The sequence below is a fragment of the Meles meles genome, chromosome 14 (genome assembly GCF_922984935.1).
Source record: "Meles meles chromosome 14, mMelMel3.1 paternal haplotype, whole genome shotgun sequence".
NCBI classification, from domain to species: Eukaryota; Metazoa; Chordata; class Mammalia; order Carnivora; family Mustelidae; genus Meles; species Meles meles.
The window spans coordinates 38,679,999-39,754,369 of record NC_060079.1 but is presented as its reverse complement, the minus strand read 5'-3'; the positions used below and the strand labels follow the sequence as shown (position 1 = coordinate 39,754,369).

The 1,074,371-nt window shown below is 38.5% G+C and overlaps 1 protein-coding gene and 2 pseudogenes across 2 annotated transcripts; all 3 read left to right on the top strand.

Moving 5' to 3' along the window:
* Window positions 1–105,395: 105,395 nt before the first annotated feature.
* Window positions 105,396–105,821, top strand: LOC123956056 (annotated as a pseudogene).
* A 73,612-nt stretch (window positions 105,822–179,433) lies between these two features.
* Window positions 179,434–179,544, top strand: LOC123925403 (annotated as a pseudogene).
* A 36,764-nt stretch (window positions 179,545–216,308) lies between these two features.
* DIAPH3 (diaphanous related formin 3) lies at window positions 216,309–728,981 on the top strand. Of its 2 annotated transcripts, XM_046028128.1 has the most exons (28): window positions 216,309–216,641; window positions 244,596–244,628; window positions 264,595–264,762; window positions 295,816–295,920; window positions 341,382–341,512; window positions 366,772–366,846; window positions 366,937–367,006; window positions 371,286–371,422; window positions 373,281–373,386; window positions 387,922–388,032; window positions 388,319–388,437; window positions 389,289–389,405; window positions 394,714–394,832; window positions 396,834–396,898; window positions 403,336–403,440; window positions 406,874–407,182; window positions 407,945–408,059; window positions 444,790–444,885; window positions 450,693–450,787; window positions 454,878–454,979; window positions 492,280–492,519; window positions 508,579–508,708; window positions 527,266–527,390; window positions 535,787–535,951; window positions 556,990–557,125; window positions 599,021–599,116; window positions 599,605–599,664; window positions 726,147–728,981. In XM_046028128.1, the coding sequence occupies exons 1-28, from the start codon at window positions 216,465–216,467 to the stop codon at window positions 726,407–726,409; spliced, it is 3,570 nt and encodes a 1,189-aa protein (XP_045884084.1). In that variant the 5' UTR covers window positions 216,309–216,464; the 3' UTR covers window positions 726,410–728,981. The 2 variants fall into 2 exon arrangements, with proteins under 2 accessions (XP_045884084.1, XP_045884083.1); XM_046028127.1 differs by lacking the exon at window positions 244,596–244,628.
* The last annotated feature ends 345,390 nt before the right edge of the window (window positions 728,982–1,074,371 follow it).

The window sequence follows — 1,074,371 nt, the reverse complement described above, 5'->3', positions numbered from 1 at the left end:
ACATCAGGCTCCCTCCTCAGCAGGGAGTCTGCTTCCATTCTCCCCCTGCCTTACCCCTTATTTCCCCTTCCTCCCACCTCTCTCCCTCCCCATGCTCACTCACTCTCATTCCCTCTCTCAAATAGATTTTTTTTTTTAAAAAGAAAGAGAGCTTTGCTAGCTAAGGAGAATAAAAAGGGGGAAGTAAATTTATTTGGAGTCAATGGTGTAAGTTAACAGAAGAGAGAGAGACAGAATCCATTCATTTCTGTTTTATCATTTCAGTGAAGAACTTGGTTCAGAGTGAAAAATGATAGAATATGGAAAAACAGGAATAGGAACCATGATAAAAAGTGAGATTATAAGTATACCTAGTCTTTATAAAGCACATTAAATCTTTTGATCTTAAGCCATTAACATCCCAGAGAATACTAAAATAACCTGTGAATAACTCAGATGTTGAGTTCATCCAGGAAACATGGTAGTAGCCTGGAAACAAGCAAAAATATTTCCAGTTTTAAGAACAGGAAAAAAAGTCTTTAAAATAAATGGTGCTGGAACAACTGGATATCCACATACAAAAAAGTAAAGTTCCTTATATCATACACAGAAATTAACTGAAAGTAAATCATGTATTTAAATGTAAGAGCTAAAAATATAAAACTCTAGAAAATGAAAAAGTAGAACCAAATGTCCATGACCTTGGATTAGGCAATAGATATGACATTCAAAGTATGAACTAAAAAAAAATTAGATGACGTGCACTTCATCAAAATTTAAAACTATTGTGCTTCAAATGATACCACCAAGACAATGAAAAGATAATCTACAGAAAGGGAAAAATAGGGGTTTAAAACAAGAATATGTAAAGAACTCTACTGACTCAATAGTGAAAAGATAACTCAAAAATGAGCAAAGCATTTAAGCAGGAATTTTCCAAAGAAGATATACAAATGGGCAATAATATTATATAAGTTTCAGGTGTAAAACATAGGGATGAAAAGATGACCAACGTCATTAGTCATTAGAGAAATGCCGATCAAAATCACAATGAGAAGCTTCACACCCACTAAAATGGCTATAGTTAAAAAGATGGATGATAAAAAGGGTTAATGAGGATGTGAAGAAATTAGAATCTTCATATATTGTTGGTAGGAATGTAAAATTGTGCAACCATTTTGGAAAAGAGTTTGTCAGTTTCTCAAAAAGTTTTAAATATAGAGTTTCCATATGACTCAGCATTTCTAGTCCTAGGTGTATATATCCAAGAGAAATGGAAACTAATATTCACCCAAAAATTTGTATTTGATGTTCATAGCAGCATCATTCATTATTGTCAGTAAGTGGAAACAATGTAAATGTCCATCAGCTGATGAATAGATAAACAGAAGGAGTGGGGTTTCACAAACTAAAGACAAGGGAATTTGTTGTTCACCCATTAATCATGATTCTAGAACATATGATTTAGGAGATGAATTTTTAGGAGGAAGAGTAACTGAAATAGCTGACCTTCAAAGAATAACTTCTAGAATTCTACGATTCTAAATCATGCCAGATGAACCTCATTTTACTTTTTCTTTTTTTAAAGTTTCTGAACTAATGAATACAAGCAGTACAGTGTGGCCCTCAGGACAGAGCAGGTCATTCCATGAAAATAAGCAACCACAAAATACTAGTGGCTTTTAATACTTAAAAAAAAATCTTTATTGGGATGCCTGGGTGGCTCAGTTGGTTAAGTGGTTGCCTTCGGCTCAGGTCATGATCCCAGCATCCTGGGATAGAGTCCCACATCTGGCTCCTTGCTCAGCAGGGAGCTGCTTCTCCCTCTGCCTCTGCCTGCCACTCTGTCTGCCTGTGCTCACTCGCTCTCTCTCCCTCTCTTTCTCTGATTAAAAAAAAAAAAAAAGTTTATTTTTCTAAAAAGAAAGAAAAGAAAAGGCAAGAAAAAAAGCTCATTTTTCTTTCATGTTGTATGGCCAGTGTAGCTATTTGGAGGGTGGGGAGGAAGATCTCTCTGCTCATCATGGTCATCCTCATTTCAGAATCTTGACAGAGCATTAACTATCAGTAACATTGCTGATTGAAGCAGGAAAAGGTGAAAAGACTCTGGAGAATCTCACACAGGAAATTAATGCTTTGCCAGGACTGGACATATGACAACACAGAAAGTCAATCACCAGATGCTAGGAGGTCAAAAGCCATAAATATTCAATGAGCAAGATTAATGGCTGTGGTACCAATATTACTTGCAATAACAATGACATACCAGTATTATTTGTAATAACAAAACCCTGAAGGTAACCAAAATGTCCATCGATGAGGCAATATTTATTTATTTCTATTTTTTTTATGTTCAGTTAACCACTATACAGTACATAATTAGTTTTTGATGTAGTGTTCAGTGATTCATTAGATAAGTATAACACCCAATGAAGGAATATTTAAGTAAGATAAAATGGGTGCCATGTAGACATCACAAAAAAAATGAAGTAGATCACTATGTACTAAGATATATTAGTCAGATATATATGTGGAGTAAGAATAGAAGCAAGTTTTAACATGATGAATTACTCTAAGTCATTAAGAAAAAAGTGAAAATCCCATGAGAAAAATGGGCAAAGTATCTGAATAGGCAATATACTAAAATGAAATCTAAGTAATCAATAAATATGTGAAAATGTTTAACCATATCAATAGCCACAAAAATGAATTCTTAAAATTGTATTGAAAAGTAGTTGACATACAATATTATATAAGTTTCCGGTGTAAAACATAGTGATTAAAACAATGGGATATCAATAAAATTCCACTTTTGGAGTGCGGGGTGGCACCATCGTTTAAGTGGCTGACTCTTGATTTCAGCTCAGGTCACGATCTCAGTGTTGTGAGATTGAACCCCACATCAGATTGAGCACAGAACCTGCTTGGGAATTCTCTCTCTCCTCTCGCTTTATCCCCCCTTCTCTCTCTCTCAAATAAATTTAAAAATTTTTTAAATTAATTAATTAATTAATTAAAATAAAATAAAATTTCACTTTTATCTAACCCAGTGACAAAAACTAGTAAAGAACATCAAGTGTTGGCAAGGATATGGGGAAATAATTCTTTAATACATTGTTCGTAAGAGTGAAGTTCATGCAACCACTTTGGAGAGTATTTTGGCAATATCCAGCAAAACTGAAAATGTGTATACCTTATGGTTGACCATTTCCATTTTAGATACTTATGCCAGAGAAAGATGTTCATTGACACATTGCTTTAAAATAGAAGAATGAGAACAATTCCGATGTTCAATTGAGAGTAAATGGGTTAAAAAAAAAAAGTGGTATAGTCATAAAATGAAATGCTCTATGCCAGTTTAAAGGAATACACTAGAGCTCTCCTGGTGTAAATTTGGGTAGGTCTCAACAACATAATGCTGGGTTAAAAAAAAAAAACAGGCTCCCTGGTAAAGCTTATTTCTTTAATAAAAGAATAGATGATAATATATAGATGTTTTTGTATTATTATTTATACTTTCTATTACATTTTAAATACCTCAAAAACACGAGTTGTAACACTGTTGTATTCCATCATACTTTATAATAATAATAATAATAATATTAATATATTTTGTTTTCTGCAACATACTGTTCTATCATCAATATAATCAAAGCATAAGTAATATGAGAAAAAGGAAGAAGAAAGGGAAAGGAGGGCAAAAACCCCCAAAACTGTAACAGTGACCTTCAGAAATTTGAAAGACACATGTACAAGAAAATTTAGACTTGTTGTCAGTCCCAGAGTGTAGTTGTAAGGACTAAAGAGAAGATTTCATTTTAACATAATAATCTTAATCTAGAGCCAGTCCAACAAGCAAACAGGCAGCCTCAGAACAGAGTGAGTTCTCCAGTAATAGAGGTGCTTACGCCTCCACTAGTGCATATTACAGAAAGGAACCCAAGTGGTTAGACCGGTTCAGTGGTCTGTCAAAGGATTTTCTAAGGAGCCCAAGTGGCTCTACTTGGTGCCTCAAGAGCCATAGTAGTTGACAAGGAGAAGGGTTAGGAATGCGGAGTCTAGACCTCTAAGCCCACTCAAAGCTGACTAGAACTCCTTTAACTTGCTTTACACACTGCATTTTGATGAAAGATTTAATTTGAATGAAGGATTCGGTGAATAAAAAGAAGTTATAAGAACCATGAGGCTAGATAAATAAACCAGTTATTAATTCAACAGAGACTTATTAAACCCATACTATGAGTAAAACACTGAGCCAGGCCCTGCCAGTAATATCAGCAGTCATGAACCCTGCCTTTGGAATTTAGTCTATCTGAGGATAAAAACATTAAATTTTTTTTTTAAATATTTTATTTATTTATTTGACAGAGAGAGATCACAAGTAGATAGAGAGGCAGGCAGAGAGAGAGAGAGGGAAGCAGGCTCCCTGCTGAGCAGAGAGCCCGATGCGGGACTCGATCCCAGGACCTTGAGATCATGACCTGAGCCGAAGGCAGCGGCTTAACCCACTGAGCCACCCAGGTGCCCCCAAAACATTAAATTTTATATACAAAGTTAGTTAATCACAATTGTAGTAAGTGCTATGAAGATCGAACCAAACTGCATCCTATGTATGATGCTATGAATCCATATTATTATTATTAAAATGACTATTGGGGCTCCTGGGTTAAGCCTCTGCCTTTGGCCCAGGTCATGATCCCAGGATCCTGGGATTGAGCCCCGTACCTGGCTCTGCTCAGCAGGGAGCCTGTTCCCTCTCTCTCTCTCTCTGCCTGCCTCTCTGCCTACTTGTGATCTGTCAAATGAATAGATAAAATCTTAAAAAAATAAAATAAAATGACTATTAACTAAACTTGATTTCATGCTATGTATACGTGTGTCCTAGAATTAGATTATTCATTCCAATATCATTTTAACAAAATGTATTTATTTAGGGGCTAGACAGCAGTGAGTAAGTCCATGGAGTCTTTGTCCTCATAGAGATTTCATTCTGTTTAGGGGGAAGGAGTTAGGATGGCAGAGGAGTAGGTGACCCTTACCTGGCCTCATCCGTTGAACACAGCTAGATCATTACCAAATCATTACCAAATCATTACCAATCATTACCAAATCATTACCAAATCATTACCAAATCATTACCAAATCATTACCAAATCATTACCAAATCATTACCAATCATCCAAAAAACCATTCTAATTGTTTAGGGAAGATACCATGTGTTTTGTTTAATAAATTAAATATTAGAGGTGATCACTGTGGGTTTTGTCAATTACTATAAACTATAATAAAATATGAGCATAATTGGACGTAAAAACACAAAATGAGTTGTAAGTGATGAAAAAGATTTAGAGGACATATACAGGGGCACCTGAGTGGCTCAGTTGTTAAGCAACTGCCTTCAGCTTAGGTCGTGATCCTGGAGTCCCAGGATCGAGTCCCACATCAGGATCCCTGCTCAGCAGGGAGTCTGCTTCTCCCTCTGACCCTCCCCCTTCTCATGCTCTCTCTCTCTCTCAAATAAATAAATAAAATCTTTTAAAAAAAAAGGGCATGTACATAAATATTACTAATGTAGATATTTGGGTGATGATAGAAGTATGATTTTGTGTCCCTTAAAGGTATGTGTATTTTCCAAAATTAGCATGCACTACTCACATAAAAACATACATAGGTCCAATAAGAATAAGAGTGAATTTATGTGGCATCTTTTATTTTCCAAAATCTTAGTGTTCCATATCTATGTGCAGTATGGTTGGTGGTCGTATCAGTTTGAAGATTCTTCTGCCCTTGTCAAGGATTTTATTATCTAATATACTGCAACATGTCTCATGATATGTATTTTATATTTCTGTTTATATTATTTCTCTTTGTTATTTGTTATGGATGACATAAATTCTATTTATATATTGAAACACTATTTCTCATTTATACTTTACTTGCCCTAGGTATCCTACATATCCTTTTCACTTAATCATTCTTTATAAGTAACTGAGTACTTGAAATTTGTTTTAGATTTCACCAAACATTTCCAAATCTACGTTAAGTAGTTCTGATAGTCCACTGAAAGTGCAGTAGATACAGGAGATGTTGTTGTGGGCCTCTTCAGTTTCATTAACACCTAACTCAAGTAAAAGACATTTTTTTTTTTCAAATAGAATGTTATAAAGATATGGGGGTCCTACAGAACCCAGGAATACAAAAACAAGAACAGGAAATAAGAGCTGATGGCCACTAGACTTGGAGGCAAAATCCCTTCTCTACACTTCTGTGGCCCTCGACACATCTTCTTCCTTCTTTCTCTTTACTTTCTAATTTGTATGACAGTGTATGTGCTTAGCTCCTGCGTTTATATATTATAGTTCCATCCCCCAGAGAAAAGAGATAATCTCTCACTCTTGACCCCAAACAGAAATTTCCAGGAAGGCATCTAGCCTGGCTTTGTGTGGGTAAAGAGCCCAGCATGGGGTTCAGTCAGTATGGTCAGAGGATGGGATCACACTTTACACAGAGCCTGCCACAGGACCACCACTTGAGAGAAGCTGGCAATTGAGATAGTTACCTGAGCAGGCACCCCAAAATCTATCTACCACAGTTGTATTCCTCCTCAATGTTTATAAGTCAAAATTTTAAGAACCTACCATTTGAAAGAAGGTTAGTTTCACCTTATATAATTGGTCAGCACTATTTAAAGTATCTTCTGGATATATTCCAATTTTCAATAATCGGTTTTACTTAAATAAAAATCATGGACAGTCACTTTGCACCAACTTTACAACATATGCAAGTTTCCTATGTACGTACAAGAGGAATTGGCCCGTTTTTCTTTCTTCATGTCACAAAGTTAGGTTGCATATATTTTCATTATTTCATTCAATAAGCTTCAAGCACTACATTCTATTATATTCCTTAAATCCATTAAACTTACATTTTTAAGCTGTTTGGGACATTTGGGACAGAGGCCATATGTATTTCGTGTCCACACATGGGGTAAAACAGTGCACAGGGTAATTTGTTTTCAAAGAGAAGTGGAAATTGCCCCCCAAAATCTTTGTAGACTTAAGCTGTAATATTCATACTTAATGAAATTTGCCAAGATTACTTCCCATATTTTCTCACCTTTGACAAAAATTACCCTATAAATATTTTACAAATCATTTACTCTCTTCAAAGCTTGCCGCTAACACCAGACCTAACAGGCCGTTCCCTCTTCCGATCTTCCCCAGAGTTCAATCACTGTCATTTGTCCCTGCTCTTTGGTACTTAAGCCACTTTTCAGCATGCTGATAAGACTTATCTAAACTCATTTGAATCAATTTAAGAACTAACATTTCATGGGAAAGTACCGGAAAAGAACACATAAATATGTTTTATTCTTCCCCTTGTTTTCCACTCCTTGCTTTAGAGTGGTCAGTGAGGTAATAGAACTCAGCATAAAATGGATGTCAGCTACATTTCTTTATGGATATCTCTTCTACTCTCCATTTCTCTTGAAGTTTTGGGAAGTTTTAACCAAGTATATACACCCATGTATTTACTAAAATATATATATAATCCAAACATATGTATATATTTATTTATTTAGCAAGCTCTACTGACAAGTTAAATTTATAAATGGTACAGCTAAGATTCCAGGATATTCTGACTCCAAAGCACACACATTTAGCACCAGCACTCCTGAGAAACTGGAAAACGGTGGGAGCCTCGACAAGGAGAAGAAGATGAAACGGACATGCTGATTTTAGGTGTGTTACAGCTAACGGGACGAAACCTGCCAAATATACTGAAATTGGGGCTATAAACAGATGAGGGGCAAATTTGGTTTTTGGAGTCATCTTCTTACAAGAAATTGTTCGAGCCTTCTAAGTAAACAGGTTGTGAGGAATGATGGAAGCACTGAGAAGAGACTCAAACATGAAGCCTAACATGCGACCCCCAGTAATGAACGGGAGGAAGGGAAAAGAGCAAAGAAATAACAAAGCTGTAGTCAGATGGCCAGGAGAACTGTGTTGAAGGGTAAATGGTGGATGGATGATTAAACCAGATAAACTGAATTCAGTTAAAATCTATTTGCTTGACAAGATGCAGACGACACCTTAAGAAAACAATAGCAAAACACATAGAGTCTCGTCCTGTACTTTGATATTCACATACCATCATCATCATCATCATTCTCATCATCAACAACAAAATTTATTGGAAGTGCTGAGTATTTTTTAAATGCAAATGAGGAAATGGGATAATAGTGGTAAAATGGCCTTTCCAAGGTCACTGTGCCATTAAATGACAAAGCTAAGATTTAGATCCATGTCCATCCAACACTCAGACCACCTTCTTAACCAATATACACCATTCCCAAAATAAGGGGCAATGGTGTTAGAGATCATTGCTAGATTTCTATCATGGAATTTCTATTACTTGTATCATAAACATTTCTATCATGTTTATGGACATGATTTAAATAACACTGACCCAATGAATATTTATTGTATCAAAAAATATAGTGAGAAAGTTGCTCCCATTTCCAGTTCTCTTTCAATTTGTCTAATCTCCTCAAACAAGTAGAGTCAGTTTGGAGCAAGTATTTCTAACATCCCTCTAGCATTTGCCAACTTTCATTTTTTAGCAAAGAAGATAGTAGGCCTGCCTGAAGGTCAGGATCTTCTGTAGACAACATCTAGCCAGAATTTAATAATGTTGCTCTGAGCTATTCGTGGCAAATTATTCTGTGTTTCCATTTACAGTGGTGAATAAAGTTTCCAGTCTAAATACATGTAAGATTTTTAAAAGTGGCTCTGTTTAAAAACATATAGTAAGCAAATGATACTACAGGAAGTATGTGGATATGACAAAATTGGGAGGGTGGCTTGTGGAATGACTACAATTAGGAAAAACTACATTCTGTGAAACACCTCTTCCCTTTCTGTGAAATCCTTAATCATAACCTTGATATCAGGGATCAGTTAGTTATTTCCCTCCCTCCACTCATTTCCATCGTTCTTTGTGTAGCACTGGTCTAAGCAATGCTTTCCATGTGCTTGTCATTCGTATGGTAGGTCTTATCTTGTCTTGACTTTTTTTTTCTTTTTTCTTCTCGTCTCTTTTCCCTCCCTCTTTCTTTCTCCCTTCCTTTCTCTCTTTCTCCTTCCTTTCCTCCTTCCCTCCTTATTCCTGCTTACCAGCTGTTGGGGCACTAGCTGGCATACTGCACTTGGATGGAATGTTAGTAGGCCAAAAATTTGAGCTGAGCCGTGAGACTGCTCTCACAATCTAAATCCCTTCATTGGCTTTCCAAGGCTAAAAATAGTGAGAGCTCTGAATTACCAGCCAGGAGTCACCTCTGATAATTTTTGCTGTAAAGGATTAGAAGGAGAATTTTTTAAGCCCAGGGGAAATAAAACTGGTTTATATTCACTTTTATGCCTAAAATGTCTTAGTCATAAATAAAAGGTCGGTTATTGCTTTTCAGAGCTTTGTTGTTTTACCCTCCTGCTCATTCAAAACTATCCTGTTTTCTGTGTTCCACTTCTTGAGAAAGATCTTTAGGCACAGATGATCTCATTTAGAAGAGGATCATGTGAGCAGAGATTAAGGGAGTTGCTGGGCTGACTGGTTCTATCGAGTTAGTGCTTTAAGAAGATAAAACTAGGCTCCCAACTCTCATATGAGCTAGGTAATGGGAGTTCTTATAATGTGCTTTATACCTTTCTATATGTTAGCTCACTTAATAACAAAGCAATTAGAGATTGTGTGTGTGTGTAAAATCCCCATCTTGCAGGTAAGGAAACTTGAGGTGTGAATTTGTAGTTGGTCCGTGGCAAAGCTGGGGTTTGAGCCTAAACTTCTGATAACAAGTTGTGCATCGTCCACTACCTACTCAATCCCATTCCACTTGTGCAAGCCATTCCAACAGCATTTTTGTGATTTTTGTAAACTCCCAAAACTACCCTGGATTTTGGATGGCAGAAGACTTAGAAGTGAGGGAAGAAAGGTCAGGTTCTGGGAACACAAAGAACAAAACAATAAATAAATAGATAAAACCTAAAATGGAGGAGGCTCTGGATCTCTACATTTCAACAAAAAACTCTATAATGATGTTTTTAAAGAGTTAAATGCTTTAGTCAATGTTTTCAAAAAGGGTGATTAATGGAATAATTTTAAAATGCCTCTGCGTGACTCAGAATGAAAGGGAGAGAAATGACAGTTCTATATTTTAGACATAAGTCATCCAAAATCAGTCCTCCAGATAGATACTCATCAAAGTTTTGAGAAGTCAAATAAAGTCATTGCTAATTACATGTTAATTATAGATAGTTTATTAGTATGATCCAAATGTTCACAGACCCTATCTGCCTGTGGGTTCAAATGAGGCTATCTTAGCTTTTATACGCCAATTTTGCTGTCACTCTTCACAACACAACTACAAGACTTAAGCATTACTTGACTTTGACTGTCCCCTCCATGCTGCTGCAGTAATTGATCCTAGTTTTGCAAGGGTTCCTCAGATGCTGTGTAACACATGGGCAGCAACCATGTCTTCTATTCTGGCCTCTTATTCCTATCCACTGACTCACAATCCACTAGAGGAAAGTATTTGGCTGCTGTAATTGCCCCACAACCTCTCTGAAAATGCTGGCTCTCTATCTAGGAGATTGTTTATTATTGCCCCAAAGTTACAAAGCCTCAATATGTCAAATAGCAATGTGTTCATCCATTGTGTCATGTACATAAAATGGGGACTGCCCCTCTCCAAATCCTGGTTGCCCTTGTATCAGCTGGGACCCAAAATAGCTCTACTTACTCTGAGTCTTACAGATTCCTTTGAAAAAGGTTTTACTTCAGTTCTTGGACTTCTTCAAGCTCAAACAGGAAACTACATGGAACAGGGTTGAGGAACAGACACTACACCGTCTTCTCCATTCTTCTACTTTGCTGAAAACCACCTCATACATCTAGTTTATCCAAGCAGATGTTAGGGAGATCACAAGTCAGCAGATGTTAGGGAGATCACAAGTTTAGCAGACACACCTATACTTTTTAACCCCAGCGGGGAAACCTTCTGCCCCAAATTAGTTTCAATAATTCAGATTTCTCATATTAAGAATTGTATTTCTTAGGGTACCTGGGTGGCTCAGTGGGTTAAAGCCTCTGCCTTCGGTTCAGGTCATGATCCCAGGATGCTGGGATCGAGCCCCACATCGGGCTCTCTGCTCGGCAGGGAGCCTGCTTCCTCCTCTCTCTCTGCCTGCCTCTCTGCCTACTTGTGATCTCTGTGTGTCAAATAAATAAATAAAATCTTTAAAAAAAAAAGAATTGTATTTCTTTTATACATGTGGATGGTTTTAAATACATTAAGCCTTTTATTCTAACCAATGAACAAACTCAGACACATTTAATGGGATATTTACACAATAGCTTACTATAAAATCAAAATTCAGCAAAGCTGGGTTCGACTCCTGACCCTAGAATAACCCGTTGATGGCTTCACGCAGACCATTTACTTCTCCGAGACTCCAGAGAGTTTTTCCTCCAAAGCGTTGGATTTCTGAATAATTGGATTACAAAGTCTTTAAGACCCTCCAGATTTGTATGATTTTGAGTGCAATTTTATTATTTCCGATTATTGGTTGGTTGGCAAGTTGTATTTTCAGAGATGGCTGCACCAATATGTATCTCATCCCATACCCTCTGTGACAGTCACATGTCTCCACTGACAGACGGAGCTGATCATCTCCTCCTTTCTGGTCTCTACAACTTACTTGACCATTCCAATATAGGTGAAGGAAGGCTTCAGAGATTTCAGAGACTAGATCATAAAAGACAAAACAGCTTTGGTGTAGCCTCTCCTTCCCATTCCCAACCTCTTGCCCCATCTATCTTATGCTTGCCTTTGGACCCCAACCACCATATTGTGAGGAAGCTCAGGCCACACAGAGACACCATGTGCAGAGTTCTAATCAACAGCCTTAGTCAGCCCCTCAACAGATCATCACCAGCAGCTGCCAGACATGTGAGTAAATGAATCTTCAGATGATTCAGACTTCAGGTTTTGGTTCTTCCCACTGAGTCCTCAGACACCATGGATCAGAGGAGAGTTGAACCTGCAGTGTCCTGTCTGAGTTCTAGTTTCTGACCCACAGGAACCATGAGAAAGAATAAGTGACTATTATTATGTTAAGTCATTAAAATTAGAGTAGTCTATTAGGCAGCCACAGCAATCAGATCCCAAGATATGAGAAACTAACATGTATAAATTGCCGACTATGTGCCAGGCACTCTGCTAGTTCCCTGATTTGTATCCCACATCCTTTAGTCTATACTATGACTCAATATTTGCTTTTATGCTATGTTACTGGACATATCTAATTTATTTTATTCCCAGTTTTTGGTCAGTAATGCAACTAACAGATACAACCTTGTCCCTTGTGAAAAATAATTAATACTTTAAGATATTCCATTTTCTAGTACTGTTCCCAGAAATGCCCTGTGCTGCCTGATTTGTACAAAGGAAAAACTACTGTGAGGTAATGAAAAGCCATTGCAGGGCTGATGCTCAGAGAGAAATATTTTTATGCCGAGTTCTAAAAAATATATTTTTTAAATTATTAAAACTGAACTCTACAATGCCTTCCATCTCTAAGGCTTAATTCTGCAAAAGTATCAATATATTTATTTTTCAGATGTCTTTTAGAAAGAGGAATCTCTGTTGCTATTATAAAATATTTCTTCCACCTCTTCTCTCATAATAACTAATTCCCATTTTTCTTAAGCTTTGCTGAAGGTAAGAAGTATAAGAAAAAAGTGGCCAATGAGATAGAGATGTTCACTCTCATAATTTTAAAAAATATATATTTTTTAGATCAGACACCAATTGTTTACAGAAATGTAGCTGGAGTGTATAGCTAGTGTTTCAGGGGCATACCTATTTCCCCCAGTCTCTACTATGCAAAAATAAAAATAGTTAATATTGTAATATAGTAAAATTACATATATACACATAGATTTTTTATATAGATTAATTTTATAATTAATTTATAATTAATTATAAACATTATATAACATTATGATTGTTGTTAATTAGTATCAGACACAAATACTATTATTATCAATTATAAATATTTTAGATATTATTGCAAATATCATTATTATTATTAAAATACTTGGGGAAGAAATTCCACCCATATTGCGTTCAAAGCAGCAATCCAAACTGCTTTGTTTTATCGGTCATCAACAAATGGAACAGATGCAGTTTTTTGTTGACAGATAATATTCAGCGGTATATTGGATCTTGAGCTAGAAACACTGGTGAATATTAAAGTCATAAATAATTCAATCCTTTGTAGTGTCGCTGTATGACCTCAAAATAACCCTGTTCAATCTGAAACCACTGGTAATGGCCCAAAGTTCGGTAAGGCCAAATCATACCCTGCCATATATAGTAACACACTGTAATATAGAGTTTCAACCAAGAAAATACAGTTAGCATAATAATGAGGCATTAGCTGAAATGCACACAGAGTTGTTGACCTGAAACAAAAAATCTACAGAAAGAATGTGTTCTGAAGGATGCTGACAAAGTAATTAAAATAACTAGAAAAATAGACCTAACTTAAAACTTAGCAAGTCATAAGTCCTGTCTTAGTCACTTAACCTCTAACTTACGCTCCCTGACCCCTACAGACTGCTTTAATATTCAGTTATTCAATAGAGTAAATTCAGAGCATTGCTGTGCTTAATTCTAATACTCCTGCCACCAGCACCTCTACCCCAATTCCAAATTTTGCATGACTTCCATAACAGGATAATGTCTTTTCCTCTTTGGTGACTCTTTACTAACTGCACTCTTAGCCTCAAATACCCCTTCCTTCCTTTGTGCCTCAGACTTCACTTCTGGAATGCTCACCTGGCTGTCCCAGGCACAACTGTTGCCTCCTCTGCCTGGAGGCACACAAGTCATTTTGTAGATCCGTTTTCTACAGTCCTCACTTCACCACATTGAAGGCAATGACATATCTATTCATCCATGTCTCCCTTTCCACTGTAAGGTGCCTAAAGGCAAGGGTCATCATTTCACCCTTTTACTACCCAGCATGGTCATAAAGTGTGGGGGTTAATAGTAAGGACTTGGAAGTTAGACACCAAAGTTAGATCCAAGCTCCACCCTTTATTAGCAGTGTGATCCAGGGAGAAATACTTAGCTTCTGACCTCATAATCTCTGAATGGACCATTCTAGAAAGGATTGCTTGGAAGATTAATTGAGGGAAAATACAGGTACAGTACTTGTTACACAGCAAGTGCTCAACAAACATGTGTTACTGAGTGTAGTAAGTATTTGCTGTCCTCTGATTAACTTGATATGTTTATTCTAGGTTAGATCAGACTATTCAGCTGAAATTTGTCTAGTGATGCCATTTGTCCTTTCTGGATTAAGAGAATTTTTTTTTAATATTTTATTTATTTATTTGACAGAGAGAGATCACAAGTAGATAGAGAGGCAGGCAGAGAGAGAGAGAGAGAGGGAAGCAGGCTCCCTGCTGAGCAGAGAGCCCGATGCGGGACTCGATCCCAGGACCCTGAGATCATGACCTGAGCCGAAGGCAGCGGCTTAACCCACTGAGCCACCCAGGCACCCCTGGATTAAGAGAATTTAATGCACTTATGAATGTTATTCAACACATCTGCAATGCATGGAGATTACTGTAAAAAGAATCCATAGAGATGTCATTTGACTCAATACCTTCACCTGTCCCTGGACATCTTCAAAACTACAAAACAATCACTGTCATCATAACAGTTATCAAATTCACTCCCCATGATCTTTATTAATATGGTAATACACTTAAATGAACTTGTCAAAATTAAAACTTAAATTAATTTTATTAATAAATAAATTTCAGTTTTAAATTTTGAAACTGAAAATGAATTCAGTATTACTACCATAGAAAATATTATTTTATTATATATGAAATATCCAAAGTATATAACTATTTAGTATCTTTAGAAATGGTGACTAATGGTAAAGAATTAGGAACAATAGAGCAATAATTTTCTATCATGTTTTCTTATATAATAGCACTGGCATTATACCTAGCGCTATTAAATGATGTGAAAGTCCGTTTTCTAAAATGGGCAGCTACAGGTTCACATGAAGCATAATTATGCAGCAGAGCCACGATCAAGGATGTGATATTCTCCGTGTGTGGGAAAGCAAGTGAACTTGGTATGGAATCTGCTCATGCTTTTGCTATAGGGCCATAAAATCGAAACATGCGGCATTTTTTTCCGTATCAACCTCACTGAGGATGAATTTAATCTGGATAATTGCCTGGATATAAATTAACCTTAGTCATAGTCCTGAACAGTAATAATAATGAGCTGCCAGTTGCTTGAAGCTACAGTCCTGAACTCAGAGCAGTGGCTGAACAAAGTGGAAATGTCTGTGCAAAGAAGTCCTTCTCAGGCAAACTGGAGAGCTGAAATAGGAAAAAAAAAAAATCGACCCTTTCTGTCCCATCCATGCCCACTTCTTTCATCTAAAGACTGAAGATCATTTCCTCCTCTCTACATGAAAATGCAAAATAACACCAAGGACAGCTCCTGCTACTTAAAAACAGCGTGCATGAGGTAGGAGGTGAGAACTGAGCTAAATAATACCATTCAACATCTCCCTCCATTATCACTGCTCTTCATTTCTTCTTGTACTTAAGCTCTTTTCAGAAATGTCAAGCAAATAGCCAGAATGATATTACCCTGAAATGCACACTGTATCTACAGATAGTGGGGGGTTTTGATCCTTATTATATATAAACTGTAAGACTTTTAAAATTCAAGGCTCTTAGAAAAGCCTAAGTAAATCCATTCATTCTCAAATTTAGACCTTCCAGCAGATGATAACTTAAAAATTGATTATTCTGTCTTTAACAACGTAAAATGAGATTTCCCAGTAACTATTCATAAGTGGAATTAAATGTAATAGATAAAAATGTAAATAGAGTAGGAATGCCTTGAGTTTATATGATTTTTTCATTACAGCTGAAATTATTTATTAGGGGTAGTTTAGTTCTTGTTTCAGCATTATATAGATATTCTTTTAATCTTCATGTTAGTTATAAAAGAACTTTATATATACATATGTATGTATATATGAGAAATTAGGTAACTGTCTCTTGGTCATTTGGATGATAAATGAGTTAAAAGGAAAGCTCAGGAATCCTGAGCCATTCAAGTCAGTAGATATACGAGCTATCACAAATTCTCAACCAGTAACCCTGGCTAATAACCTCGTTACACTGTTAACTAACTGAAAAAAGTTGAAGGTTTTATTTTTGTTTTTGCTTTTTAATTCATTCTTGTAATAGATGTCATCAGGTGGTATTAAGGGAGGGCTTTCTAGAGTAGTTACTGGAATGTGAAGGATTCATAGAGAAATACTCTTTTATTAAAGGAAATGTATTTAGGGACATGCAATCAAAAACTTAATGGGGGATAGAAATAATTTTCAAAGCTCTTGGCAGCAGAACTCCATCAAAGACTGACTTTCTGCAATTCCTCTCCCATTCTCTCCTAAATCCATTCCATTTTGCCCCATGACACCATTGAAACTGCTCTCATCAAGATCATCACAGACCTTCACACTGCTGAACCCAATGCTCACTCTTTCTGATCTATCAGCATTGATTTTTAGTACATTAATCTATCAGCCTCGACACTGAGCACAACTGAGCATTTCTTCCTCCCTGATACATTTTCTTCACTTGGCTTGCAGGATGCTATCCTCTTGACTTTTTTTCCTGCAGTAAAGACAAAAAGTTCCTAGAAATTGATGCATTTGAAAGAGTAAAAAAAAAAAAAAAAAAAAATCCATGCTCAGGAAGGCACTATTCTTAAATGCCCTATCTATAATCCAAAAGACCTGAGAGACCAGTGATCTGAAGCTCTGCAATATCATAAAAACAAAATTTTCTGTATCAAGCCAGAGAAATGCAAACAAAACGGGAGGTGGGAAACCTAGCATGAGATGAGACTGGCACTTAAAAATGTCTGATGCTTAATCCACTGAGCCACCCAGGGGGCGCCTGGGTGGCTCAGTGGATTAAGCCGCTGCCTTCGGCTCGGGTCATGATCTCAGGGTCCTGGGATCGAGCCCCGCGTCGGGCTCTCTGCTCCGCGGGGAGCCTGCTTCCTCCTCTCTCTCTGCCTGCCTCTCTGCCTACTTGTGATCTCTCTCTCTGTCAATTAAATAAATAAAAAATCTTAAAAAAAAAAAAAAAAAAAAAAAAATGTCTGATGCTCAGATTCCTACCTGGCATCTCTTGTTATGAATTCTCATCTTGAAAAAGGGGATAATTATTCTAATTTCAAATATTCAGTGGGCTTGCACCTTGGGGGCTAAAAGCTGCTTGGTTGTTATCTCTTCACTTGCAGACCATATGTTCACTGTGCTGTGAGACAAAGGCCAAGAGAAAGGCCTTGACACTGAGTTCTGGGCAAATGAAGAAACCGAAGGTAGTTGCTAAGATGTACAAATTCCCTGCCCAGATTCTGAGTTGAAAGACTCTAATTTAACAAGATAAACAGATTTGGTGATTAACCCACGGAATTGAAAACTCAGAGTCAACTAAATTCTTAAATTGTAATTGCTAGAGAAATCTCAAATTTAGCAAACAAAAGTTAGTGATTGCTCAACCCTTAAGTCCTAAGTAAACCATGGACTTTCTCTCCGTGACATTCTGATAAATGGTAAAACTGGCTAGAGGGAGGGTGATGATGATTATTAATTTCTGTGGTATAAATACTTCCACAGCGGCCATTTCAAATTTCTGTGTGTGTCATTGAAGACAGAGTTGGGAAGAGATAATATACAACTGATTCTCACGCTCCTGCCTTCTTTACCACAGGATGAAGTGGATTGCTAAAGACATACATACACCACAAGAGGACTTTTTCCTAATGCTCATTATCTGTGGACAATATAGTCTAGGGAGATCCTTCCAGAGAAAGGACCCGTGGTAGTCAGACTGACTAAGGATTTTCCTTTACTTCCCAAGCACAAAATCCCATTTTGTTCTTTATTTACAGGATATGATATGGAATCAGTGACAACTCTCAGTTGTTTCATATTCTATCCTCCTCTACATAAGAGTTCTAAGTTGAAATTACCTGATTTCAGTCTGCAGTTGCCTTAGGAATACATCAGAAGTGTTTAGGTTTTGCATTTATGCATAGGTTCTCAGACCATGAGCATTATATCTAGACCTATTTGAAAACATACATCATCCAGTTATCTTAAATTTAGAGTGTGATGCAGTAACCAGACCAAATGCTGAGTTGTCTCCCTTGGGAAGGGCAGGAGTACACTTGGGAGTGTACGACATTTTGTGCCAAGCCAGAACATATTTAGAAGTTTCTATATGTAAAGAAAGATATGTATTGGTGTTGATTCACCAAAGGGTAAATTCCACTTAAATTTCTCTAACAGTCATTCTCCCTCTTTTGCTAACAGTATCATATTTGGAGTTTTGGAGGATTCCTATGTCTCTTCCACTCTCATCCATAGGGATCAAGGTACAATTTTATCTCTCTTTTTGAAGAAAATTAGGGGACTCAAGCCTGGCCAGCCAGACCACTGCTTTCTTCTAGAAACTAATATCCAGTAAGGGTGTAATAAAATCTAGGACTTTTGTGGGAGTTACTGGCAAGTGATGTTTTCTCTGTTCTTCTGGACTCGAACCTTGAAAGATTCAAGCCTGTATATCCAGAAGCCACCACCTGGAGCCTTAAAATGATGCCCCACAGTCAACAGCATGGTTGAAAGAGGCAAACTTTCTGGATCAAGCCAAACTTTCTGGATCAAGCCAAACCTGAAGAAAGTAGACTACATGAGTCAATAGGTTATTTAGCCAGTTTGGATTATACATATATATTTTTAACCTCTTCAGCCATTTCAAGTACTTAGCTTACTTAAAATTGAAGAGAAAAAAATTTTTTTTTAATATTTTATTTATCTGACAGAGAGAAATCACAACTAGGCAGGCAGAGAGAGAGGAGGAAGCAGGCTCCCCGCGGAGCAGAGAGCCCGATGTGGGGCTCGATCCCAGGACCCTGGGATCATGACCTGAGCCGAAGGCAGAGGCTTTAACCCACTGAACCACCCAGGCGCCCCAAAGAGAAAAATTTTACACTAAATTAATAGAAGTTTTGTCTTTTAGTATTTAGGCTTGGCAGATTCCCTTAGATTCCTTTAGCCACAATCTCCTTTTTTAATTACATGGAATACTACCGTTTCACAAAAAAAAATCAAATCACCTTTAAGCGAGAGAGAATTCTGATTACTTTATTCCCTATCTGCTACTTTTTACAAATGCCAGCAAACTGATGCATAAAACAAACACATGCATATTTTATGCTTACTAAATTAAGTTAAAAATTTGAGATTTCCACAGTAGCTGGTTTCTGTGACATTGCCCCAGCCCTGTCATCTATGATCAAAAATTCTGCTGCCATGAAGATCCTGTCTCCACTGTGTTCCATTCAATTTTATTGACCCTCAGACCTGTCTCTACAGAAATCAAGATGACAAATAGCTCATATAATTAATTTATATTATTATAAGAGGAGAAGTACATGCTCTAGTAAAATATCCCATTTGCCATCACATATAGAAATATTTTGGAACAAGTCGAACTTTTGGTGTCCTTCATATCCAGATTGTACTGGAAACTCTCACTTTGCCAAAGTATTGCAACAATCCCAGTGACTTCTTTTTAAGTCCTAAGTTAAATATGTCTTGAGGGAGCATGGGATTTTGATTACGACAAATCTTTATTCACATACAACAATTAAGTGCCAGCTGACACCAGGAAATCATAATTCAAATATAAATTAATGTGTCTGTTTCTTACATTCAATTATCTATAACCTAAAATAATACATTTGAAACTTCAATGGACAAAGATGTTACATTTTCTTTTTCTCTTTTTTTAACTGTATGTTTCTGTAACATTTCATTTTTCCATTCTCAGATTCATAAGGAATGCTTTATCCTCCCTACTACATGAGGGTCAGATAAATTCCCAGGTTGTGTCCTGAACTATCAGAACCCAGCTGGTAGTCTCAAACAGTCTATAGTTTGAACAGAGGAAGGCAAAGAATTTGTACAGGCCAGGAAGGAAAGAAATTAGGCATCAAATTTATATCTTAAGAAAAAAAATAGGTATTTAATGGGATAGAAATCCAGGAAATATTTGTTCTTAATCAGCTGTGCTAGGGATACATCCTACTCATGCAGGGCCCTGAGGACATTTCTCAGGGAACATATAAATTAATTAAATGTTCCATGCACTCCTCTGGCTTCAAGTTCCTTCTCCTTGACATAAAAGTGGATTTATTGTACTTGCTTTATAAAATCTGCAGAGGGAAAAAAAAAAAAAAAAAAAAAAAAAGGGATATCTTAATCACAATTGTAGTGTCTAAATGGGGTGTCTCTCCCAAGCAGATGAGGGCTCTCAAATGTGGGCCAACGGATCCATTGGAAGCCGGTGTCGCAGGTGGTGAAAGCGTTCACCTGAGGCAGAAAAAAGCAGATAGAACGTTATTGAATACACTGCAAAGGAGCCCCAGACAGGACAGCAGAGGACAGGCGGTGGGGGCGGGCTATATTTAAAGGGGGAAGATGAGGAGGTATGGCGAGGTGGTATGGATAGAATTCTCCCCTTTTTTGGCAACTGTGCCTGGTTATACGCAGCCCATTGGGTACTTAGGGCTCGTGAGTATTTTGAGGTGCGTGGCCCGAAGGGCCTGTCTATTCTCAGCCAGGGAGTCGCTATGGCCCCTTTCTATATTCCATTGCTCAAGCCTTTTGCCTAAAAGTGGCCTCTGCAACAATCCGTTAAAACCACTACCTCTTGGGGCGCCTGGGTGGCTAGGTGGGTTAAAGCCTCTGCCTTCGGCTCAGGTCATAATCCCAGGGTCCTGGGATCCAGCCCCGCATCGAGCGCCACATCCAGCTCTTTGCTCCACGGGGAGCCTGCTTCCTCCTCTGTCTCTGCCTGCCTCTCTGCCTACTTGTGATCTCTGTCTGTCAATATAATAAGTCTTAAATAAAATAAAATAAATAAAATCTTAAAAACAAAAACAAACAAAACACCACTGCCTCTTTGTACTCACTCTGCAGGCATTTCAGGGATTTGCCTAATGGGAACTGAGTTGGTGATACAGTTAGTTTGGGTTTGGTGGCATGTTTTGATGTAGCCTGTAGACACTTCCCTACGTAGCTGTAATGGCTAGCTGTGCCGAGTAGGAATGGCTTCCAGGAATCTTGCTATATATACCCCATGGTGCAGACCCACACAGCCTGTGGTACAAGGACGTTAGTGATAAATTGGTTAATGAGTGCTACCGGACCTGTCACTGCCTAGGAGATCTACAACGTCCTGAAATCCTATAGTTATAATTTATGAAACAAACATAATGGAGGTTTCCCCAAATTTAGCAGGAATATTAAAATTGTGCATAGACTTCATCAGCAAGCAGTTATGAAGCTGAGTATTTTCTAAACTTACAATGAAAATAAACAAGTTTAAATTAACTATGCTAAAGAAACACCTGAATTATCTTTCTGTTCTCTGAATAAAAAATTGTATTCTGAAATTATTGTCGTATAAAGGGACAAAAAGTATGCAGCTAAAAGGTGTAGGGAAAGAAGTATTAGAGACATGTATCAGGAAGTTCATCAATTAAAAGAATTTTATTAATTTTCCGCATTTTGTGATCTTTGTAATGTTTCAAGCTTTTGAGATTTGTAATTTGTCATGATTTCTACTTTCTAAATGAATAATTTCTTACCATATTTTGTATTTATAATATTATAATTTTTTTCTTTAAAAAAAACCTGTCTCTTCCAAACTGTATAAGCTTCAGGACACACAAAACCTGGATCCACACATGCCTTTAAAATAAATATGAACAAAATTTTATCTATCTGAATGCAAAGTAAAAAAAATTCTGGCTATTCTCCAGGAATTTCCAAATATCTAGATGATTTGCTGACTTTTAAAAAAAAAATCTCTCATCAAAATGACTGTCTCATCAGATAGTCATAATCAATGACTGATATTATAGGGAGAAAAAAAACACATCAAATCTGATTTACAGTCTCTGCCAATTCCCCAGACAATGAGACCTCATTTCTTTGAGGATTGAATCCCACTGAAAATTAAAGAAAATTTTAAATTACTCTGGTTATCATGGAAAATCGAATTCTGGCTCTTTGCCTCCTTATCATATGGTTCTTCTCATCTGAAGACAGCAAGTTCTTCCTTTACATTTTTATTCAGTATCTTTTGGTGAAGCATAAAACAGTCTCTATCAATTTCTCACCAGTTCCTGAACATTTCTAAATTGAAATTATTTTAGAGTAGTTATTCATGGGGCTTGCAAGTTGAAATGAAAAGCAGTGAAAATCAATTTCATTATAAGCTTTGAAGTAAAGGGATGTTGCATCAAAAACTTGACTGGTTGGTAGGTGGTATTTCCTTATTTTATTCTGGAATGCTACAGCACAGCAGCTTTTAAACCACTGAAAAACCCAGCTGGTGATACTCTGAAATACATTCCCTGTACATAATCAGGGAAGTCTCAGTTTGACTCTGTGTTTTTGCACAGAATTCACTGAAAAGAATACATCTGTATTATTTCATGGCGGTGACTTCATTTATAGCATTATGCACTTTCCTTCTCATAGAGGGTGCTTCAGTTAATGATCCTGTTCCATAGCAGGTTGGATATTTTCTCTGGTGGGTATCAAAATAGAGAGACTAGCAAACAGTTCTCAAAACCCTGAGGACAGTTCAAAATTTGAAGTTTGCAGTACTTAATGGGCCAAAAGCCTAAAGTTTTGAAGCTATGAATACACACAAGCAACATGAAGTGGAGAACACTTAATAATTGACACTTAAAAATTTTAATAGTTCAATGTGTTACTAACTTCTATGGGAAACCAGAGCGCTTCCCTAACTCCATTCACTCTGACTAGTGAAAAGAGGAAAGGGCAAAGTGGAGTCCCAAGTATACACAATATAGAACTTGATATCAAAAAAAGGACAGTTTAGTGGAAATTACAAAGATAGTCAATAGAATTTAAATGAGACCATCATCCTTCCTTCCTATGCCACTGGACTGGCTTTCTTCACTCTCCTCCTTCACTTTGACTAATGTCAAGGTAGAGCCTGGGGTTGTTTTCTGTTGGGGAACTTCACCCCAACCCAATTTAAACAGTGTAGCCCTTTGGCGTACTGGGATATCCAGTGCTAACTGAGGGCTGTTTACCAGCAGAATCCTTATTGAGGAGGCCTTAACTTTGGAAGGTCTACTGGATGGCTGGGTGGGGCCAGGAAAAGAAGACATGAGAACTCCCCTCCAGCCCACAAAGACAGGGCCCTCTTTCTGCCAAGCTTTCTAAGTGTTATTTCAGGGGCCTAAAGTCAATGCTTTAAGCCAAACAAAGAAAGACCCAGGCACAACCCCAATCCATCTCTGGTATAATCTGAAGGAATGGATCTCAGAGATCTCACAAATCTTATGTCCAACTACTGCCCCAAGCAGATGGACAGATAAGGGTTTTGTCCAAAGCCCAGACATCAAGCTTGCATATCATAGTACCTGTGGGTATGAGGAAGGTAACAAGACTGAGCCAGGCAGACCAAGCCTGAGGAAAATAACAGCATCAATGCCCCCACCTTCAAGGTCAGGGGAGAGGAGTAAGTGGTGGGATTGTGGCAAACTGGAATGCTTGTCCTGTCCAAAGTGAGCTACTGCCCCTCTGCTCCAGCTGATTGCTGTAAGGCAGCCTAGATTTCAAGCGAAATTGGAAATCTGGATTTTTTTAATGTGTTATCTACTGGTTTTTTAGCTTTTGTCAATTATTTAAAATTTATAAAACAACAACAACAACTTTGCTGGCGGATACCATGCAGATCAAGCAAACAACCACAAGCAGGATATGAATTATGGGCCAACAATTTGTAGTCTCTGCCAGGTGTGTATCACGTGAAATTGATGTCCCTGTGACTCTGTGTGACTAAATTGCTGTTTGAGGAATCAAGAAATCTGGGGTTCCTCTCTTTTTTTTTATCAGATGGTGAAAATAACAGTACTGACTTAAAATAATAAATTCTAAAAAACAAAATGGGGAGATTAGAATTTGTAGTAATATAATTATTATATTACATTGAATTAGAATTGAAGGTGATAATTTTGCTTTTATTTCCATTTCAAAAGCTTGGATAGAAAGAGAAAAACCAATGGGATATAAGCCAAACTACAAACTATAGAGAACTCAGAAAAATTTGAGTGCCATAACACACTAAATTTGACAACACCTAATGTGAATGAGATTTTGAGGATTAGTTTCTATGTAGTACTCAGATTTGTTGTAAAAGGTGATGCTAGTGCCCAGAAAAAGATAAATTATATTAGATTTGGAAGTAAGAGTAGGAAGGTCTATCTATAGAAAATCTCAAAGTGTACTCCTATTATATGAGCTATCACAATATGATTCAACTTAGAGCAACCCCCCAAAAACTATAGCACATTTACTTCATTTTACAAATGTAATAAAATAATTGCATTTATTTGGAGAAAATTCATGGATTAATTTAAAGGAAATAAGCCACATGCTTTCTGCAGATAATTTAAAAATAACTCACTGGAAGCTCAAGAAAATGTGTGGCATGCATTAAAAGACCAGATTTCTGGAAGAAAAAAAAATTCTTCATGATTGATTGCATGTCTAAAATAATGCAATGTCAAAGATGCTATCACAGAAAAGGATAGAGCTTTTCTTTTAAAATGTAAAGATTGCTCAAGAGGAAGATCAGGTAAAAATAAAATTATGTGAAGAAAAAAATATCCAGAGCTAACCTTGACTTAGTATCTCAATGATGTACAGAAGCATGCATGCACACACAAATATGCACACATGAAATGGGAAACTTGGTAAGTCAAGGGACTGGTCAATGTAAATATGTAAATATACTTTTGATATTGTACTATTGTTTTAGAAGGTGTTTCTATTGGAGAACTTGGCTGTATTTTTTACAAGTGTATGTGAATCTGCAACTATCTCAAAATAAAATTTTTCATTTTAAAACACTAATGTAAACTATCAAGGATAAGTTTTTAGAATATGAAAAGGTAGGAGTCTTGCTAGATAGGCACTTAATAACCACAGTGTACAACATGTACAGAGTGGAATAGAGAAAGAATAATGAGTTGTTTGCTTCAGTCAGAGAAGGACAAGGAGGGAACTTCTCATTTTTCCGTGTTGTCTTTTGAAAGAGCAAAGTAGCTGGTACTATATCAAACGTTGGCCACTATATGTACTAGCCTCAAGTTAGTAATAGTTAGGTTATGGTAGTTCAGAACCCATGACTTAGAACTGTTAGCCACTGTGAGCTTCAGGATAGTTACATTACATTATTATCTTTGTATACCTATTGCCCATGAGAGTACCTGGCACATACTAGGAACTCAATAAATGCTTATTTTTCTATTTAAAGAAAAAAAGAATGAGGGAGTGAAAGTCTGAGGATTAGTGAAACGCCACGGTAAGCAATGTTGTCAGGAGACAGTGTAACGCAAAAATTAAGTGAATGCCCACAGGACTTGGACTGAGTTCAAATTCTGACTCTGTCCTTAACTATCCAGGGAAGTGATCCAAGGTCTCTAATCCTTAGATAACCACCCCTGAAGTGAGGATGATGGCAATAACACCACTTATTTCACAGGTTTTTGAGAAGCTCAGAAAGATAATGCAACAAGAGCACAGAGTCTCGTACACAATAAAAGATCCTCAATGAACATTAGTCATCACTATCCTTAGTACCTTTGAGAATTATAGGCCAGTAATCTTTCTTTGTGTTGGGCAAATTAGCTAAGAGTAGAATAAGACTAATCACTAGCAACTAAGAAAAATAGAGCAAATGCAAGAAGACAATCCTTACACATTTACTGGAGTTCTTCACAAGCACAATTGTTTATTAAATACTTAGTAAATGGCAGGTGTTTTGTGAAGTATCTAAATTAATTTTAATAGTAACTCTAAGAGGTGGGACACCTGAGTGGCTCATTTAGTTAAGCATCTGCCTTAGGCTCAAGTCGTGATCCTAGGGTCCTGGGATAGAGTCCTGCATGGGGCTCCTTGCTCAGTGGGGAGGCTGCTTCTCCCTTCACCTGCCACTCCCTCTGCTTGTGCTCTCTTTCCCTCTCTGACAATTATATAAATAAAATTAAAAATAATAATAATAGTAACCCTAAGAGGTAAGTACTATTATTATACCCCATTCACACATGAGGAGAGCAGAACAAAAGAAGTCAACTAGTTATTCAATTAACAAAATCAAACAACTTAAAATTGGAAAAGCCAAACTTTAAGCTGAGGGGCTGCATTGAGAACCCATGTTTTGACATCCACATGACAGTTGTTCCTTTTGGGGAATAAAGAAAATTAAAATGTGATCAAGGATCTAAATACCAAAAGATGTACTGTAGATTATCAGGCAGTACATACTTTATTAAGTAGTAAACTCCAGAGATTATGAAAGCAGGAGTCTCAATTAGTAATAGAAATTACATGCAATGGCTATTTAACTGGTATAGAGACAGTTTTATAAATAGGCAGTATGCACGGTTTAACTTCCTAATGCCTCGGTGATTCCAGGAAGAAGCAACTAAAAAATTAAGTAATTCCTGGAAGACTAAGCAGAAAACTAGTGATTTGGTTGTCTCTGAAAGAATGTAGGTGATAGAAAGACAGAGAGGAGACTTATCCTTCACTATATACCCTTTGGGACTTTTCTAATTTTTTTTCCTACTCAAAAAGAAATGACTGAAAAAAAAAATACTGTGGTCAGGGCTTGAAGAGTATGTTTGAATATCCAGTTTGATACTACAGAAAGCTAAGGTCTCAAAAACATTGTCCCTCAGTAGTTACTGGATTAGACAGAGCTAGGCTTCAAACCAAGTTGGGTTTATGGTTTTTCTTAAACCTAAAATTTATTATTAGATTAACTCTAGATTGCATATAATCTCATTATTAGATCTTAATAATTTTTATTCGTATACCATTTCAGTCTTTTGGTATTAAAGTCTAATTAACATTTCAGAATCTGGTCTCAATTTTATGTACTTCTTTGCTTGTCTAATGTAACAATAATGAATTCTGTGGTAGCCTGAATGAACTCCTCCCCAAAGATGTCCATGTCCTAATCCCTGGACAGAGTCCCTAATCCTCACAGAGAAGAAGGGATTTTGTAGATGTTATTAAGTTAGGATATTGAGATGAAAGATTGTCCTGGATTCTTGTGTGGACCCAATGTAATTGCAAGGAACTAAAATGAGGAAGGTGGAATGGTTAAAGGAGATGTGAAGAAGACAAAAGCAGAAGCAAAAATTATGTGGCCATAAACCAAGGAATAAAGGCAGTTTCTAGAAGCTGGAAATGGCAAGGAGTAGATTCTCTCCTACAGTCTCCAAAAGGAAAATAATTTGCTGACACATAATGTTAGTCCCATGAGACTCATTTCAGACTTTCGACCAGCAGAACTGTAAGATAATAAATTTGTGTTGTTTTAAGTTGCTAATTTTGTGGTGACTTGTCACAGCACAATAGGAACTAATGCAAATGCTCAGTTTCCAGCATTTTGAATATTGTAAATCAGACAGCAGATATACAGATAATAGCAAAATCTAAAGATAATACAACACAGTAAATAAAGATTTTGCTATGAGCAAGAGGGTACCCACAAACTTCAAGACTACTATAACAGGAAGAAAAATCAACAAAATTAATTACATCAATAATAAATTTATAAACACTAAATAATTATCTTGGAAGTGAAAACTCATTATTAAAATTAAATTTCACGGAATAAATATTTACTGACCTAAACTGGGTGTCTAGCAAGGTTTGAGGCCCAGGTGAGTTGAACAGGTCTATATAACTGAGCAGAGAGCCACAGAAGAAGGGAAACTAATGGGTGGGCCCCATTGCCATGCAGTATGGAGTGTTTGCAGGGGCAGAGCAGAGAGGGTGGTTGAGATGCACTAAAGTGCACAGTGGAGGAAACTGTAGGTAAGAGAGAGGCCTGTACCACCACCTGTGCATAGGCTGAAGCTGTTAGGACTTTTCCAAACAACTAGAATGGCCATAGTGATTTGTCCAATTTGTGATTTTATCCTTTAGCTGCTACTCAGTCATCTACAGAAGGCAAGCAGACTTCCCATTCAGACCTAAGGTATAGGAATAATTAATCCCCGGTTTTGGCAAGATGATGAAGGAGTAGCAGACTGAGATGACATCAGGTTACAGGAGTTCAGCTAGATAGTTATTAAACCACTCTGAACACCTACAAACCCCACAGGAGATTGAAGAGAAGAAGAGCAGTGATTCTAGAAACAGAAAATTGACCACTTTCTGAGAGGTAGGACATGCAGAGAAGTGAACCCAAAGCGACAGGAAGATAGACCGCAGGGGGAGGGGCCAGCTCCCGGCAAGCAGTGGAGCAACAGAACACAAAATTTGAACTTTTAAAAGTCTGTTCCACTGAGGGACATCTCTCCAGAGGCTAAGCAGGGCTGGAGCCCTCGTGGGGACAGTGTGGTCTCAGGTCCCACGGGTCACAGAAAGATTGGGGGTTTCTGAGTGTAGCAGAAACACAGGTATCAGGTCACAGATATCAGAGCGGGGAAGCTGAATACAGAGACGGAGCCGAGGAGTGAGCTCTCAGCTTGGGGTTACCTTAAACTGTGATCTGTGGCACAGTCAGACCACTGTTCTATGAGCAGGGACCCCACAAGTGGCAGTTCCGGGAAGACCCCCTTCTTCCTCCACCAGGAGAAGTGGCACAGGAGCACACAGCAGGAATCAGCTGGATTTGGAGATTCCAAACGGGGCTATGTCCGGGAGATAGAATCCTCAGTCACAGGCCAGATAAGCACAGAATACAGCTGGAGACAAGGAAGACAAGACTGATTGACTACTTTTCTCTGAGGGCACACTGAGGAGTGGGGCCCTGAGCTCTCAGCTCCTCTGGGCTGGAGATTGGGAGGCTGCCATTTTCATTCCAGTCCTCCAGAGCTCTATGGAAAGCGACCAGGGAACAAAAGCTACCTAGAGTGAACCCAAGGAGATTACTTAGCCTGGCCCCTGGCAAAAGTGGTGCAATTCTGCCTCAGGCAAAGACATTTGATACTCACTGCAATGGCCCCTCCCCCAGAAGATCAGCAAGAACATCCAGCCAAGACCAAGCTCACCGATCAAGGAGAACAGTGGAACTCTAGAGCTAGGGGAAAGCAATGCATAGAATTCATGGCTTATCCCCCATGATCCTTTAGTCTTGCAAAGTTAATTCTTTTTTAATTTGTTTTCTTATTCTATTTTTTAACTTTTCCTCTTTCCTTTTTTAACATTTTTTAACCAGTTTATCTTAACAATACCTTTCTAAAAAAAATCCTTTTAACCTTCATTGTTATAGCCATATTTTTTCCCTTCATTGTATTTAACCTAATTTTTTGTATACATATAGGTTTTATTTCTTTAATACTTTGGGATACAATGTCTTCTAATAGAGCAAAATATACCTTAAATCTAGCACATGGCTTTGTTCTAGTCTCCAGCCTGATCACATTATTTTTTCCTTTTCCAACCAACTTATCTTTCAATTCCTTTTTTAGAAATTTTTTAAATTTTCATCTTTACAGTCATATTCCATCCCTTCATCATGTGTACTCTTTTTTTTGTATATATATATGTATATATATACACATATATATATATATATATGTAAGTTTCTCTTTCTTTAAAATTTTGGGAGGGAGTCTCTTCAAAGAGACCAAAATACACCCAAAATCAAGTGGGTGCCTCTGCTCTTTTCACCAGTCTAAAATATGTATGTATTTATTTACTTATATTTCTCCCCCCCCCCCCCCCCCACTTTCTTTTCCCTCCAGTTTTGGGTCTCTTATTTGGTGAGCATACATTTTTCTGGGGTCTTTGCCACCATTTCAGTATTTTATTCTCTTGTTCATACATTCTTATCTGGATAAAATGACAAGGCATAAAAACTCACCACACACACACACACACACACACACACACACACACACACACAAGATGCAGTACCAACAGCTAGGGACCTAATCAATACGGACATTGGTAATATGTCAGAAATAAAGTTCAGAATGATGATTCTCAAGGTGCTACCTGGGCTCAAAAAAGGCCAGGAAGATTTAAGAGAAACACTTTCTGGAGAAATAAAATCCCTTTCTGGAGAAATAAAAGAACAAAAATCTAACCAAGTTGAAATTTAAAAAGCTATTAAAGAAGTACAATAAAAAATTGAAGGCTCTTACTGCTAGGATAAATGAGACAGAAGAGATAATTAGTGATATAGAAGACCAAATAATGGAGAATAAAGAAGCTGAGCAAAAGAGAGACACACAACTACTGGACCACGAGGGGAGAATTCAAGATTTAAGTGATACCATAAGACGAAACAACATTAGAATAATCGGGATCCCAGTAGAAGCAGAAAGAGAGGAGGGCAGAAGGTACATTGGAGCAAATTATAGCAGAGAATTTCCCTAATACAGCAAAGGGAACAAGCATCAAAATCCAAGAGGCACAGAGAACCCACTCAAAAATCAATAAAAATGGGTCAGCCCATTATCTATTAGTAAAACTAATTGGCAAAACCCAAACCAGCCCTACAGGATATATTGAAAGGGGTCCTCTAAGCAAAGACAGAGCCTAAAAGTAGTAGACCAGAAAGGAACAGAAACAGTATACAGTAACAGTCACCTTACAGGCAATACAATGGCACTAAATTCATCTTTCAACAGTAACCCTGAATGTAACTGGGCTAAATGCCCCAATCAAAAGACACAGGGTATCAGAATGGATAAAAAAACAAGACCCATCGATATATTTTCTACAAGAAACTCATTTTAGACCCAAAGATGCCTCCAGATTTAAAGTGAGGGGCTGGAAAACAACTTGCCACCATGGCCAGGGTGGCAATCCTTTTATCAGATCAATTAGATTTTAAGCCAAAGACTATAATAAGAGATGAGGAAGGACATTATATCATACTTAAAGAGTCTGTCCAACAAGAAGTTCTAACAATTTTAAATAGCTATTGCCCTAACATGGGAGCAGCCAATTATATAAACCCATTAATAACAAAATCAAAGAAACACATCAATAATAACAAAATAAATAGTAGGGGATTTTAACACTCCCCTCACTGAAATGGACAGATCATCTAAGCAAAAGATCAACAAGGAAATAAAGGCTTTAAATGACACACTGGACCAGATGGACATCACGGATTTACTCAGAATGTTCCATCTGAAAGCAACAGAATACACATTCTTCTCTACTGCACATGGAACATTCTCCAGACTAGATCACATCCTGGGTCACAAATCAGGTCTCAACTGGTACCAAAATATTGGCATCATTGCTGCATATTTTCAGATCACAATGCTCTGAAGCTAGAACTCAATCACAAGAGGAAAGTTGGAAAGAACTCAAACACATGGAGGCTAAAGAGTATCCTACTAAAGAATGAATGGGTCAACCAGGAAATTAAAGAAGAATTGAAAAAATTCATGGAAACAAATGAAATGAAAACACAACTGTTCAAAATCTATGGGACACAGCAAAGGTGGTCCTGAGAGGAAAGTATATAGTGATACACTTTCTCAAGAAACAAGAAAGGTCTCATATTTGAAACCTAACCCTACACCTAAAGGAGCTGGAGAAAGAACAACGAAGAAAGCCTAAACCAAGCAGGAGAAGAGAAATAATGATCAGAGCAGAAATTAATGAAACAGAAACCAAAAGAACAGTAGAACAAATCAACGAATCTAGGAGCTGGTTCTTTGAAAGAATTGATAAGATTGATGAACCCCTGGCCAGACTTATCCAAAAAAAGAGAAAGGACCCAAATGAATAAAATCATGAATGAAGGAGGAGAGATCACAACCAACACCAAAGAAATACAAACAATTGTAAGAACATATTATGAGCAACTATATGCCAGCAAATTTGACAATCTGGAAGGGATGCATTCCTAGGGATGTATAAACTACCAAAACTGAATGAGGAAGAAATAGAAAACCTGAACAGACCATAACCCAGTAAGGAGATTAAAGCAATCATCAAAAATCTCACAAAAAAACAAGAGCCCAGGGCCAGAAGTCTTCCCAGGGAAGTTCTACCAAACATTTAAAGAACAATTAATACCTATTCTCCTGAAACTGTTCCAAAAAAACAAAAAAAAAAAAAAAAGGAAGGAAAACTTCCAAACTCATTTTATGAAGCCAGCATTACCTTGATCCCAAAACCAGACAAAGATCCCAACAAAAAGAAGAATTACAGACCAATAACCTTGATGAACACAGATGCGAAAATTCTCACCAAAATACTGTCCCACAGAGTCCAACAGTACATTAAAAGGATTATTCACCATGACCAACTGGGATTTATTCGAGGGCTACAAGGTTGGTTCAACATCTGCAAATCAACCAATGTGATACACTACATTAATAAAATAAAGAACAAGAACCATATGATACTCTCAATTGATGCTGAAAAGGATTTGACAAAGTACAACACCCTTTCTTGATCAAAATTCTTCAGTGTAGGGATAGAGGGTACATATGTCAATATCATCAAAGCCATCTATGAAAAACCCATAGCGAATATCATTCTCAATGGGGAAAACTAAGAGCTTTCCCCTAAGGTCAGGAACACAGCAGGGATGTCCACTATCACCACTGCTACTCAACATAGTACTAGAAGTTCTAGCCTCAGCAATCAGACAACAAAAAGAAATTAAAGGCATCCAAATCGGCAAAGAAGAAGTCAAATTCTCACTCTTGGCAGATGATAGGATACTTTATGTGGAAAACACAAATGACTCCACTCCAAAACTGCTAGAACTCATACAGGAATTCAGTAAAGTGTCGAGATATAAAATCAATGCACAGAAATCAGTTGTATTTCTATACACCAACAGCAAGACAAAAGAAAGAGAAATTAAAGAGTCGATCCCATTTTCAATTGCACCCAAAACCATAAGATACCTAGGAATAAACCTAACCGAAGAGGCAAGGAGTCTGTACTCAGAGAACTATAAAGTACTCATGAAAGAAATTGAGGATGACACAAAGAAATGGAAAAATGTTCCATGCTCATGGATTGGGAGAACAAATATTGTGAAAATGTCTATGCTACCTAAAGCAATCTACACATTTAATGCAACCCCTATCAAAATACCATCAATTTTTTTCAAAGAAATGGAACCAATAATCCTAAAATTTATAAGGAACCAGAAATAGCCAGAGGAATGTTGAATAAGAAAGCCAAAGTTGGTGACATCACAATTCCATTCTTTAAGCTTTATTACAAAGCTGTCATCATCAAGGCAGTTGGTACTGGCACAGAAATAGACACATAGATCAATGGAACAGAATAGAGGGCCCAGAAACCGACCCTCAAATATACGGTCAACTAATCTTTGACAAAGCAGAAAAGAATGTCCAATGGAAAAAAGACAGTCTCAACAGATGGAGCTGGGAAAATTGGGCCGCCACATGCAGAAAAATGAAACTGGACCATTTCCTAACACCACACATAAAAATAGACTCAAAATGGATGAAAGACCTCAATGTGAGAAAGGAATCCATGAAAATCCTTGAGGAGAACACAGGCAGCAACCTCTTAGACCTCAGCCACTTCTTCCTAGAAACATCGCCAAAGGGAAGGGAAACAAGGGCAAAAATGAACTATTGGGACTTCAAGATCAAAAGCTTTTGCACAGCAAAAGAAATGGTCAAAAAATGAAAGACAGCTTACAGAATGGAAGAAGATATTTGCAAAGGATATATCAGTTAAAGGGCTAGTATCCAAAATCTATAAAGAACTTATCAAACTCAATACCCAAAAAACAAATAATCCAATAAAGAAATGGGCATAGGACATGAACAGACATTTCTGCCAAGAAGACATCCAGATGGCCAACAGATTCATGAAAAAGTGCTCAGTATCACTGGGCATCAGGGAAACAACAAATCAAAATGAGACACCACCTCACACCAGTCAGAATGTCTAAAATTAACAAGTCAGGAAATGACAGATGTTGGCGGGGATGCAGAGAAAAGGGAATCCTCCTACACTTGGTGGGAATGCAAGCTGTTGCAGCCACTCTGGAAAACAGCATGGAGGTTCCTCAAAAAGTTGAAAATAGAACTACCCTATGACCCAGCAGTCACACTACTAGGTATTTACCCTAAAGATACAAATGCAGTGATCCAAAGGGGCATATGCGCCTGAATGTTTATACCAGCAATGTCCACAATAACCAAACTATGGAAAGAACCTAGATGTCCATCAACAGATGAATGGATAAAGAAGAGGTGGTGTATATATACACAATGGAATACTATAGAGCCATCAAAAGAAATGAAATCTTGTCATTGGCTGGAACTAGAGGGTATTATGTTGAGCAAAATAAGTCAATCAGAGGAAGACAATTATCATATGATCAACTGATATGAGGAATTTGAGAGGCAAAGTAGGTGGTTTGGGGGGTAGGAAAGGAAAAAATGTGACAAGATGGGATCTGGAGGGAGACAAACCATAAGAGACTCTTAATCTCACAAAAACAAACTGAGGGTTGCTGGGGGGTGGGAGACCAGGGAGAGGGTGGTTGGGTGATGGACATTGGGAAGGGGATGTGCTATGGTGAGTGCCATGAAATGTGTAAGCCTGATGACTCACACACTTTACCCCTGGGGCTAATAATACATTATATGTTAATAAAAATAGTCAATAAAAAATAGAACAGAAAAAGATAAATAAATAAAAATTTTCACTTTGTGAATAAAGAATAATAAAGAATAATTGATCCCCAACAATAGCCATATATTAGGACAATAATCAGTATGTGGGAAATCACAAATTTTGTTCCATCCCATGGTTCTATAAAAGAATAAAATAATCCCTATAGTTAATTTCTGTAGGACATTCTATGTCTCTTATTCCCTCTTTCCCCCATGCTCATTTGGTTCTTGAGCCCAAGGGATGGAATGCAGAACATGTGTAAGAACCTATTTGACATAAGTTAGTTATTACTTTCTTTACCATGAGTTTTTGTGAATATAAGTGATAAATGTTCCAAGCATCATGTTTAGTTTAGAGCAATTTACTAGGAATTACTTAAATTTATCTTTTCTTAGGTGTTAAAAATGGAAAGAAGAAAGTGTTGCTAAGTAGAATTATCATTCACTGGTTAAACAGAATTAACATTTGTAAGGTACAAACATGGAGAGTTATCTTTCATATAGACTGACTAATATAATCATTTCTATTTTACTGTCTTGACTTCTCAAACAGATTTGCTTAACTTTTGAAACAAAATTGAAAAAGTTTGGGGCACCTGGGTGGCTCAGTGGGTTAAAGCCTCTGCCTTCGGCTCAGGTCATGATCTCAGGGTCCTGGGATCGAGCCCCACATAGGGCTCTATGCTCAGCAGGGAGCCTGCTTCCTCCTCTCTCTCTGCCTGCCTCTCTGCCTACTTGTGATCTCTGTCTGTCAAATAAATAAATAAAATCTTTAAAAAAAAATTGAAAAAGTTTGAGTTCTTAACTCATTTAAAAGTAGACTAAATATGTTATAATTAAATGGGATAAGTCTAACTATAAGAGATAATTCAGAGAAATACTTGTATTCACTGTAGGACTGTTAAAACTTATACTTATTGTGTTCAAATTAACCACTCTATTATCTTCATTTTACAATTCTCTACACTTAGTTAAACACATGGTTCACAATATATTAAAGGATGATACCTGAAAATAAGAATTAGATAAGCTTATGATATGATCAGTGAATCAAATTAAGTTGAATCCAGATTAAATATAATGAGAAAAAACTATCCTTTTTTTATTGTTGAGATAAAATTGGTATATAACATTGTATAAGTTTTGAATGTATAACACTGTAATTTGACATCTTTATGCACTACAAAATGATCTCCACTAAAAGTCTAGTTACTATCCATCACCATAAAATTGACTCATTTCATCCACTTTGCACATCTTCCATGCCCCTTCTCCATTCTGGTAACTATAAATCTGTTTTCTGTATCTGTGAATTTATTTTTATTTTATTTTGTTTGTTCATTTGTTGTTGTAATTTGCTTTCCACATATGAGTGAAATCATACGGTATTTGTCTTTCTCCATCTGATGTATTTCACTCAGCATAATACCTTTAAGGTGCATCCATGTTGTCGCAAATGGCAAGATTTCATTCTTTTTTAACGTTCAGTAGTATTCCATTGTGTGTATATACCACATCCTCTTTATCTATTCATCCATTGATGGATACTTTATGTTGTTTCCAGTTCTTAGCTATGAGAAAAACTATTATTACAAGGAGATGATAAATCAAGAATGTTAAGTGCTGGGGCACCTGGGTGGCTCAGTGGGTTAAGCCTCTGCCTTCGGCTCAGGTCATGATCTCAGGGTCCCGGGATCGAGCCCCTCATCAGGCTCTCTGCTTGACTGGGAACCTGCTTCCCCCTCTCTCTCTGCCTGCCTCTCTGCCTACTTGTGATCTCTGTCAAATAAATAAATAAAATCTTAAAAAAAAAAAAAAGAATGTTAAGTGCTTAAACTTTCTGTTGTCATTTATAAAGTTTTGTATCCTAAAGCTGAGATTAACCCTTATCCTTGGCCATAGTTACATATTACCTAAATTTTTGCTCCTCTGACTCATACTTTATTGTATTTTACTTGTTTTAGATTGTGTGTTGGGATGCAGGGAGGTATCTTGCTATGGACTCTTGCTCCATGAACTGACTTCTCCAGATGCAGTGATGGATCCAGGCAGAAGCATTCAGCCCATGCCTGGCTGTTTATGCCACCTCACCTCCCTGCTACAGTGCAATGGATGAGTGACTCACGATAATCCCCTGGAAACCTTTCCCAGGAGCTTAGGTTTCCTTCCTTCAGAATGATGAAACTGAGAGGAAGTGAACTTTGGGTTGGGCTTCTGTCCCCCCACCCCCCACCTGACACTGCCTTTTGAGAGTCCCAATATCTTCCAATTGCCGAAGCGTTCACTTTTCTCTTCCTCGACTTCTCAACAGCATTCAAAGCAGTTAACCATTTTTGGCTACAGTTTGACACCTTTATCTTCTGTAGAACTTTTCTTTTGCCTTCTAGGACTCCACACTTGATTTTTCCCCTACATCACTGGCCATTTTATCTAAGGCTCCTTGGCTGACTTTTCCTCCTCAGCTTCTCTAAATGTTGAGTACTCTCGGGTTTTTTCCTTTGCTCCCCTCTCTTTTCTGTTTACACTCCTGCCCTGGAGGTTATCTAGACCCTGGGATTAAATACCATCTATATGAAAATGGAACCCAAATCTCATGGTCTCCACATCCATCTTCTGACTTTTAACTATTTGACATCTCACTTAGATGTATCTGGAATTTGGGACAACTGGGCGATTCAGTTGATTAAGCTTCTGTCTTTGGCTCAGGTCATGATCCCAGGGTCCTGGGATCGAGTCCAGCGTTAGGCTCCCTGCTCAGTGGGAGCCTGCTTCTCCCTTTGCCTCTGCCACTCCCTCTGCTGGTGCATGCTTTCTCTCTCTCTCTCTCTCTCTCTCTCTCTCAATCTCTCTCTGACAAATAAATACATAAAATCTTTAAAAAAAGAAAAAAAGATGGCTCCAGAATTTCAGACCTACCGTGGTTGGGGGATGGAAAGAATGTGAGAATCACAAATTAGCTCCACCACGGTAGGTCTGAAATTCTGGAGCCATCTTTTTCACCGTTTTCTTCTCAGTTTTTCCACCTGAGTAAATAATACACCACCAATCCAGACCTAGCTGGTAGAATCAAAAATATTGGCATTACCCCTAGTCCAAGATACCATTATCTCGTACTTAAACCACTACAGTAACCTTCCCAAATGGTCACTCCACTTTTGCTCTCTACGTACATCACTTCTTGCCATAGCATCACTTGGCAACTTGTCACTCGGATTCAGTTTAAATTTCACCTCCTCAGAGAAATTTTCCACGGCCAGTTACTGTTAGATAGTCACGCCACCAAGTTTTAATTTTTTGGCAGAGCTTTTTTCAACCTTTTCATCTCTCTGTCCCTGACTCCATCTCTCTCTCCTTAATTTACAGTTTCGCACAGTTGGAATCTCTGCTCCATGTCTTATTCACCGCTGTACCTTAGCTCCTAATACAGAGTACAGACTTGATAAACATCAATTTAATGACTAATGGAAGGAGTAACAGTACTCTCTGGATATTTTCTGAATAATTTGAAATCCTCTTAAATCCTCTGCCCACCCATAAACCTTCCATGTATTTAACAACAGCTCTCTACTTTTCTTTTTTTTTTTTTTAAGATTTTAATCATTCATTTGAGAGAGAGAGAGAGAACATGAGAGTGGGGAATGTCACAGGGAGAAGCAGACTCCCTGCTGAGCAGGGATTTCTATACCCCTACCCCTTGTAGGGCTCCATTCAGGGCTCCAGGATCATGACCTGAGCCAAAGGCAGACACTTAACTGACTGAGCTGCCCAGGTGCCCCAAGCTGTCTATATTTCTGTACCAAGTTATCAACCTTGCCCCCATCCTAAACTTACTAAGATGTTTCTAAGAAGCACTGAAGTTTACAAAACTGAGGTCTTTATCTTTTACTTATTGATTTGAAAGGCTCTTTATACCTTAAGATATTACCTTTTGTCTATCAGATTGCAAAACTTTTCTCCTATTTTGCTATTGATGCTTTAAATTTGTCATTGGGCTTTAATTTTGTTTATGTATTTATTAATGTATAGAAGTTTAAATTTTTATGTTACTGTCTTTAGTGCTAGGCCCAGAAATACTTTTTCTTCCCCAAAATTGTATGGATATTTATCTATTTGTACTTTGGTATATATTCTCTGAAACTTGTTTTGCTGTCAGGTGAGAGGTAAGGATTCAACTTTATTCTTTTTCAAATCATAAGTCAATTGTCTCATTACCAGTTACCAATAAGTCCATCCTTTTGCCAGCAATGTCAACTTGAGGCAGTCTGCATGGTGATCAAAAGAATGGCCTTGAGTTCAGACAGCATGGGTTAAAACCAGGCTGATCCTTTTATTTATATGATTTGTAGTGTTTCTAAAATTCACCCTCTTCATCTGCAAATATGAGATAATAGTAGTATCTACCTCAAAGTGTTGTGTAAGAATAAGATAATTGTGAAATACTCAACATGATTCCTGGCACATGGTATGCTTCATTACTATTATTAACTTTTTAATTTCTTAATTTAACCCTTCAACTTCAAACGGAATTTTGGTTGAAATTGTATTGAATATATAATTTTATAAAATTGTCATATTTATAAAGTAAAGTCCTCCCATTCAGGAGCATAGCATAGCTTTTTAATAGGCTTTGCTTTCTTTTCTCCCTTTCTTTTTAGGCTTCTTCCTAGGAGATATATAGCTATAGATATATCATATATGTTATATTATTATAAATATATATTATTGCTATTTTTTAAAAGATTTATTTATTTATTTGACAGGCAGAGATCACAAGCAGGCAGAGAGGCAGGCAGAGAGAGAGAGAGGGAAGCAGGCTCCCCGCTGAGCAGACAGCCCTATGCAGGGCTGGATGCCAGGACTCTGGGATCATGACCTGAGCTGAAGGCAGAGGCTTTAACCCACTGAGCCACCCAGGCACCCCTATTATTGCTATTTTTTTTATTATTGCTATTTTTAATAGGATCTCTTTTCTCATTCTGTTGTCTAATGGATTAGTACGTGGAATTCTATCACCATTTAAATATTTTTCTGTGCATTTATAGTCATATTTCTTCTTTACTAATGATATATATTTCTCTTTCTTTTTTCATTGATCAGACTTATTTGATGTTTGCCTACCTTCTCAGCCATAGAATGTCAATTCTATTTTTATTTTGTCTATAGTATTGTTCCTCTTTTTAATTTAATCTATTTTTCTTGATAGATTTATTAATTAATTTTCCCACTTTCTCTTTCTTTCAAGTTTTTATTTAAATTCCAGTTAGTTAACACACAGTGTAATAGTTTCAGGTGTAGAATTTAGTGATCAACCCTTAACATATAACACCCAGTGCTAATCAAACCAAGTGCCTTCCCTAAAACCCATCACCCATTTAACCCATCACCCTGCCCACCTCTCCTCCAGTAACTCTGTTTTTTTCTCCATAATCAAGAGTGGTTTTTTTGGTTTGTCTCTCTCCTCCCCTTTCCTCCACCATGTTTATCTGTTTTGTTTCTTAAATTGTACATATGAGTGAAATCATATGGTATTTGTCTTTCTCTGACTGACTTATTTTGCTTAACATAATGCTTTCTAGCTCCATCCATGTCATTGCAAATGGCAAGATTCCATTCCTTTCTGTGGCTGAGTAATATTCATATATATATATGAATGTACATATATATGTGTATATATACACCTATGTATATGTGTGTATATCTATATAATTATACATATATAATAATATATAATTATATATATTATAATAATAATAACATAATTTGGCTATTGTAATAATGCTGCTAAAAACATCAAGGTGCATGTATCCCCTCAAATTAGTATTTTTTTAACCTTTGGGAAAATCCCTAGTAGCACAATTGCTGGGTTGTAGGGTAGTTTAATTTTTGACTTTTTGAGGAACCTCCATACTATTTTCCAGAATGGCTGCTCCAGTTTGCATTCCCACCAGCAGTGTAAGAGGGTTCCCCTTTCACCACATCCTTACCAACATCTGTTGTTTCCTGTGTTGTTAATTTTAGTAATTCTGACTGGTGTGAGGTGATACTCATTGTAGTTTTTATTTCTATTTGCATGATGATGAATGATTTTGAGCATTTTTTCACGTGCCAGTTTTCTTGCTTTCTTTTTGTTTATGTTTTTGGGTCTCCCTCCCCATGTTTTAGTTGTGTCTATTATTTATTTAAAATACAGAGTTGGTTATAACCCACAGACGTTTTTTCCCCCCTTAGGATGATCTCATTGCTAATTTCTAAATTGTCAGAGATTTTCACTTCTGGTACCTCTAGGCTAGAAAATTCCACATTCCCTGGAAAACAATAACGTCCTTAACATGTTATTAATTTTTGATGTTCATATATATTTATGTCCTATTCTACTCTATAATTTCATTTTTTATATTTAGGAATTTAGGATTTTAGGTATATATTTGTTATCTCTTTCTGTATAACAAACCAACACAACTACCACAACTCAGTGACTATTTACAACATATATTTATTATCTCACAGTTTCAAAGAGTCAAGAAACTAAACATAGTTTTACTGGATCCTCTGCTCAGGGTCTCACAAGGCTGAAATTAGGTGTGAGCCAGGATGTGACCCCTTATAGAATTTGGGGTTCTCTTTCAAGTTGGTTGTTGACAGAGTTCATGTCCTTGTAATCATAGGGCTGAGAATCCTCTTTCTTAGTATAGCTGTAGGCCACTCTCAACTCTGAAAGGTCCCTGGAATTCTTTGCTAAGTGCTCCCTCCCAGAGGACCTCTCACAACAGGGAGGTTGCTTCTTTTTTTTTTTTTTTTCATTTTATTTATTTTTTCAGTGTAACAGTATTCATTCTTTTTGCACAACACCCAGTGCTCCATGCAAAACGTGCCCTCCCCATTACCCACCACCTGTTCCCCCAACCTCCCACCCCTGACCCTTCAAAACCCTCAGGTTGTTTTTCAGAGTCCATAGTCTCTTATGGTTCAGGGAGGTTTGCTTCTTCAAGGCCAACAGAAGATTCTCTGACATCTAAGCTTTCTGTTACAGGATTCACCTGATTAGGTCAGGCCCACCCAGGACAATCTTCATTTTGATTATTTTAAAGCCAACTGATTAAACACCTTAATCACATCTGCCAAAACTACTCACGTTTTCTGGTTTAATCTAATCTAACCACAGCAGTGACACCCACCATATTTACAGGTCATGGCCATAGTCAAATGAAGAGGATTATACAGGAAGTGTATAAGGGGCAGGAATCTTTACTATCTGGTAAGAGTAGTTCTACCTCACTATTTCTTTTTAAAGAATTTTTGTGTTTTATTTTTTGCTTTTTAGTTTTTCAGTGTAAGACTTGGGAACAACTTGTCTAGGAAAAATAAATCTGTTGTACTTTATTGGGATCATGTTAAACTAGAAATTAACTAATTAACTGAAAAGAAACTGATTTAATCCTAACCAGACATAAAATATGTATTTCCATTAGTTCAAGTGTTCTATATGTGTCCTTCCTTGTCTTAAATTTTATTCTATACAGACATTGCAAATTTATGAAAAAATTGACTTGGAATTTTAATTTTCTTGAAATAATTCAATAGCATTGGAGTTAAAAGGTTTTATGAAATTCATGTAAAATTGCCTGGACCTGGTAATGTTTTCAGAAGATCATGTTTCAACAACTGCTATATTTTTCTTGGAAATTTGTCTGCTTATATATGCTATCATTTTTATGGTAATTTATTCATTTCATCTAGGTTTTTCATTTTATTTACATAGAGTTGAGCAGAGTAATCTCAGAATTCTTTGTCCTCCTTTCTGGAGTTATTTTCCTATTGTCATTTCCTAATCTATGTAGTTAAACTTTCCCTATTTTTCCTTGATTAAGTTAATTTGTTTATTCTATTTTTTTCCTCAGGTTTATTTTTCCTCAATCAGTTTTATTTTTCTATTCTTAAAACTCATTGATTCTATTTTCAGATTTATTAATACATCCTTCTATTTTCTTTCAGTTTATTTTCTTTTTCTTTTTCAAACTTTTTGAATTGGTAGTTTAATTAATTTATTTTTATTTCCTTTTTTTAAAGGAATTAACATATTTAGGGCTATGACTTTTTTTTAGCACCGTGATATACTATTTCCATTATAATTATCATTATATTTTTTAAATTCTACAGTTTTAGTTTACAGTTCTTTGTTGACCCATGACCCAATTGTTTACAATTTTTTTTAAATTATCAGATGAAAGGACTTTTATTTTCTTATTTATTTCTAGTTTTTTCTATTGTAATAAAATTTATTGGTTGGAGGTTACTCTTTGGTCTAATTATAATCAATTTCCATGACTACTCCTTAGGTATTTGAAAACAAGGTGGATTTTATATTTTCAGGAACAGAGTTCAACATGCATAAAATAGATTTATTTAATAATATTGCTTAAGTCTTTTAGAACTTACTCTCCTTCATTCTTTTTTTTTTGTCTATTTCTCCTTGTAATTCCTATCATTTGTGCTTTATGAATGTCACTGCTATTTTGATATAGATTTAGTATAGATTTTTATAACTTTTATATTTTCACTATCAAATGTCCCCTTTGGCATTATAATGGAATTATATAATTCCTTTTATCTTGAATTCCATTTTATCTGATTTTGGCTTCTCAAGACCTTCTTCAATTTCAACTCTTTTGAAAGTTTTAGATGTCTTCTGTATACAGAACAAAGTTCTTCTTGGTCTCTAACCTCGAAATATTTTTTCCTTTAATAGGTGGATTAAGCATTTACATTTATCAATATAATAGATATATTTGCTCTTCTGTCATATTGTTCTGTTATAGTATCTGATCATAGTTGTTTTAAAAGTCTTTCCAATGTGATTTGCTTATTTTTGAGTGTATGTAGTTTTTTGATGCTTAAAAAGGTCTAAATTTTTATTTCTCTATTTACCTTTATTTCTTTAGACACTATTAGTTTCCTCTGAGGATCAATGATACTATTAAAATATCCCCCCTTGTTTCTTTTTGTCCCTTTGTGTTCCATTATGAGTCAATAAAATTATATTTCTTAGTGTTTGTTAATTTTTCTTTTATTTCCAGTATTTGACTGGCAACTTGAAGTAATATCCTTTGACATCCAGATACTATTGATGGGGCAATCTATCTCTTTCTACCCTGACTCTTCCTATTTGCTTAACTCTTAATTTATAAATTGTAAGGACGTATGTGACTTACTTCTGTCATTCTAGTCTTGTTTGTTTCAGTCTTGGTTCTATAGTTAAATATATTTAATTCACACTGCAAGTTCTTTTCTTTTGTTTCCCTAGTCTTCCTTGGTTGATAAAATTTATCCTCCATTAACTTCCTCAGTAGAGGCTTATGGGTATTCTTACTTCTTGAGTTCTTATGTGTTTAAGATATTTCTCAAGGTTTTGAAGGACAATCTGGGTGGCTATAAAATCATTAGCTTAGTAACTTCACTAGGATATGCCCTGGTATTGACCATTTTAGGTCAATTTTCCATGAACCAGGGTTCCATGAATTCTTTTAACAGACTGATTCAAAAATTCTTAAAACCTTAAGAATTTCTTATATTATTTGCCATTTCTAGTCACCTTTAGGCAGTCCAATAGTGCATACACTGGCTCTTCTTTGCATGACTTTTCTATTGTGTTTTTTCTAGTTCTTTTAAACACCTTAAAATTTTTTTAACTTTTCCCATTTCTATTTCTTGATCCTTTATATTCCCATGAATTTTGCACAGTGTCTATTATTCTATCTTTTGCAGTTCATCTTCATTTCTGTAATCGTTTTCCCTGTTCTACTTTTTTTGAGTTCTGTCACTTCATATTTTACTTTTCTGTTATTTCACAATACTCATATATAGTGCTTCCATGTGGTTTTTTTAAACATAAATAATTGTTTCTCTTTTTAAGATTTATTAATTTGAAAGAGAGTGTGTGTGCACATGTGGGGGGAGGGGCAGAGAGAGAGGAAGAGAGAGAATCCCCAGCAAACTCCCCACTGAGCAAGGAGCTGGACATGGGGGTTGATCATGACCTGAGATCATGACCTGAGTCAGATGCTCAACTGACTGAGACACCTAGGTGTCCCAAAAATAATTATTTCTTTTACCCTTTAAAAAATATTCATTATGAAGTACTTCGTACCAAACACCACTCTTCTATGGCATTATTTTTTGGAGAGTATTGAGTTCTTGGTTGATATTACTACTCACTTACATCTTTTTTCTGTAATATCTTTTTATCAATGCTGTGTCAGTTTCTTTTCCTTATCAATGTTTTTATTTTATTTTTTAAAAGATTTTATTTATTTATTTGACAGAGAGAGAAAGAGCGAGGACAAGCAGAAGGAGCAGAAGAAAGAGAAGCAGACTCCCCACTGAGCAGGGAGCTCGGTGCAGGACTTGATACCAGGCCCCTAGGATCATGACCCAAGCTGAAGGCAGATGCTTAATTGACTGAGCCACCCAGGTGCCCCCGATCAATGTTTTTTCATGTGTGACATTTTTCTGTTCTGACTATTTGCGGTTGTTTCCTATGGAAGGGTTCAGAGTGTTGTTATTAAAACCAGTGCAACTATATTGTCAAGGATACCTTACCTTTATTTAACACATGCAATTAACAAAGCAATTTGGACATATGCTCTTATTTTTATTTTCATCCTGTCAGGACTCTATGAACCAGATAGGGTAATTATTATACCCATTTCTTAGATGAAGAGATTTGGAATCAAACAGATTATAAAACTTTTCTTAATAGTGATTAAAACCTGGTTCCCAAGTCCAGGCCCCAACTATCAAATATACTGAAACCAGTAACTCTCTTTGCATAGGTATCTTTCCTTTAGGTGTTTGTAGCCTATCTTAAAATTGGCAGTGAGAAATAAGTTTTATTTTTTGTTATGAAATGACTGGGTAAAAGAGTAAATTTATTATTCATTTTCTTCTTATTTAAACTTTATGTAGAATTCAAGATGATTTTTTAAATTAATTTATTTATTTAAGAGAGAGAGAGCACAAGTGGAGGGAGGGGCAGAGGGAGAAAAAGAGAGACAAGGAGACTCCCCACTGAGCATAGAACCCAGTTCAATCCTAGGACCCTGAGATCATGACCTGAGCCAAAGGTAGGCGCTTAAACAACTGAGCCACCCAGGTGCCCCCACAGGATGATCTTAAGGAAATATTGTATCTATTTCCTGCTCAATGGGTAATTAGCTGGTTATTAACTTAATGGTTCTCAGTTTCTTCACCTTAAAGTACCTAGGCTTAAACTCAACTATCTAAAACTAGTATTCAAAGAGTTGAACTCTCAACATCTTTTGAACTGAGAGAAGACATCTTGAATCAAATATAAGATTGAATCGCAAGATGAGATGCTTACAGCTCTACTTGTCTACAGCAAGGGCAAGTACAGAGGTTTCTTACGGGAGGAGACAGCACGGGAAAGACAAGAGAACATTCTACAGACTCCTAATATGTTACTGTCAACCTTATTTTTCCTCCCTGCAAACAGTTCAGTTTTACACAGTATCTCAATCTCACACAAACTGAAACTAATGTCCTAGGTAATTCCAGGGGACAGAGCACTGGAAAGGCTCTTCTTCCTCTCTTTCTTCTACAGTTTGTTCCCATCTCTGGATCTCCCCTCACTGCCTTCCTCTGTGAAGTAATGTTGACTACTATTATACTTCTTTGACTCAATAAACACATAGTTTGTGCCTAACACATGCCAACACAGTGGTAAGCATTGGTGTTAGTGCTTGAGAAATAACTCATACCGAAAGTTATAAAATTTTGATCTATTCTGAGGAAAAAAGCTATGGAAATTCAATCAATAAAGGAGAGAGGCTGTCATACTACAGCTTATTGTTATCTCCAATCTGGAAATGTAACAACAAACATACTTTGTGGTTTGCACAGTTTTTATTTATTACATATTTTCTCCTTCAGCCAGATTTGTGGCTTATAAAAATAACCAAATATTTGCTTACAAATTGTTATAATGAAAATCTGTAGCCTGCTGCAGTAAGATTCATGGTCATGGTAACTTTGAAAGCATTTGTTTGCATTTGGAGTGTGGGGGAATAATTTAAATTTTAAATTTTTGCATAAATTATTTATACGTTGAGTCCAAGATGCAGTGCAATTACGACATTTTTTAGAAGTCAGGCAGAAGTTTGAAATTTATAAATACCTCCTTACATTTTGGCGGCCCTAGATATAGTTTTCTAGAAAGCTGTATTTTTTGTTGTTTGAATAGCAGTTAGCTGTTTTCATTCTCTCTAACAGATGGAACCAAAGCATTGTGAACATTTTTATTAAAACAGCAAATGAAGCTATGAAAGAAGTGTCACATTGCCAAGTATTCATCTTGCAAATTAAATTCTACAACTTAGCAGGTGGTTTAAGTTCCCTTTAGAAATTTAAAATCAGCTTATTTCATTTCTGTGTGGCATAACAGAGACACAGGTTCACTTCTGCATTCACTTACACAGAATCTGTTTGCACGTTTCTTAGAATTGACAGTTGGGAAAATATTTGCCAACTCTCACTCAAAAAAGCTCATGATTGCCACATTCAGTTGGTTGAGGCTTCAATTTCCTTCACTATTAAAGTCTACTCTTTGTCTTTGGAATCTGTTTGCAAGGCCCTGCTGGATCCAAAAATTTAAAGCCCAAATTCAGCATGGTTTTTTGCTAATTTTGATATACATTATCATTCAGTGTACTGACATGATGCTACAGAGGATAGAAAACTCCCCAAATTAGGTGGTAGTTGTTATGGACTGAGAGTTTGTGGACTCAAAATTCATAAGTTTAATTCTAATCTCCAATGTGATGGTATTTGGAGGGGGGAGCCTTTGGGTGGTGACTGGATCATGAAAACGGAAACCTCATGAATGGGATTAGTGCCCATATAAAAGAGACTCCAGGGAGCATTTTCTTCCCTTTCACGATGTGAAAACACATCAAGAAAGTGTTGTCTATAAACCAGGGAGCAGTTCCTCACCAGAAACTGACTCTTCCAACACCTTGATTTTGGACTTCCCAGCCTCTAGAATTGCAAGAAATAAGGTTCTGTTGTCTATAAACCATCCAGTCTATGATATTCTGTTATAGTAGCCTAGATGGGTTCAAGTTTAGAGAATGATAGTCAGTTGACATTTCCAAGTCTCTACAGGATTGTACTGATTAACTATGGTAAATCAGACACACTAAAGAACTAGCTATAGTGGGCATTTCAGAGGTGATGAAGTAGAAGTACTTTTCACTGCTTCTAATGTCACTACCATAAGGTTAATTTCACAAAAGCATCCATTTTCCTCCCCAAAAAATTTTTTTCAATGTTCTTCCACAACCTACAAAGTGAAACTTAAGACTCGTCATTCACACACTTGTTTCACCCACCAGCTGTTTTTATGACTACTTCTCAACAGATCTTGTTCCTGGTAAACTGGTCTATTTATTGTTTTCCAAGAAAGTTGGCACTACTTTGTATACTCCTGTATTCACCTTTACCCTGTACCTTCCTTCTTCCTTTTCATTGCCTACATCCTTCTTTTCCCTGCAGGCACAACTTAAATCACAATATGGTGAAACTCTCCTTAACCATACTAGATTGCCCCTACTTTCCTCTAAGCCTGTCTAGCATCACTTATCACATGGTGGCTTGCATTGTTTATTTTTCACGTATACATTCTTTCTCTTCAAGTCAAATGTAAGATCCTAACAGTAGAGAGGCCATTTTACACACTGAATTTCCAGCACCCCAGTACCCAGAACAGTAATCAGGAATCTCTGTCATTGTTGGTAAGGTAACCAAGATTTCTCCAGGCTACATCAAGAAATATATAACACAATTAGGGCTGGCTGATAGCCCAGGGGTTTATAATTATACCTAAGTTTTGCTAGCCAGGCATGTTTTCTCATTTCCCTTCTAGCCTTTCTGGAGACTCTGCCCTTACTGTGTGTAAAGTTGTCAATTTTAGTGCTGTATTTGTCAGAACAAGCTAGTAAAAAAGCTCATGTTATTAATACGTTTAAACAAAGTTTGAATTCTCACTCACACCATATCTGGTGTGCTTTGGTTTAGAGTTCTCCTCTACATTATCCTTCCTCTGGAACTTAGGCTAAGATCCCAGTCCCTATCTGGAACATTACTAATGAAGAAGCAGAGGAATAAAGTGTGGCAAATTTTGCACCAACTCTTAAAACTTTCATGTGGATATAATACACATGAACTGGTGGAAAGCTAAGCATACAGACCAATGAAATAGAATTGACAGTCCAGAATTAAATCTTTACATTCATAGTCAACTGATTTTTGACAAAGGCGCTGAGAAAATTCAATGGTGAAAGAATAGCTTTTGCAACAAAAGACATTGGGACAATTAGATATTACATACAAGAGATTGAAATTGAATCCCTACCTCACACTATATAGAAAAATTAATTGAAATGGGTTATAGATCTAAATGTAAAATCTAAATGTAAAATGAAAGTATAAAATATAAGTGTAAAATGTAAAGTTAAACTTAAAAACTAAAATTATAAAACTCTTGATATAAGACTAAATCTCAGGTTTCTTTTTTTTAAGATTTTTTTATTTATGTATTTGACAGACAGAGATCACAAGGAGGCAGAGAGGCAGACAGAGAGAGAGGCGGAAGCAGGACTCCCTGCTGAGCAGAGAGCCCAATGTGGGGCTTGATCCCAGGACCCCGAGATCATGACCTGAGCGGAAGGCAGAGGCTTTAATCCACTGAGCCACTCAGGTGCCCCCAGGTTTCTTATATATGATACAAACAACAAAAGAAAAGAGAGACAAATTGGACTTCATTAAAATGAAAATCTTTGAGTTTTATAGGATCCTACCAAGAAAGTGAAAAGACAACCAAGGAATAGGAAAATATATTTGCAAATCATATCTGACAAGGGATTGATATCCAGAATATATAAAGAATTCTTATAATTCAGCAATAAAAACACAACCCATTGAAAAATGGGCAAAAGATTTGAAAAGGCATTTCTCTGACCAGTAAGTACATGAAAAGATGTTCAACATCATTAGTCATAAGGGAAATGCAAGCCAAAATCATAATGAGGTACCCAAAAGGATAGTTAAATTTAAAAGACAGAAAATAAGAAGAGTTGGTGGAGAAACTGAAACCATTATACATTGCTAGTAGGAATGTAAAATGGTACAGCAACTTTGGAAAACATTTTATCAGTTCCTCAAAAAAATAATCATAGAGTTACCACATGATCCAGCTGTCTCACTCCCCGCCCCAAAAATGAGAACATATGTCCACAACAAAACCTGTAACAAATGTTCCTAGCAGAATTATTCATAATAGCCAAAAAGTAGACAACAAAAAGATGGACAACCAAAATGTCCATCAATGGATGAATGGATAAACAAAATGTAGTAAGTCTATGCAATGAATTATTATTCAGTCATAAAAAGGAATGAAGTACTGATTCATGCTATAAGTTGGGTGAACCTTGTAAACTTCACGCTAAGTGAAAGAAGCCAGTCATGAAAGGCCACATGTTTCTAGCAACATCCAGGATAAGCAAATTTTTGTAGAGACAGAAAATAGATTAGCAATTTGTAAGGAAGGGGGAAGAAGAAATGGAGAGTGACTGCTAATGGATATAGGGTTTCTTTTTGGAGTAACAAAAACATTTTGGAGTTAGATAATGATGATAGTTGTACAACCTATGACTACCCTAAAAACTACTGAACTGTACAATTGAAGAGGATGGATTTTATGGTATACAAATTATATCTGGATAAAGACTTTTTTTTTCTTAAGTCAGACCAAACCATTTCATTCACTTTCATTGGTCAAGAAAATCATATATCAAAAGTTTCTTCCAATAGGACAGGGAAGTACAATTCTATCGTATTCCTGGAAGGAAAGTGGAAATATTTGGTGAACAGGATTAAGGACTAAAAAAAGATTCCTTCCATCTTTAGCTATACAGGAAGGCATGAGCTGCAGGGTAGGCCAATTGTGATACTGCACCCTTCTGGATGCAATGATTGGTCCAGTTGTGAACCTATCTTACGGTTACTAGATAGGAGGATGGAGGTCTGGCACTATCCAAAGCTGAACTACAAAATATCATCCTTGTGAAGAGAGGCTACATCCAGGTGTGACTTTAGCTCCTAGATGTTCAAGATGCAGAAGATTTCTGACTAATGAGTCGTTAACAGTAGAGTGAAATTTAATCTTATAATTTTTCGTCCAGCAGAAGTCTCACATGATTTCCTGAGAATCCGGAGAGTATTTCTTCTCTATCTCTTCTAGAATCTGCCTTCTCCCCCCACTATTTCCAGTGTCTAAAGGGAAGGATTGCCCTCCAACCCAGTCTCTCATGCTCTCCCTTACCTACAACCTCAGGCTCCATATTCGATGGTGTCCCACAGTGAAGGATTTTTAATAGGGCTTATGCTTTTTGTGTTTTACTGCCTGTGCTCAACAGTTTCTAAAATAGCTCCCAGTGATCTCCAACTAGTCACACAAATGTGTAATGCCATCCTCTCCAGAGCGGGCTGGGCCTAGCTGCCTGCTACTAGCAAAGAGAATAAAGCCAAAGTGATGGAACATCACCTCTGAAATTAAGTTACAAAATGACTTATTTCTGATCTGCTTGCCCTGTCTCACTTTCTCACTTTCTCATTCTGCTAGAGGCTGTGTACAATGCTCTTAACTGGAGAGCCCCACATGGCAAGGAACTGAGGGAGGTCTCCAGCCCCAATTCTGTAAGAAACTAAACCCTGTCCATATCACTTGAGTGAACATGGAAATGGATATTCTCCCAGTTGAACCTTGAGTTTTCTGCAGTCCAGGTGATACCCTGATTTGAATCCTGCAAGAGACCTCGAGACAGAGGACCCAATGAAATCATGCCCACATTTCTGACATGCACAAACTTCAATACAATAAATATTATTTAACTCACTAAATTTGGGGGTAATTTCTTGTAAAGCAAGAGATAACCAACACAGTGCCCCTTCCTCAAAATCTTGACACAAGTTCTCGACAGGTCAGGGTTAGAATTTGTTGTGTATAACTTTGTTATAAACTGCCCTCAGAAATTATCCTTACTGACTCCTTTCTCAAGGCCCTGAACCAACCTGATTCATGTGCTTCTCTTCCTTTCCATGAGCTGCTTCCTTTCCCCCATATGCTGCCTGGGGAGGTAAAAATGGAGTTTATGCCTCTCCTTTGCTTGGTGGTTTTAACCAGAGTTTCAGCCCAATGTGCCCCATAGTTTATTCTCCCAAGGACACAATATTGCTCTCACACTGCTAGAGCCTCATTCCTCCTGAACACTCTCCAAAACTGTCCCATTTGCAGTGAGCATACAGTTAATCATCCACTATAAGAACCTCCTTATAATAAATTCTGGGATTGGATGAGAATCAAGATAGTAGTGAAGTACAGAATAGACGTAAGTGGGCTTTTTTACATAAGCAAGTGACAGTTCTACAATCAGGATCTGATCATATCACAGCTAGTTTCAATCCTCTGAAGGCCTGTCAGTCTCCACTCCTGATGCCCCAGCTACTTAGTGTTCCCCCTCTCACATCGTGCCCCACACTCCTTCCTCACCTCCTGGGGTCCAACCATGCTGTGCTCCTTGGCATTCCCTAGACTCGTGAGGATCTCTCAAGCCTAGTGTCTTTGGTGTAGACAAAGAAGTCTACTTAGTCTACTAAGAAGACTCATTTCTAGGTTTCCTCATGTTAAAAACCTAGGTCTTATAGCACTCTCAGGATCTCCAAAAAGGCCAGACCTCCTCTCCGGTTACAGGCATATTGTTAATGCTGGTCATTTGAAGGGCATTTCATTGATCACCATGAGAGCAAAAGGGTTAAAAGGCAAATACATGTAAGACGGTCCTTGTGGTTCTATGATTGCTGAAGAGGTGCAGTGAGCCCAGAGATAATTCTTGCTGCCTCAGCCTGAGGGAGCCTGTGGTAGGTGGGAACCATGGTGAAGGACAGGACAGAAGTAGACAAAGAAGGATTCTGGGGTAGCTTCAGCTCGAGGTGACCTGGCTTACATGATCCTTATAGTCTATCCTAACTCACTCATTTCAAATGATTTAGGGCTAAAGCTGATCATTGGTTTCTGTGTATGCATTTCTCTGCAGGACTCTGTAAGAAGGGACTACTGGTTTAAAAAGGATTTGGTAACCCAGGACCCCCTGTCCCAGCTATCTGTCTCCTTCTATATAATTGTATATTGGTATCTCATTTGATATGACTTTCTTCCTTTGGGAAGCTCTCTGTGGCTCCTAGGCTGAGCTGGGCATCCTCTTCTGGGCTCCCCATAAGACTTTGTACTCACATCAGATATAACACCTTGGGCTTTGATTATTCTTTAATGCATGTGTTTCTCTACCAGACAGGGATCTTCTTGAGAAAAATGACCATATCATTCAACTTTGTGTCCTCAGTAGCTATTATGATTCTTGTCTTATGGTATACTCTCAATATGTATTTAATATATATGTTAATGGTTTATAAGGCCTTAGTTCTTACCTAATATTTGTTACATTTTAGCAATCGATCACATATTATCTTATATTATATTATAACATATGATATTATATTATCATGTATTATCTTGACTTGTTCTTAACAAGTTAGCATTTATAAGTCTTATCCTCTCACTCAGAAATTGAAATCAGGGGTAGGGAGAGGGTGGTTGGGTTATGGACATTGGGGAAGGTATGTGCTATGATGAGTGCTGTGAAGTTTAAACCTGGCAATTCACAGACCTGTACCCCTAGGGCTAATAATACATTATATGTTAATAAAAAAATTTAAAAATTTTTAAAAATGAAAAAAAAAGAAATAAAAATCGGGATAATTGGTCAAGATGGTGGAGGAGTAGCAGACTGGGATGACATCAGGTTGCAGGAGTTCAGCTAGATAGTTACCACACCATTCTGAACACCTACAAACCCAACAGGGGATTGAAGAGAAGAAGAGCAGTGATTCTAGAAACAGAAAATCGACCACTTTCTGAAAGGTAGGACATTCAGAAAAGTGAACCCGAAGCAACAGGAAGATAGGCCTCTGGGGGAGGGGCCGGCTCCCGGCAAACAGTGGAGCAACAGAGCACAAAATTTGAACGTTTAAAAGTTTGCTCCACTGAGGGACATCTCTCCAGAAGCTAAGAGGGGCTGGAGCCCTCATGGGGACAGTGTGGTCTCAGGTCCCAGGGGTCACAGGAAGATCGGGGGTGTCTGAGTGTAGCAGATCTCACAGGTAACAGAGCAGGGAAGCCAACTACAGAGACGGAGCCAAGGAGTGAGCTCTCAGTTTGGGGTTACCTTAAACTGTGATCTGCGGCACAGTCAGACTACTGCTCTTTGAGCAGGGACCCCACAAGTGGCAGATCCAGGGACACCCACCTTCATCCACCAGAAGAGCAGAGCGGCAGGATCTGCTGGGTTTGGAGACTCAAACAGGGCTGTGTGCCAGAGACAGAAATGCTTGGTCACAGGCCTGGTGAGCTCTGAATGTGGCCGGAGACCACGGAGATGGGAGTGATTGAGCACTCTTCTCTAAGGACACACTGAGGAGTGGGGCCCTGAGCTCTCAGCTCCTCCAGGCTGGAGATTGGGAGACTGCCATTTTCATTCCCATCCTCCAGAGCTCTATGAAAAGCATTCAGGGAACAAAATCTCCCAAGCGAACCCTAGCAGATCACTTAGCCCAGCCTCTGGCAAGGGCAGCACAATTCCACCTCGGGCAAAGACATTTGAGAATCAGTATAACAGGCCCCTCCCCCAGAAGATCAGCAAGAACATCCAGCCAAGACCAAGCTCACTGATCAAGGAGAACAGCAGAATTCCAGAGGAGGGGAAAGCAAAGCATGGAATTCATGGCTTTCTCCCCAGGATTCTTTAGTCTTGCAAAGTTAATTAATTTTTTTAATATTATATTTTTCTTATTTCAGTTTTTAAAACTTTTCCTCTTTCTTCTTTTAACTTTTTTAACAAGTTTATCTTAACAATACCTTTCTTAAAAAAATCCTTTTAAACCTTCATAATATAGTCATATTTTATCCTTCATTGTACCTAACTTTATTTTTAGTACACTAATATAGGGTTTTTTCTTCTAAAAAATTTTGGGATACAATTTCTTCTAAAAGATCAAAATATACCCTAAATCTAGCATAGGGCTTTGTTCTGGGAGAAATGGATGCATTCCTAGAGATGTACAAACTACCAAAGCTGAACTAGAAAGTAATAGAAAACCTGAACCAGGAAGGAGATTGAAGCAGTCATCAAAAATCTTACAAAAAACAGGAGGCCAGGGCCAGATGGCTTCCAGAGGAAGTTCTACCAAACATTTAAAGAACAAGTAATACCTATTGTCCTGAAACTGTTCCAAAAAATAAAAATGGAAGGAAAACTTCCAAACTCATTTTATGAGGCCAGCATTACCTTGATTCCAAAACCATACAAAGACCCCATCAAAAAGGAGAATTACAGACCAATAACCTTGATGAACACAGATGCGAAAATTCTCACCAAAATACTGTCCCATAGAGTCCAACAGTACATTAAAAGGATTATTCACCATGACCAAGGCAGCAAGGTCAACATCCAAAAATCAATCAATGTGATACACTACATTAAGAAAGAACAGGAACCATATGATACTCTCAATTGATGCTGAAAAGGATTTGTCAAAGTACAGCACCCTTTCTTGAACAAAACTCTTCAAAGTGTAGGGATAGAGGGTACATACCTCAATATCATCAAAGCCATCTATGAAAAACCCATAGTGAATATCATTCTCAATGGAGAAAAACAGAGCTTTTCCCCTAAGGTCAGGAACATGGCAGGGACATCCACTATCACCACTGCTACTCAACATAGTACTAAAAGTTCCAGCCTCAGCAATCAGACAACAAAAAGAAATTAAAGGCATCCAAATCAGCAAAGAAGAAGTCAAATTCTCACTCTTGGCAGATGATAGGATACTTTATGTGGAAAACACAAAAGACTCCACTCCAAAACTGCTAGAACTCATACAGGAATTCAGTAAAGTGTCGAGATATAAAATCAATGCACAGAAATCAGTTGCATTTCTATACACCAACAACAAGACAAAAGAAAGAGAAATTAAAGAGTCGATCCCATTTTCAATTGCATCCAAAACCATAAGATACCTAGGAATAAACCTAACCAAAGAGGCAAGGAATCTGTACTCAGAGAACTATAAACTACTCATGAAAGAAATTGAGGATGACACAAAGAAATGGAAAAATGTTCCATGCCCATGGATTGGAAGAACAAATATTGTGAAAATGTCTATGCTACCTAAAGCAATCTACACGTTTAATGCAACCCCTATCAAAATACCATCAATTTTTTTCAAAGAAATGGAACCAATAATCCTAAAATTTATAAGGAACCAGAAATAGCCAGAGGAATGTTGAATAAGAAAGCCAAAGTTGGTGGCATCACAATTCCATTCTTTAAGCTTTATTACAAAGTTGTCATCATCAAGGAAGTTGGTACTGGCACAGAAATAGACTCATAGATCAATGGAACAGAATAGAGAGCCCAGAAATAGACCCTCAAATATATGGTCAACTAATCTTTGACAAAGCAGGAAAGAATGTCCAATGGAAAAAAGTCTCCTCAACAGATGGTGCTGGGAAAATTGGGCCGCCACATGCACAAAAATGAAACTGGACCATTTCCTTACACCACACATAAAAATAGACTCAAAATGGATGAAAGACTTCAATGTGAGAAAATCCTTGAGGAGAACACAAGCAGCAACCTCTTAGACCTCAGCCACTGCAACTTCTTCCTAGAAACATCGCCAAAGGGAAGGGAAGCAAGGGCAAAAATGAACTATTGGGATTTCATCAAGATCAAAAGCTTTTGCACAGCAAAGGAAACAGTTAACAAAACTGAAAGACAACCTGACAGAATGGGAGAAGATAATCACAAATCAGTTAAAAGGCTAGTATCTAAAATCCGTAAAGAACTTTTCAAACTCAACACTCGAAGAACAAATAATCCAATCAAGAAATGGGCAGAGGACATGAACAGACATTTCTGCCAAGAAGACATCCAGATGGCCAACAGACTCATGAAAAAGTGCTCAACATCACTGGGCATCAGGGAAATACAAATCAAAACCACAATGAGATACCACCTCACACCAGTCAGAATGGCTAAAATTAACAAGTCAGGAAATGACAGATGCTGTGAGGATGTGGAGAAAGAAGAACCCTCCCACACTGTTGGTGGGAATGCAAGCTGTTGCAGCCACTCTGGAAAACAGCATGGAGGTTTCTCAAAAAGTTGAAAATAGTGCTACCCCACGACCTAGTAGTCACACCACTGGGTATTCACCCTAAAGATACAAATGTAGTGATCCGAAGGGGCACGTGCACCCGAATGTTTATAGTAGTAATGTCTGCTATAGCCAAGCTATGGAAAGAACCTAGATGTCCATCAACAGATGAATGAAGAGGTGGCATATATAAACAATGGAATACTATGCAGCCATCAAAAGAAACCTCCCATTTGCAATGCTGTGGGTGGAACTAGAGAGTATTATTTTGTGCAAAATAATTCAATCAGAGAAAAACAATTATCATATCTCCCTGATAATGAGGAATTTGAAAGGCAAAGTAGGGGGTTTGGGGAGTAGGGAAGGAAAAAATGAAACAAGATGGGATCTGGAGGGAGACAAACCATAAAAGACTCTTCATCTCATAAAATAAACTGAGGGTTGCCAGGAGGAGGGGGAGTAGGGACGGCGTGGTTGGGTTATAGACATTGGGGAGGATATGTGCTATGGTGAGTTCTATGAAGTGTGTAAGCCAGACAATTCACAAACCTGTACCCCTAGGGCTAATAATACATTATATGTTAATTAAAAGAAGAAAATTTAAAAAAGAGATCAAAATCGGTCTATATTGATGTCAATCTCTGTCCTCTTTCCAGATGGTCTTGATGGCCCCCTGCATCTGTAGTCTGCTCTGCCCTGCCTCAAAGTTAATGGGAAGATATTGAATCTGCCTATCAACTTCCTCATCCAAGGAATCACTAGGGTGTGAAAATATTCAAGCCTAAGCAGAGTTGCTAAGTGAGCCCATGAATTCACCTAGGAGAACCCCATAAACAACTGGGGGGTAGGCTGCCTCTCTGATTTCTTCTGCTGTCCCTGTGTCCTGTGCCCTGTGATTCCTGTGTCCCAGCCAACATCTCCCACACACAGACACCTGATTACACACATGCAACCTTCCCTATATTGGTCAGTGCCCGGGTTTCCCATGGAAGTTCAGCAGTGTCTCCTGTAAGCAGTAGGGATCTGCCCATTATCTTGTTCCTGCCAACACTATTACCTGGGGGACTGGGTCCAAGCCTGCCCTTCCATGACTTGGTGACACTAATGACATAAAGGACCTAGCCAGTGCCTAAAATACAATAGACAATTACCATTTCCCTTCTTTTGTGTTACCCCAGGTTACCTGGGGCCCACTTTCCCCTCAGACCCAAGAGAAATTCCTGTCCACAGCTCATTGCCCTCAACAACTCTGGAAAACCTTTCATCTTTGCTTCATTATGTCCCAAACACCCATCTCAGCCTTTACACCAGTTCCTACAAGAAATCCAACCAAGTAAAATATTTTGCAATTTTATGTGGATTTTTTTTCAAGTTGGGAGGCTCAAGGAGCATGGAGGTCTCCAACCCAGCCTTTGATCTTCCTCTAGGTGTCCATTTCACTCCTTGGTGTCCCCCCTGGTGACCTAACCTGTTGAGCACCGCCCTGGGGACATGTGTCTGGCCCTCATACCCCAGTGCTCCTGCCAGCAGTTTTGGTTTAAAAAGTTTCTCCTTCCTCATTATATTTATTTTGCATGCAGTTTCTCGTATGATCTGACGCTGTATCTCATAATAGCTCCTTTTGTTTACATGCCCCCATTTCTCACCTATTTGCCCACTCTCTCCCCAGGAGCAAAGCATTGCTTTTGGTTCCCACACTTGTTCTAGAACTGGGCTGCCCCTGCCACGCCTTGCCTGTGCTGCCTTGTTCCCTGAGATTCAGTCTCCCTTCCCCCAGCTGATCCCGTGTTGTTTACCACTAAACCCCTGCTTTGGGAGAACCTTAACAGTTGACTGGGACAGCAAAGCTTTTTCCATTTCATAGATGTGTGTGCTGAGCCTGAGGCGGTGTTTCCTCCTAAATCTGCATGCAGAGAAGCAGATTAATCACACAGATCTGAAGCAGGCACTGTTTGTTTTGCATGAACAAACAGCAATTGCTCTTTGTTTAAATTTAATAGTTAAAAATGAACAGTTCTAGTGATAATTACCACATATTTATATTGGCATTTTACTTTTTAAGTTCTAGAAGAACAGCAGTTTAACTCAATTGAATCATATTTATCCAGCCAAAGGTTAAATACTACTGCCTTTTAAAATTAGAGAAGATTGTGAACTTGCTAAGAAAATCCCCCAAATTAATCGTCATGTGTAATAGACACATCTTTTGTTGAGGGGTGGGTAGCAAAGAAAGAAACAAAAGGAACTAACAGTAGATCAAAGTAAATATAACATTTGTTGACTAAAACAGGAGAATATATATATATATATATATATATATAGAAAGTCATCATTGCTGCTAATAGTCACACAAGCTGACTTTGGTCAGTGGACCAATGAAATATGTTTGTCATAGAAGACACTGTAGTACATACCAGACACTAAAACCTTTTCACATCACACAACTAATCCTGCTGATGCAGCCCTTACCACATTTATAACGGAGAATGTTGACAGTGGCATTTTTAATAAGAATATTGTTCATGATAATTTCATGATTTACAAAATACATTACTGGCTTATGAATCACGCTTAATTTTAACCCTGTTTCTAACCACTGCAAAGAGGAAATGGTCCATTTTCATTGCAACAATCTATTTGCACCTCTCTTGAAAATGTGTCTTTCTGGTGTATGGTACACGGACATTTAAATTAAAACTCACCTATGTGGCAGCTTCCTACCTGCTTCTAGAAAATAATTCCAAGTAAGAATGTTGGAAAAATGATCAATTATGAATTGAAAGCAATCACCAATTTGGAATTAGAGTACATTTCATATAACATGTTTATTTAAAAAGTATCTTTAGTTACTTTACTTTCAAAACTGAAGGTGTAATTTAAATTATGGAATTATATATCTGGAAGAGCTTTATATGAGAGATCAACCCCTCCTCACTTTCCTAGAAAGGCAATGAGAGGTTAATTACATACCTGAGACCAATAACCGATAGAAGGACTGGAACTAATACAAAAAGCTCCTGATTTCATATTCTTTCTAAAACCTCAGTCTTCCACTAGTAAATAAGATTAGTCTGAAGTAGTAAGCTTCATTGTGCTTTAATAGATCAATTTTCTAAATGAAATTAAGATATCAATATTTCAACTAGTCAAACCATTGACTTTGTGCGGATATATTTTCATGTTTATAGTATTTTGCATATTTAATATTCAGGATGGTCTTTCCATAGACCCAATTTTCAATCCCTACAATTACTCAAGGTTGAAGGAAGGATAAGACAGAGACTTTCAATATTTGCATCTTTTATGCCAAATGAGAGCTCAAAAAATTAGTTTCAGTGAGGTTTTAATATTAAAATGTGACTTGAATTGTGGAAGAATACATTAATAGGAAATATATATTCATTCTCAGATAAGTAAAATGCTTAATCCATTATTTCTAAGCTGATCTTTTTTGTTGTCTTATAAGATTAGGTTGTTGATTCCATTTTATTAGGAAAGTGCTTTACAATATTCGTTGAACAATACTTCATACAAATAATCCTTCTTGAGAATTTGTAATAAATCGGTGACTTTCTGACAATTAAAAATAGAAACAGCCTTCATATATCACTGTATCAGATAAACTGCTTCCAGCTACAAGTAACAGAAATCCTAAATTAAACTGACAAAACAACAGGGGAATGTATTAGCTCACAGAAACAGCAAGTTTCCTTGGGTGGATCAGCAGCTCAACTGCGTCACCAAGGACTTTTTCTTTTCATCTCTTTGCATGGGTGTCCAAAATGCCAGCTTCAACCTCTGTGAAGTAGGTTTTAGCGTTATTTCCATTTTACAAATGAGAAGATTTATGGCCTTAAAATGATACCCGCATGGCCCCTTCATGGTCATAAAATGCCTGCCAGTAGCAATCAGGTTATATCATTAACATCCAGTGGGAAAGGCAGACACTAGCTTCCTGTTGTTCTCTCTTAAGAGCAAGGAAGAATTTTCACAGACATCTCTAGAACACTTCTTGCATCTCATTGACCAGAGCTGAGCCTTACATTCATTTTTGTACCAAATGTTGGCAAGGGGGTGGGACAACTTTTGATTCCGTGTGACCGGACCCTTGAGCCGGGGGCCAGTTCACCAACAATTCATCCCTGCTACAGTGTGGGGAGGGGAATAATTCTGCATTGGGAAGAGGAGGCCCCAACTCCCACTGAAGCATCCTTCCCTCTTGACTTCTGTGACATTCCACTTTTAGCTTGCCTTCTGGCTCTCTAGTCTCAATGTCTTGGACTCCTATCCAGGCAACTCGTCTTCTTGCCTCCTAAATATTGGAGCTCTGCATTCCTAGGTCCCTCTTCTTTTTTCTTTCTCTAAATCTCTCCCTGGGTTATCTTACCCTTTCCTGTGGTTTTGGTTATCACCCTACATTGATAATCCTGCACTCAAAACTTTGTCCTGAGCTCCTGATTCATATCCAGCTCTATTCCAAGTGCCATGTTTAGGAACTCATGTTTCTTTCATTTTGTGTCTCCTCTTTCTCCTACAACCAGTGGTTCCCAAACTCGAGCATGTATCAGAATCATCTGGAGGGCTTGCTAAAATACAAGTTGCTTGGTCTGTCCTCCGAGTTTCTGAGTCAGTAGGTCTGGGTTAGTATTAGAGAGTCTGCATTTCTAAACAGTTACTGAGTAATGAGGCCGCTACCAATCTGGGACAACGCTTTGAGAACAAGTGTCCCAGAGGAATGTCCAAAGCTGAGTCATGGCCACAAAGAAGGGGTAGCCAGTGGGAAGGGAGGAAAAGCGAGGATAAGGAAGATGCATCCACTGCCTGAGGCATTGGTCCTAAAGTATTTTTCATCATTCCCACTGACATTCTGTTGGCTCCACCTAAGTAAAGGGAAACTGGGAAATGTGGTGCAGTTGGATGGTCATTTCCTGGCTACATTCTAGTGCCACGAAAGAGGAGAACAACGGGTTTGGGTGAACTGCTAGATGTCTTCACTTCTCTCCAGTCTGATAATACCAACTAATAAGCAGCCATGTTTGCTTTCTTTTATTTTCTCCAGTGTTCACCAAGGGTTTTCAGACTTGCTTCCATACTGTTCTGTGCCCAGGTCTTAATTTATGAAGGTAACTGAGTGACACCATGGAAAAGCCCATGCCATTGAAAGAAGATTTTTATTAGTTACACTTCTCAAGACAAAAAGGCACACATACCACACCACGCAGGGCCAAAGGGGAAGTGCTAGGTTTGGGTCAGGGCAGAAGACAAGAGAGGAAAGCCTAGATTGAAGTCTTTACTGAGGTTTCCACGGGAAGGGAGGCAGGGCATACAGTTGAGGACTGGTTAGTTTGAATCAGTGCAGCTATGGAGGTGGTCTCTAGTTGGCTGGTAATCTTGTCCTGGGATGATCTAGGGCAAGGGAAACATTGCCTTGGTGTGCAAGAACTAGATAAAGTACAGTATTATAGGAGTACAGATTCAGGCAGGTTGGTTTGCATATGAAAGGAGTGCTCCTGGCTGAGCCCTTTGCTACCTCTAAGAACTGGTGAGCCTTGGGAAGGGTAGTCTTTTCCTGTGCCTGTACAGCCCTCAAAATGTCAAAACATTTAAGATGCAGAAAATAAAAAACATGATTAATACACACACACTCCTCTCTGCTCTACATATGGCTGATTCATTCTCATTCTTTCGTCTCAATTTAAGCGTCACCTCCACTGAGGGGGATCCTTCCAGAAATACTTTGTTTCAGCAGTTATCAGCCTATTTCACAGATCCTGTTCATTTCCTATTTATCACTCAGCACAATGTATTATTTTATTTTATTTCAAATTTAGTATCTATCTCGCTTGCTAGGAATCAGCTTCATTAGGACGAGAACCATGATCTTTTTATTCATCTCTGTATTACTTACATAAGAAGACCATTTTTGTTGGTGACTCCAAACCATGTCCCTTCCCTTCTTTCTTACTAGCAGTATCCTAATTTATTTTGGTTAATGGGAGATTCTTGTTCTTAGGGAAGATGGAACTAGAGGTCTAGGGATAGGCATGTAATCCAATTCTAGCCATTGAAATACAAAGAGAAATCTGGGAAATCTTCTGTGAACTGTATGAGGATATAATGTCTGGAGTTGCAGCAGCCATATTGCAACCATGAGGGAATGACAAGAGAATTGCAGAGATACCAATCCTGAGATCTGAGATCATTAAGCTGCTACACCTGCCTTGCAACCACCTATCATTGCTAAGGGAAATAATAAAAAAACACTACATATTTCAGCCACTTTCTGTTGAGGTGGTTGGATGGAGCCAAATGTATTATGACTCAGCATACTGCTTGACAATATGAGCCACATGTTCTCAATTAATGCAGGTATTTGTTGTTGTTGAACGAATAAAAGACTACATAGCTAACATAAAATGAGAAAGGTTGAGGTAGATATCCAGATATTTCAGCTCATACAAAAGACACAATTTTGCTTTTGGGGATTTAAAATTAAAGGGGAGAGATGGTGATGCAGGGGACATATTACACAGACTGGCTATCTTTATTAGCAACTTAGACAAATAGTCTGTTCATTTAAATAAAAATTTAATGAGGACTTACTACTTTGAAAAGAACTACATTAAGGAGTCATATAGCATACTGTTTGAAAACACAGGCCATATAAATACTTAAATACAGCCACTTAAAACATGGTGACCTTAAGGCAAGTCACTAAATCTCACTTAACTTTAGTTTACTCCTCCTTAAAAAAGGAAATATTTACACTTTAAAAAGAAATATTTACACTTTTAAAATGTTAGCGTTCTGAGATAATAAAGTGCTCAATGTCCTACATGTCTAGAAAATAATAAACACTTAAAATACAGCTTTATAATTATTAAGCATATTTGAAAGCAACATAACATATAGGTGAAAAATAGCCCTTTTCCATAGCTAAACTATTAGAGAACATTTAGGTAATATAAAATAGCATGAGGAATGTGAATGAAGGAAAGGTCTTTCTGCCTTGGGTGGTCAGACAATGTTTCAGTAGAAAAGATATTTGACTGAGAACTTTTAGGAAAGGTTGCATTTTAACCTGCAGAGAAGAGCAGGGAAATGTGTGTCATGGGGACTGGAAGAGAGAGAACTGATCAACAGATCACAGGCAATAAAACATGGGGAAAGGAGAGTAGACAAGTACAAGGCAGTTTATATAGTGACTGATAGGATAGCATGGCACCAGTATAGACTTACAGAGGAGGCCCATGGAGATGAGCACATGCAAAGGCTACATTGTGGAGGAGGCTCAGAACCTGAGAAGTCTAGATCTTTTGGGGTAGGCAATAAGATGACACAAAAGGGTTTTGAAGCCAGGTAGGAAAGTGACATGATAAAAGTATGGCAGACGCTTAACTGTCTCACCACACCCATCCTACTTTTGGTTTGCCAAGCTTCAGTGGGTATTGATCACCAGCTTTGACAAAGTAACACAAGTCTGAGCAATGAGCTGTGATGGAAATCTACTGGGTGCTTTTGCAAAAATGAATTTTTTTAAAAGAGAAAGATAAAAAAGATATCTCCTTCTATATCTGGTTCCCCTTGCTGAACTCATGTTGTGAATTCTGTTGTGTAGGGATATGATGCTTAGAGCTTCAGCAGCAATCTTGGGTCCATGAGGAAAGATCTTTCTCAAACACTACAGATGGTTAAGTGGGAAGATTAAAGAAACCTGGGTCTTTGAGGACATTATTGGTCTGTTGAATCAATTCTGGGCCCACCTATTCCCCAATGACCAGTTAAGTAAGCTGTAGATATATATGGTTTCAGCCACTAGTGACCACTAGTGGTCAAGTTTCCCATTATTAGTGGTCAGAACATTCCAACTAAGGCTGAGAAGGATGTTTGAGGAAGACTTGTAAGGGATCAATGGGAATGGATTGAGGCAGTGATGAAACTGAAAGGAGGCAGTAGGAAAAAAATTACTGAGCTCGTCTTGTGTGTAATTTTTAAATTAAGAGACATGTATAGCATTTAAATGTACCAGGCCCTATGAAGCACTGTGCTCATTTAATTGTCATGAAACCTATATGAGGTAAACACATCATTATTACCATTCTCAAGTGAGGAAACTGAGTTGTAGAGAGGTGAGACAATTTGCTCAAGGACACAGAACTAGTTAGTAGCAAACATTTATCCAAGCAGTCTAGCTCCAGGATCTGTGCTCTTAAACACTAGTATTTAATTTACCCACAAGCACTGTCGTACTTCCATATAACAATTCCTTTTTTTTTTTAAGATTTATTTATTTATTTATTTGAGATTGAGAGAGAGAGAGAGAGAGAAAGCAAGAGAGTGAGTGTGAGTTGTTGGGGGTGGGGTCAGAGGGAGAGAATTTTCAAGCAGACTCCCTGCAGAACAAGGAGCCTGATGACATAGGGCTGGATCCCAGGACCCTAAGATCATGACCTGAGCCGAAACCAAGAGTCAGACAGCCAACCAACTGAGCCACCCAGGTACTCCCATATAATGATTCTATGAGGAAAATGCCACCAGTATTGCCATTTTACAAATGAAGAAACTGAAACAGGGAGGTTAAGAAATTTAAGGTCACACATGTAACAAGGGATGAAGCAGAAGGTCAAGTCCAGTTCCACCTGACTCCAGAGTTCTAACCTTGATGCCAAATTCCCAGTGAGAAGACAGTTCCAGACATTTGCATCAGAGGAGTGGCCTCAGAAATGTGAAGGGAGAACCTTACATAAGACAGATTGAGAAGACAGGTTAGTAAGAATTAGGAATAGATGATACGTAAGGGGAAAGGATGAAAAGTGATTGTTTTCACAAAGCTAAGTGAAAATACAGGGTTACAATTTTTTAAAAAGGAAGTCTAAAAAATAAATATCTTAAATTCATTGTCTGAGTGAACACTTCAGAATCATCATCAGCATCTCCAGTGAGTTAGGATCAACTCCAGAAGCAGAATGAAGACGAACTGTTACTTCTTTAAATATCAATTTCTACATGCATCTGAAAATGTGATCCAGGAGAATGGGTACTTCTTCTACTTGATCATTTTATAAATTAAAATCCTTGAGTCAGTCCTTTAAACAAAGCTCCCTGATAACCCACCTCCCCCAGAGGTAGGATGGGATTGTCTGTCCCCCAGCTTGGGCCTCTGCCACTGCCACATATACTCTCCCTTGGCATAGGACACATGATGCCATTTGTTTTCAGAACACAGCACATCACATTGCTTTGGAAGAAGTTCACGACAGGAACTATACTCACAGAGTCTCTGTGGGCTCTTCTCAGGGCTTCCTTCCCCAGGGCTAACGGCATAGTAGCTCCAACCCTTAATCACTTTGCTCTTTCCTCTTGTAGAATCCCACTTCTATCCCTTGGCCAACACAGATGATTTTCTTAGTTTCTGTAGTTCCTATAGAAGGTTAGCTCTAGGTCAAGGCTTGGTCTTGGGTTAAAAAATTACTTTTCTCATCTTCGCCTGAGCTCAATTTAGTGGCCTCCATAGATTCAACTTAATTCATTCAATAAATAAGTAAAATTACGGATTACTAAGTACCAAGCACCACACTAGAAGCTTAAAGCCTAGGAAAGTCTCATTCTGTAATGTGCAGAGGAAACACCTGGGCATCTTGTTAAAAATGCAGATGCGAATGCAGTAGGCCAGGAGTGGGGCTGGAGATGCTGTATTTTTTAAAAGGCTCTTAGGTGAGACCCATGCTGCTCCCAGATGAGATCCATTTTGATAACAATGAAGGTAGATGGGAACATAAATAATTAAGTTCAAGCAATAAAGATTTATAGATACAATGATACATAGGTGAGAAACTGAGAAAGAAGGGAGCTCCCCAAATTCCTCTACTCTGTGCTGCTTCCTCAGGAACCTCCCTTAGACCACTCCTGGCTCATTCAGTATTTTTTTTTTAAGATTTTATTTATTTGACAGAGATCACAAGTAGGCAGAGAGGCAGGCAGAGAGAGAGGAAGGGAAGCAGGCTCCCTGCTGAGCAGAGAGCCCGATGCGGGGATCGATCCCAGGACCCTGAGATCATGACCTGAGCCGAAAGCAGAGGCTTTAACCCACTGAGCCACCCAGGTGCCCCTCATTTCAGTATTTCTGATTCTACTCTAAACCTCTGCCATCAACTCCTACTCTAAATGCTTGCTGAACACCCACTCACAACAAATACTCTCTCCATGTCTACAAAAGCATCCCTGCATTTTCCAAATACTCTTCCATTTTTCCACTTGAACCCTTACCTAATTCCCTCATTTTGGCTTCTAACTCCTCATTCTTGGTCATCAGTCACTCCTTAGGAAAGTTCACTTTCCAGGCATACACTGCTATATTCTGTGATCTTACCTTATGAACATTAGTAGTGCATGCTATAAGCTTACATTTATATGTTAATTCTTTATATATTATAATAATAGTAGCTAAGACTTATGGAGAGCTTAAAGGATGCCAAGCACTGTGATACTCATAAAAGTCTATGAGGTGGGAACTAATATCACCTTATTTTGTCTGTTGAATATAATTGAGACAGAGAGGTTGAGATCACATTGCCATTAGCTGTTGGAGCTATGGCTTCAATGTTGCATCAGCAGGTAGGTCTTCAGAGAATAGTGCCATTTAAAATAAAACTAGTTACTGTACAATCTACTCACTGTTGTGATAAGGTTGGGAATGTGTGTTAACCAGTCCTGCTGCATGGGAAATCATCATATGGAAGCAACTGGACATATTCTCTGCCTGTGAGTGGATGGGTACTGAGGAGATTTGGTATCTAATCAATGTGCTTTCAAACCTGGTTAAGTGGCTATGCCATGGTAACTTACAGCCCTAGATGAGTCTCTTAAACTCTTAATTCGCTTTTGCTTTATGTAGTTGAGAGATTCACTTTTATTTGATGCTTCAGGTTCTGATCAAGACTTTCAGTCAAGTGTCTCAAAATGCAAATACATATTTTGGTTTTATAAAATCATCTGGGTTTAGCAGGAAATCTGATCTCACTAGAGAATTGTATCATGCTGGGTTCTTTTTAGGCTGTTGCTATAATTGAATTGCCTTTTGCCAAAAGGATTATTTTGAACTCATGGAAAACTCCTTAAAAAAAAAATGACAATGAAAGCCCAAAAGACATTCAATATGAAACCAAATTATTATAGCATTAAAGGATCTAAGTTAAATCCACGAAGGCAAGAAAATTCAAAGCAGGTTTTAGGAATAAAATTCCTTCCGTTTCATGCCTCACTGCACGTACGTGACCACTTCCTTAAACATATAGGAGGGAGTAGAGGCGGTGAAACTATTTAGCTGGCAACTCCCATGGACCTTTAGATCAGTTAAGGAACTCAAAATATTGGTAATAGGAGCAGGATCATAAGGAAATAATCCAATTTTTTTCTTCCCTCCACCCCCCAGAATGAGACCTTCTGTTGTTATTATTCTCTCTTTTCCTTGTCCTTGGTATTTTCTTCAGCATGCTTCCCAGATGCTATCTTTTGGCCATCTAAACGATACTACAAAATGTGATTCCATTTCAACTGCTATTACCATCCCTTCACCTAATCACTTAATCATCCCCCTCCCCAACCATTACTGCCTCCAAGATTCTATCTAGTTCCTCATGTTAATTTTCTTTCTCTCTTTTGACTTATCTTAACAAGAACAATCTTTGTTCTTTTCATTCAGGCCCCCTGTTAAACCTCCCATATAATCCATTTCCCATGTCAGTGCCTTCCCCAGATCTCTGTAGTGTCCTGATGACCAGGTACGACTGTTTCAACATGCACACATGTGGGGTGTTCTCATATAAACAGGCAAGGGGAGCGCTCCTGAATCAGTAGGCAGGTAGCAGCTTTTGTCTCTTGTACCAGGTCATTCAAAGAGCCTTGAACTTAGCTATAATTTGCTTCATACCGAGCCTACAAACAAATGTTTTCTGGCTCTTCCTATAACAAATTAAAATATATATTGTGGAGTCATTTTCATTCGTAGAAGAGATCTCATTTCTGTAAGTGACAACAACCTCTGTCAGCTCCTTGGATTCTTTTTCTATGACATGTAAAGGGTGTCCCTGCCTTGCATAGGCTCCAGTGAGTACACAGTGCAGTATTTATCCAGGGTTGAGAACAAGTCCTTCTCTTCTCAATTGTATGTAGCACATCTCTGATTCAATCACATATAAGCTTTGCAATTCAAAGAATCGGGCATAACTTATTCCTCTCATTCCTTCTCCCTTTGGAATCAAAGTTGTTTTGAAATTTGGCAATTCCTCTTGCGTGGTTTCTATTCAGAATGTTAACCTTTCCTTTCTGGCTATTATCCATGCTACAGCAAAATCTGGGAGGATGGAGAAACCACCTAGATTCTATTTTTTTAACATTTAGTCTAGCTGAGTTAACAGAAATATGCTAACTGATCTTTATTACGCACAACTCTTTAACTCAGTATCCCTTTCCCCACTTAACATCAATTCATTCAAATGAGTTAATACAATGCAATTCTGCATCTTTTTCACAAGATGGCACTATAACTTTCTGTATTTGTTACTGAGCAGGGAAATACAAAAGAATTCTAAAATTTATAGTTTAAATTACATAAATTGTAGTTGAATATTAAAAGGACAAATATATATAGCATAAAACTATATGGTGATCTAATTTTCTTTAAGATATTTTAAGTCCCTTAAAAAAAGTAATTGGTGAAAATCAGAATGAACTCAAAGAAATTTGTGTTTTTACTTCTCCCTTGTTTTTAATATCTATTAAACCAGGAAAGCCTTTTTCTTTTCTTTTCTTCAGAATAACATGATATGGTATTTCCAGTGGTGCGAAGATGCTAGGCCTCTATTTAGCTTCTGCTTTCTTGCTTTAATTTTTCTAGTGATGTAGCAAATACTTGCCTGGATATCAACCATTCCATTGATATTAATATATAAGAATATCAGGGTTTTTTTTTTTTGAAATTTCATTTGGAATTATGCGTTCAAATTGGGATCTTATTGCCATCTCTGAGTGTGACCCTATGAAGAGTAGATGTCTTTTCAAAATAAAATCTAGATAATGGAAGAAGTAGGGGAAACAAAAAAAAAGTAAAGTGAATACATAATTATTTAAATTCTCTTATGAAAAGACCCTGAAATATGCATTTCATGTAACTCTATGGAATCATAACAGTTAACATGTATTAAGCTCTTACCCTATGGTATACACTATGCTAGATTCTTTACATGCATGAACTCACTTAATTCTCAAAACCCTATGGTTTTGTTTTATATGGTTACTGTATTTTGTTACTGTATTTTGTATATGGTTACTGTAATTACCCATATTTTACTTGGGTGGAACTGACATTTAGGAAGATAATTCATTCCTTCATTCCTTCCTTCCACAAGTGATTATTGAGTACCTACTATGTGAGTTGAACATTTGAATGGGGAATTTAAACCCAGAATCTGCTGAGACCAAAATCCAAGACTCAGTCACTTAATTATAGAGCTATAAAGAATCAGTTTCTCAGGGGCACCTGGGTGGCTCAGTGGGTTAAAGCCTCTGCCTTCGGCTCAGGTCATGATCTCAGGGTCCTGGGATCGAGCCCCGCATCGGGCTCTCTGCTCAGCAGGGAGCCTGCTTCCCTTCCTCTCTCTCTGCCTGCCTCTCTCTCTGCCTGTCTCTCTCTCTGTCAAATAAATAAATAAAATCTTTAAAAAAAAAATCAGTTTCTCAGATATGCCTAAAAGGTAAATGAGTGGTGAAAAAGAAAAAAAAAATTCACTATGAGCAAGCAATTTGACACACCACCCACAACAGCATTAGTTTCTTGCTCTATGTGTTTTCCATAATGTTTATTTAAAGCTTCTTTATACAGGGTTCACCTTGCCCGGAATATAATATGTACTTTAATTATATAACAATTCAACAACCATTTCTTGAACACCTAATCTGTATTAAGATAAAAAACACTTTTGAGCTAAAGCTGGACCTGGCCTAATTTTGCCCTTCTGCTTAGCCTACCATCTAGCCTACCAGTTAAGATGGTAGGCTAAGTAGAAGGGCCAAATTCCTCTATCCTTCTAAGAACAACAAAAAATACACAGAAATCTTGATAAAACATTTTAAAATAGTATGTAGCCAAGCTCAACACTACAGGAAAAAAAAAAAAAAACCTCTCCAGGTTACAAAAATGAAGAAGGGATTCTAAGGCTCAGAGTAAGAAGCAGTTAAAGCTGCACAGCTCATGAGCCCCCCAGATACCATAACCGGGACTTTAACACGCCATGGAAGTAAGATGTAAGGTGCAGATCCTATAGACAGCAAGAACTCCATCTTCCACCCAAAGAGAAAAGTTGAGAAAGAACTGTATGGCTGTGTGACCAATGGTCCTTAGATATACCCCACAGACAGCCATCTGGCTGGGGATGAGGAGGAAATAATCCATATGGAAGAGTCTAATCTTTGCTCAGGTGAAAGGATCTAAATTCACACCATCCACATTAGTTAGTTTGGAACCTCAATAGAGGTGATGTGAAACAAGCCCTGAGGGGTCCTCCTGGGCCCATGAGAAACTGCTAGGAAAGATAAATCTTATGGAAGATGAACTCAAGTGCAGTAATTATGTGACAAAGCTTAGTGGCAAACAAGAGAACCACTGGTCCTAACAAAGGGGAGATCTCACAGCGATAATAGCAAAGCAATCTGAAGGGGACTTGAAAATAAACATGTTTTAAATGTTTAAAGAGACAGAATATATATAATTTTAAATGAACAGATCCCTAAAGCTGTAAGAAATTGGACCCTTGTGGGGTTGGGTGAGCCTGGTGGTGGGTGTGGTGCATAAACAAGGAATTTTGTAACACACACACAAAAATTAAATTAAACTTAATTTAAAAAAAAAGAAAGGACACAACAGAGTCACTTAAAAAAACTCAACAGACTTGATAAATAATTGTTTAGTTACAGTATAAAAAAATTAGCAAAATGAAAGATATTATCTCTGGAGATAACCCAGAACATAGAGAAATAAAAAGACAGAAACCATGAGAGAAGAGTTAAGAGAAGTAGAAGATAGAATGAAATTCTGGGTAGGAAGAGAAGGTGGCAAAGAGATTTCTAGAAATGAGTCATGACATGAGACCTCAGACTGAAGAAACATATTATTCTGAGCAAGATAAATAAAAACAAATTCATTCTTAGACATGTAATGCAATTGTAAGATAGAGTGATGAAGCTTAAGAATAATGAGAAAATCTTAGAATCAACCAGAGAAAAGACAGTTTAACTTCTAAAATGGACAGTCAAGTGGTGTCTGGGTGGCTCAGTCAAGTGTCTGCCTTCCGCTCAGGTCATGATCCCAGGGTCCTGAGATCAAGCCCCACATTGGGCTCCCCACTCAGCAGGAACCTGCTTCTCCCTTTCCCACCCCCCTGTGTGTGTTCCCTCTCTTGCTGTCTCTCTTTCTGTCAAATAAATAAATATAATCTTTAACAATAAAATAAAATAAAATGGACAATCAACATGGACGTTGACTTTCCATCAACAAGAGATTTGTTTGTTTGTTTTATGTAGGCTCCACACCCAAAATAGGGCTCAAACTCATGACCCTGAGAGTCACATGCCCTACTGACAGATCCAGCCAGATGCCACAAGAGAAGGTGTATATTAAAAAAAAAAAAAGTACCAAAGACAAAAGTTTTATCTTACTGTAAAGTGTGGGCTAATTAAAGACACTTCTAGTTTTATTTATAATGCCTGAAAGAAGTATGAGTTGGTCAACATGTTCCTCTGGTACAAGCATGGCTTCCTCATTAATGGAAAAGTTGCCAAAGTGGAGGTGGGAACTGACAAGTACCAAAAAGCCCACTTCTGGTTAAGGAAATGAATAACAGGTCAAATGGTGGGAAATATTTCCTCTTTCATTGTCTGTACTGCTAAAAAATATTCTTACTTGCCTCCCTAAGAAACCTTCCGTACGTGAGTGAACAAAGATTAAAAAACAAAATCAAACTTAGGTTTCACTGAAACAAAGAGGGTTAGAAAGCAATAGATTTTTAGACTTCAAAATGTCAACAATAAAGGTTTTTCTTTATGAGTTTTTTACTTTTTTGAGTGTATTGCTTTTTCTCCAGCTTCCATTTCTATCCTTGGGTCAGGGGTAGGTCAGGGAAGTACACCTTTAGGCATTTTAAATTCTGGGCAAGCTAACTCCTCCTTTTGTGGGTCTGTTTTGCACGTTGCAGGGCATTCAGCATCTCTGGCCTCTACCCACTCATGGTCAATAAATCTTCTACCCATGCCACTTACTTTGGCAATTAAAAATTCTCACATATGTTCTGAGGACCAGTTCCACTGCACTGCAACACTAATTGCTTTTCTTTTTCCAGTCATCATCAGAGCTACCATCAGCCAAGTACCTATGTAAAGACATGCTCTCCAAAATTGCTAGAACTCATACAGGAATTCAGTCAAGTGGCAGTATATAAAATCAATCCACAGAAGTCTGTTGCATTTCTATACACCAACAATGAGACAGAAGAGAGAGAAATTAGGGAGTTGATCCCATTTACAATTGCACCCAAAACCATAAGATACCTAGAAATAAACCTAACCAAAGAGGAAAAGGATCTATACTCTGAAAACTATAGAATACTCATGAAAGAAAATGAGGGAGACACAAAGAGATGGAAAAACTTTCCATGCTCATGGATTGGAAGAACAAATATTGTTAAAATGTCTATACTACGTAGAGCAATCTATACATTCAGTGCAATCCCTATCAAAATACCATCAACTTTTTTTCATAGAACTGGAACAAATAATCCTAAAATTTGTATGGAACCAGAAAAGATCCTGAATAGCCAAAGTAATGTTAAAAAAAAAACAAAAAAACAAAAAACAAAGCTGTTGGCATCACAATTACAGACTTCAAGATCTATTACAAAGCGGTAATCATTAAGACAGTATGGTACTGGCACAAAAAAACACATAGATCAATGGAACAGAATAGAGAGCCCAGAAATGGACCCTCAGCTCTATGGTCAATAATGCAGGAAAGAATGTCCAGTGGAAAAAAGACAGTCTCTTCAACAAATGGTGTTGGGAAAACTGGACAGCCACATGCAGAAGAATGAAACTGGACATTCCCTTACACCATACAGAAAAATAGGCTCCAAATGAATGAAAGACCTAAATGTAAGACAGGAATCCATCAAAATCCTAGAGGAAAACACAGGCAGTAATCTCTTCAACCTTGGCCACAGCAACTTCTTGCTAGACACAACTCTGAAGGCAAGGGAAACAAAGGTAAAAATGAACTATTGGGATTTCATCAACATTAAAACTTTTGCACAGTAAAGGAAATAGTCAACAAAACCAACAAAGCCAAAAGACAATTGACAGAATGGGAGAAGATATTTGCAAATGACATATCAGATAAAGGGTTAGTATCCAAAATCTATAAAGAACTTATTAAACTCAACACACAAAGAACAAATAATCCAATCAAGAAATGGGCAGAAGACATGAACAGACATTTCTACAAAGAAGACATCCAAATGGCCAATAGACACATAAAAAAGTGCTCATCACTTGGCATTCGGGAAATCCAAATCAAAACTACAATGAGATACCACCTCACACCCGTCAGAATGGCTAAAATTAACAAATCAGGAAATGACAGATGTTGGCAAGGATGTCGAGATAGGTAAACCCTTCTACACTGTTGGTGGGAATGCAAACTGGTACAAATGTAGTGATCCAAAGGAACACCTGTATCCCAATGTTTATAGCAGCAATGTCCATGATAGCCAAACTATAGAAAGAGCCCATACATCCATGGATAGATGAATGGATAAAGAGGATGTACGTATATACATATATATATATGAATATATATACATATACATACATATATATGAATATATATACATATATAAAATATGGAATATTATGCAGCCATCAAAAAAGAAATCTTGCCATTTGTAACAACGTGGATGAAACTAGAGGATATTACGCTAGGCGAAATAAGTCAGTCAGAGACAATTATCATATGATCTCTCTGATATGTGTAATTTAAGAAACAAAACAGAAGGTCATAGGGGAAGAAAGGAAAAATAAAACAAGATGAAACCAGAAAGGGAGACAACCATAGAGACTCTTAATCATAGGAAACAAACAGAAGGTGGCTGGAGGGGTGGGGGATGGAGGGATGGGGTAATTTGGTGATGGACATTGGGAAGGGTATATGTTGTAATGAAGACTGGGTGTTATATTAGACTGATGAATCACAGACCTGTAGCCCTGAAACAAGTAATACATTGTATATTAATTAATTGAATTTAAATTAAAAAAAAAATAAAGACATGCTCTTATCACCTTCAACCTCCATTGTCTTATCACCTAGCCATTTAAACAAAGATGGCTGCAATTAGCATAGCAATTTTGTTCCAACTAATGCTAATTCCTAATCTTAATCCAATAAAGTAGAATGTTCTCTAATTATTCAATCATATTAAAGTCAAGTTATGAAAACTCATGTTAAAGTAGAGACTTACCCCCTTGTCACTGGTGCCCTTTTTCTGTTCCCCTGTCCATGGAAAAATCCTTCAGCTTGTTCTTAATTCTGAGCCCTGAGTACAAAGTTTCTCAACCTCTTACCCACATACACTGCACCAAGAAATTCAAATGCAGGGTTCACAATGTGTGGTACATTTTGGGTCAGAAGTCTGGGAAAATTAATATTCAAGCCCATTTGAAAGTCAGTGAGAAAATTTGGCAGGAGTCATATTACTTCTTTCCTTGAGACAGAACATTTTCAAAACCATAACTAACAGGCAGAAAGGAGTAAAACGTTTCCTGCTGACCTCCTCATCCCAGACGTAACTAACTGAGCCAGGCAAGAAAAAAACCAGTGAGAATCTCAGAAACAATGAGTTTTCTTGGTTTCTATTCTGAATGTGGTAAAGATCTTCAAATAGGAAACCAGTCTACTTTTTTAAAAAAAGTATTTTCTCAAGGAGCTTCTATCCCATGGGAGAACAGAGTGAGAAAAATGTAATCAGTAAAATCAGTAACAAAGTGAGGAGGCAAGAGGCTGGCTTATTTCGGTGGTCAGGGCTTTTTTGAGGCTCATTGAGATTGCGTAGCCTTGGCATTGGAGGCAGACAGCATAGAGGGACCTTCTGTCAATGCAAGGAGAGGAAATGCAGCAAGGTGTCAGACTAAGCCTGAGGCTTAGGAAGAATCCTACAAGCGAGTGAGAGTGGACAAAGCAGCCACCTGGAAAACAGGCCCTTAGTCCTGGTTTACACAGGTAAGATAAACATCCAGAGAAATGCGCAGCACAGCAGAACTGCCAAAGAAAAAAGAAAGAGGAAAAAAAAAACCATGCCTACATCTGAGATATTTATACCTTAGGCCACTGAGGATTGAGTAAGGATAAGTGATTCATTCTTTCATCTGTCCATTTATGCATTCAAGTTTTTATGGCATTATTATATTACATGCTTGGTGCTGTGCAAGGTGCTACACAAAGATGACAAGATAAAATCCTTCAGGGTTTGGTGAGGAAGACTGGCAAGTAAGCCAGCAGAATCAAAACAATGTGACCAAGTGCTATAGCAGAGTATAGGAGGCTGAGGGAACTTTGAAGAGAGATCGAGGTGATCGAGAAGGCTGGAAAATACTTCACAGATTGTGTCTCTAAGGGGTGAACAGAAAAGCTAACACAGTGGTGGCTCAGAACGCTAAGTGTCTGACTTGATTTCTGTTCAGGTCATGATCTCAGGGTCATGAGATGGAGCCCCTTGTGGGGTTCTGGGCTGGGTGCAGAGCCTGCATGAGAGTCTCTCTCTCCCTTGCCCCCTACCACCCCCGCTTCCCCCAGTATGCACTGTCTCCCTCTCTTTCTCACAAAAAAAGAAAAAAGGAAGGAAGGAAAGAAGAAAAGCTAAGACATAGATATAGAGGACAGGATACTGTGGTGTAGGAACTACAATTAGCCCATAATGGTCAAAACCCAGGTTGTCTGTGGGATGGGATAGGGTTGGGGTGGGGAATGAGGCTAAAGAGGCAGGCAGAGGCCTGTTTATGAAAGACCTGTGCCACAATAAAGAGGCTTGACTTCCTTTTGTAAGAAAACCAGACAAAGTGGGGCGCCTGGGTGGCTCAGTGGGTTAAAGCCTCTGCCTTCAGCTCAGGTCATGATTCCAAGGTTCTGGGATCGAGCCCCACATGGGGCTCTCTGCTCAGTGGGAAACCTGCTTCCCTTTCTCTCTCTCTGCCTGCCTCTCTGCCTACTTGTGATCTCTCTCTGTCAAATAAATAAAATCTTAAAAAAAAAAAAAGAAAGAAAGAAAGAAAACCAGGGGCGCCTGGGTGGCTCAGTGGGTTAAGCCGCTGCCTTCGGCTCAGGTCATGATCTCGGGGTCCTGGGATCGAGTCCAGCATCGGGCTCTCTGCTCAGCAGCGAGCCTGCTTCCCTCTCTCTCTCTCTCTCTGCCTGCCTCTCTGTCTACTTGTGATCTCTCTCTGTCAAATAAATAAAATCTTTAAAAAAAAAAAAAAAAGAAAGAAAGAAAACCAGACAAAGTAATGGATTCCAAACATAGAAAATATGACCAACACTTATTAATGAACTAACCAATAGCCATTTTCAAATTCCTTCCTGCCCATTTCTCTTTCTAGAAGTTGGAAGAAACAATATATCCATCTTGCTGGTCTCCCTTGCAGCTTACTTAGCCATATGACCCAGTTATGGTCAATGTGACATGAGAGGAAGTCTTGGTAGGCTTCTAGGGAAGATTTTTTTCCTCACTGATAAAAGCAGGCAGGCAGGAGAGAGAAATTCTCTCACCATCCTGGCCATACCCTTGCTTCTTGTCTTTTAATTCTGAGGCCCCAAGGACATGCTGTCTGGTGCCTGTGGGAAGACCTAGGGAATCATAGAACCATCAAATGAAGTGGCCTAAAATTTGGAGCTGCTGATCTGATCCCCAAACCACAGGCATGCAAGCTTTCGTTACCTAAAGTATATTGTTATTAATGGCTTCAGCCAGTTTCAGCTGGAGTTTTTTGTAATATGCAGCCCAAAGCATTCCTAATTGTTACAGAGAGTGAGTTATTAAGTATTCCTAAAATGTGGAATTTATGAACTAAATTATGCTGATTCTAGAATTTACCAAGGACTGCAAATCAGTATTCTACTGGCTGTTCAATAGCTTTACGAAGTGTTGACTACTTATGTGTTGCAGATACTTGAAACTCCTCCTACTGTCTGAAAGTATCCTTTATCATCAGTATTTCAATGATGTTACATTGGATTGGTCACAGTTCTTACTCACCATGATTCTTACTCTTTAATTATGTAAGACAATTAGTTTTATCATTATCAGCTTAGTTTGTTTTGCATTCTTCAGTTACACGTATAGCATAGGCTTAATTTCATTTGATATTTAATTTTCCAAATACTTGATTTTAGTTCACATGTGCACGCACTGTGGTTCAAATATAACTTAACCATGCTGTTATTGATGAAACAGTAACTCTCACCAAAAACTTGTTCATTCAAGGTGATTTGTAATATGGATTTGTGATTTTTAATATGCAAATGCTATCAGGATGTCATAAAACTACATATGATTATAGAAGCTTAAATACAAAATCATATTTGTATTCTTTTCTTGAAACATAAACAATTCATATGTGTTATAAAATACAAGAGTTTCCTAGTTCCCTCTTTTCCCCATTCCTAGCATTCTCTACTCTATATGGTAGCTAGGTTTGGCCTTATATTTCTCTAGAATGCTTCTCGACAGTTGTTCCTATTGGGACCACCCAACAGTACTGCCAATCATGCCTTGGAACCCTGACCCACAGTCCACTTCCCTGAGGCCACCATTTTTCTTTGGTTTCTTCAGACAAGTACATCATTCTGTGCAGGTATCTGCAAATTTCTCTACTAGAGTGCTAGCAGGGAAAGTATAATTTTCTAGCTAACATAAAATTTTTTATTTTGGTATCAAAAGGAAGGGCACCAGAGACATCTACCTTTGCAAGGAGGTCAGTCTTCCCTCATAGCCTGCCTCTCCTGCTTACAGGATAAGCCATGCCCTCTTCTTCAGTTCTCTCCAACTGCAGCTCTGCTCTCTTCTCCTGCGAACACACCACATCTCTGCACAGTAAAAGACCCCATCTCCTGTTTCTTCCCCTTTCCCATTACATGATACCCCAAATATATACTAATGTCCTGATTAGGGTTTGATTCCATTTTTATATGTGAAAGTGAACATAGATTTTCTCTTCTGAGGACCTCTTCGATTTTCTTGGTGGTGTCTTCACTTGTAACGTGAGGATAATAACAGTAGCCACTCTCAGAGAGCGGCTAGCAGGCTTAGGTGATAGCTCACAGCTTATAACAGTGACTGACCCATAGAAATCACTGCAGAGGAGTTGGTATTGAAAAATAGTGTGGGAGTTCCTTTGACTAGTGTATCTAATTAAGGTGTGTATATCTCCTAATGACAAATACTAATTTCTTTCTGAAATAGAACAATACAGTCCTGTGCCAGGGCTATTAGTTTGTTTAAATGAATGAATAAATAAATAAGTATTAAGACTCAAATAGTATCACTACAGAAAATACAAATGCATGGGGAAAAACTGAGGCTGGGAAAGGCCATTGGATTATTTTAAAAATAAAAAGCAAAAAATAAAAAAATAAAAAAATAAAAAATAAAAAGCAAGTAATGAAATTCAAAGTGAGACACAGAATGAGAAACACAGTAAGAAAACATACTACAGAAGCACAAAGCGAAAAGAGGATGAAAATCAAGTTGTTTGTTCCATTAAACAAGCCTTGGTGTTAATGAATCTAGTTTCCTGTGGATTACGGCCAGGAGAAAATGAACAGTTTAGGTAACAGCCAATCCTCACTGGATGCAGAGGTCCAGAAAATTGCCAAGGCAATAGCAGCTATTTATGACATTCTGGGAAGAAGCAGATATTGGGAATTTCTTTTTATTAAGCAACCGAGACAATGGCAGGATACTATCAAATGACAGAGGGGAGGAACAGAGCATGTTCCAAACTCACCAGAAATGCAGTCAACAGCAATATACCTGTCGGGAGTGCTCCAAGTATTTCTTGAATTCAGCTGAGTTGAGCAATAAAAGAGATGTAAGAACAGTGCAAAGAAATATGGAAACTAAAAGAGAAACAGAAGGAGAAGCTCTGTGCTTTACAGCCTCTCTAAAGACAGGACATGGCTTTTAGTGCCAAAAGCAAGTTGGCTTCTAATCTGAACCGTGTGTCACTGGGCAAGTTAAATACTGAGAACCTCCATTTCCTCACCTGCGAAAACAACAGCAACAACAACAACAAAGAAGACAATATTAGACTACTGTTAAGAATCTGAGGGAAAATGTTATGTTGTCCCTGCCTGTTTTATAGCAAGTGCTCTATAAATTATAGACCTCTTCCCTTTTCTGTAATTAAACAAGTAACCTATTTTTTAGTGAAAAATTAGCATCCTAAAAAAATTAGAGGTCATGAAACAGAAAAAAAAAACATTTTTAATGGTATTGGTTTGTGTTTGGATACAATTAAAAATGTAAAATCGCTGAAAGGGCTCTAAGATTTATGTCAGTTCTTTAAGATCAAAAAATTAGGGGCACCTGGGTGGCACAGTTATTGAGCGGTGGACTCCTGTTTTCAGCTCAGGTCATCCTCTCAGGGTCATGATCTCAGGGTCGTGAGATGGAGCTGTACCAGCCTCCCCACTCAGCAGAGAATCTGCTTGAGATTCTCTCCCTCTTCCTCTGTCCCTCTCCCATATCCTTCCCTCCTCACACTCCCTCTCGCCCCTTCTCTCTAAAATAAATAAAATCTAAAAAAAAAAAAAGAAATCAATGAATTAAATCACCAAGCATAATCCTCCATGCAGTATATATGTGTAGTTTAAGCCAATCGTAGAATAACATTAGCTTTATACTTATATCACATCTATATCCCCCATTTCCTAAATTACTTGAATCTCAAATAGACATCTCAAACTTTTCATGTTCAATACCAATCTCCTGAGTGTCTCAACACAGAGATCTCTTAAGGGATTTCTCCAAACAATACAGGGCACCATATTCATTTAATTCAAACACCAAACCAAAGAGGTTCCCTTGATTCATCCTATCCTTTAGCTCCTACATCCTTTTCATCCTGCCTCCAAAATCTGCCCATTGTTCTTCATGTCTATTGCCATACTTTGCTCCAAGCCAGTACCATCTCTAGCCTGGAATCCTGCCATGGGCCTCTACCCAGCTTTGGACATCCAGTCTTCCTTGCTTACAGTCTGTTCCTTGCACAACCATAAGAATGATCTTTTGGGGGCACCTGGGTGGCTCAGTTGGTTAAGCGTCTGCCTTCAGCGCAGGTCATGTTCTCAGGGTCCTAGGATGGAGCTCAGCAGTGGGCTCCCTGCTTCTACAGCACCCTCTGCCCTGTTGTGTGCACAAACGTGCTCTATTTTGTTCTCTGTCTCTCAAATAAATCATCCAAAAAAAAATGATCTTTTGAGCACATAAATCAGATGATGCCATTTGGAACCTAAAAGCCTTTGATGGAGTCCCTTGACCTCGGAGTAAAATTGCACTCCTTTCCAGAGCCTACAAAGCCCAAAATGATGTGGCACATGACTGCTGCTCTACCACCTCTCACTGCACTCTCCCCCAGGCTCACAGACATTTGACCACTTCCAGAACATGCCTCACTTGTTCTTATTTCTGGGCTTTTGTATTTGCTATTTCCTTTGTCTGGAAAGCTTTCTCCCAGCTCCTGACATAGCTGACCCCACCCTTGCTTTGGATGTCAGACCAGCCTTTTCTGAACATCCAATACAAACAATTCCTCCTTTTCACTTTCAATCACTATCACAACTTGTAATTATTTATTGATTTATTGCTTTAGCTTTTACTTATGTGTCTCTCTCACTAGAATTTCAGCTTTATCAGGGTAGAGACTGTGTCTGTCTTATTCTGCAGTGTATCTCTTACATTCAGGACTTGCCTGGCACTTATTAGATGCTCAATAACTATTTGTGAAATAAATGAAATTTGCATGTGTTTCCTATATTTTTCTCTATAAATGTATATGTGTGGGTGTATACATTTACACATATATGCAGTGCTTTGAAAAAAAAAAAGTTAAGTCCCCATGAGATAGCAATCAAAAGTTTTTCTTCCTTTAAATTTCCCATCATTTTTAAAATATTTGCATTTTGTTGTTTCTGTGGTTATTCAAGCCAAACATGAAGATTACTTTCTCCCACAGTAATTAGCTCCTTCTGGGAAAACTTTTTAGAAAATTTCTTTGTGGTCTTGCCCAATTTGAGCACTGGTCTTATGTAAATCTTTTTTTTTTTTTTTGCCCTTTATATTTCATCTCAACTGGCAAAAATACTGATTGACAGCTTAAAATCCATGTCCCTGTCTTGGAGTGGGAATTGATATAGGGATTAGGAAACCCCAGTACAGGGTAAGAAATCCAACTGGCTGCTACAAATTTGAAGTCCAACAGAACACCCAGACCAGATGGTTTAAACGTGCCTTGTTACTAATAACTTAGTATAAAGGAGATAATAACTCCCTTGCTAGATAGCATGTTTCAAATGGTTTTAGAGATGGGAATTAAGGCAATAAAAGCCAGGTGAATAAACCAATTTTTCTTGTTGAAAATGCAGGTGGTACTTTCAAACACAGCTGCTATGTTTTAAGGGAATGTAATAGTAATATAGTTTCCTAATTTTATTATTTTGAAACTCAATTTTTCTTTGCAAAAATTTGAGACATTACACAAATGCAAGATATTATGATAGATAATATTATCAACTTTGGCATAATCGTTGGTATTAGTTATCAATTGCCGTGTGCAGATTGATCCCCAAACCTTGGTTGGTTAAAGCAACAATATTTATTATCTCTGTTTCTATAGGCATTAACTATTGGGTCCTTTGCTCAGAATCTCTCACAGTTCAGCTGCAGAAACCTCAAGGCTCATTGTAAGGAAGGATCCCTTTCCTGGCTCACTCACATGATTGTTGGTTGGCAGGATTCAATTCCACATTCCTGGGGTGTTCCTCAGTTCCTTGCACTGTGGGCCACTTCATAGGGCAGCTCACAACATGGCAGCTTGCTTCATCAGAGCAAGAGAGCAAGAAGGCAAGAGAGAGCACTATTAAGATTAAAGTCACAATCTTTTAAAACCTGTTCAAGTGGCTTCGTATCATTTTGCCAAATCTTATCTGTTAGAAGCAAGTCATAAGGTCTGTCCAACACACAAAGGAAGGGGATTCTATGAGGGATTGGACACCAGGAGGTGGGGGTTGTTACGACCTTTTGAGAAGCAAACCACTATATCATTATTGCTTTCAGTATGCTGAAGCAATGTCATCTTGTATTTAAGAAAACAAGTTTTGAGGTTGGAGAAAAGAGATCGAATCCGTGATCTATTCTTTATTAGCCATATGCTGGACCCGTTGCTTAACATCTGTCAGTGTCCATTTCCTAATCTCTAAAAAATCTTTCCATAGGATCAGAAGGAGGATTAAATGAAACATCAAAATAGAGCACTTAGCACAATCCTTGGCAACCAGTAGGTGCTCAGTTAGTATTATCAGTTATTCTCAGTATAATATGAGACCATTCAAGTGACAGGGCCATCAATATTTAGGATTCATAGGTGAAAAACCCAAAACCTGAAATGATGTTGATTATCTCAATATAAGGTATACATTTGACCCTGACCAATATGGGAGTTAAGGAGTTGACCCCTCGTGCAGTCAAAAATCCACAAATTGGGGCACTGAGTGGCTCAGTGGGTTAAAGCCTCTGCCTTCAGCTCAGGTCATGATCCCAGGATCCTGGGATTGGGTCCCACATTGGGCTCTCTGCTCAGCAGGGAACCTGCTTTCCTTCCTCTCTCTCTCTGCCTGCCTCTCTGCCTACTTGTGATCTCTGTCTGTCAAATAAATAATAAATAAAATCTTTTAAAAAAATCCACAAATTATTTTTGACTCCCCCCAAACTTAACTACTAGCCTATCATTGACTAGAAGACTTACTGATAACATATACCGTCAATTAACACATATTTTGTGTGTTATGCCTATTATATACTGTATTCTTACAATAAAGTAAGCAGCAGAAAAGACTGATACTAAGAAAATCATAAGGAAGAGAAAATACGTTTACAATACTGTACTGGATTTATAAAAAAAAAAAGTCTGCACATAACTAGACCTGCACAGTTCAAACCTACAGTGTTCAAAGGTCAACTGTATTAGATAAACAATCCATCAATAGGTTCTGCAGCTTCCACCTCCAAAATATACCTTCAATTTATAGGCCTCTTTCTTTCTTCTTGGACACATTCTCTTGCAATATCATCCTAATTGGTCTTCCCAGTCCCTCTCTTTAATGTCCTTCACTGAAGCTTCTATAGAGCAAGCAAGGTAATCTTTAAACTATTTTAAAAGACTAAATCACTCCCCAGCTTTAATACCTTTCCATAGCTTCTCATTTAACATGAAATTCAAGTATTTTTATATGAGCTACAAGGATCTACCTATTTTTTCAACCTCACCTTCTACTGCTCTACCTTGCCCTTTATACTCAGCCATACCCACTTTTCTTTTACTCCTTGAACTTGTGGAACACTTGCATGCCTCAGGACCTTTGCATATGCCTTTCCTTTGCCTGAAACACTTCCTCAAACACTTCATCTAGCTAACTCTGGTCATCCTTCAAGTCACAGTGCATATTACTTTCTCACGACAGACTCTGTCACCTTCCTCCTCCAACCCAGGTGGGGCTTTCCCATTATTATTTCTTAAAGTATCTTTCTCTCTCATTGTTTCTAATCTTATATAATCTAGGAGATTATATGTTCAATGTCTATCTCTTGTGAGAGAGCTAACACTGGTTTATTTACCATTTCATATTCAAGTCTAAGACAATATCTAAATCATAGTAGGTGTTTATTTTATTTTATTTTATTTATTTGACAGAGAGAAATCACAACTAGGCAGGCAGAGAGAGAGGAGGAAGCAGGCTCCCCGTGGAGCAGAGAGCCCGATGTGGGGCTCGATCCCAGGACCCTGGGATCATGACCCGAGCCGAAGGCAGAGGCTTTAACCCACTGAGCCACCCAGGCGTCCCTAGGTGTTTTTTTTTTTTTTAACATTAGTTCTACATATTTTGAGAAACACTTAGGTGCACAAAGGAATTGTGTAATGTTAGAATGATAATGTGAACAATATTCAAGGCTCAGCTGATGGAGAATCCAGTGTCCTTTTAGGAAACAGAAGACATTCAAAAATTGCTCCCCAGTTTCTATTAACAATTCTCTAAAAATAAACATCTCCATTGGATACTAACATACAAACTTAAAATAAATATGTAAATCAGAATTGCTTGCCATTTTCAGATTGCTTATGTGCCAGAAAATATGCAGTCAATAAAAAAAATACCAGGGAGGTGGGCACAAAGACTCTCTGGGTCTGTATGGCAGAAATGAAAATCACTTCCATAGGTAGCAATTCGTGAAGAAAGAGGCATCCTTGGAAAGCAGTAGCACTGAAAGATGGCAGGTCACAAATCTGGTGATGAGGGATCAGATGTACAGTAAAGCCCACTTTCCCCAGCATCTTATTCAAGGACAAAAGAACAAAATCTCAATGCTTGAATTGTACCATATTTCCTAATACTAAATCTCCTCACGTGTAACCTCACCCTATCTTCAAAGAGTATCCTCAGTGAGAAGAGGCACCTAGACTTCCTACATTTCAGGACACCTATATGCATCAGACAACAGCTTTCACCCTTTTTTATTCCACTTTAAGATATAGTATTTGATTTTTAAAAATTAAGTGTTTAAAGGTGGCTTTGTGGCTCAGTTGGTTAAGTGGCTGACTCTTGATTTCGACTCAGGTAGTGATCGCAGGATCCTGGCATTGAGCCCCAAGTTGGGTTCTGGGCTCAGTGGGCAGTCTGCCTAAGGATTCTCTCCCTCTCCCACTGCCTGGTCACACACACTCTCTCTCTTAAGTAAATCTTTTTAAAAAATAAAAAACAAGTGTTTAAAAACTTGGAATAGTCTCGTTATTTTTAAATTTTATTTTGTTTTTATCTGAAATAATAACATTGAGTTTTTAAAATAGAGTCAGTACTGGGGCTCCTCGGTGGCTCAGTGCTTTAAAGCCTCTGCCTTCAGCTCAGGTCAGATCCCTAGGGTCTGGGATTGAGCCTTGCATCGGGCTCTCTGCTCAGCAGGGAGTCTGCTTCCCTTCTTCTCTCTCTGTCTGCCTCTCTGCCTACTTGTGATCTCTGTCTGTCAAGTAAATAATAAATAAAATCTTTAAAAAAATAGAGTCAGTATCTTTTAGAGATATACACAATATGTACAGCTGAAATAACATTTGTCTGGGAATTGCTTCTAATGATTTAGGGCAATGATGGGAACTATAGGTTAAGATAAAATAAGATAGATAATTATTGAACCTGGATGATGATATACAGATGTTCATTATACTATTCAACTTATATTTATTTGTTTGAAGTTGTTGATTATCAAAAGTTAAAAAGAATCCTTACAAAATATCTTTTCAACAGCCTAGATTCAATTCTCCCAATCCTCCACCTAAGATTATAATGCTGACCATACTGCACTTAAAACCCTCATCATAGAGAGTCTGGTCTGCTCCGGACTACTACAGTTGGGATCTTGATTCCTCCACTTACTAACATGTGTTAATGGTACATGCTGGGAAAGGCAGCATAACCTTTCTGTGACTCAGTTTCCTTTTCTGTAAAATGGAGAGAAAAATGCCAATCTCATACTATTGCAAAGGGGCAATGCAATCATAAATGTTAAAGGTACATAAATGTTAAAATGGCCCATAAATGCTTATTCAGTTAATAATGGCCATCATTTATAAATTAATTCAATCAATTGTTTATTAAGGACTTACCCTATGTTGGGCTTTATTCCAAAGGTAGCTATTATTCTTCTCAGATTTAGCTATCAGTGAAAATACACAGAAACACTGAGCAAGAGGAGCGATTTGCAGAAACTGAAGAGTTGGGCTGAAAGAGGAAAAGCATCAAAGAATCAGAACTAGGGAATAGGAAAGAAGTCGTGGGTGTTGGTCTATGTTTTCTTCCTTTGTCCCTGTCGCTTTAAGCAAGGAGGGAGCGATAAGAGGACATTGTTGGTTTCCGAAGGACATAAGACTCCATGGTCAGAAGATGTCCTTTGAGGGTCCTCCTTACAATGGATAAGAACACAATTGCCTGGTTAATTAAAAGAAAAAAATCTATTCTCTGGGAACCCTTATCCATTCCGTAAGGATAAGCCCCGGAGAATTTTTATCTCAAATTCAAAACCTAAGGGAAAAGAGTCATGAGTATTTGAGGTGTATTTGTTTTTCAGGCTTCATCCAGAGGAAAAGCCCCTCATGTGGTCACGTGTCTGTGTTGTATACTTACCTGTAGTCATTGACACTGGAGAAAGACTCAGACTGGAGGGCAGGAGGGTAGTTTCTTCCAAGGATAAAGTTCCATTGATATGTTGAGTACCATGCTTCGCCTCTCTGATTGCAGTTGCCTGGAACTGTTCCTGTCCCTGAATTCCCAGGGACCAAAGACCCCATGGTGTCCCAGATCTGATAGGGATCCTCCTTATTTCCTGTTTTCTGCTGCCCGCTGGTCCCCTGGTCCACCCGCTCAGGCCCTGCAGCCCTCCTGGCCCGGTGCTGTCCACCTCTCCGCTCTCCAGGTCAGCAGTGCATGCACCTGCTGCCACCTCACGCCTCGGTGCTGTCAAGAGGAAGCCAGAGCAAGAACCGTGACCTTGGAGATGAAGACTTTTAGCAGCAACAGAATTACTGGGAGTTGTATTGCACACTGGAAGGGGAGACAAGTACAAAAGAAAAAAGCCTTTTTTTTTTTTTTTTTTTGGACAGCATATCAGTTCTTTTTAAAATGTGGAACTTTGTTTAGAAACTCTTTTAGAATTCTTTTAGAGTGTGCTTGAAAGACTTAGAAACATTAAAACTTTTACACAAGTCTCAATTACATAATCTAATTCAGGGTGAATGCAGGGCGATTCTGGTTTAGGTGGGGAGCCAGGCTCCTCTCATTGTCCACCGGATTCTTTGAAGTCATTTCCCCTTTGACGATGTGTGTCAGTGATGAGGGAACAGAAGGCTGGCTGAGGACAAAGCAAAAGCTGACACCCAGCAACCTTCTCCCACCCCCACTCCTGGGTGGGACATATGTGACATTCCTTCGGAATCTCCCAACTATCTTAGCTTGCTAAAAAGGGCAGAACGTCCTTTGCAATGGCTAGGCCTCCGGTAGCTGGTATCTTGTAGGTCCTCTTTAGCATATTGAAACCTCCCTTTTCCTTCCCCACCCCCATGGTACATAACCTGCCATCCCTCACAACCCTGGGGCACCAGCTCCTCCTGCCCACAGGTCCTGTCCCCTTGCCTTAAGAAACGATCATTTTGCACCAAAGATGTCTCAAGAATTCTTTCTTGATCATTGGCTCCGGACCTCCCCCCACCAAACCTCATGTATAGTCTAGAACTTCATTATCAAATCTGAATTCAAGTTGACTTATTTTTTAAGAATTCCTTCTTTTCGGGGCACCTGGGTAGCTCAGTGGGTTAAGCCGCTGCCTTCGGCTCAGGTCATGATCCCAGGGTCCTGGGATCGAGCCCCACATCGGGCTCTCTGCTCAGCAGGGAGCCTGCTTCCATCTCTCTCTCTCTGCCTGCCTCTCTGCCTGCTTGTGATCTCTGTCAAATAAATAAATAAAATCTTTAAAAAAAAAAAAAAAAGAATTCCTTCTTTTCTTTATTTCATTGCTTAAGCTAACAGCTAGGGAGAAAAGAAGAATCATCCCACCGTATCTACTAATGGCATGCGTAACAATTACAGGGGAGAACTGGAAACTCACTTCGGCTGATGTGATCTTTTAAAAATTGCTATGAGTTTTATAGAAAAACTGTTCCCCAGTGACTTTTTTTCTAATTTGGGTGTAAGGGAGTAGGGGGAGTTGGCAGAATCCCCACATTGCGAATCCTGGGGGGAAAACTGGTAGAATCCAGTTAGCTAAGTGCTCAGTGTTCCATGGTAACTCTACCCCTCCCACACTGATTTCCTACTGACGTCACCAGAGCAGCCTTTTTGGACCTTTGCCACTCTCCTGAACACCCCTCAACCCCCCACTTCTCTTTGAGACCATCAGGGCTACGGACAGGGAGCATCCTGAGCTTTCCTCCTTTCCACTGTGACACTCGGTATCTGTATTGTCTCAGGGAAAATTAAAATGTATGTGTGTTGGAATGGCAGGCAAGAATGTTGTAAAAATGCTAGCACTGGTATTCTCTGGTAGGGCAATTATAAGCCATTGCTACGTTCTTCTTCTTTTTTTTTTTTAAAGATTTTATTTATTTATTTGACAGACAGAGATTACAAGTAGGCAGAGAGCCAGGCAGAGAGAGAGAGAGAGAGAGAGAGAGGAGGAAGCAGGCTCCCTGCTGAGCAGAGAGCCCGATGCAGGGCTCCATCCCAGGACCCTGGATCATGACCTGAGCTGAAGGCAGAGGCTTTAACCCACTGAGCCACCCAGGCACCCCTATTGCTACGTTCTTCTTAACATTTCCATCCTCTGCAAATTGTCAGGAAAGAACAGTTAATATGCTGATCAGAAAAAAAACTGTTTTGTAAATGACTGAAAGAAATCTTTTTTTTTTCTTCCCTTTTCAATTTTTCTCCTCTTTTCCTTCTTCTGGCACCCCCTTCATTCCTTAAAAGGGAGCCAGTATCAATTTCAGAGAAACAGTAGGGGGAAACATTTATTTTTGAGGCCTCAGAAGAAGTGGTTTTTTCCCCCTCAGCCCAGTTTTTACAGTTTCCTCTTCATTTCTGTCTGTAGTCCCAAGACTCTCTCCATTTTTATCCCTCACCCTCTGGTCTTGTTCCCTGTCCTTTTTCCAGACTCTATCCTTTACACAGTGCCTAATCTTATGTAATCCTTCACCCTTTCCTGACTTCTGTTAGCCCTTCCCATACCTTCCAGATCCATGATCAGCAAAATTCCAGGTGTCTGCACCTTCTTGAATGTACCAGGCTCTTCCCTGAGGATACCACTCCCTGGCACCCCCTCACACCCTCCTCTCACCTCAGGGCTAGAAGTAAAGCATAAAATGCTTCTCGATTGCATACCCAAGCCCTTTCTCTTCCTTCACAGAACAGATCTTTTGATTCTCCTGCCTTCTTATTTGCCACATTTGCTTCCCTTTCTTGGCTATCATCTATTGACTGCCTTCCTAGAATTTTCTCTTAGGACATTTGTGTACACTGTCTTCTCCACCCGTACACTTGTCATTATTCTCAGTGACGTTTGACATCCACAAGAATGGCACATTCTGGACTCTCTGGTCTTGGCACACTCCCCCACCCCTCACCCCAGTTCCAGTATGCTTTTTCTTTACCTCAGCCGTCCACACCCATGGGGATGACCCTGGTCATCACCAGTAATGGCACCCTCAAGAAGTTGCACTTTCACTGCACTACTTCTTATATACCGCCTCCTGTCTTTCCAGCCCACTTGTTCCTCTACACATGGCACTAATTATTTGACCCTCCCCCCACCACCCAACATAGTGAAGTAACCACTTTCCACTATTCATCATTCCTTTTCTGTTTTCACATCCCTGTTTCTCAGATAAGATTTCATGGTCCATCACTCCATGGCAACCATGCTCTTCAAACATGCCCCTCTGATGAAGACATCACATTTGCCTGTCAAAATTCCAACTTGCTTGAACACATGCCTGCACCAAAGTTGTTGCTAGACGTTGCTAGGAAAATGACATGCAGGACTTCTGGGGTGACTGGTTGCATCCAGATCATGACGACAAACCCCAAACGGACACCTGATGGTACCCAGCTGATGACAGAACAGAAGGCAAGCTGAGGACAAAGCAGAAGCTGACACCCTGTAACCACCCCTCCCCCATGGGATATATGTGACTTTCCTCAGGTGTTCCTGGCTGCCCTAAAGGAAAAATGAATAGTTAACTTGTAAAGACCACAGTCCTGCAAGACCCGAGTCTCCCTCAGTTTACAAATGCCCTCGTGATTTACAAGGAAGGAGGTTTCTTATCAATAACCTAACTTCCAGAGACCCATAACTCAGTTCCTGAAGCCCTAAGATTGCCCTCCTCTCCGGAAAACTGAGGGAGGCTGAGGTGGAAGGAAATGTAAATAAAGCCGAATTTCTTCTAATCCCAAAGCTCATTGACAAGGACGCGTGATAGGAGGGGTATGACATTCCACCAGGAAACTCCCAAATGTCTTCATGTTCTTGCCTCATCAGAGGGAAAAACAGCCTGGGCTCGACAATAACCAGGCCTCCAGTATCCCAAGAGTCTTCTTTACCATATGACAGCCCTTCTGAATACCCCCTTTGTTCTCACCTCCCCAACTCCTGAGTATATATATCTGCCACTCCTCAGGAAAGCAGGGTAGCAGGTCCTTCTGCCCACGGGTCCTGTCCCCATGCTTTAATAAGTCACTATTTTGCACCAAAGATATCTCAAGAATTCTTTCTTGGTCACGGGCTCCAGATTCCACTGAGCCTCATCTATATTCCAAAACTACATCACAGAGAGTGTGCTTTCCCACTGTGTGAAACCGCTCTTACAACTGTTGACTCCCTCAGTCGTGCTTTCTTCGCTCTTTCCTGATAAAAAAAATTGAGAACTCTTTCTTCTTACTATTACCAAATGGAAAAACCTACCCACCACTCATGTTCTCTGCCTTCCTGTATTCCCTCTTCCTCTTCCTACTTTCCTTCTTGGCGTCTTGGCTACCATCTCCTCTGTCCTCCTCAGAGACTTCACTCCTTGGATTATTTTCTCTCACCCCAACATTATCAGTCCCTCTTCTCACAGGATCACTCCTGTCAGCAGACCACACAGCTCAGCTGCGTCCTATTTAAAACAACAACTGCTCTTTACGGTAACCACGTTTCCTTTTCACTTTCTCCTTATTTCTCATTTGCTTTTCTCTGCAAGATATTCCCAGGTGGGTTCTACAAGTACTGTTTCTACTTCATTATTCTCATTTTTTTTCCCCAATAATTTCAGTCTGGCTTCTGTCTCTACCATTCTACTTCAGTGTCTGCTGTGTATCTAAAATTTATTTGTCCAAAGCATCCTCCATCCCTCGAAATCATCTGTCTTCTAGTCTTCACTGTTCAGATAGTGGAACCACTCCTTCCAAACATCTAAGGGGTAATTTTCCCCCCAACTTGTTTCTTCCTCTGCCTCACTTCAACAAGGATCTAGAATCCGCCTATGTCTTTTTTCTGTTTACATTGCCATTTTCTTCCAGGACAATGTTCCCTTAAAAGGGTTTATGCTTCTGCCCCCCAACCAACTCCAGTCTATTTTGGACAAAACAGCCAGGAGGAGTAAACTGTTTAAATGTAAATTGCACATTTTAGCACACCCTTTAATGGTATCCCATTATACCTACAATACACTCTTAATCACAATACCTCAGACTCTTTCCTTAGGGCACAGCCCAGAAGTCACTCTCTTCAGATCCGCGTTCTTCACCCTCAAGTCTGAACCAGCTGCCCTTCCCATAGCCAAAGGACAGCCAGCTCTTCCCCCCGTACTCCATCCCACTCTTTTCTTGTTGTCTGTCTCTCGTAATGCTGCAAATTCTCTCAGAGCTGGGAAGATGCTTCCTATGTTCATAATGATATCCCAAGCCTCCAGCACAGTGTCTAGCATTTAGGATTTCCTTAATAAATACTAATAAATAGATGAATGACTCTCTTCTATTAGGTTCTCTTGTAACCATCATAGTTCACATTTAACATCTCTCTGGTAGACCATTCTCTCCACACATAATTCATAAAGAATCCTGTTACTGATTTAAGTGAATTTTTTAGTTAATACAGGCTTATTGACCCTTATCTGATGAACACAAGGCAAATAAGATAAGCAAGCAATTTCTGCAGTCCATAGAGGATCCAGAGACACGAAAAGTTTCTGTGAGGGAACTTTGTCCTGTAGGGCCAGTCACCATAATTACAGGTGGCATGGTGACAGATATGCAGGACCTTCAGCCTCAAGTTGATATTCACACAAAGATCTATCCCAAGGGTCTACATCCAGGAACGATAAACAGTGAAAAAATATAAAATTATAGGAACAAAAAGGAGTAAGAACTTTCAATATCACAGTTTTTCTCCTAGGTATATCTTAAAACTAGTTCAAAGCTCAGTATAAAGTGTATTTCATTTGAATTCTTTTTGAACTTCTTTGTTTTCAAAACACCTGCAATATACATTAAAGAAGATAAAGTTTATTTTAATTTAATTAATTAATTTTTGCATTCAATAAATATGCATTGAGACCTCCGAGGCATAAAGAGCACTGGGGGGCACCTGAGTGGCTCAGTTGGTTAAGCAACTGCCTTTGGCTCAGATCATGATCCCAGAGTCCCAGGATCAAGTCCCACATCAGGCTCCCAGCTCCAAGGGGAGTCTGCTTCTCCCTCTGACCTCCTCCCCTCTCATGTTCTCTCTCACTGTCTCTCTCTCAAATAAATAAATAAAATCTTTAAAAAAAAAAAAAAAAGAGCACTGGGCCAGGTACCAGAAATGCTAGACAAAGACCCAAAGGGTATCTGCCTTCATTGAGTTTACATTTGAATAGAAAGATGCACATTAAACAACTAATTGTGTAATCCATTTTGTAGTTGTAACCATGACAGGAGCCGTGAATAAGAAACCAAGAAATTCTGAAAGCACATAATGTAAATAATCTCCCTTGGCCCTTGCATGTGCATCTCTGCTTTTTCGGCTCTTCTCTGTGGCCTGTGAGGCTGACCTCTTTGGGTTGCCCCCAAGTTTCCTTGCTGTCTGGCTTCCCCTTGGGTTCAGCATAAGATAGGAGGGCAGAAGGGGATCAAGGTCCCAGGAAGTACCTCCCAGCTTCCTCCCAGCCCCACCACAATGAGGCAGGAGTTGCATTGCTTTCTTCCGGCCCTGGGAACCACTTCATTTTCTTGCCACTAAAGCCTAGGGACAGTCACACCTCCCATGTGCCAATCTGGCAGTCCTCACCATCCCTGTTGGTTCCCCTTAACCTTGCAGGCATCTTTGCAAATCATCTCCTTGTTGAACCCAACAGTTTCCCAGTTTGTGTGTGCCACCTATGTCCTTTGGGGATCCTGACTAACAGAGCAGAGGGCTGGGGAATCTGACCTAGTATAGACAGAAGGGGTAAGAACAAAGATTTCCTGACCAAGTCATATTTAAGCAGAGGGCTGACAGATGTTGTTTTCCTGGTTGGTCCTTCTTCTATCCCCTCTGTTCTCTCTGCATCAACCTAGAAACATCCGCACGTCCAGAGGAGAGTGGTGGGGTATCAGATCAATTGCTCTCTCCTTTATCCCTCTTTTTCCACGACCGTCCCTCAACCCTAGCAGTGAACACTTTCTCTTTCTGGCTTTTCTAGAATGGTCTTTCCCTGGATATCTTTATATCTTTCTGTCCTCCGAGATCTTTCATTCTTCCTTACTCTTCCTCCCCAATCTTTCATGTCCTGCCAAAACCCCTAACATATGTGCACCCTCCCCAACGTGACCCACGATGTGACCAGAATATGCCTTCTCTCTCACCGCTCTTGTGGATTCAGCCACGTGAGATACTCGCTGTTTCGTGCCTTTGTTCGCAGTTTTTCTTCTTCTGGATCATCCTAACCTCATCCGTCCCCTCTGTCGAAATCCTATTCAGTTTAAATGCCACCACTCCACAAAGCCTTCCTAAAGGTCTCAGCAGGAAGTATTCACTTCCATTATTTTTTTGTTCCCATAAATACTTTTTAACCTTTCTTGCACTTCCCACATGATTTATAGTTTTGATATTTGTGGAAATGTCTTATTTCTCTCCGATGATCATTAGCTCTGAGAAGGCAGGGACTAGTTTATCTAGGGAACATCCACTCCAGTCCATCTACTACCATGTCCAGCTCCTAGCAGGGCCACAGTGGCCTTTAGTGTCCCTTTACATATATTTTACCGTCTATGGTGTAGAAAATCATTCTAAGATTACTCTCGTATACAGCAAAATAAATGAAAGCATTAGCATGCTCTCTTTGTATGTGGTCCTTGGCATGGTTACTCTCATAATGTGTTTTTTTTTATTGCAATGTAATTAAACTGTACAGTTAAAACAAACATAGCTAAGGGAAACAGAGCTAAGAATATTTCCTCATTTCCTCCAGTGATAGCTTGAAAGGCCTGACTTTGTCCTTCCATTTCCAGTCATTCAACATTCGAGAATCAGTCATGCCAAAATATTTAGCATCTCAGGAAAAAGAAAATAAAAATCTTTAAAGGGCCTCCAGACACCATATAGCTGCATGGAGCTAGACAAGTTGGAATGGGGGCATAGACAGATTAATTGAGAGGGAAAGGAAAACACACATCCCCTAGCTTCATGTTCCACACTTCAGATTGAGATCGCTAAATGTTCTCCTCCAGGAGGTTTTTGTTATGTCTATTGTTTGGTTTGATAATGTTGGAAGATGAGGAATTGGGGAATTTTAACTCCGGAAAGACTTCAGTTCTATGCATTCTGTGTAATTAGATTTGGTTTTAAATGTTTGTTGCTTTATTCTAAAGATGTATTTAAAATAGGGGCATCTGGGTGGCACCATTGGTTAAGGATCTGACTCTTCGTTTCAGCTCAGGTCATGATCCCAGGGTCCTGGGATCAAGCCCCAGATCAGGCTCCGGGCAAGCGTGGAATCTGCTTGAGAGTCTCTCTCTCTCTCTCTGCCCCTTCCGCTTTTGTTGTCTCTCTCTCTCTAAAATAAATTAATACATCTTTAAAAAAAAGAAAAAGAAAATGTATTTAAAATAAAATGCTAATAATACCTGATACTACCATGTAATTGTCATTGGATAACTCTTTCAGCCTTATAACCAGCTCCAATGCAGATATTGTTCCCATTTCACAGATGAGGAAACAGAGGCTCAAGATACTATCTAATGGTCCTGTGCCAAGGCCCAGTTGTCAGATGACAGGTCTCCCTTGGTCCAGTGCTCAGGCTCTTAGACACTATGCAGCCCTCCTAGGACTCGGCGTTATCACTGGAGTGAACGCATATTTGTTCCGCGGTGCTCTGCCGCCGCTGCAAAGGTTCTAGAGCTCTCTGAAACCTATTGCTGCAAAAAGCCTCTTCCTTAGCGAGGAGAGCTGCACAGAGAGCTAGAGAAGAGATGGTCTGGCCAGAAACATGGCAGGGAAATGGATGCACCCAGAATGGACCAGTCCCATTCAGAGTCCTGACGGGGCTTCCTTCGACTGCTAAGCCAACCATGGCAGGGAAATGAGTGTGATAATTTTCTGGGAAGGAGAGTCTGTGGGAGGACAAGAGAAGGACTTTCTGCCCTGCACACACAAGGAAGCATGCTCTGAGAGTGTACATCATCTTCTATTTTAAAAATCACTCCTGTGAGAGTTGGGTTTTTAAATGGTTGGGTGGCAGATTTTTTGCATCGCTTTGTATGCATATGTAAATACGTTCCATCCCTGCCAGTTGTTATGGAAGTTGTTTAAACCTCAAAAGCCTCAAAGACATAGAGACCGGAGAAAAATATTTTTTATTGAATTGAGGTGATATATATTTTTTTTAATCGAGAAAGCAGTCATCTAAGTGGTTTTCCTATTTTCTATCTCACGTATAACAAAACACCTCAACAGTAACGTGAGAGACAGTATTCAGAAAGCAATTCCAAACACATTAAAAGAGATGCTTTGGAAAAAATGAGTCAAGTGAGTTTTTTCCCCTTTAAAGGCCACAAATAAAGAAACACCCTTCTAACGGGGTGCTGGGTTGAAAAGGGGATAAGAGGGGGAACACAATATCTCATCTAAAATCTTGCAGGCAAGAGCGTTTATTACTGCAGGAAGCAGAAGGTGAGCCTCGCTTATAAATGAGATCCTGCAGACGAGGGAGATGTATCTTGCTGAAGTATTACTGTACAGAACGAACCTTTAAAGCTTGGACTCTGAAGGCATAAGCCATTGTCAAATAAATCTAAACCGATGTATTCATTTTTAATAAAAGAAAATGTGACATAGCATGGCCACAATAATATGTAATTTCATCCTTGCATTTCAATTCTCAGGGGTTATTTAATTCTCCTTAAAACATTACAGAAAACTGCAAGGGGTGAGATGAAAATAAATATTCTCACCTAGAATGATCTTCATTTCATCAGCATTTTCCCTGTCACGGAGAAACAATAGTGGAATCCTCAAATATGAAGCCCCAGCTACAATTTAACTATATAATAATTTTAAATACCCAGTTTGACACATAAATAGTTAGGAGAAGGGATGATTTAAAAAAAAAACTATTTAAAGACCTTTTATTTGGATATTTAAATTTCCAACAAAGAAGATAACTCCCACAGGAAAGATATAAATATTAATTGTGAAAAATAAAGAGAATTGAACAGACATGGGAGTATTTTATTAAAAATGTTTCTCAAGATGAATAATCCACAGGGTTAATTGACAAAGCTGTTTTTAAAAAATGTTTTCCTTCATGTGACATTAGGTTTTGGACCTCAGGTTTTTTCTCTCTTTTTCTCTTCCCTGTTTTCCTTCTTGCATTCCTCCCCTGCTGTTTTCAACGTAGGATTTGTTAGTTATATTAAAAACACAGAAACAAGTTGGTAAATGAAATAGAAATAAACAATCCTTGAAACTAAGAACCTTACTATGATCCTCCATGAAACTGTAGACTCTTTCTTCACTGACAATGCAGCTGAGTGAGCTTTATGGCGACCCAGGCAATGTGAGGCCTTATTTTTCAATGACCAGAGTCATTAGTTATGTCTGCTCTACCAATGCCCAACATATCACAGAAAATTCTAGCTTCTGTTATATAACCGTAGTTGATGTAAGGATGCCTTTCTTGAAACTCATATCATTCAAAGGAACAGATACAATAATCAAATAATTAATGAGTTTGATTCAAAAAAATTCCAATGCAATTGGAGAAGCGCTAACTTTCAGGGATACAATGTCTAAATCTTTAGTTTCCATGCTGAGGAGAACCTCAAAAAGTTAAGGAGGAAAATAGTTAGGCAGGTCCCTCAAAAAGTTAAACACAGAATTACTACGTCACTTAGGAATTCGACTCCTACATTTATACTCCCCAAAACTGAAGCACGTACTCCAACAAATACTTATACATCTATACGTGCATGCTTATACCAGCACTCTTTCTTTTTTTTCTTTTTTCTTTTTTTTTAGATTTTTTTATTTGACAGACAGAGATCACAAGTAGGTAGAGAGGCAGGCAGAGAGGAGGAAGCAGGCCCCCCGCTGAGCAGAGGGCCTGATGCGGGGCTGGATCCCAGGACCCTGGGATCATGACCTGAGCCGAAGGCAGAGGCTTTAACCCACTGAGCCACCCAGGTGCCCCCAGCACTCTTTCTAATAGGCAAAAGGTGGAAACAGCCCAAATGTCCATCAGTGGATAAAAAGATACATGAATTGTGGTCTATAAACACAATAGACTATTATTCAGCTATAAAGAGGAATAAAGTACTGATTCATGCTACAACATGGATAAACCTTGAAAACATGCTAAGTCAAGGAAGCCAGAAACAAAAAGTCACATATTGTATGATTCCATTTCTAACGAATATCCAGAAGAGTTCGATCCAGAGAAACAGATGAACACTGGTGGTCACCAGGGGCTGGGAATGAGGAGCACCTACTTAATGAACACAAGATGATGAAAAGGTTTAGAACTAGGTTTCCCAATATTGTGAAAGTTCTAAATGTCACTGAAATGTTCACTTTATTGATTTTTTTTTAAGATTTTATTTATTTATTTGAGAGAGAGAACGAGCATAAACAGGGGACGGGAAAGGCAGAGGAAGAAGAAGACTCCTTGCTGAGGAGAGAGCTCAACACAGGGCTCAATCTCAGGTCCCCGAGATCATGACCTGAGCCAAAGGTAGATACTACCCAGCTGAGCCACCCACGTGCCCCTGAAATGTTCATTTTAAAGAGGTTAATGTAATGTGTGTATTTCACCTAAAAAAAAAAAAAAAAGGCAAACAATCAGCCTTCCCAAAAAAAAAAAAAAAAATGTTAAGGAATGAAAACTCAAAGCCACTGAAATTACAGCTCAGAAAAACATGAGCAGGAAGCATTGGACAGTCAGAATTGGATGTAAATGAACATGTGATAAGATGAGAAAAAAGAAAAAAAGTGAGCCCAGTGGCAAATATATTGTCAACAAAAACTTTCATAGAAAAACATTCTTAACAAAAGCAAGGCCTCTCTATTTAAACAAATATATATATTTATTTGCAAGAGAGAGAGTGAGCAAGTGAGAGAGAGCGAGAGTGCACAGAGGTAGAGTGAGAGGGAGAAGCAGACTCCCCACCAAGCAGAGAACTCAATGTAGGACTTGATCCAAGGACTCTGGGACCATGACCCGAGCCAAAGGCAGATGCTTAACCAACTGAGCCACCCAGGTGCCCCAAAAGCAAGTGTCCTCTAAAGCAAACATAGGAGAAGCTCTTTTTAAATGAATGACATGTAAATAGTAGATGTTTTTAAAATCTCTAGTTTTGAACCAATTACCTAGTAAAGGTCCTAATTCAATTGTTTTGGTTGATAATAGATAACTCACTTAGAGTTTATTAAATTATATACCTATTATTAAAGGTATGATGTATACCTCAAGGAGTTTAAATATGCTCCCTCAATCTTTTTTACAGTAGAGTTTTGGTCTGTATAGCCCATTTTCTGAAAGTAATGCAAAGGAAAATTTCAGTCTATCTTTGGTTTGTTGTTAAAAAAGAATCTGGGGACGTTAGGTTTAAATAATTTTAGCATACGAAACAAAGCACTCTATCAAAATAAGGGATGTGGAGCCACTCTTAGTACAAAAAGAAGACTAAAGACATCCACATGTTGGGCTGAGTTATAGAGATGGCACGATAGAGTTATTTCAAATAATTTTAATGATTAGGGTAAGTTAATCTGAAAAAAAGGAGAAAAGCAATTTAAAAAAATGGAGACCATGTTGAGTACAATACAGCAGGATAAGAGAGCAAATAGGAAAAAGAAATGGAAAGTGTTCAGGAAGCAATTACTCGCTATCCCAGGGTTCTGTGAGCCATCTAACAGTAGGTGCCCCGGGAGTGGAAAGGGGCCACGGTGAGTGAATAGGACCCGAGGGAAGTAATCAGAGATAAGAATAACGAGTATCAGAGGCACAAGCACAGAATAGAGAGAGACGATGACAAAGTTTACAGCCTGAACTTCAAAGACATGGCACAGTAAGGAAGAAAGCTAAAGCTGAGAACGGAATAAAGGGTCTGCTCGCAAATATTATGAAAATGTAAGATGATGGAATACAAGCTCGCCGAGGAAGGCCGTGAGGGCATGTGACAGAAAGCCCAGAGATGAGGTGCAGAAAGCAGTAACATTATCAAAAGCATAAATGAGTTTTTAGCCTTCACGTTCAAATGTGTGGATAGGAAAGGTGACTAGGTGCTGCGCTTCAGAACATAATTTTCAGAAGAAACAAGTTTAGAAAAGCACAGTCTCATCTTGACTGCAAAGTGGATAATTAGTCACTGGCAATCAGGGATATATATACACAGGGGCCAGAGTTTCTCTTCTAGAAGTTTCAAGGAGATGCCGTTAACAGAAACTAAAACAGAGAAACTTAGAGCCTTTCCCAGACACTGACCATGTCCCTGGAGAGAAACCAAACAAATAGTACAATGTAAATAACCATAAGAGAAGCAAATCACTAAGGAAAATGATGAAAAAAGTCATTTGTTATCCTTTAGAAACAAATGTGTTTAGAAGCAAATGTGAAAATCATGGAGCATATTTAACTATTTATTCGAATTATACCCAAAACAGATCTACCTCTTCAGAACCCGTACAAAAACATTTGTGTTTATGTATACATATCGGTATCAAGCCAAGTGTGCTGTCTTAATGACTGTTAGTTACAATTTCAAAGGTCAAATGATATGGTTTTGCATCCAATTTTGTCTCTTCCAGCTCTGCCACTTAAATACTTCTAAGTGTCAGTTTTCTGATCTGGGGAGGAGCTAAGGACACCTCCAGTATGAGCCACTTGGCATTGAAAGGACAGTATGAGATAATGTTGTGATGCTCTCTGCCACTGATGAAACACTATATTAATTTGGTTGTCACTATTATTATTAGTTATCATTAATGGTTATATCGCCAGGATGTCTTAGTCAACATGGAAAGGGGGGAAAAGGTTATGGTCAAAAACAATATAAAGCTTACTGGGGTCTAGATTTAACATGATGCTAGAGAAAATAACAATCTCACTTTTTTCCTCCAGAATTGTTTTAATTAAATGCTATATTTTATTAACAACCATAGTTTTGTCACAAAAGAGGGAAGACACACATTAAAAAATGCTTCAAACAGAAATTAGTCCAGTGTAATTAGTGTGAATTATCAAAATACCAGCACATAAGGGCACATGTGCCCTATTATAAAAACCAGGTGTTTAAACAAGATAAAACTGCCTCCTGAATCAATAGGGGATTTGAGCTGAGTTATGCTTTTCAAATATAGAAAAGATTGTTTCTAATTGCTTTTTCCATAGGTACCAAATTTGTGCATTATAAAAATGTTTCAAAAAGAAGTTATCCATGTGATGTGAACATTTGTATGCATTTCAGCCACTCTCAATGTATCTTTGGCCCTGACTAAGAAAGGGAATTTAAATATCAATCTAATATAGAATAATAGGAGGGAAGATGCTAACCAAAACGGAAGGGAAAATCATTTCTTCCAAAATCTTGAGTTTAGCATAGAAATTTCTGCATAGATTATAAACCCTGGGAAGGGCACGGAAAGATGGAAAAAGGTCCTGAAAGAGGCAGAGGGTAACGGGCTCAAGAGATAGGTGGTGGGTCTGGCCTTAAAAAGAAAGGACTACCTGAGCCTCTGAGACAAAGGAGAAGGAGGGACGCGCAGAGGTGAGTGCAGAGTTTATAAATAGGGGGCCAGGATTTAAGAAAGATCATACTAAATGGCCTCAATTTTCTTGATTAATTGGGAGACAAGATTATCTTCTGAGAGTGGGGCAGGCAGGGGCAGGTGGGGGGAGCTAAAATTAAAAGCAAAACCAAATGAACCATTAGTCATTGTCACAGATCCAGGACTGGGATTAACCCTAAAAAAAGTGAAACTTTTTTTTTCCTTTTTTACATCTTTTCCCAAAGATGTGAAAGATTGCAATCCAGAATCCTCAGTCTTTCACATGACTGTCAGATTATCCTTCAATCGTCTATACCACTTCCATATTCTTTCTCATACATATTCTTCAGTAAGCGGCTAAAGACACACATAGTGGGGCACCTGGGTGGCACAGTCAGTTAAGCGTCCAGCTGTTGGTTTTGGCTCAGGTTATGATCTCAGGGTCGTGGGATGGAGCTCTGTGCCAGGTTCTGTGCTCAGTCTGCTTGGGACTCTCTCTCTCTCTCCCTCTCTCCCTCTGCCCCAAGCCCCTACATGCTCTTTCTCTCGAATAAATAAATTATTTTTTAAAGAAAAGAGAGAGAGAGAGATACACACACATAGTTTGTGTTTTGCTCTGATTGAAATAACTGAGGCATTAATCTCCAATTCTCCCAGGTTACCCATGCTTGCAAAAATTGGTTCTCCTCAGATTGATTGATAAGAGAGGTGACTTCTAAGACCCGAAGCATGAGGCTGTCTCTTAGCAATAACATCATTATCAATCCTTGGTTCCCACTAAACATCTTCATCTCTGAAGATAATATCCTGGGGGGAAAGCCTGCAAGCTCTAATTACTACAGGGTTTCACAGGAAGGGGTCTGAGGGTAAAGTCACTTTGCCCTCCTCCTTACATTTGCCAAGAAACAACTTCAGGATCTTGTCCCTTCCATTTTTACCAAAAGAGGCAGCAGATAAAGAAAAGTCTGAGAGTATCTTACCAACAAGCCCACCTGTCTGTTTACTACTAATAAGCATCTTTTGACACCTCAAACAATTGCAAAGATTCTGCCCTTAGCCCAAACTCTAATCAGGCTCCTCCCCTCAACTTTCAACTAGGACAAAACTTTTGAACTACCGGTTCATTTCTGCATTGTCCAATTTCAGCAAGAATCCTGTTAAGTTAGTTTATCCCTCATCCTCTACATGTTGTCCCTCTGATCGCCAATTTCATTTTCTACCATCTCCCAGGTGATGTCCAATCGCCCTTGCTTGCCTTCAGCAAGGATCCTGGTAGGTCAGTTTTGCCGGAATCCTCTTACCTCTGATGTTTCCTCTTGGTAATTTGCCATCCACTGACTCCCACCCTGTTCCTTGACCCTAAATTCTCATTTCTTCAGGTTGCAATCAGAGTTGAGCCTATCCCTCTCTTCCACTGCAAGACCCCACTGCAGGGTCCCCACCTCTATGGTGATAATCCCCGTGAATAAAGTCTGTCTTAACCATTCTCTAAGCGTCATGATTTTTTCTCTTTAACAGCATCAGCATTTAGATGCAGATTTAGAAAGATGACCCAAACTTCAGTCCACATAACATAAATCTGCCAAACCACAATGAAGTGGGACCCATGATATCACAGCATCTGGTGAAATAATTGTCTTACTTTTGAGCAAGTTCTCTAAGTGGATCGAAAGTTGTTGCACTGGTTTCTGGCTACATTGAAGGCAAAGATGTTGATGGAACCTCCAGGAGGGAAGTCTGCTGCCAATTCTATTAGAGGGCCCCCTTGAATCTTTGGTTAACCTTTATCAAGTCCTGTAAGAGTTGTTCAAAACAGCTGGTCAGGAAGGATTTTGGGCTTCTGGGGCTGGAATATATGTGAAACTATTAAATGTTTTAGTACCATACATGCATAGAGAAGACAGGAGCATATATGTCCGCTAACCCATTCTGAAGGCACAGTTTCGTCACCAGCTCTTATCCATAGCGAATCCACATGAAAAATCGTATTTGTGGGTTGTCTACACCACAATAGCAAAGCCCTAGATGTATGGCCAGGAGAAAGGAAATGATGAAGCTGTACAATGTCTTGGAGATAGCCAGGACTGCTTCAAAGAGATAGAGGCTCTGTTACCCAGAGCACAGCCTGTCTTCTCACTAACAATCAGCCCATGAAAGCCTGTCATTGGGGCTCCTCCTACATGTGTTGGAGCTCTGAGAATCGGTGGTTTGATAGTGAGCATTGAGTTGAAAATTATGCGTCTCAGACATCAGCAGAGACCCAGGAACCAATCAAACCTGAATACCTGAGGACAGACAGAATGGGATGGCATGATCGGATTTAAGCACATTTACTAACTCACCTTCCAACCATCCGACTATTAATAATTGTAGTTCTTCAACAGAGAGGAAAATGCATTAAAGAGGCTGCTGTGAGTCACTTTGTTTCATCCTATAGGTGAAAACAAATGTGATCTAAGGAACTCTTCCTTTGTCATTGTAAAACAGCATCCTTCCGTCTGTTCATAGCAGTAGATCTGTGTTGATTTCATGATTTTAAGAACATATTATAGTTACTTAAGAGGCGGCTATTGGTGAAACCTGGGTAGGGGATCTACAGGAACTCTTTTGTGACTTCATATGAGTCTCACATAAGAGGTTTTTAAAAATCAATCAAAACAAAACAAAAAATCCTTCTGCATACAAATTTGTCTCGATGTATATCCAGTGACTGATGAGAAAAAGATTATCTACGTTATTAGTGAAGTGTTTCCCTTTCTATCTTTGTTCCAGATTGCTACGTTACCTACTGTTTCAAGGTAATAATAGAGGAGGTGTGAGGACAGTCCAGTCTATGGAAGCGCAATATCAGGGCAGAAACGTATGAAGACTCTTGGATACTTGTCACTGGCTGTCGCTTGCTCCCTTCCTTCTCAGTACCTGTTCCCGGGGTCCCCAAGGAGTAGTAGGCAGAGTGGAAGCAGGGTCCAAGTGTCACAGTGGCGCACTCACATTGTTGTCAGAGAATGGAGAATGGGGAGGAGGATTCTGCAAGGAGAGGCCCAGTAACAACCGCGTCCGAAGATGAACAAGCAGTAAAAAATCTCAACGTAGACAGGACCAACCAGGAAAATGAAAAAAGAAAAGGATAAAAAGGAGCAAGTTGCTAATATAGGAGAGCCCTTGGCCCTCCCTTTGGAAGCTGGTGACTACTCTGTGCCGAGAGTAAATCCTAGGCAGTTCAGTGTTAGGCAGCCCATCCAGCAGTGTGGGTGGGACATGATTCCCAGGCTTGGAGCCGCAAGGATGAGAGAAGGAATATGGAAACGACTGGGCAGGTGGTGAGACAGCGGATGGAACAGTTGAGGGAAAAGCAATTCAGTCACAGTCTGCGGGCAGTTAGCCCTGACCCTCCGCACCATGACCATCATGCGTTTTGCCTTGTGCTCTGAATCCTGATTTTTTTTTCCCCCTGAAGTTAACTGGAAGACACTCATGCTTCCTAACCTTACATGTGCTTGATGTACCTTTGTTGTAAACCTTTTGGTGTCGCATGTCTCCTGTGGGTCTCCTATGACCAGCTTCTAACTGAACATTGCATTTGACCCAATCTGTAAGATTCTGTCAGATGGAGAGTTTTACCCTATTGCATGGCAAGGTGTTCTTTATATATTATGAAGTTAATAAAGCAGTTTAAAAGGAAAGAAAGAAGGATGGAAGGAAGGAAAAAAGGAAGGAAGAAAGGAAGGAAGGAAGGGAAGGAGGGAAAAAAGAAAGAAAGACAAGACTTTGGGATATTTGTCATATGTGAAGAAACAAACTTCACAAAGCCCATGGTTTCTGAGGGTGTGGTGCAGCTGGGCCCATTTATGACCCATACCTGAAGTGGGCCCTTGGTTTGGCCCAAGGACTGGCATCCCTCTCAGGGGCTAAGAAGGGAATGAAAGTCAACTTGCTGACCATTCTACCTCTTCTATTTATATGCCCTCCTCATCCCTATGAGCTAGATAAAGCAAGCATGGGTCCAGGCCTCACTGGCTCACCAAAGGCTGACTAGAAATTGTCCTTCTCTGAACTGGGTCATGCAACCTGATGATGCTCCCATGCAATCCCCACCGCTCAGTAATCCAGGCCCATCCCCACCTATGGCCGGACCTTTCTCTAAATTCCCACCAGGCCAAGGCAAGGCCCTGTTGTTAGACAGCATCTAACTGCACCTTTAACTTCTTAAATTGGCCTATCTTGTTCACAATCATTCCACTTGAAGTGACCCTACCACAGTTGCTTGGATCACCTGTTCTACCTAAGCAGTTGATCAAAGAGAGGTAGAAGAAAGCATTAACATCATACTTGTCTCTCGGCTAATTTGGACACTGATCCCAAGTCTCCAGATATATGCAAGAGCCATGAATAGAAGAGGTAAGGGTCCTCATCTCCATATGCATTTGATTCCCACAGTATCTGATGCTTAGTTACCCTGTGTGGCTGATGTGGGAAAGGTCTCAGATGAGTTATGGATAAAGCATTGAAAGAGAGTGTCATGAATCTACTGGCCAAGCCAGTTCTTCACTGTGACAGTGGCATTGAGCAGTGATGGGTAAGCGTGAGGAAGACAAACCAGAGAAGATGCTAGCCATCAGAAGACAAAAAGAGGCAAGACACAAGAAATGGAAGGGAAATGTACACATAATATTAACCATAGCCATTTGTGCAGGTTAAAGCAAATTATCAGCAATTTCAGAGTATTTAGCCTAATAAAAGCAGGCCTGGTATGGCTTCACTTATGATATACTTCAAAAAATAAATCAGCTATGTCAAGTCACTGATTACTTTATCCAACCGTGTAGTCATTCATTTAACAATAATTTATTGAGCTTCTACTATGTGCCAGGTATAGTTCTAGACACCAGGATTTCGCAATGAGCAGGATATCCAAAAATCTCTGTCCTCAGAGTTGACATTCTGGTAAAGAAAGATAGACAATTCACAAATTGTGTGTATATGTATGCATGCATGCACACAAGCAGGGATTATATATTATATTAGTATTTATATGTACATATAGTATCACTATCTAACATAAATCTAACATTTTGTATGTATGTGTGTATGTGTTATGAAGAAAAACACGTGGGCAAGAAAAATAACAAGGGACAGCAGGTATGGTATACAACTGTAAATAAGGTGAGTGAGAAGGCTTCACTGACATTTACCCTTTGAGCAAAGATCTAAAGGAGAAAATGCAGTCATCCATGAAACTATCTGGACAAAGAACTTTCAGGCAGAGAGAACAACAGAAACATCAAGGTGACTCAAATGGACGGAGCAAAGAGGAGCCTAATAGGAGGGAGAAGTCAAACCAGTAATGGGCATAATATCATACAGGACATGGGAAAGGTCTGTCTTTTACTCAAAGTGGTGAGGAAGCCATTAGAGGATGTCGAGCAGAAGAGAACAATGCTCTGACTTATGTTTGTAAAGAATCACTCTGGCTGCTCTGTTGAGAAGAGACCCTGTAGGTGGAAGTGTGGAAGTGGGGGAGGAGTTAGACAACTGTTTCTTCACGGGAATTCAGAGGAGAGGGCGAGGGATAGTGACGGTCGCCGGGAGGTGGTGGTCGGATTGGAGGCCTAATCTGAGGGTAGAATGAATAGTCTTTGCCGGACGTGAGATGTGAGAGAATCAGAGAGGTAAGGAACACTGAAGTTTTTGGTCTGAACAACTGACTGAATGGGTGAAATGGGAAAAACTATGGTAGCAGCAGTTATGGGGACATAAATTGAGAAGAGTTCAGTTGAGATTGCGTTGAATTTGAGATATCTGTTAGCTAGCTAAGGGTCAAAATATGATCATGTTTGCTCCAGAGCCAAAGCCATAAACATTTTCACATATGTATATTTTTTCAGTCCCCTCAAAGGATCGTGTGGCTATATAAATACCTAGTTATTTGAAATTAACTTTATTTTTATGTTATCCCACATGTTAACATATTCTTTTTCCAAATGAACAGGAATTATAACAACTGACTGCAAAGAGTGTTATACAAGAATAAACAAAGTAGAATTTGAGCCAACTTATTTAGCATATTAATCACACACTTTGGAAATCTTTGCATTAAAAAGAAACAAACATGAACACATTCTTCTGTTCTGGCTAATGCTGATTTCATTTTCAAAGTCATCTGTGTTGTCAATACTATAAAAATTAAAATCTATTGATCCGAGTTCATCCATATGTACATGAGAAGTAAAATCTGGCTATTTCTTTTTTTTTTTTTTTTAATTCATGAGAATCTATCTGGTGTTCAGTCATGCAGGACTGTAATTTGCTCATATGTTCTCTTTATTTTTTTAAAGTTCAGCTTATTTGACTCTCTAGTGTCAGAACAAATGCATCCCGAGTCTTCCAAAAGCATGCACATCATCCCTTTTTCTTTGATAGAGTCCCACGGAAGTCAGGGTCTGAGCCCTGGGCACTCAGAACACAGGTTGTGCTGACCCCAGCCCATTGGCTTGTGGTAATGACCGCGACTGTGGATCAGAGACAAATGGATATGCGAAGCAGAAATACAGTTATATGCATGTCAGTGTTTCTGTGACTGAACTGGTTTAACTTGGGCATTTTATCACATCAATCATTTGTTTCAATAGCCTTTCAGTAAACAATAAAAAGACCCTGGATTTCAATTAGCAGGAGAAATTCTTGGATGGTCAAAAGAATGAAAAGAGAAATGAGGGAGAGATGAGGTGCAGGATAAGGATAGAATCTTTTTTAAAAAGAGCAGAAGGGGGGCACCTGGGTGGCTCGGTGGGTTAAAGCCTCTGCCTTCAGCTCAGGTCATGATCCTAGGGTCCTGGGATTGAGCCCCGCATCAGGCTCTCTGCTCAGCGGGGAGCCTGCTTCCCCCTCCTCTCTCTGCCTGCTTCTCTGCCTACTTGAGATCTCTCTCTCTGTGTCAAATAAATAAAATCTTAAAAAAAAAAAAAAAAAAGAACAGAAGGTAACAGGGCACCTGGGTGGCTCAGTTCCTTAAGCATCTGCCTTCAGCTCTGGTCAAGATCCCAGGGTCCTGGGATGGAGCCTAGCACCCAGCTCCCTGCTCAGCAGGAAGCCTGCCTCTCCCTCTTCCACTCTCCCTGCTTGTGTTCCAGCTCTCGATGTGTCTCTCTCTGTCAAATAAATAAGTAAGATCTTTAAAAAAAAAAAAGAAAGAAAGAAAAGAAGGTAGGAAGAAGGGAAGGAAGGTAGAAAGGGAGGGACGGAGGGGAGGAACCAGTGTTTCCCCAAATCTCGCTTTGTGTTTATTATGTTTTCCCCAGTTTTTATGTCCCTCCAGTGTCCTAGCTTTTGTGGTAGGTAGTTTTGAAGATTCTGATTAGGCTGACTTTGTGATTTCCCTCCATTTCCTTCCTCTCCTCATCACCCCTTTATTCTATTAATCCCCAGAGAAAGCTTTGACAGAGATAGGCATGCCTATTAGCCTAAACATAACATTTTGGTCTAAATAAAAATACAGTGTGAGTAGCTGATGATACAATTAACAGCATACTCCATTTTAGCCTCAAGATGACCCGGGATTCCTTCCCAACACCTCCTAAGGAAAGAACAGACTCATAGTCAGCAAGAAGGGCAATACATCTATAATTTTTGCTCAGCCTGCTATGGGAGGGAATAAAGTACTTGCATAGGAAAGGCTGCAGACTGGTATTTTTAAATTAAATCATCCAGATAGTTGCACAATTCTTGATATTATTACACTAATATACACATAGACGGAGCGAAAGACTGGTCTGCCACAGTAACGTTTTATGCAACCACTTAAAGGCTTAGGTGCAACCACTGAGCTCACCTTCCTGTATTCTTTTTCAGTTGCTAGATTTAAAAGAAAAGTAAGCACGTCCAAAAAAAAAAAAAAAAGCTAGAACGAAGAAGGAAAGATGAGTGATTTGATCATCACGAACCCCAGAGCCCTGTTAAAAAGTATTTGTACTTTAAAAAATCTTTTTTGCTGAAAGCTTTTTCGGGAGAAATAAATTATACTGACTCTATATAAATAAAAGCAGAAAGAGCAAAGACGAACATGAACATATATTACCAATGCCATTCATCAAATATAGTTGACACTTCAATCTAATCCGGCAAATGAAAACACAGAAGTTTATAGAGTTATAGGAAGTAAGCAATTTAAACCCACCAGGGCACAAGGTCATCCAACAGCACAACTAGGAAGATGTTCCCTTTTTTTTTCTCTTTTTCTTTCTTTCTTTCTTCGGTCTGAATCTCTCAAATCCCAATGGATATCCATCCTTCTCACAGGGCGAAGGGATCTTTAAATGAGATAATTAATAAGAGCAGAGTCCAGAGGTTCCTTACCAGGTCCACCTTTCTCCAGTACCATAAACTAAAAGGACATTTCATGCATTTTGTACTGTCACTATGGTACCAGGTTTTCCTTTCCACAATAAATTCATACATTTCTTAACTAATTAGCTCATTAACTTTCAATGTGATTCCCAGGAAAAACTCTTTGAGATAGTTAATCTTTCTAAAAGTGTGTGAGGTTGCCAAAAAAACCAGTTCTTGGAGCCCCGTCACCCCAATCACGAACGGTCTGCATGGGCGGGGCAGCGCAGAGCTGCAAAAACACATCGCATTTGTTTTTTTGGAAGCAAACCTCTGAGGCCGCTTTATAACCAGAAATCACCTCCGTGTCATGCAGATGCCGTGGTAAACTTTACGGTTCCAATTAGGAACGGACAGTTTTCAATGCACTGCTCAAACACTTCGCTAGTCTATATGTAAATACTTCACTAAAACCACTGAACGGTGATGGGGTTCAATATTAATATCGCAAATTAAAGATGACATCGGAATGCCTCCTATCCAGACGAGCAATCAGCGCTCGTGGCGAGGCAATAATCCGCGGCTTAAGCAACTTTCAAGCACCGTGGGGGAAAAACAAATGGGATGGAGCTCGGAAATGGCACTGATGCGTGAAGAACATACCATAGTGAAGAGCGACTGCTGGTGGACCCGGCGATGAGGTGGAGGATATGACCATATGCTTCCATAAAGGACATTTGGAAATGGCTCCCAGATGATCCCCCAAGAACTCATGACTATTACCTGGTGGATTCCCATTAACTGACAATGTAAACTTTATCTGTAACAGGGACATAAGCTGTCACAATAACGGTCTGCCCTCCTGGGAGGAAAAATTTACCTGAATAATTACCTGGCCCAGCGTATCTTCCCTGACAGAAATATCAAAGTGTTATGATGGCTGGATTTCCCTTAAGTGTTGTGGGCATTGCCTTGGAAAGAGGAATGGTCTCGACTTTCGAAAGGGGGAAATAGGTAGGTTAACGTGGGGACCGGGAACACAACACAAGAGGTGGAAGGAGATTATTCAAAGCAGCGTTTATAATCCCAAGCATGAGGCTGGGGATTATATGCCATATGCTAAGAATAGGATTCTGGGTCTGCTTCCTTTGGTAAATCATGGTATCCCTAGAGAGAGTCATAATAAAGACCATGTAACAAGGTGTACACTGATAGCACCAGGCATAAGGCCTAAAGCCAAGAATCTCCACAGAGGAAACTGAGCAGTTCTAAGACACGGCACCACCATTTCTTCCTTGATGCTGGGACAAAGCCAAGAAGGCAGGATAAGCACACATGTGAGTGGATGTTGTGTGTCCCTGACGGTGTCAGCAGGGGGTCTTAAGAATCAACTCTGGAGAAAGGCTGCTGGATTTCAAATCCTGGCTGGGCTGCGTCCCTGCTGTGTTACTTAATCTCTGGGCTTTAGCTTTCCTCTGTAAAATGTAGCTTCCTTACAGGTCAGAGCCTGGTGAACGTGCTTTAGCCACCACCTCGGATCACTGTTTCCTGCCTGAGAGCAGTCTAAGGATATTTTTAGGAGCAACGTAAGAGTCCCGTGGTTCTTCTGACCTCCGTTCCTCCTTTCTCTGCTTCCAAAGTGGGAAGAGAAATGTTGAGACTCTCCCACGACCCACTTCAGCTGTGTCTGCCTGGCTCCCCTGGGGAAGCTGTACCCTCGGCCACTGCTGCTGCTGAAGCCGCTGCTGATCCAGCCAGGGATCCCCCACGGGCACCCTCTCCTCCAGGGGCAGAGGCCTGGGTCATTGGCTGGAGCCACAGGCACCTTTTGCCCAGACTGCCTTTCCTTTAACTACATCTTCCCACAAGTTACTCTGCTTCCAAGCACGGGAAGGTAGACCTAGCACCATGCAGAACATGTAGCCACCCCACTGTGAACACCCGTTCGCCCACTTTCCCCATGACTATGGAAAGTTCCAGTCTCCTGAATTGGACAGCACCAACTGCACCGGTTTCCTGAGATGGCCTCCTAAGTCCACGATTGGTGTTAGAATCCTTGTTCCAGGGCCAACTTTAGTTGGTGCCTTTTCTGATGGAGTAACAGAGCCTAAAATGGGTTGGGGAACGGCAGTGGCTGCGCGGGTTTGGGTGTTACAGATGCTGTGTCAATGGCGACAACAAGGCAGGCAGCCGTCAGCAGGTGAGCGGAGTAAGACATGACCATCCACAGTGCTGTCTTACACAAATCGGGATGACTTCTCTTCACAGCCTTCCCTTTTCCTGAACATTCTCATTTTCCAAGAGGCTTTCAACTCTGGTTAGAAGAAAAGAAACCGGAAATGGAAACGGTACCAAACAGATGGTGGCTTTGTACTCTAATTGCCGTGAGTGGAGAGACAGGGTGTGAAGAACAGTGGCCTCATAGGGTTGAGATTTTTCTCCCCCGCGCCTTCTCCAGGAGGCTGACACAGATGGGAGGACGTGACATGAGAGCAATCTCCCTGGAACAATCACCCACCGCAACTACACAATCCATAATGGCTGGAATAGAGAAAGCCAACAGTAATAAAGGCACATTATTCCCTTGCCTCTGTGAGATCAAACAATACTCAGGTTGATGGAGGGTATACTTTCATGTCTCCTGAAAAGTCCATATTTCTGGATATCACTGAACTACCAAGAGTTTTCCTAAGGTAAGGTTAAAAAAATAATTGTGGTTTAGGCGTGTGTTTCAAAAGGAGAACCAACTGCTATTTAAGTTCCATGCAAGAACAACAGAGACCCTGAATATAGACAGAAGGTCTGACCCATTGTACAGCGAAAGAGAAATAAAGCTGCGGCCTCCCGTGAATGCCTGCCTTGAATTCAGGCGTCGTCCGAGTGGGTAGGACAGGCAGGAGGTGTGATGATTTTTTAATGGCCGCTTCGGCAGAGATGTTCACACCGACATTGTTCTTGGGGAAAAAGCGTCCATTCCGTGAGATACTTGTCACACTCCAATTAAAAACAGATTTATTGTCAAGGGGTTGTAGATTATCAGTTTCCTTCCACCTGTAGTTTGTCTATTGTTGAAAAATCTTACATAAAGAAAAAGTTAGAGGCCGAGAAGAGCTTTTTTATAAGTTCAGAGTGGGAAAATATTGCCACTTAAAAAATACTATTTCTGAGAGAAAGCAGAGGTGTCAGAGACAAAGAGAAAAAGAGGGAGATGTGTCAGTCAGTCAATAGTATTTATTGAACACTCACTGTGTGGGGAGAACACAAAGGGCATAATAGACTCAGCACTTGTTCTCCAGGAGCTTGGAAACTGATGGAAGGACAGGCATTAACAGGAAGAAACCCTTGTAAAGCACACGATTAATTGCAGCTCTGAAGAGGGGTGTGTGTGTGTGTGTGTGTGTGTACGGGTGTGTAGGCGCGTTCGTGTTTGTTTGTATTTAAAAGGAGCTTGAAAGTAAGAAACAGCCATGGTAATGAAATCAGAGAATAAACGCCGCTGAACACAGGAGAAATGATGTGAGAATACAAATTATTCTGTAGCACCTTTGTCTTTCAGTTGACTCTTCTCTCAGTGTAAATCAGACGTGGAAATATAACACAGGATACCTTTCTTGTCATTGGGACATCGAGTAACTGGCATCCTACCATGTCTGATAGCTAACGCTTCAAAGATATGCATCATATGTATTACTGTTCCACCTCACGGAAGTGATCTGACTTGAAAATGCGATGACAGGGAGCCATATTGGGGAACAGAAATTGTTTACGAAATTGCTTGGTCTGTTGGTGAATCCAGGCCCTCATTTAGAATTCATTATTTTATAAACTGCACAAAGGGATTTCCAAGTTGTCAAGCTTGGTTTGTAAAAAATAAAATAAAAAAGATATGATAAAATGTCTGGCGCAAGCTTTTCTGACTTTAATTTTTTTTCTCCGTACTATTCATCTTCCCAGTCATAGCGGGTACTCCATCAGCTGTGATAGCTGCTATTTTCTCTGGATTTAGATCAAACAACCTCAGAACATCCATCAGGGCCATTTTTACATCCTTTCTCCTTTGATGCCAAACCCCAAAGATTCCCCATCATGTACAGTCTGCAAGTTGTGGGGCTGACAAGCATTAGTAACCTTGGAATGTCACCCAGACACAAGCTTTCATCCTGGAGGAGGCTAATGAATTTTGTTGCAACCAACTTGGTCTTGAAATGATTTTTCTTCAGGTCACCTTTCATAGTTAAAATAGTTTTCTTTCTTATAGTTTACTTTTCTTCTGCTGAGTGAGAGCGGCAGAGAGGACGGAGCCAGGGGACAGGAGTGTCTGGAGCACAAACTTGTGATAACTGCTTTTAACACTGTGTATTTTTTTTTTTTTGCTTTTTTCCTAATTTTTTTATTTATTTATTTTTGATTCTTTATTTATTTTTTCAGCGTAACAGTATTCATTGTTTTTGCACAACACCCAGTGCTCCATGCAAAACGTGCCCTCCCTATTACCCACCACCTGTTCCCCCAACCTCCCACCCCTGACCCTTCAAAACCCTCAGGTTGTTTTTCAGAGTCCATAGTCTCTTATGGTTAGCCTCCCCTTCCAATTTTTTTTTTATAAACATATAATGTATTTTTATCCCCAGGGGTACAGGTCTGTGAATCGCCAGGTTTACACACTTCACAGCACTCACGATAGCATATACCCTCCCCAATGTCCATAACCCCCTCCCCCTCTCCCAACCCCACCTCCCCCCAGCAACCCCCAGTTTGTTTTGTGAGATTAAGAGTCATTTATGGTTTGTCTCCCTCCCAATCCCATCTTGTTTCATTTATTCTTCTCCTGTCCCCCTAACCCCCCATGTTGCATCTCCATGTCCTCATATCAGGGAGATCATATGATAGTTGTCTTTCTCTGATTGACTTATTTCACTAAGCATGATACCCTCTAGTTCCATCCACGTCGTCGCAAATGGCAAGATTTCATTTCTTTTGATGGCTGCATAGTATTCCATTGTGTATATATACCACATCTTCTTTATCCATTCATCTGTTGATGGACATCTAGGTTCTTTCCATAGTTTGGCTATTGTAGACATTGCTGCCATAAACATTCGGGTACACGTGCCCCTTCAGATCACTATGTTTGTATCTTTAGGGTGAAAAGACCTCGAATAGCCAAAGGAATATTGAAAAAGAAAGCCAAAGATGGTGGCATCACAATTCCGGACTTCAAGCTCTATTACAAAGCTGTCATCATCAAGACAGCATGGTACTGGCACAAAAACAGACACATAGATCCGTGGAACAGAATAGAGAGCCCAGAAATAGACCCTCAACTCTATGGTCAACTAATCTTCTACAAAGCAGGAAAGAATGTCCAATGGAAAAAAGACAGTCTCTTCAACAAATGGTGCTGGGAAAATTGGACAGCCACATGCAGAAAAATGAAATTGGACCACTTCCTTACACCACACACGAAAATAGACTCCAAATGGATGAAGGACCTCAATGTGAGAAAGGAATCCATCAAAATCCTTGAGGAGAATGCAGGCAGCAACCTCTTCGACCTCAGCCGCAGCAACATCTTCCTAGGAACAACGGCAAAGGCAAGGGAAGCAAGGGCAAAAATGAACTATTGGGATTTCATCAAGACCAAAAGCTTTTGCACAGCAAAGGAAACAGTTAACAAAACCAAAAGACAACTGACAGAATGGGAGAAGATATTTGCAAACGACATATCAGATAAAGGGCTAGTATCCAAAATCTATAAGGAACTTAGCAAACTCAACACCCAAAGAACAAACAATCCAATCAAGAAATGGGCAGAGAACGCTGTGTATTTTTAAAGCAGCTGGGCAAAACTCTAATTTCTTAGTGTCGTCATTTGCTAAATGTCATTATAAAGGTAGAGTCTGCAACGTAGGATTTTCAACTTTTTAAGCATAAGATTCCCTTAAAAAATAAATATATGACTATAGACACATAATCTGCTTTGAATATATGTGAGTCTAAGAAATTAAAGTTTGGTCCAGATAGTTAAAAAAAATACGCCACATTGACACAGGGACCAAAATTTTGTGCCCCAGATTCTTGTCCTCGGGTTTGATCTTTGCCATTTTTACTTAGCAGATGAAAAGTAAACTACAGGGGAGCCTAGGTATCTCAGTCTGTTAAGCATCTGCCTTCAGCTCAGGCCATGATCTCAGGCTCCTGGGATCCAGCTCCTGCTAGCTCTGTCTCTGTCTCTCTCAAAATAAATAAATAAAATCTTTTTAAAAAGTAAACTACAAGAAAGCCAATTATTTTAACTATGAGATATGACCTTAAAAATTTTTCTCTCTCTGTCTCTCTCACACACACATACACATTCTCATCTAGAATTATCTATATTTGGTACACCTTAAAGGAGAAAATGCAGAATGACATAAAGTGAACTTAATACTGGATCTTATTAAGAACAATAGCCACTCCACACTCTTGAACAAGCTGGTACACACACGTGTGAGATGGATCAGGGGTCAGTGCAGCTGGGGCATGCATAAAAATTTGCCTGTTCTTCAAAAATAACATCGTCTCAGACTTAAGAGCCACTGCTCTAGGCCTATTAAAAGGCAATAACCATTTCTGGTCTATAACGTGCTCACGGTAGAGCAGTGTTGATGTGGCCCAAGTCACGGGTTCGAAGTCGGGATTCAGGCGTTCAAGCAGTTAATATTCATCTAAGAGTAGTCAGAGGCGTTCTCCAGCGTTTACCCACCCATTGCTTAACGACACAATAGACCCTCAAAATTTCAAATCCGAATAAATTAATGTTTGCATCTTTGTAAACTAAGTTTCCTTCCCTCTTCCCAGCGCACGGCTGCTCCCACAGTCATCTGCAGGTTCAACATCTTCACGGACTCCCGCCCACCCCAACACTCTGCAGGCCTGGGGCCCTTGGAAAGCCGCACCCAGCGGGAGACTGTCTCGAAGCCCGCACTCCCCGACTGCAAGCGCTCCGCCCGGGCCAGTCTCACGCGCGCCGCGCCCGCAGATCCGCTGGAGGGCGCCAGCGCCCTCCCTGAGAAGGCGCGCGCGTGGGAGCTCAGAGCCTCAGGCCCGTGTTGGCAGGGACTGTCACAGTCCCTGAGGACTTCGCATCCGTCGGCCCCTGGAGAGGAGGGAGTGCCTCTCCCACTTTGTATCACCCTTTCTCAGCTAGGCATCCAAAGAGCAGGTGTCTCACCTAACCGGCTATGAAAACAGCTCCTTGGCTTCGCCCCTCCCCCATTCATCCGTATCTGAGGTGTGCCCCATGCTGTCCTCCCAGGCCTTGTGGCCTCCACGCCTGTCCGGCACCTGCACCCCCCCACTGCAGCGTCTTGGGGCAACTACCGTGGTGCCTCTTGAACTTTCCTGTACCCAAATTACCTGGGGACCTCGTTAAAATGCAAATTCTGATTTAGCCAGGCTGCCCTGGGCCTGCGTTCATCAGCAGGGACAAGGCTCAAAATTTAAGGGGCTACAAAAAACTCAGTAATCAAGATAAATAATATTCTAATGCAATATTCATAATACTTAATGCAATATTTGAAATGTAATATTTATTTATAATTAAGCTATTTTAATATATTAAAATTAATGTTTATTACCCATTAAATATTAACAGAATAAATATTTATAGACATATTTAATTAACACAATATTGATAATATTTAATGCAATATTTTGAAAAATGCAAATCAATACCCCCCCAAGTCTGTGATGAACAAAATATTCAAATTTTAAGTACGGGACTAAAGATCTCAAGGGATGTTGACCACATTTTCAGCAGCGAGTCGGCATAGCCAAAAACACTGTTACTTCCTCTGAGAGGTTACCCACCACCACCCCACTTTACCAATGAGGCATCAGTCTGCTAATTTGGGTGCAGGCTAAGACCATTGAGAGATCTAGGACATCTCATCTTACCTTGCAACAACCATGTGAAGTAATGACAATTAGCTGAGGAAACATATTCTGAGCAGTGGTTCTCAACTAGGCACTTAGCAGTGCCTTAAAACATTCTGGGTTGTCACAGATTTGAGTGGCCGTCTGGCATCTAGTGGGGCAGCGGGGAGGTGACGAGGTGGGACTAAGCATCATACAACACACAGGACAGCTCCTCACAACAAAGAATTATTTGTCCAAAATGTCAATAGTGCCAGCACTGAGAAACCATGCTATAAAAATAGGGTACTATATATAGATTACATCATGGATATTAGATATGGTAACTGAGTTCAAACTAAAGTTTCCTGACTTGTAAGTTTTTTTCTACTCATCATCTACCCCCAGCAGAAAGAAAGCATTTCTACTTTTAACCCTGGACATTGACTTAGCCACAATAAATATTTCTTCTGTGTGTGTAAAAGTACGATATAAGACAATTAATAATCTGGGAGTGTTTGGGGGAAAGCCTGTTGGGTGACAAATAGCAAAGGTTAGGAAGAGCTGCTAAGTATTACCAATTTAGAGCCAATTAAGGATACAAGCCCGCTGTGGTTCTCTAGAAATTTGGCTTCAACTGCGTTTAATGGAAGTAAACCTTGAACCACATTCTCTGGTGTGGAATTTGGAAAGCTTAACTTACCCTTAAATTTGATAACACCTTAGATTTGAAGCCAGTGGAACCTCATCTAGTTCTCTAAATTTTTTATATCTGTCAGTTGACTCATGATGTCAGATGGAAAAAAAAAAAAAAAAACCCCCGCTTAGAAACATTTCAATGTGTGAGTATATGAATTAATAAAACATCGATATAGTATTTTCATTTTTCAGGCTCCCTTGACGTCTACCTTCTGTTAAGTTCTCTAGTGGAAGCACAGACTGGAGGTTGGAACGTAGAAGGAAGGGAAGGTGATTCTGTCTTGTTCTCTAGTTTCTGGACACCCCCAAGCTCTGGGAGCCTCTGGATTCTTTTGGCACTCCCAGGACCAGACATATCATCTCCCCCCTCCTCCTACCACATTAGCTGTGGGTGACATAGGGACCTCCCGTGAAGTCTGAGGTTCTGACGACCTCTTCTCTTTTGCTCTCTCGGGCCTGGGGGTGGTAGCTGCTCCCGGCAGTGACTAAGATCGGGGCTACTCCAGCATTTCCTTCCTGCTCTTGCAGACTTCAAACTCTTGTATAAATAATTCCGTGTATGCAGGCCCCTCTACTTAAAATACCTATTCTGGCTTTTATTTCCCTGACTAGAACCCACAGACAGGATATTGTAACAGAAAAGATATAACAACAAAATGTACATAAGGGTGCTGGTTACACTGTAACTCTTTATATAAAGCTTATCACTGGTGCATTTCTCAATGACCCTATTAGAAATAACATATGTCAAACATGACCTAGATGCTTGGGACAGGACTGGTGCTCATAAAAAGGAGATTTTATATATATATATATATATATATATATATAATATATGTCATTCATGCTTTCCTTTTCCCCCACCCAGAAGTTGAAAATTAGGTGGATCAAAATGATTTAAAAAAAATTCCAGCTGTTCAACCAAAAGAAGCAAGGTCCAGAATGTATTTCAATAATGTATCTCAACCAGATGTTAACTAGAGTTTTCTCCTCTTTAAAGAGCAATGATGCCTGTCCAAGAGAAACACTTTAATCATCCCACTCTCCCTTTGGGACTATGGAAAATTGCCGTATGCAAATGCTGCAGACCTAATTGATCATGTGTGAGTGTGGATATGTATATAACTTTGGTTATTCCATTTCTGACTTGCCTGTTTCATTGTAACAATACTTCTGCATTTTCCAATAGGATCTGGATGTTCTTTTTCTAAAAAAAAAAAAATTATTTATTTATTTGACAGAGAGAGAGAGAAAGAGAGAAAGCAAGAAAGTGCAAGCAGGGGGAGTGGCAGAGGGAGAGGGAGAAGCAGGTTTCCTGCTGAACACAGAGCCCAATGCAGGGCTCAATCCCAGGACCCTGAGATCCTGACCTGAGCTGAAGACAGAGGCTTAACCAACTGAGCCAACCCAGGCGCCCCCATCCTGGGTGTTCTTAAGTCTTAACTTGAATATTTTGGCATCCTGGCTTCAGTCGTATAAATTATATGGTGACATAACTATAAACCTTTTCTCCAAAACACAAATCCTAGGAATGTTGAAATTTTCTGACTAGTCTGACAATCATTTTATTCTATATAAACACAGCAGTTCGTGATTTTATACCAATTTCAATGACATTTGGTATGTAGGTAGAAGATAAACAAATGATTGTATCTTTATAAAGCCAGTTAGACGTCTTTGAAAATACAATACCTTGTCGGTCATGACACTCACGTTAGAGGAAAATGTTTTCCTTGCCTTCATCCACTTGACAGCCCTGAGGTCTGCAGTTAATGGGACTATTTATATGGCCACTTTCTGCAGGTTACGGTGGTCCAACACTGTGAACTGTCCAGTGAACGCAGAACAATATTTTGGATGCTAACGGGAGTGCCAAGGGAACATATGATCTGGGTCTTGCTTTATTAATCAATACTCTCCAGCAGAAAATAATAGGATAATCATGGGTCTTTACATTAGTGTGGTAAGATTTGTCAATACATTCACTGTGGAGGGCTCTTTGTGTTGCAGTAGCCATACAGAATGATACATAATCCATGGTAGTAAAGCCATGTGGAAGTTACGGGAATAGTTACAGTGACCTAGCGATATTACTCCATTTTCTTAGCCTAAGTTCCTCCCAGGAGAATAAAGCCCAAGGCTTGAGCTTTTTGCAGGTAGTTTATTTTGGAAAGTGGTGCCAGGGACCAGGAGTGAAGGACTAGGGAGAGTCAAACCAGGAAAGTGGAGAAGAAAGCAAATCAAGTGTGCGTTATTGAGTTGGTCACAACTGTGGGCAGCTGGAGCTCTACCCTGCTGGTACCCCCCCGAGTTGTTGGATAGAACAGTCCACCCATAGGATCACAAGGAGAAACACTTATCCATTGGCTCTCGGATCTCGTTTGGATCTCCCTTGGTTGAGGGTTGCCCATGGAGAGTTAACTCACTCCCACTCCTGAGGACATAGAGTTCCCAACCCAGAGCCCAGGGAGCCCAGGGCAGGTGGGAGAACGGATGTTGTTGGCATAAAATGGTCACATGTTTTGCACATTCATTCCCAGTAGCCATGGCTACAATAGGAAGTAAGATCAAGAAGATAAAGTGCAGTGCCGGAGGGGAGTCTGACAGGGCCCAAAGTCTCCTAACGGGGTGTAAGCAGGGAGGTCTTCTGCAAAAGAGATTTGGCCCTATATGCTACGAGCAATGTTTTAATAAGGAAGCTTCTGTCAGGTGGTCCTGGTTTATATTTTCCTATTTTTGTAAGCCATCTCATTTCCCAAGACATTTCACTACTAAGAACTAATTTACTTCTTAGCTCTTGTGTCAGTGATAGGTCCTCAACTTTGAAGAAAGGGAAAATTTCTCGTCGTCTTTTAATCTGGCTAGGACTGTGATCCTTACTGTTTACCTTAACAACCTACAGGACCACCTGTACTTTGTGGGGGAGAGCAGATATTTCGTTTCAAAAAGGAACTGTCTATGTAACCAATTTGAGTTACCCCAAATCAGCTTGTTAGCACTATTCTAATGGCCCATGCATTCCTTTAAAAGAAATACTGAACCTTGGGCAAGAATGATTTGCTTACCAGGCTACCATCCAAGACTGGGCAGCTGACCTCAGGGACCCAGGATAAGCCCACTGATGTGCACCAAGGAGCTCCCAGAGCACTTGGATAACCTCCACGCCCGGGGGGACCAGGGGAGAGGATTGCAGAGCACCGCTAACAGAAGCAATGGAGCCTAGGGCCCACGCAGGATCCTCTGGGTCAGGGCACCTTGCTGGGATGGCGCCACCCTCTAGCTGGTCCCAGCCACCAGAGGAGGACTTAGAACATTTTGAGGAAGGTGCTCCAAAACACAAAGGAGAAGGAGGCCGGAGGACCTGAGATCCCCTTGGTCGAATGTCTAAGGGCAGTACTACCTTTTCTCCTCACCTGCTTTTTCAGAAGAATCTTTTCTAAAGACGAAATCACTGTTATTCTGGCAGACTAAATGCTGGGAGAAATGGGCTGTCCTTTGTGTGCTAATGCCAAGTGTTTATGAATTGGGCTTTTTGCAGTGCAGAAATATGTCTTTATTGGAAAGCAGTTTTTATCTGCAATGCAACTAAGGGGCAACTCATTAGCAGTATTAAAACACCATCTTCGTGCTTTATATATTAGTCTCCAGACATTCATATTCCCCTTAGAATGTACTCCTGGTTTGAGCAGGGATGGAACGTATCTCTTGTTCATCTGATCTGTAATGGAATCTATAGGCTATACTGTATATTCTTTATGTTTGAAGATGCCTCTTTATTATTTTACCCCTTGGTTACTGTTTCTTACAACTGCCATTTATACCACAGATTCTCCCGAAAACAACATTACCAAGGTCAGATGGTACAGATATCGTCACACATACCCTTTCTTAAGACAGCATTAAAATGCTGCTGTTACTGTTGAACTGTTCCTGTTTCCATGAGGTTAACATAAAAAAATGCATTATTCATGAAAGAAAATGCATTTCATATATTTTGCCAATTGTTATTATTGTTCTAGAGGGGCAAATAAATGAAAATGGTGGTAGTTGTGGAAATGCATCCTTATTCAGAACTTAATATACAATACCAATTTAGACTACTTACCTTCTTCAACTTTAAACCTTCCATTAAACTGCAAAGCTTGATGTCAGCTAAACTCTATAAATGTTAATTTAAGGTCAAGGTGCTCCTGGGAAGCATTTGAATGCTTAGAGCAGAGCCCAAAAAAACTTCTTTTCAAAGATTTATGGGATGATATGGCTCCTTTTTGAAAAATTGGAACTCTATTTCTACTTTTTCCAATCACTTTCTATTTCAAGCTTTAGGACACACTTTTCTTTATGGATCTTTCTGAGATATTTAATAGCATTCTGGAGATGTTAAAATGCAAATTTTTTCCATGTGTAATGTATAGTGTCTCTCCAATTTAAACTTCATTTAGTAATGCCAAATGCTTTGTATAGTGAGGGATGAATCATCCAGAACTCAGGAGTACTTTTGTCCATAAAGTAGCCAAAACACAAATGCATCCTTTTCAATACCCAAATTATCACGAGGTAGGATTTTTAGCCAATGATCACTTTTTCTGAATCAGAATCATGTACCAAAATGCATTCAAGATTTGGTCCAAAGAGACCTAGGGTCCATTTTTCTTTGTTGCCTAAGTTACCGTATGGAATAAAGTTGGGTACCAAGGAATCTAAACATGCCCCCCTCCCTTTTAGGCTACCAAAGTCTCTTTCAACGGGGAGGTGGAATCTTGTTGAGGTCGTGGTTGGGGTGAGCAACACAGTTTCCTCTTTTCTGGAAGCCACAAGACCATTCCACCCATGCAGGAATATGAAGTGCCCTAAGGAGAGGGCCAGCATCGTCACCGTATTCATACTTCTCTCTGGGATATGGACGTGATAGGCCAAACTTACTACTCTCCTAGGAAACCCCCATCCACAGCTGCTGGTCAAGGAAGGCAGATCTAGATGGCCCCTTACGCCTTCATATACTATTTATATAACACCCATTGTATATAGAGCAAGTGATGAAAAGCCAGCAAATATTTAGGCTCTCCAGAGGTCTCGTAGGTGGTCTGACACAGCAGCTTCATTCAGAAAGGGATAATGGTCACTAGGCAGGGCAATGAGATTTTTCTCTCAGAAATTTGAAAGTGAACAACAGCACAGCCGAGCAATTAGCAGAGGAGTTGAAGGTGAAAGGGTACACCGGGAAGGCTGTTAGCAGAGGCCACATAGCAGGGAAGGTTGCGAGCGAGCAGAAGCTCTAATAATGTAGTCATAAAGTAGAAACTGGGCATGAGAGAAACATTCCTCTGAAACATCAGGAGAGAGAGGAGTTAAGTCGTGGTTAATTACAAATCACCAGAATCAAACCAACTCGGTGAGGCTTGGTTATAAACCTTTCCCTAATTCCCTGAAACACTTGCTGTCTTTATTTTCTGTTTTTGCAAAATTTGTTTCTTTTTACTCGGGATAACCTGAGTCATCTCAGGTTGAGATTGAGAGAAAGAGACTCTCAAGTCTGCCCTGCCAAGCATGGAGCTCGACCCAGTGACTCTGAGATCAGGACCCAAGCTGAGACCAAGAGCCAGATGCTCAACCGACTGTGCCACCCAGGCCCCTGAAGACCGTAATTTTAAAAGCTGAGGGTTTCTGTTTTTACTCTGACACCTCCACAGGTTAGAGCCCTGCTCTCCCTGTCACAGACTCGGGGATGGAAAGGAATATTTTCCTAAGAGCTTTGCAGTTGTTGACTTCAATTACCATACGGTAACTTCCAAGGTTGGGGATAGAGCTGTAAATATTGAGCCATAGTCTTTGCGGCCTCTGTAATATTTTGACCTAATCAGATTTATAACATGCATATGAGAAATGATACAATTCTCTTTAGTAGACAGTGTAAACAACGGCCTATAGGGCAGGCTGGAAGGGCCAGCGAGTTAACTCTCTTCTTGAACCCTCTGGCAAAGACTGACCAGAGCTGGTATAGATACAACCGTTCCTCAGGTGGGATCATTTTAAGGCACGTAACATGTCCCAGGTCCCAGAGTTTCCCTGGTGGGATTTGGCTCCAGCTGCCCACAGTTATAATCTTCTCTAAACCTGGGTCCTCTGAACCAGCATCCATCCTCCATCTCCCACCTGTTCAATGTCATGGCTCACGAGGAGGAAAGCTCCTCATGGTCCAATATTCCCACCTGTCTTGGGCTTCTCTGACAGATTCATGCTCCTAAATAGAGAACATGGGCTTGTTGGTAATTGTCTTGGTTTGGGGTTTCCCTAGAAGCAAACCCTGCGACAGGACTTGGAGTTTATGGTAGGAAAACATGAAGGGGTGAATAAGGCAGGGAAACAGGAAAGGTGTGTCTTCAAGCCCCCTCACACTTCGGGCGGCCAGAGCCAAAACTCACTGGACACTCTGTGAGCTAGGGCAGAACACAGGCCCTAAAGTTACCCCACCTGAGGGGCAGTCCTATACCAGCTCCAGTCAGTCTTTGCCTCAGGGCTGAAGAGGAGAGTCAGTTGGTAGGCTACAACGTGGGCTCTGGAGGCAGGAGAAAGCATGAAGCAAAGGAATGTAGGCACTCGAAGTCAGAAGTTTTAGGAAGCAGTAAGGGTGAGGAGATAGGATTGGGGGAAGAGTGGGTTTGTTGTGAAGACGCTAAAATGTTCACACTTTTCTAAGTTGTGAAAAGGAAAACCAAAAGCCCGATTCTCCTACGCTCAGCTAAGGGGCCCCGTGTTTTGGCAGCTTGACAAAGCTCGCTAAACTCGGCTACTCTGGCTAGGGAGGGATATTTCGCTTTGGGACTGCACTTCCGCGTTTTACCTTGAAATGAGAATGTTGCCCGATTCAGAGAAAGAATCAAGGAGCGTGTTCTTTGCTGCCCACAGGTAAGAAATATTCTTTTATTTACTGAGACGTTACCTCTTTCTAGAACGGATCTAAAGCCAATCCATAGCATCATTGTTTTTTAGAAGCTTTCAGAATTTTTAAAATGGTCTTTCCACTGAGATGAGTGACATATATTTGTATGCTGACAGGGACAGGCATCTTACTTCCTCATCTTTTTTAAGATAGCATTGTTCAAAGATTTCTTTACTCATTTGTTAAAATATATATATAGGGGCACCTGGGTGGCTCAGTCAGTTGAGTGTCCAGCTCTTGGTTTCGGCTCAAGTCATGGTCTCAGGGGTTGTGAGATGGAACCCCGCATCTGGCTCTGGACTCAATGCGGAGTTGGCTTGAGACTCTCCCTCCCTCCTCCCTGCTTCTCCCCTCCTGGAGCGCGTGCTCCCTCTCAGATAAAACAGCTGAGCACAATACAGTGTGGTGAGCTTGTTGATGAGGTGCACACAGAAGGGGTACACAGGAGTGCACCCACAGGAGGACGGCACTGAGTCCTGGGGCGCTGTGGGCCAGAGGAAAGAATATGAGTGAATAGGCCGAAGGGCAGTGTGTACATGTAACGTGTGGGCACACACTTCTCTTTTTGCGTATTTAGGTGTGTGAAGTTTGAGGGCAGATCAGTCAGTTTCAGGCCCAGAGCGCACACGGGTGTGGAGGCTCGGGGCTTAGAAACAAATGGTGAGTTAAGAAAACAACAAGTTAGTGGCTGTAACTGGAGCATAAGGTGGGAAGCAAGCAGAGGAGGGATCGGAGGGGGAAGCAGACGCTAGCTATGCCTGATCAGCCAAATGGCGGGTTTGGGTTTCAGCCTGTGGTCACAGACAGAGAGCGAAGGCTTTTAAGGGAGGAAATGACAGGATCAGGTTTCCTTTGGGGACTCCCTGCTGCCAAGTGGGTGAAAGAGTGGGAGCGAGGCCTGAGGTGGGAGACCGAACCTGAGGCGGCTACTGAAGGCAGAGGAGAGCTAAGGGCTTCCTGGAGGAAGCGGTAGCCACCGAGATGGGGAAAAGTGGGGTGCTCCCAAGGCACCCCAGGCAGGGGCAGGCGGCCTGCCTCGGTTCTTTCTTTGAGAACCAGATGTACCTCTGTGGTCCCAGGTCTGGTAACCTATTACAATGTTGGCTTGTGTGTATATTTCTCCACGGGTGGTAACATTGCTGCAGGGAATGAATGCTTATTTTCATCTGTGTCCAGTCTGCCAGCTTTGTCTGGCACATGGTAGTTCCCTAGACGTTTGCTGAGGGAGAAATATGTATCCTTTATGCATACACCCACATTTCTAGTTGTACCACTCTGCAGCTATAGGGAACGTATTTAAGCCTGTTTTGTATTTAAAGTCTCTCCAGAGCTCTCCTATCTGCTTCCAGTTTCAGTAACCTAATCCTTTCCACGGTTGTGTATCCAACTTGGTTTTGAATCCTTCCCCAGCCTAGTTCATCTAATGACAGTAAACTCCTAGGACTGTGTATCATACTTCTAGAATCTTGAGAGAGAAAAGCCAAGTGCCAGAAGGTGAGGGCGACAGAAGTTAGCCAGCGCTCTACTGTTGGCCAATGTCCACTTCTGTCTGCATGATCCCTTTCTCCAAAGGCCAAGCTGGAGACTAAAGCAAAATGAAAGTCCTTCAAAGGAGTGAACAACTTCCTCATACATTCTGCGATGTCCTCTGCGTGAAGATTGGGGAGGGGGTGGAGAGACGGGAGGAAGGGTCACATGGGCAAGGGTGTCTTCTGCCTGAAAAGCAAAGAGGACAAGGAGAAACAACAGCTTAAATGAGAACCCAAGAGGGTCTGCATTGTAGTTTATCCCTTAGGCTGTCAAAGCACAGAATATCAACTTCAATCCCACTCACAACTTACCAGCCATCTCCTTTCCACAAAACTAAAGCATTTAACATTCCTTGTCATTTTCCCTTAGATATATATGTATAAGCACATACTTGCTAGCAGGAGAAGGAGAGAGACAGCAATATTGAAGAATAAAAGTTCCATTGTTCTGTTGCCTCTAAAGTAAGTGATGGAAATTATAAGCTAATTTACATATGGGAGATTAGCAGGGTATCCCTTTATTCCTATTAATATATTTTCCCTTCCTAATTATAAAGATTTGAATCTTTTTAAAACAACTTTATACAAAACATTTGTGTGGATATAAGAACTGCATGTTAAATGCTAATTCTGGATGAGTTATTTGCATAACCTCACAAAGGAGCTAAATTGCTTGTATTTAATAATAAATAGAGAGTTTAAAAAGGATTGCAGATATCTTGAGAGAATGTGAAACAGAGAAAAAATTTGCTTCTATTTTAAGATATGGAATTTTTTTTCCCACTTTGAATTTAAAACTACTTCTCCATCCTCTAGGGAAAACTTGTCCTAACTTTCCGATAAGCTTAATATTCCAGGGCTCCTACAATATGGCAATTCAAATACATTGAAGGTGAAGAGCTAATAAGTTTTTAAATGAACATGGATAGTTTTCAAAAGAGGATAAACTGCATTCAAAATAGTTTTTACATTTGGGAAGTGGAGACTTTTGAAGATTATAGTGTCTGCATATGCTAGCAAAATAGAAAGAATCATAGAAGTGATGCAGAGAATTCAGGGAGAATCAAAATTCAGAAAGGAAGAAAGATGAAAGGCTTTTCTTTAAAGGATGGGAATTTGATGGTGTCTCTGACTTAGATATCCGTAGTCATTTCTGCAGGTGAGCAGGAAAAACATGCACGTAGGGAGAACACGCGAAATAACTAAGGTGATAAACATCAAATCGAAATGAGATGTATTTCTGTTGTTTGGAAGACTGGAACAAGTCTCTCATCAGCATGTAGGATGGTAGCCACTCGATCCTTCCCTTTCCTCTCTGTCCCTCAGCTCCCTGCTTCATGGATGCTCTATTCTCAGTTAACTTGCCATCTCTTTGCCCATTCCTCTTCATTCTCCTTTGCAGGTCCCTCTTTCTCTCTTTGACCTTTAACCCTTGACCTCTAATTCAGTCCTGAGCTTTCTTTTTTTCTCCTGTCATCCGCTCCTGAATGACCTCTCCTGTCATCCGCTCCTGAATGACATGGCTTTACACTGTATCTCTGGGCCCTAAATACCAAACTGACACCCTAGCACCTGCCCTCTGAGCTGCGGTTTGCGGATGCTTGTCCGTCACCTCTTCTCAGGTGTCTGCCTGCATCCCGAGTGCAGCAAGCCTGTTCAGAACTACACTCCTGATGTGGTCTGCTACCCACACCTCCCCAGACTTCTCCACTTCAGCGGCTCATATCCCATCCACCTGTTCTAGCTGCCCAATACCAACACATCTCTGTCAATTCTTTTTTTTTTCTTAAAATTTTATTTATTTTATTATTATTTTTTAAATTTTATGTATTTTAGAGTGTGTGCAACAGTATTGGGGAGGAGCAGTGGTAGAGGGAAAGAGAGAATCTCGGACTCCCTGCTGAGCATGGAGCCCCACACAGACTTTGATCCCACAACCCATGAGATCATGACCTGAGCTGAAACCAAGAGTTGACCGCCTAACTGAGCCACCCAGATGCCCCTCTCTGTCACATCGACGTGGAAAAAGCCTGTCAGATTCTTCCACCATTCATTTCTACCACTGGCACTCCCGTGTAAGCCTCCATCTCACACAGACAATTTTGTTGGCTTCTCTGACAGCTACTGGCACTTCCATAACCAGTTTCAACAAGAACAGCATAATCTTTGTGTCCTAAATTGTTACCAGCTTCCTCTCCTTAGAATTCACAGGCAAATTCTATACCCTATTGCAAAATGGCTACTCTGGGTTACTGCAAGTTTGACCTGACCTATGAACATACCACTTTTCTATTAAAACCCTTTCAATGGCTTCGTTTTGCATAAGAATAAAATCAGAACCCTTTACTACGGTGTTACAGACTGAATGTTGGTGACCTGCCCCCCCCATTCATATGATGAAATCCTAACCCCCAAGGTGATGGTACTAGGAGATGGGTTCTTTGGGAGGTGATTAGGTCATGAGGGTAGAGCCCTTGTGAATGTGATTAGTACTTTTATAAGAGAAACCCCAAACAGCTTCCACACTCCCTTTTGCCATGTGAAGACATGACAAAAAGACAGCTATCAATGACCCTCACTAAACATTGAATCCCCTGGCACCTTGATACTGGACTTCCCTCCCTCTAGAACCAGTCTCTGGTATTCCACTATAGCGACCCAAATGCACTAAGACAAGTGGTCCATAAGGACCCCACGTGATCTGGCCCTTGCCTGACAAAATTCACCCATCTTCTGTGCTTCTGTGTTTCTGACTTCCCTCCAACCATACTGACCTTCTTTCAATCCCTTAAATGTCCCATGCTTTTTCCAGTGTCTAAGACTTTAAACATGCTTTTCCTCTGGAAGTACCCTTTTCCCTGCTTTTTATGTAAGCGACCTTTCGAATTCTCAGCTCTAATGCCACTCCCTCAGTGAGATCCTCCCTGACTACCGGTTCTGAGTAAGCTTGCCCCTAAGATTTATCACGTAGCACTCTACCTTATCTGTTTCCTTCAAAGCACTCATCATAATTTGCACTTAATATTTTTTATTTACTTGTCTATTGACCACCCTTCTACTAGACTGCTAATACCTTAAGAAGAGGGATAATATTTGTTTTATTATCTGAAGAGCTTAGTATAATACCTGTCACTTACTAGACTTTCAATATTTGTAAAACAAATGAAGAAATAAATAAGTGAACTGAGGGCCATTATAGAAGTAAGGTTTTCTACGAAATTCTTGGTAAGTGAATAAAACTAGTCAATGGCTTAGTATCTGGAAATTCAGTGGCCGTAGTTTGCTACTTCAGGACTCAATACAGTTTAGGGAAGAAATTATGACTATAGCAATATTTCCGTGTCTGGAGAATATTAAAGGTTTTGGAATGTAGCCTTTCAAAATGTCCAGTGCCTATTGTATTGAGGTTTTTAATGTTTTCAAATGATTTAAACTAAATTGCATTCTTATTATTTACTTACAAAACACTTGCATGGCCCCATGAATAGAATCAAGCCCTACAATGAAGATAGGGGAATCAGCAGATGGAGACTGAAGGGGGCTGCCTGTGCACATCTCCAGTTTTCCTAGCATGAGACAGAAAAAATCATGGCAAAGTGACTCTACAGTAGAACTATACACCAGGGTGGTCTGGGACCCAACAACTTTAGCTCTGACAATATATGATTCAATGATTGTCAACATTCAATGAGTTGATATAGTTCCTTGCATTTCTATGCCATTTTCTCTGTTCTAATATCATTTTTCCTCAAGTCCTGAATATTGCTTCTGGAGTTATCCAGAATAATTATCTATGCAAGGATGATATCAAACCCGAGGCATTTCCAAAAACAAAACAAAAATAAAACCCCAAAACCAAAAGCATTGTGACCTGCTATGGAATAGCCTCTGCCCTGCTGATTCCTTTGAGTGACATTTCAAAGCTGATTACTTAGCTCTATTCAGACAGATATCCCACTGCAATCAACATCCTTCTTGTGTTTGCCTCAATAGGGATTTTGCCTTAATAAGAAATATAGAATTGGGTTCTTAGTGATAATTATGATAATAATTTTCAAAGGACAAGTCTTTCCCTTAATAAATAATCCTTCTCTAAGAGCAAGCATCCTTGAATCTTATCTGTGCTGTCTTTCAAATGAACATTTAAAAAAATCAATTTTGATACTTGAGACTGATGCAAGGATAAGTGGAACTCTGAGATGACAGACTCTGCTTTTATGTGGATATTAACGTGTGCCTAATGCCAACAGTGGGGGGAGGGGGGAGACAAGCAAATTTATTAAAGCTTTCTCTAATCCTCTAATACCAAAGATAACCTGAGATTTATATTCCATAAAATATCCCATCTCCATCCTAAATAGCTAATTAAAACCAACGGAGGTTACCAGACAACATATTGCTACCATTGTAGTTTAATACAAGGCAGTTGGTGTTTGGATGGTTCGAGGTGATTTAGCGCCTATTTCCACTCGCCATCCGTCCGTCTACCTCTAATAATAGATAATTCAGTAAAAACAGAGTATTTGCTAGGCTATCGCTATAAGACCTCTGGCCTTCCTTGAATTCACATTGCTGTCTCTAAGCTGCTTGTATATGGGAATTCTGGACCCACTACTGATCCAACAAAATAAGCGTACTCTTAATCCTTTTTACCTATTTCACCCTTCCCCTCACCCACCTCCCCTCTGGTAACCTGCAGTTTGTTCTCTGTATTTAAGTTTTATTTTTTGGTCTCTCTCTTTTTTTTTTCTTTGTTCATTTATTTTGTTTCTTATATTCCACACATGAATGGAATCATATTTGTCTTTTTTTGAATGACTTATTTCACTTAACAATATATCCTTTAGGTTCATTTATATTGTTGCAAATGGCAAAGTTTCATCCATTTTTATAGTTGAGTAATATTCCAGTGTGTGTGTGTGTGTGTGTGTGTGTGTGTGTGTCTGTCTGTCTGGTCTGTGTCTGTGTGCATGTGTACCACATCTTCTTTATCCACTCATCTTTCAAAGAACACTTAGGTCACTTTCATATCTAGGCTATCATAAATAATACTGCAACAAACAGGTGTGCATACATCTTTTCAAATTGCATTTTCATTTTCTTTGGGTAAACACCCAGTGGTGGAATTATTGGATCATACAGTATTTCTATTTTTAATCTTTTGAGGAACCTCTACACTGTTTTCCATAATGGCCGTACCAACTTGCATCCCAACCAACAGTGCAGGAGGGATCCTTTTTCTCCACATCCCCACCAATACTTGTTATTTCTTGTCTTTTAGCCATCTGACAGATGTAAGGTGATATCTCATTGTGGTTTTGATTTGCATTTTCCTGATGTTGAGTGATGTTGTGTATCTTTTCATGTGTCTATTGGCCATGTGTATGTCTTCTTTAGAAAAATGTCCATTCAGGACCTCTGCCCATTTTTTGGTCAAACTGAGGGGTTTTTGTGTGGTGAGTTGTATGCAAGATCTTTATGTAGTTTGAGTGTTAACCCCTTATTAGATATATCATTTACAAATATCTTCATTCAGTGGGTTGATTTTTTGTTTTGTTGATTTTTTTTTTTTTCTGTGAGAAAGCTTTTTGTTTGGTGTAGACCCAATAGTTTGTTTTTGCTTTTATTTTTCTAGCCTGAGGAGATATATCCATAGATATGTTGCTAATGGTGATGTTCAAGAGATTATGGCCTTTATTTTCTATTAGCAGTCTTATGGTTTCAAGTCTCACATTTTGAGTTTATTTTTGTGAATGGTGTAAGAAAGTGGCCCAGTTTTATTTTTTGCATGTAGCTATCCAGTTTTCCCAGCACAATTTGTTGAAAAGGCTGTCTTTTCCCCATTGTATAGTCCTGCCTTCTTTTCATAGATGACTTGACCATGTGAGTATGGGTTTATTTCTGCCCTCTCTATCTTGTTTTATTGTTCTATACATCTATTTTTGTGCCAGTACCTTATAGTTTTGATTGCTACAGCTTTTTTGGGTATCCTGAAACCTGGGATTGTGATCCCTCCAGCTTTGTTCGTTCTCAAGATGGCTTTGGCTATTTGGGGTCTTTTGCGGTTCCATATAAATTTTAATATACTTTGTTCTGGTTCTGTGAAAAATATTGTTGGTGTTTTGATAGAGAGTGCATTAAATCTGTAGATTGTTTTGGGAAGTGTAGACATTTTAGCATTATTGGTTCTTCCAATCCATAAGCATGGAATATCTTTCCATTTGTTTATGTCATTCTTCAATTTCCTTCATCAGTGTTTTATAGTTTCTAGAGTACAGATCTTTCATGTCCTGGATAAGTTTATTCATAGGTATTTTATTTTGGTGCAATTTGTAAATGGGATTGTTTTCTCAATTTCAAAGATCTGGTTCTTTGAAAAGATTAATAACTTTGATAGATTTCCTGTATGGCAAAGAAAAGAGAGAGAAGACAGATTATCAATATCAGGAATCAAACAGAGGCTATCACTAAGTACACTACAGACATCAAATGATATTAATAATAATTATTATTATTACTAAGAATAGGTATACACACAAATTCGGCAACTTAGAAAAATAGACCAATTCCTCAAAAAACACAAATTACAACAATTCACCTAATATGAAATAGATCATTTGAATAGTTCTGTAACTATTTAAAAAATTAAATTGATAATTTTAAACACTACCCCAAAATAATTCTCTACTCCTAAGTGGTACTATGGAGAATTCTACCAAATGTTTAAAGAATTAACACCAATTCTACACATGATCTCTTCTGGAAAATAAAAGAACAAAGAGCACTTCCTAATTCATTTTATGAAGCTAATATTTTTCAGATATCAAAACCAGATGAAGACAGCACAAAATAAGAAAACTACACACCAATATCCTTCATGAATATACATGTAAAATCTTTAATAAAGTATTAGCAAATAGAATTCAGCAATATATAAAACAGAATTATTATACCAGGCACAAGTGAGATTCATTCCAGAGGTGTAAGACCAGTTCACTATTTGAAAATTATTCCATGTAATCAATTTGATATAATTTACTGTATTGAAGAAAAAAATAACATGAAATCAATACAGAGCATTCCTTGGACGAAATTCAATAACCATTCATGAAAAATAAGAGTAGAGGGAAATTTACACAACTTGATAAAGAACATCTACAAAAAAATCCCTACAACTAACATACTAAATGGCACATTACAAGGACATTATTCAGCGTAGTCCTGGAATTTGTAGCCAGTGCGATAAGACAAAAAAAAAAAAGAAAAGAAAAGAAAAGGCATATAGATCATAAAAGAAGAAATAGAACTATGTATTTTATTACAGAGGATATAATTGCCTATGTAGAAAATTTCAAAATTTGCTAAAAATCTCTTAGAACCAAGTGAATTCAGCAGTGTGGCAGGTTGCAAGATTTACACACAAAAATTAATTACATTAATTAATATACTAGCAAAAAACATATGGACACTAAAATTGAAAACACAACACCTGTACATAAGCTCTGTGTGTGTGTGTGTGTGTGTGTGTGTGTGTGTATAAATCTAACAAGACACGTACAGGATTGTGTACAAAAACTACACAATGTTGATATAAGATCTAAAATGGATTGAAATACAGTGTTCATGAGTTAGAAGAGTCAACATAATAAAGACATCAATTCTCTCAAAATTGATATACAAGTTTGACACAATTTCTATAAAAATTCCAATTTTTATTGATATATATAAGATTATTCTAAATTTTATATGAAAAGGCAAAGGAACTAGAATAGCTAAAATAATTTTGAAAAGAGAATAAAATGGGAGGAAATAGTCTACCTTGTTTATAGATGTATGACGTAGGTATATTAATTGAGACTATGGTGTTGATAGAGGGATAGACACACAGATCAATGGAACAGAATAAAGAACCTAGAAATACATCCATACAAATATGCCCAACAGATTTTTGACAAAGGTGCAAGTGTGGGAGAAAACTAGTCCATTCAACAAATAGTCTTATGGGAATTGGAAATCTTAGATTTAAAAAACAAAACAAAATACACTTGACCTAAGTCTCACACCTTATTAAAAAAAATTAGTTCAAAATAGATAACAGACATAAATGTTAAAAATTACAAAACTTTTAAGAAAATTTTCAATAATGGGAGCTAAGCAAAGACTTCTTTGACTTGATACTAAAAATTTCCATAAAAGGAAAAATTGATAAATTGGACTTTATAGTTTTTTAGGAGCACTGGGTGGCTCAGTGGGTTAACCTCTATCTTCAGCTCAGGTCATGATCTCAGGGTCCTGGCCTCGAGAGCCCCACATCAGGCTTTCTGCTCGGCAGGGAGCCTGCTTCCCCTTCTCTCTCTGCCTGCCTCTTGCCTACTTGTGATCTCTACCTGTCAAATAAATAAATAAAATCTTATAAAAAATTTTTTTTAGTGTTTGCTTCATGAAGGACCCTGTTAAGAAAATGAAAGGACTGGGGCCCCTGGGTGGCTCAGTGTGTTAAAGCCTCTGCCTTCGGCTCAGGTCATGATCTCAAGGTCCTGGGATAGAGCCCCACATCAGGCGCTCTGCTCGGCGGGGAGCCTGCTTGCCTCTCTTTCTCTGCCTGCCCCTCTGCCTACTTGTGATCTCTGTCTGTCATATAAGTAAATAAAATCTTAAAAAAAAAAAAGAAAGAAAATGAAAGGACTAATTACAGGCTGGCAGAAAATATTCGTAGATCACCTGACAAAGGGCTAGTATTTAGAAAGAAAAAGAAATCTCAAAACAGATGAAAACAAACAATCCTATTAGAAAATTGACAAAAGACACAAAGAGACAGTTCACCAAAGAGGATATAAAGTGGCAAATAAGCACATGAAAAAATGTCCAACAGTATTAGCCTTTAGAGAAATCCAAATTAAAACTGCAATTAGGTATCACTGTATGCCTATCAGAATGGCTGAGATACTGAAAAGTGACAACAGCAAACATTGGTGAGGATGTGGAGAAATTGAATCACTCATATGTTACTGGTGGGAATGTAAAATGGTACATTCACTCTGGAAAACAGCTTGGCAGTTTCTTAAAGGAATAAAATAAACATGCAGTTACCATATGACCCAACAATTACACTCCTGGGCATGTATCCCACAGCAATGAAAACTTACAGTTACACAAAAAACCTGTACCCAAGAATAGATCGTAGCTTTCTTCATGATAGGCAAAAGCTGGAGACAATCCAGACGTCCTTCAGTGAGTGAGGGAGTAGACAAACTGTGGGCCAGCCATAGCACAGAATACAAAGGAATACAAAGGAATGTTCAGGAATACAAAGGAACAAGCTATTGATCTACAGCCACTGGGTGACTCTCCAGAGAATTATGCTAAGTGGAAAAAAGCCAATCTCAAGAGGTTAGATTTTGTAGCTTTGTTGAAATGACAACATCATAGAAATGAAGAACAGATTCGTTGCCACTAGGAGTTAGGGAGTGTGGGAGTTAGGGAGGGAAGTGGTCTGACTTTTAAAGAACATGAAATATTCTTACTATGATGGAAGTGTTCATTAACTTGACTGTATCAATGTTAATATCCTGATCCTTACTTTGAATTTGAGTTTCAGTTTTGTAAGATGTTACCTTTGGGGGAAAATGGATAAAGGATACCCAGGACCTCTCTGCATTACAATTGTCTCCAAAAAAGAAAAAAAAAAAAAGGTGTGTTAGCCTGGGTAGTCTCTTATACCACTTTTCAATTCACTAACTCATTCAGTTATTATTTGTGTTGAATTATTATAAATATAAAAAAATGTAAACTTTAGACATAAAGGCTAATCTAAACTAATAAATTTTTAGCATTTATGACTACAAGAGAAATAGGTTACTGATTTGGAAATTAGTAGACCATATTCAAAATGACAAATTCTCCTTACATATCATCTCGGGTTGAGAAGAGCAACTTTAGGGTCAACTTGTGATATTCTATCTGGAATAAAACAAAAATCTCAGATTCATTTCAAATAATCCCATAAAAAGCCTGTGAGAAAAAATTCTTTCATGCACATGTGGCCTGGTAGGATGACGAGGAGGGAATGAATGACAATTTCCCATGCACTATAAACATGCTTTTCTAAAGAACACAAGGTTACATAAATACTATATTCTTTCTGGCAAAAACAATGAGAAAACAAACAGCACACATCAAAATAATACAAAATGAAACAAAACCCAACAACCTATTTGCACGGTATAGCTTTTTCTGGATGTAACTCATCCATTCATTCTGACTGAACTCTTAAACAAGCCAGAATTTAGCCAGATATAGGCTAAGAGAGGATGAGCTCACAATGTGCTATCTAGTGCTGAACTTGTGTCAAGAATCATCCCTCAGGGTCAATTCAAAAGAGGAAGTTAGGCAGGCAATCCAACTAATAGCATTCTGAGAAGTCCAAGATAGGAGGTGAAGTCCAGACTTAAAGCCACAGGTCAGAAACCAGGAGGAATAAAAATTCCACCCAGAGTAGATGAAGCCTGAGATAACTAGCCACACTACTGGGGCATCACCGAAGATACTTCTGAAGGGTATGTGTGTTTTCACTATAGGTAAGAGAGCTGCTAAAAATTCCAGGTCAGTTCAGACATAGTTATTTGACAGATATTTATTAAGGACCTCCTGTCTCATCTGGGCTTTATGCTAAGTATTGGGGGAGCAAAGTACATTAAGTTCTTACAGCTAAGTTGAAGAGAGGGATAAGGTAGCAATGGCCAAGGCCTATGAAAAGTGGGAGGCAAGCATGGGGGGACATATGTACCCCCAAAGATGCATTTGTGTTGTTCTGTGGGTTTGTGGCAGTAGAGAGACAGAGAGGGTGGCAGGCCAGAGAAAATATTCCCAAGAGCATGCCAGTTGAACTGGGTCTTAGAAGGACAAAACCTTTCAAGGAGAGAAGGATTGGGAGAGAAAGTTCAGGCAGGGGGAATAGAATCTGAAAGAGATGCTGAGGTTTGGAAAAAACCATGGTGCCTCTAGAAAAATTGCATTCCAGAAGAAACTGACCAGGTAAAGCTGGGCCCTTGGAGGACACTAGCTAGAGCCACTGATGAGGGGAGGCAGAAAACTGAAAGCAAGGGCATTAAATGGAAGCCTGCACAAAGCAAGGTATATCTTGGTTGTACTCTTGGTTCAGAATGCCGGCTTCCAGGTTTTACTACCCAAGGTAGTGGTTCTCAAACTTTAATGCATGTTTGATTCCCCTGGGATGTTGTTAAAATGCACACTCTGATGTGTTAGGTTTGGAAAGGACCCAAGATGCTACCTTTCTAATGGGGCCCCGGATGATGCTGACTCTGTTGGTCCATGGACGAGTACACTAGTCTTTAGAGTGGATGTGGAAGCGTTCCTTTGGAGTGAGGGAAGAAAATGTTATAATTTTCATTTATAGTCCTTATCAAAAAAAGTAGGAAATTAAGCTTTGCTCCAGCAATAAACAGATCAACTCTGGCCCCTTCACTCACTCTGTATGCTGGAGAGTTGACATGTCTAATATCTAAGGTGTCCCAAAGGAAAGGGAGGCATTCTATCACTTGGAGGCATTGACAGTAACACCCTTTATTCTACGTCAGATTTCAACCTATAGTCACATACTGTGGTTGTATTGTTCAGTGGATATCTGGATTACATAATCTAATGTCAACTAATCTTCATAAAATGAACAAGCGACTTCAAAGGACTCCTATGCCCAAACCACTGACTAGAAATAATATTGGGAATATAAATGCAAGGGAGCAATTCAGTGGTCGTGAGAATGCTTCTGTGCCCAGGGTGAGCTCTTGAGAACCACATTGTGATGTCAGAACGATTCCAAGATCTGACTCCAAGTTGGTTAGAAATAAGTAGAAATGATGAGTAAGACTATTTGCAGTATGGATTTGCATCTAGCAATAACAACTAATTCAACCATAAGTGTGTAGTGTTCCCTGGGATCTCAGCGAAACCATCAAAATTACCAAGACTTTTTAAAACTAATTTCATAAAGCAGACTGCTACCATTTTTCAGCTAGATTTAAGACACGTGGTAATCAATCTGGGACAACATTTCATTAAATCTGATGAAACTTTTTAAAAAAACAGTTTTGCGTTTTCTTACATAATAGTGGAGGCAAAAAGTCACCTGTTGGGGGATGGCTTGGTCTTTCTGGTGGAGTAAGAAAGAGCTGAAAGACCACATGAAAACAATATGGCAGCCAGCCACATCAAAATACCAGTGGCTCAAGAACCCTAGGTCCTGGAGTCATCTCCATTCAGTGAGAAGTTGAAAATGGTTACATGGGAGATTTTTGACAGGCCTGGAAGTGGCTTATATCACATTTGCTCATATTCTGTAGGCCTAGCTCAAAATTTGATGCAACTCACTTCAAGAGAGGCTGGGAAATACCATCTGCCAACATTTTCAAAAGAACTGAGTTTGAAGTCAACAACTTTATCAAGTAAGACTGGGGACTGAGAAGAAGTGGGTCAGGGAACTATTGTATGTCTTTATGGTTACACTGTGTGCATATGGACTTTTTGAAAATTATTTCAAAAAATAAGTTTTAAAAAGATAATAGTGATAATAATAAATGGGCATCCAGTCAGGCATTTAGAATTGGCAATCAATCTGTTCTGAGTGCATGATTTTCTTTTTTAAGACTCTTATTATTTTTTTGAGGGTATGCACATACTTAGACCTACTTGAAAGTGTAGATAAGGAAACAGGAAAATAATGCTTAAGGTCTGCTAATATTTTATTCAAAATAGATATAAATGACTTTCTACTAGATTCCTACAAAAGTAATGACAACATTAAAAATTTTAGGATGTGTTATGAAGACTAAGCATTAAAATATATGAATCTAGATGGGTTTACTTTCTTTCAAATTAGTCTATAAACTAATATGTAAAATACCCATTTCTGAATGCTTAATTGATATCTAATAATATTCTCTAGAATTTAGGGAATTAATCTAATTAATTTTGCTAGGCTGACAACAAAAAGCATAGAAAACAACTCAAGAAATGCAGACCATATAACAGATGACTATTCTTATTACCTCTGGAAATAATAATTCCCAGGGAAGATAAAACGTTCATCATACTGTTGTAAAATGAATGAAAGCTGCAATTTAAAATTCCAAATCCTGATAACATAACTGTACAAGAGGGGAAAGTGAAATTTACAAGGAACAATTAGAAAAATTATACTTAGCTTTTCTAAAATTATTTTATAATGTATTTGATCGCTGAGCTATTAAGATTTTTCTCTCATAAAATTATAATAAATCCTAGGCAGTCTAAAAAATCCTATCAGCAGGAAGCATGTGTCTTTTTTTATGCAATGTGGCTTTAAAATGAGCAATTCCCAATTATTAACCTTAAAACATCTCAGCAGACAGAAATAGAGATAAATGCTTTGTTTTTCTGGAGCTCCACACCAGGCACTTTCATCCTCTCCCCTTCCTTCATAGGAAGCAATTAAATCTTTGCATAGAAGATTAACAAGTCTTTGGGAAAGCAAAAATCATTAGAACAAAACCTGTGGCCATTTGAAAGAAGTACAGGTTTGCCCCACTATCCAAAAGTAGAGCCTTCCCAGAAAACGTTTTGTAATCTAAAACGGACTCAAGGAAGGAAGCAATTACCATTAATTTATACGGAAAATTTTTGAGCATCCTGAGACTCAAAAAATAAACTCTCTTAGGCTTTTCTGATACCTTGTGACACATCTTGCTAACGGATGCACAAAATAAATTGAGATGAAGCACAGATGCTCACAGACAGTTCAAACCTATGGTGGCTGGATGCTGAGTGCAGTTCCTGGGGAAGGAGTTCCGCGGTGCCCCTCTCGCTAGAAAGAGTGAATGCTGTCTGTATAAAGGCTCACTCCAAAACAAATGCTGAAAGCTATTTTCACATTTCACCTTTTTTTTTGTAAAGGCAAAAATCCTCTTCAGATTTCTTTCCGTTAACAAAAACACACGCATGTAGGTCTTCTATAAAAGCCAAAGTGACATAACCTTTCGAAAAGCAGGGGATATTTGTATCAGGTTAGGTAATAACAATTGAACTTTTGAGTTATTAAAGCAATAAATTTTTTAATCAATTTGGGAAGTATGATGAGTATCTGAAATCTTTACTTGGTATTAAATGATTTTTCTCTCCTAAGACAAGAATTCTCAGACTGACCTCTTCAGGTTTCTTCCAGACCTAACTCAATTATTGCATTTTTCTCTCAGACTTCCTAGAGCAATGAAGTATATTTAAAAATCAGTATGGCATTTGTCTTATTTTGTATATTTATGGTAGTTAGCTGTCAAGCCAATGTAGAATACTTACAAACACACTTCTTTTAAACCTGACATGAGGTCTAGGGTTGCCAGAAGGAATACCATTATCCCTGCTCGAAGCAGAGTTCAGGTGAACGTGTAATGATGTTTGGCATATGTCATAGTTGATGATCTCATGTTGGGACGGGCCCATCAAGAAAAGAAGGATGGAGGGCTCTGAACAGATCCAGTTTTAAAGGAAGCATATTTGAGGCTGCAAACAGGATCTGGGAAACCAAGATTGGAATTTGTTTCAGATCTTCTGGGAAACTTCTTCAGCTCAAGAGATTGCAAGCACCATAAAAAAAAAATCTTTCAGTTGTTGAACAGCTGAATGCTGATGAACATGCACCTGAAGTGCTCACACCAGCAGATTTGCTGAATCTGCTACTATTTTGGGGAGTCAGCACATGCTGTATACTTTTGACCTGCCAGAGTCCAAGGACAGGCCACAGTCCAAATACATGAGCAGCAGAAGACAGTTCAGAAACACAGCTGTGAGTCATGACCAACTCAAAAATGTCCCAAAATATTTTCAAAGGGATGAAACCATGTATTTGGCGGCTACTTTCAACAAAACAAAAATCTTCATGGTACTGCCTCTATCCTTGATTTGACCTGCTATGAGCCAAATGTCTGTGTTGTTCCAAAACTCATATGTTGAAATCTTAACCTCCAAAAGACGGTATTAGATGGTGCGGCCTTTAGGAGATGTTCAGGTCATAAGGGTGGAGCCTTTATGAATAGGATTCATGCCCTGATAAAAGAGTCGCCACAGAACTTCCTAGTTCCTTCTACCATATGAGGGCATGGAGAGAAGGTGCCAGCTATAAACCAGGAAGAGTCCCTTCACCAGAATGCAACCATGCTAGCGCCGTAAGGCTTCTTAGACTTCCCAGGCTCCAGAACTGTGAGAAAGACATTTCTATTGTTTATAAGCCACCCAGTCTGTGATAGCTTGTTATAGCTGCCAAAATGGACTAAGACATGACTATTATATCTTTTATTAGAATTACTGACTCAGTCCCCCATCTCCTTCAGTCTCTTCCATGACTTCTCATGTTTGAGTGTGAGTTCTTGCCAATGCAATCTTCCTAAAAAGATATTCTCATGTTTCCCCCACAAACTCCCACCCACAACTTCTGTACTTCAGTGAGGTTGGCCCATGTGGAAGATTTTTTGTAAAAATGGCTGCTCCCTGAAGTCTACACCATTGGCAATGTGGCTTTGCAGCTCCTTCCATTGAGAAATGGAGTCTAATTCCCTACCACTTTAACCAGGCTTTGTGATATGCACTGACCAAAATAATGTGGCAAAAATGACAGAGTGCCAGATTCACATCTAGAGGTCTTGGCATGCTTCTGCTCTTGCTCTCTTGTGTCCCTGCCCCTGCCAAGTGCGAAAAAAAACACATAGTAGTCAGCTAGAGCATGAAAGACTGTGGAGACAAGCTTGGGCACTTCAGCCAAGAGCCAGCTGACAAACCAACCAGCAAGCCTAACAAATAAGTGAGTTATTCTAGACCAGCCAGTCCCCAGCTGGCCTAGTTGACTGTAGTCCAACTGACAGTAAGCCCAATTAAGATACACTGAGCCAAACCCACACCAGCAGAACCACCCAGCCAACCTAGGAGTAACAGGCAATTGCAAATGGCCTTTGTCTTAAGTTGGGAGGTGATTCGTTACAGAGCAATAACTAAGGAAAGTAGCCCCCCTACAACTGATGTTTATTCCTAGCTCTGTGTTTATATGTTGTTCTTCACAGAATGCTTCTTTTCTCCACTTGTATCTGTTCACTTTTAAGACCCAAGTCAAGTGCTGTCTCACAAAGGTTTCTTTGACTGCAACCCATATAAATCTCTCTTTGAGTAACACATTTTTCATTTTTCTCTGTAATATTTCATGTATCCTGTATTCAATTATACAAACCCTGAGTTATATCAACCCCAAACACAGAGCTAGTTCATTTTGGGGACTTCATAAAAATTTACTAGCTGAAAACAAACAGATTTGCTGTTCTCCCCACCCATCCAACCCATGGCATGGTTTAGGCATCAATACCAATTGCCGCAACTGGTTAACAAGTGCAAGAGTTTCCCTGCTAAAGATCTTTATAAAGAGCATTGATGGATATATAAATATAGTTTACTTAAACCATCAATTTCCTTTAAATAGAAGAACTATATTGATAGATTTTTTCTCATATACATATGTGTGTATAAATGTATATACATATATATATATGAGAGGGAGATCTATGTATCTCCTTAAGAGAATTCTGCCTTTGTAAGGGCTATTAGTTTTTGTTTCTGCTTATTAAGGATGTACTTCATATTCATTTTATTTGACACTATAGGAAATTGTGCATGACTCAAGCTACATAATTCTGAGCTTATTTCTGAGATGCTTTGTCTATTATTTCAAATTGTCACAAGGTCGGTTGACTCTTTACATGCATCAGGTAAAGTAAGAAATATGTATTACATACCAATTTAAATACCATAATAAATTCCCAGATTCAGTATCATCCATGACCACCTCATGTTCTAACATCATCTTTTTTTTTTCTAGAATGTATGCTACTTACACATAATACTGCAAATGTTACAGCATTGGAGTTTTAGTGCAGTAAACAGTTACAGACTATTTATCACTTTGAATTCATCCATCACCTCACTACAATTCCAACAATTATACCGAGTAATTTATTTAAAAATTAATTTTTGTTTAAGTGTAGTTTTATAGGCTTTTCCTTAGAAATCAAGAAATGAGTTTTCATTTATAAAAAATAAACTGTCTCAGCTCAAAACTCTTATGCTAAGATTAGTGTTAAATAATGATATTACTTAATATTATATATAGGCCACTCAAGAGGCAAATTTAAGCCAATTTATAACTTGGCTCAGAAATAGTTATCTGGTAGAAGTGGTACTGGTTAGAAGGGATAAGAGTAGCTCTTGCTTATTTAAAGGCAACCATTACTGACTTTTGGCTGTGTATCAGGTACCTGTAAAGAACTTTAGCTTCATAATATGATTACATCCTACTATATTCCCACAAAATGAGGATTAGTATTAGTATGAGGCATTAGTGTTTGCAAACAAGGAAATGGAGATTCTGAGAAATATCTTGCCCATAATCACATAGATAATGAACTATGGCTCATTGTTTTCTCTTACATGCCTCCCAGATTGTTCTTGTTTTCAGAAGTTGAGATCCATCTCTAAAGTTCCTCTTGAGATCATTCTGATGGCAAAGTTTCTTCCTGATTCCTGTTTCCACGGCATATCACTTTATCTAGGTAAGCTGCTGACTTCTGCACATAACCAGTACTGGGGAGTAAGTGTGCAGCCTATACGGCTTCCTTGTGTATATAATTGTAATGCTTCTGTCATGATTTAAAAGCCTGCTCAACTTACTAGTGCTAAATAACTAGAAACTGGAGGATGAAGCCTTTGAAAATATTTTTAAAATATTTTTAAAAGAAGATAACAAAAAGCAATTGCTTACTCCAAAGGAAGCAGTTATTAGTGATAGAATTTTAGGCAGCTGTGAGGATATATAATTAGATCAGTGGCTTTCAGTTTGGGTAGAACTTTGGAATCACCTCTAGAGCTTTAAAAAAAAAAAATTCTTTACTCAGCAATCTCCAGATGTCTGACTCAATTGCTTTGTGTGGTGGATACTGAGTAGCAATGTGTTTTATAAAAGCTGTAAATGTAATGATAACAGTCAACCAGTAGAGAAAGCCAATAGTTTGGACAAGGAAGTCACAAAATACCTACCTATATAAAAAAATGGATCTGCCCTTCATTTTCCTCAGAGGGTGTGTCAGTCTGTGGCACTGAGTTTGCTCTTCAAATGAAACAAATTTCTCACCAACATGCCTGTAGGTACGCTTCAAGATTTTTCAAAAACTTTTTCTGTGATACTGCTGGAAGGACACATGGGGAGAAATTTTTGTAACTCAGAGGTGTGAAATGCATGTTAGACAAATTTCAGAAGCCAGAATGAAAACAATTGTTAGATAGGCTATAATAGGATCAATTATTTTGGCATAGCTCAAATCACCACAAAGTCCAAAGAAAACTCTCAAACTGAGAAGAGTTATTTGCCACCTTTTGACAAATCTGTCATTTTGTTAAAACAGAGATCTTAAAAGGGCTGAGAGGCTGGAAGCAGCAATACCCTAATATCAGTGAGCACACCTAGCAAGCAAATCTTAGTTTCTAAATACCATCCTCCATGAAAGGAATGAGGCTCCATTGAGAAATGGCTGAGTCCATTGCCAGAGTGGCAAAGGACAAAATAAGCGTGGGCCATTATGCCAGAAAGTAAGGAGATGCTAAAAGAAAGAGGATGACACATTAAAAGGAAGCAGGAAACAGGTTCAGGAGAATCCCACTGCCTAAATCTGGAACAATTTGAGTACCAAAATAAATACAATAACTTACTATAATCCATTTAATAAAATAAGAATACATGAACCCTTACTGATACCAATTTTAAAAATGAAAGTTAAATGAGGGACAGGATATTTACATAGTCTTGAAGCATGTCCCTGCAGAATACTTATTAATTAAAATAGGAAATATATAACTTTATAGACAAGGCAGGCAGACACCTGTTGACTCAGGTGATCAAAATTAACATCATCAGTAAGGAGATGAATCAAAGTCACATTCCATCTAATAGGATGCAATGAGAACAGCACCTCTTCTGTGATACTTCTGCCAAAGTTGCATAACATGAATCTAATCATGAGGAAACAAAATGAAGGGGACTCTATTTTTTAAAAAAATTATTCTGTAATCTTCATAACTGTTGAGATCCTGAAAATCAAGGAAAGTCTGAGGAACTATTCTAAACTGAAGGACCCTGAAGATACATCACAACTAAATGTAAACTTTTCTATAAAGGACATCATTGGGAAAGTTGGAAAACCCTGAATGGAGGCTGAGGACTAGATGGTAGGAAAATGCTGCTTTTGATCTCCTGATTCGGGTATGTGTTGTTATATAGGAATATGCCTTTGAACTAAATATTTGGGGATTAAAAAATATCAAGTCAGCAATTATTCTCCAATGGCTCAGAAAAAAAAAATCTCTGCACTGTATTTGCAGTTTTTCTGTAAGTTTGAAATTGTTTCAAAAAAATTTCAGTGCACTGGAATTTATTAGGAAAGCTCAGTGAGGTAGAGAGTTGCATTTACATGCTTTTCCCCAAGGAAAGCAGGAAAGTAACAACCCTCTAGATACTAGATATGCTAAACTCCATGAGAATTTGCTAGGTAAGTATAAAAAAATCTAACCTTCTTGAGTTTCCAATCACTGGTCTTACTTGGGTTCTAACATTTAGGACTCCTGGGAGTAGAGGGAGCCCTTATAAAGAGTATGACTATTTTATTTCCTTCTCAGAATTCAGTGGAAGAAGGAAAGCATCCTTCTGAAGGATTGAAGAGAAATATACGCCAATAAACAAAGCCCAAAGTTTCCACAGCAACTCTCTAACAAATTTCAACACTTAACTGAAGTTAAAAAAAAATCTTTTAAGTACAGACATTTATGAAGTTTTCAACAACTATTTCACATATTTTTTTCAGAAGTACACTTTTTTTTTTTTAATACTACTTCTTCCCAGAGATAATAAAAACATACTGTTCATTGTATCAGACCTTAAAGAGACCTCTGGAGCTCATCTAACCCAAATACCTCCTGCTGGATTAGAGCCCCATCCCTTTTGTTCTGCCCTGATGGGTATAGAGAACAGATGGAAGTCATCCTCTGATCCTGTGAGCTCCAGGGTCAGTGGATTGAGAGCCTGACCCCAGTGCAGGGGGCAGCCATGCCATGCCTGACTCCCTGCGGATCTCCTCCAGCCCACGTGGATGTTGATATTTCGTGGTTCACAAGCTCCACGGGCAACAAGTTCTTTGGGACAGCAATGCTTACCTCCCAGCTGGTGGTGTTAATCCTCCTGAATTGTGTCGTTTGTGGACTAAGCTAAATGCAAAGGGCGGAAACTGACTTTCATTATACTCTGAGGCTATGGAGGGGACACACAATGGTCATAGTTCAATGCTTCCCAGAGTACAATCATCTTTCAAACAGGATGGCTTCTGAAAGTCATGTTTCAGCGTCTCTTCCCAGACATCACCTACCCTGCAGAAAGAACATACATTCAGTCTCATGCTCCTCCTTCTTCATATCTCTATTAACCAGTCACCAAGTAGATTGACTGAATTATCCTTTCGATTTTTGCAGTCACCTGTTAGAAGAGCCCATGATGTGGAAAGCACCACAGGAGAGGGAAGCAAAAGACAGAAATATTGCTAAAAATAGAGAAATTAGCAGAGAACTCTATCCCTGGGAAACCTGAATTCAAATGTTTTATACCTGAAATAAACCCCAGGAAATCAACGAATCTTCATAAAGCCACAGAGCAGGAAAAGACTGTGTCATCCTTTGTTTCAACTGAGTCCTGCTCACCATGGATATTCACAGAAGTTCTTGATCTATAATCCATACTTTTCATTTACAAAAGCCTTTTTCTTTTTCCCTTAAATCCAGAGGAAGCAAATGTTTGTAGTATGACTGAGTCCCTATAATTTAAGTCCTTGCCCTCTAAGTGGATAAGGATGTATAAACTGTATTTTTGAAGCCACTTGACCTCCTTATGAGTTAGGAACTATTATTTCCCCCATTTCTCAGATGAGAAAGGGGATTCTTAGAGAGTTGAGTCCCTTACCCAGGGCCACACAGCTTATTAGTGGCAGAGCTTGGTGTTGTGGCCAGAACTATCTAATTCTGGCTAAATTATTTTAGTAAATTCATTTTTGAAAAATAATCACATCTTTTGATGTGTACAAAAGAATGTATGTAACATACAGTATTCTGGTTATCTACTGCAAAATAGACCACTTCAAACCATTTGACTTAAAACAGCAATTAGTTACTATCTCACAGTTCTAAGGATTGATTCAGTTCAGCGGGGCACATCCCACATGAGTTTCTCATGTTATTGCAGTCTGATGGTGTTTGGGGCTAGAATCATCTGTAAGCTCAACTGCGCTGGACCCGCATGATGTCTTCTTCATACTTCTCCCTGGTGCCTCCGCTGGGATAGCTGGTCGGACATCTCCCTGTCTCCATTCAGTCTCTTTAGGTGGCTAACTTGGGTTTCTTCACAATATAGTGGTCTTGGGGTAGTTGGACTTCCTACAAGGTGGCTTGCTTCCCTGGAGTGTGTGTTCTAGAAGGCTATGAAGGCAGACCCAAGTCTTCTTAAGACTTAAGCTTGTAAGTTGCACAGTCTCACTTCTGCTGCATCTTCTTGATTATGCCCTCAGGTTTAATTGCTGTTCTCCAGGGAGGGAACAACATGAGAGCATAAGTATTGGGAGGCATGGTGCACTGGAGAACCATCTTTGCAGACCGGTTACCAAATATAAGTTTTAATGTATAATCAAAAACAACAGCAGCTCTCAACCAAAGTTTTCACCTGACTCATCCCTTTATGCTCTAGAAGTGGTAAATGCTATCCCAAACTGCGTGTTTTTATATCCTCACATGGTTGAAAAACTGTGTGTATATACAGACTGTTTAGTTTTGCTCATTTTAAAACTCTGTTTGAATAGTATCATACAGTATGTAGTCTTCCATTACCTGCATTTTTACCCTCAAAATCATTTTTAAGATTAGCTTATTCTGTTGCAAACAGACTTGACTCACTCATTTTCATTGCTGTGGAATATTCTATTGTGGGAAGATACCAAAACATATCCATTCTTCTATTCTTCTATTAGTGGATATTTGGCAACACTACATCTGTGAAAATTCTTGTTTATCTCCTGAGGTCCATATATTAGACTTTCTTTCAGACATATCTCCAAGAGGGGATGCTGGGTTGTGGGTCACAGGGGAAACAGACTTTTTTTTTTAATATTTTATTTATTTGACAGAGAGAAATCACAACTAGACAGAGAGGCAGGCAGAGAGAGAGGAGGAGGCAGGTTCCCCGCGGAGCAGAGAGCCTGATGCGGGGCTCGATCCCAGGACCCTGAGACCATGACCTGAGCCGAAGGCAGAGGCTTTAACCCACTGAGCCAACCAGGCGCCCCGGGGAAACAGACTTTTAATTGGCCTTTCTGTCTCCAGGCTCCTGCCTCTCTAGTCCATTCTCTACACACTTGGTAGACTGAACTTTCTAGAATACAACTATGGTGTTATTCCCTTACCTTAGGGCCTTCAGTGGTTCCCCACTGACTATACCAGTTGTTTTCAAACTTTTGGGTAGATTAGAAGAACCTTAGGGGTTTGTCAAAGCCATTGGTGTCTTGGTCCTGCCACTGGAGATACTGATGCCATCATTAAGGAGACTTTTATGTTTTAAAAAGCTTCCCAAATAATTCTGTTGCATATCAGAATTTGAGAATCACTGGATATATGATTAAGTCTCAACTCCTAAGTATAATGGAAAACCCACTCCATGATTTTGTTTTCCTCCTATACCTCCAGCTTTAACTTTTGGCCCCCCTTGTCAAATACCCTGGAAGCAAGCAAGGCCAAAGGCTTGAAGTTTTTGAAATGCTTCCATCCCTCCCATTTCTTATTTTTGTACCTGTAGTTCTTTATTGTGATTTTTTTTTTAAACTGTCAGTCTCTTTTTACTAAGGGGAAAGAACTTGAAAGTCAAGGAGGCCTTTTCTATTGCCAATGTATGTCCAAACATCTTGCACAGTACCTAGATGCTTAAGGAATATTTATCAAATTCATTGATTTTCCCAAGGATGCAAAACCAGTAATGGTGCATCTGGGATGAGAACCTGAATTTCTTCATTTCTAGCCCAATGATCATGTACCATGTAGTGCGTCTAATGACGAAACCACATTATCATTGTTCTTAGTACCTGGACTGAAAGAAGGATGACCTTCGTTCCCCTTCTTAAGAAAGGAATACACATGCATTCCTGAAGGATTATATTGAAGAGAATGTAGAAATAAATGTAAATCCTCAGACATCAATTTCACTCACAAAGGACTAAATTATTTTTCTCCAAAGCATAGGAAATTTTGCTTCTATTTGCTTTGGTAAACACCTTAACTTGGATAATCTACTACTGTTTTTACGGTTGCCTTTGGAAAATCATATCAACTTACATAACCACTCATCTTGTTCCTATTTGTTATAGCCTTATTTACCTTCACTTACCTTATACATATTTACTATATTATTTACAGTAATTTCCATGGTTTTAACAAAAACCCAGACAAAAAATGTGGAATCTGCATAAAACTCCCCATATTTCATAATGCATTTTGAGAGATGTTTTTTGAAGATCCTCCATTGAGCAGAATGTGAATGGGTTGTTATTGTTGTGCTTTGATTTGGCTGCTAGCTTTAGAATTCTCTCCAAATGCTTTCTCAATCAGACTTTGCAGCTCTTCTACAATGTAGTGTTTCCATGCTTCTGAATTCCTGCTCTTTGTAGAAAAGCCGTCCTATATGCAACTTCAAAGAAAACGTAAACAACAAAAAGATTTATCTGGAAAATCAATTAAGGTGATTATCAGTTAAATGAGGTTAATTCCATGTTGAAAGAAGCCAAGATATTTCCCCCTTAGTGACAGATCCTCTTTTGCTAATATAAATTCTCGCCCTGACCACGAGCCACGGAAGACCCTTAGAGACAAGAAGAATTAATTAAAAGATACATTTCACGAAGCGGATGACACTGGCAGAGTAAGAAAATAAGCAAAGTAGAAAGGTAAAGCAGAATTTACCAACTAAAGATAAAGCACCAAAAAACATTCAGCCTTTTCTAGTGCTGACGGTATTTTCTTCTGAGGCCCAAAAATGCAGAGAGCAATTCAACCCTGTAGAGGTCTGTTTTTCATCAGCTTTGATCTGAAAATTGAGACAAGTGTTTGGAGTACTGTCGCTGATAAGGAGGAACGTGAAGGCTGGAAGCGTACTTGAACAGAATGTGGTTACTCACACCCCGAACGATTAAACACTCACTGCTTTTTTTTAAAAGGCAAATTCTGCAAGTCACACGGTCTCAGAAATCATTACAGAGAAAAAGAACAGCACACACAGTACTTTCATAAGAGCAAAAGCTGTCATGACCACAGAATACCAAAGTGTACACTGTGCACATATCCCAGTTTCATCTTTAGTTTTTCTTATTTGTTTCTAGACGCTGTTTTCTCTGCCACCGACAGTGTTTATAGGCTCTGGCTGCCACATAATGAAACAGAAGCGGAAAGCCTTTATTATGGTGTTAGTACTTTAGAAAGATACCAGCATAGCCGGGTATCAGACTTCCTTTTTTTTTTTTTTTTAATTCTGTTTTTATTCTCTCTTCTGGGGGGATGTTATTTCCTTGATCTGAGGCTCCTGGGGAATCCTCGGTCAGCAGGCTGTTGGTAATTGAAAGGTCAAATTCATAGACCAGTTGCATGGTTGAGATGCAGTCCAGTTTCTCCCTGGAAGGGGGAGAGACCTTCCATAAGCCAGCCCCTCACTAGACTCCTGAGGCCTTAGGGGTAGATTGATAAACGGTGAAATTTCCCCAGCTGGCCTGGTTCAGCTTGTGGAAAATCTGACCGTTTTTTTTCAGGACCCCTCTCAGGTTTTAGGGAGGCAAGTCTTCACACTCCACAATTGAAACACAGAAACTTCTCACTTACCCACTGGGGTTTAGTCTCCTCTTTTGCATTAGCAGAATGCGTGAAATCTCTTTAGAGTGGTACCTCTTTAGTATCTGTGCTAGCTGTGCATGTGAGACAAAGCAGTATCATTAATGAAATCATTAAAACTTTCCTCAGCACCCACCATGTGGCAGATACCACAGGGCACCAGAGACACGAAGAAGAGTCAGAAAGAATTGTGCCAGGCCTCGAGTGGCCAAGGTCTTGGCTAGGAAGACGGACCTGCAAACAGCCCATTACAATCTAATGACAGAATGTGGTAACTGCTAGAGCAGGGCCTACACAGGGAGTTGTGGGAGCAGAGAGGGGCGTGATCTCACTCTGCTGGGTTTTGAGGAAAAAGGAGCCTGGGACCATGTCACAGAGGAAGGGAGGTATTCATCAGCTGAGCTTGTGTTCTCCCAGTAGAGAGGGCTCAGGAAGGCCTTACAGAAGCAGAGAGCTGCAAAAGCCAGGGTGGGTTGAGCGGTTGAAAAGGTGTATGGGAAGCAGATAGTTTGGAAAGTTTCCTATCAAGTGACCTCTTCTCATAAGAAGAAACTTTGGAGAAAAAAAAATTAATCCCCACCTGTCACACCAGCAGATAGTTGAGAGCAGATACAATGAACATCAGAGCTGCTTTCTGAAAGAAGAGGTAGAGATGCCTCATCACGAGCAGCATCCCCGGGAGAGGAGTGGAGGGGAGGGTTAAGCATGCCTCGGGCCAGTGCCCTTTCTTTCCCCGCTGTTCTTACACCCATACACTTATCTGGTGGATTCTGGTTTTTTTCTTCACACATTACCTTAGAAATCTGGTGTTTGGAGCAGTAGTGATCCCTTGAGAGTCTGGATTCAAAGATGTTTCCAGGCTTAACAAAGTCCCAGGGAAAGTGTTGTCTAAGAGAGAAGTAGGCTAGAGGTCTTCCCAGAAGATCAAAACTAGAAGAGGGACAAACACTCCCTCCATAGAATTGGGGATCTCAAGGGGGTTGACTCTTTGGGAGAACTTAGCCTTTGACACCAGTAAAATTGAAAAGAAAAGCAGAAGCCTGTTACCTGAATAACCAGGGACACCCAGCCAGAATTATTACTGATGATGAAAATGGTGACTGAGGAGATCGAATTTCCAATCCAGCTGGGGGTCCTCAACAAGATTAGGGGCGGATTGAAATTTGAATGGAAGAAAAATTTCTCAGGGAAGCCTTCCCTTATCCAATAATGGATCAAGATCCTCTGTTATAGTCTCTCTAACAATTGCTCCTCTTACACCTTAGCACTTACCTCAGTTTAGATGATTCGGTTTCATTTTTAGGATTATCTCCTTAATGTATTTCTTTGGTGCCCTTGGACTATAAACTCCATGAAAGAAAACTCTTTTTGTTCATCACCCTGCCCTCAAGTGCCTGGTGCAGAGCCAGGCACATAGTAGATGCTCAATAAATAGTTGATGACTAAATGCCAAGTTGGCTGCCATCTTTTGGGAGATTGATCCATAATTATCCATGTGATCATAACTGTACAACACATGCTATGTGTTTGACCTATGAGAATGCTATACACGACTTGCAAGGAGGAGATGAAGAGGAGGGTAGAATTTGGTAAGTGTGAGCATCAAGGGGGGATCAGATCCCAAACCTCTGGTGATGTTGCTGAAGGCAAGTGTCCTTCACTCAACCTTTTCTCCACTTTATCCTCCACCACACTGAATGTCTTTCTATGTCTTGAAGGTGGCATGTTCTCACTGTCTTCAGGTCATCACATGTACCATTCCATCTGCCTCAACTGACACTGTATCACCAGTTTCTGAGACTATTTAATTGAAACACAGTCATTACCCCTGCATTTAGTATTGTCTATGGCTGATTTTTTGCTACAGTGGCAGACTGGAGTAGTTGTGACAGAGAACTTACAGCCCATCAAACCTCAGATATTTGCTATGCCTCCATTTTTCCAGAAAAAGCTGGCCAACTTCTGTTCCAGATCTTACAGTTTTCAGGAAATAGAGTGGATGTAAGATCGAGTTAAATGATGCAACAATGATGCAATCAGCCAAATCCAGAATGTGGCACATTCTACCCCAGTTTCTTCAATAAATCAATTGCATTGAAAAGAAGGGAAAGATACGATAATACACAGGAGACTGAAAAACACAAATGCATGTAAGGGGACAAGGAGGACAAGAGATGAGTAAAATTCTGTCACATATAAAACAAGAGGGAATGAGTAGTAGGACCTAAATGCATTCAAACTCAGATTTTACACACATATATATATATATATATATATATATATATTTATATTTATATTTATCATGGCTCCAACAAAACACATTAATGGACTGAATTTGACCAGGTCAACCTGACTTGTGAGCTCCTGTGTGGCAGAGGAATGTTCCTTAATGCAATTGATTGTTATTATTCATTTGTTTCTCAAGCTTCTTTGGATCAAATATCTATGATTTTGTTGCATTCGTTATTAAGAGGTCTATTTATCACCCCCCAAGCCCTGTGGAATTTTATCCTCTTGGATTTCTTTTGACTTGCAATACCAATGTTTTTCCCCTGCAATGAGTATCAGTAGGTGTTTTCCCAAGATGAATCACATGTCATGATCATCTACCCACACATTTGGAACCTTGTTAGTTCCATATGTGCTGTGTTTCTATTCTTCCCTCTGTTGAAAACACCTCACTTAGTACCATCTGCGAAGTTTAATAAATTCTTTATTTGTTCTTTCATAGAACTCACAAGGATATTAAATGAAACCTTTTAAATAGAAATCAGAAATTGCACAGCTCCGTCTTTGACTAGGTATGCAATCTTAGTGAAGCTGTTTAATCTGATTAAATCTCCATTTGAATACTTTTCTCCATTGTTTCACTCTTTCTACTTGTTTATTACCTTGAGTGCAAGGACTTAAGAGGCCCTCTCCTGCTTTTTAGAAGAATGAGTGTCAGAGTCATAGAACAGCCAAGTTGATATACTTTCTTTTTTAAAAAATGTTTGTTTGTTCTAAGTAAATATTTCATGAAGGGATTGCATAAAGGAGTTCTCGCATGAATTTGTTTCTTTGGTTCTGCTGGGTCACTTAGCCACATTGTGATAAAAATGTGTGCTTATACAATGCAAACAGCATTAACTGCAATAAAATATGTGAAGTGCCCTAAATTTCTTCTAGTGAAAAAAAAATGGGATATGTACACTAAATGAAACTATATAAGATAAATGACAATTTATCAGGTAAGCAGTAGAATGTATATAGAATTTCAAATGACTCATCTATAAAAATAGGTCTAAATAGCCTCTTTGCAAGTTGAGGGACAAAAAACAAAGAACTTCATAGAAAAATGGGAAAAGATACAAATAGCAATTCCCCCAAAATACATAAAAATGATCCATGATATATGAAAATACGTTCAATAATATGTTTCTCATAATTAGAGAAATTCAAGTTAAGACAACATTGAGACATAAATTGTAACCTATGGGATTGGTGGGGTTAAAAAGTATAAGAATATATTCTGTTGGCCATTCTGTGGGGCAACAGGCGTTCTCATATACCTTTGGGAGAATGTAAACTAGTACAACCAGTGGGAGGATAATTTGGCAATATCTAACAAAATTACATCCCACTTCTAGGAATTTACCCTGATGATATATCTTTAACAATATGAAGAAGTACTTGCACACAGTTATTCATTTCAGCATTATTTATAACTGCAATGTATTTGAAACAACCTAAGTGCCCATGAATCAAAGACTCTGTGGAGGGTATATCCACAGAGTAAAGTACCATGAGACTATTAAAAAAAAAAAAAGTGAGGAAGATCTTTATTAACTCCTGTGGATTAATTTCCAGGATATACTTTTAAGTGAAACATCCAAGTGCAAGAGAATATCATAATATATATAATACAGCATGGGAAAATATATGTGTATGTTTTCATACAAACAGAAACATAAGGATAAACCAGAACTAAGACGATTGGTCACCTAAAGGAAATAGGAAGGGACTGGGTGGACAGAATGCCAACAGGTGTAAGGGCTTAGGGAAGGGACACCTCTCTGAGTAGGTATGCATATACATATATATGTATATGGTTCTGACTCTGGGAATCATGGTAGTTCCATGAGTAATGTTAGCCATACTCAATAAATAGTTAAATCAGTAAGCAGAGGAAACTCAAAATACACACAACAACAAATTTGGAAAACAATCTTTGAACTCTATATTGTAAGGCTAAAGGAAAAAAAAACATTGGGTTGTTAGTTACTAAATTTGTTTTTCACTGGAGTGTGGGTTAGCAATTCAATAACTGTGTATTCTAGAATGAAGCAAATAAATAAATATACCCTAGATAATCAATGACTAGTTTTTCACTGTTGGAGAAAGGAATGAGGCAGAGTAGAATGAACCATGATGTGAAGGTTTGGAATCAGAGATCTCAGTATGAGCTCATGGTCTTTAATATATTTAGAGATAGAGAAAAAGAGATGAGTGTGTATGGAATGTATATAAAAATACACATGCACAAAGTTCTTCTCTCTTTTCTCTCTACAAGAGCCCAGGAACAGTGACACCTCAGTGAGCCCAACTGGCACATGATTCTTCAATAAAAGGAGCCAGGGCTCCCTGGCTGATTCCAGGGATGAGGCAAGAAAAATAAACAAAGCGTGTCTGAAGTATCTTGTGGTGCCAGAAAGTAAAGGAATGCTCAGAAAACTGATGGGACCATGGGAAAAGGACACAAGCATTCATTTGAAGGCACTCCCATGGTCAAAGCTGGGAAAAGCCACAAAATATATAATGAGATTAATAGATTATAGCCTATAGAATAAAATAAAATTCCATGAGTTCATGCTAATGGAAGCAAATAATTACTGTTTTTTTTTTTAAGATTTTATTTATTTGACAGAGAGAGATCACAAGTGGGCAGAGAGAGAGAGAGGGGGAAGCAGGCTCCCTGCTGAGCAGAGAGCCTGATGCAGGGCTTGACCCCAGGACCCTGAGATCATGACCTGAGCCGAAGGCAGCGGCTTAACCCACTAAGCCACCCAGGAGCCCCAAATAATTACTATTTTTACGTGAGCCTTTCTTTCCCACAATATCTTCATCTATACAGATAGAGCCAGTAGCATTTATCTTGCAATATTGTTGTAAGGATGCATTGAGACAGAGGATTCAAAACAACAGTTCAAAACACATGGAAAGTATCTGTAAATGTTGACTTCTTTTCCCATCCCATTTTTTTTTAAACACAGTCCTCTTCCAGAAAATCAGAGTTCACAATTTTGAGGTTAAATAGCTGGTAGAGTTTTGATTTAGTTTTAGAAACATCATCTTAGTCTTTTTAGCATCCTCCTTCAAAATGGTACCTTCTACCTATTGTCTTGCTGGTGATAGTGAACCTAGACTAGTCACTAGGAATCCATCATTTCCCTATGTATTCTGCCATCTGCTTCATCTTCCCTCCAGGTAAGTGGTGGAAATGCTGCTCAGACTTGAACTCTGTGATTCTGTGCACAGCCTGGAGAGCTGGCCATGAGAGAACACTGCAGGCTTGGAAGAGGTGCCTCATCTCCTCCTTGGAGTACAGCCCTCTAGGTAGAGCAGCTGTCATCTGCATAAAGATACTGACCTACCATGGAAGAAGTTCAGCCGGGCCCTTTAGCACTTTTCTTTTTTCTGCCTTAATATTTGGGTAGTCCCTTTTTAGGTTGGTTAAAGTGTTTGATGATCCTGTATTTTCCATGTGTATTGTCTTCTCCTTCAGAGTTAGTATGATCCTTAAAGGCAGAGAATGTTTTCTACTTTGCTTTGCTAATCCTTTAACATCTAATAATAACCTGCACACTAGGGTTGACACTATCAATCCAGCCTTGGCTGCAAACTAATATTAGGAAACAGATATAAATCCAATTTTCTGTAGGAAACAGATATAAATCCAATTCTTCGTCTGTTAGAGAGAGATAATACTACCTGTTTTTTACCTATTATATAGAGATGTATGGTCACGTGATTTTGTAAGTTAGAAAACCATACTATGATATGTGTATAAGTGCTTGGAATCTTTGGCATAAAGACAGATAATTCACTGAATGTACTACTACTTCATTTATTCCACAAATTTTTACCAAGCATTCATGACAGCCCTGGCACTGTTACATAGGATAAGAATAAGTCTCAGAGGCAAATAAATGATAGTACCTGCCCTCACTAGGTTTGCAGTCAAATAGAGCAGGAAAGATGTATCAGTGTGTGCGGTGAAGTGTCACGCTGTATGTACCATGATAACCATCTGTCCGAGATACACTAAGGCACAAGGAAGGTCAAGTAATTCCAACAAAATTATTGAAAAGGGCTTCACCAAGAACCTATCAATTTGAGCCAAGTCAGAAAGATCATTCAGTAGCGGCAGGAAGAACAAATAGAGACCTGACTACAAGCAGGGAAACCAGTTAAATGACAACTGCAAGAGCCCAGGCTGAAGATCATGACATCTGGAGAGCAAGAGAAGGGAGAGCACCCGGCACTATGCAGGGCACACAGAGGGGGCTGAGTAAATATTTATTGAATATGCATAAGAGAGAACTGAGAAAGACAATAAGTGATCAAGTAGATGTGACAGGAATTCATCATTCATTCACCTAACAAGTATTTATTGGCACCTACTAAATGCCAACTACTGTTCTAGGTGATGAAGACATAGAGTTAATACAACAGACTCTACCGTCAAGAAATTTATATTCTAACTGGGAAGGGAGAAGAAACAAATTGATAAATATGGATAAGTCAGGCGTGCGTAAGTGCGGTGAAGAGAAAGGGAGCAGCAGGACAGGAGCACTGGAGGATAGGAGGGCAGTGGTTGCTATCCTCATTTGAGGTGGCCGGGGAGGGCCTCTCTAGTAGAGTTTTCTCTATCAGCAGACTTTGAATGAGGGAAGGTGGGGAGCCATGTGAGTATCTGAGAGGAGAAAGGTCCCGTGAGAAACAGGAAGGCTAGTATTTGTGGCACAGAGAGAGTACAGGGGAGAGAGGCAGCAGAGGAGGACAGAGAGGAATATTATGATGGGAAGCTCTTGGACAGAAACCTTGGGGAGAAGTCTTTTCAAGAGAGCAGGTATCCTAAAGTTTCTGTGAGTAGATATTGAAGGGAGTTCTGGGGCCTCCACTGATAGCTCCATTTTATGGCAGAGGCATCCCTGGGAGCATACAGGGCTGAAGGGCCCCAGATCATTGAGGAGAGGGAAAACCAATAAGTGTCCACTGATCAGTAGGTAAAACTATCACACACACACACACACACATGCACACACACTGGAATGTTATTCAGCCAAAGAAAAGGGAAAATCCTGCCATTTGCAACAACATGGATGGACCCTAAAGACATTATGCTAGGTGAAGTCAGTCAGACAGAGAAAGACAAATACCTTATGATTTCACTCTTATGTAGAATCTAAAAAAAAAACAACTGCTCATAGATACTGAGAACGGACTGGGGGTTGCTGGAAGTGGTGGTAAGGGAGGGTGAAATGGGTAAAGATTTTCAAATGTACAGACTTTTGGTTATAAAAAAGTTTTTGAATATAATATACAGCATAGTGAGTATAGTTAATCTTGTGTGGTATATTTGAAAGTTACTAAGGGAATAGTTCTTTTTTTTTTAATATTTTTTTATTTATTTGACAGAGAGGTCACAAGTAGGCAGAGAGGCAGGCGGAGAGAGAGGGAGAAACAGGCTCCCCACTGAGCAGAGAGCCTGATGTGGGACTCGATCCCATGACCCTGAGATCATGACCTGAGCCGAAGGCAGAGGCTTAAACCACTGAGCCACCCAGGCGCCCCTAAGGGAATAGTTCTTAAAAGTTCTCATCATGGGAAAACACAGATTTATAACCATATATGGTGATGGATTTTTTTTAAGATTTTAATTATTTATTTGACAGACAGAGATCACAAGTAGGCAGAGAGACAGGCAGAGAGTGAGAGGGGAAAGCAGGCTCCCCGCTGAGCAGAGAGCCCGATGTGAGGCTCCATCCCAGGACCCTGGGATCATGACCTGAGCCAAAGGCAGAGGCTTTAACCCACTGAGCCACCCAGGTCCCCATGATGGATGTTTATTAAGCTTATTGTGGTGATCAATTTTAATATATATATCAAATCATTATGTTGCATACCTAAAAACTAATATAATAGGTCCATTATTTCTCAGATTTGTCAAAAAAAAAAAAAAGAGTGACTTCAGCCTTCCTTATTTGATTCCCCCATGCCATCCAACCAAATATTTACTACAGAGAATACAAACTGGGGAGGTGGCAAATGATTTCAATTTGGATATATTGAGTTTGAGGTGTCTAGGGGATGGCCAAGAGGAGATGTTTAGTGAACAGATTATATAAGAAACTGTAGCTCGGAGAGACTTTGGAGCTGGAAAAGAGAGTCGTGTACTTATTCATGACAAGAATATCATGGGGATGGATGTAGTCACAAGAAAGTTGGGGGTGAGGGGAAGACGACTGAGGTCAGCACCTGAGGATTACCAACATTGGAAGAAAGGAAAGAAATAAATGAACCTGCGAACAAGACTGAGAAGGAATGCTGAGAAACAGGAGGGGAAATGATAGAAGTGTGGTATCAAAGAAGTCAAAGAAGAAGAGATTCCTCAAGAAGACAGGAATAATCAGCATTGTCTCCTGAGGAAATGCCCAAGGGGAAGGGAGAACATAATGATATTGAGCATGAGTTTTTTTTTTTTCAAGAAGCTCTAGTGTAAAAGGAAAATGTGAGGGAGGTGTTATCTAGGAGGATATCAAGGCAATTTGAGCTTCTTTGGAGAAGCTCCTTCTTGCAGAGGAAGCTGAAAATCTAGGGGAGAGGAAACAGCTAACGGAGCAAACTCTCACAGGAGCCAAGAGAGAATGGGAACAAGAGCATTCCACTTGGAAGACTGGTTTACAAGTGAGAACACCCACCCTTTTTACGAAATTATGATCCTGTCATTATTTTAAAATTGATATTCCAAAAATTGTGGGTTCTTTGCATGAATTTTGATTGTTTAAACTCAAAAATTTTTAATTTAATTTAAAAATATTATTTATCTTGATCATAAAGGGTTTTGGTGTCCCTTAAACTTTGCACCAGAAGCAAGTGCCCCATTTGCTTCATCCTTATACAGTCGTACACCTTATCCACCAAGGAAAATGTTGTTAGAATTCATCCAGAAAAGAGGCTATTCTAGAACAAGGACTTGGGACTGGGCGTATAGGACTTAGGCAGGGATGCACACTGAGGCTTAGGGGTGTCAGGCCTGGAGTCCAAGAAGGGGGAAATGCTCAGTGACTTGTGGAAGGACACTATGTGGAAAGGCACCCACAAGCACAAGAGACCCGCCCCCCCGACAAATTGGCCTGGCTTTAAATGTGAGTGCTTGTAAGAGTCATTAAGCATTCCCTCAGTCATTCTTCTGTGATCTAACTCCCATATCTTCAGTAAAGTCTTCTTTCTACCAGTAACAATCTGTTTACTGCCCAGCAAAAATATCTCACTCTTGATAATGAGCTTACATTATTATGAAATTATGAACCCATGCAGTACATTTCCTTATTTTGGTACATTTCTTTCCTTCCACATAGCACAGTTTATGCCCTTCCTCTTGTGATGGCTTTTTCTCCATCTCTGTCTGATATATTCATGCAATAGATTTATGAGTTTCATATCTTTACTCCTTTTCTAACAGTATAAAGTGCTACCCACACAGTTGATTGGCATAGTTTTTATTTCTTGTTTAAACCTAACCTAATTCTTTATTGCTACTGACTTCCAATTTTCACTGGTGATAAAGAGAGAACGAGGGAATCCACTTGTGTGTATCAGAGTTCACAGCATTATAAAAATAGCTAGTTGATGGCAAAATGTCCCACTAGCCAGTCATGTAAACGGAAGTAATTGTTTTGTCAGGTATCGGCAAAGGAGTAGATATCTATTCATATGTTCCTTGCCAGTGGTGTGATCATAAACATTTAAAAGCCAGCTCTCCAGAAAATAAAGCCCCAATTTTTTTGTGTTTACCAAGTTCAATGTTATAAATCTATGACTGATTTCAAGCTGACAACCTGACCGGGCAGGATATGAAATATCCTGGCACACTATTGTATGACATTTCCACCATACAGATACAAGGGACCTATCAGGGTAGAGGTATTTGTAAAATAAAGAGGAAGGGGTGAGTTTTGAGCATATGTTACTCTTTTCTGCAACCAATTTTACTTAATTATAAGTTTACACAATTTAATTTTTAACAGTAGCTTGTAAAATTCCCGAAAACTTAATAATCAGCTCTGATGAGCCTGTGCTTTCCAGCCCCGGGACATCACTGCCCCTTCCTCACTTGAGTGAAAAGGAGTGGGTTATGAGGAGACAGACCCGAAGCGTAAAATTCCTTATGTAAAGGACTAGCAGCAGTTTGAGGGATGGTGGCTGCCTGTGTTGGAGAAACTGGAAGACTCAGGAAAAGAAACTTTCAACGCAAGGGGTACAAGAGTAAAATATATCATGTGACTGTCTCATTCTCTGAGAAACTCATGATGCTTGGACACATCTAGTTTTGTGCTATACCAGCAGGGCCATGCTCCTGGATCTGCCTCATTCCACGTCTCTCCTGGGCAGTTTTCTTTAGTAACTGGAAGGTTTTTCTTCTCTAAGTTTATAAAAACCAAAGATCTCATTCTGGAGTTGGAAAGTGAAGGCTTATCATAAAGATGGCAAGTCTTCTTAAGAATAATACAGGGAGTTATTATTTGTAGAGTAACGTTTGTAGGATCAAGGCTCTTCTCTTTTCTTTTTCCTTTCCTTTTCTTCTGCTTCCTCCTTCCCTCCTTCCCCTCTTCCCCTCTTCCCTCCCTCTCTTTCTTTCTTTCTTTCTTTCAACAAAATAAGACTGGGCACTTGGATAGGAAGAAAAGTTCCATCTTCTCCAGTCTTATGTCCAAGTCAGAGCAACTTGGGAGATGGTCTTTGTACTACCTCTGCTACTTCCGGATGGGCCATATTCCAAACATGGGCTGTGCAAATTCTATTTATTGGGAGAAGAGTCATTTGGGAGAGAGGCCAACTGATTCTGTGTTGCTTCAGAGCTCTAGCTCATCACACCTGGAGGAAAGTAGGAAATGCAGACGTGAAAATACAGTCTTAAATCCATCACCTCTTCTATTTCTAGTGAAGCATAGTGAAGCATCATACTGTAACGCAACTTTTTCATAAATGTAGTTACTACACATTATTAGGTTCTATTTATGTGCTACTTAATTCCCATTCTCTGAGCAAATCACATTTTGATGGCTCCTCTGTTCGGGCTGTGAACTCTGCCCATCAAACAAGGCACTTTTGCTATAGGGCAGTGGTTTTCCAAAGATCTTCCTGATAGGAGATACTTGCTGAGCAGTTCCACTCTGCTGTTGAGTTCTGAGTTAAGAGTCTATTTGATAAAAGAGTTTTCAATACTCAGAAGTCAAGTCTGAAAACCACTAGTAAGAGAGAAATGAGGCTCTACCTGTGCTGCATGACAAAAGTGAGAAAGAATTAATCCAGAAGCACTGGAAAATCACTGTTGGAATTTACACTATGATACAGGCCAGTTGGTTTAAAGCTAAAAGAGATGTGAATAAAGCCCTTAATATTAAATTGAAGATTATTGTCCTGATACCATTCGTACTCAAGGACTATTGACTTTTTTTTTTTTTTTAAATCAAGCTGTTTAAAAATGTTGTGCTGAAGATGAAACCACATTCAATGACAAATGGACTGCATGAACTGTCTTCACCGGGCCTTATCAAAGCTTTTCACATGGTGCTTGGACGGTTTGTTTTGATGGGCAGAATCTGAGTCAGGCACCCTTATCTGTCTTCATTATTATGAATATGAACATGGTCCCCAAGACTCTCACTAGTTCCACAAAAGGAGATTTTTTTTTTTAAGTACAGCCTGATAAATTCTCCATTCAACGAGAGCTGGAGAATGTTTTCTTCCACTGTACCGTAGCTTAAAGACTTCTGACCTGAGTTTCTGCAAAAGTTGCTTTTTATAGGGAGAATATTGAGGTTACAGTGTTTGAATATTTCTCTCCTCTCTTCTCTTTCTTCAAATGGGCTTTGAGAGATCCCCCCACCTTCCACATTTAGTAATCTAGGAGAACCTAGATATGAAAGACAGCCATCAGGAAAGATGAGAGTGCTGCCAAACATCTGGAAAAACATCTGGAACATCAAGCTCACTTCATCACTGTATTAACTCAGATCAGTCCAATTCACTCAGGAAAAAAACCAGAAAAGAGTCGCTTAGATCTGAAGCCCCACAGCACCACATTTTCTGCTACTGATGCTTCCCGTTTGTAGCGTTGTTCTCTTCTGTTCTTTCATAACTTGAAAGTTGGAAAGTGTAAGGACCTATTTAGCCAGAGTGGCCCCACCTCGGTTGAGCAGCCATTTTGTTGTTTATGCAGAAAAACTTAAACTGACCCTGCCCCGCCCCAGGGGAACTTACTTAAAAGCAAGTCTGGGAAACCAGTCCCAGGTAACAAAGCCCAAATACAAGGGTGGGTCAGGCCAGGTGGAGACATCCAATCAGTGGGGGCACATACTGTCTCCTAGCTACCAAGAAGTGTGGGCTCCACCCTTGGGGTGCATTTTGGGTGCCCATTCTGACTAAGGTGATAGGCTAGTTCAAATAGCTACTATGGGGTGAATTATAGCTCAATTGGCCACCCGTGTGTGACCTAGCATGACTGTGCAGCTTTCTCTGTGTGTTGCAATCTCATTGGCCACCTGTGTGTGGCCAGGCTCAACCACATGGCCTTTGCTCTATAAAAGTCTGTGAGGCAGGGAGGGGTCACCTTCTCTGTAATGCGTGGCCCCCACGGGTCTGTTTGAGGGTTGGTTTGATTCTTGATGCTTGGCGAGAAATAAAGCTTTGCTTGACATTTGCTTTGTATCAGTCTCGCTCCTTTGACAGGGACCCAATACTGGGGACCCAACAGAAAGCACTTAGCATGGAGGCCAGGAAAAAAGGAAGCCTGTCCTTGATATGAGCAACATCAGGTTTTCCTTTTACTGGCAGATATATTCACTCCAGGTGGGCGCTGTATGGAGATAATCTGATTTCTTTCAGTTAACAACACAGAGGAAGGACACCTTATTATCCCTACTTTGTAGACTGTGAAGTCGAGACTTACCCAAAGTCACTCAGCTGGTAAAGGGTGGAAAAAGGCTACAAATCCAGGCTGTGGGACCCAGGCTCTGGGCACTGAACTGCATACAGGAGTAGAGTCAAAGGAAGTGATAGGCAAGTATCCCAGCCACAGATACCCATGCAGGGATGGAGAGACCATGGAAAATGGAGAACAATTGCTCTTCTTCCAGTAGAGCCTATTTTGAGTCTCACTTCTGAGCATTCATCTATGCACTAGACTTCTTTTTGTTTCCGTACATAATGTGAAATTTTCTACATTTCTAAAACTGCATTAAGTGCCTCAGGTAATCGTTTATTTGTATAAGGTCAAGTTCGTGTAAGTCAAGTGCTGGGTCATCCAGTGGGCATCTGTTCATCACTATGCTTTAACTATGTTAAAAGGGAAGGAGAAAGATGGGGAGGATAGGCTTTTTTTTTTTTTTTTTTGGAGACTCGGAAGGAAATTACTGTATGGCATAAAGAAGTGGGAATGGGGGAATGGGAAGGAAAACAGAAATGATGCGAAGAACAGTGACTGGAAGGAGCAAGTTAACTCCTACATGTACTAATGCTTCAAAAGCCTCATGACTTTGGCTTCTTTCTGTGTAAATCACAGCTCATGCTAAAAGGAAGTCTCATTTATTCATTCTTTATTTCAAAGACTATACGGCATGAATTAGCCATCACCCTTATACATTCCCTTAATTCTCATTTCTTCCCTGTGTTGAATTCTTTCTAGAACATTTGACCAGTTCACAAGAGTCCCCTTAACAGTCCCTGTAAGTGTAGACTAAACAGTCATTTTGTACAACCTGATCCCCCCAAGGACATCCAAGCCCTTGCTCCTGGCCTCATCATAGGTTGTTATGTTTTGCTCCAACACAGACAGAATTCAGCTCTTTCACTGGTTTCCATGACAATTTCTGGTCATTGGGAGTATCTTATAATTTTTGTAGTTTCTACAGTAAGTTGGGTAAGAGGGAAGACGGGTCATTCAGACTCTTCCCTCCCTCTCCTTCTTCACTTTCTTTCCTGAGTCACACTTGTTCTTCTCCTTGTGTCTGCACAGTAGTTTAGAGTAATCATCTTTTGCAATTTGAGCGTGCCCTGAGGGCTGACCCCCTAAGCCAATCAACTTATCAAAGCATTACTTCCAAGCTAGATATTCTCCCTCAGGGGAGCTCTGGTCAATATAATGATCTTCTTCAGATAGGTTTGTCCTTGGAAGTTGTGACCACTTTTATAATAGCACTCATTGGTGAACAAAAAAAATCAATCTTTAGGAAAAAATCAAGAGAAGTAGACAGCAGAGTGAGAAAGAGAACACTTCTTGGGGAGGCAATGGCCCTCCAGCTCCTGGATTCCGTTCTCCCTAAGGTGGGGCTGCATTCCAGCCTTTGTGTTCTGTGAAATAGCCCATTACCTAATAATTCCCTTTTTAACTTAAATTAGCTAGGCTATTTACTTCTCATCCAATAACCTTAATTAAAGTCCTTCCCTATGAAAAAGCATCACTTTTTATTTTCATCGCCAGTTACTTTGTGTGTACTTTCCACTTCACTGAAAGCTTCTTATGGGCAAGGACAGTATTTGTCTTGCTCACTGTTTTATTCTCAGCACCTAGCATATTCCCTGGAAACTGAGTAAAAGTATTTGATTGACTGCCAACCAGGTACCAAGCACTACTTTGGGTACTTTGATTATCAAGATAAAAGACATGATTCTAGACCTTCCATGGTTTAGAGTCTAAATTATTCCCAAATCAGCCCAGTTCTACTGCTATTCTAGTCATTCCTTGTACTAGTCTGGAATCTTTGAGCTTCAGTCAAGGGGCAGTGTTGGCTCAAGTGATCAGATCTCACAAGGGAGAGGGAAAAAAACTGGGCCTTGGGGATGGCTGGAACCAGAGACAAATGTGGTCAGAACTCTTCCCCCTTTCTTGTCTTTATCTATGGATTGCCTTCACCATGTCAGACTTCTTTCCTCCTGGGTATGTAATAGTAACCACTAGTAGCTTTCATGCTTCTGTTATTCCAGCTTCATCATGATTTTCCATGGTTCTACTTTGGGGGAAAATCCTAGCGGAGATCCCCACCATCACCCCCAGTTGGTTCAGCTTGTGTTAAATGTGCTTTTCTGGACCAATTACAGTTGAGGGAAGGCACTGGGATTATTTCAGTTTGGATCATGACCAGTAGAATCTGTAGGACAGTGGGAGTTCCAATCTCAGGCCCATGGATGGGCCATGGCCAGAAAGGGGGCGGGTGATCTTCTGGGTAGACAAAATAGTAGATGTTTGCCCCCTCTATCCCCTCATCCTCACATCCACCAACTTCTTTCTTTGGCTTCATTTAACAGGTATCTATTAAATGCTCATTTAGTGCAAAGCATTGTGCTAAGTTCTTTGACTAAGCACTTATATTTTCATTCTCAAAATGGTTGTTTTCAAGGAAAGCAAACATCTTTTCTTAGTCCTTATGATCATAACCTAGTTTTTCCTGCATTTATTTTTCGGAGACAAAGCATTGCAAAACCTTCAAGCACTGGCTTATTTGGGCCATCCCAGTGCACATGAATCAGATGATTTTATCTTTTGTTCCTATCCTTGCCATCCCTAATCTGTCAGGCAGTCCTGAATCTATACCATCAGACTTGTTTGTTCTACTTTTCTATCCTTTTATCATGGTTCCATTAACTCACATCCAAGGATGTCAAGAGAATAAATAGCCCAATAAAACAAAAGAATATACTTCCAGATTTAAAAGGAAAGAAACATACAAGAAACACATAAATCATGCTATATGACAATAGCCTGGAAGACTGTATGGGAGGATCTTTGTGTTTTCTGTAAAAGAAAAGAAAAGCGGAATTTCCATGCCTTGCATCAGTACTTGACAGCAGGAGTTATAGTATATTGGGCACCAAAAAGGAGGGATGGTCTTCAGGAATAATTTGCCTGAGTAAGCATAATGGAGGATGACAACACACTTCCTCTGGTGATCATCTTATAATCAGGGATAACTGAAGCATGAATCTAACCTATGAGTTGTCTAAGAAATTACTAATCATGAACATTTCTTCCTCATAAAGCGTGGTTCCTTACAACATGGCTTTGGCATGCCAACGTCCTAGCACTTAATGTCACACCTATGTAATGGAGACCCGTGTCTCAATGCCCTCTTTCCAGATAAACAGAAGGTGCTTGTCCAAGAGTAATAAACACCTGGCACACAGGTTGCTAAGAGCTCAAATAAAGATAAATTTGTTAGCCTGACCTAAATGTTCTCAGGATCTCAAATTAATCTAATGTTATCTGACATTTGGTACTTTCTCTATCTAAACCAGAAAGACCACTCTTTGATCAAGGTTTCATCGCTGTTTTTCAAGAAGCAATTGTAACTTTGCCTCCTGGTGCTCACCTGCAACTCCGATCTGATGCTTTGTGATCTCCAACTGTAGCACCCAAACATAAGCAGAATATAATTCTAAGGCATTCTGAATCAAATGTTTGTTTCTTGGGGTCAATACTAATGTCAGGCTAAGCCTAACATCAAAGGGGAACTTTTTTTTTTTTAAGATTCTCTCATGACTTGAATTCAAAATATATTATATTAGCATTTAAAAATGCACTTTAAAGATCTCTTAATTTAAGCTCATAGTTTTACTGTTGAGGAAACTCAGTATATGTGCTGCCGAAGCGAGCACCAGTTGAGGAAACTCAGATTCCAAGAAGTAATTTCCCCAAGGTCACACAGATCTTCGTAACAGCGTTAACTTACGCTAGAACATAATTTTGTTTTACCTTCATTATGGAGAAAGTGAAACTATTTAACTGTTTAAAATATGTTCTATACATTTTAATATGTTTAGTTATGAAAAACAGAGAATTTTTTCCCTGTCAATAGAAAGCTGGATTGGCACGCAGCCAGCCAGCTTACCTGCCACTTTCTATACATTCACAAGTTAGTAATTACCTTACCTTTCTAGGAAATAGGATTCAGTACACCAGGCTCTGAGAAGGAAAAGGCAGTGCCAAGAGGGAGAGAAACTCTGAGAAGGTCACCAGCTGTGCACATAGTAAACACCTGCCCCAATCTCCTCATTCAATAAGAACAGACTTATAGTACTAATATTATTACTACCATGACTATTATTATTTAACATAATCTAATTTTGGGTGTCGTCCTGGAACAAGCTATGAATGCTCTCAATGTTTGCAACTCTTAGGAATGTCTTCTCCTTTCCTGACCAAAGCCTATCTGCTATTGTCTAGAAGCCTGAGGTTTACAAGCCTGAGGTCACTCCCACTAAAACCTAATCTGATCTTATGCCTGAAACAAGGAGGTGGCTTTATGATAGGGGAGAACAAGACCACTGGAATCAGACTGCATGTGTCTCACACCCAAAGGCATGTGTGATCACCCTATGTTTCCTGCAAACACTTCCGGGCTTGCAAATTTCCATTGTGTACCATTTTGGCGGACTCTGCCTACTCTCTGCACGGGATCACCACACACGGCTACAGATTTCCCCAAGTATTGGCCATTTTATTTATTCAGAAGTACCAGCTGACTCATCTGACCTCCTATCGGAACGAACTGCATTTAAGGGAATTTTTAAATTATTATTATTTCAACTTTCTCCTCTTTAGATAGTTTCTTTAATCATGCATTTGTTTAACATCAGAGGGAAATTTAAATAAAAGGAAATTCGCTAGCATTTCTATGTTCTGCAGGAGGCAGATTACAGAAATTTTAAGTCCAGTGACAATTCTACAAAGCAATGAAAAAAAAAAAGACAGAATCCTCGTTACATGCACATCATGGATGAATCTCCCAGATATAATGGTGAGCAAGAGAAGGGGGACATGAAAGAATACATGCTGAATAATTCCATGCTTATCAAGTACGAAAGCAACAAACCTAATCTATGGTGATACAGGTCAGATAGTGGTGGCTGTGGACAGGGCTCTCAGGAGAGCTGTCTTGATCTGGGTGGTGACAAAGTAATGTATACTTATATGAATACTAACCCACTTACAGATTTAGGATTTGTGTACTTCACTATATATGAATGTATAGATTGATATATGAACACACACTTAAAATATTTATATATAATGTATACTACACTCATTTGTATATACTATATAAGTATACACTTACTATGTATAAATGTATATATAGCATGCTTTAATTTTTTAAAATTATAAAAGTATACCTCTATTTTTTAGAAAAGTTTTTTAAAGAACTAGTGACATGCTTCAGTCTCCAATACGTATAAAGTGTATTCTTTAGGCTCATCATTCCTGTAATTACAAATTTCCTTTTCAGGATGCATAGTCTATAGTCCCAACTTTGTTCCTGGCTCACTCCCAGCATGACTGCTCCTCCGGGGAGACCTCAGCCAGGCTGCTATGCAGAGAAGGTGGGTTCCCCATCTTCCTTGCGGCCCTCAGTTTGGTTCTCCAGTGTTACTGATCACCTCGTGATTTCTCACCTCGTGTTTTCTCCTGGTCAGAATCATCTAGACATCCGGATCACTCATACGTCTTTCTGGATATGCAAGACATAGCCAAAAGAACAGTCAGAAATCCTCCTTAAGTCCTCCTTCAAATATTTAAAATGGATTTTACTTCATTTTATTTTTTTTTAGAGAGGGAGAGGGACAGAGAGAGAGGAGAGAATCTTAAGCATGCTCCATGCCCAGTGCTGAGCCTTATCTCACAACCCTAAGAACATGACCTGAGCCCAAATCAAGAGTCACTTAACCAACTGAGCCACCAGTTTTTAGGTGCCCCTAAAAATTGTTTTACATATAACAACAGCATAGCATCAAAGAACATTGTGGTGGATTCATATTCCTCACAACACTAATAGGAGAAACACAGGAATGGGATCCCAGTGATTACAGCATACTAACAAATCACTTTTTTTTTTTTTTTAACTGTATCCCTTTTCTTTGTCCTGGTTTTCCTACATGTATAAATAATTTAAAAGGTCTAATCAGGGGCGCCTGGGTGGTTCAGTGGGTTAAAGCCTCTGCCTTCCGCTCAGGTCATGATCTCAGGGTCCTGGGATTGAGCCCCACATCGAGCTCTCTGCTTGCGGGGAGCCTGCTTCCCACACCCCACCCCACCCCCCCGCTCTGCCTTTCTGCCTACTTGTGATCTCTGTCTGTCAAATAAATAAATAAAAAATCTTAAAAAAAAAAGAATTTCATCAGTTTCTCAGAAAGAAATGAATATTAAACATTTAAAAAATAAATAAAAGGTCTAATCATTCATATCTATAACATTTTTCCTTAACAAGTCATCATAGAATATTGGAAAAATATTTCATACTATTATTCAACTCCCTATTCTCATTTTGTAAAATGTTTGATGTGTTTTCACTTTTTTGGGAAAGAATATCTTTGAGCATGCAGCTTTTTTACTGTTTTGACACTGAGTATAGCCTAATTTTCTAGGTACAGGATTATTGTAGAAGACTTATACAGCTCTTGGAACATATAGACAAATTTGCTTTAGAAAAGGATTGTACTAATTCCTCAGGTGTTAGTAATGTATAATATCTATTATATATTGTTCATGTTGTATAAGACCAGTTTCGCCAGTCTTGCCAGCATTAAATCATTTCTTTTTTTTTAAATAACAGCTTTATGGAGATATTCATGTACATCCCATACCTGTTAGCAGTCATTCCCCATTTTTCCCTCCTCTCAGCCCTTGGCAACCACTGATCTACTTTATGCTTTTATGGATTTACCTATTCTGGACATTTCCTATAACTGGAACCCTACAGCATGTGGTCTTTTGTGTATGGTTTCTTTCACTGAACCTATTTTTTAGGTTCATCCATGTTGTAGCATGAATCAGTATTTCATTCCTTTTCATGGGTGCATAATATTCCATTATATGACATAATGCACATTTTAATTAATTCATCAGTTGATGGACAACTGAGTTGTTGCCACTCTGGGGCTATAATAAATATTGGTACTATGAGGATTTGTGTACAAACTTTTGTGTGGCTATATTTCAAATTCTCTTGGATACATAACTAGGAGTATAATTGCTATGTTGTGGTAATTCTATGTTTTACTTGATGAGGAACTGGCAAACTGTTTTGGAGAACATTTGTATCATTTTACATTCCCACAAGCAATGTCTCAGAATTCCAATTTCTCCACATCCTGGCTGATGCTCATTATTATCAATCTTTTTTTATTGTAGCCATCCTAGGACATAGAAGTGGTATCTTATTGTGGTTTAATTTGAATTTGCCGAATGACTAAAGATATTGAGTATTTTTTTCATATGTTTCTTAGCCACTTATACATTTTCTGTGGAGAAACACCTTTTCAAATCCTTGTCATTTTTGATTGGGTTATTTGTCTTTTGTTGTTGTTGTGTTGTAAGAGTTCACATAAGGTTTGTAACTGTTTTTGTCCATTCCTTGGGTTATTTTCACTTTCTTAATAGTGTCCTTTGAAGCACACATGTTTTTCATTTGGAGGAGACCAGTTTATTTATTTTATCTTTATGTCACTTGTGCTCTTGCTGTATTATCTAAGAAACCATTCCCTGATCCCAGGTCATAAAGATTTATGCCTATGTTTTCTTCTAAGAGTTTTATAGTCTTAGCTCTTATATTTAAATGTATGGACCATTTTGAGTCAATTTTTTTGGGAAGTAGTGTCCAACTTTATTCTTTTATGTGGATATTCAGTTGTTCTAGTATTCTTATTGAAAATCAGTTGGCCCTAAGTGCAAGAGTTTATTTTTGGATTCTTAATTGAACTCTATTGATCTATATTTCTATCCTATGTCAGGTACACACTGTTTTGATTACTGAATCTTTGTAATGAATTTTGAAATCGAGAAGAGTGTAACCTGAAACTTTATTCTTTACCAAGATTGTTTTAGTTATTCTAGATTTCCCAGATTTCCATATGAATTTTATAAGATTATAAATTTCTACCCCAAAAAGAGCAGCTGAGGTTTTGATAGGTATTATGTTGAGTCTGCAGATTAATTTGGGGTGTGTTCCCATGTTGACAACATTAAATCTTCCAGTACATGAACATGAAATATCTTTCCATTTTTTTCAACATTGTTTTCTGGGTTTCTGTGTATAAGTCTTAGTTATTAATTAATTATTATTAATTATAATTAATTAGTTATTAATCTTAAATTTGTTAAATTTATTCCTAAGTACTTTATTCCTTTTGATGCTACCATAAATGCGATTGCTTTGTTAATTTCATTTAAAGATTGTTCATTGATAGTCTGTAGAAATTATAGAAATGCAATTGATTTTTGGATATTGACCTTATATCCTACAACCTTGCTAAACTTACATAAGTTTTGATTGTTTTTTGTGAATTCCTTTAGATTTCCTATATATAAGATGATGTCTTGTGCAATACATATAATTTTACTTCTTCCTTTCTACCTCTTTTTTTTTTTTTCATTTTCTTGCTTACTTTTTCAAACCTCTAGTACAATATCAAATGGAGATGGTGAGAGCAAACATTCTTGTCTTGTTCCTGATCTTAGGGGAAAGCATCTAGTCTTCCACCATTGAGTATTATGGTACCTATAGGTTTTTATAGATGGTCTTTATCAAGTTGAGGGAGTTGCTTTCTATTTTTAGGTTATTGACCGTTTTTCTCATGAAAGCGTATTGGGTTTTGTCAAATGCTTTTTCTGTGTCTATTGAGAATATTATGTATGTTTTTCCCCCTTCATTCTATTAATGTGGTTTGTTACATTGATTGATTTTTATGTGTTGAACTATTCATCCATTCCTGGGATAAAACCTATTTGATCATGGCATATAATCTTTTTTACATGTTGCAGGATTTGGTTTGCTAGGATCTTGTTGAGGACTTTTGCATTTATATTCATAAATGATATTGGTCTGTAGTTTTATTGTGATGTTTTTATGTGGTTTTAGTATCAAGATAATGGAAGCACATAGAAGGAGTTAGGAAGCCTTCCTACCTCTTCTATCTTTTAGAAGAGTTTATGAAAGATTGATGTTTATTCTTTTTAAACATTTGGTAGAATTCACCAGAATATAATTTCCTTTACACATCTAAATGATATGGTAATAACACAGTGTTATTTTAGCTTGTATTTTTTTTGATAACTAACAAGGTTAAGCATTTTCCCATATGTGTGCTTGCTAATTATCTCTGTTGGCATGTATTATTTGTTCATGTCCTTTGCTCATTTTCATATTGGGGTCTCAGTGTTTTTCTTATCAACTTTAATGAGCTTTTTATAAAAGTGACTCTCTGACCATTATATTTTATTCTAGTAATTTTTCATTATCCAGAAATACTAATGTGTTTTAGTCATAAAGAGGATAAGTCAGATTTTAAAAACTTCTGTTTACAATAATTTTCTCACAGTTTATCCTGTTAACATACAAAATTATTTCATATTTAAGGGAGGAAAGAGGAGGTCACAAATCTAATTGACATTTTTATATTCCTTGATGTCCAGACTAATTTTTAAAAATTTATTTTCTTAAATATTTATTTGTTTTTACTACACCAAGCTAGGCATATATATCAGACATACCAGATCTATAAAGTTTTATCCTTCCTCTGAGTTCTTGCTGATAGTTCCATGTGTGGACTTGACTCATTGAGTACATGCTTACACACTCAGTTCAACATCGAATTCAATGTCCTCTGACTTTTTTACCCCAGGAAGATGTCAAAATGAGAGATAAACAATTTAATCAATATGTACATTAAAAAATTAATTTTGTTTACCATGCTAATGAGGAGGACTTGATGAGTCCTCTAAGGTGTCTGTCAAACATTTGATTAACAAGACCAGTCGGCATAAAGTCTAATTAGGGGATTTTAAGCTATTATAGCATTCCCCTTAGGCCTATCACATGTGCCTAGAACACCTCCCATTGGAAATGTATTATTAATGATTAGATCTGGAAAAGTCTTATTACACATATACTTCATATGTAGGGTGTGTGTGTGTGTGTGTATGAGAGGGAATGTGGGTGTGTGAATTTAAATGCAGAAAAAGTAAAACTCTCACAGGCAGAGGGTGCATTTTTGGTAGCACAGATTAGGAACCAAGTCACTCTTAGAGTCTGCTTTAAGAAAGTAATTTAAACTAGCTAGCGTAGATGTTTTTTGGTGTTTTGCTTTTTATCTCTGCATTGTCACCAAAAACAAATCACAAATAGCAGCGATAGGAGATTTTTTATAAAATGTTCTTCACTAATGTATTTGTTAATTTTTAAAAAGATTTTTAAAAATTTATTTATTTGAGAAAGAGAGAGAGCACACAAGTCAGGGGAGCAGCAGGCAGAGGAAGAGGGAGAAGCAAAAGCCTGATGAGGGCCTCAATCCCAGGACCTTGAGATCCTGACCTGAGCAGAAGGCAGACACTTAACCAACTGAGCCCCCAGACACACCGTGTTAGGAAATTTTCATCTCTGACTCTCTTGTCACATTGTATAGGTATGTACACAATTATATGTCATAATTCCACATCTACACAAAATAATATTCGTGCTGACTATATGAAAGTTGGGGATAAAATTTTGTTTTAATCATTCCCATGTTTTTCCTTCCTCTTTGGTCCATTTCTCCTGATCATAAATGTTACTATTGCTATAAATTGTATTTCTTTAAGAAGCATCTCCACAGAATACATCTCTATTTGTGCAATTTAATCAAGTATGGCTATTGCTAGTGAAGGGAAGGAGTAAAGAGAGAGAAAACAAATCCTGAAATAATGTGAGTGTGTAAAACCATGAGTAAGCCAAAGAAACACAGGAGTGCCTGAGTTCACCATGAACTGGCCAGATTGACTTTTCTTCATTAACCTGCAGTTGTAAGGTTCCTTCCATCTAGTTTGGTAAGTGCCTCAATCCTCAATATTCTCTGCAATCATAATTGGATATAGCTTGGGAGACTAGCTGAAAGATTTGGCGAGGAGGATTTTTAACCCCGTTTTTATACCTTTTCTCCTTATTATACTTCATGGGTAGCCTATCCATTATTATATCCTACGCATTGACATCAGCACTTAGGCATCTGCTTCCTTTTGAAGGAGAAAAATCTGTTGATTCACTGCCTGGAAAGTTTTCTCCAACCTTAAGTCACCATTTATTTTGACCTATCACTAATGGAAATATCCTCCCAAAGTCCAGGGCAAATGTCCCCTTTACTCACCTTACTCCCATAATCATCAAATTATGGAAGTCTCTACAGTCCTGACTAAGTGTATCAACACTACAAATAATTCCAACTAGGTCATCACAACTTCAAATGGTAATAAGTGGTACCATTAGCAGGAGTCCAGAGAGCAGAGGTCAGGAGTTAGGTTTTCATACAAACTAAAGGCTTCTGAAAGCTTTTACATAGGAAACTGTTTATCAACTCTTTACATCCAGTCACACGGATATGTTTTATTCATCCTGAGAAGTACATATCAGTGAGGCGAAAGAAAAACTTGCCTCCCTAAAGACAACTTTTTTATTGCCATTGGTAATGATTCTTCCTGATAAGAGTCAACACTGCGCCTTCACATTATCTCTTCCTACAACTGCGAGAACCATCCCGCCACATCAGCAAGAGCAGGAAAATGAAGAGCAAATGAAAACCTGAAAACAACTTGAAGAAAACGGAAGCACCTCCTGTCTCATTACAGAGTTTAATTGAACTGAAAAGTTCTCCCAAAGTTTGGTGCAAACTCATTTGGCAGCAAAACTTGAACTGATATAAGACTGTTTAAAGATTTTTATCCTACTTAGTATGAATATTCATGTCTTTATGGGCCTAAATAACAATGTGCTTGATTACAGGACACACACCATTCAGGACGTTCTATCTCCACACATGACATAAGGCATTTAATTACCTTCCTGAAACTCAAAAGCTTCTGAACCCTAAAACTCTTCTAGTTTCAAAGGTTTCACATAAAGAAGTATGGATTAGTACTAATTTTCCCACTTAGGTTATGTAGAATTACTCTAGACATTTTTTTTTCTTTATATGGCATTGTACTTGGCCCATGTTCCTGATCCTCATTTCTTCATCTGTTTCCATAAATTAAAACATATCTAAATGAGAGTACTAGGTAATTAATGATAATTAAGCACAGAAAATGATACTATGTGTGCAAACATATATATGTTCATGTGTATACAAATATACATCTTGAATTTAGCAAACACAAAGGTTATAACTCATACTTTGATTCAACAATCTGTTCTCAGAAGCAAAGCTTTAATCAAGAGCCCTGGCAGTAGGTAGGAAGGAATATGACTGAAATGTTTGGCTTTAGAGAAGCTATCTTCAGGCATTGAACTCACAAATTTCTCTTCAGATTGCTAAATATCTTAGGGGAGCCTGATATTCATGGAATCTAATCTATCTATATATGGTTTAAAGAGCTTATATGTGGCATCTATGTCTATGCCAAGCACTGCAAGCATTTTTTCTTGATTATATTGCAGGAGCAGCCAAGGTTTACATGATGGTTTTCAAAGAGCTACAATATATATTCTCTATATTTCATTTTGCATAATGGGAATAATAATAGCCACATTAAGAGTTGTTTTGCTGATTGGATAACACATTAAATGTCAAGCCCCACGCCTGCCACAGGATACCACTGGGAGGTGATACAGTGAGCATTATTATCCCCAGTTTACAAGTGAGGACCGGAAATGGTAGGTGGCTTGCCCAAGGTCACATGACTAGCAACTGGAAAACTAACAATCTCATTCTGCTGGTGGCAAATTCAGTGTTTTTTCCATACCTTCTCACTATCTAAAATAAATAATATCTTTTACCAGTTTTTGAAAATGGAAATGGTTTTGTTGCTTTTGTCATTATTCAAATAATAGACACTCATTATATAAACAATTGCATGGTTCTAAAATTGGACAGATATAAAGAAAAGAGTACAATAGAATAACTCATTATTGAATCACCCAGAGAGAACTATGTCTAATTGGGAGTATAACCTTTAAGACATATTTTTCATGCATAAACACATGTAAATGCAAATGTAACACTTAAAATAGGGATAATATATATCATGTCTGTAGTGTGCTTTTTTCATATAAAATATATTATAGACATGTTCCTAATAAATAAATGTTTTAGTTATGAATTCAAAGTATTTACTAAAGATGTCCAAAATTGTACCTTTTTAAACAAACAAAACAGGAACAAAATCATAAATACAGAGAACAAAGTGGTGGTTGCCGAACTGGAGGGCTTCTGGGGGGTGGATGACATAGGTGAAGGGGACTAAGAGGTACAAGCCTCCAGTTATAAAATAAGTCACGGGAGTGAAAAGTAAAGCATAGGGAATATAGTGAGTAATATTGTAATAGTATGGTGAAAAATACCTGTACCTTTCTGAAACACTACTTAATTTATTCTTAAGGTCTACAAGTCTCCTCTTTTGCAACCCAGAACTCATGGCTCAGTATGAGTTTTGATAAGATAAGAAGGAACAAGATCCAGGGCACCTGGGTGGCTCTGTGGGTTAAGCCTCTGCCTTTGGCTCAGGTCATGATCTCAGGGTCCTGGGATCGAGCCCTGCATAGGGCTCTCTGCTCAGCAGGGAGCCTGCTTTCCCCCTCTCTCTCTGCCTGCCTCTCTGCCTACTTGTAATTTCTCTGTCAAATAAATAAATTAAATTTTTAAAAAAAGGTCTACAAGTCAACCTGTCCAATTCATGGCAGAATCAGTCACTTCTGTGTTTTCTTGGTTTTACATAGTTACATCACTTTAGGACTTTTGTTCTCTCTCTCATTTCCTTCTCTTTACTTGGGGCAATTTTTCACATCATGGGCAAGAGCTATGAATCACTGAAGGCAGCAAAGACAAAGTTGGACACTTGATGATGCTCTTTTCTTCTATGTTGCCTTTTACCTGCCTTTTGGTGGGCAATTCTAATCTTGCCACACCTGCTAAGAGGGTTGCAATCATTTTTTGACAACTGGCTGTCAGATGGTACATTCACATCCACCCTATTCCAAACACAAGGTCTCTTCAAGTTTTCCACCATCCCATCTGACTTAGTTCAGTCTGCTATAACTAAAATGACATAAACTGGGTAGCTGAAAAAATAGATGTGTATTTCTCATAGTTCTAGAGGCTGGGACGTCTAAGGTCAGGCACTAGCAGATGCATCAGTGCCTGAGGAGATCCCATTTCCCGGTTCATAAACAACCATCTTCTCGCTTTGTCCTCACACAGTGAAAGGGGCAGGAGAGCTCTCGGGAGTCTCCTTCATAAGGGCACTAATCCCATTCATGAGGGCTTCCCCCCTTATGACCTAATCACCTCTCAAAGTACACCCCCTCCTGAAACCATCACATTTAGGAGTTAGGATTTCACATTTGAACTTCGGAAGACACAACCATTTCGTCCATAACCCCATCTGTGTCCTCTCAACTGCTTTCCACGTGCCCAAAGACGTTGCCTAGGGGGCCACCTGCTGACAGTCACTGCTGTTCTACTACTAGGGTACCATGTTGTGGTAGGCTGAAAATAACCTCCCAAATATTTACATTCTTCTCCCCAGAACTGTGAATCTGTTACCTTATATGGTAAAAAGCACTTTGATTAATTAAAGATCTTGGTAAGAAGAGATTATAGTGGGTTCTCTTGGTGGGCTCAGTAAATCACGAGGCCTTTCTAAGAGGAAATCGGAAGGGTCAGAAGCGGAAAAGGAGAAAAGATGGAAACAGAGAGAAAGAGAGAGAGACTAGAAGATGTTACGCTGCTGGCTTTAGAGATGGAGGAAGAAATCATGAGTCAAGGAATGTGGGCAACCTCTGGAAGTCAGAAGAGATGAGGACAGATTGCCTATAGCCTTCAGAAGGAAGGTAGTCAGCCTCTCAGCCGCCTTGATTTTAAGCCATTGAGACCTATTTTAAAATTTTGACCACTAGACTTAGGAGATAAGAAATATGTATTGTTTCAAGCCACTAAGTTTGTGGTAATTTCTTGCAGCAGCAAGAGGAAACTAATACATGTATGAAACATAGAGTTTCTTTAGAAGTCCCACAGTGTTCCTGGCTTTATCTAGGGAAATGAAACATAGGTGTCCTCTGCCTGGACCCCCAGCCTGCTGCCAATCTCAACTGGACTTCTATTGTCCCCATTCATCCCTCCTTCAGAACTTGGCCAAGAGAGATGGAGAGAACTACATTCTTCTCAGAGGGCACCACCAGCAGCCAAGTCTATTATTCTCTTCTCTGTGAAGAATAAACCTGTTTCCCTCCTTGACACAGGGAAAAACTGGCCAATCATTCTCCCAAATCTGTCATTTGTTTTAACACTTCAGGGCTTTGGCTTCTAATATACAAAGCCAAATTTTCAAACTAAACCTCTTTCTCTCACAAAGTCCACTCAGGCAAACCTAAAGCTTCTCGATTTGAGTTTAAAATTTCATTCACAAACATATGTGTTCTGTTATATTTGTCCTTCTCCCGAGCCAACGAAGGCACTGCTTCAGTGATGTGTGAAGAGAAAAGCTGGGCAAATATCATGGCAATTGAACCTTGTTCACATAGACCTCCATCAACATTTTTAATATTTGCAGAATATTTCATTATATGGTTACTCCAGAACTTATTTACTCAATTCCCCTTTGATGAGTATTTTGATTGTTGTCAAATTTTTACTAGCATGAAAAAAACGCAGACATGAATATTCTCGTATATACATTTCTGAAGAGAAAAATAAAAGAGTATAAAATCATCTCTTTAAGGAAAAGCCTTAGAAACAGATTTTCTAGGTCAAAATTTGTGCATATTTTACATTTAGGAGCTTACTGCCCACTTGCTTTTCTTTTACAGTGGAAGTAAAAGAGGAGTCATCTTTTGGTTGTACCAATTTTTTCCTTCGTCTGTACTCCAGTGTGTGAGGTTCCAGTCTGCCCATACTCTGGCTAATTACAGGTGCTATTCATTTTTCCTTTATCCTCAGTGGACCCAAAATAAGATCAAACTGGTATTTTACTTTGTCTACCTTTGATTATTAGTCAGGCTAATTTTTTTTGTTTATTGGCCATTTTTATTCCTTCTCTAGATTCACCAGTCATATTCTCAGCCCATTTTTCTACATCTTCTTCAGATTAGTCTCTGTACACCATCCCAATTTCCCCCATGCTTGCCACTTACCTTTCATTTTGTATTTATTTTCCCTTTTCCATTTTCCTTTTTTGTTGTTGTTTTTCTTACTGGAGCACAGTTGACACACAATGTTACATTAGCTGCAGGTGTACAACATAGTGATACCATATCTCTCTACGTTATGCTGTGTTCGCCACATGTGCAGCTCCCATCTGTCACCACACAAAGCGATTGCTATACCATTCCCTATGCTGTGCCTTTACTTCTGTGACTTACTCATTCCATAACTAGCAGCCCATGTCTCCCACTCCCCTTCACCTATTTTGCCCATCCCCCAACCTCCTTCCCTCTGGCAACCATCATGGGTCTGTTTCTGCTTTGTTTGTTTTGTTTTTTAGATTCTACATATTTTGTTTTAATTTAAAGATTCTACATATTTAAAACTTTACTTTTATGGCTACTCTGCCCCGTGAGATTGTCAAGTATGTCAATCATTCCTTTAAATGTTCTGACTTAGGTAGTACTCCAGCTTTTAATTTTCGTGCTGTTTGTGATTTGCAGAATGTGGTATCTGAATGCTTGGATCAAGGAGGCATGTTTAAAAAGAAAAACTTTTTGGTGACACATGTCAACAGGCTTTATTTCTTAATAAATAAATAAATGTGCTTTGATTTAATGGAAGACTCGGGGTCTTTAAAAGCTGCCAGTCATAACTGAATGACTTTCTGAAGTTATACAGTTATGTTTATAACAGCTTGTCCCCAAGAAAGCAGTCATTTAATGTTGTGGTTCAACTAACAAATTATGCTTCACATTTGGCATCTCTTCCTTCGACAAACTAATAGCCTTTCTAAAACCCATTCACCTGACACTTCTCTTCCTGCCATGCCTGTTCTTTGCAGAGTTGTTTAGATTTTCAAAAGAATTTGGAACACTTAGTCTCTAGATAGTTTCTCTCAATGTAGCCTCTTGTTATTCAGACTTAGGTAACAGCACTTGAATCACTATTGAGCCTACCAGAGCTACCTATGTGTTCACTGAGAGGCTAGACTGCTTTGTTAGGCAGGTGTGTATCTCACATTTTTGAGGGAAATGTATCCTGTACCCTTGAGGGAAAAGTAGCCAGGAGGAAGGAAACCCTGTGAGGGTGTTGACACCAGATTACCAGATCAAACATCTGGACTAAAATGAATGATTAGTTCAGTGAGAGGATTTACCTGGCATTTACTGAAGCAGTTGTTGGTGTGGATTAATGGAAACAATCTGTAATTTGGTATTTTGTGAAGAGAAATCCTATTTTGGATTTCGTAAAATTGAAATCACTGTCATGGCCTTCATATTTTATTTTGATACCCTGTTGTCTTGATACTCTGGAGTGTGTGTGTGTGTGTGTGTGTACACATGTGTGTGTGTGTATGTTGGGAAGGAGAGGCAGATGGTAAAGAAAGAAATCAATGCAATTGTTTTGTAGGTAAAAGTGTTTCAGCATGGGATTTTTTTCAAACATCAGTAATTCCTTCAAGGACATTCTTAATTAACTGATTTTAATAAACAATTATCTAAATAAATACTAATGTTATTATGTTCCAAACTGAAATATACCTACTTAAAATAAGCTGAAGATGCTATGGAATATTACACAGCCATTAAAAAGAATAAACATAAATTTAAAACTCATGTTTGTTGAGTTTTTTCTCTCCAATGTGAAACCTACCAAGTGAAACCTACTAAATCCAGCTGATAAACATTTAAGACTTGTTAAACTATGAATGGGAGTAAAACCAATGCATTATTTTTTTAAAAAAATAACTTCTGGCTCAAAAATACTATATTGAATATTTTTAAATGTCAGATAACTGTAATGCTAGAAATCTTTAATTTGATTTTGCTAAAACCGCTTGGTTAAAAATTGAGTCCCTGGATACTATGTTTTTCTCCTGATAAATTCAAGTAGCTTGTATGAAAAATATCTGATATGTTTTCATCTTATAATCTTTTCTATAGACATTCAGAAAGCTTTGGTTCCTCTTGACCACATTCTATCTAAATCAAATTCATTTTGTCCAACAAAAAGTTCAGGAAGACTGCACAGAAATATTATTAATGTTGAAATACCAGACATTTTCTAGATAATTCTATAGAAAAGATTATTCTGAATAGGATTTTTTTATCTTGATAATGTGCTGTTATTCATTTTTCTTGGAACTATTTCTTCCTGATATATACAGTTTTTGTCCCATGCTGGTAAAACCACTATTTTGTTAATAGTTAACAATGTATCTTCCCCATGGTCATTCCCTCTGCTTTGGTTCCTCGACCTTTTTCTTCAACAGTGCAAAATTTTTTTCAACAGATTCTTCCTAAAGTTATCCACTAACTTTTAACAATGAGATTTCCAAGGAATCCAATAAGCCTTCTGTCTAATTGCTTTTCATCTCTGACCAAATTGTCATTTTTGGCTGCTAATTTATGTGTGTCCAAAATACCTAAATTCCTTATGCTTGTTATGAATTGTTACTTTGGGAAGATCTTTTCTATTTCCAAATTACACAAATTCCTTTTCATTTCTATTGTTAAAGAAAGATTTTTTTTAAAACCAATTTCAGTATTGTAGACATTTAAGGGACATAATTAATTTCATGCTTGTCCTCATTTATCAGCAAGCTTGCTTCCCTTTTTTGTGTCTCCTTCCCCTGATGTATTTGTTAACACCTCACTGAATAGTGTTAATCCTTTATATTATTAGAATATTTTGCTTACTTGCAAACACATATCTTTTCAATGAAAGTTGTCTCCTTATCTGATGTGTTCACTTGGCTTCCTTCTCATCTTCTTATTTCCCAAACAGATTTTGTTTATCAAAGTCTTTTAGTGACTTTTAGTGACTTTAGCAAGACTTTTACCAAAATCATGCCACTTGTTATGTAGAGTTCTTTTTCCTGATGGAGTTAAAAGATAGGCTGGGTTTTCATTAAAATCCTTTAAGCTAAATAGGTCCTCCATACCTCTTGATTTAAATACTTTTATTTCCTGAACACTTAGATTATTTGGAATTTTATGTGTGAATTATTATATACTGAAGTTTCTACTGTTATACTGGAATATACTGCACCATATCTGCTTTATATCCATAATGTTCTATAAAACACCAATTTATATTTCATCAACAAAATATTTTTTTATTTTTTAAAAGTTTTTATTTGAATTCCAGTTTGCATACAGTGTAATATTAGTTTCAATTGTGCAATATAGTGATTCCACACCTCCATACAACATCCATTGCTCATCACAAGTCCACTCCTTAATTCCCAACACCTATTTAACTCATCTCCTCCCCCCACCTTCCTTCTGATAAACCATCTGTTTGCTCTCTACAGTTAAGAGTCTGTTTCTTGGTTTGTTTCTCCTCTCTCTCTTTTTTAGCTTTTGTTCATTTGTTTTGTTTCTTAAATTCCACGTATGAGTAAAATCATATGGTATTTGTCTTTCTCTGATTTATTTTGCTTCTCATTATATTCTCTAGCTCCATCCATGTTACTGCAAATGGCAAGATTTCATTCTTTTTTTTTTTTTTTGGCTGAATAATATTCCATTGTGTATATACACCATCTCTTCTTTATCCATTCATCAGTCAATGGACACATGGGCTAATTCCATAATTTGGCTATCATAGATAATGCTGCTATAAATATCAGGTGCATGTATTCCTCTGAATTAGTATTTTTGTATTCTTTGGGTAAATACCTAGTAACGCAATTGCTGGTTCATAGGCCAGTTCTATTCTTAACTTTTTGAAGAACCTCCATACTGTTTTCCAGAGTGGCTGTACCAGTTTGCATTTCCACCAACGGTGCATGAAGGCTCCCCTTTCTCTACATCCTCACCAACAATGTTATTTCTTGTCTTTTGATTTTAGCCATTCTGAGAGGCATGAGGTAGTATCTTACTGAGTTTTGATTTACATTTTCCTGATTGGTGATGCTGAGCATATTTTCAAGTGCCTGTTCGCCAATTGGTCTATGTTCTTTGGAAAATGTCTATTCAAATACTGTATCCATTTTTTAATTGGATTGTTTTTTATTGAATTTTATGAGTTCTTATATGTTGGATATTAACTTCTTATTGGATATACCACTTGCAAGTGTCCTCTCTCATTCAGTAGGTTGCTCATTTTCTTGATAGTTTCCTTTGCTGTGAAAAAGCTTTTTTAGTTTGACGTGTTCTCATTTGCTTATTTTTGCTTTTGTTGCCCTTGCCTGAGGAGAGAGATCAAAAACATATATCTATCTGATAAGATAAATATCAAAGAACAAACACATTGTCCATGTTGTCTCCTAGAAGTTCTATGGTTTCAAGTCTTATACTTATGTCTTCAACCTATTTTAAGTTTATTTTTATATATTTTTGTGTATGGCATAAGAAAGTGGTCTATCTTCATTCTTTTGCTTGTTGCTATCCAGTTTTTCCAACACCATTTATTGAAGAGGCTGTTTTTTCCCCCATTATATATTCTTGCCTCATTTGTCACAGATTAATTTACTGTATAATCAATCATGGCTTTATTTCTGGGCTCTGTATTCTGTGCCATTGATCTATGTGTCTGCTTTTGTGCCAGTACCATTCTGTTTTGATTACAACAGCTTTGTGGTACATGTTAAAATTTGGGATTGTGAGACCTCTTTCTTTGTTTCTCTTTCTCAAGATTCCTTTGGCTATTTGGGCTCTTTTGTGGATCCATACAGATTTTAGAATTATTTGTTCTAGTTCTGTGAAAAAGCCCATTGGTATTTTGATAGAGATTGTATTGAATTGGTAGATTACTTTGGGTAGTATGGACATTTTAGCAATATTAAGTCTTCCAATCCATGAGCACAAAATATCTTTCCTATTGTTTGTGTTGTCTTCAATTCCTTTCATCAATGTCTTGTGTTTTTCTCCATCTAATGAGATGATCATTATCCTTTGTTTTATTAATGTGGTCTATCATATTGATGACAAGAAGTAATTTTGAGAATAAAATAAGTGTGTATTATTAAAGGAATTATGTAAATTACAATATACTCTGCATAAATTAATTTTTATTAAAACTCCCTCTTTGTTTATGTAAGGGATCAGAAAATGTGATGTTAATTGATTTATTAGTGAAAGTTTGATCTAGGGAAAGTTTATACATAAAATAAGATTAGGCACAGGAATTGAGGTTGGAGAAATGAGCAAAAAGAGAGAGTTTCCTATTCTCCTTTTGGAAACTTTAACTCTCTTTTTGTTACTTCTGAGTGGTTAAAATTAATTAAAAGGGCTCCTGTAATCTCTTCCTCCATCTTTGTTTTCTGCCTTTCTACCTACTCCATCAGCTCAGAATATCTTTGACATTGAGCTAGACAATGCAGCCAGGTCATATCTACACTATAAGATAATGTATCATTATCACTACCCCAAGGAACCTTCATAGATATTTTATACCTAATCACCTCTCCCCAATAAATATTTAATACTCTACATTTAGTGTATATATGTTTCTATACTTTGGGCCTTTGGAAAACCACAAACCATTGCAACTAACTATAATTTTTTTGGCTCTAATTATCAATTTTAACCCTCTAGAGGATTATTATTGTCCCCGTGGAGAATGTGTGATGGAGAACAGGTGAGAGAACTAGTACTTCAGTTCAGCATCTTTCTCCTGTCCAATGTCATATATAAGTCTCCTTTTAGCTGAAAACAACTGAAAGCCAGGAGACAAAGGAGTTCACAGAGAGTCTGTGCAAGTCAACCTCCTATAACACAGAGTTGGATGGAGAAGGATCAAGAGTGGATCTGGATGGGTGAATAAAAGATGTTAACACAGACAGAAGCCAATAGCCATGAAATACATTTTCAGTGTGTGGTGGTTTTGAGAACAGATAAAGTCAAAAGTCAGAAGAGCTGATATATCTAGCAGAGACAGGGCAGATGGGAAATGAAGGCAATTAAGAGAGCTTAAGGGGCAGCTGGATGGCTCAGTTGGTTAAGTGTCTGCCTTCAGCAGTTTCATGATCCCAGGGTCCTGGGACTGAGGCCCACATCTGACTCCCTGCTCAGCGGGGAACCTGCTTCTCCCTCTCCCTCTGCTATTCCCCCGCTTGTGCTTGCTCTCTCTCTCTCTCTCTCTCTCTCTCTCTTTCTCTCTGTCAAATGAATAAATAAAATCTTAAAAAGAGAGAGAGAGAGAAAGAAAGAAAGAGAGCTTAACACAGAAAACAAACAAGTAACAATGGCTGGACTGATTCAAGATCTAGCTCTTCTTCTGAAATCTTAAATGCAGGAGTCCTCAAGTCTCATGCTGGAGTTGACACGCACCTGGTATCTCACTGGGCTCTTAGTTCATGAAGGTTCTATTAGGGATGTGGTACAAGAGGATTGATTGCAACATTTCGCTTGATAGAAAGATAAGAGAGGCTCAGGGGAAGTGAAGTGCTGGAATGAGAACTTGTGTCTAAATCTCTAATAGGCCCCAAGACTTTCCTGTACATTATACCACTATTATAGCTCTTGCTGGCCCAAATTTTCTAGCTCTTCCCTGAAGGCTTCTTCTTAATTCTTTTTCATTTCACTTGCCTTCTCTTTAGCTTTTACATGTAGTAAGAAAGTCATAAGGAAGAGAAAATACATTTACAGTACAGTACTATATCTATAGAACAAAAAAATCCATGTGTAAGTGGACCCACACAGTTCAAACCCGTGTTGTTCAAGGGTCAACTGTATTGATAAGTTATAAACATTGACATTGGGAAATCACATGTAATAAATTATTCTCAAGCATTCACAAATTTGACTTTTCTCCTTATGACTAATTATGAATGACCCCAAGTTTTCATGTCACAGAGTAATTTGTAATTTTGCTAGGGGTGCTAGCTTTAGTTCTTCATGTTATAAGGTGGCTGTCCTTTAGCTAGTGAGTAAGGTGAGCTTACTGTCCTGCATTCACATTCAAATCAGCTTTGTGTTTAGCGACTTTTATGGCCATACACAAAATGAAACATAAACACAAAACCTTTGTGTGTAGTGATTCATATTGTCATTTTATGACAACAATTATGCATTATGGTGGTATTTACAAACAGAGGGATTTGCAAAGATACGGTGAAGGTCCACTATAGTTGAAAATCTAAGGCTATAAAACATAAAAGAAAGATTTTCTCACAGGATTTTAGTTTCGTTACTGTTTTAGATAGCACATAAGAGAAGTCTTCAAAAGTGCACAGTTAGAAAGACAAAAAGAAGAGAGACTGAGTCATTATTTTTCTCCCTTATAAAGTCCTAGAACAAGCTGGGTTTTCTTAATTTATCTAAAACCCTTTATAAGAGGCACAAAAATGAAACAAATGGTAATTTTAAGAGAATAAATACTGACTCTGTTCCACTTAAAATTACATATTCTCTTGTAAAAGAAAAGATGTCAGAGTTAGCACAGAAGAATGAATTCATGTTATTAAGAATTCACAATTAAAATATTAAAATTCTGGCATTATAAAAATGCTCATAAACCCAAAACCATCACTTGATGTCAGGATGATATTACAGTCATTAAAAAATAATATTACCTAGACATTCCATTCTGAACAAAGACATTAGATATAAGAACTTTATTAAATAAAATTAGCATTTCCAAAGATGTTTGAAATCCACTCTGAGTAACTTCTGTGATTGTGAACTGTAAATATGAACATTAAGTACATATTTAAACTAGGTGAGTTACATTGACTTTTTATTTTAATCACATATTGAGTTCTGCAATTTGTAGGGAATAGTAGCAAATTTATATTCAGAACAGCTTTCAATGTTTATGTGCATATTTAAATGTTAGAGGTACATTTCTTAGCGATATGACACCTCAATAGACACTATATATAGCCAACTTAGCACTGTGGATAAATTGTATTGATGTATATGTTCACCAGTAAAATAGAGAACATGCTTATTTACTTATTTTTGTCTACATAGTACAACAATATTGGCAGGTAGTCAACGTTTCAATGGACGTCTGAAACTATCCCTTTGGTTCACTGTCTGACATTAGAAGCTAGTATCAACTAGTAATAAAGTTTACACAGTTGGAAATGTGTAATTTACCTGCAAACTTATTTACTAACGTGTTTAATCACACAAATTATAGCATAACAATAAATGGCATTTTAAAACTATATTTTCCTTCATGTCATGTAAAATAGAAAAAAATCCATCTACAGACCATTGCAAAAAATCAACTTTTCATTTGCCAAGTTTCTTTCCATTCTAGGCTATATGCATTAGCAATAAAATTCTCCAAAATGCATTAACAGAGATATCATTTGGTGGAAACACATCTTTTTTCTTCATGACAGAGAAAATGATATTTACTAGTTTACAGAGCATGACATTTGGCATTACCATACCGCAAATGTGGAAACAAGGATTTTATGAATGGTTTTCTTTTCAGATTTTAGGGTATAGTTAAATTTTGTGTAACAAAATTACCATTTGTGATATTCTCCAAGAAACTGTTATTCTCAGTGCATATGTTGACTCTCTAAGGAAACCTATTTTGAAATCTCAAGGTTCATTATAGTTCTACTACATATATCTTCAGTTTAACAAGAAATGTCTTTGCAGATCATACCATGTTTCTTTTTTCCACATCAGTTTTTGTCTCCATAGTATACATTTTTCTGAGTTCATATCTCCCTTAATTTGTAAATAAGGCAAATATGTAAATTCTGCCATAAGAATATTTTAGGTACTTCGAAGTAGAATGCTCTAAGACATAGGACATTCTGACTTCAGTTATTTATTCTACTATGATTAGGAATTAATATTCCATGCTTTCTTTTTCACTACTACCCACATAATATTCTTCTTCTCAGCCAAATATATTTCCTCACCTTCTTCATAGTCTTCCTGAAGTTTTATAATTCTTTTGTAAACTTTTTCCAAATAAATAGAATTATACAATCACTTTTCCTGATAAATGGCAATAGATATTGACCAATGTGGAAGGCAGAATAATGGCCTACTAAAGATGTCCATGTCCTAATCCCTGGACTATGTGAATAGGTTGCCTCACATGGCAAAATAAAACTAAGGGTGCAGGTGGAATTAAAGTTGTGAATCTGTTGACCTTAAAATAGGGAGATTATACTTAATTATTACTTAAAAGCAGAAAGGAAAGACTGAAGAGTCACTGAAATATGTGGTGTTACATGAAGAGATAGGAAGATTTGAAGCATGAGAGAGGTCTTGATCTGTTCTTGCTGGTTTTGAAAATGTAGGAACAGGGCTGTGAGCCTGGGCATGAGGTGGTTTGTAGAAGCTCAAAACAGCTTTCAGCAGACAGGAAGAAGAAATGGGACTCTGTATAACAACAAAGACATGGATTTTGCCAACAACTTGCTTGAGTGTAGACAGGAGTTCTCCCTTAGTGTCTCTAGGAAGGAACGTGGCTCTTCTGATTAATTTAATTTTAGCCTGGTGAAACCCATTTTGAAATTCTAATCTTCAGAACTATAAAGGAATAAATTTCAGTTGTTTTAAACCTAGTTTGTGGTAATTTATGTGACAGCAATAGAAAACTAATATGATCATATTCACCTCAAAGCATTAATTTTATTTTTTTTATTAACATATAACGTGTTGCTTTATTCAGAGGTACAAGTGTGTGTGATTGCTTTATTCAGGGGTACAGGTGTGTGATTCATCAGTCTTACACAACTCACAGTGCTCACCACAGCACATACCCTTCCTAATGTCCATCACACAGCCATCCCATCCCTCTCACTCCCCTCCATTCCAGGAACCCTCAGTTTGTTTCCTATGATTAAGAGTCTCTTATGGTTTCTCTCCCTCTCTGGTTTCATCTTGTTTCATTTTCCCTTCTTTTCCTATGATCCTCTGTCTTATTTCTCAAATTCCTCATATCAGTGAGATCATATGATAATTGTCTTTCTTTGGTTGACTTATTTTGCTTAGTGTAATACCCTGTAGTTCCATCCACATCATTGTAAATGGCAAGATTTCATTTTTGATGGCTGTATAATATTCCATTGTATGTATGTACCACATCTTCTGTATCCTTTCATCTGTTGATGGACATTAGGCTCTTTCCATAGTTTGGCTATTGTGGACATTGCTGCTATAAACACTGGGATGCAGCTGCCCCTTCAGATCACTACATTTGTGTCTTTGAGGTGAATATCCAGTAGTGCAATTGCTGGGTCATAGGGTAGCTCTATTGTCAATTTTTTGAGGAAACTCCATACCGTTTTCCAGAGTGGCTGCACCAGCTTATATTCCTACCAACAGTGTAGGAGGGTTCCCCTTTCTCCACATCCTTGCCAATATCTAACATCTGTCATTTCCTGACTTGTTAATTTTAGCCATTCTGACTGGTGTGAGGTGGTATCTCATTGAAGTTTGATTTGTATTTCCCTGATGCTGAGTGGTGTTGAGCATTTTTTCATGTGTCTGTTGGCCATTTGGATGTCTTCTTTGCAGAAATGCCTTTTCATGTCTTCTGCCCATTTCTTGATTGGATTATTTGTTCTTTGGGTGTTGAGTTTGATAACTTCTTTATAGATTTTGGATACTAGCCCTTTATCTGGTAGGTCATTTGCAAATATCTTCTCTCATTCTGTCGGTTGTCTTTTGGTTTTGTTGATTGTTTCCTTCACCGTGCAAAAGATTTTAATCTTGTTGAAGTCCCAATGTTCATTTTTGCCTTTGTTTCCCTTGCTTTTGGAGTTGTGTCTAGCAAGAAGTTGCTGCAGCCGAGGTCAAAGAGGTTGCTGCCTGTGTTCTTCTCAAGGATTTTGATGGATTCCTGTCTTACATTTAGGTCTTTCTCCATTTGGAGTCTATTTGTGTCTGTGGTATAAGAGAATGATGCAGTTTAATTCTTCTGCATGTGTTTGTCCAGTTTTCCCAGAACCATTTGTTGAAGAAACTGTCTTTTTCCTGTTGGATATTCTTCCCTGCTTTGTTGAAGATGAGTTGACCATAGAATTGAGGGTCCATTTCTGGGATCTCTATTCTGTTCCATTGATCTATGTGTCTGTTTTTGTGCCAGTACCATACTGTTCTGATAATCACAGCTTTGTAATAGAGCTTGAAGTCTGGAATTGTGATGCTGTCAGCTTTGGTTTTCTTTTTCAACATTCCTTTGGCTGATTGGGGATTTTTCTCATTCCATACAAATTTTAGGACTATTTGTTCCATTTCTTTGAAAAAACTTGATGGTATTTTGATAGGGACTGTTTTAAATGTGTAGGTTTCTCTAGGTAGCATAGACATTTTCACAATATTTGTTCTTCCGATCCATGAGCATAGAATGTTTTTCCATTTCTTTGTGTCTTCCTCAATTTCTTTTATGAGTATTCTGTAGTTTTCAGAGTGCAGATCCTTTGCCTCTTTGGTCAGATTTATTCCTAGGTATCTTATGGTTTTGGGTGCTATTGTAAATAGGATTGATTTCCTAAATTCTCTTTCTTCTGTCTCATTGTTGTATAGAAATGCAGCTGAGTTCTGTGCATTGATTTTATATCTTGCCTTTTTGCTGAATTCCTGTATGAGTTCTAGCAATTTAGGAGTGGTGTCTTTTGGGTTTTCCGCATAAAGTATCATGTCATCGGCAAAGAGTGAGAGTTTGACTTCTTCTTTGCTGATCCAGATGCCTTTTGTTTCTTTTTGTTGTCTGTTTGCTAAAGCTAGAACTTCTATTACTATGTTGAATAGCTGTGATGATGGTGTTGGACATCCCTGCCATGTTCCTGGCCTTAGAGAAAAGGTCTCAGTATTTCCCCATTGATAATTATATTTGCTGTGGGATTTTCATATATGGCTTTTATGATATTGAGGTATGTTTCCTCTATCCCTACACTGTGAGGAGTTATAATCAAGAATAATCAAGAAAGGATACTGTACTTTGTCAAATGTTTTTCCTGTATCTATTGAGAGGATCATATAGTTTTTGCTCTTTCTTTTATTAATATGATGTATCATGGTGGTAGATTTGCAGATGTTGAACCACCCTTGCAGTCCTGGAAAAAAATCCCATTTTGTCATGGTGAATAATCCTTTTAACATACAATTGGATCCTATGGCTAATACTTGGTAAGAATTTCTGTACCTGTGTTCATCAAGGATATTGGTCTATAATTCCCCTTATTGATGGGGTCTTTTTCTGGTTTGGGCATCAAGGTAATGCTAGCCTCATAGAATGAATTTGGAAGTTTTCCTTCCATTTTTATTTTTTGAAACAGCTTCAGAAAGATAAGTGTTAATTCTTCTTAAATGTTTGGTAGAGTTCCCCTGGGAAGCCATCCGGCCCTTGGGCTCTTGTTTATTGGGAGATTTTTATTACCACTTCAATTTCCTTGCTGGTTATGGGTCTATTCAGGTTTTCTATTTCCTCCTGATTCAGTTTTGGTAGTTTATACATTTCTAGGAATGCATCTATTTCTTCCAAATTGCCTAATTTGTTGGCATATAGTTTCTCATAATATGTTCTCTTTTAAAATTTTTTTTTTATTTTTTTCAGTGTTCCAAGATTCATTTTTTATGCACTACACACAGTGCTCCATGCAATATGTGCCCTCCTTAATACCCACCACCAGGCTCACCCACCCCCCACCTCCTTTCCCTCCAAAACCCTCAGTTTGTTTCTCAGTGTTCACAGTCTCTCATGGTTTGTCTCCCCCTCCGATTTCCCCCAACTCACTTCTCCTCTCCTTCTCCCAATGTCCACCATGTTATTCCTTATGCTCCACAATTAAGTGAAACTATATGATAATTGACTCTCTCTGCTTGACTTATTTCACTCAGCATAATCTCCTGCAGTCCCATCCATGTTGATACAAAAGTTGGGTATTCATCCTTTCTGATGGAGGCATAATACTCCATTGTATATATGGACCATATCTTCTTTATCCACTTGTCTGTTGAAGAGCATCTCAGCTCTTTCCACAGTTTGGCAACTGTGGCTATTGCTGCTATGAACATTAGGGTACAGATGGCCCTTCTTTTCACTACATCTGTGTCATTGGGGTAAATACCCAGTAGTGCAATTTCAGGGCCATAGGGTAGCTCTATTTTTATTTTAAAGGAATCTCCACACCATTTTCCAAAGTGGCTGCACCAACTTAAATTCCCACCAACAGCGTAAAAGGGTTCCCTTTCTCCACATCCTCTCCAACACTTGTTGTTTCCTGACTTACTGTTTTTGGCCATTCTATCTGATGTAAGGTGGAATCTCAATGTTGTTTTGATTTTAATTTCCCTGATGGCTAATGGTGATGAACATTTTTTCATGTTTCTGTTAGCCATTTGTATGTCTTCTTTGGAGAAGTGTCTGTTCATGTCTTCTGCCCATTTTTTGACATGATTATCTGTTTTGTGTGTGTTGAGTTGGAGGAGTTCTTTATAGATCTTGGATATCAGCCCTTTGTCTGTAGTGTCATTTGCGAATGTCTTCTCCCATTCCCTGGGTTACCTCTTCGTTTTGATAACTGTTTCCTTTGCTGTGCAGAAGCTTTTTATCTTGATGAAGTCCCAAAAGTTCATTTTTGCTTTTGTTTCCTTTGCCTTTGGAGACGTGTCTTCAAAGAAGCTGCTATGGCCCATGTCAAAGAAGTTACTGCCTATGTTCTCCTCTAGGCTTTTGATAGATTCCTGCCTCACGTTGACATCTTTCATCCATTTCAAGTTTATCTGTGTGTATGGTGTGAGAGAATGATCAAGTTCCATTCTTCTATACATAGCTGTACAGTTTTCCCAGCATCATTTATTGAAGAGACTGTCTTTTTTCCACTGGATATTTTTTCCTGTTTTGTTGAAGACTATCTGACCATAGATGAGGGTCCATATCTGGGATCTCTACTCTGGTCCATTTGTGTATGTGTCTGTTTTTGTGCCAGAACCATGCTGTCTTGGTGATCACAGCTTCATAGTAAATCTTGAAATCAGGCAACATGATGCCCCCACTTTCTTTTTTATTTCCCCCCACATTTCCTTAGCAATTCGGGATCTCTTCTGGTTCCATATAATTGTATTTCTTTGGTGTTGGTTGCGAATTCTCCTCTTTCATTCATGATTTTATTTTCTTATGTTCTTTCTCTTTTCTTTTTGATAAGTCTGGCCAGGGGCTTATCAATCATATTAATTATTTCAAAGAACCAGCTCCTAGTATTGTTGATCTGTTCTATGTGGTTTTTTGTTCTGAGCTAATCTTTATTTCTCTTCTTCTGCTGTGTTTAGGCTTTATTTGCTGTTCTTTTTCCAGCTTCTTTAGGTATAAAGTTAGATTATATATTTGACACTTTCCTTATTTCTTGAGAAAAGCTTGTATTGCTGTATACTTCCCTCTTAGGACTGCCTTCCCTGCATCCCAGAGGTTTTAAATAGTTGTGTTTTCATTTTCATTTGTTTCCGTGAATTTTTTAAAATTCTTATTTAGTTTCCTAGTTGACCCATTCATTCTTTTTTTTTTTTTTTTAAGATTTTATTTATTTATTTGACAGAGAGAGAGGTCACAAGTAGGCAGAGAGGCAGGCAGAGAGAGAGGAGGAAGCAGGCTCCCCGCGGAGCAGAGAGCCCGATGCGGGGCTCGATCCCAGGACCCTGAGATCATGACCTGAGCCGAAGGCAGCGGCTTAATCCACTGAGCCACCCAGGCGCCCCCATTCATTCTTTAGTAAGATGTTCTTTAGCCGCCATGTAGTTGCATTCTTTCCAAATTTCCTCTTGTGATTGAGTTCCAGTTTCAAAGCATTATGGTCTGAAATTATGCAGGCAATGATTCCAATCTTTTGGTACCATTTGAGACCCGATTTATGACCCAGTATGTGACCTGTTTTGGGGATATTCCATGTGCACTCAAGAAGAATATGTATTCTGCTGCTTTAGAATGCAATTTCTGAATGTATCTGCGATGTCCATCTGGTCAAGTGTGTCATTCGAATCTCTTATGTCTTTGTTAATCTTCAGCTTAGAAGATCTGTCCTTTGCAGTGAAGGGGGTATTAAAGTTCCTTACTATTATTGTATTGTTATCAATGTGTTTCTTTGATTATTATTAATTGGCTTATATAATTGGCTACTCCCATGTTAGGGACATAACATCTTTTTGTTGGATAGACCTTTTAGTTATGATATAGTATCCTTCTTCATTTTTTTTTAAGGATTTTATTTATTGGGGCGACTGGGTGGCTCTGTTGGTTGGGCATCTGCCTTTGACTCAGGTCATGATCCTGGAGTTCCAGGATCAAGTCCCACATCGGGCTACCAGCCCAGTGGGGAGCCTGCTTCTCCCTCTGCCCCCTCACCCCACTTGTGCTCTCTGTTGCTCTATCTCTCTCAAATTAAAAAAAAAATCTTAAAAAACCAAGATTTTATTTATTTATTTGACAGAGAGACAGAGAGGCAGGCAGAGAGATGGGGGGAAGCAGGCTCCCTGCTGAGCAGAGAGCCAGATGTGGGGGTTGATCCCAGGACCCTGAGATCATGACCTGAACTGAATGCAGAGGCTTAATCCACTGTGCCACCCAGGTGCCCCCTTCTTCATTTTTTATTATAGTCTTTGGTTTAAAATTTAATTTGGGGTGTGGAGAGAGTGGTTGGATTATGGACATTGGCGAGGGTATGTGATATGGTGAGTGCTGTGAAGTGTGTAAGCCTGACCATTCACAGACCTGTACCCCTGGGGCAAATAATACATTATATGTTAATAAAATAAAAAAAAATTTAATTTGGGTATGAGGACATAAGGATTGCCACACCAGGTTTTTTAAATGTCCATTAGCATAATAAATGGTTTTACATCCCTTACTTCAATCTGGATATTTTTCTGGGTCTAAAATGAGTCTCATGCAGACAACATATCAATGGATCTTCTTTTTATCCCATCTGTGGATATCCAACCCTGTGTCTTTTGATTGGGGCATTTATCCCATTTACATTCAGAGTAACTATGGAAAGATATGAATTTAGTATCATAGTATTACCTGTAAAGTGACAATTACTGTATATCATCTCTATTCCTTTCTAGTCTAGGTTACTTTCAAGCTCTCTCTTTGCTTGGAGGGTTCCTTTTAACATTTCTTATAGGGCTGGTTTGGTGATCTCAAATTCCTTAAGCTACTATTTGTTATGGAAGATTTTTGTCACTTCTTCTATTTTGAATGATATCTGAGCTGGATAAAGTATTTCTTGGCTGCATATTTTTCTCATTTAGCACCCTGAATATACCATGCCAGTCCTTTCTGGCCTTCCAGGTCTCTGTGGATAGGCGTGCCGCCAATCAAATGTTTCTACTCATGCAGTTTACAGACCTCTTGTCCTGAGCTGCTTTAGGGATTTTCTCTTTGTCTCTGAGATTTGTAAATTTCACTATTATATATCAGGGTGTTGACCTAGTTTCATTGATTTTGAGGTGGGTTCTCTATGTCTTGGATTTTGATGCCTGTTTCCTTCCCCAGATTAGGGAAGTTCTCTGTTATAATTTGTTCCAATATACCTTTTTCCCCTTTTGTCTCTCTTCTTCTGTGATCCCAATTATTCTCATATTGTTTTCTTTTTTTAATTTTTATTTTTTATTTATTTGACAGAGAGAGATCACAAGTAGGCAGAGAGGCAGGTAGAGAGAGAGGAGGAAGCAGGCTCCCTGCCGAGCAGAGAGCCTGATGTGGGACTCGATCCCAGGACCCTGAGATCATGACCTGAGCCGAAGGCAGAGACTTAAACCCCTGAGCCACCCAGGTGCCCCTCATATTGTTTTCTTTATGGTATCACTTATCTCTCAAATTCTTCCCTCATGATTCAGTAGTTGTTTATCTCTCTTTTTCTCAGCTTCTATATTCTCTATCATTTGGTCTTCTATAACACTAATTCTTTCTTCTGCTTCATTTATCCTGGCAGTTAGAGCCTCTATTTTTTATTGCATCTCATTAATAGCCTTTTTTTATTTTGACTTGATTAGATTTTAGCTCTTTTATTTCTCCAGAAAGGGATTCTCTTTTGTCTTCCATGCTTTTTTCAAACCCAGCTAGTATCTTTATAATCATTACTCTGAACTCTAGTTCCAACATCTTACTCATGTCCATATTGATTAAGTCCCTGGCAGTCAGTACTGCCTCTTGTGCTCTTTTTTCAGGTGAATTTTTTTTTCTTGTCATTCTGTTCAGAGAAGAATAGATAAACAAGAGAACAAAATTCTAAAATGGTAACAATAACATCAGAGAAATATACACTAAACAAATCAGATGAGATCCAAAATCAGAGGAAAAAGAGAGAGAGAGAGAGAGAATATAACCAGACAGGTGAGCAGAATAGAGCAATACTGGATTCTGTATGTATTTTGGTCTATTTTTTTAGAAAACTAGATCCCAAAATTATAAAGAAAGAAAAACTTATGTATGTACAAAAATAAAGTTAAATGCAATGAAAGGATAGACTGTAATTGTAAAGATGGAAATTTAAAGATAAGGAAAAAAAGAAGAGGGAAAAAATCCCAACAATTAAAAAAAAAAAAAAGGAAAGGATATAAACAGACAGGTGAACAGAACAGAGCAACACACTATCTCCTGAGTATATTTTGGTCATTTTGTTAGAAGAAACTAGATCTCAAAATTTCAAAGAAGTAAAAACATATATACACAAATAAAATAGAATACATTGAAAGGATAGAATGTAATTGTAAAGACAAAAATTTAAAAATACCTTAACAAAATAAACAAAAACAAAACAAAAAAGAGAGAAGAGAAACAAAAGAAAGGAACAACAAAAAAGAGAGTATGATCAAACAGGTGAATAGAACAGAGCCATACATGAGATTTTGGGTGTATTTTGGTCTGGTAGAAGAAACTCCATCCCAAAATTATAAAGAAAGAAAAACTGATATATATATATATATATATATATATACACACAAAAATAAGATTAATTACAATGACGGGATAGAGTATAATTGTAAAAATGAAAATTAAAAAGTATTTTAAAAAAGAGTTGATAAAATAAGAAATTGGTTCAAAAAGGAGAGGAAAACTTTTAAAAAATGAAGATAATAAAATAAACAGATATTAATGTTGAAAGACTAGAGAATCATGAGGAAAAAGCCATGAGTTCTATGTGCTATACTACCCTAGTGCCAGAGTTTTGCAGTTCTTTTTGATCAGTAAACTTGGTCTTGGTTGGATGTTCTTGCTGATTTTCTGGGGGAGGGTCAATTGCATTGATTCTCAAGTGTATTTGCCCCAGGTGATTTTCATTGCCCTTGCCAGGGGCCAGGCTAAGTACTCTTCTCCCATTTGCTCTATATGACTTTTGTTCCCTGAAGGTTTTCTGCTCAGCTTTAGAGGATGAGAATGAAAATGGTGGCCTCCCAATCTCTGGCCCCAGAGTGGAAATCTCACCACTCCTCTACGAGCCCTTGGAGAAAAGCAGTCAATCATTCCTCTCTCGCTGGGCTCTGTCCGCACTCTATGCTCGCCCAGCCTGTGACCAGGTATTTCTATCTCTGGTACATGACCTTGTTTGGATTCTACAAACCCTGCAGACTCCTGCAGCGTACTCCTAGGCTGCTACTTTTAGGGAAGGAAGGAGGGGGGCGTCTCTGCTGCTTGTTGGGCTCCTGCTCAGAGACCAGTGGCCCAACTGTGTTGCGGTTCATGGTTTATGGCAACCCCAAGCTGAGAGGCCACTCCTTGGCTCCCTAATTTCAGCCAGCTTCTCCATTCAGAATGCCTGGGAGCTCTGCCTCACTCAGTCACCCCAAGTCTTCCTCTGACCCTGAGAGTCCTGAGACCACACTGTCTCAGCTAAGGTTCTGTGCCCACTTAGCAGCCTGAGTGATGTCGCTCACCAGAGCAGATTTCTAAAAGTTCTGATCTTGTCCTCTGCTGCTCTATCACTTGCCAGTAGCCAGCTGAAGAAGGCTCCCTGCCCCTGCAATCTATCTTCTCATATATGGTCTTGGATTCACTTTTCTGAACTTCCTACTTTGCAGAAGGTTGTCGATTTTCCATTTGTAGAGTTGCAGCTATTCTTTTCTTAGATATCTGGTTAAGTTCATAGGTATTCAGATAGCTATCTAGCTGAATTCCTGGGAACAGATGAAATTAAGATCTCCTACTCCTCTGCCATCTTGGACTCTCCTATAACCATGTATTAAAAAAAAAAGTTTAATCGTGGTAAAAACACATAACACAAAATTTACCCATTTTAATCATTTTAAAGCACACAGTTCATTAGTGTTCAGTATATTCACATTATTATATAACAGATCTCCAACACTTTTAATCTTGCAGAGCTAAAACTCCATATCCATTAAGCAAAATGAATGTTTTTTATGTTTATACAATCATGACGAAATATCAAAGAATTCTTAATAGGCTGTAAACATTTGTTAATGGGGAAAGGCTATGTTTCTGAATTGAGGGAGGGAGAATTACGCAAAACAAAAATGAAAATAAAACCCAGGAAAAACCACATTTAGACAAAACAGGTACCATATTAGCACATTTATGTGTTTATAAATGAAAAAATATTTGTGTGAATATATGTAAATAAAATAAAGGTAACTAGTCAAGCAGAAATAAAAGATTAGCAAAAATTGAGCATAGGAGATAGCAGAGGGAGTAAAAGTAAGATAATTTTCTTTCATAACAGAGTTGGTTGATACTGTTGAGTACTAATAAATTTAGAAAACAAGGCATATAAGTATAATATTCAGTAATATAGAGGTAATGACCAGAAGAACTTGAAATTAAAATGGCTTAATGTGGTTATCTCTGCTGAATAGAAATAGGAGTAAAGAATGGGAGATTTTTGCTTGGTGTTTCATAATCTTCTGTAATCCTGGATTTTTTTTATTACCGTATTTAATTCACTTTTATAATTAAAAAATGATAAACTTAGTACTTATTCGCTGGGTGCTTACAATGAAGTTACATACCACATAAGAATTAAAGTTTCACATACAGCAGTATCATTCCACAATATAATTACGTGTTTCTAAATATGTATATAATATGATAATTTCTCCTTACAAAGTGAAGTTTAGTAGCAGCATTAATAAAGAAAAAGAAGGCACTACATTTAAAACTTCAATGATCATTATGCAGACAGTAATGTCTAACACCATAAAATACTAAGATGAATTAAGGTGAGTAACAGGACAGCAGTAAGAACATTAACCTAAAATTTGAAACCAATTTAAATATCCTATGGTCAGCTATACTATGTAATGGAAAACCATGTCAGTGTCCTCCTAACTGGATCCAGGTACTTTAACATCACTAGTATTAGTCAGACATAATAGAAAAATGGATCCTGATCTAAAAGGCTTTCTAGAATATGCTTGATGTTGAGTAATTTTAGTAGAAGTCATTCATTTCTTTCAAAATAGTCATATGTAAATTATGGCTTTAAATATAATTGTAGGCAAATTTCCAGATTTCCAGAGAATACGCATATGGGAGGGGGGTAGTGATCGAATTTGCCAGAATTTGTGAGTAAAAATCAAATCACCTTTTACAGATGTTAAGTCTAACATGATAGAGTGCTAGCAGCTGTATTTGTTTGGTTTCCTGCTGCTGTTCTTAAAAGAGTGCTCTTCGGCATTTTTGTACAGACCTAAAGAATGGTGTGGGTTTTTAATCTGTGCATGGTGTAAGGTGGTGTTTCTTTTCTGTAAGTTTTGGTATCGAAAGATGACATATTAATGTGAGAAATTAGATTTTGTTTACCAAGAGGAGCAGAAGATTCGATTACAATTTCTCAATACTAATTTTCAGAATGAATCATGTAAATGGACAGAATGAAATAAATTAGCAAACCACATGTAGGAGAACATCTGTTGTCCAATCTTATACATGGTAATTAAGGCAGATAGACTATTTATTTGATCCCAGCTTTCTCTGAATGCATGTGAAAATCCAGCTTGCAGCTACTGCTTTTCCAGGACCATTCATTAGAAAGGCTTTGAGTCCTTGGAGTTGAGAGACAGAGAGAGAGAGGGAGAAAGAAAGAGAAACATAGGTTGTATATTAAACACTTAGCATGCTTTCTCCATGAGAAAATAAGGATTAAAGAGATTGAAGGATAAAAGAGAAGGCTCCATGAATCAGGACGCATAAAACTTTACATTTTCAATTATATTTTATATTTTACAAATATGCACACACAAGAACCTGCTAATTATCTACCATGATTAAAATGTTTTCTACTCTGCAGTTTAGTTCTGAAGGTATAGTCCATATTAACAAAAGTAAAGTAGAATTGAGGATTAAGGTAGTTAAATAATTTTCAGAATGTTTAAGCATTTTAGAAATCTGGCTGTTTACACTGGTGATTGGGCAATTCTCCATGTTCCTCTGTGTAATGAAAACAAAACATTGATTTTACCTTTATGTTTTTCTTTTACCAGTTCTCTTGTCTGTAATTCCCTGTTCAGCTTTTCCTAGAAATTAAACATAATTCCTTTCTCTCTGAAGGTGTAGAGAGCTCTTTCTAATCTTCAACAAATTTTCAGTAATGCATGTGTTAAGGTATACTCACACATAAAAATAAAGGGAAATTCTGGAATATAACTCAAAAACTGAATGAGAAAGGCCCAGACATGAAATAATCTGGATACCTGAATAGATGATGGCAGCTGGGGAATGTCCATAAAAGGGCTTTGTAGGATTCTTAGCAAAGTTGCATTTGGTAAATTTATAGAATTCCCTCTTGTTATCTCCAAATCTTCATAAGAGTTTTGTTTGTCATTACAGACTGTTCATCTTTACTGGGGGGACTGTATGACTATGCTGGTTATATGCTTCAATTTTATTGGTCCCTATGAGGAACTCCACAATTCTTTATGGTTTGAATGTGCCTCCCAGGATCCCCTTGTGGCATTCGCCCTCACACTGCTGACTGCCCGCAGCAAAGTAAGGCATTTCAGTCTGGTGTGATCCATCAGAGCTCTCTTTCAACTTAATTTGCTTGAATTAGCAAAGAAGGATGATTGGCTAAGGCACTACAAGAAGGACAGAATGAGAAAATCATAAAAAAAAAGAAGAAGAAGAAGAAAAAGAAGAAAGAAAAGTAGATGTGAGAGATGTCAGGGAGAAAGCGAGAAGGAAGGTTCTGGTTGACTCGAATCTTTAGCAGAACTAGCTTTACGGGCACACAACCTGCACAGTCATACAGGATTCTGAACTCGGAAGGGCTAGCGCATAAGGTTTCATGCTTTGCTATCGTCATCTTGAAATTCTCAATGATTTTTAAACAAAGGCATCTTGTTTTTTCATTTTGTGAATTTTGTAGCCAGTTCTGAGATCAAGTTCCTTCTATAATGTGAATGTCCTTAGTATTTTTCTTTGTTTTGTAGGAAAATAAAAATCCTTCAATGTTTATGCTAGTTTGAGTTGAGAATTTGTAACTTGCAATGGAAACAGTTGCAACAAACATGTCTTCAAATCTGTGCTTTCTATCAGTCTTCAGGTTGTGATACCAACAAACCGTGATTATCTCTGAAGAATAAATTATTCACTTATGAATGATTTATGACACAGATTTAACACTAAATCTTGTTTTCCTGCCATCTGTCATGCCTTTAGCTGACTTCACAGCATCAATTAGATAGTCCATGGAATGAAAATTAATGTTAACTAGTCCTTAAAAATATTTATATGTATATATATTTCATTTATATGTAATATTTTATTATATAATATAAATACCTAAAATATATTTTTGAAAGTAGGAAAATGTATGATACCTATATAGCATGTAACAATACATGTCAGGGAAAATTATTACATTTTTAGAGTATTTTCCAGTTTATAAAATGCTTTTACACAATGTATTACTATAAGAAGTTCTCTATTTTGAATTAAACCACTGGGCCATTGATGGGTAAGCCATCTCCCTGGTAATGGGTCCATTTTCTCATTTTAATATTTTGAAAACAAATGAAAATGGTATCTTACTGCCATATAAAAGCAGGTTTTATCTACATCTGAAATTCAGTTTGTGGTACTGGTCATCATAAGTTAGTACACAGAAAACTCCATCTACGATCAACCAAAACAACAGAACAGATTAGGTGCTGCTTTATGGAGAAAGAACTCAAAGACATGAATGTTTTTGGAGGACATGGTCAGGATGCAAGAAATCACATGCATTCATTAGATGGAAAGCTCATGTGCTTCACATTCTGAAATATTATAAGGTCCTGTCCTCTGAAACCTCACTGTAGTAAGCTTGGTGGAACTAGAGGTACTACTTAATTTCAAAAAGCAGATGGACAGATTTATTACGTACAGAAATACGCAGTTATCAAAGTAAATAGACCAGGCCTGAACATTAAGGTTTAATGTAGTTCTGATGGAGGGCTGACACAGGTTTCCACAGCTCTGTAGTTTTGTCGTTCAAGAAATTTCTGGTCTAGACGGCTCTGAGGGTTCATCTAGCCAGAGGACTTCAGCAGGGCCCTGGGGTCCCAGAATTGCCTTCCCAGAGCCCTCCATAGCTCTCCTTGTTTCTTTCTTTGCGTCCTTGCCTGAGACCACTATCCAGGAGATGAGTGAGGAAGAGCTCTTCCTTGTCACAGTGTAAATGAAGAAAGGATGTTTTATTTTGTTTACAACAGTTCACTCCCTTCTGTTAGTAAGAAGTGGAAATTAGGTTGAGGGACTCATATAACTGAGAGAGGTGAGGAATAGAGTTATAGAAATGGCAAGACCTTAAAATGAATTCAGGATTTAGTAACCAGCTGAAGGACAACAGCAGATGGTAAGTTTAGAGGTGTACAAATATAATGGGAGGAGGTCAGATGAATTTCGATAGCAATTGCAGAAGACCTGCGTGATAGTTTTGAGGAATAAAGAAGAGAAGAGAAGCCATATGGTGAGATGATAATTAGGCTCCAGTGTTTGCCTTTAAGAAAAGGAAAACCTTGGAAACTTATTTATGAAGACACAACCTAAGGTAAAGGAAAAGATTTATTGGAAAAGGAAAGAAAGAGAGGTGGCAATCTCGGTCTAAGCTGCGAAGTTGGGGAGAGATTTTACAGTAAAATTAAAACAACGGACATGAAGACAGGAAATACATAGTAATTGAAACAGTACAGAACTAAGCTTCCTTATTATAGGAATAGAACAGTACTGAGAAGAGGAACAGAGTTTACCAAGAAATTTTTTGTACTAAGTAATCAGAAACATTTTGACACTGACAATAAATGGGTGAATTTGGTGCTGATTACAATGCGAATCTGTTCTTCCTGTCCAGAAAGAAAAGACAATATCACCTTAGAGTGCAGAGGGGCTAACCTTTGCAGAGTGTGGTGGCCAGGACCTGCAGAGTGCCTGGAGGGATCGGAGTGGAGTCTGAGAAAGCAGACTGAGGCTGTCTCAGCCGGGAGGGTGGGCAGGTGACAGAGCCTGATCGGAAGCAGGGACAATACTGTGGAGAGAATGGGTTTCAGGGGGGGATTGAGGAGGAAGAATCGACAGGATTTAGAGACTAGATGTGAAATGGAGTAGGTCTCTGCTTGGATAACTGGGTCGGCTGTGTTGTGATCCACTGTGGTGAGCTCACGGGGTGAGAGGCAGGTAGAGAAAGATGCCGAGTTCACTTTTGTTTGTGGTGCATTTTAGGTGTCTGTGGGATAGTGTCGTTTTTTTCTCCTTCCCATTTCTGACCACCAAACTCTTGATGAACACTTTTCTTTTTTTTTTTTTTAAGATTTTATTGATTTATTTATTTGTCAGAGGTTGAGACAGAGAGAGGACAGGCAGGCAGAGTGACAGGCAGAGGCAGAGGGAGAAGCAGGCTCCCTGCCAAGCAAGGAGCCTGATGTGGGGCTTGATCCTAGGACGCTGGGATTGTGACCTGAGCTGAAGGCAGCCGCTTAACTGACTGAGCCACCCAGGCATCCCGTTGATGAATACTTTTCTTTCTTTCTTCCTTTCTTTTTTTTTAAAGATTTTATTTTATTTTATTTTTTTAATTTATTTGACAGAGAGAGAGTTCACAAGTAGGCAGAGAGTCAGGCAGAGAGAGAGGAGGAAGCAGGCTCCCTGCGGAGCAGAGAGCCCGACGCGGGGCTCCATCCCAGGACCCTGAGATCATGACCTGAGCCGAAGGCAGCGGCTTAATCCACTGAGCCACCCAGGCGCCCCGATGAATACTTTTCTTTACATGATTAATATACTCTTGACATCGAAGTTGTCAGTCTTCTAACTCAGAGATGATGACAACAACAACAACTTCCCATTATCTGCTGATTTAATTAGTTCTATTCTTAGAGAGGCAACCTTACTTCATTTCTCCTTCCCAGATTTTGGGGTGTCGCTCACTGTTCACCCTATATCTCCTCGACTTGGGTGTAATTCATCAGTGAAAAGGAAAAGTCATAGAGAACTTTCAGGATTTCTGCTCGGAATCAGGAAGAAGGGTGGTGGTATTGGCAAACACTGGCAGTCGGAATGGAATTGCGAGAGGTTCAGTTGTGTTAGGTGTTTAAATGAGGAATATCCAAATGGGATTTCATAGAATGTCAGACTGAATAGGGATTTCAAGGGGAAGAAAATGAACACTTATTGATCATAAAATATGTGCCAGGCACTTTGCCAGGGCTCTTTCATATATGTTACCTCGATTAATTGATAACATGCTTGCAAATTATTTCTCCTGTTTCATAAGTAGAAATAAAGATTCTCAGAGAATAAGTAAGTAGCTCAAAGTCACTCAGTTATTCAGGTGGTTATTAGAGTATTTTGAACATAGGGGGAAGGTTGATGTCACCCTTTGTGCCCTATACCAAAGATATGAAAATTGTTTTTTTGGAGGGAGAAAAAATGGTCTCTTTTAATATATTAAACACTTCACAATATATAACACACTATGTAAAAAAATATATTGCATATTTAAAATATTAAAATTTTATGGGGGTGTATAAGGAAAAATATCTGTAATAACTCTTTAAGAGGGATGAGAATAAATAAAAGGCTGAAAAACACTGATATAGGCCCATTTCATTTAATAAAGTTTTTACTCTTTTTTCCTTTTTTGCAGAATTCTTTTAATTCTTTAATGTGAAATCTCACATTAAGCCATAATACATACAGCAGGTAAAAACAGTGTTGGTTTAAATGTCACTGGGAAGAGGGCCTATAAACTTGCCTTTTCCCTCACCTTCTATGGCAGCCCTTGAGGTCATGATACGAAGGTTAGAACTTTGAGTATCTTAGTTGGAGTATCTAGAGGACAAAATTCAACCTCAGATGAGTAAACTGAGGTGAGCTTGTAATGTGTAAGCATGAACTCCTATGGTAGTTTTATTGTTTGCACAAAGTAGAACTGAATCTGGCTTCCTATCCTGAGGCATACTATGGAGGTGAGACACACAAAGAGGAAGATAAGAAAAGTCTGAGCAGAAGCCAGGTAATGAATGCTTAGAGAGATGATGAGAAAAATAAGTGAGAAGAGATATTTAGGAAGGATACTCATCAAAAGAAAAAAATTGCGGGGAACGGTGTATGGTGACTAAGTGTGATGAACATTTCACAGTATATGCAAATATCTAATCATTATGTTGTATATCTGAAACTAATACAATGTTATATGTCAATATACCTCAAAAGATAAATTAATTTGAAAATTAATTTGAAAATACTGTACTTAGCAGCAGCAAATGAAGAGGTCGCAGTTTCAGGATGCTGTGTGGGCAGAGCTTGGTTTCTGGATATTTCAGACACCATCACCGAATAGGTAAGGATGTTAACTTTGCTAACTATAGCAACTAATTACCCTTCCAATCGAATAGAAACATCAATATGTTAATCACAGCAAATTGAGAAAACAAATTTTAGTCTATTGTATTAAGATAGATTCAGCTAAAGGATTAGAGCACAAAACAAACAGTGAGCAAAATGGATGCCTTCAGGACAGACCTCAATAAAGACAGTCCTTATGTCCTTATGCACATTTGACTATATAGAATGTCTGGAACACAGCTATAAACCTGAGGCTAAAAAGGGGAAAACAGAGATGATGATGAGATAGAGACATGGATAAAAGGAAAAGAAAATTTGAAAATCTCTCTTGAACACCATAGAATTCTTTCAACTTATTTTATATGAATTTTTAGCTTTGAGTGACATTGTTACTATTTGCTATTGTCAGACAAATTATTATCCAAGTGACTCAACAAATTATGTTTTTAGTATGTAATTGTGCTTTAGTATGAGGGAATTAAACTATAATCTTACAAGAATCTTAATAATTACTTAATTATTTTTTTGCTATTTATTTCCAATATTGGGAGTGTGATCTGGTAGTGACATCCAACATTTTCAACTGAACCTTAGTTAAGTGTCTCACACTAATAGGAATATTCCTGTTCCTCTTTACACAGCTCTATCATCTACAAACATGGGCAGATTAATTTTCTAATCAAAGCATTCTGGGAAACTATTAAGCATGACATTAAACTGTGTAATACTAATTATATTCCCTCTGAAGAATTTCTATCTAAACTTACAGCATAAGACCCTGGAGAAAACTTATCAGAGCACGAATTGCTTAAATGTGTTTTAAGAAGAATTACATACCCATATAATAATTTTGCTTTTTGTCCCTACCTTAAATCAACGCTGTCCTCCACAGCGATTCATTATGGCGGCAAGATCTTGTTGACCTTGTGAAACAGATTTTTTTTTTTTTTAAAGATTTTATTTACTTATTTGACAGATAGAGATCACAAGTAGGGAGCGAGGCAGGCAGAGAGAGAGAGAGGAGGAAGCAGGCTCCCTGCCAAGCAGAGAGCCCGACGCGGGGCTCGATCCCAGGATCCTGGGATCATGACCTGAGCGAAAGGCAGAGGCTTTAACCCACTGAGCCACCCAGGCGCCCCCAGATTTTTTTTTTTAATATTTTATTTATTTGACAGAGAGAAATGACAACTAGGCAGAGAGGCAGGTAGAGAGAGAGGAGGAAGCAGGCTCCCCGTGTAGCAGAGAGCCCGATGTGGGGCTCCATCCCAAGACCCTGGGATCATGACCTGAGCCGAAGGCAGAGGCTTTAACCCACTGAGCCACCCAGGCGCCCCGAAACAGATTTTTTTAAAAAGGTGTTAAGGCCTGTGTAAGTGTGTAACACAGCAAAGGGAAGTATTTAGTTCTATTGTGAACATGTGTCCAAAATTAATAGTTGCTTCTTATTAGAATACTACTCTCGTTGAAGAAATAGAAATAACAGAACAGAAGTAATTGTGATATACCAAGGGTGTGTGTGTGTGTGTGTGTGTGTGTGTGTGTGTGTGTGTGTGTGTAAATCATTTAGCGGGGTCAGAAAAAATTCTCCATAAAGGGCCAGATAATAAACAGTTTAAGTTTTGCAGGCCAGATGGTCTCTGTTGCAACTACTCTGGTCTATAGTGTACAGGAAAAGGAAGCTCTGGAAAATATGTAAAAGAATGGGCATAGCTATATTCCAATAGCATTTTAGTTACAAAACGAGATGCCGATCAAAATCACAATGATACCACTTCAAACCCACTAACATGGCTAGATTCAAAAAGTTGGTTAAAAAAAAAATCAGTAAAGATATGGCGAAACTGGACCCTCATGCTTTACTGGTGGGAATGGAAAATGGTGCAGCCACTTTGGTCAAGTCGGGCCGTTCTTGACAGAGACTTGCCATATGGTCCTGCAATTCCTTTCCTCTGCATATATCCGACAGAAATGAGTAGTTGTTACCCACAGAACACCAGTACATGAATATTTATAGTGGTATTATTTATAATAGCCAAAAGAAACAACCCAAATGTCCATCAGCTGATGAACTGCTAAACAAAAGGTGGTGTATCCATACAACGGACTATCACTCAGCCCCTTGGGCAATATCGGCAGTCTTGTGGAATTTTTGGTGACATCTAGTGGCTGGGGTTAGAAATACTGCTACACATCTTAGAAGGCACAGGACAGCCTTCTGTCTTTAGAAGGCACAGGACAGCCCTACCCACCCGTTACAAAGAATTATCTGGCTTCAAACATTAATAGGGCCAAGACTGAGAAACCCAGGTTTATGTGCACACATTTTATGACTCTATCAGTGAGAATTCTGTGCATATAATTTGCTCTCTCCCCATCTTACATTATGTTGTAGAACAGCAGCAATTTTTTTTTTTTTTTTTTTTTTTTTTTTATTTAACAGCAGCAATTTAAACCAAGACGGACAAGCAGGTGGAGAATGTGGAGGGAGCCAGCCCTCAAATCCTGCAGGGGAAGCAAGAGTAGTATACCCTGCTACTGAAGGTTTGAAACCAAGGTGCCAGGTCAGTGCTAATGGCCAGCTAATTATTCTAACATCCTGTAATTAAGTCTGAAGTGCTATAGAACTTTTGTACAATGAGGTACGCTTCCACTGCAATTGAGAGGTAAAGCAATGGAGAAAATGAAGTTACGTAAATTAGGCTTTGAATCAGGCTTGTAATTATGTTTCTTGTTCTAATCCGCTGACTCCTTGGAGATCATGCACAGCAAAGCACTGAATTTGTAATTTTTTGGTAGTGCTTTTGTAGAACTACAAAACTTTTGTAGAACTCAAATTTGTAGAAAAAATTCATAGAAAGAGGTTTTTTTGGTTCCTGGTTCTCTGTCTTTGTATTACTTTAAGGGAGAGAAAGAAAATGATGTGATAAGAGAGAATAAAAGAGAGAGGAAGACAAGTAGAGGGAAAGGAATAGATTTTATTATTCAAAATTAAAAAATATTAAGGTCATTCTAAAAGGAAATTATTTTACTTTTCCTTATGTGCTCATTGTGGTCTCAATGCCAATAAATGAAGATTTTTTTGGAGGAATGGAAAGAGTTAAGGTAGCTATTTCCAAAGTTCCTATATTTCTGTTAATTTGTATATTTTGTTCAAAACTGAATATGAAATATTTCTGATAAACAGAAAATTATAGAAAATAGTAAAATAGACACAAATACACCCACTGCTGAGATTAAATACTTGTTCATATGTTTATGATTTACTTTATCTCTCTCCCTTTTAATAAATAAAACATTACAGATACTATAGCTATAAAGTTGCAGCTTTGATTTCTTGCCTCTTCTTCCTTTACTCTATGGAAGTAGATGAAGATTTGGGGTACATTTTCCTCTTTTTTTTTTAAGATTTTACTTATTTAAAAAAAAAGATTTTATTTATTTATTTGTCAGAGAGAGCACACACAAGTAGGGGCAACAGCAGGCAGAGAGAGAAGCAGGGAGCCGGATGCAGGACTCAATCCCAGGACCTTGGGATCATAACCTGAGCTGAAGGCAGAGGTTTAACCCACTGAGCCACCCAGGTGTCCCTTCCTCATGTTTTTATACACACAAATGCACACACATACACACCATATATATATTATGTATGTGTGTGTGTGTATATGTATGTATATGTATGTATATATATATATATATATATATAAAATCAAGTGGAGACATCTATATCTCGACTTGATTTTTCTCTTTATTCTTGAGGTATATCCACAAGTAGACCTAGTTATTTATTTTAAATGTAATAATGGATTCTACCATATAAGAACCCTTTGCGTGTTTTATTCTTTCTGTGACTTTCTGTGACTACAGGCTGGTGAAATAGTTTACTCTTTTTTGCTATTACGAAGCAAGAAGTATATTCGTATGGTATCTTTGGGCGTCTCCAGGGAGACATGTAGACATAGAAGTGCTGGGTCACAGGTGCATGTACCTTCTTCTCTCCTTGGTCCTACAAAGTTTGCTGCCCAATGTGGCTGCACGCATTGTATATGCTCGTCATCTTTATAGGAATCCCTACATCTTGGCCAAAACTTGGTGATGTGAGACTGTAATATTTGCCAATCTGGTAAGGGTGAAATGGCATCTCACAGAATTATCATTACAAAAAACAGACTGGGAATGATCCATCCCTTCCCTCAACTTTTCACACCTTTCTCTCTTATATAGCCATTGAGAGTGAACCCTCACAAAAGTTGCTTTCGTAATTAGATGTTAAGACTGAACAGAAATGATAAAGGAAGAAAACGTATTTTTGGATTCCAAGCTTCTCCGGGCCTGCCTTTTGTCTCATTAAGTTTTGTCCTAGCCCTGTGCACCCAGCACATTTGGAGCATTCCCAAAACTGTTGACTCAGTGAAATACATCATCTTCCTGTGGGGGTGTCAGAATGAGAAACAGTGCATGCTGTTGTGAAGTTTAAATAATAAATTAAAAATGTACTTTTAAAAATGAAAAACTTAGGGGCGCCTAGGTGGCTCAGTGGGTTAAGCCTCTGCCTTCGGTTCAGGTCATGATCCCAGGTCCTGGGATCAAGCCCCGCATCGGGCTCTCTGCTCTGCAGGGAGCCTGTTTCCTTTCCTCTCTCTTTGCCTGCCTCTCTGCCTACTTGTGATCTCTCTCTCTCTGTCACATAAGTAAAAATCTTTAAAAAAATGTAAAACTTAGGCAAAAGTATTATTTTCACAGATGCATTACAGTTGCAAAGAATTTCTTTTTTTCTCTCTCTCTCTCTATCTCTTGTTTTAAAAAATATTTTATTTATTTAAGAGAAAGCATGAACAGGGAGGGGGCAGAGCTAGAGGGACAAGCAGACTCCCCACTGCACAGAGCTCTATGTGGGACTCAGTTCCAGGATCCTGAGATCATGACCTGAGCTAAAGTCAAACGCTTAACTGGCAGAGCAACCCTGGTGCCCTAAGGATTTCTATAAGAAAAATTTCAGAGTGATCTATGTGAAGCTTGAAAATTAATTATAATAACTTCTGTTCATAACTTGTTTATTTATACTTAGTACCTTCTACATGCCAGGGACATGAGAAAGAAAAGAGCAACTCTTCACATAAGGTAACTAGTTTGACACTTACAGCAAGGGCCCAATGTTTTTAAAAGCTAGCCTGACACTCACAGCTAAGCCATGTTGTTCTCCTCATGGACATAAACAATCTCTCAGAGCACCAATATCAGATAAGGTCACTCGGTGTTCACGTGAGACAGAGCAAGACCACTTCTAATTTTATCTATGTACAAACAACAGCAAGGTCAAGTGCAAATCAGAAAATACCAACCCTTCCCTCCTGATACTATGAATTACTGTTGTTTTGTTGTCAGTTACAACTCTAGCTTCATTCATTACCTGTCATTCTTCTAGATAAAATTTATCAAGATATCCAGTCATTAAACTGTCCCCAATTCCTGACAGTACTGAAATCTGGAGTAACCCTCCCCATTCAGTTTCTAAGGAGCCTTCCAAATCACCTAACCAAAGTCCAAATCCTTTCGGTCCTTTCTAAGACTTTCTTACTGAGAAACCCCACAGTTCCCCATAGAGGATGGTCTCATCCCCAGGGAGTAATAAACTCCACCTGTTCAACTGCAGGTCTTTCTCCTGGTGGTCTTTGATGGGAAGGGTTTTCATAGACATTCCTAAGAGCTTTACATATGCTATCTCATTTAAGCCTGACAATATCCCTGTTAGGTATTATTATTATTATTCCCTTTTGCAGATGGAGAGGCAGGTAAAGTTTTTTTTTTTTTTTAAAGATTTTATTTATACATTTGGCAGACAGAGATTACAAGTAGGCAGAGAGGCAGGCAGAGAGAGAGAGAAGAGGAGGAAGCAGGCTCCCTACCAAGCAGAGAGCCCGATGCGGGGCTCGATCCCAGGACCCTGGGATCATGACCTGAGCGAAAGGCAGAGGCTTTAACCCACTGAGCCACCCAGGCGCCCCGAGGCAGGTAAAGTTTAACATCATCTCCAAATCTCATAGCTAATAAATGACAGGAATACAATTTGCACTTGGGTCTAATGGTTAGAAAGACCTAATGAACTGCTTCAGTTCTATGGTTCCTGATGGTCCTAATTCTCTTGGACTTTCTGAAGATTACTTGTTCTTTAAAGATAGAGACTGGTGCAGAAAGTCTGGCACAGTATAAACAAAGAAACATTTAAAAACAAGAATAAAAACAAAACAACAATGTAGCCTGAAGATATACTTGGAACTAAAGCCTCTTTTCTGAACCTCTGTGTTTATCTCCCCAGAGTTGCTGGAGGTGTTTCTTGTACCCAAATCGGTACCAGGTACCAGACGTTTACCAGAATCTTGGCCCACACCACTCCCATGTAGTCAGAAGATGGATGACTTAAGGAAATAGTTCAAAAGAAAAGATGACACACCAGTGTGTGGGGAAACTGCTTTAGCCTTGAGGCTTGACCTTGGGTTTACACAAGGAACTCTTGCATGTTTGCAGCTCAAGGCCCTTCATTGTAAGCTCTTGAAGTTTTTTCAGCTTTTTGGTTTTGAGTACTCCTGGCCTTGCTTCTGACCTCTAATAACTTATACCTAATGTCCTGCCACTCTTTCCTACCTAGTGAAAATCCATGGGCTCTTCCTTTTGCCTTTCTAGATCTGCTCCTTCAGATTTAATATCCCTCCTCTTTGTTCTCAATGGATCTTTAAAATAAGTGCTATATGTGTATATTATTTTGTTATTCGTGTAAAGATTTGTGAAACATACTGTCCTTAAGGACGTGGCCGAGCCGCTTCTGATTTTTGGTGGACCTCTCTGCCACTCCACAGCGGGCTCTCAGCACTTAGGTACTCAGCAGGCGTTCAGTATGTCCAAAAAGCATCCTTTTGGAGCGTCATGGTTGCTGTTGTTCTCACCTTCCTAACACTTCCAAGTAAGTACAGATCCTAGAACCACTTTTCCCGGTGGCCATCGCACCAGGGCAAGTGCCCGAGTGGGGCAAGGCAGGGTTAGCAGATGATTTCATATTCCCGCTCTGCTCAAATAGTGGTTCAGAGGGTCTCGCCTGACTTCCAGGTTGGCAGGAACCGTTCTCCAAATCCCAAATAAACCCACACTAGCACTAGTGACTTCTGGTAGGTTCTCACGCTCTTCCGACCTGATCCTTGCGGTGCCCTTAAGACGAGCGTCCTGGACCGCCAAAGGGGTTGAAAGGCGAAACGAACGGGCCGCACAGCCAATCACGTTTCGCTCTGCCCGGAAAAGGCGGGTCCCGGGAGTGTCATTGACAAAGCCGCGCGGGATTGGCGGGTCCGGAGCGGTCGGGGGTGGCGGGAGTTTTCGGATGTGTTGGCGGTGGCCTCGGCAGCAGCGGTTGGGCTGAGTTGGACCGGAGGGGCGGGCGGCGGAGCCGGGAACGCCAGTCCGCCGCGGATTTCTGAGCTCCCGTCTCGCGGGTCTCACTGCGGCCGTCTTCTTTCCGTCCCCCAGAGCTGCGGGCAAGGATGGATCGGCATCGGCCGCGGCTGCACCACCCGAAGCAGGGCTCCGCCGCCGGGGCCCCCTACCCAGCCTCTGCTTCGCTCCGGAACTGCCGGGAAAGCAAGATGCAGCGCAGGAAGGGCCCCCAGCTCCCTCCGCCCGGCGCGGCCGAGGAGCCTGGAGAGAAACGCCCCAAATTCGTAAGTTTCGCCTGGCTTGTGGTGGGGCAGCTCCTGCCTTGCGGAAGGGCTGTGGCTCACGTCCTGGGATCCTTCAATTTCATTACTCTTTGACTGGGTTGACAGCCGGGAGTGGATCCACGGGGCCTGGGCTGGGGGGTGGGGTGGGTGGGGGTGGGTGGGTGAGTGGGGAGGTCAGTTTTTCCCTAGGTTTCTAGGGCTGCCAGTCTCCTAATAGATTTACGATGACAGGGTCCAATTCTGTTTGGATCCTCTGGCAAACCCACTTGACTACTGTGCTGCCCCACGTTTGTTCTGGCTGAGAAGCCGTTCAAAAGTGTCTGTATTGACGTCACCTAGGTAGACATTGCATTAAGTTGAACTTCTCCCCACCCCTCTAGGGTCTTGAGGGGATGAGACATAGCAAAGTGAACTTTTAGGTGATAAGAGGGTTTTTTTTTTTTTTTCCGGCTTACTATTTTAATCCACGAAGAACTTTATAAGGCAAATGTAATTTTCCAAGTAGGAAAAAACTCGTTTCAAAAACATGGCGGGCTATGTCGTCACTGCTAAGGAATGTTTTGCTTAGATTGGAAAGAAGTCGAAGTATTTGAAATTCGCTATTCTGGTTGCTTCTCTTATTCACTTTGGCACCCAAGGGAGATGTCGTGATAAGCGGCTTGCGAATCTTTTTGTTGGTGTCATCTAGTAATGCAATGATGATTGTTTTGCATATGTGTGTGCAAATAAATCACTGAAGGTTGATAGCTCTGGGGTGAATCTAACAATTGAAAATTTAATATTGGATCCTCCATTTTACTTAGGAGTACGGAAAACTTTTTAAGTTATTGGTGAAATTATACAGTACTGCATGTGCCTTCTGTGAACAAATACACACTCATTAGGAACTTAAGTCAGGGTACACATATTAAGGGAATAGAGATTTGTGGAGGAGAGTGAGTTGCTAAGTATACAGTTAAAAATGATGGTTGGATAAAACTGGGAGCAGAGCTATGATATGTATCAGAATGCTGAAAATGAGGGACAACATGGATGGATTTTGCTGAAGTAAGTATCAAGATGGCCATAGGCCAGGTGAAGTTTTGCAGGAGCATCAGCTATGTTGTTATTGTTATTTTAACAGAGTTGAAGAATAAATAGGATTGAGTTAAACTGGCAATGCATGATTCTAGCCAGTAGGAAAAGAATCCTGGGGCAATGCTTTTTCATCCTTTTAGAGTCTACTCTCTGTGTTAGTAATGTCATTCTATTTTGTTTCTCACTCCTATGCTCCAGAATGCATGTGAAAATGCATGCATTTTCTGTGACTCTCCCATCAAGAACATCATGGAAACAGGACCTAAGCTGTTATTTAGGTTTAGTTTCATTTTAGGATGTATCAGGTGATTTGGATTCTAGTCTGTTTTTCATTTCCCAAATATGTTAAAAGGGTTATTATAAAGATGAAATGAACTCTAAAAGCAATACTTTGAAGCTTTAAAGTTAATAAACAAATCTAAAACAGGGTTTGCCTTTATTTTTTATTTATTTTAAGATTTATTTATTTATTTATTTATTTGAGAGAGAGCATTCATGTGCGTAGGGAGAGGCAGAGGGAGGGGGTCACCGGCAGACTCTGTGCTGATTGCAGAGCTTACCACCAGGCTTCATCTCACCACCCTGAGATCACAACCTGAGTGGAAACCAAGGCTGGGTCCCTTAACTGACCATGCCACCCGGGAGCGCCCCCCTGCCCCAGGTTTGTTTTTGGATAGGAGTCTGATTTGAATCATGGCTTCATAATTAATTTAGAGGTAATTTGGACTATTGATAATCTCTGAAACTAATTTAGATTCTTGTTGACATGGTAGTTTCTTTAGCTATATTTTCCATTTCACTAATTCTCTTATCAGCAATGTTTAATCTGCTGTTTAACTTGTTTGGAATATTTAAGTTTAGCAATTACGGTTGACTCTTGAACAACATGGGTTTGAACTGCACAGGTCTAGTTATGCTTGGATTTCTTACAGTTCAGTACTGTAAAGTTATTTTTTCTTATGATTTTCTTTTCTTAGTTTTTTGTAAGAATACAGTGTATAATACATATAACATGCAAAATATATGTTAATTGGTTATGTTATTGATAAGGCTTCCAGTCAATAGTAAGTTATTGGTAGTTAAGTTTTTGGAGAGTCAAAAGTTATACATGAATTTTGACTGCATAGAAATCCATCTGTGCCCCGAAACCTTGTGATGTTCAATGGTCAGCTGCATTTTTTATTTCTGTAGGTTCCATTTGTTTCTTTTTCAGATCTGCGTGGTCATTCCTGATAGTTCTTTGTTTCTTATTATTTTTTTTAGTTATTTCCTATGTGACTCATTTTATTCTTTCTTTGATAGTTCTGGTGTGTATAATTTTTGGACTGTTTATGCTGACTTGTGCTCATGGTGGCTTATTCTCTCTCCTCCTGTGCTTGTAGATCTTTAGAAGCTCATTGCTTTATCTTAACCTATCTTTCAATAGGCCTTAGTGGGATGCTTTTCTCCGGAGTGTTTTTCTGGGAGTGCCACTGATTTGGGACCATCTGTTATAGGAGTAAGACTCATAGAGAGCCCAAGGTTCCATGCTTAACCTTAACTCTGTTCCTGGCCTAAGGCTTGATATGCCAATCTTAAGGCTGCCTTCTGAGCAGCTCTTCCCAGTCAGCCTAGTTCCGCACTGCTCTCAGTCTCACCCTAGTAATACTTGCTCTGAGGTTGGAGATGGTCGCTCCCTCATGAGATCTCAGCAATGCCTCTATATGTGATTGATCTGTAGTTCTGTTTGCTCTACTGCCAGATGTCAAGTCGGTTCTTGGCTTTCTTTTGATTTCATATGGAGCCACATTAGCCTGACTCTTTTCGGGCCACCTAGTCATTAGGTCACCTACTTGCCTGGGGCAGCTGCTTTTGACTGGAATAAGTAAGGTAGGTCAGTGATGTCACAGGAATAGGGATAATTTAGGTGTTTGGTGTTTTACATACTCCATAAAGCTGCAAACTGGCAGTTGAACTGAATGGGAAATTGGTTCCTTGCCCCAGTCTTAGATTAGGAAGGCATAAGTTCTGGTGCCTGCTGAAATCCTGGTTTACTCTGAGCCTTGATAAAGCAGATACATCCTTGTTTTCTAGTGTAGGTATAGTCCTGGGTCTAAGTTACTTTCGAATTGTGTATACAAGTTTGTGGTATAGAATTTCTCCCCAAAGATCTGTATAAAGAGCAGAAATTAGTCTGTTGTCAATGTATGCTAGTTTAGCTACACAGGAAATCACTGACTTTTGGGCTGTTTGGGAACTAACCAATTTGACTTCAGTAGAAAATATGGTAAGCAGTGAGGTGTTTTTGTTTTTTTTTGTTTGTTTGTTTTTTGTTTTTTTTTGGTTTTTTGTAAGCAGTGAGTTTTGAGATGCTGGGGATAGATACTGGGGGGCAGGATGCAACTATTGGAGGCCAGGGGTGGGGGAACAAGGCAGGTGTCTGGATGAAGGCTTTGGAATTCAGGAGGATCTTTAAACTTTGTCCTGCCCTAGGTCACACTCTCAGTACCTGAGCTGAAGTCCTATTTCCCTTCTAGAATAGAACAAAACAGTTGCCTATTCATCATGAAATGCCTCTCAGTGATGCTGGGCACTTTGTTCTTACCTTTCACTGCTCTTAGAAGCACACAGCACAGGCAGTGGTGGCCTCCACATCCAGACTGAGAGCAGGAGGTGTAGCTTCTGGAGAAGTTCCCATCTCTAGGCTGTGGGCCTGTTTTTTGAGAGGAAACCTGTGTATTTTGTGATCCTGTTGGGAGAGCAGCTCTTCTTTATAATTAGGAATATCCTTTAAAACTTCTCATAGACTTTAGTGTAAATCTTGGATCTAATCTTATGGTTTCCATTGAACGGATTGTTAATTATTGTTTAATTATGTCATTATAGTACTTTAAATTTTGGTTGTGATTTTTCACCCTGTCCAGTAATATCTGTCCAGTAATATCTGTCTACCATTTTGGACATCAATAATGATAATAATTAACCCTAATGACTGAACCAAGTTCTGTTCTAGGTGCTGTACACTCACTCACTCACACCCTCACTCACTCACTCTTTTACCCTCTACAACAACCCTATGAGGTGGGTGGTATTACTAGCCTTGTTTGCTGGGTGGGAGAAGTAAAGGACAGAGGCTGAATTGCCTTAGGTCACAACAGCTGCCTGTCGGTGGGATGGGGTGTGAACCAAGACAAGCTGTCTCCCACATTTTTAGCCACTGTCCTGTATTATCTCCCATGCAGTTGGGAGTTTTAATCTGTACTACAGTTCTCATTCAGGAGCCATTACAAATACTAGCACCTTTAATGAATATAGAATTAATGATTTCCTGATCACAGGCAGTTTGTAAGGTGGAAGAGGTAGGAAGTTGGAGAGCTGTTTGTTGTACTGGGAACTTGGGGGAAGTTAAATCAGAGTAGACTTGAAGAGATTAGTGCATGCTCACTTCGTTGTTCTGTTGTTTCCGGTGTATTTGGAGGCAGGTATGGCAGGCTGAATAATGAAATAATGAGCATAGTCTCCCCCATTACAAATACTAGCACCTTTAATGAATATAGAATTAATGATTTCCTGATCACAGGCAGTTTGTAAGGTGGAAGAGGTAGGAAGTTGGAGAGCTGTTTGTTGTACTGGGAACTTGGGGGAAGTTAAATCAGAGTAGACTTGAAGAGATTAGTGCATGCTCACTTCGTTGTTCTGTTGTTTCCGGTGTATTTGGAGGCAGGTATGGCAGGCTGAATAATGAAATAATGAGCATAGTCTCCCCCATTACAAATACTAGCACCTTTAATGAATATAGAATTAATGATTTCCTGATCACAGGCAGTTTGTAAGGTGGAAGAGGTAGGAAGTTGGAGAGCTGTTTGTTGTACTGGGAACTTGGGGGAAGTTAAATCAGAGTAGACTTGAAGAGATTAGTGCATGCTCACTTCGTTCTTCTGTTGTTTCCGGTGTATTTGGAGGCAGGTATGGCAGGCTGAATAATGAAATAATGAGCATAGTCTCCCCCCCGCCCCCCCCCCCCGAGATATTCATGTCTTAGTCCCTGAAACCTGTGAGTGTTACTTTCTATTGCTAAAAAGGAGGGGGAAATTATCTTGCATTACCAGGCCTGGCTCTACATGCACACTAGGTGTCCTTGTAAGAGGGAAGCAGAGGGAGATTTGACTGCAGAAAAGGAGAAGGTGATGGGACTCTAAGGCGGAGATTGATGGTGTAGCCCCAAGCCAAAGAATGTTGGCAGCCTTTGGAAACTGGAAGCGGGAAGGAACTGGTCTCCACTCGAGCCTCCAGAGGGAGAGTGCTGCTGCGAACACAGTCACTTGAGCCCAGTGCAACTCATTTCTGACTTTGGGCCTCCAGCACTGAGAGAATACATTTTTGTTCTAAGCCATCTGGTCTGGTAATTTGTCTTGGCAGCCCTAGGAAATGACCACAGCAGGTATGTTTCTGAGGGTGACCACATTGAAAGGTGTGGTTTAACAGTTTATATATGAAGTATTTTAGGAGAACCATCAGATTCATCTAAATCTCTTTGTTGTAGTATGGTTTTATTTTGGACTGCTTGTGATTGGGGTGGGGTGGATAGAAGATACAGTTCAGTCCTCTGGAATAGCAACTAGAACTTGAATTCATCTTGTTCTGCTGGATCATTTTCGTAGTTGCTAGAAAGCAGAGCAAAGGTGGAGGTAATTAAATTCTGGGCGCCTTTTTTTTTTTTTTTTTAAAGATTTTGTTTATTTATTTGACACAGAGAGAGAGATCACAAGTAGGCAGAGAGGCAGGCAGAGAGGGGCAGGGTGTGGAGAGAAGCAGGCTCCCTGTTGAGCAGAGAGCCCGATGTGGGGCTCGATCCCAGGACCCTGAGATCATGACCTGAGCCGAAGGCAGAGGCTTAACCCACTGAGCCACCCAGGCATCCCTGGGTGCTCTTTTTGAGTTTATTTTTTCATTGAGTCCTCAGCTAAAATGATGCTTTCAGTGGTCCTAGAGTTAAATTGGTAAGAATTGGAGACAATGTTGTTATTTGAAGGCTTTAGGCGCTTGAGTGGCATTCATGTCAAAATTCACCTAACCCATCTGACACGGAAACCTTCATAGGTAAGATCATTTATTTTATTCACGCCAGTCTTCTAAGTGAATTGCCTGAATTGCCCAGACTTTCTTCCCCCACCATTTACTCTTCCAAACAAGAGAAAAGAAGTTTTCTGTTGTTTGTTTGTTAATATATGACTTATCAAAAGAAACAAAATATATCAAGTGGCTTTTGGGAGTATGTTTAGTTGCTAAAAATAGATGATATATGGCTTTGACTTCTGGATTGCTCTGGATCTTTTGTGTGTGTGTGTGTGGTGGGGGGTAAAAAGGGGTGGGAGTAGGGATAATTGTCTCAGATTTAGAGTAAGGCTTAATTGCTTTTTTCAAAGACTCATGTCTTTAATTATGAAGCAAGCAAACTGACATACATTTATTACACGATGAAACCTTGCATCTCATCTAGTCTGTCTTGTAGCAATTGCTTCTGAACAGATGTTACCTGAAACACCTTTGTGCAGTTGGTAGAATGCTAAAATTTGTCATGCTTTTATTATTGTTGTCGTGAATTAACTCTACTTTATGGCATAACTTTATTGCTGTGTCCTAGAATCTTTATATATTTATTGCCTTATAAGTTGGATTTAAAATTGGCTTTTTATATAGAATGTAAATTAACATGTGTATAACTTGTTTATGCTTGCAGAATAATCCAAGAAAAAACTGCTACGTATTATACTAATGTAATTGTCTTTAACTCAGCACATAGTATCCTCCAAACAGGAATGAAATGAATGCTACAGAATATGCTTACCATCACACTCTGCTTGTTTCTCCCAGAAACTGATTTGACTTTTAGATCTATAAAATATAGATTAAGCATAACCTTTTACTTCATGGGATATTAAGGATCAAAGCACGAGCTTTCTTTGAACAGGATCTACAAAGGTAACTTTTCTCTCCAGAGCAGCAGGGTGGCATTGAAGTGCATTATCGCTGGGAGTAATTTTCTCAAATACCAAATCAAATAATCATTATTAACTTAGGGGAGGATTTAAGAGTTTCAATAAGTTAAGTTTTGGTGTTGGAATGTTTCAGTTATTAGCTAATTAATGAGAACTCTTTGGAAATGCTTGCCATAGATGATATTCTTTAAAAAGACCCGCTGCCATCCTTTCTTAACAGTTTTTTGTAGAATTGGAAGTAGCATTTATGAGTGCTGATGTGAGCCACTGTTATGGCTCAAATCCTATAGCTATGTTATGCATTTGTTGGGGCTAGTTCCTTCTCTCTGGGCCTCTGTTTCCTCTTGTGTAAGATGGGATTGTTGGGAAGATTAGAAGCTACCGTGTGATAGGCCTGGAATGGTACCTGGCTCATTGTAATCACGATGTCAGTCTTTGCCATTTATAGGATTGTTGTTGCTGTCATCATCAGTAGCAATAGTAGTAGTGCACTGTTTTCTAGGTTTTAGGGCCTTGGGGATATTATTACATTGAGTATTTGAATTACTTTCCTATACTGGAAACTTTTCACAGGGTCAGGCTTTTTCCTCATGTTGTGTGTGGCAAGAGCAGAGTCCTGCCATTCTCAGTTCTGTTCCTGGGGTACTGGGCAACATTCAGGTTGATGCAGGTTTCTGGTTGTGATAGCTGCATAGTCACAGCAAGGTTCTCGAGCTTTCTAGGCATTATGTTTTTATACGTAAAGTGGGGATCATGAAACTATGACACTTGCCTGCAGATAAAACTTAGAAAAGAAACCCACGAAGGCAACAACCTCAAACTTAGGGAAACAAATCCTTGTGATGCTCCACTGTGGACTTGAATGATAATAAAAATAATGTTACTTATATATTTATAGATATAAGCTAAAAATATGACTCCTTATGTTTATGGCTCTTTTACAACTATGAAACTCAAACAGATTTTCACATAAAACCTGAAACAAAACTATAAAACCAATAAAATTCAAATGAATAACAACATTAATTTAATGTGATTGATGATGTTTTGCTGAAATTAAGTCATCATTGTTGGACTTAATAGTGGGAGGATATGTGGATGGTTCGCTGTTTTCCCTTTTGTCAGCTTGACTTTTGGATGGAAGTGGAATCCCAGAGGCTGAGGAAGCAGGGGACAGTGATAAAGCTAAAGACACAGTTCCACACTATTGGTAGAGACTTGTCATCTACCATTATTTTCTTTTTCACAAGATCTTAACTTGAGGTTTTGGGTGAAGTAGTGAACTCTTAAAAACCTGGTTATGATAAAAAAAATGTACTCGGCTGTATGAAGTTGATGAAAAGGAGCAGAAAGAATTAGAACCGAGACCACCAGCATCTATATTCATTTTTCCTCTTGAAATTAACCTTGCCATAGCTCTGAGTACTTGGTTCCTTGAATAGGGTCATTTTGGAATTATGGACGACTTTTTGGAATGAAATTCTTCCTAAGTAGAGGAGATCGTGAAAACCTATGTAGTGTGATTGCTATTGTTTGACCTTCTTCTAGTGCTCTGTTGTGGTGTACACATGCACACACACAGATGCCCACATGCCACACGCACGCACGCAAGTGTGGCCACCAGAAGACACACTTCTGATGGAAGGACCATGATATAGAGTGGTCATTCAGATTGTCCAGATGATGCTTATTTTCTTTCATATGTTTAAGGTAATCTTGGATACAATATTTAAAAAATCGTCTGGACCTGGAGAGTCCGAGAAGGGATCAGCAGACTCAGTTTGAGGAATCCAAGAGGTGACTTAAGAAGTTAGTTGAGTACTGGAACCTGGCAAAGGTTTTGTACCTTTAGCTCTTCATCTAGCAATGAGCTCAAAGTGATTAGTAAGTATTTCTCAGTTGTGAAGGATGTATACAGTGTGCTTCACAACAGTTTACTTCTTCTTGTGGCTCCTGGGTGGCTCAGTGGGTTAAAGCCTCTGCCTTCAGCTCAGGTCATGATCTCAGGGTCCTGGAATCAAGCCCCACATCGGGCTCTCTGCTCAGCAGGAAGCCTGCTTCTCTTCCTCTCTCTCTGCCTGCTTCTCTGCCTACTTGTGATCTCTGTCTGTCAAATGAATAAATAAAATCCAAAAACCCCCACAAAAACAGTTTACTTCTTAATAGTTTATTGAGGGAAGACATTTCCCTTGCAATTAAATATATATATATATATATATGTATTTTCCTTTGGTTATACAAAAGAAATATAGAAAACCATGTACTCACAGTGAGTGTCAGAAATGAAATTTTATAAATGCTATTGAAATGTCTGTTTTCTCCTTTCCTATCAGTATTTCCTTGTAATCTTTGCTCTTCACTTCTCTGATGTAGGGGCTGTTTACAGGGTTTTTTATTTATTTCAAGAGGGACCTTCATGGGTCAAATAGGCTAACTACCTGTTCAGCTCTCCAAGGAAATTATTTTTAATTCTAGGTTATTCTGGAAGTTAAAAAAGAAAAGTACATGCTTCTTTCGGAGTTATGATGTAGAATTTCTTGAAACTCTTAGTGAGATATATGGATTAGTCTAATTATTAGATCTATAATAGTGCATTTATTTGGCTTATTTCATTATAAAGTATCTTCCCAGGATGTGGGGAGTTTATCCTGTAATTGCTGCATTTTCCTGAGGTGGGTTGTTTATTTGGGCATCAGAAAATGTAACTTTGTAACATTCACTTTTTAAGTAGGATTTACAAATTGGTGACATTAATTATGGACTGTACTATACTTTTAAACTGTTGTGTTGATCAAATCCTTGGGTAGAATGCAATTTGTAAGGACAATTACGATTCATTTCTAGTGTGAAATCTGACAATCTGAGAAATGAACATGAGAACCAGAATGCACATAATCTGCAATCAGAAATTCAAAGTGACAGTTTCATTTCCTTATAAAAGGTGATGGTCTCCAATTAAAACCATGCTCAACCCGGAGCGCCTGGGTGGCTCAGTGGGTTAAAGCCTCTGCCTTCAGCTCAGGTCATGATCCCAGAGTCCTGGGATCGAGCCCCGCATCGGGCTCTCTGCTCTGTGGAGAGCCTGCTTCCTCCTCTCTCTCTGCCTGCCTCTCTGCCTACTTGTGATCTCTGTCTGTCAAATAAATAAATAAAATCTTAAAAACAAAAAAAAAGATTCTCTCTCCCCGACTCCCTTTGCTCCTCTCCTGCTTTCTCTCTTTAAAAAAAAAACAAACAAAAAAAACCATGCTCAACCCTTATTCAGCCTCTCGTCTGAAGGTGTTATTTTGCTATTACTGATATGTTACCTTGAACCTGTTTTCACTTACATTATGGACATGTCTGTGAGCTTTTGGAAGTCACTTTGTTTCTCTGCAAAGCTTGGCATAGGCTTGAGCTTACTACAGTAGGTCTGTGAACACTTGGCTAATTGAAAATCTATGCAAAATTACTCCTGTAACATTACACCACCTGGTTTATTAATCTATTCGTGATTAATTTAAATTTAAACGTTATTGATATACCCTAAATGTCTATTTCTTTTTTAAAAGATTTCAGTGGTGGTGGGGAAGGACATGTAAAGGCTACCAGAAACATATCTGGGTCACTGGAGAACTGAGTCTGCCCATTCAGGCTCCTCCAGGGGCCAGCAATGTGGCTTTCAAGCCCTACTGTGGTAAAGAGGGCATAGGATGGATTCAAATATGGCTGTGTATCCTTGGGCAAATCAATGAACTTCTGTGCCTCCGTTTTCCTATCTGTAAAATAGAATAGATAACCACAGCATGGCCACTTGTAGCTTGTTGGGAGGATGAATTGAGGTAATGGATGCTTCAATAGCTTGGTTACAGTGCTTAGCAGTTAATATGTGACAGCTATTGTGAGTTTTACTCTTTTAATTCTTTCTCAGATACAAGAGTAGGGGGGAATCTCACCTGAAGTGTTGAATTCTCTAGGACTGATCATTTGGAAGGAGATGTGATGGGATCTTAGTTATTGGCAGCATTTTGACCATTCTTTTCAGCTTCACACCTCCCTCTCTCCCTTTGTTCCTGTTAGACCCCTGCATTGTGTCCCTGAACCCGACCTTAACTGGAGTGAGGAACACACCAAGAGGTCTGGCTCCTGGGCGTACACCCTCCTTTCTGTTTCATCTAGCCCTCCGGCCCCTTGACCTCTCTTTCTTTCCCTGTCGGTTTCTTGCCCCTTGACCTCTCTTTCTTTCCCTGTCGGTTTCCTGCCGACTTCTGCTCCACACAATACCCATACTCCACATAAGTAACCCTAGCACTTTTGAACTAGGATGGCTTCACATTCCTCAACTCCTTAAGCTTGCCGCAGGGTAGATGGTAATAAATAAGTTGTAGAATCTCTGGTTTCCTTGTCCGCTTGCGCTGATCGCCGAGCCTGCAGCAACCCGACAGGCTCCCTGGGTCTTGAAGTGGGCTGCTGCCTCTAGGTGGAAACCCTCCCAGCTCTGTGAACTGATTTCCTTATATTCTGTATCTGATTAGCTGGGTCCTCAAAGCTGGAGATAATCATCATCATCACAATAGCTACATTTATTCAGCTCTCCCAGTGGGCTGGGCCTAGCTTAATCACTTAATCCTAATTCACTGCTTTGAAGGAAGCACTCTCATCACCCTGGTTTTGGATGGGATGGGACTGAGGTGAGGAGAGGGGTTTGGGCCTTTTCTGAGCTGCCACAGCTGGGGATGGGGGTGATGGATACCAGCAGGCAGGTCTAACTCCAGAGCCCTGGCTTTGAACTACCTCTCTGGTTCCCTTTTCTATTTCTATTAACATTTATGCTAAACCATTATCATTACTCTCTTTACCTTTGCTATGGGCCTGATTCCTTTTTGTTGTGAGTAGTTTTTTAAATTGAAAAAGTAATGTATGCACCTCTTAAAAAGGCCAGCAGTGGAAGAGTACAGTCTCGTTCCGAGACTTCCTTACATCCCAGACCACCAAATCAGCTTGTTCCCGAACGGTGGCCGCGGTGACTTCTACTAATTTCTTTGTATCCTTTAATGATATTCCGTGTGTATGTGTAAAATACCCACTTATATCTACATGGAAACATTCCACTGCTTTCCTTTAAAAGATCTTAGAGATGGTTACCCCTGACTCTTAGCACTCCCCTTGACACCTTCTTCAGAGAGAAAATAAAGGCCGTTTTGCTTGAACTTGCTCAATTTCCTGCTGTCTGCACCTGTAATCTTCTCTATCTGCCGCTCTTCCTCCTTCCCCCCTCCGGTATCCACAGAAGAAATGTCTGTTTTCCTGTTCAAGGTTAATCCCTTCACCCCTGTTCTTGACCCAGTCCCATTCCATTAGGTGTGTTTCACTCTTTATAGGCTCCAATCTCTAAGAATGCTCCGGTGCTTCCCATTATAAAAGAAAAAGCAGAAGCAAAACCAAACAGCCTCCCTCTTCGACTTTCTCTTGACTCTTCTCCCCATCTGAATACTATGCTCTGCTTCCTTCCCTTTTAGTCAGTCAGTTTTTTTTATTTATTCAGTAAATACGTGAATGCTCTTTATACCAAGTAGAGCACAGGTAGATACAATTTGGTCCTTGTCTTCAAGAGGCTCCCATTCAGTCTGGTGTGAAGAGAGGTGTGAATCAGTAAGTGGAAAGTGTTACCAAGGAGTCCATTTGAAGTCATCTTGAAGGATTCAGGTTCTGAAATAACCTGGATTTAAATCCTGGTTCTGTATTTGACAACTGGGTGACCTTGGAAAATGACTGTGTTTCTTTGTTTCTTCATCTACAAGTAGGGAACCTACATGGTACATTGGATATGATGATTCAGCGTGTTAGACTGAGGGTTGACACATAAGTTTTCAATAGCTCTTAGCCTGTTGCTGCTATTAGGATGGCACTGGTGAAGGGTAGAGTGTTCTTGTTGAGCCAACTCCTATTGGTTCCTCAGCCTTCCTTTGCTTCTGTTCATTCCACTGAAATTGCTTTGGCAGATCCACAGTTACCAACCTGGTGGCTGATTTTCAAACTTCATCTTACTTGACTTACTTCACAGGCTTAGCACTGACCTCTAGCTTCTTGAAAGCTTTGCCAAGATGTGTACTTCTCTTCTGATCTTTGCTCATCTCTCTTTGCACCGTTTTAAATTAGTGTTCCCAAGTACTGTCTCCAATCATTTTCTTCCAGTTTATATCTCCTTTCAGCCTGAGCTTATCTGTTTCCTTAGCTTTTACTGCTACCTAGATCAGTGTTTTTCAGGAGGACTTTCTGTGATGAAATATTCTGTTCTGCCGCCCCTTAGTGTCTTCTCCTGTAAGTCAGCTTTCCTGATGGCGATGTGATGATTTTACTCCTGTTGGAGAACATGTACATCTTATTCTGGCCAAGATGGTGCACTTTCATAGCCCCTGATGCCACCATCAGGATAGGTTTATGAGCCAAACAGCATCAGCAATGACAGAACCAGGTGTGGGATCACACCCGTTAGAAGGGCTGTCATCAAGAAGGCAAGAGATAACAAATGATGGTGAGGATATAAAGGGAACCCTTTGTACTGTTGGTGGCACTGTAAATTGGTTCAGCCACTGTGGAAAACAGTGTGGAGGTTCCTCAAAAAATTGCAAATAAAACTACTGTATCATTCAGCAGTCCCATAGGATATATATCCAAAGGAAATTAAATCAGGATCTCGAAGAGACATGGCACTCCCATGTCTATTGCAGCATTATTCACAATAGCCTAGATATAGAAACAATCTAAATGTCTGTCAACAGACGAATGAACAAAGAAAAGGTGCACTATATATACAAACACAATAGAATATTTTTCAGTCATGAGAAGAGGAAATCTTGCCCTTTGCAACAACACGGATGGACCTGGAGGACATTATGCTTAGTGAGATAAGCCAGACAGAGAAAGATAGATATTGTATGATATCACTTATAATGTGGAATCTAAAAAAGCCAAACTTGTACAGACAAGAGAGAAGAATGGTGGTTACCAAGGCCCAGGGTGGTTGGAAGGATGGGGGAACCGGAGAGATGTTAAAGGCTACAAACTTCCAACTAACACATAAGTTCAAGATCTCCAGTGCATAGCATAGTGATTAAACAATACTGTATCATCTACTCCAAAATCGCTAAGAGAACAGAACTCAAATGTTCTCACTACAAAAAATAAGTGATAATTATGTGATATGATGAAGGTATCAGCTAACGCGATGGTGGTAATCATTGTAATATATAAATGTATGAAATCAACACTTTGGGCACCGTAAGCTTACACAATGTTAAGTGTCATTGATATTTCAAAAAGAAAAGAAATAGGGGAGGAATATCTTCACACCCTTGTAAGATCTGGAGTCTTGAATAATTTGCACTAGTTTATTAGGATCATTGGGTGCCTTCTCATGGCTGTGGCTGTCAGCTGAGCACTACCCCATAATCCTTGTTGACCTGTTTTATTGGTGTCCTTGAATAATGCAATTATCAACATGGAACCATGGACTTTTAGAAGTACTTTGCAAATATACTTGGGCTAATGTTGTTAGAAAGAGCTAGATTTTGGCATCACTGGAAGATTGCCAAGGGCAATTAGGCTGAAGTTGCTTGAGCTTACAGCTTGACTGTAGAAATTGGTGTGTTCAAAACCTAACGTTTTGAACATAGAATGCCATGCGTTGGAAATTCATTGTGCCATGATATGTCATGGTGCAGATTTGGTGCAGTATTGGGATCCCATTCAAGGATTTATCTTTCTGGATACCTCAGGATGACAAGTGCAAAGAAAAGCATTAAGATGAGGAAACTTTGTATTTCAATATGGGTAGCCCTCGCAGGACCGTTACTTTGTGATACTATTTTTTGAATCAACAGAAAGAGAAAATAAGTGACCCAGGCTCTTTATTTTTTTCTCTAGAGCCTTTTTGGTTGTCAACTCCTTCAGGGCAGGGGACATATATCGTAGGTCTTTTTGGGCCAAGCCTACTGTGCTGTTGGCTTAGCTTAGATGCTAACTGTATAACCAGCTTGGGTAATGTTTCTAGAAGAAATGTAAAATGAACTACATTTTATGCATAATACTAGGACTGGATGTAAGAGTTGAGATTGTGCTCTTTTTCTGTTTTTCAGATGTTAACCTTGTAATATGCACTCATCCTTTGGGCTCATTTGCAGTGACGAACCAATGTAGACACTAGTAACAAAAAGTAATAATCAAATTATGCAAGAAAAGTTTTGGTGATTTAGTTATTATAGAGTTCAAACTTCATCAAGAATTAAAAATACTTAATTTTCTTTGATTGATGTTGCCCTGTAATTTTTGATTTGGATGTGTGTGTGTGTGGGGGGGGGGCGGCGTGTGCGTGCGCATGTTCTTTTTCTTGAATGTGGATATTTTGTGACTTACATTTTAGTCTGAATTGGGAGGGCATGGTTTTCTAATGCTTGTGGTATATACTGCAGTTTAAATTCTACAAATTAGAAATAAAACTACTTACTCCGTCACTATTAAACACTTAAGAGAGCAACCTTAAGACATAAATGGGGAAAACTCCCTAGCAAAACATATTCTTGGGACACCTGAGTGGCTCAGTGGGTTAAGCATTTGCCTTCAGCTCAGGTCGTGACCCCGGGGGGGAGGACCTAGGATTGAGCCCCTACTTGGGCTCCCTGCTCAGGGGTGTCTGCTTCTCCTTCTTCCTCTTCCCCTTTCTGCACTCATGCTCTCTCTCTCCCAAATAAATAAAATCTTAAAAACAAACAAACAAACAAACATATTCTTATTAGTTTGTAGAAATCATAATCTGCCCCCTCCTCCCCCCAGCTTGTTATACTCACTCACCAGAATGTGGTCAGTGTTATAACACTTAATAATCACCCAGTTGGAATTCTGCTCGTTTTTCTTGTTAACATTTCATTTTCAAATTTCTTTGCCTCAGAAACTGCTTTATTTCCACTGTGAGTCCTCCCTAGATTTGGTAACAGCAGCTGTCCCATCACAGCAGGGGGACTGAGGGAAGGGGAATGAGTCTGGATTTTGGAGTCACAGGGACCTAGGGTCCATTTCCAGCCTGATCACTTTTCGCTCTGGCAAATCACTTCTCTGACACTTCATTTTCTGATGTCTAAGATGGGGATAATGGCTAATTAATAGGATTGTTGGGTGTGTTGGTAATTACGAAGAGTGCTCAGGAAGTGGTGGTGATTATGATGAGGTGGGCTACAGCATCTGGGTTACTGGGGGTCCTGGGTTTTGTCTCAGTCAGAGCCTTTTTTGACTTAAAGAAACACACCCCCCATACAATATCTAGTTTGAAATTGGAAAGGGCAGTTGTAAAGACACAGGGGGGTATATTCTTGGATCAAGCATAGTACATTTAGCTGATCCTCCCAACGGTTTGGAACCAAGGACTGAGAGCTGGCAGCTTCTGTCATTCTCTCTTTTCAGGGGTCAGACAGCCTTGTTTTGCTTCTCACTAGGCATTTGTTCCATTGTTGTGTCTCCACAGAGCACAGCTTCTGTGTCTGTGATCTTCACGCAGCCAAGCCCAGAGCCTCGCAGTTCCAGACCTACATGCTCTCGACCCATGCGAGAACAGATTCTCATTCTCATCTCTGAATCCCAAATCCAGATTTTTGGTAGAGTGAGGATCTGATTGGCTCTGGTGGGTGTGGGGGTTGAGCTCTGCTCACATCTGTGGTCAGGCCTGGCTCACAGAGAACAACGAAGCCTGCTGGGTCCACCCTGCTGACATAGGGAAGGGGTTCTGTGCATGAGGCAGAGAAGCCAACGAGTATCTACCATATTGACATGTGGGTCTTTGGAGATTCCTTGATGATAGTCTTGGCACTGGAAGACTGAGCTCAGAAGACTTTGTCCAAGCTAGTTTTTTTTTTTTTTTTTAAATTAACATATAATGCATTATTTGTTTCACAGGTATAGGTCTGCAATTCATCAGTCTTACACAGTTCATAGCACTCACCATAACACATACCCTCCCCAATGTCCATTCAGACACCCCATCCCTCCCACACCCTCCCCTTCAGCAACGCTGTTTGTTTCCTGAGATTAAGAGTCTGTTATGGTCTGTTTCCCTCTCTGGTTTCATCTTGTTTCATTTTCCCGTCCCTTCCCCTATGATCCTCTGTCTTGTTTCTTGAGTTCCTCATATCAGAGAGATCATATGATAATTGTCTTTCTCTGATTGACTTATTTCACTTAGCTTAATACCTTCTAGTTCCATTCATGTTGTTGCAAATGGCAAGATTTCATTTTCTTGATGGCTGCATAGTATTCCATTGTGTGTGTATCTATCTATCTATCTATCTATATTAAACATCTTTATCCATTTAACCTTGGTTGCCCATTAGAGTCACAAGTAGTTGTGACAGGCTTTATAGGTACCTGTGACAGGCTCTACCTTCAGATAGTCTGATTCAGTTGGTTTGGAATGTTAAGAAAAGAAAACAAAAACTCTTCAGCTGATTCTCATGTATGGTCAGGTTGAAAACTACTGACCTACAATGTTCCCTGTACTAGGTCTAGGCATTCAAAGATGAGGAAGAACCAAAGTCCCTGGCATATTAAAAACAAAACAAAAAGAAAACCAAAGACATAAACACAAACTGCAAACAATGATCAGTGACCCAAGGGAATTATAAACAAAGAGCTTTGGATGAAGAGCGGTGAGCTCATCATTTTTTGCTGGTAATGAAACGTGACACCCCCCCACCCCCACCACAGGTTTATACATGCAGTACCTACTCAGGTATGCTTACCTCCATCTCATTCACCCAGCTAGCTGTCCCTGTCCTGAGGCCCAGGCTCTAGGCATGGCCTTGGGAAACTGCCACTGCTTGAGTTCTCAGCCCCAAAGAAAAATGACAACATTGCGAGGCCTCAGCAGCTGTCAAGAGAATGGTCCAGTTTAACTGACACCCAGCAAATAGAGCTGCTGGCAAAATGACCATGACAAAAGTCCTGCTCTCAGGAGCCTATGCCCACTCTGGGGAGGGAATCTGCACACATTTACAGCAGTAACAAATGGATTTAACTGGATTAGAGGAGATTTCAGCACCCAATGAGAGGAGACTGTTGGATGTGGTTTTAAGGAGAATGATGGTGACCTGAATCAAGGTGATACTGATGAAGTTCTAGAATCTAGATGAGGTTCGGTGGGGCGAAGTCCAGAGCCGATGACCAAGAAAGAATTCTTGAGACATCTTTGGTGCAAAATGGTGGTTACGAAGACAGGACCTGTGGGCAGAAAGAGCTGCTGCCCAGGGCTGTGAGGGATGGCAGGTTATGTACCCTGCGGTTGGGGGAAGATGAGGGAAAGGGGGGTTTCAATGGAGCCCCTATGCTAAAGAGGGCCTACAAGGTGCTGGGATACTGGAGGTCTTGTGGCTTGATCAATGTTGTCTTTTCCCCTTTGGCAAGCCATTAACATCAAGATAGTTGGGAGATTCCTACAGAATGTCACATTTGTCCCACCCAGGAGTGGTGGGGGTGAGGGAGAGATTGCGAGGTATCAGCCTTTTGCTTTGTCTTCAGCCAGCCTTCTGCTCCCTCATCAGTGCTGGTGAGGATGTTAGTGTGGGAAGGAAGGGGACTTGTGACTTTTTCAACTAAGGCTTCAGACAAGCCTGTGAGGACAGACACTTCCTACTCAACTGGTACCAGGAGAAACTGATGCTCCGGGAGTTTCAGTGCCTGGGGTCACACAGCTGATCAGAATCCGAGCTGGATTCCAATCTAGGTGAGTTGGCTTCTAGGACCCAGGGCGTTAGCCTCCTGCTGGGGAGGTCAGGGCAGTATATAAGTGTCACGGAAGAGGTGTGCTTGTGGGTAAGTTAGAACCTTGAGGAAGCAGGCGGTGTTTGAAAGGTGAGTATGTGAAGGAACCGAGTAGCAAACTGAGTAGCAAACGGCAGGAGCACGGGTATGGAGAAGGACGGTACTAGGACAGCCTCTCAGTCAGAGCCCAGACAAGAAATAGAAACATTGGTGGATCAATTTAATAGGGGAATTGCTTACAGAAGTGTTGGAGGGGAAAGAGCAAAGAGTGGACGCCGCCTGAGAGGGACCCTGTGGGGGGACTCAGATATCTGTGGGCACTTGACTCTTCGTTGACCCCTTGTGGGAGGACCCTCTAGGGCTGGGGCTCAGACTCCTGTGGGGTCTGAAGGGTTATGTTGTAATTAAACTGCTGTAACTAAAAATGTTTTCTAACTTTCCTTTCTCCAAACATGCTTGGCTATTCCTTTGACTACCTCCGCAACCCCGCCCCCCCATCCTCTAGTCCTATATTTGAAAAGTTTTGTTAATGCAATGGAACTAGCTGAGTTGGTCCAAAAACTGCCTTTGTGGGCTTCCACAGTGTTTTGAGAGCATTTCTAATACTTCTTAGTAAATAACAAGCCCCTTAAGGAGCCCTGAAGGAAATGGTTGAGAACAGCCACTGTTCCTTCCATTCCCTCTGGGGCGTCTTGTATCTCTTGTATTCAACCGTTGTTTATTGGTTAAGTTGATTATTCATAGCATGTTTTTGTACTTTTTGTATTTGTGACTGTTCCGTAAGAGGAATAAAAAAGCCCCTGGCTTTAAAGTGCTCTGGTGTCCACCTGCTGCGGCTCCCTCCCCTTCTTCTGTCTTGTTTGCTGTAGCTGTGCTGGTCCCTGTTCCTTGAGCGCTCCACACTTGCTCCTTTCCGGGGGCTGCTTTTCCTCTGAGCTGCTTTCCTCCATGTCCAGACAGCAACCCCCTTAGTCCGCTTTCAGCTCTGCTCCAGTTCCATACTCCCTGTCAGACCTCTGCGGGCCCAGCTCCCCACATTTAAAATTGCAAACTGCAAAGGCTCCTGCCTGGCTTCTAGCCTCCCCTTGCCTTGCTTGGCTTTTCCTTTTAGCATAACAAGCGTCACCTTCTAACATCCTCTGTAACTTATTTATGGTGTTTAAGGTCTCTTCCCCAAGAGAAGGAAAGCTCCTTTAGGACGGGAGTCCTTGTTTTATTTACCAGTGTACTCCTTGTCAAGAACATAGTAATATTTAATAAACATTTGCTGAGTGCCTGCCTTCAGATTCTGTTATGCTGTCAGAAGAGGAAATTTTCTGTTACAGGTTTTTCCTGAATCATGGCTGAAGATGAATGTGACTTCAGTCTTCCATCATGGTTATAATGTTTGCCTGTTAATAGCATGTATTTAACCAGATGTAGTTAGCAAGAAGGGATTGCTTTTCTTTCTGGTCGCCATTGAACAGCTCTGATGTATGCTGCCCTCACTGGTTCTCACCGCGGTTATTGTCTTGCTGCTCTTTTGGCTTTAAGCTTCTCTGGGCAGGGACTGAGTCCTCTTCATTTTTGACGCACTGTCTTGCCCCATGTTAGCAGCCTAATCATGCAGTAGGAGGATTAGGAGTAGGAGATTAGGTTTTTGCTTAAAATCCTAAATCCTGTTTTATTTTGGTACCATGTCCTCCTTTGCATGAAAAAGTTACCAGGTGAGTGGTATTTACCTTAACATTCTCAACATAGCATGAGATCGTTTACATTTACAATAAAGAAAAATGATAGATTTCTTTTATCTCTGCCATTAATAAGTGTCATAAAATAGAAAAATAAAACTAAGTCAATATGTTATTGCCACAGAAATTGAATTTGTGTCAAAAGGATTTGTGCTTGTGATGTAGTGATTCGTATATTTTTCTTGGAATTAAGTCTCCAGCAGGTTGACAACATCAATAATTCACAAAACCAAGGAGCTTTTTGAAATTGGTTAATTTATATATGTGAATTACAAAACCAGTGAATAATGTGCTTAACATATTCTGACATATTTGCAAATATGCATTAAAAAAACCCTAGTCTGTGTTTACAATATTAGATTTTTTAGATTTTTTTTTAACTTCATACATTATTATTTGAAAAGGAACTTATCTATATTTTCTGCTTGGTATGGAAAGTATTATCCATAGTAATGTAAAAAAGCTTTTCTCATTATAAAAATAAGCTTATTCTAGACAACTGGGAATATAGAGGAAAATGTGGGGGGAAAATTGCTCCAAATCCCACAATCTGGATATATAAAATTAAAAATAGTTCCTGTCTTTTTTTCCCCATAGAAGTGTTTATTAGTGGAGTTGGAATTATATTGCATATGCAATTTTAAATGCAACTTTTTTTTTTTCATGTAACAATTGTATGCATTTTCCTATATAATTATAGTCCAAATGGCAGGACTATAGTTATATAATCATTCCCATATTCTGGGAAGTTTTAGGTTGATGACAATTCTAGGTATTTAAGATAAAATATAGTAACAAATATTTGTGTACACACTTCTGTTTTTATTTTCTAATTCTAGAAGTAGAATTACTAGGTTAAAGAATGTGAACATAGGATTTATTTCACCAAATCCTTCTCTAAAAAGGTTCAAAACTTAATTTCCTTATGGTGATGTTAGAATGTAAAAAACAAAATCCTTCTTGAACAGGTAAGAAATGATGCATGGTGCTGTGTTGGCTTTGGGAATATTCAGGCTGCATTGGTGTCTGGATAAGACCTCTAGGAGACTGATTCATGCTCAGAAACAACTTATCTAAACTTAGTTTAGATAAGCTTCAAGGTACTCTGGGACCGTTTCTGGCAGTGAATACTTTAAATACTTTTCAGTGTTCTCCAGATGACTATAAAGGTCTTGGATTCTGGTGACCTGGAACCAAATCTACTTGTAGAGCTGCTCAGAGATTTGAATTGCCTTTTCTTGGACCCATTGCATAGGAGTTTTTGATGTGGTAGTAGAGGTGAAAAGAACTGGAATGGCTGAGAAGAACATCTTAAAATAGGTATTAAAATAAGTTCAAGCTGTTACTAGAATTAGCCATTCTGTTTTTCCTTTCATTTTTCCTCACCATTGAAGTTTATTGAAGGATAAAGAACACTGGAGTTGAGTTAGAATTAAAAAAAAAGAGAGAGAGACTTGTTAGGTGCCCAGCTCCTGTGTTGTGTCATCTAGGAGAGAAGTTCAAGTAACAATTTGATAATTGGTTTTTCTAGAGAGGTGGTGGTTTTCTAGCAGTTCTGTTGCTGCCTTTTGATCCTTTTGAAAATGTTGAGTTTTCTTAGAAATTAATGTTTTCACTTCTATGAATGCTTGGCTGATGTCTCTTCCTGAAAGCTAATGTATCTCGAGGACTCTTCTTTCCCAAAGGAGGAATTATGGAGAAGGGAGGTTAGATTCTCTGGTGGGTGAGAGTAGAGAAGACTGGGGTAATGGCCAGGTGTTTATTTTTCTGAGGTAGGCACGGTTTGGTTTTGAATAAATGAACAGATCAAAAGAAGCTGGAGAGATTTTACTCGTTCTCACCTGTCCCTAACATGTCTCACTTTCTCTACCAGGGACTAAAAATATGACCGCCTGAAAAGCCAGTCAAAAGCTTTTCTTTATGTTATCAAAGAGCCAGCTCTACTCTTATCCTCGGTGCTATGAAAGCTTCAGTATTATTTTTGGACGTTTCTGAGCTGTTAAATATGGAGCCCTTGAATATTTTCACATCTAGGTATGTTGTATCGTTGCCTGGGAAATGAACCTTAGGCTCTGTAGGTGTGGTTAGTGTCATGATTAGTCCTCCTTTACATCCCTGCAGTCTTCACAATTGGCATTGACATTAAACAGGTGTGTGGGCCAGAAATGTTGTAGGATAAAGCACACGTTAGTATTTGGTGGAGAGGAATAATCTGGAATTGGAAACAAGTGTGAGCAGTGCATTACCATAGCATCACCCACATCTTAAAAGAAGTTTGATCCATTTTTCCTTTTGGATGTATTTGTTGCATAAGTAACCCATTACCCACTTACTTTGACAGGCAAATAGTGTTATGTCCTGGTTTGATCTAATGAGCAAGCCTTGATCCTTCAGTACTAAATATATGCTTACAGGGTAGAATTATTGTACCTTTAGGGATAGATCAAGCATTTGAATAAATGACGCAATAATTCACCCTACCCCCTAGAGAGTGTTGAATTCTCTTAAAACAGTACTAATTGGTGCCTCTCACTACATGGCAGTAAGACCTGTTCCAATTGTACCAGCTCAGTGTTTCTCACTTAGAAAAACGGCTTGTACTTTCTACCTGTACCCTTCATTTAGCTTATTTCGGGGACACTGGTTTTTAAGAGAGCTACCTGGCGAGAGTTTTGAATGTGTGCGGGCTCAAGGGATATTTCGTGGCTGGTGGCTGGTGGCGGTGGAGTGCAGAACGGTGTTTCTCACGGGGTTCTGGGCTGGTGGCTGCATTGCCACCTGGAGCCTGTGGATGCCTAAGCCCCACTTTAGACCTACTGAGTCAGAATGTTGAGAAGCCGAGACCTTGTCATCTTCTGTCACAGAGAAAATCTTGGTGTGTTCTAGTGCACACAAGCAAGGTGTAAACCAGGTGGCCGAGAGAGTCTCATTGATGAAATTGGGTTTGAGTCAGGCGCCTTCAGAGGCTTTTTACAAGTTTTCTTCATTAGTGATTCATCATAATGACTTAGTTAAAGGATGTAAATTGATGAAATTATATTGCAACAGCTAAAAATTATTTTTAAAATAGTACCATGTATTTGACTTTGACAGTGATCAGAGCTTATTACCTTGACATTTGGTAGTGGGTGCCATGTAACTAATGACATGAATGGACAGATCCTTTGCTTCCTGCTGGTTACAGTGCTATCCAATGAAAGAAAATAGAAAATTTGCTGAAAGTCTTGGGTTACAGCTTGGATTCTTCTTCTTTTTTTAAGTGCATGTGGACCTTGGGTTTTTATGTTGCTTTGTATTCTGTAGTTTAACTGGTCTTGTTTATTTCCTTGTAAACTAAGTTGGCTGGGGAAGGACCCCTTGATATTTACAGCATTTCAGACAGTGCTCTGCAAGCTCTAGATCTATTTTTTGACAGCATGTATGGTCTTCAGTAAAGGTTTTGATGCCTTGCTTAAATGTGAATGTAGAGACCTATGTTCTGTATTTCTGTATTTCTACCTTTTTTTTTTCTTCAAAAGAACATAGGGTCCAAAAACAAAAAACCAAAAAAACAAACCAAACTACAAAGACTTTTTCTCTTTCAGTTTCAGAGTGATCCTCTTGACCATTCATCCTAGGAATTGTCATTACAGAAAACATTCCTCCCTATCTATATGAGGTGTTCCTTACTTTTTCAGGAGAAAATAGAATTAGTAAACTGGGCAACGTAGGAACACAGGAAGAAAGGTGAGTTTTTTGGCTTGGGAAAGGAGCCCTGACGTGCATTAATACCACACCTGAACCATTTACCAATGGTTCTGCATACAGAACTGTTTTTGAAATTATTGCCCATTTGATTTATCCCATTGCCATAAAGCATAAATAACACCTATACAATCATAGACCAGGTAATGTAACTAAAGATCACAAAATCACATTTAGGTATGAATGTTTTAGTACTAAAACTGTATGCTTTTAATTTCTGTGTATGTGTGTGTAGGTACAAATACAAAAGTTGCTATTAGGTTATTTTTAAAGTGGTCACATCTGCTTCCATTGACTATTTCCATTCCCTTCTTGGTATGGGTATCAGCAAATGCTACTTGCGAGCTGGATTGATGGGTGCAGTTCCTACTTCCTCCAAGCAGAAGCCAGAGTAAAAAGCATTGCTGGTAGCTATCAAACAAACAACTACATTTTTTTAAGCGTCTTGGCTAACCAGACATAAACAGTACCTTCGAGTAGCAGTAAAAAGGCAGTAACTTTTTATAATAAAGTTCTTTCTTTTTTAAATTAAGGATGTCACCCTTGTAGTTTTAGATCTACAACAGAAAGGCTGAAACCCCATAGAATTACCTGAGGGTTTTATGTCTTTTCCTTTCTTCTGCCCGTTGGACTTTTTAGGTGTCTGTGATCTAAACATCGACATAATGTCCACTTCATAGAAAGCTTGAATTAACTTTGCAAATATCTTACAAAAGGGTACCACTTGATAAAACTATACATTTTAAAAATAAGCCATGTCTATTTTTCCTTTGGATCATGTTTGAAGTCGACTGGGATTGGACATTTCAGTTTTTAGGGAAAATTACTCATGCGTAGATCTATTTAAATTTTTGAATGCTGATGGGTTTTGTAGTAGTCTCTTTCAGATTGCATGCATATAAACAAATAGCTATGCAACTTCTCTTTTTTTGAAAGCTAAATCTTGAAATGACACTTATTCTGGTTTCCCCGTTTTGGAATAGGAACCAAAGTTTTTGGATTGGTTTTCCAGCTCTTTACTTTGTTAGTCACTATCTGCAGTCCTGTCGAGTGTTGAATTTGCCATCACTTCCTGCCCTACTGGCTTCTCTTGGTCTTGGTATGGATGGTGGGGAGAATTGATAGGCAGGTGCTTTCCAGAGAAGGAGTAAGGAACTTGACCTTGGCTTCTTGTTTTTTTTCTCAGACTGTTGTTAGACTTCCTGCACTTGGATCCCTTTGAGTTTTCTTACCCCTGCGTTATAATTCTGTCATAATTCATCACATGTTCTTTTTTGTAGAAGATTGTTTGTAATATAGCTAGTAACTGGGCATGCCTATGTGCTACATAGTTTTTAAAAAACTAAAGCATTGAACAAATGGAGTCCTTTTAAAAGCTAGATTCTTTTTTAAAAGTTTTTATTTGAGAGAGGGAGAGTGTGAGCACATGAGCAGAGAGCCCAATGGGGCTCGATCCCAGGACCCCAGGATCATGACCTCAGCTGAAGGCATTTGCTTAACCAACTGAGCCACCCAGGTGCCACTAAAGCTAGATTCTCAGTGAGATGGTTTTACCATCTAAAGAAGTTTTGACCAAAAAAATTGATCTTACACATCTTTCTTCTACATAAGGGTGACTGTTCGATTCTGAGTTGTGAGTTCAACTCTAACTGAAAGGGTTATGTATCTTTGGACCTTCGGAGTTTTACAAAAAATGTTGTTTCTAGGTATTTACATGTTTTGTGTTTTGCATCCTGTAACCTCTACTACCCACTTTTCCTGTTTGGTATTGTACTTCCTGTATCTTTTCTGCAGTCTTTAGTTCATGAATCTTCCTTGGGCTCTACTCTAGTTTTTAAAAATTGTTTCTTTCCAATCCCTTGACGTTGCTTTTATGGCATTTTCCTCAGGCAACTCAAACTGGTATTTGGGACTATTTCACTGAGGAAGGTATTTTCTTTTTATCATGGTGTACTTCTCTAAACAGGATTCCAGCCGGATCCTTTTTCTGTGGCCTGACTTTTTAAGCATTAGGTTACCTAGAATGCCATTGTCTTGGTAATTGGCTGTAGTCCTCTCCTCTTGTGAGAGGAATGCAGAACGACCCCTTTCAGGTGCCATGCGTATTGTGATTGGGGTGGTATCTCTGGCGGAAGAATAGAGATGTGTTAACCAAGGGCAGTGGGCTGGAAATCTCTGTTGGCCGGAAACTGGCATACAGCAGGCAGTTAGAGGGAGGGGCATTCCACACAGTCTTTCTACTGCTCCTTTTCCTGCGAACTTGAGAGCCATGTAGACTGGTGTCTAATTGTAGGAATGGCCTCTGGGAGGAGACTGTGACCCTAAGTACCTCAGAAATCTTAATAGTTCTTCCCAGGGGTATACCCACTCTTAAGAACTTCTGTGCTTGTTATTTTCAAGGGCTGAAGGTAATATTGAAGACAACTTCTAGCCCAGGATTAAATATCAGTTAATTCAGTACTCTCTTTTCTTCCCAATTGAACAGAGCATTTAGGCTAGAACCTAGTGGTGTGGCTATTAAGTGTGGTAGGTTAGTTACGCAGCTTTGGTTATACACAAAGCTTATTCTGGGCCCCTCCAGTTACTGTATTCCTTGCCGTAGAGGAAGGAATGTCTTGGTCAAGGAGCAAGAGAATCTGGGATAGTGATTTGTTCTATACAATTTTTTAATCTGTTTTGTCCCTCAGGTAGATTGAGCATAAAGATGTATTCTGGTACACAAATACGAATGACAAATTTCATCCCATCCGCATTGAATTCAGTGCCACTCAGGCTGTTAGATGATGAATGCTAACACATGTTCTTTTATACTTCTAAAGTCGGATCTATTTAGGAATGTACTTGACCCATTCTCTGCCCTTTTAAATGGTCTAATGCTACTGAATAAGACAGGGAAGCATTGGAAATTGATTCCGGCTCCTTGAATACAAAATCTTGCCTGACTCCGGAATTTATAAAACTTAGATTTCTGGTTGTCTTTTTTCCCCTAAATACTTTTTCTTTTGAACACCACTTTGTAAGAAACTAATTTATTCACTTTGTAAAGTGGCCTTATGTTTGTCTAGCAGGGAAATCAGCAAAAGGGTTCTCAAAGAAGCTAGCAATGAAATTGAAAAGTGTCTACTGTCACCACTGGTGATAAATCAAACTGATGTTAAAGATGCAAATAGTCATTCCAGTACTCTCTTCGTTACTAGAATTGTTTAAGTTAATTAAGCCAGCAAAGTACTTCATTATCTACTATGCTGCATGCTAATGGTAGATTTAAAGTTTCACTGTTTTGTAGTTCAGATTTTTTTTCATGTTTTAAATCTCCCTATCCATTGTGTTCTAAGTCCATATACTTAATGGTAACAAATATTGTTAATCAGGACTATATATTTGTTGTAGCACAGGTTTCTAGTTTTTCAGGTTTGCAAGTCCAAGAAATCTTGAGAAACGTTTGAAACTATACTATTCAGGGTACCTTTTGTCCATCTTCTTGAGAAGGTGATTAAAGCAATATATAATTCATTTTTATTAGACTGTCAGGAATTTAATTACATTCAACTTAGCATTGTAGAATTTTTAAATGTATTCTATTAACTAAAATAAAAAAGCTGTTATAAATTACTGATATGATTGGTTTCTTTCATTTGCAGCATTTAAATATTAAGACACTGACGGATGATATGGTAAGGTTATGCTCAACATTTCTTCCGTTGTGAATCTTAACTAACCATGTAATGTGGATGCCGTGCTATGCTAACACCTTTGAAACTGCTTAAAAACCTGCATGTTTTGGAAATATACTGTTTTTTATAGTGCCAAAGTAAGAGGCAGAATGGATTAAAAAAATGACATTTTTTGCTTTTAAATAGTAAAAGGAACTAGTTGATATGTTAATTTAAAAAATTTGTTTAATTACAAATTGTTAGTCAACTTTGAATCATTCAAATCAGCTCTCATTCTTTGGGGATGAATTGCGCACTTCAGAAAGAGGTAAAAAAAATAGCTAAAGATATTTAGCGTTTTGAAATATGTAGTTGCTAATTAAAGTAAACCAGACTCAAATCTCATGCATGTATTTAAAAAAATATATTGTTCAGAAGCGAGAGAACCTTCCTATTTGTTCTGCCTATTGTTGCTTATCAGTAATGAACACTTTATAGCACCGTTACAGATTTCTTTTTTATTCGAGTACATGTTTTTGAGAAATAGATTTTTGAATGTAACTCGTGGCTAATGATAAGGGATAATAAGAACAGCAACAAGGTCCACTCAAATAATAATATTAAAAAAAAAAAAAGTCAGCATGGTGGGACGAAGCACAGGGCCCTGTTGACCTGGTTTTGAACTTGAATTCACCTTTAATATGAAACAGGGTGCCTAGAACATAGTAAACCCTCAAAAAAATGTTTGGCACCCCTGTTATCCAAAGGACTATCTTGGGTACTTGGATAAAGTGGACATGTGGAGTTGAATGAGATCTAGATCTTGACATGCAAGATGGAAGAAATTCAATTAGAATATTCTGTTTTATTTCTCTGGGTAAGATGTAAGCAAAGAAGGTTGATGTAAACTTTTCTGGATAATGTTTTTCATATAACAGCATTTAGAAAGTTGTAGTGATATGGAATTCTTACATAGAGGACATGTAATTTCTTAACTCGCAAGGTAGATGTTGTCCTCATCTTGGCCCTTGGTTACATGGAGGGTCAGCTAGGTTAAGAAAGCAGTTTGCCCACGTAAGTGCAGCTGGCCAGGGGTGCAGCTATGGCTTGAATCTTGTTCCACAAAGCTCCGAAACCGTATGCTTACTGTGCTGACTTAGCCTTCAAATGGCTGTTTATGGCTAATAATAAAACCACCTGCAATTTTTGGTTTGAACATCCATGAGAATATACAGTGATAGAATTGTAAGAGCCTTCTTAAACTATAGTTCATCCAGCATATAGTTCACCCATGTAAAGTGTACAACTGAATGGTTTTTGGTGTATTCAGAGTAGTACAGGCATCGCCACAATCAAATTTTAGGACATTTCCACCACCCAAAAAGAAGCCTCCTACTTATAAGCAGTCACTCATCCCTAACTCCACCAGCCCAAGGCAGTGGCCAGGCTACATAATCTAGAGATTGCCACTTCTGGACATTTCCCATGAATGGAGTCATGATACATGAAAGCATTCAGTCACAAAAGACCACTTTGCATAATGTTTTCAAGGGTTATCCACGTTGTAGCTTGTATTGCTACTTTGTTCCTTTCTATAGCTGAATGCTATTCTAGGACATATGAGATTTGTTCATATTTTATGGGCACTAAGTATTTTTTCCTCTCTTCATTTAGCTGCTGCTCTTACCCTCATTAGGACTGACCTTGCACATTGCCAACGCACAGCCTCTACTCTAAGTTCTAGAAACAGTCCTGTTTCTTTTCTAGAGTGGCCTCAGCAGGTCATTCTGGAAGCTGCCTTGCTTTGATCTTACATTAATAAATGGGCCCCTCCTCAGTGAAGACTGTAGTTTTCTTTCTCCCTTTTGCCTCCATCCCTGCTCTCCCCTCATCCTTGTAATCGGGCTTGAGAAGATCAGAACTCTTGGGAAGTTACCATAGTGTCTTGTGTGGTATTTTTATCAAAGCAGTATATCACTCTATGAACTTCTCATCAGTTTAAACATCTTCAAGGAAGAAGCAGTATTTTAATTCCAGGTATGCTGTCTGGTACATGGTAAGCATTTTCATTAGTTTTTCATTGAAAGAATAAAAGAATGAATCCCTGTTTTTGATTACTTGCCTAGTATTGTGGTTTCCTTGGACATAGGGATAGCTTGGTCCTGGTTAGGCTTTCCAGACATGGACCCTTGCCTTTGTACAGGGTAAAGAAGCTTTAAAAACAAAACAAAAACAAAAAACAGCTTTGGTAAGAGCTTGCTGTCAGACTTTTGACTACCTGCCTGGATCCCTGATGGTTGCCTTTTCCCTGCTTTTATCTTCAGTGTGCCCACGAATGTTTCTTCTAGATTCCTCCTTAACCTTTTCCCCCTTGACCAGCTGACTGGTCTCCCCAGCTCCCAATGCTCACTTCTGCTTTTGTACTTTAGCCTGGCTCTTGAGTAAGCTGGGGCTCAAGTCCATGGAAGGATCAAGCAGGCGGCTGGATGCTTTGCCATGGAGCTTAGAGAAGAAGCCTGGCTCTGCTGAATAAGAAAGAAGTTCTGAAAAGCAAACCTTACTCATTGATTGATGCACTGTGGAAAGGGCATTGGATGAGGAATCCGGAAACTCTTGTGGAAAGACCGAACTTCACCTCTTAGCTCTTTGACCTTGGCAAATCAGTTAACTTGATTGTTCACTTATTTGTAAAGCAGGACTAATTATACCTTCTCTACTTTCCTCATAGAGTTCCGAGTTGTGCTTAAGCTGAAATGTGTTGAATGGCTGCATTCATTTCTGTCCCTTTTATACCCCTTTAAAAAATATTTTCCGGTATAGACAGTGGGGTGATGTGATGCATCTGTAATTGAGCCTTATACACTGTGTCACAGACCAGTGCACAACCTGGAGGAAAGGAGGTAAAGGTAACTGGTATCTTAGAGCCTCCGTAAAGTGTTTCTGGGAGTTAGAGCTCAGGGAAGCATTTGCCGTGGAAGCTTTAGTGTGTGCTGCCAATGTTTTCTAATTAAAGTGGCTCCCCCACATGCATGTTGCATGTGTATTCTTTTTTTTTTTTTTTTGCATGTGTATTCTTAATTTAGAACTTTTTAAGAAAGATTTTTATTTGACAGAGAGGGAGAGGGCACAAGCAGGGGGAGAGGCAGGCAGAGGGAGAAGGAGAAGCAGATTCCTCGTTGAGCGAGGAGCCTGATGCAGTACTGGATCCCAGGACCCTGAGATCATGATCTGAGCTGAAGGCAGACGCTTAACTGAGCCACCCAGGTGCCCCAATTTAGAACTCTTTAGTGTGAGAATAGCGTGTTTTGGACAGAACTTGAGAGAAGGTGCTTAAGATTGATGTCACCTATAGTCACATGTTTGATTGAGTATTTTAGAAACATTAAGTTGGAACATTCTGGGAAGCGTTAATGTTAAAAATCCACCTCTTTTTAATTTGTTGTGATGAAGGGCCACAAAAATATTTCACGTTTCAAGTTATCTCTTGAATTACAGTCAGGATTTCATAGAACACTGTCCGGTTGCTGGAAGAAAGTCCTGCTCTGATGGTGGAGATCCCTGGGCAGAGTTTATATACTTGAAACTGTGTTCTTTCTACAAATATTTGAGCATTCATGATGTATAAAGAGCAATGCAAGGTGAAAAAGTCGTTTAGTTTACAACCATCCATTGTCTATATCTGGTTTGAAAAGAGCTCTTTCCATGGAGAGACAAAAGGATTGAGACTAGGGCAGTGAAGGGAGCCCAGTTTGGAAAGGTAAACAGAAAGAAACTGAATGTGGACGACATGATGCTGAATTCTCCATCAGTGTGTCTGTGGAGTGTTTTTGTGGTCTAGAAGTTGTTTTAACTTGCTCACTGTCCGTCAGAAACTTTTGTTTAAAGTGTGGGTCTTCTGCATTGTCTTGTCTTTTATCCCTCCTGCAGCCCATATTACCATCATAATCTCTAGTGTGGCCTGCAGTAATGATTTACACACTTTCCTGGCTGAGACCTATAGTAAGAAGTACCCTTCATTTTGTAGCCCAGCACACATACCCATATAAATTCTTCCACAACTGAAATAATTTTATAAACAATTATTTAATGTTTCTGAGCATTGCAAACTCTGATCTTTTCCACTCTTTTCTATTGTATTTTTACTCCTCCCCATTCCATTTAAAAAAAAAAAAGTATGGTGCAGATCAGATCCACTGCATTGATTTCTTGTCGCACACATGGCTCACAACTGTAGCTTGAAAATGGACATTGGCTTAGCAACAAGAGGAGGTCCTCCGGTCTCTCCAAGTGTCTGCTCTTCACTTTATGACCTGTGGTTGAAAGTGGAAGTCTGGGTTCGGGTGCTAGTTCTGCCACTTACTAGCAGTGTGAATGCGCAGGACTCATTTAGCTGTGGAGCCTTGGTATCCCTAGTGATCGAGCTTTTTAAGGGAGAAACCCTGCCAACATGCTTGGTGACGTATGCATTCACTGTACTAGTGGTATAAGTAGGAATATGCCTTTTTTTTTTTTTTATAGAAAGAGGAAGGATTTACTTAGAACATTATGCACCAATTTTATGGGTATAACCTGATGGATTTTGACAAATATATGCAATAATGTATACAAGATGATTATGATAAAAAAGCTTTCCATCACCCTCAAAAGATTCCCTTTGTGCTTTATGGTCAATCCTTCTTGCCCTCCCCCAACCTCCCTGTCCATTTTGTTTCTTGGGAATCATGAATCAGCTTACTGCACTACACAATTCAGTTTCTAGGATTTCATATAAATGGAGTGTCTGGCTTCTTTTACTTAGCATAATGCTTTTGAGACCCCTCTTGTGCTTTGATGTATCAGAAATTTGTTCTTTTTATTACTGAATAGTATTCCATTGTTTGGTCATACTACAGTTTCTATATTCAGTAGTTTGGGTTTCTAGTTTTTGGGGACTGAGTAAAGCTGTGAACATTTGGGTATAGTTCTTGTGGACTGGTTTTCATTTTGGAAGGGGAATCAGGTGGTAACTATGACTAATTTTATAAGAAACTGACAAATTGTTTTCCCTAATGACTAATGATGTTGAGCATCTTTTACTGTGCTTATTTGTTGTTCCTATCTTGTAATGTCTATCACAAAATACAGGGCCATTCCAATCATTCTTGAGTGGGCTTTGGGCTTTCAAGGAATTTTTTCATATCTGTATTTTGAATTAGGTTTTTGTGATATTTCCTTATCCTTTTATATATAGGATCTTTATTGATTTTTTTCCCCCCTTTCTAATCCTGATTAGTAACTTGTCTTCTATTCCCCTCTTCCCCCCTACCCTGCTGCTTAGTCAGGGTAGAGATTTGTCAATTTTATTGATCTCAGAAAAACAGTTTTAGGTTTCATTAATTTCTGGATGATAACTTTGCTTTTATCTTTCCTTTTGCCTTAATCTTTTTATGGTTTCTTAAAGTAGAAATTTACATAATTGATTTGAGGCTTTTGCTTCCTAATATAAAAAAATTACACTATAAATTTTCCTCTGAGAGCTACTTTAGCTGACTCATTTTCTGAATATTCAAAATATCTTCTAATTTCCTGTTGATTTCTTTTTTAACCCATTGGTTATTTAGATCTGTGTTTAACTTTTAAATATTTGGCTTTTCCTGATCATTCTGTTACTGACTTAAAACTGAATTCTCTTGTGGCCAGGGACCATAGTTTGTGTGACTTCAGTCATTTTCAGTTTTGAGTCCTCTCTTTCCAGAATGTGGTCTGTCTTTGTGAATGTTACGTGTGCATTCTGCTTGTTTTAGAATTAGTCTATAAGTTCTATTGGTTGACAGTGTTGTTCATATATTCTGGATTTTTCTGTTCACTTGTTCTAATAATTGAGAGAGGAGAGGGAAGTTTCCAACTATAATTTTGGATTTTTATTTCTCTTTTCAGCTCTGTAAGTTTTGTTCCATATATTTTAAAGCTCTGCAAGTAAGTGCATATACACTTGGAATTGCAGTAAATCTTTCATCGTTATGAAAGGACTACTTTTATCCCCAGTAATATTCATTAAATTATAGTCTTTGTAAATTTACTAGATTTATTGGCTATACTTGATATAGTTATTCCCTTCCTCTTTGGACAAATATTTCTTGTTTTTAGAGACACAAACTTTATTGATTTTTGTATCCCTATGACCTTTTTCTGTTTTGTGTGGTTTTCCCCTGCCTGTCTTAAACTATTATTTATCAGGTTTCTTTCCTTCAGCCACTGCTCTCCTCTTTGTATAGTACTGGACTGGGGTGATCGCCTTAGTCCATGTCTTTGTCTGTGACCTTTAAGTTGAGACCTATTACTTCATTGGCCTACTGAATACCTTTGTATGGATGTCTCATCTGTACTTGAAACTCTACATGCTCCAAATGAAACCTTTGACTTTCTTTCCTCTTAAGCTTGTTTCTGTTGCTATATTCTCATAGAAGGTAGCTTCTTGATGATGATTTCTTGAATCTATTTCCTTTTCTCTATTCCTTCTATCATAGCACAAGACTCCCTATCTCTTGTCAGGATTTTCAAGAAACTTTGTTGCTCCCTAAAAAGTCAGTTTCCTGCATACCAGGCTGACCCATCTAAATTATATATCTGACCATATTTTACCTCATTTGAAACTGCTTAGGTACGCCCATTATCTATAAGTCAAGCCTGAGCTCTTTAATATGACCTATAAGGCCTTTATAGTAGGACCCTGCCTCTCTAACTTGATAGGCAACATAAAGACCCTGTAATTGTCAGCTTTATGCTAAGTAGTGTTCCAAATGTTAGCTTTATAAATACTTAATGCCCCCTTAGAAACTTGTGAAAATTACTATTCCCATTTTGAAAAATGGCAAAACTGAGCAAGAGAGATTTAATAACTTGTTCAATGTCATGGGGGCGGTGAGAAAAGACTATGACAGACTGATTCCAGAGAACATGGTCTTTACCAAAAGAGTTATATTGCTTTTTAAATACTATTCCTTTCACCACTGAGAGTGCCAGTATAAAATCTCAAAGTATATTTTCTTGTTTTCTGCTTTTCCCCTTGAAGCCATTTATATGAGACTTCTGACCTTTAAATTGATAAGGAAAAATTGTATCCTAGCCATTGATCTTAATTCTGAGAATTACAATTGTAAAAATATTCTAAGAAGTTTTCTATAATTAGAAATGAGTTATTGGGGCACCTGGGTGGCTCAGTGGTTTAAGCTGCTGCCTTCGGCTCAGGTCATGATCTCAGGGTCCTGGGATCGAGTACCACGTCAGGCTCTCTGCTCTGAAGGGAGCCTGCTTCCCTCTCACTCTCTCTGCCTGCCTCTCTGCCTACTTGTGATCTCTCTCTGTCAAATAAATAAATAAAATCTTTACAAAAAAAAAAAAAGAAATGAGTTATTTTTAGTATTTCCAGTAAACAAAACTGAGAGACCTTTATGTGTGTGAATGAGAGATGTCAACAAGTAAAGGATATGAATCTTTTTTTTTTTTTCTTCTTTTTTTTAATTGTAAAAGACATGGGAAAACTCTGTATGGGAAGCCACTTCACGGATCTAGTAATGGCCCCAGATATAAGTAGGAGCTTTTCTGGTTCCCCTCAAATTTCCCTTTTCTGTTTCTCCTCAAATTTCCCCACCAGGAATACGGTCTTGGAGCCATTGAAGGTAACACCTGGGTGGGGTTCTGATGAGTGCTTTGAGAGGCTTTCATTGTTCTCTGTGGGTCTTGTGACTAACTCAATATAACAGCTACCAGATGACTCCAGCATATTTCTAAGTGTGTTATGTGAGTGTGATCTGCTCAAAGAAGAGTTGCCCAGATGAATACGCTTAACAGGACTGTGTTTGGCCTACCTGCAGGCTATTCTTGATCTACCTAGATGTGACCTCCCTTGTGGGATAAATGCTAAATTGGACATTGTACTTTTGAAAGAATATAATCATTTTCTCTGATTATGTGCCTCACTTGCAACTCACTTAACAGAACATAAATCATCAACTTTAAAAAAAAGAGCTTAACTTAAAAGAATTACTTAAATTTTCTTTATTGGCCTAATGGGACATAAAACTTTCTGTACTATAATTTAAGTTCATTTTGCATTTTTATGAACTTCTATTTTCCTTGGTAGGTTTAAAAACCATGAATAATAATGCAGAGAGTATGGTATTTTCCAGTTTTTCTTTGAAAGGATATATTCAAAAGAAACTTTTCTGTGTAAAGTAGATAAACCAGCATGGTCTGGGACCATGAATTGAATGTATGTGGTAAAAATACATCAAATAAGTTCTATAAGCTTAAATTATTCACTAAGTCAGGTGAGCCTTTCTGAGCCCATTAATATGAGTTAATTAGAGCTTCCTGTACTTGGGTTTTCAGTAGTAATACTTAAGTACTGTCTTAGAATCTTTAAATATTTATGGGATAGTTTAGAGAGCTCCTACTCAAATCATTAGAAACTTGGGAATAAGATCAAGAGCTCTCAGAGTTGAATATACTAAGCTGTAGTGGGTGTGCAGACTCGTTTATTCATCCTTTTCTCCATTCATTAAACATTTGAGTGGTTAGTACTGTTATAGGAATACGAAGATAATATGACTGTCTCTGCCTCTGAGAACAGTGGGAAAGCAGATGTGTGTACAGTTTACAGTTGCATAGGTACACAATAATACTGTTCCAGGCCCATCGCACTGTATTTAGTGTTCACTGGAAGTCCAAGGTCAGCTTTGATATTGGGAGAAGACTTGCTAGAGAAGGTGACTTTTCAGCTACTTCTGAAGCACAAGTTGGAATCTAAGCTGGCAGGAGTTGTAGTAATTTTTTACTCTGATAATTTTACTTCCTGGATAGTAACTGAATGGATTCCTAATGGAAATGTTGGGTTGGCAAATAGAAAGCAATTGTTGATGTTTTGGGAAATTTTGTTTATTGGTATTACTCATCTATGTCTTCTAAAAAGTGTAATATTTTTCTACAGAGCTAATTTATATTTCCTTTTATGTATATATTATTTGCATATAAGAAATTAGAATTGTGCTTTAAGATGTGAGTAGGTATAACTTAGGGATTGTTTTGAATATTCTTTTTAAGTGACTGTTTTTTCCTTTGAGTGGATATTTTTCTTCTCACGTGGTGTTGCATTACAGAAGTCAAGGTTGTGTTCAGTCTAGGGGACTAATACTCAAAGGATCAGTGTTGGGAAGAGTCCAGGTTATTCTCAGTTTATAAAACCATAACACTAGGAGTTCTTCCTGATATTGTTGGGAAGGAATTGGCAAAGCAAGAAGCAATGGCTTGTATCCCAGACATGGAAGATAGAAAGCTATTTATTATTCACTTAACAAAAACGAATAGAACACCCACTATATGCTTGGACTATATGGAATTCTAGGAGTAGGTCCAGTAGTGAATAAAATAATAATTCTGTTCTTATACCCTGGTTGAGTAAACATATGATAGAGGTAGTTTCAGAATAGTGTTGTTACTACGTAATGGCAGGCACCAGACTTGTGGGCATCTTGCCCAGTCTTCAGTCGGGAAGGCTCCTATCTAAGATATAGTTAACTGAGAGCTGAAGATGGAGTTGAAATGAGCCAGATTAAGGGGATGGGATAGGAGTTGTGGTTGTGGATAGGTTTTAAGCCCAGGGAACAACATGCACTTTTAAGAGAGTCTGGCTTTTTCATTACTTCTGGATCCTACCACGTAAGAGGGCTGGAGTGGTGAAGAGATTGTCTGGAGTGAAAGTGCAGTTCAGATCAAGCTGGACCTTCTTGAGCCATGGTAAAATTGGAATGTCCTTCTCTGAATAATGGGGATGCAAAGGTTGAAAGGTTTTAAGCATAGGAGTGAGGGGCAGGACTGGATTTGCATTTCAGTAAGATCAAAATAATGTCAGTATAGAGAGTAGCTCAGAGTGTTTGGGTGTAGAGGGACAGAGCAGACTTAGAGGTAAGTGAGGAGGCTGTGGCTGTTGTCCAGGTGTCCAGAAGCAGGACAGTGGCAGTAGGGACGGAGAGAAGATGATTTAAGAAGAGTCGGTCTGTATCGTTTCATGATTTGTTTCCTTATTAGTTTTCATTATTACTACAATTCAGATGATTTTCTGTTGATCTAAGTGAAAATCAGAAGTCATAGCCCATCCATATCAGCACCTAGATGCCTTTCTGACCATCCAGGTCCATTTATTCTTTTTCTCTGATATCCTCTCCCAACTCCTCTGGTCTTCTCAAGCCCTCCTACTTTGCCCGTTGGCAGTCAAAGCCTGTCTTTGAATGTTTGTTTTTCCTTCTTGCTCTAATTGAAACCTAGATGTTCTTTGAAGACTTTTCATTCCTGTTAGCTTCTTCCTTCAAAAGCTTCTAGCTCTTTTTGAGCATTTCTGGTGCAGTTCTCCTGGTTGGTCTCAACTTGAGGTCTTGTAGTTTCTGCCACCAACGCATGAAAGGCATTAGAACTTGAGTTGTTTACTTTTCCACCTTGATTTCTGTTATTCTGTACCTACCAGGGGTTCTTAAACTGCAGGCCATGGACCACCAAGGGTCTGTAGTAAAATGCATGGTATCCTTGAACTTGAACAGAAAAAAAAATTAATTTCTTTATCTTCATTAATCTTTAAGTAAAACTTAGTTTTTTTTTTTTAAATTATGAATGTAGGTGAAAACAAATTCCAAACACACACATACAGTAGGATTTGATCTGTGAATTTATTATACCACAGAAAACAGATATGTTCAAAGCACAATAGTGATTGAAGATACTTCAAAAGGTGGTTTGTGTTCAACACTACGTTGAAATTAGATTTCCTATTACTCATTTTTTTTTTTTAAAGATTTTATTTATTTATTTGACAGAGAGATCACAAGTAGACAGGCAGGCAGAGAGAGAGGGGAAAGCAGGCTCCCTGCCGAGCAGAGAGCCCGATGCGGGACTCGATCCCAGGACCCTGAGATCACGACCTGGGCCGTAAGCAGCGGCTTAACCCACTGAGCCACCCAGGCGCCCCCCTATTACTCATTTTCTATGATGAGTTCATGAAGACCTATTACTATAAAATTTTAAAATATTTTCATAATACTGCTTTTGTTATTATACCTATTTTAGGCATTTAAAAGTATCCTATGAGGAGCTCTGTATTAGTCTTCTGTTTTTATATAATTATCCTAAAGCTGAGTAGGTTAAAACAAAAATAAAAATAACATTTCAGTTTCTTGGGTCTAAAATTTGGAAGCAGCTTAGCCGGGATAGTGGTGGTTTGAGGTCTTCTGTGAGATGATAAGCATGACATTGGCTCAGGCTGCCATCATGCTAAGTCTTGCTGGAGCTGGAGAATCCATTTATAGGGTGTTCACTTCTGACTGGGAAATTGGTGCTGGTAGTTGTTGGGGGCCTCCGTTTTTTCCTGTGTGGGAATCTTCACTTGCAGCTCTGCAACAGTTGGCTGTAGAAGGCATACTGCACATTGTAATTTATTTTATTTTGAAAGAGTTTATGGGGCGCCTGGGTGGCTCAGTGGATTAAGCCGCTGCCTTCGGCTCAGGTCATGATCTCAGGGTCCTGGGATCGAGCCCCGCATCAGGCTCTCTGCTCCGCAGGGACCCTGCTTCCTCCTCTCTCTCTCTGCCTGCCTCTCTGCCTACTTGTGATCTCTCTGTGTCAAATAAATAAATAAAATCTTTAAAAAAAAAAAAAAAGAGTTTATTTATTTATTTGACAGAGACACAGTGAGAGAGGGAACACAAACAAGGAGAGTGGGAGAGGGAGAAGCAGGCGTCCACTGAGCAGGGAGCCTGATGTGGGGCTTGATCCCAGGACTCTGGGATCATGACCAGAGCCAAAGGCAGACGCTTAATGACTGAGCCACCCAGGTGCCCCTACAATTCATTTTCAAGGAATGTTAATAACCTAGTGAGTATGCTTCTCATTGAATAAGATAACCTATGAAATTTAAGTGTGAATAAACTGCTGTAGGTAGGTACATTTGGGGGGGTGTTGATGATAAACTTTTTTATCTAAGCCTCTAGCTAAGGAACGTCTTAGAATTTCACTAAAACCTAAATTTAAGGGCAGGAAGGGCCATTTCTAACACTGAGGGCTATTAAAGTTAGAGTGTTATAGTGGGTGGCTTGGTGGGAATTGTTACTGAGTGCTAGGATGTGGCCTCAGACTAGGATGGTTAGTTCTTCACACCTGCAAGGATGAATGGCCAATTTCCCACTGACAGAGTTCTATCTTAGTCCTAGTGATGTCACCAGCATTTTAGTTAAGACGCTGGAACAGGCAAGCATGTCTTTGGACTGTCAGCGTGTACCATCTTCCATAATTCTCCCATCAGCCTCACAGGGTTCCTGATGTATCCTCTTTTCAAGCCTCTTTTTGAGGTTCCATCACCCTAGAATTAATCACTTATTCCTTTCCGTTGCTAGTTTATTTGGCTTATGATTTTTTTTTCTTGGGGGCGTCTATGTATTTTATCTTTATTTATAGTAGCTTCTCCTGTTTTTTCCTTCAGCTGGTAAGCCTCTTCAGGGACGGTACTGTATCTTAAATACTTTATCCAGTAATTGCTCATTCACTTACACCACGTGCTAATTGATTGCTAGCTATCTGCTAGGTTCTGTGCTGTAGGCCGAACATACAGCAGTGACTGTAACAGTTTCCTGTTGCTGTGTTAACAATTACCCCAAAACTTAGTGACTTAAAACAGCAATCGTTTAGTTTCTTTTTCTGGGGGCAGGAATTTGGTAGTTGCTTCGGTATATGGTTTTGGCTTGGAGTTCCATGAGACTGTAATGAAGATGTTGGCTCGAGCTATATAACTCTTACTCTCTGAGGATCTAGTCATCCTCTGTTGCTATATAATAAGTCATCTGAAGGCTCAGCTGGGCTTCCAAGATGGCACACTCGCATGGCTGTTGGCAAAGAGGCGTCTCGGCCTCTTTAGTTTCTTTAGCTCATTTCTTTGCCATGTGGACCTCCCCCAGGTCTTGAGTGTCTTTGTGGTGTGGTCTTTTATGATCTGGTCTTGGAAACCACACTCCATAATTTCCACAGTATCCTACTGTTTATACAAGTCAGAATTATTTGGGACCGTCTTAGAGACTGGCTACCACAGTGATTAAGACAGTTGATGGTTTGTCTAGCATGCCCCTTACATTTTAGTGGGAAAGAGACCATCAACTTTCTCAAAATAAATGAAGAAATTACATGTTTTCATAAGTCTTGTGAAAGGACACAAAAGGGAATAAACTGTGTGCGGTGATGATGGGGAGTATGGAATCCATTTGATAGAGTGGTCACCGAAGGCATTTCAGGCCTTAACCCGAAGCAGAAAGGTGAGAAGGAGCTTCATTTCCTATTAACAACTTGCGGGGATAGGTATTATCAAGAAAGATTTAAATAGCTTCCTTAGCGTGACACAACAAGCAATCGACTGAGCAGGATCCAGAATTCAGACTCAGGAACCCATTTTTTAATCAGCAAGTTGCTTGTTTAGCAATAAAGTTAATTAAAAAGCCAAGTGATTTTAGCTATTAGGTTTTTTTTTTCCCCTTCTCCTTCCTCAATTTTTTTTTTAAAGATTTATTTATTTTAGAGAGAGAGCACAAGCCAGGGGGAGGGACAGAGGGAAGGAGAGAGGAGGGGAAGAGAGAAAGAGAGAAGCAGACTCCAGACCTGGATGTGGAAGTCCATCTCACCAACTCCCTCCCCAGAGATCATGACTTGAGTCGGACACTCAATTGACTGAGTCACCCAGGTGTCCCATCTTCTTAAATATAGTACAAGGTTGCGTGAAAATTGGTAGATAATTTTGCGTAATTTTTTTCTAGATTTCAGGTATGCATTCACATAGAATTAACTTATAATTACAATGAACTTTTATTTGCTTAATTCTCTTGGATTGCATGAAAATAGGTACTCCCTTAGCGGTTCTAAGGAAGTAGATTCAGGATACTTTTTCAGGCTTTTCAAATTTAAAATGGCTAATAATTACAGTATCTTCCTTTTGTTTTAAATTAAAAAAATATCACTGCTGTTAGTATTTAAAACACTGTAAAAGAACTTTATCACTATTATAGTGTTATACTATAGCTTAAAATCCAGATAGTTTTTTAGAGCCTGTTTTTGGTTTAATTAATTTTATTTAAACTGTAATTACTGATTATCAGTGTGAGATAATACTCAGTAGGGTGCTCATTTAACTCCCCGTGAAGATAAGTGATATTAATTTATAAAACTGTACACCCCAGACACAGCTGAAGCCATATTAATTAAGAGTGGTGTACCACCTCCAAACAGTATTAAAATAGAATTCTCTCGATCTTCTGTGTGTTTAACCAGTTCTTCAGCAAAGGCACGTCATTGATATAATTCACCTCCTTGGGTTGTGTTTCTACCTCAACATTAAGAGAATTCATGTAAAATGAAAAGCAGCTATGCAAGTGCACAGATTGTGAAACCTCCCAGTGAAATTGCTGAATACAAAATAACCAACTTCTAGTCAACATAACAGGGATTCCTATTGTGTATTTATGGACAAAATCATTTAAAACTTTTGTTCTTGGGTTCCATTGTGCCTTCAAGCAAATTGAGTAATTCCGTGAAAGAAAAATTGTTTCTCACACCCACCCTCATTTCTGTGTGGAGTCATAGCATCCTTCCTTGAAACAAAAGCAAACCCTTCTCTCCCCCATCAATCCCCCAACTTTAGAACGTTTAAAATGATTTGATAAGTAGAGTTCATTTTGCACCTAGCTTTGTCAGTAGTGCCCAGATGATGGGAATATAACCATAGGGTTCCGTAAGAGCATCACATACCTGGGGATGCTTTTACTCTAAGCCTGAGGTACTCAACAAATTCGATTTACTGTACCAGCATAGGAGGATTGTATGTATTTTTCTCCTACTCCTATGGCTCTTTGTGCTAATTTTTCCTATCTTGCCTTTAGCTATCCTAGTGGTAATGTGTGAAATTGTTTTCCACTTGAATAAAATCCAACCTTCCCCCAGAGTTTAGGTGCTAAGCCTATGGGGGCGGTGTGCTCATTCTATTTTGTTGTTGTTGTGCAAATTATGATGCTGTTTATTGAAGCAAATGCAGCTCTACTTCTAAAAACATAATGGAAATTTTTTCATTTATGGGCTTGTATAAGTTAAATACTATGAAATTTTTATGTATAAAAGTGTTTTGGAGTTCATCCTTTATTATTTAGCCAGGCAGTTTCCTTATTTTAAAAATTAAAGGCAGGATGCCTGGGTGGCTGACTCGGTTGAGTGTCTGCCTTCAGCTCAGGTCGTAATCCCATGTACCCAGGATCGAGTCCGGTATCAGGCTCCTTGCCCAGTGAGGAGCTTGCTTCTCCCTCAGCCTGCCACTCCTCCTCCTTGTGTTCTCTCTCCAAAATCTTAAAAAAAAAAAAAAAAAAAAAAAAAAAGCAAATGCATTCAACCTGATGCTGCCTTTCAAGCTCTTAATACAAGTGTATAAAATGCACAGAGGCTCAGTGACTTTGAGAGAATCTTATAAAGTTTTGGTTCGTGGCGAAATTAGAATTTTTTTGGTAACTATCACTGATGGAACTGTTGGGTAATATATTTACAAATTGTGAATTGCTTATGCTTACTATTCCCATTCATTGACGTGTTTACATTTATAATATTGATGCTGCATTAATGCTGTTTTGCTTAATTTCACTTCATTATGAGTTTAACATATTCAGCTACTTTGTGTGTGGTGTGTGGAGTCGGCATGTGTTTAACACTCAGGAATTGATTTCTGTGGAGCAGTTACAGCAGTGAAGTAGTGATTCAGAGGACAGGGGGAGGAACCAATCCCAATTCTTAAATTTTTGGTCTAATTTTTTAAAACCAATATCAAGAATTGGGGTACTGAGGCACATTAGAGCCACTCACTTTGGGACCTCTAATCACGCGGAGACAATTGTGTATTTCTCGGTTATTTCCAAAGTAAAGGAGTATTTATGTGGACGAATTGGGTGCCCTTTTCTCTGCTGCTGTAACTCATTGTCCATACCTCTTACTAAGTTTTTTTTTATATCCATATAGAATTGCTTATTTATATGCTTGTCTCTGCCACTGGATTGTTACTCAGCTTGACTTGAATATAGCTTTTCGTTTTTGGGTTTTTTTTTTTAATTATAAACATCCGAATGGAGTAACATTTCTGTTCTTCGTTTTATATATCTGGGATTCTATCTGGTGTCATTTCTTTTTTCATCCTGAAAAACTTCTTTTGACCTGTTTTGGAGTATAGGTCTGATGAAGACCGATTCTCTCAAGTTTTAGCTGTCTCAAAGTGTTACATTCTGCTTCTATTTTCGAAAGGTATTTTTACTGGATATAGAATCCCACGATGACTGTCGTTTTCTTCCCAGGACTTTTAAAGATGCCCTTCCATTGTCTTTTGTTGTAGTTTCTGGTGAGAAATGAGTTATTTGTGTCATTTTTATCTTGTATATAATGTGTCTTCATATGTCTGGCTGTGCTTTTATGGTTTGCCCTTTACTTGGGATTTTTAGCAGCTTGACTGGGGGTAGCAAGGTGTGAGCTTGTTTGTCTGGGTATTCTTCCTCCGTGGCTGTGCTTCTGGTAGTAGTCATGAACTTATTTCTAGAAAATCAATTATTTCAGTCATTATCTCCTGAAATAGATCTCCAATATCCTTTTCTTTTTCTCGTCCTCAGTTACGCTTGTATTACAGTGCTTCACACTGTCCCACAGCCCTGGGGTTCTTGGTTCTTTCTTTTTTCTTTCCCTTCTTCCGTGGTGTTTGAGTTTGCATGCTTTTTGTTGGTCTGGGTTTAGGTTCACCAGTTCTTTTCTCAACAGTGTTCTGGTTATTCTGAAGTTCATCTAATGATTTCTTTGTTGATGCATCTTAAATTTCTAACACGTTCATAAGATTTTATTTATTTATTTATTTGTCAGAAAGAGAGAGAGAGTGCGCATGCACAAGCAGGCAGAGGCGGTGAGAGAAGCAGGCTCCCTGTCGAGCAAGGAGACCAATGTGGGACTCGATCCCAGGACCCTGGGATCATGACCTGAGCCGAAAGCATCGGCTTAACCAATTGAGCCACCCAGGAGTCCCTCTAACATGCTCTTAAAAATGATTTCCATGACTTTATAAATTGCCCATCTCCTACATTGTGTCCACTTTTTATTATGTCCTTCAGAATTTTTTAAAGATGTATTTATTTATTTGACAGAGCCAGAGAAAGAGAGTGAGAGGGAGACAGCAAGAGCAGTAACACAAGCAGGGGGAGTGGAAGAGGGAGAAGCAGTCTTCCCGCCGAGCAGGGAGCCCGATGCTGCCTTCGATCCCAGGACTCTGGGATCATGACCTGAGCCCAAGGCAGACACTTAATGACTGAGCCTCCCAGGTGCCCCCTTCAGCATTTTTATAAATATCTTTTGAGATGGTGTGACCCCTGAGTCCATCCAGGCCATCTCTAGGTCTGCTTCTCTTTGACTCTGGGTGACACTTTCTTGGTCCTTAGTGAATTCATCAGTAGTTGATTATATGGTAGACATTTTATTTGAATACTGTGAACATAATCCTTCTAAGAAAGGGAGTGCCTTTCTTCAGACTGCTCAAATGGGGGACTGAGTCCATGGGGTGTCTCACTGAGCCGGGCTTGGCAAAGCTGCCTTAATTTGAGTAGTGTCCTCTGGGCCTTCAAGGTTGTTCTGAATGAATGAGGCTCTGGCATTCTGCTTTTAGCTTGATGACTGAACTATTTGTTTTCAAGACTGGGATAGCTCTTTCTGCTTTAAAGTTCAGGTGCCCTTTCAGGGTTAATGTAAAGTTCTTTGTGTTTTCAGTTTCTTCAGGAGATATCTTGCTAACTTGGTGTCTGCCCCTGGTCTTCAGGTGGTAGCTGTCATTTACTTGCTGAACATCCAGAATATGTTTTGGGGGCTTCTCTCCCATCTTTCACTTAGTTCAGAGTGTTTGGGAGGACAGTCTATTTACCTAGGGAGAGGCCTCCTAGGACACTTCACGCCTGGGGATATCTTGCCCTCCCTCCAGCTTTTGGCAGACTAACTCCTGCAGTTGGTGAAGGCCTGAGGGAAAGCCTTGGTAGGTGCGTGTAGACTTGCTCCGTGACTGGGGCTCCATGGAATTCCAGTTTCTCATGCCAGAACCCATGCTGTCAATAGTTCATTAAAAATCTGGCTTTTTCTTGGCGATTCACAGACCTGTGCCCCTGGGGATAAAAATACATTATATGTTTATAAAAAAATAAGAAATAAAAAATAAAAAAATCTGGCTTTTTTTTTTTTTTTTTTAAATCCTTGTTTAACTTCTTAGTCTGTAACTGTTTGTCAGGGATCAAAGCAGCTTGTCACTTCCCAGTAGTCGTTCCAGGTTTCCTTATGTCCTCAGCTGCCTGATGGATTGAAAACAACACTAACTAACTTGGGAGATTTTCTGGCTTGTTTTTGTTATGAGGATGAGAACAGTGGTGGTATTTTGTGACTACTTTCTAAATCCTACTGGAAGCTGTCGCATTCTTAGGACTTTCATGATTAGGTCCTGTTAGACGGACCATGTGTGAATGTAGTACATGGCATTTTTTTCTAGGCTTTGTATTCACAGTGAATTTGAAGATCTGTTTTGAAAGTTAAATATCTTTGCATCTTACTTAAAGAAATCCTATTTCTTTTGTGAACTAATACTGCGACTTGTCCTTTTAAATTCAGTATTTTGTATCACATTTCTCTACTGGGCTATACTAGCGCTATCCAATAGAATTTTCTGTTGGAAATGCTCTATATGTGCTTTGACCAGTATGACAGCCACCAGCCACATGCGGCTTTTGAGGGCTTGACATGTGGCTGGTGCAACTAAGAAACTGAACTTATAATTTACATTTAAACAACCGTACATAGCTAGTGGCTACCATGAATAGCACAAGTCGATAGATTATATACATTATGGCAAAAACAGCGTAAGATACGGTTACACTGAACAATTCACAGAACCATTGTGGTTTCTGACCACACTTCTGTTAACTACTTTTAAGACCTTCTTTGCCCTTTTGATACCACTTGAAACTTTGAGTCTGGGTTTTATGTGATAAACAGAATTTGTGAAATCAAGCAATTTCCAAAGAATAAATAATTAGCTTTATAAAGTAATATCTATATACTTGCAAATATCAGTGAACTATTTGATTTAATAGAAGAAATCTCATCGCAGCAAAATCCCCAGCTTTATCTCCTGAGGCTTTAGCCATCCTACTCTATAGCTACTCGTGAAATTCAAACACAGACCAGCCTGAATGAAGAGAAATGTGTTATTTATCAGACCAACAAGCTCTAGAGATATAAGCAGAATTCAACTCTTAGTGCATACTATGAAATGTGATTGAGGAATTCTTTGAAAAGGGTCCTGGGCAAGGGGGCTGGGAGCTAGGACACTAAATATTGGTTTGATTGCCAACCCCCAAATTAGCCCAGTTACCTTTGTGAAACTGCTTAGTTTGCTAATCTGTAAAGCAAAGGTCACCTGCCATTAGAATCTTAATTCTGTAATTTAAGATTAGAAGGAATCTTTGGAGGTTGCCTAATCTCTTTTCTGTCCTTAGACAAGATGGTTATGGAACACTTTTATGTTTTTAAAAATCTTAAAGATTCTGGGGCGCCTGAGTAGCTCAGTGGGTTAAAGCCTCTGCCTTCAGCTCAGGTCATGGTCCCAGGGTCCTGGGATCGAGCCCCACATTGGGATCTCTGTTCAGCAGGGAGCCTGCTTCCTTCTCTCTCTGCCTGCCTCTCTGCCTACTTGTGATCTCTGTCTGTCAAATAAATAAATAAAATCTTTAAAAAAAAATCTTAAAGATTCTGGTGCTGAATGCCTTCTGATTAAATCATAGTATTAATGGGATCGACCCTGTTGGAGGGGGGGGTGTATTTTGGCAACTAGATATACGTTGTTGGAGGAAATATTAACGCATATGCTACTTTACCTTTGTAGCTGGACAAATTTGCCAGCATAAGAATTCCAGGGAGCAAGAAGGAGAGACCTCCGCTTTCCAACCTGAAGACTGCATTTGCAAGCAATGATTGCTCTTCTGAGGTGATGGAAAATATTCCAAAGCCACTGTCACAGAATGAAGTCTTAGAACTTTTTGAAAAGATGATGGTAAGAATTTTTTTTTCCATAAAATGGTTGATGTAAAAACCTTACCTTGTTAATGGAACAATGAACTTTTAAGATTTGTGTTCCATATATGATTTCTGATGTCCTTGAAGATAGCACTTTAGGTATACAGAGCTTTAGGATTACAAAGAAAAGAATGAGAAGAAAATTGGTACACTAAGTTGTGTGTGTGTGTGTGTGTAATATACAGAATACATAAAAACCCTCTCAAGTATCATAATGGTACATTTTGAATCTTAAAGATTGTCTAAGTGGTCTATTAGGGTTCGTTTGCATTGTAGAATGATCATCACAGTGCTGTGTATGTGTATGCTGATTTTGTTCATCTTTTTTTCTTGTTTGATTCTTTTCTTAGTTCTCAGGATAACCAGGTTCATAGAGTCCCAGAACATTTATATCTGAGGAGACTAGAACTCATTTTGGGGTGTATCTTTTCTGATGGAGACAGTGCTGTTAGAAGCCGCCTTCAGTTGGTTCCAATAAATTGTGATCCTGACTCTGCTCATGGGTAAACTAATTTGACCAACAACCCACTATGTTAAGTACGTTCAAAATCATTTATCACAAAATGAATGCTAATTGCATCTAAATAGTTTCACATATAGTTCTTACCCTCAAGTTGCTTATCTTGGAATCAAAATAAACATTTTGAAGAATTAAATGAGTAAGGAATGCCAGAGGGTTCTAATTAATGGTTAAATTCCTTGTAAGTTCAGAGTAGGAAGAAATTAATTTTTGAGATACCTCATTAGCTTCAGGGGAAGCCAAAATTGAAAGGTTATTATGGTAGCTTAGGGAAATTTCATAGAGCAGATGGACTTAGAGGCAGGTGTGGCCTTGTAGGGTTGGAATAAGCAGAGGGAAAGGGCATTCTCTTAAGATGGGGAAATGACAGTGAACCAAGACAGAACGAGGCACAGATAGCTCAGGGGGAACGTGTGAGAGGTTTTAAAAATTAGACTGGAGTGATAATTTAGGGCCGATTATGAGAGGATTTTTTAATACCGTTTTGAAGAGTTGTATAATATTCAACTTAGGATTTATTTTCTCTATTCCTCTATTGTTTTTGACAGCCTTATTAGTTTTTAGGGAAATTAAGTTATTTAGTGTATAAAATGTGTTTGAAATTTGAGAAAGTTAATAGCTGGTCTCCTCATTATTCAACTGGAATCAACAAAATATTTACCCTTATACTACCTTATTTTCTATTCATCAAATATTTGTGTTCAGTGTTATACATGGAGCTTTAGAAGGCCCCAGAAAGAGAGAATGCCTAGTTTGTGTCTCCATAGGTTTAATTAGTGTTAGCGATTCCTAACTTTTCATCACTGAGCATACGTTAGTATTGTTTTGCATGAACCTTAGACTTGGGACATTCTTACCTATTCTGTCAGCTCTTGGTGAAGGGCTAATTTTGTTTTTAATTAACCACACATGTATAACTCCTTATTAACTCTTTCATCTCCATGAGTTGGTATCATTTTAGCCTTGAATAAAAAACCTTTTCTTTCCCCCCCAATTTTAGTGTATGTTCTGCCAAAGTGAGGACTTTTGTTGTTTTTGTTTTATATTTTGCTGGCCTTTGCCTCTGTTAATGAGGCTTGTATAATGGTAGTTCTCTTCAATACCACGTTGGAGGACTCAAGATAATAAAGTGCCCTTAGCTCCCTTCTCATTCCATGTACCCTACCTAAATTACCTAGGAGATTCTAGAATGGTACTACTTTCATTTCCTGGTGACTACTTTGTTAAGAAGTTTTTCTTTTTGATCCTGATTGCTAGTGGCATCTGAGTATGAGTGAGTAGGCTATTAATGTAAGGTGTTTACGAGGCCACATCTTAGTACCACAAGCTATTAAAAGTATAGCTACCAGGAGTACTGAATACAGTTCACGGTATTCTGTACTGACTGTAATTACTTGAGGTATTTTTTAGTGACTGTGAAAAGGGTCAGTTACCCAGAGAAGGGTAAGACTTTCAGTGTTCGTAGTTATGAATAGGGCAGAAGGATATTGACATTTCTGAAGTGTTTATACAATACATATTTAATAACTGGGTCTGATCGCTTGTTAAATCTAAACAGGTATCCCCGTTGGCAGAAAATCGTTTGCAATCAAACTCATTTTACTCAGCAGCAGTAAAATGAAATTTTTGATGGGTCAAGGCTGCCCAGTTTGCTAAGTGAGTTTGTGAGAACTAAGGTCTTGTTTAAAAAAAAAAAAAAAAGAGAATTAGGTTCTTCTTCCCTTTCTGATTGCTTGACTGACAGTACATTATAGAGGAACATCCACTGATGGTTCTGGAGCTGAGGAAGGTCTTCCCTTCCCTAAATGTAGATGAGTGATATCTGTCAGGCTTTAGAGGGTACTGCATTTTTGACAAATTTAAAGCTGGTCTATGTCTGTAGAGAATGCTAGACGAAGCGTTGAGTTTGAATTTTCTTATTTTTACTCACATATCTAGTACTTCTTAAAATTTTTAACTTTTATTTTTTAGTGAGTGGAAGAGTGAGAGAGTGGGGGAGGGGCAGAAGATGGAGGGACAGAGAGAATCTTGAGCAGACTCCCTGCTGAGTGTGGAGCCCCACAATGTGTGACCCTGAGATCATGACCTCAGCGGAAATCAAGAGTTGTCACTTAATCAGCTGCGCCACCTAGGCACCCCTGTCCATTGTACCTCTGTCCTTTCGAAGAAGCTGGATCAAATCTGCAATCTTAACGTTTTGGCGTTTGCCACTACAGGGATTTTCTATGATTTAAAATTTACATCTAAATTCCTAGTTTTGACATTGTGCAATTTTTAAATACTTATTTAACTTTATCAAAGGTATTGTAATTTTTACATAAAGTAAAAATTGTTCTTACAGAACCTTTTTTTCTTTTTTTAATAGTCTTCAGTGTGTTGACTTGATAATGAGAGGTAAGGGTATAATGCTTGAATATTTGTAATCCTTTCATGTTTATTTTGGAGATGGATTTACTTGGTCTCTGGGAAATAGTTTCAGTGGGTTTTTCAGTCGAGGTTGGGTCGAGACTTTTTTTTTAAAATTTATTATTTTTTGTTTATTTACAGCATAACAGTGTTCATTGTTTTGGCATCTAAGCAGTGATGAATGTTGAGACTGCTTAAGGGCTCTTTCTCTCATTTGTCTTTTTGGTAAAAGTGGAATTGTTATCTGAAAGCCCCTGTTGGTTTCTGTGTGGATCTAGTTTTGTGAAGTAGCTATGTGAACATGTTGTATATACAACTTTGATTTCTGGAAGTCAAGTTTCAATGCTTACTATTGGACTCACTGTAGCTCTATGTTAACTGGTTTTTGAATGATTTGAGCATGGTAGGTACAAGCTGAAAGTGACTTGATCATTGTAGCTGTTGCTTCTTTGTATCAGCCCCCTTGGCTTATTCTTATGCTCCTAGGTGAAATCCCAGGTGGGTCTCAGACTTTCTCTTGGCTTTGAGATTAAGCAGAAAAAAAATAATAAAAATAATTTTGATCTTAAAAAAAAGCTCTCCTTTTCCCCCCCTTACAGACTGACTTTACTTCAGGTCTCTAGTCGGGACTGTGGTTAGGGAATGAGCTTGGCCTCTTCTGTTTCTCTACCTTACTTAGCTGTGCTCTACTCTCCAGACTGCCAACTGTTTCCTCCAGGACTAGATGGGAGGTGAGGAGAGGAGGAATAAGAGTTTGCTTCTGGTCTAGGGTGGTTATAATCTGTCCTTGGTGCTCTGGGGTGATGTTGGTTTTTATTGCTGCTGTAACAAATTACCATGGATTTTGATGGCTTAAACGCCAACATACTGTCTCCTAGTTCTGTAAGTCAAAGTCCAGGTTGACTCACCTGGTTTCTCAGGTTTCACAAGGCTAAAATCTATGTCCAAATGGCTGGGATCTTACCGGATGCTTTGGGAAGAACCTCTTCCAAGTACATGGTGGCAGAATCCAGTTCCTCGCTGTTGTAGTATTGAGTTCCGGGTTGTCCTCTGGGGGCCGCCTTAGCTCCCAAAGGCCTCTTTCCTATCCTTTGTGTGGACCCCTACCTCTCTGTTATATGAAATCCATCTCCTGTTTAAAATTTCTATGCCTTCTCCTCCTGTGGCATCTCTTGTCTCCCTCTACAGAAAGTTCTCTGCTTTGAAGGACTCCTGTATTAGATTAGGCTCACCCAGATGACCCAACACAGTATTGCAGAGTCCCCTTCTAACAGGTAATGTAACTCATTTATAGGACCAGAGATTAGGGCATGGACGTGGCGGACTGTTCTGCCTTTTACAGGTATAGGAAATTACAGATGCCGATTCTTTTCTCCTGTAGCATTTTTGTGCTCCCTGGTGCCCATTCTCACCCGCAGTTCCTTTGTCACTGTCCCTGTGATGTATCCTTTGGTCTTCTGCCCTGGTCTTCCATGAGCCTGTTCCTCTGCGGGAGTCGCCTTCTGGATGCAGGACCTCTCAGAGGCCTGGGATGTACATCCCGCCCACGGGAAGCAGATGTATCCTTGGCCCTTGCTCTTGTCCCTTATCTCATTCTCTTCAGAAGTTGCCCTGGAGGGAGTATAAACTACTTGATTCTTTCTGCTATTCCAGATATTTACCCTCCTAACTGTAAGTGGCTGTTCTAATCATTAGATCTTATATGTAATACATTCCACTCCCTCTTGTCTGCAGCTCTCTTTCCTTTAGTTACCATGACATTCCTTTCCTTCTGATTGTCCTGTTCTCTGGACAGTTTTTACCAGGTTCCATTCCAGGTTTCCTGATTCTGATTTTCATTTCCTCAGGGTGTTACCTCTGGTCCTCTTACCTTTTTTTTGTCCACTTTGGTTCCTTTCACATGTCTCATGGGGGATGGAAGCCCTTTCATGTTAGAATATCCCCAGTATTCTGATGCTCCACTGTCTTTGGAAGAGCAGCTATAATCAACCTCTGTAAAAGATGCTAAACCTCAACAAACCAGAAACTGATCTCATTCTTTTCTTTTGATATTTTTCCAACTTTACTGAGATACAGTTGACCTATATAACATTGTGTAAGCTTAAGGTATACAATATGACTTGATTGATGCATATATATATATACATATATATATGTATGCTTTATAATGCTTTATAATGCCCAGATATTTATTTTATTGAAGTATAGTTGACACACAATGTTAGTTTCAAGTGTACTACATGGTGATTGGAGCATATATATTTCTAAATGATTACCACAGTAAGGATAGTTAACATGTCTATCACCTCATTTAGTTACCATTCCTCACCCTCAGTCCCATAGTCAGAACTTTTAAGATTTAGGGGAGCCTTGGGGCGCCTGGGTGGCTCAGTGGTTTAAGCCTCTGCCTTCGGCTCAGGTCATGATCTCAGGGTCTTGGGATCGAGCCCCGCATCCGGCTCTCTGCTCAGTGGGGAGCCTGTTTCTCCCTCTCTCTCTGCTTGCCTCTCTGCCTACTTGTGACCTCTCTCTCTGTCAAATAAATAAATAAATAAATAAAAATTAAAAAAAAAAAAAGGTTTAGGGGAGCCTGAATGGCTCCGTTGGTTGAGTGTCCGACTCTTGATTTCGGCTCAGGTCATGATGTCAGGGTACTGGGATCCAGCCCCGTCTCTTCTTGGGCTTTGCGCTCAGCGGGGAATCAGCTTGAGGGTTTTTCGCCCTCTGCCCTTCCCCACCCCTTCAGATAAATAAATTAAAAAAAAAAAAAAACTTTCAAGATTGACTTTGAGCAATTTTCAAGTATACAATACAGCATTAGATTGGCCAAGTTCTACATTAGATCCTCAGAATTTGCTAGTCTGAGAACTGTAAATTGTACTCTTTGACCGCCTTCATCCACTTCCTTCCAGCTTCCTTCATCCACGTCATTCACCAGCTCCCGGCAACCACTAATCTGTTTCTGGGAGTTTGTTACTTCTAGATTGCACATGTAAGTAATACTATGTAGTATTTCTTTGACTTATTTCACCTAGTGTAATAACAGTATGGTTCATCCATACTGTTGCAAATGGCAGCATTTCCTTTCTTATGGCTGAGTAATATTCTATTATGTATATGTATATACTAGTTTCTTTATTCATTTATCTGAACGAATACTTAGTTTTTTTTTGCCATTTTAGTTTCATAAATAGTACCGTAAACATGGAGGTACAGGTATCTCTTCCAGAGAGTGATTTTCATTTCCTCAGGATGCATACCCAGAAGTGGGACTGCTGAGATCAGACAGAAGTTCTGGTTTTATTTTATTTTATTTTATTTTTTTGGAATATCTGTACTATTTTTCACAGTGCCTGTAACAATTTACATTCTCACTAACAGTGCACATGGGTTCCCACTTCTTCATTCTCGCTAACACTTGATATCCTTTTGATAACTGCCATTTTAACAGGTATGAAGTGAAACCTCTTGTGGTTTGTTTGTTTTTTAAAAATTTATTTATTTGACAGACAGAGATCACAGGTAGGCAGAGAGACAGGCATAGAGAGAGAGGAGGAAGCAGACTCCCCCCTGAGCAGAGAGCCCCCTGAGCAGAGAGCCCTGACTCGGGGCTGGATCCCAGGACCCTGGGATCATGACCTGAGCCGAAGGCAGAGGCTTTAACCCACTGAGCCGTCCAGGTGCCCCTCTTGTAGTTTTTTATTTGGATTTTCTTGCTGATTAGTGATGAAGAATTTGGCCACTTCTTTATCCTCTTTGGAATAGAGGTTTATTCTGTTCTCACTTTTTTAAAAGATTTATTTATTTATTTGACAGAGATAACAAGTAGGCAGAGAGGTAGGCAGAGAGAGAGAGAGGAGGAAGCAGAGCAAAGAGCCTCATGTGGGTCTTTCCCAGGACCCCGGGATCATGACCTGAGCCGAAGGCAGAGGCTTTAACCCACTGAGCCACCCAGGCACCCCTGTTCTCACTTTTCAACAAGATTTCTTTGAGTTGTAGGAGTTCGTTATATATTTTGTATATTAACCTTTTGTCAGATGTGTGGTTCATAAATATATTCTTCTATTCTATAGTTGCCTTTTCATTTTGTTGATGGCTTTTTTGCTGTGCAAATTTGATGAAAGCCTACTTGCTTATTTTTGTTTTTATTGCTTGTGCTTTTTTTTGTCCTATCCAAAAAGCATTGCCCAAAACAATGTCCATGAACTTCCCCCCTGTATTTTCTTCTTGGAGTTCTATAGTTTTAGGTCTTAAATTTATGTCTTTAATCCATTTTGAATTAATTTTTTGAGTGGTGTAATGTAGGAGTCTAGTTGTATGTTTCTTTTTTGCCTGTGGTTAACCAGTATTCCCAACTGTATTTATTGAAGAGACCATCTTTCCCATTAAGTATTCTTGGCTTTCTTATCAAATAATAGTTGACCATATATGTATGGTTTCTTTCTGGGCTCTTGATTCATTTGCATTGATCTATGTATCAGTTTTTATGCCAGTATAGTATTTCGGTTACTGTAGTTTTGTAATATAGTTTGAAGTCAGTAAGCATGATGACTCCAGCTTTATTTTTCAAGATTGCTTTGGTTAATCATGGTATTCTGTGGTTCCATAAAAAAACTGTGTAAGACTGTTTTTCTATTTATATAAAAATGTGGTTGGAATCTTGATAGGGATTGCATTTACTTTATAGATGGCTTTAGGTAGGATGGATATTTTAACAATACTAATTGTTACCTATGAGCATAAAATGTTTTCCCATTTATTTGTGTACTCATATTTCTCACCATTGCTTTACATGTACAGATCTTTTACCTCCTTAAATTTATTCTTGTTTTATTGACTTTCATCCTATTGTAAATGAAATTATTTAATTTTTTTTTCAGATAGTTCACTGTTATTGTATAGAAATGCATCTGATTTTTGTGTATTGATTTTATATCCTGCCACTTTACTGAATTCATCTGTTCTCAGTTTTTTGGTGGAGCCCTCGGGGTTTTCTATATATAATATCCTCTATAAATGGGTGACAGCATTACTGCTTCCTTTTCAATATGGTTATATTTTATTTCTTGCCTCTGCTCTGGCTATGACTTAGAGTACTAGGTTGCTTTAGGTGAGAGTAGGCATCCTTGTCTTTTTCATGATCTTGGAGGAAAAGCTTTCAATCTATAATCTGTTAAGTACAGGTGAACTACGGGCTTTTCATATGGCCTTTAATATGCTGAGGTCTGCTTCTATTCCCAGTTCAGAGTTTTTATCACGAATGGATGTTGCATTTTGTCAGATGAATCCCACTTTTTTGTGTTGTACAGTCCTTTTAATGTACTATTTAATTTAGCTTGCTAGTATTTTGTTGAGAGTTTTTGCTTCTAGAATGGATAAAGAAGATGTGGTATATATATATACAATGGAATAGTATGCAGCCATCAAAAGAAATGAAATCTTGCCATTTGTGATGACATGGATGCAACTAGAGGGTATTATGCTTAGCGAAATAAGTCAATCAGAAAGACAATTATATGATCTCCCTGATATGAGAAAGTTGAGAGGCAACGTGGGGGGTTTGCGGGGTAGGAAGGGAATAAATGAAACAAGATGGGATCGAGAGGGAGACAAACCATAAGAGACTCTTAATCTCACAAAACAAACTGAGGGTTGCTGGGGGTAGGGGGGAAGGGAGAGGGTGGTGGGGTTATGGACATTGGGGAAGGTATGTGCTGTGGTGAGTGCTGTGAAGTATGTAAACCTGGCGATTCACAGAGCTGTACCCCTGGGGATAATAATACATTATATGTTAATAAAAAAATTAAAGAGTTTCTGCATCCTAATTCTTTGGTGATAATGGCTTAGAGTATTCTTGTAGTCTCCTTGTCTGGCTTGGCATAGGGTAATGATGGCTTGGTAAAGAGTTAGGGAGTATTCCCTCTTTCCCTCTTCTTCAGTCTTTTGGAAGAGTTTGAGGAAAATGGGTATTAATTCTTCTTTAAATGTTTGGTTACCCAGTGAGACCATCCAGTTTTGACTTTGGGCAGTTTTGGTTATTGATTAAACTTCAGTGTTCTATTGGTGTGTTCAGATTTTTTGTTTCTTCATGATTTGATCTTGGTAAGTTGTGTGTTTATAGGAATTTATCCATTTCTTACAGGTTGTCCAATTCGTTGGTATGTATATATAGTTTAGTCTCTTATGACCCTCTGTGTATTGGTGATAGGATTTGTAATGTGTCCTCTCTGATTTCTGATTCTGAGTGTTCTCTATTTTTTATTATATGTACCACACCCAATGTTCCATGCAATACGTGCCCTCCTTAATATCTCCTTAATTTCTTAAGGAATCACCAGGCTCACCCAACGCCCCACCCACCTCCCCTCCAAAACCCTCAGTTTGTTTCTCTGTGTTCAGTCTCTCATGGTTTGTCTTCCCTTCTGATTTCCCCCAAGTCACTTCTCCTCTCCATCTCCCAATGTCCTCTGTATTATTCCTTATGCTCCACAAGTGAAACCATATGATAATTGACTCTCTCTGCTTGACTTATTTCACTCAGCATAATCTCCTCCATTCCTATCCATGTTGATACAAAAGTTGGGTATTCATCCTTTCTGATGGAGGCATAATACTCTATTGTATATATAGACCATTTTATCTACTTGTCTGTTGAAGGGCATCTTGTCTCTTTTCACAGTTTGGCGACTGTGGTCATTGCTGCCACCCAGCAATGAACATTGGGGCATAGATGGCCCTTCTTTTCACTACATCTGTATCATTGGGGTAAAAACCCAGTAGTGCAATTGCAGGGTCATAGGGTAGCTCTATTTTTAATTTCTTAAGGAATCTCCACACCGCTTTCCAAAGTGGTTGCACCAACTTGCATTCCCACCAACAGGTGTAAGAGGGTTCCCCTTTCTCCACATCCTTTCTAACACTTGTTGTTTCCTGTCTTGTTGATTTTGGCCATTCTACCTGGTATAAGGTGGTATCTCAATGTGGTTTTGGTTTGAATCTCCCTGATGGCTAATGATGATGAACATTTTTTCATGTGTCTGTTTGCCATTTGTATGTCCTCTTTGGAGAAATGTCTGTTCATGTCTTCTGCCCATTTTTTGACATGATTATCTGTTTTGTGTGTGTTGAGTTGGAGGAGTTCTTTATAGATCTTGGATATCAGCCCTTTGTCTGTAGTATCATTTGTGAATATCTTCTTCCATTCATTCCATGGGTTACCTCTTTGTTTTGTTGACTGTTTCCTTTGCTGTGCAGAAGCTTTTGATCTTGATGAAGTCCCAAAAGTTCATTTTCGCTTTTGTTTCCTTTGCCTTTGGAGACATGTCTTGAAAGAAGTTGCTGTGGCCATTTTTGAAGAGGTTACTGTCTATGTACTCCTTTAGGATTCTGATGGATGCCTGCCTCACGTTGAGGTCTTTTATCCATTTCGAGTTTATCTTTGTGTCTGCTGTAAGAGAATGGTTGAGTTTCATTCTTCTACATATAGCTGTTCGATTTTCCCAGCACCATTTATTAGAGACTGTCTTTTTTCCACTGCATATTTTTTCGTGCTTTGTCGAAAATTATTAGACGAGTTGCAGGTCCGTATCTGGGCTCTCTACTCTGTTACACTGGTCTATGTATTTATTTTTGTGCCAGTACCATGCTGTCCTGGTGATCACAGCTTTGTAGTAAAGCTTGAAATCCAGCAACGTGATGCCCTAGTTTTGTTTTTCAACATTTCCATAGCAATTTGAGATCTCTTCTGGTTCCATACCAATTTTAGGATTGTTTGTTCCAGCACTTCAAAAAATGTCAGTGGAATTTTGATCAGGATGGCATTGAAAGTATAGATTGCTCTGAGCAGTATAGACATTTTAACAATGCTTATTCTTCTGATCCATGAGCATGGAATGCTTTTTCATCTTTTTGTGTCTTATTCTATTTCTTTCATGAGTGTTCTGTAGTTCCTTGAGTACAGATCCTTTGCCTCTTTGATTAGGTTTATTCCAAGGTATCTTATCGCTCTTGGTGCTATAGTAAAGGGAATCGATTTTCTCATTTCCCTTTCTATATTTTCATTGTTACTGTATAAGAAAGCAATAGATTTCTATGCATTGATTTTGTATCCTGCCACATTACTGAATTGCTCTATGAGTTCTAGTAGTTTGGGGATGGAGTCTTTTGGGTTTTCCATAAAACGTATCATGTCATCCATGAAGAGAGAGAGTTTGATTTCTTCTTTGCCATTTTGAATACATTTTATTTCTTTTTGTTGTCTAATTGCTGTTGCTAGGACTTCTAGTACTATGTTGAACAGCAATGGCAAGAGTGGGCGTCCTTGTCATGTATGTGATCTCAAAGGGAAGGCTGTCCACTTTTCCCCACTGAGGATGATATTCACTGTGGCTTTTTCATAGATAGGTTTTATGAAGTTGAGGATTGTTCCCTATATCCCCACACTTTGAATCGTTTTAATCAGGGCCGGATGCTGTATTTTGTCAAATGCTTTTCCTGCATCAATTGAGAGGACCATGTGGTTCTTCTCTTTTCCCATATTGATTCATTCTATCACATTAATTGATTTGGGAATATTGAACCTCCCTTGCATCCCATGGATAAATCCCACCTGGTCATGGTGGATTATCTTTTTAATGTACTGTTGGATCCTATTAGGATCTTGTTGAGAATCTTAGCACCCATATTCCTCAGGGATATTTCTCATTTTTAAAGATTTTATTTATTTTATTTGACAGACAGGGATCACAAGTAGGCAGAGGCAGGCACAGAGAGAGGAAAGGAAGCAGACTCCCTGCTGAGCAGAGAGCCTGATGTGGGGCTTGATCCCAGGACGCTGGGATCATGACCTGAGCTGAAGGCAGAGGCTTTAACCCACTGAGCCACCCAGGTGCCCCTGAAATTCTCATGTTTGATGGGGTCTTTGCCTCATTTGGGGATCAGGGTAATGCTTGCTTCATTGAAAGAGTCTGGAAGTTTCCCTTCTTTTTCTGTTTTTTTGGAACAGCTTCAGGAGAATAGGTATTATTTCTTCTTTGAATTTTGGTAGAGTTCCCTAGGGAATCCGTCAAGTCTTGGGCTCTTGGGAGGGTTTGATCACTGCTTCAATATCGTTACTAGATATTGGCCTATTCAAGTTGTCAATTTCTTCCTGATTCAATTTTGGAAGTTTATAGGTTTCCAGGAATGCATCCATTTCTTCTAGGTTGCTTAACTTATTGGCATTTAATGGTCGATAGTAATTTCTGATGATTATTTCTGTTTCCTTGATGTTAGTTGTGATCTCTCCCTTTTCATTCATAATTTCATTAAGTTGGGTCCTCTCTCTCTTCTTTTTGGATTGGTTTGGATTAGATTAGATTTATCAATTTTATTGTTTCTTTCAAAGAACCAGCTTCTAGTTTCGTTGATGTGTTCTACTGTATCTCTAGTTTCTAACTCATTGATCTCTCCTCTAATCTTGATTATTTCCCCAGATTAGGGAAATTTTCATCCAGAGTATGTTCAGCTATATCTTCTAGTCTTCTCTCTGTCTCTGCCCAATAATTCTGGGATCCCAATAATTCTGATGCTGGAACATTTCATGACATCATTTATTTCCCTAATTCCGTTTTCGTGGCTTCTAAGCTGTTTGGTTCAGACCTCCTCCTGATCCTTCTTTTTTATTAGTTTGTCTTCTAGATCACTAATTCTATCTTCTGCCTCAGGTTACTCTAGCTGATAGAGTATTTAGATTAGATTGGATCTCATTGATAGCATTTTTAACTTCTGCCAGATCAGCTCTCACTTCCTCCCTTAGAGATTCTATGTTGTCACTAATGGTCTTCTCCAACCTAACCATTGCCTGGATAATTGTTACCCTGAATTTCCTTTCTGAATACTATTTATGTCTATATCCAATAGTTCTGTGACAGAGGGCACAGTCTCTGGATTTTTCCTCTGTTGAGTGTTTCTCCTCCTACTCATTTTGGTGAAACGTGGTTGAGGGGATATATAACTGAATATATCAACCATAATCCAGGCAAGGTGCACCCTTCCATCCACTAATAAGATATCCCTGTGATCACACTCTGGGTGTCACAGTAAGCTGGGCTATGTGCCTTGATCTGAGACCAGCAGATCTGACCATACTGACATCCTGATCTTAGACTTCCAGCTTCCAGAACTGAAGCTTGCTCTAGAAAGCAGTCCTCAGAAATGTTGCAGCTCTGAGTTTTAGCTGGCAAAAGAAGTTTATTTCTGAATACTCAGAACACTGAGTGTTTCTCTTTAACTAAGAGTTGATCATTTTTTTTTCTTTTCAAATCTACCTCTTTGTTTCATGATTTTTCCCTCATTTAAAAAATATTTTCTTTTAAAAATTTTTAAAAAGATTTTATTTATTTATTTGACAGAGAAACAGACACAGCGAAAGAGGGAACACAAGCAGGGGAGTGGAAGAGGGAGAAGCAGGCCTCCCGCTGAGCAGGGAGCCTGATATAGGGCTGGATCCCAGGACCTTGGGATCATGACCTGAGCTGAAGGCAGACACTTAATGACTGAGCCACTCAGGCACTCCTAAAATATTTTCTAATCCGTTCAAATCTTTATTATGTCTTTAACTTTGGGCTGAGTTTATTTCTTCCTTGAGATATAAAGCCAGCTTGTTAAGTTGGAATATTCCTTTAAGGATTTATTTATTTCAGAGGGAGAGAGAGTATAAACACACACACACACACTCACTCACTCACTCACTCACTCACTGAGGGGAAAGAGAGAATCCTTAAGCCAACTCCCCGATGAGCACTGACCTGGATGCTTTGAGATCATGACCTGACCTGAACCAAGAGTTGGCGGCTCAACGACTGAGCCACCTGGGTGGCCCTAATTTGAAATATTTCTTGTTTAATGTAGGTATTTATTGCTGTAAACTTGTGTCATACTGCTGTGGCTGTATCCTACTTGGATTGGTATGTTGTGATTTTGTTTACATTGGTCTTCAGATAGTTTTATTTTTCTCTTTTCATTTCTTCTTTGTCCCATTGATTGTGCAAGATGGTGTTGTAAAATTTCCACATATTTGAATTTACAGCTTTCCTCTTGTTACTGTTTTCTAGTGTCTCACCATCATGATCAGAAAAGATACTTGATAATATTTTATCTTGTTGAATTTTGAGGCTTGTTTTGTGGCCTAACATATGCCAAATCCTGAAAATGTTCCACGTGTGCTTGAGAAGAATTAGTATTTTGCTATTCCTGAATAGTAGACTTTGTATATATCCATTCTATAGTATTTTTCAAATTTGTTCTTTCCTGACTAATTCTGTCTGGATCAGAGTGTGGGGCTATTATATTGTTTAACTGTTGTATTGCAGTTAATTTCTCTTTAGTTCTGTAATACCTACTGAAAATAAATTATGTTCTCAGATGTTGGGAGCATAAATAGTTAGAATTGTTAGCTTCCTGAAAAATTGATCCCTTTGTCATTACATAGTCTTCATCTTTTGGGACCATTTTTAGCTGAATTCTGTTTTTTTTCTGAGAAAACTGATTTTTTAAAAAATTAAAGATCTTATTTATTTGAGGAAAGTGAGAGCAAGAGAGATCATACATAAGCATGAGTGTGGGGAGGGAGAGGGAGAAGCAAACTCCCTGCTGAGCAAGGAGCCAGATGCGATCTGGGAGTTGATCCCAGTACCCTGGGATATATGACCTGAGCCATGCAGGTGCCCCCAAAATGATTTCTTTTGGTTACCATTTGTTTGGAATACATTTTTTCATTCCTTTAGTCTCAGCCTATGTCTGCCCTTACAGCTAAAGGGATTCTCTTGTAGGCAGCATATTATTGGATCTTCTTAGAATCCATTCAGCCATTTTGTGTCTTTTGGGAGAATTTTATCCATTTGTGTTTATTGAGAAGGACTTTCTGTTGCCATGGTAATTGTTTCCTTTAGATTTTTCGTTCTTTCATTGTGGTGGTCTTTTGTGATTGACTTTTTGTGGCAGCATGTTATGAACACCTTTATAGCCTTGTGCTATATAAAAGATTTTCCTTTATGGTTACCATGAGGCTGATAGTAAATATGTTAGAGTTAAAATATCCTGCTTTATGCTGACAACTTTAATAGCACATGAAACTTTATACTACTTTCACCTTTTCGGTTGTTACTGTTACAATTGACATTTCTTTTAGTATTATATAACAATAACAAATTGTAGTTATAGTTCATAAGTTTAACTTTTTTTTTTTAATTTTATATATTTATTCGAGAGAGAGACAGAGTGAGAGAGCATGAGAGGAGAGGTCAGAGGGAGAAGCAGACTCCACATGGAGCTGGGAGCCTGATGTAGGACTCGATCCCAGGACTCCGGGATCATGACCTGAGCTAAAGGCAGTCGCTTAACCAACTGAGCCACCCAGGTGCCCCATAAGTTTAACTTTTTAAAACTAGCATAAATGACTTGCAAAATCAGAATTTGATTTTTCTTATTGATTTCTTATTTCTTATATATTTTTGTAAGGATCAGTGTCCTTTTATTTCAACTTGAGAATGTCTTTTAGCATTTTTTTTTACACATGTATAAATATGTATTTATTTTTTAATTTTTTTATAGACATATAATGTATTATTAGCTCTTTTAGCATTTCTTATAAGACAGGTTACTGGGGATGAATTCAGTCAGCTTTTGTTTTGGGAAAGCCCTATCTCTCCTTTATTCCTGAAGGACACCTTTGCTGGATATATTTTTCTTTGTTGACTTTTTTCTTTCAGCACTTTGAATGTTTCATTCATTTGGCTTATGAAGTGTCTAGTGGGTAATCTGCTAATAGTCATATTGGGTCCCCTTATTTGTCACTAGTCCCTTTTCCTCCTTATATTTTCAGAATTCTCTTTGTGTGTGACTTGTGGCCATTTAATTATAATGTGTCTCAGTGTAGCATTTTGGGTTCAGCTTATGTAGAAGTCGTTGGACCTTTTGAATCTGGACGTCCATTTCTCATCCCAAGTTAAGGAGGTTTTTAGCCTTTATCATTGTAGACTTTTTCTTAACCTCCCCCCCCAACCCCCCGCCCACCACTGCTGAGGTTTATACTTGTTATTTTATTTCTCTTTTTGGTGTCCCATAGACATTTAAAAAAAAAAATTATTTATTTATTTTGACAGAGAGAGATCACAAGTAGGCAGAGAGAGAAGGGGAAGCAGGCTCCCCGCTGAGCAGAGAGCCCAATGTGGGGCCTGATCCCAGGACCCTGAGATCATGACCTGAGCTGAAGGCAGAGGCTTTAACCCACTGAGCCACCCAGGCACCCCACATAGACATTTTTTATTTTCATTTTTCTTCTTTGACTAGATAATTTCAAATGATTGAATACCTTGACTTTTTCTTTTTCCCCTTTTGATCATTTCTTTGAACTTCATTTTGCACATACTAATTTCTAATTTCATTTAGTTGTCTGCATTGCTTTAGAACACTTCAAAGAAGATTATTTGGAATTTTTTTGTCAGCTAGTAGACTTCTCTTTTTTTAGGATTGTTACTGGAACTGTTTTTGTGTCCTGTTTACTTGATTTTAATACTGTCTTCACCATCTCTTCAGTCAGGGGCATGCTAAAGCTTTATTCCTTGTTTCTGGGATTTTCACAGTGCTATCTTGCCTATGGAGAGTTAATGGCCTTTGTGGAGGGTATTATTGACTTTGGCAATGACCTATGTTGCCATCTTGTTGACCTTATCTTTCTGTCATATTTTTTAAACAAAATTCCCCACAAAAGTATTTCTACCTTAATTCTCTCTCAGAAGCCCACAGTGAGACTCTGAGATTGGGGAATCCTTCTTGACCCCCCCTTGGATATTGGTCACATGCATTCATTTCTGTCCTTAATAGGTCCTGATTTTGTTTCTTCTCTAATGAACCTTTTATTACCTCTTCCCTGGGCAATTGCACTGGACTTCCATCTACCCTTCCATACCTCTGCTCAAGAATCCTTATTCGCACTTTAAATCCTGGCCAAAACATTACTTTTCTTTGATGCTTTCCTATGTGCTATCAGACCTAGTACTCATTAAACCTGCTTCTCACAGCTGCTTGTGTGTAATCCCTTGTAGAACTTATCCTTTGTTATTTCAATAGGTCTTCCCTACTAGATTAAATTCATGCAGTATCATGCAACTGGTTATCTTAATTGCCTGTTTAATGCATATTCCTAACTTCTAAGATTTCTAAGATCCCACCTTATTTTTACCTGCAATTCTATGTTTGGATGGAAATTAGCCTTAATTGCTAGTTTTCTCAGTTACACAAAAACATTAAAATAATGAATCAGAAGAGAGATTTCATGCATTCATCCCTTCCTGTTTCATTTTTCACTTCTTCTTTCTCTGAAAGAATGAAAGCTATGCAAGAAAGGTCAGCTATCTAGATGTGATCATTAACAGGGATTAAATGAGTGCCAATGATGACATAATTCTGACAAAGTTTTTAAATTCTGGACTTCCTGTCATCACTTGTAAGTATGGAAGAAAAATGGTCCCTAAAATTGCACAGAGTAAGTAAGTATGAATAGTGATGCCCTAATCTTTTCTTGGGAAGATGTTTGTCAGCCTTTATCTAAAAGCGAGAGAGCACATTTATAAAATGCCATCATTATCTCTTAAGCGTGTGCTTTAGGTGTCTACTAGTATTAAGAGCTTAGATGACCTGTTTAATACATATATCGGCTTTTAGTGTGGGGAAACATAGATAATAGTAAAGGCATTCACAATTTGACTTTTTGAAACTATTTTCATTGTATAATGTTGAATCTACTTGTTGAAAGATGCTTTTTTAAAATAAGATATTTCAAATATGCAAAAAATAAAACATAACCAACACCACCACAGATATCACTGAAGTGACTTGTAGATTCATAATTCTGTTCTTCCTTAATTTCCAAAGGTGAATAAAACCCAGGATCTGATGGTTTCATTCCTATGTTAAACTTTTTCTCTGTAGTAATGACCAACGTACAGAAAATTTTTTTTTTAACCATTTGTTGGTAGGTTGCTGATTCAGTGTTCCATAATCTCCTAATTCCATAATCCTCCTACATAACCACAATGCAACCACCCAAATCAGAAAGTTAATAGTGATCAATTTTTATCAACTAATCCTTAGACCCTGTTCACGTTTTCTCTGTAGTACCAAAATGGTCTTTGTAGGAAAAGAGTATAGTTTAAAATCATGTGTTTCATTCAGCTGTCAAGTTGTTGTTGTTTTTAAAATCTCCTTCGTTTTGGAATAGTCCTCAGTTCTGTCTTGTAGTTTATGAAGTTGACATTTTTGAAGATTCCACTTGGTTAATTTGTAGAATGTCCCCGAGTTTGCATTGATACTATAAAGCTTTTTAATTATAAGTCTGTTCGTTGTAAAGAGGTTACCTCCTACTTTAAATAATTCATTTTTTAATGATCATGAGAAGTTTGACCATCTGACACATTTACCTGCCCTTTGGTTTATTCCTTCATAAATTTCTTTTTCATATCTTTTTCTTGTTCATATCTTTTGCCTGTTACTGGGGTTTTTGTCTTTTTTTTTTTCTATTGGTTTGTAGAATTTGTCACTATTTGGACTAATGATCATGTGCGTTTATCAGCTGTAAAGACCCTAGTCTGGGTCTTGTCTTTTTACTTTCTTTAGGAGTAGATGGATTAAAATACAGAATTATAAAATTCCATGGGGTCTGACTTATCCATCTCCTTATGGAATTGGCTTTTTGTATATTTAAGTAATCCTTCTCAATACTGACATTATAAATCTGTTCTGTATTTCAGGATTCTGTATCTTTGTTTCTGTGGGATATGGATGCAGTTTTTTTCTACATGGATTAACTGTTTTTTTTTTTCTGTCAGCGCTGATTTAATAGTCCTTCTTATCCTTTCATTTATCATACTTCACTGGTAAACATCAAGTTCCCGCACGTATGTGGATTTGCTGTGGAGGTCTGATTTTGCCCATTAGTCTATTTGTCTAGTTCTCATTTACATTCATTGTCTTAATTACTATGGCTGTATAATAAGCCTTATTATCTAAGACCCCTCCCTCTATTCAAAATCATCTTGACTATTCTTGAGCCTTGTTTTTATATTAATTTTAGACTCAATTAAGTTCCATTATAAACCCTGTTGGGATCCTGGCTGGAATCGTAGTGAATTTATTGATTTAGGAAAAATGGATATTTAGTGATATTAAGTTTTCCCATCTGTGATTATTGTATATGTTATCTCTAGATTTTTTGATTCCTAACAGAGTAAATATTTCTTTTTCTCCCTATGGGTATCACACATCTATTAGGTTTATTTATTTCTAATATGTAACCATCCTTAAATTTTTTTCTAACTAAGAATATTGCTAATTTTTTATGAATTTTGGTATCTGGTAATGTTACAGAATTCTCATTTTTTTTTTTTAAAGATTTTATTTATTTATTTGACAGATAGAGATCTCAAGTAGGGAGAGAGGCAGGCAGAGAGAGAGAGAGGAGGAAGCAGGCTCCCTGCCAAGCAGAGAGCCCGATGTGGGGCTCGATCCCAGAACCCTGGGATCATGACCTGAGCGAAAGGCAGAGGCTTTAACCCACTGAGCCACCCAGGCGCCCCCAGAATTCTCATTTTTATTTGTAGATTTCTTTTTGTGCGTGTGTCCTCTCAGAGTATCTGTGAAAGCCTTATGTTTTTTACTTCCTTTCTTTTTCATTGTACTGAGTAGAATCATACAGTAAAAGTTAACTGTTTTCTTGAAAGTGGTGAATATTTTTCAAAACTGAGATTTCCCTCCGGACATAATAATCTCGGAATTAGGGGAACTGAGAAGCTGCTCTTATTTCTTTGTACTCCAGCTTCTTAAAGTCCTCTTCTGCCTCCAAATATGTGATCTACCTTCTTAAAGTCCTCTTCTACCTCCAAAATGAAGATGAAATGCAATCCATTCCATAAAGCTCTTTCTAAAAACCCTAGACAAGAGTCAATATGTTCTATTTTTCTCTCCCTAAAGTATTTAGTGAAGGTCTTTCCTCATTTTACATTCCAGTTACTTGAGTTATGGCTAGTTCCTGAGTTGACTGGCCTTCCATTAGAGTAGATTCTTGATCCTGCTAACTTTTTTTAAACTGCGTATATCCTCTATTACTGATTAAATGAGTGACTCTGATATTTGTTTTACTGTTGATTCATTAGAACTATAAGAACTTCTTTAATGAGAACTTTGATATAAGAATTTTTTGTAAGAGTATTGTAGTGGACTATGGATAGTCAACTTTACTCATCTTGTCTCCATAGTGCCTTCACATTGCTTATCGGATGTATTGTCAAGTGAGCTGATCTGTTCCCACCCCCCGCCCCTTGGTAAACACTATGTTTAAGCAATCAAATGATAAAAATTAGAACAAATACAGTTAAATACTGAGATGTCTTTTTATAACCAATTCAGATATATTTGAAGCATGAGGTCCAGAGGCAGAAAAAAGCTTAGGTGAACTTATAAAATCGAATATGACCATGTACATATGTTTTGATACTTACCATAGATGGTGGGAGGAGGGCTTATCTTGCTAGCTTTTCACATTTTTAAGACTATTTGAGTGAGGGAGTGCAGGCCCTGCGGGAGGTGGCAGTGAGAGAAAGAGAGCGCACATATGTGGGGGTGGCGGGGAGAGGCAGAGGGAGACAGAGAATCTCAGGCCAACTCTGTGGTGAGCAGGAATCCCACGTGGGGTTGGATTTCACGACCCTGAGATCATGACCTGAACTGACACCAAGAAGTCAGTCGGTTAACTGACTGAGTTACCCAGGCGCCTCATCGTCTCGCTAACTTTATTCCATGTTCCCACTGTTTGGGTACCTGTGAAGGACAGTTGTTCCTTTTTCTTCCTCTATCATATTTTCTCCTTAATCCTTGGTTGTAAGGATTTATGCATTGCTATTTCTTTAGTTGGCTAAATGCATGCCTGTTGTGTTGAATATCTTACCCAGGAGTGGGAATGAAAAGAGAAACCAGCAAAGACTTTTGTGTTAATTATGTTTATTGACTGCTATAGATTCCTACTAGCAGTTAGTTTATTTCAAGTATTAGCATTCTTTACAAATCTGCTTTTCTATATGATGAGTATTTTTTTATTTCTTAAAAACTTAAACAGTGTATTTAGGGTTAGCCAGATAAAATGAAAGTGGTTGTGTGGGAATGGTTTGTTTGATCTATTAGTTGCCACCTTTTCCCTTTCCTTTAGGTAGAAATTGAAAAATTTAGGGAAAGGTGGTTTAAAAGCAATCCGAATAATAATCCAAATAAGAGGAGGAGGAGGAAAAGCGTATAGAAGTGTAAGGCAATTGTCAAGTTGATTCATGGGTTGTGTTGTCAGGGGGGAATAATGTCAATGCCTAGTTGTTTCTCTTTAGATCCAGATAAATGAGAAAATAAATGATTTAGGAGCAATGGATTTTGCCTGATGGGAGTTCATTGAACTAATAAAATGGTTAGAGGAATTTTAAAAAGAATACGTGTTACGATAAAGTTTAGGCATGCTCTTTCACCAATTAGGAAGTGTGCAAGTCGGTTCTTTCCCAACAGTGAGGGCTTTTTCTCTGTCTTCTTTAATCTCTAGAAAAGTTGGCTTTTGTCTGTTCATTCTCTATTTCCTTATCCTTCAGATAATTGGTGAAGATACGGCTATTTGTTTAGAAAAGTTGAAAAGCAAATAAAAAGTTTTATCACTAGCTGTGTTCTTACCTAAAAGATCACATAACAATTGGTGATTATAGGTGCTTATGTATATGCTTGAACATTTCTAGTAAAATATTTCAAAATAAATTGTGTGGTTTCCTGTCTATTAATTTTATTTCTTGTCTATTCAGCTAAAACTTATATGGAAAAAGAGTGATGCTTGAGGTCCCCCCCGCCCCTTTCCTTTGCTGGCTTTAGGACAAAGTGAAATTTTGGTTTCAAACTGAGCTACTTTACACTTTCTATAAGCTCTAGTTAGAATATTTGGTCAAACATTTTATATGAGTTCTTTGTCAGTCTCTGGATAAATGCTGTTTTTTGGCTGCTGTCTGTTAATGAGCTAGCTTGTCTGGTTTCTGATTAATTTTAATGGGAATTGAGTAAAGATATTATGGAGAGAACAGTGAATATCCAACCTCATTATTGGCAGAACCAAATTTTATATGTATGTATGTATATATACACACACACATATATAAAACTTCTCTATAATCAAACTGATAAGTAAAAAAGTTGCTATAAAGTCATATATAAGAATATAATAAAAGATCAAGAGAAAGATCAGCTATTCTGTAGCATTAGCATATTTGTGGGCATGTTGAATATAAAGTAGTAATAAAGTTAATTCTGAGTTCTTTTTTCCAAGGTTTTTCTAATTTTTCTAATTCTAAAGGTTTTCCCATTTTCTGATTTTTTTCTAATTGTATGTAAACCTGATTTAAGAATAAAACAAATTGCAGAACTAGATAGATTCAGTTAATGGGCACTGTTTGAATGTATATAATGATCTGGAATGAGATCATGAAATCTTTCACTTTATTTGGCACTAAACTGTTCATGGTGGTAAATAGTACCTTAATGTAGGGATAAACATTAGCAAGACCTTTGTGGCACGTGTTATGGAAGATGAATTCCAGTGTGGTTGAGAACAGAAGAACACCTTTAGAGGAAATACAGGTAAAATTGTACTTATAGGCTGGTGAGCTCTGAAATCTCAGGAGTAGTAATTAGGGGATCTTGTGGACCTCTTAAAATGCTTAACCAATTTCTTGGTGTGGTGATAAAAATGTGAGCACAAGAGAGACTGTTTCCAACAACAATTCTCTTGGTTTTAACCCCTGAAACAGAAACCTTAATACTCTTTAAATGAGAGGATTACTTTTTTTTTTAATTTTTTTTTAATTTATTTATTTGACAGAGAGAGATCACAAGTAGACAGAGAGGCAGGCAGAGAGAGAGGGAAGCAGGCTCGCCGCTGAGCAGAGAGCCCGATGCGGGACTCGATCCCAGGACCCTGAGATCATGACCCGAGCCGAAGGCAGCGGCTTAACCCACTGAGCCACCCAGGCGCCCCGAGAGGATTACTTTTGATTTAAGACTTCATGTTTGGTTTTGATATTGTTGTGCTTCCAGTTTTTACCTTCTGATATTATGCTTTTTGATGCACGTGAATGTTTGGATCTAGGACTATACTGTCTTCCACATACATTTTCTAGCCAGTATGCCTCTGCGTGTCTGTAGTTTTTCCTCTCTGGGTGAATTTCCTCAAACCTGACCAGCTTGCTCCCTGTACATACTTGCTTAATTCTCCAAATAGTCAATCATTTTAAATTTAATCTGACTCTCCGTGGTGTTAACTATCCCACTCAACTTGATGTATGTAAATTTAATGAGCATGCTGTCTTGTAAAATCCACATCCGTGAGTGAAAATAGTGAGACTAATGTTTGTAACTCGGTTGAAAGTAGGTCCATTCTGTTTGCCATTCTTTGCTTGATTGCTCCTTAGTGCTCTAACTAGTTGTATGTATGTGCGGGAGCATTAAGATTGCATCTGTTTTTTCCAACCCTCAGTTTTGCCAAGAAAATGTGGAAAATATTTATTTTTACCAGTATTTTGTCAGTCTAAGATGGGGTCAGAGTGTAAAATACAGTAGCAAACTTGTGACTTTCTTGTTGGTGGAAACTAGTGACCCCATCCAGCACACAGACAGAAGAATCCTTTGCAGTAGCTTAAAAGCTGCTGACTTGACTATATTCCTTTGACGTGGTTTCTAGGTCAGGGCTGCTTTTGACACCTAGGGTGTCCATGTGCAATTTAGAAAAAGATGTATCCTCATTCCTCTGGCTGGACACAGTGCATCATAGAAACGGACACAGTTTGAGGGAAGTCTGGAGGATCTCTACTCTGTTCACTCCTCCCCCATTTGCCACCGTTGTCCCAGGTCACCAAGGTTGTGTGCAGTTCTGCTAGTGCTTCCTGAAAATGTCCTGGATTTCAGCTTGGCTATATTTACCTGTGTCTGAAGAATCTGTTTCTGGGGCCGGACCTTGTTTCTGTCAGTTTTCTCAGCTAGGGAGGTGAGTGTTATCTCTAGCTCCAGCTTCATTCTTCAGAAAATTATCTTCATCTCATGGTTTGTCCTGAAATAGGATTAGTAAATTCTGCTTGCAAACTTATGTTAAGTCTTATTTAACAAATACCTGAAAGGAAATCCACTGGGGTCTCTGCATTGTGAAAGTGGCAGCGAGTGTACAAAAAAAGTTCTTTAAAAGGTTACCCGTGAAGGAGAATGAAGGAAGCCATATATAAAGGAGAGCTAGGGTTGAGGGAAGGCTCTTTTTCTTTTTAATTTTGATCCATTAAGGATTAACGTGTTTATGTATTGAGACCCAACCAACTGAGAACAATTTAGTGAGACAGGATTGAAAAAGGATAATTGATATGCAGTGCCCTTTCAGGAGGTGAGAGGAAGGAGTATCCAGAGCATAAATGAATGGATTTATCTTTGGATGGATGCAAGAATTGATAAAGAAAGATTAGTGTGCAAATAAATTGGTAATAGAGGAAATGGGAAATTGAAAGCTCTCTTTTCACAGAGGAAATTGAAATTTGCTTACTGAAAATGATAGGTGGAAGTAATAGTTTCATAGTTCTCTGGGAAGGGCAAATTTGAAATAAGGACCTTAGGGAATGTGAGAAGGAAAAACTAGTTGGCTTTTCCATAAATGTAGGAAGTGATGGATCATGGAATTAACCTGCTTTGGGAGAAAATAGAGGGGATCAAGGAAAGAGGTTTTATTGAGGTCAAGACCATAGTGGTTTGGGAGTAGGACAAGTGAAAAGAGAGAAGATGGAGGTCAGAGAAGAGAGTTGTGGAGATTATGATGATTCTTGAGGTGCAACAGTTTTTACATAATGAAAAGGTCTAGGTGTGGTCATGAAGACTGTGGTTGAGAAAAGGGGAAGTAAAGACTGCTGGTGGCGGGAGACTGAAGACTGGACGGCAAGGTATGGGATGGAAGAGGAGTCAACACCAGGTGCTGGCCCACATAAGTGTTAAGTCTGATAGTATTAGCCCCAAAGGCAATTCGATTTTAGATGATGATGGAGACAAATACTATGGGAATAAGAATGGAGAGTTAAGATAGACCAGATTTCAAATTTCAGCCATAGGACTGTGGTTAACTGAAAGAATTTCCTAAGCTTCCATTCTCTCTCCAATGAAAAAGAGGCTATTACATACTTTTTTTTAATTTTTTATACACACTTTAAAGATTTTATTTACTTATTTGACAGAGAGAGAGATCACAAGTAGGCAGAGAGGCAGGCAGAGAGGGAGGGGGAAGCAGGCTCCCCGTTGAGCAGAGAGCCCGATGTGGGGCTCCATCCCAGGACCCTGAGATCATGACCTGAGCCGAAGGCAGCGGCTTAATCCACTGAGCCAGCCAGGCGCCCCGCTATTACATACTTCTAAATGTTGCGTGCCATGCCTTGCCCAAGAACTTATTTAAGATGACAGGAATACTAAATCCTTGTCAAAAGTTGTAGAAAGAATTTTGGGAAGAATGAGGATGGTTTACAGGGCAGGTTTGGAATGAAAATGGGAAGAACTGTGAGCGACTTGAATTTGGTTTGGGAAAATTCCAAAGGGTGCCTGGCCTTTAGATTTGGAATGGAATTCTGATACCTGTGTCTTAACTCTACCTTTTAGTAACCTCGGGTTTTGTTTTGATAGTGGTTTCTGTACTTCCTTCCCCTCTGTCAATAGATACAGACTCTGCCAAGTCTGTATTTATTATAGCCAAATACACTGCAAACGTACATTATTTAGTAGACTTAAAAAAAATTTCTAAGAGTGAAGGATGTTCCATTTCTTCATTCTGAACTTATTTTAATGGCAGATATTGTATAAATTTCAATTTCATCTTGCAATAAGATTTTGAAACAATCTTAGATTTATAGAAAGGTTGTGAAGAGAGCACTGACAATTCCTAGATACCCTTCACCCAACTTCCTCAAAAGTCAACATCTTCTATAACTTGAATGCATTTATTAAAACTGAGACATTAATGTTGGTACAGTACTAAATTACATTATTGAGGTTTTGCCCGCTTTTCTACTTGCATTTTTTTCTGTTCTAGGATCCAATCCAGGATCATGCCTTGAGTTCAGATTACCATGTATCCTTGGTCTCCTCCAATCAATGACATTTCCTTATCTTCCATGACCTTTATACTTGAGAAGAATCCTTATTTTGTAGAGTGCTCCTCCATTTGGGTTTCTTTTCTGCAGCATTTTTTCTGTTTCTAAAATCTATCCTTAGTTGTAGTCAGACTCGCATAGTAAAATAGCACAGTGGTTCAATTAAGGTATAGTTTTTAATTAGAAAGTAATTAACTAAAGGAAAATTAGTTTTTGATGTTGCAACTCCCAGTTTCCCCAGGCAAAACCGTGTCTCAACATGTATATGAAGGTAACACTATGAGTTACTTTATAATGTATGTTAAGATATTTATAGAACATTAACAACAATACTCTTCAGACAGTTTGTTTTTTTTTTAAAGATTTTATTCATTTATTTGGCAGAGAGAGATCACAAGTAGGCAGAGAGGCAGGCAGAAAGAGAGAGAGAGGGAGAGAGAGGGAAGCAGGCTCCCTGCTGAGCAGAGAGCCCGATGCGGGACTCGATCCCAGTACCCTGAGATCATGACCTGAGCCGAAGGCAGCAGCTTAACCCACTGAGCCACCCAGGTGCCCCTCTTCAGACAGTTTTGATTTGATAACTGCTAAGATATTTCTGAGGTCTAGTCACCTAAATAGCCAACTGATAACTAGAAGTGGGAAAATTTTATCTTCTATCCACTAAATATTAGCCTCATTCAAATTACTCATCTGGTCTTTTGCAATTACGTGTTCTCTGTATTTCCTGTTCAGTATTTGATTTATAATATTTAATGAATTACATACAAATGTCTCAGTACATTGATATATTGAAGTAAACCACACTTCAGGAATCTCTTAATTTAAATCTGTACCTGCACTATCTTTTTGTCCCAACGCAGTGTAGTAGATGTCCCAACCTATGTTTGAATGGAAGAATTGGTTCATACCGTGGTTTGTATTGCTTCTTGAGGCCATGTATGTGAGTTTCTGTATTATTTGGTTCTGTTTAAAAAATAAGCCTTATTATACAGTAAGTTGTTTTCAAAAGGTGTTGTGGATGCTGTTGTGCCCCTACAAGACACCCTTTACCACGCTGGTGCATGCAAACCCCAGTTGATTCATATTGGTTCCTAGTGGCTCACAGCTGCCCTCTCCAGAGATCTGGCCTTCGGGAACTATGACCCTGTAGCTAACTGACTGATGTGGAGGTGTACAACTGCCCTCTCGCTCTAGGCAGTACTAATAGCAGTGCAATTCGGGCTGAAACAAGACTAGCTGAGGCAACATTTTCACATGTGTCTTTCCCCAGCTCTGTCTTGCTTTTTTTTTTATTCACTATCATGAAGGCATCCCCTCCATTAGTCCTCTGCACCAGAATCCCTGTCTCATACTCTACCTCTAGGGAATCTGACCTAAGGTAGTAGAGATGCTATGTGATCATTTTGAACAGGTGTAAACTGAGTAACATAAAAATTGATGACTTGCTTTCAAGGGACCTATTAGAATTTCCTGGAAGATGCACTAGACTGGGAATCGGGGCTCCGGGTCTCGAGTTTCAAATAACCAGCTATCCCTGAAAAGTCGTCTGATTTCTGTGAGTCTGGATTTTCTATTCTGTAATTCATGGAGTGTAGACGATGTGATACTCAAATTCTCACACTGAAGATTTCCCCCTAAGACAGGGGGTTATTACATGAAGATGCTAGGCTCCTCCTGAACCCCACTTTCCCACTCCAGTTTCTGGGATAACCTTCAGAAATGCTCAGCTTAGCTCCTCTGGAATTAAACACAAAAACACTGAAGTGGTTCAGAGCAAGTTCCCCCAAAATGTGTCACTTTGACATGTGCACTATTTGAGCTGAAGGCATTTGAGACCCTATGGGCTCAAGAGAGATTTTTTCCCCTCTCTGAACCACCTAGAAGAATCTAAATTGGGAGTCTTTCCCAGAGAGGAGTTATGAGAGAGAAGTTTTATCTGAGTGACCTGTGTAGGAGGACAACTGTCTGATTACCAAACTTTTCTTACCGCCTGTGAATTGCCCTCCTTCCCTTGAAGCCCAGGGCTCCTATTCCATTCCTTACCTCAGTATGGCATATAAGCCTCATTTTACCTTTCTGTCTTGAAATCTTTCATGTATGTGATTTTCTCCCATTAATCTGGCTCATGACAACTTAATTCTTAAATTAACTAGAAAAACCTATAAAGAGTGGAAGGAAATTTTGTTTTTCCACTAAAACATAGATGTGCATTTGTTTTGGAAAAAGCCTCTACTACATTTCCCAAAGACTTTGTAGCCCCTGACCCCCAAAATCCAGTGTCCATGCCCAATAGGACTCTCTTCTTTCAGACTTTTTCATTGTAGGGCTAAATTTTGTACTTTTTATGCACAAAAACATATTTCCTTTTCAGTGCTCCTGTATTTCCTTTTGTAAATGGCAGAATTTCTTTTTCCAGTGCCATTTTTTTCTGATTCAAATAGAGAGTTACCTGCCGAATAAGAAGGGTCCGTGGTACTGTGTAGCTGATTGCAGACTTAGTGTCCTTTCTTGTTTCCTTTTTGCTTTTAAACTGGTACTGTCATGAAGCGAGTGCTGTATTTAGACAAGAGAGGTGGGGTATGGCAGAAGAAACGGGTTGGGAAAACTCTGGGTTTCTTCCTTAATTCCAAATATACCACTTTTGTATATGAGCTGCTTTCATCTTGAATATACCTTTCCAAAAAGAAAGCATTAGACTTTGTAGTTTTTCTCATATTCTGTATTTACTACATATTTTAATTTGCTGGTAAAGAGGCTGAGTCATGTTTGCCTGTTGGACAGAAAATAAAAAATACAGTGAATAATTAAATACAGAGGTTCTCAGTACTCTCACGTCCTTTGCCTTTATAGAGCAACTACTCCCATTACTTCCCTGTAACTTCCCCATTACTTTCTTCCAGTGAAAGTCTTTATAGGTAGTAGAAGCTATCTACAATCATAATTTTAAAAATCCATTTAATGTCTTACTGTACTGCATAATACAACCACATACATTTCAATGTAAGCAATTGGCCATGACTGGTCAGGAAGGTACAGTAAAGTCATTCTTGAATCTTTGCTTCACATGAGTATAATAGCTATTGTGCATGTCAACATAGCTTTGCTGTTCCGGTGATTCAAATACAACAACCAGTGTCTTCCTGGGATACCCAAATTATAAAAATTGAGCACAATTGATGGCAAAGCTTATTTAAAACAAAAACAGAAAGCCGGTAGAGTAGTTGGATTCTTAGAAAAATCAATGTCTATTAAAACCACATACTACAAAGTATTAATCAGTAACAATTTACACATTAATTCCATTTTATATTTAATTTTATTGAATTAGTCAAGGCTTAGGAAGTTTTTGTGTTTTGTTTTGTTTTTTCTTTTCTTTTTTTTTTTTCGGTTTGTGCATCTGTCTGTGGGACACAGAATAGTTTCTTATCATGCAGGATTAGCCCAGGTATTGAAGAATGTCTAGAACACCTTAATAAATGCTGATAGCATCATCTCAGTCATTGACAACCAAAATATTTCAAGATATTTTTAAAATCCAGTATTTTTAAAATACTTTACACCAGGGACTCTCAATTAAGACCTATTGAGAGTCCCTGGCATAAAGTAAAAAAGAAAAAAAAAGGGAGAACAAAACAAACCATTATTCACATAATAAGGTATTTCCAACCTGAATGGGCAGGAGTGACATTACTAATTACTCCCTTTTATTAGGATCAAATGGAACAACTTCTAAAATCTTAAATATTTATATCAAAGTGAAATGAAGGAAATTTTGACTTTTAAGTGCTTGAAGGGATTAGTAGCCAAAAACTGAGTCAGCTCAAGGCATAAATGACAGTGTCTGATGAGTTGTAGCACTTTAATAAAACATTTATAAAAGTTTAACCTGCTGGACTCCACGGGTGATCCAAAGTTCTGATTTTTATACACACCTGTTTCTGAGTAGATATAGGGTTGGTATACATTCAGGTGTGTTATATTGCATATCACAAATGACCGAGGGCTAGTACCTGGAGGAAATTCATTTGAGCTGCCCTTTTAATTCAGTCATTTTTGTCTCCCTGTAGGCTCCTTTTTCTTTGCCAGAGCAGCCTCTAAATAAGACAGCTTATAATAATTCCCACATTTAAGTGGGCATTCTTTTTTAAAAGTTAAAATGAGACCTGTAGCACGATCTAGGTTACTTAAATCTTTATTTTGATGGGTGCTGTTGAGAAATGTTAGATTTTTGGGTGGTACCTCATATTATGAGTACAACTCTTAGTTGATTTAGAACACAGAATAGACTAAGTAGTTAATGGATATTTTTGGTACGGGTAGACAAGAGACCACTATAGAAGGCTTTGCCTTTTGCCAGGATCTGTACCAGGTATTTGATCATATGAGCTTGTAGCTACACAATCTGGAAAGTGGTTAGCTTATTTACCTTTTAATTTTTGATACATGGAGCAGCTCTTTCAGAAATAGTGCAAGATAGCTTCAGGTACAGCTATTTAAAAAAAAACACAAAACTATAGTTGGGTGTGTTGTGTTTGTGTGTATGTGTGTGTGTGTGTGTATTTAAATTGTGACTCTGGATGACCTTATGAAAGGTAGAAATCTAATCTAAATGTCTAATTATCTGTAGTGATGAGAATGTAATTTTACTAGCTTGCTGTGAATTTTAAAAAGATTTTCTGGTAAGTGTTTTACCTGTTAAAATGATCTAGAACATGTTTTTGTCTGTATTTCCTCCTCTTTCTTTTCTCCAGGCAGAACTATGTGTAAATCATTCCCAAACAATTAATGCTGCTTTAGTCACAAATTATTGATTTTTCCGTTCCTAGGGTATGTAGAATTGCTACTCTACTTAGATTCTAAAATGAGGCTTTTTAATTGTGTTTTCCAGGAAGATATGAATTTAAATGAAGATAAGAAGGCACCATTGCGGGAAAAGGACTTCAGCATCAAAAAAGAAATGGTGATGCAGTACATTAATACTGCTTCCAAGACAGTAAGTAAAACTGTCAAGTTGAAAAATACTGCTGAACCGTATTATAGTGTGGAAAACAACACATTTGTCTAACGAAGTGCTTGAATCTTTGAGCAACTGGAATCACAGGCTTTTGAATGTATAAAGGCCACAAGTAGGATGTTTATTTAATTTAAAAATATTTCTCGTACCTTCTAAGACTGCTTTTGCTTTTTGCCCCTGACATTGATGAGGAACATGGACTGGGTTGGTTTCCTCCAAGACTTCTTTCCTTGCTAAGGAAAGTGGATTAAGATGGCTATTGATCTCTGATGTCACTTATAAATTGGGATAATATTTGTATTATAGAAAAGTAGGGCCGATTTTACTCTAACTACGTAAATCAGTTCACATAATAGTGGCTGAGAGGCATATCTTTAATGTGAGGTTCCCTATGAAAAAAATTATCTCGTAACAAATTATAAACATAGACGTTGAAAAGAGCATTAAGCCTCCACGTGGCTGCCAGTTTTCCAAGGAAACATGAAATATGTGGGTGGGAGTAATGAGTAAATGTCTAAGAAACCATGACTGGCATGCAGAATCAATTACATTTATTTCATGGGACAGCAAATGAGCTTGACCAGTCATATAGAAATTGAATTGATGGATGGGATGAAGTTTACAAAACGGGAGCTAATGAAGAAGCAATCAGAAAGACAGTAGTAAATGATTTTGGCTGAATTTAAAATAGAATTGGTTGGAGAAGAATAACTTAATACGCTGCAGTTTTCACTGGATACTTTAACTAAAGGCCAAGTTGCGAAAATATAAGTTACTTATACGTAAGCTCTATTTATCTACTAGACCAGTCAGTGACTTGGAGGATTTTCTTTTAGAAGGCAGACTCAAGTGATGTTTAATTTTTAAGCATGCCTCATGTTCTGCAGTTTGATGTTGAGTCGTAGAAATCAGAGTACTGTACTTTTTCTGGCTCCTTATGTAGATGGGTGTTGTTTCCTGCTATTGTGACAAAAATTGCTCTTGCCCCTTAATGGTCCCTGGATATCACAAATGAACGTTAGGGACTTAAGAGAGCACTTGTGTTGTGGATTGACTTATCATCCCTTTGATACTGGTCACCTTATTTTACCTGATTCTCAACATCCTCCTCCACAAAGATGGGACTTATAGCTGTATCATAGGCTTGTTGTTAGAATTTAGTTTATGGGGATCCTGACTCACTCAGTCTGTTAAGCATCTGCCTTTAGCTCAAGTCATGATCCTGGGTCCTGGGATCTAGTCCCACAGGCTCCCCGCTCAGTGGGAAGCCTGCTTCTCCCGCTCCCCACCCATCTCCCCCCACGCCCACCCTCTTCCTGGCTCATGCTCTCTTTTTGTCAAGTAAATAAAATACTAAAAAAAAAAAAGTTTATTTCATGAGTGGAATATAACAGGTTTTATACTTGTGGGTGCTTCTTGTGGTAGCCGTGGTGGTTGTTAGCAATTGTTTCTCATTTTTTCTGTGTGATTGGTTCTTGCTGATGAAATCATTACACCGTAATTATTGATGGACATTGACTTATATTTTTGAAAATACAAATTGACAATTAGTGAGTCTGCATCACATTTATTAAGTGTCTGTATATCAGGCAGTGTTCCAGGCATTGGAGTTGGAGTACCAAGATGGTCAATCATTGTGACTTATGGAGCAACACAAGACACGTAACAAAAACACACAAACATACGTGATAAATGAAATGCGATGTGGAAAAAAAACATATGGGATGGGGAGATGGTGTTATTTTCCTTTTTTATTGAAGTGTAGTTAACATGCAGTGTTGCATTAGTTTCAGATGTACAAGAGGTTTCACTAATTCTCAACATTACTCAGTGTTCTTCTCTGGTAAGGGTACTCTTAATCCCCTTTATCTATTTTTACCTGTCTCTCCACCCCTCCCTGTCACATGGAGTGATCAGGGATGACTCCCCTATTAGACAATTTTAAATCCAAAGAACATAAATTTACTTAATAAAATTTTAAGAGATACTATATTAGTTAGAACTGGTTTAGAAAACATTGGTATAATAATGCATTTTAATTCTTGAATTTTTAGAACAAACTGCTTTGAACTTCATTAGAGTGGATCTATTTCAGTTTGCATACATTGATTGTAAACTTTAATCCTCTAATCGTTTTGGACTGAGGTTGGAATTTATTTACTAGAATTAGATAATTAGATTATCAGGATTGAAATAGATTAGTTATCTAAAGTATGATTAAAGCATTCACTCATTTAATTAATGTGTGGAGGATCATGGCTTTTCCTAGGAGGATGCTGAATAATTTGGCGGTTGGTTAACATTGTAGAAAGTTCAAGCTGACCAGTCATCTATTTTTGCTCTGGAAGTAGAAACACATTAACTCTTAGATACAGACTTTGTCATACCAGTGTATTGAGGTTAATGAGGACAAAAAATCTTCTCTGAGGGAAAACCGTCAAAATTTATAGATGAGTTGTTCTAGAGAGCATGGGGGTGTTTATGTCAGATAAACTTGTTATAAATTTAGCCTTAGACTTTGCTTTGAGATTGTTTTGTGGAGAAGCATTAATATTTTTGAAAATAGCACTGATGCCTGCAGTTGATAATCTGAAAATTCTTTAGATATATTAATACTCAAACCAGCCCTAAAGTAGCTAAGCTGGATTTTTGGAATGGGGGAAAAATAACAAATCCTCAATCAAGCTAGGTTGTTTCTAAGACCTTAAGTTTGTTTCAGTAGCCCAAAGGTAATGCTGATTTTTTTCAGTTAGAAAAGATTATTAACTTTTTTTTTTTTTTTAAAGCAAACAGCCTATTTTTGCTGTTTGCAAAATGCCAAAGTCACATTTTTCCAATTTCCTACAGCATGTGTATGTGAGCCAGGTTTGGCCGGTACTGTCTGCTGGGGGCTTCTGAGAAAGGTTTCCCTCCCTCACAAAGAGATCCAGGGCAGAAAACCACTTTTTCCCCTGTTATTTGACATGGTTGTGAGAGGGTGTGGGATAGTTGGCACATGTCTTCTTAGAGTTGCTGTTGTGGCCTTATACAGTCCTGCCTCCAGATTTTTCTGTCACGTGAGGTGATGCCCGTTCTTATTTAAACTACTTTAGGTGGGTATTTTGCTATGCTGTTTTGCACGTCTGACTGGACCGTTCCTATAGCCTTTTGCCTATGCAGGATCTCCATCTCTAATTCATTCTGGAAATTACTCCCCTCATCAAGTAGACTCTGCATACATGAGAGCAGGTAGTACAGGGCCAAGTGGCCATTCCTTGGTCGATGACTTGCCTCAGATGTTCAGTAGCAAGTTTATTAAAGAAAATTTGTTTCAGAAAGAATGAATACAGTCTTGACTTTTGTTTGATTACTAGGGGGCTGGTAAGTATTCTGCAGTAAGGGGTAAGGACCTTGAAATGAGGCTCCAACATGATAGTCCAAATGGAAGAGACTCCATAATTTCCAAAAAAAAAAAAAAAAAAGTAAGAAGAAAATTCTGAAACCAACACTGAGGAGCTCTTAAGCCACAAATTGTGTAAAAATTTCCCCTATTTTCTTTCTTTTTTAAAGATTTTATTTATTTATTTGATACAGAGAGAGATCACAAGTAGGCAGAGAGGCAGACAGAGAGAGAGAGGAGGAAGCAGGCTCCCCGCAAAGCAGAGAGCCCGATGCGGGGCTCGATCCCAGGACCCCGGGACCATGACCTGAGCCGAAGGCAGAGGCTTTAACCCACTGAGCCACCCAGGCACCCCTCCCCTATTTTCTAAAGGGAACTGTAATTTAATAAACATCTACCTTGTAAATGTACTGAGTCATGCTTACCCTGGCTTTGAGTGTTGTTCTCGTGGGCTAGTTATTTTCCCCCTTCAAATTCTGAAAGCACCTCTGCAGATAACGTTAAATGATGGTTTTGTTGTCAGGAATCCTGTACCTTGAGGGGAGAAACCAGGCTTTGGAGATAAATCCTAACAGACGAGCTGCCCTCACCAAGTTTTTCTTTTCTTGGTGTTGGTATATCCTCCCTGTGTCTGTGATACCTGTGTTGATGTTGGTGTTTATATTCCTGCTGGTGCTTGAGTTGTATTCAGGGTGAACTGGCTCTGGATAGGTGATGTCTGAGTAATGTGAAAGTCACAGGAAGCCATGGGTTACTTTAAAAACCACTGGAAGAAGGTGTTAAAAAGGATACCTTACAAAGGGGAGAATTTAGAGCAATAAGATACTTCCCTTCCCCACCCCTCCATCACAAAGGAATCCTAAAAATAAAAAAAAAAATTCATTCTACTTCTTTCATCTGTTGAGAGGAAAGAATCTTTTTTGTGCCATTTCAGTTGGCTGCTTTTTCAGGGTAATCTGTGGCAATACAAACTGGAGAAGTCCTGAGAAGTCAACATCTATAGCTTTGGAAGTGAAAGCAAATCCCTGGTAGAAGAAAGCAGCTCAGAGGATGTGAGAGGGAGGGAGGGAGGGGGTGGAATGTAACACCTTTGCCTCCAGGAACTAAGTAGTGGGCTTGAGTGTTTGCTTATCAGTGCTTTTGGAGTTGACTCCCTCCCCCACCCCCCCATATATTTATTTAATTTATTTATTTGACAGAGAGTGAGCATGAAGGAGGGAGCTGCAGGCAGAGGGAGAGGGAGAAGCAGGCTCCCCAAAGAGCAGGAAGCCCCATGTGGGGCTTGATCCCAGGACCCTGGGATCATGACCTGAGTGGAAGGCAGATGCTTAACTGACTGAGCCACCCAGGTGCCCCTCCCCAATTTATTTTTAAACATAAGATGATGAGACAGCCCTGACAGTTTACCTCTATACAGATGACAACCAAACTGCTACCTGTCAGCATGTGGTCTTATCTTCTGGGTTGTACCATTAGGTGTGGATAAAAGGCTCAAATAATTTCTCTTCCAAATACATACTTCTACTTCCTTCTGAACGCATTAGCTTGGAATAAAAAATTCCTCTAAGCTCCCTGCTCCTGGACCTCCCTCCCTCCATCTGTACCATAGGAAGCTGTATTACACCTGCAAATAAAGAGCCGATTTTTAGGGGGGCTGATGACTGGTAGGGCCTAATTTCATATTTCTCAGCTTCTTCATTAGAACATCTGTCCTTCATTTCCCATTTATATTTAGTTTTTTCCTTTTTGGTCTATCAACCGTCTCTCCCCGCCTCTCCCCCAAAGAAGCGGAATTAATCTTTCTGTTCCTGGAAGTCTGCTAGCTTCTTTGGACTTTGTTTTCAGCTTTTCTCTTTCCTAGTCATTCGTGACCGCAGACAACTGACTGCAAGGCTCCTCTGAGGCGTGTATTGGAGAAGTTTGCTTCGTGTTGAGCTCTCCTCCTTCAGCCTTTAAGTATTTCTGTAGTTCTGGGTTAGACTTCTTTAGTAAGAAATAAACACCAAATATTAGAACATAACTTTAAAAGGCACATAGAAAGGGTAACAAGTTTTTTAAACAATGTGATAAAATGTGCCTACATGAAGTTCATAAATGTAGGATTGTAGGTTCTTGTATGTATGTGTACCTGTGTGTATATATAGTATATTTTGAAAGGTGTCACCAGGTACCTCTTGTCCTAGCCCAGTAGGGCATGATGTTCAAGTATGAATGATGTGGTTTTGTCCAATGTCGTCTATCTAGGCATGTCCTGATCAGGAAGGAATTGTTTTGGGAAAATACTAGTGATGTTCAAATTTGTTTGTTTCCCTAGGTAGAAAACCTAGAATTCATCTCTTTTAGACCTGCTTTGTTAATATTGTATTATATTGGTGGGGGCATTTTCATACTTTTCAGAGTCTTTTTTTTTGGAGGGAGTTCATTTTCATGTCAATTTTGGAAAACATTGTCAGACACAGATAAATCAAGTTTTGTTTTCTCTCATTTTTCATCATTGTTATTACTTAAAAGGGTTATATTTCAAGCACTGGGAACTTAGATGAACCAGACAGTTCTACACATTTTTGCTAGTTAAAGTTAATGTGGATTATTTTTTGGCTTCCATTTCAGGTTAGGAACTTGCTCCAAGTCCACTTGTAACAAAAGCTTGGTTAAAAATTTGTGGCTGGTACTTGGTATGAGACGCTTACCTATTTATCAGCAGTGTCCTTGCTTACGTTATTTTGTCTGTTTGTCTCCAGGTCTTTCTTGCTGACTAGGAGGAAATATCAGAGCCCCAGGGCAATGAACCAATTTCTTGTTAGGAGTATTTCTTAATAATCTAACTGGCACTTTAATTTCCATTTCTGCCTAATAGGACAGGTTTTATTTATGTACAATTAAAATGATCTCCCAACAGTTCAAATCCATCCAACTTCATTAGGAGTTGTTTCTGGGCTGCACCAGGGGCGAATAATGTGCTCCTGCTATTACTGCCCTGTGTTCTTGCTTAGGCAGGAGATGATAATGAAGAACCCAGTCATCTTTTCTTCATCTTTTTTTTTTCCTTACAAGAAATTATATTAGGTTCAAATTAGAATTGTGTATTTTTGGTCTTTTAAAAATCTTAAGGGTTATGCTATGGTGAGTGCTGTGAAGTGTGTAAACCTTGCGATTCACAGACGTACCCCTGGGGATAAAAATACATTATATGTTTATAAAAAAAATAAAAAATAAAAAATTAAAAACAAACAAACAAACAAAAAAAAATCTTAAGGGTGCCTGGGTGGTTTGGTTAATTCAGTGTCTGTCTTCGGCTCAGGTCATGATCTCAGGGTCCTGAGATCTAGCTCCTCATAGGGCTCCCTGATCAGCGGGGAGCCTGCTTTTCCCTCTGTTCTCTCCCCCACCCCTCCACCCTGCTGGCACACACACACTCTCACTCTCTCTCAAATATGACCTTTTCTTAAGGCAATTTTTAAAAAGACTCACCCGATATAGAAATAATGTTATTTACTGGTAAAACCTAGAATTTTAGAACCTGATGTGGTCCCCAATGCTTATACCAGTTGTGGCATTGGAGATCATCTGTGGTGGTTTTTATTTTTTTCACCGAATTGTTTCTTGGTTGGAGATAATTTGCTCTGTTCTTGCGTTTTAGATTTTGCAAATGTAATTAAACTTATGACTGATTACAGCAAAAGTAGTAAAAACTTGGAAAGTGCCAGAAAAAAGAGGCATGTGATTTGAGGGAGATGAAAGTGATGAGCAATAGCCCTATGGAATGAACCGTTTGAAAGAAGAAAGAGTTCTGAAGGAATATGTGAAAATGAAAAAAATGTTATGTATCTATGGTTGCCTTTCAGTGAGTGAAGGGGACAGGTAATTCATGAAATGAGAGGGGAATGAGAGTGGATAGGAACGTTGGTTCTTAACCTTGATATCCATTAGAATCTTCTGGAGAACTTAAAAAAAAAAAATCTCTGTGCCTGAGCCCTACCATTTAGCAAGTTAATTCCTGCAGGTAGGATCCAGGCACCTGGAGTTTTTGAAGCTCTCTTGGTGATTATACACTAGAATCACCAAGGATGAAAAACTCTCCTGGGCTGTACAAGATGAGCCTCATCGCTAGAGGTCTATGTAGTGTAACATTAATTCAATGAAAGATTAGGAGTTGATAGAATTTAAAGGCAAAGCATAGAGCATATTTACAAATAAAGCCACTTAAGGTTTAAGGCTAGTTTCCTGGACATCAGATCAGTATGGCATACTGTAGCTACAAAGAAATCCTAATGTTTGGCCTCTTAACCTTCCCCTCTTCTGAATCTGTCTACTATGATAGATGGAAGGACCTGGTCTGTTTTGGGAGATGTCCGATGGAGTATTAGTAAGGAGGAAGAGAGTATGCCTGGTGTAAAAGCTTCAATGGACTGATTGATATTCCTAGTTGGTGGCTGTAATCTTAAAACCCTTCTTAATTTAGTTTGGGCTTAAGAGACAGCCTTTCAGTTCTTAATTATTCCTAAATAGAATACATTCTATACATACTTAAATCCTTCATATGTTAATCATCTTGATGTACAAAAGCATTAATTCTTAATTTCATGTTTCCCTGACTTAATACCATTTCCTAAATGGTGCAGTATCATGGTTCCCCTCCACTTTGAAGAAAATAGGGTTGGTATATCTTCTTACCTTCAATGTAATACAGAACTATTTGAAATCCTTTCAATATCAGAAAGCCTTCCAGGGATAGACCAGGTAAACTGGGAACTCTATCCTTGGGATTCATCAAAATCTGAAAAAATAGTCCAAGAGTAAATTTAGATGTTATCATTGTTAAGCTAATTTTTTGGGTGGTGGTGGGGAGAGTAGGGTGGATTTTTCCCTCGTTGAGAAGGCTGTTCTGTCACTCTCTGTGACTTAAGTCATTTTCTGGCATGATTTTTGTAAAGAATGGCTTCATTATACTCATTTAGTAGACATTTTTATAGTTTATTTATTGTAGGTCTAGAATATATCTTAGCATACCTTTACATTTTGAGCATGAGTGAAGGCCTAGGAAAGGACATCCCCATGTTCTGCAGTTAGAACTAGAAACCAGACCTTTAAAAAACAAAAAAACAAATTTTTTATTCTAAATTAAAACAGTTCTAGAAAACACTAAAAACAAATATGTAGCTTGGTGAATTATCATAAGGGAAACACCAAGCAGGTTAATAAATGGAACCTTGCCATCTACCCTAGAAAGCCCTTCAGCTACCCTGTTCATTTCAAATCCCCCCATCCCTGCTTTTTTTGAACTATTCCTAATCACTACCTTGACTTTTATAGGAGTCACTTCCTTGAGTTTCTTTGTAGTTTTATTACCCAAAAGTACATCACCAGACACCATAATTTATTCATGATTTTTAAAAAATTTGGAATGTCTTTAAAGTGCTCCCCCCCCATATTCAGGAGTCCCATCTATTTATTTTTATCTAGGACAGTCTGGCTTTTGCTGATTGCATAATCCTGTTTCTTATGTTTCATTTCCTGCAAAATGGCAGCTAGATCAAGAAGCTTGATCAGACTCAGATTTGATCCCTTTGGCAAGACCATAGGAAGTATTATGTTTTATTGTCAGGAGGTTCTTCATGTCTGGTTTATAATTAAAATTCTATAATTTCATTTCCATTTATTAGTTGGAATACTTGTTCAGTCTTAGGTTTATTTTAATTCCAGTATAGTTAATATGTAGTGTTACATTAATTTCAGGTGTAAAATACAGTGATTCAGCACTTCTGTACACACCTGGTGCCCATTACAGGTGCCCTCCTTAATCTTTATCACCTATTTCACCCATCCCCCACCAATCTCTCCTCTGGTAACCATCAGTTTTGTGCTCTCTAGTTAAGAGTCTGTTTCTTGGTTTGTCCCTTTTTTTTCTTTACTCACTTGTTTTGTTTTTTAAATTCTACGTATGAACGAAATTATGTGGTATTTGTCTTTTTCTGACTTGTTTCACTTAGTATTATACTCTCTAACTCCATCCATGTTGTTGCAAATGGCAAGATGTAATTCTTTTCTATGGTTGATTAATGTTGCATCATATATATAATATATATAACACACATATATATTATATATATATTTACCAGCTCTTCTTTATCCATTCATCTATCAGTGGACACTTGGGCTGCTTCCATAATTTGGTTGTCGTAAATAATGCTGCTGTAAATGTAGGGGTGTGTGTATCCCTCTGAATTGGTGTTTGTATATTTTTGGGATAATTACTCAGTAGTGCAGTTACTGGATGGTAGGGTGGTTCATTCCATTTCTAACTTTTTGAGGAACATTCATACTGTTTCCACAGTGGCTGCACCAGTTTGCATTCCCACCAACAGTGAATGTAGGTTCCTGTTTCTCTACATCCTTGCCAACATTTGTTTCTTGTGTTGTTGATTTTAGTCATTCTGATGACAGGTGTGAGGTGATATCCCATTATAGTTTTGATCCGTATTTCCCTGATGATGAGTGATATTGAGCATCTTCTCATGTGTCTGTTGGCCATCTGTATATCTTCTTTGGAGAAATGTCTATTCATGTCTCCTGCCCATTTTTTATTGGGATTATTTGTTTTAGGTGTGTTGTATAAGTTCTCTTTTGGATACTAACCCTTTATAGGTTAGATAGGGTTTGCCTTTTAGTTTTGATGATTATTTCCTTTGCTGTGCAGAAGCTTTGTATTTTGATGTAGTCCCACTAGTTTATTTTTGCTTTTTGTTTGCTTTGTTCCAGGAGACGGATCTAGAAAAAAAGTTTCTGTGTCTGATGGCAGAGAAATTACTGTCTGTCCTCTGTTCTAGGATTTTTATAGTTCCAGGTTTCACATTTAGGTCCTCAATCCATTTTATTTTATTTTTAAAGATTTTATTTATTTATTTGACAGAGGCACAGCGAGAGAGAAAACCCAAGCAAGGGCAGTGGGAGAGGAGAAGCAGGCTTCCTGCTGAGCAGGGAGCCTGATGCAGGGCTCAATTCCAGGACCCTCGGATCATGACCTGAGTGGAAGACAGATGCTTAACGACTTAGTCACACAGGCACCCCCCCTTAATCCATTTTGAATTTATCTTTGGATATGGTATAAGCCAGTTTCCCAACACCGTTTGCTGAAGAGACTGTCTTCTTCTCACTGCATATTCTTACTTGGAATACACTTAAAAAGAGACATTTCCTCTCAAATACTGACTACTTCATGATATAGGAAATTTGGAATAAATACTTGATTCTTTTCCATTGCCAGTTTTCACTATAGTGGACTGGTTTCCCAACAACCTCTGAAGGTAACCAGTTATTTTTAATATTAAGATATGATCATTATGATAATTTATGCATTACAATTACTATTCTTAGTGATGCTCAAATTGCCCCGTCTTTGACTAGTTGGCTCCTAGTCATTTTGTTATGACCCTAGGAATTTCGGATTGTTCATTCTTGCCTGGTGAGTATGTTGATTCTTCCACACTATGTCTGGGATCCATCTTTTCCTTTAGTGGGAAATGGTATTTCTCTTTTTTTTTTTTTTAAAGAGTTTTATTTATTTATTTGACAGAGAGAGATCACAAGTAGATAGAGAGGCAGGCAGAGAGAGAGAGAGAGAGAGGGAAGCAGGCTCCCTGCTGAGCAGAGAGCCGGATGCGGGACTTGATCCCAGGACCCTGAGATCATGACCTGAGCCAAAGGTAGCGGCTTAACCCGCTGAGCCACCCAGGCGCCCCAGGGAAATGGTATTTCAAGAACAGTCTGGGCATAAGGATGCTTATTGCTGCTGATGGATTAATCACTGTTTCTGGGCCTCTTCAGCAGAGAGATAGCAAAGGAAAAACATGGCGTGGATATGTTCAAAGAAGTGTTCTTTGACATATGCAGTCTCCACCTGCTGCTTTTGTTGGACTCTGTCTACATTGAACATAGAGCTGTTACATTTTCTAGTTCTTTCTAGTCCTCCTGTAGCTTTCCCGTCTATGAGTAACTGAATTTAGCACCCCCCTCCCTTATTTCTGAGTAGCTATATTTCAAGTCTCCCCACCAGTCCTTAAGTCCTTATGTCCCTAGACGTTGTCTGAAGTTTGCTCTGCAGTGGATTCCTCTGCAGGGCTCCTGGGAAGCGCATTTCCTGATAATCGCATATGGATAACCGTATACGCCTTCTATCATTTAGTCAGTTTTATTGGATATAAAATCTTCGGCTCATGTGGTTTTGTTTTTGTTTTTGTTTTCGGATCTTAAATATATTCTTTTCTTCTGGCATAAAACATGACAAAAGTTCTGCTGGTAACTAATTATTATCCCTTATGGGTAACTGGCTCTTTTTATCTAGTTGTTTGAGTTGGGATTATCTGATAAACAGATAAGCTTTTATTATGTATTTCTTAAATCTTTAAAAAATTTTTTTCTTAATTTTCATTAAAGTGTTCTGCTTACCTGCAGTGGGCTCTTCTTCAGAGATCTTATTATCTCTATGTAAGATTTTTGTGTATCCCAATTTGCGCTTTGTCCCAAATCTTTATCTTCTGTATTTTGTTGTTGTTCTTCTTCTTTCTAGTTTAGTTTTTACTTCTGAAGTGATTTTCTTAGTTATTCCCCAACCCCCCGCTCCGAATTTTCTCCCTCATTTCTGAGGATTTTGAAATTTGTTTTCATTTTTTTCTACTATGTCTTGTATGCTGTCTCAACGTCTCTTTGCACAGTTTGAAATTGTAAGTTACTTTGCCATGTTTTATGGCTTTGTTTTTGTGGCAACTGTTCATCTTCTGCAGGGATATTCTGCTCAACTTCGATTTCTCTGTCAGCACTTTCTCTCATCGTGCTGTACTCTCCTGCAAGGGACCCCAGGCAGCTCAGTGCCGGGAGTTCACGGACACAACCCCCCTCAGTCTCCTTCGTTGTTTTTTGCCACTTGAGCTCATCCACAATTGGAAAAGGCCAAACTCCACCTAGTTTGAGCTGCTGTCCTCAAATTAGCCTACTGAGGCTTCTAATGAGGACCTCTGGGCTATTTTGGGCTTCTGGTGCTTTTATGTTCATCTGGCATCTTCTTGCCTCCTCTGTTTCTTCCCACACAGACGTTGATATTGTGTACATTTTGTGGTCATTAGTGGTTTGTCTCCTCCTGCTTGTATTTTGAGGATCACAGAGATAAGTTGTTGCTCGCATTGTTAGGTCTGTGGTTTTGCCCTTTAGTTGTTTTTTTCTGTAGGAATCCAGTGAGTTTCAAAAACTGTACTGCTGCTGCCATCTGCCCAAAGCCTCTAGTTTTCTTACTGTGAGTTTCATATTCTTGATGTGATGCCAATGTATGTCTTTGGTTAAGAAACAATTCTGGATTTTCAGGATTTCTTCTTCTTGCCTGCCCCACCCTCCTTGACTCAGGATGGACTATCATGATCTATTAAGGAATGACATTTCTCGATGTAACCTTAACTGATAGCTCTGGCTTTTGCTGTTTTTTTCCACCCGTAAACTTTCATCAAACCTCGTAATGGTCCATGGCCTACAAGTAGATTTAAATAAAACACTAGTTTTAGTTTTAATTTCTATATTATGTTTATGCAGTGCTATCATCTTCTCAGATGATTTTGATAAGTTGTGCAGAATGGTTCCTTTTTTATATCCCAGTGATAGTTGGAAAATTCAGACTGCCCTTCTGTGCTTTACCCCACCCCTGGAAAAATAGGTCTCATCTGCTTGTGTGTGTCTATAAATTAGTGAGTGTGTTAAATCTATCACAGCATGAAATCACTTCAAGCACTGTGAAAGACCATCTTAAAGAATTTAAATTGATTGCAGATGTTGGTGCAATTAAGCAGGCCTGATGAGCTCAGAATCCTGTTTCTCAGATTTGAATATGAATGCATTTTTAAAAATTACAGCGATGTACTCCATGTAAATGGAGTTCATAGGCACCGGAGAGTTTATTTCACCTTGGATTTTAAATATGGTTCGATGATGTGAAAAGCACTGTGTGACCCCTTTTGCAGATACCTGTGTTACTTCGAAAATGTATTACTAATGAAAATGTATCACTCCTCTTAACTATATAGTTCCATGCCATCCTTAACCAACCAGAAGTGACTTTGAATGATTATTTTCTTTGTTATTTCATTTGTCTACCAATTTGTTGATATACTCTCTGTGTCTGTAATTCATTTAAAAATTATTCTATAGACAGAGAAGTAGAATAAATCCTCCCCATTTTTAAGGGGGGGAGAAAAGGTATAACAAGCCAAGGGAATTGGCTTAGAGCATGAAAGCCTGGGATGTTTCTTCCCCTTGAGGTCAGACTTTGTGACTACTAGAACTCTACCTTTCTGTAGTTGCTCTGGCTTTAAACTCCTGAAACATAAAAGAAATCTTCTATCTTAAAATATAGCCTACTGGGTTGCAAATTAGAAAGTGAATTCTGAAACAAGACTAACAAGATTAAGTAGAGTGTACGGTGTGTTCATTTTCAATTTATTTCAAATTGATCCGTGCACATTAAGTAATTAAACTCATCAATTTTGGTAACACATTGTAAAATATTATGGACATTAGGACTTTATTATATATACAGTAGTAAAATAGATTACAAAAATGGTAACTGTATTTAGATACTGCTTTTAAATACTAAGAAAATTGCTGAAATATTATTTGAAGTATAGTAATATTAATGACTGGAAATAGGAACAAAGACTACGTTTTATCTTTTCTGGAAGGTATGAATTATTAAATTTGTGTTCTATAGTGTTTTATAAAAGCTTATTTTACTCATCATGGCAGACTATGTCTTTTTGAGTTCAGAATCCCGCTTTGTTACTTTTAGCTCTATGATCTGAGAATTCATTATCCCTAAGACATGACTTACTAAATAATAAAATTTTAGGGACATTTGTGTTGGAACATATGGGAAGTAGGGCAGTGATTACACACGTTCAAGTCATCAAAGTTTGAAGTGTCAAATGGCACTGGGCAGCTGTATGCTACCGCTGAAGCATTCTTACATTGGCTTCATAATGGAATAAAGTTGAATAAATTACTAAAACCAGGCATCATAAAAATTATTTTTGTTCCTACTTAAAAAATGAACGTATATATTCTAATGTCAATCTTTGTATATAGGACCACGTCCTTTTCTCTGAGTAGGAGTGGCTTCTACTTTGGTTTTTCCTGCATAAGGCATGCCCATGAAGCATTGTCTGTGACCCACTGTGTGTTTTAATTTGACCAAGAATGTATACTTACTATTTTTTTCCCTAAATTCAGTTAGCTAACATATAGTACATCATTAATAAAACAGTCTAAATTCAAACATAGATTTGTCTGATTTTTTATAGTATGATCTTGTCAGTTATCTTGTTCCTACTTAATTTGAAAACAAGTTTTTTTTTTTTTTTTTTTAAAGCACTCATCCTAATCTTATCTTTCCCAGGCATTAAAGTAATTTATCACAGAAACAATTTATCTTTCAGTCTCCTATGTGATTATATTAATTCGAACAGATATCACAGCTCATTAGCAATTTGGGGTACAAAAAAATCAACTCTGGGTAGTCACAGAATTCATAGGAGTAAGTTTCTGTAGTTACTATGTGGGGCTACAGCATGTGTTGGGCACCTGTCACTGTAAGTTACAGAATAATAGCTTGATACAGGACATCCATATCCAGTACCTTAAGGAAGTGGACTTTCTTCTTCCCTTTCTCTCTCCAGTGGAGTCATAAAAATATAATTTTCCATAATTTTATTTTTCTCTTAATTTTTCTACCCCCTGTTAGAAATAATGGTTTCCACTCAGTTGTACTCAAAAATAGGAACATATTGGCTCGCACATCTCAGAAGCTGTTGGCTTCAGATGGGCCTAGATCTAGGTTCTCAAATGACCTCAGGACTTAGTCTTTCTACTTCTGTTAGCTCTGTTTGCCTATGTCTTGGCTTCATTCATGCAGGTTTTTTCCCCCATGATACATCTAGACAGATAGCAGAAGTTGCTGGCTTAATTCCTATATTTTAGGTTAACAGTCTTTATAAAAATTCTTGATCACTTACCCCATCAACTTAAAAAAAAAAAGTTGATTATATATGCCAATAAATACTGGCTTACTAGAAGCATGTCTACTGTAATAGTACTTCATATTTGTTCTGTTCATTTTATGTATCAACTAATGTATTAATATGTTATCTCATGTGTGACATGAATTGAAAATATTAAGATGGAAATGATTTCATTTGAGAATATTGCCTCCTTCACAAATGTTTGGTTTTTCTTTTGTTAAGAACACATTTTAGCTATGCTAGATTGATGATATAAGCTGATAAATATGCCCTTAATCTTCTCAAATGTTTTTACACAATCTACAAAATTATTTAGTGACTTGCTGTTTTTAAGAACTATAAGATTTTCTGGGCTTGGTACCCGTTTTAAGATAAAAGAAAAGTTAAATTTTTAATCTGTTTTCTTCTAAATATTATACTCCCACCCACCCTAGATTTAAATGTGTTAATTTTTAATTACCCATCCTATTTTTTCTAACTGAATCAATCCTTTCCATTCAGTAATGTTCTGGGAGCATGCACCCACCTGCAGTACCCATTGCAGTTCTCTGAAGTTTATGTTGACTTCCTTCTTACCCACAGCAACCTTTTCTTATTGTTGCCTCTACCGGTTTCTTTGTGGTACCACGAACCAGGTCTCATCCTCTGTTTAGCCACATTGGAAGACTTGCTTGAACTGGCTCTCATGCTGTCCGCTTTGCCACCTTTTATGTGTGCTGGGTTAGTGCTTCAGGACTAAGCTATGACGTGCCCTGACTCTGCCTTTATATGTTATACTTGGAGAAAAATGTCATTAAGGTCCTGTGTCACCTGGACAAGACCGATCCCTTTAGGACAATCTTATCTTTGTGAATTTGTGATTGCCCATGTGTGATCGAACTTGAAGGCTCACAAACTTGGTCAATCAACATTGTAAGACTTAGCATACATTTTGCGAACAGGTATACATTCTAAGCTAATAGAGACTGTATAAGAATGCAAATGCCATTTTAATGACTTAGAAATAGCATTAGGGAGGAAATTGTTTTCTCATCTCTTTGTAGGCTAGTCTATATAAGAAGCCAAATGATAGTTATTTACTTGGTTTGTTGGATGATGTGCTGTGAAGATAATGGGGTGTGTACCCCTGGCACTATGTGCTTTTCCTACCTTAACTGTCCTCCTGCTTCATATACTCATCCACTGAATTAATCTGATAGACCAGAAGCTCCATGAAGACAGGGAATTAGCAATGCAGCGCAAAGAAGGTATCTGTGTTAGTGTGCCTGGTACTCCCTTTCCTGGAAAGTCTCAGTGGAACTCTGCTGAATTCTGGACATGTCACCAGGTAGCCAAGCAGACTCCTTCCTCCTACGTTAGAGTACCCTGAAATGGCTAAGGTCATATTTTTTATGGTTAAAAAAATGCATTTTATCTTGAGGTCATACTTGATCCTGGTGCACATGTATAACCTCTTGAGACATTTTAACAGGCTTGTATTTGATAAATTTGGTTTTTCTGAATTTCATTATCTGAATTTAATTGTAACTTAAGTTTTGTGGGTGTCTCAGAGTTGGCAAAATGCATCTCCCCTGAGGTTCATTTCTATTAGAATGTGAGCAGAACTTATGTTTTCATTTTATTTTTCTCAATACATATTTAAGTTTCGTAGCTCATGATTTTTATATATTTCCCCCTATAATTTTGAGAGTTTTCTTAAGACCTAGAGTGTTTCAATGACTAAAGTGATTAGAAATTCTAAGATCAACTTGTTTAGTAATCAAGTAACATTGCAAGTGTCATTCATTTATTCATATGTTCAAATTTAAAATTGTTAAAATCAAAGATACAACTTAAGATAAAATAGCACTTAATGTGATGGTCTATGACCAATGTGGAAGAATTTCTGTTTATGGCTTTGTTTTCTGGTGAAAAAAGATAGATGATTTCTAAGTACTTTTTACATTAAAAGTTCTGGAGAAGGAATACTTTTCTTGTAAGTTATGATCAGAATTCAAATGCCATCTTAAAGCATAATAAATAAAAAAATGAATAAATGAATTGAATGACTTTAAGTAATTACTTTTGTATAATGCTTATTTAAAATTAATAACAAAATCTAAGTTAAGAATGTGACTAATGGGAATGCACTAAGGAAACGTAATTTAAAACAGTAATTTTAAGTTTTTTCTTATTTCAAAAAGGATGCATTGCTATAGAAAACTTAGAAAATGCAAGACATAAAGAAGGAAAAAAAATCCTACCAATCCAAGGAACCAGCTGAAGTATTAAGGTGATTTTGATTTCAAAACAGCCTAAAAAGGTATTAAGAGAGTAAAACTAAAGTTTCTACAGCAGAAATGTTAACTGTGGCTTTTTCTGTTGTGTCAGTTTTGTGGAAGTCTAGAAACTAAAGATAGCAGGTGTCAGACTGTTGTGGTCATGGGAAGAGATTGTGAGAGTAATCCTGCTACTGTTAACTTGTCACTCAGTTCTAGGCTATATGAGACTAGGTTCACAAATGCTTTAAAAAAATGGAAGATCTATCAAGAGAGGCTTTCTTTGGAGAGAGTGGTGTCAGGGTGCTAAGGCATTATCTCTAACTCTTTGTGAGGGAATAAAGCCATGTGGGTGGCCCTTTGAGACAACTTCTCAGAGGTTGACTGTATCCCTTTCAGTATGGGGACACGATGATTGGAAAATGACTCTATTTGCAAATGGTGGACTCTAACGACAAGAGGCTGTGTGAGCTGCTCTGGTGGCAAAGCAAGAATAACAAAGTAGACCTGCTTTTGGAACAAGTTAGACTTGTACCAAAACATCAACTGGATATGGACCTCTCAAAAGGTAGTCGGGATTGAGAGATCTTAAGGGCTTCATCTAAGGGGACGACCTGCAATGACCCCAACAGAGTCTATGTAGAGTAGACTTAGAAAACCCAGCAAATGACTCCTGAGTAACCCACATATGCAAATGCTTCTTCCTGGGATGCTTATCAGCCACAACTGGAGGACAATGGCACCCGAGTATAACTGCGATACCTGAGGACAACAATTTCCTGTATCTTACCTCTTCCCTCCCCACTGTTCTCAGCTCTGAAGGTATTGGAGAAAACCTGATGAGTTGGGATAATGGATTTGAAGAATTAGTTGGGAAAACAATGAAGACCCACAGCTCCGTTCAACACTATTTCCTGGTCTGAGTGATGGTCACACTGAGGAAGGGGAGGAACTTTAAGATTGAATTTTGTGATACTGTACTTGTTTTTGAGATAAAAGGACTCCCTCTTCCTTACTATGTTGGATAAGTGATGTGAAATGTAGAGTATTCTGAAGCAAAATTATCTTGAGGTGAATATTGTTAAGTACGTTAATTTCCAGAAATTGTGAGGAAAAAGATTGGGTATGTTTGTTAATATAACAACTAAAAATTTCCATATGGGTGGTGATGGGGAGAGAAAGGGAGTTAATATAAAAATTTAGAAGAAATTAAAAAAAATGGGGTAAAATATTTGCTCTGTATCACTGCTGGGTAAAGAATACCTACAAATCATTAGGAAAAAGACGAATAACCTAATAGGAAAAATTTCACTTAATATGAATAGACAATTTACCTAAGAAGAAACATAAATGGTGAATGGCCATTTGAAAAGACATTCAATCTCAATACGTAAATTAAAATCGGTATGGAGATCATTTTTCATCTGTCAAAAAAGAAAAGCTAAACAGTATTGCTGACAGTAGTGTTTGGTGAAGGAGTAAAAATATATAGCAATGCAACCTTGATGGAGTATAATTTGGTAGTATTTAAATAAAAAGCTGCTATACCCTAATGATCTAACAAACCCCACTATTTTGAATCTATTTGTATAACAATAAATTGAAAGTATAAAGTTTGAACAAAGGGAGTCCATGCAGCACTGTGTAAAATGTCAAGAAACTTACCCAAAATTCCCATCACTGGAAAAGTGTTAAATTTATAGCATATTCATATAGCAATGGATAATACAGCCATTCAAATGAGTGCATTAGATATGACTTGGAAAGTTAGCTGATTAGAAAAAAAAAAAAAGCAGGGATGGTACAAGTTTGTGTTTAAAGAAAGTTGGTGTGTGAGTACATATGTGTATATGTGAGTGAGTAGGTGGTCTGTGTGTTCTCTACCCATTGAAAAGGAAATGCCTGATGGCTTCCCCCCAAACTTGCAAAAGCACTCACAGTGTCCTCTTAGGCTGTGGTTGGAGAAACTGAGGCAAGGACATCAATTTCCTTGTATACTTAAAAAGATCTAGTGGGATTGTGGGTGACTTGTAGTTTTTGATGTATTTGTGTATTTCTTAGGATAAACGGGTTTGGTTTTTTTTTTTTTTTTGGACCGAAAATGAAGAGGATGATATGGGGGGAAAGGGGAGGGCATCCATCAACCAGATTATATCCTACTTCTGGATGTAGTGAGACATGAACAATGAACTTCCATGCTTGCCCCTTGACTTTTTTTTTTTTTTTTTTTTTTTTTTTGGCTATAGCAATCCATTCTATGCATAAGAAATTTGGGGAAGCTAATGTGAATAAGACAAGGTCTTTAGCACTTTTCGCTTTAACAGTGAAAAGAATACAATGGGATATGTGGGCCGTATGAGTATAGTCAGGTGCTGGATTCTCGCCTACCACACGGGTGGAGAATGCATTCTACTCTGTCTTGGGGAGTTAGTGGGGGAGACTCTGGACTTGCATCAGTCCCCAGCTGGCATCTAAGCAACACCACAGACTGCCGCTGCTGTGGCTTCCTTCTGCCAAGTCTTCTGCCTTGGTCCCAGAAATTGTCTTTTTAGAGGAATATTTCTTAGGAGAAACAAAATATGATGTTGTTCCTGACAGAACACCATTTTGTCTTGTTTACTAAGTCATTTTGCCACGGTGCAGATGGCCTGATAACATGGACCACATTTCAATTACAAAAATAAAAACAAATCGGCAGAGCTAATAGTGTGCTGTTTGTGAAGCTTTTAAATGTAACTTGGAGTAGCGCACAGCTTCATTTTATACTCTTGGAGTAAATTGGCACTCATTTTATAATCACTTTTATTTGCAGACCTTAAGTTTTGGAAACATCTGGATAAATCGCTAAATAAATTAAATGTTCAGTTTGTGATCATTGCCAAATAGTGTTTATTAAGCCTTTACCTGTTTGTGACAATGCCGACTGCTGTAAATACCACACTAAATGAGATAGAACCTGGAGGCTCGATTCATGAGAGAGGTACATTATTACATTGAAGTATATGAAAATTCTTATTTATATTTGAAGTATTTCATGTGATTTTTCTGTGCCTTTAGGAGTTATTACTTAAACTGATTTTTTTTTTTCCAATCTTAAAAATTAGGGGAGTAGATCTGATAACCTCCAAGTTACTTTCCGTTTCTGAAAATTCTTTGGTTCTTGCTTTTACCAGGAAATGTCCCTCCAGTACAAACCCTACTTTTGAAGCCATTTAGTTGAAAACTTGATGTCTTTATTTTAGGGTTTTCACTCAGTAATGTTTTCATTAAGTAATTTATAATCCTTGCAGAAAAAAAACGTACAAACCAAAAAGAAGAAAATGAAAACCATAATTTCTTTGCCAGAGAGAAGGGTTGTTAGGATTTTTGGTTACTTTTCTTCGAATCCTGCGAAAGGAAGTTGAGAATATCAACCTCAAGATGCTTGTGAAGAGTAAATGGAATTCTGCATGTTCCTGGGTGTGTGGTGTGTGGCATATATGTTAGGCATTCAGCAGTACGTACTGATGATAGGTGTGTTTTCTAGTAATTTCTAAAGTGTTGGTCTTATTTCTGATATTTCTTATTCTAATACTATCCTGATAATGTTCCATCTGCTTTTATTCTGAGGTTTATGAGAGACCCTTAATAACTGTGACTTGTGGAAGGTAGTGTTAGGCACTCTTCGAGAAAAATGCATTTGTCATCCAGTGTTTTCTGGTCTTCTCCATTTCAAGGAAAATTTTAGTGTTGGTATATATAAAGGTGACGTGTGACAGAACACTTGGCTGTAGAGAACACCAGGGTGTATAGATTTTTCTCTGAAATTCATGAAATTGGTCATGGCATGCTGAAGATTAGTTCTCACATTATTGGTGTAAAGACATGGTTGAAAAGTTAGGTTAGTAAGGAGAGAAGAGTAGTAGAGACACGGTGAAAGCCTCTGTTAACTGGGGAGAAGAGGAGAAACAAAGGAGAGGATTTTGTGAAGCTGCTATAGCTAGATCTGTAGCTAGGATGTTGGGCAGTCAAGAAGGATTAGATGGGATAGGTTAGGGAGAGAAGGGTTCACGTGGGAAAATAGAACAGTGTTGTGCTTCAGGGAGATTGATGGCTGGGCCCTGAGGTGAGGCCCAGAGATGAGGTAATCCTTGATGGTCATTGGTAAGAGAAACTCTAGGTTAGAGGCTTGATCGGGCAGGCAACCAAATCTGGGTGGGCTTAGGAGAAGTGGATGTAGTGAAGAAGGGGGATAGTGAGATTATACCATGCTTGTCAGTTTTGTTGGTGGTGATACAGAAGAAAAATAGTAGCTGATAGGAAGCAGAACTGAGGGAGGTGAGCGTGGATATGGTTGAAGGGTTTGCGGATAAGAGGTGCTTGGACTAGACCGATGGTTTAGTGTTCTGTCTTCAAAATAAAGAAGCACACAGTTTTGTTGTGTGGGCGATTAAGTAAAGCTAGAAGAATACTGATTTTCTTGGTAGAGGAAAATGGACTCAATACTGCCTAGTGTTGCTGTTTTCACAGAGGGAGGGGCAAAGTCATGTGTCAAGAGTAGGGCAGAGACAGATAGTTTCAAAAAAGAGCCGATGGGTTTTGAACAGGTATTAAAGGATGGAACATGAGTAAAAATATCTGAAAGCTATCTTGAAGGCCATTTGAGGCCGGGAAATAGAAACAAATACTATTGAAGAATAATGACTTCTAAATTCTGTTTTGTGAAAGAACCCTTTTTATAAAAATGTAGTCTTCCATGACACTCCCATCAAATCACAGATAGAAGCATTAGTTTATCTTAGAGGCCATAGTTAATCCTCATATGGTCAAGCTTGAGGCTCAGCTTCTGAAGCCTAGAGCTCCAAGGGACCCTGTCCTGGGAGGAGACAAGTAGAATGCACAGAAAAGATGATCTAGATAAATTAGAACCTTGATAATCCCCTTCCTTTTGACTATGAATAGGCCAGAACAATCCCTATTGGGCAAGTAATGCCAATACAATGATCCTGAGGTCAAGGCTAGGCTGAGGAGCAGATGCCAGAAGATCAAGTCAGAATCTGGAACACAAGCCTAGCAAACCACCACGGGAAGAAACAACATGTAGATCTGAAGAGTTTGCGTTAAAGAAATGGTTCCACAAGTCTGGGGAGCAAAAGCTCTGGAGCATAGGTTAATATTGCTTGGTTGATTTTCAACTTGTTTTCGTACATCAATTGGGCCATTGCAGACAGATAACAGTGTGGAGTGATGAGTGTGTGTGTGTGTGTGTGTGTGTGTTCTCGGGGTACACGAGGTCTGGTGGCTAAAGCGAAAAGCTTCTTCTGGAATCGTGGGTGGTTTTTGTTGGGAGAGGGTACTGGAAAGCTTTCTCAAGATCCCATTTCACAGGTGCTGCTCGCAGCACCTGTGATTCAGTGACTCTCTTGTAGGCTTTGAGGTTGGCTTTTTTTTTTTTTTAAAGATTTTATTTATTTATTTGACAGAGAGAGAGAGATCACAAGTAGGTAGAGAGGCAGGCAGAGAGAGAGGAGGAAGCAGGCTCCCTGCGGAGCAGAGAGCCCGATGCGGGGCTCGATCCCAGGACCCTGAAATCATGACCTGAGCCGAAGGCAGTGGCTTAATCCACTGAGCCACCCAGGCGCCCCTGAGGTTGGCTTCTAAAGCTCAGGGAATGAGTTGCAAGTAGCTTCATTGGCTGTTGGGTAAATAGGTAAATCGAATGTGAGCATTATTGTAACTTCCTAGAGCTCTCAAGAGGGGTTCATGGATTGATTTTTGCCTCAGATTCACAGTCTTTCATGAATCCTTCTTTTGCTGACCTGTTCGGTGAGCCTGTATGTCTGATTGTTTCTTTCCTCCAAGTGTGAGATGATCTCATTACAGACTATTTGGGGCAGCAAAAGGTTGATAAAAATTTTCTCTTATGTAGTTGTTACTCAATGATTATTATGTAGTCCAATTTTTTTCCTCTTCTTTTAAATTTTAAGAAGGTAGAAGGCCATCTGGGTAGGCAGTTAGTTAAGCATCCACCTGTTGGTTTCAGCTCAGATCGTGATCTCAGGGTTGTGAGATCAAGCCCTGAGTGGGGGCTCCTTGCTTAGCAGGGAGTCTACTTGAGATTCTCTTCCTCGCCTTCTGTACCACCCCTCGCTTCCTCCTCATGCTTTCTCTCTTTATCTAAAATGAAGTAAATCTGAAAAAAAAAAAAAAAAAACCCCAAAACCAAAAAAACCCAAAAACCAAAACAGAATTATGTAGGAATGAAGCTATTAGGAATCTGGGTTTTAAAATGAGAACAGACATGTAAAATTATGAGTACTTTCTAAAATTAAGTATTAGCCATCATATCCATAGCTTGTGAACCCGAGTATCTGGAAGTAAAGCTTCTCTCACTTCTGGTATAAAAATATAGAACATTTTAAAGGATAAAAATTGTGTGAAATTGTGTGTTAAGAAAACGACACATTTGTCAAATTGAAACTCTAAGTGTATTATTACCATAGTTCTTAAGAGTAATTTAAATAATACTGTCAATTATACGTAAGTCTCAAAAGCTTTAGCTATTGTGCATTAAGAAATAATTAGATTTCATTTTTCTTAAACCATGTAGTGATATTTTCTTTGTATAAACATGTGGAGACTTAGGAACACTGACATGGGTGGTGAGAATGGGGAATAATTTATATAGTACTGATTTTTTTTTTCTGATACATGCATAAAACCTACAAGGTATCAAATGTAGCAATTCATTTGGGAGAGTACATCACAGTGTTAATCAGACCTGTGCTGGCTCAGTTATGGAAGCCCAGTTTGAACTCCCTTGAGCAAAAGAGGCAATTTGTTGACTTCTATCTGGAAGAGAAGGGATAAGTAGAACGAGGGTCCAATGCCAGGAATTTTTCCCTTCTTCCCTCAGCCTCTGGATGTTGGTGTCTTCACCCCGATTACAGCACGGCTTTCTCCAAGAAATGGGAACCTTGCAGCTATAAGAGAAAACAAAGGCAAAATTAATTGTTAAAGTTAAAACCACTTGTTTAACAAACATCATAGGCAAGAGAAAAATAATCCCGTAAAAAAATAGATTTCTAATGGTTTTGACAAGAAATTAATACCTATATCTTAGAGTGAGCTTTTATGAATTGCTAGAAAAAAAAATCAATAGAAAAATGGGCTAAGGGTCTGAAAAGACCATTCAAGAATAAGAAATCTAAATAAATAGAAATATCTGTAGTTGTGGATATTCAAACTAACACTTTAGTTTATACCCACTTTATGCCCATTGCATATTTAAAATTTTTTTGCTTACTTGAGAGAGAGAGAGAGAGAGAGAGAGAGGGTGCGTGCTAGATGTGGGCTCTATCCCAAGACTTTGGGATCATGACTTGAGCCAAAGGCAGATGCTTAAAAGACTGAACTACCCAGGTGCACCCCCTGCCCCACACGACCACTGCCATTGCAATTTTACTATTCTAGTGGCAATGTGGCAGAAAAGTACCTTCATACATGGCTGGTGGAACTGTATTATGATACAGCATTTTGAAAAGCTATCTGAAATGTCTATGAAAAAGAAGAAATGCACGTGCTTTTTGACCCAGGGTTTCTACTTCTGGGATTCTATGAAATAGAAATAAAAGCACCAATAGATGAGGACATTGCACAAAGTTGTGTTTTCTTCAGTAGTAGTTACTATGTTAAAAACCTGGAAATGGAAGGGAATAGGTAAGTAAATTACCTGTATCATTGAATATTCTGCCAATATTAAAAAGAATGAACTAGAATAATACTAGATAATTTGAGAAACTTCCATGTGGTATAAACCAGAAAAGATGCAGAGAATTATATAAGATGATGCCATCAAAAAATAAACTCTAGCTGTATAATTGTTTATGTGCGTGAATATATAGGATTATGTGTGCCTGGGTTAAAATGTGGAAAGGTACATACCAGACTTTTTACATGAATTGCCTTACAATGAGAAGGGGGATATAGTAGCTAGGTCAAAGAAAAACATCACTTTTGTGGGTTTATGAAACATTATTTTTTTATATAAATTATGTATCTCACATTTATTTAAATTATATATTAAATATATATGTATATATCCACACATACACGCAAATGAATAAAGAAGTTAAATGAGTTTCCAAAATTAAGAAAACCATATTAAAAGGGCAATACAATTTCGGTTACACTAAAAAAAAAAAAAAAAAACTATTAAGGGATTATAGAATGCCACATTTTAATTCTGCTCAAACTGAAGTATTGAGAAACATGGAAAAACCCTAACCTGTGGGCATAAATTGAAGATGGCAAATAGATTTACTGTGAAGGAAATAAACTTGATAAATTCCTTAATCAATCTGATATTTCCTTCTTCTAACAAGAGATCTGCTATTCATATATCTGGCATGTAATGAATGTTGGTTGAAGAGAGTTGTGTATAAGGCTTATTAAACAGTGTATGTGTATATAAAATCAGGCCATATATATAGATATTGCATTTAACAAATACTGGTTGGGTAAATGTATTGAAGGCTGTACACTGAAAGAGAAATGGACCTTCAGGAAGAAAAAAATTTAAAACGCAGTCTAGAATACCAGTTACATACATATAATCATATAACTCTTCAGGAAGGAGCTTAAATTATTGACATTTGATACATTTTGGTTAACTTGGTGCTTCATGTGGCGATGGGGGTAAGCTGGGATTGGTGGGTGAGCAACTGAAAATGAGTATAAGCCATTGCCAACTGAAGATGAGGTTTGTCTTAGCTTTTTAAGTGATTTCAGTCCATACGGCTTTGTGCCATTCCCATTTACACAAAAACCGTGACACACCCAAACACAGGGGTTGTGTCATTGCCCTCATTCCTCCATCCCAACCTGGAAGGTAGTGCAGGCACACGACGTTATCGAAGGATTGATTTCTGACTACAGCATGTGCCGTACACAGATCAGTCTAGCACGATGTACTGTGCTTTAGGTGTTCTAGAGCTGGTTTGCCTCACAGTCAGTGCTTGAAACTGGCCGCCAGGGAGTATTTACATAGATAGAGATTGGCAAACCTTACCAAAAAGTTCTTCTTCCTGAGAGGCAGCTGTGAAACACTTTCCAGCAATATCATTTAATTTAATTATGAATCAAGACCTGTATCATGGTGACTAAAAATTGGAAAACAAATTCTACAGTTCAGAGTTTGTGATTTTTATCAAGAATTAGTAAGTAGGACATACAAAATAGGGTCTTTGCTTTTTAAAAGTGTTCAATTTTATTTTGATATTTAATAATTAGTAGGGAATATGTAAATTTCTGCAGACGATCATCAGAGTTATCATTCTGAAATACATCATTTAAACGATGATTAAGCAGTGCATCCAGGATCATGTAATTCCTCCTTGGTTTTTGGAAAGATACTTAATTCCGCAGCGCGCCCCCCCCCATACCTGAATTTGTGCAGGTTTTTTTTTTTTTAGATCTTATTTATTTATTGACAGAGAAAGACACGGCAATAGAGGGAACACAAGCAGGGGGAGTGGAACAGGGAGAAGCAGGCCTCCTGCTGAGCAAAGAGCCCCATGTAGGGCTTGATCCTAGGACCCTGGGATCATGACCTGAGCCCAAGGCAGACGCTTAACAATGCAGCCACCCCGGTGCCCTTGTGCAGTTCTTTATAGAGAATCTCTTTGTTGCTTAAAGCTGTGATGAATGGGCATTTCCCTCCTCCTGAATTAGCAGTGATTTGGGTAGTTAATGACAGCCTATTTATAAACCACTCTGAGAATTTAAGATCAAATCCAGAGATGAAAAACATGTCGGCAGCTTGACAAAGGGCGTGTCTCTTGAGTCATGATCTTTACATTGAGTCCTTCTAGGATCAGATGAGTAGAAATAGTAGATAAGAGGAATTGTTTAATCTCATTCATATATTCATTCTCCCCCCTCCCCCACCGCCATAAACAAATATTTTGTGCCAGGCTTTGTTCAAGGCAGTAGGGGTAACTGTGATAAACAGCCGACAGTGAGCACCCCTGCTCTAATGTAGCCTACATTTTAGTGGAGGAAACAGATGTATAATAAAAATATAAGACCAGGTCTGGGAACACAAAGAATTTGTATTTTTTTTTTTTTTTTTTTTTTTTTTACTGTTAAGGTCTTTGTTCAAGTTCTTCCATAATACTGTAGAGCTTGACAGTTGACCCTTTGATCTTTTCTGCTAGGACAGGTGTCTTTATTTAACCATGTGATTCAGGAGGGGGCCGTGCTTATGGATATAGGAATGTGAAGTGTTTGAAGAGAAGTACACTGAATAACTAGTCTGGGCAGTGATGATACAGAAACTACCCTGGAAGGGAAAGTATTACCCCCCAAATTGGTAAAAATCCCATGAGCGCATTTCCAAAGCTTAATAGGGATTTTTGCTGGTTTTGTTCATGATTTGTAATGTGTGAATCACCGCTGGCATTGGAGAGTTGCTCAGCAGATACTGTTGAAGGAATGGATGTAACTACGTTGCTTTAACCAACTGCCCTAATGTGGTTTTGATCAAGGTGGGATTTAAAAAATATTTTTACAATGGTTTTTGAGCTCCTATTTTCTGCAGTGCATACAAAGATGAGCCCAACATTTGTCTTATTCCCAACGAGGTTTTAAATATGCTAGGAGCCATATAATACATATATAGTCTGCTAAAACAAGCTAGAAGTAACTAATGTGCAATAAGAGAAATAAACCTTAAAGTGGGAATTGGGAGGTTAAGATCATCTCCTGCTGAGGTGAGAGAAGAAGTTTCCATGGGCAGTGGCATCCAGCAGGACTGGACAGGTAGGGATGGAACCGTTTGGAGGTAGGGATGTGGAAGACTGCTGGAATCCCATCAGCAAAGATGTATTTTACGTGTGGGAAACCATGATGTGCATCTGTGCATTGTAAGTTGTTTATTTTATCCAGAGTGAGGTTCCTTTCAAAGAGAACAGTAGGATGTGAGGCTGAAAAAGCAGGTTTGGAAATATTTTTTTTTCCTCCCCTACTGGAGCACTGAATATTTTTGAGGAGAGTGGGATGGTCAGAGAGAGGCTCCTTTGTGTCTGTTAACAGGAGAAACCGTTCTCCCTCTTTTGTCTTTTAAGCGCCTTGGAGATAAAGCATGTTAGGTCTCCTTGTGTGAGATGAACACACTTTTGTGCCCAACTCTTTCCAGCTAGTAACACTTTCCAGCTGTTTGTTTCTTCTTTTTTTTTTTTATTTGTTATTTTTTTTTAAGGTTATAATAAAACTGAGAAGATGAAATCTTTCTTACAGAAAGTTTTTCTGTAATCTTTTTTTCTGAAATCTTTCTTACAGTTCAGTTCACCTGAACTGGCCTTGTGTCTCTAACCTCAGAGGCTCATGACTCTGTCTTCCTCACTGTTGCCCTAGTATCTTTCTGACACACAGCTTTTTGGTATTTATTTCCAATTGGGCAGTGGCTTCCTGTTAGCTGTAAGCTAAAGTTGACTTCCTTTGGGGTGAGGTAGGCACCGTCCACGTTCTGATGCTTGCATGTTTTGTGCCTTTGTTGTCTTCACTCCCTGCACTACCTGTAATGTAGCCATCTAGTTCTAAAGTGTCCCATCTCTTTCACCTTATTTTGCCCGTTGTATGTGTAATTCTTTCCGCTCCCCATCTCTTAACATCCAGTTCTTGAATTACTTTTATTGGAGCACCTTCCCTGATTTCCTGGGTGACACTTGGGACTTGCCCCCCTTTCTGCCCACCAAGGCTGGATTCCCATCCAGGTTCCCCTATCTTGTAACTGTTCAGGTGCTCTTTCTCACCTGATGATGACTGCCTCAGGGACAGAATTTTCTCTTACTAGTTTCTGAGTCCCATTATTGGCCACAATTGTTGGTCCACAATAGAGCCTTCTAACTGTGTTTATTTTATTTTTTTAATATTTTATTTATTTATTTGACAGACAGAGATCACAAGTAGACAGAGAGGCAGGCAGAGAGAGAGGAACGGAAGCAGGCTCCCTGCTGAGCAGAGAGCCTGATGCGGGGCTCGATCCCAGGATTCTGGGATCATGACCTGAACTAAAAGCAGAGGCTTTAACCCACTGAGCCACCCAGGTGCCCCTCTAACTATGTTTATTGACAGACTTGTTAGATGGGTAGGTAGGTTTTACCAGACACCTTTGAAACTATGAACTTGTAACATTGTTACCATGAGACTGTAAAAGTTTTTAAACTTAGCATTTTTGAATGCTCTTGGCCGGAGCATAGTAGTTGAGTAAATTTAGAGCCATTAACTTTTTTGTCCTCTCATTCTGGGAGATAGAAATATGAGACAGTTTTAGCTTTTGCATGTATGTACTTTGTTATAAGGTAGAGCACAGATGAACAATTAACTCCTTTTTGTTGGACTTCAGTCGCTTCTCCTCATTTTAATCAATTTGTTAATTCATGTTGCTTCCTCACTAAACAACTCTCCAGACTGTGGGTCCCTCCTTTGCTTTGCTCTATAAACTTGCACAGCTTTAAAAATAGTTAAGTAAAGAGGAATATATGATTTTCTGTGACAAAAATCACATAATACACATATATTCCAAGTGTATTTCAATTTCACAGCTTCCTCCACTCTGTAAGAACTGGGAACATTTGTCATTGAAGGAACCAGAAGCCAAAGTGCCACAGCTGATCATAGTGGGATGTGATTCTGACCCCAAGATCTTGTGTTTTCCTCTCTACTATTTTTTTTTGGTCTCATATTTAGTTGTTATATATATATTTTAAAGATTATTTCAGAGAGAGAGAAAGAGAAAGAGCAAAGGAGCCCACTGGTTTTGGGGGTGGGGAGGGTCAGAGGCAGAGGGAGAAGCAGGCTCCCGGCCGAGCAGGGAGCTTGATGTCCGGCTTGATCCTAGGACCCTGGGATCATGACCTGAGCCGAAGGCCAGTGCTTAACTGACTGAGCCACCCAGGTGCCCCTATATAATATATTTTAAATATTTTATTTATTTGATAGAAAGAGAGTATAAGCAGTGGGGAGAGGCAGAAGGAGAAGCAGGCTTCTTGCTGAGCAAAGAGCTTGATGCGGAATTCAATTCCAGCTCCCTGGGATTGTTAGGTCTTTTGTTAAACGAAATGAGACTGAGACAAAGTGAAAGTTATTTAAAGCTTTATTCTGTGCCAAGCATTAGAAGTCTGACTGATCAGCCAGGGCTGCCTCCAAAGACAGCGACCCCTCCCAGCCTCACAGACTAACTTCTATACAGAAAAAGCCTGGCCACACATAGGTGGCCAATGAGATTGTAATATTGCATAGTCATGTTAGGCCACACGCAGGTGGCCAATTGAATTAAAATTTACCCTTTATAGCTGTTGAACTAACCTATTACTCTGGTCAGAATTGGCGCTCAAGTTTGGCGCCCAAAAGGCGGGGTTTACATTCTTTGGTGGTTAGGAAGATAGTATGTGCGCTTTACTGATTGGATGTTTTCACCTGGCCTGGCTGATCCTTGTATATTCTGGGCTCTGTTATTAGGAACTGGCTGACCATATTTTACTGGTTTCCCAGACTTGCTTCTAAGTAAGTTTCTCTGGGGGAGAGGGGACAGGGTCAGTTTAAGTTTTACCGCACAAACAACAAAATGGCTTTTTAACCAAGATGGAGTCGCTCTGGCTAAATAGGTCCTAACAGGATCACAAACTGAGCCAAAGGCAGATGATTAACTGACTGAGCCCCCCAGGGATCCCTCATGTTAACTACATTAAGAGCAATCTGAAAAATGTTATATTTTGTGCTGTTGTATATTGATTTTTTTTTTTTTAGGTTAGATTTGTAGGTTGGTATGTGTATATGAAGAAGTTGGTTTTCTTCTATAAACCAAGAAAAAGGAAAAAAAGGCTTATACTGTAAATATAACAATGACACTTGAAAGTGCTTAGAATTGTGGAGGCAAATAATTGCAATTACCTGGAGGGACTGAAAAACAAATTGCCTGATTTTAAAGACTGGAACAGCTGGTGTTTTCTTACCTCCCTCCCCCCTTCTTTTTTGGTAAATGCCCAATGAAGTTTTGTTGTTTTTCTTCTTATATAAACATAATCAACACAATAAAGAAGATAATGAACCAATGACTAAGAGCATCAGCACACTTTTTTCCTCTGTTCAGATGTGCCAAATAGATCTTTATCCTTCATTGAACCATCAAATAGAGGCTGGCAAATTAGAACATCCATGTTTATTTAATCAGCTCCCCCCACCCAACTTTTTTCCTTTCTTTCTTTTTTTTTTTAGTTTTAAAGTGCAATTTGTTGTTTAGGTCGAACTAAACATTTTCTAGTTTTAAAAGGTATATTGAAGATGCTAAATATAAACAAGTGGCCTCATTTGACAATCTGTATCTTGTTTCATTTAATTTTATTTTCAGCAAGAAAATATCATATTCACTGTAAGACCTTTTAAATAGCATGTTTTGAAACCCAAAGATTTGAAAGGACTTCAGCTTGAATGTAACTGTGTAACCTTAGAAATGGAATAAAGCATAAAAGTTAGTCAATTTGAATAGGGTTTTTAAGTACATTTAAACGAAATTTATATAATAAAGTTGACAAATCTTTAGTATACTGCTGGTTAAAACAACAGAATAAACACATGCATATAACCAGTACCCAGCTGGGGCAATGGGACACTGTTGGCCCGCATGCAGCTCCTAGTCCTTCTGCTTCCTTCTCTTCAAGATAACCGCCGACTTCTAAGATGACGAGTTTTCTGTTTCATAAAACTTTTTTTTTGTGTGTGGAAAAATCTACATAATACAAAATTTACCATCTTACCCATTTTTAAGTGTACAATCCATTACATTTAGTTTCTTCACAAGGGTGTGCATCACCACGGTCTAGTTCTAGTACCTTTCAGTCAGCCCCAATGGAAAACCTCTGCACTTGAAGCAGTTAGTCCATATCCTACCCTCTTGCCTATAGAAACCAATGGGAATCCCTTCAAACTGGTTCCTCTTACCTTTGGCACATCATTACCGTTCTGTGAGCACTGCTTACCATCTTGTGAAAAATCTTCCAAGGTCCCTGTAGTGTCCTAACCCCAGCCCTGGAATCAGTTCTTTGTCCAAAGAATAGTTTATTTTAGTGGAGAATGCTATTTAGAAATCAGGTCTTCTAATGGGCATGCACACACACACACCATGCATGCATACACACACACACGTATGTAGATGTTCATATGTTTATATGCATAAGACACGTGTGTGTGCGTATTTGGAAATTGCATATATCTATGTATATTAAATATAAATCCATATATAGTAAACCTATAGTCTGTGTGTGCACACACCCATTTTATATCTTTTTTTTTTATTTTTTAGCTAGCTGTATCGAAATACCTCTCCCTTTCCCTCAAAGCACAAGTTTATACTGTTTCCTTTGATTTTTTATATTTTAGCTGATTTCTCTGCAATAAATATCTATTTGAAATACAATTAGGTTCACTTATTTGGATTCATCTTACTTTAGGATTTTCTTCCTATTCTCTTTGATTGTATTTTTTCCTTTCTGAGTATATGAAAAAGCAAAAGTCAGAACATACACAGAGGTAGACTCAAAGCATTATCACTTACCTTCTCTCTTAGGTGTTCTACTCTCTGTCTTACCTCTTATATTCCCATCTGCTCCCTGAAGGTATACAATCTCATGAATGTTCCCAATTATTTCTTCCTGCTTTTTATAAAATAAACATGTTTATTTTCTAATACCTTTTCATAAACACAGTTATTAAATTCTTTGCTAATTTTTTCACTTCCAACTTTATCATGAAAATCATTCCGTAAGGTTCAGAAATACCCTTTTTCTTTTTTATAACTGCATGTTATGGTTCATGCCATGTGTTCTGGTGTGTGGCTTCTGTTCTCTGGCTACGGGTAGAAGCAGTTGACTGTTAACTGTTAACAGTACATCCTTCTAAGGTTTAAAAGCTAAAAGAACAGGGACGCTTGGTGACTCAGTTGTTTAAGTGTCAGGCTCTTGATTTCGGCTCAGGTCATGGTCTCAGGGTCATGAGATTGAGCCCTGGGCTGGGCCGGGAGCTTTCTTAAGATTCTCTCTTCTTCTCTCTTCAATATCTCTTTCTTCTTCTTCTCTCTTCAATATCACTACCTTGTCCTGCCCGTGTACTCTCTGTCTAAAAAAAAAAAAAAAAAAAAAAAAACCTGAAATAAAAAAACAAAACAAAACTTTTTAGAACGCCTCAGTTCTGGTCATGGTAACCAGGCAGAAGTGCTATAATAGCAGGATATCGCATTCAGCAGTTGAAAGAAAACTTCTTAGATACACCAAATAGTCTAAAAATTCAAGTGTCCTATTGAAGGCAATGGGCTAATGTGAGCATGCTTTCCTGTGAATAGCAGGAATGTCGATGCTAGTTAGGTATTGATGGATAATAGGAATGTAACATGCTGAATTTCTTTTATTACTTCAGGTTAATTTCTGAGTTGCTAAAATTAGTGTTGGATCAATCTGGTTTCTTTTTTTAATCACGTTTCTTTATAAGATGTACTTGATAATTCTAAACGTTTAACGTATGCTATTTTTAATGTATACTAAAAGCAGCCTCCAAAATTATAGGCAGAGCTCTTGGTACATAATGGTGTTCATTAAGTGTTTATGGAAAAAATATAATAACTCCTAAAAGGAACTCTTTGCTAAACTTCTTTTTGTTGTTGTTGGTGAACGCCCCTTTCTGCAGTACTTTTCATTGCTAATAGTTGTCTACTAGGAGTTTGCATAATATCCTCTCTGAATAACAGATTTTATTGGTACTGGGAGCTCTGTTGGGGTTGTAAATATTCTGAAAACAAGTAATTCATAGAGCAATGACAGCTTAGTGTTTCTGTTGATCAGTGACATTAGAGATGCTAGAAATCATTGAAAAATGCAAGAAAATTGTTGTAATGCATTTTAATAGCAATATATATGAGAGTAATTTAGATTATAATTACCCCCTTGGCAACAACTGTGCTTACCCTTATTTTGCATAGTGCTGACTCTGCAGTTTTCTTAAAATACCGTCATTATCAGGGCAAACTATTTCTTTAAATAGTCTTCACATTTCATATTATCTTATTTATCTCTGCTAGTCTCATCACCTAAATTAGGTACCAAGAATACAGGAATTACAATGCTAAAGAGAAACTGAGACAGTTAACTTCTAGTTACTGACGTACAGAGAGAAAGAGGCACACACTCCCCTCCCCCCCAGGTAAGGCTGTGTGTGTGCGTGCCTGCGTGCATGTGCGCACGTGGTGCGCATATGCACGCACACACACTTACATCACTATGAGAACTTAGGCTTTTTGACTCCTTTAGCATCACATTGTTGGGAATTGTTTGTTCTTTACCTGCTAAAAATTACAAAGTGAATGTCATGGAGAGGGATTTGGAGTCTAATAACTGCATATAAAAATCAGTTAAGGTTTTAATGCTTTCTTACAGTCCCCCCAGATTTTAAGTTTTTAACCACTAGAGGTTATGTATTTTGGTTCATGTTAAATAAAACATGATGATTTTTCCTTATGGATTTAGGTGTAAGCGACTGCTACCTGTCATTGAGGAGGTAGTACAGGATATTTGGGTACAGGTTACATTCTGGGAGGAATAGGGTATGATTTAATGAGTTTAGTAATAGTTTATAATGATTGTAGTTTTGTGTAAGAATATAATTTCTAACTTCTGTGATGTCTCAGGTAACAGGCAAACTTGCTTAAAACAACTGTCATGTATTTGACATTCTACTAGGACTAAAAGTTGATTGTCCTCACCCATATATACCTTAGAGGGTGTCCTCTTCCTACAGAGCATGCAGACTTTCTAGGGACAGCTTTTTTGACCATTTTTGAAATTAGGTCATCATTAAAGGGTGGAATCTCCATGCTTGTATGGGAATCATGCAATTATTTGAAAAAGGGAAGTTCTTTAATACTTTCTACTGGTAGCTGGAAAGGGGATACATTTTTAATTTATCATAGAAAAGGTATTTCAAATTCTGCAAACAAGTCAATGAAATAGGATAATGGAGAAACTTAGTGAACAGGTCTGATACCTGAACGGAGATGAAATGCAGGCATGGGCATAGGTACAAAAATGACTACCATTACCTTGAATAGTACTTACAAAAGAAGGAATATTTGGTTTTAGAAATACAGAAATGGTGAAGGAAGTATGTGATGAAAGTATGTATTTTTTTTTATACCTTATTACTTTTTGTACCTTAGAATACATTTAATAAGAATATGACAAGGGAAATGTTATGTACTTTTCTATCTTGCATTTGGTATTTCAGAATAGAATTTACTAGGGGATTAAAAGATTTAAAAATTATGTTGGATAAATAGCCTTCTAATTTTTGTGATGTCAGGCAGACATCCTTATCTCACTAATGTGTTTTGATACCACAGGGGATAAAGCTTTCTAAGTATTTTCATCTTCATGGCTAATGGAATCAGAGATAGGCAGACATGAGTATCCTTCCTCTCTCTCCCTACTTCCTGTTTCCTTTGAAGTTCTGTAAAATGAAAGAAACGCAAGAAGAGCTGCACTTAAAAGGAATATTTCTGATTATTCATATATCCTATTTCTCCCCACAATTTCATTTCTTATGTACCTGTATGTTGATAGTACTCTAATAAAAGGGAGAAATCCTGCCAAAAGCTGATCAGCCAATTATCTGGTCTACTTCCTATGTCTTTAATTTGAGATCTTCCTTTCTAAGTGTTATTTCTTCCAGAAATTTTTCCTGGTGACTTATCTTCCTCTCCTTTTTTGTTTTAATCCTTAGTCTATGCATACCTTCGATTTTATTCCCACCTTTCATTCATTCATTCACTGAATGCCAGGCATATTCTGAGGGACTAACGGCACAGTCATGACTTAGGCGGCAGAAGATGCTGTCCTAGTAGATGCTTTTCAGTGGAGAAGTCAAAGAGGTGCCGGCATGTACTGACAGACTCCTTAGTCGTAGCTCCCTTCTTATTCACATGGCTCCCGAGCCTTTGCTTTTCCTCCTGCTACGACTGCTGCCATGCTGACATCGTCATTCACTTAGAGGATCCATCCAAAATTTCCATCCTCTCATTCCTCAGTCTTTGTTTTTCTACCCAATCTCAACCACTCAGTGCCTCGGATTAAGATACGACCTATACAAACCTTCTTGAGCGTTCTCGATTTTTCTGCTTACTTACTATTCCCACTGTAAGAATTCCATAACCTTTTAAGAACGGCTGATCCACTGACTCTACCATTTATTTGTATCCATTGCCTTCTAACAGCCATGCCCTTCTTGTTTTATTGACCTTAGTCACATGCTCTGTTGTTACCTTGAGTAATAATCTGTTCGTTCGCCTCTCAGTCCATATAAACCCTGCCCTTAGTTAAACTCAACTTCCTGCTTCCTCTGCCTTTGCATCTCTGCACAGCCTGCATCTGGGAAGAAGGATGCAGCAACACTGACTAGTGTTCTCTGAATGACCGCAGTCGACTGGTAAGCCCGTAACCCTACCACATGGCCCTTGCCAGTGCACTTCATGACTTTCTGAAAAAGATTTCAGACCCTTTCTTCTATCTCCAACTCTGTGTCCCCACTCTTAGCTGATTATATTGCTATTTCTATCCCCAAGAAGGTGGATGCAATCAGAAGAGAACTTTCACACCTCATTTCCTGATCACCAGGTCTAACAGTCTGCCTGAATCTTTCCCCTTCATCTCTGCTTTGGCTCTTCTTACAGTGCTAGACCTTACCGGTGACGGTGTAAAATCAACCCTTCCTCTTGTATCCTAGGTCACACCTGTGTCAACTGCTTTAGTTTTTGTTTCCTTGTTTCTTGTCCTGCATATGTACCTACCTTTGCTTTTTCTTTTCTTTTCTTTTTTTTTTTTTTAAAGGTTTTATTTATTTATTTCACAAACAGAGATCACAAGCAGGCAGAGAGGCAGGCAGAGAGAGCTGGGTGGGGGGCAGGGAAGCAGACTCCCGCTGAGCAGAGAGCCCGATGTGGGGCTCAATCCCAGGACCCTGAGATCATGACCTGAGCAGAAGGCAGAGTCTTAACCCACTGTGCCACCCAGGTGCCCCCATATGTACCTGGCTTATGCATTATCAGTTTCTTTTCCTCTGCTTGGTTATTCCCATCAGCATGCAAACATGGTATGGTTCCAACCTCCCCGCCCCCCAAAAATCCCACTGTAGGTTCACTTCCAGCTTCTGCCCCCATTCTTTGCTCTCCTTTATGGGAAATCTACTCAAAGGAGTTGTTCATTCTTCTTGCTTTTCCCTTGACTTTCTGACCAGGTTTATCCCCAATCAGTGACTCATGCCACTGTTGACACGGTCTCAATGAGCAAGTGGATGGCAGTACTGCTCACTTAGTTGTTAAGACCAAAAAACTTTGGCATCATCTTTGAATTTAACTTCTTTCACGCCTCGCCTCCAGACTCTCAGCTAGTCTTGTCTGATCTAACTTCATTTTGAGTTGATCTCATGCCTCTGTCACTGGCTCCTTATACCAGTCTGCTTCAACTCTTGACCAGACAGTATGCTAGCCTTCTAATTGGTCATCTTGTTTCACATTTTACTACTCACAGTCTGTTGCCACACAGTAGTTAGAATAATCTTTTAGAAGTGTTTGATTTTAATAGATCTTAAAATTTATCTGTTGGGTATCTTCCAGTAGCTTTCCATCCACCCAGAATAAAATCCAAAGCCCTCATCATGGTGTGTAAGACCCATTAGGGACCGGCAAATTTTTGTATGAAATGGCCCGACAGTAAACATTTCAGGCTTTGTAAGTCACCCAGGGTTTCAGTTACTTGTACTGGTGCCCGTGTTTCGTCTCCCTGCTCTTCCTTTTTATAAGCTTTTAAAAATGTTAGAAACGCTCTTAGCTCAGGAGTCCTATAAAAACATTTGACACTCAGGCCGCAGTTTGTCTGTCCTCTACCTCTGCGACCAGACACCAACCAGTTTATTATGTCTCTCCTTGTTCTCTACAACTCTTTGTCACATTCCCTGGCATTTTGAGGTGTCTTTTTGCTGTCCTTTGAATCTACCCAGCTCTTTCCTGCCCTTTCCTTTGGCTCAAAACTCCCTTCTTGCAGATTTCCCTTGTCTCCCCCTCCTCTTCGTTCTGGTCTCTGTTCAAATGCTATCTCCCACTCTACCTCCCTCCCTTCTTTCCTCTCTCTTCCTCTCTGCCTCCCTCCCTTCTTCCTTTCTGTCTCTCTCTCTTTCGCTCCCTCCCTCCTTTCCTTGATTTATTTAGTTGAGAGTGAGAGAAAGAGTGTGCATGAATGGGAAGAGGTGAACATAGAGAATTTCAAGCTGACTCTCCTCAGTGCAGAGCCTGATGTGGGGTCCAATCTCATGACCCTGAGATCATGACCTGAGCAGAAATCAAGTGTTGGACACTTAACTGACTGAGCCACCCATGTGCCCCTCAAATGTTATTTCCTTAGGAAAATGTCATCTGCTAAGACTTGGGACCCTCAAATAGCTACTTCCCTTACCACTTATTTTACTTCTTTCATCTTCCCCATTTAAGTAGATAGCATTTTATTTTGGCTTGGGCCAGAAACCTAGATAGGAATGGTCTTTAACTTGGATTTTATGTATACGGTGTATCCGCGTTGTATCTACTTCAGGTATCTACATCACGTAAATGTTGTCTGGAAAGAGTACGTGCTCAAAATACCCTTTACACAATCAATAGTAGTTAAAATTATTTTAATACAGAGTGGTGACCATTAAGAACAAGGAATCCATAGATGGGGACTCACGTTTTGTGGCTCACTAAAGGCCTGTTCCAGGAAGTTAGTCTCAGCCCAGATCTGCTGTCTAGGAGTAGACCTGTGCCAGGATGCAGTAGTGATGGTGAGGGTTTGGGTAAGGGGAGGGCGTTAAGAGGAAGGAATCTCAGGTAAAAAAGCAGATGTTCTTAGATAATAAATTGCTCAAACTGGATACACTTAACTATGGCTGAAATAAAGAATTATTTTTAGCCAGATTATTCTGTCTTTCCCAGTTTTGACTAGTAAAATCTACTTACTGTCCCATTTAAAGTATTGCCTGTCTTTACCCCTGTCTTTCACCCAGACACAGTAAAAACTGTTTACAGATTTGCTTCTATGCCTTGAATGAGAGATTGTTGCTGGACAAAAGGTTGACAGGTTGGTCTTGGTCTTTCATATACATACAACCTGCACTATGTAATTTTTCTTGCTTGGTTTAACTCAGTAGGTTTTGGTTTTTGCTTTTGCTTTTGATTCATCTATCTGGTTGCATTATCATTGAATTTTTTATTGTTTCATAGTATTCTTTTGTGTAGATATACCACAACTTGACAAATGCTTGGGTTGTTCTAGTCTTTTGATTCTTATGAATGAAGTGGCTCTGCACTTTGCATGAATGGTTTTTTTGTTGTTGTTTTATTTTTCCTCCTGTGCAGGGGCGCCTGGGTAGCTCAGTGGGTTAAGTGTCTGCCTTCGGCTCAGGTCATGATCTCAGGGTCCTGGGATTGAACCCTGCATTGGGTTCTCTTCTTAGCAGGGAACCTGCCCCCCCCCCCCCCCCCCCCCGTCTCTCTGCCTACTTTTGATCTCTCTCTCTCTGTCAAATAAATAAATAAATAAAGAAATAAAACTCTTAAAAAAACCCCACCTAGCTGTGTGATTAATGAGTCCACTATTCTGTATATATTTAAAGGAAACTCCAAACTTTCTGTCAAAATGGCGATACCATTTTACATTTCCATCAGTAGTGTAGGTGAGTTTTAGGTGCTTCACATCCTCCCCATTCTTGGGTGGTGTGCAGTGATATTCCATTTGCAGTGTTTTCGTTACGGTTTTGGTTTTTCTTAGTTTTTGTTGTTGTTGCTGTTGTTGTTTTTAATTTACCTTCTGGTTTTAAACTGAATTTCCCTGGTGACAAATGAATCTTGAACATTATTTAATGTCATTACTGGCCATTCATATATCTTCTTTGGGGAAGTCTTTTGATCATTTTTTAATTGGGCTGTTTTATTTGTACTGAGTTGTAGGACTACATTAAATATTCTGTGTACAAATTTTTATGCAATACATTTATTGTTGGGAGAGACAGTCTGCCATGGGCCCTGAGTATCCCTGTATTTTTATTCTGGTTACCCCAAGAAGGCAAGGCCCAACTGCTCCTTATCCAAACCATTTCTCAGTGTTGCTTTTGCAGTGAGCTGCCTTGAGAGGTGGTTAGGTCTGCCTGTAGATAGTGAGCAGGCTTGTTATTAGTCAGTAAAACATTGGGGAGTCCCCCAAGCTTAGTGTCCTATAATGCAATCCACTCCATATGTAGGCATCCATCAGGGAGCCCTGTGATGCCCCTGTGGGACTTGGTGGGTTGGAGAACCAGTAGACACGTAATAAAGTCCTTTTTCTCTGAAGACTTGTGTATTTTCTGCCAGCACTAACAAAACAGTAAGGGGCTCATGTATCTTGTTATGTTATGTAGAGTTAAGTCTCATTCTGCACACTTCTTAGCTTGTATTGCAGATATTTTCTCCTAGTCTGTGGTTTACTTCTCCTGGTCTTAATGAAACTATCTCAAGAGTTGTTTGCAAAGTGGAAGGTTTAAATTTTGATGAAGTCTAATTTATCAATTTTATAGTTAGTGCGATTTGTCCTAAGAAATCTTCGCTCTCCTGAAGGTAGTGAAGATTTTCATCTATGTTTTCTTGTCAACGTTAAATTTTAGCTTGTACTTATAGATGTAAGGTCTAGGTTCACTTTCTCTCATTTGGATGTCCGGTTCTTCCAATACTATTTGTTGAGGAGATTCTTGCGCCATTGAATTACACTGTTGTTGAAAATCATTGACCACATAGGTGCAAGTGTATTTCTGGAGTCTGTTCTATTGATACCATTCCAGCTTGATTACAGTAGCTTTATAGTAAGTCTTGAAATCAGGTGAAATCCCCCCAACTTTATTCTTTTAAATTATTCTATTTTAGGTTTTCTGCATTTCCATATATATTTTGTTTATTTATTTCCATATAAATTTTAGAAGCTGCTTCTCAATTTCTGCAAAACTTGCTGGTATTTCAGTGGGGAATGCATTGAATATATAGATTATACCTCCAGAAAATGTATTTCTTAACAATGTCTTAAAAATATCAAGTCTTCTGCTGACATGTCATGAACCTGGCATAACATCATTTATTTAGGTCAACTTTTTTTTTTTTTTTTTAAGATTTTATTTATTTATTTGACAGAGAGAGATCACAAGTAGATAGAGAGGCAGGCAGAGAGAGAGAGAGAGGGAAGCAGCCTCCCTGCTGAGCAGAGAGCCCGATGCGGGACTTGATCCCAGGACCCTGAGATCATGACCTGAGCCGAAGGCAGCGGCTTAACCCACTGAGCCACCCAGGCGCCCTATTTAGGTCAACTTTAATACCTCCTCACAATGTTTTGTACTTTTTAGAATATAAGTATTTCTCTTCTTTTGTTAGAAATTTTCCTGAGTATTTTGTGAGGGCTTTTTTGATGCTATTAAAAATGATAAATAGGGGGCGCCTGGGTGGCTCAGTGGGTTAAAGCCTCTGCCTTCAGCTCAGGTCATGATCCCAGGGTCCTGGGATCGAGCCCCGCATCGGGCTCTCTGCTTAGCGGGGAGCCTGCTTCCTCCTCTCTCTCTCTCTGCCTGCCTCTCTGCCTACTTGTAATCTCTATCTGTCAAATAAATAAATCTTAAAAAAAAAAAATGATAAATAGTAAAATTTTATTTCCCCAAAGTGAGTAGTATTTAGAAATAAAATTAGTTTGAGCTTTTATTCTGTGATCTTGCTAAATTCATGTAGACAGTTCCATTTGCAAATAGGCAGTTTTACTACTTTTCTAAACGGTCTATCATCATTGCCCTACCACACTAGCTAGTATCTCCAGTACAATACTGAATAGGAATGATAAGAGCCAAGATGCTTCTTGTGTTCTTGCTTTTAGGGGAAACCAACGTGTTGGTTTAACCAACATGAGAATTATAGCTGGAAGACTTTATGAATGGGGGTATATGATGTTGTATTTTGTATCATGAAACAAACTAAAGAATTATTAAGTTCAGTTATCCAACAATCTCTGAATCTCCTATAACTTCCATTTCATGGAATTGACCTCTTTTGACTCAATTGAGTTTACCTTTAACTGTAGTGAGATGGTGGAAGTGTACAAATTCCAATGTTTTAAGATGACTAAATCATTACCTTTCATAATAGAAGTCAAAGGTAATATTGAAAACTTACAAGTTTAAAGAGCAGAGTAAATATCTGATTTAGACATCTTAAGTAGCTATCAGAAAAAACAGTTAAGGGAATGAAATTGATTGCTTCTGAAAGATAGGGTTAAGTGGTGGGGCAGGAGACTGCTTTTTAATTTAATTTTATATTCAAATGCATTTACTGCTTTTTATTCTTCTATTTGAAAAGTATAGACTATATGGTCTTGCCCATTTATTTTTGAAGGGAACCAGTTGATCTATTCAGTTTTGGTTTGTTTGAACCCCTCTCCCCTTCATCATCATTATTTCAATGATAAATTCAGAGTACTGAATCAAGTACTACAAATATCAAGTACTCCAAAAAGATCATCTGGTTTAACTTCTGTTGGCATATATTTGGATAAAAATATTGGCCTGCTAATATATACAGGAAAATTGAAAAATTAAGATACCAAGAAATTGTGCTAGGCAACCTACATGTCCAATGATACGGGTCTAAATTAGGTAAGTAATTAAGTATGTTAATAGTCTGTAGGCAAGAAAAAAATTTCATTGAAGATGCTAGGATGTGTTTATGAAACATGACTAAAAATAAAAGTAGCCTACCGAACAGTGTGTGTGCTATAATATTTTTGAAAGTAAAGTATAGGTGTTTATGAACGTATATTGGATATTATGTACATATTCTTGTATGAGGAAAAAAACACCTCAATACCAAATAATTCATTTTGGGGCACTTTGTTTTCCCTATTGCTTTTTTGTTTTCCAGATTTTCTGTGTTGAACAGGCAATATGTAGAATAAGATACTGATAAACACTATGTCAGGACAAGTTAAATGTATTCTCTTTAATGATACGTAACGTAGTCACTGATTTTTTTAAAAAAGTACTTATTTTCATTGTTCTCACCGTTTCAGTTCTGTTTTCCACTTTATTTTCTTTATTCTGAGATTTTGCTAGTATAATTTTCTTTAGTAAATTACCACATTGCTATTGATGAAAACCATCAGTCTTTCCCAGGCCAATTTGTTTTGCATTATTGGGAAAGTTTCCTTGGACAATATTATGGCAAATTAATAATAAGAAAGAAAAATGAAAAAATGCATCTGATTTCCTGCCATCCCTACTAACCTGCTTTTGAACATGTATTAATTCCTTCCCCTTGGATGTATAATCTGTAATTGACATAGATACAATTCCGGACTGGACTGTTCGTTCGTCATGCTCATTATTTTCCATCTGGACTATCTTTGTGTATTCTTAACGGGTCTTCTGATGCTGCTGATCTGAGAATAAAAGTCCAAGTTCCTTTGGTGGCCTCTGAGGGTACAGTCCCTTCCATCGCAACTTTTCAGTTACCAGTATGCTTACTTCTCTCTCCTTCAGATCTTTACTTTAATATTCAAGTTTGAGGCCTTCAGATTCTTCTGTGAGTCTTTCTGTGAGCACAGCTTTTGAAATTGCCAACCACCTCCTGGGCTCCTTAATCCTCTTCTCTGCTTTTGTTTCTCTGGAGCACTTTCTACTAGCTACAAAGCAATTATTTTAACTGCTTATTTCCTTTATTGTCTGCCTGGGTTTCTTCTTCTCCATGGAGAAGAAAGCTCCACACATCTAGGGATTTTTGTCCCTTATTTACTATTCTCCGTGTAATGCTTAGAACAGTGTCTGGCACTTAGTAGGCATTGAATATTGCCTAATGTGCCATCTCCAACTCTTAACAGTCTGCCAGAGTTAGCCTTCCAATACTGCCCTGGAAAATCTAATTGGAGAGCAGTGCTCTGTCTCTCCATGATCTGGCCACTAGCCTCATTCTGTTGTAAGTGCTTCTGTTTTGATTTGTGGTCCTACATATGTGCCATGTGTTAGTCTGGAAGGAGTTCCTAATTCTTAGTCTTCTTAACTGACGTCCTTCTCCGTGCTACTCAAGCTTCCCTCCACCAAATGAGGGCTTTGCCTCATGGCTCTGAGTGCCTTGGTACCCCATTATAGGAATTAGACTGCACTGAAAAGTATTATTCACTTGCTTGCATTTCTCTTTCCAGACTTAGGTTTTGATAATCTCTGTGTTTACTGTGCTTAGAACTGGGCACCTGATGGTAGTTGAGTCCATTAATGACTTACCACCATTTTTGGTGGTGCTCAGAATACTAATTTTAATAGGGTGGTTCCTGTATTGATGTTTGCTTTTTATTTTGCATGGGCCTAAAACGGATGACTATATTTTCAGATATTTCTGTGGTAAGTACTATTAGTCTTTTCCATGACATTTGGGATTTGAAAAAATCCTTCAAATTTGCAAATCTTTTGGTGTTTTTATCTTCTGTGAGTATCTTGGATTGTGCCCTATATTTGTGGGCAGAAGGAAATCATTCCCTCAAAATAAGACTGCTCAGGGTAGCTGTGTGCAGTTGCTAATATGAAAGGTTGGATTAATGTAATCGATACTACTTTAATGGAGATCACTTATTTATTTATTTTAATTTACAGGGAAGTCTTAAGAGTCGGCGACAGATCTCACCTCAGGAATTCATCCATGAACTGAAAATGGGGTGTGCAGATGAGAGACTTGTCACGTGCCTGGAGTCCCTCCGCGTGTCTTTGACTAGTAATCCTGTGAGGTAATTCATCTGTCTGAATGTCATCAGGGCATGCTAGTAAATGAAACAGATGTCATTAATCTGTTATTTTTATTTAATACTTTCTTCATAGCACCTGTAAATGGGTGGTATATATATCAACGATGTCTCAAGGTAAAAAATGAATATGTAATGTTTATATGGATGATGAAATACAGTGTCAGTAGGACTTTTTGTATTTATTACCAAGTGATAAATAGCCTATGAACTTTAAAACAAAAACTTATTTATTTATTTTTTTAATTAAAAAAAAAAGGGGGTGCCTGCTTGGCTCAGTGGGTTAAGCATTTGACTCGTGATTTCTGTTCAGGTCAAGATCTCATGGGTTGTCAGCTCGAACCTCACATTGGGCTCTGTGCTCAGCAGTTAGTCTGCTTGAGATATTCTCTCTCCTTCTCCCTCTGTTGCTCCCCCTACTCACGTGCATGCTCTCTCTCTCTTCCCTAAAATAAGTCTTAATTTTTTTTATAATTTATAGTGCTTTTTAAATGAGAACAATTATGATTAGAAACTGAGTTTCACTCTGAATTTGGGTATTATATATACACTGGCTGAAATTTTGTTTGACATAGAAATACCATTAACTAACTTTTCCTTTATTGGAAATAATATCTTTATAGGAGTACATAGGTTAATATTGCCAGATTTAGCAAGTAAAAATAGAAGATGCCCAGTAAACTCTGAATTTCAAACATACACTAACTAAAAATTTTTGTTGTTTATCTGAAATCCAAGTTTAATTAGGTGTCCTGGATCTGGCAACACTAAGACAGGTGTCTCTGTAAATCAGGTTTTAGACTTTTAAGCTCAGAATATTTTTGAAAAACTTCAAACAGAAATTGTTTAAAAAACAATTGTGACTGTCTGAGCAGTCACAAAATCAGGATTTCAGAGCTACAAGGGTCTAAGGTAGATCAGTTTTGGCTGCTTTTGTGTAATAAATGAATGGTTGTTTCTGTATGAAAATATATCTGTTTTATATATATATATATATATATATATACACACACATATATATGTGTGTGTGTGTGTGTGTATATATATATATATATATATTCATTCTTAGGGCTAGAATGACTGACTGTAGAAGGTAATATATAATAGAATCTCTTTGATATCCTTTCTGATTAGTACTTTTCTGAACACTTCTGAAGTTTGGCTACAGTATGAAAAAAATCGTTGGAAGTATGACTATTTAAAAGAAAAAGACCCTACCTGCCGAGACATGAAAGTGAGTGAGGTTTAACTGAGGCATATGTAGAGTGAACAAAGTATAGTTCAGTATATTTCAACTGTATTTTTGCTTTTCCATATTTCCTCACGTGCAGACTCTTCTTTAGATGGAAACATGATGGGGAAGAGGCCAGGAACTTCGTATATCTTTTTTCTCTTTACTAGGCACTGTGAACAGCACATATAAGTCCTCAGGGAAGACCTGTTGAGTGAAACATGAAGTTTAATTTTAGTCTCCTTCAGTTTCACCTTGGCTGTTGTTAGAGACTAGGTTGAATTGAGATTTTGACAGGTATAATCATACATGAAGAGCTCTGGTTTCCAGTTTAATATGTACCTGTTTTAAGATATTCATTTAAAAAATAATTTTTGAGTACCTGATACATACCAAGCACTGTCTAAGATGAAGGGTTTGGATAAATAGCAAAGCAGATCTAGACCCTGTTCTTAAGGAGTTTAAATGTAGGAAGAGAGTGTTTGGGGGTTGATTGGAAGATGCACTATTGCTTTAGTTTATCTGGCAGCCACTGAGCAATGGATTTATTCATGGCTTTTCAATTTAATTAGAAGTAGACCTTTAGGGGGTGCCTGGGTGGCTCAGTGGATTAAGCCTCTGCCTTCAGCTCAGGTCATGATCTCAGGGTCCTGGGATCAAGCCCCACATCTGGCTCTCTGCTCAGTGGGGAGCCTTCTTCTCACTTTCTCTCTGCCTGCCTTTCTGCCTACTTATGATCTCTCTCTCTGTCAAATAAAATCTTAAAAAAAAAGTACACTCTTCCCTTTATCTTCATAATTTGATTAGATGAAAATGGTAGCAAAAGAAAAACTGTGAGAGGTTTTTATATATGAATTCATGTGTACTCCAGTGGATACAATTATATGTGATTTCACCTTAAACTACTGGAAAAAAATGCTATGTCTCTTTCACTTGAACCTTACTTAAAAAAAAATTGTAGACTTATTTTTCTATGAAAGACCAATTCTAGAATGCATTATCAGGAATCCGCAAATTGTGCATGTTTCCTATAAAAGTCTTTTTAATTGGAAATGATAGAAATCTTACCGTTAGAGATGTTTTCCTGAAATTGTGGCACATTATGTAGAGAGAAAAGGCTCAAGAGTATCTCTGTGTGTGGTTCTCCAGGTTGAGGAATGACTCACTTCGATGTGTAAAAGTTGAAGTTATGCCTATGTTCAAAGTTTTGGACTTGGCTATTAGTTTTGTGTCCGCTATTAAGTCAGTTTTTCATATTTTCTTATTTTTTTAATGTATACTGTGTGACTCAGTTTCAAGAGAAAAAGACTTTTTGTCACTTTTGAGATCATTGTTAGACCTGTAGTATTGAGTAAACCAGCGTTAAAATTCTTCTGTGTCTGTGACTACAATTAAGAGGGAAACACGTGAACTGATGAATGATGATTCTGCAACGCTGGTTTGGTATTGGGCTTTATTAAATAAAAAATCAAGTAACAAGAAGGAAACCTCCCTCTACCCCACCCCCACCCAGATATGCAATACTTTTAGAGACATTTATCTGCTTCTGAAACTCTGCTTACCAATTATGCGCCACATCAGCCTTTGACCATCCGGACAGTGAATTGTATGAAAACATTAGATACCGTGTTATTTGCCACCATTTATGAAGAGTTGATTTGAAGATCACAAAATTCTTCTGTTTTGCAGTTTTGTTGATTATTCAATATACTTGGTGACAGTTTTAAACTAAAAGACATAGTTGCTTTACTTTTGGAACACAAGAAAAGACCAACTTCAAATTGTCAATTATAACTTTCAGTGGATCTTGACATAAGCAACAGTTATGTTCGAGCTATCGAACACTTTGGGGTGGAAACGTAAAAGAGTAGACACTAACATTATTATGATTGATTTCTAGCATTGTAGTCCATAGTCATCTATGTATATAGCAAATTAGTTACAGAATACATCTTCATTTTCTCAATTTGATGCAGCTGTCAAGGGCACGATTTCTGTCTCTGAAAGTCCAGTCTATCAAGTCCTATGTTTTTTGGTCTTAGGCATTATTTTCCATTTTTGTTTTGTTTTGTTTTTTAAGTTTATGTGCTGCTGAAGCGAGCACTTATATTCCTTTACTTACGGTTCACCTGTGCGTTTTGAAGTTTACACGACCTATTTTCTTGCTAACATCTTTTAAATTTCTAAGGAGGTTTTGGAACTAGGTCTGATGAAGTGAGTAAGCTCAAAAAAATCACTTTAGAAAAATGTGTAGTAAAATGTTTACTGCCAAGCAAGTGAGCAGACTTTGTGTGTCATTATTCCACTTGACCAGTGTCATGTTTGGAATCTAATTTTCTCCATTTCTGGGCTTAAACACAAAACTGGTGGAAGAACTTAATTTTGGAATTGACATACTTTGTGCCATGGAGCACACGTGTGAAGAGACAAATTGTTAAGTTTGTGGCAAACAACGAGATCAACATACTCATTGGTATCAATGTGATCTGGAGAAAAAAGTCAAGACCAATATTTTGAAATTACCAATATTTATTAAAAATCTTATTTTTTAAAATATTAAACATATAGAAAAGGTTTCATCATTGGAGAAAACCAAGTACCCACTTGCCTACTAATGAGGGCAAGCTAGAAATACTGCTTGTAAGTTGAGGTTCCCGTGCATCTCTGCTAAACTTCATGTCCCCTTCTTCCACTGTGCTGTGGTTAGCACTGTTTTGAATTTCGGGCTTATCTTTTCTTTCTTTTCATTATCATTTCACCATATATGCCTAATTCATCCATGTATGATTTGATGTTTTATCTTTTAGAACTTCGTGTCAATAGTGGCATCTTCCATAAATTCTTCTGGGGCTTTTCCCCCATTTCTTAGATTTATATATGTTGATGTGTGCAACCGCTCTCATCACCACAATTCGTACTGTTCTTTACCTTTATTTATTTATTTTTAATGTTTTAGGCATAGCTATTGTAAATAGCATGCAAATGTTTTTTAAACAGTTCTGATAGTCTATCAGGCAAATGCTTTTTAAAATAATTCTGATGGTCTTTGTCTTTTTAACCACTATAAAAAAAGTATTGGAACCTATATGTGATATTTCATTCTGAATTTTCACTTAGTTTACACTTCTTTTACCATGTTCGTCTCCCTTTCCACACCCCCTGTTCTGCTCTTTGCTCCTTTTCTGTATTCTTTCTCTTCTTCCATGAATTCTTTTGGATAGGTTTTTAATCTCTCATGTCACTTTTTCCTTACTTACTAATTTGGAAGACCTATTGCCTTTCTTATCGTAGAAACGAAAGTTAACTTGTACATACTCAAAAAGGAAATTTAATATGCATGTACATAAAAGGGACAAAAATCAGCAGTATCCAGGGGCGCCTGGGTGGCTCAGTGGGTTAAGCCCCTGCCTTCGGCTCAGGTCATGGTCTCAGGATCCTGGGATCGAGCCCTGCATCAGCTTTCTGCTCAGTGGGGAGCCTGCTTCCCTCTCTCTCTCTGTCGGCCTCTCTGTCTTCTTGTGATCTCTCTGTCAAGTAAGTAAATAAAATCTTAAAAAAAAAAATCAGCAGTATCCCTTATTTTAAACCTAAGAATAGCACAACCACCCTCAGTTAATTTGCATGCTAGTTTTATGTGATATTTTAATTGTATATATACCTTTTAATATCACAGATTAGCTATTACTATTGAGTTAAACTACAGATATGTGTTTATATATATACATGTTTATACATGCATATAATATTCCTTTTTAGGTCTTGTACTTTTGTCTCTGATGATTTTACTCTTGCTTCAAGTATATGAGTAGGTTCCCTTGGGGAAAGTCTTTTGAGGGTAAAACTTTTGTCAGAAAGTGAATTTATTTGCCTCTACTTTTTAAAAAATTATTATGTTTTTAAATTTAAATTCAGTTAACATCTAGTATGTTATTAGTTTCAGAGGTAGAGTTCATTGATTCATCAGCTGTTTATAACACCCGGTGCTCATTACATCATGTGCCCTCCTTAATATCCATCACCCAGTTACCCCATCCCCCCCATTCCTGCACCCTCCAGCAACCCTTAGTTTGTTTCCTATAATTAAGAGTCTCTTAGGGTTTTTCTCCCTCTCTGGTTTCATTTTATTTTTTCCCTCTCCTCCACTGTGATCCTGATCTTAAGATTTTATGATAATTGTCTTTCTCTGATTGATTTATTTTGCTTACTATAATACCCCTCTAGTTCCATCCACGTCATTGCAAATGACAAAATTTCATTTTTGATGGTTGAGTAATATTTCATTATACACACACGCACACACACACACACACACACACACACACACACACACCACACATCTCCTTTATCTGCTCATCTGCCAGTGGACATCAGGCTTTTTTCATTGTTTGGCTATTATGGACGTTGCTGCTATAAACATTGGGGTGCAGGTACCCCTTCAGATCACTACATTTGTTAGATCTCTACTTTAAGGAGAAGAGGTATTAAATTTGTGTGCCCCAAATCCAAATTTCTCAGAAGGGTATAAAAAGAAAAGTAAAAGCCTTCCTCCTTTCTGTCATTTGATTTTTGGATCTGCTGATCAGTAGTGAAATCCTGTTAAGTTTCTTGTGTGTTTTTGCTCCAGATTTTTTAAGTGCATATGTTAATATATTAATATTCTCATTTTACTTTACCTGACTCTTACATACTTTATTTTTCTTTTTAAGATGAACTCTTAAAGTTGCAGTTTTATTGCTTTGCAGGATATCAGTTTTATAGTTAAATTGGCATTCTTCTATCAAGTCACCTCAAATTCTTTGATTTTTCTAATGCTTTTTGAATCAGGGTCATCATCTTGATGTTCCTTCATTAATGTGGTAAATGAATATTTGACATTGCTCACTTTATCTGGATGAAGTGATGTTTATCTTTTTGAAAATCATGGATTGACATTAGAGGTTTGTGGAATGTGGTAGTATTCCTCAAAATTACCCTAGAAATTCATGGAAGGAGTGAATGGGTAGAAAGACTGGGTTTCTTACATCCTCTGCCCATCCCTGGGTTGGGGGAAGGGACTATGCATATGAAAGGTAGGGTGTTCCTTGAGTGAAGAAGACCTAGTGTCCCTCCTTGATTGTCACTGCCAGTCCTCTAGGCCTTCATCCTTCTCCCCTGCCCACAGAGCAGTGGATCTAAATGTTGATGGGTGGGGTGAGGTGGGGGAGAGGGTTGTGGGTTCTTCAGAGCACTCAAACCAAAGCATGGACAAGTCAAACCTTTCTCTTACCAAGATGGACCTCTTCTTAAAGCTTAATTTTACTGCACTATGATCCTAGAGGAGTCTCTGTGGCTTTTGTCAACCTTACCAAAGATGTTTTCCTAGGAAGGAGATGGAGTGGAACCAGGAGGAGACTCTGCCCATGCGTGTATGTATCTGTGTACAGTGTATATGCTGTCAGAGTCCTAACAGGAAGACAGACACCAGAGAGCACGCTGCAAGGTGTTTTTTTGTTTTTTTTTTCTTTTAAAGTTAATACCAGAAATTGGTTAAATAACTGATGGAGAGACAGAGGAACCAACTAGAAAACAGTGAGGCCCTTGATTAGCAGCAGCAGGAAGCTGCTCCACTCTTGTGCTAGAGGGAGAGAAAGAGAACTCTGTTCTGGAAGATAATGGGCTGGTGTCCAATGGCAGAAACTGCATTCATGAGGAAGATGCAGCTGTTGCCAGAGAAACCTCCTGGGCAGAGAGAGAGGGAGAGCATTACCCTTGTTTCTCCCTTCTTTCCACTGCTCAAACCTAGCAGGGAACAGATGATCACAAACCCTGGGAGCTGAAGACTGCGGAGTCAGCCCCTTTGAAACTAGAACAGAGCTACAGAAGGGGATGAGGGGAAAGCGAGGACAGGGGTCAAGCATCTATACGTTATTTAGTGGGACACAGTAAATGCTGAATTCTTGTTTCTTCCAGTGTTTAGTTTTGTTGGATATTTAGGTTCTTTGTCTTACTACTAGGAGCTGTAAATAAGCGTTCTCATAATATGCTACAGGACTTGAGTCTGGTCATAAACTTTCTAAGAATACAAAGGACTATCTTGCTTTGAATTAGCTGAATTTCCCGAAACTGTCCTGATTTGAAGGTAGTCAGCTGGAGTCCCGTGCTCAGCTCCTACATTGCCTTCAGTACTTTTTCAGTATCTCACTTTTGTTTTGCCTCACAAAGATCTTCTTTTTCTATTTATGACTCATCCCTTGATTCCATTAAAAAAAACCAACCTTTTACTGTTTATTTCATTTTCTCTAACAGCTGTCCTGTTTCACACATACACATGCAAATGACTGGTTTTGTGGAGATACTGATAGACCTGGTTGTTGCCCTTGAGTTCCAAATATGTTAAAGCAGATAGAGAAGTAAGATTGGGAATAACCTCTGTGCGGATAAAAGGCTGAGTTGCAGAGCACAACTGGGACTTCTGAAGGTGAAGTGTAGTTAATCTCATCGAATCAAACTTGCCCACGTTGTCATGAGTAGAAAGAGCAGACAACTGTAGGTCATAGTCAGGATCCCTTCCCCACTTTCACCAGTTGGATAAATCAGTCCTTCTGGGTAGTGGTGGTGGTGGGAAAATCTTCCCATAATGAGCTGGAGGGAGTGACTGGAAGTAATCCCTGATGTTCTCTTCTGGGAAACATAGTAGAAGGCCTCTCCCTTTGTAGAAATGAGAGGAAGAGAATAGTAAATGTTCTCAGTAATAATACGCTCCAGCTTATTTTTATTCCCCTGCCATGTTTTAGAGTTTTAAGGTAAGACATGAGCTATACATTTTTTTTTTTTTAAAGCCTTAGAAAAAAGTTTGAGAATTAACAATGTACAGATGTATGGTATTAATAGTGATAATTTCTGAAGTGGACAAGAGTAAGGTTTTCCTTCATGATCTACATTCTTAAATTTCTTCCTTCCTTCCTTCCTTTTTTGTTTTTTTTCCTCTAACTAGTGATACAAGAGAGGCAAGTCATTCACATGGCTCTGTTTTTCTTCCTGTGCTGTTTTAGTAAGGTAACTGCTAGTTAGTTGTGGCATTTAAACTGATTAAGTGTGTGTGTGTGTGTGTGTGTGTGTGTGTGTAGATCCAAAACATTTCAAGTGCTCAAGAGGCGCATGTGGCTAGTGGTTAGCAAATTGAACAGCACCTATATAAACCATTTATATCACTGTAAAAAATATTCTATTAGACATTGCCGCTTAAACACCTTGGTTCCTCTGTGTAACTGCTTTCTTCTTTCACCTAAGTACTGCATGATGATTATACCCCCAAAGTTAAGTTCAGGACTATGGGAATATATAAAAGAATTGAAGTCTGGAAGATTAAAGGATTTTTAAAACCTCTAAGGATGAGTGAGCATTTATATCAAGGGTCCTAAAAGAAGAAATGAGTAATCTCAGAGAGACTCCCTTCAGTGGAGAGTGCTGTCTTGGAAGGATAGGGCAAAGGGAATGGGGCTTCATACCAGCTATTAAGGGATAGAAATGGGAAGGTGAGGTGTGTCTGACGGGCAGTCCAAAAGCTATGGTCCATGACAGACTTCAGCGTGGTTGGCTATAGCCCGGATGAGGGAATCAGCAATACGGTACTTCATAGAAATCATAGAAACATCGTCTTTGGTAGATTAGAAATATTAGTTGGATGCATATTTATTTTACAGAACTTTTCTGAGGGAGATACACTTTTATCTCTTCAAAGTAGTGTTTCTAGTTGTTTCCAATAAAAATTCATAAAGTTTAGGTAAGTTGTTAATATTTATTCTTTAGACCATACCATATATCTTAGGATATGCTTTGTATTATTTATGTCTAAATTAACATTCAGGATCCATAACTTTTATGACCCTTAATATTGCTTATTAGAGAAATATTTGTTGGAAATGCCCTCTAATTTTAGGTCATTTTGCAGTCCTTTCCAAAGTATTTTAGAAGAATGAAATATTAATGAAAAATGCCCTGAAAGAAAATATTAATGTTTATAAATGAGTACTAACCTGGTATTTTAAAGGGCATGCCAATACATTCCAGTGCTTTCACAGTTCTACCAGAACTGGTGTAATTTCTTTGAGAGACCTTCCAGAAGACTGTTCCACCTAAGTAGGAGACTTTGTCTTTTGCTTATTGTCATTCATACTACAGCTTTGTTTTGGCTTGTAGATATATTAAAATGTGTTATAATTATTTGGTTTCAAAGTTAACTCTATCTGTGTCTGAAAAGCTTTGACTTTGCATGCAAGGTTAACAGTAAAAGTACAGTACATTGAAAATATAGTAATTGCTTTTAACTGAGAAATACATATTTTCTGTACATGGTGACTAAGAGCTGTATAGCTCAATTTATACTTGACCTGAAAGGTCCTAGAATTGTAAAATCCTCCCAATCTATAATATAAATATCTCCTAGTCTATTTAAAATAAAATATAAATTGCCATTTGAATAGCTAAGATTAATTTTTAAAAAGAATTCTATTCAAATGTAAAGTCAGTCACAATTAACATAGGGTCTCAAGCCTCTTTTAAAATACAGTAGTTTGATATTCAGCATAAAAGAAGGAATATGTGACTGAAAACTAATTATTCAAAAAGACTAGATTACTGTTTAAAAGACAAAAAAAGAATAGAGTGTTATAACAATTTGGGAAAAGTGCTGCTCTTAAACTTATATAGTTGCTTCTGACCATTGAGGTGAAATTCAAGAAACTTTGCTTTTCTGTGATAACTGTCTGTGTCCTCAGAGAATGTAAGCCTTCTATGTTCAACCTGTAATAGTTATCAGTATGATGTCACTTACTGAATACTTTGGTTTCTTGCAAAGATAGATACATTCAGTGAAAAAATTACTGAACTGAAGACCCTAATACCTCCTGGTTATTTAGAATCCTACATTCAAAGAATCTATATAGTTTTTTATTTATATTCATTTTTCCGCCTTGTTATGATGTTTTAAAAGTATTGCTTGGTGTGGGGTACCCAGGTGGCCCATTTGGTTAAGCATTTGTACCCTTGATCTCAGCCCTGGTCTTGATCTCAGGGTCCTGAGTTCAAGCCCTGTGTTGGGCCACATGTTGGGCCTTCTTTTAAAAAAAAAAAAAAATTGCTTTGTGAGCTAAGTAAAGAACTAAAAATTCAGTTTTTGTCTTGGTAGTCACTGTTGTCTCTATACATAAAAAAGCACTTAACTGCAGTTGACCTTTGAGCAACACAGGGTTGAATTGTGTGTGTCCATTTATACACAGCTATTTTCTCTTAGAATTTCTCTACATTTTCTGTAGCTTTCTTTATTGTAAGAATACAGTATATAACACATATATAATATGTGTTAATCGACTGGTTATGTTATAGGTAAGACTTCTGGTCAACACTAGGTTATTAGTAGCTAAGTTTTTGGGGAGTCAAAAGTTTATACATGGATTTTCCATTGTGCTGGGGGAATTAGCACCCCTAACACAGCCACGTTGTTCAAGGATCAACTGTACATAGAAGACCTTAATACAGAGGTAGGTGAAATAATATTGGCACTAGAAGGAAATTTTAACTTTTGTGATTCAGAAAATCTTGTGGAATAAAATTCAACTTTATCATCCATATTGGCCATGGATTGCTAGGTCTTTTGTTATAGGGTTATCAGTATATATGAGCAAGAAATAGGTGTAGTTTTCATATGTTAAACATCTTTCATATGTTGAAATTCATAAAAGTTAAACACATTAGGGTTCAACCCACTGAGTTCACTTGGAGTGCCTTTGTGGAGCTAGAGAAAGTAGGATCATTTGAGCAGAAGTCCAATAGAACTTTGTCCAGGAAATGTTCTTTGTGCTTTCAGTACTTAAAACATGTGACCAGTCAGCACTTGAATGGTGCTTAATATGACTTAGGAATGGAATTTATACTTAAATCCACGTGTCACTAGGGACTTCCCTTTTGGACAATAGTTTTACAGATGAGAAACTCATGTGATATTCTTGGTGCGCTTGTTTTGAGCCTTTGCATTCTTGAGTCTCTGTAAGTATGGGGGCTCTCTATACCATGCTGTGGATTTTTGAGGTGGTGCATGTAATATTATGTTGTTGTGGAACTGTAATATGGAACTTTAGATCAGGATGTTTGTTAAATGGAGTTGAATAGTAAAGAGAACAGAGAAATTAAAGCAGTAGTATCATGAGATGATATACTGCTCATTTTTCAGGACAGGACATCAAGTATTTTGAGTGCCTTACACACTTCTCTGTTGGAAAACTAGTAGAGGTACAAAAGCTTCTCCCTGTCTTCAAATTACTGAGATTCCATTTGGAGAGAAATGTCCAACACATCATAGAGCAAGTGATATCACCAGCTCTTACCTAATTAAATCTTTGTGTGGTTTGGATAAAATGCAGCAGAGTAGCAGAGGATGTATTTGTTACTCTACTCATGCAACAAGAATTCTCAGGTGCTGTGCTAAGTATCACAGTAAAGAGGCATATGGGGGAGAGATCTAGAAAACATGTAATAAGTAGAAGATACAACGTTAGTTAAAATAAGGGACTGAGAGTAATGGATAGAGGGCTTTTAGATGCAAACTGGTCAGAGAATATCTTTGAAGTGGTAAATCTTAAGAGCTTAAGAAGAGAAGGAATTAGCTAAGAGCAGCTCAGGCTTTGGTGCATTGGGCAGCAGAGACCCTGAGGTGGGGAAACAGTGAAGCAGGACGGTGGAGAGAGGGAAGTGGAGTCCCAGAGGCCATGGAGCCATCAGAGAGTTGGGCAGTGTCCAGGTCATGAGAAGTCTTAAGGTGATTTGGGAGAGAGATAAGATTTTTAGTTTAAATAAGTGTGAGGCTGTTAATGAGTTTTACACAGGAAATGACCTATTTCTAAAGTCCTTGTTAAAAGGAACTGCTATGGGGAGAATGGATTAAAGGGAGGAAAGAGTGGACAGGGAGATCAGAAAGGAGACTATGGTATAATCACAGGAGTGATGAGCATGGCTTGCATGAGGATTGTAGTAGTGGTGGGGCAAGGAGTTGGGTGGATTTGCAGACAAATTGGAAGTAGAAACTGTAGGGCATATTGACAGATTAGATGTGGGGTGTGAATGAGAAGGAGGAATCAAGAATGACACTTAGATTGTATGATCTAAGCATAAATGGATAATGCCATTAACCTGGATAGGGGAAGATGGTTTTGTTACTAATTTCATGCATTTTGGAAAAAATCAAAATATCTGTTTTAACAATGTAAAGTTTGATATATTTCAGTTTCATAGTTTGAGATATCAAGCAGCTAGATAATGGGGCCTGGAGCTCAGTGGAGAATGTGCAAATACTTACCTATTATTTATATGTAGATTGCACATAAAGCCCTGAGAATTGTTGAGAATTCAGGTAGGACAGGGAGGGTATGTGTGTGTGTAAAGATATAGAAGAAGGCCCAGAACAAGTCCTGGGGATCTCTAGCAATTTATCCATGGTCTAGAAAGGCAAGAGGAACCAGGAAAACAGATGAAGGAGTGGTCATTTGGGAGGAGGAGAACCCAAAAAGACTGATTTCCTGAGCGTAAGAGAAGGAGAGTGTTTCAGTAGGGAAAGTGATAAACCACCCAGAATGTTCCTGAGACCTGGTGCAAGATATTACTGTCAGAATTGGCAAGAGGAGGATGGTTGGTGACCTTTGAGAAAAGCAATTTTGTGGAGTCTGGGTGGCAGAAGCCAGATTAAGTGAGATGGAATAAATGGACGGTGAAGAACTCCTGATGATTCTTGTGATGAAATTGAGACATTTTCCTCTAAAAGAAAGACAAATGTGCATTAACTAGAGGGATATCTGGGCCAGGTGAGTAAAACCCAGTAAGCGAATGGAGAAACTTAAATTAATGCGAGTTCAGGGAAGAAGGACACTTGAATTGGCTCTTGAAAGATGAAATAGTTTCATTTGCAGCTGAGTGAACGTAACAATGAACTTGATAGAATCAGGAGCAGATGATAGACTTAATAATGAAGTTTATGGGACAAGTGCTGGGCAGCAAGTACTTAGGGTGAAAAACAGATGATGGAAGACCTGCAATGTAATGATTTCTTCTTTCCCATACATTGTGGTCAAATTAGTCAATTTAAAATGAATAATTCATTAATGCTTTCTTGAAGTAATGATTTTTTGATTTGATACTAAGAAACCTCCTTACTCATATTTCATACATTCCCAATGATTGCTTTTTCTACAATGTTTCTTTTAGTAGTGGGCTGAAGTTTTGATCAGAGCACATGCTAGGCTATGTTATTTTACCCCTGTAGTTCTCTTACTTTTTTCATCTGAAGATCAAGAGCTCATGTTTCTTATATTGGTCATTTGTTTTTCATCACTGCAGTTCTTCTAGTTTTCTTTTCATTTTATTTTGAACACTTTCTTTAGACATTTTATACCTTCCAATATATTAGAGTTAAAAAGTAACCAGGAGAATAAACTTCTTTGTTATTCTACTGTTTCATCTAATATCAGAAGTGAGAATAAGTGACTGGTTTAAAATACATAATTCCTTTAAAAGTCAATTCCCAGAAAATATACATTTGAATGATTGTATTTTGAAGTTTGGTAGATTTTTAAATCAGAATATTATTTAGTTGCTGAATTTCTGAATTCCCTGTCTGGCTGTATAATTTAGTGTAATCTTTGTGGATGGGCCACTGGTTGCGATGTGGGTATATGTTTGTTTTGCCCTACAGGGCATGTTAATTGCTTTGTACCCCCCTCCCCACCCCGTTCATTTTAAATATTTAGTCACCTTGCTTAGAGTTAGGTGAAAATGAAAGGTAAAATAAGCTATAATTATATTCAGCATTGGTGATATATTACTCTGACAGAGGAATGTAAATTGGATTTGGATATTACATAATATTAAAGCTGACCTTCTAAGGTTAAGGTATAAAATTTGTTACTTTGTCACATGTGACCAGTGATATTTTTTTCCCGTTTCAGGATGTTTCTTATATTGATTTTTAACAAAATAACTTTGTGTTTCCCTAAGTGTTTATGTAAGATTATTCTTTGGGATAATTAAAAATTATTTTTTTCCTCTTTTTTAAAAGTTATTTTTCTTATGAAAAGAGTTCATTATAGGAAAGTAGATAATACATAAAAGCAAAAAAAAAAGTACAATACCACCTACTTAGAAAGGCAGTGTAACTTCTTGGGTGGAAGTGTGTATGTGTCTACTGAGGACGTCCTTTTGTTTAATGCTATTGGTTTTTGGAAAAATGAGCTAAAGCAGGGAATGATAAATGATTCACGTATATCCTAAACATCCTTTGAATTCAAAAGATTAAAAATCCATTTTTTTTTTCCTTCTAGACTTTTGATGTGGAGGTCAAAGTACTGTCTACTCTATTTCTTAGTAGAAATAGATGTGGAGGCCAGACTTTACCTATTCCACTTCTTAGGGTAGGCACAGGTTGATTATAGGTTGATAATATAAACCACATCCATGATGCATTATTTTCTTCATATTGGTACTTAAAGGTGGAAGAGAAATGTAGAGAGTCTTACAAAGTATAGAGTTTAGAATTCTTAAAAAGTCATTCTGCTGATGTCTCTTAGTATTACACACTTGTCTCTTGGTATTACACACTTGTGTCCACATCTACTTCTATGGCACTTTTTAAAATGTCACTGAAAAAACTTTTTCAAAGCTTTAGGCTTAGTTTTCACAGAAATAGCTATTTTTACAGTGATTTGTCTGTTTATGTAATTTTAATTAAATTATCTAATTAGGGTAATTAATACAACTGGCAAAAATAGATTTGGAAACAAACCTCACCTCCCACTGGTTCCAGTGGAGGTTACTTGAGCATAAAGAAGCAGTCTTACTTCTCCCTGCCAGGGAGGTACCATGGACGCCAGGTGGGGAGCTCAGAATCCCAGTCATGTCCAGCAATAACAAGAAATCTCTTCCAGGCACCTGGGTGGCTCAGTTAATTTTCTTTCTGTCTTCCACTCAGATCATGATCCCGGGTCCTTGGATCGAGCTCTGTATTAGGCTCTTCGCTCAGTGGGGCATCTGCTTCTCCCTCTCCCTCTGCTGCTCCCCCAGCTTGGGATTTCTTTCTCTCTAATAAATAAATAAAGTCTTAAAAAAAAAAAAAAGGGAAGAAAGAAACCTCTTTCTAAAATGTCAATGGAGGCCAATTAGAGATAATGGACCTTTGTTTTCACTTGGCAGCATTGAGGTGAAACCTATCCTTCATCCACTGGGGCAGTATCATAGGATGCAAGCTAAAAAAATAAGAGACTGAAGTAAAAAATGGAGTATCATAACATAATAATCTAAGTGTCCAGGTTTCAGTAGAAACACTTGGTTTACTGAAAAGGTGGAAGATCACAAGCTGAATGCCAACTCCATATCCATATCCATCCATTAATAATGGGTGCCATTATTATTAGAAGCCAATATGGAGTTGACAGAGATATTTGAATATTCTTTTAAAAGATTGTATTTATTTATTTAGAGAGAGTGAGTAGGAGGAGGAGCAGAAGAAGAGGGGCAAGCAGACTGTCAGCTGAGCAGGGAGTCCAGTGCAGGGCTTTATCTCCCAACCTGAAATCATGATCTGAACTGAAATCAAGAGTTGGATACTTAATTGACTGAGCCACCCAGGTATCTTGATTTATTTGAATATTCTGATAAGGATACTTAAAGGAACCATCATAAACGTGTTTTAATGAACAATTATGAATATGCTAGGAGAAAAGGAATAGTCTCAACAAATATGTAGAAGAAACTTTATTCTTTTTTAAAGCTCAAATATCAGTTTTAGAATTGAAAAATACAGTAACTGAAATGAAAAACTTACTGGAAGAACACAACAATAAAATGTAGGGATGAGAGGAAAGAATTGGTGAACTGCAGTATAGAATAATAGAAATTACTCAGTCTGAACAGAGAGAAAATTAAAAAAACAGAGCCTCAGTGACTTGTGGTGCTATAATCAAAGATTTAACAGTTTCTTATCCAAAGCCTAGGTTTTGAGAGAGAAGGCAGGATAAAAAAGTATATGAGGAAATAATGGCTAAATATGTTCTATATTTGGCAAAAGATATAAACCTACAGATTCAGGAAGTTGAATGAATCATTAATAGGACGAACCCAAAGAAATCCTGTTGAGATGCATCCTAGTCAAACTTCTGAAAACAGAAAGAAATCTTGAAAGTAGCAAGAGATGCTGCTTTAGTTACAGGGATAACCAATGGAATGATACCGGGTTTCTCATCAGAAACTGTGGAGGCCTAAAGCATGTGGTAAAGCAGTTTTTAAATCAAGGAACAGTCAGCTCAGAATCCTAAATGCTATAAAAGTATTCTCCAGGAATGAAGGGGAAATCTAGACATATTCAGATGAAGCAAAACAAAGGGAATTTGTGGCCAGAAAATTCACCCTAAAAGAATGGCTAAAGAACATTTTCTAAATGAAGGAAACAATAAAAGAGGGCATTCTTGAAATATTGGGAAGAAAAAGTGTGCAGTGTCAGTAAAAATAAGCATAAGTATATTTTTCTTGAATTTTATAAGTTAAGTTTGGTAGAAGCAAAAATTATATCTGATATGGTTCTAAATCTATGTAGAAGAAATATGTAAAACAACTATACTCTAAATGGGGAGGGTAAAGATGCATAAAGGGAGGTGTGTTAGCTTGGCCTGCCGTAATAAAAATGTTACAGACTGGGTGGCTTAAACAGAAACTTATTTTCTCACAGTTCTGGAGGCTGAAAGCCTTAAGGCCATGGTCAAGTGCCGCAGGTTTGGTTTCTTATTTGGCCTCTCTCTTTGGCTTGCCGATGGCTGCTGTCCTGTAGTGTCTCCACATGGCCTTTGCTCTGTGGGTGTGCAGTCCTGGGGTCTCTTCCTCTTACAAGGACAGTAGTCCTACTGGATTAGGGCCCTATCCTTACAATCTCATTTAACCTTAATTATCTCTGTAAAGGCCTTATCTCTAAATACAGTCACATTGTGGGTTTGGGTTTCAACATGTGAATTTTGAGGGACACTGTTTGATTTGTAACAGGAGAGAAAGTTTGTACAATTCACTCAAACTTGTAAAATGATGGTGCCAGTTAAAGTATTCTTATTTAAAGAATTTAAAGAATTCTGAATTCCTGAAGAATACTTTTACAGCATGGTGTCAGTAAACTTTGATATATTATGATGTACACAGATTGACCTCTAGAAAAGCTGTATGAGCTATAAATAAAAAAACGTGATAAATAAAAAAAGTTTTAAAAATGACATTCTAAAACATGTTTTAGTAAACCACAAGAAGACGGAAAAGAAAATGAACAAACAGAATGAACAGTATAAAAAAAATACTAGAGTGAAACCTTAACATGTCAATAATTACATTAAGTGTAAATGGTTTTGCCAATTAAGGGAGATTGGCAGAGTAGATGAAGAAACATCACCTGATTATATGCTTTCTATCAGAAATTAGCTTTAAATATAGTGATATAGACAGATGGAAGTGAAAAGATAGTAAAACATATTATGCAAACATTAAAAGATGCTCATGGCTATTTTAGTATCCTATAGTGTTGATCTCAGAGTAAAGAAAAAGTTGTATTTTTATGAGGCAGTCCATCAAAAGACCCATCCTAAGTGTACACTTCAAACCTCAGATGTGCACAGTATATGAAGCAAAAATACTAGAATTGAAAGGAATAGATATATCCACAAATAGATTTGGAGACTTCATAATTTGGTTCACAATCAGTAGAACATCTAGTTGGAAAATCACCAATAAGAACTTAACACTACTATCAAGTAAAAGAACATGTGTATTTATAAACCATTCCATCTAACAGCAGAGTACACATCCTGAAAACATAGACCAACATAGACCATATCTTGGGCCACAAAGCAAACCTCATCAAATTTAAAAAAATTAAAATCCTACGAAATGTGTTCTTCCCCCAAAAGGGTCAAACTAGAAATCAGTAACAGAAAGATAGCAGGAAGATATCCAAACATTTGTAAAGTAGATAACACATTTGTATATAATCCTTGAGTCAAAGAAAAAAATCTCAAAGGAAATAAAAAAAATACACTGAAGTTAATGAAAATACAACATTTCAGAACTTATAGCACATGTCTAAAGTAGTACTGGGAAGGAAATCTGTGGCATTGAATACCTGCGTTAGGTAGAGAAAAAGAAAAAGGGCTCAAGTCAATAAATTTTCATCCAAAATAAATAGGAAATAATAAAGAGTAGAAATCAATTAAATTGCAAACAGAGTAACAATAGAGGAAATCAATGAAACAAGGATGTAGTTCTTTGAGAAGATTAATAAAACTGTTTAATCTTTATCGGTGAAAAAAATGGACAAATTACTAGCGTCAGCAATAAAACCGAGTATCACTGCAGACCCTGTGTCACCAGAGTAGTAAGGCAAACAACAAACTTTAAACACAAATTGGAGAACTTGAAAGACCAGTTCTTCAAAAAGCAAAGTACTACAACACCCCATGGGGAAAAGAAAATTTGAATTGTTCTCTATTAGGAAATTAAATAATGATTTTAAGACTCCCTAAAAGATCTTCAAGTACAGATGACTTCCCTGGAGAATTCTACTAAAGATTTGAGGAAAGATTTATATTAATTCTACACAATCTCATCCGGAAAATACAAGAGCAGGGAACAATATATTTTATGAAGCTGGTGCTGTTAGTAAAACCAAATAAAGACAGTAATAAAACCCCAAACCCCAGATTTACAGACTCACGTCTATCATGAATATAGGCATGAAAATCTTCATCATAATGCACTTAATCAACAAGACTAAAGAAGAAAAATCATATATCAATAGATGCAGACAAAGTTTTGACAAAACTGAACACTTACTCCTGATAAAAACTGGGGAAAAATAGAAATGTTATAGATTGAATTGTGTCCTGCAGAAAAAAGGTTTTTAAGTACTGATGCCTTAGAATGTGACCTTATTTGAAAATTGGGTCATTACAGTTATAATAAGATGAGTTTATAAAGGAACAGAGTAGGCTCTTAATCCAATTTTTGTCCTTTTAAGGAGAGAGACAAAGTGTCATGTGGTGAGAGGTATGGAAATCCTGGATTAGCCATTATTCCCAGAAGCTAAGAAGAGGCAAGGAAAGTTCTACCCATAATCAGAGAGGAGGCCTGGCCCTATTAACTTTGGGCTTCTAGTCAGAACTATGAGAATAAACTTCTCTTTTAAGTTTTCTACTTTGTGGTACTTTGTCATAGCTTCTCCAGGAAACTAATACAGAGGAATACTTTCTCCACTTGACAACATGAATCTACAAAAATTTTAAAGCTAACATTAAATGTGAGAGGTTCAAAATTTTCCCCCTCAGGCTGGGAACAAGGCAAGGATGGTTTGCTCTTGCCACTCTTGTTCAACACAGTGCTGGAATTTCTAGCCAAAGCAGTGAAGCGCAAATGAAACGAACAAAAAGTATTACTTTATTTACTTCATACATTACTTTATTACTTCATATATAAGTATTTATAAGTACTATTTATTTACTTTACATATAAGTAAAAAAGGAAGGGATATTAATTGTCCTTATTTGTAGATGGCATGGTTGTTTACATAGAAAAGTTGAATCTCCCAAATCTAGAACTAATTAGTAAGTTCAGCAACAGTGCAGATTTAAGATAAAAATCAATTGTATTTTGCAAGTTGCAAAAGTTTCAGAGATTTCTTGTACAACAGCGTGGTAAATATATTTGTTTTACTAACAACGAACTTTTGCAAAACTCCATTTACTATTGCTTTCCTCTATCACCACCCCCCTCCTGGGAGAGAAAAAAAAAAAAACTATAGAAAGAACAAAACTGGTATATATCTAACAAATCATGTAGAGGACTTATGGTGAAAACCACAAAATCAAAATGAAGAGAACTGAAGTTCTGAATAAATGGAGAGAGATCTTGTGTTCTTGATGTTTGCTTGATTATTTGGGTTATTGGCAAAATTCAATTTCTTGTGGTTGTGAGACTGACATCCCTTTTTTCTCGGTGGTTGTCGTGTGAGGGTTGTCTCAGCTCTAGAGTGCCCCTTCTCCAATTTTTTGGCTCCTATTCCCCTTCCTCAGTCTCTAAACCTATAAAGGCAGAGTCCTTCTCATGCTTTTACATCTCTCTTCTTTCTGCCATTTTATCTTTGATCCCTCTGGGAAATGCTTTCAACTTCAGTGAACTAGGTAATTAGACTGGATTCACCTGGATAATTTAGGATAATCTCTCTATTTTAAAAATACTCTGATTAGTCACCTCAGTTTCCTTTTTTATTTCCTCTTTTGCTATATCAGATAACCACAGCTTCTGGTGTTAGGCCATGGGCATCTTTCTGGGGGTAGGGGTAAAATTACTCTGCCTACCACATAGACCTAATGGTTTCCTGTTGCCCGTGACATTGTATAGAGTTTTTCCCAGAAGTTCTTTCCTACCTTTTGGGTTTTATCTGATACAGCCACCTCTGGTAGTCAGCACAGGCACATCTTTGATATTTAATATGTTTGTATGTATTCTCCCTCTGCCTCAGAAACTGCTCTTTCTCTGACTTCAAGACTCAGGTCAGACCTCAACGAATTTGTTCTTTGGAGAGGGAGATCCTTCTTCTGTTTCCTTAGCATCATGATTATAACACTTATTACATTATGGAGATAATTTAGCTCAACATTTGTTTCAACCACTAGTCTGTGATCCTTACAAGGACGGAGAACATGTTTTATTCAGTTTTGTATTTGTCATACCTACTGCAGTCTTGGGCACACAATGAGCCCTTCCAAAATGCTGAGTGGCTTTGTTAACGAACATTTGTTTCAGTGGTAATGAACATCACCCTTTGAGCGGCAGTCAATCAAGTCCTAAAGTATGATAAGGACAAGGACTCTAGATTCATCATCCTTGGTTCAGTACGGATAAGTACCTGTTCCGAAATCAGAACTGATGTTTTCGGCATGAAGGTTGAGACAGGCTCAATGAGAACGCAGGGGAGGCGTCACCGCTTTGTACCTTTTTTTACATCTATAAAGTAAGGCTGTGAGCCGGGGCACTAGCAGACCTGGATGCTATTTCTAAGTGACCTTAACCTCTCTTTGTGTTCTTTACCTGAAATAGAGAAATCGAAGAAGATTCCATTTTAAAACTGTTTCTGAGTGCTTAGTCTGTTCCAGGTGCTGGGGAATTTAAAGACCAATTAGAAATGGCCTTTACCCTCCTGGTGTATGTAAGTGGTCAGGTTGCCCTTAGGATGTGGTGGATTTATTCCAGCTCTATCTCTGATGCCTTTGTCTTTCTCTTCTTCCTAGCACATTTGGGAGGAGAGAGGGTAACTCACTGTAGCCTGTGGGAAACCTACAGGGGTAGTGTTCCTTTGGCCAGGGAGTAAATCTGAGACCTGATGATTGCCTCTCCTGCTCAATGAGGTGACTGTATTTGCTGCATAAAGCCAACAATACATAGGAAACCACTTTGCATACCTTTGATTTCATCCTGAGGAAGGAATAACTGAATTTCAAAGGCTAAGCTGCTTTGAACATTTATTTAAAGATGGTTTGAACATTTAATCCTAGAGACCTGCTCTCCTTCTCCTTTTTTTCTCCCCTTCTGTTACCTCTTCACCTCTTCTTTGCTCCTTCGTTGAGCCCCCTGCTAGGAAAGTGCTAAATGGCAATATACTTAGAAGATTTTTTTTGAAGCAATTAAAAGAGAAGAGTTTGATATTTCCTGTTATAGAATTTTAAGAGGCAGATTTTGTGTTAAATTAGTACTTAGCACATTTCTTTTTGCTGTTTTAAAGCAATTTTTTCCCAATACAAATGACATACTAATCTCTATGTCATTTCTATTCATGAAGAAGAAACATTTGCACAGTGCTCGTTCATCCATGAATGCAGTTTGTAGCTAAACCACATAATGCCTGATGGTACTGTGCTGACAGGCACAGAAGAAACAGAACAGATTTTATTTTCTGAAGATTGATCATTTATAGATCAGTTGATAATTTTTTCTCCAGGTTGCTTCTTATATTGATGATGAGAAATTTTTTACTTTTGTAAGAAGCTATGGATTTCAATGAACCTCTGTCAGTACTGCAGACCTACCTACTCAATATCACCTTTTATCTTGAACATCTTTTTCAGAAAAGATAAGAAGTAATATTGGCCCCTCATTTTAAAAGTAATATTGCTGAAAATAGTAAGGATGGGGGGGGTCAGGTTTTGAGAAATTGAGTTTGTGAGTGACAACTTGTTCATACAACTCTATCCTGGCCTGGCAAATTTTTAAGAAAACAGGGAGCCTTATTATGCATATCTAATTTGTGTTTTAATATTACTTTTCAATAAGTACTTTCACCAGCTTTTTACATTTAAATATAGTGTTTCTTTGTTATCAAGCATCTTTGCTTCCTCCCTTGTGCCCTGTCTTCAATTGCTTGTTTTTGGTGTTCTATGAAATGTATAGTCTGACTTTCATTAGGTTGTTACCCTTCTCTCTTTTATTGAGATTCCTACCATGAGTTAAAGATTGTAGTACAAAGTAATTTGGTATAAGGCCTCTTTACATTCAATTTATTAAGTTTATTTTATAGAGAATTAGTTTATATGTAATATGCCTGAGTGGGTGTAATTTTTATTTTAATGACTCACAGTCTGTAGTGCGGAAGAGTTATTTGGTGGGTCCAGAAATAACTGATTTGAGAACTTCTGTGGGTCCCACTATTCTGGTTATAATTGTTATATTCAGTGTGATTTAAAAAAAAAAAAAAGGATATGTTCTATTAATTACTCAGACCACAAGACTTAACTTGATTTATTTGGTTTGATAGGCTTCCTAAATTTTATAGTGGGCTCCAACATAAGCATGTTAAGTGAAACGAAGTCTTTTGTTATATTAACATAATTTAAAATTTTTTTGGTATAAGGCAGTTTTAGGAATAGTGATTCTATTTTCCACAGTGATTGAAGGAGATGGTAGTATGAACAATCCTAAATCATATTAGCTTTAGAATATCTTCATGGCTATACTTGGTATATAGAGATTGTTAAGAATTCACTTCAAACAAAATACTGATGTCCTGCTGTGGGTTTAGTAACGCAGGAGGGCCTGATGAACAGAATCTGTCCTTGTGTCTCAGTGTCAGCCCAAGTAACACTATCAAATTACTTCTTTTTTTTTTTTTTTTTTTTTAAGATCTTGTTTGTCCATTTAGAGAGAGCAGAGGAAGGGGCAGAAGGAGAGGGAAAGAGTATTTCAAACAGGCTCCACGTAGAGCCCGAGATCAAACAGGGCTTGATCTCACAACCCTGAGATCACGATCTGAGCTGAAATCAAAAGCTGGATACTTAGCCAACTGAGCCACCCAGGCGACCCTCTCAAATTACTCTTTATGGGTTTGATTTCAAGCTTTCCTGCTTCATCTGAAATAAAAAATACAGAGTAGGATGCCAACAAGGTAAACAGTTAAGCAGATGCTGTAGGTGTTTCCATGAAACATGAAAGTGAGATTTGAAACGCCTTCAGGTAACCTGTGTGTTGTTGACAGTGGAGAGTAAACTCATCACTTTTGAAGCAGCACCCCAGTTTCAAAACACCGACTTGTACTTAAGTTGTTTTTCTCACCTTCACTGTAATAGTGATCTTTAGGCTTTTCCTCTATAGGAATCAGTATGTTTATTGCTTAAGTACATTCCTGATTTAGTTAGGTGGTGGGGAGAATCAGATTCTGAACACTGATAGTTAAGTAAGCTGTATTCACAAGTGTATAAATGAAGATGAATTTTTTTAAATAATATTTTTATTTTTTTCATTTAAAAATGTGTTTCATTTTTATTGTTGTCATGGGGAATGTTCTATTGTGTCAAGAAAATGATATATATGGGTATGCGACTTGAACATGTTCTTCATTTTTAAGAACTGCTTTTAATTATTGGATGAAATTTTTCCCTTAAAGTTCCATTTTTCAAGGGTTACACACAAAATCATACATGGAAACATATATACAAAGAAATAAACAGTTATATAACCTATCTTTTCCTTCCTCCCTCTTTTTTGGAGATAGAATATATTCTTTATTGTTCAGGGCTTTTAAAATCACTACTGGAAAAGTATACTAATATCCATTAAGGTAGTTTTTCTATAATCAAGGTGAGCTGTTGACTTTTGGTGTGATGTCCTCCTTATATTACAGTATTGTGATTATACCAGTTGGTTTATGAAAAGAGGTAGCTTGGTCAAGATGAATATATTCATTTAAAAATAACCATGAAGTTCTTTAAAAAAAAACAAACAATTGAACTTTGAAACTTGGGAAATTAACATTTGTAGAATGCATGTCAGTGGTTTGCAAAATTTTCCTAAGACTTCCCTTTTGATATCTTGAAATTTTTTTCAGCAATCTTTATGTAGCTCTGAGTCTTACCTCTTTCTCTTTTTTAATTAAAAATTTTTTTTAGAATATTATTTTTATTTGTCAGAGTGCATAAGCAGGATGAGTGGTAGGCAGAGGGAGAAGCAGATTCCCCACTGAACAAGGAACCCCATGTGGGCCTAGATCCCAGGACCCCAGGATCATGACCTGAACTGAAGGCAGATGCTTCACTGACTGAGCCACCCAGGCATCCCTGAAGCTTCCCTCTTTAAGAGTTGCCTGATTTCTGCTCTCTGGGTCGGGGGAGATACTCTCATTGGCAGCATGTGCTGATTTCTGTGGTATAAGACTTCTAACATGGCAGATTTTAGTTACTACATGATGTCACTGGACACAGAGAATGGAAGTGATGGGCATAGTCAGTTCTCACAAGCTGTTTGATTCCATCACTACTCCTTTCACATGATGATGAATCATGATTGATTTTGCACCTGGTGTTATTCTTGGACTGTGTTGTAACATAACATGGGTAAAATGTTTGTGACTATATAGCATTATTGTGATATTCCAAACTAGAATACTGACCATGTGTAACTGCCTTTTATTTCTGTTTATCAGTTGGGTGCAAAGCTTTGGACACGAGGGGCTCGGATTATTACTGGACATTTTGGAAAGACTGATTACTGGCAAAATGTAAGTATATTGTTCATTTTTATTTTCAATTAAGCTACATTTGTGTGTCCAATTATAATTCCAATACTGATATTTTTTATGCCAATGCAGACAAGAAAAAATTGTAAAGAAGAATCAGCATAAAGTTATACAGTGTCTAAAGGCTTTGATGAATACACAGGTATGTACATAGGTAGTTATATTGTATTCTTCATCAGTTCTTAGAGAATTTCTGTGAAATAGAGTGTATGTTATGGAATTTGTACTAAAGAGATGTACTGCTTTGATAAGCTTTTGCATACTTAGAGGACAAAATATTACATTGCATTGACTTCTAGTTTTGTATCAAATCAACCATCTCTCAACAGGAGAAACTTGAGAATTGAATAGATCCTCTCCTGATGCTTAAATCCTCATGTGCACATTAATCCTCCCTTTCTAGTCTCTTTTTTGTTCCCCTCTTTAGCCCTCCCTTCCTTTTCAAAGTATATAGCATGAGTAAGTTTTGAAATCATACATGATAATCAGACATGGTCTGCAGCAATACTTATTACCAAAGAATCATGTTGGAAAGACAGTTTTTATAGTTGAGGAACTTAAATCTGCAAAGAAATTAATGTGAACCGATAGGAAACAGGTCCCAGAAATGGATCAGTGATGTTTAATGTAAGTAATATTGAGACTAAAGGTAATAGGGCAGGTCTGCTGAGTTTGTAAATGTGTATCTGACAGTGTTTCCTTTTTTAATAGAATTTGTACTGTTAATTGTGGAAATTAGCTCTATCCCATGCCACGGCTTTAGCTTCAACATCTAAACATATCTACCTCATGATGGGTGCAGTAATGATAGGTATTTTAGTTGCCATTAGACAGCAGGAGAGGAATTTTACTTATGGTGTTAGGATGATTTGTGTTTTAGTGCAAAACTGCCTGTATATTTCTGATTAATTTTTAATATTTTCGCATTTATAAAAAATAAGCCTTTAGAAGACTACACCCTTAAGTACTGGTACTTAAATTATTAACATTCATATTTCTTTTTACTAAATATAGCAAAAACTTATATTTTCTAATTATTTCTGTCTTATTTATTTTTCAGCATTTTCTTGAGCTGAGTTTTGTTTTTAACCAATGAAATACTTTTTACCTTCCTGCCTTCTCTAATCAGAGAAGATTTTCAAGCACACTATCTGATGTAGTAAGCTGTTCTATGTTGTTATATATTCAAATATATTCTAGATTTGAACTCATTGTTCTGTAAGAATTAGATTCCAGGTATTGTGAATGATCTTGTGCATCATTCTTTGAATTTGAGAAAACCATAATTAAAGAGAGGTGAGGTGGTTTATATAGACCATAATATTCCTGCTCGATTTGAGACTGAATTGGAGAGCAGGTAAACTTTATGTATTTAGGTTCTAACTGATGTAGTGTGTTCTCTTATAAGAGACTGCTTTTGCTTATAGTTTGTATCTGTGGAGCTAGAATATATTGTTTTTGTGTTGATTGCTATCACCTGTACTAACACAAATAAAAAGCTACTAATACTTGGAATTAGTATTATAACATCTGAATTCTAAAATTAATAATATATGAAATAATTTTTCAATAAAGACTCTCCCAGGATATGTTGATGATTTTTCATTTATCTCCCTGTGCAGTATTTATAGGAGTTCTTTGAAGGATGGAAAAAAATACAGGTTTTAAGAGAACAGTGGTACCTTATTAGGTACTAGTATTTGGTTATTAATATAATGAACAAATCTGGTAACAGGTGAAAGTGGATTTCATGTAATAAACTAGACTAATATTTTCTAAGTGGAAAAACACTGAATATCAGGGGGAAACAAAGGGATGAGAAGTTAAATATATTTGAATTAAAAGATAATTAGGACAAGGGCTTCATTCTGGTCAGTTAACTGTTTGAGTGTTGCTTTAAGGTGTGCACCCGCAGTGAAGGTGTTTTGCTCCTGAAGCCAGCCCGCTTTACCTGTCCTGACCGTTCTCTTTGCTCCTGGGATTAACTCACCAGAGGGAATTATTCAGCATCAGTATTCATGTCTTGTTGATCATCCTCTACAGGGATCTAAGGTCTTCCCCTTCTCTCACTGAACACCCTTGCAGTGGCTTGAAATTCCATCTATTAGGTAATAATAGGTCTCAAGTAGAATGCAAAGGGAACCTGGCTTTAGTCTACAGTTTAGAACACATGAGTTTTCATATAAACCTGGGTGGGTCCTTGACATTCAGTAGAGAGACATCCTTAGACCTTCCAAAATTTGTCACTGCCTCTAACCTTATAATAGGCTTCATTTAATGCACTTTAGATGCTAGCACTGGTAAGTTGATGATTTGTCTCAGAGTCAACAGTTTTTGTTTGGTTTTGCTTTGTTTTTTTAAATAACTGAACAAGAGTAATTTTATTCAAGTAGGCAGCAATTCTGTCTGTAGTTCTCTGTGCTCAGTAGTGCTAACCTGGCCTCATTCCAGCCTTAAAATAAGCACTACGTGTGTTTATGTTAGCAAAGTCAGAATGATGGACCTTCCAGGGGTTAGGGGGTGCTGATCAAAACTATGAAATCTGAGAATGCTCATATTCTGCTCTCCCCACATTAATGGTTTAGGGCTGGAGGGCTTCGCAGAGAAGATAGGGAGTATCACCTGGAGGAAATCGGTGTGCCTTGCCTTGAGTGGTTGGAAGAGCCACAGGATCTGATTCCAGAGGTGTAGGCATTGGTTAAGAACCTCCAGGTGGGTGGGAAATAAAGGGGGAAATGCTTTACTCTGTCGTCCTCAGTTTTCTTAGGACAGAGCCAGCCCTTTGGTTCTTGGTAATCATTGACTGATTGACTCTTTGAATTGGATCTAAGTGGTACTTTCTATGCTTCTGACAATTCCCTAGAATGATTATTAAAGAATGTTGTGGTTCTTGGCCCCATGCCTGCTTTCTTTTTCTTTGTTTCCAGTTATGAGACAGCCCAGGGCGTCACAAAAGTGATCACTTCCTGGCTGGTTTCGCTGTCTGTCTGTAAACTTTTCCCTATCACCGATAAGAGGGGAAAGTTTCTCCAGAAAGCATATCTTGAGGCCCTTGGCCCCCATGCTGGTGCTGCTTCCTTCACACCTGTGTTCCTTAGAAAGCAGTTTAAAGCAAATGGGGTATTTTAGCACAGTTAACTAACGGCTTCTTTATATAAATGGCATCTGCGAGATAGGAAAATTATAAATAAGATTTCATTCTCACAGCATTTGGGTCTAAGCTTGTTATAGATTTAACTTTGATACTTATACCTAGTGTTAATTTTGAGTTAAGCCATAGTCCATAGGTCTGTTATTGGGATTAAGGTCCTTTTTTGTGCTCAGTAGTAATTCTAATCAACCAATTTCTCACTCTTTAGAAAGATCCTCGGAGAGGCATGGAAGATAAATCGTATCGTTTTATTGCTTCTATTTATCCTCTGTTATTTGATACTTATCTTCCATAGATTGTAAGTGGGCCCTAAGAGATGTATACATCCTTAAATCAAAACACGAAGTCATTAACATGACTCCTTATCTTCTAATTGGATGTGACATCCTAGCAGTAGCAAACAAACTTTATCCTTGTCTGGCATCATCCCGTTTATATAATGTGTTTACAACTGCATTGTCTTTCTGATGATAAAATATCATTCTGATTAGAATACTTTTGCTCCTCATGCCAGTTTCTACATGGTATCTGCCCAAATCATCTTTCAACTTGGGCCCATCTTAGGAGCTCAGTGTTACTCTTTAGGTCTGCCCTGTTGTTACGTGGTTACCACATGTGGCTGTTGAGCACCTGCAGAGTGACTTGTCTGAATGGAGATGTGGTGTAAATAGAAAAAAGACACTGGATTTTGAATATGTAGCAAAGAAAAGAAATAACGAATGTTTTATATCGACTGTGTTGAAATGATTATATTTTAGATATATTGGATTAATTTCATTAAAATTTTACTTTTGACTTGGAAACTTGACATTGCCCCTGTGGTTCTCATTCTGTTGCTGTGGGATAGAGTTGATGTGATAGTATATCCCTTATCCACCTTCCTTCCCAGGAAAGCTCCTTATACCTTCAGGGTCTGGTTCAGAAACAGACTGTTCGTTTTGTGTGCTTGTGTTGGGAAATCTCAGTTTTCCTCACTGCTTCTCCCTTTCTCCAGGTTGTTACTTATCTCACTTACTTAATCGTCCTACCATTATCAAATCACCTTTGAGAAGTTACTTATATTTGGCTGACTCTCCTACTTCTTGATATGAATACTTTTATGAATTTTTATTCTTTTTAAAATGTTTATGATATTTATTTTCTGGCTTTTACTAAATGTAAAAATATATTATCCTATCAACTTTTTTAATAATGATGTTTCCTCTAGGGTGTTATTATTTTTTTCAATGAACTGCTAACATATAGCCTCTTATTTCCAAAATGTTTGTAGTATGGCTTGGAAAGAATTATGAGTGAAGAGAGGAGTCTTTCTCTATTAGCCAAAGCCATCGATCCCGAGCACCCAAGTATCATGACGGATGTGGTGAAACTCCTCTCTGCGGTATGCATTGTAGGAGAGGAAAGCATGTAAGTCTTCTCAACTCATTTCTCTAATACTATGTAACAGTATAATTTGATTTACTTAATGTTTTCGTTATTCTAGACTGGAATTTATTGTTAATAAATGAATACTACTTAAGCAACTGATTTAGATTCATAATTGGCTGAACAGAAATGTTTGAGTAATAATGACTTCTCAGTATAGTAGTTCTAGGCTAACATGTTTCTATGAAAAACTGATTTTTTCATATTTATTTTAAAATGTTCTGATTTCAAACCCTAAACAAAAATCTCAGTAAGACTTAAAAAAAATATATGAATGGATCCTATTTCTTACGTATTTTTGTTTTTCAGATAGAGCTAATTCAAATTCATGTATATTCCCATATAAAAGCGAACATCATACTATTTGAAAATCTATTTATAACACAGATTTGAAAAGTGTTCTATGAAATAGTAGTACTTTATTGGTTGAGGGTGCATAGTCTGACCATAAAGTACATCCCGAAGTTTTAAACTTTGAAGATGTTATTCACACATGTTAAGGTTGTAACTAAAATATCATTACATATATATTAACATAATTATAAAGATAAAGCTTTTTTTTTTAAAGGTTGGGGTACTTATTATAAGATGCATTAAAAAATTATTACAAATTCCTTTTAAAAAGACTAAAAATAAAGTCACTTGTGATGAGCACTAGGTGTTACATGTAAGCAATGAATCAATAAATTCTACTCCTGAAACCACTATCATGCTATATGTTAACTATCTAGAATTTAAATAAAAACTTGCAACAGAAACCAAACAGAAAGGATTAAGACAGTAGAAAATGAAACTACTAACAGAACAGAGAAAAATAACCCTTTCATGAAGGCTGGGCAAAGGCCTGTAAGCTGAACTTTCTGCCCACATTTGAAACTTGTCCTTGTGGTGAACCTGCGGGGGAGCTGAGGAGTGTCGGGTTGTCTCTGTCCAGTGTGGCCTCACCAGAGAGTCTGCAGGCCCCACTCTGGCCTCGCCCTCCAGCCGTCTGCACACATAGCTACAGCGTGCCTCCGTGGATGAGGAGATCCCCAGCGGCAGCCCCAGCACACAAAGCCAGACACAGCTTCAGCACGTTCCCTTTCCCATTTTCAGAGTACCCTATTAATTGTGTCACAGAATCCTAATGGTTTACTTATCGCTGACACACAGGTTGCTCCTTCTGCTCTCTTTCCTCCTATTCCATCCTCCTCCTCCTCCCTCTTTCCCCTCTTGTTTCTCGGTTCTTCTCTTTTCCTTCTTCCTTCCTTCCTTAACCACTACAGTATGCTAGGTTGTGTTAACACACTAGTCTTTAAAGGAGTAACAAGTGTCTTTCTCGTGTTGACTATAAATCCTTACTATGATGTATTTTTGGCTACCAGACTTTTTTATACTCAAAAGGAAGAATGGTGTAGTGGTTAAGAATGCCGAGACCATGCTCACCACACAGACTGTCTGATTTTAGATCCTTGCTCCATTTAGGAGATGTGAGACCTCAGACAAATTGCTTAACTCCCCCCACCCCCGCCCATTTCCTAAGCTATAATAAGGGATAATAAAACCTACTTCATAGAACTATATACATTAAAAAGAGTTAATATTTGTAAACTGGTTTAAATAGTGCCTGATGCATAGAAAGCACTTAAGTGTTTGATAAATAACCCTCATCATAGGGTTATTAGGAATAAATGAATAAAAACATGTAACTAGTACTTGATACATACTATGTACTTAGCTTTTAAAATGTTGCTTCTTGCTTAGGAGTAGTGATTCTGGAGTTCGGTAGATTAAGCAGTTGTAGTTAGGCGTTTGGATTACTTGCTATTTGCAATTTAATTAATTTCAAAATTTCTGATAGCCTTGAAGAGGTTTTAGAAGCTTTAACATCAGCTGGAGAAGAAAGAAAAACTGACAGATTTTCACCTATTGTGGAAGGTCTCCGACATGATTCAGTTCAACTGCAAGTAGGTTTCATGTCTAATCATAAGTACTGTTTTGTAACTATTAGCTCACTGGCTTATATTCAAATATGAAAACCTGCATGTTGTCCAATATTTTAAAGTATTTCAAATAACGTATAGAATTCTAATAATGTATCTTACAGATGTAACTTGGTGTATACCTATTATTATTTCCTTAGGTTACTTTCCTAGAAGCTGACTTACTAGAGATCACTATAAAACATATAATCATAGTCCATAAATTGTTTATTCTTGGTTAGTCTCATTAGTTGACTATTACAGATTTTAAGTTTGGACAATTAAGTGAATTATGGCTTTTCATTGATCTATTAGTTTTTATGTTGGAAAGTTAAGACTTTCCATAAATAATAATGAGACCAAGTTACACTGAGATATTCAAAGATATTTAAATATTTAAGTTCTCACAGTCACTTTTAGACTTAACCATTATATTGTCCAAGCTGTATAACTAATACTCATTTAATTTCTCTTTTTTTTTAAAAGTTTTTTATTACTGTAATTACTGTTATAAGTATTGCTAATAACCTGAGGAGCTTTAAGGAAATAATAGATACCTGACTCCCACTTCCCAATATTTTTAGAATGTATTTATTTATTATTTTTATTTTTAAAAAAAATTTTATTTATTTATTTAACAGAGATGACAAGTAGACAGAGAGGCAGGCAGAGAGAGGAAGGGAAGCAGGCTCCCCGCTGAGCAGAGAGCCCGATGTGGGGCTCCATCTCAGGACCCTGGGATCATGACCTGAGCCGAAGGCAGAGGCTTTAACCCACTAAGCCACCCAGTTGCCCCTATTTTTAGAATTTAATTGGCGTGACCTGGCTTTTGGGATTTTTAAAGATTCTCAGATGATTCTAATGTGTAGCAATATTCAAAAACAAAGAGTACTAATAGCTATAAAGTAAACTTATTTCACACTTAAGTAGTAAAAAAGCTTTTTTTTTTTTTTAAAGATTTATTTTATTTACTTGAGAGATAGCAAGAGAGAGCACAGGTGAGAAGAGGGAGAAGTAGTCTTCCCGCTGAGCCAGGAGCCCAGTGTCTGGGCTTGATCCCTTGGGATCATGGCCTGAGCCAAAGACAGATGCTCAACTGATTGAGCTACCCCGGTGCCCCTAAAAAATTACAGTTTTAAATTTTATTTTAAAGCTCTGGGTAGTTTGACCTTCATATTGTTTCTCAATGTGGTAGGAATAGAAAAACCAAATCTCCATGTTAAATTTTAAAATAAAATGGTATTTGATTCACAGGCTGAAAATCTTAAGGATAGTCAAATGAATAAATTCACTGTGGCATTTCTAATGATGATATTTGTGATGGTGATCTTCCTGATGACAGTCTTTGTGAATGGCTAGCACAGAGCCCTGCTTTCTCTGGGCAGGAAGCAGACCTGGAGATTTGAGTGTGTGGTCCCTGTTGTGCAAGTCTCATTACTGGAGCTTCTGGGAAAAAGTCCCTCCTGACTTGTTGGGGCTTGTCAGAGAGCATAGGAATGGGAGTCTGGGATGTGTTGTCCACTCTGATGTGGACCCCGCTCCTTCAGTTTTTTTGATGTGTGCTCTAGAGTCTTTTTGCTTATGTACCATTGCTCTCATTTCCCTTCTCTCATCTGGCTCCAGAGCTCCCATTTGCCACAAGCCCAAGGAAAAGCAAACTAAGAAGAAACTTTGTAGAGAAAAGCTGAACACTCACCTTATCTGAATTTTCCTTCGGTAGCCAGGTTACTTTTAGTCATACAATATTTGTACAAAGAGTACCAGGTTATCAGATTCATTAATTTGCATAGCATATTGGAGTTCATGTCTAATTCTTAAAATTTCACTTAGGAAATGTAATAATCACATGGAAACATTATCGCCTAAATACCTTTTATACTAATGTATACTTTTTTTTTTTTCTTTTTAAAGATTTAATTTTTTTATTTGAGAGTGAGAGGAAGTGAGGATGGGTTAGGGATGCATGGTAGGGGTGGGTATGGAGCAGGGAGCTGGATGCGGGGCTCCATCCCAGAGCCCTGATCATGACCTGAGCCAAAAGCAGACCCTTAACTGACTGAGCCACCCAGGTGCCCTTACTAATGTGTACTTTTTGATCTAATAACACACATGTCCCTAGAGTGGGAGGGGTGGTGTCTTGTGATGGAAGGACTAGGGTTGTGAGTCACGCAGCTTGAATTTAAGCTCCAGCCCTTGGCATCCTGGCTATGTGACTCGGGATCATGTCCCAGACCACTTCTATGCTTCGGTTCTCTAACTTGTAAGAGGAGGATAATATTGATCACTACCTCGTTGTGGATGTGGGGATTGCATACATTAATGTATTTAGAATGCTTAGTTTATTTGCCATATATGTTGAGTAAATGCTAGCCTTACAAAGTAATTTGTTAAATTAAAAACAAAGTCAGTGGAAAATGGAGATTGAAGGGGATCTTCCTTTTTCAGAAGTATTAGCTGTGTTGATATTAAGATTGTTACAAAAACTACAACTGAGCTGTTACACTCATGAACATAACCTAGATGAATGAAATGTGGGTTCATACACATCCCCATATCCGTATTGTTGCAGCAGCTTTATTTGTCAGAGGCTCAAATTGGGAACAATCCAGATGTTCTTCAACAGGTGAATGGTTAAACTGTGGACACTCATACTACAGAATACTTAGTATCGAAAAAGAATGAACTACTGATACAACTACATGAATCTCCAGGGAATTACCTTTATTGAAAAATGCCAGTCCTGAAGGGTTACACACTGGATGGTTCCATTTATATGGTAGCCTTGAAAGAACCAAGTTTTAGAGATGGAGAACAGTTTAGTGGTCACCACAGGTTTGGGATAGGGTCTGTGAAAGTATTGGATGTGGCCATAAGTAAATGGCAGCAGAGAGTTGTGTGTGGTAAAACAGTTATGGGTTTTGATTGTAGTGATGGCAGCAAATTTGTACATACAGCGAACTTGAACTTAACCTTACTTGCACACACAGATGAGTGTAAGGCTGCTGAAATCTGAATAAGCTCTTGTGGGTTGTACCAATTTCAATCTCCTGGTTTTAGTGTTACATTATAATTATGCAAGAAGTTACCATGGGGCAGAATTTTGCGAAGAATACCTAGGACCTACCTGTAAGTTTTTTCTTTTTGCAACTTTCTGTGTATATACAATTTCAGAATAAAAAGTTTTAAAAAGACTTGGTAAAAGTGGGGTCCCAATTTGTTTGCCTTAGTTGTGAGTAATTACATTTTTTTATGTTTATTTTCCGAAACACTAAAATGTCTTGACATGGTTTTTAAAGTTTAATTTTCATTGAAAAGTGAAAGTTCATTTTAGCTTTTTTTTTCATTTTTTTTTATAATTTCAGATTAAATTTCCATGTTCTTGATTATGAATAAATGATGGGAAGAATTTAAAAAAATTTTTTATTTTCCTATTCAACCGTTTTATTCTGGGTCTTTACTCTTGAAGGAAGGTTTCTCATTACTAAGACTAAACTAGCAGGTGGAAATCTTAAGTTAGGAGTTAAAGATACTGTTTTCCAGATAGCTAGTTAACTTAGGGAGTTCAAGGGTGGTGGGGAAATAAGTCTTTCCTGGGACTACTGGTTGTTCTCTCTTTCCTTTAAAAAAAAAATTAAGCAACCCTTCTTTTTGAGTGCTTCTGAATTTTCTGTAAGTAAAGTATATTTTAGAGTTAATTGGTTATCAATTTTCCTATTAAGCTATTACTCTAAGTGCCCATTTTACCATTACCTTTTAATTTGTATTTATTGAAATGTACTAGTCTGGCTGATATTAGCAAATGACCAAATTAAAAATAAAACTTGTTTATTGTTGAATAAAAGAGAGCCCTATTGTTTGCTTTTAAATTGGAGGAAATGGAAGATAGTAAAATTTTAAAAATTCTCATTGTTCTTTTATATATAACAAAGTACTATATAGCAAAGCACTTTTTCAAGGAGGATTGTTAGATTTCTTTTGAGTCTGATAATAATAATAAGATAATGTGACTGCCCATGTTTCTGGTAGAATTGAACATCCTTTCATTCCTCCTACTCATATGGTATAGTAAGACTGTTAAAAAAAAAAAAAGTGACTGTCAGAAATAACCTAAAATTATTTTCAGGCCTTAGAGAGTCTTCCCTCTCAGAAAAGAAAGTACTAATATAAGTATCAGACTTAAATATATACTACTCTTCTCCAGTATATGAGAGAAGGGCTTTCAGAGTCAAACAGCATAATCCACTATGGGTAATTGAAGCAGGAAATGTACTGGACCTTAACAGAATTTTTGTCAGGCCTGGGGAACTCCATGTGGATGATACTAGCCAGAAGTAACGTAGGAGTGCCAGACCACATCCGGGAATGTTCTAAGGGAAACTCCACGCCCAGCATTCTATGCTGGTCAGCATATGGCACATTAGGACACATGGCTGTGTTTCTGCCATAGCAGCAAACCTTGCCTCATGTGGCCCAGTCTGAGCACGAGTGATTGTCTCCTCATGTTGGCTCAGTCTTCCTTACTAAAAGAGGGTCCGAAGAAGTGCGGGTGAGCCAGTCTCTAGTTTCAACCACATGTTGAATTTATCTTTTATTTTCATTTCTTTCCTTTTATTTTTCTTTTCTATGTGTGTCTTGTCTCTTCTCTTTTTAAAGCCATCCTTTGCTAGAGTATCAAATGTGAGGTAGATTCTAAAGAGTTTGTCTAAACCCTTGGTGTTGGTCTTGGAACTGTTTGAGTTGTGGTAAATTTTTGTCAGGAAAGGAATCAGAGTGGGAATCCTGAAGTTCTTTGGGTAGATATTTGCTTTTCTGTGCATTTGTTCTCAGGCCTGTGGTGATGGCATGCTATGTTTTCCTATGGTGTCTTCCTCTCAGTCCTTTTGGACCCAGGGGGGGAAGTATCAAGAACATGATTTTTACATCACTTGTTAGTCTGTTGTAGTTTTACGGGTGCTGTGAGAAGACATGGATCCCTGGGTCAACAACAAAGGATTCATTACCCATAGCAACAGTAGTGTTTTGTATTAGCCTCAGTTTCCAGTTGCAGCAGGTTGTGCTTCAGGAGAGAAACCCTGAGTATAGGAAATTCAAGTCTTACATCACAGGCAGTACTTACTCTGATGGATGTAGGCGATGATGAAATCAGTTCAGTTTCTCTCAGAGTATTTAATTAAGGCTGTTGGTCAGCCAGACTCCAAGCAGCAGGTTGAGGCTAACCTGCAGTATGGACCCCAGCCAGGCCTTCCAGGTCCCAGATGGAATCAGCTGAACAAATCCCACAGACCATCAGGGTCTAACTTAGAACAACAGAATCTTAATTTTTTCTATTGATCTTTCCAGTTTGGCTGAGGTAGTCAGGTACAGAATGATGTATTAGTGATTGCACAGACTTCCCCTGGTTCAGCAAGAAGGAAATCCAGGACAATTCTTTTATCCATAACAACCCTAGTGAGTTAGCTGAAGCCGGGTGTTTTCCAGGGCCAGTGCGGTATCAATGGTAATTTCAATTTCCTAAAATCAGGGACAGATATCTTACCTCCTTTTCTAATTGGGCGACTCCCATCATGGAGATAAATGCTTGCAGGGTACACATATAGAGTTAATTTTTTCTGCAGGACCAACGGTAGCCTCAGTTTGGAGGGCCTTCATGGCTGTCTGAGGACTGCATGATGTAGTGCTTGTGTTTGCTTAAACGCTTGAACATCTCTTAGAATCAACTCTGAGGTGAAGAGCAGCATTTTTAGAGAGACAAGCAAGTTAACACCTGTCTGCTTCATAGCATATATAGTCTTGAAAGTCTACATGGTACTTCTGGAAGGAAAGTATTGTTTGTAGTTATTGGGGTCCTCCAATGACCTTTATCGAACAGGCAGCTATTGGGTAATAGTGCTTTCACTGTGGCCTCCCTACTGGCTGATAAACTGTAGGATGCTCAGTTCGGGATAAAATTGAGTCCAATCCTTGCTTTTGGAGCATGTGAAGACTTGGTGGAGAGGCCAAGTCGTGCTATAAGAGAGAAACTCTTGAGTTTAGAAAACCTTAGTCTTTTATAGTGGGTTGTAATTGTATCTGCCTTTTGCTCCAAAGAGATATTATCTTTATTATTCTGGACATGAAGCATGCGTACTTATTTGCTATTCAAACATCCTTGAAAAGAACAATCAGAAGATGGCCCACCAGTGCCTCTACTTGCAATGCACCCAGAAATGTAGGAGACTCAGGGTGATTTGTCCAGTGGTGGGGAACAGACCACGAAACCTTCTCCTGTCAGCTTCTTGACTTTGCCTTCAGTCTGATCCTCTTGTTTTTTTCCCTATAGACTCATTGTACCTTGATATAGCCTGAATAGAATGAAACCTTCATTTATTTTGGTTCATGGGATACTACAGAGTATTTTCCCTACCTTAATTACTGACCAAAGCGACATTGGACAAGGGTGGTAGGTGATATCCTAGGACTCGGGGGACAGGGATGATTGGTATGTCTTTCTAGGATTCTCACAGTAGATACTGCTCTATCCCAGAAGGTATTTTTTAAAGAGACAAAAGGCAGAAATATAGTTTAAGTCTTTTGTATTTCTAGAACTGTTATTAGAGGAAAGTCAATTTTCAAACACATTCAGACACCTGGCATGCACGTGGTCTTAACAAGTATCTCATGGTTACATATTAAAGTGCATAAGGTGTTCACATTTAGAGAACAGGAAGAAAAAGTGAAAGTGTCCTGTTGAATATGAAGTTGCATTTATAATACTTAAGAATCATACAACTTGAAAACAATATTCTTGCTGAAACTCGCTTTGTAGAACAAGGCTGTGTTAATCTGGGTCTTCGGAGAAGCAAGAGATTTAGTATGCATGGCACTAGGGGGAAGGCCTTCTAGAGGGCCTGGAGAGGGCTGGGGGAGGTGGGGAGATGGCCAGCTCCCTGCAGACCTGATGCCAGGTGGAGGAGAGAAGAAAGGAGGGTTGAGGAAAGTGTCTAGGGCTGATGTGCACTTCGAGGAGAACTTGGCAGGTTTGTTTTGTCCTCAAGCCAAAGACCCCTTGGCTTCCCATTTTAGTATTCTTGCTGTGTGTTCAGACATTGGCTGGGAAAGGCCCATGGGGAGTGTGGCCTCAGCTCACCTGTTGTGATGGATTTCACAGGGTAGCAGCTGGGGCTGGGCTGTTGGTCATTTATACTCTCTGTAGCCAGAGATTGAGAATTGCATTCCTGTGACTGCCGCAAAGACAGTTTTTCTTAAAAACAAAACCTCTTCAATTTCCGTATTTCATTGAATTCAATAATAGAATAGATGTTTGTAAAATTGATTGGGTCACATTTTCTTACGTCTCAGTAAGTAGGAACAATTACCTTTAAAGGAGTTATAGTCACTGTAGTTTGAAATTTGTTAGTGGGCAATAATTGAGAAATACGACATTGAAACATTATAGGTTACAATGACTTTTTAGATATAGTCAAGTTTATTTGCTTCTCTTTCTTTTTGTTTCCTGTACCCCTTCAATGCTCAAAATATTCCCAGGTTTAATTTTGCTTGGGACCAAACAAAGGTCTTACTATAATGAATAGTCATATCTTAATTTATTATTTTTTTGTTTCAAATATCTCCACTCCCCCTGCCCCGCCAAATTACTAACCAAAGTTATTTTCAATTTCAAGTAACTTGTCCTCACATGCAATGAAGAACCAAATAAAGAACAGAGATGGTAGAAAGTTTTTATATTTAGGACCAGTGTTGGGGCATCCCAGAAGGATGCAGAGATCAGTTTGTTTTAATTCCTCTCTGTTTTGGCTACTTCTATTGAGGTTTACATCAGTAGGATTAATATATCAATATAAATCCAAACGCTAAATGCATTGAAATGGACTGGTAAATAATATGCCATTAAACTAAGATGTTAGAGAAACACAGTGGGATAGTGGTCTAATGTGAACTCACGCTGTCCTAGGGAGCACACATCTAAGCATAAATTCGTGGTGAAAATTTTTGTCTAGAACCTACAGCCAATTTTCTGAGCTGACATAATAATTTTCTTCACTTACGCTACAGTAGATCACCAGAAAGATAAACTTACCTCATGCTTCAAAGGTAACTGCACAGAGTTTCATAATTAAGCAGTCAATTAGTTAATTGTTCAGCGACTGCTGTGCATTGAGTTATACAAGAGCTATATAAGAAGTATGCTCTTGCCTGGGCCACCTGTGTGGATCAGTCGCTTAAGGTCTGCCTTTGGCTTAGGTCATGATCCAGGGCCTTGGGATCTTAACCCCACACATCCCTGTCCCTGCTCAGTGGGGAGCCTCCTTTCTCTCTCTCCCTCTGCCCCTCCCCCAACTTGTGTTCTCTCTCTCAAATAAATAAATAAAATTTAAAAAAAAGTCTACTCCTGCCCTTAAGAAGCTTATACTTGGGAATCTAAAGCTAGCTAATGTTTCATTAAGTAAAATGCAGTAGGAGGAGTTCTAGCAAAATGCATGGGAGGACACAGAAGAAATGAATGCTGTCGCAGTGGAGAGTGTCTGAATAAATATTTAAAAATCTGTTTTTCCAATATTCCCATTCATATAAATTGTAGCTTTTTGAATTTTGAGCTTTATTTTCTGTGTTTGGGAATTACGCAGTTACCTCATGCTCTGATTTGTTCTCTTACTGTGTCGATCATTTGCAGAATATTCAATTGGAAGTCTAAATAAAATTAAAAAGAACTTTACATCTGCTGATATACTTTACTATTTCTGTGTTTGTCTGCTTAATGTAGGCTGGTTAGTTTTTATTCTGGATTAACGCTTGTGCTTTTTAAAGTCTTTGGAGTTTCTTTGCACTAGTGGCAAACTGTTTCTCTGTAAGCATCATTTACTCATTTTAACTTGATAAATTTGGAATTTGATTGTACAAAGAGAAACAGATGATTTCTGCTGTGGGGTAGGGAAGATGAATAGCAGACTATGTTGTATCTTCCAGGCCCAGATAATAATTATTCACAGATTCTGATAGAATTTTTATGTAAGTACTTGACTGGTACTTGTTTATAGTGTGAATTTAGGTTATAAAGCTGATATATTTCAGTGTCATATAGTCATCATTTTACTTGTAAAAACACCTACTTGTGTTCAGGATGAACATGTTGACCAAAGTGTGAGCTTTCTAAAGAATATTCTTGCGTTGGCTGTCAGATACCTTCTCTGTTCCTTCAGCACAGTCGTTGAGAAAGCATTTACTCTGGTGGCCTTTGAACAAATTGGATGAACTTAACGTTTGAGCCTCCAGGCATCACACCTGTTACGGTACCTTGAATTTTGTGCTTCACTTTTATCTGCAAGGGTCAAAGGTTTTGTGTCAAAGTTTAAAAATGCATAAAGTATTTATTTTTTCTCATCTTTGCATTGAGCCTGGTGACAGGGATAAGTAAAATTGTGTACTGGAGGAAATTTAGGTGATGGGTATTCGCAGATGAAGAAACCTGACTGTTTTCAAGGGCAGAAAGCTACTTTGCTGATGCAGTGTCGGAGATAGTGGCATGTTCCTTTCTTTGTCTTGCTCATTAACCTCTTTCTAGGTCTAATGGTTTTTCTTTGATCATTTGCCTTGTTCCTGAGATTGCCTTTGACCAGATCTATTCCTCATATTGACTATCTTTGAGATTTCTGTTTACGGTTTATTTACTTTGCCCCCTGTTGTGTGTCTGTGCCTTCCAGTTTACTGCATTGCTGACATTTGTTCCACTATTTGTAATTACACTCTGGCTGCTCATTTTCCTTGGCTTGGTCTGTGGGCTTGGCGGGCCCTAGTCCTTGCAGTGCACCTTCTGTTTGCTGCTGCACCTGAGGGAAACTTCAACCATCCTAAGCCCTAGATGGACACTGGTGCGCGTGAGTGCATGCGTGCACCCCGCACGCACGCACGTACACACCCTTCCAGCTACAAGTTATGCTAAAAATACGTTTTCTCATGCGAGATTCCTTCTTGATAATTGAGACAAGAATAACAAATGAGCTTGCAGTATCTGCTTTCCAAATCATTAGAACTGAGTCCGTGATTTAACACCTAAAGAGAAGTGTCATATATGCTGAGACTAAAGGTTAATAAGCAGCATTCCTAAAGTATAAAGATGAGTTTGGAGGGAGGAGAATATTTTAGTGCCGATCATCTTGGTTGCATATAGTACATATGAGAAGGCAGGTGTTTTCCTACTTGGGACAACAACTCTGTCTCTTTATAGAAACTGTTTTTGTCAAGTCACCAATTGGCCTAATGCAGTGGTAATTTATTAGTCATCTTAGCTGACCTGTTAGAGCCTCTGACTCAGTTGATCATTCTCTCTGTTGAGACCGTTTCCTCCCATAAGTCCTGGGCACCCAAGTTTCTTTTTTCTTCTGCCTCACTGATGCCTTTTAACTTTATTTCCCCAGCCTTCAAAATAAAACCTGCAACTGAAATGTCCCATCAGCTCCTGTACTTCTTTTCTCTCTGCTACTACTGGGTGGTTCCACGTAAGACTGTGAGTTTTATGTGCATCTGTAGTCATGTTTTTCTTGAACCTGGGTCCCCTATAGCCAGTTGCCTTCTCCACTTTTTTCAATGCTGATCACTAAAGATATTTCTAACTTAACATCTCTAAAACACAGCTCCCCTGATCTGTCTTCCCATGCTTCTTTCTCCCATCTTTTTTTTTTTTTAAAGATTTTATTTATTTATTTGACAGAGAGAGATCACAAGTAGGCAGAGAGGCAGGCAGAGAGGAGGAAGCAGGCTCCCCACGGAGCAGAGAGCCCGATGCGGGGCTCGATCCCAGGACCCTGAGATCATGACCTGAGCCGAAGGCAGCGGCTTAATCCACTGAGCCACCCAGGCGCCCCTCTTTCTCCCATCTTAATGAATGATTTATTTTCCACCCTAATCAATGATAATCCCATCCTTTGAATTGCCCAGACCAAAAACCTTGGACTGGGCAATTCAGTCTGACTTGGAGTCAGTCTTTACTCTTCATCTCTGAGAGTGATTTCTGTCTTTTTCCATAGCTGTATCCCCAACACTTAGAAGTGTTTAATGGGCACCAATAAAATAGGCTTGGAGGGAATGATATAGTTGAGCAGGTACACAGGGAATTCTGTATTTTTTTTTTTTAAAGATTTTATTTTATTTATTTGACGGTGAGAGAGAGAGATCACAAGTAGGCAGAGAGGCAGGCAGAGAGAGAGGAGGAAGCAGGCTCCCTGCTGAGCGGAGAGCCGGATATGGGGCTCGATCCCAGGACACTGGGATCATGACCTGAGCCGAAGGCAGCGGCTTAATCCACTGAGCCACCCAGGCGCCCCGGAATTCTGTATTTTGATGTTCAAACATAGAAGCTTTAAATCAGGATGTTTCCAGGAGGGCAGAAGCTCTTCATTTTCTTACCCTCATCTATTCCACAGGGAAGTACATTTTGTGATGCTGTTGAAACAATATTTTAAATGCAAATTAATAAAGATTATAAAGGTTACATTTTTGAAACCTCAAGCGGCATGGGAATTGTTTGTGATGAATATCACAATGCCATTATTTCCTTGAGCTTCTGTTAATATCTCCAGCTGACACAGTCTAGGTACCCACTAACTAGGTTTTTTTTTTTTTTTTCTCTTTTTAATTGAATGAGTCCTAATGTACATCAGTTTTTTATTTTTTTAGAAGAAATTGTGATGGGGACGGTCAGAGGGAGAGGGGAGAGAGAATTTTAAGCAGGCTCCAAGCTCAGCAAGGAGCTGGATGCGGGGTTCTATCTCATGATCATGAGATCATGACCGGAGCCAAAATCAAGAGTCAGACATTTAACCAACAGAACCACACAGGTGCCCCTCCTAATATAAATTTCAATCTCAGAATTTTAAAAGCAGGATTTATCCTATTCTCTAAAACCTGTTTCTCTCCTTACATTTTATAGCTCTGTTAATGGTATTACCTCCTATTTAGTTGAAGAACAGAGGTGAGGAGGCTCTTCTGAATGCTTCTGAGTCAACCCCATGTCCACCCAGCCATCAAATTCCATCAGTTTCTCCTACATTTTTAATATTCAAGCTCTTGTCATTGTTCACTCAAGTTGCTTCTACAACAGCTTCTTAAGTCACACTGTTCCCTCTACTGTTCCCTCTCCTTTACATAGAATCCCTTGTGGTTTTCCCTGTGTCCAGCCGAGCCTGAATTTTCTGACTTGGCACATGCGGCTGTGCCTCACCTGGCCTGTCTTCTTGTCCTGCCTCATTTCTTGCGACTCCTTGCACTGCTCTCTGCCTTCTCACCCTCACAAACTGCTCAGGAAATCAGAATTCCTTGTAATTCAATGGAAGGTCCCTTGTCCTCTAACAGGTTCATTCTTTAGTATTTTGAACATCTCACCTCAGTCCTTCATCAGGCTGCCTTCCTCTTCGTTCCTAAAGGCCTATGCTTTTACCCACCTGTCCTTGTCTTTAGTTTCTCCACATTCCTCTATTGTGGAACATATCTCTTCTACATGGTATGTTTCTACCATTGCATCTATCTTCAGGAGTGTAGGCAGATATATTCTGTTTACCGTCATAGTTACTACTCTCTGTAGTAACTGATTTCAATGACATAGATGCTATATTGGCACCTGCTTCTGCTAGTATGCTGTTTGTATGAAATTCTAAGATCAAGCGAGTCTATATATCTCAGTATACATGCTAAAAACCTAGAAGGAACTCTTTGATCTTTGCCTTGATGATAGAATTATTTTTAAGGAAACATTACATCTTGCTGTATGCTTGCATATGTTCATAGGCATATATTTACATGACATCGATTAAAGAGTGGTTATAGGTCATAATGATGGCAAATTACCATTAGAATTGGAAGGGATTTTAGAAAATTAACTTCATCATTCAGTTTAAATCAATTTTCTATTTTTCCTTTTATAGGAAATTGCCATTTAGGGTGTTTCTTAGAAATAATTTGGATTATCCTTTTCCCTTCTTTCTCTTCAATTTCAGGCTGCTATTGTTCTGCATGTATTTACTTTACATTTAAGTCCTTTTCCTGCTAATTTTTTATGCTGCTTATTTTTGTTGCTTTGAGTTGTTTATAATTCACATCTTTTCCAGAAACCTAACGACTAATACTAATTTAATTGCTCTGAATGTAGAGAAACATTATTTAAATTCATTTGAGATATTTTAAAACTACATACTACCACTGAAAAACTGTTTTTGTGGTTACCAGGTAATGATTGGCAAGGAGGTAGGAAGAAAGCATCTTAAACTTTGTGACGTGAGCCAGTTAGAGCTGAGTGAATGTGTACTGGAAAGGTCACCTTCATTTTAAGTTTATTCTTTTTTTATTTTAAATGTTTCCCTTTCCCCTATTTATCTTCTGGCACATTTCCTTCCTCCAGTTTAAATAGTCTTAAGTTTTGACAGCAGAGGCATGCTGGTCAGATTTTAGTATTTAGACATCAAATACAATAATTACGATATATTTCAACCAGCAGGACCTAAGACCCCTGTCGGTGTCTTAATCCAAAAAAAGCATTTTAAATTCATATAAACCTTGCCTTAAGGGATGGAGAAAGGACAATTTAGGGAACAGCATGAGGTTAAACATATTGATCAGTAAGCTAGTCATTCTTGTTAGACTCAGGTGGAATGTAGACTTAGAAAAATAGCATCATCATCATCAACAAAAGAATACTTTGCTTTTCTTAGAGATGATCGCTTTTGCCTCCGATCTCTTTTCCTTTGATTATGTGGATTTCAGACAATGAAAGATAAATTTCAGCCGGGGGTTAAAAAAAGAAAAAAAAAGATCCACTTTGAAATTTGGAGTGTTAAATAACTGGAAAATACAGTGATTTTTGCACTTTCATCATTGAAGGTATATACCAAAGAATTTAATTAGTTATGTAATTTCCTTATACCTTCGGAATAAACATGACATATATTATTTTTGAGTTCTTGCCAAAGTGTTTGAGCCATCGCCTGGCTACTTCTAATTAATTGTGCCATGCTCGTAAGATAGTTTTTGGTTATAACAACCCCATTAACCAGATTCAGGACAATTACTGACCTTCAGGTGTTTGGAATTTTGGGTTTTTCTTGATGAATAGCAAGTTATCATTCTATTTTAGGTAAGTATTTTATATCTAGTAGAGATCTGTAATTTTTCAACTAGGATGTTCAGTTTTGTGTTGTATGTGCATGGAATGATAGTTTTGGACAAGAACTTAACTTTCGGCTAGAGTGAATTTTTTATGGAATGGTACCAGTGCCTAATGTTTCTCTCTTTTAATCCACAAGAACTCCCAAACAAATGGAAAATTAAAAACAAACAAAAACTCCACTGAAACGATATTTCTTACTTAATTTGTAATTGACTAAAATAATTTGCATATGGATTATTGTTTTAATAGGTTCTCCCCTGAAGGAAGATCTTTCATTCTTGGAAAAAAACCTTGATATTTCAGTTCTGTGACTCTTTTCTTTAATGTTGGAATCTGAGCCTTCGTCTCCACTGTGCAATCTATTGTAGGTAGCGTGTATGCAGCTCATCAATGCCCTTGTTACATCTCCTGATGATTTGGACTTCAGGCTTCACATCAGAAATGAATTTATGCGTTGTGGATTGAAAGACATCTTGCCAGTAAGTGCCCTGCAGTCTCCTTATTAATATTTAAATTAGAGGAGTACTTGAATAGGGGGAAATTTAGATAAATTACCTTCAAGAATAATTTATCTGTGGGGGGAAAAAGGCTCGAGTATAAAAATTTGTGAAATATAGATAAGATGTGAGTATTATTTAACACTTTAAGTGTTTGAATGCTATAAATCCAGCCAAATGGTTGGCTTGTTGTTTGTGTTTTTCATTAACTTTTTTTGCATTATTAAAAAGAAAACCGTTGATTGTCATTTCTACTTAATATCTCTAGAATTTAAAACGTATGAGGAATGATGGCCTGGATATCCAACTTAAAGTGTTTGATGAGCATAAGGAAGAAGATTTGCTTGAGTTCTCTCATCGCCTCGATGATATTAGAGCTGAACTTGAATATCCTTTTGTTCTGAAATTAGTGAAATATGAAAAATTCTTGCTAACCCCCAAACAACCAATCTTGACCCCCTGAAATATTAAACTTCTGAAGCCGTTTCGATATAACAGTATAAAGTCAAACCTTTATGAATCAGACTGAATTTTATATAAACTTTTCTAATTAGTTTAATGTTTGTATTTCTGAGTACATGCATATGTAAATCAATTTTACGACCTACAAATGGATTTTGTTAGGCCTCGTGTGTGTGTGTGTGTGTGTGTGTGTGTGTGTGTGTGTGTGTATGTATGTGTGTGTACATTACCTGTTTTTTCTTTTCATGTTTGGCAGCTCCTCTCCTTTAGTGCTTTCCAGCATTAGGAGAAAGGTGTCCTTAGTCTGCTTGTTGGCTCCTGCCCTACACCTTGGGGGCACACCCACATGGTCTTTGTTAACTCTGTGTGCTTTTCCAGAAATCCACCAGGTTCCTGTCCTCTGCTGGGGCTACTCCATGGTGGATAATGCCTGGCATCAGCTGTCTTGGTAAAGAAAACTTAATATGGTATTTACAACCAGTTGCCCCTTACTCTTGTTTCCAGCAACGTCTTGGCTTGAGAGAGGCAAATGGTTGGAGATGATGGTGGAGGAGAAGCCAGGGAGTGTCAGGTCAAGTTGTCATTTGCAAGCTGTTTTCCTCTACTCTGAAACCTAGAGACCTGTGTTTTATTTAATGTTAAGTATACATGATGCCCACTTTAGGCTAAGGCACATAATAATCTTTTGAAGCCTTACAGAGTAGATTCCGTGCTATGTTATTACAGTTGTTTGGTGTAGAGGATGAATAAATCCGTGTATTCCTTAACCAGTTTACTGAAGCATATGATATTTACAACATGGTGTGGAACTCAGTTAAGGAAACTAGAGCAGAAGGATATTTCATTTCTATTCTTCAGCATCTTTTGCTGATTCGAAATGATTATTTTATAAGGTAAGAGGAATTATTTCGTAAGGTAAGAAGAAGCTATGTTCTAATGTTTTCTTTCACTAATGAAATTCTATTGATTGTGAAAATCTCCTGATGTTTGGTTTGGGCAAGCAAATAATTTTCAGATACTTATTTATGCCGTAATACTGACTCATGGGCGTATATTTAGACAGGTGATGGTAAAATGATATTACTGTTATGTTTTAAGCTCCAGCAGATTCTTGGTAACAAGTTTTCATCTGAATAAAAATGCACACGAGCAACAAATTACTAATTTATCATGTGATGGATACTATTTTCTGTTTAGTGTTCAGGTAGTAGGAGTGATGTTGATAAGTTTCTTTTTATAAGTTACATGAAGGGTACTAAACATTGCTTTTATTAGTGTTTAAGTAACTAGCAAGTGTCTTGATAATACAGTTGCATTTAATGTTGCTAATGTATCAGAAAAGCTAGACAAATGACATTTCAAGTTTGATTATATCCTAGCCATTTTGAGCTTAACAGATTGTTTATCTCATCTGTATGTTGTCTATCTATAGCTGTGTGACGATATTAGCACCTAAGTTGCTTGGTTGTTATGAAGATGGAATATAGTAGCATGGGTAAATCTCCTATCCAAATATCTGCCACATGGTGTATCCTCAGTAAATGCTCTCTATATCCTCTTTCCACCTTGTTTTTTTTTTTTTTCCATTTTATTTATTTTTTCAGCGTAACAGTATTCATTCTTTTTGCACAACACCCAGTGCTCCATGCAAAACGTGCCCTCCCCATTACCCACCACCTGTTCCCCCAACCTCCCACCCCTGACCCTTCAAAACCCTCAGGTTGCCCCAACCTCCCACCCCTGACCCTTCAAAACCCTCAGGTTGTTTTTCAGAGTCCATAGTCTCTTATGATTCGCCTCGCCTCCCCAATGTCCATAGCCCGCTCCCCCTCTCCCAATCCCACCTCCCCCCAGCAACCCCCAGTTTGTTTTGTGAGATTAAGAGTCATTTATGGTTTGTCTCCCTCCCAATCCCATCTTGTTTCATTTATTCTTCTCCTATCCCCCTACCCCCCCATGTTGCTTCTCCATGTCCTCATATCAGGGAGATCACATGATAGTTGTCTTTCTCCGATTGACTTATTTCACTAAGCATGATACGCTCTAGTTCCATCCACGTCGTCGCAAATGGCAAGATTTCATTTCTTTTGATGGCTGCATAGTATTCCATTGTGTATATATACCACATCTTCTTGATCCATTCATCTGTTGATGGACATCTAGGTTCTTTCCATAGTCTGGCTATTGTAGACATTGCTGCTATAAACATTCGGGTACACGTGCCCCTTTGGATCACTATGTTTGTATCTTTAGGGTAAATACCCAGTAGTGCAATTGCTGGGTCATAGGGTAGTTCTATTTTCAACATTTTGAGGAACCTCCATGCTGTTTTCCAGAGTGGTTGCACCAGCTTGCATTCCCACCAACAGTGGAGGAGGGTTCCCCTTTCTCCACATCCTCTCCAGCATCTGTCATTTCCTGACTTGTTAATTTTAGCCATTCTGACTGGTGTGAGGCGATATCTCATTGTGGTTTTGATTTGTATTTCCCTGATGCCGAGTGACGTGGAGCACTTTTTCATGTGTCTGTTGGCCATCTGGATGTCTTCTTTGCAGAAATGTCTGTTCATGTCCTCTGCCCATTTCTTGATTGGATTGTTTGTTCTTTGGGTGTTGAGTTTGCTAAGTTCCTTATAGATTTTGGATACTAGCCCTTTATCTGATATGTCGTTTGCAAATATCTTCTCCCATTCTGTCAGTTGTCTTTTGGTTTTGTTAACTGTTTCCTTTGCTGTGCAAAAGCTTTTGATCTTGATGAAATCCCAATAGTTCATTTTTGCCCTCGCTTCCCTTGCCTTTGCCGTTGTTCCTAGGAAGATGTTGCTACGGCTGAGGTCCACCTTGTTACTGTTTTATGAGGGAAGCCAAGATCCTTGAATTTAAACCTTTTTTTTTTTTTTTGGTCGCCTTTCATTTAGCTTTCCTGAAATTTCATTCTCAAGTACTTTGGGCAATAAGTATTTTACTCTAATTTCATGTAGAAGAATTTGCTAGACATGTCTCATTGAGGCCGTGTCCTCTGGGTGATGTAGAGGGTGTAATTCTGGCTTTTTATATAACTGACAAGTGAATAGAGTAAGAATCAAAAAAAAAAAAAGAGGTAAAACTTTAGGTTCTTTGGGATAAGTATAGATCATCTTATCTCCTTCTTTTGTAAATACTATTGTAAAATACTAATATATGGATCAAAATATTAATGAAAATACTAATAATTTGATTAGAAATATTGATACATTGATTAAACAATATTTTAAAATATCAGAGTACCTTGGTAATTATACTACAATTTTTTCCCCTAATATTCTTAAAAATAAAATGGAAACTTCCATTTACTCTAAAGTACCCCATCCTTTTCTTGATTCCCGTATGGTTGGTTCAGCCAACCTCCGATTGTTCAATGCTGTTTGAGTTTTCAAGAATTCAAGAATATTATTTGCTTTCAAAGTTTTCCATGTCTTAGTGCTGCTGGTGGGGGGGTTATATCTTATTTTTGATCCTTTCATTTTACCCTAATCCCTTAATCTGTGCTTCAAGAGCATAGGTGGTTGTGTCTACCTTTAAAACAGATTGAAAAGCGCAACTCTCCTAGGACCTGCTCAGGCAATTCTATCACTTCAGTGGAATTAAGAGTCTCAGAAAAGTATTAAACCATAGTATTCCCAGAGCGACATTAGTGAGGTATAGAATGTTAGTTATTTCGGTAATTTTTCAAGTATCACATTTTTAATTTGATACTTAACCATGCTGCATTCTTCCTTGACTCTTTAAGCCCCAGGACCTGGGTCTTTGTTCCAGATATGGTCCAAGTATGGTCCCTGTGAAGGCATCCTTCTTCCTGCTCTAATCAAGACTGTTCTATCCATTTTTTTGCCCATGTTCCCAGATTCTCATAGGTATTTGTTATTGTTATTTATTCCAGTAGAGAATATATTTTTATTATAAGATTGAGTCAGATTAGGATCACTTAAGTTTTCATACAGTCATTTAAAAATGATTTAACTTTTTATTTACCTACAGCAAAATTTTCATTTAGTGGTGTGCAGGTCTGTGGATCTTGCACATATTGATATTTTTTCAAGGTTTTTATAAATGACATTATTTTAGAATGCAAGTTATTCCCATTTGAAAGAATTAGTGGATTGGGATATTAGAAATTTTGCTCACCTTCTCATTTGGAACATTTGCTCCCCTTGGAACAAGAGGACATTTTACTGAAATGGAACTCGATTGGAGGCTGTACATGAAAGGTAGCTCCTGACCACAAGAAAAATGAAATGCGGAAAGATAATTGGAGGGTGGAGTAGAAGATCAAATTCACTTTTGTAACAAATACTCAGTGGCTTACATGTGCAAAATGTTCTGCTAGTTGAATGTGCATGGGAGATAATTTGATATTTGGTAAAAATATTAAAGAGAAAGTGAAGATGATTTTAAAATTCCTGCAACAAAAATGATGTATCAGTGAAGTAATGACAATTTATGTTCATCCCTTAATTAGGTTATTCACATATTCCTCTGACATAGTCACTAACTCACCTATATTGCTCATGGAGATTATTTTCTAGATTTATTTGTCTGGAATCCAGAAGTACATTATTTTATTTTATTTTGTTAGTGTTGCCTTTAAAGAGGTATTGCATGAAATTTCAACTACTTTGTAAATGAGCTTATCATTGGGAGCTGTGGAGGTGAGAAAACATATTGAAATTACGATTTTAAAAAAAGCCACAAAATTGCCTATGTTAATTTAAAACCCGTTCGTATTAAAACAACACTAGGATAGGAATACCTGGGTGGCTGAGTCAATTGAGCATTTGACTTCAGCTCAGGAAATGATCTTAGGGTCCTGGGATTGAGCCCCCCTGAGTCAGGCTCCCTGTCCAGCAGGGAATCTGCTTCTCCCTCTTACTCTGCCCCTTCTTCTCTTTCTCCAGAGCCTCTCTCTCTCTCCTTCTCCCAAATCAATAAATAAAATCTTAAAAAAGCCAATACTAGGATAGCATTGAATAAGAGGAAAAAGGAATCAAATGTTTTCATCTCAGATTTCAAATGTGATATAAACATGTGCAGTTTATGCACTTTAACTGTAAATGTGGCTGGTTATTATGGCAACACATTAGGGAATGGGAGACTACTTTTTTAAGAAAGGTTTAGAACATTGAGGAAAGCATTAGTAATACTATCTTGCTTTGATATGTACCCAAGAAAAGTGTCTTAAAACATTTTTAGTTTATGACAGTCCCTGACCATTTATCGTCTTTGCTAATGCTGTGAATTTTATTCAGCATAATGGGTCATTTATTAGATGTGAAATAAGTAGATGAAGGGCAAGTAGGTCACTGTGTCTAGGGAAGAGAAGCTCAAATGACTAGAGGCACCATCACATACATGACGAGAAAGATTTGGCGAGGAAATGTGTGCCAAAAGTCACTGAGGGAAGAAATAAATCTTGGGGCTGGCTGGGGATGAAGGACTGACCTCACTGAGATAGCACCTACCCTTTCTGTCTCTTTAGTTTGGTTTAATCTGCTGGGTATTTCTTTTAAATTTGTTGGCTTGCATTTTAAGGGATGTTCATCTGCTTACTACAAACAGGTGGACTGAAAACATGATCCCAATTGGGGATTGTAGTTAAACTTTAATTTTTGGATCAAAAAATATTATACTAGATTTTTTCAGTTGTCTTTTGAGTAAGAAGTATTCATTTGGCATTTATAATTTACAGTATCAGTTCTTAATTGGACTCCACAAACATTCTAAAAATAGTATACTGTATAGTTTTAAGAACCTTTTAGAGAATTTTTTTTGGAGGAAAAGGTATGTGTTTTGCTTGTGTTAATAAAATGAACAGTGATAGCTATGGTATAGTGGCAGGTTGATCTCTTTTGAGGACTGCTTTTAAGCACATATCACTTCATCTTACTATTCTTTTTTATTGCTTACTACTTAAGTCAAGGTTCTGATTTTTGTAAGCAAATCATCATTAAAGCACTCTATTTGCTAAAAGAACAAAAATTTACTCTCTTAAGATCATTAGAAGGAAAGCAATGCCTGTTGAGTTTCCTCTCATGTCAAATCTGACATGTCAATTGTTGAAACTGCAGAGGTGAATTACTGAACTTAAAACGAGCTTACCAAACTGCTTTGATGGAGAGTTGCACTAATAATCTGGATGTCCATTCATTCTTCTTCTCGGTTTTAGGCAACAGTACTTCAAATTAATTGATGAGTGTATATCTCAGATTGTATTGCATAGAGATGGGATGGATCCAGACTTCACATATCGAAAAAGACTAGATTTAGATTTAAGTCATTTTGTCGGTGAGTATTTCTCTAATATTTAAACAGAAATCTTTTTTTTTTTTTTTTTTTTTAAACAGAAATCTTTTATTATCCCTTAACCCGCAGGTCAGCTCTGCAGCATTGGTTCTCATCATGTGACCTGTAGAGCCCTGAGCACCCTCGATACCCTCCCTTTCAGGGGATCTTAAGGATCCTAAATTGTCTTTTCCATTGTGTTGATACTTGTGCTGGTGATGAAAACAAAGGTGGATCAAACTGCTGGCCCGTGGTTAGCAATCAAGGCAGTGACACCAAATTGTGTTAGTAGCCATCATATTCCTCACGCTGAGTAAAACAAAACAATGAGAACTGCCATATTTTACTTGAGTGTCCTTGATAACTGATAACTGAAAAACATTTTGTTAAAAATCTAACCCTTGAGTACACATTACTTTAATATCCCCTAAGACAAAACGACTTGTCTTTACACATTTAGCACTTCCAGGTCCCCAAGTACAACGAGCACATAGCTGTGGATTTGCTTGAATTGCAAGCTGAATTTGTTGATTTTTACTTTGAAGGAATGATTGTCATGAAAAGCTAGCACTACTTAGGCGTGATTGTTTTGGCACACACTTTTTAAAAAAAGAAAAGCAGGTCTATAATGTCAGGGAAAACAACTGATAGAATTTGTTACCAATGATCAAATTCAAGCTTTCAAGTAAAAATTTGAGTTTTGGAAAGCCTGCATCTGCTACTGTTAGCTTGACAGCTTCCCTGCACTCAGATTTGTTTCTGATGAAATCACTGGTGATTATTTTGATATCATACGATGAGATGTGTCAGTGTTTGGAGACTCTGCAAATCACTCTTTTCCGAATTCCAGTGCCTGATAACCAATTCTGCATGGGTAAAGAATTCATGGATTTTAAAGTTAGAGAACAAAATAATCATTGATATGTGATTCCACATAGCAACTAATGTGGAAGGAGTATGTGTATGTCAAATTTTGGCATGGCATGAAAAAAGAATATCCATTATTTGAGTGAGGTGGTTTTTTTCTTCATAGGATATGTGAGTCCAGGAAGAGGTATGGAATGTATAATATGAGAAAGAAAACAGTTAATATTAGTGGCACTGGTAAAGAAAGTACTTATTTCTCTCCACAGGAGAGAAGCAATAAGGTCCTGATAGTGGGAGGGACAGAGAAATAAGGAAAAACATCTTATGAATACGAAGCAAACTAAAATGTGGAGCAATTTTGAATAGTATCTGAAAATCAAGTTTATTCTCCCTGGCGATTAGGAATGCTTTTACTTGAGTAGATGAGAGGTTTTAGACATTGAACTCTTGAGAAGGAAATAGACGCCATGACTACCACTTGGCTCTGTGAGTGAAACATATTTACATAGTTATAACACATACATTGTATGTGTTGATTTTAAATATTTACAAAAAACTTAGAGGCACAATGCAGAGGACTTACAGAAGAGAATGTCACTGTGTTCATGTGAATAGGTGAGTGTGAGGACCTGGGGTCGGACATTAGGGTAGAAAGATGATGGAAAGTATGGGGCGCAGACAACTTCAGATATTAGAGTGGAAATCGGGAGATGCTGTTTTCATAACAGAGATCAGAGGTTTAAGTATTTATTTAGTGTTCTAGAGCCAGCCATTTTTGAAAGCAAAATTATTAAAATAAATGGGATTAGACAAGGAACACCATTTTCATCTTCTATTATAGGAACCTATCTGTAATATATTAAATAGGTAAATCAAGAAATTATGGTATATACATTTTATGCAGAGTTAGGAAGCTAGCTGCCAGAGTAATCCAATACAAGAAGAACTGTAAGAGGTTGCAGCTTAGAAATTGAATTGAGTTTTTAGTATAGTGATTTGTTGTTACTTTTCATCATAAGCCTTCTGTGTTTTTTAAAACTGTGTTTATGTATTTTATTTAAAAAAGAAAGGCACTATTAAAGTCCTAACAATTTCAAGAAGTACCAGAATAAAAAAAAATTGTCATTGCAATTTTAGAATCTTGCATAGACCAAGCCAAACTAGAAGAGTTTGAAGAGAAAGCATTGGAACTTCATAAGAAAGTAAGTAATTTTGAGTAACTTTGGAAGACTCTGTGAAAAGACTCCTCAGGCATGCTTCTGCCTCAGGGATTTTGCTTGGTGTTCCCACTCTCTCCTTTACCTCCTTCAGGCAGCGCAAATGCCATCTGAGAGGAGGATTTCCTAGACTATTTAAAAAATCTAACCTTCCACTCCCAACCTGGACTCTCTCTCTGCTATGTTTTCTTCTGTTGTATTCATTATCTGACATGCCACATGGTGTCTGTGGATGTATTGTCTCTTTCTTCCTCCAGAGTAAACTTTAGGAAGGATTTTTGTTTGTTTGTAGGTTTGTTTGAAGGATTTTGTTTATTCACTGTCCCTGTACCTCGAACAGTTCCTGGCCCTCAGAATTAACAACAACAACAAAAATATGTGAATGAATAAATGAACAAAATGTATAATCCTCAAGAAATCCTGTAACTTAGGCCCTTAGGGTTGAAATTGTATCTAAAAGTTTTAAAGCTTAATTTTTGTTTTGGGTAAAGTTGCTTCCTTAGATCTAGTTGGACATATAAAACTGTCATTTTTATTGGTCAAAAGTATCTGATATAGTAGTTCATTTGTTTCTGCCCAGTATTGCTGGCAAGCCATTCCCTACTTTTCTTTAAGATGCTGTTCTGTGGGGGCGCCTGGGTGGCTTAGTGGGTTAAAGCCTCTGCCTTCGGCTCAGGTCATGATCCCAGGGTCCTGGGATCGAGCCCCGCATCGGGCTCTCTGCTCCACAGGGAGCCTGCTTCCTCCTCTCTCTCTGCCTAGTTGTGATTTCTCTCTGTCAAATAAATAAAATATTTAAAAAAAAAATGCTGTTCTGTGGTTTCATCTCTGCTCTGCATGGACCTGTTAGACTTTTCCTCTGTTTTGAAAAATTTACGTCTGTGTTCTTCACATTTTAAGTAGTCACTCTGATTTAAATTCTTGTGGCTGGTTTCTCACATGGGAGGAATAAATGATAACTACTACTACCAGCACCTGAATGGACATACACTAAATGAACATTTACTCTGTGTTTTGTACCATGCCTGAGGGGCCACTTTTTGGATCTCTTGGGACCTAGATAAATCTTGAGAGAATTGTACATTTTTATAACTTTTTTTTTAAGATTTTATTTATTCATTTGACAGACAGAGATCACAAATAGGCAGAGAGGCAGGCAGAGAGAGAGAGGAGGAAGCAGGCTCCCCACTGAGCAGAGGTCCTGATGTGGGGCTCAATCCCAGGACCCTAGGATCATGACCTGAGCCGAAGGCAGAGGCTTTAACCCATTGAGCCACCCAGGGGCCCCATAACCTTTTAAGATAATGTAACTTGCAGATGATAGGCAGTCTTTCATTAGTTACTGGGAATTTATGAAAAATTGTAAATGTCCTGTGTGAGAAGTCCTGAGATTCACCACTTAGTGAGAGATGACTAACTCCCCAGCCTTTGGCAGACTAGGAAAACAGCTGTGAATATGCTACTGTCATTGCCTTGCAGTGATGTAGGAGACAATTTGTGGGTCATTTAAGTGTCATGTGCTACAGTTGATAGGTGATTATGTTGTAAGGGGTCCCCTCACCCTGATCTTGTATTCCAATCTCACTACTTCTCTACTGTTTTAACTTTTCATGAGAAAGTAGTAATATTTCAAGTACTTGATTTGGTTGCATCCCAGATAGCGTAAATTTGCTTTTATGATCATTTTTATATGATTATATATGGTATATATGAGTATTGTTAAACGTGATACCCTTCTCAACATATTGTTTTAAAATTGTAAAGTTTAAGTGTAAGTGGAAGAAAGACCTTGTTCAAGGTTACTTGTCTCCTTTTAGTCAGAAGTTATATGTCTTAGGTATATTCAGAAAATATTGTTGGCTCCGTAAAAGATTTCTATTGCCATACCATTTTGTATATATCAGCAAGAACTTCTTTCTGATAGCTTTATAAGGACACATGTAAATACTTTGCTTTAGGCAGGAAGCTATCATAGTTGCTAGACACATTCTTTATTTTGGTGCATAAATTTGAAAAATGAAGACCAGAAATGTCAGAAAGTACATAGAGAATATTGAATTATCAACCTTCTTGTATGGATGCACTAATACATTTACCCTAGGGAATGAAATTAAGCAGAGCTTCAGCCTTAACTGTGTTTCTTGACATTTTTGCGTGTAATTTTGTAAGCGTAATATTGCTTTAGTAACTCTTTTTGGAGAAGAAGGCTATCATATTTGTTTTTATAAAGTACGTCTTTAATGGAGATTCATTTTATCCCCCAGGCTACTGTGATTTGACTATAGATATTATAAAAATGCTAAAGCAAAGTTTATATTTTGTCTGATTCTGTTAATAGGGTAGGATGTAGAAATTTCTCTTTTTGTTAAATAATAGAGACACTTTAAGTAAGACCAAGTTAATAAATTCCTTTAGAGTATACTAATTATGAGTCTGGTGGTTTTGGTAGTTTTATCTTTTTTCCATTAAGTAATCCTTTTTCCTCCCAAAAGTTACTCTAAGCCATATGAGATAGGATTGTGTACATATTGATGTTGTGAAGAAGACTTCATTTTAACTCTCATAAGACTTTAATTTTTTATTTCTTGCTAAGCAGCAGTAAACATTGAGCAGTCATAAAAGGGAGAATAGAGAACATGACCTCTCAAAGATTTTTCATGCTGGGAGATTGAGAACTTTAATATATGATATTGACATATTTATTCACAACATATAAAGGGAGATTTGACAGGAATTGGCTCCATCTGTTCATTCAAGAAATACTTATTGAGTTTAGTTTTAAATGTAAGGCTTTGGAAAGGTGATGAATAAAATATGTTCTCACTATTAATAAGCCTCCAGGTTGGTGAGTGTTACTGAGGTATGTGATAGTGCATTTCAATATTTTTATATTACAGTGTAATAATTGTGATGGTAGTTAAACCCTCTGCTGTGTGTATGCCTATAGAAAGGGTTCCTCATCTAGTCTTGGGTGGCCAAGGGAGGCTTAGCCAAGAAGTGATAACTAATGTGAGGTGACAAGCTGAGATAGCCAAGAGGGAGGTATATGGAAATTTATTGCAAATTTCCTATAGGCCTCTCAAGATTAATATTTCTGAAACCAAATTCATTTTTCTTTTCCCTAAAATGCCCTTTCAGGAGCACCTGGGTGGCTGAGTCATTTATGCTTCCAACTCTGTGATTTCCATTCAGGTCGCATGGGTCGTGAGATCTAATCCTGCATTGTTGGGTTCTACTCTTAGCAGGGAGTCTGCTTGAAATTCTCTCCCTTTGCCCCTCCCCCTGCTCACTCGCTCTCTAAAATAATCTTTTTTTTAAAAAAAAAAAAAAAGGTCTTTCCCCCAGGTATTTTATATTCCTATTTCCCCCCTAAAATTCTAATATTTAGTTTCCAGCTTATAAAGCAATAAAACACCATCATCATCTTAGATATACTTCTCTCATTCATTTCCTACATTCTGTTATACACTATTTAGATTGTTTTTTTTTCTTTTTTTTTTTTTTTTTTTTTTTTTTTTACAGATTTTATTTATTTGCCAGACACAGCGAGAGAGGGAATACAATACAAGCAGGGGGAGTGGGAGAGGGAGAAAAGCAGGCTTCCCACTGAGCAGGGCGCCCGATGCGGGGCTCAATCCCAGGACCCTGGGACCATGACTGGAGCCGAAGGCAAACACTTAACAACTGAGCCACCAACAGTTCCAAGATTCTGTTTTTTGTTTGTTTTGTTTTTCATTTTAAAAGAGCAAAACGAAACCCTACATCCCCCCCCCCCGCCCCCATTCCTCTGTCTTCTCCCTTTGTTCAGGTAGGCCTTCAGTTCTTGCTTGAATAACTGCAGTACCATCCAAACATTTTCATGTGTCTGGTGTTTCTCTTTCAGACCACCTTCCACCCTGCTGCAGGTTGGGTTTTTCGAAGGGCACATTTGATAATGTTAATTTCTTATTTATTTATTTCTACTTATTCTCCATGGTTTTCAGGCAAAAGGGAAAACTTTAGGCTTATTGTAAAATTCCTTTGAACAATTTCATTCCTGGCTACATCAGTGACTTCATCCCTTGCAACTTCTTTTCCTCCCTCCTTTTATGGCCCCGATATGTGGTTGCTTGTCTTTTATGCACTGTGCTAGACCCTCGATTTGAAGTGCTAGCTGCTCTTCTCAGCTGCCTACTTAAGTTCTTTAAATGTGTGGTCAAACACCATCCTCCAGGAATCACTCCCATGCCAGCAGTCTTATTTCTCTATGGCTGGTAATTTTCATAGGTTTTGGGTTATTAGTTTGCTTTTATTTTGCCACCAAACACACTACACTTTCTAAAAACAATCACCGTATTCTATTCAACTGTGTATCTCTAGCACGTACCACTTTGAGGAACACACCAGACACATGCTATTACTTACTATATAATAGGAAATAGGTAGTTTGGGGCCAAGTCCCAGGAGGTTCCTAGATATAAGGTTGAGTGTAGCCTTTAAATAAAGCCACTGAAAGTTTAAGAGCAAAAGGAGTCATGTTTTTTGAGCCATCCTTTAGAAAGAATAGCATTCAAAGAATTTGTAGGGGGGGAGATAATCCTGGTTTTAGAAATACTGGTCTTGTTTTTTTCGCCTTGAAAGATGTTCATTGACTGTTTGAAAATACATTTCTGGACTGATTAGCGGTGTGGAATTCAGATGAGAAGCTGGGCAGGTGGTAGGGATTTGGCCACCATCAGTGTATGAAGGGAGATTGGAGCATGTGGGTGTGGAAGATAACCATTCTATCAGACATGGAAGTGAGGCCAGCCGAGGGGTGAAGGAAGAGTCCTATAACACACAAATGTTATAGGGTAGGACTGAGGAATAGGAACTATAGAAGAATTGGTAGGAAGAGTCAAGGAATTAGTAGGAGAACCAGAACAATGTGTTGTAATGGAACACACTGGCACACACAGAATGAATATGGGGGCAAATTTGCTTACACTAAATTGGGGGGGGAGGAAACACCTATGGGGAGGTGGGTGTATGAAAAATCTTTGGAACTTTTGCCTAATTTTGTTGTAAACCTAAAGGAGTTCTGAAAAATAAAATCTATCTTTAAAAACAAACTATGAAACTTTACCTAAATGTAAGTTGTAGGAAGGTGGTGTGTTTTCATCTAAACTCAGGGTTGGAAGACAAAATCTGGCTGCACTTACTCGCTGTATGATGAGGGACTAGTTAACCACTTCTTTGAGTTCAGGACAAAATAAGATTCATAAATTTTTAAGTGCCTTTTGTAAACTGTTGATTTATATATATATGTATATATATGCGTATATACATATATGTATACACGTATATATATATATGCGTATATGTATATATATATATACGTATACACGTATATGTATATATGTGTATATATATGTATACACGTATATGTATATATGTGTATATATATATGTATATGTGTATATATATGTATATATATTTGTGTGTGTGTGAATTGAGGTTTGACTGTATTTTAAAGTCTAAAGTCTATATTTGGGAAGTAGTTGTATATTTTTTTGATTTTTCTTTGCTTTTTAAAAGAGTCAAATAAATGTTCTGGTTGTGAGATACTAACCTAATGAAATTCCCCTCTGCTAGGAGAGGTTTTCAGTCATGATGATGGCAGGGTGAAGCTATTTGAATGCAAGATGGGAATTTGTGATGAGGGGCTATATAAATTAGAAAACTCACAGGATTCACCAAATTTTACTGTTTGCCTTCCTTCCACAAGGTATTGTACCAGGGTCTTTGAAAGATTAATTTACCATTAATCTCTCAAAGATTAATCTCCCATTAATCTCTCAAAGATTAATCTCCCAAAGATTACTGGTAAATAACACAGATTTTCATCTCTTAAATTATCGTTGAGGGGTTAGAACTACATCAGGGCCCTTAGCTCTCATGATGGTGTAAGAAAAAGTGACACGTTTACAAAATGGAGTCCTTTAATTATAAATAATATTAAAATGGAATTCTTTTAATTCCTATTGATAAGCTTCCCATAAATTTTAAGTAGAAGTTTTTGCAGATAGGGGTCACAGAACTCTGTGCAGTGCTTTGCTGTCTATTATTGTACACAAAGTTACAATGATATTTAGGGACTTTTAAGAAAAATGTCAGTGTTGAAGATACCTCTGGGCCACTTTGCTCTGCCGAGAGGAGAAGGTCACAGACTCCATCTCTGGCTTTGTCTGCTCTCTTGCAAATTGAATGATTTTTGGTGGGACCTGGAGGGACCTAGAAAAAGACTTTGGGTGACTTAGCAAAATCTGCCATTCTTTTCATAAAAAGTTTGTGTTCTGCTGACAGACCATTACAGTCATATTTTTCTATGAAGAATAGTGCTTTTCAATGACATCTTTCTGTCTCCTGGTTGTTTTTTTTTTTTTCCCCTCCCTCCTCTGCAGTTTGAAAAAGAGTTTACTGACCACCAAGAAACTCAGGCCCAATTGCAGAAAAAAGAAGCAGAGATTAATGAACTTCAAACAGAGTTACAAGCTTTTAAGTCACAGGTAAAATACCATCTTTCTTGATTGAATTTGGGTATTGAAAGCTTACCAGGGAAGCAAAGGTCATGTCATATCTTCATAGCTCAAAATGTTTCAACTTTAATTTCACTAGTATGTTTTCATGGTATTGTTTCTATGTATTTCTATTCTGTAAATTTTTTTAAAAAATCACTTTGCCCCCTTTTTTTTTCTACCTGCATTTTTTTTTTTTTTTTAAGATTTTACTTATTTATTTGACAGACAGAGATCACAAGTAGGCAGAGAGGCAGGCAGAGAAAGAGAGAGGAGGAAGCAGGCTCCCGGCTGAGCAGAGAGCCCGATGTGGGGCTCGATCCCAGGACTCTGGGATCATGACCTGAGCTGAAGGCAGAGGCTTTAATCCACTGAGCCACCCAGGTGCCCTCTACTTGCATTTTTAAGAAATTTACTAATTAATCTGCTTCCTTTTGTTTCATTTGGGTTTTCTTCTTAATGTCATGTGTTTTATATGTAACCATAAAGGGTAAGAAAGTATTTTACTCTTCGATATGTCATTCATCACTGATCTTTATCCCACTACAGGAAATTATTGCTCAAGCTATTTATTTTTCAAAACTTCAGCCTATGGGTACCTTGCAGTGAAAGATAACCTCTAGCTGAATGAGAACATTTTCTGATAATTTTTCAATTTCCAAAAGTAAACAGATTTAAAACATGACAAAAAAGAGAGCAAATCTGGATTATGAAGGAGATAGCTCACATACACCCTCCACACATAAAACATTTAGATAGCAAGAAATATATCATCTGCATGTTGTAAATGGATGACAGTAAGGAGTAGAATATTCATAGCTAAATTTCTTCATGCAGATTTACATATAGGATGAGGAGCAGTATGTATAGTTTTGGCTCATTTTCTTTCATCCTAATTTATGGTTGTGTCAAAATAGTCTCAGATGTACCATTTCCTATATCGGGTTACTATTTCCCATATTATTGGCTATTTTGTTTTCTTTTAAATACTTAGTGGATAGTTTTGTTACAGAGATGGTAAGGAGGTACCCGAAGACATAGTTCAATGTTAAGTGTTCACTTTTAAGGGAAGAAACCTCTTTTCTGTAAGAATATGACTCTCACTGATCTTTCTTTAGTGTGCAAGAAGGAAGCACAATTTATTGAAACTTTTCATCTTTCCTATGTGGCTCCTTGTCTCTCACACTAAAAGAAACATTTGATTGTGTTTTATATTTCAGATTGAGTTATAGGCAGGGGCTGAGATATTTATGTGCAGCTTCTCTTGGTCTGGGCTAATAGAAATTTTTAAAAGTTTTTAATTCTTCTAGTTGAAGGATTACTTGTAAATCCAATCTAAAGAATTCCTGTTGATTGAAAAACGAAAATAGTCTCCAAGTTTGGATATATTATTGCTGCTTGTGTTTTATATAAATAAGGGAATGAATTTATTTTACAACTGAGATTAAGCCCAGGAATCTCCTATGTTATTTAAAAGTGTGGATAAGGATGACTGGGTTTTGTACATCAGAGGCAAGCCTGGAATTAGAGACTTAGTATTGGCCACCATATTAATTTTTGAAGAACAATAGGAATTTTATTTTTTGATTGGTGTGTGTTTCTCATGAAATTCATTCGTCTTAAGATTCTTCTTTCTGCTCAAAGCCATTTTAATTATGAAAAGTATGAATAAGACATATTCTGTTATTTATGATTTTATTCCTTTATTCTCTTAACAACCAAATAGTGACAGGTGCTGGGGATATGACTGTGAGCAGGTTAATCACAGGATAATCTGACCTCCCGAATGATATATTTAAGTCAACCATACTCATCAAATGAGCTTATATAGAGCAGAAATCCAACCATATCTTTAAGACATTTCTAGTTAATTATGAAATGCATATTGAGTGTGAATATAACATACATACTTAACATTCAGAGGGCAGTACTACCCATTCTAACAGCAAAGCAGCCTAATGCTGGATTCATTCTACTGTGTAGTTAATGTTTTTGTTAAGATACATGCTTTGATTTGTGGTTTCAGTTTCTTTTATAACACTTTTTCTTTGTGCTGATCTCAGATGTCAGTTTCAGGCTTTTATACATGATCTGTTTTTCCATAATTGTGTCATGAAACTTTTAAAATGATTTATTAACATTTGTTAAATGCCACCATTTGCAAGGTGCTTTGTGTACGTGTGTGTGTGTGTGTGTGTGTATGTATCTCAGAACCGAATTACAGGAAAATAATTCTATCACAAAAATTATCAATTCTCATCTTTCTAATAATTAAAAGGCATTTATTCTTACCATGGCATGGAGACAAAAGGACAAAAGTGACCAGTGACCATATTTAGCTCTTTTTCACTCCTGATTTTGCATTGCTTCTCTGTGACATTGGACACTATAGACCAGCACCCCCCTCCTTCGCGTGTGACTCATGAACCTGTACTTGTCTGCTTTTTCTCTCACCTTTCATTCATTCATTCATTCTACACAAATTTCTTCACTGACTGTCATTTACCAGTTGCCACTTTCAGTGCTGGAGAAAGAGTAGTAAATTCTGTAGACTTCGTCACTTCCCTCATGGAAGTTATAATCTTTCAAAGAGGTAAATGCTTATGATCCAGTGCAATCCAAGAGAAGCACAAAGTGCCTCAGTGTAAGAGGAGTGGTCAGAGCAGGCTTTCCTGAGGAAAGAATGTGCTAGCTAAGACTGAAAGGATCAGCGGGAAGTGAGCCATGTGTCGAGACTCGAGTTCCAGGCAGAAGGAATAGCATGTGCCAGGGCCCAGAAATCGCTGTGACATCTATGCAGTTGGCATCTACGTGGAACTGTATTTGAAAGCCACTTGAAAGCCAGTTCACGAGGACCATGATGTGCCCCCTGCAGGTCCTACTTAGGAATTTCAGATTTTTTTTTTCTCTCAAGGTAGAGACATGATGATCTAACAATGCTATTAAAGTCTGTCTTGATCTTTTTGTTGTTTAACTTCTCATTTAAATGCTAGTACTCTATAGAATTCTGTACATAGACTTTTCTTTATGTTATATGCTCTGCTCATACTGAGTGAACTTAGCTACTCTCATGACTTGAACTATCACCTAATATTGCTGATTTTTAAATCTTCTAGACTTGTATACCCATATCCTTCTTGGACATTCTTCCTAGATGGCCATAACCATCAAAATAGGAAATAATATTTTTGGCAGTTACAGTTTTATGAAAACAAAAGTGAAATTCTTTAATTGGGGGAAACCCCCCCAATTTGGTTGGAATTTTGTTTTGTTTTGTTTTGGCTTTTTTTTGGGGGGGGTAACCCATGTGAAATTGCTGATAGTGAATCATCTTTGGTTTAAATAATAATTTTTGAGGAAAGTGTACCTTTACATGCACTGTAGATGTTTTTAGTCATGTTTCTTGTTTCCTCTTCTCCTCTAGTTTGGTGCCTTGCCAGCTGGTACAAATAACGCTTTGCCGCTGTCCAAAGAAAATGGAGCTGGCCCCCCAGCACTCCCTCCTCCCCCGCCACTGCCCTCCTGTGGAGGTGGGCCGCCTCCTCCCCCTCCACCACCTCCTCCTCCACTTCCAGGAATGCCAGTGCCCTTTGGTGGTCCTGTGCCCCCACCACCTCCCCTGGGATTTCTCAACGGGCGAAACTCTCCTCCTCCACCAACCCTACCATTTGGATTAAAACCAAAGAAAGAATTTAAACCTGAAACCAACATGAGAAGATTGAATTGGTTAAAGGTAAAACAGAACTAAATGGAAGAAATATACACTATCACCTACATTAAAATTTAATTTTATATTTGCTTGTATTTAATTTCCAGTGGAAATTCTAATCACAGTGACATTAAATGGACAGGCATTATTTGAATTAAACAAAAGTGTTGAGGCAAAGCCCTTCTCTCTCAACTAAGGCTTTCTAGTTTAGAAATTTGGTAAGAATTAGTAATTGTTAAATGGAATTTGATTTATCATCAAATTGGTAATTCAGCATTACCATTGAGCCCATTATGAAGTGTTTCTCAAAAGTACAAAGAACGTTTATGTTCTTTGGAACTTTTTTGTGTTGGTAGCCATTGGAAAAACCAACACTAGTTGTCGAAGTTAATATTCATTTAGTGAGGACACAGAAGTTCTGAATCCTGCAGAAAGATGGCTTCTTGGTCACACAGCCTTGGAAGGGGGTGGGTAATGTATCCTGCACTTGAATTGTTGCTGTGCACACAAGCATATCAAAGACTCTGAGAGGTGTAATTAAGAAGAAACAAATTTTATTTCACTCTGCTCAAACCCTCAACTATGTGACAGTGGAACTTTGTTTTCCCCTTAATAAAAGCTTCTCGAGGAGCTTGGATTTTATTGAACACACTTTGGGGAAAAATATTACAGGGATTACTTCATAAACATCTGCTGGCAGCTATGGGACCCTGGGTCTGAGCATACTGACTGAGCTGGGACAGATGAAACACCTAACTATTTATGAATCCGTCTCTCTGATTGCAGATCAGACCTCATGAAATGACTGAAAACTGTTTCTGGATAAAAGCAAATGAAAATAAGTATGAAAATGTGGATTTGCTTTGTAAACTTGAGAATACGTTTTGTTGCCAACAAAAAGGTAAGTTGAACATTATACCTACTTGTTAATTTTAGTACAGTAATGTTGCCAATTTTTATACATTAACTTCTAGAAAACATTATTTTAAGAGTCCTAGAGATATTTTTGCTTCACTAATCCTTAAATTATCTAATGAAAAGAAATGTTTAAAAAACAAATTTTGTTATTCGGATTACTACATGAGCAATCTTTAAAACGCAAATGTTTAATACCAATAACTTTGTCAAATTTTCAGTATAATATCTTTTTTGAAGATGTTATGAATCGGACTTTTGAAAAGGAGGATATTTTCATGGAGAATTTCGGCACGAGAATCCCTTTTAGTCAGTGGGGCATAGAAAAACAAAATGTGAGCCTTTTCTCTAGTCAGAATTTTACCACCCTTTAATATTAGAGTGATGGTCACAGTAATTATTATGAATCACATGGAATAGAAATAACAAATTTATAGAATACCTTGAAAGTTAGCTTAAAAAACAAGGATATGAGTAGGTTATATGATCTGTTCATTAAAAGTAATAGCATTCATTTCTAATTATTTTTTGTGATAGCTTTTACTTGTTTGGTGTGATTTTTGTTTCGCTTTGTTTTGAAATAACTCAAACATTATTCTTGTCTGAACATTGGGTTTCCACCACATGTTTCAGAGCTGATACCCACTTAAGCTATTAAGTTAATTTTTAAATTATGTAATGCTTACGTTTTAGGTCTATATTACAAGGTACTTAGATCAGTGATTACCTTTTAATTTTCAAAAGGGAATCTTTTTCACCATAAACTATGCCACTTATGACCCTGGGCTCATTGAGCACAGAGAGCTGGAGAAGAGAGACTGTATTCCAGCTGGAGATCGGAAGGCTTGCTGTAGAGAGGGAAGAATTAACTTCTTAAAATACCTACTATGGGGGCACCTGGGTGGCCCAGTCACTGAAACACCTGCCTTTGGCACAGGTCATGATCTTGGGGTCCTGGGATTAGCCCCATGTTGTTGGGAGGTCCCTGCTCAGTGGAGGGCCTGCTTCTCCCTCTCACTCTGCCACTCCTCCACCCCATTTGGGCCCTCTGTCTCTCTCTCTCTCAAATAAAATCTTAAAAAAAAAAAGATCCCTACTAAGTGATAGGCACTAAGCTATGTATCTGATTTAACTTGACAATCACGGCAATGAAAGGATATTGACAGATACTTAAAAAAAAATTGCATTCCTTTGAAATGCTTGTAAAATAGAACTATAAATTAGAATCTCTTTCTAAAAAGTAATTGTAGGTTAGAAACTCTAAAAGGTAATTGTGAATGAAGGTGGTTTCCCAGAATTTGGGATAAACCCAGAGCCTTCAGCAGATATTTTTGGGCACTGTCCTTGTTCAAAATAGTAAAACTGATGCATTTTGATCTTTGAAAACAGTAGGAATTTTCTCAGCAAGCTTATCCTAGGAAAACTTGTGAAGTAAGCAGATCTTAATTTTACCTTTTGATTATAGAGAATGAACATTTTCTTTGAATAAGATTAGTGCACTCTTCAGGCAATCAAGGAAAATATATGGCAGTTAAAATGTGTATTTACATGTAAAACACTTCAGAATTTCAGATTCCATAATCTGGAATTGATTAGTTTTCCCTTCGCTTTCCTAGTAGGTACAAATGGTGGTACCTTAAAGCTATTTAAGTAATACTGCCATCCAGCAACTGTCTCTCTTTTTTTCTCTTTACTCTGATTACTTTCTTAATTAATGAGGCTCAAAAGGGAAACTTGTTAGCATGTCTTTAATTTAGCTGTAGTGCTAGCCCTAAATGAAATAATTGGACCTTTAAAAAATTCTTAAGTCATCTAACTTTAGCCTTGAGATTCAAGGTTGAAAAAAAAAAGAAAACAATGTATTTGCTGAATCTAATGTTAGTTATGAAGCATATGGTGAGGGAAGGATGATCTTCTTCTGAGTGTCCTGTACCTCCATCCCTCTCTTCTTTGGACATGCGGTCCCCTTGGCCCAGAGTCTCTCGTTTGACTTAGAGGCTGTCAGGGACCCATGACTTCTATTGTCTCAGCTCAGATGCTACCTTCTTTCTTCTGTGGCAGTGGAGGATACTTCCATGCATCAGATTTCCAAGGTTGTCATCCTGGGCGATGCCAGCATTTCACAGTCACAACAGGAAACAGGCTGAGAAGGTGACAACTTTTTGGTCTGGATTTTAAAGAATAATTCCTAGAGAACGTTATTTAAGGAGAATTAAGAGCACTTTTTGCATTGCTAGTACTTAAGATTATAGTGGAAAACAAAATTGCTGCTTTCAGAGAAGCAGGATTTCCTATAGCCATTTTGTAGAAAAGATCAGAAAGGAAGGCCAGAGGAAAGTATCTGGAAAGCGACAAGACTGAGGGCTGGTGGAGTGGACATGTCTCTAATTGTCTCTTTATTCACAGCCTGGCCCCAGAGGCTTTAGGTCCAAGTCTTAACTTTTTGCCCATCTCTTGTGACTCCTGAGGTTACTTTGAATCAATTTTGTGATTTTTGCAGAATTCAAAATTAAAACTCGTCACTTATCATTCAGTCCAAGGTGGCCCTACAGTTGCTCTGCTCCCTAGCAGTGGGAGGGGGGGAAGGTAGAGGCATTGTCTACTGGTTGATTTTCATCACTGGTTTGGATCACAGCACAGCTCAACAGGGAAGGTCACAGGATTCCCATCACTGGAGACTCTACTGGATTTTGGAGAACTAACATTATCTGGTTTTCACTGCAGTAATTCTTTTGCCAGAGAACTAGGGCATTTTGTGACAACATGGATGGGCCTTGAGAGCGTTATGCTAAATGAAAATAAGTCGGACATAGAAAGACAAATACTGTCTGATTTCTCTTATATGTAGAACCTCAGAACAACAAACAATAAAAGCAAACTAAGCTATGGATACAGAGAACAGATTGGTGGTTGCCTGAGGCCTGGGTAGGGGAAATAGGCGAAAGGGGGTATAAATTTGTTAAACAAAAAACCCAGAGCTATTTCTCTGATTACAAAGGTGGAAGTTCTATCCCAGGAATTTAAAATGGTAAATGCCAATCAGTTGTGTTCCCTAAACATTAGAAACAGGTAGAAGGTAAAAACTGAATTCAATCATTTACTCTGTATCTGTTCTAATCACATACTCTATTTTTTTGATGACTTATTATTATTGTTATTTTATTATTATTATTATTATTATTATTATTATTATTATTATTTTATTATGGAAGACACTGCTTTGGGTTTCACAGTCTTTCAGGTTAAGATGACTGGATTTTACTGATTTTAAGCCCCTGAAACTTAGAAAAGGAAGAGGGCCTTATGGTGGCCTAATAGTACCCATAAAGCACCTGTGATGTACCACTCCCTGAGCTGGGCGGTCTTCATGTTACCTTGTCTAATCAGTACCACATCTCTGCTGAGATCGTTCTCCTGCACAACAATGCTGAGTCCCCAGAATGCCACCATGACCCACGCTCTGGTAGACATAGCAAGTTATTCTAGCTGTGAGCTTGGACATTTCCTCCTGACTCATGTTCTTCTTTATTATATCTCCATCTCGCCTGCTCCCACCCGTTAGATTTTAATAATGTTGTCTTTTAAACTAACCTCCTGTGATGTTTATACCATTGCTTTAATAGGAAAGTGCCTGTGCCCTATCTTGAGGAGTATAAGGAAATTCTCTCAGCCTTTTCTTGTGAAATCAAGAAGTTCCCCTGATTCAGTTGTATCACTTTTTCTTTTATACCTTATTTTGTTATCAGGTATCACTTTGGTTTCCTTTCTCAGTCCTAAATTTTTGAGCTCTATCTTAGCTTTCCATATTTTAAAGTCTTCTGAAAATAACATGTAAGCACTTTTCCTGGCTATATTTCTCTTTTTCTCATTCTTCTTCATTCATTGCTCCCACCTTTTCTCTTTCTTATATTTGGCTACTGATGTTCAAGTCAACAAATACTTATTGGGTGTACATTGTATGTTAGGCCTTGTAATTGGCACTGGGGCACTGTAGAGAGAAAGGCAGACATGTGCCCATCCACATATTGCATTCACAATCTCTGTGAAACTGTCAAGCTCTCCGTCATGTTGAAGCATAAGAATGAGGAACGGAAGACAAATGTTGATTTTGATTCAGAAAGGACTGCCATGATTTACTCTCTTGGGCTCCTGTTAAAATTTAACAAGATTATAAAATAAAATTGTCTATATATCTCTTTGAAATTTAATCACAATATTCATATATTGAACATTTGGTATCATCAAAATAATGCTAATGACCTTCATATTTTTTACCAGATTGGAAGCATCTGTTGGCTAATTTTTACAGGCTGTTGGAAAATGGATTAACGTATACTAACAGGTTATTGGTGTTGGATTTATCAACTAAAATTAATATTAATTACTTTCATTATTCACAAACTGTTAACTTAATAGGGATTAAAGTGCTTTCTAAAAGTACATGAATAGTCTAATTCACTTAAACTGATTTATTATAAAAATGTGATTCCACAATTGTTAGCTTTCTGAAGTAATCACATTGTATAACAGGTGCATCCTATTTGCCAGATAGGGCCAATAAACTGGTTTATAAATAGTTTCTCAACTGATCAGTTATGGCATATGGAAACAGTTAATGGATTATGCACTTAAAAACAAATCACGCTTAGATTTCTGACATCATAGTTCAGTGGACAAAGTGTTGGGGTAGGGAGTGATAAACCATGGATTATCCCAGGGACTTGGCTGTGTTCAGGATGTCACTTTGTATTTGAAACACAATTTATTCCTGTGTATGAACAAAAGTGTATTAAAAATGAAGCCTAAACTACCTCACAAGCCTACATTAAGATGAATAATATAATTTATAACCGTGTATTTTGGGAATGCATGTTAAAAAAGTGATGCCGAGATGAGTGCAACATATCGTAAAGTTTTCTGAAAAGGCATTTGACAAACACTAATTTGGAAAGATTGAGGAGGAAGTGAATGAAGAATTAAATATTTCTCTAGGGATTTATCCTTTGGTTCTTGTCTGTGTCTGAATCTGAAAAGAACTAAAGACTTAAAAAAAATGATAGTATAGGTCAGGAATGTCTTGCTTCACCATTAGGAAGTATCTCATTGTTACCAATTATTTGTATTTTGTGTTGGGTTGCTAAAGAAACAGAATTGTATTCTGAAAGCTTTAAAGAAATAGAATTTAAAGAAAAAGGCTAATAGAGAGTGGGTTGTTTAGCTGGAGCCATAGGCGACTTTCAGGTCCCAGAATGGTTCAGTTACATGCTTAGTTATACAGCATATCTTTGGCATAGTGTGACGGGAATTTTTAGGGCCCGTGTAACTAGGCATATTACTTGTATATCGTACAAACGTTACAAACGGAAAGGGAGAAGGCTTGGATGTGAGCATGGTGGGCGGAGGTGCTCACAAACATAGCTCCCCCCACACCCTGCCTTTTCCCCTCTTCTCTCTTTTCCTTTAAACATTGGAGAAAGGAATGGTTGCAGGGGAGACTGGATTCACTGGAGTCACTTCATTAGTAGTTGACTGGGGTAAACCATGTTCCTTCTAGATTACAAAATCACCTTAGTGTTTTAATTCGTGTTGTTTGCACCTATAGCTGTCCTCTATTGACAACATTGTAAAGTTGTTGCATTTTACTGTCTTCATACATTTTTGCCCCTCAGGACTTCTCTTCCATTTCCTATATCTTCTGTCTTCTCGCTGTTGACTCAGGGCATCTCTTGTTGCCCTCTGGTTGCTCAGTGGACACTTCCTTATTTCAGATGGTTCTTTGCCTTGTCTGCACTGTGTTCTAGCACTCAGGACTCTCAGTCATAATTAGTGTACAGTATTATTCTCCTGAAAATATAATAGAGACTCATCCTTCTGGATGCACAATTTTAATCTTAAAATAATTTAAATAAATCCGGCTGTTCACTGCCCCTTTCCCCTCCCTCTTCTGCATTCTTCCCTGTCCCCCATGCCTACCTCCACACACACTTGCCAGGCCTGGATGGAATAAGATCACATGGTGTGAGTATTGCAACCGACGTGACTGCTGGAGCACAAGGAGAGAGTGGTCGTGGTAGGAGAGTCCTAAGGAGCTAGGTGTGGGAGGCTTCTTGCTGGATTGTGTGCTGTTGGAATTGGATGCTAAATAAACAATGTAGTAAATTCTTCTGTAACGGGGGGGTGGAGGGGAGGTAAAGAAAAACCATTATGAAAATAATTTTTTTTAACCTTGAATTTCCTAAGCTAGCTTTTGAGGTAATTACATATTTGTGTTTAGGTGAGCTGGGTGTGTTTTGTCCCTCAAAGTTAAATCATTTAGTCACAGCTTATAATTTGTAACGTGTTCTGTGCATTTAACACAAGCATTCACGGGTTTGCTGGCATCTAAGGAGAAACATCAGGTAGGAAACCTTTGGTTATCACAGCTCTCGCTTGTCTAGGTGTTTGTGTCTTAAAAGAGTGATTATTTCTGACTCAGACATACTCTAATCCAGGGGTTCTTAACTTGGGGTCTTTGAACATGGCTAAGGAAAAATAATCATTACGTTCACTAACCTCTAATTGAAGTTTAGCATTTCCTTTGATTATAAATACAGGCAACAAACACATCCGCACCTATGCCTTTTCTACCTGTCAAGTTTATATGTCCTTTCATTTATATCCCATTAGAATTATTTCAGATATATTAAAACAGTGTTGAAACCCCTCACTACTTCAAAATTAGGGTAGTTGTAAGACCTGCAGCTAGATCTTGTCATTCAATACATTAATAAAGAAGTCGTTCTTGTCAGTTGGGTCCTCCAAGAGCAGATGCCGAGTGGTTGGAGTACAGGAGATTTTTAGGGGGTATGCTGTGGGTAATGCACATGAAGGGTGGAAGGTGGGGAAAACAGGATTGGGTAGGAAGAACCTTAAGCCCTGATGTACTAGACCAAATCCTCAGCCACCGTGGTTGGGAGGGAGCTCTGGTGCAGAATGCCTGTTAGGGGAGTCCCAGGGTAGGCGCTGGGGGCCTGGGCTTGTGCTCCTGCCATGCTCAGCCATTGGCTCAGGCTGCCCAGGAATTGTGTGGCCTGGATTCAGAAGCTAAGGAGTATCCTGAGGGTGGTAACAGCTTGGACCTTGTCAGCTAAGTGTGCTCCTTTCTTAAGGGAGGTCTCCAATATAATTTATTTTCTGCATATAAGAATTATTTTGAGAAGCCATGCACTTCTCTGACTGCCATTGGGGGCCCATGGCAACAAAGGTTATGAAGCCTGCTCTAGCCTTTCTGCCTTGTACAGTGCTGGGCGTGAGGTGGGGTCAGGGGCCTTGGCCTGAACTTGACTCCTGCCTATTTACATATATGAAATTTTTGTTTGTTTGTTTTTAAGATTGTATTTATTTGAGAGAGAGAGAGTGTAAGCACAGGCAGGTGGAGGGAAGAAGACTCTCAAGCAGACTCTGCGTTCAATCTCAGGGCCCTGGTATCGCTATTGAGCCCAAACCAAGAGTCGGAAGCTTAACCAGCTGACCCAGGTACCACCCCCAGTTTTTTGTTTTTTGTTGTTTGTTTTTAAATTCAAGGGACCAGTACCTTATTTGTAATGAGAATGAGTTACTTCATCCAACTAGGAATATCATTTTACAGTGACTTTAACATCAAGTCGTCCATTTTGGGGTCCACTTTAATAGACTTCTGTAAAGCATTTGTTAATACAAGCATTATGTCGAATCTGGCAAAAATACAGAACTCCTTAATTAGACAATGACATAACAAGTATTGGTAACTTTTTTTTTTTTTTTTAGCATTTGTGTTGACCTCTTATCATTTTATTTGTTCCCCAAAACAATCCTGCGGAAGAATCAAGGCAAATACCGCGTAGATTTTATGTGTAAGAAAAAGTTGCACTCTTGAAGCAAAGTTGAGCTAAAAGGAGCTGCCACTCTGAATGGAATACAGATCTGAGTCTAAAGCCATTGCTCCTCTGCTGTGCCGTGCGGCTTCTCTGATTAAAAGAAATCCTATTATGTTTTATTTAAAGTGCTCTTCTTTGATTTAAAATAATTTCCCTCTCATCTCCCGCCACCTTACCACTGCCCCACAGCAGTTCACCCTCATCCCACAATTTATATTAAAGGCTTTAAAAACTTGCCATTTTTTATTAAGACCATCTTTCATCATTTGGTCCCTCTATTCACTTCTGTAAGTATTTGAGCTGTAAATACTAACACCATGCTGTGGCATGTACAGGAGGAGAAGAGAGACTGTGGAGTCGCCCCCACACCCGTGTGTGACCCTGCCTTTGGCGGCCGTCGTTCTTTGTCACGTGGGGGAGATGATACCCATCTCACAAGGTGATGTGAGGATTATAGCATGAAGATTTTAAAGCATCTTTTGCAATGCCCAGCTCATTGTAGTTGCTCAGGAATTATTAGGCAAACTTAAATTTTGAGAATGTGGGCTCATTTCCACTTGTAAAATTTTGTGTACCTCCTCTGAATCTTCCACGGGACCTGGCCAGCTTTAGCCTCACTTCCAAATGAATTTGCCTGTCAAGCCGTAGGACTGCTGAGTGAACTGACCTATGTCAGTGGTCACTTCAGAAGATTTCCATAACACTGATTTGTACCATCAGTTTTAGAAAACACTCAGATTCTGTACATCCTGTTTCTTTTATTTTTGTGTATGTCTTCACTGTCAAAAGCTTTATTAAGTTTGGGAGAAAGAGGGATCTGTTGAATCAGGAATAAAGACTTTTTTTTTTAAATTTTTTCTGAGTTTTTCCATGACTTTTTTTTCTTTTGGTTTACAAGTCATGAATGGAGCTGAGCCAATCATTTTTGTGATTTTATGAAATTTAAAAAGTGAGAATTTTTAACTTGGTGTGATTCAGGTTTCGGATGTTGAGCTAATGATCCAAGCGTGAACTTGAAAAGCTCAGTCCATACTTTATAAAATCAGACTGGTTCTTGCTAATTATTCATGATTATTTTTGACAGTTATTTACGGTTTCAAAGATTAGCAAGGATGGTATATTTGGCTTAATGTAATTACAGAAGTGGGATGCGTTAAGACACAGGGAAACTGTAGTTGATAGGCAAATACAAGAGCCAAGTAAAGCTTATGGCCTAAATCCTCCCCAGGGTTTGCAGGAAGGGTGATAACTGTTAATTTTCTTATTTTCACAGAGTGCTTAGCAGAAGGTTCAGAGGAGTGATAATTTTTCAGGAATAGGTTTTTTCCCTTTCCTCCTCCTTTATGATGTAAGTTAAAGAAATTATTTAGGCAAACCATATACAATTGTTGAATTTCTGTTGTTTTGACCTATTAAGAACTTGATTGGTTCCGGCCAATTCTTGTTTCCTAAAGTGGTGACTAATTATGGAAATAAAAAGAGCTGTCTTTATAACTTAATTGATAATGAATATTGGTATTTCTACTTTTCTTATAGCATGTCAAATAATCGATAAGGGGGTGGGTGAGGAGTGTTTATTTTGGAAGACCTTACAGCCCCCAAATCTAAGATTGGAATACAGCCTTGGAATTGTACGTGCTGTATTGGTGTATATAAATCAGTGTTTTCTGGTGAATCTCTGAAGAACTTTGCCTGCAGGAAATGGTATCTAGCTGGAAGTGATTTACACAAGAAGTCTGGTGGTTGGTTGTCTCAGATTTGGTAAATCTGTCAGGTCTCAGGATAAGCTTCTCTACTTTTTTAGTTTTCTGTCCATTTCCAGCATAGGGTAGGAGGAATCATTATGCTCACCAGTGGCACTTTGTATTAATTTACTATTGCTGCTCTAACAAATTACTGTGAATTTGACAACTTAATGCAAATTTAGAGTTTTACAGTTCTGTTGGAAATGCATCATGGTCTCACTGGGCTAAAATCAAGGTGTCAACAGGGTTACATTCTGGAGGGCTCAAGGGGAAAATCTGTCCATTCCTTGCCTTGGCCAGCTTCTGGAGCTGCCCACGTATGTGGCTTCCTTAATTACATCCTCCTCAGGCTCTGACCATTGCCAGAAAAGTTTCTTTTGAAGAACAATGTAATTTAATTGGGTGCACCTGGCTAATCCATGCCCATGTCCCAATCTTTGGGTCTCTAACCTTAACCACAGCTGCAAAGTTCTTTTTCCATGTAAGGTAACATATTTATGGTTCTAAGGATTAGAACATGGTCATCTTGCACAGAAGAGGGTGGGTACTAGGATGAGTATGGCCGTGAAACTGCAACATTTCACAAAGTACTCGGCCCTGTTAATTCCACTCACTAAAATTCTATCTTCCTCCTTTAACTCTGCATTCTGTTTACAGGAATGCTATCTTAGGGTCCTGGGGTATTTTAACTCTGTAAGTTATTTGTTCTGTTCACTAAATGTTACTGAGCTTCTGATCTTTACTAATTGTATTAACATGTTTTGGTTACCACAGCTAAGTCCCTGTCTGGAGTTTTAGGAAAAATCCTTATATATGTCTTTCTAAGTGCCAGCAAAGATTTTTTTCCCCTTCTTCATTCAAATATACTATGTTTAATGAGCAACAGGTATCATAGTCTACTATGTATTTTTCCTAGTTTGTAATGCACACTATAAATTTTATTTTTTTGAGAAATTATTGAATTGTGTGTGTACATAATTTTCTTCTTCAACCAGGAGCATCCTTCCAAAACTTAGAGTAAAGAACCATTGACATTTAAAAACAAATTGATGGGGTGCCTCGGTGGCTCTGTTGGTTAGGTGCCTACCGTTGGTTCAGGTCAGGATCCCAGGGTCCTGGGATCTAGCCTTGCATCAGGCTCCTTGCTCAGTGGGGAGTCTGCTTCTCCCTCTGACCACCTCCTCCCCATTTGTGCTCTAACAAATGAATGAATAAAAAAATCTTTAAAAATAAAAAAAATCTTTAAAAAATTGGTATTTTTACTCTTATTTGTTACTATGTTTTTTTAAGAAAGACTGGGTCTAATTTAGAAAAAGAAATGTGTACTATTTATACGTTACTAACTTTTGGGAGATAACTTATGATTACATGATTAACTTTCTACACCGCCTGTTGAAAAGCAATGTCCTTACTTTGAAGTTTAGTTAAATATGTTAAAATACAGATCATTACTCTTGTTCTATGATGTTTCACAACAAATTTTTCAGAATTAATATTTGTTTTATGATAGAGACCCTGGGAAGAGGGACATTTTCTTGGTCCGGATCTTACTCAGACCTCATAAGCATCTAGAAATGGATATGAACATATAATTTCATTACTACCTGGAAAATACATGTTGTTATAATTGCATATTCCACTAGGCATGTTTCAAATACAATATATAAAAAGTTTATTTTAATTGGAAAAAATGCATCACTTAGGAAATCCCATTTATCAGAAAGATCTAATGCAACCACATTTCACACAAAATAAGCAATTTATTTTAATTTAATTGTTGGCTCTTAGTCATTTGCCTGTCTACTCTTCCATCATGACGCTGCCTTAGCCTCCTTCTTCCCGGAGCAGAGCTCTTCTTCCTCCTTTTATCTTCTCCTCTTTTTCAATTAGAGAACCAATTATTTTTCAGGGTTTCACAGGTCACAGTGAGACAGTTTGGCGCTCCGCTCCTGTAGCATAAGATTTAACCCGGAGGAGTCAAAATAGCCAGGGGAATAACTCTGTTTGTTTTTAAATGAGGGATAATAGTGTCGGGAAATTTAATGTGTGTCAGTTTTAAAATTATGCATTTTCTGAATAATACTTTTCTCAAGTTTTATTGTGCTTCATTTCAAATCTTGCCAATCTGTAGAAAAGTGAATATGAGCTCTTTCCACTGACCAATCATTTGTGTTTCCATTACCCGCTTTAGTAGATTGGGCGGTGTTTTCAGTACTGATAAGGAGGAAAGCAGCAGTCTGTACCAGGTTCTGTGTGGTAACAATACTTTGGTCATAGAATTTCCTAGATGTGTGTGTGTATGTGTGTTTTGTAAACTTATGTGTTTATGAAAGAATATCTTCCATAAACCAGATAATCCAAAATTGATCTTCACTGGATTGTGGCTTCATTTTTTACCATCTGTTTTCCTCTGCAAGACTGTGAGGTACAGAGAAGGCAACTGATGGGATCATCCCATGCCCATTTTTGTATCTCTGAGGGGTGCTTTATCAAAAAAGCTATTTTCGTGAATGTGTTCTTGATGAATAAGCATAACTTACAAACTCAATAAATCAAAATTTCTCATTATTCTTGATTATATTAGGGTTGTAAGAAGTCCAGAACAGCTGTTGGAAGCAAAAAGCAATGAGAGAAAGGAGCTGACTTAAACAGTAAAAGGGAAAAGGGAAAAGGGATGCCTGCTTGGCCTTAGTAACTGTACCCACTCCTTACATTGTGATATTCAGGCCTTTAACCCATGTTCATGTGTGGAAGCTCAGAGAAGTTAAAAATCTGGCTCTCTAGGTCACATCACTATCAAGGAGCTGGAAGTCCAGAATTCACTTCTTCCTGACTTCATACGTTCTTTCCCCTCTCTGCTGGTTAGACCGAAAGGGAAGGAGAGAGAGTGTCAGTGTAAGTCCACCTGCGCTGGTCTGGAAATGACTTTGGTATCCGCTCCCCGGACTACCTGTGTGGCACAGTGACCTCTTCTCTTTTATTCCTTTTAACCTTCGGAAGCTCTGAAAGTCATTTCATCTATTTCATACATACTTCCAACCTTTTTTTCCCTTAAATACCTTTGTGTTGTTTTTGCCTATTCTTCCTCTTCCTAAGACAGTAATGCCAGCTGTCTGCAGATTTTCCACCCCTACAAATAGCACATTTATTATAACCCATGTGTGCATGTGTTCTAAAGGATTAAAAAAAAAATCCCTTCTCTGTTATTGGTAGCTTTTTGGGGTCTGGTCCAACTTGTATTTCTAGCTGTATTCTCCTTGTTATTTTTCTGCTTTATACACTAGACTTCAGGTAACTTTGGTCTATTTTTTCACCAAGTTTGGCTATGCATTTCATTGCCTCTCCCTGTGTCTTCATCCTTTACCCTGAATGTTTTAATTTGCAGTCTCTACCCATTCTTCATCTCCTAGGAAAATCTCCATAGGAACTGCTTGCTGCTGAGGTCTTATTGGCAGAAGTCTTCCACCGGGTTAGGCTTGGAGAATTTGCTTGGGTTCTGCCCCTGGCTGCTGCCTTGCGTGAAGTTCTTTTGCTTTCACATGGTTGAACCCTTTCTCCTTTCCTGGGAGAGTGCCAAAGCCTCTGGAAAGCCTTCCCTCTCCTGCTGCTCTGCTCTCTCTTTCCATCTCCTGCTACCTTCTTTGGTTCTCTTCAGCCACACTGGAAAGCCCCCGAGACATCCCCAGAGGTTCCCTTCCTTGGACATGGGAGAGGAAAAATTAAGTCTCTTATCATCTCTGAGTCTTGACTCCAATGTCACCTTTGCAGTGAGGCTCCTGCACTTACTTTCCAACTCAGTACTGCCACGGTTTTCTATGCGCTCTGCCCCTAGGTCTCCGTGCCAGTTCTTTCTACCTGGGTTGTTGTTTTCTTCATAAAAATCGTTTATCAACTTCTGGTGTATTCTCATTTACTAAGCATATGTTTATCTTGTTTATTCTCTGCCTTCATGGGAATTCAAATGTCTTTTGGGGAGAGATCTCTGTTTTCCTTTACTGCTGTGTTGCTATCACCTAGCAGAATGCCTGACATGTTAGTGGACCGCGAATTAATGTTGGGTGAATGAATGAATGGTTTCTCATTCCTTTAAAAGGGAAATATTATAATTTCTTCCTCTTCCAACAAGCTTTTTTTTTTTAAAGCAAATAGTAATTTTGGATAGAGAGTAGAAATATTTAAGTGATCAAGACTCCAATTAACTTTGTCCCTGATGACTTCAGCTCTGAGTGAATAACTAGCTCTTCTGTAAATTAGGTAAAGCAAACAAACAAAAATTTGGAACAATGAAAGTGGCTGAGAGTGGGATAGGTTCAGGATCTAGATGCTGAAATATCTTGCTTGGTTAAGCATCAGGAATCTATATAAGAAGGAAGGAAGAGTTGAGGTAAATTTTGTCTTATTGTTGGATGGACCTTGATTTCATGTGTGCAAACCAAGAATAACTGTTAACAAATGGATTGTAACATATTTTATAGTCACCACCCCCCCGAAAATTGCACCTTTGTTAGGTATTGATTTTTTTTTTTTGGTATGAGATGAATTTCATATCACATAAAAACCATTTTTAAGTGAATAATTCCATGGCATTTAGGACATTCACAATGGAGTGCAGCCACCACTTCTGTCTACATTTAAAACATTTCCATCGGTCCAAAGTGAAACCCTGTACCCATTGAGCAGTTTCTCACCCTTCGTCCCAGTCCTTTCTCTCCAGCCCTGGCAAACACCCATCTGTTTTCTGTCTGTGTGAATTTATACTGGGTATTTCATAGAAATGGGAGACCTGCAATATATGACCTTTTTTGTATCTCGCTTCTTTTACTTAGCATGATAGTTTTTAGGATCATACACATTGTAGCAGATATCAGTATTACATTCCTTTTCTCTATATACTATTGTGTTTATATACCATCCTTTTTATATATGAAGTTTTTATTCGTTCTTTGCACATTGAAGCTGTCTTCTCCCCCCCCCCCCCCCGCCTTTATTTGCTACTGTGACTAGAGCTGGTATAAACGTGTGTGAACATGTATTTGTTTAAATACCTGTTTTCCATTCTTTGGGTAACAGACTTAGGAGTGGAATTGCTGTATCACTTGGTAATTGCGTATTTAGCTTTTTGAGAAACTGTCAAACTGTTTTTCAGAGTGGCTGAGTCTCTTTACACTCCCTCTAGCAAAGCATAAGGGTTCTAATTTCTTCACATCCTTGCAAACACTTGTTGTTTTTTTTTCTTTTATTTCTTTTATTTTTATTTTTTTGATAGGTGTTGACTTTAAGCTTTTAAAAAATTCAAAATTTACTTAAACTATTCTTATGTAAAGATTTGAACATAACAAACTGAAGTATATTAACTCTTCTTATAGAGGCTAATACAAGGTTTAATTAAGCAGAAAAACCTTAGGATACAAATAATATTATTGCCAGTTTGAACAGTGGTAGAGTTCAAAGGTTTTTTTGACAGTGTAGCTTGCAAGTTTACATGAAAGACACATGTATTATGGGTTATTCTATATTATAACTATAAAATATCACTTGTGAGTGAAGTAGACATGAAATATTACTTATGCTGTTTAAAATTTTGTGAAGATAACTGTTTAAACTGCTATAATTTATTCAATATAAAATAATCATTACAGAAAGTTGAGAAATGGATGAAAGAAAGAAGTACCACCCTAAACTCTACTACCTTACCTAAAATCAGTGTAGGGTTTGCCTGTATTCCCTTTTATCTCTTCAAAATATGTGTATGTGATATATTTTCATGTTATTTGCACATATGCATTATACTATTAAACTGTTTTTATCATATCTTGACTGACCATATAGTATTACATCTAGTTATTATATCACAGCTGTTATACATATTTAAAATCTATTGATTGAAACAAGATTAATTAGAAAAGATCTCACGAGAGGAGGTAGCTTCACCTTGCTGACCCCATGCAAACTCTCTTTCTTTGCTCTGTGTCATTTCCTTTGAGAAATGCCTTCTAGCACTTTCCAGATTGGGATATATCCCTTTGTAATTCAGTCCCACATAGCTCCTTTTCATTCATAGTACTGGTTTGTGATTCTTATGAAATTCTTATTTGTATGTTTACTTAATGTTCTCTTTTCCTAATAAACTGTAATCTTTCCATGGGTAGAACTAGGTCTGCCTTCTTTCCACTGTATCCCCTTCACTGAGGCCAGTATCTGATGCTTACTATTGATTCATAAGTTTGTTGGATGGGTTAGTGAATGAACACACAGGGAGAAGAAGAAAAAGAATAAAGACATAGTGTATTTGGGGAAATATGTAGGCTTGGGAGCTAAAGAGTATAATGTTGTGTCCTTCAGTTTCCATGGGATCGGCGGAGATGGAACATGAACCAGGACACAGTTGTGTCCATATTATGGAGGTCTTTGTATGGAAAATTCAGGCATTTAAATTTAATCCCGTCACATAAATATTAATAATTTAAAATATAAATATATTAAATTCTGTCCCGAACATTGAAATGCATCAAATAGAGATAAAATGTGATTCAATCCCTACTTTACTATAACAAGTCAATATTGGACAACTCTGTTGTAGTAGGTAAAAATCCACAGGCTGGGGTACCATTAAGAGACCATTCTAATTACCCAGGGAACTGGTGATAAAGTCCAGAATCTAAGTTCCTTCCATGGGAGTATAATAGATATGAGAGAGAGTTGTGGAAGTAGAATCAACCAGGTTTAGGGGATCATTAGCTGGTAGACTTTGGAAAGCATTGTAGGCTATAGGCTGATTTAGGGTTAATCGCATGAATTAAGCTGATGTCTATAGATTTTAGGCTGAAGGTAAGCAGCTTTTAATTTTACTCAGTTGACTTGAGATACTGTTATGGATTCTCATTATAGGTTGGCAAAGCTTTTCTGTTTAGTAAATATTTTAGTCCCTGTGGGCCATATGATCTTGGTTATAGCTACTCAGTTGTGCCACTACAGTGCAAAAGCAGCCACTTACTCTATGTAAACTAATGGTCATAGCTGTTTCTAGTAATATTTTTTTTAAAGATTTTATTTATTTATTTGACAGAGAGAGATCACAAGGAGGCAGAGAGGCAGGCAGAGAGAGAAGGGAAGCAGGCTCCCCGCTGAGCAGAGAGCCCAATGTGGGGCTCGATCCCAGTACCCCAGGATCATGACCTGAGCTGAAGGCAGAGGCTTTAAGCCACCGAGCCACCCAGGTGCCCCTAGTAATATTTTATTTATAAAAACAGGTGGCAGCTCAGATTTGGCTCATGGGACTGTAGCTTATTGAGCACTGGATTATATTACTGAGGTTTTATTTCAGATTATAGTATTAAGTTATATTGTATCTCAATGTGAATTATGTGATTTCTTTGGCCAGTGATCACTAACTGGAAGTAGGACTGGAGAAATGTGCTCTTGTATTTACTTAGATTTGGCAAATCACCTCATAGATATCTGTGACTAAATGTCATGGAGTAAGATAGAGAAAAGTGTATAGTAGCAACTACCTGAAGAAGATTGGTTGGAAAGTCTAATTTGGATGGTGAGAGAAATGAAGGTAGAGGGATGTCAAAGGGAAACTAGTTAAAGTACAAAGACTAGAGAGTATATGAATTTTAAGAACAGGCTTCTTGGACATGACAATAGTGGGAAAATGTAGAATTTTAAGTGCTGTATCTTAGAATAAAGACCTTTCAGGATGTGGTCTAATTCTAGAGAGTCAAATAGTTGTATAGCCAAAATGCTAGAATAAAATAATGGAGGGGCACCTGGGTGGCTCAGCGGGTTAAAGCCTCTGCATTCGGCTCAGGTCATGATCCCAGGGTCCTGGGATCAAGCCCCGCATCAGGCTCTCTGCTTGGCTGGGAGCCTGCTTCCTCCTCTCTCTCTCTCTGCCTGCCTCTCTGCCTACTTGTAATCTCTATCTGTCAAAAAAATAAATCTTAAAAAAAAAATAATGGAAATAGAAACAAGATTCTAATATCAAAAATTAACAATGAAAACTTCATTTTTGGAATTAGTATACCTGGTTGGAATCTTGTCTCTGATTTTTTTTTTAAATTTAGATGAATTTGCATTCTTTTTCAGATTAATTTTCCCATCTCAAAAGAGGTTAATAGCTATTCACAAGATTATTAAGAGACAATGTCTCCTGAATGCCTACCATGATACCTGATTCACATTACTTCATAAATGGAAACTCTTATTACTGGTTCACAAACCGGTTCCCTCTTCACAGAGGGCAAGGAGAGACTATAGAAGGAGGCAGACCATTCCAGATTGGTAGGTGGCAGGTTTAAAAAGCAAGGGAGCTTAACTTACAAGACACGCTTTGTGCGGCTGCAAGATGAGAAGATGTCTGTTCCTACCCATCAAATCTTGAAAGTTTATATAGAGGCTTTAACTGGGTTCAGTTATGTATTTATCTGGATAGTTTCAATAAAACCCTACTCTCTCAAGACCATGGTTGTAGAACAGCTCCCACTGTGGAACAGTGGAACATGCATTCCAAGGACACAGGTGAAGAATCTCCAGTTGTCTGGGTCAAGCTTGCGGATCAGCTGGGATCATGTCCTTATGATTACCTTTTCCAACTATTATACTAATTTCATTTGTATTGCCTTATGGCAAAGAAGAGTAGCTGTTATGAATTAGGCATTTGGACCGGATAATCTCTAAGTTCCCTTCCATAGCTAGGATTCATTTTTTATTGATATTTAAGGTTTCTTTAGTGATAAATTAATATGAATTCATTTTTAAGACCTAGTATTCAATGCCATTTTTTTGAATAGAAATGATCTTAGGAGATTTAATATAAAGCAACTGTTGGGAAGGTGTAAAATGTTCCCTTCCCTTGTGGTGGTCTTTAAATTAGATCGTATGTTTAGATCATATCTGACTCTACGACATCAAAATGGCTGTTTTCATTCATGAAATGATACAGTTACTGGGGTCATTGGTTTATATCAAAATAGTGAAGCATTAAGAGAATCAGGCAGTGAGCCATGCAGGGTTAAAGTTAGAGGAGATTGCTGTTTTTGCTAATGACATTTTCTTAACTTTTTTTTTTGAAAACTATTGAACATGAGCATATGACTCTTTATACTAATTGTAATGCATTACTGTATCCCATAATCTATGAGAATGTTCACCTCTGCACTCTGCCTGTCCAGCTGTTGTCTTGAACAATTATCAGCGAGTTATTATTCCGGTATGAGCTGTGTCATGCTCGAAAGTGGGATAAAAAAAATGTTAATGAGCATGCATGAATGTTGGTTGATGAAGGTTAAGTGCTGGCAGATATGCTCTCTGCATTCTTCCCTGTGAATGTTCAGACGGAGGCAATGGGTTCTGATGAGGGATTACAAACAAATGGTGCTGATTGACAGTTCTTGATTTAACATAAAATGGTATCTAAAGGCAAATTCTCTCTTTCCGCTGAATAATAGACACAGTGTTGTTGACCCCTGGTGCAGCTCTTCATCATCGGTTTTATTTCACTTTTTTTTTTTTTTTTTTTTTTTTTGCTGTTGTACCAGATTTTCAAGTTCTCTCATTTTGGATTACACATTATTTTAAAGTTGTGCCTGGTGAGGGTGGTGTAGTTTAAAAAGAAACATTAACATGTCCATTATGTACTTGGGTTTTTAGAATAATAACTTTTTAATTTTAAGTATGAACAAATTAAAATACATACAGTAGCTTTTCAGGCTGATAAGCATGGTCCAGTACTCATCAGCAATATGTTCTTTCTCTTTGTGTCTGTTTGCATGTAGTTTTAAATGACGGCCCGAGTGCTTTTTCAGCATTTGTTATTTGTATGCTAATTAAAATTAGCTGCATATATATTCTTTCGAAATTTCTGGAGTTGATTCTGCGAACATTGCATTTCCCGTGCTGTATATTGAACATGAACTTCAAATGGGTTTTTTTTTTTTTAAAGAAATGACTGTACAAGGAACAATATTAAAGTAGTCTTGATGAGGCTATTTTCCTCATCATTTTATCCATTATTAATAATCCAGAACTTGGTGTTCCAACTGGAGGTTGTGCTTTATAAAGTGTAAAATGTTACACAAATGTCTGTTTTTAATCAATTTTAGCTGAAAGGACAACACAGAGGGATCACAGTGCTTTGCATCTTGTATTGAAAGTAGAAAAAGTGGGAATGTCGGTTAGGTAAACAGAATTGTAAAGTTAGTAGGATCTATAGTAATCATTTTATCATTTAATAGATGAAAAGTGTGATGGCTGAACACAGGATTAAAACCTTTGCCAGTAAAACCATCATTAGTTCATGTCTGAATGATGTATCACTCAAATATTTTCTATATGCGTCCTGTGGAGACAGCACCCTCCAATTTGGTGCCCATTTAGAAGATTTTAACAATATGCTAGAATGTGCTTTTTTTTTTGTATTTTTCACACATTTTTAATATGTGAAGCTTGGCTTGTAAAATTTATAGGGTTTTTCCTGATAAAAGGAATCATAATTATTATGGAAAATACTACTGCCTTAACTCTGAATTCTGAAGGAAACAGGACAGGAATACCCACCTGTACCTCTTGGCACTGGTTCCCACATCTATCCTGTAGATCAATACTCCTCTGCAGAAGAGGGCCTCCTTATCTCCTAGCCCAGCAGCTTTGTGCTTAGGGACTTTTTCCTCCATGGAGCTCCATAATCCCTATTGTATTAAGTGCTTAAGACTTAGTGCTCATGTGGCTTTTTTTTCTGTCAGCAAGTGAAATTGGATATACAAATCATACTCCCTCAAGGCTAGCTACTTCTTAATACTATGCCTAGGATTGCAGTTATCTGCCATCAATCAGCAGGCAGAGGCTCTGGTTTGGTTATTGAATCAGTCATGGCAAATCACGCAGCCCAGCCAACCAGCCAGTCAGCCAAACGACACATTTCAGATGCCCCTCCCCTGAAAGGTACTGACTGTCTTAGCTTCTGGAAGGGAATGCTGAACAAGACAAATAGAATTCTTGACTTCTTGTAGTGGATTTTCAAATGGCGAGGATAGAAAATAAATCAGTAGAAAAGCAGCAGCAACAACAACAACAACACAGGTTTTTTGTTAACGTCCTGTGCAAGTAATGAGCAAGTTAACGGTAATAGGTGCTAGATGGAAGAGGCTGGTCACCGAAGGCCTCTGAGGTCCCGACGTTTAATTGGAGACCTGCAGGGGAATTGAAAATTTGCCAGGCAAGCGAGGAATTGAGGGACAAGCTCTACAGATGTGGGAAACAGCATGTTCAATGTCCCTTAAGTTGGAAAGAATCTGTAATCTAGAATCCTTCCGACACTCAGTGTGGCTGGAGCATATTATGTAAGGAGGAGAATGGCAGGAGATGGGGTTTGAGGTCCGGATGGTAATGGAAAAACTTCAGGCCAACATTTGAGTTGTTTGGGAGGATGAATGTGGTTTATGAAAGCAGGAAGGAAAAGAGAAGTCTAAGCCTACAGAAGGAATGGTTGTATCAGAGGATTGGGCACACCGTTGCTGTGTCTGCTGTATCTAGGTCCAGGGCACAGGACCTACAAGGTGTTGCTGACCTGCTGGATGTGGTGGTAGGTGATGTTACAAGGCTACAAAGTGGCCTGCTATGAGCCTAGAATGAGTGATGCTAAGGACACGTTCTTTATAGATGCTTTGCCTCTCTCCTTTCTAAAAGATGCTGTGAAGGACTATAGCCCCCTTTTTTTCCTTTTTAAAATTTTATTTAAATACTACTAATTAGCATATAATATTAGTTTCAGGTTTAGAGGTCAGTGATTCATCAGTCTTCTAGAACATGCAGTGCTCATCACATCCCCTGCCCTCCTCAATGTTAATTGTCCCGTTAACCCCGTTCCGCCGACCCCCCTCCCTTCCAGCAATCCTCAGTTTGTTTACTATGATTAAGAGCCTCTTACGGTTTCTCGCCCTCTCTGATTTCGTCTTGTTTTATTTTGTCCTCTTTTCCTCTATGATCCTCTCTTTTGTTCCTTAAATTCCATGTACAAGTGATCATATGATAACTGTCTTTCTCTGATTGACTTAATTTACTTAGCATAATACCTTTTAGTACCATCCACATCATTGCAAATGGCAAGATTTTTTTTTTTTTTTTTTGGATGGCTGAAGCCCCCGTTTTTTAACACATAAGAAAGTTATTTGAAACAAGTTGATGTTAAACATAGCGGTTTTGACTTAACTATGCTTTAACAATCAAAGATGTATTTCAATAAACTTTCAAAATCCTATTGCATACAAGGTATGGATGACAGTAGAAATCAGATGTCTCAGCTCCCCTCTCCAAATCCTCTTGTTGGAATTCCACTTCCCTCTGCGGACTGGTTTGCCTTGTATCTCAGAGATGCATGATGAGTTCATGTGTGATGGTCATTCTTGAAATAAACCCTTTTGTTCTTCAACTGCCTTATGCAGAATGAGACTGGAAAAGACTGAAGCTCTTCTCTTTTGGATTTATGTTTATACTCATATTTTTTTCTACATTTAAAAAAAACTTAGAACTGTAGTTTACTTCTTTGTATATATGTATATAAACTCACATATTTACACCTAAAAAGTGACTCTTCAGAGCGAGAGGAGAGGGTTGTGTTCTAATCCTGTCTCCTGTTCAACTTTCACGGCCCACACCTCAAACCGCTTATTCCACGAAGATTTTCCTGACCAGCCAGATTTATTTTTTGCTTCTTTGAACCTCCACGCATCGTCTCCCTTCATTGGTCTCATTTCTTTCAGTCACTCAAAACTTGACTAATTTTTCAGTAAACCCTTTCAGTGGGCTTCTGATAGGTTATCTCTCAAAAGACCCCTTTAAAATGTTTCACTTTATATAAATGATTCTACTATTATAATTTTTATCTTTGTACCTACTACTGCTCCAGTTTTAATTGAAATCCTTTAAGGACCAGAATTATGTTTTCCTCTTCTCTATCCTTCCTTGGATGTCTCAGTGCCTTATGAATGAGTGAGTGATTGAAACTGCTTAAAATAGTCTTTGCAGTGACAAAGGAGACTGTCCTGTCCTTGGAGGAGCTCTGTATTGACAAGGATTGCAATTCTAGTTGTTTTCATTGTTCTGACAGGACTTTCATTGCTCTGGGTGTCCTTTTTCCAAAAACAGAGTTTGGTACAGTGAGAATAGCCTAGAATTGAGAATCTGGTTTTTAATCTTGAATCTGCCACTAGGTAGTTCTTTGGCCTTGGTGAGGGGCAGTTTTCTGGGCCTCGGTTCCATATCTATGAAATGGAAGTTCTAAATATTTGGGATTTTTACAACTACTTACCTTCATTAAAATGAAGAATTAAGCTACCAAAATAAACTTTGGGAAAATCACTTTAAAATCCACGTACCTAGGCTTAGTAGGGGAAGAACTGTTGTAATGATGGTAAGCTTGATCACATATCTTTTCTCAAAAAGGAATGAGATTATCACTTAGGCGTACTACACTGGAGATTCAACAAAGGCTTATATACATAAGGAAAAATACATTGCAAGAATGTTTACTGTAATAATATTGATGGCAAAAATTTGGAAAGACCTTCAATAATCATTAGGGAGAACAGTTAATTATGGTAAAATAGGGTACATGGGTGACATACTATGGAGCTTTTTTTTTCTTTTAAGATTTTGTTTATTTATTTGACAGAGAGATCACAAGTAGGCAGAGCAGCAGGCAGCACGGTTTGGGTGGGGGATCGGCTCCCTGCTGAGCAGACAGCCCCATGCAGGGCTCCATGCAGGGCTCAATCCCAGGACACTGAGACCATGACCTGAGCAGAAGGCAGAGGCTTAACCCACTGAGCCACCCAGGCGCCCCCTATGAAGCTTCTTTAAAGAATGTGGTAGATCCATACATATGAACATGGAAAAAGATTCAGTGTTCATTGCTTTATCAAGTAATAAAATGTAAAACAACATATATGGTATAAGCTTATTTGATTAAAAAGGAAAAAAAAACCCTTAAGTCGTTTTGGATATGTGTATATGGATCTGTTTAGGTTTACATACACACTTAGATATGTATATTTATATTTTATGTGTAACTTTTTAGAAGATATCAACAGTAGCTTTTGTTACTATAACTATTTTTACAAGTAGGCTTTTTTTCTTTTTTTGGAGGAGTATTTATAATAAAATTTAGTAGGGTAAAGGAACTTTTCTTTATTGTTTGAACCACTTTACAGTGATGTTTAAAAATTCTTTTTCCTAGAAAACATTTTTAGCATAATAGGACTATTAGCTGGATTTTTATGCTTAGTTGTCTTTTTTTTAAAACTCTGCGTTTTATATGTTTAACCGGGAAGTAAAAGGTGACTTTGCCTTAGTCAATGTAAATGAATCTCAAAAATTGTAACAAGATATGTGAGTCATTTGTTTGATTTTTTAAACAGTCACCACTTAGAAATGACCTTAGCTTTCCAAAGTGAAAGAAATTTTTGTCAAGTATATTACATACACAGGGTTCCATTAATTCAGTAAACTGCATTCAGAAAGCAGTATATTTGATAGTTAATTATTCCAAATGGTGCCAGTGATCAGAAGGGACACCCATTTGTAATGAAGGGAGTCTGCATAATGGTTATCCTGAAGAATGTTTGCTCAAGTGTGAGGATAGAAGTAATTGATGAAGTGCAAGTTGCATATATCTTCCTCAGGCTTTAGAAGGAGCAGCTTGTGAAAAGCTGAGAAAGCATTGTGAGTATCAAGTAACCAAGTGAAGAGGACTAAGTACAGGAATAAGATTTTAAATTTCAAATCATTTGATGTCAAATATTCTATGAGTCAATAGAAATGCATGTGTTATAGGTCATATTCCTTTGGGACATTTTTATGTATGCGTGTTGAGGAGAGTTTTTGCAGTCCTCATTGACTTTATAAAAAATTTAGATAGCGTATTTGCTGCTGGTATATGTCTTCCTATTGGAATTGTAGGGGAATTTATCCAATGTGAGTTTCTATTATTTGGAAAATCTACTGTACTATAGCCTGTATTTCTGAAAATAACATATCTCCTGACCCGTGAGCACCTGCACATCTCCCATTCATCACTTATGGAACAGGATAGCCTTGTAGGCAGGTGCACTTGCTGTCTCAACATGCCGTGCACTGCACTTGCTTTCCAGAACGTGTGGCACATGGGTTGAAGGCCATTCTTCCTATGGAGAGCCAGATAGAAGGCAGGGCACAAATACCCTCTGCTCTTACGTTTCCAAACTCTATTCCATTGTCTTTTACCTCAGACCTTTCTCCCACAGCCCATTCCTATGTGTGGGAGGAGGAAGGAACACAGCCTCTATGGTTGGGTCTAAATTCTGATCCTATTGCTTCTGGTTTTCTGCAAGTTTTCTCTTGGTCTTCCTTATGCCTGAGACTCTGTCCTTAACTTCTCTTCTGCAACTTTCCTTTGCAGTGCGGGCAGTGGGATCCTGTCCTGTTTTAAGTAAAAGAAAACATGGTGAGCTCATTTAAGCATATTCTCCCTGTAAGTACCCAGCTCCTAAATTGAACCACATAGCTTTCAAGACCATCGGCTCAGCGTAGATATTAACAGAAACCTAATTTTAACACTCCATGTTGAGGAATGACCTCTTACTCTAAGCGTTATCATTCCCCCAGAGGAAATAAATGCCATTGATCCTGAAATGGCAGGGCAATGGGAAAAATCTCCGGATAGAAAAAAAAAAAATTAATCTTCAGTTATCATCTCCAATTATTATCTGGCTCTACTTTCTCTGCAGGGTAGAATCTATCTTAGTCATTCTTCCTTTAATTCCATTCAGCCCACATGTCCTCACGTGTGTTGTTTCTGCTGATGGCCACATTGGTTCTGAATGGCCATGATGATCAATTTCCAGCGCAGAAAAGGCACGAAAAAGCACAAAAAAGTGGGAGTTTAGAGTCCTGATGTCCATTTGCCGACTCTTTGCTACTCTCCTTCAGTTTTTTTTTTTTTTTACTGTAAAATAAGATCTTTATTAGGTGATATTTTACTATTCATTTTAATGGGGGAGAAAGGATTTGAAACTTTGAGAAATTCAAGTGATCATTTGAAATATGAATTCCATGTTTCTTGGGTAAACAAAGAAGTAAAATAAGAATAATGATATGATTTATTAAAATATTTTAAAGTTTTGAAATTTTGACATGCACCAGAATCCCCAATTAATGGGTGTTCCTAGATGTCAAGAACATTCTTAGTATTTCGTTTTATGTTCTGCATTGGCTTGTTGGTATATGTGTTTTGAGCCTTAATTTTTACTGTTTGACATTTTTGTGAAGCATTTAAACCAGAGATAGTTTTTAATTAGTAAGATTGGGTAGTTTACAGTAAAGGATATCTCTTTTCCTATAAAGATTGTTCTCTACTAAGATGTTAATACTTCTCTGTTCAAGTGTCAGGTGGCCCAACATAATGTGAAGTAATTGAGTTTAAAGTGAAATTTTCTAATAGGATTTAATCTATTGCACTCCCATTAATTAAGAGTTTCTTCCCTTTTCCTTTCACAGAATGCTTCTGTTAAGAACTTTCTTCTTTTTCATAGTCTTTTTGGTTAGTATACTCAGGATATGATGTTTTTTGTGAGGCAGGCTGGAAGATACTGGAAAATGATGGTTATATACAAAGCCTGTAACTTTAAATATGGACATTAGGAAGGAGGTGGAAATGTTGCTTATCTTAAAATTTTCAGAGTTTTCCTGGGAGTTTTGGGGATTATAAAACATCAGGACTGTCTTGATTCAGCTTATATAAAACTGATATATTTTTATCAGTTTTATATATAAATAAAAAATATATATTTATATATATAAATATATATAATTTATATATTAAATATATATAAATATATATATATTTTATATATAAAAATATATAAAATGGGGATTATAAAACATCAGGACTGTCTTGATTCAGCTCTCCTTTTTTCCGTGGTAAGATATCTGCCTAGGGATCCACAACAAAGGCAGATGAAGCACCATTTATTGTTAACATGGTTGTCTGCAGGTACTAAAGACTGCCTCTTTCTCTAGAATGCAATATGATAGTTTCTCCATGTGCCCGCAACTTATGTGGGGCAAAGACCAAGGAGGTGAGAGGGTTGGTTTCAGTGATGGAAAATGTCAGGCTCTCTTGCCCATGGCGGCTTTTGAAAAGGGAAAGAGATAAAAGATGAGGGGGCCACACTTCAAAAGGGGCTAAACCTTTTAAAGTGGAGGAGTAAGAAGATGGGGGAGAGGGGAGCTACGATCTGCTTTCCATGTCAAAGACTACACTTGCTTTCTCGCTCATCCTCCCTAATGACAATAGTTGACCTGCGTGGCCATAGTCTTAAAAATCTGAGAGCAGGCTGTAACATTGGAGAAACTGGAAATGGGATTAGATTCTTGAGACCATAGATAGCCAAGAAGCAAGGTTCTTACACAATTTGGAGAGGAAATCCAGACTGAGGTAGGAAAAAGGATTCTTCTGGAGCTGCATTTTCTGTACCATCTCATGAGCAGTCAGACTAGAGTCCATGTTTGAGGTGCACTGTGCCTTGAAGAAGCACCATCTCTGTTCTTGAGCAGGTCTTGATAAAGACCACACACATTTTAAATGATCCCAATTTGATCTGATTTGAGATTGAGGATCTCTTAAGATTTATTGGCTTCTTGTTAAAAAAAAAAATCACCTAATCCCTACATACATTTTTTTTTCTTTCATTTTATTTATTTTTTCAGTGTAACAGTATTCATTCTTTTTGCACAACACCCAGTGCTCCATGCAAAACGTGCCCTCCCCATTACCCACCACCTGTTCCCCCAACCTCCCACCCCTGACCCTTCAAAACCCTCAGGTTGCCCCAACCTCCCACCCCTGACCCTTCAAAACCCTCAGGTTGTTTTTCAGAGTACATAGTCTCTTATGGTTCGCCTCCCCTCCCCAATGTCCATAGTCCGCTCCCCCTCTCCCAATCCCACCTCCCCCCAGCAACCCCCAGTTTGTTTTGTGAGATTAAGAGTCATTTATGGTTTGTCTCCCTCCCAATCCCATCTTGTTTCATTTACTCTTCTCCTATCCCCCTACCCCCCCATGTTGCTTCTCCATGTCCTCATATCAGGGAGATCATATGATAGTTGTCTTTCTCCGATTGACTTATTTCACTAAGCACCTACATACATTTTTAAAGCAAAAAGAGGTCAAACTCATATTCTTTAAAAAAAAGTGGTTTGAAATCCAGCCAGTCCAGCCTTACTTTTTTCCTTTTTTTAATGCTTCATTAACATAAAATCTTAGCACTTAAACATGCTTACATCTACAGTTCTTTTTTTTAATTTAATTTTATTTTTTGTGTTCCAAGATTCATTGCTTACGTACCACATCCAGTGTTCCATGCAATATGTGCCCTCTGTAAAAACCACCACCAGGCTCACTTAACCCCACCCCAATCCCCTCCCTTTCCAAATCCTCAGTTTTTTTCTGAGTCCACAGTCTCTCCTCTGCTTTGTCTGCTTTGTCTCCTCCTCTGATTTCCCCCAATTCACCGTCTCTTTCCTCCTCCTAATGTCTTCCAGGTTATTCCTTGTGCTCCACAAGTAAGTGAAACCATATGATACTTGACTCTCTCTGCTTGACTTATTTCACTCAGCATAATCTCCTCCACTCCTATCCATACTGATATTGTCTACAGTTCTACGGCATTACATACATTCATATTGTTACATAACCATCACCACTGTCCATCTCCAGAGCTTTTTCATCTTCCCCTGCCAACATTCTGTACCCACTAAACACCAGCTCCCCATTCCCTTCTCGCTCATACGAAGGTCATTTTTTAAAACATTTCTGTCTTCTTAGTCTATACAAACCCTGTTAGTCCTCCTTAACCACTTCCTTATAGTTAGAAGGTATATGAGGGGCATTTGCGTTGCATATAGGAAGAGTGATACACTGGAAAAGAGGTCTGAACATGAGCCAAGAATTTTGTATGACTATATAAGATCTACACAGTATGAGATCTAGCTTGAAGGGATGATAATGTAGATACGTATCAAAAGCCCACATTAAAAAAAATCTTAAGTTCAAGTGGTTGTGAGATAGAAAAGAGCACTAGTTGGGGCTCCTGGGTGGCTCAGTGGGTTAAAGCCTCTGCCTTCGGCTCAGGTCATGATCCCAGGGTCCTGGGATCGAGCCCCACGTCTGGCTCTCTGCTCCGCAGGGAGCCTGCTTCCTCCTCTCTCTCTGCCTGCCTCTCTGCCTAGTTGTGATTTCTCTCTGTCAAATAAATAAAATATTAAAAAAAAAAAAAGTTGAACGCTTAAGAAAAGAGCACTAGTTGATTCCAGAAAACAGACCAGGCAAATAATGGAACTCTAGCAAGGTAGACCAACTGGAGACCAGAATGCTCTGGAATACCAGCTTGGAGCACCCTTGATCACAGAGGAATAAAGATTTAATAACTGAGACATTGGGGAAATGACTTGAATTTTCAACTGAGCTATCAGAAATATGAACATGATTATCAGAGTGACAGAGTAACTACTTACCAGAAAGGCTGTATAATAAAGGCTGTGTCATAAATAATTGAATCGAATAGATATGTAGGTATTGTTTCTACTTCCTCCTCTTACACATGCTCACACACAAATACTCTAAAGGTTTTTTTTTTTTAAGATTTTATTTATTTATTTTACAGAGATCACAAGTAGGCAGAGAGAGAGGAAGGTAAGCAGGCTCCCCAATGAGCAGAGAGCCCGACCCCAGGACCCTGGGATCATGACCCGAGCCGAAGGCTGAGGCTTTAACCCACTGAGCCACCCAGGTGCCCCTAAAGTATTCTTTGATCAGATATGATGTATATACTTCTTTCCTAGGGCAATGTTAAGCCCGTAGTTGAAGACAAGTCCATGGTTCTTATGATAGGGGTAGGGTAAAAGCTTCATTTTTCTAATACTAAAACAAATGTTAATGTAAAATATGCATTGATGTTCTACATTCTGATTCATTTTTTGCAAAAACACAAATCCTGAAGAATACAAGCATGCTGTCATTGAGTCTAATTAAGATTATTGTAAAATTCTGCTTTTTTTTTTTTTTAAAGATTTTATTTATTTATTTGACAGAGAGAGATCACAAGTAGGCAGAGAGGCAGGCAGAGAGAGTGAGAGGGAAGCAGGCTCCCCACCAAGCAGAGAGCCCGATGCGGGACTCGATCCCTGGACCCTGAGATCACGACCCAAGCCGAAGGCAGCGGCCTAAACTACTGAGCCCCTGAAATTCTTTCTCATTATTTTGGAGTAGTGGTCATTTTTATGTCTGATAACATTTCTTCTATCAAGGTTTAGATAATCACTCTTTCCATTTTGATAAAATTCTGTCTTTGTTTTTTCTGTCTGATACTCTAGGGATGGTCTGCTCACAGTTTAGTATAGCATTGCTTCTTATCTGTTAGTTAAGACAATTTATTGTTACTTTTTCTATTCCCAAGTTGCTTAGCACTGTGTGTACTAAATACTAATATACTAATATACTAAATACTAATAAGTTGGCTTATTAAGTCTTTCCATTCTATGACATGCTAGATATCCTGAATTTCCTTTGTCTTCATTCGGATTTAATCCTCCTTTACTGAGTTCTCATTCTTTTTATAATAGATTTTTCCCCCCTTTAGTACATTTTCTTGTGTATGCATTACTATGCCATGCATTAACTTTTTGAGTCTTTGCTCTGTAATTTCTTTTAGCAGGGATATATTTTTACTTTCTAATATCTGCTGAGGGTAAATGGGAGTAGGTTGGACTGGCAAAAACTAATAGCTAGTAGAAAAATTATGTATTATGAGTACATGTAGTATTCCATGACTGGGAAACAGTAACATCCAAGAATAATTCCTAGGGAGCAGTTCCTTACAGTTGGGAGATTTTGAGATTACGTAGCAAAAAAAGCTGAGAGATGTTTTTATGAATCATGATGAGCCAAGAAAGATCATGTGACAATAGGCCTCAGTGTTTCTTTAAACTGAATTTTTAACTCTTTCCTGATTCTTTATTTTCTTCACTGATACCTTTGGTCTATTTAATCAAAGTTCATCTCAATTTGTAACTTAATTTAATTATAACATTTAACACCAATATGTACATGACAAATAAAACTAAATTTAATTATAACATTTAACACCAATATGTACATGACAAATAAACCTAACTGAATTGGTTATTTTTCTCCCCAGTGCATGGCTTGTTAAGTTAAACATTTTGTTGAATATGTGAATTTGAAGGATATTCATATTTTCTTTGGTTTGAGCTCCTGTATTTCTGTTATCTCAATCTTGGTTAAGAAGTGGTGTTTATATACAAGGGGACCTCAAGAATGTGGTTCTTTTAGTTTGTGGTGTAAATACCTTTGAGAGGAGTAGAATTGCTAATTTCTATGATTACAAATGTCCTTAGAAATGGAGCAGTTTTTATAACATTCTTCAATTGGCTTATTATTGTATGTGGGAATAAAGAGGGAGGAAACAAATTTTAGTTCAACTAGGTAGAGATCATTATAGTTTCGAAGTGTATTTTTCACATTTTTTTGTTTGTTTGTTTGTTTTTTTAAATAGACTGTATTCCCCATACCTTGTTCCTCTTGTACATGTAGTAACTGTTTAAAAAAAAAAAAAAGAGGATACAGCCCAAATGAAAGATTTGTGGAATAATGAAATCCTTTTCCCTGTCCATGGAGGGCTTGAGTTGTAGAGAAAAGTCCTTGATGACTATTTGTTTTGTGACATTGGTTACTGAAATAGAATGTCATATAAAGAGAAATATGCATTTGTTTGCTACACTTTTGATGATGGCTCTAGTTGAAATAATCTATTGCACAAAATTTTAGTTAGCATGTTAGCCACTCTTCTTATTCTATCTGGAATTGCCAGGCAGACATCTCTTTTCTAGTAAAATACTCTGATTAGTTATGGCAGTCATATGTTAATATTTGAGTAGGAAGATAACCTATCTGTTTCTCCTCTGTTTATTTTCTATGTAGTTAGGTTCATAGTCATTTATTTATGTGCCTAGAAATACTAAAACTGGGTTTGACAGATCAGATATGACTAAAGCTATTTATACAATTATGGTTTTCAATACCAAAGCATTTACTTTGACATTTCGCCAACGGGGTATTGCCAACTTAAAAAATAATTCATTCCAAGTTTGCACTTTCTTCTATGTATTCCATATCTTCTGCCTTCAAGCTGCCTAAATCTTCTTTGAAAAATATTCTCCTATCACAACCACCAGTAGTAGTAACTCTCAAAAATCTATTTTCCTTCCCCAGGTATTAGATTATTCTCAAATTCTGACCCTTGAGATTTCCAGGTATATATTCCTTTCAGAATGTATTGCTGGATAACTGAACCACATTCCGTTAACCACCATTTGAAGAGAGGTAGTGATGGGTGAAATTAAGAATTCCCTTTGGAACTGTACATTTTTTCCATAGCATTAAATCCCGTTCATTGTGCTCAAGAAACGAAGCATCTCTCTCTCTTCCCCCGGATCCATTCACCTTCCTGCTTTCTCTCCCAGTGAACATGTAATACCAGGGAAAATTCTATCAAGTGTCAGTGCGAAGCTTATGTGCTGGGTTGCAGATAATTTTCTTCATGTGGACTGCCTGCCCCTGGCTGCTCTTGGCCTGTAGTTTGGCAATCAGTTTCCTTGTCCCCCAAGGGGGCCGGTTACCACCTCGCCCTTTGTGTCATTGTGGGCAAGTAGATCATACACTCTGTGCTTTTCGGCTTCCTCATCAGTGAAATGAGGTGGCTGAACGTCACAGATAGTTCTTCTAGAATCTGGACACTATAAAATCTTGATACTCTCTGTTAACATCTTAGAACCTCAACAGTTAGAAAGCTAGAAGAAAAACAAGTACAACTATTGCAAAGAATCTGTAGTTTATGGATGTCTTCCTGCCTCTGCCTTTTGTCTTATATGAAGATTGTGCTAGGCCGCAGTTGTCATTTCCTAAATACATGATATATGCTTGCTTTACTTCTGTAGCTGAGTTGATTTTATTGGCTTCTCTCAGTGTCAGAGAGAATGCTTATTTAATCGGGTACACTTCCTCTTATCCTCTCAAGGCTAGTGTAATCTAATGAACAAAGGTAATTTATTGTGAACATCTAACACATAAAATTTAATAGCATTTGTGCCAAATGAATACCAGAAAAAAATTGAAATGTGTGGTATTTTAAAAACATACTGACATGAGATATGTTTAGCCAGGAAGCACCAATAAAAATAGAATAAACAATTATTAGTAGCATTCATTGATTTAGAATATTCCATTATGGAAAGAGAAAACTGTGCTATTATTACCTTTTGTGCCTCCACTAGCTACTTACACATTTAGAACTACGTGTTCTAGAAGTTTTTACAATGTTGAGATAACATATGATAGAATATGTGGAGTCTTACTCCTGAAAAAAGTCACATTTTTAATGACTCTGATTAGAACATAATGGAAAATGAACTGGAATAAACTGTATAACCATGTACCATAGAATTATGATTTTTAATGGAAAATTTAATATGAAAGCAAAGATATTGAAAGGAGATTCTCTATATAATTTTGCTGCTATTTTTGAAACTTTGAAAATAGAAAAAGAATAAAGAGAAAATGTAATTAAAAAAGACTTTTTCAGTTCATGGCTCTTGGCAATATAGAAAGTTTTGTCATCTTTGACTTCATTCTGACATAAAACCCTCATAAAATGCGGCATATGCTGTGTTAGTGATCAGAACCGTTTTTGAACAGTATTAATCTTCTGTTGGAAAAATGCCTTCTTACACAACGTCTCTAGGAAATAAGATTAAACACAGACCTCTAATGGCAGAAAAGCTAGATCACAAGTATAGACAGCACTAATAGTCTGACTTTATGATGCAGAGCTTCATCTTGAGAAAATCGAGTCTTTTTAGTGAAAGTGTATTTTATAATAGCCTTAGAAGAAGAGCTCTACCAGTGGCTGGGATGAGTCCAAAATGTCTTCTGTCAGCTCATGAACTCTAGTTAGGCCCTCTGGTTCTTTCTCTTATTTCCCTGTCACCGTGAAGGCAGAGGGAAGGTTACGGGAAGGTCATTATATTTCCTTCTCACACCTCCTCTTTGAGGTCCAGTATCCTCAGGTCCTAGAGGAGGGATGTAAGCCACGGTGAGGTTCAGTGGTGGGTATATGGTGGGGCTGGAGACGCAGGACCTGGTTGGAGATGCCCAGCCGGAGTTGCCTGCGGGACCCCACACTCTGTCCTGGCTAGTAGCTCATAGAAATAATGTCACCATGGCTACATGAAATAAGATTTTGTGTATGAGCTTCATTTCCATTAAACATCCTCATTTGTTCATATTCCTCTTGAATGCATCTTTATTGTTGCTGACAACATTTGGATCCTGCTTTATCAGGACTTCTGCATAAACATTTTCACTGGTATTACACTGAGTTGAGGTAGTCTGTTACCCGGCTTCATTTTTTTTTTTTTTTTCCAATCTCACATTTTGTTATTTTTCCATGTTGAAGGTTTTATCCAAATCAGTCTATTTGGCTAGTAGAGTGATTATCTGATTTCTACTGTGTGTATGTGTGTGTGTGTGTGTGTATGGTTTTTTTGTTTGTTTGTTTGTTTTTAATCCTATTTTGTGTCTCAGAAAACTTTGCTGCTTCTTATCCCTTTGTCCATATTCTGCTCAGTTCAGTTTCAGTGAGGTGTCCACCAGACATCCCAGTAGAGATGATGTTGAGAGTAGGCCCTTGGATATTCAATCTGGAATTCAGGAAACTGATGTGGGCTGGATTCTACTCTTGGGAATCATCCCTTCTTTTCATCCCAGTGGCTGCTGCTATAGATGAGGGCACCCGTTACTCTCCTTTGGATTTCTGTATTACTTTTGCCATTCTTTCACTTCACTTTGAAGAGGCTGAGTTTTTTCTAAAATGCAATTCTTCTGATGTCTGTTACATACTTGAACCTTAGTGGCTCTTTTCATTGCGTGGAGGATAAAATCCAGATTTCTTAACCTCGCTTAAAAGGTTTTGCATGATACGGTACCTGCTTGATATGGTACCTATGGTTTTGCATGATATGATACCTATGGTAGTTTCTTGTGTCCTTTACTTCCACACAATATTCTCTGCCCTTATTGTTCTCACTTCTTTCTGTGCCTTTCAAGTTCTTGCAGCTTGAGACCTTCAGACACTATCCTTTCATTGTCTGATCCTTCCTCCTGCCACCCCAAAACCTTCTCTCATGCCTAACTCCTTTTCTCTCTCAAGCTTTTGATTAGGTATCATTTATTATATGAAGACTGTTGCTGGTAAATATGGGTTATGAGGTTCTTTATTCTAGTGTGGTTCTTATCAAAACATTGCAGACTTATCTAGGTATTGTAGTTGACATTTGCTTCGCATTCACCACTATTGGTCTCTAGATTCTGTGAGGCCAAGATGTCTCTATTTTGTTTAACATTATATCTATATTGCCTAGCACAGTCCTTTTTAATTGGTGCTTAATATTCATTTGAATGAAAGAATAAGTAAAGTTGCTGATTATAAAACATTTATGTAAAATTCAATAAAGTTTCTATATTCCCACAGTAACTAGTTATGAAGTACAGTGAGAAAGGTAGAATTAACCAATCTCTCTGTCTCCCATCTGAATACTTAAGAGTATATAGTTTAGATATATTCAGGACTCCTAACACAAACAATGAATGCACAGGTTGCCTACAAAGAACACTGTGCTGAGTTGAATAATTATAAACACATGTCATGTTGATGACTGGGAATTTTGAAAATTGTCAACATATCAAATCTCCTTGAATCTATATACAAATGCCTCATGAGTCAAATACAATTCAAATGAATTTTATTTCTGGAACTCTTGAATTGCTCTAATGGTCATGTGGAAAAATAAATGAGAAAAGGGAAGAAAATTTAAAAACGGAAGAAAAATAATTTGAACATCAATTAAGATGTAGTACTTCAAACAGTGAAACAGAATTAGAAGCGCAGAAAAACAAGTATAGGATAAAAGTGTAATATAAAATCCGTTGAGAAAGATGGCTAATAAAATAATTACTTAATAAATATTTTGAAAAATATAAAAGTTGATCCCTGTCTCACACTGTGTACCAAAACATGTAATTATAATAGTCTTTTTGATATAATGTAATGATAATGTGCCATCTTATATATATGAAGACGCTTTTGGAAGCTCTTTTCCCTGGTATTCGTGATTTATTTAGACATACCTAAAACACTTCAGTCCATTATTTTTTGTTATCAAGATCCTAATTTTGCAAGATGACTGGCTTTGACCCAGAAGTGGTATCCGTGGATACAAAAGAGAGGAAGGATGATAGGATCACTATTGGTTCCAACTCTTAACCTTGACTGTCCTGTACCTTGCTGTAAGGACAGGTCTTGGATTGATATTTAGCATGATACATCTATTCTCTGCCTTTTTACTAAGGATAGGAAGGTCAGATGCATTTGTTGCTTCTGAAGCCCTCATATAAAATAAGCTAAATGTCAAATTTTGACTGTTTTCAAAGATTTGGAAAACAAATTATAAACCAACTACTCTTCCAGTTTAGTAGAAGCTATGTTTTTAAGTACATGTGATCTCTCAGACATAAACTATCTGTGTGATTGCTTAGCACTCTTAGAGCTAACTTCTTAACCTACCCTAAGTATAAGCATACTCATTTTTATAATCATGTCCCGTATATTGTTCAAATAAGCTAAGTAAGTATACTCATTCTTGTACCCAGTGGCATTGGTTTCCAATAAAGCACATCAGTTCTGTTTTTGCTGTTAGACCTTCCAGTATTTACTCTAAGGTTTGTAGCATAAGAATAACCGGTGCCTATCTGAAACAGTCTAGGTCTTGAGCTGTTATTTTTCTAACAATGTTATTTAAAAGAATTCTATCTTTTTCAGTTTTTTTTTTTTTTAAATAATAGTTCACAACCTGTCCTTTTGCTACTGAATGCCTTACTGACATGGATCTATCCTTGGTTTTACAGAGAGAAGAGAAGAGGAAGATTTTGAAGAGAAGAAAGCTATCAAGAAAAAAATTAAGGAGCTTAAATTTTTAGATTCTAAGATTGCCCAGAACCTTTGTACGTATGAAACTTCAGTACTATTACAATAGCAAAACACTGGAAGTGGTTCCTGTAAATTATTTCATTTTCTTTATGACTTCTTTTTCATTTCATTATTTTAATATTTTATTATTTGCATAATAACTTCAAAGATAATTCCTTTCCTTTAGGCTATTTATGGGTTAAATTCCTCAAAAAATTAATATGTATTAGAAAATAAAGCTAAGAAAAGTATTTAGAATAAAAATATATCTTCTATAACTAAAATCTATGTATTTTAGATATATTCTAAAATCTATCTTCTATATACTTTGTCTAAGTATATAAATAAGTTAAATTTAGGTGATGACATCACATTTTAAAAAGTGGTAGCAGATTTTTTCTTTTATACCTTCAAATCTCTATTATTTTTGATACTTGATCACACACAAAAGAGGTTGGAATATTAATGGAAATTAGGATGATGAATAAAATGAATTCCATTATCCCATCTGAGCAGTTCAAAGCCTTTCCTCAAAAGTAATGACTGGAAATATTTCAGTTTTAATTACTGTTACAGGAGCTAAATACTTAGTATTGAATTGTCTCCCTGACTGAATTACAATGGGAGTAGAGGGCAAAGAGTTTTGCTTCTAACTCATTTCTAACCGTAACTTAAATGCATCAAAGATAGTTTGCTTGGAACTGAGATAATACCCTATGTATATATTACTTTCTGATGTTGTGAGAGGAATACAATGTGGAGAATCTAGAAACATGGGAAGTTAACATGACTTTTAGTCTGCCTTTCAATTATTACATGCCTCAAGAGAGCTTTTAACAAGCATTGGGAACAAAAATTCTTTGGTGTGAGGCTAAAGATCCATGCTATCGATTAAAGAAGGAATTATGTTGGAGGCAGTAAGCGTAAAAGACAGAGTTGGCATTCCTTCTGTGAAAGTTTTGAGATCTCCTGCCTTTCCTGCTTACTATGACAGGGCTACCCCTTTCCTGCATTGTGGGTTTGCCAAACTACTTGATTTCTGGGCACAAATTGATTGCACATCCCTACACTCTTGAAGGTAGATGTCACCGTGTGACTTGCTTGGGTCAATGACAGTGTAAGTGGAGATGAGGTAGCTTTTGTGTGGAACCATTTATTGCTGGTATGAGAAACCCCAGTGTTCTTTCTCCTACACCCCAGAATGCCAATCAAAATGGTGTCCATCACCCTGATGTGAAGATTGTGTCAGGGCTCTTTCTGATGTGTAATGGACATGTAGTCTGAATTAGAAATGATTTGTGTATGTATGTGTATGTATGCGCATGCTTAGACTACTGAGATTTTGGGGACTGTTATATAATACAGGTATTTCAGGGAATTTTCCCCTTTAAAGGAACATTGACTTCAAAGCATTATTAACTTAGATAATCTCAAAAAGTTCTATTCTCTGGGACTGGAAAGAGATTTTTTCCTGAAAATTGTCCATGACTTGGGTTATTGATTCCTAGGTTGAAATAAATAACCTCGTTAGGGATCCTAAAGAAATACCATTTTATTTATTTATTTACCTGCAGATCTATTTATTCATTTGAGAGTGGGAAAGAGAGTGCTTGGACAGGGGGAGGGGCAGAGGGAGAGAGACAAGTAGACTCCCATGGAGCAGAGAGCCCTAGGACCCTCAGATCATGACCTGAGCCAAAGTCATGTGCTTAACTAACTAAGCCACCCAAGCACCCCAAGAAGTAGCATTTTTAATAGAATTCTTTTCAGATGGGTTAACCATGATAAGTTAGCACTGATATCCAACTCAAAGTTGCATAATTGACTTTGGTATTCGTTACATGTGACAGAACATGTGCTAAGTGGGATTTCAAATTTAATAATGGCTAATGATTATCGATTACCTTTATGTGTTAGTTTTATATTTGGCCCTTTAATCTTTACTATAACCCTATCAAAAAGGTAGGAGCATTGACGTTATGGGTGGGTATAGCAGTTCAGTGACTTGAATAAGGTGGTTTATTTTGAAAATGGTCAGTAGGTATAGGTTATACTATTCCTGTTTAGAGATAACAAAATCATATTATACAGAGGATATTATTTTTGTTTTGTTTTGTTTTAGCTAGAAGATATAGATCCATCCATTTTATTGTTAAACACATTTTAAAATTTAAGATTGAAAAGTCCAGAATTTAAACCATGTCATATTATGATGTAATCCATTTCTGGATTCTTCTTGCCCTCTTCAATTGTAGCAAGTGTTATGATTCAAGCTTTAAGAAGCTTTAACAACCTATAATTATAGTCTGATTCACAGCTGGTTTTTGTCTGTGAAATTCAGTCTTCTGAGACACTGGATTCTGAAAAGAGTCTTGTGATAGTGACAAGGCTCTATGTTGTCACTTGGAGATCTGAGATACTCTGTCTTAGATTTTTCTTCACTGAAATATTTGATAGAATTTTGAAGAAAGGATCTAAAAATCTACTCCTTTATTTACCTATTTAATCAAACGTGTGTTAGGGTCTCCCTGTATTTGAGTTCATAAAGGGTTGGCAAAGACCCTGGGCTCAGCATAAAAGGGAGAATTGCAGCCACTCCAGGCTCAAGAGATGCCTTAGGAGTTTTACAAGGTTCATATGCTTTACCAGATTTTTGGAGTATTAGAGCTATAAAGGGAGGAACCCTGGAATCTATGCATTAATGTAAAGGTTTAAATATTTATAAGTTCCCTTGAAGAAACCATGTGTGACTGGTTCCAAATCTGCACACTTTACATTTCTTCACTGAACTCAGTTTCCCACTGGGATCTATATAATCACATTTTGAAGGATAAGATGCATGTTAGTAAAAATACTCACTTTAATGGGTCTTTTGGAGGCTTTAAATGAGTATCTCATATTCTCAGTAACTTTTAATTTGTTTTTTAAAGGTCTAGGCATGTCTTCTAAATTTTGTGTTATACATTAGGGCATTTTCAACTCTTCTTTTTTTTTTTTTTTTTTTTTTTAACCTTAGAGCAAATATTCCTAAAATCTTATTCATAAGTTATAAAAATGACATAGTTCAGTCTTTATAAATACAGACATGTTATTTATAACAATAACATGATGTGTATGTTATTTTAACTATATAATAATCAATACCTGAAAACAATGGGTGAATTAGAAATATAGAAGACAAGCAATAAATTATGTCCATTCACAAAGTAAACTCTTCTATTAGCCTTTTATCTTATTTTGATATGTTACTGTATTCATTATGCATGTTGTATTATTTATGCTTATATTGTATATATACTTTAAAAGTGTGTGAGCTCATAAAAGGTTTTTATCTGCAATTTTTTTTTTAAAAATCTCCAAGGCCGTTTTTACTTTGAACACCAGTCACAAGTTTGTGGGTCCCCAAGACCACTCTTAACTATAATAATATGTTAGAAAAACTCACAGAACTCAATGAAAGCTATTTGACTCAAGCTTAAATGATACAGATTAAAAGTCAGCTGAGGAAAGAGGTACATGGGGCAGAGTCCAGGAGAGTTCTGAGGGTCAAGTTTTAGTCATGGACAACTCTAGATTCTCCCAGCAATGCTGAATAATAATACCTACAAATTATTGCCAACCAGGAGGCTCACTTAAGCCTTGGCATCCAACATTTTTATTAGGTCTTGGTTATGGGTGAACCCCTGCACAACTGACCTTAGTTTTCAGACCCTTGAAAGGTCAGGCTAATACTGTGACCCAAACCCCCCACCATAAATCACATTTTTAACATAGTCTAGATAGGTATTTCTTGATTAAGATTAAAAAATATCCTTTTCAGGATGGAGGAGATAGATATTTCAAGGGCATTTTTCTCCACATTGCCATAATGGCTTAAGTATATAGAAATATATATATTTTGGGGGCGCCTGGGTGGCTCAGTGGGTTAAAGCCTCTGTCTTCGGCTCAGGTCATGATCCCAGTGTCCTGGGATTGAGCCCCGCATCGGGTTCTCTGCTCAGCAGGGAATCTGCTTCCCTTCCTCTCTCTCTGGCTGCCTCTCTGCCTACCTATGATCTCTGTCTGTCAAATAAATAAATAAAATCTTTAAAAAATATATATATATATATTTTTTCCTCCCAATAACTATGTTATGCTTCAGAGTAATTTTATTCTTCGATCTTTATATTTAATGTTACAATCTTTTCTATATTTCTGTGTTGTATCCATAGAGTAGGTTTCTTGAGTGAAAGTTATTGCTTCTCAAAGAGAATTAATAATTTCAAAGATTCTGTTCAATCTTACTAAATTTACAATTCAGGTATATTTTAACAATTCACCTTTTCAGTTTGCTTATGTTAAGGTTTAACAAATTATTACTTTTCTTTTGTCTTTTCTTTTTTACTCTTTTAATAAAGGTTACATATATTTTGCTCATTTTACTTTTTAGATCTCAGGGTATCCTAAATGAAGAAAAAACAAATGCTTTCAATCTTGAGACAGGTTTATCCCCTCAACTTCCTTGCTTTTTAATTGTTTTGGTGCTTCGGTGGGTCTCCCTTTTATGGTGTCAGATACCAATCTTTTCACGTATTTTCCATCAACTTTTATGCTTAAAATGTTCTCTTACCATAAAGAAGCTAAATTGGCATGTTAAATTTCTTTTAGTATTCGCTTTTATTAATATTTGCATCTAATTCTACAGTCATATACAACTTGTTTTGTACATGATGTATAGATTTAGGTTTTTCTCTACCCATCAGTTACTTACTGATGATTCCTTTGAGATCATATATTAGCATATTTTTGTGCTTGTTAGTGTCTACTACAGGGTTATCCTGTTATAATTCCATTAATCTCTGTTGCAATAACATTTATACAATTTTGTTATCCCATTTTGTTGGGATATTAAGGGTTATACCTATCCATAGTTTCTAGCACTGTTTTCCCATATTTATGACTATTTGAGTTAAAAAATGTATCGACAAAGCTAGTGATGAGAACACAGACGGTACCCTTGTTGCTTATTTGTAGATGATCTATGGTATCCTCAGGTATATGGAATACAGCCTTCAGGAAAGAAGTACCGTGTTTTCTCAGCCTTGCCAAACATGCTGTCTATGAAAATACCTACAGACAAAATGACATAAGTTCAGCATATAAAATAAATTAGTGGGCTAGGGGTAGCCCACTACTACTAATGTAAAATTGAAATTCTTAGTGATTTTATCCAATCTATATTGGGATATATTACCCAATCTAATCCATTTGGATAGTTTTCCAGGAAAATTTGTTTTCCAATATTGGATATTCAAGCTTTAGTTACATGCAGAGGCTATATTTCTGGAATTTTGTGTATAATATTTTGAAACAGGGAAGTGCTCTTATAACTTACAATAGTGTTAATGTACTACTTAGCAGTTTTCTTAAAATATTTTTTTGTGAACTACTTAGTAGGGCTAGAAGATGTTATACAAACTAATAACATACATGTTTAGACAAATATTACATGTGCATCTTCGAGTTTTGTAGTTCTTTTTATTACAATGTGATATTTTTATGGCATACCAAATATATTTCAGGATTTTTTTTTAATCACATGAAAATTGGCATTCTGTGATAGGCTAATAACTAAGCATTAAAAAATCAACCTTGTAACCAGCATAATAATAAAGGACTGTTGCTTAAATAGTATTTCTAAAGCTAGAGTAGAAAATGTGCTAATGAAAGTTTCCCCCCAGTAATTACGTTTAATGTTTCAAGTCTCTCATTTTATGAATTATTTTTGATTTTTTTATATAGAACTACATCTCAAATTCTTTTCTTCCCTTAGTCATCATGAGCCTCTCTCTCCTCCTTTTAGCAATCTTCCTGAGCTCTTTTCGGGTGCCATATGAGGAAATCAAAATGATGATATTGGAAGTGGATGAAACACAGTTGGCAGAGTCTATGATTCAGGTAAACAAACTGGCAGAGAGCTTAAATTCCAATATTTCATTGCAAGCTTCTCATTAAATAGAAATCTGTAAGTGAAGCAAAATTCTTAAACCAAATCATTCAACTGGAAAATCATTGCTGCATAATTAGTTTTAGCATAACTTCTGCTTTGCCAGGAGATAAAACTCTGTATCTTCTCTTAACTGCAAACCAAATATAATGCTATCAAAATGATTACATTTCAATTATTTTAAATGACTCTTTCTGAAAGGCAACTTGTTTAATTTTACATATATGTTTTTGTTTTGGTTACAGTTCAGTTTAGTAATATGTTAATTAAAGTTTATTTGTATAATCCTTTTAGAATATGTTTTTCTTAGACTTTTGTCTTATGAAGTCATATTATGATTTGGTATAGAAGATAGAGGGAGTGTTCTCTTTATTTGAAGTTAGCTTTCTGGACAATCCTCCCTTGAGTCGTTGGTGTTCCTATGAGTACCAGAAATTGTGGGCATAGCATTCTGAATCCATTCAGGAGGCTATGAGGTTTTTTAAATGATTTTTACCCACCGTAGTATTTAAGGAACGCTAGTGTGGGGCCAGAGTTACTTGCTGAATTCCACATTAGGCATCAATAATGCATATCTTGATAAAATGTAAAATTGGTGAATCAAACCACAGAATACATAGGGAGAGAATAATCTGTTTACTATCTTTCATTCTTATAATGCATGTACTTGGAAAAGGGATTTTTTTCTTAAGCGATAAAATGAAACCAGAGATTATTTGTTAGTGTCAGCACATCTTTAAAATTATTTCAGACATTTACATCAGTAGATGGTATCTTTAGCAGCCTTTGGCTTGCCCCTCCCACCTTGTCTTCCCAATATGGTTGTGACATAATCCCAGTAGGAGTTTGCCCTGTGAGTCGCTGAGACCCCCAAACACACGATTCAGTAACTCTTGAAGGTTTCATCTTCTGGCACTTTCTCTTTACTAGATTTTTGTCTCATTTACTTTTAACTATAAATAAACCTTGTTGTTGGGACTAGACTTCAAGTTCCTTAAAGGAAATTTTTCTACTTAATACATGTTTGTGTTTTTCCTAATGTGTTTGTTGAATATTTACAGAGTAGCTTTTAACATGATTACATGAATGTGTTGGATGTTCAGGTGGCTCTTGGGTAGAGAAGGAGGAAGAATTTGGATTTTTTTAAGTTCGTGTCCAAAGATCATCCAGTTCTGTAAAATTTCTTGATATATTAGTTTTCTATTGCTGCTATAACAATTTACCACAACTTTAGTAGCTGAAAATAACACAAATGTATCAGCCTACATTTCTATTGAAGAAATCTGGTGTGTGTCTTACTTACCATGCTTAAGTCAAGGTGTTGGCAGGCTTACATTCTTTTCTACAGGATTTAGAAAAAGATTCTTTTCCTGGCTCCTCATGGCTGCCCACATTCCTTGGCTTAGGACATGTTTCTTCAATTCTGAAGCAATGTTGCCTTTCTTCTTTCTTTCATAATCACATCTCCCTCTGGCTCCATTATTCTGTTTCCCTCTTTCACTGGTAAGAACCTTTGTGGTTATATTTGGTAGTTCAGATAATACAGAAGAATTTTCCTTTTTTAAGGTCTGCGGATAACAACCTTGATTTCCCTTTACCATGTAACCTAATATTTCCACAAGTTCTTGGGATTAGGTGTGGACATCTTGGAGGATGTGGTTTAGGTCATCCTGCCTACCACACCTACTAATATAAAAGAAGTTTTGGGGATTTGAAATCTAAAGACTTAGTTTGAGTATTTATATATTAAAAAATAGGAATTCCATGTTCTCTGAAGTCTGATTTTAAAAATATGTTCCTAATTGTAAAGTGAAGAACTGCCGATTTTGAAAAGGGCATGGAGAAAACATTACTCGATAATAAACACCATTTTGGTAAACTCTGTTCACAATCATAAACTTTCTTCCGTCATTTCTTGTTACTTATTCATATATAACCAGATGTCAGCAATGTGCTGTTTGTCGTCGTTGTTTTTTAGTATGCTGTTTTTGATGTCAGCTCTCTACCTCATTCTTTACCCACTTGCCTTCATTTGTCATCTCGTAATTAATTCATTTAACAAATATTCTATTATACCTACTATGTGCAAGGCATTATGTCAGGCTCAGTTAGACATGGAATTTATAGTTTGGCAAGGGAAATGACATTTGCATAAACATGAAATAAACATGACTGGATCAGGATTAATTGATTTTAAGATTTACAGGCTGTGTTAGGGGAGTGCTGTGCCATGTGTGGAGGCGAGGGCTCTTACATGTGTGCATGTGTAGAGGTGAGGGTTCTGCAGGGCTGGATACAGTATGGATGTAGAAAAGGCGGTAGGACCAAGTGAGTAATGTAGCAGGCGTCAGTTATTCTGGCCCTAATAATTCCCTGTGCTGTGAGGGAAAAGCTGGGGGACGGGAGCAACTGCAAAAAGTTTAGTTTGATAGGACCTTAAGATTTGTGGAAGGATGGTAAATTTGATAAAGGGAGACCAAGGAAGTTTGGGCCTCTATTCTTACAAATCATAAGAATTTCATTATTACAGAGCAAAGCTAATGAAGTGAAAAATTAATAAATTCATGATAAAAGGTTAATTATATGTGAACTACAGATATCTAAGGGGATTTGATGGTCATCTAAAAGGATCCTGAAGAAATTCAGAGGCCTGGTTAATAAATAGCTCAAATAATCCAGCTGTCAGCTAGAATGGTTGAAGGAAACATAAATAACTGGGTCTTTGGGCCTCAGGCAATTTTCATAAGAGAAATTTCTATTTGTATGGAAAAATCCTCTATTGCTTTTATTCAGTTGGTAGTTTTAATAGTAAATACTTTTTTAGGGGTGATCTTAAATTGTCACTTTTTTTGTTTGTTTTTGGCCAGTCAACCAAGTTTTTTTCCAAAGGTACACAGTGAGTCCAAAACTTGTTCTTTGATCTAACTCCTTTGATATAGAATGTCCTCTAACATTATTTTTAACTAATGACACCTTTTCGGGGGGGGGGAGTTTTTCCCCATAAATATATATATATATATATATATATAGCATGATGTAGGCTTAATTATAACTTATACTTGACTTGGTTTTGTACAGAGTATACTGATGTTATAATCTGGAGTTGTGAGCACCAACCACTCTTTTTCTTAATTTTAATATCAGGACACTAACTTGCTTATAACACTGTTATAGTCAATTATTTTTGATACAGAGGATCTGTGTAGACTTTGTCTCCAGGATTGTGTAATCATTAAAATCTTAACAGGGAAGATAATTTGTGTGTTTATTTGGCCTTTCTCCATTGGGAGTGTTTCTCTTGTCTAAATGTGTGGCTTGGGAAAGGCCATGGATAAAAGACAAAGGAGCTGAAATAACCCAGAGCCCGTGGTTTCTGGACAGCTGATGCTATAGGCAAAAGACCATGGGTACTTAAGTTCCTAAAGGATCTCCCTATAGGCTTTTTATCTGCAAAGTATATCATTCTATGTCTTTAGTGCCTTCCCAAGTTTACCTTCCCATCAGAAAAGTTTGTTTTAGGGCTACTTTAATTTTTATTATTAAAACTGTAATCATGTTCATTAAATCTTGCAAGCAGTTTCATTAAAATTTCCTGAATTTCATTTCTTTTTCTTGCCTTTTAGTAGCAGTATGATAATTTCTTTTATCCCCTTGAATGAAGCGTTAAACTGTTTGGCTTTGCCTGAAATTTCTGACATTTAATTCCCTAAAGCTGAAATGTAATTGATCACATTTACCCAGGTGAGAAATCTGTTCCTTTGGTGTAGGTTGAGTTTTTCTTTCTCAGTTTTATGGTTAATCAAATAAACATTCAGTAGCACTTGATTTGAATATATAACTCTGGAGAGAGAAGAGGAAAATTGACTGCTTTCAGGACACAGAGAATGTAGTGTAAGGCTGAGTACAAGGCTGAGGTTACCTAGAAACAAAAGGAAAGGTTGACTTTTTCAGTGGTTTCTTTCCCATAGCTAATTAATAAGTCTTTCTAGAATTCAAAAAGCACATTTGGTGAAGATATTTTCTTGTGGTTTTAATTTTTAGAACCTAATAAAACATCTTCCTGATCAAGAACAGTTAAGTTCATTGTCTCAGTTCAAGAATGACTATAACAACTTATGTGAACCCGAGCAGTTTGCTGTTGTGGTAAGTACCGTCCAGCTCTCAACCTTTGCTCTTCTGGGTGGGGTTTTATACTGTGCCACACAGGAAAGGAAAGGTCAGGCCTTTTCCCATCAGGATTGTTTCATAAACCTTCAGTGTCCATCTTGCCTTTTTTTAACCTCAGGATATTTATGAAAAATTATCTTGATTTCAAATATATATATATATTGAAACAGTAGCCTTAAGGGAAGTCCAAGGAGTCTTTTAGAAGCATGAGCATGATTGTGTGTGTGTGTGTGTGTGTGTGTGTGTGTGTGTGTGTGTGTGTGTGTGTGTGTTCTCTCTTTCATGTCAGAATGTAGGTGAAAACTGCACTCCTATGGCAGAAGGGTATATTTATGTTTTATTCTGAAGCTTATGTGTTCCAACATATTGCAAGAATAGCTTCAGTTTCTTGTTCTTTTGCCCACCTCCGTTCATCTCCTATTTTGGACTCTGGAATTAGAAATACAGTCTCCTTTTTGGCAATGAGGATGAAAAATGAATACCTTTTTAAGAAAAAATCTTTGAGACCCCTTGATAATTATCTCGTCCCAGTCTCCTATTTTATAGAAGTTGGGGTCCGAAGAGGTGAAAATACTTGCCAATGTTATATATTAGCTGAGTTGCAACTTAAAATTAAGATTTTATCAAGCTTTCTTCTGTTCTTTTTTCCTACCATTATCATTTTGAGGTTGGTTACGTTTAGTCATCATGACAATACTTTAGTGTTTCATTTCTTTTTAATTTTTTTAAAGATTTTACTTATTTGAGAGAGGATAAGAGAGAGAGAGAGAGAGAGAGACAAGCAGGGGGAGTGGCAGAGAGAGAGGGAGAAAGAGACTCTCCATTGAGCACAGAGTCTGTCTGACACAGGGCTCGATCCCTGGGATCATAACCTGAGCCAAAAGCAGATGCTTAACCAACTGAGCCACCCAGGTGCCCCCATTTCTTTTTTATATATAAGATTCTTTTTTTCCCTTTTATCTTCAGTTCTATTACCAACCTCCAGGGATATGATAGAATTGTATTTGATATAATTTTGAAAATTTGGGTTGGCTAACTAAAGGACTGTCTGCATACCATATTTTGCTTGTTGTAGGCATTTGCTCTTAAACTACTTCCTGTTCCTTCATAAACCCATTCTCCTCACCCCTCTCTGCAGCACCTGTCCCCTTCCTGAGTTCACAAAACTCTGATTAGAACACAGAAAGGAGAAAATAAAGGGTTTTCCCCTATTCATTATCTTAAAATTTTGATTATAAAGTTTTTTTTAACTTATTTACAAAAATGTTTTTCTTTTTTCTTACCCAGTTCTCTAGAGTACCATTTTATCTTCTCTTTTTCTCTTTCTTCTGTATTTCCTCCTTTGCTTTATATTCTATTACCTGATCCCATTGTCTTTCTTTCGATCCCTATTTGATGCTCTACCTACACTGTCTTCCATTGGGAATAAGTGAGTAAGGGAGAATTTGCATTAAGTTTTTAACCACAGACTTTTTTGCCCATCTTTTTTGACTTTTGAATGAAGATTACAAAATGTAAAATTACAGTTTTAAAGTATTTCCCATTCACATTAAATCTGAAACACACACAAGCTTATGTGAAAATGCATATTTAGCAAGTAACATTTTACACTGCGCATCATCACAGAGAAAATGTAAAATTCTTGCCATGTTTTAGTGATTTTCACAGAAGAATGAGCTCAAACTTGCAGTTATTTTAGGTGTATTTAAAATAGCCAGATTATGCTCTCCTTCGAAAATCTGTAGTTCACGTCAAAGAGCCATGATTTACAAGCAGTGTTATCGTAGTGCTAGAGGTTATAGTTTTGATTTTCAGACAGAGATGGACCACTTCCATTTCGAGACACCTTGACTCAAAGTTGACCTTGAATCTACACATTCTATGCTGGGTCGTACCTGATTGCAAATGAAATTTAATGTAGAAAGAGTAATTATATTGAAAAACATTGGCTATAAATAATATGAACAGTGCTTTATCATATGTTGATTGTGAATATTCTTGAAGACATTTTTGTAAGTTCTAGTTTGTGTGGTACTAAAATTTTAAGACATAATTTCTTTCATGAAGAAAGGAAAAAGAAAATTGAGGGGGGAAATACAGTGTGTGTGTGTGTGTGTGTGTGTGTGTGTGTGTGTGTATATTTATATTTATTTATTTATTTATTTTGTCAAATCATAATGTTCTTCAACTTTACCTTCTTCCATTGCAACTTGTCACCACTGCCAATCTCCCTCTACCTCTCAGACACCTCTCCCCCTCACCAAAAAAAAGAGGGGGAAACCTGCTTAAAGTTCTAAACAGTACTTGAGAATTACCAAAAAATATGATGGCCAAAAATTACAGAACACTGTGGGATGCCTCAAGTTTTTGGTTCTTTTTGAATTAAAAGCTCAATATTAAGTTTCTTTAAAGAGTGGTATTTTTTCAATTTTTCAGGGTAATATAAGTAACATGATTTGGTGGTTTTAGGGAACTGGTTATAATGATCATGTATATTTCTTTGATTCTTATTATACTGTTTCATTTTTAAAGTAATAAACTTAATTATGTTTTTATCAAAGATGGGCTATTACTTTGGGGTAACTGCAGATTCCTACATGACTTTGATCTTGTAGAAAAATATTTACTCATTGACTAAACTTAGATTTAAAGTACTAATTATTTTTACCTAAAAACTATCAATGTTTCACAGATAAGGAATAGGCAAGAGTTAGGATAGCCTTTGCACCCCCCCAAAAGGCCAACACTTACCTTTTCATTTTCACCCAAGAGAGACTTACTTTTAGCTCTGTGTCACGTTCAGGTTCTATAACCTGATAGTGATTTCTATATTGTATTCCTTTTAACAAAAATCGGTTAAGGGTAGCTCAGCCAGTTTGTTGTCCCAGCTCTTGGTTAGGATCTCAGGGACGTGAGATCATTCCCCACATCATCAGGTTCCACATTGGGTGTGGAGCCTGCTTAAGATTCTCTTTCCTTCCCCCCTTCCTCTTGCTCTCTTGCTCTCCAACTCTAACTTAAAAAAAATCAGTTAAAACTCTACAATTACATTATTTGCTAGTTTAAATTTTTCTTTCATCAACTAATATAAATTTATTGATTTGATTCATGTGAATTACATACAGATTTCTCAGAAAGGTGTGTTCCATTTCAACCAGCATCAAAATTTGATACAATAAAATCACTATAGTTGTTTGTGTTATATAATTGACCTCAATTCCCCTAAGGAATTATGTAAAACAGTAAAAAGCAGCTCCACCAGGACATTGGCATTTGTTTATTTTCTCTTTGATAGAAAGGCAATGTGCAAAAGTAAACATCCAAAATGCTAGTAACCAATGTCAACTGAAGACCAATTCGAATATATAAGATATAACATGTAAGTTAGAAATATGCTTTAACTTTTGTCATGTATTACTTAGACACAACTTTTTAGGGCTCTGTGTCCTGTTATAGAGTGTGGTATACAAATAGGCTACTGAGAAATGCAAATAGTCGTGAAATTTTATGTTCCTGAAGCTTTCTTTTTAAAATATATTTTATATTTTATTTTTTTAAATTTAAATTCAATTATTTAACATTAATGTATTATTGGTTTCAGAGGTAGAGGTCAGTGATTCATTAGTCTTTTATAATACCCAGAGCTCATTACATCATGTGCCCTCTTTAATGCCCATCACCCCGTTATCCCATCTCCCAACCCACCTCCCCTCCAGCAACGCTCAGTTTGTTTCTTATGATTAAGAGTCTGTTGTGGTTTGTCTCCTCTGATTTTGTGTTGTTTTAGGATTCCCCTATGGTACAGTGTTTTCTTTCTTAAATTCCACATATGAGTGAGATCATATAATTATCTTTCTCTGATTGACTTTGATATGTCTGTATTCTCTCCTGGTTTTCTATAACATAGTATTTCATATGCCCTTTATTTTCCCCTTGAAACTGGAAGCAAAATTTTTTAATGGAGATACTGTCACTATCCAAAAAAAAGTTTAATGCTGAATACCAGATGCAGGTACTTCCATGCTATGAAGATTTTAGTCACTCATCTGTTACTTTTAATAATTCAGAGTCTTGAGGTACCTTTCTGAACTAATTCTCTTTTCAATCTTTATGACTTGGATATTGGCCAGTTAGAGTAGGACAGTTGTTAGCTGCTCTGGGTCTGGTCGCATCTGTGCTCTGTAGTCTAGTTGTGATGGTGATGCTGGTGGTGGTCTGGTACCTTTTGGAATTGATCCTCCAGTGCTATGAATTCAGGGTCTAATAGTCTAATGATACTATTAAGTTGTTTTTGTAGCTGAGTAGACTAATCTTATATGTCCTAGGTTTTCTGGGAGATGTTGACATATGAAAAATAATATCCCTTCAAAAATCCTAATTTGAAATATTCTTTCCCCTGGACAGTTCAGGACTCTCTTTGTTGTTGAGATATATTTTTATATTTGCTATGCCCTCTCCTCATCCTTTATTCAACTTAACTTTCCATCAATAAGTGAAGAAGTGAAAATATACTTGCCTACCTTTTTTCTTGGATTTCTTCCTTCCCTCGTCAGCTCTAATACCTCCTCATTTATCCTCCCAAAATATTGCCTACTTACTGAAGGTTTACTCCCATTGAGTAGAACCAGATTTTAGTTGTATAACTATTTTTTTATATTTGCAGTTTCTTTCATCAGTAAACCATTAGGTAAAATCACTGTTCTCACAGTGTCATGGTTTAACTGTAGGAGAAGTTAGATGTATGAATATTCAGTGGGATCAGAAGATGAGTTGAAGTTTGGAAAAATGCCTAAAAATTTGCATTTGAAACTTGAGGTATTAGACTTTCTTTGATTAAAAATTCTAGGTTTTTGAGTATTTGTCTCCACATTACTTAGTTCTCTTAAGCTGTCTGTTCTTCAAAGGGATTAAAACATTTATAGGAAGGTTGAACTGAACAAATGTCCTGTTTATATTCTGTATTTTGAGCTGCCACCATTTGGTGTCACTATAGGGCAGGGTTTTTAAACTTTGTGCAGGAGAGCCCTCCGTTGTTTTGTTTTGTTTTGTTGTTGTTGTTTTAATCAAAAACTGATGTAGGATATTTATGCATATTTCCCTGCATTAAAAATGCCTGTTTTAAAATATACCCTAATATTCTTGTTGTAAAACATTCAAATAACGTATAAAAATAGTGAATACAATGTGGAAGTTCCTTGTATCTCACTAGCTCACTGCATTCCATACAAATTATTTTCAACATTTTGTTGGACCTCCAATCCTGTTTCTCTGTATTCCCAAATACATGCGTGTTCATGTGAATATTAGGAAAAATATATTGTTCTGAAACTTTTTCACTGTAAAAAATATATTTTGGAGATAGTTATTTTCATGATGTACTGGTTTAAAAAAATTTTTTTTTAAAGATTTTATTTGTCAGAGAAAGCACAAGCAGGGAGAAGGGCAGGCAGAGGGAGAAGCAGTCTCCCCACTGAGCAAGGAGCCCAATGTGGGACTCAACCCCAGAATTCTGGCATCATGACCTGAGCCAACAGAGCCACCCAGGTCTCCCTGGTTTTAAATTCTTTTTTTTTTTTTCCATTTTATTTATTTTTTCAGCGTAACAGTATTCATTCTTTTTGCACAACACCCAGTGCTCCATGCAAAACGTGCCCTCCCCATTACCCACCACCTGTTCCCCCAACCTCCCACCCCTGACCCTTCAAAACCCTCAGGTTGTTTTTCAGAGTCCATAGTCTCTTATGGTTCGCCTCCCCTCCCCAATGTCCATAGCCCGCTCCCCCTCTCCCAATCCCACCTCCCCCCAGCAACCCCCAGTTTGTTTTGTGAGATTAAGAGTCATTTATGGTTTGTCTCCCTCCCAATCCCATCTTGTTTCATTTATTCTTCTCCTGATCCCTGGTTTTAAATTCTTGAATGGTATTTTATGGTCTCTACTGTGACTTTTTCTTTTAACTATTCCTCTAAAGAAGGTTGGTTAGTTAGAGGGTTTTAAAATAATTTTGTATACATCTTCCTGTATGTATTTTAAAATTTTATTCAGAAATATTATGTCAATACCCATTTAAAAAAAAATGTATGTTCCCGGGGTTTTTTAAAAGAGTAATTCTGCATTCATCTTTATATATACATTTGAAGGCAGTGCATCTTAGATGTTGTGAGTGTGGACTATGGGTTTCAATCCTAGACCAACCTTATTAGCTGTGTGTTCTTGGGTACTTATTTTCTGTACCTCAATTTTCTTATTTATGAGATGGGACTATATTATTTCCTTGTACTGCTGTAACAAATTACCCACTAACTTAGTGACTTCAAACAACAAAAGTTGTTTGGGGGTCAGAAGTTCAAAATGGGTCATCAGGGCTGTATTCCTTCTGATGGCTATGGAAGGATAGTTGTTTCCTTTTTCCAGCTTCTGGAGACTGCTCACTTTCCTTGGCTCATGGTCCAGCATCACTCTGACTTTTATCATCACATCTTATCTGACCCTCTCCTCTCCTTTTATAAGAGCCCTCTGATTATTTGGGGCCTATTTGGATACTCCAGTTTAATCTCCCTTTCTAACGATCCCTAATTTAATCACATCTGCAAAGTCCCTTTGACATGTAAAAGTGTTAGGGAATAGTGGTTATATTTAAGGGATCATCATTCTTCCAATCACAGTGACAGAAACAGTGCCTATCTGCATTGCGTTCTCCTGAGTATTGAAAAATCAATACAGTGAATATGTGTAAATCCTCTTAAAATGATAAACTCTTTGTAAAAGTTAGCTTTGTTATTAATATTATTTTTTTAGGAAAGAGTCCCAGAATTTCAGTTGCTAGGTTAAAGGTATTTTTTATCTTGATAGTTATTGCTAAATTACTTTTCCAAGATACATGTGTCAACGTATACTTTTAGAAACAGTATGTGTGGATTTTTTTTTTCCTGGTATAGTCACCGATATTTAATATTATCTTTTTTTTCACTTGTTTGTATATATTTTACTTTATATTTTTTGTTTATGAGATGATATTGAAGCAGTTATTATATATTATTTTTCTTCTTAGAACTGCCTATAATATCTTTTGTTTTACTCTTTTTTCCTTCTAGTTTGTAGAATCTTATGTAATCTTTTTGTTACTTCTTTATAAATATTGGCAATTTTTCTTAATGCTTCTCACTTGTCTCTCTGCTTTTATTTATGATGTATGCTGTTTTCTGGCACTTTCAAAGTTTGGTTTTAAAAGTAAGTTGAGATAAAGAAGACCCATGTTACTCATTTAATGACAGGAATTTATCCTGGGTATACAGACGCGCATGGTCCTTTGTATATAAGAAGAGCATGGTTCCTTATTTATAATAGGACCAGGTGATTCAGTCTTTAGTTTGACTGGAGGAAACATCTATAAAGATACAAAATGAGTGTGAAATACCACAGACTATCCTTCACTGCCTCCCTAAAGTTCTTCATTTGCTTCCCATTGCTCTTACATGGATGTGTGCAGTTCTTTCAAACAGCATTAGACCTTAAAAAAAAATCATGAAAGTATAATTGATATACAATAAAATGCACATTTAACATTTGTAGAATTTGATTTTGCAGTATATAATGAAATAGATAATGAAACCATCACCATAATCAAGGTAATGAGCATACCCATCACCCAAATGTTTCCTCAGGTCTTTCTAGAAGCCCCTTCTTCCCATAAACCAAGAACTCCGTCTTTAATGAAGCATTCTTGCCTCCCCTCCTCCTCTAGTCTTAGTTTTCCCTTCTCTGGAATACTTTTCCTGTAAAATTCAGTATCCTTCCTCTTTGTTACTGTAATGTCCTATGCATATCTCCAAATGGCTCTTATTCCCCTAGAACATAAGTGTTCTTTTACACAGGACGGTCTTCATTATGTTCAGAATTTTCTATAAGCTGAAGTAGCTCATGTTTATCTTTATATTTCCAACACATAGTGTATCTTCCGGCACATGGTGACCATATGATAGTAACTAAATGCATATATAAAATAAGAGATGAACAGAAAGGAGAGAAAATATATGGTAAGAACAATAAAATAACAAAATTTGAAGAGTTTTTTAAAGAAGATTTTGCTGTTTTAAAGCAGTTTTTGGTTCACAGCAATATTGCGGGGGGAAGGTACAGAAATTTCCCATATAGCCTCCCCCTACCACATCCGTGGCCTCCCCCGTTATCAACATCCTAGCGTGGTGCATTTATTACAGTTGATGAATCTGCACTGACACATTATTATCACTGAAATTTCATAGTTTACAGTTCACTCTTGGTGTTGTACATTTTCTGGGTTTAGACAAAAGTATAGTGATGTATATCCATCATTATGGTATCATATGGATATTGTTATTGCCCTAAAACAAATGTCTTTTAAAATCACTTTTAAAAAAAGTTTAAATTTAAATTCCAGTTAATTAACATACAGTGTAATATTAATTTCAGGTGTACAATACAGTGGTTCAGCACTTCCATATAACACCTGGTGCTCATCACAAGTATACTCCTTAGTCCCCATCACCTATTTAACCCATCTCCCCACCTACCTCCCTCTAGTAACCATCAGTTTGTTCCTCATAGTTACAGGTGTTTCTTGGTTTGCCCATCTTTCTCCCTCCTTCTTCCTCTACCCCCTCATTTTCCCCTTTGCTCATTTGTTCTGTTTCTTAAATTCCACATATGAGTAAAATCATATAGTGTTTATTTTTCTCTGACTGACTGACTTTGCTTAACATAGTACTCTCTAGTTCCACCCGTGTCATTGCAAATGACAAGATTTCATTCTTTTTTATGGCTGAGTAATATTCTGGTGTGTGTGTATGTATGTTTGTTTGTGTTGAAACACATACACACACCACCTCTTCTTTATCCAATCATTAGTCGATGGACAGGTGGGCTGTTTTCAAAATTTGGCTATCATAGATAAAGCTGCTGTAAACATTGAGGGGCATGTAGTCCTTTGAGTCAGCATTTTTTCCTTCAGATAAATACCTCCTGGTTCAATTGGTGGATCCTAAGGTACTTCTATTTTTAACTTTTTGAGAAACCTCCATATTATTTTCCAGAGTGGCTGCACCAGTTTGCATTCCTACCAAAAGTGTGTGGGGGTTTTACTTTCTCCACATCTTCACCAATACCTGTTGTTTCTTATGTTGTTGGTTTTAGTCATTCTGACAGCTATGAGGTGATATCTCATTGTAGTTTTGATTCTCATTTCCCTGATGATGAGTGATGTCAAGCATCTTTTCATGTGTCTGTTGGCCATCTCTATTTCTACTTTTGAAAAATGCCTGTTCATGTCTTCTGCTCAGTTTTTAATTGGATTATTCATTTTTGGGGTGTTGAGTTTGGTAAGTTCTTTATTTTGGATACTAACCCTTTATCAGATATATCGTTTGTAAATATTTTCTCCTGCTCCATAGGTCTGCCTTTCAGTTTTGTTGTTTCCTTTGCTATGCAGAAGCTTTTCATTTTGATGTCCCATTAGTTTATTTTTGCTTTTGTTTCCCTTGCCTCAGGAGACATAAACTCACTTTTTAAAATGAAAATGTAGGGGCGCCTGGGTGGCTCAGTGGGTTAAAGCCTCTGCCTTCGGCTCAGGTCACAATCCCAGGACCCTGGGATCGAGCCCCTCATCGGGCTCTCTGCTCAGCAGGGAGTTTGCCTTCCCCTCGCTCTCTGCCTGCATCTCTACCAATTTGTGATCTCTGTCTGTCAAATAAATAAAATCTTAAAAAAAAAAAGTAGACCTTAACTGCCCTGTGTAATGCTGCTACTTGCTCACTTGTCACAATATGTTACGATCCTTTGATATCACACCTAATTGGACCCTTACCTTGTTGCTCTTTTAACTCAGAAGGCCATTTTTTTTTAAAGTGCATTGAATATTCAGGGTATCCTGTAGAGCATTTCCTATGGTACTTAGTGGTTTTATTTCATATAGGTGTTGAGGAAATTGTGATTTGGTGTAAGAATCATGGTTTATTGAAACACCTTTAGGAAAGACTGAGCAAGAGAGGTAAGGAATCTGAAAGCATATATCCACTGAAGTATTGCTTTTCCAGACTAAATATCTCCCACGTCTGTGTTTCATACTTTGAGTACTGGTTATTTTGAGAGCTTTGCAAATGTCCTGCTGCAAGATCAGTCATGTTTCACAGAGTTCTCACTTTAAAACTAGTAAAAGATATGACGTTAGTATGATACGATTTCTTTTCCATTTTGGTTTCTTGCAATTATTTCTTCCTTTTCTCTTTGATACTTCATCTTCCATCTCGTCTGTCAATGAGAGAAATCTTGCTAATCTCTTCTCTTGGAATATAGAGTTCTGTTTTGTCTTCTGCTTTTTGGTGCCTGTCCTGGAGTCCAAGTTCTCTCAAATTTCATGATGCTTTAGACAGCACTTTGGCAAACTCATCTGCAAATCTTTCACTACCCAGGGAGGACATTTGTTTAGAATAATAAATGATTATAACTAGAGTCATAGCTATTTAAATCTTAGAGGTCTGCTTCTCTTATGATCCTAAACATTCAGCTGTTGTTCAGTTATTCTTGTCACTCTGCTTTGCAACCTTCTTGACATGCTTCTACCAGGATCCAGGACTTAATATAGGCTCACTAGCACAGATGGTTTTTCTTTCACCTAGTTCAAGGCTTATTAATTTAGCTTGCTTTCAATTCTCATTGATTTGCAGCTAAAATTCTGCAGACATTTAGAACTTCTGTAATTTTTCTTATGTTCTGATTTTTGTCTTCTGTCACCTTCAGTAGTTTAAGCCAAAATATTCACAATATTAAACTTAAAGAAATTTTGTTGGTGTGAGTAGTTAAAATCAGTTGTCAGCTGGAAGGTATTTTCACCTTGCCATCCTACTCTAAGATTTTCATAGAAGATCTTGTTCCACAAAGATTCTTTTTTTTGTAGTTCTTTGTACACATGACACAATGGAGTTAGACAAAACCTTTAAAAGTCCACTTAACATCTTCTCTTTACAAGTACAATAGGTAATACACAATAATGTGTAACAGATGAATCGATTCAACCAAATATACTGAAATACACAGAAAATTGGAGGTTTTCTTATGACTGAGTTTAACATGGCTTCACTGCCAATAGATTGAGTATATATTAAGAATCATTCTAATATTGATTGGAGCTTGCATGAGATTCTCAAGAAATGGCTCCAGGTAGCATTTTTTCTAATAGTGTAGGCCCTGGCCTTCTGATGTTACAGGGGGCTGAGATCGCCAGATATTTTATGGAAGAATTGTGACCTTGAAATTGTATCGGTAACTGCACCACTATCTATCTGATCTTTTTATTTTAATACTTGTCTCTTGAGGTTCAGAAATGATTCATTCATTTGTGCGTTTGATAAATACTTATTGACTACCTACTGTGCACTGGGCATTGCTCCAAGCCCTGGGTGAAGTGCATTGGATGTGTCTCTTATTCCTTGTTGGTCTTACATTTCTGAAGATAACAATATACACATAGACAAAAACACAAGGTAATATCAAGTAATAATATATACTCCTCAGGAAGTGGGGAGTGAGGGTGCATACATGTGTGTGTGAGATTAACAAGGCCAGAAGAGATAATATTTAGCCAAAATTCATGTGACTGTAGTTAGCTCTGTGGCTGTCTTGAGGGAAGCACAGTATAGATGGAGGGACCCACAAGCACCAAGGCTTTGAGGGATAAGTGAATGTGGTACAGCCAAGGCCAGTGGTTGTGGCAGAGTAAGGAGATGAAAGGGGATGTAGGGGTTGAAGTTAGACCACGAGGCCTTGATGTCATGGCGTGAGGCCCGTGGATTTTATTCTAAGAAAGTCATCAGAGTTTGAAATAAGTGAAATGATCAGACTTTGAGTATTATTCTGGCAACTGTGAGGGGGAACAGGTTGTGGGGAGGGGGCATAAATTGAAGGCAATGGCCAGTTAGTATGCCATTCTAATGATTTAATGATGAAGGTGAGAAATAGTACTGGCTTGATAGACTGGATGGCAAAGTAACTGGAAAGCAATGGTCAGAATCTGGATGTATTTGGATAGATTGGATTCCGGATATGAAAGAAATCAGGCTGACTCCAAATTTCTTGACCTGTGTAACTAGAAAGATAAGCATTTCCAGTCACAGAGATGAGGAAAGGCTTGCAAGAGGAACAGACTGGGAAGGAGCATCACTTAACATGTCTGTAGACCTCTAGGTAGACATGATGTATGAAGTTGGGATGGAAGCTGGGACTTCAGGGCTGGAAGCATAGATTTGGGGCCAGGGTATTTAAAACTGTGGTTCTGGAGGAGATCACCTATAGGGAGTGAATTAGAAATGCAACACAGGAGGCAGTGAAGGGCAAGACACAATATGCAAACCCTCGTGCTTTTTTGTTTTTTTTTTTTTTGTTTTTTTTCTCCCCCCAGTCTTCTCTCAAGAGAGGAACTCACCATCAGCAAGGTTTTGTTTGTTTTTACAGCTACCACCTCTCTGAGGGAAATTGTAATCCCCGGTCTAGGGAATTGTACCAGGTGATTTTATAGTATGACACTATTGCAGTTTGTTTCAAAAACTAAGTGTGAGCCGGGGTGAGAGGGCTATTTGGCATTTGTAGAATATAATTCATCAGGGACCTTTGGAAAGAAGCTCATGTTCATGAGAATATGTGTCTGTGGAAAGAAAGACAAGACTTCTTTTGCCTCTAAATCTTGCACTTGTATGAAAGAAAATGGGATAATCTCTAGCATATCATCTCACTAAAGGTATAATGCCTATATCATAAAATAAGATAAAGTTAAAATGCCAAAAGTATGTAGGCATATTCCATGATAAAATAACCCTCTCGTTTCATGAAGGGATTGAGTTCATTTAGTTCAAATCGACATAAAAATAGTAATATCAAATCCTGCCAGCAAGGGGGAAAAATCACTCCCATACTACCAATTGTATTCTCTGTAGAGTGGGAGGGTAAGTTGAATTGAGCTCTAAACGAATTCTCTTACGAGCTTTTGTTACCCTTGTTCCCTTGAAATTAGTAGAATGTCAGTTATATTAAATAACTTTGCAATTCCTTAATTTATTAGAACTAATGAAAACACAGCATAATCAGAATAATAAGCTCTTTCAAGGAGTTCCTAACTGTTGAGTTTCTCACAAAGTTTGAATTTTCAGCTCTGATTTGTCTTGATCCTCCCCCTTTATTCACTTGATGACAGAAAGGTTCAGTGTTTGCTTGTGTTTTTTGTGTAACATGTATGTAAAACATGTGAAAGATTTGATATTAAATAGTCCCTAACTCCATTTCTCTTCAACCAGTCTATTTTTAACCCAACAGCCGGTGATCTAAGTCAGATAATATTCTCTCTACCTATAATCCTAGAATGGCTTCCCACCTCAGAGAAAAATCCCAAGTCCCTGGCAGTGGTTGCCTCTAGAATCTGCTATTGCCTCGGTGTTCTTGGCTCATCTTCTACTGAGCTCTCCTGAGCTCTCTTGGCTAACTCTGCTTTAACCACATGGCCTCTACTATTCCTTGCAATGCCAGTCACATTCTTGAGGATTTTATATTTGCTGTTTACTCCTTGGACCTTGCTTCTACCAGATATCCAAAATGGCATGCTTCTTAATGTCCTTACAGTCTTTGTTCCTATGTCAACTTGTGGAGGTCTTTTCTGAGTACTCTGAAATTGCATGACCCCTTGCCCAAAGCACTTCTTTTCCTCATCTCTACTTTATTTTTCTCGCAAGTATTCATTGTCTTCTCATTATATGCCCATTAACCCATCTATTAAGTCTATCGTAAGAGTGTCATCTCAGGAGTCATTTTTTCAGTTATCTTTTGGTGAATTCCTAATGTCTTGAACAGTATTTGGCATATAATAAGCACTCCATAGGTATCTGATGAATGAATGAATGAATTTACCATGAGGTACTTCATGATTTATTCTAAATATGGAAATACTAACGCTATCTACCTCTAGGCTTACTGAGGCTTGCTATGCAACATCTTCCTAGTAGTGAAACATGAATCTGGGTTAAAAAACGTGGTCTTGATATTCCAAATTCCTTCAAATATCCTTCATTGCATTCCTAGACCAGTTAGACAGGTCTGGGTTTGAATAGTTAATTTACCATATACTAGCTATGAAACTATAAATAATTCTCTTAACACCCTTCAATTTCATTTTCTTATTTACAAAATGTATGTGAATTTAGAACGTACCTCGTTAGATTGTGGTAAGATTTAAAGGAGAGCATTTGTGGGTGGTCAGTAGTGAATCAGTACCCAATGCTGTTAGCTGCTATCCTCCTCCTCATCAGACTTGTGTTTTAAATGTTTTTCTTCTCATATGTTGAGATCCAGTTGAGGGCTCACTGTGTTGCTTTGACTCATTTCCTAAGGTTCAGTCAGCATGTTCTCTCCTGTTCTCTGATCCTCTTGCTTGTTGTATGCATGTCTTCCTCCCATAATGTGTTAAGAATTATTTTCAGGTTATGCACAACCTTATAATTCCAAATCCAACGTAAGTCTTCTTGTGTATTGCCTGTAGACTCTCAACCTGTGGTGAACATTTCACCCTGTTGGCTTTATCTACTCGCTGCTCGTTTTGTCCTCTGGCTCCCGTGTGCTGCTTGTCTGACTCCTTCCCTGACTCTTTTCCTGTTTCTTCTAATACTTAAATCAGCATCTTAGTCAGATTCTGTCTTGTCTCTTTTCATAACCTCCTCTTTCTCAATGATTTTATTCACCCCACAATTATTTATTAACTCCTCTTGAACAATGTTTAGATATTCTAGACTTTTTGTACCTTGTATATTTTTAAAATACACAGTATTCAGTGTTCCACAAAGCAGCGAAGGCAAGGAGAGGGTGTGAGACAAAAGTGAGAACCGACTGATAAACGTTCTGGTTACCTTCAGTTATCCTGACCCCCAGATCTTGCATTGAGATGCAGTGCCAGAATGGTTGTTTTGTGTTGATGGGAACAATCTTTGAGAGTACCATTCCAGTTACTGAAGACCTGATTAGGAGAAGTTTCCCTTCTGATATTAGGTATATATGTTAGAGCCAGAAATATGAGCTAAGTAGACCTGACTAGGTCTATTCAACTGACCTTAGCCTTAGAAATCCCCTGAAATTAAAATCTTCCAGTTGCATACAGTAACAGCTTGATGGTTGTTATAAAAATTGTGCTTGAGGACAAAAAAAGATACTAGAAATTGAATTTAACTCTATAAGATATTACAACACAGCAGGTTAGACCTCTGCTTGTAAGTCATCCCATGCAGTGGGATGGCTAGAGATTAGAATCTGACTCCATGTTAGTTTAGTGTGATTATTTTTTAAATATAATATCTGGGACTTGTTACACTTAGAGGAGGGTTTGAATGATAGCAGGGAGAGTAATTTTGGAGTTTCAGTTCAATGATACCAGTATTGCATCAAATGAATAACCATAGAGCAGCCAAGTAACTACTTGACAGTTAAATTATTTTGACTTTTCTACAGTGATTAATACATTTGCCTAATACATCCCTCAAGGCCGCCCTTTAGGATTGCCAGAGCTGAAACTAGTGTCGAGTAGGTGACCTAACCCCCATATCTGTAAACAGAAGAGAAGGATTCACATTCAGGTTTCTGTATTATATTTTGTTTCCACCATACCGAGTTGTTTCTAGGTATAAGGTTCTTGATATGTTAGCAAAGAAGTAGTTGTATACAGGAGGTGGGCAAAAGACAAATGAAGGAAAAAGTTTTTTAAAAAGCTTTATCTTATATTGCATTTTTGCTTAGACCAGTTCTGGCCCTCCTTTTCTTTGCAGAAACCAAATACCATTTTTTATCTTCAGAAAGTCAGGGCCCAAATGGGATGGAAATCCTCTGTCCTTCCTTGAAGAGCCTGATGAGTGTAGATGTTTCTGGAATGTGAACTGCCTTATCAGGCTCATTACTCTTGTGGCCTGACGACTGACTTCATTGAGAAGCCTTTTCCTCATTTTCCGTCCTCTGCTTGACAGAAAACTGGCTGGGATGCAAAGGGTTAGTTAGAGTCCTTGAAAACTTTTCTGGGATACCCAGAATCAACTGTATAGTATCAATTTAACTTAATTTGTGCAGTGGTCCTGAGACAGAGGGTGATGGTATTTGGTCTTATATTTTTTCTGGTTCATTATAGTACTTATCTGAGTTTTGTTTTGTCTTTTCCTTTACCTTCTTTGCTTATATTTTCATTTTGTATTGAATTGTATGTTTCATTAGACATCCTTATCTTCCATACCAGACGTGGCCCTTTTTGAAAGGATAAATGTGTTTGTTTTCTTTCTTTTAACATTGGGTCAAGTTTCCTGTCCTGCAACTCAACTATTATCCATTATTAATGTTATTTTTCTTTCTTTACCACAGATGACAATTTTGTATCTAAGTCTACATATTATATTTATTTAAGTGATGGGATAGGGAACAAAGAGATTCCCCTGCCCCCTCTATTAAAGAGCTAATGTTAAGTTTTATACCACCAGCCTCATCACTACCAAATTATGTGACATATTATATTTGTCCAAGTTCCCATCTGCTAAGAAAATCTAATTGTGTGTGTGTGTAGTGTAACACTTACAGTACATTAACTTATATTGATACACTAAGTAGTCACGATTTAGTGTAAATTTTAATATGTTTAGGAATTCTTATAGTTGGTGGCTTTATGTTAAAATTGTGATTGTCGATTTTTTTTTTCTATTTTTCTTCACTGATGTCACATGATGTGTGTCTCCCTGCAGTAAGCCGTGTGGCATTAGTGAAGTTTTATTCTCTGGGCAAGTAGAGTTTGTCAGTTCTATTTTATCAATGTTTCCTTTGAAGGTGGCTGCCCTTGGAACCACTAGCCACAGTAAAGCACCTAAATCATTCTGATCAAATCAATGCTGGTATGTTCTGAAAGGATGTAAGTTTCTCCAGCTTTGTAGTCAGATTTTTTTTCCTTTTTTGAGGGGGGGGGAGTAGTACCCTTTTTTTCCATTTAAATTTATTTATTTTTCCTTTTTTAAATTATCATGTTCAATTAGCCAGCATATAGTACATCATTAGCTTTGACATAGTGTTCAACAATTCATTAGTTGCGTATAACACCCAGTGCATCACCACATGTGCCCTCCTTAATACCCATCACCATCACCCGGTTACCGCACACCCTCAGCCCTCTCCCCCTGTAACCCTCAGTTTGTTTCCCAGAGTCCTGAGTCTCTCATGGTTTGTCTCCCTCTCTGATTTCTTCCCATTCAGTTTTCCCTCCCTTCCCCTGTAGTCCTCTGTGCTATTCCTTATGTTCCATGTATGAATAAAACTATGTGATAAGTGTCTTTCTCTGCTTGACTTATTTCACTTAGAATAATCCCCTCCAGTTCCATTCATGCCGATGCAAATGGTCCAGGTTTTCTTGACACTGTGTTTATGCTTTGCGTAAGTTCTGACCCAGAGTTTTTTTTAAAGTGTTCAGTAGTGTGAGTGTAATTAAGAGAAAACCAGTTCATTTAGCTTCATGACACTCCTTCCCTTGATTGTTGAATTTTCTATCTACCATTCTGTTCTCTCTCATTCTATTACTTGATATACTTTTGTCTTTGTTTACTTTTCTAAATTTTTCTCTTAGGAGGAGCTATATCTACTATGTTCTTAGCCCCGTATTTCTCACTGGATTCTTAAAATCTTCTTTGAAACTATCTATAATTCTGACTGCTGGTTTTTAGTAGTTACCTCTCTTGCCATTTAAAGACTACATTTCCCCCCCCATCATCCTCCCCCAAAATGCAGGTTTCCACTTATTTTTCCCTAATCTTGGCTCTGTGCCATAGCCTGAATCCTGCCGTCAGACTGCCCTTTATCTCACCACACCTTAATCAGTATCTCCATAGTTCTGTCGTTTTGCCTCAAATGCAGATACAGACCTGGCTGCTCTGGGGTCTTCTGACAAAGGAACAGATACACTTAATGACTAAAGATACACTTAATAACAATGGAAGAGTTGCCAGAAGAGTTGCTGCATCACAGTGATTTGGTTTGAATGCTCCCAAACGCACCCAACAAATCAATGGCTTGAGCTGAAACCTAAACCCAAAAGCCAAATGTATTTCTGAAAGGCAATTGATTTTATTTTTAGAAACCCATGAATGGGGGCGCCGGGGTGGCTCAGTTGGTTAAGCGGCTGCCTTCGGCTCAGGTCATGATCCCAGCGTCCTGGGATCGAGTCCCACATCAGGCTCCGTGCTCGGTGGGGACCCTGCTTCTCTCTCTGTCTCTGCCTGCCACTCTGTCTGCCTGTGCTCACTCTCGCTCTCTCTCTCTCTGACAAATAAATAAATAAAATCTTAAAAAAAAAAAAAAAGAAATCCATGAATGACTTTTATTTGTCCTCATGTAGAAACAGAGAATAAGAACTGCAAGCAATCAATACTAAGAAACACAGTAAGGTGTCATTCTTAATGGGTTTATATTTGCAATAATACAGAGACATCTTTGCAATTAATATTCTGGAATCAGGGAAAGAGCAAGAATTTGTAAAATGGCATAGGAGAAATTAAAGCGAAGGCCAGGAATTGGTCATTTAAGCATATTTGGGGACAGTTGTCACCTTCAACTATGAGGTAGTTTGCAAATGTTACAAGAAAAGGCCCTTTTTTCTTCATTACTTTGGGATAATCTGATCTACAACACAGTTTTTTCCTGTGTCCCTATCTCTTACCTCCATCACCCCTGACCTGCTTCCCCGGTAGTACCACCCAGAACTTGAAGGTCTGCTAGTGAGATCAGCTTCTAGAGATAGAGATAAAAGGGTCAGCTGGCTAGAATTAACATCTAAGGATCTGACTGTGAGGTATATATGTGTGTGTTTGTGTGTATCTTTCAGTTACAAATTTCTCTTTTGCTCTGTGACTGTTTTTATCTGGTCCACTGATCAATCTTGAGCATGTAATTAATTAACCACTTGCAAGTGTAGAGGATTTAGCCAAAGTGGCTCTTAAATGTAAGTATCATATTTATGGTATTTTGATGATTTCTCATAATCCCTCCTTTATTAAATGAAGCCTTGAAAGTCAGGCAGGGATCGCCATGCCTAGAAGGCTTTTGTTGTACACGTGGTAATGAATGGTAATGGGGAAGCCAAATTTAAAATACAATAAAGTGTGGGTATTAATTTTAAAATAATATTATTGACAAAACATAAACCCTCAAAGATGGTGATACTGGGCCAGTCTGTCATAACTGCATATACTTTGGTTTTTCAATTTGTTGATTGTCTAGTGTGTTTCGGGCCCTATGCCTCTTGTTCTAAATGTACAGTCATTTCCACAGAGCTGTTAGTGATCTCTTATTATAAAACTTAATGGGGGAGCACCTAAATGACATGTCACCTCTAAGCTTAAAATACTCTAAACGTTTTAAAATTTACTTTTTGTTGTATTAATACAGCCACTCCAGCTTTATTTTGATTAACGATAATGTGGTCTATTCTTTTCATTCTTTGCCTTTTAAGATACTGTTGTTACAGGCAGCATATAAGTTTTTTAATCCAATTTTTAAAAATTTTATTGTGTTATGTTCATCACCATACAATACATCATTAGTTTTTAATGTAGTGTGTTCAAGATTCGTTGTTTACATGTAATACCTTCAGAGTATAGGGATAGAGGGAATATTCCTCAACTTCATGAAATCCATCTATGAAAAACCCACAGCGAATATCATTCTCAATGGGGAAAACTGAGAGCCTTCCCACTAAGATCAGGAACAGAACTAGGATGCCCACTCTTGCCACTATTGTTCAACATAGTACTAGAAGTCCTAGCAACAGCAATCAGACAACAAAAAGAAATAAAAAGTACTCAAATTGGTGAAGAAGTCAAACTCTCTCTCTTCACAGATGACATAGAACTTTATGTGGAAACCCCAAAAGACTCCACCCCCAAATTACTAGAACTCTTATAGCAATTCAGTAATGTGGCAGGATATATAATCAATGCACAGAAATCAGTTGCTTTCTTATGTACTAACAACGAAACTGTAGAAAGAGAAATTAGAGAATTGATTCCATTCACAATAGCACCAAAAACCATAAGACACCTTGTAATAAACCTTACTAAAGACGTAAAAGGTCTAGACTCAAGGAATACAGAACACTCATGAAAGAAATTGAAGAAGACACAAAAAGATGGAAAAGCATTCCACGCCCATGGATCAGAAGAATAAACATTGTTAAAATGTCTATGCTTCCCAGAGCAATCTATACTTTCAATGCCATCCCAATCAAAATACCAACAGTATTTTTCAAAGTGCTGGAACAAACAATCTTAAAATTTGTATGGAACCAGAAAAGACCCCAAATCACCAAGGAAATGTTGAAAAAGAAAAAACAACGCTGGGAGCATCATTGCCTGATTTCAAGCCGTACTACATAGCTATAATCACCAAGACAGCATGATAGTGGCACAAAAACAGACACATAGACCAGTGGAACAGAGTAGAGAGCCCAGATATGGACCCTCAACTCTATGGTCAAATAATCTTCAAGAAAGCAGGAAAAATTAGGGGGGAGGGCAGTCTCTTCGATAAATGGTGCTGGGGAAAATTGGACAGCTATGTATGGAAGAGTGAAACTAGACCCTTCTTTTACACCATACACAAAGATAAACCCTAAATGGATGAGAAACCTCAATGTGAGACAGGAATCCATCAAAATCCTAGAGGAGAACATAGGCAGTAACCTTTTTGACATCGACCACTGCAACTTCTTTCAAAACATGTCTCCAAAGGCAAGGGAAACAAAAATGAAAATGAACTTTTGGGACTTCACCAAGATCAAAAGCTTCTGCACAGCAAAGGAAACAGTCAACAAAACAAAGAGGCAACCCATGGAATGCGAGAAGATATTTGCAAATGACACTACAGACAAAGGGCTGATATCTAAGATCTATAAAGAACTTCTCAAGCTCAACACCCAAAAGACAGATAATCAATTCAAAAAATGGGCAGAAGACATGAACTGACACTTCTGCAATGAAGACACATACAAATGGCTAGCAGACACATGAAAAAATGTTCATCATCATTAGCCATCAGAGAAATACAAACCAAAACCACTTTGAGATATCACCTTACACCAGTTGGAATGGCAAAGATTAACAAGACAGAAAACAAATGTTGGAGAGGATGTAGAGAAAGGGGAAACCTCCTATACTATTGGTGGGAATGCAAGTTGGTGCAGCTACTTTGGAAAATAGTGTGGAGATTCCTCAAAAAATTAAAGCTACCCTATGACCCTGCAAGAACTACTGTGTATTTACCCCAAAGATATAGATGTAATGAAGAGAAGGACCATATGGTTTCTCTTCGGATCGCATAAATCTTTTGCCTTTTTAATCCAATCAAATGATTACTACTTTTTTCAGTGTAGTATTGAATACTTTCTTCTAATGTGGTTACTGATACGGTGGGGTTCTGACTCTATTATCTTGTTATTTTCTCTCTCATCTATTCTTTGGTACTCTTTCTCTTGGATTGAGTATTTTGGTGACTTTATCTTTTTGTTGACTTTTAGTTATTACTCTTGTTTTATTGATGGTTGTGTTAGTGTTTATAGTCTCTATTTTTTAACTTCAAGTCATATCATACCACTTTATGTGTGATACAAAGTTTTAAAACAATGTCTTCCTGTGTTCCATTACCAGTGGGCTTTGTGCTCTTGGTACTCTACATTTTACCTCAGCATGGGTTTAAAACTTTTTTTTTTTTTAAAGATTTTATTTATTTATTTGACAGAGAGAGATCACAAGTAGATAGAGAGGCAGGCAGAGAGAGAGAGGGAAGCAGGCTCCCCGCTGAGCAGAGAGCCCGATGTGGGACTCGATCCCAGGACCCCGAGATCATGACCTGAGCTGAAGGCAGCGGCTTAACCCACTGAGCCACCCAGGCGCCCCCGGGTTTAAAACTCTTAACACATGGTTGCTGTTTTTACTTTCAACAATCTGTTATCTTTTATATCTACTTGCATACATAGCATTTCCCAGTATTTTTCACTTATCTGTACAAATCTTGACTTCCATCTAGAATACTCCTTCTCCCTGAAGAAATGCCTATAACATTTCTTCCAATGTTAATGAATTCTTTCAGTTTTTCTATGTCTGAGCAAGTTTTTTTTTCACCTTCACTTTAAAAAGTGTTTTCGTGGGTATAGAATTCCAGGCTGAAAGCTTTTTCTTTCAGTCTTCTAAATGTGTTCTATACCTGTTATGCATGGTCTTCTTGTTTGAATTATTTCGGGCAAGCAAATTTGCCATCATTCTTCTCTTTATTCATTTGTACATGTCTTTTTTCTTTATTACCTGTTTTCAAAAATTTTCTCTTCTTCATTAGTTTTGAACAATTTGATTATTAGTTACCTTGGGTGTAGTTTCCATTATATTTCATGTCCATGGAGTTCATTGCGTTTGTAGATCTATGGGTCTACAGTTCTCATTGAATTTGAAAATTTTTGCCATTACTTTTTTTCAAATACCTTTTCTCTACCTACTTCCTTTATTTCAGGGACTTAAACTGTATATATTTTATTATTACGTATATATTAGTCCTTTTGAAGTTGTTCCTTACTCACTGATGCTTTTTTGGTGTACTTCATCTTTTTCATTTGTGATAATGTCTGTGACTATGTATACAAGTTAGTTTTTTTCTTGTGTGCTGTCTAATCTGCTGTTTTTCCCATTCAGTCATCTCATACATCATAATTTTTTCTCTAGAAATTCAGGCTTGGATATTTTTAAAAATATCTTTCACCTCCTTAAAATTCTCAATTTTTCCCACAACCTTCTCAAACATGTGAAATAGTTTTATAGTAACTTTTGCCTGTTTATACTTATGTGATTTGTGCAGTTCTGTATCTTTATTCATTAACATTTCTCCTCAATGGTTACATTTTCCTACTACTTTGGGTAGTAAGTGATTTTTGTTTGGGTACCAAAATTTTTTCTTTCTTTCTTTTTTTTTTTTTTCTTAAAGATTTTATTTATTTATTTGACAGAGAGAGAGATCACAAGTAGGCAGAGAAGCAGGTGGTGGGGGGGAAGCAGGCTCCCCGCCAAGCAGAGATCCTGATGCGGGGCTGGATCCCAGGACCCTGAGATCATGACCTGAGCCCAAGGCAGAGGCTTTAACCCACTGAGCCACCCAGGCACCCCCAAAGTTTTTTCTTTTTAACATGTTGCACTCTAAATACTTTTCTACTCTCCTAAATATTCTTGAGCTTTGTTTTGGGAGATAGTAAATAATTTGCCAATAGTTTGATATTTAATGTGGCTTGTATTTAAACTTTGTTCCATGGAATCAGACTAGCTTTCAACCTAGAGCTTATTCAACGGCAAGAGTGAGGCAATACTCTTCTGAGTATTCTACTGAATCCCATGTATTTTGAAGTTCTCCCGCTCTGGCTGATGAGAGCAAATACTCTTCCCAACCCCGTGTGAGAATCAGCATCGCTACCTCTGGTGCACTTAGATGATACTTTCCCCAGCCTCCAGTGGCTTTTCTCACATGAGTGTGCTGATCAGTACCAGAGCTATAAAAACATAGGGGGAACCTCTTGAGTTCTCCAGAGGGTTGTCTCTGTGCTATCTTTCCTTTCTGGTACTCTGTCTCAAGAACTCCAGCTACTTTAGGTTTATCATATTCCTATCTACTTCTCCTCAATTTATGGGGAACCCCTGACTCCACCTGGCTTCCTTCTCCTTGTGCCGGGCTTCAGAAACACTTTCCAAAAAGTGAGTTGGCAGTCATAGCACTCACCTTGTTTCCCCTTTCTTGGGAGCCACTGTCCCACACTGTCTGGGAAAACTATTGCTTCAGGCATGAGTCTAGCTCCTGTTTCCCCATCTTTGGCCAGAAGAGGAGTTTCCCCTTGCAGTTGTGAATGGTTTCTAATTTTATTATATTTGTAAGATGATGGAGTGTCTGTTTCTTGAAACTCATAGTTTACTGCTCCCTTCCTTACTGACTGTGTTGCAGTCCTATTCTTTTGCTGTCCCCACCTCAGATTGACCTTTACTCTTGCAGCTGCCTCTGCTTCAGCCCAAACGCCACTTCATCATGGAAGCACACATCGTAATGATGTCCCCTATCGTTCCCTATCTCCTGTACCCTACTTAGTCTTAGCACTTGTCCTTATCTCAAAGGATCTTGTCTACTGCTCTTTTTCTCTTCCTTCCTCTGCCTGCTTACTTATAGTACACTCCATTTGGACAAGGAGGTCCTTGTCTTATTTTTAATGGGAATCTGCAAGGCCAAAAACAGTGAACATAGTAAATGTTCAATAAATATTTGATATAGAAACATAAGAGTATTTTTTATCTAACTCCAAAAGTAGGCATTACCATTTCATAGATGAGGCAACTTGTTCACTCTACCAGTAATATTACTGCTCTGCTATGAACTCAGACTTTCATGCCACTAAAAGGTAATTACTCCTCTATTTCTTGGGCTGGCCACAGATCTTGTGTTTCTGTTTGCTCTAGGTACCCACTGTCCTGAGGTTGTTTTTAGCAGTGGTTTCTGTTTGCTTCATTACTGGAGCAGTTTATTTTTAGTATTTAAAGACTAACTGTGAGATAATAATAGATACAAATTACTTAGAACTTTCAAGTGGGAGCTGAAATTGTTGAACTTGAAATTAAGTTTTTAGAAAATTTGGCTTTTCTTTTCTTTGGGATTTTAAATCTTCTAAGTAGACAACTGAAAAGTGGGGCATTTAAGCCCATAATAGGAAATGTGGTTTCTTTGTTGCTTTTTGGTATGGAAACATGATGCTTTCTAGTTAGACCCTCTATGTAGTATTGAAATTTTATGGCCCAATCTGCTTAATTTGTTTCATTTGCAAAAACAAAACGAAACATCATTACAGTCACATACTAATTACTAGCCATACATCATTCATTTGAAATAAAGCCTAAAGCATTTTGTAGTTATAAGCAAAAAGGTCTCTTATGATTCATCACTTTGCAAACAACATTGTTTTAAGGTTGCTTTTTTAGATCCAAGTATCATCTAGTGCCTGGGAAACATTTTCTGTATTCTGCAAATCTCATTACATATAGGTTTCCATAGTCTCTTCTGAGACTGCTTTGGAAACATAATGGAAGGGGGGAAGCTGGACTCAAGGAACTAAGTCACTGTGGAGCCAGGCGGTTGCATCACACTTGTGACTTAAGATGTAATTGTGGCTGTTGGCTGCTTTGTGTCTCATTTGTGAGGCCTTCTGTAAGGGTCTTAAAGTGCATTTTTAATAAAATTGTGTAAATACTGTAATATTTTACTCAGTGGGCTGTCCCCACTAACACGAAGGTGAAAATTTGGTGGAAGTGTATTATATACATACTATTCACATAGACTTTAAGTATCTCCCTATAAATTGTTTATTTTGTTAGAAAGAAAAAGTATAGTCACTTTACATAGGAAGAACTGGTGAACATCACTTTAACCAGTGTGTGTGTGTGTGTGTGTGTGTGTATAAGATGGAGAGAGAGTGTATGAGAAAGCAGTAAGACAGCACAGAACTAGCTGAACTAGCTGCTTAATTTGGATAAAGTTTTTTTTGTGGTCTTCTTAAAACAAATTATAAGTTTTTAAAATTCCATTTAAAGTAACATAAAAACTTAGGAATAAGTTAACAAAAGCTGTGTAAACCACTAGCAAAGATAAAACCGAGCAAAATATGCAAGTCATCTATTATAAGGCAGTAGGCAACCAGTAGAGGAAAAATTGCAAGCCTCTAGAGAGCAAACTAATCTTAACTTCATGAATGCCCAGCTCTTGGCCTAGTGAAAATTTATAGTTAGCAGCAGAGAGAGCTGGAGTTGAAATAGAAGTTGTGTTTTTCTCTAAGCAAAAGAGGCAGAGATCAGAATATATAGCAGTAGAAACAGCTGAAATCTTCCGGGCATTGAATGGGGTGGGATTGTGCAGAAGGGAACTCCGGTTGTCCTTGTGCAGATCTCCATGGAGTCTGCACCTGGATCCTGGGCTGTTCCTATGCTGAACAAGATTTGTTACACTGCACCTGAAACAGGTTGTGAGTGGAGCAGAGATCCTAGAGGTCCAGCATTACTGGGAAGCTTGGATTTCTGGCTCTGCCAAAATAAAAAGGTAGTCTTAGTACCTCATTTACTTACTTGGCATTTACTCAACCTGGAAAGGTTGTACTTTAGGAATGAGCACCACACCCTAAAGAAGTAACTACTCTAGACCACCTTAAGGAAACCTATAATCCAGCCTTGCAGACTCCTCTGGGAAGAAGATTGGGCAGTCATCCGACCAAGTTAGAGGAGTTAGGGCAACTCATTTACTTCCACCAGCTACACTAACAATGTACAACTCAGGCGTGTACAACTTACGGTGATCACCCAGTGATTTGCCTGCTAAAACAAGAATGAACATTCTTTGACTGACTTTTTTGCTTAGCATAATATAAGTCAGAGAAAGATAAATACCATATGAACAAAACAGATGAACATAGGGGAAGGGAAGGGAAAATAAAGAGAAAAACAGGGAGATAAACCATAAGAGACTTTTAACTGTAGGAAACTAAGGGTAGCTATTGGGGAGGTGGGTGGGAGGAGTGGCGTAACTGGGTGATGGGCATTAAGGAAGGCACTTGATGTAATGAGCCCTGGATATTATATGCAACTGATGAATCACTAAATTCTACCTCTGAAACTAATAGTATACTATATGTTAATTAATCGGCATTTAAATTAAAAAAAATTTAAAAAGAATGAATATTCTTTAAAGGAATATTATAATTCAAAGTTATTGTAATATTATAATATTAAATAGTAAAGAAAAATAAAATGGGATTTATCATCAAAAGAAAAAAATCAAACCAGACCTACAATGGCCCAGATTTGGAATTTCACATGCAAAGCCTTTACTGTGGGTATTATGAATATGTTCAAAGAACTAAAGGAAATTATCTTCTAGGAATTAAAAAACAACAACATCATGGTTTTAATTGAGAAATCTCTGCAGGGAAATGAAAACTATAAAAATTTACCATATGGAAATTCTCAAACTGGAGTTTAATAACTGAATTGAAATATTTAATGAGTACATTTAATGGTATATTGGAAAGGGCAGAAGAGTCAGTGAATTTGAAGATAGCTCTATAGAGTTTATTTTATCTTAAGAGCGTAGGCCAAAATAATTTGTGTAAAAAGGTGAACAAAACCTTAGGTATTGTTGGGTATATATCAATCATTCCAAAACACTATAATTGGCATCCCCTAAGGAGAAGACAGTAAGATTGTGGCTGCCAAAATATTTGAAAATATAATGACCAAGAAATTCCAAATTGAGTGGGAAATAGAAAATTCAAGTTCAAGAATCCCAGCATACTCCAACGAGGACAATGTAAAGAAAAAGTCACCTTGGCACATCCTAGTCAAACTGCTTAAAGCCAGAAATGAAGAAAAAATCATGAAACTAACTTGTTGCAGATTGTTGGGGTGAGGATTGGTGGGGGAGACACATTGCTTATGGGAAAAGGAGAGATTTTTGCTGACTGCAGAAATAATGGAAAGCGGAAGTCAACAGAAGGATGTAAGGTGTTGAAATAATTAAAAAAAGAAAAACATGTAAACTCAAATTTTTCTCTTTAATAGATACCCTTCCCCAAACAGGGTAAAATAAAGACTTTTTTAGTGAACTGAAAGGGTTTGTGGCTGGCAGATCTGTCCTACAAGGAATGCTAAAGATTGTACTTCAAACCAAGGGGAAATGATACAGGATGGAAACTCAGATCCTCAAGAAGAAATGAAGAGTGCCTGAAATAGTAAATAAATTGTTTTCCCTTCTTCTATATTACTTGAAAGAGAACTGATAATTAAAAAAAAAAACAAAACACTGCAGGATAGGACTTATAATGTACATAGACTTAAAAAATATATGAAGTGATTATGCTGAATGAAATAAGTCAAGCAGAGAGAGTCAAGTATCACATGGTTTCACTTATTTGTGGAGCATAACAAATGACATGGAGGACTTTGGGAGATGGAGAGGAGAGGGAGTTGAGGGAAATTGGAAGGGGAGGCGAACCATAAGAGACTATGGACTCTGAAAAACAACCTGAGGGTTTTGAAGGGGGGGGTGGGAGGTTGGGGGAACCAGGTGGTGGGTAATAGGGAGGGCACGTTTTGCATGGAGCACTGGGTGTTGTGCAAAAACAATGAATACTGTTACGCTGAAAAAATAAATAAAATATATGATGGTAATAGCACAAACGATGGGGGCTCAACAAATGGAATTATGCCGTTAAGACATTACATGCTGAAATGAATCAGGTGGTGTGAAATGGAGGAAGGCTGGGGCAGGAAAAGGAAAACATGTACAGATGCAATGTGAACATCATAGTAATGCTACGTGGACTGTTACAGAAGGATGTATCAGTAACGTAAGGATGCATTTTGTTAGTCCTAGAGCAATGAGAAAAAATAAAAGAGTCAGAACTCAGACTCCAGTAGAAGAAGTAAATTGGAATACTAAAAATTGCTTGATTACATCTCTCTCATCTTTTCCCCTGCTTTTGTAGTTGAGAAGAGGGGACAAATGGAAAATGGCAACAATAAGAAAAATAGCCTACCTGTGGCTAGTTCAGAGAAGGTATACTTCAAGGCAAAACCTATTATAAGAAGTAGTGATATTACACAATGAAAGAAAGAGTAATTTACTAGTAATAATCATCTTAAATATATAAGCTCCTAATAACAGCATCAAAATTCATCAAGCACGAACTGGCTGAATTAAATGGAGAAATAGATAATTCCCTAGTCTTAGCCTGTAATGTCTCTTTTTCAGTAAATTCTAGAAAAAATATAAACTCCCCCGTCCCCCCCAAAAAAGTAAATATATAGAAAATCAAGACAGTTCTATCAACTCTCTTGTTGTAGTGTTTGTGGGCCTTCCTCAGAACAACTGCATAATATGCATTCCTTTGAAATAGACATGGAACGTTCACCAAAGTAGACCATTTGGGAATGTAGAATATATCTCGGTAATTTTCAGAAGATTGAAATCTTGCTGAGTAGGTTTTCTGTTAAAATTTCACTGGACAATAATAATGGAAAATCTCTGAAAACTGCATAATGTGGTTTTTAATTACTTGTGGGTCAAAGAAAAAGTCATTTTGAACTGATTGCAAACACTGAAAAACAAAACCAAATTTTCAAATTACAGATAACAAAGAGAATTAGTCTTGAACATATATGCAAAAATTAACAAAGTATTTTTGTATCAAATATTTCAGTGCATGAAGAGTATGTCATGATCAAGTGGTACAAGGTTGACTTAACATTTAAAAATTAATGTAGTTAACCATTACCAGAAAAAAGGGAGAAAAATCACATTATCTAAGTAGATGCAAAATGAGAAGTATTCAGAATTTGAATTTGTGATAAATAAAAATTCTTAGCAACTAGAAATAGGAACTCCTTCAACTTGATAACGGACATCCACGGAAAACCTGTAACTCTCCTCATAACTGATGGTGAAAGCTTAAATGCTTTGTCATTTATGATTGGAATTCAGGCAAGGCTATCCTTACACTTCTATTCAGCATTATAATACATGTTTTAACCTGTATAGTAAGAAAAGAAAAAGAAATTAAGGGCTTGTGCATTGGAAATGAGGAAGTAAACCACTTTTATGTGACTAATTATTGTAAATCCCTTACAAATTCACATAAGCAAACTTGGTTGAAGTAACCAGTGCATTTAGTAAGATCACAGAATATTCAGATATCTGAATAAGTTGTATTTTCCTCTATAAGCCATGATATACTAGAAAGCAAAATAAAAATAGTACTATTTACTTTAACTCCAAAACTTAAAATACTTAATGAAAAAAAAATTCACTAAAACCTGCTAATTTTCTACATCAAAATCCATAAGACACTGCTGAGAGAAATTAAAGAAATTGTAAATGAGATATTTACCAGGCCTATAAAGTGGAAGCCTCAGTATTAGTAAGATTCCATTTTTCTCTCAAATGATCTTACATTTCTAATATATGATACACATTCCCAATCAAAATCCCAGCAGGTTTTGTTAAAGTAATTGACAGGAAGTTAGTTACATAAAATTTGTATGGCATGCAAAGGACCTAGAAGAGTTAAAAATCAGTTTTGAAAAAAGAACATACTTGGAAGACATAGACTACTGATGAGATATCAAGGCAGTAACATTATGGCTTAAAAATACACAAACTTTTTCTAGAAAGTTTAGAAATAAACCCACGAAGATACTATTATCAACTGATTTTCAACAGAGACTTCATGGCTAATGAGTGGGGAAAGGAACTTTTTTGCATCTAACTGTACTGCAGTGCTTGGATATCTTGCGAATTGAAATGAATCCCAAGTCTTGCATCATATTACACAGGATAATTAATGAGGAATGTAGTATAGACCTAACATGCAAAGATAAAATATCAAACAGGTTTCAAGTGGTAGAAACTACTTAGCGAAACAGTTTAACAGTTTCTTATAAAGCATACATTTATACTGTTCTTTAGATACTTAATAGAAATGACAAGATTCATACAAGTATATTCATAAGGTCCTGTATTAGTTTCCATGGGCCTCAATAACAAATGCCCACAACTGTGATGGCTTAAAGCAACAAATTTATTCTCTCACATTTCTGGAGACCAAAAATCCTAAATCGAGGTGTTGGCAGGTTGGTTCCTTCTGGAGGCTTTGAGGATGAATCTGTTCCCTGCCTGTCTTCTCACTTGTGGTAGCTTCTCCCAGTCACGACTCTGTGTTTCCTAGCTGGTAGGATGACTCCAATCTCTGCCTCCTCCCTTGCATCGCTTTCTCCTGTGTGTTTCTCCCCCCACCCTTTTTTTAAATTAAAATGACATCAGTTACTTAATTTAGAGCTCACCCTAAATCCAGCATGATTTCATGTGGAGATCCCTAATCACATCAGCAAAGACCTTCTTTCCAAATAAATTGACAGGTACCTGGGGTTAGAACTTGACACACCATTTTTCCAGTCCTTGTTTAACCCAACCCTATGTCGCCTCAGACTAGAAAACAAGAGTCCCCCAACATGGTATATGTCTGGTATATTTTTAAAATGAAATCTTGCTCATTAATAAAAACGAATAAAGTACCTGATCACAGTACATGTATATGAATCTCAAAATCGTTTTGTTCAGTGAGAGAAGCCAGACATGAAAAGTGTTTACTGAAAGTTTTATTAAAATAAATTTCAAGAAGAGGCGAAACTAAGTTATTGTGATAGAAATCAAAACATTGGTTTCCTGCAGTAGGGTGGGAATTGTCTGGAAGCAGACATGAATGAATTTAAGACACCAGAATGGTTCTGGGTTTTATGCCAGCTTTTTAATTCATCAGATATGAAACTTCTGTGTTAAGAGTATTTGCTAAGACTGCCAATTTAAATAAGAAGTCTCTCGCTCTCTAGCTTTCCCACTTACAGATCCTGAGCATCTCCAGAACTCATTTGGACCTCCTATGAAATCCTTAGTGGTCCAGAATTGATAAATACTTGTAAATAAAGATAAAGCAATATCTGATGACTATAACCAATGTTCTATTTCTTGACTAGCTAGAGGAATATACATTTTATCCTTTTAATAATTTTTGTATAATTCTTGGCTTTGCTTCTATGAAAAAATATAAAAAAATGTACCATATGTACATTGCTGTTCTGTAGTTTTTAAAAAATAATTTTAGCTTCAGAGCTTTAGTATCATAAGGGCACATTTATTTAAAATTTTTTTTTATTTTGAGCATGACCCAAGCATAAGGTGCTATTTAAATAGCTATGTTTTTGATACATTTCTTTCTTTTTTTTTTTTTTTAAGATTTCATTTATCTTGAGAGCATGAGTGAGTAAGCGGGGCGAGGGGCAGAGGGAGAGAATCTCAACCAGACTCCCCGCTGAGTGTGGAGGCCAATGTGGGGCTCGATCCCAAGACCCTGAGATCCTGAGCTGAGCCCTAATCAGGAGGGATGCTCAACCAACTGACCCACCCACAGACCCCTTTTGATGCATTTCTTGACATGAAATGAACTGCCCCCCCCCCCCCCCCCGCCAGGATTCTGGAAGTCTTGAAAATAGTGGCCAACTAATAGTAAAGGGTAGCTATTTTTTATGTGGTTTAGCAAGAAATCAAGTTAAAACCTTTTTTCTAAGTGGCTTAATTCTCTTAATAGATTCACATTTCTTAGAGGTCGCTTTCCTCTCAGCCCTTCGTCATTTTCTTTAGTCTTGGACAACGAAGCATTTGTTTTTTCACGTCCTCCTTGCTTATTGCACCTCTCCCACAGAGAACGGAAGAATTAGCTAATAAGGAAGTATGAGTGGAGAGTGCAGTGTGAGGGGCTAACAAACACGAATCTGGAAAATACTCAAAATTCAGCACAACAGGAGGTAGTCGGGAAAGGAAAGGAGTCTGAAGTAGTAACAGGCAATGCTCACAGCAGGGTCATCTCCATAGTGTTTTGTCTAATAACTACTGTGGCGCAATTAAAGTCCATCGTACTCCTGGAAAAGCATAGGAGTAGGTTGAGTATCAGATTGTTTTTAAGTTGTGATTATTAATTTCCACACTGTGATGCCCTGAGTGGCACGCACACGTGATTGGCGGCAAGTTAGCTTGAGGGCTGTATCCTACTGGCATGTGACCTCAAAGGAGTCCTTGAACCTTCATGAAATCCTGTTGTGTTATTCCTGATACGTGCACAAAACATATGAAGTAAAGGTTTAAGTCCGTTAATACTGGAGTAAGTGGCTTTTCAATCAGTTGGTTACTTACAGGGTTAGCCAAATGAATGGTTAAAATAGTTTTAAAACAGACTTAGGGAAGAACAACAAGGATACAGAGCACATACTGAAATTTCTTTTGAGGGGAGTCTATGGAAGTCTGCAGGCAAGAAGGTGGGGGGGGGTGGCCCAGCAAGTTTTTTTGTTTGTTTTGTTTTTTAAGATTTTGTTTATTTGTTATTTGTTTGGCAGAGAGACAGCACAAGTAGGCAGAGGGGCAGGCGGAGGGAGAGGGAGAAGCAGACTCCCTGCTGAGCAGGGAGTCAGAGGCAGGACTCAATCCCAGGACCCTGGGATCATGACCTGAGCCAAAGCGGACTGAGCCACCCAGTGATATTCAGAAACCAGATTATTCAGAACTTGCCCCAGTGAGTTCTGAATAATCTGGTTTCTGAATATCGCTTATCTATTTTTTAGTATATGTGCTGCCGAAGCGAGCACTGAATATCGCTTATCTATAAAACAAAGAGAATCAGATATGGTATTAGACATAATTGGTATAAAAATGTTTAATTCTATTTTTTCCTCAATAAAACAATGGATGATGAGGGAAAAACATAATCATAATGAGATGATAGAAGAGGACATCTTCCTGGGGACTATTACTACTTTTTAACCGTTTTTTAAAAATTTAACAGATTTATTTATTTGACAAAGAAATCACAAGTAGGCAGAGAGGCAGACAGAGAAAGAGACAGGGAAGTAGGCTCCCCACTGAGCAGAGAGCCAGATGCGGGCCTCCAGGACCCTGAGATCATGACCTGAGCAGAAGGCAGAGGCTTAACCCACTAAGTCACCCAGGCGCCCTCTACTTTTTACCCTTTAAGACAGATGGAAGGACTCAGATGATCTAAAGGCGGCAGTCCTGATTTAGGTGACTCTCAGCGCTGAGTGGGCTCCCAAGTCAGTACCTGTTGGTTCATTTTTCTCCAAAGGTCTTTCATTTCATCTCTTCTCCGACAACACTCATGTTGCCAATAAACACAAGTATGACTGTAATGGTTACCCATGGTGTTCCAGATATCGCTTGAGGTTTGATTTTCACCAGTCACTGTTTGAAAGGTATTCTCATTGCAGCACGGGCCATCTATGGTCAAGCGGTGGGGAGATTGCGGGAATCCTGCCCCCTGCTTTCAAACAACAGTGAAATCAAAGTATTTTTGCTTTCACTTTTACGTCTTTAGATTGATCTTCAGATTACAATCCATCGATTTGGTGATGCAAGTTTATCTTACTAAGACTCTGTAACAATAAATTGAAAGGCTACCTCTGTGAAAGCGGAATTCTAATTTCTTCAAGCATTCTAATTATTAGCTATCTTATAGTTTAACTTCTATAACTCTTCTCCTCCTCCTTCTCCTCCTCCTTTTTAGTGACTTTCTGTTACCACTGAGAGGGAAATGGAGTGCTCCATTTCTGCATCCAGCCTAGCCTGTGGCAAACAAATGAGAGGTTCTTAGCAAGCCAACAGAAAGCAAATCCTGTGTTGAAGGATCACAGATCACATAAAGTGACAAAGAAACATCATTCTGGAATTAAAAAAAATTCTTTTCTAATTTTTAACCCTTTTTCTTTGATCCACTGTGACAAAAGACTTTGGTTTGGTTAATGACAAAGAGAACCCTGTGATTATCCTAGATCTTAAGATTTAGAGCTTAGAGTGTTAGCGTTCTTTCCCAGTTTGGTTTGGTTTTTAAATAACAGGGACAACCAAGTGTCCTGGAGGATTAGAGTAGGCTATTTTAATAGAGGACTCAGGACCTTAACAAGCTTCAGGTGATCTCTCAGGTTCTTTTCCAACTCAGTGATTTTTTTTCACTAAAATAAGTTCATTTCCTATGTGTCAAAATGTGGGGTTTTTTTTTGAAATTTGGAAGGAAAAACAATATGTAAAGGATGTCTAATTTTAAAAGATGTTGCTCCAAGATGTGTTTTGCAGGATTCCTTTCCTGACTTTGCTTGGTCAGGCTTTTTCATGAACTCGTAGCATTTTGTTCTGCATTACATCATACACTTACTCTATCTTTTCAAGGTACCTGTCCCCAGTGCCAGGTAGACTCATTACTCATACAAATCTAGGTTATATTTTTCTAGGAAAATTAATTACTTTATACTGGCTACATCTGGTTAGCTTGTCAGCAGGAAAGTTTCAACATATTTTGGGTCAGTATAATATAAGCATTTAAGCAGAGTTTTTTCTCTTTGGGCATAAAGTAGTACATTAATATAGGTTAAAAGTAATATGTTTTGTAATACTGATATTTTCCTGAGATACCTCGCATGTTTACTGCAAAGTAACGAAGTGTCATGAATGAGGAAACAGGTTGAAAACATGCCTTGGGCACACCATATACCTTTTGAATGACCATACTATGTGTATTCAGGTGATTACTCCTCTCTCTTAACTATTCTAAAGTATCTATTAAATGTAATAGAACATTATACAGAATTGGCCCAATATAATATGAATGCCATTTGCAATGTTTAATTATAAAAACGTAGGAAATTTAGCCCTTTTGGGAACATTTAAGAACCATGAAGCGACTTGATGAGAAGTAATCACTGCTGAACTCTACTTCATGTGCTGGACCTAGAAGTCCAAACAGAAGGATTCATGCCCATTCGCAATTGGTATTCTAATAGGGCTTCATTTTATCTTTCTAATATTTTATATTTATTTTATGGAGCCATTATTTTTGCCTTTTTTTTTTTTTGAGTCTTATTTGAGCTTACAATTTTCCTACTTTATTGTTGAAGAAAAAAAGTTTCCTCTAGACAGGCAAACTTGAGATATTTTTTAGAGCTCTTTGTAGAAGGAGTCATTAACTACATTAGTCGAACTCTTAGGATCTTGGCTGTATACACTTAAATGTTTAATCTGTCAGGTGGCTGGGGAGAACACTAAATGTGACTTAGCTCTTTCTATTATTTACTAAGACACTTTTCAGTCACTGTATGGATTTGGTCCATGAGACAATGTTCTCTCAGAGCTATGAACAGAGAGAAAACCCCTAATGTCCAGTTGTGGTTAGGCAGGGCTGCTGGGCTGTACTGTTTAAACAGCTAACCAGGGTCTGGAATAGCCTTTTGAATCTAATAAATTCAGGCCTTTGTCTGGTCGACTCAATTTTAAATAAGTCATTATATTATGAGCAGATAGTTTTGTGCCTCCGGAACAGAAATCCTATAAGCTTTGTGTGACATTGTCCTTTAACCTTTTCCTTTAGGGTCTGTGACTGACAGAACTCGTCCTTATTTTAACCCTCTGGTGTTCTGTCACTTTTTTTTCCCCCTGACCTTGCCTCTCACTGCTTTTGATATTTATAATAGTTGTTGAAATTCAATAGTTTTACTGTTAATGCCTCATAAAGGTGTTTTAAGTCTAAATCCCTAGTATATTTGCCCAAGGAATGCATAGCTTAAATGCCTTTTGTCTCCAGCCTTCAGTTAAATGGCTCTTCTCCCCCCCTTGTGATAGAACACTGGGGAGGAAGCTCAGGCAAGAACTTGCTGACCCTCTAGCCTCTTTGTTCTTTTTGTAGTCTTCAACCCCCCACATTCACAAGGGAACCCTGAATCCTGAACAGGGTTCACGTGGCATGGGATGGTTCTGTGGCTCCGCGAGGCTTCTGTCTCCGCTACGCCCATGTTCCCTAACACGGACCCTGCTCATTTAGTGTGTGTCAGGAGTCATTCTACTTGTCTGTGTTTCTCAGGAAAGTCAATTTAGTACAAATTGGGACCTATTTACTTTCCCTCCATCTAACACATACTGTTAGTCAGCAGGGCTTCTGAGGACAGCGGTTGCTATTTGAAGAAAACAAACCCACTTTGGATCTTTCTGAATGCTTTAAACATGACCCCACATTTTCAATATCGAACAAAAATTAATGGAAGGGTCAGGGGTGGGAGGTTGGGGGAACAGGTGGTGGGTGATGGGGAGGGCACGTTTTGCATGGAGCACTGGGTGTTGTGCAAAAAGAATGAATACTGTTACGCTGAAAAAAAAAATAAAAATAAAAATATAATCTGTTAAAAAAAAAATTAATGGTAGACCTGCTTTGTAATTTGTTGCCTCTGTACCCTGTTACCGTTTGAAAATTCGATTTCTGTAAAGAAATTATATGCACTCGATTACTTGACCATTGTCATCGAATTAAAGCTTTCTTTCCACTGGGCATCTAAATTGCGAATTTTTCTTCTCTGAGGAATGACTCTTGATTGCTCACAAAACACAAGCAGGGCTCTTCTCTCTCCCTGCTATCAGTTTGAAGGGACATATTGCTTCCTCGGCACTGTCATACCAATAAATCATCCCAGATTACTCGCAGTCATACAGTACTAAAGTATACCATGCATTTTAAAGGAAATCTGCTATTTTCTTTTCAATCAGATGAGCAATGTGAAGAGACTGCGGCCACGGCTCAGTGCTATTCTCTTTAAGCTGCAGTTTGAAGAGCAGGTGAACAACATCAAACCTGACATCATGGCTGTCAGTACTGCCTGCGAGGAGATAAAGCAGAGCAGAAGCTTCAGCAAGTTGCTGGAACTTGTGTTGCTGATGGGAAACTACATGAACGCTGGCTCCCGGAATGCTCAAACCTTCGGATTTAACCTTAGCTCTCTCTGTAAAGTGAGTTTGTTTTTTAAAAACACATATTTGCCTGAACACTTCTTCTGAAATGTCAGCCTTGATTACATTGTTTAAATATTTTTAGTTTGAAGTACTCGTTATCAGGAATTTGAACGAAACCATGAACCCAAACCCAGAGTGAACTGAGCTAATTTACTTAACCTTGGAGCTAAATCCAAATATTAATTTTCTCTGATCTGCAAATTCAGTGGAAGGATTTTGTTTAATAACAGAATTATGTTGTAAACCCAGGCTTTCCAAACTAATGAAATGGAACATCAAAATATTATTAAATCTAATATTCAATTCAGGTAGCTGCAAATGATGGTATAGATATATTGGGAATTGCTTAGGGTTGCCACTACATTTTTTTTACCTTTAGGATTTAAATATTTCGTTGTTTTTTTGTTTTTGTTTTTGTTTTGGCAAGCTGACTAAAGGCAGAAAAGAATGAGACTGCTTTATATAAGTGGAAAATCATTAGGAATAAACATGCCTCAGGAGTCATTGATGATTTTGAAATGTTTCTATCTAAATATAATTTTAAAGGATGTGAAAATCAAGGAAGTTTAGAGATTTGTTTTTTTTTTTTTTTGTTTTGTTTTGTTTTTTCTTCTGGGTTCTTCCACAGGTTAAATGTCCTTATGGCAAATATATTCACTGTTTTATGTAACAGGAGCTCTTTCCTCAGAAGCGGGCTATAGTAATAGCACTTTATTGATCTGCTTACAACAAATTCTTCTCTGTTACACATCACAAGAAAAGCTTTCTTTTGTTCTTGACCTGCTAACATCTATACTACCTGATTAAGGAATTTGATGACTGGTTTTCCCCACTGTCCAGAAGTTCACTTCACGCAACTTCACTTGTATGAAAGACCTACATTAGTATGCATCTGTTTCCAAACTGAAATCCGAAGAGGATTTCCGTTTTTACGAAATGGCGATTGCTTCTCTGCTTTACACTATTTGGCATATGGAGGATTTCATGGGAACGCTCCACTTTTGGGTAGCGGGGGAGACCTGTGTTGCTATTTATTATCACTTAGGGAAGGTGAGATGCAAATCCAGTTTTAGCTCTGGGTTTGCTTGAATAGTTGATCTCTCAGTGCTTTCTTGACTTTCCTTATACAGTTTTCCTGACCTATGCCTCCTGTTGGTATAACAGCTCGTGAGCTAGCTTCACTCCATCTCCACCTTTTTATTTTCCTCTCATTTTCTGAGCCTGATATATTCCATTAAGATCCCTAGCATGGGGGCTGCAATTCATAATCCATGTATTGAAGACTTCGCACATGTACGGAGTGCTTGCTTATTCCTGTGCCAAACGCTTCACCTCATCATCTCATTGAGTGGATATAATTATTTATGTGGCATACATGGAACCCCTGTTTTCACATGTAAACCATTATGATAAAAATTTTTACGAGAGCTGTATCCAAAAAGTTATGGCAACAGAATTGAGAGAGAGGCTAGCTTGGTTAAGGGAGGACAGCTAACCATTCAGAGAGGAATAGGAATTTGAGCTGGATCTGGAAGTATGAGTGGATGTTCCTGAGAAGGAAACTAATGTCTAGGCGATAGACATTAGTTGGCATGAAGGGTCATATCATGGCATATGTGAGTTCACCAAGGGATCAGAAGCTTAGGTGGGCGAGGCATAGGGAAAATGGAAATGAAGTAGTATATTGTTCTAGATTAAAAATCATCTCCAGTGGCACACCTGATGGTAAAGATTAATGGAGACATGTTCTTTACTTCATATGATATTCTCAGAGATGTCCCGTAGCAACCTAATTCTAATAGCAGTACGGAAGAAAGTTGAGCTACTCTGTCCAGTCCTGGTACCATGAGCCACATGGGGCTGTTTACATATAAATTAATTAAAATTTAAATAAAATGAGGGAATACCTCAGTCACCCTTTCCACGTTTCAGGTGAATAAGTGTCCATATGTGTTGGCAGTGTAAATAGAGCACATTTCCATCACGGTAGAATATTCTCCTGGACCACACTGGCCTAGAGGGTTATAGTTGGGAGAGACTTGGTGACTGGCTGATGTTTAGCGAGTGACTGAGGAACTAAAACTGAAAAGATAGATGGGGAGGATGATGGAAGCTGCCTTCATTATTTAACAAGTATTATAAAACGGTGTGTTTCATATTATTAAATGGTGTGTTTCTATTATTAAACAGTGACTATATGTCGAGACAGTGGAATTACAAGCTTTGGTAGTGACAAAAGGGTTTGGGGTAGGATGGGAGACAGGGTGAAGGGGAGTGACACAGTTAAGGAGCATCTAGGGAACTTATGAGAATATGGTGATAATGAACTTGGAGGTGGAAGGGCGAGGAGGCAAACACAACTGCCAGATTCAGGCTTTTCCTGAGCAGGGAAGCAAAGGTAGACGAGATGAAAAGCAAGGTCAGGGAGACATTTACACCAGCATATCAACTGGAGTCTGTTTCTTTTTTTCTTTTTTTTTTTTTTAAGATTTTATTTGACAGACGGAGATCACAAATAGGCAGAGAAGCAGGCAGAGAGAGAGGGGGAAGCAGGCTCCCCGCTGAGCAGAGAGCCAGATGCAGGACTGGATCCCAGGACCCTGGGATCATGACCTGAGTCGAAGGCAGAAGCTTTAACCCACTGAGCCACTCAGGCGCCCTGGAGTTTGTTTCTTAGTGTTAAGTGTCTGTTCGTCTTGAGAGCTTGCATCTCAGAACTCCAGCCGACTTACAAAAAGTTGACCATATGACCTCCCTCATACTTTCCTTGCAGAGGAGCTGTTGACAAGAAATGAGGTCTGATTGTTGAGGTAGGGTAGCCTAATACAGTGCCTGGTGCATAGTAAATATCTGAGTGAATGACAGTGTGATAGACAAAATGGACACAAATTTGTCCCTCTTAGTTATGTAGTTGAAAGTAGACGTCCTCTCATACCACTATACAGTGGCTGATGCATAGTAATTTACAAGTGCAATGCATGTTGCTATTATTTTACTATAGTTAATCTGTAAACCAGTTAATCTGTCTCCAGATTAAGAGCCTGCTGTATTTTCAGGCAATGATACTAGATACTTTGATCATCCGTATTAGAAGCCTTCTATTGTGCAAGAAACAAAATAAATACCACAACTTTATATTTTTTATTAGCCTACATGTCAAGTTGAAAGCATATATTGAACAAGATGATATCTCATCATGTTTGTTATCAGAAGAAGCAGCTTGATCTCTGACTATTGTGATTGAATTTTCACACTGAATATAAAGCATTTGGTTTGACGATAAGTCCCCATAAAAGGAATTCCATATTTATTTGACAGTAGAAAGACAGGGTAATGTTTTAATCTGTTAAAACATGCTGGGTAATTATATGACATCTAGTATTCTATATTCAAAATCTTTAGTTTTAAATACCCTTTATAAATTTAGCTCTAGAATGAAAAGCATAGAAAATTCATATTAGGATGTTAACTTTACATAGTTTAGAAATAATTACATGAATAGTGAAATCTATATACATTATAGTTTAGTTTGGGGAGCTATAGTACATCTTTGCATACATTTATAATTGAGATAACTAAATACAATAACTGAGTTCAGAGGGTAAGTTTTGTGAGCTTTTTTTATCCTAAATATTTCATGCGGTCTATGATAAATAAACATAAAAGTAAAGTATGAGATATAAGAGAAACACAAGTGAGAATCTGTTAGGATATAGGTGTTTAGGTTTGAGACTCAGTGAAGTGCAAACATGGTAATGAAACTTTACATGAGCTAAAGATGAGTTTTCTTTCATTAACCAAACCTGAACTTCACAAGAAAATTTGCATGTGTATTGTTATAAAAGAAAAATACGATATTGAGCCGCAGTCTTCAAAACAGGAAACGAAAGAATCAGTTATATTAGGATCTTTCTTTTAGAATTATCTCTCGTCCCCCCCCCCTTTCCTTTCCCTACATGTTTGGACCAGAGCCTCTTAGGGCCTGACACTCCAAGAGAACCCTCATGGTAAGATACAAATGTACTTTTCAGTTGCATAATGCTATTCCTAATTGAAGTAAAATGGTATAAGTACCTTGCTTTCTGATGGCTTGGCTACTTAAAAGGATAAACCTTAGAATATATAAAAGAATGAACGGACTTCTTTTCATCCATAAAGTCCTCCCAAGATATTGTTATACTTTAGATAAGAATTGGATAATATGCAATTGGAAATTATATTCTTTTTTCAGTACCTGCTATTGATTAAATGGAAACCCATATCCTTAGAAATTCAGTCAGTAAATGGTAGGTGATCACCTGACCAAAGTGCCCACCTAGAAAAAATGTGTGTGTGATTTGTGTTGAAGTTAATTTTCTTAGACCTGTTGTTAGGGCAAAGATCCTTTTTTTTTTTTTTTCCTTCTTCAGGTAGATCGGTATTCTAGCAAAAGAGTGAGTTGACACAATCATCAAAGTTTAACACCATACTAAAGTATATGAGAGTGTTTTAACTTATAAATTTAAAAAGCAGATGTTATCAGTCTATACACAATAGATATAACATGTGTTTAATATTTCCTAATGTCTAATGATAGGTAATTTCAGAGTAACAAAGTATGCTCATCAACACAACTGGATGATGTAGCCATAAAATGTAGCTCTTTGTTCTGACTAATTAAATAAACTATATCAGGATATAGATATAAATTTTGGAAGAGTTTAAAAATTGTAATGACTTGTCAGTGTTTATGCTGGGTTTTTTGAAATTAATGATTCCATTATACACGTAACAGTATTAATCACTTTGTAAGAAACTTTTCATTCTATTTGGCGGTAGAACATGCAGTGAGTTCATCTCAAAGATGAAGTCATCAAAGGATATATAGTAATGAGAGTGTGGAGGGGTTAGAAGTTAGGTATTAAAAGGGTAGGCAGCAGGAGACAAGATTTGGTTTTGTCTCCTCTCTTGATTTTGATTATTTTGTCCATTTAAAAGATTTTTTTTTTTTTTGGTCTGTTCATTGAAGGGCATGAAAATTTTTATCTCATCTCCTGTATATTCCTTTTACAAGCACTAGCTAACCAAAAGTAGAATAAAGCTGCCCAGAGCTGTGACAGAGAAGATTTTTATATTTATTCTTTTTCTTTTTTAAAGATTTATTAATTTATTGTAGACAGAGAGGGCTCAGTGGTGGGGGTGGTGGAAGGAGAAGCAAAGGGAGAGAGGATCCTGAAGCAGCCTCCCTGCTGAGCACAGAGCCCAAATGGGGTGCTATCCCAGGACCCTGAGATCATGACTTGAGCCGAAATCAGGAGCCAACTGCTTTACTGACTGAGCTACCCAGGAACCCCTGGAGAAGATTTTTAAAGGAAAACGAAAACAAAAACTGTTTAATTTCCTTTTTGCTTAGTGCCCCCACAAGCTCCAGTGGGTGATTTCTTGAAATTATGAACAGCTCTTTTTAGAGTATCTTGATTCTCAACCTGGAGTACTCTTTAAGAAGTACTGCTGTGTCAGCTCCGCACTGGATCAATTACTTCAGCATGTATGGATATGGATGTTGATAAGTGGCTTTTTTTTTTTTTTTTTTTTTTAAAGATTTATTTATTTGACAGAGATTACAAGTAGGCAGAGAGGCAGGCAGAGAGAGAGGAGGAAGCAGGCTCCCAGCTAAGCAAAGAGCCCGATGCGGGGCTCGATCCCAGCACCCCGGGATCATGACCTGAGCCGAAGGCAGAGGCTTTAACCCGCTGAGCCACCCAGGCGCCCCGATAAGTGGCTTTTTAAAGGTCCCCCAGGTAATTTTAATGCACAAACTGAGCTGAGAATCACTTTGTCTTCTGCCCTACTTCTTTATCCCAGCTTCTTTATCCCTGATGGGTGGTATGGAACCAGAGAACAAACATACAAAAACAAAACCCAACCAACACAAGAAAAAAAAAGAAAGAAAGAAACAGCTCCTTGTCTTCACTTAAGGATGAGTGGTGAAAATATTTCCAAAAACTGCTGCTTTTTTTTCATGCCAAGCTGAACATTACTCTGAAAGTGAAGAAAAGGAGTGAGTAGAGTGTGACTCTCAGGCACACAGCAGAACTGAAATAAGTTGATGGTCGGCATCCTGAGTTATTTTGCAGGGCTCTGTCTTGTACAGGTAGAGTTTCAGTCATTATTAAAAGCAGGAGACAAATACCTCTTCCTGTCAACTGTTAACAGTCATATGGTAATACTGTGAAGGTTTTGTGAAATTTCGCTTCTCCTATATGGCCTTTTCCTCACTGTATGAAGTTATTTTGAAGAAAGACCTCTGCCAAACAAATCCATTGTTCCATCTGCATTGTGTTTTAGAAGGATTTTAGAAAGATTTTTATTCTTTATCAGATTGGTAAAATCACACCAGTGAATTTTGGCACCCTTTGAAAGTAAAGCAATTTTTGGCCAAAGACTTGCAGATAACAAATGCCATTCTTACTTTACATCCAGCCAATTAAATCACTGAAATACCGACTTCCAAAGCAATGTGAAACTATTTAGGATTCTTAAGCTCTTTGATTCATTCATTAACATAATTAATCTATAGCATTTTCTAAGAAGTATTTGGTTTTGCTAAGTAATAAATTTTATTCACATTACCTTTGTTTTCTTTTAATTGCTATTAAGCATTGTAACTTGAGAATTATTCTTTCACTAGAATTAGAGTGGCTTTACTTGTGAATAGCAAATACACTGTTTGTGTGCTATCATCTCATCATTCTCACAAAAAGCATAGCTAATCTATCAAACTCCCTTTGCCCCCAACACAGAGACTCAGCATTGTCCTTAATACTGTACTTCTAGACAGCTACTATCAGTTAGAGGTAGCACCCAAGATGAATCTTAGCAAGCCTCCCTTTTTAGTCCAGTCTCCTGTTTTTATACATTTAACAATGAAAAATAAAAAAATTGAATAAGATCCTCTATTCCTGGAGGAACTTATTGTTTATCTCTTCTTTGTCAAGGGTCTGCATTGCTCTTATGTTTTTGGGACAGAGGCAAAACGTGCAGCATTATTATCTCTATAGTTATGGTTAAACAGTGGTATTTGTGAACATTTGTTTTTAGGTGGCAGAGGTGGGGGAGTATGATGATAAAATAGGTGTACCAAAGGCAAAGACATTACAAGAAAGGAAAATTATTGGCCCATATCGCTCATAAACAGATAGATGCAGAAATTATCAGCAAAATTTTATAAGCCAAAACCAACAATGTATAAAAAAATTACGTACCACAACCAAGTGAGATTTATGAAGGTGTAGGAGGCTGATTAAACATTTGAAAATCACTTAACAGAATCCATTACGTCCACAGGCTAAATAAGAAAAATAATTTGATCATATTAATATATGTTGAAAAGGCATTTGAGAAAATCCAACATCCATTCATGCAAAAACTCAACAAACTAGAAGTATAGAAGGGGACTTCCTCAGGTTGATGAGGAATATGTACAAAAACTAAAGCTAGCATAATTCTTAATGGTAAGAAACTGAATGTTTTCCCTCTTCAGTTGGGAAAAAGGAAAGGCTGTCCCTGCTCACCATTCTTATTCAACATGGTGTTGGATGTCCTAGCTAATGCAGTAAGACAAGAAAATGAAATAAAAGGTATTTAGATTGAGAAGGAATAAATAGAAGTGTCTTTGTTCATAGGTGAAATGATTGCCTACATAGAAAATTGCCCCGAATTGACCAGAAAGGAAAAAAAACAAACAAAAAACATTTCCTGAAACTAATAAGTGATTATAACAAAATTTCAAGATATGAGATTGACATAAAAAAGCTAATCACTTTCCAAACACCAGCAATGAACAATTGGAACTTGAAAGTAAAAATAATATCATTTATGTTAGTGCAAAAAAGAGTAATACTAAAATATGAACAAAATCTTATGAGAAAAACTATAGAACTTTGATGAAAGAAATAAAAAAAATCTAATAAAGAAATAGATATTCCATGTGAATGGAAAAGAATATTCAATATTGTTAAGATGTTTCTTCTTCGTAACTTGATCTAGAGATTCAATGCAATCCTAATGGAAATCCCAGTGAATTATTTTGTGAATATTGAAACCTGACTCTAACGGTCATATGAATATGTAAAAGACCCAGAATAGCCAACACATCACTGAAGAATAACAGAGTTGGAGGACTGAATTACTAGACTTGAACACTTATAAAGCTGCAGTATTCAGAACATTGTTGTATTGGTTAAAAAAAGTAGATCAATGGAACAGAATAGATAGTTCAGAAATAACTCCACATAAATACAATGAAATCTTTAGCAAAGAAGCAAGATAATTCAGTTAAGAATAATCTTTTGAAGAAGAGGTGGTGGAACCAGTGCACATAAACATGCAAAAAAAAAAAAAAGTGTATCTACATACAGACTTCCAGCCTTTCATAAAATTTAACTAAAAATGGACAGAGGCCTAAATGTAAAATGCAAACTATAGAACTTTTAGAAGAGAAGAGAAAATCTAGGTGACCTCAGGTTTCGCAGTGACTTTTTAGATAGGATACCAAATGCATAATCCTTGAAAGAAAAATATCACTCTGTTGGATTTCATTAAAATTAAAAACTTCTGCTCTGCAAAAAACATTGTTAAGATAGAAGATACACCACAGACTGGGAGGAAATCTTTGCAAAATACCTATCTGATGAAGGACTTGTATCCAAAATATACAAATAACTCTTGAAACTCAACAAGAAAACAAAGGGTCAAAAGATCTGACCAGACACATCACTGAAGATTTACAAATGGCAAATAAATATATGAACAAATAATTAACATCATATGCCAGTAGAAAATTATAAGCTGAAACAATGAGATAACACCACACACATATTAGAATGGCTAAAACTTGAAACACTGGCCAAGACCAAATCCTGGCCAAGATGTAGTATAATAGGAACTCTCATACATTACTGAAGGGTATTAAAATAGTACATCTGTATTGGAAGACTGGCAGGTACCAAGTTAGACATAGATTTTTTTTTTTTTTTAATTATTTTACAGAACACGAGCAGGAGGGACAGATGGAGAGGGAGAGAGACTTTCCAACAGACCCCACCCAAGCACAGAGCCTGATGTGGGGCTTAATCTCTTGACCATGTGATCACAACCTGAGCTGAAATCAAGAATCAGATGCTTAACCAACTTTGCCTGCCAGGTGCTCCATGCTAAACATATATTTAACATAGGATTCAGTGATCACCACTCTTACTTACTCAAAGGAGTTGAAAACCTACACAGAAATGTTTATAGCAGCTTTATTTGTAACTGCTAAACTTTGGGAACAGCCAAGATGTCCTTTAGTAGGTGAATGAATAAACTGTGATGCCTGCATACAACACATTATTATTCAGTAATAAAAATAAATGATCTCCCAAGCCAAGAAAAGACTTGGAGGAACCTTAAATGCTTATTAAGTGAAAGAAGTCCATACAAGAAGACTACATACTGGATGATTTCAACTATATGTATCTTTTTGAAAGAGAGAAAATTATAAAGATTGTAAAAGATTCATGGTTGCCAGCGTTGTTTTGGGGAGGGAAGAAGAAAGAGATGAAAAGTGGAGCACAGTGAATTTGAGGGAGGGATGTATGTGAAACTATTCTGTATGACAGGGTAATGGTAGATATATATTATGCGTGTTTCAAAATCCATACAGCTGTAGAAGGCAGAGTGAACCCTAATGTAAACAGTGGATCTTAAGTTAATGATGATGCATCAATATCAGCAAATCAGGCGTGTACCACACCTAACATAAAACGTCACTAATAAGGGAACTGGTGTGGAGGAGAGGGTATATGGAAACCCTGTTATTTTCTGCTCATTTTTTTCTGTAAAACTGAAACTGCTTAAAAAAAAAAAAAAACCGTGGTGTTTAAAAAAATAAAAAGTAAACCATTTAATTTAAAATTAACGTATTTGTTTCATTTATATTAACTAAAGAACAGTGAGCTGTTTTACATGTCTCATGGAATAAGGGAACTGTATAAACAAACAACATTGAACGATATAGTAGATAATGTAATGAGCTAAAATTTTCACTGCATTGCAAAAATGTTTTTAACGCTGCAGTTTCTGTGCTTACTAAAATCTGAGAGAAGTAAGTTTAAAACATAATTCAGGGAAGGTTGAGGGGATATGGAAGAAATCAGCTTATAATGATAGGAATCCACATTATATAAAGCATTTTCTTGTTTAATAATGTTTCAGCTCTCATCATTTTGAAGTGAACATTACATAATATAGATTATTTTTGTATATGAATATCACAAAGCATTTGTCTAGTAACTTTTTTTTTTACCTAATATCAATTGATCTCCATCTATCTTGAAAATCATTGTGAAAATTTTATTATCAGTATTAATAATTATGGCAGTGACATAGATGATGCTAAGCATCTTATTTTATTTAGATTATGATTTTTATTTCCATTGTAGAGAGAGAACAAATCTTTTTAAAAAATTTAATCAGGATGCTGATTATTTTCTTAATGTGGTTACAGATATCAAAAACATTATTCATTGTATAATTGTGGTTTTCACTAGTGAGTTTTTACTGACATGTTGACATTCCGTCTGAGAAAACTGTGTTAACACATCTATTTTTATATGAATACCTTTAACTTAAATTTAGAGATACTATTTTGTACATACAAATCACTTTATTCTGTATAGGATTTAAGATGGAATATGGTGTTAGTACATATACTTGTTCAGGTCTGTTAAAGGTTAAACAGCTGTCTTTTCATCTAACCGTATTCGTATAATATTGTCAGCACTAATCTACTAGCAATGTTGAAAGACTTGCCGTTTGAGTGATAAGATTCAGGTGGCATTTTATTAAATTTATAGATAAAACAGTAGAAAGAATGTCATGCTCTCAGAACTAGAGATGACCTCAGGGTAAAAGGTGTCAGTTTTAAGAGGCTTTCCAGGCTAGAAGTAGCAGGTTATAGGGCTTCGGTATTTTAAATTGCACTGATGTTCTTTTGTTGTCTTACTACCATTTTTGTCCACTGTGGTTTTGAGAAATTTGTTTCTTTGACACATAATAAACTCAAGATTTTTGTAGAGGAACTGTATTTTGAGGTGGTTATGAACTTTGGATTCACACAGACATGGCCTCAAACCTCTGCTTTACCAGATAGTAGCTTTATGATGTGGAGTATGCTGCATGATTTCTCGGATCTTTTTTATCCTCTTTAATTATGGGTATAATACTAGTTCCTCATAAAGATATTATGTGTTTTAAGCACTAAATACATCTTTTTTTCTTTTTTTGGCTACCCCTGGTCTCAGGATAAGTGCCATAGAAGAGCTGTGGCTATAATAATGTCAGTGGATTAGTGATAGTGGTGTTACTATTGACTATTGTTAATATTTATAATTTATAATTAATTTGATTATTAATATTGATCATTATCAATATTAATGGTATTAATTCCGTTTACAAGTTAGGGTCTTCTAGAATGTTCATGGGGCAACTACAGATTCTCATAATTTTGTCATGCTATTATGTTCAGCAGTGTTTGCCACAGCTAGAGTGTCTGTGCTGTTTCAATACATACTTAGATAATAGAAACATAATACTGAGAGCAGAGTGGCCAATTTTGCAATGTTCAATGATTTGTCATTAGTAAGAGTAAGGGGCCTTTGGATTCTGAGGATCACCCAAAGTTTACTCAGTTTTTATTTTAGGAATCTTCCTTGTGATTAAAACAGTGGGGTATTCTTTAGATGTCATCCAAATTTGTGCTGAATAGCTTAAAAATATTTCAAAATATTGCATTGTAGCTACAAAGGAATTCTACTCCAGAGTGACAACTAGGCCGTGATTTATTACAGGATCTTCTTTTAACATTATTTTGTCTGGAATGAACAGAGCAGTTGAAGAAACTCCATCCATCTTTCTGTTTATTTGACATCCATGCTGCATTAAATGTACCTCAAAGAAACAATATACAAATAAGAATTTCTCCTTAACAGCCATGATTACTCATCAACAAGGTACATCTCTTGGCAATAAAACAAAAGGAAGCCTGTCAAGCAATGTCTGTTAAAATTTAAATAAAGCATATTTTTTAAACCTAAATGAATTTTTAAAGCAAATATTTTAGCTTCATTTTCTTTCCAAGAGTTAGTATTACAAAGTATGCTGAAGTGAACTGTTCTTTCTCTTCAACAAAATTATACCCATCCCCCAAGCTTTCCTTATTCTTCTAGCTCAGTCGCTGATTATGTTTGATATGAGTAATTAGTGGAAATAGAATGTGCCTTTTTTGGTACATGTTTATCAAAAATTGGGAAAAAATTGAACAAGTAGATAAAGACATTGATAAATATTCTGTTGTGCATTCATGCTTTTAGAAGGTGACCTTTTCTCATTCTTTCTTATAAAGAGACTTGTCGGGGGTGGGGAAGGGAGGAATAGAGTAATTGGGGCAGGAAGAATACCTTTATGTACTTTTTCCTGAGAATGTTAGGACCTGAATGAAGATTCTCCACCCTGGAATTTAAAGCCACATAGCAGTTTGTGAATGAGACACCATGTTATCAACAATTGGTTGCCATCTTTGTTTCTTATCTGAACGTCTTCTCATTTATCACGTTTACTTTCTGTTTTATTTATTTGGAAATTTGACTTTTATTTTGTCTTACAGTTAAATACAGATTCTGAAAGGATGGGAGAATTTTGCTTCCATTTACTATTCAGTAGATAAACTTTTTCAATATTAGACTGTTGCCAATACTCTGCTTGCTAACCAGGCGATGTTTTTAGTAAGAGAGCCAGTCCAGCACCCTCCTCCATGAATTACTGTCTAGCTTTGTGATGGTCTCTGAATAACTTGAATCTTTGTTTGACTTGTATATTTAACATTGACTAAATCGATAGATGCAATAAACTATATTATATTCCAGAATTCTTAGTTCTGAATTTTTATTGCTCATGAATAAAGATCAAGATTGATCCAGTTGGTTGTTAGATCATAGGGATTTCTTGATCTATTAATCATAGCGGTTTGCTGGCTATTTAGTTGCATCATATATGGTACTGGAAAGCCCTTTCCAGGCTTTACAAATTATAGAGGTAGATGGTGCTTGGGCTAATCAGCATTCCATACAGGCTTCACATCTAGTTTCAGAGGAAAGAAGCATGGTGAAGAAGGAATGTAATTAGTGGCAGTTGGGAGCTGAGAGTCCATAGAAGGGATGCTATTCCCTGGGCAATCATTGCTGTCATGGGGATGGGGCGATAGAATGGTTCACTATTAGGGTGCTTTAAAAAATAAAACCATTGCTGCTATAAACATTCGGGTACACGTGCCCCTTCGGATCACTATGTTTGTATCTTTAGGGTAAATACCCAGTAGTGCAATTGCTGGGTCATAGGGTAGTTCTATTTTCAACATTTTGAGGAACCTCCATGCTGTTTTCCAGAGTGGTTGCACCAGCTTGCATTCCCACCAACAGTGGAGGAGGGTTCCCCTTTCTCCACATCCTCTCCAGCATCTGTCATTTCCTGACTTGTTCATTTTAGCCATTCTGACTGGTGTGAGGTGATATCTCATTGTGGTTTTGATTTGTATTTCCCTGATGGCGAGTGACGTGGAGCACTTTTTCATGTGTCTGTTGGCCATCTGGATGCCAGACTATGGAAAGAACCTAGATGTCCATCAACAGATGAATGGATCAAGAAGATGTGGTATATATACACAATGGAATACTATGCAGCCATCAAAAGAAATGAAATCTTGCCATTTGCGACGATGTGGATGGAACTAGAGCGTATCATGCTTAGTGAAATAAGTCAATCGGAGAAAGACAACTATCATATGATCTCCCTGATATGAGGACATGGAGAAGCAACATGGGGGGGTAGGAGATAGGAGAAGAATAAATGAAACAAGATGGGATTGGGAGGGAGACAAACCATAAATGACTCTTAATCTCACAAAACAAACTGGGGGTTGCTGCGGGGAGGTGGGATTGGGGGAGGGGGAGCGGGCTATGGACATTGGGGAGGGGAAGCGAACCATAAGAGACTATGGACTCTGAAAAACAACCTGAGGGTTTTGAAGGGTCAGGGGTGGGAGGTTGGGGCAACCTGAGGGTTTTGAAGGGTCAGGGGTGGGAGGTTGGGGGAACAGGTGGTGGGTAATGGAGAGGGCACGTTTTGCATGGAGCACTGGGTGTTGTGCAAAAAGAATGAATACTGTTACGCTGAAAAAATAAATAAAATGAGAAAAAAAAAAAAAAAAAAATAAAACCAAAGGACAGCTTTTATGGCATGTCTGGGTTATACAAAGGAAAATGACTACATTTATGAAAGTTTGCTAGTTTTACTTGCCTTATCCATTAAAGATGATAATGTGAAGGAAATTATGGATTGAAAGGTAGCTTAATCAGACTAGCATTCTCAATGTATGTGAAAACAAAGATTCTAACTGCACTTAGCATGCAAAAAATAACTTGTGAACTAGGATTACAACTAGATCTTATACTTGTGTATAAATATGTATCTCCTTTCATCCTGTGTACCTGTTTGGGTTCGTTTGGTCAACTCTTGACTTTGGGGGCTAAAGGCTCCGCAGTCTGGAGGGCCTAGGTCATCATACTCCTCTAAGTTTCCCCAGGGGATAGAAAATTGGTTGTTGGGAAGCAAAAGTATCTTGCTATTTTTATGTGCAAAGCAAAGATATACATACAGTACAGGAACAGATACACAGGATAGCTATGATTTTTAAAATTTCATAGGTACACATGATTAGGGGGAAAACACCTAAAAATGCTCTTTAGCCAGCAATAATGAAAGAGAAAGATTGAGAAACATTTTTCTATGCCTGTATCAATCTACATCCTTTGTGGGTATTTTTACTTGGATGTTACTTAAAAGCTTCAAATTCGTTCAAAACTGAAACTGATCTCTTTGCGCACCGCACTCTACCCAAATCTGTTTCTCTGTCTTTCCGTTTACTTCAATTAATGACACCACCTGGGTCTCCATGGCCCCTCTGTCCCATTATCTCCATCCCCATGGCACTGCCCTGACTCAGGCCCTTGTCTTTCCCTGCCTTGATTGTTGTTACCGGTTTTTAAGTTACTTTCCCTGCTTCTGTTCTTTCTCTTGTTTTTTTTTGTCTTTTATCCACACTGTGCCAGAGGGAGCTTTTTCTAAACTGTAGGTCTCATCATCTCTTACCCAGTTTAAAAACTCCCAACTCTTAGGGATCAAAATCCTGTTTTCTGGTCTTTTCCAGTGTTCCCAGCTTTGTATCTTTCTACTCTCTCTATTGTCCTCCTCAACACACTTTTTTTCTGAGTCATTCAGACTCCGCATATGTGTCTTCTTCCTCCTCAAGTGTGGCATTTTTCAAATATTGCTCCATCTGCTCGTGGTACAGCCCTTTTAAATTTTCTTTTTCCCTTCCCTAATCCATACAACTTCCTATCTACCAGTGTTCCAGATGACCTGTCCTCTGAGGTGTACTTTTTGATTATTTTTATTATACTGTTTGTCACACCAGGGTAAATGTACGTGTGTGTGTGTGTGTGTGTGTGTGTGTGTGTTTTCCCCCAACTAAACAGCTTCTTGAGGAAGAGCTCTGTATCTTGTTTGCTGTTGTATCTCTGACTCCTACAGCCTCTAGTAAGCATGTCATAAATATGTGCCAAATTTTTAAAAAAAATTTAAAAAAGGAACAAATGTCTGGGATTGTTTTAAGTACTATTATTATATAGACTTACAGGTTATTCTGTTCTCCTAAGTGTTTATCACGTATTTTTTCCCATGAAATGTTGCATAATAGATTGGATTAAGCTTATACTTTCTTTCAAAAAATGTTAATGACTTCAAACAACAATCCATAGAGTAGCTTTTCAAGTACTTAAACATTTGCAATTCAAAAATAGAATTGACTAATTTTTACAATTCATTTACTTCTTACCTACAAAATACAGTAGTAACATTAGGTAAGTAGACAGATTACCAAAATATTTTTGACTGTTATTTTCTCCCTCTTGTCTTATCTAGCTAAAGGACACAAAATCAGCAGATCAGAAAACAACACTACTTCATTTTCTGGTGGAAGTATGTGAAGAAAAGTACCCTGATATCCTGAATTTTGTGGATGATTTGGAACATTTAGACAAAGCCAGTAAAGGTTTGTGCTTTCACAGAAAATATTTCACAGCTCTGGGTCTTTAGTTAGCTCATCAAGACAGAAAATAATGCCTTTTATTTGAACATACTTGCTACTTTGCCTCTGTGTTTTAATTTGTTTTTAAAAATATAAAAGAAAGGTAGTTGTATAGTTTAAACCTTATGACTACCTGCCAGCCCCTCCCTCTGCTGCTCAGCTGCCTCCTCTGTAACCATGGTAATGCTCACTTGAGTCAGGATACTTCACTTGGGGAGGATCATTGTGTCTGGGCTAAGCCCCAGTAATCAATGTCCCTAGTTAGTCTAAGTTAAATCTGTGTCCACCCACACTGAAGGTAGAGACTGCATCCTTTGTCCTAGTAGGGATCAAACAGCTAGAAATTCCCTTCAGTCCTTTCTAATGCCCAGATATCTCATCTGCTTCTGTCCCTACTAGATTTAGATCAGGTTGCAAAGGGTTAGGATAGGACAGGATCTGTTATTAATAGTCATAGTATGATTTAAATGCAATTTTTAAAAAAAATTTATTTATTTGACAGAGATCACAAGTAAGCAGAGAGGCAGGCAGAGAGAGAGGGGGAGGCAGGCTTCCTGCTGAGCAGAAAGCCAGATGTGGGGCTTGATCCCAAGACCCTGGGATCATGACCTGAGCCGAAGGCAGAGGCTTTAACCCACTGAGCCACCCAGGCGCCCCAAAATGCAATTTTTGATGACTTGAGGATTCCAGTTTTTATTTATATATCCTATTCTGTGGTAAAAATTTTACTTGCTCCAACCACCAATTTGTGCATACACATTTCTATGAATATGTGCATACAGACGTACATACTTCTTGGAAGACAACTCATTTGAAATGGTGGGATAGCTGTATTGTCATTGTTGAAAACTGGTCATTAGAAATGGCAGACTATTTTTGTGTTGTTTGTTGTTTATTGTCTTCCTAAAATTAGAACTTGTCAACTTAAGAATAATTCACCACCATCCCCCATTTTAATGACTACTCCTTCTTAAAAAAAAATTACTTTTGTCATTTTCTACTCCCTTTGTTTCTTCCATACAATGAGGATTGTAACATTCCATCTGCAGAGTGGCAATGTGATTGGATGAGATGTTCTTTGACAGTTTTTCCTGAGATGGATGTTTCTTCGAAGTATGTAACTCAGACAGCCTATTGAGGTGTCAGGGAGGGTAGGGGAGAGTTAGAAATAATTAGTCTGGATTTTTAAGACCAAAAATAAGCTTTTTACTTTACTTTTTGCTCCTGAATGCTAATATTGTAATGATGTTGGAATGAATTACTTTGCCCTTGTGCTACCTAAGAATATCCTTGACATAAGAAGATAATGATCATATGTGTGTATACACACACACACATGTATATGGGTGTAAGTGTTTTAATGGAATTTAGGAGGGGAAAATAATTAAATTATTTTTTTATACTAAAAAATGAGATAAGGCAAAAGTGCACAGAGGAAAAAGAACATTAAAATAATTCAGTAATACTCAAAATAGCTTTTGAGTGATTGATTCATTAATTCAGGGACGGTAACGTCTCTAAAATGAGATTTCTGAAATTTGGGGATAAAATTTAAGTAAATGGGCAAAAGAGAATTTAAAGTGGGGAAATTGAAAGTGATGAATGGTAAGCATGATAAGTAAAAGAATAATAGATGAAAAAGTTGTACGTAAAGTCTTGAAACCTAAAGAAAGCTTTTTTTCTGGAGAAAAGATAGCTGAGTAGAGTAATAGTTTATATCAACATTATGTCTTTGGGAAGAATTAAACCCATGCAAGCATTTTATGTTAATAACAGTTTGCATTCCTGTCCACGTCACCATCTTTTTCTCCTGTTCCTAAAACTGAACGGTGAGCTGGAACATACTTCTCTTTCAGATGTACATGTTAGTATAGAATTTATTTTCCAGCAGTGGTGCTCTAAGTTTTTAAAATATCATTTATCTATTTTGACTCACTTGATTGTACTTAAAATTCTGTATAAATATTTTATTATTTTGTTTTTGAAAACTAACTTTGATAAGGGCTTGTAGAGTTGTAGCTTGATAATTAGATACTTATGTTTGTTTTCTTTTTTAATGTCTTTACGGGGCATTCTAGGGCTTGGAGATTTTTCATTTCCATCTGTTATAGCGGAGGCATGCATATGTGTATAGGTCAGCAGATAGCATGAATGTGTTACACCGGGAGCAGCCAACTAGATATTTGAAATGAAAAAGCCATTGCTGAGATAGATAGATAGATATAGATACAGATGATACAGATTTTTTTTATGTAGTGTAGGTGATTGTAGAGCATAATTTCTTCGTGTGATAATATTACCCTATTAATGAATGAGATTTTAGAGGAATGAATGTAATAGTTTTGGATGAAGTAAGTCTATATTTGCTTTGGAAACTTTCACTGCTTTTACATTATATATCATCATTTAGAAAAGTTTGCATATTTGAAGTCTCCTCAGTGAGCTATCACATGAATTAAAAAGTACCTTTGTTTTTGAGACATAACAAAATCCTGGCCATTAAGTCCTCGTGGATCAGCAGGGGGATCTTTCATTGCAACTAATGAGCTTACCCATATGACAATTTTCAAAAATCTACTTCATTAGGGCTGCTTCTTTTCTAAGAGATAATGGCTTACAGCTTTTCTGTTGTATTTCAATGAAAATATTTTGGGTCATTATTGTATTTCTATATACCATTGCAATATTTCTTTTTTTTTTTTTTTTTTTTCTTTTTCCTGGTCTTTGAAGGGTTGAATACATTGTTCTCTTGTCTAAACAGCTGAAGTTAATGGATCCAATCTGTGAAGGTTTTATTGATTATTTCACAATAACCAGCTTCATAATTAACCTGGAATGGTATTTTATTAATGAGTAGAAAATATGATAAAACTCGGGGAATTTTGTCATATTAATACACTTGGGGAGTGTATTAAAGTAAAATTGAGGCAAGTTTACAGTATCACCTTGTTCAGCCCTGTCTGTCTTAGGGTTATCGTATCTCTGCCATATATTTCTCTTCTTCCCTAGAGAGTCTAAATTCTAGGAATGCCATGCAAGTCCAGTCTAGAACTCACTTCTTCATTTGATAATCAGGTGTTATGTGATTACTCAGTGTCAGAAACTGTGCCCTTGTCTTGGTGGTAACACAGGTGACCTCACTGGCATCCAGCTCCTGTCCTAACTGGCTCCTTTTACATTCTCTGGGTCCTTTACTTCCTCCTCCTCTTCGATGAAACCTCTAACTATTGCCAGTGTTATTAGCCTAATACTGAGCCCTTCTTTCCTTTCTCCCCATAAATCTTGAAGTGATCTCTTCACCTTCCAAGGGTTTACATACCATCATTTCATTAATGACTTACAGATCCGTACCCCCAGTCGTTCCTTCTAAGCTCCATGCTTGCATATCCAACAGCATACTTGCCATCTTGAGCCACACCACACGCATAGATCACAATAGGCTCATAAAATGTGCTTTTCATTCCTACACCCGTTACCTCTCCTCCCCAAACTTTATTTACTTGAGAAAATCCTTCCTAGCACCCTTTCTTTGGTTTCCCTCTTTTCATTCGCCTTGTCTCTTTACAGCCTTCATTCACATAAACTGCGAGCCGTGTGGTAGATTCTAAGTTAAATCTATGGGAAATGGCGGCTGTGGCCTAGAATGCTGCCTCATCCCCTCCCTCATAGAGCAACTTAAGAGTAAATGTCATCTTCCCTCTGGTGTTTTTTTCTTGGTTGTTCCGGGGAGGCTCGCCGAAGTTTCCGTGGGCTCTAGTCTTTCTTCAAGGATAAATTCATATGTTTTCCAGAAAATCTTAGACCACTATCTAAGAACTCAGAGTCTAGATTAGAGAGTATTCCTGAAATTACTGTAGATGGAATTAGCTTCTAGAGAATGGGCCGCCTTCAGTCTATTGTCAGAGTGGATTTAATGATTCCCCATTTCTAATGTTTTTTTACTCTTTTCCATTTCCACAGGTTTAGCTTTTGGGAGCATTCTTTGATATCTTACATTTGATATTTGTCCTCTCCCTTTTATTGACATCTCTGCTTTTAAGACTGTTTGTTTGCTTTTGGCTAGTAACTCCTTGGTCTGACCCAAATATTTGTCTACTCAAATACAACTCCAATTTCAGTGCCACGTGACTTATCAACATTTTATGATAAATGGCTTACTAAATACCAAATGTTTATCTTTTATTCACCTACTGTGAGCACTTAGAACACTTCATTTCCAGGTGGCTGCCACCTGGAAATGTATAGTGTTTGAAATTTCAAATTCATGTGCTCTAACAAGCAGAAAGCATTTTCAAAGGCTCCCATTAACCTTCTTGTACTCTACACTCCTAAAAATGCCAATTAAAATTTTTAGTTTGATGTATATATTTTGAATATTCAGGATTAGTTGTTAATTCAATTGCATTTTAGACATGAAGTGTGTACTTTAAGTATATAAAAATATTCATTGTATGACAGACTTAATAACATAAATAACATTATGTTAGGTCATAGGTTGGGGCCTCATAATTTTGTGAGATAAATCATTCATCTGGTATTTCAAATTAACTGTAGGGTAATAGAGTTTTATGAAAATACTCATTTGTGTGCATTTCTGCCAATATAATGAAATCATTTGAAAGCTCATGGTGGGGGGTATTTATAATAAAATAATTGAGAGATGACAACCGCATAAGGTACTGCTTTAACTGAATTATCAATAAAGGGCACAAAAATGTATTCTGGTAGGAGCTGAATTCTGTCTGCCTGTGTTTAAGCCCTTCATATTTGGAAGCCTTAATCTTTTTAGTATCTCAGATTGTGATTGAATGCGGAAATTCAAGGTTTAAACGTTTAAAGAGGTGATTATGTAAAACGAGTCTCTTAGGGTAGGTCCTAATCCAGTGTGAATTGTATCCTTATAAGAGGAGGAAATTTGGATAGATGGACACCAGGGGTTCACATGCACGCAGACCGAACATGAGAGGAGACAGCAAGAAGGCAGCTGTCTATAAGCTAAGGCCATCTTCTTGCTTCAGAAAAAACTGAATATACTGACTCCTTGATCTTAGATTCCAGCACTGTGAGGAATGAAGTTTCTGTTGTTTAAGCTACCCAGCCCTTGGCATTTGGGATGTGCCTCTAGCACATTAATAGAATAACTTAAGGCACTTTTCCTGCTTAGAGCTTTTTGGCTGTAGAATAGTGTATACAGAATGTTGTTTTATTTGATCAGATCACTTAAAGAAACAGTCATAGCCCTGCTGTGTTAGGTGTTCCCTAGTAAGCAATTTTGGAATATCAAAGGTTCTTGTTCTTTTTTTTTTTTTTTTTTAAAGATTTTATTTATTTGACAGACAGAGATCACAAGCAGGCAGAGAGGCAGGCAGAGAGAGGAGGAAGCAGGATCTCCGCTGAGCAGAGAGCCCGATGCGGGTCTCGATCCCAGGACCTGAGCCCAAGGCAGATGCTTTAACCCGCTGAGCCACCCAGGCGCACCTCAAAGGTTCTTGTTCAAACCATGAATTACCTCATGAGTTTATAAAATTACGAGTACGCTTCAATTCCTTTTTTGAAGAGACACAACATAAATTCGCACATACATAAGGACATATTGAGGCAATCTAAATAAATATATTCATGAATATTCACATTTAATTTCAGAGTTAGATCTATGATATCTCCTAGATTTTATTTTAGAATACATTTGTTTACACTTGTATATTAAGTTTTTGTTCTGTTGTTTTTTTCTTTTTTTTTTTTTTTAGATTTTTTTTATTTATTTATTTGACAGAGAGAGATCATAAGTAGGTAGAGAGGCAGTCAGAGAGAGTGAGAGGGAAGCAGGCTCCCTGCCGAGTAGAGAGCCCGATGTGGGACTCGATCCCAGGACTCTGAGATCATGACCCGAGCCGAAGGCAGTGGCTTAAACCACTGAGCCACCCAGGCGCCCTGTTGTTTTTCTCTTTTATTCATCCCTATATATATATATATTTCTTTACCACCTACCTCTGTTTTGCTACTTTAATAGTTGTAATTTTATTATAAGCAGTAGCCAGTAAAGGCTAGTAATACTCTGAATTATCCATTGACTCTTTTCCAAAAGGGAAGTGTGGATGGATGGTTGTACTCCTTTTTTTTTTTTTTCTTTTTTGCATTATCCTATAGAAGTAATGAAAACATTTGCTATCTCCTACCTATGTAGCCTGATTCTGCAGCTAGATGGTAGAGTTACAAGTTATGTCTGGGAAACTACTTTATGATTCCTGTGTAATTAGGTCTCAATGATCTATTTGGATAATCTGTACCAATCTAGTAAGTATACTTAAGAATTGTAGAATAATTTTAATGTCACTACAAGCCAAATGTAATAAAAGATAAATTTATTTTTAAAATATAATTCATGTATAGCTTTGCATATATGTACTAAAAGGGCAGTATTTGTAAGAATTTTCTATTCAATTGAACACTTTTAACATAAAAAGGTAGCATGACATATATAACTGGGTCCTTCACAAGGTAGCTACAAGATATATGAAAAATACGCATAGTATACTATGAGCTCAGTGTGCTGGTAAGGGGCCACAAGGTGTGAGTTGTCTGTTGAATAGGATTTTATTTAAATTCTCCCAGTTAATTTCCAGGGATTAGCTCTATAGAGTTGGCGTCAGAAGTTTATATCAGAGACTCACATGTAAGGTTGTATTGCACTGTTGCTCTGTGCAAATATCAACTATTTTGAAAAGCAGCGGAATGGAATGTAGAAAGAGCATGACCAAAGTCCCTCGAAGGATTAAGGAGTCTATAGACTGATGCTGAGGAACACTAGGCATGGAGGAACTACACTTCCAGCTAAAGATTGCTTTTTGAGATACTGAGCTGAGAACATTTCCTGAATCGGCTGCTGCTGGGGCTGATAGATGATGATGAAGAAGAAAAACACATCAGGAAGACCTCTATATCTTTTTGGAGGTTAGCAGACTGAAAGTGGCATCAATACAGCATTAATCTTCTCAAGAAACTAACAGCGTACAGTGTTTGCAGATTTGGGGCCAGCTACGGATTTGAAATAGCTACTGGAACAGTTCCGTCAGTGTCACCTATGAGCCATAGCTCACATCAAGTCACAGGATATCAAGTCACAGGACAGAATCAACAGTGACAAGCAAGGTCTCAGAGCTCTTTTAGACGGCTGGCCACAAAGCAGTATTTACAGCCCCTCAGTGTTGCAACAGGAAGTGGGAAATTATAAACAAGGCGGATGGAAGAAGATTTCAGAATGAGAGCATTCTGAAGGATAGCTTACCATAACAAATCTGTGCACTCTGAGGAAGCCTAAGCAGGGGATGAAACACGCTCCCTCACTGCAATCTGCTGAATATCACTGCTCGCAAGGTCGCCATGTCACCAGCTGGGTGGAGCGCTATGGGGGGGGCTCAGATGCTACAGGCAAATCTGCCAGCTGCTCCCCAGAAACCAGGCTGTGTATGGCTTGCCGAGTCTTGAAATAATAGCTGTATGAGCTTCGTTGGGTTGCCATAACGGATGAGCAAACGTTAGGTTCCTTTAACCAGTAGAAGTGTATGAATTTATTCTCTAATTATTCAGGAATATAGCAGTCTGAAATCAAGGTGTTGGTACCATGGGCTCCTTCTGAAGTCTCTCAGGGAAGAGCCATCTCGTGCCTCTCTCTTAGCTTCTGGTGGCTGCCAGCAACCCTTGGTTGTCCTCTTCTCCATGTCTCTGTCTCTCACCTCTCTTTGTAAAGACACCAGTCATTTGGTTTAAGGCCACCCTAAATCTAGGGTGATTTCATCTCGAGATCCTTAACTGATTCCCTTTGCAGAGATCCTATTGCCAAATAAGTCACATGCTGAAGTGCTTTGTGGCCATGGATTTGGGGGTGAGAGGGATACCCTCTGACTCCCTATAGTCGTCCTCATCCTCACTCCCATAACTGCATGCAAGTAGCACCATCCTCTCTGAGTATCATGAAATGGTGAAGCAGTTACACAGATCCACATACGTATGGAAAGCAGTTAGCATTATGTCGTGAAATGTTTTGGTATTTAAGGGTTATTGTTGATGAGCTTCTGAAATACCCTTTTCTTTCATCATCACATGCAAATACCAAAGCATTTAAAACTGAAATCCATCATATGCCTCTGAATGTAAGGAATTTTTATTAACAAGCAGTGATAATTACAATAACCCCAATAAATAATTTCAGTGGGCAAAATAAAAAATGGGATCCCCATGAGATTTTGGAGACGTTATATTATGGAGGAAGTTGTTACAGTCACAGAGTCTGAAGTTAGACAACTGGGGTGCAAACCCCATCTCTGCCCGTTGCTGGAGGTATAACCTTGGATGAGTTCCTTATCCCCATTGAGACTCAGTGTTCTTACCTGAAAATGGGAACAATAGTTGTATTTCATTCAGAGGTTTGTTGTAAGGTTATAAGTTAATATGTGCAAATAGTTATCAAGCTTGTATAGCACACCATAAGGACTTTGTAAATATTCTCTCTATTTGCTGTAGTTGTAGCTGTTGTTTTTCAGTGATTATTTCTTACTGACCCACAACTGCCTATTCCGTCAGTAATAATGCAGATAAACATGAATCTCTGTGATAAACATAAGTTTCTCTGAATAATATAATTACGTCATTTTAACATGTATTCTCAATAGTTATTTGAACAGATCCTGACTGTGTCTTGTCTGAAACTTAGGCAAGCTTTTCAATTTCATGGCTCTGTATTATTGAAAAATTTATTTACTTTTCTAAAAATTAAAGAACGATATACACATAGGAAATTGCACAAATCTTAAGTGCACGGCACAATGCATTTTCACTGGCTGAGCAGCCTAGCATAGGGAAAGGAATTTGGAAAATGAGTTCTATTTTCCTTCCTCTGCTTCAGCCTGAGTCACTATTTTTATTTCCTGTTTTGAACTTTGATAAAAAGATTTCTTTTGAAAGAGGGCTTTTACTATTAAAAAGCTGTAAAAAATAGCTAGGGTCCAACAACTCAACAACTTGGAGATTATTTTTTTCTGGAAGCTTTTGCATGTCATTTAAAAAACAGATTTACTAGCCTGGAATTATTAAGGAATTAGTTAGTTGGAAATGTTTTCCATTTCCATATGAAAATGTGAAATACAAACGAACACTTAAGATAAAATGTTACAAGTGATAGAAACATTGAAAAAGATATTTCTTGGTCTACATAGAGAAACCTAAAGAAAATACGTTCTGGATAATCTTCCCCCCTCCCCTCAGAAGAGGTTGTCTTCAGATATAGGTTTAAATCGATCAGCAGTTGGACTCTTGTCATGTAAACACATGTGTCCTGTTTCTCAGCAGCTGTCTGTCATGTCATGTATTTGAAGGAAAAAAGTACTAGTGCTCATTAATGGTTTTGGGTATATTTTGACCCCACAAGGAAAGGAATCTTTCCAAAAGTTTATTGAATTCTCACGGTGTAGCAAACAAGATGCTAGGCGCTTGCGTCAATAAGAATCAAACCTGAATTTGACAGTGAAAAAAATGAAACAGTGGCCTAAATAAGATGGACTTATTTGTTTTTATATGAGCCATCTCATGAGTGCCTCCTCTGTCCAGGCACAATTTGGAAGACTGGATAGGGCTGTGAGCATAAAAGAAAAGTGTCTGACCTCTCGAAGTTTATGTTTTATGGAACATCTGCCACAGGAAGAAGTGCATGTATATTATGTCATATGGTTAGCTCTGCAATTCCAGTGCAGGGTTTTGTTTTTTCCCCCCACAATTAAGGCTGAGTGGTCAGAGAAGTCCCCAGAAAGAAGTTGGCCTTTGTGAAAAAATGTGAAAGAGGTGGGAGGAGGAGGCAAGGCAATCTGGGTGTCTGAGAGAAGCATTCTAGTCAGTAGAGCCCTATAGTAGTCCCAAGATAGGCAAGTGAGATTGGAACAGAGGGAGGGCATGAGAGATGAGTTCAGAAAGGTCACAGATTCTGTAAGACAGGACTCATCGTTAGACAGATTTTGACTTTACTCTGGGGGGGAGGGGGGGCATTAGAAAGGTTTTGAGCAGAAGATTGACATCTGACTTGTATTTTCAAAGGATTGGTTTGGCTTCTGCTCTGGGGAAAAATCCAGAAGAACTATGGCAGAAGCAGGGAATCCACTTAGATGTTGTAAGAATCATCCAGGGAAGAAAGCATGTTTGCTGGGACCCGAAGGAGGTAGCAGCAGTGGTGGGAAATATTCTGATTTTGAAGGTAGAACCAACAGGACTTTATGAGTGAGTGTGTTGGGTAATAGAGAAAGAGGAGGCACAACACGGATTGTTTACTGAGGTGTAGAAGCAAATTCAAAGAGGAAGATGTGGGGCGCCTCGGTGGCTCAGTGGGGTTAAGCCTCTGCCTTTGGGTGGGGTCATGATCTCAGGGTCCTGAGATCAAGCCCCACATCCAGCTCTCTGCCAAGCAGGTGCCCTGCTTTCCCCTCTCTCTGCCTGCCTCTCTGCCTACTTGTGATCTCTCTGTCAAATAAATAAATAAAATCTTAAACAAAGAGGAAGATGAGTTCCAATTTGAAAATGTGAGTTTAAGATGCCCATGAAATATTAAAGAAAGAGGCTCAATAGGCATTTGGCGTTCAGCAGAAGGATACAGGCTGGAGGAAAAATTTGCAATTTTTCAGGTCTAGAGATACGCAGTCTAGGACATGTTAGGCTGCGTGGTCTCTTGTATTCATATATGGAAGTTTATCTTAAAATTTGCACATTGTCCAATCCGTACTTAATATTTGCCATGGGACACAGTAGAAATGGCAACATCTCCCTCCCATACATATGCACACAATAGCAGTGTCCTGAGGGAACGTTTTGAATATCGTGACAAATGTCTCTAGGATGGACCTCTTTTGTGTCCTGTTTACTGTGTTCTTGAACATCTTATTTGCAAGAAGGAATTTTCAAAATCTCATAAACGGTCTGTTAAAGAGGTTTGTTTTTACTACTACTACTGGTTTCTATTTTTTTATTTTTTAAGATTTGTTTTTATTTATTTGACAGAAATCACAACTAGGCAGAGAGAGAGAGGGGGAAAGCAGGCTCTCTGTGGAACAGAGCCCGACGTGAGGCTCGATCGCAGGACCCTGAGATCATGACCTGAGCCAAAGGCAGAGGCTTAACCTACTGAGCCACCCAGGCGCCCCACTTCTATTGGTTTCTAAAAAGCTGACTGACCTTTAACACTCTCTTCATGATTGTAGAGGATAAGGCTGCTTCTCTCCCCCCAAATCGGGGAGCAGGGGAGGAAGTGGAGGGTTCAGAAAACTGACCTGAGTTAGGCCCTTTCACTGGGCTGCATTCACCCTCATCTCTGCTTGCTTTTTACCTTTCCTCTTTCCAGGTTCCATAGCAGACATAGGCCATTCTCTAGCAGCATGATGTTAAAAAAATAAAATAACCACAAAACTCTCATTGCATATAGTACAGTAAATTAGGAAATGCAAGTTAGGACAATTTAGTTTAAGGGATCCCATCAAGAATGAGAACAATGGGATGGAAGAAAGACAGCAGAGGAAGGCCAGGGCTTAATGAAGAAAACTGACCCTCCATTCCCCACTGCTTCTTTCAGTTTACGTTTGCCTGTTGCGATTTATTTTGAGTTTGTGCTTTTCTATCCTCTGGTTTCAGTTGTACACTTTCTCAAAATAATCATGGGTTTCACAATGCTATTCTAGAACTTAAATTTTTGTTAGAGGCCTACTTAATGTGGAGGTTTTTAAAATGCTGCTGAGGTTTTTGTCCGTCTTATCTATCCAATTTATTGCTTTTTTTTAACTTGCATTTATAAAATATTCTTAGAGCTTCATAAAATACCTTTATTTGGTTGGGAGCCTGAAATGCTTTAATGCCTAGTTCGTTGCCCTTGCAAAACGACCATGTTTGTGAGTACAAGACGGTTCATTTAGGTTGAGTGTTTGAATGGTTTAATAGTAATAAGTTGTTGGGTAAGCCTTCTTTAAAGAGATCACCTTTCCTGGAATGTTTTCATGATAGGTAAGAATGAATGTGACACTTCTTAGGATGCTTGTTATAAAATAATAACCAGCATCTCCAGGAGATATTCACAGAGGATTGTTATTTAATTTTAAAAATTACATAGGTCTTATAATTTCTACTCTCCTTTCTTGAAATCTCAGCAAATGGCGGAGGCCATAATATTACAGAAAGCCCATGTTCGTGATTACTTTAAACTTAAACACTTATGGTTGTGACTTTTAACTTTTATACTTAATACCTCTAATGCATAATTATAATGACAAGGCACTGAAGATAAATCTGTGTGCTGAATTTTAAGGTTTTAGATATTTACTCTATTAACCTCAAGAGGTAAAAGCTAAAGCCAAAATCCATTCCTTCAGCAAATAGTTGAGTGTCTGCAGTATGTTATGTAACTGAAGATACAAAAATAAATAAAATATGGTATCTTCCCTCAAGGAATTTGTGGTCGTTTGGGAGAGGAAGTCACACACAAAGATAAAAGTAATGGAGTGTAGTAATTGCAAAGATAGAGATAATTACCAGGTATGATGGGTGGGAGGGCACTTCACTAGGGGGCCTAGGTAGAGTTTTTGACCCTTATTATTACGTCTGAGTAGGAATGATCGAGGGGTGCAGCGGACAAGGCAAATAGACATTTTTTCCAGTGCCAGTACCAACAGAGTGGATGGAGAAGGGTGGGGGGGAGGGAAACTAAAAAGCATGGTGTTGCTCTAGAGTAAAATGTAGCAGCAGAGCATGAAATAGTCAAGGCAGCTTGTGGGTGGAGCTCAGATATTGTCGTGAAAGCAGTTTACTGGCTGGCTTGAAGCCATGTTTAAATTAGTGTTTGTCTGGAAACTCCTAAGTGCAGTGTGGAGAAGGCAGAAACACAATTCATGGTTGTGCTGTCCACCAGGATGTGGAGATTGCAGATTGGGCGGTTGCCTGGGGACTGACACACGTGACATCTGAGGTGACTGAGAGACATCCCATTGATTGAATATTAACTGAGTAAAATGCAAATGTGGAAATTGCCCTTAAAATAATCTAGTCAACTCTGTTTGATGATAGCTGTGTTTTGTTACTTACAAGTAATGGAAAAGAATAAAAAAGATTAATTTCTTGGTCAAGGAATGTGACAGTGTTGAAAGATAAAATTCATACACAGGTCGCATACAAGGACACCAGTAAATTAACACTTCTTTGAGGGTGTACAATTTAAAACTCTGCTGTAGTTGGAATTTCTAGTATAAAAAAAAATGTGTATATATATATATATAATCACTGAGCTCAAAGAACTTGACAGTTACAAACAGTGCAGTTAAAATTATGTTTGAAGATGTATAAAGGAATTATCTGTGGAAATAGAATTGCTGAAAAAGAAAGACACTGAAGAAGTTCTTATATATTCTTTGGTTTTCCCTGTTGGATGGCCCAGACATGATTGGCCTACAATTTGCTCACATCCTTCTCTCTTACAAGTGTGCTTTGGTCCTTACTTAAAAACCAGTGAAAGTTGGTTACTTACACTTAAATCTTCTTAACCATAATGTGCAAATAATGTAACCAGAGATAGCTGATGAAGCATAAATAATGGCTTAGTACGGTTTCTATCTGTAGAGTAGCTGCAAGAAGCATTTTTAAAGACCACTTGCTTACTCTTTGTCATATCAACATTAAATGTTTGAATATGCCCAAACAGTCCTAATATTTTATCCTTGGAATTAGCAACTTTCCCTTTTTAGAGTGACTTCTACAACACTGTTCCTGGCCTGATGACAATTCTTTTTACTTTTTCTCTGAGTCTGCTATTACTTCTTTCAGCCTTTAAGCTCTTCATTTCTTATTAAGTGCTAAGAGTAACACTGCATCGTGCACTCTCTTTAAAAAAAATTCTTTATCCTATGTCACCGCATTTGATCTTTTATGAAATGCTTGTAAGCTAAAAATAGGAGGTAGGATTCTTCCCATTTCACTGATGTGGAAATGAAGCCAGTGAGAAATTGCTTCAAATCACAGTGACCTGCTAGAGAACAAAGAATTGGATCACTTCATATAGGCTTCTTAGGCCTTTTTCTCATCGCCCTGGGAAGTGCTCATCACTCACAGGGATGGCTCTTCGGAGCCCACGTTGGGTTGTTAGACCCTTCTGAGCAACACAACTCATGAAATCAGAAATTTACTTTTTTTTTTTTTTTGAACAACCTCTTCACAGGCACTGGGGTTCTGCCTTTTCTCTAGACATGTACTTCTGTATATCCATGTGGTATATTAGAAATATGTATTTGGTTCTTTTCCAGTTTCCTGGTATAGAGGACCTAAAACCTAGACTTTTTTAAGTAATAAAAATGTGTTTTTATGCTAATGAGATGACTCAGGCAGATGGGGTAGGGAAGGAGGAACCTAGATAGTTCCAGGATGGGAGGCTGGTCACCAGAGTCAACAAGCATGCGATTAGAGGGTTAGAATTATCAGCCTATCCTCTGACCTCCAGGGGATGGGGAAAGGGGCTGGTGATCGAGTTGAGTCATCACTGACCAATGATTTGATCAGTAATCCGCATGTCATGAAGCTTCAGTAAGAACTCTGAAACAGGGAGGCTAGGTTTATTCATAGAAGCCATGGAAACTGTACTACCTCCCCACACCCATTCTTTGCTGTATGCATACCTTCCCTTTGGCTGTTCCTGAATTGCATCCTTTATATTAAAACTGTAATAACAGGTGTAGTGCTTTCCTGAGTTCTGTAAAACACTAAATGACAGAAAATAAGTGGGGGGAGGGGCATGGAAACCCCTGACTCTATAGCCAGTCTGTCAGAAGTGTGGGTTATGGGTCATCTCTAGGTCTTGGGATTGTTTTCTGAAGTGAGGGCAGTCTGGTGAGGCTGAGGCCTTAAATTCCATGGGGTCTGCATTAACTCTAGGTACTTCCTGTCAGAATTGAAGTGGAAGACTACCCAGCTGGTGTCCACGAATCAGAGAATTGATAGGATTGTTACTGAAACATTGTATTAGGTGTCAGGAAAGGAGGGGGGAAAAAAAAGGAAAAAAAAGAATCCAACTGTGTTCCCTTCTTGTGTGTGTTCCCTATGTTCCCTTCCTTGCCTGGTGTTTTTTGTTACATTGGAGCCTCTTGGACTTTTATTTATCTTTTCTGTAGGTATTTCCCAAAAATGACATGTATGTGTAGTAAACTGGATTAGTGGACTAATGGTATTTTAAGTACATGGCTTTGTTCCATGGTATATGAACACATTAAGTTGAAATGTTCATTTAAAAAATACGGTAGCATATCTGTCATCCAGATATCCATCCAGAGTGCTTACATCTAGTCCCCTGAGTTTGGCCATATGTGGATTACTTGTGATTGCACAAGGCAAGATTATACAAAAAGACAGTCATTGTGTGAAAGCTACATCTGTGTATTTAAACACTGTTACTGGCAGATAGGTAGCAGTTGTAAAAATAAAAATCTCTGTAGAGAAAAACAGTTAAAAATGAAGTTTGAAATTTAATTGCCTGAGTTTGAATTCTGACCTCACTACTTTTAGTTGTTTGACTTTTACTCACTCAACTCTAGTTTTGTTATCTGTAAAATGGGGTAATAGCAATGTTTATTTTGTGATCATCCCGTGAGGATTTTAAAAATTAATGGAATATCCAGGGTACCTGGGTGGCTCAGTTGGTTAAATGTCTGCCTTCAGCTCAGGTCATGATCCAGGACCCTGGATCGAGTCTTGTATTGGGCTCCTTCCTCAGTGGGGGAGTGTACTTCTTCTCTCTCTGCATTCTCTCTCCTCTCTCCCCCATAAATAAATAAATCTTTTAAAAAAATTAATGGGAGAAGCTTAAGACAGGACCTCAGAACACTCAATATATTTTAGCCACTGCTACTGTTATCCCTACTACTACCATTACAACTGTCACTACTACTGTTTTACTACTAATAAGCTTGTTTTGAGCCTGATTTACAGCATAAAGTGGCTGTACAGCTTATAAATTGTCGTGAGCACATATTTACTCAAAATGATTTTATGTGTTTTTGAACTTGGTTTTTTTTTTTAAAGACTTTATTTATTTATTTGATAGAGAGCACAAGTAGGCAGGGCAGCAGGCAGAGAGAGGGGGGAAGCAGGCTCCCTGCTAAGCAGAGAGCCCGATGCGGGGCTCAATCCCAGGACCCTGGGAACATGACCTGAGCTGAAGACAGAGGCTTAACCCACTGAGCCACCCAGGTGCTCTTGAACTTGTATTTTTTTTTATTTTAAGATTTTATTTGATAGAGAGAGAGAGATCACAAGTAAGCAGAGAAGCAGGCAGAGAGAGGGAGAGGGGAAGCAGGTTCCCTGCTGAATAGAGAGCCTGATGCAGGGCTTGATCCCAGGACTCTGAGATCATGACCTGAGCCAAAGGCAGAGGCTTAACCCACTGAGCCACCCAGGTGCCCCTGAACTTGTATTTATCTAATGAGGAGTTTCACAGTTGAAGTATAAAAGTGACTGAACCACCTGTAAGATTTCTTGAGAAATGATAGAGGAAATGCTAATGAAATACTAGATAAGAGATCAAATAGACTAGGAGAGCAAAGGGAATCTCTTCTATAGTGCAGATACAGAACTTTGAACGAAGCAAAAAAAAAAAAAAAATTGGAAATGAGAAGAGTAAATGAAACGCCCCAGGCCTAATTAAATAGAGGTCTTGCTTGTGAATAATTGACAAACAGACATAAATTTGCAAGAGCATAGCATAGGAACCGTGTGTTACCATCATGAGCCATGGACAGCAAGATTTGGTTACTTGAGTTAAATAGATTGAATTAATTAATGCACTAAATGCTGTCATGATAGAAATATTTCATGTACTCTTTTATTTGTGTTTTTGTCTTAAATATAAGGCTGACAGAAAGGGGAAACATGAGTAGCACAAAACTAATGAGAAAATATGCAGCTACTGTAACTTTAAAATGGCTTCACTAGAGTGGGAGGCAAAGGTTGAAGTATCATTACTCCTGGCACAAACAGCTACTGTATGTGGCTCTCGGAAGAGTTCATTCATTGGCCTCATTGAACATTGGCGCCGGGTAGCTCGGTTGGTGACTATTGATTTCGTCTCAGGTCATGGTCTAAGAGTCCTAAGATGGGGCTCCCTGCTCAGCGGAGAATCTGCTTCTATGTCCTTACTCCTGTCCCCTCCTCATGCACACCCTCTCTCTCTCTCTCTCTCTATTTCAAATGAATTAAAAGCAACAACAACATTGTGTCTTCAAATTAGCCTGCTAATTGATTTTACAACAAAATATGTAAAGATTTTATTAACAGCTAATTAATATGTTAGAATAGCTAATTAATATATTAGAATAACAAATGTTATTTTGTATGCGGCTAGTTTAAAAAACAAAACTCCATGTTCTCATGCAACTTCTTTTTCATGCTTCCCTTCTATTCCATTTTACTGAATCAAGGCTGTAAATGTATATTTTTTAACTCAGTCCCATTTTGTTGGGCATTTAGGTTGCTTTCAAAGATATTCCCGTTCTTACAGGTGAAACCTGACTTGTGTCAATTCCTCAGGATTAATTAGAAACCTAAACATGGTAGCATACTTAGAATTACTAAATGCGTTTTTCATCCTTATTTCATATAGTTCACAGTAATAGGAAGCAAAAGAAAAAAAGTTTTATCCAAAATTCATCTGAGCACCCAACCTTGGTTTGGGTCACTATATCTTTATATATCATTATATATCATCATATAATGATATAAATATATCATTTATATATCGTTAATTTTTTTTCCTTGATGTCATCTAAAACTATGCATAGATTTTAGGCAGTGATTACTCAGTGTCCTGCTTGGTGACCAGGACATTGTGATAGGGCCTTAGCGCCCCCTGTACCATTTGTTCATGTGCACTGTGAGAGTAGCTCCCTGTCAAAGAAGGAGAATTGTTCTTAGATAATAACCACACATTGTGCTCAGGGTACCAGTAAAGAAAATGTGACGTTTGTTCTACATGTTGCTAAAGTAGCTTCTGCTACCTTTTCATTCCTATTAGAGATTAGTTTGGACAATAGAACACTCTTTTCCCTGTCTTTTCCACATACTCATTGTTCCCTGTCGAGAGATCCTGATTTTGAAAAATGTTAAAATTATGTTGAAACAGGCTTAAAGTTTAAAAGTCCGTATTTGCTCTTCTTTTTCTGAATGGATTATTTCATAATGTTTATGGAGGTCAAGGGTTCTAATTTTAAGTAAAACTCTATTAAATGTGGTTTGTTCATGAGAGCATTTCCTAAATTTCATCTTATGTTTTTTTCAAGTAGGAAATTTCCTTCATTTTTGCATTTGAAAACATAAAGGTTTAAAAAAAAATTAGTGAAATTTATCTTTAGTTGAAATGTATTTTATTATTGTAAGGTTTTTCACAAATGTTTTGTTGTTAAAGTGTTTTACCTTTTATATATTATAATTTTGTCCTTTCAAAGCATTTAATATACTCTCTTTAGTCTCTGTAGAAACGCTGGAAAAGAATTTGAAGCAGATGGGAAGGCAGCTTCAACAGCTTGAGAAAGATTTGGAAACCTTTCCCCCTCCTGAGGACTTGCATGATAAGTTTGTGACAAAGATGTCCATATCCTTCTGATATCTAAATAACTTAAGTCACTAGTTTACTGGAGTTATAATTTATTTAATGTTGTAGGTATATTTGCATAACCAGTGGTTATTCTATAGTGCCAAATAGCAGTTTAACTTTCGCCTTCTTGTGGGAAAATTTATCAGTGTGTTTGCCTATCATGAATAATACAGAAATGTGCTTTCAATTCTTTTTTTTTTAATCAATTTGGATATTTTCTCTCATCTTTTCCCTTTCATTTGCCTTCTTTCTTTCTGATGTTCATGGTAAATTGAAAGGACATGAAAACTGACTTTTAGGAAGTCTGATTCCAACTCATGATGTGATTTAGATAATTCTGAAATGTTTTAGGAAGGAAACAAAAGCTTTGTGAACTGGTATAACTAGTCAGCTTAATTTCATGGGATGTTATAAAAAATTATCTCATGTTCCAGAAACTTTAATATTTCCTTTAGAAATACTGCCTGGTTCCAAAATGAAAATGGAATTTGTCATGATCATGATCACTACTTGTATAGGTCTTCTCCAAACCGAAAATAAAATGTGTGTGTGTGTGTGTGTGTATAAATGAGACTTGTGTCCTTAATTTAAGGTTTCTTTTGAATTCGATTATCTTTGGTTTCACTAACTTTGTGGCTTAATCTCTAATGAGTAATTGAAGTAATAAACTTTTTTTTTAATTTCCTGAAATGAATGTTGAGTTGCTTTGCAAACCATTCTGTGAGATTAGAGACTGATATCTTTTGTGTTATAATAAAGTATTACTACTATGCATTATTAAAATCCCATATGGACCTCAGAATTTTATATGAAAGGATAACCCACTTCCAATGAGCTCTTATAAATAGACATTCCTAATATTTTAAACTGAGATACTTGAAATCAGATAACTACTTTTCCTCTTCCCATATCTGCTCCCCTGAGATTTAGCAAATCACAAAATTATTATTTGGTTTGTCGTAGATTTTATTGTATATGCTTTCAGCTTAATTGTGAATTAGTTCAATTTCTGGCTTTCTTCGCTGTCTCTCTTGGGAAATATCGTAAAAATGCACTCCAACAACAATCAATTCAGGCTAATGCGTTTGTTTCCTTTCATATCTCTGCTACCCATCCAGTTTCTTGTTTTATTAGATAGGGCACTGTTATCACTACATTTGAGAAGGTTTTTTTGTTTGTTTGTTTTTTGTTTTTTTAAACTAAAGGTGAAATCCGTATTTACCCATCAAAAAAATACCTTCGCAGCACCTTCTCATTTGGCAATGTATGCTTTTTAAAACTCAGTTTGTTATTGCAGAGTTACATTGGCTTCATCATTCTTAGCTTCTGCCCCTCTATCATTTTATCATGTTAAAATATTTATATGTGACAGTTTATTTTAATCATTAAGCACTGTTAATTGAAGTACTTTCATTGTTCCCTATAGAGAGAACACATTTTAGGAAAGGGTTTACTTGCATACAGTTTCTGGTAATACACTGTGAGCGTACTAATTGGGAGGCTCGGGTTTCTGGAACTTATAACCTAAAATAAATTCCTGAGCTTGGAGTGAAGGTGGTAGAATACCGCTCAGCAGACGATCCCAGGACCTATCCATACTTGTATTCATATGACACAAGAAACTGAATGATGTTGGTTCTTGAAAGGTATGCAGCTCATAAAAAGCAACCAGCAGGAAATCAGAAACAGGAAGGATGATGCTTTGTTAGAAACAATTTTTCATTCTGAGTACAATTATACTCCATGGACAAGAAAGCTACTACATCCTGTCGCTAAATATCACAACCTAGAAGCCTCTAATGAACTGATTAGCATTCATGTATCTCTTGGAAGTCAGATATATGAACAGTTGGTGCACTTTGCTATTGACAAAGCTTATAATCATAAATATTCTTTGCTGAGATTAGATTGCACTCGTTTGCTTTTCATCTTGGTTAGACATACTAGTTTCGAAGTAATTAAATTCATTCATTGCAAAGCTTTGTTTACTTTAATTAGGACTGACAACAAGTCACATTTTGAATATTAAATGGATTTTATATAGATCTTATTAAAATGGCAAATTGTGAGCCTCAGAAAATGTGAGATCTCAGAAAATGGAAGAATTCGGAAACTAAAACGCACAATGAATAAAAATGTATTTAACTAAAGTTTGGGTTCTTAACGCTCAAACTTTGTCTTAAGTTTTTGTGCTTATTAGTTGAAAGGCCTGTCTAATTGTTTGGTTCATCAACCAATTCTGAAAGAATATATGTATTATCTAACTTGCTAGGGATGCATTTTTACAAGTAAATATTTAAACAATCATGACTTAGTAACTTAAATAATCCATTAATTGAATTGTTTTAAATTATAATGATAGAATTCTGTTATATGAAAATTTGCTATTAGCAATATACAGTATATTGTAATTTTATTCTTCCAGTGACTGCTTTTTATTTATATGACTGCTGAGTATAAAAATGTGAATTTAGTACATCCTTTTAAAATGCATGTACAGTTACTTCATATATTCATATTGACTTTTTAGTAATACTCATGTTACTTTCCAATTGCTAAGCCTGGGTCAGAAATACGATTGGCTTTGACCGTTTCCACTGTAAATATTTGCTTGAAAAATTTGGGACATGAATTTGAGGCAGGGCCACCAACATAGTTACATGCAAACTGTTACATGTGAAGTATCCACACTTAGCTCTTCTATGTGAGAAAATTAAGAAAATACCAGGATTGGTGTCATGTCATGCCTGTTCGTTTCTTTTGAACTTTAGATTCTAGAATATTTATTTTAAGGAAAATAACAAATAGATCCTAAAGCATTGCCCTTGAATTTCTCCTTGCCTGGGATTTACCTTTTCTTCTCTTCCTACCCCATCTCCTGAGTCTCTTAGAAAAAGTCATTTTGCCAGACATTTATATATTTTTGTATTTGTCACACTTATGTTATAATCACTTGGCTTTTTCTCATGTTATAGTCTTTAAATTTCTTCACTGCAGTCTTACTTTATTTTCATACTTTTTTTCTTGTTCTCGTATATAGCAATGTTTTAGGCACTTTTGAAATTATTACATAGATGCTAAAACTATTCCAATAAATTCCTTGAAAGACTTAGATCTTATAGCTGTATTCCACACTGTGTAAAACACAGCATCTTTTGGGTAAAGGAATTCAGTACCTTTTTATGTGATTGAACAGCAGTTAGAAAGTAAAATAGAGGAATGGGATCTGTGAAATATAAACTCGTATAATACATGTCCATTTGCAAGAGTGGGAGTTTGGGTAATTGGCTGATTTGTAATAGATTTTTCTCTTGAATTTCCCTTCTCTCCCTCCCTTCCTTCCTCCCTCCTCTTAACTTCCTTGTCTTTCCTTCCTCATCTTCCATTCAAATTCTTTTTTTTTTTTTTTTTTTTTTTTAAGATTTTATGTATTATTTGGGATGCCTGGGTGGCTCAGTTGGTTAAGCAGCTGCCTTCGGCTCATGTCATGATCCCAGCGTCCTGGGATCGAGTCCTACATCGGGCTCCTTGCTCAGTGGGGAGCCTGCTTCTCCCTCTGACTCTGCCTGCCACTCTATCTGCCTGTGATCCCTTTCTCTCTCCCTCTCTCTCTCTCTCTGTCAAATAAAAAATAAAATCTTTAAAAAAAAAGATTTTATGTATTATTTGACAGAGAGAGACACAGTGAGAGAGGGAACACAAGCAGGGGGAGCGGGAAAGGGAGAAGCAGGCTCCCTGCTGAGGAGGGAACTGGATGCGGGGCTCAATCCCAGGACCCTGGGATCATGACCGGAGACGAAGGCAGAGGCTTAACAACCGAGCCACCCAGACACCCTTCCGTTCACAACTCTTAGAAAACTTCTAAAACTTGTATTAAGATATCCTGCTCCTCATCCAAATTGGTAATGATCTTTTCCTTCCCTGAAGCCTCACTGTGCTACAGCTACAGCACTTGGTGCTCCAGGCTCTTTTGTTGTAATACTCCATTTGTCCCCTTAGCCAGGAGTTCCCCGACAGCCCGACGTAAACTAGCCTCTCTCCGTCTGTATAATACCACACACTTTTATTTTCATCATTACACTTTTCACTCTCTGACGATTCATGCATTTCCTTCTTTATCCTCTGTCCCCACTCTCCAGAAAGTATGTGTCATGAAAGCAGGGATTCTGCTTACCTCGTTAACTAGTGTTTTCTCTGTTGCCCAGAAGAGTGAGATGCAGTGGAGCTTAGTGAGTACTTACTGAATGGCTAGCTGACTGCCTGACTGGCTGGATCCTGACTACGTAAGATCTATGAAAGGTATTAGCCGTAGAGGACGGACTAAAGCTGGTCCCTGTTAGATGTGTCAATGGAGGTAATAGCTGTCCTTGTTGGGGGAAGCACAACAATCAGGGCAGGACAGGAGACTGAGTGCGGAATGTATTTGTGCTGGGTGGTTTCACCGTCGCTCAGTGAGAGAATAGCCCATCAGCAATGATGTGGAGTGCCTCATTAATGTAACCGTTTATTCTGACCTATCAGACAATCCTTTTAAACTGAAAATTAATTTGACATTTTCCCAAATTGTTTCTCTTCAGTCACAATTTTATCATTCTTGTGGGTAATTCCAGTTATTCGAAGCTCCACTTCATTCGTTTGGGAGCAAAGTTTTTCATAGATAACAATGATAAGAAAATTAGCTTAGAAAACTCAACAAGACCATGTCATTCCCATGGTTTTGGCTCTTGGTTTTCTTTCCCATCATATCTTTTTAGTTATATAGAATTGCAATATTTTTATTAAGAACATTCAGGCAGGCGCCTGGTAGCTCATTCAGTTAAGGAACTGACTCAATTTTGGCTCAGGTCGTGATCTGATCTCCTGTGAGATTGAGTCCTATGTCGTGCTCTGTGCTAGGTGTGGAGCCTGTGGAAGATTCTCTTTCTTGGGGCACCTTGGCATAGTTGGTTAAGCACCTGACTCTTGCTTTCAGCTCAGATCTGATCTCAAGGGTCATGAGATGGGGTCCTGTGTCAGGCTCTCCACTCAGTGGGGAGTCTGCTTGAGTTTCTCTGTCCTTTCCCTCTGTGCCTGTATCCCCCTCAAATAGATGAATATTTTTTTTTTAAACTCTCTCCTTCTCTCACCCTTCAACACTTTCTCTCTTGCTCTCTCTCTCTCAAAAAAAAAAAAAAAATTCTAATATCTTACTGACTTGTGATTATTATCTGAAAATCTTAAGTGATATTGGGTAATACTTAACAGCTTGACTTTAACCTGTTGACCACATTGATTCTTTTTTTAAAAAATATTTATTTATTTGAGAAATCACACAAGCAGCTGGGTTGGGGAGGTGGTTGGTAACAGCAGACAGAGAGGGAGAAGCAGGGAGCCCGATGCTGGGCTCGATCCCAGGACCCTGGGACCATGACCTGAGCTGAAGGCAGACCACCAGCAACTGAGCCACCCAGATGTCCCCAAACTGATTCTTGAGAATAGGTCTATTTCCAGGTATTAGGATAAAATGACTAATATTTGTGAAGTGCCTATTATTATTTTTTTTTATATTTTATTTATTTGACAAAGAGAAATCACAACTAGGCAGAGAGGCAGGTAGAGAGAGAGGAGGAAGCAGGCTCCCCACGGAGCAGAGAGCCCGATGCGGGGCTCGATCCCAGGACCCTGGGATCATGACCCGAGCTGAAGGCAGAGGCCTTAACCCACTGAGCCACCCAGGCACCCCGTGAAGTGCCTATTATTAAAAGCAAAGCCTTACCATGCAGTGAGGGCGAAGAAAAGGAGTAGCTTTAGGACCATGCAATTAGCAATACCCCCTAAAGTAGTATACTTAGCGTGTTGTCCAGCACATCTATTTTCAGGGACTCTGTTAGGCCTTAGCATTACATCCAAATTGTATGTGTGTGAATGTGTAGATATGAAATTTTTTGAATAGAAGTACCATAGCTTTCATCGCACTTCTGAGGAGGCCTGTTACCCTTGCCACCAAAGTTTAAGAGTGATGACGCACTAGGGGAAAATGAATAATTGGCACCAATGTTTTGACAGATGAGTAGACTTAATGCAGCCAAGAAGATGGAACACAGCATCTACAGAAGGGACTGACCGTCAGAGGTGACTGTCCTCTAGAAATGTGGTAGGACCGAAGCCCTAGTAGGGAGTTGGACTAACAGGAACAACTCAACTCTGTTCTAGCAGAATGCAATGGATTACAAATGCTGTGTGTTCAATGGAACGAACTTAAAGCTGTAGAGATGAGAGAAAAAGGCTTTGTGAAAGAGGAAGAATTGAAGGAAGCTTTGAATGATAGGTTTGGACAAGCAAAGGCAGAAAACAGTTTCTCTTTTAGACAAGAGTTGAGAATATATAAATAATCCATATGGATATAGCCTGTGTCTGGGACATAAATAATTTTAGGTGAGAGTTATAGATTGAATAAATAAACTAATGCTGATTTCTGACCTTACTATATAAATGACGGAATGATTATTTCATGTTACAAATGAATCACCATATGGTCCATTTAATGTTAGTTCCTGAATGTATTTCAAATGTTTTTTAATTTACATAAATTCACTTTATTATATTTCATGAATATGGATATTTCCTATGAAAAAGTGATTAGAAATCCGTCACGTGTGACTGTATTGTTACAATTTCTTACGATTTTGTGATTTGAGTAATTATACAAAATCTTTTGTTACTCATCCAAGCATTAAAAACTGATACTGCACATAAATTCATCAACTGCTGCTACTATTCTGATCTAGATTCTAGAAAATGTAAGGAGGCATTTTGCTATTCAGATGACTAAAACTGAACCACAGGAAAATCAAAAGATTTTCTTAAGGTTGTTAAAAAATATCAACTCTTGCATTAGAATCCAGACTTCCTACATCCTAGTTTATTCGTTTTTTCCTAAAATACTATATATAAAAGTAAGAAGAGCAGAGTATGGCGGGGGAAAGAAGAAGAAAGAAAGAACCAACATTAGAAGGGTAGTAGGTAATCCGTGCCTGGGATGCCTTTCCTTTTGGGGAGCTTGGGTTCTAAGTGTCAGAAATTTTCTGTGCACCTTGGATTTCACTACCCATCTGGAATCAGTGCTGCCTCTTTCTCAAAGTGAAGAGCTCGGATCAGTTTCCTTATTTTATCTTCCACTGGGGAATACTCTGACCAGAGGAATCCTATCTTTTAAAATTGTGGAAAATCTTTCCTTTAGGTTATAAACACTCCATGTTTGGTTTTGTTTTCTTGGTCTTAATCTAGTTGTTTTTACTACTGACTTGAAAAAAGAACTATTTTTTTTTTACATTAGAGACAACAAAATGGCTTTCATAAGCTTAATTCTATATATCCCATACCTTTAAATGTCCCAGGTTAAAGGAGCCATAGAGGAATATGAATGACTCTTAACGGAGTCATCTTTTCAGGATGAGGTATGGTATATCTAACTGCATTAGTGATCTGTCACACCACAAAGGAAATGCTATGGTTTGTTTAAAAAATATTTTCTAATGCTATCATTACATTCACTGTTAGCCTTCTGAAAATCAGTGTGCTTTGAGCTGTGTTGTCATAAATAAGTGAGAGAAGAACATTTCTGTATGTGCAGGTATATGTGCCAGATCATAATTTTAAATCATGTAATGCATAGAATAAGATACGTACCAATTTTCCAAAGGAAAGTTAAAACATGATGTTACGTATATTTGAAGTTCTTAATGTAACTCTTAACTTATTTTTGGATCGGTTTTAGAACTTAAAGCTTAAAGTGAGTAAGTGGGCAATAAAAAAACTAAGTGTTTACATTTACTACAAAGTGCTATTCATCTCTCAAAGAACTTTGCATTATTAACTCATTACTCTTCGTAACAGCCCTGTAAAATGAGTAGTGTTCTCATTCCCATTTTATAGATGAGGAAATGGTAGCACAGGGAGATTGAGGCACTTGCCCATAGCCACTTACCACCAGGTGCAGGAGTCTGAGATTGACCCCAGTTGTTCTGTTTAACCTCTGTGTTCAGTGCCCACGTGGTTGATTTCAGTATCTTTGAAATTACTCCATTTCAAAGCTACTGAGCTCTACTTTAAATCATACTGCATGATCTGAATAACATAGATATACAAGTTGAAAGTAGAATTTCCTGGAACTCAGTTGTAAAAGAAAAATATTAAATACTTACATTTTCTGATAATTTTGACAAAGTTACGAGATTGAAGTTAGGATTTCACTGCTGCACAGGATAGATTCAGTTGTAAGAACAGTGACCTGTTAGAGGTACTTCTGGCATTTCGGAGATGTGTAATAGTGCCTAACAGTTCAAACGCTGGACTCACAGATTTGTCCTAAAATGTTACTTGGTAAATTTCTGAATCCCTTAACTGTAACATACAGCTTTGTTATCACTGCAAAAGAACAATACGAGAAGCTTTTAAAGTTACACGAAAAGATGGAGAAGTTATACCAGAGTCTGATGGGATACTATGCCATCGATGTGAAGAAGATGTCCGTGGAAGACTTCTTTAATGACTTAAATAACTTCAGAACCACATTCATGGTATGTTAAAATTTTTAATTTGTTTTCTAAAAAGGTGTCTGTGTCTATACCATCGCATCAATTATCACTTTAACTTCATTACTTTATTCCATGCTTGTTGTCTATAGTAAAAACCTACCTTTCCCTATGTTGAAAGTTGGCTTTAAAAATTTCTGATTTTAATACTATTGAAAAATAGGAAGTTTGTTCTCTTTTTGGCCTTCCCAACATTAAGCTGTAATTGGAAATTTTGATTGAAAATGTGACAAACTCTGAAGTTTTTCATAAAGACTCCCCTCCTGGCCAATTATAGAGCACTTTTGTAATATGTTTTTGGCTATGAATTTGTTTCTTTATACTTAAGATCAATTTGTATTTTTGTGGTGTAATTTCACCAAATTCCATGAAGCTCTTATGAAGCTCTTTTTCTTTTTTTTCCTTTTCTTTTCTTAATGCATTGTACAATAAGCTACCTGTGATTTGCCTCTGAATGGATTTTACATTCCTAGGGTTTCCTTTAGATACTTTAATAGGGAGGTCAGGTCTTTGATGTGGAATCCTTTCATTTAGGCATTAAAAAGATCTTTTGAAAAGTATTAGCTGATTAGATGAGGAAAAAAAACCACACACATATTAAAGTGAGAAAGCATTGTTGCCTCCCCGGGGAAACTGGTGATATATTTCTGCAATAAAAAATTATGTTATTCTTAATTCATGGGTAAGTCATTTCTCTATTTCAGCAAATGTTTGTGGGGATTAAAAAGTTTCTTGAAGGGTAAAGAAAACTTGAATTTTAAAGAAGCGTTTCTTTTTTACTCCTAGGAAAAATTTATTGCTGAATGTATTGCACTTGGTTATGGTGAAATAGTCCTTTAATCAAAACTCAGTATTTTAAGGGAAAACTGGTCTACAATAAATACACGTTTGCCCATAGCTTTAGTTTTTTTCCCCTCTACAAATTCAAAATAATTCTTTAGTTTTTCACTACCAGAAGTGGAAAAATTGGATTCAATTGATAAGTATATTTATTATGTCTCTATATGTGTGAAATGTTATACAGTATATTTCACTTTTATATCTTATGAGGCAACATGGCTTTAGTAGAAGTAGCAAAGGCTTTGCAGTCTAAGAAAGCTAGGCTTGGATTCCACACTAATTATGTGACCGTCAACTGATATAACCTTACTGAACCTCAGTTTCCATATTTGTAAATAGAAATATTAATTCCTTTCTCATAAAAGTGTTTATTAAACCAGCTACTATATATTAAATATTTATTGCAGCTCCTTGCACATGGTAGTTGTTAAATAAATTAGTGAGCAGTGAAGGATTAATTTAGTAGGCTTGAGGTATTCCAACCCTGCGTATTTCAAGGAAAGTACTCACCCTCCCTGGCTCCTGGGAGATAACCTGTAAGCCCTTAAAATAGCCTGTCTCCTACAGATCAGATGTTTTTGGATGCCTGGGGCCTTGGACCAACCTATAGACTGTGTTTTTTTTTTTTCCCATTCTATTTTACTTCTTTTCAGTGTGCCAGTATTCATTGTTTATGCACCACACCCAGTGCTCCATGCAATATGTGCCTCCATAATACCCACCACCAGGCTTGCCCAACTCCCCACCCCCTTCCCTCTGAAACCCTCAGTTTGTTTCTCAGAGTCCACAATCTCTCATGGTTTGTTTCCCCCTCTAATTTCTCCCAACTCACTTTACGTTCCATCTCCCAAGGTCCTCCATGTTATTCTTTATGCTCCACAAGTAAGTGAAACCATCTGATATTTTACTCTCTCTGCTTGACTTATTTCACTCAGCATAATCTCCTCCAGTCCCATCCATGTTGATATAAAAGTTGGGTATTCATCCTTTTTGATGGAGGCATTATACTCCATTGCATATATGGACCATGTCTTCTTTATTCATTTGTCCATTGAAGGGACAGTTCTTCCACCGTCTTGGTTCTTTCACAGTTCGGTGACTGTGGCCATTGCTGCTATGAACATTGGGGTGCAGATGGCCCTTCTTTTCACTACATCAATATCTTTGGGGTAAATACCCAGTAGTGCAATTACAGGGTCATTGGGAAGCTCCATTTTTAATTTCTTAAGGAATCTCCATACTGATTTCCAAAGTGGCTGCACCAACTTGCATTCCCACCAACAGTGTAAGAGGGTTTCCCTTTCTCCACATCCTCTCCAACGCACGTTGTTTCCTGTCTTGTTAATTTTGGCCATTCTAACTGGTATAAGGTGGTATCTCAATGTGGTTTTGATTTGAATATCCCTGATGGCTGATGATGATGAACATTTTTTCCTGTGACTGTTAGCCATTTGTATGTCTTCTTTGGAGAAGTGTCTGTTCATGTCTTCTGCCCATTTTTTGATGTGATTGTCTGTTTTGTGTATGTTGAGTTTGAGGAGTTCTTTATAGATCTTGGATATCAGCCTGGGACCTTGGACCAGCCTATAGATAGATAGTTTTTGCTAGAAATGTGATTTATGGGGACACCTGGGTGGCTTAGTCATTAAGCATCTGCATTCTTCTCAGGTCGTGATCCCAGGGTCCTGGGATCGAGCTCCTTGGCGGGAAGCCTGCTTCTTCCTCTCCCACTCCAACTCCCACTCCCTCGCTGTGTCTCTCTCTGTCAAATAATAAATAAAATCTTAAAAAAAAAAAAGAAGGAAAGTCCTTGCTTACGTGACTGACCTTCCCAATAAAAACTCTTGATGCCAAGACATGGGAGAGTTCCCTTTCTTGGTTGTGCTTCCTATGCATTGTCACATGTCATTGCTAGAATAATGTAACTCCTCTGGGACAAGTCAATGGTGATTTTAATCTGTGCCCTTTCACTGTAATAAACTGTAACCATGAGTACAAGAGCTTTTTTAGGTTCTGAGTCCTTCCTACAAATTATCAAACCAGAGGTGGTCTTAGGGACCCCTGACAAATTATGCATAAAAGTATAAAATAGATATATGGAATAATAACATCTATCATATATTGAGTGTTCTGTGAACCAGATATTCTTCCAAATGCCTTATATATGTTATCTCAGTCAATCTTCATAATAGTTTTCCACCTTTCACTGTTACCATCCCTCTGTGGCACAGAGATGGAACATATCTGGCTTAACGTCATGAAGCTATAAAATGGTAGAACAAGGATTTGAACTCACACTGTACAGGCTTCCTCCAAAAGCCTATACAATTAAATGTTATGTAGTGCTCCCTCTCAAGTTTTATAGCTTATATTCTGTTTTACAGATAAGATCATTGGCATACAAAGGGTTTTTTAATGAAACCAAGGTGTACTGTTCTTAAGCATTTAGATTGGCATTTGAATCAAGTCTAATTCCAAATTTTTCTAAGATCTGGCAGGATTAAAGGGCTTTGGGTATTCTGGGAGTAACTTGGTCATTGTGTTACTAAGTGATAGGCAGAGAGTGAAAGTGTCTGAGTGGAGAAGCATTCAAAACAGGAGGGTAATAAAGTGAGAACAATACTTTGTTCATTTCAGAGTTCACATGGGTCCTAGAACACACATATGCACATTGTAACCTCATTAGAGCTAAATAGAAAAATATGTTTTATTTTTTAAAATTTATTTACTTATTTGACAGCACAAGCAGGTGGAGTAGCAGGCAGAGGGAGAGGGAGAAGCAGGCTCCCTGCTGAGTAAGGAGCCTGACACAGGGCTTGATCCCAAGACCCTGGGATCATGACCTGAGTTGAAGGCAGTTGCTTAACCAACTGAGCCACCCAGGTGCCCCAAATATATTTTATTTAAATGAATAATTTGGAGAGGAAAGTTTCTTTTGCATAAAAATAAAAAAAAGACTGGAAGGAAGCGGTTATATCAAGGTGGTGAATTTGGCACACGCATTTTATTGTTTCTTCCTTTCTGGTAAATATAGTTATACTGCTTGAATTTTAGACAGTGTATGTTTAAAAAGATGACAGTGTCAATATTGGCAAAAATTTTTGACAAATGGTTTGTTTTCTCCAATTCTCCTGATCCCTTATGTTGCTATTTAATTCCACACTATTCAGCTTTGAAAATCCAGTTAACTTCACTGAATCAGTGTGCAAATTTTAGCAACAGATGTAGTACTTCAATGTGTTAGGTCTGTTCTGGAAAGGCATATCAATACAATAAGCAAAAAATAAATAAATTTCCTTCTTAAGAAAATACTGGTAAGATGCATTTATATCGTTACTTCATCCACTGGTATTCAGGAATACTCCTGGCCACAAATGAGCAAATTTTACCAATAAGGTGGAGGTCCATTTTGCATTACATACATGGAGTTGGAGCTACTGTCCTCCTTCCATACCTACCCACCCCCCCCCACCGGCTATGGCAGTTTTCCATGGAATGTTTTCTCCCAAGTTCAGATCATTCTATTTATGGTTTCCTATGCCTGGAGCATTCTGTCCATATTTTGCCTGGCGGTGTTACTATACTCACCCTTCTGCTCTCTGCTCAGACTTCCCTTCATCTAGTTAGATGTGTGTCTATCTTGCTTACCTTTGTTTCTCTATTTTAATTCATGGCATTTATTTATTACTCGGCAGATGAGTAAATTTGTTGAGTAAGAGTCTGATCTACAGTGGGAGCCAGGCTTTAATAGCTAATACATATGATGCTAGCCAAGTGCCAGGTGCCCTATTCATTCATTTAACTCTAACAATTACTAGACGTGATATCCATATTGGTATTATTGTCATTTTACAGATGAAAAAACTGAGGCTTATAGAGGTTGTGACTTGCCAGCAACTGATGGAGCTGAGGGGCTAACCCAGGGATTCTTGCACCAGTCTATGCCATAGATGCTGAACTCTATTAATTCCTATTAAACATGGGAATTACATTTAAATGACTAACAGAACCAACCTGAAACTTAATACCTCCCCAAAATAAAAAATGTGGCCACTTTAATTTTTTTCCACTTTTATTTTTAATAGTGATTGGTTTGTGAATAATTTACCCAAAAATGTTTATATTTTAAAATTGTCCCAGAATTTACTCTTAATCAATTAAAGCCTGGCTCATTTTTATTTAAAGCCTTTGCTATATATACCCTTTACCAACTCATGTAATCTCTTACCAGTGTTACTAAGATCTTTTAACTACATTGTTTATATTTAGCTGTTCAGGTTCTTTTATATATATTTTTTTCCTTTTCTTTCTGAGAGCCCCTACACAATAGCTAAAGAAGGAACATCTGTTCTACACTGCATGCCTCAAGCCATGTAGGCCAAGAGGCAAAATTTCCACGTTCAAGTAGCTTCCTCTGAGGAGCCCTGCTCATTGTGACCGCAGCTTACCTCCCCTCTTTTCTAGTTGGAGATTCTCATCTGGCAATTAATTTTTTGTTGTTTTAACAATCTAATCTAAGTAGATGGTTTCTATTTAGAACTACTGGTCGATTTCCAAGAAATAGGGAATAAGTTTCCATTATCATCTTACTTAGCTTTATTTTTATTACTGTCTTCAACAGGACAAACCCCAAAACTACTGCCACTAATTGAGTGCCTGTTTCTTGCTAAAATCCATGCTAGATGCTTTATGTGCATCATCCAGCTTTGTCTCCCCAGTGTTCTTGTGAGGTACAGAGTGTCACTGGGGGCTGGGGTGGGGGCTGGTGGTAAAGAATCTGAGTGTCTTTTCAGAAGGCTTCAGAATTGGTAGGGGCTAGGATTTGAATGGAAGCCTGCCCAACTCCAAAGCCTGTACTTTTGAAAATATTTCCAAGTAGACTATTGCTCAGAGAGTTTGGAAGAATTGTCAAAATGTGATTTTTTTTTTAATTTTTTTTTTTTTTTTTAGATTTTATTTACTTATTTGACAGACAGAGATCACAAGTAGGAAGAGAAGCAGGCAGAGAGAGAGAGGAGGAAGCAGGCTCCCTGTGAGCAGAGAGCCTGATGCGGGGCTCGACCCCAGGACCCTGGGATCTTGACCTGAGCCGAAGGCAGAGGCTTAACCCACTGAGCCACCCAGGCGCCCCTCAAAATGTGATTTTTAAGGGCATTTTTGGTAATTTACTAGAGGGAATCAGCACAAGACCTACTTTATATCCTCATTCCTTAATAGAATAACTTTCTGTCTACATTGATGAGTTTATGGTACAGAATGTTTGCTGATCTGGTTCTATTTCACAGCATAAAATATTCTGTTTTACAATTAGAGGACTATTAATGTACCCCACGGCTGCGGATGAGGGTTAAGATTAGTGGTAGAGAGTCAGCATCTTCCTGTAATAGATGGTTGTTTTCTGTAGGACTCATGGGAACCGTAGAATTCAAATTGGAGATACTAGGTGGGAGTACTTGACCCCACACTGTAGGCTGAGTGTGTTGGTGTCCTCCCAGGCATCAGGCTTCATCAGGTGAAGTTCATGCCTTCTGTTGTGTAGTTTTGTACAACAATAATCATCGTTTTCCACTTGTAATTGGTTTTAGACTCATTGTTACATGCAATTACCAATGTACCCATTACTCACAGAGTTGTGGGCTTCTTTAGGATGAATTGAGCTCATTATGGAATTCTCATTGGCTTTACTAGGACCCTCCATCCCCCACCTCATCCTACCTAACAGCTCTAGCATGTTCACCTTGGTTCTTTGAATTTAGACCTAATTTTCATGTGTCTCGTTGGGCCCTGTAGTCTTGAAGCATAATGTTTGTCTTGGCCCCCGTTCTCACTCATATTTATATTAGAGAACTTTGCTCAAAATGCCTTTACTCACACCTGAAGCTTGTGGTCTCTTCTTTAACATTTTTGTTTATTATCTTGGTGATGATCCATCACTGAAAATTCTCTTGCTATTCTCTTTCTTTATCCAGAATTATTAGCACCATGCAACAACACTCTTAACTCCTTAAGCAAATTTCTGCTGACACCTTGTTTATTTTGCTTAGTGACCTCATCCTAGAGAAATACTTCTGAATGCTTCCCTTCTTGGCTCTCCTTTGTTATTTGTTCCCTTATAGATAACATGTTTGAAAACAATTTTCCTACCAAATTGTACTTAAGAATATGTCATTGTTCTGTGTATTTGAACTATAATTGATACACAATGTTACACTGATTTCATATGTACAATGTAGGATTCAGCACCTCTATACATTATGCTATGCTCACCACAAGTGTAGCTACCATCTGTCATGACACAGCGTCATTGACTATATTCTCGATGTGGTATCTTTCATCCTCATGATTTGTTCCTTCCGTAACTGGAAGCCGGTATCTCCTAATCCCCTTCACCCCTTTTGCCTGTGCTCCCAGCCCTCTCCCCTCTGACAGCCACCAGTGTGTTCTCTTTATTTGCAGACCTCTTTCTGCCCCTTTTCTGTTTTAATTAGACATATGAAAGCACTGTGATGACCATCTGAGTTTACTATTTCATATATTCCCATACAGAATTGGTGTGATTACACTTAAAGAAGTCAGACTTTTTTTTTTTTTTGCTTCATGTAGTTCCTTTTCTGCTCACATGAACATTTTCTGTAGGGATTGTAAAGTAGCAAAAAAGATCAATGTACATCCTTCTTTGTCTTTTCTCAGACCCTGCATATCTGGGCACCCCACTTTCAGGTTAAGATTTTGAGAGTGAGAAAAACAATCCTGCCTTAAAAGCAATTACTAATGCATACACAAGAGTTGGGGTAGCCTCTGTTAGATATTTTCTTTTTCATGCACTGGGTTTGTGTGTATGTGCCGAACATTGCAGTTTTTCTTGTCCCCAAAGCCGAAACAGTTTCTTCCTCAACTTCCTTCCCTGCATAGAACTGTGTAATGACTGAATTATGTAATGACAATCACAGAGGAAGAATTCACTCTCATTTCTTCAGATCTTAAGTGATTTGTGAACTTGGCCTATGGGAAGCCTAACCCTGGCTGCTTATTTTTGACAGTGGTATTTTGCCATCTGCCTTATTTTTGGGAAGATGGCCGTGGCTGAGAGTGCAGGCTCTGGCATCAGAGCACGTGGGGTGTTAGAACCATGGGCAAGTTACTTAACCTTACTGAGCCTGTTTTCTGTTAATAACACCATGTGTTCCTTAGGGATGTTCCATATTGAAGATCAAATCACATAATGTACATGCACCCTCAAAACAAGTTAGCTATCTACAAAGAATAGAAGTAATTTTTACCTTCACCATGTCATTATAACAGGATCAGTATTTTAAGTATTGCGTCCCTTTTTTATTTTATGCTTCCACATAGACACTTTGAACTAAATAAATAGCTGTTTTTCATCAATAGCTCTGTGTTTAGATTATTTCTACAATTTTGTTCAAGTTATGTTTCATCCTGTTAAAGATCCATCATTCATGCTACTTGAAAACTTTAAGTTAATTTTTGGTTCATGCAGTTGAAATACATTGTGTAGTGAACAAATATAAAATCAGTTATAACTCATTTAATCTTGCTACATGGATTGATCAAATACAATTTGTTCTTCTACTAATACTGAGACTAAAATAGTGATTTGCCAAACAAATATTAACTCATCCAATGAGGGGATATTTTTAGTATAAAATTTTCTTGGTAAAGAGGACAACCAGAGCAAAACTGATTATTTAAGTCACACAAATTTGCTGCTTGTCAACTTTAAATGTCATTCCTGATGACCATTGTATGGACTAACTAGCTGACCAATAGGAACTTCGAAGCACTACGCTTTTCTCTGTGTGCTCCTTAAATCTTGGAGATTGACTCATGGTGTTATCAGACCAATGAAAAGCATGTAAAAGGCCCATGGTTGGATGTTGAACCCACTTGTGTAATTATTATAGGAAATATCTTCTCTCCTTGTTTGTTTTGGTGAGTGTACAGCTTAAAAAATGTCTTTAGTGACAGTATTGCTTTCTGAGATTATACTGGGAGGTATAAAGCTCCAAACCTGGAACAAAACAAATATTTTAGCTGTAGGATATTTTCTTTATATCCTTTAGCATCTGATTTTTTAAGGAGTTAGAGCTATTCCAGGTGCTGAATGTTTGGGGTTTACAACCTTGAAAATAATTCTGATAGGTTCTTCTCATCTTTACTTTTCACAGTGAAACACAGCTAGACTAATCGACTTAAATTTTCTATTTACTGATAGGATTTATTCTTACTATCCCTTACTCAGTGGGGTTATAAGTACATCTGATGACAGGTTCTATATGATTACATGACTAGTAATTTGTACTTCCCTTTTACTTTTTAAATATTTTTTTCATTGAAATAATAGCAAAAGGTAAAGACTAGATTATTCTAATAAAAGGATAAGGTTAACTGTTGATAAGCAGTGGAGGGAAAAGAAATTAACTAATACATAATAATAAGTATATTAACCCATGTAATTGAAAAGACAACATTAAAGTAGGGGACTACAAACAAATGTGAATAAAATGGCATCCTCTTCGTACGTCAGACATACTGGCCTTCTATATTCTGAACAAGAGAGAGAGCACACACTGTTTACTTAAGCCTACTTTTAATGTTATGTCTTAAACATTTCCAGGTTTACATGGAAATTGTAGGCCTTTAGCTGGATGTTTTCCTTGAAGAGGTAATTAGCAGTAGCTCAAAAACAAACAAAACTACCCTATTGCTAAGCCTCCCTTCAAGCACTATACTTCATAACTACCTTCTTGTGCCTAGCTGTGCCTTTATTTAAGCCTCACATTTGTGGGAAAACAGTATTTTTATACTACTTCAGAGCACAAAGGGAAAAAAAAAAGTTAATGGAAAATCCAATTATACTTTGGGAAACTATAATTGTGAATATTCTATACTTCTTCTGTTAAAGAAGTTGTAGAATAGGTTGAACTATCTCATTTATTTGAGAATGTTGCAAAATGTGTGACAAAATCACCAACAAACTCATTGCGTGGTTATATAAGTTCAATAATGTTAAGTCCCTGACAGGCTTATAGGTAATTTGCTGTTTCATCTGAAACTGATTTTACCAAAAAGAGCACCTTGAAGCTGAAATAGTTTAGTCATCAGCACCTGCACATTCTTGGGGACATTCTCAAAGGATAGTTTCCCATTTTCCTAAGTTTCATGGACATGAAAAGTTCAACCAATATTACCTTATATTGAATGTTAAGATGATGAATTGTTTGTACCAGTATATAGTATATCATGCTTTCCTATTCTCATCGACAGCATTTTTTCATTGAATTTGGTAATACCAGAGAGTGTAATTAAATTTTTACTGTCATTCTAGATTCCTCTCTAAAGCATCTACTTATATTGTTGGAAATAGGGATTTCTAAGAATAACTCATTTTCCACAAGGTAGTTATATTATATAGTCCATTGTTTCTGGGTTTTTTTGTTTTTGTTTTCATTTTTGTTTTTTTATTTTTTTGTTTTTTGTCTGTAGGGGAAATTTTGTATTTAGTTACAAAAGAAAATCTTAATGGAAAATGGGCAAATAGATCACATATGTTTTATATTCTTTTTTTTTAAGATTTTATTTATTTATTTGACAGACAGAGATCACAAGTAGGCAGAGAGGCAGTCAGAAAGAGAGAGGAGGAAGCAGGCTCCCCGCTGAGCAGAGAGCCCGGATGCAGGGCTCCATCCCAGGACTCTGGGATCATGACCTGAGCTGAAGGCAGAGGCTTTAACCCACTGAGCCACCCAGGCATCCCACATATGTTTTATTTTCTTAAAGACTGTTGTGACTGGTGTTAATTATAAGAAAAATGATTCTTCCGTGTGTCAGTATAGGAATATGTACCGGAATACATATTTAAGGTTTTCTTAGTTAAAATATTTCCCATTTCTTCCTGAAAATGTGGTCATCAGGAATTTCTAGAAAGCATTTAGTATGTTTGACATTGAGTTTTCCCAAAATTGAGTAAACTGCTAAAAAAGCATTTAATGGGAATGTGTTGGACTCTTGCGTGGTTGTTTACTCTAATTCTCTAAGAGAATTAGCCTGTGTTTTCATAGTACCTGATACCCATCCCTCTGGAAAGCATGCAGATTTAAATTCAGTTTGTCTAATCTTATTTTATCTGAGATAAAAATTAAATACTTAAGTAAGAAGAAAAACTTTTAAGTTTAGTGAAAACTGAAAAGATCGCTGGTTTGCAGTTTAAATATTCATTAATGTTGAAAGAAATATAACTCTGAACAAGAAGACATTTATAAACTTTTCAATGTTTTTTCACATAATAAGCTTTCCAGTCATTTTCAAAGTTAACAATATATATAGAATATTATCATATGTTGAAAATGTTGAGTTGGGTAGACAAAATTATTTAAATGAGCTAAGAGTCAGAAATGGAGTTTCAGTATGATTAAAAAGTCAGGGTCTATGGAAGTCCACTTGTGTTTTATATTCTCATTTTTATACTATAATTTTTCTCATGAAATAAGACAAATATTTTTGACAAGAAAAAGTATGTTTGGAATTAGACCACTAAGCTTTTTGGAAGGAGGCGATACACACATCAATTTTTAAAATTTTGTTTTTGAGGGAAAAAAACTGAATTGTGTCATTGGGCACATTTTTAAGTTAATTTATCAAAAATGTTTAATTTTCGGTGCCTGGCTGGCTCAGTGGGTTAAGCCTCTGCCTTCAGCTCAGGTCATGATCTCAGGGTCATCTGGCTCTCTGCTCAGTGGGGAGCCTGCCTTCCCCTTCCCCCTCTGCCTGCCTCTCTGCTTACTTGTGCTCTTTCTCTCTCTGTCAAATAAATAAATAAAATCTTTTTAAAAAATGTTTAATTTCAAAAGCAAGCAATACCTTGGGGGAGGGAATACTGTAGGAAACTAAACTCTTTTTCAGAATAAAATCTCATTAAGTATATTAGATTTAGAAGTATTAAAAACACTGTATCTATATATGAAAATATAAATATATAATTTTTAATGGTAAATAACTAGACTAGAGAATAAGAGTATACCTTGCCTCCCATATTTAATTCACCTTTGTATTTTCCCTGACAAGTAATCCAACTGTATTAGATGTATGCTTTGGAGGAACTTACTATCGAGTCAATGTACAGTCATATTGTGTACATATGTACATACAGTGTACAGTCACATCTCTGAATGGGAAATATTTGTATTCTCATAGGAACCCTGAGAATTGACACTCCTCCATATGCTTGATAGAAGCATATATAATCAATGCAAGCTAAAAAGTGGCTCTTGCTTGATTGTTGCTGGATAAATAATTGTGTGGGGCATTTCACCAATGATATAGTAATGGAAATAATATAAGTTAGTAATATTGCTAATATTATTAATAATTGCTGCATTTATATAGATTTTACTGCATGCCTGGCACTTAACTCTATAATATCGCCATAAAGTGGGTGTTATTTTGCCCATTTTACAGAAGAGGAAACTGAGACACAAGACTTTAGATTTCTTACCATGTTACTGCCTTTCTAAGAAGCAATAGTAAACAGACTTTTAAAAATCATTTCTGAAAGTAATAAAATGTCATACTTACTATATTTTTGATGATATTCTTGATTGTCCGGTCAACAAACTTATTTGAATGACTGCTCAGGACCTTATGTGGTTGTTCAATGATAAATTGTTTACCTTTGCATCCTAAAACACGCATGCATAACTTACCCAGAAATATATATAGTGTATAAGAACTGCCACATTATACAAAAGTATTTAAGAAATAAAGATCTATGTATTGATCAGCCATTTATAAGAACGTACTTGTGAGAATTTTCTCACAATATAGTGTAGACTCAAAGATCAATCCCACTACAATACAAGTTATTTTAAAACATGGCTGTCTTGTGAGAAAGTTTGGGAAATCTTTAAGGGCAAAGGGTTGTTTTTCATGAACATCTCTCTGTTAAAGGAGCTCCAAAAGCAGGGATTGGCTAACCGTTTAATGGGCCAGGTAGTAAATACTTGCAAACCAGATGTTAAAAATTACTCAGCTCTGCAGTAGCAGTATAAACGCAATCGTAAGTGGTATATAAGTGACAGGGTGTGGCTATGTCCAATACAAATATTTATAGAAACTGCTGGCCAAGCCGCAAGTGTATTTTGCTGACCCCTACTTTAAAGAATATATTTAAAGAGGCAACATTTTTTTTCTTCAGAAAGAAAGGATTGATAGACAAATTTCATATCTACTATGAGGAAATATAACGAAAATATAAGGAATATAAGGAAATACAATATAAGGAAAGTATACAATATAAGGAATATAAGGAAGTATATATAAGGAAATATAAGGAATATAAGGAAATATAAGGAAAGTATACAATAAAAAAAGTCTAACTTGTTTTGTAGAAAAGGGGGTTTAGAACTTAACTCCTGGACAGAATTGTGAAATAAATTGAATGAGGTATTTGGAGTTCAGGTGTTTAATCTTTTCTGTTGTTCAAAGGAGAAGAAGGGAGATAAAGCTATCAGTGAACTTTCAGGTCTTGTTAAATTAATTTGTGTGATAAAATTACAAAGATAACCAGTAAAGGGATAGACGTATCCAGTATACATTCCAAATCACAGGGGGAGAAATTGACCGAGAAAGACATACAAAGAAAATTAATAAGATGCATAAAGAAGAACCAATAGAAGGATTAAAATAAAGTGGTAGAAACAAATATTTTATAAGCCACAATAAAATTTTTAGAAGACTAAGATTGGATAAACAAAACCTAGCCTTATGCTCTTTGAGACCTATGTATAACCCAGTTTATGTGGAAAAGTTTGAAAGAACAGCTAATGAATACAATATTAACCAAATGAAAAAGGGAAACTATGTTGATAACAGACAAAATAGACTTAAGACAAGGGAATGTTACTTCAGGATAGAAAGCTGAATTCATCAGAAAGATACAATTCAAAAATTGGCATGAGCATAATAACAGCGCCAAAACAGACATGTAAAAATTTATAATTTCTAGAGATAACTTGACAGATTTGGCATTATATTGGGGGAAACTTCAACAAAGTTCCTAATTGATATAGCATTAAAGATATGGGAGATTTAAACAATTCAATTAATAGAGTTGATTTGATTAATAGAGAACCCAACTTGACAATTAGGAGTACACTTCTCAGTCATAAGTGGCGCTTTTTCCTAAGTAATCATGTACTAGAGACCATGAGTGAAATCTTGATAAATTTCTAAGCTGCGGCTTTCTTCATTAACTACTATAATAATATACAATTGGCAATCAAATTTGAAAAAGGATGAAGTTTTAAAACCTCTATTTTGAAAATTCTGAAATTGCATGAAATAACTTACGTTAAGGAAGAAGTCATAGAGAAAAATAAGTCCTGAACAATAGTGAGAATACTCCACGATTTATGGAATGTAGTGATAGTGGTATAAAAAAATTTGTACCCTAAGTGCTTATGTTAAAAGATTGGAATGACTGGGGGTGGCGGGGGGAGTAAGCATCTGACCTCAGAAGTTAAAAAGGAATTGTATAATCCTAGAAAAAAATAAGGAAACAAAGGAATGAAGGAAAAAGGATTTAGAGAATTTTTGAAAAGCCAAATTGTCATTATTTTGAAAAGACAATTAGGGGGCGCTTGGATGGCTCAATCAGTTAAGAATCTGCCTTTGGCTCAGATCAGGATCTCAAGGTCCTGGAATCCAGCCCCACCTGGGGCTCCCTGCTCAGGGGCGGTCTGCTCCCTCTCCCTTTGCTTCTCCCCCACTTGTATTTCTGAAAAGATTAATCAAGAAAAAAGAGCTATTGGGGATATAACAAGGATTATAATTACAGATACAGAAGATAGTAAAAAGAGGCAAGCATAATTTGTAGGCCAGTAATTTGTAGGCAAGTGAAATTTGTAGGCCAGAATTAGGTTGATGAAATAGATAGGTTCCTAGAAAAACTACTACATATTGAAACTACTTTAAAAGAAAAAGAAAGCTTGAATAAGCCTATAAGATGACTTCTTTAGAATCTTTGAACAAATTAAATACTTGGCTCAAAAAGTCTTAGGGATGAGTTTTACCAAATTTAATGAAATGATTATTCTAAACTGATAGAATATAAATATCTATGCATAATGACCAAATGTTCAAAAAGTAAATGCTTCATGTCCAAGTTGAGTTTATCCCAGAAATGGAAGTGTGGTTTAATATTAGACTATCCATTAATATAATTTACTGCATTAAGACTTTAAATAGATTGAGGAAAACATTTGATAAAATTCAACCCTTGTTCAAATTTTAAAACAAGAGCAATAAACCCTCAAACCCTCTACCCCTAGGTAGAGTACTAGGGACAGAGAGAACCTTCTTAGCCTAATAATAGGAATTTAGTTCCTGCAGTATGATAAAATAAGAAATAGAAAATTTGATAACTGAGTAACCATTCAATATGGTTGTCTATTAATAATATGAAAAGAAAGCCACAAGAAAATTATTGGAAATAAATTTTATCAATGGAATATATAAAAGGGGTATTATAAAACATTAGAAATCATAATTTTTTAAAGACACCATTTTAAAAAATAGTAGAAAATACAGATATTAAATCTAACATAAAATGTCTAAGACCTAGATGGAAAAAGTATATTTTTTTTTTCAAAAGATTTTAAAAAGGCCCAAGTTAATGGACAGCCACATTATGTTTATAAATAGACTCAATATTGTAAAGATACCAATTTTATTTACATAAAATCTGCAGAATTAGAGCAATCCTGTTCAAAATCCTAATAAGCCTTTTCAAAAACTTCAGTAAGTTTTCTCTGCAAAATAGGTGACTGAGGAAAGGCTCAAGAAAAGTGAAGACAATTCTAAAGAAGAAAAATCAGGCATAAGCTATAATATTTCGGACAGAGTGTTACTGATGCAAACAGGGATATATTGGACCAGATGGACTGAAAGAGGCGCCAACAATAGCACATATATGGCCACCCTGAAATCCAGAAGAGATGACTTTGCCCATCAGTGGGCATAGAGTGGGTTAGTTGTGAAAGTTACAGTTCAACCTTTTCCGTAGGAAAGAGTAAATAGGTTCCTTACCTCACACCATTCAAAAACAGTGACTCCAAATAAAGTAGCTACTAAAGTGTGAATAGGATTATTAATTTTTTAAGAAGAAAATGTATAAGAATCTCTTTGTCTTTGAAGTAGGGAAGGATTTCTTAAATAAGTTATAAAAGGCGCTAGCAGTAAGAGAAAAGATATTTTTGACTACATTTAAAAACTTCTGTTTACTGAAGAACTACACAAGTAAATGAAGTATGACAGTTAAAATCCAGAATCTATTTACAAAATAAACTGACTAAAGGTTACTATCCAGAATAAAGAACTTCAAATTAAGAAAATGATAACCTAATAAAAAAGTGGGTAAAAGATACCAGTGGCATTTCACAGAGTAGGAAATACGAATGTTTCATAAACATGTGAGAAGCAACTTCAGCTAATTAGTAACCATAGAAATACCAGTTAAAAGCACGGTGTGATACTATTATAAGCTTGCTAAATAGAAGACTGATGATAACAATTTGGTTAGTATGTATGCTATGATTATGCGCTGATGGTAGCTGTATCTTTTGGCACAACCATTTAGGAAACATTTTGACACCATGTAGTAAAATCGAAGAGGAACCTCTCCTTTTGTTCACCACCCAGTTCCACTCCTACCTGAGTGAGCAGTGGCTTTCACACTATTTTGGTCATAATCCACACTGTCAAATAATATTTTACAAGGGGACCTAGCACTCCTTAGAACAAAAACAAAAAGCATCAACAAAGAATACTTATCCTTATTGCTTGTGTGTTACATTCTAATACGTTCAGTTCTCTTTCACTTAAAGAAACTGTCAACAATTTCTAAACAGATTTAAGAACTACCTAATGGGATCTACCATTAAAAAACTCTTACACAGGGGCGCCTGGGTGGCTCAGTGGATTAAGCCGCTGCCTTCGGCTCAGGTCATGATCTCAGGGTCCTGGGATCGAGCCCCGCATCGGGCTCTCTGCTCCGCAGGGAGCCTGCTTCCTCCTCTCTCTCTGTCTGCCTCTCTGCCTACTTGTAATCTCTCTCTCTGTCAAATAAATAAATAAAATCTTTAAAAAAAAAACAAAAAACAACAACAACAAAAAAAACTCTTACACATAGGTACAGGGAGACATGTGCAAAAATGCTGCTTTCAGCATTGTTCATCATAGCCAAAAACCCAAAGCAGTTCAAATCCCACCGATAGGTAAGTAAATAATAAAATAACTTAATATTATAAGCAGTGAAAATGAGATTCTGTTTATATCTAAAAATGTGAATGAGTTCGAGAAAGAAGTTGAGTGGAGAAAGAAAGTCACAGAAATTTATAAAAAAGTTGATGAAATTTTTTTTAAAAACTCAAAGATAATGTTTAAGAGAATAGTCACAGCTTATGAAGGATTACATTCTGCCAGACCACTCTAAATTCTACAAACACACACAGGCGCACACACGCACATGTGCTTATTGAAAGTCACTGGCTTTGGGTCATTTTGGTTTCTCCAGGACAAAAAGGTGTGATGCTATAATGTATATTTAAACTTGTGGCAAAGTTCTCATTATATTATGCAGAACACAAATTATGATGGGAAATAATTGTGCGCTCATTTTCTTTTGGAATGCACACATGTATGTACATGTATTTGACATTTATCTCTATTTGTATACACTTATTTATTAACTCTGGATTTTTATAGAGCTCTTTTAGAGTCTCCTATTACCATAAAATGCATGTGAGCCTTAGGAGCTCAGGTAAATTATTGATTATGACTTCGAAGTGAATAGTCAAAATGTGACTGAAGTTTTAAAACTGTCTGTGGTCATTGCCCAGAGATCTTTCTCTGGGCAGGAGCGTTTTCCAGGTTATCTCAGGGCCATTCTGCAAGCACCCAGAGAAGTTTTTTTGGCACTGCATAGCTGAAAGCACTTGATACAGTTCAATTTATTTGCCAGTTGACTAAATAGAAAACCAGGTCAAGAATAAGGTAAACATCTCATAATGTATATAAACTCGTCAAATCACTTAAGTTGCGCACTTGAAACTAAGGTAATGTTGTGTGTAAACTGTACTAAAAATAAAAAAATGAGAGGATTAAACAATTGACTTATAGCTATCTTCATGTACAGCTCATAACTTTTCTTTCTAGCTTTGTATTTAGAATGGAAAGTAACCAAGAGGCAATTGTATCTAGAAAACTGAGGTTTCTCTAACTGTTCATCTTTTCTGTTTTCTGCTACTTTTGCTTCTCAACATTTAGAATAAAAGAAAATTCCCAATTACTGTTTGAACTGGGATATTAGTTTCAGACTAAATACCTATTTCTATGCTGTCTGTTGGTATTTTTCCAGCCAAAATTCTTCTAGTAGTTATAATGTCAGAATAAGATATGTTTTAAATGAGATTGGCTTTTAAATGAAAATCAATAGTGCATTTTCCATAAAACAAAATAGCTTTAAAAACTACTTCAGACCTTATTCCTTAAATGTAAACATTATTTTTATAGGCCTTAGGAAGTAATTTTGACTTTTTATTGCCCAGTGGAATACTAAAAGGGTGTGGCAATTATGTCCGGTAATAGGTTGTCTATTAAATGTTCTCATTGAAATGCATCCAGTCATTAAAGTAGAAAATTTACATTGGAAAATTTTCTACTTTAATAAGTTTAATAAGTAAGCTACATGAAATATATCTTTTTTATTTATCATAGTTTCCTCTTACTCATTTCCCTGAAGCAAGAAATATAGTTTTGATTTCTGAATAGTTACCAAAATCTCTACCACAGTCCAGTCTTCCCTGTCTCCCTTACCTATACACACATGGCTAACCATGTGCGTGCATGCACACACATGTATACGTGCTTGTCTTCTACTTTAATGCTCCCTTTTCCTGCCTCTTTTGTGTTGATTTTTATAGCAGCCATTGTCTTAGAGTTGGTGCTTAACACTCCCATATGTCTGAAGCAGTGTGGTGGAAAGGGCATACCCTATAGGCAGCCTTCCCGTCCTGGCTCTTCCTACATTCATTACAATGAGCAACTCCTGAACCATTCTGTGCCAAATAGAGAATGCAGAATCCATTTTGAGGACTGGAGGGATTACATGGGAAAGCATCTATTATTGCCACTGGCATTTCTTAGCTTAGCAGTAATAGTGTTCAGGTATGTCATGAACTGTGAGGAGTAGGAGAATTTAGCTTGTTAGCCTGCCGTCGTTTCATGGATGTTGGCAAAAGACCCAAGACTGGAGTCAAAGGATTTAGTACAGCACTAGCACTAGCCAGAGTCAATGGTTGTATAGATTCCTGAATCTATATTCCTATAGGGCAATGTGAAGCAGCCAGATTTCATACCTACGTGTCCAGTGGTTTGTATTATTGGAATGAAATCCTGAACTTAGGGAACCCAATCTTTTTTGAAGGGTAGTAAGACGGCCTGACCTTTGCCCCAGCTTTCCTACTGGCCATTGAACAAATCCATTTACTTAAGAATGAGACCCTACCTCTATCTTCCAAGACTGTTCATAATATAAGTATCTTTGAAAAGATCATTTGGAACAAAGGCTCTTCTTGTACCTTAGAGTGCTTGGTGTTGCACTCTCCTGCTTAAAAATCTCCAGTTGTTTTCCAAGAAAATGCCACCTCCCTATCTTGGCTGGCTCACCCTAAGTGATCAAGCTTTGGTATATCTCCTCACCTCCCCTTCCATCATCACACTGGCGTTCTATCTTTCTCTCAAACCCACCAAAAAGCCTTTTCATTTGTACTTGCCCCAGGTTATCACCTAGTTAGTTGTTTGACATTGAAGATTCAGCATGAATCAAACAGTGAGTGAAGCCTTATCTGACTGCCTCACTGTAATGTAACTTCCCAAGCATTCTATCACATCACTTGTTTTTTTTTTTTCATGGTAGAATATTTCTCAAACTCTCTTTATTTATTATCTATCTTTGCTTCTTGGTCCACCCTATCACATAGAATAAAAACTTGTTTTAGACCTATAGATACATCTATGCATATATTTGTCATATACAAATATGACACATGCATGTCTAATGCTTTTCAGAATACCACTTACGACTCAGTGTCTTGGTATTTATTGCATGAAGGAATGGATGGATGAATTCGTATGGTCTCTACTCTAGGCTTTTTTTCCTCCTTTTTTCCCCATGTGCTTTTCATCATTTTGGTCAACAATATTAAATTTTACTATTTGATTTCCAATGAAGACCACGCACTTTCTCTAGGGTTAACACAAACAAAATTACGACAATAGAGAAATGAAAGTTTTCTCTCAAAATAACATAAGCCACCTACTTGTTAAAGTTTAGTTATATGGTTTTCTATTTAATACTATTAGTGATAAATGACCATTAGATAGTCTGTTTGAATTCCTTGGTACTGAGAACACAGTCTTTATCAGAGACTAGTATGTGCTATCCTGTTTGTTGGCACATAGAAAAGTCTGTTAATTCATACTAATGGCAGGTGAGAGGGGTTTCTTGATTTGTACAAAACTTAGAAAATAAGAAATTAAACCACATATCTATTCAGGATCCTATAGTTCACATGTTATTGGTTTTGAGGAGAAGTTAGTGGTCTAGCTTTGAAATGCCAAATATTCCTCTAGTCATCCTATGACACTTGTCTTCATGTGAGAGAAATTGTTAAGTGATGGACTGTAATATGAAACAGTCATTGCAAAATTTCAACTCTTTTCTGTCATTTCCTTGACTACTTTTCTGGTACTCAGTAGTTTACCTGCAGAAGATGTATGGAAGTCTCTAATACATTTGCTAGACCCTCTTTTGGAAATATATATAAGGAAGCAGTTTTGATTTGTAAATTAAATGATTTTTATTTTTAGTTTCTGTCTCCCTTCCCTTAGTTGATTCCACTAAGACGCAGGTGCTTCAAACATAAGTTGTATTTATAGATCCATATTTAACAAGGGTTCCTGTGCTCATCTTTTAAAAGACTGTGTTACTAATATTAGAAGTAGCCATTATCTAAAAGATATTTAATCATAGTTCTACAGATTAATAATTTTTGTGAAATCACTGTGGTAAAAATTGATCAATTTCCAAAATTTGTTTGTAACAGCAAGCAAGAAAGGAGAACATCAAAAAAAGAGAGGCAGAGGAAAGGGAAAAACGTGCTCAACTAGCCAAAGAATTGGCAGAGAAAGAAAGACTTGAACGCCAACAAAAGAAAAAGCGCTTATTAGAAATGAAGACTGGTGAGTACTGTCAGATTTGCTATTTGTACTGGTTATTAGCAATTTAATAAACTACTGTGAAAAAAGAAGGTGGGATCACCTATTTGTATGTTAAACTGTAGAGCGTTCCCCACTTTAGTTTACTCACAAGTAATGCTGGTCATTGGTGTCGGTGACACTGGTCCCCTGGTCTATTCTTGTAGTCCCAGTGTATTCACACTGTTATAGAACTTGTTATAGAACAGCTTACAGAAAACTGGGAAATTCTATTGGACAAGTAACTTGTTTTTTTCAACAAAATACCCTAAGGGAGGGAAAAAGTGATGGAGGAAAATGTATTGATTAAAAGAGTCTTAAGAGATTTATCAACCAATTGCAATAAATGGAACCTACATATATTCTAATCTAAACGAGTATGGACAAAGGCAGTCTGAAAAATTTGAATACTTTTTTTTTTCCTATAGACATGACAGTGTTGTTGTGAATATGTTATAAAGTATCTTTTAGAGACTTATCCTGAAATTTTACAAAGAAAAGTATGTCTGAGATTTCAATCAAAATAGCCTAGCATGACCAAGGAAATAGGCGGGTGTGTAGATGAAACAAGATTAGCTATACATAATAATTGTTGAACTTGTGTGATGGGTGCTTGAAGGGAAGGTTGTGCTCACTATACTGTTTTCTCTACTTCTATATATTTTGAAATTTAATAAAAAGTTCTTGGAAAAAATATAAAAATTAGAGTTTTACAAGGATATATATGTATATATTTCAAAACTAGAAGATACCACTAGCTTAGAAGCAAAAGAATTAAGTAAATTGTAGTTATATTTCATTCCCTCAAAATTCTGGCTCTTCTACCTCTAAGCCACTAAGGATTGCAGAAGGCTTTAATTAAAATCCATCAACTTCACTGCTAAATTACCATAGTTTACAACTCAGGGCTGCAAATTCACCTAAAATTTCCCCAGGGGTAGACAGAGATACTTTTTTTGCCTTTTTTACTTTCACTTTTACAGACATATTTTATCTTTAATAAAGCAAACTGAGTACCTTAATGTATCACACATGTTTCTTTCAGGAGGAAAAAAAAAATCATCTAAGCACAGTTTCTTGTTTAAAAGAGTACACTTGAAATTCATGAAGTGTTCTCAAAAATATCTTAAAGTATTAACCAAAATGGAGATCAGAAAGTTTAACATTGATTTTAATGTTTCTGGAAATCATTTTAAGATAACTGATTACTGCCTAATTTACCAGACATTCTTATATTCATTTAGTATTGGCCATTTAGTATTGATTCATTTAGTATTGGCCAAGTGTCATCTGGATGAGTTGATAGCAAACACAAGGGCTATATTGTTTGTGCGATTTGCCCAGACCCTCTGGTCTGTCATACAGAGCCTCTCTGCAATTCTCTGTTCTATCCACCTGGAAAGTTGAAACCTGATAGGAAACAAAAATTTTTTAACAAAATATTAAATCCAATGTCATCTTAATATTTTCATTTAAATTTTCCTTCTCTTAAAGGCATTTTATTTTTAAGAATAACCAAGTTCATTCTGTTTTTCCTATTTAAAAATAATCCTGTTGTGTTACAGAAAACACCTAAAAGGTAATTGATCAAAAGACCCATAATCCTCCTATCCAAAAAAAATCCCTTTTAATATTTTGGCACATCTTTCTTTCAGTTTTAAAATTTTCTACCTTTTAATAATAGCTGTATGATAGTAGTGAATATGCTGTTTAACATCTCACTGAACTTTCTGAATGTTGTTATTTTTGGGATTCTTAATTTGTAATTTGCATTACCTGTGTCATTGCATTCACTGGATATATCATATCGAATGTAATTTTCATTAGTCATAATGAGGTCATAGAACACAGCTATTGCCAACTTTTCAATGTGATACATTTATGCATAAATGGTTGACAAATATTTGTAATTCTTAGGATATGGATTAGAAAAGGATAGTTTAAGACTTTTTGATGGATGTTGCCAAACTGATTTCCAAAGGAATTATTCTAATTTCACTAACTTTTCGTATTAGTTTATGAACACGCTTTGTTTGAATATTCTCATTTTTAAAGATTTTTGTTAATTTAATAAAGTGGAATGCTTTTTTTAATCTTAATTTACCTTTCTGTGAGTACTAATGAAGTTGGGCATTTTTTTTAAGTATCAGTGCATTTGTATTTCATTCTTTGTGAATTGTGTTCTTAGTCTTTTTCTTATTGATTTACACACATTAGCTCATTGAGCATCAATATTTACCTTTTAAATGTATTTCCTCACTTTGACTATCTATTTTTATATCTTTATATATAAAAATGTTTTATGATTTTTGCTTTTGTGATTTTTTCATCTTTAAATTTAGAAAGTCGTCTTTACAGCAGCTTTGTATCCATTTCAATTTTTTTCTAGCTTCAGTTATTCATAATACTATTCTGCTCCACTTAATGGTAATTCTTAATCATTCATATACTAGGGTCCATTTCTGAAATTTACCAAAACTGTTCTAATACTTACCCACCAGTTATGGTTAATAATTGGAATGTTTTCACATAGGTAATTTTGTATTGAGAACATTAGTTCTCTTTTCCTCCAATATAGTTAACATACAGTGTAATATTAGTTCCAGGTATACAATATAGTGATTCAACAATTCTATGGAACACCCAGCACTCATCACAAAATATGCACTCCTTAATCCCCATCACCCATCCCCTCAACCTCCTCCTCTCTGGTAACCCATCAGTTTGTTTTCTGTAGTTAGGAGTCTGTTTCTTGGTTTGCCTCTCCCTTTCTCTCTGTCTCTTTGCTCGTTTTTGTTGTTATTTTTAACATGTTGTTAAATACACATGTGAGTGAAATCATAGGGTATTTCTCTTTCCCTGACGAATTTAACTTAGCATTACACTGTCTAGCTCCATCCATGTCATTGCCTATGGCAAGATTTTATGGCTGAGTAATATTCCATTGTATATATATACCACCTCTTGTTTATCCCTTCATCAATCGACAGACCCTTGGGCAGCTTCCACAGTTTAGCTACTGTAAATACGCTGCAATAAACACAGGGGGTGTATGTATCCTTTTGAATTAGTGCTGTTGTTTATAGTGCAGTTACTGATCAGATCATAGGGTAGTTTTATTTTTAACTTTTTGCAGATGTTCCACACTGTTTTCTACAGAGGGTGTGACAGTTTGTGTTCCCAAGAGGACTGTACTTTTTTCTATTCTTCATTGTTAAATTCAGTATGAATTTTTCTAAATAATGGTTTCTCTGCATCTTTTGTGAATCCTAGAGCTTGTCTTATTTGACCTATTGAATTATCTTATAAAACTTTTATACTGTATCTTCCCAAACATGATCTGGGTCTCAATTAAGTGCAGGGTTCTCACTTGATAGGTGTTCCCCCCAAAACCTTAATATCCTAAGGTCCCTATATGCCCAATATTTTGACATTTTGCAGGAGAGTGTTCTCCAAAGGATAGTCTGGGTAACATTAATTTATGTAGATGATATTAAATAAATACTTTAAGACAATATATCTTTAGATACTCTATATTATGTGTGAATATTTTAATAGACTTACTCAGAAATTCATTTGATAGGAAAGAAAACTATCACATAGGAAGCTACTTTTAAAAACATTTGAAAATTTTGGAAATCAGCTTTGAATTTCTTTTTTTTCCTATAACCTATGGACTTTTAAAAATCTAGGGATCTATCCCAAATTTCAGAGCACCTAAGTATATAATATCCTCGCCAAAGGGAAACACCTCTTCTAAAACCCTAATAAATGATGATTTGCCAAATAGTTTTTAGTTTTCCTTTGAACATAAGGTTGCTAATATAGAAGAACAATGTAGTCAGTCTCTTACTATAGCTGCTACAGCTAAGTTAGTCATATAAGTATTAAATGTATTATTATTTGTTGATACCATTTTTACATTTAAAAATAGTACACATATGCGGGGTGCCTGGGTGGCACAGTGGGTTAAAGCCTCTGCCTTCAGCTCAGATCATGATCTCAGGGTCCTGGGATCGAGCCCCGCATCGGGCCCTCCGCTCAGCAGGGAGCCTGCTTCCCTTCCTCTCTCTCTCTGCCTGCCTCTCTGCCTACTTGTGATCTCTGTCAAATAAATAAAATCTTGAAAAAAAATAATAAAAATAAAAATAGTGCACATATGCAATCATCTTTTTCTTTCCATGTTAGATGAAGAATATGCTTTTTGTCAAATCATGATTTTCATAACCTTTGGAGGTTTTATGAAATAGAAGTCAATAAAGTAGTATGTCTAATTAATGCTTAATTATGAAAATATTCTTATGCAAAATATCAGGTTTTGATGCTCTTAACAGATACACTGGATTTCATGAATTTCCTATACTTGACAAATACTATCTTTAGTTAAAATATTGTATCACTATGAAAAATATAAGTGCTATGGTTTTCCACTTCATTAGTATAGAAAGGAAATTTAATAGGTCACTTTTGTTTTATTTAACAAGAAATAGTTTTTGTATTTAAATGCTGGGATTACGCTGATAAATAAGAATAAATGCAGTCCCTGATAGAATGAAGTTTGTAATTCTAATGGGTCAACCCCATTAGACATGTACATGTAACAGACATGTTACAGACAACCACATGTAAAAGATAATTTCAGATTATAAACAGTTGTCTGAACTAAAACAAGGTGGGACAACAAGACAGAGATGCTGGCGTGGTGGGTGGTGGTGACAAAATTTGGTCTTCAAGAACTAAGAGTACTACTAATTTATTTAAGAATACATACTAATTTATAATATTGGTTCTAAGACTCCTTAGAAATTGATAGGAGAAATAACCAGGTTCATGTTCGTATCTTATACTATATATGCTAATATGGTTTATTTTTTAAATACTGTGAGCTAAAACTCTTAGTTTTCCTTGTGGGTGTTCTATTTTAGTACAGAATGTCGTACTGCTTCAATCTTTGTGGAAGCTGTCAGCCTAGCTTTCCTAATCTTTAAAAAAAAATGTAGAAGGGCAAACTGTTGAATTTACATTAGTGCTTTGTCACCTCGCTATACCAGGAACTTTTTGTTTTATCTTATTTTTGTATGTAGGGCACGCAGCCCTGAATGATCGAGAGAGAGAAAAATGTTCACATAAACCCACAGGGAGCTTCCTTCCATATATTTTCATGACTTTAGTATTTTCACCATGCAAATAAGAACTGTGTTTTTTCACAGATGTACAAATTCTTGTATCACCACCTGAGGTAGTAGAGTAAATTAAATCCCTGCTCTTTCTTATCTACCATAAATCATTACTTGCCCTTGGCAAAAGAGCAGGTAACGATTTTCGAGTCTTCTATTTATTATTGCTATCATTTCAGGATGTGATTTTTGTTAATAGAATGAAAATAAAAATAGACTAGTGGGCTAAATTTCCCTAAGAAGAAAAACGAAGCGTTGAAAATCCTTTTGCACAGCAAAACTAAGAAAGCACAGAATCTCCTATTGTCACATTATAGATTTAAGAGGTCATTTTTCTCATTTTTGTTTTCTTTAAAAATGATGAGCCTGGAGGTCTCTTAAATATTCACACATCCAGTTTTGGTTATTTCTGTTGAATGACTTGTTATTACATTAAACAAGCAAAGATATTAACTACATTTTCGAGACGTCTTTTCTTAAATTGGTATGTGAATTTTAAATACATTTTCAGGGGTTCGTATTTACATTTGAATTATTTTAATTGAGAAGATACCCAAAGTATTAAACATCTGATGGAGAAACTAGTACGTATAGACACTAGCATTTATTTGTTTGAAGTGCACAGCTATCCTTATGTGTAATCATTTCTAGTAAGACAAATAGTAATAGCAATTTTATGTGATTATGTGCAAGTTTTTCGAGACTGCATTTCTGTTTCTTAATCATAGAAACAAAAAGGGCATTTATGATAGAATTCAAATATTATGCTTTAAGACTTCCTGAGTATGTAAGTTGATTCACATAATTTTTAAATAGCACATCAGAATGGCCTTGAAATGGACCCAGTGTTGTATAATTATGTTTTGTGGGGGAAGTAAATAAGAGCTTATTTAATGGAGCAATAAAAACTATATGAGCAGCTCCTATATTTCAGTCTTTAGGTTACAATTTGTTTATTATTTATTAGACTTAAATGTCTCATTTGGTACAACTTCAGTCTATTAAATAAAGAGATAATTAGCTTTTAGAAATCTGTTGTTTACCCACATGGCCAAAATGGCTCCTTTGTTTTCCATTCTGCAATTTAGAATAACTAAGCAATTAGGCCTCCATTTTAGAGGAAATGCATATTACATAAATACTACTTGGGAATGTCTCTGCCAATCTCAACAGATAGGCAATTAATGTGTGTACTTGCTTTCATAAAGGCTTTGACAATTACCCTGTCCTCTGCAGATATCATAAAACTTAGATTATTTTCCATAATGGTGTATATTCTAGTTTTGTTCAATGGTGCTTTCAGCTTTCTAGCATTTTTGGAAATTGATCCATAGAAATAGGCCAATGGTTTTAATCATTTTCTCTATTTAGAAGACTAGAACAAATAAGATTGTACTCACTCTGATATATTCTTTTCTTACCCTCATCTTTTATTGGACAGTAATAGTAGCAACACCCACTTCTGCCACCCTTTTTTGATCACATATTATTTGCCAGGTTCTGTATGTCTATTATTGTGTGTAATGTTTACAGCAAATTTATGAAACCATTTTTATCATCATTGCTTAATGTCTTTGTACATGGTCACAGATTTAGCAAGCACTGAAGCCAAGTTTTCTGACCAGAGGGCATATTTTTCAACTATTGTGCTATTATGCCTTTACCACTGATGAGCTAACCATAGTGCAGAAAAAAAAGGGACCAAAATGAAATTTAGTGATTAATAACTAGCACTAGACTCTATAACTATGTATGGAGGTTGAGAATTATCTTCTCTGGAAACCTTGAGTGTATGGGACAGGTGTCTTTGGTATCATAGTCAATGTTTTTAAACTATAGATACACCCTCTTCCTTTGTGTTGGAAGGTTTGAAAGGATTGTCAAATTAGGAAGGCTTTTCTAGTCTGGTTCACATTCCATTTTAATTCTTCTGATTGTTCAAGCATTGGTTTATCCCAGTCCCCAAAACCCTGAAGACACCATCAGCACCATTCTTCCACTCTAGAAAATGTTTTTGTTTTGTTTTGTTTCTGTTTTTTAATTAACATATAATGTATTTGTTTCAGGGGTACAGGTCTGTGATTCATCAGACTTACACATTTCATAGCACTCACCACAGCACATACACTCCCCAATGTCCATCACCCTGCCACCCCATCCCTCCTACCACTCTACCCTCCAGCAACCCTCAGTTTGTTTCCTGAGATTAAGAGTCTCTTATGTTTTGTCTCCCTCTCTTATTTCATCTTGTTTTATTTTTCCCTCCCTTCCCCTATGATCTTCTGTCTTGTTTCTCTAATCCTCATATTAGTGAGATCATATGATAATTATCTTTCTCTGATCAACTTATTTTGCTCAGCATAATACCCTCTAGTTCCATCCATGTTGTTGCAAATGGCAAGATTTTGGGGGTTTTGATGGCTGCATAGTATTCCATTGTATATATATACCACACCTTTATCCACAGAAAACGGTTTTTCAAAGGTCTGAATAGTTCAGGGCCCAACTGAGTAGCCAAAGCTCAACAGTTCTGAAGGGGTGTTGTGGAAATGTCAGTATTATTTTCATTACATGACCCAAGTTAGAAGAGAAAGAACCAGCAAATTCTGTTGTGTAGTCTTTGTGGAAGGGGCACAAATACCTTGGTGTGCTTTATTCAAGAACAAATGCCCTTAGACACTCTCACCCCACCACCAGCTCTACCGTTTAACAATTTATTTGCTGATGGTATTAGGAGACTGATACTCTATGAATAGTATCAAGGAGTCTCCAGTGGGAAATTTTTCCAAGAGTGTTGCTAATAGTTACACAGGTTTTCATTTGTGTGCAGGAATCTCTTTCACTGTAATAACACAGTTTCAATAGGGAAAACTACTTCAGAGTCTAACCTTTGCACTAATACACGTCATCTCTGTATAGCTGTGCAAGGCCTGTACACCATCCTCTGTCTCTTTACAAAAACCCTCTGAAAAGAAAAATAAGAAGAGCTCTCAGACTTCTCTAGCACAACATATCTTGAAATTTTGATTTTTTTTAACTTTTTTTTTTTTTAAACTTTCTTAAGTTGTGTTACTCTTTGTGAAACATCTTCATGGTACATCCTCATACTAATTGGCTTACTGTTTATCCAGTATTTTTTTTTAAAGATTTTATTTATTTACTTTGACAGAGAGAGATCACAAGTAGATAGAGAGGCAGGCAGAGAGAGAGAGAGAGGGAAGCAGGCTCCCTGCTGAGCAGAGAGCCCGATGCGGGACTCGATCCCAGGACCCCGAGATCATGACCTGAGCTGAAGGCAGCGGCTTAACCCACTGAGCCACCCAGGCGCCCACTGTTTATCCAGTATTTAAGAAACATTTTGAAAATGGTTTTCATCACCCTTCTGAGTATTCTCTAGTACTAGCTATATGCCAACTAGAAAATGACTCCAATTTGTTGTTGTCATTGTTTAAATTTGTTTTGTAATGCAAGATTCAATGTCAATTGTAAACTTTTGGGGGGCAAAATAATTTCAATCTTTATGGTGTTGCATGGGTTACTTCTAAGAATTTTACCAAAAAAAAATTTTTATCAATGTCACTTAACTTGTGACAGATTCACCCTGCTCATATTCAAGGGCAGAAATCCTACCAATCCATTGTTTTAATCTTAGTACCATGTGGAGAACACTATAACTTTGACAACATGGGCTGCAATCACAGTGCATCTTTTGTGTGTGTGACATTGACTACTCCTAAGATAACTGTCCCTCCCAACCCTTACCGACAGGGTATATACTTTCCAAACTAGTGAACTGTTGTCGTGATGAGCTCCCGCGTGTCACATTGCGAGTTCTCAGTAGAATTAGTATTTATATTTGAAGTTATCTTTAATTTCAGAGATACACTGTGAGTATTGTCTTACTTTCAGACATAACCATAGATCTCTTGGTTTTTTAAGAAACTTGTCCCACTTCTACTACTTAAGGCATACTCTCACACATTAGGTAAATGTCTGTTTCTAAGTTACCCAATAGACACAGCCCTCCTGAGAGAGCGACTTTTGAACTTGGTTGGTGCCTGCATAGTGTCCAGTCCAATGCTTCAAAAAAAGAAAAAAAGATTATATCACAGTTGCAGAAGAGGTGAAATGTATGCCCCCACCCCCACCCCTTAAAGCCTGTTACTTATTGACACGTCAAAAAGCTAGTAACAACCAATCAGACAAAATGGTAAAAGAAACTGGATTGCTTAGGTTTGGGGGCAGCTAAATCTACTCTGTGTCTCCAACCCCTTTGCAATCCAAAAATGCAAATTTGCCTCGAAAACCAGAAGTTTTTAAGTAACTTCAGTGTCCAAGCTCGTTTGATGCCAGACCTGGCCTGAACTGACAGGAGTCCCCATCGAAGCAGAAATAATAATGAGTTTAATTAGAGGATGCTGCCCTAGGTTATTCTGGATGTGGTGTTGTTTCACACTGCAGACACCTTTTTGACCTTCATACAATCTGCGGAACAGATTCTAAAACATCTCACTGTAGAGTTTGTGGATATGTACTTCTCAGTGACTGCTCTCTGACTCTGTTGAACTGCTTATACCATTCACTCTTTCCCTCAGGCACACTCATTCCTACTTCTCTGTGCTTATTTCTAGTGTCCTCTTTGCCGTAAATACCTTTCCTCTAATGCTTAACTGAATCTAACAAAATAGTGTTTGTTTTAAATCCAGTGTTCTCTAAAATGTCTTCTCTGAATATTCATCCTTGATGACAGTCTCTTCTTTGTAAACCATTATAGTTTTGCTACATAGCTTAATGTATGGAATATTTGGCTAAACTCATTTCATTTGATTTAGTATTATGCTGTTAATCAATTGTACATTTTTCAAGAACTTGGCCTTCAGCATTCTTTATCTCATAGGTCCTACCACGTGGTGTGCCCATAGTAAATACCACAGAAGACATGTATTAGATTTGTCAAAGAGTTGGTAAAAATATAACTGGTCAAATGACATCTCTTCTATTTTGCGTTCAGCTTAGCTTGTTGTTATTTATGTGTAAAGGAAAAATATATATCAAACTACAGAACCTCGAACCAAATTAGCCGGCACCTGTTTTTATAAATAAAGTTTTATTGGAAGATAGCTGCACTCATTCCTTCACATATTGTCTGTGACAGCCTTGGTGCCACAGGTGCAGAGTTGAGCAACTAGGACACAGACCATATGTCCCACAAAGCCTAAAATATTTGCTATCTTGTGCTTTACAGAAAAAGTTTACTAACTCCTAGTATTGATTGATAATCTATAGAGACTATTCTATGATTTTTATGCCAGAATGTAAAAAACAAAAAACAACCTATTCCATCAACTTTTCTCTGGTCTCCCTGGAACCAAAAGTATGCATTTGCAAAATTACCAGTGTGTGTTAGAAAATAAGTATCTTGGGACACCTGTGTAGCTCAGTCAATTTAAGCATCTGCTTTTGGCTCAGGTCATGATCCTGGAGTCCCTGGATTGCTCCCCCCTTTGCCCCTTACCCCATTCGTGCTCATTCATACTCTCTCAAATAAATAAAATCTTAAAAGAAATTGAGTATCTTATAGTTAAAAAATAATGTTAATTGTTAGGGAAAACTAAATCTTTCAGCACAGAAAAAGAATCATGTGATTTTTAGATTCTATTAATTTAAAATGAAAAGTTGTGCAGTTGAACTTTTGAAATGCTAGCAAGCATCTGGACTGCCAATTGTTCCAGTCACCAATCTAGCACAACTATTGTGCTCTTATCCTTTTATCCCAGCTTATAGTCCACAGTATTGCTGTACTATTGTTTGTATATCTTTTGAGATGAAAATATCAATGTGTCAAAAGGTCATAGGGGAAGCCAGGTTTTTTATTTCTTTATTAATAGGCTGTCTCTTTTCTCTTCCTATTTCTGGTCATTTTGACATTAAATTCTTAAGGTTGAAGGAAATCCATTCAGTGGTGGTGAACTTGGTCATGAAGGTTGCTACGTCTAAAGTGATTATCTTGCCATTTTAAAAAAGGAACTCAGTAATATTTGGCTTTTGATGATGGATAAATAAACCCTAGGGCAAATGGGGAAAATGAAGCAGAGAAATTGAATATTTATGTGTTACTTGAAAATGGTATAAATAAGCATTAGTGCTTAGATGAAATTAGACATTATTTTGTAATAGAATTTTAAAATATTGTTTCCTGGATAGCTTCCTTCCTCAGATATCCAGTGTTCTTCAAGAAAATTAGGAGCAGCATAATATTAACAGAGTTAACGTTGAGGGCAGTCTTAACACAAGCTTGGATGCCCCAAGGCAGGAAGAATTTGACAGACTAGTGTAATAACAGAAAATAGATGACTGACTGTTTCTGAAATGAGCAATTCTTGGGAGACCATTGCCTGGGTAGAATGAACTGTCTCTATAGAACTTCCACAGGTAATTATCATTAATGGTTAAAAGTGACAGTAATTTCAGTACAGCACAGTCCTTTGAAGGCTTACTTTTAAACTTTTCGTTCTACCCTTGCAATAACTCTTCTGAATTCGAAACTTTTTTTTTTTTTTTTTTTTTTTTTTTTTTTTTTTTTTTTTTTTTTTTGTCAAATTAGTGTTGAGTTAGAGGCTCCATCAGGAACTTTCAGGTGTTGCGTGAAGATTTAGGCCTTTAGAAGCTGGATAGTCTCTCTCCAAAGTCATCCTGAGTTTGATGCTCTGACTCGCCTGTAGTTTTAATACGCTAAATGTGTGACAGTTCCTTTTTTTCATGGCAAAGTTGCCCTCAAATGTCATAAAGTCAAGAAGTTTGGCGAACAAAAGGGACTATCTTAATTCAGAAGCCAAGAATTAAGAAAAAGGCTATCTTTTTATTGTAATTCGGGTATATTTTAGAAGCATTGATTCTGCTAGTGCTGAATTGCAATTATGATCTCTTGTTTCCAGTGGACAGTCTTGATGCTAATTAGATTGTATTATGTGAACAGATGGGGTCTTTTTGTTTTGTTTTCCTTCCTTTTCCTTTCCTTTGCCTTCATTTATTTTAATGTTTGTTACGGAACAATGTTGATCTTTCAAAAAAATGTAGTGCTTTTTGGTAGAGTTACTCGGTATTATTTCTTGAATGCATGGAGAGTTTTTATTAAATAAATATTAAATTGTTAATAAATAAATCTAAATATTTTAATAGATTATCCTACCATTTTGCTGTGCGTCTGTTGATTATACTACGATTTTTAGCTTTGGTAGAGGAAAATATCATTTGTGGTAATTAGAGGTACCTTTATTCTTGCAAAAAAACCCTATTGCTGCTCATTTTCCCCACAGACTGCAACCTTTTTAGGGACATTATCCATGGGATTCTAAAGGAACTTGGCCTGAGGAAACATGGCATTTGGGTTACACTGTGTTCTGATTGATTCCTGCATTTTGACACTCTTAAGACACACAGTATTGAGATCTGCATGGTATCTGTTGAGACTGAATGTAAAATGTCTTAATGTTCTCTTTGGAGGCATAATGGAGAGTTTAAAAACTGTTCCTTCCCTACTTGGAAAATTAAGAGAGCCCAAATGATACTGAGCTTTGTTCAGAACTGCTTTACTCATGGTGTGGGAAAGCTTGGGAAGGAGTACTGTTTTTCAAATCTTTCCACTCCCCCATGAGAAAAGTCCCATTTTATGTTTGGCACCATCTTATTTCTAAAGCATCGCACTTGGGATATAATAGAAGTGGAATACTAACAGAGTCGCCATTCATCAACTCTAAACAGGGAAAGGCAAGAAAGGAGAAATATCTCCAGCACTGCTTAGCAATGTTAGAATCTTAGGAACCCTTAGAGATATAAAAATTTCCATCTGAGTGTTACAGCTTTGCTAGGGAGGCCTGCTCCCATTCGAGTGCAGTTACTATCGAAAACAGAAATAAAACATCTGAAGAATTTGGTGTGTCCCTCCTAGAAACTCATCAGGGGCCTCTATGGGATAAAGGTTTCGCTTAATTCATTAATTAGTTGATATTTACCTTTTGTAAAATATGAGAAAAGAGGAAAGTGATTTAAACATTTTACTATAGTTACTTTACGTGATATTTCAGTTAATGTTCTAATTTGGCTGTAAAAGATTTGCTTTCAATAGGAAAATCAAGCATAACATTATTCCTCAATAAATCTTACAAAAATAAAACTCTTGTATATAAAATTAGCCATATTTTTAAAAAAGAACCTTTTAAAGTGAGCTGTTTATCTTTCCATAGCAAGTGTTTAATAAGCACTTTTAAAATATTTATGGAATTCACATCTGTGGGGCAGAAATGCCTCACTTGTACATACTCACTTGTACATACTCTCTCTGAGCTGACCACTTAGAGGTGTATTTGGCTAAATCCTAAGACGAGATACGGCATCTGTCCGGTTTGTTGTATGTGTTCTTGTAGTGTCAGTAACAAACAGATATTTCATAGTCAGGAGTGCAAATTCAGGTGTGCACAGATTTAAGTAATAAATGAAGTTTCATTTATGACTCTGAAACACCCGCCTGCCTAATGGGAAACAACGTAGTCATTTCTCTCTGATTAAGTGTTTCAGCTCAGTAATGCCAGCGTCGGATTCAGTTATTCTTGTCAGAAATCCCGTTCCGTGGTCTCTTCTCATTGTCCTTCTCTCTAAAACGGATGCCAAGCTTGAAAGCCAGCCTGTGGGCACTTCTTATGGCATGCACTCTTCTTGATTGGGTTCTTTCTGGACCAAACCAGCCTCTTGACGTAATTTCTTCTGTCTTCTTTCAGTAAGGGTGAGGTCTCTTCTGCTCTTGAGTGGGAATCCAGGAGATTTCACTTCTCTTAGACACCTCCTCTGCTCCCGGATAGTGACAAGTCTAAGAGATGTCTCCAAATTCTTCCCTTGCATGTATACTTTCTCTCTGCTCACTTCTTTTTCTCCCCAGCTAGTGTCCCTAGAAGTCACTGTCCTCCTCTCATGGCACTCATCTGTGGGGGCTGGAGCCTTGCGCTTAGGTGTGTCCCCCAGCCACCTCTCAGGAGTGTGTGCTGCACAGTGCAGTGCGGCCATGGACCTGCCGCTTTCCCAGTGCCACAGGCTGGATGCAAGATGCTTCTGCTCTTGGATTCCACTCCCTGTGACTCCATGTGAAATCCTACACTGTGAGTCCTGATTCCTCCTGTAATGAGGAATGGTGTTCAGGGTTCCTACACTGCAGGAAACCTCCTCCTTCCTAGTTTCTCCCAGCAGATGGGGACATCTTTTACATTTATGTACATCCAAGAATGTAATGTGCATTCTCTCCTCTGTGGATAGTTCCAATACCGTGAATAGACCTTTCGGCCTCCACCTTAGCGTAGAGCCAGGAAAGGTGGGTCGGCTTCTGAGCAGTAATGCTCAGACTTCTATTGGTCCTTTGAAATGCAGAATCTTGAATTAGGATGATACCAAATGAACACAGTAAAATGAGCCAGGGCTTCCAATTCTGGAAATCCACTGGGCTGTGTAAATTAAGACACGGGGGCATGAAAATTCATATTTGGACAGCAACAAATAATGTATCAGACCTGAAATGCTCTCTCGGTAGGGCTGTAGGAAGGGGCAAGGCTAAATGGGAAATCGGGAGAGCGTGCCCTGTGCATTGAGCAGAGCAGTGATGGGGTCTTCTTTTAGCGAGATGGCTCTGATGGTAAGAATGCATGTAGAAGGCTTAGAGAATGTGGTGCAAGTAGAAAGAGTGAGACCAGTTAGGAGACGGTTGTAATTTTGTAGGCGCTAAATGCCAATAACCTGAACTAGGAAGTGCTAAGAAAGGGAAGACAGGGCAGATTAGAAAGGCAGTGTAATGTGGTACCAATAGGGTTTTGTAGCTGACGAAGTGCGGGGACATGGAAAAGCTTTTGTGACAGTGTCTATGGTACCTGTCTGAGCTTTAGGACATGTTGATTTTATATCTCTAATTTAAAGCCCTTTTATCTGGGGCATAACTTCACCTGAAAGGGTCTGGGATAGAGTATGTGACCCAACTGCACGTAAATGTTAACTTCTTTCCTAGAGGAAGAAAACACTCTTCTTTGCTAACAGTTTGAACATCTTTTTTACCTATGCCAACCAAGAACATTTGAAAACAAATCATGTTACCTGGTGAGGGTAAACTGGGGGTGGGGCTTTCAGGGAGCAGCTGATGGAAACTTGGGATGCGTGTCAGGTAAAACAGAACGAATTCCATTCTCCCCTCAGAGGAAAGAGGGGCAGTCACACTCCTTTCAGCTGAAATCAGCTCAGGCCATCAGTTCCAAGACTCGGGATTCTCGTTATTGAAGTTTGCATTCACGTTTATTTTTAGGGCTGTGTGGTATCATTTTAGTTCACATTTTGTGAATTTTTAAAAAGCATTGATCACACCTTACCTAGCATTCCAAAAGACATTCCCAAGGCTCCTATGTGATTTGTTCTTGTGATTTTATATTTCTGAAAACCAATGATAAAAATTGGCCTTGGAGTACCTCCTTTATTTACAGAACTGGTACTGAGATGGTTAAAAGAAATTCTTCCTCTGAACAGGTGTTTTTCAACAAATGTTTATTGAACACGTATCATGTTATGGGTACTTTCCAAGGGCCCTGAGGATAAGCAGGGAACAAAACAAACAAATATCCCTGTCCTTGTGGCTCCTGATGGAGAAGACAGACAACATTTAAGGTATATAGTGTTAGAAGTCAGTAAGTTCTGAGGAGGATAAGACAAAGCAAGGATGAGGGATAGGAAGTAAGCAAAGAAGTGACACTTTAGATAGGGCAGTTTTTTCCCTTGCCAAAGTTCTGGATCCTATGGACAGTGTTGTTATTCTCTTAGAACGCAAATGGGATCCTGTATAAGGTTGAGTGCTCCAGCCTAGGGGTTGTGTGACCAGTACTCCAGCCTCCAAACCACTAGTAGCTAAGTGATAGTGAGCAGACCAGTTAGCTTCCCAGAATTTAAGTCTCCTTATCCATCAAAGAAGGCTCCTTCTAGCCTGCATATTCCATCTATACTCTTCTATAAGTCAGTTTGTAAATAAAACCTTGCCTGAGCAGTCAAAATTTGTCTAGGCCCTCCACTCATTTTACAACACTATTCTCTATTAAAATAAAGGTAGGAAATTAAGGGTCTCTCTCACCCTACAATAGGTTTTTGTTTGGTTTTGCTTTCCATCGAGTTATAGGACAATTTTTTTTGTAATTTAATCTGTTTAGAATGTTTTTCCCCACACTTTTGATCAGTAAAAGAGAGACATGGTCTTAGAAAAAGTTACTAATTGAGGGGAATTTAGGGAAATGCATACATATGCCAGTATGTATAAGGACAGATATTTTCATAAATGAATTATCTCTTATATCAGTTACTAGTTTGCTATCCATGCTTCCCTAATTTTCTGAATGGAATGGTTCAGTATATATGTAGAACACAAATGAAAATATTGTATATTACAGAATTGGCTGACCTTTTAACAGACTGACAACTTACCATTTTCCATGACAAATACTCAATCAGCGCTTCAGTCTATTAAGAGCAGAGCTCATTAACATGCATAAACTAGCAGCCTGATCTAGTTATAATGTATCTTTAATGTGTGACTTATACAGCATAGTGTAGCTCTTTAGTCTTGTAATAAAATGTAGAGTGTCCTCCAGTGATCAACAGGGTTCTGAGATCAATTTAACCTGAGTAAAACCTTTATCCATGACAACTGTCATTAGGAATGACTAGCATTTCAACTAATTAGCCCACCATTTACAACCCATAAGCTTCTCACAGATGGTAAATGTTTATAAACACCCACAGATGTGTGCACAGCTGACTCTCAGTTATCCGCAGAAATAAGGGACATAGATAATTTTGATTCACTTACAATACAAACCACTCATTTTAGCTAGTTCCAATCTCTTTTCTCTTTGGACTTTTTATGACAGCTGTTAATGAAATAGCAAATCAACTAATGTAATTTCAACTTCTCCTCCTATTGATGCACATACCCATGGTGGAAACACTAATACGTACATATGTGGCCAAAAGATGGCTGTCAAGAAGATGAAAATAAGACCCACAAGCTTAGATAAATATATTAAGCAGTGGAGAATTGTTCCTATGTGCTCTTGGCTGAATGTCTAGTGACTACCTGACCTCCTTGGAACAGAGGAGAATAGATCCCTAAATTTGAGATAAACAAAATAAAACAAAAAAAAAACCACACCATTTCCCTTGGCACTTTGTGTCCTGTGTTAAACAATCACTTTTTTCCAGATAATTCTTTCCGTAATTTAATCTCAATTTTTCATTAAAATGTCAGTCTATCTACTGTCTCATACTGAATGAAGATGAAGAGATGTAAATATAAGCCAAACACCATGAAGTTATTTCTTTGCCTTATATCCTTCAGTCTAAAGAGTCTTGGGTCTTGCGCTTCTTTTATACATTCTTAATCTAAAAGTTTCATTTATTCTCCTCTGTGCACTGGGCGTATTTCACTTGTCCAAGCAAGTTTAAAGGCAATATTTGATAGTGCTCACCCAGAGACAAAAGCTGTGTGAAGATAACGTAATCTACGGAATGTATGGTGAAGGGCAACTATTTTGTTTTCTGGCAACCTGCAGAATGTATACTGTCTTCAGACTGAGGCATTCATAAGTTAATATAGCTGTTTTCCAGAGTTTCCTTACTGGAGAAATATTTATTTCAACTTATTGGAAAGAAAAATTAATCATTCTGTGACTGCATATTGGGAATATTTCAAGGTGTTTAAAAAAGAAATTGTAAATACATCAAATGGTGACCAAAATTCGTGTCAAGAACTTGAATGGTGGAAGAATGTGGCACTGAAGAAAGAAATCTTGCACTATTAGAGCGTGCCAGTAAGCATGTAACCTTTCAGAAAAGTGATACACTTTACTGTTTTTCATTCAGCAGGATTTGTAAATACTAATAGGTTATATAGGAATCATGTTGGATATTTCCCCGGAAAGAAAAGTAACTGGAAACTCAGTGATTTGAGATACTGAGATCTTTTATACATATTTGCCTTTGACATTTTCCTGTGCTTGAATAGGTGATACCATCAACTGAGATAAGAAATACAGGCGGAAGTGGAATTTGGGGGAAAATGGTAATGAATTCCATTTTGTAGATGTTACCTTTGAGATATCTATAGGACACTTGAGTTATCTTGTCTCAGGGATTCAGTTGGGGTGAGGGTAATTCAATAGTTAGCACTGCAAGTCCTTTGTTCCAAGAAACCCCTTAGTCTGGCAAATGTGGATTGTTGGTCACGGGTGCTGGGACTCAGGAGTGGAATTTGTGCTGTTGATAAAAACTTGGAGTTTTTAATATACACGCTGTGGGATTTAATAAACTGCTGATGGAGAGTGTGAGGAATGCTGTTATGTATGGGTGAAGGAAGAGGAGCCAAGAAAAGCTTGAGAAGGAGTCACCATGAAAGTTGTAGGGAACAAAAATTCTGACATCATGGAGGCTAGGGAAGAGATCATTTCAAAGGAGAAGGGTTGTCAAATGTTACCAAGAGATCATATAATAAAGAGAATGACAGTTGTCCCATTGATTTCAACTCAAAGGAGAGGGTTAGAAGGTTGACAAATGAATATGGGAAGTGAGCCTGAGATGTAAGAAGGGTGGTAACTCGAGGGGATTTGGAGTCAAGAGAGGACCAAGCAGGTGTTTGAATTTGTTTGAATATAGTTGGGGGAATGAGATGGGGAGGGAGACTAGGAAGGACACTTGATAAAACAAGGTCCTGAAGGATATAGGAACAGTGCAGAGGGTAAGATAACAGTGCAGTTAGAGGAGATTGTGTTGGAAAGCAACCTGTTCTGCTATTTTGAAGGGTGGGAAGGAGGAAAGGCTGGGTCCAGGTATAAATACGCTCATAGATTTGAGGTTAAGTTAAGGGTATTTTCATCAAAGGGTTTCTTTTTTATATATGAAATAGAGGAAATCCTCTATTCAGGAAGGACAGTGGTTGGTTGAGAAGTGTAAAGAGAGTGTGGAAGCATTGAAACAAACCCTATCAGCAAGTGGGACTGAGAGCCTCCTGGCGAAACATAGGAGGAGTGTTGGATAGCATTAAGAATTCAGTTGAAGTTGGCTACTGTGATTATGTACTGGTCCCGATCCAGCAGTATTATTTTTCACCAGGATGACTCAGCAGCTGACGTACAGTTTCAAGAAGATGGAATCGGGTCCATTTATGTTTTACCAGGAGTCTGAAAAAGGACTTCAATGAAGAAGTAAGATACTGGCAGTTGAGCCACGGTCAAAGCAATGAACCATAGAGTATTAGCAGACAAACAAGGAATGAAGACCGTGGGGCCAGGGCTTTGGAGATTTCCAGGGACATGTGACAGAACTAGTAAGAGAGAGAGAAAGGGACTATAAGAAGGGCAGGAGTCAGAACAGTTTATATGATTTTAAGTTATTATTAATAAAACAGTTGTGGGTGGTGGCAAAGTTCAGTTATGGATGTAAGAATGGGTAATGGACCGTTAAAGAGAAAGGATTGGTCCCTGGAGATGAGGGAGTCAAAGAACTCATTTGCTATTAGATTAGTTATCCACATGGGGTTGAATTCATGCAGGATAATGGCAGGACTTGGCTGGAAAAGGAAGATTGAACAGATGACCACATCTATCTTGAATAGACGGGAGACTATGACACAATTAAGTGACATTGACCCAGAGGGATGGCAATGATATAACCAAATGACATGTTTCTCAAAGCACTCTTTTTACATCCGGGAAAAGAAGTGATACTCTGATGTAGCAGTGAAGATGAGGGAGAAAACTACTCCCCTCTCCCTTACCTACACCCCTACACACACATAATGTACTAGAGGATGAGGGATATCTGCTAGGAAGGGTCAGTGGAGATCATCTGTCCAGTTTTCGGTAGAGGTGAAAAGAATGTTCACTAAATGTTCACAATGAACAAATGTTCATTGAGGCAGTAGAAAAGTTGCTTATGCTAATAAATATTGAGGAAACAAAAGCCAGGAAGAACTTAAATTTTGGCCAAGAATGTTAGTGATAGTGGTTTAGCTGGCTTCAAGGTTTTAACCCAACTATTAGCAGTCACCCAGTTGAATGGGTTGTAGGGAGGGACCATGAAGCCACAGGCAGACTAGACTGATTCTAGTATTTCCAGATACTCCTGGTCCTAGAAGAATTGGAAGATGTCTCTGGCCTTTCTCTGTGGGAAGGGAATCTTCTGTGATCTGCATCTCATTTATTGGCAGGTTCCAGAGAAAGGGAGCGGGTTTCTAGTGAGTTGGGGGAAACTTAATCTGTACTTGTTGGTTGAGTTACCAGCTACAAAGCCACAGTCTGTACGTCAAGGCATTTCCTGAAAACACCTCTAAGTACAACTCAGCAGAGCTAGGGATCTGAGCACTTCTCAGTTAGCTGGCAACATCTCTATGTTGAGAAAAGTGTATAACAGAAAGAATCAGAAAGATACTGGTTCAGACCGCCCCTCTGTTACTTACCCATGGGAGGGCTTTGGGAACATTTACTTCATTTCTCAAGCTTCAGTTTCCCTGGCTTTAAAATGGTTGTGATAAGTTACTCTGCAGGGTCAGAGTGAGAATTAAATTAGAAAATTTAGATTAAAAACTCCACACAGGTGTTCATTCAAAGCAATGGTTCCTCATATATCTTAATTCATATTTAGATTTTTTTACTCGTATTCTTTTCTAGATAAAAGTATGCTCAAACATACCTAATATCAAGTTTTATTTGGGGGCTTCTGCATTCATTTTGTTAGTTTTTTTTTGTAGTTGAGAGGAAAATCTTCCATTGTTCGCTTAAAAGAGTTTAGCACATTTTTGCCTCCAGTTTCTTTGCAATTGTTAATGAGTTCATGGAAAGTTCAGTTGTCTCCCACTTTCTTCTCTGTTCTGTAATATTTGCTTTCTCTGGAAGCATATGTCAATTCCTTTCCTCCCCACTTTCCTCTCATTCAAAGTTGCCTATTGTCTTAGCTGACTTCCTTTTTTTTGTAAAGCATGTTGCTGTTACTCTGATTAGGATTTTTACATTTCTTCAGTGTGTAATATTAATGTCACATTTTTGCATCTGATTGGGGAAGGAATGGGGAGGGAATACCATATTTGTGCAGAATAAATCTGTATTTCTCCTTCAAATGAACTGAAAAAAATAATACTTTGAGCCACAAATTTGTATTAGAAATGAACCTAGAACTCGAATATAGTAAACGTACTTTGGGCAAAGTTGGCAGCAGTGAGGTGGCATTTAAGAACATTCCTGGCACTCAAAATGCATATATACAAATTTCCACTGTTTAGCGTGTTATCCATAGAGTCTTTTAAAGTGCAATTAAAACCCATCTTCAGAAATCTAAGGGCAAATATGGGTATCAAAAAATAACCTCAACACCATCACTGGGCAGCCACAGCTGTCCCTCTAATCCACTGTCTCTACAGGAAGCAGTCTCATAGCACTCACTTTCTCTTTTGGGACATTTATCATACAGGTAGTCAAAAATTTTGTATTGAAATTGCCCCAAGACTGTAAGTACCATGAGAACAAAGGCTAGGGCTGGTTTCAGTGGCTGCCACGTGTTCCTTAGTGTGGGATTGACTTGAAGTACAGATTTTATAGTTGCATATTTCCAACCACTTCTTGGACAAAGCCGTGTGACAATTCTGCCAGCACCTCAAAATCAATTCATCTAAAACCGAACTTACCACGTTCCACATAAAACCTGATTTTCATGTTCTCATTTTGGGTTAATGATACCACCAATTTCCTAGTCACCCAGGCTTGACACCTTCACACTATGCCAACTTTAATCATGGTGAAGTACAATTTTGATTATTTCACACCTTTCAAAACCATTCTATGGCAGTTCTTCAGCCTTGAATCCCAGCTCCCTGGGCCTCTCTTCCCGACCTTTTCTACCCCCTTCCTGTGTTCACCATATGTTGCTGTCAGCACTTGACTTTTGGGGCCCCTCTGGACACCACTCAGCGGCCAGCTATGCTTGCCGGAAGTGGCCCCTCATGGCCTCAAGTCCATTTATCCCAGCTTCTCCTGAAAGAAATTCCTGTGAAATTGCTACTATCCCCTAGTTTACCTTCCTTTTTTTTTTTTAATTCAGTGTATTGAATTAAATCTTTTCATTTTCTATATCTGGAATCATTCTATTCTTTGTACAAAACTTTGAGAAACAAAGCCATTGAAAAATACTTTTCAAAATTCCTCACTCGTGTAGTGAGAAAATATTAAGAAAATATGAAAATAATCTAGAAAATGTTAAAATGAGTCTAAAACACATCCTAACATATTTTCATCAGAGAGTAAGCAATTGCCAAATGTAAACACTGCCAGGCTAATTTCTCAGAGTAAAGTGAAGCTCTTGGGGTATAGCAAGTGAAGCTTCTACTCAGAAGTTGTGATGTTAGGCCATGTAATTAACCTTTTGCTGTCTGGGTTACTGTGTGATTAAAGGGTCATGGATGTTCGCTGGGTGTGAGTCACATCGTGTTAAATGCCATTGTCATTTTGCAGCTACATATATATTTAAATAGATACATTATCTTTCCCTTGACATTCTATGTTTTTGCAACTGAAGGCATCTGTTCAGGATCCTCGTCCCTACACAATACACGAGGATAACTTTGGCGACATTATTTTTTTAAACTAGAGTCAACGCTGGTTTTTAAATTTTTCCTTCTTTAGTAATTGCTAGAATAGGTCACCGTGAACAAGCTAATCAGAGCTGGCACTTGAGTACTTACATGGGAGACATTTTAAAACACATTTAGCACTGGAAGAATGATTAAGTAATGCCTTTCTCAGCACCATGTGCTAGAGTAATAGCTAAGCAAGAAGTCTGAAAATATCCTCCGTTTTATACCTGATATCTGTGAGTGGTCATAGAAAGGTGTATATCCAGTGTCCTTATTTGTCAAATAACTGATTGACTTTTTCTCTTGGTATATTTTGGAGGTAGTCCATATGAACAATTTAAATATGCTTCGGGGTGCCTGGGTGGTTCAATCAGTTAAGTGTCTGCCTTTGGCTCAGGTCGTGATCCCGGGATCCTGGGATGGAGCCCCAAATTGGGCTCTCTGCTTGGCAGGAAGCCCTGTTTGAGCTCCCTTCTCAGTGGGGAGCCGGCTTCTCACACTCCCTTTCTCCCTGCTTATGCTTTCTCTCTGGATTGGGAGAGGGGGAGCGGGCTATGGACATTGGGGAGGGGAGGCGAATCATAAGAGACTATGGACTCTGAAAAACAACCTGAGGGTTTTGAAGGGTCAGGGGTGGGAGGTTGGGGGAACAGGTGGTGGGTAATGGGGAGGGCACGTTTTGCATGGAGCACTGGGTGTTGTGCAAAAAGAATGAATACTGTTACGCTGAAAAAATAAATAAAATGGAAAAAAAAATCTTTAAAATAAATAAATACCCTTCATTATTTTTTCATCTCTCAATATATTTTAACTTATGAATATCATATTTTATCTAGTCTGTCTCTTGCTGATGGGCATTTAGGTTGTTTCCAATCTCCTAATACTATAAACAATGTTATAATGAGCATCCTTGTACATATTAATATCTTGCACATATGAGTTATAAGTAGGATAATTTTCTTAGAAAAAAATTATTTCAAGTGGTATGTGCAATTTTTTTTCTGATAGATTGCTAAATTGCATTCTAAAGAGGTTGTATTAGCTTGTATTTAGACCAACGTGTGGAGTGACCTATTTTCCAGCCTATACCAATTATCCTCATTTTTTATTGCCATGCTGATAAGTGAAAGATGATCTCTCACTGATGTATTTAGAATAGCCTTAATTATGAATGAGTTTGAGTATGATATTCTCTGTATAAAAGCCTTACTTATTTATTTTAATGGTGGGTTTCCTGAACTTACCATTTGCCTGCATTTTTGTTTTTTTTTTAATTGACTTTTTTTTCTGAGTCATAATTTATTTATCTCAAGAGAACACGTCTTAAGGAATACCTGTGTTCTAAATTTTTTTCTAGTTTCTCCTTTTATTGTTTGTGTAAACTTTGTTCTTATTATTTTTTTAGTTTCCAGACATTTAGTGTAGTAAAATCTGTATGACATTTGGGTATTTAGATTTTTCACAAGATTTTCCCATTCCAGAAGTAACAAAAAATATAATTTTACATGCTGTCTGCTGTACTTTCGCAATTTAATTTTTTTAATGTTGAAATGTTTTATCAACTTGGAATTTATGTTGGAGTAAGTAGCAGAGTGGGAGCCAGATAAAACATTATCACCATAGTGGTTATTGAACATTTTCTTATCCTCTACTGATTTGAAATACCACATTTATCATAAATCATGAATTAAATTTTTGTATATATTGGATATGAATTCCCAAGGGTACTATATGCTACACATTATTTTCCAAGCTTATTTGACCACAGAACCGCCCTCCCTTCCACACACACACACAGACACACACACACACACACACACACACACACACAGAGTTCCTCATAGGACTAGCATTCTGTGGCACACACTTTGGGAAACTCTTTCTTATTGAAAATTTTAATATAGGATGTCTATTTAATAACAGCCCAGCTAAGTTTTTGCTGTATTATTTTGTGATAACAATGAATGAAATCTCATTCACTGATTTTATGGTCACTTGTAAATCTTGTGCCTTAAGTATGTTGACATTCAAAAATCGTGTGCCCTTTTTATTTGAAAGGAGAATTAAGTGAGCGCACACTTATTTTCCTGTAATTTTGCCATTTGTTTACATTAGCTTTAAAAACGAAAGAGCTCTAATAGAAGATTTCAGAAGAAGATAGATTGGATATCTTCATGAGTTGAACTAAATGACTATAATACTGAAATCATTTTCTTACATCAGAATCTAAATTATAAGAATTGGGAAGTTAAAAATTAATAACAATGCAATATGATTTGTTACAGTATATTTATATTGCCTTTTTTGCCTGGTTGTTTATGTAATTAAAATAGAATCATACTTTATGCATGACATCCAATATAGTTTTTTTTTTGAGACTGAAGAGTTTGTATGAGAAAAATAGTTATTTTACAAATACATTTTTAACTGTACTATACCTTATTTATGACATGAAATTATTTAGATTCTGATTTGCATACAATGTAGTAAATAGTATAATAATTATGGTTTATACATTCAAATGTACCTGTGAAATATGTTTTACACAAGCTTTGAAAATATAGCCTATATTTTATCCACAGCAACTATACAAATGGCCCCATAGTCTGTGCTCAGAGTTGTAAGGTGACCATCACAGGTCTAAGCATATTCAAGATAGCAAGAAGTAAGTAGTAGCATGTGATTGCAGACAGAGTTATGTCACAGCTCCAGAAGATATTCAAGATTATAAGCAGAACTAGAGGTTATCAACTGTTCTATTTTTTTTTTAAAGGAAGAAAACAATAAAAACTTGTTCCATTGTGAGAGATTCTATTTTTTTCCTTTTAACTTACGACAGGAAATATGTTGAGTTCAATTTGTACAAATAACGAAAAGTAAAGAAAAATAGGTTACAATATTGTTTTTTTAAAAATGAAATTCTACTTATGATTGAGCCACTTACAGTATAAAAGAAAACTGTTCTAATTATCATTTTATCAGTTAAATCCCAATGAAAATTGGCTTTCCAACTCCCTTGCCTCAAATTTTCAGTTTCACATCTAGATTAAGACAAGTTCAAAGACTTTAAGTTATTCCTGTCTTTCTGCTGTCTGGTTTAAGTCGTATTTTGAGCTTTGTTCTAGGTTAAAGACTGAACTGGGTTACCAAGTAAAGCAGATACAATCTGGTTCCCAGAAGGTCTATAACCAGCAGCATAGAAAAATAATTCATGTAATTTTGTAAGGGCAACTGTCACTGTTTCTTTTAGAAAGAGTTGGGTTAAACTGTGAGTCTATGAAATTTGTGCATCAGCTGCACACTTCCATCACTTTTTTTTTTTTTAAGATTTTATTTATTTATCTGACAGACAGGGATCACAAGTAGGCAGAGAGGCAGGCAGAGAGAGAGGAAGGGAAGCAGGCTCCCCACTGAGCAGAGAGACCGACGCGGGGCTCGATCCCAGGACCCTGGAATCATGACCTGAGCTGAAGGCAGAGACCTTAACCCACTGAGCCACCCAGGTGCCCCCTTCCATCACTTCTTGGGAGAAACTGAGCTTTTCTTCTCTAGCCCCATTCCCAGTCCAGGTGGTACCATTCCGTCTTTTACCGCTACTGAAATCCTATAAAATGTGATATGAGTTAATGAAGATATGTAGCAAAAAGGGGAGCTCTCAAAGTGCATGCACAGTAAACGTGATGGAAAGAAGAACTGAAAACACTCATTTCTCCCTGAAATCCCCTTTACACGTTAGTTTGCCTTGTGGCTCACCCTCAGCGCTCTTGTCACTCACCACACATACCTTCCTAAGTGAGCTCACGCTCTTCTGTATCAACGACCACAACAGAAATCAACTGAGATGAAGCTCTTGCTATGTGCCAAGCTCCCTGCTGAACACTGCACACCATGCACGTCCTTTAATCTTCCAGTAACCTCGTGAGGGCAGGTTCTATTCTTATTTCCACATTAAATTTGAGGGGAAAGAAAATGAGGGTTAGTAAGGTTTAATAAATTGCCCAGATTCACACTAGTGGCTAATTCGAAAGCCAGTATTTCAGTCCAAGTCGTTTGAATTCAAAATGTGGGTTCTCTACCTTTTTGCTATGCTTGCGTTCTTTCTGTAGCTTCAGGTACAACTGCTATGCTTCTATGTTAAACCTGTTAGTGGAACCACTTCTCTTCCCTCTTGCGTTAAACCTGGGAAACCATCAGCCTTTGAACACCTTTTATCACCTGCAGTTGGATGTGTCCTGAACATCTCGACACATCCAAAGATGATTTCCTCTCTAGGCTCAGCCCCCTTCCACCACCAAACAAGAATGATTCAGTACTTGGTAGAATGATATCGGTACATACCTAGTTAGCCACACTGGGTATCTAGAAATTTGCCTCAGGTTTATTTTTTAATACTCCCATCCATGCCCACCAAGATTTTTCTGTTCATTTTCTTTCACGTTTTCACCATCTTCCATTTCTTCCTTGGGCTCTGCGATCGCATTTTGCCAAGATTTAAATCCTCAGACCTGCTCTCACCTTATTTTCCTTGCCCTTCATCTTGTCTCTCCCCACTGCTCTTTCTAAAACAGGAATTTGACCATGTTATGTTCTAGGTTGAAATAATTTGATGGCTCGCTTAAAGGTAATCCCCAAATTCCTGTGCCTTACTCCGTCCTTGGGGCCGCTGGCCCCTCCTTGTGCCCTCGGCTCCTCTCAGCTCTGCCCCACAGGTGCTCTGCTCTCCACTCCCATACACACCTGGGTCTCCCAAGTGTTTCTTGACCCTCTGGAATCCCTGCCTGCTCTGTGAGCTTGAGCAGGGCCTTCCTTCTTTAGGCATGTGTGACAGACAGAAAGCTCTTTTTTAAGTCTTAGGTATCCAGGAGGCCTTCTGGGACTGCTGCCCCTTCTCCCTGCCCCATACCAGCTATCCTTCCTGGTCTGGAGAGCTCCGTCACACAGCTCACCATGTTGTGTTGTATCATTTGTTACCTCTCCTCTTCCCCTTATCCGAGGAAAGCGCGAGTAGGTCAAATATCAACTTCTTTCATCTCTACTTACCTGGTCATCTTTTTCTGTCATGAGATCTTTCATTGTCCTCATCAACATAATGACGGCAAATTCCTAAATGAAATATGTTAAGCTCCTAGCGTGATTAAAATGTTTTCCCTCTTTCCTCTCAACTTCCTTCCATTTCTTCCTACTTCCCAGAGGCAGCCAATTTTAATTCTTGGGATTTTTTTTCTGGTATTTATTTACCTCTTCTCTATTTGCTGATAATATGCTTAGACTACTGTTAATTTATTTTATGCATTAGCGCGTTCCTGAGAAGTAGAGATTTTGTTCTCTTTTGCTTTCTCCCCACCTTGTACTCCCCTTGTATACCCCTTCTCCTCCACCCCTGCTGTCCTCACATTACTATTATCGCAAATGATAGCCCAAAAAAATGGTGTTTATATCACAACTGTAGAAATATTCCTTACCCCTCCAGTTAGTGTTCCATGATTATTTCCTGTTGGACAACAATGTCATTTCTAGGTTTATATGAACAATTTCTTTAATTTGCTCAGCATTTGTGTACACCTGTTCCAGTTTTATCTGGACTCTCAGGTCTGTGAAATTAAAAGCAGTCATTTGTGTAAATGGCTCAATACAGCAGGTTTGCTTTTAGTTCCTTGGCCTCGGTTCCCTCCTACAATCCAGCTTTCTCCCATGTGTTCTGAACTGGCTGCTCTGGGCCTGGAACACAAGTGTCATCCTGAGAAATATTTTTGCCACTTTGCTGTTTTGTCCGCTCACCTCTCCTAGATCCCATATTTGTTCCTTTTTCTTACCTTCTTATCTTTTTTGCCCAGGCACACTTTCCAGTAGCTTTCTAAGAACGAGTGCTCATAAACTTGCATGTTCCTTTTCTGTCCTCCTCTTAGAGGCAGTATAATGATTTCCTCATCGGAAATCATTCCTCTTCAGAATTTGAAATCCATATCTTGTTTTCTTGAGTTCAGTGTTGCTTTTGAGAAATCTATTTCCATTCAGATTCTCTACTTTGTGGTGCAAACTATTCGGTTTGTTTTTAACGTTCTCGAGCCTTTTATGATCTTCTCTGTATCTGTAATTATCTGTACTTTCTGTGTTGTGCCTTGGCTTGGGAAAAGTAGAACAAAGGAAAGAATATACCTTTTCTTGTCACCGCCTTATCTTTTTTCTCCTCCTGGTTCTCAAGATGGCCTCTCCTGATTCAGTCACATGCACTTCCAGAGGACCATATAAGGCAAGAATAAAGCCAATCCTGGTATTCCCAGGACCTTTCCCAGGGTCTGGCCCACAGTGCTGAATGAGTATCTTTTGTAATATAGAAATGACTTCTGAAAATATCATCAAAATTTTTGTCTGAATATGAGGCCAGAATTTCCAGCTTACTTTCAGAAGTTACCAGGAGGTTCCTGCTAGCACCTTGCACTCACGTGTCCAACAAAAAGCTCATTATCTTCAACATTTACTGCCCATCAAACTGAATATTTTTTTTTTACCATTTTATTTATTATTTCAGCGTAACAGTATTCATTGTCTTTGCACAACACCTAGTGCTCCATGCAAAACGTGCCCTCCCTATTACCCACCACCTGTTCCCCCAACCTCCCACCCCTGACCCTTCAAAACCCTCAGGTTGTTTTTCAGAGTCCATAGTCTCTTATGGTTTGCCTACCCTTCCAAATTTTTTTTTTTTATAAACATATAATGTATTTTTATCCCCAGGGGTACAGGTCTGTGAATCGCCAGGTTTACACACTTCACAGCACTCACGATAGCACATACCCTCCCCAATGTCCATACCCCCTCCCCCTCTCCCGATCCCACCTCCCCCCAGCAACCCCCAGTTTGTTTTGTGAGATTAAGAGTCACTTATGGTTTGTCTCCCCCCCAATCCCATCTTGTTTCATTTATTCTTCTCCTATCCCCCTAACCCCCCATGTTGCTTCTCCATGTCCTCATATCAGGGAGATCATATGATAGTTGTCTTTCTCCGATTGACTTATTTCACTAAGCACGATACCCTCTAGTTCCATCCACGTCGTCGCAAATGGCAAGATTTCATTTCTTTTGATGGCTGCATAGTATTCCATTGTGTATATATACCACATCTTCTTTATCCATTCATCTGTTGATGGACATCTAGGTTCTTTCCATAGTTTGGCTATTGTAGACATTGCTGCCATAAACATTCGGGTACACATGCCCCTTCGGATCACTATGTTTGTATCTTTAGGGTAAATACCCAGTAGTGCAATTGCTGGGTCATAGGGTAGTTCTATTTTCAACACTTTGAGGGACCTCCATGCTGTTCTCCAGAGTGGTTGCACCAGCTTGCATTCCCACCAACAGTGTAGGAGGGTTCCCCTTTCTCCGCATCCTCGCCAGCATCTATCATTCCCTGACTTGTTAATTTTAGCCATTCTGACTGGTGTGAGGTGATATCTCATTGTGGTTTTGATTTGTATTTCCCTGATGCCGAGTGACATGGAGCACTTTTTCATGTGTCTGTTGGCCATCTGGATGTCTTCTTTGCAGAAATGTCTGCTCATGTCCTCTGCCCATTTCTTGATTGGATTGTTTGTTCTTTGGGTGTTGAGTTTGCTAAGTTCCTTATAGATTTTGGATACTAGCCCTTTATCTGATATGTCGTGTGCAAATATCTTCTCCCATTCTGTCAGTTGTCTTTTGGTTTTGTTAACTGTTTCCTTTGCTGTGCAAAAGCTTTTGATCTTGAAGTCCCAATAGTTCATTTTTGCCCTTGCTTCCCTTGCCTTTGTGTTGTTCCTAGGAAGATGTTGCTGCGGCTGAGGTCGAAGAGGTTGCTGCCTGCGTTCTCCTCAAGGATTTTGATGGATTCCTTTCTCACATTGAGGTCCTTCATCCATTTTGAGTCTATTTTCATGTGTGGTGTAAGGAAGTGGTCCAATTTCATTTCTCTGCATGTGGCCGTCCAATTTTCCCAGCACCATTTATTGAAGAGGCTGTCTTTTTTCCATTGGACATTCTTTCCTGCTTTGTCGAAGATGAGTTGACCATAGAGTTGAGGGTCTATTTCTGGGCTCTCTATTCTGTTCCACTGATCTATGTGTCTGTTTTTGTGCCAGTACCATGCTGTCTTGATGATGACAGCTTTGTAATAGAGCTTGAAGTCCGGAATTGTGATGCCACCAACTTTGGCTTTCTTTTTCAATATTCCTTTGGCTGTTCGAGGTCTTTTCTGGTTCCATATAAATTTTAAGATTATTTGTTTCATTTCTTTGAAAAAAATGGATGGGATTTTGATAGGGATTGCATTAAATGTGTAGATTGCGTTAGGTACCATAGACATTTTCACAATATTTATTCTTCCAATCCAGGAGCATGGAACATTTTTCCATTTCTTTTTGTCTTCCTCAATTTCTTTCATGAGTACTTTATAATTTTCTGCGTATAGATTCTTAGCCTCTTTGGTTAGGTTTATTCCTAGGTATCTTATAGTTTTGGGTGCAATTGTAAATGGGATTGACTCCTTCATTTCTCTTTCTTCTGTCTTGTTGTTGGTGTACAGAAATGCAACTGATTTCTGTGCATTGATTTTATATCCTGACACTTTACTGAATTCCTGGACAAGTTCTAGCAGTTTTGGAATCGAGTCTTTTGGGTTTTCCACATATAGTATTATATCATCTGCGAAGAGTGATAGTTTGACTTCTTCTTTGCTGATTTGGATGCCTTTAATTTCCTTTTGTTGTCTGATTGCTGAGGCTAGGACTTCTAGTACTATGTTGAATAGCAGTGGTGATAATGGACATCCCTGCCGTACTCCTGACCTTAGCGGAAAAGCTTTCAGTTTTTCTCCATTGAGAATGATATTTGCGGTGGGTTTTTCATAGATGGCTTTGATAATATTGAGGTATGTGCCCTCTATCCCTACACTTTGAAGAGTTTTGATCAGGAAGGGATGCTGTACTTTGTCAAATGCTTTTTCAGCATCTATTGAGAGTATCATATGGTTCGTGTTCTTTCTTTAATTGATGTGTTCTATCACATTGATTGATTTGCGGATGTTGAACCAACCCTGCAGCCCTGGAATAAATCCCACTTGATCGTGGTGAATAATCCTTTTAATGTACTGTCGAATCCTATTGGCTAGTATTTTGGTGAGAATTTTTGCATCTGTGTTCATCAAGGATATTGGTCTGTAGTTCTCTTTTTTGGTGGGATCCTTGTCTGGTTTTGGGATCAAGGTGATGCTGGCCTCATAAAATGAGTTTGGAAGTTTTCCTTCCATTTCTATTTTTTGGAACAGTTTCAGGAGAATAGGAATTAGTTCTTCTTTAAATGTTTGGTAGAATTCCCCTGGGAAGCCATCTGGCCCTGGGCTTTTGTTTGTTGGGCGATTTTTGATGATTGTTTCAATCTCCTTACTGGTTATGGGCCTGTTCCGGTTTTCTATTTCTTCCTGGTTCAGTTGTGGTAGTTTATATGTCTCTAGGAATGCATCCATTTCTTCCAGATTGTCAGATTTGTTGGCGTAGAGTTGCTCATAGTATGTTCTTATAATTGTCTGTATTTCTTTGGTGTTAGTTGTGATCTCTCCTCTTTCATTCATGATTTTATTTATTTGGGTCCTTTCTCTTTTCTTTTTGATGAGTCAGGCCAGGGGTTTATCAATCTTATTGATTCTTTCAAAGAACCAGCTCCTGGTTTCATTGATTTTTTCTATTTTTTTTTTTTTGGTTTCTATTTCATTCATTTCTGCTCTGATCTTTATGATTTCTCTTCTCCTGCTGGGTTTAGGGTTTCTTTCTTGTTCTTTCTCCAGCTCCTTTATGTGTAGGATTAGGTTGTGTACTTGAGACTTTTCTTGTTTCTTGAGAAAGGCTTGTACCGCTATATATTTTCCTCTCAGGACTGCCTTTGCTGTGTCCCACAGATTTTGAACCGTTGTGTTTTCATTATCATTTGTTTCCATGAATTTTTTCAATTCTTCTTTAATTTCCTGGTTGACCCATTCATTCTTTAGAAGGATGCTGTTTAGTCTCCATGTATTTGGGTTCTTTCCAGCTTTCCTCTTGTGATTGAGTTCTAGCTTCAGAGCATTGTGGTCTGAAAATATGCAGGGAATGATCCTAATCTTTTGATACCAGTTGAGACCTGGTATCAGGTTGAGACCTTGTGACCCAGGATGTGATCTATTCTGGAGAAGGTTCCATGTGCACTAGAGAAGAATGTGTATTCTGTTGCTTTGGGATGAAATGTTCTGAATATATCTGTGATGTCCATCTGGTCTAGTGTGTCATTTAAGGCCTTTATTTCCTTGTTGATCTTTTGCTTGGATGATCTGTCCATTTCAGTGAGGGGAATGTTAAAGTCCCCTACTATTATTGTATTATTATTGATGTGTTTCTTTGATTTTGTTATTAATTGGTTGATATAGTTGGCTGCTCCCACGTTAGGGGCATAGATATTTAAAATTGTTAGATCTTCTTGTTGGACAGACCCTTTGAGTAGGATATAGTGTCCTTCCTCATCTCTTATTATAGTCTTTGGCTTCAAATCTAATTGATCTGATATAAGGATTGCCACCCCAGCTTTCTTCTGATGCCCATTAGCATGGTAAATTGTTTTCCACCCCCTCACTTTAAATCTGGAGGTGTCTTCGCGTCTAAAATGAGTTTCTTGTAGGCAACATACAGATGGGTTTTGTTTTTTTATCCATTCTGATACCCTTGTCTTTTGATTGGGGCATTTAGCCCATTAACATTCAGGGTAACTATTGAGAGATATGAATTTAGTGCCATTATTAGCCTGTAAGGTGACTGTTACTGTATATTGTCTCTGTACCTTTCTGATCTACTACTTTTAGGCTCTCTCTTTGCTTAGAGGACTCCTTTCAATATTTCCTGTAGAGCTGGTTTGGTGTTTGCAAATTCTTTCAGTTTTTGTTTGTCCTGGAAGCTTTTTATCTCTCCTTCTATTTTCAATGATAGCCTAGCTGGATATAGTATTCTTGGCTGCATGTTTTTCTTATTTAGTGCTCTGAATATATCATGCCAGCTCTTTCTGGCCTGCCAGGTCTCTGTGGATAAGTCTGCTGCCAATCTAATATTTTTACCATTGTATGTTACAGACTTCTTTTCCCAGGCTGCTTTCAGGATTTTCTCTTTGTCACTAAGACTTGTAAATTTTACTATTAGGTGCCGGGATGTGGACCTATTCTTGTTGACTTTGAGGGGGGTTCTCTGCATCTCCTGGATTTTGATGCTTGTTCCCTTTGCCACATTAGGGAAATTCTCTCCAATAGACCTTCTGCTCCCCTCTCTGTTTCTTCTTCTTCTGGAATCCCAATTATTCTAATGTTGTTTCGTCTTATGGTGTCACTTATCTCTCGAATTCTCCCCTCATGGTCCAGTAGCTGTTTGTCCCTCTTTTGTTCGTCTTCTTTATTCTCTGTCATTTGGTCTTCTATATCACTAATTCTTTCTTCTGCCTCATTGATCCTAGCAGTGAGAGCCTCCATTGTTGATTGCACCTCATTAATAGCTTTTTTTATTTCAACTTGGTTAGATTTTAGTTCTTTAATTTCTCCAGAAAGGGCTTTAATATCTCCAGAGAGGGTTTCTCTAATATCTTCCATGCCTTTTTCGAGCCCCGCTAGAATGTTCAGAATCGTCATTCTGAACTCTTGATCTGACATATTACCAATGTCTGTGTTGATTAGGTCCCTAGCCTTCGGTACTGGCTCTTGTTCTTTTTTTTTGTGGTGATTTTTTCCACCTTGTCATTTTGTCCAGATAAGAGGATATGAAGGATGAAATAAAATACTAAAAGGGTGGCCAAGACCCCAGAAAAATGCGCTGTAACCAAATGAGAAGAGACCCGAAATTGTGGGGGGGAGAAAGGGGATAAAAAGAGGTTCAGAAAAAAAAAGAAAAAAATTTAAAAAATAAAACAAATAAAGAAAATATATAAAAAAGAAAGAAAAAATATATATATTTAGATAAACTAGTCAAAAAACGTTAAAAAAGAAAAGGGTAAAAGTTTTAAGAAATTTAGCAGAAGAAGAAAAAAAAAAAGAAAAAAATTGAAAAAAGAAAAAAAAATTGAATTAGCCGCAAGACTAAAGAATCATGGGGAGAAAGCCATGAGTTCCGTGCTTTGCTTTCTCCTCCTCTGGAATTGCGCTGCTGTCTTGGGAATTGAACCTGCTTTCCTTGATAGATGAACTTCGTCCTGGCTGGATATTTTGTTGATCTTCTGGGGGAGGGGCCTGTTGTAGTGACTCTCAAGTGTCTTTGCCCGAGGCGGGATTTCACCGCCCTTACCGGGGGGCCGGACTAAGTAATCGGCTCGGGTTCGCTTTTGGGAGCTTCTGTTCCCTGAACGCTTTCCGTAGAGTTCCAGAGGACGGGAATAAAAATGGCGGCCTCTTAGTCTCCGGCCCGGAGGAGCCGAGAGCCGGGGCCCCACTCCTCAGTGCGCCCCCAGAGGACAGCACCCAATCACTCCCGTATCCCCAGCCTCTAGCCGCGCTCCGAGCTCACCCAGCCCGCGACCAGTTCAAGGTAACCCCGAGCTGAGAGTTCAGTCCTCGGCTCTGTCTCTGAAGCCGGCTTCTCCGTTCTAATACCTGTGAGCTCTGTGACACTCTGACACCCCCGATCCTTCTGTGACCCTGCGGGACCTGGGGCCACGCTGACCCTGCGTGGGCTTCACCCTGGTTTAGCCTCTGGAGCAATGTCCCTCAGTGGAACAGACTTTTAAAAGTCCTGATTTTGTGCTCCGTTCCTCCGCCACTTGCCGGGAGCCAGCCCCTCCCCCCGTGGTCTATCTTCCCATCGTCGTTTTAGATTCACTTCTCCGCCAGTCCTACCTTTCAGAAAGTGGTTGATTTTCTGTTTCTAGAGTTGCTGTTCTTCTTCTCTTCGATCTCCTGTTGGATTTGTAGGTGTTTGCAATGTTTAGATAAGCTATCGAGCTGATCTCCTGCTGCCTGGTGTTGTCTCAGCCTGCTACTTCTCCACCATCTTGACTCCTCCCTCCTGAATATTATTTTTAAAACATTTTCATATCTTCTACTCCTTCAGTCATAGGCCCCTGACACCTCAGGAAGCCACCCTCTGCTTGTCTGCATGTCCTCTTGATTCCGCTTTAGGGATATCTCCTCCTCAGCGCTCTCTCCTCCATTTCCCTTGACCTGTACGATTTTTGTAAATACCATTTACTAATTAAACAAGGTGATGTGTTATTCAGATATAGCAAAGCTTTGACTATTATAGTTTGTCTATTGATTTAAAAGAGTTTGTAGTAAGAGAGAGGCTCTAAATATTTTTTTTTGTTTGTTTAAAGAAACTTTTATTTATAGAAATATATACTTAATAATTTTTTTTAATGTTCAGAAGAATTTAAAATGAAAAGTAAAATTCTGCTTCTCCAATTACACCAGTGTTCATTTGTAATTGTAACAAGACATTTTCTATTCATACAACTATATATAGATACAACACATATGCATATATAGAAATATGGTTCTGTTTTTTCTTTTTTTTTTTTTCCTTTTTATTTATTTTTTTTTTCAGCGTAACAGTATTCATTCTTTTTGCACAACACCCAGTGCTCCATGCAAAACGTGCCCTAATATGAACTGACTTGTAGTTAGAAATGTTGAATTCCAGTCTACAATTTAAAAATACCTAATTTTTATTTCTCTTTGTAGAGGAATAATGTATTAATGTGATGTAAATTTGAATTATTAAGTTTGTATGAGAATCATATAAATATAAATCATTTCAATGCTTGACTCTAGATCACTTTTGTTTTTATTCATATCTTTTGCTTTTGAACCTGCTATTCCTTCTGCCAGGGATGCTATTCTCTTCTCAGTCTTTGCCATGACTAAATACTGCTTATTTGTCTGGTCATAATTCACTAGGAAACCTTGTTTCTCCAGTACTTTGTATGGATCCCTCCCATACCTTTCACACTGTTCTGCTTCTTGAGATCAGAAAACATGTCTTATTAATCCTTGGGCCCTAGGGAATTTTAATGCCTAATAATGTCCTGGCATGTAGTAGACCCTCCATAAACATACGATGAATTATTATAATCTAAATGTAGTTTTAATATTTGGAATAATGTCTCCATTTTATGTCTTTATCTTACACATTGGGTTATTTAGAGACTATTTAAAGGGCCTATTTCTGATAGGCACTTCTGATCAGTTTCCCTTAGAAATGACGATAATCAAAGACATAATAAAATACACTTAAAGTCAGTTAAAAGTCAGTTAATTTATATTGTATCTAAAACAACTCTTGAAACCTAATCAAATATTTCATAAACTTCCTGTAGTCTGCTATGGAGTTCATTTATGAATTTATTTCCCTACATTTTTATATCACTTGGCAATTTGCCAAGTGCTCTCATTTGTATTTTCTCATTTGATCCCCTCATTAACCCTAGACAGGTATTCTTTCTATTTGACTTCTCAGGAGCAATTATGTAACGAGTCCTGAGTCACATAGGTAGTTGATTGAGAACTCAGACTAGCACACATGTCTTCTTAATTCCATAATATATTCTTCCCATTGGGAATGATATATTCTTCCCTTTGGGAATGATATATTCTTCATTGGGAATGAAGGCCAAGAAAAGCCATCAGCTCTGGGGAGCAAGAGCACAGAGGTTCCCACTAGACAGGGAAGGATGGGAGAGAAAAGTTGTGTGAAGAAAGTTGCCTTCAGCTGAAGAACAGGTTGTGAAATTGAAAGAGAGAAGATTGGAAACACAATTGGAATCAAGTGTAGGGGCAAGTGAAAGAGTTGGAACTTTATATTGTGGGAGGTGAGAGATAGTGGAAATTCATGACTGGGAGACTGAAGGTCGTGGCTCTGCTTTTGAGCTGACCTGTGCTGTATGGAATGAATTCAAATTTGGGATTAACTGGATGCAGTGTGACTCCTGGCAACTCATGTGAGATTTCAGGTGAAAAGTAATTCAATTCTGGACAGTGAGCTTAAAGTTCAGTTAGAAAAAGAAACAATCGATCAATTCTTGAGATATTGGAGCGTGTGCATGAACAAGGTTTGGCATCTGAATGGTTGTGTGAGACAAGGGAAGAGGAAGAAACGGTGCTGCACCTTTTACAGTGGTGGTGGGAATGTGCTCCCACCACTTCCCAGGCCCCCTTCCCACCTGTGACCTGTATTTTCCTGTATGATTACTTCTACCCATCGGCCATATTGGTACCTCACTTGTTATTTAGTCAATATTTATTAATGAACACTTTCTGTGTAATACTTGCATTTTGCTAGGTATTAAGGATAAACAAAAGCTGTAATCTCTGTCCTCAGTGAACTCAGTATGGTGGCAGAAACTGTCAAGTAAATTATATTGTAAAGGATTTATTGCTGTGGCTACCCCACGCCATTAAGACATAGAGGGGCACCTGGTTCAGGTCACACACTTCGGGGAAGGATTCTCATTTCTGTCTTAGAGGAGGAATTAGCTTGGCAAAGAAAAGGGAAGGATGTTCTATGTAAAGAAGGCAGCATGTTCAAGAGCATGAAATGGAGAACATGAGACAGGGGCATAAGTTGTTTAGTGAGCCCAAGTGTGTCAGCAACTATTTCCTGAGAACAATGGAATTAACCTACCTAATGGTAACATAATTATCATATTCAGGTAACTTAATATTTGCATAATACAATTATGTAATATCCAGTCCATTTTAAAATTTCCCCAATTTTTCCAACAATATCACTTATATGATACAGTCTAAGAGCTAATCAAAGATTGTGCATTACATTTGGTTGTCCTATCTCTTGAATCTTCTCAGTCTCCCTAACCTCTTCTTTCTTTCCTTCCTTACTTGTTTTTCATAATTGATAGTCTTTCAGAACCCGTAAACCAGTCACTTTACAGAATTTTCCTCACTTTGGGTTTTCTTTATTTTGGGGGGGAGGGGATTAAGATTTTATTGATTTATTAGAGAGAGAGAGATCATGAGCAGGGGGGAGGGGTAGAGGGAGAAAGCCTAAGGTGGGACTTGATCCCAGGACACTGGGATCATGACCTGAGCTGACAGCAGATGCGTAACTGACCAAGCCACCCAGTCACCCCTCACTTTGGATTTCTATTACAGTTTCCTCACATGTAGATTCAAGATAAATATTTTTGTGCCAAGTACTACACAGGTTGAGTACATCTCAGGGCACCCTTTCAGAAGGCATTATTGTCAGTGTATACCATTACTGTCACATTTGATGTCAGATTTGATTATTTAGGTAAGGTGACATCTGCCAGATTTCTCCAAATCCTGTTTCCTGACAGCCTTATACCCAATAGTTTCTGCACCCATTAATGATTTCTGCCTCAATCAGTTCTTACTATCTGAATTATAATGTAGTTAATTTTATGTTTCCCTCATATCTTTGACACTGTTGATTGACATTCTTCTGTAAAGAACTTTCCCTTACTCCATATTTATTTTTAGTTTTTTAGTATCAGTATGGATGCATAAGTGTTGTACCTCCCAATGTGTAATAATCCACCCTATTATTACTCATTTAGTGCTCAAATCACCCTAAATTTGGCCAAGACTCTCTTTAAGTCTGGCCCCCTCTGTCCTTTTGACACATCCCTGCTTGTCTGTGAGCCCTTTCTAATTTTCTGGTACATCAATACATTCCTGGCTTTTTTCCCACTTTCTTGGTTTCTGCCCTATAATCAACTATTTCTCTAAGTGTTCTGGTTTGCATTAGTAATGGTATTTAGAAACCAGGATCTGGAGACCAGGCATGTTCATTGCTGCCACAGAGTCATTACTTCTGGGTTATTTTGGAAAGCTAGAAAAAGTGTTTTTTTGTTTTTGTTTTTGTTTTTTTATTTATTTTTTAAAAATATTTTATTTGTTTATTTGACAGAGAGAGATCACAAGTAGATAGAGAGGCAGGCAGAGAGAGAGAGAGGGAAGCAAGCTCCCTGCTGAGCAGAGAGCCCGATGCGGGACTCGATCCCAGGACCCTGAGATCATGACCTGAGCCGAAGGCAGCGGCTTAACCCACTGAGCCACCCAGGCGCCCCTGTTTTTGTTTTTTTTTTAAACCTTGAGCCTTTATGATACTTGTAAATGCAATCCAACACTCATGGTTCTTGCTTTCCTCCTAATCCATATTAGTATTTCCTTTCCTACAGTGAGTTTACCCATCTGTTCAGTCTTGTAATAAACACATAATGGGTTCAGAATCACTATGTCAATACCATTACCAATACTAAACTTACTAAGGAAAGTCCACATTTTCTTTGTAGTTCTTCGATTTTAGTTTTGGGTTTGTGTTTATTCTCCCCCCCCACCCCCAAAGTGTATGTCATTAATCTCATGCTTGCTTTCTTAAAGTTTTAGATTTTTAAAATGTTGTCTTTTACTATATATCTCTTCGGGGCACCAGGGTGGCTCAGTGGGTTAAAGCCTCTGCCTTTGGCTCAGGTCATGATCCCAGAGTCCTGGGATCGAGCCCCACATCGGGCTCTCTACTCAGCAGGGAGCCTGCTTCCCCCTCTCTCTCTGCCTACCTCTCTGCCTACTTGTGATCTCTGTCTGTCAAATAAATTAATAAAAAATATTTTAAAAAATAAAATAAAATCATTTAAAAAAAGAAATATATCCCTTCAATTTTGAATATCTGGCATAATTTGCGTTCCTTTTTTTCTTTAAGATAAGTTTGAAGGTAAATTTTCAAAGATATCTAGTTACTAATTAAGGTGTCTGAAATTTTTAATGTATTTTAATTAAAATAGCCATCAAGCCACTTTAGACTTAAATTTATCTGTAAATTAACCTTCAGATACTCTACCTGTCACCCAGCTTTTTTTTTAATTACACCCACAAAGTTTAGTACTTTTCTAAAAATATGAGATAGAGCAGATGGAAAGAGGCCAATATATATTTATATTTATATATCTGTTTATAAACTGTAAATGAATTTGTTATCTGTACTCTCCTGCATTTATTTGTCATCTGTTCCCAATCAAGGGATTGCATTGCAGTAAAAAGAAAAAAGAAATACAGAGGAAAATAGGTTTCTATTACATAAAATGTAACTATACCAGCCATACAATTGCATAGAGAATCCTACAAATAACCTCTTCCTGAGGGACAAAAAAGTGTGTTTCCTTGAATTTGGGCTTGGATCAGTAGTTTCTTTGAAGCTTCCCCCTGCCACTTCCTTTGAATAATACTTAGCACTGACAACTATAGATAACTACGGGTATTATAAGATAATCTGTTCTTTGGAGAGAAGATTGGCTCTATAACTACAACCTCCATTAAATAGATACAGAATATCAATTTAAACTAATCATAATTGGGTGACAAATACTTTAGGTATTTGAGAGCCTCTTTTGGTTTATTTTTCATTACAGAAGACAAACTTTTCATACATTCTATGAGAGTTTGTAGTCATTGTTCTGTGTCACCTAAAGTCAAGGGATAATTATCTTCTGATATAAAAAAAATCAGTTGTTCACAATAGTTGCATGTTCACAGTAGTTAGCCTGGAAATACAATTTCGTGCAAAAACTTTAGGCAGCAGTCTTGGTAACAGCAACAAAACATTCTCACACACCTGGTCGATTTTAGGATAGAAGCTGATGCTTTGAAAATAATCCATTTTTACAAGGGAAATGTGATTTATGATAACCTGGGACACAGATATGACTAGAACCACATTCTATTTAAAGTTATTGGGCCGCCAGACTATAAAACCAGTCCTGTGATGTGAATCAGTGGAACCCGGTCTTCTTTAGTGGGTGGCAACACGGGCACTAATGAGCCCAATTTCATTAAAAGATACTTGATTTATGAGAGAGTTGAAGTCCTTTCTTATTTTGAAATTGCTGGTTTCGCCCTGGCATCTAATCTTTCTTCCCCCTAACCATCACCATCACCAGTTTCTGTGTATGCTTTGACATTGCTATGGTAACCCTGAGGGCTGACGGAATTCCCTGCATCTCTTTTCACAGAGGGTGATGAGACAGGAGTGATGGATAGTCTGCTGGAGGCTTTGCAGTCGGGGGCTGCCTTCCGCGACCGAAGAAAAAGGACACCAAAGCCAAAAGGTGAACATTATACTTGTTTCATGTTACTTTCTAGGGAACTATCATAAAGAACAACTGTGTGTTTTTGTTTTTTTTTTTTCCTTTTAATTCTTTTCAAGTCATGTGTCAAGAATGTAGTGCTCTGGGCAACAACTCTTCAGAAGTTTCATGAGTTTGCTTAATCCTTCCCTTGCAATGACAAATGTCTGAGAAGCATTCCAGTTGGGCGACGGTGGTAGCACATTAACAAACCAAAGCACTGAACCTAGAAAATCCTGATTAGTGTGACAAGTCTCATCTAAAGAACCATATGCACCTTATCCCCGTGGAGCTTACAATAGCATAATTAAATGGGAAGTAAAAGTCATAACATCATTGCTTCAAGTATTGCAGGGTATTGAAGCATTGCTTTGGGCCCAGACATATTTAACCTTTGAAAACTGTCTAATACTGTTAACATTTCTTGAGATGAACAGACCTCTGTATTAATTTTCTCTCTCTCTTAACAGATATTCGGCAAAGTCTCAGTCCCATGTCTCAGAGGCCTGTTCTGAAAGTTTGTAACCATGGTAATAAACCGTATTCATAAATTGCACATTCTTCTTATCTACTTTTATCCTGTTGATCTATTATTTTAATAGGCTGCTGTGAAGGTTCTCAAGTTTAAATATAACTATAGGAGTAGAAATGTGCGGATGTGCCTGTTGCCCTGAGATTGTATATTCATAATATTCCATGCTTACGATATGACCTTGAGGTAGTATCTAAAGTTCTTCTTTCAGGTCTCAGATGAATGTTCCAATTTATTATTATTCGAAATTATCTCAGACATTTTTGATCAGTGTTGCCCAGGGTGTCCTTTCAGAAACAGTTTGCTCTCAAAGTAATATTTTACATAGTGGATTTGCTTTACATCAAGATACAGTTTGAAATATTAAATCTGTTAAGCTATTTTACTCTACCATATTTGCCAGTATAGTTTGAAATACTGTGACCAGCATTTTGGCAAAATCATTAATACAGGTAAGTTTCATGTGTTCTTTTTGTGGAAGAACGTACTAGAATGAAGAAAAAGGTGAGTAACTGAGTTTCTGATGTTTATCTGAGATTGACTGCTTTCAAAAGTCCCCAAGCAGCACCTGCACACCGCCCGAATGGAGCCCTCCTCTCTTCAAGGTGCCAATTCCTGCTGACCGAGTTTTATTTACATTGGTTTCCTCTCTCTCACTGTTATGTGTTATGGGGTTCTGTTTACCTTCCAAGGTCATAAGCAAATTTATCAATTACGTTGTCATTTATTCAGAGTGAGATTGTCATCAAAACTTACCAGATTTATAAATGGAAAAATACTTGACAGATTTTCATTCTAGGGTTGTTATAGATACAGAGGAGTTAAGTTCTGGAAGTGTTAATGTATGGCTAAGTACAGACATTTGTGTCAAATTTCTAGGGTAGCCTAGAAAAAAACTGAAGTGAATAAGAAAAAAAGTGAATGTGGGTAATTAATCTGAATAGATGGGTAAATGTTTATTGCTCAAGGTGAAATGTTTAAATAGGTCTTTCTGATCTTTTCAACAGTATGTTTTTGTTCTTGTTTGGCCTTTCCCTACTCTAACAGCAGGAAAGAGGAACTGTAGTATGTTACAGATACTCATTGTGGATAATTAAGTACTTCCTAACTTTGGGTTTATGATTTGGAGTCATTGTGACAGTAAATAATGGCAAATGTCTAGAGAATAGAGCTATCCTTGACCCTAGAGATTATTTTGTTTTGTAGATGAATAAATGGAAATTCAGAGAAGCCACAAACCCTCCCAAGAGTGCAGAGCTAGTTAGTGACACAAATATGACCATAATGCAGTTCTGATTCCCATCATGTTTCTTTTTTTGATTACATGTGGGTATTTTGAATTTTTTATTAATAACAAAATATGTAAGATAATGCAGTCCCCATTGTGTGTCATTAAAGACCCACAGCCAAAACCATGATCATGAAATGATTATAATGGCATACATATATCCATCCTATGCTTAACTTAAAATAAGTATTTTAGTTATTATGTAGAGGAAGATTATTTAAGGTAATTTTGTGCACTGGCCTTGGAAAACCCCGTCTTTTCTAACCGCACTGTCAGTAAAGTGTCTGGACTACAAAAGCTCATCTATAATTACTTATAAATTGTGGTGTTTTTGTCCATTGCATAAAAGTAGATGAACCTTGCATTTCTGTCTTTACTCAGGTTGACATGTACTATTTGAAGTTATAAGGCTATTGTGATAATTAAACTCATAGGTTATACAGCAAGCCAAAGGAGATATATCATAAAGGTCAAATTCTTTTCTAATATAAATGTAGTGGATTAAAGTGTTTTTTAACACTTACTTCCTATCAGTATTTCTGTTGTGTTTTCCTTTCGTATATCTAACCAAGTGGGGGGAAATCCAAATGACCAGTTAATCTTTAATCGTTAAGAACTCTGTATGTAAAGATAGATTTATTAAACTAGATGTCGAAAAGTGCAGAATTTAAGGAAAATATTGTCACCGAAACAAGGATCATGATTATTATCAGGAAAAAATGATATTTCAGAGTATCTTGTAATCTTGCTATTTCTAAAAATTGCTTTTTGTTCTGAAAATGCTAATCCTATAGCTCAACTGAACTATGTGAATTAAATGTAAGTTGAGCCTATTTTACTTTTTAATCTGCTTTCATGTACTTAAACTAATGTCTTAATGTCTGACATTTCCTATATACTTATAGTGGTTCATCTTATCTCATAACCCTTCTTTCTGAAGACATAGATCTTCTACAATTATTTTAAACTTGCTTATATTCTAAGTAAAATATTTTTAAGCATTAATAATAATCTAATGTCTACTGAGTTATTTGGTTTATTAAATACCAAGCACCATACAGAATTTTTATACATATCATCCTGTATCTTCACAATAATTCAATCAGATAGTCAATATTTTTATGTCCATTTTGTTGTTGAAAATAACTAAAGATTAAAGAGGTTTGGTAATTTGCTTATGGTCCTGTGCCAAGTTTTGAACCTGAGCTGACTCTGATTCCAAGTTCTTAATCTTTCTGCCATGTTGTACTCTGAATACATGGCTTGAATCAGCATCCATTCCTTTCACATCCTTGGGTTATAAGCTATCTATGTGCCTTTTTTCCCCCCTCTTCTTGACATAAGGGTGACCTACTGAGAAAGAGGTTTTCAGAGGTTTTCTAGCCTGTAGTGTATCTTGTCTCCTGTTCCCAGATTTAACTGCTAGGTAGCACTCTTTTCCAAGAATATACCATCTTCTGGAATTATAACCACTTTTTATTTCTTTTAATATACTTTGTATGAGGGACATCTGGGTGGACTCAGTTGGTTAAGCATCTGCCTTTGGCTCAGGTCATGATCCCAGGGTCCTGGGATCGAGTTGCACGCATGTCAGGGCTCCTTGCTCAGCAGGGGGCCTGCCTCTTCCCGACTTGTTCTCTCTTTCTCTCTCTCTGACAAATAAATATATAAAAACTTTTAAAAAATTAAAAAATAAACTCTGTATTAAAACATCTATATTAATTTTAGCCAACTTACACTTTGTTACAAAGACTGTGGATTATACAGGTTTAGATCATACCTAAAGATAAAAATGCAGTAGCAGACATAGATCATCTTTTATTTCAGAAGTAGAAGATCCTGGTAGAGTATCCTCTGAGACCTTGCAGCTAAAATATCCCAGGATATATTTTGGCAAAAGATGACCACATGTGATCTAACTGCTATGGCCTTCAGAAGCACAGAAATTCTACATGCTGAGTAATCCAACCCTTGTTCTGTGTTCCAAACCTCTGCCAAAAAGACTTTGGTTAAAACCATTAATTGTTTTATCCTTTTCTTTGCCTTTGATAGCCTCAGCAGAAATTAAATGCCCAGTATTTTTCCTCATTAAACCTTTATTCATTCATTCATTTAGCAAAAATTATTAAGTACTTGCTAGGCACTTATAGAGATAGTCCCTACGCGTTCACCATCTAGTTTGGACAGATGAATAACAATTTCCATTCATTTGGTTAATGCCAGGATAGAGGCAACTCATAAAGCTTTGGGAATACCTACAGGTGTGGAAGACCAATCCAGACTTTATGAGGATAATCCAGACTTGACTTCTAGAAGGATCTGAAATCCAGGCCGAGTTTTGAGGGATGAATAGAAGTGAGGACCAAAGCCCACGGGCAAGTGCAGGCCAAGAAAGAGCAATAGGTGTGTGCACTTTCTCAGTGGTTCTCCAGTGAACCCCAGTCTGTAAAACTGTATATTCTAATAACCCCAATGGCTTTCCCATTTTGCAGTAGTCATCTTCTATTAACTATTCAATGTCTGCCCCACTACTGCTGAGTCCCATCAGGGTAGGGACAAGGGGATAAAAGATGCCCAACTTACATACTGCTGTAACCTCAGCACTTGCTCCATTGGTGCCTGACACACAGATGTTTAGTAAGAATGTGTTGAATGAACAGACATGTTTATGTTTAGGTTTGAATGGAACAATTAATGTACTATATTGAGCAAAATCAGGTCGCTGGATGTCACCCAAATAAGTGGGATTTAATATGCTAATTGCTAAAGCTCCAGCTGTGAACATTGTTAACCCCTTTCTCATCTCCTCCCTAAAATATTATCTGTCATCGGAAGGAGCTATTTGATCATCAGTGGTCTGTGCTTCAAAAGGTGTTGTATCAAATAGGGAGGATGCGTTAGAACTTGATTGGATTATTCACTCCTTAGAAGTGGAGAGTTGCTTATTAATTAGATTTCTTTCCCTTGCTTAATCAAGCAGAGTTTAACAACAGTAAATAAAACAAAGGAAAGCTTCTGCTAATGAGTACAGGGCATTATCTTGTGTCTTTCCACAGTGCATTCCAAATCTGAAGATTTTCTGTAGTCTGTGGAAAATAGTAAGAGTTCCTTTTAAGTTAAGATAATCAAAGTATTTATTAATGCATTTTTATAAAGATCGTACCATATTTGGGTGTTAGTGAATCAAATGGCCTGGTTAAAAATGAAGGACCAGGTAGGAAAGAAATATATGGAAAGTCTGATGCACGGCCAAGAAATTGGACTGTTGAGGTTTTTGAGCAGGAAAGTAACAGGTCTGAGCGGGTTTTCTGGAACTGAAGTGACAAATGTAGGAGAGAAGAAAGACTCAAAAGGACTTCATAGCCACCCTAGTAGATGCCAGCATCCATCAGCCACAAGGGATGGCAAGTGAATCAAAGAGCTTTTTACGGTTTGAGGGAAGAAGCCAAGTCCAGAGCTGTGCGTTAAGAGACCCCCACAGAGAACTGCTAATGCTACTTAAGCTAATGAGTTCTCTAAAGAAAAATATTTTAAGGTAGAGGATGGCAAATCAAGGGATACACCTCAGGGGTGGACACAGGTGGGTAACGAAGTGATCAAGAGGCAAAAGAGAGATGAAGAAATCGGGGAGATTGCATGATAGTTGAGCCAACATTATGAAGGGGGAAAGGAGACTTTCAAGGACTTGGTTTGCTCATTTTCTGTCTTTTGTTGTTTGTTTCCCTGTTTCTACAATGCAGTGGTATACCACTGAGTGGCCAGTGCATTTCAGGATACACTACTTCCTACTTTCTTCCAGGACATCTCTTCCTCTGCACACAGTGTAGATGCTGTAAAGTGTTCCCAACAAAGGTGACACAAATCGGAACAGTGTAGGTGTAGCCACACCTTGTGGTACATCTGCCTGCGATTTGATTGCATCTTCATTAGAAGGTTCTCTTTTCATTAAGTCGTACAGTGGGGGTTTTTTCTCAGTTAAATGGATATAGAGTAATCAGAAAGAATTCTATAAACTATATGCAATTAAAGCCCCTAATGATAAAACTATTTAACTGTGACAAAATAAGATAAAACATAATCAAAATTTTAGGCAAACAAGTATTACACATTTTTAGTGAACATCCATAACCTAAACAAAATCTTGCTATATTATCTTTACACTAAATCAATTCTTAATAGCCTTAATTTGGATTTGATTATCTATTTTTACTCTTCTACTTATATGTGGAGCCTTGAGAGATTTTTATAGAAATAAGATTGTATTGCCGCCAGGCACAGCTGCTCTGCTGCTCGAAGATTTGAAGTCAGAATTAAATGTGAAGCTAGTTCGATATCTTTGAATTAGCATATTTCTCACGAAATAAGGGAGGCAACACAAGACAGGCTTCATTGTGGATCTCTCAAAACTTCTCACATACCCACCCCGCCCTCCCTAATCCACTCAGTCGTGGGTCCTCTTTATTTCTTGACCTGCCTTCCCCCAAACAAGAATTTGTCTTGAGGCAGAATTATGAAATTAGTAAGGTTTTCAGTATTGTCTACTGAACACTAGCTGCCTTAAGGCTTGTTTGAAAACAATGAGGACAACACCAAGCCACTCCTTGTCTAGAAAACCGTATCTATCAAAGCGAATGTTGACAACTACCATTTTTTATTTCTTTGAACTGTTTCCTAATTCAAAGTAGAAAAGAGCCTAAGGAATAATAAAGTAAAATTATATGATTTTGCCAAATGTCATTGGCTCATGTTCTTGAGAATATTTTTTGTTCTCTTTCTGATGCACTTCTGCTGCTAAATACCTAAGAAAGAAAGGGAGCTATTAAAATACTAATTGTTTTTGACACCCTTACACTGGAGCTTTCAAGCAGAATCAAATGCTACCTGTAACTGTCAAAAAAGACTTAAATATTTTTTAAGGAGATTTTTCTAGGCCAGGAGTGTAAAACAATTTGGGTGATTTCACATTTTATTCAAATATCAGTCACTCCTATTTACTATGTAGTCAAGCAAAAGGAAGCAAGGACTCAGCAGGGCTCCTGTCTAGGTAAGGATGCCCTGTGGGCAGAAGGAAAAGGCCTTTCTAATTTATAGTCAAGGCAGGGACAACCTTCTGGCTTAGTGAGTATCATATACGCTCTTAAGCACGAACAGGTTAAAAAAAATCCTCAAGCAGTGAGGACTTCAAGTTGTTTTAAAAGGACATTTATGCAAGAAATAGCAAATGCCTTTCACTTAATGAGCATTCACAAATGTATGCTGAAGGCTGGAACTAAATTGAGTGAAAAGGGATAAAGGACTACTGCATAAGGAAAGGAATGTCCTTGACTTCCCTGAAATAGTTGTTATGTTTAATATGTCTTTTGTTCTGTTTGTGTGCCATAGTGGACTATAATTACATGATCTTTCAAAATTTCTGGCCCACTCTAAATTTCTCCCTTTCACATAATACAAGTTCAGAAGGAGTTCCTAGAGAGATTTTAGAAGCTCCTAGACCTCGGTCCTTTTGTTTTAGATTTTGTGTTTGGGCGTATTTTCTTTCCTGGTGACAGGATCTCTTGATTTAATCAAATTTCACCCCGCAACCCCCCAGAAAGATTAAAGAAGAATTTTTGATTTTGTTGTTTGATTACTGGCTTTTGTGTTGTTTGATTACTTTACTTTTCTCTTTCTCCGCATGTTATATTTTTACATGTATATCCTTAAAATGGAGCCACTTGCACTGTCATTTTGTCACTTGAGAACTAAAGTTGCATTGACATAATCGCAAATGTGGAAAACATGTCAAGTGGTTGGCAGATCTACAGTTTTAATGACAAATAAATTGTTTAAGATAAGCAGTTACAATTCAGTGAAATGGTGCTACTGAGAAGCTTCTCCCAGGATACCGGGAGGAGAAGGCATCATTTGTGCCTGGGACGGCCATTAGTCTTACTGGGTCTTCTGGGCCAGGTGGTGTACAGGGTTCATCTTGGCTATGCAGCTTTGAAGGAGCAGGCAGGGGAAAGAGGAGCCTGGGAGAAAACAGTCAGCAAAGCCATAGGCTTCAGGGAGGCCAGACAAAAAATGATGGGGGAGCACCTGGACACAGATTGGCTGGCAAATACGGGTGCCATTGTTCACCTCAGGAAGAGCCATTTTTAAAGAACAGTAGAAACTGAAGCCAGACGGCATTGGTTGGAGGAGAGTAGGCTTCTTTTTCTAAATTGCCTGGGTGTGAAAGAAGAAAAACAAGAGAAATAGCAGGAACCAGAGCGAGTGGTGGTGTAACGAGTAAGTTATGTCTCTTTGCCTTTTACATGCCCTTGGCTTTACTGTCTTTGTGTTCTGGAGGGGAGGGATGAATACGTACTGGGGCCGTGGATAGAGTGAGGCTCTTGGGGGATGGCATGGGGGAGCACAGGTGTGGAGAACCTGGACAGTGAAAAAGAAGGATATACAGAGAGAAGGGGATACAAACACTGAGTAAGGGGGAATCTGAAGGTCTCACCTGGTGACATCTGTTTTCCCTGAGAACTAAGATAAAAGGTGTCCTCCTGAAAGTCTGAGTAGAAAGAGAAGCAAGGGTGATGGGGAAGGACCCATGGCATGTGTCCTGCATCAACTGTGAGAGGTAACTCTTCAGGGAGACAAAACCGTGTTTGCATCAATCCCGCTGAAAAGGGAGACAATTATGTAATGGTAGTCTGTAAAGTCTGGGGAGAAGAGAAGTGGTCGGGGTGCTTCCCAGGCCCTGAGTCAAGGGGCAGTTGGTTTTGCGATAACCTAAAGGTTCTAAAAGTTTCCCTCCAGATGTAAGTATAGTGCTCAGCATGACAGAAGGTAGTCTGAGCGTGCTTCAGAATACCAGTCAAGCAGAATCCTCCCATTTTTTAAGAAGGTAAGATATTCATACTTTAAAATAGTGTGGTAGCTATTTAGGAAAGTAACGGAAACTCTGGTGAGTCATCTTACACGATGTGTGTTTCAGCATTGTTGGGGTGCTGAGTTACGGATGAGGCAAGCGTTCTAACGGGGATGGAGAATGGTGACCCTCACGTAGCTGGTCTCCCTCCCGGTGTGTGTCCACTATGTTACATATCTGAGATCCTCTCCTATGAGAACAACACTTGGTGCTCCCCTAGTTATTGCTAAGGTACCATTAGAATTATATATATATATATTTAAAGATTTTATTTACTTATTTGACAGACAGAGCACAAGTAGGCAGAGAGGCAGGCAGAGAGAGAGAAGAAGAAGCAGGCTCCCTACTAGCAGAGAGCCCGATGCGGGGCTCGATCCCAGGACTGTGAGATCATGACCTGAGCTGAAGGCAGAGGCTTTAACCTACCAAGCCACTCAGGCACCCCGAATTATTTTTATATTTTATCGGTCCTCATTAAATGTCTGTTTGGAATAGGCAAATACAGAAACCGTTTCTCAAGACAGTTGTATTAAAAATAAATCTTTTGCAAAGTGCCTGCTGCACACAGAGTAGTTACCTTAAAAAGGAGCGGTAGTTGTTCTTATTCACTATTTGTGAAAGCATAAGACTAGCCAGATTTTTGAATTTTGTTTCTAGAATCCTTAAATGATCTAGCCAAGCAGTTTGACCTTGAAAGAGAGCGTGGTATCAGGCTTGGGATTTAGAGACAGACAGGTCTTGGTTTGACTTCTTGACTTGTTAAAAGGGTTGATAGCTATGGACATTGGGGAGGGGAAGCGAACCATAAGAGACTATGGACTCTGAAAAACAACCTGAGGGTTTTGAAGGGTCAGGGGTGGGAGGTTGGGGCAACCTGAGGGTTTTGAAGGGTCAGGGGTGGGAGGTTGGGGGAACAGGTGGTGGGTAATGGAGAGGGCATGTTTTGCATGGAGCACTGGGTGTTGTGCAAAAAGAATGAATACTGTTACGCTGAAAAAATAAATAAAATGAGAAAGAAAAAAAAAGAAAAAAGAAAAAAAAAGGGTTGATAGCAGGTTATTTAACTTTTGAATGTCCTCCTCCTCAGTTGTAAAATAGAGAAATTACACATTTCATAAATTATCAGGATGATTTAGTAAAAGTATGGGAAAGTATCTGGACTGAGTAGATGTTCAATAACTTCAATGTTAGTTCCTCTTCATTCTTTCCCCTTCTCCACCTACCTTCTGTAGGTGGAGATGCATTTGTCACTAGAGAGTTATAAATTTGTGAGTAAAGTGACAGTAGTGTGCAGAACGGGTATACTAATTAGAGATTGAAATTAATTTTCTTTCTATGAATAGTTCCTATATTGCACTTAAAGTGCATTAATTGGTATGAACTGGTTTAGAGGGGAACAAAAGGGAAAATTAAAAGACTATAGAGATTTTTAGTTTTATAATAGAATAGTAAAGATGTTTTAACCCCTTTGTCCTCTTGGGAGTCACCACAGAGCCACTAAGAGAAAGTAGTAAAAAACAATCTCCAGTCCTCTGAAACCAAGACATCTTTCACCTGGAACAACGTATGATAGTGGAGAAGAACATGGTGCCAGGATAGAAAGAGAGAAAGCTGGAATGCAGTTGTATTCATTTCCAAGGCCCTCATGACAAATTACCACAAGCTGGGGATCGGGCTGGTGGGGGAGGGAGGGCTTAAAGTAACAGAAAATTGTTCTGTCACAAATCTGAAGGCTAGAAGTCTGAAGGTGTTGGCCAGGTTGGTTCTGTCTGGAGGCTCTGGAGGAGATCTGTCCTCTTTCTCCTCCATGCTTCTGCTGGTAGCTGACAGTCTCTGGTGGTCCTTCTTGGCTTGCAAGCTGGGTCATTCAAATCTCTGCCTCCGTGTTCACAGCACCTTCTTCCTGTCATCTCTGTCTCTTCACATAGTCTTCTTAGAAGGACATTAATCTTTTGGTTAGAGTCATGCTAATCAAGTTTGAGCTCATCTTAACTCGATTATATCTGCAAAAGTCACCTTCACAGATACCAGGAGTTAGGACTTCAACATAAATTTGGGGTGACACAGTTCAACCCCCCAAAATAGGTACCCCATGAGAAACAGACTGATCTACTCCTCACAGCTCCACACGAGGGTTCAGGAACCGCAGATGGGAGGAAGGAAGCATAGAGCTGAAAATGCAAGGATTATTAGGGAGCTGTTCCACCTCCAGCTAAACACGGTGGCTCCAAATCCAGACTTGTAACCACTATGCTGCGCTTACCGCCCCCCCCACACCCCACCCCTGGCCCCAGCCTTTCCTCCGCACCTCCAGGGGATAAAAAGTATCTGTCTGGAAAAACTGTGTTAGAAACTCTAGAATTAGAATACAAGCCAGAGCTTGAGGTACTCCATCAAAAACAGGGATTATGTGAACATAGAGGAAGGTTTGGGGGAGAAAAGGGGAGAAATGAATGACAAAATCTTCTTCTGACCCCTTCCCACCACCTAGTCTTTACTACACAGGAGTGAAGCTTATATTTTAAGTAGATGTCTGAATTTTCTTCTGTAGATAATGAACAGTCCAGAGAAAAGGCCTTCAGGTCATGGCATTTTGGCTCCTGTCTCTCAAAAAATGCTAGCTTCCCACAAGAACATCCCATAGAAAAGCTTGCTAGTTAGCAAACCTATTCACTCATTCCAAGTGTTTAGTCTTAAATATTAATTTAAGCCGAGGATTCATCAGCTGACATTTGAGGAAAATATTCAACATGAAAAAGAAGGAAAAAAAAAAAAAACTCTTAGTAGACAGAGAAAATGCAGGGAATAGCATCAATCTATATTAAATATATAGATTATATATATAATATATTTAATATAATATAAATATAATATATAATATATTATATTAATATATAATATTTTATATATTATATAAATAATATATATTATTATAATGTATATATCGTCCTCTTCTTTTTATCATTGAAATATAAAAAGGTATGTATAAAAAAGATTTAAAAACAAAACTTTCAGATATGAAAAATATAGTAGCAGAAAGAAAATAGTACATATTTGGAGAAGCATAAACATAGAAAGTTCTAGGGGAAGATCAGGAGGGAAATGTAGAACTTGAAGATAATCTGATCCGTTTGGCTATGTATACAATTGTATTAGTGTGTACAATTGTATTAGTGTATATAGTTGTATTTGTAAAATTGTATATTTGTGTACAATTTTATCATAAAATTTTGGGGGCAAGTATGGGTAGGATGGTAAGTGCTAAGAAAAAAAGAGCCAAATTTTTTTAAAAATTTATTTATTTGACAGAGAGACAGTGAGAGAAGGAACACAAGCAAGGGGAGTGGGAGAGAGAGAAACAGGCTTCCTGACAAGCAGGGAGCCCAATACGGGTCTCTATCCCAGGACCTTGGCATCATGACCCAATGATCAGGACGGAGACACTTAACAAGTGAGCCATTTAGGTACCCCAAAAGAAGAGCCAATTTTAACTCCAGGGGGAAATAAGAATATATAATTGTAGTATACTACTTGAATTTGATATAACCTTGTGAGCAATTTTTTTTTTTTTAAGATTTTATTTATTTGACAGACAGAGGTAACAAGTAGGCAGAGAGGCAGGCAGAGAGAGGGGAGGAAGCACGTTCCCTGTTGAGCAGAGAGCTCAATGTGGGGCTCGATCCCAGGACCCTGAGACCATAACCTGAGCCGAAGGCAGAGGCTTAACCCACTGAGCCACCCAGGCGCCCCCCCTTGTGAGCAATTTTACAGTCATAATAATATAATGGTGGTAGCCATACTCCCAAGATGGCCCCAATGATTACAGCCTCCTGGTGTTCGTATCCTTATGTAATCTCTACCACCTCCACAGACGTTTTCCAGGGCTAGTCTGTAACCAGCTGAATACAGCAGAACTGATGGTATGTCACATCTGAGATTAGGTTATGAAAGATACACTTGGTTGCTCTGTCTTCCTCCCTCCCTCTTCATTCTGGGGGAAGCCATCTTGTGAGCACCCCTTTTGAGACAACCGAGCTGTTAAGAAGTTGAGCTTTGGTCTGTCATACTAGGAAATCAGTAAATAATGTCTAAAACTGACTACTCAGGAGATAGCAAGAGAAACATGAATAAGGCAGAGTCCGAGACAAGGAATTGCTGTTTTATTGGAAGACTTTTGCATTTCTTTGGAAAATAACCATTAACCTTAAGGAAAATTGAAGTTAGAAATATTAAAGGTCTTAACTTTTAATTGCCTGCAATGGGGCAGATAATCAAGATAGGAAGACCTCTCCAGGAGTATCTTAGTTTGTTCCCATGAAAATACAGACAGAAACCAAACCTCTTCTTTCATTCATTAGTTACCTAATACACTTTTCTCCTAAAAGATGCTGACTGCATTTGTATTTTTCCTTTTTCCTTTTCCCTCTTCCAATACCATGCGTGAACCTGAAGGAAACATCTGTCTGTCCTAGCTCTCAACTTTTCAATTTTATGTGATCCAGAATTGAAAGTGCATTTCTAAAGAGTCACGGGGTATGATGAAGAGTCAATAGTATACTGCCTCTAGCTTGAGACATTGAGTGTGCTTCTCCACATAAAATGGACACTCTCTCCCACCATTTTGTGTGTGTTCTGGAGATAACATTGGCCAGCGATTTTGTAGCACATCTCTGAAGCTTCTTTCCCTTGTAATTCTTAATGTAAGAGAAAACGGTGATGGAAATGAGTAATCCAGAAAATCAAGTACTACTCTAGTTTGTTTCTTAGAGCAAAGGTAGCCTTCCAGGGTGTGTAAGAAGAGCCTGAGGGCTAACCTGGACCTACTGAGTCTGTAGAAAGCAAGAGAGTGGGATGAGATCAGTATTTTGAAACAATAGCATTGGTTACAGTCACTGGATCTTTGTGTATAAGTGTCTTCAGCCATTATGCTGGAACTATTTGTGCTTTGGAGGGAAATGGTGGTATCACTACCTGTTATGTAGTCTAGGTAAAAAGATAAATATTTTTTACTTTAAAACGGTCTATAAATTTATTGAAGAAAGCACTGACGTGCATTAAGAAAGCTGCATGTCCCACTGATTCCCAAGTAAATTAGAAATTATTAGCATTAGCCATGATGTACATTATTGTGATGTGACAGCATTTGGCTTAAACAGTTTCACCATTTATTACCACTGATATTAGAATAAATGATAATGATCATTAAGTGCTATGTACATCATCATTTAACTAATCATGCTTGCAATCTCCTTCTATTAGTCAAACCTCCTTTGGTTAATTAGTCAGAAGAGCTGTCTAATCCTGATTTCTAGAGGAATAATGAAATAAGGGAATATTGAAATATAGTAAAAAAAATGCATCACCATTTACATCATATATCAATTTTATTTACGTTCACCTAGTCCATTATAACAGCCTCAAGGTTAAAAGATTCCAGCTTTTTTTTTATTTGAAATATGATGATTAGGCCTGTTAAATTATATGTACATACTTTTCCCATTAAAACACTTAATGCAGCAGAAAAGTGCTACTATGATATGAAAATAAAAACAAAATCTTCCATTTACCACCATACCCATATTGAAAGATGAACCAATAAATACTGTTTAGATTTAGCATTAAAAATGTTAATAACATCTTATATTTTAGTCCTGACAAGCCAATAACTCCATCTAGAACTTCAAGGCTACAAATGTAAGATACAACTAAGAAACTTTTATCATCAGTCCTTTTATTACTTCTTATTAATACAGTTAGCCTCAGGAGTTCTTAAGCTGATGTTTGATAAACCATGCACTAGGTTTTATTTAATTCAAAGTGTATTTTATCACTGGGTAAAAAACACCTCATATTTTCATGTCTTTCTCTTAATATTCCCCATGGCCCAAAGGAGAAGAAAAAAGAGAAAAGGAACTTTTAAAATTCATTGTGATCTGCCATCAACCAACTACTTAAATAATGATGATGATGATGGGCTACGTTTAAATGAGCAAATGCCAGTGAAGGAAGGCTGGGGTGTGTGCAGAGATCCCCTCGACAGTCTCGCAGGCAGAGGAAGGCATCGCCAGCAGCTCCTGGGTCCTGGGCTGCCCTGGCCACCCCGTGGCAGTAGCTTCGCCTCTACTAGGGATTGGGGTCGTCTTCACTTCTTAGACACTCTTTGTTCCTCTCTTGCTGGAAACCAGACATGGCGCATTCCTCTCTATCCTGTTAACCTCTTCAGTCACTGATCCCCATTCTCTGCTTTCCTCTAAACATAAAAAGACACAATTTGCTCAGGGTGAGAAATAAATAAATTCACTCATGGAATAAGGTAAGGAAAGTTAGTAAGTCTGGGTACTATGTTGTCGAAATTTTTCCTAGAAATGAACTCTATGTTTCCTCCATATTTGTTTTAAAGTCAGCAGAAGGGAGGGTTTTGAGAATAATTTTTTAAAAATTATTCTTTGGTAATGAGCTGTTATATCCTGCTCGTATGCTATCCTTGTGGTGGTGTCTGTGGCCCGGCCCCCATGCCTATCTGTGCTGAAAAGTGTAATTGATTTTTTCTCATTCTAGGCCCATATGGTTCATCACATGTTCCTCTTCTAAACAGATCTCCACCCCTCTCTACAAGCTCTTTGTCATTTTGCTCTAAGATCTTCTTTAACCCTGTTACGATCCTCTTTCTACAAATACCAAACACTATTTCTACTTCAAAAATCAGGAACAAAAGCCTATAAATGTACAAATTCATGCCTCACATGAATACAAAGCTCTATCTGTTTACTTAAGTACGTGGTGTTCAGTATAAAGCTGAACGGTAAGGTTTTGTTTTATTTTGTTTGAATTTTCTTGATACTCTTTTGCTTCTTCCCTCATTTTAAATGTAAACTTTGTGTTGAAGAGTCACATAAATATAAGGAAGTACACAGTTCCCAAACATGTGGCTTGATGAAGGTTCATACAGTGAACTTACTATGTAACCAACACACAGATCAACAGAGGATATTGTTAGAAACAGGGAGCCCGTCTTGCTCCTGTTCATAACCTCATATCCCACACGGACCCTCACTGTGACAGCATCAATTGGTCTTGCTTTGTTCTTTTTATAAATCGGATGGTATGCTTTGTGTCCACATTGTGTGAATTTGTAATTTGTTCATTCTTGTTATTTTGTACTCCACTCTGATTATACTGTATTTTTCCCCCTTTGTAGAGATTTCTGTTATTTCTTGATTTTTGCTACTACAAAATAGTCCTAAGAACATTCTCATGTGTGTCCTTGGGCTCTGACAGGTGTCCACCTAGGAGGGCAATTCCTCTTTCATTTGGTAGACCTAAATTCAGCTCTAGGAGATACTGTACTGTAAACTTCCAGAATGATCATAGCAGTTTCTACTTCCATCAGTAGGTGGGAGTTTCATTTCAACAACTCTGGTCATAGGTATCTTACTATGGTTTTTATTTGCATTTTCCTCATGTAACTTGAGCACCTCTTCATATGCTTATTGCCTTTTCAGATATCCTGCTGTTGTGAAGTGCCTGTTCATGGTGGCGTTTTGTTGTTGTTGTCATTGTTGCTGTTGTCTTTGTTATTGTTTTTGCCTATTTTTTTCTATTGGCTCACAGATTTTTTTCATATTGAGAATAGATTTTGATATGACTTAGAATTCCATCCTAAAACTTAGGTCACACTTCCCATTAAAGGAAAGATTGTGTCATTTTATAGTTTTATAAATGTTATTAGTCCCTCAGATCTTCCAGTAAGTAGCCTTAGAAGGACAGGTCTGCTCAGGATTCTATACAAAAGAGCAAGCATGTTGTAGACTGTGGCCAGCCCGTCCTCTTCCACTAACTACCTCTGGTCTATCGGTCCTTGTTGTCATGTGATGGCCCAGAGCCTTTCTAGCTTCTCTCAACTGCTAATACTCTAAGAACAGTCTTCTAGAAAAGCTGACCGGGCTTCTCAACTGCTAAGTCTGATGCACACTCCGTCATGCCTCAGTACTTACTACTAATCAGGAAATATTGCTGGTCTGTAATGAACTGTTGTCCTGAAATCTTGTCCTCAACTTCTAGCTCACAAACGCGAATGCGGTTTGAACTCTCCAAGTCATAAACTTAAGAAAGGTTTAGGTGTTTAAGCTTAGTTTATGATAAAATATGAGTGGCTTCTGTATAGACTACTTTTAAATAAGTTGTCTATTACCAAAGAAAAAATCCTTCATAGTTACCCGAAACGCATGATTCTGCTGTTGATGAATTTGGTTTAGAATTAGCGACTAAATGTATAAGTTTACCTAGAAGATGACTCATGTATTTTTCTCGGAAGAGTATATGCTGTCTTCTAGGGCCAAATTTGCAACATACTGCGATAGTTTTACATTGAGAAAGAGTTAGTATGAAGTGAAAGCTGTTCTTTTTCATGTTGACTGTATTCTATGGAAGGCGGGAAAGATAGGTGCCTTGCTACGTACGTGTTCTAAAATCCATCACTTAGCATGTTTCTTCCTCAATAAAATGTGATATTAGACTAGTAATTATTCTTTTACAGCTTATACCTCCCACTCTTTTTCTTTAGACCTATTTGATTCATAGTTATACCACAATCTATAGATCAGTATATATAGATATCAGTATCTATGTTGATTGCTACATTCGAACCAATTAAGCTGCAACCTGGCATCAAATATATTCATTAAAAGTAAGCATTGAGTTCATTTAGCAATTAATATATTTGAGGGTCACCTGAGTGGCTCAGTCAGTTAAGCATCTGCCTTTGGCTCAGGTCATAATCCCCAGGTCCTGGGATCAAGCCCCACATCGGGCTCCTTGATCAGTGGGAAGTGTGCTTCTCCCTCTGCCTGCTGCTCCCCTTGCTTGTGTGCTCAATCTCTCTCTCTGACAAATAAAATCTTTTTAAAAAATTAATATATTTGAGTTTTCTCATGGAATTAGCTATCAATAGTAGAATATTTAAAAAATAGAAAAGATTATAAGGGGGAAAATAAAATCTACCTATAACCTGACTACTCACATATACATATTATTAACATTTTGGCATCACTTTTTCTAATTTTTAACATACATATACTTTTTTTTAAATTGAGACATGTTGTACAAAGTAACTTGTGTAGGGAGCTTTTCCCATGTAATATGAATTCCTCTTTGAATAATTTTTAATGGCTGTGTAATATCCCTATAGTAAGCCTGGGCCATACATTATTTAACCAGCTTCCCTAGGGTTTGACCTTTTCATGGCTTTTAAATTTTCATCATTATAATAAATAGCACTATTTCTTTAGGATAAGTTAACAGATAGGAACAATTTTAAGGCTTTTTATACATATTGCCATACTGACCTGGGTAGAGCGAAGGAATTATATGAAATTATACTTCTCCCAGCAGCCTATGATGATGTCCATTCCTCAGACCCTCAACAGCACTATGTGTGTTTAAAAATTTTTACAATTACACAAAATGATGTCTTTTTTAAAGTTTTTAATTAAAAGTGAAATTGTTTATTTTCTTATCTTTTAATAAAACTGACAAAATGTGAGGAACAGGGAGACCAGAAACAGAGGACAGTGGGAGAGAAACGTTCTGGGTATTTTTTTTATCAAAGTGCCACCAATTAAGGAAAAATCATAAATTTTAGTATTTTTATCTCCTGTCTTATTTCTCCACTAGGGCAATTATTATTACTGTTTATCTGTGATGATATTTCAATGCTGCCAGCCCAGGCATAGGTCTTATTTACACATTTTGACCATTAATACTAATACATGGAACTAATACTTGATTTATTAGAGTGATGAGTTAGGAATAGGAGAGGGAAATCAGAGATTGACCTAAATCCCAGCAGTAAGGGACTGGTTAAGGCAGGAGTAGCTGGGCTATCACCTGGACTAGTGCTTCTTCCCAGGGGTTTTGGGTCATTGGGCAGCAGCTTAATAGATCTCATTAAGATCTATTAAGGATCTATTAAGATCATAAGGATGCTCATGACTAAACTTTGTCTACAAAGTTTCTTGATGCCCACAGAGCCCAGTGAAAAGAAACTGGCCCAACCATCTAATTAATTTTTCTTCTGGACTTTTTTTTAATACCAATTTTAACAGACTTTTTTTTTCTTCACTTAATTTACCATGTGCATCCATTTAATGAAAGATATTTCAAAAATAAAGGTATTTGTATGTTATGATCACTGTTAAAATGTGATTCTTTAAACTTATAATTGATGTATGTGCTTCTAGAAAGATTTTGAGATAACTTTCAAAAGAAGTCATCCTGCAATTGTAAGAGAAAAGAGATACTGTAATGAAACAAAAGAAAGTTGGCTCCCTTATAGCTGTGATTCTCAGCTTTGGCATGTATTAGAATCATGCAGGGGGCTCGTCATAGCGCAGATTGCTGGGTTCCACCCAGAGTCAGTGATTCAGTAGCTTTGTGGCAGTCACGAGAATTTGCATATCTCATCAATTCCCAGATGCTGTTCCTTCAGGAACTGTGCTTTGAGAATCACAGATATAGATGTAGTGTCTGGAATAATTTTTGATATTAATGTTTTTTTATTGAGTAGTTTATAAACCATATATCTGGTCATACATAATGATAGCTATGTTCTTAGTTTTATAAGGCTCTTCATATGGATATAAAAGCTGTGATTGATTGTATGTCCTGGTGGTTCTGAAACGTGGCCACATTAGAAACACCTAGAGAGTTTTTCAGTACACCAACATGGAACCTTATCTCTGATTTAACTGGGCAAGGACAGAGCCTAGGCACTATATTTTTTAAAACTCCCCTTGTGATTTCAGGGTGCAGCTGGAATTGTAAGCCACCAATGGAGAGAAAAACAGTCCATATTGCCAAAAAAGAGTCAGCTTATTTCTTTGTGGCTGGTTTTTGTTGTTTGTTTTTTTTTTGTTTTGTTTTTCCATCAGTGTGCCTAGCCACTCGTTACCCCCCACCCCCTTTATTTAACCTGTGGGATGTGTTTTTGGTTCTTAAACACATGGTTTTGTTCTTCTCTTAGTTGAACTTCATCCAGTTTTGATGAACCATTTCTCTAATCTATCAAGGTCATTTTAAATTCTGTTTCTTTCTTCTAGAGTATTTAACCCCTGCCCAACTAAGTATCATCTGCAAGTTTAATGAGATTTTCAATTTCCTAATTGAGACTGTGCTCATTAAGTTTTAATATTTTATAGTTTTATTGCAAATTATTTCTACCATGTGGGTGATGCTACCTTCACCTTGCCCTGGTCATGCACATTGTCTTCATTATCAATGAACATTTAGTTAGTGCTTAGAAGTTGTGTGTTACTAAGTCAAGTTCTATGACTTAGAAATAGTTGAAAATCAATCTGATTTCATGTACTTTTTACTCTAAGGAGAATATGTATATAACATGAGCTGCATGAGCAGCACGCAACACAGAAGCATATACCTACAAAAATTGAACATGGATAATAAAGTTCATAGGTCAGATGGATGTAATGAGCCTAACTATGACTATATAGAAGTTAAAGTACCCGCTGCTTTTTTTTTTTTTAAGATTTTATTTATTTATTTGACAGAGAGAGCGATCACAAGTAGGCAGAGAGGCAGGCAGAGAGAGAGGGGGAAGCAGAGAGCCACTGATTAGAGAGCCCGACTTGGGGCTCGATCCCAGAACCCTGATATCATGACCTGAGCTGAAGGCTGAGGCTTAACCCACTGAGCCACCCAGGAGCCCCCCAGCTTACTAGCTATGTAACCTTGAGCAAGTTACTTGCTCCATGTGCCAAGGTAATGTCATCCATCGAGTGGGAGCTTAACAATTCCTCCCTTGGTTTGTTGTGAGGATTTAAATCAGATATTGAGTGTGGTGATTAGCACTGTGTGTTACATGCAACTAATGAATCACTGAACACCAAAAACTAATGATGTACTCTATGTTGGCTAATTGAACATTAGATCAGATAATATATGGAGAAATCGCCACAGAGCCTACCACATAGCAACAGTTGAAATAAATGGTAATGATTAAGAGTCAGTTGAAAAATTGATAGAAGACGACATTTTAGGTTTGGTTGGAAAAGACTGCTAATAATCCAAGTGGCACAAGGATGATCGGTCTGAGATCTGCCTTCTTCATTAATGAATGAGACTGATCCTGGAGCCTTTGGTTTTTCACAGGCTTAAGCAAGTTTTCCTATAAGCAAATAGAATTGAGATGTTTGCTCGCTGTGTACTCTGTGTATTACTGGAAAGTATGCTTTTGTAGATAATTATGGCTACCAACTGGCAGAGCAGGATTCAAACTCGGGACTTCTGTCTATAAGCTGATAACTGCGAACTGGTAGAAACAAAGGGAAGAGATTGCCCCTGGCAAACGAAAGTGAAGGAAATTTAGAAAAATAAGGTTCTCAAATAATAAAGTAGCCAGTATTTGACGACTTACTGTGTGTCAGACTTTGTTGACCCACATTATTTACATTGTCTCGCACTGAGACCCAGAAACCTTAAGGAGCTTGCCCCAAATCATACAGGTGATAAATGACAGAGCCCAGATCTGTGTCATCAGATCTGGAATGGGCCCAGAGCTATCTAATTCTAATCAGGAATTAGGCCCAGATCTGTGACAGCAAATTCCATCTCTGAATCACTTCGATAAAATACCTATTTTTGGATGGAATCAGGAACTTACTTTTTCCAGGAGGAGATACACTCAAAAACATCAGAGTTAGACTACAGAAAGCTAAGGTGGAGCCAGGAGCTGTGTTTAACTTTCTAGCTATTTTGTACAGAGTAAATGGGGAAAATCAGCTAAGGGATATTTTCTCTGGAGTTTACCGTGTATTTAAATGAGTTAAATGGCTAAAAAGTGAAGGTGTCCCAGAAGAACGAGGCTGAAAATGGACCAAAAGAGGGTTTATAGATTAGGAGGGGTGGGGGAGGAGGGTGAGTTAGAAACGCAGACAGTTTATATACTTCCTTTCTCCATTGATTTACTTAAAATAAGTAAACATCAAGAGTGATCTCTCTGAGCCCATAAAAGCTAACACTTTTTTGGTGAAACACACATTTTCATAGCACTTTACAGTTTTCAGAGTGCTCTCACATGCATTATTTTGTTTGATCTTAACATATTGGTGAGCACTTTAACAATTTTGCTCCTATTATCTTAAAATATCCATAAGTACAAGAAATATGTCTATACCAAATTGGATAGAAGTCACAACTGTACTGGAGTTTCTTTGCCCATATCTTTTTAAGGCATTTATGTCCTTATAAATGGCAACTTTAGTTGTGATCAAAATTTAAATTTAGCTATTAATTGAGAAACAGTAGCCATCAGACAGTGTCATAGAAGATCTTTGCTTTTCTTCCCTCTCATTTTACACCTTCCTTTTCGATCTCAAAAATCTCAATATTGCCACTGCTCAAACATGTTCAAAATGAAGTAATTTTCCCTGTATAATACAGTTTTGAATCCCTAAATATCAGTTTGATAAAAAAAAAAACAACAACAACTATTTTTCAGGCTTACATTACTATGGCATTTGGAGTCACTAAAAAAAAAAAACAAAACCTTTGTACTATACTGCATTTTATCTGAAGTATATTTACAAAAAGTCTTTATATAAATTAGAATTGCATATATAAATAGTGATTCATGAAAGAATAGAAACCTCTGGTAATGAATTTCCTGGAAAGTCTTCCAATCTTTCCCCTTTGTCATTAGATTAGATGAAAATTAGACTTAGATTTGTCTGTTTACAAAGAAGATGGGTTTGTTAGTTTGTTTTCTCATCATTAACACTAAAATTCTTTTTGTTGTTTTTGTTTTGCTTTGTTTTTTTCACCTGGCTTGATTAACATTAACCCAGGAGCTAAGTAATACAGTGTGCCTTTAACTACCCAGATAGAATTTAAGGATCTATAACACGGGATATTTCTTTTTCTTTCTTTTTTTTTTTTTTGTTAATTAATTTTTTTTTTTAAGATTTTATTTATTTCTTTGACAGACAGAGATCACAAGTAGGGAGAGAGGCAGGCAGAGAGAGAGAGAGGAGGAAGCAGGCTCCTCGCCAAGCAGAGAGCCTGATGCGGGGCTCGATCCCAGGACGCTGGGATCATGACCTGAGCGAAAGGCAGAGGCTTAACCCACCCAGGCGCCCCTGTTAATTAATTTTTTTAATTGTATTTTTTTCTTATTCTAATTTTTTTGCATTTTAAAAAAATTTCTTATTTTTTATTTTTTATAAACATATAATGTATTTTTATCCCCAGGGGTACAGGTCTGTGAATCGCCAGGTTTACACACTTCACAGCACTCACCATAGCACATACCCTCCCCAATGTCCATAACCCCCCTCCCCCTCTCCTAACCCCACCTCCCCCCCCAACCCCACCTCCCCCCAGCAACCCTCAGTTTGTTTTGTGAAATTAAGAGTCACTTATGGTTTGTCTCCCTCCCAATCCCATCTTGTTTCATTTATTCTTCTCCTATCCCCCTAAGCCCCCATGTTGCATCTCCACGTCCTCATATCAGGGAGATCATATGATAGTTGTCTTTCTCCAATTGACTTATTTCACTAAGCATGATACCTTCTAGTTCCATCCACGTCGTTGCAAATGGCAAGATTTCATTTCTTTTGATGGCTGCATAGTATACACGGGATATTTCTGACAGTAAAAGTCTTACCTTTCATTAACGGCTACTTACTAGGAAAGTGTTTACTTCCTAAAGGAATCATTTATGAAGTGAAGATAAAGATCTACATCAGTTATTAAGGGATACGATTTCTGTTTAGACTGTTTATATGGATCTTTTTAAGCATTTGGTTCTGAAAAGAGTGCCAGCAGTGTGGTCAGTGAAGAAGTCAGTTCTCTTTTAACTCACCCACATCCCTAGATAATTATTTAAGAAATTCGATCAAATTGAGTGTCATTATGCTCATACATACTGCCATTATTTTTGTCACTTAGACTTTTCCCATTATAGAATCTGTACTTCCTATTATTCTGAAAGGACTCTGGTTTTAAAATTACTACTTTATTACCACTTGTGATATAACACTAACAATACCCTTGAAGAAAGTCCTGGAGGGCAGACTTGGTTTTGAATTCCAGCTGTGCTGCTTAAATGCTGGCAGTTACTGAATCTCTCCGCACCTTGGTTTCATCACCTGTCAATGGGCAGAAATCATACACACTTTATAGTGAAAACGAAATGGAACACACCATATATCCATATACATTCAGTAAGTGTGAACTCTTCTTAATGTTGATAACATTCGGCCCTGCGCTGACAGAGATATTGGCTGAGAAAGAGACTATACTCTGGAAATGGTTGAGTATGGGAAATTTTAGAAAACAAGGAAAAGGAGATCGTCATCTGCCAAATTACTCCAGGTAGCCACATTGTCCTGTCGGTGGCTGAACATATCCCCCTTCTTGGCTCATTAAGGGATGCTCCTACCTCCGATCCGCAGAACGGCTTACATGACTAAGAATGGCAATGATCCAGTCATGCAGCTTGACTACAGAGGTAGCTAATGGTAGCCAAGGTAGCTTATTTTTGTCATTAAGATTAACTGTTTCCATTCTACTTGTACTACCAGGAAACAAATGTCAAGATATTTTCAGTTTTCTGCTTTGAAAGTTTATTTCATAAACACTGTGATATTTTCCGATTTGATTTTTAAGCAACACAGAAGACCTACAAGATTGTACTTCCTGATATAAATTGCTTAGGTATTGTTGCTCCTCCTTTCATACAATTACATCTAGAGTTTGGTCGAATATCCAAGCCTAAGGAAGTGCATGTTAATTTTCCACAGGTTGTATACATTTGTATCATAGCAACTGATGGGGGGGGGTGTAGAATAGGGGGGCGGTTTTAAATAACCCTGTTGTAGAAATAAGAGGAATGCTTCTTAAGGTCAGTTATAGGAAAATCAAGTTAAGAGGAATCTAATTTAATCACTCTGATTATTTTACTGGATTTTAAAAGAATGGATCAATAATGGTATTTTGTTTCAGTCTATTAACAGCCAGAACCTTGGCTCCCAAAATTAAGATATCAGTTCTTGTTAATTAAACTTAAATATGATGGCAGAGATCTTTGTGCCGTGAAGCGAGAGCCCGATCTCTGGCTGTTTTGTTCAGTTCTTGGTCTAATGCAGTACCCTGTTCTCAGCCAAAGCCCCGTGTTGTCTGGGCAACTCCCGTTGCCATAGCAATGAAATTCTTTCTCGGAGCAGGGCGGATGCTAATTGTAGCCATTTGTTGTTCCTTCTGTCGATCCCTTAACTAGCACAGTTGCAGAGCAGCCAGAGACTCTGGGTGAGCAGCAGAGTGCCCCCAAAAGCATCACGGCTGAAGGCAACCGGCTGCTCTGCTTAAAAAATCATTTGAGCCGCCGACAGTGCTGACAGTGCCACTATGTGGGCGGAAGCACAGCCTGACTCAGACCCTGACAACTGTTGATCTGGGACTGTGAGGGAAAGCGAAGACTGTTTAAAACCTGTTGAGAAGGGACTGATGACATGGAGATTAATTTGACACCAGTTCCTCAGAGGTAGGTGTGAGGCATATCACAACAACTGTTTATCCAGGCTCAACTCAATACTGGGACCCAGAGGCTGTGGGCAACCGATCAATGGCTCATCCTTTATTTCCATCTGAAACTGCGTTCCCGCAGCCTAAGGTAAAAAATACTCACTTGGTAGAAAGCAACCCGTTGTAATTCACACAGGTATTAGATTCAGTCTGTATTGGTAACTCCCTCCTCAAAAGCCTGAAATGAGCTGAAACCGAAAATCAACTAGGCATAAATGAGAACAGGCACCCTTTGCAAAATAAGAGACGAAGTGACACCTACCAATTGTATGGTCTTTCATTGCAAGTGTAATTGGAGAAAATGTTCTTAAACCTGGCATGCAGTAATTCATTGTAAAACCTAATTGCTGTAGGTACTTGGGAAAATTATTATAATGGTGAGAGGGAACATGTGAAGTACAATTATATTATTATATCATATCTTCCCTTAAAAGTATATTGACTCATAAAAATAGTCAGGTTTGTGAGATTTTTAAAACCAGCTACTGTGTAAACACAGTAATAAATATCAAGGTAGTTTTTTTTTAAGTAAAATTTAATGTACAGGTCTCCTAATCGAGTAGACTGAAGAAGGTGCATCCTGGCCGAAATGGTCTCAAAATTCAGAAGAACTAATATCACACACTTGTTAGACTGAGCTATTCCTTGCTGTTTTTATTCAGATGGTCAAAATTGGTCTAAAAGTAGCCCAATCATAACTAGAGATTCCTCTTTTTATTGGAGAACAGGGAAAGAAGGCCTTTCAATTCAATATGACTTCTTTTCCCTGAAAGAACTTCATGCATATTTACTCTTTTTATCCCTTGTCCTGCTTTTTCCAGTGAGATAGCCACCAGCCTATCGATAAGTGCCCTGAAGAAATTCGTTTCTGATGACAGTGATCATGAGTCATTTGTGTGTTTCAAACACTAAACAAGTTAGTCCCATCTCGATTAAAATAAATACTCAACCCATAAATTCCAAAGAGAAAAGTCCTGAAATTGTTGAAATTTTGTAAGATTTGTCTGTTTTCTTTTTTTCCTGATTTGTAATTAAGCCGAAGTATCCATACACTATGTAACAAATACTATTTTAAGTATTATATATGATATACATATGCAAAATATATGTATATTTTATGTGTGAATTTTGTATGAAAGACATCTCAGATATTCCCTAATAAACCCTATGAAATATATTTTTAATAGGTTATTTTTATTAAATTCTCAGCTTTAAAATTCTTGGTTCTACTCCTACAATACTATATTGCCAGCATAATAAAGAAAAGCTCCAAAAGGTAAGAAAGACTCTTAATTCCTCAGTCAAGAGAGATCAGATTACTGTCAAATTTGTCACCATTCATGGCTTCCAGCCTCCTCAAATGATTAGGTCTCCCATAGGGTTCTGAGAACAAATGAAGTCTAAAATACCCTTACAATGAGACTGCACGTTCATTTTTCCTTGGCAGGAAGGATTTGTGTTAACACAAAACTTAGCAGTAGACTGGATGATAACTGGCAGGATAAATTTCCATCATGATCAGGGCACAGTAGCCCTCTGGAGAAATAAGAGTAGACAGTCCATCGTCCCTCTGCCAAAGTTCTTTTCCTTAATGGCCAGAGAGATGAAAGGGCTGAAACCTGAATATGGGATGAGGCGTGCTCTGATGTCAAGGAGTGTTCTGAAAGCACATAATATTAATATTAAGCCTCATCAGGAAAGCCAGCTCTTTGTGGTACCTAGAGCTTTCTGCTAGGGGCAGAATCCTAACCATGGCTGACTACATTCCATAGCCTTCCAATGTAAAAAGGTGATGCCCGCTTTGTCTTACTGGATGGTTTGTAGACCTTTGCCTTTAGTGATGCAACATGCCCACCACCTGGCTAGCTAAGCTCATCGGGGCCAAGACAAACCAAACCCTCCCCAGACAATCTCTAGTGGAAGGTGACAGTCCATAGGCTTTCAGAATCAGGTCACTGGATTGGAGTGGGACTTACCCAAGGACTGCCACCTGGGAAGGAAGAGTTGACTATGAGGGAAAGGAATCCAGGGGCCCAACTGGTTCTCTTGTCCTCAGTGTGGTGTGGATAGTGGGATAATCACTTCCTGAAATGAGAAGAATGACAGGCAGTCACCTGTCATTCAAATGTGCATCCCCAGAGGGATGTAACTCAAGAGAGCCAAGAAGACACGTTGTCTGTGTGCTTATGAAGTTAGATGACCATCTCTTTCAGCGTGCAATTAATTCTGAGGCTGTCCCTAGACCAGACCTGATATGGTTTGAATCACTCCCCTGGGAAGATGAGAGAATGAGTGACCTGAAATTTAAAATTCTACTCTTAAAAATTCTATTTTAACTCTTGCTCAAGCCACTCATTTCTTGTCCCTCCTCAAAGAAATGAAGCTTAAAGGACCCACGTCCCATTAGGTCGATGAACCACTCTTCAATGCATTGATTGAAGCAGGCTGATTTTAAAATCTCGCTGTAAAATCGCTATCTTATGTGAATGTTGACTAGAAAACTCAATCTCCCTTGATCTTGGCCACAGTCAAGCTTTCCCAGGACAGTATCTGGAAATGTCTTCCTGAGTACATATGCCTCAAAGACAGTCCTGACAGAATAATGTTGGTGATTCCCCCCACCCCCCATATATTGATAATTGGTAATATAGGTCAACTTGGCGACCTGTTAGATTTTTTGGTTAGTTTTGTGGTTTATAGTTTGGCTCACTTTTATAGTTATTTTCTCAATTATATTCAGCCAAATATGTCTTATTCGCAGTTTAGCAATGTTATATGATTTATTTTTAATTGTGCCTAGCATTAAACAATTTGCTTCTAGGAAAACTGGTTCAAAATTTTTCCAACTACTAAGTAAAGTATATATCCTTTTTTTCTTTCTTTTTTTTCTTTCTTTCTTTTTTTTTTTTTTTTTTGCTGTTCAATTTGGTTTTATAACTTCAGGTGATGGTAGTTCAAGCTTTTAATTTTTAAAACTTAGATTCATCTTTCCCTTTGTCAGTCATTGCTTGAAATGACTAGTTAAGGGCGCACGGGTGGCTCAGTCAGTTAAGCAACTGCCTCTTGTTATCAGCTCATGTCTTGATCTCAGGGTTGTGAGTTTAAGCCCTGCGTTTTAAAAGAAAGAAAGAAAGAAAGAAAGACAGACTAGTGAAGCCAGAAACTAGCACTATTTATATTATACTTAATGAGAAAAACTGTCAGTGGTTCCAAACCTTATTGTGTGTCCTAATCAAGTGTGTAGCTTCTTTTAAAAATAGTTCTCTGTGTTCATCCAGGACCTACTGAATCAGAATTCCTGGGGCTAGGAAGTTTTTAAACAAATTTTTCAAAAGATTATTGTGTGTACCTGAGATGTCCCTGCTTAGAAAAGGAACATTTTGGAAACTATAACCTAGAGTAATATTTCTCACCTTTTGATATCAGATTTCAGTGTGAAAACAAAGCTTAAAGTCTTGATGTTAGTTCCAGGGATATTCAAAACTAACTAGGTTATATTTTTCTTTTTTTTTTTTCTGAGTTTCATTTCATTTTATTTTTTTTAGTGTTCCAAAATTCATCATTTATGCACCACACCCAGCACTCCATGCAATACATGCCCTCCATATTTTTCTTTTGAGTCCTTTGTTGATATTTGTTTCTCTTTAAAGGGAAAATATTTTATATATTTGAATATAAATATATCTGCATAAAGCATATTAAAATCGATAATGTATTAGTGATTAAAAGTCAATTTAGAGTATAAGTAATATAGAACATGGATAGAATTGCCATTTTTAAAATGGGAAAATTTCTTAATTTTTTTTTAGCCCTAGAGTCCAAAAAAAAAAAAAGCCATTGCATCAGCTAGTGCCTGGAAAGATTTGTTTTCAATCCTTAACCTTCCAAACAATTTACTTAGAGCTTGAAACATAGTTTCAACATTAATGAAAACTATCAAGCAGAGCAGACATAATTGGCTGAAATTTAATTAGAAAATTTATTTGAAAAAATAGTTTTTAGAAACTCTTAAAGTGTGTATTGATTGTGTGCATTCATTTTTGATCTGTTTGCTAGTGATGGGTGCCCGGGACCTGACAACTCTAGGTCCAGCCTCCTCTCCCCCTGCTAACAGCAACTCGTTATTTCAATAAAGTCTGGGCTGCTGGTTAGAGGGATTATAATTAATGACAATTTAATTTAACCTATATTTATATGTGCAGCCTTGTTTCACCTGATATGTTACAAACCTCTGGGAACTAGTAACCATTTTCTTGCAGGTAATTTTCATTTGAGCAAGGAATAGCTCTACGGCACACACCAGCCATTAATGAGTGTTTCTTCTATCCACTAAAATCATGAGAGAAACCAACATCTTTGACTCACTTGTGTGCAATACTTCTAAGAAATTTTGATCCCCCATTATTGGAAGTACCCTCTCCAGATATACCAGAAGAAATTGCTAAACCTCTGGCATTCGCTTTTTAAAAGATAGCTAACCTCCAGGGTAAACAATATTCACACTTGAAATAGTATTGGTTTCTGCCATGTTGGGTTTTGGTCTCCCTTCTATTTTGCCTTCTCTTTCACTTTATTAGCTTTGTTCTCGTTAAACGTGCTGACAAATCTCAGGCTGTGTGTTAAAGCTAGAGGAAAAAGAAAGACAAAAAAGTAACTAAGTTTTAAAATACTTCCTTCCTGGCGGGCTGAAGTTGTCAGTTCTTATGACAGCAACTACTGCAGGAAATCATTCTAGAACAAAAAGGTTCTGAGTTTTACAAGTTGTCCATAAACTCCATACTTGTCTTTCCTAACTAAAATGCTTTGGTCGTTCCACATCTTGGGTCATTTCTCTGATTTAGATTCTTTCCCTTCCTTGTTACAGGCACACTCTTAGCTTCAGTTTCCTTTTTAGATGTCACCTTCCAGCCGTACTCCTCCCTACTCCTGATAATCCCTGCTGCTCAGTGCTGCAACCCTATGTTTTATCTCTATTATCACTTGGTGGGTTGTTGATGTAGTTGTTTCTCTTACTGGAATATGAGCTGAAGGCAGCAACCGTCTTTATCTTTGGTCCTTTGATGCCTAGCAGAGTGCCCGATGGGTAGTGTATATTAAATGAGTCTGTTGGTTTTTATTTCTGCCCACAATGTCATCCGTCCCCAGTGTCAGGGATGAGAGAGTATCTCTGTGCGTTGTGTGAATGGAAGTCTCTCTCCTTGGATTCTCGACAAGAAGATTTACATGGGGATCTGTGCTCCGATCAAAGATGGCCAGAAGGAAAGTGGCAAGGACAAAGCAGTTTATTAAAGTGAAAGTACATTCTCAAGGTGGGAGAGCTGGTAGGTTCTGCGAAGTAGAACTACCCTCTGTGTTGTTTGGAATTGGATATTATTGGGTTTCTCTGGGTTTGGAGGACCTATACGTATAGTGGGGTGAACTCTAATGGAGACTTCCTCCAGTCCTTTGGGAAACTCCTGCAAAGGGAGTTTCTGACCCTACAAGGTTTGTACCCTAAACTTCATGTCAGCCTTTTTATTTGCAAAGAGTTGGGAGGAGTGGGTAGTTCTCATTATCCCTGCCTCCAGCTTACTTCTCTGTCATTCCTCCCTTCTAGGACTTAGGACCTGGCATCAGGGTGTTCCTTAAACTGCTCGTATCTAGCTTCTACCTAACACTATAAATTTTTTTTCAGATAATTGGTAGCATCAATCTAAATATTGGATTTATATCTTCATCTGGTATCAGACTTACTCATGATCACTTTTAAAAGTTGGGTTTTACTTTTGATTGTTCTTTTATTTAATTATTATATACATACAGAAAATACACTAATCATAAGTGTATATATAGTTCAATGTATTTTTACAAAATGAACTTACCATGTAAGCAGCCACCCATATGGTGTTTTTTGCAAGATAGGATTTACCAGAGAAAATAAAGAAATTGATCATATTATAAATTCAGTGTAGGAATAGTATGATCTGCCGCCATTTTACTTAACTGTGTGTACTCCGTGTATATTTTGAGACAAGGAGGTAACAGTGTGATGCCTGTTATACAGACCTTTTTCCTCTATTAAAGTGCCTTTTTATTCTCCCTGTTGCAGTCCCTTGGCAATTTCAAAGGAAATTGAATTTAAATATGCTTTTCTAGCTGCATTTAAATGTATGTAAATGGATTGTAAATAAAAACTTTAAAGGAAATGAAAATGCTTTACAAATATCCCATTAATTCCCCAAGCATCTTTATATGACTGTGAAAAAGGCAGTTGTCATAGAATCAAAAGGCTAGAAGGGACCCTTCAGTAGATCTGTGAATAGCCATTACACAAAGATAATCGGCCACTTTTTCTAAAATGCTCAGAAAAGATTACTTCTTCCTCTTCTTCTTCTTTTTTTTTCTAATAGTCCTCAGATTGGGCTGCCACTCAGACCTCATAAGGGGTAAGGCAAGGGTGAACATGTTCTCTTCTGGGTGATCACCCCTCAGGTACCTCGAACAGGATGCTTCTTGTTCCTCTTATCTCACCTCCTAACTCCACCCCAACTTGCTCTTCATTTGTTCCCCGCCCTAGAAACCTCCTCCCTGACTCATCGCCACAACCACAACATACACACCCCATTGGTCAGCGGTACAATTTTCCCATCTCCTTAAGGTTGCTGAAATATGGCCTTGCCTCTGAGTGCTGCTGCCTTCTTTCAGGCCATAGTACTTTCTAGATACTTTTATTGCAATAGCCATCCTGTTCACACTGCCTTCCTCCCGTGTTCCTCCCATCCAATTCATTCCTTCGTAGTGCTACTACTAGAGAGATCATCCAGAAATACAAATGTTTCTGTGCTCCGTGTAAATTCCCATAGTTTCCAACATAAATTTCCCCCATTACCCCTTGTGTTTCTCCCCAGGCTCATCTTTGTGTATGCTACGGCCAGATTCCGCCACTTGGCTGTACCTGGCCATTTGTAGTTCCCTGTGGGAATCACACTTTTCAATGTGTACAATTCTTTCATCTTTTAGGAATGTTGCCCCCGTATGTCACATTCCAACATTTCATTAAGATTCAGAATGTTCATCTTGAGAGGCCTGGATGGCTCAGTCTGTTGAGGGGCTGACTCTCAATTTCAGCTCAGGTCATGATCTCAGGGTCATGGGATTGAGCCCGAGTGGAGCTCTACGCTCAGCGCAGAGTCTGCTTGCCCCTCTCCCTTCCCGTCTTCCCCTCCCCACCTCATGCTCCCACGCTCACTGTCTCACTCTCAAATAAATACTTTTTTAAAAAAAGAATGTTAATCTTAGCGTTATAACTACTTGCATTAAGAGTTATTAATGCTCTCTTTGAGAACACCCACCCCCAAAATCTGTCATTTCTTCAATTTTAATGAGTCTTATTATGATTCATGAAGGGTGAATTGTCAACGCTGCTTAAATATAAACAGAAAATACGAGAGAATAAAGTAGAAACATGACCTACAGTGTAAAGTAGACAAGTCTTGATCTGTTCTTTTTATACATTCCTTTTCTCTTTTTTTCCCCTCCTTTTAGCAGCATCTATGCTTAGATCACATGCTGGTCTTTTGAGATTACTTCTCATCCGTGGATTGCTGAAAATAGTATGGGGAGGATTTGAGATGGGTGGGTGGTGAGAGCGAGTTTGTATAATAATCTCAAACTGAGATTCAGATTTCCTCAAATATTTTCTTTTTGTTGCCCTGGGTCTTCTCACACTTTTCAGTGTCCAAGCAGTTGTGGCTCTTCGTAGTGCCCTTTAATTCACAGACTATTTATGATGGAGCCTAGTGGTCTCACTTCTTTACCTGTAGCTTTCTCCCTTGGCTGAGAGGGTGCTTGCTCCTGTTATTTCTCCTTCAACCCCATATCCTGTACCATATTTCAGAGCGGCTCTGGTCTCCCTTCCCCAGCTCTTCCCTCACTTGGCCAGTGAATCAAATGCCTTCCAGACTCTGGAACCTTAAAAAATCCGTATTTTGCTGAAAATCAACAGAGGTATGTGTCAGCAATTAGCATGCCCCACTTGGGTGTTTTTGCAGATATGCCTCTAAATACATTATGAGCCTTTCCGTTTTTCAGTGAAATATGAGGGTTTTTTTACATGTTCATTTAACCCATTTTCCGATTATAGTTTTAATAGTTATGGATTTATTATTTCATTGTTGAGCTTTTTACTGATCTATTGCATGCATGGAGATAAATGCATAAATTATAAAAGCATATAGTTCAATGTAATTTCTCAAAATGCACACAGTAGGTAACCCCACCAATACCAAGGAATAACACATCACCAGCACTCCCAGAAGCACCATTTTCTGTCCCCTTCATTCACTCACTCCTCTCGTTTCCCACCTCATTTCCCAACGATAACCATTCTGTACATTTTAGGACCATCAGTCCTTTAGTTTATTTGGGAACTCCATGTAAATAGAGTATCACAGTCTGTTCTCTTTGGAATTTGCCTGCTTTCACTCAACCTGTCTGTTACATTCGATCATAATGTTGCACAGGACAGTTGTTTGCTGATTCTTACTGCTGCCTAATATTCCATTATTTGAATAGTGTATGATTTACCCAACCTGCTGTTGAAGTGCATCTCGCTGGTTTGCCATTTAGAGCTGTTCTGAACAGTGCTACTCTGAACATTTTCAAGCATGCCTTTCGGTGAATATAATTATGCATATCTGTCGACTGTGCACCTAGGAGTGACATTGCTGGCTCATGGTGTGTGCTCATGTTTCACTTATGTGAATATTACTAGCAGGTGTTCCAAGGAAATCTTACCAATTTTTGCTTCCATCAGCAGTAAAGGAGATTACAGTCGTTTCATATTCTCAGTAACACTTGTTATTACCAGTCTTTTAAAGTTGTTTTTTTTTTTTTTTTCAGCCATCTTGCTGGAGTTTATTGGTATTACACTGGGCCTTTAAGTTGTATGTCCTTTAATTCGTAACCTCTTCTATGAAGTTTCATGAGTAAGTCTTTCTCCAATTTTCTAAGGAGTTGTCTTTTTCTTACTCATGTAAGGGGTTCTTGATATATTCTGGATCTGAGTTCTTTGGTGGATATTCTGTAGTGCAAATAACTTCTTCTTCTCTCTAGCTTTCCTTTTCAGTTTTTCCTTGGTGCATTTATGGACACCTTAATTTTAATGTAGTTCAGTTAATTGACCCTTTCGCTATGGTTAGCACTCGTAGTGTTGTATTTAAGAAATCTTTGCCTATCTCAAGGTGATGACTGTATTCTTTTTTCTTCTAAAGTTTTTTTAATCTTCCATATTTAATATTATTATTAAGGATATAGTGTTTTGGGGGCACCTGGGTGGTACAGTCAGTTAAGCATCCCATTCTTGGTTTCAGCTCAGGTCATGAGATCAAGCCCACATTGGGCTCCATGCTCAGTGTGGCAGCTGCTTAACATTCTCTCCTTACCTTTTCCTCTCCCTCTACCCCAGCCCCCCAAATGCTCACACATGTTCTCTTTCTTTAGAATAAATAATCTTTAAAACCCTATTTTGTTCTTCTATTATTTATTTATATATTTATCCTGTGTTTTTCATTTTTTTTAAATTTTTTCATTTTGGTGAAACATACATAACATAAATTTATTTTTTTTACCTGTTTTAAGTTTACAGTTCTGTGGCATTACATTCACATTGTTGCACAATCATCACCGCTGTCCACCTCCAGAACTTTTTCATTTCCCATGATTGAAACTCTGTACTCAGAGGGGGAGATGAACCATAAGAGACTGTGGACTCTGAGGAACAAACTGAGGGTTTTAGAGGAGAGGGCGGTGAGGGGGTTGAGTGAGGCCTGTGATGGTTATTAAGGAGGGCACATATTGTATGGACCACTGGGTGTTATACATAAACAATGAATCTTGGAACACTGCATCAAAAACTAATGATGTACTGTATGGTGACTAACATAACGTAATAAAAAATAATAATAAAGAAAACATTAACTCCCCGTCTTACTTAAATATTTTTAAAGAATATTTTTATTACTTTCTACTTTTCTTGTAACAAAGTTAACAATTCCAGATCTGAATACAAAAACATATTTTAAAATCTTAATTACTGTTTTTTTTTAACAGTTCCCAAGTATGAAGTACAAGCTGTCAGAAAAGAATATAGCTTAAATATTTGAAAATGTTTTATTTTTTGTTTTATGTATTTTTAATTTACATAATTTTGATTCAGCACTGTTATGTTGAAACTACATAGAGGAGGCAGAAAAATATTGTTATGTCAATTTGAGACACTATTCATGACAAAGAAAAACTTTAAGAAACTGTGAACGTGATTGAGATACAAGTACTTTCCATGGATATTCTTTTCTATTTTAAAATTGTTTTATGTTGCATAATAATCAAATAGGTTAAATTTTGGAATTGAAGAAACTTTGTAAATGTTTACTATAAATATATTAGTTAGTCTTGAATTGGGGCATAGATTTTATTCTTGCATAAAGTCTTTATTATCTGTCTACCTGATCATTTTTAAGATATACAAATAATTTAGCATTATAGAGTGGAATGTACATCTGAAAAAATAGCATTTTGCATCTCTTTCACTTGCCACCAGCAATACTTAGAGCTTTGCTTTCCATTGGTATTCTTTTCTCTGAAATGTGCTTAAATCCGTAATATGTTCCTTATGTAGATATGAGAAACTCAAGTAACTACAGTAGCATAAGTGCTATTAGGATATATTTTTTCTTTCCCCTTAATACATATTTACTCACATTTTCTCTTTGTGCATTTGTCTCCACCGTATACACCTCCCCAAATGTCCCTGTAATGTGAAGAAATTCAAGGGAAAAAAAAAAAAAAAAACCTCCTGACAAATTTCTTCTTTCTTAGCTACCCCCATTCCTTGTACCCATTCTCTATCTTTTAAACAGCACCTGCTTCATTTTAAAGTTTCTTTAAGTTGGTCATGTTTGTCTTATCAAGGGTGGCAGCTTGTTAAACTGTAAAAATGACCTGTTAATGGCTGGGGTAAGACACGGGAAATAACGAGCCGTCTTGCTTTCCTGCAATTCCAGGTCAGCTCTTGACCTCACCCCGACTTGCTCCTCATCCCCATGCCTTATTTTCCCTTCGCAGCCTTGGATATGGTTTCCTGGAGCTACTTCGTTGTTTTCAAACTCCATTTGAGAAAATGCCCTTCGTACTTTCAGGCTATCACTCCTTCGTTCATCTTCTTGCTCCCCCATCCCCTTTTCCTCGTTCGCTCACTATAGTGCGAAGAGTAGGAGGAGAAGAGTACTGTTGTTTCTCTAATTTAGCTCAAATGATTTGAACATGTAAAAGAAAGGTAGATAAGATACTTCATTCTAGCTTCTTATAAGTTTCTTGATTCTTCATCTAGAGCTTGTTGAAGTTTTTCTAAGGTAGAATGTACCTTGATTTTTATTCTCCTCCAAGGCATTTTTATTCGCTGCTTTACGTACATGTCCACTGTTTGCTAATTTCATAGGCTACAGAAGGTCTTGGTGCGTGATGTGACACTTAGCAGGTGAGAAATCCCAGAACACGGGTTAATTAAATGTCATCGGGACAATCATTACAATTAGTGTTAGGAGATATCAGTTACAGAGCACTGTCTATGTGGCAAGCACTGTGTACTTGACTCTTGCAATGGTCCGATAAAGCAAGATAAACTACTCCTAGTTGCAGGGTAAAGGGGTGAAATTGTTTGTATTTGGTTTGATATGTAGAGTACAGCAGAGGTGAATTGGCACTCAGAAATTTGACTCCTACACCAATATTTCTTAAGTTCTGTGTTTAAAATGTTCCTGAATTATTCTTAGACAAGAATATGTTTTCCAAGGAATTAAAGAAAGAATATTCTGAAATAATTCTGCAACCTACCCTTGAATAAGTAGGTAAGGTGGGCATATACGTAGGTAAGGTGGGCATATACGTGGTATCAAAAATGGGAATGGTGCCTATCTGCTGAAGTGTCCCGACTGGGATGTAAGTATCCCCTGGTATATTTTCTGGTGCTCTCCATTGCATTTGGTGATGCTTAACCAGAGTCACTGTAGCATGGTGGCAAGACAATATGCACTGGGATAAGCAGACTCAGGTTCAAATTGCAGTTTTGATATTAATTTTAATATTGCTATATCTGTTTTCTTTATGAGTTTTTTTTTTTTTTTTTGACAGACAGAAAACACAAGTAGGCAGAGAGGCAGACAGAGAGAGAGGAGGAAGCAGGCTCCCCGCTGAGCAGAGAGCCTGATGCAGGGCTCGATCCCAGGACCCTGGAATCATGACCCGAGACAAAGGCAGAGGCTTTAACCCACTGAGCCACCCAGGCGCCCCTATCTGTTTTCTTTAAAATCCATAAATAAATGTACTTTGTAGGTACTAAGTAAATTCTGTCTTTAAAAGCTCTTTAAAGGGATCATCAGGTAGGATAAAAGCTCTTTAAAGGGCACCTGGGTGGCTCAGTGGGTTAAAGCCTCTGCCTTCGGCTCAGGTCATGGTGAGGAGGTCAGGTCAGGTGAGGAGCCTCACATCGGACTCTCTGCTCAGCAGGGAGCCTGCTTCCTCCTCTCTCTCTCTGCCTGCCTCTCTGCCTGCTTGTGATCTCTCTCTCTGTCAAATAAATAAATAAAATCTTTAAAAATAAATAAATAAATAAAAGCTCTTTAAAGAATGCCTGACCTAGAATAATAGTTACAGATGTGAATGAGCATGGAGGCTATTGTTCTTCTCATGCCAGTAGTACTGGTGGTATTGTCACTGATGCTCTGAACAGCACCAGGAGGCACTCGTATTGATATTGGTATTCCCAATTACTCAACAGTCATTAACTGACCAGCTCACGTTGCCACTTTCAGAATAGAGAATTTGATTCTTCCATCTGATGTGCTTTTTCTGCTATGGCGTGCAGCCTCCGATAGTTCAGTATTAGAATGCTAAATACATTCAAGATTCAAATTACAATTCAGTAGGTGAAATGTGGTTAGTTTGCTTTATACAGCACATTATTCTACAGGATCACATTCTTAACGAAATGCAAATTCAAAACTTCAAATCCATCTACTAATCCCTCTACTAACCGTTGTTAATTTTGCTACTTTGGACCTGAGATTGAAGGGTAGGTCTTTACAGCATGGTCAGGAGAGACAGGAGCCCAGTAAGGAGAGTCTCAACTTCACCTCTGAATCATCTTAATACATGAAATTCTACTACTTCACAGCTGCTAGAAAAAGAAAAGGCATCAAGAAGTGGGAAAGCCATTGGTTGTAAACATGTAAATAAAGGTTTTTGTGGACACATGCTATGTTGATGAAAATATTTCAGTATACAAAGAGGCTAATAGAGAATATGTACAATGGTCAAGCCAAGCATTTATACTTTAGGAAGCTGGGTTTCAAGTCAATCTGTAACTGCTCCTGGAAGAGAGGCAGAACTGACCTAATCTACAGAATTCCCTAATGGGTGCTGCAAGATACTATATGAAGGACTAGATTTTTAAAGTGATGCCACTTTAAAAATATCTTCATGAATTAATGGGATTATAGGTTTTCATCATATAATGTTGAGGAATATATTATCGTGCATATTTTCTTCTTGGTAGTCTTAGTATTTGAGAGTAGGTCAAATCTCTCTTGGCTGAAGACTGCCTCACACAACAACTCCTTCCTCCCCTAGCACACGGAAGGGAAGAAGCAAGCTAAAGGCAGTCTGGCCATCCGTTAGCAGCTTAGGTACCGCTTTGGCTACCTGGTGGCATGCTCCGGGTCTGGACAGTGCATAGAGCCCAGTCTCTGAGGCGGCTGCTCTCCCGAGCCATTCCTTTTCCTTCAGCCAGCTCCCCCAGGGTCCCCCACCCCATGCACCTGCATCTTCTTACTGCTGTGGTGCCCTCGCTTTGGCCGACCACCTTCCTGACCAGGATATTTATTCAAACGACCCCAGACCATTATTACTGGGCTTCCAGTTTGGTCAGGTAATTCTACAAATTGGGTAATTTTTCATTTTATTATTTTTTTTAACTTGACATGTTAAATGAAGAAGATAGATCTTGTGCATTTGCAAGGGTAGAAATTAAACTTGGAAGGTCTTTTGAAAGGTGATGATTTGTGGATACAGGGGAGGCGAGGCTAATGTTTAAGGATCAACTACTGTATGCCCAGTGTTCTCTTACACAGGTTAGTTCATTTTGAACTCCAATCCACCTTTTTGGGGTAAATCCATTTTTTCAGATGAGAAAGAGGTGAGTTTAAGAGAGCAACTTACCCAAGATCATACAACTTGTTAGCTGAATTGAGATTGAAATCAGGCTTTTAACCATACACGTGTTGGGGTTTGAAATCAGTAGCATGGTCACTGCCTTAGTTACTGTGAGGTTCTTTTTTTATATGCCATGGCTGATATGACCTCCTCAGATTTATGTCTGCATTGGTTATCTGTAGTCCCAGGATGTGAGCTTCATTCATTTTTCTACATGTAATCCTTAACTTAGCATAAGCCATATAGTAGGTTTCAATAATAATAGGTAAATGAGTAAACGATAAATGACCACACAAAGAATATAGGCTTTAAAATCAAGCAGAACTGTCTTCCAATTCAGCTGGATGTGACCCTATATCTGTTTTCTACATTGGGAATAAAAATGCCACCTAGAATTTTAAGGAGCCAATGAAATCATGTAGACCAAGGTGATATGAGTACTGTATACAGAGTAGATGCTTAATATATGTTTCTTCCCTTTCTATCTCCTCTCCCCCTGTATAAATGCTTGATGTTATTATGACTTATCTTTGTTTTACTCTTCTTGCACAAGACCCCTGCAAGACTCATTCATTCCTGCCTACCTTAACATCCTACCTAATGCGATGTCAAATGTATCCAGATTTTTTATTAAGTATTTTTTGATGTTGAAAATTGCAAAGTAAGGTGTTACAGACTCTCAAAGTGGTTTCCAGATTCTGCAAATTAGATCAGTGTTATTTTCTTTCCCTGCAAATGACAAAGGTGTTTTCATCTCCACACAGTAAAAGGTATTGGTCTCAGTCCATAAATCGTTTTTTCAGAAAATTGTCTATTTTCCTATCTGCAAAGTATGTTCTTTTACATGCAACTAATATTAAATGCTTATTGACTGATACTTATTGCATTGAAGTCTTTACTTCATTTTTGCCATGACTTTCCCAAATAGAAAAATACAGTCCTCTTTTTCAAGGTATTTTGAAACAGTCAGTTAAAAACATGACAGCAGATCTGAAATAATCTGAAGAAAAATGTCATTTTTCTCTACTAAATGTAAGATCACAGGATTCCAGAGAGTACGGTTTTCTCTTTGAAAGTTTTAGTGACGTTTTAGGCATTTGGAAATTGAATTAAAGAATAGGAACATTATGTGGTATTAAGTTATGTGATACTTAAATGTGACATCCAATACTTCAAGAAATAAACTTTTGGCATTGATGTTGTTTAATAGTTACATTTTCAAAATTGAAGATAAAGTGAGACTGTGCGGGCTAAGTGGCCGGCCCCTGTCTACAGCGTGCAGGGGCTATTGATTTATGACAAATGCCAGTATGAGCAGGCAGGGACTGGCTTGTTGCTGTTGGATGAGAACTGAAAGCAGATAGGTTTTGTTATCAATCACTGGTTGTCGGTGTAAGACAGCAGGGCCTGTTATAATTGATTTGATGGCTTTCAATGACTTGAGCTTTAGTGGCCAAAGCGGATTGTGGCAACTCAGCCATGCAAGACATTGACATGAAGAGGAAGTGACACGACTCCCTGGAGGCAAAGATGGTTTCAAGAGGCAAATTTACTTACCAATTCAATAATTCATAAACTTTAGCTCTTGATATGAGATGATGTTGATGAGCCAAAAAGAAAATTCAGTATTTGTTTTTAACAGTTAGGCTTTGAGATGCTTTTTGTTGAATTAGACTAGCCCCGTGTGTTTTATTTTCACCCCCCAGACACTGTTGTCCATGAATAATCCTTATTGTATTTATTTTCATGTAGAACAGCATGTATTATGTGTCATTCCATTACTAAGCTATTTAATGGGAGTGTGAATTTTACAGGAGGAAAAACAAAAAGGAGATTGTAAGAACCAGATATCTACTTTCATATATGACCTTGATTCCTGAGTTAAATAAGTTGGGTTTTATTAAATCAAGCACCTTCAGGAATGAACACAGTAAAAGGTCGGAGTTAACAGACTGTATCATGACTCATTGTTACCTAAATCAAACCAGATTTCTGAATGCATGTATGTTTCAGTCAAGTGAACATACAAGGATTGGGGGGGTGTGTATGTAATGATAACTTGGTCTCCATGTCAAAGTTCTCTGACATAAATGGATTCTGATCTGGGTGAGAAAAGGAAAAGGTTTCCTCTCAACAACATACTGACTCACATTAGCTTCCTGGAGCACTGGCTTAGGAAAGGCTCAAGAGGAAAGAGCATTGTGCTTGTGGAGTAATGAGTGTGACAGTGCTGGATAGGGAAGTGACATGCTCTATCCCACACATTTGTACCCTCCAAACAGCACTTAAACCTTTTAAGGCTGATAGTGAAAAGAGATTGGGATCAAAATGTGCTTAGGGATTTTTTCTTTTGAGCAAACGTATGTCCAAAACCTAAGGACTATGATACTGAAGGTATAGAAGACTTAGGTATAATTAAACCCTCCTATCATTAGCACTCTCTTCAAATGTTAGCTGAAATGAATTAATCAAAGTTTATATATTTTCTTCTCCCAGAAATCTTCCAGGATATTTTTATTTCAAACTTTAGAATAAGACGATAGGACACACCAGTTACGCTACCTTTGCAATAAGAGATTTTATTTTTGTCTTCTCAGTAGTTAGATTGAGGTGTTCCAAATTAAAACTTCTTAATGAAAATTAAGCTCTGGCTTTGTTTATTTTGAGGAAGAGAAATTGCTAGAAATCTATTTCTTTCAGGTTTTATTCCGTAATGAACTTTTTTCTTATGAATGTGTTTATTTATGTATTAGAATTTTTTGTAATAGTCTCCTTTGGATGAAATTGCATTTGATTCAGTAATAGTTCTTAATGAACAGTGACATGAGAAGAAAGGTTAACACCTAGATGAATGCCTTAGAAATTACAGAACGTAGGTATTGAAGGAACCTAAAGATCTTCTATCCCCAATGTCTTTAAAACTTTTTTGATTTCAGCCCACATTAAAAAAAAAAAAACAAACCTCAAGACCCAATACATATATCTGCACACATACCTACCAAAAAAATCCGAAGATAAAAATTCCACAATTTTTACTTTTATTTTATGTAATACAGTTGATTTTCTAATCCAACCTACTCTAATCTACTGTATTCCGTTTATAAAACAAGATATAATGCCAGCCTTGGTGGATAGGGACCTGAAATGTAGAAAATATCATTCTACTCTAATTCTTTCATTTTACTAATTAAGAAACTGAAGCCAAAACTAAGAGATTTGTTTTGTTACAAAAGGAGGAGGAGAAAATGCAAAAGCCATAGTTTGCTCTTCAGAATAGAAATCAAGTTCCAGACCCTCGAGGAATTTACAAACTAAAATGTAAATAGGACAAATACAATTAAACATATTATATCATTAACAATCATCCCCCTTAATACCAGGTGATAGCAAATAGAATTGCAAATAAGTACTTAGATCATACTAATGAGAAAATTATAGATAGACTGGATAGACTATAAACAAAATATTTGAACTACATTTTGAAGAAATGGAAAAACATAAGCTGTATTTTTCAGAAAAGGATCTTTTTAGGAAGGTGTTTTAATAGTATTCTGTTCAGATATGAAAACATGACACATCAGGTTTATAGAACAATGAAGGTCAAAGTTGGAGATTAACGCCCTCTGGCTCTGTTAGGGACCTAATGCTGTTGTTCTGAATTAATCTAATATCCCATAAAGACTCAGTGTAGTTTAGTGTAGTAGATAAGTTTTCACAATAACAGGCTTTTAAATATTCTCACCAAGATTCTGACAGATGATCCGTAAAGACCATCGAGATGCTAAAAAATCTTTAAATTCAAGTGAAACCAGCAGAAACTTAAGCTAGAAATCTTTCTAAATTTAGGTACAAAAATTTTCATTTCAGCTATAAAGAGCTAAACAACCTGACTTTTTGGTTCTTCTTGCTGTTTTCCTTTATATGTATATATAAAACTATATTGGACTATAGCTAACAAGCAGCCGAATGGTCTTCGAATATGGCAATTATGGCAATTATGTCTTCTACGTTGATTTACTGGCTCATTCTCTTTCTAAGCTTTTTAACTATAGTGATCAGTGTAATTACAGAGCTGCCTCTACTGTGTGAAGGTACAATTTGCAGGTCAAAAATGTTATACAGAAGTAGGTATGGTGGCTGTCTAATTAGATTGCTTAATATTTATCAAAATGGCATTCTTTGTTGTTGTTGTGCTTTGCTTGTCTCGGCGTTCTGAATATTCTTTCTTAATATAATTACATGATTGCATTTTCTTTTTCCCTTTATGAGACATTAATCAGAGTTAAATGTTTAAGCTCAAAATATGATTTGCAGTTGGACATAAAATCTCCACTTTCTTCGTCAGTGTTTTGTAGTTGAGTTCTGAGACATTCCCTCAGTAGATGTTCATTGTGTAGCTCCCAGGGTTGTCTCTTATAGTTGCTAGGGCTCTGCTGTTCCTGTCCTTGTGGACCTTACAAGCTCCACGTTCTCTTGCGATGGCAAATAGAGAAAAGAAATATCAGCTTATAATAAGTGCTGTGAAGAAAATAAATGAGATGTGATAATCAGCTGGAGACTTTCGTAGTGACATTTGAGCTACAGCATGAAGGGAGGCCCCAGAAGGTGACAGCTAATCAAAGAGCCGAGAAGGAGCAATACTGAAGGAACAGAAGCAGGGGAGATCTGGGCCTGTTAGAGGAATCAACAGAAGAATGGTGTTGATGAAAAGGTGATAATTGAGCAGTGAGGGTGAATGAATGGAGGAGTCTGAGGTGTAGGCTGTGACTTAGGATAGTGGTCTTTGTAGGGAAGATAAGGAGCTTAGTTTTATCTGATCACAGTAACACTATCTGATTTTTCCTGGGTACTTACCAGGTGCCAGAAATTATACTAAGTATTTTACTCGTGTATCGCATTTAATGATCACCACATCCCTGTGAAACAAATAGTAATATCTCTGCCTTATAGGTGGCAGAAATGAGACTCAAAGAGAGAAGGAACTGACTGCTACAACCCCTAGTATAAGGAGGAATCCCAGTAGTCCAGTTCTAGAGCTCACATTCTCAACTACTACAGTAAACTTTTCACTCAAACTTCATTTGACCTTTCACTAAGGCTATATTTGTCTTCCTATTGACAACTTTTAATACTTACTGGGGTTGCTAAATGTATGAGCAACAAAACAAATAGCAGACTCTACCTTGATGAATTTCTGCCATCAGTTTTTCCTTTTATAGTAAAAATAGTTGAAAAGGTATTAATTTCTTCCCAGTTTACCGTATTTTTGTTTTATGTGTCTCTTTTGTAGTCAAATGGAATGTTTTCCATTTATAATTTTTTCAAGGATTTCCAGATTTATGAAACATGAGGATGTAAAATTGTCCTCCTGCTTAAGTAAGGACAAAAGCTAATACATTATTAGAGACCAGATACCAGCTAGAAATGGACACCCAAGCAGAGGCTGAAGGGGATTAGAGACTCTGTCCTCAGTCTGTAGAGGCAGCTGCCTCTCAACTGAGCCACACAGTACCTGGGGCGTCAGTTCTTCTGGTTCCCACGAAAACCCAGAAATCTATTTTTATATGAAATCCCACAATTCAAAAATGTTAGCTCTTTCTTAGAGCAACTCTGACCACGTAAAATTTGTCTGCAGTTGTCTGTGCCCCATGGCCTGGTACCTTTCAACTGCTACTCAAGAGCCCTGCTAAATTTTCCTTTCATTTTTAAGAAGCGTATTTAATTCTGTGATCCATCTGAATTTTATTATGATTCATAGTGTTTGCTCTAACTTGAAAATTTTTTAAGCTATTTTGAAATAATCATATTCACAAGAAGCTGTTTTAGTGGTAGAAAGAGAATCCATGGACTTTTCACCCAGTTCCCCCGAATGGACATGTGTTGCGTAACTTTAGCACAAGGCCGAGAAATTGGCAAGTTGACATGGGTACATTCTGAAGGCCTTATTCAGATATTATGGATTTCCATACATTCATTTGTGTATGTGTGTTAGTACGTGTGTATAAGTCTGTGAAAATTTATCACATCAAATGTGTGTAACTACTATCACAATTAGCATAGGATTCCATTACTACAAAGATCTCATGCTACCCCTTCATAGTCCATTGATTTTTGTATGCTCCCCCAAAATACACACATAAATAAACACGCGGAAAACTGCCCAGAACCATCATGGCGTGTATTCCTTTATTTCCTCTCTAATAATTCCTTTCTAATCCCTATTTAACTATTAATTGCTTCTTTTTTTTAAGATTTTATTTATTTATTAGAGAGAAAGAGAGCGTGCACAATAGGAGGGGAAGAAGCAGACTCCCCACTGCGCAGAACCTGACGTGGAGCTCGATCCCATATCCCGAGAGTACGACCTGAGCTGAAAGCAGATACTTAACCAACTGAGCCACCCTGGGACCCCTAACTATTGATTGTTTCTATATTAGAGTTTTTTCTGGTTTACATTGGAATTCCAACTCTTACCTCTCTATCTGCTCAGGGTTGCTACAATCTTACCAGACCAGAAAGACTATATGATCTCAGACCAGCCATTCTAAGTAATTTTTACGTAGGCTCCTGTTCCTTCGAAGGTGAGCCTATCCTGGGCCGTGTTTGTTGAGCTGGTGCACTGCAGTTAAGCTTCCTTTTCTGCATTGGTGGAACTTCTAAAGTCTACACCTTGCCAGGAAACCTGATGCTTCTTTTTTTTCCCGCATGAACATTTCAGTCACAGGCTGTTTACCTGCATGTATATATTGTGCCCTCTGAGTATCTTGTAATAAGTCATTCAGAAATTTCAATGCCCTGGAGTTAGGAGGGGTTCAGGATGCATAGTCAGCTCTCCTCTCAAGATGTTCTTTGACCTCTTACATCCCTTCTCTGGAACTCTTCCTACTTCTTACAGTATCTCCTACTTTTGTGAAACTGTTCCTTGTTTATAGGTTCCTATGTATATGCCTTTCTGTTTATACAGATAGAGAAAAATCATCTTAATGGAGAAAATCAATACACATAAGTGTATTGGCTTTTCTCCAAAAAGTATAAATACACCCTTATATATTAAATCAGTAAAAATCAGTATTAAATCAGCAAAAAATTGAACATTATCAGTAAAAAAGTTGAACATCCTATTATAATCACCTGTTTTTATATTCATGCCCTAATATTAACATTTTTGTAAAAATGGCATGTATGCTGTAATTAACTAGTTTTATACATATCACCTGGTTCCAATAAACTGTAATTATATTCATTTTATAATTTATCCTTAATAGGTAAATATATTTTTATGGTTCAAACTTTAAAATTTATAAAAATTGGATCCCACCCCTGTCCTTTATATAGTTTCTTTTCAGAGTCAACTAATGTTACCAGTGTATTTTCTATCTTTTCTTTTTTTATATCTCTCATGTTTCTTTATATTCTTGTTCTATCTTTATGTTATCTGGCCTTTCTCTTAATTATTCCAGGAATTCTTTGTGTATTAATTCTTAAAGTGTTTGCTTTAAGTTGTTGTAAAGCCAGCCTTAAACCATTTACAATAAAAGTAGCTGCCAAATTTTACCTAAAAATAGGTAGGCTAATTCTAAAATTGTAATGGAAAAACAAAAAAGCAAAAACTTAAAAAAGTAAAAAGAAAAGAAAAAAAGAGTGATCTGTAGAGGTCTAGCCTTAGCAGATAATTACAATATGAAGCAACAAACAAGAAAGTAGGACAATATATTTTTGACTACAAAGCACAAATTTCTCTCTTCTTTTTGATGTCCCAGTTGTCTGACTTATCCAGCAGAACCCTCTTCAAGTTTCTGTGTCCTTGTAACACCATCCCAGGCATTTTTTTAATATGTCCATATATTTGGGCAACAAGATGTCTCAAACTCCTTTTGACTATTTTTTTCACCTGCTGCAGAACTTGGAGTCAATTACCCTCCACAGACACTTTAATGGAGAAGACTCTTAGAAACCAAAATGTGAGCCTTAGGGCTACATGTCAAATTGTGTGGGAGGTGGTGAACTGGCCACAGCCAGGCCCCTTTCATAACAACTGGGTAAGAGATTCCCTAGGGTGCCTGGATGGCTCAGTCATTAAGCATCTGCCTTTGGCTCAGGTCATGATCCCAGGGTCCTGGGATGGAGGCTCCCTGCTCGGCGGGCCTGCTTCTCCTTCTCCCTCTACTGCTCCCCTGGCTGTGCTCTCTCTTTCTGTCAAATAAATAAAAATATTTTTTAAAAATTCCTTTTATAAGTTACTAAGTTTACAATGTCTGTTTTCTCTATATCATATCTTCCTCACAGTAGAAAAAACCGCCAACATCTATGTAGCTCCTACTATATATAGGCAGTGTTTTCCCCTTACATGTAGTAACTTGTTCTATTATCATAAAAATCCCATAAGGCATACGTATTTTATACACATGTAGGTATTTTCTATTCATTTATATATAAGTGAGAAGCTTTAGGCACAAAGAGGTTAAAAAACTAGTAAAAATGGCAGAGTGGAATTCAAACCCATATATTTGTCCATATTCTTAAGATGGATGGATGAGGGTTAAGGACTCCTAGAAGAGTTTCCAAATTCCCTGGTTGATTTTAGGCAGACATTTGGGGAGGAGGCGGACTATGTATCAGCCCCATACAAGTTCTAATAGTCCTCTTCCTCGGATATCAAATAATTGTTTACTCTGTTCTGTGTGACCTCATCTAAGTATCATCCCAGTTTCCTAAACAACAACCTGTCCCCCTAAGGAACTCTGGCCTGGGTTTGACCACCTAGCTATTGCCAGGGGAGAATAACCCCTTTGGGATCCCTTTGTTCCTACAGGTCGTAGTGACCTTGTGAGTAACCCACAGGGGATGGCTTTGTTTTTGAAGAGCTTTCTTCAAATAGAACTAGTTCACTGCCTCTGTTGAGAGATGTGGTAAGGAATAAAACATTTAACGTGAAAGAAGAAGGTTTTCGATCTTTTCATAGGAAAGGTAATTTGTATGAAAGGCCTTTATCAACTGAGTAGGTTTTATTATCATCATTGATTTCTAACCTCTAATCTCTACTGCATTTTCTGAGAGCCCTTAGCCAACAGTCCTAAATGCTATTATTTTTAATATGTTTGTATTTACTTCTTTGTACCTAGGGCTGATTATTATTAGTAGTAGTATTATATTTCATTTTAACATCTGCTTGCCTGTTTTTGTGAAATGTCTAATGAAAATACTTAACTAATAGTTGAAGACTGGAAATACTCAAGCAGGAAGTCAGCTGATCACCACTGTTGTGAGTGAAGGGGCCACCAGGTCAGCCATCTGGAGATAGGTGTTAGGTCAGTGACTGAGTGGAAACAGAAGTAAGTAAAAGGTCAGGGATGGCTGAGTTGGTTCACTGGACCAGGAGTCTCAACTGTCTCATGAGTTCCTGTAGGATGTATCAAGTTCTATGCACATGGTACAGACTCCAATGATGGAGTCAGGGAAATAAGAGCAGGTGTATGGACCTATTGCCTGGGGTGCCAATAGTTACCCTATCCTGAGGTGTTATGTTCAGATTAACTCATTTTAGCTGTGAACAACATAGTCACACAAATTCAGAATTATCTCATGCATTGATTCCTGTCTTATTATATGTGCATGCTGGAGAAGACATCAGTTTCATATAAAGAATTACTGACGTGTGTACATATGTAAGTCCATACACCCCCCCACACACACACATTATTTATATAGGAATAGGAAATAACTGGCTTTGTACAAAATTCCTTCTATAAATTTTGTTATATAAATAATATATGCAAATCTATATACTTAATTTTAGAATACTCGTAAAGTTCTAATTTGTGTAATAGAATGGGCTTTGCAGTCTGTTAAATGTGGCAGCTATGTTTTCAAAAGGAAAACTTTCTCACCAAGTTAATAATAATCAGATTTGAGTTTTAATAAGTAATTACAAACTTTTAGCAGAGTAAAGGCATCGGTCAGCAAAATATATGATGCTATTTTTTCCCCATCTTTTACCTTTGTAATAAGGCTTTTTCTTAAATTGCTTTCTGCCTTTCAAAATGGTAACATTCGTGTTCTAGCAATAATTGTAAAGGTTTGAGTTATTATAAACTTTGAATATCAATTCCTCCCCTTCTGTGACAGTTCTACCACTAGGGAAGTCAGGCTTGCAAGGTCTAATTACTGCAGCGTTTTGATATCCCCAGCTACACTATTGGCAGGAATTTAAGCTATGGTAGAATTCATTGGTGACACCGTTATAACTGAAAAAGCACAGAATCTGTTTTCAAGCTTGTTCAGGATGGAATCAAGTATTGGATGATGTCAAATAGTCCTGCTGTAAGTTCAGAAGTGCCTTGGATGATTCTAATATGAGATGCTAATTATTTGCAATAGAATGTAAATAAGGTGGCACTAAGTCTTATTTGCAGTGACTAATGAAAGCTGTTGTACTGTAATCAGTGAGATACAGAGCAACAGGGCAATTCATTAGGAAAACCATAGTTGACAAGCAGTTAATGCATGCCAGTCCAGACCTTTTCTCTTGCTTCTGTTTGCCTCTATTATTTCTTCTTGTTGATAATAATAAGTCCCATATGGAAAATGGATAACAAGGATAAGAAGAAAACTAGCAGCTAAATTTTGCCAAGCTATGCCGAATATCTACAGACTGTAAGTCTTCCTTAGCTTTTCTTTGCCTATGAAAAACAACTGCCATATTAGGCTGATTGAAAATATAGTGATTTTCTAGTCAGCAAATTGCTAGTCTGAGGGTTTTTCGTGTGATCTCTCCAGACTTGAGCAGAACTTAACTATGCTGCAAATTATTTTATTTTCCAGATATATATTACATTTCAAAGTTAAGCCTCATTTTCACTTCTCATAGTTGAACAGCAGAGCACTTTTAACAAAAGCACGAAATTGCTTGATACTGCTCTCTTCTCTGTGTTATAGAGTACATGCCTTGGTAAATAAAACTTGGAACTCTGGAAAAGCTTTTCTGCTCTGGGGCATGCATTCATCACAGCCAACAGTAGTGCAGGATACTACCCTGTTTCTAAACTTGGATAGCCAGATTTCTAACTTCTGTAACTATCAAGTGGCATAATCATTATGTTTTCTTTCCCATGGATGGAAAAATTAGGAAGGTGATTTCTGTTGTGTGTCATTTTTAGAACCGTTTCTTTCACTGGTTATCCATGGCTGCCAGAGAGGAACTCCAGCTCGCTTGATTCCATCAATATTGTAGGACCCATCACTTGTTTTAAAAGAATCTGAGGTGGCTTGTCTATTTAATGGATGAAGAAGAAACGGGGACTTATTTCTGAGCTCCCAGGCAACCAGGGGGAAGAAAAGAAGCAGCATGGTTATAGAATGCCAGAATGTGGGCTACATCCCCTGGGCAAGAGTATAGTTGGATCTAGGTTCAAGAAAGCAAAATCTAGGAAATAGTAAGAGTCTGAGGCCAGTTAAGAAGAGTTTCATTTATTCTTTATCCCCTGTTCAATAAAATGCCATAAATTATGCACACTGAGCCCTTTGCTTCTGCCTGCAGTTGGGTGTCTTAAATCTGGCGATACTGCCGGGCACCTAAGCTCAGTCTAAGAAGATCACTGCGGAGTTGTAGTGCTTGCCAGCAGTGTTCCATATTTAGATTTGTTAGTTAAAACACAAGATGGACAGTTAAATTGGAATTCCAGATAAACAGGGAATACTTTTTTTTTTTTAATCACAGTATGTCCCATAAATACTTTGTATATATACCTATGTCCCAAATATTGCACGGAATATACTGATACTAAAAAATTACACATTGCTTTTCTGAAATAATTGTCAATCTGAAATTCAAATTTTATTTCTGTTTTCTAAATCATACCACCTTACCCACAGCCTACAGGTAAACCTCACAAACTGTAATAGGGTGATCATCCCTTTATCACAAAAACTGAGGGCCCACAGTGACTGTCCATATAGTCGAGGTTTTTTTTTCCTTTTTTCTCTTCTTTTAGCCTTTGTGAAAACTTTTTAACCTTTGTTTTTAACCTTTGTTGGGGCGCCTGGGTGGCTCAGTTGGTTGGGCGACTGTCTTTGGCTCAGGTCATGTTCCTGGAGTCCTGGGATTGAGTCCCACATCAGGCTCCTGTTTGGCAGGGAGTCTGCTTCTCCAGCTGACCTCTCTCCTCTCGTGCTCTCTCTTTCTCATTCTCTCTCTCAAATAAATAAATAAAATCTTTAAAAAAAAAACCTTTGTTAAAAAGGTTAACAGGGATAGATAGAATGATCATTATTTTCTGGCAAAGAGAGACTTAAAGACTCTTTAAACAGTACATAATAACCAAACCAAAAAGGCACCTTTTACCAAGACACTTGAATATTTCAAGTGAGCTCTGGTTTGGTTAGGGCAGTACACGTGCGTGCGCACACGCATTAACTTTCCAGTCAAAATAGCCGGAGAGAAAGTGGCAGGCGGAAGTTAGCCGGCTGTGTGACAGGAGTGGGTGTCGTGTATCTCAGAACCCCATTGCCTCTAGAACTAATGGGGGCCTGTAGCTTCCAGGACACTGCCCCAGAAGTAGAGTCTCACTGACTCTGAGAAGCTTGGTTCTTACTGCTCTCACTGTTCTTTTATCCTTGGGGTTTTAAATCTTGGATATTCTACTCACGGTCTGAATGCTTGGCGTCAAGGGAACATTTTAAACACTGGTTTCCCCTGGTCTTTGAGCGCAGCGCTCAGTGTCACCAATTGCACATCTTCCTTTTGTGTTAGCACCCGTGAGTCCCTGGCCGTTGTTTCAGAGTGTGCCATTCCCTGTAGACCTTTACACCTGCCTTGCTCTTCCTCTCCACCATGAACTGGAAATCTGTTCCTTGGAAAGGTCATGTATGCCCTGGCATACGTAGAGATCAGGATTCAGCTATAAAGACTAGAATCCAGTTTTGGCGGAAAAGTATTTCTAATAGCATATTAAACGGAATACAGTCTCATTGGGATAAATGAAGAAACGATCTGGATTGAGCATTGCTAGGTAACCTCCAAAGCTGTGACGTAAGTACAGGGCAGTTGCTCCCTCCTCTGTGATGCAGAACTGCCTGCTGCATTTCAGAGCTGCTATTTCAGCTCTTGGCTCCAGAACTTCACTGCCACTCCCTGACAGAAAGTTCCTGTGTGTGATCCGGGGGCAACCATCATTCCTGCCACCTGCAGAACCGGGCAGCACATGTGACTGTCTATGCCAGCAGAACAGATAGCCATCTTCCTGCCTCACAGCACCCACAAAGCTAGTAAGCAGATATTGGGAGTTCTACTAGTGTTAGAAGAGAACTCCAAATGCTTCCAGTCCCACTTGCAAGGAAAACCAGCAAAGACATGACCTCTACTTCACTTCCAACTTCTTAACCGAGAGCAATATGGAGATTGGCCAAGCCTAATCACAAACTACAAGAGGATCCTTGATGTGGTTTTTAGCTTTCCAGCCAAAACAGTACAAGACACTGCAGTGGGTGGTTAAAATGGGTTGTTGAATGTCAGTGCACCATAACCAGGATGTGTAACCTTGTTTACAAGTGACAGTTACAACGTATTAATTCATTTGCACACTATAGAAAGGAAAAAATCAATAAAGGCCATGTCATAAGGATCTCAGATGCCATTTGGAAAATGCTTCTGAGGTCCTTCTGTAACATCATTATTATTTCCATCTATAAGATCATCTACCAATTCTTGAACAATGGCAAGATTTTTTTCTGACCTTAAATTCCTAACCAGTTGGAATGTAGAATTTAAGACAGATACTTCCATGTCTTACTGGCAGTGTTTCACAACCATTTTATATACAAGGTAACATTTCTATATATGGTTGTATCTTTATTCAGAAGCTTTCGCTGTCAAATGAAGCCTGACTCCCAAAAGGAACCTAGGTAGGCAGTACTATTGTGGCCATTACTGTGAATGGGACTCAGAAACTGATTTCAGAATTAATCTACCCTGATGGGTTCTACTTTGGTTCCTCAAGACACAAGCAAGTAACTTGATGGGACTGAATTTCTTTCCCTTTTCACCTAGTTTGATGATGGCTGGATTGATGCCAAGTGGGCCATATTTAGATCCGCTCTATTTTGTTTCTGGTACTGCCATCATTCCCACTGTCATTACCATCATTTTGTCAAATGGATGAAAACTGAAAACATTCTTTAGGAAATGGTGAGAGGCAAATAGATTGGAATTAGTGATCGTCCAGAAATATTTATAAGGCAATCACACCTGTTTTTTCCCTTGTAAGGCATAGAGAAATCCACATAATCAGTTCACCTTGTTTTTATACAGATGTGGAAATGTTGGCAAATAACTTCAAAAGAAACATCAGTTAACAGCTTGAGTATTGAAGTATGGTTCCTCCTCTTATATTACTTGAGAAACCATTGTTCTATAAAAATCACAGTGCAATAAATGCAATAAAAATCATCTTTATTTATCAAAATAACATTTATTACCAAGAGATGAAAAATGAAACTGACAAAGTAAGTTACACATTCCTATCAATCTTTTGAAATTTTCATGGATTTTCTCAATAAAAAGGCCTTACTTGCAAATTCCATTTGAGCTATTCTAATCAAATTTTCATGTAAGCTGGTTATAATTGTTAACAGTCCCTTTTGGGGAGATAGGTGATTTATATATATATATATAGAGAGAGAGAGAACAACAAATAGGTATTATAGTGTAACTGTAAAATGTAAATCAAAATTCTTGATTTATGTAATGTTTAGGGAGTTATTTATGGAATTTTTTGGTATGAAAATTTTGCCAAGTGTACATTTAGTAAGTTCTATTCTTTTGAATTGCTATACTAGAATAAAAATATTAGAAAAATAAAAATCATGAGAATTAGAGCTAAGTTCCTGTCATAATTCTTTAATAGCAACCTTGTGTCCCACCCAACATATTTTTTTAAACTTTCACTTGGGATTATTACATATACTCATCAGTCGAGGAATACTTGCAGAGGAAAATGAGTTATTGGAGCAGATTAATCATTTGGTTTATAATGTTTGCTTACTGGCTTAAATAACTACCAATAACTGTTCTGCTAAGCTTCTACTCAAAAATTCTAATCTTTTTTCTTTGAGTTTGCCTGTCTTCCACACACACCTTCAGTTGTATAGATTACTGTCAGGTACATACAGAGGAGAGCACTTGCAAGGGTAGTGTATTTTCGGGCATTTTAGTCATTCAACCAGCATTTTTTAACACCAACCCACATGCAGAATCCCTAACTAGTGGCTCTTACTATAAAGGCGAACATAATGGTTCCTATCTTAATACACTTAAAAGTTTTGAGAAGAATCCTTGAGGTTTATATCATAGTGCCCATATTTTTTAAAATATCTATATCTAGATTTTTATGAACTTTTTTAGAATAAAATGTTTTCATTAAACAAAAACAATTTCTAATATTTCAAGTTTTCTTAATTTTTTAGAATTTTTTTAATTAAGTGTAATTTAATTTAATGTCAACCAAGCAATTCACATGGCTCAAATTGAGATTTTTAAAAGAAAATACAGTGAAAAATCCCTCTCTTTCTCTTGTCCTCCAACCAGTTAGTTTCCCTTCCCCAGCAAAAGTGAACGTTGGTTTGGGTTAGGTTCAAGGGCATATAAAAGAAAACTCACATATTATTGACTCAAATACTTAAACAGAGTCGTTCTACAATGTCATCAGGGACTTGGATTTCTTCTATCATTTTCATATGCAACTTTGTAACTTTATTTGACAATCAGTGGTTCTTAACCACAGTGACTGTAGATTTTTGAAGGTGATGACAGGTAAGTAGGTAGCCCACATACAGAGCTCATTTGGTCATCTTCATCCTCTCTTTTCTGGGTAATCATACATGGATTACAGTATAGGACATTCCTGTTCTTTTGGCCCAGGCATCTTTGTTGAGTCTGGTGTCCATGTGCACATCTGGATTTTCCATCTTCTTCACAGCAAATTTCCAAGCTCTTTGAGTGCCCAAGGTGCAGGCTTGCAAACATCGATGTGTTCGCTGATCACCATCTCACTGAAGGCAGGCACTACTTTCCTCATCATCTTTCTTCATGGGAGCCATTCTGTCAGGTCCAGGTTAGGAGAGACAAAAATGGGGGACTGCCCCTTTCTATTTTTATCTATCTCCTTTAGCTTCTAATCTCAAGGCTGCCTCTTGGTCCAGTTAGGCTCCTGGAATGCCATCTGTCATTTCTGTATTCCAGGGAGGGGAAAGAAACCAAGAGCCAAATGGCATGGCTCGATAAAGAGCTTTTTCCAACACCCAGAAGAGGAGATGTAGGGAGACATTCTGATCCCAGGGTACTTTATATGAAAGACTTGCCTGTAATAGGAGGGCCACAAGCAGTGTGACAGAAAGTAGTACCAGCACTGGAATGTCACTGGGGCCAACAGTGGCAGAGGACAGGCTTCACTTATTTATCCAGTTTGCCTAGGCTCAAAGCAGAACATCTTATTAAGTAAAATTTTACTTAAAAATATGAAATAGAAATAATATCGAGTATTGTATTTGACAGATGTCTTTCCCAAGTTAAAAGCTTGGGAAACTTTTTATACATGCTTCGGTCCAGCTCAGGTTACACATGTACCTATGTCCCATTTCACTAACACCCCTTTTCAAGCAGGACATTTTATTGTATAGCTTAATTTCAAGGGAAAAAAAATTTCTGGAAAGGAGGAATAATATGAGGTATCACAGAAAAAGAGCAGTCTACTGTTTATTTGTGCTAAAAACCATGAGGGCTTTTAAGAGACATCCATTTCCTTTCCAGAGGCTCCATGAGCTAACCCTCAGGCAAAGAAATGGACTATCAGTGGTCATTACAGTATACTTATTTCAGGGCTGAAATTCTGAATTTTTTTTTATATAAATTATCAGAGTTAGGGGGAAAAGCTTTTTTTTGAGATGGCAGTGTCATTAAAATATATGAATGTGAAGTATCTATTACTTCTCACAGAGACCTTCATAAAACATATGGAAATCTGTTCCTTAATCTGTTTTCTTTTTTCAGCTTTATTAAGGGATAATTGACAAAATTGTAAGGTATTTAAAGTATACAGTGTGGTGATTTGACATCTATACATTATGACAGAATTTCCCCACTGAATTAATTAAAACATCCATCAGCTCACATAGCTACCTCCCCCCCCCCCTCAAATTTTTTGGTAAATACTTTTAAGATTTACTCTCTCAGCAAATTTTAATTCTGCAGTATAGTGATATCAATTTTAAACACCACATTATATATTAGATTCTCGGGCCTTATTCCTTCTATGACAAAGTTTGTACCCCTTTATACCAGTTGCTCCCTGTTCCCCCCCCATCCATTCTCCAACGCCTGGCAACCCCTTTTCTACTCTTTGTTTCTAGGAGTTTGATGGTCTTTTCGATTCCACACATAAGTGAGATCATTCAGTATTTTGTCTTTTTCTGTCTGGCTTATTTCATTTAGCATAATGCCCTCCAGGTGTTCACCCATGTTGTTGCAAATGACAGGATTCCCTTAGTTTTTTTAAGACTGACTAATAGTCCATTCTGTGGTGTGTGTGCATACATTACAAAATGGAATATATGTATGTGTATACATACCTGCATGTAAAAAGGACTATTTTTCACATATATATCACACTTATTGATCCATTCATTCACTGATGGACACTTCCATTGTTTCCATTCCTTGTCTATTGTGAGTAATGCCGCAGTGAACATGAGAGTGCAGATATCTTTTCAAGATAATGGTTTCATTTCCTCCCTAATCTTTTTACACTTGATCTTAGCTTTATAAAAATAATATTACTTGTTTCTGCCTTTCTCGACATGTCCCTACCAAAAATGTCTCAATTATACGTACTGTATAATTATATATTATTATTATTATATATGTTCATTTTTAGAAGACATTACCGTTTGACTTTGGAAGCTTGCTTATGGTGATCTCCTTTCTGCCTAGTGTCATCCTAACAGGGACATCATATTAAACTAATTTATTAAGCATTTAACATACAGTAGTTATGAATAGGATTAGGTAGTCTGTTTTATTTAGGCCACTTTGGTGTTTATAATTTCCAGTGCTTTTCCTTGAATAAAACACTGTCACTATTTCTGAAAATCTGAATGGGTTGTCAAGTGCTAAACGGATTTGATTTTTTTTTTTTTAGTTATTCAAATAGATTTCAGAACAAGAGGAATTTAGTTTTGTTGATTACAAGGACATATCATAGTACCTTCTTTAAAGGTTTGGGGTCTTACTAGAGTTGTTTTTGTTCTGTGATACTCTTTTTTTAAACAGAGGAAAGTGAAGTGTGGGATTTTTTCCTCACCGCATGCAGCGTGGTATCAGGAAGGTAGCCAACAGCATGACCTTGGCCTTTAAGCCCATTTCCTCACTGTAAAACTGTAATAATAGTTCCAACCCTGAATGGTTGTTATGAGTTTGAAGATGAATTGACATCTAAAAGGACCTGGCTAGCGTCTGGTATAGACTAGTTCAGTAACCATTGATTTTTCTTTCTTTCTAATGTTAAAATTTCATGTTGTGTGTTTAGTGATCTGTGTAGAGATGATTAGAGATAAAAAGTTCAGTAGTGACATGTAAGATTGTCCATTTTAATAACTCTCTCTTTTTGATTTGGAGCTCCAAAGCTAGTGCTTTGGAAGATTTATCCTCCTATACCTATAATTCTCTCCGTTGCTACCATATCAATGGTGGCAGTGTTGTGGTAGGTTGGTGGCTGTGTGGGAAAGTCACCAATGTTTTTCTTGGATGGTAACTGAAAACATAATCATGGATTTTTATTTTGTTTTGTTTTTTGTTTTTTTTAGTTCTGTAGATATATTCTTACTGCATAATAGCCAGTTAAAACCTGATAGGCACATTGCTAGAAAGTAAGTTTTCTCCCCAAGAGTCTGAGTGACTGATCAGACTGTAGACACTTGGCCTTGTTTGGACCAGAAGGAGTGGGCCTTTGGGTGACAAATTAATGCAGGACTTGTAACTAGACAAAACAATAGAGACCACAAGTTTATGCCACTGTGGATCACTGTTTGGCACTGAAGGCAACTGGCTGACAGATGGCTATCCTCTGTGCAGACTCTTAACTAGGCCCCTGAGAAAATTCTTAAAAATACTTCAAGTATTTACAGCTTAAATCAATGCATCTAGATTAAAAATTGAAAATTTAGAAGTTGTACTAATATGTTAAAAATTCTTAACATTTAATGATAAGATTTTTTAACCGTTTCATAAACTCAGAGTAGTTATAAGATCATTATAAACTTACTGGGTTCTTTTTTTTCTCCTAAAATTCTAGTCGCCCTCATTAGTCCTCTATTTTGATTCCTATTTCAAATACCAGCTATCCTGGAGTGTTCTATCAGAGACCTTTGATAATGTTTTACAGATAATATGTGCATGCTTGATGCCCACTGCTCTGTGTTTCTGCTGCATCCTGTGATCGTTACCACAGTGCAGAAAATTTTAAAGATAAAAAATTAAATGACAATATTTTTATTATCCTTACCTTTTATTTTTTAATAGACTCTCCTGTCACTGTAGTCACGGTCGCCATGAAGGAATGCTGGCGTATGACGTGCATTGTGAAGCAGTCAAGTATTCCCCAGTTGGTAGATAGTTCATCTCATTTAAAACAGAAATCATGAACTGAATATATTTTATAATAATTCTGTCAGACCCACTCATTTTATGTGTTAAGGAACCTAATAGAGGGAGCATAAAATCAAAGAGCAGGTTTCAAATCCAGCTTCCGTCACTTATAATGTGACCTTTTTTGGGTTATTTAAGCTAGCTTAAGTTCAGTTTCATATTTGTAAGATGGAGATAATAACTATAATATCTACTTCAAATGACTTTTATGCACACTGGAAGCTATTCAGATGTGAAGGGTTTAGGATGTTGCCCGGTACCGGGCACATCCCCAGGAGAGGGACACTTATATTTTTGTTGTCGACATGAACTTCATTATCATTTCCTTTGAATTAACATTTCTTATATGCCCGAGCCCAGCATTATTCCTGTGAATGTAAAGAAAGGCAGAATTATGACTATTCATTTTAATATAAAAATTTTCATCAAAATATTAATATGTCCGTAACCAAATTCTTATATAACTGGGGGTATCTGTTAAATGACATTTGTGCATTTAGGTTTTCATTATAATTGACATTCACATGGCTGGTCCACTTAAAAAAAAATTTTTTTTTAAACTTACTCTTACCCTTTTGCGAAGAGTAGTCTTTACCAAGTGCTTGGTGATATCATTATATTCTTGCACACCCTGAAAAATGTTTTTGTGTAAGCAGGTGCTGTGTGTTTCTACTTCCATACCTTATATACTTCTCGCAATAAATGCAGCAGGTGAGGATTTCATCGTCATCTTCGAGAAAGAGAATATGAGTCTCAGAGAACTTTTAGGGTTTGTTCAAAGTTACACCTGGCCTTGTGTCACTGGATCACTATTAACTTCATTAAATCACCTCTACTTTCCAAAAGTGCTGTAACTGGGACAAACTGTGGGAATTTCTTCTCTGTTAACTGGGGAACAGACTGTGCCTCACTCTAAAGAACATTCTAACAGTATCATACAATGATGGGCTGACCTCCCTTACCAGTTGTGAGATAGCACAGACAGCGTTGTTGCTTGGCAGGAAGGTATGAAGAAATTGAAATTTATATGAATGACTGAGTTTATATGAAAGACCTTCCAAAGCTCCAAATCAGGACTTGCTAAAGATTTGTTTTCTCATACCCTCCTCTAATCAGGTGCCATATCCAAAAGATCTTGCCTTCACAAGGTTTCTTTAGAAACCTCAAAAACATAATGCTACAGAACAGATGCATTAAACAAATATTTAATTACCTACCATGTGCCGGGAACTCGACTAAGCAGGTAATTTGTGACTTCTTGAGGTGAATTTTGAATAATTCTTTGAGGGCAGAGACAATGATGTGCCCTCATTAACATCTAGGTAATAGATGGTTCTATAATAAATGGTAACAAATGTCTACTCACCAAAAGCATTTTTCTTATAAAATGAGCTGTATGTTACTTGCTAGCAAATGGAATTGCATACGCTCCATACACCCAGCCAGCTCCTTGAGCACCACAGTCAGCCTCTTAGAAGACAAAAAAGCTTAGATTTCTTAATGAATGAGATAATAAATACTCATCTTATTTAAGGCACTTTAATCACAATCTGTCTCTTGAAATTAGAGCATCCTCACTGATGGAGACAGGAGGAGTGGAGGGAGCACTCTGAAGGTAAGGTTGAGGATGTAGCATCTTGTTAGAGGAAGAGGGAGAAGGAAAAAAGGAAACATATAAACAGAGATTTGAGATCTTGAAATTTAAGTAAAACTTGTTTTTAGATTTCACTGAGGGCACGATGGCATTATCAAAATTTTGGATTCTTTTTAACCTTCCTCTTTGCTCCCCATGGCTCTTGTCCTTGGGCTCATGGACTCATGCTTGCAAGATAATTGGCCTCATCCACAGTCAGCCATGTATAGAGACACGGGGTCTGGGGAAGGGTTCTCTTCTCTTGAATTTGTGGTTTTAGGAAGGCAAATCTTTCTCAGAAGTCCTTTAATAGACTTTGTAAGTCTTAGTAGCCAGAACTAGGATAACTCTTCAATCCAAAAAGCCTCTTACCTGGAGTATTCTAACAGCCCCACCAACAACTCTTCCACCCTTGAGTCTTAACGCACTTGAATCCAACGAGTGCCACTATAGTTTTCTACCCAAGACACAGATCGAATCACATCATTCCATTGTTTAAAAATTGTTGGGGGCTTCCCTTTGGATACTGTCCCCCCCCACCCCTTCCCCATCCCAGTTCACCCTACACAGTGCATGCATTATGGCAGTCCTCAATGGAAGTGGATTGTATTCTAGTTCTATTAATTGTGAACTATTCATAAACAGATTTTTAGATCAGATATTGAGGTTCTTTTTTTATTTAAAAAAATAGATCTTCAAGTCACTACAGATGGTGTATTATAGAAAGAAATAGGATTTATTGAACAAATATTTATTATGTACTTCTTGTGGGTCATGTACTGTACTTGGAGTCCAGGATTAAACCAAACACAGTGTTGACTTCAAGGAGCCTGTAGTTTAGAAAGGAAGACTTATTAGAATGAACAAGTAATTTCAAGAGTGATAAGTGGGAAGAAAGAAGAGGGTGATAAAAGACCCAATACCAGGAAGACTTTGAGCTTTCCCAAAGAGATGATGTGTTCAATAAGAACTGAATGTGTCTGCGTGCAGAAGGTGGGTGTGTGGCATAGGGTCTGGGAGAGGCAGGGATAGGTTGGCTGGAGGACACTAAGGAGGAAACTGCGATGATCTGGATAAGAGATCGTGGTGGCTTGGACTACAATTTTCTTTTTAAGGTTTATTTATTTATTATTAAGGGTGGGAGGGACAGGGGAAGGAAGAGAAGAAATCTCAAGCAGACTCCCATTGAGTGCTGAGTCCCACGTGGGCCTTGATCCCACAACCCCGGGATCATGACCTGAGCCAAAATTAAGAGTCCGACGCTTACCATCTGACTGAGCCACCCATGTGCCCCTTGGACTAGAATTGAAGCAGTGAGGGTAGACAGAAAATACTGAACACAGTAAAGGGTTGTATGTGCAGAATAAACGTGGAACTAATGAGTTACTGACTTGAGCAGATTGATAAGACTATTGTTTCCTAAGGAAAGGATCAAGGCTTGGTTAGAGAAAGAGGATCCCAAAAACATTTGAAAAGAGTATGTTGGCAGCCATCCAGCCAACCACTTGGAGAACTAAAGTGCTGTTCAGGATATTGCCATTGCCACAAGGGTGCTGGGCTGCCCTGATGATACACCCTCTTCATGTCTCTGACTCTGTTTCTCTTGTCATTGCCATTAGATGTAATGTCTATACCTTTCTGGCATATGTTGACCCTGGTTTTCTTGACTTTATGGCTCTAATTCATTTCCTTCTCTCTGTTTCTTTATTTTAATGTCCCTATACTTTTTGAGCCCCTCTACGTGTTTCATTGTCCCACAAGGCGAGTTGACAGGGTGAGTTAGAGAATATGAAGTACAGGGCAGCATCTCCTACCCGCTGCCCAGGGAGCCATCACCACTGCTGCAGAACCAAAAAGCATGGCACTTTTTTTTTTTTTTTTTTTTTGGTCCATTCGTGCTATAAATTGTTTTTGGCATTAACTCTAAGTAACACTAGGTCATGGAAAGAACACATGCCTTGTAGTTATTAAAACTTTGATCTAACTTCTGGCTTTTCTGTTCATCAAATATATGAACATGGGCCAAGAATTATTAAGTTCTCTGTGTCTTGATTTTCTTATCCGTAAAAGAGATACAACGTATCTTGGCTTGCTCTAAGGATTAGAGGGAGTAGTACAAGTAACGGGTCTAGTGTATTCTTCTCTGGCATTAGGGGTGGTGGTAGCAGGAATGAGAGCCCACGAGGGAATCACTGAGGCAAGAGGAATAGTGTGGTAGGCATGGAGGTGATGGGAGCTTGTGATCATGACACTTGGGGGGGTGGTGACGGTAGATTATGCACCGAAAAAAACTGCCCTTGGCTCAGAAGGGCTATGGGCAAGAAAGGCACTCAAAGCTTCAAGGACTGTCCAGTACAAAGGAGTTTTTAAATTTAGTTGGGCTCTATTGTTAGGAAACAAATCACTATGCTCACTTAAACTTGGACCTTGGAGAGTGTATTTTATGAGTTCAACGCTGAATTACTTTCACAGTTCAAGAACACTGACAAAGTGACTTAAAAGTGTACAACAATTATCTAACTATTTCAGAAAGTCAATTTAGGGGTGGAAAGTCTTTATTAAAATAGAAAGAACAATGCTCACTTGCATGTGCTTTAAAGAGCAAGTTAAAGCCTCGCTTCTTGGCCAGAGTGCATTATAGTCATTCAATTACGTCCTTTGAGCTTTTCTGTCTTTTTGACAGAACAAACTGATTTCAAAGTATAGCTCTGTTCTCTGTAATAAACTGTTTTGTATAAAAACTTGCAGGCAGAATTCAGATCACAGTGTGAATATTCTCTTTGTTTTAATTATTTTCAGTACTTGTTCATTTGAACAGCTTTAGTGAAAAAAACTTCTCAGAAATAACATGCAGTAAACATGTTTAAGAAAGTAAATATAGGGATGTTGGGGCGCCTGGGTGGCTCAGTGGATTAAGCTGCTGCCTTCGGCTCAGGTCATGATCTCAGGGTCCTGGGATTGAGCCCCGCATCGGGCTTTCTTCTCTGCAGGGAGCCTGCTTCCTCCTCTCTCTCTGCCTGCCTCTCTGCCTACTTGTGATCTCTCTCTGTCAAATAAATAAATAAAATCTTTAAAAAAAAAAAAAAGAAATATAGGGATGTTAATACTAACACTTGTTAAGCCTTTAGTTTATAGACCAGTCACTATGCTGAGATATTTACATATATTATCTTTGTAACCATAGCAGTCATGAGATGGAAACCAGTATTATCTTCATTTTAAAGATAAAGAAACTAAAACTTAGACTTCCCCAAGCTCACGTGCCTTGGGAGAGACGGAGCCAGCATCCACACTTCATGTTTTTAACTGCACTGTTGATTGAGCAGTTCTTTATTATTCCCTCTTCCTTCCTTATTGTTTAGCGATAATTGAATTAGTAAGGACTGAGTTCAAATTCAACGGAAGTTGGATCCTATACTTTGAGAGCTGAATCTCTGATCTATTAATATGCCACCAATCTCCTCCCATATTTTTAATTGCATGTCTTTTTCAAATTACGGTTTGGGTTTTCATTTGTTGTAGATTAAATGCAGAGAATACCTTTAAAATAACAATAATGAAGTCTGGGTTTTTTCCTTGAAGTCTTTAATAGTAGTCTCTAATAGTAAAATGTTTGGATGGTATTTTTTTTTAAGCACAACTTTTCTACCGTAGGTGTCCTCATCCTGTTATTCAGAAAGACCAACTTAATAAAAGTAAATCATGTTAAATTAATAATTCTATAAATTACAGGCTCATTTGGAAATAAAATTACTCATTAAGAATATGAAAGAGTACAAAGATTGTGCCCATTTAAAAATTTTTTTTTAAGATTTTGTTTATTTATTTGACAGACAGAGATCACAAGTAGGCTGAGAGAAAGAGAGTGGAGGAAGCAGGCTCTCTGCTCAGCAGAGAGCCCGATGTGGGGCTCGATCCCAGGACCCTGGGATCATGACCCGAGCCGAAGACAGGGGCCTTAACCCACTGAGCCACCCAGGTGCCCCTATTTCATTTCAAATGGCTATAGATCTTCTGCATTTTTTCATAGATTCTATTGAGTTTCTATGTGTCTGAATATAGTTATCTCTAGGTTATGGAAAAACAGATGATTTTTAAGTTTCCTTATTCATTTTATCTCTCATACCTAGCAATTAAGAAAAATCTTTGTCAGTAATGTTTTTTTTTTAATAAATTCACTTTTAAATTAGTTTCGGTTGTCCACAACAAATAGAGTTGTATTTTGGGGGGTTTTTTGTTTTGTTTTTTAAAGATTTTGTTTATTTATTTGACAGAGAGATCATAAGTAGGCAGAGAGGCAGGCAGAGGCAGAGGGGGAAGCAGCCTCCCTGCTGACCAGAGAGCCTGATGCGGGGCTCGATCCCAGGACCCTGAGACCATGACCTGAGCCAAAGGCAGAGGCTTAACCCTCTGAGCCACTCAGGCGCCCCTGTTATTTTTTTTTCAATCCAGAAGGGAAAGCAGCATTTTATTTTGTTTTTTTTTTTAAGGGGTGAGACAATTATAAAAACAACATATCTTACTTAAAATATTCAGAAAATGTGTTGCAGAAACAGGTCAGAGCTCTGGAGATAAAAATTTGGGAATTCTCAGTAGACAAATGGGTACAGTAGATTACTTTGGAAGTAAGTGTGGATAGAAAGGAGATAATTTCCAAGGATTGAGCCCTGAGACTCCCTAACATTTAGGGCTCGGGCTGGTGAGGAGGACACATCAGAACACTGAGAAGGAAAAGCAAGCAAGGCTGATGTCCTGGAAGCTAAAGGGAACGACATTTCAGGAGGGAGAGGGGGAAAGCTGTGCCCAATACTGCTGAGCCATCAAGGGAGCTGAAAACTGAGAAACCACCATTTGATTTATGAACCAGGAGGCACATGACTGAGGAGGCTGGCTTGGGTGCAGAGGGTAGGACACTTAATAACTAAAATGTGTTCAAGAGGGCACAAGAGAAATTAGAAACTGAGGTTCTAGGTAATTCTTGGAAGGCAGTTTGCTATAAACCAAGAGAGAGAAACAGGTCAGTAGGAGGAATCAAGGTCTAGGTGAAGAAATAGTATGTTGGTTTGCTAATGAAACGAGTGACATGAGGAGAAATTGATGACATTAGAAAAAGAAGAGTAGATTGCTGGAGCTTTGTCCTCAGATGAGAGACTGAAGTCTGGATGCAAGTGGAGAGGTTGACCCTGCAAGTCTGTGCAGTCCGTGAGTAGGAATGGGAGGAAAGGGAGGGTATGTGAGCCACAGTGAGGCAGGTGGAAAAATGTCACCGGTGAAGAGGGTTTGTGGAAGGGCTTGTCTCCCTGGTGGAGTAACTAATTTTCATTTCTTCTCCTGTAGGTGAAGAATTTTCTAAAAACCGTTTTCCAAATGGTAGTTTATTTAAGCCATCTTCACAGACATATTAAACCTTGCTATGAGATGTATCATCAGCTCTTCTGGGTTAGAAACTTGGGGAATTTAAACTTTCCAGAAATACCAGATTTTCTCCTTCAGTCCCTTTGATTCCAATTGCCTTTAATATGTTCACCCAATTTTAACTTTCTAAAACCTTATTCGGCAGTTTTCTTCCTGATACGGTGTAACTGTGAGAAAGTCCATTTTATTTCTCGGAGCTTTCACATTTAACTTGAGAAAGCCCTGTTTTCCAGATATTTAACCAGTTTCTAAATTACTTAACCAGGTGCCAGCGTAGTGCATTTAATGTACCAAGTAATGATTACTGATTGCTGGTCAATCCATATTCTAATTGCTATTCTCCTCAAGGTATTGTTCTCTTGGGGGAAATTGTCAGCTGTTCAATGTTTTGAGACCAGAAACATTTAAAAATGCATTAAAACTTAAAGTTGGAGCTTGCTAGAAACACATTTAGCTGGCTTTACTACTAGGTTCTAATCACTTCTTTCATGTAATGAATATGACTTCATTTTGTGTTAAAGTCTGTTTTCTCAGGCAGATGGATATAACCATTTTCTGAAATTATTGCCACAATAACTGCTAATAATATAATCATAATTACTTCCTTGGATTTATATGTATGTGTCAATTCTACTCAATCAAAATATTCCCATGGAAAATATGCTGGTAATATAAAATATTAACATATTTTTGTTGGCCGTTTCAATGTGAGGAAATCAGTTTAACTCTATTGTCCAAAAATGCTAATATAATGAATCTAAATTATCAATAATAATCTGAGAATGGCTAACAGGAGAGAAAAAGGAAAAGGAAAAAAGGTAACCTCTCCTGGCTACTTTATTTCCTGTTATTTGTAGCAGATCTCTCAGAGTTGAGGCTTATTTTGTTCAGGAATTTAGATAACAAAAGTAGTCTCTTAAAGTGATGGCTTAGTGCTTATGGACTTTTTTAATAGTCGGTGAATAAAAATGTCACAGCATTTTGGAAGGTATATGAAGAAAATATAATGAACTAACTTAATCACCATTATTCGCAACAAACATTCGGTTTCATAGATTGTATTTTATTCAGGTTCTTAATGTTTCTCTTTTCTTTCTTCTCCCCTATTTGACCTAATAACTTCTTACCTGAAAATGGGAAAAGTTGACTTTCTTTCTTTACTGCTGTCTCTTGTTAGACACATTATTAAGCTTGCAGGTGATTCAGAATCGGAAGATGTAAAAAAATACATATATGCATGTGTCTTAAGTGGGTAACAACAACATATGAGGAAAACTGAAGCATTATGGGCACAGCTCAGTATGAGGAAACACAAAATAGAATTGTTAAAGACCTCCTTACTAAGATTAGCACAGTAAAGTGTTGCCGCCTCAGCTGTGAAATACAGGCTTTGTGAAATCTAGAAACTTCTTGTACCGTCAAGAAATTCCTTTTACCATTCTTAATATACTTCTGTATTCTTAATATATGAGTTGTGCCTCCATGTATACTTTATTTCTCACTTTTCACTAGCATTGCATCTTTTAAACTGTGTTTAACCATAGACTACGATAATGAAACAAAATACTAAAATACTTATTTCAACAATGTTTTGACTCTCACAAACGTTCCAGTTTCTTGAAATTACCTTCAGAGTCAGTTTGCAAGCCACACAAGAAAAGGCCTGTTTACTTCATAGTCTTCCCTCATTGATCAGAAATTATTTTATGAGGTTTGTTGTTGTTGTTGCTGTTGTTGTTGTTGTTTTAATCGAACCTTCAAAGGGCTTCTGATTTTTTTTCTAAGGTTAAATCTACCCTCAAGGGGAAAATTTTCTGCTACCATTGAAAACGAAGATGCTGTGGACCCTGAGGGCAATTACAGAAAAATTAGCAGATTGTTCTGAACAGGAAGAGGGGCATCAAGGGAGTAAGAGTGTGACTTCCCCCAGAAACTTTTGAAGGGGTTTCTTGTTAATCAGGGTGCTCACATGTTTAAAACTCCATCGTTGCTCTCTTGCCATGAGTCAAGAAAGTACATTTTGGGTTTGGGGATTTTTTTTTAATATCTTTTTTTGCTCATCTGTTTCTTGGGGGAGGGAATATGCTGTATTCACTTCTGAATGCCCAACCTTTAATATACTGTTTGGCACATAGCAAAAGCCCAGGAAACGATAGCAGAATAAATATCTACTTCTTGGGAAGACAGATCGGTTCATCTTTACTTAAGAATCATGTTTATTTAGGTTTTTCTTGATTTTAGCAATGCGGTGGTCATAAATTCATTCTTCCAAGTCTTTTCACATTTTGGAGAACTGAGGATACAGATGTGAAAAAGAGACATAAACCCCCAGTGCTCCCAGAGAATAAATTCTAAAGAAAGAACATGATAAGCTAAATAAATAAAATACATACTGTGTTAGATGATGAAGTAGGCTATGGAAAAATAAACAAGGAAACACCTGCTTCGGGATGGTGGTGGAGCTGGTAGCCAGTCATTAGCCCGCCTGGATAATAGAAGCACTGAGGACCAGAGCAACTACCATTGCGGAGAGGAGTCTACATATCTCTTATAGTTGCAGCCAAGGTGTGTATACCTGCCCCTGTGAGGTGATGTCTGTAGCTGCTGAGGCTAGAGACTGGGAGTGGCGCCTTGACCCCGGAAGTGGGGTATCAACTTCAGAGCAGTGAAACTAGCCAAGTTTTGGCAGTTGTATGCAGCCGAACTGGCAGAAAGAAAGACTGGAAGGGCCTCAGCAAAGAGTCGGTTCCCCCTCATAATGTTTACTGTATTCTGAAGTCCAGGACAGTGAGGAGTTGTACAAGATTAAAAGTAAACAGAAAACGTTTTGTTGATATTTCCTGACGTCCCTGCCAGGAAACCGCATAAAGCTCTAGAGGACTATATCCTAGGATGTAGGAATGGGGGCAAATCAGAATGGACTCTTATTTACTCTGCTACTTCATCTAGAGTCAGCTCAGTCCCTGACTGGATTAAGGTAATCATTCCCTCCTCCTAGAAGAGGAAAGTATGAACCCTGGGTAAAGGACAGTGTCATTTGAGGCATCCTGTGCCTTGTTTCAATCTTTGTTTTTTAATATGTAGATAATATCCAGACTTCTAATAAAACATTCCTAGGGATGTCAAGAGATAGGACATATGAACACACACACACACACACGCACACGTAATACGCAGAGAATTCTGACAATAGAGTTATTAGACAAGGACTTTAATTGAGATTAAAATATTTAAGAAAATAAAATAGATGAGAAGATGGAGTGTTTTACTGAAGAATTAGAATCTCAAAATTAAGAATAAAATGGAAATTCTAGAATTGAAAGATACAAGATCTGAAATTAAGTAGATGGGTAAAATGATGAATAAAGGTCAATTTAGACAAACAGTTACCAACATTGGTGATCTAGAAGACAGCGGGAAAATATCCAATCAGAAGCATAGAAAGGAAAAATAAGAAACACAGAAAAAAGTTTAATAGATGTGAGACACAAAAAGGCTTAACAGCACTGTCCAGTAGACATGTCATGGCAGGACACATACGTAATTTAAACAGTTGAAATTAATTTTAATTTACTTAACCTCATGTATTCAAGTATCATTTCAACATATAATTAGCACATAAGTATTAATCAGTTACTTTGTTTTTATTCATGCAAAGTCTTTGAAATTGATACATATCTTATACTTCACCGCATCTCGTTTTAGACTCTCCATTTCAAGTGCCCCATAGTCATATGTAGCTATGGCTACCATATTGGACAGCTCAGATTTACATCCTTATAATTAGAATCCCAGAAGGAAGAGAGGAAAGAATCAGAAGCAGTATTTTTTTAACAGTGGGTAGGAAAGGGTATAGAGAATTAAATATTGACATTGGGGAGGACACAAGGAGATACATAGTTTTATTTTATTTTATTTTATTTTTTTTTTTTTTAGATACATAGCTTTAAATAAAGACATGGGGGGGGTGTCTGGGTGGCTCAGTCATTTAAGCATCTGCCTTCTACTCAGGTTATAATCCCGGGGTCCTGGGTTTGAGCCCCGCTTGGGCTCCCTACTCAAGTAGGAGTCTGCTTTTCCCTCTGTTCTTCCCCCAAATCATGTTCTACTTTCTTTCTCTCTCTCTCAATATAAACTTTAAATAAATAAATAAAGACAAGGGAGGGCCTTCTCACAGGGCAATATTTGAGGATAGAAATGAAGGAGATGGGGAAGTAAGTGAGCCCTGCAAATGGATGAGCGTAGAAGACTGAAGGCAAGGGCCTGAAGCAGAAGTATGATGGGATTTTTTAAAAAAACGTCAAGGAACCTGGTATATGATGGAGGGATTAACTGGGAGACAAGGAGATTATATCACAGAAGCACAGCTAGCCAGATCACATAAAGCCTCAATAGACTTCTTAACGTTTATCTAGAAGTAAGGAATACATATATTTCCGTATTTTGGGTACTCACTTTATAATGGGGGGGGCTAAAGTTTTAAAAATTAGCTTTGTTTTTTCTGCTGTTAATTTAAAAAAAAGAAAATTGTCCTGAGAGTGACTAGTTCAGTCCTATAATGCCTTTATAGGTATACCACTAAATATGTAGTGTGAAGAGTAAGGGAAGATGTGGGCGTTTTTTTGAGGTTGGTTTTCAGAAATCCATTTCTTTTTCCTCTAGTCCCTAGAATATGATCAAACTCTGTTAGCATTTTTTTTTTAAATAACACCTTTTCCACGCTGCAAATATATCTAGCAAGAAAATCAATACGGTTATTCATTTCCAAATTTGTAACATGTGCATTCTTTTTCTTTTTTAAGATTGAAAATAACCACATTCCATTAGTGAGTTAAGCATGGATTCTTTTTTTTTTTTAATTGTAAGTGGCTCAATCTGTAGTACATTATATGTAGGATCGAGAAGAGATATAGTTAGAAAGGTAAGACACTTCCTTATCTGACAAATGAAGGTTGTAAAACTGAGGATGCCTAGCTATTGTATATGGTCTTCTTGCTCAGAAGTATGTAAAAACGTAATTCCTATAGCCAGTCTGGGAAAATAAATATGAATCTTCATTTTCTGAGGTTGGATGAGACAAGTAATCATGGTAAAGGATCTGTCTTAGAAAAAGAAAACTGATAAAAAGAAAAGGTTGATGAGTGTGAGGACTGAGTTTCTTCAAGGATTGATATTAGCTTACTTTACACTTCTACATGTAATCTAGAGAAAAGTAGAACTCAGTGAAATTCAGAGGTTTTAGAGAACACAAAACTTTCTAGTACAAAGTCAATAAATTGGTAACGGTCCTTGGGAAAGACCTTGGGAAAGTGAAACAGATTCTGTATATTTGCCAAAAAGCACAGAGGAACTTAGTGGCTTATGTGGAGTGAGAATACACAATTGGCTATGCACTATACCACTCTACCCAGGATATTCTATTCCAAAAGAAAAAAAGGTATTGAGCAATTAAAGTATAACTGTATTTTCAGTAATTACTAAATGTAGCAAAGCACTAAAGCTCTTGTCTCTACTTCTCTGTCATCAAATGGTCATAATAATATCTGCCTCCAGTATTCCTGAAAGAATGATTTATGACCATGAAGTCATGCAGTAAGTTTAAAAGTATAATCATGGGCATTTGAGTCTTGAAATGGACAAATGCAACATTCTATAGCTGGTCATTCAAAATCCAGTATACATACATCCCTGTATATGACTTTGAAGCAGTGGCTTTTTTCCTTTTTGAAAGGTACCTGGCCAGTTCCTTTGAAAATTCAATTAAAATTATGAACTATTTCCCTAGGGAAAAAACTCAAAATCCCCACAATAAGAAGTCAGGTTTAAAGGTAGTGGCCTTAAATTCACTAAAAAGTTACAAAATGATTTTCCTCAATCCATTCACTCAGTAAGTGAACAAATATTTATTGAACTTCAGTTATAAACTTGGTCCTAAATTAAGTACTGGAAATACACAGAGACTAAGACAAATTTGGCAGCAGACCTCACATAGGTTACAATTTGGGGAAAGAGATAGATAAGAATGCATTTATGGGGCGCCTGGTTGGCACAGTTGGTTGAGAGACTGCCTTCAGCTCAGGTCATGATCCTGGACTTCCAAGGATCCAGTCCCGCATTGGGCTCCCAGCTCCCTGGGGAGTCTGCTTCTCCCTCTGACCTTCTCTCTCATGCTCTCTCTCACTCATTCTCTCTCAAAAAAATAAATAAAATCCTTAAAAAAATTTTTTAAAAAAGAATGCATTTATGTCATAATGTGATAACTGCTGCCACGCCCTTGCCAAAAATGTTTTAGACAACTCTGGAGAGGCACCTAATTCAGACTGAAGGGTGGACAAAGGGATTTCAGAGATAGTTGTGAGGGGCATCTAACTGACATCCAATGGTTACTTTTAGTCAAATGTTTAAAAATTCACAGACACAATGTTATTATATCTATATTTCAAAGATTTAGTAATTGTAGGTCTGGCATACATCAAGATGGATAAATGGAATGAATAAAAACTAAAATGCATAAAAGGATAAAAACAATTTTTAAATGCATGATTTTTTTGGACTTGAAGACAGAGGCTGAGAGAGAACACAATAAAATAGATATATATATGCATACACATATGAAATAAGTAAATTAACTTATTTACTTAAACAGGCCTGGAGAAAACTGATATTGTGTTAACAGAGACTTATTTACCAAATCCCCCAATACTAGAATGAAAGATATGTAGCCTTGAAGCTTGATCTGAGTAACTTCCTTTACAAAGTAAATATTTTTGGACTCATTATCCTAAAGATTGTACTAGAAGGGATTATTAATGGAATTGAACATTTTTTTATAAATTACAGAAAGATAGGAATACTAAAATACTGTATTTTACGTTTAAGGTTGATTTCACAAGGATGACCAAACAGTCTTTATTAGTCAGTGTAAGGAAAGACTTCCTGTCGTAGCAGACAAGCCCTGGAACCTCGCTAACACAGGACAGTAAAGGTTGCTTTCTCTCCTCCACGAGATGCAGTATGCGCCAGGCAGCCTACCTCTATCACATAAGGAAATCCACAGAAAGACCACGGTTTCTTCTGAAGGGAAAGAAAGGGGGAGAAGACACTGACTCTTAATTGCCTGATCCCAGATGTGACACATGTCACTTCAACTCCTTCGAAGAGATCTGAGGTAGTCACACAGCCCAACGTCATTGTAGAGTAGTCCCGGAAATGTAGGAAGGCCTGTGAAATATTTGGTGAGCCCTGTGTCTGCCATACCCTTCATCATTACATTCTTTGAGGACTTGTCAGTAAAAATATTATTGAGGCCTGACAAAGCAGTGAATGTGTATGTGTTTATGTTACGCACCCCTCATGTAGATACACATCCTTCTTTTCCAAGGTTCTCCAAAACAGGAAATTTTCTCTCCACCAGAGAAATATTTGACTACTATTACAAAGCTCTGTGGCCAAGTGACCACAGGATGAGAGGGAAGGGGGCAGGCACTTCACTGTTACACTGTAGAGAGATATGCTGTTATGAGAATTGCTATTTCCTCCCCTTTATCCTTCCTCAGGATGGAAATAATGGGTTAAGTAGGAAACCATGGCACCACTGAACAAAATAGGGAATATGAGGAAGAAGAGCTGGGTTCCCCCCTGCCACCAGGAGAAAATAAGTCTGCATTTAGACATCAGGAACTGGAAGAGGGAGGCGGAGGAGGCAACATTCTGTATACAGATAGAAACAGAGACCTATAACTCAAAAAACTATTTAGCATAGAGGGGTAAAGTTTGGAGCTAAAAGCCACAGGTTGAGGCCATGGAGCCCCATGCACCCTCCAGCGGAAAGACTCACATTTAGGGGTGATAGTGGGAGAGGGTGGAGTAAGAGGGTCACAGGGGCGAAGAGAAGTGGATGAGCAGAGTGACCTCCGGGCCAGCAAAGCGTCTTCTAAGAGGTCAGGAAGGAGATGGAAGAAAAAGAGTAGCTCTTTCCACCCATTTTAATTAGAAAATACGAATGAGGCCATCATTCTGGATCCACTCCAACAGCCTGTGCAGGGTCACGAACAGCCAGTCCTTCCGCAGTGGGCTCTGCTTCCAAACACTGAACTATACACAGTCCACAAGCTGCGAGGAGTCCTGGAGAAAGTCCAGCTACCGAGTAAGACAGAGTGAATAACAGAAAGCACTTTTTCTAATAAAAACCTGGAATTAAGAACCATCTCTGCCTAAAAGTGTTTCTGGGGAGACTGGGATGCAGGGAAATAGATTAAAAGTCAGTATTCAAATGATGGTGGTGGAATGACCATCTCACGATCTGGGTGGCTCTCAAGGAGGAGCACAAATCTAGTCACACCATCTCTCATGCAGATTATTGGAGTTGTCTCTTCCCTGGCCTCCCAGCTTCTCTCTGGTCCTCCTCCGGTCTGTTTGAGCACAGCACCCAGGGTGGACTTGCCTGAGTGCAGGTCAGATCAGGTAACTCTTCTCAGAACCCTCGGTGGGTAAGAGATGTATAAGGCCAAACCATCTGTCCTCCTCGAGTCTCCAGCCTCACTTCAGCTGCTGCTGCCCTGGCTTCATTCTTTGCAGCTGTCTGGCCGCCTTGCTGTCCCCAGAACATTCAGTCTGTGCGCACAGTTCCATGCTGCCTGGAACATTTTTCCTTTTAAGATATATGCACGCTCACCCGTGGGTCCCTGCAGATCTCCGCTCCATTTACTTTATCCGAGAGCTTTCTTCCGACCATCCTTCGTAAGATAGGCAACCCGATCCTCCGCGTGTCTGCCCTGCCTGGGTCTCTCTGCATGCTGACCGCCCTCAGACGTGTGTTTGTATGTGTCTGTCTCTGGGACCCTCCTCCTGCCTTACCCCCAGAACACAGGCTCCGGAAGGGCAGGCGTCGTCTCAGTTTCCCTCTCTGTTCTTCCTAGAACAGAGCTTGGCCTGTGATAGGAGCTCAAGATGCTTTGCAGTCACCTATATTTCTTTTTTTTTTTTTAGTAGAAAATACATACCTATACCTATATTTCACTTTTTAAGTAACTTTAAGTAATTTCTACCCCCAATGTGGGGTTTGAGCTCACAACCCTGAGATCAAGAGTCTCACACTCTTCCCCTGAGCCAGCCAAGAACCTCTATGTTTCACTTTTAATAAGACTCTTTTAACACTCCCCCAAAAGAGAACATAATGTTAGTTTAAATTTGTATAAATTTAACTTTAGGCATCATTATTTTGTTTCATTTTCCCTCAGCGAACACTTGCGAGCAGCTGCTAGAGACCACTGCACTCTGCCATCCCCGTTCTCCTAGGCCAATTAATCCTTGCCATGTACTATTCGTGTTGTTCTTAGGAAATAAATTACCTCAAGCTGACTTAAGGAAATAAGAATAGTGCTGACTTTCTGTTTCTTTTAGGAAAGTAGGAATATGGTGTATCACGCTATTCCTTTTGTCAAGATCTACAACGACAACACTTTTTCATGCAGGAATATAATGACCCTTGTTTTTTTACCATTTGCACAACAGTGTGGGACAGAGATTTTTAAAAAGATAAATAAGAGGAATATTTGCTGGTGCTTTGTTCTCTTTCATTTTGTCAGATATTATGTACTTATTCAAGTTACGTCATCAACTGCCATGTCCTCACGTTCTGACTTGCTGATGGAGCTGTTGTCATAGGCTTCCCATCACTTTTTTTTTTAATTTAAATTTTATTTTATTGATTTATTTTTTTATTTGTTTATTTACAGCATAACAGTGTTCATTGTTTTGGCATCACACCCAGTGCTCCATGCAGTACGTGCCCTCCCTATTACCCACCACCTGGTTCCTCAACCTCCCCCCCCCCCCCCGCCCACCCCTTCAAAACCCTCTGGTTGTTTTTCAGAGTCCATAGTCTCTCATGGTTCATCTCCCCTTCCAGTTTCCCTCAACTCCCTCTCCTCTCCATCTCCCCATGTCCTCCATGTTCTTTGTTATGTTCCATAAATAAGTGAAACCATATGATACTTGACTCTCTCTGCTTGACTTATTTCGCTCAGCATAATCTCTTCCAGTCCCGTCCATGTTGCTACAAAAGTTGGATATTCATCCTTTCTGATGGAGGCATAATACTCCATTGTGTATATGGACCACATCTTCCTTATCCATTCGTCCGTTGAAGGGCATCTTGGTTCTTTTCACAGTTTGGCGACCGTAGCCATTGCTGCAATAAACATTGGGGTACAGATGGCCCTTCTTTTCACTACATCTGTATCTTTGGGGTAAATACCCAGCAGTGCAATTGCAGGGTCATAGGGCTTCCCATCACTTTTACTTTCTCCTCCTTTTATTGGTTGTATTGAGGCAGTAGAGGAGTCTCGTGTTTCTTCATTAGAAAGATATTTTAAGTTATTTTGAGTCCTTGAGAAGACCGTTTACCACAGGGAATCAGAGATAGCAGACTGGAAAAGACTTTAAAACCCCACATTAAGCTCAGAGTGAAACTGTCATCAGACAACCAATTATTTAATTTTCTTAACGATGCACTTTATAAATGTCAATGCAATAACTTGTCATAGGAAGAGAAATAATAAAAGCGTGAAATGTACTGATAAAAGTAAAAAGCAAGAAGACAGATCTTTGAAAAGATGCTGCCCCCTATTTCAAAAGCCATAAATGAGGCATTCTTTGGCTTATGCACATTTGGATATATGTATTTTACTGGACTTTCCTGAGAGTTTAATTCTTGTCAATACGTAATAGAGTTCTCCTTTCTTTGACTATTGTAATTTAAGATACTCATTTTGTTTTGTTTTGTTTTTTTTAAAAGGCTAGGAGCATTATTTACTTCTAAACCAAATTTTATGTAGAAGCAACCATTGTTTACAAGCACAATTAACATCCCAGAATGAAAGCATAATTATCCACTATTTCTAACCCCTTTCATGGAAATATAAAACCATTAGCACAATAAACAAGTAGCTGTTAATCAGTTGGATAATTCAAAGTTGTTTCTAAACATCACAAACACTTGTTGTTCTTTGCTTTTGTCGATAGGTAGTCTTTATTCACAGCTTGTGTAGACCTGAAAACCCAGCTTTCCATCCTCAGATTCAAGGTTGTTCCAATTATCAAAGGGGAGTCACATTCACTAAAGGGAGGAATGATTCTTAGATCTGTCACATGTTTACAACCCTACATCTGTCACAGCCAGAGGAGTACAGTCTCCTGGTAGTTATGATGACTAGTGGGTGCCTCTCTCTCTCTCTCTTTCTCTCTCTCTCTCTCTCTCCTGGTAGCTATGATGACTAGTGGGTCTCTCTCTCTCTCTCTCTCTCTCTCTCTCTCACACACACACACACACACACACACACACAGGTGAAATATTAGAGATATTGCTACACAAGCCTCAATTCCTTCTTTGGAAAACCTTTCTGCCCTCTTTCCGACCTTACAGGCAGCAGGTGGAGCACTTTGGGGAGGCATTACTATTTCATTTTGATGTGTCTGAATTTTTTCAACCATTATCAGGTTATCCACCCGTCGATGTACCACATGCCAGTCAAGTTTTTAGTAAAGTTCAATGATTCAGTGATTTGGAATGAAATCATCCTAATCTCTTGGGAATGTAGGATTCCTTAATTCATTTGAAATATAATTAAAAGTTCATTTTGCAAGTAACTAGACTAGAATTGCAAGTTTACTTTGACTTTCTTTCAGGAAGTAAAAGCAAATACATCTCAATTAAAACAATGAGAGTCTGGCTTCTGGTTTCTTTATTAATGGTTTGTACAAGATCAGGAGCCTCATCATATACAAACAGAAAATATAAAGCACTGTAGAAAATTCAATTTAGCGCTACAGGGATTACTGCACCCTAGCAGCTCTTTATCTGTACTAGTATATAAAAGCACTCCTAACAGTGCATCAATTTTCACAACCATTTAGTAGATTAGAAAGCAATTGTAAACAGCGTAAAACCCACATTAACTCCTGTCAACATCCTGCCTTTTGCTCAGTTATGGATTTGTTTGAAATAACAGTGAGATCTGAAGTGATGGCATCGACATCACAGATTGTATTATAAATATGAATGAACCTGCCGTAATGAGATGCGTAGCACTGTACGGCAGGAGTCTGTCCTCCCTGTCATGGTAACAGGTTTGTGACATAAGGGAATATGGCATTGTCTCTAAGAAATAACTCCACGTGTTCTCAGATGGTAATCGTGTCAACTGACTTGTTTTCAGATTTCTCTAAGTTTCATATTCTAATATTGTACCATTAATAACCATCTGCTATTTAATGTTCAAAAGTCAGTCCAGATGATTTGAAATCCGTTGGGCTATTCCTAAAAAGTGATCATTAATTTAACTGAAATTTTTGGTTTTGCGTAGATTATCTTGATTGATCTCTGCCTAAAAGCATAAGATCAAATAACCATCTCATCTGAATAGAAAACAGGGAATGGGACTCTGGGTACTATTAAAATGGAGATTCCTTTGCGTGACCAACAAGAACTGCATTCTTACTTTTCAGGCTTCTTCAGTAAGGATTTAGTAAGCTGTTGTTTTCTTCTATGTGAAAGACGGGGGTGTATATCTTTCTTATTTTTGTTCTGCTTTTAAAGATAACCACATAGAGAGCTTTTGGTGGTGGAACAATGTTTTTGGGAGACATCTTTTCATACTGTTAGATTAGAAGAAAGGGTACCGGTGCATATCTTTTTAATTGCTTGATTCAGCCTGAATTGTCATTCTTTTTTAGATAAGGGTCATTTTATTCCTCTGCTTAATGTCTTTTTTGTTGGAATACTTGTATTCTGGCCAAGTTTCATACTCTCTTTTTAAGTACATCTGTTAGTCTTCAGGAAGAGTAAGTCACATTTTAGTATCAAAATTGCGAATCCAGTGGGATTGTGACCCTTCACTTATTAGGATTTACCCAGTTGTCCACCTCTCTTCTTTGTTAGGAACTTCACAGATACAGTTTTCTGAGGCTTAGAAGGGGGAGCAAGTAGTCACCTGATGGCACTAATATTTGTTTAGTGACTTTCTTGCTAAGTACTGTGCTTTGTGCTTTGTAACATTTTATCATCCCACTTAACACATTCTCCTTTTAGCTGGTGAATATTTGAAGGGGGGAGGGAATCATCTAGATATATTGCAATAGTGGTTCTTCCCAAATACACAGTTTACTTGCAAAAGTAAATTCCAGGAGACAGAATATAAGATTAGTGTTTTTCTCTTGGCTTCTCTGGTTCTGACTGTGGCCATCACTCAAGGTCTGGTACGGGGAAAGAGGAGGATCGTACCATGGTGTCCCTCTGAGGGAGAGACAGGTATGCTTGCCTTCAAGTAAATAACAGCTGTGCCCACGAATATTTGCTCTCACCCTTTTTCCTCTAAAGAAAGCGTTTATGGCTCGGGCACCTGGGTGGCTCAGTGGGTTAAAGCCTCTGCCTTCGGCTTGGGTCATGATCTCAGGGTCCTGGGATCGAGCCCTGCATCGGGCTCTCTACTCAGCAGGGAGCCTGCTTCCTCCTCTCTCTCTGCCTGCCTCTCTGCCTCCTTGTAATCTCTGTCTATCAAGTGAATAAATAAAATCTTTAAAAAAAAAAAGAAAGCGTTTATGGGACTGGCCACAGTATCCATATGGGAATCCTGTTTTTTCCTGTTGAAACCACAAGCATGATGAAACCTAACCAGTAACCTACAAAATACATTCACTAGAAGCTGTGGCAGTGGTTCCAAGTTAGAAAGATGATTAGTATATTCATTTTTATCAACTGTAACATTTTATGATGCTTATGGAAATATTCTTAGTAAATTATTCAATCAAATAAATTTTACATGAGGGTTTTACTAACAAGTCTAAAAAATTATTTTCAACTAAATTCAGTCAGACAGATGGATTTTGTTCTCCAGGTGGTTGCGTATTTTTTGCTTGATAACCTATTTGGCAGCACTCTTTTGAACCTGTGAATATTTATATTTCAGGGCCCTTTCAATAATTAAGAAATCCACATTCAGTACCAGATGTTTCAAATGACTAAACAACTTTGTTTCGTTCTAGAATTGTAACTTTTTTTTATTCTGTTTTCGTTTTTAGTAACACTTTCCCAAGATCAGAAACAAAGCAAGTATTTCCTAAAGTCTTAGGTTCACTAAGAAACTATGTTAAGGTTAATTTACCTTATTTTTTTTTTAAAGATTTTATTTATTTATTTGACAGACAGAGATCACAAGTAGGCAGAGAGGAAGGCAGAGAGAGAGGGGGAAGCAGGCTCCCTGCTGAGCAGAGAGTCCGATGCGGGGCTCAATCCCAGGACCTGGGATCATGACCTGAGCCGAAGGCAGAGGCTTTAACCCACTGAGCCACCCAGGCGCCCCGGTTAATTTACCTTATTAAGCAGAAATGTATGTAGGCATCCCAAGAACATTATTTATTTAAACAACTAAGTATCTTAGAAGTTTTAAGATTAGCCATTTTATAATGTTTTCAGTTACTTTTATCCTTAGGTTGTTAGAGTACCCAACTTAGACCAAATTTAACTTAAAAAACTAAAAACATGCTTTCTTGCAATTATTACCTTTTTGGTAGACCTTTACAATTTTCTTTTAAGAATTAGGCAGTGATGAATGGCATAGCTTCCTTTCTACTAAGCTAGGCCAAAATCAAAGTTTATCAACCTCATATATATACTTATTCTTAGTATAAATACTGAACTGAGAAGAGATTTTTTATTTCTATAGCCAGTAAATCTTGAGTGTTCTGTGGATGTCAGGGTTCATAATTCTGATTTTGGGGGGGGGTCTCCTATATTATTTTACCTTGATTAGATCCATTCTGAGAATTATTTTTCTTAGTATTACTGGGGTTGATTATTGGTTATTAATATTAATTTCAAAGTCAAAGATATTTCATAAGACCTCATACCTTTGCTTTCTCTATAACCGTAGGTTAAATCAGAGGTGGAGAATTTAGGGGCGCCTGGGTGGCTCAGTGGGTTAAGCCTCTGCCTTCGGCTCAGGTCATGATCTCAGGGTCCTGAGATCGAGCCCCGCATCAGGCTCTCTGCTCGGCAGGGAGCCCACTTCCCCCCTCTCTCTGTGCCTGCTTCTCTGCCTATTTGTGATCTCTCTCTCTCTGTCAAATAACTAAATAAAATCTTTAAAAAAAAAAAAAGAGGTGGAGAATTTAGAAGCTTTGGTTCATAAATAGCCCCAAAAGAATAGTTCAAAACCAGACAAATAAAGTCACTTACTTGAAAAACCATGTTTCAGGATATTACAAAGTTTTTTTCTTTATGATGACTTTAGAATATTATATACTAAATCATTTCATAGTTTATTTCAGATACTATTTCCTTCAAAATTCATTTTAGGCCTTTTCGAATAAGGATTATAAAGATCATTTGAAATTCAGATTAGTAAATATCATTTCCAATATAAATTATGATTTCAATTTGATTTTGCAGATGAAAATCTCAAATTTGTTATAGAATTTTTAACAACTTCCTTTGTCTTTTTATAAAAATATTGTTTTCATTATTTTGAAGATAGCACATGCTTCATGAATTTTGCAGAAACTTTATTACTTTTTCCTAACTTTAGCACTGCAGTTTGTTCTCATGTTGGATTATGATACTAGTATACCATATATTACATGGCACTATGATACCGTATAAAAACTGTCAGAAGAGCTTTTGCTTCAAATGGCTTTTACAAGTAAGAGAGAAGGAGTTGCACTGATAATTGTCTTCATTGTTTAGACTAAGGACATATCCTTTTCGTTTTTTAATTTTATTTTATTAAGGTGTATCCATATGGGAATGTGTGCAAGGAGGAGTGGGGAGAGAAAGAATCTCAACCAGACTCTGCACTGAGCACAGAGCCCATGGTGGGGCTCGATCTCCCTACCCCGAGATCATGACTGATGGATACCAAGTGTCCCATTCTTTGAAAATTGAGTTCTGTGACAAAGACCATCAGAGAGACACATATCTGGCCAGGTCACACTCCCACCTAACATCTTTTTAGTGGATTCCCATAATTCTTGGAATAAAATTTCACACCCCTCCAGTCTCTGTCAAGTCACTCCTACCTTTGGTCACTATATGCCACAAAAAGGAGTTTTCCACCCGTGGGCTTCATGCTGTTCCTTCTGCCTGGAATGCTGTTCTCCTGCTAAACCTGTCTTGCTCACTCTTGGGGTATCTTTCTGGTCCCAAATATTATTTTCTCATAGGAGTTTTCCTCTTGCTGCCTTGCCTCTAAAACTTAAATCAGGTCCCCCGTTACACTTCATAACTGCATCCTTTACTTTTCCTTCATTGCACTTACAAGTTATAATTACATATTTGTTTGATTACTTGTTTAATGCCTGCCTCTCCCAATAGAGTGTAAGCTGTATGATTAAAGAAAGAGTTGGAGTCAGAGGAAAGACTTTATTATAATCAGTATTTCACACTTTGACAGGTATATTAGACCAAAATAAATCCCAGGGAGCAACACACGGCCTGATAACCATGAAATCAAGGCGAGGCTGTGTGGTGTAACACAGGAAATACACAGATTTCGTTTTCAGAGGCCTCAAAGAATAGGAGGCTGGTGATGGGGGAGGAGGGTTTACATAGAAGGAGCCTGCTCTTAATAGTCATTTGGGTTTGTCTTTTGGCCTCTCTGGGCCTCAATGTCCTTGTCAGTAAAAGGAAACCTAAAGTTTTGTGACTGGAACATTGTCAACCACAAATAGAATAAGATGAAGCTTGGGCTCCAGTATTCTTCCAGAAGATAGGTTACACTTGTGTATCACACCAAGGATTCCAGAGACAGGCAAGAACATAGAGCTTTGGGAGGGCCTGGAAGGATGTAGAAGAGCTGGAGGGAAGGGTACAACTAGGAATTAATTGTGACCTCTTTGGCTCCAAATCCACACTCTTTCTTAGCCCCCTAGTCTTAAATCTCAATCATTTCTCCCACCAAATTTCATAGATAAATTATTAGGATTAAGGAAAAGAGCTAAGAATTCAACTACGAAAGCTAATATTTTCTTTGAAAAAAAATAAAAGATGCAACTGATAATTTCTCAAAGCTATGAGGAATCTATACCAAGTAAGATGGGGGGGGGTTATTTTTGGTTTTCAAAAGCATAGAACATAGAATACCATCAAGTACAGCTGTGGTATTCTATATACTAAATTCTATTCTTGGCTTTTTAAAACCCCTTTTAACTCATCTGAGGCCAAATGAGATATTTTAGTCCTAACGTGTACATTGCATAAGCTTTATACCAAAGGGTCAGGATTATTTTTAACTAATATTTACAGGGGATCAATGGACTGCATTCTTTTGTTTATGTTACACATGAAAGGAATACAGTTTACTTAGTCCTAAACACCCTCAGTCAGCCATCTGCAAATGGATTATGTACTTGAATATAAAAAAGTTAGAGGTAAATTTAGAATGTACTTGAGCTGAAACATTCTTTCCTCTTTGTTTCCTCCACTTACTTTATTAGTTCTACATGGATTAATAACTAAAATTGATCTACATACTGACTGACATGTCAGATGGAATTTTCTGAAGCAGGTATTTATAGTGAGACAGTTTCTTAAAGTCAGAAAGATTATACTTTTGCTAATAAAAAGCATATTAGGTTCACAGAAATAAACATAAGGAAATGGTTAAAATATGCCAGATTTTAAATTCTAATCCTTTACTATATTTTCTGAAACACTAAATATTAGGCAAGCTTTATAGTCTGATTTAATATATTTCAACAAAAGATTGGTGAAGTTTGATTATACAACATGAGGAGACAAAAACAATACTAATGACATGAAAAACAGAGATTGCAATCTTTCATGCAGGGCACAGGTCTATATAATTTTCTCAATCTAGTCATCCTCTTTCCTTTGGAAAATCCGAGAAGATTAGCTAATTTAAGATGCCCCCACATGGACTGATTTTGCTTTTATGCTAATTTTGATCCTTTATCAGTCCTTTCTCCAACAATTAATTTTTTTATGACTAAAAAACATCTGACAGCTCACAGCCCAATCCCCTCCCCCAGTACTCTTGTCATTTTTCCCTCAGACCCACCAGAACCTTTGACACCTGAGTACAGATCTTCCTCATCTTAACAATACAGTTACATCCTGACTGAATACATTTAATACATCTAATGCATTTAATATACCTAAACTACCAAACCTCATAGCTTAGCCTCACCTACCTTACACCTGCTCCCAACACTTAAGTTAGCCGGCAATCAGGCCAAATCATTGAACACAAAGCCCATTTTATAATAAATTGTTGAATATCTCATGTAATTTACTAAATACTGTTCATAAAGTGAAAAACAGTGCCTGTATGGTACAGAATGTATCAGTTGTTGTGTATTGGTTGTTGACCCTCACGATGGCAAGGCTGACTGAGATCGCTGGGAGCGGCCACTCCCTGCTGCTGCCCAGCATTGTAATAGAGTATCATCCTGCATGGTACTATCCCAGCAAAAAATAATAATTCAAAGTCTGAAGTATTGTTACTGTTGAACGGATATTGCTTTTGCACTATCATAAAGTTGAAAAATGGTAAGTCCAACCATCGTTAGGTAGAGACCCTTCGTATATTGTATCTGTTCCTACTTCTACCTGAGATGTCCTTCTTACCCTTCTTTAGTTGGTAGGTTTGGACTTACTTGTCAAAACTCAATACAAATGTTATTTCCACAGTCAATTCTTTGGAAGCTCAGTTCCTCTGTCCTCTGTATTCCTGCAGCATTTTTTTTTTCTTTCATGGCTGTTTTAGCATTTATTTATAATTTATTTCTTTTAATAAGATGCTTTTCTCTGCTATATATGAGTGCCTCAGGGTCTAAGACCTCTTTCATCTTTGCATCCCCGGCACAATGACTGGTAGGTACATAGTAGGCAGTCCATTATTGTTGCTTCAATGCATGAATTAAGTAACCAATTACATAAAATATCTGACAGACAATCTTCTACTTTGAAACCAGTTGTATTCCCAAAGTTAATTTTTAAATCAGTTGTTTTGGAACTCACAAAGCAATTTCCCACAGAAACAATGTTATAAATGTTATAAATGGTGGTTAGGTTCCCAGGCTAGCCCTCAAGAGTCTATTTAACCCATAATGTAGCTGAAACACAATGCAGTTGTAATGAAAAATAGCAGAAAACAGCACTGTTACAAATGTGCAGTGTTTTCATTACATTAAGTAAATACAATTCCTCTTCTGTGTAGAAACTGCAATCCAGGGCAAATTATACCAATGGGCAGGCATAACATGACCTAGCGACAAAAGCATGATCGCTGAATATAAGCCAAGCTCTTTTCACTAACTTGTCTTGTTGATCCTTTAACTTTACTATGCCTGAGTTTCTACAACTCTCACCCCATCTTGGCATTTGTTGCCTGCTCCCCCTGAAGAAAAAGCAAGATAATGTGTGTAAGTATACATTGAAACATTCAGAGCACTATGCAAATGCAGTGTGTATCCTGGTATAAAGTACTCACAAGTGAAATTAAACTGAATTATGAACATTTGATGGAATGAAAAAGAAAGTAACGCCTGGAGTTTAAGCTTCCGTTGGCCTGACCCCCAAAGCCTGGGAACTCAGTAACCACCAGGTTATCTTTCTTCCACCCTGACCAGGCCTGAGACGTATAAATTAATCTCTCTGGAAAATAGTCTCCTCTTGGACAAAACGACATTTGGATTAGATGACTGTCTGGTTCTTTTAATCTGATTGTCTGTATTTAGCATTATTTGGACAGAGTGGTAACTTTGGTGGCAGCAAAAATGTCCTGAAGGGCTCATTGTCATTTCTTCATTGTCTCTTCTGTGATGAGTTTGCTTCAAGTACCACTTGGGCACATTATCTCTTTACTGCTTGGTACAGTTTCTTCCTTTGTCTGCTGATATGTCCACCTTAAAGCCAGTTTGTTCCCCAACAACCACCATCAAAATCTACATAGAAACTAACTTCTGTCATGTAGTGTCTCCATCCATACTTACAGAAGAGCTATCTTCTCATTCCTTCCTCAGAATTCTGGTTTCTCCTATGAAGACTCAAGTTTTTCCTCATGATTTGCCTGAGAGATTCTCTGAGAGTTGATTCTGGTGCATTTGATCTACGTTCCAGCTAACTGTCTAATCAAACCTTATTCTCTATTAGGAGCCATCTGTTTGCTGATGACTACTGCTTTTTATTTCTGTGCAATCCATTTTAGTCTGTTTATACCATACCACCTGCACTTCCCACTTTCCTAGCCCTTCTTCCTTTCGTGTGGGTGAGGGAAGGGACAGAAGGTGGCCAGCAGGGGTCCGCTGTCCTCCAAACAAAATGCTTGAGATTCAACCCTTTCTCTCTGGCCAAAATGCCTCCTTTATCAACTTTATATTCTGCCCTGTGTTTGAGCTTCCCCAGAAATCTTACGACTTTGAGGAGACTTTTCAGGAACAAAAGAAAGAAGTTAGTAATTATTAGAATCTTTAACTTTTTGTAACAAGAGATTCACATTTGTCTCTTCCTCAGTTGCTTTCCTTCTCTGCCCAAGAACTGACTAGTACATAATAAATATGTAACCCCTTCTATATAAACAATTGTTAGTGGATCTGACTCCATTACAAAAACATGTTCTGTGTGAATTTCCCAATGCAATTTGATACTAAAAATATTTGTATTAGATGACCAATGTAAGGTGTTTGTTCTCTTCATTGCCTTCTTCTGTTCATCAGCAAAGGTGTCACTTGCTCTAAATCCTAACATCTATGAGATAGGACATTTGTAGGATTTTTAGTAGATTTCCCCTTAGGTAGGATTTCCTGCACATTGTTTCAGATGTATCTTAAGTCTTCCTGTTATTGCAAAGCTCGACTCAGACCTTGCCATTGTGAAGCATGCCTTCACTTCACTATCCTGGGTTAGACCACACTCCTCTAAAATCCTATTGCATTTATTATGTGCACATCTAATTTGGCATTTCCATAACACTAAAGATGAGCCAGCATAAGCTCTTCTTTTGTCCATGGTGCTTCTGAAGTCAGCAGGAGTGCCTTAAACTTCTTGGTAGTGTCTAACTCTTGTAGCTCATACGTATAGGTGCTCAATAAACATTTATTGATTCATTATTCAATTACATATTGACTTATTTGTTAAGTTGAAGTTTTCAGCTGATCCATTTTTTACCTTTTCAGTTATTAGTTTTTTGTCAGTGTTTTGATTACTCAGTTGCATTTTTATCATCAATAGGTTATGTCTATGAATAGAAGTCTAGAGACATTTTTAATGTGTTTGGGAAAATAAATTGAATAAAGAAGTACAGATTTTAAAATTGCAGATGAATATTATGTTACGGATTAACTGTAGCAAACATATTTTGAAACCGTTTATATAGCTGAGAAAAAGACAACAATAGAGCCATCCCTTGTGACCGTTTTCAATGGCTTCCTTCAAAAATAGTCATTTTGAAGGTTTTGTTTCCTTCTTCCTTTAATCTCTCATGTTATGAATAATATTTAGTTGAACTCCCAAAGCAACTGGGGGACGAAAAACTTTGGTGTTGATTTTGGATAAAATATGAGACATTTACTTTTGTGAATGTTAATCTCAGAAGACTTTAACACAGTCTTTTGTTCTCTGGACTCTTGTGTCATTGAAAGATTTAAATTTAAACACCAGTGTGGTTTTGACCATAAGAAAACCCACTGGAACACCTAAGTATGAAATTTTTAGTCATTGGTATCTATAGAATTTCATTATTCTTTTAATTACCATTTCAGCAATCCTCAGATGGGTAATAATACATTTAGTTGTCCTGCCTGTCTTCTATAGGCAGTTTGTAGAATAAGCGCCCTCATGTTATACCACTTTATAGTTTATTATTTCTCTGAGCTTTTTATTTTATCCATATTTGCTTGGCAACCAAGTTAACTGATTAAAAATTATATTCTAATTAATTACTCTGTGAATCCTTTAAATCTCTCATTTCAATGCACTAAAAAATGTCAGATTTTGTTCTGGTTTCATGTCAAGAGTTAAAGCTCTACTTTCTGAATTTTTGACTTTATAAAATCCTTTCTGCCTATAAATTTCCAGATCTTATTTTTTTTTTAAGATTTTATTTATTTATTTGACAGAGAGAGATCACAAGTAGACAGAGAGGCAGGCAGAGAGAGAGAGAGAGAGGGAAGCAGGCTCCCCACTGAGCAGAGAGCCCGATGCGGGACTTGATCCCAGGACCCTGAGATCATGACCTGAGCCGAAGGCAGCGGCTTAACCCACTGAGCCACCCAGGCGCCCAAATTTCCAGATCTTATTGATCACAAAGCCCACTAATCTGAAAATTCATGCATTCTTTAAAAAAAAGAATGTATTTGTTGAGGGGTAATACTTGTAACACTTGTATTAGATCAAAAGTTTGATCAGCTACAATCCCTTCGATGATTGTTTTTTAGAAGTCCAAACGAAGTTATTTCTCTCTGGTTTAAACATCTTGGCTGGTTTTTAGAGTTGGATGAATTTCACTGTAAATTGCTGGTCGATGTGACTCGAGTACCCAGGAGCTGTCAGGATGGCTCAGTGATTTAGCGTTGGTGTCCTGCAGCTTTGACTATAATCAGCAGATGCTATGGTATTACCATAAATGTTTTCCTAACTGCTTCTGTCAAAAAGAGAAAATTCTTCCTGCACCGAGTCTGCTGCTTCTGATTAAATTCAGTTTGCCTTCTTTTGCATAATTAATGTCCCATGATGATCTCTAACCTTTTGTTTTTAATATTGCCTCTTGGTCTAGACTCACTCTTGATGGGGAAGCTCAGCTAAGAGCAGACAAAGGGAAATGGATGGCGCTTTTACATGAACCCCCAGCACCTCCATGGCTCTGAAGTTGTTACTATTTTATACACCGCCGCTTGTCAAAGATCATGAAAGGTTCTGGTCTTTGCGATGTTTTTCATTGTGCCATGGCTCTGTTCTACGTCTGAAGGCTGTTTCTGCCATGCTTTGGTGCACATGGTTTTGCCTGAGGAAGTGGGATGATAGGATCTGCTTCCAGTGTGCTTACCCCGGGTGTGTATAAACTGTGATAAACCTCAGGCACAAACCAGGCACAGGGCTTCCTATTCTCCTGCTGAACTTTCTATACCTGGAACCCAAAGCAAGTCAGGCACTACTTTGTCAATGCATTAAAATACACACAGACACACACACACAAATATGTTAAAAATAAATTCCCTATTTGTCAGTGAAAATATTTTTTGTACATTTTCCCAATGGGATGAGATCTTTGAATTTGGTCAGCAGTATGTTTCTCCTAAAAAGCCCAAATCCTTAACTTTTTTCCTATTTATCCTTTTAGAACCCATGAATACTCCTGCCTGGTAACCACCTGTGAGTTCTTTTTTTTTTTTTTTTTTTTTCCTTTTTCAAGTGCAACATTGATGTGAATAGATATCCTTTGTGATTTGGTTCTTACAGTTTAAGATTAAAAAAAAAAAAGTACACGATGTCTCCTAAGGTACTAAATCAGACCAGCAGTAACTGGCAAATTTACAGCTTAGAACTGCTCTGGAATCATATTTTCTGTTATTAGGATTCCATCTCTTCCCTTTGTTTCAGAAGAAAGAACAAATTGCTGAGCCTTCACATTTTCAGTGGCTTACCTCCTTCTTTCTGCTGTAGGAAATTTTACTAGCAAATATTTATCATGTTACTTATTATTTTCTTCCTAGAATCAAAGAACTTTAGAATGGGAAAAGATTTTAGAAAAGTGGTAATTTTGTGACTGATGAAGCTAAGCTTAAATGAGGAAAAAACCCACAAATTCTGGCATATTTGGTTTGGTGGGTTTCCAGCCATTAACTATTAAAATGTTAACTTTGGGGCGCCTGGGTGGCTCAGTGGTTTGGGCCGCTGCCTTCGGCTCAGGTCGTGGTCTCGGGGTCCTGGGATCGAGTCCCGCGTCGGGCTCTCTGCACTGAAGGGAGCCTGCTTCCCTCTCACTCTCTCTGTCTGCCTCTCTGCCTACTTCTGATCTCTCTCTGTCAAAATTAATAAATAAAATCTTTTAAAAAAAATGTTAACTTTGAATGTAAATTTTAGTTTATCTCAGATTAAAACCAAATAAAAGGGAAACAAGAATTCTGAAATAAATACATCATTCCCTCTGGGGTATCCCCAATCAGATGGGAGCTGACTTCATGGGTAGTAAAAGAATTCACCCAAGGCAGAACAAAGGAGAGAGGGTGCCTGGGAGGCTCAATTGGTTGAGCGACTGCCTTCAGCTCAGGTCATGATCCTGGGGTTCTGGGATCGAGTCTCGCATCGGGTTCCCTGCTTGGCAGGGAGTCTGCTTCTCCCTCTGACCCCGCCCCTTTTCATGCTCTCTCTTTCTCTCTCATTCTCTCTCTATCAAATAAATAAATAAATGTCTTTAAAAAAAAAAAAAAGAACAAAGGAGAGAGATAGAACTTTATTGAATACGCTGAAAGGGAGCAGCAGTCAGGACAGCAGAGGAGACACTGCCAGCCACAAGGTGGTGGTGAGAGGCTATAGTTATAGGGCAGAGTGAGGAAATATGAGAGCCTATGGAATTTTCCCTTTTTTGGTAACTGTGCCTGATTGTAAGTAGCCCATTTGTTGATTAGGACCCATGGCTATTTCAGGATGGGTTGCCTAAGGAGACTGTGTGCATTTCAGTTCAGAGAATGTGGGCCCTTTTGCCTTGCCGTGGTTTCCATCATTCAAGCCTGTTGCCTATAAGTGCCCTCCACAATCCCCAAAGAGATTCCACATAAAAGCAAGTTACAGTTAACATTAACTTTTTCTTATGCAGACTGTGTTACTATAAACTCTTTAAGCCTACAGTTGCTTAGATCTCCTGCAGATCCAGTACGTCTGTGCATGCATGTACAGGTGTGTGTTTCCCCCACACAACCACCAGCTTTTTGCCACAACCACTATATCACTTTTCCATCTCTGTTCATCATCTCTTTGTATTAGCCAACCACTTCTACAGGAGAAAGCACTCCCTTCAGCAGAACAGCTAATCTGTGACCCGGGAGACAATGGCAGTGTGCCAGGTAAAACAGAAAGACTGTTCAGTCTTCATTGTGCATCCCCTTTTCCCTGGCTCTGTCACTAAAATAATCCACTTAACTTCTGGTCTCAATTTCCTTGTCGATAAATGGAGATAAACAATAACTACCTCACAGGAGGATTAAATGTGTGCTAACGTGTCCATATCCCTGCTTCTTTGGGACTTGCATCTGACAGCCAGAGAGAACCAAGGAGACACGGAAAAGGCAAGACTACAAGAACAAGAGGGCTTATATTTAATTAAACAACTGATTTCAATGGTTCTTTTAGTCTGTTTCCTTATCTCAGTTGATTCCTGAATATACTGTGTTAGTTACCGCTCAAAACAGACAAAAAAGTCACAGATGTGTCTCCTTCAATGATATTTGAAGGTGACCATGGAAATCACTCGAAAAGCCCCAAGATTTTAGGAAAATGGAAATGTTTCTCTGACTCTCAGAAGAATCTCCTTACTGCCCTCCTTCCTTCCTCCCACATAAAGCTTTTCATAATTTTTTAATAACTCTAGATGACCTGAAATCCTCAAACTTGGGTTTTGTGTGTGTGTGTGTGTGTGTGTGTTTTATTAACATATAATGTATTATTTGCTCCAGGGGTACAGGTCTGTGAAATATCAGGCTAACACATTTCATAGCATTCATCACAGCACATACCCTCCCCAATGTCCATAACCCTGTCACCCTATCCCTTCCCCCAAGCCCCCAGCAACCCTCAGCCAAACTTGGTTTTAAATGTATTGTTGTCATCATGCTTTAGGGAGAAGCCATCAGATTATTTTAAATGACAAAGAGCTTTAATGCATAAGTATTACAGCTGCCATTCTCTTCGGATATATTCAGCATTTGGATATCCACCCACTTTATCCCCAGCAAATTAACACATAAATACACATCCCTGGATTTATCACTTTCACTGAGAACTTAATGATACTACATGTAAGCATAAGCTAACCAGGTTTGTTTGGGGTTGTTTTTTTTTTTTTTTTGTCTTTTTTTTCCTTTTTCTTTCTTTTCTTTTTTTTTTAAACATTAAAAGACATATCTTGATCAATTATTCCAAAAGCATCCATGGCTCTGTTTCACCTTGAGTTCTAGGACTTCAGGAGTATCTGTTACTAATCCATCTGCTTTAACCAGAAAAGAGGCCCAAAAACAGCCACCTTTTTTTTTTTTTTTAAGATTTTATTTATTTGTTTGACAGAGATCACAAGTAGGCAGAGAGGCAGGCAGGGGGAGAGGAGGAGAAGCAGGCACCCTGCTGAGCAGAGAGCCCTATGTGATGCGGGGCTTGATCCCAGGACCCTGAGACCATGACCTGGGCTGAAGGCAGAGGCTTAACCCACTGAGCCACCCAGGCACCCCAACACAGCCACTTTGAAGGTTTGTGATTAGAGGACACCTTACAGTGCCTTAGAATTGTATGATGGTCTGTATTTATCAAAGACTTCTTAATGTGTGTTGTTTTGGTCATAAAAGTCCTTTGTAGAGTTGGTTTATTTAATCTCCAGTAAACAAAGAGAGGTGCTGAAGTCTAGAGATGAAACAAATCATTCCGCATATAAAAAGTGAATGATAGAGCTAAGAAGAAACCCTTACAATTTTTCCTTTTTGAATATAAATTAACTCCCTAATAGAGCACCCTCTGATCTACAGATGTAGAGTTTGCAACCAAACAGATGAACCAGGGAAAATTGTTTTTGTTCCTCTTTCATGTAAACCCAAATAACGAATCAATGAGCGTGCACCTTGGTAAATAGAAAGGTTGTTCCGTGACAGTTAGCTCAGTTAAAATCACATCTGTAGAGACAGCAGGGAAGGAAATAAAGCTACACTTGCCTCCCGCCAAAGGGCCTTTAACGTGCATGAGGAGATCATCCGAGCCCTCTGCTCTCCAGGAGACCCAGAAGAGAGTCACAGCAGTAAAACTAGAAACGTTGTCATGGTGTCCCACAGAGTAGCTGACCTCTCCGCCTTGACTTTTTCCCCGTATAATTGGGATATTAATAACAAATTCATAGAGTATGTAGGCATTAACTAGGAAAATGTTATTAAAGCTGCTTGTCCTGCCTGCAAGCACTAAATGGTATTATTGTCCCCACAATTCAGATAAAGACCCCGGGAAAGGTTTCTTGTGTCAAATGTAGTAAATGAGACCAATGGAAAATGCAGTGAAGACAAAGAACAAGGTGCTATGAGAGAGACGATGGAGGCTGTGGGCCAGGGGTTCCTCACAAGTGACTTCCTGTGCCAAAGCACTCTGACCTTGGTTCGGACCAACTATAGAGAAAAGGGGAAATTGAAACACCAGTTTTTTGAGAGACTCAGGTAGGATGATGAATTCAGATCATTCTTCTGCATTTATTATGACATTGGCAACAAGGAAAAAAAAAAAATACGGCATTAGCAACAAGGGAAATAATAGTAACGGGTCAACTCCTTTGAAAGAACATCGCCGAGGGAGCCATTATCGTCAACCACGTCTGGAGCAAAAGTGTTTCAAACTCTGAATTTCTGATTACAAGTTTATTTTCTTCTTCATGTGTTCTGCAAATCCTGTCCATGTCCCCTTGGTAAACTAGGCCCTATTCGATCATCTCCATACTTGTACTTCTACATAGCTTACTGTTCCCTCTCCCTGTCTCTTGTCTTTCCATCCCCCAAATTGCCTTGTTCACAAACTTTCCTTAGATTTCCCCTAATTAGGCCCTGTTACCCTCACATTTCTTGTGTTCCCTCCATGTGTAGTCCACTGCCACAAATGACACCCCCACTAAGCCCTAAGCATTTTCTTTTGAAATCTAGCACACCTATAGGACTTTACTACACATTTGTGTTTTGTATTTGCAAGACATGGATCCTAATTTTGCTAAAAGCCATAACAGATACCAGGTTCAATAATACATTTTTTTTTTTTAAGATTTTATTTATTTCTTTGTCTGAGAGAGAGAGGGCACAAACAAGGAGAGCTGCAGGCAGAGGGAAAAGCAGGCTCCCAGCTGAGCACGGAGCCCAATGTGGGACTAGATCCCAGGACACTGGGATCATGACCTGAGCCAAAGGCAGACAGACACTTATCTGACTGAGCCACTCAGCCGTCCTTCCCCTCAATAATGCATTTTTTTTCTTTTTCTTTTTTTTTTTTTAAGATTTATTTATTTGACAGAGAGAGATCACGAGTAAGCAGAGAGGAGGAAGCAGGCTCCCAGCTGAGCAGAGAGCCTGATGTGAGGCTCGATCCCAGGACCCTGAGATCATGACCCGAGCTGAAGGCAGAGGCTTAACCCACTGAGCCACCCAGGTGCCCCAATAATGCATTTTTAAAAAGGCATAAGTGACTCTACAAAACACCTTGATTTTTGCCATTTGTCCTTGTTATACAGAAGAGATAATAAGCAAAGATCTCTGTAGATACCAATATATAGATGTGATTAGATTTTGGGTTTCCTGTAGGCAGGAATCACATGTGCACATTCTTTGCTACACTCCTCTGACAGTTACACAGCACGGCTCCCTCTCTTTACTCCCAAATGAATGAAAGCACATTGGTCGTCTTGCATCCTGCAGTATGCCAAAGAATTATGAGACATGGCCTCTGCCCTCTTGAATGTAGAATCTTAAGATGCATTGTCCCACATGCGCATGTGAACTACTGCTTTACCACCACAAGGGAGGAAGAGAACAGAACCTCCAAGTAGTTTGTGATCTTCTCACTCCACTCTCACGTGAGGCAAGGACACAAAAAAACTCTTACCACCAAGCAGACCAGGGTACACAATACATGAGAGAGGGACACTGAATGTTCATTGGAAAGTGACATCACCACCTATTTAGGGGAATGTGCAGGGAACATTTGATGAGATCTGACAGGTCCTAAGTTACTATAGACAATGGTTAGGACTGAGGATTAGCGGGGGCTAGTATTACGTAGCTCACTGCCTAAGCACAACTAAAAGAAGTTAAAATACATGCCTTAGTTTAAGGAATCGTGCCATTCCCTAAAGGAATGGTAGGTTCCCAAGCGCGGATTAACAGTGAGGGGAAATGAGATGCTAAAACTGTAAGATTTCGGGTAGATTGAGGTTTGGGTGTTCATTTCTTTGTTTTCAGAAGATAATTTTATAACTCTGGGCTCTCTACTTAGCACCAACTGGGTAGTATTGAAATGTAGAGTGTTTTTCTTTAATGTGTAATACTGTCAAAATAACCAGCTTCGAGTATTTTCTAATGTACTGATGAATCTGGGCCACACATTTTGCTTCCTCTGTGAGTCACTAGTTGCAGTTATAAGTATAGGTCATACTTTATGCCAAACAAGCAAAAGCCTTGGGAAAAAAAGTACTCCCCGTTCTGTTTAACTAGAGAGCTGAATAGATATTTAAGGCATTTGTCACAAACAATATTGGTAAAAAGGAAATATCACATAAGTTACTTTTGACTCCTTGTATTAATATAGGAATGCAATCTACTCTTCCTTCAGCATTTATAGTTTCTTTTTCAAAAGTTAAATATAACGGGGGTGCCTGGGTGGCTTGGCCAGTTAAGCATCCAACTCTGGTTTCTGTTCAGGTTGTGTTCTCAGGATACTGAGCTGAAGCCCCACATCAGGCTCCCCACTCAGCAGGGAGTCGGCTTGTCCTTCTCCCTCTGTTCCTCCCCAGCTCATGCTCTCTTTCACTCTTCACCCCCACGCCCAAATAAATAAATAAATCTTAAAAAGAAAAAAAAAAAGTTAAATACCACAGCTGTAGTTTGGTGTCTGGAGCTGAATCAGAGGTTTGGGGCTTGTGTGGAAGCTCTGCCCAAACTTGCCTGCTGCCCTGGAGCCAGTCGCTTAGTCCCTCAACTTCTCCTCCTCTGCTGTGAAATGGAGAGAAGAAAAATCGTCCTTCACTGGGCTGTCTAGAGCTGCCGAAAAAGCCCTTCCTACAGCTGGGGCACTTAATAAATGCTCAAACACGTTCACGTTGTTTTTATTATTAGTCTTTTGTAACATATAACCTAAAATGGGGGTCAGGGGCTTGCAAACAAATATCTTACCAATAATGGAGGAAAAGTGACTATTTTTTTGTTAGAACTGAATCTGAGTTCTCTTTGGGGGTCGTACTAAAAATTTTATTTTTTAACAAAATGTTTTTAGTTTGTCACATAGTAAAACTCATTGGACAAAATCATAAGTAATTCTTTACTCTGATAAGTAGGGCCATAAACACATAAGATCGCAGGACTTGTGTGTTCCTGGAGAAAAATAGGCACAAGGTAGTTCATTAGAGAAATAAAATGATACATGTTGGAATTCCCACGAATGTTGGGGGGACCAAGTGGACTTGATGAAACTGCAGAACATATTGCTTCTATGTTCTACTCCAGAGGATGCCTTCTCATGTCATGGGATTCCATTAGCTCAATGGTTTCTTGATTCCATTAATTGTAATTTATTTTTTTCTTCCAGTGAGAACCAGTATGGAAAGGTACTGAAAAATCCAGGACCTTTAGAAATGGAATAAATTAGCAAACATATTGTTATTACAGTGTAACAGTTGTAAAAGAATGTATTCTGTTCCATATTTTTTCCATTTTATTTTATTTTATTTCATTTCAGTGTTCCAAAATTCATTGTTTATGCACCACACCCAGTGTTCCATGCAATACATGCCCTCCATAATACCCACCTTGGGGCTTACTCAACCCCCCACCCTTCTCCCCTCCCAAACCCTCAGTTTGTTTCTCAGTGTCCACAGTCTCTCATGGTTTGTCTCCCCCTCTGATTTCCCACAACTCACTTCTCTCCATCTCCCAATGTCCTCCGTGTTATTCCTTATGCTCCACAAGTAAGTGAAACGATATAATATTTGACTCTCTCTGCTTATTTCACTCAGCATAATCTCTTCCAATCCTGTCCATGTTGATATAAAAGTTGGGTATTCATCCTTTCCGATGGAGGCATAATACTCCATTGTATATATGGACCATGTCTTCTTTATCCATCTGTCCGTTGAAGGGCATCTTTGTTCTTTCCACAGTTTGGCGACTGTGGCCATTGCTGCTATGAACATTGGGGTACAGGTGGCCCTTTTCACTACATCTGTGTCTTTGGGGTAAATACTCAGTAGTGCGATGGCAGGATCCTAGGGTAGCAATATTTTTAATTTCTTAAGGAATCTCCACACTGTTTTCCAAAGTGGCTGTACCAACTGGCATTCCCATCAACTGTTTAAGAGGGTTCCCCTTTCTCCACATCCTTTCCAACACTTGTTGTTTACTGTCTTGTTGATTTTGGCCATTCTAACTGGTGTAAGGTGGTATCTCAGTGTGGTTTTGATTTAAATCTCTCTGATGGCTAACGATGATGAACATTTTTTCATGTGTCTGTTAGCCATTTGTATGTCTTCTTTGGAGAAGTTTCTGTTCATGTCTTCTGCTCATTTTTTGACACGACTATCTGTTTTGTGTGTGTTGAGTTTGATGAGTTCTTTATAGATCTTACATATCAGCCCTTTGTCTGTAGTGCCATTTGCGAATATCTTCTCCCATTCCATGGGTTGCCTCTTTGTTTTGCTGACTGTTTCCTTTGCTGTGCAGAAGCTTTTGATCTTGATGAAGTCCCAAAAGTTCATTTTTGCTTTTGTTTCCTTTGCCTCTGGAGACATATCTTGAAAGAAGTTGCTGTGGCCCATGTCAAAGAGGTTACTGCCTATGCTCTCCTCTAGGATTTTGATATTTTAAGTCACTAAAAGTTAAGGTCCTATAATGTCCCCTTAAATATAATGGTTGGTGACAGGTATAATGTCTGACCTCTAGTGGCTGTAGCTTGTATATGCATCTCAATTGATACGGTTTCAAAAATAACGGGTGCCTGGGTGGCTCAGTCTGTTAGGCATCAGCCTTCAGCTCAAGTCATGATCTCAGGGTTCTGGGATTGAGCACCAGGTAAGGCTCCCTGCTCAGCAAAGAGTCTGCTTCTCCTTCTCCCTCTGTCTCTTGCCACTGCTTGTGCTCTCTCTTGCTATCTTTCTCTCTCTCTCTCAAATAAATAAATCTAAACAAATAAATAGATGAGAGATAGATAAATACCATAGGCAGGCTGTGGAAAGAAATCTCAGATTCTAAGAATTGAGTTCAAAATGCAAGTGTACTGTTATTATCTTCCCTGAAGTTCTACTAGTCTAATTGTTGAGGTAATGACTCAAAGAATACAGTTTTAGAACCAACTTTGTTCATTAGTGAGTTCAGCAGATGTATCAGCAGATATATGTATCTGTTGTATTATGTATGTATCAGCAGACCCCTGCCCTGAGGCTCAATAGCCAAGTAACATCTATGGCATTTTTAGTTGACATTCTGAGGTTCATAGCAAGCTTCCAGCATCAACATTCAGCATTATTTGATTGGCTTTCCTGAAATATTTTTAAAATATCGACAGACTGGTGATGTGTATTTTTTATTAGATGTCTGTATAAGCAATATGTCTTTGATAATGTGTAGATGTATGTGTTTTTATGAATATTTTCAGATTTAAATTGAACAGCCTTTCTGTACGTCATGTACTCCATCAGAGTTAAGGAAGCTGCTTGTGACCGTGGAAAAGGTTGGAATTAAACTCTGATTATTCTGAACCACTGAGCTAAATGGACATAGATTCTATATTTAATACAATTTCCCAAACTGAAAAAGACTAAAAACAATTTTATACTGAGGTTGAATAATAAAAAAGAGCATTCTGCCATGTGATTGGAATATCTTTTCCTTTGTCTTTGACATATACCATATTGGAATATTTTATTTAATTTTTTTCTTTTTATACTTTGTATCTCAATGAAGAACTTTTATCTCAATAGTTTAGTGAACTATAAATTGCTACTTATTTATGGCTCATGTGGATCTCCAATATTTTTTTTTTATTTCGAATACCATGTGGTTTGTAAAGTTCCCTATGTTTTAAGGTTCTGTGCTAACACTTGTAGGTCTTTAAAGAGAATATGAGAAATGGAACTACTAACAATTGCTATAGCTTGTTCTCTGTCCATTTTTCTGCCGTCAGCACCTTCTTGAGCTTACCAAGAGTACTGCACTTTAATTTCTTTCTTTTCTGTCTGCTGTATGGTACATTTCCAGTGTTTTGTGTTTCATGTTGCCATAGAGACAAGAGGTGCTCCAAAGCCCTGGGAAGACGAATAGGAGCAGGTCTTTGAGGAAACAGTCCCTGCTGGCGGGAGAAGCCTAAGGCAGGAATCTATAGCAGCAAATGGAAAGAGGGAATTGTGTGGTCAGATCTGACTGTGTGTCCATAGAGTCTTAGGAACCTCACAGGCCCAGCCATGCTGCATTCAAAATGAGTTGTTTACAGAAGCCAATTTTTCAAAGATCTCAGGGCAGCCTGGGGTTTCTTAGGAGCCAAACTTAGTGTTTTATTTGCAAGAAAACAACTGAAGTGACATTGACCTATTCCTTTTCCTGTTTCCTCATTAAAAGGGAGCAGCTTCTAAGAAAGGTCCTCTTTGCCTGACTTACTTTGCCGATCAAAAATCTCACCTTTAAAACGCAGATCGATATTCTTTGACTCAGCCGAAACCATCAGAAGTCAAATTTCAGTCTCAGCACAAGAGACTCTAAAACCAGCATCCAAATCATTGATCCAGATACGCTAGTTCTAGAAATGGGTAGTTTACATTTACATTAAATTGTCATGTACTCCTTCCATGTTTAGATACATAACAAAGATTTTATGCTTTTTCTCTGATTTAATGACTTGTTAAAGCTCCGGCTATATTATTTTAACTCGTAACTGTTAATATCTATCATTTAGACGAAGCTGCTAAGAGACTTTAATATAGATTTTTTTTTCTCTTCCCTTTTCCAGATAAGTATGCAGTAAGCCTTTAAAAGAAAAGGGGAAGAGAAAAATGAAAAACTAAAGGAAAACATGTGACACAGATTTTTAAAACAACAAATATTATTTTGTGAAAAACCAGTTTTTTCTCCTTTTTTTTTTTGGATAAGATCCATACTAAGAGTGTTTGCTGCATTTTCTCACAGATCTAATATCTAAGCAGGGAAAGAATTCAGAGAAATTTTTGAAAAATCAGCATATCTTCCCAGGTTACTGGTCCAAGAGCATAGTATGCAAAATTGTACTTTGGAGCAAGTGGGCCAATGAGGTGTAAAAAGTTTGAGGGAAGAGCTTGGAGGCTCTCATTTTCCTCTGACAGGAGGAGGCAGTCGTGTACCAGCCTGAGTTGCTTTCTTTAAGGCACTGCCTGTGACTCATGCCAGAGTTCTTTTTTTACTCACTTTCTAGAAATACATGAAACCAAAATCTTAGAGGTAGTGTCAGATTTCATAACGAAACTTAGTACCATCAATCCAGTACAAGATAACGCTGCTGGGCTATGAATAGAACTATCAAAAAAAAAAAAAAAAAAGCGAGTCTATCCCTTTCTGAGTGGTAACTCTGTGCACCTTGGGCCCCATTACAGGCCATGTTCCAATTTGAATAAAAATAGAAAGAATGGCAAGAAATAAAGGGCAGTCACGTTTTGGAAAGGAAAGTCACATTTAATAAGGTAGAGCCTTCTAATTTTCACTGACTTCCTAAAATGTGTACTGGACGATGAAGTAAAAGCAGAGTCCCTGAAAGGTAACCTGGCCTCCCTCTGCTTGGGCTGCGGGAAAAACATGTGTCAGAACTTGGCCGGTAGCAACAGGAAGCACTGCCGTTATTGGCACGCAGCTTTCACGACTGTGTTCTACATCTCAGCTATCATCTGTTCTACCTCTAATGGCAGCTACATAAATCCAGATTACCAAGCAATGCATAACTGTTCCTTCTTTATGTAAAACAAAATCACAGTGAAGTGTTAAATTTTGGAACATTGCGTTCTTTCACTTGTTTTTCATGTAGCTACAAGATGACGTTGGGAAATGCATTTTCTTTAATGACGGATTTCATTAATAGGTTATCTTTTATTCATCATCCTAATCTCAACAGGTTATATATTTTGTGGGGCTTTTTGCCAGCATAAGGAATGTATTTATATCTGAAATTTATTTCCCCATGTAATTCAACCGGCACTGTTTATTTGATAACTGACTACAGTTAGTGTACAATCTGTGACCACAGAGCAAAGCCAAGTCTGCCAGTATGTACAAGGATGGAGCGAGCTTAAGATCTTGATCTTGTAACTTTTTTTGCTCTAGCCAAGTGAACTGCACATTCTTATATGGTGACTTACAAATGAGGTATAGAAGTATTTTTAGTGAATACAGAAATATGAACAATGTTAATTTCCATTAGGATACGGATTATTCCAATTTGAACTTTAAGTTTTAACTAAAGCTTTTAAACTTTCGTTTTTTTTAACTTTTTAGTTTATTTTTGTCATAATTTCTAAACCATTTTTATTAATAATTACCAACTTTCCAATAGAGGAATATCCAACTTGAAATAAAGTCAACCAAGATTTTCTATAAGGATCTGACTCAAAAATGTTAAAACAGCACTGGGTTCTCCCCAGGTTCTAGTCTTAACGCTGTCCAGTACAGTAGCCAATGGCCTGATGTGGCTAGTCTGAATTGAGATGTATTATAAGTATAAAATACATCTTTGATTTTGAAGACTTAGTACATAACAAATCAAGGCAAGGATTTCATTAATGGATTTTAAATTTGCTTACATGCTAAAATGATAATATTTCACATTTGGTTGAGAATACATTATGAAAATTAATTTCAGGTGATTATTTCCCACTATTTAATGTAACCTCTGAAAAATTTTAAGTGGTGTATATAGCCCACTTTTGTGGCTCTCACTGTATTTCTATTGGACAGTGCTGTTTTGGACTCAATGCTAGGTCTTCAAAAGGCCAGAAAGTACAAAAATATGTATTAAACAAAAATGATATGTCCTCAGTTTGTTACCCAGGTAATGTTATTCGAATGTGTTTTCTTTAGAAAAGACTAATAGAAAACATTAAGTGAAACAGGATAATAAAATTATGCCATGCTTAGGTTCAGTCAAGAAATTATGTATTGAACACTCATAAGGGAGGCACTATTCTAATACTTGGGATACACCAGTGAATAAAACAAAGGTCTCTGCCTTTATGGAGCTTACATCAGAGCAAGTTAGGTCAGACTCACATGGATATGAGCTTGTTTTTCTTTACCTTTGAAGATATTACTATCTTTTAGATATGGCTCATATTTTAATAATAGACTGGAGAGAAGTAAAGGAACATTTCTATGAATATGATCATAAATTAAATTATTTGAGGTTAAAATAGTATTCAACACAAATGTGTCTCAGGGTGGAATTCTCCAATGAATAAAAATAGATTGTTTAAGAAGATTTTATTAGGCACATATTGAAAACCAACCTATTAAGTCCACACTGTAATGTTTTAAAGTTTGGATTCAAAATGATTCCATGGAGCATAGAATTCTATTATTTTATGGTATTCGGTATGATAGTTGGGTTTGTTCCCCCCACCAAATTTCGAACTACTAAATGGATATGATGTTGTATTTTCATAAGTTAAGTGATAGGATCCTAAATGTTTGAGGGACTCAGCACCTACCATGGTGGCTAAACCCTCATTGAATTAACTAATAAACTGACATAATCATAACTTCTCCTCATGATCTCTAGAAGAACAGTTGAAGAAGCTGTGGCCGTTAGGCTTGGCAAAGAGGTTGGGGAATAGGGTTACTCTCTAAATAGTGGAAGGGCCAGTGAGTGGAAGAGGAATCGGACTCACTTACCACATCCCTAATGAAAAAAATCAGTAGGCCAGTGATGAAGATTTCAGGGAGATAAGCACTATAGATAAATGTAAGGTAAAACATTTAATAATTAGACCTGTCCAAAGGAAAATATATTTTCTTGTGAGGATCTGACTTGAGGTCTTGAAACTTAGATAAGATGACCGAGATGCTGAATAAATTGAATTCAAGTATTGGACAGACAGTTCTAACAAGTAATTCAGGCTCTTTCTAATCCTGAGATTATGTGATTCTGTGAATCAAAATGAAATGGAGTCAAAAATAATATAAGTTACTTGTTCAGAAGGAACATCTGTACATTGGAAATATCTAAAAGTGTTGAATTAGGGAAGATAAGTAAGGGAAAATACTTGAAAACACTCTATAAGATACTACTTAGAAATGGCTTCAGGAAAATATTTAAGTCCCATAGTATTTATTTAGCTGGTTATTTTCCAAGATAGCTTCCAAGTCCTTAGCATTGGAAATCAGCCTTTCCTCAAACACTCATCTCAGTGAAGTGCTCTTCATGTCACAATGGATCTATTTTCCGTGGTCTAATCATGTGCCCCAGAGCCGTAGGGGTAAGATTGTGACTGAACTTGCCAGAGGTAAACAACAAAGTCTCTGTGGACTTCACAGTTTATGGACTTCTCAAAACCTCCATTTCCTCAGTTATAAAACCAGATTGTTAATACCTATCTTTTAGAATTGTTGCAAAAATTTGTAAATAGCATGTAAAGGGGTTTATCAAAAATATAGTATGTATTCAATAACTATAATATCAAACCTCATCCCAGTGTTATTTCTCTACCTCTTCTCCATGAAACACCAAGTTATTTACTGTCTGGTATTAATTGACAGGTAAATGCATACTTGAGAAATATTTACTTAATAGCTGCTAAGCCTCACACTGTGACCACAAGTACATAGTAGCATGGGACTGCGTCAGGAACAGATAACAGGACTAGCAAACATGCTGTGGTTGGTTTTTGTATGTTAGTATAAAGAAGAAGCTGCTTTGGATGTGAGTTTTGTTCGAAAATGTGCTGTTTGAAAAAATGGTAGGTCATTCAAGGCAGAAATGCTTTAGGAACCCAAGATGAACACAGGGTTAAGTATCTGCCATTAGAGCTGCAGATACAGATATGGGAGTCTTCTTATTAGCAGAGATGGTTGGAGTGTGAGAGCTTGGTGAAGAGAATGTAGAATGGACAGAAAAGTAAGCCAAATATCTAACCATGAGAAATGGCCACAAAAGGCCACATTTCCATTTGAGAGGGGCTAGGAAGGTGGAAGAAGTTACCAAGGAAGATTAAAAATAATCATCAAAATGTGAGAGAATAAGCACAGTAAAGGGCATTACCATGAAAGAAGATGCTCACAAGCCATCTGAAGACTTGAGTTTTGTCTCCGGCCTTGCCTGAAAGTTATGTCTGCTACTTCAGCTGTATGTAAAACAAGGTAAATATAATCATCTCTCTCACAGAGGTGTTACACAAGAATCAAATGAGTGAAGTATAGGGAAAGTGTGAGAACTGCAGAATAGCCATATATCGAGGTAACATGATGATGCTGACATTATCAATTACATAATATTTAGAGTTACAAGTAATATTTGATAATGACTTCTGATACCAACTACCCAGAGTTAAGCCAAGCTTTAGAGGGCACAGTCCTCTGAAAAACAGCCCTCACTTCAGACACCCGCTGTAAGCTTGGGGGTCCCCAGGCCACCCTCACTTCTGACCAGCTGGCTATAAATTCAGGGGTTTGCACTATACCCTCTGGTTCAATCATTCATGACAATGAGTCCTAGAATTCAGGAGCTTACTGCTCAGCTCAGCTTACTATTATAGCTTTATTACAGTAAAAGGACATGTCAGAAAACCAGCCAAAGAAAAACCACACATGGAGTGAGGTCTAGGAGGGTCCCAAACATGAAGCTTCCATTGTCCCCGGGCATATTTTCTTTTTCCCGAGCACATCTGTGTGTGACAATCCACATCATATTGCCACCCAGGAAACCTCAGCATTAGTGTCTAGACTTTGTATTGAGGCCTTATTACGTAGGCATGACTGACTTAATCATTGGTCGCATGATTGAACTTGTCTCTACCCTCCTCCCCTCCTTGAAGATCAGGCTTATATCACTTGACTCAAAACCCCAGCATTCTGGGGCACCTGGGGTGCAGAGTGGGTTGGGCCTCTACCTTCGGCTTAGGTTGTGATCTTGGGGTCCTGGGATCAGGCCCCATATTGGGCTCTCTGCTCCTCTTCCCCTCTCTCTGCCTGCCTACTTGTGTCCTCTCTGTCAAATAAATAAAATCTTAAGGAAAAAAAAAACTCTAATCATGATTGGTCTTTCGGATGTAGCCACCCCTGGCAATTCTGAATCACAATTAGTATGAACTATCCAGAAACCTACCATGAATGACAGACACACTCATCACTCTGGAAATTCCAGGAGTTTAGAGGCTACCTCCCAGGAAACTGCATAAAGCCAAACCAAATTCTTTTTTTTTTTTTTTTAATTTATTTATGTATTTGAGAGAGCGTGTGAGTGGGAGGAAGGGCAGAGGGAGAGAAAGAGAATCCTGAAGCAGATTCCCCACTGAGCACAGAGCCCCACACAGGGGTTGATCCCAGGACCCTGAGATCATGACCTGAGTCTAAATCAAGATGCAGCCACTTAACCAACTCCAGTTGCCACTCCAGTGTCTCCCAATTCTTTATTATACATATTCTAAAATGTTGCAAATTGCATTGAGTTTAGGAATTTTCAGCCTCTTAGGTCTCAATAGAGAGATGTAGATAAAAACCAAACTAAAATTTTCTAAGAATTGAATAGAGATGTGGGGGAAAGGGAAGCAACTATAGAGAGGGACATTCAATTCAAGTAATATATTACAAACAGATTACATATCAGAAAGATAAGGAATTGAATGGAAGGGTTTACATTACTATTTACTATAGGGGGAAAAAAAAAGGTTGAACTTAACCTGGATACTCTGTAGTCAGGATCCTGCAGCACCTTGCATTCCTTCCAGCCTTATGAGCAATTAGGAAGGCCCAGGACAGGAAATTGTAAAATGGAAGTGCTTTCTTGAATTTTTATTTAAAGGGCAATGATATGAAACAAGACTGAACAAGAGTGTATATATGATGGGTTTCCAAAAAGCAAAAAAAAAAAAAAAAAAAAAAAACTAATTATGTTAAACAGTTCAACTAAGTAAATTTGAAGATGAAACTGGCTTTATTCAGCAATCTATGAAACAGGCAGCATCCCATGTAGCACATAGAAAGGAGCTTCGATGAGCTGTACAAAATGGAGGTCTTACTGTAAGAAAGGGGGAGAGACAAGGAAGCAGTGAATTGTTTCAGGCAAGGTCATCTTCCTATGAAAGGGGTCTGTTGGGCAGACTACTTCACTGGTGCTGACCAGGTAATTCCAGATTGAGTGGTTAAAGGTTACATTCCTGGGTGGGCTGAAACTGCTATTAGGTTAGGTATTAAGTTTTGGTTTGCTGATATGGACTCAGCACAAGTGACTCCATTTTGGGCCTGTTGTTAACTTTTTAAAAAGTTCCTCCCTTTTTTTTTAAAGATTTTTATTAATTTATTTATTTGACAGAGAGAGGGATCACAAGTAGGCAGAGAGGCAGGCAGAGAGAGAGAGGGAAGCAGGCTCCCCACCGAGCAGAGAGCCTGATGTGGGGCTCAATCCCAGGACCCTGGGATCATGACCTGAGTCAAAGGCAGAGGCTTTAACGCACTGAGCCACCCAGGTGCCCCAAAAGTTCCTCCCTTTTGATTAAGCTTTCAACTTAACCAACAGATGTTGATGAGAAGAACAAAGGCAAAAGAAATGTAGATAGAATTATATTTCCTTACAACTTGAGGCCATTGATAAATGCCTGACACAAGCAAAGTGTGACATTCCTCACGGGACTCACAGCTGCCTTAATGTTAATCCTTTCCTAGAGACTAAAAGCAACTTTATCTTGACAATAGCCAGACATTCAGGATCCTATAAGTGTTCTTTAACATATGGAAATCTGGAAATCCCTTTAGAGACTTCCCTTATCACTACTTCTCCCCAAACTTAAAAATATATTATCAGTTACTTCCCACAATCACAAGTGCAACTCTTTCTGTCCATGGGTCCTATCCCCTGATATAATAAAAGCACTCTTTTGCACCATAAAACATCTCAAAAATTCTTTCTTGACCCTTGTGCTCAATGGCCCTGTATCAGTGCAACCAAAATTTCAGCATTAGTACCACTCTCCACTACCTCTCTGTAGTTCTCATAGCTTTTGTTGATCCTCTGTGTGGTATTCACAGTTCATGATGGGTCTTGCTTAGCAACAACTTCAGATTTACAATTTTTAAATTGGCCATTATCTTTGTTCCTATTCTGACATTCCAGTCTTATGTGGGTCATTTGTTTGGTGGTTAGGGGTTGGGACCATACATTGAAAGCTCTTGAGAATAGAGCACTCCGGTGAGATTACAATAATTATTTTAAGTAGAATAATTCCCAGTGTCTGGAGTGTACTTGGGAGCCATGGTCCTCAGGACCCAAACCAGTCAAAATCAGATGACTCCAAGAATCCAGTGAGGGAGTCACCATTTTAAGCTACGTGGCTCGCTCAGTGATTTTATGTAACTGAGTTTCAACTTCCCCAGAAATTTTTTTTTAAGATTTTATTTATTTATTTGACAGATCACAAGTAGGCAGAGAGGCAGGCAGAGAGAGGGGGAAGCAGGCTCCCCGCTGAGCAGAGAGCCTGATGCAGGGCTTGATCCCAGGACCCTGAGATCATGACCTGAGCTGAAGGCAGAGGCTTTAACCCACTGAGCCACCCAGGCGCCCCTCAACTTCCCCAGAAATATTAATCAAGATGCAGCAGGTGGCGGCCATAGCACAGATACCTCCTTCTTTGAAGATAATCAAGAGCTATCCAATAATCAAGATCATCTTTTACCAGTCTAGGGCTTTACAGCTTTAGCAGCTGATTCAGCACTGCTTGTCAGGAATTAAGGAGAAGTTCCAGATCATAGCCTTATTTGAATTCAGTCCTGAATTCAGTCCTAACCAGGATGTAGGAGACCTACATGGTCATGAACTCCTCCTGGTAGATCTTTTCTAACTCGACGTTGTAAATTCAGGGAAGCTGAGCAATGAAGTGTCTTACTCTGTTTATGACCAGTTAGGAAAGAGTTCAGTAACCTCAGAGCCATTGCCGAGCATGTGTCAGCCACCTAGGCATTCCTAGGCCTGGAAGAATGAGAATCACAGCAGCCAAACATAAATTCTGTTGGGACATACACCATTTCTGCTAAGGTGGCACTCTTAATGTTTTTAGTATTATAGACAGATTGGAGTTTTAGAGGGCAAATCCAGCAGTCTGAAAAGTTACTCCTTCTCAGCAATGGCCAGGGAAATGTGGGTGATAGAGTTATCTTTCAAGGCCATTGCCGGGGTAAAGGAAAGAAAGAGAAAAGAAGACAGTGTTTTTTATTAAAGTAAGAAGTATTGATCTGGCATCTTTGGTGGAGGCTGTCTACCTCAATGTGAGCTACTGCTCTTCCTCATCAGTTTGATTCAGAGGTTGCCAGCATCTGTACGGGCTTATATGTCAGGTGGAGCCTGCCTTGGCTGTGAGATGTGTATCTGAAGTTCAAGTCCCTGAAGTTTGGCTGCCATCTAGGTTGTGAGGGGGATCTGGTATAATCCCTTCCAAGGAGATTCAAGGACAGTATTTGTTCTTAATCATTCCACATCAGAAGGGTGAGAGAAAATTGGAAACATTAGTTTTGAGTCATAGCCAGATATGTGAGGAAACAAGAATTTAATCTAGTCTTAGTTTACAGGTGTAAAACAAAACCTCAAAGACAACAGGATTAGAATTATCTACAAAGGTACAAACATAATTTTTCTCTCTACAGTGATCTCCCCCCCCTTTTTTTAACCAGAGATAATCATAGTAAAAGTGACTTGTTTGCATTAGACTTGGTCTGATTATTTACATAAGTGGAGCAAGAATAGTGATTGGCCATATAAACTTTTTTAAAAGACTGCGTTGATGGAACATTTCGTAAGTAATCTCAGACTGACCTCTTAAAAGCTATTAGATTTTACCTACAAAATTTGTACTTCGAATGCCTCTCAAGTTCCCTAAAAAAATTCTCAGGTTCCTGGCCTGCCAGGCAGTGACCATCCTTATTTACCTGGTAAGGCTGCTAGGACCCCTCAAAGCAAGATACCAGGTTGATCTTTCCAGGCATTTCCTCAAAGCTATCTGGTCATATCTCAGTCTATACACATTTCTCTTAAATGTGGTGTTCCAGGCAAAGCACTGGAGGTATAACCAATGCTTTCCAGCTGTGTCCTGTTATAAAGAGAAAGATTCTTACTGAATTTATGCAAATAACCAGTTATATTGCCATGTAAAGAATATTCAAGAGTTTTCAAATTCTGGATGAATCCAAGAAAAAGTAAATGTTCTCTCTTCATTTAGAAAGATAAACTTTAGGCGTGCCTGGGTGGCTCGGTCGATTAAGTGTCCAACTTTTGATTTTGGCTCAGGTTATGACCTCAGGGTCCTGAGACTGAGCCTCCCATGGGGCTTGCACTCAGCACAGAGTTGGCTTGAGAGATTCTCTTTCTCCCTCCCCTCTGCCCCTCCCCCCTGCTCATGCACTCACCCGCTGGCATGCACGTTCTCTCTCAAATGAATTTTTTTAAAAAAATCTTTAAAAAAAGGTATACTTTAATAAATTGCTCTAAGTCATAGCTCACTTAAGATTTCCTTAAGTTTGATAAAGCAGAACATTAAAGAACCAGCAATGCTTCAAACAAAACATCATAAAGAATTATAATCATCTTCCTTAATTCATTCAGTCCTACGTGTTAACTACTTGTTCTGCTTGAATCTGGTTTTTCTATTCTTTCTGGAAATTCTTACCCAGCTCAATTTTTATGATCGTAAAGGTATCAGAAACTGGTACTTGTCAAAAGGCTTTATACGAATCTCCTTGAAGATGATGCACTTTTGCAGGAACACTTTTGCAAAAGCATCTGAGTAAAACAGTAACTGTCTGCAAATGACAAAATACTTGAAAAATTCCCATTGTAAAAGATGTGATGAGAATTGATTATAATGAAATTGACAAGGAAATTCGGTTATTTCTGTGACACACATTTTAAAATGGTAAGTGGAATTATGATAATATTGTAGCAGGACATTAGAACTTAGAAGACTTGAGGAATTTAGAAGACTCGGTTTTTCTTAAGTAATCAAGGACCCAAAGATAGTTTAACATGAAGCACAGTAAATTTTTGCCTTAAGATGCAAAGCCTTTGTTTCCAATGCAGATTACTTAAAAGATAAACTTTCACAATCCGTTAATAAAAGCAGACCCAAAGTCCAGAAAAACTTTGTCCTTTTAACAGAGAGAAAGCCAATTGTAATTTGCACCAGTGTACTTTTGATATTAAAACTCATCTTTTTTTTTTTTTTTTTAAGATTTTATTTATCTACTTGACGGAGAGAGAGATCACAAGCAGGCAGAGAGGCAGGCAGAGAGAGAGGAGGAAGCAGGCTCCCTGTGGAGCAGAGAGCCTGATGCGGGGCTCGATCCCAGGACCCCGAGATCATGACCTGAGCCGAAGGCAGCGGCTTAATCCACTGAGCCACCCAGGCGCCCCCAAAACTCATCTTTTTTATTTAACTTATTCACATTTTAGCCAGCTTGACTACCATAAATTCCTTTCCCAAGATTCAAAGATTCAAACCTTCTACAATTTTGTCCTTTTTTTTTTTTTTTTTTTTTTTTTTTTACTCTTTCACTCTGAAATAACCAGTCTCACTTTAGGACAAATTACTTTTTTCCTTAAGAAAAGTACATCTCCATTTTTCAGACCTTCCTTTATTAAAACACACATCCTACTTTTCTTACATATGGAGATGTTTCCCTTATATTTCTAGCAGCTTTAATTACATATATTGATATTTTTAACACTAAAAACTAAATTTTAGTGAAAATAAAGAAGTAAGCAATTGTGAAGTTTTACATGAGCGTTCAGTGGCTTGACAAATTACAAATAGTATTTTTTAATTTGTAGAAACATATGCTTTCTTCAGTGTGGCACACAACATGTTTATTAATATATCCAAATATCTTTAGTTCCTCTGTAAAAGGAAGCCAAAAGTGGATAAACCTGCATTCAGTAATTGTTTCAGTACTTAATCTGCTTCAGAAATAATGTCAGTAATTTAATGTCTATCCATCATTTAAATTAACTTAGCAGACTTTAAGCTTTCAGACTCCAAAAAAGATTTGGGAACACTACTTAAAAAGTTGACCTAAAACCTTTCCCCCCCTCTTACATCTATCTAATTCACTGTTCTCAATAATTATGTTTAAATTACCCACAAAAATTTCTCGAGACAAACTCAACCATCATCTCTTGCTCTTTCTTGCTGACAAATTTTGTAACAGAGATAACATAACCCAATTTGACTAATAAACTCAAGTAGAATAAAGTTATATATGGTTATATATGTCTGCATTAATTTTAATGCTTATAATTCTAAAGACATATCTATTTCAATGAATCTAACAAATTTCAACTAGCTTCTGTTTACCAGAGATTATCTCAGATCACATGAACTTAAAAAGCATCTGGGTTGAGCACCTGGGTGGCTCAGTCAGTCAAACTCCTGCCTTCAGCTCAGGTCATGATCTGAGGGTCCTGGGATGGAGTCCCACTTGGGGCTCCTGCTCAGTGAGGAGTCTTTTCCTTTCTTGCCCTCTACCCCTCCCCTGACTTATGCTCTCTCTTGTTCACTCTTTCTCTCAAATAAATAAATGAATAAATAATATTAATTTTAAAAAGCATTTGGGTTATTTTCTACTCTATTTCTGAGAGTTTTAGGAGTCCTTAATGCATATGAGTGCTTCATTCTCTTAAAGACTATTATGTAGAGCTCTTTTAAAAATTACTTTTAATAACACGATCCAGAGGTAGAAAATACCACATCTCTATAGTACATATATAGAGAAATGAACATAAAGACAGACACAGAGACCTTGTACCTTCCATTTATAATCATTAGTTACAAAAGATGTTAAATCCAAATTATGTTTCTGGTAGACAGAATATTTTGAGGTCATCTGCTTAGATAGCAAAAGCCTTTTAATAATATCTGTGAGAAAGGTGCAAGGTTTTTCATTTGCCCAAGTTTTAAAATAACTCTGTCTCCTTTTGTTTTTGTTTTTTCTGGTATTTTCCTCCTTGAAGTTGATATTTTATTTTTATTGAGGAATAGTTAACATACAATCTGACATTAGTTTTAGCTATTCGACCATGATTTGACAACTGTATAGGTTATGCTGTGCTCATCATAAGTTACCATCTGTCACCATGCAGCAATATTCTGATATCATTAACTATCTATTTCCTATGCTGTGCCTTTTATCCTTGTGACCTATTCATTCCGTAACTGGAAATCTGTACTTTCCACTTCGTTTAGCCCATTTTGCCCATGTCCCCACTCGATCCCCTCTGCCTACTGTTGTTCTCTGTATGAATAGGTCTGTTAATGTTTTTTTTTGTTTGTTCATTCATTTGCTGTCTAGAGTCTACATATTAGTAAAATCGTATGATATTTGTCTTTCTCTGACTCATTTCACTTAGCATAATACCCTCCAGGTCCATCTGTGTTTCTTCAAATGTCAAGATCTCTCTCTCTCTTTCTTTTTTTTAATGGCTGAGTAATATTCTATTTTACATATAAACTACATCTTCTTTATCTATTCTTCTATCAGTGCACACACGTTGTTTCCATATCTTGGCTATTGCATATAATGCTGCAATAAACATAGGGATGCATAGCTTTTTGAATTAGTATTTTTGTTTTCTTTGGCTAAAAACCCCATAGTGAAATTACTGGATTGTATGGTATTTCTATTTTTTATTTTTTGAGGAACCCAAATTATTTTCCACATGGCAATACCAATTTATATTCTCACCAACAGTGCACCTCCTTGCCAATACTTGCTATTTCTTGGTTTTGGTATGAAGTGATATGTCAGTGTGGTTTTGATTTGCATTTCCCTGATAATTAGTGATGTTGAACATGTCTGTTGGCCATCTGTATATTTTCTTTTGAAAAATGTCTATTCAGATCCTCTACTGATTTTTTAATCAGATTATTTGGGGTTTTTTTGTGTTAAGTTTTATATATTTTCTACAATAACCTCTTACTGGATATATCATTTACAAGTATTTCACCCATTCAGTAGGCTGCCTTACCATGTTGTTGATGGTTTCCTCTGCTGTGCAAAAGTTTTTATTTTGGTTTCATTTTTTGCATGTAGCTGTTCAGTTTTCTCAATGCCATTTACTGAAAAGACTCTTTTCTCCACCATATATTCTTGCCTCTTTTGTTGTGGATTAACTTACCATGTATGCATGGGTTTATTTCTGGGCTTTCAATTCTGTTCCATTGATCTATGTGCCTATTTCTGTGTCAGTGTCGTATTATTTTGATTATTATAGCTTTGTAGTATATCTTGAAATCTAGGATTGTGATACCTCCAGCTTTGTTCTTCTTAAGATTGATTTGACTATATAGGGTCTCTTGTGGAGCTATACAAATTTTATGATGATTTGCTCCAGTTCTGTGAAAAATGCTATTGACATTTTCATAGAGATTACATTGAATATGTAGATTGCTTTAGGAAGTATGGACATTTTAACAATAATTCTTCCAATCCATGAACATGGTATTTTTCCCATTTGTGTCATGTTCAATTTCTTTCTTTTTTTCCTAAAGATTTTATATATTTATTTTAGAGAGAGAGAGTAAGAGTGTGTGCTTGAACAGGGAAAGATTTTGGTGGGGTTTGTGGGGTCAACACAGGTTGAGCCTCTATGGCAGGACCTGAGATCATGACCTAAGCCAAAACCAAGAGCCAGATGCTTAACCTGCTGAGTCACCCAGACGCCCCATCTTCAATTTCTTTCATCAGTATTTTATAGTATTCACAGTATATAGGTCTTTCACCTCCTTCGTTAAGTTTATTCCTATGTATTTTATTTTTGGTGCAATTGTAAGTAGAATTGTTAATTTCTCATTTTCCTACTTTATTATTAGTGTATAAAAACAACAGATTTCTGTATATTAAGCTTGTACCCTGCAACTTTACTGGATTTATCTTAATAGTATTTGGTTGGAGTCTTTAGAGTTGTCTATGTATACTATCATGTCATTTACAAATAGAAACAATTTTACTTTTTCCTTACCAATTTGGATCCTTTTATTTCTTTTTCTTGTCTGATTGCTGTGGCTAGGACTTTTATTTTATTTCCACCAATAGAAATAGTGAGAGTGGACCTCCTCATTCCTGATCTTAGAAGAAAATCTCTGTTTCTCATCATTGAATATGATGGTAGCTGTGTATTTTTCATATATGGTCTTTATAATGTTAAAGTATGTTCCCTTTAAGCCCACTTTGTTGAAAGTTTATATCATGAGCAGATGTTGAATGTTGTTAAAGGGTTTTTCTGTATCATTTTATTCTTTTTCTAATTCCTGTAGGTGCAAGGTTGAGATTATTTGAGCTTTTTCTTATTTCTTGAGGTAGGTCTGTATATATTTCCCTCCTAGAACCATTTTTGCTGTGTCTTAAAGATTTTGAAGCATTGTATTTTCATTTTTATTGGTCTCCATTTATTTTTATTTCCTCTTTGATTTCTTCATTGACTTTTAGGTTGTTTAGTAGTATATTATTTAGCCTGCCATTTTCCCCATTTTTTTTCCCTTCTAATTGATTGCTAGTTTCTTACCACTGTAGTTGGAAAAGATGCTTAATAGGATTTCAGTCTTCTTGAATTTATTGAGATTTGTTGTATGGCCTAACATGATCTATCCTGGAGAATGTTCCAAGTGCTTTGACTTTCTCCCTGTATGATCTATCCATTGATGTAATTGGGATTTTAAAGTCTCCTCGTATTATTGTACCACTGTCAATCTCTCCCTTTATGTCTGTTAATATTTGCTTTATATATTTAGATGCTCCAATGTTGGATGCATAGATAGTTAAGCAACTGTTATATTCTCTTGTTGGATGGATCTCTTTATCATTATGTAAAGCCTTTTTTTTTTTTTTGTCTCTTACTGCAGTTTTTGTTTTAAAGTCTATTTTTTCTAATTATTACTACCATAGCTTTTTTTTTCCACCCTGTGTCTATTTGCGTGAAATATCCTTTTTCTCACTTTCTGTCTAAATATATCTTCAGGCCTGAAGTGAGTCTTTTGTAGACAGTACATAAATGGGTCTTGGTATTTTCCACTCCACCATGCTACGTATTTTTACTGGAACATTTAGACCATTTACAACTAATTTGGTCGGTATGTACTTATTGCCATTTTGTTAATTATTTTCTGGTTGCTTTGTACTTCTTTTTTTTTTTTACATTCTTTCCTTATGGTTGATGACTTTCTGTAATATTATGCTTGGATTCCTTTTTATTTTTTGTGTAGCTGTTACAGGTTTTTGGCTTGTCGTTACCATAAGGTTCATATATAACATCCTAAGTGTATAGCAGTTTACATTATATTGATGGTCACTTAAGTTTGAACAAAATTGTTTTATGTATATGTTGTCATGTTTTATGTTTTTTTATTCTGCAAGTTCCTTTTACCAATTGTTCACATATAATTGGTTTATTACCTTTGTCTTTGAATCTTTATGCTCTCTTTATAAGTAAATGCTCTACTACCTTTTCTGTATATTTGTTTTTCCTTATGAAATTTTTTTCCTTTCATAATTTTCTTCTAATTATGACCTTTGGTTTTTACATATAAAGAAGTCCTCTTAACATTTTTTGTAAGGCCCCTTTTGTGTTGATTACCTCCTTTAATATTTGTCTGGGAAACTGTTCATCTCTCTCCTCCAATTCTGAATGATAACTGTGCCACACAGATGTTTTTGAATATAGGTTTTTTCCTTTCATCACCTGGTATATATTATGCCACTCTCTTCTGGTCTGCAAAATTTCTGCTTAAAAATCACCTGATAGTTTTATGGGGTTTCCTTGTACGGAACTAGTTGCTTCTCTCTTGCTTCTTTTAAAATTCTCAACCTTTAAGCTTTCACATTTTAATTTTGTGTTGTAATGTGGACCTCCTTGGGTTCATCTTGTTTGGAACTCTCTGATTCCTGAAAATGGATGTCTGTTTCCTTCCCTCTGCTAGGGAACTTTTCAGCTATTATTTCTTCAAATAATTTTCTGGCCCTTTTTCTCTTCATGTCCTAGGACCCCTCTAATACATTTGTTTATTTGATCTTGTCCAAGAGATCCCTTAACCTATCCTTATTTTAATCCTCATTTTTTTAATTTGTTTGTGTTATTCAGCTTGGGTGCTTTCCATTACCCTGTCATAGGGACTGCTGATTTGCTGATCTGTTTTTCCACATCCTCCAATCCACTGCTGATTCCTTCATATGTATTCTTTATTTCATTTGTTATATGCTCTATCTCCGATTGGTTCTCTACCACTTTGTTGAAGTTTTCGTTCCTCTTTTCTCAAGTCTGGTGAGCAACTTTATTATCATTTTTTTAATTCTTTATCAGGTTGATTGCTTATTTTCATTTTATTTACCTTTTCTTACTCTTGTCTTAGTCTTTTGTTTGGAGCATATGCCTCTGTCTCATTTTGCTTGACTTTCTGTGTTTATTTCTATGAATTAGGCAGAAAAGCTACTTCTAAACTTGAAGAAATAACCTTGTGTGTGGTCACTCCCTGTGTAGACTGTGTTTATCTGGTGACTTTGGCTGGCTGGAGCTTGAGCTAACATGGGCTGGGGTTCCTCTGTGTTAGGGCTACCCTGGTGGGATGACCACAACTGAACTGTGCATGCCAGTGCAGTTTCGGGGCTTTCTCCATGGAGGGTGCCCTGGCAGGACAGCTAAAGCTGAAGTGAGTACAAACTGAGGTATCTCAGGGCCCTCTGTTCAGGGTGTACCCTAGTAGAGTGACTAAAGTTGAGGCATGTGAGGGCCAAGGGCTACATTCTTCCCAGGTGGCAGTTGGAGCCCAGGACTACACAGGCCAGGACCTCCCAAGGTGCTCTGTGCTGAAGGTGCCCAGGCAACTTGTCTGGAACCAGAGTACGGGTCTGGAGTGTTTCCGGGTATTTTGTACCTATGTCATCCTGGTGAGAGGGCTAAAACTGTAGTGAGCACTGATTAGGGGTGTCCCAGTGTGTGCCATATGGGGTTGCCAGGGAATGGCGTGGCTGGGGCTAGTGCAGGCTGTGGGACCCAGGGTTCACTGAGGTGGTAGGCCAGTAGAGTGCCTGAACCCTGGCTGTCCATACTATAAATGTGAAGGGGAAATGAAAACTGTACCACTTCGTAGCCCATTCATCCTGGAGAGCTCTCGTGCTGTTTGGCCAAGTTCCAGGGTTAGATCCTTTATATTCTAGTTGCTCTTTTAAACCATGCCGCCTGGGGCTGGTATGGGCTTAGGTGCCCAGGGCTCCCAAAGGTGGCAGTCTGGTTATCGAGCCTGGACCCTGTTCCCATCTGCACTCTCAAGGTGGAGGAGGAAAATAAACAGTGGCCCTTGTCAGCCCCTCTGACCTGGAGGGAGTTCCAGCAGCTCTGCTGCCATTTGCTCTAGAGCTGGTTCTCTTTATATGCTAGTTACTTTCTTAAACTGTGGTGCTTTTTTTTTCCCCTTTGTCCCATAGCAGATGAACCTGCACAGGTCCTTTGTCTCCATCTCTCTTTCATTCTCTATCTGAGCTCTTTTGTTGTGCAGAAACTATTCATTCAGCCCTCTGTTCTTCAGGAAGAATTGTTCTATAACAAGGTGTAGATTTGGTGTGCTCATGGAGGAGGTGAGTTCAGGGTCTTCCTACATCCACCATCTGTAGCCACTTGTATTCCTGAAGTTGGTATTCTAAAGAGATGACCTAGGTAAGAATTCCTGGAGGGATCTAGTAGATCTCAAAGGCACAGGGAAGGAATGCAAGTTCCTCTGTGCTTGACTTTTGTTAACTAGGACCAAATTTTACAACATTTACAATCCTTTCAAGATAAGTTGAGGAGGTCTGGGGATTGATAGAAAGCATAGGTGGGCTTTAAATTTTTTCTGGAGCTACTTTTCTGGTTTTATAAAGATTTGTAAGGTAAGGACAGTTGCTTTTAATTCCTCAAAGAATTGGGCTGCAACTTAAACAACATAGTAGGTTGATCCACTCATAAATCCTTTTATGAAGGTGCTAGAAACTTTTTCTTGGCTTCTGGATACATAGTTCTATTTTAGCTAAGGGGAGAAAGACTTAAAAGTATTCCCATCAAACTCTGATTTTCAGCTTCTGACCAAAGAGCTACTTAATTCGAGTTGATGTTAATAATTTGCATAGGATCTTTGAGTACACTTCTTTTTCCAGTGTCCCAGTTGATTACAAATGAAACATTGACCCTTGGGCTATCATTCTAATGGTGGATGACTAGAGAGTGTAGTGTGGGCAGCCAGGGGTTATCTAAGATGCGTGACCTTGGATCTGTTGTAGCTGTAAGGTCACTCGGTAGACTTTTGTTTGCAGTTGTGTTCCAAGTACCTTACACAGTATTCATCTATGGATGTGAGTTCAGACACACTGGTGATCTCTGATCCTGGTTCTGCCTTTTTATCAAACTACTTAGGAGATAATGTATTTACTACTAAGGCAACAAGAGCAGTTTGGGTGATGTTTATTGTATGGAGTCTAGAATGCTGTAGGAAAGATAGCTTCCAGACAAGCTATAAGGTTGGCCACGGATTTAGCTTTTGTGTTTGAGTAACAAACCAATCCCTGCAGGCTCAGAAGATGGCTTGTAAAAGATTAGTTGCTATTTCGTGAGATTTTATTGGTCCATGAGGGAACCATGCTGAAAAATCAAGCATCTCAAAAATCTTCCTGGGTGTTTTGCCATTTTGCTTCCCACATCTGTTCTTGGGCTTCATGGGGTCCCACCATCATTTGTACAAGCTGATAAGGATCTGCCAGATTGGGGTCAGAGGCCCCAGTAATGACTAAATTCTTCAGAATACTTTAGGAGATCCTACCTTTAGGAAATTTCCATCATTATGGGCCTTATTTCAAGTTTTGACCAAGGAGTGAGCGATACCTGAGAAGGATCACCCATAACTTTTGGTGGTTTTATCGTAAAGGTAACTGTTTGATAGTCTCTTCAGAGTGGAAAAGGCAGTTCAGAGTTACAATGTGAGTACTCAGGTAATGGAAAGTACAACAGTAGGAGTCCTGTCAGTGTTATCATCCTTTATTTTAGGCACCTCTTATGTCTTTAGTTTTTCATGATCCTTTTGCTATAAATTTTTTAGTGGAGTAATTTGGAATCTTGAAACGTTTTAGAATGTACCCCATTCTGTTTAATTCAGGAACTCTTGATTTTGAATGCACTTTTTAAATGAACCATCTTGGTTGCTGTTAGTAAGAATTTGCTATTTTTGTAGATATTTATATGTTCTGTAACCATAGTTCTTAGACATGAACTCAACAGGTATATTGGAAGGCGGTACACTCAACTTTTTGGAATTTAAGGATCTCATTTAAAAAAAAAAATTTTTTTTAAAGCTAAGCCTTTGGATCTCTGGGAGTCAAACTAATACCTAAAAGGGATGTGCCTCTGCAGGTTGTGTAGTGTTTGCTGTGTACCTCACTACACAGAAATTGAGGTTGTCCAGTGACAACCTCAACCGGTCAACCTGACCTGTCCCATGACCAACTTATCCTAACATGAGTCTTTAGGTTAGGTGGCAAGAACTGTAACAGCTTTAAATGCTAGATCTTTCCTTGCCAATTTTGAAGTTGCTTCCCAGACTCCTTTTGTGTAGATAAAGGCTACTACTAAACAAGACAGACAAATGTGTGCATCTTAATACACCAGCAGTAACCAAAATATGTTGCTGCAGCCCAGACAAGAAAAGCCCCTGTGTGGCCACTATTGTTCCCACCATGGAACCTTGGACCAGGGGAAGTACTAAAGCATCAGACTTCAACAAATGGTGACTGGGGGCGCCACATAACTGGGGAACTGCTTACTCCCACTAAGAGTTCCCATGTGGATTTGGGGACTGAATCAAGGGCCAGGAGTTCCCTCCAATTAAATAAGAATTGTGGCCTACACTACCAGCTAGATGCTCCCAATGTCTAACTGACTAGAAACCCAATTAGATTAGAAACTCAACGCAAGAGCTGAAGTCAGAACCAAGAGGAACTTGGAGCCCTCAGAAATGGCAAGGAAAAAACTCAAAAAACATTCATGGGTACCATTCCTGTGTTTCTGGTGGTTTCCAAAGCTCCCAAAAGTTAGCTTCATATCCCATTGCTGCCACTAAATCTATTCGAAAACAAAATTCAACTGAGTAAATGTGAAGATCAAGCTGGCCTTATTCAGAAATTTATGAATCGGGCAGCATCCCATCTAACATAGAGTAAGGAGCTTCAAGGAGCTGTAAGAAATAGAAGACTTTTATAGGCTGAAAGGGGGTGAGGTGAGAAAAGGGTATATTATTTCAGGCAAGGTCATAATCCTTTGAAAGGAGAAGAAAGGATCGATTGGGCAGTTTACCTAACTTTGTTGGTCAGGTAATTCCAGCTTGATTGGTAACCTTTAATTATGTTCCTGGGTGAGGCTTAAACTGCAGTTTGGTTAGATAAAAAGTCATGGCTTGGTGACATGGGGCTCAGCACAAGCGGCTCCATTTTGTACATGTTTCTTTAACAAGTGTCAATTATTTCCTCTATTCAGATACCTTTTATCATTCTCTTTGTCTTTTTTGAATTGGGGGAGTAATTGCTTTGTTGTTTTTTGTTTTTATGTAATGGGTTTCCAGAAGAGTCTCTTGGCACTCCCAAAAGATTCTGACTGTATACAAAATGCCCTTTGGCTCTTTTTGTCATTTTTACACATTTTCAATACAAAAGGTAAAATGAACAGCAAAATGAAACTAAGGGAAGACAATTATTTATAGCATCAGTAAATCAACAGTAAGGAGAACCACAGGGAGATGGGCTGCTGGTGGCCGCACTAACTTCAGTTATTGCATAGATTAAAAACATATATTTGTCACACGCTTTACTATCATGTACACCCAGTAGTGCTTTAAAAATTATATTTATGGGTTATTTCTTCCTCACACCAAAGTAAAGCCATTTCTGGGGTGAAACAAACAGCTACTTAGTAGGTCAAAGTAATAGTTAAGAGCAAAAGGTAAAAAAAATGGGGAAAAGAGACCAAACTTCGGGAAGGCTGAACAGAGGCAGTCAATTTAGGACACCGGAGTCTTGTATTCTTCCTCCTGTCACAGCTGCCACAGGCTCACCAGTGACCACAAAAGGCAGGAGCTCAATTTTATATTTCACCTGAGAGCTGGCACTTCTAAGAAGCCAGTGCCCAGGGGCGCCTGGGTGGCTCAGTGGGTTAAGCCTCTGCCTTCAGCTCAGGCCATGGTCTCAGGGTCCTGGGATCGAGCCCCACATCGGGCTCTCTGCTCCTCGGGGAGCCTGCTTCCCCCTCTCTCTCTGCCTGCTGCTCTACTTGTGATCTCTCTCTCTCTGTCAAATAAATAAATAAAATATTAAAAAAAAAAAAAAAAGAAGAAGCCAGTGCCCATTAGAACCACAATGTGAGGAGGGATCAATACGGACTTAAAGGGAATAATACCTCTTTCGAAACCATAACTGAGATTTCCTGCCGCTGAGAGGGTTTTCCCCAAGGGCCATCAGCCAGGGCCTCAGCCTGGTCTTAGCTTAAGCATAACAACTGTTGGCTGGACAAGTTCCTCATCTGGAGGCCTAGTCATGTCCCTTTATGTTTACTCTCTTGTCAGCAACTTTCCTAGCTTCCTGTGTTACTGGGGGAAACAAGGGCGAAATGAGCTCAGAATGGTAGGTGTTTTTGTTTTGGCTTTGTTCTGTTTGTTTAGTTGTCATCCACATCTCTAGTCTGCCAAAGGTCATGTGGGATCCAGCCCTAAATCTAGTTGAAGGTTTTTATTCTCATGTTTAAGTCCAGGGGTTTCTCTGTATTTAAGAGCCATTCAACTTTTCAACAGGTTTCAACTTCTCATGCAGTTATAGCAGGTGGGGGACGGTGGGGGGAGAAGCCCATGTGGGACTCCAGAATCAATTCTTAGAATAAGAATCATTTGAGGAATTAAACTGAAATAAGGATTTTGGGGTTTTTTTTTTCTTTGTCTTAAAGGAAAATCGCATGTATCTCCATAGTTTATTTCCACAGAAACTTAGAAACAAGATGTGTGGATTAGATTCCCTTACTGACCTACTGCTAAGAATAGCAGCTGGTCCTTGCCATCTGTACCATAATCACCACTGGTCCTGGGTATTGGCCATAGTCCTAGATATACTTCCCTTCACAAACATCCATTTTAATATCTTGTAAGCCCTGGATTTGATTCATAAAATAATAGCACAACCCTCCTCTCTCTGGAGAGTTAAGCAACCATTCTGCTTTGCTTAATATGTTTTAGTTTCCATTTAAGAATGTATACTGGCAGGGATTTGAATTGGTGGGATATAGAAAAGTCTTTTTTTTTTTTTTTTTTTTTTTTGATACCCCAGGCTTATCTTTCATTGAAAGTGTCCCAAGTGTGTCATCTTGTATTTGGAACGTTCTAATTTCTTGGGAAAAGGCAGTGAGCCCACTGGCTTCAAATTACGATTTGAGTTCTCTCTAACTTAAAGCATTGTACCATCCCCCAATATTTGAAGCGAACCATTTAGAAACCAAGTGCATGTTTTTGTGTGGAATTTGTATCTATAGGTCAGCCCACACGAAGGCACCAATAGCTGATGTTTACTAGTAATGGCAAAAGCCACCTGGCTTTGAACCAGCATTATAATAAAAGTGAACCAGCCTCCCGCCTGGGAGCTTCCTTCTACCTGTAAACATTGTGGCTAGTGGCACTGGGATGGGAGACTTCTCCATCTCAACTTTATCAGCTTTGCAATTTGAGATGAAACTTCCTCAGCTCCACAGTTTGGGACTCCCGTGACTGGGAACAAAGTGAAGAAAAAGAAACTGCAATAGTCTCCCACTTGGAGACTACTGAGGTGTGGAGAGATAAATGTGAGGGCTGCAGTGAAGAGCTGTTATCGAAGAACTCTAAGTTCAGTCTTAAAGAAGCCCTGGAGCACTTTCTTTTTCATTTCTTTGGTTGTTTCAGGAATGGCCGCTCTGTTTTGTGTCATCTTGTCTGTCGCTTCTCATAAAAGATTCTCCACCTGAAACCACAGAGGAGTTAAATGCCAGCTTGGTTTTTCTCTTATCTGTGGGCATGCTACAGGAACAAAATAATATTTGGAGTTTCCTTAAAAGGGTGGAAAAGCTCTTGCAGGCGTTGACCCGCCCAGTGTTATCCACCTAAGCCTCCAAAGAAGTTCAAAGAGCCAACAGTTAAAGAAAAGCCCGGTTCTGCTAGGCATTTCATCCTTGGATCTGGCATAGACTGAGTGAAGGACTAAAATATCCAAGTGGATATACAGTCCTTGCTGTTAGCAACACACAGTTTATTAGTGACCTTGACAAGAGCTGTTTCAGAGGAGTAAAGGGTCAAAAGCATGATTGGAGTGGGTTCAAGAGAAAAATAGGAAGAGAGGAACTGAGACAGTAAGAATGGGAAATTATTCTGAGATGTTTTGCTATAAAGGCAGTCAACAATTGAGGTAGTAAATGGAGGATGTGGAGTCAAATACATTTTTTTTTCTCTAAAGATTGGGGTTATTACAACATACTTGTATGCTGAGGGGAGTGATCACATGAAGAAGGAAACCTTTCTATAGAGAAAAGACAACAGCTGCCAGAGGGATGTCCTTGAACAAATGACAGTAGGATGTGGTACTCACTGTGAAGGTTTGTCTTAGAGGGGAGCACAGGAGATCCTGAGGAGGGAAGGAGTCTATATGCAGTGAGTAGATATCGGAGGCGGGTGGAATCTTATGGGAGTTCTTTTCTGATTGTTTCTCTGAGCGAGTTAAATGACAGCGTAGGAGAAGACGTTGGACATTTGATAAGAAAGGAGAAGGTGTGAAATATTTGTCTAGGAGAATGGAAGAATGAATGGACAAGGAAATTGCAGTAGTAGTAAGGTCATACTTGAAATTCACTGTCAGAAATTTCAGTAAGACCCAGAAAGAAAAGGAGCACATGTATGACCTTGGACATACTGTACTGAGATAGTTTACATGGGTCTGTGATCTGCTTTACATAGTTATTGAGAAAATTAAATGTGACAGAAAGCATTTTGAGGTATAAGTACAGGATATGATTATTGTGAAACTTAGCTTGGAATTACTTAGCACTTTTCTTTGGCAAAAAGCTTTTCAAATTTGTTTAAGACAGCCTTAGTATCTCTAGAGACAGCATTTGGCTTCTGCCACTGATTTACTCAGTAACTGAGTCTAACCAAATGCCTTAACCTTTTGCTTTTACCTCTCAGTCTATAAAATGAGGGTGGTAATGGTTAGAGTGCAACAAGTGCGTTATAAATAAAGGTACTATATAAATGCAAGCTATTAATAAAATGATATTTCAGGCCTCACCGGTACAGTCACCAGAAAGTCAGAACGGTCAGCTTTGGGTGGTAGATGCATCCCTTAAGCTTTTATAGGTGGGTGCGTCGGTGGCTCCACCGTTTAAGTATCTGCCTTCAGCTCAGGTTATGATCTCTGGGTCCTGAGATAGAGCCCCATCAGGCTCCTTGCTCTGCGGGAGTCTGCTTTTCTCTCTCTCCCTCCCTTTGCCCCTCCCCACTGCTCCTTCTCTCTCTTAAGTAAATAAAATCTTAAAAAAAAAGGCAGCAGCAGCCGCAGCTTTTATAGAAGGGGAAAACAAGTATCTTGAAGCTAGTGTTACCCACATTGGTTGCATTAATTCTCACAACTACTCTTTGATGTTGATTATTAGAACCTAAGACACAAAGTTTAACTTGCTAAAGCCAAGCAGAAGTGTGGATTTCAGTCCTCAAAATCCCATGCTCTTTTTTCATTTTGCCACATATGCAATTGGGTTTGAACCATTCATAGCCAGAGAAGGTATGGAATACTTTGTGTCTATGATGCACCCATATTTCAGCCAACTTAGTGTTGCCTTTACCATCACAGCTGGAGCTAGAGTTGCCCAGCATCAGAATACCAGCGACTTCATTGGCGACATCCTCCTGATAAAGTCGTTTACCAGAAATCAAATGACAAGAAAAGACAGGAGCATCTGGGGGAAAGGAGCAGTAAGCTGACCAAAGATTTCCACTTAGCTACAAATGCAGTTCTCAGACATTCTGGGGACAGGAGGGTAGATACTATAAAAAAGAAATAATAATAAATTTGCACAGTCATGGGAACTGCAGGAATACTATGACCTCTGTCCTCTTTACTGCAAACACAATATGTACATTATAAATTATAAAGCATAAACAGCTCTAAGAAAATCAGTGCTCTGTTAGATTTTGATTTTTGAGTAACAATTGGCCACCTGATAGAGGAGGTGATAGGAAAACTGTATTTATTTTCTTCCAACAGCTAAAAGGTGATCATACTTCTAAAATTTGTTGAGATTGTCCAGGAAAGTGTGTAAAATACTCATCCATCACTGGAAGCCCCTGGTCAGGAAATGACAGGGCAGTAAATATCTTCAGCAGCCACCTTTTAATGTACAAGCTGTTTTTGGTTGGAATTTTCAGCACTCACATAAAACACACTGTCATGAGTGACTGCTTGTGCTCCAAAGTCATTACTATTGGGATAATGGAACATCTCTCAGCGAATAACCAAAAAACTTTAAATGTCATGTCAAGTTTGTTGAAGCCATTTTCAAGCCCTGTTCAAGGTTACATGAATATTGAGGGTGTCTGTTTTTTAACAGCTGGAGGTCTAATAACTCATAAGGTTGTGCGATAGGCCAGTCAGTTAATTAAAAGAAAATCCAGCATTCCCTGTGAAAGTCAATCAGTCAGAGCCATCAGTCCAGAGCTATTGCGACTCTCCCCTTCCAGCCCTCCACACCGGGCTCAGTGTCACTTATCAATAAAAGAATACATGTGTGCATATGTATACAAGTCTGTGAATATATGTGTGTATATTTGATGGAATAGGCCATAGTTTTGATTTGCTAGGAAGGTTTAATTTGCCTGCCAAATGCAGTATTACTTTTGAAGGAAATCATTGAGTTTTTAAAGACCTAGTAAAAAAACTTTCCTTTCTGTTTTAGTTTTAGAAAAAAAAAAAATCTCATTATTATTCCAGTAATGCATATCTTGGGTCCTAGAGTATGGAGAGGATTTCCTTACCCAGGACATATTGAGCACCACTTTGCCCCAGGGCCGTTTTAGTCCCTGGCGTTGAAACGGTATTTAGAACAACGTCCCTGTCATCTTGGAGCTCACATCCTAGTAAAGAGACAGACAGTGGACCAGTAAACGGGTATATGATTGGTCTGGTAGTTAGGAGTTCTATGAAGAGGGGTAAATGTGTGATGGAAAGGGGCGGTGCTCTTTCTGTTGAATGGTCCTAGAAGGCCTCTCTGCTTAGTAGAGCATTTGAGCAGAGACCAGAAGGACATCAGCATGGATGCTAAGGAAAGGGTTGTCTATTTATACCTTATTCTTAAACTACATGTATTTATTTCCAACCTACCTTTCTCTGAATATTTTAAGAGGACTTGAGAATAATTATTTTAATGTTTCATAATGTTCATAGTCCTTCCTTATCACAGTGATAAGTTTCTGTTTCTCTCTTCCTTACTGTAGAAAATCAGAAAGTGCATTTGACAGAAGGGTCACGTTCACACTACAATATCAATTGCAACTCAACGAGGACTCCAGTCGCCAAGGAGCTTAATTATAATCTAGACACTCATACGTCTACAGGGAGGATCAAGGCAGTTGAGAAGAAGGAAGCCTATAATGTAGAAAGCAACAGAAAAAAGGAAATGGAACTTCTTGGCTCTGTTTCTAAAAACGAATCTGTTCCCGAAGTTGAAGCCCTGCTGGCAAGATTACGAGCTTTATAAATTAAACTGGTAAAAAATGATTAAGCCAAATATAAAACCATGCTCTAAGCAATACCACTTGAAAAAAATTGCTTTTTATATAGGTGACTTTATATAGTTTAAATTATGGTCTATATTAGAAAAATAAAGCTAAATAACATGATTGCAGTGCTTTTTCTATGTACTTGAGGTCTTAGCTTATTCAAGATGGTAATGGGTTTTAATGCTTTTCCTGTCTCCTGGTATTCATGTGTTCTATATTTGGTGGTGAAATTATACATAATGCTTTAGAAAACAGGTAGGTGGCCATGTGTTCAGCAATGTGTCCTGAAGAAAATACCATTTTTCTAAGTCACTATAGTTTTTACTGTACTGTTCTCAGCATTAATGAATCTCAAATCATCGGTGTCAACTCTTGATATATATACATATATGTATATACAAATCCCATGCATGTTGTTTATATGGGTCCAAGTTTCTCTTTCATTGGATCTTCAAGCTATCAATGTAGCATCAGAAACAAAATGGAATGTAAGAGAGCTGTGAGGAAATGCATGTAAGCTCATTGCTATCATTGTTGAGTTCGTGTTCATTAGACCCTGTAAGAGACTATAAGGCCATTGGGCACATATCCAAAAATGATGTACTAAGAATGTATGCACTTTCTGTAAAACACACCTGCTTCTGTATCAAGAGGATATATATGATATTACAGTGCTGCCCAAAGTCTGAACTGAGAGAGAATTTTTCCCTTGGTAATTGTGACTCTGGGATAGAATTGCCATTTTGAAACTTCCCAAGTAACAGATTATTTTTTTTTTCTGTGAACAAACTTGAAATTGCAGTTTCTTTGATCTGACAATCAGTAAGTTTAACAAAGATCTAAAGTGTGTCAAGGAAGGTTTTCCTATGCAAATGTTGCAATTTTACCTCATTTGGGGCATCACATTAACTCTTAATTCTATAGTCAAGAAAATAAAACTTGCTACTTGCACTAAGTGAAAAAAAATTGGGGCTTTTTTTTTTTGCAGTTAGCATATTCTGTGGATAAGCTGTAACTTGACTGTGCTCTGCCGTCTATCTAAGCATCTATTTGGCTTTATTATGTGCAGTAAGTAAATGACTGCTCTTTTACCTTCAGTTAAAAAGCAGTTATGTGGAACCAGTTTGTGAGGTCCACTGCTTTTTATTTCCTTGTTTAAGTTGCCACCTCCTTTCAGCTCCAAGTTAATAAAGTTAATTAATTAGAACTATGAACCAGGCCCCATTTACAGACATTGGGGAATGGTGCTATCCACAGCCTGTGTAGGAAGAAATTGTTCTCCTATGCATTGCTGAAATAGGAATTGCAACTGGAGGACAAAATGCATATTTTCCTGAGAACAAATCCTCAAACTCAGAAAGGTGAAGGACATTGACACATTTTAGCAGACAGGACCCTAATGACAAGAAAAGAAGCTAAATAAAAGAATGCTGGCTGTCAGTTCTTCATGTGATTCTGCAAAGACTGGGGTTTTTCAGAGACAAAGCTGAAATCCAACCAGATAGTTTGGACATACCGGGTGGCAGGTCAACACTCCAGAAACTTGGGGCCAGGGAGCAGCCACTCGGGAGCAGCAACCTGGCAAGTAAAGGGAAGTGAAGATGACACAGACCCCCAGGAGCAGAGAAATGCAGGCCAGGCCTACGCTGGAACCGTCAGGCCCCAGAGCATCTGTCTGCAGGAGCCGAAGGACAACCACCTAGCAGGAGGACCAGGAGCCCGAAGCTAGCAGAGCACCAGCGGGGGCTGGCCTCCTGCAGCTTAGCAACCCACTCTCTCACCATCACTGACAGGAGTCTGAGCAGGCCCGAATAGGGGACCATGATTTTTATTTTCCTCTCCACAGCTAAAGAGTTCACAGCGGTAAAAGCCAACCAAGAAACAGTCAAGTGCTTCCGCAGAGATTTCACTGATATATGTGCCTTCAACAGTAGGTGAGAGGGTACGATTAGGGTTTTATGAAAAACTCAATATTCCTTTAGCCAACCGTAGCTGGGAACTATAGTGATGACTTTTAATTGGAGGGCAGACACTGAGATACAATTTCATGTTTTTGAGCAAACAGTCTATACATTTGAATAAGCAGGTCAACTTGAAGCGAAAACACAGCTCAGCACCTGTGATGAAGATGTTCCACCCAGGCCAGTGACAAACCCCAAATACTCAACCCCTCTCTGGTCACTATAGAGAATTTGGCAAAAAGACACAGAAAACTAAATGATCACTGAGTTCTCCAAAAGCAAAGACCTGCTAATAAGTTTTCCCAGTCAAATAATTGAAGTGATTTAAAAATAAGGGAAGCAATCTAATCATAAAGCACATCCCATCTCTCCCCGCCCTCCCCCATCATCTTCAGGGGATGCCTAATTGCCGATAATACCAAACCTTATATATATTCTGCTTTTTCCTATACAAAGTTTAATTTCTAAATTAGGCACAGTAAGAGATTAACAGCAGTAACTAATAGTAGGATAATTTTAATAATATGCTGTAATAAAAGTTGAATGTATCCTCTATCAAAATAACGTAGGGGGACCTGGGTGGCCCCATCAGTTGAACATCTAACTCTTTTTTCTTTTCTTTTTTTTTTTTTAAAGATTTATTTTTTTGACAGATAGAGATTACAAGTAGGCAGAGAGGCAGGCAGAGAGAGAGAGAGGAGGAAGCAGGCTCCCAGCCAAGCAGAGAGCCCGATGCGGGGCTTGATCCCAGGACCCTGGGATCATGACCTGAGCCGAACGCAGAGGCTTTAACCCGCTGAGCCACCCAGGTGCCCCTGAACATCTAACTCTTGATTTTGGCTCAGAGCTATGAGATTGAACCCCATGTCAGGCTTCATGCTCAGCAGAGTCTGCTTGAGTTTCTCTCCCTCTGCCCTCCCCTCACTCACTCTCCCTCACTCTTTCTCAAGTAAATCTTTAAAAAAAATCATAGTGTGATCATAATATACTATCATTATCCTTCTTTTTGTGATGTGAGAGGATAAAATGCCTCCCTGATGATTTGAAGTGAGGGGAAGGACACAGACATAGTGTTAGGCTGTTATTCACCTCTGACCTTATGTCAAAAGGAGGATCCTCTGCTTCCAGATTATTGTTGAACCACAAATAACTGAAAGCATGAAGAGTTAAACCAGAAGTGGAGGCAGGGAGTGTACTACCCTATATGCATGTATATCCTTTGTTAATATTTAAATATTCAAAAAACTATATCAAAGTTTATATGAAGAAGTAGACATTTCAATAATTTATATCAAAAACATTGAGTTTCCTAGTTAAAAACTAAATCATTTAGGCTATATCTATGCTATATTTCATCATATTAAACTCTCCTTTATGGTAACCACAGGTGGGCTGGGAGCATATTTCATGGCTACTTTTGTGCCAACCTTTTGTACTGACTATGTAACTTTTGGAAAGTAACAGGTCCTAAAAAATAAAAAGCTAATTTGACTGAAACTCAGGGGCATTCATATTCTTTTTCTTCATATTATTAAAATTCTTGAAGTCCATTGGTTGAAATCTAGCAGTGTAACAATACTCAGTTTTGTCTAGTTAATTGTTAAAAGTAGTTATTACCTGTCCTTTCCAGGCAAGAGTGTCTTAAAATGTGTACTAGGGCCAAACTCTGACACCATTTTGCTCTAAGAGTTACGCATTAGCAAAAACATACAATGTTGCCAAAGAACCACAACACTGGATGGCATTTCAAAACTGCATCCAAATCTCCCCATAAAACCTAATCAATACGAACATTAGTAATATGTCAGAACTGGAGTTTAGAATGACAATTATCAGGGTGCAAGCTAGGCTTGAAAAAAAGCATGGAAGAGACTAGAAAATCACTTTCTGGAGAAATCCCTTTCTGGATAAATAAAAGAACTGAAATCTAACCACGTTGAAATCAAAAAAGCTATTAATGAGGTGCAATAAAAAAAACAGGCTCCTACTGCGAGGATAAATGAGGCAGAAGAGAGAATTAGTGAGATAGAAGACCAAATGATGGAGAATAAAGAAGCTGAGAAAAAGAGAGACAGACAACTACTGGACCTCAAGGAGAGAATTGGAGAGATAAGTGATACCACAAGATGAAACAATATTAGAATAATTGGGATCCCAGAAGAAGAAAGAGAGGGGGGCAGAAAGCATATTGGAGCAAATTATGGTAGAGAATCTCCCTAATATGGCAAAAGGAATAAGCATCAAAATCTAAGAGGCACAGAAAATCCCACCTCAAGTCAATACAAATAGGTCCACACCCTGTCATCTAATAGTAAAACTTACAAGTCTTAGTGATAGAACATCCTGAAAGCAGGTCGAGACAAGAAGCCTGTAACATACAATGGTAGAAATATTAGATTGGCAGCAGACCTATCAACAGAGACCTAGCAGGCCAGAAAGGATGGTGCAATGGTATAGTCAGAGCACTAAAAGAAAATTACGCAGCCAAGAATACTATATCCAGCTAGGCTGTCACTGAAAATAGAAGGAGAGATAAAAAGCTTCTAGGACAAACAAAAACTAAAAGAATTTGCAAACACCAAACCAGCCCTACAGGAAAGATTGAAAGTGGTCCCCTAAGCAAAAAGAGAGCTTAAAAGTAACAGACCAGAAAGGAACAGAGACAATATACAGTAACAGTCACCTTACAGGCAGTACAATGGCACTAAATTCATATCTTTCAATAGTTACCCCGAATGTACATATGCTAAATGCCCCCAATCAAAAGACATAGGGTATCAGAATGGATGTGGGGAAAAAAAAAAGACCCACCAATATTCTCTCTACGAGAAACTCATTTTAGATGCAAAGACACCACCAGATTTAAAGTGAGGGGGTGGAAAACAATTTACCATGCTAATGGACATCAAAAGAAAGCTGGGGTGGCAATCCTTATATCAGATCAATTAAATTTTAAGCCAAAGACTATAATAAGAGATGAGGAAATACACTATATCATACTAAAAGGGTCTGTCCAACAAGAAGATCTAACAATTTTAAATATCTATGCCCCTAATATGGGAACAGCCAATTATATAAACCAATTAATAACAAAATCAAAGAACACATCAACAATAATACAGTAATAGTAGGGGACTTTAACATTCCCCTCACTGAAATGGACAGATCATCTAAGAAAAAGATCAACAAGGAAATAAAGGCTTTAAATGACACAATGGACCAGATGGACATCCCAGATATATTTAGAACATACCTTCCCAAAACAACAGAATACACATTCTTCTCTAGTGCACATGGAACATTCTCCAGAAGAGATCACATCTTGGGTCACAAATCAGGTCTCAACAGTACCAAAAGATTGGGATCATTCCCTACATATTTTCAGACCACAATGCTTTGAAACTAGAACTCAATCACAAGAGGAAAGCTGGAAAGAACTCAAATACATGGAGGCTAAAGAGCATCCTACTAAAGAATGAATGGGTCAACCAGGAAATTAAAGAAGAATTCTTAAAATTCATGGAAACAAATGAAAACACAACTGTTCAAAATCTTTGGGACACAGCAAAGGTGGTCCTGAGAGGAAAGTATATAACAACACAAGCCTTTTTCAAGAAATAAGAAAGATCTCAAGTATACAACCTAACCCTACACCTAAAGGAGCTGGAGAAAGAACAGCAAAGAAAGCCTAAACCCAGCGGGAGAAGAGAAATAATAAAGATCAGAGCAGCAATCAATGAAATAGAAAGCAAAAGAATAGTAGAACAAATCAACGAAACTAGGAGCTGGTTCTTTGAAAGAATTAATAAGATTGATAAGCACCTGGCCAGACTTATCAAAAAGAAAAGAGAAAGGACCCAAATAAATGAAATCATGAAAGAAAGAGGAGAGATCACAAGCAACACCAAAGAAATACAAAGAATTATAAGAACATATCTGCAAAGAAGATATCCAAATGGCCAACAGACACTTGAAAAAGTACTCAATATCACTTGGCATCAGGGAAATACAAATCAATACCACAATGAGATACCATCTCACACAAGTCAGAACAGCTAAAATTAACTAGTCAGGAAATGACATGTTGGTAAGGATGCGGACAAAGGGGAACCCTCCTACACTCTTGGTGAGAATGCAAGCTGGTGTAGCCACTCTGGAAAACAGTGTGGAAGTTCCTCAAAAAATTGAAAATAGAACTACCCTACAAACCAGCAGTCGCACTACTGGGTATTTACCCTAAAGATAAAATGTGACCTGAAGGGGAATGTGCACCCAAATGTTCATAGCAACAATGTCCACAATAGCCAAACTATGGAAAGAACTTAGATGTCCATCAACAGATAAATGTATAGAGAAGAGGTGGTATATATATACAATGGAATACTATGCAGCCATTAAAAACTGAAATCTTGCCATTTGCAATGACGTGGATGCAACTAGAGAATTATGCTAAGCGAAATAAGTCAATCCAAGAACGACAATCATCATATGCTCTCTCGTGAGGAATTTGAGAGGCAGGGTCGGGGATAATGGAGGGTAGGGAGGGAAAAAAATGAAACAAAATGACATCAGGAGGAAGACAAAATATAAGAGACTCAATCTCACAAAACAAACAGTGTTGCTGTGGCTTGGGGGAGGGATAGGGTGGCTGGGTTCTGGACATTGGGGAAGGTATGTGCTATGATGAGTGCTTTGGAATGTGTAAGCCTGAGATTCACACACCTGTACCCTTGGGCCAATTAATACATTATATGTTAATAAAAAAAGAATAAAAACAAATCTCCCCATAAAGTGAAAAATAATGGAACCTAACCATAAAAGTTCAATATTCCTAAACATACCTTTGCCTTTTACAATGGGTATAAGGAGAGTATATCTCAGGATTTGGGAAGATGGCAGAGTAGGAGGATCCTGAACTTACCTCCTGCCACAGACACATCAAGTCTACAAATACTTAGAGAGCAATTCACTCAAAACAACCCAAGCCTAGCAGAACAGCTATTCCACAGCTAAAGATATAAAGAGCGATGTTGAGATGGGTAAGTGAAGCAGAGACACAGTTGTGAACAAAATTCCCAGCACAGTGATGCACAAATAGGAGTGATAGCTCAGACAGGACATCCTCCCTGAGGAGCAGAGGGATCAAGCCCCACATGGGAGCCACATAAGACCTATCCCCCCCATGGGGATGTGCATTAGGATGATGAGCCCTCATAATTTCCATTTTGAAAATCAGTAGTGCTTAATTCTGAACAGCATGAGGTCTCTAAGAAAGAGAAAATCTGCCCTTAAAGAGTCAGGGTACTCTATTACTCACTCCAAGACCCAACCAGAGACAGCAATTTGAAAAAAGCCTGAAGAAAATGTATTGGCTAATTTTAGGTCATGTGCGACCCCCTCCAGAGCAGCTCCTGCCCAAGGAAGTGGAAAGCCAACCCCACCAACCAGCATACCCAACAGCTACATCCATGCCTCTCAGCCAGCCACACTGAAGGCTACCCCTGTCCAAAAGTGTGCCCACAGCTGTCACTGCTGGTCACTGCCCCCAGCTTGGCTGAGGGTCAGCTCAACCCACCAGTGCACCTGCAGCAGTCTTGACCTAGTCATGACAGGATAGAAAATGTCTCTGAATGACATATTAGACCAGATGGACTTCACATATATATATATGGAACATTTCATTCAAAAACCACTGAATACACATTCTTTTCAGGGCAACATGGAACACTGTCCAGGATAGATCACATGTTAGGCCACAAAACCAGTCTGAAAAAATTTAAGAAGACTGAAATCTTATCAAGTATATTTTCTGACCACAACATATAAAACTACAGATTCATTACAAGAAAGAAAAAAAAAAAAAAACTAGAAAAAGCACAAACACATGAAGGCTAAAACAACATGCTACCAAATAACCAACAGGTTAATCAAGAAATCCAAGAGAAAAAAAAATAAAACACATGGAGAGAGAGATGAAAATGGAAACACAATGGTCCAAAATCTTTGAGATGCAGGAAAAGCAGTCCTAAGAAGGTTTATAGTGATACAGACCTACCTCAAAAAGCAAGAAAAATTTCAGGCAATCCAAGCTTACACCTAAAGGAACCATGAAAAGAAAAAAACAAAGCCCAAATTTAGTAGAAGACAACCAATAACAAAGATCAGAGTGGAAATAAATGAAATATATACCAAACAAAAGAAAAGATCAATAAAACTAGGAGCTGGTTCTTTGAAAAATAAATAAAATTGATAAACCTTTAGCCAAATGCATCAAGAAAAAAAAAGAGAAAGGACTTAAAGAAAATCAGAAATGAAAGAACAGTACAATCAACTGAAATTAAAACAAAACAAAACATCACAGTACAACCAAAACCACAGAACTATAAGGAATCATAAGAGACTACTATGAAAAATTGGACTATTACCAACAAATTGAACAACCTAGAAGAAATGGATAAATCCCTGAAAACAACTTCTAAGACTGAATCAAGGAGAAATAGAAAGTCTGAATAGGGACGCCTGGGTGGCTCAGTCAGTTAAGCGGCTGCCTTCAGCTCAAGTCATGATCTCAGGGTCCTGGGATAGAGTCCCACATCACTCCTTGCTCAGCAAGGAGCCTGATTCTCCCTCTGCCTGCTGTTCCCACTGTTTGTTCTAGCTCTCCCACCTTATCTGACAAATAAATAAATAAAATCTTTAAATAAAAAAGTCTGAATAAATAATTACTAATAATGAGACTAAATCAGTAATCAAAGAACTCCCAGTGAACAAAAGTCCAGGACCAGATGGCTTCACAGGTGAATTCTACCAAATGTTTAAGGATGAGTTGATGTCTATTATTCTCAAACTATAAGAGGAAAGAGCAATTGCAAATTCATTCTATGAGACCAGCAGTACCCTGATACCAAAACCGGACAAAGACACCAACAAAAGAAATCTCTAGTCCATTATTCCTGAGGAACATAGATGCTTACATCCTCAACAACTTTTAGCAATCCAAATTCCATAATACATAAACATTCACCACAATCAAGTGGGATTTATTCTAAGGATGCTAGAATGGTTCAACGTTTGCAAATCAATCAGTGTGATAAGTCACATTAATAAGAGGAAAGATAAAAATCGTATCATCTCAATAGATGCAGAAAAAGCAGTTAACAAACTATAACATCCATTCATGATAAAGAACTCTCAACAAAAGAGGTGTTAGAGGAATACAATAGAGGCGATTTGTGACAAACCATAGCTAATGTCATGTTCAGTGGGAAGAACTGAAAATTTTTCCTCTAAGGTCAGGAATAAGACAAGGATGTCCACTTTTATTCAACATAGTACTGGAAGTCCTAACAACAGCAATCAGACAAAGAGAAATAAAAACATCCAAACTGGTAAGGAAAAGTTAAACTGTTACTTTTTGCAAAAGACACAACCCTAAAGACCACCCCAAAAAAGGAAAAAAACCTATTAATAAATGAATTCAGTAGAATTATAGTACAAAATATACAGAAATATTTTGCATTTCTATATAACAAGAACAAAGCAGAGAGATTTTTTTTTTAATCTCATTTACAAATATACACACAAAAAAGAATAAAATACCTAGGAGTAAATTTGACCAAGGAGAAAAAAGACTTATACTCTAAAAACTATTAGATATTGATGAAATAAACTGAAGACAACACAAATGGAAAGATACACCATGCTTATAAATTGGAAGAATTAATAGTTAAAATGTCCATAGTACCCACAGCAACCTATAGATTATCAAATAGGAACCATATTTTTTTACAGAACTAGAATAAATAATCCTAAAATTTGTAGAGAACCACAAAAGATGCCAAATAGCCAAAGAAATCTTGAGAAAAAAGAACAGAGCCAGAGGTATCCCAACCCTAGATTTTAAAATATACTACAAAGCGGACCCTCAACTCTATGGTCAAATAATCTTCAACAAAATAGGAAAAAATATACAGTGGAAAAAAGACAGTCCCTTCAATAAATGGTGCTGGGAAAACTGGACAGCTGTATGTAGAAGAACTTGACCATTCTCTTACACCGTACACAAAGATAAACTCAAAATGGATAAAAGACCTCAATGTGAGACAGGAATCCATCAGAATTCTAGAGGAGAACATAGGCAGTAACCTCTTCGATATCAGCCACAGCAACTTCTTTCGATATATGTCTCCAAAGGCCAAGGAAACAAAAGCGAAAATGAACTTTTGGGACTTCATCAAGATCAAAAGCTTCTGCACAGCAAATGAAACACTCAACAAAACAAAAAGGCAATCAACGGAATGGGAGAAGATATTTGCAAATGACAGTACAGACAAAAGGTTGATATCCAGGATCTATAAAGAACTCCTCAAACTCAACACACACAAAACAGATAATCATATCAAAAAATGGGCAGAAGATATGAACAGACACTTCTCCAACGAAGACATACAAATGGCTATCAGACACATGAAAAAATGTTCATCATCACTAGCCATCAGGGAGATTCAAATTAAAACCACATTGAGTTACCACCTTACACCAGTTAGAATGGCCAAAATTAGCAAGACAGGAAACAACATGTGTTGGAGAGGATGGGGAGAAAGGGGAACCCTCTTTCACTGTTGGTGGGAATGCAAGTTGGTGCAGCCACTTTGGAGAACAGTGTGGAGATTCCTCAAGAAATTAAAAATAGAGCTTCCCTATAACCCTGCAATTGCACTACTGGGTATTTACCCCAAAGATACAGATGTAGTGAAAAGAAGGGCCATCTGTACCCCAATGTTTATAGCAGCAATGGCCACGGTCGCCAAATTGTGGAAAGAACCAAGATGCCCTTCAACGGATGAATGGATAAGGAAGATGTGGTACATATACACAATGGAGTATTATGCCTCCATCAGAAAGGATGAATACCCAACTTTTGCAGCAACATGGATGGGACTGGAAGAGATTATGCTGAGTGAAATAAGTCAAGCAGAGAGAGTCAAGTATCATATGGTTTCACTTATTTGTGGAACATAACAAAGAACATGGAGGACATGGGGAGATGGAGAGGAGAGGGAGTTGAGGGAAATTGGAAGGGGAGGTGAACCATGAGAGACTATGGACTCTGAAAAAGAATCTGAGGGTTTTGAAGGAACGGGGGTTGGAGGTTGGGGGAACCAGGTGGTGGGTAATAGGGCACGTATTGCATGGAGCACTGGGTGTCGTGCAAAAACAATAAATAATGTTATGCTGAAAAAAAATAAAAATTAAAAAAATATATATATACTACAAAGCTACAGTAATTAAAACAGTACAGTGTCAGTACAGAAATAGACACAGATCAATGGGACAGAATAGAGAACCCATAAATAAACTCACACTGACATGGTCAATTGATCAATGACAAAGAAGGTAAAAATACACAATGGAGAAAGACAATCTCTTTGATAACAGTGCTAGGAAAAACAGGACAGCTACATACAAAAGAATGAAACTGGGCCACTTCCGTACACCTTATAAAAAATAAACTCAAAATGGATTAGAGAAATAAATATGAGGCACAAAACCATAAAACTCTATATTTTTTCCAGTAACTGTTAAATGAGAACATAGGCAGTAAGCTCTTGAATATTAGCCTTAGCAACATTTCTGGATCTGTCTCCACAGGCAAGAGAAACAAAGGCAAAAATATGCAATATGGACTATATCAAACTAAAAAGCTTTTTCACAGTAGAAGAAACAAAATAAAACAACAAAAAAAATGATAACCTGAATGTGAGAAGATATTTGCAAATGGTATATATGACAAGGAGTTAATATCCAAAATCTATAAAGAATGCATATAACTCAACACCAAAAGAATAATCCAGTTTAAAAATTTGACAGAAGATCTGAATAGATTTTTTTTTTTAAACAAGACATACAAATGGCCAGCAGACACATAAAAAGATGTTCAACATCACTGATCATCAGGGAAATGCAAATCAAAACCACAATAAATTATCACCTCACTTATGTCAGAATAACTAGTATCAAAAAAAAAAAAACCCAAGAAATAATAAGTGTTGGCAAGAATGTGGAGAAAAGTGAACCTTTGTATACTGTTGGTGGGAATGTAAATTGGTGCAGTCACTGTGGAAAACAATATGGAGGGTCCTCAAGAAATTAAAAATAGAACTACTATACAATCCAGTAATTCCATTTCTGAGTATTTACCTGAAGAAAATAAAAACACTAATTCAAAAAGATTTATTCATCCCCACACTTACTGCAGCACTATACACGATAGCCAAGACATGGAAGCAGCCCAAGTGTCTACCCATAGATGAATGGACAAAGATGTGGTATATATATGCAAGGGAATACCACTCAGCAATCAAAAGGAATGAGATCTTACCAATTTTGACAACTTGGATGGACCTAGAGGGCATTATGCTAAGTGAAATAAGTCAGAGAAAGACCAATACCATATGATTTCACTTATATGTGCACTCTTAAAATCAAATGAATAAACAAAACGCTGAATCGGGCCTATAAATACAAAGAACAAATGATGGTTGCCAGATGGAAGGTGGGGGCGGGAGGATCAGCAACATGGGTGAAGGGAAATGGGAGGTACAAACTTCCAGTTATAAAATAAAGAAGTCACAAGAATGAAAAGTACAGCATAGGGAATGTAGTCAATAACACTATAATTCTGTATAGTGATAGTTGGTAACTACATTTGTGATGAACATTTCATAATTATGTAAATATGTAATCACTGTGTTGTCTCCTGAAACTAATACAATATTGTATGCCAACCATGCTTCTATTAAAAATTTAAAAATAGGGGCACCTGGGTGGCTCAATCAGTTAAGCATCTGCCTTCAGCTCAGGTCATCATCTCAGGGTCCTGGAATCAAGCCCCACGTCATCCAGCTCCCTGCTCGATGGAGAGTCTGCTTCTCCCTCTCCGTTGTCCTCTCTCCCTCTCAAATAAATGAATGAAATATTTTAAAAAATAAAATGGGTGTAAGGATGTTACAACTAGTATGGGAGATGGAGTTTGAGGTAGATGAAATTTAACTGTGTCCTCTAGGGTTAGCCCATAGGTGCTTGTCTTCTATTCACCTTACTAGATTTGAATGTAATGTTTGACACTTCAATAGTACCCTCCCTTTCTCTTTTTTCTCACTTTCTTTAAAGACTTTATTTTTCTAAGCAATTTTAGTTTTACAACAAAATGGAAAGGGAAGTACAGATTTCCCATATACCTCCTGTCCCCATACATGCATAATCTCCTTCACTATTCACCTGAATGAGCACCCACCCTGGAGGCATCGTCAAGGGATGAGAACTTAAAAGGAATCTTGGTTTCTTCCAGTAAATCTTAAATTTCCCCCCCTCTACTATCTACTTTGAAATTCCAACCATTGGACAAAAAGATATTGTAAAATTTCCAGATATTTCCTGTTTACAATTAATATCACCAACATTCTCCATGTTCTCCCAAGTCTACATTATTATATATTTCATGTTTGAAATCTTAATATTTTAAAGGCAATCTGATGACAGAACTGGAAGCCAAATTTATCTCCTCAGGGCAGCTTATTCATTTTCTTTTACTACATCATTCTAAAGCATTTGGGTAAATCCCTTACTACTAACTTTTTTTTTTTTAAATTGTATCTAAAGTTTATGGCTATCAATCTTTCTCCTGGCATTTTTGTCCCATGTTACATTTGGATTATAAACCTATTTTTAAAAATTTCTCTTTTATCCTTGCTTTCTAACTATGAGTTACTAAACATTTTCTTCAATGATTTCTAATTACTGTCAATATAATCTTAATATTTTATATATAATCTAACCAGGTGTGATTGATGGTCAAACATGAAGCTACAATAAAATAATTACACAGATTGAGGGCACCTGGCTGGCTCAGTCCATAGAGCATGTGACTCTTGATCTCAGCGTTGTGAGTTCAAAGCCCCATAATGGGCAGGCACATACATATATACATAAACAAACAAATGTATGTATGTATGTATGTAAATAAAAACAGATTGAAACAAATGTTCTGGTGAATTATTTCTTGAGAGTAGGACCAAGTCCTCTAATGTCTCCCTACAATGTCTGTTTTCAGACCAGACTGGGTTCTGGTGAACAGGCATATCTTTGTATCAGAAAAACAGTAGATTAAGTATAAATAATAACATGCATTTTTAATTTAAAACATTTAACATGTATCAAGATGAAGACAGGTATGAATATATATTAATAATATGGAAATGTCTATTTATATCCTTTATAATAATTTCAAGGCTCAATATGTATAAAGCATTCCTTGGTAAAATACATCAAAATTAGGCAACAAAAGTTTAGACCTCATAACTACAAGTACTCAACCTCTGAGGGAAGTTTGATTTTAAAATGAAATATCTCTTTCTTTCCCTTGAATCAACCACACATACTTGGCCCTTACTGCAAAACCAACTAGTTACCTAATAAAACCTAACAGGTGCCTTTCCACAGGGGGGCAGTCAAGGTTGTGGCGGGAGGCATTTTCTTTGGAGGGTCTCATCTTGATTCCTTTCCTTTTCTTAATGACCTCACAAAAGCCATTCTGATCATCATAAGCCACGACTGACATCCCATACCTGTGGCCTACCCAGAGCATGAGAGTCCAATTTGACTGGGATAATAAATAAAATCTTGTCGTACTATTATAGGATGTTTGGCAAGGACAAGAATTAAGGCACCCTTTATAACTCCCGAAGGAATCTGGTGATATTTCTAACGTGATCTCACACATCATTCTGTCCCTCCTGACCTTCCTTGTATCACCTTCCTGAATTATAGCTTGTATCTGTTACCCTCTCCTCCTCCCATAGTCTCTCCCCAAAATAAAGGATTGCTGACCTGAGAAAACAAATCTGATTTTTTTCAATCTTTACAAGAAACTCAGTTAAAATGTCCTACAAGTCATTCCATATGTTTTCTGCAGAACATTTACTGCATCCATTAGATTAAATGTCTCACTTTATGAAATGAATACTGAAGGTCTCTTAGAGATTACAAGACCTCTTTAAGAAGGGTCCAGCCTCATTCCTTAATAATTTCTGCAGTCCCAGGATGTTGTAGGACACATTATGTATTCCCCAAGTTCAATTTACCACCTACTTTTTCAATGATTAGTTCCTTTACCCTAGCCCACACTGGGGAGAGTTGCTTCTCAGGCACTTCCTCATGAATCCACCTAGAAAGGGAGTTTTTGATATGTTGTAATAGTTTTTCTCATACTCTCCAGAGAAGTTTAACAGCTTCTGTTCTGATGAGCCAAAGGAGAGTACACTTACATAAAAACTGACACACTTCAGGGCGCCTGGGTGGCTCAGTGGGTGAAGCCTCTGCCTTTGGCTCAGGTCATGATCTCAGGGTCCTGGGATCGAGCCCCGCATCGGGCTCTCTGCTCAACAGGGAGTCTGCTTCCTCCTCTCTCTCTGCCTCCCTCTCTGCCTACTGTGATCTCTCTCTGTCAAATAAATAAATAAAATCTTAAAAAAAAAAAACACAGACACACTTCAAAGACGCTCTAAGCATGAAGATGCTAGTGTCACATGGGAATGGCAGGCAAGCCTATGGCGGCCAGAGACCCTGTGGAAGTAGGATAACCTCAGTTAGGATGACTATTTTGGGGATGTATCTCAGGTACTACATCAGTCCCAGTGTTCTCAAGAAGCTAGGCTTTTGTTATCCTGTGGCTTCTATCTGAGCCTCCTTTGAGTTCTTTAAATGGATGGTAGCAGCAAAATGTTACCCCTTCATGAGAATATGTACATTTTAACTTGCATCCAATCTAAAAGGATTGAAAGTTTGCTGATGGAGAATTGAGAAGCCACAAACTGAGGGAATCTACATTCACTTCCTAAGCTGTACCCTAAGCTGAAACTTCCCCTTGTTCTTTCTTTCTGAATACCCTTGTTACGATCACCTTGACTTCAAGGGAACTTCCACTTTAATGCTGAGGTCAGAGCATGGGCAAAAATCCCTTTCTTTCATTGTCTTTTGCAGACTTTAGACAAGATGGGACTTTTAAAAGACTTTACAAAAAAAAAAAAAAAAAGACTTTACAAAGCTCTGAGGAGAAAAGTGAATGGACAGCTAGAAGCCACAAGAACGCTAATAAACAACAGTCCTCCTCCTCCACAGTAAAACACCCCTCCCACTTTGAGAAGCTAGGGAGTGTACTCTTCAGGTAGGCCCATGGGAAAGGGGTGTAGTGGTGCCTTTGTGAGGAACAACTCCACGTTCTTACAGCTTCAGGTATCCTACAGAATGGCGACCATTGATTCAGTCTCAGAATGATATCCCACATACCTGTCAGGATTGTCTGGGCACCCTAGCCTTGCCTGAACCTCAGAAATGAGATACCAGCCTTGCCCAAATTACAGAGCACTGTTGGCCACACCAGTCAGTGGAACCCTTGAAGTCTTTGTGGGAGATGGGTATGCAGTTCTCTTGCTAGAAGCCACACGATGCTGAATGGTAACCACCTTCAGAAGCCACACACGCCCCGGGCCAACACTGCACTGATGGCAGGGTGTGGCTGTGAACAGAGACCACACACAATATGGGGAGTTAGGATAAAGTCAGAATAGGGAGAGTGGGATTGAAGGAAGTTTGCTGGGTAGTCCTTCATGAAAGGAGTCCTCCATGGTGAGGCCTGGAAGCAATGGAGATGTGTCCGACCATGTTCAGAGAGAGGGAGGACAAAAAAGACAGGCTAAGCACCTTCAAATCTTTCAAAGATCCATATGAAAGAGGCACTGAATGTGTTTGTGTGTCTCTAGAGACTAGAGCTCGGCTCAACAGTACATATGAAGCAGTGTTTTAACTGGAAAGCTGCGTAGTGATGAAAGGCCATGCTTCAAGAGTATGAATCACTGAACCCTAGAACACAAGCAAGTCCTCAAGAGAGATGCTGGAGGCCATCTAATTCAAACCCTTGATTCTCCGTCTGAAGGGTGAAATGACCTGCCCACCCTGAGAACCCACCTTCCTTGCTCTCTGCACTCCCTCCCTAACATAAGGCGGTCACATTAGCAAGTTACCCCCTTACCTCTGCTTGATTGCCAGACTCTGCTTGATTGGGAGATAATAAAAGAATCTATTACTTGGGTAAAATGTTGGCATGTATGAGTACTGAAGGACTTTATCACTCTTTGAATCTGTGTTCTGTGATTTTTACAGAATCATAAGTGGGCACACTTGCCTTGGGACTTATCACCTTCCACATATGCCGTCACATATCCTGCTTGCTTATCTCTTGGAGGGACATAATAACTGTCTTTGTTTATTCATGTTCTAGTGCCAGGTCTTACAACTGAAATAAATCAGCCCTACTCTAGAAAGAAGCGATCTGAAAAGTCAGAATTTCTCGTGGGAAAGAATGGCTGCTTAGGACTGGGCTGGTGCTTGGTTGGCCTTGATCCGAGTGATAAGGCGGCTCTTTTCCAGCATGTAGAAATGTAGCGAGGAATGAAAACATGAACGTGAGTTCTACACATTTGTGACCTCGTGAAAGAAAATTCCTGTTGGAGCCCATTTTACCAGTGGAGAAGCTGAGTCGAGAAGTAATTTACCCATGGCCGGAAGCTAGTGAGGAGTGAACTTGAGACTAAAGTCTAGGCATTCTCCAACTCTAGACCTCATGATCGTAAGCTATACTGTCTCCCTGCACAATCCAAAGCTACCCCCTGGGAAAAACACCAGGGATAAAAATCAAACGCCTTGCCTCCCTCGCAAAACTTGCTGGTAGTTTTATAGCTGCCCCTTATGTAAGACTCATCACTCAGCTTCAGTATTTTGGACCAAAATGCTTATGATTTCCCAGAATCTCCAATACCTATACACCAAAGATGCAAGTGGACAAATTTTATATTTTCTCATATACATTCCTATCATCGCTGCTTCTTCCTGAATATGATACTGTCAAATAATCATGCATATAAATTTAAGGTGGCTAAGTTTAAACATGAACATTTGCTGCCCAGGTTGGTCAAAATGACCAACAGTTGTCAGGAACTTACAGTCCTCTGAGATTAGCCAACTTTCCAAGCACTGCTCCCACTAGGAATGCTTTTCTTGCACAGATGAGCAGCTTGTCAAACCCTCTGTGTTTGGGAGACGCCTGAGATTTCTGTAAGTATGGTATGTACAAGAGATGAGTTCTTCCCCAACCGTTAGCCTCTCGGCAAAATAACAATGTTCATCATTTTTGTTTCTCCCTTGGCTTATTTCTTTCCCTCCTTTCTTTCTGAAGGTAGTGGGAAATAGGAGCATGATACGTAAGCAGTAACTTTGACAAGACTTCTTTTTTTCCTAAAATAACTACTTTGTTTAAAATAGGCCTCTTAATATCTAGAAATTTGAGTGCATTGGAGTTTTATTTCTTTAAAAAAGAAATTTAGACTGTATCAGGTGTTTATATTTAGTCCATTCATCAAGGTATTTCTTTGATTAGTAGTAAGCCATGCATTTGGAATGATGTATTTGAAGAGATTTCTGAATTTCATCATTTGAATAAGAGGCAATTTAGGTTTCAATCCTATTGAAGTTAGGACGTTTATTGTGGATGAACCGAACTTGGTATTGACCTCCCATAGGTATGCTTTTTCCATTCCATAGCCAGCAATACTGACAAATAAATAATTGAATTTAAGACAGCCTAAATGAAATGCAAATTTGCCTGTTATTACTAAAGCATTCCAGGATAAAGTTTCTATTAGTCCTTCCTTTTTGTTTTCACAGTTTAATCCTTCTAAAGTTAGAAGTTGCTGACATGATCTTCAGTGCACAAGTCTAACAGTGTATGTATCCATTATCTGACTTGCTTACAGGGACCAAGGACAATGTATTGTTAATCACCATATCTTCAGTGCCATATATGATACCTGCCACGAAGCTCAATAAAATTTACTTTGTCTGTGTTGAAAATAATTCATGAGCAATCTGTTTAATGAAAGAAGACCAAAGGATCCATTAGGGAATGATCTTGGTTTATTCTTGGACAACTCTTATTCTTCTGCTGAAATCTCCATGTACCAAAACAAAATAGCAATTACATAGGAGAGTCCATCATAAACTGTTCAGATGTCAATCCTTAACATCAGCCCATTAATTCAGTAATGCCAGGGACTATGCAAAATACTGGAGATATAAAGCCCGACAAACAAAGATAATCCCTACTCTAGAGGGGTGTATAATACACCAGGGAAGAATGAGTTTGCTCAGCATAGGAATGCAGGATTTGAGAGGCAAATAAAATGGGAGGCTGCACTGATGCAGTGGGGAGGGAGAGATCAGGGAAGCTCTCCTGGGTAGTGACTCAAGTTGAAACAGAGAGGATGGGCAAAATTATGTGGACAGAGAGAGTGCCAGGTAGAGGGAATAGCGCATAGAGAGGCTTTGAAGTGGGAAACAGCACAAAATGTTCACCTGGGGGTACAAAACAGATCGAAGTTTAAGGGGAAGCCAATCAAGTTAGCATACTGTTTTCTCTATAACACGAAAACTCATACTACTTTTCCTAAACAATTCTAAAATTTTTTTAATAAGACAGGGTTGTATAAATTTCTCTAATCCACCTCCAAAAGGAAAACAAGTAACAATTACGTGTGGTATTGAATGTCCTTAAATTTTGTTTCATAAAAGTAAAATATAATTAGATCAGGAGGCTTCAAATTTTCATAAATTTTATATACATCAAGATTTCTATGTAAGGTATTCCAAGGTGAACACCTGTTATATTAATTGTTGCACAAATCATTCTGCACTAGATAACTTGGTATTTAAGGCGAGTGTATCACCTTACTACTTGATACACTTTCAGTATATGGTTCATAGACTTCATGTACTATATTCATATGTTTATTTTAGAAAATAACTGTAGGGTTTGAGATTAAGTATGTCACCCTAATTTTTAACACTACTGGTATAAAATGCCATATAAAATGATGTGATCACTCACATCATTGTGGGATGTACATTCTTTAGAAATGATTTTTCCAAGAACTCTCTCTCTCTCGTTTTTCTTCTCCAGAGATGCATGCTTTTCTGACAAATACTAACAGTGGTGTTTTGTCTAGGATCCATGCAGGCAAAGTTGTATCCCTGGGGATTTTCCCAGAGACAGTAATTTTCAAACAATAGAACAAAAATGCATACATCAGCCAACTAATTTATGTTACATCAATTTTACATACCCAGAAAGCATGAAACTTTAATATGATCTCACCAAAGTCAAATAAGCCAAACAGAAGCTATCAAGACAGGACTGGCCCTTTCATCTAAACAAGCTGATGTCATGCTGCCTTTGAGAACGCAACGTATTTGGTAAAGGGCAGGGTGGCCATGCTTCTAAACGCATGTTCTATTAGACAGCAAAGAACTACAGAAGATGCTCAAAGCAAAGTGTCCAGGAACCCAATTTGATTAATGTGATCCTTTATTTCACTTCAGGGGTAAAGGACTGGAGGTATAAAAGACCATAAGCTTACTTGACCACTGTAAATGTTGCAAAGGAAATGACGGTAGGTAACATGAAGTTGTCAAGGAGACCAGAGACTGGTACTCACACATGTGTGGCAGAGTCTCCAGCAGGGAAGGGCCAGGTGGACTGCCAATCATCAGAGGGTTCAGTCCAAATTAAAAGGGTAGTGGAAATACAAGCCCCTAGAACACACCACATTGCTGTTCAGGGCCCTATTCCCCAGTAAGTGAATTGAACCAGATGAGGGAAAGGGATTCTCGATTGCTAGGTCAGAAGACTTTGGGTCTTCACTGTGGCCAGATAGCTCATATTCTGCTCTCACTGGCTCACAGCAGTCACCTGACACAGGCTTTCAGGTCCACTGAGACATAGAGATAGCAATGCTGGGTAATCACCAGCATTCCCTGTTGGAGAGCAAGGATTTGGACAGAAGCACAGTCATCCTAGGGCTGGGGCAGGTGCTCCCACTGGTTTGCTTTAGGGAAAGCTCTGGGCAACCAGCCTGAAGGAGTGCCTATCTTCTAAGATCACACGAAGAAGGAAAAGCATTCCTTACAGAACTGCTCTTTTATGAACGCCATAGAATTAGAGTCCTGGGTGACATAAACTGAACAGTTCTCAACTGTTTCTATTAACGGATTGGAGCATTAGTCAACTCTACTCCCCCCAAAAACCTAATAACTAAGAATTATAATAGACACTGGAAAAGAGCAGAGCCTCACCCTTTCCTAAAACCTTCCTAATTCACTTAGTTAGAGGCTACGTGACTGTTGGAGAACTAAGAGCTTCTTTTTAAAAAGCTGAAAAAGCACTGGGGCGCCTAGGTGGCTCAGTGGGATCCTGGGATCAAGCCCCACATCGGGCTCTCTGCTCAGCAGGGAGCCTGCTTCCCCCTCTTTCTCTGCCTAGTTGTAATCTCTATCTGATAAATAAATAAAATCTTAAAAAAAAAAAGTTGAAAAAGCATTAAAAAAATCATATGATCACTAAAATCTCATAAAGTGTATATATCGATATGATAGGGACAAAGAAAAACTGTGTAAGAATTCACATCTTCTTTCCAGACCTGCTTGCATCCCTTTCACTGCCTCGCCCGTGTAGGTGAGGACACTGAGCGATGAGTGGCATATGTGGGGGTACTGTAGAACAGGGTAGCAGGGTTTCCACCGAAAAGGACAGAGAGGGGCTAGCAAAAGGAGGGGGAGGAAGGGAGAGAAGAGCATAAAGTGATTACCATCGGGAGAAATGGTTTTGGAGCCACTGTAGGGATTTGGTGGAGATGGGTAAGCAGAGAGGAATCTGAAGACATTTTTCTGTGTGGACCATGTGTGAAGTCCAGCAGGTCTCCTTCCCCCAAACCCTTAAAAATTATCCCTATTAGTTCTCAAGGCTTTGGGAGTCAGACTTGTGGGCTATGTATCAACGGCTCTACCATACTTGGGTAACATCTGAGACAGGCTCAAGAAAAGTAATCAAAACAGCAGGCGTATTCTAGGAGAAGCTCTTCTGAAATTTCTGCAGACTATCCCAGAACCGCACATGTTAGTTTTTGTTATAAACGTCGTTCCAAACCTTTTGTTTCCTCTAAATAGAAGACTTGTTGCTGCTATTTTTGCACTTTGAAAACTGCCATTTCAGCTTCCAGATCACACTCCCCATCCGTAATTGTAACAAGCCAAATGGCTCTAGTGGAAAATGCTGCTCTGCTCAACTTTTGGCATCTGAGATGTACCCCACAGAGTGTGCCTCTGCATCACACTGAGCAAAAAGACGAGCTGCTTCGCACCCAGGAGATCAAATTAACTAATGAGGTAAATCTGACATTCATGGGTGAAACAACACACAGTGTTTAAGGACTCATCTGAAAAGAACTTTACGAAAAGTCATTAAAGAAATTTCCATCTCAGGCCATTAGAAGCAGCTCTTGAGAATGTGCCACTTTTCAGTTAGGGTAGACAAGACAGAGGAGGACTCCTGACTCAACATGATAGCAGTTAGCTTTCTGCTCACCCAACAGTCTGGGGGGGGTGAGGTGAGGTTGGTTGGTGTGAGGGTAGAATGACCCACAAAGCCGTGCAGAGCCCAGGTCAGTGGCGGCTTGGTCATTTCAGCCTGTGGTTTTGCAGTTACTGTGGGTGGGGTGGGGAGGGGGGAAGGGACCGAGGACCTGAAGGGAAAAAGAGCATGAATGAGGGGACACAGGAGATTTTTCCTGGCCATGCTTGGAAGTAGCAGACACCATTGGCACTCACGTTGTTGATGAAAACTTAGTCCCTTTTCTATAAGAAAAGCTGAGAACTGTACTCCAGTTACATGCCCAAGGAGGGGAGAACCATAGTAATGCTCATAATCTCTAGCACAGCCATTTCTCTGATTCTATTTTCTGCCCTGAGAATATTATTTACATGGACTGTGTGTCTACGGACATACCACCCTGAATGAACCCAATCCTGTCTGACCTTGGAAGCTAAGCAGGGTCAGGCCTGTTTAGTACTTGGATGGAAGAATATTTTCCACATGTACTAGTGGTTACAGAAGGCCCACAATGTGTGGTCCTCTGTCATAGGTGACATAGTATTATGTAACAATACAATTATAGATGTGTTTTATTAAAATGATCTCTTGAGGGAAGAATGATTGCTAAATACTATCGAAATAGTACGGTACTAGCACAAAAAGAGACACATAGATCAATAGAACAGAATAGAAAGCCCAAAAGGAAGCTTATGAGCCCATCCTCATAAGTCAATTAATCTGTGGCAAAGCAGGAAAGAATATCCAATGGGATAAAGAGTTTCTTCAGTAAATGGCGCTGGAAAAACTGGACAACTACAGGCAAAACAACCTAACTGGACCACTTTCTTACACCATACATAAAAATCAACTGAAAATGGATTAAAGACCTAAATGTGAGACCTGAAACCATAAAAATCCTAAAAGGAAACATAGGCAGCAATCTCTTGGATATCAGCCTTAATAACATTTATCTAAATAGATGTCCTCAGACAAGGAAAATAAAAGCAAAAATAAACTATTGGGACTATACCAGCTTTGCACAGCAAAGAAAACCATCAAAAAATGGTAAGGCAACCTACCAAATGAGATAAGATGTTTGCAAATGACATATCCAATAAAGAATTAATATTCAAAGTATATAAAGAACTCTTACAACTCAATACCAAACACATAAATAATCTGATTAAAGGTGGGCAGAGAACCTGAATTTTTTTTAAAGATTATTTATTTATTTATTTGACAGAGAGCAAGAGAGAGAGAGAGAGAGAGAGAGATCACAAGTAGACAGGCAGGCAGAGAGTGAGATGGGGAAGGAGGCTTCCTGCTGAGCAGAGAGCCCGATGTGGGGTCCTGGGATCATGACCTAAGCCGAAGGCAGAGGCCTAACCTACTGAGACACCCAGGTGCCCCATGAATAGATTTTTTCTTTTTTTTCAAGAAAGACATACACATGGCCAACAGACACATGAGAAGATGCTCAACCTCACTCATCATCAGGAAATGCAACTCTAAACTACAATGAGATACCACCTCATGCATGGCAGAGGGGCTAGTATCAAAAAGAGAAGAAATAACAAGTGTTGGTGAGGATGTGAAGAAAAGGGAATCCCCCGCACTGCTGGTGGAAATGCAAGTTGGTGCAGCCACTGTGGAAAATAGTATGCAGGTTCCTCAAAAAATTGAAAATAGAGGGGCTCCTTGTGGTGCAGTTGGTTAAGCATCAGACTCTTAGTTTCAGCTCAGGTCTGATCTCAGTCATTAGATAGAGCCCTGTGTCAGACTCCATGGGGAGTCTGCTTGAGTTTCTCTCTCCCTCCCCCACTGCTTCTCCTCCTACCCCCACCCCCTCACTCTCTAAAATAAATAAAGGAATCTTTTAAAAAAATGTAAAAATAGAAATACCACACAATCCAGTAATCCGACTATTGGGTGTTTACACAAAGAAAATAAAAACACTAATTCAAAAAGATATATGCACTCCTATGTTTTTGTTTGTTTTTTAATACACTCCTATGTTAATTGTGGCAATATTTACAATAGCCCAGATATGGAAGTAACCTAAGGGCCCATTGACTGATGAACAAAAAGATGTGATGCACACACACACACCCCTGCACACAGTGTAACATAACTCAGCCATAAAAAAGAATGAGATCTTACCCTTTGCAACAATGTAGATGGACCTTGAGGCTATTACTTAAGTAAAATAGGTCAAGGAAAGAAAAATACCATATAATTTCACTTATATGTGGAATCTAAAAAAATAAAACTACTAAACAAAAAAGCAGAAACAAACCTATCAATACAGAAAAGAAACTGATGACTGTCGGAGGGGAGGGCAGCAGAGGCAGGGGCAAAATGAGTGAATGGGGTGGGAGGTACAGGCTTCTAATTATGGAAGGATCAAGGTGTCCTTCTCAGGAGTTGAGGGAAATTGGAAGGGGAAATGAACCATGAGAGACTATGGACTCTGAAAAACAACCTGAGGGTTTTGAAGGGGCGGCGGGGGGGGGGGGGGGGGGGGTGAGGTTGGGGAACCAGATGGTGGGTAATAGGGAGGGCACGTATTGCATGGAGCACTGGGTGTGGTGCAAAAACAATGAATACTGTTACACTGAAAATTAATTAATTAATTAATTTTTTTAAAAAAAGGTGTCCTTCTCAGTCCTTCTTGCCAGTGACTCCACAGACTCCCAGACTAGTGGGGTCTATGCAGAGCAGCCATACTTTGTGTCCAGCCTCCATAGCCTTGCTCAATCTTGTGTTCATTGTCCCCTCACTTTTCTTTGTAGTTTTTCCATATATGTATACATGTATATATGAATATATATGCATATATGAATATATGTATATATGAATACATATATTCCTAAACAATGCATTGTAGCCCCACTTCACCCACCCCTAACTTTTCTCACATCATTTCTCTCCTCTTTAAATTGGGAAGTTAAATTCGTATTCTTTTAGTAGTTTCTCTAGCTATCTTGATAGCTAAACTTTAAAAGTCTGAAGTTAGTTAATTACTTATATTACTTTTTGTGACAGGCTCAGTTTCTTTTCCTTCTCATGTAGGGAAAAACCCAGTTCTTCCCCCACCATGTTTTTATCCCACATATCTGCCTCCTTTGCTTCTCAGAGAGAACGCATCACCTTTGACACTTCTGGTCACTAAATGTGTGGAGTTTCCCCCCCACAACAACTAGCGAGTCTTAGACACCATGTAGGTTTAACTCAATTCTGTCACTATTTACAGATCCTACAGGTTAAGAGCTCAGTCCCACAAAACTGCCCTCCCCTTCCCCCCAACACACACATTTCAGACACCAGACCTCAACACAAGTTTGTGCTTCTGACCAACAGGCTATAAATCGGGGGTTCCAACACCCACTTCCTGCTTTGGGTTTGTTAGCATGGCTAACACAACTCAGGGAAAAATGTTGACCAGTTTATTAAAGAAAATGATAAAGGAGACAGATGAACAGCCGGATGAAGAGATACAGAGGGCAAGGTGTGGGGTGTCCTGAGCACAGCAGTTTCTGTTCCCTGTGGAGTCGGGCCACATCACCCTCCTGGTGTGGATGTGTTCGCCAACCTAGAAACTCTTTGAACTCCCTATTATTGAGATTTAATGAAGGTTTCCTTGTGAGGGCATGATCAATTAACTAGCTCCATTTCCAGCCCCTCTCCCATCTCTGGAAGATGGGAGGACTAAAAATCCCAAGCTTCTAATTATGGTTTGATCTTCTGGGTGAACAGCCCCCATCCTAGAGCTGTCCAGGAGCCCACCTAGAGTGTCTCATTAGAACAAAATATGCTCCCAGTGCTCTTATCACTTAGGAATTTACAAGAGTTTTAGAAGCCCTGTCAGGGATGAGTTCAAAGACCAAATACAGGAACAAGAGATGTCTCTAGTGTTCTTATCACTTAGGAAATTACAAGGGTCTTAGTAGCTCTGTGCCAGGAGCTGGGAGCAGAGGCCAATATATATATATTTCTATTATTTCACACGTTTCCCAAAAAATGTAACTCTTTAACATTAAACCTTCAAAACTATATGCTTAAGTTGTCCAGTATCTTTCCTGAGATTTCCTTTAACTCCGTAACTTAGACATTATTATCACTGTTTTATGCATTTTTTTCATTTATCATATGTTTACTAGTATCTTTGCTTATTGTTTCCTTTTCATATCATACCCTTCTGGAATTATTTTGCATCTACCTTCAGAATTTCCTGTAGCAAGGAATTATGAGTGGTAAACTCTTTTGATTTTTATTAAATTAGGAAGTTCTCCTTATTTCACTCTCATTCTTGAAAGGTAGATTTTACATGTGGGTATTTTCTTTTACCACAGTGATATTGTTCCACAAGTTACACTGTTGCTGTTGAGAGATTAGTTGTTGGTCCAACTGCTGTTCTTAAGGGGTAATCTTGCTTTTCTCTGAGTGTTTTAAATTTATCTTTGGAGTTCTAAAGTTTTGCTGTGACTTACTAGATATGGCTTCATATTTATTCTCCACAAGATTCACTAAATTTCCTGAATTTGACCTCTGGTGTCCATAATTCTGGAAAATTCGGGATATTTTCTCATTGAGTATTGCTTCTTTTCCATTCTATATCTTTTGGAACTCCTATTAGATCTCTACAAGACTTTGCCTATCTCCTAGGTCTCTTAACTGTGCTTTTAAGTGTCCTATTTGACACTCTATGTGGTACTCTGGATAATTTCTTCTACTCTATCTTCCGGGACACTAATTTCTCCCCAGCTGTGTCTAATCTTCCATTTAACCCACCCACTGAGTTTTTAATATTAACTATTATATGGCTCATTTTAGAAATCCATTTGCTTCTTTTTCAAGTCTGTTTGGTTGCTTTTAATAATGTCTTCTTCCGGGGCGCCTGGGTGGCTCAGTGGGTTAAGGCCTCTGCCTTTGGCTCAGGTCATGATCTCAGGGTCCTGGGATCGAGCCCCACATTGGACTCTCTGCTTAGCAAGGAGCCTGCTTCCCTTCCTCTCTTTCTGCCTGTCTCTCTGTCTACTTGTGATCTCTATCTGTCAAATAAATAAATAAAATCTTTAAAAAAAAATAAATAATGTCTTCTTCCTTTCTCTCATTTCCAAACTTCTCTGGTATTTACCTACATGTATTAAATATGTTATTTTATAGTTTGTGTCTGATCATTCTGATACCTAAACACTTTGCCAGTGTGTATCTGCTGGCTCTTGCTTCTAGTGCCTTATTTCCCTTATTTTTGTCTGTAAGCTCATTTTCTTTGAAACATTATCTCTGAGAATTCTTTGAAGCTTGGGTTGAATTCTTATGCTCTCAGAGAGGATCTGCACTTGCTTCTGTCCCTTGCCTGTTGCCTCTGTCAGCTTGAAGTTTCTTGACCAACTACAATGGATAAGGAGAACTCTGCATTACAGGGTCCCAAAGGTCTGGCAAATTCCCAGGGGAAGATTTTCCATTCAGCGGCAATGGACTTCCCATTCTGCACAAAGATTGTCACAGGCAACTTTTCTTGCTCACGCCTTCCATGCAACAGGACCTGGTTCTTAGGAATCTTTACAGTAAAGGTGTAGCCTTAGCAGGCCAAGTGCAGCTCTTGCTTTGTCTTGCCCCCTTTCTCTGTATGACCCCCCCAAAAAAGAAGATTCAGGGCAAAAAGTTTGGCAGACACCCTTAGAGTGAAAACTGTTCCAGTCTAAGTAAGAATTAGCTCACAGGGTTCTACTTTCTCTTTAACCTCCCCAAACACTTTATTTTTATCCCAGTTCCACAATACATTGAAAGAGCTTTAATTTTGTTTTTGTTTTGTTTTTTTTTAAGCCAACACTTTTAGTTGTTTTCAATGGAAAAAAACTCAGGCTATTCCACAAAAAAGTTCTGTCCATAGTTTTTCCTCAAGTATGTCCTCTTTTTAAGTATACAGAATTCTGTATTTTACTTAACAATAATGCACCTTTTATTATCCTGTATTTTCTTGATATACTTAGAAACACCCATACAAATAATCTTGTTCTCAGATTATAAAAATGTTTTAATATGTGTTCTTCTAGCATTTTTCCTATCTTTTCTCCCCATTAAAATCTCTCATCCCTTTGCAATTTGTTGAGATGTAAGTAATGAAGTTGAGAATCCAGTTGGATTCTTTTTTTTTTTTTTTAAACAAATGGCTAGTCAGTTACCCTAAAATACCCTTTCGTTAACTATATTCCTGAGTAGTGTCTCCAGATTTTCCTGTGTGGGCTCTCCGTTCTCTTTAACAGATCTGTCTTCTTGCACACGAGTGTTCATTTGTTTCAATTAGTGAAGTTATATAACCAACTGTAATATCTGCTAAACTGAGAGCTCGGTCATCACTTTCACTTTTAAAATTTTTTTCCTTCGGAATTTTCCTGAGTCTATTCTTGAGTATTTATTTCTTCCAGATGAAATTTAGAATTAGTCTATCAAATTTCCCAATACACCTGTTAAAATTTTGGCTAGGATATGCACAGTTATTTCCAGACTCCCCTTTACATTATTTTACAAATGGTATCATTAAAACATGACTGTTGTTTCCTTCTGGGAGCAGTCAGAAAACAGATGGCACCCTTAAAGTGTTTCACTGAAGAGCGGTTAATGAAGGAACTGCTTCCAGAGGTATGGGCAGGTCTGAAGAAAAGAGCAGGGGGTGAGGGGAGCACCCAGGGGCAAGCTACTGGACGGACGTCCTTAGCATCTCCGAATCTGCAATGGCAAAGGGAGAAAGCCTGCAACCGGAGCCCACAAGAAGGGCCAGCTGGCAGAACAGAGCCACTACCCAGATCTGGGCAGGGGAAGGAGGGAGTAGAAAGGGGACAGGGAATTCGGTTCTCAGATCCGCTGGTGTCTCCCTTTGGACAGATCCAAAGGGAAGCCAGAAAACAAGGAGCTTCGGGGAAAAGCTCACCCTCTCGAGCAGCACAGACAAGGCTGGAAAATGGATCTGGAGGGGTAAGTGGCAAATGACTAGCACAGCTCAATTTATGGCCTGTAGCTTTTACACTTGCAACACTGAAGTGTTGTTACATTTTGAAATGTATTCACAGAGAAACTCTATGGAAAGTCATTCCAGAGAAATAACTGACTCATTATCCTGTAGCCAGATGACTTTGTGAAAATCAGATGCATTGTTACCTGAATTGGTAACAGTTGTTTTTCACTTGAAGTATGACATATTCCAGGCTGCAAACCTTCCTTGTCAGATGGCGAGCTGAAATTCTTCTGGTGACAGAACAGCAGCGGCCGATTGCCTGTTTCCTCCATCCCTTTGCTCAGCAGACAGAGTCTCATATCCCATCTATTACAGGATGATCTCTCATTAGCTTCAACTTTGAAACACAATTTTCTACTTCCTGATTGTAAAATCCCCAAAGATGCCTCAGAAGTTTGTATCTTTTTCTTCCAAGAAATGCAGAACGGTAAATCTTTCCACAAAGAAAATCCACAGAAACTAATAAACAGTAGTTTGAATTCAAGAGCACTTGGAAAGAGTGCAGAAATCAGCAGGTGAGAACAAATTGGGCTCTTTCCAGGAAAGGTTATTTGAGATCATCGCTTTCCTCCTTCCGCTAATTTCTCTGCTGGCCTAACCTCACGAATCTGTGGTCAGATGCCTTTGACTTGGAGAGTGGGAAGTAAAAAAATCCCGTGAAATCAGCCTTTTCAGTGCTCTCCTGGATGGGCTTTATCCCTCCTGATTTTACGCAGGGCCAAGGAAGAATCGGAGACTTTGTTCCAAAGAACAGACAAAGCACACTCTTCTTGGAACACAAAGAGAGAGTGAGAACACGGAGCAGACCATCCACAGAAGGGTGGATGTAGGCTACAGTGAACTCCAGCCCAGCATCACCAGCAGTCACCTCCCTATTACATGCCAACAGGGCAGTGTTAACCAGGAGCCGCTGTTTTCCAGGGAAAAAAACTGGCCTTTGGTTCTGATAACATGCTTTGGCACCAGGGCATCAAAGCAGAGAATGCCCCCATGCTGGTTTTGGCTGCTCTGACAGATCACCCATCAATAGAGTCTCAGAAAGAAACTCTAGCAAACAAACAGATTATTGAATTTTTTCAGGTCATTTGAAGTACGGGAACCTGCCTAGGGTACATAAAGCAAATAGGTCTGTCTCTTTTCCGTGTTGTGCTCTCTGGGATGAAGTTTCTTGAACGGGAAAGGGTGGTGCCAACGCTAAGACCAGGCTCGGTCTGGCTCATTTTAGTATATCATTTCTGGTTAATGCACCACATTGTGGATAGACGTTCTAATAATCTCAGAAACAGAATTGTTTCTTGTTTGCTTTCTGGAGATGGATTTGTTTGGGCCTGATTTTACTTTTCTTTCTTGAAACTCTCCCTGTTTGCCCCCTGTGGCCCTCTGCTATCCTGGGTCACTTACTAAAGCTTTCCTTCTTCCACTCAGTGTCTAAATGAAGATTATTTCCAAGGTCAGCCCTCCTTCTGTCCACTGTCTCAGCCTTTCACCTAAGTCAGTGCTCACAGCAGAAATCCCTCACCTGAGCTCTAAATTTTCTCTCATCCACCATAGGTCCTCCTCACAGCTTGGGAACCTGGTTGGCCATTTCCCCCCAACACCAGAACTATTCCTCCTCCTCACATCCCTGTTTCTCCCCTACCAGTCCTGTACCATTTTCTAATACCCAGGATGAAAACAGAATTAATTTGTACTTTTCTGCACCTCTTTACTTTCAATCTCTTCAGTTGAAAAACCCTTATCTCTTACCGAGATTATTACAGTGGACTCCTAAGTGCTCCTCCCCTGTCTCTAATCTCTTCTGATTCACCTCATCAGAGGATTCTGCCAGATTAGTGATACCAAAGAACCACTTAATCACACACTGCCTTTTCCGAAAGACTTGCCATGGCTCCCTATTACTTGTCTTGAAGTTACTGACTCCACAACTTAGCATTAAGGGTGATGACCAGCCTTATGTTAAAACCAAACTATTTTTCACTGCTTTCCAAACAGTAAGCCCTGAACTTCCCGTTCATACATTCTTCACTTTCCTGGAACATTTTTTTTTTTTCCTGTCCCATTTCAACAACTGCTTAAAAAGTCTCCTCAAAGGTCACCTTTGAATAGGACAGGGAACTTGATTTAAATCAACGAATCAAGACTCTTCTTTGAGGCCATGATGGAAATAGAGGAGCAAAGAACTAGGGGTGAGAAAATTCCACAGTCGGGGAGCAACTGGGGAGACAGCCATAGCGCAGAACAGAGCTTGGCACTTCTGAGGAACTCAAGTGAGCTCATGAATCTGGTTCAGAAAGCAAGGAGGAGTGTGGAGGTGTGTACAGGTATAGAAGGCTGAGAGGCAGACAGGGGCCTGATCAGGAGGAGTTTTGGAGGCCATACCAGGAGTTTGATTGATTGACTGATTTTGAACCTGGAAGGACATGCTCAGTTTGGTTTAGTTTTAAACTCATTTGGCTCCTGTGTAGAAAACCAATTAGAGGGGATAGCAAAGCATGCCCTCCACCATTTAACTCCCACTGTACTTTGTTAATTCGCTCACGAGCTCCATCACCTTCTACCTGTTAGAGTTATTTGCCTAATCCTGTACACTGCACTCATGTGTACAAGAATGTGTACAATGTACAATGAATGTGTGTCCCATTGCCCAGCGAGATGGTAACTTCCTAGAGATCCTGGATTCTTACCCATTTAGAATCTTCTACACCATCTGCCACAGCACATCGCACAAAGTAAACACATAATAAATTGATGAATTCAGTTGAATTAGTTGTCCAGATTTCCCTGAATTCACAAAAACTCCACATTTTTCTGACCCATAATATTTAGGGTCAACTTTATTCATTTGTCTCATTGAAGAGGAACTGAATGTCCCTTGGGTATCTTTAGATGCAGAAGCAAGACTGATGGGGGAAAGTCAGAGTTGATTTGGCCACAGTATTGGGTACAACAGGAAGTGTATCTCTGATGAAATGAGAGTTCGTAACAAGGGAATCACCTGGTCCTGTGAGTTGCAGATCATTACAAGTTTAAACTGTGATGGCCAGAGATGCTATAATGGATATCATGGGTTGAATGATGGCTCCCCAGGAGATATGCTTATGTCCTAACCCCAAAAACATGTGACTAAGACTTTATCTGGAAAGAAAGATCTCTGCAGATATAATGAGCAGTTTCAAGATGAGATTGGTTCGGATGATTGGAGTGGACACTAAATCCAGCGAGAAGGGCTCTTATAAGGCACAAAAGCTGAGAAGACAAACACAGTGGTCAAGGCCACATGAAGAGAGAGGCAGATAGGCTGCCAGAGAACACCTAGAGACACCAGAAACAGGGAAAGGCAATGGCAGATGCTCCTATGGACAGTTTGAAGTAACCATTACCCTACGGACACCTTGATTTTGAACTTTCAGCCCCCAGAACGCAGAGAGAATACATTCCTGTTATTTTTAAGTTTGTGGCAATTTCTTACAGCGGCAATAGGAAACTAACACAGATGGGATTCCTGCATGGGGAAAGAAGTTGGCCTAGATCCACGGTTTTCAAGTTTTTTAAGGTTTAGATCCCATAGTTCAAATGGCAGATTACTGATAAAACAGAGAAGTTTCTCCTGCTGTAGTTGAAGGAAGCGGCCAGAGTCCTGCCTTCTTGCCCTAATCCCCACTCTCAGGTCTCTAGTGAGCTAGATGATGTAGAAGGTCCAGTCCAAGTATGATTCAATGGGTCCGTGTTTTATATGATAAGAGAAGACAGAGTCCAGGAGACAAGTGTGTAAGGTTGTGTTCCCCCAAAAGCAGATCCTGGGTTTATTTGGGAGGTTATCACAGAAGGCACTGACAGGGAGAAAGAAAATGAGACAGAGAATTGAAAAAAACCAATATAGGGTACATTAGTAAGCTGGTTACTTCTGTAGGTGATGAAGTTAAATCCCTAACAGGCAATGGGAGATAGTGTAGAAAATGTCTCAGAAGGTTTCTACCTGAGAGGCAAAGAAGATGGGATATTGATCCACTCTTACAATTCATCACTGGGTAGGGCTGCTCCAAGGGTGGTAATGGCTGTGTGTTTCTGACCTACCCTCTGATCAAGTCAGCATGAACGTGGCCAGTGGATATTCTTAGAGCCCTGGGTGCTGGCAGCATGAAGCCATTCACACATACTGGAATGGCGTGAAGTGAGGGGACATGACTGGGGCTCTGCTGTCATGTCTGGGAAACACTCCAGTTGGCTGCAGATACCCGAAGAACCAACACTGGGTAAGACCATTTATGCTGTCCAGGAGGAAAACAGACTGAATAAGCCCCTTGTCTCCCATTGTTAATCTTAATCCTGGAATGGAAACTTTGCTCTAAAATGGGCTTCTGTCCACTCAGTCAATTAACTATCTGCATAAATAAAGCATTGAACAACTGAGCATTTGCAGCACACTAGTGACGCATACGGCATATGGGTATAGGAAGGAAAGGAATAGAAATGTTAATTATCCAAAAAAAAAAAAAAAAGAACAACCATTTTTGTTTTAAATAAGTTCTCAGGAAAAAGATCTAGAAACCATGTTCCTAATATTTGCTAGAGGGTGTTGAGGATAAGAAGTCCTTAAATTAAAAGAGAAATGGGCATGTTTATCAGGCTCAATGGTGGGACACCAAAGACACAAACAGCACACAGAACTGGCATATCGTATGTGCCAGGAGGACAGTGCCTGGTTGGCAGAGTCCATGGGTCACAGAATACTTGGAAAACTCACAGAGCCCAGAACAACAAAGGGAACATTGTGTGGTAGTTAAAAGTAGGTAGTTAATCCCCCATCAGACCTGGGACGGAAACCCAGCCCCACCCATTACTGGCCTTGAACAAATGACATTTGCTCTTGTGTAACAACAGGGGCAGCCTAAATTCCCATGAGGCCATTGGAGGGACACACGGAGACTAATGCTTACTCATAGTGGGTGCTCCAAACATCATTTTATTCACCTCTGTTACATACAAGGTACTCAAGCCTTTGGTTTCTATGTCACTAAGGGACACACAACCCAGAGAACAAGCAGAGAGAACAAGATTTTAAACCTCCCCCTCCTGCAAGGGCACAGGGGAGGGATAAAGACATTAAGTTACCGTAGGTCTCTATAAAAGACAGTCAAACCCAGGGTCTACCAGTTGGTCGAAAGTGTGTTAAGCAGAAGCTGAAGAGCCAGAGCAAAATTGAAGTCTGCAGAAAAGGAAAGTAACATCTGTGCCCAGGAATGGGATTTCCTAAAAGGCCTGAAATTCCCTGGACAGAGGGGAGATGTGTGGTTTCTGGTGGCAAGGCTCCTGTGGGGAGCTTCTGGCTTACCCATCAGCCTTGGCCCCCCTTTCTAAACCATGCTCCTGTTGGCTTTCCCTCGAGCATCCACATTTCCCACCAACTTTGCAAAAATGCCCCCACTCTGAACTCTTCTCTCCAACCCACCAACTGCTCAGAAGTCTGTTAAGCAGATATAGTGGAATTAACAAAATCTATTTATAGGATTTGTTTTTCTTGAGGAACTTGAAGATAAAATTTGAGTGATGCAAAAGCTCTCCTGGAGCTATTCCCGTACCTGCAGAAAGGTAGATTAGAAAGAGGACTGTCATCTGATGAATTGTATGAATCGTCTTCAGGCTAAGAGCCCAGAGTCCCCGCGCAGGCTGTGTTGCCAAGCCACTGGCGGCCAAGGCGAACGGCAGACACTCGCTGTGCCTCAGTTTTCCCATATGGAAAGTGGAGATAAAAATATACTTCCCCACCAGGGATGTTCTAAGGATTACCGAAACAGTATCAGTGAAGCACTTTGCGGTGTTACATACCCCAAAAGGTATTACCATTATAAAAATGCACAATGCAAAACTCTATTTTTTACTTTGTGACTTTGATGGCATGAACAAACTTTACCCTCCAGCTTTTTAATATGCTTATAAGCCCTTTACAAGAATACAGCTTTCAGTCTGCACAGCAGGATACATAATATTTCTTATAAATTTAATTTAGAAAACGGCAGGAAAATAATGTTAAGGATTTGCCTTACACCTACTAAAGCAAGGCAATTCCATTAATACTGCCACTCCATCTTTAACTTGACACATTGTGCTTTAAGATGAGTCTTCTAAGATCCCTGCTTTTCTTTGGAACAATAAAGGTAAACTCGAGATACAGGACACGTTTTTGTCTCTGAATTTTTTTCCCCCTATGATGCTGCCGACTCAGATCCCTAACAAACCTCTTAATGTTTTCTTCTTTTGAAGTGGGGGTCTGAAAATTTCTGAGGTAAGTTTCCTGTTGACTTCCAATAAGGGATGTGCTTCCCTGAGCATTCTGCGGCTCACTTAGAACTTTTGAATGCCTGCCCTCAAAGGCAAGGCATTTGCCCTGAGGGAACGAAGAACTGGGAAGCTTTTAGCTTTTGGTTAAAGATGCGAATGAAGGTCCTCCCTTCAAGGACTGGAAAAAAAAAAAAAAAGATTCACTATTTTGGACAAATTGTCCCTGGTGGGAGGGCCCCTATATCTCCAAACGCAGGTCCCTTTTGAGATGTTCTCTAGGACTACTGTAATAAATTATCGCCAATTCAGTGACTTAAAACAGCACACATTTATTATCTAACATTTCTGTAGATTACAAGTCCAAAATGGGTCTCACTGGGCTAACATCAAGGTATTGGCAGGTCAGTGCCCCTTTTGTGGGTTCAGGGGGAGAATCTGTCCTTGACTTTTCCTGCTGTCTGCATTTCCCGCCTTGCAGTCCGTTTCCTCCATCCTCAAAGCCAGCAGTGGTATAAAAAGGACTTGCCCTATCACTGACCTATTCTGCTTCCCTGTCTACCTTTAAGGCTCTTTGTGATGACATCTGGCCCACCCACCTTATGGAGGAGAATCTCACCCACCTCCTGGTGATCCGATTTGTTACCTTTGTTCTCCTTTCCCATGTCATTGTATATATTCAGTCTCCAGGGATTAGACATGGACGTCTCTGAAGGTAGAGGCTATTCCTCCTGCCACGGGATGCACATATATTCCCTAACTCCTATGGGGGAATGGATGGACGCATAAGGACGGCATGGGTCCCACCAACTCCAGGGATAGTGTGATAGGATGTTGTTCCTGGTGTTGGAAAGTGTGCTGGGCCACTGACCTTCCCTACCCCTCAAGTTTCCCGTCCCATGAGCAATGATTTTTCCTTACCAGGCCTCGTATTCCCCAAATCTCAGTCTCCACTCTATTCATGGGTGAGAAGCTCAGCTCATCACACACAGGTCAGCGCCCACCTGAGTATCTTGTGTAGACAACAGTTATCTTCTATCTTCCTACAGTGATCTGAATAGGTTTCAAAGGCTTTACATACTGAGCGCTGAGGCAGAATCCTCATTCTACACCTCCCTTCTATATTTGTTGAAATAACAACTGATTTGGGTTTTTGTGACCTTGACCGAAGCTGAGTCTGGCCACAGTTAAATTCCACACTGACTGGTATTTGTCTCTATTCTCACATAGCTACCCAGCCCCCCAGGCACTATGAGATGCCGTTTGCATAGGGGTTAGTGTGTAGTCTTTCCAATGTAGAGATCTTCAGAGAAGTAACATCTCTCACCCAAGTCACATAGTCTCATCACCTCGAACAAACCCAGATCACTCTGATTGTAGGATCATGTAGTCCCCTCACTTGGGCACCCACTACTGACAGGAACCCCCTGCCCTTCTAGGTCTCGGGACACTCCATCCCGTCTTCAGTGCACTTTGTCGTCCTCTTCCCGTTCCCCTTGCATACCATCTGTCTTCAGGCACTCTTTGGCTGGATACAATTAGTTAATTATTCTAGGAATAACTTATCCTTGCAAAGAAGCCCCTAGGATCAACTGAAAGGGGTAGGAGTTCCTACCCCCTGACATTCTGATGAGAAGAGACCTTTGGTTGCCAGGGGTCCTTGAATCATTGCAAAGGGCAGCTGTCTCGGCTTCAGCCCCAGTTGACTCCCCCATGTGGAAGCAAACGAAGCCAAAGCATTGCCTCTGTGAGATTCTATAGTATTCAAGGAGGGAAGTGAGTTACATTGACTGGCAACCAAAGATTAATTGGGTCTGTGTGGGTAAGTGGTTCATGGGACAAGGTCAGCCTCTGCTCTGTGTCAGCTTAAAAGAGGATGTTGGGAGTGGAGTCAGAAGGCTGTGAAGGGCAGCCTCAGGGTCAGAATGACAGCAGCTCGGGGAAGGCTCTGGGCTGTGAAGTAAAACCACCACAAGTGTAAATGACCCGGGGCTCTGATGATGTGCAGCAGAGATGTTGGTGCTTTGAGACTGACATTCAAATGACTGAAATATCACCCGCCTCAGCGGCCTGATCGACACCAAGGGAAAGTGAACTCAGATCATCAGTCAAGGGTTTGCCGTTTACTAAACAGTGTTAAAAGGTTTCTCAGTCCCTAAGGTCTCAGGCCTTTGTGATAATGTCACAGGAAGGTACAGTTAGTGCACCGCATGGGTGGCCCGCTTAAAATATTTACCTCCAAATGAGCCTATTAAATTTCTAAAAATATTAAGTCTCTAACAGATATAGCTCTTTCCCCCAAAGGCAGATTAAAAGAAAAACACATCAAATGCATCAGCGGGCATCACTCCTGATGCATTTGAAGCTCGCCTCTGTAAAACAGCGCCAGCCATTTTTTCTCCTATGTGGATATCCGTTTTCAAAGGGAGACTTGGGGGAAGGAGGTAAAGGAGACACAGGAAATTTCAGGTATAGGAAGCGTTCTCCTGCAGAATGGTTACAGTCCAGAACACAATTCCACATGGCACAGCTGGGAATGGTTGTCCACAGCAGCCTGGTGTCCCCCTTAGCCTCCCCCCGGGGAGGGGGGGGGAGGTGTGAGCTTCCTTGCTGTAGCCACTGGGCCAGGGCCACCTGTCAGCCTTAGAGACCCTACAACTTTTTTTTTTTTTTCCCCAAGAGATCAGTAAGTTCAGGGGACAGATTTGAGCAAACCAAACTGAAAGAGACTAAATATAAATCCACTGTTATCTTATTAATATTCATTGGAAAATGGGCTTTTATTGGCAGCCAGGATACTGCTCTGTCAGCTATGTAGGAAGTCAGGGAAATATTCTAAATTTCCTGGTTTGTGGAGAATCGCATCAAAAGAGGTGAAGGCTATCGGGGCATAGTCCATCCAGGCCATGGGGTGACTCAGTAGAATGAAGCAAGCCCATAACAAAGCACAACCCATGATATAATAGGATGGACGTTTATCTAGCACCCATCCTGTAACAGGCAGAGCACTGGGCAGTTTACATGCTCACAATGATTATTCCTACTTTACGGAGAGAATTGTGGCTTCAGATTGATAACTTGTGCTTGATCACATAAACTACGGAATGATAGATTTGAGGTTAAACCCAGGTCTGTCTGACTCCGAGCCCAGACGCTTAACCACCATTATATACTTCCTCTGCACTCACTGGAATGTTCAGACTCTCAGATTTACTGCCTCTTGCCTGACAGTGTTGGAAAAACACTGCCAGAGCCTTGCTTTCTGACTCCTTTTTGTTTAAGCTGCCACACTGACCATTCCTTTCTGTTAACATAATTTTTCTTCTGTCTTCCCTCTTCTAATTCATGCTTTAGACGGCAACCATAGTGATCCTTCTAAAACACAAACCTGATCCTATCACTCCCCTGCTTAAAACTCTTAACTGGGTTCCGTAGGATAAAGCGCAAATACCTTTGCTTGGCTCCCAGACATCCTGACGCTCTGTCTGGCGCTCGCCTCTCCATCTTCACCTTTCCGCCCTCTTTCCCACCTCACCTTACACTCTTGCCATATTTAACTTTCTGTCCTTGGAATCTCAGTCTTAAACTCAGTTCATTTCTCTCACGGTCTCTCTGGCTCTTGCATTTCTCCCTGTTTGGTCAACACCTTTCCTTATCCAGCTCTCCTTTTCTTCTCAACCTTTCTCCCTCCAGCTCAGTCCCCGATTCACTCCACAAATATTTGCTGAGCACCCAGTACATCATTGTGTGCTGTTCTAGTACCACAGTTAGCCAACAGACTAGGTAGACATGCAGTTTCCATTTTCGTGGTGGTAGACAAACCATCCAATAATGAATAAAGAAGGAAACCCCGAGGTGGTGACATGTGGTATACGGAGAATTAAAGTGTTAGTGATAGGTTGATGAAGGGAGAGAGTGAGGAAGAGTTTTGAGGATGGGACTCTATGTGGTGGTCTGAGTGATGAGGGAATCAGCTACATAAAGATCAGAAGGACTAGTCTGTACATAGCTCAAGTTTGGGATGGAAATTGGTGAATTTAAGGCATGAAAAGGCTAGTATGGCTTGGGGTGGTCCATATTGGTAAGAGTTGAGCTAGGAGGGAAAGTCCAAGGCTACTGTCTCTGTGCCTCGATCACCCTCAAGGGTATTTCCGTATGGGGGGAGCCACTTTACACTAGAAAGGGTAAACAGTCTGGTTCCCCTTGTTTTAATTGAGATATAATTGACATAACTGGTTTCCCTTTTTACAAGTTCACTCTTCCTGTTGAGTTGAGAATGCATGATACATGTGTGGGAGTTGGAAGTAGCGAGAGAGTGAGGACTCAGTCGTGTGGGTCAGGGGTGAGATGGTGGGGCCGGACAAAGACCAAGACTATGGAGGTCCAAGGAAAGGGGAGACTCAGGGTGTGTTTTGGAGTTGGCACAGTTTGCTTCTGGATTGTGTTGGGGATGAGAAGTCGTAAGGTTTAGTGTTGAAGGAGAGAAGAATGAAGAAGAACTCCCACAACTGGGTGTTGGGAACTGAAAGATATGGTGATATTTTTACTGCTGGGAAAAACTGAAGGAGAAATTGGCCAACGAGTGCTCTAAGTTTTGTGAGGGCAGGGATGGGATGCAGGCAATAAATATTTGGTGAGTAAGTTCATTCAGTTAATCATTTCAACTACTCCTGTTCACTGTGTCTGGATTAGAGAAGGCCTCCGTGTGATACCAGCACGTGTGTTCATCGGCTGTGTATTTGAACATCTTGGCTGGGTGCAGACAGTTTTGTGAGAGCAGTCATTTCTTTATCTATTCATCTCCTAGCTTTTGATTCTAATTTTACTTTTAGCAGCTGCTGAGGGTCCTGTGGAGGGCAGGGGCTATGATTTGTTTTATCACCAGTACCTCGTGCACAATCTACCATGTGGCAGGCGTTCAGTAATAATTTATTAAATGAATAAATTGACCAACATCTAAAAAAAATACTTGGAGGCCGACTTCGTCTATCAAATATTTTATAATAATTGGGGCATTAGTGATGGCAATCTGTCATCTTCCAGATCAAATTTTTCCCCAATAGAGATGGCTAGGTGACATAACATATGTTCTGATGAAGGGAGATTATTTAAAGGAACGTATTATTTACAAAGAAACAAAATGAAGTTTCAAACATTCTAAGGACTCTATTTATCATCATCTCTTATCTTATGGGAAAATCACCTGGAAACTCCTCGTACTGAGGAGGAAACCCCTGGGACAAAAATGATGCTCTGAATGACTGAGACAGAGACTTTCAAATTTATTTCAGGTAACTCAATTCTTCAGGGGTCAAGGGATGGATCAGATCACTTCCTCCCTTCTACCTACCTATTTCATGGAAACCTCGATGTGAGGACTGAAAAGAGAGTGTAAAATAAACAACTCTGCCTTAGCAAGTGCTAGTTTTGCAGGATAACCACCAGCCAGCTCAGCATTCCTATTTATCCAACGAAGTCTGCCTTCTGATAAGCACTCAGTTATTCCATAACGCCACAGTTCAAGTCATCTCGGCTCCAAGTTCTAAGGTGGAATAAATACACAAAGCAGCCCGATACTGTGTGTGGGGTCTGAACTCCAGAACAATTTTGGTCTCCATTTCCGTAATCAGGCTCAGGCAAGACTTGGTTGTGAAACTGTCATATGTTGAGGTTTGTTGTGTTTATAGAACAGGTGACAAAAACTCAATACACACTTGAGGACATAGAATATGCACTCTTCTGGGAATGACAGAAGTTGAAGTTCCTTCCAAGACTAATTAGAGGTTTTTAACATCAAGGAAGGAGATTCTAGTCTTAACAAAATTTTCCCTGGGAGCAGTGACATTAAAATGACGAAAAGATCGTGGAAGTCAAGCAACCAGATTATATCTACTACTGTATTTAAGTCTATCATTTCTGAAGTTTTTTTTTTCTTTTTAAGACTTTATTTATCTGAGAGAGAGAGAGAATGAGCATAAGTAGGGGCAGTGGGAAAGAGATGCAGACTCACCACTGAGCAGAGAGCCCAATGTGGGGCTTGATCCCAGAACCCTGGGATCATGACCTGAACCAAAGGCAGATGCTTAACTGACTGAGCCACCGAGGCATCCATGTCTCATTTTTATTTGTTTCTTGGAAAGAAGACACGACTCTCCTCTGAGCTTGAGAATGGATACCAAGGCAGACTAACTGGATAATTGGGGACTTTTTTTTTTTTTTTTTTGGCAGCAAAGGAAAAACAACAGCAACAAAAAAGCAGGAGTTATCTTGTTTTTCCATGCAGGAAAACAAAACAAACTTCAGTGTAGCTAAGTCTTGATGATTTTGTCTTCCAGCAAACCCCCAAACATAGATAAAGTGCTTCAAGTGCCAATTTGAAGTTGGCAGGCAAGTTGGGCTGAAAATGATCTAATTTATCTCAATTCAAATCAGCTTAGCAAATTTGGAAGATGCTACATGAAAATAGGTAACATGGGAGTCACAAACACATGAATTTTAAGGTCTTTAAGCAAAAGTGACTTCCCAAGCCCAACTACTTCCTGTTATGCTCCCAGTAAACAGTGCACAAGGAAACCAGAGAGACAGGACAGGCTACCGGGTTAAAAGCTTGCCTATTTAAATGTTTGGCTCAAAACTAAGAATTACAAACCACCTGCCTCCTTTTCAGAAGCAAAGAAACTTTCAAAAGGCAACAATCTAGCTGAAACCCTAGGAAGAAGTGGGAGTACAAAGAGAGGGCACAGTGGGAGAACACAGTAATTATTCAATAATTATTGGCAGTGAATAAAATGCATGAAATGCAGGTGTAAATTATAATGCAAGAATGCCATCATATTCTAATGGCAGTGCTGTCTCAGTCCAGGAAAGAGCACCCCTATGGATTCCTTTTCCAAACCCTTTACTTTGCTTAAGGGAGATTTAGAAAGGGCAGCAGACTATGGGTTTATAAAAGTCACAGCAAATTTAGTAAGAGGATTGGGGCTCAGGTCACCTAGGAATGTTCTCGTTCCACTTCCCTTTTCTGAGTTTGGCAATTTTCGTATAAAACTTAAATGATAATGGGTGATTTGGTTCCTTAACCTAAAAACAATAACATGAAACAGACCAAAAGAAAATTGCACCAAAAAAAAAAAAAAATTAGTCTTTCAGGCATGGGCAAATGTATTGTTATTTTTATGGCAATTAAGGTACAGCAAACAAGCGATTAGTGTTCTACAGTGCCTGATGTTGGCACACTGCTTTATGATTTACACACTGCTTTTGGAGCCGCCTTGTGTGCGGCGCTCACAGCAATCCTGTTCCAGGCAGGAATTATTAAACGACACAAGAAGCATATAAGGTGTCTGTCACATGCTTGGCATATGGTTGGCGCTTCCTAAGTAAAAACACGGGTCCAGAGAAGTGAGCAACCCAAGGTCACATGTCCTGTTTGTGTCCAAACCACCTCAACTCCAAGCCTTCAGAGATCCACAGTACAAACCATCCTTCCACTACCTCGTCCTGACCTTCTGGGTTCTCAGGGCAAAGAGACAACTTGAAAACTCACACTTAGGTGAGGGTTTCTGTTACTTCCCTCTACAAAAGCTGTTAATTGGTAGTAACATCAAATGATTTACATATCACCTCCTTATTTCTTTGTCTTCCTTCTAGAAGTGATGATGGGCTGGAAAATGAGCCATCCAAGGGGGGAAGGGAAGGGGCATTTCCCACCCCCCACCCCCGACTCATTAAGGAGTCCCGCTCTACTCAAAACTACAGAAGATTCAAGACTTTTTTCCACACATACATTTCTCGGTATACAACCTCACTTGAGTAATGTACCTTGTCCATCTGTGCATGGTAGAAACTTTGTCTTCCACTCTGCAGCACCTTGGTGCCCATCTAGCATAAAAAGAGGATGCGATTTGGAAGACCTGAGACTGATTTTATCAATATATAAAACTAGAAACCTCAGGACTCAGGGGAATTTTATAACTATCTCAGCCTGCCCTTCAATATTCCCAGGGACATCTAGTTGGAGGCGATCTTTCCAACTAGAGCCTGGCTGAGGCTTGAGTGTATACCCTTCCCGAGGATTATGCCTTCCTCTGCATGTCCTACCCATCCCCACCAGACATTTCCTGAGCTCCAGATCCCAGCCCAGTCAGCTCCTGGTCATCTCTACTTTCATGTCTCCTAGATGATTCAAAGTCAACATCATATATGAAATTCATCTTTCTCTCAAAAATGGTTCTTGCTCATCATTTGTGTCTTGGAGGAAGATTGCACAATTCAGACATGCTACCTAAAACCCAGGAGGGCACAGCAGGGTCTGAGTGGACCCACAGAAATCCAAACCCCACACAGAAGAGGACCTGGTAGGATGGAGGACCCTAAGATCACATGAATTTCCAGTGAGAATATTCTTCCTATCACCCTTCTCCTGTACCACTTCTGCCTGCTTTATTCCACCAACTGCCTAAATAACAGTCCCTAGAATTCATCAACCAACTCCACCTAAGGCGGGGTCAGCTCACTGCCAGTTTATTACAGTGAAGCATTACTGGGACTCAGCTACCCCCATTCGTTAGGCATGGTCGAGGCTGCTTTTGCTCGGCAATGGCAGAGCTGAGTGATTGTGACAGAGAACTCAGGTTCCACACAGCCTGAAGTGTTTACTATCTTACAGAAAACATTCACCTACCCCTGGCCTAAGAGAACATTAGATTAATCCCAGGATTCCCTACATTCCTTGTGACTGCAGTCCCCATAATAAGCCCAGGCTCCCAGGGCATTAACCCCATTATGGTTCTGTGTAGCTCTTTCCTCGCTTAATCTCCTACTCCTCCCAGCCCCTAAATTTCGCAGCTGTATTCTCTAGAACTCACAGAGTGTCATCAGCAAAATCCCCTAAATCCTCAAAGTTCCTTTAATCTTCTTACCCTTATGAAATCCAGCTGTCCCTTGAAGCCAGTGCATTCCCCGTAGCTCTCTTTAAATGATGGCTGTTATCTTTCCCACCACCCTATGCAGCGCTATACCGAGAGTGGTAGTGCCTTGTATGACCATGTGTTACCATTATTCTCCCCGCACCCCACTCAGATGCCCATGATTGTCCTATTTGATAACCTGCCTTCTAATAATCACTTACCATCCTTCCAATCTTTTGTTTTCATTTGTTGAAGAATTTTGGTGCTGGATTACTGTAAGTTTCCCCACCACTCTTCTGTTTGCATCCTTTGTGTTTTTAAATATCTGTATGGGATAATTCATTCAACACCTTGGCCTTACCTCCAACAATTTTATCTTCCATTATAGCTTAGTTATCCACACCCATGGTATGCTTAGTTACTCGTACATACACCCCCTCCCAAATCTCATTTTGAGACATCCCACTCTGATCACTAGTTCCTATTTTTCCAGCTTGCTTACTTGCTTACTTTAATACCCTCATATCAATATTTTTTTACACACCCCCCAGACCTTCTATCCGTTGACACTACCTCTTTCTACTGTCCTTCACTGGCCCATGCCCTCAGTTCCCTTCTTTATCCAACTTAGATGCCACAGGCCATACTTAGAATTTCTCCCTTGCATCACCCGCAAATCCCTTCCCTTCTTTCTCCATCGTGTTCACATTCATTTGAAACCCTAACCCTGATTAAATCCAACTTATCACACATTCTCCATTACTTTTCTCAAGCAGCTTATCGTGGCTGAGAAAAAACACACACCCTGCTGGATTTAAACTGATGAATACCATCCTCAAGGGTTTTCAATATTGGCCAGGACATTTTCAGAGTCACTGCATTCTCTCACTTTCTTGGATAAATATTTCATCCTTACTTTTCTTTCTTATAACCACTCCCCCTCCTCTTCCCTCCCACACTCACATTTACCAATGTCTTTGCATTTTATTCCACCAGGAAAGTAGGTACAATGTACTGGTCTCTCTGTCCCTTCCCCCTTGTTCTACCTTCCCCTCCTCCTTGTTAACAAGGAGAGAAGGGTCTCTGTTCCTTTCAGACTAACCTCTCTACTTGTGCACTGAATTCTATTGTCCTCTTGCCCAGTGGGGACTATGCCTCTGCTTACCCTTTTTTCTTCCTGTATCATCTTTCCCCCTTCTTTACTATACTATTCCCTTCAACACACAGACTTGCTAAAGTATCTCCAATTTAAAAAAAACATTCAAAACAGCAAAAAAAAACAAAAACAAAAAAACCAACTTCTTTGACCACACATTGCCTGTTGGTCCCTTCTCTTTGTTCCTTTTTGGAATAAAATTCCTTGATATTCTCCACATAGCATCAAATGAATACTCAAAACTGTAAGTCCAATCATCCCACACCTAGCCAATCCTTTAGTTTTCCCATCACACTAGGAATAAAATTCCTAGTCTTTACATAATCAAATCCCCTATTTTACCTCGTTTTAATTCTTTTCTACCCAGTCACACTTTCTGTTTATGCTGCTTTATTTGTCTTCATAGTAATCAGTACTTGAGTGTTGTTGGCTTAATAATAGTCCCCAAATATGTCCAAATCCTCATCCCCAGAACCTATCAATAGATTTCTTACCTTACATGGTGAGAAGGACTTTGCAGATGTGATTAAGGTGAGATTATGGAGGTGAAGAAATCATCCTGGATAATCTGGGTGAGATAAGAGTCTTTATGAAAGGGAGGCAGGAAGTTCAGGCCGGAGAAGGAGATATTCCAAGGGAAGAAGATAGAGTGACACCATCATGGAAAGGGGGCTGTAACCCAAGGAATGAAGATGATCTTGAGAAGTTGGAAAGGTGAGGAAATAGATTCTCAGAAGAAATAGTCTTGCTAACACTTTGATTTTTAACCATGAGATCAGTTCTCAGGCTTCTAAACTCCAGATGGTTATAAATGTATTTTGTTATGGCAGCAAAAGGAAGCTTGATACTGTGTTGTTTCTTTACCAGTTTAATTATCGGTCTTCCTAAATGCAATATAAGCCCCATGAACTAAGGGGTTCTCTTTCTCTTTTCTCTGCAATACACCCAGCAGAGAGATGGATATTTACCAAATTAAAAACTGTAAGCAAGATTGTAGAAAAATGAATGGAAACCACTTCCTTCCTGGCTGATATAGGCTTTCATGCTTCCTTTTTGCTATGTGTCACTGGTATCTGGGACCAAAGACCACAGGAGACAACCCAGGGTACCCCTTTGACTGCCTTGTGTCTGGATTTCCATGTGGAGTCTAACAGTATAAAAAAATGGGTCTTGAACTGCCCCAAGCACCAGCTAATCTGCCTCAAGGATCACCATTAGAATATTAAATTAAAGGGTTCATTTTATTTTCTGGAAAATTGTCCATTTCTCCTACATACTTCATGATAAATGAGAAGACAAATTAATAAGAAAAGCATTAACTGGAAATGGAGTTTGAAACTCACTTAAATCCATTTGTTTTTCTTCCTCACTACACTATAAGCTCATGAGAGCCCTAAATGTCTTGTTTACTGCTTTATTCTCAGGGCCCAGAAACATGCATTGTGCTTAGTAGGCTCTCCATCAGAATTTAATAAATGAACAAGTTTTAATTTCTCCTCCCCTCAAACTCAATCCCAGACAATCTCCAAATCCTATAGATTATCTTTCTTAGCATGTTTAATCTGCCCTCTCCCCTCCATCTCCTTTGTTCTCACCTTACTTCGGGGCCGCCAACCTCTCGCGCTGGGATGAATGTAGTATTCTCTACCTTCCCAACTGTTCTGCACACTGCGGTTAGAAGGCCTTCCCCAGATATGATCATATTAACCTCTCTCCACCCCCAACCCAAGAGGCCAATGACTTCTGTGTTGCCCACATGATAGAGCCCTTGCCCCTTGATGGGGCATCAACAAGCATCCAGATCCCACAGCTTTATACCACACTCTCCTTCTTTACCCTCTCCTTAGTCTCTGTGAGCCTGTGATGCCCAAAGTCAGACTGTTGTTTAGCGTCCCCTGTGCCATTTCTTTGGCTTCCTCCATTGTCTGTGTTCTAGTTTTCTATTGTTCATAAGAAACCACTGTAAGATATTAGGGCTTAAAAAAACAACAGTCACTTACCATTATTACTTTTCACAGTGGTAGATGTTGATTGGGCTCATCTAGGCGATTCTTAATGGTGTTCTCCCATGAGTTTGCAGTCAGATGGTGGCTGGTGCTAGAGTCATCTCAAAGGTTCCCTCCTTTATAAGTTTAGCAATTGTTTGTTTGTGCAGTCTGGGAGATTGGCCAGGGCTGAATGCTGGAGGCCCTGGGATCCTCTCTACACAGTCCCTCTTTGTAGCCTGGGCTTTCTCACAACATGGTACCTGTAAAAGCAAGCATCGCAAACAAACTCGGTCCAAGTGGCATGGTTCTTTCCTACCTGCTCTAGAAGTCACATAGTATACCTTTGCCACATTTTACTCATTAGGAGGCATACTAGAGTCAGCTCATATTGGAAGGTAAGGGAATTAGCTCTATTTTTTTTTAAAGATTTTATTTATTTATTTGACAGACAGAGATTACAAGTATGCAGAGAGGCAGGCAGAGAGAGAGGAGGAAGCAGGCTCTCCACAGAGCAGAGAGCCCGATGAGGGGCTGGATCCCAGGACCCTGGGATCATGACCTGAGCCGAAGGCAGAGGCTTTAACCCACTGAGCCACCCAGGTGCTCCCTTAGCTCTAGTTCTTGATGTGAGGAACATTGTGAATGTACATGAGGCCCATAGAAGGAGGGAAGGAATTGAAAGAATGGACTGTGACCATCTTTGGAGACTAGCTACCAGTTAGGAATGCTTTCTTTTCTTTCACTCTACAAACACATCATTTACCTTTCATGGTCCTCTTCACCCCTGACTCCCATACCAAGAAGCAGAACTATGGTCCCCCTCCTTTGTAGGCCTATTCTTCCCTTCCGGGGCTTCTCTCCTGGAATCTGGCATATTATTTAACTCACTAATTTACACTTCTGCCCCTCCTAAACACTTGAGGACTTGACTCTGTTTTCTCATCTGTACCTAGGAAGGTGTCAGATAGAAGGTAAGTGCTTAAAAACATTTGCTAGAGGAAAAAAAACAAACCTGGGCCTGAGGATTAAGTTAACCAGAAATATGTTTCACAGTCAATATTTGAGAGAAGGAATTGCCGATGGAGAAGCTGATGGGTGAGTCCTAGGAAGCACACACACCTGCATCTCCATGTATATTGGGAGGATTTCATGGGATTGTGGGCATATTCAAGACAAAAGAGAAAAAAGATTATATCTGTCAGGAGGTATTTTCAACTCTTTGAAGAGGTCAAGGGTCACAGCTGTCAGTGGAACCTTCAGCTCAAGAAAAGGGGAATTTTGAATGCTGCTGAGCATTTCAGTGCTCATGGGCTGGAAATGCCTTTGGAGATAGAAAAAGTTTTAGTGCTTCCCCCCAACCCCAGTGGACTCCTGCTGTTTGTGGTGAGTACCCACAGGGCGCCGGGGCACCTACAGAGATAATGGGCAGGCTCTGGAGCTCCAGCTGACAACACCACTACAAACGATCCCCAAAGTTTACCGACTGATCAAGTGTATAATAAATTAAGAGAACGTTTATCCAGGAGTGATAAGAGTATCTAAAATACTTCTCTGTTCAGATTTAATTTTCCAAGCAATAAGGTTTCTAATATTAAAGTTTCTTTAAAAAATTCTTTGAATATCTCATTCCAATGACGAATCAGAAGATGACACCAAAAGAGCAGGTGACTTGAATTTTTCCATCAGCATTACAGAGCCAACATTTTATGGATTCAGTCCTTTTGGATTTAATTTCCTAATTAGCTTTTAAAAGAGAAGTGCAAAGGTTAAAAGCTGCTGCCTTTCTACAATTCAAGTATTTAAAATTCCACTGCCAACCTGGAAACTTAATTTCAAAATTAAAGCAATCTGTACAGAGCATCTAAATAAATATCTAATAAAATCTGTTTATAGATCAACCAGACTGAGACTTATGGCAAATCTTGCTACGATCTGCTCCTTTTTAAATTCAGCACTTTGTGGGCATAAACAGGGTCTTCAGAAACCCTATACTAAAGCTTATTCTATGCTGTTGGCAAGGTGCAAAACAGCAATTTTATGCATCTGTCTGATATTCTTCCAGCTGGTGCTGTAGATCAGACTAACAAAAGGTGCTGAATTTTTCTAGCAGTGCTTAGAGGAACAGGGAGGAGGTGAATGGGAAAGGGCAGGCTTGGAGACCTAATGACTTGTATTCCTTGAGAAACCTATCTATATAGTACAATTTTATTATTAAGTTTAACTAAATTTTCATTTTCATCCATCAAGTGTATTTATCTTTTCCTCTCATTTCTTTCATTTTATATCTAGAAAACTCTTCCAAATTCAGATTTTAGAGCATGTACCCTCATATTTTTTCTGTAATTCTATTCATTTACATTTTTATTGAGGTGAAATTCACATAATTAAGTTATGTGACATTTAGTATATTTTAAGTGACATTTAGTATATTCACAATGTTGTATAACCATCACATCTAGTTCCAAACATTTCACCACCCCCCAAAGCAGACTCCAAAACCATGAAGCAATCACTCCCCACTTCCTACTCCCCCAGCCCCTGGCAACCATGAACCTACTTTCAGTGGCTGTGAATTTACTTATTCTGGATATTTTGCATAAATGGAACCACACAATGTGGGTCCTTTTCTCTTTCTGGCTCCTCTGACTTGATATAATATTTTTGAGATTCAGCCTGTGGAGCATGTATAACACTTCAATCCTTCATATGACTATATGATACACCATATTTTGTTTATCCATTCATCCACTGATAAGACATTTGGGTTGTTTTCATTTTTGGCTATTGTGAATCATGCTGTGATGAACATTCATGTACCAGTATTTGTGTGAATATCTGCTTTTCATTATTTTGGGTGTATACCTAAGAGTGTAGTTTCTGGGTCTTAGAGTAATTCTTTTTCAATTTTTGAGGCGCTTATTTTTATGTTTAACTTTTAAAATTCACCTGTAGTTTCTAAATGGATTATTTCTAAATTTTCAAGTCATTTGACTAATTTCTTCCTTATCCTATAAGTTTATGTTTGTATTGTTTTGCCTGAATCTCTTTTCAGAACCAGACACTTGGAAAAAAATTACTGCTGTGGCCCTGAAGATTTTACATATCTGCCAAAGAAAGACTTCCTTTAACATTCAAGTGTTTCAAGATTTTCTTGACTAGTGTTGCCTTTTGTCAGATTAAATTTAGAATCACTTCTGTCAAGGTAAAAAAAAAAAAAAATCACTGCAATTTTAATTGAAATTGTATTTAAGCTATATGTTATTTTGGAAGAAACCGAGATTATATTCTGTTTAGTTAGTATGCCTCTCCATATTCTGGTATTTTCCTTGGGATCTTTCTGTAAACTTTATACTTTTTTTTAAAAAGATTTTATTTATTTATTTGAGATAGAGAAAGAGAGAGAACAAACAGGGGAGCAAAGGGAGAGAGAGAGGGAGAAGCAGGCTTCCCGCGGAGCAGGGAGCCCATCTTAGGGCTTGATTCCAGGACTCCAGGATCATGACTTGAGCCGGGGACAGATGGTGAACCCACTGAGCCACCCGGGTACCCCTATACTTTCCTTTTAAAAGAGGTTAAAAAACAAACAAAAAACCTCTTCCTCTATCCTCCTAGGTTCAGTGACTGGGGCCTGAGAATCACGCTAATAAAGACAGATTAACAAGAGAAAAAATAATCTTAGTTACTTACGATAACTGATGATTGGGACTTTATGTAGAAATAAAACTCAAAGAAGTGGTCAGATGACTGGAGCTTCAGTGCGAGCTCACGCCAAATAAAGGCCAAGGGACTTGGGGCTTCTGGGCCAAGGAGGCAAGTTACAGGAAGGGGAAGGGAGGAATTGTATGATAAATAAGGCTTGTCCTACGCAAACAAAAGTCCCTCAGGTGCTGAGAATCATCTCAGGGCTAGTTTATGTTCCAGGTGGGGATATTTTCACAAATGGAAATTTTCTTTATAAAAGGGAACCTTTATGCTCTATTTTTTAGGTAGCGAGGGATAGAGGTAAATCCCACCTTGGTCAGCCCTCACTGGTCTTTAGTTCAAAATAATCCATATGCCCAAGAGGCATATTTTGAGGTGGCTGATTCTGGTATCCTTCACCTTTGTTCTGGTGTTGCATATTCCTTGGTAAGATGCCTATATTAACTTTTTATTACTTTATGAATAATCTTTCCTCCCAGTGTCAATTTGAAGACATTTATGTTTTTTATCTCACTTGTCAATTCTAGTTCGTTTTCAGTTTACTATCTGATTTTTTCTACGTAAATTACTATCTACATAAATGTACATGGTCTGTCAGTAACGTCAACCTGCATAAACGGGTAAACTGAGACAAGCTCGAAAATGTCAAAAAGATGAGTTTATTTGGGAATAGCAGAGGAATTGCAATTCGGGACATGCAAACCGCCACAATCTACCCGTGACTGTGTGGAGGCTTTGGGGTGGGTGATGTTTACCTGCTGGGAATGTAAAGAGGAGAGAGTTGAGTTAGCCTGTTAAAATAAAAAATGGGTGGAGACCAGCTTTGAGAATTCCCTGAGCAGACAAAACCGATCCACTCACACTAACAAAGCTCAGTTCAGCTTATTCCGTGAGACTAGCCTGACCTGCGTTGTCTCTTGTTCATGCCTCTAGAAACCATAAGTAAACCTTCCCAAGGTTGACGCAAGGCAACCCCTGACCAACTCCCTTAGCAATTTTAAGAAAATTCCAACATTATCAGTTTTCTGTAAATCAGGTATTCAAAGGAAATCTGTGTTTCAGTCTTTAAGTTTTGTTTTCCTGAGGGCAACAAATGCATGAGGTTCTTAAATTTTATTGTTCCGTTTGAGATTGAAATTCTATCACACTAATGCTTTTCTTTCTGGTTTCCAATAGCTGTGTCTTTATATCTTTTTGTTAGGTGAGAACTTTCAAGACAATAAGCTATTTTGTTCATCTTTATACCCCCCAGTGCCTGGAAATATGTATGGGCTTAATATATATTTTTGAATGAAGAAATGATTTCTGTGTAATAATTCTGTAGTAGGCATTCTTGCTTCATTCAGATTTTACTAGAAATGCTTACATATCTTACCATTGAGTATATTATTTTTTGGTTCGAGACTGGTGTTCATCATTAGAGGAAGGAAAATGGTTTTTCTATTCTAAATTTTTAGAGACCTTAAAACTAAGAATGGGAGAGCATTTTGAGCAAACATCTTTTCAGAATGTACTATTATTCAACAGTATTTCCTACTTATTTTGACTTTTTAAATGGTGCACTAACAAATTTCCCATACAAATATGCTTGAGGATGGTGGATTATTATTTTAATGTACTGTGGGATTTAATACATTAGTACTTTATTTAGAATTCTCACATAAAGTTTCAAAATTAGTTTGGCGGGTGGAAAGTTCAAACGCTTGCCTCTGAGTTCACTTCCTGCCTCTCTTCTCTAGGGGACGTGGTCCATGTGCTCCTGGAAGGAATGGAACTGATATCAGAAAGCATAGGATTAGCACAGCCCTTTAAGGAAGTAGGGCCCTGCTATTGCACACTGGAAACCAACGTTCATTTTCTTCAAACTCTTGGAAGCCACAGACTGGCATCACCTACAGTAAAGTCTGATGTCTATTGTTAGGTCAAAGCTCTTCCACCAAGCTCCAATTGCCTACAGATTTTTCTATGGTCGTTTCATTGAAAGGGACTTGAGCTATCATACAACTTTTTCCCATTTCTTGGGGTAGTTTTATTATCGTTGCTTCTTTTTTTTTTTTTTTTTTATCGTTGCTTCTTTGAGATAGGTTCAACACCATCATTTACATACATTTTGTTGGGCATTAGGAATCAAAACTCATTCAGCAGAAGCCAGGATAACTGGTAAAAAGAGGATTAGACCATTCATATGCAGAGCACAACCACACAGGGTAACCTGAGAAGAGTATTACCAGACTCAACCATCTGGTGTCCCCAAACCACAAGCATAGTGCCGAGAATGCATAATGCAAATCACCCCACAAATTCTTGCAGCCTCAGAGTATGGAATTGTGTTCCGGGCATGGGGAAAATCGTCTAGTAACCATAGGGGAAAGAGAAGTTTCTGCTATAAGCAGAGCACTTTTGTCATCTACCGCCTCTCTTCTTTCTCACTGCCAAATCCATATATTGAAATTCTAATGCCCAGTCCAGTGTGTCGGTATTAGGATGTGAGGGCCTCTGCAAGTTGCTTAAGTCATGATAGCCAAGCCCTTGTGACTGGAATTAATGCTTTTACAAAAGAGACCTCACAGAGCTCCCTCTCTCTTAACATTTGAGGACAAAGATAGTTTCAGACATATTTTTTTATTAATCAGTGCCATCCATGGCAGCATTGAATGGAATATGCATGTTTTATAACACACCCCAAAGACAAATGAATGATTATTTTTACTAGTATACCAACTTGAATTAGAGAAGATATTATTCCCTCCTTGTAGATAATGTTAAGTTGACTATAATCTAGGTCCATTTCTATATGCACAGTGGATATGGAAAAGGCTAAATGAGTTTTGGGTTGATCAACATTATCTTTCAACCATAATGGAGGTGGGGGTTGTTGAAAACATTTCTCATATTCTTAGGCTGTTAGGACCTGCCTAAACAAGTTGTCCTGACCCAAAGTTAATGTCAGTCCACTTGATGTGGTATTCACAATGTCTGGTATGTTCTAAGTATTCAAAAAATATTTGTGGACTAAATAAAGGGGCATTTGTCATCAAAAGAGGCAGGCAAATGTTTGAAAATATGAAGAAAGTGACCAATATTTTCTATCCATTTGTGGAATGCTATAATCTTTGACATGAAGGACTGAAGAAAAAAAATCACCTCTTCTATGAAACTTCTTAAAATATGGCCAGAGACTCTGGTAGGAACAGCCCCCAAAGTTATGCATTCAAGGTTTATGTTGGCACATCCCCTTCCCTCCTATCTTCTTATTAACCAAGACTGGGACAGGAGTGGGTGGGGGTGGGTAGAAATTCAAAATAGGCTTCAGGGAAGAGTAATAAAAATGGTGAGCTGGTTAGATATGATTGAAGGGAAAGCTGAGGGAATCAGGACGCCGGTGAAAAAGGAGAATGAGGAAAACCCAACGTTTTTGTTCAAGGATATGAAATGTTATAATGAGGAAGGTGCTGACCAGCTGTTCTTTACTGCTGTAGAGGATAGAACTAATAAAAAGAGGGATACTTTTATATTTTTATAGAACATCATAGTTAGGCTCCTTACCAAAGCAGGTGGGGGAGGGTAAGAATAAAACAGTAGTTCTCAAGTGTTGCTAATGGACCAACATCCTTATCATCACCTAAAATCGGTGCTAACCATCCCCTGTTAGGGAATGGTTAAATTCTGGTAATTGATGCCATGGAATATTAGGCTACTGTTAAAAAGAATAAATTGGGGGGGGGTAAGGTTTTATTTATTTCAGAGAGTGAGCACAAGAGAGATCACAGAGGGAGAGGGAGAAGCAGACTGTCCGCTGAGCAGGGAGACCCATGTGGAACTCTATCCCAGGACCCTGGGATCGTGACCTGAGCTGAAGGTAGATGCTTAACCAATTGAGTCACCCAGGTATCCCGAGAATGAAATTTTTTAAAACCACTGGCTTGGAGGAATTTCCATAATGCACTGTTAAGTGATAAAAGATGAAGGGAAGGGGCGCCTGGTCCTGGGATCAAGCCCCACATTGGGCTCTCTGCTCAGCAGGGAGCCTGCTTTCCCCTCTCTCTCTGCCTACTTGTGATCTCTCCCTCTGTCAAATAAATAAATAAAATCTTTAAAAAAATAGATGAAGGGAAGAATTTATAACGTTTTTATTGAAAACAATGACAACTCTCCCACATATGTGTATGTATTTGTGTATGATTATACTAGACTGCAATAAGTGTGGAAGCAAGCCAAAATATGTTAAAAAAAGAAATACAGTTATGACAAAACTAACATGTTTAATAAGGTCTTATTTATTTAAAATTATACAAATTTGTATATTTATATGTGGGAAGATAATTAAAAGTTTGCTAACAGTAGTTCTCTTTTGATTGTAAGATTTAAGGTGATTATTGATTTTTTTTCCTTATTCTTTTACATATTGCTTGATTTCTTCATATAATGAACATGCAAAACATAACTTTACTGTAACAACAAAGAAAACACAGGAGGAGAAGTATACAAATGAATGGAATCCACTAGTTGTCATCCTTTAGGAAGTTGGAAGTGGAGGGAATCTGTGTTGGAAGGTAGCAACAGCCAGATATCACTTCTCCAGAGAAGGATTGATCAGGCTGGAGAGGAAAGACAGAGCAGTGAGGAGAACTAGTGGAGGAGGGAGTGACAAGGCATGGGGGAGCTAGGTAGTGGGAGGCAGCAGGGTTCTTGGTGTGTGGAACTGAATACACTCTGAAGAATCCTCCTGTCTCAGGACCACCGAGACTGCTCCATAAGCTTTGCCGCTTCTGGGGAAGCTATGAGTTAGGGTGTTTTCAGGAAGCTTCCCTCCTGATCTCTGGCACTAACGTTATCTGTCCTCTCTGACTTCCAGGATTCCTATTCTTCCCACCTCCCTGGAGAGCTGATCCCTGACTCTCAAACTCCCCTCCCCTTGTCCAGCCATGGGGCCCCTGTGCGATGAAACTGATTTGCCTTCTAATTCTCTGTCAAAACACCCTGTGACGAGCTTCTTTAAAAGTACTTACCGTGGTTTCTAATTTCCTATTTGTTGTTGTTACAGTGCCTGCAATTATCTTTAGAGTTCTTTAACGTTACAATATGATATGATAAGGGATTAAAGGGGTTAAAGGGGTACCCAGGGATTGATGTAGAAAGCAAAGTCAAGAGGTGGTCAGCTAAGTGTGCTAATTAGGTAGGGTGGAGAGGTCAGATAACATTCTAGGAGGAAGGATTGGACTCCAGAGGTAGCTACCACAGGCCCTCATGTTACCCACATCTCCACCAACAACAGATTGTTTTAACTAGCATATTTGCTGTCAGAAACAGGTCTTGATTTACGTAAAAAGTAGCCTGTTACTTAACGTGGGGAATGGAAATGAGCTGTTCGTTGTGAAATTAAGGCATTTAATATACACTGAATGTTTAATAAAAAGCATGAATAGGGCATAAGAATCCAGCAAGCTTTTGACTGTACCCTTAGGGTTTGTATTTAAAAAGATCTGGTTGTAGCCATGAATTCTGTATTCTGTCAGGGTGTTGGGGTGACTATCCTGCCTCTGGAAATTTGCCATTGAACTAGAAGGAGATTTTCATGCAAAGTTAATGGTGAAAGCATCTGAAAGGAAAGAGAGTAGAGGCCTTATCCAGTCTATAGAAGTCCTACAAATTGTTTTTTTGATACTTGTTTTGCTAATAGTTTTAGTTAATAAACAGCTATTGGTGGGGCACCTGGGTGGCTCAGATCGTTATGTGTCCGGCTCTTGGTTTCAGCTCAGGTCATGATCTTGGGGTGGTGAGATCAAGCCCCACGTCAGGTTCTGCACTCAGTGTGGCGTCTGCTTGAGATTCTCTCTCCCTCTTCCCCTCCTCGGCTCATTCTCTCCGTCTCTCTCTCTTTCTCAAGAAATAAGAAAATACAAATAGACATCTATTGGTCTGAAAGTTTTCTTTTAGCATAAACTGTTGTAAGGAAATAGCCTACTTACCCACTTCAAACTTCTTTGGTGGCTACCACAACCTATAAAAGACCCCACGGATTGTGCGTATGATCAACAGGTCAGTTCACAACAGTTGGCATTCTTGTTTATTTTCTTTCTCCTTCCTTAGACTGTAAATTCCTCATCTGGTTTATATACTGGCACCTAGCAGAGACTTCTATAGTAAATGTGTGGGAATAATTTGGCACATGCTGTAAATCAATTGGCGGACCTCTCCAGCTTCTTTTCTACTCTTTCCCAATCTTCCTGCTGAAAGTAATCAAATGGAAGCTTCCCTGCATACAACCCAAAGCTTCAGTGGTTCTGACAGGAAGAATGACTCTTTGCAGGCTGAGAATGCTAACCTTGGGTACTTGGGAAACATGTATTGTACCACATGTTTACCCAAACTTGTTTTCAGGAGTGATGGTGGCAGACTGGATAGATGGAACATCTAGAAATGGAGTAATGCAATGACAAAGGCAATATAGAATCAAACAGCCTACTGGTCCTCCGTTCATTGGTATGACTGTAGGTAAGCAGATGCCTCAGTTTCCTCATAAAAACTTTCAATGACTTCTAGGTCTGGTGGGAAGATTAAAGGAGATACTATACGTAAACTACTAAGAAAAGAGCCTGCCAGACCTGAGGTCAGCCCTAGGGGATAATTAGCATTTCTTATGACTATCATTATTTACACCAGGTCACACAGATTTGGGAATCAAGTGTTCTGTGCCAGGTGCTCCTTTCTCTAAAGAAATGTTTTTAAACTGGAAAGAACATTGAATTATTTGCAATGCCTATTTAATATTTGGATTTTTCAGCCCCTGCCCATGGAGACTGATTCACAAAATCTGTGATCTGTAGCCAGCGATTCGCCTCAGGTGATCCTTCTGAGAAGCCAAGATGGGGAAACACTGCTTTAAATTAGTAAAAAGATGAATTTCTAAGCACCTGCAATCATCTGGTTAAAAGTTGGCTTCTGATTAAGAAACCTGCCTAAGGCAGTGTTTGGTGCCTCAGGGTACCTTTTGGTAGTGAGAGCTAATTTTCTTTCTTAAAGCAGTAAGAGTATGGACCTTAGTCTCCAAAAACACTTGAGTCTGATTCTGTTACTGGAGGATGATCTCCTTCCTTCTCATCTTCCATTACTTTATCTGTAAAATGTAAACAGTGACACTTCCTTCCCTTCTGGGATTCTTATAGGGTTAAATGAGATCTATAAAGCACAGTTCCTATAGAGTAAAGCCTCCATAATTATAAATCATAATTAGGATCAGTCAGGGATGCCTGGCAGGTTCAGTCAGAAGAGCAGGTGACTCTTGATCTCAGGGTCATGAGTTTGAGCCCCACGTTGGATGTGGAGATTACTAAAATAAAATAAAATAATTAGGATTAGTCATAATCAGACTTCTCCTTCCACAATGGATGAGTCTCTCCTACTGAGCCTCACCCTCCTGCTGATAACTGTAAGTTCTGAACAAAACAGAAAAACCAATAACTTAAGGGCACCAGAGAGTGAACAAAAGGCAATTTCTCGAGAGGAATCGACTTTAAAAAAGGTCACTTAATGGAAAAATTACCTATTTTTCAATAGTATTTAGTTTGGGGGAAAGCCAAAGTTGGCACCAACATGTCAGTAAAATTCTGAAAGAAAATTCTCAATTTTTTTGTCTTACAGAACCAGAGGACAGTGTTGGGGACAACCAGAGCTATTGGCAAGTGAAGGGGAAATCCCAGAGATTTCAAGACAGAGAGCCATTCTATTATAAACTCTGCCTAAACCTCTGGCTGTCAGACCAGGCATGTGTTGGGGAGACTCCAGCTAAGGATTAAAGAACTGATATAACCTATAAGGTGTTGCCCAGGAGGCAGTGTTTTCAGTTTGAGTGCAATCAAATAATTGCTGGATAAAAAAGAAAATCTACATTCTTCACAGGAACATGAAAGAATTCAGTGTCTAAAACATAATATTGAGGATACAGTCCCAAATAACTTGAGATTCAAAGAATCAGGAAAATAGGACCCATTCTCAGGAGAAAAGACAAACTTTGAGGTGAGCAAGATGTTAGAATTAGCAAAGATTTTAAAGCAACTCTTAGGTCATGCTTAAGAACATAAAGAATAATACATTTGTAGTGAATGAAAATACAGGAAATCTCAGCTGACATAGTGAAGAATCACATGTGTATTCTAGAATTGAAAAATGCCGTATCTGCAATTTAAAAAGTTACTGAATTAACTTAATAGAATATAGATAATAGAGGAGAGTCAGTGAATTTGAAGATAGATTAATAAAAATTATCTAATCTGAATAATAGAAAAGATGAAAAAACTGAATGGAGCCTCAGGGACATATGGAATGATATAAAAAGGTCTAAAATAGAAAATTGGAGTCTTGAAAGCAGAGGAGAGAATGGAATAACTCTTAATTCTCATCCTCATGCGATGAACAGAGATGGGTAAAGACAGGAGGAAGCATGGGGAAATTTACCAGAATTGCCCTGTGTGAAGAAAGTCCTCAGATGTCTTACTCTATTGTCTGTTAAAACCCTTTCAATTTTTGAAGTACAGAAACATTTCCTATGTGAAGGGTTGATTTTTTTTAAAAGTTCTCTTTCTCTCTCTTCCTTCCTCCCTTCCTCCCTCTCTCCCTTCTCCTCCTCTGTTCTCTCTCTCTCCCTGTCAACAAGTGTTTGAGTCCCTACTATATTTTCTGAAGAACAGAAGCTTTATTGAGTTCCTGTGGCTAGCCCTCCACTAGAGAGTACCTGGAAGGCTCTTTGATTATAGAAGCTCAATACTGCTTGAGTTGAATTGGAGTAAGCTTCCACAGTGTTTTTCTCTTGCTAGACCTAGTTGAGATGTGAAAAGTTGAAGGCAAAGGACCACCACTGGAGAGTCCCTCAGAACTGCTCTGGAGCCTGGTTTTCATGGCATCATGGATATTGATGCTGTAGACGCTGGTTTGGTTTTGTATAGCATGGTTGGGAGGCCTCCAGTTGTCTTAGCATCCATCCATCCTCTTTGGTTTATTGCTGCCACAAGCTTTCTTTCCTGTTTTCCTTAGTCTCTAGCAAAACATCTCTTAAACTTCTTCTCTACTGGGCAACTGGAGTCTTTTCTTTTTTTTAACCATGCAACATTATATTTTATTATATCTGGGTTTTTAAAATTATTTCCTTAATCTCTCCATACATAGAGAAAAAGCAGTATACTGTTTAATATATTGGAACTCGCAAGTATTGATCATTGTCTAGAGAAGGGAAAATTATCTCTAAAACATGCTTAACCAGGAAGTCAGCTCACTCATCTGCCAACCTTCAAGAACATGGAGATGAGCATGATGGACAGACAGTTCCCCATCTGAACCTTCATTCATTGCCATTCGATAACCCTTCTTCAGGCCCTTAGCAGCAGCACATTTTGTGCCAACAATGATTAAATGCCAAGAAGAATTTTATCATCACCTTCTGCCACAGAAATCTGGGATATGTTTCTTGGGTATCACCAAAAATGTGTTGGTGCTTGAGGGGAAATGTTATGGAAAGCAAGGCACTGGTTGCCCTTAAAAAATGATTTTGGCTGGGATTTCCTCGCAAATGATCGTGCTGAAGATTGTGTGGCTACCAGGCCACGTGGCCTGAGCCTTAATGATCACAGCCTCGGCCTCCCTCCTGTGCGGCCACCTGGGGACTGGAGTGTTTTCTTTCTGATCAATGTAACTCCACTTTAAAATTTTAGTTATTCATGGAGTCTGCCCAACAAAGCCTAAGCTTCTAATTTTTTAAAATTCAAATGTAATTAGCATACAGTGTTATATTAGTTTCAGGTATATAATATAATAATTCAACAGTGCTAGACATTTATCAGTACTCATCAAGATAAGGGTACTTTTAGTCCCCTGTATCTAGTTCATCCATCCCCCTACTCACCTTCCCTCTGGCATCCACCAGTTTGTTCTCTGTACTTCAGTATCTTTTTTTTCCTTTGTTCATTTGTTTTCTTTCTTAACTTTCATGTATGAGTGAAATCATATGGTATTTATCTTTCTCTATGACTTATTTTACTTAGCATTATGCTCTCTAGGTCCATCCATGTTGTTGTAAATGGCATGATTTCATTCTTTTTTATGGCTGAATTATATCTATATATCATCTATATCTATAAACCTATATCCATGTGTCTCCACACGTACTGTCTCTTCTTTATCCATTCATCTATTAGATGAACATTTGGAATGCTTCCATATCTTAGCTATTATAAATGATTCTGCCATAAACATATGACTGCATATATCTTTCAAGTTAGTGTTTTTTCTTTGGGTAAATACCCAATAGTTGAATTACTGGATAACATGGTAATTCTATTTTTAATTTTTTAAGGAAGCTCCATACTGTTTTCCACAAAGGCTGTGCCAGTTTGCCTTCCCACCAACAGTGCCCAAGAGTTCCCTTTTCTCCCTATCTTTGCCAACATTTGCTACTTCTTGTCTTTTTGATAGTAATCATTCTTATTTGTTTGCGGTGATATTTCATTGTGGTTTTGATTTGCATTTCCCTGATGATTAGTGACATTGAACATGTTTTTTATGCATCTGTTAGCCGTCTGTATGTATTCTTTGGAAAAATGTCTTTTCAGGTCTTCTGCTCATTTAAAAATAAGATTATTAAGGTTTTTTTATGTGTGTGTGTTGAGTTATATAAGTTCTTCATATATCTCGGATGTTAACCTCTTACTGGATATGTCATTTGCAAATATCTTTTCCCATTCAATAGGTTGCCTTTTTGTTTCGTAGATGTTTTCCTTTGTTGTATGAAAGCTTTTGACTTTGGTGTAGTCCTAATAGTTTAACTTTGCTTTCCCTTGCCAGAGGAGACCTATCTAGAAAAATGTTTTAATGGCCCATGTCAAAGAATTTACTGCTTGTGTCTTCTTATAGGAATTGTATGGCTTCAGGTCTCACATTTAGGCCTTTAAATCCATTCTGACTTTACTTTTGTGTATGGTGTAAGAAAGTGGTACAGTTTCCAACATCATTTGTTGAAGAATATCCCCATTGGATACTCTTGCCTTCTTTGTCATAGATTAATTGGCCCTGAAATTGTGCGTTTATTTCTGCACTCCATTCTCTTCCACTGATCTATGTGTCCACTTGTATAGCAAAACCATATTGTTTCGATTACAATAACTTTGTAGTAGATCTTAAAATCTGGGATTATAGTACCTCCTGCTCTGTTCTTTTTTCTCAAGATTTCTTTAGCTACTTTAGCTATTTGGGGTCTTTTGTGGTTCCATACAAATTTTGGGATTAGTTTTGCTATTTCTATGAAAAATGTTGGTATTTTATTAGGGATTGTATTAAATCTGTAAGTTTCTTTAGGTAGTATGGACATTTTAACAGTATCAGCCTTTCCAATCCATGAACATGGAATATCATTCAATTTCTCTCATCAGTATTTTATAGTTTTCAGAGTACAGGTCTTTCTCACTCTTGATTAAGTTTGTCTCTAGGTATTTTATTCTTTTTGGTGCAATTGTAAGTGAGATTGTTTTCTTAATTTCCCTCTTGCTACTTTGTTATTAGTATATAGAAATGCAACATATTTTTGTACATTAAATTTGTATCCTAACTTTACTGAATTCATTTCATTTATCAGTTCTACTGCTTTTTGGGTGCAGTTTTTAGAGTTTTCTATATGTAGTACATGTGCAAATAGTAACAATTATTTCATGTCAATTTAGATGGCTTTTATTTCTTTTTCTTATCTGGTTGCTGTTGCTAAGACTGTCAGTACTATCTTAAATAAAAATGACAAGAGTGGGTATCTTGTTCATGATCTTGGAGGAAAAGCTCTCTCTTTTTTTTTAAAGATTTTATTTATTTGTTTAGAGAGCACAAGCAGGAGGAGGGGTAGAGGGAGAGAGAGAGAATCTCAAGCAGATTCGGTGCTGAGTGTGGAGCCTGACCCAGAGCTCAATCTCATGACCCTGAAATCATGACCTGAGCTGAAATCAATAGTGGTACACTTAACTGACTGAGCCACACAGGAGCCTCTGGGACTGGACTTTTGTTTTTTTTAGGATTTTTTTTTTTTTATGGCTGAGTAGCATTCTTGTATGTGTGTGTGTGTGTGTGTGTGTGTGTGTGTGTGTGTGTATACCACTTCTTCTTTATCCATTCATCTGTTGATGGGTTTTTCCCCATAGTTTGGTTATTGCGGACATTGCTGCTATATACATTGTGGTGCAGGTCCCCAAACCCATTGTTTGGTTATTGCGGACATTGCTGCTATATACATTGTGGTGCAGGTGCCCCTTCAGATTTACATTTGTATCTTTCGGGTAAATACCCAGTAGTGCAATTGAAAGGTTATAGGGTAGCTCTATTTTCAACTTTTTGAGGAACCTCCATACTGTTTTCCAGAGTGACTGCACCAACTTACATTTCTACCAACCGTGTAAGAGGGTTCCCCTTTCTCCACATCCTTGCCAACATTTGTCATTTCCTGACTTGTTAATCTTAGCCCTTTTTATTACCTGGTCTTCCAGATCATTGATTTGTTCTTCTGCCTCCTCTAATGCTGTTGATACCCTCTAGTGGATTTTTAAATTTCAGTTATTGAGTTCTTCATCCCTTTTTTATATTTTCAATCTCTTTGTTAAAGGTCTCACTGATGCCCTCCACTGTTTTCTCAAGTCCGGTGAGTATCTTTTTGACTATCACTTTGGATTCTCTATCAGGCATATTGCTTATCTCCACTTCATTTAGTTCTTTTGCTACTATTTTGTCCTGTTCTTTCATTTGGGACCTATATCTCTGTCTTCTTATTTTTATCTTTTTTCTTTCATTAGGAAATTCAGCTCCATCTCCTTATCTTGAAGTAGTGGCCTTGTATAGAAGAGTCCTATAGTGCTCTATAGCACAGTACCCCCTGTTCACAGAACCAGGTGCTTTAAGGGGTATGTCTGTGTGGGTTGCATGAATCTACTGTTGTGGCTGAGTTATGCTTGCTTGTATTCCAGTCAGCTGCAATGGCCCACTTCTCCAGTTGTTGGCAGAATTTGGTTCCTGTGCTGTTAATGGATCAGTCTGGAGCTGCCCCATTTACAGCTGGGCCATATCAGTGGTCAGAGAGATCCCTGCCCTCAACCCATTTGCTGAGGCTGCAGTAGCACCAACCAGCACGGTGCTTGCTGTGCCTTGTCCTCTGAGAGGGTTTTGTTGGTGGGCAAGTCCACCAGACAGACCAGATGTCAGTCTCTAATCCATCTGTTGGGGCTTCAGTGACCCCAAACTAAAGGGTTCTCTCCCTGATCTGCCCACTGAGAGGTTTTGTTTTTGGGTGGGCTAACAGTCAGATCACATGCCTGCCTCCTCTGTGTGCTGGGGCTGCAGCCAAACTGATGCATGTGGTTATCTTTCCTTCTCTCCAGAGCAGGAGTCACTCTGGAGTGGCACTGGTCCCTGCTGGGGCTGATTGTGGGGTGTGTCAGGGCAAGAGCAGCTTTGGAGAGAGACCTGTTGCGCCAGGTGGGTTAATGTGGCAGCTCTGCGAAGAATGTGGGGAATGGGTATGCTGTGTTGTCAAGATAGACGGAAAGTATTCTCCCAAGTGTCTGCCTGTCTATGATGGCAGGGGTAGGGGGTGGCATGCAGCACGTGCCAGCTCCTTTATTCTTGAAGAAATCTAAAGATCTGTGTCCCTCCAGCATATGTAATGAAGTTAGTAAATGAATCTCCATACATACCCCAGGGACTTTTTAAACTGCTGTTTCTATGCTGTATCTCTGCTTAGGATCCTCCTACTCTGCCGTCTTTTCCAAGAACTTAAGCTTCTTATTTTGAGATCTAGGGTCCTTGTGACTTCCAGGCTCATTTTAAGCTCACCAACTAATTTATACCCTCGGTCCCCTGTTGCTTCATATCTCCATGTTTTCTTCTCCCCTTCCTTTTACTTGCATGATGGAGACCTCTCTAGCAATAAAACAAAACAAAAAAACAAAAACAAAAAACATGTTTAGGCATGACCTTGTCTGAGAATTATCCCAGATCATCTTAGAGAAAATTAATCATTTCTTCATTTATACTCTCATATTAAGCCAAATCTGAGGCACACTATTTGCCCCCTATGCCTTTATCATTGCTGGTGTCTTGTGATCACTGGTGGCCAAGCAGCAGTCATTGCATGCTTGTTTCATGCTTGTACGTGGAGTTAGTTATTGCTTGTGGAATTATGACTGAAAAACTGCAAAACCCTCATTGTCAACAAACCATTTTAGGAAGGCTTTCAAAGAAGGATCATGAGTCTTAATTGTTCAGAATCTTTTGTTGACAACTTCTCTTTAAGGTCTAGAAAGGGTCATCATCAAAACTTGCAGATACTTGCAGAAAGAGGATCAGCTTGAAAGAAAATCCAATACTGTGTTGAAGGACACAGACATTAGAAAATCTGACTCAAAGAGTGGTATTAAAAAGATAAACTTTGAACTGGAAGAGATTGAGGAACACCTTAATTTATTTTACTTACAGTTTCCTTTTAATGTATATGCAATATGATAGAGCTCTCCATCTAAACAAGTTTTAAAAGTCCTTTCTGTAAGCATAAAATAAAGATTCTAAGTGATAAGAAAGCATTGTGTCATAATTTGAGTGGTAGTAGTTTTCCTTAATGGAAATAAAATAAGGGTACATTTTATAATCCATCGTATCTTAGATTTGAAAAATATAGTGTTTTTGTATATTCTATTACTGCACCTTTCCTTCAGTACTTCATTTATTTGTTTGGTATCTATTGAAATCTATTAGGTGCAAGCTTCTTGGAAGCCAAGTGATGTGTGTGTGTGTGTGTGTGTGTGTGTGTAAAATCTTCCTGCATGAAGTACCATCTCTGGTGTATAGATTTTTTTATAACTATTTCTTAAAGAAAATTTGTAAAGAAGATCAAGAGCTGAAAAAGTCACCATTAAAGATCGAATGGGTCCGAACTAGTCCTAGGTCAAATGTGCTCCAGATGCAAAACCTCCTTGACGAACCCTCCCATTTAGTCCTTTTTTTTTTTCTTTTAAAGATTTATTTGAGAGCGAGTGAGCGAAAGCTCACAGCCAAGTGTGAGTGGGTAGAGGGGCAAAGGGAGAGGAACATGGAAAGAAGCAGACTTCTGCCAAGCCGGAGCCTGGTGCCTGTGGGTTGGGGGCACTCCATCTCATAACCTGGAGATTCCAACCTGAATGGAAATCAAGAGGCAGACACTCAACTGACTGAGCCTCCCAGGCTCCCTCCTCCCCATTTACTCTTTGCTTAGATGACAATGAAAATCTTTTTGTCTCCACACCCAGAACACCTGACTCCAAGACTGGCTCTAGGAAGGTCCAGTAGTGACTAAGACAGAAGTGAAGTGAAAACAGGAGAGAGATTGAATCCTAGAAGTCCAACTTGAGTGGCTATGAAGTCACATGGTAGTGATAGATGGTCAGTGCCCAGAGTGGTTCTGTTAGATACTGGGCTTATGTATATGGTTTTTCAGCATTTTTTGCTTAACTGACTTCCCAAACATTTTCAAATTGATCTCAAAGATTTTTCATCATAAGTTTAAGTAATTGCAAAGGATGAAATTTCTGGTACTTTGTAAATATTTATATTTAAATATGAAACTACTATATCACTATTTAAAATTTTTTACAAATTTTTATTTATTTTTGAGAGAGAGAGAGAGCACAGCAGAGGGAGGGGCAGAGGAAGCAGGAGATTCCCTGATGAGCAGGGAACCCAATACAGGACTCCATTCCAGGATCATGACCTGAGCTGAAGGCCGACACTTAACTGACTGAGACACTTAGGCATCCTACATCACTATGCTGACTGTATCCAATGGGATTCTAATATCATAGGGATTTAATACACACTATCATCCAGTTTAGATATATATGATTAAGCTCTTCTTTAATTTGGAAATTTTTACAATTTTCTCTTGTCTTCCTGAACTTGAGTTTTCCAATTTCAGGAGAGTACAGTATACCAAAAAGACTTTATCAGACTTACCAGATGGAAATTATACTTATTATTTAAAAATGTATAGGCACTCTGTTTACCCAAATACAGTACACACTCAGAAAGGATGGGTAAAATAAATATATTGTTAGTTTTATTATATTTTGCTAGAATTATATGTTTGATAAAATACTTTTATCATGTGGCTTAGTTTTTCTACTTTAAAGCTTAGAGTAGAAAATTAATCTCATTAATGATCAACATAGAGCTTATTGAGATAGCAATAGCACATTGTCAAACCAATCAACCAAATCAGACTTCATCTCAGAAGATGTCTGACCTCATTTTTTAAATCTAAAACTAATTATGAGATAATTATAGATTCACAGAAAATTGCAAGAGGAGTAGAAAGAGATTTCACGTACTCTTCACCCAGTTCCCCCAGTGGTTGCATCTTATACATCAAGACCAGGAACCTGATATTGGTACAATGTGTGGGGAGAGTTCCATGGCATTTATCACATGCATGTATTGATGTAACCAGGATGATAATCAAGATACAGAACTGTTCTAGAACCACAGAGAGATTCCACCTGTTACTCTTTTTTCCACTGCCAACCTTAACATTTCTGACTAAAGTGTGTCATTTTTTTGGTTTTTTATTTGATCTCTCTGGTTTTTTGTGTCTTTTTCTGATTTTTCTTCTGTCTCCCCATGGGTTTCTCAATGTATTTTAGAATTCCATTTTGATTTATGTATAATGTTTATGAATACAGAGCTTTGTGTGGACTTTTTTTTTTAGTGGTTACTTTAGGTATTATATTATATATAGGATGTATATTATATATATATCTCTTTCCACAATCTCCTGCCATTGACATTTGATCAGATTGAGTGAATTGCAGAAACCTTATTTCTCTTTAAGTCCTTTTGCCCTTCCCCATTTGTAATATAATTGTCTTAAATATTTCCTCTACATACATTGAGAACTATATCAGAAAACATTATAATTTTTGTTTTGACCATCATATACAATTTAGAAAACTCAGAGCAGGGAGGTCTATTGTGTTTACTCATATTTTTTTTCTTTCCATAGTTTTTTTTTCTTAATAATGTTCCAAAATTTCTTCTTTTAGTATTTCCATTCTGTTTCATAAAATTCCTTTACTACTCTTTTAGGGTAGATTTACTGGTAGCAAATTCTCTTTTTCTTCCTCCTTCAGCAAATGTTGTAATTTTCATTTCATTCCTGAAGGATACTTTTGTTGCATATAAGATTTTGGGTTGAAAACTCTTTTCTTATAGCACTTGAAAAATATTTTACTATTTCTTCTGTCTTCCATGTTTTCCGATGAGAAATCTTAGAATTCTACCCCTTCTCCCAAGTAAGATGTTTCTTGCTGCTTTCAAATTTTTTCCTTTTCTTTAGTGTTCAGAAGTTTGATTATGTTGTGTCTTGGCATGAATGTCGTTGGGTTTAATCTGCTTAGGGTTTGCTCAGATTTTTGGTTGTAGATGTATATCTCTTGCCAAATTTACAAGATTTTTAACCATTAATTCTTTGACTACTTTTTCAGCACAATTCTCTTTCTTGTCTTGTTCTGAGACTTTGGCAACATGAATGTTAGATCTTTTGCTTTAGGCACAAATCCCTAAGGCTCAGTTAATTTTCTTTTTTTCAGCCTGTTTTTTCTCTTTGTTGCTCAGATTGAATAATTTCTATTGTTCTATTTTCCAATTCGCTGATTCTTTCCTCTGTCCTCCATTCTGCTGTTGAACCCACATTGGGACTTTAATTTCAACCATTATATTTTGTAAATCTGAAATTTTCACTTGGTTCTCTTTCATATCTTTTTATTCTTTACAGAGATTTTCTATTTCTTTGCTGACCCTTCCTTTTTTTTTCATTTGTTTAAATTATATTCATAATTGCTCAAATATTTTCATCATGGCTGCTTTGGAGTCTCTATCAGATAATTCTACCATCTGTGTTATCTTGGTGTTGGGGTATATTTGTTATCTTAACTTAGTTAAGATTTTTTTTTTTTGGTTCTTGTTATGATGATTTTTTATGGTGTTTTTTTTTTGTTTTTTTGTTTTTAATATTTTATTTATTTGACAGAGAGAAATCACAACTAGGCAGAGAAGCAGGCAGAGAGAGAGGAGGAAGCAGGCTCCCTGCGGAGCAGAGAGCCCCATGCGGGGCTCGATCCCAGGACCCTGGGATCATGACCTGAGCCGAAGGCAGAGGCTTTAACACACTGAGCCACCCAGGCGCCCCTGTTATGATGATTTTTAAAAAATTGTATCCTGCACATTTTGCGTGTTGTGTAATGAGACCCTGAATTTTGTTTAAATGTTTAGTTTTAGCAGATCTCTTCTGACACCATACTGGAAGGGAAAGGTGGACACCACTCATTTGTTCTCAGGTAGGGTAGATGTCCAGGTTCCATTGAGACCCTGGGAGAGGGTGCCTCCCTGTTGGGCAGGAGTCGACATTTAGTGTCCCCATGTGGACTTCATTGACACCATGGAAGAGGGAGCTCTCCTTACCGCTGGTGGTACTAAAGTCTTGGCCCCATATTTGGCCTTCTCTGACACCACCCTTATCATAGGAAAGCACACCTTGTTATGGCCTAATGAGCTGGAACGCTAAGCTTTCCATATGGTCTTTCCTGGTGGGAGTGGGAGCATGGACTCATCTTTTCCCATGGCAGTCAAAGTAGGGCAGTTGTTGCTTATATTTTTTTCTCTTGATAGGCAGCCCTTTTTTGATCCTTGGTTAGAAAGAACAGATTTTTCCCCCTTTCCCTGTTGGTGTTTCTGGCTTCTTTAGCGCCTAATATAGGGGCTACAAGGCAAACAGAAAAAGCAGGAAACTTCACTGCCTTATATGTCCAAAGTTCCTTCACTAGAATGCCTTCTTCATTCCTCTTTTCAGTCTTTTCGTGTTTTATATAATGTCCAGAGTTTTTAGCTGTACTTAGCAGGAAGGATATAGAGAAGTATACCCCACTCCAGCATTTTCTAGAATTGCAAATCTGACTTCATTTTTAAAACAAATAAATGTGCCAATAAGTAGATTTTGAGTTACATACTAGAAACTATGAAGAAAGGAATTATGGAATGCATTACATAAAAATGATGAATAAAACAGTTGAATCCATATTTAAATATTTTTAATCTAATAGATCTAATTTATCCTGTTTGTACTAACAAACAAAATGACTCAATATATAGTTTCTCATTACTTAATTTGTAACAGGGTATTGTAATGTATAGGTAAAATGAAGAGTTGCCAAAGAGGTAGAGATTATAGTCAAATTCGTGGCATTTCTTGGGTAAGTATTGTGCATATGCATATGTGCTGTATGTGTTAAATTTTGATATCTGGCTTTTAGGTATATTTCAATAATGTTCAGGTATAAACATAAATAACACCATAATTTTAGTTTGACCCTAAAAAATGTTTAATAGGATCAAAGTTCTTACCTATAAAACAAAAGAGAAAACTATATAAACTGCTGAAAATGAATTGGTATGGCAACGAACATAATTTTATGTTATTAATAAGGGGTGGAAATATTAGACTTTTTATAAGATAAAGATTGGAATATTTCAAAGTATGATTAAAATAGATTTGTCTTATTTAATACTAACACAAACCAAATGCTAAAAGAAACCATACAGAAGTTTATTGGTGGATTTTAGCTAATATACCTTAAAAAATTAGAATTCTCAGAAAACATTCCAGTAACATTTAAAAGATCTACAGCACTACTCATACTGTTTTGGCTGATGAAAGGTACTTTTTTTTTTTTTTTTTGGCTGATGGAAGTTGCTTTTCCTTCCCAGCTAATAACATATCTTAGGGATGAGCATTGAGAATAGCTGTAAAGAAGTGCTTACATTTAAAAGGGACAATTTTTGGTATCAAATATTTCCCACAGATGCTCTTTTTGCCTTGTTCTCTACAGATTCTACCTCATGAATAATGAATTCTTTGATAATAAGGAATAGACAAAGTGAAGTCATTAAATAAAAGTTATCATTACTCCCACTTTATTTCATTTTTATTTTTACTATGAGCCCCTATTTATTGTATAGCTGCACTTAGAACATCGAAACAGGGACTCAGTTTATTTTTAATGCCCACCTTTATTCTTATCAGGAATACATAAAAGAGAAGGAATGACTGGAGCCCTAACTTAGAGTGTCTTGAGTAGTCATGAAAGGAGGTACTTTCCCCTTTTTTTGTACCCTGACAGTTTTATACTAGAAGTGGGGAATCATGTCTTGGCTCATTCTTGGTCAAGTGAGAAGGGGCTATTGGTGAACACAGGTGCACGATTATGTAAATCTGTTTTAGAAAAGGGTATGAGTTGAGTTTGAGAAACTGGAAAACGATTTCCTGGAATTATAGGGGAATTCTGGTTCAAGGTGGCAACATGTGATCCTGAACTCGCCTCCTTCCACAAACACACCAAATCCACAGCTACATATGGAATAGCTTCCTCTGGGAAAAACCTTAAAACCAGCTGACTGATCAGGTTTACATCAGGACTGACATTTTGTTTACATCAGGTAATCAAAGAAGGCCCACAATAAAGCAGTTTGGACGGGCTGGGACACAGTTTAGTCATAAATTTCACACAGTGTGGGGACTATAGTTAATACTATGTTGCATATTTGCAAGCATCTGGGAGGATGGATCTTGAAAGTTCTCATTAGAAGAAAAAGAGATTTGCAACTAGGTATGGTGATGGATGCAAACTGGACTTAGTGTGGTGATCATTTTGCAATATACACAAATATCAAAATGTTTCATTATATACCTGAACAAGTATGTTATGTCAATTCTACCTCAATTAAAAAAACAAAAGCATGCTTAAAAAAAAAAAAAACTATAGGAATTTCTATGCCCTTTGGAAGGGCTTTGCATGTTCCCAGATCTGTGAGTCCCCCAGTTTGACCATCTCTGCACAGATCGCTGCTCGGTGTATGGGCCTTGCGATGTGAGAAGGAACAAGAGAATGGAGCTAATATTAAGAAACTATGAAGAGTGACTCTTCCAGTAACTATAGGAATAACTTGATTTATTGTGCTTCACTCTATCGTATTTTGCAGATGCTGTCCTTTCTATAAATTGAAGGTTTGTGGCAGCCTTGCCTTAAGCATGTCTATTGGCACTGCTTTTCTAATGTTACTTGCTCGCTTCATGTCTTCCTGTCACATTTTAGTAATTATCACAGTATTTCAAACTTTTTCATTACTATCATTATGGTGATCTGTGATCTCCATACAATGGTATTTTCTCAGACAATGGTATTTTTTCACAACAAAGTAATTTTTAATTAAGGTATGTACATTTTTAAAGACTGTTACTGCACACTTCATAGACTATAGTGAAAATTAACTTTCATATGCACTGGGAAGCCACAGAATTCATTTGACTTGCTTTATTGTGATATTCACTTTATTATGGTGGTCTAGAACCAAACCTGCAATAATTCCATTTTATTAGATTATCAGTGTGTTTGGTGACAACACTAACACAGAAGCTGTGGGAGATACTAGAACACTTGCTGAGTTTAAAAACTTAGAACTGGCTTTTTTCACATTGGTTAGAATAACTACATACTCCATTTTTGAGCACTCTTGCTTATTTCTGAAATTTTGAATCTCTTCACTGAAGTTATATGGGGTAATCACCTACTGACGGAGGTTTAAAATTAGCGGGAAAGGTACCCGGGTCACTAATTGGATTAATCAAATCACAGGATGAAACTCTCTCAGGGCTAAAAATTCTGTACTATGCTTCCTTTCTCATAAAAGTGGTGAGTTCGACCTTTATTGATAACATTGGCATTTGTGACAAAAGAATTTGCTGGTTGCTTGTCCAGCAGTTAGAGAAATCTTTAGAATTTTTGCAGCTGGAATTAAGATCTATTGGTTACAGATGATTAACATTGTAAAAATCAGAGCCTGGAAGTTGGTGGTGCATAATACCCTTGAGTAGGAAAGAGTGAATTGACATCACCTTTGCTCCTGAAAAGCCAGAGTCAAAAACTTGCATGACAGACCCCACAGGCATTTATTTGATCAGCCTTCCAGTTCTCCAAACCCCCACTCATTAGCTTCATCCAGGCCCGGCATGGTTAGTTTGCAACTCGTCATGTCCCTTCTTTGCAAAGTCTTATAAGAAGCTTATCAAAACATTTGAAGAGAATATAAGATGGAAATTATATGGAGTAAAAACCAGGCAGCTGAGAGCTATGGTGGTCATCACTAAATACGGACATTTTGACAAAGTCAGAATTTCAGCTCTCTGAAGATAAATTATGCATTGGGGTGTAAGAACTTTGTATCTGGATGTCATTTATTCACCCACTTTGTTCTGTATCCAAAAAATGATTAGTTTGGGGAGCAGTATTTCTACCCACTCTGGAAGAACCCCCCTTTTTTTAAACTTACATTCAATTAGCCAATATATAGTATATCATTAGTTTCAGATGTAGTGTTCAGTTATCATCAGTTGTGTATAACACCCAGTGCTCATCACACCACGTGCCCTTCTTGATGCCTATCACTCAATTACCCCATCCCTCCAGCAACCCTCAATTTGTTTCCTATTGTTAAGAGTCTCTCATGGTTTGTCTCCCTCTCTGATTTCTTCCATTCAGTTTTTCCTTCCTTCCCCTATGATCCTCTGTGCTATTTCTTAAATTCCACATTTCAGTGAGACCATATGATAATTATCTTTCTCTGATTCACTTATTTCACTCAGCATAATACACTCTAGTTCCATTAACGTTGCTGTAAGTGGTAAGATTTCTGGTGGCTAAATAATATTCCATCATATATATGAACCACATCTTCTTTAGCCATTCATTTGTGGATGGACATCTGGGCTTTTTCCACAATTTGACTATTGTGGACATTGTTGCTATTAATATTGGGGTACAGATGCCCCTTCAGATTGTATCTGTATTTTGGCGGTAAATGCCTAATAGTGTAATTTCTGGGTAATGAGGTAACTCTATTTTTAACCTTTATACTGTTTCTCCAGAGTGGCTATACCAGTTTGCATTCCCACCAACAGTGTAGGAGGGTTCCCCTTTCTCTGCATCCTTGCCAACACTTGTTGTTTCCCGACTTGCTAATTTTAGCCATTCTGACAGCTGTGAGATGGTATCTCATTGTGGTTTTGATTTGGTATTTACTGATGATGAGTGATGTGGAGCGTTTTTCATGTGTCTGTTGGCCATTCGTATGTCTTCTTTGGAGAAATGTCTGCTCATGTCTTCTGCTTGTTTTTTAACTGGGTTGTGTGTGTGTGTGTGTGTCTGTGTGTGTGTGTGTTTAAGATTTTATTATTTATTTATTTGAGAGAGAAAGAGAGAGCACACATAAGCAGGTGGAGCAGCAGGCAGAGGGAGAGGCAGGCTCCCTGCTGAGCAGGGAACCTGACTTGGGGCTCAATCCCAGGACCCTGGGGTCATAACCTAAGCCAAAGGCAGACAGACACCTAACCAATTGAGCCACCCGAGCAGCCCTGGATTGTTTTTTGGGTGTTGAGTTTGATAAGTTTTTTGTAGCTCTTGGATACTAGCCCTTTATCTGATATGTCATTTGCAAGTATTTTCTCCCATTCTGTAGGTTGCCTTTTAGTTTTGTTGACTGTTTCCTTTGCTGTACAGAAGATTTTTATCTCGATGAAGTCCCAATAGTTAATTTTTGCTTTTGTTTCCCTTGTCTTTGGAGACATGTCTAGCAAGAAGTTGCTGTTGCCAAGGTTGAAAAGGTTGCAGCCTGTGTTCTCCTCTAGGATTTTGATGGATTCTTGTCACACATTTAAGTCTTTTATTTATTTGGAGTCTGTTTTTGTGTATGCTGTGAGGGAATGGTCTAGTTTCATTCTTCTGCATGTGGCTGTCCTATTTTCCCTACACCATTTGCTCAAGAGACTGTCTTATTTCCACTGGATATTCTTACCTGCTTTGTCAAAGATCAGTTGACCATAGAGTTGAAGGTCCATTTCTCCACTGATCTATGTGTCTGTTTTTGTGCCAGTACCATGCTGTCTTGATGATTATAGCTTTGCAGTAGAACTTGAAGTCTGGAATTGTGATGTGGCTAGCTTTGGTTTTCTTTTTCAAAATTCCTCTGGCTATATGGGGTCTTTTCTGGTTCCATACAAATTTTAGGATGATTTATTCCAGCTCTGGGGAAAATGTTGATGGTATTTTGATAGATTGCATTGAATGTGTAGATTGCTGTGGGTAGCATAGACATTTTAACAATATTTGTTCTTCTAATACATGAGCATGGATGTGTCTTCCTCAGTTTCTCTCTTAAGTGTTCTGTAGTGGAAAAACTCTTCTAAAGCAGGAAGTGGAATGGAGTGCTTGATGCTTTTATTTAAAACGTGACCAAGACTACAATTTTGTTAGGTCCTTCATTAAAAATTCCTTTGAATAAACTATAATTCATTTATGCCAGAAGACAACAGAAATTGTGCTTCTTTTCACATGTTATGGCTGAGTGAATTGATTCTAATCAGTGAATCTGTATATTTGAATTGTACTTTTGTGCTTTTCTCAGTAAGCCTATAGTAGTGATGAGCTTGGGATGGAGGGTTTATAGAGATATCTTTTAATGGATTTGATGTAAAGCACCAAGAAAGTTTATAATAATTTTAATTGACAATAAGGAAGCAGAGGAGAACAGAAGATAGTGTCTTAGTGTTTAGAGACCTTGAATTTATTGTTTCCTTTTGCAAAATCAATTAGTCCCCTCTGACAAGAAGCCTGCAATTTCAGGTGCTCCCACTTGCTTGACCCTTCAAAGCTACTCTCTGTGGGCTCTTTATGTGGCCTGGCTGCTGGAGGCGCTGGCTGTTTTATACCCATTATTTGATTAAAGATTTAACAACTTTATTAAGGAGATATTTTCCTCATTTTGCATCTGGGAATTGTGAGGTTCAGAGAGGGTTTGCCCGTGGGTCACAGCTAGAGTCAACATAAAAGTAAAGATTCAACCTTGTTCTGTTCAGACTCGGCTGGACATTTTTGTCCTACTGTGTTATTCTACTCACCATCCACTGAAGCAAAGGGCTGAGTGAACCCAGTTAAAGGTTGTCAGGAGCTACCTGACACTTTATGTCAGACAGAGCTGAGAGCAGTCAAATCCCTAAGAACATTCCTCACTGAGCAGTGAATCCTGACTAGTTCCCATAGCCCTGGCTTGTAGAAGAGTGTTGAACTCTAAAGTAGGATTCACTGCCCTATCTCTATGTCTCCTGCTCATCCTTTAGAGGTTAGCCTAGACTTGATTCCTTCAAGAAAACCTTCTCTGACACCCCTCTAATGTGGGTTTCCAGATGACAGGGCTTATCATGTCATGTTTAGTCATCTGTGTCACCCATTACATTTGTGAGTGCCTTATTATTTTCTTGGGACCTAGCAAATTGTCTGGAGCTCAGATGTTTATGGGATGAAGGAAGAATGTCGCTAGCTTCTCAAGATACTTTGGGAAGGTATGTGTGTCTAGGTCTCAGTTTCCCCAGTGAAAAATGGAGAGCTTGTCCTATGTGACCTCTAAGATCACTTCAGATGGAGTTTTGTAATGCTAGCTGTACACTGTGCATTCTATTAGAAGATATTTGAACTCCTTGGTCTAAATTCCTAGAACCTCTTCTTACTTATTCCTGCAGGGAGGGGAAAGCACCTATGTCTTATTTCCATTGTTTCCCAGGACTTATGTTACATGCTCAGTATATACCCATTGAATGGCTGGATCCTTAGTCTTTAGTTTCCAGCATCCAGTGTGCAAAGACAATAGACTGTATTTTACTGGCATGATCATGTGGCCTCATACAGGCAGGATTCCACATCTGGCTCTGGCACAAAGTCAAAATGCTCCACAGCTGCCTTCATTTAAAGATATTTAGTTAGAGGTGGAGGGCAAACTTTCAGTGCCACATTATGCCATAAAAATGTAGGCCTTTAGTGACTTTGAATATTGGATTAACATTCACAGCTGAGGAAATCTGAGATCCTTGGAACTGGAGTGATTTTTCTAGGGTCCCATAGGTAGGAATAGCAGAGCTATAGTTCTGTGGCAGGCCTTCTGACACTAACACTAGCACATTTTTAACTTTCCACGTTGCTTACAAGAAGTCAATTATTTTGGCTCACCCAGACTAGCATTCTGAATACGCGTGTCACGATCCCATACAAGAATGACTTGCTGTAAGCCCGTTTCCATTCCTTGAAACAATGGCAGACGTATACCCTGACCCTTAAAAGGACATCTTCACAACGATGACATTGAGAGGAAAACATGCTCACGGGGACTCCCGTCCATACAAAGCCTTTCTTTAATACTGCTGAGATACCCACTGGGAACCAGGAATTTCATGCTTCTCTTTACCTCCTTCCCGAGGAGCACTGAACTAGTATGATCTAGTTCTACACCGAAAACTAATATTACACTGTATGTTAACTAACTGGAACAGTTAGTTAAAAAAACTTGGAACTCCAAAAAAGAAAAAGAAAAAAAAACAACCCACAAAAAACCTAGTGCGTTCTGTCCATCAATATTGTGTATGTTCTCCAGATGGTCAGACTCCTGAACACAGTGACCGTGAGTATTCTGCTTGAAAATCCATGTCCATCACAACAACTATCACACTGAAATGCCCAACCCATGGGTGCTAAAGAGCCTGGAGAACTAAAAATGACTTGTCTCTACTGAATTAGCAGGGAGGAAGTTAAATAAATATTGTGTTATTGAAACAAAGCAAAAACTAAAAGAATTGCTTATTTAAGAAATGTTATTTTCCTTCAACATTAGGGGTCCCCTCCAGCCTTGCCAATTTGATTCCTGAGACTGCCGTTTCCCTGGCTGCTATTCTGTGGATCAGTCTCTCCTGCTCCATCAATTGTCACGCTGTTTCTCTTTTAATGCCGCATAACAAACTATTTTAATAATGCATTTGTTATACAATGAGATCCTCTTAAATCTAGCTCCGACAGCCATTTAGAGACACAATATGCTTATATTCTCAAATTTTACTGTGGGAGAAAACTGAAATCTGAATATTTCCCTATCATTCTGACAAATTTTCATCACGGACCCTCATGTGAATACTACAATTTAGCCAATAGCCTCTTATAGATAATAGACCAATATATCAGAATTAAACAGAGCTGAGTCCATGCATCTTTTAAAATCATCAAATACAAAGTCCTCCTGGTCACATAAATATAAATGAAAGCTTGATTATATCATAGTCTGCAGGCATACAGCGTGTGTGATGATAGTTGGCGTGCCAGCATAAGCTATTGATTATTAAAGTCAGATATGAATTTTTCCATCAGTGCCTCCAAGTTTGGATTCTTTAGTTTCCTCTTGTTGGCCACATTTTGTAAAATCTCTATTTTTTTTCCTTCCGTGTGCAGGAGGGAGGGATCATTTTTAAGAGCCCAGGACAGTGCTTTGGATGTCCACACAAACTCTGGTGTAAGGGGAAATGCATCCTCCCCTCTTACCACCGTATGCTAGCACTGTGTCCTCAGTGCAACAAGACTGGTATGGCTCTCAGTGGGGAGCTTCTGGGAAGCTGGAGGAAGATTGCATTCCACTGCTCTGGTTCTGACACAGGCTAGATGGCTGATGGCTTTTCTTTAGTCTTTTCCAAGGAAATCCTGAAGTTCTTCAGAACTTCTTTTCATTTCTCCTACAACTGAACACAAACCTTCTAGGAGGGAGAATTCACAAGTGGAGCAGGAGGCCCTGGGAGATGAGCAACAGGTGGTATTGGCAGAAAGAGTGGCGTAGAATGCCTTTCCTCCCTATGATCTCAAGAAGAGACACATTCTGGATGTGAGTCCAGAATTTTGACATTAACTTGAACCAAGTGAAATAATTTTCATTCAACTCTTCTTGTCATATTAAAAGGGTTATTTAATACGGTTCAACCTAATGGAAAGGGCTTGGGAACAGCAAGTTGGAGGTGGGAACTTGGAAGGGTTTTAACTGCATGTGCAAAAAAAAAAAAGACGAGGGAAGCACTAATGGAGATTATTGGGTGGGGGCACTGAAACCCTCTCTGTAGCAACCCCTTGACACTGCCACCTGTTCTGGGCTTGATGAAGAAAAGGCAAGTGAGTGAAGGGTCATGATATAAAAATCAGTAGCTAACACTAGTTCAGGGGACTTTCTCAAACACAAACACACACTCTACTGACCTTTCCTTTTCAGTTCTTCCTATCTTTCATTTGCCAGTGACCCAAAGAAGAGAGAAAGGGGAGATTCACAAGGAATTAAAAAACAAGTGCCCCAAATATATCAGCTATAAATAGAGTCAAAATTCAGTAAAGCAGAATCAGACATCTGAGTCATAAACTGTGATTTTACTAGTGCAAGCATTTATGGGATTAATTTTTCTGTATGGAAGAATGTATTTTGAAAATTAAAGAAAATATACTAGAGGAGTTCAGTGGCAGAGTTCTGTGTTTCCCAAGAATTTTGGCTGTACAGACCATGTGCACATGGCACCGAGAGGGCCTTCTTGCCACTCCCAGGGCTCAGCTTGGGTGTGTGTATGCACACAGAGGAATACATTTATGTTGGTGTGTACTTAGGACACTACAAACACAGTTATAGTATATGAGCTTCTTTGTGAGTCCTATTTCTTTACCCCACCTCCCAAATATTTCTGCTTCAGCCTTGGAAGGAATTTTGTGGAAAGAAAAGTCCAAGTGTTGTGTCCTCAGCCCAAGACCAGCTAAAGCCCTCAGTGAGATGGTCCTGGCATGTTAAAGCTGTTCATTCCACAATTTAAATCCTCCATAAAATAAGCATCCCTAGGAAGAGCGACACACATTGGCGTTTTCATTTCCATCACCTTTAATCTCCACTCCATTATCAAATGCAGCTCTTTTTAATTTCCTACATGGGCTTTCTTTCTTTCTTTTTTCTCTTGCTGGGTCCTAGTGTCACTGCTTTAGTTCAATCTTCTAACATCTTTGTCCTGGACTCCTGAAATCACCTCCCAGTGGTATCTCTGCCTCCAAGTTTCTGGTCTTGTCCTCCTCAAATACATTCTCCACACTTTGGCCAGTGATCTCTCTAACATTCAGAGCTGACCAGTTCCTCAACTGTTGAAAACCCTTTCTACACAGGATAAAATCTAAGTGCTAGTCTCTACATACAATGGCTCCCTCTCCAGCCCCATGATAGGACCCCCTCTCTTCTACTGTCCCTTCACTCTGGTAATTTGCCACATCTATCATGGTTCTTCACACCTTCTCCCTTTGCCCAGGCCCAAAATGACTTTCTCCAAACCCCACAATATTTGTGCCTAGTTACACCAATGAGGAAATCTGCTTGTATAAATTCACTCATTTCCTCATTCTTTCTATCTCTGCTTCATTGTAATGGATAGAAGGCTAGGCTGTGGGTGGTGCTGACTTCTACCCCTACCTCTGGATGAATACTAAGTTTCAACAAGTGAGGCTTTGGGGTAGAAGGGAAGCAAGAGGTTTCTTGGGCTGGGATTAATTGTCTAATATTATTCCTTAGGCATAGGTTTTTAACTTAAAGTCCATGCACCTTGTGTGTCAGTGCCTTTCTTTCTGGAGCAAAAGTCCATAGCTTTATTTATTTCCTTTAAAGGATTCAATACCTAACAAGACTAAGAATCATGACCCCGGAGAAAAGAGGGTGTGTGTTTATGTGTGTCGGTATGTTCCAACCACTCTTTTTTTTTTTTTTTATTCTCAGAAAATTTCATTCCATTTCAGACCATTTCTACTTACATGCTATTTGCAATAAATTGCTTTTTTTAATGCATTCCCATTTATGACTCAGTTGAAAATTCCTTACCGAAATTTTAAGCCATTCTTTATCTTTTCCATAAAACCATATTATTAATAAAAAACAGATGTTTGACAGTCAATAGAGAACATTTATGCCTGGGCTTCAAAGTTTGTGAAAAATGTCAGATTATAGAAATAATGATTACTTTTATCACAGATCTATTACTAAAATCAAAGTCACAAAACAAAATTTGTCAGCACAAGTTAGAAAAGGGTAAAACAACAATGACAGCAGCAACACAGATAGAAGAAAATGCCTAAGGTGGTTAAAAGTTCTGTTTCTGAAAATCTATATTTAAAACGAACACAATAAAACCAACAAAGGACTGTGCAGATTAAAAGCCTATCAAATGCTCAGGTAAAACAATTATCCAGTAAGACTATGGAAATAAAAGAGGATTTTTATTTAAAAAAAAAATCTAAGAGGCTGAAAATGAGAAAATTTGTAAAGATTGTATGAAGAAATTTGTTAACACTTCCCTTGATATCTAAAATGCATATGTTTTATAGTGAAAGAATGAAAGTTTGGAATTTTAAAAACAACTGAGAGAAATTGATGTTTTTATGCTAGGGAGAATAATTTAATAGTCTCAAGGCTATTTCATTGTTGTTGTTTTTCTATATGTGTTGCTACCAACATGGGTTGGTAGGATAAAGGTTGCTCTGGGAAAATTAGGTAGGGATTGGGCTTCCCCCAGGATGAATAGGCAGCAGGCAGTTGAAACTACAAAAGTGATGAAGAATGTGCAAGATGAAGAAGGAGAAGAAATAGTTAGAAGGGGAAGGAAGAGAGAGAGTGAAGGAAGAAGAAAGGGTCTAGAAATAAAGGGGATTTGGGAGGAAGAGGAAGGGAGGTGGAGGAGGGGAGAGAGAGGTTGAGAAACTACTGTGACCTTGGCCTCTCAGAGCCCAGTTGGCAAACTGAAATCCCTTACTGTGCTGATTCTGAGCAGTCTTGAGAATTCTCTTCTTTGGCTCCATAAACTAACTGGAAATTTTTTTTTTAAAGATTTTATTTATTTATTTGACAGAGAGAGATCACAAGTAGGCAGAGAGGCAAGCAGAGAGAGTGAGAGGGAAGCAGGCTCCCTGCCAAGCAGAGAGCCCGATGCGGGACTCGATCCCAGGACCCTGAGATCATAACCCGAGCCGAAGGCAGTGGCCTAAACCACTGAGCCACCCAGGCGCCCCACTAACTGGAAAATTTAAGGAAAGAACTATGTAAGGCCAGAATCCCAAAAGGCTGCCCATTTGAGAAATGTAAGATAATTGCCCCTAGCTGAGGTCTGTGCTGGGGCCAAAGCTGACAGAGCAGAAAATTTATTTCAGAACAAAAGACATGAGCCAATGCGCTTGGGCCATGCAATTACTGGTCCTACTCTATATTGAACCATCCGGAAGCAGCCGGCCTGATAACTCAGTGGAATGGCCCATTGAAAACTCAGATACCACTCTGGTTGGGTAGGTAATAGCTCCTTGTGCAGGTTGTGTGATATTCTACAGATGTGTTTAACTCCATCCAGGGACCAATATCCGGTGCCGCTTCCTCCATAGCCAGAGCACAGGGGCCCTGAAATCAGGAGTGAAAGTGGGCGTGGCATATCCCAATATTATAATTAAATCACCCTGATGGCCTTTTATTTACTCTCCTTGTATCTTTGAAATCTGGATTAAGGGTGTTAGTAACCCTGAAAGTTTTCCTTCATCAAGTGATGCAACAATGTTGGACGCGGAGATTGCTACTTGGCCATCTAGCCTTCCTCTTGCTTCTGGAAAACAAGCAAAAATAAGGGTTCCATGTTAACTGAAGTGAATGATCCATACTATCACTGGAAAATGGTGTTGTGCTATGGAGACAAGGAGGATTTTAGAGGGAACTCAGTGGATAGGATGTCTCTTAGTTTTTCCTTATCTGGTGCTAAAGATAAAGCTGCAGCAACCCTTTTCAAGCAAGATTACTATGGGTTTATCAACCTTGGAAATTAAATGTGGGTTATGTACTGGGCAAAGAATCCTGACCAGCTGAGGAACTGGTTAATGACAATGGGAACGTGAAACAGGTAGAAAAGAAAGGATAAAAAATAGTACTATAACCTTGTGACCTGTTCAGAAATAAAGACTGTTGTAGCTACTCATATTTTCTCCCTCACTCTTTCATGCATATCCTTGTATATTTTAAGTGACTGTTCCTTTCTATATTTTATTTAGTGTGAGTGAAGTTTACAAAGTAGAGCACAGCTTAAAGACTCCAGAAAAAAATTGTGAAAGATGTAGAGGAGAAACAGACTTGACTCAAAGGACTTGGATTTGGACTCTAGGAAGTCAGTATCAGTTGAGACTTTGACTTTTGGGGGATGCCTCATATGCGGGACTTATTCAGTGGCAGTGTTTTGTGCTCCATAGTTGCCAAATCTGTTGCTATTTAATTTTAAATATGGAAAAAGCATGTGTATGTTAATGTTTCAGAGCCAAGTTCTTCAGTAGGTGTTTGTCATGTCTTGGGGCTGCCCAGAATCCCTTGAGAGCTTGTTTGGAGGTTCTAATAGGAGACAACAGCTATTCATAAAACCCTTGGCCAAGAATGATCCTCCTCTGTTGGGGAAGGTCATCCTCTTTGACCAAGGAGCACTCAGCTTGGGTAGGGATACACATGGAGTGATGAGGAAGGGAATACTCCTCTCACCAGCCAGATCAGCTGAATCAGGATGTCACAGTCAGACTGTCCACATATCCTGTCCACCATCTCTTGAAACCCTTCTTATATCTGGAGAAATATTCAGCCTCATGAGTCCTGTCTCCCACATGTAGAAGTCACAACACCTCTTCCCAGATTCCCTTGCAGTTAGGACACAGACAGGTATCTCGGCCCTATCAATCAGACATGGGAGAGTTTGATTCAGAACATAACTGCATGAGGTAGTAGGCTGTAAGTGGAATCCATTTGGTAGGAGATGACTGCCGGTATTTGGCTGTTACTATGAGCAATGCTACAATGTCATTTGGGGCATAATAGTTCTGAGAGTGCTAATGGCAGCCATGGGTCCTGTCAAGTTGAGTTTATGGCCGATGTGTGAATGACAGCATCTCAAAATGGCAGGAGACTTTACTGGTGATGGGGATGATGACCATATCCATGACGGACCCGTGGTTTTTGTGGTGAGGTTTGAGCATTGCTCCAGAAGCTTACCCTTGAGCTCATTTTCCTGTCCTTGACCCTCCCCATTTTATTGAGATATAATTAACATATAACTTTCAACAGTACAAGATTTGATATGTGCAATATACTGTAAAATAATTACCACAGTAAGTTGAATTAGCATCCATCACACTACATATTTACATTTTTTATGAGAACTTTTAAGATCTATTCTCTTAGCACCTTTCAAATATACAGTATTGTAAATTATTATCATCATGTTGCATACTACATCCCCAGAGCTTATCTGTAACTAGAAATTTTTACCTTTGACCACCTTTACCCATTTCCCTAACCCCTGTTCTGATTACCATCAATCTGTTGTTTCTATGAGTTTGACTTCTTAAAATTCCATGTGTAAGTATGATGATATTTATTTTTCTCTAATTTCACATATCATAATGCCCTCAGGTTCTGTTCATTCATGTTGTTACAAATGACAGTATTTCTCTTTTTACAGCTAAATAATATTCCATTGTGTGTATACATGTGTGTGTGTGTGTGTGTGTGTGTGTGTGTGTGTGTGTGTACCTCCAATATTTTATTTATCTATTCATCTGTTGATGGACACTTAGGTTGTTTCCATGTCCTGACTATTGTAAATAATGCTGCAATAAATGTGGTAATACAAGTATCTCTTTGAAAGAGTGATTTTGTTTCCTTTAGATGTATACCCAGAAGTGGGATTGCTGGACAATGTCGTAGCTCTGTTTTTAATTTTTTGAGGACCTTTCATACTGTCCTCTATAGTAGTTGTATCAATTTACAGTCTTACCAACAGTGCACAAAGAATCGTTTTCCTTCATATTGTCACTGACACTTGTATCTCTTGTCTTTTTGATAACAGTCATCCTAACAGGTGTGAGGTGATAGGTCGCTGTGGTTTTAATTTGAATTTCCTTGATAATTAGTGATGTTGAGCCCCTCTTCATGTACCTGTTAGTCACTTGAATATCTTTTTTGGAAAAATGTCTGCTTGGGTCCTTTGACTACTTTTTAATCAGATTTTATTTTGTTTTGTTATTATGTTGTATGAGTTCCTTATATATCTTGGGTATTAACCTTTTATCAGATATGTGGTTTGCAAATATTTTCTCCCATTCTGTAGGTTGACTTTTCATTTTACTGGCCATTTTCTTTGCCACGCAGAAGCTTTTTAGTTTGATGTAATCATACTTGTTTATTCTTGCTTTTGTTGCTTGTGACTGAGGTGTTGTATCTTGGCAAAAAATTATTGCCAAGACTTATGCCAAGAAGTTTACCACCTATGTTTTCTCTAAGTGTTTTATAGTTTTAGGTCTTACATTTAAGCCTGTGATCCATTTCAAGTTAATTTTTGTGAGTGGTGTATGAGAGAAATCTAATTTCATTCTTTTACATGTGAATATCCAATTTTCCCCTACCATCTCTCTTTTAAATATCCCTTGCCTGGGTGGCTCAGTGGGTTGGGCCGCTGCCTTCGGCTGGGGTCGTGATCTCGGGGTCCTGGGATCGAGTCCCGCGTCGGGTTCTCTGCTCGGCGGGGAGCCTGCTTCCCTCTCTCTCTCTCTCTCTGCCTGCCTCTCTGTCTACTTGTGATCTCTCTCTGTCAAAGAAATAAAATAAAAAATCTTAAAAAAAAATCCTTAACATTTTTTTTTAATAAGAATTTTTTTATCACTTTTTGGTGATAAAATGGCTTTTGTTGCACGTGATCAAGAACTCTGCCTGATGTGCCATCCATTGCCCACCTCCTACCTTAGAAAACTAAATTATTTACAAAATTAGTAGTTTATGAAACTATTTTATTTAGGGGATTGGGAAGATTCCTGGCTGTTGGGAATTGTAGGCAAATGGCAGTCTCTAAATATTATTATGACACCTGTTTTTATAGATGGGGAATCTGAGGCTCACAAAGGTTGGGTAACAAGCTAACAATGTTGGGCTGCTCTATGTTATAATATTTTTACCTATCCAGAAGAGATGGGAGGAGGAATTGTCAGATCTCACAGTATGTACAAAGTGCATTTTAAGTTCATTGTTGTCAGAGCATATCAATATTCAGTTGAAAGATTTGTCTGTTCTCAGTACACTTGTTACTGTGATGAATAAGCTACTTGCCATCACAGGAAAATTAATTCTTAGAAGACCCCACGAATATGAGTCAGAGATCTCTTCTAAGTATTTAACATAATATATGAGTAGAGACTTTTTAGGACTGGAAGGAGGGGTTCTGGAATGCATTTTCTGTAATGCATTCCCTTAGCTTTTAAACCCAGGCACACAGCTCATCTCAAGGTCCTAGGGATTTGTTGGTTCTCCGGAGCTCCAGATCTTTGCTTTTCCTGCTCTTTGCTCCCTGGTGGGCTAATGTTTTTCCTTAAACTACCTTACAACCCTTTCCATTACCTCTCTTCTTCCCCACAGAATGGAATATTCTAGAATGTTCTTTGCACCCATTGCTTAGATCTTACAGTTTTTTTGTGGCTAAGAAAAAAGTTTCCAGATATTTCTGAAATAATGTCATCCTTAACTTCATTATTTCTAGTTACAGTCCCTTTCCCCAGACTAAATAATTGCTCTTCTTTGTAGTGTAACTTCCAAATAATTGTAGACTTTTTAGTCTTCAAATTGTAAATATTTATTCCCATTACCTTTTAATTTGCATCACACTTGGTGATTCTCAGTTCAGCTTTGTTCTTTTTCCTGACTCTTCCAAGCTGAATAAAGGGCTCCAAATTAGACATGCTGTTCGAAGTTCAGTTCCATCGCAGTTGGGAGGGAGGGACATGGAATTTTCTCTTTCCATAGGCATATTTATCTATCTTTCTTCATATTTATCTTAATCTAGGTCTCCCTTGTAGGGGCAGGGTAGCTTCCATATACCATCACAAAATGTGCCTATTCTGTATCTTTCCCCCTTTTATTCCCTGTATTTTTAACCATCATGAGTTTATTTATTACTGTGTTGTCTTTGCTGGTATTAGCAACAGCTCTTAATTTAGCATCATCTGCAAACTTCATTTAAGGACCATTTGCTGTCTCTGCAAATCATTAATAAAGATGTCAACCATAGCAGTGTGGAAAGTTGCTACCACACTTCTTCATCTTTAGGAAAAAGTGAAGATGTAGAGAAAGTTTTCCTTGACATAAAATATTGAGATCCTCCTTCTCGTTTGCTTGACTTTTGAGGCCCTACCAAATGTCTGCTGAGAGGCAGCCTGTACGTTTTGCAGAGCCTTGGCTCAGAGCCTTGGCTGCATGCTGCTTCTTGTCATGTTTTCACTGCATTAAAAGGAGTTCTCTTAAGTAAAAAAAAAAAAAAAAAAAACCAAACCAAACCAAACCAAACAAAAAGCCCCACAAGTTTGTGTTAAATTGACAGGAAAAATGTCAAATATTTCTAAAAATTTGAAATGTTGATGTTTGGGAAGTCAGATAGGCAAAGAACTGAGAAATAAGAGATTTGATTCTTGAAAAACTGATCTTGAGAGAGAGAACTTTATTCTCTTGGGGGTGGGGATGGAATAGCAGAAAGCTGCCACAGGAATGCAAGGAGTCCATTTACCAGCCCTGGTTGTGAACTGGGTAAAACTTACATTTTTTTCTTATGCTGAGGTCTCTGTGCTATTCCATATCCATCTGGTGACCGACGTTTTGGTAATAAATAAATGCTCTCCAAACTTCATGACAGCCTCCAGATTTCTTTTTTTTTTTTTTAAGATTTTATTTATTTATTTGACAGACAGAGATCACAAGTAGACAGAGAGGCAGGCAGAGAGGGAGAGAGGAGGAAGCAGGCTTACTGCAGAGCAGAGAGCCCAATGCGGCACTCGATCCCAGGACCCTGAGATCATGACCTGAGCCGAAGGCAGAGGCTTTAAACCACTGAGCCACCCAGGCGCCCGCCTCCAGATTTCTTTATCTCAAACCACAGGCAAACTTTGTAGTTACAGCAATTAAATAAGTAACCTTTTCCTCTTTCACATTTTCCTCTTGCTGCTCTCCCATTTTTATCCTCAAGAAACTCAGACACAGATACATCACTTAGGTGCAGGTTATCTGACCCTTTCAACTCTCGAAAGTCTGACCAATCATGAGGAACCAAGCACAGTGAAAAAAATCTCTGTGAATTTAAAATAGTTCATACATAGACCTACACATACCCCAAACGAATGCATATAAAATCTGGTGAAGCTGAATAAGTTTGTGGTCTAGTTAGCAGTTTTCTGCTATTGTCAATATGTTGGTTTTGAAGTTGTACTATAGTTTGTAAGATCTTATCACTTTTGGAAACTGGGTAATTTTACACTGTACTATTTTTGCAACTTTCTATATATCTATAATTATTGAAAAATAAAAAGTTAGGCGTATTAAAGAAAAAATAATTCACATACTGAATTATACTGTTTTGATTTTACATCTAATTTCAGAAGTTGGTGGCTGATCATTTTTATAGGTGATTATTTGTGGGTTGTTTGCTATATGTTACCCTCCTTTATCATTTTAAGCCACTAGAAACTTTGCAGGGTGAAAAGCAGTCCTGCTTAAGGGCTAAAGCATTTTCTGCCATTTGTAGTGTTAGTCTGGACTTTCGTCTTTCACAATATTTCCCTGATCATAACAGAGGGAGAAAAGAAAGTTTCACATGAAACTGAGAAATCAAAACAGATCCATAGATCGGGAGAGGTGAGGAAGATGGTGGAGGAGGACCTGAGGTCACCTCGCCCTATGGATATGGATACTGAGCTAACGGCTGCCTCTGTACAACTAACTCTGAAAATGACCCAAAGATGGGAAGACCAGACCTTCCACAGTTCGTATAGAGAGTAAGCTACAATGGAAGGAATAGGATGGGTAGACATGGTTTGGAACCAAACTCCTGGCAAGACTAACCACAAACAGGAGGGATACCACATGCATGGAGAAGCAAGAGGATAAGACTCCATACCAGGTACCACAGGCACTGGAGACCCACACTGAGAAGATGAATCCCCACAATATTAAGTTTTGAAAACCAGTGGGTTTATTTTCACAAGCTTTAAATATCAGCAGGCTTAGTTCCAGGAGAACCAGAGGGCTATTGGAAACCGAGTCTCCGCTCTTAAGGAGCAAGTATAATAAACAAGGGGAAGGACTGGGATCTTCAGGAGACTTCTCTAATAACAAAGGTACTGACAGGTGCCATTTCTCTTCCTCTCATCCTGACTAGATAGCCAGATATTTGTGGGGACCAGTGCAAACACTCTCTGCTCATCTTGTTAGTACTGTGTGCCCCAACCTCACATTCCCCTGTGGACTTAGCACACCCAACCTGCCCACCTCTCTCCAAAGCAGCAGCTGCCCTACCACATCATGCAAGCAAGCCCAGTAGGGACAGGTGCCACTCCAAAGTGACCCCTGCCCTGTGGAGAGGGGGAGGAAACCCCACACACCAATGTGCCTGCAGTTCTAGCACAAGTCTTTCAGCTGACTACATGGGGACAAAGCTCTGCTGTTTGGTGCACCTGAAGCCCTAGCAAAGAGACAAAGTGCAGACGTCTAGTCTGCATGCTAGCCCTGCCCATCTACAAGCTGACCGTGGCCTCAGACAGGGCGCTCAGCAGTGCAAGTACTAACTGCTGCCCAGTGCACCAACAACAGCCAAAGCAAATCACTGCAATGAACTGGATCAAAAGTAAATGCAGCTCAGCCACAACAGTAGGGCATACACAACCCACAGAGGAGACACTCCTAGAGCGCCTGGTTCTGATGACTGGGAGACATTGTGCTACAGGGCATCACAGGGCCTCTGTTATACAAGGCCACTATTTGCAAGACCAAGAGATGTAGCTGACCTTCCTAATACATGGAAACAAACACAGAGTTAGACAAAATGAGACTGAGGAATATGCCCCATATGAAAGAACAGGACAAAATAACAGCAAAAGAGCTAAAATAAATGAAGATAAACAATATGTCTGAAAAAGAATTTAAACTAATTGTCATAAAGATACTTACTGGATTTGAGAAAAGAATGGAGGATCTCAGTGAGAACTTACAGAGTTAGAAAATTAAAAAAAGAACCAGAGATGAAGAATTCAGTTACTGGGGAAAAAAATAATACACTAGAGGGAAGCAACAGCATACTAGAGAAAGCAGAAGGACAGACCAGTGATGTAAAGATAAGGTAAAGGAAAGCAACCAAGATGAACAACAAAAAGAAAAAAAAAATTGTATCCTGCAACTTTAATGAGTTCATTTATCATTTCTAGTGGTTTTGAGGTGGTCTCTAGGGTTTTCCATATACACTATCATGTTATCTACAAGTAATGACAATTTTACTTCTACTTTACCAATTTGGATGCCTTTTACTTCTTTTTCTTAGCTGATTGCTACATGCAAAAGAACAAAATCGAATCACTTTCTTACACCACACACAAAAGCTAACTCGAAGTGGATTAAATACCTAAATGCGAGACATCAAAGCATAATCTTCCCAGAAGAAAACATTGGCAGTAATCACTTTGATTTTGTCCATAGCAACATTTTTCTAGATATGTCTCCCAGGCAAGGAAAACAAAAGCAAAAATAAACTATTGGGACTATACCAGAATCAAAAGTCTTTTGCGCAGTAAAGGAACCCATCAACAAAACAAAAAGGCAACCTACTGAATGAGAGAAGATATTTGTAACTGACATGTCCAGTAAGGGGTTACTATCAAAAATATATAAAGAACTCCTACAACTCAACATAAAAAGATTAATTAATTAAATAATCAGATTTAAAAGTGGGCTGAAGACCTGAACAGACATTTTTCCAAAGAAGACATACACATGGCCAACAGATGGACGGAAAAGATGTTCAACATCACTAATCATCAGGGAAATGCAAATGAAAGCCACAGTGAGATATCACCTTACATCTGTCAGAATGTCTAGAATCAAAAAGACAAGAAATAACAAATGTTGACAAGGATGTGGTGAAAAAGGAAACCTTGTACAGCCACCATGGAAAATAGTATGGGGGCTCTTCAAAAAATTAAGAACAGAAAAACCATATGATCCAGTAATTCAACTACTGGCTATTTACCCAAATTAAATGAAAACACTAACTGGAAAAGATATATGTACTGTTTAATGTTTATTACAGCATTATTTATAATAGCCAATAGATGGAAGCAACCTAAGTGTCCATAAAAGATGAATGAACAAGTAAGATATAACACACACACACACACACACAATTCAATATGACTCAGCCTTTAAAAAGAATGAGATCTTGCCATTTGCAACAACATGAGTGAACCTGGAGTGTATATGCTAAGTGACATAAGTCAGAGAAAGATCAATACCATTTGATTTCACTTATATGTGGAATCTAAAAAACAAACAAGTAACCCAAAACCAGATTCTTAAACATAGAGAACAAGCTGGTGGTTGCCAGAAGGGAGGTGGGCGAGGGGATTGTGAAATAGACAAAGAGGATTAAGAGGTACAAACTTCCAGTTATAAAATAAATAACTTGCAGAAATGAAAAATACTGCATGGGGAATATAGTCGACAATATTGTAAAAATGTTGTTTCGTGACAGATGGTGACTACACTGTGGTGGTTGAGCACTGAGTAATGTATAGAATTGTTGAATCATTATGTTGTACGGCTGAAACTAATATAGCATTGTATGTTAATTATACTGCCAAAAAAAGAAAAAAAGAAACCAAATCCAGAGGCCCTGCCTACAGGGTTCTGGGAGCTGTTCCCTGACAGTACTAGGGTTGGGTGGGAATTGATGGCAGAAAGATCCCAGAGGTAAGACCTGTGTCATGCACCTGTGGCCTCAGAAATATTCCTGTCCCCTGTGCCGAGGACAGCACTTGAAGGAACACATGACTAATGTTTATTGACGGCTGATGACCATGGGGGCTTGGTGGAAGTCTATGACACAACTCCAGGAGAAGAGTCCAGTAATACCTATGAGTGAATTTTTTGCCTGGCAGACTGCATGGGTTAGAGCTAGATTTAAATAGATTTGAAGGAAATAAAGGAGTATGGTTACTTTTTCTCACCCAAGTTTTTGATCTGAGATTTATCCTTGCTACATTTGATTATCTAATTACTCAGTTAACAGTAAATCAAGGTGGGTGGCTCATTCACTGACAGTCACAGTTTCCATTACTGACATAAAGGCAAAACAACAAAAACAACAAAAAAACCTTAGATTTTTGAGAAACAGTTAATAAAGATTTCCTGAATAGCCATTATATTCTAGCAGATGTGGAAGATATTATTTTCCTCAATTATCCCCTCTCTTCTCCTTTTAAGTCGTAGAGCCCATTTCTCTCACTCTATCTCTTAACCTCCCTTATGGCTACGTGTGACTATGTGATCAAATTTTGGCTAATGGGATATGAATAGAAGTGAGGCAGGCAAATTTTGCTACATGTCCTTAGAAATAAAGCTGCTCAAACTTGTTCTTTTTTCCTCTTTTCTTTAGGCTGGAACAGGGACATGACACAAACTCAGCTTTCAGTAGGAAAGAAAAATAACCCAGAGGAAGGCAAAGAACAAGATAAAAAAATCTGGTTCCCTGCCAATACCTTGCAAAGTGGGGCTACCCAACAAGCCTACACCAGCCAGACAATTACATGAGAGAGAAATAAACTTACTGAAGCTGTACTTTTTGGTGTTCTTTGTTATAGCAACTTAGCATTTACCTTAACATATATAGCAGATACCAATACTATATCTTTGTCAAGAATGTAAACAATAAAAAAAGAATAAGACAATAATGTTAATTTCCTCTGTTTAAGAAGTGGAGACTGAATTATCAAAACTTGGAAAGATTTAAGTTTTGGACAATACCATATACATAAACATTAGCTTTGTCCTTGAATTTTGCATTTAATATACGACAAGTATCTTCACCTTCCTTCCCTCCATATCATCAAATATTCTTTGGAAACATTCTTTTTAATGATACAACATCTGGATATACATAATTTATTAATGAATCTCCATGTTGTGGGGTATTTAAATCATTTCCAGATTTTCGTGTTATTTGTAGTGTTGCCACAAATATTTTGGTACATAAATCTTGGGCTTTATCTTCTATAATTTCATAAGAATGGAATCTTGGAAGTAGAATATGCTATACTACCTTTTCCTCTTTTTTCCAACCCTGGACCACTCAAGACCCATTTTCAAACAGCCCCAATACCAAAATTTCTCCCCATGTACCCAAAGTAGAAAATAATTTACAACCAACTCTTATCCAAATTTGTTTCTAGAATCAAATCTATTCTCTATAATACGGATTCTGGGACCATCCCCAATGAGCCCACAACTTACCTTTTATAACCTTATCTTTTATTATACCTATATGTGAACATTCTATTCCAGTTTAAATATTCTTTCTACCTTAACATTTCCCACCTTTATGCCTTTTTGCCTGAATGGAATCACCTTTTATCTTCTTTCCAAAGCATCATATTCTACTCAGTCTCCAGGATATCACTTAATATCCATCTCTTCTATTCAGACTCCTTGGAGCTTCAGTGAACATGGGTATCTGCTGCCATGAATTATTGAAGCACTTTTGTTTTTACTACCTATTTGGCATATACCTCACATGACACCTCTAAAATGGCCCTAAATGACTGCACTTGTATGGTTCTTGAACATTTATACATGTATGCACATGTATAACGGGCATGTTTGGAGGTACTTTCCCACAGCCCTATAAAGGTCAGCTGTTCACAAATCTCCAGCCAAACCAATTAACAACAGATAAACTTCTGAGCCAAAGGCAAACAATGCAGATGGACAATAATGGTAAGGAGGATGCTGCCTGACAGATGAGAGAGACAATGCTGGTCATCACAAAGTGATGAACTCTAGAGTTAAGAGCAAGTCTGTTTTGGCCATGTTCAGATATGCAAGCAGAGGAAACCAGGCAAGACAGAACAGAATTCAAAGCAAAGAATCCAGGATGGTAGAGATTACAGAATTTACCATCAGGAGAGGAAGAGATGAAGTGTCTGCCTCAATTCCTAATGCCATCCTACTTTCCAATTCTAGTTGCCCTGAGACGCATCCATATTACCTTTTCTTCTTTGAAACAAGCCTTATAATAAATCACCATTTTCCTTGAGTTATCTTGAATGGGTTTTTATTTCATGTGATTTAAAGAAACTTGAATAGGACAAGTACAACTAAGGGTCCAAGTTCTTTAACAGTAGGAAGAACATCTTATACTTTGTTGCCTCTCCTGCAGCACTGTCCTATAAATTAGCGATTTCTTAAAATTATGTTTGTCTCTTTATAATCTCTTATTTCTATAACAAATGGTATTCTCTCCAAGAATGTACTGTATCATCCATATATTCTTACAACTTTAACATTTATATGGGTCTGACTGGATTAGAGTCCCAGTTCTATCATTTACTAGCTGTGAAATCTCACTATAAAGTGAGAGGATTATGCCAGAAGACTGCCAGAAAGCCATTTATACCACTGGGATTAGAAACCATGATTAACCACCAGGGGAAGAATTTGAGTTAGTGGCCTAACAATTACATCCATAATTTTCCCACTGAGCAAGAGCCATGCATAGAATAAAAATATAGAGCATATGAAAATATTACTTTGTTTAGGGTGGGAAGATGTAGCACTCAGATAAAGTATGCATTTTTATAAAATATCATTTAAAGGAAACACAACTGAAGGTAATTGAGATAGTACTACCAGATGAAATAAAATAAAATCTAAGACAGATAATAAGATCTTTAAGGTAATGCATTACCCGGTTTGTTAAAATGTTCATATTTAACAGATATCTTCATTTGGGGAGTGTGATAACAAGAGCTCTTACAGAGTTCTTCCTATGTGCTCATCATTGTACTTACTTATTATATGTATTATATAAATCAACCCTCAAGCAATCCATTCATATAACTTCTGTAATATTCCCCATTTTACAGAAGAGAAAAATTGAGGCTTAGGCAATAAAATTATTTGAACACAAATAATCTCTGACTTATTCACATCAGAATATATTACTTCATTCATAGTGTCCTTTTGACATGAAATAATGAAGAACAACAACAAGATCTTATATACATAATGATGTTTCTTGCTCATGTCTGCTAGTATGGGACCTCCAGAGCCTTGTAAAATTCAGCCTAGTTATTTCAAGCAGTGTCCAGAGGGTGTTTCGTATGTGTTAATGACCAGATCTGATTGGCCACCATGAAGTGTAGCAATTACTCGGGGTCAGATAATTGAAAGGACTCACAGGACTTTAACAAGGTATACTCATGAAAGATTTATTACAAGCAAAGGATACACAGCACCAGGAGCAAGAAAGCACAAAACAACATTGCAGAGGTCTGTAACATCAGGCACAGCTTCCAGAGTCCTCTCTGAGTTGCTCAAAATATGCTCCATCTGGGAATCATGATCCACCAATATGAGAACAAGATCTGTGTTTTAGGGAGGATGAGGCACAAGTTTGCATGGAGGTTTTTATACTGCACGGGTCTCACGTCAGAATCAGTCTGAGCCACCAGGTAAACCAGGTGGGGACCATCAGTCTCTGCATTTTCACTAAACAAGGCAGACTCACTGAGACTGGGTACCTCCAGGGGAATTTGAGGCTTTAAACAGCATATTATAAATCATTGGCTGGTATGGTTCATTCCCACCTTGGCCAAAGATTTATACCATGACCCTTAGGCATCCCTAAAGATCCTTGGAAATGAGCTATAATAGAATCCCATTTCTACATATGTGGATTTGTCATTTAAGAAGTTCTTCCCTTGCTCTAGCCCAGCATGGTCCAATAAACTTTTTGTAAAGATGGAAATGTTCTTTATCTGTGATGTGCAATATGGTAGCAACTAGCTGTAGCAACTTGTGAGTAATGCACGCTTGAAATGTAGGTGGTGTGACTGAAGAACGGAATTTTACATTTTATTTTAGTTCAAAGAACCACATGAGGATACTGGTGATCATATTAAATGATGCAGCTATGGTCTCCCTGTGCTGGATGTGGCTGTGTCTGGTGGGCACATTGTATCCACTGGCCCCACGGAGAGAAACATACTGCCTTTCCTTCTGGGGAGTGCTGCTGCTGGTGGGCATTGCCGCCACTTCTGTTAGTGATGGCCCTGTCGGCTGGGCACTGCTATGGCCTCTGCAGGGTATGGTGGTGGATGTTCTAAGGCACCGAACGCCAGTAGTAGGCACTGTGGATTACCTTTCCAACAGCTATGCTTACTTGCTGGCAGAACTTGCCTCCCACTGTAGGGATTGAAAATCCTAGGTTCTCATTTTTCCACCGCCTTTTGCATGGGACTGAACCCTGGTGAATGTGACCTGAAAGAATGTCTGCTTTTGGGGCACCTGGGTAGCTCAGTGGATTAAAGCCTCTGCCTTCAGCTTGGGTCATGATCTCAGGGTCCTGGGATCGAGCCCTACATCAGGCTCTCTGCTTGGCGGAGAGCCTGCTTCCTCCTCTCTCTCTGCCTGCCTCTCTGTCTGTTGAATAAATAAATAAAGTCTTAAAAAAAAAAAAAAAAAGAATGTCTGCTTTTGTGGCCAAGAATAGTTTCCTCTGAAACGAAATGGAGATGCAACTCTCTTCAAGTAGACTTTGAGACTGTGCCAATCCCCATAGTACTGTAAGGGGCAAATCTGAGGGCTTAGTCAGTGCTTTGTGGATGTCAGGGTAGGAGGAGCTTGGTTGGCTCCTGATCACAGTGTTACATGACTGAACCCATCCTGGTGGTCGCTACTTCTTCTTTTCTCATAATGTTCAATGACACAACTGTGTTTCAAATCTCACAGTGGTTTTAGGTAAAGCTCCTACTCTCCAAAGACATGACTGCAGGTGGGCTGGGGTAGAAGACATTTTAATTGGTCATACTGTAATTTACTCAGAATTACTCCTACTGAGGCCTTGTTAGTTAAAAATATCACCACAAGCAACTTTAAAAGCTAATGGGAGGTAAGGAAATGGAGACCCTCTCAAACAGTGTGGCAAAATGGGACCGTCACTGGAGGGAGGTAGAGTCATTGCAAGAGCATGTTGGAATGCTGATGGAAAACCCAAACAAACATGACACCCAAAACAACAAATGCAAAACAAAACAGAAGAGAAGTGAAAGGAAAATGGAAGGACTATGGAAGGCCCAGGTGTTGTCAGAAAAAGGAACCCAGGGGCGCCTGTGTGGCTCAATTGGCTAAGCAGCTGCCTTCAGCTCAGGTCATGATACCTGGGTCCTGGGATGGAGCCCTGCATTGGGCTCCCTGTTCAGCAGAGAGCCTCCTTCTCTCTCTCCCTCTGCCTGTCACTCTGCTTACTTGTATTCTCTCTCTATCAAATAAATAAATAAAATCTTCAAAAAAAAAAAAAAATAAAAAGAGGAAAGTATCTCTGATTTTAATGTTATTATTGCTGTTTATGCTTATTCTTCTCTTTCTTGCATCTTTAACTGCTTCTTGCTTTGTCTAAAGGTAGTACTTCCCCTCATTTGCTTACAAGAAATAAAATACTCTAGAGCGGAAGCACTTCCAGGACCATTCTCTGCTCTCATTGTCCTCCCTCCAAGAGGCAACCACATTCTGAATTGTTTAATTTTCCCATGTGAGTCATTAATTCTTTAGCACATATTTATGTATAAATAAAATGTAGAATTGCTTTCTATCATACCCTATATCTCTTTCTGCAATTTGCTGTTTTGTTTTCTTGCTTAGCATTGCTATTAACCTTTATCTACCTTAAAACAGAAATTTTCACCTGATTTCTTTAAGTTATACAAAAATCCATTGATTAAATATACCATTTACTTATTTTCCTATTGATAAAAAAACTACTTATTATTCTTAAAAACTAACTTACAAAATCAAAGTGCTATACATATACAGAGTTTCAAAGACTTGAATTGTTCTACAAGTCTTACTAAATCTCTCGTTACCCCTAATCCAGAATACCCAGAGATAACCACATTCAACTTTTGTAGCTGATTTGTTTGGTATTTATCTCCAAAACTCTAAATGTTTGTAACATTTTTTATTTTTATAATTTAGGTTTTATCTATTACCTTTTGATTTTCCGCTAATGGAAGACAAAGTTTTAACTCCCTGTTCCACAAACACCTGCCTATATCACGCATTGCCATTCCGTCCCTCCATCTGTTCAATATAGTTCTATCATAATTTCAATTAGATCAATATATAATGTTTATTAATGACTCTGAGACCTCTGAGTTGGAATTATATAGTTACCAATGATTAATTTTTTTTTCCTGTGCAACTTTTTTTTCCTATGGAGTTCCTGTTTTATTTAGTTTTCTAAGTGCTTATAATTAATGCACACCCAGAACCTCTCCTATGGTATAAATACCTTCTGAATCCATATAAACACAGTTGGCATTCTCTCAATTTCATTTTAAAGCAGTTTCTATCAAAACCCTATGATCTACTCCAGTGGAGAGTGGTTGCCTTCTGTGTTGAATGACCTGCAGGCTTGGTATTTGATATGGTATTGTACTGGTACCATACCATTGATATGGTATTGGTATTATTATTATTATTTTAAAGATTTATTTATTTGACAGATAGAGATTACAAGTAGGCAGAGAGGCAGGCAGAGAGAGAGGAGGAAGCAGGCTCCCAGCTAAGCAGAGAGCCCGATGTGGGGCTCGATCCCAGCACCCCGGGATCATGACCTGAGCTGAAGGCAGAGGCTTTAACCCGCTGAGCCACCCAGGCGCCCCTGGTATTGGTATTATGATATGCTTTATCATAATCTGAGTTTCAGCTGGCCGGTTAGCTCAGTTGGTTAGACCGTGATGCTGATAATCTGAGTTCCAAGAAATGGCACTAATTCCTGGTTTCAGGATCCCATGTCTTCTTTTTTTAAATTTTTTTTTTCTGATTTCAATGAAGCCCACTATCAGTTTGAGTCAAGTCTCATGGAAGATTACATTTTTTGAGAATTTATTCATAACTCACATTTGATAATTTCTCTGGGAATAGAATTCTAGGTGACAATTTTCCTTCGGAATTGTACCAACATTGAGCAATTGCTCTCTAGTCCTCAACCTATTTACCGAAATCTAATGCCATTTTGATTCTTGATTTTTTTATGCAAGTCAGAGGTTAGCAAATCTAACATATAGGCTATTTTTGTTAGTAAAGTTTTGTCAGAACATAGCCGTGCTTGCTCATTGACCTATTGTTTAAGTCTGCTTTCCCACTATAACAACAGAGTTGTGTAGTTTTGGCACTTACTTTTATGGCCCTCAAGTTCTAAAGCATTTATGATCTGGCTCTTTGCAGAAGTTTGCCCATCCTGGGTATAAGTGCTGGGTTTGTTTCCTCTCTAAAATTTTGTAAGATTTTTGTCCCCAGTGTTCTAAGTATTTTAGCTTATGTTCATTTGTGTGGAGCACACTGTCCTTCATTTCTGATATATCATCTTGAATTATTTCCACTACAATTTCTTCTCATTTTATAATTCCCTTTTTTCTTAATTTTTGGAAATTCCATCATTTGAACCATTCTCTATCTTTTCCCTCCATTTTTGTTTAAAATCTCTGAGTTTTTAACTCTAAATTTTGGGATACTATTTTCCAAGGTTTCTGTTAAAGTTTTTAGTTCTGTTATCATGCTTTAATTTAAAAAAACTTTCTGTTCTCACTGCAATATATTTTCCTTATTCTCAACATATAGTTATTATTGGTGTTCTTTTTGACATTTTCTTCTTTCCTTCATAGCCTCTGTCTTTCGTGGTTTTTTTTTTTTCTTTTTGTTTATTTTGGGCTGTGATTTCCATGTTTGCTGCCTTCCTCAAATGTTGATGATCCTTGGCTCATATTTAATGTAGGAAATGAAATAGTTTTAAAGCTATGCTCATGTATAGGGTTGCCATTGTGGATTCTCTATAAAGTGGTCTCACAGGGACATTTCCTGGAGAAACCCCTGAGATCAGTATCTCTAAGGCCTTTTCACTTGGGCTAGTCAGGTTTTCTATAAAAGGCTCATCCAGTGTCTGGCTCAGGGAGTTTAATCCCAGAGTTAAATGGAAGGAGAGGTCTAATATATTCACTTTTCTCTCACTATCACATTCCCCGACTCCCCCATATGAAGAACTGTCTCCTAGCCATCATCTCTATCTGGTGTCCCAGTCTATTTTTTTTTTTTTTTAAAGATTTTATTTATATATTTGGCAGATAGAGATCACAAGTAGGGAGCGAGGCAGGCAGAGAGACAGAGGCGGAAGCAGGCTCCCTGCCAAGCAGAGAGCCCGATGCGGGGCTCGATCCCAGGACCCTGGGATCATGACCCGAGCGAAAGGCAGAGGCTTTAACCAACTGAGCCACCCAGGCGCCCCTGGTGTCCCAGTCTAAAAACCATCTGTTCTGCACCTCATCTTCTGCCTGTAGAGGGAAGGGTAATTGCCCAGTTGTTCAAAGGGGAGTGGGATCTGGGAGGATGGCTCTATGCTGGACTGATGGGATAGCAACTCAGTTCCAACATTTCTCCTGCTCCCCCTATCACTGTGATTCTTCTAAGCTCTTTCTTATATTGCAGGAACTAGAAGTCAAGGAACTATATTTCCAGAATAATCTGCTGGCCAAGTTCTGGATTCAAGTCTGCCAATGAGAGCCTACAAAATTGGAAGGCATAATAATGGTAGAAACCATATTATTGCTTTCTGGCAACTGAAGGCAATTTATGGACTTTAGCAAAGATGAGATTTTTCAGCAGCCGAGGAACATTTCTTTGCAAATCACTTGTTATGATGCTTCAGATAGTTGTGATATCTTTGGCAGCTTCCTGAAGTTCCTGTGATGCTTGATTCTCTGAAACTGTCATAAATCTAAGAAGTAGCCATGCTTTTTCAGACTTGTGCCTCTCTAGTTCTTCCAATGGTTTTATAAGTGGCTCATTCTCTATATTGAACCCCTTCCAGACTGGTACAGAGCCTGAGTGCTCCTTGAATGGGCTTTCAACTACTCCTTCTGTGCCTAGCCTCACCTTTACCCCAGTTCTAGAGGTAACTTGGTAAATTGGGTCACTTCTCAGCCTTTCCCCACTGCAGACTTTCTCAGATTTGATAAATCAATCACCATTTGCTCACGGGCTTTGCAGAAGCAAGATATTTTGATGCCAAGGACTCCTCTGCCTCTCTCTTTGTTCTTGGGGGCTTACACCTTTTATAACAATTTTCTTTTCTGTCTGTCATTCTTTAGTGAGGTTTTGGGAGGAAACAGAACTCAATCCTGCATTCAGTTCACCACCTTTCTATATCAATTCTTCCATTCACTCTTCAACAGCTCCAACTTGGACACTGGTTTCCTCTTCAGCCTTATTTTGTACCGTTTTTTCCTTTATTCCAGCTTCACTGACCTTAGTGACCCTGAACCACCCAAGGTCTTCCTTGAGTCAAGGTCTTTTGCATATACAGTTGCTTTAGACTGGTCCCTCTTTCTGTCCTCGACATCCCTAAATATGCACCTGCTCGTTACATCTCTCAGAAAGGCCTTCCTTGACTACCTTCACATATAATCTCCTTTTTTCTGTCATAGAACACAATTCTTTTCCTTTATTGCACTTCTATTTAAAGTCATATTTATTTATTTAATGTCTATCTCTCCTACAAGAGTATAAATTTTATACTTACTATACATAAATATCTATCTCTATCAATAACTGAATAAAGAAAAGTGATTGGTAAGAAAACATACAGAAAAAGAACATTATGTATTGCCTGGCCTGGCTACCGGGATAGCAGCAATATTGTTCAAATAGAAAGGACACTACAAAAGTTCGATTTCTTAAAAGACTCAACCTCAAAATATATTTTTTCCTATCCTGTTTTAATTCCACAAACTATCATCAAGGAAAAAAGAGAACAAGACCAGTTTATAGGCTATGAGGCTTAGCATCCCCATAAGCCTTTTTCTTCCTATTTTTTTTTTTTAACCAAATAAACCCATTCATTTTCTCTTTCATCCCCTTAGGCTTAAGCCTGTTGAAAAAACTTCCTTAATAATGTTGAAATTAAAAAAAGAAAAGGAAAAGTGATGAGAAAATTAATATAATGAAATAATCAATGCAAATGACATTCTATTGTCCAGGAAAAACCCTCAATCAACTCTCTTAGAATTACTGAATCTGATGGGTAATTATGGCTTAATTTCTAATTGTAAGATCAAGGCATGCTATCAGAAGTACTGCCAACATTAAATAGACATTTTATGGTGCTCATTTTAAGGTGGAACTTTAAAGAAATCGAAAACCATTAATCAAACACATAAATCAACCACACCAAGTATTAACTGCAAATCCCTAAATCTGGTAAAAATAAAATTTATATTCAGCATCAAAGAACATGCATCAATGCTTTATTTTTCTCAGGTCTTTAAAGGCGGGAAAAGTTTGGGAAAAAATTTTTATAATTTCAAACTTTCCTTATAGGATGACTAATTTGAAGTGTGTCCACAGAGCTAAAGAACCAGTTTTTGTGGTGAGAAGAAATTTATTTACAATATTTGTTCAATGAAAATATAGAACAATGTGTCCATTGTTTAAATTCCCCTATGTTGTTTGGAGAAAACAATCTAACACTATGTATGCACATAGTAGGTTACAGTTTATAAGATGTTTTCCATATATCACTCATTCGACAATAAATTTTTGATTATTTCTTAAACTCATTAGACCTCATAGAATGATAAGAATGGGCTAAATAATCATTAAGTTTCTTTCTAGCTTTGATTCTATTTGGTTTTCACAGTGGCACTGCCTAATGGCAAACACAGCTCAGTAAATTCCTCTCCTCTGTGTGTTTCTGTTTGTCTCCGTCACTTTGGTGTCTCCCAGTAGACACATGGAGGGGCATGCTGATTAAATTAGTCAAATTAACTCTTTGCCTGACTCCATCCTCATTAGGCTAATGAGCACACTCAGGAGTACATCTGCATGTCTCAGTCGTCTTAGGTCAGAAGTACTGTCACTAGGAGCGCCAATGAAAAGTTGTAATTGTGACACTCTTTAGGAGTTGGGTCTTTTTTTCATTTTGTTTTGTTTTTTTGTTTTTTGTTTTTTTGGCTGGCAGCTCATTTTCCGTCCTATCTCAAGAGGGAGCATGTGGCTCTGCTGAATAGAAGCGGTAATGCGTTGGGCAATCTCATTTTCTCTGCTGGGTCACTGTAAAAGAAGGTGTAATTTTGTTTTCCCCCCCAGGAAAGGGTTTTGTGGGTAGGCAAGTGTGAGAGATGTTGAACAAGAATTAATCAAAGGGGGGAAATCCTATTATAACCATAAGGTGCTGTGAAGTGATAGATCTTAATGACAGAGTAGCCGCGCGAAGAGCTGCAACACAGATTTGTTTTGATTAAGTGTGTGTTTGTGTGTAGGGGATAAGAGAAGGGGACTTGGAGATAGATTTGGGGGAAAGACAGATGAGGAAGGGAGAGGGAACAACCAGTTTCAAAGGTTGAGTGCCCTCTGATTCTAAAAGGCATACTCTGTCCAAATTACACAACAGGGTATGGGTTTCCCTCCCGTTGCCTTCCTAGGAAAACTTTTGTGAGCCAGAATGGTGTGAAGTGAAGGAGCCATTACCATTCATTTATATGGAAAAAATTTTTGAGCATTCCCGGACCCCCAAAATAACCTCTCTTAGCCCCTTGGGATACCTTAGGACACATCTTGCTAACAGATGCACATAATAAATCAAGATAAAGCACAGACCCTCACAGAGCTCTGGCCACATGGTGTGGAGATGCTGGGGTGTCAGCTCCCCAGGGAAGGAGTGTGGCAGCGCCCCCTTGCTCCTCTGGGGCCACACTACCTCTATCACTAGTGGCGGCAAAACAAATGTAGACACTATTTTTACTTTTTGCCTTCTTTCACCCTAGTGCAAATCTCTTTGGATTCCTTTCAGTGAGTGAGAACAGGTACAAATGTAGGTCTTTTGTCAAAGTGAAGTGGTGTGAGGTAAACTTTTGAGAAGGGGAAACCTGTATTCGTTTGGCATTTCACAGACTCATTAAGCACGAATCCTCCATTTTTACACTGATCAAATGATTTTCTGTACTTGGATACATTTATAAAACTTAAAACACTGAGGGCTGATAGCAAAGAGGCCTGCACCTGGTAGGTGCCAAATATATGGTTTTGAAGTAACAGAAGGACACCGTGAATAATAGTTAAGCTCCTACAGCTGGCTGAGTACCAGTGGGAGCCGGCAGTAACCCATACAGCAGCTTCGTCTGGATGAGCAAATACTGCAGCTGAAAATACAGCTATAGAACTAGGATTGCGGTCCGTTTAGGACAAAAGCCCATTATTGGTTTTCTAGAAGGAAAAAAGTTTGCCATCTCTAACCCTGGAATACTGGGTGAGGTAAAATGTTCTTTCCTCAGGGTGCTCAGGGGTACAACTTTATCACCGCGGAGGCTTGGGAGTAGAAAATGGGAGTAGAAAATGGGAGTCGAAAATACAGGCAGACATCTAATATTCTGGAAATTATGAAAAAACTCTTTGAATATTCGACAATTTTAAAAAAAAATTATGGCTTCGTAGGGCACAAAACCCCCCCTTTTTAGTTCAAATCTTAATACTACCTTGTGCAACAGTCTCCTGGGCAGCTCGGAGCACCAATCAGTAGATCCCTGTGTTTATGGCTCTATGGCAGCTGAGAAAGTTGTCTGCTGGGAGCTATAGCTGATCCAGGGAATCCCTGGCCCTATGTCTACATCAATAGAGTCTAAGTTTTTACACCTCCTAACTTTTTATTTGCCCACATCTTGCCAAGATGCTTTGCCACTGTGGAACACCTAGATCTCTCTTTATAGTAGGGATCAGGCATACTACAGGGACAACTTCCATGGGAAAAACAAATTTTTTGGTAATAGAACACTTTTTTTGGTCACCACACCATTTTAAATTTCACTAGAGGGGTACCTGGGTGGCTTAGTTGGTTGGGCATCTGCCTTTGGCTCAGGTCATGATCCCAGGGTCCTGGGATCGAGCCTCGCATCGGGCTCCCTGCTCAGCGGGAAGCCTGCTTCTCCCTCTCCCACTCATCCTGCTCATGTTCGCTCCTCGCTGTTTCTCACTCTCTGTCAAATAAATAAAATCTTAAAAAAAAAAAAAATAGATTTCATTAGATTTATGTCCTGACTCTACCTCCTACCACTTGTCTGTTCTTACCGTCAATTTCCCTATCTATAAATCGGAATAATTAAGCCCCCTACATCATAAGGTTATTGTGAAGGTTAAATGAAATAATCCATACAAAATGCTTTACACTCTGCCTAGCATGTAGTAAGTACATGGTAAATGTTAGCTGCAATGACCAATGTAAGCCACTAGGCGCTGGGACTGTTCCTTGAATCTCAAAGTATTAAGGTGATTAACGGCCAAACCTTTTTCTTTGATGAAATAAAATCCTCTTGGCCAAGAGGACCTCATAGCTACTGTGGGCCTATGGAACTAGAATGGTTCCTTGAAGATTGGTTACTACATTGTCACCCTTGCAAACTATTTTTCTCCCTTGAAGGAAGGGCTGTGCCAGTGAAGTGACTTAAGCCCCACAGAACAATTGAGTTTTATTCTATTTTATTTTTTTAAGATTTTATTTATTTGACAGACAGGGATCACAAGTAAGCAGAAAAGCAGGCAGAGAGAGAGGGGGAAGCAGGCTTCCTGCTGAGCAGAGAGCCCGATGAGGGACTCGATCCCAGGATGCTGGGATCATGACCTGGGGCAAAGGCAGAGGCTTAATCCACTGAGCCACCCAGGTGCCCCGCAATTGAGTTTTATATTGTAGCTCTTTTAGGGATCACGGGCCCATGCCTACCATGTGGGCACAGAGGAATGGACTTTTAAAGTAGTACTGAAAGTTTTGTAGGAGTTTATTGGGTATGGTGAGCATTTCAGACCAAATCATGTTCAAAGGCCCAGAAGTTTAAGAGGATAGCCCAAGCTCAGGGAAATATGAGGAAGATGGGAAATATAGAACTTGGAAATATAAAACTTGGTAGAGTTTTCTTTTAAGAAGTTTAAGAGGATAGGGGCGCCTGGGTGGCTCAGTGGGTTAAAGCCTCTGCCTTTCGCTCAGGTCATGGTCCCAGGGTCCTGGGATCGAGCCCCGCATCGGGCTCTCTGCTTGGCTGGGAGCCTGCTTCCTCCTCTTTCTCTCTCTCTGCCTGCCTCTCTCCCTACTTGTGATCTCTATCTGTCAAATAAATAAATAAGATCTTTAAAAAAAAAAAAAAAAGAAGTTTAAGAGGATAGCCCAAGCTCAGGGAAATATGAGGTTGATGGTATATTACATGGGACAACAGTGAGGTACAGCTGAGAACTTGGAAAAATTACCCTCCAAATGTTTCTACGAAACAAACATTTAATATATCAGAGCAAAGCTATAGGATTACCTTAAAGAGGTAGAGTACCTCCCAGGCTAAACCCGAGGAGAAAATATTCATATGACAAAAGAAAAAAAATATCTTAATCTGAAAGCCAACACTAGTGACCAACACTAGGGCAGGTCAAAGTGGGGCAAAGATAGACTTTCTAGCTGTGTCTAAAAGACTGGGTTTCCTGAACCATGAGTCTAAGGACCTAAGCTCTGACACACAGATGTCCCATAGAACTCTAGTGACTTGGCAACGATTCAGGTTAGGCAGTAAGTTTCTGATTCCAGATCTATCAAACAATCTTCTGATGAGCATTGTGTGTCCAGATCTACCCATGAAGAGTTAGTTTTGATTATAAGTGAATAAATTAACATTTTAGATTTTTAATGACAGACTTATGAGCTGAGTTAGTATGACTCATGTGCCTGAGCCCAGTGACTTCTGATTTACTAACCCTGAATTTCCAACATCCATATCCATGACCCAGACCCTTGAAAACCATAACAGTGTTCTCCCTCTCTATGGGAACCTGTTTGAGGCCAGTTGGTTTTTCCCAGGAAGTATTGCTTGGTCTCTTTTGAACTGCATTAAAATCAGGACATGACCATTAAGAGAAATCAAGGCTTTTATCAATGCAGGTAGGGTAAATATTACTGTTACCATCACCACTGAAATACTTGTGGAGATTTAAAACTTGTCTCTGAATTTGAACTTCTTCCCAAAGTCTTCCAAACACTAAAAATGAAAGTCTCTACAGCAGAAATTTTCCACTTATAGCAACACAAGGACAAAAGGCAAGACCCTTCGCAAAAACCATCTCAGGTACTATTTTTGAAATCAGAATGTGTTAAGATGAAGTTTGAAAAATATAACTAATGTCAATGCTGTCAACTGCTGTGAAAGACGAGCCTTGAGCAGATGCAAGAACGGTCTCTGGCACCTGTGATCAATACAATATCCATCTCTTACATTTGTAAGTGCTTTTAATCTTTTCTAAGGCTCTTTTCCTTAATTCAGATCATTGGATATTCCTAACAACCCAGTGAGGTGGTAGATAAGGGACTTATTATTCCTATGTGAGAGCTGAGGAAACTAAAAGGGAGTTTATAGGGCTTCCCAAATAGGACATCAAATGGCTGGTTAGTGAAGAGCAGAGAGGGGGGCAAGGCCTCACCTCATTCCCTGTGTGTTTCTCCCCAGCGCACCATACTGTTTGCTTGGGTACACTCTGGCTGTTGACAATGATCATGGCTGTGGAACTGATTGTGGAACAATCTCCGCAGACAGCAACAAGGAGTAGATTTTGCCATAATTTGTTTACTTCCTGTCTATAGAGTGTCATATAGCTAGGAAACCTTCAGCTCTAATAATCATTCAAATTAGTCTGTGGGAACAGTTCTCAATTAACATGATCACTATGACCCTTAATTATGCAACATTTTCCCACAAACTGTCATGGCAACTCTGTATAATCAGTTCTATATTTCCCCACTTTTTCAAGATGTTTTGCCAGGGATGGAAGTCTAGTTTGACGTCATGGAGAAGTTTGATTCTCACAGAGGCATCAAATCTGTAATTCTGGTCTTTTCATTACAGTCTCAGATAAAAAATATCACCTTATCCTTTCCAACACCACTCTCAAAATGGCTATGTATTCTTTTATAAACCCTTTTTAGTTTGTTGCAGTTTCCTTTGGAGATTTCTGTTTTCCACTGATTCCACTCTGGTCAGTTGAAAACGCTAAAACATTTTTCTTTTTCACCAGATCTGTTCTCTTCAAATCCCTCTGCTGCCTCTCCAAACCACATTTAAACTTTGTGGGATTTTTTTTTTTTAAGATTACTATCAAACTGAAGTTTTAAACTAAAAGGAATAATGACTATAATATAACTCCTCAATTTTCAGCAATAAATAATTTTGGCGAGAGAAGGAAAAGAAAATTAAACTGCTGAATGCATTTCCATACTATGTTGGGAAGAATAACTACAGGAAATTATTGGATTCTCTTCTGTAAATGTCTTAGTATAGAACCTGGCATTTTGCTAAGCTTTATTTTTCCCCAAAGTATGTGAATTATCTAACCAAAAATTTCTATAAAGGTAAATGTGAACTAAATGGGGAAGGGGAAGGTGGGGGGAGAAGGAGGAAGTGGAACTCAGCACAAGGAGGTGTTATGCAATCACTCTGATATGCTACTGCCTAGTAGGGGATCAGCAGGATTCTTTTTTTTTTTTTTTTTTTTTTTTTTTTTTTACATCTACAGAAGCAGGAAGTTTAGAAACTTTCTGGATTCTTTAGAATAGCAGTGATGGCTCTGGCTCCTGCAGTTTCTGCATTTGTCCCAAGGAATAGCAATGTGTATATAAGGAGCAACCACAAAATAGTTCACTGGAGACTCGTAATCAAATTTAAAAAAAAAATGAATTTTCATTCTTCTTCCATTTCGTAAATGCATTGTTTACTGAACAAAATGATCAAGGCACTCTACACGCATTATAAATATTTCCACAGGCAGTCATAAAGGATATTGCCTCTGGAGACAAATGCTTGTGGTGTTTTCTATAAATATGCCCTAGGTCAAGCCCTGTCGATCACTAGTATTTTGAGCTATGTTACTGGAAGTCTGGGGCAGGTGGGTTATGATCTAGTAAACATCAGTTCATTCCGAACTGACAGTAATATGTAACCTGATATCTGAATACCCAGGATTAAAGGATATTTAAATGGTATCAGTCTTCCTTTAGTAGGAACTAAATGCAATAAACGTAAAGTTTTCAGAATTACTTTGTGGAAAATGACATAAATCAGAGAAATTAAGATAAAGTACAATTTTGACCAGAGGGCATTACAATCAACATTAACCATGTTGACTGGTCTATAACCAAGCACCATTTACCAATGCAATCCAGATGCATCTGCTTTTCTGAAACTGCTTATTATTTTGGTGGACGTTTATGAGTTTTCTATGCTGAGTGTCTTGCTTTAAATCTTTTTCATTCATGTTAGTAAATAGAAATAAGAAGGCTTTCCCTTACAAATTCAGACCAGAAGATCAATGGAATGCCGGTAATATGTTTTTCATGATTAATAGAGATTAATAAAATGAAGGTAATAAAATTGCTAATTAAATCAGAAGGTAGAATTGCGACAAGAAGTATTTTTCAGAGGGTTTAAAAAATTACTCTTTTGGGGACGCCTGGGTGGTTCAATCGGTTAAGTATCTGCCTTTAGCTCAGATTATGATCCCAGGGTCCTAGAATCAAGCCCCACATGGAGCCCCACATTAGGGGTGGGGGGTGGTCCTTGCTCAGCAGGGAGCCTGATTCTCCCTCTGCCTCCTCTCCCCCTTCTTGTGCTCACTCTCTGTCTGTCAAATAAATAAATAACATCTTTTGAAAAACATTACTCTTTTATTCAAAAGAGGGAGGTTAGGGGCGCCTGGGTGGCTCAGTGGTTTAAGCCGCTGCCTTCGGCTCAGGTCATGATCTCGGGGTCCTGGGATCGAGTCCCGCATCGGGCTCTCTGCTTGGCGGGGAGCCTGCTTCCCTCTCACTCTCTCTGCCTGCCTCTCTGCCTACTTGTGATCTCTCTCTGTCAAATAAATAAATAAAATCTTTAAAAAAAAAAAGAGGGAGGTTGGAGGACAGCCCTAATGTTGGGATATAGAAGGACAGAACTTTCTTTGCAAAGTCTCCCTTTGTTGGTTTATTGAACCCTGTATTCGTAAATTCTTGGAGGAGGGTGCTCAGTTTTCTTAGACTTTCTTCTCTGTTGCAAAATGACAGGGCTCAAAATTACTTGATTTCAAATTTATACTACTTGCTCTGGAAAGCTGCAAAAGGCAGCGGGCAACAATTATTTATGCATTTACTCTTTCACTGCCCGTGCCCTATTACCTTCCAACTGGAACTGCGAAAAACAAACATTTCACATGTGCCAGCCTTCACCATGATGGTAATCAGTAATATTTACTACTGCCACCTTTGCAGATGTGTGTGTATGCATACATACATCTCTCTGTATATCGTTGGAAAAATTCAATTAAAAAATGGTTAGAACTTTGATTTTAAGATAGGATGCAGAGAAATACATTTTTAGCCTTAGGCCTACTGTCAGGATAATTTGAGGCCTAGGTGTTACAAGTCTTTCACTACTATACTTATTTGCAGAAAAATTCTTCTGGGAATATTTAGTAGATGAGGAATTCAGGGACAGTGAATGAGTCCTACACCTTGTCATTTGCTACAGTAGCTAGTAAATATTCTGATTACCTTACCTGGCAATCTGTCAGCTTCTTTAAAAAGTATTTAAGGTAGATTTCCACTGAAGACACATACAGAGCAGAGTTGCTAAAAATAAAAGCAAAAAAAAAAATTAAAATTTGATAGGCAGATGGAGAATTATGTCCCAAACCTGGCTAATATTGAATCCTACAATTTTAGTTCTAAGCTTCCAGAGACAAGAAATAAAACATGATGGATAAATATTTCTCATTATTGAATGCAAATAAGTAAATCACTTTGATAAGAGCAACAAAGTTTTACTGATTAAAAAAATCTGAAATTAATTCATCACATAGATTTGTATGGAGAGAATATTGAGCTGCATAAAGTCTATCTCGAAGAGGAATTGTTTCTTAAAGCAGAGAGGTTCTTGGTATGATTATTTCATGTGTTCATACTTGAAAAAAAAAGTACACATGCTTGTCTATTATTAAAATGTAACTCAGCAGTCATCATGAAGAAAAACCGCCGCCTGGAAAGATTGTCACAACCTAGATGGGAGATGTCTGCCCAGAGAGTTACATAAACAAAGAAGAGTTAGAAAGACCTCGGAGTAATAGCAACAACGGCAAAAATACACTCGAGCGAAAGGGCACCAAACAAAAGCCTCACCCGGGGAAGCAGCCAAGGGAAGTTACTCAGATCGGGCAGAACCTTTCCTGAGAGACCTCTGCTTCCGGTGGGGAAAGCTCTCCCCTCAACCTTGGAGCTTTCTCAGCCATTTTATCTAAGAATTCTGCCCAGGAAATAGTTGCCAGGCTCCACCTCGCTCACCTCACCCTATCCAGACACCAGGTAAAACAGCTCTCTTTTACCTCGATTCCTTGGCACACATGGTGGCCTCTGGTAAAAACCTCCACCTTCCTCCACCCTGCCCTCGCCCCGATGCTGGGCCAAAACCTACTTACCAGCCCCTGGGTAGCCTCTGCTTAAATACCTCGTACCTCATGAACTCTTCCCTAAGAGTTCCGCGTCAGGTGGCCCCAGCTCAGTGAGTCTCATCCCTGGCTGTGTGTTACAATCACCTGGAATGCACTGGGAACTCGCCAAGGCCCCATCTCCGCTTTCAGAGATTAAAACTAGAAGGCTCCGGGGCACCTGGGTGGCTCAGTGGGTTAAGCCTCTGCCTTCGGCTCAGGTCATGATCTCAGGGTCCTGGGGTCCCGCATCGGGCTCTCTGCTCAACAGGGGGCCAACTTCCCTCTCTCTCTCTGCCTGCCTCTCTGCCTACTTGTGATCTCTGTCTGTCAAGTAAATAAATAAAATCTTAAAAAAAAAAACAACAAAAACAACTAGAAGGCTCCTTTTGAATGCTCTGGATGAGGCATAGGCATGCAGTATTTAAAGTTCCCCATGTGATGACAAAGTTCCCCAAGTGATGACAATGAGCAGGAAATGGTATGAACCTCTGTTCCTTAGGATCTGTTAGTTCTCTGGATGTCCATATCATGACGCTTACCAATTCAATTTACCCTAGTATTAATTTATTGAGCATTTACTATATGTGAAGAATGTGTAATAATGAGTAAAACAGGATTTCTATTTCTTTTAAGATTTTTTTTTTAAAGATTTTATTTATTTGACAGATAGAGATCATAAGTAGGGAGAGAGGCAGGCAGAGAGAGAGAGAGGAGGAAGCAGGCTTCCTGCCAAGCAGAGAGCCCGACGCAGGGCTCGATCCCAGGACCCTGGGATCATGACCTGAGTGAAAGGCAGAGGCTTTAATCCACTGAGCCACCCAGGCGTCCCTGTATTTATTTTTTTGAGACAGAGAGTATGTGTGCACACATAAGCAGGGGGGAAGGGGCAGGGGGAGAGGGAGAGAGAAAATCTCTAGCAGAGCAGAGCCTGACATGGGCTTGATTCCACAACCCTGATATCACGACCTGAGCTGAATTCAAGTGTTAGGAGCTCAACTGATTGAGCTTCCCAGGCATCCCCAGGATGCCTTAAAAAGATAGAGATCTTTTTTTTTTTTTAAAGATTTTATTTGACAGAGAGAGACAGAGCGAGAGAGGGAGCACAAGCAGGGGGAGTGGGAGAGCGAGAAGCAGGCTTCTCGCTGAGCAGGGAGCCCCATGCGGGGCTCCATCCTAGGGTCCTGGGATCATGACCTAAGCCGAAGGCAGGCACTTAACGACTGAGCCACCAGGCGGCCCAGGATCTGTCTTTATAAAGCTTACAGAAGAGCAGGGAGACAAATAGTGAACAAGTTATTTATGATGAGTAATTTAAAAGGGAGCTCTCTAGGGTATGGTGATCTGCTGCAACAAAAACAGTGATCTAGTGTCATAGATTGTTTACATTATGCACTTTCCTGTTGGAAATATAAATCTCACCCTTTACCATGTAACTTTGCAGTGTCCTTGCACATGAGGCTCTTTCCTGCTCCACTGATGTTGATCTTGGTCACGAGACTTGCTTGGGCCAATGGAAAGTTAATGAACGTCATGGAGCAGACATTTTGACTGCTCCATGAATTTGATATTTTGTGTTCCAGTGATCCACCATGAGGAGAGCATGCTCTGAGAAGCCTGTACCCTAGGATAAATGCAAGTGTCTTAGACTTGAACCCAAGTCACAGTGAGGAAGCAGTGCTAGCCATCCTTCAGCCTGATGCAGAACCTCCCCCAGGGGTCCAGCCTGGTTCCCTCAAACTATGGAGAACCTGCAGACTCATGGCATGAGAATGCATTCTGGTTATTATTAGTCACTGAGTTTTGGAGTGGTTAGTCATACCGCATTACTGTGGCAATGGGTAAGTAATACACTAGCCTGGGGTTTGGCCACACTGCATTTGCCTAAATAAGCCATGTTTACCTTGTTTGTCATTGTATTTCCTGTTCCTAACACACTGGGTGATATGGAGCAGGTGCTCAAAAAATGTGTGTTGAAGGAATGAAAAGACAGTTCCTGACCTTGATCATCTCATAGGCTACATGTAAAGCAGTTCTGTGAACAAATAGTTGCAGTATGAAGTGATAAATGCAGTAACAGAAGAGCTATTATAGCATAGAGGTAGAAAGCCTTCAAGAGTGTGTTACCTATACCAAAGAAAAGTGTCAAAAACCAAGCACTCAGATTTAAACATAATAAGAACCACTTATTCTATCATCAGAAGCTTTGATTAAACTTGCTGATGCAAGCTGGGCTACTTTCAAAGTCACATAAATAGACTTATAGTTCCTACCATAATGCAATAAACTGTGTGGTTAAAGATTTTCAACAAATGTACCAAATAAAATGAGATATTTATAATCTATGCTGCATGCAAATTAAAAGGGCAGTGGACTAGAGGTTGGGTCTAGTGAAATGAAATACCAGAGAATAGTAGATTGGAATGGATGTTTACCCAAAAAAGGCAAGTTTTTGCTTTATGAACCAAAATGAGAACTCATGAGAAACTGGACAGAGGGATGGGGAGTGAGAGTTGGAAGGAGGAGAGAAAGATCACAGTACGGGATATGCCTACACACTATATCTTACTTCTCATGAAAAATAAAAGGCCTTCGCAAATAACCAGTGACCAACCAGTACATTCTCTTCTGACTCAGAGTTCTACTTCACCCATCCACCCTCTTTGCAGGTGGCCCTTTGAGAACTTATTAATTCTTAACTTGGTCGATGATGTCATGTGATGTCTTTTTTTTAAAGAGTGAAAGAAAAGGAATTAATTGATCAACTAAATATAAATTAAATTGAAATATATTTGACATGTAACACTACAAATTCAAGGTGTGTTGTCATTCTTACATGGGTATTGCAGGGAGAGATACTTAAGAAAGGTTATCTATAATGAAGAAATAGCAAGATATTTCCATGGCCAGTGACTCCTCTATCTTCTTTCTTTTTTTCTTTTTTTTAAAAAGATTTTATTTATTAATTTGCCTGAGAGAAAGCACAAGCAGGGGGAGCTTCAGGCAGAGGGAGAAGCAGGTTCCCCGCTGAGGAAGAAGACTGATGCAAGACTCCATCCCAGAACCCTGGGAGAATGACCTGAGTCGAAGGCAGATGTTCAACTGACTGAGACACCCAGGCATCCCTCCTCTGTCCTCTTTCAGTCTTCCAAGGAATATATTAAGATCTCTTAACTTACTGAGGTCTCCTCTCGCACTCTGTTTTTTCTAGGGGATTAATGCCCTTTTCCTGAAATTTTAGCAGGATTTGAGGAAGCAAAAGGCTAAATCTTTTTTTGCACCAGAAATCCAAAATACGGTTCACTATGCCTAACAATTGCAAACAACTTAACATTTCCCTAAACCAGGAAGTTGTTGAATAAATCAGGTGTATGTGTATGCTGAAATAATATATAGGTACTAAATATCATGACTTTAAAGATTATTTAAGGACAAGGAGAAATGCTCAGAATAGAAAGTGATTGCAGAAGTCAGAATGTAGAATTCTCTTCATCATCTGACTCCCATATCAAAATGATAATAATTGTTAGTATATTTGGAGGGGGGGATTATAGCAAATTTACTTTATTTCATTCTTTTTGCAATTCCAGATTTCAGATTTTTTTATGTGTTATTTTATCATAAGAAAAAAATAATTTGAAAGAAGTTTATGCTAATCATTTCTTCATATCTACTTGTTTTAGAGAGACAATCTCTCCATTCTTGATTATAGATACTTAAATCTGTTGGTGAGTAAAGTGATCACAATTTGATTATTTTACTGTTCAATTTCCAGATGAATTGATTACGTTTTTCTCAAAGCCTCAGCTTCCCACAACTTATATGCTTAGAAGTCTCCAGAATACCTTTTCTTCTGGGACATTTTACAGCTTTCCACCACTTTCTAGAAATAAGAGAAGGTGGTAGGGTCATGGAAAGGTCTTCAGAATTGAGCACTGCTAACACAGATACACTTCTTTCAGTCATCCGCTCTTATGCATTCAGTTTTGCACAACTGGGTATGAAAAGCATTCACGTTTCATCTATATTAAATGTTGTAAATTACATTCTCAAAAGTCCCTGAGGTGTACCTAACAGTCACACTAATACTTTAAAATAGCATGAACAAAGCAGGAAGTTGCATCCCTAAATAAGACAAGAGGTTGTGCTTAAAGCGTCACCGTGGGATATCTCATTTATTTTGAACTTGTATTCAATGATTTGTTCATTTCTAGATTTTCAGATTTCAAGCAAATTTTCTAAATTATAGAGGCAAATGTACTAACTTTTTTTGTCTAGGTTGTTACTTTTTCATAGCTCAAGTGAGAGGTATATCTATAGTCAATTACCTTAAATGTCATTATGGTTCTTCTTTTCCTCCGCCTCCTCCTTCTCCTCCTCCTCCTCCTTCTTCTCCTTCTTCTCTCTCTTCTTTTTTCAGAGCCTATTGTCCTTGCATACAAATCCAAGCTTTCTGCCATGTTATTCAAGGTTCTGTGTTTCAGACTGTAAAGATAATGTTAAAGGAATGAACAGGGTCTTGGTGGGATGACTAGAGATGACCTCTTCCATGTGAAAGATAAGAATAATGTAGGGGTGCCTGGCTGGTTTAATTGGTAGAGTATGAGACTCTCAATCTCAGGGTCATGAGTTCAAGTCCATTTTGGGTGTGAAGCCTACTGAAAAAAAAAAAAAAGAATAGTATGGAGAAGAACAAGAGAGTCTGTGATGTGGTGGAGCTTGGTGTTTTCAAGGAATGGAAGGAAAACCACTGTGGCTGAAGCATAGGGAACAAGGGAATGAATGGAGACTCATTCAACCTGTGACAGGAGAAGTTGTGACTTTTCCCCACAGCCAAGTCCTCTGATGTGGACATTACTGACTCTTGTGTAAAGTGTTGGTCCAATGCCCTGTGTTCATAGGAGCCAATGCCACATGGCTCCTCCTGCCAGCTTCATGCCCAGCAAGTCGGCACCACAGCGGGTGAGCAGGAGACACTGTGATGCGCTCTGGTTCCAGGACAGACTTCCGTGTAAAAAACTTCCCTGCTGACTCAAGACAACTTTAGACTCAGAGCTACTTCTTATAAGCCTGCAGGATTACCCTACCCCAGACTCTGACAAGGAGAAATTTAGAGATAACCAGAAAACAAAACAAAACTATGACTCATTCAGTAAGCACACAGTCCAGTTTGTGAGAAATTCATGGATTTTCCCACACAGGGATAGGATGAATGAATGGGAGACATGGGGAAAGAAAACATTAATGTCCATATCATCCACTTAACTGTAAATCCCATTAAGAAAAGGATGATGGCGGGGTGCTTGGGTGGCTCAGCGGGTTAAGCCTCTGCCTTGGACTCGGGTCATGATCTCCAGGTCCTGGGATCGAGCCCCACATCAGGCTCTCTGCTCAGCAGGGAGCCTGCTTCCTCCTCTCTCTCTGCCTGCCTCTCTGCTTACTTGTGATCTCTGTCTGTCAAATAAATAAATAAAATCTTTAAAAAAAAAAGAAAGAAAGAAAAGGATGATGGCTAGGTTTGCTTACTGTCATATTGGTGAAGTCTAGAAGAGTGCCTGGTACATGGCAGGTACTAAAATACTGTTTGCAGAATGAATGAATAAATAGCTGATTGCAGGGCTGAGAAGACAGGAGGTAAGTCTGGATCATCCTGCTAGGCTGGAAAGTAAGGAAGTGATCTGCAAATGCATGGGCATAACAAAAGCATCCAGCTTGAAGAGACTTTCACTAGCCAGATCAGAGGCAATTTTAAGCATCAAAGTAAATAAGGATGGTGACCAAGTAAATAAAATAGAAACCTATGAGTCTATATTAGATAGTTTAAAAAACTGGGAAAAGGGAGAGCTTTTCCTTAGAAGGTAATTCACAGATAAGTGTGAGTGGGGTAGTAGAATTGGAAATTCACCATTTTTCAGTTGTCATAATAATTTGGGCAAGGATCATAAATAGATGCTAAATCTGGGGGAAGAATGTGATGAAGAACAGGTTATTTATATGTTCTTCACATGACCAACCTTCAGAATGCTATTGTTTGCAATAATAAGTGCCAGCTAATGATATGACTGAGACGAAATGCCATCTAAATACAACGTGTGATCTGAGACTGGATTCCGCACTCGAGGTAAAAAAAAAAAATCTTTTAAAGGATTTTATTGGCACAACCAACAAAATGGGAATATGGACTGCTTAGATTAAAAAGTACAGTATCAGGGTTAAATTTCCTCAAGTTGGTTACTGTACCATGGTTCCATAAGCTTTATTCTTAGGAAATACATACTGAAATGTTAAGGGATAAAGCGATGTGATAGATGCAACCTATCCTAGAGAAGTTCAGAAGGGAAATATTATATGGAACACATGCATACAGACAAAGAAAGGATGACAAATATGGCCGATGTTAAAATTTGTGTATCCAAAGAAGGGTGTTATGTTCTGTATTATTTTTGCAACTTTTCTGTGAGTTTGAAATTATTTTCAAAAAAAAGTTTAAATAATGTAGCAAATGCATAATACAAAACAAAATAAGGTCAGAAAGGGTACAAGTCAAGTATTACTGCTGGTCAAATAATGGGAGAAATTTTGACCAGAGGAAATGAGAGAACAAGGAGGTCTTAAAGTCAGGAAAAAAAAACAAAAAACAAAAAACAAACCAAAAACCAAAAAACTTCAGGAGCAAAGATAAGGAGGGAAAGTAAAGGTATAAGGGGGAAAAGAGTCCCGTTTAGCTAAAGGGTATGAAATTATAGAGATAAATCAACAATACTAATTTGGAGAGATTTTGTGAAAGGATATCTTGAATATCCAACTGCATACTACCAACTCAAATTCATGCAATTATATTATTAATAATGCATTCTGTCTTAATGTATGATAAATTTCAATAAAGGCCATAAAGGAATTTTTGTAGTATGATTTCAGAGAACAAAAGATTATTTCCAGCTTTCTCTAAATCTAAACAAAAAACAATCAAATTAAAAAGTCCAAATATGCTGCTCATATATTTAGCTATGAAACTAAAACCCACATAGACCGCTCAGAAAATTAAAAACAACAACACAGAGGCAAATTATTACAGCGAGCTTTGGAATTCAAATTCTTTCAAAATTTTCATTTTCTACAACTATTTGTTAAACTGCTGAGAAATTATTTGAAAGAAGGTCTGCATGTGCTGATCATCGGCAGCTCTTTTCTTTCCTCAAGTTACTTGAGCCTGCACGATCAATCCTTTATTCAGCTTTTAAATGAAAAACGAATTCTCATCTCAAGCCTCCCCTCTTTTAGCTGAGAGCTCCTTTGCAGCATGCAAAATACTCCAGTTAGCCAGCTGCATGCTGACTCCTGTACACTCTAGGCAAGGAACGCATTCTGCCTGGTCCTGGTGGGAGTTACCAATTGACCCAACGACACAGTGTTTCACAAGATCAAAGGCAGTGGTGAGGTCAAGGGGGCTGAGTCTGGTGCAGACGCCAGGAGGCTTAGCCCCTGAGGAGGGTGTAATTGGTAGCTTTGTGTTTCAATAGAGTGAAGTGGGTAAAAGCCGGATTAGAGAAGGTCAAAGAGAGAATTGGAGGAAAGAAACTTGGGGGAACTGGTGTGAACTTTAGCCTAAGAAGAATGACTTAACCAAAAGAACAAGGTTAAGGGGAGAAGTAATCAAAGCCCATGGAGTCCACAGGGGATATTGTACTCTCCTGGGCTGTAACTCAGGGTCTGGGCGAGATGGATGTAAGGGAAATGCGGTCTAACCAGAGGAGGGAGTTGAAAATAAGGGCTACAGGAAAAGCTACTGATTATGAAACAGAGTTGGGAAAATCAGACCTGGAGAAGTTGAATCCAACAGAGTGTAATAAGAAGGGCATTTAAATCCATATGTCAGAGTGGTTAATGGATTAGAAGCTGTGAAAAGTACAAGTGGGACAAGGATAAAAGAGGAAAGAGTGTTGCTAAAGAAAAAGGAACAGAGGCTTCCAAGAGGAAATATTTTACGTTAAAAACAGTGGCTAAGCCAACAAAAGGAGCTCAGCACAATGTTCTTTCATATAGGTGCCTGTAAGATTTGTTATTTAAAAAAGTTTTAATCACAGAATATTTGTTTCATAAAAAGATGATGTTTAATATACATAAAAAAACCAGAAGGTATATTAATAAAATGAGTACTCATAAACCTACCACCCTAGCTAAGAACTAGAACATTATCAACACCACATAAAAGGAAAGCCTAAGCTCCTTCCTCTGACTCTTTGCACAGAGGTAATGTGAATTCACAAATATGGGGCTTAACCACTCCTTTTTAATTAAAGATTGTATTTATTTATTTGCCAGAAAGAGCATGAGCAGGGGAGGGGTCCAGGGAGGGGCAGGCTCCCTGCTGAGCAGGGAGCCCGATGTGGGGCTTACTCCCAGGACCCCGGGATCATGACCTGAGCTGAAGGCAGACATTTAACCATCTAAGCCACCCAGGCGCCCCTAACCATTCCTTTTAAAAATACTTTTTCCCCATATGTATCCATCTCTTAACATGATATTGTTCAATTTCCCTTCTTTTTAAGCTTTATAGGTATGATTCTGAAGTACCACTATATGTGGTTTTATATACTTTATCACCAATGTTTAGAGTGGACCCAGTAGGCGATATTACACATGGATACACAAAATTTAAGGTAAAAACATATTTTATGCTTATTTATGCTATATTTATATTAACTTATATTAAGAAATAGATACATCTTGGGGCACCTGGGTGGCTCAGGGGTTAAGCCTCTGCCTTCGGCTCAGGTTATGATCTCAGGGTCCTGGGATCGAGCCCCACATCAGGCTCTCTACTCAGAGAGGAGTCTGCTTCCTGTCGCATGAGTTCATGTCCACTTAGTCACCATTTTATCATTTCCTCATTCTCCTGTCAACTGGCCCTTAGGTGTTTCCATTTCTCTGGTGTTATAAAGAAAGCTGCACTAGACATTTGTGTACACATCCCTTTGAGCGCATATGCAAGAGTTCTTCAAGACTATAGGAATGGAATGGATAGTAGACACAGTATGTAAATTCAACTTTAAAAAGTTTGCTACAGTGATTGTATCAACCTACATTTCTCTCAATACATCTAAGTAGGCAGAGTTGTGCTTTCAACATTCAATTTCCAAAAAACGGGGTTAGATACATGAAAGCAGTTAAACTCATTTGACAATTTGATCCGTATCCACTCTCTCCACTCTTATACAACCATACTTACCCCTAGACTATTTAGAAGTTGGAATGAGAAGTGAGGCAAGTTTGATGAGATGGTTTAATAGAGACATTATAAGCCATTCCTTCCTGCAGCAAGTATTTATTGAGCATATGCTTGCTATGTACCCAGAACTGTGCTGTGCATTGGGGAGGGCACATAATAGATGCCCCGTCTATGGTTTCAAAATTGTTTCAAAATGGTTTCAAAAATAAGAATCTGGAAGGGAAGTAGATGCATTAATAGGCAATTATAAAAGTGCTAAGATGGAGTAAGTATACAAGATGTCATTCACGTGCGTTTGCCACATGAGACAGTTTATTTCTAAATGACCCGCTCCTTAGAATAATAAGCATTGATTTCTAGGGTAGTGGTTCTTAGCCTGTTGTTTCTTTGCTGCATATTTGTTAACAAGTATATTTATTAAGTATGTGAGATCTTTCCTTTGCATAATTCATTTTCTGCAGCTACTCTTCATAATCAGGTCTTCGCAGTCTGTAATAAGCGTCTTTATAGGAATGCATGACTATAAAAATAGGCTAAAATTCAATACACAGAAACAGTGAGCTTCAGACCAGCTACCAGGAAGATTTATTTTAGCAATATAGCTCTATGCGAGGCTGCTGCCTGGTACTTTTTATCCAGCTTACAACATTTTATCTCCTTATGTTGGCCAGAGTTAGTCCTAAGAGTAGGATTCATCTTTAGAAAACTGTAAGTGTCAATAAACTACACTGGTCTTACAGAAGACTCCAGCCCCACGATTTTGAGTACGGCACAACATCTCCGGAACATAACACCTCCTTCAGGCTCCATGCTTTACTGTCAGTTTGTCTGTCTCCTTCTGGGAGTAACACAAGGTGTCGCAGGACTTGCAATGGCACCACAGAAGGTGGGAGGAGGGAGTGGGTAGAGCACAGAGCTGAAAGCAGGGCCATTGAAATGTACTAATCTTTTGAGTCTTTGGCTGTCTTCCCCTGCCCTACTTTTCCAGAATGCTGCTAGCCGGTCATGTGATGTCTTTTCACCAAATTCCCTTGCACCTACCGGGGATTAGACAATTTTTAGAGAAACATAATCCTTCCAGAGACGAGATCTCATACTGATGATATTTCTTTCTCACCAAAAGCCTTTTTTACTTCTCAGCTAAAAATCTTCCAGTTTAGCTCCTAAGTGGACAAGCCATGCCCACGTATGTCACACTTCCAATAGTGGGCAATTCACACGAGTGCTGAGCTTCTAATCAGCAACTTTGGAATTGCCAGCCTTAAATGTGAATGTTCAGCTAAGGATCACTACATATTTGAGGAACTCATCTGACATTAAAGAGAAAAACCAACAAATAAACAAACAAACAAAAAAGGACCCATAAAAAAACAGACAATGCAGAAGAAAACAAACAAAAATCTATATTTAATATCTTCAGAGCAATAAAAGATACTACCTCTATAAAACAAACATAAGAGCCTATAAAAAAATCAAGGAATTAGAAAGAGTCCTTAAAATTAGAAATATGGTAGCAGAATAAACAATTCAATAAAAGGATTAGAGAATGAAATTGAGGAATGCTCAGAAAACAGAACAAAAAGAGACAGAAAATGGAGGAGACAGGAGGAAATTAGAAAATCAATGCAGAACATCTAACATCAATCTAATAAGAGAAAAATAAAAAAGGTGGGGAGATTACCTTATTATTATTATAAGACATTATAAAGAACTTTCCAGCAATAGAGTTCTTTAAAAAAAAAATTCTTCCTTTTTTCCCTTCTTAGGAGGCTGCTAGGAGATACATTCAAGCAAAGTAAGGAGTAAACAAAGAAAGAGCAAGATCAAGAAAAATGAGTGTGCATCGAACATGAGAGAAGCAGGAAAGGGAAGCCCTAGGAAATTCTGTGAGGAGGAGTTAAACATCTGGAAACACAAGAGAGAGAAAAAAGAAGAAGCAATAATTAACTTTTTAGGAAAAGTACTATACAGGAAAGGAAATGTAAAAATAGCTCCCTTTTCAATTCAATCCAATACCTGCATAGTTACAATAATAGAGAGTAAAGATTGTGAAAAAACAGGACTGGAGGAAGAGGGGACAGGAAGTGAGGATGAGTGGGGATGATGATGCGAGAGTTGAAGTCTCAACCACCATAGTAAGATCAATGTACATCTAAAACCGATGAACCAAGAAGTAGCAGGATAAGCATAATATGGAAAAATAAGGGGGCGCCTGGGTGGCTCAGTAGGTTAAGTGTCTGCCTTCAGCAGCTCAGGTCATGATCCCAGGGTCCTGGGATTGAGCCCTGTGTCACGGGGCGGTTAGGGGGGGGGGGGTTCCTGCCCAGCAGGGAGTTTGCTTCTCTCTGTCCCTCACCCTACCCTTACTTGTGCTGTCTCTCAATCTTTCTCTCAAATAAATAAGTAAATAAATAAGATCTTTAAAAAAGAAAAACATGGAGTGACACATCAGAAGAAACCTATCAAAGAGCAGAGAGAGGTGAAATCTGAGGAATCGTCTTACCGAGACAGGAAACGTTGGAGCAGGGGCTGCTGTGTTAACCATAAGCCCTATAAACTTCATGTTTAAACTGTGTGCGTGTATTCCACTGGTAGAAATAAAAATTAACTTTAAAAATAATGTGATAGGAGTTCTTTTATATAAACTGCTCTACACAGTTCTAATTTTTTCCCTTAGATTTGATCACCACAAATGGAATTACTGGGTCAAAGGATTTGATGATTTTTGAGGCTTTTTAAATATATTAATCAGTTTTCTCCACAGCTCACTGGCAATGCAGAGTGTACCATTTCCTTACATCCCCCTCAATGTGGGGTACCCCTTCAAAAAGTTTTTCCCCATCTGATGAGTAAAACCATTTTAAAATTAGTTTAAAAAATTATTTTAGGACACACACACACACACACGCACACGCACATATTTGGGGTGGATGGGCAGAGGAAAAGGGAGGGAGAGAGAATCTCAAGCAGGCTTCATGCTCAGCATGGAGCCCGATGCAGGACTTGATCTTATGACCCTGAGATCATGACCTGAACCAAAACCAAGAGCAGGACCTCCACTGATTGAGCCACCCAGGTACCCCTAGACTTACTATTTTATTTTACTTTAATTTTTGGTAGTGCCTTAGACAAATAGAATACATCTATGATAAATGGTTCAAGCCTAACATAAATATGCAGATTGAAACATGATGGTGACCTTTTAATCTCTTTATTCTCTATTCCCTTGCCCAGGAGTGACCAGAGTTAACAGATTTCAGTTCATTTTCTTTAGATTATATGTGTGTGTGTGTGTGTGTGTGTGTGTGTGTGTGTGTGTATACACACACATTTATGTACATTTTTATATATATGTATATATAATATTACATTTATATATATAAGCATACACTATATGTAATTCTTATTTTTATTTAAATGGAATTATACAATCCATGATGTTTTGCCAATTGCTTTCTAAGCTTGACTATATCTTGGAAATTTCCCCAAGTCAAGTTTGTAAATTTTTTTAAGGTTTTATTTATTAATTTTTCATAGAGAGAGCACAAGCAGGGGAATAGCACACAGAGCAGGCAGAGGGAGAAGCAGGCTCCCTCCTGAGCAAGGAGCCCAATATGGGACTCGATCCCAGAACCCTGGGATCATGACCTGAACCTAAAGCAGATACTTAATCAACTGAGCCACCCAGGTGTCCCCCCACCCCTTTTTTCCCCCAAGTCACATTTTTAAAACAGTATTTGCTCTTACACATTTTAAACAATGTGCTGAGGTCAGTCCATGGAGGTAGGGTGGATCCCTACCTCATACTAGTTGTGATCATTTCACACATGCACCAAGAGGGTGTGAAAAGTTTATAGTACACACATTGAGGGTCTCTGGCAAGGGCAAGGCAGGATCCCAAGCTGGTCTGACATTCTGCCTTGAGAAGGCAAAGAAGGGAGGTTTTATGGTGGTCATGGGGTGTGGCTGGGGTACAGTTTCCCAGACCAAGACTGTGGCTTGCATGGTTTGAATTTGCTGCTGGTGTCAAAGGAGGGAGCACTGGGCTTTCTTATCAGCTTGCTCAGCCATGGGGTAGGGGCCAGGGGCGTGGTGGGCCTTGAAAACTGTCAGCAAACATCAAAAATGGAGTCAGACTCTTTATGACACTGTATTTGCTATTCCTTGAGAGCTTAGTTACTCAGATCCTTTTTACTCTTGGAAAATGATCTTCCCGATTTCAAAAAAGTATATTGAGATAAGTGACAGACAAAGGTAATGAATTGGTGTTTTTTGTTGGTTTAGTGACCTCCCATGCATGACAACCATGCTCCTGATGGCAAAGGAATGGCAGTGACAAGCCACCATCACGCTGGCATGCGTAGCAGCATACAGCACCATTGAGAGTCTCCATCTGGAGAGGCTGATGCCCTTCTACTCCTCTGGCTCAGGTCTTATTTTTTTGCTTTGTGCAAACCAACCAGCCTCATTCCTGAGAGTCCATTGTGCTGGCATGGTTGTGCCCAGCTTCCCAATGTGACAAACGTTGCTTCAAGCTTGTTTTCCATGTGCCTCTGCATGGCTTTCTGGGTCTCTTTAATGGAAGTGAGTTAGAGTCTGCTTTGGTCCCAGGAGGAGGACTCATCTCTGGTCTTCCCCCCTCCGAGTTCTGTAGTCACAGAGATTAAAGGTGGAAGGAGGCCTTCTATTTTTCCAATCACAGAACCACAGAACTATTGTCTACTCAGCAAGTGCGAAGGGCTAAGCGACAGTATCCAGAAGGCATGCCAACTGAGGCCTAATCACTGAATTTTGGGTAAAAGCTTGAAAATGGCCTGTTGATAGTACATAATAGCCAGAACAATTATTCTCTCCCTTGCAAAGAGTTGTAATTAACATGAAAATGTAGAAGAAAAGGCTGAGTCGTGAAAAGAAGGGCTAAGGCATGAAGAGCTTGGCTTCCCCAGCAGCACTAAGAGCACTAGGAAGTGTTTAGGCCCAATTTGACATTTCAGATCAAGCAGATTAAAGCCCATGGTTTTTTCCACCTGGCATAATCCTAGCCTGTGGAAGCCACAGTTAATAATTATTTCCCTGAACCTAGAGAGAGTTGCACAATAGAATACCTTTTATCCTGGCAAACCAAGCATGTATTGTGGCCAGCGTTTTCAAAGCTGGCAGACAAAGGTTTGGCCTGCTCGGGGTGAAAATGTCTTTGGCCTGACAAGTGCTTTTGTTCTCTTGTCCTCTACCACTGTCTGACCACCTTTGCATCACTAATTTCTCAGTTCCACTGTGCTTTTGCGCTTCAGACGGACTTTGCACTTGGAGGAACTTATGGGCCCGTGGAGAAGTAAGGAGAGTTCTTATGACTGAACATGTTAAGGACATATCAGCCACAGGTGCACCGTGGGTCTTGTCTGGCCTTGTTCAGTCAAGCATCTTGGGAACCTGAAGTGCTGATAGACTGAAGGTAAGGATTTGGTCACTCATGAATGACAACAATGCAGGGTCACCCCACACATAAGAAGTTAGAATCTGAGGCAGACCCACAAAGGAAAGTGGGCACCTGCTCTGTCCAGGGTGCTGAGCCAGGTATGAGGGGACATTCAAAGCAAAGTTTACAAGATGGCAGACAACGCTCGTAGAATAAAAAGCTCTATGCCAGAGGCACCTGGGTGGCTCAGTGGTTAAAGCCTCTGCCTTCGGCTCGGGTCATGATCTCAGAGTCCTGGGATCGAGCGTCGCATCGGGCTCTCTGCTCAGCTGGGAGCCTGCTTCCTCCTCTCTCTTTCTGCCTGCCTTTCTGCCTACTTGTGCTCTGTCTGTCAAATAAATAAATAAAATCTTTAAAAAAAAAAAAAAAAGCTCTATGCCAGAGTTTCTGCCATTGACTCATTGTTATCAAACCACAGGCACTGGCTTGTCACTCTTTAAAGATAAACTTTTGCTCAGTTACTTTTCCTAGAGGTAAGTCTTTGAAGACAGGTACTAACCCACTGATTATTGCAGCTTCTTCCTGGAGTTGTAAGAAAAGATCACAAATACCATCAAATAAGATAATGTGTATAAAGCACAGCACTGTGCTGGGAACACAGTGCTTAGTTAACCATTGTTATCATGTACTTAATGATATCTGTTTTATTCCTTCTATTTCATGCATTTATGTCTCCCTTTCCCACTCATGTTCCTTGTCCATTTCCTTCCTCTCCCCTTCCCTCTCACTGACAGATCTTGATATTATTGTTGGCTATCTCTCTACACAGATGCTCTCTCTTGTTTACTTGGCCATAAGCTCTTGAGGATAAAACCTGTGTTTCTTATCTCTACTCAAATCGCCGAGCACACTAGCCTCACTGGTGGTTTGATTTAGATACACCAGAAAGTGGCCTGTAAATACAATATCTTATATCAAGGAGGGGTTACCTCTCAATGGGAAATGCCCTCCCCATTATATTTTTACTCAGTTTAAAGTGGGGCTGGATGCTAAGCCCAGAGTCCCTAAGTATCACGACCTTGCCCTGCCCAGCATGTGTAAAAAGATGTGGGGAAGGGAGGAGCCAGGCATATGTGTTCCTAAGCAACTGATATCACTCTTTTCCTGTATTTTTTTAAAGATTTTATTTATTTATTTGACAGAGAGAGATCACAAGTAGGCAGAGAGGCAGGCAAAGAGAGAGGAGGGGAAGAAGGCTCCCTGCTGAGCAGAGAGACCAATGCGGGTCTCGATCCCAGGACGCTGGGACCATGACCTGAGCTGAAGGCAGAGGCTTTAACCCACTGAGCCACCCAGGTGTCCCTTTTCCTGTATTTTATGGACTTCAAACCTGAACACACAGCCTTCCCAAGGAAGCTTGTAGCAAATGGATGGGAGGAGGATGGTTTGTTTGGGAGCTTTCTTTCTGCTGCCTGAACTCAGAAAAAGATTTTCTAAAATCATGGACTTTTTGGCTAAAGGATTGACCACCTGCAGGTAATACATGCCCAGAGAAAATTCTTGGGCAGGAGTCCTTAAGAAAGATGCAGAAGTGTTCTTCCCTTTTCTGAATAAGAAAGAGATGATAAAGGAAAATGCTTCATGGAGATAGAATTTTCCTCTGGAGGAGGAAATACCACTCATTGGTCATTATTCCTGGTTCTGGTATGTGGGTATCAGTCACTAACTCCAATCCTCTTTTATCAGTCTCTTCCCCTCCATGTTCCAACCTATTTGAAGCACTCATTGCTGTCTCTCCGAAGAACATTTCCTATCCAGACCTTCAGATTCCAGGTACCCACTATGGTTCCTCACCATGTCCAATGACTCCTCCCTCATCCTACTGCATCAGTCACATCCACCAAATATTATCTTTCTCTTGTGCCATTTGTTCAGGCCCTGGCCCTGATTGCTGACTTGAAATTCATGCAGAGGATTCCTTGGACCATTCCAAGGCCTAGCCTCTGTTGTATAATACATTATTTCCATTTTAACAAGTTTCTCCTGGGAACTCAATGGTTCAAATCTAATAAACAATTCTTTTTTTTTTAAGATTTTTTTTTTTTTAATTTATTTGACAGACAGTGATCACAAGTAGGCAGCAAGGCAGGCAGAGAGAGAGAGGGGGAAGCAGGCTCCCTACTGAGCAGAGAGCCCTATGCGGGGCGGGGCTCCATCCCAGGACCCTGGGATCATGACCTGAGCCAAAGGCAGAGGCTTTAACCCACTGAGCCACCCAGGCGGCCCTCTAATAAACAATTCTTAATGGTGAAATTTTCAGGCATAAAGCCAGACTAGTGGGAATGGTCTATCTGGGTGGGGAAGGAGATGAAACTCGAGACTTCGGTGTTCCATTTCTCACATCAGAGCAAAGCTTTACTTTGTAACCCTCAACTACCATTACTGAGAAGTACCCTAGTGTGTGCTGAGAATGATTTTCTGGCTTGGGCATCAGGAAACTCGAGTTCCAGTTCCAGTCTGTCCCTGTATAGCTGTGATATTAGGAAAGTCTGGGTCTGAGCTTCTCATCTCCAAAATGAATATGAGAGATTAGGTAATCTGTAAAGTTCCTTTCAGCTATGATTCTATGAGTTTCTGATATGGAGCTTCATAGGATTTGATTTAAACATGGCAGTAGGAGATAATCAAATGGTACTTAGAGAGGAAGGATGAGTGAATATGAAATGCCACTGTAAATCTGGTAGTTTTGTTGGCTCTGTGAAAGGCAACTTCGGAGGCAGTCCTTTCCTCAGCAGCTCTAATTTGTATGGAACTTCTGTTGCTGAAGTAGAAAAACTCAGTGCAAACACTTTCAATTAAGTTAAATGACTTCATGTTCTGTTAAGTTCAGGCTGGCTAGGAATTTCATGACTTTCCCTGACTTTATTACAATAATGCTTAGCACTAGGTTCACATGGGTGATGTCTACTCGACAGTATTTTCATAATTGTACAGCTATCATCAAATTATGTTGATTCATGGCTGAATGAAAAATGACAGTGAATAGCATAATTGTGAAATTTCACAAGGCACTGACATTTGTGTTTAAAGCACCGAAAATTTAGCAAGTATGACGACTACAATGGAAGTGCAATTGTGAAGACTTCATGGAAAAGTTCACAGATTCAAATGTAATTAAGCATGAATTAAACATGATGAGCTACAGGGCTAATTCCTGCACGGCGAAGCTACATTATGGAAATCTGCTTCAGAAATATGACCAGCTCCTTTTTTAACATATGTCAGATGCCTAACATATGGTCTCCTAAGGCCTCCAGCATACCTTGGGTGATCCAGGGCAGTCAGCGTATGCTTGGCACTGTTGAAGGTCTAGCTTATTGAGCCAAGAAACTAGGGAACATAATGGGAAATCAACCCATGCTTGTCAGAATCTCTCTGCTCCCTTAGAACAAGTATTATAAATTCAAAGAGAAATTTGAGCCTTTGCAGGATATAGTGCTTTCTTCTTCTTTTCATGCTGGCGCAATAAACAACAAATCATGAATATAGACTAACGCCTACTTACAATTAATTATAGAGATGATGACGAAGTAAAGAGGGAGATTTCATAAGCCACACCTATAAACAAAAATCGTTGCTTGACAACAATATACTTTGCACAGGCTGAGGAACTCAGACAACCTGGGAAAGAGCTTCCTATACTGTCTCCCTTTCCCCGACTTCTCTGGCATCACTGTTCCCCAGCTTCTTTTGCACCCTTCCCTCAACCTCAGAGAGAAAGAGTAAGAGGGTAGGAGTCTGAAAGGTAAAATTACAGGCTCAAATCTTTCATGGACTGCTGTGATCTGCTTCTTTTGGTGTCAGTTTCCTTATATGTCACATTAGGATAATTACATTACCTTTCCTGACTGATAGGGCTCCTAAGTGAATGTGATATTGTGATAAATGCAGAACTCTTTCATCTATATCCATATATTCTTCCATCTCTATCTCTATCCACATCTATTATCTAAATAGAAGACACACTTGTGGTTGGCTCTGTTTTTCGTCATATCCCCAATGGACTATGGGAGATGATGATCAGAATAATGAAAATAACAACATCGATGATGACCATTTATTACATTTATTGTGCCAGCACTTTATAAACACCTTATACTTGCTTTTTATGTTTACGTAGATAATTTAATTATATGATATATTTCTTTCTGAATCCTCGAACAGTGAAGAGTCAGAAGACTAAAAATGTCTAAAATTGAATAACTAGTTTTTCTTTTTAAAACAATGTACTTTTCTGGCCATAATTACTAAAGTGAAATACGTTTCTCCATTATCAGCAGTGGTCTGGGTCTTTGTGTTAAAAGCTGTGGCTATATCCTGTCCCAGTGAAAGATCTGGGGGAATATTAGGTCTTTTGTTGTCAGATCTCATAGTACTACAAAGGAAGTTTCCCCACCCAGCCCTTTTGTTTCCCCTCAAACCCAAGTACACCCAAGTGACCCCTTTCCATTTGAAAGAGAGAAGTTTGGATCTTGAGAAGCTCACTGCCCACAAATGGTGAAGGAGACTAATAACATAAACAGCTTGTAGGCCTACTTTAGATAAATAACAATGACAGATCATTAATGGAAGTTCAGGCATGTCTTAGAGGTTAATGTGAATGAGCACAGAGATGTCCTTTTGCAGCATAAATTTCAGTGCCTCTGACAGAGACAGGATCTGCCACCTGTGACCCTGCAAGACGGTTGTATTTTTAAGTAACATCTTCCTTAAGATTATAAGGGTTAGATGCCTCTTTTGGCAGCCTTATGTAACATAGGTAGGTGGGAGAGGGGGATTCTGTTGATCAGCATGTTCTCATCATCATGTACCTGGAGAACATCAGTTGGAACTTCAGTTTCCACTGTGTGCAGTATAGTCTTTCCCACGCATGTGTCTAGGCTCAAAGATCTCAAATAGGTGAAAATGCAATGAAAAGGAAATTGAATCATTCCCAATTGAAATAAAAATAAGAAACAAACAAAGAGATATTATAATGTGCTTTTTAATCCCAAATTGCCTGTCTACCCTGATAGGGGTTGCAAAAACCAGAAATATAGTTTGAACCAGCGAGGTCCTTAATCTGGCATCATATTAGCAGTTTTTCCCTATTAGCTTGGAATCTGAAGCCGACTATGCCCGTACTTAGCTTTCTGTGTGCCTGCACAGCTCTGGGATACAAATCATGAAATCCTCTGCTGATCATCTCAGTTATCATTTATTTATTGAGCATTATTAAGTTCGTATTAGGATATTATCTAATTTTTCTGAGCATTCTTTTTGTATGAGACACTCTCCTAAGCATTTGATATGTATTAACTCATGTATGCCTCAGAAAAATCTTATGAAGTAGGTATTATAAATATCCAAATAATATATTATTAGAAGTAGTAAGGATGTTCTTGAGATTGTGAATCATTTGTATGACATGGTAGGAAGTTTTATTGTTTCCTTTATAGTGTCTTTTAAGGAATAAAAGCAGAGAAGAACTCTGGAGGGTATATTTAAGAGGGAGAGACAATGGGATATTTAGGAGTCTAGTGCTTTACTTTCAGGAAAGTAATGATGAGAACCTGACCACAGTGATAAAAGTGGAGACAGACAAGAGTAGAGCTGTTAAGTACTTAAGAGGCAGAATCAATAGTGTTTGGGGACCAATTGGGTGTGAAGGACAAAAGAGAGTCAGCTAACTAGGTGGACTCTCGGGCTCCTGCTTTGGGTGACTCGGGGTGATCCAAGGAGTGATCAGGGACAGGCTTATCAAAGCAAGCATTTTTGTGAGGAAGCACATTCATTCAATTTGGGATGCAATGAGATAAAAAGTTCTGGGAACTCCAAATAGAAATTTTTATGAGATTTTTGGGCAAAGTAATCTGGAACTACGGAGATCAGTGTTGCTATTTGAAAGTTCTATATGGATAAATGGTCTGTGATGGCTGGTATGGATGAGATTTTGTAGGTAATGCTACACTGTAAGAAGAGAAAGGGGGCAGAAGGACAGACATCAGCAAAAGAGACTACAAGGGAATGGAGAGGGGCGAGAATAAAACCGGGCAAGATTAGTTTCACAGAAGCCAAGAGAAGAGAAAGTGGCCAATATTTTCCCAAATGCAGTAAGTTAAATAAAGAGAGAGAAATGTCCATTTGATCACAAGCACGTTATTGTTGATATGGTGAGAGCTGGTTCATTTGTACCAAGTAAATAGGAGGTGACAAAGTAAAAAGCTTTGAATACAGACATACCTCCATTTATTGCACTTGCATTTACTGCACTTTGCAGAAGCTGTACTTTTTACACATTGAAGTGTTGTGGCACCTCTGTAGTGAGCAGGTCTATTGGCACAAATTGTCTAACAGCATTTGCTCACTTTGTGTCCCTATGTCACACTTTGGTAGTGTTCACAATATTTCAAGGTTTTCCATTATTATATTTGTTATGGTGATCTGCAATCAGTGATCTTTGATGTTACTCCTGTAATTGTTTTGGGGTGCCACAGACTACACCCACATAAGACAGCAAAATTGATTGATAAATGTTGTGCACGTTCTGGTTGCTCCACCCACCAGTCATTCTCCCACATTTCTCCCTCTCCTTGGACTTTCCTATTCCCCAAGACAAAATTATATTGAAACTAGACCAACTAATAACCCTACAAGGACTTCTAAGTGTCTAAGTGAAAGGAAAATTCATGTCTCTCTCAAATCTAAAAATTATTAAGCTTGTGAAGAAGGCATGTTGAAATCCAAGATACACCAAAATCTAGGCCTCTTGCACCAGTTAGCCAAGTTGTGAGTGGGGAAAAAAAAAGTTCTTGAAGGAAAGTAAAAGGGCTACTCCAGTGAATGCATGAATGATAGGAAAGTGGAGCAGCCTTATTGTTGATATGATTTGAGTGGTCTGGTTAGAAGATCCAAACAACCACAATATTCCCTTAAGCCAAAGCCTAATCCAAGAGCTGGGCTTCAACTCTCTTCAGTTCTAGGAAGGCTGAAAGAGGTGAGAAAGCTTCAGAAGAAATGTTTGAAGCTAGGAGATGTGATTTCATGAGGTTCATGAGGTTTAAGGAAAGAAGCCATTTTCATAAAATAAAAGTGCAAGGTAAAGCACCAAGTATTGATGTAGAAGCTGCAGCAGGTTCTCCAGAAGATGTGGCTAAGATCGTTAATGAAGATGGCTATGCTAAACAACAGATTTTCAATGTAGACAGAACACCCTCCTATCTAGAACTTTCAAAGCTAGAGAGGAGAAGTCAAGGCCTGGCTTCAAAAGTTCAAGGGACAGGTTGACTCTCTTCATAGACGCTAATGTAGCTGTTGATTTAAGTTGAAACCATTGTTATTGGCCATTCCAAAAATCCTAAGGTCTTTAAGAATTATGCTAAATCTACTCTGTCTGTGCTCTATAAGTGGAACAACAAAGCCTGGGTGATAGCATATCTGTTTATATGTTTTATTGAACATTTTAAGCCCACTGCTGAGAACTACTTCCAGGAAAAAAAAAAAAAGAAAGATGGCTTTCAGAATATTACTACTCATTGACAAAGCATCTGGTCACTCATGAGCTCTGATGGAGAGGTACACGGAGAGATTTATGTTGTTTTCATACCAGTTAATACAACATCCATCTGCAGCCTGTGGATCAAGAAGTAAGTTAGACTTTAGAGTCTTTATTTTAAAAATATATTACATAACATTATAGCTGCTACCAATTCCTCTGATGGATCTGGGCAGAGTAAATTGAAAACTTTCTAGAAAGAATTCACGGTTCTCGGTGCCATTAAGAGCATTCATGATTCATGGGAAGAGGTCAAAGTACCAACAGTCACAGGAATTTGAAAGATGTTGATTCCGACCCTCATGGATGACTTTTAGGGGGTTAAAACTTTAGGGGAGGAGGTAACAGCAGATGCGGTACAAATAGCAAGAAAACTAGAATTAGAAAGAACCAGAAGATGGGACTAAATTTCTGTAATTGCATGATAAAACTTTAATAGATAAGAAGTTTCTTCTAATGAAAGAGCAAAGATGGAATCGACTCCCAGTGAAGACTGTTGAAATGACATCAGAAGGTATTGAATATTACATAAATTTAGTTGATAAAGCAGTGGTAGAGTTTGACAGGACTGATTCCAGTTTTAAAGGGAGTTCTATTGTGAGTAAAAGGCTATCAAACAGCATTCTATGCTACAGCAGAATCATTTGTGAAAGGAACTTTCATGGTAAACTTAGTTGTCTCAGTTTAAAAACTTGCCACAGTCCCCCTACCCTTCAGCAACCACTCCTCTGACCATTCAGCAGACATTAACATCAAGGCAAGACCTTCAACCAGCAAAAACATTACACCTGCTGAAAGCTCAGATGATGGTTAGCATTTTTTAGCAATAAAGTATTTTTAAATTAAGGTATGTTCACTGTTTTTTTAGACACACTGCTTTTGCACAGTTAATGATATAAATACAAATTTTATACACCTAGGAAACCAAAAAGTTCATTTGATTCACTTTATTGCGATACTTGCTTTATTGCGGCTGTCTAGAACTGAACCTACAATATCTTAAAGGTGTGCCTGCATAAAAGAGCCTTTTAAGTCATCTGGGAAAGTAGGGAATAAAAAGTTAAAGGGATAACTTAATTCTTTTAAAGAGGGAGAGATTTCTTTGCTAAGAGTATGTAGCAAGAAAGAAGTTGAAGATAGAGGAAAGGAAGGGAAAGCCTTTGATGGAGCAAATTCTCTGAGGACTTGTAGAGAGTGTGATCCTGAATGCATGTAGGGGGTTCAGCTTTAAGCAGCAGAAGAACTGCCTCTTCTCAAGTAGAAAAAAAGAGAGCAAAGATCTAGGCACTTCTTCAGGTCAAGTTGTTAGGGCAAGAGCTTGAGGTATTTCTTGCTCTATGGCTTTTATTTTCTCCATAAAATAGAATGTGCATTTAGCTAAGAGTCAGGGTGAGAATGGGGCCTGATGGGAGCAGAGACGGTTTAAAAGAGTCTACTTGGATGTGAACATTTTTGAGTGGGACCTTGAGAAAGATGACTGCATACACTGGGAGCTTGGATGGGGGTGGGGATCATTATCTAGTAATTAGTTACTAGTTAGGAGATCTTGGATAGTTAGGAGAATTCTCTCTTGAGGTACGTGATCACCAGTCCAGCTAGATGAATGGAAAGTAGCTGGCTGAAATGTTCTAATGTTGGGCATTTTCCCAGCAGGTTCATCAGAGAATCAAAGAACAGACATAATCTTATAGAATCTCAGTAAGATTCAAGGACAAGTGACTGTGATAGGGAGGGGGAGAGTCTGCCCTGTTGACATTCTATCCTCTGTTTTTCATTGTCCCCTTCCCACCATTTATAAACCATTTGTTTGGCCATGGACCTTGATTCCATTTTACTAGTTTCCACTATCCTGTTTTTTTTTTTCACACTGAATTCCACTTCTAACACCTTTCATAGTCCATGCCTCAGGAACCACCTGATACACAGAACTTCTACCACCTGGAAATCCCTTGTGATGCTCAGCCAGCTCCCTGGGAACAAATCCCTGCATATTGACTCCATTCCAGAGCAGACAAGCATTCACTACACACACTGTGCCCAGTGTTTGACCTATTGGATCCTTCCTGGAGGTGGTGTGTTTCCTCTCCAGGTAGGTCATTCTTCTGCTATCCATAGTCCACATGGTCAGGATATATTTTCATGGAAACTAGAAAAGAGAGGCTCAGAAAACATTATCCTCGTTTTTCTCTCACTAAATATGTCACCTGGAAATGGCAGGAAGAAGAAAAATCACTGTTGAAACATGTAGTCTCCTGCTCTTTGAGACTGAAAAGATGATAGCAAATTGTCAGGTAATACTGAGTGGCTGACAAATGATCATATATTCAAATATTGGTCATATATCCAAATTTTCTGGAATAATTCCAGGAAATGAGCCTATCCCTTCTCTACATCTTTACCATGTTTTACTGGACCTGAGAGGGTCAAAGCCAGAGCTAGCCTTGTATCTTATGGATGTCAACAGGCTGCTGGCTCTCTGCCTGGAGTGTTCTGCTCTCTGCTTTGTATGCAGGTCATATCTGAGAGCCATTCTGTGAGGATGCTGCAGGGTTTCCATCTGTCTTGAGCTCAGCAGAACTTCAGGGATCGCAATAGGAGATTCACGTGCACTGACAGGATTTTTATTCCACCTGCTGTTGATGGTTGATAAAGAAGACAAAAGTGAAAATTCCAAATACTTAGACTATTCTTTTTCTTTTCAGTATTTGTTCAATAAATATATATTGATCACCTACGAAGGGCAAGGTACTTACTCTCCTTGGTGCTAGGCATACTATAGAGAACCCAAATAGACATAATTCTTTATAGTCCAGTAGAAGTAGAAAGACAGAAACTAAACATTTTTTTTCAAATAAATGCAGAATTTCAACAAGTGATATGAAGAAAAAGTCCATTGTATTTTGAGAATATGTGAGAGGTGGCCTGCCTCATGATGTGGGGGTTAGGGAGGATATCTTAGAGGAGGTGACAGGAGAGTTGAGATATGAATGATCACTAGGAGCTAACCAGGTGCAGCAGAGTGGGAGGGATGGGCAAAGGACCTGAGCAGAAGGAAGCATTCCAGGGACTGAAGGATGGTTGTCGGCTTGAGTTCAAAGAGTGAGGTAAAGTATGGGGTAAGAGCAGTGCCTCTAGTGACTCATGTGGTCTCTCACCCACAAGGAACAGGGAGGCATTGAATACTCTTTTTTTTAAAAAAAAAATGAATAATGTGGTGATCAGCTTCTATTTGTGAAATAATCGGTCACTATGGCCTCCGTACGAAGGATGGATTCAAGGTGGGAAAATGAATATTGGGGAAAAGAGTCAAGGCGCAACTGCAGTGGTCCAGCTCATTAATGACAGTAGGCTGGATTATGTTGTGTCTGTCATGCTACATTTTGGAGATAGAACAAATAGGACTTATTAATTAAGGTGCCCTAGGGCAGAGAGAAAGTGAGGAATAATGGATAATTTCTAGGCTCTTGCTTGGGTGATTATGTGGGTGATAGTGGCAGTTAATGTTCAATCAGAAGACTGGGGGAGAAGGAATTTTTGTTAGTTGAACCCTGAAATTAATATAATACAATAATGTGAGTCTCCCCCACCCATTTCATGTAAAATTCAGAACTCATAAATTATTACTATTAATTTTTAGAATTGGAAACAAGTTATTTGTGAAAAGTGTACTTGTGGGTCATTTGACATCGTCTTTGGAAATGCTTATAGTCAGAGACAAAACAACTCCATTTCTGTAATATTTACATGGAAACGTGTAGAGCAAAAACAAAAAAGGAAGTAGGAATTTAAGGCTCCCACTAAGGAAGTGTGTGTGTATGGGTGTTTTCTCTGTGTGTAGGAGTATATGTGGGCAGATCGTAGTCAATAGATGAGCTTATTTCCTGAGCTACTACACCCCTAAATTTGCTATAGTCTTCCCCCACCTTACTGTGTCATAAATACAGTAGACCTTATCCTCCTGTGTAATGATAAATTGAGACAGATTTTCTCCTTTTTGGTTTTATGGATATTTCTTCTCTCTAAAATCTGGAATAATGTTTTTTCTTTAAGTTACTGTAAATAACCATTCAACTTCAATGCTGAGTATTTCAGCTCTTCTTTTTCCCCCCTAGTTCATTCCTATTGCTATTTCATGTTAGATGGGGCACTGGGTCCAATTATAGCTTTGCATTTAATTACAAACTTTGCATATGTGTGCATTAATTAGAAGATTTTATTGCTTTGTATTTTATGACTGGAGGTTGTGAACTATAGCAATCCAATATACCACTTAAGGGGATAATACAAATTTAGAATAATAAAAAGAAATTTATAATGATCATCTCAGGCATTCAAACTATTGTATAGAAAAATAATAAAGCGTAAATACAATATACATAGGAGTCAAGCCCATTCTCCTTTAATTAAGAGGTTTTATCTTGTAAAGAAGACACTTAAAAATCTGGCAGAATATATATTTGACATTTATTTAGGCTAGAAGTCTTAGCCTAAAAGTGGGACCTTAAAAGTATGTTTAAAGGTGTCTGCCTTTTAGAAAAAAAAAAAGGATCATGATGTCAAAACCCAAAGCTCTACAGGCATTTGCATATGGATAAAATGGGTCACAGGACTGTAAGGAGGATTATAGGTTGCTTGAAAAAGACTTCAGAGTCAAGAATCCTCCTGCTAGCAAAGAATAAACCTAAGTAACTTTGGAAAACAGTATTTTGATTGAATACTGTAAAACTAAATACAAAAATAACTGTATATAAATGCTGTAATCAAGGTAATAAATGTGTTTCTCACAGGGGCATGGGATAGAAATTCTAAAGTACTTTATGTCTACTAGAGTTGAACAAAAGAGATCATAAATTTAGTTATATAATAAATAATAAGGGAGATAATAACCCAAGTTTCTCCCTATTGGAGAAAGATATTTTAGATAAGGAAAGGGGGGAGGCTAAAATAAAACCTGTGGTGTTGGACTGGAATTAGAGCTATTAGTATATACTTTTATATCCGAGTCCATGAATAAATATATATATCTCAAACTATCATGTCAGTAGCATTGTGTTAGGATGGGAACTTTTATTTGCCTAAAACAATGCCTGGCGCATAATAAGTTTCTCTCCATATTTTTAACTAAATGAATAAGTGATATCCCTTGAACTCAGCATAGACTATGTTATATACATTACAAAAATACGGATACATATGTATGTATGGGGTAGTATTTCATAGCTCTGCTGTGAGGGCCCAGAGCAATGACACTGCATTAACAGTGAGTACATCTGGTGCTCAGGTCTTGGTTCCTAAACACCATTCTTTGAGGAAGGAAATCAGGGCTTCATAAAGAAATTATTAATACCTGGGGTAGGGCAAGAAAGTTCAAGATTAATCTGAATTACCTTGTAATAATGAAAAGTGCTCAAAAAGGAAGGGAACTTATTGTAAGGACACAGGAGTCAACCTGAAGGTATTCTTACTGACTAAAGCTGAAACAATTTGAGAAAAAAAAAAGTAAGTAAAACACTGGATTATAACTAGGTATCCTCAGAGAGAGTGCCTAAAAAGGGACAGCCTTCATTGAGATGAGCTGATTCTAGAGACCATAAGGAATCCCAAAAAAGAGCTTGGATTCAGGCAAGGAGCTTGAGCAGAAGTTTTCTCCAGTTGCCTGGGGAAAAGGGGACAGAAGCAGCCCCTGCAGAAGCAGAAACTGAAAGGGGCAATGATGACAATGGCTAAGTGAGGCAAGAGACACTTGAGCTCTGAGGAAAGCCCAGCATTATGTAGGCAGAATGGGTTCAAATGGGGAGTCTGGGTTATGCTGGCTCATAATGGTTGAGGAAAAACTATCCCACTCTCAGGATTTGGGACAGATAGCCCAAATGGTCCCCCTGTGTCTTTCCAAGAATAAAGAAAGTTTCCTTGGAAAGAGAGTGGGACGGGGTTTTGGGCACTGGCATAAACTAGGTGCCTGATCTGCACCTCTCCACAGTGAATATATTGGCTCCTCTCTGAGTGTGGGGCCTCCGGAAGGAGGACTGAGAGACCTGATGTTCCCCTATCTTGGGGCTCTCAAGAACTCTGAGGACAGAACGTGAGCAGGAATATTACAAATTATGCTACAGAAAGCTGATGTTAATCAGTGGAATATGATCCCCTGCTGTCTTTCTTCAAGCTCTACTCAGACTTCTCCAGGTGGGGTAGTTTGAAAAGCCAAACATCAGCCTAATGGCTTTCCTTAGTTCCTTTTACTACTTCAACTAATTGCTTTAGATCATCCTGATTATTTCCAGGAAAAAGCCCCTTCTTATTACTATGTCAACTTTAAGTTAATTTCTTCTTCAGAATTATAAGGGTAAATTATATAAAAATATTACAGAACCAAGGATTAAATAAAGCCACTGGACTTATAGCATTGGTAACCTCCCTTAAACATCAAATGATGATAGGATGGTTAGAAGAATGGATCTGTGATGACAAATTTCTAGAAGACTGGTCCTCAGATCAAGATTCTTAGCAAGAAGATCCAAGACCAGTAATCCCTTCTAAGACTCAGTATGACCAAATCTTTTGTCTTTTCAAAGGTACTCCAGGCCAATATTAGTGACATTAGTGATGGGAAATGGGGGTTGAGTAAGGATGTTGGTTGCCTATTTAGCATTCACTTCCAAGACCCCCATATTCTTAACATAACTCAGTTTTGTTTAGTAATACACCACCCGCACTGCAGCCATATGTGGAAATGGGTCTTACCTCGCTCCAAGGGCCTCATTGGTTCAAAGAGTATCATTTATTCAATTACTTAAAAATATTGAGGGAAACTTATTATGTGCCAGGCATTGTTATAGGTAAATAAAAAAGTTCCAAATCCCAAACACAATGCAGTTGACATGATAGTGTGTGTATAAAGAAAATGTACAAATAAAGCAAAACATATGGCAATAAATGCTAAGGAGGAAAACAAGGCCTTGGTGAATTCGGAAGGGAATGCTGGAAGACAAGTGTTGGGGAGTGGTTGTGATTTTAAAAGAGTGATCAAGGAACAGGGTGATGAAGTGACATGTTCTCCCTCCTCATCTTGCTTTAAAATTAGGTCAAGTCTGCTGATGAAACCAGAAGGGAAGTCTACCAGGGAACTCATAGGAAAACATTTCCTCAAACAAAGATAGAGGCACAAGAACAATCTCTTTTCTTCCTCCAGATGTAGTTATAATTGGATGTGATGCCAGGAAGAGCTTGCTACCAGCTTGATGACACCAAGAAAGGCAGGGTGGAGAGAGAGAGAAGGAATGAAATTGGGACCTTGATTATTTTTCTGAGCCACAGAATTAATTAATCCTGAAGTCTGATCTCTGGCTGTGCTCCTTGTGATGTGAAATAGTAGTTTTTCATACTGTGTGTACCTGTTTGAATCAGGATTTCTTTTACTTGCAGCTGAAGGCATGCTAACTGATATAGAATGGGTCCTTGTAACTTCAGTCAACTGCAACACACTGGTTAACAAAATTCCAAGTGGCTAGGGGTAGGAACTTGTGATATTGGTTATAACACAATCTTTTTCCTATACTAAGTTCAGTCACCTCAGGCTTGAAGCAGTTGGGCTAGAAAAATGATGACCCATTAGAGCTCATTTCCCACAAGATAATGACATAAGGCCTCTCGACGTCATTTTGGAAAACCTCTTATTCAGGGAATCATGGCCCACAGATCGTAATTTATAACTAAGTATGGAGAAGAGCTGGGTGTTAGAGGGGTCCATAGATGTAAGTGGAGCTCACTCTGCCATAAATGTAAGAGTGGCGTTCTAGAGGATGCAGGGACATCAGAGTGGCTGTCACAATATCTGGGGGAGGGGTTAGAGAGGTGGGGGTGCAGCCACACCGAGAACTGGCATTTAGCTTTTCGTTTTTGTTTTTTTAACTCTCAGTGTAACTGAGAAACACTAAGAACTGATTTTATTGCCACAAGTTGCTACCTGTTAGAATACCTGGCCCCTTCCCCACAAGAGGTCTATGCCCTAACCCTAGAGCCTATGAATAGGCAATGTTACCTGGCAAAATGGACTTTGCAGACATAGTAAAGGTTATGGACCTTGAGATGGGGTGATTGTTCTAGATTATCAGAGTGGGCCCAATCTAATCACATGAACCCTTAAAGGCAACTTTAAGGAAACTTTTCCTGACTGGAGTCAGAGAAATGTGATAAATGAAGATGCAGCAGAGATTCTAAGTGTAGAAGGGACGTGGCCACCTTTGCTGGCCTTGAAGATGGAGGAAGGGAACCACAAGCCGAGGCATGTGGGTGGCCTCTAGAAGTTGGCAACGGCCCTTAGCTGCCAACCAGCAAGGCAATAGGGATATCAGTCCTCTAGCAACAACAAGGAACTAAATTCCACTAACCATGTGAATGATCAAGGAAACAGATTATCCCTTAGAGGCACTAATAAAGGAACACAGCCTGCTAGCATTGATTTTCCCTGGAGACATGCGTCAAACTTCTGACCCACACATTTTGATATAATAAGTGTGTGCTGTTGTAAGTTGCTAAGTTTGTGGTAATTTGTTATCACAGCAATAGAAAATGAATACACCTGCCTAGCACAGAGTGGTGTCCATAGTGGATGAAGGTCTTGATTGAGTTACTGGATGGTGTGGAGGGAGGAGAAAAATGGAGTGCAGCTTTGAAGCAGGAGACAGGAGACAGGAGACAAAGAGGCAGGTCTGAGTGTTGACCTAGAGAAGATGTGGCAAGTGGCTAGGAGGCATATCTGTTGTATATAACATATTACCCCCAAATTAAGTGGCTTAAAACAATAAGTATCTTGACTCAGCATCTTGGACTGTCTCAGCTCTTTGGTTCTTCCGCGGAGCACAGTTGGGCTCTTGAACAATTGTGGTCAGTTACCAGTAGATGAGGCAGCCAACTCTGGGGTTCACCTCACCCATTGTGAACGGATGAGTCCAGATTTGTCCACCAGGGGGCTCAAGAGCAGCATGCGGTACTTTTCCAGTTGTTGGTTGTGTCATAATTGCTATTGCCCCATTGGCCAAAGCAAGTCACATGTTTGGTCCAGGGACACTGTAACTGTTCGGTAGGGCCAGCATAACAAGATACCACAGTATAGGTGGCTTAAGAACAGAAACTTATTTTCTTACCGTTCTGGAGGCTTGAAATTCAAGATCCAAGAGATGGCAGGTTTGGTTTCTTCTGAGACTTTTCTCCTGGGCTTATAGAGGGCCTCCGTCTTGATGCCTCTTCATATGGCTTTTTCTGTAGGTGCATCCTTGGTGTCTCTTGCTCTTCTTACAAAGACTGAGGTCCTATAGAATTAGGGCTTCACCCTATAGGCCTGAGGGGGAGTTGTTTGTTTGTTTGTTTGTTTTATAGTCACCTCTTTAAAGGCTTTATCTCCAAATGTGGAGATACATTCTGAGGTTAATTGGGACATTAACATATGAATTCTAGAGGGACACAATTCAGTCCATAACAGTCATTATGACAGGAGACTACCCAAAGTTACCTACTGGAAGGTGAAATGCATGAACAAATGGGAGGGAGGGAGCATTACTAAGGATCTAGTTATCAAAATGTGGGAAAGGAACTGAAAATTCACAGTATTTCCCAGGATTAATTTTGCTTAAGACACAATGTCTTACAGGAGGAGTCTTGCAACTATGGCTGTAGGCTAAATCTGGCCCCCAACCTATTTTTGTAAATAAAGTTTTATTAGAACCCAGACTCCCCTTTTATTTGGGCACTGTTTGTGGCTTCCTACTCTAAGGGCCAAGCTAAATAGCTGTGGCAGAGACTGTACGGTCTGCAAACTTTGAGCCTTGTCACTATTCACAGGAAAGAAATTTACTGATCCAGTGTTAGAGAACAATTACGAAGGGCATGCATCTGGTGAAGAAAGGGTAAGCAATCAGATAACCAACAGCAGAAAACATACGGTCCCAGGGAGGGAGGGAAGGTGGCAGGTACAATTTTCCTTGCTTACTTTAGGTAAACAAATTACCAGGTAAACAGCAGCTCTGGAACTGTTACAAGGACGGGTCCTAAAGTGTGGCTTCTGAAGTGCGCTGGAACTCTTAGAGCGTTGTTTTACACATGCCTTGGCCACCCATCCATCTGTTGCCCACACATCCTCGTCCTTTCAAGTATTATCTAGAGATATCCAATTGTCGAACACGGAGAACAAAGCGGGAGTCTCAGCTTTGATGGGGATTCCCCCTCCTATGATATTCCCTACTAAGCCTCATTCACACCCAATACGAAGGCAGTGCTGCTTTTAAAACCCATTTCACATTTTAAAACCAATTCTGTTAAGCATGACTTCAGCTGTCACTTCTTGTTATTTTGGGAGAAGCTTGATGCTCATAGGTTTGAAACATCCCATCCATTTGTTCAATGGGCTTCTGATAACTATCCCTGCCCATTGGGTATGAAGTCGACACCAATTATGCAGCTGACTGCCTTAACGATAGAGTATTTTGGAACAGGCCACAATGTCTTGCCGTTCTTACCATGTCTGGAAAGGCCTCCGAAACCAGTGCAATTTTACTCCTGCTGCAAGTGCAAGGTGCAGGAGACCTGGCGGAGTGAATGAAAGTAGATAGCAGGCTCAGGGCTGTCTGCACGGCCGATGTGGTCTATAACCCCACTGGAATCAAGAGAAGCAGGCTTTTCAAACACTTGCAACAGCAGCCTTGTTCTCGCTCAAGCAGACCACTAGAGATGGAGGTACTGAGGGTTAGGGTGGCTGCTGATGACAGCTCACCACGACCCAGCTCTCCGGTTAGGTACACTGATATGCATATTCACCCTACTGGAGAAAAAAAATCATCTCCTCTTCTACCCTGGGACACTCCTTCTGTAGGCTCAGAATCTGCTATTTTACACCCACCCGCTGGTACGATATAAACAGCCGCAATAGGCATCAAGCTATGAAAAGCTCTGAGGAGCACGACTGCAGCGCAAACTGCTTCCTTTCTCTGTGCTGCTTGGTGATTGTAAGATGGATTGCCAGATTAGCACAGGCACACAGTGTTTGTGTAAGGAACAGGGAGGGTGATTTTTCCCTGCTTCTCCTACCAGCTATTTCTTACCAGTCCCATTGCTTCCTATAAAAGACAAGGTATTTGTTAATGTCATTTCTTAGCGGAAATCCAAAGGACAGGATCACTGACTCAATCCCAGAGTGAAACTACTCTGCTTCTTTCTGCCTTCCTCCTGCCAAGTAAGAGCTTCTGATGCTCCTGGCCCAACAGTCCACTGGCCTATACAACTGCTGGCTCATGGAAACTTCCAGAACAGCCGTTTGCAGTCCTCCGATGTTGTAGATCATGAACTAAATAAACACAGCCACCTTTCCCAAATGCAGAAAGTTGTTTCCGAACACAAAACCAAGTTGATGAAGCAGGTAGAACTCCAGGCAGCCTGGAGGCTGCCTCCTTCTTTTGGGAGACTTCTGCAGTCTGTGTGGGTAATCTATGTTAACATCTTGTCTTTAAGACATTGACCTCACTTTGATTCAGATATTCTAGAAAAGGATTCATTTCTTCTCCATTTCAAAGCTGTTTATCTGGCTCAGAAATAGCTGCTTTAAACAGAAGCCTTTACACTTGTCTGGGTAAATTCTGTTCCAATTTTTGTTTGGCCACAAGTCAAAGATAACAGCTGTGCGCTTGTGGGTTCACTGAACTCTACGTGCTTGTTGGCTGCATCACCAACCAGAGGGAATAACCAATAATTAGAACATTTCGGGTCATCTTGGGAAGAACAGAGTTTTCTCATGTTTGGAAAGGTGATGTGACCTCCCTCTGATTTTCCCAAACGTGGATCTGTCAGCGAGTGTGCGTGGCGCTGAAGAGACGAGCTTGCTCTTATGGCCACCGTGTCCTCCCTCTCCCAAAATATCACCTGATAAATGGAGGCTTAGAACTATATTTAATGTTTTCCACTTCTCTCTGGCTCTGCAACAGGCCTGAACTGTGATAACAAGCCAAAGTACTTGTGTATTCCTAGCACTTCAGCATTTCTGATCATAATGATTTGTGACTCAGACCTTGAAAGCTGTGGGGTTTCTTCCTAGTTGAATCAATACAAGTTTACATAAATATATGTTTCTGTTTTCCTTTTGTTCTTGCTTCAGCATTTATGTTTACTTGCTGGCAACAACGGACTATGGGAGGGTGGGGGAAAAGAGAAGTGGAGCAGATAGAGAGATGATTCAGAAGAAATTACTTGGGTGGATTCTAATTTTTTTTCCCCTTATTATGACTTTTTTGGTTTGTTGCATTTATGAAAGGTAATGCATTGGGATTTTCATTTGGAAAGTATAAAATTTATCCTATGTCTTTAAAGAATATAACCCTTCATATATTAAATTTGGTTATAAACGAAAGCCATTCCTATACAGTATAACAGATATTACCACCTTTATGTTACATTTGATTACAAACTATAGTCCTTCCTACACAAACTGCTTGTGTATCAGGGTGTTGGGTGTGCTAGAGCTTTTCATATCGGTGACAGGTATTCTAAAACATTATAATCCACCAGTGAAGTGGAGTTTGCTGCTGATGGAACGAGCCTAGTGAGCATTCCTTCTGCATTTAAAAATCTCTCCCAGTCAAGGAGACAAGTTTAGCGGGAGATACGGTGATTATTTTTTGCCATGGATGGCAAAACCTTTCACTTCTGCTTGAATAACCACAAGGATGAGGCAGAGGCCACATTTTTAAAGATTCGCCGGTAGGACAGTCCCCATTAGGAAGCAACAGCCCACTACTGATTTCCTCACTCATTCTGCTGTGGAATGTGTCTTGAGCACATGAAGGCCTTCCTGTGGCTGTACTGTTTCCGGCTGAGGTCTTAGGTGGGGTCTGAAATTCAGAGCCCCCTTCTTCTCAACCAACTGGGTCCATAGGGCTGCATCTGCTCAGGGTCAGGGTGGGGATGTGTCCACATTTTCCTTTGACTCGTGACATCTCTGAGCATGTTTGTACTTTCTTGTGTTGGTTTGAACGCAAGACCCACCCTGATTTCCCTAACTTTATTAATTTAATTTAATTCTTTTATTTTGCTAGTTTTAAATCCTATTCCAATAAGAAAGCAAATGAACGACTAGTACTGTTGTCTAATAGAGATAAATTTTCTATGTTTGGGTTCGTTTAGGTCAAGTCCAGCTACATATAGATATTTGTGTGGAATAGATACATATTTCCCCTTTATTTAAGAATACTTTCAATGACATTTTATGCTCAAGGGAAGAATTAGGACTAATTTGAAGGCTATGTGCAAATATTATACTCACTCTATGAACCAGCATGTGATCGTCGAAATAGATTCTTGAAGTGTAACCTAGTCTAGGACTGACAGTCCTGGTTGGTAACAAGGAATCGTGCCTACAGTGCCATGATAGGAAAACATCAGTTGCATATCCTGATCCTTGAAGATATAGATTCAAAACACAGAGCACCCCACCAAGCAGTTTATTGTCTTTGTGCCTCTGAGGGCTGCTTCCTAAAGTGGTCTTGAGAACAAAGGGCCAGAACTGTTCAAAACTTTCCTCAGAGATGGAATGTGTGAGTTCAACTGCAGGAGACTGAGAAACACTCATCTTCCTGAAACAAGACACAAATGCGCTGCCGCACTTCTGGGTCACATTTCCTGTCTGTTTGGAGCATCCCTCTAGGACTGAAGGAACAAAGGGAGGTGGTAGGGAAAATTTATCGAATCCCGGAGATGCCTGTGCTTGCAAATTATTTCTGCACGAAAATTTAGAATCCAGGGAAAGACAGGAACGTGTGCAGCAGGGATTTTTTTTTTTTTCCCTCCTCAGCACTTCTAGCCATTGACAGATTGGTGTGAGAAATCAGCTGTCCTGTGGAGGGTTAAGTGTAGCATCGCAAACAGTACTTCAAAACAGCCGTTGCTTCTGTTATTTTGATCTTGAGATGGTGGGTCCTCTCTAGTGGATTCCCTCAGGACCTTTGTCAACTTGTCACACAGGGGATGTAGTAAACAGATTGTGGATCCTTATTTCTGAGCCTTAACAGGGGAATTTTCTGGTGCAGGTACACATGTGGGTGCAGGCCATGGCCCAGACTTCTGCTTTCCGCATACTCTACTAATATGCTCCATCTGATTAATTGTTATGTTAGTGCCTTTTTCTCTTTCATTCCTCAAAATGCCTTTCTTTCTTTCACTTCTGGCAACACCACATAGGTGCTCATTTAATGATGAAAAAGGCCCTCTGGAACGTCTCCTTCTGTGGTGTGAGCTTAAATGAATTTGGTGACTACGGCAGAGCACATCTCTTCCTAACACGTAGGAATAAATCATAATTTAGTTTTCTAGGGACCAAAAGAGAAAAATATAGACATTTCCATTAAAGAAACAGAGGTCCATTTTCTTACATATCTGAAGTTAGATATTACTAATGATCATTACTCTTATTATCCTCATTTTAGTCCCATGTTGAAGGCATTCTTTCCGACCTATCTACGTTATGAAAAATAAGCATTTGGGATGGGATAAATCTGTAGATATGGTATAGGCAGCAGTGTCTTAACGATAGAACCAATTCCCTGCTTCTCATGAGAGCTCTACCTTAAATAATTAGTCCCTTAACAGTGTTTAGTAAGAGCTATCTTTGGCTTAAGGAAAGAAAGAAGGAAATAAATATATTTTTTTAATGATCTACTATGTGTCAGGCACTTTGCTGAGTGACTTTTATTTGTTATCTCATTTAATACTCAATGACCCTGTTAGGTGGGTAGTGTTTTTATTTTACACATGAGGGAACTGAGCAAAACAGAAGTGGGAATAGAAGAAAGGGGAATTGGAATCTTAGTTGTTAATCATTGGGTTCACTTTAACAAGCTTTCTGATCTTAGATTTGTAGTGGTCCTCTTGTGGCATTTGGAAATGGCAGAGAGGGTTTTATAGCAAAGTCAAGACCTGTGCCCAATGGGAAATCACAAATACACCATTGGATCCTTATTTCTGAGCCTTAACAGGGGGATTTTCTGGTGCAGGTACACATGTGGGTGCAGGCCATGGCCCAGACTTCTGCTTTCGGCATATGATAACATAACTCCACCCAACTCAAGAGCTCTTAAATCCTGGCTTCTGGGCCAGATACTGTTCTCTGGCTCAACAGATTTCAATTCATTGAATCCTCAGAGCCTATAAGGTAGATGCTAACATTATTCCCATTTTACAGAAGAGAAATCTGAGGTAGCATTTTAGTAGCTTAGAGGTTAAGCCACTTGTCAAAGGCCACAAGACTAGTAAGTAGTAGAATTAGGGTTTGGTCCAAGGCAGGCTGGCTACAGAGTCACAGCTGTTTACCACTTTGGTTGATTGTCTTTCACCCAGGCCTTTTAGAGTTGTCCTTTGGAAAGGTGACTTTTAGGGATGAGGTTCCTGTCCCCATGCTTTTTCATGTAGTATTTAAAATTTCAAATGTGACTAAGGTAGTAAGTGAAAAAAAAAATCACAATTCTTTAAATGTCATTTCATTCAGAACCACACATTGTTTCTCCTCAGCAAGTGGGGAAATGAAAACTTTCATTCTGAGGGAATCCTTCCTCCTCCCTTAGAGGGACTTCAAATGTCGTGAAATCCTGTTTTCCTTTTCTTACAGAATGGACTGTACATTATGGGGTCAGCACCCTTAGAACCCAAATTGTTAGCCACTGATAAGTTGCTTTCCTTTCTTAGAGGGCAGGGAGGTCTCAATCTGAAATTAGGAAGTGAGTTAAAATGTTTGCATTCCATTCTTTGAACATATAGAGAAAGAGAGGAATGACAAAACAGTTGAATTTAAACAAGTCACTTCTGATCCTGCTACAGAGATAATCAAAGAGTAGTCCACATAATACAAGAAAAGCTTAGGTTCTGGTATCTGCTTGGATTCACATCTCCACTCTTCTACATAACTAGCTGGTTGAATATATAACCACTCTTAATCCTGGGCTCATCAACTATAAAACAGGTTTAGTTTCTAGCTCACTGTGAGAATCAACGGATATGGTATGTCTGTGTAAAGTGCCCATCACAGCGCCTGGCAGTGGTAAGCTTTTAATAAAAGACATTTTCATTAATTACGATTGTTAAAGTCCTGGATGACTAAAAATCTGGTAAGGCTTTTGTGTTTTAACTCTACAGATGCCTTGAACACACACACTGTGATCTGGAGTATTTGAAGTTGGTACGTCCCATGGTCTGACAGTGCCTCTCATATTTCCCACTTGGCTGAATGGGAAGCACTGGGCAGAGTACTTTCCATACACCTTCTATTCTTTGCGAGCTTCCCATGGGACATGTAACTCCCTAGCTCCATTTGACTCCATGGTTAAACCCTTTCTCCAAAGTGCGACAGCCGGGAAGGAGCAGAGACGGATTTTTAATCCAGCCTTCACATCTTGACCATTATATTTCACTTCCCGCCAGAAAGAGAACCAAGATGGCGCAGTCATTGGAATGCCAGTTTTGGATGCAGCAGTTTAGATTCCAATTCCTCGTAGCTAAGTGAGCTCAACTGTTCTGAATCCTTCTGAGCCTCAGTTCCTTTGAGTACGATAAGATGACCAATCCTGTAGGGCTTTTTTCAAGAAACAAATGAAGTAAAAAAGAGAGTATGGCATGGATGTTCAATGGTCTAGTGTAGAACAAGACTCATTTCCTCGAGTATAAAGTACTTGAAGCCGGAATGGGTTGAGGTATTGCTGTCATCTTGCATCAGGGGAAATGAGCAATGGGTTTACTTGGTATAATGAGGCTACTTCAGGAAAAAGTGATCTGCTTGAAAGATAGTAGGGCAGGCAGTATATTTCCACAAAACCTACCTTTTAAATTACAGAAGAAGACAAAGAGAATATTCTAAATATGGCAGTCATCAATGACCAATTATCTTCTTCAAGGGGTAAACCTGCTTCTTCTATGGTGTGAAACTGCTAATTACTTGTAGCTCAGCAGTTAGAATAATGTGGTCATGAAACTAAGCACGGGCTAGATCCTGAAGGCATAAGATGAGGATTAAAAGAACTCAGGTTAGGGTAAGTGAAAACTTCGATAAATTTGTAAAATATTGCCCAAAGACCCTGCATTTTCTACTTGCTCAGTCTTTTGATGCCATTAAATGTATCATTTTGACAACAGACATAAAAAGGTACATTGAGTAGGTGAAAATTTCACTTCTTTGCAAGGAATTTTACTGGTTTGATTTCAAATATGTAGGGAAGGCTTATTCATATAGTATTTAAAATTACAAATGTGACTAAAGTAGTAAATGAAAAGAAAAAGAATCACAATTCTTTAAATGTCATTTCATTCAGAAGCACACATTGTCTGTTTCTCCTCAGCAAGTGGGGAAATGAAAAATGTCATGTACATGCAAGGTTGACAAATTGATTTTTCTTTGTGAGTACACATCTTGGCGTTAAGAATCAGAAAAAAAAATATTTGTACTTTGTAGGTTTAAATGCTGAGTTTATACCATTTGGCCCACTTAAAAATTGTTAAGAAGAGCATAGAGGTAAAACATCAATATTTCTGTGATGTTTTGATATTTACTGGTGATGCTTTCTTAAGTATCACCTGCTCCTCTGAAGCTGAATTCAGAAGGTACATCATAATTTTCAGGTATTATTATTTATTTTCAGTGTTTCCAGATAGAAAACATAAAATGTTAAAAATACTTCAAAAATGACTTGATATGTAATTTTTTTGCTCTTTCAAAAATGGCTTGCTATGTAATTTTTGTTCTTCTTCTCTCAGAATTCCTTGATCCACGTATGATTTTTACTCTCAACTCTGCTCCCGTGAAAGTCCAACAGCCCTCGGAATAAATACAAAATAAAAAATTTTTCCCCTGAGGCCACCCGGACGTTGATTTCCCAAAAGAACAAAAAAATTGCTTTTAAACAAAGGATAAACATGGAGTTTGGGAAAGTCTGATTAAACATCTTTGAAAGTTTTAAGCCAAGGCAAAAGGGGACAAGTGAGATCGTAATGGAATTCATCTTGCCAGCAGCATCATACAGCATTTGCTCTCCTGAACACTAACTTCAGCTGTGATTTATTAGGGGACCAAGTTCATGTCATTGCGCCTGATCTTCAGAGACCTGGCTTCAAATCCTGATTTTACTCACAATTGGAAATGAGGCTGGTGGTCAGGTCCTAGTCCTTCTTGACATGATTGTCAGCCTGCACTCCGGAGAATGGCTGTCTGGAAAAACAGGGAGTGTTAACTTGCAGGTCAGGGACTCAGGCGCCCATCAGTGGAATTTTTAATCTGCAGTGAGACTGGGAGGGGCTTCGGGCTCCTGACCCTCTCAGTGGGATACTTATTAAACTGCCTGACAAAGGAGCATAATACAATCTTAATGTCCTCCTAGGAAGCTTTTTCTTTTTCTTTTGTTTTCTTTTTTGGTCACAGCTGAAGAAAGTGACCAATTATTAAAATTTTGAAAAAGAAATAGCTCTGGGACTTGGGATGTCTGTGTAAAATCTTAAAGGCAGCCAATTTTGCTTCCTGGCATTTACTTGCCCTGTGCAGCTTATAAATAGTTTCCATGTGGCTGCTGCTTTGGTAGAAACCCCTGAGAACAGGATGGGGAAATTAGTTTTGTAGAAGTCTGTCAGTCCAGGTGTAATGTGTATGCCTAAGTGTAATTTTTATTTTTATTTTTATTTTTTAATTAATTGCCTAGAGATGAAGGGTTGTTTGCTCACTTTTGTGGAGAACAATAGGGAAAGCAAAAGATTTATAAAATATTAGTTTTATAGCTGGAGATAAGACAAAGTAAATCAATGCAATTGCATTTAAGAGAGGGCCATAGAAAAGGATATGACTAGGCAATCAGAGAAAGACGATTATCCCATGGTTTTACTCAGACGTGGAATTTAAGAAACAAAACAGGAGCATAGGGGAAGGGAGGGAAAAATAAAATAAGATGAAATCAGAGAGGGAGACAAACCATAAGAGACTCCTAACTACAGGAAACAATCTGAGGGTCACTGGAGGGGAGGTGGATGGGGGAATGGGGTAAGTGGGTGATGGGCATTAAGGAGGGTGTGTGATGTGATGAGCACTGGGTGTTCTATGCAAGGGATGGATCACTGAGCTCTATCTCTGAAACTAATGATACACTCTACGTTAATTGAATTTAAATAAAATAAGTTTTTGAAAAAGGATATGACTAGAGTTTAATGTTAATTTGCTATCAGATCTTGGGATCTCTATTCCCTTAATATGGGACTGCCTCTTCTGGTTGAATTTAGAGAAGGGGGGAGATGATGAGCCCCACCATAGCAAGAGTCTCTTTGGAAAATGTATCCCATTCATTATGCTGTAATTGGGGGAAAAGGGATCACGGAGCTATTATATTTGAATATAAACTGAGGGGAACTTTTTTGATAGAGCAGGAGGCTACTTGAGACAGATGGTTCCTTTCCCTCACGGAAAGGTCATCTCATCCATAGAAAAAGCAGATGTTATCTGGAACAAATTATGGTTCAGCTACCCTATCCTGATAGACATTAAGTGGAGGTCATGATACTGACTTTTATTTAATATAGCCCTTTCAAAGCACTTTCTAAGGGCCAAGCACCATCCTAAAGGCTATACATACATCGATTTACTGACTTCTCATAACAACCCTACGAAATAGGGAGTGTTTTTCTTTATCCCCATTTCCCAGATGAAGAAACTTACAGAGAGAGATTGAGCCTAAGGTCAAATATCTGGGAAACAGGAGAGCCAGGATTTAAACCCAGGAAGTCCAGCTCTGGAGTCTTGTTCCTTCTAAGCTGCATGGTGGTGATGCACCCCCTAACTAGCTTTTCCCGGTAAACCAACCACAGACTGCCTACCACATGCTGGTTACACGAGAACTTTCTCCAGTGCTGCAGGACTCACCCTAAAGAAAGGTTTTAACCTTTGCTGAATTTGACATGTGGTACTGGGATAACTCATCTTGTACACAACCATGACTTTAAACTCGTTAGTCAAGCTCTCGGAGCTGGTTGACCCTGCCTGAGCATCTACAATACCCAAAGCCTCCATCAGAATGGACTTTGAAGAACAACTAACTTTTGGAGGGATTTCCCCTCCAAGTGGTCAGGAAAAGCTACCCCTGTTATACCGATAAACCTGTATTACAAGTACCCTCTCCCTATTTATCTTTCTCATAATACATAAGTTGTGGGAGACGGGGATCATGCCTTATTTATCTTTTTCTAGGCTCTGCCTAGCAAAACCCCTGACCTGCAGTGGGCACCCAGAGCAGTTTGTTGACAGCTTCAGACCAGCTTCACTTTGCTGCCTGGTCTCTGTGCACTTTCAGGCTGTGCCAACCAACAAAGACTGTCTCCTCTCCACCTTAGGAATTAGAGCTTATGACTGATTTTACAAAGTTAGGAAATAACTTTAACTTGTGGCACTCCTTGTCAAACAAAATTTAATGATTACTAGAAATGGGGCAAATGGAATTTGTATTTGGAGAAATACCCCAGAAGCTATTAAACACCAATTTCACAGAAGTAACTAGAGGGACTTTTAATTGCCTCTGGATCCCTTTTGCCAAGTCTAAGGAGCCTTAAAAAAAATAAAATAGAACCAAGTAAGAGGTTATTGTGAAAGTAGAAGAAGTCATTTAGGAGGAGAAAAGCTTCGCTCGCATCTGTGCTATTTGTGATTTGTGATATCTAAATTATAGGACATGGCATAGTAACAAACCTCCCTTGACCTAATGTCCAACATTTCCCAAATAATCTAAGTATTCTAACCTCTTAACCCTCAACCGACGTGCCTACTCACTCTAATCATCTCTGCTCCCTGCAGTCTTCCAAGTCCTGTCTCCTTTACTGTCATCTGAGGTAATTTTCAATTTTTATGTGGTTGTCTGTCTCCCTCCTACATGACTGCCCATGGGCGCATGTAAGTATGCGCACGCGCGCGTGCACACACGTAGGAGAGATTTTATCTTCTTTTAGCTCTTTCTCTCCTCTCTGCAGTTTCATAGTAAAGACCAGAAGATAGCAGGGCTGTTTTGTGGATGTGTGGGGGAGGGGATAATTGAGGGTTAAATTGGCTACTCCTCACCTTCTAGATGTGTGCATTTTCTTATCTGCTTGTAGACGGTTAAGTTTTACTCAGCTAGTAAGGAGTTATTTTCAAAAGTCCAGAGGATTTTCCAACAGGAGTGGGTTGGACTGTTTGCTGAAGCAGTGGAGATTACAAGCAACCCAGCGAGGGCGTTCGTTCTGCTGACCTCTAAGTGAGGATGCACATGTTAGCTATGGCCTTGCTCTAAGGTTTCTAAAGCTAAGCTATTTCTATATCTGGTAGGTACATCACTGTTTAAAAAATAAGTTAAAAATTTTGAGAATAACCACATCCTTGACAAGATGTATCCTTTTCTAAGGAGAAATGCTGCAGCTGTTTAACAAAGAATTACAACCCTCCACAGCTGTCTGGACAGAAAATGAAGAAAATGAGCCTGGCTATCTCAAAATGGGTGTTTGAGGGATGGAGGAGGGTATAAGAGTTGCCATAGACTATTCTAGAATTGGGGCTCTGGGCCTGCGGGATTAATTTTATCTCATATTGGAGGGTCCTTGGCTATCAGATTTCAAGTAGCATTAAAAAATTTGAACCATCTAAAATTAAGCAGAACGGTTACATGGATTCCAGACAAAGAATTAAAGTGAAAAAATATATACTTTTCTTTCAGCAACAACCAGGTTTCTCTTCTTCATCTTCTCAACCAGTGAATAAATTACATTAAAAAATTAATATCTGTATTACCTCAAAGTCAAATGTGATGAAACTCTGGCTACAGGAATATCATGTAATAATCATCATCCCAGAAGACAACTGTTCATCTTTTTGCAAAGAATGTGGTCAGTGAAAAGCTGTCTATTGAATGGCCATTTTGTGTGTCCCCCATGGGGCTTTACAAAGGTGCATTTCCCAAGCACAGCTAAGGTCAGATCACTCTCTCCCCTAGAAACCTTCAGTGGCTCCCATTGTCTTTAGCGTTCTTTCTCAAAACATGATGCATCTACGAATCACCTAGTGATCAGGTAAAAATGCAGATTGTGATGCTCTTGGCCTAGGGTGAGGTCTGGGCTTTTGCATGCCTAAAAACTTTCCAGGTGTTCCTGAGGCTGCTTTTCTTTGACCACAGTCTGAGTAGTGTGGGTCTACAGAACGGGCCTGATAACGGTTGCATTGCCCACTTAGCTTCCAACCATCTTCCCAGGCCAACTGCCCTGTGTTCTCCTGACTCTCCAGAGCCACTCTACTCTCTGGCTTCCTAGGGCTATTATTGTTTTTCCAGACACAAACACACCTTCTTCTATGCTTTTGAGATGTTAGTATCTATCAATTTCTTACTTGCCTTTATTAATCCAAAGAGCCCACACTTTCATAAGCCCTTTTCAGACTTTCCCTGATGCTCTTTCCCTGTCCTGTTCTCCTCTTGCATTTTGGCTGAAAATTGATTTCGCGACCTACTTATCTGCCGGACTCTTAGTGTATGGGGTATGTACCTGTCTCTCCGAATGAACTATGAACCTGCAGTGGACAGCAATCTCGTCCTATACATTTCTGCCTCTTTGGCAGCATTTTGCACAATTCCTGCATAGAACAGGTGTCAATAAAAGTTTGCTGGCATGGGATAAAATTCACAAATTATATAAAATCACTTCTCTGGGTGGCTTTCTCTTAAATAGCTGAACCTCGCTGGCATTCAGATAAACCTCCTCAGTGTTCTTTCCTGAAAGCATATGTCTTACTCCTTGGTAGTTAGGGATCACTCATGGGTGCTTTTTGAAAAGGGTTGATTTAGAGGATCTATGAATGTAACTATGTGGGCTAAGCTTCTTAAAGGGGCAACCCAGCTGAGACTCACAAAAGAAGCCGAGGCTGCTTCCTTTGCCGACCATACAAGCTGGTTTTTTTTATTGTTGCTAATGAGAGGCACTGGTGTTGACTGTCTAACAGAAAGTATCTTAATCCTTTCTCATTAGACTTCTAAAATTAGCCTTATTTTGCCCTGCCTGAAAAATCACGAGATGTGCCACCTTTCCAGTTCTAGCTGGGATGACTGGAGATTTGAAGATCCAGGCCTACCATCTGAAAGGATATTCCTAGCTGGGCGTATTAACGTGGAGGCTTTTGGAGTAAACTGGGCGCTAATTTTTGTACGTCGTGTGTCAACTTTGTTATCTTGAACACATTATTTAGCCAATTTGAGCATCAATTTTCTCATCTTATACTGGGGTATATCATACCCATCTAAAGAACTGATATCAAATGGAAGAACATGAGTCAATTGTTATGGATGTATATTTGCAATAAATCATGTTGGGTGTTATTATAATTAGCTTTCTGACGTATTGTCAGTGCTTAAAGTCTTTCATCCATGTTTACTGAACATATCTCAAGTATGTAGATCTCAAGTAAGTAGAAGTTGGGGATAAGACAGGGGCTCCTGACTTACGTGTATAAGTTCTTTTTATAGATCTTGTGTTGCGCCCTATCATTGGCCCTTTCTCATGGCAGAAGCAATATGTCATTAGTGACTTGATTATATTCCAAGTCCATTGAAATTGGGACTTTTTAATCTCCTCTGGATCATGGATTCATTTCAAAATCTCATGAAAGCTATTAACCTTCTCCTAAGAAAAAAATGCATGTATTAATGCAATTTTACTTTTGTCTTCTGGGGGTTGATGAGTTCCAGGATGAAAATGACTGGTTCGTAGATCTGCTTATAAACTCTGGTTCCTCATGAGGTGAAAAGCCAAGAATAACAAAACAAAGTTGAATTGGCACAAAAGAAGACCAGGAAGTTTAGGGGAAAATCACCCAATCATTCCCCAATTCATTTCCCCTGTGTAGGAAAATCTAGAAAAATATGGATTCTTGAAGTGGGGAAAGAGGTAATCTGATAACCTTTCTTTTTTTTTTTTTTTACTATATCTCATGTTGAGAATTACTATCAAACATATCTGGGTTTTTGATATAAAAAAGGTATATGATGGGGGCCTCAGTGACTCAGTTAAGCATCGGCCTTTGGCTCAAGTCATGATCCCAGGGTTCTGGGATCTAGCCCCTGCTGGGCTTCCTGATCAGTGGAGAGCCTGCCTCTCCTTCTTCCTCTGCACCCTCCCACTCATGTGCATGTGCACACGCACACACACACACACACACACTCTCTCTCTCTCTCTCTCTCACTCTCCATCTCAAATAAATAAAACCTTTTTTAAGACAAAGGTTTATGATATAAAATGATGATCTCAATAAGGTTTGCAATGAAAGTGAATAATAACCCAAGTTAGAAGATGTCTTCGGTTTAAGACGTGGAAGGGAAGTTGCCCGAGAAACAAGGTATACTGTTCACCATTTATCTTGGTCCAGGTGGTAGATCTGTGTGCAGGCCGACTTGCATTAATAAACATTAACACAGTGGATGTAGAAACATGTCCAGGCTTTGCTCATCAGTTCCCATTTTCATACTTCCTGAGTAGGTTGGGAAATGTGGAAGGACAGCATGAATTCAATTTAACAGTCCAGTAGGTGCCAAAGAAATGATCACATCTCTGAAACTAAGTGTTTCAAACAAGATTTTTCAGATGGTGAAGAAAAGACAAATCCCTTGTTTAGTAGACAGCAACATGTTATACATTAATCATCCAACAGACATTAAGTATAATCAAAGGTTCCGTTTTAGTTCAAATACAACTTATGTTCCCTAATTAATTACTTACAGGACTATGTATTTTGCATTTTTAAGTAAATTTTCTGCTTCCCAGATGTCTTCTTACAGGGACGTTGTGACCCTTCATAGAGAGGCTGGTTCTCTTATCACACTGTTTTCAAGGCCTCTTGGGGTGTAAAAAAATAGAGTTTAAGTACCACCTGCCATGTTGGATCCAGTAAGGAATTTGTGAAGTTGGAATGCAGTTCCTACACTTAAGTAGGTTATATTCTTGGCAAAGAGACTGTGAGCTGAGATGATGTAATTCAAACTTGATTTTTTTCCAGAGAACATTATTATAATGGAGTTATCTTCCTGATCAAGTGTCAAGTCTTAGTGGATTCACAGAAACGAAGCTATCGTACTTGTAAGGAACCTCAAAGAAAATCTGGCTCAGTCCTCTTTCTTGAGTCAGAAACGTGTTATTCTCACTCTTCAGATGAGACAAGTGAAATTTATTTAGAAGCTCAGAGTTCTGCTAATATGCCAACTAGGGGTGGGGCTTTGGAGGGTGATGGGAGGATCTGGAATAGTCCTGTCCAGTAGAATTTTCTGCAGTCATCAAAGGTGATCTATATCTGCACTGCTCAATTCAGTAGTCACTATCCTCATGTGGCTGCTGAGTTCATGAAACATAGCTAGTGTGACAGGGGAAAGTGAATTTTCAATTTTATATAATTTTAATTAACTTCAATATAAATATAAGTAGGATGTGTGGATATTGCAGGTAAAATAAACTGAATTTCAGGTCTTTTGAAAGGCAAGGGCTAGGTAAAAAAATAGAAAGTATAGACAAGAGAATAAAACCTGAGGAGATAACTACCTCTCTGACTGAATTGGTTGTTTTATAATGAAGTTTAAGGATCATCAATCTGCTGGTCAATACCAAGGAATTTTAGTAGTTTGTAGCATGATAAAGTCTCAGAGCCATTTAACAAATTTTATAGTACAGGGAAGAAAAGATACATGATGAATCCTCAGGGCATGGCCAAGTACCAAGTCAACAATTTAGACTTAGAACAAGAAACAAATGCTATATCTCATTGCAGTGTTAGGAGTACTTTAAAGAAAAATTTCCTAAGGATAATGGAGGAAGTTACCACGAAAAATTGTGGAATATATTTTGTTTTTTGTTTTTGTTTTTTAAAGATTTTATTTATTCATTTGACAGACAGAGATCACAAGTATTGCAAACAGAGAGAGAGGGGAAAGCAGGCTCCCTGCTGAGCAGAGAGCCAGATGCAGGGCTCATCCATCCCAAAACCCTGAAACCATGAGCTGAAGGCAGAGGTTTAACCCACTGAACCACCCAGGCACCCCTTTGGAATATATTTTGAGAAACAAAATAAAAAATGGTTTCAACTGTGTATAGCCATAAGTCTAGAAGCAAAAACTATGGTTCTTATAATTCTTTCACTGATTTGATTTCACTTTCAATTTAATATATCTACTTAAAAAAAAAAACATACTAAAAAGCATGAGACCAGTCTCCTTACAAATTTGTAAGTGTACATCACAATATTGGTAACTATAAATATTGGTCACTAGAATATTTTCATCTTATGTGATAAACTTTATACCCATTCAACAGCGACTCTCCATTTAACTCTCCTCCTAGCCCCTGTTTATCACCATTCTACTTTCTGCTTTGATGAGTTTGACTACTTACATACCTCATATAAATGGAACCATGCAGTATTTATCCTTCTGGCACTTGCTTATTTTAATTTGCATAATGTCCTCAAGGTTCATCCATGTTGTAGTATATGACCATATTTCCTTACTTTTTAAAGCCTAAATAATATTCCATTATATGTATAAATCACATTATTCATTCATCAGTCAGTGAGTATAAGGTTGCTTCCATGTCTTGGCTATTGCAAACAGTGTTGTAATAAACATGGGGTTACATATATCTCTTGGGGATCCTGATTGCAATTTTTTAAAATTTTTTATTTATTTCTTATTTTTTTATAAACATATAATGTATTTTTATCCCCAGGGGTAAGGTCTGTGAATTGCCAGGTTTACACACTTCACAGCACTCATCATAGCACATACCCTCCCCAATGTCCATAACCCCACTCCCCCTCTCCCAACCCCCTTCCCCCCAGCAACCCTCAGTTTGTTTTGTGAGACTAAGAGTCACTTATGGTCTGTCTCTCTCCCAATCCCATCTTGTTTCATTTATTCTTCTTCTATCCCCCTAACCCCCCATGTTGCATCTCCACATCCTCATATCAGGGAGATCATATGATAGTTGTCTTTCTCCGATTGACTTATTTCACTAAGCATGATACCCTCTAGTTCCATCCACGTCGTTGCAAATGGCAAGATTTCATTTCTTTTGATGGCTGCATAGTATTCCATTGTGTATATATACCACTTCTTCTTTATCCATTCATCTGTTGATGGACATTTAGGTTCTTTCCATAGTTTGGCTATTGTAGACATTGCTGCTATAAACATTTGGGTGCACATGCCCCTTTGGATCACTACATTTGTATCTTTAGGGTAAATACCCAGTAGTGCAATTGCTGGGTCGTAGGGTAGTTCTAATTTCAACATTTTGAGGAACCTCCATGATATTTTCCAGAGTGGTTGCACCAGCTTGCATTCCCACTAACAGTGTAGGAGGGTTCCCCTTTCTCTGCACCCTCGCCAGCATCTGTCATTTCCTGATTTATTAATTTTAGCCATTTTGACTGGTGCGAGGTGATATCTCATTGTGGTTTTGATTTGTATTTCCCTGATGCCGAGTGATGTGGAGCACTTTTTCATGTGTCTGTTGGCCATCTGGATGTCTTCTTGGCAGAAATGTCTGTTCATGTCCTCTGCCCATTTCTTGATTAGATTATTTGTTCTTTGGGTATTGAGTTTGCTAAGTTCCTTATAGATTTTGGATACTAGCCCTTTATCTGATATGTCGTTTGCAAATATCTTCTACCATTCTGTCAGTTGTCTTTTGGTTTTGTTAACTGTTTCTTTTGCTTTGCAAAAGCTTTTGATCTTGATGAAATCCCAATAGTTCATTTTTGCCCTTGTTTCCCTTGCCTTTGATGATGTTCCTAGGAAGACTTTGCTGCAGCTGAGGTCGAAGAGGTTGCTGCCTGTCTTCTCCTCAAGGATTTTGATGGATTCCTTTCTCACATTGAGGTCCTTCATCCATTTTGAGTCTATTTTCATGTGTGGTGTAAGGAAGTGGTCCAATTTCATTTTTCTGCATGTGGCTGTCCAATTTTCCCAGCACCATTTATTGAAGAGGCTGTCTTTTTTCCATTGGACATTCTTTCCTGCTTTGTTGAAGATTAGTTGACCATAGAGTTGAGGGTCTATTTCTGGGCTCTCTATTCTGTTCCCTTAATCTATGTGTCTGTTTTTGTGCCAGTACCATGCTGTCTTGATGATGACAGCTTTGTAATAGAGCTTGAAGACCGGAATTGTGATGCCACCAACTTTGGCTTTCTTTTTCAATATTCCTTTGGCTATTTGAGGTCTTTTCTGATTCCATATAAATTTTAGGATTATTTGTTCCATTTCTTTGAAAAAAATGGATGGCATTTTGATAGGGATTGCATTAAATGTGTAGATTGCTTTAGGTAGCATAGACATTTTCACAATATTTTCACAAAAATGGATGGTATTTTGATAGGGATTGCATTAAATGTGTAGATTGCTTTAGGTAGCATAGACATTTTCACAACATTTATTTATGCTTCCAATCCAGGAGCATGGAACATTTTTCCATTTCTTTGTGTCTTCCTCAATTTCTTTCATGAGTACTTTATAGTTTTCTGCATATAGATTCTTAGCCTCTTTGGTTAGGTTTATTCCTAGGTAGCTTATAGTTTTGGGTGCAATTGTAAATGGAATTGACTCCTTAATTTCCCTTTCTTCTCTCTTGTTCTTGGTGTACAGAAATGCAACTGATTTCTGTGCATTGATTTTATATCCTGACACTTTACTGAATTCCTGTACAAGTTCTAGCAGTTTTGGAATGGAGTCTTTTGGGTTTTCCACATATAGTATCATATCATCTGCGAAGAGTGATAGTTTGACTTCTTCTTTGCTGATTTGGATGCCATTAATTTCCTTTTGTTGTCTGATTGCTGAGGCTAGGACTTCTAGTACTATGTTGAATAGCAGTGGTGCTAATGACATCCCTGCTGTGTTCCTGACCTTAGCGGAAAAGCTTTCAGTTTTTCTCCATTGAGAATGATATTTGCGGTGGTTTTTCATAGATGGCTTTGATAATATTGAGGTATGTGCCCTCTATCCCTACACTTTGAAGAGTTTTGATCAGGAAGGGATGCTGTACTTTGTCAAGTGCTTTTTCAGCATCTATTGAGAGTATCATATGGTTCTTGTTCTTTCTTTTATTGATGTGTTGTATCACATTGATTGATTTGCAGATGTTGAACCATCCTTGCAGCTCTGGAATAAATCCCACTTGGTTGTGGTGAATAATCCTTTTAATGCACTGTCTTATCCTATTGGCTAGTATTTTGGTGAGAATTTTTGCATCTGTGTTCATCAAGGATATTGGTCTGTAGTTCTCTTTTTTGGTGGGATCCTTGTCTGGTTTTGGGATCAAGGTGATGCTTGCCTCATAAAATGAGTTTGGAAGTTTCTCTTCCATTTTTATTTTGTGGAACAGTTTGAGGAGAATAAGAATTAGTTCTTCTTTAAATGTTTGGTAGAATTCCCCTGGGAAGCCATCTGGGCTTTTGTTTGTTTGGAGATTTTTAATGACTGTTTCAATCTCCTTACTGGTTATGGACCTGTTCAGATTTTCTATTTCTTCGTGGTTCAGTTGTGGTAGTGTATATGTCTCTAGGAATGCATCCATTTCTTCCAGATTGTCAAATTTGTTGGCATAGAGTTGCTCATAGTATGTTCTTATAATTGTCTGTATTTCTTTGGTGTTAGCTGTGATCTCTCCTCTTTCCTTCATTATTTTATTTACTTGGGTCCTTTCTCTTTTCTTTTTGATAAGTCTGGCCGGGGGTTTATCAATCTTATTAATTCTTTCAAAGAACCAGCTCCTAGTTTCATTGATTTGTTCTATTGTTTTTTTGGTTTCTATTTCATTGATTTCTGCTCTGATCCTATGATTTCCCTTCTCCTGCTGGGTTTAGGGTTTCTTTCTTGTTCTTTCTCCAGCTCCTTTAGGTGTAGGGTTAGGTTGTGTATTTGAGACCTTTCTTGTTTCTTGAGAAAGGCTTGTACCGCTATATATTTTCCTCTCAGGACTGCCTTTGCTGTGTCCCACAGATTTTGAACCATTGTGTTTTCATTATCATTTGTTTCCATTCATTTTTTCAATTCTTCTTTAATTTCTTGGTTGACACATTCATTCTTTAGAAGGATGCTGTTTAGTCTCCATGTATTTGGGTTCTTTCCAAATTTCCTCTTGTGATTGAGTTCTAGCTTCAGAGCATTGTGGTCTGAAAATATGCAGGGAATGATCCCAATCTTTTGATACTGGTTGAGACCTGATTTAGGACCCAGGATGTTATCTATTCTGGAGAATGTTCCATGTGCACTAGAGAAGAATGTGTATTCTGTTGCTTTGGGATGAAATGTTCTGAATATATCTGTGATGTCCATCTGGTCCAGGGTGTCATTTAAGCCTTTATTTCCTTGTTGATCTTTTGCTTGGATGATCTGTCCATTTCAGTGAGGGGAGTGTTAAAGTCCCCTACTATTATTGTATTATTATTGATGTGTTTCTTTGATTTTGTTATTAATTGGTTGATATAGTTGGCTGCTCCCACGTTAGGGGCATAGATATTTAAAATTGTTAGATATTCTTGTTGGACAGACCCTTTGAGTATGATATAGTGTCCTTACTCATCTCTTATTATAGTCTTTGGCTTAAAGTCTAATTGATCTGATATAAGGATTGCCACCCCAGCTTTCTTCTGATGCCCATTAGCATGGTAAATGGTTTTCCACCCCCTCACGTTAAATCTGGAGGTGTCTTCAGGTCTAAAATGAGTTTCTTGTAGGCAACATATAGATGGGTTTTGTTTTTTTTTAATCCTTTCTGATACCCTGTGTCTTTTGATTGGGGCATTTAGCCCATTAACATTCAGAGTAACTATTGAGAGATATGAATTTAGTGCCATTGTATTGCCTGTAAGGTGACTGTTACTGTATATTGTCTCTGTTCCTTTCTGATCTACTACTTTTAGGTTCTCTCTTTGCTTAGAGGACCCCTTTCAATATTTCCTGTAGAGCTGGTTTGGTGTTTGCAAATTCTTTCAGTTTTTGTTTGTCCTGGAAGCTTTTTATCTCTCCATTTTCAAGGATAGCCTAGCTGGATAGAGTATTCTTGGCTGCATGTTTTTCTTATTTAGTGCTCTGAATATATCATGCCATCTCTTTCTGGCCTGCCAGGTCTCTGTGGATAAGTCTGCTGACAATCTAATATTTTTACCATTGTATGTTACAGACTTCTTTTCCTGGGCTGTTTTCAGGATTTTCTCTTTGTCACTAAGACTTGTAAATTTTACTATTAGGGGACGGGGTGTGGACCTATTCTTGTTGATTTTGAGGGGGGTTCTCTGCATCTCCTGGATTTTGATGCTTGTTCCTTTTGCCATATTAGGGAAATTCTCTCCAATAATTCTCTCCAATATACCTTCTGCTCCCGTCTCTCTTTCTTCTTCTTCTGGAATCCCAATTATTCTAATGTTTTGTCTTATGGTGTCACTTATCTCTCGAATTCTCCCCTCGTGGTCCAGTAGCTGTTTGTCCCTCTTTTGCTCAGCTTCTTTATTCTCTGTCATTTGGTCTTCTATATCACTTATTCTTTCTTCTGCTTCATTGATCCTTGCAGTGAGAGCCTCCATTTTTGATTGCACCTCATTAATAGCTTTTTTGATTTCAACTTGGTTAGATTTTAGTTCTTTTATTTCTTCAGAAAGGGCTTTTATATCTCCAGAGAGGGTTGGTTTCTCTAATATCTTCCATGTCTTTTTCGTGCCCAGCTAGAACCTTTAGAATTGTCATTCTGAACTCTAGAGCTGACATATTACCAATGTCTGTATTGATTAGGTCCCTAGCCTTCGGTACTGCTCCTTGTTCTTTTTTTTTGTGGTGAATTTTTCTGCCTTGTCATTTTGTCCAGATCAGAGTATATGAAGGAGCAAGTAAAATACTAAAAGGGTGGCAAAGACCCCCGAAAAATGAGCTTTAACCAAATCAGAAGAGACCCCAAATCATGGGGGGGAGAAAGGGGATAAAAAGAGGCTCATAAAAAAAAAAAAAGAAAAAATTAAAAAGTGAAAACAAATAAAGAAAAAATATAAAAAAGAAAGAAAAAATATATGTATTAGATAAACTAGTTTAAAAAACGTTCAAAAAGAAATGGGTAAAAGTTTAAAACAATTTAGCAGCAGAAGAAATAAAAATTGAAAAAAAAATTAAATTAACCGCAAGACTAAAGAATCATGGGGAGAAAGCCATGAGTTCTGTGCTTTGCTTTCTCCTCCTCTGGAATTCTGCTGCTGTCCTTGGGATTGAACCTGCTTTCCTTGGTAGGTGAACTTCGTCCTGGCTGGACTTTTGTTGATCTTCTGGGGGAGGGGCCTGTTGTAGTGATTCTCAAGTGTCTTTGCCTGAGGCGGAATTGCACCACCCTTACCCTGGGCCAGACTAAGTAATCCGCTTGGGTTCACTTTCAGGAGCTTTTGTTCCCTGAACACTTTCCGTAGAGTTCTGGAGGACGGGAATGAAAATGGCGGCCTCCCAGTCTCTGGCCCAGAGGAGCCGAGAGCCCGGGGCCCCACTCCTCAGTGCGCCCCCAGAGAACAGCGCCCAATCACTCCCATATCCCCGGCCTCTGGTCGTGCTCCGAGCTCACCAGCCTGCGACCGGTTCAAGGTAACCCCGAGCTGGGAGCTCAGTCCTCGGCTCTGTCTCTGTAGCCGGCTTCCCCGTTCTAATACCTGTGAGCTCTGCGACACTACGACACCCCCAATCCTTCTGTGACCCTGCGGGACCTGGGGCCACGCTGACCCTGCAATGAGCTTCACCCTGGTTTAGCTTCTGGAGCAATGTCCCTCAGTGGAACAGACTTTTAAAAGTCCTGATTTTGTGCTCCGTTGCTCTGCCGCTTGCTGGGAGCCGGCCCCTCCCCCCACCGTCTATCTTCCCGTCGCTTTGGCTTCACTTCTCCGCCAGTCCTACCTTTCAGAAAGTGGTTGATTTTCTGTTTCTAGAATTGCTGTTCTTCTTCTCTTCAATCTCCCATTGGATTTGTAGGTGTTTGCAATGTTTAGATAAGCTATCTAGCTGATCTCCTGCTATCTGATGTAGTCTCAGCCTGCTACTTCTCCGCCATCTTGACTCCTTCCCTGATTGCAATTTTTTTGATAAATACTCAGAAGTGGGATTGCTGGATCATATAGTCATTCTATTTTTAAATTTTTAAAGAACCTCCATACTATTCTCCGTAGTGGCTGAGCTATTTTACACTCCCACTAATAATGTTAGGGTTCCAATCTCTCCACATCCTCACCAACACTGTTATTTTTTATTTATTTATTTTTATATGGCCATTCTAATAGGTATAAGGTGATAGCTCACTGTGGGTTTGATTTACATTTCTCTTATGATTAGTGATGTTGAACTTCTTTTCATTTATCTGTTGGCCATCTGTAGATCTTCTTTAGGGAAATCTCTATTTCAATCTTTTGTCCATTTTTAAGTTAGTTTATTTGTTTTCTACTATTGAATTGTGGGTGTTTTTTGAATATTTTGGATACTAAACCCTTATGATATATACACTTTGCAATTATTTTCTCCCATTCCATAAGTTGCCTTTTTACTCTACCAGTTGTTTTCCTCACTGTATACAGAGATTTTTCATTTGAGTCCTAGTTATTTATTTTTGCTTATGTTGTCTATGCTTTTGTTGTTATATCCAATAAATCATTGCTAAGATCAATGTCACAGGGTTTTTTCCCCTAAGCTTTCTTCTATGAGTTTCACAGTTTCAGGCCTTGCAGTTAAGTCTTTAATCCATTTTTTAATTGATTTGTGTGTACGGTAAAAAGGTTCAATTTCATTCTTTTGCATGTGGATATACAATTTTCTCAACATCTCTTGTTTTGTTGACAAGATTATGCACTCTCTTTTTAAATTTATTTTTATTTAAATTCAATTTATGCCTTCTCTATTGTTAATTCCTGGCACTCTTATTGAAGATCAGTTAACCATATGGGTAGGGGTTTGTTTCTGGGCTTTTTATTCTGTTTCATTGGTCTATATATCTGTTTTTACGCTATTGTCATAGTGTTTTAATTTTACTGTAGCTTTGTAGTATGTTTAGAAATGAGGAAGTGTGAGACCTTTAACTTTGTTCTTTCTCAGGATTGTTTTAGCCATTTGGAGGCCTTTGTGGTTCCATGCGAATTTTAGGATTTTTATTTTTTCCATTTCTGAAAAAAAAAATACCATTGGGGTTTTGATAGAGATTTCATTGAATCTGTAAATCATACTGGGTAGTATGGACATTTTAACAATATTAAGTCTTTCAATCTACAAATACGGAATATCTTCACATTTATTTTATGTCTTATTTAATTTCTTTCACAATGTTTCATAGATAGATTTTAATGTACAGGTCTTTCACCTTATTGGTTAAGTTTAATCCTAAGTATTTCTTCCTTTGATGCTATTGCAAATGGAATTGTCTTCTTAATTTCCTTTTGGATTGTTCACTGTTAGTGTATAATACACAACTGATTTTTATTTGTTAATTTTGTAGCTTACAACTTTGCTGAATTCATTTGTTAGTTCTACCTTTCTGTGTGTCGAATCTTTAGGGTTTTTTGCTTTGTTTTGTTTTTGCATATAAGATCATATCATCTGCAAACAGAGATAATTTTACTCCTCTCTGATTTGGATGACATTTGTTTTCTTGCCTCTTTGCTCTGGCTAGAACTTTGAGTACTTTAAAAGTGAATAAAAGCAGTGAGAGTGGGCATCCTTGTCTTATTCCTCATCTCAGAGGAAAAGCTTTCAGTTTTTCACTGTTGAGGAGGATATTCGCTGTGTACTCTTCATACATACCTTTTATGTCTAAGGTATGTTCCCTCTATTCTTGTTTATTGAATGTTTTTATGATAAAAGGGTGCTCAACATTTTGATAGATGCTTTTCTGCATCTATTAACATATGAATTTTTATTCTTTGATTTTATGTGATTTTTATTCTTTGTTCTCTTAATGTGATATATCACATTAATTGATTTTTCATATGTTGAACTATATTTACATCCCAGGGATAAATCCTGCTTTGTCATGGTGCATGAATTTTTTTAAGGTGTGTTGAATTTGGTTGAATTGATATATATTAATCCTCAACAAAATACTAACAAACCAAATATATATATTTTATGTATGTGTATGTGTGTGTGTGTGTGTGTGTGTGTGTGTGTGTGTATACAGTTTCCTATATTCATCAGGGATATTGACCTGTAGTTTTCTTAATAGTGTCCCTTTCTGGCTTTGATAACAGGGTAATGCTGGCCTTATAAAATGAGTTCTTAATTTTTTGGAAGAGTTTGAGAAGAACTGGCATTAATTCTTTAACTGTTTGGTAAAATTTACTGGTGAAGTAATCTGGTCTTGAGCTTTTCTTTTTTGGGAGGGTTTGATTACTAATTCAGTCTCCTTACTAGTTATGGGTCTGTTTAGATTTTCTCTTTCTGCCTGAGTCAGTCTTAGTAAGTTGTATGTTTCTAGGAATTTATCCATTTTTTCAAAGTTATCCAGTTTGTTGGTTTATAAGTGTTTATAATTGTCTCATGATACTTTTTATTTCTGTGGTGTTAGTTATTACTATCTTCTGTTTAATATCTTTTTTATTTGTTTGAGTCTTTTCTCTTTTTCTCAGTTAGTCTAGATAAAGTTTTGTCAATTTTGTTGATCTTCTTTTAAAAAAATAGTAACTCTTAGTTTTGTTGACTTCTTAAATTATATTTCTGTTCTCTATTTCCGCTCTGAACTTTAGTATTACCTTCCTTCTGCTAACTTTGGGTTTAGTTTGCACTTCTTTTTTTAATTCTTTGAGTTGTAAAGTTAGAGTGGGTTAAAGCCTCTGCCTTGGGCTCAGATCATGAGTTGTAAAGTTAGGTTTTTCTTGGGATCTTTTTTTGCTTTAAACATAGGCCTTGTCACTATACACTTCTCTTTTAGTACTGCTTTCTCTGCATCCCATACATGTGGGTATGCTATATTTTTGTTTTCATTTTTCTCAAGATTTGTTCTAACTTCCCTTTTGATTTCTTCTCTGTCTTATTGGTTGTGCAAGAGTGTGTTGTTTAATTTCCACATATTGCAAATTTTTCAGTTTTCCTTCTGTTATTAATTTTTAGTTTCATTCCACTGTGGCTAGAAAAGATGCTTGGTATGATTTCAGCTGCCTTAAATTTGTTGAGTTATTTTGTGTGTTGTGATCTAAAATGTAACCTATCGGGGCGCCTGGGTGGCTGTGGGTTAAAGCCTCTGCCTTTCGCTCAGGTCATGATCCCAGGGTCCTGGGATCGAGCCCCGCATCGGGCTCTCTGCTTGGCAGGGAGCCTGCTTCCTCCTCTCTCTCTCTCTGCCTGCCTCTCTTCCTGCTTGTGATCTCTATCTGTCAAATAAATAAATAAAATCTAAAAAAAAAAAAAAAAGAAATTGAGCAGGTATTCATTCAGAATGGGTTCACCAGGATATATTAAAAAAAAGAAAAAATAAATAAAATGTAACCTATCTTGGAAATGTTCCATGTGTGCTTAAAGAATGTATATTCTTTTTGTTCTGTTGCTGTTGGGTGAAATGTCTTTTCTGTTGCTGTTGGGTGAAATGTCCTTTATATGTCTATGAGGTCCACTTAGCCTTTAGTGTTGTCCAAGTTGTCTGCTTCCTTTTTGATCTTCTATTTGGATAGTCTATCCATTATTGAAAGTGGAGTATTGACATCTCCTACTATTATTGTGTTGCTCTTTATTTCTCTCCTCAATTCTGTCAATGTTGGTTTTATGTATCTAATTATATATACCTCTGATGTTGGGTGTATATGTAATTGTTATATTCTTGTGAACTGACCTTCTTATTATATATAATAATATATAATGTCTTATCTTTGTCTCTTTTGATAATTTTCGTCAAAAATAAAAGAGGGGCACCTGGGTGGCTCAGTGGGTTAAAGCCTCTGCCTTCAGCTCAGGCCATGATCCCAGGGTCCTGGGATCAAGGCCTGCATCAGGCTCTCTGCTCAGCAGGGAGCCTGCTTCCTTCTCTCTCTGTCTGTCTCTCTGCCTACTTGTGATCTCTGTCTGTCAAATAAATAAATAAAATCTTAAAAAAAATAAAACCCAGAAATTTTTTTTCCTGATGTAAGTAAGTATGGCTATTCTTGCTTTCTTTTGGTTACCATTCACATAGAACAAGTTTCTCCACCCTTTCATTATCAGCTTGTGTGTGTCCTTAAGTCTAGAATGAGTCCTAGTTAATGCCACATAATTAGATTTTTTTTTTAATTCATTCAACCATTCTATGTCTTTTGATTATGGAATTCAATCCATTTATATTTAAAGTAATTGTTGATATGGAAGGACTTATTATTGCCATTTTGTTTATTGTTTTCTGTCTATCTTGTAGGATTTTTTTGTTCCTTATCTTTGTTTAGGTTATTACAACAAAAGATCACAGACTGGGTGGCTTATAAACCACTGGAATTTATTTCTCACAGTTTTTTAAGCAGCTGCCTCATAAACTCCCCTGAGGGGGCTGGCAAGTCTGAAATCTGCTGGGAAGGCTGGTATACTGGAAACTCAGGTAAGAATTGATTTTGCCATTTTGTGTCCAATATTAGTAGGGTAGGTTGGAAGGCTGGACACTCAAGCAGGTTATCTATGTTACAGTCTTGAGGCAAAATTACTTTTTGCCTCTGGAACTGCAGTTTTTCTTTTAAGGCCTTCAACTGAATGAATAAGACCCACTCACATTGTTGAGGATAATCCTTACTTAAAGGCAACTGATTGTTAAATTAATCACATCTAAAAAATATCTTCACAGTATCACCTAGTTTTAACCAAACAGTTGGACACCATAGCCTAGCCAAGTAGACACATAAAATTGACCATCACAATGCTCTACATTACATAAATTGAGTAACCTAAGGTCACAGAAAATCAAAGATTATCAGGGTAGGGAAGGACATGAAAGGTCATTTGGTTAAGGTTTTCATTTCACAAATGAGGAAACTAAGGAACAATAAGATGGAGGCAATGTGAGGCAATGTGAATGAGTAAATAGAGGACTTTGAAGACTGAAAGATATAAATATGAGACTCAGGTTCATCCTTTATCAGTTGTGTATCTTTTGACAAGATATTAACCTCTCTCTGCCTCAGTTTCAACATCTGTAAGATGGGAATTATCTACCATTCTTAACAGTAACATTTTTAAAGAACAATCTGTAGTAGGGAGTAATTACTCAATAATTGGAAATTAGTTATCACTATTGACAACATCATGGGGACCTAAAATGTAGCTTTTAACTTGCTTAAGAACTAAGCTAGGAAGTGAGAAAGAGTATCAACGTCCAAGTCTTTTGTTCCTTATCACAATGGTGCTTTCAGTAATAACGTGAAATTGTGCTATCTGTGATAGATTACCCAACCACCTGCATATACTTCAAATCCATATATTCCTTACTTATTCATTACTTATCCATGCTCCTTACTTATCCATATTGAATTTATTATTCCTTATTTATTCATACTGAATAAGTATCCATTCCTTACTTATCCATACTGAAATAAAATCAGGTAATGTTCTGTCAGTTGCAGATTCATATCAGAGTTGGGAGATTCAGGAAGGTATTCCCAGGCAGAGTTTGAAAATTATGTTGAGGACTGTTCTGGTGGGGAGGTCTGAGTTCACATCGGATGAATTTCTGAGATGTTGATCCAGGGCTGTTTATTTTGTGGCTCTCGTTTTCTCATCATGAATGTACTTTTGTAAACATGGGCCTTAGAGATCATGGTACTGTCCTCTCTCTTAGAATCAGAATGTCTGCTTTTGCTACCTTGAGCCATTGGCTCACCAACTTAGGAGCTTCCCCATGCTTGTGGATGTTATGTAAAGAAAACCTGTGTTGGCAGAGGTGGACCTAGCTCTTTCTTGTGGAGAATTCTCCATTTTTGATCCTTTACCATCTTGTTGCTTTACAGTGTCAAGAGCCTAAAAGCTTTGGTTTGAATGGTGGCCAAATGCCTAGACATTCAGGACTGAGTTTGATCCTTAATCCACAAAATCAAAGATTCCTCTCTCAGCCACAGGTCCTGCTTGTTGCCTTATAAATTTGGATTACTACTGTCACTAGAGCACTGCCTTTTTCTTCTATCAGTCATTCTAAAAGCTTGACTATAGGTGTGCCAATAAAGTAATGAGACAGCCCCCACTTCCCACAAATAGCAGAAAAAGTGCCAACTGAATTTGTCTTTGAAAGTCATTTTTCTTCAAACATTTTTGAAACTAACTGTTTAGAACTGTTTTTAAAATGTCTTGTAGTGACAGTTCTAACAAAAGAAAAAAAATTAGTGTTGTTATGTTGTAGTCATAAGACATTCTTTTAGACTCTGCTATATTTTTCCCCTTTCATTTGTTTCCTCTCTTTCTTCCATTTCTTCTTGGAGGATGGGAAGTGGAAGAAAGAATGGGAGTCAAGGTTAAGGAATCAAAGAGAAGCTGGGGGTCCTGGATGGGGAGCATTTCAGAAGGACTACTGAGGGTAACGCTTTTCAAACGTTAATGTGCATTGAAATCTCTTGGAATTGTGTCAAAATTCAGATTCTGATTCAGTGGGTTAGAGTGCAGATTGAGGGTCTACATTTCTAACATGTTTCTGGGTGATGTCATTTTTACTGAACCATGCTCAGTATCTGAGTAAAGGACACAAGGAGAAGGGGAAGCCAATGTATAAGAACCACTCTCAAGGAGACATCTTACGTGCTCACTCAGGTACTCCTCACAATAGCCCTGTAAAGTTACTTTTCCCTCATTACAAATAAGGTTGTAGACTCAGAGAGGTTAGATAATGAACCAAGCTGGATACAAAGGTGGTTTTTGGTGACATCAAGGATCCCAGTTGGCCTCTCAGTGCTGCCTCTCATTGTTAATATGTGTGCTGCCCTCCTTGCTATGGGTGTTCCATCCCCAGCAGTGTGCCTGCATTCTGCTCCACAGAGATTTCTCACAGCCTTTTCCACCCTTACTTGCCCAGGGGCTTTGGTTTGGTTGCAGCTCCTTTTCCTGCCCCCAGTCTCTTTTTCTATTCCCAACACCTTATATACTACTGCCAGAGTGACTTTTTTTTAATTTCTAATTTTTAAAAAAGATTTATTTGTTCTGGGGGGAGGGGCAGGGGAGAGGAAGAGAGAATCCCAAGCAGACTCCGTGCTGAGTATGGAGTTTGAGGTGGGGTTCAATCTTATGACCCTGAGATTAGTACCTGAGCTGAAACCAAGAATTAGACCCTTAACCAACTGTGCCACCCAAGCACCCCCAGAATGATTTTTAACATGCAACTCTTAACAACTTCTCCCCTGTTTGGAAAACTTCAGCATATCTGTCATGCTCTTTGGCTTGACACTCAAGGCTGTCTATGATATCCCTGCTTCCCAGGTCTCTCCTGGCATATCTGCTGGATTGCAACCAAATGGGCTACTCCTTTTTGCTTGAATAGACCCTGAGTTTCCCTGCTTCCCGACTTTTGCTTATTTGATCTTTCTCCTGCAATCCTCAATCCTCCATCTCAGCATGTTAGTTAGGATCATTTCCATGCCTTGTCTACCTCCCTTAGCCAGATACCAGTGCTCCATTCTTGGAAATTTGCAGAGTCCTTTCCTGACAGGATGTCTCTTATTCCATCTCAGGTAGTATCAACCCTGTTCTAAAGCAGGATGTGCAGCAGTCTTCATGAATATTGCCATCATTTAGTACTTGTGTAATCCCTTCTCCTTCTGGATATCAGGGGCCCAGAGAGCACAGCAGGAACTAAGCCATATTTCGTGAATGAAGTTGTATGTGTAAGACTGGGAACCATGAATGAGATTAGATGTGAGTACATTGTAAGTTAAGTACTCTCAGAATATTAGCTCTTCGGTTTTTTTGTGTTTGCTTTTTTTGAGTCTTTAATGAGCTAACTAAAGAGCAGAATAAAACCTACATATTTAAGCAGTGTGTAATGTGTCCAGAGCTCATTCCCATCATCATCTGTAACATGCAACAAAGAAATCCCCCGTACCCAGAATATCAGGGGAATTCTCTGAATGTGAAGCCATAGAATACCTAGAACAGTGCCTGGCATGTAGGAGAGGCTCACCAAATGTTGCTTTCCATCATTTTGCTCTCTAACTTAATTGCATAGGACTGCTGAAGGTATTTCTTTGATCTAGAAAGCTTGCACAGCAGTGAGAAGGAAGCATTTGGTTTTCAGCTTTTTTTTTTTTTCTTAACTGCCAGGTGTAGAAATATCTTGTGAAATAGAAAGTGGGAAGCCACATCTCCCTGGAAACTGTTTGATATTCTTAGACAAATCAGAAGAGCAATGAGTAGCCACTGGTATTAATAATAACTCACTAGGCACCATGTTCCTTTGTCTTGGCAGAATGTTTTGGAATGACTGCCAGTCTTTGTAGTTCTTCCATAAAGCAATCTTCCTGCTATGATTCAGTTTAAGGGAAGACTACCACTGGTTCACCTATGGTGGAGGCTGAAGAAGGAAGATGAAATGCAGTACAGATGCCAACTTAGTAAGAAAATTATTTAAATCACCAGCCCTCTGCATTACTAGAACTGACCTTCATGTCACTAGCACTGGTATCAAGAGAGAAAAGATTGTTTCCTATGTGAATTTATAACAGTGACCCTTAAATTAAAATGTGCATCAGACTCACCTGGGAAGCTTGTTAAAAATGGAAATCTCTGAGAAATTCTGATTCAGTAGTTATAGAGCAGAACTTAAGGATCTAATATAAGTGGTCTTGGACTATTTTACAGTTTTCATACACAGTTGGGGAAATTGAGGGTCAGATTATTAACCAGGAAGATAAAAATGGAAATGCCAAGTGATTTTCCAAAGTCCACATGGATAGAAATATAGAGGAGACAGGATTCCACCTGGACTTTTTTTTATGCCAATCTACAGTTATTTCTTTTCACTGTTGCCTCCGATTATATACGGATATATGTCTCAAAATTAAGGTACATACACATCAGCTGGAAAACTTGTCAAAATGTGGATTCAGATATAATAGGTCTGAGGAGGGGCCAGAGTTCTGCATTTCTAACAGACTCCTGGGTGCTGCGGCTGCTGTTCTGTGCACCACACTTTGAGTTGCCAAAATGTAGGCCATCACTGGGCGTGGATTGAAACATTTAAGTAAATGAGAGATGGCCATGAGCTAAAATAAAATGGCCCTTTCTGACTCTGTAGCCTCTATTGTAGATAACACAGGACTGAGAAAATAGAAGGCTAGTAGATAAATAAGAACTGGGTGGCTCAGTGGGTTAAAGCCTCTGCCTTCAGCTCAGGTCATGATCCCAGGGTCCTGGGATCGAGCCCCACATCGGGCTCTCTGCTCGCAGGGAGCCTGCTTCCTCCTCTCTCTCCCTGCCTGCCTCTCTGACTAGTTGCAATCTCTGTTTATCAAATAAATAAATAAAATCTTAAAAAAAAAAAAAAAAAGAATACAATTTAGTTGCTGAAAGGCCCTGGGGAATCAGGTGGTGGCCCTGAGTAAAGCTTGCCTTTTTTCCCTCTTTGATGTAGTTTTCATGGTGATCTGTTTCCCTGGGAAGCTATTGAATGAGTCCGATGAAAGCAGATGATTGTTCCTAGAAATATGAGTGAAGTAACGGGAAATGAAGAAGATGCATGAGAAGAAATAGAACAGAAAGCATGGTTGGAGTTAATGTGAATTTTTTAGATTACAAAATGACCTAAAAACAAAAATGAAATGAAAACATTTATGTGTGTTCATAAGTATAGTTAACAGGGTTTCAAAAAATACCATAAAATTAGGTTATGGAGTTGAGATTATTAACCAGGAAAATAAAAATGAACACATAAAATTACCTGCTTCTTTTCCTAAAGTCTTTGAGACTAGTTATATTTTATACCTTTTCAGAAAAGGGAAAAGAAATAAAAATTCAAGTAGAATTACTTCTGCATTGAAGGAGAAGTATTTCATTTGGCATAACAGAGAAATTCAGAGTCTCTAAAGACTGAAAATAGTATATTGGGGGAGGATACAGACACAACATTTTTAGAAATTTTTAGAAAGCAATGTTTCTTCTCTGAAGAACTTTAATCAATTAAGATTTGAGTTCCTATTATGTGCCAGACACTAGGCTGGTTACAGGAATACTGCAATGATAAGATACAGTACCTCTCATGAGACAGGAAACAGATGTACAAATGGGTAACTATAATGCAATGGAATGACTGAAAAAGTGAAATTGTGACCCAAATGCAGGAAGTGAGAAAAAGAACTCAGTTTATCCAGGTGAGTTAGGGGAGTCTTCAAAGAAGACATAATATTTAATATAAGCCTTGAGGGACAGTAAGAGATGGCCTATAGAAGTTTGTTAATATCTACTTCAGCAAATATTATTTATTATTACATAAAATGGGTAATAAAGACTCCCTGTGAAAGCTGACAGTCCTGAGTTCAAATCCCAACTCCATTGTTTCATGATGGCACAACCTTGGGCATATTATGGAATTTTTTTGAACCAAGATTTTCTCTTTTGAATGACAATATGGTATGTTCCATGAGGAAATAAATAAGATAAATGAGGAGACAGTAAGTGTATGACTTCCAGTCTTCTAAATATACCTGCTTTCCAGTGTCAAGAAATTTAGGCCCAAACTAAATTCCTGAACACATATTCTTTGGAATGAGGCTGTTCCTTTGGTAAGTGCCACATCTGTTGGTTAAATTCTCTGTTGTAAGACTTCCGTTCATTTCCTGATCTAGATTTTCGCTCATGACATTTGTACCAGCTTTCACAGTGTTTCCTACAAATTCCATATCCATGCAGAACCTCAGAATGTGACTTTATTTAGAAACAAGGTCTTTGCAGACATAATTAGGTACATTACAGTGGGGTCATACTAAATTAGAATGGGCTCTAAATCCAGTATGACTGGTGCCCCTATGGGAAGAGAAAAAGGTGCACAGAGACATGAGGAAGAAGCCCAAGCAAGGACAGAGGTAGAGATTGGAGTTATGCTGCCACAAGCCAAGGTACACTAAGGGTTGTTGGCAAATGCCAGAAACTAGAAAAGGCCAGGAAGGATTCTTCCTGAAGCTCTAAAGGTCCTTTGGATGAAGCATGGCCCTGACAAGACTTTGATACTGGATTTCTAGCCTCTAAGAATCAGGAGAGAACAGATTTCTGCTGTTTTCAACTACCCAGTTTATGACACTTTGTTACAATAGCACTAAGAAACTAACAAGACACCTGGGTATCATCTGCTTTCTACTTACGAGTCATGAGGTTAGTTCTGAAGGCACACAGTGGCTTTGCAACTATTGACTTGACTAGGCTGGACTGCATTCCCTACAATCCTCTTCCTCCTATGCTTTTGGTTAAGGTGGGCCGCAAGAGACATTTTTGCACAAGCTTTGGGGGTCACCACTGTAACAGCAGCAGCCATATTGTTTCTGTGCTCAGAAAATCGGGCCAGGGTCACCTGGTGCTATTGTCACTCATACACACTGGTGTAGGGCAGCAGTCTGGTCCACAGCTGGACCATAGTGTTACTTCCCCCTGGACACTCCTTCAGATTCTCTTCCTCCTAGGCCAGGTATGTTAATTAACCCTGTGAAAAAGGATCCATTTTCTCTTATGGGAGACCATGAGAGAGTCCACATGGGTTCTAGTTTGTCCTCTCCCTCCCTACTTCACATCCATCTTCCCTTCCTAGCTGCATGGCCCACAGACATCAAGCTCCTGGGTCAGTGCAAAGACAACAGCCTTGCAGAAACTATTTCCTGGCAAACTCAACTTTGTAAGGTTAAGTCCCTATAATAAATTACTTCTGTGATAGGGTCCTCACGGGTACAGGCCCCTGGTGCCCCAACGTTTAGTCCGAAGGTTTCAGGCAAAATAATCTCTCCCTGTCTACAGATGAGATGGCTATATTGTAAAAATCAGTGCACCTGAGGTCTTGAACATACCTGGTGAAATGCCAAACAGTGTTTTATGTGAACTTACCTTTTGGAGTTTTCAGCCTCCGGGAAATTTAGTGGCTCAGAATAAAGATCTCCCATTTCTTCTCCTTCATGTTTGTGACTTTTTTTTTTCTCCTTGCTTTGCTACCAGAGAAAAAGAAAATTATAGTCAGCTCCTACTGTTCTCTGCTTCTACTCCTGCTGGGAGCAGTAGGCTCCAGGGTTCATATTCTGTTTTATAATGGCTTTTTCAGCCATCATTTGGGAAGACCTTGGCTCAACTGTCAGCATGGAGCATGGTTGTCTACAGCTGGAGCCTCGGAGGAGAGCCCCTGACTCTGTAGTGACAACCCCTTCCCTTCAACCTTGTCCTAGATCTCTTCCCTGGAAGCCAGACAATGTAATCAGAGACGTCCTGATGCTAATGGGAAGAAGATGAATCACAATAATAGGCGTTGCATTTTTTTAAGTTCCCCTGCACTTTGTGCATAAAAGCTGGCTATGACATTTGCAGCTGGCTCTACCAGGCAGTTCTTCTGGTGCCAGCACTGAGTACAGTCTCATAATATGGCCCGCAATGAAAGCTTCATGCATTTATAATGAAGATCTTGTAGCCAGAGTGAATGACTCCATTCACTGCAAACATAGAACTTCCTATGGATGTTCAATTACATTTGATGCCTCCTGGATAGAGTAGAGGGGGAGATGAATGGTGATGTCATCTTGGGAGAAAATGGGTTAGAACAAGCAAAAGGAGTCTTGCTGTTCTCCATTCTAGTCAACATGCCAGTAGAATGATGTCGCAACATGGCAGTATACACTTAATAGGTTATTGATACCAGTCTTTACTCACTTTTTTTTTTTTTTAAGAGAATCCTTCTATAGCTCCCTTTGGCCCACAGGGCTAAGCCTCAATTCATTAACTTAGCATAAAAGGCCCTTCCAATCTAGCCTCAACGTAGTGTCTCCAAACCACTGACCATTTCTTTAGAATAACATTTGCCTGAATATTTCTGTGCCTTATTTACCTTAATTTTTCTGTAAGGATTTTTCTTGCCTCTTTTTCTACCTTGGGAACTCTAAGGTTTTAAGAACTAGCTCAAACATTACTATCTTTGATATCCTTAGACAAAATTAAGAATTCTTTCCACTGTGTTCCCCGCAGCATCTTTTATAAACTTCTATTATAATCCACAGTACAAATCATGTAATTATTGATTTATCTGTCTAACTTTTTAATTTTGTGTTTTTTGGTGGAATTGATGGATTCCTTAGAATCTAGAATAGTTCCTGGAACTAATGTGGAATTAATAGTTTCTCTTTTTGAAGAGAATTGAATAGTATTGGGAAGAGAACAATTAACTTGGCTAAAAACATTTAAATTATGAGTTTGGGCATCTGGGTTCTAATCTCCATATGACCTTAAAATATTTTTAATGGCTGGTCAGAGCTGAGTGACACTGACAAGTATGGAAAGTCTCAATTTCTCCTTGCCTTGATTTCTTCCTTTGTTAATTGGTGAATGTGATATCTACTGTTGCTAACTCATAGATACGTCTTGTGAATCAAATGAAATAAGAAGTATAAAAATGACAACACCCCCCACGACTTCACTACCTGTAGAGCAATGCTGGGTTTTTTCAATAACATTTTCCTCTTATCTGGTTCAGTAGCTCTCTGACTCTGGGCTGTGAGAATGGGCTGACCCAGACTGAGGGTTTGTTCTTCTGACACCCATTACTGGTGGGGAGAACGTCCAGTGAAGGCCAGTGGCTTCTAGAACTTAGGAGAATGAAATTTGGTATGTGGTTTGTTTGTTGTGGACTGTTCATTCCCCAGGCTTGTGCCACACACTCAGGCAAGCTAGTGGTGATCAGGAGGAAGATATGAGTTTGAAATTCCAAGTCAGTTAATGGACTGCACTCCCTAAGAATAGTATTGAAATCAATGAACATTTCTTGGGAGGCTTTGAAGATCACTGAGAGACAGCGTGGCTCTTCCCAAGTGTTTATGAAGGAAGAAATTCTTATTGGTCCAGGATGGCCCAACACTCTCTTACTTGAGGCTAGCTGTTTCTACCTCCTCCTTGGATATGACCTGGAATAGCTATTTTATTGGCAATTAGGTTTATGATAACCCAGGCAAAACCTTAAAAAACAAAACAAAACAGATAAAAATGGTCTCCGATGTCTTCACATCCCCCTTAAGTACTTTCTCCAACATTCCTATAGGCTTTTCCCTTACCTTATAGCATGCAGGGGCCTCATTTCCCTCATGGCTGTCCAAATATCACTCCCTCTTTTTGCTTTTCCCCAACAGTAGAAAAAGAATTAGTAGCTTATTGTTCTAATTATGAAAGCTGATCATTGCTTTATAGATTAAGGTGTCTTTATTTTCTGTGTCTCCATGTTTTTATTGGGGTAATAGAACATAATTTCAAAGCAGACTATAGTGATATGAACCACGGAAGAATGTTTTTCTCTGATAATTTCAGTACCTTTGCTCATTAGTATTTGCAGACATCTGCACATTAGATTATGATGTGTATTGTCAGAGTTTTAGTGATTTCTCTTGTGTCTACAGAGAAAAGGTGAACTTCAAACACTCTCAAAATTGAGATTCTTAAAATTAGGAAGCAGTTCATACCTCTTGGGCAAGTCAAAATAAGATGATTATCGGATTGGGGGAGGCAGTGGTAGACATAAGATAAAAGGAACAGATTTTGTTTTGCTTTTGTATTAATAACCCAGATGGTCACACTACTGAAGATAATCACATCTTAATAAATTATAGTTACACTGGTAGTCATGAAGAAACCAAAAATGAATACAAAGGGAAGGCATCATGCTTTCTCATGAAGTTGAGTCATAGGAGTTGCCGTTAACATGACGCATTTTCAACTGGTCAGGTAAAAATAAAATTTGCTAATGAAATATGACCATCTTAAATAAGGCACATGGAGAGAATTCACATATTAGGTACAGAAAAAAAAGGAGTCTTCGAGTTATAAATACAAGATATTTGTATCTCCTCAGAAAAAACTAAGCTTACCCATAGGTGATAGCCTTGTTATATCAGTGACATCGAGTGTCTTAATTGTCATAATTCTGTAGAAGTGCCTTCTACATGTTAGCAAAATAGACTAAAAATATCCCCCCTGTGAAAATGAACGATTTATTGGTATTCCTTGGAGAAGAATGGTTTCATTTATAGTAATGAACACCTGACATTTGCTCATCTCTACTTTTTTTTTTTTTTTTTTTGGTCCAGCTTCTGTCTCCATTTCATAGTCTCTTGGTTGGAAAGGAATAGTAAAAGGGTCACCTTGTTTATCCACTCATCTGATCTTTTCCAAAGAAGAACAAACAGAAGGACTTGAACTATGTTGGCAAGTGACCTCCTGAGGTCACCTATTCTGCCTTTTGATGCTCCAACTGCTCAAGATCTCTTTTTCCTGCACCTCCTTCTCACTGGTCCTGGCTCTGCTCACTGGCACTTCATAGCATAGTGCCAACCTTTCAGGAAACCAACAGCCCTTCAAGTATCCATCAGGTCATGTAGGGCCTTTTTCTCCCACCTCAGGCTAAACATTCGGTGGCCTTCTATCATTCCTCCTACGACAAAGTTCAGAGTCTCCTCACCAAGCAGGCCACTTTCTATTGTCCACATGCTTCTTAAATGTGGTATCAAATGGGAGGGGTGCCTGGGTGGCTCAGTGGGTTAAAGCCTCTGCCTTCGGTTCAGGTCATGATCCCAGGGTCCTGGGATTGAGGCCCGCATCAGGCTCTCTGCTCAGCGGGAAGTCTGCTTCCTCCTCTGACTCTCTGCCTACTTGTGATCACTGTCTTTCAAATAAATAAATAAAATCTTAAAAAGAAAAGAAAAGAAAACGGGAATGCACCACCCTGGATGTGATCTAACAAAGCAGAGCAGGACTATAATTTCCTTAGTCAACTTAAAATGAACACATATTAATGCTGCTTGGGCTCAAATTAGACTTTTCCAAGTCAATTGAGACTTGATTGGAATCAGTGAATTTTAAAAATCATATAGCTGCTAAACAATGTCTTCATTTCTTTCTGTTCTCATCCAGTTGTTTCTATAGACCCACATGTCAGACCTTTCATTTATTTCTAGTAAATTTAATTTTAGGCTTGATGCATTATTCTCACCTATCAAATTTTAAAAAAATATGTTAAGACATTGAGAGATCTTGTCCAATCCCAGCCAAAGGTATAAAGTTATTGACTCCAAGAAGTGACAGGGTCCAAGCTCCTGATGCTTCATTGCATCCTCTTCCCTCCTGTGGTCCTTCACTGCTTACAACAATCTCTCCTCTCAGCAATATTGCCTTTTCCCTTTGAGTTGTTGAATGATTGATTTTATTTTATTTTATTTCTTAGAAGAGGAAAAAATTCTTTTTTTTTTTTTTAAGATTTCATTTATTTATTTGACAGAGAGGGAGAGTTCACAAGTAAGCAGAGAGGCAGGCAGAGAGAGAGGCAGGAAGCAGGCTTTCTGCCAAGCAAAGAGCTCGATGTGGTGCTTGATCCCTGAGATCATGACCTGAGACGAAGGCAGAGGCTTAACCCACTGAGCCACCCAGGTGCCCTGAATGACTGATTTTAAAGGCCCACTAAATTTAGCTTGGACAACTACAATAGAGCATTATTATGAAAGATGCTTTTTCTTTTCCTTTACAGAAGAAGTCTTTTTTTTTTTTTTTTTTAAGATTTTACTTATTTATTTTAGAGAGAGAGGAGAGCATGAGCAAGGGAAGGAGCAGAATGAGAGAGAGACTCTCAAGCTGACTCTACACTGAGCAGGGAGCCCAATACAGGGCTTGATCCTGATATCATGAATCAAGCTGAAATCAAGAGCTGGACACTTAACCAAATGAGTCGCCCAGGTGCCCCATAGAAGAAGTCTTGAAATGACATCCATTCTCTAAAACCCAGTCTACTCTTGATCTTTTGGAAGACAAAGTTAATGATCAGGCTGAATAGTCATCACTGTCCTCAAATTACAGTTACCTTTATAATAACAATAAAAAGAAGAACCTCTTTATAGTTGAGATTCAAAAAATATTAATTCCAACCCTGGCAGCATCTCCTTGGACAAGTGAGATAATCTCTCTACGCCTCAGCTGCTAAAACCAAGAGAGAGTAAGTTTCTTGGCCTCAGGTCAGTGCTTTGGCTATTTATGGAAATACCATAGTTTCCGTATTAGGGAAAGATGTTCAAAATTTCATCATTAAAACTCTATGCTAAAGCAAGAGTTCTCCATTCGAAACCAAATACTACATGGGAGAGTTAATACATTTAAATTAGTGGCTAATACTTTAGAGTACAGCTTTTTGGAAGGTTGCCAACTAAATAACTGAAGAAGCTTTGAATTGGATGAGAGTCACAGTAAGAAAGTATAGGTAGGAGATAATGCAGAAGCCCCACCCTGGGGAATAGGCTGAAATCAGAAGGTGTAATATTCTATATGAGGGTCTCTCACCAGCTAGAGATGGACTTAGAATCTGTGAGCCCAAGTGTGGAAGGATGATGACAAATTATTGTAGGGACTGGAAGGGAATTAGGAAAGCAGCCAATTCAATTCCTTCATTTTACGGATGAGGAGACTAAGCCCTTAGTGCCTTGCCCAAGGTCATAGAGCTGGTTAGCGGTGGGGTCAGGTCCCTGATTCCTGCCCAGTGCCTTTCCTCTATATCATGAAGACAAACTACACAATTTTGCTTAAAATGGCACTGCTCTCAGGTTCTAGCACCATGCAAAGTGAGCGAGATTGATGAGGTGGTTGAAGTAGTCTATTTGGGAGTAGAAAATGCCTCTCCCTGAGGCCGCACAGCCATTCTGTCAATAATGTTTGGGTAAATGCATCAGTGTGGTCTGTCTCTGTAGAGATTGGCAGAGAACATACAATATTCACACGTTTATATTTTCTTACTGATTGACTGGTCTCCAAGTCCTGGTTGAGGACATGCACAGGATGCTTTTGCTGCCGAACATGTAGTCCCAGATGAGGACAAATATTGCCAAATGGATCCTAGATGAGTAGAGAATGGTTATGGAATGGTGTGTGGAAGCCATCACCGATGGCATCTTTAGGGAGGTGACCAGCCACATCATCTTTGCTCTGTCCTAGGGCAGATGCTGAGTGCTTGTACAATCGGGACTTTTAGAGTTTGTTTCTGAAGCATTGTCTTTTTAGAACTTCTCTTGAAGCATGAAGCTTCCTCACTGTGGCTGAATAATCATTGGTCATCTCCTTTCACCTGCCTTGTTCTCATTTTAAAGGACAACCCCTACACAGACGTAGTTCTGTGGAACTTGGAGCCAAAGACAGTCTTGTTTCTCAAGCAGCCATCCAGGTAGGTGCTTCTCACACACAAAGGCGCTTATGAACCACCTGGGCATCTTGTTACAATGGAGATTATAATTCAGTATGTCTGGGATGAGGCTAGAGATTGCGCCTTTCAGACAAGCTCTCAGACCATGCCAGCGCTGCTGATCGGCAGACCCCGCTTTGAGTAGCAAGGTTACGGCTTAGCCTCGGCCTGACTTGGGGAGACACTTGTGAGGTCTGCTTGGGCAGGCTTTTCCCCACTCCATTCATAGGAGAGTGTTTAACCAGGACCTTCCTGGGCCCAGAGGGAAAATTATTGAGCCTATTATGCACTAGCAGTGAACATGGATCTTTGCACCTAAGCCTTCTTAATCAAATCTGCAATATTTGTGGGTGGGACTGTTTGCTTGCACAAACACCCTACACTTGCCCACAGTAATTAGGTAATTGAATTGCAAACAGTAATTAGCTGCCTAACTGCCTGCTTGTTCATGCAGGTATCCAATTTGCTTTTGAAATGTGGGCTTATACTGGTGAGAATGGAAGCTGCCGTTAAAGACTGCAGACACAATTAAGAGGGCCCATTGAAAACCTGGCTCTGAGTGAGCCGGCTGTTGCATACTTCTCCCTTATTATTTTTTTTTCCTCCCTATTTCAGTTACTCTGATTACATTTTTTCTCTGTGACTTGGAGAATCTCAGTTCCATTGTGTTACTTAAGAAAAATGAGAGGTGGTATTGGATGCCTGTTTTCATGTCTTCGGGATAAAATTAAAAACTAAGCGTTGTGTAATAGAGTGACAGCTGGTCTGCTGCTTTCTTAGTGAACTGACAAGCTTGTTTACTTCCTGAGAGCTTGTCTCTCTGCACAGCCCATCATGAAAACAGGTGAGGGCTCCTGATGCCGTCCCTCCCACACAAGTGGGATACGTGCTCCAAAACGTGGCCCCAAAAAACGCAGTTCTCTTTTAACCCATCCGTGTTTGTATTCATAACAAAGAAGAAACTAGAAATCAGAAACATCTGCCTTTCTGATGAAGCGAGTTCATGTCCGGCCTTCCCACGAAGCTTCAAGGACGATGTTAGGCGATTTCTCTCCAGCCATTTGGAACTATTCATTCTTTTAAAACATGTCTCCCAATCCACTCTACCCACTTACCTCCAGTGTCTGAGATTTAGACTCTCCTGTGTCCTGAGCTGTGGGTCCCTGGGCGTCAGTGCGCCAAGCTCTGCTGAGGGCCATAGAGCAGTGATCTGATTCCCATCACGCCCTGGGGCTCTTGCAACGAAGCTTCAGAAAGGTGACCTTGAACCTGCTGACCTCCAAAACTTTGTCCAGCTGAGCCGGCCCATCCTTTTTGGCAGGTGAAAATCTTAAGAACACACAATTTTTCCTAGTGTAGAACAACAGAGAGTTTTCAGATAGCTTAGTGCAATCTTTGCAAATTATATTATGACAGTATTCATTTACTAATACTGCATGCCAAGTCATGGGGCTTTTCAGTTCTTTAACGTAACAATAGTTTTGATTCGACTGGACTCCCGCACACAGACTAAGTTTTTAGAAGAACGTATCTTGCAAAATCTCCCTTCCTTTTCTTTTTTTTAAATAATTGGCAGGAAGACCATTGTGTGGTCCCCAGCTTTAAAAGATGTCTATAAAGGAGGATTTAGAAACATTTAAACTACATTGTTGAAATCCATTTAGTTTTAATTTCATTATGAAGTGTACTAAAGGGCCAGTGGTCAAGGCTGTTACTGGAGATTTTGGAGGTGGAAATCTGAGGCATCATTAGGAAAAAATTAAAAGGAACAAAAATCAAGGGCATTTTTATATTCAGTGCAAAAGAAAACACTTGGATACAGAGAACTATGACTATTAAAAATAATAAGAAGGCAACTTAGATGTTAAGCTGAGAAATTAGAACATTAATGATGGTTGTTCCCATTAGATAAAGGAAGAAGTGGAGTGTGTAATTTTAAGACCCCTCCTCCCTTCACACAATAATCCTCAACAAGCATGCTGAAAGTCTCCTTAATATTGTTTCTTATATATTAGGGAGAGCAAAAATCCCAAGGATTCCTCAGAGAGTTTCCTTTTGAATTGATTTTTTGAAGAGCAGGGAGTAAGCTTTCCTGGTGAATAAATCACAAAACTGAACCCGGACCTTCCTCTTTAGCCCTCCTGGAGTGGCCTTTGTGTGGCCTTCATCATTTTTCTTCTGGACCATGACAATCTCACTGAATTAGCCATACCCTCATCTTTTTTTCTCTTCTCGCATACACTGTCTACACTGTCACCAGAATTATTTCTTTGAGTCAAAGATCAGCATGTTACTTGAACGGTTTCCTGATGCTCAGAAATAAAATCCTTATTGTAGGGGCGCCTGGGTGGCTCAGTGAGTTAAGCCTCTGCCTTCAGCTCAGGCCATGGTCTCAGGGTCCTGGGATAGAGCCCCACATCAGGCTCTCTGCTCAGCAGGGAGCCTGCTTCCCCCTCTCTCTGCCTGCTTCTCTGCCTACTTGTGATCTCTTTCTCTGTGTCAAATAAGTAAATAAAATCTTAAAAAAAAAAATCCTTATTGTAGCAGGAAAGGCTGTTCACATCCTGGATCCTCCCTATTTAGGCAACTCTGCCTCAGCAGCCCTCTACCCAGCCATGCATCCCGTACCCTGGTCATACTAAAACTCTCAACAGTCCCTGAATGTCACGTGCTCTTGTTACACTCTGTCATTTGGTGCAGGGGTCAGGGAATCAAACTGGGATAAAACAGGAACCAGTTGTAGGGTATGGTCAAAACTCATAGGAAGGGGAGAACTTATGGGCAGATAATTGGGAGTGATTGTACTTTAATCCTTTCAAAGGTTTATTGAGTAGAAAGAACACTTGTCTAAATAAGCTCAGTGCATAGCAGTTACCCATATCACATTGCTTTATAACCAACATTCAAGGAATTATATTAGCCTCTTGGCTACAGAGCATATGGAAGTCCAGATGGGTGTAGGTTTTTTTCCCTTTTCATTTTGTTTAACTTGTGCTGACGGTATCAGATTTTCCATCTCCAGAGTCATAGCTTGTACTTGTAAACATAGTGAGTTCAGTGGAAGAGGAGAGGGAAAGGCAAAAAAAAAAAAAAAAAAAAAGTGTTTTATGAGGAGAGGACAGCGTTTACCTTCCTTCTTAATGTCCAGTAATACACAGGTATCCGTGAAGATCAGCTCCTCTCCAGCAGGAAAAATTCAAGGTTTGGTGCTCTTTAGGAAACAAGACAGTTTATAACACCTGCAGCCTCATAGAGCTGAATAAATTTTTTGATTGAGTTAAATTTTTCTTTTAGATAATCTATAACCTGGGAAGGAGAGTGAAATATTTGGAAACAGTCTCCAGTCTTTCATTTCGCTGCTTGTTCTGCCTTCTCTTCCCTGCTACCCTGCAGGTCAGGGGCCTTTGGTCTTCTAGCAAAGAGAAATGACCTTCATTTCCAGGAAGCTGGAGAGGAGAGGAAGTCAGGGATCAGGGCTGATGACGGGATCTTCTTATAGTTGGGAGATGTCTCTACTGCTTGTTTGGTGCTTCTTTGGGAATGGAGGCAAACAAGGGGAGGAAAGGAGTCCTTCCACTAGGAGGTAGGACCCTGCATGGATACAGACTTCACCTTTGCATACACCACAATAAAAATGCACATGGACATAGTCTCTTTAAGGTCACACAGTGTAAGGGAGCACATGTCCACCCACCTATTAGGAGGGTACTTTGGGTCACTTTTCCTGAGATATTTATTAAAAGAGATCATGTCCATTTAATTTAATTAGAAGAAAAAAAATTACCTGTGTTATGTAAAGTATAAAAAGTACATGTACCCTTACTGCCGGCCGCCCTCTGGTGAGGACCGTCCCATGACTAGGATTCAGACTACTCAAAACAAGCAAGTTCACTCAACAGAAAGTCACTCATGTCCAGAGTTGTCTCCTTTAGCTAGATGAGAGTGTTGAAACTAGACTGATGGCGCAATGGGGTGGTGGGTAGGTTGGAGAGTGAAATACCCATGATCTCTGACAAAACCAAACTGCCTTTCTTCCAGCTAGAATGGGCAGAAAATCTTAATCTGAGTACTCAGAAAAGCCAAAGGCAGTGATTCTGGAAGCACAGAACATGCCTCCCCTATCTATAACTGTGCTAACTCTACAGCAGCCCCTAAAGGGGAGGGGGTGTTTATTCATTGGGTGGGTTCTAAGTAGGTGATTGCCCTTGTATCCACTACCATGCCAGGAACTGGGAAAAGCTAAGGAATGTGCTAAATCTCTGTTCTTATTGGGGTCGCTGTCTGGTGAGAAACAGAAACGGAATGGAGTGTGATGGGGCCAGTCTACTTGGAGATACAGGACTCAGGTAGCTCGTAACTATACCAGACACTGTACTAGTCTGGGCTTTGACAGCCACCAGTAGATCCCATGTTCTAGTTCAAGATTTCTAAAGCTCTGACTCTCATAACCTCCACTGCATTGATTTATATAGTCATTTTATCTTTTTTGAAGAGCAGAAGGGAGAGGCTGGCAACCCACAAGTCCTGAAGAAAGTAGTGCTGCCTTTGTAGGCCATGTTTTGCTAATTCTTCCTTCATTCAGTCAGATCATAGAGTCGTAGCTTGTATGGTTGAATAAGATGCCATCTACATTCATCCTTCAAGCAGGAAGAATATGAAAACTTAATAAACACTGAGACTAACAAATGATCCCCACCTTGCCTGCTGTTATGGTAGAATGATTCCCCCACCGCCATAATTCATATGTTGAAGTCCAAACCCCCAGGATCTCAGAATGTGACTGTATTTGGAGAAAAAGCCTTTAAGGCAGTAATTAAGTTAAAATGAAGCTGTTAGTGTGAGCCCTATTCAGTCCACCTGGTGTCCTTATAAAAAAGAAGAGATTAGGACATAGAGAGAGAGACATCAGGAGTGAGCACGTATGAAGACCACATGAGGACACAGTGAGGAGGTGGCCATCTGCAAGCCAAGGGGAAAGGCTTGGAACAGCTTCTTCTCTTATTCTCTTTTCTCTGTTCTCAGAGGAAACCAACCCTGCTGGCACCTTGATCTTGGACTTCTAGCCTCGAGAACTGTGAGAAAATAAATTTCTCTTGTTTGAGCCACTCAGTCTATGGTATTTTGTTATGGCAGTTCTAACAAGCTAATATATTTGCCTTTGTATCTTTCGAATATGCTGTGGTTCAGTAACTTGATGGACTAACCTTTCAAAAGAAAAGAACCATACTTCTCCTTAGTTCCCATTCAGATAAGGAAAGGTGCTTGAATTATTCCTCTAACATCTCTCATGGTCACTAAACTAGACACATCATGAACACTATATTTACTATTTGGCAAGCTCCCAAATCCAGGGGGCACTATTAACTTTGTCTCACATGGATTGAGTTCTTTAAAGGTTGAACCTGAGAAGTCTTCTAATATTTGATATTTTAATATTGACATGCTTGAAGAGAGGGCTCAGAAATAAATGACCACTTCAGATCTGTTCTGGCTCAATGATCCACAAGTATATATATCTTGAAAGGACTTGTATCTTCTCCAAGTCTTTATATAAATTCAAAGTACTTAGTATTTTTAAAATATCATCTGCCATTAAAATTATTTTTTTCTATTGGATGTGGTTGAAAATCACATAGATAATATTTAATAATCAGGAGATTGACATGTAAATCACCATTGTTTGAAAAAGCTCACTGATGCAAAGATGTAATTTTCTCTCTCCTCCCCAAACCAGTAAGAAAGCAAATAACAACCTTCTCATGGTCCTGTGGTTAATAGATTGAAAATTTGTGTTGGGAGACGGGGTATAAAAATGCTTTGTTTCTGGTGCTTTCAGGTTGATAAAGTGTTAGATAATCCAGGCTTTTTACCGAAATTCATTTCCTCTGCTTAATGACTAATTGTGGCAAAATAGACATGGCTTCAGAATCCATGTCTTTTCTATTTGCATTTTTCCTTCTGATTCTTAGATTTAAAATTCCAGTTGTGCTAGAAATCATGATATGTCTAACACTTTTTGAAAATTATGTAGATCAAAAGAGAAAGCATGTTTCTAAAAAGCTTTGATAGTCTCCTTCTAATAAACCCCCCTTTTAGACATTTTTAATTTATACAGAAAAGCAGTGTTCAGTTGGGAAATGCTCAGATATTGTGCTTTAAAGCCTTAATTTATGTGATCAGCTTGATCCACATGGTGCACATTATCCCTAACTTGTTGGCAGAGGGAAAAATTTAGCTTGATAATATTTTCTACCCTTTGTGAAAAGAAAATATGCTTATTAAGGAACCTGGGAGGCAATGTTAGGCAGCTACTAGCACGGGGACCAGCCCAATGTGGGCAGAGTTGCTGCGGGCGTGTCAGGAGACCTTTGCCTGTTCAATTTTCTGCTGCCTGGTCCCTCAGAGATCACTAATTCCTTTTTTATGCTATAGCCAATCCAGTACCAACGAAGACAACATCTATGTTCGATAGGTCTATTTTTGCCAGCTTATATTAAATAATTCATTATAAATGTTTGAAGGGCTGAAATTAGCCTTTATTAAATATAGAAGTAGGCATCATCAGCATTCCCTGATGAAAGCAATCAACCCCTTTAATGATTCCTCTCTCCAAGTGGTATTGTCAGGACTGTTAATTTTTATTTTTTTAGAGCATTTCTTATGGGTTATAGGTTATGAATCATGTCCCCCGACACCCCGCCAAAAAAAGGTGTTGAAGTCCTAAATGCCGGTACCTGTTAAATGCGACCTTATTTGGAAATAGGATCTTTCTAAAGATCAAGTTAAGATGAGGCCATTTGGGTGGGCCCTAATCCAATACCACTTGTGTCCTTCTGAAAAGGGGAAATTTGGACATCGAGAAAGACATGCCCAGATGGGAAGGTGACGTGAAGACATAGGAAGGATGCTACAAGCTGAGGAACTCTTTTTTTCTTTTTTTTTTAAAGATTTTATTTATTTATTTGACAGACAGAGATCACAAGTAGGCAGAGAGGCAGGCAGAGAGAGAGGAGAAAGAAGGCTCCCTGCTGAGCAGAGAGCCTGATGCAGGTCTCCATCCCAGGATCCCGGGATCATGACCTGAGCTGAAGGCAGAGGCTTTAACCCACTGAGCCACCTAGATGCCCACAAGCTGAGGAACTCTTGAGGCTACCAGAAGCAAAGCAAGAGGCACAGACTACGTTCTTTCTCATAGCCTTCGGGGGAATCAACCCAGTCAACACCTTAATTTCAGATTTCCTAGCCTCCAGAGGCATAAACCAATACATTTCTGTTTTTAAGGGCACCTGGTTTGTGCTACTTTGTTAAGCAGCCCCAGGAAACTACCACACCAACGAAGTCTCCTCTACCAGGGTTAGGATATTTTCACACATTTGAAGTCTGTGCATGGATGCCATGTTCTCCCACATTAAATAATCACTTCATTTAAAATGGCACTAGCAGACATTTTTTATCTCCATTTAATTTTTCTCCTCAGCATTTACTGTTTAACACACAATATACATTACTTATTTATTCTTTTTGTCATCTTTCCCCTCACTTTAATGTGAGTTCTACAAAGGGAGTGAGTGCTGACGATTTTGCTTCAAGTACAAAGCTGATCCTCAGATAGTTGCAATATAAGTGATTGAAAAATTAGCTGCTTCCTCACCTCATTCCATTCCATATCAGCTTCAACACCTATCTTACTCTGAACACAACCACGTCACAAAGACCACTAGAAGGAAAAAACAAAAAGGAGGAATGAAAGGGTGTTGCCTATTTTCATGTATGACTTTTTTTAAGGTTTTATTTATTTGCAAGAGAGAGAGAGAGCGCACAGAAGCAGGGGGAGCAGCAGCTCCTTACTGAGTGGGGAGCCTGATGTGGGTCTTAGTCCCAGGATGTAAGGATGACGACTTGAGCCAAAGGCTGACGCTTAACCAACTGAGCCACCGAGGCACCTCTGTTGGCTAGATAGTTTACTGCTATGTTTGTAGCTTCTTTTTTGCTTGTTTTATGGAATCTTTTCTTTTTTTAAATTTTATTTTATTATTAACATATAATGTATTATCTATTTCAGGGGTACAGGTCTGTGATTCATCAGTCTTATATAACACACAGCACTCACCACAACGCATACACTCCCCAACGTCCATCACCCAACTACCCCATCTCTCAACCCACTCACCTCCAGCAACCCTCAGTTTGTTCATGTATGACTTTTTTTGTTTGATGTGTATGTACATTGCAGGCAAAGCAGCAGATTCAATAAATGAGATTATTTTTGCAAGATAAAAAAGAAAGAAAGAAAGAAAGAAAGGGTGTTGCATAGGAGATGCTGGGAAATTTGCCTAATCTAGGATGTAGTTCATTTCAAGTTACGAGTAGTAGAAGAGTAAGACAGATGTTTTTATCTTTCATTTCAATTCATCCCCATACCTTGGTGTCAGCCCCTTTCAAGTCTATGAGATTTCAGTAATTTTTAAGTAAGTAACATTTCTGAAAGGCTAGCACAGCAATTTTGAATGTTCTTATTTTATGCAAAATCTCTGGTTTTAGATTAACTGCTCAAAGGGAAAAATCATGGATTTATAATCTCCTTGGGTTCAGATTTTCATCCAGGACACTTTGGTAGGCACTATGTGTGAGTAGATGAGTGTTTTTCATGCCTGTGACCTTATGGTCTCATGGGAGAGTGAACAATGTTCCATAATACTGGTCCCTGAAGGCAGAGGATTCTATTATTTGGATAAGGTTATGGTGTCCCAGACTGAGCCCCTTCTTCAATCTCTTCTAACCTAAAATAGTATGGTCTGGGCTGCTCCAGGGTTTTGTTTAATTTCTGTCAGGGTTTGTTCAAGACAGTTATGCCTAACTGATCACCATATTTTTATGTTGCTTAAAGTACAATTTTTAATTCACTTGTGAGTTCTATTTCCAACCCCAGAATAAAGAAAAGCAGTTGTCTGGGATCAGAATGTCTTACCACTCATACATATGGCCCTGGGCAAATTATCTAGTCTTTTGAAGCCTGTGAAAAGGGATAACCATTGCTAACCCTACAGGATTATTATTTAGAGGAAAAAATGTATAGAAGGTTCTGGAACATGGTAGGTGTTCTGCAAATGACAGAGATTGCTATTTTCCCTGTAGGCTGGCAAATTCAACAATATACTTACTTAACCTACAGGCTCTAGGCTGCTCAGATTTCAGCAGAAATATTAACAGTGGAGCCTTCCCTCACAGGTTCAGACAGCAAGGTTATGCCTCTAATCCAATTTGCCTCTTCCATATTACAGATATGGATGTGATTCTGTCCCAGAAATTTGGGTTGCAGATGCCAAGAGGAGAAGAAAGCATATGTGTGAGTGCTCAGAAAGAGGCTCGAGAACTCTCTGGTAGAGTCTTCCATAAAATCCCACTTGGACAATGCCCCAGTGACCAAAAAACAAACAAACCCCAAACATCCCCAAACCTCTTGCTTTGATAGTAGCTGAGATTGTCCCAAACATACAGGGGATTTGTGAGTCCACGGCCATGTTGCTCAGGCAGAAACACTGAGTGAGTGTGTCCTTAAGCTGCAAGCTCCCCTGTTTTTCTCAAACAGTACTAACTCCCAATTCCACTGAGGTGGGTGGATGTTCATTAAAGCATTTCACTAGCATACAGAGAAAAAGGAAATCAACGTGAAAGATAATTTATGAGCAACCTTTTTTAGTGTTTGAAAATATGCCAGCACATCTACCAGCAGCCACTCAGGTTTTTATGGATTTTTTTGTTATTGTTGTTTGTCATTTTGGTACGATAACCACCTGTAGTCATTAACTCTCCCCATTTCTAGCACAGGGTCTCAAACATCTGCCACTGCAGCCAAAATGTCCCTCAACGGACCTCGACTTTATGTCCCTGAAATGGGAATTTCATCTCCCAGCACTGGAATTATGCATATGTCTTCTTTAGCGGGCAGCCTGGTGATTCTCACCTCCAGTTCCGAATTTCTAAAGCGGTGTTCCCTGCACCCCACTCCTCCTGGGACCTGTGCTTCAGTTTTTAGGTAGTCCACTAAGTATCTTATCTGTCCTGCTGGACTTCAGGCACACTGAGGGCAAATATGAAATTTCCTGCAGTTTTATGTCTCATTCTGTACCAGCAGAGTGGGGGCTCAGTAAATGCTTATTGAATATATTTTGCATATAGTTCTATAGACATAACAATACTGAGCAGTAACAGACAGGGGAGGAAGGAGAGGGAAGACACCAAAAGAAATCATTTTGGTTGTTTCTTTCAATGAAAAGATTTTACATCATCGTATGTAGGTTGAGATCCTAAAATTTCACAGCTATTTGAATTATCCACACTTGCAATAAAGGATGAAAATTCTATGTTTATATATAAGAGGTCTTTTTTTCTCCTTTCACCCTAAGCATAAGTTCTCAAAATGAAGGATGCTAGATCAAATTTTCCCTGTAAATGGTTTATCCTGGAAATCTTTTCTTTCCTTAGTGCAATGCTGGGTATTTACAGCTGCTACAGCTCATCAGTCTCACGCCAGTAAATTATCCTGAGAGATCACAATATTGAGGTTTTAAAGATATTAACATTCTGGTATGATGCTTTTCTTTCTTTAGTTTCCTTTTTCCTTTTTTTTTTTTTATTGGAAAGAAACTAATGTAATTTGACCTTAAAGTATGAAAATGTGATCCTCCTTTCAGACCAAACAGAGGCTCCGTATCTCATGGACCACATTTCCTGTAAATGGCCTATGTGTGTTCTAAAGGATGTATTTTTCATGGTCCCTAAGTGAAACTCAAATCATGTGTGCTCAGAAACGTTGTTTTCCTTTCCAGAATATCCTGAAGGCTTAAAAATTATTTACAAGTATGAACCTCAATATGAATGTAATTTACCATCTAGGTGACCGATATGCTGACTAAAGAATAAATGTTTTTTGTTTTCTTTAGATACAAATATATTATTCTTATAAAGAATGAATATTATATTTGTGTGTTTATAATAATGACAAATGTAGAAAATTAGGCAAAAAGGCAATGGTATAATTAAGTCCACACATACCTCTGTGGGATTCCCTGGCAAGCTGTAGTCCCTGTCCTGTTTTATACACTGACTTTGTCCAGGCTTAACAGGGGCAGTTTCTAAGCAGGAAACCAGATGAAGCTAAGCAAAACAAAATTTATTGGTTTTGCTTAATTTAAGATATAAAAAAATCAGGACATCATCTGTAGTCGCCAAGGACAATGCTGCCCAAGGCCCCGTTTTAGGCCTTTTGAGATAGCCCTCGTGGCACACTTACTGAGCTCAGAAAAGATCCAAGTTAATTTGGAGCATGAGAACTGTTTCTGTCAGGTCATTAGAAATGGAAGGTAAAGGAGATTTGCACCATTCCTTTGCTGCAGCCTCAGGATTCCTGACCATGTCCCGTCTGTTCAGAGAGGTAGGAAATAAAGAATGTAAAGAAATTTTAGTGAGCATTGCTCAGAGCCGGACTGGCCGAGACTTTGGGCAGTTTGTGCCATAGACGAGCTGCTTGACTTTGGGCAAGTTACTTGATCTCTCTGTTTCCACACTTATACAGTGGGAATGATGACAATACTTCTTCTCAATAGAGAATGAAGGTCTTTGGGAGGATGAAGAAGTTAATATGTAGAAAGCACTTAGAATAGTGCTGGGCACCAAGTGAGTGCTGTGAAAAGACTTCGCTATTATTTATATTATCCCAGGACTCTCATGGGCCTCCATATTCCTTTGGGATGACTTCATATACATGTTAAAAATCCTTCCTGGTCCACCTTAACTATCATCATCAGAGCCAACTATAAGAGCTGAACTAAGGAAGTATTATAGGTCAGTGGTTTAGTGCTTGGGTAGGAATCAGAGGGATCTGAGGTCAAATGCATTCTCTATTCTATATCAACAACTCCTTTTTAAAGTGTAGCTTTCTCATTAGTGAACTACTAATGAGGTACTATTAGGCCCTCCCTTTTTGGGTACTGCCCTTGTTAAATGAGGTAATGTATTGGAAGCCTGTGGTAGAATCATCTCCTTCATTTTGATTCCCTTGACATTTCTTTTTCTTCTGGACACATACACACAATTATCCTCCTTGTGTTACGCTTGCCTGGCGCATGTCTGGATTATATCAATTATTTTTCTTTCCCTCCATTGCTTAGCCCAGTGCTATGTTCGTGAGAGTCTGTCAGAACACATTTGTGGAAAAAACAAATAATAAGAATGAAAGAGGAATCAGAAATGAATCATGAACTTCTAGGGTCAGCCTAAAAGCCATTACTGTAAGAATATATAACGATATTGATAAACATTCAAAGAGCTGCCTTTAAAAGTTTCATAGCTCAAAGATATCCTGAAATCTTTGGAAGGCAAAAAAGACTTTTAAGAACCTACTTTAATTTGTTTTCATCCCCCATTTCTTTTGTTGTCATGTGGTGAGGAAGGCTGATTCTCAGGGTCATTGCAAATTGATTTTGTGCTGTGCACTTAAAAGAACTGAAGTAGGTTCTTAGAGTTTTGTTCACTATTACTGCTCCTAAGGATTCTCATTCTGATCATTGATTTAATTTTTTTTTTCTTTTGGTAATAGGTTTTTGAACTACAACAAAAAATTATTTTGGCAAAAGTATTAGCTCTGTGGATAATTTTTATGGGATTTTTTTAGTGTTGTAAATATATGTTTAGATATATTGTAATTCATATGATCCTCAAAAATCAAATTTGTTGAGTGTAACAAATATGATACGTTTTTGCGGGTTATGTTTTGAAATGCCTTTAAAGATCTTTGTATAAATTGTTATAGAAATTTTCATAATCTGTGGTAGTAGTCAAAGTATGGAAGGTAAAAGGGAATGTGTATAAAATATTATATTTTATCATTTTATTACTTATATACCTTAAAGAGTGTTTTAAAAACTGGTATTTTATTCTTAATTTTTTTCATTATACTTGAAAAGTGCTTTCAGGTTGTCTGTTCTAACAGTTTACAGCAAAACCCAACAATCGCCTTTGTAAATATCAGAACTGGTGCATAAATTCCAGAGGGACCCAATCTTTAGCAGCCCAAGTTGGTCACTGGGAGATTGATTTTATGAATTGGTATTCAAAGTGTTTCTTGCCCTGATAAAATATAGCCTCTTCCTCCACCTGAATAGGGTTCTATAATCCACCATTTTCTCCGATTCTTCAGCTGTTTTTTCAGATAATATTCTGCTGGGAGGCTGTGTCCAGCCATCCTACGAAACAGTAATAAATGGACCGTCTGCCCTTTGCTGTGGTTTTAGTCAGCACCTTGGAGAGTAGAGGTTAAACCTTAAAAAAGGAAGTGATGGAGAATAAAAAGGGAAATTTCACAAGGTGATGAAAAAAAAAAACATTCCAATTATAAGTGGGAGATGTATACAAATGCTCCATTGATGAAATGGCTTTCCTGACTGTGTGAAAATTAAAGAATCCCTGGACCCAAACCCCTTTAATACCCACAAACAAGACTCCTGCCACGGCAGGAAGTCAATTATCTCCATGGCAACCAAAACAAATAGTGAATATTGCCTTAGCAGACAAGATGGATAAAAGGTGCATCTAAAATTAATTTATGTCTTGGGATCAGACACTTGAGATGAGAGAACTGGTCCATAAAGTACCCAAGAGGAGCTATTAAAAGAGAAACAAAGTAAGTCCCTTGTTGAGTTCCCAAGGGAGCCGTGGTTGGAGCATATAAATCCTTTTTGCTCAGCCTTTAAGGGAAAAAGTTGTCAATATTTCCCCATTTACATGCCAGCTTTGATGATGGCCCCCTGTAAATCCCAGGCCTGCCAAAGAATGTTTATTAAGAAGGGCCTTCAAGAGTGATCTCTCAATCCATCCTCTTGTACAGTTGGGGATATTATTATTATTATTATTATTATTATTATTATTATTATTGTATACCTCAATTCTGAGATGCAGAGATGCCCCCCAAAGATTAAAGTTCAGAAAATTTAAAGACTATAAAAATTCTTGCATTAAAAAAAAAAAAAGAAGAAGAGAAAGAGGAAAAAGAGAGAACACTATCACCAGCACACAGACTCCTCAGAAGCAAACATGGAGCTGTAAATTTTTCATTAAGTGCAAAAATTTTAAACACTAATTAAACCGCTGTTTGGAAAATAACTCCAAATATTAAAAGGAAATTTTCAGGAGAGAAAAGGTGTGTCTGCTCTTCTGTGCCTGGAGATGTGGCTTTTGAAGTCAGGGAGACTCCAGCAAGAGTCTCCAGTAAGAGTCCATTTCTTATCCTAAGTAAGAAGATGGTGGGACAAGAAGGCTGAGTGTGGTGCAGATCCCAAGCATTCCCTTCTAGAGCAGAACTCTTCTCCCCAGGCTGGAATCACATTTAATGCTTAAGCTGATTTAGGTTTCCTCTTTCTGGTAGACCCATCCCACACCCTTTCTTCAAGGTCACAGTTCCCTCCTTCAGATGCAACATTTAATCAATCCCACAGGAGCTGTCTCTTTCTTCATGGGATCTCTGACAAGAGATCATAATTACACATCTAGGTGATTATTATACTTTCCTAATTTACCTCGTCACCTTCTCGCTCTCCTCACCTGTATCTTTCCCATGCACTTGGGTTCATTTTATTTTTCATTCCTTTACTAAAAACACGACAACAAAGCAAAACAAAACACAATGACTTCCTGTTGCTTGTAGCATAAAACCAAGATTCCTCTGTGTGACATTTATGGTTCTCCACCAGCTGACCTTAACCTTTACACTAACATATCTCCCCACCAAGTGCTTCCACGAATCCATCATTCTAGTCATTATCACTTACCACAAATGCCTTATACTTTCCCATGTGTCTTTACTCCAGCAATTCTTGTTACTTACTGGAATAGCCTCTCCTATGGGCTTTATTTCTTTCTCCCCAACACAAAGAGCACCTCTTATACATCTCTTAAAAGCCAACTCATATTTTACATTTCTGAACACTTCCTAACCCTCCACTTCCTAACATCGTGATCTCATTTTCCTCTGAATCCAGTGGTACTTAGTATCTGTGGTGGGCAGAATAACCTCAAGTCCCTGGAATCAAGTGATGTGTTATCTTACAGGGTCATAGGGACTTGGCAGATGTAATTAAAGTCACAGACCTTAAAATAGGGGGAAAAACGGTCTCAATCTAATCACAGTGGCCGAGCCCTTAAACACAGAGATGGCTGCAGTCAGAGAGATGTGATAGAAGGGAAAAGTAGGATATTCTTAAGTGTGAGGAGGATTTGAGGCACTGTTGCTGGCTTTGAGATATAGAGGCCCCCATGTGAGAAATGGAGAATGTTCTCCTAAGAAGTTAGGCCATAAGGGTGGTCTAGAATTGACAGCCAAAAACAGAATGGGAGCTTAGTCTTTCAGCTTCAAGGAACCGGATTCTGCCAACAACAAGGATGTAGTAGGAAGAAGGTTCTTCCCAGAACTTGAGACCCCAGCCTTGATTTTAGCTTTCTGAAACCTGGGGCCGAGGAACCAGCTAAGCCAACCACAACTTCTAACCAATAGTACTGTGAGATAAGAAATTTGTGCTGTTTTAAACCCCTGAGTTTGTGGCTATGTGTTATGAGAGCAATGGAAAATTAGTACAATGTGTTTATTGTGCATTTCTCAAAGTGGGATGTTCAAGAGATCGGGGTTTAGAATTGAACTATTGGTCCAGAAATTGCATGACCTTAAGGCAAGTTACTGAATCTTTTAGGTTCTACAGTTTCATCATCTTTAATAAGGAAACTTTCATCATCACTCATGATAATGCATAGGATTATAATGAGAATCAACATAGGATATGACATATGAAGGCATTAGAAACATGCCTGTCACATACTAACATTCAATAATGCTCTGCCTTATGGCTATTTATATGAATGATGAGTTTCTACAAGTAGAATCCAAGTTCCTGAAATATGGACAAGCAATGGATTAAAAATGATCAAAAAGTCTTCACAGTTCTTCCCATGAAGTGACAAAGCTGCTTTTTCTCCATCACTTGCATCTGGGCTGGTGTTTTTGACTTTTCTTGTCTAAAAGAATATGATGGAATTGATGTCATGAGAGTCTCAAGAGAACCTGCAGCTTTTGCTTCTTTGCAATGCTTCGGCCATCATGGGAAGAGGCTGGGGGTGAAAGACAAGCGAGAGAGAAGCCTGGCTATCTCTGTCACTTCAGAGAGCCCCACCAACCATCCTCCTTACTAACCATCAGAGCATCTAGCACCAGCCAAACCCCCAACTCACTGCAGCCACAGAAACCAGAACAAGAACTGCCTAGTCCGCCCACAAGATCCCCAAATATAATAAATTGTTGTTTTCACCTGCTCAGTTTCACTTTTGCTTAGGCAGCAATACATTGCTGATGCTGGAGATTACCTTAACCTTCCTTGCATTTTCCCCAGTAGCCTCCTTAGAACTTAGCTCAGAGCCTTGTACGTTATCAATACTCAAGTGTTTATTAATGTAATTATTACCTACTCTTTCCCTTGATTTTTTTTCATATTTTATTTATTAAATTAAAATTTAAATTTAATCTGGTTACAAAGAAACCCAAACATGTATTTGCCAATGAGTTTCATCATTTGGGTAAAAACACATTTGTCCTTACACTGTGTAGTCAGGATAAGGCAAGTAAGAAAGATGTCATTGATTATAACTGGATAAAAGTGTGAGTAATACATCTTTGACTTATGCTGATTCTGTGCAAGTTATATAGCCTCTATGGGCCTTGGTTACCTAATCTGTAAGTTGGGAGGCTTGTATTGAAGCTCTATACTCTTTTCCAAACCCCACATTCCACCATGGAACCCTCTGCCTATGGATCTGGCATAGATAGCTGTGCCCGGGGGCAGAAGTGCCGAGTTCATTCCAAGTTTAAAGCAGTTGTCAGAGAGGAGAGACTAGCCTTTGTGGTAGAAGCCAAGACCCAATAGTCCCTGTTGTAAGCAATTCTGCTTCATGATATATTTTGTCATTTGTTGGGAAGGAAATTAATTGGTGGTCTTTGTCTAGTTTCCTCTGTCCATATCATAAAGTACATCACAATTGGCAGATGGTTGGCAGCCTCAGCAGGGAAAAGAGAACATGGAATCATTTTAAGAATGAATAGGCCTTGGGGCGCCTGGGTGGCTCAGTGGATTAAGCCGCTGCCTTCGGCTCAGGTCATGATCTCAGGGTCCTGGGATCGAGCCCCACATTGGGCTCTCTGCTCCGCAGGGAGCCTGCTTCCTCCTCTCTCTCTGCCTGCCTCTCTACCTACTTGTGATCTCTCTCTCTGTCAAATAAATAAAATAAAATAAAAAAAATCTTAAAAAGGGCGCCTGGGTGGCTCAGTGGGTTAAGCCGCTGCCTTCGGCTCAGGTCATGATCTCAGGTCCTGGGATCGAGTCCCGCATCGGGCTCTCTGCTTGGCAGGGAGCCTGCTTCCCTCTCTCTCTCTCTCTGCCTGCCTCTCTATCTACCTGTGATCTCTCTCTGTCAAATAAATAAATAAAATCTTTAAAAAAAAAAATCTTAAAAAAAAAAAATGAATGGGCCTCTTATACCTTGCCTCATGGCACTTTCTTTCACATTTGTGTTGCAATAAACACATGTTTCAGCAATGCTAGAAGATGCTAAAACTTGTTCTATGTTTGGTCAGTAAGGGGAAGGAAGAAGGTAATTTTCTTAATCTAAACTAATCTAAATAATGTCTTATGCCTCTAGGGAGATAGTTTACGAATACAAATTATTTCTTGTTGTATGATTACTGTGCTCTCCAAGTAAGTGCATGCTGCTGATCACAACAGAATGAAAATAATCTGTCCCTCTGGACAAAGTATCTAAGTGTCTCCTAATGGAGAGTCTCTGAGGTGTTCCATCCACTTCCAGGTCTGAGGATACATGTAGCTGCCCCCTCTGACCTCCTGTTGTCTACTCTAGACCACCTTCTTCTTCCTCCCCCTCCTCCTCCTCCTCCTTCTTCTTCAAGATTTTTTAATTAAAGATTTTATTTATTCATTGGACAGACAGAGTACACAAGTAGGCAGAGAGGCAGGCAGAGAGAGAGAGGAGGAAGCAGGCTGCCCACTGAGCAGAGAGCCCGATGCGGGGTTCGATCCCAGAACCCTGGGATCATGACCCGAGCCAAAGGCAGAGGCTTTAGCCCACTGAGCCACCCAGGCGCCCCTCTTCTTCAATATTTTATTTATTCATTTGAGAGAGAGAGCATAAACAGGGAGAGAGGCAGAGGAAGAGGGAGAAGCAGACTACCAGCTGAGCTGGGAGCCCAACGTGGGGCTCAATTCCAGGACCTGGAGATCAAGACCTGAGCCGAATACAGATGCCCAACCATCTGAGCCACCCAGGTGCCCTACTCTAGACCTTGTAACTGTGGCTAGCTTCTCTGGTCTCCATCCCATAGCCATGAATATGAACCTTCATTCTTCCTCTTCATCATTCCCGCCTCCTCTTCTCATTCTACACTAGTGTCCTACAGTTTGAGAACCACAGACCTTCCACCCCTGAGGTGAGTCCAGGTTTCTGGAACAAATACCTTATCCCTGGACTGGGAAGTAAAGAGAAAACATCTTTTTTTTTTTTTTAAGATTTAAAAAAATTTTTTTTTAAAAGATTTTATTTATTTATTTGAGAGAGAGAGACAGCGAGAGAGCGTGAGAGGGGAGAAGGTCAGAGGAAGAATCAGGCTCTCCATGAAGCTGGGAGCCTGATGTGGGGCTTGATCCCAGGACTCAGGGATCATGACCTGAGCTGAAGGCAGTTGCTTAACCAACTGAGCCACCGAGGCACCCTAAAAAAGTTTTATTTGAGAGAGAGAGAGAGAGCATGAACAGGGAGGGGCAGAGGGAAAGGGAGAAAGAATCCAAAGCAGACTATGCACTAAGCACAGAGCCTAATGGGGGGCTCTAACCCACGACTGTGAGAATATGACTGGAGTCAAAACCAAGAGTTGGACACTTAACAGACTGAACTATGAAGGCACCCCAAGATATAAAGATCTTTTAAAGTTCATGTAGCAATAGAGAAAAGTAAACTAAATCTCTTAAAAGCTTTCCACATCTCTAGCATCCTTCATGCAAACAGAATATACTTCTACAAATCAATCAAATGGAAACAATTTCAGAACGCGGCAATATCCAATATCTTTCATCATGAATTGTTATAGACAGCCATGTGACACACACTTGCACATTTTATCTAACTTCAGTATACTTCCCATAGCAGTCTTACAAGTAATTACCAAATATTTTTAGACTTTAAAAAAATCAGTGTGATCAAATAAATGGTCACCAGGCCATCAGCCAAATGTTAATATAGATTTAAAATTATAATCCTTTTAGAAAAATTTTGAAGACCCTCTCCCAAACCAATATAAATTGAGGTAGACTGGGGAGCTTGCCATGGTTGCTGAACTTTAGTTTTTATCTCTAGTTTAGTTTTTATCACTAGAAATAAAAATATACTTCAAAACTCTTATGAGTACTTATGCTTCTAGCAATAATGGATCACAGGGAACATAATTAGCCTTAAACAACAAGATGACCGGATAAGATGTAGGAAACAATGATAGTCAACCATTGGAGCCCACGTAGAACACAAGAGTGACTCCTGAGAGAAGGAAAACAAATGAGGTGTGTTCTATAATTGCCCCAGAAAGCATTTTCGGGCTACAGAGCAGGGAGGGAGAACCAAAACAGAGCCTGCAGGTCCCATGACTTCAAGATATGCAGCTCAGAATTTAGGAGGGATGGGATCAGGGCCAGGACAAGGGTGAGCAAAGTAAGCACCTGCCTTAGGCACAAAATTTAGAACAATGCCCCAAACTGAGTAATCAAGATAAATAATATTTTATCCAATATTTTAAAAATTCAAATTAATGTTAAAAATCACAATGGACAAAATATCAAACTTTTAAATAAAGACAAAATCTGACTCTGAACTTGCACACTTTGGCTTTGCTTGCCTCATCCTAATCCTGGCCCTGTCCATTTTTAATTTTGATGAAATCCAATTTATCAAAAAAAAAGTTTTAAGTAGGCTCCATATGGAGCTGGTGTGGAGCCCCAATGTGGGGCTTGAACTCATGACCCTGAGATCAAGGCCTGAGCTGAGATCAAGAGGAGGATGCTTAACTGACTGAGCCACCCAGGTGCCCCTATCATTTTTGTTGTTGTTGTATGCTTAGTGCTTTGCCAATCAAGTTTACAAAGATTTTCTTCTATGTGTTCTTCTAGGAGTCTAACATTTTCACTTCTAAATTTAGGGAAGATTGCAATCAAATAAATTTTTGTTTACAGTGTGAGACAGGAGTCAAGATTCGTTCTTTTTCATACCGGTATCTAGTGGTCAAGGACTCATAAGAAAGCCCATCTCAACATTTTGAAGCCCTCATTCTGTGCTACTTCCACATCTGGGGTCCTAGCCCTGTAGAATTCAGCAGCTTCAGTTGTCCCAATTCTGATCTCTGCCTTCCCAGCTCAGATCAACTTCCATGATCTGCTTGGATTCCAGCTTACCGTACTGTAGTCAGAAACTTGTTCACGGTTTAGACAGTGTGCAATAAAAAGACACACATCACAAGTTCTTTTTCTTAGGGATCCCAGCCACACACTGCTTGTAGTCCAATGCCTGAACACTGTTGCCTTACGTATTTGTCTCAGTGTTATGCTTGTTTATGATGGGAGTGCTACTTTGATACCAATTATTCCACCATTGTGAGAAATTATCTTTTTTTTTTTAAGATTTATTCATTTATTTGTCAGAGAGAAAGAGGAAACAAGAAGGGGGAGGGGCAGAAGAGGGAAAAGCAGGCTCCCTATTGAGCAAGGAGCCTGATACAGGACTTAATTCCAGGACCCTGGGATCATGACCTGAGCTGAAAGCAGACGCTTAACCGGCTGAGCCACCCAGGCAACCCAGAAATCATCTTTATACAATATTAACGAAAAAGCTCTTTTATAGTTATTTGATATGGTATTTTTAATCATACTGATCATGCATCATACATGATGATCATATACCACTCCTTTGTATACATGACAAACAAAATATAAGTGAAGTTGGATAAGGTATTCCTGGAATTTCAAGCTCTTTTGAATTACTTTAATTGAAGTTGTTGGTGCTTGTATTTTCCCCATGCAATGGGAAATAGTGGTCTCAATGCCTCTGAGATCACTGGCAATGCAGCATTCCTCAAAAGACTGATCTATTGATTCTGTGGTTCTCTTCCAAGTTTCTGTCACTTCTGAATTCTGATGTTGGTACTTTTAAGGAAGGTCAATGTGCAGGTGGTGTCACTGTGTTATGAGTGCCACCTGGTCCACTGTAATTATTAAATGTCATGGATAGTAAGAGCCCATCCAGATTTCAAAGATTAGAATGTAAAAAAAAGTGTGTATTAGAATTAGTGTGATACACCACTTGCTGTTTAAACTATGTGCAACTGAATAGTGAGAAAAGTAGAAACCAACTATTAAAAGCAAAAATATTTTTCTTATATCGTGGGGACTATAGTTAGCATAACTCTAGAATTGATTGCCAATCTTTACTATTGCAACACTTATTCCACTGGTCATTTTTATTCCTGTAGCTAAATAGAGAGTAAAAATTAATTTTGGGGCGCCTGGGTGGCTCAGTGGGTTAAGCCGCTGCCTTCGGCTCAGGTCATGATCTCAGGGTCCTGGGATCGAGTCCCACATCGGGCTCTCTGCTCAGCAGGGAGCCTGCTTCCCTCTCTCTCTCTCTCTCTCTGCCTGCCTCTCTGCCTACTTGTGATCTCTCTCTGCCAAATAAATAAATAAAAAAAAATCTTTAAAAATTAATTTTGAATGTCAGTGTGAAAAAGATATGTGGAGAAGAAAAAAATAATATCGACATCAAGAATCACCTCTGACAAGAAGTTAGGAAAAATGAGTTCTAAACTTATATATTAGTAGCTAATGTGTGCTGCCACTGTTCAGGGAGCTTTCAGTAGAAGCTTCCTTAACTACCTGCATTTAAAGATTAATTAATTTATTTGAGAGAGACAAAGAGAGAGAGAGAGGGAGGGAGCACGGATGAGCAGGGGGAGGGGCAGAGGGAGAAAGAGAGAGAGAGAATCTCAAGCAGACTCTTCTCTGAGTGTGGAGCCTGACACAGCTCCATCTCATAGCCCTGAGATCACGACCTGAGCTGAAACCAAGAGTCAGACACTTAACCGACTGAGCCACCTAGGCACCCAACCACTTGCTGATTAAAAGACAGCTTAACTTTCTGCATTCCATCCACAAAGGACCCTGATAATTATGGCACATCAACAGTCGGGTGGTCCTGTCTCCCGGAAGCTGATCACCATTGCTCCCCCAAGTTGAGGTGTAAGTTATTGAGTGTCAGAGGGTTATGGACCCAAATCTGATTATAACAGTTGCACCTGTTAATGCAATTGTCTCTTTTATTAAATATAACACAATTCACTGAAATAAAAATCCCAACAGAATAAAAAGGTTATTTTTATAAAAACTAAGTTGAGTGCACAGGAAAGATTTAATCAATATGACGTGTTTTAAAAAATGTTGTTGAATCAGGTACAAGTGAGATGACCATTACAAATTTGGAAATTGTTAAAAGCTAAAAGAATCCTGTGCATAGATTGACTCATGAATGTCTTTAAAATTTTTGTGTTCCTTTGAAGGAAGGAAAACTTTATGGATGACTAGAAACCCAATCAGAGGGCCCACACTCAAAGAAAAGACCTTGGTCCTTCATGAAATATAAGTAAATGAATACACACACACATGCACACATACATAAAATATACATATTTTATATTTATATAATATATATTATAAAAGTATATATTAATATATATAAAACATACTATATAAAATGTTAATGAAATATAATAATCAGATAATATATTGGGTTTGTATGCATGTGTTAGATTAAATATATAAGATACATACATATAATACATGATACAGTGTTTGTATTTATCAGGAATCACGACTTACACTGACATTTTTATATACTTGTCTTTATTATGTGGAATAAGATGGCTTCTACACTACTATTAGTGTCAGTTTTTCAGACAGAAAGAGATCGAAACCAAAACCAAGAACATGATTTGTTCATGAGCACCAAGTGGCGAAGACAGGACGACCACCCTGCAGTAGAATCCCAGACCCTTCACCCTCAAGCTTCACAGCCTCCCACTGACTTGCTATGTATACTCGGAAAAAATGTCAGCTTCTCCAAACTTGAATTTTTTCATCTATAAAATAAGACAGTTTCATCAGATATCCTAGGTCCCTTCTACAACATAATTCAAAAAAATTAACTTCTATGACCTAGCACTCTACCACGTAAGTGTGGCTCTAGTGTTTATGTTCTTCATGACTACTTTCGCCAGATAGGTCCCTACCAACAGCAGGTGAGGAAAAACACCTCAGTCTCTCCTTGCATCATCACTACCTTACACAGATAACAGCATGGCTCCATTGAAACAATCCTACTAAGTGATCCTGAGCTTTTCTTTGATTATTTTTCGCTTACCTCAAGTTTTAAAATCTTTTTTTAAGAGCTCAAAAGTCAGGGCAGTGATGGGGTAAACAAGCTGGAGTCTAACCAGTGATGGGTTTGAGGTATGAATCTCTGACAGAAGAAAATGACTCCTACCCAGGATGGCCAGTATTAATCTTTGGCCTCTCCTTAGGATCTTTCTTATATTAAAGCTTGCTTTAAAATGCCCCTTGTCAGATGTCCTATAACTAATGCCATTCAAGTTTGTGGTGCCTGAATTCAAATATCTTTTTTGAGTAATGGTCACACACTATTCCTCTGGTGGCCTTATTAATCTTTTCTGACTTTGAATAATGAATCTCCTTTGGTGATATCTAAGACCACAGTCTAGTAGCACAGCACTTGTTACTGAACCTTCCAACAATCTCTCTGTGTTGGTCAATATGTATTAGGTACTCTCATTCACTTTAATCATAACTAAAAAATTCACCATTATTTAATTTCTTCAAAGATTTAACATTGTCAGCCTCTATTAGGCAGCATATAAAGACGAGATTTTTCCATAAAACTGTGTATGTTTGGAATCCTAAGTGTCCTTATAAGTAAAATTCGACTAAAAATGTATATAAAATAAATGATGTTGATCAGTCTAGAATATCATTAAAAATGTATGTAACACTACTCAATAAAACAGATATCACCAGGAAAGTACAATTTTGCAGTGTATGAAAAGAATTCTATTTTCACATAATTTATCATTTGATTTAGGTCAGAGAATTTTCTAATTAATTCCCAATCAATTTTTGGCAAAGTTTGTTGCTTCTACTTCCAGAAGATAAAGTGCATAGCACGAATAAGCCATTTCTGAATTTTTTTCATGTTCTTGTATCCTATTACCTTAGCCCTGCATTTATCTCTAGGTGTTCATGTACAATGATCTAAATGAAATTTTTGAGATGAATATTAGTTTTTCACAACATACCAACATCTGTTCCCAGTCGAAGTAATAGGGTTATAGTCAATGGGATATAAACAACTCATGGAAACATGCATGTTGATAAAGAACCTTTTGGGAAAACTGAAAGATAGATTTGTCGTTTCCTAGGTGAGTGGCTTCCATTCGAGGCTGGGGAAGCAGTGCTACTAGAAGGCAACACAGATGAGAGCTGATAGGAAGATAAATTTCCCGCATGATCTAAGATCAGCCACCCACGGAGCTTTGTTTATTTTTAAAATGGATTGTTCAGATATGGTGTTCCTTACGTGGAAAAATGCAGTAATGAAAAGACAGAGAGAGAAGGGTGACTATTCTCAGATAAGCCTGAAAATTTATTAAACATTGTTTTATCTTAAACATTTCACCAGGGGAGTGTACATGCAACATAGACTTAATATCAGGATAGGGACTAAGGAAACTAAACAAGCATATACCAGAATATTTATCTTTAAACAAATGCTTTAGTTATTTTATTTTTTTAAACAATTTTTTAAGGATTTTATTTATTTATTTGTGACAGAGAGATACAGAGAAAGAGAGCGTGAGCAAGGGGAGAGACAGAGGGAGAGGTAGAAGCAGGCTCCCTGCTGAGCCAGGAGGCCGATGTGGGGCTCAATCCTAGGACCCTGGGATGATGACCTGAGCCAAAGGCAGACGCTTAATCAACTGAGCCACCCAGGCGCCCCAGGTTTTTAGTTATTTTAAAAGAAGACTTTGTTTTGATCCATGTGGAGGTCACAGGTTTGAGGAACAATATGGGATAAGTTACTAGCAAAGGCAACCGAAATAATTATATACTGTCTTGGCTTTTTGTATTTGTTAAGTTTGTTTAATTCTGTTTTAAAGTGCTTTTGTATCCAATGGCATATTGCTTGTTATTTTCAATGTAAAACCCGAGTAAGGGTGAGGCAGTGTGTTCCTGGATGCTCTGGTCTCAGAGACATTGTTTTCTTCCATCCTGAGACAAACAACATAGGAATGTTTGCTGCCTCCCTTTTCCCAAAATCCCTCACTCTCTGACAGAGATCACAAACTATGTCTGAGGATATTGTAAGTACTGTTGCCCCGCTTTTATCTGGCGGGGGGGGTGGTGTATGTTCCAAGATCCCCCAGTGGATGTCTGAAACCGGCAATAGGAGGACTCAACCCTATGTAGACTGTGTTTTTTCCTATACACACCTGCCTATGATAAAGTTTAATTTATAAATTAGGCCCCTAACAGATTAACAACAATAACTAAAAAGAAAACAGCACAGTTATAAAAATTACTGTACTAAATACTAAATTACTGTACTGTACTAAAAGGTATGTGAATGTGGCCTCTCTATTGAAGTATCTGAGCGTACCGTACTCACCCTTTTGTGATGACCTGAGATGATAAAATGCGATGAGTGAGGGGAATGGCGGCAGGTACTGTGACAGAGCCTTAGGCTACTATTGACCTTCTGACCCTAAGTAGAGGGAGGATCATCTGCTTCCAGGTCAAGGTCCACAAGCTTCCTTTGTCACAGCTCTTCTAACAGTGACTGGCTGGATTTCCTCATAATGTGAAAGAAAACTATGTTTAGTCTGTATCCCCTGGAGCATGCATAGCCTCTGGAAATATTTTTGAATAAACACTGTTTTTTCTCCGGTGACTTTTTTTCCTTTTAGCTCTTTGTCATTCTTGGAGATTAATACCCCAGAAGCTTGGCTTCCAGGCTCTTCTCTGCCAAGAATGCAAACAATGCTACCCAGTTTAGGTAATCCTAGCAGGAAGAGCTATTGCTTTCTCAAGGAAAGTTCCCTGGTCACTTATTTGAGATTGACTAATGTAGGCACTGCTGAAGATTTCTCCTCCAGTTTAAACATGTACAAGTCTGTGGAAAATAAAGCCTCCTTCTTCTGCCTCCAGCCATTCCCGTCTATACCTATCCTAAATGGAAGTAATCTGTAGGTTCTGAGACAGGACCTCCTGAGCTGTTCACCTTTGCATTCTTCTCTCTGCCTCAAACCAGAAAGCCACTTTTGAAGCTGGGATTGTCTTTAAGCAGAAACCTCAAAAGTGAACTCTAGAAAGGAAATGCGTATGTGTGCGTGCCTGTTCAGGGATAGAAGGAGAATAATACCTTTTAAGAATTTCTTACCATAAACTGTTAATTAGAAAATTTCAGAGTTCACCTAGGTCCTAGGGGAAGTACATGGACAAAAGCAGGCCCCAAATAGTTGGATTCTTCCAGGACCTAAATTATTCTTAGGGTTTTATCAAATGGCTTTATCCCTTAATTATATGAACAGTTTTTGAACATGAGTAAGTCCTGTGAGGCACCACTTAGTTCATTGTAGTAGTAATTTCAAAAGCGGCACCCAGGTGACTTGACAGATTTTATGCCATTTTTAAAAGTGCCAAGTTTATACTCAGACACAGGAAAAATCTGGAATATTATCTGCATATACCTTAAACAGCTCCTTCCTCTCAAAGAGAAGACAGTTACCAGTGTACTACAAAACCAGGGTGTCTGAAGATGTTGTCAGTGCCTTTTCACTGAGCTCTCAGGAATAGTGACCTTGGTTCACCTTGAAACTATGATGCCTTTGCTGTGTGTTTTACAAGGGTCTCACCTCCACGATGCGCTTTCACTGCCCGACTCTTACCTCAGCGGAGAGAGTCGGTGCCAGTGCCCCACTGACGTCTCGAGAGGGTAAAGCAAAGAGCTCTCAGCTCAGGTCAGAGGTGTCAGGATTCAGAGACCTTAACACTGGGCTCAAGGCCTGAAATCTGGTTTGAACAGGAGAAGTCAAGACGAAATGGCCCAGCATTGTCCAACCTTCGCCTATCAAGTCACTGTTATTCAGAAAGCCCTTTAGAGAACACACGGGCATAACATGGAACAGGAGGGTGTTGAGTCGAAGGACGAAGTATGGAGAGGGTAACTGCGGCATTTTCAGAGTTGCTGGCATGAGTTTAAATAACTTAATGATTTTGAGCTCTAATCCAACCCTCAAAGCTTTCTTATTCCATACAATTTTGTTTCCCCATTTATTGTAATATCCTCCTTCTGGGATTATGATGAGAAAATATAGAAACATTTTTAAAGTTTTTTTCCCCCCTCTGAAACAAAGTATTGCTATTTAAACGTGAAATAAGAGTTTCTGGTTTCATAATTTATTTTGCTCCACCTACGGTTGGAAACTGTTCGAGAATGAACCTGTCACCCACCTAAGATCTTCCTGAATCACCTTCAGTATTCAGCCTGGGTTGCAAGATGTTTTTCCAGAATGCTCAACAGATATCCAGTAGAATTTCTCATGCTTCAAAGTCTGTAACACCTGGCTAGTGATTAAATGGGTTTGTTTTTTTTAGAGTAACTAAAAAATATATCAATTGTAATAGATCTTTTATTCCCTACAGTGTATGGTCAGAGCAGATCTTTTTTTTTTTTTTCCTTTTTTCCCCCCCAGATCTTTAGATCAGTAGATTTCTAGAGAGAATGAGCTGTGTGCTTAATTGTGTGCATGGGAGTGGAACCCAGGCAGAATCAATTTCAGCCCTCAGGATAACGGAGGCATCCTGTATTCTTCATGCATTCTTTCCCAAAATCCCATTACCACATCATACACAATAAATGTGTTTTGGAGACATGACTTTCTTTCCTCCACCCCAGTAAAAAAGAGAGCATAAATTTTGTAGAGTTACGACCATCTTTGTGTACTCCTATTCATGGGAATTTTTTTTAAAAAATATTTTATTTTATTTATTTGTCAGAGAGAAGGAGAGAGAGAGAGAGCACACAGGCAGGCAGAGGTGGAGAGAGAAGCAGGCTCCCTGCCGAGCAAGGAGACCATGCGGGACTCGATCCCAGGACCCTGGGATCATGACCCGAGCTGAAGGCAGCAGCTTAACCCACTGAGCCACCCAGGCGACCCTTCATGGGAATTTTTGGTTACAGGACTACCTCCCCCCAAGTCCCTGCGGCCAAGAGCTTGATGATTAAATCTCGGAAGGAAATGGTTTTTGGCTGGGGCTTTGTCACTGGGCAGTAGGACTCTTTGGGGAGTCTAGGTATTCATGAGACCCAAGTATATGGTGGTTCATACTGACTGGACCTACTTTCTTTCCTGGGAAAACAGACAGCCCTTGTTTAGGATGGTATCTGAGGATTATGGTTACTAGTGAGCAGGAGAATTCTTCATTGTGGGAGACTTGTCCTGTTCTTTGCACAACATCCAGCCACATTCTTGGCCACTCTCCTGCAGAGGCCAGTAGCCCCTCTCCCCTGCTCCCAATGTAGCTATCAAAAATGTCTCCAGACATTGCCAAATATCTCAGGGGCAACAGAATCACTCCCCTCACACCGCCATCTGAAAACCAATGGGTTGAGCAGACTGTTTGACAACATCCTGATGTTAGTACTTGGATTTTCCACCTCACTGGAGTTAACACATTGTAAGAGCGTATTGCATATATAATTTGCAAACTGCTTTTCACTTAGAGCATTATATTTAAGTCTCCCAAGAGCTCAAGACACATTTGTTGATAGTCTTCTTTTAAAACTGAGAGACTGACTCAGGACTGGTAAGCAGGTACATTCTTAAAGTGACAGGTGACAAAACACTTTGGGTGGGTTTTCTAGGACACTCATTTTGGACCCAACCCCCACACTCCCGTGGTTCCCTTTGTGTGGTGTAACTGCGCACTGGTTTGTCTTAGTAATTTCTCTTATGCTCATGCTGGGGAAGGGATCCTAGAATTTTTCTGGTCCATCTTGCATTTCGGGAGAAAAACTGAGTCGAAGGGGAAATAATTAGGTGACTTGTCCAGGTAACAAAATGTTCCAAAGCTGGGACTTAAAGCCAAGTCTCTGAACTTCTTCACCAGTGTTCTTTCATTAAGTGCTGCTTGGTCAATATTACAGAAATAAAAGAAGAAATAAGATACAAATGTTTTGGGGGGTGTGTGCATGTATGTCTGTACACACGCGCGCATGCATGTGTGCGTATACGCGCTGATGAGGGTAGTTCTACTGGCTGTGTTCTCGGTGTTCAAAATGGTTGTGGCTGATCTCTTCCACTATTATTAGGCATCATATTTCTGCCTTGAAATGACTATCAGATGGGGGGAAAAGGTGATGGGAGGCGGGAAGCCCTTTAGGGAAAAACTAATTATTGTGCTTAAGAAGACGGCCTTTCTAGTAAACCTCTTTCCACACCCCAACTCCCTAACCCCTTCCCTTATTGTCGATGAGAAATTGTCAAATCCTATAAACTCAACGGGTGTGGTGAAGGTGCGGATTGTTTGCCAGGCTGGGCTGTCTGAAAATCCGAATGCTCTATGCTAATAGCACTCTTGTCATGCACACTGATCCTTTGTTTCCGTGCCCCCAAAGTCTTTGGTATGCAAATCAAACCACAGGGGCACTTTAACATGTAAATCACATAATCTCCCTCAGGTGGGATGAATTGACAGGATTTTAAGCTCCTTGACTGTTGGGAGGCAATGAACGGTACTTATTTAACCGGCATTATTGCACTGGGCACATCTACACTGGGCTTTACACGGTGGTACTGCCACGCCGGGGGGAAAACTGGGGTGATTATTAACATTGCTGTCAAAGGAACCAGCGGACCTCAAACTTCAGAAATTCGGACCCCCCGCTTTGAAGAGGAAAATAAGGCACTCCTCAGAAACGGTGCTGAGTTCTGTGTCCCCCTGGAGGGCGGGTTTTTCTTCTTTGATTAGTGAATGGACACTGAATTTTCCTGGGAATGGCTGTTTCCAGTCTGTTTCACAGGTAACAGAGCCAAGGAGAGTTAGAGGGACTTTTCTAGCCCCGCAGCTGGTGGGGAGTCCAGGTGGAGGTGGGGAGTTCAGGTGGAGGTGGGGAGCCAAGCCCGCTTTGAGGCTGGCGGGCTGTGGTTTCACCAGCTGCCTGCTATAGACTTGACACCTAGTTTGGGGCTAAGTCACTTAAGCGCCTCGTGCCAGCTTCCTTCCCAGAAAAAACAGGGATAATGCTAGGGATAGAGGGAGCAGTGACCAGATCCTGTTTGTAATGACAGCTGAGCTGCCTGGGCAAGATGTGCTTGTTCCAGAAATGAAGTGTGATTCCATTAAAATGTGTGATCTCTTGAAACAGCCTACCTTGTTTTGGAGTGTGTGGTACTGGATTTATTTGTTGGGAACAAATTGATGAGAACAATATTTTGCCCTCCAGCGTCAGTTTGTACCGGGCACAGTTAAAAGGCAGCTTCAGCTCTTAATGGGCTGATGCTCTCCCTATGTGTGTTTGAAGGGTTTGACAATTGTAACATGCTTATTGCAACCATTACCTGGGTGGCCAGCCCCCCCGCCACTCCCACCCTGGGCACCCTTCCAAGACTTCTTTTGAGCTTTTGGAACTCAATATACATTTTCCCATAGAAACAATTGCTATAAGGCTTCTTGGACAGTGGACAAAAATCGATTGGACCCAAATTTAGCCGAAATGCTGTGCATTTGCAATTAACAGCTAGCAAGAAAAATTAGCGAATATTAGAAATTATCTTTTTTTCTCAAAAAAAGAAAAAAAACGCATAATCTGTTTAAACCTATCAAAGCACTGCATTAAGTTTTGCAAAGTTAAAATCGCAAGCTGCCAGCCTTGGTCTAACACTTTTGAAGGCATGGAAATAGGAGTCTACTGGAGCATTTCTCTTAACACCACTAGAATTTAGGACAGAGGAAAGTGGATGAAGGAAATGCTGATCTAAATAGGGGAGAAGAAGCAGTTAGATCATCCCCAGCCAGATAGCCTCCACCCGCCGGGCTGCTCCTCATATTACTGGGGTGAGAGGGTATGGATGCTGCTTGGGGCACTGTTTGTGTCCTCTTTGGTCCAAGACACCCATTGCCCAGATTCTGGGGGTGTCTCTGCTGAGGCCTCAAAGTTGAGCCCTCCCCAGGGATTGCCTTCCGCAAGAGCTGCCTGGCCCAAGGTCATGACCCTTTCCTAGAGCAGCCATCACCTGATCGTTGTCAATCTAAGAATATAAAGACCCGCGTCCCTGCCTTAATATGGGATAACGCTGAAAGGGGATGTTCACTTCAGAGCTCCCTGTAAGATCTGCCTCTGGGGTGATTCCTTATCAGTTCAACTTCTGCCTCCACCTGAAGCCTGTTTGCTACACTTCCTCCCGCAGGTGGGTGGAGGGCTGATAACTACTCCAGAGGAAAGAGAAGAACCTGTAAGGGTATTAGCAGAGAGAACAGAGCACTAGAAGAGCTCTTCAGGCTGGGTACTCATTTAGTATCATTTCTAGGTGAAATAGATCCAATGCTTTGGCCAAAGCTACCACAGATCCTTACACAAAGGCTGGTAGAGAATTCGAGTGAGCGAGTCCTTTCCGCCTGCAGCCTTCTGATCTTCCCACATTATTTCAGCTGTGTTGATTGACACAGCTCTGTCTCTGAACTGGTTCGGGAGCCTCCTTGCTTTCTCGGGAAGATTCTCTCGGTGAGTTCCAAGCCTGACATTTCTGAATAGGATATTCAAAGATCATTAATCACAGAAACATCTTTTCTCCCAATGATTTCTTGCTGCCAGCCGCAATCAGTCGTGATGCCAGGTCCGGGTGGGGGTTTTTGCGCCCTGTCAACCCGAGGTCTGAGTCACAGTGGCACTCATTTCGTAGCTCTAGTTCTTAGTTTTATCCCTCTGAGCTTTTCCCTGAGTGCCAGACACACAGGATAGGAAAAGGACAGTCCGAAAAATATCGTGACGATGAGCGAGAGCTAGCCGTCTTCCCAAAGGCTGACACTCAGGACTGTCCAGCATGCAGTGGACTCTCAGCCGCGGTGAGTTCAGAAGCGCTGCAGGAGGGTTGTGGAGGTGAGTCCAAGAGCCTGAAGTCAAAGTGGAACTGTCTCGCATGCTTGGCTGGCTGGAAGGGTCCACCTAAGAAAGTGGCGGTCAGGGTCCATCACCTCTTGTTTTCAAAGTCTGTTTCCTGAAGATCAAGTGTGGTGCATTGCTATTACGGGAGTTCACAAAACAATTCGCAGGCCAAAAAAAGAAAAAAGAGGAGAATTTGACCTGACATGTTTGGCAGACCCCTGAACAAAACATTATTTCATGCTCTGATGTTTAGCTATTGTTTTCCGGAAGGATGAAAAATGTAAAACTGTAGTGGTAACGCCCATCCAAGGATCAGCAGCTTGCAGAGGGTACAAGAATGCCCAGAATTGTTGTGGAGGCCAGAATGGATTCGGTTTAAACTTGATCTTCACAAATCCAGCACTGTGTTGGCTAGTCTGCAAAGGCTCAGTTTTAGGAGGCAACCTGAACGTAAACCTGAATTTTAGGGAAGAATTATGTGGATTGCTTCAGAGAAAGGCTCTCTTACCATGTCAATAACAGATCATTTAAAAAACCCTCTGATTTGGAACCGTGGGCACACTGTGATGGTAAGACGAGGATTATAATGTCCTCAGAAAAGGCCTAAACCCATCATTTATTAAACAAATGTCACTGAAAGCTAACCATGTGGTGCTGAGCAAATGTTTGAAAAACTGCGAAAGTGGAAATTTCCTTCCAGATAGTTTGCAAATTACATAAAACAAATGATTCCGGTTATTATTAATTTTTAATATCTTAGGAACATTATAGCATTTTTATGGAGCTCGGGGTAACATCTAAACTTCTTATGAAGGTTTATAAAAGACCTATTGTGACTGCCGCTGCTGATTCACGTGCTGTGCCCCTCCCACTTGATAACCCACTCAGTGTGCATCTGTTCTTCTCCACCTGGCAAACATTCTCTGCTCAGAGCTCGGTACCCTCCCCCAGCCCCTCTACCACCTCTCCCTTTGGCTTGCTAGCTCTTACTCACCCTTTAGAGCTAATAGTAAATTTCATTTTCTCTTAGGAGGACTTTTATGATCTCCTTTGATTGGGTTAGACACTCCTGCAACGCTCTGTGATCTTCCTATTGTATTAGTCATCTGGGGCCGCCATAACATAACACCACAGACTCCATGGCTTCAAGAACAGCAATTTATTTTCTCAGATTTCTGGAGCCTGGAAGTTTCAGATCAAGGTCTCCCAGCTTTGGTTTCTTGCAAGATCTCTCCTCCCAGTTTGCAGACAGCTGCCTTCTTGCTGTGTGCTCGCCTAGTGGAAAGAGATCTCTGTCACTTCATGCACTTCCTGTAAGGACAGTAATCCTATCAGATTAAAACTCTACTCTTTGACCTCACTTGGCCTTACGTACTTTGATAAAGGCCCTCTCTCTGAATGTAGTCACAGTAGGGATTGAGGCTTTGCATATGAATTTGGGGGAGACACAGACATTTGGTTCACGAAACCCATTATATTTCTCATTCCAAATACCACTAACATTATGATTTGTATTTAAGGGAAAATGCAAATGCCCACTGACCTAGAAAACAATGTGCCCTCTAAATAGTGCCCTCAGCACATCACACCGCACTGCAATAGATTGTTGACTTGTCTTTATCCTTTACTAGAACTGAAGCTTCAGGCGGGCAGGATGATGCTTATCTTTTTTATCACTGTCTTCTTAGTGCTGACCACAGAGCTTCATCAATATAGACCCTCAGTGAACCTTAACTGTGTAAATGACCTTGACAACACACATAAGGAATCGAACCTGTTTGCAACATTTGCTCCATTCCTTTGGGGACCCTTGATGTTCTTGGATCATGTGTTCTGGTACAAAGTCTTTCGCTACATCCTCCTGTCCTACTGTTTTCCTCAAATGGATGTCTTTATCAGTTGCACTTTCTCTAGAATGTACTTTACTTTCCTTCCAACATGTTATTTCCTCTCGGATGTTATCTTCCTCCACCAGCTAACTTTTTCCTTTTGTGCCTCACAGGTTCCGACTATCTTGACTTTTAATCTTGACTTCTCCAGATGTTTCTGTGAAAATTTTTATAGGTAGGAAGAAACCCATAGAGGTTGAGACTTCCCCAAAGCTGTTTGGTAATGCACAGGCTGTGCTAAAACTGGAAACTGGGAGAATTTTGAGCATGGCAAGACAGAAGTATTCTCAGTCCTTTGGAAATTTCCAAGCTTGCTTCTCTATATTAGGTCAAGTGGTGGAGGGGATCGGGCAGGGGAACCAAAAACAAGGTGCGTGGTCAGTGTACTGGAAAGAGCACTCAGCTACCCAGGGGCTATTTGAATAATTGCAACAGAGCTAGGTGGAATAGGGCTACAAAAAAGCATTCTTGGAGATTATAACCATTTGGAAGATGCATATTTATGAAAAGTTAATCTTTGCTCTAAGACAGGATGTTTAAGACTGAATGATTATCCAGAGAGCTGGAATATTAGGAGTTAAAAGGAGGATGATCACCCTGGGCAGGAGTAGTGCAGAGAAGAGTTGTCTGTGAGGTAGACCTAGAACTTTTCCTAAAGGATGGCTTTAGACAGGTTGACTTTATGGGCGCCTGGGTGGCTCAGTCATTAGGTGTCTGTCTTTGGCTCAGGTCATGATTCCAGGGTCTTGGGATGGAGCCCCCCGCCGACCTCCACCCTCGAGCCCGGCCATGGAGTCCACCATTGAGCCCCATGACACCTGCCTTAGGGTCAGGTCATGATCCCAGGGTCCTGGGGTCAAGACTCACATAGGGCTCTCTGCTCAGTGGGAAGCCTGATTCTTCCTCCGTCACTCCCCCTGCTTGTGTTCCCTCTCTCACCATCTCTCTTTCTGTCAAATAAATAAATAAAATCTTTAAAAAAATGACTTAGAAAAGTTGACTTTAAATGCCTTTCAAATTCATCCTTCCCATTCAAGGCCACAGAAATAGGTCATTTGGTCATTATTTCTCTAATCTTTCTTTAAGTTTTATGACTCAAAATTCTCATTTAAAAAAATCGGAATATATACAGTAAAATGTGAAATGACACATAGGCACGTAAATAATGAAGATTTTTAAAAAACTAAAACATGGGGGCGCCACCTAGCTCTGTTGCAATATTCAAATAGCCCCTGGGTAGTTTAAAAAACTAAAACAACCCCTGGGTTGTGCAGGCAGTGGGTTGAGCCACTGCCTTCGGCCCGGGTCATGATCTCAGGTCCTGGGATTGAGTCCCGCATCAGGCTCTCTGCTCTGCAGGGAGCCTGCTTCCTCCTCTCTCTCTGCCTGCCTCTCTATCTACCTGTGATCTCTCTCTGTCAAATAAATAAATAAAATCTTAAAAAAAAAAAAAAACAAAAAAAAACTAAAACATGGTCATATTATATAAATTATTTTGCAATGAGGTTTTACTCTTTAAAAATATTCTTCTAAAATATTTTTTATGTCAGAATATAGAGCTCTTTCTTTTGACTTCCCTTATTGTGTGGATTCTGGTGAAAAACTGTTCTACTCATTTCTGGCCTGAAACATCTTGTTCCCAGCTGCTACAAGTAACATTTTATAATATATATATATATATATATAGGCACCCGGGTGGCTTAGTGGGCTAAAGCCTCTGCCTTTGGCTCAGGTCATGATCCCAGGGTCCTGGGATCGAGCTCCACTTCAGGCTCTCTGCTCCGTGGTGATCCTGCTTCCTCCCCTTTCTCTCTCTGCCTACTTGAGATCTCTGTCTGTCAAGTAAATAAAATCTTTTAAAAAATAAAATAAAATATATATAGTGTTATGCTGTTTTGCTTAGAGTCTTTCATTGGTAGCTATATCAGTTAAAAATCCTTTTCTTGAAAGTAACAGAAGATAGAACTCAAACTTGTTAATATAATAAATAGAATTTTATTGGTTCATGTGACTGAAGATTGCAAAGTAGGTGGACTTCAGGCAAGGTTAAACCTGGGGGTTCAGTATAGTCATCATGTGTGTGGTTTCTTCCTGTCTCTCCAGTGCCTGCCAGCGTGTCAACTTTATTCTAGGGCTGTTCTCCCTGTTAGCCACAAAGCTTCTTGTACAGTTGTTTCTGTATCATCAATAGTGTTCTTGGGTTTCATACTGTTTGTACAACCCTAGGGCTATGCAAATCTCCAAACGAAAACAAGGAGATGATAGAAAGTGATGAAGGTATGCTAAGGCAACAATCATATATTTGCACTAAAGCACTTAATTGTTTTAAGAGTAAAGTGCAAATTCTTTGGCCTGGTTTGCAAGGCCATTCACCATGTAGTCTCTGTTTATCTTTTCAATTTCATTTTTCTGTCTTATATATACTTTATCTACTATGGCAGGGGCACTCTTGCAATGTCATATTCGTTTCATGTATTCTCATGCACTTCTTCTCTTTTCTGAAGTGACCTAGATTCAATATGACCTCTATGAAGCTTTGATTAACCTTTTTCTGTTACCAGCAGGATTGCTGTGTATGGCTTCTTGGGTGGTACATTACATGCCTCTAGGGTTGTCGTCACTCACATACACGGGGACATGAAGGTTGTCCCCTGGGTTGTGCAGTGCAAAACTTTCACCGCTGTACATGGTGGCCCTGGCCTGCTTTCCTTAATATCACACTACATTCTAATGGTTCATTGAAATGTCCACTATCCTTCATGTCTGTGAGCTTCATGAAGGCTGGCACTGTATCTTAACAGGACAGCTATATTACTTGCCTCTTCTAGATCTGTGTTTTTCTTATCTGTCTGCTGCTAAAAATGGTAAAGTGTTTGTTGAATGAGTGAATGAATAAATAACCATAATTTTTGAGTGCTGTTATTTCTTTTAAGTTTATTTAACTATCACAGCACTGTTAAGAGGTAGGTATTATTTCCTTTATTTTGCAGCTGGGGAAACTGAGGCTCAGAGAATTTTGGTCAGTTGTCCAGGGTCATACAGGTAGTAAGTAACAGAACTGAGTCTCTCTCTCTCTCTCAAATCAGTTTTTCTGTTGTGATGAATGGTGGACATAAAGTTTCAGTTTTGAGAATGAATGATAATGTCTTGTTCAGTTGCTTTAACTACATAGTGGAAAGACAAATCATGCAATCTACCTCACTGAGTTCCCAGGATTAAGTAAGATTATGTCTGTGACTGTGCTCCGAATCACAGGGGTACATAGCACTATGCAAATACAAGATAATATTTTATAATGATGGCTTGGTATTAATAGCTTCCAACTTCGTAATTAACTTAGGATGCATGTTTTAAAGAGATGCACGTTTTAGTATTTTTATGGATGCACAAATGGAATCTTGAAATACATTTGCAGATCGGGGCTGCAGCCTCAAAGGGAAGAAAGGCAGCCTAATTTTATGGCCCATGTACAGGGCGAAGACCAAGCAGTCTTGCAAGACATCTTCCTTTGCTGTTAGTTCTCATTAGCTGAATTCAAATTCCAGTGGTGATAATACATAATTCTTCAGCTGCATATAGATTCTGCCTCTATAAAAGGGAAAAAAAATCTATAAATGTAATCATCTCTCCCTTGTCAGCTAATGTAACACAGTAGTAACTATAGAACAGTTTTCTTTAGGTTCTTTTGTGCGATTTGTTCCTCTTGGCATGGATGGGGATATGAACAGCATTTTGTTTCAATAGAGCTTTTCTGTAGCTTTTAACCAGTTACAAAAGGTGTCTGTCTGTACCTGGACACAATCCGGCCACAGAAATCAAATAGGCTTTTAAGCCTTGAAAGAAAGGAGACTAGAAGGCCAGTGGCAAATATTTCATCATTTTATGGGGGCAAATATTATATATCTGGGAAAAAGATTTTTTTTTAAGTATATAATTTAGGAGTGTCTAAAGGTGTTTTATTAGGTCAATTGTGTGTCAGGAATTTAAAAGGAAGGGCCTATAGATCTTTAAATGCTCCCCCTCCCCCCCAGATAAGGTGAGCCTAATCTATTGTAAATTATACTTCCCACTCTCTGTTCTGGGAGAAAGGCTTTCTGTCTCGCTTTCAGTATTTAAAATCTGAAATAATACAGACCTGACTACCCAGGGGTCTGCCTCTTGGCCTGGTGCTTTGTCACCACAATTGAGAAGGGCAGGTTGGAAGCAGCAGCATGTCCCCCAGTGTAATTCCTGAGAGCAAGAGACAGTGTTGTCTGCGATTTTTCCAGAGGCTGGCTGTAACTATACTCCCCTTGAGTTTCTGCCAAGGCACATCACTAAATAAGAAGAAGGTAAAATAAGGATAAGATTTAACTGCTTCTTTCCAGGGAAGCTTGGAGACAGTCTTACTTCCTTTTTTAAAGTTGGAGGCAATTTTATTTGTTTAGGCAAATCCTATGGGAAATGAATAAGTAAAGTACCAACTGACATGTTTCAGTAGGCTGAAAATAGATCCCAGGACAGGATTTCTTTTTTATTTATCAGCCATATGTATTTATTCCAGGTTTCCTTCTCACAGACTCCCAGACTGGGAGAATCAGAGATAGTAATAGCTAACAAGCACAGATTTTTTTTTCCTTTGTTTATTTTGGAGGTTACCTCCCAACCTTTTTACTTTGAAAAAATTTTAAACCGGCAGAATAGTTGAAAGACTAATACGAACATTTTGCACGTTTGCTTTCTCTCTCACTCTCTTTTTGCTTGGAGTATGAAAGTAAGTTTCATGCAGAATCCTGATAGCTCAGGACTTTGAAGACGTGTGTCTTCAAAGAACAAAGACACCCTATCATGATCATAACCAAAGAACTTAACACTGATATAATATGTTGTAACATACAGTCCACATGCAAATTTTCCCCCAGTTGTCCCAATAATGTCCTTTATAGTTAGTCTTCTGTTGAATTCCAGATCCAAAGAAGGAGCACACATTATATTCAGTTATCCCATCTCTCTGGTCTCTGTATGTTCAGAACAGCCTCACCCCCAACCCTGCCACCTAATCTGCCAATTGCAACATTCATATTTTTTAAGATTCCAGAGCTACCTATTTCGGAATTGTCTGGTAAGTTCTTGCCAAGTGTGTTGTCAGACTACTGTGTTCAAAACCTGCTACTTCTCTGTGGTTATATCATCAAGTTGCTATGTGGTTAGGTTCATTTTTTTGTCTGTACTCAATTTTAGGTTTTGCCTTTGGTTTATCTTTTTAAATTTAAATTTAAAATTTTTAGATATGTAAAACATTTACATGGCTCAAAAGGCAAAAATTAAAAATAAAATTAAGCATTAAAAATACCCACCAAGAGAAGTCTTCTTCCTATTTCTGTCTTTCTCCCAATTCCCATCAACCTCTTATGAGTAACTATTTTCATTAGTTTCTGGTTTATCCTTGCTATATTTCATTTTGCAAAAATAAGTAAGGAAGTTACATATATATGCATATGTATGTTTATATGTATATCTATGTGTTTATATATGTGTGTATAGATATATATTTCTGATTTTTATTTTTTGATTTATATATTGATTTATATATATTAATTTTGATCTTTTTTTTTTTTTAGGTTGGTATCCTGATTTCTTTTTTTTTTTTTCCGATTTTATTTATTTTTTTCAGCGTAACAGTATTCATTGTTTTTGCACAACACCCAGTGCTCCATGCAAAACGTGCCCTCCCTATTACCCACCACCTGTTCCCCCAACCTCCCACCCCTGACCCTTCAAAACCATCAGGTTGTTTTTCAGAGTCCATAGTCTCTTATGGTTCGCCTCCCCTCCCCAATGATCTATTTTTTTTAAGATTTTATTTATTTATTTGACAGACAGAGATCACAGGTAGGCAGAGAGGCAGGCAGAGAGAGGAAGGGAAGCATGCTCCTTGCCCAGCAGAGAGCCCAATGTGGAGCTTGATCCCAGGACCCTGGGTTCATGACCTAAGCTAAAGGCAGAGGTTTTAACCCACTGAGTCGCCCAGGCACCCCTCTGATTTTATTTCTTAAGACAAAGGTTATATAGATATACTACAATATTATTTTGCATTTACTTTTTTCATTTACTATATTATAAAAATCCCTCCATAGCAATTCATAGAAGTACTTCTAATTCTTTTCATAACCACACAGTACTTCATTGTGTCAGTCTTCTATGATTACCCATTTTGATTTTTTCCTAATATTTTGCTATTACAGATAAAACCTTGACAAGTAACCTGTACATATGTTGTATTATACTATGGAAGTGCCCTTATAGGTGTGATGCTGGGCCAAAAGGTAAATGCTTGTGTAGTTTTGTTATATATTGCAAATTTCTCTCCATAGGATTGCATTATTCTGCACCTTCCCAAGGAATGTATGAGCATGTCTGGCACAAATAGAAATACCTTACATTATCTTATTGAATTTTCATTAGAATCTTCTCAGGAAGATATTTTCATTGTCCTCATTTTATATGTAGGTGGGTAAGGCTCAGAGAGTTTGACAAACATCTCCAGGTTCACATGGCTAGAAAATGGCACAGCCAGGATTTGAACCCAAGCTCATGCAACTAACACCTCACCGTGCCATGTGTCGCCTGAATTTAACTATATGAATCATAATTTTGTATCTTGACAAGATTAATGGAAAATATTTTGTTTCAGGAATGGTTTTCTTGAAAATATCAAGGGATACTGAGGAATCAAGAGAATTTATAATCTCAAGGCGTGTTAGATAAGTAAAAGAATAATCTTCATGTTTCTTAAGGAGGTCAGTGTTCAATCCAAGTTTCTAGGTGTGAGCCAAAGATTCTGACCTCGTGAGTTTAGCTGTGACAGCAAGAGTCTCTTAATGATAAGAATTTTCAGGAAGACCCCTCTGTGGAAACAAGGCATGAGGATATATAATGCCATGCCTAGTTCTGAGACAGATGGTGCTGGTAAGAGGAAGACAGGGATCAGGGCCAAACATGATCAGGTCAGGATTTTAGACAGGTTCCAGTCCCAGTAGAGAGTTGAGGGAACAGACCAGAAACCTGGAGAGAGTCTAGGGACAAGACTTCGATGATCAAGATGAAGGAGAACGCCTCCCAAGGTGGAGAGAATGAGGCTATCCAGGGACTGATCCTAAGGCAGAGAGCAACAAGTAAATAAATGATGTCAGATACAGATCAGGTTCTGATCCAGCACAATGGCACAGGGTGTTTAGAGAAGACCTCTCCAAGGATGTGTCCTTTGAAGTCAAACATGAATGATGAGAAACAGCTAGCCATCTTAAGATTTGGGGGAAACAACTTTCCCAAAAAGGGAACAGCAAATGCAAGGGTTCTCAGGGGGAAAATTAGCTATGCAAGTCATGTAACATATAGACTGGTATAACTATAAGATGTTAAATAAAGCAGAGATAATTTATGAGAGCGGGTGCACGGACAGATCAGGCAGGGCCTTGTCAGTCAGAGTAAAAGAGTTTGGATTTATTCTAAGTGCATCTAGGCAGGTTTAGGGGAGGCAAGTTCCAACGGACTCCTGGAATGAGTTGCATTTTAGTCATTAGAGAATGTATTTAAATTCAATTCTATGAGGTATGATGAGTTCCAAGGAGATAGAAATAGAAATATGGCTATTGATTGCCATCTATATATTTATTTATTTTTAAGGCAGAGTTATTTTTTGTAAAGCAGCCTATAAAATGAAGTTGAACATGAAGTTTGGCCAGTGGCGTGGGTTAAAGGACATTTACACAAACATAAATACATTGCTATTTACATTTGCCACCTCCAGATGATTCATCAAGAGAGGCATGCTCTTCATATTCAAGTACGAATAACTATTTGTTTCAGGGAAATAAGCATAGTAAACACATTTCACTTCATGGAAAGAAGTAAGAATTTTAAAATACCTTGTAATGTGCCACATGTGAAGCCCAGAATGTATGCCACTGGTGATTGAAATAGACAGTAGCACATCCCCATCTTGTTCATCAAATCTTCGTGTTTTTGTGACATCAGGTAATAGAAACTGTCTTTTGATTATATCTCTCATTTGGCACTCAGTATTTTTTATAGATTCCTGAAATCAGGGAAGTTTGTAACATTAAGTAAGAAATCAAGCTAAGTTAAAGACATAAATCCTTCAGAAATAAAGAGTGAAAAAAGTTAATGAAAGAATGACAGTAAATATATTTAAAAAGGCACGAGAGGTATGCCAAAAATAAGGATAATTAGTATCAAGTCAACTTATAAGAAAAATAACCCAAACATATTATTTAACTTGAAAGCAAAATCATGATTGGCCAAGTAAAAATTTAGCAGGAACACTAAAAAATATAAATATGCTTTGCATATCCTAATTTTCTTTCTTTCGTAGTCTGAGCTATAAGATATATCAAAGCTCCAACTATTTTTATTTTTGTTTCTTTTAAAGATTTATTTATTTGAGAGAGAAAGAGCATGAGTCAGGGGTGGAGCAGAGGGAGAGAGACAAGCAGACTCTCTACTAAGTGCAGAGCCAGATGCAAGGCTCAATCCCAGGACCCCAAGATCATGACTCAAACACAAATCAAGATGGTTGCTTAACCAGTTGTGCCACCCAGGAGCCCCCAGGTATTTTTAAACATCTAGGCGTTTGATTTCATGTAAACCAACATGCAGACATTTGACTGAATTTTGTACTTTCAGCTAACTGTTGAAAATCCTATAGAGGGACACCTGGGTGCTCAATTGGTTGAGTGTCTGCCTTTGGCTCAGGTCATGATCTCAGGGTCCTGGAACTGAGTCCCACATCAGGATTCTTGCTCAGCGGGGAGACTGCTTCTCCTTCTCCCTGTCACTCCCCCTGCCTGTGCTCTCTCTTTCCCTCTCTTTCTCTCTGACAAACAAATAAATAAAATCTCCAATAAAATAAGATAAAAACATATGGTAATAGCCTGAGCCACCTTCTAAATCTATAAATTAGGCACAGATAATTTTCCACATAGGTAACAAATAATGTAGTGAAACCTGAAGGGTGATCATGCAATCAGTTGAAAATTTTAACTGGTTGATTAAGGGAGAAAACTACCATAGATTTATTAAATAAGAAATTTTTAAAAAGTCTTTCTGTGGAAATGAATCTGTGTGGTTGCTGGAAGTACCCACTGAGACAAGAAAAATATTCAAGTTATTTTGAAATTATTTAAATACAGGTAAAGGATTACAACTTACTGTATATAGATGGCCTTCTCTCTAGAAGTATAATAACAATCATGGTCAGAATGACTATTTCCTGGCCCTCAGATCCTCCTGAGAATATCCGATGGCTCCTGACCATATGTAACTGGGGTGAGGATCACTTCAAGCTCTTCCATGACGCTTGCTCCATTTTTGGAGAGATTCCCTCTTGGCCTCCACTATGTCTATGGAGACTCTGGCTCCCTGCCTTCTCTCTTTCCAGTGTAGCACTTTTCAGAGTGTTTGCTGTGAGACTGGCTGAACCATGGGCCAGCTGTCCAAGCATCCCATCCCCCTAATAGGCCTATTCCTATAGGCTTTTACCAGTTCTTTTTAAAAATAATGATCAGATCTACAAAACAGAAAAGTGAGTTCAAGACTATAAAATGTAGTCAGTCTAATTGGCTGAAGTCTAATGAAACCCAGGGTCTGAGTTAGGAGTTTAGATCTGGCGTCTGGTGGGCAATAGGGAGTCCCTGTATATTCCTGAGGAAGGAAGTGCTTCCTCTGTGGACTGACCTGGAGATGGGAGATATGGAAGAGAGGGAGAAGAAGGGATAACATGATACGTATTGTTCTGCCACTTATCTTTACTACCTTTGGTTTCAACGATATTCTCACCTAAGTTATGAGGCTGGGTACAAGGTTTTTCAGGTGATCCTGCAGAGAGGTAAGAAGCAAGGGGAAATGGTTGGCGGCATCCAGGTATAAGAGACTAATAACTAGGAAGCTTGGCATAGGTACTAGCCTGTGTGCTGAGTGTCATGAATAGAGCAGAGTGATCAGAGAACATTTTCATGGGCATTCTTTGACAAAACATGATTGAGACAAATGATGAGCTCAAGGCCTCTTCCAGAACAAAGACATATACATCTTGAAATTTGGAGAAGCTAATGGTGAATAATCATAATACTGTCAAGAGCACCATTTCATAAGCACCATTTGAGAGTAAGTGACTGCCATATTTTTGTTTGTATTTCCTATATACCATTTAACAAAATTGTATCCACCAAAATCAGGATATTAACATTGTCACCATCTGATCCCTAAAACCCATTATGTCCATTTAAGGAAAAGTCCAGGAAGAATTATGTGTTGTCTTTTGCTGTTATCTTTTAGTCCCCTTCAGTCTAAAAGAGTTCATCAGTTCTTGCTCAAGTTTTATGTTTTTGGTTTTTTTTAAAATTTATTTATTTTTATTTGTTTATTTACAGCATAACAGTGTTCATTGTTTTGGCATCACACCCAGTGCTCCATGCAGTACGTGCCCTCCCTATTACCCACCACCTGGTTCCTCAACCTCCCAACCCCCCCACCCCCCCGCCGCCCCTTCATAACCCTCTAGTTGTTTTTCAGAGTCCATAGTCTCTCATGGTTCATCTCCCCTTCCAGTTTCCCTCAACTCCCTCTCCTCTCCATCTCCCCATGTCCTCCATGTTATTTGTTATGCTCCACAAATAAGTGAGACCATATGATACTTGACTCTCTCTGCTTGACTTATTTCGCTCAGCATAATCTCTTCCAGTCCCATCCATGTGCTACAAAACTTGGGTATTCATCCTTTCTGATGGAGGCATAATACTCCATTGTGTATATGGACCACATCTTCCTTATCCATTCAACCGTTGAAGGGCATCTTGGTTCTTTCCACAGTTTGGCGACCGTAGCCATTGCTGCAATAAACATTGGGGTACAGATGGCCCTTCTTTTCACTACATCTGTATCTTTGGGGTAAATACCCAGTAGTGCAATTGCAGGGTCATAGGGAAGCTCTATTCTTAATTTCTTCAGGAATCTCCACACTGATCTCCAAAGTGGCTGCACTAACTTGCATTCCCACCAACAGTGTAAGAGGGTTCCCCTTTCTCCACATCCTCTCCAACACACGTTGTTTCCTGTCTTGCTAATTTTGGCCATTCTGACTGGTGTTAGGTGGTATCTCAATGTTGTTTTAATTTGAATCTCCCTGATGGCTAGTGATGATGAACATTTTTTCATGTGTCTGATAGCCATTTGTATGTCTTTGTTGGAGAAGTGTCTGTTCATATCTTCTGCCCATTTTTTGATAAGATTCTCTGTTTTGTGTGTGTTGAGTTTGAGAAGTTCTTTATAGATCCTGGATATCAACCTTTTGTCTGTACTGTCATTTGCAAATATCTTCTCCCATTCCGTGGGTTGCCTCTTTGTTTTGTTGACTGTTTCCTTTGCTGTGCAGAAGCTTTTGATCTTGATGAAGTCCCAAAAGTTCATTTTTGCTTTTGTTTCCTTGGCCTTTGGAGACATATCTTGAAAGAAGTTGCTGTGGCTGATATCGAAGAGGTTACTGCCTATGTTCTCCTCTAGGATTCTGATAGATTCCTGTCTCACGTTGAGGTCTTTGATCCATTTCGAGTTTATCTTTGTGTACGGTGTAAGAGAATGGTCGAGTTTCATTCTTCTACATATCGCTGTCCAGTTTTCCCAGCACCATTTATTGAAGAGACTGTCTTTTTTCCATTGAATATTTTTTCCTGTTTTGTCGAAGATTATTTCACCATAGAGTTGAGGGTCCATATCTGGGCTCTCCACTCTGTTCCACTGGTCTATGTGTCTGTTTTTATGCCAGTACCACGCTGTCTTGGTGATCACAGCTTTGTAGTAAAGCTTGAAATCGGGTAACGTGATGCCGCCAGTTTTGTTTTTGTTTTTCAACATTTCCTCAGCAATTCGGGGTCTCTTCTGGCTCCATACAAATTTTAGGATTATTTGCTCCAGCTCTTTGAAAAATATCTGTGGAATTTTGATCGGAATGGCATTAAAAGTATAGATTGCTCTAGGCAGTATAGACATTTTAACAATGTTTATTCTTCCAATCCAAGAGCATGGAACAGTCTTCCATCTTTTTGTGTCTTCTTCAATTTCTTTCATGAGTGTTCTGTAGTTCCTCGAGTATAGGTCCTTTACTTCTTTGGTTAGGTTTATGCCCAGGTATCTTATGGTTCTTGGTGCTATAGTAAATGGAATCGATTCTCTAATTTCCCTTTCTGTATTTTCATTGTTGGTGTATAAGAAAGCCACTGATTTCTGTACATTGACTTTGTATCCTGCCACGTTACTGAATTGCTGTATGAGTTCTAGTAGTTTGGGGGTGGAGTCTTTGGGGTTTTCCATATAAAGAATCATGTCATCTGCGAAGAGAGAGAGTTTGACTTCTTCCTTGCCAATTTGGATACCTTTTATTTCTCTTTGTTGTCTGATTGCCGTTGCTAGAACTTCTAATACTATGTTGAACAAGAGTGGTGAGAGTGGGCATCCTTGTCGTGTTCCTGATCTCAACGGGAAGGCTGCAAGCTTTTTCCCATTGAGGATGATATTTGCTGTGGGTCTTTCAGAGATAGATTTTATGAAGTTCAGGAATGTTCCCTCTATCCCTATACTTTGAAGCATTTTCATCAGGAACGGATGCTGGATTTTGTCAAATGCTTTTTCTGCATCAATTGAGAGGACCATGTGGTTCTTCTCTCTTCTCTTATTGATGTGTTCTATCACACTGATTGATTTGCGAATGTTGAACCAACCTTGCAACCCAGGGATGAATCCCACCTGGTCATGGTGGATAATCTTTTTAATGTGCTGCTGGATCCTGTTTGCTAGGATCTTGTTGAGAATCTTTGCATCCATATTCATCAGTGATATTGGTCTGAAATTCTCCATTTTGGTAGGGTCTTTGCCTGGTTTGGGGATCAGGGTAATGCTGGCTTCATAAAAAGAGTCTGGAAGTTTTCCTTCTGCTTCAATTTTTTGGAACAGCTTCAGGAGAATTGGTGTTATTTCTTCTTTGAAAGTTTGGTAGAATTCCCCAGGGAATCTGTCAGGTCCTGGGCTCTTGTTTTTTGGGAGGTTTTTGATCACTGCTTCAATCTCATTACTAGATATCGGTCTATTCAGGTTGTCAATTTCTTCCTGGTTCAATTTTGGGAGTTTGTAGCTTTCCAGGAATGCATCCATTTCATCTAGGTTGCTTAGCTTATTGGCATATAACTGTTGGTAATAATTTCTGATGATTGTTTCTATTTCCTTGGTGTTAGTTGTGATCTCTCCCTTTTCATTCATAATTTTATTAATTTGGGCGTTCTCTCTTTTCTTTTGGATTAGTGTGGCCAATGGTTTATCGATCTTATTGATTCTTTCAAAAAACCAGCTTCTAGTTTCATTGATACGTTCTACTGTATCTCTCGTTTCTACCTCATTCATCTCTGCTCTAATCTTGATTATTTCCCTTCTTGCATGTGGAGTTGGTTTGATTTGTTGTTGATTCTCCAGTTCTTTAAGGTGTAGAGACAGCTGGTGTATTCTGGATTTTTCAATGTTTTTGAGGGAGGCTTGGATGGCTATGTATTTCCCCCTTAGAACCGCCTTTGCTGTATCCCATAGGTTTTGGACCGAGGTGTCTTCATTCTCATTGGTTTCCTTGAATTGTTTAAGTTCGTCTTTGATCTCCTGGTTGATCCAAGCATTCTTAAGCAAGGTGGTCTTTAGCTTCCAGGTGTTTGAGTTCCTTCTGAACTTTTCCTTGTGATTGAGCTCCAGTTTCAAAGCATTGTGATCGGAGAATATGCAGGGAATAATGTCAGTCTTTTGGTATCGGTTGAGTCCTGCTTTGTGACCCAGTATGTGGTCTATTCTGGAGAAGGTTCCATGTGCACTTGAGAAGAATGAGTATTCTGTTGTTTTAGGGTGGAATGTTCTGTATACGTCGATGAGGTCCATCTGGTCCAATGTTTCATTCAATGCTCTTATTTCTTTATTAATTTTCTGCTTCGATGATCTGTCTATTTCTGAGAGAGGCGTATTAAGATCTCCTACTATTATTGTATTCATATCAATATGGCTCTTTATCTTGATTAATAGTTTTCTTATGTAATTGGGTGCTCCCATATTGGGGGCATAGATATTCACAATTGTTAGATCGTCTTGTCGGATAGTCCCTTTAAGAATTATGTAGTGTCCTTCTGTATCTCTGACTACAGTCTTTAGTTTAAAATCTAATTTATCTGATATGAGAATCGCTACTCCGGCCTTCTTTTGAGGCCCATTGGCATGAAAGATGCTTCTCCATCCCTTCACTTTCAGTCTGGGTGCATCCTTAGGTTCAAAATGGGTCTCTTGTAGACAACATATGGATGGGTCCTGTCGTTTTATCCAATCTGCAACCCTGTGTTGTTTTATGGGCGCATTTAGGCCATTCACATTGAGAGTGATTATTGAGAGATAGGTTTTTATTGACATCGTGTTGCCTTTGAAGTCTTTCTGTCTATAGATCGTTTCTATATTTCTGTTCAATGATATTCTTAGGATTTTTTCTCTTTTATAGGACCCCCCTTAATATTTCCTGCAGTGTCGGTTTGGTGGTTGCATAGTCTTTTAAGCCTTGCCAGTCTTGGAAACTCTTTATCTCTCCTTCCATTTTAAATGTCAGTCTTGCTGGATAGAGTATTCTTGGTTGCATGTTCTTCTCATTTAGTACTCTGAATATATTTTGCCAGCCCTTCCTGGCTTTCCAGGTCTCTGTGGAAAGGTCTGACGTTATTCTAATGGGCTTTCCTCTGTATGTAAGAAGCTTCTTTTTCCTAGCTGCTTTTAAGAGGGTCTCTCTTGAAACATAATTCCCCATTTTAACGATAAGGTGCCGTGAGGACTTTCGAGAATCTAAAATCTTGGGAGGAAATCTTTCTGCCTCTAGTACATGAATGTTGTTTCCATTCTTGAGATTGGGAAAATTTTCATAGACAACTTCTTCCACTATATCTTCTAGACTTCTTTCTTTTTCTTCCCCTTCAGGGATTCCAATAATTCTGACGTTGGAACGTTTCATGGCATCGTTTATTTCCCTGATTCTGTTTTCGTGGCTTCTGATCTGTTTGTTCCAGGCTTCCTCCTGATCCTTTCTCTCTATCTGTTTGTCCTCCAGATCACTAATTCTATCTTCTGTCTCAGTTACCCTAGCTTTTAGAGAATTTAGATTGGATTGGAACTCATTGAGAGCATTTTGAACATCATCCCTGGTGGCTTTCAGTTCTGCCCTAACATTGTGAACATCATCCCTGGTGGCTTTCAGTTCTGCCCTAATCAATTCTGTTTGGTCATCCATGGCTTTCTCCAACCTAGCTATTGCCTGGATAATTGTTAGTCTGAATTCCTTTTCTGACATATTGTCTATGTCGATAGCCATTAGCTCTGTTGCAGAAGGCCTATCCTCTGTATTTTTCTTCTGTTGGGTATTCCTCCTCCTAGTCATTTTGGTAAGAGATGACTAAACAGATGCAGCTGGACTTATCGATTGTGGTGCAGTCAATGTGCACCCTGGAACGCTTCTGTGCAATCAGGATTCCCCACCCAAATGAGAGAAAAAAGAAAAGAAAAAGAAATAGAGAAGAAGAAAGAAAAAAAAAGGGGAAAGAAAAAAGGAAAAAAAAAAGAGAGAGAGAGAGATAGGAAAAAAAAGGGAAGATAAAAGAGAAGGCTCAGCCCAAATGGGCCACAAGGTAAGATTTGTGGAGTATACAAACAAAAACAGACAGACAAAAAGAGTGAAAAAGTATATGACAAGAGAAAAAAATATGTATATATAAGCAAAAAAAAAAGGGAAGAAGAAGAACCTCATCAGAAAGAACCCCAAGTATAAGGTTTATATATTATCAGGACAAACACACATTCACAGAAACACTGGCAGAAGGAAAAATTGGGAGAATGGTTATAGATTCTCAGTGTGGGTGAGGAAGGTTATTTTGATTCTTCCTGAAGGTATCTTGATGTTTTTGTCAAGGGACTCAACTTTCCTAAGTTACAGGGGGATTAGAAACTGGTTTGCCTATAGGGGTAGCATTGATTGGGGAAAGGGGATTACCTTGAAGTTTATATGTATAGTAGAAAATAAAAATTAAAAAAGAATAAACTAGACTAAACTAAGTTAAAATTAAAAAGAATTAAAAAAATAGGAAAACAAAAGAAAAACACTGGTATATGTATCAAAAAGTTCAGGTTAGAAGGTTATTAAAGAATTTGATGTACTGGACATCTCAGTGTGATGGTAAATAGGTTAAAAAATTATCTGTATGTATAAAAAAAAAGAACCAGAATATTGGTAAAGAGTTAAAAATAAAAGTTGTATTTATGAAGTAGTGGTGATTCTTCTCTTGTAGTCTTTTTTTTTTTTTCTTCCTTCCTGGTTGGTTTTCTGGGGGAGGGGCCTGCCACGTGGGTTTTCAGACAATGATGTTCCCTGAGTTAGGTCCTCCCGCTCCCCTCAAGGGGGTGAGCTCTTTTTTTTTCAGGAAACTGTTTTTTTCAGCCTTTTGTTCTCTGGGGGTTTTTATGTTCTTTCATCTGCTTTCTCTCGCCTTGACAGCTTTTGATGGTTTTTGGAGGTTTAGAGGAGAGCAAACAGCACCCCAACCTCCCTCTCAGAGAGAAGCCTCAGACTGTTTTGCAAAAGCTGCTGGCAGAGTCCGTTCTGAGTCACTGTCCCTGGGGATGAAGGAGCTCCTCGTTGTACCCAAAACCAGGGCCGCGGTGGCTGTCTAGGCAGCTCCAGACCGCCAGAGAGGTTCCTAGCAGAGATCGCGCGCTGAGATTTTCCCGCTGTCCCGGGCTGGGAATGTCTGGTTTTTCCGGCTGCCAGAGCTCCAGGCTAGCGCCTATGAGCACCTATCCCAAGTGAGGGTGTGGGACGCGCGCGTTTCAGGATTGCCGTCAGGCCAGGCTCCCAGCCCCTCACGGGAGCCAGACCCCACTCGTTCTCAGGCGCGCTGGCGTTCAGGCGCACTGGCAGCTCAGGGACGGAGACCTGATTTCTCCGCCGCACTCTCTCTGGCTCCGCGCCAGGGGAGGCTGTCCTGGGTCCGGGGACTTAGGTCCCTGACCCTAACCGCCCAGGTTCCCACTATTACCCCCCGCGATCCTTTGCTGTTTGTTTTTTGAGTGCTTTCAACCAGACTCCAAGTTAATGCTGGTCCCCAGACGCAGAGCACTCTCGTGTTGGGGTGTTAATTTGCGATCGGTCACCTCTGGTGGCTCCCTCCCCCTTTTGTTTATCTTCCGATATCAGTCGGACGTTCCCAGTCTGCTTTACCTGCCACTGGCGTCTTCTGCTCCTGTAGAGATCCAGACGTGTATAATTCTGATCTCAGGCTGATTTCATGAGTGGTCAGCGTTCTTTGGTAGGTAATCAGCTCACTTTAGGGTACAGGTTGAAATGGTGCCTCCTCCTACTTCCCCGCCATCTTGACTCCCCCCAAGTTTTATGTTTTTTTTTAAATGTTTTTGAATGTCAGTTATTTTGTGAAATGTCTTTCAGTTCTGTGTTTTGTAAATATTTCTTCATGATTTTTTTCCAGTTATCATCTTCAGCAGGAATATCACAGTGGTGGTTTCTTACTGCATGTTCTTGTGGTTGTGCACAGTTTTCATTTGTCCTATTATTAAAGATACTGGGTTTGATCACTTGCATAAGGCAGTGTCTGCCGAGGTTCTCTACAGTAGTGTTACTCTTTTTCTCTTTGTAATTAAGTGTTTTGTGTGGGAGGTACTTCAAAATTTGTAAATATCCTGTCTTTCATCAAATTTAATTGATTAGTTAATATTGGTATGAACTTATGGATTTATATTTTGTTCAGTGTTTATAACTCGTTACTATATTAATTTTTTTGATGCTTAAATAATCTCAGATTTGACCAGTAAGAGCCCCTTTATGATGACCTCTGTTTCCTTTTTTGAACCTCAACTGTTCTTATGCTACTTATGTTCTAACTTCCCACGTGCTGTTTCTGTGGCTTCCCTCTTTCTTCATGCAAAACTACCTGCCCAAGCTGGCCCCAGATACTGATTTGAGGTGAAATTTTCAAGACAGGAATAGAAGAAGAAGATCTAAGACCCATATTCTAGGTGAAACTTTCAGAGGAACGGAGAAACTTCTGGAATTTGGAATGGGAAGGCAGAACCACACTGTGGATCTCCACTACAATTTCAACTCTAAGAATACATACACACAGACATATGTACACATTTACATGGTATACAATCTCTAAATCAAGTCAATTGTATTAATAGACCCTCAGCCAAAAAGGAATAATTTGTTTCCATATTCTCTGAGTAAAACATGACTATAATGGATTTATCTAAAGGTGTCTTGGCTTGGATTCCCCAGAAGCTGCCTCTGAGACAGGACTCAAGTCTACATAATATATTTGGGGGTGTCATCCAAAGAAATAGTGGGAGAGTGGAGATGTAAATCAGGAAAGGGAATGAAGACAATAAAAGGTGTGTTCTGTGCCGCTTATCTGAGGATATCCAGCTCAGCTCCTCAGGGGAACTCTGGAAGACAGTGAGAACACATCTAATTTATCCTGATTGATGGCCAAAGAAGCAGTGATATTTACCTTTCGACTTCTTGTTTGTCATTGGTTAAGGATTCTGAGAGACATCAACTCTCCAGACTTCTGGTTGACCCCCACCATAGGCTTGAGGGTGCTCCCCACTGACAGATGAAAAGTCCTTACAGAAAGTTGCAGGTGTCTGCATGCAGTAAGTGACGCACAGGAAAGATATCAACGGGGCAGTGACAGTTTGTTGAAGATGTTGTGTCTTTTCAAGGTTCCGCACCTGAGAGGGTACATACTACTTTAGGGAAATTTTCAAAATCACGTTAGATTATGCTGTAATTTGTGTTATACCCAGATGAGACTCCAGTGAACCAGAAAGAACTAATAATATATAATATGAGTAATAATAGCTTAGAATAGCTCATATTTTGAGAGCTTACTGCAGTGATGTCATGTTTTATACAGATTAGTGAATGATCAAAGCGACTCCTTAAAAGCCAACATTGTTAAGTACTTACATTTAATGGACAAGGAAAGGAAGACTTTGAGGGGGTTAGCAACTCACTCAAGGTGACCCTACTGGTAAAGGGTGCTGTTTGGTTATAAATCGAGGCCGGGTAGCTCCAGAGCTCACAGTCATAGTCATTTTCTTGGTTTACTAAAGCAACACCGTCAGAGTTTCCTCAAAAACAATAGAAAGAAGACCTCTAAGGAGGAACCTCTGAAATGCTCTCACAATCAATCATCTAGTGGAGAAACATCGATCCAGTGATAAAGAGAGCTAGGATTTAGACAGGAGGCCTCTAAATGCAAGTAATCAGCCTTAGGTTCTAATTGGAGCCCTGGTGTAAAATTTTACCCTGAAGAAACCTATTGAGTTCAAAGCATCAGTCCCTTCTGTGGAACTCACTTCCAGCTTCTGAGAACTGCTAATGAGAGCATCCCAACAAATGCAATGGGGAACTCGAGGCGGGGGAAATGCTGCTTGCAGTTCCAGCACTCTGAATTGAAAGCTGATAAGTGCAAGCCATACATTTGGGATCATACACTCATTTTTCAGTTAAAAAAAAATTTTTTTAAAAGTCTTTTGATCTGGATTCTGACAGGGTAGAAATTCTTAAGGCAAGTAAGACTCCTATTTGCAACATAGAGAAATAATTCTTGTCTCCAAAAAGATCTAAAAAAGAATGGAAGATGAGTATCGATTGAAAAGTCAATCTAAGTTTCATTCTGAATGGAAGTGATTGAAATCCATGTTAAGATGCTATAGGATAACATGTTGCATTTTAAATGTCTCTAGGAAATTAGCCAACTGTCCTTGGAACATAGGTGCAGTACGATGTGAGTAATTTTTGGTTGAAACTAGGTCACTTTCTGTTTTAACTAGGAAACTTTTGTTTCAGCTTGGTAAATGCTTCTGCTAAAGAAGGGGAAGTAGATAAAAATTACCAGAGAGTCATGAGGAAAAAGAAAACTATGGGAAGGATGATGCTCACATGATATCAACAAACTATTTGTAGCCTCCATACCACTGTCTACCAGATTTTTCACACTGTAAAGCTACCAAGTAATTATCTAATTTTGCAGGTCCTCAACTGGCCTAGTGCATAAGTCATTTAACTTTGATCACTGTGAGGACCTAAATGGAATAGGAAGACATTTTTTGGTTATACTCAATCCCATGGAAAAAAAAAAATGTGTATCAAAAAAAACCCATTAAAAAACAAAACAAAAAAACGAACCCAAAACAACAACAACAACAAAAACATGTCTGTGCCTTTTATCCTTGAGGAAGATGGATACATTTTGGAAGTGCAGATCTTGGCTTTACTGAGACATATACTCCAGTGATCTAAATGAGTAAGTGCTAAAAATTTCCCAGTTCATTTCTATAGATTTTGAGCAATTGTCTTAGTTTCTTTCTTAACCCTGTAGAAGGAAACTTTCAAATAGTAACCACTAAAATCCCAATAAAGTAAAGGGATAATAAAAAAAAAAATGAAAATGTTTCCATCTGGAATCTCTTCAGATTTCAGGGTGAATAAATTGGCAGATACCTGGTAGAGCCCTGGGGCCAAAAACTGAGCTTATTTTGTTTCTGTTTTCATTTCTCCTTTTTTTTTTTTGCCTTGTCAGTTGAATAACATCTCTGCAGATTTTCTGGAGACTCAAGTCTTCCCAATGGCCATTTGTCACTCCCTCAGCTTCCATGGCTGCTGGCTATGGGTACTAAAAAAACACCAAGGTGAAGGGGGAAAAAAATTGGGGAATAATGTAAATCTGAACGTTCTCTTCCAGAATTTCAACTAAATTTGGAAACCGAAGCCAAGTGGCAAAGTAAAGGTTTTCTTTCCATGGATCCTCTAATTGCCCCAAAAAGGCAGCCCTTGGGAGTGTTGCAGATTTTAAGCATTCAAGGTGTGTTGACTGTGGACTGGTAGTCATAAGGCAGATGGCAGGGAATCTGCTGGAAGGCTGAATTTTCACTGGTGCCAAATAGGGCTGACTGCATACTAGTTAAGTGGGGTAGCTGTCAAGGAAAGAGACGCTTTGCTTTCCCTCCCCTACAGGGACAATTGAACCACACACTTCCCTCCTTCTCTGGTTCCCAGTTGCCCTGGGCATTTTTCTCTGTTACAGCATTTCACTCCTGAAATGAATGGCACTTAGCAGGGAAGGTGTCTTTGGTAAGTATTTTACAACAGCGCAGGAGTTAACAGTTTCTTTTTTCATTAAAAGTGAGTTTTTGGTGGCTTTGTGACTGGCAGCCTGGAAACTTCTTACTTGCCTTTGATGCAGTGATCTCATAAAGAGTCTCCTTTTCCCAGACATCTGCCAAAGGGAAGGTTATGCTCCTTTCCTCCCTTCCTTCTGCCTTTGTTCCCTGCTTCCCTTCCCTCCCAAGAGTCATAAGAGAGATTTTTGTAAAATTCCTGTGAATATGCACCAGTTATAGACACCAGGTAATGCCACAAACAACACACCAAATGATTAGTTTACTAAGGAATATGTGTGTTGGGGGTGGTGGTGGGGGGGGTTCCAAAAAAGTTTGGGGGACGTGGGAGGTAGTTATAGCTCATTCAAAAAGATAGCATAAAGAAGAGGAGAAGAGAAAAGTAGTATTTAGCCACCTTTACAAACATCAGTGGACATACCAGTGGTAACTTTTTAAAATGTAGATTTGCTGCTGTTAATATTCCACTTACAGCCAATTAAATATTGACAAGGTAATTCTATTGCAAGGCGGATAACGTAGTGTTCCAAAGTCAGAATGTGTCCTCCTTAAGGACGGGCATTATATCACACTTATTACTGCTGCCCAGAGCTTACCACAGGGCTTGGCACAAAGAAAGCACTAGATAAAGATTTAACTTGAATTGAAAAAAAAAGTTAGTAGATCACTACATCATGAACTCCGCAAAAGTATTTATGAGAATTAGGATAGCGATTATGTGTAAGTGGAAGCTGATTTATCTGTTATGCCTTTGACCCACACTTCATTAGCACAATCAGTCTTCTGCAGGACGATGCACCTGAGACATTACAAGGGCTTAAAGTATCATCTGAAACGTCCAAGAAAAATCTGATTATATTCTGTATAATTTTAATACTTTTAGTCTTCGGGGTATTTTACTCAACTTTAATTCTTTGAGAATTAGCAATCCATTAATGATATATAGGATAAATTGCTCTAATCAGAGGCTGTGATTAACCAGAATGTCGAATGTGTAGCGATTAAAAATATGTTTTTAGGTGGACCGAGCTGAGTTGGAAGGAGGATTTGGCTGTCGCTAGTCTTGTGATCTTGGGCAGGCCCTTAAGCCCCTCTACACTTTGCATTCCTTGTCTCAGAAAATGGGAAGAAGGACACTTTCTCCCTCCAGGGCTGTTGGAAGATTAAAGGAGATAATGTGTGTGCTCAGCATGGTGATGGGTACTTGGCAATCCCTCACTAAATAGTTGGACTAGGAATAAGTAGTCACCCTGATGTCCTTCCTGTGTTCCCCACTTGTGCTGTGTGATTATTATACTGACCATGTACCAGGAAAGAGGAAACCCTGGGTGTATGCCGTTGGGCACCCTATATTCCTGCTCTAGGGCTTGTAGCTTTATACTAAAAAGAGAAGTGTTAGGTACTGAAAAAGTTCCCCTGTGTTTGGCAGCCTGTTATTAGTATCATAAGTGGAATTAGTCTAGATGTATATTTTCCAAATATAATTTGTTATTTTCTAAGGTGGATCTAGACACATACCTGTATTTTTTTCCTTCAATCCCACAAGCAATTTCAGATCCATTCATGGAAATGCCATCTGTTCTTTGTAGTCAGAAATGAAAAGAAACTGAGTTTTCAGCATCACTATGAGATTTGCATTTGAATAATAGGTATCAGATATGTTGGTACCCATTTCTTTTAAGTGGGAGGTTAAATGCTGGTGACTTCACTAGTGTTGGGAAGCAAGATGTTAATATTGCAATTATCTTTTTCCTTAATGAGATGATATTGAGAAGCAGGTTTAGAAGAATTTATTGAATAAGATGCTGAGTAGGAAGGGAAGATGGGTTGGCTGGCTTTCCTCTCTTTCTCTTGATGGAGCCCGGGTTAGAGAGATGGAGAAGAATCTATGTGTTGTTGCTTAGAAACTTGAGCTACTTTTGTGGATCTCCGGATCCCTTTCTGTGAGCTGGATAAGGACTGAAAGTCTGAGGAGACTTTGCCTTTTGACAACAGTGCCATTTTGTGGGGATAAAACCCTCAGAAAGTCACTGTAGACATTCTGGAGACTTCAGATTCTCCCCTGTCCCTCTACCCATCTCCACTTGCAGTTTCAGGAGTCCCTAAGACCACCCTCACTTCTGACACCGAGTGCAAGTTCTGTGTTCCCAAGATCATCCTCAAGCTCAATAATTCACTGGATGGACTCCCAGAACTCAGAAAAGCTGTTATACTTAGGGTTTGTTTCAGTGAAAAGATGCAAATAAAATTAACAGAGGAAAGACAAGGCATGGCGCTTTGGTTTTCTCCCAGTGGAGTTATGGAGGACAGCACCTGTTTCTCTCAATGAAGTATTGCCAACCACGAAAGCTTACTTGATTCTGGGTGGCCAAAATTTTATTGGGGCTTGGTCAGAAAGATATGGTTTACCATCCGTGCAGCTAATCTTATAAGGTTCTCCACCATAAATCACTTTGTTAGTTAGCATAGCCTACCTAGTGTGGCTCAAATCCCCCTGATGAACAAAGACATTCTTATCAGAGACGACATCCCAAGGGTTCAGAGATTACTTCCCGAGAGCTGATGGCAAACACCAAACCTCAGTCTGGGCAAAGTTAATCCTGTACTGCACACAGCCCTGTCCTCTTCCAAAACAGAAACATACTTTAAGATCCTGCTATAGAACTCAAGAGAGGTGGCTAAATAGAGCAAGTCAAGAAATATCAATCCAGGCTAGGTTCAACACATTTCCGGTCCTTGATCTCCTCAAAGAAATTGCAATTGTCAATGACCCTTTCTATGTAGGTGGTATCCTACCAAAATTGAGGAAAAGGAGAAATTTTTGTAATTCCACTGCCCATTTTACTCAGACATTACCTTCCTGCACCATAAAACACAGTCTGAGAATCCATTCAATTTGATTTAAGAGTTATCTATAAATATTATTTTCCTGATCCTTGAGCCAAGTTGAGCACTGGAAAGCAACAGCCTCATATTTGAGAGAATGTGCCTATCACTGCAATGTCTACTAAAGGAGAGAATTCTAAGTATGCAGGTTTACTCATACCCAATACTGCAGAAGGCTCTCTTGGGAATAATCAAGAAAACAGAATAGCTTCCTTCCTTTAGGTCACCTATTTATTCATCCATATGAAGAAGGTGTGGGAGAGGGAGCCTTAATCAAACTTTACATTTTCTTACTGCATTTCAAACAAACCTAGTGTTAGGATACTTGGAGCTATTATCAAAAGCTCATGTTCCTCCATATCTCGCCTCCCTCTTGGGTCCAACTTTATACTCAACTTAGGAATCATAAATCCAAATACCCATGGAACTAGATGAGCATATCAACATGTGAAGCGTAACAAGAATGTGACAATAGATATTACTGGAGAGTGTGGCAAAGTGGATATTGGCAGACTGTGTGAGAATTCATATACAAATTTTAAAATATTTTTCAGGCAAATCAGACACATCTTTTGGTGGACGTAGCCCACAAAGTACTGGTTTGGGACTCCCATAACAGAAGGATAGAAGAGCAAATATCCAGATTTTAGTAGGATAAAAGATAGAACTTATCCTTTGCCTCAACATTTCAAATATTTTCAGATTATGCAATCTGGCTTAATGTTGACTATAAAGAATCAGTTATCCAATTTTCCTAAGAAATGTAAAAGAGGGGCGCCTGGGTGGCTCAGTGGATTAAGCCGCTGCCTTCAGCTCAGGTCATGATCTCGGGATCCTGGGATCGAGCCCCGCATTGGGCTCTCTGCTCCGCAGGGAGCCTGCTTCCTCCTCTCTCTCTGCCTGCCTCTCTGCCTACTTGTGATCTCTCTCTCTGTCAAATAAATAAATAAAATCTTAAAAAAAAAAAAAGAAATGTAAAAGAAAAGAAAGTTAAAGAAATGTACTCAGTTTTGAATGGGAACATCAAACAAAAAGAATTACCTTTCTATCCTATTCTTTTATTCTTAATGGTATGGATTTGACCCAGAAAGGGAGAGCCAATGAAGACTTTTGTTTTAAAAGCACCTAAGCTGCTCTGTGATGGGAATAAAAGAAATACACATTTTAAAGTAATGGAAGTAAGTAATAATATCTAATCTTTAAATTAAATTCTAGACAATGAAATAAGAGTGGTAGGGAGACTTACACAGTAACATTTTTGACATTTCCAGTCTAATTTAAGGTCACATGAAGTATACAATCTGTAAAATATATTTATGGAGAATAAATCTAGAATTATCTCCTGGAAATTGAAGTAAAGCCCAGCTTTTTACATTTCCAGCACATAGTAGGCATCCAATAAATCTTTACTGAATGAATTAAAAAAAAAAAATGCTTGTTTGCGTCCTTCTCAGGGCCCTACTGAGTTTTCTAATCATGCATAGCCCATGTCAAATGAAAGATAAACTGTTCATAGTGAACAATGGCCATTGTCTTTTCACCTTACCCAAAATAAGAACCAGAAAGGCCAGTGTTTGAGGGGAAATTATTCTCTTGATAAAACTCCAAGTATTTGAACTTTTATAAGGCAGGCCTTCCCAGTGAGATTTTAGATCCAAAGAGTTTCAGTAAAGAGTCCCCGTAAGCACTCACAAGTTTGGATGCTTATCCAAACTTAAATTAATCTATGAACTTTTTGAGGTTTTCTGTATTCTAAAGAAAGCTGAGAAAGCCAGAGAGGGCAGAGAAATCACAGAGAAAAACTGAGGAGAGTGGTCATAGGAAACCCTGCAGAGGCCAGAAAGATCACAGGGGTGAGGGGGAGGGGAGGAGGGCATGGAAAGGGGTTCCAGAAATGGAAGAGGAGGAAAACGGAGGAGCAGAGAGCTTGGAGGGAGCCAAGGAGGCCAGAGCAATCACAGCAGAGATGCTGAGGGCAGAGGGAGCACTAAGAAAACAGAGCTAAGTGGAGAGATTACAGAGGTACAATCAGTACAGAGGAGGAGGGCAAGAAACGTGCCCTCAAGAAGGGCTCCACTTCAAACTCCGACTGCTTAAAGGGAAGAACTGCAAGACCTTTCATTTGGATTGTGATCCTTTGAAATCTGGAAAAATTTTCCTCTCTCTTCCCTTCCTTTCTTTTCTTCTCCCCTCCCCCTGTCCTATCTCCTCTAAAAAATTGGTAAGAGAGGAAAGAAAGGAGGTGATTTGATTTTTTTCCCCCTAGTTGTTTTGCAGTTTGATTACCAATATGTCATGCAAGACTTAAGATGCAATGCAGTGCGAGGCTTAAAAGATGACACTGACTTGAAACTGAATATAAGCGATCTTTCTTCCTTTGGAAAATTGCCCATCCTTCTTCCCTCCAAAAATTCAAGGTGAAGAAACTACTGTGTTTGAGAAGAAGCAAAAAAGCATATTTTTAAAAAAATAAACAAAATGCTAGTAATACTACAGCAAACTAAGTGTTTGAGTGTTTAAGTATTAAACAATACTATTGCTTACTGGACAGGCCCCCTTCCTTCTGCCGTAAGAGAATAGCTGGAGTGAACCACGTCCGTGAAATGCAATGTGTTGTGGGCTATTTAGGCATGCCCTCGTGCCTAGCACCACAGCTTTAGCTGATCTCTTTGGAGTGTACATCTTTTCCCAATTCAATCCCTTCTTTCACAAGTAGAGAAATAGATATCCAGAGAAATTGGCATTCTGTCTTACGGCCACTACTGAATAGTAAGACTTTAAACTCGATCTGTACTACACACAGTTCTGACAAGATGTGTAACTTTTTACACCTTCTCAGTTTCTGAATCATGATTCATTTGTGGGCTGTGTTGAGGTAGGCTGTCAGAAGTAATTGAAATTAGGAGCAGAGAAGCAGCTATTTTAGTCTGACCCATAAAATAACCCCCTTGGCCAAGCTTCTGGGTACTCTTGGTGGGACGTCTGTTCCATTGTAACAGGTTGATAAAAGCCAGCTCTCTTTTTTTCCCCCAGACAGGTCTCACATGGACACCCTAACCTAGTCCATCCGGGTTTGTTTTGTTCTGTTCTGTGACTGTAAATGTGTGATGTTTATTGAGACTCAGGGTGGGAGGACAGGATCAAGTAAGAGAGTACATGAATAAATCATACCTATCACCAGTATAAAAGCATGCAACTAAGATTGGAACAGGAAAAGGCAGTTACCTTCATATTCAAAATACCATACAGAATTTTTATCATTGTAAAATCTTTCTATTCCCCTCCTTGTTTTACTGCTGAATAAGAAACCAAGATGGCCAAAACCTGAAATCTTGCCATTTGCAACAACGTGGATGGAACTAGAGGGTACTATGCTAAGCAAAATAAGTCAATTAGAGAAAGACAATTATCATATGATCTCTCTGATATAAGGAATTTGAGAGGCAGGGCAGGGGTTTGTGGGACCAGAGAGGGAGACAAAATGTGAGGGAATCTTAGTCTCAGGAAACAAACTGAGGGCTGCTGGAGGTGGGGGTGGTGGGGAGGGATAGGGTGGCTGGGTGATGGACATTGGGGATGGTATGTGCCATGGTGAGTGCTGTGAATTGTGTAAGACTGATGATTCATAGACCTGTACCCCTGAAGCAAATAATACTTTATATGTTAACAAAAATGATAAAAAAATAGTAAAATAAAATTTAAAAAAAAAAGAAAGAAACCAAGATGACACAGTCCTTACTCTTCCTGATTTCTTAGACTTGCTGGGTCTAAGATCTGATTTCTTACACTTAGCACATGACACTCTTAAACTCCATCACTAATTTTCATTTCAGATCTTGGTCCCAAATTAACACAATGGAAACTTTTTTTTTAGATCTTATTTTTTTATTTGAGAGAGAGAGCAAGTGGTGGGGAGGAAGAAGGATAAGCAGACCCCATGCTGAGTGAGGAACCCAATGCAGGGCTCAATCCCACAACCCCAAGATCACGTCTGAGCTGAAATCAAGAGTTGGATGCTTAACTGACGGAGCCACCCAGGTGCCCCAACACAATGGAAACTTTTAAAATTGCTTCTAACTTTCAGCAACAACTGGATGACAATAGCTCCTCAAACTAAAGCATTATTGTACTCATCAAAACTAAGCTTTTTCCACCCATTCCAAGATTCTATCAGTGACTTTATTATACTATTTATTCTTTTCTCAATAATAATTTAATAATTTCTTTAATAATAATTGCATGCTAGTCATTTATTGGAGTGAAAGGATTCAAAAAGTTGGAAGGTGGTAACTGTTTTCAAGTCTCTTCTTAGGAAATATGGTGGAGCTATATGAAACATTGTTGGTTTTTTTTCCCACTTTTTTAAAAAATTTCTTTTCAGCATAACAGTATTCATTGTTTTTGCACGATACACAGTGCTCCATGCAATACGTGCCCTCCCTATTATCCACCACCTGGTCCTCCGACCTCCCACCCCCGCCCCTTCAAAACCCTCAGGTTGTTTTTCAGAGTCCATAGTCTCTCATGGTTCATCTCCCCTTCCAATTTCTCTCAGCTCCCTTCTCCTCTCCATCTCCCCATGTCCTCCATGTTCTTTGTGAAACCTTGTTCTTATTTATATTGATATACATCCATCTGTCTCTTCTTCAAACTGGAAGCTCTTTAAGGTTAGAGAGTTTGGTTTCTCCTCCTTGTCTAACTCCCTCTAGCCCATGGTATGGCATACAGAACATAATCATTGTGATTTGTTGGCTAATAGGCTTCTGCCTAGTCTCTCCAGGATAAACCATCACTTCTGTTCAACTTGGTATGGGCAAGCCAGCTTGACTTTTCTCAGTTACTATCTCATTGTTTTCCTCCTCCTTATATTTTCCATAACAGATCCTGGAGACTATTTGATTTTCCCATGCCTAGTTCTCGGTCTTTTTTCCTGAGAAAATAACACCTACATTACTTCGTGGACTTGCTGGAAAGACCAATGCAATGCTGTATACATTTGAAAGGTAGGTATAGAAAACGTTACAAGCAGATGCTATTTTTATAGAGCTATTTCCTTTGGTGTGAAAGTAGAGAATATAAGCAATGTATGTGTGAAACTGGATACAAATATATCATTCATAAATTTGGGATATAGAAATGCTAGCAATTCCATACATTTAATAGCAATTAAAAATGAACTTTTATCAAGCCAACCATCAGTAACGGTAATCATGAAAAACAACAGGTAACAGAAAAGCAATTTTGTTTTACTGTTCAGCGGACCAGAGATGTGCAATTAGATGCAAGCCCCACTTAAGTGTGCCTGATGCACGATTGTATTCACACTCCATTATCCTTGCAGGCTCAGTAAATACTGTCACGTAAGAGTGCAGACTCTGCAGCAAGACTGCCTAGGTCAGACTCTGTCTCTTTCACTTAGCAGCTGAGACCTCTGCCCCCTGTTCCCTATCTGTGAGAGGGAAGGGATGGAAAAAAGGAGTACCTACCTTTTCAGGTTGTTGAGCTCATGAAATGAGATATCTATACCATAATAATCTTAGGAAATGTTCTAACATATAGCAAGCACCATGTAATTGTTAGCTGGAATTATTCTATTATCTCACAACCTCTCAATGAATCATCAGAAAGGTAACCAGCCATTCTAGGTTTTGTTCTTTAAGACATTTAACATCAGGCCAGGGGAATATGTCGATGTAAGGTGGTGCCGCACGCTCACTTCCAGCCCTGGCTGAGCTTTCCCAGTGAAGGAGTCAGATTCTGGTTTCTTTCTTTCTTTCTTTCTTTCTTTTTTTTAAAGATTTTATTTATTTATTTGACAGACAGAGACTCCAATCAGGCAGAGACAGGAAGGGAAGTAGGCTCCCCACTGAGCAGAGATTTCCCCAGGTGGGGCTCAATTCCAGGACCCTGGGATCATGACCTGAGCCAAAGGCAGAGGCTTTAACCCACTGAGCTACCCAGGCGCCCCCAGATTTTGGGGTCTGCTGAATGAGGATGAGCATGGTAAGGAGCAGAACACAGTGACTGTTGTATGAATGTTGAGTGAAGGTTGTACAAGATGAAACCAAACTAGATAAGCTGCCACTGCTAAATGGCCAAGAGCACAGGCATTGGAGTTACCCCTGGGTCCTGATCACAGCTCTGCCCTTTCATCACCTGCATGGATGACACGTTCCAAACTAGGTGGCTGGGTTGTTGTAAGGACAGCACTGAGCACCGAGCATGGCTGCTAAGGAATCTGCGCGGAGGTTAGTTTCTGTTCAGCTTGGCCAACTACACATGGTTCTGTTTTGTTTCAACTCTCTGGCTTTGCTTTAATGACTTGAGAGAAACAGCAGATTTCCATTCCTTTTCGCAAATATTTTAGCACTTAAAGATTGTCATTCGCACAGTTGTTACATCGATAACAAAGCGAGCGTGAGCCCTGCTTGAACAGGGTCTGTTTCTGGGGAAATAGCTTGTCTGTTTCTGCTTTGCCTCATCTGCCATGTATATTTCAGTTGTTAATTGGAGATAGAAACGTTTCCAAGCTTTCTTCTTCCCTAGGTATTGATCTTTTGGGTGAACATAAAGTCTTAACCCCTTAAGCTTTATCATCATGCTTCCTCTACCTTATCAATTCAAATGGATTTAGCACTATTATCGGTATTTAGATCTTGACTTTCTTTCTACTTCTTTCTCCTTTAAAGCAATCTGTCTAGCTGCAAACCTCTTGTTAGAAGAGATTATATGATTGTTTTTTGGTTTTATAATCTGTTTGAAGAAGAAGTGGCTGCACACTTGAGGATTTAAAATGATGTCTCAACAGGAAACAGCTTTTCTGTTGAAAACCCAATTTCTCACAGAGCTGCCTTTTCTTTCTTTATAACAAAATTTTCAGATTTGATCACACTGCTACCGGGACATTTCGTTTTATTTAAATGCGACAACACAAACATCACTAATCTGGTTTCCCCAAATTCATTTGCGCACTCCCTGTCAACAATGGTTTTATCAGCCATCAAAATCTAATTGAAATGGCAGTGCCGCATGTAGTCATCCAATAATTATAAAATAAACAGACTGAAAATTCAGATGCATTTGAACAAAAGCCATCAAAGTAACATCAACAGGAGAAAAGGTAATTAAAGAGCTTTCTCTCTTCAGCTTTCAACATTACAGGTTTATTTAAATGCAGCTCTAGCTGGAGAACTGAGGTGGATTGGCCAAATTTGTCGGCTGAGGCTATTCTGAAATGTGTCCCATTAAAAATGCGATGAAGAAATTTAAAAAGCACGATTAACAGGGCACCTCAAAAAGCATGCTTTACTTCCTCCTCTGAGACTTCATGTAGTCATGCGCACAGGTGACAGTTAATAATAGATGACAAAAGGCACTGCCCTTTATCTTTTAAACACCACATCTTCAGAGGCTGGGGCAGAGAGAGCAGTCTGGTCCCTGCCTATAAAAGTGTGACGTCAAAGGGCTGCTCAGCGTTGCCTGCGCAAACCGTCACTTGAATTTTTCACCTGCTGGAGAAAAGGAAGCTGCCTATCAGAGGCTGTAATGCTTGCATGCAAGTGGTTTAGCAATAAGAGATTCAAACTTTTGAAAGGGAGGTAACAAAGCCCTAAGAATAAGCCCCGGTCATGAATGTATATATAGTCCCAGGGCTGGTTGGCATAGCAACTGTCTCTGAGAACCCCGGTGCTGCTTAAGTAAACAGCTGAAGCACAGAACATACCTCAGCTAAGCTGGGTCCATCTGTAGTATCAGCATGTGAGGATCAGAACGGGAACATTCTCTCCCGTGAACTGATGATATTTTGATGTCTCCTCCTAATAACTCCATTGTTCTTAGCACTTCGTGGCAAGCCTCTGGTTCTGTTTTTCCGTGGGGCTCTTTTGTCGTACAATCTCAACGTAGGTGAATCTGACTGAGTTGATTTGGGGATAACTAAAAGGGATCCAGTCTTAGTACCTGGCCTCAGTTATTTGTCAAAAACTTCCAGGGAAAACGAATCGATGATCCAACAGATGTGACAGCTGCCCGAGTTCTTACTTGGAGGTTCAGCATGCTGGGTCATTGCTGAAGTTTTGGAATCAACCCAACCTAGCTATAGTTTCTGGTCTTGCTATGAAAAGTGGTGTGGCAGTGGGCGTATTGGGCATGTTATCAATCCTTCCAGCAACTGTTCTCTCAAATGTGAAATGAAGATAGTGATAAATACCTCATGGGCACTGGAGGATGAAAGAAGATACTCTATTTAAAATTGCTACATGCAGTACTCAAGAAATGGTAGTGCTTACACACCTTCCTGGGTTCTTACCCAAAGGCATTTTAGAACTTGACCTGTTCAGGGCTCCCTGGGTGGCTAAGGTGGTGAAACATCTGCCTTCGGCTGAGGTTGGGATCCAGTCCCACATCGGGCTCCTTGCTCAGTGGGGAGTCTGTTTCTCCCTCTGCCTGCTGCTGCCCTTGCTTGTGCTCTCTCTCTCTCTCTGAAAAGCAAATAAATAAAATCTTAAAAAAGGATGTTCAGTAGCTGCCTGCCCTTTTTCATGTGATTCTGCAGTAACTCCTGACTGTCTAAGCCAAGTGTTGTCATCTAATTCCCCTCACCAGTAGCTGATAAGTGGTCCTAGTTCTTGCCACTGTTATAGGAGGGGAGTTCTTAGAAGACAGATTACTGGTAAGATATTAGATCCACTTAGCCTAGAGTAGTAAGAGGTCCCCACAGGATTCGCGGTTACAGAATAGATGAGAATACACATTATGAGAGCTCTTATGTGCTTGTAAGTGAATGTCCTTATTTTATCTAAGATTTGTAAATAACAAATGGACATTTCTGTTTGGGCTAGGCTTCATTATATGCGATACTCTTCTGGAAATGAACTACGCAAACCATTGTTTTAGAAGTATTTTAAAAGCACATGCTATAATGCTTTGAAAAAATATGTAGTCGAATAATTCACCTGTGTCTTATCCCTGTGGAGAAAGGGGGGAAAAAAAGGCAGCTCTATCTTTTGGAAACTTGAGTTCTTTCCAAAAAGTTCTTTTTAGACATGTGAGAGAATGTAAGGGTTATAACTAATGGGTTGTTCCTTTCTTGGGGATCTGCTCTACCACCCATTTCTGATGAGAAAAGAGACTTTAGTGGGAAAGGCCAAAACATTTGAGCTTCCTGAGAAAAATGAACTGAGAATCATTGTAATTCTGAGTGTCTGGAAAAGAATTCTGAATGTTTTATATTCACACTCCCGTTCCTTGATCTCCCTTATAAATCTTTGCCCCCCAAATAGTCCTTCTCAGTCCAAAATGATTTATTTTTATCTTGCTTTTACCCTGATAATTTGAAAGTGTTGTGTTTCCAAAAATTCATATTGTTTTCATGAATCACATCTTTTTTTCTGGTTATTGTAAGTTAAGATTTTTCTTACCCTGTACAACTCAGGACTCTACAAAGAAGGATGAGATAACAAAGGAGGAAAGTTGGTGTCTGTTTGTGAGCCGTGAGTTCTTTTCCCCGGGAGTTTCACTGAATAATCTGCCACTAATATGATGCATGATATTGTCTTGGCAGTTTATTATTTTGAGGCAGTAGAACATAACAGATTGGAAGGAACTATCTTGATCTATTATATCAAGAATCCACAATTTATAGCTCTGTCTATTTGCTGGTAAAAAGACACTCCCTGAAAGTAGAAGACGTGTGCATCTATGTAGTGATAAGAATGCAGTCCTTTAAAAATGTTTTGCTATCCTTACATTTGTACCGTGCCTGTGATTAGGGCCAAAATTCCTTGTATTTTATGTAAACACACGAAATAACATGTATTTGTTAAATGTATATTATTACGTTGACTCTCCACAATAACCCTGTGAGGTATGTTCTGTAAATTGTCAATGCAGAGATGAAGAGCCTGAAGTTCCGAGGAAGTTAGATAACTTGCCTAAAGTCACGTAGCAAATGAGTGGCAGAGGGACTCCACCCTGGGGTCTCTTGATTCTTAATGATATTGTTCAATTTATTTTTTCTTCATAGCTGCTTCTATAGGTATGTGTGGTTTAGCTAAGGGCTAACACTATTTATTCATAACCCCTTGTAATACAATTTTTTGGAGATGCTCTCTTTGCCCAGTTTAAAGTCCATGGCTAAAGACTGATCAGTTTCCCTTTTCAAAGAGGAACAACTAGTTCAATCCACATGTCAGCCCTTATGGAACCCTCACATGCCCAGGCTACTGTGCATTCACCCCAATCACAGACCAGACACGAGACATCTTGGGTGGCCTCTATGCCCTGGAACCTGAGGAATCATTCAAATTATCCTGTCCACAGAAAACTCAAAAAACCTAGCTAACCCTACCCTACCTGCCTTACTTAAGCCATCTTCTCCATCTCCAACCTGCTCTTACTCTTCCTCTGTCCAATTGCCTATGTGGCCCTGCTTGGTAGACATCTCTCATTTGGACTTGAAGTAATAGAGATCTGCCTTTCATTTACCTGAGTTTCATTGGATTGTGTCTCGCCCTCAAAAGAATCTTTAACTCTTATACAACACCACTTTGGAGTTTAAATTTGTCTCTAACCTTTTCAGATACACTGTGATATAACTGGAAAAGCTTTGGATAGAGAGACAGGTGTCTGAGCTTCTACTATAGGATTTGTGTGGCCTTGGGCAGGTTCACTTAACCCCTTGGAGCCTCAGCGTTCTCACCTATGAAATGAGCAATCACCCTCAGTGCAGTGGTTCCTGTTCTGGGTTGATCTATCATTTTGTGGTATAAATGGGTGGGATAAATCATTTGGGGTATAGATTTCTATCATCGTGTGGTATAAATTGGTGTTGCCAAAGTGCAAGTATATCTGAGGACAAACTGAAAGAGGAATATTCACCTGGAAGGCAGTGCCTACGTCCTGTAGATGTGAATCTTTCTGTATGGCTGATTCACATTGAAGTTATGATAACATAATAAAAGGTATCATGAAGAAATCCTTTTGTCTAAATGACAGAATAGCTCACAAAACTGGACTCAAGCTAATAAAACAATAATGGCCAGTATCTCTCCAGGCTGGTTGGTCACCCATCATTATAGCACCAGAAACTTGCTTGTTACGGGGTTTTGAAAGTCTCCTTTCCAGAATGTAACCTAAGAATTCTGAGACCATATGTTAAAGTTCCTTTGAGATTTTTTTTTTTTTTTTTTAATTCTCTCCCTCTCTCTCTTTTTCTTTTTCTTTTATTTTTCTGGTCAGGAACTTCAGAAGCTGCTGAAGTTGCAGATTTTGGTGACATTGACCTGCCTTCCTCTTTGTTTGGTGGTTGATAAATCCTCTGGGAGAGGCGTCTGCAAACCTGATGGAGGGCCAGAAAATAGAGCTGCTGTGAACGGCAGTTCCTGGACACCTGATTTTTCTGAAAGATAGGCTCCTGATCAGGCAAGCAGGACTTAATGATTTATGCCTTTATGCTCAACTCCAGATAAAGTTAGACTATATCCTAAAGCGTATAAAGGAGGAAAAGCTATTACATACAGCACTTGGCTTGTCAGTGATAAATTTTTAAAAAAATAAAAGAAAGAGAGAGGGGGGAAAGAGAGAGAGAGACATTAAATAACCCGTACTTGAAATGATTTCCAAATTTCAGCAACCTGGGAATAATGATATAAGAGAGAGTCTTAAAACACTTGTGTGGCCTCATCCTCCTCCACCAGGTTTTCTTTATACTCAAGATTGAACTCGGGGTTTTATGATGTATTTGTATTTCAGAACCAGAATGGATAAAAACTAGCACTGTGAAGGCTTGGAAGAAACATGAGATTTTTTTTTTTAACCTCTCCCTATCTCTCTTCTAAAGACAAATGATTGTGTTTTAATAACCTAACCAAGAGATGGGTTTGAGATCCCTCACTGGGATTAGAAATAGAATTGAGTCAAAGTTATAATACCAAATCATCCTAGAGTGCCTGAGAGGTTCTGCTAGTTCTGTAATTGGTTAGTTCTCCCATTTAAATTCTTTAAAATACTTTCTCCTTGTCTAGCCTAATTTTCCCTATCCTGTAAGGGTTGGTACAGGTGAAGAGCCATCTCCTTGAAAGGAACTTTCTCTAATAGAGCAGACCTTCATACTCCATGCAGATGGTCTCACATCTCTTCACCATTTCTGTGCGTTCTCTGTTGGTTTCAGTGTGCTCTTTCTTCTGACCATGGACACCTACTTTCTTCTTTGGAGAACTTCCCCCGAGCTATTGTAACCATATTGGCTGCATACTCAAGAGACTTTGTGGACAGCTGGAGGGCCCTGACACTTACCTATCCTTCAGGGGTCCTTGGCCAGTGGGTGACTGGTGTAGAAGTATGGAAGTTCATCTCCTCTGCCTTGGTACATTCCAGACTTCTCATGCAGGATCAAGTTGAAGCCATCATTTGTGAGACTTTGAAATATTACCCTGGCTTGTCTTCTTCCCCATCCTGGTCCTGCTTTCCTCCTTCCCTTAGCAATTTATTTTGAGAGTACATTCCTAGTGCAAATCCTATCTCAAGGTTTGCTTCTGGGGAACTTGGCTTAAAACACCTTTCTGGCATCACTTTTCTTGGAATTCTAGTAGTTTCTATGTGGTTGAGCACTAGCATTAGACTGTGTCACATGACTTGCTCTTTTCACTCCAAGGAGATTGTGATCTCTCTGATGGTTGATGGAATCCTATCTTGTGTCTACTATTTTTACTTTATCATTTATCCTGCATCTATTTCAAAAAAGGCTTTAGGAGCTTCTAATAAGTGAGTAGGTAAAATAAAGTCAAAATCAGTGGATAGAAGATAAATGATGGGAACCAAAAAATAAGAGGAGGAGGAAGAAGGAAAAATCAACAACTCCAGACTGAGGAAAGCTATCAAAATCAAGAATAATATTTAGCTTGTACTTCTTGCAGCTAGGATAAAGATAAATATGATTTTTTTGTAGTTTTCAATGTTTTGTAGGATGAAGTTGTCTTAGTTATCCATTGCTGTGTAACAAATTACCCCCAAAAGTAAGCAGTTTGAAACAACAAACATTTATTAGCTCTCACAGTTTCTAAGTCACAGGAAATGGGGAGCAGCTTAGTTGAATGGTCTGGCTCATGGTCTCAAGCTGCAGTCAAGCTGTTGTAACAACTGCAGTCACATCAAGTCTTGACTGGGGGTGGAGAATCCATTTTGAAGCTCACTCACATGGTTATTGGCAGGCCTCAGTTCCTCACTAGTTGCTGTCCAGAGCCCTCCCTTCTTTGCTACATGTGTCTCCTCACAGGTGGCCTGAAAGTCCTCAAGACAAAGCAGCTGGCTTTCCCCAGGATGAGCGATCTGAGAGAAAGCCAAAACAGAAGCTGCAGTCTTTTCTAATATACCCTGGGAGATGATAGACCATTGCTTTTGCTCTCTGCCACTGGTCCCACGGATAAACCCTCATGCAGTGTTGGAAGGACTACACAGTGTACAAATGCTGGGGTGGAGATCCCTGGGGCCATTTTGGAGGATGATAACTGAAGAAGTATATCAGAGGTGTGCATTTCTCCTGAAAGCTGAAAGGGTATAAAAGATAGTTCAAAGGAGGACCACTATGTGTATAATTTTTTTGGTATGCTCCATGTACTTGTCATATAAAGGGTTCTTAATGAGTATTATGGATACTCAAAATACACCAGTCTTCCAGGATATTTTCTCCATAATAAAGAGTAAGTCGACTAAAAACTATTGAGGACCCGGCGTCTGTACTAGATACTACATTGGATGCTGATCTGGGTACTTATAAGTCAATCTTTAAAAAAGTGCTGTAGGTGTACCACTTCCTCTATGTTTCTAATGCTTGCACTCTAAAGTGGTTGCTCAGATCACTTCCATCCACCTTCCTCAGTCTCAATTATCTTCATCCTATATTTCATTTTCATCATGTCATCATTACTTAATGACTCATTACTAATATAATAAAATCCAATCTCCTTGACTTTTCCAAAGCAGAATTCATCTACTCAAGTCTCTAATTCCATTGCTTCTTCCATGATGAGCCCTTGCCTTCAACCTGGAAGTATTCTTACTGTATTCCAAGTGTCCATCTAATTCTTAACTCATACCTTGTTCTTGTTACCATTTCACCTACTGAGAATTTCTTAATTCTGTTGTTATCTCCAAGTCCTTGTTGAGTTGTCTTCCTTAATATTTCCATATCTTCACCGCTTCTGCATTAGTTCAAGTCCTAATATTTCTTAGGTGGATTATTATCTTTTTTTTTTTTTCAGTTTTTTTAGGTCTTTTCCACTCTAATCCATTCTCCATATTGCTCCATTATTTTTATAAAACATTATACTGATTATATAATTTCCTTGCTTAAAGTGAACAAATCACTTTGAGGGCTTGGCATTTAGTAGGTGCTTAGTAGTTGTTAACTGCGTGAATGAAATGACCTAGTAAAGTCCCACTCTCTATTGCCATGAAGTCTTCCTATAATTCTGACTCTCACTTTGATCTTTCTCTCTTTTGAGGTCCTATGGTTGTGTTGTCTCTCACTTATTTTGAAGTTCTATATTGTGTTTCTCCTGTTATCAGTTAACTCTTCCTTTTTCTAAAGATTTATTTTAGAAAAAAAGAGAGAGACCTCAGGGCTTGATCTAGGGACCCTGAGACTGTGATTTGAGCCCAAATCAGGAGTCTGATGCTTAACCGACTAAGCTACCCAGGCACCACCAACTCTTTCTTTCATTCATTTATTCTTCATTTGTTTATTAACTCAACACATTTCTTTAGTACCTAATATATGCCATACACCATGCTAAGTCTTGGGGTACAATGATTAGGAAAAACAGAGAGCCTTTCTGCCTTCATGGCCCTTAGAGTCTAGTTGCAAATAAGGATGAAATTAAATAATTACAGCAAAGAAGGTATGATGACAGACTAGGAAAGTGCTACAAAGGAGTGATTGTATGCAGACATGTAACACTGGACCCAGCCATGGACTCAGACCTCAGAAAGCCTTCTCTGAGGAAGTGATTTTTGAGCTAAGATCAGAATGATGAGTAGCAACCACACAACCAAGAAAGCTGGTACAAGGAGTGAGGGTAAAAGACCCTGTTGTAAACCATGCAGTGGAATACATAAGGACTGTATAATGGGATAAAAATTTATAAGAAAAAAATTATAAGAAGGCCAGGTTGATTGGATCCAGGAAGAGAAAAGGACATTAATAGAAAAACTGGTGAAATCTGAAAAACGCATGGCATTTAGTTAATAGCAATGTACTAATGATAATGTTAATGGTTTCTAAGTTTTGACCAATATTGTGATAATGGAAGATGAAAACATTAGGGGAAATGGAAACAGTGAGCAGTATAGGGGAATGCTCTGCTCTCTATGCGACTTTAATGCAAATCTAAGATTATTCCCAATTAAAAGTTTATTTAAAAAATAGTAATAAGGCCAGAATGAAAGAAACTCTGTAAGGGAAGGAGGGTGCAAGATAAGGCTGAGGATTAAGACCCCGCCAAGGTTTCTGCAGACTATCTTAAGAATGTTAGTTTTTATCTTGTAGTAAGGGAAGAGCCTCGATAGTTTTCTATAGAGGATATCCTAGCAGAGCTGCATTTGAAAGTATCAGTGGACTGGGGGCAGTGCGGTGAGTGTATTAGAGGGATTCTGGGGTGGGACACTCTTCCAGTCAGACAAGAAATGAGTTAAATAAAGGTGGGGCAGACTCTTCTCAGTGACGTATATATTTTTGGACTTCATTTACCTTTTATTTCTTTTTAATGTCTGTCTCAGAATTTTGCACATAATATCTATGGGGCACATATTTATTGAAAGAATAAATGAATAGGTAAATAGATGAGTTAATGAAAAAGGATCAGATCAGGTTAAGCAGCCCCTTGGCAATATCATGGTGACCCTGTCCAAAAACTGCTGATTTCTGACAGAATCAATAGGCTTTCCCCCAGAGTTTCCCCTCTTGCTTTCAAATACCCTTACTTACTCCAGAAATGAATGATTTCTTATCTCATTTTTGGAATATCCAGTGCTTGCACAAAGGTTTAGGGAGGAACACTGATGGAAAAGCGTAGGTTCAAGAACACTTGAAAGAAAACTTGGAAGCATCTGCTACCTAGAAATGCAAGAAAACGGTTAAGACGTGGCGAGTCATCGGCACAATGGCTTCTTTTTTTGAGCATTTTCGTTCTGTGTATAATTCCTATTTCCCCCATGCTGCAATAGAAATAATCTTAGCTTTCTTAGAGACATCCTTAATTAGGAGTTCTTCACCTCCTGGGGGAAAGTTTCTAATTTCTCAAAAGATAAAGGAAGCCCAGGGAACGGCTGTAGTGTGTGTATGCGGAAGGCACCATACCATGAGTTCTGTTCACTCACTTCAGCTGAGAGCCAGCAGGTTAGGCAGTGGCGGGTCTGAGTTTTCTGCGAGCCTTTTTCCTTTGAAAAGACGGTGCAGGTTTCTGAAGAACCATCTCTTGAGCTAATTGGTTTGAAGATCAGGAGACTGCTGAGTTCCTTTCAACCTAGAGAAAGAAGGAACTAAGAATGATTAACATTCCAAGATTGTTTCAGCCAGGTACCCCTAAAGGTCCCAGTTTCTCTCCTAGAATCTTTGTTCTAACATTTGTGCTCAGTGTTTGGGGAAGTCCATTCCTGCCCGTGTTTGTTTTCTAACACATGAGCGGTTTTAGCCAATGGAGCTTCTGTCATGGATCTCAGAGGTTAATCTTTTCCTTTTCTTGTCTCCTCTCCTTCCCAGACATGCATTCATTTGACTGGCAGCCTGGAAAATTGGAAAATGCCACAGGGGTTATTAAGGTTGAAATCGTTTCTGCTCTTTGAAGCTCTGCAAGCTAGTTACTGCTGCACCTATAATATCCAGGCATCAGAATAGCACGTATTGTTCTTAAGCTTGCCTGACACAGGCCCATATCAGCTGTAACACCCAGATAGAATGAAGGGGTCTCAAGATGTCATTTCTCCACTCTGAAATATATCCCTCCAGTCGATTAAAACAGAGTCCCTGAAGTTATTAGAATGTATTCTGTGTCTTTGTGCACACACATTTGATTTACTTTTGTTCTTATTAAAAGGGTAAGCCTAGAGAAAAGGAGAAAAGAGAATCTTCCATAATCCATATTTTAATAATTGCCTGAGTGCGCATTTACTCTACAGAGACTTTCCTGTTTCTGTAACTATTTACTTGGCTCTTCTGCAAAATGTGTATTACTTACCTGGCCTGGTAGACCATGACACAGCTTCTGGCCTATCATGTAATCCTGCATTTGGTTCCCCCTGAGCCATTATGGTGTTTTGAGTCTGTCTGTAGTATGGAGATATTATTTCAATGGGTCTTTTTTTTCTCACAATAATGGCTCCATATTGTATAAATTATATTGAGTCATTATGATGTTAATACATAAATATTAAGAAAACCATTGGGAAAAAGTAACTGTGTAATTGAGATAGCCTATTTCCCAATGTTAATAACTTCTTCTTTAATTTTTTCTCCATAAAAAATATTGAGGGAGTTTAATCCACATAAAAATTTACAAACATTTATTAAAAAAAAAAAAAGAAATAATTTCATACCCTACCTCAGTAACAGGAAACAATACCACCTCATCTGCTGGATAACATCTATGTATCATTTAAACAAAACAAAGAAAGAAAGAAAAAAAAAAACACCCCAAAGCCAAAGTACACTATGGTAACAAGAAACTTCTGAGATTCTTCAGGAAAGAGAATTTGTTTGTTTCAATTTAGCTTTAGGGCAATAATCTTTTTTACCATGTTGCTTAAGGCAAATGATTCAATATTAGCAGTAATACCTACTTATGACTAAGAATAGGAAGATGTAAAATCATCTATAATAACAAACACCGTGATGATGAAAGTGAACTTAAATTCATGTTCTTCAGGGGTACCTGGATGTCTTGGTTAAGCATCCGACTCTTGGTTTCAGCTCAGGTCATTATCTCAGGATCAAGAGATTGAGCCCCGTGTCAGCCCCATGTCCATGCATGTAATTGGCGTACTCCTATATTGGTAGATCAGTCAGGGTCCCAGTAGGAAACAGAACTCATTCCAGATGGTCCAAATAAGACTTGGATGAAAAGATAACTTACAGAGGTATGGGGGCTGCCATCCAAGAGAATGCATGAAGGATAAGTCAGGTGTTCCCTTCAGTGACTGAAAGTAAGAAGCCGTTACCACACCCTCCACTGAGGGGCGGAGGAGAGGAAGTGGTGTAACTGGAACCCAGTACTGGAAGTGTGGAGAGAAGGCTGCTGTCACAGTGAATCAGCACATTTGCCACCGTAGCTGTGGTATGAAAATAGAATGAGTGGGGAAGAAATACTCCAACTTCTGTCCTTCTGCCATCCTTCTCCTGCTGTACATCTGCTGGACAACCCTCACCTAGGAGACAGCCAGAGAGAAAGCCCAGGAGATGTGGTCTGCCAGGACCACCTCCTGAACATCAAAGAAAGGCAGAGCAAAGAAGGAAGGGGCACCAAAATGAGAAATATTCAGAACAATTGGTTTTTATATTACTAGAATTAGCATTATTGATGTCTAAAGAAAATTATTACTAAGGAATTATACTTTTTACCCTTCATGAGAAAGAAGCTAGAAGTTTCATATATTCTTTCAAATGAGATAAGAATTTAAAAATGATCTTTGGCAAGTTTTTTTTATTGCTCTGCAAAAATATTCAAAAACTGATGCCAAAACAATGAACACTGTTATGCTGTAAATAAACAAACAAAAACAAAAAAAAATTATCCAATAGTCTAATTAATATCCATATAGGAAATGGCAATTTTCAAAGGATTTTATCACAGAGGGTATCTCATTTAACCCTAACTGAAGCCCTAAGAGGTAGCTATTATTTATTTTCCAAATGAGGAGACTGTAGCTCAGAGCATCAAATGACTCTCCCAATATCCTAAGTCAGAATGAACAGCATCAAGATGCAAACCTGGGTCCCCTGACTCCATCCACCTGGTTCTTGGCATTATACCATTCTGCCTTTCTCAAAATAAGAATGTCATACACTTGTGATGGCAAATACACTGAAAGAACAGAACTGTCTGTACTTTGCAGGAAATTGCATTTGTAGGGGAACTAGCGTCTTCGCATTAGATGAGCTCCGTCTCAGGAAGTCAAGGGCAGTTTGAAGCATCAAGGCCAGTGGAAGGAAATCGTTCAGGGAAAGATGCAAGATTTGAGGCAGAGGCTGGAGTTATATCCTGAGGAAATAGTAAAAAGGAGTCTTTCATGAGGAATGTACATTCCTGAGAGTGGTTGGGAAGAGAATATTAAGGATATAAAGCAAAGCTTCTCAAGGGTTATACAGACTGCTGCAACAGTTCTCAAAATATTGTTCATGGACCACATCTGTCAGAATCACCAGGGTTACTAATTTAAAAGGTCTACACTGGATCCGCCTCTGACTTACAGGGTCAGTGTCTATTTGAGAGGAACTACACGGTGTGACATTTTGACATGTCCTCTCTATTAGCCCCCCACTCTTCCACTGCTGCCGCACCCCCTCCCCAGCTACACAAACACAGAGGTTGAGAACAACTGAGAGCAAATTCAGGCAGCTTGACGAAAAAGAAGTCTGTAACAGGACTGTAAATATTTGGTCTGGCATTGCTGAAAATAACCCATCTAATTACCCATCTATCATATCAACTTCTGTTTCTTTGCTTCAATCATACCTTTTGAATAAGCTTTTGAAAATGTGTTTTCTAATTTTATGCTTTAATAAACAAGGTGTATTAAAGACAAAATGACTTTTCAGACTCTTCCAGTGCCTTGAGTTAAATATTTTAAACATCAATTATGGTAAACGTTGAGGACCTTTACATCTTCAGTAAATCTGTAGTAAATTGTGAAATCTGGTTGAAACTGTATGGATGCTAAGTTGGCTTTTAAAAAGGAATCCCTGGAGCACCTGGGTGGCTCAGTGGGTTAAGCCTCTGCCTTCAGCTCAGGTCATGATCTCAGGGTCCTGGGATCGAGCCCCACATCAGGCTCTCTGCTCAGCGGAGAGCCTGCTTCCTCCTCTCTCTCTGCCTGCCTCTCTGCTTACTCATGATCTCTCTCTGTCAAATAAATAAATAAATCTTTAAAAAAAAAAAAAGGAATCCCTAAGACAGGCATGTGTTCTTGTTATTTAATTTTATTTTCATGAAAGTAATGTGAAAAATAAGCAACTGCAAGACCTCTAAAGTGGGATAATATTGTTGTCTTTTTTTTTTTATAAAATTATCGACAATAGATGAAGTCACTTGCAAGATGTTTTCTAATCAACACTAAAAGCTTCTTCTCTGTTCTTATCATCATCCTTTTGCAGTATTCAAAACATTATTGTTTCGGCATCAATAACACTTCAACTTCTGGTTAGCTTGCTTTACACTCAAGTTTCTGGGTGCCAGATATCTGAGGTTATTGTGTTTATGGTATGGGATGGAATATTGATTTTCATTGTTTTCAATAAAGGTTTTGTTGTCATTTGGAACTTCATTCTGTAGAATATGGGTGCTCTACCTTCCTACCCTATGAGAATTTATTTGTCAGTTGGAACCCTATAATCCGGGTCATATCTCAAACAAATGGCATTTTAAATCCTGTTTAATAATAGGTTTTTTTGTTTTGTTTTTTAGATTTTATTTATTTATTTGACAGACAGATCAGAAGTAGGCAGAGAGGCAGGCAGAGAGGGGAGGGGGAGAAGCAGGCTCCCTGCTGAGCAGAGAGCCTGATGTGGGACTCGATCCCAGGACCCTGGGATCATGACCTGAGCCGAAGGCAGTGGCTTAACCAACTGAGCCACCCAGGCACCCATGTTTAATAATAGTTTTAAAACAGTGACGAAGGCTGGCTATAACAGAACTTAACTGTGAATCTACAGGTCATGTCTACAAGGCTATAAATCAGCCTTGTTGATTTATAGAGAGGGACAGATACTTTATAACTAGTAATCTTAGGTTGAATTTGAGCCAATTGTAGAGTTTTCCTTTTTTATTGCAATTCAGAACAGCAGAGTCCCCCCCCCCCAAATGATGGTAGCATTATTGATCAGCCACAAGAACAAGATATACTTATTGATTTTTTGTTCCATTAATGGATCATTAGGGAAGGTCTTTATATTTGGAATTGTTTTTAGGGAGGGTCTATGTAGTCAGAATTGTTTTTCCAGTAATGGTCATGGGTTTTTGAGTTGATCCACTCATACTACAGAGTAGCCCTCTTGGACGAACATCTGTGGTTTTGAGTTGGCTGGCCTGGGTTGAAGCTACAATTTATAGACATGGAAGTAGATCAAAATAAACAGCTTATTCCAGAATTAACTCAAGAGTTTGACCTCATTTGCAACATGCTCTACCCAAGAGTTTATTGGTTTTAACCTAATGGGTATTTTTAAAATTAAAGTCCTTATCTTTGGGGACTTTTCCAGAAAATCCAGCAATTACTTTTTCAAATATCCATTATTTCTTTGAGGACATATTTGATAAGAGACAGAAGAAAATATAAGCATTATATATTTTGGTATAAAGATAACACAGTGCAATCTCTATAGTAATTTCCTGTAAGTTCTTATCAAAGCAATTTAACGCAAACAATTGGAAAGTGAAAATTATATGTGATCACCCTTTTAGGAGAGGTATGCTCACAATGCCAATTAATCAATTTTATTTGTTTCCCCCTTTCTGAGCTAACCAGCTGTTCTGGTTGGCCTCAGTATTGCCCTAGTATGTATCTCTGAGAGCTCTCTGTACATTAAGAGATTCTTAACAGGTGTTACCACTGGACCAGGCCATTATGTCTCCCGTAGCCCTTTTATAAGACATGACACTTACTTCAGTATTATTAATTCTTAGACTGTACAAAAAAAAAAAATCCCTCAGCTATTCTTTTAAGGTTTAATTACATATACACACGAGTATATGCTGTTTCTCACACCCAATTTTCTTTGCCGTCTGTTATGCTATTACCGGAAGGCAGATGTTTATTATAAATTATATTTCTTTAATATATAACAAAGTAAAGATATGGGGTTGAATTATTTATTTTTTGAACTTCTGCCTAAAACATTAAAACCATACTAATATCAACTCTGCAGAATCTGTTTAAAAATAGGAGCAACTGGGGTGCTGTATTTCATGACTGAATGCCAAAGCTTTCATACTGAAAGAAAGCCGGGAGATAGGAACAATTGAAAGACTCCAAATGCATCATGTCTAAAAAAGCCAAAAGACAAGCTAAGTCTATAAAGACTTCCTGTCATATTCATTTCTTTTTTCCATCCATACAGTAAGGGTACTGTAAGGCTATTGAGTTCTTTCAAATCTCTTGGCTGGAAATTTATTTTCAAACCATAACAAGTTATTTATTTTATTTTATTTTATAAATAGAGATTCTTTATTCTTAATTTGGTCATATCCTGAAATCAAATAAAATTAAGGTACAGCTCAAGACTTTCTCCCAGAGGTATCTCTGCTTGCACTATTCAATGAAAAATCAACGAAGGACTGCTGATGGCCATCCCCTCAAGTTGACAGTCATTGCTATTTTTCCTTTTTCTGTTTACCATTTGAAATTTTGGCATTTTTTTCCTTTATATTGATGTGAAACAGAAAAGCTTGACATGACAAGAAATTGAAACTATTTATATATTTCTTTCCTTGTGGTTTAAAACATACACAGGGCCCTGCATTCTAAAGCAGTGGCTTCCAACAGGGAGTGATTTTGTAGCACGTTCCTCTCTACCCCACCCGTCAAGGACTTCTGGCAGTGTCTGGAGACATCTTCTGTTGTGACTTGGGGCTGGGAGGGTCTACTGGCTTCCAGCAAGTAGAGGCCAGGGATGCTGCTAAACATTCTGCAATGCACAAAACAGCTCCCACAATAAAGGATTATCTAGCCCCAAACATCAATACCACCCAGATTGAGAAACCCTCTTCTAGAACAAGCCCTCTGAAATCTTAGTTGGCCTTTGTCTGCAACTCTGGCTTTCAACTGCCAAGCTTTCACTGCTTATTCGGCCATTTTCTAGGTATCACTGGCAATCCCATTTCACTTCACTCTTGGGAGTAACAGTTTTATAAAATTCAAAGGCTTTGATTTTTTTTTTTTAAACCCCACCTTCTTTAACTGTGGTGCATTTGATCCTTCCCACAGATCTTTCTCTGCGTTTGTTTGTTTTTTCTAATTTCTTCATGCCTCTGTTAACATTCCATTTTTATGTCCTTTCAGGTTTCCCTTATGTCTTTATATTCTCTAAACCACTGGAATCTTTGACATCCTCTCTCTACTGCATTTCTTGTGTGCTGGAACACTCCTGACCCTAGATTAGCTATGTTCTTTTCATTAGGCAGCACTGAACCCCAGATTGCTCTATTCTAGATTGTCAGGGACCTGGGAAACTGCCCTACTGACTCTATTTCCCTTATCCCACTTTGGGGTCACACCTGAGGAGGTTCTGGAACGACGGGATATCAATCTGTGGAGGACATGGTGGTAACACTACTAATGTTTTTTGTCCTTTGTAGAGTGCTAACCGTATGTGTTAGGCAGTGTGCGAAGTGTTCTTCATACATTATTTCCACCGGGTACACATGGCCAACCCTGTCTGCCCCCAAGAGGAGAAGAGTCAGAGAACTTCAGCAAGTAGCTGAGGGCATTGGCTAGCAATGGGTAGAAGTAGGACTTGCACCCAGGACTATTTGATTTAAAGCTCCCACTCCTTCCATGGGGTCCTCTTGCCTCTGTGTCTGGTGAATAGTTAAGGACATCCTGACATGCTTAGGTTTATCTAAGGTAGAGGTTGGTGACTTTCTCTGAACTATAAAAAGTCTTTCAGGGGCACCTGGGTGGCTCAGTGGGTGAAAACCTCTGCCTTCGGCTCAGGTCATGATCCCAGGGTCCTGGGATTGAGCCCTGCATTGGGCTCTCTGCTCAGCAGGGAGCCTGATTCCCCCTTTCTCTGCCTGCCTCTCTGCCTACTTGTGACCTCTGTCTGTCAAATAAATAAATAAAATCTTTGGGGAAAAAAAAAAAAAGCTTTCAGATGACCAGAATGGCTTAAATCAAATGGACTTCATATTCTCAGAACTGGAAAATAATTCACTGGTTCTACACTCTTTTTTGAGGCCAAAGCAAAATTGGCTTCATTCACTTATTTCATATCTAGCATAATCCAGCAATTATGCTAGTTGCTGCAGTCCTTGGCAAGTCTCTTGGAATTCCAGAGTTAGGGCGGTGCCCAGGAAAAGCCAGGGCCCTGCAGTCCGACTGGCTGGTTTGGGTGCCAGGCTGCCCCTCCCTGATATGCTCCATCTCAGTCACCTAACTTTACTTCTCTACCCTTCAGGCTGCTCACCTTTCAAATCAGAATAATACATTTCAAATCATAGCATTGTGGAGAGCCTCATAAGACCCAACGCGTGAAGACTCCACAGACAGGGAGTAAGCAGAGAGTAGAACTCCCATCTTCTCCTCCCTCATTCAGGACAAGGGTCCCCAGCAGGGTGTGCATGTGAATCAATAAAACATCCACAAATTATACGAAGTGCCTTGGCACTACTTGAAATGGATGTCACTTGCTTGATAACAGCACAGAGAAGAGATAGGATGAGATATGGAAGGTGAGCGGGAGATTCTTTAAGTAGATGCACTCTATTCTTACAACCCATTTTTACAGTTTTGCTGGGAGGAAAGTGGTTTCTCTTCCCTGCTTAACTGGTGTCAGAGAACTCCTGTGTGCAGCATGGCGAATTACGGCTATATCCTGTTTCAGAGATGGCTGTTCTTCTGTCATGGGTGGAAAATTTTCCAGTGCATGAAGTGTGAAAATATATTATAAGGGTGTGAATGTTTTTGTAAACAAGATATTCTAGATGTTATTTCTACCCACAATTTACTTTTGTGCTGTGTGTGTGTGTGTGTGTGTGTGTGTGTGTGTGTGTATGTGTGTGTGTGCTTGGCAGGATCTTTCAAAATACAAGCCAGACAGTTTCAGTTCCTCAAACTAATCTCACCATCTCCCGTATTTTCTATCATTCGTCTGTCCAATGATAGCAGGCATTGGCCTTTGGTAGATCATCAGGCATTCCCAACCTCTTTCTGCCAGCCATTCTGGAGACTGGAAAAACTCAAGGCTCACCTAATCAGCTTCTCTGTGATAGAGAAATGAGAATAGTTCTGGCCAATGAGACAGAGGGAATGGGGGCTCTGGGAATGCTTTTACTTCTCCTAGCAAAAGTGGCCTATGCTACGTATACCATGATTTTCTCCTTTCCCCACTTCTGTCTTCTATTTTCTTTATTTTTGTTATTGTTTTTGCCTTGAATGAAGTTATGATGACTGGAGCTGCAGCAGCCATCTTGCAGTCGAGAGGAATGACCAAGAAAATCACAGACATTCCAGCTCTTATCTTTTAAGACTGCAAAACAGATACCAGCAGCTGCCCATCTCCAGACTTTTTGTTTTGTGAGACAGAGGAATCTCCACTGCTTCAAATTGCTGTCCATCATATTTTTCTGTGAACAGTGTGTGGCTGGGTATATTCTGATACAGTACCTTTGAACAACACATTGCACTCACCTGTGAATTATCATGGATCTTCTCCATTGATTCCTTCTCTGCTAAAAACTCTCTTTCAGGGAAGATGTAAATGATTGAATCCATGTCCTCATCTCAGATATGTTCTCTTCATTTCTTGGTTCTTACTGGACACCAGCATTGGACAAACCTTTACTTTTGACTTTTCACTATTAATACATTGCACTCTGCAACATTAATGCCTTCTATTTGTTGCTGTATTTCCCTGAAGAGGTATTTTTCTTTTTATGTTTTGCTTTTTGTCTTCGAGTCATAGTGTCTAGTTGTTGTTGTTTTTTAATTCCCTTAGGATGCATAATACTGAGCTCTCTTATTAGACCCATCAGAAGATATTTTTGACGGATGGACACGCTGCACACCGAGTTTTACCAGCTGCTACTAGGCAACCAGAAAGGGTGTCAGTGTGTGGTGGTATTCACACACACAGCTAGGCCTAGACGTACTTTCATAGTGTCACTTACTTCAGCTGGGAAAGAGCCAGACTTGAATCTGGCTTTGCCCCCCTCCTCTTTTGCTCAGAACTGCTTTTCTCAATAGCTCCCCACTGCAGGATTCCTTTCAGAGCTCAAGCCCTGAACGTTTATGTAGCATGTACATTAAGAGAGTTCTTTTTTTCAAAGTACAGATCCTTTCTTCTTGATTTGGCATCTGACTGTGGTTATTTCTATTATTAAACATCAATGATTCATATTATATAACAGTAGTTATTTAGAATGAGAAGGTATAATATAAAGTAATAAGGTACCTTCAGCTGTGCATTGCTTCATGGTACCTGGATGATTTCATTTTTTTTCATATTTCATTTTTAGCTATCCCTATCATTTCCGTTGAATTGTACACACAGCATTTCCTTTTTTTTTTTCTTAAAGAAAAACATTGAAAAGGGCAAGAGATTCCAACCCTTTGAATGTCGACTACTTTTCTTTACACAAATACTTGAAAACCCTTGCTAATTAGAAACAAAATAGTACGTCCCACATTCATTTGGCTTCCCTGCGTCATCTCTGACAGTTATGAGAGACAAATACGTTTCTGCTCATTACTGGCACTGTTCAAGCAGTAAAGCTCAGGGAGAAGAAGATGTGAACAAATCAGTGAAATATGGTCATGGCTCACACACACAATGATTTAATCCCACAGGGAGACAGGAAACACCCAACATCATCCTATTTTTCCACCTCATCAAGAATCTGAAGTCTTAAATAGCTTTCCTATGTCATTTCTTCAGGAACTGACTTCATATCCTTGTTTCTGATCTGAAAGCGATAAGGGCAAGGCAGAGAGAGCCTTCTGTTTTCCTTTTTAAATTCAAAAGGAATGAAAGCTCAGAAAGACTAGTTGGAACGGGTTGTTCAAGCCCATGAGGAAGACCAGGACACATCTTTAAAAACTCTCGTGCTCTTTGGGCCCTCAACGCAGGACTGTCCCACGCTTGTCCTACTGACGTAGACAGAAATCTGACTTCCAGTTAGCTCCTTTTTAGGAATCTTCCTGCTAGATTCCCTCTTGAAGGGCAGGAAAGCTGCTGGCAAAGGCACATGACATGCAACTGCACTACAAAATGAAGGTCTATGGATTGAGCACTGTGCTCACACCCCCGCTCTGTCTTATTTTCACTTACGCCTCCAAGTCTACACATAGCTTCCTGGCCGTCCGCTGGATTACGGTGTAGAAATACCTAGGGTCAAAGTCAGGCTTATGTCCTGATCTACTCATGGAGGTTGTTTTTCCTCCTTCTGTATACTGCTCTGTTTTGACCTCTTTTAATGAAAAGAACAGAATCTTTTGACTTCTGAATTCTAGATTCCACTCTCTTTTGTCGTTAATATGTGGCACCGTCACAGCAAGGTTGCCTGGAAACGTGTTGAGAAACGTGTTGAGAAAAGGTGAAGAGAAAACACTGCTGACTGGAGACACCTCTGGGCATGTCTGCCTCAGACCTCGGCCTGGAGATCAGAGGCCTGCCACCCAGAGCACACAGAGCACTCACAGCTGCCACCGCCATCACCTGTTACCACCGAAGTGTTGTTTCTTTGTAACCAACCTGCCCTGCTGCATTGCCGTCTCCTCATACCCAACTGTCTCTGTCTTTGTAAACATGGCAGGAGCACCCGTTATGGGTAACGAAACCCCTTGCCCAGCTTATCTCACTTGTCGCTCTGGAAGGGATTGTTTCCTGAGAAGAGTTCCTGGGAGTGAGTGGGTATGCTCTCCTGAACTAGTTGTGGGAGAAAATGTTTGAGAAGTCACTAATAAGGGCAGCTGCCACTAACATCTGGAAACGCCTTGCCATTATAGAGTACCATCTCATAGAGCATGCATTCTGAATCCTTACACAATCCCTCCCAAGAAATGAGATTATGAAGATGGTGTTATTGTCCCCACTTTCAAGAGAGAAGGCACTTTAAATAAGTCACATATCTAGTGAAGTCAGGACTGGAATGAAGTCTGGTGCCGATGTTGTGCTCTCGGCCATGCCATCCCATCTCATTTAGAATAGCGATTCATGACCTTTCTGAGGCCATCTGTGCCTTTGAAAATCTGATAAAAGCTATGAGCATTTCTGAACCTATAGGCACATATAGTTCTACATAAAACATTTTCATACAAGGTTAACCTGCTTATGGTCAACTACACCCTATTTATGTGCCCTGATCTGGAGGAAGGCAGCCATATTTGGGGATGGGGAGGTAGAAACAGCAATGACACAACCCAGTCCACTCATAAGGCCTACCCAGGCAGGGGTACATACAACTGCTTATGTATTTCAAGGATGATTTTGATTATGCAATATTATTTCTATTAAGTGCTTATTTGTGTCAGACATTCTGCTAAGTGCTTCCATCTCCTGTTCATTACAATTCTTTAAGTTTTACTGTCCCATTTTTCAAAAAGAAAGGAGGTTTAAACAGTATACCCAGTGTCACAAAATCATTGAGCTTGTCAGGGACTGAGCTGGAATTTGAACCAAGGCAGTTTACCTCCAGATCTTACCTCCTTATCCACCATACAAACCTTTTCTTTGAGTTATGATATGAAGCCAACCCATCCTCATTATGATTTAAATGAAGGTATGCTGGGCAGTGAACTCATCTCCAGTCTTTTGCACACAGAACCTAAATTGAGGGCTCTGTCTTCTCTGCCTAAGAAATACTGTATTATTTTATTCACTATGGTTTCCATTTTATATAGTGTTGTTCTCTCTTTGCCCTAATCTACTGTATTTTATGACTGGGATGATTTTTTCTTTTTAACTTAAATTGCAAGTCTCTTGGGTGGGAATCACATCTCCATACATACTATATGTTCTAGAGTTAGAGCTTCCCAGATTTCACCATGTACACTAGTCACTCTGGGATCTTGATGAAATGCAAATTATGATTTAGTAGGTCTGGGTGGGGCCCAAGAGCCTGCATGTCTAACAGGTCCCTGGTGAGAACCATCCCACTGGTCAATAGATGGCCATCTGGGTGGCAATGTTCTAGAGTATACTATGCTCTCACTGTTAAACTAGACAAGTAGCAAAGAACACAGGAGACAGGGGCTGTCTCTATGCTAGAGCCAGACTTAATTATTCAGCAAACACTTACCGAGCTCCTACTCTATGCCAGATATTAGAAACAATAGATTTTAACCCTGGTACTCCCATCATCTAATTCAAGGACGACAGAATGAATAATCTTATCTCCACTTTGTGAATGGAGTAAGGATGTTTGTTCTCAATTAGCTGGGAGCTAGTATGATACACTGGAGGAGGAAGGCCTTGGAAGCCAGGTAGACTTGAGTTGTAATCCCTCCACAACCAATGACTACATAGTCATATGACATTTATTTATTCCTGAGGGAGTCATTAAACTTTTGATGAACACCTTCCAAGGACTCGACATTAGGGTAACCCCTGGGAGTCTAAAGGGCTTGTGGGCTTAGTGCAGACACTGGAGGAAAGACACCCAAGCCAATCAAGCAGTGTAGATGAGCATGATGAGTGCTGTGATACAGGCTGTTTAGACAGAACACTGATGAGCATCTAAATCAAATTATGGAGTAAGAAAATTTGTTTGAGGTATGAGTTAGCCAAACAGAAGGCAAGGCATGACATGATACATGCTGAAATGGACTTTGGAGGCTGGTCTCAGGGCATTAGCCCTTAATTCAACTCATGGCTGTGAAGAATTGGGCAAGTGTCTTAACTCTTTAAATCTCAGTTTCCTTGTCTATAAAATAGTAATAATCACTGTAGCCTTTTCATGGGGATTATATGAGCAATTCACATTGAGCACTTGGCACAATGCCTAGCATATGTGAGAACTCATCAAGCAGAGGCTCGGGTGGGAAGACGTAAGTGTGAAAGAGCATGTTGCATGTGCAGACTGGAAATTGCTTCCATCTGGCTGGGGTGAAGAGCAAGAGCAGAGAAAAATGCAGGAGGTGATGGGAAGGAATGCACTGATAAATCTTTTCTGTACTAAGATGAGGGGTTTGAGCAGAAATGCACAAAGATGGGAGTGAGGATGGGGTGAGAGTAGGGTGATACAGGGGCTAAAGGGGGAATTAAACGAGATGGAATATGATTTTGGTCAGCTTTAGTTTCCCCTCTGTGATATTAGAGCTTTCCTGAATTTAGATGAAGCACCTTTCTGCAAAGTTTGGTGGGTCCACTGGTCTGAGGGACCAGGTAATCTCCTTGGCTTCATTACTTTGCTCAGATGTCTGATCCTTGACTTTCTTCTCATTCGCCTGAATTTCTGATTCCTGTTGACTGCCTCCCAGAGATGTCACCTTTGGTCAGCTGGACAAGGTTATCAGTGAAGTCACTGAAAGCAGTGCTTGAGCTGGGAATATTGTAGGTGTTCACTCTTCATGAATGTTGAATGGCTGAAGTATGGGTATTTAATAAGGTCTTGATGAATACCTTATTTGTCTGCACCTTGTCTTGGCTGATTTTCCTAAACCGATCACTGCTTGATTTATGCCTCTTGTCAGACCATCTCTCATTCAGCTAGATTCCCACAGAATCCTACTTGGAAAGATCCCCCCCCCCCCAATCCTAACGTGAAATGTATTCCCCCTGAATCAAATATACTATTATTTAGTAATTATTAAGTACTTGAACATTATAAAGAATGAAGAAAAATTCAGTCTCTGGGTTCTCTCTTTGTGGATTTGCTATAGCTTTTTTTCCCCTTCTTTCCCTTACATGTGTGTGCATACATGTGCTTATCCCAGGCTTCATGAGAAAAGTATGATAAATTTAGAATTTGCTAATTAATGTGTGTGTGTGTGTGTGTGTGTGTTTGGGTGGAGTCGAATGTGTTTCCACAGAGGCAAATCCATAATTTATTTGACTTGGTGTCAACGCAACATGGAATTTTGTTTTTGTCCTCTTCAGGATTTCAAAGTTACTGGCTCCCAAGGCTTCAGTTGTCTCCTTATAAAGATTTGTTGTAAACTTTGCCTGTTTAAATCGTGAATATAGACTTCCTCACAGAAGAAAGTCAGAGACAAGGCTGCAATATGGCTGCAGAGAATAGTCTGTGTAAAATGAAAAATGCCAGACAAAGAATGTCCATTCTTATTTTTAGTTGATCTCTTCTGGCTGTTTGGCTGATGGCTGCTCCTGGGACACTTTGGCTTCCTTCCTACACTCCTGTTGCTTGACCTGTCCATGCATCCCCTCTGACTATGAGAAAGAAATCTCTCTCTCCTAGGTTTCATTGTCTCTGCTCACTGAACAGCCCGAGTTTTCTTCTTCCCAACCCTCTCTTTAAGAAGGTCAGCTAAAAGTTACTGTTCCTAGTTGATTGCTGGAACCTTCATTGGACTCATACCAGCCATAGACTTTCAAACTGAGCTTATAAGTGCAAAAAGGAAGGATGCAGGAAATCTAAGATGACTAAAATTAAACCTGAACATAGGAATGATTTTAGTGGCTGGGTCACTTGAAGTTTGCAGGATCTCTTTCTTTTTTGGGTTTGTAACAAGGTGTCCTGTCCTATGTGGCTTTCCTCTCACTGGTCATACAAACTTCAAATGAGAAACTGAGACTGTTATGGTGACAGATTCGGCTCCTATTATTTATATTTTCTGCTTTGCGTATTATTTTTGAGTCCAATATACATCAACAGCTTCTGAGACATACACGGTAGATAACTTTATGGCAAATGAAATGACATAATTCTATCTGCCACCTTTAAAGACTGTCATAGCTTCAGTATGTTTCTCCCTTCCCCATTCCTCATTTTATTCCTTTCTACCAGCCGTTCCTTAAATTGGTGTTCTTTATTTGGTAGGAAAAGAATAGTCCAAATTCCAATATTTGAAAATTCCCTACAAAAGCTACATTAAAAATAAATTGCTCATAAGGAAAAATATAAATTTTCTCTACATTAACTGTCAGCACAGCTTGGGACTTTATTTTCCCTTAGATGCAAAGTCAGTTCATATATCAGCACCTGACTGTTCACTGGGAGTGCCCTGCTGTGTGTTATGTTGTGTGCGTGTGTTATGTGTGTGTGTGTGTATTTCAACGAGATAATGAATTTTAGTTCATTCTGGGAAAATAAGGATTCTCAACTCAAAATCAACCTGAACTTTTTATGTTTAAATCATTGCACATAATCAAACTAAACCCTTTAAATCATTGTATGAAATTACTTAGTTCGATATTTGTGTGGCAAAAACTCTTGGGGTAATGTTTATCATTTGTTAATTTTGTATATGCAGAGTCGAGAAAGGGAGGTAAAAAGGACTCTGCAGGGGGTCATCGATCCCACCCTGACCTAGAACAAAGGTCAGACTTCTGCGTCTTTGTCTTTACTGTCTGAACATGTCAATAATTATGTGCTCTTGGTAAAGATGGAGAGAGGATAGAATCATGTATAATTTTAATGCTTTCCCTGCCGTTTACCAAAACGTGTTTCAAATTTTTCTGAAATAGCATTTACTTTTCCGAATTGTAATTGCCAGTGCTTATGCAAATATTGCATAAACCTTAATTTCTTTTTTGAATGCTTTCCACATCTGGTCTTTGCCCTTCTTTTTATTATTTAACTTCACAAGGCTTAACCTTACTACAGACAATATTCTCCCCCAAAATTGCTGTGCTGAAGTAGACTGATTATCATTGCATAAATATCATCTCCAGATAAGATTTATTGACTGCCCACCCGTGGAAGGCACTGAACTAGGCCTCGCAATAAATGTTATTGAATAGCTTCCACCTCTGTTCATAAGATCTGTGCTGCTCAAAAAGTAAGGCAAAAATTACCTCATATCCTATTTCCCCCGCTGTACTCTGAATATAGATTTATAGTTGGATTTCTTCTTTCTACTTTGTGATCTGGAAACTCTCATTATGAAGTAGTTGTTCTTTCCATAAACTTTTTAGATCTTTGTGAGCTCTCTTTTATTACTTTTTTATGCTGATATGCTCTGGCATCAAGGAGTCCTTACAAGGGATATCTACAGGCCTATTCCTTGGTCATTATAAAAAATAAGACCTTTTTCTTTTCATCAAAGTAAGAATCTGGTGCAAATGTGAATCATAACCTCAAGTTTCCTTCATTCATCAGAAAGTTCACCACTGTCCATCTATCTGATGATGTTTCAGATACTTTTGATTTTTTAAGAAAGATTTTATCAGATACTTTTGATTTTAAAAATTATTATTATGTCCGGATGCAGGATTTATATTCTTTGAAACAGTAAAATAAGTTGGGTTTAAAAGAAAAAAATTAAAAGCATGAAAGGCTTGCTTGAGTTGGGCATCATTTAGGAAATATATTAAAGGATTTGTAAGAGAACACTTTGGATGTAGGTAAGTCATAAATATACCCATAAATTTGTTTCTTGGAGGGCATTATCTCATTTGCTTTTTCATTTTTAGAGAGTATTTTATTCAGTATCACACTCAGAGCATGGCACCAAACAGACTAATTCAAATCGTGGTTTTGTCCCACTTTATGGCATGACTTTAGATAATTCAACTTTTCTGACCCTCAATTTCCTTACCTCTAAAACTGGAGCAGTGGTATCTATTTAGCAGGGAGGTTGTTATGAATATTTATAGGTGGTGTAAAATGCCATCTACCTAGTCAGTCTTAGATATATTGGTAACTATTAGTATAGCTTTTAGCAGCCCTTGAAAATGTGTTTAAAAAATGATTTAGGCCTTCAAAATTATATTTGATCTCTAAATTTTATTAAACCTTTTGTGTTCAGAGTGATGTCCTTCCTGCTATTCTCTTAGTTTTCTTATTGCTGTATATTGCTTTCCCTAGCCAATTAGTTTATAGAAAATATGCAGTGTGTAATCACAAATGAATTTTTTAAAAGCCTACATAGCAGGACTTAAACATCCAAATGAGTCCTTCAAAGTGCCCCATAGGGAAGCTCTACATTACACTAACATCACTACCATTGTTTCAGATCATCTTCAAGCCTCCCTTTGAAAAATGCCTTCAAAGTCAATATGCAAGCCACCTAAGAAAATCAATGACATTGCTTTAGAGTCGGTCCTTATTCATATTGAAAAGAAAAAGTATCACCTCGCTTGACTCTTCGCTTTATTAAGATAATGTTTACCCTCAATTATGTCTAGCTCTTCCCCTTTTCTTCCTTTTCTTTTTGTATGTGTGGTGGTGAATAGTTAAAACAGCTTGAGTAGTAAGAGGCGTCAAGGCCCTCCTCAAGATGGACATCCAGACATTTGCCTGGATAACCATATGTTAACCATTGTCAGGGTAACCTGACATGCAACAAAGGAGGTCAGAACCTCCAAAATAAGCCACAATTAGACGACCATTTCCTTTAGGCATCAGTAATACTGGGGAATCTCGGGAAATCTAGGCTTTGAAGTTTTTAAGTAGCACATTTAATCTCTCTGGTCTTCACAGACACGCTTGACCAGGCAGTAGACATTCAACTCTTCCTTTTTCCTCAGAGCAAGTCTTGAGTGTGAGTGTGTTGATGCTCTTGGGGGCAGAAAAGACCAATCAGTAGTTATCATGCTTTTAAGGAATAGTGGTCAATTTATTCAAGTTTGAGATTTAGAAGCCTAGTTCTTCCTGAAGCTTTTAGGTTCATTTTCTAAAACTGACTATATGTTTGTATGTCTACAGTAACTTTTAAGGGCCTCTGAACAACATTTGGATCTGTTTGCAAGTGTATATACCTTTGAATCACTTAAAATTCATGGATAGATCAAACATTTTCTTGTCTTTTCTGCTGTGACAGTGATATGATTAAAAAGTCTCAAGAACTTAATAATTTCTTATGAAATCTAATAAATTAAAAGTACAAATATGGAAAGCTCTAAGTTCTTCTAAACGATCTGATATTATGTAAATGCCAAAATTTCCACTTAAAATCAATATATTTAAATTCTGATTATACATTTTAGCTCAGATTTACAAGGCTAACATGTTACTCTAAGAAACTAAATTCTCCTAGACTTAACACATATTTAAAATACTAATTGTTCACTGATTCACTAATAATGCATTGGGTGTGATACTTGCTTGATCTTTGCCCTGTATGCTAGACATCTCAAAATTCTCTTGAATTTTGAACTGAATTTTGAATTAAATATTGAATACACAGCAATTTGAATTTGGATATCGAATACACAGCTCAAACTTACATTCAAAACTAAACTCTTGATGTTCTACCCTAAGCATGCTCTCACTGCAGTCTTCCTGTACCTATAAATGGCAAATGTATTCTTATAGTTGCTCAAGCCCAGAACTTTGGAGTCCTTTATTACACTTCACACTGACATCTGGTTGTGAAATTCTCCTGCTTCCACCTATAAAATATGTCCATAATCCTACCATTCTCATCACCTTCATTACCAGCCCAGCCCTCTTGTCCAAACTGTTACTTTTTTTTTTAAGATTTTATTTATTTATTTGACAGACAGAGATCACAAGTAGGCAGAGAGGCAGGCAGAGAGAGTGGGGAAGACAGGCTCCCTGTTGAGCAGAGAGCCCGATGTGGGGCTTGATCCTAGGGCCCTGGGATCATGACCTGAGCCGAAGGCAGAGACTTTAACCCATTGAGCCACCCAGGCGCCCTCATTATTGTCTTTTTAAGTACTTTTTTTTTTTCCCTTTTTAAGATTTCTTCTTTTAAATTGAGGTGAAGTTCACATAACATAAAATTAACCATTTTAGAGTGAATTATTCAGTGGCATTGAGTACATTCCCAATGTTGTCAACCACCTTCTTTATCTAGTTCCAAAATATTTTCATCATCTCAAAGTAAAACCCAATACCCACTCACACGTTACTTCCCAAATCTGCTTTCACCCAATCCCTAGAATCTAATCTGCTTTCTGTCTGTATGGATTCACTTATTTGGGGTATTTCTTATGTTGTGACATGCAACCTTTTGTGTCTGACTTTTTTCATTTACCATAATATTTTTGAGGTTCATTTATGTTGCATCATGTATCAGTACTTTATGCCTTTTTATGGCTAAATAATATTTCATAGTATGTAAATACCACAGTTTATTGATCCATTCATCTGTTGATCGACTGCCACATGCATTTTTGTAATAGAAGTCTCTCTGGTCTTCCTGTTTCTGTCTTCACCTCTTGTATTCTTTTCTCAACACAGTAACTAAAGAGAAGCTTTTAAGATGTCAACTTATGTTACTCATCTGCTCAAATTCTTCTGTATCATTCTATCACTTAGGCTAGCATCCAAAGTCTTTACAAGACCTTATAAAATCTTCAATGCCTCCCTACAACTGTTCTCACTCTCATATCCTTTTTTCCATGACTCTCCTCTTTACACACTCTTTGACAGTCACAATGTCTCCTCCAAAGTCTTGAAAGCACCAGACATACACCACTTCAAGACCTCTTCATTACCTTTCCTCTAGACAACCCCACAGTTTACCCCTTTATCTCCTTCAAGTCTCTGTTCAGATGCCCTCTACTACACTGTCCCTTACCTTCTAATGTAGATCCTTCTTAATGTGCTTTACATTTTTATTTCTATTTTCTATATTTTTTATAACATACCACCTTTTAATGTACTATACAATTTACTTGTCCAGAATTAGACAAGTTCTTTTAGAAGCAAATCCTGAGACAAAATTTGAGTGCAATAATTTAACTTGGGAGGTGATCTCAAGAAAAAGAGGCAGGCCAGCCGTGTAGTGAGTCAAGGAGAGGCAGATTACTAAGCAGATTATCTCTGTGGACAATTGAGGTTTCCCACCAAGACATGAGGAAAGTGAGGTATGTACCTATCAGCACCCTTCCTGCCATTGGTCAAGGGCTATTTTCAGGGCTTCAACACTCATTTCTGTCCTTCCTCGAGGGTGGGAAGAGTGTGCTCCCAGGACTCAGGCAGAAAGTTGTAATTGTTCGTTCATAGTTAATAGTCTTCAACGAATGAGTGTGGATGAAATGTAAACAGGGCATTGGCATGATCAGTTTTACTCATTTATTATGTTTATTGTATTTATTCCTTGACTAGAAGGCAAGGTTTGCAAAGGTAAAGACTTTTTCTGCTTTGCTCATGAATGTCTCCACACTGCCCAGAACAGTACCTGCCACCTTGCTCATAGTCAACACACATTTTTGAAGAAAGGAAGGAAGGATGGAAGGAAGAAAAGAAAAAAGGAATGATTGTCTTAAATATCTTATATTTAATTCTAAATGTGCATGTCTTGAGCAATGTTTCTTCTGGGAGATACAATTTTGTTGCCTCAAAGATTTTTTAGAGTGCATTTCTCAAGAGTGATGTTTCTGGTTGCCTTCTTAGTTTGCTGAGGTTATAGACAATCAGAAGTTGTAGTGAGGAAAAAACTGATTCTTTGTGTTGTGGCTAGGATGGACTGACCCCTATCTATTGTATGTGACAAAGACTTCACAACTTTTTCTTTTTTATTGTGATAGAGTTGACACACAATGTTATATTAGTTTCAGGTATACAACACAGTGATTCGACAAGTCTATACACTATTCTGTGCTCACCACAAGTGGAGCTACCATTTGTCACCATACAATGCTATTATAATACCATTGACTATATTCTCTATGCTGTAACTTTCATCTCGATGACTTATTCATTCCATAACTGGAAGCCCATATCTCCCACTTCCTTTCACCTATTTTGCCCACCTTCCCACCCTCCTCTGGTAACCATCAGTTCTCATATTTATGGGTCTGCTTCTGTTTTTTGTTTCTTCATTTTTTTGAGTGTGTGTTTTTTGTTTTTTGTTTTTGTTTTTTAGAGTCCACATGTAAGTGAAATCGTATGGTAGTTGTCTTTCTCTGCAGGACTTCATAACTTAAAGCCACAGCTAATCATATACTCCAGAAGTCAGATTACTCTATAATCCTCTTTCAAGTGGCTAAACCTCTTGATTGGATTTTGCGTTGCTTTGACTCTTTAAAATATGCAGAATATTTTTCCTTCTAACATTAAAGACCCCTGAACTTGACAAAATGGTGCATTTGTTCAAATAGTTAAAGAATTTAGTATTTCAATGCCAAGAATTTACATATATATGTATGCATATATATATATATATATATATACATATATATATATATATTCACACACACATACATACACACATACTCTTCATACATACATGAATTTTGGATACCTTTCATAGCTTCCAAGGTTATTCACTAAAAGAAATATTTTATCAAATAAAAACTTATGTGCCCCAAGGAAATAAACTCTGAGATTCCTTGATGGAAGAAATAGGGAGTTTGGAATCCTGTCCTCTTGAAACTATATAACCAGTAAAGAAGTCTTAGAAGCACAAAGTAGGTCCATAGGAATAGAATATTCGAAGAGACCCTTCCAATTCCAACTCCCAGATTTTCTGTGCAAGAATCTGCTGCCTTCTTTTGGACTCCTCTTCGGCTTTCTAATGCACTTAATTAGATTATAGATATAATTTTAAAAGCTATCATTCATGTGTATCTGCTATATGCAAGATGTCATAGTAATTTGATTTGATCTCTAACCTTCGAAGTCATCATGCAACATAAGTAAAATTAAACATGCAGAAATAGGTGAAGAGTTGTCAATTTATACAGCTAGAAAGTGGAAGAATCAATATTTGAACCAATCCTGTCCTAAACTTTGCTAGGTATGAACAATGTTTTATCAATTAATGGATGTTCAAAAAAGAACAGAGAAGACACAGCATTTTATACCAACAGTGTTACTGCTTTTTGTTTTTTGTTTTTTTTGAGAAGTCTCAAGATTTAGATTCCAGAGAAAGCATGCTATTCTTGACTCTGGTGTCCAATTCATAAATTCACAGTATTATATGTGAGAATTAAAGATTGCATTGGACAAAAGTTTTTAATCTCCAAAACAGGAGCTTTAGTGAGAAAGCTCCTTGAGCAGAAAGAGAATGATCACTTACCTCTGCAATTTTATCCACAATGGGCAGATGAACGAGCCCATCATGAAAGAATATGATGTTGTTCTAAATGTCCTTCAAGATCTTTATAGCATGAGAAAGAACAGAATAATGGGGCACGTGGGGAAACATCCCTAGTGGAATGGAGCTGCTGTGTACATGTTCCAAGGGGTAATGGACATGAGAGTTAAAAGAAGAAGTCTTATATCAACTGTAAGATCATTAGTCTGGCCAGAAACAAAATATTCTTTCAATGATACCAGTTGAGGGAAGGGAGAAAAAAAAGAGAAACAGAATACCAAGGCATATTGAATTATCTGGAAGCTATATAGCAAGAGGAAATTATAATCAGGATTTGTATAAGAAGCAGCATGGATGCAATGTCTGTTTTGCAACTAGAATTTTTTGTTTGTATCTCATAAATATATCTTTGAATAATGTTTCTGAATTTGGTGTGCTTATCCTATAAGTGATATAATTTAGGTAATTGTTATAACCATGACCATGTTCAAGATTGCTTTCTTATTCCCATTTCTGACTGCCAGTTCTTTCAATGGGACCCAAGAGAAGCAAAATTTGGGGATATGATTATATACCCAGCTGCCTCTATTAATGAGATTAATCTATAGTAGACAGAAACTAAAAATTAAATTAATCTATGTTAGAAAGACATTAACTATTCCCTTAGAAGTCCCCTAGTGTGATGTTTCCAAAGCAATGTTATGATTTATGTAAATCATATGCTATAAAGTAGTTTAGGAAGACTTAATGTAATACTCCACATCCAGAAAAAAATTTCACAGATAGTCACAAGAAGATGAAAACTAAACTATTTAGAATTTTAGAAAGTCTCTAGACAGAATATTCCTTAGCCTTTTACAGTGTGTGTGCTGATGTTAATTTCAGTCATTTAGCATAAAATTATCCCTATTCCTAATTATAATTTCTTTTCTGCATCATAAGGTTATTTCTTTAGTCACCAACTGTTATTATCTATTAATACTATCTTCCCAGCCCATCCTATTTAGTTCCTTCAGAGCCCGTGGTAAATTCCTAGGTTACTGAGGAGCAGTAAAGCTTCTAGGCCCTGCAACTAGACCATCAGTTTGAAATCTGACCATTGAAACTTGTGGGCAAAATTACCTAATTATGCTATACCTCAGATTCTCCTTTGTAAAATGGAGTTAATAATAGTATATAGCTCTTAGGATTGTTTGGGTCCTAAACAAGATTTTTTTAAAGTAAAAAAATATAGCATAGTGCTTGATAGATGGTAAGTCCTCAATAAAATTCGCTAATATTTTCCCTACTTTTTCATTCTGAGATAACAGACTTTTTACAAAGTGGGGATTCATCGATCCCTGAAGTTTGTAACTTTAATCTGAATTTCTCCAGCTGTTTCTTTCAATTTTGCTCTTTTAGTAAGTAATCTCACTAGATGTCATAGCGTATAGACCATAAAACAACTATAAATATTTGAAGGTATCCTCAGCCATGTGATCATTAATCAAGATCACTTTTGAAATAAAATGAGGAAAAAAAAAAAAAAAAAAAGATCACTTTTGAAAGGTTGAGTACACTAATTATTTTGAATACATCCAATGACTGGAAGCCCAGACATACCTTTAAATCATTGCGTGCTTGACTATGTGCTAGGGATTTTCTTTTCTGGTTAATGTAAATCGTTGTGTGAAACAACTAGAATCCATTTGTTGTTGGTTCTACAACTGTCTGATAAAAGGCAAGGGTCTATATCTTCTTTTTGGATCTTGTTCCCTTTATGCATTTGCTTTTACAGTAATTATGTCTTCCCTTATCTGGTTTTGGCTTTGTTTTTGACAGAATGTAGACTTAGTTCACCTTGATCTCGCAAAGCTAGTCTGTTTTGTTTTTTTTTTTTAACTTTATGTTTTATAGTTTGTCAATCAGTCAATCAAGCTATCAATGTATCTTAATGTATTTATTTTTCTTTGTGTTTGCTTTTGTTCTGCAAAATCTACACAACTTTTTGTTCAACAGTTGGGCCCCAAAGTACAGGTGCTCCTCTAATTTTGGCGTAACCAATAGTGTTCAGAACTGCTGCTGCTGCTGCTGCTGCTGAAAAATCGCCATGCTTGTTTTACATGATATGTCTATTAATGCAATCCAATATAGCATTTGCCTTTTGGTGACAGTGTTACACTGCTGAATCATTTCAATTTTTCATCCATTATTTCTTCCCTGGTGAATCACAGAACATTTGTCTTTATTAGCTCTCACAGTATTGATTTCCACCCTTCCTTTCTTCTATCGATATCAAACCACATTTTAATCATATCTTCCAAACTAGATTCTTGTGTCTTAACATAAAAAATGTCCAAATGGGAAACATTTTCTTAAATGGATTTAAGCAAGTTATATTCCGTTGCAAGGCATTGTGAAGTACTAGGTATTCAGAATCTTGGAGGACAGTAGGAAAACTTCAAAAAACAACTACACTAGTTTTCTTTTGCCCTGAAGAGGCCTTCATAGATGCAAATTGCCAATGGTAACTGGTTTAGGCTAATTTACCACGGAAAAATCAGTTGAATTGTAGGTTTACGAAGTCTGTAGGATGGGTAGAATTGTGCTTATCAGCAACCAACATTATTGAGTGTCTACTGTATGTAGGGCTTCATCCTGGAAGTAATGTTGAATAGGATAGTTTTCTTTTTATAATGAATTTAAAACATACTTCCAGGTTATTTGAGTGTGATGGGGCAATATTGGGATTTATTTTTAGTTCATGAAATGTTAAAACTATGCAACAATTATGGAATGCTTTTTCAAAGCATTTTCAAAATGTTTTTCAAATACATGCTTTTTCAAAATATAAACAGAATCCTGTTACATTACGTACTCCACACCATTTTCCTTGAGTCTCTGTATTTCAGAAATGAGTTCCTTTTCCATTTTTTTAATGAAATAGTTGGCTATTTATAACGTGGTCATTAGAAACTTCCAAAATTTTTTCAATGAAAAAATAAAAAAATAAACCCTCCATTTTGAAAAAGTTCATCTGATATTAAATAATCGAGTAGGATCCAAATTACCAGCTAACAGTTCACATCTCAATAGAAACAAAATATTACAAAGTTTCATGACAGAGTTACTACAAAGAATGATTAATTAGATGGGGTTTCTTTGGCATATGATTGCACTTTATGGCCTCATTTATTTGTGGCCTCTAAAGGGGTGTTTCAGTCATAGCAGCTATAGGCAATTCATTATTCCTTTTAAGAAAAAAATAAAAATGACAACCCTTTATTTTTAAACGATCAACTGCATTGTCCTTGCTATTTCTAATGATAGTTATTTGTTGAAAGTGATTGTAAAAGCTGGCAGAACCTAAAAAGACTACTGGTTGTATCTCTTCTGGCTGTGAAGATTTTTCAAATAGGAGATGCCTAATTTCATTTGGTTCTCCATTTTTGATATTAAATTCACAGAACTTGACAAGAGTCTCAGGTGGGCTTCGTCGAAAGGCAGAGATCCAACACCACCTCACAGGGCTACAGCAGCGCAGCCAGCTCCTACCTCCCAGAGACAAAACAGGAGGCCAAAATCCCCGTCCCTGTTTCTTTTGAGTATAATTTACTGTGCAACTTACACCCTGGACCTGTTTAATGGTCCTAACAGCAGAGTTTCTAGGCCAACGACTAAATCAGCGGCAGTGCTCTGCATTTGCAGACAAGCCTTATGATTTACAAAATTTAATAAGCTGGGCCCTTGTGACATTTCCCCCCAAGATTCTGCTTTTATGGTCACTGCCAAGAAAGCTGTCAAACAGGCATATACCCATTGGCATAATGAAAGCTTACTTTTTTTTTTTTTGCACAAAAGCGTATAAATATACTCCTACTATTGATAATTCATTAACAATGAATAAATTCTAAAGCATTCTCCTTGCCGGATACGGTAATACATTAGTGACTTTTTGCATTGCTTTATGGGAGTGATATTTCTTGGGTAGTATTTTTGCAAGTGTCTGCCAAATAGAGTACAGACGAAGGTCAGATGACTTAACAGTTTCTCATCTGCACACTGATCCTTTAAGTCAAGGTTTGCCGTAAGTCAAAGTCCCTTGTCACAATCTGAAAGTTCATCTTTGGTACTGAGGGAACATACAGAGTTTTGTTTGGATTTCTTCGACTTTGTTTTCTTAAAAGTTACAACTGGTTAGCAGCTTTGCCTAAGAGGCTTCTATTAAATCAGCCTGGATATGTTGCTTTGTTCTATCAAGATGATTCTTTGGGGTCAGCTTTGGTTTTCAAATATAAAACCCCAAAATGCACTGAGCTGATTCTACTTTATTAAAATAGGCACCACTCCACCAATCATGCTTTGCTGGCCTTGGGTGCCCTGGTTTGTCCATCATGTGATCTTGCTAAATGAGAAGCTTGCAAAAATCACAACCCGATCCACCTGGAATTCCTGGCTCAGTTGCTAGTCTCATGGTAACTGACACACCTGAAGGTGGTATTTTCTATTAAATAAAATTATGAAATTCATCAAACTTGAATTAGAAGTACCCCTGAGGTTATTCTTTTGAAAGGATGTTGTTCCTGTTGAGAGTGCATACAAAAAATAACGTATCTTCCATTGTTTTAGGCTTAATCACCCTTCCTTTTAAAGATAGATTTCCTGATACCAAAATAGACACACTCCAAATCTTTAAATCGGTTTGTCTTCTGTGTCCTGTTTCCTGTTTCCCATTGTTCTTGTCTCTTTTATTTCTCCCAATCAACATCTTGTTTTCTCTGTTACATGATTCACATTCATGTAGATTAGTTTTGCAGCTTTTCCCCCCACCATTCAACCCATTCCTGGGGGAACTGCATTCCTATTACAAATGTATACATGTTATACTGTTTGGGAAGCCTAGCTTACATATAATGATAAATGTGAGGAAAATAGGTATATTCTATTATCATAACCTGCCTGCTCTATTTTCTTTCCCCTACAGGGAGTTTTCATGGGTGCATGGCAAAACAAATTGCAATCACCTGGGTGTTTTCCACTCTAGTTCTGTCATTCTGAATGATAAATTTATTTATTCTTTAGTTGAGAATTAATATGTTTTTCTATCTATTTCTATGTACATACATTTATGTCTTTGTATATGCATGGGCAGATGATGAACAACAACTAAAGAGAACAGTGAAAATATCCGTCCCCCCCCCCACCCAGGGATCAATGAAAAAATGTTTTATGTTCACATCTAAACGTTTAAGGCCTGGGGTAAGACAGCTTTTAAGGTCAACCAGACAGGAAGATTTTCCTCTCCTAAGCATCTATCAACAGTCCTTGGAAGTGCAGTCAGCACTAGCATAATTTAATACGCCTTCTCTGTGAAAAGAATGCCTCTTTGACATCATGTCACAACTTGTGCTTCAACTGAAGATTTTCAGGTGGTCTATGTTTTGCTGCATTGATTTCCTTTTATCCTTTTAGTCACAAACAGTTTCAAATCCCTTTTTTCTTATGTGTTCTGGAAACCAGGAAAATAAAGACTCATAAAAATTATGCATTCCTCTGGTGTTCCCTTTCTGCACTGAAAACAAGGAACAGTTGCTACCCTGCAGATGGTAGGCAGCCCCGTTCCAGAATCTGCTGAACCTGCAGGTCATTTGTGGCTAGACTGTGGCTTGGTTTGGGATTAAGCCCCAGGTTTGACAAGCACAGCTGGGAAGGGACAGATAAAGTGGATGATTTTTTTTACCAGCAGGGGGCGCTGCAGAGCAAGAATAGTTGGGGATGTTCAGCAGGTCACTCCAAAATAAAATGTGTGTGAATATTCCTTCTGTTGGGACAAGAGATGCAGAAGAAAGAAAATGTCAGAAGATGATGAATACACTTGAAACCGATCAGGGAAGTAAAGTGTGTGTTTGTGTGTGTGTTTATCTAGCAATATATAATATAAAATTCTTGGGAAAATAATGAGACAATATCAGGAGAATTCAAAATCCATACATGTCAAAGACAACTTTTTTTTAAAATTTAAGAATCATAAACATTATTGCAAATGTACCTAAAGATGTCAATTTACGACTGCTGGAAAATGACCCTCTTCTCATTCCATCCTCCTCCTCCAAAGACAAACCATATGCCTTAAAGATATTGTAACACATTTTCTTCTGGGGAGCTACATACTCAGAGAAATAAATCAAAAATTTGTATACTTTTCCCATTGTTTGTTTCTATAGAGAGTGTCTGTGAATTGTGGTGCTTTAAAAATATATGATCGTTGCATAGAGGAATAACACAGGTTATATATTTACTGAAGAAAGTTATCTAGAATATATGGACTTATACTGGTATGTCATATTTGGAAGGGGAGATTTTAAGCTATATTTTCTTACAGCAGGATTTTCCTCTGTGTTTGGAATACTGAGAGCTGTGAATAGAAAGACGTGTTCCTGGAATATCTTTTTTCCCCAGCAGAACCTCAGAGCTGAATGAGGGTGTAGGAAAACAAACAAACAGACAAACAAACACCCTACCAGGATATTATCTGACCACACATCATACAATGCTGGGGAGCTGTTGGTTCTTAAATTTTCAGTCTGTATGTAATCTAGAAGAAACTTGTGCATTTAAATAGATCTGGTCTTTAGAGCAATCACAGTAAATTCTTTAATAAAGAATTCTAATTCTAGTAAAAAAGCAAGTAAAGGGAAAATGTACATAGAATGAAGAAGCTGGGACACCTGTTGGGAGAATCTCATGGGGGAATACTGGCTCTAATATAAATGCATTTGCTTTACCCAGCAGTTCAGGATATCAGCTAAAATGTCATGCTAAATGAAGGAAAGGAAATGGAAGAAACTGTTGAGTTTAGTTTTATATAAATACAGCAAACACTTATGTATGCATTGGGTTTTCTGATATCTAATTTAAACTAGTATTGATCAGAATTCTTTTAAAATGACATTTGGTACTTTGAAAATGGTCCAGAAAGTCTTTATGAAATGATATGTTATCATTCCTTCCAGGTATGGACAGGGATTAGCTGAAAACTGGCTGAAAGCTAATGCATGAGTGAATCAGGTTATAAAATTGATACCATCTATGAAAGTCTTCAAGAATTCAGTTCACTTCAACAAAAACTTATTTAGCATCTACTAAGTGCCAGATACTATGTTAGGAATTAGAGACCATTAGAAGAATAAGACAATTTCATTGGCCTAAAGGACCTTGGAGAATGGTGGGGAAGACATCTTGAATTTCAATACAATAGGACAAAGTGTGGTTTGAGATATTTATACAGTGCAGCAGAAGTTCCTGGGGTGGTAATTTGTTTGTATTTCGGGGTGTGATGAGTACTTAATCCAGGTGGGGGACTCACAACCAGCTTTCTGGAGGAGATGACGCCTAAATTGGTTTTAAGGATTCAGTTAGAGGGTAACAAGAATTGCTGTTGTGATCAACTAGGGACATCGGTCTTGAAATTCTCTTAAAGGGATCATTTGTGTGCTTCACCATCTTAATTTTAAAAAACTACCGCATATATGTGACTCTGTCTTATTTTTCGGAATCTTTCAATTAAATCCCTCTAAGGACAGCCCAACACTTCAGAGACTTGGATTCAATCATTCAATAAAGTATTCCATTAATTTAACTTATTTTAATATGAGGAATAGCCATTCATTAATTGACAAACAATTAGTGAACATTTACTACATGCCAGGCACTGTTCTGCATCCTGCATGTGAATGAAAGCCTTTCTCTTCTCTCATTAATCTTATATCACATTATATAGGCTTAACCCAAATCTATGAACAACAACTATTACAGCTTAAAAAAACACAAAGCTTTCTCATGCATACTTTAATTTTTACAAGTTCCGTGCGATGGTAGACTGTCTTTGCTTCTTTTCTTTGAGGCAAACTGTCTTACTTGGGCATCTGTGAAACATTAAACGTGAGGTACAGAACCCCAGGACTACCTCTCCTCTAGTTTGACCCCAACATGATCCTGAAATTTGATTTTTAGAACTGCAGCCTCTTGGTCCAATTTTGACAGATCAAGTTCAATAAATATTTGCTGTTACTATGGGCTGAGCCCTATTTAATATTAGGAATACTATTTCACGGGGCACCTGGGTGGCTCAGTGGGTTAAAGCCTCTACCTTCGGCTCAGGTCATGATCTCAAAGTCCTGGGATCGAGCCCCGTGTCGGGCGCTCTGCTCAGCAGGAACCTGCTTCCTCCTTTCTCTCTCTGCCTACTTGTGATCTCTGTCTGTCAAATCAATCAATCAATCAATCAATCTTTTAAAAAAAAGGAGTACTATTTCAGGGAGCTTATAGTGTAACTAGAGAGGCAAAGAGTCATGCAATCTCAAATAAATGTATAATTGCACACTCTGATAAAACTGTAAAAGAAGGTCACATTGTGCTGTTAGGAGATATAATGGGGTAAGGGAAAGACAAAGGGAGGTATGTTAGTGAAGGTTCCCGGTAAAAATTTGTTCATGTGGGCATTCAGGAAGAGTATTTTGTAGTCAACAAAGAGAAGGGGACATGGTGTGTGTTTGTGTGTGAGAGAGAGGGAGAGAGAGAGAGGGACACAGAGATACAGAGAGGTGGGGGAGTGGGAAGAGGATTCCAGGAAGAGATAAAGAGTGTGAGCAAAACTATAGAGGTAGGTTGGATTGTACAAATGACATGCACTGGAAGAAAAAATTCTGTAAGAAAACCCGGTTTGGAATGGGAGAAGGTCTTGAGTTCGTTTTGGGACATGGTGAGTTTGAAGAGTTTTTACACTACTAGAAATTTTTAAGCAGGAAGTTTGGTGTCTAGGACTAGAGGTCAGAGGGAGCACTGGAATGAGTTCATACAACTGGAATCATTAATATAGAGATGTCATTGAAACTATAGTCATGGAAAAGATCGCTTGGAGAGAAAGAGGAAAGGGCATGGAAATAATGCTACCAGTAGCCAAATATTAATAGCTAAGAAAAGGAAGACTGAGAAGAAAGAAACAAAATAAAATAAAATGAAACAGAAGACTGTGGATGTTGTCACTCAGGCTAGGGGAAGTGGGTTTCTAGAGTGAGGGGTCACCAACGGTATCCAATTTCTAAGAGGTCAAATAGAATGAAAAATGAAAATGCCAATTGACTCTGGCCCAGGATAGGTTGATCATAATGAGAACCATTTCAGAGGGGCAATGGCTATGGCCTGGGATCCAGTGGAGAGAGTTAGAGAAGCCAGTGACAACAGAGGGTCAATGACGCCAAACCTCTCTACTCATAAATCTGTCTCTGAAGGAAGGTGAAGGACAGGTTGTAACCTGAGGGGGATGCAGGCCTACGGAGGGTTTCTAAAATGGAATGAGAGTCTTGGGCATTTTTAAGAATAAAAAGGATCCAGTTGAGAGGGCAAAATGAAGATACAAGGAAGAGAGGTGATAATCAACAGGTTATGGTAGAAGAAAGAAAATGTTCCTAAGACGCAGGAGGGATAGAATCCAAAGTGCGGATAAAATGATCAACCTAAGATAGGAAAAGGACCCTCCTGTATAATAAGAGGAAGGAAATGGGGAGGAAAAATGGGTGTAGTATGGGCAGTTTTAAGAGTCTGACAGTGGAAATGATGACATTGCCCTGTGGTGCTTTCTATTTTCTTTGCTAAGTGGAAGTTGAGGCCATCAGCTAAAATTGAGGCAGGGGTTGATGCTGTTATATGGCCTTTATGCTATTAAAATCTTAGTTTCCCCTATGGAGTTTGACTTGGTTTGTCCCTCTTCCTCTAGACATTGCAGGCTACTTTTCCCTATCGAAATTTGACCTTGGATGTTGGGGTGGCCAGAGAGCCAGGGGATCCAGAAATATCCTTTTCCACACCAAGGTCAACTTTCTCAATGAGAAAGATATGCAATAAAAAGTTATAAAAAGGGGGGAAAAATAACATATGCAATAAGAAGTTATGAAAAGGGGAAAAAAATAACATATTGCCAACTTGACTTAGGTCAGACCTTAACTTAAAGGATTCTGGGAGGCTAGACTGGAGCACATGGCCCAGGGGCCAAGTCTTACTCTGTCCAGCCTTCAATTGCCATCATCAAAATAAACAGCACACTTGAATTTCAGATCTTCTCTCATCCCAGCTGATCACATGTAAATGAGAAGAAGGCTGTATGAGGGTACATGTGTCCTGAATACCTTGGACAAGCTGGCTCCAAGCCCATCATGGGGCCAAAGTCTTGGCTTAGCTGTTACAGCAAGATGAGCTCTTTTATTTCAAGATGGCTCCATTATTGGGACGGCATCCAGGGAGTAGGGCCCTGATCAGAAGTTCTGGAAAGTGTCATAATCTTTTATATCTGGGACATATACCCTAAAGTTTCTCCTGCAGATGTATACTTCTCTGAATTACACAAGCAAAAGCTATCCATGAATCTTAAATTTGGTGGGCATTTCTGGGTTTGGGTAAATTGTTTTATAGATAAATAACTTATTATGCTTCCCCACTTACTTAGTGTTAAAAAAATACTCCAAAGACAGTAACATTTAAAGCACCTTTCATTGCCCTTATTGATCCAGGTGCTACCACCTTTTTTCCCCTTTCTTTCTTTTTTTTTTTTTTTAAAGATTTTATTTATTTATTTGACAGAGAGAGAGATCACAAGCAGGCAGAGAGGCAGGCAGAGAGAGAGGAGGAAGCAGGCTCCCTGTGGAGCAGAGAGCCTGATGCGGGGCTCGATCCCAGGACCCTGAGATCATGACCTGAGCCGAAGGCAGCGGCTTAATCCACTGAGCCACCCAGGCGCCCCCCCCTTTCTTTCATAGCCAAACTTCTCTGAGCTCTAGATCTGGTTCCTTCGTTTTCTTACTGACTTCATCAACTCCTATTATCTGCTTTGTATCCCCAAAAATACTCTCAGGATTCACTAGCAACTTCTCAATTATTAAATCCAATTTAAATCCATTTTTTTTTTCTTGGTGCATATTACCTCTGATGATTACAGAATTGCAATTTATCTTCCTGGTTCTGCTTCTTTCTAAATAGTCTGTTATGTCTACCTGATCCTTCTTCCTCCCATTCCACCTCTGTGGATATCTGCCCTCAGCCTCTATTTCTTCCTCCATTTCTTCCTGGAACACATTTCACGACTCCAACTATCATCTCTATGCAAATAAATCCAAATTTTTTTTCTCTACTTCTAACATTTCTTCCCAGGTGTGGTCTCCTATCTCCAGCTAAATCATGCAGAGATCCTAGTAGGTGTCCTTTCATTAATCTTGAATTTAATAGATCAAATGCTGAATTAATTATCCCTTGGACTTAGTTTCTTTTTCAGCAACCAGAAGATCATCTGGATGACAGCAGAGTTTCCCACACCTGACCGATAATCAGAATCCTTCTGATGTGTGATGCTAGACTCTGTGTTCTTAAGACTTTTCAGGTGTTTCCAGTGATCAGCCAAATTGTTCAAGGGAGAGGATCATCAAAGTAACTGACCTTAGGTCCTAGGATGTCATAAATTTATTCTATACTCTCTCTTTCCCCAAATTAGCACTGATATTTAATAGCAACATTGATACTGAAAGAGCTATTTTATTTCCCTGAGCCTCAGCTCTCTCATCTATAAGATGAATATCAAAATATCTACAGCAGATTATTGTCATGATGAGAAAGTGAGGTTAGATGTGTAAATTTTGCAGCATCGTGGCTTGTATACAACAGGGGCTTTCTGATTTGCTTGCTCTACCTCTGTTTTTTTCTAGTTCATTCTCCACACCGCTAGCAAATTGATTTTCTGTAAGTGTCACTTTTATTTTGTCACTCTTCCTCATGACCTCTGTGGTTTCTCATTACTTTCAGCAATAATACTCGGACCCCTGCTCCAAAGGCAAATATGTTTCTTCAAGAGTAGTATTGTGGTGTTTAACCACCTTTAATGCAAAATTTAGAAAGAGATTGTTTTTTTATAAGTATGAATGTCTGTAATTTGGAAATTTGAGTCACACCCCCCCATTGAACATTATAAAAAATAATCATTATCTTGTCATGTAGTTCACAAAAATGCATTGACCCTTTGTAGCAAAAAACCATAACCTTGTCATAAAAATATTAAAAATAGGGAAAATAGCAAAAAGCAGTTCCACTGCATGTGTGTATTAAATACTTGAGCTGCATGTACTTCTTCTCTAGCTTAGGAACTTCTGGGGATGGGTCCTGAGCGACTTAGCCAGGTCTCCCTTGGCTCTGAAACACATTCCCACTAAGCTGTAAATGATTGATTTCAGAGCAGCCTTTGAGCTGATAGCAGGAAGGGAGAGAGAGCGTGAAAATGTCGGATCCTGGATGGAATGAAAGGTAGCCACGAAAACAGATGTCTTACTAGACTGGCTTTACGTAGTTGGCCTCCTTTAATCCATGCAGGCCATTTACGTTTTACATGGTCAGGTACGTCACTTTATTTCTTCCCGTTACCCTTAATGATTAGGGTTGTAGAATGGTGGGAGTAGTGTTTGGGATATAAGGCTTTTCCCAGAACCACCCAAACAGCTTGCTGACCCCTCTGGCTAGGATGGTCTTTCCCAAATCCACGGAAGAGAAGGTGGTTTTCTCCCTCTCAGCACGGTGGGTGTGGCCCCCTGTACACAGATACCACCTTTCCCAATAAATTTGCTTCAAAAAGAGTGTTTACCTCCAAATTTGCTTTTATAAAGAAGTGATTGGTGGGGCTTCAGGCTTTCCAAGTTACTGGCTTCTTTGAAAGTCTCTTTCTTTGTTATTCTCTCACCTCAGCTCTGGGCAAGACTGGGAGGAGGAGGAAATGGGGAGTTACTAATCAAGGGGTATAAGGTTTGTGTTAAGCAAGATGAATAAGCTCTAGAGATCTACTCTACAACATTGTACCTATAGTCAATAATAATGTATTGTACACTCCCAATTTGTTCAGAGAGCAAATCTGGTGTTAAGTGTTCTTGCCACAATACATACAATAAGTTTAAATAAATAAGTAAAACTTCTATTTTGAAAAAGAACCAAGGTGAATAGAGAACTGGCTAAGAAACCCAGCTTGCGACTAATGAACTTTGGTGACCTGAGCAAAGGGGGTAATTGTTCAGAGCCTCAATTTCCCTACCTGTAAACTCATGAAGGGTTCAGATGAGAGAGTCTATGAAATCATAATAGTATTTTCCGTTGTCCTAGACTCCTGCTTTGGCTCCCGGTGCATGTTAGGTATGGGACAAGTTTTGGTGTTTTTTTTTTTTTTTTTAACCAGTGCAGGCATTAGTTGATACCAAATTGCTTTCCCTTTTGATATAACACATGCTGCTGAAGAAGGGCACAAAGGAAGCAGTAGTAAATAGAGATTACTGATGATTTCTCCTAATTCCCTGAGGTCTGCTTTTACGACTCTCCTGTGTTTAGGGCTCTCTTGTACTTTTTTTTTTAAGATTTTATTTATTTATTTGAGAGAGAATGAGTGAGAGAGAGCATGAGTGAGGAGAAGGTCAGAGGAAGAAGCAGACTCCCCAGGGAGCTGGGAGCCCGATGCGGGACTTGATCCTGGAAGTCCGGGATCATGACCTGAGCGGAAGGCCGTCGCTCAACCAACTAAGCCACCCAGGCACCTCCTGCAGGCAAGGCAGATAAATGCTGTTTACAAGATATTTGAGTTCCTCTATTCCCTGACAACATTTTGTTTCACCTTCCCTCCACCAGAAAGGCCATAGCAATGACCAAAACGGCTTGCACAAGAGAAGGCTGTCAGTGGAGAGGCGCCTGTCCATTAACTCGCCCAGAAAGGATTCTGATTCAAGGTATTCTTCTTTATGACGACACGGGGAGTTACTAATTTGATCTTCGTTTTATCTGATTTTGATCTGATTTTATCTGATCATAATGTAAACATAAAATTTTTCCTAAAGTGAAAATGTCCCCATTATTTTTTTTTCTCATATACATTGGCATGTTCTTTGAAAAAATTGAGAAATGAGGAGTATAGGAAAGAACTAAAAACAACCCACAAGAGTATCACCTAGAGATTCTTTTAATTAACAGAAAGTATGTCACCCTCTGAGTCTTCCATGACATTTCTTGCCAGACTCCTATGGATGGATATTTAAGTTGTTTACAGTTCTTAAAGATAAAAACCTGTACATCCATGTCTATAGTAGTATCGTTCATGATAGCCAAAAAGTGGAAACAGCTCCAATGCACATCAACACTTTAATGGATAAACATTATGTGATATGTTCATGCAATGGAATATTATTCAGCCATAAAGTTCTGATACACGCTCCAACAGCATGAACCTTCAAAATATACTAAGTGAAAGAAGTCAAACACAAAAGACCACATACTGTGTGATTCCATTTATATGAAATGAACAGAATCAGCAACTCCACGGAGACAGAAAACCGATTAATGTTTCCCAGGGGAGGAGAAAACAGCGAGTGACTGCTATGGTCACAGGGTTTCTTTTGGGGGGTGAGGGGAGAGTGATAAAATATTCTGAAATTAGATAGTGGTGAATGATGCAAAACTTTGTGAATCTACTAAAAACCATTGAATTGACTCTTCAAAAGGGTGAACTTTATGGTATGTGAATTACATCTTAATAAAACCGTTATTTAAAAAAAACTCAAGGAAGAAAGCATTCAAGAAAAATATCTGGAGGTCAAAACATCAATTGCTGCCAAAATGCCAAGCTCCTGTTGTAACAAGTAATGCTGGCAAGAGCGGTTTGAATTGTCTGGTGAGGCTGAATATCATATCGAAGATATGATAAATATGATAAATGAGAGGTGACAAAATATAGACTGAGTCTAGACAATGGGAGAGGAGGAGAACTAGGGCAGTAACTGGAGAGGAAGTGAAGAGGAAAGATGCATTTAACTTTGAGTTCTAGTTTTGTTTTCATTTGGGCAGGAGAGAGACTCATGCATGACTCAATGCTGATGGAGAAGGTCCAGTAGAGTAGGACAGAGGAGTGAGAGGAAAATACATAAATGGCAATGCTTGAGAAAGGAGGAGGTAGGGCTTGGAATTTTATTATAATAGAGGGTTTAAAAGAACTGCTTTGAGAAAAAAGAGAGAGATGACTAGGACACTAGGAAATAAAACTTTGAGATAGCTCCGAGAATCCCATCAAGGCCTTGAATATGGTAACATTCATTCATTCATTCACAATGCTATCCACTTACGTTATCCCAAGGACGGCAAACCAAGTCATACCTTTCTGATGTGTGTGGTGATCTAGGGCTGGGGTTTTGTAGGGAGAACGCAGTGGAAGCACAGTGGGGGAGAAGAACTGAGGATGTTGGCATCAGAGTGACCACAGTGAAAGACCACACCAGTTAAGATAGAGGGGGAGGAAAGTGCATTGAGATATAGGTAAATATAGAAGAAGTGAGAAGAGCAAGTAATTAGAGGTCTTGGTAAGGTCAAATAATAATAAAAAAGACTGATTTTTTGCATGCTTTCTCAGTAGCATCATGCTAACTGTTATGGGGTATATTATTCATTCAGCAACAACTGTCATTTTCATTAAAAACAAAACAAAAACAGAGGCTTAGTTTAAGACACTTGCTCAAGTTCATACATCTTGAACATGGCAGAATTGCTGCTCAGCCTAGGGCATCTGACTCCAAAGCACTTGCTCTAATTGTGCTACTTCACAGCTACAGGTATTACATAAGTAGCTGAGTCAGAGAATTGGAAGGTGGGAGTTGTGCTTGTTAAATGATGATGCTGACATTTAGGAAATTGGACATGAACATTTCAAGCGCTGACAAAGGAATAGGGTCCATCCATGGGACGTGGCAGCAGAAGTAGAATGGGAGGGAAGACCACCGAAATTATGGAAATAGAGGTTTGACACCAGCTTTTGGACATATTGTCCATCTGTAGGCTCAGCTCTCTGGGAATGTTAACAGAACTTGGAATGGAGAGGAAGACTCTGAATTAGATTCTAAAGTCTGTAGTTAATGAAGGGCAATAAAAAGAAAGTTGGTGGAGGGCAGTGATGCCAAAAGGATAAACATGCTATGGGACGATGGGTGAGAAATGGTTTGGAAGTGTCAGTGGGGACCATATCCCAATGCTGAGGCTTGTGAAATTTGAGGAAATTAACAGACTTTCTTGGAAAGAGCAGAAGAGCTATTCTCAGAACAGAGCTAGGGTTCACTTTCAGGCAGTAAGTAGGCCTTGACTTTTTTTTTTTTTTTTTTTTTGATTCCTTTGAAAAGCACTTGAGAATTTGTTGGAAGCCTCAGACTTGTTCCCAGGAAACTGCATGTAAACACATATATACACAAAAGTTGCATACAATGTATTTTATTGGATGGAAACTTGATTTCTTTTCAGAGACAGAATGTAAAATCAATCTCTGCAAGTAACTGCATCTTTTAATCTTGCTTTATCATACAAACAACAGTCATTTCCTTAAAAATTAACATAATTCCAAACTGAAAATTTTTAAAAGTAAATTTTTATGTGCTTTAAAGCCAATGTTAATGGAAACCTCAGGTTTATTCACAAAAAAGAAGAGAGTGGAAGGAATGAAGGAAGGTAGGAATGGAAGGAAGAGAGAGAGAAATGTTGCAGGACTTTGATACAGAAATACCCTTGTCCATGGATTTATTGGAAATTTATCTCTATTTTGATGCTAAGAAATATGGAACATTCTGACTTTAAAAGGTTTGAGGCAGGAAGTGGAACCAACCCTCTCATAGTTCAGTTTATCGGATGAGGGTAGGCTTACATGGGGAATTCCAGAGGCCATCTAACCTACCGTATTGAGTAGCTGAATTCATGTAATGTCATTTTCTTTGTCCTCAAACCACAGATACCTTTGAGAAGGATGATGACATGAATGTTGCCAGTATCAGCAAGAAAATTATAATGAATTCATGTTTTAATTTCAAAGTCGCCTGAGTAGAAGTAACTTCAAAAACTTTTTTGTTTTGGGGCGCCTGGGTGGCTCAGTGGTTAAAGCCTCTGCCTTCGGCTCAGATCATGATCTCAGGGTCCTGGGATCAAGCCCCGCATTGGGCTCTCTGCTCAGCGGGGAGCCTGTTTCCTCCCTTCTCTTTCTCTGCCTGCCTCTCTGCCTACTTGCGATCTGTCAAATAAATAAATAAAATCTTTAAAAAAAAAAAACCAAAACTTTTTTGTTTTATTTTTTAAAATTTCCAGGTATATCTTCTACTTTCTGCTTACAGAGCCATTAAAGCTTTGCCATTCTTCATTCCAGGCTGTAGAAACACTTCATTACCATGACATAATTATGGTCCTCTCTCCCCAGTCTTCTCTGAATGCACATATTCTTGCAATAGACTCCCTGGCAATGAGGAAAGACCTGGAGTAAAATATATGCCACACATGTCTCTAAACATGGCTTCCAAATAAGGCAAGTCAGTAATGGACTCTGTTCTAAAAAACCGTTCTTGGATTTATCTTTCCTTTTCTCTGTCAAAAAAAAAAGAGAGAGAGAGATAAATATCTGCATAGAGATTAATCAGACCCTGCAAGATTTGCCGTGTGGAAAATCAGAAAACTCTGGTATGCAAGTAAAGAATTGTACATTCTGCTTCCATTTCTTGATGAAACTTTGGGATAAGCCAGCCAATCGTGTTCAGGTTTCTGATGAAGTTAATGACTTTCTCAGTGGGAAACAAGAGTCGGTGCCAATATATACTGATGGAGATAGCAGTGAGTCACATGGACATATGGAGCTTCTTTCTTTACTTAGCTATCCAAAATATCAGGCACACTCCAGTCTCAAGTCTTTTCCACTTGTTCCCTTTGCCTAGAACATTCTTCTTGCAGACATCTGTATAGCTCACTCACAACTTCCTTCAGATCTCTATCAAATGTCATTTTCTTAGAGAGGTCCGCCTAATCTCCTTTTATAAAATGGCATGGAGCCCTCCCTCAGCAGATGCTACCCCTTAAACCATGCTCTGTTTTCTCCATGGCTCTTATCACCACATGACAGCATTCATACTTGTTGGTTTATTGTCTGTTTCTTCCACAGGGACCTGCGTGCCACAAAGCCTGAGCCATGGTAGTTTTGTTCATGCCTGCTATCCTCGGCACCTAGAATGGTGTTACAGACACCAATATAAATTTGTTGAACACATGTTTCATCTGTTTAAAGTACACATTTTTGTCTGAGGATCTCGACAAAAAGGAGGGTTTCTGTTTTTTTCTAGTTGTTGCCCTTCACTGTTCATTCCTTACTCCTGCTTGAGGCTTCTCACTAACCCTTCTGGGCTTTCCATCACAGCTCTGCAAGCCGCTGTCCTCTCCCCATGCTGTTCTGCCTCAAGCATAAATAGAGCCTATTTATTTCCTTCTCCAAGGCTATACTAACATGTTTTACTAAATATGTGAGGCTTTCATAAGAGGATTACAGAGGAGAAAAAGAAAACTTGGAAGTCAGTTCATTTGTCATTATCTGTCATAAAGAGTTTCTTCCTGAATTCTTCTCTTGGCTCTAGTCATCCCACAGGTCAATGCAGTCTGTGATCTGTTCTTTGAGAGCAGAGCCTTTTTCTCCCACCTCCTCCCTTTCCTGAGCCTCAACTACCCATGAATCTCAATTCCAAGGAAAACAAAGAAGGCACTCCTTTCTCTGGCTGCACAAATGGACATAGCCTAGTCTTAAAAATAAAAACAGAAACAAAACAAAAAGCCAAGTTACTGCCATGATCCAGACCTTCCCCAAGGTGAAATACAATCTTCTCACCTTGCCCAGGATCATGAAGCTCTCTACATCACCACACATTAGATACATATTTCCAGATGAAACTCTGACTCTGTACATGAAAGTCACATCACTTTTTCCATATGTCTTGTAATGGCAGAAGTTTTTTGTAATGGCCACATAGTTATCTTTTTTACCTCTTTTCAGATCCCAGAAAAACTGCTCATCTTTCACATCATCACATAAAAAGAGTGCGGTCCAGGGGTACCTGGGTGGCTCAGTCAGTTAAGTGTCTGCCTTAAGCTCAGGTCATAATCCTGGAGTCCTGGGATCAAGCCCCAGGTTGGGCCCCCCACTAGGCAGAGAGTCTGCTTCTCCCTCTGTCCCTCCTCCTTCTCGTGAGTGCTCTTTCTCTGTCAAATAAATAAATAAAATCTTTAAACAACAACAACAAGTGTGCCAGTCAAAATCCAGCAATAACCAGATCATTCCATGAGTCAGGGAGCTAATAAATGTGGGGTCAAGCGTGAAAGATACTGAAAGTCAAAAATGAATCTTGGTTCCTGGCTTGGCAAATTTTTATGTTTTAGTTATTCCAATGCAGTGTTTTCATTAAAAGACGCCAAAACCAAAAACCAAAAACAGTCCACAAATTCAAGGTAAACATTTCTATTTGCTAGATTCATGCTTCCTTCCATACAAACATTTCAGCACAAAAAATATTGTGGCTTCTGTGTCCCACTTCAGAGATAAAAGTAAAACCAAAGGATATGGCAGTGTCCTTATAATTTATTTCCTTTGAAGTTTTCCGTAACTTTATGCTTACAAGTAAGCAATGATAGATCTCTTTAATCATGAGCCAGAGACATTTATTTAATTTTTGTCAATCGGAAACAATTCTAGACATTGTAATATGGTTTTAATGATGATCTTATGCTCCTTGATTATATACACGAAGAAACCTAGACCTTTTTTAGTACAATACTCATAATATGGCAACTTTTTTTCCCCCCACAAAGTCATATTTCAAAGTAACAGGAAGAAAACTTAAAAACTTCATCTTTTTAAGCATGTTACTGAGCCTATGAAGCATAGTTCACAGACCTTACTTCAGACCTTTGAGTTCTAACCAAAGTAGCATATAGATTTTTCAGGAAGAGTTTGAAGATGTAACGGCTAATCCGATCGGTGTTCCAGAGAAAACAGTTGAAAGATTTGGGAGGGGGAGGGAACAGTAGGGAATGGGTTGGTGAAAACAAATACCAAGCAGTTTGGGGGTTAGAGGACTGGATGAAGAAGAAGCTGGGGTATGTCGACTAACAATGTGAAGTAGCTGATTTGAAAATTGACACACAATTCATCTTAGCCATTTTCTCACTGATGGGAAAATGCATGTGTCTCAGAAATTATCAAGGTCTTGGATTGGTTGCAGCTCCAAAGAAAACTTAGTTTCTAGGGATGGGAAACTTTGCCTTGTAGAAGGAATAGGTAGGGCTCCATATTGATAACTTGGAGTCTTGGGAGCAGCTAATATGTCTTGAAAGCATTTCAGAATTAATAACTATTTCTTTTAATGTTTCACCTTGGCTTAGGGTGTCTCTTAAAAGGACATGTAAAGGAAGCACACTGCTCCTTGTTTCATCAATTTAGAAATAAGAAACATGGATTCCTTAAAGAAAATGCACCCAATTTTCCTTTCCTATCTGTTACCAGACTGCCTTATTGAATGCATGTCTCAAAAGGTTCTTGAAGTGATTGTACCTGGCTTGTTGAAAGGATCCAGGCATTTCCTCATGTCTTTCATACAAATGACATGCATTTGTTATGTCATTTCATATAACAACACTTATGTTGTTCCTGTTTTTCTCTGCCATGATTCCTTCCTCCTTTCCTCCATATACTTACCATAATTTAACAAATCAATATTGCAAATTTGATTAATATCTATCTCTCACTAGACTATAGATGTCAAGGGAGCAGGAATATTTGTTCTAGTTCCTCCTGTATCCTCAGTACCTAACCCAGTGCTCAGCATGGGTAATTGCATAAGATAAACTTTCTTGATTGATTAAATGTATGCTCAAAGACATATTTGCCCCTTTTCTTTTCTTTTCTTTTCCTTTCTTTTTTACATAATTTCTAGACCGAAAAGATTTTAATCTCACTCTAACAGAACATTTTCTCACTTGATGGGGAAATCTGACGATGTTTACAAGGAACAAATTGTGTGAGATGGTTAACAGTGTATGTGTAGATAATAAATTTAAAAAATATTTGGGTTTTCATTATTCAGGTCAGATATTTGCATTTCAAATTCTTATTGATATGGCTCGATTTTCTCTTTGAGGGGATAACTGATCTTCTATTTGTTGCTGAAAAGAGAAAAGAGTCAGTTATCATTAGATCTTGGTTTCAGTTCTGGCTTTATATATGACTTGGGAGCCTAAACCTTGTCAGCTATAAAAGAGGGAAAAACTCAAATGACTGTATTTTTTTCACCACAGAATACTGTCAAGAACAAATGATATAATTATACATGAATATTTTGCTGGTAAAAGTATCATTTATATATCTATATACATCACCCAATATATATATATATCCCTTCATATATATGAATATGTATATATATATTAACAACTTCTACTAGTAAAATATCCATGTATAAATATACACACATATAAATAATTATTTCTCTTGGTCTGGCTGTATATACAGTTAATATTCAAATGATAGGGGATGACTACATAACAATATAAATAATGATGATAACTATTGACATTTTGTAATATGTCAAGCATTGGGCTAGATGCCTCACATTTATTTTATTATTTAATTATCACAAAAAATGTTTATCATTTTTTCCCTTCCCACTTACACTCCTCTCATTCTCTCTTGCACTCACTCCACGAAAGTAGGTGTTTTATCCATCAATCCACTGAATCTTTTCTTCTCACTAGTGTCCTCTGTGTTGACAATGTCAATGGTCAATTCTGCTCTCCTCTCACTCAACCCTTCTGCAGCACATGAACAGTAGATGATTCCCTTTTGTGCACCACTTTATTTTCTTGGCTCTATGACACTACCTTCTCGTGATTTTCATCTTCTTGACCTCTGAATATTAGGAATCCCTAGAGGCCAGAGCCAGGATCTGTGCTAGATCTATTTTAGCACCTTCCTACTGGGATCTCACTCAGTCCCGATAGCTTCACTATATTTATAGCCTCACAATGCCCAAATTTTAAGATACATTCTTGACCTTTTCCCTGAATGTATACTTGCATATCCAGTGGCCTAGTGAATATTCCCACATGGATGTCTAATGAGTGTCTCTTAACTAAGTTCTTACAGTTCTTTATAGTTTCCTTCCTTTGTACCTATTTCTTCAGTCTCCATTTCATTCAAGTGCTTAGGCCCAGAACTTTGGAATCATTCTCATTTTCTTTTTAGTAACTCATACTAGTTCTATTAGAAGTTATATTCAGTATAACCACCTTCAAATGTACCATGAATCTAACTACTCCTAGCAGCTGCCAAATGCCATCTCCTATTTGAAGCTACCACTGCCTCTTGCCCGCACTATTGCAGTTACCTTCACTTGGTCATCCGGTATCTATTTCTGGTTCTCTAGCGTCTATTCTCCACAGAAGAGCCAAAGTTATTTTTTCAAAACATAAATTAGATCATGAGAGAGAGATCAAAAATGTTCAATGGCTTCTCATCACAAAGTAAAATTCAAAACACAACTATGGCATCTAAGTTTCTAGGAGTTATTTCTTGGCTATCTTTTCAATTCAATTCATAAGTCACTGAGCACCAGTCTCACAGATCTTGCTTTATCTCAAAATCGCTGAAGTATTCCAGACTGAGGATGTTTGCATTTATTCTTTCTTCTGCGTGGAAAGCTCTTCTCCACATACTCATGTGAATCACTGCCTCACCTCTTTTGGGTCTCTGCTGAAATGGTACCACCTCTGAGGCCTTGTCAGCTCCTGCTCTTGTTGGACTATTACCAGATTATCTAGAACTATGTATATATTTTTAAGATTTTATTTATTTGACAGAGAGAGACACAGCGAGAGAGGAAACACAATTAGGAGCGAGAGAGGCAGAAGCAGGCTTCCCGCTGAGCAGGGAGCCTAATGTGGGATTTGATCCCAGGACCCTGGGATCATGACTTGAGCTGAAGGCAGACGCTTAATGACTGAGCCATTCAGGCGCCCCCAGAACTACTTGAACAATTACTGCTACTTGAGATGATATTTCATTTTAACTTTTTAAATTATAAGGTGTGTGAGAGTAGTTCATTGTGGTACCCTTACTATCTAAAACAGTGCTTGAAATATGGCAGTGTAAAATAAAAAGAAATATTTTATTTTTGGAGAACCCTATGTAGTCAATCAGATTTGCTTTTTTTTTTTTTTAATAGAAAGGTAATTGAGACTCAGAATAGTCACATCCCTTTGTCAAGGTCCCATCATTAGTAAATGGTATAGTCAGGATTTGAATACTGATCTTGCACTTTAAGGCACTATGCCATAGTATACTATACTGTCTTCACTTGCTATACACTTATCTTAAAAAAACTCAGGAGCCCCAAATTTCCATAAACATTTCGTCAAAATACTTGTGTGTGTGCTCACATTTCAAGCGTCTTGTTGCCTTTCTAGGGTTTTTTGAAGGTCTACACACATCCGCACTTAACAGCTTATGTTTCACAGTCCCTGAAGGGAGATTTAAAGAAGAGAAAACCACCTTCTGAAACACATCGATGCAAAGATTGTTAAAAACAATCAATGACACTTCCCTGACAATTGGATAAATGCACAGATGCTAAGAATTTTGGACTATAAAGTGAAAGTGATATAGTCAGGTGACTTTTATCTCTCTGATCCTGTGTTTGAGCTTTGCAGAGGCCGGAAGCAGTACTTAAACCCTAACACCGTTACAGGAAAAGCCATTGACTTCAGCATTAGACAAGACCCAAGGCCAGTTCCTGAAGTCAGGTTTTACCGATTTTTAACACTAAAAAGATTTCTCTAAAAGCATATCTGGCAATTGTCTTTTTAAGGTGCTCTTAAGAAATGCTAAATTTTCTTCTCATTCAACCATTATGCCATTTTCATTTTGTGTCCATTTAAAGAAAAACTTGAGTCTGGAAGTCAAAGCATGCAACATATCAGTTTTGTCTAGATTTATGTCAATGATTGGATGAAAGTAGAAAAAAAATTTTTTTTGGTTATGTGATGCCAAGAGTTGGATATTTGAAAATATCTGAATACTATTTGAATAATTTTTCACTTGTCCATGAAACATAATAATCGTTAACATTGAATGTGTTATGCTAAATGAAGTGAGAGGAAGACAAACACCATACGATTTCACCCATATGTGGAACTTAAGAAACGAAACAGATGAACATAGGAAAAGGGAAAGAAAAATAAAATGAGATAAAGACAGAGAGGAAGGCAAACCAGAAGAGACTCTTAAATATAGGGAACAAACAGAGGGTGGCTGGAGGGGAGATGAGTGGGGGGATGTGGTAACGGGGTGATGGGCATTAAGGAAGGCATTTGATGGAATGAGCACTGTGTGTTAACATGCAATGGATGCATCACTAAATTCTACCTCCAAAACTAAAAAACAAACAAACAAACAAAACAACAACAACAACAAAACACCCAAAACAAAAAAACCAGTCATTAACATTTATGGAATCCTGGTTCTACCTCTGCAAGTTGTGTGACCTTGTTTATATTACTTAACTTCTTTTTTGCATGTTGGTTTCCTAATGTGTAGACTGGGGATAATACTAGTGCCAACCGCATGAGATTTTGGTGAGGGTCAGATGAGACAGATGTTAAGCACCTAGTGTCTAGCAGGGTGTGAAGGTTCCAGAAACACCAGCTACTGTAATGTGTATGTGTGGTTCCTAGCTCAGGGTTTCTTATTCTTGGAGTAGGTGACATTTTGGATCAGATAATTCATTGTTGTAGAGTGCTGTACTGTGTCTTACAGAGTGTCTAGCAGCATCCCTGGCCTCTACAAATAGATTCCAGTAACAGCCACCCCCTCCCAGCTGTGACAACCAAAAATGTCTCCAGACATTGCCAGATGTCCCCTGGGGGACAAATCACTCCATGGTGAGGACAACTACTAGACTAATGCTTTACATATAGTATCTTATTAGATTTTTTTGTAACAAATTTAAGGGGTAATTAATAATTTCATCCCGTTTTAGTAAATAAGGAAAGTAGAATTTGGGAACATCAATTATTTGCCCTAAGACACACAAGACATACCTGGGGAGATTGAGTTGTTACCAGAATGTGACTGCTGCTGACAAAGCTGCAATGGTGTGGTCCTTAGGTGTGTCTCCGGTTGTTGGGGTGCTCCCGTGCACAAGGCCAAGAAGTCAACATTCCATTCTATTTCCACTCTCCCCTGCTCAGGAGTCTGCTGTGGGCTTGCTGTATGTGGCTTTATACCTCAGTGTCCTTCTTCTTTATGCCCTGCTGTTTTTCTCTGTGTTATAGAATGCTATATTTTCTATTAGGATCAACTGATTAAGTGAGGCTTCTCTCTAGGAAGCATTCTCAACTTAATGTCAAAGCAGAAGTTTCCACCTTTAACTGCCAGCAGATATAATCTGCACTCCTGATAACTTTTCAGTGAGATGTAACAGTGAACTGGCTTTTGCTTAACATTTATTGCAAACTGACTTGAAAAGAATGAATTCAGGAATTTTATCTAAAGAATTTGTGGTGCATTGAGGACAAGGTAGAGAATAAACAAATTAACAAAATAAACTGATAAGTCTTCCCTTGCTTAAAAATTAGCAACAGACAACTCCCAAGTAATGTGTGAGTATGTGGACCTTGCCCTTTCCTAGATGTTTCCTGGGCTTAGGTTTCTAAGTTCTTTCCATTTTTAATGGTGTAGATTTATATTCAGCTAAGAGAGCAGAGTGGGAGAGTAATTTCGTTTTCCATCTTCATCTTCCTGGATTCGTCTGCTACATTTTTCACTTTTGTGGTTCCCATAGTAGTGTTTTGTTATGGCTTCTCTTACGTCTGGTCAACTCCTTGCTGTTTCCTTTCTTGGCTACTTTGTTTTGTCAAACTCTTAAATTATTGAACCTTAAACTATAACTCATCTCACTTTCTATATTCTTTGGGCAATCTTATACAGTAACATGGTTTCAGATATCATTATTTTCCAGTGGTTTCCAAGTCTGTGTCCTTACTTTGCACGTGTGCCCTGAGCTTCAGACTTATCTATCCAATTACTAACTGGGCATCTCCGTAGGAACATTCCATAGACACTTGTTGCAACATGTTCCCCCCACAATAGGATGCTTTCCCTCAGCTGGTGACACCACCATCCACCCAGTTGCTCAAGGCAGAACTGCAATCTCTCATCTCTCTGTGAGACCATCAATCACCAAGTTCTGATTATTCTACTTCTTCTACATAAATTTGATTCATTTTCTTCTTGCACACTTAACCGTCACCATCGTTATCTTTCATTGGAATCACTGCCTTCACCTCCCAAGAAGGTGGTGAGGACAAGACAGCATGCAGGTTAATAGTGACTGTGAACGCTCCTTGGTGGCGCTTCTACCTGTCTTTCTGTCACTCTGTTTCCTGGGCATGCCTTACACTGGGCACTCAGGCAACACTGAGCAGTTTGTGGTTGTCTCTGCCTAATGGATTGATTTTCACTTCCTGCTTCTGTTTGGCTGTCCCCTTTGTGTGGAATGCTCTTTCCCTAATTATCTCATTCAGAAGGCTTTTGTTAAACCTTACTGTTCTCTCTCCAATAACCTCTTCCTACAGTCCTCCATTACAATGATTTTGGTTGCCTTTTTATAGCTATCTGCCATATTGCTTTATAATCATTAGATTCTCTATCTCTATACATGTTTCAGACACACACTCAACTTTTGGGGGGCAAAACCATAGCGACTACACCTAAACGTTTGTTGAGTGAATAACTACACCAGTTCTCTCACTGAATTGGTAGCAATCTATTTTACTAAAAGAGCTTTTTAAATAATGATCATCTCTCCATGCTGTTAAAATTTTATGTGATTTACAGATGGAGGTTTGCCCTGATTCCTAAATTAAGTAGAAGACTATTACTTCGGTTCCCCTAAACATCCTCCAGTAAATGTTTTCTCAGCTTGTGGCAGAGATTCTTAGCCATCGAACTGGACATTGGTATAAACCTTTTATGCCACAGGGAGCAACATGTGGCCGTCAACAGGATTAGATTCTCCGTAGGAAAGTGGGAGTCAGATCCTGGGCCAGCACTCTTGATCAAATCTCTTTGCATCAACATGCTGCTCTTGAAGTTATACCTCTCAGTATCACCTCCCACTGAAAGAGTGGGAAAAAATGCCAACAACAAAAACATGTACCTGCTTTAAACTTCTTATATTAAATACACCATTTAAAAATCATAAGTATAAAATTATAAGTTGCAAAACATACATAAAGAGAATAGTTCTTCATACTACAAACATATTTCTGGTTTTACTAAAAGAATCATTGCGGAATTTATTTAAGTAGTAAGGTCTCAGTAGTTTAAGAAACTATGTGACTAAAAAATATTGCACACAACCTTTTAGGAACAGATTGGAAATATTAGAAGATACCTGGTCTTTAGATTCATAAATGTATATTTTCTTTTATTTTTTTAAAGATTTTATTTATTTATTTGACAGATACAGATCACAAGTAGGCAGAGAGGCAGGCAGAGAGAGAGAGAGAGAGAGAGAGAGAGGACGAAGCAGGCTCCCTGCTGAGCTGAGAGCTCAATGTGGGGCTGGATCCCAGGACCCTGGAATCATGGCCTGAGTCAAAGGCCGAGGGTTTAACCCACTGAGCCACCCAGGTGCTCCAAATGTATATTTTCTTAACAGTGCTTATATTGCTCTGTGTTCAATATCCACATTTAAATGAGACCACATTTATGGTAAATTATGTATTTGTATATTATGTTCATACACAAAATAGTAAGCCTCTTTAAACGACATTGTCCTGAATATTTATAAAATGTCCTGTCAGTGTTCAAAAGAATTTTATGTAATATGTAGTCTGTGATATATGCAGTATATGGGATAGTTGCTGAGCACATCACTTAATGTGTATGATGAGATAAACATTATTGGAGTTTATAGTATGTTTTGCTTTTGACCAGTTTTACCCCAAAACTCAAGAAGTTTCATGATCATTTGTCAAAAATCTCTCTCACTAATGCCTGAAAGACATTGATACAGTTGTAAATAGTGTCGCAAGGATGTCAAACTTGACTCAGGTGGATCAACAAGCCATTATTCCTCTCATTTGTACTCATTTTTAATGATCAGCACCTGAGCCTGACAGTATTTTTGTGACACTTTCAATCTACAGGACTGAGAGAGCTGCTGTTTATCCCTATCTCACCAGAGACATTAGCATTAACAAGCTGACTCCTGCACTGCCTGGACAGGTCACATCGGTGTGAAGGCAGCTGTCTCTTGGGTGGGCCATGCCATCTCTATTTTCCAGACAACAGCTGGCTGAGGGATCTCACACTATTAACATCCATGTGAACTGAATGCCAGCTACCTGCACATGACACTCGGTGCAGGAAGGGAAGCATGGTGCTACTAGCAGAACCCACCCACGTTGCCCATAAGAAGCAGGAGTTACATATGGCAGGTGAACGAAAGAAGTCATGGGACGTCCCCTTGTCCATATCCAGTCGACTGATACTCTTGCCCCCGCTGTTTTAAATCAAGATGAACAAATTCAGGGCTACCGACACATTGATTTTAGAGTTGCGTGGTTTCCTTTTCTAATAGTTTATAGATGTCTGCTGCCAAACAACTAGAGTTTATTCATTAAAACAATTACTTTGATTTTCAATCATGTACATTCTTTGAGATCCACTAATATTAATAATTATTTTTATGCTTTGGTGTTAGAGAGGAAGGAAAAGAAAATTACCATATTCTTTTCAGTATGAGAACTGTTAGAGAAATTAAGCTCTCAGAGCAAATATGACCCTGAAGAAGAGTTCTTAACAGAAAAATGTACTGTTGTATTACTATTTATTGAAATAGTTAAAAAGTAGTTCTGATTGGCAGATCTTTGCATAAAAAGTGTTAAATGGTTTTCTTCTTTACTGCCTGTGAATCTCATGGTCCTTTGCACTTTCAGTCTTAGATTAATATCTGATCGGTTTGTTAATTATTGGCGGTCTGGGACATCTCCCTAAAATTTCTTCCTGCTTCAAGCAAAGGATGAGTAATTTTGGAAAAGAGTGTAAGTGTTCTTTTTTTTTTTTTTAAGATTTTATTTATTTGACAGACAGAGGTTACAAGTAGGCAGAGAGGCAGGCAGAGCGAGAGGAGGAAGCAGGCTCTCCACAGAGCAGAGAGCCCAATGCGGGGCTCAATCCCAGGACTCTGGGATCATGACCTGAGGTGAAGCAGAGGCTTTAACCCACTGAGCCACCCAGGTGCTCCCTGTAAGTGTTCTTTAAATTCATGGCTACACAATGCCAGGACAAAGCAGTTGAAAGTTGAAAACTGGTTATTTGCCTTGTTTTAGGTGAAAAGGAAGACAAGGGGAAAAAATCCATTATTTGAACTTAATTTTTTAAATGCACTAAATCAGTTACTTGTTGAGATACAGACTTAAGCTAGATTAGAAATACATGCTTTGAGAGGCCATTTTTCTTACTTCATACTTCAAGAAAATCGTTGCATATCCAGTTTTTTTCTGGTACGAAGAGACAACTTCTTTTTGCTATTTTCACCATTTGGAAAACAAAACCATCAGAATCACTTGTTTATTTTTTGATCCCCAAGGAAATAGTAGTGTTATCATCAAATTCAGGAAGTGGATAAATGCTGGAATAATATAAACAGAAACCATTGTATATAAATAAGCCAATTTAAAGTAATTTAGTCAAAGAAAGGCTCTATTGCTTTCTTAATTTTTTCCTAAATACTTTGTCTCATTGTAACATGTACAGGGCCTACATGTTCTAATGTTCTTTTTCTCTTTATGTCCCCCTCTGGGGTTTTGGTCCAGTAAATTCAGAAACCATTGCCTTTGGGGGAATTACTGGTATTTAAAAGCAGATCTCAACATCATACAAATCACAATTGTAGTCTACGTAAGGTAATGGTCAATAAATAATTGAGAATAAGAACACTAAAGCTAGATTGTGAGGAAAGAAAGGGGGGAAAAAAGCTTACTACATTCTTTCTAAACAAACAAAAAGGCATAATTGGAAAAATTCATTTTTATGTTTCCTTACATTAGATGGGGACCACTGAGTGAAACATTCACTGATGAATTACTCCTGTAATCTGTGTAGGAAAAACAGCTACTGGCAAATTAAAGAGTCCTGGAACAGAGCCATGAGAACTAAATGGCTAAAAATGAAAACAGGCAAACATTTGAGAGTATTCTACAGAATACAGATCTTTCAACACCTCCCCCTTTTCACTGGTTAATTCATCGTCATGGAAACAGAATTTATCAAAATGTTCTTGCTCACTCCTAGTGACCCAGTGAGTAGACTTAACAGAGCTGGTGAAAGGTAACTCAGGCTGAAGCAATTTTTACAAATGATATGCTGCAGTTCATAAATTGGTGAATTTTGAATGGTGCCATTGTGTCAGTGGAACAGGTTTCCAAGTCTCAAGGGGTGCACTTTTCTGTTTGTTTTTTAAAATCTGCCAGGCAGAGAAACCAGAAACCTTTGCTAGTGATTGAGCATGGATGACTAACTCCGAGGAAAGTGGCCAATTTTAGGTTTTAACTCACCTTTCCCCCCTTCAGTTCATCTTTCCTCCCTTGTCTAAAGGATGTTTAAACCCGGTATTTGGTAGCATTTCTTTGGTTTGTTCATCTGTCCCAGCAGCGGTCTCTGCTGTTCCATAACTCAAAGATGCAAAAATCCTTCACTCCTCATCATAACTGTCTTCCCTTATCTCCAGCGGGAACTGGGTGTTGGCAATCACAGCCTAACAGATTTGGACAGCTCTAAGCTGACACCTTCCCCACACTAGAGTTAATCCCAGGATGGAGTGGCTTCCTGGTTTTAGGAAAATGACTTGAGGAATTCCCTAAGGAAAAGTGCCATTTTTTTTTACCATTAAAAAAAAAAAAAAAAAAAGGACATCATCCATGCAGCTGCCAAATTCAGGAAGGCTGATTTTTTACTTTATTTTATGTTCGCAATTAGTGACTTGTTGTCATGGAAACCACGCTTCAGATGATTGTTGAACTTAAATGGCTGGATGTGATCAGGCAGAAAGCCCTCCCCCTTTTTAGGCTCAGTAGTCAGTGTCTCTCTCTTTGGTTATTCTGATAACAGAATCACATAAAACATCTACAAACATGCAAAATAATAGCACAGGGCAACATCAATTAAAACTGAATATTCAATAATTCATTCTTTAATTAAGGCTCTTTTCTTTTTTCCTGAAGCTGTAACCTTTCAAGTGTTAAAACAGACATAAGAACTAAATCATTTAGTAAAAGAAATCTTTTCTAATTAGCAGTTTGTGATACACTAATTAAAAAAAAAAACCCTAAGATTTGAAATTCCTTTTTGGTTTTTAATGTTTTATATAGAAAGCAAAATGAAAGGACTTCATTTGGGAAGTCTGTTCAAGGTGAAATAACTGTGGATTGAGGCCCTCGCCTTTTATGGGTGTGTGCCTGTGCGCGCGCGTGTGTGTTTGTGTGTCTTTTGTCTCTTGAGTGGGGTTTATCAGGGAAACAGCATAACCCACTGGAGGTTCCGGGCAGCCAGAAATAATTAATCTATATTGAGATTGCAGGCGTAGTGTCCGTGTTTGCATATGTGACTACCCTGTGTCAGAGCTGGGAAATGAAAGCCTCCAACCAAAAGAGAAGCTCATCTTTAAAAAGGAAAAATCAAACACTCAGGCACTCTGGATTTATTTGCTGACCTCTGTTTGAATACAGAATTCACTGCTCTTCAGAAATACTATTATGCAGCATGTACACTAAGCTCTCTATACGTGTCCGGGTTTCTGTACGCTCCAGGTAATGGGGAATTCACTTCCCTCACTACCTCTATTCATGCCAATTCAGGGAGAAGAGGGCTCACAGGAGAGAGAGCAAAGTAAGCCTGGTCACTTTTCTTTTTTAATTTAAAGGACATACTGGCTTTTGTTTTGTTTTGTATTGTTTTGTTCTTACTAGTAGAGGATAAAGTTGACTTCAAACACTTTTTCAATTAATTAAAACTGAGTGTAAATTCACACTAAATTTTCTGTAGCTTGAAGGGAAAACAAATAACTACATAATGTCACATGAGATAGGACATACATGACATTCATCTTGCATGATACACATAATATCACTGGTCCTGAAGTACGGTAATATTTGTAGCTGCTGTATGAAAAGGTAAGTGAAATTATTTGGCTGACAATCAGTGAACCAAACTCCTCGTTATTGTAATGATACTCCATTTCTTAGTTTAGATAGATCATCTGACCTCTCTGTGATTTGGTTTCTTCAACTTTAAAATGAGAAACCTCCTGACCATTTTTTAAGTTCCCACAGACATGTATTAAGGCCATTGGTGTTGAAGCGCTCAATACATTTTGATGAATGAATGACTTTGGTATTTTCTTTTGCAGATTGAACAGTGGCAACTCTAACAGCTTTTAAAATACATTTTTTTATTTTTTAAGGTTTTTTTTTTAAAGATTTTATTTATTTATTTGACAGACAGAGATCACAAGCAGGCAAAGAGAGAAAACGAAGCAGGCTTCCTGCTGAGCAGAGAGCCTGATGCTGGCTCCATCCCAGGACCCTGGGATCATGATCTGAGCCGAAGGCAGAGGCTTTAACCCACCGAGCCACGTAGGCGCTCCTATTTTTTATTATTTTTTTAAAGACAAAGGTGTTTGCCTTCTCTCTCCTAAAAATCTGTCCTAAGAAACAGATTAGGATGAGATACATTGTCTGTGGGCAGGAGCCATCAGGTTATAAGGTATGTGGGGCCAGAGAAGACTGGCAAAATGGGAACACAGGACTGCTGCACATTTTGTGTCTCTTTCTTAAATACAGATCTCTATTGAAAAGCAGAAGGTTTCACTGTTTCTCACCGAGAAACAGTATGCACAGCGGCCAAAGATAATAGAAAAGATGTGATGCATGAGGGCACCTCTTTTGATTGTGAGGCCAGAGAGAGTTAGTTAAACAGGAACAGGGTTCTTATCTTCTGTCTTGTAGCCTTTACTCGTACCCTGCCCTCTACGTGGAGGTAGAGCAAAGCACGCTTTTCCTCTCTTAGAGGGTGCCCCAGAAGGTCAAACACAGTCAAGAACTAAGAAGAATGATGCTGGTGCCTGGTGTCTCTCCCTCACTGCTGTGTGTCATCTGTGCAGAGAGAAGTTAGCTGAGTATGATCCCTTGAAAACTAGTGAGGAGGAAGCATATTCATATTTAACTTGAATTCAAGTTAAGAATACTGTGCTTTCTTCCTACGTTGATTTTATTTGCTCCAGAAAATTAACAGCCTACATTTAAATCAGGTAGATGAAAAATATATTTGTTCAAACATATTGTGCTCTGGAGGAGAAAATTACACGCACACACACACACACACACAGAGGTACACATACACACCCCAGTTTTAGAATATGTCCATTTTCCTTTCTTACTTTTCCAGCCACATGTTTAGTAGAGGAGATTCAAAGTATTTTGGGACAGGTGACACAATGAAATAACTAAGGGAATGGGACCATCGAAGATTGGGACCATCACATCAACCTTTGTACTCTTCGCAGTTGTCTGCTCCGACTTTGGGTGATATGAGCAGCCTGGTCCTGCTCTGATGACTCTTAAGAGTATACCTTGAGGTGGTCATCAGTGTTGTTAAATTGTTTACTCCTTGTCCCCCTATCCTTGTCCATTGGTGGTAGTGGTGGTGGGGGATGATACATAAACCAGAAATGGAACTCAAGGGTTTAAGTTTAGGGTTAGGGTTAGGGTTAGATAAATGATCACTAAATCAAAGTTCCCATTTTCTTTGGCAACTAAGTTTGATCTTCACAACCTGCTGCCAAGATGCCTAGGAATTCAGAGAAATTCATAACATGCTAAGAGACTACCTTGCAAATAGTACTAGGAAGCAGCTTCTTGTTCTTAATTCATTTTATCACATGATCTCTGTGCTTAGCTCGGAGGTGTCTAGATCAAGAATTAGTACCTGAGCCAAATACAACCAGTGTATGGGTTGGCCAGCAGACTATCAGATGTTTAATGAAGTGATTTGATTCTGTTCAATGAAGATGCTGATGCTGGAGAGTGAGGAACCAAGCTGGATTCTTTCTTACTGAGTAGAATAGGGACCTGTAGAGAGGGACACAGATAATCAACTGATCAAAGGCTAAGAGACACATAGCAAAAAGGGAGGCATGAAGTAGTGAAAGCCATGTAGACAAAGAACATGAGGTAGAGAAGAAGAAAGAAAATATAGTTAACCCTTGAACAACACAGGGGTTGGGGCTTCCACACCCTAGACAGTTGAAGGTCTGCAGATAACTTTTAACACTCCATAAACTTAACGACTAATAGCCTACTCTTAGACCAGAAGACTTACCAATAACATAAACAATTAACACACATTCTGTATACGTATTATATACTGTATCTTTACAGTGACATAGCTAGAGAAAAGAAAATGTTACTAAGAAATCACAAGGAAGGAAGAATGCATTTACAGTACTGTATTGCTTTTATTGAAAAAATAAAATCCATGTGTAAGTGGATGCGTGCTGTTCAAATCCATGTTGTTTAAGGGTCAACTGCAGACAGAAAACAGACCAGACCCACTCACTGCAGGAAAGTGGTCTGCATGAGGCACCTGAGTGGCTCAGATAGTTAAGTGTCTGCCATCAGCTCAGTCACGATATCAGGGTCCTGGGATGGAGCCCTGCATCGGGCTCCCTGCTCAGCCAGGGGTCTGCTTCTATTTCTTTCTCTGCTGCCCCACCCCCCAGCTTGTACTCTCTCTCTCTCAAATGAATAAATACAATCTTAAAAAAAACAAAAAACGAAAAGTGATCTGTGAGAACAGCGGTGGTTACATTATGGTGTGTGGCCCATAGATTATGTTGTGTGCTATGATAGAATGAAGGGCATCTTAATTCTCCATGAAACTGGTTCCCTTGATGGCTGAGAAGTTTTTCTGGACTCCCTCATCTCTCCTTTTGTCCTTGCAGCACATCTCCGTAACTTGAAAATTCTCAGCTATTCATATTTCAAATATTTATTGTTTCTTTCTCTCTTTCATTTCCTTCTGGTATTCCTATTATGTGTATGTTGTATTTTTGTATTTGTCCCCCAGTGTTTGGATATTGTATTCTCTTTTTTGTTTTTTGTTTTTAAAAATCTCTTTGCTTTGCAATTTGAGAAGTTTCTATTGACCTATCTTCAAGTTCTCAAGTTCTTTCCTTGGCTGGATACAGTCTATTGAGGAGCCCATCAAAGGCCTTTTTTTTTTTTTCATTTCTGTGACAGGATTTTTGATTTCTAGTCTTTCCTTTTGACTCTTTCCTGGAGTTTCCATCTCTCAGCTTACATTACTCTCCTGTTCTTACACATTGTCTCTTTGTTTCATGAGAGACCTTAACATACAAATTGTAGTTAAATTTCAGGTCTGATCATTCCCAATATCTGCCATATCTGAATCTGGTTCCTGACCCTTGCCTTGTCTCTTCAGACTGTGTCTTTTTTGCCTCTTAGCAAGCTTTGTAATTTTTTTGTTGAAAGTCAGATGTGATGTCTTGGGTAGGAGAACTCAGCTAATCTGACCTTTGTGTGAGATTTTCTATTTATCTGGCTAGGTGTTGAGCTATGTTTACTGTTGGCTGTAGCTGTAGATGTTAGAGACTGAAATTTCTTGTGGTGTCCTTCCTTTTGTCATCTCTGCTATCTTTGAGTTTTCCTGAAGTCTCCTTTGTAAATAAGGTCTGAGCCACACAGTTTTTTTTCAGCTGTACTCTGTTATTTTTCAGGGACCCTATTCGTGTGGCGCAAGATGCCCATGTGGGGGCGGAGAAATCATTTTAGTGCCCATGATTATGTCTAAGTCTCTATTTTATTTTGTTTATCCCCTCTCAGGTGAGACCAAAAGGCTGGGGGGGCGCTGGAGTTGGGTATTTCCCTTCCTCCACATCTGTTAGACTCTGATAAAACCCAAGTCAGTTTAGTTTTTCCCTCAAGAAAAGATTTTGTTAAGTAGAACAAAATGCTCTAGGTATATTTTGGAATGGCTACTTCTCTCTTTTCCTTTTGGGAACATGAGAAGATTTTTCTTCAGTTTCTCAGTAAGAACCTGGTTGGGGTCCTGGAGTTAAAACTCACAAAAAAGTACTGGGGATACCCCAAAGGCTGGGTCTCCAGGAGCTTTTATTTCTTTTTTGTTTTTTTTTTTTAAAGATTTTTATTTATTTATTTGACAGAGAGAGATCACAAGTAGGCAGAGAGGCAGGCAGAGAGAGTGAGAGGGAAGCAGGCTCCCTGCCGAGCAGAGAGCCCGATGCGGGGCTCGATGCGGGGCTCGATGCGGGGCTCGATGGCGGGGCTCGATGCGGGGCTCGATGGCGGGGCTCGATGGCGGGGCTCGATGCGGGGCTCGATGGCGGGGCTCGATGCGGGGCTCGATGCGGGGCTCGATCCCAGGACCCTGAGATCATGACCTGAGCCGAAGGCAGCGGCTTAAACCACTGAGCCACCCAGGCGCCCCAGGAGCTTTTATTTCTTATGCTTGTCTAAGCTCACTCTTCCGCAATTAGTCAGTTCCCTTAAAATATCCCTGATGGATGCTGGCTCTAGCTGAGGTTTTTCCTTAGTATCCAGTGAACTGTGATTCCCTGTATCTGCCTTTCTCTCCAGGATTTAGGGTAGCATTTGCTCCATCATCAATTCTCCAGTTGATTTGAGGAAAGTTGCTGATTTTCAGCTTAATCACATGTTTACTTATTGTGAGGATGGGAGTGATGACTTCCAAACTCTTTACATGCTGGACTGGAAAGAGGAAGTGACTTGAAATTACCTAAATTACCACTTGAAATTACCTAAATTCCCCTCTGTCCTTTGCAACCAATGAAAGTATAAAGAACACTGTTTTAAAGCCACTGGTTGTACCTTGTTTGTTCATTTCTTTCTTTCTTTAAGTGACCTGACATGATCCCTCTTGTCATATTTGAAAGTTATCTTACTAGATGTTTAAAAACTTGTCGTTATTCGGTATGAGCTGAGGGAAGTAACTTGACTCATTTTCTCAATTTCTTCACTGGAAAGAGAGACAGAGACAGAAAGACTGATCTAATACATAATCAAGTAACCACAGAAGAACCCTACTGATAATTCATGCATAGATGGTATTTGAAAAAGGTGGGGTGCTATATAAATTTATATAATGTAATCTTGCATGCCATTTTTGGACTGTTTTGAATGAAGCACTTTTATGTAGAGTATTAAAAAATTTAAAGTGATATATTTTAGTGTCATTTTTTCCCCCTTAAACTCCTCTGCCCACCTCTTATTTTTAGATAGTTCATTATTCTAGAAAACTCTCTCATGTCTACAGTTTTGTAGAATTAGGTATGGGCAGGTATACTCTTGAGAAAGTATTTTCTTATTATCATTTTTGACAGTAGATTTGTTCTATAAAGGGAGTCTTTGAAATATAAGCTATAATATCAATCATCATTTTAACAATGTAATTTATATACTACAATAAGGACTCTATCACTTTCTCTGCATTTTGGTTTGTTTCATACATTTTCAATGCCAATACTCATTAACACCTCTTGTTGTACTAAAGTGATTGTTTTCATGAACCTATCCAATTTTATCTCTCTGTGCACTAAAAACATGCTGGTGAAGAGGATCAACTTACTAATTCAAGTTTATAAAGGATGAAGCACTTGCCCTTGAATTTATATTATCATGATTGCTTTGCAGTATCTTCAAAGAGGAAAAAAAAAGTCCTTCAGAATAGCACTGTTTCTGTTTTTCTTTTTATTTATTTAGCCACAAAGTAGCCTTGAAAGATCAGCTATCACACAATCCTGGAGATACTTTTATCGTTTATTTCTTTATTTTATACTGGAGAGGAAGGAAGGATGTGTATAAAGAAAAATAATGAGGTATGACAGGTTATTTGACAGTTTGCTAACACAAATTAACCTTCTTTTAAGACTGGCTTCATGTGAACATCCAGTTTCACTCCAGCTTGACAAAACAGCCTCTTGTTTGTGGGACTGTCCTAAAAGAAGGTAAAGTTTGGAAGGTGGCGGTGGCAGACAGTGATGACATTTCTGCCCTGTTCTGAGTGCTGTGAAGATTTCCATGAACAACACGATATTTTTGCTTAGTTTAGGATCTGTCTATTGATGTGCTCATCTCAGAGCCATCTCCAGAGGATAGGAGTGCTTTGGGCAAGAATGCCGTTTTCCTTTCTTATTTAATGGTTGAAGAAACTAATGCACAGTGAAATGATGTGGCTAAGGCAGGGCGGTAAAACTGAGGTCTGTGCTCACTCTGCTCATGTTTGAATCCTGTTGTTTCACCATTAGCCATTGTCTTAGTCCATTCCTAGCAGCTCAGGCTGCTGTAACAAAACGCTATGGGCTAGATGGTTTATAAACAACCACAATTTATTCTTCACTATTTGGGATACCAGAAAAATCCTAGATCAAGGAGCTAGATGGTCCTCTTCTGGTGCAGTCCCTCTTTCTGGCTCATAGTCAGTGCCTTCTCACTCCGTCCTCACATGGTACAAGGGGTTAGGGTTCTCTCTGAAGCCTCTTTTATAAGGGCACTAATCCCATCTATGAGGGCTCTCCACCATCACGACCTAAGCACCTCTCAAAAGCCCCACCTTTCAATATCCTCACCTCGGGCATTAGGATTTCAACATATGAACTTTGGGGGTATATAAACATTCATATCACAGTTCCCATTTTGCTTATGGTGTTCTTGAGTTCAGAAGTAATCCTTTCTCTAACCCTCTGGGCTCTTTCTTGCCACACTATAGATTATGTACTAGGTATTCATGTGTGTCTTATCATCTCTCCAAGTCTGTGGGATCTTTAACTTTTTTTTTAAAAGATTTATTTATTTATTTGACAGACAGAGATCACAAGTAGGAAGAGAGGCAGGCAGAGAGAGAGAGAGAGAGGGAGGAAGCAGGCTGCCTGCTGAGCAGAGAGCCGGATGTGGGGCTCAATCCCAGGACCCTGAGATCATGACCTGAGCTGAAGGCAGAGGCTTTAACCCACTGAGCCACCCAGGTGCTCCTCTGTGGGATCTTTAAAGACAGAAGGAACATATCCTTATTCTTGTGCAAAAAAATCAATGACCCACAAAGCTAATAAAAAAATAAGTTATTTTTCATATAATAGTGGCATAATTTAAGCAATTATTTCTTAAATGCCACGTGAATAAGAATTCCAAAATAGTATCTTACTATTGAACTAACTTACTATAGAACTACATGTTCTAACATGTCTTTTTCTGGTCTTTTTTTTTTTTTTTTTAACATGAGAAGAAAAAGTGGATCAATGCTGAAGTGAAAGCAAGTGATGGACATGAGGAAACTTATAGACCAAACTCGTCCTTCCCTCCTATGCCAGCAAACTTCTGGGATCATAAGAAATTATTTTTTTAGGATGCACATGATTCAAAAACAATTTCTTATAGCATTCAGCAGGAGAGAAAATGAGTCCCAGAGCTTGTGGAGGTTTTATCTCAATTCTAAGTATGCATTGCCTCGCCTTCTATGCACTTAACCCTCTCTAGGCACATCTGTCTTTACCATCAACAGCATAAACCTCAAATAACCCAACTCTCATCTTCTCCTGATCCCATCCCAATTCATACTTATCAGGTTAAAAAACTGATATCACCACTGTGGTCATCATCAGCTTTCCTTTTTTTCCAGCATGTCAGCATCTGACCTCTCCTCTCCCTGACAGCTTGGTTTGAGGGATTTGAAGTTTAAACTATATTTTATCTCTGTACCTTCCTGATATTGGTAATAAAATAGGTTGGCTGGAAGACAGATTGTGAATAGAAAACTATGTTTCTCTTAAACTGTGAACCGAGCTTTATACTCTTAAAAATCTAGCCTGAGAAATGACTTCTGCTCTCCTGGTATAGGGTAACTGCAGTTCCTGACCATTTTCATTTTGCCTGTTTGACATAATACCAGTGGTAGAAGCAGAGAAAAGTGGCAGAAGTTCCCTACAGAATGTCTGCCCTTAGGTGTCAAACCCAGAGATTAGGTCCAGATTAAATTTACAATGCTCTCATTTTTGGCTAAATTTCTATTTCATTTAAAAAAATTTTAAAAACAGCTATTTCAGGTTACATTTATTTTGATTATCAGTACATCCTGTGGACTCAATATATTTCATTATAGCTGGTAACCTAGCAAATTAGATATCATAACACAGATGGTAAATATCTCACTGGCGTCACCAAAGTTTGGTGACCGCGGTCTGTTTGAAATATGGTAATGGGAGAATAGATCTAATTGAGTAGAGACAAACTTTGCTGAGTAGAGAAATTTGCAATGTCATTTATGCCTGCTCAGAAATCCAAAACCCTAAGAGCAGAAATTTACTACAGATAACTGGAGTGTGAATGAAAGGTGAAAGTACAGGTGTGATATTATTGTGAAGATGTATTAAGTGTCATTTGGCCTGATGTAAGAAATAAATGATATGCTTCTGATTTAGGTCAGACATGTTGCACAGGTTTAATATAGTGTAAAAAGGGGATTTCAAATATTGGGGATGTATAAAGGGACTCTCATTCAGCTAGTAGTACTACATCTGGCAAGTTCTTGACCTGCTTTGTCTCAAAATGCATCTCCCAGAGTTACTGAAAGCAATTGGGAATAATGATGACTTTGTATCTGTATTTGAGTAACTCTGAGAACATTTTTGGCAAAATAGAAGTTATGCATCCAGGGAAGACATGTTCATATTCTTCCAAGGTATATGATAGCAAGGAAAGGAAAGAGTAAGTACAGTCATACCTACCCCCTGGATTCTGGGAAAGTAGATCTTAACATGTTCAGAAACATGGTCAGCAGGATTTTCTGGCATGAAAATCCAGAAGGGCAGCTGTCTCAAGAGGAGTGTGATAATTGAAGGCTTGTCATTTAGAACAGAAATTGGAAGTACTGAATATGGCTCTGAAGATGAAAGCTAGGATGAGTGGATAGAAGCTAGAGGAAAACAGATTTTCAGCTCAGTGTAAGAAACAACATTCTAACTTTTAGAACTGTCCAAAGATAAAAATGGGCTGGCGTGGGAAGTAGAGAGTTATTCATCACTTGATGTAGCCAAGCATAAGCTGGATGACTTCTTACCTAAATATCCCGGAGAAGAGTTGAGCGCCCGATGGGTAATTGGAGTAGGTGATTGATGATTCTCTTCCATACTGAAATGTGCCGATTATTGACAAAAACACTGCCTATGGTACAGCTCAGTTGTTTAACTCCACAATGGGTAACAGTGCTCTTACAAGAAGTATTTCTTTAAACCGCACATGATATTTTCTTTTATACCATTAATAATTACTAAAAATGTCAGTTAAAAATTCTAATTTCCTTTTTTCTCCAAAGTACACATATTTAGCTTCTACTGATAGTAGAGGGTGCTTATGCACCCCTCGGGCAGTTCCAAAACTCCTATACACACCCACACCATCTGATCTCTTCTAAGGGTCATACCCTCCAAAATTATGTCTCTCTCCTTTTCCCAAAATTTCTCTTAAAAAGTGCTCATCTCAGGGCACCTGGGTGGCTCAGTCAGATGCTTATCTGCCTTTCACTCGGGTCATGCTCCCAGGATCCTGGGATTGAGCTGCATATGGGGTTACCTGTTCAGAGGGGAGTCTGCTTCTCCTTCTCCCTCTGCCTCCACCTCCACGCTTGTTTTTATTTCTCTCAAATAGATAAAATCTTAAAAAAAAATTTTTTTTAAAGTACCCATCTCTTATCAGGTGTTCAGCAATTTGGTTACAGTGGTTTTTTGAAGGTCATGGCTATTATTGTTTGGGCCCCTGTGCTAAAGCTCACTGGATCCTCACAAGAAGTCTATGTAGTTGGTATTAATATTTACAACTTAACAATTAGGAAATTGAACCTTCAGGAGGTTAGAAGAAACATATTTAGGATCACTGAGGGGTTTGCTGGACTCTCAGTTCTTCCTGGCTCCAAAGTCCCTCCTCACCACTACATGCATGTGCTCAATGCCAAATGAGCTTTATTCCCTCAGAAAGCATTTAGATTATATTTCTTTAAAAAGGTTGCCTAGGGGCGCCTGGGTGGCTCAGTGGATTAAGCTGCTGCCTTCGGCTCAGGTCATGATCTCAGGGCCCTGGGATCGAGCCCCACATCAGGCTCTCTGCTCCACAGGGAGCCTGCTTCCTCCTCTCTCTCTGCCTGCCTCTCTGCCTGCTTGTGATCTCTCTCTCTCCAATAAATAAATAAAATCTTTAAAAAAAAAAAAAAAAAAAAAAAAAAAAAAAAATAAAAAGGTTGCCTATTAGCCTAAATACCTAAACATATATGATATATCATTTTCTTTCACTCTCATGTTGTTCTGCAAAGATCTGCTGTCCATACGAAGGCCAAAATCCAGTTGGCATCTATTCTTCACCCATTAGGAAGGTGAATGTCAAAAAGTTCTGAGGAAAAAAAAATGTGACTATCCCTGGCCTGATGTAGATAGCAGTTATAGATGATTGGAGTTAGTAGAATAAACTTTAAATGGGGCAAAGTGTGACATCAAGAATAGTGAGCTGAACGGAAAAGGAAGAAAGCTGGGGCAGTGGAACAAGGATACGTTTCAGAGATAGGTAGCTTCTGTCTTGTCTTCACTACTTCCTAGCTGTAGAAACACATGTTACTATGTCATTCCAAGTATCAATTTCTTCATATTCTGATGGGAATAATAATACCTGCTTAGCCATATTGTGCAAACTAGGGGTAATATGCTTAGTAAATGTTCATTGAGTTTGTCTGTGGTGGGACCTAGGTATCAACATTAAAAAAAAAAAACTTAGCTTATGCGGAATTCCAATTAATAAACGTTGAAGAAAATGGGGAAATAGAAACTGATTTCTGGACAGAGACCACAGCAATAATTGTTGTAGATAAGATCTACTGATGGATGTTAAAATAGTGAGTGAATGTCTGAGGAGAAACAGAATTTGTGTGGTTTCAAAGTATTTACTAACTACTAAAGGAAAGATAACTATTGAGGAGAAACCCATTAGATATGACTTTAACCACGTTATCAATGTTAGTATTCCCAAAAATAATACATCAACATTATGAACTGCTTGATATGCCTTGAGAAGAGTATATCATTTCTGTGGTATTCTTACAAAAATGCATCCCTTTATTCTGATCATGACAAAACATCAGAGAAACCCAAACTAAATCTAAATAACCGATTAATACTCTTCAAAAGGATCAAGGCTATGAAAGACAAGAAGAGGCTGAGGAAATACCACAGATTGGACAAGGCTAAAAAGAAATACCAGTTCAGTGCAATCTTGAATCAAAAAAGGACATTACTGGAACAACCGGTAAAATTCTAATAGGACCTAATTTATTTACTAATATTGTATCATTAATGTTAATTTCTTGGTTCTGATAATATCACATGGTCATATAAGGAGTTAATATTACGGGAAACAGGTGAGGGATGTATGAGAACTCTTCGTACTATTTTTGCAACTTTTCTGTAAGTCAAAAATTAATTCAAAATAAATAGTTTAAAAATACGTCTCCAGTGATTCTAATGCATAGTCAAGATTGAGAATCTCTGGTCTAGAATGTAGTAAATTCTCAGCAATTGATAGCTATTACCAAATCTGGCTAAATGTCATGCATGACCAATCTGTTTTACTGCTCAGGAAGCATGGCTCATTTTTTATGTTTGTCTGACCTGGATTTGTCTTTCCAGATAGTGATAGTGGAATTTATTCAAATATAACATAGTCTTGAAAAATATAAGTAGTTGGAGACACTTTTTACATGATTCAACTTTAGAAATTGAATGTTTTTCTAGATAACAAGGGAACAATGAAACTCTCCCAATTTCCCTGTCAAATTTTCCACATTAAGAATGTGAATGACCTTCACCTCTGTACAACCCTTGTCTTACAGCCTGCATTCTCTCATTCCTTGCTAATTTTGTGATTTCTGATGACTAGGATGGGCTGCCTCTTTAAGTTTTTCTCACAGGAAAAAAAAAACACAACACAATAGTATCTGTTAGTCATTAGATATTTTCTAGGGCAGAACAATTATCTTAGTTTGATTAGCAAGCAAGGAAGGAAGAGGAGTTGAGGAGGGAAATTTCTGTTTATTCTCCAAGCCCAAATTTAGAATTCAGATTATTTCTCTCAAGTAGAAAATGTTAGATAAAGCGTAAGTATTTTCTTCAGGGTGTGTCACCCACAAGAGAGTTTGGGAAGGAAGGAGAACAAAGTAGCTGTTTATCTGTTTGTAGAGTTTTAAAATAATTACTTGTATAGTCAAAACTGTTCAATTTACAAAAGTAGATAATTTAAAATAATAATTTCACTCAAGTTTTAGAAGAGTTTAAAGCTCTTCTTCCAGGGATCTTCAAATAAAAAACTGGTTGCTTATGCATTAAAGTGAAAATGGGAAATTTAAAATATTTTAATGGAAAATGTTTTATTTTTTTCCCCAAGTGATAAAGGCTTAACCTGTAGAAACAAGGGGCTCTAAAGCCAGTAGTTCTGAAGGTGATATTTTGAGGTTGCTCAGCTCAATATCTTCATATTCTTTTTCCTCATTTGCACATAGGGCTAATAATAGTAATTTCCTCATAACATTGACATAAGAAGAAATAAGATCATGTTTTTAAAAAAGGCCTAGTGTAGTACCTAACACATGGTAAATATTAAAATTTTTTTGTTTGTTTTGTGTGTGTGTGTGTGTGTTTTCTTTTTCCAAGAAGGATGACAAAAGAAGAAAAAAGAAGTATGAGTTAACTAGAAAATCTGCACTTAGCTCTGGTGGAATCCCTAGAGAGTGGCCTGCACCTACATCTCCATCACTTAGCCAGGAATTTTTGACTAGTTCTTGACATATATTGGGAGTTTGAGGATTATTATCGAATAAATTAATATAATCATGTTCTTGCAAATGCCCTCAATTACTTTGGCCCTCTGTTTCTCCTCCATCTTCAGCCAGCGGTAATCCCTACTGACTTGAAACCAAATACTTAGCTTTTCTTGGATATCCTTGAGTATCTGCATATTCCTAGAGAAAGTGACATGACTGGGCTGACTGGTTTCACTTGGAATTAACACACCTCAAATGGACCTTCAGGACTACTCAGAAATTGTTTCCTCAGTAACTTTGCTTCCCAGGGAGATTTTAATTTCAAGTGTTCTCTCTTTTCACACCTCCCACCCTTTCATTCTTAGCTGAATACTTCACTTCATTTTTCATTCAGAAAATAGAAAACATAGAATGAAAACTCCATCTGCCCACAACTAAATCTAGAAACCTAAGTTCCTTTGCCCCCAACTCTATTATGTTCCCACCTGTTACTATGGCGGCCTGTCTTTCCACTGGTACTTTGAATCTTATCCACTGACTCCCAATCACCTTTACTGATACACATCTACTTTCCTATATCCTCAATCTCTCCTCTTTTCCTTCATTATTTCTGCACACACATAACATGTCCCACTACTTTCCCTCTTAAAACCTAACATCCCATGGATCTGACATCTCCTTTGGCTATTGCATCATTCTTCATTCGTCTTCAGTGCCCAACTTTGTGAATGATCAAATCTTATTTTCTATCTCTGCACCTTCTGCTTGCTCTTCATCCCACTCTAATCTGATTGTACCTTTACCATTCCAGTGGAGGTGTAGGACTGTAGTTTGGTGAGTCTGGTGTAGTTCAAAAAGATGCATTAGGAAAGCCATTGGGGGGGGGGGGGCGCCTGTGTGGCTCAGTTAGTTAACCGTCTGCCTTTTGCTCAGGTCATGATCCCAGGGTCCTGGGATTGAGGCCCACCTCGGGTTCCCTGCTCACCAGGGAGTCTACTTCTCCCTCTGCCTTGCCCCCCTGGTTGTGCTCTCTCTCCCTCTTATTCACTCTCTTTCTCTCAAATAAATAAATAAAGTTTAAAAAAAAATAAAAAAGGAAAGCCAAAAGCCATTTGGCCTTAAATCCAAGCCCAAGTCTCTAGTTTAGATCTATCAGTAAATGGTAATTTGATTTCTAGTTCAGACTCCCATTCAGAACTTGGAAGAAGAAGAAAGGAAGATCATTTTATTGGACACTTAAAACTGCAGCATCTTTATGAGTTAGCTAGGAACACTGAAAAATAGACAAGGGCTAGAAATTGGGACTCAAAGTAATACAGAGATAAGGTTTTCTAAATGACTGGTTATTTGGCTTTAGTAAGTAGGGATCATGTTGATTTTGACCTTGGTGAATCACAGTGGCTAAATATGGCTGATGTCTCAGAAGCAAGGATAATTTTGGTTAGATGTGGGCCTTGGTAAGCACAGGTTTTATGGACAGGCTGGGACAACAGATGCTGACCTGAGCCTGGCAGGTGCGACTTCCACCTAAATGGCATAGTCAATGCTTGGATTAGATTATCTGGAAAATCATCCTTTTCATCCTAATTAAGATTTGTCTCAAAATAAGCAGAGCTTTAACATATGGAGTGAAAGTAATTGGAGTTGAGGAACTCAAGAAATTGACAGAGAATGTGTCAGATGGCAGACAAAAATGGAGAACAGGACCCTGAGTCAAAATAGCAGTTCGTAAATTTGGTTGGGATTTTCCATAGAAGAAGATCAAGATCAAGATTATTTTGTATAATTTTGTATTTTTCCATGAAAAATAGCAAGAATATTTAAAAATAATTTTAGTGTTGAGAGTGTGCTAGCTATTTGGAAAATTTACTCAAATGAATCCCATGAAGCATCACAGTCTTAATGGGTACTGTTGGCTCATCCTGTAGCTCTTCTCTTGAACATAGTCACTTCTCATTATCTCCACTGTTTCAACCACACTCCCAGGCATCTGCATCTTTTACCCTCCTGCTGCAGTAGCCTCCTGGTCTCCCTCATATACTTGTCCCCCTGAAGTCTGTTCCTCTGCACAGCAGCCAGAATGACCTTTTACAAATGTAAATCAAATCATACCATTCTCTGGCTTAAAATCCTGCAGTGGTTCCCATAGCAATTAAGTTCAAATCCGTATTACTTACCATGATTTGCAGGGACCCTACGTAACAATGATCCCTTGTCCTCTTTCTTCCTGATGATTATGCATCAGCTATGATCCTAGACCATTCCCTTACCAGAGATTTTTGCATGTTTTATTCCTTCTGCCGTGGAATTCTTCCTCTTTCTTCTCCTCCTCCCCTCTCCATCCTTCCAGACCTTAATTCAAATGTCATCTTCTTTGAGAGACATTTCCTGACCTCGTTATCGAAAGCAGTACCTAACCTCAACCTTTCGTCTTGTTACCTTCTAACGTATGACCTTGTGTTCTTCATTTCACAACCCGTATCACTCTCTGAAATCAGCGTGTTTATGTATTTGTTTATTGTCTGCCTTGTCTCACTAGAATGCAAGTTGTATAAGGACAGAGAATTTGGTTCATTCTTGTGTCCATGATATCTAAAACCATGCCTGACAGACAATGACTATTTGTTATGCTGGTGAGGAAGCTACTCACCTCTCAACATCGAACTCATCTTTCCATATTCTGTCTTGTCCACCTGGCACTGGGACCTGCAAGTCCCATTTCTCCCTTAAGAGTTGGCTCTGCCAGTTGGGAACAATGGAGGAAAATTGCCAAGAATGGAAAGGAAAAGACTTCTTCCTTGTTTGTTGGGGGATCCTGTCAGCAGCACTTCAGTAACACTTCTTTGCATTGGGGGGGGGGGGGGGGCGGGATGGTTGATTCATGACAACTGGCTCCAATTTGCAGATTTCACACAGCTTGAACCAGCCCCAGCATCCTCTTTCGGATACACTAATACTCTCCTGCAGCTCCTTTCTCAAAAGACTGAGTCCAGCTTCATGGGGTCCTTCTTCTAGGCCTGTCAGCCAGCACCATCCAATAGAAAGAAAATGCAAGTCTCATATAAAATGTTAAGTTCAAGGGGTCACATCAAAAAAGCAAAAAAAAAAAAAAGGGTAAAATAAATGTTATTTAACCCAATGCACCCCTAAATATTGTCATTTCAACACATAATCAATACAAAAATTATTAAAGGGATATTTTACCTTCCTTTTTTCATAGTTAGTCTTTGAAATCTGGTGTGTATTTTATACTTTCGGTGCATCTCAGTTTGGAGCAGTGGCATTTTAAGTTGCCCAAAACCAAACGTGGCTGATGGCTACCATGTTGGACCAGGCAGCTCAACGCAGTTTAACATTCCTAACATCTCTCCTCATTTTCCAGGCCTAGGGGAAGGCTTAACTATCTGTGATGCCTCCATGTTTCTGGTTTTGTAATACCTGATTGATCATCATTTGTATAAATCCCCTTTGTTGAAATAACTGGCCTGCTTTCTATTCCTTAACTGGATCCTACCCAATTCTTTTGTCCAATAAATGAATGATGCTGCTGGAAAAATAAGATCATTATATCTTAAAACGCCACACAGATGATACAGTTTAATTATCCATGTGGGACAGGGTAAAAGAACTCTGTACTATTGAAAAACCGGAGCATGGCAGAGTGGATATATAATCTGAGATCTTCTCATACAGGAGCTGGGGACATTCTGTCTTTCCTTTGGACAGTGGAACAGTACAATTTTGTCACTTTTCCTCTCTGCTCCCCATTATACCTCACATCACAAAGAGAGATGTGACTATTATCTGGTGGATTTTGGCCAAGGTTTTTATAAAACCATGAGATGGGTTTTGGAACTGTCTAGCACAAAAACAAAATGAGGTATATAATACCTTTGCCTCTAACAATTTAGGTGAATTTAAAAATGTTACCTTTTGTAGGCTCTATTATCAGCTACATCTGTGTAAAGCTTAGACAATTTAGATTAAGAAATAAACATACAGATAAACAAAAAACCTAACCATTTGCTTGATTATAGAAGCCTAGAAACAAATTTAATTGTATTCAACTTTTTAATGGAATTCTGCCAAACTGTTTTTGCGTGTGTGTGCAAACACTGGTCGGATGGTCAGTGTATTTTATGTTAGGAACTCTGAATGTGCGTCAAATATTTCTTTTTGCCATATGCCAAGAGGCGAGACCATATCTCCATTTGGTCTGGTCAAATCACTTTTGAAGCAGGAGCGTGACAGCACGGACCAGCTCTGACTTCATAAAATCAGGGCAACAATTCTTGCCCTTAAAATGTATTGGGGACGAAAGGGCTCTTCTCCCAGATCCTGTTATAGATGCTATGAATTTCATTCTCTATTGTCTTATTATGTCCCTTACCCTCTCTTAACCTTTTTGTTCTTTGCCCTTTTTTTTTCTTCTGTCACTCTCTCTCTCATATACTCCTGCTGCCTTTTCTCCACTTGGAATCATTATTCTTTTGTTGCTGAAGGATATACTTCCCTTTAGGACTTGAAGAGCATGCCTAAGCCAACACAGGTGGAGGAAAAGTCTTTCTTTTTGGGACACTTTTCCTACCCCCTACCTTCTTGCATCTGATCTCTCATCTTTCCCTTAGACCTGCTTCAATTTATATTTCTCATTATAACTTTCTGTAACTTTCCATTCTCTCTAGTCTTTTCCCTCCCACTAATATAAATTTTCAGGACTTAAATCAAGACTTTTCTCTTCAAGGCAGTATGTGAACTTTAGTTAATCCTTGGTGTACACTCTTTTATTACCACTGCTCTATAAGGCAGGGAGGAGACTGAGACTTTCCGAACTCCCAGAGGGGTCAATTTGGTGTCTGAACCAGAAGTCTGATAGGGCTTATGCTTAGTTCTTTATTAAGACCGGGAGATAAAGGCTGTGTCTCTCTCGCATAATAGTTCCCTGGATTTATACAATGCCCTTTTCCTGAGGATCCGAAAGCATCCGAACACAATTTGCCAACCGCCTCAGTGTCCAAGGAAATAAATGCTTACCCGTATACCTGTTTGCTAAACACAATCAGAATATGTCAAACGGGGCTAAGCCAGTGGAACCAAAACGAGTGTTAATAGTCTCCCTCTTCCTTTCTTCCATTTTATTGAGATCTTGCAGGGAATCTGTGTTTTAAAGAGAACTCTGCATTTGTACTTAATGCGGGCAGATGCTTGTTTCCTTGGCAGAGCTGCATGGTATGCAAATCAGCAGCTCTGGGAGATAAAAATCTCACAGGCTGAATGGATTTTCTGCGGGCCAAAGGGCATTTACAAATTAATTGCAAAGCTGCCCTCTGACACTGTTGTGAAGTAGGTTAGCAACTCGCCCAAAGTCACATTGCTTCTGTGCTTCTGAATCGCGGGCCGAGAGAAGAGTCCCTTCCCTGGAAGCCTTCCCAGCGCTCCACACTTGGCTGTCTGGTTTCTCCTCACCAGTGAGTCATACCCACGGACGTGCTCCCAGAATGGTTTCAGCTGCGACTGGCAGCAGTTAACTGTCCTGAAAAGGCAGGCAGCCTCTTACCCGCCGCCTGACTCTGCTACCAAGCGGCGCGCAGGCCGTTCCGTTTGCCTCTGGGGAGGGAAGTTTGGGTTTCCTCCGTGGCGAGGGTGCCCAGGAGGCTGTCTGCAGTGAAAGCGGTGGGAGTTCCGCCTCTTTTAGGAGGTGACACGCCCAAGGCGCGAGCACCTTTCATCATGGCCAGAGAGCTGCTGAGTGGCAAAGTGAGTGATGAGGCCAGTCTCCCTCCGGGGCTGTACGTACCCAAGCCTCTGTTTGACCTCCCGGTGGCTACTGTGATAAGGCTATCTCCAAACTTGGTGGCTTCAAACACGAGAAATTCATTCTCCCACAATTCTGCAGTTCAGAGGTCCCAAGTCAGGCACACTGGGCTGGAAATGATGTCAACGGTGGGGGTGGGGGGGTGGGGGCGCTCTGGAGGCGCTTGGGGAGCAGCCATTCCTTGCGTCTTCCAGAGTCTGGTGATGCAGGGGTTCCTTGGCTGGTGGCCCGCATGGCCGCTTTCTCTGCCTCCGTGGCCACGTTACATTCTCTTCTGTATCGAATCTCTTGCGGATTCCATACAGAATTGCAGTTAGGACCCGCCCTGATAACCCGGGAACATCTTCCCATCTCAAGAACTTTTAAGTTAAGTCACATCTGCAAAGATGCTTTTTCCACTTAAGGTAACATTCAAGGTAGGGTGCTAGGTCAAGGGAGGTGTTTGTCTAATTTCTAACCGCTCTAAAAATAGTGTGGGTTTTTTTTTTTTTTTTTGAGTTTTACCTCAAAAATTTAAGCCAATTTCTTTCTTTCTTTTTTTTTTTTTTTAAGATTTTATTTATTTATTTGACAGATCACAAGTAGGCAGAGAAGCAGGCAGAGAGAGAGGGGGGGAGGCAGGCTCCCTGCTGAGCAGAGAGCCCAGATGCAGGGCTCTATCCCAGGCCTCTGAGATCATGACCTGAGCCAAAGGCAGAGGCTTTAACTCACTGAGCCACCCAGGTGCCCCTAAGCCAATTTCTTTAGGCTTGCAATACCAATGAATACTGCTCAGAGAAACTTAAAATACTCCTGGTGTTTAATTGTGCAGTTCTGATGTATTGGTTGGAGAATTTTCTGGTTTGGTCATATAGTTGTTTTTCCTAGACTCAAACCTATTAACATGCATTTTCTGGGGTTAGTACTTTTGATCATTCAGAGAAGGGGCAGTATAAAAATAAAGTTCTTTGAGTATTATGCAGGTTAGTTTGTTATGTGGGGACTGGGGAAGATTTTTCTTTATGAGCAACTCCCTTGCCTCTTTTCCCTTCTTGTTATGTAACTGATATTTTTAGTACCCCACAGCATTTCTACCTTATCAGAAGTCTGTGTTACTTTTATTTCCTTAAAGGAGACTATCAGGGTGGTATGTTTGTTTTATTTTTTATTTTGTTTGTATTTTTAAAAATTAACTAATTTTAAATTGAAACATAGTTGGCATACAATATGTTATAAGTACACAATATAGTAATTCAACAGTTCCGTACATTATGCAGTGCTCACTGAGATAAGTCTAGTCATCCTCTGTCACCATACAAAGGTATTATAATATTGTTGACTGTATTTCCTATGCTGTACTTTGCATCCCGATGACTTACTTCTTTTATAGCTGGAAGTTTGTGCTTCTTTTTTTTTTTTTTTTTAAAGATTTTATTTATTTATTTGACAGAGATCACAAGTAGGCAAAGAGGCAGGCAGAGAGAGAGAGGAGGAAGCAGGCTTGCTGCTGAGCAGAGAGCCCGATGTGGGGCTCGATCCCAGGACCTGTGATCATGACCTGAGTCGAAGGCAGAGGCTTTAACCCACTGAGCCACCCAGGCGCCCCGAAGTTTGTGCTTCTTAATCTCTTTCAGCTATTTTGCCTACCTCCCAATCCGCCCCCCCCCCCCCGCCCCCGCAACCATGGGTTTTCTGTATTTACGACTGTTTCTGTTTTGCTTTGTTTGTTCTTTTGTGTTGTTTTTTAGATTCCACATATAAGTGAAATCATATGATATTTGTTTTTCTCTGACTCATTTCACTTAGCATAATAAAGGTATGTTTAGATTTTCACTGTTACTCCTCTTTGCTTGCTCAAGGCACAAAGAACTTTTTTCCTATGTTTTTTATTGTTGTTGTTGTCTGTTTCATGGCTGGTATAATAAAAAGGAGAGTGGATAATGCTTGGGACATTTTGAAATTTGCTTGCATTTATCTTTGGGTGAGATGTCTCTTAGAAGGGAACCATACTTTTCATATAGATTTCATGCAAATGTGAGAAGAATTTAAATTTAGTCTCAGATTTTGGAGGAAAAAAAACGAAAGGCTTATGATTAGTCTTGAAGTTTGTTTGAATTATAGGTCCAAAGAAAGAATCATGAGACATGAACTTATATATGAAATAATAATTATAGCAACTCCTTTTGTTTTGAGCAGAAATAGCAACATTAAATTCAAAAACAATCAGATTCACCGAGGCATGTATGGCTGGCTTATAAACTATTAGTACTTACATGGGGAATAATAATAACAACAAATCTCAGTTCTTTTTTTTTTTTAAGATGTATTTATGTATTTTGAGAGAGCTCATGCATCCTCGTGGGTCTTGGAGAGCAGGGAGGGACAGAGGGAGATGGAGAGAGACTACTCTAGGGGACTCCCTGTGAGCAAGGAGCCCGATTTAGGATTTAATCCCAGGACTCTGAGATCATGACCTTAGCCAAAATTAAAGACTCAACCACCCAACCTACTGAGGCACCCAGGTGCCCCTCAGTTATTATTATTCTTAACTTTTCAGATATTTTTCATTCAACGTCCTAGGTACAATGTTGAACATTCCATTTTCCTAAACCAATGAAAAGATACCTGCTAATTGGATAAAAAATTTTCATTTCTTCTCTCAGTATTCTTAGCCCACCAATAGAAACAGCTAGATGTAGCCCACCCAGCTACTTTGGATGACTTCATAGGATGTGTGACCAACATTATTGTTTAAGTTCCATAGATCATATAAAAAAAAAAAAGAAAGAAAGAAAAGAAAAGAGGGGGAGAGAGAGAGAGACAGGATATAAGTAACCTGGAGGGCAATTTCTTCCTTTTTAAATTCCCACACCTACATATCAAGTCCCTTTACAGCTATTTTCTCCTTGATACCATCCCAATTTATCCAGGTCTTTCCATGTCATTACTGCTTTCTTAAGTTAGGCCATCATTGTCTCTTGCCAAGGTTATCAGAATAATCTCCAAACTCTCTCAATTCTTGTCTTTTTCTACACTAATAGCCTATGGTCTTTCTAAAATCCAAACTATGTGATTAAAACTTTTCAGTTCCACCCGCAGTCCTTAGGATAAAATCCAACTCCTACCTGTCCTATCAGAATTTTCTTGATCCTGTTTATCTTTTCAGACTCCTCTCCTATCTCTTCTTCTATCACAGTATATATTACAAGATACTGATATGTTTGTAAATCTCTTCAAAATATGCTTTTCCTTTCTTTTGTAGATACTGTTCCTTCAGGTAGGAAAATCTTGTCTCTCTGTCCGATCTTTCTTTATCCCATCTGCTCCACCACCCTGCTTTGCTTGATTAACTCAGTTCAGCAATGACCTTCACCTAGAAGTCCTTACCAAAACCGCCTTCCCCAGATTAGGTTATTTTCTCTCTCCACCTGCTTCTTCAATTTAGCTCTTACCACAACTTGATTTTGTCTCTCTCACCCTCTCTCTCTCTGTTTTTTTTTTTTTTTTTTTTTTTTTTTTTTAATTTACCTGCTAAACCTTCGGGGCAAGGAATGCATTTTGTTAACCATGGTGTTCATATAATAGGCATGCAATAAACATTTATTGACTGAATGAAGAAACCTAGTCAAATAGGTTTGTCAGGAAAATGAAAACAGACAAAGGAAAGACAAAACAGATGCTGAGTGGAAATGTCAGCAGTTACATATTTGCTATCACTGGAAGGAACTTTAATTTTCTTTGTTCTCCTTTCTTCTCCAAAGAAACAAAAGTGCTAACAGCGGAACTTTGCAGAACAAAACTTCTTGTTTTCCTACAACTTATTTATCATCTATCACTCTAAATTGGTCTGAAGAGATGATATGGTACCACTATAACCTCTTCCTCTAGCTTTACCTTATTAAACCACAATGATTCCTTGGAAGTATTTTGTGTATTCTTGTTTTTTCCTATAAGAATTTTTTGAAGCTGGGGTGCCTGGGTGGCCCAGCAGGTTAAAGCCTCTGCCTTCAGCTCAGGTCAGGATCCCAGAGTTCTGGGATGGAGCCCCGCATCGGGCTCTCTGCTCAGCGGGGAGCCTGCTTCCTCCTCTCTCTCTCTCTGCCTGCTTCTCTGCCTACATGTGATCTCTGTCTGTCAAATAAGTAAATAAAATCTTAAAAAGAAAAAAAAAGAATTTTTTGAAGGAACTTTGACTTTCATCAGAGAAAAAAATAGACTCTAGTCTAGTTTTTAGAATGTTGTATTTCGTGATTGTGACCATGATTATGAAACGCAGCTGCCCAGAGAGGAGGCAGCAACCAGACAATGCACTGAAGGAATGTGACACTTTTTCAGTGGTTTAGGGAATTGTCAAATACTTCATAAATGGGAGTTGAATTTGACCTTACTTATTTTTTATAGTTGCACCTTTTAATTGAGCGGTAGACATACTCTGACTTCCTAATTCCACAGGCCTTAAGCCAAAATGAAGAAAGTCAAGTATTTAATAAAACATGGCTTTCCTTAAAAGATTTGTTTTTACTGTTTCCTAACAACTTAAAATGCAACTTAGAATGAACCCTCTAGTTATTGAATTGTTTCTGAAGGCCTGGTATAACAAAGTAATTAGCAGGAAGACAGAGGAATAGATGTTCAACCTTCTGTCCACTCCACCCTGTGGATCTATTGGACATTTCTTAATGAACGTTCTGTTGAAGAACTCATTATGTAAAATATCGAGCTTGCTTTTTCTTCCTTCCCTCCATTCCTTCCTTTCTTTTGTTCTTTTGTCATTTACTGAATGTATGTGTCATTCAATCCTACTTCCAGAGATGAAGACCTGTGAACCAATTAGGAACTTGGCACTTATGTGGAAAGAAAGAGGGGAGCCACTATTATGAAGCAGTTTGATAAATGCATTGTTAGTGATATGCATATTGGAAGAGTCGACTACTCAGTCTGGGCTCAGTGGTGTGATGAGAAGGAGGAATGAAGGTTAGGAAAAGCTATTTGGAGAAAGGGGGTTATGAAATGATACTTGGGAATATAGGTAATATATAGGAAATACAATGAAGTGGAAAAAAAGAACAAAGAGAAGGAGGCAAGACAGAGTACAAATGTGAGAAAAGAGAAGAGAATACTCAGGCACCTGCAAACAGTTAGGTATCTCTGGAATTAGAGCTTGCATGAGAATTAAGCAGGGATCCATGGGGCTGTGGCGGATAGGACCCAGAGTCGGAGAAATGGGCAGGGCCAGATGTAAAAGGGTTTTGTACTGGTCAAAATACATTTTTTAACACAGATGCATTGCTAGACATTGGCAATATGCAAATAAATTAGAGAAGGTCCCTGCAATAAATCAACCCCAAAGTTCATAGAATAGGAAGACATGACAACAAATAAGGGATTTGCAATAAATTCAATACTGACAAATGCTTGGATATTATTCAATGACTGGGAGCATGTGGAGAGTTTTAAGTGTCAGCAGAATGTGATTACATTGTGTTTGTGTTTTACAGCATTGTACAGAATGAAAGGGAAGGTTGTGAAGCCAGAGATTAAGATGTCACTTAGGAGATTCTACTACACTGATCCGGGGGAGATTCGAAGAAACCGTCAGTGGGGACGGGCAAGTGGTGAAAGAGTTGTGTTACAGCTTCTATTAAGTGACCGAGTGTCATTAGTCAACATAAGGGGAAACAGAGTTAACTGTTTTATTCCTCTAAGTCTTTTTTTCAGCCCCCTTTTATTCCTTTCCTTTCTCAGGTGATCTGCCTTCACTCAGGCTCTGGAACTTGATCATGATCTGTAATTTTTTGCTCTCTCTCATCACCAAGTTGCAGCAATTTCATCCTTGAAATGACACTTGAATCCATCACTTCCTTTCTATTTCACTCATCACAATTCTGGGTCAGGCTCCCATTATCTCTGACTTAGATGACTGTAAAAGCTTTTTAACCAGTCTTTCTCTCTTCAGTCTTTTCTCACTGCTTTTGGAGTTTTCTAGAGTGTATGTGTATCTGATCATATCACGGTCCTGCTCAAAAACTTCAAACTCATTATCGCTTATAAGATCCACCTGCCATGATGTGATGCTAGATGACACGTGGGGTGGTGAAAAGGACTGGTTTGGATGGTGGAAGCTTTGGGTTCACTTCTGGACAGGTCTAGTTATCCTTGTGATCGTACAAGTTTCTCTAGCTACTTCTTGCTTCTTCATCTATAAAACAGCAGAATAGAAGTAGATGTTCTTATAGGTCCTCTCCAGTTGTAGGTGTCTCAGTGGCCACATTTCTAGCCTCCTACTTTGCCAGTCAGTCTTGACTTCCACCAGGATAACTGTGGTACCATAAACACATTCTGCGCTCTCTTGTGTGTCATGGCCTCACAATCACATTTGTTGAAGAGGTGCTTCCTTTCCTACCTGTCACTTATTTCCCCTGTTGAAATCTTACTCATCTCTCAAGACCCACATCAGATTCAGCCTTCTCCACCAGTCCTCTCATGATCTCTTCAGTTGAAATTCATCATTCCTTTGTAGATGCTCTCGGAGCATTTTGTTTATAAATCTTTGGTGGTTTTCTGCAGTTGTCCAAGTAGCTATTTCTTTCTCCCCAGTGTACTTTAAAATCCTTAATGGGGAGGGTGCATGTGTAATCCTATTTATATGTCTCCATCTTGACACTTAACACCTGGAAGGATCTCAGTTGATAAATGTTGCTTAACTGAATGGACATAATAAACATGCTATTCATAAAGGAGTGTTATATTTCAATGTGGTCACTCTGGGGGCCCTCATTCATCAGACTTGACTGATGGATTTCTATATGAATTCTGGAAGTTTTCGAAAAATCACATTTGGCATCAAGGGACAAATACTTAGAGAGTGGATGTATTCTAATTTTTAAATTAAATTCCAAAGTAAAATACCAAAAAGTCTAGCACAGTGGAAGGATGCTTGGATTGAGTGTAGCCTCTTAGAGTAACACTAATGGATTAAAACCATCTTGGTTGCATGGTCTTTGCACTGTTTTATGGAATCGCTAACAATACTTTTATTAGTACTATATAACCCTCCCAAAGATGATTCAGTAACTTTCTCTCTCTTTTTTTTTTTAACCTTTTCACTGAAATGACTTATCCTCATGTAGACTGAAAATGTCTTGGTCATTACACTCTGCATAAACTCATATTTTTATGGTGAAGATTCTGACCATGTTGTTGATTCTTTACCCTAAATACTCATCAAATTGGAGTTAGAATACAAAGCTCTAATTGTCTTTGTAAGCAGAGAGGAGTGATTAATTGCTGCCTATTCAAAAAGTCTGTTAATGGAAAGAAAAAGAAAGCAGTCCAGTGTGGGATCACGTCCTCCTTTTCTCAACCAGAAATGCTCATCGGGCACTTGTCTGTTTTAGGCTTTTCAGATGTGGAGATAAAATACTTCAGCTAATTGTATCTTTAGAATGCGATAAACACTTGGGCTTTTCTCTAAGTTTCAGCAGAGAAGTTCAGTGTCATTGATGATGCTTGCCATCTGAAATTGTACTTTCACAATCAGAGTAATTTTCCATTTAGGAGCCTCCTGCAGCAGCTGAACCCTGGCGGAACGCTCTAGTCTTGTGCTTGATAACTTCATGGCCTTTGCAGCACGGGGGTGAGGTAGAGGGTAGAGAAAATCTTCTTATATCTTAGCAACTAATTGATTTAGTAGGATTCATGACATTCAACAGACATTCTTATTACTTGCGTTGTTTTGTCCTAAATCCATCCCAGACCACTGTGACATGGAAATGCAATTTCTTGCTGGAGCTACTTAAGTAATCCCACAGTGTCTAATAATGTCCACTGTTCAGTCTGTTTTCCCAGCGTGCTAAATCTTCAGTTTTGTGACCTGATTTGAGTGAATGACACGCATTTTGGGGGAAGAAGGGCTGATGTGTGGATCTAAAAAAAAGAAAAAGAGAGAAAAGAAAGGAAAAGGAAATTTCAGAAAGAGATTTCATTTTAAAATGGGAGAAGTGATGCAGTACCAAGATTTCGATATGCAAACCAGCCAAAATAAACTGTGCTGTACAGTGTTTGACATGCACAATGTCATTTAATGAGGCATAGTTATCCAAGTTATTTGAACTGCTTAAAAATCATTGTTAGCATCTGGTGAGAGTCTGCCAAGTTTTACAGCTAATCTTTACACACACGGGGCTGCATATCGCTTATAAGACAGAATAGATATACGTGCGCATTTTGCCACGTGGACTTCCTTTTTCCCTTTTTCCATAAATTTTAAACCAAATTCTCAGTGGTCACTGTCTGATTCAGGGAATAGTACTTTGTGCCAAGGTCCCTTCTGCTTATGGTCCTATAGTTAAATATTGGAAAAAGGGTGTGTAAGTACCTAAGATGCCTGGCTTAATAAAATAAATGGTCTGTGGGTAAGAAAAATTAAAAAGGGGATGAGATTTATCCAGTGAGATGAAGAGGGGTTACAGGGCTTCTAGGCACAAACGTTCCCTGCATCAGACCTTAGTTATCAGTGATACATATAATCATCCTGGCTACATCATCCTGGCTACACTGGTGGATGGGGTAAGATCTTGGAGTGTAGGGAGAGGATAAAATATTCAAGGTGTAGTAAGGCTCATACAGGAAGCTGTGTTGAATGATTTTTTCACCCAGAAAACACATTTTCAAGATGATTTTTAATAGTCCTGTTGGGGGGGTGTTGCCACATTATTTTCAAAATACAAATTTATCTGAGTAGCCTAATCTATGTGAGAATCTTGGTTTCTTTTCCTATATAAATGTTGTCCAAATTTTTCACCACATTGCCAAACCAATTTCCTCTTTCCTGGAGCATGTAAAATGGTTTTCTAGTGGTTCCCACAAGTGGAGTTTGTTTGAAAACATCATTCTTTTGTCCTGTTGGCTGGCCTTAATTATTTTTTATTCTCCTCTGGGGGATCAGAAGATTTGGCTGCTTTTTCTCCTTGAGGGTAAAGCAGGAACTTTCAAATGCCCAGGAAAATAAATGTGTTCCTGACTAGGTGCCCAGTAGAATAATGTAGCTAAAATTATTGTTTTTTTATGATTATTAATACTGAATTATGCTGGTAAAATGGCCTAAGATCCTATGATGAGAAGATCTGTATAAATATGAAATCACAGTGTTTAACAACAGCTGCATCCTCAAAGGATATTGGAAATCCACTTATCTAGATTTAAATATGAGAAAGAGCATGAAATGTGTTAGCTTTTGAGATAGGGATGTAGATAAATTTTCAGGTTCATATATAGTGATTATCTGAAGTCTATTCTGATTTATCCAGCTGGCTCTTCACTACTGGATTGATAGATTTTAATATACTGCATTTCTTTCATGTTTCAGCTACCATATGACTCTTGCCATTAGGTAGTATGACATAGGGCGTGCTCTGGTAACTGCTGACCTTCAGTAATCAGGGAGTATCATCTTGGCTCTAACGAAATAGAATACCGGTGGCAGGCTTACTAGATTTGCTACATTTAAATCAAAGATTTTTAAAAACACTTCATTAGGAAAGGTTTCTTCCATCTTTCCTTTTTCTTAAAAACTGTTTAGGGTAAAAAGGTATAGAATATTTATCTATCCAGGGCTAAGCCACAGACCCTACAGGGAAGGACAGTGCTAGGAAAAGCCTGTTAGCAGGCTGGGGGGTCCATGCCTGAGAGTGTTTCTTTTTTGTCCCATTCCTCTGGACTCTCAGTGACACTACCCTCTAATGGTTGTCACATCCAATCTCATGTCATGATTCTCTCCCCATTCCCTAAACCATCACTTGCAATTGTAGGGACATAGGGAATTATGGAGTACGCGGGACGAAGCAGAGAGGGAATAAATTAGGTGTCGTTTGCCTTATTTCAGCTTTGCATGTATCTTTCCAAACCCCATGTTGGTGACATAGGAACCCTAGAATAGGTAATTTGGAAGAAGAGGCTTTAAAACTTTTCCGCTGTTTCTGAGGCATATTCATTTGGGTCTTGCTACTTTAAGACATACCCAGTTTAGTTATTCATACATCTCTATTAATTTTAAAAATTCCTGTGGGGTAGTGTTGTCTAATATAGCAAACAAATTTACAATAAATAAAAATATTGCATGGGACATACTTATACTAAAAAAAAAAAAAATCACAGTGCATCTAAAATCCAAATTTCATTGGCCATTCTATATTTTATCTAGCTACCCTATCTAGGAGACATTCTGGAGTTTACTACCATCCCCCAGTTTCCTCAGGTTGATCTTGATGTGTTAACACTTGGAAAACATTTTAATAACCAAAGGAAAGCAGATAGATGGGGGTAGGAGTCAGAATTCATTTGTGTCACTGGCTGTAGGTCTCTCAATATTCCCTGCTTCCAAAATTGCTTTTGGTAAATATTTCATATACCCTATTGAGCAGAACAGATGTACATATTTGGGGTTTTCTTTAGAACTCTCCTGAAGCCTCCTCAATGATTTCACTTTCTTTGGATACTTTCTATGGACACTGGAGAGGGAGGTGGAGACCCAAGGGGGAGCCATCACTGTGGCCTTTGTGGTCTCAGCAGCCTAGAAGCCTGGCTGAAAGAAGTCAAGAAGGGTCAGAAAGCTCGGGACATCCACTCATGTACAGGACACAGCAGCAGGGTTTAGGAGAACAGTTGTGCCATAGGGCTAAGACTGTCCCTCTGCAATATCCACGTTTCCATCATTAGGAGTCTAGAACTCTTCAAACACCTGAAGAAGAGCTCATTCACTTGAATAAGAAAGAATCTACTCCTAAAGGAGGAGAGAACTCAGGACCCATTGAGGACTCAGCTCACCGTGCCCTTTACTCCTATTGCCTGGGTTTCCTCTGATGGTATTACTTCCCCTGGAGGCCCCTCAATATGGCAGTTTTCTCTCTTATACGCCTTGTAGAAAGGGACAAGAGGTGGGTTAGGCCATTTTCTTGCTCCTTCTGATCACTTCTAGATCATTCTTTCTATCCTCCTCTTCCTTAAAAATACTCAACTTTTACCCCCATGTCATTAGAGTACAGTATCTTCTGTACACCTTTTGTTCCAACCATCCACTGCCATCCTCCTTTTGAGTAGGGTCCCTCACCTCTTAAAGATTTTAGCTTAGTGCTCCTTTCACCAATGCCACTCCTGTCTCATTCTTGGTGCTTTCAAATCCAGGTATATGATCTCTCCAGAACTTTGTACTCTGTTTCTTTGCCTCACTGGACCTCAGTCAACCACTTCTCTAGCTATAATCTGATCTTTTCATTACCCATACACATCTGTTACATCAATTTCAGACATCCCATAAACTCCTTACCACCCTAACCCTATCTCTCCAGTTTATTCTCTCAATTACAGGTTTCTCCATTACCTGAAAGTAGAGCATTCCTATGAAACCTTTCTTAAGCCAAATTGCGTAAAACAAAGAAGCAATTGCCATTCATTTATCTGGGAACATTTTTGAGTATTGAAAGACCCAACAAAAAAACCCTCCTTGGCTTTTCTGATCCCTTAGGACACATCTTGCTAATAGATGCACAAAATAAATCGAAAAGCTCAGATACTCACAGACACAGTTCAAAGCTATGGTGGCTAGACGCTGAGATGCTGAGTGTAGCTCACGGGAAAGGAGCGTGGTGATGCCCCTCTTGCTGCTCGATGTAGTGTGCTGCCTCCCTAACTGCTCACTGCAAAACCACAGTTTTCATTTTCTTCATAAAAGCAAAAGCCCTTTGGATTTTTTTTTTTTAAGATTTTTTATTTATTTATTTTACAGACAGAGATCACAAGTAGGCAGAGAGAAAGGGAGGAGGAAGCAGGCTCCCCGCTGAGCAGAGAGCCTGATGCGGGGCTCGATCCCAGGACCCTGAGATCATGACCTGAGCCGAAGGCAGAGGCTTTAACCCACTGAGCCACCCAGGTGCCCCAAAAACCCTTTGGATTTCTTTCAGTTGGCAATATGGGTGCTGATGTTGGTCTTTCGTAAGAGTGACGTGGAGTAACATGAACTTTCAAGAAAGCAAGGGATACCTATATCTCAACTGCAGCAATCTTTTAAACCACCCCCCACCCCGATGTTCCTATTACCTTTTCACTATCCCTAAATACCAAACCTCCTCTCCTAGTCCCTTGTCCAGTTTAAAATCTAGGGCCCATCATTATACTCAATCATTATACTCACTCCCTTGCATACTCTCAACTCCCTTGCCCACTTTCCCTTTGTGATACTAGGCTAAATCGTACTGGGCTAAATCACAACCTTGGTTAAAACAAGCTTTCTGAGCACTTCTGTGATTGAACTGAGGCTGATACAAGTGGGACAAAACGCACAATCACTGATGACTGGTTTCACATGATCATTACTTTTGAGGCAGACCTTAATGCTACCAGCCCTCCTACCAATCTACTCATTGTCACAGGCTCCTAGATTAGCCCAGGGTACTTCTTCCTCTTCTTCAGTCCTCCCAGCTCCTTCTTCCCTCTCTCTCACCTAACAACCCTGTTTTCTGCCTCCCTGAATATAAAAGCCAGCAGAAGAAAGTTCCACATGCTCTGATCGCCTGTTTTCATCTTAACCTGTATACTCTACCCTCTTTTCTTTGATTATCAATAAGCATGATATTCCTGGTGAAGGCCAAATACTCCTTGAATGATTAGATCCCGTCCTTTCTTCCTTATTCAGAGACATTTTGACAACTCGCCCTTTTCTTTTTTTTTGCTCACCTGTCCCCCTCTGTTGGATTATTCTAATTAGCTTATAATTGTGTCGTTATTTTCCCAATTAAAAAAAAATATCCTCATGACTTTAGTTTCTCCTCTGGATATTATCCCATTTTTCCTCCGGAGAGTTATCTATGCTTACTGACTTGCAGTTTCTAATTACTCCCTTCTTTTCTTAACCTACTCAAATCATCTTTTAACTCCCACTATACCACTGAAACTGGTCTTATCAGAGTCACCTATGATGTCCTTATTGCTTAATCTAAAGATTATATCTCATCTTGCTGGAGTTTTCAGAAGCATTTGACATAAATTCCCTCTCTGTCCTTGAGATATTTTCTCCATTTGTCTTCCAAGACATTACATTTACCTATAGCTTTCCTTCTACTTTTCTAGGCACTGCATTACTATGTTCTTCATCTTTTCAATTTCTATACATTGGAAAGTGCCAGGGCTTACTCCTTAACCTTTTTCTCCTTTCCGTTCATTTTCCCCATTTCCCAGAGGATGTCAACCTGATTCATGATTTTTTTAATTTTTAATTTTTTTCTTAATTTTAAAAAAGATTTTATTTAGTTATTTGTCAGGGAGGGAGAGAGAGAGAGAGTTAAAGAGAGAGAGAGAGAGAGAGGGATAGCCCACTAGCAGGGGAGAGCAGCAAGTAGAGGGAGAAGCGGCCTCCTCACTGAGCAAGGAGTGCAATGTGGGACTTGATCTCTGGACTTGGGATCATGACCTGAGCAGAAGGCAGATACTAAACTAACTGAGCCACCCAGGGGGTCCTTCATGATTTTTTTTTTTCTTTTTTTAAGGTTCAGAAAGAGGGAATGATCAGGAGGAGGAGCAGAGGGGGAGGGAAAGAGAGAATCCCAAGTAGCCTCCCCACCCAACACAGAGCCCACATGGGGCTTGATCCCATGACCCTGAGATCAAGGCCTGAGCTGAAATTAAAAGTCAGTCCCAGACTGAGCCACCCAGGAGCTCCACTGACACATGATTTTAAATATAATCTACATGTTTATGATGTCTGTATTTATGTCTCCTGCCTGGACCCCTTCTCTGAATTTCAGTATTTAAATGCATCTGAATATATGCCATATGCACAATGCTTACCTGATGTTCTGTGGGGATGTCTAATAGATATGACATGCTTAACATTTCCCAAATCCATGTGCTGAGATATCCCCCCACCTCCAAATCTGTTCTTATAGTTGTTTTCCTATCTTTTTTAATGG

Coding starts and splice junctions, on each gene's coding strand:
- DIAPH3 (XM_046028128.1), top strand. CDS start 216,465: ATGGATCGGCATCGGCCGCGGCTGCACCACCCGAAGCAGGGCTCCGCC. Junction 408,060..444,789: donor GTTTTGTTGCCAACAAAAAG/GTAAGTTGAACA, acceptor TTGGTTTTACAG/AGAGAAGAGAAGAGGAAGAT. Junction 444,886..450,692: donor TAAGATTGCCCAGAACCTTT/GTACGTATGAAA, acceptor TCCTCCTTTTAG/CAATCTTCCTGAGCTCTTTT.